This window comes from Sceloporus occidentalis, unplaced genomic scaffold (assembly GCF_023333645.1).
Source record: "Sceloporus occidentalis isolate IW3139 unplaced genomic scaffold, rSceOcc1.0.p SCAF_6, whole genome shotgun sequence".
Taxonomy (NCBI): domain Eukaryota; kingdom Metazoa; phylum Chordata; class Lepidosauria; order Squamata; family Phrynosomatidae; genus Sceloporus; species Sceloporus occidentalis.
In genome coordinates, this window is record NW_028316986.1 from 50,328,114 (window position 1) to 51,481,546 (window position 1,153,433).

Here is a 1,153,433-nt window from a genome sequence, read left to right on the forward strand (position 1 = left end):
TATATTATATTATATTATATTATATTATATTATGTAGAGTGTCAAGGACATAGAATCCTAGAGTTTGAAAAGTCCATCCTGTCCCACCCCCTGTCATGCAGGAAGACAAAATCAAAACACTCCTAACAGATGGCCATCAGCCTCTGTTTAAAAACCTCCAAAGCAGGAGAGTCCACCACTCTCAGAGGCAGCATATTTCACTGTCAAACAGTTCTTACTGCCAGAAAGTTCTTCTTAATGTGGAATCTTTTTTCCTGTAGTTTGAATCCTTTGCACTGTGACTCTGGAGCAGCAGAAAACAAGCTTGCTACATCCTCAATATGACATCCCTTTAAATATTTCAACAGGGCTATCATGTCATCCTAAACCTTCTCTTTTTCACTCTAAACATACCTAGATCTTTAAGTCATTCCTCATAGGACATGGTTTCCAGACCTTTCACCATTTTAGTCACCCTCTTCTGGAGTGTCAACATCCTTTTTGAATTGTGGTGCCCAGAACTGGACACATTATTCCAGGTAAGGTCTGACCAAAACAGAATAGAATGGCACTATTACTTCCCTTGATCTAGACACTCTACTCCTGTTGATACACTCTAGAATTGCATTGGCTTTCTTAGCTGCCACATCACATTGCTGACTGTAGTCCACTAATACTCCACCCTATATTTTATTATTTATTTACACCCCACAAAAGCTCTCAGAACAGTTTACAAACTGCTAATTTGACATATCTAGCCAGGTGTCACCCATCCTATATCTTTCATAGATTTCATGGGGCATTTTCCCTTGTTTTTCTGTCTGTCTTTTTAAAAACTGTACATGTTATTCTGGCAGTCAGAGACAGTTTAAAGCAGTGCTACTCAAAGTGGTGGTCCCAATCCACTGCCAGTCCATTGAGTATTTTCAGGAAAGAAAGAAACAAATGAACACAAATATGATACTGACCCCTGGCACATTACGGGGGAAAAGCCAGTCCCTCAAATTAGATAATGGGAAGAACTAGTTTAAAGCTGTTCTGCTAATAATGCTGCACCTAGTTTTACATCTAGTTTTTTGAGTGAATTGTGCAACAAAATGTGATCCTGGCCTATGAAAATGTTCCCTCTACTTGGATTAGAGTTAAATCAGGGGGAAAGAGATGTAGCCATTTAACAAATAAGAATGATGCTGAAACAACATGAAAGGGGAAGCTATTGTCTTAATTAAGTAGCTAGCCAGAAATATTTCAACTTAAAACTCCTGTTTTTAGGTTAGGCATTTAAATGGGCATACATTTGGTGTAGCCCAAATCTGCACAGGAAAGATCCGTAATCTGTGTTAGCATACCTAGACTTTTCCTGCTTCATACTGCTTGACTGGAACTTGTATACATCAGAGGAGTTTATCAGACAAGGGGAATTGGAAGTATAATCCGATGGCAATCTGAACACAATCATGGGGTTTAATGTTATTGCATGATAGACTGCCACATGCAAATTCAGGCAATGGCATGCTATTTTCAGGCAATGGGGAGCCAGTTCGAATGCAATGCATATTCATGTGATTGCGTGAAACTAGCAACTTTAAGTGAATGCGTCCTGGCCCCACTTTCTTTTCATTCGAATTTAAGAGAAATTCCTCCTGTTTGATAAACTCCAGAGAATGTGGTGCAGAGCCCTTCCAAATAAGGTGTTTATCATCCAATGGGCCTGCTTACTTCATGGAATTACATACAGGATGCTGATGACATCAGACCCTTTCAGCCCTTCCATGTTTCCCTGCTGCTTGTTCTGTTTAGTTCATTCCATCAAAAGATATCCAGTAAGGGGGAAAACATGGAATATTTGCACAATGAATTGATTGCTAATGCTAGGGCCCCTCCACCTGGCAGTATCCTTCAGCTAAATCTAAAGCCAATGTGCTCAAGCTGCAAAACTTACACATACTGTACCTACTACAAAACAAGAGAAATTGCTAATGCCAATATTGTTTGAAATCTATTAAGCAAATTAAAAGTCTTTTGAGCAAACTAAGCAAAGAATGTATGTTATTCTTTTTCAGCTATCTGTCCATCTTGGGTACCTTGGAGCAAATTCCTGTCTATTATGCTAAGTTACCTCACGGCAATATAGTGAGGTTAAAATTAAATAATCATAGAATCATAAAGTTAGAAGAGATCTTGGAGATCCTTCAATCCAACTCCCTGTCAATGTAAGATCTGTAATACAAGATACATCAACATCATCCTTGAGAGGTGGGCATCTAATCTTAAAAACTTCAATCAAAGGAGAAACTGCCCCTCCATCTATTCCATGAAGAGCTCTCACTTAGGGAATACTTTTTTTTGTAATGTTTTAGCTGAAATCTGCTTCCCTGCAATTTCTACTGCCTCTGCAACACCAGACAATAAGTCTGTTCCACCTTCTGCATGAAGTCCTTCAGATATTTGAAGAATACTATCATGTCTGCTTTTGATCTCCTCTTCTCCAGGGTAAACATTTATTTACTTATTGCTTACATTTATAACCTGGCTGCCCTCCCGCAAGCTAAAGGCAGTGTAAATGGCTCTCCTCCTCCCTGCTTTTTCCCTGCAATAGCCCTGTGAATTGCCAGGTGGGGGCAAAAAAGAGAGAAAAAGACAGGGCTCTTATAGCTTTTATTGTTCTGAGGAAAATTCTGTTTCAGCAGATGGAGTTTACGTGACAAGCAGTAACTGCTAAAATTCCCTCTTCTACCCAGCTATTACAGGTACAGATTCCTAGAGAGAATGTATTAATCAAATATTATGCAACTACTACCCACTTTAATAAAATCTTTTCATTTTGGTGTTGCATCCTTGTATTCCTGCAAATACAATGGTTTCACTCTATTCTGTTGCTAATTAGGCAACATCTGGAATACCATCTCCAGTTCTGGGCCCTACATTTTCAGAAAGGCTGGAGCATGTTCAGAGTTGGGGACCAGAATTGTGAGAGGCCAACAAACCAAATTCTATGAAGGAAAGTAAATAATAATAATAATAATAATAATAATAATAATAACTGGACATGCAGAGAACAACAACAACAATAATAATAATAATAATTTTTATTTATATTTGCACGCCTCTCCCTGTGGATTGAGGTAGGGTTACAACCCGATAAAAACAAAGAAATACAGTCAATAAAAAGGAATAAATTCAATGCAGTACATCATATCAACAATGTGCAATGCCAGGTCAGTTAGGAATAAGTCCCACATCATACATGACCTAATAGAGGATAAGAACTGTGACCTGGCTTGCATTACTGAGACCTGGCTTGGGCCTGAGAGTGAAGCGGTGTGGGCACAGGCCCTCCCAGCCGGGTACTCAGTTAAGGACCAGACCAGGTTAGGTGTGTGGGTGGGGGGTTGCCTTGATCCATAAGAACACCCTTTCCTTGACCAGGAACCATGTACAACAGACTGACTATGTCGAGTGTATTTACCTGACCCTGAAGGCCAGGGACAGTCTGGGGATCCTGTTGGTCTACCGGCCACCCCGTGCGCTAACAGACTCCCTAGCCGAGCTGACACAGCTGGTCTCGGAGCTGGTGTTGGAGTCCCCTAGGCTTTTGGTCCTGGGGGACCTCAACATCCCCTTCGAGGCCAGCTATGGTCCAACTGGTGCAGCTCGAGAGTTCATGGCTACCATGACAGCCATGGGCCTGTCCCAATTGATCTCAGGGCCCACACATTCGGCTGGTAATACACTCGACGTCGTCTTTTGTACGGACATGGAGACTCCGTGGGCGGAGGTAACCAATATCTCCGCCCTGTCATGGACGGATCATTTTCTGGTCGAGGCTAAATTCAAGGCATCTACCCAAATCCCTCCCGGGGGTGGCGGACCTATTAGGATGGTCCACCCTTGAAGGCTGATGGAACCCAAAAGGTTCCAAGAAGCCCTAGAGGGGTATATGGTTGGAACTGACAGCGATTCTGTTGATGCCCTGACTAACACCTGGAATATAGATCTCTCCAGGGCTATACACAGTATCGCTCCTAAGAGTCCTTTCAGGCCTGCTTCCCTAAAAAACCCTGGTATACAGAAGATCTCAGGGAAAGGAAGCGGGTTCTGCAACGACTAGAGCGCAACTGGCGAAGACACCAGCACTTAGCTGACAAGGCACTCCTAGACTCTCTTTTGAAGGCCTATGGAGTGGCAATAAATGCAGCAACGCATTTGTTCTATGCTGCATGTATTGCGTCTGCGGAGTCACATCCAGCAGAGCTGTTCAGGGTAGTGAGGGAGCTTACCCAACTGCCCCCCTCCCTGAACCCTATTTTGGAACCATCCAAAGCCTGCTGTGACGAGTTTAACAACTTCTTCGTGGATAAAATCTCTCGGATAAGGACTGATCTCGACGCCAGTCTTAGTTCAGAATCTAGAGTAGAGGTGCCCAGAGCTTCCATGGACTCTGTTATACTGGATCATTTTGAGTCTGTAAGTACCGAGGATGTGGACAAGATTCTTCGTAGTGTTAGGAAGACGACATGCTTTCTCGATCCCTGTCCTTCATGGCAGGCAGCTCAGGGGGGAACGGTTGTAACGGATATGTTACACCGTATTATCAATTCATCTTTCAGGGAAGGGCGGTTTCCATCTAGTTTAAAAACGGCCATTGTAAAACCTTGTTAAAAAAGCCCTCCCTAGACCGCCTAATTCGGAACAATTATCGGCCTGTCTCGCTGCTGCCTTTTTTAGGGAAGGTGATCGAGAGGGCGGTTGCCTTCCAGCTTCAATCGGTCTTGGATGAAACGGATTTTCTAGACCCATTTCAAACCAGCTTTCAGGCAGGCTATGGAGTTGAAACTGCTTGCTATGGTCGCCTTAGTCGATGATCTCTGTCTGGGCATGGACAGGGGTAGCGTGTCCCTGTTAGTGCTTTTGGACATCTCAGCAGCCTTCGATACCATTGACCCTGGTATCCTTCTGGAACGCCTGAGGGAGTTGAGTATCGGGGGCACTCCGCTCCAGTGGTTCCGTTTCTACCTCTCGGGTAGATTCCAGATGGTGCAGCTGGGGGACTGTCGCTCTGATAAGAGGGCCCTTACATCTGGTGTCCCTCAGGGGGTGATTTTGTCCCCCATGCTATTTAACATTTACATGAAGCCGCTGGGAGAGATCATCCGGAGACACGGGGTGTGGTGTTATCAGTACGCTGATGACACCCAAATATGTTTCTCTGTGTCTCCGACTGATGCAGTGACTAGGGATGGCATCTCTCCTCTAAATGCCTGTCTGGAGTCGGTAATGGGCTGGATGAGGGAAAACAGACTCAGCCTGAATCCAGAGAAAACGGAAGTACTCGTGATAGGCTCTCCTGGCCCGGGGAAGGAAATTTTTCCACCTGTCCTGAATGGGGTCATGCTTCCCGTGAAGGACTCAGTTCGCAGTCTGGGGGTGCTCCTGGACTTGTCGCTCCACCTAACATCTCAGGTGGATTCGACGGTCAGGAGCACTTGTTACCAGCTTCGGCTGATACACCAGCTGCGACTCTACCTGGGCCGGGGGGACCTTGAAACGGTGGTACACGCTCTCGTAACCTCTCGGTTGGATTTCTGCAATGCGCTCTACATGGGGCAACCCTTGTACCAAACCCAGAAGCTTCAATTAGTACAGAATATGGCAGCAAGGTTGGTTATTGGATGCTCCAGGACCAGCCATATAACACCAGTTTTGCAAGATCTACATTGGCTGCCTGTTCGCTTCCAGGTGCAATACAAGGTATTGGTTATAAGCTATAAAGCCCTAAATGGCTTGGGCCCAGGGTACTTGGAGGACCGCCTCTCCTCATACAGTCCGCCCCATACTCTCAGATCGGGCAGAAAACATTTGCTAAGAGTTCCTAAAGCAAGATACATTTCATCTCGGAGGGCATTTTCCATCTCGGCCCCTCAGCTTTGGAACTCCTTGCCCGACGAGCTCCACGCTGTCACCTCCCTAGATATATTCAAGAGGAATTTGAAGACCTTCCTATTCCGCCAGGCTTTTCCCCATGAGCATTAATGTTATCTTTATTCTCCCCTTGATTGTGCACACTGTTCAATCCAGCTATTTGTTATGGTTTTTAATGTTTTTAATTGTTTTGTAAGATAACTGGTTTTAGATGATGTATGGTATGGGTGTTTGGTTTGCACATTGCCGGGGATATATGTTATTGTTTATCTGTTTTTGTTATACTTCTTCATGTTGGGAACAGCTGTGATCTGCACAGGAACAGCGATATATACATTATTATTATTATTATTATTATTATTATTATATGAATTTAAAGCTAATTTATCACAATGTGACAGTTTTATAAAAATAGAATTGTACAGAATCATCGTCAAGGACTGATGGATGGATATCCTAAACAGGATCGAATGGATAGGCCTGCTGTGTTTATACTCTGTTTCCAATGGTGTTAGTTACCACTAGGAATCATAGCAAAAGCTGTGTGGCACTGAGCATGTACAGATTGTGCAGATTTACTTAAACAAGTTTTCAGAGATTTATACAGAGAAGACTGTGGTATAGTGGTTACTGGACTGATAGCTTAGAATGATCCAGGTTCTACTTCCCTCTGAACCATCAAACACGTAAGGTCCGTTCTCACTAGATCAATTTTAATCTGCTTTCAGTCCTGGTTATGGAACAGAAACAGTTTGGCTGCCTTGGTAGATGACACACACAGGGAACTGGATGAGGAGAGTGTGTCCTTGTTGGTCCTGTTAGCCCTCTCAGTAGCTTTTCATACCATTGACCACAGTATCCTTCTGGACCAGATCACTGGGATGGGACTTGGAGGCACTGTTATATTTGATGGCTTAACTGAATAGGTGGGGAACACTTATACACCCACATAGTACTTCTTGCCAAAGATGTCAAGGAAGAAAATTCATTAAAGGGTAAGGGTTAGGGGTGGGGCTTTAGATCTTAATATTTTAAAAGCTGCTACCAGCCTCAGGAAGTAGTAATAGTAGTATTTTTCAGACAGGTTTTTAGAAGGGTTTAAGAAAAGGGCTCTGAGAAGGTGCTGAATTATTTTAAATTCCACTGTTTTAACAGTTCAGTTAAAATCTTTTAACGCGTATATTTTTAATTGTTTTAATACAGTTAATATGGTTTAGAGGACACATTGTGCATTGGGACATGTTGTGCATTGCATTGTTAATACTGTATTTTAAATAGCTGCAAGTCATACATTTTCTACCAATTTAAATATACCTTAATTTGGTACTTTACTTAAAGTTTGCACAGGCAATATTTTTCATTCCAAAGCAATGCTGGTTGAAACAATCCTGTATATTGTGTTCCTAAAATATTTCCAAAATGTACAATCAGTATCAGTACTATCTTTGTACTTCCATCTGATGGGCTGGAATTTCTGCTTCATTCTGCTTAATGGTAGAGCTGGCTCTACCTCTTGTAATTGCAGTCTATATTCTCTCTATGCCTCTTGGGGTATGTGATGGTAGTGCAGAAACAGAGAGCACAGTGTCATGTAGATCTTTCACTTATATTAGACTGTTCACGCTGGTGAGGGTGCTAGTTGTGCTCCAACTACTCATGAGTAACTAGTTGCCAAATACTTGTCTGCAATACATACAGTTTTTTTATATTAAAAAGTGCAGAGTTTGGAAAATCACTTTTTGAAACTTCAGCTCCCAGAATTCCTCAACTGCTGGAAGTTGTAGCCCAAATAGTAACATTCCCAAGCTCTGATGTTAAGGATGACTAGATCTGCTATGAAGTTCTGCTCAAAACCCACCAAAACAAATGGAACCAATTAAGTGGGGCTTTGCTAGGAGATGGACTATGACCTTTAAAAATAAACAAAGAAACAATTCAGTTGCATTTCTTTGACATAATCTAATATGGGGGCCGAGAAGTGCAAACTATGTTTAGCAGAGATGGGAACACGGTCAGCAGAGGCCCTGAGGGGCAATGGAAAACCCAAGCCATTCCAGATATAAACAGGGTATCCTGCATGTACAGCATGAGTGTATCTCCTTTTCTTCACACATTGCTTAACAATTCCTGCAAACTGAGCTTCTGCAAAAATTATGGGTTCCCTCTATCCCATCCCACATCACTTTGACCTGACTGTCATATTTGATGGCTTAACTGAATGAGTGGGAGAACACTTACGTATACACCCATGCAGTGCTTCCCACCACAGATGTAAGGAAAGAAAATTCATAAAAGGGTGGTGTGGTGGGAGGTTGAGGCTGAGAGGCGGTCGTATTTCTTCTGTCTTAATATTTCAAAAGTTGCTGCCTGCTTCAGGAGGTTTGTGAACTAGCAGTGACAACTAGTGGTCAAAATGTTTAATAAAAAGGGCCATTAGTTGTGCAGAGTGAGAGTCATCTTCATGTTCTTCAATCTGCAGGCAAAGACTTTTCTTTATTCAAACAGGTTTTGAGGAAAGGGGTCTAAGAAAGTGTACTATTTTAAGTTGCACCATTTTAACAGTACAAAAAACTTTTAAAAGTGTACATTTTAAATCATTTTAATATGGTTAAGCATATTTTAAAGTTGCCTTTTTGCATGTTTTTAAATTTATTTTTATCATTTGAATTTGCAAGGTAGCTTAAGACCATTCTTGAGGAAAAGGTGGGAGATAAATATAGGCCAAGATCCATCATCAAAGGCTATGATGTGTAACTTTACAATGACAGAGCGGCATCACTGACATGATATACAGCTACACTGATGAACTCATACAAGTTTATCACACAGGTCTTCTGGGACATTCTCAGAATGGCCTGGCAGGAAATGGAACGAGTGGGGGACAAATTTTACCGCACACTCCAGTCCCTCATTCGTTCCGTTCCCCCTCTCTTCTGTTCCCATTCCGTTCCAGAGGGAACACTATTTGAGAATTGTTCTGAACAGTTCTCAAAAATTGCCCCCTCTGGAACGGATTAAGAACGGAAAAGAGGGGGAACGGAATGAATGAGGGACTGGAGTGTGCGGTAAAATCCATCCCCCACTCGTTCCGCACTCGTTCCTGTTTCTTCCGTTCTGTTCTCAGGACGGACCCAGGAGGACCTGTGCGATAAACTTCATAGAGTCATTGAATCATAGAGTTTTGAGTGACTATGAGGGTCATCCAGTCCAACCCTCTGCCATGCAAGAATAAAAGAGAAGGCTAAGAGGTGATATGATAACCCTGTTTAAATATTTGAAGGGATGTCATATTGGGGAGGGAGCTAGCTTGTTTTCTGCTGCTCCAGAGACTAGGAGCCAGAGCAATGAATGCAAGCTACAGGAAAAGAGATTCCACCTCAAACATTAGGAGGAACATCCTGACAATAAGGGCTGTTCAACAGTGGAACACATTCCCTCAGAGTGTAGTGGAATCTCCTTCTTTGGATGGCTTTAAACAGGGGCTGGATGGCCATCTGTCGGGGATGCTTTGATTGAGAGTTCCTGCATGGCAAGGGGTTGGACTGGATGGCCCTTGTGGTCTCTTCCAACTCTATTATTCTATGATTCTACACAATGAAAGCACTCCTGACAGATGGCCATCCAACTTCTGTTTAGAAACCTCCAAAGAAAGAGACTCCACCACTCTCCGAGGGAGTGTATTCCACTGTGGAACAGCTCTTACTGTCAAGACGTTCTTCCTAATGTTGAGGTGGAATCTCTTGTCCTATAACTTTCATCCATTGTTCTGGGACTTATTCTCTGGAGCAGCAGAAAACAAACTTGCTCCATCCTCACCATGTCATCCCTTCAAATATTTAAACAGGGCTATCATATCACCTCTTAACCTTCTCTTCTCTGCAACAATACATAAAGGCATAATGCCCAAGATGTTCCATTGCACAAGGAGTGCCTTCCATTGTTCATTGGGAAACATTGTGCATCAGGACACATTGCACATCAGGATACATTGTGAATTGGGACATGGTGCACAGGGGCACACTACATTGGGACATGAGACACATTGGGAGACACTGCACACTGGAACATGTGCATCAGAAAATGTGCATTGAAACACATTGCGCATTGTGACATTTTATGGATCAGGACATGTTTTTCAAGAGGAGACTTTGCACATTGGGACATGTTATGCTTCAGGGCACATTATACATTGGAACACATTGTGCTAGACCCAAGATGAAATCTGATTACCTACCCTTTTGCATAACAGCAGGGAATGCAACCATTTTACTTATGCTTTTGTAGCCAGTTGCACGCAATGAAGAGCAGCAAAAATGTACTCTCCATTACTTAACACTACAACCCTACAGCAGCTTCACTGGTTGCTGGCCACAATTCAATTCTGTCAGATATTTGGACCCATGTCATATAGGGCTTTATAGGTCATAATACGTCTGTACATCCTTATATGGCATAGGTCTAGATATCTTAGAGATCTCCTCATATGAGCCAACCCAAGCTCTGAGATCCTCAAGAAAGATCCTTCTCCCAGTCCTATCATCTTCACAGGCATGGGTAGTAGGAATACAACACAGGTCCTTCTTAGTAGCTGCCCCTAGGTTCTGGAATTGCCTTCCCAGGGAAGCCAAAATGGTCATTTCCTTGCTGCCCTCACAATGGCACACAAAGACTTTTTTTGTAAAACTCCAACAATTTCAGGCTTGAGCTGGTCAGATGGGCTCTTACCTCGGTCTCAGCAAAATTGCCACGGTGGAATGGTCTGCTCAAGTTGCTGTTTGAGGAGCGTGTCAGCCCTCAACCTGATGTGCTGCTGATACAACTTGGTAGCAACGATCTTGGTTTGATGAAAGGAAAAGTCCTAATTTGGCAGGCAAGACATGATTTCGAGACCATACATCATATGTTGCCCGGCATAAGGTTAATTTGGTCTGATATTTTGCCCCAACAATTGTGGAGAGGGGAAGGTAATTCTTGTAAATAAGATGTTGCCAGAAAATGGGTTAATAGAGAAATTCAAAATTATTAAGGACGTCTGGCTTTGTAATTAACCATCCATCAATTTTATTTAGATACCTAGAGCTTTACAGGTCAGAAGGTGTTCACCTTTCAGATGAGGGTAATTTGATCTTTTTGAGAGATTTTCAAAATGAGTTGAAAGACATTTTGAATTGCCTGGTGGGGGAAAGGGACTAAGCAGACACTGGTCTGTGGCCCATGTGGGGTAAAAGAACTGTTTGGTATGCACCATTGGCACCCCTTTGTGTTGAAAGGTTAGGCTCTTGAACAGTTAAGACACATCAAGGGACATGGAGTTATGAAAGAACCTGCCTTTGGGGTAGACATGGGGGTTTTGCTCTACCTTACAAATTCGAGGGAGTTTGTAGGAGAGTGCCTTATGTTTACCTTCCTAGACTGGCTGAGGATGCAATCCGAATCATCGGATTTACCTCGGGGTTCGGTGTTTGTGCCCAAAGGGAAGGCTGAAGAGGAAGTCTAGGAATGACACCTGGCTTCAGCTGGACCCACACCAGGCTTTTCACTTTAATCAATTTTGCTCAGAGTTTGAAGTTAAGGTTGAAGTTCAAGTGCTTAGCTTTAAATAGGTGATAGGTCAAATAAATAGCCTTTTATTCATGCAATTTACATGCCTGGTCTCATTATTTCATCATTGGGTATCAAATGGTTTGTAAATAAAGAGCTTTTAAGATGATACTGTATTATTTTAATTGTTCTGTTTTTTAACTGCTTTTTAATTTGTAATGAAATAAGAATCACAACAGATACACTGGGCAGCCTGTGATGGAGGATCTTGGCCTATATATGCAACATATGCAAGATAAACTGCTACTATAAATTAACAATTGCTAGAGGAAATCTGTTAATAAATCTATGACACCAGAAATAATTAGTTACATTTTCACAGGAAGAAAGAGAGAGAGATGAATTGTTTTTTTTAAAAAAAACAAATAGATGGCTTTTATTGATTTTTATAATAATTGTACAAAGAGAAAAAGCTATTTTAAAATACTATGAATGAAGTGTACTGATTTCTAAGTTGGGGGGGAAAACATAATTGTGGAACAAACATACTGACTCATGGGCTTCATCCTGAATGTATGGTATTCCCATCCCTGTACTGAAATTAACTACCTTCAAGTTGCCCCCATTCATGGTGATCCTGTGGATGAAACATCTCCAATACCCTCATCCTCCACTGCTCTGCTTAGGTCCTGCAGATGCAGGCCTGTGACATCTTTAACTGAGTCTAGTCATCTGACATGTGGTCTTCATTTCTTTCTGCTACCTTCTACCCTCTTTAGTATAATTGTCTTTTCTAAAGAGTCATGCCTTCTCATAATGTGGCCAAAAGATGATAGCCTCATTTTTGTCACCTTCCAGGGAGGACCCATTTGTTTTGTTTCTTCATGGCTGTCCATGGTGTCCTCAGCATTTTTCTCCAGCACCACATCTCACATGAATGATTTTCTTTCTGGCAGCTTTTTTCACTGTCCACCTCTCAACACCATAAGTGGTGATGGGAAATATAATGGCTTGGGCTAGTCTTACTTTAGTGCTCATTTGTACAGTGAGCCCACGTCATATGCGAACGCATTATACACGGCTTTCAGCATACGTTGAAAGCTGTGTGAGGGGTGCAAGGGGCGGCGAGTCCCATTTAGATTAATGGGTCACGTGCCCATGGTGCGTGTGTGCCACAGTGCCACCACCGCATGCACGAGCCCCATTATTTTCAATGGGGCTTGAGCATACACACTTTTTTATGCCGGGGGGGAGGGGTCCAGAACGGATCCCCCGTGTAAAAAAAGGGCACACTGTATATCTTTACACTTCAGGATCTTGTCTAGTTCCTTCATGGCTGCCTTTCCCATTCCTAGTCTTCTTCTGGTATCTTGACCGCAGTCTCCATTCTGATTAATGTTTGATCCAATGTACAGAAAATCTTTTACTATTCTGATTTCTTCATTATCTAGGTTGCCATTATTTTTGGTTTATTTCTGTCCCGCAACAAGCTTGCCTTTGCACTTCATCTTTTTTTAAACCTTCTTGTATAATTGTTCCAAGTCTATGTTTTCTGCTAGTAGTATGGTGCCATCTGCATATCTCAGATTGTTGATGTTTCTTCCTCCTATCTTCACTCCTTCTTCTACTGAGTGTAAACCTGTTCTTCATACGATATTTGCTGCATACAAGTTGAATAAGATGGGTGATAGAATGCAGCTTTGCCTGACCCCTTTGCCAATTAGGAATCATTGTGTTTTTCCATATTCTGTTTTAATGGTAGTCTCTTGTCTTAAATCCAGATTTCTCATGAGGATTAAAAAGTGTAGTGGCACTCCCGTGTCTTTACAAGCATTCCATAGCTTTTTGTAATCTATTTAGTCAAATGCTTTGCTATAGTCTATAAACCAGCATGGCTTAGTGGTTTGAGTGTTGGACTACAACTTTGGAGACCAGGGTTCAATTTCCCAGTTGGCCATGAAAACCACTGGGTGACTTTGGGCAAGTCATATACTCTCAGCTTCAAAGTATGAGAATGGTAAACGTCCTCTGACCGCATCTTTCCAAGAAAAGCCTGTGATAGGTTCGCCTTAGGCTCACCAGAAGTTGGAAATGACTTGAAAGCACACAACAAAACCAACATAAAGCACATGCTAATTTTCTTCTGGAATTCCTTTGTGTGCTTCATTAACCATTGTATGTTTGCAGTGTGGTCCCTAGTGCCTTTTCCCCCTGAACGCTGCTTGCACCTCTGGGATTTCTCTCTCCTTAGAGGGTTGGAGTCTGTGTTGCAGAACATTAAGCATAATTTTGCTTGCATGGAAAATTAATGCCATGGTCCTATAACTGCTGCAATTTTTTATGTGGATTGGGATGTATATTGAACGTTTCCAGTCTGTTGAAGTTCAATTGGAATATCATCTGTTCCTGGTGATTTATTCTTCTCAATTTCTATTATTGCACCTTTACCACTGGTGCCTAAAAGCTGCCTTCAACCTTTTAAGCAAATTAAAAAGAAATGAGAAATACAGCAAACCAAATTACAAATTATGAAAAACAAATTATTTATTTTCAAGAGAGAACTGTTTGATGTGCAAAGAATAGATTTGGGAAATGGAAAAAGTAGAAGCAAAAAAGATAAATAGAACATTACTATTAAAATCAAGGGTGTTTTTTTTTAAAGAAAGAAAAGGATCAAAAAGTCCAACAGTGGAAATGTTAATGAGATATGAAGAAAAATAAAGTGTTTTGTAACTATGTCAGGAACAAAAGTCCTATGGGACTTGGCTGGAATTCAAGCAAAAGAGACATTAACTTAGTCATGGGAGAATAAACCATGCTGAGAAAGTAAGCTGCTGGGCCCAAGATAAGTTACCCATTATTGCATAACTTCAAGTTTGGACACAATTTGTTTGGATTATGTGACACTGTTTATCTACCAACATGTAAAAACCAGTGGTCATCTAGAAGAGAAAGGGTTTTGTGAAGACAGAATGCATGCCATCTTCCTTTGTTTTAATTTTTAGCTGCTATCTTTTAACTGATAACTTGTCTTGGATGTATGTGCCTTCAAATAATTTCTGATTTATGATGACCCTAAGGTGACCATGGAGTTTCCTTGGCAAGATTTGTTCAAAGGGGGGGTTGCCTTTGCCTCTCTGGGGCTGAAAAAAATGTGACTTGGCCAAGGTCACCCAGTGGCTTTCTATGGCTGAATGGGGATTTGAACCTTGTTCTCCAGAGTCATAGCCCAACATTTAAGCCACTATACCATGCTGGCTCTCCCTAACCCTAGAAAATATTCCTTACCTCAAACAACCCCTTCTTGACAACACCAACAGAGGCTCTATTTAAATAAAACTGCATTTATAAATTCAGAATACTGGTTTGTAAAATTGCTAAATGACTTAAGGCTTACTCAAAGCACTACCTTCCCTGTATGTTCCTTTGAGTGCAGTTGTTTCCAAATTTGGGTCCTCCGATATTGTCGGATGACAACCACTGGCAATACTGGCTTTTTTCTTGCAGGAAATCCTTTTTTAAAAAATAGAAAACAGATTTTGTGTAATGTGTGCAAATAAAATAAAATAAAAACTCCACATTTTCTCCCCTCTTCAGATTAATTCAACTGTAACACTTCAGGACATTTGAATGCGAAAACTGCACTGAATTCTGGCTGGCTTAGATTATTCCCAGTGAGGGGAACCTGATGGTAGATAATTACAAATATTCTTTATATCCCTACTAGGTTTTCTGGGGAAACCACTCTTCACTTGCTGATCAGCATGTAGGGTCCGTCTCTCTGCCCCGAATATTAGAAAAGGTATAGTGGATGGATACATGAAGCAGGGTCTTTTCACTTGTTGTCCATAATCTTTCATCTGACTCCATCACTTGTAACCTGTAAAAACTTTGCTTCCCTGATAGACATTGAAGAAGGTTGGGAGCTAGTTGGGATCCTTCTAATCTTATTTTAGTAATCATTGTACACCATTACTTTGCTGTAATGCTTTGTCTTAGCTTATTATCATTACCTATTTTGTTGCCACAGCTGGGTTCCTCTTGGGTTCTGTTGATGGAGGTTGAAAAAGGATATTATTTCTAACTTAATGAATATCACAAAGACATAACCATGTTAATCTGGAAAATCAATATGCAAAAGGATTTTGTAGCATCTTAGAGACTAACTGAAAGAAAGAAGCTGATAGCATGAGTCTACTGAAGGGACCCAAGATTCCCAACCTGCTTTGGGGTAATTTGGTTGAAGAAGAAAGACTGTCACAATGATATAACTTCAGCTGGATTGATCTTGTAGCACCTTTGGGACTAACTGAAAGATGCCTCTCAGGAAGTAGGCTCAAGTCTAGAAAAGTCTATGCTACCATCTTCTTTCTTTCAGTTAATCTCAAAGATGCTACAACATCCCTTTGCATATTCATAAATAACTGGATATGATAAAAATTATTTTCTCAAGTTACACCCTGAGTCAGGAGAGAGTTTAAATCTGTCAGTCCAGATGAAGTTATATGATCATTGTGACAGTACTGTATTTCTTTTGCAATCAAATTACTCCAAATCAGGGTTGGGAATTTATGGGTCCCCTTAGAGTTGTTTTACTGCAAGTCCCATCAAGCCTAGCCAGCGTAAGAAATGGTGAAGAATGCTGAGAGTCCAGCAACATTTCGAAGGACCCATGATTCTCATTTTTGCTGTAGAGGTCTATATCACCAATATTTACACTTTAGTGTCATCTCTTGCTCTGCATATAAATTTTGCCTTAAAAGATTACTAACTGGTTGAGATAATCTCAAACTAATGTATGTAGTAACAATTGCATAATGCCACTTATTCATTTATCCATTCTTAGTAATTTATTAATTCCATTTCAGGAAATTAATAACCCTCTACAAATCAATATGCAGAAAACAAGAGAAACAGCAAAACATCTATTAGAATACGTAAGGATAAACTGTATAGTGCTAAACAGGGAGATGAGAACAACTACTTTAAAGCACACGATTCAGTCAAAGAAGTGCAGTAGTAAAAAATAAAAAGATAACTTTTGAGGGCTTTTTTGCATGCTGGTATTGAAAGAGCCAGGATTTATGTGCTTTTCAACCTAACCAGCATATGTAAAAATGGCTTTTGGAACTACAACTCCCAGAATCCCTAGCCAATTTGCCTAAATAAATAATTTTTCCGAACTAGCAAATTTTACTAGTGGCCACATAAACTTTTTTTTAAAAAATTAAAACCTTTGGGGCCTAATCATACTACTTTTGAAAGGGTAATATATAATAATAATAATTAATAATAATTTGTTTTATTTATATACCGCTATTCCAAAGATCATAGCAGTGAACAGAAAGTAAGCTAATTAGCAAGTAAGCTAATTTGTCCCCAACAGTTTGGGTACTCATTTTAGTGACCTCAGAAGGATGCAAGCCTGAGTCGAGCTTGGGCCCTTTTGCTGGTCTTGAACTCGCAACCTTGTGGTTTTGAGTGAATGGCTGCAGTACAGGCATTTAACCACTGCGCCACCAGGGCTCCATATAAGGCTTTAACTCTGTTTATTTTCTGCTATTTTTACCTGAAGATTTATTTAATGAGGTTTTATCCTATTTCATTTACTGTTGTTTAAACTGTTGTTTAAATTTTAAACAATTGGAATTGTTCAAAATCATTTATACAGTTTCAACCATATGTCACTTTGAGATCTCATGACAGAACGTATGATAGAAATATTTTAACAATGGACAGACAGCTAACAGGTAACTATTTGGCTAATTAGATCCACTAATGTTCCCTCTGCACACCCATGTGAGTGAGCCAGAATGGTGCAGGGGTTTGAGTGTTGGACTAGGGTACTCAGCCATGCTATGGCATTCTGAGAACTATAATTTTGTGAGACATTTAGCCTTCTATGTCAGAGAACTCTGGTGCCACAACAAATGACAGTTCCCAGAATTTGACAGTATTAAGCCACGGCAGTAAAAGTGCTGTCAAACTGGATTATTTCTGCAGTGCAGGTGCAGCCTAGGTGACTTTGGGCAAGTCACACTCTTTCAGCCACAAAGAAAGGCAATGGCAAACTTCTTTGGAACAAGTTTTGTCAAGAAAACCCTGTGACAGGGCCACCATACAGCTTCAAGGCACACAGCTATAAGTTTACTGTGCAGGAACTGAAGCATTGAAATTGCTTAAATTACCCCTTCATATCACAGTGGACTGAATATATCCTGTAATGGGTCTGCACCCCATACTCCTTTGTAGAGCTTGGAAATGTTACTGTTGAATTACAACTCACAAAATCCTGATGGGTGTTCTGGGAGCCAAGGTCCAAACAGTAACTTTTGAAAACTCTGCTGATTTGCAGGTGGCCATCCTAGAAATATTGGCTGCAGCCTTGGGCCACAGGCATCTGGTGTCCTTTCATTAGGCTCAGTAGCAAAGCTGCTGACAAACCTTGTTCAGCATGGAAAGAAAGATGAGCTGCTTCTCTTGTGACCCACACATCCTCCTACCACGCTGCCATAATCCATTATGCTTTGAACGAAGAAAATCAACTCATGTAGTTTCTGAGAGGTTGTACTTCTCTGGAACCTTGACACAGATCCCTGTAGTCCAGGTGAATATGCCTAAAGACAAGCTTCAGGGAGGTACATGCATTCCCAGATAAGCATTCCATCATGCTTTCATCTTAATTACACCCGAGGAAGTTCAAACATTTATACCTTCCCTCCCTTGACTTATGATGCAGTCCAGTAACAACATTTCAAGTCCTCTGAAGCCAAATTTAATTAGGGTCAAAACAGGGCAACACCTGGCAGCAGATTTATATTTAATGAAGAGGAGGCAGACTTACAAAGCTTGAGTAGAATGGGTTTGAATTTACTTCTGGTGGGGAAAGTCACTGGACTGTAAGCGGTAGAGAATAAACTCCCCCATTTAATCAAGAAGCTGCTAGGGCACAAGCAAGAGAAATTCAAGTCATCCATAAATGCTAAAATACCTCAGGCCCAACTTGGAAGAAACCCCTTTAGAGGGAGAAACATAATAGAATTATAGAGCTGGGAGAGAAAAGAGTATGAAATTGAAACTATTCTCCCCCCCCCCCCCCTTAAAGGAGTGAAAACAGAACACCTGAGGAATTGATGATGGGTGACCCATCAGAGCTCAAATATACTCACTTGAAAAAGAAAACTGCTAAACATTGCTATTAATATGATGTTCTATAACTCCTATTAGCCAAAGTCACCAGTAGGCAATCCTCATCTTTCCTGTCTGAGATCTTTGCTAGGAGACCATTCTCCTAGTAGGGGACTTTTCAGTGGTGGAGTTGGGAAGCTTTGGCTCCACTGAGCCTTCCTGGTTTTCTTGGTATGCTGCAGAATATGGTGAGTGGACCACAGCCCTGGAGCTGCCATATGTATTTCGCCTTCTGTTGAAACCAATGGGAGGGGAAGAAACTACTGAAGAAGAAAGACTCTTAAGCAGTACAGGGCTTTGGGTCAGAAAAAAACTCTCACATCAGATCCTTATAGCTCTTACCCTCAGATTGTCCAATTATTCTCTAGGTCAAGTGCGGGCAAAGTGCAATTTGTGGGTTACATGTGAATCCCAAGGCCATTTATGTGGCTTCCAGGCCACCAAAGAGACTCTGGCCTGTACAGACTGGCCTTAAAGGCTGGGTAGCATCCATATGATGCACGCCCCAGCTCCACCCCCAAGGTGGCATGACGCTGTGTGCTGCACAGTGCTTGGCATCATGGCACTCCCCTGGTGCTGGGTCTACATGATGCAGCAGCAAAGGAGTGATGTAAAGCCATGGCACCACAGCTTTAGTGCCTTTTCTGGAAAGGCCAGATCGAGGCACGGCATACAGTTCCTGGGCCCCTGATCTGGCTGTAAAAGGGGTGGCTGGAGCTTCCCCCTTAGGGGCTGTCTGCACAGCTCCTCCTTGGGGCAATTTTTTAAAAAAATGTAAAGAATTTTCCATTTCTTGAGGCATCCAGGAATGTTTGCTTTATAGGGGACTCTGGGCCTTCCAAACCCCTTTCTCTCAATAAGCTTGGGATTCTGTTTTTTCAATAATTTTAAACCTTCCCTCCCCCACTAATTCTTCCCCCGGGGGCTGGAGGTGAAAATCCCACCACCACCAAAATGGCTCAGTATTACAACAAAGATTTGTTGTAATACTGTCCTAAAGGTGCCTGCACATGTGTGTCTCATTGAGTTCAAGGTGTCTTGATCCCAAATGTGTAGTCGGGGTTTCTGCCTTTAAGCATCCAGTTGCTTACGGGAAATGTTGCAACATAATACATGTATAAAGTTTTCTGTTTCTTCTGGCTGGCCTGTCAGTCACTGAAGAAGTTGAATTAAACCGCTAATGTATAGCTCTAGGCATTATTACAACTCTTGAAGGGTTGAACATTCTACAGCTCTTGAAGTCCATATGCCATTATATTTTAGAAGACCGATCTAGAAGTAATGTAATTATGAAATTTTATTAGCCATCAAGAAACATTTCAATATAGCCTTTAAAGATTAATGAAGCATGCTACAGTATCATGTCACCTTCAGCTTAAGAAAAGGTGAGTTAGCATGCAATCCTGTACACAGTTACCTGGGAGTAACATCAATTGGATTCAGTGGAACTGACTACTGAGTAACCATCCTAAGACTGTAAAGTTTGCAAACAGAAAATAAACATTTTCATTACATAATAGTTAATTAAATATACAAAAGTTTTTTTCCTAGTATCCTAAGATTTGCACATCTAGATATGATAGTATATTCTCCCAAATCTTCTGTCCTGTGAAATACACTTTGAAAAACAATTGCTGTCAAAATATGGATTTATTTATTATGACAAATTTAACCCTATTAAATAATAAAGGATTGTTTTAAACCATATTCAATTTAATTTGCAGAACTGACCAAGACATGAATCCTATTAAACTGAATCTGGTTTATAACAATGCAACCTTTGTTATTTAAAAGGGCTAAATTTGTCATAATAAATAAATTCACATTTTCACAGCATTTTTTTTCAAGTAATGCAATTTGACACTGCTTTAACTGCCATGGCTCAATGCTATGGAATTCTGGGATTTGTAGTTTTGTGAGATATTTAGCCTTCAGCTCTTCTTCAGCTCTTTTGATGGGCATGTACAAACTGTGAAAGGTTATTGGAATTCAATTCACCAAATGATTGAGAAAATCTTAAAAATAAAAATTCAAATAAACTAGAAATTTATCTATTGGGGATAATTGATGAGGGAATCAATAGTCAGATTGCAAACATTATATTTTATATGACAGAAATAGCCAGAATTATATATGCTCCAACAATCCACATTTGGATAATGAAATTAACAGACATGATAGAACCGGATAAGCTAACCTATCTTCTGAAAGGGAATAACACAACTCTATTTATAAAAGAATTGGAACACATTATGAAACATTTAAGTGATGAAAGAAGAGAGCTTGCAACTGTTGGTTTTATAGATTAAAGTTGAAATAAATTGTATATAGTAAATAAGTAAATTACTTTGGAACGTACATGATAGAAACAAATTGAAGTTTATTAGACAATTTAAAGGTATAATAGAAGCACCAAGACCTACTATGAGGAAGTCAATGTATGGGAATGATTTTGTGTATGCAAGAAAGCACTGATGATAAAAGATTGACTCTTATGTTGTTTTATGGGGGTTTGTTCTTAATTTGAAAAAAGATACTTGCAGACAGACTCCTGTATAATCCATTCTAATATTTTTCCTGGTGTTGAGGTCAGGCTGACTGGTCTGAAGTTTCCTAGATCTTCTCTTTTTTTTTTTGCCTTTTTTGAAGGGTGGAATGGCAAGTAATTCAGAGACTGGATGACGTTTGTCTTCCAACTCAATGATTCTATGAACCTTGCCCTTCTAACTGTGAAAGAGATCAGGAACAAAATACATTATATATATGAGGAGAATACAGCCAAGATTATTTCCCCCACAGATATCTTTAAATGGGCCTTTCCAAGTTCAGCACAGATCTTCAAAGAAAACTTTGCTGCTTTCACAGCATCCCACCACTGCCACCTTGTGGGCAGCTTTCATGTAATACATTCAGAATACAATGCATGAAACACCACATTAATTTCCAACAGCGGAGCTTAATAGTGGATGTGGGTGTCAAATGCAGCTGAATCTGGAACAAAATTGAAGTGAGTTGTATAGATTCTGAAAATGTCCAACGCAAAGCAGGACACCTTCAAGTGAAGCTGATCTGCACACTTCTGAAGATTCTTCAACAGTCTGATTCAGAGAGACACAACAGAGACAGTCAAATAAATATTCCTCAAAATCTCTACTCTCCCCAAGCTCTTTATAAGAAAACATGGTGTATGTCGAATGTGTAGTTTTACAACTGGCAGATTCCAATTACAGTGGTTTTATCACCAGGTTCTTCCAGTCCCATTGATTTATGGGTGGAATGCTGAAGTAGTGTAACACAGGACTGCTTTTGGGTTTAGTGGATTTTTTGGTAGTTCTCCCTCTGTCTCTCAAGAACAAAGACCCTTTAAAAACCTCTCAGCATAGCAGGTTAGGATTAACCAACAGCCTGAGAATCTGGTGAGCTACACGGCTGGGTGAGAGTATTCTGGTTGGTTGGCCTACGTGGAGCTATGTTGCACGATTTCTGAACTTGCCTGCCTGTTTGCTACCAAGCCCAGTTCTAGGTGCTGGTTATTACCTTCAAAGCTCTAAATTGTTTGGAGCTCAAGGTGTGTGCTTCCTGCACACTTTCTTTCAAAGAGATATTGTGGTGGAGTATTGTCATTACCACAGCAGCAATTTCAATGGTGAGGGTGATGATGGCAGGGACTTTTAAAATGGCAATGGGATTTAATGCAGCCTGTGGGTTTCTTGTTGTGCACTTTGGTCTAAATCCAGCTCTCATTCCAGTGTCCTACCCATTCCAGTATCACAAAGATAGGAAGAGCTGTCAATGATGGATTTTTAAAACATGCCATTTCTCTGAACACTGAGTTGTCAGTGTTCTCAGTAGTAACTTTTTTAGCACTATCAGCATAAAACCATAAAAGAAGGTCCCCATTTCAACAGCCTGTATTCATACCAGAAATCAAGATGAAACAAGCTGTTACTCTTTTCTGTAGATTCTAGATGAATTCAGTCACATAGCAAAAGTAAATCACTGCATTTGTTCTGCTGATTTCCTTCAAGATTTGGGAGAGGGTTCCAAACCTTTTACTAAAAAAAGTTTTACTTTTAGTGTGAAGTCCAACTATAACATTGGGGGCCAAATTCTCAGATGATCTAAAAAAGCACTTTTTCCCCAGAGTCCTTTGTACCCTGTGCTGTTTTGGCCCTCTCAATTTAATAATACAATGTGTGCAGTTCTTGTACTCTTTCACTGTCACTTAAATACATCTAGAAGTTTACTACTAGTCGAAATAATAATGGGGGCTATATTTTCCCCTCCATTCGTCCTTGTATTGGTTTAATATTAAACTTCAGCATCAGAATCAATTTTGCATTTAGTGATAACTCTTGTTTTGCCGACATACTGACACACTGTATTTCAGAGTCATTCACTCTGAAGTTGAAACAGACTCTCTTCTAATTTCAGGAATAGCTATATTGCAAGTAGCACTTCAAATTCTTCTATAAAAAGTATTTTTAAAAGGACACAGACAAATGCACTGCATATATTAACAAAGTGAACAAAGGAAAAGAATTGAAAGCCTTGACATCTCTTTACAGAACAACATGCATTAACCTGGTCTCCAAACATACTGGCAAAAGGGGTCTGAGGGATATAATGGGAGGAGGATGGCCATAAATTAATGCTCTAACACTAACAACAACAAATAATAATAATAACCTTAAAGACAAAGTACTCTAACTTTGTACCAAATGCATTTCCCCCAAAAAGTATCTTTCCCATCATGGCCATTCTTTTCAGTGTTGTCTTTTTCTTCTTAGCTGAATCAGATGTAGCCTTCCTTTTTGATATTTAGCTACCTGCCAAGTTTCTTCTGTTAGGAGACAAGCCTTCACAACTGTGTGTATGTACCTTTAAGTCATCTGTCAACTTATGATGACTCCATGAATTTCATGGGGGTTTCTTAGGCAAGGAGCACTCAGAAATGGTTTTGCCAGTCCCTTCCTCTGAGATATATCCTACAGGCTACAGCACCTGGTAGTACATTGGCAATCTTCCATCTAAGTCCTAACCAGGGCTTACCCTGCTTAACTTCCAAGGTCAGGCAGGATCTAGTGCTTCTAGAGAAAGCCCTACTTGAAAAAAAGACAACCCCTTTCTTGTTCTAGATGCTGTGCACTATTTAGCACTGTGTTATAAAGGAGTACATAGCACCTTCTAGGATTTGCAGCAAGGATAATGAACATCTCACAGACATTAAAATTCATGGATGAAAATGCTGTCAATGGCTGCCAGACTTTATATCTCTACACCAGTGGCATCCCCGCACTGGGTATCACCCAGTGTGGGGGGCAAGCTTCCAGGGACACATGCTCCCTCCTCCTATACTGCCCCATTCAGGATAATGCAGGTGAAGCTACTAGGAAAGACAAGATTCTACATCTGCTCTGCCCCAGCTGGGTCAATGAGTGCAAACTCCTTTTGTAGTTTGGTCATTTTGCACCAATTGAAGTAAACTGAAGATGGAAGTGTAAAGTGGGAGGGGGAGAGAGAAACTGGGACATTTTTAAAGCAGCTGAAAAAGTGGGACAACAGAGGATTAATCAAGACTGTCCCTGCCAAATCAGGACAGTCAAAGGCCATGCTCTAATTGGTCCCTGTGGGCAACATACTAGACTAAATGGTCCTTGGTCTAATTTAGCCAAAGCTTGGAATCTTAGAAGTTATAGTTCAACAATGAAACTTTTCCAGACCACTATTCTTGAAGACAAGCCCCAGGTTCTAGAAACCAAAGTAGATGCAGCAATAAAAGAAATTGGGGAAAATAAAACACCAGGAACAGGTGATATTCCAATTGAACTGCTAAAATGCACACAGACAGAACATCTCTAATGCTAATATATGTAAAAATATGGAAAACAAAATGCCAGCCAACAGACTGGAAATGATCAATATATATCCCAATCCAGAAAAAGGGAGACACAAAAGACTGCAGGAACAAGAGGACCATAGCATCTATGTCCCATGCAAGCAAAATTATGCTCAAAATTCTGCAACATAGACTCCAGTCACACATGGAGAGAGAAATTCTAGAGGTGCATGTGGGTTTCAGGAAAGAAAGAGGCACAAGGGACCATACTGTAAACTTATGATGGCTAATGGAATGCAAAGCATTTGACTATATAGATCAAGAAAAAGCTGTGGAACACTCTCAAAGATATGGGAATGTTACTACATGGCATACATTGCAGAATAAAGTGAGCTACTTAAAAATAAATGGCTGCATTCTCTCATCTTTAATTTGCAAAAAAAAAACAAAAAAACAAAAAAACAAAACAAAAAAAAAACTTTTATTATTAATTAATATCCTTTCATTACTCTTGGACAGCCACTCTTGTTTACATTTCAAAGAAAGAACTGACATGTCAAACAAACATTAGCAGGACCCAAACTATGTACTATCCTAATCCATCAAAATCAAATGAAGTAAAATGTTGCAACAACTGATAATTCTTTGAACAAAAGGCTGTTTATTTTGGAGTTTTGAAATACGAATGATGGAAATATTGTCTAGAATTCTATTCTCCAAAGTGCTTAGCATACATCAAAGCCTGCTGTCCAGTTTCCATTAAGACAGCAGGTCTAATTCTGTGCTTATTGTTAAGCAGGCACATGTTTAACACTACAATAAATTGGGTAGCATTGAAAGCATAATGATATCAAGGGTGGGTAGGACAAAGCATCCCTTTCTTCTTGATTGATCCTTCCCTACTTCTTCTCTTGGACCCACTAAAGAAAGATTATTCATAACTGCATGCATTAATGCAGACAACTGTTATTTGCTTCTTACAGCAGCTGTGCAAAGCTGCCACAAACATTTGTTGGATTTGGCAGAAAATCTGTTCAGAATGCCATAATAATGAAATTGAAGTATTTCCCCATCAGAACATTATCTTTTTAGGTAACAGCAGAAATGTGCTTGTACCAATAAAACTGTCCATCCTAGCATTTATGTTGAAAAGGCCAAAGTGGAGGAAACATACTATGAAAGGAATCTGTCTTTAAGGATGCAGGTCTCAACAACAGCTTTACAACTTTATCAGACAAAACAGTTGCGCTTTGCAAACAGCATCTCTCACAAACCATTGTCCCAAACCTTACTTTCCCTGTACTTCTAGACCAAATTAGGTATCAGGAAGGACACATTGCTTCCATCAACTAATACTTCCCCAGTAATGTATTTTTAATAAAAGAAATATACTGTAATGTGACAACATTATACAATATCACTTCTCTTCTTTTGCTAGAAGGGAAGCAGCAACAAGAGACATGTTGATGGTAGTCATAGGTCCTTCTTCTAGTTGAGCCCTCTTATTTTCTAAGCAGCTCCACAATCCAATGGCTCTTTTACATTACACAATTATAGCACTATGAATCCACTTTAACTGCCATGACTACAACCTGTAGAATCCTGGGAGTTTTAGCTTAGTGGGTAGAACTCTCTGCCTGCAAATTCTAAATACTTGTCTCTAAACTGCAAATTCCAGGATCCCATAAGATGAAGCCATGGCAGTTAAAGCAGAATAATAATGCTATAACTCTATAATGTGAAGTAGCTGCAAGAATCCCCTCTGGGGAAAAAACTTCTGAAACTTCAGAATTTTGCAAAAACCTGGGACACATCACTTCAATTCCTTGTTGCCTTAGCTCTTCATAAGCAGAAATGAGGATCATGTGGCTCTTCAGATGTGTACAGACTGCAGTGTCCATCAGTTCTAACCAGTATAGCCAATGGAAAGGAATGCTGGGAACTGTGAGCCAATTTTGCCATAGTAAGTAAATTAGTACGGTAATAGACCAGTATATAAAACTGATTACAATTATAAAAGATCCTAACAAAGTAAAACAAGGTAAAATTACAGATTGAATGTATAAAAAGGAAAGCATTTCTGAATAAGAATTTAGCTGATAGAGGTGAAGCGAGTCATTCCCCATCTCATTTGATTGCTGCAGAGCAAACTTTGGCCACCTTGTATGTTATGGTAGGATTAATATCAGAAAGTAACAGGAAGACCTGAAACTGCTCAGTGTGTCCAGTCTATTTATGGCATATTGGCAAAATAAGATCAGATCTTCAATCTCAGGCACTGAAGAAGCACATGTTCCACAGATTCAGTTTGACCAGAGTTACATGGACAGCGTATCTCCGGATATTGTATAGTGTCCTTAAGGAACAGCTGAAGGAAGAACACAGTATTGAGCCAGGATAAAGGCATTGCAATGTTTAGGCAATTCTAAATTGCTTAAGTATGCCATAGGAGTTGCAAGATACCTGTCGTATTTAGGTATACCCGTGTTTAAATTATAATAATTTTCAAATAGATGTCACTCTTTTTATAGAGGGTTTTTAGTGAAAAAAATACCAAACATATACTGTAAATTTGCAGTAGGGTGTTAAAGTACAGCCCTAACTAGGAAAGTTATCAATGTAGCAAATTACCCATAGAGGAAGTATGCTGAACCCCAAATTCTGCAAATCCAGGGATGTTGGAATTACTTAGAAGTACCATCATTACACTCCCCTAACTTTAAGTCTGCATTTTGGCTTGGTGTCTGGGCCAAGAGAGATTATGATCTGGTTAACTCACATCCTCCTTTTGCCCGGTTTTTAATTTTCTGCTGTCAAACCTAAGCCAGCAGAACAGTTCTGCCAGGAGACGGCTCTGTTGGCAGATCTCTGTAATCAGCTAAAGAAAAAAGTGCTGCCAACAAACGAACATTTCAACCAGTAATTTATACTAATTCTAATAATTTGCAGCCAGAACATCTTTGAGTTAGGACCACATCACCACTACTGTCTGCTTTAACACTGGCAGTAATTTTCAGAATGCCTTTTCAATTTGTGTAATTCTTTTTATATTCACATTCAAAGAGAAACATGAGAACATGATTTATTCTAATGGCAGGACTGAACAGATGGGAGGAAACGTCATTATTTGGAGTCCTCTCCTGACTGACAGTGGTTTCCTAGCTTTTGAAAAATCAGCTGACATTTTGACATCATTGCCTTCCATTTGCAAATTTTCCATAATACTTACCTTTACTCCCCAAACATGGGTGTGTCCACATTATACTAATGAACTGAACAATATTAATGCACAAGTTCTCAACTGGAAAATAATATTGCATGTGCAAAAAACAATACAGTTAAGTTCAGATCAGTCTCAATGCCTTTAGGATTCAGCTTCACATTTGCAAGTGAAACCCAGCAGATGGTGAAGGTTTGATTATGAAGTACATATTTTGAACATGTCTTTACTCTGGGACAGGCAAATATGGCAGGAACCCTTTTCCAGCTGAAAAATGGGTTGGAAAGTTGGAGTTAAAACATCATTTCAGGTGAAGTTTGACCGTTATTTTTCACTTGGAAAATATTCACAAGTCTCAGTCTCCTCCCCCCTCCCGCCTGCCCGGCATACGTGTGCGTGTACATGTGTGTGTGTGTGTGTGTGTGAGAGAGAGAGAGAGAGAGAGAGAGAGAGAGTGTGTGAATCTGGGTGCTTAGGCCACACAAGAGTGGTTGGGGCCACCTGTGATTGATGAAATGCACTTTTTCCTTTACCTGCTCTACAAATAGCACTAGGCCAAAAACTCAGAATTAAGAGGGGGGAAGGAATAGAGGGATAAACAGCTTACAGGGAAATGGTGGGTGACACTGATGTAGTCCCTGATGCCAGCCACAGATGTTGGCGAAACGTCAGGAAGAAAGTCTTCTAGAACATGACCACATAGCCTGAAAAACCCACAAAAAACTATGGATGCCAGCCATGAAAGCCTTCGACTTCACACTGATGTAGAAGTTCAAAGAGAACAGCAGTGACACCATAGCTGACACATATTAGCACTGCAAAATGGAAGGCAATGGTGAACCTCCTTGCAGAAACCTCTCACCAAGAAAACCTTATGATGAGACAGCCCAGAATGGAACAAATGGCAGGACCAGGACACAAACAGAGAGCAAAAATGGAAACACAGTGGGTGGATAAATCAATCAATTTTATTTACAGTCTTTGACTAAAGTAGAAGCACAGTGGATAATCACAAAGACAAAACTAAACAAAGGCACAGAAGAACACAAAAAGACAGGAATCCAAGCAGCAGACACACCCAACAAAGTAAAGAACACATATTGTAGGAACATGGAATTTGAGAAGCATGAGCCAAGGGAAACTAGACATAATAAAAAAAGAAATGCAATGCATAAGCATAGCAACACTAAGGGTATGTGAGCTAAAATGGACAGGAATGGGTCATTTTGACTCAGATAACTACAGTGTACTACTCAGGAAATGAAAAGAAATAAAGAAATGGGGTGGCTTTCATAATCAGGACAGATGTAGCAAAAGCAAAGGTTACAACCTAAAATCAGACCGAATCATGTCAATAAGACTTCAGGGAAAACCTATAAATATTAGTATAATTCAAGTATATGCACCAACCACAACGGCAGAAGAACAGATTGAGAAATTCTATTGTACAGTTCAAGAAGAAATTGACAACAAACACACCGAAACAGGATTGCTTGATAATAATAGGCAACTGGAATGCTAAAGTAGGAAGCAAAGCAGACTCAAAAACTGTAGGACAATTTGGACTAGGAACAAGAAAAGAAGCAGGAGAGCAAGTGACAGGATTCAGTGAGGCCAACAATCTATTCATCGCAAATACATTCTTCATACAACCAGAGAGGAGACTATACACATGGACATCACCAGATGGCCAATACAAAAATCAAATAGACCACATACCTGGAAGCAGAAGATGGAGGAGTTCCGTGCTCACAGCCAAAACTAGACCAGGCACTGACTGCGGCATAGATTGTGAGCTACTCATATTGAAGATTAGAGTAAAGCTGAAGAAGAAAGAACAAACAGTCATCATACCAAAATATGACCTGAAGAATTTACAGACAACATGAAAAACAAATTTGCTTTATTCAGCATAATCAACCAGGAACCAGAAGAGCTATGGGCAGAAGCCAGGCACATAATCAAGGACAAATGCAGAGAGACACTATCTGTGACCAAAAAGAAAGAGAAGACCCAATAGATAACAGAAGAAACACTTAAGTAAAGGAGAGTGCAGTCAAGAAATCATAAAAAGATTAGGGGAAGAGCAACTATGAAAGAACTATACAAAACCTAAAGTGTAAAGATATACAGCTGAACGTTAACGTTAGAATCATTCAAGCCATTGAATTCCCTATTGTCACGTATGGTTGTGAGAGCTGGACAGTGAGGAAGAAAATTCATTCATTTGAGTTGTGGTGCTGGAGAAGAATGCTGAGGATTCCATGGACAGCTAAAAAGACAAACAATTGGGTCCTAGAACAGATCAAACCTAAGCTCTCCCTGGAAGCCAGGATGACTAAATTGAGACTTTCATGCTTCGGCCCCATTATGAGAAGGCACAACTCATTAGTAAAGACAATGATGCTGGGGAAGGTGGAGGGAAGTAGAAAGAAAGGAAAACCACATGTATAGACTCAAGCAGGGAGGTTATGGGTCTGAGCCTGCAGTACCTGAGCAGAGAAGCAGAGGATAGGAGGGCTTGGAGATGTGTCATTCACAGGGTTGCCATGAGTCGAGATTGACTCAAAAGCAGCTGACAACAAACAACAACAACAAAAATTAAACCACCACACAATCAAAAACTGATTCTAACATATACTGTTTAATCTGGAAAGGGGGGGACACCAATATTCTAGATGCTGATTTTTGTAACACTTCATATTGCTATTTTGAATTGCATCTGGGTGGAACAAAAATGCCAATCTGTTTGCAGCATATTAGTATTTAAACCAATGGTTTGGAAAATGTCTTCTGTTTTGTGAAGCTTAGTAGAATAATATCTGACATTTACAGTTGACAACAGTACTCAAAACTATATATTTATCAACACTTTTCTCATCCAAGAGCTTTCATAAAACCACAGATATTTTCATGCTTAATCAATTTTTTTTTAAAAAAAGTCATCATTTCTGACTTGCCCTTTTGTGTGTTAAAAAAGTGAAATATTTCAATGCATTCTAATAGTGGCCAAGTCAAGATGCTTGCTGTGATTATGGACTATACCATTATTTGCAATGTTCCATGGAAGAAAAAGAGATTATTTAGGGCAAGTTGGTATATAAATGGAAGAAGATGGCACAGGCATGTTGTTGTGTGCCTTCAAGTCATTTCCAACCTATGATGATCATAAGGTGAATTTATCACAGGGTTTTCTGGGGCTGAGAGTGTGTGACTCGCCCAAGGTCACCCAGTGGGTTTCTATGGCTGAGCAGGGAACTCAACTCCCATCTCTAGAATCATAGTCTAATGCTCAAGCTACTACACATGCTGGCTCTCAGGATCAGTATGAGTCAGCCATACGTATACAAATTTTTGCATTGACATTATACCACAGCAGATTTTCAGATCTCAGCTGCAATGCTCTTGAAATATATAGGAGTCCTCCTGTGCTCTTTTTTCCTCTCTGTGCACAGCAACAGCCTTATCACACATGTACCCAGGGAGTTTGTGGCTGGTGAATGAATGCCTCTATGACAGATTGTCACTGTTGATGGATTGGAGTTGGTAGATATGTTCCAATTCAACTGTTCCTCTTTCCAATCTGCCTTTGTAGGGTTTTTGTAGTTGTTTTTGGTTTTGGTTCAAGGACCACTGTCTTGGGCCCAGAGATGGAATGCAAACTCCACAAACCCCAATCCATCAACAGTGGGTTGAACAGAGACAATGGCTTTCAGGAACACTGCACATATTATATCACTGGTTAATACCCCAGCCTCATGAGGACACTCATGGACAGTTTATCACATCTCCTTTATAGTTCCCAGTCTACACCATAATCCAAAATCTCTCCAACATTCATACAGTCATCCACCCAACTTGGCCTTAAGCAATCTCTTTCCCCCTGCCTTTGTCCCTCAATGAAAATAATTAAATGAACTTGTCACTTCATCACTATATCGACAACTTTTGCAATTCTGTGGCTATTGAATGCAGTCTGATTATAAAGGTCCTCCCTGGGCACCAGTACACGCCATGCATCTGAGGAAATAAACCTTATCTACAAAAGCTTATGCTACAACTTCTTTCACACAATTAATCTTAAAGGTGCTACAAGATCCTTTTGCATACTGATATTCCAGACTAACATGGCTATGTATCTGAATTAAAAAGTTTAGTTCATCATTTTTGTAATTTTGTTTCATTTCTTCTAGCCGTTGAGAACTGTACCATCCAGTATCATTCAACTTTTTTCAGAAGTATGTCCTATCACATTCAGCGGAACTTCTTCTTAGATAAAAGAGCATAAAATGCAGACTTTAATTCTGAAACACAAAGACACTACTGAGAGAATTTTAGGAAGCCTGCAGTTTAAGAATATGTACACATATCTTCACAGCTGCACAGGATTGTACAATAGGAAAAAAAATCCATGCCATTTGTTAATGCTGAGCTGGCTCCTTGTGATCCACTAAGCTAGTGATGCCCAATCAGTAATTTAATAATCAGCTGGCCTTCTCTTCCTCGGAGACATTTAGCAAGTCAGAGTGAATAGATATACATGTCACATAGGAGGCAGCTTCTCGATAAATGAGATGAATCCATCTGTGCACAAGAAAACAAATGAGATTTGCTCACCATTAATATTATTTTGGAACAGTCTGACATGAACAAAATTGGCTGGAATAGACAAAATGTGTGGCCAGCAGAGCTATAGAACATCAGTGCTCTAAATGATTTTGTTTTGATTTGGCTAAACCTCTGGATGAAGCTGTAGAAAAGTGAATAAATGGCTTCTTCAAAATTTTATTCACCCATTCAGTCATAACGATTGACCAGCACATGATGATTGGGCTCAAATTTAAATTCAAATTTAAACTGAGTCTCAAAAGAGTTGGTCTGTTTAAAAGGAGCAGAGAATTTTGCACAGGGTTCCAGAAGGAGGAAATTTCAGGTGTTTCTATTCCACTTGTACTGTATATGAAGGAAGACATTTTCTATGTAACTAAGCAGCTATCTAGGAAACAAGACAGAAGCTGGAGCTAATGTTAAAAAGCATAATTATCACTTTCAGGCTGAAGTGCTATATAAATGCAAAGGATGCTGTTAAAAAATAAAAGTAGATGCTAGGAATAGATGCTAGTATTCCTAGCTTCTGGACATATATTTTGAGGGTGATAGAGCTCCTAAATAAGTATGTCACAACGGCTGTAAATCAGTGCTACTCAAAGCCACCAATGCTGGTCACAAGCCATTGGCTGCCTGCTCCTGGATACAGATATGATACTGGTCTCTAGCACATAGGAAATAATTACTTTTTTTCCCATATCAGAAAACTTGGGGAGCACTGCTGTTAATGGCTTGTAGACAAATTTAGTTGATAGTCAAGATGTGAGCACATTCACCATAAAGGCACAGAACAATGACAAGGAGGAAATGTGTTGCGTTCTCTCTAAGATAGCATTTCTTTCCTGCACTTTACTGAACTCTTGTGTTCCCTTCTAAATGTACTCAATGTGAGCATTTGTTTCACAGCGGGACAATACTCAGGCTTTCCTTGCAACCAACAGCACATCCTTTTCCTTGCCTAGCTGACTATTGAAGGCATGGACATTATCATACAGAGGAAACTGGGCAAAATCAGGGGTTTAAACAGCAATTATCTCAGGCAAAACACGAATTCACAGTTAGGATGTTCAGATGATGTCGCTCTTAAACAGGTAATAAAGAGGCAATAAAGAGGCAATAAACAGCAACAAATCATTCATGGGGAAATCGCAAAAGTGATTTGTTACTGTTTATTGCCTCTTTAAGAGTGATGTGTGTGAATATGTTGTGAATTCGAGTTTTGCCTGGGTTAATCGCTGTTTAAATCTCTGATTCCCTCCCGATTTCCCCTGTGGAATAAAGTCCTTAGAAGTTTGAGAACCCACTTCAGGCTTTCCAAAGCCTGGATGGTTGATTAACTCATAGAATAGGATTTCATATGATCCATACTTGAGTGAGGGGAGTAGCCCTGATCATGACTTTTTCTATCATCCCAACTGCTGTATGCGGTTTTATGAAAAGCTAGAGGCAATGTCCTTCTGTTATACTCTTCATCTGATAGCCTTGTTGGATTAGTGCCTCAGATCTCAAATCCTTGTGCACAGTTGCAATATCTCTGGCTGTCCTGCTGGATGTCCTCTTGGAGAGCATTAATACTGGAGAGAAAACTAAGTGCCTCACCAAACTACAAATCCCAGGCATCTGTAGAATAGAGCTATGGCAGTCAAAGTAGTATGAATGCAAACCTATAAAAGCACGCCATGGATACATTATATCTGAGCACCAGTCTATACAAAACTGTGGCTCCTACCTCTGGCCCAGGTAAAAAATCATTTTAATTGTGTAAGAGCAAGACTCTGTGTCAGCGTTTTGCAAGCAAAATCCCAGGGTAGATAGAAGAATCCACCAACCTAAGGAGCCATTCTCTATCTATGACTTCTAGATATTTTGCATAGACCTTGTAGTTTTCACATTGAAAATGGAAGGCAGGGGGAAAGCATCTCACAATCTGTGCACTACATTGTTGTTGTTGTTGTTGTTGTGTGACTTCCAGTCATTTCCAACTTATGGAGACCCTAAGGCAAACTTATCATGGGGTTTTCTCGGCAAGATTTGTTCAGAGGGTGTTTGCCATTGCCTTTCTCTGGGGTTGAGACCATGCGCTTTGTTCAAGATCATTCATTAAGTTTCTCTGGTCGAGTGGGGATTTGAACCCTGATGTCCAGAGTCCTCATCCAACACTCAAAACACTACACCATGCTTTGCCTTTAATAAATTTACTGTGCCTTCCAATTATTTCAAATATCCATAAAGAGAAAAGTAAAAGGAATACATGTAAAAAGGAAGGGAAAATGGCAACCTTCAGTTACAGATCATAAAACCCACACACGTAGAAGGAAATATGATTTAGGACTACTGCCAATAAGCCAATATTATTCTACTCCTCCCTACAAATATTATTCCACTCTAACCTATGGGCCAGAGTCTTCCGATGAATGGCCATTAAACACCAGTGAAAAGAATTAAAATTTTAATACTTTATGGCAAATACTTTATGGCAAATACAATATGGCAAATACAAGTGAGCAAATAACTTTAGATAGCTTATATGGAAAATGGGGGAAAATGTCAGTGCTGTGAAATGGCTTTTGGCAAACTTAATTTTATATTAAAATAGGTTACCTTATGATATAAAAATCTGTAATAGGGTAATACCTATTCACATAATTTATTATCATAAAAGCAGGTTCTGGGGGTTCCAACTGACCAGATAAAAGTGATAATGGTGATAAAGGTAATGATCTCTACAAAGAACTGCTGCTTCTAAAATTACTTGGAAATGTAATTTTACAAATCAGGTAATGAGGAATATTGAGAAAGGTTAATCATGCTAAAAAGAATAACATCCCCTATTTTCTTTTGGCCTTGCATAGCTTGCATTTGATTATTATTGGCACCGATACTAAACCTATACTTAGTCTGTGGTACTAATATTATATGACATAATTAAACCCCCAATACTGTTTGGGGGTATTGTGTGTGGGGTTTTTGTTTTGTTTTTTTGCTGTTTCTTTTAGATAAACGGCTTTAAGAAGAGATAAATTAGCATGGGGAAGAGCACCATCCGTTCTTTACCTCCCATTTCCTTGATCGAGATCTACCTCACCAAGTAAAGACAAGCAAATAAGGACAATGAGCAAAACTACCCAGTGTGAAATACAGGGGCAGCATAGGAACATCCTGGAAATTTATGTGAAACAAAGGGAAGATATTTGGGGCAGCTGGTGGCTTTCACTATCAGTGGGGTGATGAACAGCAACCCTAAAATAGGTCCAGAACCTTGGACAGTTCCTTCAAAATTCAGATTAAAACCCATGCCACTGAACTGAGCCACCAGCTGCCACTGGAAGAAATTCTCTCTAGTTCATGAACAAACATGTTCTCATATTTGCCTGAATTTGTTGCTCACCCAGTCTACCACAACACTGCAACAGTGATAAGCATCCTTGAAAGCTCAGGGTTTCTCTTGGAGGCATTGATCTAAGGGTGCACTAGAAGCACTGGGATCACAAATGCTTGCTTTAGGGATACTGGAGCTGGCTAGGTTTCCTACACCACCACAATCCTATAGGAAAGATCGAGAAGTTGCAAGCTGAAAACTAGGTACATGGTGGTTGGATGAACAGAAAGGTAGCCCATAGCAATTACCCACTCCCTGGTTTGAAGTAGAGAAGCCTATTTTCATTCAGTTTTTGTGGAGAACAGCCTCTTACAGTTTTGACACTTCACCTGAACAGACCAGTGAAATTCTGTCCTCTGAAGACTTCTGAGAAAGGAACAAGGCAAACTACTCCCTCGCCGCTTTTATGGCAGAGTCAAATACTTAATAAAAGTGTACTCAATATTCTCTTTCATACACTGCAGAACTTCTCTTTTACTTGGCTAGGATATATGGGCTATCAGCCTTTTTATCTCTTCTGTATAAAAGGCCTGACTACATTAAAAAAAAAAACAACCCCAGAGGAACAGTGGGAAAAGATACTGCTGCTGAAGAGATAATGCTAAGGTGAGGAATCCAATAAAGCTAGTATCAGTCAGTGTAGACCGAACTGATTTAGGTGGACTAGTGATCTATGTGGAAAGCAACTTCTAGCCTTGCTTGCTAGGGAGCAGCCACTGCTTCTGTTTCTCTCTCCCAGTCCTTGAGTGGTGTGATGGGAAGGACCAGGTTTTGCATGGCCATCCAAAAAAGAATACACAAGAGATAGGAGCAGCAATTGCCTCTCCCTGCCCACTCTCCCAGAGCACCACAGCAGGGAGGGCAGAGCAAGTAAATGAAAGGATCACAATCACACGAAGCAGCTTTAGACTACACCAGATCAGCTCCTGCTGTTGATTCCACACTGGCTATCCAGGCCTTCCTGGAGTTTGTGTTTCCTATGTTTATATGGATATGCCACAGACTGAACCCTGTTTAGTGTGTCTCTGTGTGTCTATCTATCTGTGTACCAGTATTAAGAGGCAAGCATCTCTCTAGGAAAATAAGCCAGATATGGACTTTGGAAACAGTTACTGTCTGGACTAAAACTGCCATCTCTTTTTTATAAGACAGGCTTTTAAAAACAGAGTTTTAAAAGAAAGGGCTGGTGTACGTGTTGTTTTGTTTAGACCCAACTGTTTTTAAGAGCTTTTTAAAAAAACAAACTTTTAAATGGTGTTTTATCCTTTTACTGAGGTGTGAATTGCTTTAATATTGTAAATAGCTTGATTCTATTTTCATGCTTTCCTTTTGTACGTTTTTGTTAGGTTGGAAGTAAACATGAATGTTTAAGGTGCTCTTTTTGTAGGTTTTGTTTTGTATCGTCCTTTTAAATAGTGGGCTAATTTGAGTCCCAGTTTTGGGTGGGAAGGTGTGATATAAATAAATATAACACCAACGACTCTCAGGCTCTGGCTGGGGATTCTGGGCGTTGTAGTCCAGAAAACCTGAAAATAAACCCCAGCCCAACTTTTCCTGGTTCCGATGCTACCATCCAGCACCCAAACACCATAGGCTTCTCCTCCCAGCACCTGATCCTGCTGGCTGCCAATGAGCATGAAGTAGTAACTTCAGGTATTACTGAAGTAACTATCAGTTTGAGAGATTCTAGCTTCCATATTAAGTTCCCAACGTTGAAGTGGCACAGCTGCAATGAAAAAGAGAGAGAAAGGTCACTATAAATTTAAATGACAAAACAGGGCTTGATAGCCAGAGGGAGTCTTCTAAAAAGATCTCTGTAGTAGCAGACTCTGTGGAGGAAGCCATTGTTCACTCTGTGGGAGTAGCTCCTGCAGGCCAGCTTGCAAGTCCCAAAGAACTTCCTCCATCACCAGAGCAAAAAATGCTTTTATGCTCCCTGCACTACAACAAAAAATTACTCAAATATTTAAATGACAATCGACAAAAACAACCATATTTTTGGGATCTGCTCAAAATTGTTGATGGGGTAGAATTCAGCACCCACAAAGTGGTAGTTGCTCTTGAGAGTAGTTACTTCAGGGTGACCAGACATCCTCCCACACTTTTATGACTGGAAGAGAACAAAAGTGCTTCTATGTCGTGCAGAGACAGGCAAATGCATTTCCCTCTGTTTGCCTACCAGGTTTATTTTTAATGCAATAAGGCACTGAGCCATGGAAACCCACTTTGGGCACGTCACACTCTCTCAGCCTCAGAGGATGATGGCAATGGCAAAAAAAAAGCCCTCTGAAAGAAACCAGTTTGACACCGCTTTAACTCTTTGTCTGGCTCTTTGCTATGGAATTCTGGGAGTCGGAGCAGAGCTCTGGGCCCCACAACAAACTCCGACTCCCAGAATTCCATAGCAAAGAGCCAAAGAGTTAAAGCGGTGCCAAACCGGGTTATTTCTCCAGTGTGGATCCAGCCTTGGTTTAGAATCACTGTAACAGTCTATAAACAGGGCGCGGCCTCAGCTGCTTCCCTCCCTCCCTGAGGGCGGCCTTTCTCTCCGCCGGGAGGCAGGCCCAAGCCGGGGGCTCTTCGTGGCACTCCTGCCCAGGCGGACTCCATGGAGAAGAGGCTGGCCGAGTTCCGAGCCGCCCGGCGAGGCACCGCCGCCGGAGAGCCGAAGCGGCCTAAAATGGCGGCGGCGAGGGAAGAGGAGAAGGAGGAGGAGGCCCCGGTTGAGGTGGGTGGGCTGCCTGTGAGTGCGAGGGCCCTCCTGGCTCAAGAGAGAGGCGCCCTGGCCTTCATAGAGTAGTATATTATTAGCATTGGGACCAGGGCTTTGATATTTAATTGCTCTATCCCTCCTGGGAGCTCCTTGGGACCTCGCAACATTTGGGACTCAAAGGGGCTCCCCTTTAGAAGCCCTTTGTTGAAACCTTGCCATAGTTCATGGAGTAATAATAAGAGAGTCATGCCCAGGGTCTCTTTTCTGGCCACTGGAGTACAAGGGGGTGTTGTTGTTGTTTATATCCAACCCCCCCCCAAAAAAAAACAACACTATTGGGACTCAAAAGGACCTCCCCTTCTGCAGCCCTTGTTGAAACATCGTCATGATGATGATGATGATGATGATTATTATTACTATTATTTGTATGCCACTTCCCCTCCCCCAAAAAACTGGACTCAAAGGGGGGAACTCCTCATTGCAAATCTAGTCTTATCCCATGCAGTAATAAAGAGTTGCCCTCCATGACTTCTCTGACCAATGTAATACAGTTTATGTTGATGATTTGTTTATTGATATCCTGTCCCCCCCCCCCCCAAAAAAAAAAAAAGTTGGGACCTAAAGGGGCTATATACATGATGTAAATATCAATATATAATATAATATTAATATAAATATAAATTAAACAGTGGGGGAGGGCTTTCCTTCCCTGCCGCTGACCATGCTGCAGCCTTCCCCCCCCCCCCCCTTGGTTCAAAGATTATGTCTACAAGATGTACCTCAAACATAAATGAATTTTGTGTTTGGGTCCCATCTCCAAAATATCTCATTATGTATGTATATGCAAATTACAAGTATTCTGAAATCCAAAACATCTCTGGCCCCTATCATTTTGGATAAGGGAGACTCAAGTTGTATAACTTTTTAAAAATGGATATATTTATATCCTGCTGTTATTCTTGTATATTCAAGGCGTCACACTGAGAAAATGATTGACCCAAGAGGATCCAGGGAGTGCCATGACTATTAGCACCTGCGCCTCCCAAGCCCTTGTCCACCATGCGAACCCTTGTGCCACTCTGGCTGTATGTATGCAATGCAGAGGGGCCTTGAATTGCTCTCAGGATTTCTGCCCTCAGAGGCTTAGCCACTAGTATTAGAGAGCAAGTTTTGCTCTCACAACACTTGCCAGCAACTTCAGCATTTTACTGCTATCGAGGAGCTTCACCCGATTATCAGAGCAGCTGGGGAAGAGAACTACTGTAGTTAATGGATGACTGAGATTTAGCAACTTCAGTTTGAAAAAAGTTGTGATACACAGACAATTGGTTTTTCAGAGAATTGGTTTTTCGCTAGGATTGGGTGATTTTCTTTAAAATAATATGGTGATATTTTTCAAAAGCCGGAAAAGAGGTCTAGTACTAAATAAGACTGATTAGAAAGAAAGAAATGGGTAGTAAAATGACATCCTCCTTGAAGGTTATTCTGAGTGGGTGCTGAGCTATGAGGGGTTTATCTGCCTTGTGTTGTTTACTGCCCACATCAAAACTACACCTCTCAATTTAAAAGTAGTACTTAAGAGTATCTTAAGATGGAACAGCAGCATTTAAGAATATCTACACCTGTCAAGATGGTGTATCTCTTCCCTACTTTTCAGGAAGGCTGGACATTCGGTGATAAGAAAAGATGGGATTGATCTTGAGAAAACATGGTGAATTAGCAAATGAATGGTGATGTCTTGAAACGCCTATCACCACAACCACTACAATCCCAGTAAAATGTTATAGAATGAGCCATGATGATTCCTCAACAGTGCTTCAGCTTGGAGCAGCCACAGTTCGTAGTAGTTTTTCCCACTTCTTTCAATGGTCTTAGTGGCAGTCCTCATGTGGAACAAACATTTGGGCAATTTTTGATATTTTCAGAAAAAGTTTATAAACTTGCATAGAACTGAAATGGGTATACTAGATGATCTAGAAAAACTTATCTGTTCATGCCTTTCCAATCTTCTTGGAAAATGAATGACTTGTACCTCCTGCATACACCAGAGCTGAACATCCTTTTAGCTACCTTCCTAATGATTTTAATTTTCAGAGTGTAAATTCCTCCACAATGCTGTCTTTTTTCCCCTCTATCCTACATTGAAGTTCTTTCAATTCTTTAGGACAGAGGGAAGAAAAGACAGCACCTTTCTGTTGCATTATAACCAACCCAGTTGTCTTTTATTAATCTTATTCCCTAGGAATCCAGACAGAGAACTGAAAATCCCGAGGCTGAAGCTGTGAAGACCCCTTTGCCGTGGTGGACCAACTATTTTTTTATGAATGTGACTTTTCTCAAGTTTCTTCTCTGGTTGGTGCTATTCGGGCTGTTTGTGGAACTGGAGTTTGGTTTGGCTTATTTTGTCCTATCAATGTTTTATTGGATCTATGTTGGAACCCGTGGCCCTGGAGAAAGACAGAGTGGAGAAAAAAGTGCTTATTCTGTGTTTAACCCAGGCTGCGAAGCTATCGAAGGAACTCTCACAGCAGAACAGTTTGAGAGAGAACTACAATATTGGCCCTTGGCGGGGAGGTAACTGGTGTCTGTATCAGTTGCTGCATATTGACTCATCTCTTACCCAGCAAGCTGAAAAGAATATACCACTCTTCTTTACTTGAAGAAAAATGGGGGGGTGGGGGGGGGGAGGTTTCCTAAGAAGACATTTCTCATCTTTGCAAGAAAAATGTTTCAGCAAGATAATTGCAGCCTAGCTGCAATTTCTGATTCTAATGCAAGTATTTAAAGAATGGTGGGATTTTGACCTTCTCCAATTAGTTATTTGCCATGGCCAAATAAAACATACTGTACCTCTGCCAGTTGGTTCTGCTCAGATGAGTGGTTACAGTGGATATTTTATACAAAACTAGGAAAAGTATGAGAGCCAGTGTGGTGTAATGGTTTGAGCATTGGACTTTGGAGAGCAGGGTTTGAGTCCCTGCTCAGCCATGAAAACCCACTGGATGACCTTGGGCAAGTCACACGCTCTCAGTTTTAGAGCAAAGCAAAGGCAATGTTCCTCTCAACAAATCTTGCCAAGAAAACCCCATGATAGGATTGCTTTTGGGTCACCATAAGTGGGAAACAACTTGAAGGCCTACCACACACAGAAACGTACCCAGCTTTGCCTGAATGGAAACCCATTATCTCACTGCACTGCAATTTCTATTCTCAACCCTTGCTCTTCTTCTTTCCCCTCCCCACCTCAATATTAGTTCAGTCTGTATCCACATCGCCTAGTTTAAATACTCTTAGTTTTACACACACACCTGGTTCTTTTTTCCCTTTCCTCAACTATTCAAACTATTCTCTTCTTTCTCACCTCTCCTCATTTTTCTTTCTAACTCCCCTCCCCACTTGACTCAGCTTTTCTGTCTTTAAACACTCTCCCTCTCTTAATAAAGAATCTGGAGTCTCTCTCTCTCTCTCAGGGCTGTTAGTCTGGCTCCCTAAATTCAAGTAGCCACATGTGTCAAATTCTTAGTTTTTTATTCAGATCATGCAATGGGTTATGAGAGGACACGCACACATAGAGGAGTAATTTCCCACTCAGAAGAACTATTTGCAGAGTTGCTGTACAGATAAGAACAGAAGTTGGGTTTTCTCATATTTCTTTTGAATGTTAAGCAAGGAACCAGATCTACAGCTCAGAGTGTACTGTGCAGCCTCAATCTGATTTATTTGCTGCCTTTTCAAGTTCTTCTGTACTTAAGAGTTGTTTGGAAAGGCAGGTATTTAACAGGTATAGTTTTCCTAGGAAAAGGGATGCTACAAATTCTGCTTAAGACACCTAAAATGTTCTAATCATCTATGCACAGCCTCATGGCAACATCCTTTCCATAAAATGGGAGCAATCATACTGACCTGGCCCAATGTTAGAATTACTACTGTATAAGGATTACAGGGCTAATGAATGAAAAGTACTAGTTTAGTAAAAATTTTGGACTACAGTTCTCTATATCTCTTAGGCACCCTTGGCCACTGACCAGGCTGGCTGACACTGGAGTAGGAATTGTAACCCAAAACTCTAATGCTAATTATTAGTAATGATACTGTATAATCGCAGTAACATAATTAAATGACACTTTGCTGATGTACTTTTCCATGGAGAAAGGAACTGGCTTTTGATTTTTTTGAACTCATCCAAAAAACAGTTGTCTGTAAACATCTGCAGATTGCTTCCTAGCTTTAACATAATGTTACTTGTTTCTAAACAGTCAAATAACAGAGCCTTGCTGTACTTAAATTTGGGAGTAAAATAGCGTTATGTTCAATGAGACCTGCTGGGTGAGTGAATACAGATTGGATTATAGCCTGGTGTGGTTAACCAAGACTCTGAAAGGGGTTCTTTGCCCCCAGTCCATTTTTTCTTTCTCACAATTTCCTTCCAGTAAAGGGGAAAAAAAATTAAAAATATAAGAAGTTCTTACCTGCAAAGTAAGAGAAGACAGAAAGTGTATACCAGGCAGGAGGGATTTCCATTCACTTTCTCTGTATATATGTACATGTTTTGTACATTCTTGTGCAGACCGCTAACTCTTAAGAAGTTGTCTTCCATCTGAAGAATATTCTTATTCCTAGAGAGCTTGATATCTGCCATGAAACCTCCCAGTGGTTTACTGTCATCTGGTGACTCAGGAGATTATCACAACAGACCCTTTTGTGCTACAGTCACGCCGAGAAATTAAAATGGCGACATACCAGTTTCATGCAGCCACCACTACATTGTCGTTCTTGCAACAGGCTGGTGCCCCCTTTGCCCTCTCTTCCTGTCCTGTCCCTGAACTCTGCCTTTTCTCCCTTGTGCCTTACCCAGCATGCCTTGGTGTTTTTCTTTTTTTCCAACTTTTTTGCCTTCTGCTGTCCCAATTTAATATTTTAAAAACTTTTAAAACGATGAGGCTTCAGAGGTCTGGAATTGTACAAAAATGGGGGCAATAGTTAAAAATAGTGAGGGGGAGACACCACGTAACTCCCAATTGTGCAAGTGTCCCAGGAATGGCTTTTCACACCAGGGCATTGTGCAACTGGCAGTTCATTTGTAAGATTTCCCCATGAATGAAAAGGTGTGGCTGGAGGATAGGGCAGGTATGGGAGGCAAGTGGTGTTGTGTGATCAGCATTGCTGATGCTGGTTCCTTCCCAGGGGAATTGCAGTTTAAAAGCCGGATATGATAATCTCCTTAGAGTGATATTGCAGGTTACAGATAAGTTTATTTAATTAAAATGTTTTTAAAACAAAATAATGACTCGATGCACACCTCTGGGGTCTCCTTCCTTAGTATGCACAATAGAGTTTAGGTTTAATTGTTTTGGAGATATGAGACACGCAGGAAGATGATTTTGAACTGCATTTAAGGATGCATCTCTTCCAATATCACATGCTCAGTTTCTCATGGGTGCATTTTATATGGGCTGGCAATAAAATGTAGGAGAAAAGCCCTCCAAATGGCCGTATGAATCTTTCTAATAGTGAAGAACATAAAATAGATCAACCTGGAAGTATGTGAGCAAAGAATATGAAAAGGAACATTCTGGGTTGGATGTTATCTATGATTGGTTAAAAGAACTGGAGAAAATGACAGTTCTATAAAAGTATACTTTTTCCATTTCTGTGCTAAAGCAGCCTATGAAATAGTATCAAGAGAATTTCTGCTGAGAAAATAGTGTTGGTCATGTTGTTTAAAATTGGCTTATAGACACCACATTTATGCACAAATTACAAAAAATGGATAGTCATTTTAAAAAAAACCCACCACATTTCCTATCATACTATCTATGCGATTTCTTTCAACAGGGGTATCTTGGACAGTTTTTGAGTTATAAAATTGGCAGGTTTGTAGGCAACAGAAAAAATAACATTGCTTTGTAGCTTTTTTGGCCTTTTCTTTTTTATACAAAGGAAACTGAATGCTGCGTACCAAGCGTGGCTGCAGGATAATCTTGTATCTCAAGGTGCCAACTCTTCTGCTAATTCAGGAATCCACAACTGAAACATGGCTGCATCACTTCTGTTTAAAAACATATGAAGGAGAGCCAACCACTTTCTACCTTAGCCTTTTCTACTTGCAAAATAGCTATTAGCAATAGGAAATCTGTCCTAATGTACTCAGAATCTGCTTGATTGTAATTTGGATTTAATGATTCAGGTCTTGTCCTCTGTAAAACAAATCAGCATGCTCCAGATTCCATGGGACAGTGTTTCATTTACTTCAAGTGGCAATCTGAACACTTCTCAGTCTTCTCAAAGCTAAACATTCACACCATTTTCAACTCTTCTTCTGAGGACTTGGCTTCCAGACCTGTTACCATCTTGGTTATCTCCATTCTCTACTGGTTATGTTCCAGCGATACAACACAGAGAGAGAGAGAGACATGTGCCAGCTGGCAAACCATATGTGGGACTGCCATGCCTTCCAGATGGAATGAGTAGGACTAAGCTCAGTGGGAACAACTTGAGGAATTCTGAAATCTTGAATTTTATGGGAGAAGGCCTATTGTTGGTGACATATTTTACATACATTCCATTTAAAAAATGTTTTCCACCTGCTAGGTAAATCCCATCACTAAGACCATTCTTTTCATGAGCACAAATATTCTCTTCAAATATAAGCTCAGGCTCTTGGCAAACATCATCCTAATACAGTTCAGATGTATACAAGAACACATACATGTACAGTACATTTGGACCAATACTAAGTGGTGCCAGTACACTAGGTTTTAGAGATGGGGGAGTCTCTCCTGAAGAAAATTTAATGTGGGGACACATATAGCCACTGAAACAGTTCAAAACTAACTTTTCAATAACTTTTTAAGAAAAATCATGATGGTGCCCTTGGAAGTGCTGAGTTGGGGCCACAGTAACTGCATGGTAACCCTGTGGCCCCAATCCGGCATTTTTCTGGGTCAAAGAGAAATGGCAATATGCCGCTTCTCCTTGGCCTGGAAAAGGGGTGCCCCTGCACCTTGTGTGCCTACTGCACCCAACACAAAGGAGGAGAAAGGAGAGGCCTTTCTCTTCCGGATCGTTGGCGCGGCTGTGTGGTTGCTGCACCAACGATTCGCAGGCAGGAAGAAGCTGCCTAGAGCAGCTTCTTCCTTGTGGCATCATAAGGGCTGCGACACAGCCCTATGATGTTGCTTCCTGGCACAGACGTGCGGATGTTGCGCGTCACGTATGTCAGCATGGTGGCCCCTGTGTGGACGGGAGGCTGCCATGATGACGGCAGAGGCACATTCTAGGGTTCTAGACCATGTGGTTGCTGCACAGTCCGGAACCCTAGAATCAGCGGCGCTCCGCTACTTCGTGCCTGTATGTATCGGCCCACTGTTAACCCAGTGTGGAAAAACAGGTTATTATCCATAGGAAATTCAATGTAACAGTTGACTCTAATGAAATTGTTTAGGTTTGTATTTATACCATACTTGTGTCTGTGGACTTTAATTAATGTTCTTTGAATTGTCCATTTTATTTTGAATTATGTCCTATATAAATTATCATAGGTGGGATACAGACCGCCCCTTTGAGGCAGCCTGCACCCGCCCCTTTCCCCGTCTGAATGGTGCGCGCTCCCTAACTACTGCCACCACTGCCACGCTACATTTTGCTGGTATATATCGCGCCAAAGAGTGTTTAAGGTCCAAAACACTGCAGAAATAATCCAGTTTGAGATCACTTTAACTGCCTTGGCTCAGTGCTAGGGAATTCTGGGAACTGTCGTTTTGTGAGACATTTAGCATTCTCTGTCAGAGAGCTTTGGGGCCACAACAAACTACAATTTCCAGGATTCCCTGGCACTGAGCCAGGGCAGTTAAAGCAGTCTCAAACTGGATTATTTCTGCAGCATGTTTTGGACCTAAGTATCTGAAGGACTGTTTTCCTATATGACTCTACCCATGTCTTGGGATCTTTTGGGAAGCCTCCTTTCTGTCCTACCACCCTCACATGGAAATTGGTAGAAGTTAACAACAGAGTCACACAGGAGGACCTAGAGATCCCCAGAAAGAACATGTTAATCAAATCCATGAATAATCAAATCTGCAAAAGTCAAATCTACAAATGTGGAGGGACGACTGTATTTCTTCTTCTTCTTGAAGGCCATGGTTTTAACTTCTTTTAATTTTATTGGTAGCGTAATTATATTTTGAATTTTTGCATGATGTATTTTTTTTAGCTGTATCCATTATAACTTTTGTAAGACTTTAATCCCAGATTGGGAAAAAGGTGGGATATGAAGAGGGAGAAGGAGCATCACCACTATCGCCACCTGCTGAACTCTCTTATGGGATAGCTGAGGCACTAAAGCAAGTCATGTTCTGTATGTTTTCAAATTTGGTTGCAGTATTTCTTTAAATTATGGAAGGAGGAAAGTCTGGCTAGCGCCAAAAGCAGACACTGTCAGGTAATCATTAGAACCTAATTTTAAACACACACACCCCATTTGCCTACTTGCTAGCTTGTGATTTATTATTGCTACATCTACAAACACTTTTTAGGCTCCACAGGCAGAGTGACCAGATGTCCTACATTTCAACCTCCACAGGAGGAATTTCAAAATGTCTCCCTTTTTATATATGTATTAGTGTTTTTAGCTTTTATTTTGTAATGCCCTACATTTTGTGGTGCCTTGTCCTCCTTTGCAGTTATGACATCTAGTCACCCTGTCCATGGGAGGTTTGTCTGGCCTTTCCCTGTTGTCTTTTTAATAACCTTTTTAATAAGGAGGGCCTTTGGTTTTTCTCATTATAGAAGGCAGAGCTTTCAATGGAAGTTGTGTGTGCATTGCATCTGTATTTTGTTTTAAATGTCTTTTTAAAACTTGTGGTTTTTAACAGAATTATCTTAACTTTTGTATCAATAGTTTTTAGTTGTACAGTACTTTGTTTTAAATGTTTGTAGGCTGCCTTGAATTCTGCAGCTGCAATTTTAGGTTTACCCAATATATCCTTTAAAAATAATTTATCGATCAGTTACTAGAGGATGATCTGATTTTTTTTACAATCATATTTTAATAATATAGTTATTATTATTATTATTATTATTATTATTATTATTATTATTTGTATTTTCCTGCCTCTCCCTGCAGATTGAGGTGGGATTACATCAACAAATAAACACAGTACAGATATAAAATACAATCAATAAAACACTGACATTATTATTAATTCAATAAAATAGCTAAAATAGTAAGTTTTTAAAAAAGTAATATCTGCTTGTTTCCAAACAGAATAGACATTTGACAAAACAAAGAGAGGCAACTTCATTTGAAAGATTTTTATAAGCTGTGTAATAGCAAAATAAATACACAGATGAACATCACTAGTCACAACAAATCTTTACATGACAAATTACATTTTTTCAAGAGTGTTAGGATAAATTCAAACACAAATAAACAGTTCATTTTAAAGTATAGGACGTTCTTTTAAAACTATGTACATGCCATATTAAAATAAATGTTCTTTTAAAAATATGATTCAAAGCAATAAAGATAGAAACAAGTCATTCTCTCAGTTTTAATTAATCCCATATATACACATACTATGTTTTGGTGCATCTGCAGTACAAGCAAGCTCTTGATTTTGTTCATGAATAGTGTAATAGTAACAGGAATTTTGTACATAAATGTGGAATACAACTTTCATCTCTGTACACTTTGAAGTAGAGTCACAGTGAGTTAGTAGGGTGCTGGTGCCTTGGGCTGCTCAATTCATTTTGAGCACCATATGAACAACAATTATAAAATATTACAAATTTTGAAGCAAAAACAGCTTAAAGATGAGTTCATGCACAACTTCTTGCTTGTCTAATTTAATCAGAAACATTATAAATGGGCTGCTCATATTTTAAAGGTATTTCTTTATTTTCAGTGCTGCCTTTACCAGCCTATAGAAGGAGATGAAGAGAGGTTTCACCGCTCCTCTGTGGCTGCTATTATGTCCCAGGATTAATCAAGCTGTCCAGAAGAGGTACACACACTGTTTCACTATCATGTCATTTTTCTGAGGACACATTCAGTAAATGAAAAATAGCTGGCAGAAAGAGATAAATAGCAAATTCAAGTGGGGAAAAACATTTCCTGAGCAAGTGTGGGCTGTCATACTTGGAAAATAGAAAGGAAGGGTTGCACAAGTCCAGCAACATTTTTTTCCACATGGCAAGAGTGAACTACTTGGAAAATGTTGCACTAGTTGAGTGAACTGCTAGACTCTATCAGTTATCACAGGGTTCCCATGGTTCTTTTGGGTCTTCTTTGAATACTACACTTTTTCCACATCTCTGCTCTTGAAAGCTTCCTTGAACCGACCCTTCAACTGTGGTTTCCATAATCTACCAAGATGGATCTCAGACAAGACTGAAATTTGATGGGACTTGTGTGGTTTATTTAGAGAGGAGAACAAGACGTAGAAGGTAAGTAAGGGGGAAGGAGGAGGAGGAATAGGAGCCCTGGTGGCGCAGTGGTTAAATGCCTATACTGCAGCCATTCACTCGAAACCATAAGGTTGCGAGTTCAAGACCAGCAAAAGGGCCCAAGCTCGACTCAGGCTTGCATCCTTCTGAGGTCGCTAAAATGAGTACCCAGACTGTTGGGGGCAAATTAGCTTACTTGCTAATTAGCTTACTTGCTGTTCACCGCTATGATCTTTGGAATAGCGGTATATAAATAAAAAAAACAAAAACAAAAAACAAAAGCAGAAGGTAAGATATGGAAAAAGCAGTGTTTCTTTCCTCATCCCCATGCATTTTCATTCATGTAAATTTACATTGTAAAAAGTTCACTCCTGCCCCTACTTCATGTGTGCAAACAGTCTGTAGATTTTAAATTTTTTTATATCTTCCACTGTCTGTTTTTTACTTATACTTATCAGATATATTATACACTTGTATCTGAAAACACACTCTGTGTGTGTGTGCAGGCTTACATATGTGCCTTCCATTCACCTGTTGACTTATAGCAACACTTATGAATATCATTATATAATTAATGAATCAAAATAGTACTAATTAATTATTAGACTGCAGGACTTGATAGAATTCTTTAAAAAATCTTGTAGAGATCTCTGTTTCCTCCAATACTGTTACCCCATGAAAAGAATCTACGCAGTCTAGCAATATATAGCCTGTCTTTGAGTAAGCAAGGCTTTATTAACACAGAGTTTTAGACAATACCTGGGGTTTAAAACCTGTCACTGAAAACACAATTCTATGCATGCTTACACAGAAATCCATAGTATTCAGTAGTTATTACTTCTGAATGTGGATAATATTGTGGGTTTAGAATGTTGTCACATTCAATTCACAAATACCAGTTGATTTAGTTTATTAAGCAGGACTATGTCCAGCTGATCTAGATGGTAATGTTCAGCTGCACTGCATTATCACTGCCTCTCATTGGTATTACAAATGCATTCCTATGGACATATGGTTATTGGTTGGTCACCACTGTTCTCCCACATGGGCCTCAAACAAACGGGCCATAAGGGCGGCCATTGCGCCTATCCGAGGGCAGGGCGTGCACATCACACGTGCCCCTGGATTGCGCCAGGGCTTTCTAACATGGCTCAAACCCATCTGCAAAAGGAGCAGTTCCTTTCCACTGCTTCTCACAACTCGTTTGGGACCTCAGCAACAGCTTCACTTGGGACTGTGTCATCTGCTTGCCACAGTCCCACAACAATCGGGATGGGAGCAGCCTCTGGCTGCTCCTTTTGCCTCATCTGCTTTGACCCATTGCCAAATTAATCTATAACAAAAATTGAACAAATAAACCTACAAAGATAGTAGTCATACCTACCTGAAGATAAAATCTCTTTTGTATTAATCATTTCCCACAATGGGGACTGTACTGGAGTGCACACTGTAAAGTATAACTAGTGTTACAGCATATAAATGGAATCTTTTAAAAACAAAACAACACAAATAGACCAGAGAAGGTCAGTAGACATTCACCACAATAGACTCCACCCACAATTTAATAATTTCAGGCTGCTATTCTATCCCCACTTCCCAGGGATTGCTTGATTACTTGACTGGTGTTGCTTCTGAATAAACATACATAGGATTGCACTGTAAATTTGTGGTGTAGTTTAAGTGTCTGATTTGTATGTTTTCTCTCAGACATGGCCAACTGGTACTATTCCTAAAAAACAGAGAGATGGCCACAGATTTTATATGTGGTATACCACTAAAACCTCCTTCTTCCATTCCAGATGACCCAAGTTCAGTTAGCTAACCTACTGCAATGCAGTAGGTTTTGGTAGCCCATTATCTCCAGGGAGTTCTCTTAAAAGTCCTACCAGGCATTGAGAATAGTCCCTCTGCTAGTATAACTGGATATTGAAGTACATGGGCCTTCAACACACATCTGATGAGACTTAAAAGTATTGGGAAAGGTTTCTCTGATGTTGGAAACACAGGGTATGCACAGTCTTCTTGACAGGAAACAATTATGAGATATTACAGCACATAGACACAAGATACATCAGTGCATACCTTACAAAATGTAGAAAATATTCTGGATCTGCAGCAGATCCTGTCAAATTCTGGTAAACACAGGTTCCAAGTCCAGAGTTGCTTTGCTTCAAACTGAATTCCAAATCTATTGCCAGATTTTATTTTGAATGTAACTCTGTGGACATTTTTGTAAACACTCAAACAGTTCAGCTTTAACCTGTAAGAGTTTTTCAGCTCATGATTTCTTAATCTTTGAAACCAGTTTCTTTATACATAACTGAACATTTTGTGAATGATTTGCACTCTACAGAGATTAACATGGAGTTAATATATACATATTAATACATTCCAATTGAAAAGTCTATTTAATTACTAAGATTTAAAAGGCTTATTGACAACAAGATTTTAGGTAGCTCTAGCATAAAACTGGGCTGACCAAAGTGCTGAAAATAAATATGCTGCATCTGTTCAGCCAATATTTTTGCTTTGAGTGTGTATACACACACCTTCAAGTGATCTATCGACTTATAGTGACCCCATGAATTTCATAGGGTTTTCTTAGGCAAGGAATACTCAGAGGTGTTTTTGCCAGTTTCTCCAGTACCTAGCATAAAACACCTTGCAGCTGTAACATATAGAGGAAAGAAATAGATGCTCAATATATAAATTCAAGTTTCCTGTATGCAAATGATTAGCATTAACTTTTACATGTCTGTCTCAATACATGCCAGCCCAATAAAAAGTATGAATTCTCCATGTAATCTGTTTACTGCCATGTAATCTGCTGCTTCTATAGGGGTAAATGGTAACATATTAACCAGTGTAAAATCCTTATAAAAGCAAGCTGCTAATTACTTTGGCTCATACTAGCATTTACACAGTCTTCTGAAGTACAAAAGGGCTATGTAAGAGGTAAAACTGAAAGAGCAGAAGCCATTCTTAAAAAGGCACAATTAATAATAGAAGAGGCATGCATGCATTCTTCAAGTGAAGAGTTAACTGTACATAGATTAAAGTTTTCAAGGTAAGAAAGTGTGTTTGAGAGCGTGCGATAAACAAAGCAAATTGTTCCAAATTTACAGCATGTGTACACTCTGACAACAGGCATAGCTGTCTAACTTGATTGGTATAGGAATAGTTTCAGATCTTTCCTGTTGATAAAAAGATAGTAGTGTTTCCAATGCTTTAGTAGTACTGTGTAAGACTTCATGATATCAAATGAAATACCCTGTCCTCACACAATGGATGTCCAGGCAGGGAAAGACTGCTGTCCTGTAGAGAGATTGTTTCTTCACCAGGTTTATGTAGTTGTGTTTTTCATGAGGAAGAGATGGGGTCCAGTGATGCAGAGAAGAAGTGCACAGAATGCACTAACTAGTTTAAGGGAAGATATATTAAGGGGAATGGTGTGGAATGGACTTTTTTCAAATATTTTTAAAAGCATATGCTGTATGTTTTCCCCATAACAGTGGTGTGCCAGGGAACACTTCCACTAAACAAAACAAACAACAAAAACAAACCCCAAACAATGAAGTCTATTGGAAAATGTGTGTGTGTGTCCATGCCCCCCCCCCCCCCAGTTTTCATATTGCAATCATGAGTGGATGGAAATGGGGTTTTTTTAGACAGACAAGGTTGGAGTGGGGTGGGTGGCTTCCTTCATTCCTGCAACAACACAGATAAATGCAGATAGAAATGCTTTGCAATTTATCTGCTAATTATGATCACTGTCCCTTTTTAGTCATAAGAAGAGACATTGGCTTTACTTTTTTCCCCTATCTCTGCTAATTAGATATATTATTGAAATGCAATAATAATTAATAAGCTATTAACTCCATGCTTTGTGGCTGCATCAACACAGTGTTTAGGCTTTAGACACCTAGAAGCCTTTGATATTAATGGGGGGACTCTTTAAACTTACTTTGGAGATTATATCCTCCCATCAAATGTAATGATTACATTAGCAGGCTGTTTTTAGTTTAAAAGCTTATCCAGCTGCCTCCAGCAATGAACAACAGAGGCTTAAGCCTTCCAACAGCCTCTCACAATCGGTCTGGCTGAGTATTCAGTGCTATTTCCTACAGTTCAAAGTCAGATGGCCTCACTCGCTTGCACTTGCCTCTGAAGAGATCTTAGCTGAATGTAGCCTGACAAGTGGCAGCATAGACTGTGCTTCCAACTGTACCTCCACTGCTTATGCTGTTAGCTGGATACTTGAGTGGCTTCATACTGCTGTCTCTTTGGGCATAAAAGTGTTCGAGTCTCCAGCGCTCCCAGCTTTTCTGAAATTCTGTCCGAACCTTTCGTAAAGAAACAAAAGGTAAAAAGGAGGAGTAATCCATATTTGAGGTACTTCTATTAAGAAGCTAAGAAAAGATACAGTGCCTCATAATTAACAAATGCTGGCAAGGTCCAAAGGCCACTGTTACCTTTGCTTCAAATAATTCCTGTAATTACTTAATTAGTCCATCATACAGTTGTTTCATAAGAGAAATAATGGCAGCAGTTTTCTCCCAACTCTATAAATAGATTTAAGTGTGCACTACAGCAGGAAATAGCAGGCTTAACTCCTTGCTACAAGCAGCCATCTGTTTTCTCTGAAACTGGACTTAATTTAATCCAGTCTGAACTTTCTGTATAATACTTTTTAACAGCACCTTTTTGTGACACCCAATAGTTTTCAAGGTGACTGCACCTCTTCCAAATGCAGCAAAAGCTGCTTACCTCTATGTAAAGGGATCTTGTAGCATCTTTGATACTGTGTGAAATATGTTGAAGCAGAAGCTTTTGTAGCTTACCTGTTACTGTAGTTCTCTGAATGGTCATCTGTGAACTCACACAAATGGGTTACCTATGTCTGTGCCATTTGAGGTGTTATACAAGCATTTTAGTGGTAGTCCCATGCACTCCCTGTGCACCAAATAGATGCACTCCCCTCCTAACACCTATGGATGCCAATGCAATAGCACCCAGGATCTAAGGGAAAAGCTGGACACAAGGAAAGGAGGTTGGGCAGGGCTGTGTGAGTTCACAGATGACCACTCAAGCAATTACAGAGTTACAGGTAAACAATCTGTTCTCCTTTTTTGTCTATTCTGTAGCTCACACAAACGGGTAGCTAGTAAGCTACTAACTACAGTAGGCAGGAGTGTCATGATGTACATGAGAAGAGCACAACCCATCCAAAAGCCACCTCTGCCTGAGATCTTGTGTCCAGTCTATATTCCATTCTGTAGTGGGAGATTAATATTGACATTTGTGATCAAGTGGCAGGTCTACAGAAGTTATCTATAGTGACTCAGATATGCTGCAGAAGCTGCCATTGCTCTAGTTGATCTGACTTGAGGTGGAGGTCTCTTGCCTGGTAACTGATAAACCAAACAAATTGTGGCTGACACCCATTTGAACAGTTACAAAGATGACACAGGATGCCCTTGGCTTGCAGATGAATAACAAAGAAAAAGCTTCTGTGATTTACTGAAAGGGGCTGTCACTGAAAGTGGGGTTGAAGGTCTGTAGATTTGGATGCCTCACCTTCCCATCATGGAGTGTGACAAGATCCGGGTCTGAGTGGCAGCTTCATGTAACATAGACACTTTGATCTTATCCATCAATGGTGAAGAGCAAAATTAGAAGAACCAGTGGCAACAGTAAAAAGCTACTTACTGCATCTGCTAAAATTAGCTTTCTGCATGAATACAGAATACATCACAAGCCAATGTTAACTCCAACTTGTAAATGGATTAATGGTGCGAATATAAATCAAGTAATTTACTCTAGTAAAAGCAACACAGTGTTGCTAAGAGAACAAATCTATTGTGAGGTCTCTTTAGGATCTATAGTATTCAGCCACTTATGGAGACAGCAACATTCTCTTTCAGTTAATTTATTAGTCAGAAGCATCTGTAAGGCATAGAGGAAGGAAAAGAACAGATTCTCTCCTCTTAATAATGTAAAATACAGATTCTCTCCTCCTAATAATGTAAAATTGTATGTAAAATATAATGATTATGATATTGGACTGGGATTATGAAACTGACTAGATGACTTTGAACTAGTCTGTCCTACTTTACAGGATTGTTGTAATAGAGCAGTGGGAAGATCTATGTAGGTAGCTTGAATTCTTTGAAAGAAATGATATTAAGATGATGATGATGATGATGATGATGATGATGATGATGATGATGATGATAGCAAAATATCCATATTCAACATGCAATCTGAAGTATTTTCTTTTCCTGTTCTGATACTGATTCATATACTGACTTTTCAGTTTTAGCTTCTGAGCTTTTTGAAGCTGGGAAAGAATATGCCACAGAATAAAATGATTACTTTTTAAATTGCCAAGGGACTATTTGTTATGATTTCATGTACAGAGTCATTATCCCTTAATGGGGAAATCTGTGTTCATGCACACATTCAGCTAATTTATGTTCTTCTGTAAATTCATATACCAAAGAAGCCAAGTGGAATGAAAAGGGGTTGTGATAGATAACAGAATGCAAATATCACCCCACAATGTGCTGTTTGTTTAAAAAATAAAATTTTATGCTGGTCATAATTAGAAAAGGAACTGAAAATAAAACTGCCAATATCAAATAATCCTTAACATATATAGAGCTACCACACTTGGAATATTATGTGCAGTGCTTGTCATGACAACTGAAATAGGATAATACAGAGCTTGTAGAGGTGCAGAAAAAAGGCAACTGAAATGATCTAGAAACTGGAACAACTCCCTTATGAGGAAAAGTTACAAAATTTAAGGCTGTTTATAGAGAAAAAAGTCAAGTAAAACAGTACATGGTAGTGGTGTAGAAAATTATGAATGATATCAAGAAAGTAGATATGGAGAAGCTTTGCTCTGTTTCCCATCATTCTAGAAACCAAGGGTCATCCACTTAAGCTGAATAGTGTGGGATTTGGGACAGATAAAAGGAAGCTAGTTTTCAAACAATATATAAACTATGAGGACATACAGTATGGCTGTTGACTTGGATAGCTTTAAAAGGGGATTTGAAAAATTCATGGAACAATAAGGTATCAGTGGCTACTAGTTATGATGGATCTATACTTGTTACAGTAAAAGTATGCTTCTGTATACCATTTGCTAGGTAGCCCTACCAAGTGGATTACAATTACACTCATACCTTGTGAGTGAGCTGCCTTAGGCTACTGACTAGTAACCATGTGAAGAGAAGACTGGCCTTGATACATCTTCGGTTTGATGTGGCATGGTTCTTAACATTCTTAAAGTAGCTTGATACATATTTGAATATCCTGTCATACCCTCAAGCCCATCATACTCTACCTAAAACCTTTGCTCTGAAAATAACAGCTAGGATCTGACTGTGGCAATATGCTAGCAAGAGGTTGTAGCTGTGTATGTTGTGCAAAGTTGTATGTTGTACAAGGTTCTACGGTGTGCAAGAGACTGTCATCTCCCAAGCCATCCACTATTCTTGGCAGCACAATAGGCTGACTTGTGTAGTGGTTGGGTGGTCCCTGGCTCCACTAACTAAGACAAAAGTGAGACAGAAAGAACCCTTCTTCCCACCCTCTAAGATAAAGAGACTGTGAGAGCTGGTTGCTGAAAAGAAGCAGAATAAGGGTGCATCTATGCTATAGAAATAATACAGTCTGACACCACTTTAACTGCACTGGCTCCATCCTACAGAATCCTGGAGTCTGTAGTTTGGCAAGGCACCAGCATCCTAAGGCTAAAGACCTTGTAAAACTACGAATCCCAGGATCTCATAGGATGGAGCTATAGCACTTAAAATGGTGTCAAAGTGCATTATTTCTAGTGTAGGTAGACCCTACGTTGCTGGAAAGAAAGGGTTATTAAGATGGATCATGTCTTTTAATAGGCACTTCCTTACTCCTCCCCAGCCTAACATCTTTTGTAAGTACATCAGTAGGGCCTTAAGCTCTCATAACATTACAGTCAGTCATAGTTGATTTATACATCTTTGACTGCTCTACATTCTTTTTTTAAAAAACGTTTTAATATGATGACATATACAGTCAGCCCTCCTTATCCACTGAATTTTTAAATCCATGGATTCAAGCATCCATGGTTTGAAAATATTGCCAAAATATAAATTCCAATAGCAATCCTTGATTTTCTGTTTAATATAATGGATATTGTTTTGCTATGTCATTATATTTAATGGCACTTGAGCATCCACAGATTTTCTTATCCAGGGGGGATCCTGGAACCAAACCCCAGCAGATAATAAGGACCCACTGTATTGATGTAGAAATGTTATGTGAACACTTTCAATTTTTATCAACTTGTCTACTAGAAACTATTTTAAAACTTTTTTGTGTTACAGAAGCTACAATTGCAACATATAACCCATTTCCCCCATGTCTTTTACCTCACTGTTGTTAAAACAGTAGAGAATGGCAACCAGAAGACCCTGGGGAAAGAAAAAAAATCAATACAATAGCAAAATGGACAAGTCTAGATTGCAATTAAAATTCATTTTATTAGCAATTTTGTTATCTGCCTTTTTTTACATAAAAATGATAAAAGCAACAAAATGGATAATAAAAACAATAACACTACAACTATTAAAACAGCAGCACTGGCAGCCACTGTGCAAACAGATGAAGATTCCTGGCAAGGGCTTTTCCAACTGCAGATTTCAGACAGCACCACTACCAACATCAGTGTGCTGATCTGTTCCAGTGCAAACACATACACAAACTCGCTGTTGGTACTTCAGTGATCATGGTGTAAAAATTAATACCATATGCCTTAACAAACTAGCACCTCTTCTGTAAGATACAGTTTCCCTTATTTCTTGTTTACCATGATGGTAGTGTGAGGAATCAAGTGCATGAACTCTGCTCATGACAACTCTTCATTGTTACTGCAAGAAAGCATACCCTTGACCACTTAGAACAAGCTACACACATTCTGTGCTATGGGGTATCACAGCACAGTGTGCGTGGGCCTATTTTTATACCATGATGGTGAGAATATAAAAGCCTCTTTCTTAGCCTCCTGTGCTTGCGTTATCATGGCGGCCCCCATGTGAACGGGAGGCTGCCATGATGCCAGTGTCCATACAGACTAGGGTTCTGGAGCGTGCGGTTGCTGCGTGCTCCAGAACCCTAGAATCGGCGCCAGCATGCCACTTCTCGCCCATCTGCACTGGGCCAATATTCACCTTTTTCATTGCCTGGCTGAAGGATAATAAAGGAAAAATAATATAATGATCAATAACACAGTGTTGAGGTTTTTGTGCAGTACTCACACGCTATTTACTTATTTAATATATATCCTACCTTTCTCTTCATACAGCATTCAAGGTGGCTTACAAACATGTGCAAAAAACACTGCTTCCTAACAGCAATGAATGTGTGTGTGTGTGTGTGTGTTGCACAAGGCTGTTGTTTTCTGTGTAAAAACCCAGCAATCTTGCACAAAATCTCTATGCAGCTATTTTTGTTGTTGCTCCTGTTGTTCAAGACTACTGTAGTCTGTGCAACAATTTTTTTTGGTTCCAGATAATTGTTTTTGGTGTGTAAAACAGCATTTTCTTGCACCAAAACACACATGGTTATCAGGAAAAAAGTTTTTTTCCTGCATAAAAAAGCCATAATTCTCATGCATGTGTATTTATATTAGAAAAATGTTCCAAAACACTTTAGGAATTAAAACACTAGATATCTGCACAGCAATATGAATTTTCCCCACAATGGGGAGAAACCTGTGAAAGTAATTTGCCCTCACAGGAAAGAACAAAATATTCAGATATTTACATCCCTACTCTATATGCATTACAGCTTTGAAAAATGCTCCTTCAAACCCCTCCTTCCATGTTTCTAAAGTGACAATCCTAGAAGACACTGTTACTATCATAATCAGAAATATAGGGGAATTTGGCAGAAAAGGTATCAGGTGTAACTAGCAGACACTCTGATGAAATATTTTCTGGCTAATACCTGAAAGGATGAGAAGGAAAGTTCAAAGAAGAGCTTCACAAAGCGCAGCATCCCTTTGGCATGTTCATCAGTTACAAAAGCAAAGACAATCTCATGCGTTCCCAGCAGTGGGATCAGGGTCAGTGTAGATTTGGCCAATCTAGAAATCCAAGAACAGAAAATCCAAGTGCAAAAAATAATTATCAAGTTTAACCAATCAGATCAGAAAATTAAATTAGAAAGACCTTTGTAAACTGGGCCAAACTCAAATATTTACTTCTTTTGTTACTTTAACATTCTCATGCCCCCTCAAAATAATAAATTAAGTAGGTATATAAATTGTTTTACTGATACATGTTTGCAAGCATTTATTTTCCAGATGTATCTTTAAGTCTCTAGTATACGACTTACCTTCTTTCTTACTGTCCTTAGCCATTATGACATTTGTATATGAGAAATATGGAATTTGTATTCATGTTTGCAATTCCTTAGTACCTTTTCTTCTGGAAAATACTTCATAGGAAAATCTCATGACAGGCAGGACAAGAGGCACCTGAAGGCAGCATTTAGGTCATCTGCCTATATGTAACTTAGCTTCTTTGATCTGTATGCCCTTCACCTTAATAGAATTAAGTTGGCCTTCCACAGCATGCAATGTTTGGGAACTGGATAAATGTGGGCGGGGTACAGACCACCAGAAAGAGGCGGCCGGCTCTCTTTTCCGTGTAACCACGCTGCAGCAACCAAATTGTGGCCCCGCTACTTTCCAAACTCACTCCAGGTGTGATAAACATTATTTATACAAGAACAGAAGCACAGCATGACAAATGCAATTTGTTTATACAACAGCAGAAGCAGCTACCACTCTTAAAAAGTTATGTCTGTACATGCAGAGATAAAAATATTATATTAAATCTATATATAATCTATGTAGGAGACATTCATGAATATATTACGTTCTTGGATGCGGTAGTGAGCTCATTGACCTACGAATGCTAGGTTTAAGCAGAGGTATATCTTACAGGGAACTGAGAAGGCACCCATTTAGTTTACTGAACTTTCTGGGTACCTTGTTGTATGTTTTACCGTTATTTCTATTCTGTTGATTTCATCTTATAAACCATTTTGCCATTTAAAAATAAAATAATCATTGTACCTCTGTGAACTGCTACAAAATATCTATGACTTTGTATTGCACTTAGAAAATGCTTATTTAAATATGCAAGTCTAATAAATTTATGCCACTCAAAATGTCATAATGAGAAAAGCCGAGCATGGATTACAAAACATGTAATATATAAATCTCTATGAAATAAAGAATATATTTCTTGGAGGAGGCTGGATATGTATGCCAGCATGTGTTCCATTAAAAATAAGTGTCTTTTTAGTACTCAATGAAAACTGTTACAGAATCTTCAATTTTTGATGCTAGATTGAAAACAACTAAAGTCTTCCTTTTCTTTAAAAATAAATAGATGTTAACCATAAACACTACACCTACTGCTGTCAGATGTGATTAAACTGTTCTTGACCAAAACTAATGCAGTTTCTTCTTAGTAGTAGTTGTAATAATACAAGCGGATTACAATAAAACAAGATAGTTAAAAATCCTAAAAAAATCCAACCCTATCCCTACCCACTTAAAAGCTGTAATCTATAATTATCTTCATTAACCCCCTCAGAAAATCACATGTTTGAAGACAAATTGGCTCACCTGCATTTTATGTCAGTTTTATGCAGTAGATTGGCTTGCAGTTTAGAAATTATAATGCATATAACTCTGATAAAGATCAAGAAATTCACCTGGATAAAACAAACAGCAAGTGATCATAATGTACATTGTGAATATAAATGGTGTGTTTTGGTCAATAAATCTATATTCATTTTACAGATTTTCACAGTTATAATCAGTCAGAATTGAGACACATAGCCATGTTAGTCTGGAATATCAGTAGGCAAGGGGCTCCTGTAGCACCTTTGAGACTAAGGGGCTGAACAGACAGCTCAGAAGGGACAGTCTGAAGGCACCCCTGGCAAAACCACATTCCCCCAAGCCGGTCTGTTCTGACCCAATCTATGTGGAAGAACAACTAGTCTAAAAGGTGCTACAATAGTGATATAATCAGTTAGCTAAGTCATAATTTGTAAATGATTTGTCCAAAGTCACCCACACTGGAATTAGCTAATTATCTGGCAAATGTCACTTTGTTTTAAATTGGAATATTTGAAACTACTATTATTTACCAGCCAACCAAAATAGTAAGGATTGACTAAGCTTGTTTTCTGCTGCTCCAAAGACTAGAACACGAAACAATGCATACAAGCTCCAAGAAAGAGATTCCACCCCAATATTAGGGGGAACTTCTTGGCAGTAAGAGCTGTTTGACAGTGGAACACACTTCCTCAGAGAGCGGTGGAGTCTCCCTCTTTGGAGATCTTTAAGCGGAGGCTGGATGTCAGGGATGCTTTGATTGTGATTTCCTACATGGCAGGGAGTTGGACTGGATGGCCCTTGTGAATTCTGTGATTCTATGACAGAGGTCCAAAACATACTGCAGAAATAATCCAGTCTGACAGCACTTTAACTGCCCTGTCTCAATGCTAGGGAATCCTGGGAACTGTAGTTTTGTGAGAGTTCTGGCGTCACAATAAATTACAATTCCCAGGATTCCCTAGCACTAAGACAGGACAGTTAAAGCAGTCTCAAACTGGATCATTTCTACAGTATGTTTTGGACCTGAGAAACTATTGGGCCCAGATAGGACTGGAGCGTGGCTTTAGCACATCTTCTGGCCTCTTAGGACACATGCATCATTTTAACATCATACCTCCAAAGTAACCTGAAGCAGCTTTATTTTGTCCTGTCTGTATGGGATTTATTACCTGTTGTAAATTTCATTAGGAAGTGTGAAACACAATTATTTTGAGGTTGGCTGAATGACCTGCAGCATCTTAAAATGAACACATGTCTCTGCCTGACGTACGTGTGTGCCTTCAAGTTACCGATCAACTTATGGTGACCCCATTAATTACATAGGGTTTACCTAGGCAAGGAATACTCAGAGGTGGTTTAGTCAGTTCCTTTCTCTGAAACATAGGTCCAGTACAGACTGCCGGTTTGCGGAGGCCTGGGGCCAATTCTAGGGTTTCGGAGAGTGCAGCATTACACTGCCATCCACATGGTGTGCGTATCGATGACATCATGCATGTGCCACGTCCAAACAGCACAGAGCACACATGACATCACCACGATGCCCCAGGGTGCTTACGGCCCCTTGGTGCCATTTGCCGGAAGGAGCTCCATTTTGGAGCTCCTTTTTGCTGTGGATTGTTGCCATGGCTGTGCAGTTGCCACGGCAACGATCCAGAGAATTTCTTTCTTCCAATCTGTACCGGGCCATAGTCTATAGCACCAGCTATTCATTGGCAGTCTCCCATCCAAGTACTAACCAGAACTGACCCTGCTTAACTTCCAAGGCGGGATCTGCTGCCTTTACAGCATTTAGACCTGGAGACCATTGTGGGAATCAGTGAAAAGGGTGACTTTTAAAGAGCAGAAATTTATCTTTAATTTAATTATTGCTTCAGTTGACATTAAGGCTTAGAATAATGCAGACTGTATCCCCTAAACCCATCTCTACAAGTGCAGTGGTTAAAGTCTCTACATTACCTTCACATCCTGTACTACTGCCAAATATCAATACAAATCTTGCAAATTGCTTTTGTCCATGGCACACAATCTTTATTTCCAGAATATTTCTTCATCCCAAGTATATGCTAAATTATCTACCTGGATTCCTCATCACTTACCCCAATAGCAACAAGAATGGGCAGTCTGATGATCAGCCAGTAGTTCATGTTTAGGTTCTTGTTCCAGCAACTGGAAAAGTAAGACATGACAATCAGGAATCCCTTGGTGCCTTGCATAAATTATTTTCTCCTGAGGGCACATCTCAGCAGTGAAGATGGAAAATAACTGGTAGCATTAGCAAAATACATTGCACAGATGGATGTTAGCTGCTTGGATCTTGCAAACACAAAAAGCTTTAGCCCAATATGTAATATTGTTGCTAAAATGGGTGCTCTTAAATCTCTCTGTTCTGTTTAGTTATGGCTAATTTCTCCATCACAATTTGTTAATAATTAAAAGCAAACAATTATGGAGAATTGTTTTATTAGATGTCACAAGACAAATCATACGATAAGTGGGAAGTTTGTTAGCCAAATCTCCCTCTGTCTAATTGAAACACTGAGCTTCATATCAGCAATATTTTACCTCCAGTTATCAGTTACCTACACTAACTCTCATTACTTCATGTCAGGTTTGGTTTACAGGTGAAAATAAGTATGCCGTTTGGTCAGACTTTCAGGGTTCACACTAGCTTCCCTACTCTCGCCAGTCAGATTGTGTCTACTTTGCAACTAGAAATGTTTTTGCAGTTCACTCTTTAAATGTACTTCAAAGCTTAGTATGTTTGCCAGATAGAATGCAGGGGCTCCTTTGGTTTTCTAGAATAGCATTTGATAAATTTTTCTGCTTGCATGAAAATCATTCAGCATCTTTGAGATTAGTAACACACCATTATGATTGGTGAAGCATTTACATTGCAAGGACCTATGTCAAACAGTGCCATCCCATCCCACTTTAATTGATATGGTAAGGATTGGCAACTTCAGCACATGTGATTCTCTCCTCCCATTTACCAGAGTCTGACATATGAATATGAATTTAAGCATAGAAAGCTGCACTTCTGTTTTTCATTTTTTTAAAAAAAGTATATATGTGTCTTTTAAAAAGGGAGCACATCGGGACACAAAAGGGGATTTGTGCTTCCAAGAGTGAAGTTCTTGTTGTTTTATCGGGGCGGTCTGGAGAGCCCCATAGTTGCACCTGGGAAGGATGACAGTTTTGTTCTTTTTGGAGAGAGACAATATAATAGCTGAACTTTCTTGACTGGTGCATCCCCTAAGCCTTCTCCATTAATTAATAGAGCAACTGAAGCAGGTATGCACCCACATCTTACACAACATTGATACAAAGCCCTGTGATGCCCTCCAAAATAATCAGCCAACCTGGGGAAGGAAATAATTTCTTTTCTGTATTTTATATTTTGCAATTAGGTACACTTTGAATGAACAAGCAAAGTCTGTCCAGAGAATCTCAACTAAAAGAAGAAGCCTACCCTATTACAAAATCTTATTTTAATGAAAATGTAATTTTTATGAATTAAGGCAAATGAGAAGCTCATTTATGACAAGGCTTTATGTACTTAATGTTTAAAATTATTGATTTTCAGTTCCATATACTCACAAAACTCTCAGTAGTTTTGAACCACTGTGACTCAAACATCATTTATTTCTCAATATCCCTGGTAAGTGAGGAGTTATTCAAGTTACAAATACAATTCATAGCCTGCTGCACATCCGCTTTTCTATCTCAAAGACAAAAGGTATGAACATATCTAAGACATTCAGTAACTATTACTGCAATTGAGGAGAAAGCATAGAAATATTGCCCCTTACAGATAACAAAAGGCACAGAGGATTTATTATATCACGTTACAAATATTTATACAAGGTTTAGATAGCCAAAATTGGTCTTTCGGGACTGCCAAATGCATCAGACTGAAGGTTTTATTTAACAGAAATCATATATAAAATATCCAAGTAACGCAAAAGGCAAGCAACGTCATTCTAAATACAGTCTTGCTGTACATTATCCCCACACCCAATCCACTGCTGGTCTTCTGCCATACTAGCTGCTAATACCTGTGGTATTTATTTTTATTTTAAATTTATTTATATTTCAATCCTGTGTTTAACATTACAATGAACTCATCCCTGTTCTGGGTTTAGCAAAGATGCTACAAAGTCTATGAATATTTTTTAAATACAAATAATAGCATAATACACACAAAAATCCTGGGAGACAGCATGGTATAGTAGTTTCAGTGCTAGACTATGACTCTGAAGACGTTTATCTCTTTACTCAGCCACTGAAATCCACTGGGCGGCACTGAGCAAGTCACATGCTCTTGGCCTCAGAGGACGATAAAGACAAACCCCCTCTAAACTGGCTGAAAACTCCAACAATGATAGGCTTGTCTTAGGGTCACTACATCAAAAATGATGGCACACAATAGTAACACATAAAAATCATACATGGCTATATATGTAATATATTCAAACAGAATCACAAAGACTGGATCTAACCAGGAGTGTAAGATTGAGCTTGCAGTATCATCTCTCTCTCAGTTGATGGAACAAAAAAATAAGTAAGAGAGTTTTGCTTCCATAAGAACTTGCCAAAAGTCAGTCTATTTACAAATCTGTTTTTCCCCCTCTATAATTGCTGCACCCAAAGTGTATTTTCTACAGGTATAATGTAGGAAATTTATTACAAAAACAAAAGAAGTCATTGAGGTAACAACAACAACAGCAACAACAATAACAACAATCTGACCAAAAGCATATCAACTCTCAACAGTCAAGCTAGCATGGCCAATGTTCAAGAATATGGTGAGTTGTATCTCAAAACATTTGATGACCACCAGTTTGGAAATACTATTTCTAACAATTCATTCCATTATAATGATGAGTTAGCATTGTACTTGACCCCAATTATCAATTTATATTTTTGTATTTAAGCTCACAGCACTAAAGATTATGAAGCACATCCACATGGCTGTAAACAGTTAAGTGTTGGTGTAACACACAATCACTATGTTTAGACACTTGTTTCACCATTCTACAATGTAAATCTGCTTAGGTCTGTAAACACAAGAGTACATGCTGCAAACTATTTCAGGTGGAACTGCTATACAAACTACACACTTTGTACGGAATTTCAAGGTTATTAAAGGGGACTATTTCTGATTAAACATGTAGAGGATCGCTCTGTTGGAATACTAATAGTTATTTTTTTAATATATATTCCTACCCCTCTCTCTCTCATCCTGTTTCCCCAAACTATCCTGGAAAGGCTGTTGAATGGTTGTAGTTTTTAAATACTTAAAGTGCCCAACAAGCCAAAGCTAACTAGCTGAAGTCAACAACAGTGCAGATCTTTTTGTTTGTTTGCCTATTTATTGCTTGCCTAAATACCTTAGGAACAAGCTCATTAGATTTGAAAACTGGGTAAGAAATGAACTTCAGTTTATTAAATAGTACATCCATGAATCCAGCATGTTCTTTGTTATCAGAGGTTTTTCACTCTGACACCAGTTCAAATTTGCCACCAGTCTTGAAAAAATCATTGTGTCTCAATGTTTTCGTTAACTGTCCTCAAGTCGACTCTGACTTATGGTGACCCTGTGATGAGACATCTCCAAGAAGAGCCTCTATCCTCCACTGCTCTGCTTAGGCCCTGTAAATCCAGGCCCATGACCTCTCTGATTGAGTCCTGTCCATCTAGTGTGCGGTCTTCTTCTCTTTCCACTGCCCTCTACCTTTCCTAGCATTACTGTCTTTCTTTTCTTTGTTAAACTTTTTATTTTCTAATCATAAAACAAGATATAAGACATTATGCATTATTTACATATGATGGAAAAGGCATTCTCTTTCATGCAAGAATAAAATAAAATTTACTACATCATATCTTGTTTATCTGTTCCATCTCTTTCTAGATTTCATTACTTCTCATCTGATCCTACTGAACTTCTATAAAATTAACTCGTTTCAATACTCTATATCCAAAGCTTTTATTTTTTCCATTAAATAATCAGTATCTTCTTTTCAGTCTTATTCCTATTCATCTGTCCGGTTTGAATTTTCTTAGATTTTTTAAAAATTTGGCTATATATCTTTCCAATAAACTGACTTGTGACTATTCTTCTTCTGCATTTTGTTAAGATTTATTTTTCAACTAGTGTGTCAATTTGTATGATTCCATCCATCATGTTGGCTACTTTAATTAGCCAATCTTGATTAGTAGGTAATTCCTCCATTTTCCATTTCTGTGCATATAGAATTCTTGTGGCTGTTTTCATGTATAAAATAATTCTCCAATTTTTCTTCTCAATTTTTTCCCAATACTGACATCATATTTAGTATTTAAAAAAGTTCCCGATTCAGTGGAAAAGCTGTGCCTAAAATCTTCATCATATATTTGTGGATTTTTATCCAATATCTGATTGGTTTGGGGCAAGTCCACTACATATAGTGGAACGGCCCTGTTTTTTATTTGTATTTTCTACATTGTTTATTTCTCATTCTGCACATCTTATCCAATCTATTTGGTGTTAGGTGCCATTATTGTCTTCTCTAATGAGGGATGCTTTCACATGATGTGGCCCAAATACAACAGCCTCAATTTGATAATCTTGTCTTTCAGAGAGAGTTCAAGCTTGATCTGTTTAAGGACCCATTTGCTTGCCTTTTTGGCTGTCCATTGTATCCTCAAGCACTCTTCTCCAGAACCACATCTCAAATGAATGGATGTTTTTCTTATCTGCTTTCTTCACTGTCCAGCTCCCACATCTGTACATCGTGCTGGAGAATACAATGGCTTGGATGATTCTAATTTTAATACTTGATTGTTTATCTTTATTTTTTTAGGTTCTTTCCTAGTTCTTTCATGGCTGCCTTCCCCCTTCCTAGTCTTCTTATTTCATGACTGCAGTCTCCATTCTGATCAACATTTGATCCAAGGTATAGGAAATCTTTTACTATTCTGGTTTCCTTATTGTCTAGGTTGAATTTGTGTAGATTCTCTGTGGTCATTATTTTTGTTTATGTTTAGCATTAGGCCTGCCATTGCACTTTCTTTCTTCTTTCTTCTTCCTTCTGTGATGTTTTTCACTAGAAGTATGGTGTCTGCATATCTTAGATTGTTGATGCTGCTTCCTCCTATCTTCACTCTTCCACCTTCTTCTAAGTTTAAACTTGCTCTTCATGTGGTATTTTCTACATACAAACTGAATATGTGGAGTGATAAAATGCAGCCTTGCCTGACTCCTTTACCAATTGGGAGCCATTTGGTTTCTCCATATTCTCAGTGGCCTCTTGACCTAAGTATAGATTTCTCATCAGGACTATCAAATGTAGTGACACTCCCATGTCTTTAAGAGCCATCCATAGCTTTTCATGATCTATGCAGTCAAAGGCTTTGCAACAGTTTATAAAGCACATGCTTCATAGACACATGATTCAGTACAGGTTGAATATCTGTTATCCAAAATGCTCAGGACTAGAGGTGTCCCACTTTTCAAATGTTTGAATATCTGTACTTGTATATAAATAATGAGACATAATAAGGCTGGAGAGAGACTGTGGATTTGTGAAATGGTAGGAAGCATGGATTCCAGCCATTGCACAGATCCTCATGCCTCTTTCCATCCTTGCAAATACAATACAGGTATGTACTACACTACTTGTGTTGTAGCTCAAATTTTTTGGATTTAAGAGTATTTTGGATTTCACAATTTCATCTAAGGGATACTCAACTTGTACTATTTTTCCTTTTTCCAAAATTAATCACTACACAAATTTGTTAAGATGGAAAAGATTAAACTGTCATTCTGTCCAGTCAACATTAGGGCAGCAGAAGAATTGCTTGGACAGTGGCCTGACTCCAGATGAACAGTGCCCAGAGCCTAAAGTTATGTGACTGTTATCACCCTGCTGGCTCCCAACCCTCCACTTCCTCATGTAATAGAGCTTTTGCAAACTCAGCACTGTACATCTAAAAAGGGAACAATTTTCTGTGCATTGATTGTACTCAATGAATCAGTGTGACAGATGGCAAATGCCATGCATATTAACAGATCACACATAAATCTCCAAGATGACTGCAATGCTCTTGTAACTGAACAGAAACTGAATTTTACTAGTACAAGAGAGTTAGGCACCGCATAGGAATGCTAGCCTTGCAGCAATGATGCAGTCCTAAAAGAGTGATTGTGGCAAAGAATAACAGGAGTGTTAGCCTAGTTTACATTAGGTCCATTGTTCCAGGTTTAGGACACTTCTTTGCGTCAGTGCAGCACTTTGTATAAATGTTGACAGTAAGGAACAACAATATATAAATATACTTAGTAAACTACTTCACAGCACAACATTCCTACTCTATGATTAGGAAAACTAGAAAAGAGGGCTGTAACCAGCTCAGTAGCAAGTTGAAGCACAATAGCAAGTATATAAGTAAAAACAAACACATGACTACATTTTTTCCCTTCTACTCTTGTGGGTCCATGAATAAACACAGAAAAGAAGGAACTGGCAGTTGAGAGAGAACAGTGGTGAAAGGACATATGTAGCACCAAGTACAAATCAATATCCAAACATCAAAAACCCAGAATAAATTTTCTAGAAAGGGAGCTAAGTGTCTGTGACATTGAAATGGCAATACATTAACCAATGTCAACATTTCAACAGTACGTTACAAATTTGTTATCATATTCAGCTACATCTCTGCACATTAATGAATGCAGGAGGGGGGAACATCATGGTGACAGCTGTAAAACTGAAATATTTCTGGGAAGTGGGGGAGTTCAAACCATGCCAATGTGAGCTCTCTTTGATGACAGAACTCTCCCAGAGGTCTTTAAAACACAGGTAGGATTTATTTCACAAATATCAGTATCAAGAAAAATGAAATATATCAACAAACCAGTACAACAACATTAATATATAACTGAATATGATCCAAAACACACTGCAGAAATAATCCAATTCAAGACCACTTTAATTGCCCTAGCTCAGTGCTTGGGAATACTGGGAATTGTTGTTTATTGTGGCACCAGAGCTTTCTGACAGAGAAGGCTAAACGTCTCACAAAACTATACTTCTCAGAATTCCCTAGCACTGAGCCAGAGCAGTTAAAGCAGCCTCACACTGGATTATTTCTGCAGTGTGTTTTGGATCTATGTTGAAAGACCATTATAGACTATACAGTACCACACTGTTATAGAGCTATTATTCAACTCTTACTGCTATGGCTGCCTACTGTGGCATTCCTGGGTTTGTAGTGTAGTGTGGTCTAAGAGTTCTCTAGCTGAGAATTTTAAATGTCCTCCCCTAAACTGCAAATCGCAGGATTCCATAGGAGGCATCTGTAGTAGTCAAAGTGGAATAATAGTACTATAGCAGTAGCACTAGACTTTCCCTATTTGATTCAAATTTTGAGATCTTTAGAGGAGAGCTTTCTTTGTATCGCACCATCAGATACGTGTTTGGTGAGGACACATGAGAGAGTTCTTAGTGGCTCTTCCCAGGCTGTGTAACTCCCTCCCATAGAAGGCTCAGTCTGTGCCCCATGTGCTACCTTCTTTGGGAGGCAAAAACCTTTTTATTTGGGCAGGCCTTTAGCTCTTAACTCATGTGGCAGAAGGGCCTTTCAATGTGACGTGATGTGATAAGTTGTGCTTTTATCTTTTTTTCTTGTGTTTCAAATGTGAGGGTTTTTTTTTAAAAAAAAACTACCTTTGTACTTTTAACAGAACTTTGTTTTTAAAATGTGGTGTAAGATTTTATTTGCACATTGTTTTAATTTCTTGTAAGCCACCTTGGGCCCCAAATATATATATAAATAAATAATCTGAAGTAGAATAAACACAACAACTCATATTTTCAAACCTTGATTTGCATTTCCCCTCTTTCTCTTCCACTTGCCTACCCTAACTGGTCTAACTCCTTCACCCTCCATCATGCCCTCCTGTCTTCCTGAGAACCAGCCACACTCACACCCATTCTACCCTCTCTCTCTTGGCCATTGCCATATAAGGGCCACCACACAGTGTATTAGAATGGTTAGAGTGTTCATAGAATCATAGAGGTGGAAGGGACCTGACATGCATGTTGGACTAGGGTTCTGGGGCCAGGGTTTGAATGCCTGCTCAACCATGGAAACCCACTGGGTGACATTGGGGAAGTCAATCTCTCAGCCTTGGAGAAATGCAATGAAAAACCTCCTTTGAATAAATCTTGCCTAGGTTAGGCACCTAGGATATGGCTACCATAAATCAGAGTCAACTTTAAGGCATATAACAAGAACACGGGCTTCATTCCCTGCACAAAAATTTGCAGGTGGCAATATGGGCAGGTATACAAACAACCATATCTATGGAGCCTGTAGCTCTCCTCCTTTATTGCAAATGGCCATACCATTTTAAAAGGGCTTATTGGAAGCACTGATTTCTATTGCAGTTATTATTATGGCAAGCACTGCCACTGGGTTAACAGTAATGAGTGAGAACAGAATTGTAGCTGGTACAAACACTGCAGTTGTCCATCATAAAAGGACAATAAGGTCAGACTGTCTTGCTATAATCCTACACTATGTAAAATGTGTTTAATGCATAGGTTTGTTAAAACATATATAACTGGTTGGAGTACTCAATGTTGAATATGTTAAAAAAAACAGGTCTGTTCAAATACATCCATTATGACTTTTTCTCCCAAATTCATTCCATAAATTAAAAGGTAAAGGACAGAAAGTGAATGGTAATGTATCTTGTTTTCTTTGTACAATGGGGTTTGTACTAGGAAGTGGTTATCTACAGAGAAAACAGCTGTGTATTTTATAAAGCAAGTGAGAGTAACTACAAGTTAAAAGAAATAGGTAATCAGACCCCTATTGAAACTAGCACATTCCCCCCCACACACACACCCAGGAGAATGCTATATAGATACATTCAATATGCCTTTGGAGGCTACTGCAATCTTCTTGAACCATTGCATGGGTGACTTGGCAGGATAAGTCCATATAGTTCTACCTAGTCTAGTTTTTCACAGTGGTCAGTTATTGTTGGGGGGAGTGCACTAATGGATTGGATGTGGGCTAACAGAATGAGATTTAATCCATGCTAGACAAGAAGTAATGATGATCAGTAGGCAAACCAATCCAGGTATATAAGTAGCTCACAAGTAAGGAAAGAGTGCAATATTTCTCTCTTACCACAACTCAGAAGCTGGTATTCAAAGGCTTGCCACAGGAATGGCAATCATGTAGCTCTCCAAATCTGTTGAACCACAACTCCCAAGATTCCTCCCCACTTTAACCCTCCCACTCTGGAATTTTTACAGACTAAATTGTCAAGGCAAGATATGTAGGGACAGCCTCACTAGGTATGGTTACCATTGGCAGCGGCGGCGGCGGTGGGAGGGGATATTAAACAGTACACCTTTTCCAAAGAGACATATATTGAAGCATGCAGAAAATGTCTGATTAGCAAAAGCTTATGCTTATTTTAATAAAATGTAATGAGAGGCTTTTCTAATACAAAACATGATCTGCTCTTGCCAGGCTACAACATGAGCAAATGTATATGATGTCAATGCAACAGCCATTGCCAAAGCAATCAAGCCAAAGAAAAATGGTTACAGCCTCCCCTCCCCAATAGACACAACCCTCACAAGAGACCAGCTAAGAATCAGAACTGAACCAACCCCTCATCTTCATATAGGTACTTGACAATTCCCCAGAAGATAACAAACAGCATTGGCACACCTGGAAAAAGAGGAAACAAGATATGCACAGAGAATGAGACACAAGAAAAAGAAAACAGGAAAGTAGTGCAGTATTTCATACAATATCAATCTTCTTAAGTTGAAAAGAGATTGCAGATGATTTACAGTGTCTGTTTATCCTCATAGTCTAGAGCATCCAAGAACGATTTTATGGTTTAATAATCAAACGAATATACCCGCCCTGAATAAACATTCACACTGCAAAATCATAAACTGATTTTGCTTTGTGAAATTTGTATTACACTGAATTTAATCCTACATGTTATTTCCTAGAAAAACAATGGAATGCCCGATTGGCAGTTTCACTTGAAGTGCTTCTAGCAGCTGAATAAGATTCAAGAACTATTTGTACTTGAAACTCACAGGCATATAGATAAACAGCAAAAAAATGCAAAGTCATATTTACATAATTTCTTAGATAACTGTAGTTAGTAAACCAAGTGACATACAACACACACAAACACATACACAATAGCTGACATTAAAAGGATGGCCACACATTTCTAGTAGACCACAAATATCCTTTTTTAATCACAGGTTTTAGATAATCTAGTCAATAGTCTGCAAAGATTATGTGGTTCTCTCATATCTTCAGGCATGGTGAAGGTTGTCTTATTGGTAACAGAAGAGACTGAAAAGGGGCTGTACATGAACAGAGATAAAATTATCCTGACTTACTAGACAACAGATTTCACCAATGGCATATGTTTCATGAGATAAATTTTAAAACTACTGAAAGGATGGGAAAATTGAGTTGTTAACATATGGAAGGCTTTGCTGATAGTCCATAATATGATACCATCTTCCCACCTACACTTGAACTGATATCAGTTCCCTTCTCTATTTAAATAACAGCTGTTATCTAGCTGCCACATTTTTATATTCTCTGACACTATAGTTGTTTTCTCGTCCCCTACTTCACAAACTGACTGAAATGAGATTATTGTACTTTGGACACATCATGAGATGTAACTCATTAGAAAATACAATAATGCTTGGTAACATGGAAGGCAACTGGAAAAGGGAAAGACTACCTTACAGGTAAACAGACTCAATCAATTAAGCCATGGCCCAAAGTCTGCAAGACCTTTCCAGGCCTGTTGATAACAGAGTGACTTGGAATGTCTCTCACTCACAAGGTCGCCATAAGCTCAAGTTGACTTACAGCAATTAATAACTTTAGAAAGCTGTGGGCTTTGCAGTTAGTAAAGATGGATGGTCCTCTACCACATCCACTCTGAAGGCAACTGGGGCCAGAAAGGAACCCCCCCCTCCCCAATCCCCACTGAAGGCAACTGTGGCTTTTTGCTATAATTGAAGGTTACTATGGCTTTTGCCCCCACTGTTTTCTTCTCACCTTCACCACTGGAAGCAGCCACCTTTTAATTAATTAGTTGCCACTTTCCTATTGTTCCATATATTTGCCTCTTCTCTTTTTCTGCTTGGACAGCATCCTGTGGCAGATGCTCTGGCATCCATTTTCAAAGAGTGCTATGATTGATGTCCTTTGTGTGAGGAGTCAAAAGCATCCCTCAGAAGATGGACAAAGGGGTAGAATGTAACAACAACAACAACAACAACAACAACAACAACAACAACAACTTTATTACGGCCAATTGGCCAGCACGGGTAGAATGTAAAGAGAAGCAGTGTCTTCACTGTGCTGGAGCCTATTTTAGAAAAGTTTTAAAAATGTGAGACTGATTTGTCTGACCAATGAGATGATCTGTGAGAATTACCGTTAACTGTGTTGCTCTATGAAAAACAGTATACAGCTGTCTACCAAGACACTTTAGCAAGACAGGCATGATACTGAAGGTTAGATTTCCATCTATCTATCATTTCTAAACCCAGGTGTGTCTCTAAGCCAAGGGATTGTTTAATTACTATGAATATTACCTTCTTGAATTTACAAGGAATCGAATTTCTATTAATAAGAAGATCCAACCATAACACTCGTAAAATGAGATATGAACACAGAGAGAATAGGCTATATTTCTGTAAAGCAAACAGATGTGCAGAGCAATAACTGCTATGATTTATAAATTCCTGCAGCCTTGATATATCAGAAGAATCTCATAGTTTATTGCATTATTTGATATTTGAATTAAGGGGAATCTAATTACTAGTAATATAAATTTAGCACAGACAAAAATTCCAAAAGTTCCATTCTTGCCCATATAAGAATATTTAAAAAACATAACCCTGACTCTTCAAAGTATTTTTCAAATTTCGGAACTAAGAGTCTATGTTTTATATTAATATACAAAGTTGATTATACTGTTGTATAAGTATAGTATACAAAGTATATTATAAACATGGGTCAAGAGTATACACATACATTTTACCACTGATGTTGGGTAGTGAACTTCTTGGATGTACAAAGTGTTTAGGGGGATGGAAAAAAGTGAGCAGGTTCTTTCAAGGTGATCTGTGAGGAAATTCAACAGATATAGTGTCCATAGGCTTCCAATACTCTCTGTATATAATATCATTTTCTCCAACAAAAAATTCAGGTCATTGAAGAGTTATAGTTTGGAAGGAAACACAAATGATTAGATACCCAGTTTTTAAATTAAAATATTTTTTAAAATCAAAACACCCAACAAAGGTCTGTTTTGCTTCCAGAAAACATGGGAAGTCTGATTGCCCATTGAAAATAATATAAATAACCAGTTATGTAGATGGAGGACATAATTAACCTGTTCATGCCTTGAAGATTGCGCAAAGAATCATGTGATCCTCCAGATTTCATTGGAGTACAACTTCCATCATCCCCTAGTCAGCAAATAAAATAAAAGGAATGCTGCCAGTTGTGGCTCAGCAACACTGTAGGATGGCATAAATTCTACCTTGTTTATAGTGTAATTCTTTGCCAGTTTACTCAGATGTAAACTCTATATTGTCCAATGAGGCTTACTCTCTAGTTAGCATTTTCAGTATTGCAACTTTAAATATCTTGGATGGGGTTTGGGTGGGAAGATGGGACATGCCATACCACTTTCTGTAGTAAACAGAAAAGCTTCAAGAAGAATGGAGGGATGAAGCATTTCTCTTTCCCACTCTCCCAAAACCTCCTATCCCTGAGTATAGCTACATGATACTCAGGTTCAAGAGTGGCAGCACCACATTTGTGCCCACTAGCATTATAGGAATAAACCTTGTACCACTGTACAGTACAAAGGCCAATATTTAGAGAAAGGGAGTCTAAGAGTGTGCTGTACCATTTTAATAATATTGTTTTAAAATTGCTTTTAAATATTTTTAATTTTATGTTTTAAACCAGTGGTTCTCATGGGCAGGGGGAGACAGGCAGTTATCCCTCTAGTGCCAGTGATTTGTGTCTATTGGCTAGAATAAACTATTTCATTTTCCTCATTATCTAGGTTGATTTGGCATATCATAAATATAACAAAGGTGTGCTAGATTCCACAGTTACAGGACTGATTGTGCAACTGGTGCCTTGGTTTTGAGTTCATCCATTGTGCAATGACAGAGTGGTTCCCATTGAACAAATCAAAGTGTGTGAGAGAGCACAGGGTGTACACTTACAGAATGGTTAACTACACTTAAATAATCTTTAGGGAAACAGAACCACTTGTGCAACCACCATCAGTGTATTGCTCCAATAGGATTCTGGTCCATACATATACACTGCCCTCTCAACCTAAGAAAACCAAAACCTGCAGCTGGAACTGTAGCATGTAAGTGGGGTAATGTCCCTTGAACCTGAAAGAAATCACTGTCTTGTATTCCCATGCAACTAGTCTTTCAGAATAAGCTTGTCATAGCATTAAAAGGTGGTACAGGTTCTCAGCATGAAAACAGGTACATTTTATTGTTCCAGACTCTGGCTTAACCACCTCAGGTTACCTAATCCTTATAAACCTAATTATTTCCAAAATGTTCTCAAGACAATCTCTATTGGCAGTTGTGATTTATAACAAAGTAAAAAAGTTGTTATCTCCTGTGTAATTTTATCTCGAAACTCCCTAAGGGTTTCCTGGAAATAGATTTTTCAAGTCATGTTGCCGTGCCTTAGTCTTCAGTTATCATTGTGTTTGGCCCACATCCAGCCCTTTGACTGACCTTTGGAAACTAATGCATGTTGAGAATACCATTACAGCCTTAAGCTGGTTGCTGCATCTTCTGCTATTGCCAACCAAATGCAACTAGAAGAGCTACAAGAGATTATTACTTTATATTTGGGAAGGTGTATCAGGGACAGTCCAGTACTAACACATTCACTGAATCTGTTTAGATTTAAATCAGCCATTAATAACAACTATCATACGAACATGCAATAAAGAACCTTAAACATAGTTTGTACAGTGGTGAATTCCACCATTAAAGTAGCTGATGATTTGCACATATAGATCAAACTCTTCATGTGTCAAAACAATTAGTTGTTGTATGTGAATGAAGCAGAATATGAAATCAAACAAGAGTATACTGCATCAAATTACTATAAGGAATTTCAGAAGGATGTCAAGCGGTAGAAAAATGTTGTGCAGGGAAATGTTTCTATTTTAGCCAGCTAAACTTTATTCTAGACCTTTGGCCAGAGAATTCTATGTCAATATGTCACTAAAATCTTAGTTCAGAATATGAATCTGTAGGTTTGAACTCTTATAGACCTTGAGAAAATACTGAGAACAGAAAGAACTTGATAGTCCTTTGTAGCATCTATGATTGCAAGCATACTTGATGCTGAAAAGGACTATTAAGTCTTTTCTGTTCTCAGTATTTTCTCAAGTTCTATAAGAGTTCAAACTTACAGATTCATATTCTGAACTAAGCTTTAAAATGTTGGCTTGAGGAATACATCCTGAATTTCTAAAATCTAAATTATAGCCATTGAAAGGTTAGCAACACTCTGTGTAAATAAGATGAGTTACTGTTGCTTGTAAGCAGATTAACTAATTACACTTCTGAATACTACATTTCTAGAAATGAGTTCTGTCAACGTGTCAAAAATTGAAGGATATACAGCTTCAGGACAACGGTGCTTCAGATAAGTGGACAAGGAAAGATAAGACAGATGTTGACAGAGATGTCATATAAGATAAGCATTGCATTAGGCTAAGTACTGTACAATGTTTTTCATTTCTTTTTCAGTTCACTCTGGCAGTGGTTTAATCCATCAGTAGAAGCAATATAGTTAAAACATGACCCCTCCCTTCATTTATATCCAGGAAAACTCCGAAGGCAGGAGAAAATGGACCAAAATTAGAGGAAAGACTGATTCTATAGCAGGATGCATATCAAAAAGGGTTTCCAAAGTGTGGTGTTTGGCATTGGATGGAAAAATATTAGTTTATATATCCTGGGCTATTCTCTCATTCTGTATCAAAAATCAATACTCAAAAACAAAACTAAACAAAATCACATGTAACCTCATATATAACACTGCAGAATTACCTACAAAAATGAAATTGACTAACATAAATACCCCTTCTTGAAATCATTCTTCTAATATACAAGACCCGAGAGTCCATTGTGGATTTTTTTCCAGTCACATTTTCATTAATATTCTATTGTAGTTGCCAACCAGCTAAGAAAATGAAATTATTTTTAAAAGGGAAAGGAATGCAAATTTCTCACTCTTTTTGTGTGAATGGCAGCTTCCTAGTTGCTACTCCAGCTGGTTGCAAAAATGTTCCGTAGAAGGTGTTAAAATCTTTATTAACCTCCCCCCCCCCCCCCCGCACTTAGCCTTTAGTGTCTCATTACAACTTTTTGAATGTTGAATTCTGCTGACACAGAATGTTCGCAATACTTTGTCACTCCTTCATCACTACTTTTAGAACTCAGGGTAAGAAAATAACTTTGCAGACTAACTCAGGAAATAAAGAGACCAGATACAGAGAACTGGGTTATAAAATGGGCAACTTTATTTAACTCAGTCTATTAACCTTATTTCTTTGAGATTTGCAAAACACAGGAGGGGGTGGTGGTAAGACACCTGGCAGATGGTCTACTCCCAGACCAAATCTCCAGCATCCCCTGGGCAAAACACCTGAGCCCCAAGGGTAATTCAGAAGTGCTTTGCCAGCCAAACCAAGACCCCCCATTTAACTCACAAGACTTAAGTGAGGTTTAAATCTCAGGCCAGCCCCAAGACAAGTCTCTTTCCCTTCCTGTTTAGTCACAAGACCTAAAAGTCAGTTTCAGAGACTTTACCTTCACCCTTTAGGAGAGTGCTGAGGTGTTCACCTGCTCTCCCCCAAGCTATGCTGGAACACCTATTTATGACCACACTCATGCCAATTGTCTTAGTCCCCAAACAACAGTGTAGAATAGTCAAAAACCCCTTGGAAAGGGCAGAAAATTCCTACCCGGCCCTGAAGCGACCAGAAATGATCTCACGCTGATGTAGAGGTGGGAGGTTGGGAATGGAGAAAGCAGGGCAGGCAGGTCTTAAATAGCCTCAGACCTGCCCCCACTTCTCTCCTAACAGCTTGCAGAGCAGGCTGTTTATGTTTAAACTTGCTGGTCTCTCCCTTGACCACCAAACTGGGGGAGAAGCAGAATGTGGGAAAGTTACACTTTGGATTACAACTCCCAGAATACCCTACAAACACAGCTATAGTAGTTTGGAATTCTGGGGGCTGTTATCCAAAAGGTAAATTTACTAAACTCTGGAAAATAGTACTGTTCCTCCATCCCAACATATCTACTTCTGTTAGAGCTGCATCAAAATGGAAGAGGCTTGGGCATGTAAGATATCAACAGCTGAAGGACTGCAAAATAGATTCAATAGCCTGGAGGACAGAAATGCACTTTGTATCAGGGACATGCAACCTGGTATCCTTCAGATATTTTGAACTACAGTCTCCTAAACCTACCTGGCATGGCCAGTTATCAGAATTACAGACATAATAATAATAATAATAATAATAATAATAATAATAATAATATTTATTTCTATACCGCCCGGTGGCAAAGCCAATCTGGGCGGTGAACAACATAAAAATTACAGAATAAAATATACATAAATATTTATACTCCCTTCCCCCCCCCTTAAAAATATTAAACACTTAAATGTATTAAAATTGGACTATAACAATGTATAATTATACTATCCTAAACTAAACCCCAAAACCCTCAGTAATCCTCACCATCAGGGGATGGGGCCACGAGAGGAATAACGAAAATCGGGGAGCCCGGGAGCCTGGGCCGGGAAAAAAATTAATCTGGAAAGGCCTGCCAGAAGAGATCTGTCTTGACAGCTTTTTTAAAGCTGTCTAAAGATGTTAACTGACAGATCTCATCCGTCAGGTCGTTCCAGAGCTTAGGAGCGACAACAGAGAATGCCCTCTGAGAGGTAGCCGCAAGTTTGGATTTTGAAGGCTGCAGCAAATTCCTCCCAGAGGAGCGGACAGTGCGGGGAGAATTGTACGGGAGGAGGCGGTCTCTAAGATAGCTTGGACCCAAGCCATTTAGGGCTTTAAAGGTGATAACCAACACCTTGTACTTGGCCCGGAAGCTGATAGGCAGCCAGTGGAGGGACCTCAAGACAGGAGTGATGTGGTCCCTCCTAGATGTTCCTGAAACAAGCCTGGCTGCCATGTTTTGGACCAGCTGAAGTTTCCGGGTCAAGGACAAAGGTAGCCCCATGTAGAGCGCATTACAGAAGTCGAGGTGTGAGGTTACCAGCGCGTGCACAACAGTCTCAAGGTCCCTTATTTCCAGAAAAGGGCGCAGCTGGTGTATCAGCCAAAGCTGATAACAGGCACTCCTGACCGTCGCATTTACCTGATTTGTCATCAGGAGCGACGAGTCAAGGAGCACCCCCAGACTGCGAACACAGTCACTGGGGGAGAGTGTGACCCCATCCAGGACTGGAGATTGTAACCCAATTCTTGGTTTCGGGGCCGCTACCGTGAGCACCTCCGTCTTGTCTGGATTCAGTTTCAATCTGTTTTTCCTCATCCAGCCCATTACTGCCTGAAGACATTCATTGAGAGGGAAGATGCCATCGGAATTCGAGACCGACGAACGAGACACGGAGAAATAGATTTGGGTGTCATCAGCGTACTGATAGCACCCAGCTCCATAACTCCGTATTATCTCACCCAGCGGCTTCATATAGATGTTAAATAACATCGGGGACAAAATAGCCCCCTGAGGAACCCCACAAGTGAGGCTCCTCTTACTGGAGCTACAGTCCTCGAGCAGCACCCTCTGAGACCTGCCCGAGAGGAAGGATCGGAACCACTGCAAAGCAGTGCCCCCGATACCTAACCCCCTCAGGCGGTCCAAGAGGATGCCGTGATCTATCGTATCGAAGGCCGCTGAGAGGTCTAAGAGCACCAACAGGGTCACACTCCCCCTGTCAATGCTCAGACGCAGATCGTCGGTCAAGGCAGCCATGGCAGTCTCAACCCCAAAGCCTGTCCTGAAGCCAGTCTGAAATGGGTCTAGATAATCGGTTTCATCCAAGACAGCTTGGAACCGTGAAGTTCATTATAGATTATGAGATTGTCTGCCATTGCTTTATATCACCCAGACTCTGCTCATATATGTACAGTGAAGATGAGGTTGCAATTTTATTCACATTTGAAAGGAGAGGAAATAGTGACTTCTTGTGAAATGGAATTTTATTTGGTTAATCAGAGATAGTTCCAGATAACTTGTTAGAGGTTTTGGTAGCAAAAACTTGCAAAGATTGTACAGACATACAGGTTGAGCAGCCCTCATCTGAATTGCCTAGGACCAGAAGTGCTTCATGTTTTGGATTTCAAAATACCTGTATTTGCATATACATAATTAGAAATAATGAGGCTGAATAGAGAATGAGAATCTATGAAATGGCAAGAATCCAAGAGTAGTGCTTTGCACAAATACAAGCCTCTCACCATTTCACAAATAGTTGCATCTATCTCCAGCCACATCTCCCTTCAGCTCCAGAAGTACATAGCTAAAAAAAAAAAGAAGAAGAAGATTTTGGAGTATTTTGAATTTCATCATTCTAGATAAGGGATACATAACCTGTATATCATTCACTCATTACATTAAATTTAAGGATTTTACTTCAGCTGTTGCAAACAGAGTTAAGATTATACCAAAGTATAAAAATATTAGTGTAGTAACTTAGGGGTGGAACAGACCACCCCTAAGGAGTGGCCTGCAGCTGCCACTTTCATCACCAGATCAGGGCTGTGGCAACTATGCGCCACGGCTCTGATCTGGCATTTCTGCACCGCAAAAAGGAGCAGCAAAAAGTGGCTCCTTTGTATGCTGTGGAAAGGGTGCCCTAGCTGCTTCTTTGGTGCAGTGCATATAAGTGCTGCACCAAGGATGCAGCGTGACACTGCCCCACTGTTTGGTCAGATGGCTGGTGTGGGGGTGGCGTCTGGGTGGCTGGTGCGTGGACACCCCACTCCACTCTGCCCTGAGGCCAGCTCTTTCTGCCAGTCTGTTTAGCCCCCCACATTACAAAATAAAACCTTTCAGACAATATAAGAATAATGTTAAACTAATTATAAACTTTTCTTAAAGAAAGAAATCAAGAGTTGATAGTACTCTTAGATGCTGAGAAATGATCTGATTATATAGGGGAGAAATTCTGGAAGCATTTGATACAGGAGAATGATTTTTGACTGAGATTCAATTGTGTTGCTCTACAGCTGCCAGGATAGCTAGAGATGGCTATCAATCTACTCATTTCTTGATAAAAGGAGATGAGACAAGACTCCCTTCTTTTGCCCTTGATTTTTGCTATAGAAATCTATAATTTGTGTAGTCTTAAATGTAGGAATAACACATAATTTAGCTATATGAGAAGAAGCCACAGACTTGTCTGCTCTTCTCCTCCTTAGGGACAGTTGTGATGAAATAAAAAGTTCCCACGTCGCTGTTATGTTAACTGTAGTTGAGCATGTCATGTCATCTGAATTCCAAATGTGGCTAATCTTAGGCCTGTTACAGACAGCCAAAATAAAGCTGCTTCGAGTCACAGTGGAGGTATGGTGTTTCAATGATGCATGCGTCCTAAGAGTCCAGAAGCCACACCAAAGCCACGCTCCAGTCCTTAGGGCTGGAGCATGGCTTTGATGCGACTTCTGGACTCTTAGGACGCATGCATCATTCAAATACCATACCTCCACTGTGACTCGAAGCAGCTTTATTTTGGCTGTCTGTAACAGGCCATAGCTAGCTAAAACAAGCAAGATTTTTAAAGGTTCTCTGGGTTCAGAAACACATCAAGCTGCATTTATACTATGTAAGTGCAAATAAAGGCAGAATCAATCCTCCAAAGGGTTCCTTACAGACATGCTAAAGGAGAAGGAGGAAAGGTGGGAGTGCATAAACCAACAGTTGTTCATATAATGTCAAACTACCATTCTGTCAAAATCAGATTAACAAATATGATAGCAGTGAGCATTGGACTATGACTCTGGAGACCAAGGATCACATCCCTGCTAATCCACGGAAACCTATTGGGTAACTTTGGGCAAGTCTCACTATCTCAGTCTCAGTGGAAGGCAAAGCTCCTCTGAAGAAATCCTTCCAAGAAACCTCTGTGATAGATTCACCTTAGGGTAGTCAGAAGTTGGAAATGACTTGAAGACACACAACCACCACCACCACAACAACAACAAGCATTAAAAATATTATAACTGAATATAGCATTCATGTTTACTTGTGCAGTTCTATTCAACTGTTTGGATCTGATTTCCACTTATGAAGATTTCTTTGGGCAAACAAAATTAATGGATGTGAACTAACATCATATGATTCTATGATTAGGAACGGGCAGCTAAACGACTGATGTAGAGAATGGTTAGATATGTTGTTGTTGTTGTTGTTGTTAGCTGGCCTTGAGTTGGCTTAGACTCATGGTGACCCCATAGATGAGACATCTCCAAGTCCTCCTATCCTCCACTGCTCTGCTTAGGTTTTGTAGATTCAATCCTGTGACCTCCCTGATTTAGGACCTTATCACACACACAATTTTCAACGTTTTGGGGACTGAAGGAGGACACTCGTGTGTGTGCGCGTCCTGCAGAAAACGGAATTTATCGCACAGGAAGATGTCCTCCAAGAGGCCCCATTCCGCCCCCCGGTGTGCACCCGTTCGCGTCCAGTCCTGATGGGTGCCATTTTTTGCTGATGGAAGGTAATCCGTCAGGCAAAAATCACGCCCGTCAGGACTGGATGCGAACGTGTGCATGCCGGGGCACAGAACAGGGCCTCTTGGAGGATGTCTTCCTGTGCGATAAACTCCGTTTTCTGCAGGACATGCGTGCACACGAGCATCCTCCTTCAGTCCCCAAAACATTGAAAATTGTGTGTGCGATAAGGTTCTTAGTCTGGTGTGTGGTCTTCTTCTATTTCTGCTGCCTTCCACCTTCCCTAGCATTATCATCTTTTCTAGGGTGTCATGCCTTCAGGTGATGTGGCCAAAGTACAACAGCCTCAGTTTAATCATCTTGGCTTCTAGTGGAAATTTAGACCCATTTGTTTGTCTTTTTGGCTGTCCACAGTGTTCTCAGCAGTTTTCCCCAGCACCACATCTCAAATGAATTGATTTTCTTTTAATCTGCTTTCTTCACTGTTCAGCTCTCACATCTGTACATGGTGATGGGAAATATAATGGATTGGACAATTCTAACTTTAGTGCTCAGTTGTATATCTTTACTCTTCAGGATGTTTTCTAGTTCTTTCATGGTTGCCCTTCCCATTCCCAGTCTTCTTCTGATTTCCTGACTGCAATTCTTTACTGATCTATGTTTGATCCAAGGTACAAGAAAGCTTTTACTATTTCTAATTCCTCACTGTCGAGGTTGAATTTGTGTAAATCCTCTATGGTCATTGTTGTGTATTTTTTTAATATTCAAGGGTAAGCCTGCCTTTGCACTTTTTTCCTTGATCTTCCTTAGTAGCTGTTCCAGGTCTGGAATATTTTCTGGTAGCAGTATGGTGTCATCTGCATATTTTAGATTGTTATGTTCCTTCCCCCTATCTTTACTCCTCTTTCTTCTAAGGCTAAGTATGATATTTTCTGCATACAAGTTGAATAAGTGGGGTGATAATATGCAGCCTTGCCTGACCTCCTGAGTTAAAATTGTAAGAAGATTATGAGTAAACTCCCTTGAACAGGTAAAGCTACTGGATATCCTTTAAGTAATTCAATATGGTTTAGAGGAACATGCATACACACACAGACACACACACACACACACTCATACAAGATTACACAATAGCATAGCAAGTGGTTTTTTATGTTCAAACCACTTACATTTCATGGTGCATTAATGTTTTCAATGAGATTTCTACAATATCCATGGTATCTTTTCTGAGTAGTTATCAGTTGTTCTGAAAATATAAGCATATCTGCGTGGAATTAAAAGCACTGGCTCTAATTAATTTGATTTATTAATGCCAAGTATCATCTGTCATCCTGTTACCTAGTGAACAGATGTAGAGAGATCCCTTGGGATCTCTTTGAAGATGAAAATTTGTTCCTGTATTGGCTGTCACTATCCTACATACCAAGAGTTAAATAAAATTTCCTGGTATAGGATAGGCCTCCACTATATAACAGTAACCATGACCTTTCTTTTGCAACAGATGGGCAGTGAAATGATGTTCCACATTGGCATCGTGTTGATGTAGCTCAGGTGATAGATTTCAAAATGCTTTCAAGATTCTTCAACTAAATGGTGTGAGGGTACAAATGATATACAAATATTTACAGTAAACCATGAAAAATTTGCTTCCTGAATTTGCTCTTCTCTTTCCCGTGCTTTTTGTACTGTGTAATGAATTTAGTCCATTATTTTGCCTTGTAAATTTCTTAAAGCAGGAGTAAATCAAATTTAAAGGTATTACAAGTTTCTCTCTATGGTTTATGAAAACTAAGATAGTATGCAACCAATCAAGTATTTGTTCTCCTCAGCTACTGTTGTTCTGCCTTTGTTAGCCAGCAAACATACATCCTCCCTAGTTTTGTAAATGAAAAAGAGGGTTTTAAGTATTGTCCAAAAGTGATGCTAAGAATTTAAAATATGAAAGCCACAGACTCTTGGTATATACATGAAAAGAGAATTCATTTAAATTTACAAAACTATTTATGCAACATTGTTGTTGTTGTTGTTGTTGTTGTTGTGTGCCTTTTGATCATTTCTGATTTATGATGACCTTAAAGTTAATTTATCATGGGTATTCTGAGGATGAGAATATGTGACTCATCCCAGGTGATTTCCACAGCCAAGAGGGGAACTGAAGCCTGGTCTCCAGAGTAGTATTCCAGCGTCCAAAGCACTACAAGACGCTGGCAACACATCCTGGTAAATACAGCAAACAAATGCCCACCTGCCAGTCTGTGAACATTTAGATACAGTATCTTTAAAGCAGTTTGCCATTTAGCTGTTTGTTTCGTTCTTCAAGTTTTTATAGACACAAGAAAAAGCACCCCACTGAGTTTGCTTTCCCTCCTTGGGGTAAATTACATCAAATGTACTTTGAGTCTGAATTAAATGATGTACTGTTTTGGGTTTAAGACTTAGCTTTTCATCTCACTGCCTTTGCTACTGAAGACTCCCCATCAGTACCTGGCAGGGGAACACTTGGGAAGAGTGCTTTGTTAACTTTGCCTGCAGAGTTTCAGAGGATTGATGCCTGTGGATGTGCGTATGCCCAGAAAATATTAATGAACATACCGCAGCTAAGTAGCCCCACAATATTTATTAATAAATATATGTTTTTGCAACTGTTCTTTGTTATCCTTAATCATAACTAAACTGGCCCCTCCTCTTTGATATCAGAGTTGCTGTAAAATCAGCCTCTATGATCCTAATGTGGATGCCATTATGTGAAAGTGAGCAGGTCACATTGGCTAGCTTAGGAGTCGCCAAGAGGATTTATTTCTGGACATGTCAGAGGTAGTGAGGAAGAGCCTAGCTGTGAGACAATAGGATGGCTCCAGTCAGAATAAACAACCACATCTACATGACACTTTAAGAAATCCTGAGGCAGGAATACACCCATTCACACTGCCATGTTACACCTTTAGAAGGCACAATTTCAAAGTGTCACTTAGGCATATCAATGATTTGGACTGTTTGGGTACATCAACTCCCAGGATTTTGCCCCAAGACATAAATTTCCTATATATTAGGGGAATCTTTCCTTTGATTAATTGGATTAGCTTAGTTTGCAGGCAGAGGTGCTGCCATTTTTTACTTTGCTAGACCCCTCTGTCACTCGCCAAAATTCGGTGGCCTTAGGAGCAATTGAGTTCTCTTTTTCCATCTTGGAACATTATCAAGGGGAGCAGCATCCAAACAAGTATCATATCTCCACTAGAAAGCCTTACCCTGTTCTAACCTAACACCTTTATTTCTCAGTTCCTATGTGCTTGACTGAGTGATTATTAAGAGTGTGTGTTGGTTCTCCCATTTGAAATAAAATACAATTCATTGAGGATTAGCCTCTGCAGTCCTTTGTGCCTCCAACCTTGGAATACACAGGGATGATCCCAGGGCTGCGTAGCCCAGCCAGTAATTCGAGCTCGCATATAATTCCCTAATAGTGAGCCAACATTAAGGCATAGCTCCTTTCTTGCTTACATCATCATAAAGTCTAAAGCTAGAATTCACCACCCAAAGAAGTCATAAGATGCAACTACAGCAGAAAGAGAATTAGGCAGCATTATTTCATTATTAAAATTAGAAATGCTTATGTATGGAATTCAATGCTGCTCAACTGGTAATTGTCTTGAGCAATTATTTATTTCTAACACAATATTCCTGGTACAAGACCCATTGAAAAGATAGCTTGAGTACAAATATGTGAGAGAGGCATTTGTGCCTCTTCCCGAAATTCTCTCATTTATTTTATAATTTGCCCATGCAATAATTCTAAAAGTTTCCTACGTGAGGTAGTTAGGAATCAGTTTAGCACTCTGAGTAGTCAATTTAAATTACAGACTAGGACAATAATGGGGTTTAGAGTTGGGGAGGGGAAGTAATGTACCAGTAACCCCCAGCATCTGGATAGGTAGTACAAAGGGCCATTGAAGCTGTGACCAGGATCCATGGGTGATAGGTAGAGTTGTAAAAAGGGGGCAAACTCTTCTTAGGCTGCATCCACACTAAAGAAATAATTCAGACTGACACCACTCTGACATGGCTCAATGCTATGGAATTCTGGTAACTGTAGTTTGGTGGGGCACCAGAGTTCTCTGACAGGGAAGACTAAATGTCTCAAAAAACTACAGTTCCCAGAAGCTGAAGCTTTGAGCTATGGCAGTTAAAGTGGTGTCAACCTGCATTATTTCTGCAGTGTGGACTCAGCCTTAGAAACAAGGGTCAAACTGTCCTATCAGTTTGGCCCTACTGTCCATAACATAATCTGGACATCACCCTCTACTCAAGAGGCTGAGAAAAACGGATGGTTAAAGCAACATAACTTTCTCTCACTTTTCTCTCTAAAAACTAAGTAAGCTGGCTCATCTCCCCAAATGCTCTGCATTACCTGCAGAGAAAACAGAAGTGTAAACCTCAGTTATGATTACAAACCATAATGATTAGTCAATGAGCAATAAAACCTTTCTAAGTGACATATGGATTGTAGTTTGTTTAAGCAATTCATTCAAAAAGTAATTTGCATTAGTTAGCACACTAGAAGAGATAACAGGAAGAGAAACCAAGGGCACAATAAATTACTCAGCTGGTTTTGAAACTTAAGCCAAGCTAGAAGACTACAGCATGAAATTCATCAACATTGTAGCAGGCCTGTACTAGGATTGGACTAAAGAGATCTGGGCAGAAATCTTCAGCAGGAGAAAGTTGCTCTGTCAGCATAGGCAAAAGCCTTTGATTTTTCCATATGAATATGCATCCAGTACAGTATCTCACAAACTAAAGGTATAAAATTCTCCTATTAATTGGAATTATTCAGCACTGACAACGTAAGTTGCTTTTCGTAGTGTGCTCAAAATATTAGGAAAACATCATCCAGGCAGGAGACTTCACTGTACTATCTCCTTTGCTTCAGGTCAGAAACCACAGGAATATCCAAGGGAAATATAAAGATTTTTGACTTGTTTTATTAGCAGTTCTATACATTTGTGAATGCCTGCGTGCCTTATTAAAGAAGCAAGGAACATTGAATATGGAAAATCAGGCACTCTGACACTATTTGGCCACCTTGGGTCCCAAAATAAACTGTTTTATCCCTAGTGCCAGCACTAGCAATGTAATTTGCTTCTTTAACTAGCTTGGTGGCTATAAACCTTTTATAGTCGAATTTAACGAGCTAGAATTTTATTTATTTATTTATTTATTTATTTATTTATTTATTTATTTTACACACTGCCTTTCTCCCAGAATGGGACCCAAAATTAGATAAAAATCAGTTAAAAATCTAACATAGTTGAAAATATCATATTTAAAACAGTACTGTATAGGATTATATTAAAACCGTATAAAATTATTTTAAAAATATACTCAAATAGGTATTAAAATCTAAGTGAAGAAGCCTGAGTTTGATTTTCTGGACAGGACTGAAATAAGATCTACCAAAGAAGAGGATTCAAAATCTAGTAGGTCTGGTATTGAAGAAATCCTGTAACCTTGTCTCTACACCATCACTCTCCTGTGGGTCTCTAAATCTACAAAAGGTGGTTAAAGAAAACACTGTATGATTAGTAAAAGAAGTTCACAGTAATTATTCAATACATGAAAGATCTGTTAATGAAAAGGACAGAACTGTGCATAATTCAAAGACCCATGTATTCAAGGATTATTATACACTTTCTTTTTAAATGCACATGAAGGCTTTAGCGTGTTGTTTCTAGTACAGAGAACCAGATCTAAATCGAGTTATTGGTCCCTATAGTAGACCCACTCTGTCAGTGAGAAACGGGTAGGTTAACATTTATGTAAATGCCACTGATTCTGCACCTACTCTAGTTCAGACTTAAAAAGTGAATATAAGCCCTAGATATTACCTCTTTTGAATACATATAGGATCCTGTCATGAATTATAATGATTGTCTACAAGGGTTGCTAAGTTGAAATATTTCAAGCAACACAATGAACAGACTAACATTCTACTACATTTCTTATAATGGATTTGGGAATAGGTATAGGTACAGGCAGAATATTAATAATCTACTTTTCCATTTGTTTAGAATCTAAACTTTAGATGAATGCCTGGCAATTGTTCTAAATGGTACAGCAGTGTACAAACTTTGTACAAGCTTTAAATAATTGTACATTACCTAGGTATAGTTATCACTAACTCTAGATAAATGGCAACAGAAATAGGTTTTTTGTGGGTTTTTCAGGCTATGAGGCCATGTTCTAGAAGAGGTTTTTTCCCCTGGCATTTCACCAGCAACTGTGGCTGGCATCTTCAGAGAATGCTGGCATGGAAGAGAGTGGGGTATAGATACTGTTAGTTGAGGGAAACTGATTTGCATGTTAATCTGTGTATTGTTCTGTTGTTCAGTGGCAAGGCCATAGACAGCCTGAGGCCTTGCTGTTTTTCTGACAAAACATCAGAAAAAATTCTTGTAAAACATGGCCTCATATCCTGAAAAACCCACAATAAAACTATGGATGCTGGCCATGAAAGCCTTCAACTTCACGTTAGGCAACAAAATTGCTGGACATATTTCTATCTGAAATTATTGTTATTCATATTTATTATCAACTTCAATAGAGTATGTATGTTTTCACCATTAATATATCATTGTGCCTTTGGTAAGGCTAAGTAAATAATATGCAACTGATCATTTATATTATTTTTTACCAATAAATTGATTTAGCAGCATGTTCACACAGTAAGCAAACTCTGCAGAAGAGCAAAATTTATCTACTTTAAAAGGTGTCTGTAAATGCTTACTGTTTGTTTGTTTGTTTGTTTGTTGAATCAATGTCCTTTGTCCAGGAGGATGAATGTATTTGTTGTGGAAGTGTTGCTATGATATTGTTGTATTATACCATTGGAAAAGAAATAAAGAATATACAGTATATATATATTTTAAAAGCCTATTAAATAATTTGGATACTGAAAAATATTCATCTCTGAACTACAATTTGAACAGCCTTCAATACAATACATCTTAAGTTCTACTAAAGAAAGGATTATGTTGATGTTAAGACACAGCAAGCTGGATTTTTTCCCCTCTTACATGATGGATATGGTCAACATTTTCAGGGATATATTTTATATGTATTTCTTATGGTTTGATAAACCTAGATGTCTGTACAGTTGTACATTGTGATATGTTAGATGCAACTGTCCAGAATTTAGGCCTACTCACTGTCTTCCAACCTAATACTTTCAGAAAGGCCTGAATAGTAGCCTTCCTTGAAGATCACATGTGGCACATTCTAACTGAATATTTACTTTCAAAAACTTTCCCTCTGTAACTAGTAATATCAACACTCAGGCTAGTTCTGCATACTTCTTAGTACAGGCAGCCATCATCCCTGCTGGGTGGTAGTGAAGCAGTAATGGCCATACATAATATAGTAAGATCCTAACACAGAGTTATGAGGGCAAAAAACAAACAAACCCCAAAGCATCTTCTGCCTATGTTCCAATCTGAAATATATGGCTACATTTAGGAGCAGGAAAAGAACGAATCAAAAGCTTAACATTCTTTTTTAAGTAAAAGGCAATACTCTTTTTTAAATACAATTCCATTTGTCCAAGAAAACTGGAACAATTAAATACACTTCTTGAAAAAGAAGGGGTAAGAGAAAAACAGAGACTGACTTACCCCACCCAATGCAGAGGTAAAGTCGAAAAATTCTTTGCTCAGAGAATACTGAGAGTGCTAATAATGTATATAAGTACATCCCTTCCACCAACAGCCAGTAGTAGTTTGCAGTGACACAATACTGCATCATGACAAAGATCAAGCGACAGCTAAGTGACTCCTGCAAGAGTAGGGCACAGAATTTAGCAGAAACCACAGGTGTTGATATAAGAAAGCAGAGACATATGAAACATGGCATATCCTGTCTTCCTCAGCAATGTCTTGGCTAAAAAGAATATGAGAAATTGGATATGCGTTATACTCTGAACAACATAATCATTAACAATAAGAAGAAAGATTCAAGAACAGGTAGTGTCTTCCACATCTATGGCTATGTATATGTATGTAATGAATTTCTTAACCACTTTTCATGTATGTTGTCCTCATACAACCGTAACAGGATTGACATAGATCCTAAGAAAAATGAGCAGGATATCTTCCTTGTTCCACTGCCCAAAGGCTCAGCTCACATCCCTCAGTAATGTAAAAATGGATCGTGGAGAAAGGCAATGCTCAAAATTAAGCAAAGGTACATTATAAAAGTAGAGTACTTTTCACACTAAGTGACTCTGCCCAGTTTTGCAAATTCCCTTTCCCTCTGCAGCTTTCTCAGTTTGCCGGAGCAAATAAAATCTACCAACTTCTTTCTGGTCACAGCTTTCAGGATTAAGGCTATTTTTCAAAGTTAGCAAGCAGTATAAAAGTTGTAATGGTCAGCTCTACTGAAACCAGGGAATGGATGTAACATCAGGAATGGATGTGAAACTCTAATACCTTCCTGATACCAGAACTGGATATTGTAAGGGATATTTCTACCAATGGTTGTTAGATTACTGTGAAGGTAGCACAGAGGCTGCCTTTGAATATGCACACTAGAAAATCCTTGAGATATTTTAACCATTATGTACACTTATCAAAAGAAATATTGATTGTTGCTTTGTGGTTACTGGAAAATAAAATGTAAACTGGAATGCATAGGGAAAGTTCTCACCAGCCAGGGAATTGAGAGAGATAGCTGCATTGTCAGGAAGATACAGTGGACCCTCGTTATACGCTGGGGTTTGGTTCCAAGATCCCCCGTGTATAACAAAATCTGTGTATGCTCAAGTCCCATTAAATATAATGACATAGCAAAATGGTGTCCCTTATAAAAAATGGAAAATCAAGGTTTGATATTTGAAATTTATACTTTTTTGGAATATTTTCAAAGCGTGTATGCTTGAATCTGTGTATAAAAAATCTGTGTATAAGAGAGGCCAACTGTAATTTACAAGTGGAAAAGAGGCAGCTGGATACCTAGCACTGTGAAAATTTTAGTTCTCAAATTATATTCAAATCTAACATGGCATCCTTGGATACTGTTCCTTTAAACTGAAGATGCTACATTTTATAGAAATATATTGCAGTTACAGGCCACTGCTACTAAAGGCATTTTAAGCCTCATTACCCTACCTGATAAGAGATTAAACTTTCCCACTGTTCTTCACGAGGAGCTGTCTTGTACATCCATGTTATCATAGAGTCTTTAATGAAGATGGATGCAGCACGTAGTATAAAGGAGGCAAAAAGGTTCAAGTGAATATAGTTTCTGGTGCAATGCAGATGCCTGTAAATATAATAATGATGCTTGAGTCACTTGAACATATGTGGGCTGTAATGACTGTCAAGTAGGGCAATAAAGGGGTTGTCCTCAAAATTGAGGTGAGTAAGTACACTATTTATCATGTACAATTCAGGAAGGGGTTTGGGTTTTTTTAATGTTTCATTTTTTTAACAGTAGTGCAAACTTATAACTCCTTTATTCTGACAACTCTAGACAAAAAATGTATAGAAATGGAAAAGTACATAGAACTAGTTCACAATGTTATTAAAATCACAGCAATGAGATTTAATAAAAGCAGCTTTCTATATTGAGCTCCAGGTCTCTTAGGATAAAAATTTTAAAATGCACTGGGTGAAGCATGTCTCAGTTTACTGCACAATGGGCATGTCAGTAGGGGTGTGTGGCACAAACATTAACTTCCATCAAGAGAATTGTGTTGTTGTTTTTTACTAGTTATTGTTTGAAAACCTGAGGAAGGCTTTACCCATCAGGAAGTCTGATACAGTACTTAAGTGAGAATTGCATATACTGTGAAGATATGTGGATCATGATTTCCACAATGGGATTCCAATAAGTAACAATGAAAAACACTTATGAATACAACAGTGTGAAGAACAGAGATGACAACATATCAAAAAGAAAAAAAGTTAATTCAGTAGCTAAAGCTTTGTGCCAATGCTGCTATTAATCAAATACTAAAATACTTATTTTCTCCATCTTTCTTTGCTGTTGTTGTTAACTACCTTCAAGTTGATCCCGACTCATGGCGACCCTGTGGATGAAACATTTCAAGAGTCCCTATCCTCAGCTGTTCTGCTTAGGTCCTGTAAATTCATAGCCATTATTTCCCTAATAGAGTCTATCCATCTAGCACATAGGCTTCCTGTCTTTCTACATCCCTCCAACTTTCTTAGCATTGTTGTCTTTTGCAGTGAGTCATGCCTTCTCATGATGTGGCAAAAGTACAACAGCTTCAACTTAATCATCTTAGCTTTCAGGGAGATTTCAGATTTGATCTGCTCTAGGACACATTTGTAAATGCGTCTATCCACAATATCTTCAGCAATTGATTTTCTTCTTATCCACTTTCTTCACTGTCCAGCTCCCATATCGGTACATGGTAATAGAAAATACACTAAGTTGTACAATTCTAACTTTTGAGCTTAGTTTTATATCCTTCCATTTTTCTACCCTCCCATACTCCCATTTGAAAATAGTTATTTGCAGTCCTCAAGCAAGGAAATGACAAAGGAAGACTAGAAAGAGAAACAGCTGAGTTCAATTATATTCACAAATTCCACCCATTAGCAACAAAATGAACAAAGATAATGATTTTATGGTGCACTACATATGTCAACAGATATGTAAAACAAAATGATGGCCGACAGATTGGAAACAATCAATATATATCCCCATCCACAGAAAAGGAGATACAAAAGACTGCAGCAACTATAGGACCATAGCACTAATCTCCCATACAAACAAAATCATGCTCAAAATTATGCATAGGCTCCAACCAGAAATGGAGAGAGAAATTCCAGAGGCCCAAGTGGTATTCAGGAAATGAAGAGGCACTAGGAACCACATTGCAAACATATGATGGCTAATTGAGTGCACCAGGAAATTACAATAGAAAATCAGCATGTGCTTTATAGATTATAGCAAAGCCTTTTACTGCATAGATCATCAAAGGCTATGGAACACCCTTAAAGACATATGAGTCCCAACAAATCTGATAGTCCTGAGCAGGAATCTATACTCAAGACAAGAGACTACAGTCAGAACAGAACACAGAAATAGAATGGTTCCCAATTGGCAAAGGGGTCCGACCAGGTTGCATCTTATCACCCTACCTGTTCAACTTATATGCAGAACATAAGAAAAGCAGGATTGGACACAATAGAAGGAGTGAAAGTAGGAGGAAGGAATATCAACAATCTAAGATATGCAGATGACACCATAATGCTAACAGAAAAACTCAAAGACCTGGAAAAAATACTAAGAAAGATCAAGGAACAAAGTGCAAAGGTAGGCTTACTGTTGAACATAAATAAAACAAAAATAACAACCATAGAGAATTTACATAAATATAACCTAGACAATGAGAAAATAGAAACAGTAAAAGCATTTTCATATCTGGGATCAAACATTGATAGCAGTGGGGATTTCAGCTGGGAAATTAAAAGAAGGTTAAGAATGGGGAGGGCAGCTTTGAAAGAACTAGAAAAAATCCTAACATATAAAGATATACCATTGAGCACAAAAGTTAGAATCATACAAGCCATTGTATTCCCTATTACCATGTAAGAGGTGGACAATTAAGAAACAAGACAGAAAGAGAATAAATTCATTCAAGATATGGTGCTGGAGAAGAATGCTGAGGATTCCATAGACAGCCAAAAAGACAAACAAATGTGTCTTAGAGTAGATCAAGCCAGAAATCTCCCTGGAAGCCACAATGACAAAATTGAGGCTGGCATACTTCAAACACATCAAAAGGCACAACTCATTGGAAAAAACAACAATGCTAGGAAAAGTAGAGGGGGGTAGAAAGAGAGGAGGGCCACATGCTAAATGGATGGATTCTACTAGGGAGGTCACAGGTATGAGTTTGCAGGAACTAAACAGAGCAGTGGAAGATAGAGGCTCTTGGAGATGTCTCATTCACAGGGTTGCCATGGGTCACAGAATCATAAAACTGGAAGAGACCTCAAGGGCCATCCAGTCCAACCCACTGGCATGCAGGAACTCACAATCAAAGCGCCAGTGACAGATGGCCATCCAGCCTCTGTTTGAAGACCCCCAGAGAAGGAGACTCTCTGAGGGAATGTGGTCCACTGTCAAACAGCTCTTAGTGTAAGGAAGTTCCTCTTAATCTCTTTTCCTGTAGTTTGCATCCATTGTTCTGTGTTCTATTCTCTGGAGCAGCAGGAAAAAAAGCTTGCTCCCTCCTCAATATGACATCCCTTCAAATATTTAAACAGGGCTATCATATCACCTCTTAACCTTTTCTTCTCCAGGCTAAACATATCCAACTCTGTTAGGGGCTAAACAGGCATTTAATGCTGGCCTTGGGCAGAGGGCGAGTGTGGCATCTACACACTGCACACTCTGATGCTGCCCCAATGCTGGTATCACACTGTGTGCCCAATTGCACAGCAGGGGCATCATAGTACTCCTTTAGGGCAGCGTTTAGACATGTGGCACCAAAAGAGTGTCAGCAAGGGTACCCTTTTGCTGGCATGAAAAGGAGTTGCATTTTGCCATTCTTTTTAGTGTCAGCAAAGCACCAGATCGGGGCCATCATGGGCAGTTTTCATGGCCCCAATCCGGCGCTGAAAGGGGCAGTGCAAAGCCACCCCTTTGGGACAGTCTCCTCATAGGGCATGGTTTCCAAACCTTCACCATTTTTCAAACCCTTTGCCATGCTCCATCTTGTCAACATCCTTTTTGAATTGTGGTGCCCAGAACTGGTTACAGTATTCCAGGTGAGACTGACTCAAGGGCAGTTAACAACAACAAACATATATTGATACTGAGTCTTCACTATTACATATATAGCAAAAGGAATATTCTAAAAGAAGACACTGAAAGAACTAACATTTTGTAAGCACATTTATTGCTTTCACACATCAATACTAACACACCACTTCAAAGATATAAAAGACCTGTATCACCTCAGATAGCCCTTAGAGGGTTTAGGGCAAGGGCCACAATTTGCATCTTTATGGAACTTGTTACATTTTATTTCACTTCCACAACTATATGTTCAATAACCTGAGGCTTTAATATCATTCTATATTACATCTGAAAGAGTGGGATGATATCCACTAAAGCTCATGTTAACATAAAAATCGGTCTTAAAGGTGCTGCTACAGTATATTACTCCTTTTTTGTAGAACAGCAAGGCACTGATGGACTAGACAAACTGCTCTTTTGTCTCTCTATCTAACTACAAATGCTCTGTCAGTGTTATGAAGCTGAACATTACTGCAAGATCTTTCAGCCATATCTGAGTTAGTCATTCAATGTTTTCTCAGCAATGCCATCTGACAAAAAAGAACAGTACCATCACTTCAAACTAAGACTTTTATTACTACTTCTTCTTCTTCAGTGGAAAAAAAAATCTCTAAAGCACAAATAAAAGCTATTTCAGAATCTGAGAGCCAGCAACAGTGAAAGGCAAGTATGGCTCTAACTGATAAAGGCAAAAGATTAATGCCATCTGTTAAACTATAGTGAAACAGGCACACTTGCACTGAGGCTTGCTCCCTCACCGAGACAAGCAGCATTTAATTGCTTATCACAACTATATCTTTAAAGTTAGACCTTGAAAGAATCCCCAAACAGTTATGTGATGTTTAATTTTCATGTTGTTTTGAACTAATCATATTATTGCATTTCATGGTTTGAGTTTCTAAAATTATGCAACATTAATTATTAGAACAAATTGATATGGCTCAAATGCTCTTTATACTTCAGAGTTTCCAACTCTTTCCAGACATATCAAGCTTACCTGAATCCAAGGAGGATACCAGTTGCTATGACAAGGGCAGAAAAAGAAAGAGCATAGCCAGTAGTGTAGATGACAGAAAGGAATAGCATCTGTTTTTCTGGTGAATCCTACAACACAGCAATACAAAGAAAGCTCAAGTGTAAGGTACAGCTATTGGACTAATCCATCTCTGTTACAGCTGCTAATACAAGGCATAATTTAGTAAATCAGGAAGAAGTGCTGAGCCAACAATCTCATACCAAAAGATAAAAAGGAAAAACACATCACTGACATCAGTTCTATTGTATTAGCAAGTTTCAAACATTGTGTTTTCTGTTATTCAAGCTTGTAAGAGATGAATTATTGCACTGAAACTGACTCTTACTTTGGGTTTTACATTCTGAATGAAGTATGTGGGGGCCTCTCCTACATTAAGAGAAGAAAAATAAAAAGAAAGTTCTTCATAAACACCAGTGTTTTTGATAAATGGCTTATGACCCAACCTGGTGGTCTGTGAGTGTTTTGGGTTGATAGGTTTTAGTTTGGAAATGATTTTTTTTAAAAAAAAGAGAGAGGTAGTCAGAACAGGAATATGTCAATGACTCAGCATTCCACTAAAAGGTAAAGGTAAAGGCAGTCCCTTGACATGAATGTCTAGTCATAACCGACTGTAGGGGGCGGTGCCCATCTCAGTTTCTAAGCCGAAGAGCCAGCGTTGTCCGAGGACTGCTCTGGCACTCATGTGGCCAGCATGACTTCACCAAACGCTGTTACCTTCCCACTCATAGAATCATAGAGTTGGAAGAGACCACAAGGGCAGTCCAGTCCAACCTCCTGCATGCAGGAGCTCTCAATCAAAGCATTCCCGACAGATGGCCATCCAGCCCCTGCTTACTGAGAAGTGGTACCTATTTATCTAGTTGCATTTGGATGCATTCGAACTCCGATGTTGGCAGAAGCTGGAACTAGTGACGGAGCTCATCTCATTATGCAGCACCCGGGCCTCAACCTGCCAACCTGCCGATCTTGCAATCAACAGAGTTAGCATCTCACCATTTGAGCCCCTGCATTACACTACTGTACTGTTAATGCTTCTTTAAACCATATCTTTTGGAAATATCCCACATATGCCCTATTCTTAGGGGAAATAATTACAAAAATAAATTTAGTACTAGAAAGTTATTTGATAATTAGTGATGTACAGAAAATTTAAAACTATTCACCCACATTTTGGAACTTAACACATAGCATAAATGACTCGACTGCTAAAACACTGATATTCCAGTATTGGAAAGATAACACATTATGCCCTGTGATCCAGTGGATGGAAGATTTAATAACATTTGCAACATATGAATGAGGGGTATATCAATGTAATTTATAAATGGACTTACCCACCCAGATTCCTTGTGATTGGGCAGGATACAAATAAATAATTTATTATTATTATTATTATTATTATTATTATATTCAGATATTTGGCCAGCTTTTATTGATTGTTGCTGTAATTACAGTTGGCCCTCCTTATCCACGGATTCCTTATCCACGGATTCAAGCACTGACAGAATGAAAATATAGCAAAAACATATAAATTGTAAAAAGCAAACCTTGACTTTGACATTTTATGTGCAGGACATCATTTTACTATGTCACTGCATTGAATGGGGCTTGAGCATCCACAGATTTTTTTTTATCCACAGGGGGTCCAGGAACCAAACCCCAGCGGATACCAAGAACCCACTATATATTCATTTACTGTATATTCCACCCTCCTCCTCCTCCTCCTCCTCCTCCTCCTCCACCACCACTTATATCCCACCTTTCTTCCAATATGGCTAAAACATTTTGAAAACTGTGGCGGGTTACAAACGGCCCTCAAGGGGCCGTTTTCCCACCTCCGCCATTCGCTGCGTAGGGAAGCCCCAGCGGCCAGACCGCGAGGCTTCCCCGCGCAGTGAAAAAGGAGTGCTGAAATGGCGCTCCTTTTCGAAATGCGGAAGTGGCGCCGCGAGGGGCGGAGCGCACCCTCATGGCGTCACTTCCACCACGACACGTCTGGACACACAGCGTCCAAGACGTCAAAATGGCGGCGCCCATGTGGATGGGCACCGCCATAAAGTCCGCGCTCCGCGCGTACTGGCAGGAAGGGCCGTGAGGAAGTTAAGAACCTTCCTAACCCTAATACGGCCCTTCCTAACCCTAGTACGCGCAGAGCACGTACTTTATGGCGGTTTATAACCCGCCCACATGAATAAAAAAAAATCTCTTTTTAAAGTCTCCTTATTCCTTATTGTAATGTCATAACATCATGATATGTAACTGAGAGCCTTACGATGTAATTTTACTTTGCATAATATTTTAATAAGAAAAAAAGAAAGAAAGTTAATTCAATCTATCCAGTTAGATTTTATCCTTAAGAACCACTATCAAACCTGTACTGACTTTCATCAGATTAGAACCTCCAAAAAGGAATATTTCTTGTTGCATTTTTAAATTTTACTGTGTAGTGTGAGAATAGGATGGTCAGACTGGTTAAAGTGAAAAATAAAAATAAGTATTTACATTTCAGGATGCCATATAGTATTCAGGGTTTTTATATCATTACCCCCAAAGCTCTCTACTTTATGGTAATGAGAAGGTGCCAAATGCCCAAGTGCTACCATTAAGCATCTGCCTTCTTGGAAGCCTTTTCCATAATGGTGAAATGGAGACAAAAATGGCACCACTGTAATTCAGCTTCTCTGAATACAATCCACTGAAATAGCAGAGACAGTCAGAAAAAAATGCTGAAGCACATGGGAAAGCCAGCTTTGGGACCTCTTGCACTTCAGTTAACCTCATTTGCAACCTGGAGAATTCCTTCTCCAGTCTGTCTTCTGCCTGTATTCTTCCCAATCCCATTGGATATTCTTATAAAAGCATTGTAGAAAATTGTTGGTGCAGTTTGCTTCAGCATATTGGGATGAGGGGGAAGGTACTATTGTACTCCTGCTTAAGGTCTTTCAATAGGTATTTTCTTGTCTTCTGTGACAACAGAGTATCAAGCTAGAAAAGCTTTTGGTCTGATCTGGCATAGTTCTTCCAGTACCAGGAAGTCACCACATGAAATTTCATGTTGGTCGTAGTTTCAGTAGCTGGCTTTAAGCAACACACTATCTCTCAGGCTCAACTCCCTAATACAATATAGGGGCAACCTAACAGTGCCTTACAGAATTGTTGTAAAGGTAACTAAGGCGGGATACGGACCGCCCAAAAGGGTGGTCTCCCGCCGCCCCGTTTGTTGCGCGAGGGAGCCGCAGTGGACAAACTGTCCGGCTCCCTCGCGCAACAAAAAGAAGCCGCAAAAATCAGCTTCTTTCTGCAGTGCCATTATGATGCCGCAAGGCGCTAATGGCACACTTGTGGCATCATAATGGTGCCAAGACGTGCAGACGCTAGGCGTCCATCACGTCAAAATGGTGGCGCCCATGTGTATAGGGCGCTGCCATTTTTATGCCCTCGTTACATGCAAGGGGAAAGGCGCATCAGGAAGTGCCGCACCTCGCGCGTAATGACAGCACCCAATAGGGCCCGTCTATACAACGCCAATGGCTGCAGTCTGTTGCTACTCTGGAGTATTGCATTTGTGAATTATCAGAAAATGTGGTGGCTTAGTGGTTAAGATGCTAACTCTGATTATCACAAGATTGGCAGGTTGGCAGATTGAGATTCAAGTGCCATGTGATGGAGTGACCTCCTGTCACTAGTCCCAGTTCCTGCCAATCTAGCAGTTTGAAAGCATGTAGAAGGGCAAGTAGATAAATAGGTACTTCGGTGGGAAGGTAACAGCGTTCTGTGCAATCATGCTGCCCATATGACCACAAAGTCATTTTTCAAATGCTGGCTCCTGCAGCATAGTAATGGAGATAAGTGCTGCCCCCTACAGTTGGACATGACTAGACATTCTTATCAAAGGGAAAACCTTTACCTTTTAATTTATATCCTGGCTTCTATGCGATTACCTTAAAGTGATTTATTTCATGCAAGGAACAACGATTACATACTTTAGAATTCAACTATTATTTAGAACTTCATATTTTGACCTGTTTGTGCGTGGTTAAACTTGCAGCAAAACTTTTCAGTGTTACAACAACTGATTCATAAGGATTTGAGCTCTGAATTCCTTTGGCTTAGAATGCTGATTTACCACTGAGTTGCTCCAAAAGGTCCATGTAGTTATTACTTAGCACACTGTGAGATGCAAGGACATATTTTTGTAGAATGGAATACTGTATGTCAGTGGTTCCCAACCTTGCTAATGCCGCCACCCTTTAATACAGTTCCTCATGTTGTGGTGACCCAAACCCATGAAATTATTCGTTGCTACTTCATAACTGTAATTAAATAGGTGTTTTCCAATGGTCTTAGGCAACCCCCATGAAAGGGTCATTTGACCCCCAAATGGGTCCCGACCCACAGGTTGGGAACCACTGCTGTATGTCAACGTTGCCCAGTTAAAGACGACATAATGAAAACTGTAATAATCCTTTAAAAGACTGATGTGTCTTACACCACTCTTTTGAACCATCCTCCAAATATTATTTTCCCCTGCATTATTATCTTCCTAAAATCAGGATGAGTAACTTCGCAATTCCCCCAAGACATCAGGGGTCATATTCCCTGCTGCTGCACTGCCAAACTTAGGCAGTGTGATGGCAGGAAAATATTGTTGCTTCAAATTAATATTTTTGCTTTAAAACAAGAGACATATGGTGTGTGTTTGGAATAAAATCTTCTTGTTCAAAGCTCATTTTGCCACAACAGCCCCTACAAATTGGCATCACAGCACCATGCCTCAGAGAGTTCAGTAATTAGTGCATGGATATTTGGAGGGCCATCAAAACGTTCAGAGGCAACATATAGCCTAAAAGAAGAAACCATGAGAAACAATAAGGAGTCATATGACTTCATCAATGTAGTCTCTTGTTTTCTTTCAGTGTCACAGAGTTGAGTGCTCTTCCTTTGTACTTTCAACTTCTATTCTGGTATGATCTGGTGATAAATTTAAGGTTGCTATACTCAAGCTACTTGCTTCAACCCCACTGGAAAGTCTGAAAGAATCAAGAATATTTCAGAACTAGAAAATTGTTACATGCTCTGTTACCTCTAAAGCAAAGCAATTTATTTATACAACAGCACTGCTTTTGTGTCTGGGAATAGAAGACATTGAATTCAGGTTGCTAATTCTGCAAGAAAATCTTATATACTTACTTCATCAGGAAGCATGCATGCAGAAATGTTCCTCCAGGGATTGGTAGAATTCTCCTCTAGCAACCATGTGCCCTCAAGCGTACAGAAGCGGTAAACCTGCCCTGTCCAAGACCAGGAATAAAAAACATGATGAAGGGAAAGGACAAATAAAAGTAACTGATGCAAAAGTAAATGATCAGTACCCTCATTTAACAAATGCAGTTGACATGTGAAGAAGAAAGAGTTATTAAATGCTGGTTGGCAGCAATCCAGTCTGACACCACTTTAACTGCGATGGCTTAATGCTATAGAATTCTGGGAATAGTAATTTGTTGTGGTACCAAAACTCCCTGATAAAGAAGCCTAAATATCTCACAAAACTGCAATTCCCAGAATTCTACAGCCTTGACCCATGGTATTTAAAATGATGTCAAATTGGATTATTTCTGGAGTGAAGATGCAGCCATAGGAAAGGAGTTTAAATTGCCCCCCCCCCCCCCGCCCATGTTTCTAGAACTGGAAGAAAACTAAGATCTGAAACTGATCATGCAGGCAGGCGCAAATCATGGTTTTCAATTCCTAGGTTTTTTCTTGTCCTGACTAGAATAATTTACTAGCACAACTAAACTAGGCCAAAGTTGGAACCTAAGTTTGCCACAGCTGGGGTAAACAAACTAAGATTTGCCTCCTGGTTTATAAAACTGCTTGGGCTTCATGAGTTTTGCTGTTATGATTGAATATACAGAATTCTGACAAAGGAAAGTCACCGTTCTACCTCAAGGAGGTTGCTGTACCATGAAGTTAATACTGAACTTATGAAGCTGAGTCCTGAGCAATATCAGACAACCACTGTTTGTTATCTAACTGTTAAGTTCAACAATTCTGGTACATACTTTTTTAACAACAATCAGTAACTAGTACCTTCTAGAATATATTTTTGCTGTAGTTATAACTACCATATATGCTCAACTATAAGAAGACCTCATGTATAAAGTGAGGGCAGGTTTGGGCACCAAAATTATGGATTTTGATATGACCTGTGGATATGCTGAGTGTAAAATGTAACAGGCACAGGTGAGGTTAAGAAAGTGCACACAGGTCAAAAAGGATGAAAAGGCAAATCAAAGAAAATGGTGAATATGGTTCAAAACACACCACACAAATGATCCCGTTTGAGTACACTTTATTTGCCCTGGCTCAATGACAGTGAATTCTGGGAACTGTAGTTTTGTGAGACATGTAGCCTTCTCTGTCAGAAAGCTCTGGTGCTACAATAAACTCCAGTTCCCAGGATTACCTAGCACTAAACCAGGACAGTTAAAGCGGTCTCAAACTTTATTATTTCTGCCATGTATTTTGGGTCCACGTTAGCAATGATTATAGCCTTTAATATTAACATAACTTTGCCTGATTTCAACCCCCAAAAGCAGACAAACATACACAAATGTGTTATTCCAATCCCTTCAAAGCCTAATTCCTCTCTGCAGCCTTTGAGGGAAGCATCAAAAAGCTGCTGCCATTTTCCCACCCAGGCATTCACAAAGGTCAGAAGTGGTGCTGCTGTGCAAGGGAGTGGGTGCTTCTTTTAAGTGCTTCTGGGATGTATTCTTGCGTTTTGCCACTCTTCTCAGAGAAGGCAAAGATTTCTTTTTTTGATCAAAGTACAGTACTTACACTGTACCATGGTCAAGTTGACCCAGGTTATTTGAGTCAATTTTTTTTTTACTAAAATGTCTAGACTTACATATAATATATACAGTATATTTTCCTATGTTCTAGCCCTTGTGAATTGTCTTAGGAGAGCAGTGTGTCCTGAAAAGTGGGTTGAAAGCCTCTTAAATAATTAAGAAATATAACTACTAGATGGATCACCAGACTGACTCTCCTCTAGTTTAGGCAAGTCACTGAAAGTAGCAGGAGATAATAAACAATGAACTTATTAAAAACACAGCAATTCCAATGACATATATGAATACTGAATAAGTTCCCAAAAGTATTGAAATGATGAAATGTACCAGAAGGTATGAGGCAAATTAAAACAAAGGTCACACAAAAGCCATGGAGTTCTCCAGGACTGTGCAGTATATACTTCTCTTTATGAAACTCACTCATGGATGGTGAGTCAGTGTGCCATATCATCATGTATTATTCTGCCTTGATCAAAACAACTTTAGGTTAATGTCCAATTGCTGTCCTTTTGTTTCTTCTCTGGGATATTATTTTTGCACTGGGTTGTGTAGAACCATGCAATCAATAAGCATTTAAGTCTTACACAAAAGAGACCAATATTCTAGAAATTATGCTACACAATTAGGCTGGAGTTTTGGTTTACTTTGTTATCTGCATTGAGTGCTTTCACACAAAACAGTTTCTTAGAAGTAACAGCCTTAACAGAGCCAGTTTGCTTAGATGTCATGTCAATTACATCTTATTAGTATTAAATGTTTAAATATATGGATTGGTGCCCATAATCCAAACAGTCCCTGTATGCTGATAAAAGAGTGAGAGAGGAGGGCAATAGTTAGAACTGGAGTTAATGTCATCGTTTATCTTATTCTTGGATGAGCTTGTAAATCAAATCAAATACTACATCTGGCTAAGCACTTTTATACATAGGAAAATATGTTATTGCATGCCAGGAGGCTCACAAATATTTCATTAGCTAGCTCCCTTATGCTGGAAATAAAAAAGCAAATTAAATGCTCTCTCTGTTAAAACAACCAACCTGATCTGCATTTTATTACAGCTGTGTGTCAGAAATGGTGGGAGATTAGTCATCCAATTGTCCTTTGGAATAAATTGTCACATAATTTATTTTAGAAACAAATTACAGCATGTCCTAACCTATCACATATTATCCAGACAGCAAAAGACAAGATGACAGAGAAGAAGCAGAGTATATTTTCCTTTCAGTGTGTTGTGCTTAGCTGTTGAACCATGTAAGTTCTCCCAGATTTAATAACTCTTCTTAATTCTCAGCAGGGGAAATGTTTCAAAAAAGGTAACAATTTTCTTCCAGAAAGCAGTAGTGAAACTACTGTTTATGAGTAGCAGTAGAATGATTTTCTGTGGTAGATTGACTCGCTGCTTCTTGACAGAGTGGTTTGCCCTTTGATGGTATAAGACAATACATCCTAACACAGAAATTTCTCCTTTGAGCTGCTACACTCAACCCACACAAACCTAAATTTATCAATTACACAAACAGCATATTGGCTTTGAATAACATCCCCGGATGACAGATAAGGTGAACTCTGGTGGCGCATTGGTTAAATGCCTGTACTGCAGCCACTCACTCAAAACCATAAGGTTGCAAGTTCAAGACCAGCAAAAGGGCTCAAGCTTGACTCAGGCTTGCATCCTTCGGAGGTTGCTAAAATGAGTACCCAGATTGTTGGGGGCAAATTAGCTTACAGTTGTAAACCGCTTAGACACTGTTTAGGCGGTATGAAGCGGCATATAAATGAAGCTTGTTTGTTTGTTTGTTTATAAAACTTCTATGATCAATCTTTTTACTGTTCAACTGCTGCTACTTCTTTTGTGAAGCTACATCTACCAAAGAAGTATACAATTATTGCTACTGTGAAGTCAAAAGCTTACATGGCCAGCATCCATAGTTTTTTGCGGGTTTTTCGGGCTATGTGACCATGGTCTAGAAGAGTTATTTCCTGACATTTTGCCAGCATCTATGGCTGGCATCTTCAGAGAAGGCTGAATTATTGCTATTCCCACATCTCCTTTCCTTTAAGACTGTAGTGACAGCAGAAATATTTGTAATCCTGTCACGCTCCACTAAAATGCTTTTGAAAGGAATAGTTCTGTAGAACCACAGCAGAATCCAACATAATTGTGTTCACCTCCATGATTAAGCACAGTTTTATCCAGTTATGAAGTTCCAATGTAGTAGTAAAAGTTGAATGGAAAAGTAGTTATAGAGCTTTTAACCTCTTATGCTCTGTGTGATAAGCATTAGCGAATTTGCTTGGTTTTCTGGGATGCCAACACTTTAACCATTTTCAGGATGGACGTACATAGATCCCAGGGTGAAAAAGTCCGCAGTCACAGAAGACCTATCAAAATTACAATGATATATGTGGAAATAACTTTGAAAGGATGTCTTACTGAAGATGGAGCAAATTTGTTTTCTGCTGCTCCAGAGAATACGATTGGAAGCAATGGATCCAAACTACAGAAAAGAGATTCCACAGACATATTAGGAAGAACTTCCTGCCAGTAAGAGCTATTAAACAGTGTGTTGTGGAGTCTCCTCTGAGTGTGGTGGAGTGTTTTTCTTTGGAGGTTTTTAAACAGAGGCTGGATGGCCCTCTGTCAGGGGTGCTCTGACTATTTATGTCTGTGTGGCAGGTGTTGGACTTTATGGCCTTTGAAATTTCTTCCAAATCCATTATTTTAACTTTCTTTGACTCAGCACACAACAGCCATACCTGTTCCTTTGTGCATCTCTTTCCTAAAGCAGGACTTTTCAGGGAGACTTTATTGTAGTTCCATCTTCTGAGCTTACCTCTTCCAAGGCTCACAATACATTTATGCATCTTTTAGTCTCTGATAATGCCCACCTTATTATGATTTATAATTATTTTATTTATTTATTTATTTATTTATTTTATTTCCAGGATTTATATCCTGCCTTTCTCCACAAGGGGATTCAAGGCAGATTTTACTCCCTATCAAAAAGTTTAAATTCCACAGACAGATTTCCTTTCTGTGTTTAAAACCAGAAAGGTGTAGTGACCCTTATTTATCCCATGCCAGCTCATGGTGGGAGAAGATGAGTTCACAGACTGCATTTGTATTCACTCAACTGGGACTTCCCTCCCTTTCTTAATTAGACTCCAGGGATGATAATCATCATGATGCATTCACATATGCAAAGCCATTTTTTGCTGCAAAAGCAATTATGCTGATTGAGCACTTGTTTCTGTTCTTCCCCAACTCATTTCGCATTACTCCAATTGTCAGAAAGTAAAGTAAATTAGCCCCAGAAGTGTAAAATGAAGCTGGAAGAAAGCCAGAAATGGCTGTCATTAACTTCAAGGAAAGGCCATAAAAAGTGGGTTCCCTCATAAACATGGTGCCATTAAGGGTTTTGTTCTTACCTAAATAAAATTTAAGGTGATTAATAGAACTTCTAAAAGTCAACATTTGGAGCATGTTTGGGGGATAAACCTTTTATCCACAGCACTGCCAAAATAAGAAGCATTTGGCCTATACTCAAAAAGCTCCCTCAAGGATAATCATCAATAAAATACAGGGATGTGAAAGGGTAACAATAGAAATAGAAGTCATTGTACAAAATTAAACAGTCTGTGAGCTTGATGAGAGGCAAATGATTCAATTTCAGAATGCTTAGCACTTTGCAATGTAAAAATTCTTTTGCAGAACTGGGATTATTAATATTTTATAAACCATTTATGTATGTTAAGTGCTATATAATCTTCATCTTGTATGCACCAGTTTTCATCTATGGCAAATTTCTATTAATCACACTTGAGAAATGTGGCAATTAAACTAGGACACTCACCTAAACTGGTAATTCATCCTAAATTTTCCTATGTCTAAACCCAATGTAGGAGTGTATTGGCTCCAGATACAGTTTTTGTGTGACAGCCCCAAAACAGACGGCCCAAAAAGTCTGGCTCTTCGCCAGCTTGGCAGCATGGCATCTAGACATGCCAAACCCTCAAGACAGACAGAAACCACGTTGACGATTACATGCCAGCTGGCTTCTGTTCAGCTTTGGGGCGTGGCATTTAGATGTCATTTTCCCCAGAGCCGCCGAAAAGCTGGCTCCAGCAGCAAAGGAGCAGCTTTTTTCCACCTCAAACAGAAGTGGAATTTTCCCCACAAAAAAACTAAAGAAATAATTGTTTTTGCTGCAAAAACAGGTTGTCCTTCTACCTCATTTTTATTTGAGTCACTTTGGTTAATCGTCCATTTTTTAAAACTTCAGCCTATTAGGTCCTGTAGAGATTTAGTGCCTGGAAGACTCCCCCCACTCCAGAAAAAACAAACAAACAGTGCACTGCTCTTAATGTTTTTGATGGAGAGTGTGGGCAGGCAACATGTGCTAAGTACACACATGTCAGCAAGTAATTCTGAATGCATACGCATGTGTTTTGGATGGCAATCCAACCAAAAAATGTTCCATTTTGATTGGAATACTTCTAAAAGTAATTTTGGATCTTCCCAGTAATTTTCACTTGGCAAAATGGCAGAGGATCAGTGATTTCTACAACTACAGAAGGTGGACAAGCTTAGGTAGTGGATTAGGAATCAGGGCAAGTCCATATTGCACCCTGGATGTTTCAGAAAAGTAAAGGATGTGAAATATAAGGTTTGCCAAGGTTTTCTGAAGATTTTGGTTCAGCCAAAATCAGCAGTTTCAGCTGGGGAAAGGTTTACAGGAATTTAGGGCCGAAACAGATGGTCTATTTGAGCCAGCTTGGAGCTGGCTTTGGGGTGTGGAATTTAGACATGCCCTGCCCCCAAGCAGGAGAGAAACCAGATTGGTGATTACATGCCGGCCGGCTTATCTCCTGCTTGGAGGCATGGAGTTTAGATGCCACTTTCCCCAGAGCTGGTATCTTGGGAGGAAAAGCTGTCTCTTTGGGAGAAGAGGAGGCTTTTTTCCGCCCCAAATAGGAGTGGATCTTATCCACTCCTATTTGGGGCAGAAGCTGGCTGGACGAAGGTCATGCATCTGTTTGCCACAGCCCCAATCCATCCTAAAAAGTGCAGCTCTAAGCAGCCTTTCTGGGCTGTCTGTATCCCCCCCCCCCCTTACAGATGAAAAGGAAGCACTTATTGCGGATCTTCAGAGTCAGCTCAAGGAACTGAGGCTTAAGAGCCAGAAAAGTATAGATTGCCTTGGTAATGAGTGGAAGAAAAAACTTGAGAAATGTAGGGAAGAAAATGAACAGATGGAACATCAGCTTAATAGGGGAGGGTTAGCCCTGGCTGAAGAATTTCGGCTATTTTGAACAACAGCAGCAGCAGCTGAGTAAGTCCAGCCAGTGAATTTAGTTAGAGATGTCAGGATACATATGACTCTTACAGGCTCTAGATACAAAGGAGAGAACATAATTCCAAATGACGGCACTTCAAAGGCAGCTGGAGGAGCCAAAGTACACTGCTGTATTCTTGGCATCCCAGTTTAACAAAGAGGCACAGAATTTAAGCCATGATGCATGTGTGGCTAAACTTAAAGACTTAGAGATACTTCTGCAGATACAGTAAAGGTTTGTTGTGGCTGTCAGGGCTGCTAATGTTGCCCTGCCATGGCAGAGGCTCTCCTGGCCCCAGTGTGGTCAGTGGAAGCATGCAAGTGCCAGCAGGAGGCAGTCCCAGGGGTACATGAAGATCCATGTCAGGAGAGTCCCAACAGATCCCACATGCCATTCAAGTGAAAGAAGTCCAAAGAATAAATAAGGAAGGATTAGGTCAAAGTGAAATTGCAACATAAATTGTCCCATTTAAGGCATAAGAGGTGGAATCTCTTTGTAATGGGGAATCTTCATTGCAATGGGGATTAAATTTTATTGTAATTTTTATTGCAATTTTAAAAATTGACTTTTATGTTGTTGTATTTTAAATTGTGGGTTAGCGATTGTGTTATTATTTTACTATATATTTTTTTTATTGTAACCCACCCCGATCCTCTGGGGGTGGGTGGGCTATAAATATTATTATTATTATTATTATTATTATTATTATTTGGGGTCTATCCCATGAGACAGTAATAAAATGGGTATCAAAGGTGTGGAGAAGGTCTGAACTGTGGGCAGGGAGTTATTTGACCCAGTTAACAAGCACATGTGTCAGTCCTATGAATGGAGCTTCCATGGAAAATGAATTTGCATATAAATTTAATAATTTGTAAACTGCCTTGAGTCCCATTCATAGAAAAAGCTAGGATACACATTAATATAATAATACTAAAATAAATATTCATTTACCTCCACTGCACTAGCAGCCTGCTTGGACAAATCCACAGCACAGCCACTTACCAGACAAAATAATCAGCCATCTTTATTTGCAATCAATATACCATAAAATTCACATATTGAAATACATATTTCATAAAAAGCATAAAATAAACAATAAAATGTCTAATATTTAAAATAACTAAGCAATTCATTTATACATTAAACATATTTAATGTTATTCTGCTATAGGTGATCTAGCAAGAACTGCCAGATTAAAAGCTAGCTGCTCTGTAAAGTTTATTGGAAGCTTTCAGAATTAAAAAAGACTCAGGGAAAGCTGAATAATTGGGAATATTAGGTTTTCCCTAGTCCACTAATAGTAATTACAGTGAAGGAATATAGATTCTTCTTCAGTACATGTATGTGTGGATATAAAGATAATATCTATTACTGGATACATTAACATACATGCATGCTTCTAGATGTGATCCATGACACATCAAATTCACCACTGCTCAAAGCCAAACCATACAAAATATCATTTATTTCAGTGCTTCTACCTGAGTCTAAACATGTGCAGGATTTACTTTCAGACACTACTATAACAGTCCCACAGGGAAGTGAAGAAACTGGTTCTGAGGAGTCACCTACAATAGGATAAACCAAAACCCCACCGGTAATGTACAATTCTCAGAGAAAGTGTAATCTGTAGATTACAGATCTACATTCCAACCTTGAACTACATCCCAACCTTTCACAGAACATGTGCAGCACAATGTTCTGTTCATAGGCAGCCATCCAATCAAAGACAGAAACTCACTACCAACAATGAACTGAATGAGATATCAACAGTGCAAATTTAACAAGTGGGTCAACAGCCAACTCAGGCGAAATTAGGCCATCTGAAGCTGTCTTGTATCTAAACCTAGGACTTTCCAGGATAGGTACACCTCTGGCTGATGGACTGGAAACCAGGAATTTTATATTAAAGGAGATTCCCATTGGTTTTCAAGTGCTGGAAATTACTTTGTGTCAGCATAAGGGCTGTGTCTCTGAGCTGAGTAAGATTTGGATATGGCATACTTTGACTACACCTCTGCACCCTTTTTGGCTCTTCAGTTGGTTGTTCTCAGCCCTTGTGCCAGCTAATCTGTCAAATAGCTGATTGCTAAGATCAAATGGAACAAGGGGTTTATGCTGGCTGAATGGAAGTTCAGATGGATTAAGGCCAGTTCAGCCAGCACAAGGCTTCATACCTATCTTAATATAACCTCCATGAATTTATCAAGCCAAGAAAGGAACATATGGAGGAATGTGTTGCTGCCCAGAAAGAAAATGTGCATGCATTTAACCTCTATATTAAAACTCTATGGCAACCTTATTTCAGCAAATAATGTACGTATATTTCAGTTAATGAAGCTCCTGGACCCTACCTTTCAAAAAGAAAATTAATGACAGATGCAAAAATAACATTGAAAGAAGAACGATAAGCTCCTATACCACAACAAAAGAAGAAGAGTATTTCAACAAGTATATGCAAACTTTTTTTTCATAACTAAAACATGAAATCAAACAAGAAGGTCAGGTAATCCTGCCATAAGTAAACAAAAAAGTTCTAGAGACCACTTGAAGCTTCTTCCAAAATGCATCCAGGGGTGGTTTTTACTTTCACAGCCTCGACTTTTCTTATGATTTCCATTTTGGGAGGAAAACTTATAGATTCATGCTTTCTTTAAAAAAAAAAAAACATAGTGGGGTAGCTGGTGAAGTAGCTTAGCTACTTGCTGTTTAGGCATGGTCAGTAAGGGATTCTGAAGGCAATGACTGTTTACCTTGTCTGTTGTAGGCAGGCATAGACAGTACAGCTCCAGTAGGATCAATTAGCATAGAATCACATTCTTCCCCATCTGACATTTTATTGCATTGTTTACTGAAGACATGGTTCCTGCAACCTGACACCAAAAGTCTGTTTCTGCAGCCTTCCTCCACCACCTTCCCCATGACAAAGCTACTAAATATGTTTCAGGTAGAAAGAGGATGAGGAGGAAGCTAGAACAGGGGCAAGCACATAAAGACTTTGTAAAAAAAACAAAAACCCTTCTTTGTCAGATACTTTGTTAACTGAGAGGAGCCCTGGTGGCGCAGTGGTTAAATGCCTGTACTGCAGCCATTCACTCAAAACCACAAGGTTGCGAGTTCAAGACCAGGATATTTCACATCCTTTACTTTTCTGAAACATCCAGGGTGCAATATGGACTTGCCCTGATTCCTAATCCACTACCTAAGCTTGTCCACCTTCTGTAGTTGTAGAAATCACTGATCCTCTGCCATTTTGCCAAGTGAAAATTACTGGGAAGATCCAAAAGCTCGACTCAGGCTTGCATCCTTCTGAGGTCGCTAAAATGAGTACCCAGACTGTTGGGGGCAAATTAGCTTACTTGCTAATTAGCTTACTTGCTGTTCACCGCTATGAACTTTGGAATAGCGGTATATAAATAAAACAAATTATTATTATTATATTATTATTATTTACATTTTATATTATTAAAATAACAATGTGACTTGTAAAGGGTACTTTAGAAGTAAACACTGCATATATTCCAATTCTTCTTAAATCTTTTGTTGTTTTGTTGTTTCAGGAGGAAACAACAAAATTGCTTCAAAGGTGCATTAATTTTTACGTTTCTAAGCAGAATTGTGCCTACCCACCCTGCCTCCATGGTATGAACAAAACACAGCACTGGTACTTAGTGGAAATAACAAAAGATTCCCTTCTTCCTCTCTAGAGGCTTCAAACATTTGAACACAGCATCTTGTGATTAGTGTCCAATATGCTTTGTTACAGAGGAGTTTCATACATTTTTTTTATATGTGTACTGTGCACTATGAATTCAGGTGGCATTATCCTGACACGTTGGTTCCAATATCCACTTTGGTTCCAGAAAGTTTCCAAGCTTAGTTTCAGGCTTGAAAAACTGCAAAGAACATCATTAAGGTTCTGAACTACTGCAGAGACACAGACAGCAGAAGATATATGTGCTACGATACAGGTGCTAGAATATGCGTGCTATTTCCTTAACTAGATTAAAGGGAGTTGTTCTCTACAGCTGCAGAAACATGCAAATCTCTACCTGCCTGGTTGCCAGATCACCATCTATCCAACTAATCCCCACTGGCTGGTCAAAAGATTTAGTGGGGAAAATAACGCAAATTAAACAATTCTTCACCTCCCAGGTCGGTTAGCAAGGTCAAGGTTATCTGAACACTCCTACCACATCTTTCATTTTTGGTATGATACCTCTGTGTTCCGTATAGCCAGCTAGGTAAGGCTAAAGAGTTGTAATGGTGTGATACAATAGAGCCTCAGTCACATGGATGAATAGATTACAAGGATCATGTTATATCACATTTGAGAGACCCAATAACATTAACCCACCAACTCCATGTGCATAAAGCCCATCATCATCTGAGACCGTAAACTGTAATTTACTTAGCTAGTGCATAAATCCAACTCTGAAATGAGCATATCACATTATGCACCAAAGGGCTCCTGAGGCATGGCTATGCTGCAACAATCTGCAGCAAAACTCCAAAGGCATAAACAACAAATGTGGTTACTGTGCCTATAAGTCTTGTTTGGAACTTGCGTCCCTGGAAGATTTTCTATTTAAGAGGATTTAGTGCCATTAGACAATAAATATTAGGACCCTGAAGGAGTTGTAAAATGTAAAATGGATTACCTTAGCAGCTCCAGGCATTTTTTGTCGACACACTGTTATTGGCAGCTGGGCTTAAATTATAAAACGGTAACAAAAATAGGATTATGTTGCTAGTGACAGTAACCCGGAGATAGGGTGCATCTCTAAAAAGAAAGAGCTCTATTTTCCCAAGGAGACACTTTTCTTGGCTAAATTCTATCAATTATGTTCTTCTGCAATTGTAGTAACTACCATGTGTATGGTATGTGACTGAAAAGGGGAGGGCCCTGACTGACTGACCATTGAGCAAGTTTATAAAATGTATTTCATGAAAACTTTCCCCACCCATCAAAATCAAGAAAAGTTATGTTTCTGGCCTGAAAAGCATCTTCCTGGATAATTTTGACATAGTGCTTTCACTCACTCCAGAAAGGAAAGAGAATAAACAAAACTATCTTTCATGTTGTCAAATTCAGACTTTATATTTAATTATGGAATGAAAAACATTAAATATAAAAGCCATTTCAAAAAATAGGGGTAAGGCAGCCAGGCAGCTGTTTCTTTAAGGGCAAGATGGGTGGTGAGCCAAACACCTGAAAACAATAGGAAGCAAATACTGCTCTCACATATTTCCCAAGCTGAAAAAATACATTTTCATTTATTTTCATTCTACTATTCTTGCTCAGAAAGACACTGCCAAGCAGGACATGCCCATGTGCCAACAAAGCTGGGGTGGGGAGTCTGAAGTTTCTATCTGTATAAAGCAGATCAAGCCAGAAAAAAATTTGAGATTCAGAAGGGAGTGTATGGATGTTCCAGTTCACAGCCGACATGAATATGGGCACTGCAAATGAGACAAATCCCTGCATCGTAAAACTCTCTAAGGGTAAGTATTCACCAGTGGCCATGGAAAGCAGGCTCTCCTCCAGCAGCCAGATGTCTAGGCTCATTAAATTAACTGTCAGTAACAGCTACATGGATTTTTTAAAAAGAGGAATACTGGTATCTAAACTCATGATAGGCTCTAATTAGTGATACCTAACTAAATTTAACATCAGAGTACTTTTCTTCATGGATGGTGAAAGTTGGTGAATACAACAGGCACTTTTCCTGCTCCACTGAGGTAGAGACAGTCATTCACATTTTCTTTTATTGGAATATTTGTCAGGGAGGTAGAAAACATGTATAATTCAACATGTATAGTCCGGTCTCCTGAAACCCAGTGCCCTCCAAGTAGATTAGACAACAACTCACTTAAGTCCCTAGCCACAACTGGTACAACTCATCCATGTATGAGATGATTTCCAGGTTAGTGTTTAGAGATACTTCTGATTACTTTTTAAGATAATTCATACCCTTCTTGCTTAGATAACAATTAATCTCAAAGATATTATGGCTTTTAATGCTTAAGCATTTTGCTAAGGGTTTTTTAAAAATTGATTTTCCTGAAGTCGTGATTCTCTGCATTTTGTGTTATTGTTACTGTAGTGACATACTAATTATTATTTCTGTCCTTCAACTGTATAGTAAAGCCCTTTGATGATGTGAGTGTATTTTGAGCACAGTGTCTATGGTACAGCCAATTTGACAATGCCAAACTCATTTCAAAGACCAAAATCCAAATGCTCAGACAAAAGTAGCCATTGTAATTCATGTGCAACTCTCTTTTTTAACCCCCACCCCACACAGAATGAATGGCATGCAATACATTTCCTCAGATCAGGCATTCCTGGGACATATCTGTAGTATTTAGCTAAACTAGTCCCTCACCCGCAAATCCACAATCCAGTGCTGAGGCTACTTTCAGATCTTTACCAGCTTGGTAATACCTGCCAGACATTATGCTCCACTTCTGTAACTTCAAAAGTCCAGGGTCACCTCCACATCACAGTATCAGATAGTGGAGTAGCACTTTGTGAGGACACATAGTACACAGAGGCTTGTAAAAATCTTAAAGGTAAAAGGTAAAGGTAGTCCCTTGACATGAATGTCTAGTCATAACCGACTGTAGGGGGCGGTGCTCATCTCCGTTTCTAAGCCAAAGATCCAGCATTGTCCAAGGACTGCTCTGGCACTCATGTGGCCAGCATGACTTCACTGAACACTGTTATCTTCCCACTGAGAAGTGTTACCTATCTATCTACTTGCATTTGCATGGTTTTGAATTGCTAGGTTGCCAGAAGGTGGGACTAGTGACAGGAGTTCACCCCATCATGAAGCACCCGGGCCCCAAACTGCCAACCTTCTGATCTTCCAATCATCAGAATTGGCGTCTTCACTAAGCCACTGCAAGATCTTACAGATCCATTAACTCCCAACCTGGGCAGCCACTCTAAGGTAGCCAAACAAAAAGACTTAAATTTCTTTCACAAATATACAGAAAAGAGAAGTTGCACATATGAACCAAAGTGGAAGACAAAGACCAAGATCTTATACACTTGATGCACAGTGTAAACAAATGACAGCATAATTACACTGGATCCATAGAGCCTTGATACAGTCAGGTAGGTACCCACCCATCAATTAAAAAATGTGAGAGAGGATTGTGTGTATGTTTGTATGTTAATATGATTTACTGCACTAGGGACCACACAAACCTACATTTTCTGCAAAAGCAGAACTGCCTGTTTAACAATTTTTACACTAGCATATGGGTTATCTCGGATTCCAACCTTAGCCTCAGGCAGGGTACATGTGAGGGCCAGGGAACACTACACTTTACAAATCCTTTGCAAACATTGCTGCATTTTTTAAAAAACCAGACCTGACTGCATGGTTGCTGAAATGGCTGGTTTTCTCCTATTTAGATGCCTTGCGGGCCTAGTGAAGCAGGCCTAGTGAAGCCACAATGCGAAGAGAAATTTTGGATTTGGCTAGAAAATGTTTGAGCATCAACATTCAAATAGATTTTAATTTGGCTTTCATTTCTGAAGATGGTGCTATTTTCTGTTATAAATTATTTTATAAAATAAATCAAATAGAATTCTTCTCCACCTCTATACCACACTGTTAAGAAAGAAGGGGAAAAGTAATGAAGTTACTGACTTTGGCAAGTTATAAGTCTGCACAAATCATAGAATCAGAGTTGGAAAGAGCTTCAAGGTCTATCTTGTCCAACTTCCTGTCATGCAGGAAAACACAACTAAGGGGCTGTACAGACTGGCAGTAAGCACTGACATGGGGATATGGCGTTTGGACGACGTATGCACCAATGCTGTCCCGATGCCACCCCCAAGCCAGCATCACACAGCCTGCCTGACTACATGGCAATCGGTGTTACGCCACTCTTTTGGTGCAGCGTTCACATCCTGCATGCCAAAAGGATTGTGGAAAAGTGCCACCTCACATTTTGCAGCTTCTTTTTGTCCTGGAAAAATGCCAGATTGGGGCCACAGTGTGTGGTTGCTGCAGCCCTGATCTGACCCTCAAAGGGGCAGCGTCAAGCTGCCCCTTCACAGCAGTCTGTTTCACCCCTAAGTCACTTTAATAGTTTACTAATGGATATTTCACAGCACTTGGATGCTACTGTCACCTTGAAAAATAATTTGCTATACTAAACTATACTATTGTACACTCTTGTGTTCTCACCACTGCTCATCTCCAGGTAGACTGGTGCTGCAAAACACCTGGAAGGGAACTGGAGCATGAGGCTCTGATACAGAACACTTCACATAAGGGTAATGTCACATCAATCTATACTGCAAAATAAATTGAGGTAGGGAAGGAGAAAGCTGCAACCACATGCTTAGGAACAGTGGGGGGGGGGGAATTACACTCAAACTGGTGTGTGGGAGCATGTACAGTGAGCTCTCTCTCTCTTACACACACACACACACACACACACACACACACACCGGAGCTTTCAATAAAACGAAACAAAAATACCAACAATGCTCATTTATAATAGAGAAGGCATAGTTATCAGAGTTCATCACAAAGTCTTCCAGGACAATGACAAAAAAATAGGAGACACAATAGCCACATGAATATAAAATATAAAGCTTAATTTGTTTCTAAAGTGGCCTGCAATCCTTTAATGGCAGTCTCTGTAGAAATCCAACTGTTAATTTGTTTCACGTGAAAATTGTACTCTACCCCAGAATAATTCAGCTTTTACTTATTTGCAAAAGTACATGAAGGATGCAGCACATTCTGAAAATTTATTAAGGTGCAGGATTATGGTAAATCTTGGCTTCCTCCTACAGTGATAGCTTTTAGTGCTCTTACCAGCCAAATGACTGCCACAGAGTCCTAAAGATGGAAAATAAATAGGCTTGCTGGAGGGAAGGCATTTAATCCTACATGGAGGTTATTAGATAAAGGATGATTAGAATTATTGGAAGGAGTTCTGGAATGGTTGATGAGCTCTTATATCAATTAATTAGGAAGTCCACAAGTTCATGTATTAACACAAGCAAATTTTGAAATAGCTTTAAAATCGTGTTCATGCTTGTTAATGATCTAGAAACAGATAAAGAGCTTGTAATTTCAATTTTCAGATTATTTTATGGTGATAGGCACTATCAACAGTAAACATACAAAATATATTTAGATAGTTCAGAAAGAAAGAAAAGGTTAGAGAAGAAGAAAAATATTCATTTTGGGTAGGGGGATACATCAGAGAAGGAATTTCTCTTTCTCATCACAAATAAAATATACTCCGCAGCAATATCAAGTGTTAAAATGACCAGTTAGTCCTGAACATACTGATAAAATCAATAATCTTTTCACTCCTTTGTTGTCATGTTGTAGACATCCAGTATCGCTGTGATATCCACCGTGTATAGCCCACTGTTTTACTATAAGGAAAACTCTAATACCGAAAAGAGGCAGCTTTTACAACAATAAGTACCACATGATGCAAGACACTGTGGTGGCGATTTCCTTGTTGCAGAGTGACAGGTGTGCAGATAAGTATCCACCAACATCTGTAGAAGTGAAGTTAACTCACATTGCAGTGTTTTTGGCCACAAAACATGAAGAGCAACAAGGTACCAAGCTTACCCAGTCATTGCAACTTTAAATGGGAAAATTAGTAGCACATTCTAAGGACATAGAACAAACATGATTACTTAAAATTTCCTTATTTCTGATTTGAACTCCTAACCACTGTCTATGCTGTATCACTATATTTGTGCATTTGCATCCCTGTATTCTTAAAATGCTATTTCTTCCATTTATGTGAATGAAATTTCAGAGACAGTCTGACAGACAGGATATTTAACACCAGATATTTTCTATTTAATATTATTACCTATAAACTTTCAACTAATCTGAAACAATCTCAGGACAACTCCTTACTGAAGTAATAAACCTGCCTCTGGACTATACCACACCAGACTGTACACTATTCAAAATTTTCTCTCTCTACATGTAAGCTTTTGCATGGAATTTTTCCCCCCATCACATGAACTAGGACCAACCCTCCCAAAAAGGATTATTGCCATATGAAAAACAGGCCTTCCGCCAACATAGCACATTATGGAGGGGAAATAACATTCATGTGAGTTTGTTTTTCTTCAGGAAATACATTCACATAGTCTACTTACCAGAACTAGGTGCTGGAAGATACCAAGGGCAACTCATATTCACATATGTTCCAGGCACACCATCAGGCCAACATACATAATTATCAAATGTTCTATTGCAGAACTTTCCCTCTGTAGACAAAATTTTTTTAAAGAGCAATCATCATAAATGAAGAAGCATAAATGAAGAGGCAAATAAATAAACTTGGGGCTAGAACAGACCAGTAGCCGCTTTACATTGCTCCAGGGGTGTGGTGTTTAGACACTGCATGCTGCAGAAGTGCTACAAAGCCATGGCGGCAGCAAAAAAACCAGCCATTTGCCAGCTCAAAAAGCAGCGGCTTTTTACTGGCTCAAAAAGGAGTGGCATTTGGGGGCGGTCTGTTTCACCCCTATGTTGCATATAGTTTAGGTTAGATGGATTTAATATCATAATCAGGGGGAAAATATTTTTGTACTTTAAAATAATTTTTGATTAGTATTTAGTTGTTACCAAAAAACAAAACAAAAAACCACTAAAGCATCAACAAAATAGAGAAAACATAACATGAAAACATGAACAACAACAACAAAAAGTGACAAAATAAAAACCATTGACAACAAACATGACAAACAGCCACTCACCGTCTTCCCCAGTAGACTCACCACATGTCTATGGCTACAGTCATTCAACTTTAAATACAATGTCTCCTCTCTAAACTTCATCCATTTTATATAAATAGTCTTTTCTATTATATAGACTATATAATATTATACAGATTATAAAAAGTTGTCAAGTTTGTAAGTAACTTTGTTGCCTTTTCTATTATTTATTTGTAAGCCACTCTGATAGCCTTTTGGTTGAAGAGCAGGGTATAAATAAATAAATAAATAAATAATAACAAAGTTACTTACAAACTTGGTAACTATTTGTAGACTATGTAAAACAACAACAAAAGAACAGGAGAGAGTGCAATTATAGGAACTGATATTTAAAAAATAAATATTTTCTAGTATAGAAAATGATTCTTTCATAAATATAAGATTCTCTAGTTGCATTGTCTCCTGTACTTTTTTCTTTTTCTTTTTTACATATTCTATGAAAAGTTGCCAAGTTTGTCTTTGTTATCAGATTTTCTTCCATCAAATTAGCCATCTTGTCTGATGGGAAAAATGTTTAAACTCATCATTTTTCACAATGACTCTGGGGGAAAAGTCAGTCTAGAACTGCATATTGTGGTAAAGGGACACTCCCCATCCGATTGAACCTTTTTCCTTGGTCAACACTAGGGGTGGATTGGTAAACTAGAGTTACTTTGAAATGCACAGTTTACTTAAGCTCAGAGACTCAAATGATCAATGTCCAGGTGGCAACAAGTATTAATCAACAAAAGGATTGCATACAGATTGCACATATGCTCCTTCATTTGTTGGTGCAAGTCTAACAGAACTTATCTGTCAAATAGATAGTTTTCAATGTATTTACTTCCTTTCCAGTTGTGAAAATTTAAACGATCAAAATGTTACTGTGGAGGCCTACTATGGGATTTACAGAGAATGGCATGAAAGTTGCCACCATTAATCTTAGGGGAGTACATTTTTGTTGCTTTTCTCCTTTTTAAGTTGCCTGCCTCCAACCTGGAATTCTCTTCAGTCACTTTTCAAATGCCCTATTTGCTCAGGCTTAAAAATACTGATTTATTTTATTTAGATGGCACTGACCCACTGAAAACCCAGCAATAATCTATAAAGATCATTTCCTGAATCAAGGGTGGATCATTTTTAATCAAAAATTTTGAGAGACTTTGAGCATATGGAGAAAAATTTCCTGCACAACTGAATCATTGCATCTTTTTTGCCTCCTTATTCCCAATCAACAGTCATGGTCTGCAAAAAACAGTGTCAAAGGATATGTTTTACATACAGGAACCAAGGATCCTAAATTCATGGTATCTCTAGTATAAAAGATCATACATTTAACCACCCCATTATTCTCTGCACCCACCTTACTTTAACATATACACTTATAAATCTCTTAACTTTGCATGGTTAGGCTAATGAAATGAAGCAATATTTTCACTCATTCCTTTTGAATTAATAAAGCCTGGTGCTAAATAGGATCTATGTATAGAATGGGATATTATCTTTAAGACTGGGATGTTGTGGCTCAAGTGGTTAAAACGCTGACTCTGTTGATTGCAAGACTGGCAGGTTGGCAGTTTGAAACCCAGTTTTACTATAAGGAAAGCATGCAAATGCAAGTAGATAAATAAGTAACATTCCAGTGGGAAGGTAAACAGGGTTCTGTGCAACCATGTTGACCACATGATCACAGAGTAGTCTCTGACAACGCTGGCTTTTCGGCTTAGTAATGGAGATGAACTATGGTCAGCCATGACTTGACAACCTTATCACCAGGGAATACCTTTACCTTTAGCTCTTTGCAGTCTTACCTGACACAAGAGGAGGTGTTTCATAAAAATACTTCATACACTGAAGTCGGTATTCTTCCCAATTTTGCTTTAATGAAGGAATTGAAAAATGTTGTCTCTAGAAGGAAACAAAACTACATTTGAGGTATTCTGTCAGTGAAACTGCATTCTTTAGAAATGAGTCTGTCATGCCATTAACTTCATAGGGTGGTCAAGTCCCCAAAGTAGTAACAACAGCTTCCCACAAATATCAACTAGCACACAATGCAGAGACAAGTAATTACCCCAAGACAGGTAAACCATCAATTAAGACACTGATATCTATCAAACTATTATATATTTTTGCTACATAACCATTCTGTCTATATGCCACCCATTCCTTAATTTCAGAATGAAAAGAGCATGTTAGCAGCCTTTCCAGAATACCACCACAATTGTCTTCTCTAAAATGACATCAACATTTTATTGCTTTTTGCAGTCATTATTTCTTGTTGACATTTGGCATGCTTTATAAGCATTATACCTTTTTCCCATATAAGGGTTTCCATTTTCTGTAATAAATGAGTTGTCTTTTTGAAATCATGCTATCGCTAGATAGGCTTGACATGAACCCCACCCACCAGACAGTACAAATACACGAGGGCCTTCATCCAAGATAAATGGTTATCACTAACTCCAAACATTGAAGACAAACCCCTCATCATTGCCAGTTTATTGCCAACACAAAGAGCCAGATGCCCTTATTTTATGCCAAAAGCAGTGAAGATGGACACTTCTGGTTGAAAACCTCTTCAAGAGAAACACTACACAAATTGCTAGCTGGAGACATTATAGAGCATGTTTCAGAAAAATTAAGCCCTAGTATAAAGAGAAGTTAGTCCCCAGGCACACCGAGATGTAACATAGATTTGTATAATCAGGCTGTCAATATTACCACCAAAAAAATTGACCAGCTTCAAAGAAATGTTTCTCCAGCATCTGTCAGAACAGATAGGCCTATAGTTGAAATAGGTGTGCTTTCTGTTTGTCAATCACTGGCGGGATACAAACCGCCGCTTTGCGGCGCTTCCCTGCCGCCGCCGTTTGCTCCGCGCGGGAGCTGCAGCAGTCAAACCGTGCGGCTCCCGCGCGGAGCAAAAAAGAAGCTCCATTTCGGAGCTTCTTCTTGCGGCGCCTCTATGATGTCGCGAGGCGCCTGGCGCGGACTCGCGACGTCATAGGCGCCGCGACACGTCTGGACGCTATGCGTCCAGTACGTAAAGATGGCGGCGCCCATGTGGAAGGGGCGCCGCCATCTTGTACGTATTGTATACGTACTAGGGTTAGGGGGGTGCGGAAGCACCGCCCCTTCCTAACCCTAGTACGTATACAATACGTACTATATGGCGGTATGTATCCCGCCTCAGTCTAATTAGAATTCCATAGATTTTATTATTTTTGGTCACCAGAACTCTTAAGGATAAATAAAAGTACAAAGTGCAAATAAAAGTATTGAGTAGTAGGCAAAACAGCATCAACATTCCCTTTAATAATTTCTACTTTCAGGAATAGTTCAGACTTCTAGGAAATTTATGTGACAAGAAAATAAATACGCGGTTTCACAAGTGTTTTTTTAATATAATTTTTTATTTTTAAAATACAACCAGAAATACAATAAACCATCAAAAATGTAGATATGAACATTATTTAAACTGGGTTTTCCAAAATCAAAATGAAATAAACTAACTAACATTAGGGATAACTCAAGAAAAAGAACAAAATTCAGAGTCAACTACATTTTCCTCCTTTTGAACCACAGGCAATGTACATGATGCAAAATTGATCATTTGCTTGAGGAGGCCATGAATAAAGCAACAAGACCCAAGAAAGCAATACATGTTCACCAGATGTCTCTCTTTAGCATGGTACAGAGTGCCAAAAAGAGGCGCCGGGGGGTGCCTCTCCTTGTTCCGCAGCATCGCCGTAGCAAGCAAATTGCACAGCACTGCTGTGCAGCAAGACAGGAGTGCGTGGAAATGGCTCCTTTTTTGCAGTGCACTTGCACCACGTCAAAGTGCCAGCGACGGCATGATGATGTGCCAGCGGCACAGCCCCATTTGAATGTTACGCTGCTGGCACGTCATCGCTCGTGCACGATCTGGATGGTGCTGTGCAGCTGTGGTGCGCTCATGATGTGCTAGGGTTGCAGGGTGTGTGCAAACCCCACCCCCAAGCAACCCTAGCATGTCATGGGTGCGCTGAAAAGGGACCATCTGTACTGGGCCATTATAAACCTCCTCTGCCTCCCTAGAGTGACATGGCAACAGGCTGACATGGGCTGTGTACTTTTTTTTTGGCATAATTTAACCCCATGAGCAACGTGTTTATAAAAAATTAAGTTGAAACTGTGGAATGTTTATGTGTATCAATGAGAACCTAATTCCAAGCATGAAGCCAGCCTAACTGTAAACAATGGTAACCTTGTGAATTACCCTGTTATGAACCCAAGACAGATGCCACATTAAAGAGAATGGCTGATGCAATCAGATGGTTGATGCAATCTGATGAAAAGCAGTCAAGAGCACCTAGTGTGTTATGTTACCTTTAGAGAGAAGACTAATTTTTTAATGTGCATGGGTACCTATAAGCATATTTTATCTTATTAGATGAAACTGTCAGCTGATAGACCAAGAAAGATATAAAGCAGTCTGAGAAGAAATAGAATAAAGGCAGCTGTATGAAGACATCTGTTTATAGGCGATAACCAACACCTTGTATTGCGCCCAGAAGCTAATAGGTAGCCAATGAAGATCTTTCAAAATAGGTGTTATATGGCCAAATTTTGAAGAACCAGTGACCAATCTGGCTGCCGTGTTTTGTACTAATTGAAGCTTCCAAACTTGGAACAAAGGTAGCCCCATGTAGAGCACATTACAGAAATCAAGGCGAGAGATTGCCAGTACAAGTACCACTGCTTCAAGGTGCTTTCGGTCCAGGTAGGGACGCAGTTGGCGTATCAACCAAAGTTGGTACCGCTGGAAGCCGTGTATGCCGCCCACGTATGGCACAGGCACACTGTATTATGTAAGATGGTAATGTTCTTCTAGTGTTAAGTGAAGGGAAGCCTGCTAAAGAAACCCAGAAGTGTTCTCATAAATGGGTGTCATATACTGTAGCATAATGAATGCATGAAGCCATCTATGCATTGAAATGTAATGAAGCAATGTGTGTAGACAATGAAATGTCTATCTGTCCCCTAAGGGGAGTATGCTTATTCATATGTCAATTAGTGTGCATAATAAATAGCCTAAAAGACTAATAGAGAGCCTGCTCATTCTCCCATAGAAATATCCTGATATTCCAGTACTTAAGAATGCTTATGTGGAGTATTGATGCCAGCTCTGCCCATTTTGATTTTACTGTTGGTCATATATTCGATGTTGTCTTAGGTCATAAACTGGATACAGATTCATCCTCTTGGAACGCCTGGGAGAGTTAGGAATCGGTGGCACTGCACTCCAGTCGTTCTGGCCCTTCCTCTCGGGTAGATTCCCGAGGGAGATGCTCAGGGACAGTCACTCCTCGAAAACGGAGCTTAAATGTGGCGTACCTCAAAGCGCCATACTGTCCCCGATGTTATTCAACATTTATATGAAGCCGCTGGGGGAAATCATTCGCAGACATGGGGCAGGGTGTTATCAGTACTCTGATGACACCCAAATATATTTCTCCATGTCCCGATCAGCAGCTATGACAACAGATGGCATTTCTCCCCTCAATCAGTGTCTTGAAGCGGTAATGGGCTGGATGAGGAAAAACAAACTCAGGCTGAATCCAGACAAAACAGAGGTACTTACAGTAGGGGCCCCCAAACCAGGTATATGGTTGCAACCTCCACTCCTAGATGGGGTCACGCTCTCCACAAAATACTGTGTTCGCAGTCTGGGGGTGCTCCTAGACCCGTCGCTTCACATGAGAAATCAGGTGAATGTGACGGTCAGGAGCGCCTGTTATCAGCTTTGGCTGATACGCCAGCTGCACCCTTTCTTGGAAGTAAAGGACCTAGAAACGGTTGTACATTCACTGGTAACTTCACGACTTGATTTCTGCAATGCGCTCTACATGGGGCTACCCTTGTGCCTAGTCTGGAAACTTCAACTAGTGCAAAATATGGCAGCCAGGCTGGTCGCCGGAAAAACTAGGAGTGACCGAATAACACCTATCTTAAAATCTCTTCACTGGCTGCCTATTAGTTTCCGGGCACAGTACAAGGTGTTGGTTATAACCTTTAAGGCCCTACATGGCTTGGATCCAACCTATTTGAGGGATCGCCTGCTTCCATATAATCCGCCCCGCACCCTCAGGTCCTCTGGGAGGAATCTATTGCAGCCTTTAAAAACCAGACTAACTGCTATCTCCCAGAGGGCCTTCTCTGCAATTGCTCCCAAACTATGGAACGGCAGATCTCTTCCAGCAGGCCTTTCCTGAATAAAAGTTCCCGGCCACAGAATGACTGCCCCCCACATCATGTATCAGCCCACCGCTCTGTCCTCGCTGTATTTTTATTGTGTTTTTAATAGATGTTTTAATTGTAACTTGTTTAATCCTGTTTTAAGGGGGGAATTTGGGACATAAATTTGTAAATGTGGATTTTAACATGTTGTAAGCCGCTTTGATTGTCTTGTCACAGAAAAGCGGGATATAAATAAAAGTTTTATTTATTATTTATTATTATTTACAGATTAGCTGACAAATGGCAAAGAACCCTCAATCCCACAATCTAAAGAAATGGGTGGGGAATCATACCTGTTGCTAGGACATGCAGAGTCCCCGGCACAGGAATACTGCCAGGACTCCAGTTCATCAAATGGGGGAACACCCCTACATACAGTAGACCCTTGTTATACGCTGGGGTTTGGTTCCAAGATCCCCCGTGGATAACAAAATCCATGGATGCTCAAGTCCCATTAAATATAACAACATAGCAAAATGGTGTCCCTTATAAAAAATGGAAAATCAAAATTTGATATTTGTAATTTATACTTTTTTTTAACATTTTCAAACCGTGGATGCTTGAATCCATGTATAAAAAATCTGTGTATAAGAAGGGCCAACTGTATAATCATATACGCTGATTATATAAACTCTTGTCTCCAAGACTGAGGAAACTCTCTGAGCTACCACACAAGGCAGAACGCAGACACTAAACAAGTCCTTTCAACCTTAAAAAAAAAATCTTTGAGAGTGGAGTGGAAAATTAAGGGGACATTTAAAAGAAATGAATAAAAGCAAACAATTTTAAAAATGGTATCAGCAAAACCTCTAAATATCAGCTATTTGTAGGTGTATCAGTCTTAACTGCAAACTGTAAAGGCTAAAGTAGCAACCAAATTATCTCAAGGATATGCTCCAGAATAACAATTTTTCTGTCAAATTTTATACGTAGTTATGATCAGAAGTTTTCTTCATCTAGTTTCTTTTATCTATTCAATATTGCAGAAGGTGGATGGTTATTTAAAGTTAGAGAAAAATAGGAAAGGCCTCTTAATGGAAATGTGTTAGATTGAACATAATTTTTAATCAGCTTTGCAAATTCTCCCAAAATAAGTTTTATTTGGTTGGTATGATCATATTTTTGCTTGATTTTCCTCAAGTAAGTCCTAAAACAAACTTATAAAACTAAATTATGAAGTTAAAAATTTACCATCCTTTAAATAACTAATGGCCCATTGAAATCATCTTCCTTGCACACAGGGTAGTCTAGGCTGCATGCTTAAAAAGAAGTAATAAAACCATCAGCAGGAACCTAATTGTGCAGGCTCTACTACTAACTCACTGAAATGTCTCTAGGCCATAGTTGTTGATACAACTCTGTATCCTGAAGCAGAAGGATTAATAGCCCTTGTATTTTTATCCTTGTTGCTTCAAATGAAAGTTGTATGAGAGAATGTATTTTATTTGCATATATTCCTTTTGGCTGGAAAGTGAGGAGAACTGAAATAATGGTATTTGTTGAAACAAGATTCTTACAGATTTTTAACATAGACATTATACACCTGTACATTTCTGTTTCAGCAGCAACAAAGAAAGAGTGAGTGAGTGAGAGAGACAGACAGACAGACTCCTCCATATGTTCTTTTCTTGGATGGCCTTAAAGGATGATTAGATAAATATGGAGATTAAGACATCAAAGGCTACTAACTGGGATGAACCATGTATTTCCAACAGTACTACAGGCAGTATACTTCTGCATATGAGTAGCTGGAGCCTATGAAGCAGAGGATGAAGTTGTACCTCTTGCCTTGCTGATGCTGATTTTTACCTATCTCTCCTATTTCCTCTGGAAGGTGCATCTGATCATCTAAGAACCATCAAAATGCTTATGGAATATGACAAAAAGAGTTGTAACATGGATAGGGAAATTAGCAAAAATTGTTTGTCCTGTGTTGTGAAGGAAGGCCACCACAGGATAGAACTGAATGAATGTAGAATCAAGGGGGGGGGGGATCAAGAATGTACACATACTTGCCCCCTCCCCCCAAAACAATTACAGACATATTAATTTAAGCTATTAGCTGGGACACAGTGCATGGATATGCAGGACAGGGCTTATTAGTCGTGGTGTTCATATGAAGGAATGTGTTGCTCCAGAATATCATTTGGGTGTCCTACATTTCCATGTATTATTACGGTGTGCCTTTTGCCTAGGCACCAACTGAGTACCTGTTTGAGTTTCCTATTCAGGTTATTTCTGTTTTGGCTGTTTTTCATTTCAGATTCTTCAGACTGGAGTTTTAATTGTGCTGGTGATGTACCTTTATTGTTTAAATAAACAATTTAAGATTTAGAGATGAAAGCTAAGACAAGGGGGCAGGTCCCTGTGATATCAGACGTTCAAGCCACTGCGATATCACAGGTGTGGGTTTGTGACAGGCAGGGCAGCCATGGAGTTGGGAGATGGATTAGAATTGCTTCTGTGTCAACTCATGCTAGAAACAGACATGATAGAAATCTAGGTCAATGAGCCCTGAATTGGGGTTAAAACCCATGTTTTCCACAAACCTAGGACAAAAACAAAACATTTTTGACAGCTGGGCAGGCAGCAAAATATACCTAAAGGCTGCAGCAGTTTTTTTTTTTTTTTCATTTCCAATAAGGTTTGCATCCAACAAGTGTGACGTTTTTCCTATACCTGACATAGCTTCTGGAACTTGTGGAAGGCTGATCACCAGCAATCATGGAGGGTTTTTCCTTCTAGATTCTGCACCACTACTGCCTCTATTCCTTAAGTCCTACTGCATGTACCCACCAGCAATGTCCATAGTCACTTCGCCCCTGCCTTCTTGGTGCACTGACTCCGTATATGTGTTCCTAATGGAAAAAAAGACCAGGGGGAACACTGTCCTTCTGTGACGAACATTATAAACCATCATATTCAACTGCTAAATTGTTCTCAGGGAATCATAAAAATGATTGTAACCAACATGTCTATCCACAACATGCACATTTATTAACTGCCTTTATTTGTATAGAATTTAATGGTAATTACTGCCTTTATCTTGTCAATGCAAACCTCTCTGGTCTGAATCTATTCCTTGGCAGAACATTTCTTTCTAGCATCTGGATTTCACCCACAGTTCCAACTAGGAATTAAAATTCACTAAGGGTAGATTTATATACAAAATTTGTGTGCATGTTTTGCTCTTCTAGGAAAACATAATCTCATCACTCATTCAAACATTCAGACACGGAAGTGCTAATTGAGTCACTTTGGAGGGTTTTTTTGGTTTTTGTTTTAAAAAAACAGTTGTTTTAATTGTAGAAAAAGATTATGATTTCAGCAAATATGTGTTATTTGACTCAAGATAATTTAGATTTACAAGCCAGAATGGCATAGTGGTTTGAATGTTGGACTAAGACGCTGGAGACCAGGGTTCAATTCCTGCTCAACCATGAAATCCACTGGGTAACGTTGGACAAGTCCCATGCTCTCAGCCTCAGGGGAAGGCAATGGCAAAGCTCCTCTGAACAAATCTCCCCCCCCCCCCCCAAAAAAAAGCATGATAGGTTCACCTAAGGGCCACCATAAGTCAGAAATGACTTGACACACAGCACAGAGACAATCTAAGCTTCCAGTTTTAAAAAGTAAGAAAATCAGATTCTTGGGCATAGATTAAAGAATTCAGAGTTTACAACAATTAGTCTGTGCAGGATAAAGGGAGATAAGTGTTTTATATCTGTGCAAATTAGAAGAGTTAGAAATGGTTGTTATTGCTGCTGCTGCTGCTACTATGGCACCAAAAAACAAACAAAAAAAAAAAAACAAAAAAAAGATAAATATGTGGCTAAGCAGAGTAATGCCTGGCACTCAAATAAAGCCTCATTCAAGACTATGTTCAAAGCAAGTTAAAAATAGAATTACACTTACATACCACATTAGAATGACAATGACCTGCAAGCTCTCTCCAAAGCTGGACAGTCAATTCACACTTCAGTCTATTTACTCACCTACAGACAGCCTCTAAACCTCAAACAGTTTCTTATCAAAAGGAGGACACACAACACAGATGTGGACATTGGTACAAATCCTTACCACAAACCCAGATGCCAATTCTGCCCAAACATCTGTTCAAGAAATATGATCACAAGACCCAATGACATGTGATTTATGGCATATTATAACAGCAATGCCCTTCAGCATTCTACATTAAAAGGCTGGGTCCCTACACTAGAGGATAAATGGACATAAGGAATGAGAATACACAAAAATTGCCTTTCAACTTCAATCGGTCTTGGATGAAACAGATTTTCTAGACCCATTTCAAACTGGCTTCTGGGAGGGCAATGGAGTTGAGACTGCCATGGTCGCCCTGGTCGATGATCTCGGTCTGGGCATGGACAGGGGTAGCGTGTCCCTGTTAGTGCTCTTAGACATCTCAGCGGCTTTCGATACCATTGACCATGGTATCCTTCTGGAACGCCTGAGGGAGTTAGGTATCGGGGGCACTGCGCTCCAGTGGTTCCGTTCCTACCTCTCAGGCAGATTCCAGATGGTGCAGCTGGAGGACATGTGCTCTGATAAGAGGGCACTTACATCTGGTGTCCCTCAAGGAGCCATTCTGTCCCCCATGCTATTCAACATTTACATGAAACCGCTGGGAGAGATTTGTCCACCTGTCCTGAATGGGGTCACACTTCCCCTGAAGGACTCAGTTCGCAGTCTGAGGGTGCTTCTGGACTTGTCGCTCCACCTGACATCTCAGGTGGATGCAACAGTCAGGAGTACCTGTTATCAGCTTCGGCTGATACGCCAGCTGCGACCCTACCTGGGCCGGGGGGACCTTGAAACGGTGGTATATGCTCTGGTGACCTCTCAGTTGGATTTCTGTAACACGCTCTACATGGGGCAACCCTTGTACCAAACCCGGAAGCTTCAATTGGTGCAGAATATGGCAGCGAGGTTGGTCACTGGATGTTCCAGGACCAGCCATATAATGCCTGTCTTATACGATCTGAATTGGCTGCCCATTCGCTTCTGGGCACAATACAAGGTGTTGGTTATTACCTATAAAGCCCTAAATGGCTTGGGCCCAGGGTACTTGAAGGACCGCCTCTCCCCATATAATCCGCCCCGCGCTCTCAGGTCGGCGAGGAAGCAACTCTTGAGGGTTCCTGACACGAGATATTCCATGACTGCACAGAGAGCGTTTTCTAGCTCTGCCCCGCAGCTTTGGAACTCTCTTTCCGGTGAGCTCCGCTCGGTTACCTCCCTTGACCTGTTCAGGAAGAAGTTAAAAACTTTCCTCTTCCAACAGGCTTTCCCCCAGATGTTATGAGATTTGCTCTCTCCTCGTTGCACCAGCACTTTATGCTAGTTTGTTCGGTTTTATCTTGTAAATTTTTACTCTGTTTTTAATTAATCTGATGTATTGTTGTCGTTTTTATATGAATACTGTTTGTAAATTGTACATTGTGTAGTACTCTGTTGTAACCCGCTTTGATTTCCCAGGAAAAGCGGGCTATAAATAAACAGTTTATTATTATTATTATTATTATTATTATTATTAAAAAAGGTGGTGGAAAGCATTAATCTTCCTGGGCATTCCACCTCAGACCTCAATGCAGCAATCCTTGAACAAAAGAACTACAAAGAAATATTGGAAAGAGAAATAGCAGAACTGGAATGTATCCACAGATTCCGGTCCGTTAGCAATGGGTTGAACAGAGACAATGTTTCCTGGGACATCGCACGCATTTCAAGACTACCTAAACCCCACCCCCATCCTCATGAGGGTGCTTTTGACCAATTCATCATATCTCCTCTTTGGTTCCCACACTACATTCTAACACTTATTCATATGGCTACTGCCCTTGGCTTTAGGCAACACCCTTTCTCCTGCCTTTGTTCCCCAATGACCATAGTTTAAACTGAACTTGCCACCTCATCTCTGTATCTACAAGGTTTTGAATTTCAATTGACATTCTCACATACAACTGGCTTATATGGGTCTGTCTTTGGACTCTCCACTCCACCTCATGCATCTGTGGAAGAAGACTCAAGTCTACAAAAGTGCATGATACCAGTTTCTTTCTTTGAGTTAGTCTGAAATGTGCTACAAGACCCCTTTGCATACAGTCTATTCAGCTTATTCATAACTAGAACAATATAAGAATTCATGGCCTACTAAGTTATTTCAAATTCTTTCAGCAGAATATATATTTCAGCAAATATTGCACTGCAAGGTTCATAAAATGTCAAATGAAACATACTGTAACCAGTTCTACTTTTGTTATCCTCCACAGTTTCCAGTTGTGGCAAGCTGGTCTCTCATTACCTGAGCTCCATTGCACAAAGTGATAAGCCCTGCTAGAGTTTAATGGCAATTAAAAAAAGTTTTTAACAAATTACATTAAATATTATGTCTATGACTTGCAGCACAAGCCTTTCCACCTGCTAATCAAAAGTAGATAGCAATTTTTATTCTGTGCCAATGCAGACATTGCAAAGTTATTAGCAAGTTGTAATAAGAAAATAATCAGATGTGTTCTTTTGCAAGAACAACTCATTTGTGGGATTTGATTTTAATAGAAATATCCTGTTGCAGAAAGTCAGGCCAACAAACCCCAATGGAACCAAATAATTTATCACCCTAGCTACTTGCATGTATTTGCTCCAGTTTATATCATTTTTCTTCACAAAGGTTTCATTACAGATTAGTCTAAAATGTTTTAAACAGCTTATTATGAAAATATAAAAATTATGGTCTCAGGGGAGAAAATAGTCATTAAAGAGAGAAGGAAGGAGCTTTTACAACAGAAGATAATGTATGTTCCATGAAATTGCTCCCTTGATTTATAAACATGTTCCCACAAATCTGGTGAACATCATTTTTCAGCTCTCATAAAATATGCATGTTCATGTCAATCTAAAATTGAGGAGAGATGTTCTGTAAAGTTGGTAAGTCTGTCTAAATTTGGGCAGGGAATCTCTTGAGGTTCCAGGGGGCTCTCCCATAGACCACTCTGGGACACTGCATAACCAGTTGTTTTAGGATAGACATGATTTTACCTCTAAAGATATCCCTCCTGGCTGCCCTTCAGGCAGGCCTTTTAAAAAAAAAAGAGAGAACTAAAAACCCACAAAAAACACAAATGAGAACTGATCAACTGGCTTGGAGACTTCATTTTATGGGGCAAGAGGTTCAAAGCAACATTGGGGGCACATTATTTACCTCTGGTCCAAATGCAGAGGGTTTTTAAATTTTATATTAGTTCCTTATGCATGTAAGTAATCACTATGCAACATATTTTAAAATACATAACTGCAATGCGAGTCTATGAAATATAAAACTACTTCATGAACTCCTTTCTTACTAGAACACAACAACCTTCCATTTTCCTGTTGCAAGGAAAATGTCACACGGTGTGTATCAGTTTCTATGTTTCTTGCACAAAGGGGCTCTCTGATTTAGAATCATAGATCCTAGAATCACAGAGTGTGAACAGATCACAAGGGCCATCCAGTCCAATCTCCTGCCATGCAAGAATACACAAACAAAACATCCCTAACAGATGGTCACCCAGTTTCTGTTCAAAAAACCTCCAAAGAAGGAATCCACCACACTCCGAGGCAGTGTATTCAACTGTCAAACAGCTGTTACTGGCCCAAAATGCACAGGCCAAATAAAACGGCTTCCAGCTGCTTCAGGGACATAGCCTTTAGATGACACATGCCCCCAAGTGGCCAGAAGCCACTCAGAGGCTAACACAGCAAGAGCTGGACCTTTTAGGAGTGGATTAAATTCACTCCTCCTGGCAGCCCATTTGGGACAATGGCAGCAGCCTGCTTTGAGAGCAGACTGTGCGGTCGCCACGGTCCCGGCCCAATTCTGGCGGCTCCTTCTGGGCCATCTGTTCTGGGCCACTGTCAGGAATGTTTTACTAATGTTGAGGTAGAATCTCTTTTCCTGTAGTTGAAACCATTTATCTGGATCCCATTCTCTGGAGTTCTAGAAAACAAACTTGCTCCATCTTCAATATGACATTACTTCAAATATTTAAACAGGACTATCAATATCAACTCATATGATACAAATCTGATTCTCCTGATTTTACTTCAGTGTTGGTAGCTCAGTGCATAGTCATAAATTGAGGGCACACACATGAAAGAAATACTGTGTTAGAAATAATGTCCTTTGTTTATTTTGGTTCAGCTCTTATACCAGTTTAATATACTATACTGTTCCCAAATGAATTTCCCAAATAGATCTGATGAATCTGAAGTCATTTGTCAAACAGTCAGAATTTGCTCTGATGTAAGGAAAAGTAAAGCAAAAGGGCGAGGGAAAAGAAGCAGACCTAATACAGTGCGCCCTTGTTTTACACGGGGGATCCATTCTGGACCCCCCCATGTAAAACAAAAAACGCATATGCTCGAGCCCCATTACAAGTAATAAGGCTCATGCTCACGGCAGCGCGTGGCGGTGGTGGTGCCCATGCGCCATGGGCATGGGCACCATTGTTTCTTCCAGCGCACAGCGCCGGAAGAAGTACCACTGCTTTCAGCGTATGCTAAAAGCAGCGTATGACACGAGCACACTGTACATATCATGTGACTGGGGTCTGCATATATAATTGTAAATTGAACCGATTTATATTGATTTCAGCAGCGGCAACAGAGAACTCCATGTAAGTGGAGTGGTGAATCTGCTGTCAGAGCTGTCCAAGGTGTTGAACCCATCTGGGAAATAGGGCTTAGAATGTTGGATAATTGTTTTGAAGGTTGGGCTAAAACCTGGGATGGAATCACTATTCCACTGATATGGCACTTGCCACTGGACCTCAGGAAACAAAATGATATACTGGATAACTGAACTGAACAAATATTTCATACAACAAAATAAAATAATGGCTGTCAGAACAGTAAAAGCCTGAGAACTGTAGTGGGATAACCATCAAGTGGATGAGACAGGCACAAAATTTGTACAGACTGTGCAGAGCACAGGCACATTACTCATTCTGACAATGTAATTAAGTACAATTAATCTCAGAATGATAGGTTAGCTAATTCAACAAAGGTCTGGAGCAAATATCAGATGCCCTTTTTCTTTTCCTTTTTTTAAATGGCAATGAACTTTTGACTAGGTGTAAGCATCTTGGTACTTTAACATTTTCAACAATTTTTTTTCAAAAAAACTATATAATCAAAATCAAAATCAAGGCAGTCACATAAAACCTAATGATTTGTACTGTTTCTGTTTTCATTTTTTATTGGATGGATTTTTACTTAATAATTTTAATACAGTTTTAAAATCCTATTTTCTTATCTGCATTTCATTATGTCACCTTTTGAGCATTACCTTTAGTGGAAAGGTGGGATGCGCCTTTTTTTTTTTAAGATGCTAACTTCTTTTTCTCAAATATAACCAATAAAGATTAATCTGACTGAAATATGGGCTATTCTGTCACCCTTCAAATCTGACTGATTTCTCAGTGCTGACCAATGTAACAACAAGAAGTTTTAAGGCATCACCAAAATTTGTTGTCGTTATGTCCTTTCAAGGTGACCTATGGCGAGTGTAATGAAGGGTTTTCTTGGCAGAATTTTTTCAGAGGACATTTTGCCACTGCCTTCTTCTAAGACTATGACACTGTGATTTGCCTTGGCTCATCCAGTGGGCTTCCTTAGCTGAGCAGGAATTTGAACCTTGGTCTCCCTAAACCCTAGTCCCACATTAAAACCAGTACACCATGCTAGTACCAGGGACTTAGCCAAGGGGGGGGGGTTGGGGTCTGGACCCCCCCTCTGTTAGATAAAATGAATGGTGCGTGCTGCCGCGCCGCCGCACCCAAGCCCCATTATAATGGTGGCACTTAGTCTGGACCCCCCCTTCCCAAAATCCTGGCTATGTCCCTGCTAGTACTGTATCTTCAAGGGTATCATGTTTAATTTTGCATAAGTTTCATCAGTGGGATTGAATGTACAGAATTGTACGGCAAGTAAAACATGGTTGTTTGCAAGTCTCCATGGTGTTTTTGCACACACACACACACACACACACAGATTTCTGGGCTACTCAAAATATGAAAATTCAGTACCAAGAACCACTATCATGGGTCCACAAATATTTTTGTTCCTTCTAAAAATAAAACATCTATGGGCAGCATTACAGTGAAAATATTTCCAGAGTAGTAGCCATTTTAGACCTAAGCCCAACTGTTAAACTGACCAAAGCAGGCCCATCAAATCAACTGTTGAACGGTCAACTTTTCTGGTTATTTGTTGTTGTTGTTGTTCACTGCTATTGGGGGCAGCCCCAACTCATGGGAACCCTGTGGATGAGACATCTCCAAAGCCCCTTATCCTCCACTGCTCTACTTAGGTGATGTAGATTCAGGCCTGTCGCCTCCCTGAGTCTATCCATTTGGTGTGTAGTCTTCCACTCTTTCTACTGCCTTCTATCTTCATCAGCATTATTGTCTCTTCTAGTGAGGCATACCTTCTCATGATGTGGCCAAAGTTTGACAGCCTCAGTTTCATCATCTTGGCTTCCAGGGAAAGTTCAAGCTTAATTTGTTCATGGAGCCATTTGTTTGTCTTTTAGGTTTAATTTGATGTAATATTGTTTGTGAATGTTTTAATTGTTAGCCTCTTTGGTTGTTTTATTACAGAAAAGTGGGATATAAATAAAAGATTTATTTATTTATTTATTTATTTATTTATTTATTTATTTATTTTGTCCGCAGTATCCCCAGCACTCTTCTCAAGCACCACATCTCAAATGAATTTATTTTCTTTCTATCAGCTTTCTTCACTGTTCAACTCTCTCATCCACAATGGTGACAGGGAATGTAATGGCTTGGACAATTCTAACTTTAGTACTCGGTTGTATATCTTTACATTTTAGTATCTTAACTTGTTCTTTCATGGCTACCTTTCCCAACCTTAGCCTTCTTCTTATTTCTTAAGTGTAGTCTCTGTTCTAATCAATGTTTGATCCAAGATACAGGATCTCATATGCTTACAATAATTAAATAAGCAATAGAATGCTCCATCACCTCAGCATTAGCACTAAACTGTTTGGCATCTTAAAAAGCAAACAATCAGATTTCTCACTAATGTTCTATGAACATTGCAGCCAATAAAAGTCAAGCCCAGCAGACCTCAATGGTCTGAATAAATGTATAATTAAAACTGTTACCACAATTTGGACAAAAAAATCTAGTATGATCCTAGAGAATAGACACTGTAAAATCCATCAAGTGTTCATGTCTTTCTGAACAAACTAGTTATTAAAGCCCCATCTTGTGGTAAGACTGCAGAGATCCCTTGCTCACACCCAATAAAGCAGATAAAAAGTGGAAAGCAGGGACCTTCATGGTAACTGCTTTATGCAAACAGAGCTTAGACTATAGTGACAACGCGAAGTTACTGTTTTCAAACAGCCCAATAAAAATTTCTCCTAACCTTCAAAATTCATTGCAAAACCCACTCAAGTCAACAGCTATGGGGGGAGGGGGCGACACTTCATTTAGTGTGTTGCAATTTTCACTTAATAAATGCTTTAAAATGAATCAAAATATGCAATATATGGGCAGAGGGTGCGTGGGAGACTGAAACAGAGAATGTATCATCACCATTTAACACCTTGAACATGTGGGGGGGGGGATCTGTCTATTGACTTCGTTTTTCACTCTCTTGTGCTTTTTCTGATAGCTGTGCTAACAATGTGTAGACTTCAAAATCATGTCAGGCCCTTAAGGTTACAGTCCTTTAGGCTGTAAAAAAAAGTAGTCCTTTTCCTTCTTAAACTGCTCCTGAGCAGACTTGCTTCCTGTTTCTGGAAACTTTCTTGTTCAATAAACTATGTAGGGCACAGAAATACTGCCCGGACACAATAATTTGGATGAAAAAGTTGTAGCTCGCATAATGATTCTTGCTCCTATCAACTTGAATATGAAATTGATGAAGTTGTGGGTTGGCTACTGAAATGTGAGGTTTAGGATATCCTGCTGGGTATAATTTATATCTAGTTGACAGCATCAGAAATGAATTAAAGAAGACTGCTTGCTCTAACAAGGTGACCAAGGAATCAGAGAAGCACCAGGCCATGACATCCAACTAACTAGCATAAGCCATTAATTTAATTCACAACCATGCTTGGAAGCAATCAAACTAGTATAGCCTCACAGCCTCCCATAAGGTTTTCTTGCTGTTGCCAATGAGTTTCCTAGAAACTGCAGCAAACAGCCAGACTTTTTAGACTGGGTTAAGGCACCTTTGGACGAGGATCAGGCCAGATCCACCTAATATACATCCAGCCTGTCTGATCCCAGCCTAGGGCTAATGGCTTGTGTCATCCAGACAGGATGATGTGATGCTAGGGGGAACACAGGCCATTTGGCTCATGCATATAGGTGCAGTGTTGGACTAAGACAGTGTACTAATTCCTTCTCAGCCTACTGCGCAACCTTGGGCAAGTCACACTCTCTCATCCTTAAGAGAAAAGCAGTGGTAATCCTCCTCTGAACAAATATTACCAAGAAAACCCTAGGATAGGGTCAACATACGTGGAGTCAACTTGACATATGTGGACTTTCATAACAGATGAAAGATAAAACTTTCATAACAGATGAAAGATAAAAAGACTTGCCTATATATACTGTAACAACCGATATGAGCAAATTATGCAAAGAACGGGAAGATAAGAAGGGAGAAATACTGTTTGAAAATCAATTAAAATAAAAACAAAGATACTCACCTGGGATGAAGGTACAAGCTGAGGAGCAGGCACTTCCTGTCTCTTTCCTTTACTGACAGCCTAGGGAAAGGACAAATAATCAGTTTCAAGTGCAACTTGAGCAAAAAATAAGCTCTGTGTTGTGAATGACTGCTAGTTGCAATAGGGTGCCTATTATTTTTTACTTCTTAAAAACAAAATATTTTTACATAACAGAATCAGACTGAAGAAAGTTGCAAAAAGGAGTTATTTAAAGGCCACTGGAAGACAACCACTACCTCCTTGAACATGCTGCAACAGATAATGTCCCATTCCTTCCAGAGAGACAAAAGATCCATATTCCAAATGCACCACTGCAAGACTAGAGAAAACAGCTGGAGATAGTGTGTACTGCAATACTGTGAGATCAGTCAGCATAGGTTTAATTTTATGCCTGTGCTTCAATGTTGTCTATATTTTCCTTCTAAAATTCAAAGTATTGCTTTTAAAGGCTAAACTACATGTGAAGTACACAAATAATAAAACAATAAATTTAATTCTCTTGTTCAACTAATGGGAAATTTACATTACATGTAATTGCAAAAGAGCTAGCCAGTTGATAAGACACATTTAAATGTGTTGCTAACTACTATATGTGCATAAATCTAACTACTTTTCTTGCCTAGACAAAGGAGTTTTCATTTTCTATATACTACATTCTTTAAACAATTAAAAATAACCCCTTACATCAATGGTAGCTCTATTTATTAGTCCTATTAACTTCCACCTGCACTTCTGTGGCCACACAATTGGAGCAACTGGCCCCATTCTCTTCAATGGTGCAAAGCTCATGTAGTCAGCATACAGTTTATTTTCTAAGATTCTGTCCCATTGCTCATCAGTTATTCCAATCTAGCTAGCAAATAATGAGATAATACTCATTTTATTTATGAGATAATACTCATCAGTATTGTATTCTAATTAGTGTTATTTTAGAGATATTTTAATCATGTAATGTTGTTGTTTTAGACTGTACGCCACTTGGCAAGTTTTTATTCTTTTTTTACCCTTAGTACTGTATATAAAGCGCTGTACAAACTTTACAGTGCTCTATAAATAAATGTTAATAATAATAAATGTTAATAATACTACTATGAGAAGTATATAAAGATTACCCCATGATAGGGTTGCCTTAGGATCACCATTACTCAGAAATGACTTGAAGGCACACAATAACAACAAAAAATATAAATATAGATAGATTACCACAGAACAGCCTAGCAGTTGTCTGAACATTGGGATTCAGCTGACTTTTACATGTCATAATTATTTCCACAATCACTTTGAAGTGGAGAGATATGGGAAAGAATTCAGGGAACCTCCAATCATCTGTCCATCTACCCATCCACCACCTTTGGTTAGGCCATGCTCCATTCACCTGCCTGCCTAGGTCTAGTCCCTCCCTCCTGGAACTGACCCAGAGGAAGAGGCAGAACCCAGCAGAGGGAAGGGGCTCCACTCCCTAAATGCCCCTCATGACCTCCCCACCACTTGCCCTGACCACCAGCTGCAGGCTCTTTCCCTCCACTGCACCCAGTACCTCCACATGTGCATCAGCTGTGGGAGAGACAGGAAGGGTGGCTGGAAGACTCCTGGCTGGGGCCTGGCAAGAGCTCCCTGGGCACCACAGTGCAAGCACCCTGTTTGCCCTCCCTGGCCACCTGTGTAGCCTAGAGATAGCCACAGTTTTTCAGCTTCCACATGGGTCTTGTACTTCTAACCCATGCAAATATGGAAAGTTGACTGTAAAGCTAAGATATTCACATCATGCCTATGTTTAAAAATACAACTGAACTATCAACAGAATTAAACTCAGTTTAGAAAAGAAAAGCAACAAATAAAAATTATATAGCATATGATGTAACACCCTTTGCCCACCAGCAGTCAACTCTCAAAGGCTTACTGAAACAAAATGTCTCCACCTGCTTACAGAGGGTTTGCCAGTCTAACCTCTCTAGTGGGAGAATTCTACAGCCTGGGAACAGCCACTACAAGGGTCCTCTCCCATGTTTCCACCAGGTGTACCTGTGAGGGTGGTGGAATAGAGAGAAGGCCTTCCACATAGGATCTCAAAACACTGACAGGCTCATATAGGAGAATACAATCCTTCAGATAATCTGGATCTGAGCCATATAGAGGTTTAAAAGTCATATTTGACAATTTAAATTATGCCCATAAATGAACAGTCAGCCAGCAGAGCTACTGCAACAAGACAGACGTGTAGTTAGCAGTGGTTAACTATCTGCTGCTGGTTTCCAAATACTCTATTGTGGCCAGATACGACATCTCTAGTAATGAGTGCAACTGTTATAAAAGTTTTAACTGTGCAAAAGCAGTCATGGCCAACACTGAAACCTGAGCCTCCAGGCTCAGAGTTGAATCCAGAAATCTACTCAAGCTGTTGAACCTGTATATTCAGAGGAAAGACAACCCCATCTGGCACAGGCTGTAACCCTGTTCCTTGATCAGCCTTTTGACTGACCAATAGTTCTTCTATCTTGTCTGCATTAGGATTCAGTTTGTTCACTTTTATCTAGTCCGTTACAGAAGACAGAACTATTTTAGAACCAAGAGAACCTTCCTTGCACTGAGGGAGAAAGGAATAATAGCGCTGGATGTCATAAGCATATCTCAATCGAACTGAAAACCAAAGTTCTGGATTACATCTTCCAGTAGTAACAAGAAAATGTTAAACCGCAAGGGAAGACTGTGGATCCCTGAGGGTCAAACAGATGCCCTTCAGCAGAACCTTATGAGTTTTCTCCTCCAAGAAGAAATGGGGCCACTTTAAACAATGCCTCCAAGTTCCATTCCAGATAATATACCATAGTAAATGGTATCAAAAGCCCCTAAGAGGTTCAGCAGAACCAACAGGGACAACTCCCTCTGTCCAGTTCCCAGCAAGGGTAATCTACCAAGGAGACCAAAGCTGTTTCTTTCCCATAACCAGGCTCCAAACCAGACTAAAATGGATCCAGGTAATCTGTCTCATCCAGAAATCGCTGGAGCTGGATGACCATCACATGCTCCAATACTTTGCCCAAGAATGGAATGTTGGAAACTGGCCAGTAGTTGTCTAAAAGGTGAGATTCAAGGTTTTCAACAAAGGTCTCATCACTCCCTCTTGTATACTCAGTGGACCTCTGCCTTGTTTTAAGGAGGTATTGACCACTCCTCTAGCCACTTAGCCAGATGTCCTCTGACTATTTTAATAAGCCAAGAAGTGCAAGGGTCTAATACACATTTGGTGGCCCTCATAGCTCCAAAGCCTCAGGTTGTACAAACTGGAATGTATCCATTACCATTAATACAAGCAGGGGCCAAAGTTAAAACCCATTGGATCTGTATCAGAGTGAATCTGAGAAAATGTATCTGTACATTTTAGGGCACATTGTTCACAGTGGAGTATATCTTTTAAATTTCGGACTAAAAATGACAGCATATTTGCCACTCCTCTGACATGATGGGAGCCACCAAGTGGTACTGCTGAAATCAATGTGAATGGGTCCCTTTAGCATTTATATGGGCAGATCCCAGCCACATGATGCTCATTTGGTCTGCTTTTCCTCCCTGCCATTCCTCTTTTGCTATTTTGCTTCAAGTCGAAATACATTTTGAGCCTGTGGCAAATGAACTTGGACGATAAGGTTAGCTAGGAAACATAACAACCAGCACCTTGAATATGTATGTAGAGAGATCTTGTACCATCTTTGAGACTAAGGGGAGAAACAAATTGTCCTGAAGGACAAATGCATGCCGTAGCCCCAGTCTGCCTTTTTGCTCGCCAAAGAAGGAGTGGCAAACAGCCATTCCTTTTTCACCAGCAAAAAGTCAGCTTTTTAGCCTGCCGCAGTGGGAAGTCAGCTTTAAGGCACTCCAGCGGCATGCAGCACATAAATGATGCACCTCTGGAGCACCTGGAAGCCAGAGCACATGTGGGTGGCTGCCTGACTTGAAGCCAGCATTCTGGACATCTTGAGGGCATTTCTAGACTTAGGGACTATACAGATCAGCAGTAAGCGCTGGCCTTGGGGTGGTGTGGGGGCCTGCCATTTGGATGATGTACACTCTGACGGTGGCATCACACAGCCAACCTAACCACATGGCAGGTAGCATTGCGCTGCTACTTTGGCATGGCATTCACACTCTGCATGCCAAAAGGAGCACCAAAAGAGTCGGCTGTGGTGGCAAGGGCACCCTTTTTCCAGGCCAAAAAGAAGTGGTATTCAGAAAAATGCCATATTGGGGTTTCTGCAGCTCTGACCCGGTGCTCAAAGGGGTGGTGGCAAACCCTTTGGGGTGGTCTGTTTTGTCCCTTTGTTCTTTTATACAGTCGCCTTTCCCAATGCGCGGAACTCAGATCTGCGCCTTGAATATTTGCGGAGGGGCGACCTCCACTATTTCCAATAATGCACGCGCCCGGCACACGCGCCTTTGCTGTATGCACGGGGCATGCTCCATTCCAGCCTATGGGGCTTGAATAAGTGCAGGCCTCCATTTTCATGGGGAGGTCTGGAACAGATCCCCTGCAAAAATGGGAGGCCAACTGTAGTTTAAAATCCAAACAGAGTGGATTCACCACCCAATGGCATGATAGCCACCAGCTGACACTGGCAGAATACAGGCTCTAGTAATAGTGCAATCACATTTACTCTTATTTTAAGAATCTGCATAAAATTTTATTTGAAGTATTAGAGCACAGGACAGTGACTTTGTAGGCCAGGGTTTGACTCCCTGCTCAGCCTCAGAGGAAGGCAAAGTCAAACCCCTTCTGAACAAATTTTGCCAAGAAAATCTCGTGATAGGTTCAGCTTAGAGTCTCCATAAAACAGAAATAATTTGAAGGCACACAATAACAAAGGTCATGGAGGGCCTTTAAAAAACAGAAAACTGGTGCTAGATCTAGGAGCAAAGCAAATTGATGGTTTTAGCAAAGGACAGTCATTAGGGGAACAAGGTGAGACATGGAGACCAATGCAACCTCTCTCTCTGGCATTCACAATTCCTGTGCCTCATGAATTATTGCAAGATCCCATTTGTTACTACTAAAGCTTAACAAAGGATCATCCACTTAAAAGATGTCAAAGTAAGTAACTCATTTCAGCGGAGGTAAACCTAACTGGCAGAAATGAACCTGAAATCAGAAACAGAGACACTCAAACAAAAAAAGTTTAAAGGTTTTTTTTTTTAAAAAAAATTACTCAATGAGATGGCATGTTCTCAAAGCCTGATTCCCAGTTACACTCCCTTTTAATAAACTATACAAGATCATTGTGCTTTCACTGTTTACTCATTTCAGTCACACCAACACCAAATAGTTACATCTCAGTTAAACAGAGGACACAAGGCAATAAAAGAATAATCACACAGCTATTAAACATAATCTCTAGTATATAATTTCATGGCTCTTGAATCTCCTAATGGTAAGTGATTGTGAGTGAAGAAATACGATTACATCTCGAAAGTTACCATTCCAACAAAAGGAAGCCTATTACAGTATTTCATTTTTAATTAACTATAGCCGAGGGTAACTCCATTCACATCTCATTGTCACTGTGTTCAAGGTCTGTTGCCCACTTATCCACTGTATTGATCAGCCCCTGTTAGCCATCCTCCCCATTATTGTTTTTAAGTTCACTTGTGTCATAAATATTAAGAAACAACATTGGAAAAATTGTACAGAAGATTTTGAGGAACCCTGCTTAGAGGGAGGAACACAACAATTGCACAAACAAGAAAGGATATTTTAATGCATTTAATTTAAAAATGTAACTTGAGAGATGATTCACACATAAAATATGTGTGTATTTGACTTTGCTTGCAAGGTGAATAGGGCTGTTTCCACCAATGAATCATTCAATACTTGCCTTATCCTGCATGCTGCACAGGGTGCCAATTTGCCAATGTATGTATCTATAAATCCTAATCCCAGGAACCTCATTTAGTCTTGGGGAAACAGGAGGAAGACAGCTTTTACCAGCCAGCTGGTTCTGCAGGTTGCCAATACCCCCAGAGAAGCATCATGGGGCCAGAGTAGATGGGTGAGAAGAAATGGCCTAAGTCTAGTCTAGTTGCAAGTGGATTGGGTCCATGCTGACCACACAGCCCACTCTGAAAACAGGCTGCCCCTGCAGGACCTAGCCCTTACCACTGGGAAACAAAAAACTGGAGCATGGCTTTGGAGCAGCTTCGGGCCACATTGGCAGCATATGTCATTTCAACACCAAACCCCAGAAGTTGTTTCTTTTGGCCTGTCTGTTCTGGGCCATAGATAATAAACCATTTAAGGGTGGAAATGCCAAAGCACCTGCCCGTGTAAGATGATTTGCTGCCAAAATCTGACATGCTAACATTGCTGTATACATGCAAGAATGGTGTCTGGTCACCATGCAAACAATCCAGGGCAAAAAGGGGTGGCTGCAGGCCACTCGTCTGTCAAGCCCCTTAGTTTACCAATGTCTGAAACAGACAGCCAAATAAAGCAGCTTCTGGCCATTTCTGAGGCATGGGATTTAGATGACGCATGCCCCCAAAGCCCCGAAGACAAAAGGAATTGATTTAATCCACTTCTGCTGACAGCCTATTTGGCACTACAGTGGCGGCCCACTTCGGGAGTGGGCCATCCAGTCTCTGTGGTCCCTAAACGATCATGGCCAGAGCAGCCCCAGATCATTCCTTCTGAACTATCTGCTTTGGCCCTCCGTCTATGAAAGTGCATGCTACCAACTTCTTCCTTTCATAGTCTCAAAGATGCTACAATATCTCTTTCCATACTGATTTTACAGACTAACATGGCTATATCTTTGAATTTTCCAGTATTAAATGCATTAAATAAGAATATTCCATCCACTTGCTTTGCTTCCATGTCTTTTCCAGATATATTACAGGAACCTTTGCCTTAGCAAGAAATCAGTAACTGTAATACTGTACTTTCTAACAACAGAATGAGTGAAATAGGTGGCTATCAAACTGGACATTTTAATTCAGGCATTTAATACAGAATCATGGTGTGGCTTTTATATGGAGTTATATGGGTGTGTGTTGTAATTATGGGGTTTTTAAAACATAAATAATTTTATACTGTTTGTGTTTGATTTTTTAAAATTGTCTTAAAACCTTTATTGTAAAGTTTTTTTAAAAAATGTTTTTATTTGTGAACCGCCTTGTGCCCTTTTCTAGGAGAAAGGTGGCATAAAAATGAAATGAATAAATAAATAAAATGAAGGGAAAAGACTTCCTCAGCTGTAGAATAACCACACCAAAAAACCTCTACCTTACTTTTCTACATAAAAGTTAGCAGGGACTTTCCCATCCCATTCTGTCTAAGGAACTAAATACCAAGACCTCTTTCATACTTCATAGATTTAAAGCTAGGGATGGGAAGGGACGCAAGAGATGTTACAAAGGATCTGCATAAAAATAGCAAAAGGCCAGAGATAATGAAAGGGAGAAGATCCCGAATGACATCATTTTAGGCATCACAACTAAGAATAGTCAACAGTTGAAGGTTCCTACAAGGAAGTCTGTTGAGTGCCTCATACTCATAGTGACCTTTGTGATTAATGCTAAAAGCCTAGTTACAGATGAAGTAGTTGCTGTTATTTTTTTAATATGGCAAGATTGTTCAAAGAGAAAAGAGACCAGACAGTGATACCCAATGAAACCAAAAGAGTATTAAGAATAATTATGGAATCTTACCGAATCATTACTTCCACTCTGATCCAACTTTTCAACAAAGTAATCCAAACGTTGGTGTTTAGGTACCTATAAAGCAAATAAGCATTAATAAAGGTGTTGAAAATCCTCTGATTTGTTAGTACGTAGAGGGGTTTGTTTTATATGCATGTAACTGTTTGTACATGTAACTGTAATATTCTTTACAGATTTTATTTCATGTGAAAATCAATACGAAACATATCTGCACTGGTGCCTATTTTTCTGTCAGAGGGAAGCCTCAGCCACAAAATGGAAAAAGTATCCGCAAAAAGTGGGTTCTTTTTATTCTGATGCGGTGGCGTAACAAGTGTGCCACTGGCACATTCGTTACATAAGTGCCTTGTGGCGCCATGTGGACACCGTACAGCACTTACATAACAATGGTGGCACACATGTATACAGGTCGCTGCCATTGTTAAGCCCTCGTCACGTGTGAGGGTTGCGGGGCATGTGGGTGCTCTGCCCCCAGGAACCCTTGCACATGATGAGGGCACCGCAAAGACAGGTATGTACCAGGCTGTAGAATACCTTTTTAGACATCGTCAGACATTTGCCTCCTTTTAAGTCCTATAGCATGTTTCCAGTTTCTTTGTTTTGATGCTTTGTTATGATCAAATACCTAAATGCCCAAAAGGCACCAGATACCATCTGATCTTGGAACCTAAGCAAGATCAGCTCTGGTTAGTATTTGGATGTGAAATCATTGATGAATACCAGGTGCTGTAGGCTAAATTTAGAGGAAGGAGCTGGTAAAATAACTCTAAGTATTTTTTGCCTAAGAAGACCCTATGAAATTCATGGGGTCACCAAAATTCAAGTCTTTGGTAAATCTCCACAAGTTTACCTAACTGTTATTTTTAATTCTTAAGGTCCAAGGAAAACACCTTACATATGATATGTTATTCCTACCATGTAGCCAGAGAGTATACATATCCCTTTCCTACCAGATGTTCATGTTTAATACTTCTGGAGAGGAAACAGCATTTTCTGTGCTGAACTGTTGTCTTCTGTACAAAAAAAAATTGCTACTCTTTATGCTGGAAATTTGTTTTCTGCACAGAAAATGCCATTCTGCACAAAATGCTGATATACATTTTGGTTTTTGCATGGAGTAATCATGAATTGTGAATAGCCTTCAAAAATGACTGCTATTCAACTTAATGTGGGGCGCGCCCATAATGTCCTTCATGCACGCACCCCATTCAAGCCTATGGGCTTGAATATGTGCAAAATTTCAAACTCATGGAGGGGGGGGGGGCGGGGGTACCGGAATGGATCCCCACAGGTTCAAAGGGGCAATTGTACATAGTTTTCGACAACATTTTCACAGCAAGGAGGAAAATAGTGAAATGATTCATTCAAGCCTCCAAGAATGAAATTGAAAAAGATTTACATCCCTAGTGTGGATTAAGTGAAGTATAACTGTGAAGGATATGAAGGATTCTTCATAATGTAGACAAAGATAAAGGAATCACTGGTGGGGTGTCTGTGTGTGAAATTAATTTCTAATATTTGTGACTATAACAAAAAATGTTAGGAAATATTCACAAAAATAATAAAATGCTAGGGCTTGTTGAAAGCACAATAGTAAAGGCACACAATTCCAACACTCTTTCCTGCCTTTTCAGTGCCTGTAGAAGAGTCATTGCCTTTCACCCTGCTTTCAGATTAATCTTCCCCTAAACAGCAATAAAGGTTTTCAGAATGAGATGACAGAACGAGGATGGAGGGTTTTGCTTTTATTAAAAAACCACCTTCAGATCTAAAAAGCAACTACCATTCAGAGTTTCAGCTGAACCTCTCAGAACTTGGTGTGGGGCTAGTAAAATTAGACATAATAAGCTCACCCAGACTGGTGCATTATGCTGCCTAGAGTTACATCACTTAATGTTGTTTCTTTTTTCTTCTCTGTCCAAACTCTCTCCTGATTTATTTTAAAATCTCAGTTTAGAAAAACAGCACTTTTTGATTTGTTCGTAAATGTCTTCTTTATAATGTGTATTGTCACCCTCTCATATACCTCTGTTTTACTTGTCTTGCAATCCTCACACTTTCTCTCTCTGTTTCCTCCTTATTCTTTACAATTTTGTTCAGGACAGTGGCATTTATTTAATCTCTAATACTTCAGTGCTATGGCTATAAACTGCTGTGGTGTCACTGCTGTGCTTCTCCTTGGTACAAGATCTTGTATTCCCTCTTTCTCCATACTGTCTATATGGGAGTAAATTTACACCAACAAAAACACAATAATGCCACTGCAGCAGCATATAGCAACAGTACTAAAGGCAGTCCCCTGGAAAGCCCCTACAGATATCAAGGGACACTTAAGTCCAATAAATGAAGAAAATTACAAGCTATGATGAAGAGAACATGCATTTTTGTATGTTGAGATGCAGCATCCTTTTCTGCAAAAAAACACTCCTGCAGTTCCTTTCTATCCTTGTTTCTTACTGAGTTGCAAGCCTTTGTGCTTCCCTTCTCCAAGGAAATGTACACAATTTTACACAAGTTTTTCCAGTTTGAACATTTATTTGCACAACATATCTAATAATATGCAAATTTTCCTCATTTACTAATTCATATTTACACATATTTTAAGTATGCACATTTTAACTGTATATTTTAACTATGCCAACTAAATTTAAAATAGGTGCTTCATTTTATGTTCACTTTATTTCTCAGAACTATGCTATAAGACTCACAATCCAACAAAAGCTCAAGGTAAAGCATGCATTTGCTTTCAGTAAGTTTCAGGAGATGCAGAAATGCTACTTCCTTCAAGAGTGTTAAGTCAAGTGAAATTTATTCCCAACTCAAATACTAGCTTTTTTCCCCCAGCATCATCCTACACAGCTAGTAGTCATAATATTTTCTTACTTTAGGTTACTTGATATAAAGTTGAAAAGATCTATTTGAAGCTTTCCAGAGCACAGAAGCCTGGGTTTCCTCTAGTGCACTCTATAAGCTGCATATCACACCAGACAAGATCAAACCTCTTGGTGTTCAAGGTTTGACAGACTACCAAGTATTTTGAAAATGACACATTGTTAAAGTAGCATAAACCCACCATCAAGATACTCAAGTGAATTAATAGCAACATAAGTTCCAGACATTTATTAATAAGTATATCAGACCATCTTCCCAGGTTCACATGAAAGTCAGGACAAAGCAGTTAACACTTCTTTAAATTTAGTTATGTCCATGAAAAGTATTTAGACATGAAATATTTATGTGTCCAGAGTTTTATGGCAGAGTTCTCAAATTAAATATTTTACTGCTGTTATCCATTTAATTATATTTGAATGATGACCACCATCCTGTAATTTTATGAGGCAATTATATAGTAAATAATCATTGTAGCATAACCAGCAGTCAACAACTAGAAATACTAGCAGGCCACATTAGAAAGGAGAAAAGCCCCATTCCTTTGCAGAATATGAGGGATGAAATTAAATCAAATGGTTCACACAACACATGAATAAAAGAACGGAAAGAAAAGAGGGACAAAATATTTCCTATTAACAAAACAGAGACAAACTTCTGATGCACAAATGTGTGTGTGTATGTGTGTGCTTGTTGGTGCGCCTTCAAGTTACCTCTTAATTTATGGCAACCCCATGAATTACTAAGAGTTTTCTTAGGCAAGGAATTCTCAAGTGCTTTGCCAGTTCCTTCCTCTCAAATATAGCCTACAGCACCTTGAATTTACCTGAAGTTGTGTTTTAATATAAAAAAATTTAATTGCAGTAGGTCCTTAGTATCCATGGGGTTGGTACCAGACCCTCCCCCCATAGATACTAAAAAAACCAAAGATGCTCAAGTCAGTATTTAACATTTAAAATTACCTGGGTGACAGAGGTCCGGAACAGAAAGGCAGGAAAAAGCATCTCGATCCTGCTTTTTCCAAAAGTGTGTCAAAACTCCACTGTCCCCATGGCCCATTCCCAAGGTGGGCTGAATACCCATAGGCAGACCTCATGGCACAGCATCAAACCACACTGCTGGTTATTTTTCTTTTTTATTGCCTTCCCACCATGCATGTGCACCATCACACAAACACACAACCTGTGACCTCCAAATATCCCCCACATCCTTCCAGATGCCATCCCATTGCATTGGCACCCCTTTGATCAGCTACACAGTCACACGTGTGATGCTTCACTGGTACAAGGCATTGGTAAATTGGTGTGTGAGTGAAACATTGGCAAAGCATAATCATGGAGCCCCCCCCCCCACAAGTCCATTTCACCCCCTTTCACCCCATGCCCCTCTGTAGGACTGTCTAGTTTGTGTTTGTTGTAATTACAGCCTTTGGAGTTGTTGTGTTTTCATTGTTTTTGCTTTGCTGCAGCTCCACACTGGCACCACCCTGTTTATACGTAGGCATGAAGATACGCAATTACCAAGCTAAGCTGGAGTATTCCCAATTTCTTTTTGCATGGCTTCATTTCCATCTGGAGGTGTGCATCATATAAACACCCGGTTGTCAAAGCAGCTGAAAACTGCTTTATTTTGTCCATCTGTTTCACCCCAATGTCTGGGCAACAGAAAGGAATTCTTCCTGCATTGTTTCCCATCTTCCCATTACAAAGGCTCTGCCAGATTTTAAACCCCTTTGCCACTGATCCACCTCAGTAAGTGGCAGCAGAAGAAGAGGGGCAAGGAGGTATATTGGAGGAAAAGGAGTTTAAATTTTTAAAAGAGGCTTCCATGTGAGAAAGTGGGAAATAGAATGAAGCAGGAGTTTAATGGGAGAGGCTTCCTTGAGGAAAGTGAGTGAGACAGTTTAAATTCTGTGAGAGGTTTCCTTGTGAGAGGGTAGGAAACAGAGTGAGGCAAGGGCTTCAATTCTGGTAGTAGCTTTGCAATGCCAAGGTGGGAAAGAGAATGAGGAAGGGGTTTAAGTTTTGACTGTGGCTTTGTAGTGAGATTGACTTCCATGGGGGAGGGAGGCATCAGCTTGCTTAGACCTTGCAGCAGCAGTCTCCACTAGTGGTCCCTGAGGCCACTTTTCAGCATGGCCATTGTATATTTTTTTGAAAAAAATTCATTTCAATTCATGGTTACTCAAACGCACAGATATCGAACCCATGGATACCGAGGGCCCACTGTAGTTGGCAATCATACTTGATGTTCTCAGGAGCTTCTGTCCATGTTCATGCTTTGTGCCATGGAAAGAATAAGCTACTTTTCCATCATCAAATCTCTTTTAAACAAAATTAGTAAGGTAACAAATTAGAATTACTTTTCCATTTATCTGTAGAGCTCAGTAACAACAATTATTGGTAATATTTATTATTGTGTAGACTACATTCAAAAATTGAATAATGTACCAAGGTAACCAAATTCAGTGCCAAGAAGATTCAGTTCTAAGACCTCTATAAATGCACTTTAAACAAATTTCCATATATCTGCTCATTTCAAATATATCCTTGATGTAATGGAAATAAACTGGGCCATCCACTGAAGTTCTCACTACTGTAAATACTACTTAGCCCTGTCCTGGGTCTGTGATGTTTCACTACCACTCTCCTCTCAAAACATCTTTAAAGCCATATGGATTAGTAAGCTTTTATCTATCAGTGCTGGATTTTGTGCATAACAGCCAATCAATATTATATTAGAGAGGTCATTAAAGTGTGCAAAGTTCTAAAACAAAGGTCTGGAAACTCTAACACAACATGTTGGTAATTGTCAGGAATCCCAAGGTTCCACTGACTGCACAGACATGGGGTAACACAGGCAATACATTTAACCACAGAATCAAAGCATAAATAATGTGCAGCCATCCATCCAGGAGACAAAAGAGCCACCAGTAAGACCAAACTAAGAAAAGACAAAATATGGCATTCCTATCCTAGCGGGCAAAGAAGCCACAAACAAATATTGTAATAAATTATAAAATAAACATTTATATGATAACAAGCCAATCATTTTGAATTTTAAAAAACCCAGTCATTTGAATGAGCTAAGTATTGGTATATAATGCCCATTTTCTCCTGTTTCACCTCCCAGGTAAAATGACCATAACAGGTAAAAAAATAGAAAGGGAACATATTCAGGGGTAGCTGTGTTGGCCATACAACAAATACAATATAGTGGGCCCTTCCTATATGTGGAGGATCCATTCTGGACCCTCCCCCCACACATATGGGAAAAACGTGTAAGGTGAAAGCCCATTTATTCTTATGGCATGGCGCTGCAGGTGTGCATGTAGTGCACCCACCATTGTGTCTTATGGGGTTTGCAGTACATGTAAGCCCAAAGCCATGTACAGCAAGCCTGTGTATGGTGCGGGTGCACTATAATATCCAAAATCCACAAAACAGTTATACCTTTATTTGGCCAACTAAAATACACAAAACACATACATCATGCAAGCTTTTGAAGCTCTAATGGCTTCTTTATCAGGCAAAGGAAGGGGATCTCTTTGCACCAAATATGAACACAGTATTATGCTTAAGAATGCCCAAACAAAATAGGATTTCAACTAACCTTGAAGCAGTGGTGAAAAAATGGACTAAAAAAAACCCAGAATGGACTGGTGCCATGCTGAGGCAAGTCATACTGGTATTTAGAGGTGCTCAACGAACATTTACACTGTGCTGAGATGAAGCTGCTTGCTTTTTCTAGAAGTGGGAGCAGTGCTATTATGGACACAGAAAAAGAGGTCTGCTCTGACTCAGACTGAGAAGAGGCTGCCACATCTCTCTCCCTAGCCACTGGTGTGTTTTTGACATGCCTACCACCTTTGTATTGAAGCACTACATAGTTACATAAAACACAGGGCAGCACATTATCCTGTTCCCTGCAGTATTTATTTATATTCTGAGTCTTCTCCTAGTTCCTATTTATAAATACACAAAAGTCACCAAACTTAAAAGAAATCTCCAAATTGGCGGGGGGGGGGGGAGAGATAATACGTAATAACAAATACTGGAAGTAATATTAGTAAGACATTGACTTGCGTACTCTAAAACATTTCAGAGAGGGGAAATAGCCATTCCTGGCTGTGCCCAGGTAACACAAGGGTCATTGAACACAGAATGACTCATCAACTCTCTTTGTTTTTCACATCCTGATAGCTCAGAGCTTATAAAAGTACTTTCTGATTCATTTTTTTTATTTTAAACATTGAGGAGCTATGATATTTATATTTATTGTTATACTGATGTCTTTATCCTTCCCTTCTGTTTTTCTGTTTGTGTTGTTTGTCTCTTGCGTATTTCCCTTTCCTGTTTAGTATCTGCATACATGGCTGATTCATTTCTAGATTTAGATAGATACAAAAGGACTGGCGTTCTTTCACTATACCTATAAACAGCTCCACATATATAGTGGTGATGCCATTCTAAATCCAAAATGGCTTGAGGCTTTGATATCTAAAGAAGCGTCTCTGTTATCTGAGGACCAAGTCTGTGTCCCTACCAATGGGGGCAATATAGTGTGGGAGGCAGTGGCATCCCTGACTGGAGTGTCACCTGGTATAGGAGGCAGGAATTCTGGGGGTGCCCCCCACCTCACTGCTCGTGCTGTACTACCCATGCGTAGATGGCATGCAGCAGGGAGGGGACACGCTGCCCTCTCTCATGCTGCCCTGTGCTGCTCTACTTGCAAATAAAACAGCACATGCCAGGGAGGTGGGAGGCACTCAGCTTGTGTCACCTCTCTCTTTGGATGTCACCCGGTGCAATCCGCACCCCCAGTGACACCACTGGTGAGAGGACCTTAGCTGCTGTGGCACCCTAGTTGAGGAATGCACTCCCTTAGAGGCCTAATTGGTGCTGGCATTAGTGTCATTCCACATATATATATATATAAAATACAGCTTTTTAGAACTATGGCAGCCTAACATACACATGATCTGAAATCATTCTGAATGGTTTAAACTGGATTTAAGTAAATTCATTTTAATTTGTCTATGTTTTCAACCCCTTTAAAATGTTTTTTAATTGATAAAATTGATTTTATTTTATGCTAAGATGTGGGAGCTTAGTAGTTAAGGTGCAAGTTCTAATGATCGGAAGATCAGAATGTTGGCAGTTCGAGGCCCAAGTGCTGCATGATGGGGTGAACTCTCATCACTAGTCCCAGCGTCTGCCAACCTAGGAGTTCGAAAGCATGCAAATGCAAGTAGATAAATAGGTATCACTTTAAGTGGGAAGGTAACAGCATCAGGTGCAGTCATGCTGGCCACATGACCACCAGAGCAGTCCTTGAACAATGCTGGCTCTTTGGCTTAGAAACAGAGATGAGCATCACCCCCTACAGTCAGTTATGACTAGACAATTCATGTCATGGGACTACCTTTACCTTTCTAACATCCCATGATAGAGAGAGTCCTGAAACACATGGGTAAAACAACATGGCTTCAGGCCATGTTGGGAGAGTGGCGTTTAGATGACACATGTACCAAACATGATCTGAAGCTGCACCAAGGCTGCACTATTGCAGAAGACCCAGGCTAAGAAGGAGCAGATAAAATCCGCTCCTTCTGGTGGCAGTGGCCTGGATTGAAACTGGGCACGTGCTGTTGCTGCAATCCCAGTACAAATGGCGCTGGTGCAGCCTTGAGCCACTCCATCCAGACCATCTGTTTTGGGCCTAAGATATAAATATTTAAATAAGTAAAAGTAAACAACATTTTCAACAGAAGAGTTTATAAGGAGTGGGCTGCACAATGATGATGAAAAATAATGGTAAACAATTATAGCCAGCTGTCCATGTCCATAGATTTTTTTATCCACATTCAAGCATTCACAGCTTGAAAATATTTTTAAAATATATAAATCTCCAAAAGCATGTTGCTTTTTTCATTTTATATAAGGGACATCATTTTACTATGCCAGTATATTTAATGGGACTGGAGCATCCATGGATTTTTGTATCCATGGAGAGTCCTGAAACAAAACCCCAGCGGATACAAAAAGCCCACTGTACACTTCTTTCAACCAAACACTTATGGAACAGTAACAAAAAATGGTGCCAGTTGGTCTAAATCAGCAGTTGCAAAATGGAGAATAAGAGTTGACCAGCCAGCATGGTGTAGTGGTTAGAAGAATGTACTACAGTGCTCGAGACCAAGGTTCAAGTCCCTCCTCAGCCATGAAAATCCACTGGGTAGCCTTGGCAAGTCACATTCTCTCAGTTTCAGAAGAATCATAGAATCATACAGTTGGAAGAGGCCACAAGGGCCATCCAGTCCAACCCCCTGCCATGCAAGAACTCTCAATCAAAGCACCCCCAAGAGATGGCCATTCAGCTTCTGTTTAAAAATCTCCAAAGAAGGACTCCATCACACTCTGTTGAACAGCTCTTATTGTCAAGAAGTTTCTCTTAATGTTGAGCTTTTCCTGTAGCTTGCATCCATTGCTCTGGGTCCTATTCTCTACAGCAGCAGAAAAAAAGCTTGCTTCATCCTCAGTATGAAACCCCTTCAAATACTTAAATAGGGCTATCACATCACCTCTTAACCATCTCTTCTCCAGGCTAAACATACCCAGCACCCTAAATATCTCCTCATAGGGCATGATTTCCAGACCCTTCATCATTTTGTCACCCTCCTCTGGACCCGCTCCAGCTTCTCAACATCCTTTTCAAATTGATGTGCCCAGAAGTTGAAGGAAGATAAAGGAAAAACCCCTCTGAACAAATTTTGCAAAGAAAGCCTTGAGACAGGTTCACCATAGGGTCGCCATAGGTTGGAAATGATATGAAGGCATGAACCAACAATTTGTATCATACAAGCTCTTTTATGCTCACAGCATATTTGCCCAGATTTTCATTTGATCATCAGGAGGCTTGTATGGAAACAAATTTGCATCCAAATGGAGAAGAAACAGATGTCACGTGCTCACAAATGCATTTTAGTCTCTTTCTGCCTCAGGAAAACCTCTGATTTTTTATTTGCTTTACAACAGGAGCCACAACTACATTTTCTTAACATGAAAAAGGTCTCTATAGTTGGCAGCCAACTAAGAATTTGCTGGTTAAAAGACCAAAATGGTGGTTGAAGATTCCTCAGGTGAGAGGTAATGACAGGCTACTGCCAAGTATTGGAGCCCAATTGGCACCAATTAAGATTTCATTTTGTTGTCCAGTCCAGCTAAAATGTGGCTTTTTATCAAAGGCTTCAGGGTCTAAATGTCTCACATTGAATCTGCATAATTATGCTGTTCTAAACTGTCACTGAAAATAAAAGTTTTAAATTGTTTTATATTTCTTTGCTGTGTTAAATTTCTCCTACTGGCTCTTTCAATTGTTTTTGTCTGTACAGTGCCCTGAGATCTTATGATATAGGGTAGGATTTTTAAAAAAAATGTTTGTGGAAAGATGACTATAAAGTCACTCCTGCTGAAGTAAGAAGCACAGGCACCAAAAATATCAATTTACCTCTGTGACAGACAGAGATAGGCAAACTGGCAGAAGCATTTGTGCACAGGAGGCATACTGTATAAATGTCTAAAAATTCTAGTCAAAAAAATTGACCCCCAAAATTTGGGTCGCCTTATCCATGGGTCAATTTAAGTACTGTACTTTAACTCTTATTTAAAAAAAGAACTATCCCCTGGTGAAATGCAAGAGCATAATCTGTCCTGGAAGCACTCACCTCCCTCCCCCCCTGCACTCTCATCTATCCAGCTTCTAGTATGAACACAAACAATTATACCTGCTGAAATGTTTAAAGGTTTTTGGCATTGTTTTCCTTAGCTTCATCCTTTCAATCCTTTGCTACATGCCCCTAAGTTTTACCCTCGACTTACCCTCGGGTCATATCAAAATCCATAACTTTGGTCCCAAACCTGCCCTCGGTTTATACATGAGGTCGACGTATAGTTGAGTATATATGGTAGATTCAACTCTTCAGATCTTTCCAGCTGTAATGCTCTCTCAATACACTTTTTGAGATTTACACGGATAAAGACACTTTATGTAAAGTATTATCTGCACGTGACTGCCAAAGTATAAATTTAAGTAAACATGTTGAAGGTGGTGGTAAAAACAAACCAACAATAGAGTCACCATTTTGAATCTGCATTTAAATAGGTGCTTTGCTTTTTGAAAGTTACTTGACAATGAGGGACAGGGTGTTAAGGATGGGCTGTTCTTTGGAAAGGGTCAGGAAGAATGTAATGTGGAGGTAAGACAGGGTAAGTCAGCCCCCATTCAAAATAGGATGAAAAGCAACCATTGGTTCAAGGTGTGAATAGCTCATAAAGGTTAATAGCAACAATAGCAGCTACATTTCTATATTGCTTCATACTGAACTAAGCAGTCTCTAAGTAGTTTACAATGTGTAAGCTAATTGCCCCCAACAAGCTGGGTACTCATTTTAGTCACCTCAGAAGGGTGTCAAATTGAGTCGACCCTGGAGCTCCTGGCTGGAATTGAACTCACAACCTTGTGGCTATGAGTGAATGGCTGCAGTACTGGCATTTAACCACTGTGCAAGAATATGGACCATCAATAGTACCTAGAGGATTTAAGGTGACATGAAATGCTAGAAAAAAAAGGGGGGGGGGGACTTTCAAATAATATGAAAAGCAATGTCTTAAAAATAGCCATTTCATTTTCCCCTCTGTAACACTAAGAAAATAAAATTTTATTAAAAGAGAGCAGGATTTTTGGTTTTGATATATCTTTGCCAGAAAATAATCTGGAACAACAAGATCACTTTTGGGTTATTAAACACACACACACACACACACACACACACACACACACATCCAAGAACTAAATACTGCAACCTCCTTATACATTTGCCCCATCTGGACGAGTACTTGACCACATTTTTTAAAAATAAAAAAAAATTAAAATATCAGTATTGAAGGCTATCCTCTAGGGCTAAGAATTTTTTAAATGGGAAAGTTAAACATGCTGGGGAAAAAATGAATTTCAAATGAAATGGAAAATTACAGCATGGAGATAAAATTTTGGGAAATTGCTCACTTTAACTCTCATTTAGACAAGCCAGCTATTTCAGTCTTCCAGAATCACACTGTATTGCAGAACTGACAGAAAAAGTTTCCCATCGGCAAGTATTTTACAACATCAACACCTGAAGCATTCTAAAATAAATCTGAGTTTCAACCACCTGCTGTATACTGTACAATTTTCCTTTGTTCTTATTTTAAAAAAACAGACAAAACACAGGTAGGACAAGAATTGTCCCAAGAGATTTACTAGGATACTGTGGTAGCTTTTGCCTCAGACAATGCCATTAAGGTCAAGTCCCTAACAGGCAAGGGAAAATGGCGTGGTACAGACCACCCAAAAAGTGTGGCTTCCCAGTGCCTGTTTTTTCTGCCGGAGGGAAGCTGCACCCGCCAAACTGTGCGGCTTCCCGCCAGCGGAAAAAATCTGTGAAAAGCAGGTTCTTTTCAAGCTGCGGCAGTGGTGTAACCAGTGCGCCACTGGTGCACTGGTTATGCAAGCGCCGTGTGGATGCCGTGTGGCACGTGCGTAACAATGGCGGCACCCATGTACACAGGGCGCTGCCATTTTTATGCCCTCGTCACATGCTAGGGTTGAGGGGTGTGTGGGTGGAGCGCCCCGAGGCAACCCTAGCACATGACGAGGATGTCTCAAAGGGCCAGTATGTCCTAGCCCAATGTTTCTCCAGCCACTTCCTGAATATCCCAAAGCTTCTACTATCATCAAGATTTTGTTCCACACTCTGGTAACTGAGGATAACCACACAATATCAGACCATTAATCTCATTGAGAGTGCTAGTCTGAAAAAGGTTTCACACTTAAAGATTATTGTTTGCTGTCTATTGCACTATTTAATTTCTGTATCACCACCACTAGAATAGCTTATACGAGTGTACAAAAGACACTTTGTACTAGCAAAGATCTTCTTTTGTGAACTTTTCCAGGACACCAATCATCTTCATCTAGCCATGGATGTAATATACTGAGGCAAAATCTATCCTACAACATTTGTGGCAGAAACAAATGCAAAAAATCTGGTGGGAATCCTTGGATGATAAACAATCCCTCCTGCGGCCTAAATAAAGAGAAACTAGAAAACAAATGTAATCAGAATCCTTGTCATCTGTTTACTAAAGACAGTAAGGGTCAGATTCATGAAGGACACAATATGCAATCCCTTGCTTAGCACCAAGACATTCATTTACCATGAATTAACTGTGTACTAGTTTTGTTGTGTATATTTCCCCCAATTGTCTTCTCCCAATAGTGCAAGAGAACAAACTAACTAAAAAATTAAATAAAAAAAAATAAAAAAGCTACCATGACCTCTGAATCTAAAATTCTTGTTTATAAAAGTCAGGAAAAAGTCCAGGTTTTAAACCCTGAATTGTAATAGGCCCTACTAATATCACAGTAGATCTTCATTTTCTGGTTAGTTAGCTGCATAGTAAGCATATGCAGTATTTTTAGTTTAGCAATGCATAAATGTGTCTGCTAAGATGTACATTTTAAAAACAGAAGCAGGCCAATTTCTTTGGGATTCTACACTGTAATTGAGAATTTCTTAAGGGTTGTCTCTTCCTGATAGGAATATTCTGCCTCATGCAGGACAGTATATACGTGTCTTTTGTTAGATTGATGCACTTCAAAAATAATGTTATCAGTTAGTTTATTTCTCTCATATATGCAGCTGCCATACAAATATAGTCGCCCCACCGTTTTCACGGACTTGAAGTCTGCAGTCTCAATTATTCATGGAGGGGCGAGTCCCATTGATTAAAATGGCACCCGCGCCCACAGCAGCGCACAGCCATTCAAGCCAATGGGGCTTAAATATAAGCAAGTTTCCATTTTTGCAAGGGGGGGCTGGAATGGATCCCCCACGAAAATGGAGGAGCAACTGTATATCAAAAGCACTTCATTATAGCCTGTCTGAAACTGATATTTTTATTATACAGTATGCCCGTGCCATACTCTTATGTGGAAGCCGCACAACAATTAAAGAAATGGCATGTGCGCCCATGGCATGCATTCTCCCTCGAGCCGTGAGCACACGCCCCATTGGAAACAATGGGGCATGAGCATACATGGATTTCCTCTTATGCATTGGGGGGGAGGGGGATCCAGAATGGATCCACTGCATAAGAGAAGGGCCCACTGTAAGCAGTACTGGAGAACCAAATCTACCCCATTTTACAGCTACAGATTGATTCCAGCAGTACCTGGCCTTTCAGGTGACACTATAAAGTGAAAGAATTAAGTAAAGAATATAGTTTCTCAATATTCTAGAATCTTAACTGCATAGAATCACATACTATGTACCCCACTGTGAAAAAGGATTTCCCCCTCACCACTGTATTTGTGGAAAGTGGAGGAGTCTCAACACTTATGGTCAGAAGTACATGCAAAAAATCTGAACAGGTCCACAAGGCAGATGTAAGCTTAATTCTCTTGTACATTTCATGTTTAGTACTCATCCACATGCTTCAGTATAGTTGAAATACTGAATGCAATGCTGATACAGAAATAAGGAACCTGCCAGAAAATATTATGATTTCCATGATGTATATGTTAATTTGTTTACACATTTATACCATCTTTGAGGGGATTTTCTCAAGACAGCTTACACATACTGATCATTAAAATGAGTAAGTAAATGTAATCAAAGCAGTAAAAAGAAGTAAAAACTGCATACCTTAAAACAGATGGAACAAATCACAGTACACAGACATTCATTATTATAGTATTCCAAGCATACATAAAGACACTTAAGTGTTGAGGCCTAATTGATCATCCCAGGGAGGGTAATTCCACAGTTTTTTTACTGGTGTCTCTGGTACTACTTCTGGTATAAAGTGGTAACCATATAATACATACTGGGAATTTCTAACCATCCCTCCAATCTTAGTAGTAGTAGTAGTAGTAGTAATAATAATAATAATAATAATTTGTTTTATTTATATACCGCTATTCCAAAGATCATAGCGGTGAACAGCAAGTAAGCTAATTAGCAAGTAAGCTGATTTGCCCCCAACAGTCTGGGTACTCATTTTAGCTCCCTCCTCGGAAGGATGCAAGCCTGAGTCGAGCTTGGGCCCTTTTGCTGGTCTTGAACTCGCAACCTTGTGGTTTTGAGTGAATGGCTGCAGTTCAGGCATTTAACCACTGCGCCACCAGGGCTAGTATTTTTGCCTACATGCTTGCCTGTGAATCTTCACCATGACAGGACCCCACATCTAAAAACTGTGTACTTGTGCTCTTGAGCACCTGAAATGAGGCTCTGGACTGTCATGTTATAGACAAGCCTTGAAAAAAGAGAGAGAAGAGAAGAAGAGCAAATCATTCTATGTATGTGGACTAGGAGAACAGCAGAGACAATGCTCTACCTTCAGTCAGATGGTCAGAGCTTCTCCAAATGTAACTAGAAATGAAGATGAACCTCATCAGCAGACACAGAGCTCTAAGCAGCTGTGTTCCACTAGATCCACTTCTGACTAGCAATGAAGCCATTTAGAGTACCTACCTTCTTTAGCTCAGTGAAATAAGCAGAACACTGTTCTTCACACAGGGACAATGAAAGGGATGCCTGTTTTTAAAAGAGAGGGTAGCCTGAACACAAGAGTGTTAGAAAGAATGGACAAATTTGACAGCATTCTCAACCCTAATTAGAATGGAGGACTTAAAGCAGAGCACTGTTGTGTATTTCCCAGTTTAAGTTCTGTCTTGCCAAATACGTATTTCTGTTTTGTTATGTATGGCAAAAAGGGGAAGACAAAAAGCAAGTGTAGGCGAGTAACTGTCAAACACTAGAAATAAGAGGGGGAAGGAAGTAATGATCAAAAGAAAAGAATTCATAGAATCATGTTAGCAAAATCTATGGGAAGGAATTGCAAGACTTAAAAGCAGTGATGGGGAGGTATAGGCACAAAAGTGGAGCAAACAGATAGGAAATTCAATCAGCAGTATTAAAATGTTCATATGTGAATAACAGCTGATTAATGGTCTGTGGCAATAAGAACCATAAATAGCAAGGACACCATCATCAATAATTACCAAGGATCTCTCAGTTCACATTAGATGTCATTCTCTTCTTACTGAGATTAAATATAGCATCTTAAGAACAGTATTGTAAAGACTCACCAGACCAAGCAATGAACAAGCAAGAACTCAATGGCCCCAAACTACTGCAAATGTGGTTAGAAGCAAGGTTCACCAAACTGTTCCGATGCTTGGTAGCCAAACACTGTTTCAATTAACTAACAAAGATATGGTAAGAATGATCCATTAGCAGAGAGTGTCTTTCCTTTTCCACTGTCCCTCCCAAAGAGGATTATGGGGAAGATAACAAATAGGCATTGCTTCCTCAGAAGCTCCAGTCCCTGTGAACAAGGGCCAGGAGGAGGCAATCATGCAGCCCTCCTGATGTTGCTGGACAGCATCCAGCAAATCCAATGGTAGAACTGCTGGGTAGATTTCATGATTTCTACTTCTGGTCTTAACGATCTAAATACCACACACAACTTGTTAGTAAATTTTCCATACTCCCCCGTCCCCAAATTCAGTCTTGATTTCCCCTCCACCACTACTACCATCTTGCAATGCTTCACAACAGAAGAACTATATCCATCATTTCAGCTGACTTTGTGTAAGCTAGCTCTTTCAAGAGAACATCCTACTCCACTGGAGTTTGGTTCCAGGATGTCCTGTGGGTACCAATGGATGCTCAAATCCCATTATAAAATGGTGCAGTAAAATGTCCCTTATGTAACATGGCAAAATCAAGGTTTGCTTTTTGAAATTTATTTATTCAAAATCAATCCACGGATGGTTGAATTTGTGGATACAGGGGGATGACTGTCTTATCAAAGTCTAAAAGAAGTATTTTTTATTCATTACAAAGTAGTTTTTCCCTGTGTGAAAGAAATAGGTTGCTTTTTTCTCCCATCCAGTGTGTAGTGAGGTGTAGTAATTTGTATGTTGGCCCAAGACTCTGGGGACCAGTGTTCAAATCCCTGCTTAGAAATGGAAACCCACTGGCCAAGCCACACTCTCTCAGCCTCAGAGGAAGGTAAAGGTAACTCCCTTCTGAACAAATACATTGTAAATAACTTGAAGATATACAGCAACAAATCTAATCAAACTGAACTAATAAAGCCTTCCTCCTATCCCCCCTCCCAACTTTACCTCCTGCTACTATTCTCAGGATTGTATGGTGCACTTAAATGCATTTATTTCAGTGGCCTTGCACATGATCTATCTGATCCATCTTACCATACATAGCCAATTGGACCCTGGACACTCCTCATCAAGGGGGAAAACATCCCTACTGTTGGCACATTAGGAAGCAGTTTTGTATGACAATGGAAAGAGCCTTCCTCCTGGTATCATAATGGTGAAGATGGGTGGAAACCATGAAGGGTGGGAGGATGTAGTGCACTCAGCTAAGTACAGTAAGTCTAGAAATAAAAGCTCAAGAATTGAAAAGAAAGCACAAATAGCCTCTTGCAGTACCACATGAAAGTCACTTTCATTCAAGGACAACCAACAACAAAATTATTTGGAGGAATGACACCTCTATAGCTTGAAGGTTTTGCAGCTGAAACTTAGAGGCAGTTCAAGAGAGTGAAAAAGAATTGTGAGGAGACCTTAGTGTGCAGTTACTCTCTTTAGGATTTGAAGAAGAAATTAAGCAGTTATATTACAGTATATGTCTTAGAAGTCTTTCTGCTCCCAAAGCAATAGCCTGTTTGTATGTTTGTAAGGTATTACAAAGTTTTTTGTGGGTTTTTCAGGCTATGTGGCCATGTTCTACAAGATATTACAAACACAACAAGTCTCCCTTGCTAGCTCTCATTTATTGGAAACTAAATCCTATTGCTATAACCACAGTTCCTGGATTTCACACAGTTTGAGTAAGTGGAGGATACATAACGGTATACTTGCTTTACTGTCTGAAATGGAGAGGAGAGATTTAAAAGGCAACACATAAAGTTACCATACTGTAGCAGGACTTTAGAAGCCTCTTCAGATAGAATTAAAAAGCAACTGTCATGAGAGCAATGCAAGAAAATAGAAGTAAGACACAAGAAACTGTCACTTTTGGGACAGGGAAATCCTTCCAGAATTTACAACTTACATCTATGGACCACATTTCAGTTGGCATGCAGTGGCAAAGAGACAGAAGGCTTCACTGTAGCTGAGCAGATAACTGCAAATGACTCACCACCTGGAAACAGCCACTACAGAGACCAATTTAGAAGGGCTTTTGTGCTGCTGTTTGTTCAAGTATCTCCATTCCTCTGCCTGATCTGTTTTGCAATTTATAATTTTACCTGCATCTCTTCAAATATTAGTCATTTACCATGTAAGTACTAGACAAGAGCCTTTAGAAACCTAAAATCTTACCTTCTGCAAAGAATTAAAACTGGATCTCAGCTACTCAAGGGATGTAAACATCTTTATGATGGTCATTTGTTAGGATTTTGTGTCCTGTTTTGTGATACAGTGCTACTACCACAGTGTGTACAATGCTTGAAATCTTACTGTAAATAAGTATAAGTAAAACAATCTATTATTTGCATGCTCTCCTGTGCTTAGAAGAAATATGTTCAAGGCCTGGAATTTGATGCAGTCAATGAGTTGTTCAGAAATCCACAGTAATGGCACAAATACCCAATGTATGAAAGAAGATAGTTTTGTACACTTTACTTCTTCGAAACATACCAGTGCCCTTTGAAATGATCAGTACTCCTGAGCTTCCTCAGATCACATCAAGTGTTATCGTCTGTTTTTCAGTATTACACTTCTTGTATTAACTTGTTTGTGTGAAAGAACCAGAGTGGTGTAGTGGTTTAAGTGCTGGACTAGAAATCCAGGAGATCATGCTTCAAATGCCCAATCAGCCATGAAACTCACTGGGTGATCTTGGGCATGTCACACTCTCTCCGTTTTAGAGGAAGGAATTGCCAAACCTCCTCTCAATAACTGATGCCAACAAAATTTTATAACAAAGTCGCCAAAGCTGGAGGCAATATAAAGAAACATATCAACAACAGCAGCAACTTGTAAGAAAGCCATACTTTACAACATTGTGGCTGTAGTAGTTTTCAGTTTGGTGCAGTCCTGACCATCCTAATATTGTAAAGGGTTTATTTTTTCTTTAAAAAATATATATACTTTATATTTAAGGCTTTTATTATAAACAGGGACATGCATGACCATAATGAACAATTTCATGCCAAGATAAACATTTTCTGTGCCTATACTTTTTCATTCAAGATTAGCAGAGTTGTATCCATGAGATAATTCTGCATATTATAACAGAAGCTGCTAAAAGTTATTATTGTTGTTGTTGTTGTTGTTGTTATTATTATTATTATTATTATTATTTGCACTACTCTTTCCAAATCTGCCAGCCAACATTTCTAGGCTTTGGTCACAATCATGCAGGTGCAGCAACAGCAGCCATCTTTCTAGCAACATGTTCAGGTCATATTAGGGAGAGCTGGTATAAAACTAATTTTAAGTGTAGCTGCTGATACATTTTCAAATTTCTGTTGTAGAACTGACTTAGCACCTCGTTAAAAAAGTACTCACTTCCTCTGACTACCTGTCCAGATGTTATAAGGAACACTGCAGGGAATACTGTCCTCTTCTGAACAGCTCAATTATAAAAAACATAAACTGTTTACATCTCTAGCTGATGTACCTTGTTCAAAATACAGACATGTAACAGATATGTAACAATTTTCAAGCATATACATATTTGTGTACTGCAACCATTATTATTAATGGTGAGGGAAACCCTTGCTATCTGCTTGGGCTTGGTTCCAGGACCCCCTGTGGATACCAAAATCCATGGATGCTCACATTCCATTAAAAACAATGGTATAGTAAAATGGTACCCCCTATATAAAACAGCAAAATCAAGATTTGCTTTCTGACATTTATATTTTTAAAAAAATATTTTAAAGCCATAGATGGTTGAATCTGTGGATGAAGAATCTGTGGATATGGAGAACTGACTGTACTTGTTACTGTACAAATAATGTGCTTTTAAATTAGTTTTTTTTTTTTTGTAACAGAAAGAGTCCAAAATGCAAAATTTGGATTTAAACAACAGCCACACACCCCACACCCCCATGAGCAGCAGCATAGAGGTAAATGCTGAAGCTCAGGTCCCTATCACAACACATTTTATAACAACATCCCTATGACGAACCCAAAATGCAAGTGACTAAGTTGATCTACATAGTTCCAGGAGAAAGGCAAGATATATATATATATGTGTGTGTGTGTGTGTGTGTGTGTGTGTGTATGTGTGTATATATATATATATATATATATATATATATGGTAATTAACATTTTCATCAAGAGGTTGTCTTTTGAAAAGCTATTGGGTCTTGCCAACTGATGACCAAGCCACCCTAACTACTTTGGATTATGTCAGGAATAAAAACAAATAAAAAAGATATTGTTGCTGCAAAAATTTATTCTCCTCCTAGTGTCTGTGAGGATAGTTGCTAAACTCATAGGGAAGAGGGGAGTCTGGGTAACAGAGGATGCCATATTCTGTTAATCAAAGTTCCCAGGCTTTGATCCTGTGAACCCTGAATCCACGACACTGCTAGTACATTATCTAATTGCATTTCGTGTGCTGCAGTTGTTTTGAGTACTCAATTAGGAATGAAGAATGCCAGGGTTCAAAGGTCCACTCAGCCACATTAACGCACTGGGTGATCTTGGACAAGTCCCAGTCTGATGCTATTACTAGTGATCATTATATATTCCAAAAGTAGCAACATTAACAATATATTACAGAAATATAACACACTCTATTTTGGGTCATTACTTACAAGGCTTTACTTCCATGCTTTGATCCTCCATGCCTAACAATATCATATGGTATTCCAGAGAGCACCTGAACCCACAGGAGCAGCTTTTGGGGGATCTGCAAAAACTGGGTTCTCACAACATGACTGAGTGGATGTTTATTCAAATGCTACAGTCCCTAGCAGCTCTAGCTCAGCATAAACCATCATGTGTCAGCTTAAACAAAGCATTCAGCCATTTGAGTACTGGACTTTGACTCTGGAGACCAGGATTTGATTCCCAGCTTGGCTATGAAACCCACTGGGTGACCTTAGGTGAGCCATATGATCTCAGCCTCAGAGGAAGACAATGACAGACCTCCTCTGAACAAATCCTGCCAAGAAAACCCCATGATAGTTTGGTCTTAGGGGCACCATAATTCAGAAACAACTTGAAGGCATACCACACACACACACACACACCCTACATATTGGCCACCACCCAGATTTATTCCCACATCAAAACTATAAGGTAGGTTAAGATGGGAGAGATTAACTGGCCCAAATCACTCTGTCACTTCCATAGCTGATATGAACTCATATCCTTGAATTCTGGTTCAACAAGAAAAACTACAAGAGAAATCAAGAACTGGTGTGATGCATTCTGACTGCAAACATGTTAGACCACATACACGATTGCTTGATAAAGCTTTTTACTTTTCTTAAGGTGCTAACAAAATACAACATACAATTTATGTTATCTTCAAGCCTGCTCTTCTTTTGTGTGTGTTCTTAAGCAATCAAAAAACAAAACAAAAGCAGCCTCAACAACAGAGGGGCTACCTAAACCTTTCCCTTGTAGTATCCACCTACAAGTTGCTGCTCTTTCCACCCCATGATGGAAAAGTTACTGGTAAGGGTTAGTTCACAACAGTGACCAAAAAACTTTCAGTCCAATAGAAACAAAACATCCAGCAACTGTCCCCAGAGCTCAAGCCACTCCTTGAGTTCCACAAAGCTTGTTCACACTATTCTAATGAATGGGGAAAGGGATGAAAAAATTCTCATGACTTCAGAGCAATGCAGAGTCCATAAACCTACAGGTTTCACTGATGAAAACCCATTAACCTCAATGGCATTTAATATAACTAACTGATACAGGATTGCAGGTTTACTCTGCATATGTATTGCTTGGTGACATAAGGGCCAGATTAGTTCATGTTCAGAAGAGTCAAATGAATTTTTTCACTTTTGCTAACTTGCATCATGAAGATGTGTATTTATACCACTTCTCATCTCATAACACAAGGAAGGCAATACATATAGGTGCCAGCGCATTTTAAAAAATGCTATTTATATGTAAGAAATGAAGAAACATGAAAAACAGCCATTCTACAATACTACATTCTTATAAATTCCTTAACATTAAAGAATATTAAGTAACATTAATTGCTTAGATAAGGGCAGCTTTTGTCTGGTTTCATTTTTCCAAAGGGAAACAACGCAGGCCCAGTTTTCTTTGCTGTATCATTATCATCATCATCATCATCATCATGTTTCTTTACAAACTTTCCAGTTAAGAATGAATAGAGATGCTATAGAAATACAACCCATAACATCCTTCATACTTTTCAAGTGAAGCTATAAGTAATGGCACAGGAGCAGCCTATTGTCAGTATACCAAACTAGGTAACTGGCAAAGTAAAAAAGAAGACAGCTACTACACACAGTGTTATTAAGTAAACTTGTGGTTAAATATCAAAATGCCTGTCTAAGCAAGAGGAGTTTCAGCAATCAAAATAAAGAAACAAAACAAGATATATAACCTTTCAAGCTGAAGTACACTGGGCATTGCCATTTCTTCAATTCTTCTCTGAAATTTAAAGCTTCACCTTTAAATACAGCACAGTAGGGATGAAAGTTTATCTGAAAATATTTGGAAAATTGTTGAAAAACTGAGTTTCTTCAGTATGAGGAGACCCTGATGGGATACTAGGCAAGACTCTTATAGTTTGGGCTTATTCTGTATTTAAAAAATGCATATGGTTTTTTGTACAGAAAATGCTTCTGGCATTGAAAAATGATATTTTCTGCACATAAAAATGTCATTTTCTGTACAAAAAAATACACTTTTCATGCAAAAGTTTGCTTTCTTGTATAAAATAAATCCCAAACTGCTAATACTCAAACACCATCCTTCTTGAATAAAGGATAAAAATAATAGAATTATTCATTCTTACCTATGAGAATGAAACTTATGAAGATTTCCATCTCTGGTTCTGAGGAGTACAAAAGCAGGATGGAAATACCCATAATTCACTTTACTGCCTCTCCTTGATATTAAGTCACATCTCATTGCTTAAAAAAAGGCTCTGGGTTAAAGGATCTTTTAATCACACATAGGCCCTCTTCAGATGGGCCTTTGCAGTGCCCCCGTCACATGCTAGGGGTTGGCTGAGGGCGCACCACCCATATGTGCCTCCCCCCAGCACGTGATGGGGGCATCAAAATGGCGGCGCCTTGTACACACGGGCGCCACCATTTTGGCATGATGGACGCTTAGCATCCGCACATCCCAGCGTCATTGTGATGCCGCAAGTGCACCATTGGCGCATTGCTGTGTCACAAACGTGCCGCAAGAAGAACCCGCTTTTTAAGGTTTCTTTTTGCTGCGCAAGGGAGCCACGCGGTTGGTCCGCTGCTTCTCCCTCGTGCAGCAAAACAAGGCGTGGATAGACCGCCCTTTTTGGGTGGTCTGTATCCCGCCATAATTTCAGGAAGAATATGGCACTTGAACCTCATCTATTTATTATTAAAATTTGAGCCCTTGCAATCAAACTACCAGTAAGTCTCTTGGAAAACAATGCTCTAGGGAATATGGTTTCACTTACAATGCTATAGCATGATTTTGCCAGCAATGGGAAGAAGTGTTGGACTGCCAATCCAGGAAAACAAGGTTCAAGGTCCTGCTAAGCCATGGAAACCTACTAGGTGACCTTGAGCAAGTCACTCTTTCTCAGGAAGACAGTGGCAAACTTCCTCTCTTAAGAAAACTCCATGAGAGGTTCATTTTAGGGTCACTATCAGTCAGAAGCAACTTGAAGGCACACAACAAACCAAGAGAAAGCAGGTAGGTAAAACATAAGGTGATTAAAAGGAACATTTTGAAAGTATTCAAAAATCATAGAGAACATCCTCTCAGACACAGTAATCTTCATATAAAAGAGAAGTGGAATGTTAAGAGTATGTCATAAATCTCCATTTCACTGGAACAGACTAGGTCGAAATCAATAAGGGTTTAATGTCATTTTTGACTTTTAAAACTTGACAAGCAGAAGACATAATGGCTTCACACTGAAAAGCAACCAAGCACATTATAAGGAGTGGAAGCTGATCAGGCCTAGTCACTTTAAAACCATTTTTAATTAACTTACGAGGCAGAAGGCTTTAGAAGACAGCCTGGAAGGAGAAGCCTCTGGCCGCTCTGGTCCCCTTTGAGCTGAGATGACAGCGATGGCACGGTCTGCTCCCAAAGTGGGCCATTGCAGCAGTCCCAAGCCGGCAGCCATCAGCATGGCCTCGCTGCAATTTCTGGCTGCTTTGGGGGCATGTGCCATCTAAATGCTATGCCCCCAAAGCAGCCAGAAGCTACTCAGTTTGGTTGGTTTGTTTCAGGCCAGTGACATAAAATTTAGGAAAACAAAGTTTACTTGGGTTTAATTTGCACATCATTTGCATTGACCTCTTTCTGCACTGTGCACTATTTCTGTACATACAGTACAATGCCCCTATATCAGCAGTAGGATAAGTTTGCAGATTTACCATGGAAATGTGAAACTGTGGATAACAGCAAACCCTACTGAAATGAATGACTTCCAGAGGAAGTTGACCACAGAGTCGCATTGGAGGATCTAGAGATTCCTAGAGAGAATTCCTCTCTAGGTACGTATTTCTAGGTCTTCCAGCATGACTCTGGCCATCTTCCACTAGAAACATACCATAGAATTGTGTTGGAGGACTTAGCAAATGCCCAGAGAGAACATATTTTTGGACGTGAGCAAGTGAAACTGCAGATACCAACCCTGCAGACATGGGGGTAATACTTTATACAGATGTATCTCAATATATGGGTTGTGTTCCTGGACTTGTGATGTAAATTGAGACTGATGTAAATGAGGAGAGCCAGTTTCATAGGGAATCAATGGAAATCCCAGGAATGTTTAGGAGTTTCACATATACAAAGCAACTGATCAGAGTTGTGTTTTCTGCAGCAGGACCGAGTATGAACAGCTAAATCGGGGAGGGTTTTATATAAGGACTCTCCCCCCCCTTTTTTTTTTAGTGCTGCTGATTACTGTACAAAATATATACTGCTTCTCCTTCTGTGCCCTCTGCACCTGCTGCAGAACACATAGCAGGAGATGTGCTGCCGCTATCTTTCCGAGTGTGCTTTTTCTACCTGGGAAGCCTGCTGGAGAAAGCAGAGAAGAAGGACATGGTTCTTCACAGTTGTTCTCTGTATGCTTCTCTGCAGAGGAACTATTGCTTATTGTCAAGCTAACTCACCCCGGACAAGTCCCCTTGGGCTTAGTGGCTGCTATCTCTTCTGAGCCATCTGCTAATTTCTCTAGTCAAGAAAAGGTGAACTCTTATGTCTTATGCTTTAAACTTCTTTAAAAATGTTAGTGGGAGAAGTAAAATGGCTAATTTTAAGCCTACTTCACCATCCTCAGAATGCAGCCCAAAAGGTCTCAATTCCCTGTGGAACTGGAGCTCCCCAATTACATCTGTCTCAATTTACACTGCAAACCCAGGAAGAGAACTCTGGTGTAAACTGAGACCTAGCTGTACCTGTTTAATAATCCCATTCACAAAGAAATAATCCCATTCTTAATGAGATATTTGCATGACATTTAATTCACTCATGAGCAGGATTACAATTTTAACAAAAGAAAACATGAAAGGCATTATTGCCATTATTTAATGCATTTCTTAGCTGGCTTTCAGTTGAAAATAGCACAAATAATATTTGAAACTTCTTCAATCTACAGTGTGAGAATACAGCAGAAAAAGTAAAATTATAACCTTTCAGAATTGCTCCCTTTGAGACTATGTGGAGAAACAAGGATGTTTCATCTTTAAAGAGAAAACATCACTGACTTCTCAAGAGGAATGCTCACATAAACAGCATGCTTTGTATGGACTGTTATAAACACGCCTCTTTCTCTGTTTCATAGATTTCTCAAGCATGTTTAACTGATGGAGTAATAAATCTGTGTGTACAGGTTGAGTACCACTTATCAGAAATGCTTGTGATCAGAAGTGTTTTGGATTTTGGCTTTTTTAATATTTGTACAATGGCAATGGTAAAAGTAAACATTTTCCCTTTGACATGAATGTTTCATTATAACCAAGTGTAGGGGACTGTTCTCGTCTCCGTTACTAAGATGAAGACCCAGTGTTGTCTGAATATGACACTGTGGTCATGTGGCCAGCATGACTGTATAGAATACTGTTACCTTCCCACCAAGGTGGTACCTATTTATCTACTTGCATTTGCATGCTTTCAAACTGCTAGGTTGGCAGAAGCTGGGACTAGTGACAGGGGCTCACCCCATCACATGGCATCTGGGGCTCGAATTGGCAGCCTTCCAATTGTCAAAAGTGGCATGGGACAATGCGCCCTTGGTATTTGCTGGGGCTTGGTTCAAAGACTCACCACAAGCCCCCCTCATGGATACCCAAACTTGTGGATGCTCAAATCCCATTAAATACAATGGCATAGTAAAATAGTTTCCTTTAAATAAAATGCCAAAATCAAGACCTCTTACCCTTTCCCTCCACCACTCCCTTCTCCTTCTGTGTCATGTCTTTTTAGATTATAAGCCCAAGGGCAGGGAATCGTCTAACTAAAAAGATTGTATGTACAGCGCTGTGTAAATTTACAGCGCTTCATAAATAAAGGTTAATAATAATAATAATAATAATAAGATTTGCTTTTTGGAATTTCATTTCTAATTTTTTTAAAAAAAAATTTGGAGCATTTCTGATTTGGATTAGTAATGCTCAGTTAGTATTATCTTTTCTTCTAGTGCTGTTCTCTCTTCATGCTGAGGTCACCCAAACTTCAAATTTGTTACCTCAGAAATGCAAAAGTAGCTTCAAAAGAAAACACTGTGCATGACACAGTATATAAAATGCATGGTGCTGATGGTTTACTGACAATTCACCTGAGAAAACTTTACAGTTTATTGCAAATTGCTCTTGTCCAGAAATACAGCATTAAAAAGGTTCTTCTGAGGATCAGGAAAAGAGTAAGAGATTGGCTCTTTAAAAATATGATTTACATTTAATTCTTATATGATACAGTCCAATCTTATTTAAACAATTTATACCCTTCTAATTTAAATTGAGTTCAGTGCATGCTTGAAGACACTTCATAAAATACAGATGCAATAACTTTATGAAATACAGGCAACATAACAGACTACATAAGCTGCCTACATTAATAAAGACTATTCGGAAAAAGGGATAAAACAACTGCTCATGAGCTTGCCTTTGTTTTAGTGATTTGTTCATCTGTTGCCTTTGTTCAGACATTCAAGACACCTTGCAGCTGATTGATTTGACAGAGCAATTATTCCAATGGAAAGTGTTATCTAGAATTCTGTTAGCCAGTAACACCAAAGATATGGGGCGGGATCCTAAAAATACAAATCAATGCTACATTTGTATCACATGGAATAGAATAACAAATACTAGTTCATCAGCTAGAATTATTTTATATAATTTTATGAATATTTTTAAAAAGAGGACTAGAAAACCAGAGGATGTGGCTGGACATATATTTCTTTTCCATGAAATACCCACTTTAAGACTGCCGAAGTAAGCTTTATTGGAGATGATGGTGCTTTCATTTGAATAAAAATGCAGACAATTGCACGTTAAGTTATGCCTTAAAGTACAAGTAGCAAAATTATGGTAGCACTGATTGGTCAACACAGGTCATTCAAATATATAAATGGCTTTGACAGATAAGTTACTGTCAGAATGAACCTGATCTTCATGAAGATAAAACAGAGGGTTTGTTCTCCTTTTTTGCATAAATGCATTATAATTTCAAGCAAGCTCTCAGTTCTCAGTGGGTGGCAAGCCAGGCCAAATTACAGACTTTTCAGTACCTGTACTGCTGATTTCAACAGCTGTTAAATATATGCTTTTAATGGCTCAAGTTGATTGAATTGTGTGCATGGAACGTAAGTAACATATGAATTTAACTAGTAGGTGCACACGTGCGTGTTTTAAACCACAGTGGACACTGCATTCATTCTTACAATTATATAGCTTTTGAGAGGTAAATAAGAAAAAAAATGATTGAAAACTTTGTGAACTAACATTCACCACAATCTTGCACCTGAAGGAATGGATGTAAATCACAACTATGGGAGTCTCCTATCCAGCCTTTTCTCACCTACAGCCCAGAGAATCCACCTTTTTCATGTCACTTGGAAAGTAGAGAGAGCAGCAGATAAGCATCCAGCTGTTTTCCTTGCCCTGTACACACAACCACACAGGGACCTCTGTGGGTCCTCCAAATTATGTCGTTTCTCTATCCTCCTGTAGGAGACTATCTGGGTGTTTATCTGCTGCAACCACACCATCACCACACCAATCCACTGACCAGGAAATGGCCAGGCTCAGGGTAGTCCAGCTGCAAAAAGGGGGCTGAGGGGGGCATTTTGGTCTGACCTTTGCACAATCAAAAATGATGGCTAACAGGATGGCAGCCGTTGTTCATATTTGACTGTTTCACTCAAACATGAAGAACCCTTTAGTTGTCTCTAATATGTTGGCTTTTTGCATTAAGAAATTGTGAGGCTGGTAAAATAACTGTTTCTGGTCTGAATCCAAGGTGCTGGTGATGACACCAATTTTAAATGGAATGGGACTTGAAGGATACTTGAGCAATACTTGAAAGATCACCTTGGTGTTGTATACCTTCAAGTCATTTCTGGCTTATGATGACCCTAAGGTGATTTACGGCGAACCTATCATGGAGTGTTCTTATCACTATTTGTTCAGAGGGGGTTTATTCTTCCTTTCCTCTAAGACTGTGTGGCTTGCCCAAGGTCACCAGGTAAGCTTTCCATGGCTGAGAAGGGATTCGAACCCTGATCTTCCAGAGTCCAACACTCACACCATCACACCACACTGGCTCTCTTGAAGGATCACCTTTTTAACTGCCAGCCTGATGACTAAGATGTGCTGGACAAGCCCTCCTCCTCTGTCAGCCTGCAGTGGAAACAATACATTGGGTAGGAGGGGGATATGCAAAATGGCCTTCTCTGCACTGACACTCCATTTGTGGAATGCCCTCCCCAGAGAAGTCCAATTGTTGGAGACATTGGTGTCTTGCCTTCATCAAAACATGGCTTTCTATAAAAGTTTTGAATTCCAATCTACTTTGTACATGGGTTTAATTGTTTTAATCTTTCAAGCTGTTTTAACGTGTATGACTGTGTAATGTTTTTAACCCATTTGAATTAATGTTACTGTTTTAAACTGTTTAAATCATTTGTATTTGCAAGCTGCCATGAGATCCCACAATACAAGGAGTGATATAAATATTTTAATAAAGAAATAAAACTATCCCTCCGATAGCCCTGCTGGGATCAATCCCACTTCTTATGCAGTTTAGTAGCACAGTCCCTCCTCCTTTAAATTTCCATAATAACTTAAGCAATAGAAGGCACATGAAATGGTACCAAAAGAAGACACTGTGTAAAACAGCCAGAAGTCTAGCCGTAAGTGCTTGTTTGGTCAAGAGAAAAGATGCTGAGTCTTACGTTATAAAACTGCATCAGGAACTTATGCAGTTCTAAAGAGAGAGCATCTATCTAGTCTGTCTGCTAAGGAGCTACTTGGGTTGCCTACAGCTACAACAGTGTCTGCCTAAGCCTGTCTTCCCTCATCCACCATGAACTCTCTGACTTTGTTTTGTCACAGATGCTGGTATCTTAGATTGCTCTCCTAACCAAATGGGACACAGATTTGACTTTCTGTTTTTTGTTCTGCATCTTCAGTCTCATTGTGCTCAATCCATATTGCTGAAATGCCCTCATTCTGTCATCTGACCTACTGTAGCCTATTCTTCATCCTTTTCCCCTCACATTTTGCTATATTGTACTATCCATTAGATGGCTCACAGGCTGCATAGGGCATACTAAGTGTGTTAAGAGTGTTCCCCTCTGCTTCCTGTTCTAGAACTACAATAGCATCACCTCTATGTTATCCTATATAATCTGCTCACTCATCTCAATGTACATTAAATTCAGAGCTTTACATTTTCGATATAGGAAACCTGCTCCATAAGCTGTATGTAATTCTTCTGCTTGGTCCTAGTGATGACAGATATTTGCAGAGACAGAGACATGGCTAGAATTTACCTGGTCATCAAAAGATATTCTGAGGAACAGCAAACTGATTTATTTCTTAATCACTCTTTCTCCTACCGTTAGATATAAACATACCCCCCTTTAAAAAAAAAGGGTGCTGGACTAAACCTATTTCCAAGACACTTTTGTTTTTAAAGGTACATATTAATTCTACTACAGGTATTCTTTTTACACGCTTTGATGGTGAAAGTTCCTGTTGTTGTTGTTGTTGTTTTTAAACCATACACCTTCCTAACATTTACATTCTTCCACTCTTTGAAACCTGTTTATTTTCAAGACTTTTCACTGCTAGTGATCCAGCCTTGCCTTCATGGACTCCCTTTTATTGCTTTGATCAAAGCTGCAGCAATTTTACAAACATCTTAATGCTTTATTTCAGGAGCATAAAAATGATCTTCAAGCCAACTAACCAAATAAATGCCTTCCTATTTTACTGCCTCAATTAAAAACTTATTGTCTCCCAGGACCATCTCTATTACTACTATATTTATAAAGATAGGATTCAATCCTGGACTAGCCAATACCATATGAACTAGGAAGGCTGGCCATTAATTTATATTATTATGATTATTGTTATTACTAATAAAGCCACCCTATTGCTCCCATCTGTCTGGAATCTACAGTCCTTTTCTTTCTTTTATAAGAAGCAAAAACATAGTTTCCTGTCCTACATTGGCCTGTTACAGACTGCCAAAATAAAGCTGCTTCGGGTCTCTTTGGAGGTATGCTGTTTAAATGATGCATGCATCCTAAGAATCCAGAGGCGGCACCAAAGCTGCACTCTGGTGCTTAGGAATGGAGTGTGGCTTTGGCGCAACCTCCAGACTCTTAGGACCCATGCATCATTTAAACAGCATACCTCCAAAGAGACCCGAAGCAGCTTTATTTGGGCAGTCTGTAACAGGCCATTGATCAATGCTACAATAGTGCAAATTCAAAGGGACCTGGGATGTGGAACATGGACTGGAATCATTTCTTTCAAACTAAATGTTGACAAACCATAATGACTCTCTGAAGACTTAACTGCATGAAACTCTTAAAACCATATGAATTTCTATACCTATAGGCATATTAGCCTGGACTAATCACTGCAACTTACTTGTAAGTAAATATGCATAGTATTAGTTACATAAAGCATGGCATTAAAATAGTCCCAGTCTGTTCCCAAGTCCAATAAAATGAGGGTCAGTGTAATGTAGTGGTTTGAGTACTGGACTATGCCTCTGGAGAACAGGGTTTGAATCCTTTTTTGGCCATGGAAAGCCACAGGCTCTCACCCTCATGCAAAGGAAGGCAAAGGCAAACCTCCTCTGAACAAATCTTGCCATGAAACCTTCATGATGGGTTCACCTTAGGGTCTCCCTAAGTCAGAAATGAAGGTACACAACAACAACCATTAAACATTTACAAGAAATGTTACATTTTTAAAAGAGGCTTCTAGTCAGCCATGATGGAGAAACAGAGTGGTGTATTTTTGCATCGTCCTACCCATTTTGAGAATGCTGAAAACCAACCTCAAGCCTGATCCGAGTTGACTCACAATTGTGTGTGGCGCTGAGGCATAGCCGAGGGCACAGGGTGCTTGAAAAGTTCCTCTCCACTTGGAAGTGCAGGTCATGTTTTAAAACAATATGCACAGGCATACCCCAATGCAGATGCTGCTGACAAAAGTAGTGTGTGCAAAAAAGAATTGTCCTTTAACACTCTTTATCAAACAGATGCCAACACCACCACACAATCACAACCAGCTAACCAGAGCAAATCTTTTAGATTATAAAGCAAACACTATCTGATACAGAAGAAACAAAACCCAAGAAATACAAGTGTTCAGTGTGCAGCGATGTGCAGAGTTCTCAAAGCCAGACTGTAATACTCTAAGTCAAACCACTGCAGAAATGCTTCAGGTGGGACCAAGAAGCTTTTGGCTAAGGAAACCCTGAGCATCAGGCCGGCTGGCATAGAACTGGGAAACACAAGTTACAAAGGCAGCAGAGCCAGTTTCAAGCAGTCTTCCACTGGGTACATTTAACTTAAGCACCCCCCCCCTCTCAATACCTCCCAGATTTTACAGTTTTGGATATTGCAGTAGCAAGAGCACTACATTTCTGAACAACAATAAGTTGTCAAACTACAATTTTATTTCTTTATCTTGCCAAGATTGGTTTTGTCTGTTTTGTTTGTTTTAATGTTTTAATGAAACAATTGTATGTAAGTATGAAAATTAATAAATATATTCAAAGAAACTACAATTTTGTCATGCTGGTGACAGACGCCCATGTTACAAAGAAAGCCTCTTTAAAAGCTAACCATCCTTTAGTGTATGTACAACTTGACAACAAATGCAAATCCACTCTTTTGATCAGATCTCTCTCTCTCTCTCTCTCTCTCTCACACACACACACACACTCCCTCACACTCACACAGAGTTCATCTCACACAGAGTTTATTTTCCTTTCACTCATAGTGTACACATACACACACATTTTCTGTTTTATACACACACACAATTTATCTCTTTCACACACTTCTCACACACATTTTCTCTCTCACACACAGAGGTTGTCACTCAATTTATCTCTCTCTCACACACACATATTTTCTCTTACACACTTTATCTCTCTTTCACACACAGAGAGAGTTTATCACTCTCGCTTTCACACACTTTCTCTCTCACATACAGTTTATCACTCACTCACACTTTCTCTTTCACACAGTTTATCTCTCTCACACACACATATTTTCTCTGTCTCTCTCACACACAGTTTGTCTCTCTTTCCACACAAACACAGTTTATCGCTATCATGCTTACACTTTCTCTCTCACACACAGATTTTATCTCTTTCACACAAATACACAGTTTATCACTCTCACTCATATTTTCTCTCTCTCACACACAATTTTATCTCTCTTTCACACACAAACACACAGTTCCTTTCTCTTTCACACACAGTTTTTCACTCTCTTTACTCATACACTTTCTCTCTTATACACAAACACACACATTTTAGCTCTCTCTCTCACTGACAGACACACTCTGCCAAATTCTTCCTTTCAGTGAATCTCAAAGGTGCTCCAAGAGCTCTCTGCGTACTGATCCCACAGACTAACATGGCTGCATCTACACTGATGAAATAACTCGGTTTGGCCCCGCTTTAACTCTTTCTGGCTCAAGACTATAGACTAATCCAGTCTCAGGCAGCTTCAACAGTCCTGGCTTAGGGCTGGGGAATCCTGGGGACCGTCGTGTCGGGAAACACTGAGCCTTCTCTGCCAGAAGAGCTCTAGTGCCACCAGAAGCTACAGATCCCAGGCTCTCCTAGCCTTGAGCCAGGGCAGTGGAAGCGGCCTCAGCGTAGTTTTGGCCCTTAGCCATGGGAGGACGTTTGGAGATTCCTCCCGGACTGGAGCCTGGGATGGAGGACGGGTCCTGGCCAAGGAGAGGAGCAAAAGACTGGCCAGCCTGGGAGCCTTGAGGAGAAGCAGACATCCCTGCCTACTCCTCCTGCTGCTGCTGCTGCTGCTGCTGCTGCTGCTGCCCAGGAGGGAGTCCGGAAAGGTCCTCTGCTTACGAAGCATGGGTTCTTTTATGGAGTGTTTTTGGCTTTCCTTTGGTCATGGAGGAGGAGGAGGAGGAGGAGGCGGACTCCAAGGTCTGCCCAGCCTGGGAGCTAGGAGCCTCCCTTCCAAGGGATGGAGAAGCAAAGGGGGGAGACCAAAGCCCCCAAGCCCCCAAAGCCCCCTGGCCCCTCAGCCTCCACTCACCTGCCTCCAAGGGGAGACCCCAAGGGGGCCCAGGAGCAGAGCCAAGGGCAGCGAGGAGAAGGAGAAGAAGGAGCAGCAGAGCTGCCAGGGAGCGGAGGCTGGCATGGCCGAGGAAAGCAGGAGGAGAAGGAGAAGGTCCAGGTCCAGACAGAGACCGAGAGAGGGGCAAAAGCAAGGCGCACGCTCTCAGCAGAGTTGGAGGGAAGTTTGGCGCCAGGGCTGAGAGGAGGAGGAGGAGGAGAAGCAGAAAGAGGAGGCATCATTTGTAAGCCTTGCAGCCCCTGAGAGAGGAGAGCAGCAGGAGGAGGAGGAGGAGGGCCAGCCAATCCACCGCCTGCCTCTTGGCTCCCCATTGGGAGCAAGGGCTCTCCCCTCCTCCTCCTCCTCCTCCTCCTCCTCCTTTGCCAAGACCTCCCCCAGATGACACCAAACCCTCCCAGCAGAGCTTCCAAAATGCCCTCTCTTTTGAGCAAGATTGAGAAGCATGGATTTACATTTAGATGCAGGACCTCCCCTGGATTTGAACCTTTTTCTGTCCAGGAGGGATTCTAAAACGTCCCCCATTTTGAGCAGGACTAAGAGGCATGGAGTTAGATTTATAAGCAGAACATCTCCCTTGGGTTTCAGCCTCCTTCTGCTCAGGAGGGATCCCAAAATGTCCTCCCTTTTGAGCAAGAAGCATGGACTTGGATTGATAGGACCACCAGACTAGGTCCTCCTCCTTTTCAGGTCCAAGGACAGGTCCAAGATTTCAGCCCTCTTCTGTCCAGGAAGGAGTCCAAAATGCCCTCCCTTTTAAGGAAGACTAAGAAGCATGGATTTAGATTCATAGGCAGAGGGACCAGATTTGTTTCTCCTACTTTTTAAGGACAGGTCCAAGATTGCAGCCTTCTTCTGTCCAGGAAGAATTCCAAAAAGTCCCCCCTTCTGAGCAAGACTAAAAAGCATGGAGTTAAAATTATTTTTCTCATTATTTTTTAAAACTTTTATTGTTTGCAAAAGATAAAACACAATTACACCACCATTCTACTTTAAAAACACAAGCTAAGATACTGATTTACAAAAACGGAGGTCTCCTTCAAAACTCCAGACCAAAATCTCCTGTGGTGCTCTAACATGAGCATGAGAATGTATGTATATTCCACAGGAGGCAACTGCTTTTCCTTGAACTGGTTGCAGTTCCTTGCCTCAGAGGTCTCCCAACATCGTCTGTAAGCTTCTCCATCAACCATCCTTCCCAGAACTTCATCCACCATCGATCCATGGACAGATGACCTGTTTTCCACTTTCTGGCAATGTTAATCTAGCCATGGCAACTGAAAAGGATATAATTTCTTTATGATGGAGAAATATATTATCAAATTGAAATATTGACAAAAGAAGCAACTTCAGGGTGGGTTGAACCTTTTGCTTGGTGATGTCTGACATCAATTGAACAAGCTGTGTCCAGAGTTGTTGAACATTTGGGCACTCCGACCACATGTCTAGGCATGTACCTCTTGCCCCACAACCCCTCCAGCACAAAGGAGACATCTTGCTTGTCATTCATGCTAGCTGGACAGGGATCAGATACCTACTGTATACCACTTTTAATACCCGTAGGGTAGATGGCTTAGACTTATAAGGAGGACATGACCATATATGATGCCATTCTGCATCTGCATCTGAAATAACCGACTGTATATCTAACTCCTACCCTGTTTTATCAAAAGCACCCCTCCCAGAGGAGTTTTCAACCATCAAGTTATACAATGCAGCTGACTCTCTCTTCACTGGTGGACCTGGGACTATGCACATTTGTTCAAGTATGGACAACCATCTAGGAGTTTCTCTTGACCATAATAGTTGGGACACAAATGAGGTAATTTGTTGAATTTGGAGCCAAGAGGATCTAAGGGGACATGGATTTATAGGCAGGACCTCCCCTGGATTTCAGCCTCCTTCTGTCCAGGAGAGATTCCAAAATGTCCCCCATTTTGAACAAGACTAAGAAGCATGGAATTATATTTATGAAGTTTTGAATTTGAATTTACATTCTCACACACAAGTTACTTATATAGGTCTCACCCTGGGCTTTCTACTCTGTGTAAAGCATCTGTGGAAGTAGGCTCAAGTCTATAAAAGCTCATGCTACCAATTCCTCTCATTCTGTTACTCTCAAAGGTGCCACAAGACCCCTTTGCATACTGATTTTTCCAGACTAATATGGCTATGTCTTTGAATTATATTTATAGGAGCTTTTATTTGGTCCTGTCCTCCATATTGAGGTGCCCTGTCCTCCTTTTATGACATCTGGTCACCCTGCCCTTCATGTGCTCATTCATCACTTACTTTCAGCAGTTGAGATAAAATGCACTTTATCACTTCCAATGACCTGCTATTTCCCCCTGATTCTGGACTGACCCTCCCTGGTTTCATTTATGGCTATGCAGATTCACTTTTGTCTTCTTGTTGTTTGTCTTCAAGATACTGCAACTTATGGCAACCCAAAGGCAGGGTGACCAGATGTCCTCACAGGACAAGGTGCTGCAAAATGCAAGACATTCAAGAAAAATGTAAGGGCATTACCAAATAAAAGCTCAAAACGTTCATATATGTGTCAATTCGTGCTTCTTAGTCATGCTATAAATGGAGGATGTTTTGAAATTCCTCCTGGACAGAAGAAGGTTGGAATGTAGGACCTGTCCTGTGAAAGGAGGAGGCCTGGTCACCCTGGCCTTCAAGTTGTTTTAACTTTGGACTACCCTAAGGTGAACCTTGGCAAGTTTCTGCCATTGCCATCCTCAGAGGCAGCGAGAGCCACTTGCCCAAGGTCACCCAGAGGATTTGAACTCTCAAACCACTACACCACACTGTCCCAGTGTGTAATACAGCTCTTTAGAGGATGGAAGAGGGTGGGTTGTGCATGTGAGTGCTATCCTGTTTAAGAATTCACTTGAAGTAATATATATATATATATATATATATATATGCACCCCGGACAACTTTTTCTTATAGACCTGCACAATTTACGGGCAACACACCCTTATTGATTTAAAAATGTGCTGCTTAATTCATGCACACCACCTTGATATAGTTAGCCTCACAATTTTATACATGTGGAATCAGAGGTTAGTCTAATAGCTGAACCAAGAACACTTGAGACAAAATGGAAGAGGATAACTCCTTTCTCAGAAATGGTTGGAAATACTTACTTTCTGCCATATTTTTTCTTCAGGAGACTCCATTGCCAGATTGGGAGGTCTGACTGTGTCCAACACCACAAGAGAGATGGTTTGTTATACACAAGTGCACTGTGGAAATTTTGTCCAAGACAAGAATGATGGAGTTGGAGGACTTAAATCACACAGGCAACTCTCTCATTGTTGTGTGCCTTCAAGTCATTTCAGACCTATGGGGATCTTAAAGTGAACATATCATGTGGCTTTCTTGGCAAGATTTGTTCAGAGAAAATTTTGTCACTGCCTTCTCCTGAGGCTGAGAGTATGTGATGTGCCCAAGGTCACACAGTGGGTTTCATGGCTGATCTGGAAGCCAGACCTTGGTCTCCAGAGTTGTAGTCCAATAGTCAAACTGTTACACTACACTACTTCTCCCACACAATACTCTTAGCACCATGGAGTGGGTGGTGTTTTGGTATCCAGATGTTTCCAGACTGCAATTCCTATCAGCCCTAGCCAGCATAGCTAATGGTGAGGGATTAGATTTACTGTAACATCTGCCAGTCCTTTACATATTGTTTGTAACATAATTCTGGTCAGATCATTCAAGTTTCTTGTGTTAGAAATTTATCCTCACCCCCACACTAATTAACAATTGTTGAAAAATTGTCTTGTTAAAACTAGGAGATTGGATGTTTTCCCTCAAGCTCTTTAGTATCTAAGATTGCTTTCAAGTCGTTCTGTGATCAGACAGAGAATCTGTTCAGACACAGGTAGGTTTGATGAACTGCTGTTCATTATTGCTCTGTAACATAGCTTTTTTCCCATTGTACAAATTCATGGCTCTTCTCAGCAATTGTTGCTAGCTGCCTTCAAATCAACTTATGCAATCCTATAAATAAGAGACCTTCAAGTTATCCTGTCCTGAACAGTCAAATTCTTACAGACTCAGGGCTGTGGCTTCTCTGACTGAGTCTTCCTCTTTTCCTACTAACTTTCACCTTACCAAGCATTATTGTCTTTTGTTATTATTACATTATTGTCAAGTGAGTCATGTCTTCTCATGATATGGTTAAAGTACAACAGCCTCAGTTTAGGCATCTTGATTTCTAGGGAGAGTTCAGGCCTAATTTGCTCCAGAACTCATTTATTTGTCCTTTTTTGCAGCCCACAGTATCCACAGAACTTTTCTCCAGCACCACATCACAAATCAGCTGATTCCCCACCCCCCATCAGCTTTTTTTCACTCCAACTTTCACAGCCATACATAGAAATTGTAAGTACGATGACATGGGCCATCCTTACTTCAGTCATCTTTACACTTCCGGATCTTGTCTAGTGTCTTCATAGCTGCCCTTCAAAGTCTATCTTCTGATTCTTGACTGTAGTTAAAAAGTGGCTCAGACAGAGTTACCATACCCAGTACTATGGGGGTGGAAGATGTGTTATATTATACAACAGTTAGATTCAAAGGGGTTTGTCGTCTCTCTCCTGCCTTAAGTATATTGCATTCATCAAATAGGGTGGGGGTCACAGGGCTTCTGATAATCAGACAAGACAATACTAAATGAATAGACTACTTGTCCACATTACCTCACTTCTAACACTGGCTGTTGTATGCCTCCAAGTCATTTTTGACTTCTGGTGACCCTAAAGTGAACCTATCATAGGATTTTCTTGGGAAGATTTATTCAGAGAGGGTTTGCCATTGCCATCCTTTGAGGCTGAGAGAATATGACTTGACCATGGTCACCATGGTCACACTGTCACTGAGCTTTATTGGTATGATTTATTCAAAAGTAGTTTGCCATTGCTTTCATCCTAGGCTAAAAAAATGTGAGCCACCCAAGGTCACCCAGGTGGTTTTACAGCAAGTGGATTTGTACAGCTGGTTTTTCTGAGTTCTAGTCCAACATTCACACTATTACACCATTGTGGCTGTAAAAGCCTTCTTGAATGTACAAGTGATGGTGGTCATTGGGTACCTTCAAGTAACCTTTGAATTCTACCACTTAACTATTGCTCATTCCCCCATCACTACTGCCACTAGTGTGGGTCTGAAGTGCTGAATGACCATACCTGTTGAAAGCTTCTCCACATTTTGTTAACTGCTAATCAGAGCTATTCCAGGCACCAGTTAAATCTCATCTACAAGTCAATGCCACTTCTAGTTTGTTCCTCAATATGTAGATAGTTCCTCAATGAAGAAGGGAGTTTAGCATGTGGGAATGCGTATTCCTGAAGAGCTCTAACAGCCTGAGGATCCTCCAGAGATCCAGACAGTAACCATTGCAGACACAATTTTGGATGACTGGAAGTAATGCTGCATCACACCAGCCACGTTTTCAGTCATGGGAGAGGGGGAGATCTTGCTGCTTTGTGATGAGAAGCCCTATAACAAATTTAATCTTTTATGCTTCAGCTGAATGGGACAGTGGGCTTTGGATTAGAGGAATCAGTATGTTAGCTGCTCTCTTTATATTTGACAGTAATGTGCATTGTTCATTTTCTTTTCCTTTTTCCTGTTCTTTTTTTGTACAAGACTTTGTATCTCAAAAAGTTTTATCTCATACAAGCTTGGTGTTGCCATTATTGATGCTGATGCTGATGATACATATCCCACACATCATTTAAGAGGTTCAGAGCAGTTTACGTCAAACCTCTGCTGAACTACCTGCCACGGGTAGAGATTGACTTAGTTTTACCAAAAGAACGGACTCTGGTATTCTTTGGAATCTAAAGTAATTGAAAGTTTAGCTATTCCCTGAGGCAACATATTTTTAGCTAATCAGAAGCACATCAAGAAAGATTAAGTAGAAAAGTTACATTTTAATTATAGCCATCAAATAGCCATTATCAAATAGCAGAAAGCAATCTCAACTCAGTTTTTCTTAATGGCTCAGATATAATACAGGCCGTTTTTCTTGTAGGTGCAAGGGGAATGACCAGCAATTAAGGAATAGCAGGAGACATTGATTAAAAGTATCTCATCTGTGGTGGGAGTATATTTGTGTAGGTCTTCTATTTTTCAGCGGGTCAATGTCTTGGTCCTTGTAACCTGAATTTGACTTTGTACTCAGAGGCAATGTAAGAAGAACAATAATTTAATTGCCAAGATATGGTATGGTCATTCTTAAACACATTGCCTTATGTTTAAAACATTAAATTAAAAACTGCCCCCAAAACATACTGAGCATATTCCAGGCTAAATTATGTTTTGTACAGTCTCATTGAACTGAGCATATGCTTTAATTATCTACTACTGAAATCAGTGAGTGCTGGGCTGGATGTTGTTAATAGAAATTTGGGGGGAGGGGGAGTCAAATTCCAATCCTAATTTATTTTAAGAAATATTCAATATGTTGGTTCTTTAGGGATAGTAGCATTGGGTTATTTCTTGATACCAGTGATTAATAGAAAAAGGTGGCATTGTTGTGGCTCTGAAATGACAAGGAGATGTTACTTGCTTTTGCTGAGAAATACCTAACACAGCAGTATTTGTGAAACAAAGCAATTAAACTGCAAATTCTTCAAGTCCAAGGTAACTATGCTCAGAAAAGAATGCTATTTTTCATTCTGATTACTTTTAATAACCAGGTCCATTTTCAGCATTATATTGAAAATAGATCTGGTTATTTGGTTTTTATATCAAAAATTTTTTTCATCTTTCCAGACAGGAGCATGCATATTATAAAGTCCTGAGGTTGTGAAACCAACATGCACTCTCCTTCCTAGCACCTCTCTTCTTCCTATCCACGCTGACTTCATTGTGAAGATCCCAATTTTCCTATCATGTCCAAGTGTGAAGACTGCAGCTTCATGGCAGTTAACAAATGAAGCTAATAAATTAGGGGCAGATGAGCAAGAGGTAATATCCTGACTTATTGTCTTTGCTTTCCAGTTGAACACATGTTGTATATTAGGCACTCTGGCTTAATAAAAACAAGGATATTGGCAACAAAGCTGGTGTGGTACCAGTAAACCGAAGCCAAGGTGGGGAGTGAGGGAGGACATTGTAGCCACAGTAGTCTAGACAGACATCCAGCTGTGACCAGTGTCTCACACAAGCAATTCATTTTTTTTTATCCAGAAGCAGGAAGATGGAGAAGAAATAACTTTTGCCCTTTTTTTGGATGCTGCTTTGGCAGAAATGTGTGAAGTGGGACTTGTAGAAATCAAATATATGAGTGCTGAGGAACAATGGAAGATCATCTGAAAAAAGGTGAGAAAAACTCATCTTGAGTCAGATCAAACGTGACTAAGAACTCACGATGAAGCATACTCCTTGGTAGAAATGGATGCAGCCTCCCCCACATTTCTGTCCTCAGCCTTTGTGCTCTCTCAGTGACATCCAGCAGAACATTTCTTTCATTTTGGGGGACTGATAGATGTTGTCAGAGTATTTGATTACCCTTAAACAGCAACCTCTTTACTTGTCTCCTGTGGCTTATTACAGTGGTACTCAAACTTTTTACCCTTAGGACTCCCCTTTACATCAAAATGTGGATGTCAATTCTCTCCCCCTCCCCCCTGTCAACAGAGTATATGAATAAAAATATTTTGTTTATTTAGCATGTGTATTTTCATTCACACATACATATTTATTCATATTTTAATATTTTATAGGAAATAAAATTGTTCAAATTAGAAGTTTTATTTAAGCAAATTCAGTATTTAAATGCATGTGTAAATTTTACACATAAAAAGTTTGGAGGGAGGAGGAGGAGGAGAAATACAATGGATTGAAATTTGTATATCTCTATTTTAATGTTCACTTGTATATCGCTACTCTTTAGGATATTGTCTAGTTCTATCATGGGTGTCCTTCCCATTCCCAGTCTTCTTTTGCGTACCTGACTACAGTCTCCATTCTGATTAACATTTGATCCAAGGTATGGGAAATCTTTATTTCAGTTTCCGTATTGTCAAGGTTGAATTTATGCATTTCTTCTGCAGTCATTTTTGTTTTCTTTATGTTCAACATTAAGCCTGCCTTTGCGCTTTCATCTTTGACCTTCTTTAGTAATTGTTCCAAGTTTGTGATTTTTCCTCAAGTAGTATGGTGTCATCTGCAAATCTTAGATTGTTGATGTTCCTTCCTTCTGTCTTCATTCCTCCTCCCTCTGAGTCTAAACCTGATAATCGTATGATACTTTCTTCATACAAGCTGAACAAATAGGGTGATAGAATGTAGCCTTGTCTGATCCCCTTGCCAATTGGAATGAAATGTGCTAAACCGGTCTTGTAAATACATACATTATTTTCCCATTTTACACAATGTGTGTATTAGTCCTCAGTTCAGCACTTGTTACTGTTTCTGGAGGAATCACAGTGCACCATTGCGCCAGATATGGGGTGGAGTGGGGACTTCCTACAGTGTAAGTTTGTGCATCCTGCTTGACCTATCACGTAAAAAAGTAGTACAAATTTACCTTCAATTCATAAAGAAGAAAGTACTGCAAGACATTGTCCTGCATCTTGACCTCCAAAACCTATGAAAGCTTCCAAGGATATCATTCAAGATGACTTTGCACTATGGGGAAATTTCTTCTCCATCTCTAAAGGAGCTCTAAATTGATTATTTGGCTACCTTTTTTGTCTTTGTCTGCGGTAGAAAAACTTTTCCAAGTGTTCTGATAAATGATTGATCTGGGGCATTCCTCTAGGGTTAGCTGATTTCCTGTTGATAACTGTATTTAAAAACATCTTCTTAGGGAGTTTTTAAACAGTAGCTGTAGCAGATAGATCATAGATGTGTTTTCAGTTCATTTGTTACAGCGACAATTGGAAACAGAAACAGAGGGCCCCTGAGATCACTAAATGCTATAACACCTTGCTTGAGAGCCAAGACTTATGAGACATGGAGCACATTACTTCAAGCTGTTCAAATTAATCATTTGGAGAGGACTAAAATCTGTACCTAGGAAAAGAAATGAAGCAGGATCATTTCCCGTTCATAGTCAGGTAATGGCTGCCTGGTTAAAAGTGACAATTCACTGTTGATAGAGACAAATAGGACCTGGAGCAGGTGTTACAGTTGAGGTGTTCCTAGTCAGGGTTTAGAAGACCCCTTTTAATCTGGATATAGAAACACAGGCACAGACCTGTAAAAGAATGGAGTTTCACAAAGGAAGTTTTCCGTTAATAAAAAAGGCAATAACAAAACAACTGTAATAAATGAAGATTCGAAAAGTACAAATCAGTCCATCTTTCTTCTCTTACCACAAATAATAGATGAGATACTGCATTTATGGCTATTATGTACATGGCAGAATTAAAGCAGTCAGATACCACTTTAACTGCTATCCCCCCCCCCCCTGTGGAATCCTGGAATTTGTAGTTTGGTGACGTTACTAGAGTTCTATAGTGCAACCTTATGAAATAAAAGGTTAGAGCTCTCTGCCAGAGAATTCTAAGTATCTCATGAAACTACAGATCTAAGGATGAAGCCAAGGCAGTTAAAGTAGTTTGAAACTGCTATAATTTTGAGCAGTGTGAATTCATGGTCAAAATGGTTGATGTTGGCGAGATTTCCAAAGTCTGGTTATCGTAACTAGCTCCATTTTCCTAACCCCTAATTCACCCAGTTAGTTCTCAAGCAGCCTTTTTTGGATGTGCCTTAATACTATTTCTTCTCCCCTCTCGCGTATTGTTTGATCCAGCTATTTTGTTGTATGGTTTTAATGGTATGGTTTTACGGTTGTAATATAATGGTTTTTTAGAGTATTTTGTACAGTTTTTAATTGGTTATGGGAAGTTTCTTTACACTGTTGGGGATATATGTTGCTATAATTGTATCATTTATGTTGTAAACCGCTATAATCTATATAGGAATAGCAGTATATAAATAAATTTTCATTCATTCATTCATAGTTTTCTTTATATATAAATGTCTGTTTCCTGACAGCAGACACTCTGAGTTCCCTTCTCTTTTGATAATTACTTCCTGAGAGTGCGTTAGAGGAATTTCCTATTTCCATTCAGAATGACAATTGTCATAGAGGTTTCCCAGTCCAATTAAAGGCTTAAGACTTGGAGTATTTCCTTGGCATAAACACTGGTTCAGGCTGATGCCATTTTCTCTGATTGCTTTTTATAAGCTGATGTTGCATAGCATATATAGTACAGTTTGGCTATAACAGTTTCTTCCTGTTAAAAGGGAAATCTAGGAAAAGCATGGTTCTTCAGTTGCAATTATGAACAGAATTAGCCTTAAAGGATATGTACCATTCTGAGTCCAAATTCCCCTTTTCAACAGAATGTTTTTAAATGCAAAAAAGTGCTGATGGCATTGGAATCAGAATATATATTTCATAGTTTAAACAGTTATAGGGGATGAGAACCTGCCTCAGAATATATGCTTGATCTAAGACCAATTCCACACTCCTTCTCTTAACCCAAAATATTTTCACAGTCCACCACTTGTGAATGCATAAATTCCATGTCAATACGTTTGATTTAGCACTGCTGTCAACTGCCTATGCTGTGTCTACAGATTAATTTACATAAAGATGTGTTGTGACAAGTGTTGTAAAAAAAAACCTTGCTATACCAAATGGTTCTGTAAGAAACAGAAAAAACTGAACATGAACAAGATTTAAAGACATTTAAAACTATATCCTGTTTAAGGTAGCAAATGACTTCCTCTACATCGTGGTCATCATGACATATGGTCCCAAGTCACTTAAAATAAATTATCTGACATAGCCATTTAATGAAGATTGTTATATTAATATTAGTTCTCACAACTGCTGTAGACAAAGTGTGATAATCCATGCAATGAAATAATTTTTAATTAGGTGAAAGAGAGATCCTGTCACTTATCTGGGAATGAATAAATATGACACTTGAAGGTCTAACTGAAGGATGGACAAAGTGTGGACCACAGGGTGCATTCAGGCTCTTGTTCCTCCCCCCCACCCCAAAATCAAACAATTTTGTGCTCCAAAATGCCCCTAAAACGTTTTTTGAATGTTGCAGAATGCTCTTGAAAAAGGCACTGCAGAGGTGCAGGAAAGGCTGGTTGTGTTAGTCACAGAGGCCGTGAAGAACTTTTTATTTTTCCAAGTCCTTAGTTTCTGAACTTGTTTTCTTTTCAGTCTAAAAATTAGAAAGAATTCTCCAAATATGTTCGAGTAGCAACTATTATCCTTCATATGCTGGCTTTAATTTACACATCGTTTAAGTTTTGTTTTGTTTACACTTCAGGTGGGTGAATTGTATTGTCTTCAGTCCAATTAAACTTGCATAAGAGCATGTACAATTCTGGATGTGGGTCATGGGTTCAAGTATCCTTTTCAAAAATTAAAAAAAAGTATTTGCAAATTACAGTTTTGTAAATTTACATCCTTTATTTCTGACAGATAATTTGATTCACAAACCAAGAAGGAGCACCCGAGTCCGCTCTGGCCAGAAGCAGATCAAGACTGCACTAACTGCTCAGCCCACTCCCAAAGCAGGCTGCGGCCAGAGGACCCACCTTGCATTGACAGGAGCCAGATTATCCCAGCTATTTTTTGCTCCAGTCCAAATGACCAAGGGGCGGCATAGGCATGGCTTCGGACCACTTTGCCAATACCTCCAAAGTGGCCAAAGGCCACTTTATTTGGCCTATCTGTTCTGGGCCTAAAACATTTTATCTAAATATCGTAGTAATTAGTTAGTCTGTTGGACTAAGTGCATCTGTTAAAAATAAAATAAAACAACTGGAAAGGACTGTATTTTAGCACATAAGATTTAATACAGTTCACAGTAGTCAGATCACCAAAACAGAATTGTATGAAGCAGAACTGCTAGAAATTATAAAGCCAGGGAAAATAGCTGGACAAGTAGGAAGAGAACAGTTAAACATAATAGGGGTGGGGAATAAATTTGTGTATCCTTTTAAACAATGTATCTCATATTTTAGTGGGAGGTTTAGTCATAGTACAAAGATCACAGTTTACTTGATATCACATAGGAGGGCCACACCTCTCAGAATCCAGTGATCTGGTGATACAGTTGTCCTCAGGTAGATTACTGTAATGTAGGTCAAATCGGTTCTCCTTGGTTTCTTGTAAATAGGACAAACATAGAGTTTAGGATCTCTTGGGCCAGTTGTATTAATTGCAAATATATGCACAACAGGGAGCACTGTGAAAAGAATCTTTGCTGTCGATTCAGTGAGTTTATTATTACGTCTATCCCATCCAGCTCCATCCAAGTACAATCCATAAATATATACTCCTTCCTGTGTGAAAAGAATGGATGTTTATTATGCATAGAAAAGTGTCTGTTTTGAAATTACAGCAGTGGCTTAGCCCATTCAACAGAAGTTACAGTATAATCAGCAAAGTTTGAAACAATAAAGAAATTTAGTCTATAAAACTTCTGGAACAGCACCAAATGGGAATGAAAAATATTCACATATTGAATTCATCACAAAGAATAATAATAATCAGTTTTCTAAAGGACTGTATCTTGAGAAACAGTGAGAGAGACAGACAGAGAGAAGGCGAGAAAGGATAGAATAAGACCATAGGAGGAACCATGATGGATCAAACCAAAGACTTCTTGAGTTCGTGAATCTGGTTGCATGGTTTCCAACCATTCCTTAAGGGAACACCACAAGCATGGGATGTAGAAAGAGAATGCATTGGCACAATTTTAAGATGCAATCCTCCGGTTTTTCAAAGAACATCTGAGAGGATATTTTGAATTGTGGGTGGACCACCCTTCAGTTCCTCCTCATTGCAACAACATAAACCTCTTCTGCCATCCGTCCTTTGGTGTCAGGGAGGAGCACATTGAGTGTGTGTGTGTGTGAATGAGAATATTATGTAATTTCTTCCACCATTAAAAAACATCTAAAAGCAAATTAAAATTTGCTCTTTATTACAGTATTTATTTAATTAATATTTTAAAAAGTATCCAGAATCTACAAGTAGCACTAGAATGTATTCCAAAAGAGTATAGAAAATATACTTCAGTTGACTAGTTACAGAAATAGTCCCAAGCTTCCCCTGTAATTAGTTACTGTTACAGTTGCAATTTTGATAAGTATCTCTATTTTTTCCTATTCCTCAAAAGTAACTACAGTTGTTACTTTTAAAAAGAAACATCTGAATGCTATAAGCATTACCAACTCAACACCCATGACAGAGCAAGAGGCAGAGGCACAACATGATCCAGGGTTTAATGAGGTCACACAACCTGCTACTATAAATGTAACTAAAAAGTTACTGTTATACCACAAAGGGATTAAAATAAGCCCTTAGCAATTTACAACTGTACCATAACCTATGTTTGTTACTGCAGAAAAGAATTACTGTAAATTTAAGTAACATGTTATTTGTAACTACTCAATTCCAGGCTCTGAGTTTGCCATACGTACAGGGGGGGCTGCTGTGATTTCTTCTTTAACTTGTTTCAAGACTTCATTATGTAGAGTAACTGTATCCAGTGCCCATCCTTTGTGTGCTCGAGTCACTTCTTGCCTCATAGCTGTTAAAAATCCTGTAAAATAATAGAACAAAGCAAGTCTGATACTGTTCCTGTTATGTGTCTTCAAACAACAGTCATTATATAAAAGGTATGTTAAAATTCTTAACAAAAAGTTACTAGCAAAAGATAAATCAATAAGAAGAAATGAGAAAATAAGAAACATAGAACTATAAACTTCATCAATGGCTGTTGAATAGTTAATAATAGCAGCACCTAGCAGTTAAGGATCTGAAAAACTGCTTAAATCAGTGAAAGCCTCATTACAGTAGGATCTGTGTATTAGACCATCACAGAAATACTCTGGATTGTGTTTGATATTTAGAGATCTATAATGCTACACACAGCTTAAATTTGTAGATTACAAACTTCTTCTTTTCAGTAGGAATTATACCAGAAGCAAAAAAGCTTTTAAGAATAAGACAATATCAATCAATTCATCACAATAAAAGGAAATGCTACCTCAAATGAATCAGAAACTTAGGCCTCATAAAGACAGGCCAAAATAAAGCTGCTTCGGGTCACTTTGGAGGTATGTTGTTTAAATGATGCATGTGTCTTAAGAGTCCGGAAGCCGCACCAAAGTCACAATCCAGTCCTAAGGATGGGAGTGAAGCTTTGGTGCAGCTTCTGGACTCTTGGGATGCATGCATCATTTAAACAGCGTACCTCCAATGTGACCCAAAGCACCTTTATTTTGGCCTGTCTGTATGGGGCCATAGAGCTCAAAGCCCCTCCAGTCTAACTCAGTACATGAAAAGTAATAATTAAAACACTGAAGATCACAAATGAGTTATTACATTTGCCTTTCCTTTCTCTTGGATTTTACTCCCTGATAGATTTTAGCACTCCCCTTTGCTTACCAAAGATGTCTAAAATTCTTTTGGAGGAGAGGAAAGATGCCCAGAATGCATGGAAAATACATGGTTTCATATTCAGTCCACCCCCAAAATTGGTTTTATTGTCTTATGAAATGCCGCAGAATTTCTGTTCACTAGAAACAACAAATCAGCATGTGTAAGCCCATGTAAAAGACTATCTGCTATCTCGGGGCACACCAAATACCAACAGGCGATGTGTGATATGAATGCATCCAGTTTGAAGATGAGCAAATTGCAGCTATCCAGATGTTGTTGGATTGAAACTTCCACTGATCCTATCAAGCAGAACCAATGATGAGGAATGCTAAGAGTAAAAGTCCAACAACATCTGGAGGGCCCACCCAGATCTGAAAAACAATCTCATTATTTGCCATAATGTACTGTACATTATATTCTGTCTGGTTTTTTGGGGGGAAAACACAACAGCAGCAGCAGCAGCAACAACACTTGTCCAGTGGAAGTCATGTCATGGAAACATTTGCAATTTAGAAAAAAAACTACATCCAGATAAGATGGATAGTCAGAATGACAGCCAGACTGGTTACTAAGGGCCATCACAATAATCTGAATCGTCAGATATTTAAAATAAATGGAAGAGCTACATTTATTGAATCAAAGACTTGGAAGGCAGCTCAAAGTGTATCTAGTCGAATCTAATACAGAATTCCACTGCCTCTTAGAGTGGCCAGCTAACTTCTTTTTTTCAAACAGCTTTTACCATCAGGTAAGATTGATTGATGCAATTTTTTCTCCTCAAAACTGAACAAGACATATATCAAAAATGATTTTTTTTCCTGTCATGGAGTTTAAAAAATAGCCATTCTATGTATACAATCCTTGTCCAAGCTCTCTATTAAAAAAGTAAGTATAACAAAGTAATGCAGACTGTAGTTATAGAACAATTTACAGTTAGACTGAACTTTCCAGTACATACCTTGAGGATTAAAGAATCCAGTCATCCAAAATACATTTGGCCTGCCTTCAAATATCCAGATGCGAAACTGGGTATTTCTCTCTAGAAGTTCAGTAAACCAGAATCCCAGTGTGGACGAATCCCAGGACACACGTTTCCAAATTTGAGGAATCCGAGCGTCATACATGTTATCAAGTGCATCTCTTAAATTCTGAACAAATCAAAAACAAATTCTGGAGTTGAGTTGCAACATGTTAGTTTGAAAGTGAATAGTGACATAATATAATACTCTTGGTTACCTCACTCATAATAATAGTTCCTTCTATGGCTAGCTTGAGGTCATTGAGACTGCTTCGGACTATTTTGATAACCCTTTGCATTCTGTCAATTTCTTGGCGAAGAAAGATGTTCATAGAATTAAGATGGCCCATTTTAATCAAGCGAGCTTTCACCTAAAAATGAAGTGCAAAGGAATCAACAGGAGCAAGCCAGTCAATCAATCAAGCATGTAGAATAGCACTGTCTTGAACTAAGAAAAATTGCAACTTCCCATTTACAATTTGAGCGGTAGAAGGATTCAACCAGTCTTAGCGGTACCAAGACATTTATTCTTATAAAGTAATTTCACAAGATGCTTTTGACATCATGGTCAAAAGGCAAGTGGTGCTTAGTGGCACTGGTGGTTCCTCCACTAATAATTGGTTGGGAACTATGTGCAACTGCTCACCATCCAGTACTAGCTGGAATTTGTGACAAATACACTGGCCGCAGGTCTGTTCCTGGACAAAATTTAAAGTGCTGGTATAACACCCTGAATAGCATAAGACTCAAGTACTTGAGAGACTGCTTTCTCTCACAGAATCCAGGGAGAGCACTAACATCATCCAGAGGTGTGCTTCTCTCAGCCCTCCATTTTGTAGGCATTTTGGAAGACCTGGAGCAAGAGCTATGTACAGTATCTATGTACAGACCAGAACTCCTTGTCAAAGTATGCTTGTCTAGCACCCTCATGGATGCCTTCCACTGATGGGCATTTTATAAATACAGGTATTTGTTTTACTTGTTGTTGTATGCCTTCAAGTCATCCCAAATTATGGCTACCCTAAAGCAAACCTATTGTGGGGTTTTCTTGGCCAGACTTGTTCAGAAATAATTTGCTTATTTATTTTCTCTGCTGCTTATGTTCTAATGTGTTTTTATTTCTTAATAATATTTTCACTGGTTATTAATTTTATATACTCATGTGTGATTTTTAGACAATTTTATATTGTTTGCTACATTATTTTTATTGCAGTTTGCTATCTTGGAAAAGTGAGTTACGAATATAATAAACAAACAAACAAAAACAACCTCTGATGAGCAGCTGTATATGTGTTGCTTGCATACTGGTTTAAGATTAATGTCCTCACAAAAAATCTATACATATGCAGGTACCTTTTAGTAAAGAATTTTTACAATGACTTTCCAAGGCTCTGCGAAGTCCCAAACAAAAGTCTATTACTCCTGCTACTCACAATGTTTTTCACTAAGAATATCAGGAGTTGAACCTGGGACCTTCTATACATAGAACATGTGTCCCAGGATGGAACTGTTGCCCCTGCCTTGCATCTTCACTACAGAGAGATGCATTTGGCTCAGGTGCATTCAGTTTATGATTGTATGATTCTGTTCCCACTCAGATGTTACACTGGAAGCACTAAATACAGATAATATAATAATAATAATAATAATAATAATAATAATAATAATAATTTTTTATTTCTATTTCCCGCCTCTCCCTACAGATACAAATTGTTAATGTATCTATGTCAGTGCCAATTGTAATATCAGAAGGGAGCCTCAACACCAATCTAAGCCTAACACTGCTCTGCCTGCTAGCTAAACTTTGGAACCTCATTTTAAATCATATATCCTCCTTACAGTTTTAGGCCAGTTACCAAAGCAGGGGAATTAGTTGAGGAAATAAGACTTCTAAAACACTACATGACAAAAGCAATAAAATCTATACAAAAATTGTGCCAAACAAAGCTTTCCAACTTTGAACTAAAGCAAGTTCAGGGAACAGTATTGGAGCCAGGCTGTACCTGGATGGTGGTTTTGGGGGCAAAAGCCATGTGATAAAACAAGGGGGCAGCCCAAATTTGGCTTGAATTCGGGAGCAGTAAGTAGTTTTATTTTGCTGTGCACTAAACTCCCAAGACAGTAAATAAGAACATGTTTGTATGCCTATGGTGGGAAGTCATGAGAATAAAATCTATAAGTTATTGTGAAATTAATTAAAAACTAATTTGAGAAGCTTCTCTTTTTACCACTATTGCAGAATCAAATGTATCTGATTTTAAAATGCTCTAGTGCTCCTAGAGTGCTCCTAAGAGGTGTGTGTGGGGGGGGGGGGGGGCAGGGGGGAGACTTGTAAAGTACTTCTGTGAGTGAGTCAAACTTGTAAAGTACTTCTGTATTACTTCCATTTATTTCATTTGAGACCTGCTAACTGTCTCTCTCAATAGATTGTACCCTAAATCAGTAGACTTTATGATAATCTAATCACAGATATATAGTTAGTGGAAGAGAATGCAATTATTGTCTTCTTATGGTTTACTTAAGATTTGTAAGCAATTCACTGTGGACAATGACTATACCTATTAAATTTTGAGAAATAAATACTGCAGGTTATGTGAAATAGAGCAGTATTGTATGTGCTTCACTTAATAAATTCTTTATGGATTTTTTTAGAAAGGAGAAATTACAACTTTAATATCAGTAGTATTCTTCCATATTATTTCTAGATGCATCTTTTAATTTGCTTTTTTCATTGCCCTTGAAGAATGCATTTGGTTTTTAAATGGCAGCACAGATGTGCCAATGTTTGCAGCATCTTGACTATAAAAAGAGAGAATTATTTACTAATAGTCAGAGTTGTTTGAAGTTATTATCATTTGGGGATTCACATGACCTTTGATGTGATATATGGATTCAAGGGAGCCATTCTCATTGGTAATTGATTAGCTAATAATTTTTCCTTAAAGTACCACCATTAGATACACATCCAGCCAAATTCCTGTTCTAACATCATTAAGAACCTTTACTTCTCCCTTTATGCAGGACTGAGGATTCCCTATAACAGAATATTTAGTACTAAACTGAAACAAAGAGGGTACATTTCATAGATATAATCCCAACATCAAAAAAACTAGATCCATATTTGCCCCAGTTTGGGTGATTGATGGGACTGATTGCAAAACAAAATAATCAAATTCATTAAGCCAAAGTGAGTGTAAATCTAATATGGTGGCATGATATTTTATTGCATTATATGGCTGCATGGTGACATATCTTCATAGTGAAACCTGATCACTTGAGATGTTGGCTAGAGTTCATTAAGACAGTTACAAATGTGTAATTTAGGCATACATATTCATAACTGCTGGTTCATATTCATAGTATCTACATATCCAATTCTTTAGGGAACATGTAGCACTGTGAAAGTCCCCCCAGTCCCCACGTATTGGACAGCAGCTGACTCACATTCCCACTCTGTAGTTTCATAGCTAAGTAGCTTATAGACTAGAGTATTCCAGCCATTCTTTCCTCCCCCCCCCCTTTATTTCACATAAATATTTACATTATATACAATGTGCTTTGTTTTTACAAATTCTTTCAAAACGTTATCATATACATTAGAGAGTTAGTCAAATCTCTGTATCTTTTTACTTACATACAATTGCCACAAATACTTTTTAGCTGTATTCCAGCATTACTGCTTTCAATTTTTGGCTTCACTTCTAGCTTAATTAATTGAGAGTTCCCATCTATATTGATTTCATCAGTTGATAAATTTACAACATTAGGTCTTTTTAAATATTGTATTTCTTTTCCCAAAACTGCAATACAGGTAACCATTCTTCATTATTCACCTTTGTTATTAACCATATATGTGAGTCTATCCATTTCTCTTAGTTCTAATAGTTTTTGTGACCAGTCTTCTAGGGTTGGTGGAGCACTATTTTCCCAATTTTTTGCTATGACCAGTCTTGCTCCCATCACCATATATAACAGTACCCTCCAATGTTTGCTTTCTATATCTTTATTCAAAGCTGAAGTCATGTTCAGCAAGTAAAATTCTGGTCTCATCTCAAAATCCATCATGAATATTTTTTGAATAATTTGATGTATTTTTCTCCAGAAATTTAATCTTCTTGCATGCCCACCACATATGATATAGTGAGCCAGGATCTTTTTTACATTTCCAACACTGTATATCTTTTGTCTTATATATTTTTTTAAGTTTCAAAGGTGTCAAATACCACCTATATGCTATTTTCCCTTCGTACAATAAATAGGCATGCCAACCATGTATTAAACCTGTCCCTTCTAAATTCAATAGATTTTTGTTATCCAGTTTTATCCATTCCTGAATCCAGCATAAATTGCAAGCCCACATATACAATTTAAGATGTGGTAGACCAGGGGTAGGCAACCTACGGCCCACGGGCCGGATGCGGCCTGGCAAGGCCTTGGGACAAGCCCCAGCCCGGTCCTGCCGCCGATTGCCGCCAGAGCATTGGCCTCTTGCATGAGGGCGTGGGGCCTTTGGCCTATCAGGAGGAGGTGGGCAAGGGGGGCAAGCGGCGGGCAAGGGGGGCAAGCGGGGGGCAAGGGGGGCAATTGTCTATAGAAGCCTCAGAAACATGCATTTATATTAACATTTTTTTAAAAATCAGCAATTTTTTTGCGTGTCCCCCATTTTTTAAAAAAGTGTCCTCCATTTGAAAATTTTGTCCTACATTTGTCCCGGTTTATTTATCTATTTAATTTTTAAAAATTATTTAATTATTTATTTTTTGGCTCCCCCCCCCCCCCCCAGTTGTCTGAGGGACAGCAACCCGGCCCCCGGCTCAAAAAGGCTGCCTACCCCTGTGGTAGACCATGACCCCCTCTCTCTTTACTGTCTTTCAGTGTTACCCATCTCATTCTTGGTCTACCACCTTTCCAAACAAAGTTTTTAAAATCTTTCATCCATTGAGATATTTGTTCTTGCTTGAAAATGATTGGGAGGTTACTTTGTGGTAAAATCGTCATTTAACCAGCCATTCTTCTTTTTAACAAAATGCCACCAATGCCACTGATTAGGGAAAGAAGCATCTATGAACAAGGGGCAAATAGAATGCCCCAAACAATAAACATGGTGGCTTCACAAAACATTTCCTCTCCTAGCATGTTCCACATTGCCTCTTATGCACGAAAATTCAGGCCAACCTGTAGAATGTTATTACAGTTCTAATATTTTGTGGGTTTTTTTACAGAGGAGAAAAAAAGTACTGAAGTGTATAAAATCATTGCTCAAGGACAATACTTATTTTGAAATAAATATTGACTCTTTGGGAGTCAGCAAACAATAACTGGCACTTGGGAGAGCAGCCCCCTGGAAAAACTGTTCTGCTGGGTTCAGGAATGTATAGTGCCTTCCTACTTGCACTCAATCTCTTGTTGCTGGCTTTACTGAAAGCATTTTTTTAAAAAAATAAAAAACAACAACAACCTTGAATCATAGAATCATAAAGTTGGAAGAGACCACAAGGGCCATCCAATCCAACCCCTTGTCATGCAGGAACTGTCAACCCAAGCATACCCAACAGGAGGCCATCCAGCCTTTGCTTAAAGACCTCCAAGGAAGGAAATTCCACTACACTCCGAGGGAGTGTGTTCCACTGTCGAACAGCCCTTACTGTCAGGAAGCTCCTCCTAATCTTGAGGTGGAATCTCTTTTCCTGGAGCTTACATCCACTGTTCCGGGTCCTATTCTCTATAGCAGCCAAAAACAAGCTTGCTCCCTCTTCAATATGACAACCCTTCAAATATTTAAAGGGGGCTATCATATCACCTCTTAACCTTCTCTTCTCCAGGCTAAACATCTCCAGCTCCCTAAGTCGTTTCTCATAGGGCTCTTCACCATTTTAGTCACCCGCCTAAAATATAGATTCTAATGGAAATGTTGCAGGACTCAGTATCTAGACTGAATTGTTGTTAGAGCCAGGAAAAAATGGCAGTCTCTGGTGGGTTACAGACTGCCCGTTTGGGGCGTCCCCTTTCTCCCTTGCGTCGCTGGCGCAGCCGTCTAAAGGCCAGCAACGCAAACCGTGCAACGCAAACTGTGGAAGGAGCTCCATTTCAGAGCTCCTTCTAGCGCCGCGGAAAGGGCTCTCTATGCGCTCTCACGCAGCGCAAAGACATCACGTCCGCATCGCCCCATTTGGAGGCGGCGCATTTGTGACGTCGTAATGGTGGCCCCTGTGTGGAATGGGCGCCACCATTTTGTACGTCCTGGGGACGTATTAGGGTTATGGCACGCACTTTCCCTAACCCTAGTACGTCCCCAGGACGTACTTTACGCCCGTTTGTAACGGGCCCCTGAGTCTAAAGTAATCTAGAGTAAGGCACAGAGTAAGCCTTCTTATTACATAAGAATGTTCATTTGAACTGGAGCCTGGAGAGTAAGAATCAACAGGCTACTAGCCTTCAGGTTGTTGAGATGAGCAAAAGACCATGCTCCTTTTATTTATACCAAACTTAGTTGACCTATAGTTTTCATACTCACTGCCAATTGCTGAAATCAGTATTGTCTATCCCTGCTGTCATCTGTGAAGATGGAGCTGATGTACAAGGACACAATTTCAGGCAGATCATTAGAGTAGAGCCTAGCCTCAGAGCAGGAGTGGCTCCTTTTTGTGACATTGTAAGAGCTGCATTGCAGCCCTTATGACCAGGGGTAGGCAACCTTTTTGAGCCGGGGGCCGGGTTGCTGTCCCTCAGACAACTGGGGGGCCGAAGCCAAAAAATAAATAATTAATTTTTTAAAAAAATTTAAATATATAAATAAACCAGGACAAATGTAGGACAAAATTTTCAAATTGAAGACACTTTTTTAAAAAAAATGGAGGACACACGAAAAAATTTGCTGATTTTTAAAAAAATGTTAATATAAATGCATGTTTCTGAGGCTTCTATGGACAATTGCCCCCCAAAGGCCCCAGTGGCAATCGGCGGCAGGACCGGGCTGGGGCCGATCCCAAGGCCTTGCCGGGCCTCATCCGGCCCGCGGGCCGCAGGTTGCCTACCCCTGCTTATGACGATGATTCCTGGAAGAGATGTATGGGCGCTCAGATGCCCACACATCATCAACATGCCCCCCATGTGGGCGGTGCCACTCAATAGTGGCACCGCCTGCCCTATATCACCAAAAGGTTGTGAATTCAATACCAGCCAGGGGCTCAGGGCCAACTCAGCCTTACAACCTTCTGAGGTTGCTAAAATGAGTACCCAGCTTGTTGGGGGCAATTAGCTTACAATTTATAAACCGCTTAGGGAGTGCTTAAGTGCACTGATAAGCGGTATAGAAATGTACTTGCTATTGCTATTACTATTCTGCTTCAGTCTTCAGTTTTCCTTTCATTTAAAATCAGCAACCACTTTTGAAAGAAAAATCACCTCCAGGAAAACATGCAGAGAAGAAAGTAAATACTGTTTCCATCAATTTAGTATGCTTTATGCTTTCATGTCCAGGTTTCCAAATGACCTGGAAGCTACAGCTGACCCAAATGTCTCCCACAATAAGTGAAAAGACTTTTTCATATCTGTATCTTTTTGGAAATATCTCATATGCTATTTAGATCATTTACCTCATGGGGTATATAATCAGGAGGCAGCTTCTCAAGCATGTCTTCTGCTAATCGATACACGATGGCTTCTCGAGTTTCTCCTACTCCACCTCCACTTTCCTTCGGCTGAATATTAGTTATTGTGTTCAAGACATCTGCTGCTGTGTTGCTTTGATACCTAAGAGAAATGTTAAATACTACTTAGCAGTTCAGAAATTCATGGGAACAATAAATTGGCAAATAACATGTGTACACACAGGAAAGTCAAGTTCAGATCACATTACATTGGGACTGGGAAAGACTAAGCTGCTGAAATGCCAATAATGTGAGCTTTTTCTGAATATCAAATGCTCCTCCAATCTGACACTGCAGGAGAAAAAGAGGGACACATCCACAAATGCTGTAAAAAAATTGTTTCATTTTTCTAAAATGGATCAGTTCAGCTAAAGCTTTATACTTCTTTGTGTTAAGGCTATTTTAATCTTGCAACTATTTCCAGAAGTAAGTTTGTTTTTCTTCATTTTCTCTTGGGGTCTACATGCCCTCCCCATGTGTAGGAAAATGGATAAGAGTGAAGTCTGTGAGCTCAAAGCCATAGTACTGGCCATCTCTGATTTAAAATATCATTTCCAACTTTTTGAGTTTCTGAGCTCCTCAACACTTTCATTATTTTTGATGGTAACTCATTGCTCCCAGGCATATATATTAGGAGGTTACAGGCATGTGCACTGTGTATAAATTGATCGACTCTTTGAAAATATTCAGAAATAAGGAAGCTTAGAGAAATGTTATAGCTCCAAATGATTTTTTTCAAATGACACAATTTGGGAATTTAAACTTAAAGATTAAAAACTTGGTTTAAAAAAGAGGTTTTGCAGGGGAGAATGTAAAACTCCTGCATATTCCCAGAACAGTAATGTGCTAACCATTCAGGAAATAAACTGGTATGTTTCAAGATACTGTACTGATGTTTCAAAACTGACTTTTAGCTTAGATGAGATGTGCAAGGAAAACAATACCCTCACTTCATAAAGCAGCATAAAAAGAGAAAGGGGAGAAGATAAACTAAGAGTTTTCTAGTATGTCAAGAGGTATTTTGGTAGAAAATATATACTGCCATAATCCAGAGACTACTGCTTTCTGCACAAACACTATAGGTCAAATGGTTCATAAGAGCAGTGGCTAGCATACTGCAATATGTGGTACTCTTACTTTTATAATGAGTTTTATATCTTAGGGCTGATTCTTACATTACTTTGGAAAACATGGATATAATTTTCAGGAGAATAACAATTAAATGTCAAAAAATGATACGTGTTGTAATAAAATACCAAATGTCAAAGCTATAGTATAAGTATCTCTCCAGGAGTGGATTTTCAGATATGAGCATTTCTACTGAGAATACACTTCTATCTTTCAAACAAAATGTAGAAGTTAGACTCTGTCCCTCTAGCTGCAAGTTATAAAATAGACAAAAAAAATCTATGTATGTTAAAACTTTTTAAAACAGTGGGTAAATGTCATATTTGAGAATCAAATGTTGAAAGCCTATTAACAATGCAATGAAACATTTCATACATTTTTAGCAATTATGAAAATGCTAAGCATGAGCATCTTGCAAACAACATGATTCATATAAAACAAAATATAATGATGATTGATTACATCCTGTAGTAGATCATGCAGTACTTGAAGCATAAAATACCGTGCAACCTGTCATGTATTTAATGGTTGAAACTGACTCAGTACAAAATAACATTTAAAATGGAACTGTTTATCAGGTGTGAATGAAATTCTGTCATTAAATCCTGAGAAGCATCATGAAAACTAATAAAACAATATCCATATTTTGCAATCTGTTTAATTAAAATTCAGCTTGTAAAAATGTTGGACAAAGTATTTAAAATAATAGGATGGCACTAGAACTATTACTGAAATTAACCTCCAGTGTTTTGGAAAGCTTTTCTATGTTTACAGTCTAATCACATTTTGAAAATTACATTTTAGAATTTAGAAACTTGTGAAAACCAACGGCTGTCTACACAGGGGCCCATTCAGTTCAATGGGATGTATGTCCACTTCCACATAAGCTTAAATAGCATTGCAGCATCCAATCTATAAACAGTTCAGAAAAGCCCAGTGATGTAGACTTTAGTCTATTGACTTGGACTTAGGTTGGACTCAAGTCACTTCAATGACTGGGACTTGACTTGGCAAAAATGACACACTGGTTTGACTTGCCTTGAGACTTGTATATTTTTAGTGACTGACTTGCTAATGCCATTCACTTCAAGCAGCAAGAAAGATCCAATGCCAAAGTACAAGGTGCATTTCTTGGCAAATGCATTAGGCAATGGGCTTGAGGTGGAAGGATCCCTCTAAATCTTTTAAAAACACTTTAGAAGGATCCTCTGATGTGCAGTGGAGAGATGCTGCTGGCTAGACCTCAACCACATTCCCTAACACATTTGCTGTTCCTTTCTGAAAAATGCACCCCACATTAGAAGTTGTCACTCAGACTGGTGACTTGACCGGAAAGCATCTGGCAAGGACCTGGGACTCGAATTGAGATTTGAAAATACAGACTTGAGAATTGACTTGACAGTGGGACTAAAAGACTTGAATACATAACTGGAAAAGCCTTTTCAAAGGCAGAGTTTGGAAAAATTATGTTTTTAGAATGCAATTCCTTGAATCCTCCAGTCCTCTCCAGTCTGAGGGATTCTGGAAATTCTGCCAGATAGTGATTGAATAAGTAACTTTTTCAAGGTCTATTCAAAAGTTATAAATTCATATACATTTGGATATAATATAGTTTCTTATTTATATAATGCAGGGAACTTCAAAAGACCTGCTAGACTTACGTGATGTCTGCATTAGGATGAAGGCCGAAGACTTCTGGGCTGTCCATAGCAGGGAGAGTTGAAATGTACTCATGGTACTGCTCCAGAGTTTTACACACAGGGATTTTATATCCAGTGTAAAAACAAAATGTGCTCTCAAACATCTTCTCACTGAACCAAACCTGTAAAAAGTAGAATAGAAGATGTGTGTGTGTGTCTGTGTCTGTGTGTGGAACTGCACTTTAATTTAAAAAATCACAAATGTTTTCAGTTAAGGTAGCATCTTGGTTAGGAACTGTTAAGACCCAAGAAAGATAAAAACAAGCAGCAGTTCTATAGTGAAAAGATCTAAAACTTTCCCATCAATGTACATCAGTCCTCCAGTTTCTATTCTTCAAATACATTAACCTGGCTCATTATATAAAGCACAGAAAACATCCCCCCCCTTTTTTATGGAAAACACACACACACACACACACACACATATTGACCATTTTGTCCACAATAATGCTTTAATATGTCTTGGGAGAACAATTTCTCACTTAAAATGGAATGGAACATTGCTCACTTACTATGAAATTCTAGCCAGACCTTCAAGTTAGAAGATAGTAGAAAAAGTGGTAAGAAATAATGTCTATTGCATTTATGCTTCTCCTGTCTACTGACTGGCATTATAAAACTTGCAAAACATTTGACATAAAGCATTACATGTGACTGGCCAAGAAAAAAGGTATGGAGCAGGTAGAACTGTCAGATTACTCTGACTGGCATTGGAGGCCACCCCCTTCTGCCTGAAAATTTTCATCAGAGACAACATGGCAGGCACTATTTTTGGCAGCTTCACAGCTCACTTGAAATAGCAAGTTTGCCATTTTCCAAACTGCTCTGATAGCTGAATTCATTGCAGGGTGAACAGTGGGAAGAGAAAGGCATTGTGGCAAGTGGCTCCACCAAGCTGTTTAATATCTTCTTTCTAAAAATGCTGCTCTGGTTATTCTTTCCTTGGCTCTGAAAAAACTGGGGAAATTTTCTGAAGATTTCATCTTTTGTTTTACAGGACTTTCAGCATATTTTCCTCCAGAACCCATTACAGATATAGTAAGACAGAAAGAAAAGATGATTAAAAACCTAACAGCTACAATAGAAAAAGCTGAAGAAGTAAGGGTGGAGGAAGAGGAAATGTAAGAAAAAGAAAAGAAATAAGGAGGAGGAAGTTGTTTATGTTTTCTCATATTTTCTTATTCTTGCAAGCAGTTAAGAATATGCTTATAATAATCATCAGTGACCCTGCCTTCATACTCAACTTCTCCAATTATGTATAGAAAGAAGAAGAACAACACAATGGCCCAATACACACTGCAGAAATAATTCAGTTTGAGACCACTTTAACTGCCCTGCTGAAATGCTAGTGAATTCCAGCAACTGTAGTTTTGTGAGCCATTTAGGCCTTCTCTGTCAGAGAGCTTTGGTGCCACAATAAACTACAGTTCCTAGGATTCCCTAGCACTGAGTTAGGGCATTTAAAGCAATGTCAAACTGGATTATTTTTGCAGTGTGTTTTGGACCAATAACAAAAACAACAGGAAAAAGCCAAGGGAAGCAACAATGAGTAATACTGAGATCAGATGGTAAGAGAAATGGTGGCCTAAGATTGCTCTGTTTTAGGAGAGAAAGGAGAACTGAAAGAAGGAAAGGAGCAAGGTTTTCCCAACAAAATAACTTCCAGATCACATAATCCCTGCCTTTTTCTAGCAGATATCCCTGTTTGGGTGGACTGCCCCTCCGCAATGTTCAGGGAATGTTTAAGATTAAACACTATTTTATCACATTTTTCTTACCCTTGCAAAGCAATTAAGAAGACGTTTATCATAATCATCAGTGACTCTGCCTCCATACTGTACTTCTCCAATCATGTATCGGACTGTACTCCATGATATTCCCTAGAGGAAATTTTACACAGTAAATGCAAAAATGATCATTTAATCATTGATGGTATTTATAAATAAAATACATGACTTAAATGCAATTAAAACATGAGGCATAAAACTAAAACATCATTTCATAATATCCACAATCTTAAAGTTTTAAGTTCTGAAGGCCACATTACATCTTCAAAAGCCTGTTTGAACAAACATGTTTTTACTTATCTAAGTCTTAGGAACGGGAGGAACGGGAGGAACAATCTAAGTATTTATTCATAATTAACATTACTCATACAGAGACCGCTCTTGGGTTCATGGATCATTTGTAGACCTCTACAACTCTGACCTATTGTCATGAGAACTAAATTGTTAACCTCAAAGAAAACTGAACTGCTTTAATTAATGTCCCAAAATAGAAATAATAAAAAGAAAGCCATTTACTGTCTTGGAGAAACTGAACTAGAACTGCAAAACTTTGTTGCTACTAACCTTTTATCCTGAACATGAGAAAATGAATACTGAACAGATAATCTGAGACATTTCTAATATGCATTTCAGAAGTATTCTTTTGGCAGTATAATCGTAAATTATCAATTCCATGTGATACTAACACACAGTGCCCACGTACTGTGAACATGTTGGAGATTCTGAAATAACAAATGTGCTCCCTTGCTATTTGAGCATTAACAAGAGGTACAATTTAACCTGTCATTGTTTATTTATATGACACCATCAGTGTACATGATATCATGAACACTGAGGGGCGGGGTATCAGCAGAAGACTTACTGAATTTCACTTGTGTGGCTACTGCTCTGTATACCACAACATGTGGACAACTTTCAAAAGGATGCCCAAGTATAGAAATCTGTCCCTTACCACCACTTGAAAAAGAAGAATTCTGGTTACACAAAACTGTCATTTCAAGGGACTAGGTGTTACAGATAGGGGCAAAATTGGCACCCAGGTATGATTTTCATCCAAGCCTGTGAATCTGCGGCTCTACAGCTTATTTTTCTGCAAGCAAGCATTATAAGCATCTGAAGCTCCTGGCTGATCTTAGATATGCCAAACTTCACTACCTTCTCTAAATACAAAGAAAGTATAACGTAAACTCACTTTCTTGATGTCACATTCATCCAAATGATTCTGTATAAACTGAACACTGGCTGTGAAATCTGCTGAGTTGAATTCATAAGGAATATTCCAGCCCAAGGGACCAAATTTACGTCTTTCCTTAATTTAAAAAAGAAAATAAAGAAAGAAAACAGTTTTTTTTTCTTCAGGTCTTTTTATTTATGTGGCATTTCTACTAATTACTGTATTTTGTTTAACAACTTCCAGTACTGACTTTTCAAACACCGTTTTCTGATCAAAATATGTAGATTTATACATTAAAATGAAGAATTTAATGTTGATTTACATAGTTATAGATTTACCCATTAAAATGACTGGAATACTGATAGATCTTGATTCAGATGAATTATGAATGGTGATATATGTACCGTCTACAGTTCCAATACACCAGAAAATAGAAAGAGAGAAGAGAGATTTTCAAGAGACAATGTGCATAGTGTGAAAATTCCAATTTACATTTTGTTACCAGTACAAGAGATTTGAAGCAACTTCATTGCAAATAAGTCTTTATAAATGAGATACAAGAAATCTATATGCCTAACTCTTCCCCCACCCAATGCTAATCTTCCTGCTTATTGCTTTTGCAGCATTATTGAGCTATGATGCTACTGTGACTTGAAAAAATATAAATGAGGAACAAAGGTGAAAATAAATAAAGGCAAATATAAAATTATCAGTACTCATAGATGAAATAATACTAATTGGCTATTGCTATTTTTCTTCTTCTAAATATACAACAGAAGGATGAATGCCTGAAACACAAAAATGAATACTGTATAAGGCTTTTATACTGAGTTAGAAATATAAAGCTTATCTTTTGGAAAAAAAGTATTCATATATGCCTGTAAGAAGATCATATTAGGCTTAATTTGCGATACCTGAACAGTTGAGTGCAGAAAAGCTACTGTATAAAGAAGGGGTTTCCACATAGGCATATTGCTGACATCAAGCAAGTCTTGATTTATGCCAGAAAATGTTCTTTTCAAACCTGCTCGGACACCTTGTGGTGGTTCATTTGTGAATTTTAATGAAGTCTAATATATAAAAATAGAAAAAGGTTTATTTAATATGACTTTAAAAGGGCACGGTTAAAATTATGCCATTTATACAAATCACAGTTTTCAAAGCTGTTGCTGATACATATATGAAATGGTATTATATCAACAATTACACCAAGAAAAAAGGCAAGCACTTTAATTCTGGTGCATAACATTTAAATGATAGCCAAGAAATTAAAGACAATCTTGCCACCATCCCATAGGATAAAAAACACTAGTAATTTATTTTTTATTATACAGACACATAGATTCAGGGAACTTTTATAATACACAGTTATTCGTGTGTGTGTGTGTGAGAGAGAGAGAGAGAGAGAGAGAGGGAGATCCCAAGCCAAAGCCAAAATGATTTTTAAAAAATCAATCAGTTCCCTCTTCTCCAGTTCCAATAGCTTAGATTCAGTGTGCCTCAAACGTGGCACACGGCAAGAAAGAAAATAGGAAGTCTCATAACATGTTTTTTGTGTTTAGCCACAAAATCTCTTAAATGATTTGGAGGCTCTTTAATTTTTTTCGAGCAGTTTCAGATTCAAGCAAGTAATAGTTTTCCTTCTCAGTTTCACTTTTACCACATTTATTTATTCTACACAGTTTATCTATATTGTCTCAGATAAACTGTTTAAGATGGTCCACACCAAGATGGATCTGCATGGTTTCCTAATGGGTCTTGGGGATTTTCCTGTCCTCTCATCAGACAATTCTTGCAAAGCCTTTGTCTACTTTACATTCCCAGTGGATGTAACTCTGGCTTCTGCTTGTCCAATTATGATAATAATAAATAATAATAAAATTGTATTTATATCCCGCCCCTTTGAGGTCAATTGGGGCAGCTAACAATAATAAAATACAATACAATATATATCAAAATCTACTTCCCTCCCCCCCTTAAAATGTTATTAAATCAATTATAATTAAAACCAACAAATTAAAACAACATAACACATACACACCATTACAAAACAGACAAAAACAAAACAGCAAACTATGGCAGCATTCCACTCAAATTTCCAGAGAGGACCTTAGGGACTCTCATGAGAAGAGGGTTCCTGAGGCTGGGATTATCTATCCAGGAAAGGCCTGCCGGAAGAGATCCATCTTGACAGCCTTTTTAAAGCTGTCTAAAGATGTCAGTTGATGGATCTCGTCCGGCAGGTTGTTCCATAATCTGGGGGCGACAACAGAAAACGCTCTCTGGGAGGCAGCCGAAAGCCTATATCTTTGAGGCTGCAGCAAATTCCTCCCAGAGGACCGGAGTATGCGGGGAGGATTATATGGAAGGAGGCAGTCCCTGAGATAGTTTGGACTTAAGCCATTTAGGACTTTAAAGGTGATAACCAACACCTTGTACTGGGCCCGGAAACTAATAGGCAGCCAGTGGAGGGACTTTGCCTCAGATGTTGCTGTCAAATAACCACAGTACAACATGTTGGAAGTAAGGCCACAACTTTATTTGCAAACAATTGGTAGGGTTGGCACAAAGCATAAGGTCAGGATCTGTGCAATCAAACCACCTGATGTAGTCTGATTATCCAAACCGGGCACCCACCCGGTGCTTGGGATGACCTAGGGGCTAAGGAACACAACTTGACCGCAAACCTTGTCTTGCATTCACCAATTCACAAAGCCCCTAGTCACCGGGAGGAACTCCTGCGTTCTGGCTCCTGCAATGGCCAAACGCCTGCCCTATTCGCCCCTGGGTACCTATTGACTCCCAAACCAGAGCTCCATAGCCCTGGTACCACAACGTGCAGATCCTGGCCTATGCTGCCGCCAAGTTGTGACTAAAAACCACCTAACAACAGCGGTGGGCGGGCGGGAGAAGCACCAAGACTTACTCCCTTTCACAGCTTGGCTCCGCTCTGCTCGAAGCCAAGCAACCGACTGAGGGAAGGGGCCAGCAACATGGCCTTATATAGGCCTAGGCCCCTCCCTCCCTGTGTGCTGTGCAGGGCCCCGCCTCCAAGGCCCAGCCCACCAATGGGCAGCCTTGGAGGACCGGAAGCCCTGCACCAACGAAACCGGCTCCCAGAGCGTCGCAGAGCAGAAGGGCCGCCCCTTCAGCCCCCGCGCACCAATAGGGAGCCGGGCAAGCCCCAGAGCACTCTGGGGCTTGTAGTCCAGCTGCGTCTAGCGGCAAAACGGTCTGCCCGGCGAGGCGGGCGACCGTTGCTTAATACCGGAGTAATATGGTCCCTCCTCGATGTTCCTGACACTACTCTGGCCGCCATATTATGCACTAATTGCAGTTTCCGAATCAAGCACAAGGGTAGCCCCATGTAGAGCGCATTGCAGAAATCTAGACATGAGGTTACTAGTGCGTGTACAATAGTCTCGAGATCCCTTGCTTCCCGAAAAGGGCGCAGTTGGCGTATCAGCCGAAGCTGATAACAGGCGCTCCTGACTGTCACATTTACCTGATTTGTCATAAGGAGCGACGTGTCAAGGAGCACCCCCAGACTGCGAACACAGTCACTGGAGGAGAGTGTGACCCCATCCAGGACTGGGGATTGCAACCCAATTCTTGGTTTCGGGGCTGCTACCGTGAGCACCTCCATCTTGTCCGCATTCAGTTTCAATCTGTTTTTCCTCATCCAGCCCATTACTGCCCGAAGACATTCATTGAGAGAAGAGACGCCATCAGAATTCGAGGCCGACGAACGAGACATGGAGAAATAGATCTGGGTGTCATCAGCGTACTGATAACACCCAGCTCCAAAACTCCGAATAATCTCACCCAGCGGCTTCATATAGATGTTAAATAACATCGGGGACAGTATAGCACCCTGTGGTACCCCACAGGTGAGCTCCCTTTTACTGGAGCAGCTGTCCCCGAGCAGCACCCTCTGGGACCTGCCCAAGAGGAAGGACCGGAACCACTGCAATGCAGTGCCTCCGATGAGGGATTCTTTTCAGTTTGTTCAGCCCAAGGATATGGACAGGATCCTTGGAGAAAAGAAATTCACCACATGTACACTAGTCCTTTGCCCTGCATGGTTCATGAAAGAGGTCAGAAGGGGAATGGCTAAGTTAGTAAAAGGAGTGACCAATGCCTCTTTGCACCAAGGCAGATTCACAACATGCCTTGAAGGAGGCAATTTTAAGGCCTCTAATGGAGAGCAAAATCCTTCTGTGGATCCCACTATATTGTATAAGTAATGGCCAAGCTCCATTGTTCCATTTTGGGGGTAAAGTAGTAAAATGGATGGTGGTCTCTCAGCTCCAGAGGATCAATCATTTAAACTAGTTTTAGGCCTTGTTATGAGATAGAGACAGCTTTTCTCACCTTTCTGTGTCTCTGTTGGTTTGGTTGAACTTCTCAACATCCTTTCATACCATCAACCATGGCACTCTCTTTGGCCATTGCACTGGGATGGGACTTGTAAGCAGTTTTACAGGGGCTCTGCTACTTCTATAAAGTGGTGATGGGGGGGGGGGTTGTGTGGCACTCCTTGACTGATGGCTTGTGGAATCCCTCAGGGGACATGTTTCACACACACACACACACACACACGCACGCACGCACGCACGCACGCACCCCCCCACACACAACTAATTCAACATCTACATGAAACTGCTGAAAGAGGTTGCCTTGAATGTTGGGGCTCAGAACCACTAGTTTCCTGATGACATCCAAGTCTGTATTGTCTTTCCAGTGTAACTCTAAGGAAGTCATTTTGGTACTACACCATTGCCTGATGCCAGTAATAGAGTGGATAAGAGTGAATAAATTGAAACTTAACCCAGACAAGACAGTGGTGCTTCCCAATAAAAAAGTAGATCAGGGAATCCAGATTGAGCCTGTGGTGAATGGGACTATACTCCCACTGAAAACACATGTTCACAGTTTAGATGTACTTCTGGACTCAGCTTTCAGCCTGGAGGTCTAGGTTTCTGTAATGATCAGGAGTGCTTTTGCACATTTAAAGCTTGAGCACAAATTATGTATGTTCCTGGAGACACAGGGCATGGTGAGATCCTGTTTTGAATATTATAATGTGGTATACATAGGGTTGCCTTTGAAGAGTGTTTGGAAACTTTTATATTGTACCTATTTAATTTGTAAACTGTCTTTTGTCCCAGTTTTCAGAAAATGATAGGCTATAAATACAGATGATGATCATGATCACGATGATGATATATCAGATTTAACTAACCTGCAGCAAAGTGATAGGAAACTTATCATGTGGTTCAGTGGTTATCCAAACACGGAAGCTTTCATCGGGAATTTCAGCAGTAAGCATCGTTTCCAAAAGTTCTTCCATGAACTCTAGACCTAGATGGCAATTCTGAAGCAACACCCAACCACCCTGAATCCAAAATACTTGATTAGCAAAGTGCATAGCTTCCATCATACTGCAACTGACTAACAACTATAGCAGTATATGAAAATTCTGCAGTTTTCTATGATAATAATGAGAATGGGGATTAAAATATATGCTAGCAAAAAAAATATGGATTTTAATGGAAATGAAACAACTAGATTCCAATAAGTGAATAAAGTTGTGGTGCCATCTTGTGGTAGTTATAAAAAGTTAGACAGGCCTTTTCAAGTTCTGGTCAAAGAGTTTCCTGGAAGAAGAAATAATTTCCGAACTGTGAGAAAATTTTCTTCCAGTTCTGATTCAGAAAATTTATTATCTTTTTTTTTTTGAGTATTTAAAGTCACACCAGTCCTGTAAACATTAATCTGAAGTAAGGCACATTTATATAGTCCTGTAAAAGTACTTAAAACACCAATGCAGAATCATTGGGTCTTTTAAATAAATGAGATGACATTTAATACTAACATTATAGCTACACCTCAAGATCACATCTGAGTGAAATTTTAAAGCTTAAATATGGAAACAACCCAACTGATATGCAACTTTATCTCTGCATGTCTATTATGAAGGCAGTTCCATTTAGTTTAATGTGATTAATGCCCTGATAAATGAATATGGGATTGCAGCTTCTCTTTGAAATGCAAATTTTTTTTACATGGGAGTACAAATTCTGAACGAGTTTTAACAGGAAAAAAATAGATCAGGGTGGGTATGGGTGGAAAATACATTTTAAATGTATACATGTTAAGGTTGTATACATACCTGTGTCATTGACATCTGAACTAGTTTCCGTGCATGCACTTCCTGTCCCTGACCCATAGATATAGCTCTGTTTTCTACAATAAACAAAATGATGACAAGATGATTAAAATTACATAAACCTGTTTTCTCTACAGTAAACAGATTTTTTTAAAGGATGAGAAGAGTTTTCTTTTTCAAATCATTTTTCATTTCTAGGATTGGATTTAGTCATTACTGAAGACTCCCTTGTGGGTTTTTCCCCCTCAAATTTATCCAATTTTCAGCATTCTAACTTTGTTCTGTTTCACATAATTTATGCTTTTTAATTTATTCTTATTTGTGACATCTTCCTTTTGCTACAAATCAACAACATCTATCTATTTTAATCTTAACATATTCTGGGGATGTGTGTATCCATGTTCACAACCAAAAAAAATCCAAAGAGTATTGTGTCCCCTTATAGACTAATTAATTTCATTGTGGCAGAGGCTTTTGTTGATTATAGCCCACTTTATCAGAATATTTTTCACTCTTTGTGAAGTTCACTGAATGCTAATGAAGCCCCAGTAAATAATAAAGCAAATAATTTCTGAATTTTTTAAAAAAATACTACTGTCTTCAATGCTGTGTGCTGGTGATGAGTGGGATCACAACAGCTCATTGCAAGCAATAAAAGAAAAACATTTGACTATGAAAGAAAGCAGCAATGTGCCAAAGTGAAGAAAGCAGGTGCTAATGAGGTTGAGCCATCTGTACAGCATCCATTTGCACAGAATTTTTCAGGGACATTAGAACATAGCCAAAATTTTTTGCCTCCAAGGACCCTTCCACACTATATAATTATAGCATTATGTTTCTCTTTCAAGTGCCATGATAACATCGTTTGGAATCCTGGGCTCTGTAGTCTGGTCAATCTCTAGAGTTCCCTGGCAGAGAATTCTAAATACCCTTGCCTAAAATGAAAATCCCAGGATTCCACAGGATGTTGCCATGGCAGCTAAAGTGGAATAATAGCAGTATAATTCTGTAGTGTGAAAGAACCACTGAATATAACACAGTTTATTGCTCCAAGAAATACAATCCATAGAAGTGGGATCTTTTAGACTGTAAGTATTGGGTGGAACTGAACATCACAGAGTGAATATCCCAATACATATCTGCATCCCCCAAAAGCTGCTATGAAGGGTTTCCATTCATCTGGAGCAGATTTTTGGAAGATTTTTTTGGAGGCTACATTAGGGAAGATGAATCTATTCCACCAGCAGTATCCATTTCCTTAGAAATTTCTAGATTTAGGTCCAAAACACACTGCAGAAATAATAATAATGCTTTATGTATATAGTGCTGTAGATTTACACAGCGCTGTACATACAAACAATAAAATAGATAAAAGTAAACCTACCCAGGGCGTACAATCTAAGAAATAATAGCATAATACATATAAATAATACATAACAATACAGGAAAGGGTTCAATAAAGTAAGTCAGGCAACAAATTAAAAATGTCAAATAACAAATAATAGGCACGCAGTGTCTGGGAACACTTCTCTGAACAGGATGGTCTTCAACTCAGTTTTGAAACTAGTTAAAGAAGTGATGACCTGTGTTCATGGGGGAAGGAAATTCCAGGAGTGAGGGGCAGCAAGTGAAAAGGGATGAATCCGGGACGGGGCAGTGAAAATTCTAGGCTGAGACAGCAGACCTTGATTACCAGAATGGAGGGTATGAGTGGGAAGGTGAGGAGAAAGAAGGTCTGATAAATAAGGAGAGGCCAGCCCATGCAGGGCTTTAAAAGTCAATAACAGGAGCTTATACTTGTTACCAAGTTTGGTTTTATATACATTTTGGGTGCCATGCGATCTGAATCTATGAACCCTGACTGACCCCATCGCTAGCCGCCATTACCCTAAAAGCGAGCTGACCACATAGCCAGCTGTCCTAGGCATGGTCAAGGAAAAAAGGTAGAATTTAAACCTTTCAGCAAGCAGTTTTGGGAGTTGCCAGACTAGTTTCGCAGGCTGCCCAAAGCAGGAGGACAATAGCAGAACTTCCTTCTTTTGAGAGCCAGTGATTAAGTTAACGGCTCCACCATCGAGATATTTGTCCCCTCCTGAAAAGTGGCAGACCTCTTCTTTGTGTATCCAGTGTGTAAGTTTCAGCTTAGACAAAGATAAAGTCATCAAGCCTTTGTTCGCCAGGCTGCTATAGCCTGAGGTTATGTTTAAGGGTATAAAAGGACCCCACTTCCAACCCTCCAGTGGGCTTGTTGAGCTTTGAGTTCCAAACCTGATACCTTGCTTGTCGAGCAGCCTGCTCCAAGCTTGTGATCCTTGAGCCTTGGGCTCCGCTGAAATCACTCGAGCTAAGCCAAAGCTCACTGTCTCTCTGGCCTCTTGTTAGCTTTGCCCGCTGGAACTCAGCTCCTAGCCACCGCGGTCGCCACTTGCTTTCCCCGTTCCTGCGGCCGTGTCTCACCATTCACCATCCCTCACATCCATTGCTTTGGAGAAGACTCCTAAGGTAAATAGCCCACCAGTGCCTCTACTCTTTCTCCTTTACTCCCGAACTCACCCCTCCCTTGCTTTAGCATTGAATGTGTGTGTGTGTGTGATCCCTTTTTGTTGTGTGGCTTTAATAAATTTTTATATTTTAATTGCAACTCATTGGCATTGGAGTTTCTGTTTCTTAGGGTTGGACTAGATGACCTCTGGTATACACATAGGGACCCGATCCCGCTACGTGCGTTGTTAGGACACGCCTCTCATAATATTTGAGCTAATTAAATTCCCCTTATTTGATCCTTCCTAACATACTGAATATGGAAAGGGTGGGGGATCCAGTTTGAGACTGCGTTAACTGCCCTGGCTCAATGCTCAGGGATTTTGGGAAATGTAGTTCTGTGAGACAATTAACCTTCTCTATCAGAGAGCTCTGGTGCCACAATAAACTATAATTCCCAGGATTCCCTCAAATTGGATTATTTCTGTGGTGTGTTTTAAACCTTAGTCTAATCTTTACATCCAAGATGACCTCTGCCTTGCTTTATTTATTTATATATTTGTTTATGGCCATTTTTAAAATCCTACCCAAAATAGCATTCAAGGTGTCTAACAAACAGCACTGAAACAAATTGAACAATACATCAATTAAAGTTATAATAATAAATACATATCAATGCAGGTTAGGCACATGTTTTCACAACCTTATTAAACAGAGTGAAAGTGATTTTAGAACTGAATGTTATTTTTAAAATCTATTTCACTGGTTGTGTTATCTAATCCAATATCACAAAGCATGTTTTCTGTGAACTGCCAAAGAGAATGAACAATCTCTCTTGGTAACATGTGCCATTACTGATTTAGTCTCATAGGGCTTAACATTCATCTGTAATGCTGAAATTTAAACCAATGGCACTGGAAAGGTTAAACACCAGAACCTCCAAAATTATCTTCTATAGTTCAAACTTTATAAACTTAAAAAAGTCAGTGAGTGCAAAAGAAAAAAAATAGCAAAGCAATTTTCTAAAATTAAGTTTTTTAAAAAATAATAAAATATTATAATTATACCCAATTTAAGTTTCCTGGCCAGTGCATCAATCTGGATAGTTGGGTCAGATCCCATCGATAAGAAACAAATGAGAGGTGTTCGCTTATCACTTTCCTCCCAAGTTTTCTCTAAATTTAAAATGACTGGTTCTGTATACTTCTCATTCAATGAATCTGCAATATACTTCCTGGCTTGAGAAAGTGTACGATCTGGACACCAAGACCTATGAAGAAACATATTACATAGGATGAAAATAGAATATCATTTCCATTTATTTATAATTATTTCAAGGCTTTAAATATAATCTTGTCATACTAAACCATACTGGTTTCTGTTAGGAATAATTGTTTCAGCTATGAATTCTCCTGCAGGCAAACCACCATTTATCTTCCCATTCGTGGTTTGTTTCTGTCATGAAATCTCCTGTTTTAGGGTGTACAACTGGAAAAATAAGGCAAGGAGTAACTATTCTGCAATCAGTGGTAAGAACAAGGTGTATTTTTAAATGGGACAGGCAAAATTTTGTAAGCCAACTAGAAACCCATGGCTTCTTACTGCTTTCTTGCAGGAATGTATTTGGACATAACAAGCAACAATTCAACCAGGCAAACCTCAACTACCATTACAAGCAAACACAACTGGTATCTAAAATGGAATGCCCATAAAAGAGAACAAAAAAGGTTTGAGGATCCTCACCTAATGAGCAGGAGTTTACGGCAGGTATCAAGTGAGTCACTGTATCCATCAGGAATAGTTTCTTCCTCTGGCGCATCCTTATCGAACCAGTTTTTCCACCCCTTCTCATTACGACAGATCTAAGTATACACCAAAGTGAAAGTCACACTTTCCCCTCAAAAGAAGGCTTATGACAGTTTTAGAAAGTTACACTTCACTGAAGTCTTATCTATTATTACATTTGGTTGAGTGTGCTTGACATCATAGGAAAATGTGCTGCATTTGTGATCATTTCTATGTCTATTAATTTGGAAGCAAGAAGAAAATGCATTAATCAAAAAACAAAAGTCCAAAATCTTATGATTAATGGTCATGCCCCTCTTACTTGTAAAATATATGATGCAATGTTGATTTGAGGAAATGATATATGGAATAAAAAATAATTTAGGCAATAAGCCCACCTGATTCATAATTTCTGAAAACTGCGGTAGTTTACTCAGTTCCACCAGATTCAACCATGTCATATCAAGAATCCATCGGAATGGTTTGGGGGGACAAGCTTTCAGATCAAGTGCAGCACCACCTAGATGAAACAATTAGGATTAGTATTACTTAGATAAGTACAATGTTTAATATTATCATTTCTGAATTTCAGAATATCAGGTAAAAGAGCAATCCCTGACCCACAAACTCACAAAGCAGAGTACAGATACAGATATGTTTCAGGTTTTCTGTTGTTTTTGTGTCCCTTGAAGTCATTTCTGATTTATGCCCATCTTAAGCCAGCCCTATCATGGGGTTTTTCTGGCAAGATTTGTTCAGAAGGGGTTTGCCTTTAACTTCTTCTGAGGCTGCACGAGTGTGACTTACTCAAGGTCACCCAGTGGGTTTCTATGGCTGAGCAGGGATTCGAATCCCAGGCTCCAGAGTCCTAGTCCAATGCTCAAACCACTACATATTTTTCTACAGGTTCTCTATAAAAATCATGCTGTAAGGTCTTTGGAGAAATGTGTGTTAATGCACTATACCTTCTTCAGAATGTTTGTCTCTTTTTGATATAGACAATAAGGCTGCAGTTCTTTTAAAAAAAGGTACTAGCAAGTGAGCCTTCTTCAGGCAAATAGGATGTTTAAGAAGTTTATTGCATGCACTTTTTGATCCATTCTGGGCATAGAATTGGGATGCACGTGAGTGAGGGAAAATTGATTTTATCGCATGCTAAACTGTCGGCAAGCCGTCACCATGCTATCGCCCAACCATCATCTGTCGAGCCAAGCTTAGCCACCTGATTTTTCTGTCAGAAAGCTTCTGGCGGAGGAAAATCAGGCAGCTGAGCCTAGCTCAAGGACGGATGATGGTCCGGTGATGGCATGGCGAAAGCTTGCCGACAGTTTAGCATGCAATAAAATCCATTTTCCTTCACTGACGCACATACCCAATCCATGCCCAGAACAAACCAAAATGTGCATGCAATAAACTCCTAAGTTAAGATAGCAGAACTGAAATGCTCAGCAGTGAGAATATTCTACTGAACTCAGTTTTTCGACCAGGTTTTGGAACATATCCTGACCTCCCCACTCCAGGGTTTCTGGATGAGATGTATAATCTAGATCCATTTTAATCTGGTTTCAGGCCTGGTTATAGGACAGAGATTTATTTGGTTTTCTTGGTAGATGACCTTTGTTGGGTGCCAGACAGGAGGAGAGTGTCCCTATTAGTTTTGCTGGACTTTCTGGCAGTTATTAATAGCATCAAAATGATATCCTTCTGGGTCACCTTGCTGAGATGGGACTCAGGACACTGTTTTACAGTGGCCTCATTCTTTCCTGAAGAGGCAAACCTATAATGTTGTACTGTGGAACTACTGCTTGACCCCTTGGCCAGTGGACTGTGGGGATCTCTAGCCTCCATTCTTTCCCCTTCTTGCTATTTAACATATATATGAAATTGCTGGAAGAGGTTCAGCCTAGACCCTGGAAGCTCATGTTTCAGTAGTGGCTAAAAGTGCATTTGCACAGTTAAAGCTTGTGAGCCAGCTGCACCTGTTTCTTGAGATGTCAGGTCTGTCTATGGTAAGACATGCCTTGGTTACATCACAGTTGTATTACCGTGATGTGCTTTAAATGGGGCTGCCTCTGAAGAGTGCTCAGAAACATCAACTGGTCCAAAGAGCTGCATCCAGATTATTAACTGGGGCTTGCTAAAAGGAACACACAACTTGTTGTAACAGCTCCACTGGGTGCTAATATGTTTCTGTGCACAATTTAAGGTGCTGATTTTGACCAAGAAAGTCCAATATGGCTCAGGTCCATGTTATTTGAAGGGCTATATTCTCCCATACCCATTCATGCTTTAAGATCTACTGCAGAGCCCTTCTCTCTGTCCCACCACTCTCACAGTTACATCTGGCAGAAACACAGAAGAGGACTTTTCAATGGCTGCCCTGAGGTTTTGGAATTACCTTTCCCAAAAACGTTTGACTGGCACCGTCTCTACAAGATTTTCCTGTTTTGACAGGTGAGGTGAGAGAGGCCCATCCCACCCAAACAATATGCAGAATCAAGCTAATTGTTGTGCTGATGTATGTGTGCATGTGTTTAATGGTTTATGTTTTAATCTAGTTTTATTTATTTTTTATCATTTAATTTTTCAATTCTGTTCTTTCCACTAAACTTATTGAGGATCATGTTGCATAGAACCTTAATTTCTCTGCACCTGCTTTATCCTTGGGAGGTTCAGTAGACAGAATCGGACATAATCTAATCTCTGAGCATAATTGTAGATAACTTAAGTGTCATAAATTACTCAGCAATCTGAATTTGGTTTGAAAAATGGAAATCTCAGAAAAACTACAGCTATAGGTACACAATAAATTTTGAAGTTCAAGGTGTATAATAAATTTGAAAGTCCTTAACACATCATCAATATGTGGCATCTAATGTTCTGTGGAACATGTCTGTCTGGAAATGCAGCATTCCTAGCTCTTTTCTTGGGAAGATACTAATTTCTTAATTCAGGCCTTCTTCTCATAACATGATAGCAATCTGTTACAGGGGAAGAGTTGTGGTGTTTTTGTAAATAAAATTATGGGGTTGTTCAACCATCCCCACACACTGGCAGCATGGATAATATGAAGCAATTGCCAGTGCACAATGTAGATGCTGTCAGTCTTTATAAATGGTATGGCAATGTTTCCCCATGTTCTCTCTCTCTCTCTCTCTCTCTCTCTTTCTCTCTGTCCGTCTCTCTCAGTTTTCTTCCAATATGGGACCCAAAGTAGATTATAGTATAAATTACAAATCTACTACAGTCTTCAAAAATGGATAATACAAAAGTAAAAAGTTTACAAGGCAGCTAGAAAACAGTAATAATGATAAAAATAAAACACACTGCAATGAAAAGCCCTTCTGCCACAGCTAATTAATAGTCAAAGGTCTGGTAGGCAAAAAAGACCTTTGCCTGCTTCATACGCTTCAACTTTCTTAATTTGGCAGAGACAATTCATCCCAATTAATCTTCTATCATCTCACTTTTTATACTGCTTTCTAATTGTTCCAGTTTCTTTCTCCTCCTTTCCACTTTTCTTCAGCTTATTTCAAGTGCTGCAAAGTGCACTCAATTAACTCAGGAGAGGGGGATGGAGAGAAAAGGCATTTTATTTCCCAGCAGACTCAGGCAAAAGCAAACTGCAGCAGGCTCTCCTGGTGTGTGTGCTCTTCTTCATGAATAATGCTAACTACTTTGACCATACTCAGATGTTGCTTGGCCACACATGTCTCTGTTTTCATCTGCAAAATGTTAGGGGTTATCCTGCTGGTGGAAAGAGACCCTTTTGTTTACCAGGCTTTTGGGCTCATAACTGGTTGCTGCAGAAGGGTGCTGTTATCTTGTATACTGTATCATGGTGTTAGTCCATGACTGCTTGTTTTTATAGCTATTGATATACTGCATTGTCCTCCTAGTAGAGCACAGAATAGCTAGAATGCCATTATGCCAGCATTAGCCTTGGAATAATAATCACCTAGCATACCAGAACCACAGGAACATTGCCTGTAAAACCTTTCAAAACACCTAACCAGTAAAATATTATAATCGTTATAACAACAATAATATTGCATTAAAAATAATGCCAACATACACACATGGAAACTGGCAGCCTTTTGTGTTATATTTTCATAAAATTAGTATGAAATATTTGAAAGCACATAAGATGAATGCCTACTCTTTTGCCATTATCTTCTGTATCAATAATACAGAAACTGCATTTGTTTTTTGGAGGTTATTATAGTTTCAGTACATATTGTTTGTCCAAACTTTTAATTGTCCTGCTTTCATAACCTTATTCTTGATTACCCAATAAATTCATTCTCTTTGCATTTATGATGATAATGGATGACAAGTTATTCTACATATTTGTCTGATAAAGACATTTTCCTTTATTAACAACGTCCTTTTAAAGAGTCTTTCTTCCATGACTAACATAAAATAGGAACCAAGGCAAACTCTTGTAATGTTAAAGGCACTATTCCATCAGCAACAGTGCCTTTGTTAATATTTAGAACTCATATAGAGCTTTTAAGCTTTAGTGCATTAGATGATTAACTGAATAGAAGACCTTCCTAAGAGTAAGAACAATAGTTGCCATCTCTTCAGCAAAACTTGCATCAACCACATTTTACTTAACTGAAAATATGGTTTCCTATCCTGGTTTGTTACTGGAAGTATTCTGGAAGTTGCTAAGACCCCTGATTAGTTTAAAATCAGAAACAGAAGCTTGAATATCTGCTTTGAGGTTTGAGAAGGGAGGCAGCCCTGATGTGCTCTTATGACACATGTATGGAAGGCTGGTTTGAGCATGAGGGATATGTTCAGGCCAGGGAAGGATAGTGGGACCTGCATGTCAGCAGTGGTAGTGGTCACAGTCTGCTTCCCAGACACATGCACTCCTTATTCTAATCTCCAATCACAACCATTCATGGAATAGTCATATACGCACGCACACACACAAAATATCCACACATCTACATTCTATCCTTGTGTCTCAAGCCACCATCCCAAGGTGAAGGGATGCTGTACACGAGCCTTTAGAGAACCAAAGTTTTCTGTTAAGTTTGGACTTCTTATTTAGTATAAATGATGCAACATATAATTGTTTTTAGTGTTTTTAATTCTATTTGTAGTTTAATAATAGTTTTAATTTTATATCATATGAATTTTAAAGCTATATTTATTTTAATCTTGCTGGATCGTAACTGATAATGATGTCCAAGGCCAGCAGAGCCAACACTAGATCAGCTGAAGCAATAATCAGTCCAAACCTTTCCAGCTAGAAATTACCTAGAGCTCTTTGCCCTGGCCTAACATTGTGATTTTACCATCAGGCTGTAGTAGGTTTGGATCTGGCATAACTCCTCTGTCCCACCCTTCCCCATCTCACCTGTTTTTAATTCTTCTGATGACATATTCTGAGACAGCAGATTTTTCTTTCAGTTCTCTGAGATCAACAAGCAGAATAATTTTCTACTGGCAGCAGAGGCTTCTACCTAATCCTAACCCACATGGCCATTATATTTTGTTAGTGTTAGAATACAGTCTTAACTGGAGAAGAGGACATTGCTGAAGGGGTGCTAAATCCGAACAAAGCCCATCTTAGGGTTACCTTGTCGCTGGTCTAACTTTGTACCAGCATTACAGCTCTAGAGGTATGTATCTAGTAAAACTTTGTTCCCTCTTTACCCTGTTATCTTTGTAGCTCTTCTATTGGCAGTTCTTGGTCACTAGACCAGTTCTGCCAATAGATAGCTCTGTTAACTGTATTTGAAATCACCTGGCAGATCTTGGAAATAGCATTATACAGTACTGTTAATAAGACTTAAAAGTCGATTAAGTTGCCATTTATATTTTAACAAAACTGATGTCATAAATTTTTAAATAATCAATATGGAAGAGTGCCAAAAACTGATTTAGATGAAGAGTACACAGGGTCAAATCTCTGATAATTTATCTCAATGGCTTTAAGCAATTGCCTGCTTTTTGCTTAATTCATACAGCATTGCCATGAGGATAAAATGCAAAATATATAGCCCATTACAAGTCTTTGCATCAAAGTAGAAAGAATTTAGAGCAAAATAATTACCTTTAATAAGTGCTTGGAATTCTTTTGGTTTAACCTGGCCCCTCTGAAGATCAATTTTTAATGTCAGAAGCAGTGTAAAGAGGAATTTGTGGTTTTCATAGAAGCCTCTGACAGAGTAAGTAAATGTTTCATATGTTAAAAATTCTATAATATTTGCTATCCTTTTCTGTGGAATGGGGGACTTATCAGACCTAAGATATGAAAACAAATGAAACAGACAAACAAATGGATTAATATCCAAATTGGAAAAAACGCAGAAAGATACAGGCTCTGTAGAGATAGCAGTGTTCCTACCTAGCCATGGACTGGTCAAACAGTTTTAAGAACTGAGCTAGTGATGTTTGATACATGTTATTGACCATGCTCATTTCTGTGATAAGGAAATAAAGAATGCTTCCACGTGTTGCAGCTGGACGGTATTCTTCTTGAGCAGTGTTAATTTTTTTCTCAGTTTCTCCTGCAACTTCAAGTTTTTCTGAAACCTCCATAGCAGTTTGTTTGGTTGTTCTCAAGACACCAATCAATGATTCATCATCCACCAAAGACCCTAAAGAGCACAGAGAAAATATTTCATAACAAAGTGTTAGAACTGTAATATTCAGAATCAAATGTGAAAGTAATTAAAGTTGAATGGTCCTTAGCATTACAACAAATAGCATAACAAATATCTGTGCTGGTTGCAGGAAGCAGGGTAGGGCACAAGATCACCCCAGAAAAATTGATTTTCCTCTGAGAGGCCTTATGGGGCAGGCCCTAACAAGCAAACCCCTTTCTTCTCCTCTTATTTTTATTCTTCATTTCACATTTATATCTTTCTCTGAATAAAGAGAAGGGCACAGAATGTGCACATGGCCAGCTCATCCCTCACCTTCCCCAATCAAGAAAAGAGAGGGAGGGCTAAACTTGGCTGACCAAACAATTAATTAAAGATGACTTTATCACAGAAACACTAGAAAAGAAACATTTTTCTGATTCTAGATGGAATGACAGAAAGAAAAAGGGAAAGCTAGTTAGAAACAACAAAAGCTGCCAACAAGTCTGACATCAGCACTGGGCATAGTTGGGAAAATGCTGTGATAATGCTGATGCTTGTTGCAATGGGCCAGATAGACCCCTTCACATTTTTCTGGTGCTGACAGGAGTGCAGGACAGTTGCTGCTGCTGCTTGCAGTCATGTGCCATGTGAATTCACACACTGACCAGCACCCAGTATAACAAGATTCCACATCTCATTTGTTTTGGCAGAATAACTGCCTTTCAGGGAGGACCATCTTGCCAGCCCTCAGCTCAAATATATCAACTGTACTGGTAATAAAAAGTTTTTATCTGCCAGTATTTTTTTTCTTTCTTTCTTTAATTTACATCCTATCTCCTTCCAGTCTGGGACCCAAGGCAACACACAACATGAATGAAAACAAAGTACTTTATAAAAGTAGTTAAACATTTAAAAACAATTAAATTAGGTGTCATATTACAACATCACTCTTTTAAAACAATATTAAATCATTTGGAACTATTTCTATATTATTTACAGCAGACTTTAGGGTATAGATGGTCAAAGAAAGAAACAAAAATTTCAGTGGAAGGGAACCACTTCAGATTGCAGTGGAATCTCCTTCTTTGGAGATTTTTTAAACAGAGGCAGATGGCCATCTGTCAGAAATGTCTTGATCCTATATTTCTGCATGACAGTGGGTTGCACTGGATGGCCTGCTGTGATTCTGCAAACAATTGCTCAGGGATTTTTGTGTCTCAATGTATCTATGACAAAGTGCTTGTCTTCAAAAAAGACCAAGTTTCAAAAAGACCTGGCTTCTTGTATTAAAATGTTGTCAATCAGAAGGCCAGGTAGGACCTTCACTTGACATCTTGGAAAGTTATTTCAAGTTCACCCAGATAATCCAAAACACACACACACAGACACACACACAAATGAGCTCACCACGCAATTCATATCATCATAAGTTAATGTTCCGCTTGGTTCACCAAGAAATTTGAAGCCAGTCTGCCTCAGAATCTACCCATTCCAATTTGAAACTCCCCCTCCATATTTATCATCTACACACCTTGAATATCCAGTATATCACATTCATTTGGACAGGAAGGACATATGCATATGCACTGGAATGCTTGCCAAGTCTAATGATTTAGCTCTACCTCTCCCAGACAGCACATAGCATTGTGTGAAACCTTATGCCTTTTGAATATACAGTTTAAAACTATTTGGATAGGTTCAGTATATCTATGACAAAGCACTTGACTTCAGAAAGACCAAGTTTCATATCCTGACTTCTTCCATTAAAATGATGCCATGACATAAACTGCCACTATACAAAAATAAAATATAAATCACTGCCTGTAAAAACTAGCTTGTAAAAACTAGAATGTTTCTCCCTCATATCTAGTTTTATATATGCAGGGTTGTGTGTTTTTTAAAAAAAATTAAAAATGTATCTCTTACTTTGGTATGGAGTAATATTTAAGTATGTGAGCCCTCATTTGCAGGTTACAATTTAGACCTAGATCTTTGAATATAGTAAATTAAAGATTCATGTGGCCATATCCTTCATAAGAAGATGAATGTCAACCTCATTAAATAAGAACCAAAGCAACTACAGCACATTACCTTTAGTTGCAGTTAATTTATAAAGGAGATTATCTTCCAATTCCTTCATTTTCCGTTTATTATAAGTTACATCTTCCATGAGTTTAATTCTCTCTGCTTCCAATTCCTATATTAAATAGCAAGATAAGGATGAAGATGAATTAAAAATCTGGATTTAGCATGAAGTTCTTTCTAGTCAGAGGAGCATGGGCCCAACAAGAAAAATTACCCCATCATATGTTCAAAAAAGTAGAGATGAGCAAAGTTTTCTCCTGCTAGCTGAGAAAAGAAGAAAGACGAAAAACTGGCATCATCAGTAGAACCCATACAAAATCAATAATGCCCCAAGGAAAAAAAACAGGAAACAAAATCAGATCCAAAACAACAGTAAGACAGTATACGAAGCCCTAACTAACTTATGACACATTACTGCGGAAGGGGAATTTCTTTCTGAACAAGTGCCCTGTGATTTATAGGCTATAGCAAAGTACTTGACTACATAGATCATGAAAAACTATGGATGGCTTTAAAGTCATAGCTATGCCAATGCATCTGGTTGTCCCCATGAGAAATCTGTACTTAGGACAGAGTCTATGGTTTGAACAGAATATGGAGAAACAGAATGGTTCCCAATTGGCAAAGGAGTCAGAGAAGGCTGCTTTCTATTATTCTATTTTTTTCAGCTTGTATGCCAAATATATCAGAAGAAGAGCAGGTTTAGACTCTGAAGAAAGAGGAATGAAGAAAAGAACATCAACAATCTAATATGAAGAGGCAAGACTCTTTAAAAAAACAGAAATGCTAGGAAAGGTGCAGGGCAGTAGAAAAAGGGGAAGACTTCACACCAGATGGATAGACTCAATCAAGGATGTCACAGGCCTGAAATTACAGGCCCTAAGCAAAGTAGTAAAGAACAGGGTTTCATTCATAGGGTTGCCATGAGTTGGGGATAACTCAAGGGCAACTGACATCAGCAACAAGTACACAAGTTTATAGAACACTTAAACAAATGCACGTTAAAAATATTAATTTAAAACAATTCTTAAAAGGGGAGTTAAAATGCAAATATAATAATAGAAGGGCATATACAAATCCAACACATTCCAGTTTAAAAACACCATTGAGCAGATACTTATCACTCTAAGCCTTAGATAGCCAGAAAGGTCTTTGCCTGTTGGTGGAAGGGGAGCACAAAGGGATCAAATTAGCTTCCCATGGCAGCAGACATTGGGAAGGCTCTCCATGTGTCCCCGTCAAACTTGCCCTTGGTGGTGGTAGTGAAAAAAAGCCCTCCTCCAAGAATCTTAAAATGCATGCAGGTTCATTTTGGGAGATATGGTCTTTCACACAGCCTAGACCCAAGCACTACACAGCTTTATAGTTCATAGCCAGCACTTTGAATTGTGCCCTGAAATGAACATGTAGGTGGTGAAGATATTTCAACAGAGGAGTTATATGTTCCCTGTAAACAGCCCATGTTAGCAATCTGGCTGCAGCATTTTGGAACCGCTACAGTTTCTGAATAATTTTCAAAGGCCACACAAAGCATTATAGCAATCCACATAGAGTGCATTATAGTAATAAAAATGGGAAGGCATGTGTCACCATGGCAAGATCTGGCATTTGAAGGAATCAGTGCAGTTGGTACACGAGCACCATCCCATGATGGATGGTGGACAGACTCAACCAATTAGGCTCAATGTTTAGTTCACATACTCTAACATAAAGGAGAACAGGTGTTTTTCCACCCAACAAAGAAGGTTAAGTCCATGTGGAGAACTGATGATTGAGTGCAGTCTTGTTTGTTTATGTGGGCCTTTACAGTGATGTTGTCCATGCACAAGAGAACATGCTGGCCCTGAACCATGTTAGCAGATTCCAGAAGTGTCAAATAGTCTACCTGAACCTCAAACAAGCTGATGGATATGGAGCTTACTTACTGTATTAGGCAGCAGCTGTGTAGTCTGACATTCCAGATGTCACCATCCCTTTTCACACCAAAAGATTCACATTTATCTGAAGAAATTGTGTAAGGGTTTCAGGTGGTCTGTGCATTATTGTTGGCTTCAAGAAAAGCTGCTGCTGCTTTTCTTGCACAAGGGGCCATGATCTTTGCTGAGATAGGCATGATCAAATGATGGAAGATAAGAGAGTGCCTGGGGATTGCTAAATTGCTCTGATGGGGAAAAGTGGGTCCAAGAACAGTCTCGTGTGATACTGAATGGGTAGCCTCTTCCCAAATTCTGGCTTCTTTCTTTTTTTCCTTGGGACTTCTGATTTTTGCACCACTGGGGCCTTGAATGCAGCAAAGGGGAGTGTAAAAAGAGAAGAGAAAGAAACAGGTAGAAGACCTTTCTTTTAACAGACAGCAATACACATGATAGAAAAACAACTGAAATTGTTGAAGGCGAGATATGAAATAACAGTACATCAAGAAGTAAATGCAGTGAAGAAATAAATAAAAAGAGCTCTGCAAAGAAAGGAACGGCAAAGACCAGATAAGAGAGAGAAACAGAGAAGAGTTCGGTTTATCTAGCTGGACTATTTCCAGCTCAGCCATGAAACCCACTGTTTGATCTCGGGCAAGTCACATGCACCCAGCCTCAGGGGAAGGCAATGGCAAACCTCCTCTGAACAAGTCTTACCAAGAAAACCTCATGATAGGGCTGCCTTAGGGTCGTCATAAGTGGGAAACAACTTGAAGGCAGACAACAACAAACAATAAGCTGTTCAATGAGGTTTAAATCATATGTCTTTACCTTCTCTGGGTGGAAATGAAAGTAACCCACTTTCTGTAGATTCATCCTTTCACCAACCCAGTAACCATTTGTTTCCTCTTACATTTTCTCTTTATAGAATAAAATCTTCAATGCAGTGCTATACCTTGATTTCACTAGGCATTGTGAAATCAAGAGTTCATGCCACCTTTGAAGCAGTATGCTATATTTTAATCTTCATTATGTTTTAAACTGTTTTAAATTAGTTTATAAAATATAATTGCTTTTTTATTTTTTAGTATTTTCTTTTACTCTATGTGGTAAGCATATTGTGGTACCATGTTGGGGGAGAAGTGGGATAAAATTAAATAAATAAAGAGCAAGAGAATTGTTTTCGATTCCCTGATGGGATTATACCTGATGAAGAACCATCAGTTAGAACCTTAGTACTTCCTTCCTTCTAAAAATAATTCTACAACCACTATAGTTGTCTCTATTTCAGAATCAATGTTCAGGCTTCAATTTGGCATTATTATTCATGTTTTTGTTAATCCAAGAGGTCACTGTTATTGGCTTGCTTACCTGTTTTTCTGTAAGAATTACTCTTTTCAATAACTGGTTTTCCAGCCCTTTCATTGTAACAGTAAAGTCAATTACTGATGTTTTAGCATTGATCTCTGGAGTGAAGGCAGGATTGGGCAATTTTGTAGTAATATAAAGTTTAAATGTACTCATGATATCTACTTCTTTATCACCAACTTTCACCTAAATAACAATTCAAATCACATTTTACTACATTGAAATGAACACAGTGAAGTATTGAAAAATGTCAATGAGAAATGCCTGCATACTTTGTATTTAATATCACAATTGTTCATGTACTGTTAAATTTTCTAAATTGAGCCAGGTGCAACAAGCTATTCTTAAGTTTCTACATATTTGTCAAATCTGGGTTCTGCCATTCTTCTTTGTCTCTGATTAAAGCACTTGTGAGAGGCTTGCACTCCTTTGGGTTCCCTCTTCCATACTTTTTCATCAGAGACCACTATGACTATTGTGAAAATTAAAGGAAAGTTTGCTATAAATATTGCTTATTTATGGTATATCTCAGATTTTGCATCATGACCTACTGAAGCCATTTTTCACGGTGTCACTCTCAGTTCTAGAGTATAAATCCAGCTTTAGTGTAGTACATTTCTGTGTTTCTGCCGTGTGTTTATTAAATGCCTGTAATGGCTGCAGTCCAAGCTCAAGCAAAATGATGATGATGATTCTGCTGTACATCTGCAACATTTCATCTCTTCCTTCTTCCATGGGATTAATGCTTTATCATTCAGCTTGGTGATGGATTCTATCTGGCAGCATAAAAGAGTTATATCCCTAGTGTGTAGATGTCCTTTCCTCCAAAAGGATTTCCTTTCCTCAAGGAAAAAAAGAAACCCTAATCTAACATAAGACTTTTTGAACAAGCTTTTAAGAAAATATGGACTCATCTGGAACCCTGAGTTGGGAGATAAGTAACTGGAGAGGACATTTTGAGCAGATAAAAGGTCAGAGGAAAAAGGATTGTGGCCATGACCCTGCCCTCCCTTCCCTTTAGCTTTCCTGAGAATAATTATTTTATGAATTCATTAATTTTATTGAAGGCCTTCAGTTAAAAACCTTAAACAAGGGTCTAGTTTTTCACATCTTTCAGTAATACATAATTAGTCCCATCTTGTTTATGCTGAAAATTCAGTATCTCTTCTTACTGGACCTAGAACACTGTCCCATTAACTTTATAGTTGTTGCTCAGCCAGAGCATATAAACACTTAGGCTCTATTCACACTACACAATTATACCACTATGATTCTACTCTAACTGCCATGATTATACCCCATGGAATACTGGGATTTGTAGTTTGGTGAGGCAATAGATGGCTTTGGCTGAGAATTATCAATACCCCTCCTTAAACTGCAAACCCCAGAATTTCATAGGATAGAAGTGTCTCAGTTAAATTGGAATCATAGCATTATAATCAATTACTGGGAAGAGCCCTTAAATGCTTGCCAAACAGACAAAGAGGAATGGCCCCTTATTCTTACTCCAGGGCTGCATCCGCACTGCAGATATAATCCAGTTTGACACCATTTTAACTGCCATGGCTCAATGCTACGGAATTCTGGGAACTGTAATTTACTGCACCACCAGAGTTCTCTGACAGTGAAGGCTAAATGTCTCACAAAACCACACTTCCCAACATTCCATAGCACTGAGCCATGGCAGTTAAAGTAGTGTCAAACTAGATTACTACTGCAGTGCGGATGCAGCCCAGGTTTGTCAATGAACTGTAAGGGGGGGGGGGGGCAGAGACAGGGAAAGGTTAACTGTGTAATACATGAAGGCAGGAAGAAAGAAATACCAATACTTCCTTGAAACAGTCACAAATAAAACAACTGTAAAAACAACAACAATGCCAAAACATGTCAAGGAGTATTCTGACCTGTCTACATTTCTGAATTAGAGAAGAAACTGCCTACATGGTGAAAGATGTATTCTCTTGTTTGGCTAGAGAATTTGTTTTAGCTTGCCTGGTCAGAACAGAGATGAGAAACCCTCTGCAATATTTTTAAACAATACATGAAATAATAATAAAAAATTGTAGGCCATTTATAAGGTAACCTACCTTGAAAGAAGTTCCTGATTTAATAAAGTTCTTTTCTAATATATTATCAAGGGCAGGATCTAACTCTTCACTTATATCCTCAATTAAAAGTGGTCTTCCCAGAGAAAGCGAATCTTCTAGGTGATTGCGGAAATATTTATGATTCAGAGTTGTCACCTTATAAATAGAAATAATTAATCATTATTAAAAGAAAGATACAGTGATTCTTGTTACTTTGAGGACTCTTAGCCTACCATCATATACACACTTAAATGGAAGTAAATATCAATGAATAATAAACTCAGTGGTAATTACTTCTGAGCAGACATATATTGGTTTCTTTTGTGCATAAGATAGGGATATAAATCCTTGCTTTATATCAAGCATTCTATAAAATTATTTTATAATTTTAATGCCCACTGGACAAGGGAATGAGTGTGCGCACTATCAATTTTTCACATTTAGAACTTTTTTGTGTGATGATTTTTCAAGGTTTTTCTTGAATAAAATTGCTTTTTTGTGCAAAAAACAATATTTTTGCCCAGAACATATTTTGCACAATAGGGGCCTGTTGGTATAGTGGTTAAATGCTAGTACTGCAGCCACAGGGTTGTGATTCCGATCCTAGCTTAGGGCTCCAAGGTCCTCACAGCCTTCCATCCTTTTGTAGGTCAGTAAAATTAGTACCCAGCTTGTTTGGTTTATAGATTGTAAACCACTTAGGGAGTGCTAGTTCACTGATAAGGGGTACAGAAATGTACTCGATAATGCTATTTGCTCAAACATGTATTTTCCAGGGAAAAACAATCAGAAGAACAATGTTTCTTGCCAAGAATGATCACTTTTTCTGAATATTCTTTACATCGCCAGTGCAAAATATTTTACAGATCTTTTCATGTTTAAGCATAAGGGCAGCTCTCTGAGGCAGGCCCAATATAATTCCCAATCTGAAGGCTGGAAACCAAGGCACAGTAACTTCTACCTGTGAATCCATGGCTGATACAATTTGAAGGCAGAATCCAAGCAGATTTTTATATTCCTGTTTTCCTGAAGCTTTAGTTTTGTAATTTGTAAGTTCTGTGTTTTCTTCAAAAAAGATAACAATTCTCTAAAAGGTTCTGTGATTGCTTTGGCTCTAGAACCTGAACAACAGAGAACATCTCTAAAATATAACTGGGTATCTTAAAATAATATTAGCATCGGAGATCAAAAGGAACCAATGTCCATCAAGAAAGAATGTGTGCCTTTCCAAAACTGTTTTACAATAGATGAATTTTATTTTTAATTACATTTCAAGGGGACAAATAGATATTTTCAAGAAGAAGGAAGCATACCACACTTGCAAGACTTACTTGTAAGTCATTGTCCTTTTCCTTCTGTTTAATCCATGTTTTCCCTTGAGTCTGTGGGTCTATTAATAGTGGATATCTTGTGGCTTTAGTGACAATGATGCCGTTTTGCACTGACAGTTCATCTCCTGGAAGCCCTTGTAGATTCCACTCACTAATCTGAATATTGAGAAAAAAATTCAATGGTTGTTTTAGTTCTAGTTGCTTTACCCCTAGAAGACTGGTTTTCTAATACACTCCAATGGCATCAAACTTAAGCCGGAAAAAATCCCTGTCATCTGACTATTGCATCCATTGTTCCACACACTGGCATTATTCATTCTTATTTTTCTCTTTTGGACAGATGTCACATATGCATTCAATTCATATATATTTTATATCTCTAGTGTTTGCCGCATGAAAACCACATGACTGAGAACTCTCTCCTTTAAAAAACCCAAAAGATACTCTCAAAAGATACCGACACACTTATCATGCTACAAAAATTATAACAGCCCAGAAATATGAATTACACGTAACATGTTTACCTTTATGAGTTCCCTTTTTTCTTAAAATAAATCAAAATTTACACTTCAAAAAATGCCTAAAAATAGATAACTACTGGAGACGTTATTGGTTGATTGGTTTATTGATTAGTTATTGGCATACAGCGCGCCTGCGCCATACGCGGGCGTGCCATATGCAGCTTGAGCATACGAGCTCAAGCCGCGGGGCGCGCGCGGGGCAGAAGAGGTGGCACGTCCCATTCAATTGAATGGGCATGCGAGCCCGTTGTGCCCTGCATGCCGCCGCGCTGCCACAGCCGCCGTGCACAAGCCCCATTGGAAACAATGGGGCTTGAGCATAGGCGGAATTCGCCTTACGCGGAGGGATCCAGAACGGATCCCCGCGTAAGGCAAGGACGCACTGTATTAGTAAATAATTTATTGGTTAAATGAGTATTGTTTTTTAGTTATATTAAACATTTCTTTTAAAGTGAATGTTTTAAAGGTTTTTTATAAATTAAATTTTTATTAAATTTCTTTTAAAGTGCACTTAATACCATTCTCTTATAAGTCATAAAGCAGGGGCATCATTAGGGGATGTAGAGAGTTCAGGCTGCACCAGGTGACCCCCCCCCCCCAATGGGGGAGTGACACCACTGCTCCCCAAACCTCTATCTTTTGGCAGAAATGGTCTGTGGCTTTCCCCTCTGTCCCTTTAAAACCCTGAAAAGACCATGTGAGTGGGGCAATGCTCAGTGAGAGGAAAAAGGAAAGGCCTCAGATTTTTTTTTAATTAATATTTAATTTAAAAAAATATTTAAAAGTTTTTTAGAATTTTCTGTAAAAGCATCACATCTTATCAAATTTTTACTTTAACCATATGAAAATATGTACATGTAAATACATTTAGGTTGTGTGTATGATATTGTAATTTAAAGGTATAATTTTAATATTGCTAGTTGTTTATGTCACAACTATTGACATGACCTTTAGTGATATACAGGAATTATAGCTTACAAGTAACATATGGTACAAAATCCTTACTAAGGCTTCTGTATAGTGTGGTATAGGAGGAGATCAATGAGTTATCATACTGGCTGACACCAGCCCTAGTGATACCATTGCTTTAAAAGTCTTTTTTTTTTTTTTAAGTAATGGAATTCAGTCAAAAGGTGATTGGGAATACAGCAAGCAATATGACATGTTTTTTGTCCAATACTATAATGAGTATGATTTAAAAAAAAAACTTAACCAGAATGAATTACTTTTAAAAAATAAAATTCTGGGAAATATGGTAACATATTAAGCAATTAAAATCACACATGTTGCCTCCCCCCCTTCTCCTTTTCCTTTCTTTTCCTGATTCTTAAATAGTTCTCCTAATCTGCCCATGCAAGTCAGGATAGCTTTAACATATAATGTCCAGGTAAGGGAGAATGTTGTTGTTTCAACAACAAGGTTTTGTGCTCAGTAAGAAGGTACTTCTGAAACTTGATGGATTTCAAGAGCAGATTGTGTGACTGATAGGATCGTTTGTAACTAAAGTAAAAAGATGTCAAACAGTTACCACTTACTGAACTCACCACTGGAATGACTGAACATATTATTGTTCAATTAGATACAGCAACATGGAAGAACAAAACCAGCCATAATGAAACAAAAATTTATCAGAGCTTGAATTTTTTTTTTAGAAAGCAATAATTTACTCATCGCCCATAAGTAATACATTATCAAAACACTTTCCCCTTTGTATATATATAAAATGCTGAAATTGTCCATAATGGCTTCCAAAACCACCCAAAGTAACACTTTGTAAGTATGTATATAATAATAATAATAATAATAATAATAATAATAATAATATTTATTTGTATACCGCCCTCTGGCAAACCAATCTGGGCGGTTAACTAGCATGTTATGCTGAATCTTAATGCCTCCCTTGCTTTGTCTAAAACCTTCACAAGTAAGGAAGTTGGCCATTGATACTAAAAATGTTGCTTTTAAGGCATTACTTCATTATCTCTGTTTATGTCAAATAAATCTTCTAATCTTTATGAGTCACAGCAATTTGTGTTCTTTTATGTAGCCATGCTTTTGATGTACTTGTATTTATAATACAACACTCAATTTAGAGCAAATAATAAATTGCAAAGCTTTGATGAAATTATCTATTATAAGGCCAGAGATGTTTTATCACATGAATGTCACAACCACATCCATTTCCATTATTATAGCAGATAGAAAATCATACACAGTCATGAAACTGTCACTGTCAATCCTTGTCCTTCCAGTTTACACTAACATTTCTCCTTGAGGTTACATTCACAACTATACAATCATACTGCATACAGACACCCTGTCAGTAGTCCCTATGTTTAGAATGGAATAAACAGTAATATGAACAGACTTAATATCTATGCTATATAGCACACCTTCCTCTCTTAACAGTTATTAACTATACCTTGATTTCGGGTAAACCATGTATCCAGTTTAAAATTCATCATTAGAAATGAATAAAAAGATAACTGCAAAAATACATACTAATGTGTTTCTTTACTTATAAGAGCTTATAACAGCGGTAATTGTAATATCTGCAATTTGCACAAATTACAAAACAACAACAACACATAGTTGTCATTGGAGACTGATGTGTAGAACCAATGGATGTTATTTAATACTGTGAAACTTGTATAACTACTGACAATCAGACTAGAAATGTATTTGTTGGTTTCTGTGGAGGTGGTCCTAAGCGGTGGAAGATACATGTGTATCATTGCACATGATTTCTCTTACCTACAACATTTTTAATGATATATTATTAGTGCAATAATGATACTACCAGGGTTGGTAGTATCATTATTGCACTAATAATATATCATTAAAAAAGCAAGGGGCCAAGTCCTCTAGGGCCAGTCTGAAAGCATTTCCGCTTCACTACTACCTACTGCCCAAACTAACAAGCACCCTGGAGAACTCAAAAGCTTGCTTTTCTAATGATATTTTAGTAGTTCAATTAACACAACAAGCTTGTCTCTAGGTTTTGGTCAAAGACCTTGACAAATATTTTTGCTCTTTTCATTCCTTATCTATGTAACTTGTATTTACCTTAATTACAAGGGGGCCAGGGACCTAATTTTCAAGTTTGCATGCTCAGGCAATCTGCAAATTGCTCACTGAGGCAATTTCATTAGAGGAGGGAAAATTAGTTAATCATAGGAAATACACATTTCCCTTAATATCTAGTTTGACTTTGAATTCCAAATGGTTCCAGGTTTCAACCATCTGCTCTTGTTTATCAGAATTGCTTTCCTCCATACACCTGTTTACAACAAACATTGTCTCTTGTTAGCATCACTGTAACAGCACAAGAGCCTTATTACAATGCATTCCAACAATATCCATCCAACAGTGGAAAGGAATTTACTAAGAAAACAGTACCTTTCCCCTGAAGCTCACGACACCTAACTGTCCAAAAGAGAATTAAGGAATCTTCCAAAAGAGATTGTAAGGCATATAGAGGAGGAGGAGGAAAGGGGACTATTCAGTGGCATGGACAGAGGTCTGCCTGCCTGACATTGGCTGTCTTTCTACTACCTCCTAATATATGACTAATGAAAATTATTTTTTAAAATGATTTAAACATGTAAATCAAGTCATTAAATTAACTAATTATATATAAATGTAATTATCCAGAGTGCATAGTTAAACAATATACAGAACTAAAACTTAGAGCTATAAACAGTTAACACAATATAGTACATGTTGATGTGTGCCTTGAAGTCATTTCCAGCTTATGACAGTCCTCAAGTAAGTCTATCTGGGGGTCAACCAGTGGATTTTCATGGCAATTTGAATTCTGGTCTTCCAGAGCCTCAGTCCAACACCCAAACCACTATGCCACACTGGTTCTCTACAATACAGTACTTACCGTAGGTGGATCCACCAACATTGAAATGAGATTCAAGTTTTCAGTAAAAGGGATTTTTCGTATTTTCATCTCTGTCTCCCATAAGTCTTTAAGTAAAAGGTTCCTGAATATCTGATTAAAAGGGCCACAATATGAAAGGAAGCCTGTGCAGAGTAAGACATCTCCCACAAGTCTAGAAAAATAAGGAATCATTAATTAACACACTTCCAGGTTTTGTTTTGTTTTTAAAAAATAAGATTGAGGTAGCAGAGACATGTTCTAAAAACACAGAAATATAAATTAGGATGGCAAAGTTGGGTTTGACATCTGTTTTATTTCATATTCTAAAACTAAATATATAGTTATATCAAAAGGCACATACATAACATTGAAGTTAATAAGGCTTCCACTTAGTAATAACCATTTAGTCATTTATAGGCTGATTAGAAGAAACTGATGACACTGACTGGAGCATCACCATGGCTTTTATAACTTTTGAAATCAGCAGCACTTGTTTATTTTGAGAAAAGAATCAAGATCACTGTAATAGAGGCAATTTCTCAGCTTCTAATTTTGTTCATACATCCAGTTTACAGTAGTTTTGCCAGGATTTTAAAATAGCAATAAGAGACAGTCAAAATTCATGACATGCAGGATTGACAATCAGGAAATAGCTATCAACAAATGTGAGTTCTACCTAACTAACAAATAAAACTGTTGATTTCAGTTTGTCCAGCCATGTGTTTCTCTGTAAAATTAAGATTTTTCCATATTCATAAATTACATAATGCACACATTTCTATATTTACGAAGTGACCACAGACAAACACACAGGATTCCCCCTCCCCCCTGACATTTTGTTCCATCTATATGAAATAAAAAACTTCTCAACCCACAAATAGTAAACATCCTTTACAATAAAGGACATTCTATAACAGACAAGCTTTCTGCCTCTCAAATAAGGAACATCTGTAATAATAAGGGACCTGGCAACCATAATCCAGTTCTTCACAATAGAAAGGACTAATGCTTTAAAAGAAAATAACCGTAACTATTTTACTGTACCAAAGATAATTTAAAAATTAGACTCTTCACCTTAATTTTGTTGCATTATCATCTCAGTTATGCAATGCCAGAAGAGGATTAAGAGGCTGTACAGACCGGTCATGAAGGCTTGCCTGGGGGTGGAGTTGGGGCATGGCATCCACACAAGGCATGCCTTGACTCTGCCCCCCAGGCCAGCATGAAACTGTGTGCCGCACCACATGGTAGGTGGTGTGATGGTGCTCTTCTGGCACTGCGTCTAAATGATGCAGTGCTAAAGGAGCACCCAAAAGCCGCAGCACCAGCAGCTATGCTGCCCTTTCCTTGCCGCATAAAGGAGCAGCTTTTTGTGGCTCTTTTTTGCGCTGAGGAATGGCGAGATCAGGGCGATGGTGCATGGTTACCGCAGCCCCAATCTGGTGCTAAAAGGGGCAGCCTGTACAGCCCCTAATTCCCCTTGGCTTCACAGGGGGCTATATAGGTTCAAGAATAATCACTATTTATACTTTCCTTATGTTTTGTTGCTATCCTAAAACAAATTCATTTGCTTTCTTTCCAAAGTATCATACCTGTTTGTCTGCGCTTTAAATTCTTTACTTTGCTGGGTCCATCTAATTTTCTCTCCACTCAAGCCATCTATAAGTGTAGAGGCTGCCTGCATCTTATTCCTACATGTTTCTGCATCATTCAAGAGGTCCTAAAATTTGGAAGTGACATATTACATTACACTTTCCAAATAACCATCACAGTAGTTGTTTACTTTAAAACAAACTATAAACCTAAATCTTTAAATCAGATACACAAACGATCAGTTATGACATAAATGAGGACTGGATTAAACAAAAAAGGTGACAGCATTCTCAACAGTTTCATGAAAAACATATGTAGTTACTACTGTTTCCCAAGAGTTTCCCAATAAGCCTAGGAACCTTACTGATAGGGCACCAGATTCCATGATGTATTAAATTTGCCCATGCCTTTTAGATCACTATACTTGGCAGCAGTCATTACTCTACTTTTGATTGAATTCACTTTTAACAAACAAGCAAACAAATGCAAAATCAGTTAGATGGAAAAAAGAATCCAAGCTGGATATAAACCAGTTATGTTTTTAACTTTTGTATGTTTGTGTAATTTTATACTGTTTTTTTTCGCTAGTTGATTTTAACTGACTTTTAAATTTTTATTGTAAAGTTTTAAATGGTTTCATTTCTGAGATGCTTTCTGAGAGAAAGGCAGCATAGAATGAAACAATTAAAGTGATGTACCAGTCCTATTTTAATACTAAACAAGAGGAACATCAAGAATGAAAAGCAAATAACTTCTGTGGGAGAGCTGCAACATGACAAGCAGTTGTAGAGTGATCTTGTAGCACTTTTGAGACTAACTGAAAGAAAGAAATAGGCAGCATGAGCTTTCACAGACTAAAGTCTGTTTCCTCAGATGGAAAATGACAAGCGGACCAATTATTTTGTGAATTACCACAGTTTTAACAAAATTTATACATTTGTATTTATTTATTTCAAGGATTTATACCCCACCTTTCTCCCACAATGAGATTCATCCTATTGATTGGTTATAATAAAAACCAATTTTAGGCAGCATGCCCAAACTGCACTTCATGCTGTGCTTATGTTTGCACTTGTCAAACTGCCCAGCACAGTGACAAGGACAGATAAAACTATGAGCTGATTCCTCTGTGCATTCCCATAAATGGCTAACAGAGTAAGGCTCTACAAGTTCATTTTGTAACTGGCGCACAGTCAACTGAAGAGGTCAGAGAAACACAGGGCATGCCCTAGAAAGAAAGGCAAGGATTTCAGCTATAAATGACAAGGGATGTAACCTTGACAAATTTCATTCTCACAAATAAGAATAAATAATTTTACCATGTTTGTCCTTGCTGTGAGAAAATAATTGAAAACTGCAATTTTCACAGTCTTTTTTTTTTTCAGTTCAGAACTTACTCTGTGTAAAAGGTTGCAATTTGTTTGGAGGTCTTTAAACAGAGGCTGGATGACCATCTGTCAGGGATGCTTTGATTGAGATTTCCTGCATGGAAGGGGGTTAGACTGGATGGCCCTTGCGGTCTCTTCCAACTATATGATTCTATGACATTTTCTGTGCAGAAAACAAGTTCAAGTTCCTTTGTTATTTTTTGCACAGAAGACACTGTCTTTCATATAGAAAACTTGTTTTCTGCACAGAAATGTTATTTCCCTACAGGAAAAATTCCATTTTTTGGTGGGAATCCATGTGCATTTACCATGCACAGTGGCTCTTAAACATTGAAAAATTTCAACCATTTAGGATTGCCCCCATCAGATTTTCCTCACACTTGTGAAACCCATTTTTTCAAACTTTTTTTCAATATTCTTTCCATCCCAATAAATGACAGATTACTTCTTTGTCTTCAGTGGTCCTTTAATCATTCCTGTCATGGCAAGTGTTCCATCACCTCTGGTAATCATAATGAGAGAAGCTCCAGGCTTCCTCTGCAACTTGAAGCTGGAGAGAGGTGGTGGTCATTTCTGAAGTTGTGTCACACATAGTGAAGTTATGCACAAGACCCTTGTTCTACTCTCAAGGTCAAAGCTGAAAAGCTGTTGGTTTCTATTTTGCCACATCTCCCATGGACACCATTCCAAGTGCCTTGGCAGTTCAGTGTCAAGATAATCCATTGAAAACCAGATACAGTTGGAGCAGAGATTGTGCCTGAACCTGTGAGGCCAGGGTCAAAGGGGGTTCTAGTGACCACAGCTTTTGGCTTGACAAATGAAGCCAGTAAAAATTTAGGGGGAGGCTGCTTTATTATGAGCAAGGGGCATGGACTCATTAGGGAAAATGTTGGCAGGTGTAGAAATTAAGAAGTTGAATGGTGGGGATGTCAAAGCCTTGCCAAACACTTAGAAGTGGCAAGGCATATTTTAAATCTGCGAAAGTGCCAGATTGATTCCTCTATGGCCTCCAACAGATAGGCCAAAAGAAGTGGGGGATGGAGCCGGTGGTCAGGATGGAGGCAATAGAAAAAAGTGATAGTGTGACACCTACAATGGCTATAAGTACAACATGCCAAAACCAGAAGTCTAAGATGGGGCATGGGGTGAAGGAAAGGAGAGGGCATGATAGTGCATTGCCAGTGTTTTACTGGGCACATTTCTGCTCTGATGCCTAGTAGAGGGTCACAGGTGAGACTATGTGCATTGTCAAAAGGGGAGGCTATCCAATAGGATGCATCTAGGCAGCAGGCAATCACTGGCAGTGTGTTCTTGTGATGGCGCACATGGATGGGGGGAGGGCAAAAGTAAAAAACAAACAAACCAAGCAGTACAGCTTGGCCCCATGCTGTGTGGTCGTGGTGTGCGCATGCAGGCTGCCTTGGGGGTGGGCAGTGCAGTCAGTGAGGTCTCAGTCCACTCTCAGAAGAAGCAGCTTCGGGTCACTCTTTCCTGCCTATTTGCTTGACCCCTAAATCTCCCAGCCTTGAGGAGGAGGAGAAAGAGTGCTGTCCAAAGAAAAGTGAACAACACAAAGTAATAAGTGAACAATTCCTCATGACTTGCTTTTTATTTTCCTGTATGTTTGATTTTCATTAAAGCAAAAAAGCCATGCTGTTCCCAAGTCACTGAACCATAAGCTTAACCACCAGGGCACCAGTGAACATGCTCATCACAAGCTTATCACAGTCCTTTTATACTTGTATAAAAGTGTTTAATTGTTGTAGAGATCTGCATAGACTTTACCAAAAAACAAAGGGCTTTACCAAAAAAGAAAAGTTTAAAGACAAAAAAGAAATTAGTAAAAAAAAAAAAAAAAAAAAAAAAAAACCAAAAGGATAGTTTACAAGATGTTCTCTTTTTACCATTTTTTCCTTCATTGCTGCATCAAACTTTGCTTGTACTTTATCCAGTTCTGCCTGCTTCTCATCTAGCAATTCTTGAGCTTTTGCTAATTCTGCATTTGCTACTTTTAAACGTCCTTCCTGTTTTGCCAAGTTAGCCTAAAATGAAAAATGTAGTGATAAGTTTTGTTGTGTCTTCCACAACTAGACATAATCTTTTCCTTTTCTTAGCTTTTAAGAAAGTGTGTAGATGGGATGGGAAACTAATACTAGCTTGATGAAATCAGCTGTTTGACTGGAAACCATCCGAAGTATTTGGCCTCAATATTTTAAAAACTATTTTATTCTTTTCTTTCTGTCAAGTATGAACTGAAGTTGCAAGTAGATGATATAGCAAGAGATCCATGAGGACATAGCCTAGAATTTGTTTGAGATTTTTTTTTAAAAAAAACCCATTGCTATCTATGTTCATTGATCTTACAATCCAGAATTTTCCTTCACTGGAGCTATTACATGAAGCTTAAATAAACAAGATTTATTTCTCCTTACAATATCTACAAACATACTGGAACCAAATATTGTCATTTACCTTCAGGGGCAATACTTCTCTGTTTATGCCATAAAATATTGCCATGGCCAGTGTCCACGAAAGGAGTCCTGCCACATTGCCACATACTTTTTTACCATTCTCAAAAGTATAATCATCCATTTGAAAATAGGGCTGCAGTAATTCTACTGTCTCTTCATTGATTGAATCTTTGGCAAACTGCTGGAGACTCTGCAGAAATGGCCCACTCATAAGCTGGAAGTAAACAGACAAAACAAAACCCATCCTTAGACACTATTTTTTCTATCCCATTTCCAACTGTATTAATTTTCTGAAGACAAGCATCTTTTTACAGTTGTAACTTTTTAAAAACCTCAGCTGTTTTTAAAATTGAAACATCTTTAATTAACAGCTGTAGCTATGCAGCTGCTTACTGTTATCTGCTGGTAAGATATTCTAATGAATTGACCAAAGGTATAGGACTTTTTCTAAACATCATAACTGGTGACCTGCTCCAACAATCTGGGTTCATTTATTAGAAGTGTACCACATGGTGTTCTGGTGAACAGCAAAGCGCAGTACCAAGAGATAAGTGATGTTTGGAGTTAATAAATGCTTAAAGGATTTTCTCAAGGGGAAGAGAGAAGCAAGGAGATGGGGGATAGGAATCTTATTAGCATTTATTTTTCATAGATGTGGTTTTCTCACAATTTTACCCTCTCAGGTATGGGTCATATCCAGACCTTTACTTTCAAATCATGTTTGCATTTGTGTTGTGATCTTAATTTGTACAAGAATTACTACATAAAAAAAAATAGGCCAGCATCCTGTTAATAACACATGAAGTATAAATCCAACTTATGCCTGCATAACTCACTTTGTTGATCATTGTGGAAGAACTCTCTACCTACTGCACAATGACGTAGCTTCCCGCACCTACCTTTCAAGCTGCTGCTTGCCACTCCAACATGACCATTTGTTGGTTGGTGGAGAATTGGGAGCAGGAAGGAGAGACATATCCAGCCAAGCTCCTGTGGGCAGCTGAACAGCAATGACATCCTCCAGGGATCTTAGAAGCATAGAATTGGATGACACCTCAAGGGCCATCAAGTCCAACCCCTTGCCATGCACAAATACACAATTAAAGCACTTCTGAAAGATGCCCATTCAACCCATTTAAGGATCTCCAAAGGAGAGTCCATCACTCTCCATGGCAGTCTATTTCACTGTTAAACAGTTCTTACAGTAAAGAGGTTCTTCTTGATGTTTATGTGGAATCTCCCGGGGTGGCATTCCAGCTCAGTGTGGAAATCTGGTAATACTGCCAATTAGACAGGGTGAAATGTAGGAATACTTGGAATCTATATTAAGCAGTATGGGGCTACTGCAGTATGAGCTTGTGGTAGAAAAAAAAGCTTACAGAAAATCCATCTTAAAAAGAAAAAGAAAATCCATCTTAGGAGAATACAAAAGAAGCTGACCTAAGGTTGGTTAGAAGGGCCCCTAAAAGATGGCTCTTATGCGTGAGTGTAAATTAACATCCACTGTTGGGTTTGGATTCTCATGGATACTCTTTCCAGAACAAAGGAAAACAAAGAGACTAACTAAATTCTTGAGAGAATGGAGGAAGTGAGGTCTGCAAGTAAGATGGAAGTAAAAGGCTTGAGCACATAGAGTAAAGAAAGATAAAGAGGCATGAAACAAAAGGGCAGTATTATCTACACTCCCCTCCCTCACTAATCACTTTACAAATGTTGATACCTTTTTGCCTCCAACACAAGAAACCTACTTTGGGTGGCAGAGCATAAGAAGTGCTGAATTGTCTCTCTCCACATCCTGCAAGGAGAGCCATTCTAGAGTATTGTTGGCTGATATAGCTGGTGCACATCTGAAGACACTCAGATGATGCTTACCACTGTGCATCCAGCTAGAGGACCATAGCTGGACACTTCTCCCCTACCTTCCACTCTCCAGTAGCCTGCATGTGGCCATGTCAGGAGAGACCATAACAGTTTAAAAGTGGGGTAGAGATGAGGAAGAGACATGTTGTAGCCTGTGCACAACTTTACAATGTGTCTCACAATCCTGGCTCTTGGCTATAGCTTTGGATCTTAATGACAGCAAATGCAATACAGCTCATGGAACAGGACTTTTCTGCTTGCACCTTCCTGCTGCACCTTCCTCCACTTAAAAGCCACCTATGAGATCAACAGACAAGATGGGGCATTATTTGAGGCAGTGCAAGGCTTGAATCTGAAGAGGGAAACTGGTGAAAACTGAGGATTCATTTATGGAAGGAGCGGTTGGATCCAAGCCATTGCAGTGTTTTTTGTTATTTTTAAATGTCAAGGTCACTTGGAATTATTATTTACTTTCAAGGACTCGCCCCAGGATGGTTTCACACAAGGCCTCTCTGGATCCATGGTGACTGGGTCTATTTTCTTTTGGAACAGTAAGAGACAACAGTCCATTATCCTCATAATCAGGTGAGGGGGTTTGGCAAGTTTTCTAACTGTTGCAATATCTGCTGGTTTGATAGTCTGCAAAAGAAAAAATAATTTTGCTTCCTGAGTAAAATTTTAGAAAAATACTGGGAAATTACATAATATTTCATTCAATCATATCTCTCTAAACAATGTTGTATGTGGAATAATGAAACGATGAATTTCCAGTGAGGACAGCAGAAATTTCAGTGAGAGAAACTTAGGCGGGATACAGACGGGCAAAAAGGGGTGTATTCATGACGTCATGAAGGTAGAGCCTTCAGACGGCCCTTACCTGAATGCCGCCATGAACACGCCCCCCGCACGCCCCAAGCGGGAAGAAGCGGCATTAAAAAGGTGCTGCTTTTCTCCGCTTCTTTTCCGTTTGATGCGCAGCTGCGCAGCTCCGTCTGTAGGCTGCTGCACCAGTACGTCAGAATTGCTATGCCGCTAATTTAAGTTGCCCATTTAAAAGCTCCGTGTCTGCTGCGTCGCATAATGAGTCGGGGTCCTGGAACATGCGCAGTTTGCAGTCAGGCTTTAATTGCAGCGTCAGCTGCCATGCAGGTGTGGAAGCTGCAGCACAGCTGCAGCGCATTTTAAGACTCGTAACCCTAACCCTAACCCTAACCCTAACCCTAACCCTAACCCTAGAGCAACATGTACGCATGCGCTGCTTGGAAAGTTTGGACTTTAAAGTGAACCCCTACACACATTCCTGTGCCATTTTCACCTAACAATAAAAAAACCCTAAAACTTTAAATATTTACATATGTACAAGGGAGGTGATGGGGGATGGCAGGGGGACAGCGGTGGCAGTGGCAACAGCTGTGGCTGCGCATTGCAGATTCAGCAGGAGCACGGGGACCAAAGGAGAGGAGGCATCTATGATGCTGGTGACACTGGCAAAGTGCAAGCGGACAAGGATGCCAACACCAGCTGATCACCAGCTGGCAGGAGACCACCATTGTTCTTGGGCAGAGCGGGGGGAAAAGTTTTAAAGTGGCTTGGGCACTTTAAATGTGCCCATAGGCTTTCTGCCGCCGCTGCTTAGTGCTACAGCTGCGCAGCTGCGCATCCGCCAGCCGGCAAAGGAAAAAAAAGCCCCGTTTTTGGCCGCCTGTGAGGAAGCTGCCTCTCTCTTTGCAGCGTCCTCCGAGGCAGCGGTTTGGAAACTCCGGGTCTGAAACGGCCCCAGGTGAGGCGTCTTCACTGCCCCCCATGTGGAAGCCCCATCTCCTGAGCCACGCCCCCGGGGTGGGCGGTCTGGAGGCTCCGTATTCCCCTGCCCGTCTGTATCCCGCCATAGTCTTACCAAAGTAAATCTAAACTACATTTCCAAGCTTGCTAAAATCAAGTAATCTTAATGAAACTCAGATTATATCTGATTGATGTTACACAGAGACTTTGGCATCAAGCAACACTTCCTGAAAGAAACAAATCAAAATAGGGAAAACCTACATAACAACAGATAGCACAAATCTTTGACAGATTTCCTGTCTTAGTTTCTCTGACTTTTCCATGCCCCAGTTGAAACCTCGTTGTTTTCTTGTTTCATTAATTCACATATAGTTTAATGCTTGGAAATTTACTGACATATTAATGAGAAATTTACATGTGGTATTTATAATAAAGCCAGATAGGCAGTACTATAGTACATTGTGTATATTACACAATTCATATCCTTGTTGTATTGTTTTCTTCAATGACCTGTGATTTGCATGAATTATTACAATTTTTTAAAAAATATATATCACTCACATTCAAAGCAGCTTCAGCTTCTTCTAATGCTGGTCTAGCTGCCTCAAGCTTTTCCTCTGCTACCACTTTTTCTGAATCAATTTCATCTACAATCTTTTGTGCTTTGTCTTTGACACCTTGAACTTCATTTTTCACTTTAGCTGATGCCTCGGCACTTACTGTCACTTCTGCCAGCACCTATTATAATAAAATAAAACTATGTAGGGTTATATTGATTTTAATGTAGAATCTAAAAATTAGAGTGGAAAGGAAAACACAAATGGAGCTTGAGCCCAATTCATAATAATCAACCAACTCTCCCTGCATAATTAACATCCTTTTAGAAACTATATTGTAAAATTAGAAGTGCAAAAATGGCAGAATATATGCATTCCAATCATATTAGTCTAGAAGTCTGAATAACGTCAGTTTATTTTAAGTTCAGTCCAAACAACATCTTAATGCAGTTGGTACTCACTTTGTCTGCTTTTACAGAAGCCAAAGCCAGTTCCTTCTCTTTCACTGCCAATTCCTGAGAGAGTTTAGCAACAGACTCACTTGCCTCCATCAGTTTAGAAAGACCTATAATAATGATAAAAAATAAAAGAAATTGATTTTCCTATTTTGTTATTTCATAGGACAAGAATATATTGATTTAATATGAACTAATATATTTTAGTGAATATAACTGCTGTCGTTGTGTGCCTTTAAGATGTTTCCACGTCATGGTGACCTTAAGGGCAACCTATCATGGGATTTCCTTGGCGAGATTTGTTCAGATGGAGTTTGCCTTTGCCTTTGCCTTCTTCTGAGGCTCACAGTGTGTGACTTGTCCAATATCACCCAGTGGGTTTCTATGGCTGAGCAGGGATTCAAACCCTGGTCTCCAGAGTCACAGTCCAACCCATTACACTGCACTAATCTCAATGAATGACAGTTCATCACACTGTTAAAAAAAAACTCAAGTAGGAATGAGTACAAAATCATAATGTCATTTAGATTGGTGAACTGGCCAAATCTATCTTATTTGATCCAGCAGGTTTTAAATGACAGTTTGGATTTACTGTGAAGATTATTTTAGGGATGGCCAGAGGATTAATCCACGATGATTGGGTTTATCCTCATGTGCCAACCGGTCATGCAGGAGCACAGCAATCTTTTTCAGTTATTGCCACTGAGCACTATCCCTGCATCATCAGTTTTGTTATCTAGCCTGATGTTCTGTACATGCTGAATGAAACTTGTCTAACTTACAGTGCCTAATAAAAGTGGAAGGTTCTTTCCAACCTGCTGCCTCACCAATATTTTGTATTGAAGTAGAAACAGAAAATGCCATACTGGTTGCCATAGATCATGTTGAATAAGGCCATATCAGCTGAGGTCTTGGTGTTTTCTCCTAGTCATAGCCTATATTAATGCAAGTGTGGAGCCACCTGCCAACTGCAGTTTTTGTAGCTCTGTTACCTAATGTCCATGGACTGTATAACATGAGCACTGCTTCGGTTCACCAAATATCTTTTGTTCTTTCCAAATAAATTTGAACTGCTCTTCTCACATCCAAAGTATGCCATCTGTGTTCTTCCAGATGCTTTGGTTTTGGGCAGAAAAATGGTAATCACTCCTGGCATCATTTTCCATGGGCGTTTTGGCAGAAAAGTTGCATCCATAGATAAAACTATTCTGTCTGGTTCTATTTTACACAAGTTTGCATTCAAGGAGCCCTGGTGGCGGAGTGGTAAAATGCCTGTACTGCAGCCACTTGCTCACAAACCACAAGATTGTGAGTTTAGTACCAACAAATGGGCTCAGGCTTGACTCAGGCTTGCATCCTTCTGAGGTTGCTAAAATGAGTACCCAGGTTGTTGGGAGAAATTAGCTTACACTTTGTAAAATGCTTAGGGAGTGCTTAAGTAGAGAAATGTACTTGCTATTGCTATTGCTATTCTTTGATAATGTTGCTAATTCTGATATATGTCTAGCTGATGTAATGGCAATTAAGAATGCTACTTTATACGTCAACATCCTCAATATTACCTCTTGCGTTGGTTTGAAGGGTGTTTTGGTCAACCTGTTTGGTACCAAGTTTAGGTCCCAGTTTGGAAACCTGTGACATGTGGGATACAATTTTATAGTTGCTACTCTTAGGAACTGTTTTATGTGTGGGTGACCTGATAGAGGATTCCCTTCCATATCTGTCACTACTGACAATGCAGATATTTGTCTCTTTAGTGCATTTGACCTAAGGCCATCTTGCAAGAACTGTAACATATGCATCATTTTTATGTCATTTATATTTAGAGTTTTATCCATACACCATTTTCCAAATGTTTTCCATGTTCTTGAATATATGGCTTTTGTTGATTCTCTGTGGAATGCCAAGATTGTATCCACTATCTCTGCTGAGTTGCATGCTAACAGTAACCTTGACCTTTGACTCTCTGTGCTGTCAAACTGAGCCAGCTTGTATTTGGATGTTGTATTGGGCCCTGACTCAGAAGGTTGAGTCATTGTGGTAGTCTCATTGGATGGCCCACTGCCATGTTGATCAGAAGTTGAAACCATGGCCCTTGAGGCCAATACGGTGTGATCAAAGCTACTGTTGCTTTTCTCTTTTGTATTATCTTTAGAACTTTTTGCATTATTTGTACTGGTGGTAAGGCATAATGCCACTGAGTTGTTAAAGTGTTGTGTGCTATTGCATTTCTGCTTCCATTTATTGAAATAAATCTGGGTAACATTGTATTCTTCGCTGTTGCAAAAAGGCCTATATGAAGTAGACCTCATGTCTCCTGTATTTGTTGAAAAACAGAGTCATTCAACATCGATTCTCTGAGTGCATCCTGTATTTGGTTAGGTAATCTGCTTTCGTATTCCATATGCCCTTGATGTATGTAGCTGTTATTGATTGTAAATGTTTCTCTGTCCAATGAAATAATTTCTTTGATTCTTTCACTAATAATGCTGAAAGCAATCCTCGCTGCTTCATTGTGCATCCTTTTACTGTTATGTTGTCTGTCCATATTTGAACATGTTGTCCTTTCACTTGTATCATAAAAGCCATCAGAGCTAGTCTCACTGCCATTAATTCTAAGTAATTTATACTGTGTTTCTTGTCCATTTGTGGCCATATTCTTTGTTTGACATAAGTATGACAGTGAGCTCCCCATCCTAAAAGACTGGCATCTGTTGTGATTTACACATAATCTGGAGTTATTTTGAGTCCTTTTGTCAGGTTGTTGTTGTGTAACCACCATTTCACCTAAGTTTTTAAGTGATTTGGTATGTCTATCATATAATGTCTCTTCTTTCCTGTCACCTGCTGATGTGGCATCAGTAATCATAGAATCATTGAGTTGGAAGAGATCACAAGGGCCCTCGAGTCCAATCCCCTGCCATGTAGGAACTCACAATCAAAGCATCCCTGACAGATGGCCATCCAGCCTCTGTTTAAAGACCTCCAAAGAAGGAGACTTCACCACACTCCAAGGGAGTGTGTTCCACTGTCAAACAGCTCTTACTGTCAGGAAGTTCCTCCAAATGTTAAAGTGGAATCTCTTTTCCTGTAGCTTATATTAATTGTTCTGTGCAAATTTGATAAGCATGCCTTCTATTCCTTCATCCAAGCCATTCATAAAGATGTTGAATAGCACTGGCCCAGGACAAAACCCTGCAGCACCCCACTAGTCACTTCTCTTCATGATGAAGAGGAGCCATTGTTGAGCACCCTTTGGGTTTAGGTGATCAGCCAATTACAAATCCACTTAACAGTTGCCTTGTCTAGCCCACATTTTACAAGCTTGTTTGCAAGAATATCATGGGGAACTTTGTCAAAGGCCTTACTGAAATCCAGATATACTCTATCTACAGCATCCCCTTTGTCTACCAAGCTGGTAATTTTATCAAAAAAAGAGATCAGATTAGTCTGGCATGACTTGTTTCTCAGAAAACCATGTTGACTTTTTGTGATTATGGAATTGCTTTCGAAATGTTCACAGATTCTCTGTTTAATTATCTGCTCTAGAATCTTTCCTCGTATTGATGTCTGACTAACTGGATGATAATTGTTGGGGTCCTCTTTTTTTCCCTTTTTGAAGATGGAGACAATGTTTGCCCTCCTCTAATCTGCTGGGACTACTACTGTTCTCCAGGAGTTCTCAAAAATTATTGCCAATGGTTCTGAGATTACATTTGCCAATTCTTTTAATACCCTTGGATGTAGTTCATCTCGTCTTGGAGACTTACATTTGTTTAGATTAACCAGGCATTCCTGTACTTCCTCTTTACTTATTCTGTGCTGCATTTCTTTTATTGTGTCCTCTGCTCCATTTTTATCAGACTGAGCACCCTTTTTCTTTTCTGAGAACACTGAGGCAAAGCAGGCGTTTAGTAATTCTCCCTTTTCTCTGTCACCTTTTAGAATTTCACAATTTTCTCCATGCAGTGGCCCTACCACAATACCTACACAAGAACTCCAATCTAGGATAAAAAAGAAGCACAAAAACATTGGTAGACCGAGCCAAAAGGACCTGTGAACCCCACTTCCTGGAAGATGAATTGAAGCACCTAGACTGGGCTCTACAGGCTAATGGTTACTCCAGCTCAGACATCAGAAGGGCAGCCAGACCTAGAAAAACCCATAGAAGTGGAGACAAACAACCATCCAAATGGAAGGTATTTTAGCATACATCAAAGGAGTCACAGATAGAATAGGGAAAGTGGTGATAAGAAAATCCAGCAAATGCTGCACTCAGCGAAGGACAGGAGAGACTCTCTCATGGCCACAGGAGTTTACTACATACTGTGCAGCTGCAGACATGTCTACATAGGGACCACCAAATGCAGTGTTCAAACACAAATCATGGAACACAAGAGACACTGCAGACTGGGTCAGCCAGAAAAATCAGCAGTAGCAGAACATATTACAAACCATCCTGGGCACAAACTACCCACAGATGGAATTTATCTTGAGAGAAGTTATAATAAATAAATCCAATGGATGGAAAGAGTACAGAGTCACTGGAACATTTAATCATATGTGGTTAGACTGTCCAAAAATAGGAAGATTCTGGACATAGATATTTGATGTTCAGTCCATTTGCTTTCTTACTGTCATTTTTATTTGAAAGTGAAAGCAGAGATCGAAAGATACAGAGCTGATGTTAAAGTTGTTTGGTGTGGTGAGGCTAGAGGATGCAAAACACTGGACATATTTAAAGGCAGTTAATGTACAAAAATGGCTGGACAGAATTTGGTCCACAGTCTTAAATGAAAAGTTATCTATAAACACTGACAACAGCTTTGAAATACTTGAGAAACATCTTTTGCAATGGGGATATTCTATGACTCTTTGGAATAGACATGGAAAATAGTTTAAAGGCATTACACATTAGGTTAATTATCTTAAAAAAAGAATAAAGGTTTTGGAGATAATGTTTTTGTTGCATTGTTGTTGGAATGATGAGAGTGTCTTCAGACTGAGTTGTATTTTTATACAGATGTAGATATTTGTTTGTTGTACTGGTTCATGGTAAAACTAATACACACACACACACACACTTATTGAGGAGAAAGTCCCACTAAAGTTAATGGGGCTTAGCTCAGCATCTTGCACTGCTAAAAACTGATATTCACTTGTCACTGGAAAAAAAAGGGTGCCAAATGACCCTCTCTTTGAAAGGTATAACAAAGCATAATTTTATCTTACCTATTTGCATACGCTCGGCTTGTTCATTAATGTTGGCTAGCTTATCACTATAAACATCTTTGTAACCATTAATGAAAGACAGATATGATTTCGGAGTGACATGAGCTCTTCGTCGATATCTGCAATGTTCAACATCAATAACAGTTGGGATTAAATAATTATGCATTAATCTGATAAAATCCCAAACAAATACACAGTTTAATTCATACAATTCTATACAGGCCAGAGAATATTCTGTTGCCAACTTCTTGGACTGTTCGTACAACTTTAATGGATAGAATTTAAGCTAATATTAGCTAATAAAACAATGAGCTGTGTTTGAATGTGTATGTGTGTGTCCACAGAAAACTGGCTAAGGTACAGGTTGGTAGGGGAAGAAAGCCAGATGTTCTGGAATGTAAACAAGATAAGAAACACCCCCACAATTGTATGCAAGAGAGGTAGGTAAAGAGACACTATCGTGACCCTCTTCAGAGGTGCTCTGTTTGGGGCAGGTAAAATAGTTGCAACTTCTAGTGCACCTCAGGCAGATGAACATCAGTAGTGAACCTCTCTGGCACGGTTTATTTTGACTGATCAGTTGACAAGATGAGCAGGCATGGGGAGAAGATAAAAATAAGCTCAAAGTTATTATCATGTTGCTTTGAACATGCCTCCAATGCAGAAGGCACTATTGATTAATAGTGAAGTTCCTGATAACCCTGACATGCTACCCTAAAACATACATTTATGCTGTACTGGTAAAACAGACATCCAGGCTAGATTAAGAATAGACATTACTTATGTAATAATGACTGCTGTTAAAGGTTTAGCGAGAGGATTAATCCTCAAATGTCTGTGTTGTCACAGAAACCTCTTTAGAGATGTGTAATAGGACCTAAATACCCCAAAGGCATCAAATACAAAGAGACAGAGAAAGAGCATAAAATATATATTCTGCCTCCCCCCAAATATATGTCTCTCTGTGTTTGTGTGTATGTATATGTATGTATGTTCCAGTAACAAAGATCAACCTTTAAAGCTGGACAATTACAAAATTATCACATACACTTCAAACAGTACCTTTGAAAATAATTTTCACAGCTTTCTGAAACTAGGTCATGAAAGATGCCCATTGTTTCTACCACTTGTGCTTTAACTTCAGGAGAACAGACGATGTTAAACCCTGACAGGAAATAATTTGATACAGCCACAAGGGCTTCCTTGGGCCATCTAGTGAACCAGTCCATGGTGCAGCCAGATATGAGACCAGGAAATTTCAGAGAACGTGCTCGGAATTTTTCACCAACCTAGCAAGAATAATAATTAAAAAATAAATAAATTGAGCATCATGTAGGGGGCAATGCATCTAGCCTAACGTATTTGTGGAAACATTTCAGTTTGGAATTCCCTCACATAAACTCAACTCCTACAGTATATACGAGATAATCTGGCTCTATGTACACATGTTATTGCTGCTGCTGCTCCTGAATGTTGTGTTCCTCCAAGTCATTTTTTACTTATGATGACCCTAAGGTGAACTTATCCTGGGGTTTTCTTGGCAAGCTTCTTCAGAGAGGGTTTGCCATTGCCATTCTCTGAAGCTGAGAGAGTGTGATTTGCCCAAGGTCACCCAGTGGGCTTTTATGCTCAAGCGGGGAAATGAACCCTGATCTCCAGAGTTGTAGTCCAACACTTAATTGGAGGATTGGCTTAGAGAACTCGGCATATTTAGTCTGAGAAAAGAAGGTTAAAAGATGATATGATATCCCTGTTTAAATATATGAAGGGACGTCATATTCAGGATGCATAAAGTTTGTTTTCTGCAGTTCCAGAGAACTGGATCTGGAGCTATGGGTTCAAACTATAGGAAAAGAGATTCCACCTAAACATTATGAGGAACTTCCTGATGGTAAGAGCTGTTCGACAGTGGAACACACTGTTTTGAAGTGTGGTGGAGTCTCCTTCTTTGGAGGTCTTTAAACAGAGGCTGGATGGCCATCTGTAGGGGTGCTTTGATTGTGATTTCCTGTATGGCAGGGGGTTGGACTGGATGGCCCTTGTGGTCTCTTCCAACTCTATGATTCTATTCTGTGAGTCTATGAAACTGCCAAGATATTAAACATTTAACTGTGAGGAACACATTTCTGGTAAAAGAAGAAGAAGAAGAAGAAGAAGAAGAAGAAGAAGAAGAAGAAGAAGAAGAAACCATTTATTTATACATTCTTAGAATGCCCCATTAACCTTCAACGAGACAAAGAAAAGAACTCATAATATGTCCCATGTAAGCCAAGATGCTTTTACAGGTAACTCACTGGAGAAAAGCAGAGGACAACATGAAGATTTTTCCTTGATCGTGTTATAAAATATTCATAAAGATTATCAAAAGTAGGAGGCACTCTTGGTAGCTCTTTTTTCATTACAGATATCAGGCTTTGAGTTATTTCATCCATTTCATCTCGAGGGAATAAATTCGAAATCTTATTGGAAAAGCAAAAGGAAAATTAACATCCATGTAACAACAGTTTGCAAATTACAACTCTGTGTTCCCATATATTTCTTCTGGTTAGGCCTCAGTAGAAACACCCCCAGAACCATTTTTATGCCCTTCAGCCTCTCATAAACTGTTCACTATGGCCAAATCAGAAATTCCCCTTTAAAACAAGCAGGAAATGCTCATTTAAAAAGAGGCTTTTTAATATGTTACTAGAATTTTAAGAGCAAACATCACTGAAAATAAGTATTTCTTCTTGCTTTAAAGCCATAGATTTCTTGTGCCACAGTTGTCCATGGAAGCAGCCTGTGGCTCTTTTCAGAGCTGGCATGGAGGAGGGGAAGAATTGGTTCCTCCTGGATCTTCATTGTTGCTCTTGTTATGTACAGAAAAGGCTAATTTCTTCCCCGATTTGAACAGATGTGCTTTAATTCATTGGAGTATTTTAAAGAAAAACTCTGGCACAGGCAATTTGGCAGAGCAGAAGATAAGGGGAATGCTCTTAACCAGGGCCAGCTCTAGGTATTTTGCCACCCTAGGCGAGAAATATTTTGGCACCCCTGTCGCCCCTCTCAATTATTTTCACCCCTTGATTTCCGCTGTTTCGTTTGTTAAAGCTAAACATGACATAAAATTTAGGTTCCAATCTCTCGTCATAGTATTGATAATTAGTCAAAAAGCCAAAAAATTATACAAAAAAGCTGCCAAGCCGCCCCTAAACTTTGCCACCCTAGGCGGCTGCCTATTTCGCCTATATGGATGAGCCAGCCCTGCTCTTAACACTGTACAGCTGACTGTCATGATTTTAGTTTCTAATCAAAGAGCTCTGAACACATTATCTCTGCCAGTGCAATGTATATCAAAGATAGGAATATTACCACTTCTTTATTATTTCAAGGGTGAGCCACCCAAACCCCAAAGACAAGCCATAAACCTAAGGTTGCATGCATCTGGCCTAATTATAGGAAGCCTGTCCAGGATGTCTCCCTCCTCAAGCCCTGAGTCCTAAAGGAGAAAACCAAACAAATGCAGGCCAAAAAATTATTTCATTTCCCATCCCTGAGTCCCAGGATCCAAAGTATAAGTCTAGGGAGTCCCTTTCACCAAAAGAGGCATGTGGGTATACACTGATGACCGCCTGAGGACTCCCTTCCCCCCACTAGCCTGCCAAAATACATTAAGTTAACACATTGAGGTGTTGTTGTTGTTGTTGTTGTTGTTGTTGTTGTTATGGTATTTATACCCCCACCCTTCAGCCCTAAAGGTTATCAGAGCGGCTTACGATTATTATTTTTAATTAGACGGTTCCCTGCCCTCAGGCTTACAATCTAAAAGACGTGACACAAAAGGAGAAGGGAATGATGGTGGGAAAGGGGATGAGGCCCAGTGGTTATTCTCTCCCTCTGAGGCCTGGACCAAGGCAGATGGACTGGAGGGAGGGCTCTTCTTCTTTGCATTAGCTCGGAAGGAGCTGGGCCTGCCTGTTCACTCTCTCGCAGGCTGAAATATGACAGTTAACATGGAGGGATAAGTTAAGTTAATTAAATGTCAATTAGACAAGTTTGAAGTCTATGAATGCAATATGAAGACCTTCATTAACTGGTGCACACTTTTCTGAGAAATGTTGCAGAATAAGTCCGTGGCCAACTGTGCTTCGACCTGTTCTACATCCAGCTTGCTCGTCAGCAAGAATGTTTTCTTGCTCTATCCAGTCCTGGAGCTTTTCATGCAAATACGAAGCATATAATTTGCTGATAATACTTAACAAGCTGATAGGTCGGTAATTTGCCGGGTCAGTTCTCTCACCTTTTTTATAAATTGGAATAATAATAGCTAAACCTCAATCCTCTGGGATGTGTGTCGTTCTATCAATCCATGTAAACAAACTTGTGAGAACAGGAGCCCACCAATCTGTATTTGTTTTTAGTAGTTCAGGAGGGATGTTATCACAACCAGGAGCTTTGCCTGTTTTTAATTTGGAAATCAGAAGATGTACTGTTTTAGCAGTAACTGGAGGCCAGTTTGGTAAATTTCTTATGTCTAGTTCAGATGTTGCTTGATAGATCTCCCCTGGAGTAAAGATGGTACTGAAATACGTTTCCCAGCAATTGGGAGGAACAAAATAATCCATATTTGATGTTGTTTTTGGCCAGGCATTCAAGACCACTTGCCAAAAAGTAGCCAAGTCTTTCATCTTTGATGCATTTATTAAAGTTTGCCATGTGGATCTTATTTCCTGATCTTTTTTAGTTTTGATTAATTTCTTGTAGTTCTTTCTTAACACAAACCATTTAGGTGGTAATGTGAGAAGATTTAGTTCTCTGTAGTGCTGATACTGTTTTATTAGGGCTTTTTTCATGGCAATACATTCATGGTCAAACCAGGCTTAGATTTTTTTAGTATAAACTTTTAGCGTACCAGAGGGTTTGAGGCATTCTTGCAGGTTCAAGATTAGTTCTTGATACAAGGTGAAGACTAATGCAGGTGAGTCTGCTGTCATCAGATCTTCTCGTTGGCGTAGACTGCTTTCAGACTGTAATAGTGTTGTTTTTTTATTTAGTTGGGTTGACCATTTTATTCTAGTAAACCTTTGTTCAGTATCAAGATTTAACATTTGGATACACTCTGTGAAGATGTCCTGAGTATCAATGTTAAGTTTTAGTACTAGAGGTAAGTGGTCGCTCTCTAAACGTTTGCTCACATAGCAACTAGAAATAGTGTTTAATAGGCTATATGAAGCTATGAAATAGTCAATTGTTGAAGCTCCTATTCCAGATACAAAGGTGTACTTGCCAGGTCTATCCCCTGTGACACTCCCATTTAAGATGACTAAATCGAGTTTGTTTACTAGCTGCATTAAGTAAAGGCCAGTGCAGTTGCATCCTTCGTCTTTTGACTGCCTTGTTGGAATATAGTGGGCAGCATCTGGTTCTGGTGGGTTTTGTTTGAACTGGGAGTACAGATTCATCTGTTTGGCCTATTCTGGCATTTAGGTCTCCTACAATAAGAATGTAGGCTTTTGGATATAAAGTTGTTAAGTCGGAGACGTATTCTTCTAACTTTGTCCAATTGTTTTTGATTTGTTGTTGGTGTTTTGATGGAGGGAGATAAACATTTATTAACAGTAAGCTAAATAATCAGAAATTGATAACCAAGGCTGTTGCTAAGCAAAGAAAAGGAGTTTGTTTAACAATACTGGTACGAATGCTGGTGGAAATCAGGATAGCTAAGCCGCCTTTTGGGCGACCTCCACAGAGATTGGGTTCTGCATCAAGAGAGTATGCAGAGAATCCATTCAGAGACAGATTCTCTCTTAGCCAGGTCTCCTGCATCAATATAATATCATAGTTTGCTATAAAGTCCAGAAGGTCAGGGTCTCCTGCTTTGCGATGCCAGCCAGCTACGTCCCATGAAAGGAGTGTTAGACGTTGTTTATCTTGGTGAAATTTTTGGCAATCCTTTTTTTGTCATGGTTGTAAGAATAGATCTTGAGGATTCTTAAGGGGATATTGAGGATGTAGTATCTCAGCCTTAGTTTGTAAAATTTTGTTTTGCGTTTTATGATGTATTATTTTAGAAGGATACCCTTTTGTAATGTTTGTCAGTTTCAAGGTATTCTGCTCTTTGGAGTAAGTTAGATGGGGTTTTCTAGAAGTTTCTTCTGGGTCTTCCGCATGGCTAATGGCTTCAAGGTCAAAATTTGGCCTGCTGACATTTGAAATCACCAAACCATTTTGGGTGGGTTTGGTTAGATTTGGTTGGCAAGTAGAGGTGGTTGTCTTTCTGGAGGTCTCAGTTCATTTTCTTCTAGAAATCTCATTTCCAGCCATGTAGGAGGATCCTTCCTACTTACATTGGCTGGAGGAAGGGTTTCAGTGCCTCTTGACTGAGTCTCACTTGAAGCGGGTCTGGGTATCCCATTTATAGCACATAAGTATTCACTCAATTGTGGGTCTTTTTCATATTCAGAAGGAATGGAGATATCTATGATTTTGTGTTCTTCCGGGTTTGTTAGAGTCTTGTTTTTCTCACAGTGAAGTCTGGTTAAGTGAAGTTTCAAAAGGTCTAATCTTGACATTATTTCTTCTTGTGCCACAGGAGGCAGAGCACAGAAAGAACTTATTGACATTTTTTCATCTTTATCAAAGAGAATTTTCTCATTTAAGAATAGGTTTGTTGGTCTGGAGTTCTTTACTTCGTCAAAGTGAATGCTTTTGGTTGTTCCCAGCTCTATTAGGTTTTGTGAATAAATCTTTTCGTTGGGGGTTTGGTTATTCTGAATTAATTTGCATTGAGTAACTAATTTCTGAGGAGGAGCTACATTTTCGAAGAATCTTGCAACTAAGATTCCACATTTTGCTAAAGTATTCTTGTAAGTCCAAATTGTGTTGACAGTGTCTTGTTTAGTAAAAGTAATTACTGCCCGTGCTCGAGTATAATTAAAAGATATATTCTACCTGTTTTATGTCCGCCATGGTAAGCTGATGGAAATTTATTGAGTACAGTATAGCTAGTAGATGTTGCTTACATTCGAACTGTGTTAAATAACCCTTAGGCTTTGGGTAGTTACTGAACACTAGTTTGTGATAAAAATCTGATATTGCTAATCTACCTTTATTATTTCTATCTCAAGGGCGGAAACCCATAAAGGGTAATTTTATTTATTTTATTTTATTTTAAATGAATCTATCTTAAATGTAACGGAAATGAATTGTTTACATTTCTAGTTGGCAGATTTTTATCTCAAGCAATCATTTTATGTGTACTATTTTATTTTTAATGTTATATTTTATATTGATGCTGGCCTTTGACCAAAATAAAGAATTTCATTTCATTTCAATTAGACAAGTTAAACAATATCTGCTCCCTTGTGACACTTAAAGTATCAAAACCAATTAAACCAATTAGTTCAATGCACTATCCTGAACCAACTGTCCCATAAGTACAGTGGGCCCTTGGTATCTGCTGGGGTTTCATTCCAGGACTCCCTCTGCAAACCAAAATCTGTGGATGATCAAGTCCCGTTAAATTCAGAGGTGTGGTAAAATGGTGACCACTATATAAAATGGCAAAAATCAGCGTTTGCTCCAAGACATAGATGGTTGAATCCATGGATAGAGGGAGCCCACTGTACCATCAGAACAAAGTAGGCAGAATATTCTTCCCCTGTGAAGGTCAAAGATGCAAAAATAACCAGCTGGAGGTTGCACTAACCACCAAGGAAAATGGATGCTCCACGCAATGACCAAAGAAGATGCAAGGGGAGGTGGAGCTGGGTTAAATATCCACTTGCTCCACAGCCCTTTCACCAATGTCACAAGCAAATAGCAAGTACATTTCTATACTGCTTATCAGTGTACTTAAGCACTGCCTAAGCAGTTTACAATGCGTAAGCTAATTGCCCCCAACAAGCTAGGTACTCATTTTAGCAACCTGGGAAGGATGGCAGGCTGAGTCGACCCTGAGCCTCTGGCTGGTATTGAGCTAACAACCTTGTGGTTTGCAAGTGAGTGGCTGCAGTACTTGCATTTAATCACTGCACCACCAGGGCACAAAGCTGAGTATCATTATGCTTCCACTTCTTTTCCCTTCCTTCCAGGAGGGTAAATGGCAGTCTCCCTCAGCAGTCACCATTGCAAGGGATGGAGAGGCAAGGCCCAGATTCTGTACATTTGTGGCTAGTTACTTGCCTACATCATACATCACTACAAAAATCAATGGTGAACAAAGCATGCAAAGATAGGAATTACAGTTTATTTCTGAACTGAAAGTTTATGTTAATCTTTTTCTGCATGTGTTTCTAAGCTGTAACCTATCTGCCTTGGGGACAGAGAGATAAAATAACAATCTAGTAATAACGTATTTTTTAAAGACTGTATTGATCTGAAACTAACCTCTCCAGAAGAAAGCAAATTATTAAGATATTCCAGAAATGCCTCATCTTTTATTTCATTGTCTGTGAAAATAAATGTAATTCCCTTTCCTTCAGCACCAGCCACTCGATATAAAAGCTTCAAGTCATCTGTCAAATTGCTCACATTGTATGATCTGAGAGTGTGCGGAGGGAAAAAATCAAGGTTAACATGCAGTGTAGATCCATCCATCACCTACAAATTTTAGTTAAGTGGCAAGATTGTGTAGATCTAACTTAGAGTGAGATGATGTCTACAGAAATAATCATGCTAACAACAGCAAAGCCTCAGGATGCCACTCTGGAGTAAGCTGTGCAATGCTAAGAATAAGAGGCTGGTACTTACCATGAAGAAGGAGAAATCCACTCTCATGGATTATTGCCAGTGTGCTTGGTACTGGTGCAGAAATTCAAAGTCCAAAGTTCTTTTTTCTGTTCTGTTAACTCCACTTCCTTTACTGTACATTTCATTGGAAAACATCGCCTGTTGAAAAACCTAATCTCTGAACTTTTCCTTTTGAAGCCACATATGGGAGGGGGTAGATTGCTCCTTCTGCCATCCAAGAATGAACCGACGGAGCAACTTCTCATTCTCTGAATGGCATGGAGGAGCATTCCACATTCATGGGATTTACCCAAACTCTCAACTTCTAGGGTGGGTGTGGTTTTCTTCAGTCTACCACACTGACTGCAGCGCAGTTCACCCAAAGGCTGCTACAAATGTAGATAGTTCCTTCCATCCTGTTGCATTGCACACATCCTTGTATGGATGCTGTTGATTGACAGCATCATTCTTTTCCATAAATGGCAAATCTTTGTTCAAGTGTTTGTTATGAATCCGCTATCTTAATTCTTGTTTTAGATCTTGTGGGCTGTAATGCCTTTTCTGACCTATAAAGATGGTAGTGCACGTGCTGTTAACCTCAAAGCTGGACTGCCATTTCTGAAATCTGTTTGTCTACCTTTACCTCTTCCTCCTTGAAAAGAATAGTAGTTATTTCTAAAAATCTTTCCTGTCTTTTTCTTTTGAAATGTGGGCATTACTTGTGTGTTTCCTTAAAATGTTTAAAGAATTTTAATTTTTGGAAATATATATATTTACCCTCTGTTAATATTTTTCCAGTGCTTTAGTACCTAACAAAAAAACCCTCTGAATGGTAAACTAGATTAGTTCTAGATTTAGAATTTGCCTCCCAGTAGTGCAACTATAAGGAACTTTGGGCTATAGTAGTACCTATAATGTTTCTTGCCAGAAATGTCACTGTGTCATGTCCTTTATTGGCTATGTACTGTGATATGTTCTGAATCCACCACCACCACCACCACCCCACCTAATGTTTTGTGTAAACTACACATACTAAAATCTTGGTTGTCAAATATATCCTGTACTCAAAACACTGCATCCCTTGCACATATAGAAGATGCTGGTGCTCTGACAGCCAGAGTTGCTGCTGCATCTTTTTCTTTCTTTCTTTCTTTCTTTCTTTTAGAATTTAATCCACCATGTGTACATCTATTTCTTTCCAAACTGTGTCCTTGGGAACAATCACAGCCAAAATCAAAACTGCAACAAAACTGTCCACTTGGTGAAGCTTCAGATAATCCATCACACTCGGGATACATTTTGGCCGTTATCTATTAATGCCGTTTCCCACTTTAAACCCACCAGTTTTCCAAACATATCTAGTAATGGCGTTTCTATCCCTTTTGGAGAAGATATTTTTTAAAACTCATGTTGCTCTAAAATCCTTATTTCCTTCCTCATTTCTCAAAGCATCTCTATTTTGATCTAGATTTAGATTTTACAAATCTAACATTTGTAACACTCTTTCTAAATATTCTTAAAATCAATAATCTGAAATAGTCTCTTGAAAACTTTTTTTCTTTTTCTGACTCATTTCCAGAGAAGTTATCATCACTTGCTGTACTATTTCCTCCTTTCCTATTTCTTTTCACAACTTTTTCTGAATCTGAATATCCTTTTCCCAAATGGCTATAGGCCTTATTGCTTTTCTTCCTGCTACTTTATTCCTCACAGCTCTCTATTCTTGACCCATCACTATTCGTCTCATTATCTGTCATGAATTTCCTTTTTTGCTGTCCCTGTTGTGATGGAACTGCTTTCTCTGTTTCTTTATTTCCATTTCCCATTAAATCCTTTAATCTTTGGAAATCATCTATTGCTGAATTCATTAAATTAGGTAATTCATTAAGTGGCCAATTCATTCTCAGCAACTCATTGCTTTGAAATAAATTCATTAAATTCATCTGATTTAACCATTTCATTAAATATTCCTCCAATGAAGTCATTACTTTACCGCCTGAAGCACAGCCTAAATAATTTGTTTTCATTTCATTTAGCTTTTTAAATGAGGAGTTGATTTCTTGTTTACTGCCTCCCTGACCATGCTCTATAGATCAGCTGAAGCATGCTGCTGTGATGGTGATGTTGTGCAATCTGGAGGTCTCCACTCCCTGCATATTCACTAGCATTGCTTTTAATAATGCTGTGACTGAAGGCCACATCTCTTGGCTCCTTGGATATTCTGTTTTTCCTTTCTTTTGCTTCTGATGCATGTTCTCTCTTACAGATGCCAGTCACCTCCTACAGCTGTGTACCTGCTTGTTTTTGTTTGTTTGTTTGTTCTATTTGTTATTTGGCCATTCATATCTCAACTCCACTGCCACACATCCCACATTGGAACTCACAAATCCAACATGGCCACCTAAACAATGTTGTAAGTTTTCTCTGTTATCTCACTTCATGAAACTGGCTCTAAACCCTACGGTAACTCAAGTTTATTCCTTTTAATTGACAATGTATGTTTCTTTACCTTTTTCTGTGACTTATCATCCTGGGTATGCTCTTTCCTGCCTGATTTCTTTTGTTTTGATGGAGATGACATTGCAAGCCCTTTAGAAACTCTCACTTGTAGAAATAAATATTCTTTTAAACCCTGTGGCAATCAGAGTTTCAAAGACTTGCTGGGCAGTGGTCATCTGAAAAGTGTTGGTTTCACTACTGTCTCAACCTCTGAGACAGTAGGGATGGACTCAGCAGCTGTTTCCAACACTTTCTTTCTTCCTTACTTTCTTTCTGAAAATAAAATGGCTACATCTTTCTCCATCTCGTGTTGCTTTTCTGGTTTTCTGAATTCCCCACAGAGTAATCTGAATTCCCTATGTAGCAATCTACTCTATCTTATTGTGTGTGAGTGAAGGGAAAACACAATCATCTGGCAAGGCAGAAAAATAAAAGACACTGCCAGTAAAGGGAGTAGAATTGGCAGTCAAATCAGACAAAGAAATTGTATTTGGGACTCCTGGACTGACAGCTGGCATGCAGGGAATAATCCACAAGTGTGGATTGCTCCAGATAAGACTAGAAGAGGAAACATATGATCTTAAATTAAATGAATGTCTTATACACTTCCTTCCTATAAACCGGAGTACCTACATTCTGAACAATCCCCAAATGATTAATAGGCAGTCAATGCTACTATGGTAGGATTATCATTGGACTATAGCCTAAAGCCAAAGATCTCCACTGGTGCACAAACTTCAAGAGGGTAGCTATATTGTTTGTTGCAGCAAAAGCAACAAGAGGTTTTGTGGTACCATAGAGATTAATATGTTTTATTTGAAACAAGCTTTCACTTTTGCTCACTGGAGCTTCATGCACTCATTATTCTAACATGCAACTAGACTCATTTTTGTGCATCAGGAAAATGAAATGTGTGGCAGGAAATGAACTTTTGCACAGTTGGCAACAAGGGCTTCAGCCAGGAAAGAAGATTATTTCTTAAAGCAAATAGAAGAAAAAAAGTTTCCAAAATTGAAAAAGTGAAAATAATAGTCAAATGGTAACCCTGCACTCACTATAACCTTGTGTCAGAATTGATAGTAACTACCTGACTTCTCCAACTTTGATCAAGCAGAATGCATGAGCAGCTTTGGACCTAACTATTTTGTTGAAGACCAGCAGAATTCAACACTTGCTTTGCACCATGACTGCAGAGTTCACAGACACTGAGAAAGTACTGTTTTTTATCACTGGATTTTGTAATGACTATCACTATTACATATGTCTTGTCAGTTGTGGTTGGTTTCACAGTGCCATTACACCTCAGAGACTTGCATCTTTAATCAACATCTCAGCGAGGCTGACTCTAGCACTTTCTACAATCAACTGCATGGTCATGGAAAATAACAAATGGTGCTGGGTGGACCAGGGAGAGGTATATCCTTGCCTTCTGGCTTCTTGTTCAGTAGTAGAAAAAAAAAGCTTAGAGTAAACCCTGGCTTCACGTGTCTGATGAAATGAAGTTGAATCCAATATATATATATATATATATATATATATATATATATATATATAATCAATCAAATAAAATGTGTTAGTCTTCACATGCCACTAGACACTACATTGTTGCATAGGTGCTATGGAAAACCTACAGTAATTACTTTTTCAAGATCATAATACACACTGAATCCCAGTCTAACAGGCAAATCCTAACAGGCAAATCAACACAGGATGCTATAACTTATTATAGTGTAAGGATGCCACCAACGATATCAGAATGAGCATTAAAATCAAAGTGAGTTCTTAGCAATAGCTAGTACATTTCTATACCACTTAACGTTGTACTAAGCGGTTTACGAAGTGTAAGTTAATTGCCCCCAACAAGCTGGGTATTCATTTTAATGACTGAAGGATGCCAGGCTGAGTTGACCCAGAGTCCCTGGCTGGTGTTTAACTCACAACATTGTGGTTTGTGAGTGAGTGGCTGCAGTACAGGCATTTAAGCACTGCGCCATCAAGGCTTCATATAAGTATAAGTTCCTATAAGTGTAATTTAGAAAGAAAATGTATTTATTCTTACATACACAGAATAAAATGAAATTGCATAGGAAGGCTAGTACAGTAAGAAAACCCATATTCAGTACTTTAAAATTTAAATTTCAGGAACAAGTATTTTTCCTAATTTTATCAAGGCTGAGGCAAAATAAAATTACCAGATTGTGTTTAGCTGTGATTTGGTAGCAAGGCATTGGAAAAGAAGGTGGTTAATGGGAACAAAGAACAAAGTAAATGAGTAGGTGTTTTTCTTTTTCTTAATGCTCCACCCCCATTTTTAAAGTTTGAAGGTTTGCTATACTGGGGCAGCAGATTTGTGGCCATCACTGTTCTGCTGCTGGCAAAGGTTATGTTGACTGCTTTAAAATATATTTTTAAAAGGAAGAGAGGAGCAAAGGTAAAAAGCCTCATACTATAATTGTATTCCTCCTCCTCTCTTACCATTTCCATCTCCATTTCAGAGTGCTTTTAAGAGTGGAATGCTATATGGTGTTGGGGTGGAATGCACTGGCATAGTGGAATGTAATGGCAGAGACTGCCACTAATGGGTGAAGTGAGTCACCTTTGTGTTTAATTCTGAAATTTTAAGAGGCAATTCAAGGTGCTGAACTTTATCCCCAAAACAGGACAAACCTTGGATAGCTGTTTAAAAAGCTGGAATAAAATCCGCAGCAAATTCAATGCACAATTAACATGGAACCTTCTTTGTCCCTGACTGGAAAGGGAGAGGAATATCCTGGGGGAATAAATAATTTCTGCATATGCTTGGATATTAGTATTATCCTCGATATTATCAAAAGTAAGTACTTTGATGGATTTTATATGTAGTAATATAAACAAATGAATATACAGTATACGCAATTGTCACAATGAGGTGACAAAAATGAGTTAAAAAATTATTTTTTCTCACCTAGTTAAAGTTATCTGGAATATTTTGTATCCAGCTATGAAAGAGGCCAGCCTTGAAAGACTTTGCTTTCCAGAACCTCCAACTCCTACAAGTAAAGCATTTCCACACGCTGTCCGAATTATTCGTGAAATCTGCATTACATACAAAAAAAATCCAGGACAAAATAGTTGTGCATAGCTAGTTATACAAAGTTAAATAATTATATAAACACTAATTTTGATGATACTTCTTGACTAGTTTTTTTTTTAAAGGAGTCCAAAGTACTGTACTCTAACTATTATTTTAAAAAGGAACCATCCCCTGGTTAAAGGCAAGAGCATAATCTATCCTGGAAGCACTGCCCCCCCCCTCTACTTTCATCCATCTAGCCTTTAGTGTGAGCAGAAGCAGTTAATGTCTTCTGGAATTTTGTAAATCTTTGGCATTGCTTTCCTTTGCTTCATCCTTTACATCCCTTGTTACATGCTTCTAAGTTTTATCCTCGACTTATCCATGGGTCATATCAAAATCCATAATTTTAGCCCCACAACTTGCCCTTGACTTATACATGAGTATATATGGTAGTTATTCTAATACTTTCGAAACAACTCAAACAGCACTTGGAAATATTACATATTTCTCTGATGAAACAACTGCTTCCTTCCAAGGTTATTTATTATTTACAGATTTTCTGTAACATACATGATTATATAAACTTTACCGATTGTCCATTTGCTTCCAATTCCTGCTTACAGGACAGCCTTTTACGTTTCAACTCCTCAGTAACATGTGATTTAAGTACTTAGGGGAGTGTTTCTCCGTTAATATCACTGGCTTATGCTATTTTCCAAATACCACCTCTGAAGGAGATGAAGTTTGCATTCACAAGAAAGTGGGTGATCTTTTCCACAATAGTGGGAGCCCAGATAAATACTCTGGGTACCAATTGCAGGTGCCGGTCAAAAACTCTTCTTATTTGCCCGTTTAAAAAGAAAACATAATATTCTAAACCCTCTATTTTTTAATACCACTTCACCATCTGTGGCTTGTTTTGCTTGTAATGTGTGTTGCATATTTGTTTCTATTTTTTTGTAAATGCCCCTGGAACCACTGATAAAAGGCAGTACATATATGTACTGAATAAATACAATTAATAATTTGGAACTATTGTATTGTTAACTGAACACACAAACCTTAACAAGATGGGTTATAGCATCTTTGAAAAACACCAAGTCAAGGAATCCACCTCTAACTGCTTCATTGTATTGTCTCTGGTAAAACTGCAATTTGTCAGATAAAAATTCAAGGCTTGGAATCTGAAAAGACAGAAAATAAGCATTTCATCCAATTTCTAGCTTCAACTAGAATTGACCTACGGAATTAGTACAACATACACTAACATGACTTACTAAGTTCCTACTGATTACCATGTCAACTTTCCTTGAGACAGTAACTGGATTTAGGTTAAAATTGGTTTGGGAGTACTTCTGGATCTATCTCTACGTTTGTCATCTCAAGTGGATGCGACGGCCAGAAATGCTGGGTATCAACTTCGGTTGATACGCCAACTGTGACTCTACCTCAGCTGAAAGGACCCTAAGCAGGGTTGGCTCTGGTTAATACTTGGATGGGAAACTGCCAGTGAATACCAGGTACTGTGTGCTAAATTTCAGAGGAAGAAACTGGCTAAACCACCTCTGAGTATTCCTTGCCTGAGAAAACCTTATGAAATTCATGAGATCATCATAAGTCAACAGGCAACTTGAAGGCACACAAACACATTCTCTTAGCATCTCTAAAGACAAATAAAAGCAATCTTGTAATAGTCTTCTCTCTTCCTAAGTGTTTCATGATATGCCGTGTGTGTGTGTGTGTGTGTGTGTGTGATATTTATCGGTGAAATCCCTCCATTTCTGGAAGCCATTTCACTCCATAGTGCACCCGGTTCTATTTTTCAAGGCCTTCAAGCAATAGGGCAGGGGTTGGCAACCTGCGGCCCGCGGGCCGAATCCGGCCCGCAGCTGCCGCCGCCGCCGCTCATTGCGGCTTTTCGCCGCTATGGGCGCCGCCATTTCCCTCCCAAAATGGCAGCGAGGTCACGCAAGACTTCGCCGCCATTTTGGGGAGAAAAATGGCGGCGTCCATAGCAGTGAAGTCTCGCATGACCACAGAAAAGGTCGCGCGAGACTTCACCGCTATGGGCAGCAGCCTCTAGGAGGCCCGCTGCGGCCTCTGGAGTCCTTGAACAGGGCTCTGGCGGCAGCAGCTGGCCTCTGGGAGGCCCGTTGCCGTCGCCGGGGGACCCCAGGAGGGCTCCGGCGGCGCCAGTGGGCCTCTGGGAGGCCCTATGCTGTTGCTGGGGTCCCCCAGGAGGGCTCTGGCGGCAAAAAGGGGGAGGCCTCCAGCGCTGGCGGCCCCCGCCAGCTTTTTTGCCGGCCTCTGATGGGGCCTGGGGCCCCGTCAGGGGCTGGCAAAGAGGAGGAGGCCTGGCCACCGGAGGGTGGAAGCTCCGCCCCCGGCATGCGGCTCCAGCCTGGCATGCAACCCCGCCCCGGAGGGTGGAAGCTCCACCCCCCGGCTTCGCCCCCCAGTTGTCTGAGGGACAGCAACCCAGCCCCCGGCTCAAAAAGGTTGCCTACCCCTGCAATAGGGATTCCCCCCCCCAGTTATACCAAATATGTAATGGCCAGAAAGATATTAGATTTAGCAGTCCTTACATGCGCATTTCAGCTACATATTTAACATACTTTTAGTATTATTTTATAGTATTATCTACATAACTATCAGAGTAGAGCTTAAAAAGGAACTAATGAATTACATACCAGTTCATAAATTTTTGGTGCCTCAAAGACATAATCTTCAGGTTCTTCACCAGTAGGTTCAGGCATATCCCGCAAAAAATCTACTAAATATGGCTCAGCTTCGATATCTGATCGTAAATCAGGATCTATGTGTTCATCAACTACTTTATTAAAGCTGTTTGCAAACCAAGCCTCATCTTCTTCACAGACAAATCTGAAAAGCAAAGATCCTAGAAGGTTCTACTTGAAAAGTATAAAAGGGTCTCTCTTTCAACTGTGCATTAGATGATTCCTATACTGAAAGGGCAGCAAGAGAACCCAGCATGCATATCAGAATTAGAAGCAGACTTTTCTGAAACAAAATGAAATAATAACCAAGGACCCTATAACTGTTTACCCTCACGTAAGCCATTCATATGTAAAATATGTAAAAAGGGATATCATAGGTCTTGTTAGACTGCTTATTCCTACAAGAAACCTCCTCACTCCTCCTCAAACTGCTTACTCCTGCCTAAGATGCCTTGGACTGGGAGTGCATGGTGTTAAATTCTGACTGCTGGTAATTTTGCTTAAGACTTTGGGTATGAATGGAAAAGATTAGAAATACATGAATTACACATGGCCTAAAATTTTAAAATATAAGCCACTATGCACCTCTTTCTCAATGTATGTTCTTGGTATTTTTGTTGCTGTGCTGCAGACCCTTGAGATATATAGATTTAATTACCTTTCTGAATTTTATTTCCAGTTACTTTGTGAGATTAAAAGGGAAAGTAAATGAGGACTAAAAATGCAACTAGTCATGCCACAGAGATAATGTCTATGCATGAAAGGATACACAAAACATGTTATAGAGCCTGATTCTCTTCTTCCACTGTTGCAACAGTGGTAGATATGATGTTGAAAATTGTTGCTGAAAAGGGACCTTGAGGAAGAATAATAGTTAGAAATGTGTTGGGCTTCAGATTAATATCACAATCACATCTAGGAGTATTTCAAGGTTTCTTCCAATCTTTCCCACATTGCATTGTAAAACAGCTTTAGTATGCACTGACACTGCTGCAGACCTACTTGTGCTTTTTTTTTTATAAAAAAAATTGCTGACTCTGATCTCACTTTAACTTTTCTGGCTGCATCCTCTGTAATCCTGGGACTTGAAGTATGGTGAGACACTGGAGTGCTTTGGTTGAGAATTCTAAACGCATCTTCATAAACTACAGTTCCCAGGATTCCATAGGATGTTGTCATGGCAGTGAAAATGGAATCATTGTGCTATAAACTGTGGAGTGTAAAAGGGCCTCAGGATTTTATTTTAAACTGGGTCACTTTGTTTCTGGACTCATCATCTCTATAGATTATCTCTGTGGTTGAGTTTCACAATGAGACCTAGCTGGAAGGTGGGGGGGGGGGGGGGAGAGACGGGTCTTATCTTGGTGCTTCTACTCTTCAGTAAAGTTATCACAATACCTGTCTGCAATTACTCTGGTGCATTCATGTTTAAATAGTGACAAGAGGGTACTGGCATCAGAACATTCTTCTGATTTGACTGTTAACATTCCTTGCCAAATTCTGGAAAGGTCTCGCAGATTGAAGATATAGTGGAATTTAGATGGCGTGGGCAACATCTTCACCTAAATCAAATATATGTAAATAATGTCCTTTTTAAATAATGTTCTGTTTTAAAACCACATAAATGGAGACATGTTCACACACACATTTTATTACAGCTATCTCCAGTTTTCTCATCTCCCCCAGTAAAACCAATGCAAAATTGTCATAGCAATAAGTAAGCGGATTATGCCAAATGAATTCTTAGCCACGAGACATCTGTTTAAAAAGGAAATGCTATATGGGAAGGGGGAGGAAAAATCCATAAAATCCTTCACTAGATTGAGAAATGTGAAGTAATGCCCTCTCCTTTCCAACTGCCATGGCCCTGACCACAGAGGGAGAGAAGGGGCAGGCAAAGCTCCACCAGGCCTAGCCCAGAAAAAGAATGGTCCTCCCTCCATTCCAACTGCCTTCGCCCTGGCTACATAGGCAGAAAAGGGACAGGTAAAGCTCCATCATGCCTAGCCCATAGCCCTGGCCTCTGAGGAAGAGAAGAACTACTGGACTTGATCTCCTTCCCCATTGCCATTCCCTTTTCCTTTTGATTCATGTGTTTGTTAGACCTGCACTTCTTTGTGTGGTGGAGAACACTAGACTATGAATGACTGACTGATATTTAATTATCTATTCCAAAGTACCATGTTAGCTAGGCACCATGAAAAAAAGGAAAAAGTTCTGGCATATCCTTTGATTAATGTCCTGCAGAGTACGGGCCCACTTTTTCCTTCATGAATTCAGGTGACTGAAAAAACAAGAAGTTTAAGGCTGTCCTTTGACATCCAACAATATAATAAAACAAACATAAAAATAGCTGTCCCAAACTCTGGCAAGGCCCATGAAAACAACTTGTTTCAGTCTAAAATGAACTTATGTCAGAAACTCATAATGTTGGGAACTGCCCTGTTCCTGGAACATTTAAAGGGTGAAACACACAGTCAAGGTGAAGAGGCTTCTGAGCGCTTTGGGCGTGTGGCATTTAGACACCACACACTTCCAAAGTGGCCAGAAGCCACTCCAAAGCTGCATTCTGGTCCTTTGGATCAGAGCAAAAAGAAGCTTGGATAATCTGGCTCCTGGGAGCAGGCCATGCTGTCAGTGATGTTACAACCCACTTCTGGACTCAGACTTCTCTTTCATGTCCATCTGCTCCAGCCCTTAGTCCACTGAGTTTTTCTATGGCTTATGTTCAAGTGAATCAGCATAGATTCCACCAACATGTGAGTGGGACTGCACCAAGTAATCCCATCTGTGATGTCATGCCTTTTGACTAGTCCCACTCCCTGGCATCCATATGCACAGCACATATGTCACTAGAAAGGATCAAATGTGGGAGCAGTGGTATGTGTGAAGCCTTCTGTGCAATGTGGAGCCCTGCACAGTTAGGCTTCGTGATCACTTGGAACCGCTGTATGCACTAATGTACGCTCCCTGCAGATGTTTTAAACTTAAGCAAAGGAAGCAAAGGATGACACTAGCCAAAGTATGTGGTAAGAGGGAAGAGGCGGTTAAGCACAGACCCACTTGTGAGTTGAAAGAAAATATAAGCACTTAGTCTCAATAAGGCTAAAACCACTCTTCACACAATTTTCTTATAATCATACAAAGGATGTAGAGTTCCTATTGTTTGAGTGGATAACCATATGAGTGGTTGTGGGAGTAATGGAATGTAGTGTGATGCTGGCTGGGAATCAGAAAGGAGATCGCAGAATCATAGAATGATAGAGTTGTAAGAGATCTCAGGGCCCATGCAGTCTAACCCTATTCTGCCATGCTGAAAGATCCAACCCAAGCCCTCCTTGTGACAATTGTAATGAACTGGCCAGCTTCTTTGTTTCAGATGCTGCTAGCATCTTTCTGCCAGTTAGTCTCAAAGGTGCTACAAGACCCCTTTGCATACTGGAATTCTGTGGTAAAGCATTTGCATTCAAAATACAAATTCAAGTTCTGAAGCCAAAAAAAAATTGTTTTCAAAATGTGATTGGTGGAAAATTAAACAAATCTCAAAACCTGCAAGTATTAAGTCTCAGATATTTTTAACATGGCATGAATTTCTATAATCTAAAATCAATACACAACTAGTTCAATGCCACCTTTGCTTCAGATTACAAATATGTGAAAGCCTTATAATCCCTGCCCTACATAAAAAACAAATAACAGCAGATATTTTAAATGTTGCATCTCTAAATAATGAAACTAAATAGAGAATCTATTTATACCTTAGTCCATTGCCACAATATTCTTCCTGCTGATACTAATTTCATGATCATATCACATATTTCGGGCTTGAAATTTCTACATGGATGAAAGTATCCACAGCCAATTATTCCTTTAAAAAACAATAGCACACTGTTAAGGATAAATCCTTAAGATGATTTCAATTAGTATATGAGAATGGTTATATTTTCTTAGGAAGGACTGTATGCTGCCAGAGCAAGAATGGTCAGCTGTACTTTAGGCAAATTAACGGTTAGCAATTTATGGAAGCAAGATACGACCAAACATTTTGTTGAATCTATTTTTATGTGTGTTTACCATGTTCATAGATCTCTCTTGTCAATCAGATGGAACTATAAACACTGATTTTAAGTGAATGGCTGGTTTGATTATAAATAGATAGAATCATAGAATCATAGAGTTGGAAGGGCCATCCAGTCCAACCCCCTGCCATGCAGGAACTCACAAAGTATCCCCGACAGATGGCCATCCAGCCTATGTTTAAAGACCTCTAAGTGAGACAGAGCAATACAATACAATACAATTCTAGAAGGGATTTTTTTACAGATACAAAGTAATGTGTGTACTAAATGAATGATGTTGTAATTTAACTATACAGAAGAAACTAGTAATATAAAGCAGAAATATGCTTCAAGACATACCATACCTAAAGAACAAGTTATAAAGGACAGAGGTTTAGACTGTTCATTTATTATTGTTGGACATTAAGAGGAGCCAGTGTGGTGTAATGGTTTGAGTGTTGGACTATGACTATGGAGACCAGGGTTTGTATCCTGGCTCTGCCATGAAAACCCTTGGGCAAGTCAAACTCTCTCAGTTTCAGGGAATGGCAATGGCAAACCCCCTCTGAAGAAATCTGCCAAGAAAACCTCATAACAGGTTCACTTAAAAGTCATTATAAGTTGGAAACAACTCGATGGCACACAACAACAACAACTATAGAGAACAGCCCAGATGTCCTTAACTATCTGCTCTCACTACTGAACCCTGAAGGCACATATCTTCAGTGCAGGCATTGTTGTAATCCACATCCAAGCAGTTTATAGTTTAATTAAACTGGTTATGTGAGATAGATCTGAGTGAGAAAGAGTGACTGGACCAAGATTATGCAGTGAGATTCATGGTACTAAAGACACTTTAACCTGGGTCCCCCAAGTTTCAATCCAATGCTCATGTAAGATATTAATTTCAGATTTGCCAGAAGAAATGATGTGCCACTCTGTATACTTTGTGGAATTTCTCAGAGATGAAGTATTATAGGATCTTAGAGTTCTTTCCTTCATCCCCTACCTTTGGACTACAAGGATATAGCAGTTGAACAAAAGGCTTTTCTGATATCAATATTTGAAGTTTAGGAACATCTCCTGGGAACACACTTGTGAGATTTTCATTATTTTAAGCTTTTGGAAGCAAGTTATGATTTCCCTGTCTTCCCTCGCATTTTTGAACAGTTACAGAACTGAAAAGAATGGTGTTACTTGTTGTTTTATGACATATCAATTTTATTTTATATTTATAAGCATGTATTTTTAAAAGCTTTAAAAAAATCTCTGTCCTATGAGCACTTTAAAAATTATTTATTTTATGAAAAATTGTTAATTTTACAGTAACCTTTACTTTGGGGATTTTGTGAAGAATTTAAAAATACTAAAAAATTCTAAATACATCATTAAATAACAGCATACAATACAAGCCACACATAGGAGCTGCGGGAAATCATTTCCAGGTAGTTGTGTTCCATGCAGATCCATCATGTTTCTAAACCTTTTACTCTACTGGTACAACTGCACAGTCTCCCCACTCCCAAGTGGCATTGGTATAAAGATTCTCCATGTGACTTGGCAGACACTTGACTTGCACAACGAAATTTGTACACTGTCAGTGGAAAAATAGGTTTTGTTCTGTTCTCCATTTGGATTTGCCCTGAGTTATTATTTATGGAAAAATATTTCAAGAGATGCATTGTCAGCTAAAAATGTGGATTATGTCCAGACTTATAATTCCTAAGATTTGATCCAAGGTTTTAAAGTAATAAAGAACTGCGTTGACATCTTTTTTTTGTTTTCTTTTTGCGTTTGTTTGGGAGTTGGTATTCTGTTCCTCTCTCTGCAATGGCCCATCCCTCCCCACAGGACTCTTTTTTTAATGGCTGCAGACAACAGATGGACATTCAGTGGCTGGTTGAAAGTGGGAGAGATTGCAGAAGTGTCTGCCATTGTCCCCATGAGGCAGAGGCCCCTGGTGGATGTCATTGGTTTGTATCTAGTTGCAGAATGGCAATGGGGAAATTACTGCAGCTAAATGATAAGTCCAGCAGGGTTGAGAGGAGAGACGTAGGTTAGTTCCTCCGGCAGAGCTTTTATGCTATGCTTTGCTATACAGGATCTCTGCCCTGATGTGGTTGCTTCCTTCCATGAGTTCCCTCATCGGGTGACACCAACCCCAGTGACACCACGGACTATGACTCTGGATTTTAATAATGTATCTTGAGAAGAAGATCTTCATCTAATTCCAGAATGACCCCTACTCTTGATGAAAACAGAACGGTAAACAGGTGGCAAGTCAGTAATAATGTACTATTGTTGTGATTTTATTGTATATTGTAACTTGTATTGTTATTTTAACTTATGTAATCCCACCTCGATCTGAAGGGAGAGGCGGGAAATATAAATAAATTATTATTATTATTATCATTATTGTTATTATTGCTGTACTTCTAGGCACTAATTCCTCACCTCATTCCTTGCATTATTAGAAGGGGAAGTTAGTTAAACTTGTGATTAATTAAATTAGTGCTTCATTACAGTAATTAAAACATTGCAGTGAGAGGTACATTCTGGGATAATGTGCAGAAGGCAGCTGGAAGAGTAGACTGATCCATTATTGCTCCCTAGGCAAGGCAAGATCTTATGATGTAACTTTAAGAAAAGTGGCTGCCATCTAGTTCAATTTCCAGATCTATCTACAGCTGAGTGTAAACTATGTTGCAAAGAGCACATTGTGAGAGACAGCAGAGCTTGGTATTAGAAGGGAAGGCATGGTGCAAGGATTGCTCCCCTCTGAAGCTGAGTATGTACTGCTAGAATTTGTACACAGTAGGACCCAAGGCTAAAGAAGATTGTTGTTGGTATTGCTGTTACTATTTACATTGTTGCCATCAAGTCAGTTTCAGTATATGGAGATCCTATGAATAAGAGACCTCAATGAGAAATTGTCATGAACAGTCCTGCTCTGGTTTTGCAAGATTAAAGCTGTGGATCCCTTAATTGAAATAATCCATCTACAAAGTGGTCTTCCCTTTTGTCCCCTACTTTTCACTTTACTATTATAATCTTTTCCAGTGAGTCACATTGTCTCATGATGTATCCAAAGTATGATAGCCTTAGTTTAAACATCTTGGCTTCCAATAAGAGTTCAGGCCTGATTTGCTCTAGGATTCATTTGGAAGGATCTTCCTGATGGCCCATGGTTTTCTGTAGATCTCTCCCCTAGCATCACATTTCAAATGAGCTTCTTCACTGTCTAATTGTTTATGTCACAACTATTAGCATTACATTGAGTGGTATACAGAAATTATGCTTTACGAGTTACAGCGCAAAAAAGCATTAGTAAGGATTCTGTATGGTGTAAAATGGGACGAAGTCAATGGAGGGTGGTAACACCATGAGTTCCCTCATCGGGTGACACCAACCCCAGTGACACCACGGATTATGACTGGATTTTAATAACGTATCTTGACAAGAAGATCTTCATCTAATTCCTTCACAGCTGCCTTTCCAAGTCAACTTTCCTCTGATACCTTGACTACAGTCTCAATTTTAATTAATGACTGACTCAAGATATAAAAATGTTTGATTATTTTGATATCTTCAGCACTCACTTTAAAGTTATGTAAATCACCCCTAGTAATTATTTTTACTTTCTTAATGTCCAGCTATAATTTGCATTTTCTATCTTAACTTTCATTACTAGTTCGTTCCAGAGCTTTACTATATATTTCTTTGCAAATAGCATGGCCTCATCTGCATATTTTAAAGTTAACTGTAGCTTTTCCTTCCTCCAAATTTCATGCTTCCGTTTTCCAAGTTCTAATCCACTTGCTGTATATATTTGATGTAAAAATTTCACAGACAGTGTGATTAAATTAGTCTTCTGTGATCTCTTTGTCAATTGGAAATCATTCTGTTTCTTGCACTGAAAAGAACGGGCCATTTGGTAGGCAGTTAAAACAATGGAAACTGAAAGGATCTTTTTTTTTTACAAGCCGTTTTCTCATCCTCCTTTCCAGGTATGAACGGAGGCAAAAGATGAAGCTCAGAAAGAAAAAGGCTGTTTTTTTGTTTTGTTTTTAAAAAAATAGGTAACAGGAAAAAGAGAAGACATGGAAGACGCTGAAGAAAATTTGAAAAATAAGTAGTTAGATAAGATTTAAGAGTTTTTTCAGAAGCGTGAATCCTCTGAGGGAAGACAAGAAAGGAACTGGAGATGGAGCTAGAGGATGACCTCCTTTATTAAAACTATATCATATGCCACTCTGGAATAGTCATAAGGGGACAACACCACACTTACTTGTGCCTCCCATGCAGCTTTTGGTTGATACAGGGAGATACAGTCAATACGAAAAACCGGACAGAAATATCCAAAATTTGATTCCTTGTTCTAGTTTTGCATATATGTGGCTCTGGTTATTTTATGAAGATATTATTAAGAGAGGATTGTAAGTATTTTGGAGACACAATTGGTTAAATTCAATTCAAAATTACAGAAAAAAAAGATTACCAAAAATTTTATCTATGGATGCATTGCTCGGCAGGGTGCAGTTGAACACAGTAAACTGCCTTTTTAAGCGCTGTGGAATATCATTTCGACCTCCTCCTGGGTGAATCATTGCAGCTATCAACTGTACATCAACGATTGTTGTAAAGTCTCCAGGCTTATCCAAGCTGTACATTCCTTCCATTTCCATCATCTGACGCACTATTTCATTTGTCACCTGAGCAGTTTTTAGAGGAAGGATTAATCTTCCATTCAGAAGAAAGCAACAATGATACATTTCTACTAACTGAGTCAAATAACCTTTTACTGTAGTTTCTTCTAGGGTGTGACATTGAGAATAATATAAAATTATCCATGATTGACAACATATATGATTATGTTCCATTAAAATCAATAGGACATGCATGTGCCTAAATTTCTCTGAACTAAATTAAGCCTGGATACAGTTTAATAAGTAACTATGGGGCTGTACAGACCAGCACTTTGTGTGACCTGTACATGTGGTGAGGGCTGAGCATTTGTACACTCAAAGCCTTTATCATGCCACCTGGCCACCATTATGGTATGCACCCATCCACACGGCATGTGCCATGACGACACATGCCAGGCGCAGTGCTCATATGGCGCTGCATGGAAGGGTGTCATAACGCCACACCTTTTGCTCCTTCTATAGGCTGTGGCATGTGGTAGCCGCGGTCTCCATCCAGGGCTCAAAGAGGCAGCATTGAGCCGCCCGTATGTACAGTCCCAATGAGCCTTAAGACTATTTGACTTTTGAATGAAAAAAAAATAATATATGCAACTGAAACAACTTAGAACATTTTTTTAAAATATTGGCAAACATATGAAGCTGCCTTATGCTGAATTAGGAATCCATATACACTATACCAGTGATGGCGAACCTATGGCATGTGTGCCAGAGGTGGCACTCAAAGCCCTCTCTGTGGGCACACCCACCATCGTCCCAACACAGACTTCACTAGAGTTTGTCATTAGAAATCCAGAGGGACGTGGCACTTTGCAATAAATAAGTGGGGTTTGGGTTGCAGTTTGGGCACTCGGTCTCTAAAAGGTTCTCCACCACTGCACTATACAGTCATAACACTATATTCCAATTTAACTACTATGGTAACAGCCTAGAGAATCCTCAGATTTGCAGTTTTGAATTTAGAATTCTCATCCAGAGAGCTCTAGGGCATCACCAAACTACAAACTCTAGGATTCCGCTGGATGTTGCCATGGCAGTTAAAATGAAATCATAGTACATCATTAGTACATCTCACTCAGTAATGCCTACAGTGTCTGCCAGGAGCCCTCAAAGGATTGAGATGGAGAATTTTATCTAGGTGCTGAATCTGAGACCTGCTACACTCCAAGCACTATGGGCCCTTTTCCCCTTCACCTGAATAAGTACTCCATCACAACGTTCTTTAAGTCTCCAAATGAAAGAATATTGAACTGAGACACTGGACTCCATTGGCCATGCTGGCTGTGGATTCAGAGAGTCATAGAGTGAGTGAGTGTGTGTGTGTGTGTGTGTGTGAAAGAGAGAGGGGGGGAGAGGGAGAGAGCGCGAGAGAGCGCACTGCAAAAGACCTATATTCCAGACACACACACACACTGCATGCATGCAACATAGAAAATAGTCAACACACTTTTCACTTACAAGAATCATAGGTATTGCTTCATAGCAAGAAAATAGCTTTTTCTTACAGAGGTGTATTCAAATAAATATTTCAATTTTTAGCAGCCAATCCAATTATTTGCAATTATTTACGAAGCTGTGTGGCAGAGTACTGTAACATTAAATATGTGTATCCATTACTGTCATACCAGGAAATATTTTTAATATGGGTGTAGAAAAGTCTTGTGTATAGTTTGTGTTTCTAAAACATTTTTACTGATAGCATTTTATTATTTAGGTATGGAACTATGTACAAATATCTGAACTATACCTGATCTCCCCATTCATTAATAATTGGCATGTTAATATCATCAATGAATATGGTCATCTTCCTGCCTCCTGGTGGTCCATAGGTACTGCCCATTCGTTTGTCCACATAACTTTCTATTGTTCTCTTTAAAATTAAACAACATAGAAGAGAGAGGGAAAAGATGTAAATAAGAGAAAAAGCCATTTACAGATTAATGCCATTTGTGCGTTTGTGTGTGATAATCCTGAAATATACATTCCAATTTAAGTGTGCTGGCCAAATGACCGTAATAAAGTTATTTATTATTCCAATTTAAGTAAACAATTTGGAGCAAGCAATTCACAAGTTTTCAGCTCAGAAACATGAATAATAGGAACGTAATATTTTTCCTAATTTGAAGAAAGCAACAAACAATTTTAGCAGTTTTCTTTGCACTGCAAGAAACTGTTTGAAAATTATGCCATTTTCGAAAACTGTTTGCAGTTTGGGATTTATTGCGCGCACACTTTGCATGTGTATTTTTTCCACTGAAAATAGCATATATCTGCCCACAAATATTATTTTCTGTGCAAAGTGACAAATTGGTTTTGAGGATTCTGCCTGTCAAGGTTGGCACAAGGGATAAAAAAGTGTTGTAGATGGTTTCTTAAGCCTCACTGAGAATAGCTTTTTCTGTTCAGGTAGCAGCATTTTCTCCATTTAAAAAAAACCATAGTATTTTCAGTGCAGAAAATCCTGTGACCTGCTCAGAAAGTGCTGCTTTCTTTACCACCACCACCACCCCCAAAATATGAATTTTGTGCAGAATAATTCCTAAAGAGTAAATATTCTTGTCCGTCCGACATTCTCCAAATACATTTTCCAGCATTTATTTAATATTTTCAAGCAGTCTTATTCCATTCCTAATAAAAACTATGTAACTCATTGCTAAAAGCAAAGAAACAAAATTTCAATTTAATTCAAAAATTGGATTTATATTTGAGTAATTCCAAACTATTTTAAAAATTCATGGAAGAATACATTGTCCAGAATCAGCTAAAAAGGTGACACTTTACTTGAAACATTCCAGGTTCCGTTGCTGAAGAAAAGTTCAAACTTTTTGATAAGTGTTCTTCAGGATCGTATTTTTTTAAATAACCTTTAATCATCACAGTTTTTGCAGTTCCTTGTTCACCAATAAGCAACACTGCCTGCAACAATGTTAGGACTGTTATTATTACATTCATAATACATAATAAACTTACATTACTGCAATTGTAGCTGCAAAAACAACAACACCAACAGCAATGATGATGATAATGATAATTTAAGTTCAACAAAAAATGTTCACGTGGATGTTCTGGTTTACTTTCTGCTGTATTATCACCACCATTCCCTCTGTTTTTAATTTCAAACTAAGTTTTCTGCTCTTCAGGGAACTCCCATCAAAAATCACACCACCCCTGAATGGGAGAAAGGTATCCACATAGTAGGGGTAATCCCATGGTTTGTAGACAACAGACAAAATAAAAATCTTTAACAAAAAATCATTATCAAAACATTTAAGGGAGGTGAGTAAACAGTCCCATAAAAATTTGGCAGCACTGAAAATTGAGTGCATGAGAGAAAAATAGCCAGGTTGAGGACTGGATGAAATAAAATGGAAATGATGGAAAGGACGTATAATAATATTTTAAAAGATGGAAAGAAGCACTCATTTAAATTTCTGCATTTATGCAATAGCTGCCAGATCATCACAGCATCACAGATCAGATCAGGATTGGAGCTGTGCATTTTTAGTTAATAGCCAGCCTCTTTGGCTGAATAGTGTTTGACCCTGTTAACTTGAAAAAGTGCAAGAGTTTTAAAAATAAACCCCAATAAATGCAACCTTCACAAGGACAGACACAAATGTTTACAGAACATCTTGACAGAATGATGCAGATGCTGATGATCATCACCATCAATGAGGATAGGCTGCCTCTTCCCCAAAACTGGAAATCAAGGCAACTTACAAAGATTAAATCAGATACAGATAAAAACACATAAAAATATAAATAAAAATATACAAAAGTCATTGCTAAAATATGATTAAACTAATTTTACTCTTAAGGCTAGAGTCATCCTAGAAGCTTCCCTAATGAGAGAGTTTCAAAGTCCAGGAGCAGCCTATATTCCTGTATCCCTACCAGACATGCCTCTCGAAGTTGTGGGATTAGAAAAAGGGCCCTCACACAAGAAAGCTTTTGCACTGTCTTCTCCCTACTACAAATATTCTGCCCCTTGAAAATCCACTTAAAGTAGGAAGCTCCTCTGGAATGGCATGGGAGGAGATGAGGGACTGGATGATGACCTGTATGATGCTAAAGTCAACCATCTAGTTGCTATGCTTTGCATCATATTCTTCTTATGAGTCACCTTCATGCAGAAAACATTAAGTAATCTCATCAGGAGGGTATCCGTGCATGAACTATTTGTAGCTAGTCTATTCCTGTCCAGGAATGAGCTTCTACTATGCCTCTAGTGACATTGATGAATCTAACAATACTCCCAAGTTATACACCAGCTCCACCAGGAGAGTGTAACCCCAATGAGTGCAGATCATTTCCGAGTTTCCAGACCTGGAAACCAGCATTTCACAAAATTTTCATCTTACTGGGAATCAGGTTCCGATTACTGGACCTCATGAAGCTCATTACAGTACCTGCAGAGCCCCAGTTAACCCTGACAACAAGGAGAAGTAGAGATGAGTTTCATCAGTATACTGATGACACCCAACCTCCAGTTTCTAATAAATTCACCCAATAGCTTCACATGTGTGTGTGTGTGTGTGCGTGTGCGTGTGCGTGTGCGTGTGTGTATTAAACAGCATTGGGAACCAGATTGTATCATATGGCACCCCACAACAGACACGAGGAAGAAAAACCAGCAGTTTGGAACATAACTACCAAAACCATAGTCCCTCATACACCTATTCCACAAACCTAGTCCAACAGGATACCGTGGTCAGTGACCTCAAGAGCTGAGAAGAGATTTGGGAGAATTAACAAGCTAACTTTCCCCCTGTCCCTCATCCAAACTAGGTAATCAATCAGGGAAACTAAAGTCATTTTCAGTACCATATATCTTAGGGAAGAAACACACCAGCCAACAAGATGCATGGTGTGCAGACAATGCACGCTTCCAAGATGCCTGGAAGCCAGCTTAATGCTGCCCGGATGCCCAGATGTGGGTCAGCTTCCAGGCACTCTAGCAACACGGTGTTTACATGCCACATGCAGCAAGGAAACCATCTTTTTGCCAGCACAAAAGGGAGTGGCTATTTGCCGCTTCTTTTTGTGCCGGCAAAAAGGCGGATTGGAGCCACTGAGTGTGATTGCCATGGCCCCATTTCAGCTGTATTAGAGGTGGCCTGTTTCACCCCTTAGGGTGAATCCAAACTGAAACTGGCCCAGATAATCTGTTTCCTCTAGGAACCACTGAAGCTGTCCAGCCACTACACACTATAAAGCACTTTGCTTCAAAAAAGGATATTAGTAATAGAGTGGTAGTTCTCACTTCTGGGTCCAAAGAAGTCCTGTTTAGTAGAGGGCACACTACATCCTCTTTCAAAGTTGCAGGCTCCTCTCCCTAATAAGTATTAACCATCTTCAAGATATACCCTATCAAGCCACCTCTACTGGCACTTATCAGCCATTATCATCAAAGATCAAACTTGCCTGACAGACTGGTTCGAGTGTCTTATTTACAGGTTGCAACAAATGAAAATGATCCCATGATCCCTGATGAGATGGAGCACTGGACACTTTCCTAGATCCTGTGTTAACTGCAGCATTAAATACTAGATACAATTCATGATATCAACAATGAGGTACTTACATTGGCAAGATATATACTGATGATTAAACAAAAAAGTATCTACTTACTTTGTGTTGTTTTGCTATGGTATCCATCAAAAATTGTGTTCTAACATTGTCTACATTTGGGACCAAAATTGACGAATAGTCAGGAACACTGTCTGTTGGATAAACATACTCCTGAACTTTTTTATTCCAGTGATCCCAGTCACCTAGAAGGGAAAAATATTGACAGGAAATGGTGATTACTATCCCTCTTTGACATGTTCTCCACTCATTGAAATACCTCTTGGCATAACTTGTAAAGTATTGTCTTAACCTTTCCCAACCAGGTGTCCCTCAGATACTTTGGAGAGCAACTTCCATAATGACTGACCATTGGCCAAGCTGGCTAGAAATGATGGGAGTTGTAAGTGAAAACCTGTGGGTGAAACTGAGATGGGGTCATCTTGGAAAACATTTGCTCCTTGGCATTATTATTAGTGGAAAAGCAGGGGGGACTTATTTAATTATTTAATGTGATTGATCAATTAATTAATTAATATGAAATCACAAACCAGCTGCCAGAGAAAAACAATTGTCCAACAGCGGCACTTACTGGAATACCTTGACAGACAAAAAATGTTGCCATACACTGAACTGATAACAAGATTAGCACCATCCAAGCTTCTCTGAGAAAACAACTTCATATATAAAATGCCATGATCCAGAAAGTTCTCTTCCCAGTTACAACTATCTAAACTCAGATTACTGACTAGGACTTCATCCCTAGAGATGACCCAGGAGCCATATTAAATTAGATTCCTATAACCTGTCTTAGTTAGCTGTCTAGCAGCTGTTTCTGAGAAACCCTATGCACAGTATACAGTACTGTAGTAGTTAAAACTAGTGCTCATCACAGAATAAATGTGGCTGAGTTACTTTTGTCCAAGATAATGGGTATATCAACATTCTCAGTCTATGGAGATCCACATAGCCTGAGAATGTTGATGGACCCACCATTTTCTATAGAGACCAAAGTGGCATGTGTATCCAAAACAAAGGCTGGTGTGACACGTGTAGCTCTTCTTGGACAAAGATAATACAATCACAGTTATTTATGCTGTGATGATCTCTAGATCTAACTATTGTTGAATACTGTGCATGGGGCTACCTTTGAAGATTTCTCAAAAACAGCTGCTAGACTGCTAATCAAGACTAGCTATATGATTCTAAATTAAGATGCAGAACATTTTACGTATACAGACTGACATTCAAGTCACTGGCCCTCATGCGGTTTATTGCTGTTTACTAATTCTGAATATAAGCTATTTTCTTTGGAAGTCCCATTGGCATCAGCAGCATGAACTTCAACACATTTAGAAGCACTATGGAAATACATCCATCGTATTGGTGGATTGTGAATCTGCATTTAATTATTAAGAAGCACTACATTGCTTTGTCACTTACCACACTCACTGACATAATACTCGTACATTGTTGTTGTGGAACCTTTAGGAATTTCGGGCAAATCTATTTTGCTTTCATGGCTTCTTAAGAAGGCTTCCAACTTCTCCCTGCTTTCCAGTTCTAGGAGGGAGCCTAAACTCCACATCAAGCCAAAGACGAATAATTTATGGAGATGTGCCAAACTTGCAATGCCACCTTCTTCCTTTGAGGGTATCAAGCCTTCCAAAAGATTAATGGACTGGAAATATTAGAAAATATATATATTATTATACTATGTTCATATTTCTTAATCTGAAATGTGAGGTTCAATTACCTCAAGGTCTAGTTTACATAATACATTTGGTACATTTTTATGAAAACAGAGATAACAGCAACTAATATACCTGCATGATATAGTTACATTCCAAAAGCTCCATTTTGGGAGAAAGGTTTAATTTCATGTAAGTATACGCTGCTTCAAACACTTTATCATATAAAGTTAGCAGCACCTCAGCTTCTTGTGCAGTCCGGGTCTTGAGCCAACCCTATTTACAAAAAACAAACAAACAAAAAGTCAATATGCATAAAAGTGTCCCACAACTTAAATTTATTTTTTTAAAAAAAATCAATGAAAATGTACCTGCAGTATTGGCCTCCAGCTTAGGGCAGAAGAACTGATATAGACCATACCCATTCTAGAAACAGTAGCAGGAGAAGCATTTTCAATGTTGTGCACTTCAAAGAGCAGCTTGCAAGTAGGTGACATTGGAATCCGATCTCCATTTGCTAAAGTGAGGGTCTTATTATCATCTAGCACTGAATTCAGATTCTCAATCCAAATTGCATCTACAGGGCCATCCAGAACCAGAAAAATATTCTCACCTGTAAACAAAAGGGAAAGTGCTTACAGTACATACTGAGACCATCAATCCTGTGGTATCCTGCCCATGGCCCCATCCTGCTCCCACCCCCAGGACCTACCTGGGCCAGCACAGTGATGGATGGGTTTTCACACACATATCTGCCACTGTGCTGTGGATTCTCCACTGCCATGCATCCCTTTACCTGCTGCCACCACCACATCCCCTGTAAAGGTCCCCCCCCTTCAGCCTGTATAGGCAGAAACAGGGCTCGTGGTTTCAACTATATTGCCAAGCACCCATTTCCAAAGTCACACGCCAAGACTGGGGCCTTTGCAGGGGAGACAGTGGTAGCAACAGGTAAAGGAGTGCTCAGTTGTGCATCTGCTGGCTGTCACAGTGAAATTTATAGGAAACTCTGCTGCAAGCAACTGGTTTTTTTAAAAAATTAAGAGCATTTTGAGCTGGGCTCAGACTAGAACTGCTGGATCAGCATCCGATTTGGCCAATCCTGCCCCTCAGCCTTTGGTCTATATCATCTACACAGGATGGTGTCAGGCTTGGGGGAACATGGGCCTTGCTCATGCATACAGCCCCTAAGGTATGGTGGCTTATAATTACCTAATTAAAAAGGTAAAAGTATTCCCCACTGACAAGGTATTCATCTCTCTTACTAAGCAGAAGAGCCAGCGTTGTCAGAGATTACTCTGTGATCATGTGGCCAGCATGATTGCACAGAATGCTGCTTACCTTCCCACCAGAGTGATACCTATTTATCTTCTTGCATTTGCATGTTTTCAAACTGCTATGTTGGCAGAAGCTAGGACTAGTGATGGGAGCTCACCCTATCATACAGCACCCAGGCCTCGAACTGCCAACCTGCAAATCTTACAATCAACAGAGTCAGCATCTTAACCACTTGAGCCACCTCATCCCTAATTACCTAATTATATAATACATATTTATATATATTATATGTATTATAATTATATATTAATTATATAATTACCTAATTATATAATACATAATACATTAAAACATAAATTGAATAAAAACATTTTAAAAAACAATAGAAAAAGAGTTTTAAAAAACACCACTAAAAAAGAAATACAGCAGCAGTGCAATTAACCTTCCTTCATGAGGGATTAAGGATAATTTCCAAAGACCTGTCTCTACAATAGTTGAGGGAAAACAGTTCACTTGCAAACAGAATATACTTTTCAATAGAATACTGATGTATTTGACTTCTGTTGCCATATCTGCTGAATATGACAACAAACATACCCTTTTTCGCTTTAAGGGTTTTTCTCCACAGTGTGGAAAAGATACCATCTGTCCAATCGTTAGTTGCTGTATCCAGTTTACCAAACATCTGAGGAGCAGTAATAGCTTTTGGGTTCATGCGCATTTCTCTGTGAGGATATCCACACTCCGTCATTGCCCTCATCAACATAGTTATAACTGTTGTTTTTCCAGACCCACTTGGTCCAAGTGTCATCAACCCATGGCGCACTTTGGATGTTTCGTACAACTAAAGTGAAAGTGAAACCAATGTCAAGAAAAAGATATTATGTAATATTAAATTCTAAATTATGTTTTAGGAAAGTTATGCAATTTTATTTCTCTGCATCTCTCTATGTATGCAGATTATCGCATTCTATTTTAACCGATTTATTTCCGATGGGATAAAGTTGCATTTAAATTTAAAAGTGAGTGTTATCACAGTCAGTCGTGGTCGGGCGAGTGCAACCCATTTGCAGCCCTGGCCCCAGCTGTGCTTATGCAGAGGCTTTTCAAAAATGGCACAAGCTGTTATAAACTTACATATAAGCTGTGTACATATACCATGGCAGCCTGCTTTGGGAGTGAAAATGTTGCATTAACTATGAGACAGAGGACAACATTTGAGAGTTGAACTGAACTTCTTACTCTACATTTAAGCTTCTCTGGGATAAGATGAATTCTCAGCTAAAATCTGTGATCTCTTGTGCCTAGCCCAGCAGCTTGTCATGTAAGGTCATCTCCTAAAATTCCCTCTTCTGCGCAACCATTAAAGGTGTATAAGCCCTGCTCTATTTTTCACCTGGCAACTCTACAACTAGGCCAAAGAGCAGGTTAGATGCACCTGGGGTACTTGGAGCCTCAAAGGGAAAAAGGGTTGTTCTATGATGAACCAGAAACCCTCACAACAGGTAGAGTGGCATGATAGCTTTCTTTTCCTCCTGCTGTAAACCATCATCTGCATCCATTTAACCATCATTAACTTCCATAAAAGCTTTATTGACACTAGCAAATTGTTTTAGCCCTTGCTATGTGAGACTCTACTTCATCGACTCTGAGTGGATTATGGCTCAGACTGAGACAGAGACACTAATAAATCATCTACATTTTGGAAAACAAGACCTTTGCTATGAGTTTCCAAGAGACTAATTTAAATGGGGAAAAACTTTTCAATTTTAGCACAAATCCAGTTCTCCTACATTCCTTAACAATGAGAGTGTTGTTAGCCTAAGGACACTGCCCCACTCCCCAAATAATAGTGGTATGAACTGTGTACTACTCAAAAACAGTCCCAGCATCATTTCTCAGGGCTGAGTATGAGCTTCTCACCCATTCCTTCATTATACCCCATTTTGCATTTTTTCCAGCTTATTGTTATAATGTCTCCTTGAAAGATTATGGTGTGCTATTTTGTACCTGTACAAGTTTGAGATTCCAAGGTGGATGATTAATTAATCCTGCTTCCTCAACTTGATTTGCAACTGCTGCCTGAAGGTCAACATATGTATTGCTATCCAACACCAGTCCTGGAAAGAGATCGTTGATAAGACTAAGGAAGAGGGGCTCATCCTCATCTACCTGAAAAAGAATCATTAAGAAGTATTTAAAATAAAAATATGTCTAGTTTCAGAAAATCCTAATATTTATAGTTTGTGAACTGCACTAATGGTTGTCAGTTTAATAATATTAAACAAACTACACAGTGAGACAATCAAGATTACGATTAGCTACAACAAATGAGTTAGTTTCAATGAATTAAACAGAGACTAAGCATTACAAATATCCTGTAAAATGTGTTCTGTCTAATTCAGACAAATTAAATAGCCAAAACATGCACAACAGAGTATGCAGACAGGCTTAGAGAACCATAGTGACTGAGTAGCTAAGTCACAGCAATGTAAAGCTTGACTAACTTTAAACATCTTCATAGCCTTAGGGTCAACATTTGCATTACACTGATAAACCTTTTTGAATACATGTTTATAACCGCTAGCTTGTTTTCTTTTATAAAACATAGCCATGGGTTTCCTAATCATGATTTGATCTGGGGAGAGGATAGGCTTCCTTGCCAAAAACCAATCCCTGAAATAACTGTATATCTTCCATCATTGTTTTATGTCTAAATTAATTTTTGCAAGTAATTAAAGTGTGTTGGAACCTACATTATGCAAAGGTCTGGTATAGATTTCACAGGGAGTGATCAGTCCTGGCCAACATACATGGGAGATGTATCTACTTGCTTGCATGCATTGTTTTCCACTTTCCCTAATGCAAGTGAAGAAGCAGTCCAAGGTTTACAGACCGGTGAAAAGCACCATTCTATGTGCGGGGTGAGGGCTGAGCGTCCCCAAGTTCCAAGCCCTAACTGTGGCACCTTGACACCATTTTGGTGCACACCCATCCACATGGGGCATGCCATGATGACACACCTCTGGTGCTGCATCCAAACAACGCAGCACCAAAGGGGCATCATCATGCCGAATGGTGGCAGCTATGGCACCCCTTCATGGGCACAAAAAGGTGCCAGTTTTTCTGGTTCCTTTTTGTGCTCCATGGAAGTGGGATTGGCATGTGGTTGCTCCAGCACCAATCTGGCCAGTAAAGGGGCATTCTGCATAGCCCTTTAATTATAATTTCCTATTAGGTACAAACAGGAACTATGGTTGTGGACTTCCAAACCAGCCAGGGTTTGTAAACCAGGGCACCATGATTTAAAGCAGACTTCCAGCTGTGGCTTGTTTGGAAGCTCTGGACTATATTTCCTTATTTGAATTAATGCCAATACAGTGGGCCCTTGGTATCTGCTGGGCTTTGGTTTCAGGAACCACTGTAGATACCAAAGTCCATGGATGCTCAAGTCCTGTTAAATACAAGGGCGGGTTATAGACCGCCGCTTTGAGGCGGTCTGCCGCCGCCACTGTTTGCTCCGTAAGGGAGCCGTCGCAGCCAAACCGCGCGGCTCCGTTACCGAGCAAAAAAGAAGCTCCAAAATGGAGCTTCTTCTTGCGGCGCCCTAATGACGTCACGAGGCGCCAGGGGCGCATTCGTGACGTCATTAGCGCCGCGACACGTTCGGACGCACAGCGTCCGATACGTAAAGATGGCGGTGCCCGTATGAACAGGGCGCCGCCATCTTGTACGTATTCTATACGTACTAGGGTTAGGGGGGTGCGGAAACACCGCCCCTTCCTAACTCTAGTACGTATAGAATACGTACTAAATGGCGGTCTGTAACCCGCCAATGGCACACTAAAATGGTGTCTCTTATATAAAATAGCAAAATCAAGGTTTGCTTTTTAGAATTTATATATTTTTAAAATGTTTTCAAGTCATAGATGCTTGAATCCGTGGATAAAGAATCCATGGATATGGAGGACTAGCTATACTAAATCTAGTTTTGTGACTTTTCACAGCTACTTAGTTGAAGGAAGGAATTAAATGCTTACTACGGGGCTGTGTTTGAATGCATGCCCTAACTAGCAAATATGGCTAAAGGCCAATTGAATTTCTGCTGAATCCATATCCATGTCAGCCTATGAATACTGAGAATTAGTAAGGACTACCATGGCCCTAGCCTGACTTTGTGCTATCATTGAGGTGGTCAAATCCCTGTGATGGAGGAAGTTTTGGAACTGGCAAAATCTGACTACTCCATCCTCTCCCTTCTCTTACTCCTCTTTTGACTCTTCTGTCAGTAGATCTTAACCAGCAGATCTCTTGTGCTAGCAGAATGATCTGTCAGCAAATCTCTGAAATTAGGCAGCAGAAAAACATTTATTGTGGTAGAAGGGGATTCCTGCTGACAATATATCTTTAGTTTATGATTGCACTGTTAATAAGACAGGATTTCATTTTCAGAACATAACAAACAAATCCAGTCTATGTCTGGATTCCTAAAATTAATTTTAGAATGTCTAAAATGTATTAGTTCATTAGAAAATGCATTTTGAAACAATGCTCAAGAAAAAATAGTTTGTATCCCCTCCAGTTCAGCCTACTAGAATCTTAACAGACAAACTTACAAGTTTAGAGAGGTTCATGTCCCTTAGCCCTCTCATGACAGTACTCAGTTCACTGTCATCTGGCCTTGCCCTCTTCTGAGAGCCAAGAGTCCTCAACACTGAAAGAATATTTCTCAACCCAAAGTCATAATGAACCTAAGAAAGAAAAGAAAAGAAAATATTATTGAACAGAGGTTTCCCCACAACTAGTGTCACCTGGTACAGAGGTGGGACTTCTGTGGGCAGAAAAATGAAATGCACAGATATAGGATAGGCGACACCTGGCTGAACGAGACTATGTGTGAAAGGTATCTGGGAGTCCAAGTAGACCACAAATTGAACATGAGTCAACTGTGCAATGCGGCAGCTAACAAGGCCAATGCAATTTTAGGCTGCATCAATAGAAGTATAGTGTCTCTAGACCAAGGGAAGTAATAGTGCCACTCTATTCTGCTCTGGTCAAGCCTAACCTGGAATATTGTGTCCAGTTCTGGGCACCACAATTTAAGAAGGACATTGAGAAACTGGACCGTGTACAAAAGAGGGCAACCAAAATGGTGAAGGGTCTGGAAACTATGGCCTATGAGGAACGACTTAGGGAGCTGGGGATGTTTAGGCTGGAGAAGAGAAGGTTAAGAGGTGATATGATAGCCCCCTTTAAATATTTGAAGGGATATTATATTGAGGAGGGAGCAAGCTTATTTTCTGCTGCTCCAGAGACTCGAACCCGGAGCAATGCCGTCAAGCTACAGGAAAAGAGATTCTACCTCAACGTTAGGAGGAATTTCCTGACAGTAAGGGCTGTTCGACAGTGAAACAAACTCCCTTGGAGTGTAGTGGAGTCTCCCTCCTTAGAGGTCTTTAAACAGAGGCTGGATGGCCATCTGTCGGGGATGCTTTGATTGAGCTTTCCTGCATGGCAGGGGGTTGGACTGGATGGCCCTTGTGGTCTCTTCCAATTCTATGATTCTATGTGGGGGGCAGGGCTGGCAGGAAGCAGGGCTTCTGGAGGCGGCACACTTCATTCGTGAGGCCACATCATTCTCCTGAGGAGAACGTGGCAGTGGCACTGAGGTGGGGGGTCACGCTCAGCCTTCCTCAGTGTAGGCACATCGTTCTCTTTATGAAGGGGGACTGAGCGGGTGTCACCCCTTTCCTGGAGTGTCACCCAGTGTGGATTGCACCTCTGCTTGCGCCTAGTGATGCCACTGTTATCCAGTAATGGAATGGCAGCCTGTTCATAGCATTTAGCCAGAAACAAACAGATCGTGGCCTACGTATTTATAAGACAGCCTCCACTTTGACCTGAACAATTTAAGAGATTCTGTTTTTGCTGGTTGTTGTGAGTTATGATCTCTTTCTGTCAATAGCTACCAATGGTATTATAATATTACCTGCTTAGTAAGCTGCTCTTCACAAAGTTTATAAAGGACAAAGAATTTCTGAGCCAATATGACATTTTCAATAAAGCCACAGCTTGCAAGTTTCACTCTCATGATTATCTGAAATAGTACAGTGTTAAGAATTAACAGATGTTGGAAAATATTTTAAAATGGTATATCCCAGTAAACTGAAATCAAACTGAGGGCCAACATGGTTGGATCCTGCATGTTTTTACTTTTACAAATAGCTTCATACTCTAGGTCTGGAAACATAAATACGCTATCATTTAATGGTCAGAGGATTTTACTGCCTTACCAGTGCATTAAACAGCAATTTATAGGTCAACTTCAAGAAAAAGGAAATTCTTCAAAGTAGTCAGTTTATATTTTACTGGATATTATTAATCAATGTTCCTATCCTGTGTACTTCCTTTTTCCCAGGGATGTTTCTTTTTGGGTGAGGGGACAAAATGAGGTCATTGTCTACCCAAATAAGAATTCTACACACACACCTGGTGAAAATTTTCTTAGGCCTGTTACAGACTGCCAAAATAAAGCTGCTTCGGGTCTCTTTGGAGGTATGGTGTTTAAATGATGCATGGGTCCTAAGAATCCGGAAGCTGCACCAAAGCTGCACTCCAGTGCTTAGGAATGGAATGTGGCTTTGGCGCAACCTCCGGACTCTTAGGACCCATACATCATTTAAATAGCATACCTCCAAAGAGACCCGATGCAGCTTTATTTTGGCAGTCTGTAACAGGCCCTAGTTTCCCCAAATATCCAGTAATGCAGAACTTCAGAGTAAAACAACAGAGTAATTTGCTGTATTCACATTCCCTTGGTAACTTTCCTTATCCCTTTTCTTTGGATGCTTAAATTGTATTTCTAAATGTTCAACTGAAGTTAGTGCTATGTTAGAAATTTGGAAATCAATGGAAAAGATATGTGTGTGGGGGGGGGGGGGAAGTGGCATAATTCTTATTTTGGCCAAAGCTTTCATTTGTCACTCCAAGGCTACACTCCTTTCCCTCCCCATCCCCCGTTTATTTCCCTCCCTTTGTAGTTCAATTTAAAAACAAGATCATGTGAAAATTATGAAATGTATGTACTTCACAATTATGATGCCTACTAAATCTGATTTTATGGGATTATGGCATGTTGATTCACAGTACCTGTCTATCTGGAACCATCATTGCAACAGTTCTAAATTGAATTTTAAGGTTTTCCGGCAATTCCTGGCGGCCAGCATACCCAGGATTCTACAAATAAAAACATAGAACTCATTATAGTTGCAGTCAAAGTATTTGGAATAGTTTTGATGCTGTAATATTTTTAATTATTTTAAATTCTGTCATATTTTTGTATCCTCTTTGATTTCAATAATAATAATAATAATAAGAATAAGAATAGGATTTATTTATATGCTACCCAATCACTGGGAATCCGGGCGACTTACAACAGAGAGGATAATAGACGGTTCCCTGCCCTCAGGCTTACAATCTAAAAGACACGACACAAAAGGAGAAGGGAATGGTGAGCGGGGGAGGAGATCAGGTCCAGCAGTTCTTTTCTCCCTCTGAGGCCTGGACCAAGGCAGATGCACTGGAGGGAGGGCTCTTCTTCTTCAGGCTAGCCTGAACTAAAATACCCTAAAGGCACCAGATCCTGTCTGAACTTGGAAGCTAACGAGGATCATACTTGGTTAGTATCTAGATGAGAGACTAGCCATGAATACTAGGTACTCTAGACTATATTTTAGCAGAAGGAACTAGCAAAACAGGCAACGTGAAGGTGGGCAGGTACACACAAACACACCCCAATATTTTGAGGTTGTGATCTAGGCAAAAGACTTTATTCCCCTTTCTCGGTACTCTTTATTGTGGGCCAATGTTATGTATTGAGTTTGAACAGGTGTCACAACCTTTTGAATTCTGAAGACCATATGCAGAGGGGACCCAGAAGACACACATCACACACTTTTCCCTTGTTCACTCATACTGGTGTTCTCTCTCTCACACACACACAGTCATAATAGTTATCTTAAATTTATTTTCTAGTAGTTCAATGTGTACCAGGATCAGTTGTTATGGAGACTAGAAGGTTTGTATCCATTCCACATTTAAGCTTTGTTCAAGCTGAAAGCTTTGTTCAAGCACATGGGATGAATTTTATTTGTTTTTTCCTAATCAAGGCTGTTTTGGATGCCTCATGATTCCCCAGCAATCTGCAGTGGTTCAGCAACTTTTTAAGCAGAATTCACAATTTACATTTTTGTTCCTTTTATGAACTAAAGGAGACAGAGGTGACAGCAGACAAACAGGTATATAGGCACACTCAGAAGGTAAGGAGTTATGGAGCCTGAAGAGAAAGGAACAGAAGCAATGCAAATGGAGCTGTATTCTCATGGACCCATGATTATGGGGCAGCACTTCATTTGAGGCCTCTGAAGGCTCAGTAAAACATCCAAGAAAGCCAAAATTGGCCAAAGTGCCAAAAAGTCTTCATTTCTATCATAAACAAGCACAATCTTAATTAAAAATTGGCTATTAATTTTAAGAAGCACATCATTCATACCTGGTTGGCTTACCTGTATTTATGATCCTTAAAACAGAAAAAAGTGCATCTCAGTTTGGCCAAATATTTGGATTTATTTTGGGGGAAAACAAGACTTTGTATTAATGATGACATGTTAATTACTGTGGAGATTATTGCATTCAATTTAAAGTGACGTATCCCCAACAGGATAAAAATGTGTTTCGTTTTAAAAGCAGGTGTTATCACACACAGCTGCAGCTGGGTGAGTGCAACCCATCTGCAGCCCTAATCCCAGCTGTCCTTATGCTGCCGCTTTTCAAAAACGGGAGCTTGCTGTTTTTCAAAAGCCACAGGACAAGTGCAGCTAAAATCCGAGCTGCAGATGGGTTGCACTCACTCAGCTGCGGCTGAGTGCAATCATACCCACTTTTAAACTTAAACACGACTTTATCCCATTGGGGATAAGTCGCTTAAAACTGAATGCGATAATCTACTATAACTATAATGCAAAGAGGTCCTATAGCAACTTTGAGACTAACTGAAAGAGACCTGAGCCTATTTGCTCGGATGTATGCATCTGAGAAAGTAGACTGAAGTCTACAGAAGTTCATGTTGCCATCTTCCTTCATTCAGGATACTATCAGAGGGGAGTAAAGTGTCATGAAAATGTGATTAAAATGTGGTTATAGCATAATTGTGGGGAAGATTATCACACCCCCTCACTCTTCTCCCCTTCATGTCCTGTGCATAAACTGTAATGGACACATCTTTGGGTAACAAAGGAAACACAGTCTCAATGGTGCTAGAAGATTCCTTTGCATACTGACTTTCCAGACTAACATAGCTATGTCTTTGAATTATAACTGTAATGTTTGCAAATATATCGCTAAGTTAAACAAAGTAATCAGCCACACATGTAAATTACATTAAGTAGACTGTATTAATCACTGTATGATTGATTTTCTCTCATCAATAATTAAAAACTATAAAACCTTATCTTAATAAATTTACCATTGTCAGAAAAATTCCAAACTCTGGATTTAAATCTACAACATCTCCATCAGAAAATATGAATTGCTTTTTCCTTTCTTTTCTTGCTGTCAAAATGATATAAATTTGTTGAGCTGCTACAGACAACACCGGTAATTCAATTCTATTAAATTCATCAAAGCATCCCCAAGAGCCAGATTGTGCAAGACCTGAAAAAGAAATGATTTTTTTCTCAATTATATCCTTATTTTAATGGATTTGTACTTCTACAGCATCTCAGCACCATATTCTTCTCGAACTATACCCAAAGAAGAAACATTCTAGTCTGTTTCTGGTTTGTATGCTGATGTTATAGAAAAGTGATCTGGTAGTATCATCCATTGTCAGCTTGCTCTGAATGTCATCCTGTACAGAATCTAGGAGCGTTATTTACTGTCAGGAAAAAAATGGCTGGATCTATTAATTCAGTTTCACCAGATTACTAATTTCTCTAGCTGCATGTCTGTTTCAGTCTGTGTTTACAGCAGTTTGTGCAATAAAAATTGTCAGAGATTCTGCATGAAAACACATATTTCTTGTGTTTTTCATTAATATAATTTATTTTTGTGTATATGTTACCCTAATATAAACTGTTTGTATGTGCATGCACACTTGCAAATATACACATAAATAACCAGACACACACACAAAGTGCATTTTTAGTTTTAGTTCTTTGCTGAGTTGGGAACCAGATGGCAGCATTCTGAATGGTACAAATTCTGGCACTCTCATATGTAAGAATAAAACATTGGGGTTGGAGTGGATGGCTCTTGTGGTCTCTTCTCACTCTTTGTCAAAAGCCCACTAACCAAAGGTATGAGTCAGCATACTTTTCCTGATGATTTTCAACATTTCAGGGTATTTGGGGGCAGGAGAAAACAGGTTTGTACAAAAAGCATTGTATTTTGTGCAAAATAGATATTTTGTGGAGAAACAGTTTATACAATGTTTCTGTCAGGGATTTGAAGGGTTAAAACACAGCACACAGGGAAATGCTTGATGTGTGTGTGTTTGGCCATGAACATTCAGCAGAGTGGCAAGGTTGATCAGCACAGCTGAAGCTCATTGGCTCAAGGACACTTCAGTGTCCAAGTGCACATAGCCATGGATGATGAAACCATGTGTCTAGATTGCACAGGAGACACATGACATGGCTACAGACCTGAACTCACTGGGTTTGAGAGACCACATGGTCTGGAGACTATATAAGCCCAGGGGTTGCAAGGGTGTGGTGTGGGTTTGTAGAAGGAGTTGGATTGGTATGGTTTGGAGTTTTAGAGATCTAGTTTTGTATAATAGCACTGTGAATAAAGAGCACTTTGGGAGACTTAGTTTCTCTGGTGGTTTATCAGAAGAAGCTATAGCATCGGTTTGCTGTGTGTCCCCGGAGGTTCCTGCATTGCTGCTGTTCCTGGAAGACATCCAGTTCTGTCATCCCAACTTGGACTTTGGAGCCACGCTTCGGCTTCTGGAAATTTGCCAGCTCTGCTCCAAGAGTCTGATTTAACCCCAGGATTCGTTTGAGTTGCTGACAGTGGTTGTTGGACCCCAGCTGTTGTGCTGACAGTTTCTCATGCATAAAACAATGAAAACAATTCTCAGTCAATAGTTTTAAAAAGTCTCACATTGAATGACATGTTAAGACACACTTTCTTGTCAAGAATGAGAAAAATATTGCTTATATTCTTTCTGTAGAAAGGAAATGATGGTGCATGGAAGAAAGGCAAAGTATGCTTAATAATCCTTTTTCTCAGCTTTGTTTTTGTTGTATAACTTCAAATCGTTTCTGGCCTGTGGGGACCATAAGGTGAATCTATCATGGGGTTTTCTGAGGCTGAGAGTGTGTGACTCACCTAACATCATCCAGTGGGTTTCCATGGCTAAGCAGAAAATAAACCCTGGTGTCCAGAGTCATAGTGCAATGATCAAACCGTTACACCACCTCTGGTTCTGTCTATTATATCTAATCTTAACTTGGTCTTCCATAAAAACTATTGTTCTAATTTACATTGCTACTTCCTTGATTTTGACAATCTAATCCTATGCATATTTACTCAAAAGCAAATCCCACTGTATCCAACTATCTGTACTCCCATGTGTACAAAGTACTGCTCTTTTACAACAATTTTAAGTCCCTTCTCATTTTTCAAAAGGCTGCATGCCCTGCCGTATATTCCCTGGGCTCCATACCACATAGAAGCCTGTGTTTTAAACTTTTTTAGCTCAGATATCTATGCCATAATGCACAGACAGAGGTAGGGCCAAGGAAGCAACTGAATCTGGAGGCAGAGATAGTGGGCCCTTGGTTTATTTAAACGTATAATGTGCTTCCATGTGAGGACCATGTAAAGAGAGCTTTTTCTAGCTGAGATGTCATGGTCTGCTTTAAGGGTCAGGGCAGCTCTACACTACCATACACCAGTGCAGACAGAACCCAGATGCTTTTTCATGCCAAACTGAGAACTATGAAAATCCAACACTGGATTTTATTTACAGCATATTACATATTCTTCTGTATGAAGGCATTCCCACACTTAGTAGACATATCTACTCTAATTTCTAATTTCACTCTTCTTTGCTCTTCCTTCCATCAAAAGCCCTCACCCTTCCCCAACACTCACTTTGTTATTCTTTGACACTGGAGATTATCACTCAGCATTTTAAACCATCTGCAGCCTCTTGGGTTGGAGCTGGGATGTGAGATCGAGGCAGGGATTATTTTACAATAAATCACCGCTGAATCGCCAGCCACCATCAGCCTCGGTCCCAGCCGCACTCTGCCAGCATTTTTTTTTAGAAGCTAGAAAGCTTTTTACCTTCTAAAAAGTGCTGGCAGAGCATGACTGGAACCCGGGCTGATGGCGGCTGGCGATTCAGTGATGATTTAGTGTGTGATAATCCCCACCTTCATCCCACATCCCGGCTCCAGCCTGGGAGGCTGGAGCAGATTTAAAATGCTGAGCGATATGCTCCATTCTGTGCTGGCAATTCAAAAACTTAGTAAAGCAATATGTTTAAGAACATTCTTTGACCACACAGACCCTCAACTAATAGATAGAAAATCTTAGCTTCTTTGATATGGGTTTCTACTGGATCAAAGCCATTCAGATCATTCATAAAGAAAGTCCAAACACAAGAGATTGCATCTTTCTCAGTTTCTCTCTCTCTCTCTTTCTTTCTTTCTTTTTGGGCATACTCCCAAGATAATATTTTTTCCCTACAATTTGGTAGTACAATGTTTACTATCAAATAAATCCTTCTGCATTCAATGAAACTATAACTTCCTATCAGTTGCATCCTGAATATGGTACCTCAACCCATACTTGTGTGCCCACTGATTCTTCTCGGTTTGTCCAAAAACTAGTCTTGACTAAACTTTTGTGATGTATAGTAACTGCTGGTTCTGTCTGATGTATTAAACAGAATAGCAGAACAGTAGTGTACCTGATGTTATGTTAAGGGTTGCTGGTTTTATTATTCATTTTCACTATGTCAAGTCTTACCTTTAAAAATTCGGCCCAGTCCTCTGAAATCCATTTGGTCAGAACAGTTAAACACTACTACATATTTTCCCAGTGCTTTCCCCATGTCTTTTGTGGTTTCTGTTTTACCAGTACCAGCAGGTCCCGCTGGAGCTCCTCCCATGTTCATTCCCAGCGCCTGAGCTAAAGTAATATAACACCTGTAAATGCAAATTCAAACAGTTTCAATGTAAAATACGTATACATATATGTATATTTGAAAGACTGTAAATGCAGCAGAGTGATGTGAATTTTACATTTTGAATTTTTATAATACACAAATTTCTCATCAAATCTGGCAATCAATGCAGGAATTCAGTGCACTCAAGAAGCAGGATTTAGTGCCCTACTTTGGAGTACTAAAATTTCCTAAGGCAGATTTAGTATTTAATAAATCTCCTCTTCTCACCTGTCTGTCAAAGGTGTTATAACCAGACGATCTGTGCATCCCAGAAATTCATTTTGATAAATAAAATCAACATCGGTAATAGATACCAGTGTTTGATCAACATCTTCCTTAAAATAAAATCTGCTCTGCTTTAACCACTCAAAATCAGTGACTGATCTGATATGCATTTTAACCTTTAAAAAAGAGAAATAAACACATGTGATACCAAAGCTGTACAGAATTATCATTCATGATTTGATTAATTTAAAGTGTGTGCTCACACTGTTACTTAAAACATTCTCACAGCATCTGTTTTTCTCCTACTAATAATATTATAAACTCTCCCACTAATACTCTGTATAGATTAATATTGTTTCCTAGATTATTGAATTATTAATCATTTGTATATATTTTATTACTGATCTCTTCTTAATATATTGCATTATTAATCTATTTAGTCAATAATGAATACAATCTTAAATATTGTTGTTAGAAATATTGAATAATGTTATGGTTCCCATCTTCCAGTCTTCTTGCCAATCACTATAAAAAGCTTCAGATTAAAAACAAACCGATTTACTAATTTTCCTATTAAACCTTCTGAACTGGAATTAGGCAGATGGCCTCAGGCAGTAATGCTCCTAGCTGTGAAGACCCTAGATCTGTTTTCCAAGGCAGGCAGGATTGCTGAACTAGATTGTACAACCGTTTCAAATCTTTGAATATGGGTGATTATCTGGATCCTTCGCATTCTCAATTTGCCTCTTAATGAGCTACACAGTATATCTTTAAATCTGTTGTCATTTTAAGATTTGGAGCCTAATCACATATCCTCCAACATTTCAAGATGAAAACTGAAAAATATGTACAAAGCACTGCCACATTATGATCAAGATGTCAAAAGTTATTAATGACGAAGAACAGACAAGCTAGAAGAGGCTGCAGCTGTTTGCTTTTTCCTGAGCCTACTGGGAAAGGCAAGATTCTGCCTCTTCCTTTCCTCTTCCCCCACTGCTGAGTTAACTCAGTGCAAGCTACTTTTGCACTTTGAACTCATTTTGCAGCAAATAAAATTAACAGGACAAAAGGGAAAGTGGGAGAAGGGGATAAAAACTCGGACATTTTAAAAGCAGCTTAAAAGGAGGGATAACAGAGGATTAATCAGGACTGTTCCTGCCAAATCAGGACATTTTAAGACTATACAATTCATGCCATTTATGTACAGTTAGGGCATTACAATCAACTCTGTTTAGCTAAATCCCTAAGTGAAAGTCTCCAGGTCTTCTCCCTGAGGATTATTCATGTAATCCTAAATCTTTTGGCCTGTGAGGGAGAGAATAGGCTGGCCCAGCTCCATCGGGGCTAGCCTGAAGGAAGAGGCTCCTCCCTCCATAACTGTCATCTTTCGGCCTATGAGGCAGAGAACAGGCTGGCCCAGCTCTATCGGGGCTAGCCTGAAGGAAGAGGCTCCTCCCTCCTTAACTGTCATCCTTCAGCCTATGAGGGGGAGAGTAGGCTGGCCCAGCTCCATCAGGGCTAGCCTGAAGAAAGAGGCTCCTCCCTCCATAATTGTCATCTTTCGGCCTATGAGGGGGAGAACAGGCTGGCCCAGCTCCATCAGGGCTAGCCTGAAGAAAGAGGCTCCTCCCTCCATAACTGTCATCCTTCGGCCTATAAGGGAGATAATAGGCTGCCCCAGGTCCATAAGGGCTAGCCTGAAGAAAGAGGCTCCTCCCTCCATAACTGTCATCCTTCGGGCTATGAGGGAGAGAATAGGCAGGCCCAGCTCCATCAGGGCTGGCCTGGAAGAAGCAGAGCCCTCCCTCCGGTCCATCTGCCTTGGTCCAGGCCTCAGAGGGAGAGAAGAATGCTGGACCTGATCCCCTTCCCCCTCACCATTCCCTTCTCTTTTTGTGTCGTGTCTTTTTAGATTGTAAGCCTGAGGGCAGGGAACCGTCTATTATCCCCTCTGTTGTAAGCCGCCTGGATTCCCAGTGATTGGGCGGCATATACATTACTATTATTATTATTATTATTATTATTATTATTATTATTAAATCATAGTCCACACTGTAACTGTCAGCTATCTCTTTTGCTTTCTGTCTGGGATGGCCTGAAGATATACTAACATCATTGATTCATCATCACCCACTGCCTTTCAGACCACATATAAGAACTACAGTGTGTGCACTATAACGTATTTATAAGCTGCTAATGTGCATTGTGTTAAATAGGCCCACCTTATTGTGTGCCACAATAATGATCCTTCTTGATCTTCCTCAACATTATTTCAAAACCAGGCCTGTTGCTGGTTTATGCACAATTATATATCTTGCTTGACCCTGATATTTTGTCAGAAGCACCGTTCTTTCTGATTACTAAGGCATAGTAAAATAACTTGCAAGAAATATTACTCAAATACTGTGGCTTCTTTCAATTTAGTATTGGCTTTATTCCAAACTATGCCCTTCATTCTGGGAAGTGATTATTATGAGTGCAACTATACTAACACAAATTATTATTTGCCATTAGGAACAATAGGGGTTTCAGCTTCCCTAATGTGTTTCTACTTTTTTGGAATAGTTCTGTTCCTTCCTCACCTCAGGCTTGATTTCACATCCTCTCATACCCATTCTTCTCTATCTGTTAGTTGTATAGGTAGAGGTAGCAGACCTCACTTTTCCTCTCTCCCATATAGTTCAGTCTAATAAAACTTTCTTTCCAGTAAACATGTTCTTTTACTAATGATTCCAAGCATCAGCTTCTGTACACGTTCATACTCTGTCTTATTCTGAGTTTTGCCCCTTGCCCTAAAATCTTACTACCACTAACCCTTAAACATATTGCACCACCGAAAGCTGAAATGGGATCTCTTGGCTTGGTATTAATTCCAGTAGATATAGGAACGAATCTCTATCAATATTTTGAGACAGGGGTTTATCTAAAGATAAACCCGAGAGGCCCCCTCCCCACCATCTTTCCCTTCTCCTTTTGTGTCATGTCTTTTTAGATTGTAAGCCCAAGGGCACGGAACTGTCCAATTAAAAAGATTGTATGTACAGCGCTGTTTAAATTTACAGCGCTTTATAAATAAAGCTAAATAATAATAATAATAATAATAATAATAATAATAATATTTATAAAGGTAGTAAACCATTGAGGTGCCCCTGATTTAAAGTACTTTTGGAGTCCATAATAATATCATTAAACCTACAATGAAGATCTGAGAGGTTTCAGATAATCTGACTAACAGAGGTGTATTCCATCTCCTCCCAGCCACTGTTGAAAGTTTTGAGTCTTGCTCCCAATCCTGGCTAAACCAAATAGCAGTACTAGATAGTGTACCTTGAACAGTTAGATATGGATTACTTTTAAATTTTCAGAAATGTATAGTTATACTTTACCAAGTCATCAAAGATATCTCGCTGATGCACATGAATGGTAATGAGAGTTTCAAACTTCACTCTGTCAAACTTGGAAAGATCATGAGTAGTCTGGCCAATAAGTGTATTTAGGATATCTAGAAATTTCTGATTGGTTATTGACATAATTTTTCTATCATCCTTCGCATTGGTTAATGCTTCTTCTGAATCATGAGTCCACAGCATTTGAATTCCCAGCAGCCCTACCTATAAATTTAACACATAATAAACAATGCATATGAACATTTATAGTGCATTTCAATTAATAACAAACAGCCCAAGAGTTTGTAATTTAATAATTATAATTAAAGGTTAATAATAATAATAATAATAATAATAATAATAATACAATTATAATTAAATTATAATTTAAAATGATTAATTTAAGTGATTATCAAATGATGGAAAATGCTTAATCCCTGTTTTACCTTCTATTCACCCTGTCAGGTTAGTTAAAAATAAAGTACAGTTGGCCCTCCATTTTCACGGGGGATCCATTCCAGAACACACATCCCCCGTGAAAATGGAGGCTCACGTGTATTCAAGCCCCATAGGATTGAATGGGGCGCTGTCCATGCATGTGCTCAGAGCGCACACGCCAAGCACGCACCCCATTGAAAATAGTGAAGGTTGCTCCTCTGTGGATTCTCAAGGGAGTAAATCCAAGATCCATGAGTTAGGAGGAGCAGTTGTACATATAATCTATGATTTCTTTATGGATGAGGATGCCAACCTGGCATTCTTTACAGAAACGTGTCTGGGAGATTACAGTGCCCCCAAATTAATCCATGCTCTCCCAGAGGGTATTGTGTTAGTGAGCAGGTGATGAAAAGTGGGCAGTGGGGTGGAGTAGCTGTGATCTGTAAAGATCATCTTAATCTGAACAGACTACCTATTAGGGAACTGAACTGAATTACATTGAATGTGTATACCTGAGTCTGAAGACCATGGATAAAAGGAATTCTGTTCATGTATCATTCATCCTGCTACCTGTCAGATTCCCTGGCTGAACTCAAGGAACTGGTCCAGAGATGGTGTTGAAGTCACCCAGACTTTTGATCTTGGGTGACTTCAATGTTCCATTTAAGACCAGTCTGTCAGCATCCGTGACACACATGGGCCTATCCCAATTGGTCTCAGAACCATATATTCAACATTTATGCTGTTTTCAGTTTTGTGCATATGGATCTCTGGGTGGAGATGGTTAATACCTCAGCAATGTTGTGGGCAGATCATTTCCTGGTCAAAGTTAGTATAACAGCTACTGTTTGTCCCTGCAGCAGTGCTGGATTTACTAAGATGATATGCCCTTGAGGACTAATGGATCTATCAGGATTCCAGAATCCCTTAGGAGGATTTAAAGCTGGCATCATGGCCAATCCTGTTGAAGCCTTGGCTATTCAAGTGCTGACTAGGGCTATTGCCATCATTGCTCCAAATGATATACGGGAACATCTTTGTTCTTATAAGGTGGCAATACATACAGCAAAGAAAGCCTTCTCTGCACATACTGCATCTGTAAATTCACATCCAGATGAATTATGTAGGATGGTGAGGTGGTCTAACTCAGGCACCTTTCATCCTGAATTCAATTCTAGAGGCCTCAGCAGTTCACTGTGGTTCCTTTAATGATAATTTCACAGGGTGAATCTTTGCAGTGGCTTCAAGCCACATTGGGGGCATGCATCATCTAAATGCCATTTCCTCAATGCAGCCTGCTGCTTCTTTTTTACTGTGTGTTTCAGGCCTTAATTACCATGTGTCTGAAGAAGGTGTTACTGCTTTTAAGGAGTTCACAGGGTGTATGCTTGTTAACTACCTCCCTTATTCTTTTCCCATACTAGAGCCACTGGGGATAACTAATGTGGGGCTGGAGGGTCACATATTCCCCACACCAAAGCAACCTCTCAGTATCACACTCCATGAGTGTTGACTACACTATGACATCTGTCCACCATACAGCAATATAAACAAATCCAGCCTGCCCCTTCAATTTATGCTTCAGTGAAGGAATCCCAGTGGCTTTTCAGACCACTCACCTGAGCTGGAAAATGATAAAGGAAGTTCAGCAGCTGGTATCCTGGATCACTAATCTGATAAAATGCTGCCTGAATTACACGATGCAATGATGACTGCTGCATTTTCAGTAAATCCATCAGCCATAGCTCTACAGGTCCTTTTGCATTCACTGGAGTGTCCAACTGAAGAAAAAAGATTGTATTAGTCAAAACAGGATTTAAAGAAGACAGTCTCTTTATTACCACTATATATTTACCTGAGAACAGAGAAAATCTATGTAATGGTGACAAACCTAGTTTCCCCCATAACCAAATTATGAGCAAACATGTATGAAAACTGAACTGCTTTCTTTCTGGAAACCAGCAAGACTCATACTAAAAACAATAGTAATCTCTAGTAGTCAGTAGAAGTCTTGTTGCCTAACAATGAAACTCCAGAAGTCTGTTGGAATGAGGGAAGTGAAGTGGGTCTAGACCTTCTACTGAGCTCCTACTCTCTGCATGCCCTGTTTGTGGCTACAGTTTCACCTTAATTATTGAGTTCCATGTATTCCATTGTGATAAGCTCATTTCCCTTTCCTAGATGGATCTCAGAAAGGTGGTTTGAATATGAAAGACAAAGTAGCTTATTTCAGTGGAGACGAAGACCCTATACAGACTGCCAAAATAAAGCTGCTTCGGGTCATTTTGGAGGTATGCTCTTTAAATGATGCACGTGTCCTAAGAGTCCAGAAGCCGCGCCAAAGCTGTGCTCAAGTCCTTAGGACTGGATCGTGGCTTTGGCGTGGCTTCCAGACTCTTAGGACGCATGCATCATTTAAACAGCATACCTCCAAAGTGACTTGAAGCAGCTTTATTTTGGCCTGTCTGTATGGGGCCAATGCTTCTCCCTGACCTTTTGGGCTGGGGAGGAGATTTTGCTGGCCTCTCATTGTAGAGACCAGCATTTTAAAGGAAAACAGCATGCTCTGCTGGCTGTTGGGAGAGGAGGCCTGCTTGAGGCCTGCCTGCCCAACATCCTCTCACTTGGCTTCAAACGCTGGCCCACCCTCCCGCCTCGACATCAGTGTGAAAATTAATTCTGGTCGCCTTGGGGCCGGGTAGGAATTTTCTCCCCTTTCCAAGGGTTTTCCTCTGAATGCCTGTCTTGGGGCGGTAATGGACTGGATGAGGGAAAACTGACTCAGGCTGAATCCAGGTAAGACGGAGGTACTTGCTATAGGAACCCCGAATCCAGGAATGGAGTTGTGTCAGCCAGTTCTGGATGGGGTCACACTTCCCCTGAAGGATTCTATTCGCAGCTTGGGGGTCCTTCTTGACTTGTCGCTCCAACTGACAGCTCAGATGGATGCGACAGTCAAGAGCGCCTGCTATCACCTTCGTCTGATACGCCAACTGTGCCCCTTCCTGGAGCCGAGGGACCTGGAAACAGTAGTACATGCACTGGTAACCTCTCAATTGGACTTCTGTAATGCGCTCTACTTGGGGCTATCCATGTGCCAAGTTCGGAAACTTCAGCTGGTACAAAATATGGCAGCCAGATTGATCACGGGAACTTCTAGGAATGACCATATAACACCGGTCTTGAAGTCCCTGCACTGGCTGCCTATTAGTTTCCAGGCAAAGTACAAGGTGTTGGTGATTACCTTTAAAGCCCTACATGGCTTGGGCCCAGAGTACTTGAGGGAACGCCTTCTTCCCTATTGTCCGTCCCGCACACTAAGGTCCTCTGGAAGAAATCTACTACAGCCAAAAAAAATCTAGGCTAACATCTGTCTCCCAGAGGGCCTTCTCCACTATTGCTCCTAAACTATGGAACGACCTGCCGGAGGAGATCCGTCACATTTCCACTCTGGCAGCTTTCAAGAAAGTGCTCAAGACGGATCTCTTCTGGCAGGCCTTTCCAACTTAGTTACCCTCCCCAGATATAGAGATATTTGTCCCCTCATCTGTCTATTTCCCCCCACCAATGTTTCTGCCTATTTTTTGTTTGTTCAATGTTTTTAATGTTTTTAATGTTTTAATATTATTACTGTTTAATTCTGTTTTAGTACTGGGAATGGGGGGGGGGGTGGTAGGTCTAGGGTTTGATTTTTAACTCTATTGTAATTTGTTGTATTTTATTGTTGTAACCCACCCAGATTCTTCGTGATTGGGTGGGCTAGAAATAAATCTATTATTATTATTATTATTATTATTATTATTATTGCTGCCTACCCCACACTGTTGGTTGAGGACTTTGACAATTGGCATGGGTGTGGTCATAAATAGGTTCCACTATTTGCAATGACGTGCACACCCTTGCCGCATGCATGGGGGCATGCTCCATTCAAGCCTATGGGGCTTGAATAATCTCAAGTCCCAGTTTTCACGGGGGGGGGGGATGCGTCCCCGTGTAAACGGAGTGCCAACTGTAATACTCTCCCCCACAAAGGTTTTATTCACCACCATTTTTATAAAATTATCAGAATCAAGGTTTGGCACATTTGGACTGGAGAGGAGATTTGTCCACTTTTGGATTTAAGAGGATGTGCTATTCTAATTAGACAATATTCCTTTTATATCCTTTAGTAAATGTTGGTCCAAAACACACTGCAGCAATAATCCAGTCTGAGACCACTTTAACTGCCTTGGCTCAATGCTAGGGAATTCTGGGAATGGTAATTTATTGTGGCACCAGAGCTCTCTGACAGAGAGCGCTAAATGTCTCACAAAACTACAGTTCACAGAATGCTCTAGCACTGAGCAAGGGCACTTAAAGAGGCTTCAAATGGAATTATTTCTGCAGTGTGGTTTGGACCTTTGTTGCAAAGCAACAAAACAAGAAACATTTATTTTTAATGTTGCCAAAGTTCTACAGAAACTAATGTAGAGAGACTGATTTGAATATCCATAATTCAATATTCAGTTAGATTTTAGAATGTTAGCTATATAAAATGTTACAGGAATTTTTTCTCCTTCTCTTGATATAACTGCCATTATGCGATCGTAGTCCTTTGGGTGAAATTCCACTTCATTTATATTGTCTGATAAACCCGGCAAATGTGGCTGAAAGAGAAATAGAATGAAAACATGTAATTATCACTCTCCCTGGAACATTTTCACAAAGCAATTCGTTTTTTATAAAACAGCAAGCAATGGCAGTATTTAAGATGATATTGATGACTGGATCCTGAGATTGCTCTATTCCCACAATGGGAATTGCCAATTTGAATATATATATATATATATATATATATATATATATATATATATATGCAAATAGCATCTGAATTTAAAGGGTGAGTTTCCTGTCTTAACAGAAAGAATAAGTGGGAATTATGCTGTAGTCATAGGACTGTGGTAGTCAATGTGCAAGCTTTGCTGGAATCCCTCTTCCTCAGACTTATTTTCTAGGATATGTTTAACACTTTAAGCCAAACCAAAACAGTAGTGTAATCCAATGCATGTCTGTTCAGATGGTACAGTATATGAACCTATATGATTCTGATGACAGCTCAAAGACAGGCCAAAATAAAGCTGCTTCGGGTCACTTTGGAGATATGCTGTTTAAATGATGCATGTGTTCTAAGAGTCCAGAAGCAATGCCAAAAACATGCTCCAGTCCTCAGGACTGGAACGTGAGTTTGGTGTGGCTTCCAGACTCTTAGGGCACATGCATCATTTAAACAGCATATCCCCAAAGTGACCCAAAGCAGTTTTATTTTGGCCTGTCTATACGGGGCCTTTATCACACAGGAGAAAATTGGGGGTTTAAAAAGGCATCTTCCCAGGACATCTGTGTGATCACAGCAAAGATTTTCCCACACATCATGCTAAGAGAGGACTTATTCCAGGAAGATGCAGGAATGCTCCAGCAACAAATCATTCATGGGATTTCCATGTGAATGATTTTTTGCTGGAGCATTCCTGGTTTTTCCCAGGATAAGTCCTCTCTAATCGTGATGTTGTGGGAAAATGTTTGCCATGATTGTAAAAATGTCCTAGGAAAATGCCTTTTTAAACAGTTATAAGCAGTTATAAGTTGTGGAAGAGGTAGAATGCCTCTTACAGGTTTCACAAGCCCTATAAGTTTTCTTATTTGGAATTCTCATATCCAGCCCAAATTGAAACCAGTAGGGAGGGGATAATTAACACCACCTCCACACTGGTGTAGAAAATCCTGGTCTTAAGGCCAATTGAGGGAACACTGCCTTTGGAATGGCCAGCTTCAGACTACATTTCACGGGGGGGGGGGGGGGGGAATTAAAAATAATTAAAATGGCCCCAAAACCCACAAAAGCTATAAAAATGGAATTGTTTTATATTTAAAAATGCTTTGAAAAGTAATTCAATGCATTATTGATTGCTGTTTTATTACCTGTGATGAGGATAATTTAATTTAGGATTCCTAACATGACACAATGCAAAAAAATTATTTCATCAAGCTTTAAAAACATCATTTAAAATACATTTTAAAAATAATGCAAAACAGTGCTCATATCAGCAATGCGATATAAATTGACTAATTACAGGTCACTATGTTCCATCCAAGCTCTATCAATCCTATAACATCCAGAATTAAGTCCCACTGAGCCAAATTGGTCTTAACAGGTAAATATACATGAAACTGCAGCCTGAATGTACAAAATCCATCTTAGATTTTTGCCAACAGGGTTCACTCCCATTCCTGATATAGGACAAATGTGGCTAAGCTACAAAACATTTCACAGTTGGAAAAAAGGGACTTCAGAATCTTTAGCAGAGGAACAATCTGTTCCTATATTTGAATCATTTTGCAAGAACGTTAAGAATTGCAACGAAATTTGGGAACGTGAAAGATAAAATTCTAAATATCTACACCGTTTGTTGCATGCTTCTATTTTTGTTGGTTTAAGATTTATTTTTAATGTTTAATTTAGTTTAAATTAGTAAATATTATTTTGCCAAGTTTGTAAAAGAAGTCTATGGAACATACCTGAATGGTGTGTGAATCACTAGCTTGTCCAAGTATTTCCAGAAGAGCTGGATCAGAAATAAAAAAGAATCTGGGAAACAGTAGTCTTTTCTTTTCCAAATACCTTTAATGGGTGAGATTTAAGAAAAAAACAACATATTAACTTTAAAAACAAACAGATAAATACATGTACATTCTGTCCAATTGAAGCTGAGTCCTGTGTATGCTTACCTGGGAATTTTAGTTAAAGATAAAAATCAGTCTTGTGCAATTAGCTGCACAAAGTGAGACTCAGAGGCTGCTATCCTGAGATTTTTATATAAACAGAAGTGGGTACATCAGCCCAGAAAGGTTTACAGGATATTATTTCATAAAAGCTTGTTACATTACAATCCTATACATTGGCTCTTAGAAGTAAATCCCATTGTGCAATTTTAGCTTTTAAAATACTACAAACTCACATGCAGGCCATGATTCTCATGATTCTCTTATCTACTCCGTTCTCTTCTTAGTTCAGAAACTTTTCCTCACATAACTTGGGCCCTATACAGACAGCCAAAATAAAGCTGCTTCCAGTCACTTTGGAGGTATGGTGTTTCAATGATGCATGCGTCCTAAGAGTCCAGAAGCTGGACCAAAGCTGCACTCCAGTCCTTAGGACTGGAGCATGGCTTTGGTGCGGCTTCTGGACTCTTAGGACGCATGTATCATTGAAACACCATACCTCCAAAGTGACTCGAAGCAGCTTTATTTTGGCTGTCTGTATCAGGCCTAAGTCTTAGTACTACCACTGAAAGACACCTTTCACAGCCACCCAAAACTTGCTGGCTTTCTCTAGTTTCTGCCTTTGGCTGTCTCATATCTAATTCATAATTTTCCCTCTTCATATGCATACTTTGGATAACCAACTTCCCTTGGTATGAGGACAGTGTCTCTGGGGGCAGTTTATGGTCTACCTAGAGGAGCTTGCACCATCATTTTGGGATGCAGTGCTCCCCCAGCCTCAGACTGCCATAGATCCTTGCTCTGTAGGCAATCCCAAGACTGGCCACTGCAATGAGGTTGCAGCAATAGCTCTTGCTCTTTATGAGTCATCATTTGAGAAAGTCTTTACATGACACACACACACAAAAGTCAGGTGCAGGGAAGAATCAAAGGCAATAGCAGGCCTTCGGTTCTGCTCATGCAGCTTCCAAAAAGCCCAAGAGTTATCCTGCCTCCAGAGCCAGCACAGAGAGATAGTAATGGAACAACTGAGCCAAAGCTGTTGTGTTCCACTTACCTTACACAAGTTGTAATGTATACACAGCATTCTAAGAGGTGGTAACTCAAGTAATCTTGCTTCTCAACCTAGATTAACATTTATCTTGGGCTTCATTTGTAACTGATATAAAAGTAATAGATAGTGGTTTTCATGAGCATGCGTTCTCTCTCGGGTCTCACTCACACATGTACATTTCTCAGCTAGCATCTCAGGGTCCTAGGTGACCTAAGGTTAGCCCTCAGTGAACTCATATGTAACTACATTTCTAAATCCCATAAACTTGTTCTAATTCCTAACGATCTGTACTGAAGAATCAAAGGCATGGGAAATGCAAATCATGTTGTGTGGAAGTCTCGGTTTATGAAAATATCTACTACTATTGGAAATAGATCCCTTCTTTCTTCCCACTCCACTCCTTCCCACTCAAAAAACATATCATCTGTACTTTGAGCAGTAATTTAGCCCTTGCAACTGTCTGAAGAGAATTAATTATAAAAATATGCAAAAACTGCTCTTTATTGCTATTCTGAATATTTGAAAAAAATCTAAAGAAAAAAGACATGTTTAGAAAACAGCAATGTTTACCTATGCAAACCTAAACTTACAAATCCCCAAATACTTACTCCTAAAACTTTAATTTAAAACTAAACTCTGAACACCACTACAATTTAAGCACATACTTTTAAAAAACAAAATATTACTTTATACTCATAAAAACTTTTAAAATCAGCAGATTTCTTACCCTGTAAGTGACTTCTGGCACACTTCCAACTGCTCATGTAAATGTGGTAACAGTTGTCCCATGGTCTCGTCTCCAACACAGCAGTTAACCACATTAGGATTCTCATGAGCACGCTGCATTATTTTTATCCAGGATTTATCTATGTTCTGAAAACGTTTTGCCTCCTAAACAAAATAATTGTAAAGGGTACATGAATGAGGATTGCAAATCATTCTAAAACCCGAACAGTTGCTTGGTAAGATCTTAAGATTAGCATTTACAAAACTAAACTATTTACCTGAGGTAACTGCTTGGCAATATCCCCACCTACAAAAACAGCTTCAAGGTAAACCCAGAGGTTTTGTACAACCAACCATTCTTCAATTATATCGCTGGAAGTACTAAGTTTATACACCCAGTTCTGAATATCCTTTTTAAATGGTGCGTTGTATCTTTTGAAAAAAAGAAACAACAAGTAAGAAGTTGAAATTCATGAATTCTATTTTTCACTATCAACATGGTATCTCTCTTTATGCTTAGAATAAAATGTTCAGCTACTTTGAAGTTTTAACTCTAACACATCCAATCTTGTTCAGTGTTAAGATTGCTGTTGAGGTAACACTAACCATAGTGAGTTCCAAGAGTGAAAAGAGAACAAATGAAAGCCAAAAGAGGGGAAGGAAAATGCCTTCACAGAGAGGGTGAAATAGAGAAAGGCGTATACACTCTCCCAACTATCTCCATCATCTAACCATGATTAAGTAATTGGACACTATTACATTTGCATCAAGCAGCCACAGTTGGTGACTGTGGAGTTCTACTGTCCCACACACCATAGGGTGGACACAATGACTCAGGAGAAAACTGTGTGTCCTGATAAAGCATACCTCCAATCCTACAGCTGAAGCCAGTCAGCCAGAAATAGCTTTTCCTGTCCTGTAGGTGTTATGGCCTAGAGCAGAAAGGTTAACTTGACTGGTTGCTACGACTCTCCTGTGTCTCTTGTATTGGTTTTCTTTGGGGCAGAACAGCTATGAAGGGGGTAGAGCACTGAGACTCTGTCCTCCCTCCATATTCATTCAGGTGACCACCTCTTCCAAGATTCTTGCACTCACAATATTCTACCTTCTTCCTTCTTTTGTGAGCACAGTGATGTGAGGAATAAGGAAGCGGCTTCCTCACTTTAAACATTTATTAATAAAATCATTAAACTTTTAAAATAGCTACCTGTTACTCAATAAAGAGCCCAGGACCATTAAGCTGTCCTCCATCAGTGTAATAATTTCAGCAGATTCAGTCCCCTTGAGGAGCAGTTCTCCTCTTCCCTTGAATGCTGAAAAGCTCAAGATCTGACTTGCCCAGCTTTCAACCACTTGAGATAGCTTAGCTTCAATGTCCTTCTCTTTAATTGCAGATATACAGATGTCCTACAAAGAAAAACAGAGCCTTAAAATATTTTTAAAAATTGCACTGAACCTTTAAAATGTGCTTCTTTGATGGGCATGTTTCATGTATTCAAAACACATGCACATTAGAGTATAGAGAATTGAATTAGAGGTTGATACCTACTGTGAATGATCACTGTGGAGCAATCCAGAACTACAGGGTTATTCTCTTGCACTAGATGGTTGAGGCAGGGGTTCCAAGTTCTAAATACATTTCTTCCATTTCCTTCTTCCTTCCTCAGCAGTTTAATTATATAGTTTTGCTTACAGTTAACATATTTTAAGACTAAGATATAGGGCTGCACAGGAAAATTTCAGAAGTGGTTCCCCCGCCCCGGCCATCCTAGATTATTGTTCACAGCAAGAATCAACATCTCATTCTCAGTCTGGCTGAAAGAACAATTCAGAACTTCTGGGATATAATTAAGTTTCATTTTTTAAGGGCCAGAATAGCTGTTGTCATTTTGAACTACTGAATACAGAACTGTTCTTCCGAATGCGACTTCTACAGACTTAAAATTTTCAACCCTGTAATGCCTAATAAACCTACTACTCTGAATGCTGTGGTTGTTGCCATACATATAGTGGAATGTACTCATACATGCTGAGGTCTTGGTATATGTGCCTAGTCATAACAGAAATGAATGCAACCTTTAAGCCATATTGATATCATTGTCTTTGATGCCATGTAACTCCAAATCCTTGGATGAAATGAAATTAATAAAGCCTCTTTTCTTCAAATAGTCTTTGTTCTTTGAATGTATATTTTTGCCACTCTTTTCACATGCAGAGTGCCATCTTTTCTCTACAGGATGTATTGGAATCAGACAGAAGATAAGCAACTTTACTGAATGACTTACCCACTTCAAAATTAAATACTTAGGTACAAAAGATGGCTCAATAGTCAGGGATAACTATCAAACCTTCAGAAACAAATGATGCCAATTCTGATACCCTCCTTGTTGAAGTTATGGTAACCAGGAATACCACTTTGAAAGACAACAGCCTTAAAGAAGTATCCTTTAGAGGCCCAAAGGTGACTTGGGGCCATTACAGAGAGCCCTAAAGGGGCAGCTTGACACTGCCCCTTTGATCGCTGGATCAGGGCCATGACAACCACATGCCATGGCCCCAATCTGGCATTTTTCTGGCCCAAAAAGAAGTGGCAAAATGCTGCTCCTTTTTGGGGCAGAAAAAAGCTGCCCTTTCTGCCACAGTAGCTCCTTTTCAATAGTTTACTTATCACTGTTTTTAGGCATGTCTCTTTGAGACACTGCTACAAATATTGTTGTGGCTGGGCACAAGAGTGTTTGGTCTGCCCTAGACTAACAAAACCTCAAAATGCACCCTATCCTGACATTTAAATATAAAATGCAACAATTTGCAAGGCTACCTCAATATCATCCTTGTGCTTGAGAAGTGGTGCTTCCATGATGTTCCGAAGGCAAAAGGAATCAGATTCCACATCAAATGGATGCCCAGTTGTTTCAGAAATGCGATTCCAGTGCCTTAGTTTCATTGCTTTATTGGTCATCATTTCTAGTAGTGGACAAGACTCGCTGAAATCATCGATTCTTTTTTTAAGATCTAGAAATGCTTGCCAGTCTTTAAGACCTTTAGGTAGTTTGCGGCATCTTTCATTGTGAAGAAAGAAAGAAAGAAAGAAAGAAAGAAAGAAAGAAAGTAAGTATTTACTATTTTAACTCTCCCTGCTGCCAAATATAGCTCAAAGAAGTTAATAGAATTATATTTTATTTAAAGATTCCCTACAAATCTTTGTAAAAACAAAAATCTCAGTCATTGCATTCTGAAGGACTGTAAATTTGAGAGCAGTTGTAGAAGATCCTGCTATGCCTGTTTGCTGATATTGCCTCCCAAGTGTTCCCTCCTGACAATCTTATGCAGGCCTCACCAAGGTATGCTTGCTGTGAGTCTGCAATATACTCTATGATGATGTTGATAAAGTATATATAACATGTTGGGTGATGTACAATAATCCATATGCTCATCTGCTAAAGATATTGGTTATAGGTTATCATGCAGAGAGCAAGTGAGCTCACCTGTTTTGAAATTCCAAAAGTTCAGCATTGATTTTTTCAATGTCTACATCTCCCCAGAGGATTTCGTAATATCCACTGATATTGTTCATCACAGTATCATACAATCCATACAGTTTCTGAAGCAAACTTAGCTCCTTCCTGCAAGAAAAATGTGGATTTGTAACCGATTAGGTTTACTTGTGCTTGCTTACTAAGAACATAATGATAGAAATATAGCAAATGTATCTCAAATTTAATATCACAGGACAAAGATCTGAATTCTTGTTATGTTTTTCCCCCTTCTGGAAGGAAAAACCTCACATACAATCAAGATAATATGAATAATCAATCCCAATTGCCCAAAATTCAGTACAACAGAAAATATGCTTATTTTTTGCCATTCCTACAAGGAGTTCAAGTTAGCATGTATGATTCCACCTCATTTTATCCTCTCAACAATCTTAAGAATTAGGTTAGGTAAAAAAAAACAAAGAATGGCCCAAGGGTACCCAATGTGTTTCGTGACTGAACAGCAACTTAAATCTGAATGTCCATAGCCACTGTCCAACACTCTAACTACTACATAGTATTTGTATTGTCTAGATTTTCAATGGGTAAGTAACTATTGTGTTTTTTGAAAAGCTGATTCACATTATCTTTACTAAATGGAAGGAGGAAACCATGGTGGATATAAAAAGCAAAGGATAACAATTATAATAGAAAACATAACTTCAAATTACATGTACCTAAATTTGTCTTCCAAACAGTTCTTGTCACTGAAGTTCACTTTCTTATGGGAGGTATTTTCATATTTATTACTCCCAATTAGAGTGGACACATTGACTCAACTGTTGAATGATAAATGCACAGATAAATCCCACTGACTCTCTAGTTGGGACTAAGACCAGGATACAGTCCAATATCTGTCCCTGGAATGCCAGTTAAGCAAAGGCATTTTTAACCTTAAATCTCTTGATGCCTCTTTTCCATCCTCTCAGATATCTAAAACCATGTCCTTCAGATTCTACAGACATAATTGCACATATAACACCGCAGTCTCTTTTCCATCTCCTATGTGATTTTCATTTTATCAGCTTTTTCAAGGAACTTAGTTCTAAAGACTATATAACCCCCCACCCCCCACCCCCCACCCCCGGCGTGCAGTTACTTAAGTGGATATAATTGGTAGGTATAAATGGCTTTTTTCCAGTTTCCTCCATCATTAAAGACTTGTCGGCATGTGTTAAGTATTGTAGAAAGGTACAACAGTTTTCCATTGTTACCTAATTTTATGTAAAACTTCGTAGTCTGTGACAGGTAATCCAAATAGCTGCTCACCAGATGAATAAGTAACAAATTTCCTCCAGAGCTCATCAAAATTGGTCTATTGAAGTAGAAATTAACAAAGGCTTTAGATCATGGATGGGAAACATTTTAAACATCAGGGCTGTCTTCCTATCATGCCAATACAGAGCAGCAACAAAGCAAAAATGGGCAGAACCATCCCACACTTTTCATATACACATATACCAGTACATATATACCAGTTCATACACAACCACACAGGTATTTTCACATGCCATACAGTTCACACACTAATTCAGTCAAATACATGCAATGTGCTTATGTATATATCGTGGGCCCACCATATTGGCAGGCAGCCATCTGTGGATTGGAGCTCCCACAGATCGCCTTGGGACTGAACCTCTAGAGATGGTAAGAGCCCAGTGTATAGCATCATGACCTCTAGCATCCCAAATCAAGGAGGAAATTTCTTTAGCTATCCAACTACCTGGAAATCACCAGTCGTTAAGTCATATATTACTCCCATTCTAATATAACCAAGTCTTGAGATGTTGGAGAATAAACCAGAAGCAAAAATGCCCAGATGTGGGGAAGGGTGACAAAGCTAACTGTGGGTCACTTGCAGCTTGGTAACCAATTAATTAGGCTCAGCTGAGTCAAAGGATGTGGTTTTACTGCAAGGTCATAATGTGCTGGAAAGCATTACAAAGTGCTGTAAAAGTACTGTAAATATGCATAGTCACCTGGCCTGGGGGACAAGGAATAAGGTGACACAGCATGAAGAGGCTGGACTTAGTGGCAGCATGGCACAAGTGTATATAAGGGACAAGCCTCAGTAGACAGTGTGGGTTGATGGTTGGTTGTGGTGGATGTATAGTGAAAGTAGCTTTGTATTCTGTAAATAGAGCAACTGAAGATTAAAGAGCCTCTTTGCAGAGACATCTGTTTCAGTCTGCTTTATCAGCTTCAGAAGGAATGGAGGAGATTGCTTAACAGCCACATGGCTCCGTGACAAGTTACTTGGTGGCTATCCTGGCATGATGCTTCAATGTGAACCTACGCAGGCTGCGCAAACCTCGCTAGCAATAGAAGTCTTGGGAACGGCATTATAAAAGAAGTACTGTAGGATCTCTGTAAGAAAAACAAACTGAGTGCTCCACCAAAAAATACCACTCAAAATTTGTGCTGTCCTCAAAAGATACACACAATCATGCACATGTTTTTAGTTAACATTCACAGTGGAGAAAATGTAATTTCCCCCTTTCTGTACCCTTCCACCTCCCATTTTGAGGAGATACCCCTCCTAGAAAATGCAAGCTCTTAAAAATTGGAGGTTTTTTTTTTTATGGCTAGACCTTTTTTTCCCCTGTTCTTTTCAATGCTTGCTCTGATTTTGAGCTTCGTTGTGAAAACTTAAGGAGATCACAAGTGCTTGACAACAGTTGTCCCTCATCTTTGTAGAAAGAAAGAAAATGGATTAAGCAATCAGTAATTTGAGCAGGGGGAGAAATTGTGGAATTTGCAGAGTGAATGAGGACAGTTGATGGGTTCTGTGTCACCTGTTGGATCTCCAATGTCCTCCCACATCCTTGGCACACCCATCCCACCAAATCAGCCAAACCCCACATTTTTTTTAGCAACCTGCCCACAACTGATTGATATTAAGCAAAATTGCCTTGGATAGTTTAAACAGTTTTGCTGTTTGAGGACACAGTGAAACAGGAGGGGGGAAAGCTCCCAAATGCAACCATTTTGAAGGACTGAAACTGAAATGATACAATGTTACTTCTCATCACCAGTCATGGCATCAATGACAGCACATTGCAACCATCAAGCGCTCTGGAGGAATTCAAAATGGGGCAGTCACCCACTGGGCTATGGGGCATGCCCACCCCTGAATTAAATAAAGAAATATTATCAGGTGCATGAAGTGATCCTAGGTCACAGTAAATAGTTAAGTGAAAATATATACAAACTGCCTTCAACTCTAAAAAAGTAATATCTAATTCCAGCTATATTCCCAGGGCATTTTTAAGCAATTGTTATTGGGTGTCTATCCTTCCATTCAAAATGTTCATGAGGGGAAGCTTCTCCACTACTTACTGCACAGAATGCTCACATTTTAGTTCAGCAACATCTGATGGGCTATTTACTCTTGTATTAATACACCTCTGCATTACACAAAACCTAAGCATTCTGAAGCTTCTAATGCCAGAATGTGGAGCGCTGAAATCCAGCTAGTGACCTTATCCTAATTATTTCCCATCAAGTCCGTTTTGATTCATAACAACCGCATCAAAAGCCTTTGTCATCAACAGCCCTGCTCAGATTTTGCAAACAAGAAGAAAACAACTTAAACAAAACTATGAAGTTCAGAAGCAATTAAAGCAACTTAAATATAAATAGATCTATTGTTCAATTTAATCAGGGACTACAACAAACACTGCCTGAATTTATACATATAGTGGGCCCTTGGTTTGGTTCCAGGATCCATGGATGCTCAAGTCTCATTAAATTTAATGGCACAGCAAAATGGTGCCCCTTACATAAAATGAAAAATCAAGGTTTGCTATTTGGAATTTATACTTTTTTTTTTGGAATATTTTCAAGCCATGGATGTTTGAACCCATGGATAAAAAAATCAATGGAAAAGGAGTGCCAACTGTACATGTAATGATGTAGACCTGTGTTTATAACAGAGAGATAGACGAGGTACCAAATAATTAACACACACACACACTTTGAAGAGTGATTTGATTGTGTATTCCTGCATGGTAGGTCCTTTTGGTTCTATGTAGCTAAATATTGTAGTCAGGTAAGGGAATAAAATCACATTAAAACTTCTGCTGACAGTAGGGATAAAATTATCTTGCCAGTTATCACAAAGTGCTTGATAGATTCCCCTTACTTACTTACTTACTTACTTATTTATTTATTTATTTATTTATTTGCATAGTTAAATAAGTATGCAAGAATCAGCGCAGCTGAGTGGCTTTCATAGTGTGATATGGAAAGTTAACTTCAAGGTTGTCATAATGGAAAATAAAATGGCAAGAGATATCATTGATAGGCAGCTATAAATGGAAAAGAGAAAATATGAGGAAAAACTCCTGGGGTTAAAACTCAGATTTAATGGATTATTTTGTAAAGTAAAATTAGACATGACAAGTCGGAATCAAGTCAATCCAAGTCATATTAAAAGCTGTTTTTCCTGTGGGCCAAAATAAAGAATCTTACATTTGAATTAAAAAGCACTACACATGGCAAAGCACATTCCTATGCTTTATCATTTCAAAGATAAGAATGAATATGTGAAAGCAAAACATTCTAGAGTGCTAGTCTGTATTGAACAACCACCTAATCATTATGTCAAATGTCATGTTCTGGAGTTAAAAACTGAAAATCTGAGCCTTTCCTTAAAACCTAACCAGGTGTCATGCCATTCATTTAACATGTCCAAAATTCTTACCTGGAAAATCTGTAATCTATTGCTAGCTTCTTGAGGTGGGGTATTTGGAACCATAGGTCCTTCCTGAAATAAGCAAAGTTTAGCCAATACTGTTGCTGTTGTTTTTTCATATCCCACCCTTCTCCCAAGACTGGGACTCAGGGTGGCTTACAGCATTAAAAAAAGTGCAATTAAAAGAATACAAAAATAGCATATTAAAACAGAATTAAATTATTGCAATAATTTAAACAAATTACATGTTAAAATATCAAATAGTTTAAAATATAAAAATGTTTAAAACACATTAAAACAATATAACATCTTGGCCCATTCTTTAAAAGCTTTCGGTTTTGAATGCCTGTCTGAAGAGGAAGGTCTTCACCTGTTGGCAGAAGGCCATCAAGAAAGGGGCCATTCTGGTCTCCCTGGGAAGGGAGTTCCACAGTCTAGAGGCAGCCACAGAAAAAGCCCTCTCTCGTGTCCCCACCAACCATGCTTGTGATGGGGGTGGGATGGAGAGAAGGGCCTCTCCTGAGGATCTCAGAGCCAAGGCCAGCTCATATAGGGAGATACAGTTTGCCAGATAGCCAGGACCAGAACTATATAGGGCTTTTTAAGTCATCGCCAGCACTTTCAATTGTGCTCAGAAACAAACTGGCAGCCAGTGGAACTGTTTCAACAGGGTGTTGTGTGATCTCTGTAACCTGCTCAGGTTAACAGCCTGGCTGCAGCTGTTTGCACCAACTGAAGTTTCCAATCACTCTTCAAAGGCAGCTCCAAATATAGCATGTTACAGTAGTCCAAACAGGATGTAACCAAGGCATGTATCACAGTGGTCAGATCTGGCATCACAAGTTTTAAACGTGCAAAAGCACTCCTGGTGGCTGCAGAGACCTGGGCCTCCAGATTCAAAGCTAAGTCCAGGAGTATCCCCAAACTGTGAACCTACGTCTTCAGGGGGAGAGTGGCCCCATCTAACACAGGCTGGATCCATATTCCCTGATTTGCCTTCCAACTGACCAGCACCTCTGTCTTATCTGGATTAAGTTTCAACTTGTTTGCCCTCATCCAGTTTAGAATCAGGACAGCGTCCTTGGACTGAGGTGGATAGGAGTGGTAGAGTTAAGTGGCAGCAGCATATTGAGGGCATTGCACCCCAAAACTCTGGACAACCTCTCCTAGCAGCATTATGTATATGTTAAATAGTGTAGGGAACAACACAGAACCCTGAGAGACCCCAGAGGCCAATAGCAAGGGAGTCAAACAGGAGTCTCCTAGCACCACCTTTGGGGTTTGTCCCTCCAGGAAGGAACAGAGCTAATGCAAAACAGTAACTCCGAGTCCTGTCCCAGAGAGGCGGCCCAAAAGGATACCATGGTCGCTGGTATTGAGAGCCTCTGAGAGGACCAGCAGAACGAACAGGGACACATTGCCTCTGTCCAGTTCCCTGCGTAGGTCGTCCACCAAGGTGACTAAGGCTGTCTGTGTTCCATCTCCAGGCCTGAAACCAGATTGAAATGGATAGATAATCCGTTTCATCCAGAAACCCCTGGAGTTAGGAAGCCCTCACATGTTTCAAAACCTTGCCCCAAAATGGTAGATTGGACATTGGCCAATAATTATTCATTATAGTGGGATTCAAGGGTGGCTTTTTTAACAAAGGCCTCACAAGTGCTCCCTTTAGGTAAGATGGAACTCTGCCTTGTTGTAGGGAGGCACTGACTACCTCCTTTATCCACTCAGCCAGTCCCTCTCTGGCCTATTTAATAAGCCAAGATGGACAAGGGTCTAAGATACATGTGGTGGCTTTCACCTCTTAAGGATCCTGTCCACATCATCAGACTGTACAATAATAAATAGTTTTTCTTCAAGACTGGATCCTATGCCCCTTTCTTAGATTCCATTAATGTACAGATTGCAAAACCACTACAGAAGAAGAATGTAATGTCTTAACCCTATGTGCCTGTAAGTAGATGGACATTTTCCTTTATACTTTTTCTTCTATCTTAATGGAATAGCAGCAAAATTAATTTTGACAGAGCTGTTTGTTCATGTTATAATCATAAATGATTGCAATTTAAATTTTCAAGCCCACTTGCTTTTTCTAAACCTTTATGTTTTCTTTCAGGGAAGACAAAATCAAATGAGACAGTTCACAATACACAGTGTTCTCTGCAAACTGTTCAAAGAAATTACCGTTTCATATGCTGTTTCAAACGTTGACACATCCTCACGGAAAACCTCAACAGCCTCCAGCAGCTGACCCTTAAACTTGGGCTGAACTTGAATTAGTTCATCTTGAACACCGGCCTGAAAGGGAAATATATATTCACCAGTCATAAGAATAAGACATAATAATAGCCACAGAATACCCATTTTATCTATTCTAATGTCACCAAACCTCTCTCTAGAAAATCCAAAGACTTAAAAGACAGATATTGTCAGTCTTTTTTTCTTTTGAAAAGCTACTGCTCAGAAGGATTCTGGAACATATGACCAGAAAAATCATAGAAAGCTAAAACCCCGAAGGAGCAAGCGTGTATCTAGGTTCCGAAGGAAACAAGAGTATAAGGCTGGTTTGGAAATGAAAAGTGACAAGGGAATAAACTATTTTGGACCTCAGCAATAGGTCCTCAGCAATAGGTAAGAACTGATTAATGATGTGGAAGTAGTGGAAACCCAGGATGGATGTGCCTTACTCGGATTCATCATACAGAAGAAAGAGAAAGCTGATATACACTCTGAACTTTAAGAAAGCCACTTTCAATAATCTTAAGGAAATAATGTGTGAGTGAGATCTCGTGGTCAGAAATACTTTAGGAAAAAAGAAGGTTATGATGTCTGCGAGTTTCTTAAAGGGGAATATTGAAGACACAATCACAAACAATTCCAGCAAGAAAGAAAAGTATGAAGCTTCTAAAGAATTCAGGATGGATGCATACAGACCTTTTGATTGAACAAAGGCTTAAAAGGAGCATGTGTGAGAAATGCAAAAGTAGCCAATACTTTTATGGAAACAGTTTGAAAGAAACTCAGAATTAGTTCAGACTACAAGAGAGGTTAAAAACAATAGAGGTTTTCCAAGTAAGTTTGAAGCCTGATGATGAACACTGAGTATTCAGGGGAGAAAGAGGAACTGCTTAATACCTACTTTACCTCTGTCTTCTCCCAAAAAGAAAAACAGTGCTCAACCTTATGTAAATGAAATAAATGTTTAAGACAGATAAAGAAGTGGTACAAGAACACACCACTACTTTAAATGAATGAACCTCTCCAATGCCAAATGAACTATATCCAGAAGTAGTAAAGAAATCTATAGATGTAATCTCTGAGCCTCTATCGGTAATCTTTGAGAGTTCTTGGAAAACAGATGGCATCATTGCAAACTAGAGTAGGGAGCTCTATTTTGAAGATGGTGTCCCTCTTCCAAAATGAGGGAAAAGAAGAAGATAGCTATCAACTAGTCACCTTTATGTTGATGCCAATAAAGGTTCCAGAATAGACAATTAAATAGTCATCTTGTGACCATTTAGAATCATAGAATTATTTAGGAAAAAAATTCCCATTACAAAGAACCAATAGGAATCTCTAAAAACCTAGTCATACAAGAATAATCTTGTCTCTCTGTCTCTGTCTCTGTCTCTCTCTCTCTCTTGACAGTGTTAGCTGAAGGGGATGCTGTGAATGTAGTGAATTTTGATTTCAGTAAGGATTTTCATATGGTCCTCCATAATAATCTTGTTAACATGGTTGTAAAATTAGAGCTTGTTTTTTTTTATTATTATTATAATAGTTTGTTCAATGGGTGCCTTTGGTTTCTCTGAAAACAAAATATTGTATCCTTACATCACCACCTGTAAACCCAAAACCTACCCAGTACTTATACATGAGGTCGACATAGTCAGGTATATACAATAATAATCATTTTATATTAACCATTAACTGAAGCTTGCAGCATACATTTATATACTTACTGCCTTGCTCTGTAGTTTGTTAAAAGAATACCGTAAAGTATCAACACCTTCTGATTCCTCCTTTGTCACTTCAACTTCAAATCTGTTTAAAATAGTATAGGCTTCCTAAAAATGAAGGAGAGTGCCTCATAATTCAGGTTGTAAAAAACATTATTTGCATTTCAGATCCTATTTGCAAAGCAACTTACTTCAATGGGTCCCATAGTCATATCCATTTCTATTTCCTTGTCACGTATATGAGATAAAGCTTCCATAGCAAATCGGACATCATCTAAATCTCGAATTGGTCGAGATAGTTTTTTCAAATATTCTGTTATAAACGTTATCATGTCTTGCATTTTCTTCTTATATTCTTCATTTAAGTAGCGGCAAAGCAACATTTTCCATGCTTTTGCTTCTATAGAGAGTGCCAGTTTCATTGGTCCTGTTAATAAATTAGGTAATCAAGATTATATTGCATGTGCAAAGCAATTGCCTTTTGTAGACCACATATTCAAAGAAACTGTACAAATAACTAGAACAGAACAATACCATCAGGAAGACTATGAGCTTTAGGCTGTGACCCAAGTTGCATGCCTTAGTTTTGCATGCCCAACAACTCTGGGTTTCTATTTCTTCAGCAACTCCTGAAGGCTATGCATCCACATATGATGAGGCCAGAGGACCTTTTGTCATGCGCTGCCTCCAGGATCCAGGTATGTCCTCTGAGTTTGAAGAAGCTGAGATGCAGAGAGCCCAGGGGACATGCCAACTACTCTGGCAGCCCCTGGAGGGGAGCCTGCAGCCAATATTTAAAGCTATCTACAAGTGAATTGTTTCTTTTCAAATCTTATACATTCAGTGTGCGCTGTTATAGTAGTTATACTTGCCAATACTAATATTCACCACTGAAAGGGCAAATTAAATATTTCATGTACATACCTATATATTTTATTACCATAAATAAAATGAATTTCATACCTGTATTTAATTCAATGGGGCCTACGGAAATGGTAGGTTTTAAATCTTCTATCTCTTGTTCAAAGGTAGCATAATGAAGAATTTCTGCCCTGATCTCAGTGAGGGAGGGATTACTGGCTAAAAATTGCTATGGCAGATTGAAAATGAATAGGAACATATATTATTTTATGCTGTTAAAACCATCAATACTATTGTATTACTATTTACAAATGATAAAAGGAATCAGATGCACATACATTCAGCCTTGTTCATGTCATGTTCACTTCTCCTGCACTGTTCCTCCCACTCCTCTTCTCTTTATCTTCTGCCATTTATTCACTACCAGGCCAAACATGACCTGAGGCCAGGTCAGCTCTTAATGCCTCAGCTTGCAGCACAACTCTCTGCACTTCCATTTCAATCTCACAAAAATGATACAATACTACGCTGGGGGAACATATGCATGCTGTCACATATGCATTGGGATAAGAAGGACAGAATCTGAGGGGATTCCTTTTATGCAGATCCCACATTGTCATCTTTCAGGAGATTAGTTGGGATAAAGCTTCTGAGCTGAAGGCTATTATCATCAAATTGGGAAGAGACCAAGGAATATCACCTGTGAGGCAATTCAGAGGGAAGTTCAAGCACTACAAATTGGAGGATAGAGTTAGAAATGAAAGTATCATCAATGACTGCTTTATGGACCACTCTTCCCAACAACAGTGTGTCAATGGTGCTTCCTTTACTAGTCTATACTGCACAAGATGGTGCTGCAATGGTGTTTAAGTTTGGGTGGGGGGATTGCAAGCCAGGTCCTTATGGCCAAACAAAAATGAAATGTAATGGTGTAGCAGAACATTTTTGTGATTCCCACAAGTAAATTTGAAAAGCATTAATGTCCATTCCAAAAAAAGAGAGAGAAAAATCCATAAAAACAACTAGTGAGGAAACAGCTTGGTTATGTAGATGTCAAACAACGTAACGGGAGACCTCCATTAGCTCAGTACAGTTATGAATACCATATCTGATACTGGGGCTAAAAAGGCTCACTGTTACATTTTGATGTTTAATCTGAGCAAACAATAATATTTAGAAATATGCATTTCATAGAACTTTGCTACTGAAAACTAAAAGGTTTAGTACAATTTCCTTCAGCTGCAGAATAATACTGAAAAATGTCATGAACCACTTTGACCCACATCTCAAGCTGGGCAAAGAAATCTCTTACAAAAATGAATGCAATGCTTAGAATTTAGTTTACCTGAACTTTACCATCCCTATCTTCTGTCCACAGAGCTTTATATTTCTGAAAGTCTTGCAATGCTTCACTAGCAGCTTTTCGTACTGAGTTTACTGATGAGGACAGAACAACAACTAATTTGGAAATATCCTTGTGTTCTGCAACACCTGGATAAAAATTCCTTAACTTTCTCATGGGAAATGCATCTTCAGGTGGTTCTGAAAAAATATAGTTTGTAACATAAGTTCTGTAGTTTCTCTTCACACTCTCACCCCATATATCAAAAGAGATCAAACCCATAATCAGCAAAGATCTACAATATTAATTTTTTATGTCTTTCGGGGGGGGGGGGAGAGTACAGAAAAGCATTTTAATGGGATTTAATTACATTTTATTTTTAAAAAAACTATAGCCAGGTAGGGATGGTCTGTAGTTCACTATTTCACTTTGTCATGTTATATATTTTCCAGAAGCAATCACTATAACACCAACTATTTATGATATTGTTACTCCTATTGGGATTGGAATATTTATACCCTACCTACTGACCAAAGTTCTTAATGGGAAAACTCCCCCCGCAAAGAAGAAATAGTGCACCCTGCACACTTGTAGATGTCTTTAGTGCTCCTCTTTCATGATTTTTAATGTGGGCAGTAATAATTTTGTACACGAATAATTCAGTATATGAACCTGCCACAGCTCAGCAAAGAGTTATTACAACACTTTGGTGACCACCATTTTAGGATTCTCAGTTATTTATTTGTTAAGTGTTAAAATAATTTGCTAGCTACATATTCTACAATGGCTGGTATCTGCACTATAACAGCATAATACTAATTTTAAAATGACCATCAGACCTTGACTGTGGGTCAAGAACTGATTCAGATCCTGAGCCTGAATCAAGGAGCTAGCATCACTGTCCCTGATTTCCAGCAAGTATGTTCTGTGGAAGTGGGACTTTGGCTCTTTCAATCTGGCTGTGGAGCATGGATCTCTTGTTCTCCCCCTGCCATGAAAATTCCATGGCAATGGACTCTATTGCTTGGAATTTGCCTTCTGGGGAGAGGAAGACATGGAACTGCATTTTTGGAGTATTATGCTCTGAAGTATTATGTGGGATCCTGATCTATAAGAGTATAGTACAAAATTTAATACTATAGCATTATGCTCTTATTGTGCTCATTTGCAGCAACCTAGGACAAACGTTTTAGCACTATTTATAATATTTTTAAAAGAGTTATAAGATGTCATTCAAGATAGTTTTACTGTTCCAATGAGGCTACTCACACCAGCTGTGATCATGGGTGTGGATGAAACACAGAGGACAGTAAACACAGGAAAAAACCAAAGCATGAGAAATCAAATCTGCTTGTATTTTACAATGGATGAGCCACAACTGGGTAATGCTAAAAGCAATTCTTCCTTTGCCACCATTACGATAGTCATCTTTGACTTGCAATGCCTTTAGCTGTGTACTAAAGTTAGGACAACAGCATGAATATTTTGATAATAAACATTTTGTTTATGTAATATAGAATTAGGCTAAAGTAATAATAATAATAATTTTTATTTATATATCCCGCCTCTTCCAAGGATCAAAGCGAGATTATATCATTAAAATAATACAAAACAATCCAAACAATCATTAAAATACTAATACTGAATTATACATCCCTATTAGTTCCTTAAAACATCCAATCATCAAATCATATACCATCATAATTAGAGTGGAGCCTTAAACATCATCGATACACAAAATCTGATGGATAAGCCCATTGGAAGAGATCCATCTTAAGTGCCTTCTTAAAGGCATCTAAGGTGGTAATAAGACAGATCTCTTCTGGTAGACTATTCCATAATTCAGGGGCTGCGGCATTAAATGCTCTATGGGAAGTTGTGGTTAATCGAGTATTATGATATTCCAACAAATTCTTCCCAGATGTTCCAAGTGTGCGGGGCGAATTATGTAGGGAGAGGCGTTCCCGCAAGTAACTCGGGCCTGAGCCATGTAGGGCTTTAAAGGTAATAACCAACACCTTGTATTGCGTCTGGAATAGTTATCTAAAATCAAGCTCCACTGACCACTGTGATACGTAATTCTGAGTAAACATACATGGGATTATGGTGCTAGTTTCTCCTGGGTCAAGTATAGTTTCAAAGAACAGCTTTGAAATTTTAGATGCACATTAAATGCAATGTATTTTTTATAAAGGAAAAACAGATCAAGCAACTGTCTCACTTTCTTCTTTTTTGCCTGTTTTTGCTATTGAGCTAGGTGTTGGACCAAGGGTGCCTTCCATGTTGTTAGAAGATTTCATCAAGTGCTGCTGTCCCCAGTGTGCAACACCACGGCTTACATCAAGTGTCAATTGAATCATGCGATTGATAGCTTGCTGGATATCATCTAAACTAGGAATCATCACCTATGCAAAACAATGATTTTTATTAAACACAATGCAACACCCTGAAATTCAGATCAACAATTGATTTGATTGTGCAAACTTTGCCTCACCTATACAACAAAAAGCATGCCAACAGACAAAAAGCTTCGCATTTAAAGAGGCCTTCAGCTTTTAACTGGACCGGGTAGTGCAATCGGTGCGCTGATTTTTCATATGTATACGGTATGTGTTTTTAACTGTTCTAAAAAAATGTTTTCAACTGGGTTGATGTTTAATGCTCTTAAATTTTTTGAATACAGATCATTTTAGCTATTTTGTTTTAATATACAGTGCAAGCTACTTTGAGTCCCATTTGAAAGAAAAGAGGGATATAAAATAAATAGTATTTACAAGAGAATGACATAAAATATTAAACATTCTGATAAAAAATGTCTTTAAAACTGGTAAATTGAAAACATCACTTGTTACACTGATAAAACTTCATTCTCATTTGAAAGGTAACTGCGGGTGTATCCATACTGCAGAATTAAATTCATACTGCCATGAATCTAACCTACAGAATCTTGGGATGTATAGTTTGGTGAGATACCAGAGCTTTCTGATGGACCAGGCTGAATAGCTCATCAAACTACAAATTCCAAGAATCTGTAGGATAGAGTCATGTCAGTTAGTGGTGTCAAACTACTTTAATTCTCTGTTGTGGATACAATAGATTATGCCCTTCTTACCCATCCCTAGTAACAGCACTGCAAAAAATAATATGCAGTTTGACACTGCTTTAATTGCCATGGTGCAATACTATGGAATTCTGGGACTTATAGGTGTCGTACAGACCGCTCAAAAAGGGCAGCCTGCTGGCACCTGTTTTTCCACCAGAGGGAAGCCTCAGCCACCAAACCGCGAGGTTTCCTGCCAGCAGAAAAAGGAGCCACAAAAAGCGACTCCTTTTGAAGCCGCGGTGGTGGGGTAACAAGTGAACCACAAGTGAACCACTGGTACACTTGTTATGCAAGTGCCACACGGCACCGTGTGGACGCCATGCAGCACTTATGTAACAATGGTGGCACCCTTGTCACGTGAAAGGGTTGCATGGCGTGTGGGCGCTCTGCCCTAAGCCAACCAATAGCATGTGACGACGGCGTCTAAAACGTCCATCTGTACCGGGCCTGTAGTTTTGTGAAATATTTAGCCTTCTCTGTTGGACAGCTTTGGTACCACAACAAACTACAAATCCCAGGATTCCATAACACTGAGCCACAGCAGTTAAAGCAGTGTCAAACTGCATTATTTCTGCTGTGCAGATACAGCCTATATTACTTCTAACTCATGGCTTAAGAGCTGTGGCTCTAAAATTCTTTTCAGATCCTTTTTACATTCTGTTCATGGCTGTTCCGTCCCCCACTTTTTCCTCTCCCTCCTTTATAACTTCTAGTAAGTATAATGCTGTGATTGTTACTTTAGGCTCCTCCACCCCTACAATCAGCAGCCAGTAAAACAGTGTAAGGAAAGTTCAAAATATGTTAACATTATGTGTTATTTTTATTTTCAATATATATAGGCATTATGGCAAAGGCATGCCATACATCTCCAGTTTTGCCTCTGTCTTCACCACCTTTGTGAGCTGTAGAGAGAGATGTCAAATAGCCCTGAAGTACCTTAAAGACAACTCAGTTTATTGCAGGCTGAGCTTTTATGGGGAGGAATTTATGTCACAGCACACATGTAACTGATATTTCTATTTTATATTGGTGTGTTTAGTACACCATTCCTCTTATACTTATCCTTCTTCTATTTCATTTTATCAGTCTAGTTCTCTCCTGTAGTTTCTTCTCATCACCTTCAGATTTAGTGTGCATTGTTGCAAATAAAACATGGGACATTGAAAATCACTCCATAAATGAAAATATTCAAAAGAAATTCTCAGATGATGTTTTCTTGGTTGTATAAATCACTTACCACATGTGGAATAGCTAAATGTACTTCAGCTTTTAGAAGTGAAATAACATCTTCAGTTTTTGTAGTTGTTTGAGGTAAATAAGGTGGTCGTCCAAATGAACTGGAGCTGGAAAAAATTATGGGATGTTAATGCTGTGTATTAAAATAAACATAAGGACAAAATGGGAGAATGTGCTTCTTTGGACCTTCTCAGATATAGTTTGCCCATGTGGGAAAAGAAACCCTTCACTTTCTGATCTGGCATATCTTAATACATATTTTTATAAACTAACATTTTAATTCAAGATGTAACCACCAGAGTTATTTTTATTACTGTCTATATCAAGACACAACTAATAACAACATGAGGACATGAAAGAATTAGGGGCTGCAGCTTCTGCAATTTGATGAAAAGTGAAGCCTAAAATTATTCTTTGGTGTTGAAGAACACATGGTCAACTCCCTTGGAATCTCCTTATTTATTTTCTTCAGCTGCCAGCAACCAAAGTACAAGTGTTTTCTCAGACTAGGAAAAACAGTACACTGAGAACTTCCCGTGAAGGTCCATTCTTGCCAATGACAAGAAAGCGTCCAGGTTAGGTTAACTCCTAAGGCAAGGCAAGGAATGACATCATCTTAACTGAGACTTGTTAGCTCCTTCCTTCCCTGCTCAGATCCATGCAAATGCCAGACATAGAACCAAAAATATGGAAGAAACCTCTTGCCAACGAGAGGATAGGGTGGATGTCTCCTTATCCTTGGCAAGAAAGGACCTTCACAGTACATTCCCAATGTGCTATTTTCTTCCAGAGGAGAAGGGGCCATCTAGGAATGAGACCCACCCAAGCCTCTAGTTGTGTAGGGCAAGGAAAAATGGCAAAGAAGCAAAATTGGAGGGGGGGGAGTAGGTGGGAACCATTTGCTTAAGGATCCTCCTGCCAAAAAAGGCTCTTGCAGATGCAAAACTGTCCAATTTATAGTGTTTGGTGAAGGTGGAAGGATTTGTCCAGGTAGCAGCTCTGTAAAACTCTTCCAGGGGTGCATTGTTTGAAAATGCCATTCAGGTGACAGCAGATCTGGCTGCATGTGCTGTAACATCCTGTGGAGGTATCAGTGATTCATATGAAGTGAAAATCCATGGCTTAAGCCAGTGTTTCCCAAACTTTTGGCTTCCAGGTGTTTTGAACTTCACCTCCCAGAAGCCCTAGCCAGTTTGGCCAACAATCAGGAATTATGATAGCTGAAGTCCAAAACATCTGGAAGACTAAAGTTTGGGAAATACTGGCTTAAGCCATCTAATGAGCATAGAGGTCGAGGCCTCCCCCACAGTACTCAGTAGAAAATAAAGAGAGCCTTAGACATCCTGGATGACCTAGAGTCCCTGGACATCCATTTTGTGTTATTCCTTCTCCAAGGCAAGAGTTGTAGCCTCTACCCGGGATTTCTGTTGTGGATGTTTGGCAGCTGATGATTTAGTTTTACAACTCCTCCCAAGCCCCAATTCTGACAAGAGGCTGTGAAAAGATATTTTAGTTTCTTCTTCTGTTCCAGCTGGTTTTACAGTTGAAGCATCTTTCAAAGCTTATAGTCAGGATTTCTGTGAAAAATGAGAGGGGAATTTGCAGATGTTTGACAGTTTCTATTTTTCTCACAGCTTTCCTCTCCTCTGTGTTTCATAGAAATCCTAACTAGAGGATGTGATAAGGTATTTCAGTCTCCTCCTCCCATCAGCTGATTTGACAGTTGAAATGTCTTTTCAAAGTCTCTAGTTAGGATTTCTGTGAAAAATTGAGCAAGGGGAGTTGTGGATTTTTCACAGTTTATGATCTAGTTTCTATAAATCCCCAAACTTCCTTCCTCCCAAGCCCCTGTCTTTCACAGAAATCCTGAGTGGAAGCTGTGAAAAGACATATCAGTTTACTTCTTCCCCATTTGGTCTGATAGCTGAAATTTCTTTTCACAATCACTTCTCAGGGCTGGTGGTTGTGGGGGAGGGAAGTTGCAGGAAAAACAAAAATTAGTTTGTTAGCTTTCAAACTTCTGTAACTTCACCCTTGCAATCTTTCACGTAAAGTCTAACTAGAGGCTGTAAAAAGACATTGCAGTTTCTTCCCAAGATCCCCCTTGATTATTTAACAGCTGCAATGTTTTTGCAAAGCTTCTTGTCATGATTTCTGTGAAAGACTGGGAGATGGTTTGAGGACCTTCATAGAAATCCTGATTAGAAAATGTTTTCTTTCTCTCTCTCTCCAGCTGCTTTGACAGCTGAAACATCTTTTCACAGCCCCTTGCCAGAATTGGGGTTTGGAAGAAGGGAAGTTGCAGGGACACTATTCTTGTCCCCTTGTCTCAGATGTACCCCCAGGGAGACCCAATGTAACAGTGACCATGATCTCAATCCACTCAGCCATGGCAGAACTGAGAGTTTGATCACCTAAGGAGGGATCGGGTGGCTTTCACTCCTCCCCACCAGTGCAGGTGGCTCCATGAAAGATAGTCAGGGTGCCAAGGGAACTTGAGGAGATTGCCTCACAAATCAATCACATCTGCCTCAACACTCATGAAGGCAGCACAAGGAGGCAGTCATGATGGTGGAGCAGACAGAGGAGCAGGCCTCTTTACAGCACCTAAGGAGGCAGATAAGAGGGCTTTCTTGTCCATAGCCATGCAAATGGACGTAGAGAAGAACTTGGTACTACAGGAACTGTTGGGCTTTCCCATGGCCCCTGAAACCTTCCTCATCTTGATAGTTGATCTCTACAAAACTGGACTTAAGAAAAAAAATAACTGCCACAATTTAAAACTGAAAGTTTGGCTATTTAAAATAGCAAATTAATATTAAAAACAAAGCAAATTTTTAAAAGGTGATTTAAAGTGGGAAGGGGAATGAGCCTAAAGTTGTTGTTGTTCAGACTGTTTTTGAAGGGCAGTGGCCTGAGAGAAAGAGAAGGTAAAGGATTTGGTCAACAATACAACTGAAGGAAAAAAAGATTCACCAAAGGGATCAGCGAAGAAGGGCTGATATGACCTGGTCTGGATAAAGGCAAGGAAATGAACTGAGTGAAGGAGCTAGGAATTAGCAAGCAACTCAGTTTAAGATGACACAATTCCTTGTCTTGCATGCATGGCAGAAGGAATTAAGCCATTCCTGGATGCCTCCCTCTCCACTGGCAGAGTGTGGTAAATATACTTCATTGAGATTTAGGGACTTCAGCTATCATCTGTATTGAATTTTATTGATCATGTAGAACCCTTTTTTCACATACCTTGAAACAAATATTCTTTTTTTAAGAGCATCCAAGGATAAGCGAGTGGCTTTCTGCAAACTATCCAACAACTGGTGACTAAAATATGCAACTACCTCCTTGCATTCCTGCAGTTAACAAACAGAATAGTTTAGATTCCTCTCTAATATACACTACAGTCATTCAATAGCTGACATCACACATGAAAACAGCCGACACTAAATCTCTGCTCTTTATTTAGTCAAATTAAATTTATTTAGTAAATGTCTTATTTATGAATGAATGGCTCACAGAAAGATCTTATATTATGCAAGACAAAATCAGATTTTACCCAGAGTTTTTGAACATCCAACAAAGGATAACTCCTATTCAGACATCCAAAAAGCCTTCCACTGCTTTAAACTCAGTGAGATATTCTTTAAAATCAACACATAGAGGACAGAGATGGAATTTTATTTAGCATATTTATGTGCAGTAACCAAAGAGATTAAATAGATCAACACAACATAGGGTTTTTTTAATATAAGAAAGAACAGAGCTAGGAAAAGTTGATTTTTCAGACTACTGTACCAAGAGTCCCCTGGCTAGTACCACTGCTCACCAAGGTGGATAAGAAGATTCTGGGAGTTTTAGTTCCAAAAAATTATGACATACTGTTAGTCAGTTATTATTCCTATTCATTCGCTATTCACATTTATGATAGTAACACCATTGCCATGATTGTAAATGCCCTCCAAACCCACCTTAAAATCCAACCACCTACATTGGAGGATGGAGTCCTGGGGTCATGGCAAGTCGGGTGGTGAAAAATAATAATAATACATCCACCCCCTCCTACCAGCTGTCGGCTCTGTGATGAGCAGAAGACAAGACCTCTGCAAGGTGCTATCACAACTCCTCAGTACACTGTAGACTACTAGCAGGAAGGGGACTGGACCCTTCAGCCCCACTTGCCATCCCTGAGTGCAATTAGCTGGATTTTAAGGTGGGTTTTTGAAGACAGATTGAAAGCCAGCTCATAGCCACATCATAGCGACACCAGTTATGCAAGAGCTCAGCTAATGTTTCCAAGTTCCTTTAAAAAAGAAATGTAGTGGCTGGAATCTTGTACCCAGTGCACATTATCATGATGAAAACATCAGAGAAAAAGAAGGCAAAAAAATTGTTTTTGTGTCTTTCTTCTATGCCTATCTCCATGTGCCATGTTTCTGCTCCTAGGTGGTGACACAACCACCAGGCCACTGTGGTTGTGAAACCTTTGCCTGACTATTAAAATACTGAAGTGAGCTGAAGAGATTTCATTACATGATGTGATTCAGTGATGCACTATTCAGTCATCCAGACTGCATTCATTACATTGTGCTTGATACCAGGCCTGGGGGAACTGAATAATTGATTACTTTGATGCAGAGATATGAGCATTAAAGGATGCACATGGTCTAACTCATGGGTAGGAACTATGCAGCCCTCCAGATTTTGATAACCTACAGCTCCTAGCATTACTCACCATGACATATGTTGGCTAGTGCTGCTGGAAGTTGCAGTCCAATAACATCTGTAGGGCTCTACAGTTTCCACCCAAAATCCAACTGGATGTGATAATAGCAGACTCATGTTTTAGAATATATAAATGAGACATAAAACATGGTTGGTGAATTTCATGAAAAAGGAGATCAGGGAGGTTGGAATAATGAGCCCTTCCTGCTCTTTCAGGATTTCCCTTGGCTGGTCACCAAGACCACAAGTAAGCCTTACCTGGAAAATAGTGGAAAGAAATTATTCTGGGAAAGACATAGGCTGAGGAAAGTTTCAGCAGAGCCATTTCTCACGTGCCACAACTAGATTGTAAATCACTCAAATAGAAGGATCATTAGCATCATGTTTGTTTCCAGTTCGCTTCATAAAAGCAGTATCATGATATGAAATATATCAATAAAAGGCTAAATAACCTCTGAGAATTACCTGTACAATTTGTGTAGTATTTTTAATGGTTTCCTGGCAAGTCTGAATTACTAGAGTGATGAAATGTATATACCCTTAGTCCTTTGCAATTAAATACCTTTTTAAACTCATCTTCCTTCTCACTGTCTTCAGCTTCCTCACTGCTAAGCTTTAAAGAAGATCCAGAACTGGCCCTCTGCATGTCTGGTGAACTTCCAAATGCTACATGTTTCCCTTCTGTTGGAAATAAAATATAAGAAATTATATTTAATCAATAAACCTATGCCAAAGTTTGTATCTGGAAGAGAAGGCTGTCCCTAGAAATGAAGGGTTATTCTACTGCTGTATGGCTAATCTTCATTACCACTACTTCTATTACATGCAAAGGGATGGATACTCTCAGAATTCAATAGCCCCATTTAGTCCAGAATAATCTAATACTTTTTACTTCTGAGCTGATAGTTCAGTAAATAAATTTGCATGAACTGGATTGTTGTACAGTGGTACTTTTAACTGTGCAGTAGAAACACAAGAGTTTATTCTGGGAATCTTGTTTTGATGTGTTTTTTCTGTGTGATGTCTTTAAGTAAAATGCATAGGACTAAAAATCTCACCTGGCATGTTTTGAAATCCTGTGCATTTTGCTCTTTTGACATCTTTGAGCAACTCAAAGGGCTTGTCACGCTGCTTAAAATACAGGGGAGATATATTCTGAAAAGAGAATGGGAGATACTGGATCCGAGGAGGCAGCTATTACAGTGGTACATGGCAGAGAGAAATATGAAGAGGGGAGACAATTGCACTTTAATTGAAGGGACAGGAATAAGGTATTTCTTGACCTTAAACTGTCCCACAACTCAAATAACCTGGATAGTCTCAACTACAGAACCCCTGGGTTGAAAATGCTATTGGTGAATGCCAGGTCAGTGAATGGGAAGATAGCTGTCATTCAGGACTTGATCTTGATCCTGGCATGTATCACAGAGACCTGGCTGGATGAGGCTGGGAGGGCTAATCTCTCTCAACTTTGTCCACCAAGTGTTCTTTGCTCAGCAGCAGGCAAAACCTGTGGGATGGAGAGGTAGACTATGCAGTAGACTATCGAAATTCCAGACCCCTGGCCAGGTTTTCTGGGTGCACGTGTGTTTATCTGAAGCTGAGTAGCCAGGACGAATTGGGCATTCTGTTGGTATACCACCCACCCTGCTGCTCGACAGTATCCCTTCCTGAGTTAGCCAGGGTTATCTTGGAGTTGATATTGAAATCGTCCTGGCTTGTAGGGCTGAGGGATTTCATCATCTACACTGAGACTGCCCTGTTGGGAGCAGCTCAGGGTTTCATGTCTGTCGTAGCAACCAAGGGTCTGTCCCAAGTGGTATCCAGCCCTGCTCATGATACTGGGCACACACTGGACCTTGATTTCTGTAGTGGGTTGGGTGGATGTGATCTGGGAGTGGAGAAAATAGCTACAGTTCCATTATCATGGACAGATCACTTCCTGTTGGGTTTAGACTTGTTGGGACTCAGAACTTCTGCAGAGGAGGAGGACCTGTTAAAATGGTCCTCCCTAGGAGCTTTATGGACCTGATGAATTCCCAATGGCTTTGGGGGAGTTTCCTGATATCTTGATAGGTGATCCTGTTGAAGTTCTGCCTAATAACTGGAATGAAAAAATGCCCAGGGCAGTGAAGATGCTCATTCTAGAACATACCCTCATGGAGTGGAGCCTAACCAGCCTCTAGGTTTTTCAGGAAGCTAGTGGTGATAAAACAAGTGAGAATAACTAGAACAACATTGGCAGACAACTTGAAGTGCGCCTGGTTGAACACAAGCTAAAGCTTATCTGAGGGCTGCTCTGTGACAACATAGGCAGAAAAAGCATTTTTTTTCCTCTGCCTCATTGCCTCTGCAAGGAGCAGGTCAGCACAGCTGTTTCAAGTGGGCTAGGTTCTTTTACATACTGGCTCAAGGGAGGAAAATCCAGGCCACTCAACAGCCCACTATGAACAGCTTGTTCTGAATTTCAGAAATAAAACTGCATAAGTATCCTCTGACTTAGGGGCTGAACATACCGCCCCTTTCAGTGCTGGATCGGGGCCGCGGCAACTACATGCCACAGCCTCAATCTACCCTTTCCACACCACAATAAGGAGCCGTAAAACTGTCTGTTGTCAGTAATGAACTGGTTGAGGGCAAATAAACTGAACTTAATCCAATCAAGACAGAGGTGCTCCTGGTCATTCAAAGGACAGAACAAGGAATAGGGATTCAGCCTGTGCTCCATGGGGTTACACTCCCTATGAACACAACTTGGGTGTGCTCCTGGATTCAGTTTTGAGCATGGATGTTCAAGTTTCAGAAGAGGCCAGGAGTAGATTTGCAGAGTCAAAGCTTGTACACCAGCTGTACCCATTCCTAGAGATGCCAGATCTGGCCTCAGTGACAGATGCCTTAGTTACATCCCAGTTGGATTACTTTAATGCAGTCTACATGAATATTTGAAGAACGTTCAGAAACTTCAACTAGTCCAAAGAGCTGCAGCCAGATTGCTCGCTAGGGCTGGCTAAAAAAAAAAAAACCCAAAAAAACAAAACCATACCCCTCCCTTGATGCAACAGCTTCACTGACTGCTGCTTCATTTCCAGGCACAATTCAAAGGGCTGGTTTTGACCTATAAAGCCCTATGCGGCTCACAACCAGATTATTTGAAGGATAATATGAGTCAGTCCATGCTTTGATATCTCCTAGGAAGGCCTTTCTCTGTCCCACCACCCTCACATGTGCGTCTGGTGGGAAGATGAAGAGAGGACCTTCTCAGTAGCCTCACACCAGGCTCTGGTACTCTGTTCCAGAGAAGTTAAATTAGCACCCTCCCTACTTTCTTTTTGCAGATGAGTAAAGACATTTCTATTTCAAAGGACATTGAATGAATGACTGTACAAGGTCCCTCTCATCTAAACAATGTACTAGAGGCTGCTAATTGTTGTGCTGGTGTGTATGTAATGATACAGGTATGTTTTAATCTGGTTTTAATTTTTTTATTCTTGTTTTTGTATCTTGTGAATTTTTAATAATGTGTTTTTAACCTGTAAATTGCTTTGATTCTTAGGTGAAAGGTGGGATAGAAATAAAACGGAGGAGGATTTATTGTAGTTGTTGTTATTATGCATTGCTCTTAGGTATAGCAAAGAAAAATAAAGAAGCGTCTGAGAGCATTACATGCACATAATAATTCAATGGACAAAATTATTTTAAATTTATCATGTGTGCATTTCAAATATTAATCCAAGCTATCTTTATTATTATTAACCTTTATTTATGAAGCACTGTAAATCTGTGTTTAAAGAATTCAGAACATTAAAAGAAAGAAAAATAGGACCTATTTTAGTTACTTTTGAAAAATGAGGCAGCAACTATACTATACCTATAACTAATTCACACTCTGGTTTTACTTGTAGACATTTCAGAATAGAATATTAATTAATCCCCTTTTTTAGGCACACTAAAGAAACTGAAGTAAGTACTTATTTGATCACTGGAATTCCAAAATACAGTATTACAGGATGGGTAACTGCTCAAGAACATATGCATTAAGTGTGCATGTTGTAGTATTCTTTTACAGAACCATCATTTCAATTGAATGTACCTATACACAAATCAGAAAATAATCACTGTTAGTTCCAAACTGAGTTGACTCATTTTAATCAATGGAACCAATAGTAAGTAATCACTAAGTTCTGACTAAAAATGGGCCTACTGCAGTTGGAACTGACAACTGAATGAATGCTTATATTGTTAGCCTGCAAACAGTGCAGAATGCTTCTATAAAAACAACCAAATTGTCATGGGTCAGTATGTTTTATACCATATTCTGTTTCCATCATATATCATATGCCTGTGTAATTTGAAATAACCACTACCCAATAACCTACAAATAATGTTACAATAGTGTTTTTCTACATGTTTGGTTGACTAAGACGTTTCACAATGAGGAACACTTAATGTTTTCCCAACTGTGTAGAATGGGAAATGCAGTTTCCCCATTCTTCCAGTTCACTGAGTCCACTAGTGAAGGTGAACATTATGAATAAACTTCTAATCTAATCCTTATACAGGTTTTATTGCATACAGATATCATTAGTATAGGTGATACTGCATCGACATTGAGTTTTCAGTCATTTAACATTTTAAAATTCATTCCCATTTCATGTAATTATTCAACCCCAACTCCAAAGAATGTAATTAGCTCCATGGAGTCTAAGCGTGTTGTTGGTAGCACTGTTTTCTCTGGAACCACTACCTCTAGCCCATGCCAAGTAAATGGCAAGCTGTTTTGGAAGCTAAGATAAAGTTCAAAAGCCAGCAATGATATGTCAAGGGTATGTGCTTACTAGCTACCCTGACAGAGCTTTCTTGCCAACGCCATGTGAAGCCAAACCAGGAGCATCCTTGGTGCCAGAGGCATAGCAAAGATGTTAGGGTGGATCCTGATGGGGATTCTGGCATCATACTAATAGGAAAGATACAAGGTGAAACTGATGAGTCCCCAAATTTAGTTTACCAGCCTCCCTTTCCCAGTAAGCTCCTATAACTTTCAAGGTAGTCAGTTATGTATTAGCATGTATATTCCTAGCATGAGGATGAAGCAGTACCAAAAAAAAAAAAAAAAAACTTACTGCCACTATTATTTCTCAATCATGTTTCAGTAACATAGGAACCCAATTTATTTGTCCAGCTACCCAAATTTACTCTCTCTCTGTCACTCTGCAATAAGAGCTTTAGCTTTTCTTGTCAGTTTAGCTGGTATTTATCCCTCCCCTGCTCCACTTTCTTCCTACAGCTGGCTTTAGTATTGAATGATAAATAAATAATAAATAAACATTTTATTTGTATACCGCCCTTCCATAAGATCAGGGCAGTTTACAGCAGTTAAAATCCACAATATACAATTAAAACCATATCAAAATTACATGAAACATACATTAAACGAAATCAAAACAAAAACAAAAAACAGAAACAAAAGCAAAAGCAAAAGCCCCCGGGTTAGCCAATCCATTGCCTGTGCGGCCTGTGCGGGGGGGCCCTATAGGGACTTAATCGGGGAATGCTATTTGAAACAGGTAGGTTTTCAAATCCCGTTTGAATTGGGCCAGGGAGGTAGCTGAGCGGAGCTCTATGGGCAGCGTATTCCAAAGGGCCGGGGCGGCGATGGAAAAAGACCTCCTAGAGGTGGAGGATAATCTCGCCCCGGGAACCCTAAGTAGTTGCTGCCCAGATGTTCTGAGGGTGCGAGGCGGAATGTACGGGGAGAGGCGGTCCTTTAGGTATCCTGGGCCCAAGCCATTTAGGACTTTATAGGTCATCACCAACACCTTATATTGCGCCCGGAAGCGAATGGGCAGCCAATGGAGGTCTTTTAAAACCGGTGTTATATGGCTGGCCCTGGACGTGCCAGTGACCAGCCTAGCTGCCATGTTCTGCACCATTTGAAGCTTCCGGGTTTGGTATAAGGGCTGTCCCATGTAGAGTCCATTGCAGAAATCCAGTCTCGAGGTTACCAGGGCATGTACCACAGTTTCAAGGTCCCTCTGGGCCAGGTATGGGCGCAGCTGGCGAATAAGCCGAAGCTGATAACAGGTGCTCTTGACCGTCGCATTCACCTGAGCAGTCAGGTGAAGGGACGAGTCAAGAAGCACCCCCAGACTGCGCACGGAGTCCTTCACAGAGAGCGTGACCCCGTTTAGGACAGGTGGAACCACCGTCATTCCTGGACCAGGGGAACCTATCACGAGTACCTCCGTTTTCTCTGGATTCAGCTTGAGTCGGTTTTCCCTCATCCAGCCCATTACTGACTCCAGACAGGCCACGAGAGGAGAGACGCCATCCTCAGTCACTGCATCAGTCGGAGACATAGAGAAAATAATCTGGGTGTCATCAGCGTACTGATAACCCCGCGCCCCATGTCTCCGGATGATCTCTCCCAGCGGTTTCATGTAGATGTTAAATAGCATGGGAGACAGAATGGCTCCTTGAGGGACCCCAGTTTTAAGGGCCCTCTTGTCGGAGCACACGTCTCCCAGCTGCACCATTTGGGACCTCCCGGAGAGGTAGGACCGGAACCACTGGAGCGCAGTGCCCCCGATTCCCACCTCTGCCAGGCGCCCCAGAAGGATACCATGGTCTATGGTATCGAAAGCCACTGAGATGTCCAAGAGCACCAACAGGGACACGCTTCCCCTGTCGATGCCCAGACGGAGAGCATCGACCAAGGCGACCATGGCCGACTCAACCCCATAACCCGCCCGAAAGCCAGTTTGAAATGATGAATGAGAGAGAGTCCCAGGAACTGTATTGCCATGAAAGATTAATTCAAACTACACAGTTGTAGCACTATGCTTCCATTTTAACAGCCATGGAAAAGTTCTAGGGAATCCTGGGATTTGCAGTTTAGGGATGGATACTTAGAATTTTTATCCAGAGTGCTCTAGTGCCGTCTCAAACTACAAACCTCAGAATTCCATAGGATGCAGCCAGAGCAGTTAAACTGGAATCATTATGCTATACATAGACCCATGACTTAGATTTTGTAACTTGACTCTGTGCCTGCTTCAGCTTCAGTACAAGCAAAAAGATAAGTTCTCAATAATTAATACAAACAGGAGTTTATCTCACTGGAGCTGATTTTGGCATTAAAGAAAGATTAAAGCACCCGATTATGATGCCACCGTGCGCCCATGGCTACTTGCAACATCCTAATGGCACTGCGATGTGCGGACACTAGGTGTCTGTCACATAATGATGGTGGTGCCCATCTGTACAGGGCACTGCCATTTTGACACCCTCATCACGTGCAAGGGGCGAGGGGTGTCTAGAAGCACTGCCTCTCACACGTGACGAGGGCATCCTATCGCGCCCATCTGGATCGGGCCTTTGTGACCATTTTAATGGCGGGTTTTGTGTGACATCGTGTGAAATCGTTATGTATAATTATGCGATTTTTCTGGGATATTCACAGGATAAACTCCCAATCTTCTTCATGTGATAAACTCCAATATCCTTAATCCTCTCATGATGACCTGGGTAGATAGTCTGAATGGACAGGGGAAGATAGCAAGGGACTGGTAGAGGTTCAGCATATTATGACCATCAAGCAAATGCAGTTTGGAATGGAGTGTCGGGCTAGATGCTTTTGTAGAGGATGGATCAGAACAGACAAAAATATTGTCCTCTAATTATTGTCCATAAGGATGATGTTGTCATTTGAACATTGGACTATGACTTGGAAACCAGCGTTCAAATCCCCCTTGGCCAAGGAAACCCACTGGGTGACCTTAGGCAAGTCACACTCTCTCAGCCTCAGAAGGGTGCAAACCCACTCTGAACAAATCATGCCAAGAAAACTCTGTGATAAGTTCACATTAGGGTTGCCACATGTTGGAGACAACCTGAAGATGCCCAAACACAGGAAGAACAATTCTTATACAGTTCTCTAACCTTGAACATGTTGGAAGGTAAGGTGCAATCATGCTTGTACATGTGACTAAGCAGCAAAGATTGGAGATGCAAAGAACACATGTAAATATTCACATCTTTGATATTCACATCTCAGTGTTTAAGACACTCTGCAGAGGAAAATGAGGTCAGCCCCAAGATTTTTTTAAATTATTGTTATTTTGGAGCACAGCAAATAGTTTTCAGGTACTGTTTTCTATATATTTTTTGACAAGAATAAGTGCATTTTTCAATAGGCACAACCTCTTGTTATGCAATCATATGTATTTTTATGGTCATTGCAGGAGGTATTCAGTATCTCCTTATATAATGACTCACTTTTGTTCAGCTGCAAAAGTGCAGCTGGATAGTGACCAAGAGCCCACTTAACAGCTACAGATTGGAGATTGGTTTGTACCCAGTGCCTTCAGACTGGGGTTGCACATTGGAAGCCCACCAGTGGCATAGATTTCCATTTTGTAGACAAACTATTTTACCAAAATACACTATTGCTATGCAAAAATGATTGCAAGGGTGTTTTTTTTTAAAGCACAAAATAGACTTTCCACAAAGCCATGTGAATTTGCATAAATGAATTTTTCCTGAATGAAGTACAAACAGTGCTTGAATATTATACAGAAACTCTCATTCTCATGTTGTGGGGAGAAAATAACTGTAATTATTTGTTTTTTCATGCTGGACCAAAGATTTAACCAGATGGTTAGTGTTTCCTCTTTATATTGTTTCCTCCTTTACTTCCCCACCTATATCTCGATATTTTCAGAGTTCACTTTCTTTCCTCTCACACACATTTGGAGTTTATTGCTTGGCTTATTAATTCAGTTTACAAATCCTAGTTTAAATTTCAATTTGGGCTGCATACCGATCTTATCAGAAGGTTTTTGCCACTGAATTTGCCACCCGAGGTGCATTCCTGCTTCCAGGAATGCTCCATGTGGCTCTTTTCAGATCCAGGAATTTTCCAGCTTAAGAGAATGGCCACCAGAGCGCTCCTGGAAGCAGGGATGTACCGGGGCTGTATTTGGGCAGCAAATTCAGTGGCAAAAACCTTCTGATAAGATCAAGGTGCAGCCAAAATTTAAATTTAAACTGGCAGAGGTAAGCCAAATTAATAGATTCATAGACTCTTAGAGTTGGAAGAGACCACAAGGGCCATCCAGTCCAACCCTCTGCCAGGCAATAAGCACCATTGTCTCTTAGTCATAGAACCAGCAGTTGCCAACCACATCTTTCTTCTCTCTGAAATACATATTTTGCTCTTAATTAAACTTTCATTCAATGAAGACAGTCTTTTGTGGATAATTATAAACAGCAGCTCCTATGTAGGCTAACAGTACAGTACAGTACAAACTAATTACACAAACCATACAGATATTAAACAGACAAGAAAAATGCCTATAAATATTATTTATTATTATTATTATTAACTTTTATTTATAAAGCGCTGTAAATTTACACAGCGCTGTACATACAATCTTTTAGTAAGATGGTTCCCTGCCCTCAGGCTTACAATCTAAGAAGACATGACACAAAAGGAGAGGGGAGTGGTGGTGGGGAATGGGATCAGGTCCAGCAGTTCTTCTCCACCTCCGAGGCCTGGACCAAGGCAGATCGACTGGAGGAAGGGCTTGGCTTCTTAATGGATGGTTAAAAGGAGGCTTCCTGGGTCAGAGAGGGGCTCACCTCTGGGAATGCTTCTCTAAACAATATAGTCTTTAATTCAGTTTTGAAACTGGGTAGAGAAGTGATGAGGTGTGCATGTGGGGGAAGAAGGTTCCAGGAGTAAGGGGCAGCAAGCGAGAAGGGACGAATTCGGGAGGGGGCAGTGGTAGTCCTACACTGTAAGAAATTCTACTAACTTCCTGGGAGATTTCATAAAGAATTTTTTCATTATGTAGAAACAAATTAATAAGTACCTTGTGTTGGAAATCTTTTTACAGGTGTTTTTTTAACACGCTTAACTTCATAAATATGTTCAAATATAGATATCAGTTCCTGTACAGCATCTTCTATATGCCGGCTTTTGTTGTTTAATATTTCAGCCCATTCCTTAGTGGAGACCTGTTCATGACACACAATAAGAACATTTAATATATTTAAGAATGGAAAGTAAATGGAAACATTTGAATAAAGTTATACATTGCATTTCTTATTAACATTTTAAATTATTTATTAGCAGTATTTTATGCTAATAATTGCATTTTTTATTTACAAATATAAAGGCCAACAAATTCAGATACTGCCGTACTGTAATTCTGTCTTAACAAATAAAACCTAAGGTCCAAGAAGCAACTATTTTGTATTTAAACATTTATCACTATTTGTATTTTTCTCTGTTATTATTTGGAATTTGTTGTTGTTGTTGTTGTTGTGCCTTCATAAGTTTAAGACTTATGGCAACCTCAAGGCAAACTTATCATGGGGCTTTCTTGGCAAAATATGTTCAGAGGGCATTTGCCATTGCCTCCCCCTGAGGCTGAGTGCTTTTGAAGTGCTTTAAACACAGATAAAAATATACAGTTGGCCCTTCTTATACACAGATTTTTTATTCACAGATTCAAGCATCCATGGTTTGAAAATGTTCAAAGAAGTATACATTTCAAATATCAAACCTTGATTTTCCATTTTTTATAAGGGACACCATTTTGCTCTGTGATTATATTTAATGAGACTTGAGCATCCACAGATTTTGTTATCCACGGGGGATCTTGGAACCAAACCCCAGCGTATAACAAGGGTCCACTGTATTTACAGTGAGAATAGCTTCAGACCACCAAAGCTGTGACCACCACCTATCCTAAGAGGTATCCCAGAGTCTAGCACATGTGGTATCACATGGCAGAGATACCTGCATTCTCAGCATACTAGTCAGAGCACTGTGATTTTACATAATTCTCACAACCAAAGAACTCTATGTCCACCCTGTCATATGGCTGACTCCCAATGAAGCTGATAGAAACCAACAGTCAGCTTTCCAAAAGAGAGGGTTTAATTTAGACTATACAGTTTTGAGGCAATGCAAAAATGCTAACAGTTGTACACTGAGAGAAATACAACATCTACTGTTGAAATATTAAAAATGAATTCAGAATTATTAATCTTCAAAGGTGTCATAACTAAGATATGTCAAGTGGTTTACTTTTGCCTAAATGTTTACTTTATTCTAATTGTGATGTGAAAAGACAGACACATAGTCCATGATGTCACAAATGACAATGTGTATTTATAAAAGTATCATACCTCCACTTAAAAAGATTTTAAAATTGAGTTTACCTCATTGCGTGCTAATAGATCCTCAACTTTCATTGGATTATCAGGCAGTACAAGCAAAAGAGTATTTGCTATATCTTTCAATGTTAAATCAATCTGCATTTCACATAAATCATTAATCTACAAAAATAAATATATAATTAATACCATGCTGGTTTCTTCCCAGACTAACAAAGCAGTATCATTCACAAAATTCTATCTACCTTAATGTGGTGGTGGGAGACTTAAACAACATTAACTGAAACTGCAAGAAAACAGTAGATACTGAGTATTTATTTACACAGGCTTGATCCCCCTGCCCCTGTCTGGGCATCATCCTGATTGGACGACACACAGCCCAAGCCCTGGTTTTAGTGTGGGCAATCCAGGACATCCCACTCCAGAACCAAGGCATAACAAGATAAATACAAACTAAAAAAAAACCCTTTCCTATTGATTGAGATCTTCTGGGAAGATCCAGAGCCATTCATTTCTGCATTGTTATGGCTGTCTGAATGGGTGTCCCACTAGGCCACCTGGTAAATCTGCCATTATGGTGGGTCACTTGTTCAGAGGTCAGAATGAGGCATCCAGCATGTGCCTATCACTGGGCACCTCATTGTGACCTTGGCAGCAAGCAATCCAAGATGCCAGTAAAAAACGTGCAGTATTTGCTGTTGTTGTGAACTGCCTTCAAGTTGACTTCAACCCATGAATGAGACACTTTCAAGACTCCCTGTCCTCAACTGCTCTGCTCAGGTCCTGCAGACTTTATTGAGTCTATCCACCTAGTATACAGTCATCCTCTCTTTCTACTACTCTCCACCTTGGCTTCCAGGGAGAATTCAACCACAATCTGTTCTAGGACCCATTTATTTTTCTTTTTAGATATCCATAGTATCCTGTGCACATTTCCCCAGCATCCCATCTCGTATGAGTTTATTCTCTTTCTGTCAGCCTTCCTCACTGTCCAGTTCTCACATCCACGCATAATAATGGGGAATACAATTGTTTGTACTATCCTAACTTTAGTGTTCAGTTTTGTCTTTGCCCTTTAGAATCTTGTCCAATTCTTTCATTGTTGTCCTTCTCATTTCTAGTCTTCTGATTTCTTGACTACAATTCCTGTTCTAATAAATGGTTGATCCAAAGTAAGGAAACTCTTTTACTTTTTCTGTTTTTTCATTATCCAATTGAATTTATGTAAATTTTCTGTAGTCATTATTTTTGTTTTCTTACTGTTCAGCATGAAACTTCACTTAGTAGTTTCCGCTTTCACTTTCTTTAGTAATTGTTCCAAGTTTTAAAAATCTGCTTGAACTAATACATAAATAAATATCAAACTGGCACTTAATTTTTAGTACACAAGGTTCTGGTCAAAATTCACAAGTGGGACACAACTGCCAAAAACACGATTTGCTACTTGCCTCACTTCTAATAGTGGAAGCAGGCAAAGAAGCACATTGGTTGGTGGCCTATGAACAGGAGCTCTTTTAAGCCCTTAGTGGACCCAAGATTTAACTCTGTGCATCAGCCCTACTCTCCACCCTTCCCACCCTTGTCTTTCTCTACTGTCTCTTTTTGCCTACTATTTTAGACCAGGGGAAGGAAAAGTTACATAGGGTTGCATAGGGCAGCCAAGGCAATTTCTATGGAGCTCCTGGAGCCCATGCAGAATTTTTTTATAAAATGCAGGCCTAAACATTTGCAGACCTAATCTGTAATAAATAACAACCACAACCATATTTTGAACATGCATTTGAAAATGTGTTTACCTTTTTCAGCAGTTGATTAAACATTTTCATAACTTCATCAACCTCTTGAAAGAAGCTAGGTAAAGTCAAAGATGACCAGGTTAGAATTGTAAGACCTTGCCTGAGCACAGATTCCACCTGATGAAAGTAGGCAAGGATAGAAGAAAACATTTATTGTGACAATAGCCAACCATGACAATCAAATGACGTTCTATACTAAGGCTCAGTATCTCCCATATTTTAGTATCTCCTTATGAGCTATACTTCGTTAAAATAAAAAGAAAATCACAAATATTTGTCATTTCCAAAGGATTTTCTTCCTTAACCTCTTTCACTCTCACATGGCATCGTGAATATGGAATCATACAAAGATATCTGCAAGGGGAAGTTGGGGGGGGGTGATCCTTGATACTCTATATTTATTTTTCAAAAATGCACACAGACAGATGCTCATCCAGCTAGTCAGCAAGAGGGTTAGAGTGGCCTTTTCTTTGAGCCTGGCTACCAGGCATCTCTCCCTGCACTATTCTGGAAGAGAATCCTCCCAAGCCAGCAAGCAGATGGGATGGATGTGGTTTGTTCTGAACTAATGATGCTACATCTGCAAATGTTTATATGTATACAAGTATACATAAATAAGATCTTAGCTTTCATATAAAATTCATCATTTATACCAGCTGTGCTGACTGAGACTGGCCTGTGGTTGAGAGACTGTGGATTATGCCAACCCTGAAAATTAGTTTAAATGTTGTACAGTACTCAGTTAAGAGTGCTCTGCAGTATCCCATGAGGTTTCTGATGAGATTGTGAGAGAAAACCCCAGAGTTATAAGGCACTGCTTGGAATCTACAACAAGCTTCGCCTACAAGATTCCAGCAGTGCCTTATAACTCATACATTATAGTGGATTGTTTCCCTGCATTCATTATAACATAGTAAAAACTGTCATGTTGTTTTCATGGAGATATTCTCAAAATATGTAGTAAATGGGGAAGTCCTAGAAAGCATAAGATCTTCACAGTATATTAAATAAAATATAATAATACAAGAAACACCTGAATCTGGACACTGTGTGCTTATTTGGGATTTTAAAAAAGTATCTAATGTAAATCACAGCTGTGACAAACCACAGGCAGTGCAATGTATTGGTGACTTCCTATGCTCTTACTAATTTCAATGAGAGTGTCATAATTTGAACATCACCGATTGTAATGGATTGTGGTTCTAATTACCAGTAAGACAATTTTATTTTTTGTTGTAAAGCATCCTCCAAAACAAAGGCAAATAATTTGAAATGAAGCACATTTATCGTAACCCACCTTCTTCATTTTTGGTGCCATCAAATTGACAAATACTGTTGGTACTTCTTGACACAAATTTTCATAGCACTGCAGGATATTCTGTGATTTAAAATAAGCATTAACTATATTATTGAATGTGAACAGAAAATAAAATGTGGCTGGGTAGCAGAGTCTCCTCAAACCCCAGCTAGTACAGATTTACATTTACAGTATTTGAAATCACACATAGAAAAAATACTATATACAGATAGTTTTACAGACTATCAAAGTATTCTATTTATTAAAATAATTCTAATTATTAGGTAATTTTCACATTCATAAAGTTTAAATTTTATACAAATCAAACAAAAAACAAGCATGTTCCATATATCAGGTATGACACAATTAGAAAGGCTTACATTTCTCAGAATTCTATGAGAGAGCTGCACATGAGACAGAAAAAATAGTTTTTGGGCTTCTGGGACCCTTTCACACTAGTAGTGGTGTCATTCAAAATAATTAAGAGCCTGGTCTGCCCATTTATTATTATTATTATTTTTACAAAAATGTGTAACCCTCTTACATAAGTCAATACCATTAGCCCCCCTCCCAAATTAATATGCTACTTTGCTATTTTATTGTTGGACATTAGATTTCAATGTATAACACAGATAAGTTATCTCTTGCCAGAGTGTGAACAAATTATTAAGAAGGCAAACTGGACAGTCTAGGACTGCTGTGGCCTGGACCTCTCCATCTTGTTGGGGAGGGGGAGCCAAGCTTTTTTCTCAACTGCAAACTGGAAATTCCTTCATTTTCCTGCCCTCCTGCTGACAAGGAAATGGTTGCATTCATGAAAGCAATTAGAGCTTAACTGTCTTGTCTGCCTCCACTAAATGGAGACCTGTCAAACTGGCTCTGACTGGTACAACCCCATTGTGAAGTACTGTGCAACCTTTGAAGAGGTTGAGCAAATCTATCTTGATTGTAAAAGATGGTAAATATCTACACTGATTAGCTTTGTCCTGTGTATGCAACCCCATTGTTTGATACTGTCCAGACCAAATTAAGAGTCATCATCAGTACTCGAAGGACATATTCACCCCTGCCTTTACAAGCACATTTTTAATAAAACAACAACAACACTGATGTCATGTTTTGCCCTACCCAGAGGTGTTCTTTTAACTTTTAGGAGACCACCTTAAAAGAACAGGGAGAGGGAGAGGGAGAGAGACCCTCTTTTTGACCTACTCCTCTCTGTAAAGATCTGGCTTCCACTTCCATATCCAGGTATCTTCTTCATGTCAGAGGGTGAAACAATCCATATGTGCTTTTTAGTCTCTAGTCCCTTAAGCTTAGCTCTAGTCCCCGTACATTGGTTAGCACAAGGCATTTTAACTCCTATGATGTTATTTTCCCTCTTTTACTTTGAGAAACAACTTGAACTGGGCATAGACTATTCTGTTGGTTTCTGCTACTATCTTTTTCCTGCCTTTTCAATAAAGAAATAACCATTTTTGTTGCAAAATCATCTTGTCCTTCTACATCATTTTCACTTGGAGTCATTCTGATTAATTGTCCATTCTTAAAACCTTCAGGCTATACGATCCTGCAGAGAATTAGTGCCTAAAAGAGCATCCCCTCTGTCAAACTAATAAAACCAGTGCACTGCTTTTAACAAGCATTTAGAATTGTCAACCAGAGAGCTATAGTCCTTTTCCAGATTACAAACCCTAGCAGCCAAAGCAGTTAAAGTGGAATCATTGTCCTATAGCATTTTAATCAGTCTTGCTCTTGAGGAAGTGGGTAGCTGATAGCATTTCACACCGAGCAAAGAACAGGTTTGGAGAGGAGGAAGCATTAGCCCCACCATGCAAAGTGGATCTGCTGCCTCCCATTAATTACATTAAATAAATAAACGAATAAATAAAGGGCAATGCTCTCTCTACTCCCAAATGCAATAACTCAGCGTTCAACTATCTTGATCTATCTTTTCCAGCATGTCTCTCTGTCTGATTGCAAATAAATAAATAAAGCTGCAGGGAAAAGGCATTTGCCTACCAATGGCCACATTTTTGGAGGCATCTTTGGGTAGAGGAAAGACAAAGAAGACTTAGGAGAGTAACTATGTCCCACCAATTGGTGTTGATAGAACAAAGTGGAATGCTCATTCCAAACACTTCTAACTAGAGCAGATGAGGAATGAACTTGTAGTGCTACAGTTTCTCATCTGGATACAGCCAGTAAGACATTCACATATTTCCATAGTCACATCCAGTTTTGCCCTGGTTTATGCAATTTATGTTTATCAGATTCCTGAAGGATAGCTATTTTAATCTATAGTAGCAAAAAGACAAAAGGTAATATAGCAAGCGTTTAACAACAAATAAGCCATGTCACTTTTTGCCTTTTCACAGAATCAAAGGGAAAAGGGAGGATTAGATCCCAGGGTAGTCGGTGACTAATTTCCATTTTAGAGGGAGTGAAAAGACAGGCCCAGCGCTGTCAGGCCTATCCTTAAGAAGCAGAGCCCTCTCATCTGCCTTGGTCCTGGCCTCAGAGGGAGAGAAGAACTGCTGGACCTGATCCCCTTTCCACCACCATTCCCTTCTCCTTTTGCGTCGTGTCTTTTTAGATTGTAAGCCTGAGGGTAGGGAACCATCTAATTAAAAATAATAATACTGTAATTGTAAGCCACTCTAATAATTTATTTCACCAAAATGTATCTGACTTCCTTCAAAACATAATGAATTTCACAATTCATAGGAGTACACCGTGACATGAATGACTCATGATAAAATAACCACATGTAGTTAAACTTTTGGGATTTTTTAAATTATAAAAGCTGTAGAAAAATTGCCCATGAGAAGAACAACTCTCAGTTAACTATACTGGAGATATTTTACAATGATTACTGGATAAAATTTAGATGTGCTGCACATTAAAAACATGCTGATATGATACTGCAGTCAATAAATGCTGAACTGTTTTAAAGCCACCTATAATCATTGCTTACTTACCTCCAAACATAATTTGTTTGTTTTAACCTCATTTTCAATCTTGACTATCCTCTTTGCCTGTTCTGGTACTTCTAGACCCATTTTTATCATACATTTTGTCTCTCGAACAATCTCTAAAATTTTGGGGTCAAAATTAACCAGTAGCTTTCCAGTTTCAGGATGACGTACCAAAAGTGTAACTTGCAATGCTGAAATTAAAGGGGAAAATATTCAACAGTTTCATCACTATTTCATGATGGTGCCAAAGAGAAAGTGCAGTGATAATGAGTGATATTTAGCATGGATCACACTACTTACTGTACTGTAGCTGTGCAATTTCTTTCATCCAAGCTGTGTGATAGAGCACCTCAAACTCCACCAATACATAGGAGATTTTATTGTATAATCGAACAACTGCTTTACCTTCTGTACTTGCCAAGATATCTGAATTTTTCTATTAAAATATATGATATTAAAGTTATACAAATTAAAAAGAAATATGAATGAAATACCATTTCTTTTCATTAAATACACTTCAATTCAGAATGCATTTCTGTTTCTCCATGTCTTTACAAAATCTTGTATTATATGAATTCTTTAAAAGGCTTTCAAGATTACACAGATGTTAATAATACATACTATTGCTTACAAACAGCATCATAATTCAGCTTTTATATGTCTGGATCCAAAGTCAAATAAATACATGAAGGAGAAATACATAGGCAGCTGGGGTTTTATTTATTGTTTTCTCTCTAAGAATTCCCACTGGTGCATAGACAACACTTTTAGAACGGACAGCAGTTTATCTCTTTGGCAGTAGGAAATGCTGTAGGGAAAGCTAATGAAATCTTAATTGCATGCGTAGCTCAAACTTGCACTAACATCAAAATTCTTTTTAATTATTTTCCTAATGCACAACAAAACTATGATACAATAACGTTATGGATAATGGCCAACTCAGGGGCCTGAGTGCCTTTAAGACTAGAAGCAAAACAAGACAATATACAAATATAGGAGTTGTTCATTCCTCCATACTTTGGTTACTCCCTCCCCCAGGAATGTAGATGTGTATGAGTTCATAATTTTTTTAAACAAGTAAAGGAAAACATTTGCAAAACTGCTGTAAGAGTTGAGCATTCTTAGTAGTGTACAGGAGTCATAGAGTCAGGGCCTAACACTGTGTTTATCACACAGAGCATTTACCGCTGCCCAAATTCTGCCCAAGTGTTACCCAAATGTTTCAGGTGCACTGGAGGTGGGTTCATTTTTATTAACGGGATCTTTTGTTAATAAAAATGGCTTTTCTGAGGCTTACCCACGAACGCTTCCACAACGGAAGGGAAGCAGGAAGCCTCTGTAACGTTTCGGAAGCGCAAAGATGATCCCACCTCCGGCACTCCTGAAACATTTGGGTAACACTTGGGCAGCGTTTGGACAGCGGTAAGTGCCCTGTGTGATAAACTCCTACAAGTAACATTAAAAACACAGTATGTGTCCTTCTTTGAGGGTTTTAAAAATAAGCATGGGAGATAATTTTAATTGGACTGTAACAGATGGCAACATGAGGTTTAAGTATTACTTTACTAGCCAGAATCCTAATCAATACTATATACCCTCCAATATTTCACAGAAGGAAATCAGAAACATGTGGTCAAGCAAGATTAGAGTGTGGTCAAGATGGCAAAAGTTGTTAATGAGGAGAAAATCACAATGTATTAGGGGCTGCAGTAGTTGGCTTTTGCCTGAGTCTACAGGAAAGACAAGAATCTGTCCCCAATACACTCCTCTCCACCATGCAAAGTTAATTGAGTGCAAACTTCTTTTTCTTTTTCTTTTTCTTTTCCTTTTTTTTTTTTTTTTTTTTTTTTTACTTTGAGCTCAATTGGACTAAGATGGAGACAAACGAAACAGACATCTGAAAAACAGTTCAAAAAGTGGGACATCAGAGGATTATTCGGGACTGTCCCTGCCAAATTGGTATTGTTGGAGGGTAAGATATTGCCTCCTTCTTGTCAGTAGGTTGTGGGGAGCATCTACTGGCACAGATAGGAGTTTTTATTCCTCAAGGTTAACAGCAATGTGGATGCAGTTTTCATTACAATTGAGTCTAGGAAGAAAAGGATGAAACCCTCTCTGCAAGGAGTGGGATGAATGAAAACTGCACTCTCCTCCACATTAAATTTCTATTACCTTTCACTTATATACAGTAGTTAGTTATTTAAAATATTTTAAAACAGATGTAGGCAGTGCGTTATTTAACATGTAGTTAACTAGACTTTTGTTTGCAAAGGAAAAATTGAGTTAGGGGATGGGGGAACAAGGAGAACAAATTGGCTTGTTTTATGCTGTCAGAGTTTGAAATATGTCTCATTAATTTTGGTGCAGGACAGACCAGCCAAAAAGGATGGTCACTCGGTGCCCAGCTTTGGTCTGTAGAGAAGCCACAGCCTCCAGACCGCAGGATTTCCCCGCAGATCAAAGAGGGCCCGCAAAAAGAGGGTTCTTCTTGCAGCGCCATTATGACGCCGCAGTGTGCCAAAGGCGCCACGATATGTGGACGCTAGGCATCCATCACATAATGATGGCGGCGCCCATCTGTACAGGGCGCCGCCATTTTGACGTCCTCGTCATGTGCGAGGGGCGTCTACAAGTGCTGCCCCTCACACGTGACGAGGACGCACCCATCTGGACCAGGCCATAGTTCCCAGACCATTCTCACTGGAGGCCCCAGACTGTCCTTTTCTGGCCAAAAAAGAGCATGATTTGCCACTACAGGAATCCTCAAAAGACAACAAATAACCTTTTAAATAAGCTACATCACCCCCACATACACACACACACTGCTTAACATCTAAATGAACGAACTGTATTTTCCAAACCCAAGGTGGATTGAATAGCTACTTTCAGATTTTTCCTTTTGATGTTTTTGACATGTGCAGGCAAAGGATCCTAATAGCAGAAAACTGATAAGCCTACTCCTCAGACTTTCTAAATGCTCAAGCAATCCATTCTTGGATTAGATACTGTATATTATCAGATAAAATGTTCATTTCAAAAGCCAACATTACTACTTATTTCTAAAGGTTCCACTAGTGTGTGCATGTGTGTATTAATACAAAACTTAAAATAAAGGGGATCAGTCTGGATTCAAGCCAAAGTTTTTTGCAAAATCCAGAAAATCCTCTTGAGTTGCTCAAAAAAGTTTGTCTCTGCACAAAAATAAAGACACCAACCAGCTTCTTATAGTTTTCTAGACATTTGTAACTATTTTAAAGTAACCAGAAAATGCACCTTATTGGCCTGTTACAGACAGCCAAAATAAAGCTGCTTCGAGTCACAGTGGAGGTATGGTATTTCAATGATGCATGCATCCTAAGAGTCCAGAAGTCACACCAAAGCCACGCTCCAGACTGGAGCATGGCTTTGGTGTGGCTTCTGGACTTTTAGGATGCATGCATCATTGAAATACCATACCTCCACTGTGACTCGAAGCAGCTTTATTTTGGCTGTCTGTAACAGGCCATTGTTAACTAAGATCAGGACACTTAAAATCCCCTGTATACTCCAGATTAGTGAGTTGGTGTGTTGCTCTCAAAATCAGTCAAACAGCACCACCTGCAGACTCTTATATCTTACTTCACTCAAATTCACATCTAGTGGTGCTAATCAGCATTGCCAGTTTCCGAGGAATTCCCCAGAATCTGGGGAATTTAATTAATTTCTTTCCAGGGATTTTGACTGAATATTCCGGTAAATATTGGGGGATTGCGGAGATTTTGGTAAAACATTCCAGGGAATATCTTCCAGGCTTGTTGGCAACACTGGTGCTAATCTTTTTCAGTGATTTGGAGAAAAGAACAGTGGGCCCTTCCCTTATGCAGGGGAACCGTTCTGGATCCCACCACCTAAGGGGAATTCTGTGCATGCTCACGTCCCATTGGAACCAATGGGGTATGTGCCATTTGTCCAATTGCCACACTACTTCAATGTATGCTTGAAGCCGCAGATGGAACAGGTGCACTGTACAGTAATAACCCTGCCTAAAGGTAAAAGTAAAGGTCATTCCTTGACATGAATATCTAGTCGTAACCAACTATAGGGGGCGTTGCTCATCTCCTTTACAAAGCCAAAGAGCCAGCATTGTCCGAGGACTGCTCTGGTGGCCATGTGGCCAACATGACTGCACCGGACACTGTTACCTTCCCACTGAAGTAGTGCCTATTTATCTACTTGCATTTGTATATATACAGTGTAATAACTAGCACTGTTCTTCTCACTTCACTAGAGGTTTAATGGTATACAAAATATGTCACTGTCGGGCAATGTTGATGCCAAACTTACATAAAAAAAGGTGATTGGCTCACTTATGCGCCTGAACAGCTGCCTCACCCACAGTATCTTTCCTGCTATGGGGGGCATGTTTCGAGCCAGAGGAGGGTCATCTTTTTGAGCCTGATAAAGCTACAATAAAGAAAATGCAACATTAAAATAAGCCTTCTGCCAGCAGTTTCAAAAAGTGACCTAAGCATTTAGACTTACACACAAAGATGTGTCACTGTACTAGAGAAGCTTATTTATGGCAGACCCATTAAGGACACAATCTTCCATAATGCAATCAAGGGGGAAAGCATATGTTGCAAATATCGCACTGAATTATAGATAATTTACACATTAATAACAATGCACAACATGAATTAATGATGCTACACATCCTTATACTGTTTCCAAATTATGGATAGCATAAGAAATGCCTAAAAATTCCTTTGTTGTCCTCATATATGCATGCAGCTACTCTGTTTTCTCATTATTGCAGTGTTCATCAGTCCAATCTTCAATCAAAACAGGAGAACATAAATTAACATACACCCCTATCAAAATATACATTTAAAACAATTTTTCATGGCCTTTCATACTGTTTTCACTATTTCAGATCTCATGTTATCAGATGCTGAGCAGTGAAGGGTTTTAACTGATTAATCTTTTTTTCAATTAACGTTTCAGTTAACCAAATGTATACTGTGCACATGCTGGAAAAACCTCAATAGATTTTTTTAGGGAAATACATAAAATAGCTTATAATTTAATTTAAAATCTACATACTGATATAAGGGATGATAATATTTATCATTTTCTTTTTCATTTTTTAAAATATTTGTTCTAAAGACCATCTTAATACAACAGCAAATGCCAGAACCAAAACATGTTCAAAACTGCATGCATTAATTATCAGTCCTATTTACTATAAATATAAATATTCCTTATTTTAACAAGGAAAGCAAGAGCAAAACAAGAACTCTATTCTGGGGAAGGCAGGGAACAAAATGTGAAGGGTGGGGGTGTCTAGCTTCAGTACCAAACCAAAGATACTGGGTCTCATGTTTTCAGCTTCATCTTGGGCAATGGAAAAACATAGCCTGTTCTGGATGCCTCCTTCTCACTAGTTTAGGAATGAAAAGTTCTCCTCAATGTGAATAGACTATGTACCTTTTTAGTTGCTTCAAGTTCTGCAACATAATGCTGAAGAATCCGTCCAATCGTATGTGCAATTTCATGCTGAAGACATGGCATGTTCAGCTTCTGAAACCTAAAAAGATCAAGTTTAAATAGATGAGAACACAGAATGTATTTCCCGGAATATTAGGAAGTTTAGTACTCCAACTTGAAATTAATGTTTCCTATTAAGAAGTAAGGAAGGATAATTAATGAGATAATTAATGAGAACTGCAATAGATTTCAGAAGAAAAGGCATTAATTTTTCAGGGCAAAATCTACAAGAACTCTCTGTCATAATTGAAAAACAATTTGAGGCACCAGTTTTTGTGTGCTGTCTTATAGGCTGCATTTGTGAAATAAGCTCTTCTGTAAAGAAGTTCAGAGATTACGGCCAAACTGTACAGAATTTTATTTGAATGAATATGGTTTATACCTATTTTTAAAAATATATACATACTAGGTGTGGGGAGGCCAAGCTATATCCTGAATGCAGAGGAGGGAGAGTTTAACTCTTTCTCATGACATGATCGTGATAAATCTTTTCAATGAAGCTGTGATGTATATTGGGAAAGAAGTGTGCATTGATATCAAAAGATCTTCAGAGGTGGGGAATGGAGGGGGCACAGGGATTTTTTGTGCCTTTCTTTTTTTTCTCCCACCTTCATGTCTATCTTTACTTCAACAAGTGGGTTTTATTTGTCTAACTCTTTTAAATTTTGTAATAGTACATATTTTTTTCTTAAAGCAGTCTTGCATAGGTTCCGATCTGAGCTATTTTAGAACTTTAGTGCTTGTACATTTACACTTGCCGTATATCACTTGTACTTTTGTCACAAAGAGGAAAAAAAACTAATCAAAGTACAAAGATAACTTTATTGTTTTAAAGCAACAACAGTTTTTGCAGCAACTTACTTTATAAAAATCTTTCTCCAAGGTATTGAGAAACCCAAGTTTTCTCAATTAGGTGTCTCAATGTGTTGACATCATCTCTCATGGAGGATGGGGAAATATGTGACTATTCTTTATCTATCATGTTTTGTTTAGCTATAATGAAATATATATATATATATATATATATATATATGCGCACAACCTTCTAATTTAAAGTATTTCCTAAAGCTGTTTGTCATACCTCTGAAGAAGCTGAAGAGCATGCTGTGAAGACAAGATTCTTCCAAAGCAAGTACTCATAAATGTCTGTATTTGAACCTAAGGAAAATGAATGTAAACATTTAGAGAGAAATTCACAAAACAAGTACAGTATTCACAGTACAGAGATTCTCTAAGAGAGAGATTTACTAGAGTTATCTTGGTTATTAATTTGCCTTCTCCAAAGCCCATAAGGTCTTGGAGAAGAAGTACTGGGAAAAGACAGACAATGTCAGCAGGAAAGAAAAATTCATACCTGTGGTATCCACTGAAATTAACAAGCAGCCAATAAGAAATCCCTGCAATCCCCAATCCCTACAAAGCCACATCCTGACCAACAAGACAACTAGATAACAAAAAACACCTCCCCAAAATAAAATTAAAAAACCCGCCAACCACTGCACAAATCTCTGTCCACTGATATCCTGTCAAGGGATCTGCCAGAGAAGCCCAGGTTGCAGATGGGCTGCAGACAGGCAGCCACATATGAATACAGTAAGAACTGTCTTCGACACTTAAATGTGTATGTATCCTGTTGGGAGAAAGACAGGATACAGCATGTGCAATAATCTCCAAAAACAGGAGGTAGTAGGGCTAAAGATATGAAGACCCAGAAAAAAATTGGGGTAAAAAAAACTTTTTTCGGGGAGAAGAGGATTTTCCTGAATCATGCTAAAATAAAACATTCCAAAACTGATTTTTCAATTTTTTTCAATTTCTCTCCCCCCCCCCCCCCAACACACACACACCATTTTCCCCCTTTTTTTCTGATTTTTTCCATTTTTTTCCTGGTTTTTTCCAGGCCTTCACATCTCTAAGTGGGCACACAAGCCAGCAGATTTTTATGCCATACATAACTAGGCACCTATCTTGCTGATCATACTTTACAATCACAGGAATATGTTCTTGGTTTAAAAAAAAAGCAAATGCAAAATTAAATATTTTTTAAAAAAATAAACCTAAGAGCTTTATCACACGACAAAAGAAAACCAAGATGCACCGAGAGAGAAGCAGTTTTCTATTTGCTAATCTGCATGCTGTCATTGCACTTCCACTATCCTTCTAGAAGGAGAGAGTCATAAATGTGTGCCTTTTGCCAAAAAAATTTTTTCCAGTGCAACGAAAGACACGGTTTTATGATTTTCTCCCTTGGGAACAGAATGTAAGTGCTTCAGTGGCACATGGAAAGGCAAAGAGAAAACTGCATCTCTCTTGTTGTGTCTCAGGTTTCTTTTGTCATGCGATAAAGCTCTGAGTCTCTAAAAGTCCAACACTTTTTATCTTTGATATAGTCACATTTTCAAGATTTTACTAGAAAAATTATTGTTACTTACCTCTAAATTTTCCATTTTTGTCATGAAATCAGCAAAATCTACATCAAATTCTGTTTTCCTTGGGTCAAGGATATCGTACTTTTTCTTTTGGACACTTTGGTAAACATTCTTGAACTTAATTGCCATAATGTCAATCCCTTCAATGGTAGACATATTCAGTGCAGAAAAAGTCTGAACTATTGTTATCATCTCTGTAATCTAAAATTTGAGGGGGAAACATTTTTGCTTCAACATAACAAATCATAGACACATTTAATAAAGATCTAATACTTCTACTAACAACCATTACATTTATAACTGGGCTGATCCGATTAGTGTGCTGAGTTGTTCCGGCAACTCCTTTTCAAACTTCTCATTTTAGGGTGACTGGGTTGTTGTTGTTTTTACTCTAACCTTATCTTTCTAAAGTGGAAGATTCATTCATAAGCCACCAATATTCACTGTACCAAAACCTAGTACTCATTGAAGTAATAAGTAAAGCTTTGTGTCCCTTGTACTGAGGGCCTATCACACTACGCATTTACAGGTAGCAAGGCACATGTGTTCCTCAACATTACTTCTTTAACACAAAATTTGGTACCAGAGGCAGAAATAATATGGGAAAATGGGTGTAAGTTTCTACACCCCCAAAAGAAGAACAGTTCAACATTTTTAGCCAGCTTTTTGCCCAAAACTAACAATAGATATATGTGAAAAGAAACAACCAGGGCAGGGCAAGTTTGCTTAAGTAAACAAAGGAGATTATTGCACATGACTTATCCCTTCTTGTTAGATACACGAGCATTTAACTGTCAATGACAGATCTTATCGCATTCTCCCATGGCTGGGCATATGCAGCCCATACACAGCCCATACATAACCCATGGCTTTTCAGGAACTGGATTTGACAGTTATATACACATGTCGCGTCCGCGGAGTCGCGTCCGGCAGAGTTGTTCAGGGTAGTGAGGGAGCTAACTCAGCTCCCTCCTGCCCCGAACCAGATCCTTGAACCTTCTAAGGCCTGCTGCGACCAATTTAACAACTTCTTCGCGGATAAAATCTCTCGGATAAGCGAAGGTCTTGAGGCCAGCCTTAGAGCAGAACCTAGAGTAGAGGTATCCAGGGCTTCCGTGAACTTGGTTAGTCTGGATCAGTTTGAGTCTGTCAGTACCGAGGATGTGGACAAGATCCTTGGAAGTGTTAGGAAGACAACATGCCCTCTCGATCCCTGTCCCTCATGGCTAGCGGCACAGGGGGGCCCAGCTGTAACCTTGTTGTTACAGCGGATTATTAACACCTCACTGAGGGATGGGCAATTTCCAACAAATTTGAAATTGGCCGTAGTTAAACCTCTATTAAAAAAGCCCTCCCTTGACCCCCTGTTGCATAACAATTATCGGCCTATCTCACTATTGCCATTTCTGGGGAAGGTGATCGAGCGGGCGGTTGCAATCCAACTTCAATCGATCTTGGATGAAACGGAATATCTAGACCCATTTCAAACCGGCTTTCGGGCGGGTTACGGGGTTGAGACTGCTATGGTCGCCTTGGTCGATGATCTCCGTCTGGGCATGGACAGGGGAAGCGTGTCCCTGTTAGTGCTCTTGGACATCTCAGCGGCTTTCGATACCATAGACCATGGTATCCTTCTGGGGCGCCTGGCAGAGGTGGGAATCGGGGGCACTGCGCTCCAGTGGTTCCGGTCCTACCTCTCCGGGAGGTCCCAGATGGTGCAGCTGGGAGATGTGCACTCCGATGAGAGGGCCCTTACATCTGGGGTCCCTCAAGGAGCCATTCTGTCTCCCATGCTTTTTAACATTTACATGAAACCGCTGGGAGAGATCATCCGGAGACATGGGGCGCGGTGTTATCAGTACGCTGATGACACCCAAATAGTCTTCTCTATGTCTCCGACTGATGCAGTGACCGGGATTGGCGTCTCTCCTCTCGTGGCCTGTCTGGAGTCGGTAATGGGCTGGATGAGGGACAACAGACTCAGCCTGAATCCAGAGAAGACGGAAGTACTCGTGATAGGTTCCCCCGGTCCGGGGTTGGCGGTGGTTCCACCAGCCCTGAACGGAATCACGCTTTCCGTGAAGGACTCTGTACGCAGCCTGGGGGTGCTCCTTGACTCGTCGCTTCACCTTACATCTCAGGTGGATGCGACGGTCAGGAGCACCTGTTATCAGCTTCGGCTGATACGCCAGCTGCGTCCCTACCTCGACCGGGGAGACCTTGAAACGGTTGTACACGCCCTGGTAACCTCTCGTTTGGATTTCTGCAACGCGCTCTACATGGGGCAACCCTTGTACCATACCCGGAAGCTGCAACTTGTGCAGAATATGGCAGCCCGTCTGGTTACTGGCACTGCCAGGGCCAGTCATATAACACCAGTCCTTAAAGACTTACATTGGCTGCCTATTCGCTTCCGGGCGCAATACAAGGTGTTGGTTATTACCTATAAAGCCCTAAATGGCTTGGGCCCAGGGTATCTGGAGGACCGCCTCTCTCCGTACAATCCGCCCCGCACACTCAGATCATCAGGGCAGCTATTGTTAACCGTTCCAGAGGCGAAATATAGTTCTACCATCAGGAGGGCTTTCTCCATCTCAGCCCCCAACCTCTGGAACGCGCTGCCCTTCGAGCTCCGCTCAGCCACCTCCCTAGCCCAATTTAGGAAGGGGCTAAAGACCCACTTATTTGAACAAGCTTACCCCTGACCAGTTACTCTCCCCCCCTCCCCTTGTCAGCACTGTCTTGCCGGCATGGACATTTTGTTATTTTTATTAATCTGTTTTTAATGTTTTGTATGACTTGTTGTTATATTGTTCGGAATTGTTGTTCACCGCCCTGGTTTTTAGAAGGGCGGTATACAAATAAAGTTTTTATTTATTTATTATTATTATTATTATGTATCCCCTTGGGGGAAAGACAGGATAAGTTGTGTATGATAATCTCCAAAAACATTTTGAAATTTCCAGAGACCACTTTAATGTTTCTTTCAAAATGCATCCAGGAATGATCCCCCCACCCCACCCTTTCATCAGCCTTTAGTTTTCTTATAATTTCTATTTTGGCAGCCAAATTTATAGATCTATCCCTTTTTAACATGCTGGGTGTAGCTGGTGAGGCAGGCTTATCTGATTTCCTCTTTTCTGTCTGTTTTGCTGTTCATACATGCTCAGTAAAGGGATTCTGAAGGCAGCTGCTGTTTACCCTGTCTGTTGTTGCCAGGCACACACAGTTACATTAAGACTGGCTAGAGTAAAATCCCATTCTTTCCCAGTTCAAGCTTTATTGTATTCTTTACAGCAGGCACACTGCTGCAAACTAACACCAAAAGTCTGTGTTTCTCCAAATGTTCTTAACCATCCTCCAAATGCTGATGCTGCTAAAAAAAAGTCCAGCTAGACAGAGGACAAGGAAGAAAGAGGGAAGGGGGTGATCAGGTATAAAAAGACTTTAATTTTAAAAAGCTTCTTTGCCAGAAACTGTGTTAATTATGGTGTGCCTGCATAGAGCTTAACTACTATAGTTCTATCCTATCGAATCCTGGGATTTGTAGTTTAGGGTGGTGTATTTAGAATTCATGGCCAGAGGTCATAGTGCCTTATAAAATGCAAACTTCAAGATTTCATAGGATGTTGCCATGGAAGTTAAAATGGAATCACAGTATTGTAATTTCGTAGTGTGAAAGGTCCACAGGGCAGAGTGTGTCATGGAAGGGGAAATAATTCACATGATTAACTACTCAGAGGCTACTAGAATATTAAAGAGAAGGATAAGGCAAAACTTTTCTTCCCAATGTTTAATTTTATGTATGAAGATCCAGGGCACAGCTATTTAAAAAACAAGTGATCACTTGAATCTTCACCTGCAGTCTGAAATGGCGATACAAATTGAACCTTACAGTTGAAAACTGGGTCCTAATTATAATGATATGAGTGAAAAAGTGTTTCACTAGGTTGGGAACATTAATTTTTAACAGATAACAGATAATTCCAACCTCCACAAACGAGAACATTTTGTTGATTAATCGTCTTAATAGGAGGTCTGAAAATAGGGTGGCCACTAAGTCTAATAAGAAATAGGAAATGCATATTAAAAAGAGAGCACAAAGGGGTTAACGGATTTCCATAAATTGTACATATGCTATTTTATATGTTCATTACAGTAATTAGCAAATAAAACTTAAATAAATTAGTTAGTAAACCATTTCTTCAGCTGCTGAAAGCAAATACAAATTACAGTACAGTGATTGGTGGTTTAAAACACTCTATTGCCAACATGTTTAAGTGAATAATTCTGTTAAATATTAACCTGTACATTGAAACAATGAGCTTTATCACACATGGGGAGACCCTGCGGGAGTTAAACATGATTTAAAGTACATTCAAATTTAAACCAAACTTGCAAATTCATTTAGTTTATCACACTAGGGGTTGCCCAAGTAAAATAAGGTGAAGTTAATCTGAATGCAAAGAAGAGAAAAATGGCAGCTTTTTTACTTTTGGTTGTTCCAAAAGTAAAAAGCTACAGGTTTTCTTCGCTTTGCGTTCGGATTAACTTCACTTTATTTCATGTTAACTGTGACGTTGTGTGATAAATTTTGGGCATTTCTGGATTTTCTTTGATTTAAATCTAGTTTAACTCCCATTTTCCTGCGGAATCTTGCTAATGTGATAAACTCCAGAGATTTAAGATCTTAGATCTATTGTTCCAGATATTCCTACTTATACAAAATGCTTTAAATAGGTAGCACTTAATTCCAAACACTGACAAATCAGAGAGGCTACAGTTTTCCAAGTCCTATAATATCAATATATGAGAATTATGCGACTTCTTACATGATCATTTATAAATACCAAGTAAAATTGTTGCCTGTGAGCCTGCTTAGCCTGTTGTGCAAAGTCTTAAGATTGTACAATTGTACGGTTTTTTTAGACTGTGAGTCTGAGGGCAAGGAACTGTCAAATTAAGAAATTTGTAAGCCACTTTAGGATTTTTTTTGGCTCAAGCACAAACTATAAATGTTCTAAAGAAACAACAAAAAAGTTTATGAGCTATGTCACGGCCAATGCTCTCCCTTCTTATGGTTGTTATTAAACTTTTTTTTTAACTGACAGTCTCAAATAGAAGTCAGTCCTTTCATAGCCTTTTGAACAGAGACCTCTCTTCCATTCAGTAGTAAGCAGTGCCACTGTATTTGAAAATCACCAGCCTTATATATAGTTATCTAAACATTTCTTAGACTTTAGTCTAGCTATCCTGTAGTTGAACTAGTTTAACGTGTCTATAAAATGGCCAATGACTGAGCTTTGTATGGGATATTGTTTTTGAATTTTCAAGGTCATAGGCATTTTCAAAGAGTGGAAATCAATATTTATTGGCTTTTTCATTTTTTTTTCTTGTTCCTCGCAAGTCTGTGCACCACTCTGCTTGAAGATCTGTAGTGATTTTCTCCTATAATGTAGCAATACCAGATGCAGACTACATAATTTCTCTCCTCACATCCGTTTTTTTGAGGCATATTGGCCTGAAGAAAAGACCTGCAAGGTTTTGAAAGAGTGATGATTTCTGAAGCATTTTGGCTGGCCTGAAAAAGATATGGCCACAGTATAGATTTGGGAACTTGCCTTTGTACAGTGGGGCCTTGCTATCCTCTGGGGTTTGGTTCTGGGACCCCCAAAAAGACCAAAATCTGTGGATACTCAAGTTCTGTTAAATACAATGGCATAGTAAATTGGTGTTCCTGAAACTGTGGATGCTAAAATCTGTGGATAAAGAATCCGTGGATATGGAGGGCCGACTGTACCAACATGCTACCTGTGCAAAATTCAGTTTAATTATATTTCAGATAAAAGCCTGAAATCAAAGGATGATAGCCATTGTTATTGTTCAAGATATTTCTGAAGCATGCTTACTTTTTCTAGCCTTTTACAGAAAGCTTCAAATTTGCCAAAGATATACATCTCAGATACTTCAAACGTCTTCTCTCCTAAAGTCTCCAATATTTGTTTTCTTGTTTTGTGAAAACTTTTCTGGTATTCTTTAAACAGAAAAATGCAGTCCTAAAGTTTTAAAAACAAACAAGTAGCAATTAGTCTCAGAAGGAACATTGTGAAGCAGGCTGCCTAGGGATTTAGATTGCAGCTCCAGTCTTCCAAGTCAGCAGAATATAAATTCAATCAATCTTTTGAATATGGCAATTACTGTTAATAAACAAAATAAAACCCACTTTTTATAGTGGCCTTCACTGTGTCAGTAGCCTCCTGAATTACAAGATAACTTTGCAGTTTCATATTTAAAGTCAATAGTTCACCTAGTATGTAAACAAACCTAAATCTCCTTTTTGATCATATCAGTAAGCAGTGGGACTCGAGAAACAACTTCGTTCAGCCTAAATAATATGGCTCATACCTTCAAACTGCCCCCATTTGGCAGGGATGGCCCCAGTTAATCCTCTATCATCCCACTTTTCCAGCTGCTTTTCATAGTATCATAGAATAGAATCACAGAGCTGGAGGAGACTCCAAGGGCCATCCAGTCCAACCCACTGCCATGCAGGAACTCACAATCAAAGCACTCCAGATAGATAGCTATCCAGCCTCTGTTTGAAGACCTACAAAGAAGGAGACTCCACCACTTTACGAGGGAGTGTGTTCCACTGTTGAACAGCTCTTTAAAATGTCCTGCCCTCTTACCACTTTGTGATGGGTACTTGACTTACTTCCATTGCTGCAAACTGATTTCAAAGTGCAAAAGTAGTTTGGATTCAATTATCTCAATGGAGGATGAGAGAAGTGGGGGCAGAGTCTTGCCCTTCCCAGTAAACTCAAGCAACAGACAACAGTGGCATCTTCACCTAGTTTGTGTGCTCTTCATCTTTAATACATATTGTGATCTTGACCACATTCTGATTTCTTGGCCACATGTGTCCTGCAGCTCTTCCACACTGCAGAAATAAGGCCTTCTGACACAACTTTAATTGTCGTGGCTCCATTCTGTGGAATCCTGGGATTTGTAGTTTGGTGATGTATTCAACCTGATCACTCAAACTAAAACCCCCAGGATTCTGTTATTGCTGTTAAAGTGGTGTCAAAATGCTTTAAATCTGCATCCATGGTTTTCACATTTGAAATGTTGGAAGATATGAAGTCCTGAACACTATTGGGACACAACATTAATGCAATCACTAATTGTGTAAGTAGTCTATATTTCCCCTGCTCACACAAACAGGGACATCACTAGGCGGGTGTGTGGGGTATGGACCACACCAGGTGTGCGGACTACACCTAAAAGTGTGTGTGTTTAAACATCTGTGTTTCGGCAGAAACAAGTTGCAATGTTTGCCTGCATCCCTTTAAAACATTGAAGAGATGGGGTGAGGGGGGTGAGGCTCAGTGGGAGGGAAAAGGGGAGCCCCCAGGTTTTTAAAAAAACAATTTTAAAAAAATTCTGCTGTGGGAATACACCCAGGGTTGTAATGTTTTTTTTTTAAAAAATCACATCTTACCAAATGTTCACTTTAACCACATAAAACTATGCACATGTAAATACATTTTGACTGTGCTTATGATATTGTAATTTAAAGGCATAATTTTAATCTTGCTAGTTGTTTATCAGTGATGTATGTGAATTATGATTTATGAGCAACATTGGTACAAAAAAACATTACTAAGGATTCTGTGTGGTGTGGTATGGGACGAGGTCAGTGAGGGGGTGACACTGTGAGATACCGCACAGTGTGACACCAACCCTAGTGATGTCATTGCTTACAAGGAGGAATCCTAGATCTCCATGCATAATCAGTTTTTGGACATTTTGAAGAGGTTTGAGGACACAGTGGGGCCAGTTAAGATGCTAGTCCCCCATGATCCATTGCTCTATATTGGACTGCCTGCTGTCCTGGCCAGCTGCCTTCTCCCCTCCCTCACCATTCAACCGCATACAACTGTACCAATTCACTGCTGAACATGGCCTTAGCAATTATGGGTAAAGGCTAACAAGATGCTTGCTATTTTGTAACAATTCACAATTAATTTCTTTTAACTTTCTATTGTAAAGACCAAACCACCAAACACTATGATGCAGCAAATCCCCTGGGGCCTAATTAAGCAACAAATTCTAATAGGAAGAATCAGAGGGTTTTTTAAAAAAATATGCACATACACAGAGTTATGGTACTATAGATATTTCACTAACAGACCTAATGAGATCACACAATAATATTTTATCAAGCATGAAAAACCAAAGCCTTGTTTATCAGCATATAATAATGCATATGTCTCTTTGGGGAAAACATCAGAAGGCGACAGATATAATGGCAATGAAATTATAATGTGCTTCACACAGACCTGTATTTTCTTAAGCACTGTTGGAGTATCCTGTTCCCACACACGACTAAAACCTCCATCGGTGATATATGCCTTACACGCTGTTACCATTTGATTTGTAACCTATTTTGTAAACAAAATACAAAGCAAAACAAATTGTGTCAACAGAGCGAGAACAGAAATCAAACACAGTATGTACATGAAATTTTTCCAGTATTTTTGAGATATCTTGCTGATCCTCCCCAGCTCTCTTTTTTCGCTTCTCCTTTAAGCATTGGTTGTAAATAGCAAGATTTCACTGCATTAATTTTTTTTTAAAAAAACTTGATCCATCACTTTAACAGTAAGAAATTAATTAATCGACATAGAAAAACAGATTTAATTGGGAAGGAAAGTCTTAAAACCTGTAAACTTAATACAATGATACAAGATTTAAACTAGATTCACCAGGATTACCACCAAAACAACTGGTATTAATTTATAAAGTATCCTAAAAATATACACACAGCTTCTACAATTTATTTACAATGAAAAATAACCTAAAAACCATTTCAGGGTTTTCAGACAAATATAGGAATGTGAAGCATGTTTCCACCTTGGCCATCTTTTTCAATGGCAACACCACGACTATAGTAATATGAATGAGCAGCTTCAAGTCAAGCAAATGTGCCTTACAGTATCTTTCCTTCCTATGTTACTTTTTCATAAGACAAGGTTCCACTCATAAATTTTATTATTCATCATAATGAAACATATCAGTATGCGTTTTTGCAGACAACTTTGCATCCAGCTGCTATTATATTTATGCTATCATAGATAAGCTATCATAGTTTCTGTATGTGTATAATGTTAGAACGTATGTTCTTATATGAGTCTTAGCATTTTTACTTTTGCTCTATTAATTTTGTATTTTCTGGTCTGATAATTCCGGTATCCTCATTGTTGAAGTAATGAAGATTTTACTACACAACTGCAATACAGTCTTTAATTATCAAAAACCTACCAGTTAAGACTAAGGTTAAAGCTATCTCATGTTGGCTCAGGGATCACAAAGCCAACACACATAAAACCTTTAACAAGGCATACCCTATTTTCATGTTGTGCATCATGATGTGCAAGGCCTCAAAATGTGCTTCCTTCAACAAGATTAGTTATTTTATTTTATTTCTACTTTTAATGACAGGAAGGGGGAGAGATTTTCTAACTCAAGTGTACAAGTGACTTGACTGGCCCAAGTTACTATGCACTTTGGCATTTGAAAGTGGGCTGTATTTGCTCATCTGCTTGCTGAAACAAAACAGTTTGGGCCACTCCAGGCTTAGTACTTACCTGCCTGACAACCACATACTGTTCCTTGGTCTTTCTAGCCCAAGTGCAGATGGATGGAGTGCCTAGGCCAGAAAAGATTTCCTGCTTTGTCCTAGTAGTATATTATCCTATGAAGCATCGATGCCTTACTGCCAGAGAAATGTTCCCCTGAGCTGATCCATGGCTGTTGTTTATGAAGCTCCCATGGGGACTCAAATATGGTCATCAGTAGTAGTTTGGGGGCAAGAAACAACACTGGAGTCCTGGCTATATTATCTGTGTGGAAAGTCATGTATAATAAAAGACTAATACACCACTGAAACTACATAGACCTATTTTTAAACGGGCAAACACATAAGCCTGTTACATTTTAAACCCAAGAAGTTTATGTTTTAGTTTTTAGTTTTTATTACTATACAGTTCTGGAGTTTGGATTTTGACGTATTTGCATCCCTTTAAAGTTGCGTATGTAAATCATTTTTTAAAAAAAAAATCAAAGTACTTACTTTTATAAACAGTGATGTCATTCTCTCAGAAGTATTATAATATCTTGAAACACTGTGTATCATCCTTATAGCATTAATTAAGTTCTGTATCCCATGAGCCATGGAAACCTAAGAGAAACATTTTGTAGAATTAGATAACTGAATGCCGAGAAGCTGTTGTGTACTTGAGGTGTATATTTCTGCATGTCTAAAACATTATCCTGAGACCCTTTCACGCTACACAATTATACTGCTGCATTCTACTTTAACTGCCATGTATGCATCCTATGAAAACCTGGGGTTTGTAGCTTGATGACACACTGCAGCTTTGATTGAAAATGATAAAAATCCTTCCCTAAACTACAAATCCTAGGGTTACATAGACTGTAACCATGTCAATTAATAATGAATCATAGTGCTATGATAATGTAATATGGAACAGCTTCTGAATAGTGCAGTCTTTATCAGCTGTCCTGAAGCAAATAGTGAGGAAGCAGACCCAGCTGAGAAAGGGTAGACAAGGTATAAGTGAAACCTAATGCTCTGTAGTCTACAGTTTCACACTACACTGTTATAGTGCTATTATTCCACTTCAATTGCTATGGCTGCCTCCTCTGGAATCCTGGGATATGCAGTATATGCATTTAGAATTCTCAGCCAGAGAGCTCTTGGCTTCACTAAACTACAAACCCCAGAATTCCACTGGATGCAGGCATAGCAGTTAACGTGGAATAACAACACTGTAACTGTGTAGTGTGATATTGTAGAGAGGGAATTGTGCTTCACTTATATCTTGTCTACCCTTTCTCAGCTTTGGTGCATTCCTATATCTTTTGGTAGTTACTCTTCAATCTTGCATCATAGATTCCCCTTGCCCCAAGTCCTGCAATGTAGTTTATTCTTCTATCCTGGCCTCTGGTTTTCTTGTTATCTCAATTACTACCTTGTCCATCAGTTCTGGTTTGTTCTTCAATTCTAGTTTGTCTTTTAGCCTTAACTTGCTCTTTACATCAGACTTTGTCCCTCAGCCCAGATACCCTGCCACCTGGGTTGTCTCAAACTACACTTACAGCTTAGTCCTGACACGGAATTGAATACTAAGAGCCTGTACAGACTGACATCAAAGGCCAGCCTTGGGGCGGGGTGTGTGTGGCATCCACACAACACGCACCCTGACTCCACCCCTATGCCCGTGTGATGCTGTGCACCCAGATGACGTAGCACAAAAGGAGCGCCGAAAAGCCACGGCGCTGGCAGCTATGGAGCCCTTTCCATGGCACAAAAAAAGCCACTTTCTGTGGCTCCTTTTTGCACTGCGGAAAGGCCAGATTAGGGCCATGGTATGTAGTTTGATTTACATAACAGGTGCATATAACTAGGGCTGAGATCCTATACTATTCTGATGGAGTGGTAAATTTTGCCAACATAGTTAAGCAGGACGAAGAGAAGGGAACAAGGACGCAGTGGCTGCTGCGTACTACCCCTCTCCCTCAGGTCAGATTCCAAGCATCTTATTTCTTCAAGGGCTGACCTAAAAATTCATCTATGCCATTAACACAGGCATTTTTCTATGTCATCCCTTCCATAGTGCCTTAGTTGAAAGGTCCCTGAAAGGCTGGCATTCAATGGCCAGTTGAGCATTTGCACCTGGACAATGGTGAGTTCTTGCCTCATCTTTCCACCACTGCTACTGACCCTTGTGGTTGTGCAAGATAATCTTGGCATACTGCAAGACCCTTGTACTGATATTTTGGAATGAAAGAATGATGGTGGATTACACTTAAATATATTCACTTTTAAAACACACACATGAAAGATCATTTGTTTTATGTACTATCATGTAAAAATAACTTAATAAAAATATTTTAAAATTTACTTACTAAATCATAATTATAGAGCGGCTGGCAAACCTTTTCAAGTGTGTATAAGTATCTCACATTATCTTTTGATTCATTTGCTGTATCTGTTATTCTGGCATCCAGTTCACGCCACAACTAGAGTAAAAATTGATGAAACATACTAACAATGTTAGTAAAATGTTCAGAATTCAAAGAGCAGAAATTTAATTATATCCAAACCACATTATTGAAATGTGCATATGTGTACTGGAATGGTCTCAGTTATAGTCTATGTTAGTAATGATAAAACCAAATTAGGCCATAACAATTATTCTGAATTAATTAAACTAAGTGTAACTAGAAGCATGAAGGCCCAAGGGGGGGAACCCAGAAAAATTCAGAAAAACACCCATTTTATCATGCTTTCCCTAAAGGCTTGTTTTTCTGGAAAAAATGGATTATGGACTAGCTTCTTTTAGAATGATAAATAAAATATTTAATGGTAAGATGTTCATATAGTTATTCTTCCCACATTATTTCTAAAAACTATGTAGCAGGAAGATTTTTATGTAGCTCTATGTACTGTATCTCATACACCTGCCATTTCTGCTCTTAGTTTCCCATTCTCAGTTCTTTGTACAAGAATAAGTGCTTTATGTCTGCTTGGCACTATGGACAACAGAAGGAGATAAAATAGTTTTCTCTTTTATTGATTTTACAGAAGTTGAAATTTTATTCTGTATTTTTTATGTCATTGGATAGTTGGTTGATTCCTCATAGACTGGCAAAAACAAAGAGGCTCCTTATAGTTCAGGTGTTCCTTACTCTTTGCAGTCAATTTTTAAAAAGTCAATTCAATACATAGCAATTTTCTAAATAAACTGTATTTTTAATATAGCAAAGAGGATACTTTTATTTCAAACCAAGTTATATATAAATCCATTTTATGTTCTTAAAGTAATGAAGTGACTTTCAGTTTGTAAAGTGCACTAATATTACATTTTGTTAATAGTTCTGAAAAGTGTATATATATATATATATATATATATATATAAATGAAAAATGGGGTGGGGAATTCAATCTCTTCAAAATTTCTGGCAATTGACATCTAAGTATGACCTTATGTATGCAGCATCAATGACAAGGAAGAGTCCACAGGGACCATGCTTTTAAGCAAGATTAAGTAGACACATACTTTAAATCAGTGAAACTGTTTCTTAAAGAAAAAAACCCAGAATTACCTTTATAATTTTGGAGCGTGAAACATTTAAAACATTTATAACACCCTTGCATTGTTGTCCTTTGATCTGTTCAATAATGAAATTAAATTTAGCAGACATGCGCTTCCAGTGTTCTAGTTCAGTGAGAGGACCTGAGTCATCAGCTTCCTTTCTCATCTGTTCACTCTCAATCAATACCTATAAGCCCAATAAAATAATGTTAAAATTATACAATAAAAGTGTATATTTGGTTATGGATATTTATCAAAACTCCGAATCAAATATTCAATGCACTGGCCATTACTATGTAACCCTGGGTAATACACACACACACACACACACATCTCTCGGCCTCAGAGGGAGAGATCAGGCAGACCCAGCAACATCTTGGACTGCCTGAAGGAAGAGGCCCCTCCCTCCTCAACTGTCATCTTGGCCTCAGAGGGAGCCATCAGGCAGACCCAGCAACATCAGGGACTGCCTGAAGGAAGAGGCCCCTCCCTCCTCAACTGTCATCTTGGCCTCAGAGGGAGCCATCAGGCAGACCCAGCAACATCAGGGACTGCCTGAAGGAAGAGGCCCCTCCCTCCTCAACTGTCATCTTGGCCTCAGAGGGAGCCATCAGGCAGACCAGCAACATCTTGGACTGCCTGAAGGAAGAGGCCCCTCCCTCCTCAACTGTCATCTCGGCCTCAGAGGGAGCCATCAGGCAGACCAGCAACATCTTGGACTGCCTGAAGGAAGAGGCCCCTCCCTCCTCAACTGTCATCTCGGCCTCAGAGGGAGCCATCAGGCAGACCAGCAACATCTTGGACTGCCTGAAGGAAGAGGCCCCTCCCTCCTCAACTGTCATCTCGGCCTCAGAGGGAGCCATCAGGCAGACCAGCAACATCTTGGACTGCCTGAAGGACGAGACTTCTCCCTCCTTTAACTGTCACCTTGTATTTGTGTTGTATTCAATTTTTAATGTACACCGCTATGATCATTGAGGAATAGCGGTCTATAAATAAAACGTATTATTATTATTATTATTATTATTATTATTATATACCCAACTCTCTTCCATGCCAGCATTCTCTGAAGAAGCCAGCCACAGATGCTGGTGAAACATCAGAAATAAACTCTTCTAGAACATGGCCACATAGCCAACCCCCCTCTCCCCCCCTACACACACACAAACCATGCATGCTGGCCACAAAAGCCTTCAACTTCACATTAAAACATCTTTTGTTTTAACAGTGTTTTGGAATGTGGCTGTAAATGTTGACATTTTCTGCCACTCTGTCCAACTACACTATAATGCATATATGGCATTGTACATATTATAGCACACCTGGTTCTTTATAGGTCTTTTTACCACAAGAAACTTACTTGTTCAATTTGCTTATACCATATCATAAGCACTTCCTCTAACTGATGAACCATATCAGGATTGGCAGCTGCTGCTGTTACTTCTTCAAAAGACTGGAATTTAGACAAGTCAATGTGATCTATTTGTTTCAACTGAACAGTCCCTTCAATGCTCACTCTAGCACCTAAAATAAACAGAGAACATAATCTGTTCTGCCATTTCAACTTTGATCCATCTCTAAGAACTTTCCCTAGATACTTTGCACACTAGTTGAGATGGTACATATTCTGCTACTTCCTTACTTGTGCACCATTTGTTGGCACACAGGCTAAAACCATCTCTGGTGGGTTGCTCCATCCCTAAAATGACACAGTTCCTGCTTATTAGAGAACCCCAACCCACCAAAATTTCTCTGCAACAAAACGTTCCTTCCAAGAAAGATTCTGGGTCCAAGAAGGAGACGGCACCTCTCTCTTTCTTTATCAAATCAAAATCTTTTAAAAAAAATGTCATGACAGCAATAAACCACCATATACGTTTACTATGAGTGAACCATCGGAAAAACTGTCTGGAAATGCCAGTGGCTACAAACTGTGTAGAGAAAGTTTCCTCAATTAGGACTGTCTCTCATAATAATAGTTTTTAAATGGCTGCATTATTTTAGCCTAAAATATTTGAAACTGATGACACCCACTCTCTACTAATTCATCATGGTTCTTACCATCCAAAAATGCCAGAAATCTGTTGAGAGTTTCAGTAAAACTCTGTTTTTCAAGATCTCCCTGCTTGGTCTGATATAAAGCACCCCAATTGTTTGTGGCAAGGATAGCTGGCAGAAAAACATTTGAAATAATATTCTTGATTCCGGGAAGAAGACCTTCACTTCCATCCAGCACTGAAAAGTATATGTCCTGAAAATGGAACATTGAGATAGGTATCAGAAGTCAAAAACACAATAGTAGTTGTAGTTTTAAAATAAATCTAATGACATTTTTTAAAAAATTAACAACATCTGCTCCTTGCTTTGGTAAGCTGACAACCTTCCTCTCTTGCAATCTCAGGTATGGATCATAGTCTCCATCCTGTGTTGTCTCCCTGGACAGTGGGATGTATGGCACCAACCCAGGACAATAAATCTCAACAATGTATGGCCCCTGTCCCCATCATTGCCATCATCTATCTGATGGATACTTTGCTAAAAATAACAATGGTAATGATAAAAGTACCTCATGCATAGTCTTAACATTCACAGCGATGTCATTTCTAGCCCGTACAAAGAATAAACAGATTCCTTTGAATTTGTCTGGTGACTCATCAACATAAATTTTCATCATTTTAGTTCCTTTCAGCACTCCTGGAATTGTCCTGCCACACTCTGAAAATAAACACAAATGGGACATAATGTTTGAGGTGTTATATTGTAGCATCCTTTTACAGTGAGTGAGACAAACAACAGTGCCATCCTTTGTACAGGTTATTGCAAGATAGGAAGTACACAGGTTTGTGCCAAAGCTTAATAATGACCAGAAAGCATTTAATGGCATATGCACGTTAGCACTGGATGAAGGGAGGCAAAAGTGAACCTTTTTGTGAGACTCTTTCACCAAGAAAACCCTGTGATGAGACAACTCCAAATGAAACAAAGGACAATCTAGTAAACAAATAGAGAGGTAGAGAAAAAGAATGTAAAGATGGGAAGCCAAACAGTAGACAAGTTAATCAAGGCAAAAATAGTTCCAAGCAGCACTACACATTTTATAGGAACATGGAATATGAGAAGCATGAACCAGGGAAGCTTAAAAAAAGTGGAAACAGAAATGGAACACATAAACATAGCAATACTAGGGGTGAGTGAGCTAAAATAGAGAGGAATGAGTCAACTCAGCTCTCTACACAGTGTTCTCCTCAGGAAATGAAAAAAAAAAACTTAAAGAAACAGGGTGGCCTTCATATTAAGAGATGTGGCAAAAGTAGTCAAAGGATACAATGTAAAATCAGACCAAATCATGTCAACAAGCCGTCAGGGAAAACCTGTAAATATTACCATAATTCAAGTACATGTGCCAACCACTAACACAGGAATAAGAAATTGAGAGATTATATGAAGGATTACATGAAGAAATTGATAACAGAACCAACCCAGGACTTTAGACTAATCATAAGCAACTGGAATGCGAATGTAGGCAGCAAAGAAGGATTAAAAACAGTAGGAAGATTGAGATTAGGTGCAAGAAATGAAGCAGGAGCACTTCTAATAGAATTATGTGAGGCCAATAACCCATTAATTGAAAACACTTTCTTCATACAAACAGAGAAGATATTATACACATGGACATTACCAGATGGCCAACACAAAAATCAGATAGTTTATTTAACTGGAAACAGAAGATGGAGAAGCTCTATTCTTGTGGCCAAAGCTAGACCAGGAGCTGACTGTGGTAATGACCATGAACCATATATATCAAAAAATAAAGTACAGCTAAATAAGACAAAAACAGTCATTATACCAAAATATGACCTGAACAATCTCACAACAGAATTTACTAACAATGTCAGAAATAGATTTGCAAACCAAAAGAACTATGGACAGAAGCCAAGAAAATAATTAAGGAAGAATGCAGAAAGACACTATCGATGACCTAAAAGGAATAGACAAAACAGTGGATAACAGATAAAATGCTTCAAGCAGTAAATGAAAGAAGAGAGGCAAAAGAAAAGGAAGATAGGAACAAAAACAGAACCATGCAAATGCTCAATGACTAATGTGCAAGGATAAAGAGAATTACTATAACAAACAATGCAGAGAAATAGAAGACAACAATAAAAAATGAAGAATGAGAGACTTCTTTCACAAGATCTCAGAAATGAAAGGGAAGTTCAAACCAAGGGTCAGGATGTTCTATGACAAGAAAAAGAACATACTACAAGATCAAGAAGAAATTTTTAAAAATTGGATGCAATACACAGACGTGTTAAATTAAAGATGAAAAAAATGGGTGGATTCGTAACTGGCTGACCGGCTGAACCCAAACAGTGCTCAACAATGGCTCCTCTTCATCTTGGAGAGAAGTGACCAGTGGGGTGCCACAGAATTCTGTCCTGGGCCCAGTGCTATTCAACATCTTTATCAATGACTTGGATGAAGGAATAAAGGGCATGCTTATCAAATTTGCAGATAACACCAAATTAGGAGGAGTAGCTAATACCCCAGAGGACAGGATCAAAATCCAACCATATCTCTCCGCCTCTACTGCCAAGATCCTGGTCCATGACCTAGTGATCTCACGACTTGATTACTGTAATGTCCTCCTGGCTGGGCTTCCTCTTTCTCACCTCCGTCCTTTAATCTCTGTTCAGCGTTCAGCTGCACGCATTATCACTTCCACCCACCGCGCTGACCACATCTCTCCTGTGTTGGCATCCCTTCACTGGCTCCCCCTCCCTTTCCGCATTCAGTATAAGCTCCTGCTGTCAACATTTAAAGCCCTCCATGGACTGGCCCCTCCTTACTTATCAGACCTTCTTTCTCCTCACCTTCCCACCAGGGCCCTCCATTCTGGTAGTCAAGGTCTGCTGTCTCAGCCCAGGATTTCCTCTGCCCCATCTCGGATTCGCCCCTTTTCACTTGCTGCCCCTCACTCCTGGAACCTTCTTCCCCCACAAGCAAGAGCCATCACTTCTTTAACCAGCTTCAAAACGGAGTTGAAAACCATCCTGTTCACAGAAGCCTTCCCAGGCATTGCATAATTGTCGCTTACTATTTGATGTTCTTTTGGTGCCTGTTTATCAAACCATTTCCTGTATTGCTATGTACTGTATATGCATTATCCTACTTGAGAGTATGTATTTTCCCTGGAAAATGATTAACCATCCATTAAGAACCCAAGCCCTCCCTCCAGTCCATCTGCCTTGGTCCAGGCCTTGGAGGTAGAGAGGAACTGCTGGACCTCTTACCCTTTCCCTCCACCACTCCCTTCTCCTTCTGTGTCATGTCTTTGTAGATTGTAAGCCCAAGGGGATGGAACCGTCTAACTAAAAAGATTGCATGTACAGTGCTGTGTAAATTTACAGCGCTTCATAAATAAAGGTTAATAATAATAATAATAATAATAATAATAATAATAATATTCAAAGTGACCGTAATGGATTAGAAAGCTGGGCCAAAACTAACAAAATGAACTTCAACAGCAAGAAATGTAAGATACTGCACTTAGGTAGAAAAAATGAAATGCATAGATACAGGATAGGGGACCTGGCTTAAAGAGACTATGTGTGAAAGTGAACTAGGAGTCCTAGTGGACCACAAGTTGAACATGAGTCAACAGTGTGATGTGGCAGCTAAAAAGGCCAATGCTATTTTAGGCTGCATCAATAGAAGTATATTGTCTAGATCAAGGGAAGTAATAGTGCCACTCTGTTCTTCTTTGGTCAGGCCCCACCTGGAATATTGTGTTCAGTTCTGGGCACCACAATTCAAAAAGGATGTTGACAAGTTGGAGCGTGTCCAGAGGAGGGTGACCAAAATGGTGAAGGGTCTGGAAACCATACCATATGAGTTAGGAAGCTGGGTATGTTTAGCCTGGAGAAGAGATGGTTAAGAGGTGATGTGATAGCCCTGTTTCAGTATTTGAAGAGGTGTCACATAGAATCTGAAACAAGCTTGTATTCTGTAGCTCCATAGAACAGGACCCGAAGCAATGGATGCAAGCTACAGGAAAAGAGATTCCATCAGGAGTAAGTTCTTGACAGTATAAACTGTTCAACAGTGGAACTCACTCCCTTGGAGTGTGGTGGAATCTCCCTCCTTAGAAGTCTTTAAACAGAAGCTGGATGGCCATCTGTCAGGGATGCTTTGATTGTGATTTACTGCATGGCAGGGGGTTGGACTGCATGGCCCTTGTGGTCTCTTCCAACTCTTTGATTCAATGAGTGGCATACGGAATGAGGAACTATATGAAGATGAACCCTAAATCCTAAAAAGTGAGATGAAAGCTGCAATAGGAGAAACTGGGAAAAACAAATAATCAGAACATATGATATTCCAATTGAACTGCTACAGTCCACACAGACAGAATCAACTCTAGTTCTAACTAATATATATCAGCAAATATGGGAAACAAAATGGTGGTCAACAGACTGGAAATGATCGATATACATACCCACCCACAAAAAATGGGACAAACAAGACTGCAGCAACTACAGGGCCATAGCACTAATCGCCTATCATGCAACATTATTCTTAAAATTCCGCAACATAGATTCCAGTCATACAGGCAGATAGAAATTCCAGAGGTGCAAGTGGGGTTCAGAAAAGAAAGAGGCACTGCAAACAAATGATGGCTAATCAAGTGAAGCAATGTATTGCAAGAAGTTGTGATTAAACAAATCTCAAGTATATATTTCTCAGAAATATATATATATATTTGGGGTACGTAGGTGGAACTACACAGGAACATTGGTGCTTGAAGAAGTTGGACATGCTATGCAAACAGATGAATTTCCTAATTTCCCACAAAAACTACAGACACACAATATGACAAAGTAGATGGAGTAGCTATTATAATCTGTATTTGCTGTTTAAAGAGACAGGTCCTGTATAGGTACTGCAGAATATATCAAGCTGGAGAAGGCAAACAATAACTTGAGGCACAAATACTTAAACCTACTGTGACAGACAGGTGGTACAGACTGGCATCAAAGGCCAGGATGAGGACAGAGTGGGGGCATGGCATCCACACGATGCATGCCCTGACTCTGCCCCCATGCCAGTGTGATACCACACTGCCCCACCACATGGTAGGAAGCTTCACAGTGCTCCTCTGGTGCTGCGTCCAGATGGCACCCTTTTCGCGGTGCAAGGAGCCACTTTTTCTGGATCCTTTTTGAACTGTGGAAAGGCCAGATCAGGGCTGCGGCATGTAGTTGCCACGGCCCTGATCCGGCACTGAATGGAGCAGCTGCAAGCCACCCCTTAGGAGCAGTCTGTTGATCCCCAGAGTTGCTAGGCAGACCTGGCTTCCTAGCAGCCATTCATAGTTCAGGAAGATTGTGAGGTGAGCTGTACGGAAAATTGGAATGTATAAAAGCCAGTACATGTGTGTTTGAGAGAGAGAGTCTGGAGAGAGAGACAGAGGGTATTCAGTAAAGATCAGATAAGGATTTTGACAGGAGAGGATGGTCAGTTCAGTTAGTCAAGAGGAGAGTATGGCCTGTTACAGACTGCCAAAATAAAGCTGCTTCGGGTCTCTTTGGTGGTATGCTGTTTAAATGATGCATGGGTCCTAAGAATCCGGAGGTTGCGCCAAAGCCACACTCCATTCCTAAGCACTGGAGGACAGCTTTGGTGCAGCTTCCAGATTCTTAGGATGCATGCATCATTTAAACAGCATACCTCCAAAGAGACCCGAAGCAGCTTTATTTTGGCAGTCTGTAACAGGCCTATGATTCAGTTGGACTAGGCAAATCTGGTTGGAATTCCTACTGAGAGTGAGAGAATAGGGTACAGACAGAGTACAGTCAGCCCTCCACATTTGTGGTTTTGACTGATTAATATGTTCTCTCTAGGAATCTTTAGATCCTCCATTGTGAATCTATTGGCAGGATACATACCGCCATTTAGTACGTATAGGATACGTACTAGGGTTAGGAAGGGGCGGTGCTTCCGCACCCCCCTAACCCTAGTACGTATTCAATACGTACAAGATGGCGGCGCCCCTTCTACATGGGCGCCGCCATCTTGACGTATCGGACGCTGAGCGTCCGTACGCGTCGTGGGCGTTGTGACGTAGCGAGTGCACCCCTGGCGCCTCACTACGTCGCAAACGCGACTCAAGAAGAAGCTCCAAAGCGGCGGTTTGTATCCCGCCATTGTCAGCTTCTGCCAAATGTCATGCAAGAAGACCAAGAAATTCCTAGAGAAAACAACTCCTAGGCATTTTAGGTTCTCTAGTGCAATTTCATGGTCAATGTCTAGCAGATCTTGAGCATAGAATTTCCCTAAAGATTCCTAGAAAGTGTTCTCTCCGATGAGAAAAAACTTGTGATTTTCCCACTTTCACAAGGGTCCTGTGCCCTAACCACAGTGAATGTGGAGGGTCACTGTATTTAAAAGCCTGCAGTACACTAAGCTTGAAGTAATCTACATAAAATATTCTCTGTCTTAATGTTACTGTTCATTTTTTACGGTAGATTTCTCTGTCTGATTTCAATAAACTATAAGCCAAGGCAAGCGCACTACCTAAACATTGAACTGGTTTGTGGGACACTTGGGACCCTGAAACGTATGCACTTCAAAATAGTGTTAATAAAGTAAATGCAGGGCAAGTGTCAGTGACTAGGGGCTGTTTATGGATAAGAGGTAAAGGTCACCTAAGATTTGAGAGGTGGTCCTGTCACACCTACTTATCTTAATCATTTTTAAATGAAAATTTAGATGTGAGGAATCTCTCTGAAAATGACAGCAATCCAACTACTGTTTGCTAATTAGTTTGATGTGGATTTTATTGTTAGTAAAAATGAGAGGTTGATTTTATGGTTACTGTTTCAAGGAAAACTTGTTGTGTGAGTGTGTGTGTGTGTGTGTGTGTGTGTGTGTGTGAATTTGTGGCAATGTCCGGGAAAGCTGCCAGCAACACTGACTGTAGCTGATAACAGAGCCTTTAGTTTAGTGGAAGTAAAGCAGACCCTGCAAAGAAGCAGTCCGAGGGCAGATCAAGAATACGAGCCGAAGTCAGGATACCGGGAAACAGCGTAGTCAAACAGTCCAGGGTCAAAACAGCCAAGAGATAACGAAGTCCGGTCCAAGGTCGAGGTAACAAAGAATCTAGATACTAGGAGCTAGTGCTAGCAGCAATCACGCCAAGGGATCAAGCAATAAACTCTAGCCACCAGCATTAGTCTCTCTCCCACTTAAGTAAGGGAAACTCTCCCTCATGCCACCTGAGGCTGGTTGGCTAATTGCCTCTCGGCAATTCTCTGTGATCTGTGCCTGCAAGCACTCTCGGCTCTTCCCTCTTTGAAAGAAGGCACCTGCATGCAAGCTTCGTCCCCAGAGTCCCCACTAGGCAGTGGTACCATAGAAGGCCTCTCTTCGGCACTAGGACCTGGTTGAACCTCCTCCTCTGGGGCTGGAAGATCACAGCTGGGACCTGGCAGGGCAGAAACAGCACCTGGCGTTGCCTCAATCAGCCCTTGCTCTGGAGGAGGCTCATCCTCCTCCTCATCCTCCGAGAGCTGATCTTGGTTGGCCATGACAGGCAACCCTGTGATCTTTGCAGGATTTTCTTAGGCAAGAAATAACCAGAGGTGGTTTTGTAGACCCTTCTTCTGAATTATATAGCCTATAGCACCTGGTATTCATTGACAGTCTCCCATCAAAGTATTAATTAGGGCTGACCCTGTCTAGGTTCCAAGATTAAGAGGGATCTGGTGCCTTTAGGGTATTTGGGGCATCCCAAAAATTGGTACTTTATTTTAATTTTAATGAAAGTAATCTTAAGGGCTTTTATTGGGCAGAATGTTTAGATACAAATATAACAAATACATAAAACTGATTTTTTTTTTACATATGCTAACCATCCCCATCAAAACAGTGTTAAAAATACATGAATATCAAAATGTCAGGGTACCATTTTAACAACTCTTTTGTTTATGCTAGATATCATGATTGACAGAAGTTAATTACTTTTGTCAGTCATTAAATCTAGAATAGACAAAGGATTTGCTATGTAATGAACTGTAATTAAATCAAGTAAGGAATAAGAAATACAGTTTCCACCTGAAATTAAAATATATGAATTTCAATAAAAGCAAATGTTAACATTTACCTACGCCAGGAGCATCACCTTCCTGATAGATGAATTTCAGTGTTCTGCATCCATCTTTGACAAAAAAGTTATCAAATGCTTGTAACTGTTAAAATAAACACAGAGGATTCATAGTCAAAAACTGTTTCAGAAGTCTGGTGGCTCCTCCTTGTTAAGAAACAAACTTTGCTTTATTAGAAGTTATTTAGTGATAAGTACCAGATGATTCCACAATCACTACAAGTTTCTTTCAAAGGTATTTCCATCTGAAATAATTTCTTTGTCATCAGCAGAATTTCCTTCTTTCCCTAATTTACAGAAATGCTCTAATATTATTATATTTAGCTTGTCCTGATTTGTTTGTATTTCATCCTTATTTCTAGTCCAAGGGGAAATTGCATAGCATGGTTAGGGCTGAAGATGTGCCTAAAAATTATCCAAAGGAAGCCAGGGCTCCTGAACCGTTACTAGATGTAGAACCTGGATCTGTTGAAATGCTTTTTCTCCACAAATGTTGAAAATGCAGGATCCCTGCTTTCTTTTGCATTTTACCACTCTAATCTCTAAGGCTTAAAACAGATGGGCAGGAAAAAACAGCTTCTGGCTGCTTCAGGAGCAGGACGCGCAGATGCTGTACACCCCCAGAGTGGCCAGAAGCTGCTCCAGGGCCACCTAAGGCAGACTGAAGCTGGCCAAAAAAGAAGCATTTGAAAAAGTGTTCCTTACTGGTGGTCCATTCAGAGCCACAGCAGTCTTACACTATTCGGCACTCCCACATTGATCAAGCGCTGACCAGGGCTGGTGAGGTCAGAGGCCACTCTAGGCTGCCAGGCTGCTTCACCCCAAGCCAGTGTTTCTTCATCTGTTTACAAGTGTTGGAATTTTCTGCATGGCAGAGGGTTGGACAAGATGGCCATTGTGGTCTCTTCCAACTCTATGTTTCCATGGCCTGTTACAGACAGCCAAAATAAAGCTTCTTCGAGTCACAGTGGAGGTATGATGTTTCAATGATGCATACGTCCTAAGAGTCCAGAAACCACACCAAAGCCACGCTCCAGTCCTTAGGGCTGGAGCGTGGCTTTGGTGCGACTTCTGGACTCTTAGGACGCATGCATCATTGAAACACCATATCTCTACTGTGACTCGAAGCAGCTTTATTTTGGCTGTCTGTAACAGGCCCATGATTCTATTCCAGGTACCTTCACCCAGCCAGCATGACTAATGAGGATGGTGTGACTTGTACTACAATATGGAGGAAGGCATCAGGTCAAAGCTTTCAACTTCACACAACTGAAATCACTTTGCTTACTTAAGTCCTTCCTGATGTGAGGGGCAAGAAATCAGGGGAATAGTTAGAGGACATCATTTGGTCTGTGGAAGGCTTGGAGGGGGAAATTCATCCCTCTCCCCAAAGAGACACAGTTCAGAGGCTAAACCTTGCCAGAAACTAATGCCAATGCTTATCTCCATACCCCCCTCACAAAACACTAATAGGAATCCTAAATGCCTGCATCACACCATCAGGGGTTCATTGGTGCATGGATTTTCCAGTTTGACATGTGGCACTGCTTGGTCTTCTGCTGTCCAGAAAAGGCAGAAAGAACACTACAGTCGGTCCTTCTTATACACGGATTTTTTATACACAGATTTAAGCATACACAGTTTGAAAATGTTCCAAAAAAGTATAAATTTACCTTGATGTTCCATTTTTTATTAGGGACACCATTTTGCTATGTCATTAAACTTAATGGGACTTGAGCATACACAGATTTTGTTATACACTGGGGATCTTGGAACCAAACCCCAGCATATAACAAGGATCCACTGTATATGCAAATGAATAAATGCCACCAAGCTCAAGTACAGCAGAAACTAAAACAGACACAAGTCAGTCAGAGAACATTTTGTTATTCTGCACTCTGCTGTTGACATTCATTCTCCAACAAAATACTTTTGTGAGGAGTCTCCAGAATGAATTGCAATATACTATCAAATTTGATATTCAGGCTAGGCAACATTACAAAGATAGGAAGCCTGTATTGGGCTCCACTAATTTACTGTTGTTATGCGGGGTCTCTATATTTAGCTTATATATTTTTGAGCTTTAAATAGAAACATCACAGTCTGTACTCCTTTGTGACCTTTTGACTCTGGATAGCTGTTATTGGGGGATGGGAATTGGAGAGAGTATTTATACTGTCTGTCACTTCTACAGGCCATCTATCGATTATTATCATTATTATTATTATTATTATTAACCTTTATTTATAAAGCGCTGTAAATTTACACAGCGCTGTACATACAATCTTTTTAATTAGACAGTTCCCTGCCCTCAGGCTTCTTATTTAGTTAGTTAGTTTATATTTAAAATGTTAAAACTATTAAAATAATTTCAATAAAACAATATAAAATTACACAAAACATGCAAAAGTTAAAAAAACAAAACAAAAATAAAATGCACACCCCATATAAAAGCCTTACTGACAATGATTATACATTAAAAGTCTGTTTGAACAAAAATGTCTTTGCCTGCCAGCGAAAGGTAACTTCATATGATATGTGACAATAAGAGCTGTTCAATGGTGGGACACACTCCCTCAGAGTGTGGTGGAGTCCCCTTGTTTGAAAGTTTTTAAACAGAGGTTAGATGACCACCTGTCAGGGATGCTTTGATTGTGTATTCCTGCATGGCAGGAGGTTGGGCTAGATGGTCATTGTGATCTCTTCCAATTCTATGATTCTATGAAAAAGTAACAAAGGCCCAGGACAGACCACCCGAAAAGGGTGGCCTGCCAGCAGCCTAATTCCCTCCAGAAGGAAGCCACTTTCCTCCAGAGTTAAAAGAACCTGGAAAAAATGGGTTCTTTTTTGCACCGCAGGGTGGATGTCAATGGTGTGCCAGTGGTACCATGCGTGGTACCATGCGACTGCCATGCGGTGCTTACGTCACAATGGCAGTGCCCTGTGTACATGGGACGCCACCATTGTTATGCCACCTGCATATAGTAGGGTTAGGGACCATGCGGTTGCCGCGTGGTCCCTAACCCTAGTATCAGTGCTGCCACACCACAAAAGATCCATCTGTCTCAGGCCAAACTTTTCTCATTTTCAAAAAGTAACTAAAATTATTAACTGCTTAAATACACAGCAACAAACGATGCAAGTCAATGGTCTGTGATGTGAAACTTGCTCTTCTTCCTTCTGTCTTTCTGTTTCAGGTCTTGCAACGTTGCACCAGACAATAGTGTGAGGCACAACATAAACCAGTGCATGAACTTTGTGATATTCCTCTCCCATTTTTTAAGGCCACATCTCCATGAGTATAAAAGCAACCAAGGAGTGTCAGTTACATAAGAAGGGTGAACTTTGCCCTTGTTACACTTGAACCATAATTTAACAACAGTCATACAAGTACTGTACCACCTGTTTACTGGGGAGAAGGAACTAATTACATGTAATACACTAGTTGTAACCATTTATTTTCAAGCTCTGCAAAGCTTGCAGTAGGTTAAGGGATCAACATGTCATGTTACAGAGAGCTGTGCATTTAATGAGCAAGGATTAAAAGACATATTAATTGTAAAACAACATTCATAAACTAGACTTACTGTTGGGCCATCTAAAATTAATTCTTCTATGGATAAAATATCTAGTCCAAGTTTGTCTGACAGAATTTCAAATATATATTTGTATGCAGCATTAATTTTCATCTTTCGGCTTTCTCTTGCATCTCTGTATCGTATCTAAACATAGAAAAAATGTTTTAAAGAAGTGGAACACTGTAGTTATTTGTCATGAAACCTTTAGCTTAAAATCCCTGTACCCTATAGCAACTTTGTATTTAAGTGTGAATAACTGCAATACTCAAATATTTCCCTTGTTTACTATAGGGCCATTCAGACTACCTTTTGCACCAAATTATAACCTAGCATAAAAGTGGGAAGTTCCCACTGGGTTTTTACACACCTGGATCAGGGTTTTGCACACCAGATCCAGGGCAAATCCCCCTTAGAGCGGGTTTTCCGAAAGTGGATTATTTCCCTTTTTTTAAAAAAAAAAAAACCCGGGGCCAGGCCAATGCAGACTTGGCCCTGGTCATGAATGGGTCATTTAGGGGGAGGGATCAATGTCAGAAGGTGGGCAGTTGGTGGAACATGCTTCCCTTCTTGTATCGGGCGCTTCGACTTTTTAAAAAAATTGTTTAGTTTTTTGACAGATTATGTGAATGCTTGGTGCTTTCACGTGAATGCTTGTGGTACGTGGAGGAAGGGGCATGGGGTGGTAGTGAAGGGGCGGTGAGAGGGGAAAGACAAGAGTATTGGGTCGGGAGTGAAGGGGAGGTGAGAGACCAGAGAGTGGGGGGGGGGGGCTGTGTGACTGTGGCATGGCCCTGCAGGGCTCACTTTCCTCCTCCTCCTCCTCCTCCTAAACAGGGATAGTGGGGAAGGTCTTTCTGTGGGAAATCCATGGCTGTGATGCAATTACCCATATATGGACTTGTCTTCCCTGTTTCCAGGAAGGAACAGGGAAGCCAAGACCATATATGGATAATTGGCTAACAGCTGGGGGGGGGGGGAATCCCTGGCAATTATCCATATATGGTCTTGGCTTCCCTGTTCCTTCCTGGAAACAGGGAAGACAAGTCCATATATGGATAATTGCATCACAGCCAAGGATTTCACACAGAAAGACCTTCCTCGCTGTCTCTGTTCAGCAGGAGGAGGAGGGAGGAGGAGGAAAGGGAGTCCTGCAGGGCCATGCCATGCTCCTGGAGGCCCGGGTAAGGGGGCTGGAGGAGGAGGAGGAGGAGGAGGAGGAAAGGGAGCCCCCACAATTGACAATTTGACAGAATATACAAACCTTGCCAATTAATTTTTTTAAAGGGGGGGAGCATTCATGCTGTTGTTGAATAGCTGCATGACATGTCACCATTGACATCATTTAATTGACAACAAGGAGGCTCCATCTTAAACCGCTACTTTGGTGAGTGTGAACTTCAGCGGGCCAAATTACATCTATTGGAATAAAGGTAATGGGAACTTGTTTCCGGGGAGATTCAGTATGGGGGCAACCGGATCTGCCCAGTTCTACCCGGTGCAAATGGGCTAGTAAGAATGGGGCCTATATTTGCATTTGCCATTTGTCTTCCTTGTACCATTTTCTACCATCACATCTTCCAGCAGGGGTCCTCTAAGGCTTTTAAAAGAGTCATGTAGAGGCACAGTGTTATGTAAATAGATGTAACATGGAAATTATGCTACGGTTTTGTTGTTGTCTGAGAATATTAGTATTCTTCAACTTCTACCCTTTACAGGAAAAAAATTCAAAGCCAGATTCACTTTGAAAGGGAAAAAAAATATATGGTTGATTATCTTAAATCAGGCACTATGGCAGGATGATGATTCATTCCACCACTGGTTTCACCAGCAGCTTCCTCTAGAGCTCTGCAGCCACTCACTCACAAACAACAAGGTTATGAGTTCAATACCAGCCAGGGCTCCAGGTCAACTCAGCCTAGCATCCTTCCGTAGGTTGCTCACATGAGTACCCAGCTTGTTGGAGGCAATTAGCTTACACTTTGTAAACCACTTAGTACATTGGTAGGCAGTATAGAAATGTACTTGGTATTGCTAGCTCTTTTTGGAGGAAGGAGATGGTTTCTTTCTTTTTTTAATCAGAATATAATATTCTCCTCAATTCCAACCCTCCTTAACACCCAGTTCCATTGTTGGATGGAATTGGCATTAATCCTTAGAAATCTTTGGATGAATCCCATCAGCACAGCGGAAGGCAACAGAGATCTTGTCAACTTCATTTTCCACTGGAATATTGAGAATAGTGAAATAATTATTTCTAGACCATGATTTCTATCACTGTATGACAAGAGAGACTGAGGCCTTCACGCTTTAAATAGTAGAAAAGAATGTATGAAATGAAGCATGAAATGGAAAGGAGAGAAAATATAGAAATGAAAATAATGGCAGTACAATGCAATATAGATTAGAAGGAATATATACTGAAGGCATAGCATAATGAATGCTTTGACATATCAGTGCCAACAAACAACTAGTGTTAAAACAGTTCTGGATATTCCTTTGAGGTTAGGAGGCCAAGCCTAAAATCTGCTGCCCTGAAAGAGTTTCATCACAATTACTGTAAGTGCAAAGGACCTAGTTCTTAGTGTGTAAAACAAACAGAGCCAAGGATCCTTGTATGAAATCTAAAAGGTCTGTTGAAGTCACTCAGGATCTATGCCATTGAGTAATCTTACCTTGAAGTATTATATTTTTATTAAGGTAACAAATAAGAAATCAAAACAGAAGGGAAATGTCTCACATACCAGAAAGATACATTCTTGTACTGCACCCCAAAGCCATTTTTGCAGGTATCAAAGGAACCATAATATGTATCTATTTTTAAACTACCTCCATATAAGTTCATCACATGAATCATCCAAAGGCATTATATAAATTGGTGCTTGGTATAAGGAGGTTAGATATTCTTTTGAAAAACATGTTCTACTTCTATGCTAAGAACTACCTAAAATGGAACATCCAATCTCACTGTGCTCACTAGCCAACAATGATGAGTGATCTTTTCATGAATATTATTTATAAGATGTGTCATTCTAACAACTTAGATAACCATATGATGATATTTTGATCTGCATAAATGTTTCAAAAATTGTGCACCAATATGTGACAAGAAAATGCAAAGTACTTAATTGTGGCTGCATTTATGGAAAAGTATGTTCTTGTCTCAAAAACTGAATACAAATCTGGCACAATTCGTGATTACAAACCTGTTTCTCTTTCAGAGTTTCCTGTAGTGATTGCATTCCACTGGTGCTCCGGCGGAATTTAGACATCCTCCGGCCTGTGGGTTCAACACCTTGACGGCTACCGGGCCGAAATCGAGAACGCTCAGAAACTCCTGAGCCCTGTCTGGATTGTGAGACAAACTCCTCCTCTTGTGGGCCAGGGCCAGGCTCCAGAATCTCTGGTGGAATAAGGCCACCTTGAGCATCTGCTGTGGGACCTTCATCAGCCCCTGGCTCTGGAGCAGATGGTTGTCGACTACTATCCTGGGTAGCAGCAGGTTCAGGAACAGAGTCCTGAGGAGCAGCTTCTGCAGCAGCCCCTGCAGCTTCTGGGTTATTGTCTGGTGTTTCTTCCATTTTAATTCCTACAGTTTACAAAAGTGACCCTTGTTAATATGATAAAATAGTAGTTTAGAACACTGATTACTACATATTTTACTGTAAGAGGTGTGCTGCCTTACAAATAATTCATTTTTCTCTATATATACCTAAATCCTCCAAACCCAGCTATATGCATCTACCAAAAGCATCTCTCATGAAATGTTCTGATCTGGGACAGGATCAATATATTCTTTACCTCTGTAGGTTTGCTGGGTGGGGAGGTAACGAAAGGAGTAAGGAACAAGGAAAAGATGTGGAGATACAGAATGTGTGTGTGAGAGAGAGAGAGGGGGGGGGGAGAGGGAGATAAGGGTAACAGAAAGAGGAATGACGTCATCCACTTTTTGTCTCCTGTCACAGCATGGCGTAGTGGTTTGAGTGTTTGGAGACCAGGGTTCGATTCTCAGCTTGGCCATGAAACCTGCTTGGTGACATGCTCTCAGCCTCAGGGGTAAACCTCCTCTGAACCAATTTGCCAAGAAAACCCCATGATAGGGCAACCTTAGGGTCACCATTAAGTTAAAAATGGCTTGAAGGCACACAAAAACAATCCACCCTGCACCAGTAGTCTCCCAAAAATAATCCCTGAAGAAATACAATCATTGGTTTAAAAGAAACTGTTAGCTCATCACAGTATGACTTTTGATTACATATTTTAAAATGTCTTAACTGTTTTACCAGAACATCTACTGTAACTGGGACAGGAGAATGGGTTAATTTTGGGGTTCATAACAATTAATTTTTGTGACAAAGCAGTTTCACATTCATAGATTGTTTTTCGTTTTTTAAAATCAGGGATGACAAACACTTTTTGTTTTGCTCTAGCATGCCTTGAATACAGAAGCAGTTGTAAAGCACAGAATGGCAGTTCTGTGGGAAGAGAAGGGTTTGTTGTTGTTATCTACCCTCGAGTTGTTCTCGACCCATGGCGACCCTGTAGATGAGACATCTCCTAGACTCCCTATGCTCCACTGCTCTGCTCAGATCTTGCAAATTCATACCCATGACCTCCTTAATAGAGTCCATCCATTTAGCATGCAGCCTTCCTCTCTTTCTGCTTGCCTCCACCTTTTCTACCATTATTGCTTTTTCCAGTGAGTCATGTTTCCTCATGATGTGGCCAAAGTACAGCAGCCTCAATCTTGTCATCTTGGCTTGCAGAGAGACTTCTGGTTTGATCTGCTCTAGGACCCATTTGTTTGACTTCTTGGCTGCCCATGGTAACCCTCAGCACTCTTCCCCCAGAAGGTTTAACTATGCAAATATAAATGGCTATCTCAAAGTGGGTAGGTATAAGTCCATGAAATCCAGTGTCTAAAATAATCTAGCTATGCTACTGGGAATAGTGATGTCTGCCTCTGGGAGTTTGGATTCCCTCACTGTCCTGTTTGAAAGAAAGAGGCAAGAGAATCAAGGTTTCCTCCTTTCTACCAGCTCAAAATTACCCCTGACAGACCTTGAGCAAAACAGTAGCCACAGTGAATTCACTTCATCCACCAAGTGCTGAGCCCTTTCGATCACCTGTGCAGAAGAAAATGAAAACCAATAAAGTTGGGTGGAAGGATACAGAAAAGGCACCCTCACTGCATATGCAGTTTAAAAGGGCTTCCAATCATCCAGCTGGGACTATATGCGGAAGGACACGTTGCGTTCTAAACTGTGAAAAGATTCTTCTGACAGTTGGGTGCAGAACTGATCAACCCAACGATGGGTTGGAATCATGAAGCAGATGCAACGGAAAGACCCCACCCTCTGTCAGTGTGCATTGCTAGGGCATCATGTATATATCACCTGAAACCTCTGGGCACAAACCTTCACTCGGAAGGGCCTGTCTGAGTTTTCAGGTGACATATGCATCTAGGAACTAGGATAGAGCTTTCACAACAGAAGCAGAAAAGGAGCCAATGTGGTTTAGTGATCACCCAGTAGGTCACCTAGTGGGTTTCCATGGCTGAGCAGGGAATCAAACCCTGGTTCCCCAGAGTTGTGGTCCAACACTCAAACCACGATGCCATGCTGGCTCTCTTTTTATTTTTAATATTAATATTCCATTAATGAAATTTTAGCATTAAGAAATAAACCCCCCTAAACCAACTTAAGAATTTGTTGTAGTTCAGCACTCAGACCACTATGCCAAGCTTGCTATGGAGACCATGGATCAAATCCCTGCTTAGCCATGGAAACCCACCGGGTGACCTTGGGCAAGTCACACTCTCAGCCTGAGAAAGACAAAAGCAAAGGCAATTCCCCTCTGAACAAATCTTGGCAAGTAAACCTTGTGGTAGGTTCACCCTAGGGTCTCCGTAAGTCAAATATGACTGGAAGGCACACAAGAACAGCAGCAGCAGCAGCAGCAGCAGCAGCAAAGAGGTGTAGAGCAGAGCCTGGAAAAATTACTTTTTTCAAACAGCTCCCAGAATATGGCACTAGGAATTTTGGGATTGGTAGTCTCAAAAAGTAACCTTACTAGACTCCCAAAGGGAAATCTAACAGATACTAGATTTACCAATCCCAAACTTAAAAGCCAGGAGAAGATTTGCTACAAGACTTTGGCAACTCTATTTAGACCAAGGAAAGAACAAATCTCAGGCATGTGGCTTGGATTCAGCAGCATCTAGAACTGTACTGAGTTGATGTAGATAGATGTGGATGATGTTTGAATCAAAATGTTGAACTTTATAATTCCTACCACCACTGGCCATACTGCCAGGGGATGCATGGGAGCTGCAGTTGAACATTGCTGCAGAGCCAATTAGAGAAAGTTTTGCTCTCAGCAGTTTATATGGTCTGCATATACCACAGTTTCTAAACAGATGACATGTAGAATTATAGAGTTGGAATGGTCCTCATGATTCATCAAGTCCATCCCTCTGTAGGATCGTCAGCAAAAGCATCCCTAGCAGGTCAGCCTTATATTGAAAATGTCCAGAGGAGATCCCATCACCTCTCTGGGCAGTTGGTGCTATTGCTAAACTTCTCTCACTGCCAAGAAGTTCCTGCTAATGTTCCATCAAAATCTACTCTCCATAGAGTGAAAGATATTTATTTTTAAAAAATCTACTCTCCATAACGTCAAACCATTAGGCCTGGCTCTACCTGTGGGGCAGCAGAGTACAGGCCTGTCCCCTCTACTCTTTGGCAACCCTTGAGATATTTAAAGAGGGCAATCATGTCACCCCTTATTCTTCCATTCACTTAGTGAAACATGCCCAGCTTCTTTAGCTTTTCCTCGTGTTATGATATCCATAGGTCTTACCATCCTTGTTTCCCTTCTCTGAACCTGCTTCAACCTGTCTATATCCTTTTTAAAATGAGGCACCTAGAAGTGAATGCAGTACTCTAGATGAGGCCTAACCAGCACAGAATATAGGGGCGACTACTTTGGAAACTATTTTATTAATGCCAGCTAAAATAGCATTTGCCTTCTTTGCTGCAGCATCTCACTGCTAACTCATGTTCAACTTGTAATCAATAGTAATCCCAAGATCCTTTTTGCACGTAGTACTGCTGAGCCATGTATTCCACATCTTAAAAGTGTATATTTGTTTTTGTTGCCTAAATGTAGCATTTTTCATTTGTCTTTATCAAATTCGATATTATTATTTGTCCAATTTTCTAATTTATCTAGATCCTTTAGGATTCTGTTCCTTGTTATGCAATGGTCTGAGTCATTATTTCATCTGCCCCCACAGAATTTAAGGTTTTCCAGTGATAACACCAAGATACCAATTGCCAAAGGGGGAAACAAGGCAAGCAGGATGATATAAGCAATTAATTTCCATGCTTGATAAGCTCCAATAAACAGGAAGAACTTTGTGGTATTGTGTTGTTTTCAAAATTATGCAACTCTCACAATAGTTTCCTTTCAGTTTGTATGGTGTACAGCAAATATATCTTTAATATATTTATGCATGCACCCTACAATTATGCTGGCTAGAAACAACAAACTTTTCAATCATACATGAAAGATTAAAAGTTATCCTCCATTAAGGTTGCTAATAAGAATGTTTTATAAATTACCATTAACTGCCATCCAAACACTGAATTCCAAATGTTTTCAGTCACTAAGTTCCCACTCAAATATACACTGCATTGAGAAGTCTGTTTCAATGATAGCTCTGCTTGGACAAATACATTTGGGGGACTCATGACAATGAAGATCTTCCATTTGTTCTTTTTCTTGAACATGCACTTGGAGGGATTGTGGGTGTGATCTTAGAAGTGGAAATAGAACAGCATTATCATGGAACATATCTCATTATAACACTGATTTGTGGGAGTTCTGCAGTCTTGCTGTGAAGTAGACATGATGGAAGGAGTTGTGGAAACTACATGTTTAAATAATATCTTGTAGTGGTGTTAACCACATACAGAATACTGCTTACAGGGTTGTGGAGGGAAGCAGAATTCAACTCACTGGCACCTAGAAAGCCCTGATTTTCATCACCAGATTTTGTAATGACTTTTACTATTACATGTCTTGTCAATTCCATTTCAATTCACAGTGCCATCAAACCTCAGACAGCACCAATGTATCTTCAGTTGTTGTCTTGGTGAGGCTGTCTGTCAGCATGATCATGAAACGCAATAATATGGTGCTGGGTGGACTGGTTAGAAGTCATCTCCTTGGTCTCAGCCTTCGGGTGCTAAAGTGGCATTTGAATGCAAAATAATTTCATACAACACATTAAACTTGAAAATAAGTTTATTTGATTCCACAATCCACTAAAAGGGTAGTTTAACTAATAAAAAAAAGATCTAAAGTGATGCTAACAATGCACCAATTACTAAGAGAGTCTAGTTAGGGCTATTTGGCCAAGTGTGTGTTGCATAGTCTAACTGTGCTTATATAAACACAGACATTAATATTGACACATGTATCAGAAATGTAAACCTCAGGAGCATCCAGACATATCTAGAACTCAAGCATCACATCATTAATGACAGATACAGGTAAACAATATGTCACAACAGTAAGTGATACATTAATGTTTCAGATGTCTACAAATCAGAATAAGTTGTATTTAATTGACACTGCTGCCACACTGCAGAATTAATCCAGTTTGATTTAACTTTAACTGCCATGGCTCAATACTATGGAATTCTGGGATTTGCAGTTTGTTGTGGCACCAGAACTCTTTCACAGAGATGTAGGCCCGTTACAGACCGCCCAAAAGGGGCGATCTTGGGCCGCTGCCGGTTGCAGCACGGAAGAGTCGCAGCAGCCAAATCACGCGATTCCTCCGCGCTGCAAAGGAGCGCGAAAATCACGCTCCTTCCGGCAACCCGGAAGAGACGCTGCAAGTGCTAAAGCGCACACTCGCGGCGTCACTTCCTCCGTGTGATGTGTGGACGCAGAGCGTCCGTTACATCAAAATGGCGGCGGCTGTGTGGAATGGCCACCACCATTTGTTACGGACTCTGTCTGTAACAGGGTAAGGGGCATCTAGAAGAGAGGCCCCTTTTTCAAACTGGGATGTCCTGAGGACGTCTGAAATGGCGGTCTGTAACCCGCCTAAATATCTCACAAAACTACAAATCTAAGAATTCCAAAGCATTGAGCCATGGGAGTTAAAGTGGTGTCAAACTGAATCAATTCTGCAGTGCAGATGCAGCTTCAGTCAAGATATAACACTTTATACATAAACACACACACTTCTGTCAAGGCCCATCAACTAAGTCTCTGAAGGGCAAATGCATGTGGTAGCAGTGCACAAAGTGAGCATATCGGTAGAAAGGTGGATTGTTAATGTAATTGCTAACTAAAGTTGAGAGATCAGGACAGATTCAGCATTATCTGTCTGAAAAACAGAAAGATGGTATTCCACTCCATTTTGAGCAAATTGCTGCCATTCATACCATTTAAGAAATACATGGGGAATGTGCTAGTGCTGGCTATTAAATATCATGTTGCCATTTCCCCCATAATTTTTCCTCACTATTGTGAAACTCAACAACTTGAAAGATATTTGAAAGCTGCTCTTCTAGAAAGATGAGCATGTTTCCGGAGTGCATTAGTTGTGAATATCTGCATGGCTGGATACTTGACTAGAAGGTCTCAGGGGTACTTTCCAACTCCAAGATCCTAAGATTCTATGAATAGTGCGTTTTAAAAGGCATTACCAAGTGGGCTCAGTAGCAATGTGACTCAATGCTAAAATTCTACAAACACTTGCTTAGAGGTTAGTCACTAAAATCAATGAAATCAGTTTCTGAGTAGATACAATGGAGTTCACTGTAAGCTTTTTATCATCATGTATGGGTTCACTTCCAAGGGGTTCATATCAATTCTTTTAACATATGTCCTGAAATAATTTGGCATATCACTAAACATATACAGCCTGGATAAATTTCTAAAAGGACTCAATACAGTTTTGCCATTTTATCAGGGTGGGCAACTGGAGGGCCAGAAGGCCAGTTTTCTAGCCTTGTAAGAAGCCTTGGTGATGCAGAGGTTAAATGCCAGTACTGCAGCCACACAGTTGTGAGTTTGATCCCAGGACTCCCAGGTTGAATCAGCCTTCCATCCTTTCGTAGGTCGATAAAATGAGTACCCAGCTTGTTGGGGGCAATTGGCTTATAGATTGTAAACCATTTAGAGAGTGCTGAGTTTACTGATTAGTATAGAAATGTACGTACTATTGCTAAATGCTATGGACACCCTTCACAATCCATGCAGACTGTCAGAAATGCCAATCCCTCTCCCCAAACCTTGGTGTCTGGAAGTCCATCTATGACTTTGAAAAACAGATAGTTTACAGTGCAGGGGGTCCTGCAATCTATTTCTCCCAGTTTGGATAGATCATCTCAGCATTCTTCACAATACATTTTTTGGTCAACAGCCCCGAATAATTTACTGCCATCAGCAAACTTGGCATCCTCACTGCTCACCCTTAACTCCAAGTCATTTATGAACGAGTAACAATCACCGTTTCCATTGCCTTCCCTTAGGCAACCCACCTAGGTGATCTCTTACAACAAAACAGATTCCACCTAAACATCAGGTAGAACTTCCTTACTGTAAGAGCTGTTTGTCAGTGAGATAGATTGCCTCAGAGGATGGTGGATTTTCCATCTACAGAAGGCTTTAAACAGAGTCTGGGTAGCATATCACATGCTTTTGTGGTATGTTCCTGCATGGAACAAGAGGATTGGACTAGAGCCCCTTCCAACTCTAAAATCCTATGATCCCATTCTTTTGATTCAGTTTAAAAGGTGAATTGATGCTCTTGGAAGCTTTCAGGAGAGAAAGCTCACTCTCTTTGGGGAAACAGAAAAATGGAGTCTGGAGAGGTTGAGGGCCCCAGAAACAGGGCTGCACCTTGTTCACGTCTACAGTAGAAGGGAAAAGGAGCAAGATGGTTGAAGGCTTTCATGGCCGGCATCCATAGTTTTTTGTGGGTTTTTCGGGCTATGTGACAATGTTCTAGAAGAGCTTATTCCTGACATTTCGCCAGCATTTGTGGCTGACGTCTTTGGTGAAACTCTTCTAGAACATGGCCACATAGCCCGAAAACCCCACATAAAACAAAAGGAGCAAGACTTTCTCTTCCAGCTCATAAACATTTAATATTTACAGATCTAAAGATCATCACCAGTAGAAAATCTCAAAAGATTTTTGTTGGCATGTTAAATCAAAGGCAATGTAGCAATTTTTTAAATGGAAAACTTCAAATATTTTATTTAATTTTGGGATGAGAATATAACCACACAGATGTGAGAAGCACATGATAGTGAAGATTTATGAGCATCATAATTTACAGGGCCCAAATTCCAGAGCATATTGACTGCTGACAACATGCCAATTTTTTTATTTTATATTTTTGTGTGAACATATTCAAGCTCAATTGCCATTTCATCTGAATTTAAAAATAATTGAAAAACTAGTTATGGCTGTTCTTTTTTCTTAAAAAGCTGCTGCATCATGGTGACAGGAATGCAGTTCTGAAAGGCAGAGTGGATGAAAGACAGAAGACAAGAAATTGTAAACCATGGTTTGTCTTCTGTACATTGGGAAGCTCAAACTAAGCTGTAAAATCTTAATTGGGGTTTCCACAAGCCATATATTTTTCTTCTTTATGAGGACAAACAGCTATAAGCTTCAGGTTCAAATGCTTATTGTAATCCTTCATGCATGACAAGGAAGAAATTAGAAACCTCAATTTCTAGCTTGTGGCAAGCCAGTTTACTATATTCAGGTAAAATGGCTCATCACAATTCAAAAGATCAAAGGAGATGAGGAGAGAGTGCTCATGCCCAGTCCTCAAAACCCAGACTATTTGGAGACCAGTTGACAGGACTGACACAAGACATTTTGGTTCCTGAGGGGGGAAAGCAGATTGTGAGACTGCTTGTATTACATGGGCGTTTAAATAACTACATAATTTTTCCTCTCTCAATCCAGTATTTTAAGTCTCAAAATCAGGAGGATGTTGATAACCACCTTCACATTCTTGATGAAAAGATCTTGGTATAGTAATTCAAACTTAAACTAGGGTCTGCATATGATTAGGAGTCAGAATTTCAATCCAGTAACCATCAGGATCCTGAATAAAAGCCAGTCCTTTCATTTTACCTATAAAAGATGAATATATTATTAAGTTAATTTTATAGATGCCAACGTTTCTGTATTTCAACACTTTAAAACTACATAGAGGTTAATTTTTGTATTGTCTTCTAAAGATGGCAAGCATTTTACATTTTGGCTTCCATTGCAATTCCACTGTGAGGTCCATGACAGTCTTGTTTCTAAGCAACTCAGGTACTAACATGTGGTAAAGGTAAAGATATTCCCCATTGACAAGGTTGTCAAGTCATGTCTGACTATAGGGGGTGGTGCTCATCTCCATTACTAAGCTGAAGAGCCAGTACTTTGTGATCATGTGGCCAGCATGATTGCACAGAATGCTATTTACCTTCCCACAGGAGTCATCTCTATTTAGGTATCTGCTTTTGCATGCTTTCGAACTGCTAGGCTGGCAGAAGCTGGGACTGGTGATGGGAGCTCACCCTATCATGTGGCACCTGGGCCTTGAATTGCCAATCTGCTGATCTTGCAATCAACAGTGTCAGTATCTTAACCGCTTGAGCCACTGCATCCCTACTAACATGTGGTATTTCAAATTTATTTCCATTCAGATAAAATAAGATGGTGATAAATGCATTCCCTCCATTGACTTAATAAACCAGAATCCCACATATGAACAAATGAATTCAGGGAATCGGAGCACTTGTCAATTATGCCTCTCTCTTTCTGGTGTTCTACAGTTACAGTATACCAGTTCCTTTTGATAATATTCATGGAGTATGAAAAGTATCAACAATAAATTCACACACCCCACACACCTCCTTAATCTCTTTTGCAGATGTGAACAGAGGAGGCAAATCCAGCATTTGTCATCTGCTGCAGAGATAAGCACATTGGCATCCTTGCACACTGCCATGTGAATGCTTGATCAACTTTAATCAATATACTAACAATGTTAAAAGGAAATTTTTGATAGACTCTCAATTCATTGTATGCTACTTCTTGAATCAGTGCTTCTCTTTCTCTTCCCTCTTTTATACCTTAACTTTTCTTTCCTACATTCCTTCCTCATACAGCCTCAGATACAGATAATGATCTCTAACCCACTGCAGGGCCAGGAAACAGGGATTAAAATGGTTTATATGATTCAAACAAGTGGGCTGAAAACATGTTTTTGCAACAGAGGCCTATACAGAGAGATGCAATTTTAGAATTTACATTCAGATTGTTTTCACTAGTGAATTTGTCAATACTATCTTAAGTTTCTTTGATTATTTGAAAGTGCAATAATCATGTTATTTTTCTTGACTGCTCTGGTCCACTGTAGTGTGTGTTTTTAAAAAAAATAAAAACGCTATACCCATAGATTTTCCTTTTCTATATCTATGTGACCATTCTTTAATTTCTCCCCCCCCCCCCCCACACACTACTCCAGTTTGGATTCTTATGTATCATCAAATGGTTTAATTCAAATTAGTTATGACCCGGAGTCTTTCCCTGCCATGGGGTACTTTATTGCTTTAACTACAAACTAGCCACACATCACACTGTACCCAGTGAGGCGTTTAACAGTGCAAATCTGAAGCCAATTTAACTGGCCTACCCCATGTTTGAGAACAACTGGTTAACCATGAAGACTTACCATCGTCTGGCTTTTTTACAAATTTTACTCCCAGCTCTTCAAATCTTTTACAAGCTGTATTTACATCAGGAACAGCAATTCCAATATGACCTGAAGAGGAGTAAAACAATCAGAGGTAATTGTACATTCAGTTTCTACATGAATAAAGCCTTTATACCCATAAAACATTGTTATAAATAAATTACTTTTGTAATACAGAGAGCGTAGTCAAGGTTTCATGGGATGAACTGATGACTTTATGCATGTGTTTGAAGTAACATCTTCTAAGGGCCTTACAATTAAAAAAATAGCATGCTTATGGAAAAATTCCAGAACTAGACCCCCAAAACTAATGAATTACAGCCAGTCCTCCATATCTGTGGATTATGCATCCACAGATTCCACTATTTATGGCTTGAAATGTATGTGTGTGCATGTTCCAAAAATCAAATCTTGATTTTGATATTTTTTAAATAAGGAACAGCATTTTACTATGTCAATGTACATAATGGGACTTCAGCATTCATGGGAGGTCCTGAAAGCAAATCCCAAAGAACACTAAGAACCTACATAGTATACAACGATTGTTTCAACATGGATAGTTCTGTGCACTCCATGAGCTAGGCTTTGCTAATAGGTTTACCTGCCCCCTCCTTTCCTTTCTTTTTATCAAAATTTGATAGAAAATCTGCCACACCTTCAATCATGAAAAGGAAAAAAGAAAGTTAAGTGAAAGGGGAAATAGTGGTAGTTTCACAATTAAAAGCTATAAGTGTAGTTCTAACAAGCTCTACCCATTTCTACATAAGTCACTCCCACTTTGCCCATGCAGCCCTCAGTCAGCCAACCAACCAGAAAAATAAAGCAATGGAAGATGCTTGCCATGATCTAAGGACTAACAGCATTGCTATGCTTCACTGAGGTCTATTCACAAAGATGTTGCATGTTATTAGAAACTGACCAAGACAAATGATACATCAGAGATAAAAAGTCCCTGATTAGTTATATGGATCTGGGGCACACATTCTTATAGATTATAACCTTTGCTCTCATGAACTTGTGTGTTATCTTCATGAAACTCTAGACTTTGAATGAAAGTGCATACCTTGAGTCCTTTAAGAGCAAGCAGTCATGCTGCCTTTGTAAAAGCAATCTGAACTACACTAAGCCTTTAATGTATAGCATTTTTATGAGATGTCTGTCCTGAATTATACCAATATACCTGATGTCTGATATATCAGGATATGATTAGTGGTTTGTCCATATGCTATGCCTACATCTGTTTCATTTAATACCATCCATAACCACATATATACAGGTGGAAATAAAGCAAAGTGCATTCCATGAGCTTCAGTCTGATCCTGATTCATTGTGACCCTGTGGACAAGATATCTCCAAGACTCCCTATTCTGCACTACTCTGCTGAGGTCCTGCAAACTCATACCAGTGACCTCCTTAATAGAGCCCATCCATCTAGCATGTGGTCTGTCTTCCTCTCTTTCTGCATATTTCCACCTTTCTTAGCATTATTGTCTTTTCCAAAGAACCATGCTTTTTCACGAAGTAGCCAAAGTACGAAAATCTCAACTTTATCATCTTGGATTCCAGAGAGATTTCAGGCTTGATTTTTTCTTCTAGAGCACATTTGTTTGTATTTTGGGTCGTCCATGGTATCCTCAACACTCTTCTCCAGCACCACAATTCAAATGAATTGATTTTTCTCATCAGCTTTCTTCACTGTCCAACTCTTGCACCCATATATGGTAACAGGGATTAAAATGGCTTGTATGATTCTAATGTTTATACGCAATTGTATATCTTTACACGTTAGCATCTTTTCTAGTTCTATCATAGCTGCCTTCTCCATTGTCAGTCTTCTGATCTTTTGACTGCAGTCACCATTCTGATCAATGTTTGATCCGAGTACAGGAACTCTTTTACCATTTCAATCACCTTATTGTCTAGTTTGAATTTGTGTAGATCTTCTCTGGTCATTATTTTTGTTTTCTTTATTTTCAACAGTAAGCCTGCCTTTGCACTTTCTTCTTTGTTCTTCATTAGTAGTTGTTTCAGGTCTGCAATGTTTTCTGCTAGTAATATGTTGTCATCTACATATCTTCACTCTTACTTCTTCTGTCTCCAAGCCTGCTCTTTATATGATGCTTTCTGCATACATGTTGAACAGAGTGAAAGGATGCAGCCTTGCCTGACCCCTTAGCCAACTGGGAACCATTCTGCTTCTCCATATTCTATTCTAACAGTATGCTCTCGTCTCAAGTACAGATTTCCCATCAGGACTATCAGATGTGGTGGCAATCCCATGTATTTAAGAGCATTCCATAGCTTTTCATGATCTATGCAGTTGAAGGCTTTGCTATACTCTATAAAACACATGCTGATTTTCTTTTGGAATTCCTTGATGCGCTCCATTAGCCATCGTATGTCAGCGATGTGATCCCTAGTGCCTCTTCCTTTCCTGAACCTCACTTGCACCTCTGGGATTTCTCTTTCCATATATGGTTTGAGTCAGTGCTGCAGAATTTTGAGCAGAATTTTGCTTGCATGGGAGATTAATGCTATGGCCCTATAGTTGCTACAATCTTTTGTGTCTCCTTTTTTGGTGCATGGGGAATATTGATAATTTCTAATCTGTTGTTTTGTTTTCCATATTTGTTGACATATGTTAGTTAGCACTAGAGTTGATTCTGTCCATGTGGACTGTAGCAGTTCTAGTGGAATATCATCAGTTCCTGGTGATTTATTTTTCCCAACTTCTTTTATTTTAGCTCCCACTTTGATTTTTAGAATTTGGGGTTCATCTTATTGGGTTTTGTGGAAGTTGTTTCTCATTCTTCCTTTTTTGTTATTGTCTTCTTAGCACTGATTACTGTAGTAGCTATCTTTGTTTTTTCATGCTAGTCGTTGTACAGTTGCTAAAGGTTCTGATTCTGTTCCTATCTCCCTTTTGTTTTGCTTCTCTTTCTTCCTTTACTGCTTGAAGCATTTTATGTCATCCATTGTTGCTTCTCTTTCTTTTTGACTACTGAAAGTGTCTGTCTGCATTCTTCCTTTATTGTGTCCATGGTTTCTGACCATAGTTCTTTTAGTTCTCTGTCAATTATGCTAACATATTTACTTCAACATAAATGGGAAGATATAGCTCTCTCTCCAAATGGTAGGAATAGAGTAATTTGCCTATCTGTATGATCTCCATTTTGTCAGGATCTGATAGATTCATACATAGTTCTGTGAACAAAACCAGAATGCATTACACTGACCAAAAGGAAAGCATCTATAAAAATAACTTCACATAAATCAACAAAAATCCAAATAAACTGACAGATATACACACAGTAAGGAAAAGAAGTATTTCACAAATAGAACAACTTCACATGGTTTGTTGCAAATACGTAATTCATTTTTTGATAAAGAAGCATGCAAACATTTATACCTGGAAGTAAAGCACAGCAGAAGCTGAAGTTATAAACAGACCCAACACGTTACTTCGTCTATAGCCAGTAAAAAGCCCTTTGCTACATAAAGTCTTCTGAACTTAGAAGTTAGAACAAGAATTACGAGTGCAGTGTCTGTACACTTCTTTCAAATATTGATTTATGTAACTGCAATAAATCATGTTAGCTTGTACCATTTATGAATTGATTTTTGTCTCCTTACAACATATACATAAGTCTGTGTATCTGGATTTATGTTGATTTATGCTGTTGTTTTTACAGATTAATACATAAGCCTTAATAAGATTTCCTGTCTTTTTTTTTGTTTTGTTTTTTTGGTTTGCTGCTTGTAATTTTTGAGTCACATTCACAACATACCAAATCCTCGAGGGTCTGAATTGCCATTGTGATAAGCCTGATTTTCATCATTTTCGGTGCCCCAGTTACTGAAAAAAAAAAAAAGACAGTATAGATTGGAGCAAGACAATTAAAAGAGGTTTAATATTTTAAAAATATTTTTTCTGCCAGGAGTAAAAAAATGAGCTACAACTTAGAAACTTTAATGCTTTAAGAAGGCACAAACTTTGATGGTGCACTACAAAACATTTATTTACAAGGAAAACATTCTGTCTGGGTATACGTGTGGGAGAATTCTTAGCAGAGATTCATAAAGATGCATCTGAAGTCAGAGATCAGTCAGTCATTGCATGCTGAGAATCTGGCTCCCAGATTTTATCAATGCCACTTGGACAAAGAGGTTTGAAACAAGTCAGTTTAACAAGTGATGTCTGGTTTTCAGGTATAGGCCTATTTTTCTAAGGCCTTTTATTTGTAGTGAGAAACATAAAAAACTCCAGATTCTAAATTCTTAAAATATGAATTAGGATTGACACAACTGTGTAGTCGGCACATAAGATCCTATTTGCCAAGCCAAAGAAAATGAATCCCACAGGCATTCCATGGGTAACCAGTGAAATCTGTAATTGAAGTGATTTCACCTTATGGACTTCTGTAGCAGGAACAAGCAATATGTGGCTCTCCAAATGTTTACTTGGCTGCAACCACCATCATCCCTCACCAATACTGGTTGGTCTGAGGACAGCTGGGAGCCAAACAACAGTTGAGAGTCACCTCTGCTCTTTAGTTTCTCTACTGAAGTGTGGCATCCTCTTGTTCCACAAGTTTTGCTGGTGAGATTCTTTTCTCTATAGCAGGATCTACAACACTTCAATGTTACATTTTAGAATTTAGAATGTAACATTTTAGAATTATTTTGTTAGTTGAAACTTTTAAAAATATGATTCCTACTCATGTTCGTGAAAGTTACAGACAACTGGGCAATAGTTGTTTGTGGGTGTGGGTTTTATAGGCTATGTGGCCATGTTCGATCAGAGTTTGTTTCTGACGTTTCACCAGCATCTTTGACTGGCATCTTCAGAGAATGCTGGCATGGAAGAGAGTAGGGTGCGTGTGTGTGCATGTGTGTGTATAAATGGCAAGGCCTCAGGGTGGCAGGATATGCAAAGAGGATTTGTGACTGTTTAATCAGAGATCCATTGTTTGCTGGGAAAACCCTTGACTCTGGGTGGTTTTCATTTGCATTTGTTGGGTCTTGATTTTAGTGTTTTTCAGGACTGGTAGCCTAACTTTGCTAACTTTAAGGGTTTCTTCTTTCCTGGGCATAACGTTTATTATATTTATTATAACTTTGTAGGTTCATCTAGCACCCTTTTCCTCCCTGTCCTGGTTAGCAGATTTATTTAGTTTTTTTAAGCAACATCAACACTGAGAGGATAGTGAAGTGGGGGAGTTGGGAAAGACAAACCTCTGGGTTGCAGCAGTGTATCTTCAGTAAACAATGCAATAAAAATGGAACTGGGGAATAATGGGATTTTAATTTTAGTAAATCCTATTGTGGCTGTGACTGCCTTCAAGGAAGGAGCAGGGGAGGAAGGGCGGTGGGGGGGGGGGGAGAGAAAAAAACAACAACAAAAAACTGATAAGCTTACTTTGTCAGCTACCACCCAGCAAGTTAAAAAGGGATAGATCTCTAAGTCTGTATGGCCACCAAAATAGAAATCTAAGAAAAATGTAGCCCAGTGAAATAATAATAAAAACATAATCCCTGGCCTTGTGCAGATAGACCTTAAAGGCCGGCTTGGCGGCAGAGTTGGGTATAGTGTCTACGCGACACATGCCCCAGCTTTGTCCCCAGGATGGGGTGACATTGTGCGCACGGTGTTTGGCGTCATGGTGTACCTCTGGCACTGTGTCTGCACAACGCAGCACCAAAGGAGCACCATAAAGCCACGGAGGCGTAGCTATCATGTCCTTTCCAGGGCACAAAAAGGAGCCACTTTTTATGGCTCGTTTTCACACCCTGAAAAAGCCAGATCTGGGCTGCAGCGTGCGGTTGCTGCAGCCCTGATCTGGCTGTCTGCACAGCCCTGAATTACTTCATTGCAGACGTGCATATTGTTTAGTTTTGAATAAAATAATTTGCTGAAACATGTTGAACTACTCTACTTTTTTTGTGGTGCAGAAATCTATCCCTGTTCTTTTAATGTTATTTCTGCTGCTGGTACTAAATGTTTGGTTAAAGACAACAGCTTTATTAAGCAAACTGTAACTGTACTGAGAAATCTGGAGTTCTCCAATATTCTCCTTGAGGCTAAATCAGAAGTTTGGAAACCGGTTGGAGTTGATGGAAATTGGAATCCCACAATATTTGGAAGGCACACATTCATCACCTCTGGCCCAGATGATATAAACATGACAAAACATCTGGTATGAAAGAATGAGAAAGCCAAGTTTAAAATGATGGCTGGCATCCTTTTGATGAGTTAAGCTGAACTTATGCTAACGTTACCCTTTTTTGGTCACCGTGGAGGACAGAATTCTGTACTGACTGCAAAAGTACCAAAATCTCCAACTTTTCTTTTGTCTGCTGCAGCTCCCTGCAACTTGGCCACTTCCTGGTTGGTGGAGAATGGTGGATCAGTAGGGAAGTGTCTTCTGGAGATCTCTGAGGACAATGTCATTTTAGCACACACAGCTATAGGAAAATAGCTGGAAGCTTCTCTGCTGCTCCTCCCCCTCTTCACCAACCATGAAATGGCCTTGTTTTGGGAAGGGGGCTGCAGCACAGAAAAGATGGGCTTGGGGGAGCTTGGACAGGAGACATATTGTAGTTATGTACGTGCAATACTTCTCTTGATTCAGCAACTTAACCAATATTTTATTATTTTTAAAGGCACAGGGTTTTGAAACACTGTAGAGGATTCAAAAATATAGCTGTGTTAGTCTGTGGAGTCAGTATGTAGAAAGATATTGTAGCACCTCTGAGACTAACTGAAAGAAATAAGTTGGCAGCATGAGCTTTTGTACACTTCAGTACACTTTCTCAGATGCATTTACTCATCTGAGCAACTAGACTGATGTCTACGAAAGCTCATGCTTCCAACTTCTTTCTTCCAGTTAGTTTCAAAAGTGCTACAAGAGAGTCTGGGGGATGTATTTAATCCTGGCTCTGCTCCTAGCCCTGAGCATCATGTTTACTACACTACAAGCTATTAGGAATTTGAAGACTTTAATGTTTCATGACAATAATATGTTACTGACAGTTGTATTTTAAGATTTTTTTTTTTAACATCAACCAAAGTTTTAGTCAACACATTCTGGATAAGTTTGTTTTCACAGTAATAACATATGGATCCATACTGGCAACTGTTGAACAACACTTTATGATTTGAAACATATGTTAAAAATGAGCAACTTGGTGTTACATGAGAAACATATGATTAAAAACACTTTGTTTATTTAATGAATATTCCTTCTAGCTATCAAGAAAGTCCTATTTCTTTGATTTAACTTAATCTTTGCTAGGAGGCCATTTGCATTCCTTTGGTGTTACTTTAACATTTCAGGTGCTAATCTGATATAGTCCATTCCAGTTTAAATTTCTAATTGATGGTATACTAAAAGACATTTTTAAAGCTGGAAATAGCTGTATACACACTGATGGTCTGCATAAATACAATTACGACCTCATGTGGGACTACAACTGAATTTTTAAAAAAGGAAAAGCACCAAGAGGGCTCATGTCTCGTTTAAGTGATAACTTCTGTTCTAAAAGCACAACAGCTCACCTGTAAAACATATGCTTTGCATACAGAAGCTTCCAAGCTCAATCCTGACATCTCCAGTTAAAAGGATAAGGTCATGTGATAGAAAAGACCTCTGCCCAAAACTATGAGGAGTTATCACTACCAAGAGCTTGCCAATACCAAAATCTTGGGTGCAACTCTCAACTCCCACAGCCACAACAGATGCTGGCCATGCTAGTTGGACAATTCTGGGAGTTGATGGCAACAAAGTAACTTTTGTGAGCAGGACTAGATAAATTGATAATAGAACCTGGTAGAAGTGTGTTGTTGAACTGATTTAATGCATCAGGAAAACACTCTGCTCCCAAGAAATTAAGTTAATACAGGGGTTGGCAACTTCCGACCCGCAGGCTGGATCCGGCACCCGGAGGCCTTCGTTGTGGCCCCCGGGGGCGGTTGCCGCCACCGCGCAAAAAAATAATGGCGCCCATAGCGGCAAAAAGCCGCGCTGGGCGCCGCCATTTTTCACCCAAAATGGCACCAAACTCTCGCACGACCTTCTTTTCGCCCAAAATGGCGGCGCCCAGAGGCGAAGTCTCGCGCGACCTCAAACAAGGTCGCGCGAGACTTCGGCCTCCAGGAGGCCCGAAGCCGTTGCTGGCGCCCTTGAAGAGGGCTCTGACGGCCGCATCGGGCCTCTGGAAGGCCTGTTGAAGCCGTCGGAGCCCTGTTCGAGGGCCCCGGTGAGGGCATCGGGCCTCCTGGAAGCCCGATGCTGTCGCTGGCGCCCTCAAAGAGGGCGCCGACGGCCGCATCGGGCCTCTGGAAGGCCCGTTGAAGCCGTCGGAGCCCTGTTCGAGGGCCCTGGCGATGGCATCGGCCTCCTGGAGGCCCGATGCCGTCGCTGGCGCCCTCAAAGAGGGCTCCGACGGCCGCATCGGGCCTCTGGAAGGCCCGCTGAAGCCGTCGCAGCCCTGTTTGAGGACTGCGGCAGCGGCAGCGGGCCTCCTGGAGGCCCGATGCCGTCGGTGGCGCCCTCCAAGAGGCTTTTTTGCCGGCCTCTGACAGGGCCTGGGGCCCCGTCAGGGGCCTGCAAAGATGGGGAGGCCTGGCCCCCGTAGGGTGAAACTCCACCCCCGGCATGTGGCCCCGCCCCGGAGGATGGAAGCTCCACCTCTGGCTTGTGGCCCCGCCCCCGGAGGGTGGAAGCTCCACCCCGGCATGCGGCCCTGCCCTGGAGGGTGGAAGCTCCACCCCCGGCATGCGGCCCCACCCCCAGAGGGTGGAAGCTCCACCCCTGGCTTCGGCCCCCCAGTCGCCTGAGGGACAGCAACCCGGCCCCCGGCCCAAAAAGGTTGCCTACCCCTGGGTTAATATTTAACACTCACTGTGTCAGCTCTATTGTGGCCTTTCTTGAAAATGTCCATGCAGTTTTCTCCTTTGCATCTTTTGGAATATCATTTTTATCTTCATATGCCAGGAAGTAGAGGGAGAATTTCATGGTAGGAAAGTCAAATTTCTGAAGCAGGCTAGAAGTGAACAGGACACACATTTTTATAACATAAAGCAAAAGGATACTACCATACATGCTTAAAGATCTGTAACAGTTTCCATGTTCCATAGAAGGATCTATAGCATTTCAAAGACACACAAGTTTAGTATGGGAAAAGTTTTCATGAAATGGAGTCTACTTCATCAGAGCCAAATAAAGTTTATACCACAATAAATCTTTTAATCTTGGATTCAAAGTTTTGTTGCACATTCGCAACAACACTTCTGCTTGTGAAAGGCAGCCACAACATCTTTTTATTTTCCCTTCCCACTAGTCACTCTATACTCGATTCTACTACTTGTAGAAAACACCTCATCTGTATGTAAGAAGCTAAAAGAGGTAAGAATTCTTTGCAGTTGCTTGCCCTTTAACTTACACAAGTATACAGCAAAGTTAATAACAATACATTACAACTAAGCTTCAAAATGTCCAAAAATACTGATGACAACTAATTTATGTTCTTTAAAAATGTTTAAAGGAATGAAGTATCCATGTGGGGAGAGGGGTATTCTGTGGATTGCACCAAATCATTAATTATGGCACAAAGTTTTCATATATGTTTATAATATCCACATAAACCAATTCTCCCTTACTGTTACAGAAGAAGCAATGTTTAACCACCTGTGCAGAATACTACACCACATCCCTCTTCTTATATTGAAGGAAGATATGTGGCCCTCAGAGAACAAATGAATACAGCCTGAAAGGATATTCATTTGTTCCATGCTGACTGGGGGATTTGGGGAGTTATAGTCTTGAAAACCTAATCACTGCAAGCTCTGCATGAGGAACAAATCTGGATTTATTGCTGGAAAACTGTACAAGAAGTCTTTTACATACATTATTCAATTAGCAGTCAAGATTTTTGGTGTAGCCTGCCATCACTCTTTTCATTCTTGTTTTACTGACCTCTGGCAATGTGTAAAACACAATCCAAAGATGTTTACTTGAAAGCAAGTCCCAATAAGTTCACTGGAAACTAATTTGTACTGCTACTTAGGGGTTCCAACTTTAATGGTGATCGGTTTGGGCAAAGGTTTCTCAGAAAAGTATCCTTTGTTAGCATAATTTTCATTAGCCTCATTTGGGGCTGAAAGTTCTGCTTGAGTGCAAAACATTTGTAGATAGATTGCATAAGAAGATCTGAGAACTAATGACCAAGCCATGGATTTATTATTATTATTTTTATATACTTTGACAACAACAAACAATGAACAGCAAGAGGAATACCAAAGCTGTTCATCTTAGTAGAGGGCAACAGCTAATTGTTATAACCTGCATATTGTTCTAAACATTATACAGCATACCAAGACTGAGCATCCTGTTCTAGAAAACGGGAGTATTATGTGGTGTATTCAGGCAACTATTAGTCTGTACCCACCAAGAAAACACACTTGAATATGAATAGTATTTGGCTACTTGAACCCAAGGCCTACTCAGCCAAGGAGGTCACACATTAACCGATCACGCATCTTAATAGCATTTTTAGTCTGAGTACAGTACTGTTGTGTCCCTGTGTTGCTTGTCAGATGTAACTCAAGAGATAAGGAATTTTCCCCCAGTTTCCTTTTCATTCTCTTCTGTTCCTTTCTTTCAGCCCACTCTGGGTCCTGCTTGTATGCCATAGAGTCATTTGTGCTCTTTGGCTGAAAACAGATGGCGGTAAAGGGATGGCTTAATGCTGCCCCTTTGAGCGCCAGATTGGGGCTGCAGCAACCACACACCACAGCTCCTATCCAACATTTTCCTGGCACAAAAAGCAGCAGCAAAAAGATGCTCCTTTTTGTGCTGGGAAAAAGGCGCCTTTGCCACCGTGGCAGTGGTTTTTCTGCGTTTTAGTGGCATTTGGTGTCTAAATGCCATGCCGCCAAAACGCTGCCCGCCATCTGGTTGGGTGAGCAGCATGATGCCAACTTGGGGATGGAGTCGGAGCGTATGAATGCCACATCACCAAGCTGCTTGAAAGTTGCCTAATTTTGCCAATGTGTTAGCCCCTGTATGTCTCAGTTCTGACAATAATCTGGCATTCAACTGGTTTTCAGTATTTGCTGCAATTCTTTCTCAACATGACTTTCTATTCAACTTGAACACCTATTTCACATTTCCAAGGTCAGAGGCCCTTGCTTTTCTTGCTGAACCACTTTATTGCTGTATTTTACCCAGCAAGATATGCCTATCCAGACAGAAAGCTGCACTATCCCATGTAAAATGACTGTTCAGACCAAAGGCCAGGAATGCAGTTTGACTTTTGACTCCATGTTGGCAGCTTGCCATTTCTGTGAGTGTTATTACCTTTGCAAACAAGGGGAGTGCTTACTGTGGGGATGTCCACTTATTCATTTCTTATAGCACCGAAGTTACCACCACCCTTAAAAAACTGCTGTCCCCTGAGAGGCTGTATCTAAACTCAGTCACTCCAAAATACAGTGCTACCTCGGGTTACGAAATTAATTCGTTCCGCGGCGCCGTTCGTAACCCGATACATTTCGCAACCCGAAAAGCCGCTGGAAAGCCGCTAGTCGCGCTTCCGATTTGAATTTCGCGCCGAAATTAATTTCGTAACCCGAAAAATCTTTCGTTACCCGGAACAGTTTTTTTAAATCTAACTTTTTCGTACCCCGGAAATTTCGTAACGCGGTCAATTCGTATCCCGGGGTACCACTGTACCACTACTGTAGCATTCCCAGAGGCATGTGTGTATATTACAAGAATAATGTATTAAAAAGAAGTTCAACATACAGTTGAAGATGACTTTATGTACAAAAGCTTATAATTACAAAATTTAAAGGTTTAACTTTTATTGTTACAGTACTTATTTAACTCATTTGAATTCTAATTCAGGCAAGGTGATTGACTCTAAAACATCTCAGTAACTCTTTCACTATCTTTTCATAATCCTAGCTGAAACCAGCTAATTATTCTTACTCAAAAGCCAAACTCATTACTGTCATCGTCTCATATCTCACTTCACTTTTCACTGTCTCTTCTCTAATTCATATCTCAGAGTCTTACTAATTTTTATTGCATTCACAAGCACCAGCCTTTTAAAAATCCCATTCAAACTCTTAGCCAATCAAACTCCAAGTTCCATGCTGTCACCTAATCTCAATAGACCAGGAAACATATTCAGGGATAGCTGTGTTGGCCATAAAGCAAAATACAATAATATCCAAAATCCACAAAACTATGGCCTGTTACAGACTGCCAAAATAAAGCTGCTTCGGGTCTCTTTGGAGGTATGCTATTTAAATGATGCATGGGTCCTAAGAGTCCGGAGGTCGCACCAAAGCCACACTCTATTCCTAAGCACTGGAGTGCAGCTTTGGTGCAGCTTCCGGATTCTTAGGATGCGTGCATCTTTTAAACAGCATACCTCCAAAGAGACCCGAAGCAGCTTTATTTTGGCAGTCTGTAACAGGCCTATGATACTCTCATTGGACCAGTCAAAATGAACATAATACAGGATACAAGCTTTCAAAGCTCCATTGGCTTCTTCATCAGGCAAAGGTCATATAAGAGGATTTTTTTTAAAAAAAATATTGCAATGTTAGTCACAGGTTTGCTCTTTGTCAAGATGTCACTGGTGTTGTTCTAAGCTGAGATGGTCTGGATGTATACCTATGACAGGCCCTTCCTCCTCTTGGCTATGTGGCACTGAGGAAAAAAAGCATCCCAAAGCCCAGGAGATAACATTTAAGTTCCATTAGCAATACAAAAAGGTACTTCCTCTGAGATCCAAGATGTCTCTGTTCCTTGTGAGGTAACAACCCCCTTTGTTTGACAGAGAACAGAGAATCTCTCCACTAGGAAAATTTTTGGTGCGCCATTGGCGTTTGAAGCTCAACATGTCTAAGACAGAGCTTCTTGTCTTTCCACCTAAGCCCTCCCTCCAATACTCCTTTTCTGTTTCTGTTGATGACATCTCTATTCAACTGGTCCAGGAAGCCCACAGTCTTGATTTCATTTTTTATTCTTCTCTGTCGTGTATCCCCCAGATCCAAGCCACAGACAAGGCTTGTAGATTCATTCTCTACAATATTGCTAAAATCCATCCATTTCTTTCGGCCTCTACTGCCAAGACACTGGTTCACACTCTGTTCGCCTCACAACTAGACTATTGTAACCTCCTTCTGGCAGGGCTTCCTCTCTCTCTCACCTCCATCCTTTAATTTCTGTCCAGCATTCAGCTGCACGCATTATTATATCCGCCCACCTCTCCACTCCAACCATATTTCTCCTTTATTATCATCCCTTCACTGGCTCCCCCTCCTTTTCCGTATTCAGTATAAGCTCCTGTTGCTGACTTTTAAAGCCCTTCATGGGCTGGCCCCTCCTTATTTATCAGATCTTCTTTCTCCTCACCTTCCCACTCGTACTCTCCATTCTGGTAGTCAAGGTCTGCTGTCTCAGCCCAGGATTTTCTCTGCCCTGTCCTGGATTCGTTCCTTTTCACTTGCTGCCCCTCACTCCTGGAACCTCCTTCCCCCATGAACACAGGTCATCACTTCTTTAACTAGTTTCAAAACTGAGTTGAAGTCCATCCTGTTCAGAGAAGTGTTCCCAGGTATTGCGTGACTATTATCTGCTATTTGATGTTTTTAATTTGTTGCCTGTTTTATTGAACCCTTTCCTGTATTGTTATGTATTATTTATATGTATTATGCCATTATTTCTCAGATTATATGCTATGGGCAGGTTTACTCTTATCTATTTTATTGTTTGTATGTACAGTGCTGTGCAAATTACAGCGCTATATAAATAAAGCATAATAATAATAATAATAATAATAATAACAATAATAAATTGTGTGGTTGAGGTAAAACATGTCAAATGTAGTCCCATGTTCTTTTCAAAAAATGTTTTACCTTTGTTGGAGGTAGAAACCTCAAATAGTAAAGTCCCAATAGAGCAGTTACCTTATTACATACAATATACATTGTCATCTTCTGGTCTGAGAAGGAGTGATCAGGCAGACCCAGCTCCACCAGGGATAGCCTGAAGGAAGACTCCTCCCTCCTTCACTGTCATCTTACGGCCTGAGAAGGAGTGATCAGGCAGGCCCAGCTCCATCAGGGCTAGCCTGAAGGGACTCCTCCCTCCTTCACTGTCATCTTACGGCCTGAGAGGGAGTGATCAGGCAGATCCAGCTCCATCAGGGCTAGCCTGGAAGAAGAGACTCCTCCCTCCTTAACTGTCATCTTCCAGCCTGAGAGGGAGTGATCAGGCAGGCCCAGCTCCATCAGGGCTAGCCTGGAAGAAGAGATTCCTTCCTCCATAACTGTCATCCACTGGCCTGAGAGGGAGTGATCAGGCAGGCCCAGCTCCATCAGGGCTAGCCTGAAGAAAGAGGGTCCTCCCTCCTTAACTGTCATCCTCTGGCCTCATAATTATTCCCCTCCAGCTATACTCTGACTGTGTGGGGGAGAGGCTTGCACACCCTAAAGAAGTTGTGAGCTATGTTGGCGGTGGAATAATGGCCACCGGTAGGGTCTCCCATGCCAGACAGGTCACAACCGAAGGGTCTGACCAAGAGCCCCAAAGGGCAGGATGGGCTCTCTAGCCTTATGGCAACCATCATAGGAGAAAGAAAACTCTAATCCCAAACCCGGGCAGATGGTGCTCATCTAACCCTGTAAGGTCAACCATCAAAGAGAAGGAAACTCTAACCAAACCTACGACCCAAGGACCTCGCTGCCACCGTCCATGCTTGTCAAGGGCTCAGCAGTCGAACCTCTGGTTTAAAGGGTGAGGCCAGTTCTGTGCACGCTGCGCTCCACCAGAAAAATCCATTGCACAGGCTCGAAGGATATATCCAACGCCATCAACGCGCTTGTAGAAAGCACGGATGAGTCCTTCCTGAATCTTCATTTGCGAAGTAAAGCCAAGAAGAAGAATACATGATAACCATAATTTACCTTAATTTCTCTAATAAGTACAATGTGTTGTTGTTTTTTAAACCCAAAGAGCTGAGTCCCTAAGTGATCCTATGGCTGGGTTGAGCAATGCATGGCCTTCCAGATATTGTCAGGCCACAACTCCCATCATCTTTTACTATTATCTATGCTTGGAAAAGCTGATGGGGGTTGCAGTCTGGCAACATCTTGAGCCTCACATGTTGTCCACCCTGCTACAGACTTGCTACAGAAGTCTTGAGCTGAATGCACAATTTCTGAATCTTATTGGGAAATCTATAAAAAATTAATACAGATTACCTAGTATTATCATTTATAGTGTACAAGCAGATAAATACGTAAACATTTCCTGGTAATTCTCTGGTTCTGAAATCATTTTCAAATAATGTTTACCCTCAGGTCAGCACAGCTACCCATATTAACATTGCCTATGGAACAATATTTACATATAGATTAACGTGAGATATGGAAAGTGATTTACATCTTCATGAGTCAGTGCTCAAACACCAAAGAACTCTCCTGGGTCTAAATGTTTCGTGACAGGCATTGTTTACCATAAAATTACAACCAAATATGCCAAAAGCAATTTTTTTCTCATGATTAAAGAGATATTGAGCTCCTACAAACAGGAAACAAATGTAGTGGGCTCATTCACCCTCTATTTGTCACCTTTGTAGCAAACCTGAACCCAGGTGAAAGAAGACATGGATCCACCTTATTTGAACTGTTAGACATTCAACAGTGCTACTTGCAAATCCCCCATCAGCTGGTTGAAGAAGCGGATGAGCAATGCCATCTTCCATAATGTGCTAGCAGTTTTCCCAGGAGTGCATAGATCACTTCTGAGTTGTAGGGAAAACTGTAGTTTGAGGCCATGGTTTTGTATTTTGCATCTCTTTCTGTATTAGTTAGAAACAGTGGGTTACTTCCAATTGTCTTTCCAAAAACCTCTTTGTTCTAGCTGAAGCCTTTATTAAAATGCAGACGAGAGAAGGCAGTTTTTGCCAATTCACCCTTTAGCCCTCTACGCTGTCACCTTCCAAACTGTTCTAGAAGTTTTCCCAATTAAATGCAATGAGTTTTCAGGGACCACTGACTAAAAACAAAACCAAAATCAAAATCACTCCCTTTCTTCTTCCATTAGCATCTTTTGGGTCAAAGACTTTTTTTTTACAAACTAAAGAGTACAACTAGATTCAGGTCCTCTAGTTAAATTATGTTAAATCTCCTGAAAGCAGGTCATGCAATTATGGATCCAATCTCCCATATTTACAGGACTGGCGTGCTTCACTTTGAGAAGAATAAGCTACTGAAGCCTTAATGAAAGGAGGGGGGGGGGATATCTAGCCAAAAAGAATTTGTACTTACGTCATTCCAAGAACTCTGGTATAAAAATCCAGTGACTTTTTAGGATCTTTTATTCTTAGCATTGTCTGTTGCAAGAGAAAGTCCTAAAAGAATATAATTTGTTACAGATGTTACACATGGCCACAGTCAAACTGTTATTTATATGATTTCACACAGCAAAACAGAACCGTACAGGAAGTTACACCATCAGTTCTTTTAGGACTCGAGTTTGTGAATAACCCATTAAAAATAATGTTGCTACTTGAAGTTTATTTTAAAGCAACAATAGTTGACAGCAGTGGAGCTTGCTAATGTCATTGTTATAACTTCAATAAAAAGTTCAGAGGCTCCAGAACTGTTTTGAAAGTGTGTTTGTTGTGTGTGTGTGTGAGAGAGAGAGAGAGGGGGGGGGAATCAACATTAGAAAGCAGGTTGTTACGCATTTTGCCTATACAGTATTTATTTATTCATTCAGAACATTTATACCCTGCCCTTCAGGGAAAGGCCTCCAAAGCAGCTTGTTGTTGCTGTGTGGTTTACAAATTGTTAATCTAATGATCCTCTGCTTTTAGGTTTATAATCTAATTCATACTTGCAGGGGAGGACAACTTATTTGTCCCATCTATTACCATTCAAGCATCCTTAAATATAAAGATTCTTTCAAGGACAATATGTATGTAGAAATGCCCTCCATGTATTCAGTGTAGCTTATTCCAAAATAAATGCACGCAGGACAGATAGCAGGCAGCCGTTTATTATTGCTAGAAGGGCTCCATGATAATAGCAAGTTTAAATTTTTTTTAGTATACTTTTGGCTGATAACTGCTGGCAGGGCTGAACGATACAGGAGTTATTACGGCCCAGTTTTGCTGATCCTCAAGGAGGCTCAGCCCTCTTTGCCTAGTCTTGGCAGGGCTCAAGTCCACAACTCCCTATCCCAGCGCACTTAAAAGGGACATACATTTTATTGAAAACTGTTTAATTTGATTATATATTGACATCCAGTAGTGGCTGCAATGGTGAATAGACCCAAGATCAAGTGTCACAGATAACAATGAGTGTAAATAATAACCATAGGAGAAGTGGAGTTCACATGTCCTATTATACCTTTATTGACCCATTTCCCATAATTCTGTACACATCAAAGCATTGCAAGATCCTATGAAATTCATGGGGTTGCCATAAACCGACAGGTGACTTTTGAAGGCACACGCCGCATTAAATGCATTTACTAGGGAGAATGTTATGCAGAATTTAGTAAAAGGCCTCCAAGCAAACACACACAGGACTTCAAACTGTATCAAGATGGTTAAAACCAACCCTGGACAGCTATCTCTGGTCCAAAACACACCGCAGAAATAATCCATTTTGGGACCGCTTTAACTGCCCTGGTTCGGTGCTAGGGAATTCTGGGAATTGTAGTTTATGGTGGCACCAGAGCTCTCAGACAGAAAAGGCTAAATGCCTCACAAAACTACAGTCCTAGAATTCCCTGGCACTGAACCAGGGCAATTAAAGTGGTCTCAAACTGGATTATTTCTGCAGTGTGTTTTGGACCTCTGTCTACAGCCTTGAAGCCTCCTTTCGCACTCCTCAATTACAGCACTATGAGAGCACGTTAAATGCCATGGCAGCATCCCATGGAAGCCTGGGATTTGCAGTTTAGGGCAAGGCGTTTTGAATTGTCTGGGAGCTCTAGTGCCCCACTCACCCAACAACTGGCCCCGGGGTTCCACAGAATGCAGCCACAGGACTGAAAATCTGTGTACAGACTGCCCAGGCCCCATTCTCTCGGCCACCCATCTGGGCACTTCTATAGGAACATTTCAGTTTCACACCAAGGGAGTTGGGGTGCCCAACACACACTGGCATTACCCAGAATTCCACAGCATGGAGCCCTGCCTGTTACAAGAGGCAGCCCTTGCCAATCCAGATATTGCAGCTTCAGGGAGCTGCTGTGTCTCAGGCCAGGGGCCATTTGATCCTCCTGGGACACATAATATCTGAACTGGCTTAAAGTTCAAGTGCTTTGCAAAGCTTCAGCTGAAAGGTAATACGCAGCCTGGCAGTTTCGCCCCTGAAGGCCACCCCTCCCCGCTCCCCTGTTTCCCAGGAGGGGAAGAAGCACTAGTAGTACGCCTTCTCTGCCTTTACCTTGGTGCTGGGATCGGGGTCAGAGCAGGCACCGAAGGCCGCCTCGTCGGTGAGGCCGCTGAGCTCAGGTTGCTCCGACATGGCTGCAAAGCTCTCCCCTCCAAGGCCTGGTCCGCGGGCTTCTCCTCCCCGGTCAGTAGCGCGGCGGAGGCATAGAACGCGTCCTGGCCAATGGCGGCCGGGTATGCAAATGAGGGCGAACTCACTTAGGCGGAGCCTCACTTTCTAACCGAGAGAAGTAAGGCCTTCATCTAGGAATCAAAATGGTGCCCCCTACATCTCCCAACATCCTTTGCTGCAGAGTTCTTTTGTTTCAAAGGCAGTAGATCAGGGAGTGAGAGCCAGTGTGGCTTTTAAGCGTTGGCAGTGGTCTCCAAACTGTGCTCTTTAAAGGGATTTTTTGGACTTCATCTCCCAGAATCCCAGACCATTGGCCAACATGGCAGAGGGTTCTGGGAGCTGAAGTCCCAATTTCTCTTAAAGGGCACAGAATAGCCCTTGGGTGAATGCTTCACAAAACTACAGTTCCCAGAATTCCGCAGCACTGAGCCAGGGCAGTTAAAGTGGCCTCAAACTGGGATTGTTTCTGCACTATAGTTTTTTGTGGGTTTTTCGGCTATGTGGCTATGTTCTAGCAGAGTTTCTTCCTGACGATTCACCGGCATCTGTGGCTGGCATCTTCAGAGAATGCTGGCATGGAAGTGAGTGGGGTGTGTGTGTGTGTGTGTGTATATATATATATATATATATATATCTAGTGTGACCCTTGGTTGAGAGGAGTAATTATTATCATTAGAGTGTAGTGCGTTAATCTCCACAGAGTTCCCATCGCTCCAACGAGTGAGACACGCTTCAGAAACAATCCAGTTTTGAGACTATCTGCTGCCCTAGTCCAATGCTAGGGATATAAATCTGGGGCCAAACAGGGTTATTTCTCGAATAAACTACATTTCCCACAGCCCTCTAGCCATTCCTCTGCTCTGACGTCACTCCGGGCGTCAGCGCGTAGAGGGGAGCTGGGGCGTCGTTGCTAAGTGACGTCAGCGCGCAAGGCGACGCGTAGAACGGCGCAGCCGGCGGAGAAGGGGGCCTGACCGTGCTCTTCAGCCGGTGGGTGAGTCTGAGGGGAGGGTGGGTCGCGCGCAGGGCCCCCTCCTCCTCCGCGGGAGGGAGGGAGGGAGGGAGGGAGGGAGGAATGGCCGTTATGACCGTTGACCCCGCCCCCTCCCCTCGAGGCCCTTCATCATGGCTGGGGAGGGGGCGTGGCTTGACCAGTGCCATGGCTAGCAAGGGCTGGCTTCGCAGGGCTCTCTCTCTCTGTGTTAATGGACTGGGTCCAGTGCCTTCACGTCAAGACTCTGCTGGGTTTTTCTCTAGGGACCGAGGAGGAGTGATAATGACAACAATGATAATGACAGCGATAGCAGCACCAACAGGCTTCTTCCCATAGAGACACCTGCTTGCCCAATCTGCAAACAGTCCTTGCCTGGTTCCCTGCCTCAATCCATACAGAAAGGTGGGTAGGAAGAAGTAATAATAATAATAGTAATAGTAATAGTTTACTATACCTAATAATAAAAATAGGCAGCTGCTGCTTGTTCACCCTGCAAAAGATGCCTGCATGGTTCCCTGCCTCAATCCATGGGGAGAGCTGGGGAGGAAGAAATAATAATAATAATAATAGTTTACTAAACATAACAACAACAATAATAGACACCTGTGTGGGCACTTTGCAAATAGTGTCTGAATGGTTCCCCATCTTGATCCATGTGGAGAGGTAGGCAGTAATAATAATAACAATAATAATAACAATAATCTACTAAGCATGTTTTGTTGTTGTTGTTGTTGTTGTTTATATTAGTTATAGGCACCTTCCTGGGCACCCTGCACACAATGCCTGGTGGTTCACTGCCTCAGTCTATAGGGAGAGATGTGTAATAATAATAATAATAATAATAATAATAATAATAGGCACCTGCAAATAGTGCCTGCATGGCTCCCCACCTCAGTCCATGGGGAGAGGCAGGTAAGAAATAATGATAACAAAAAGAATAACAAATCATTATTGTTATTAATTACAGGCACCCATCTGGACCCTCTGTGAACAGTTCCTGTGTTGCTCCTTGTCTAGATCTGTAGGGAGAGGTGAGTAAGAAAGCATCCTCATCATCCTCATCATGGCAGGAGCCATGCAGGCCCTGTCTGCAGAATGGCCAGGCTGATGCCTCTATGGGAAGCCTGTTGGCATATCCAGAATGTAACTACATCCTCCAGTTCGCGTTTCCCAAGAGGCATACTGACTCTGATACTACAGGTGTAAATAACAGCTATAAATAGCAGATAAATACGTAACAGATGACAGGTTGATTTTATGGGTCCTGCTTCTGTTGCTATTCACCAAAATTGATTTACACCATCGTGTCATTATAGAAGCTCACGGTAAAACAGCTGTTGATAAGTTTTGAACTTTTGAGAGTGAATAAAAGGTTTTTACATGGGGGTCTGTGTTAATAATGTGCAAGCCTTTGTAGGGAAAGCATTTCATTAATGGAGCACCATAGTCAAAAAGCCACTCCCCCCCCCCCCAATTATCCTCTTCTCATCTGAAAAGAAAAGAAAGAGCATGGTTGAGCTAAGAGTGTGGGCTTGATAATACGGGATGAGGATCTCCTTCAGCTATTTTGCTCAAGCCATTTTAGATGTTGTGGGTGGTAGTCTGCCTGCTGCATGTTGCGTTAGCTTCTGTTCCAGAGGCAGCTCCACCATGCCTGGGCCCAGAGACAGATGAAAGGCCCTCTCTCCATCTTAACTGCTATCACCCTGGCCTTTGAGAGAGACAAGAACCGGCAGTTTCTGCTGGACTTGATCCCCTTCCTCACTGCCAGTCTCTTTTCCTTTTGAGTCATCTATTTTTATATTGTAAGCGTGAGGACATGAGGCTGTCCAATTAACAATTTGTAAGCTGCTCTGAGAGCCTTTGTGGCAGAAGAGCAGTGCATCAATATTTGAAATGAAATGAAATGAAATCCAGGCCAGTCCGTATTGGGCCTAACTGATACTTCTTGGGAATGTTGTCATCCTTTTGCCTTTCTTTGAATCTGCTCCAACGTGTCTATATCTTAAAACGAAGGACCCAAAAACTGAATGCAGTATTGCAGATGAGGCTTGACCTGTACAGAATATAGAGGGACTATTACTTCTTTTAACTGGGGCTGCATTCGCACTGCAGAAATAGTTCTGCTTGACACTGCTTTGACTGCCATGGCTCCATCCTATGAAGCCACAACAAACTACAGATCTCAAAATTCCATAGAATGGAGCCACGGCAGTTAAGCGTGGTGTGAAACTGTATAACTTCTGCAGTCCAGATGCAGGCTTGGACTATATTTTGATTAATGCTGGCTGAAATAGCATTCACTTTCTTTGCTGCAGCAACACACTGATGGTTCATGTTCAATTTATGATCAACAGATAATCCAAGATCCTTTTTGCATGTAGTACAGCTGAGCCATGTATAGTAGGTTTTGTAAAAACCTGTGTTTTTGGCAATTGGTAGTAACATGTTTAGTTAATAGAAGGATACCACTGATAAAATGCAAACTCTTAACTGGCTATAGTGCAATTCCATCTTGAGCATTCAAAAGTGGCACCTCTTCCCATCTTAGCTGTTCAGTGGCAACCCCACCTCCCCTTATATTATAGTTGTTCAGTTCGTAATCCGTGTCTGAGAAGTAAGGGACTGAAGTAAGGTGGATGGAAGAAGGCAGAGGGAGCATTTGGAAGCCAGGCATGAGATTCCAAACATGGAAACAAGTGAGTGTGGTGGATGGTAGGAAGGGTTGGGGACATTGGCAAGGGATGAGATTTTAAGTTGGGACAGGTGTGAGAGGGGGCATTTGAACAACATTTGACTGCTACGGCAAGCTGAGGGTTTTTCTGTGCCAAGGCTCAGCAAGTGTTATTAGCAAGTTTTAAAATATTGGAGAGGGGGTTCTCTCCATTCTTGAGGGGGCTTCAGAGGCTTGGGGGGGCATACTTTGCCCACTCCTGCCATAAATACGTATTTTCATGTATAATTATTCTTACAATTAAGATTTATCCATTTTAAAATTTGTGGCAAATTAAGTGAATATCTTAGCCAACAGCAATTTTTTGGGGGGGATATGCACCTATCCCTATTTTCCCCATTAGTCCTGTTGTTTTTACAATGTGATTTTCTGTAGCACAGATAGTTTAAGGAACATAATTATCACAGTCTAGAAAAAACATACTGTATCCCTTGCCCTGTACCTGTGCAAAAGTAGAATTTTGTATTTGTCAGTACTAAATTTCATTTTATTAATTTCTGCCCAGTTTTCTAGGTCTAGCTCCTTCTGAATTCTCTTACTGCCTTTTGATGTGTTAGCCACCCTCCCACTTCTGTATCATCTGTAAACTTGATAAGAAGTCTCTCCATTACTTGAAGAGTAATGATGCTATGGCAGAACCCTGAGGTACTCCACTTGAGACTTCCTTGTAGTTTGAAGCCCAGCCATTGTGGATGACTCTTTGATGGCACCTGTGATGTGACCTCCTTTCTAAGCCTTGGGATTACCTTTTACCTCTCACTTATAAAAGGCCCCTCATCAAAGACACCTGCCCAGCATCCACCTAAGTGTATAACCTAAATGTCCACTTAAATGTATACACTTTCCCTAAATGTATACAAGGAGAGGATCCCAAGTGTCTTCCTCTTAATAGTTTAATATCTTAGGTAGTGTGTTTGTTTGTGCCTATATGGCTTAGAATTCATCCAAGGAGAGGCTTCTGTTACAACAAATAAACATTGACTTTATTGAGTAACATTGAGCAAGAATGTAGCTTAGTTCAAGCATGGTATGATTACATTAATGTAACAGCTGCAGGCATCTCACAGTTTCCTCTTTACAATCTCCAACACACTTTCTCTCCCAGTCAGTATCCTTCTCTCAACTCGGGGCCTGAACAGACGGTCCCTTTGCAGTGGCTTGCCGCTGCTCCTTTAACCACCAGATCGGGGCCGCAGCAACTCCACGCTGCAGCCCCCATCCAGTGATTTGCAGGCTCTAAAGGAAGCAGCAAAATGCTGCTCCTTTTTGAGCTGAAAAAAACTGTCCTTGCTGCGGCAGTGGTGCTTTTGCTTCGTTTCTCTGGTGCATCGTGTGTAAATGCTGCTTTCTTCTTGGCTTTACTTCGCGAATGAAGATTCAGGAAGGACTCATGCGTGCTTTCTACAAGCGCGTTGATGACGTTGGATGTATCCTTCGAGCCTGTGCAATGGATTTTTCTGGTGGAGCGCAGCGTGCACAGAACTGGCCTCACCCTTGAAACCAGAGGTTCGACTGCTGAGGCCTTGATGAGCATGGACGGTGGCAGCGAGGTCCTCGGGTCGTAGGTTTGGTTAGAGTTTCCTTCTCTTAGATGGTTGACCTTACAGGGTTAGACGAGCACCATCTGCCCGGGTTTGGGATTAGAGTTTTCCTTCTCCTAGGGTGGTTGCCATAAGGCTAGAGAGCCCATCCTGCCCTTTGGGGCTCTTGGTCAGACCCTTCGGTTGTGACCTGTCTGGCATGAGAGGCCCTACCGGTGGCTATTATACCACCGCCAGCATAGCTCACAACTTCATTAGGGTACGCAAGCCTCTCCCCTGCACAGTCAGAGCATAGCTGGAGGGGAATAGGAGGCCGGAAGATGACAGTTAAGGAGGGAGGAGCCTTGTGATATCCAGCCAGGACTGTTTGAATCTCCCCCTGCATTCTCTTCATATTAGTTCAGGCCATGGTATGTTTCAGTGTAGGAAATGTTCATTGTATTAGTTGTGGGAGGAGCTGTAGGATCCCCTGCTTTTTTTCCAGGTTTGGTTTGCCCCTTCCCAGCATGCTCTGTTTTAGCTGGAGGCTTTTAGTTTGGGGCAGTCTTTGCTGTGAGCAGGCAGAGAGCTGTCTTTTGGTGGCAAACAGGCCCAGACAGCCAGAAAGGGCATTTCTTACATGTTAGCCAATTTAGTTACCAAGAACAAGTTAGCCAATTTAGTTACCAAGAACAAGTTAGTCATTTTAGTTACCAGAAACAAGTCAGCGAAATTAGTTACCTACATCAAGCCAAAGAATTCAGGAGCTGAAAGACCCTGCACCAGCTCCATTGAGCGAGGAGATCAAACCCAGATAGATGACATCCTGAAGATTGCTGAAACTCAAACTGTAAAGTATCTTTTATCTAGAGCTGGGGAGGAGAAAACTCTTTACTTTTGTTCTTTAAATTAAACTTCCCCCTTTTTGAACTTTACATTCAGCTTCAGAGCCTTTTTGGGTAAAAGAGTTTGATTTCACCAGGATACCGGCGTTGCACACTCGAACCTGCCACCACCTTTAGTTGGGTGTGTCTTCACAAGCCTCTTTCTTCAGGCTAGCCCTGGTGGAGCTAGGTCTGCCTGATCACTCCCTCTCAGGCCGGAAAAATGCTGCACTGCAGGAGGATATCCACACCGCCCACTGTCTGACCAAGCAGGTGGCATGACAGCAGCTTGGAGTTAGAGTCAGGGCATGCGGCTGCCACACCACCACTCCACCTGATGGCAGCTCATAGTGCCGGTCTGTTCAGCCTCTCAGTTCCCTTCAGCTTCTTTCAACTCTCTTAAACTCCCCTCTCAACTGAACTCACAGTCACTCACTCCTGCCTTTTATATCTACTCCTTCCCCTGCAGCTCCTCCCTCACAGTCACCCCGAATCATGATTGACTGGCAGGAAACCAAGTCTGCCCATGACTCTGTCCATGAGGCACTTCACTTGAGATTTCCTTGTACAAAATCTGTGGATGCTCAAGTCCCATTAAATACAATGGCAACACAAAATGGTGTCTCTTATATAAAACGGATAATCAAGGTTTGCTATTTGGATTTTTAAAAATGTTTTCAAGCCATGGATGCTTGAATCCGTGGATATAGTATCTGTGGATAAGGAGGGGACCGACTGTAGTTTGAAGTGCAGCCGTTGATAACTCTTAGAGCATGGCTTTTCAAAAATTATGGTGCTACCATCTATTTGTTATTTATTCAGTTTGCTAATCAAAATATTGTGAGAGATCTTATCAAATGCTTTCCTGAAATCCAGATAAATATCTACAGCATTCCCACCATCTACTAAAATAATAATCTCATTAAAAAAGAAAAGAAATAAGGTCAATTTAAGGTACTGCACTTACGGCAGAAAAATAAAATGCACAGATATAGGATGGGGGACACCTGGCTGAATGAGACTACATGTGAAAGGGATCTTGGAGTCCAAGTAGACCACAAGTTGAACATGAGTGAACAGTGTGATGCGGCAGCTAAAAAGGCCAATGCAGTTTTAGGCTGCATCAATAAAAAATATAGTGTCTAGATCAAGAGAAGTAATAGTTCCACTCAATTCTGCTCTGGTCAGGCCCCACCTGGAATATTGTGTCCTGTTCTGGGCACCACAATTCAAAAAGGATGTTGAGAAACCAGAGCGTGTCAAAAGCAGGGCGACTAAAATGGTGAAGGGTCTGGAAACAATGCCCTATGAGGAACGGCTTAGGGAGCTGGGGATGTTTAGCCTGGAGAAAAGAAGATTAAGAGGTGATATGATAGCCCTGTTTAAATATTTGAAGGGGTGTCACATTGAGGAGGGAACAAGCTTGTTTTCTGCTGCTCCAGAGAACAGGACCAGGAACAGTGGATCCAAGCTGCAGGAAAAGAGATTCCACCTCAACATTAGGAGGAACTTCCTGACAGTAAGGGCTGTTCGACAGTGGAACAAACTCCCTTGGAGTGTAGTGGAGTCTCCTTCTTTGGAGGTCTTTAAGCAGAGGCTGGATGGCCATCCGTCGGGGATGCTTTGATTGAGATTTCCTGCATTGCAGGGGGTTGGACTGGATGGCCCTTGTAGCCTCTTCCAGCTCTATGATTCTATCATTCTATGATTCTAATTTAGCAGGATTTGTTCTTGACCAATTGATGCTGCCTCCTACTCTTCATTGTCATCAAAGTACTAGCACACAAACTCCTGTGTAATCCTTTCTAATATTTTTTTTCCGAGTACTGAAGTCAGGCTGATTGGCTTGTAGTTTCCTGCACTTTTTTGGGGGTGTGGGGTGTGGGTGGGTGTGGGTATGGAGTTTGAAAAGAGGGACAGTGTTTGCTCTTTTCCAGTCCTCTGATATTTCATTTACTAACCCATATTGGTCAAAAATGATGGCAAGTGGTTCTGCGACTATATCAGCCATACTCTGAGGTGTAACTTCATCTGGCCCTGCAGATTTGAACTCATTTGGGTTAATTGAGTGATCCTTGGCTGAATCCTTATCAATCTTGCTTTGCAACCCAGATTCCTTGCCAAGGGCTCTTCTGCTGCATGGGTGTATATAGTCTTTTTTTTCCGGGGAGGGGGGAACTAATGCAAAATAGATATTGAGCTTTTCTGTCTCTTTCTTGTGATTTGTTAGCATTTTATCATCCGTGGAGTGGGAGAGGCAGAGGGCAGAAAGTTGGGCCCTCAAATCCAATTAGACACACGCAGGGCAAACACTTCCAGAAAGCATAAAAGGTGGTGCCTGAGCCACTGAGAAGAGAACTTTTGGAATTCAAGCTGTGAAGAATTGAAGGGAAGACTCAGAAAAGCCCAGCAAGAAGAAAACAGTAATGAAAAAGGCAATGAATAGTCATTAGCCCATTCTATGTGTGGAGCAAGCTCCAAGGTCTCATTCTGTCCCCAACATGGACGTCACCTAAAAATCTGGTTTTACCACATTTTGCAACACTTTGGGTGGGAGAGGCAACAGAAAAGTGCCCCTGTTCTTTGTTTTAGAGGAGAACCACCTTGCCTGGTAGCTTTCAGGGGCAGCAATTCCCATTTTCATCTGGATTTTTTTTTTTTTGTTTTTGTTTTTTTTTTTGCTGCCCAAGGGCCTTCCAGGGGCACAAAAACACTCACTTGGGGTATATATCATCTGAAGGTCAAATGATAGCCATCTTTAAGTAACTGAAGGAATGCAGTGTAGAAGATGACAAGCTTGTTTTCTGCTTCTCTAGAAACTAGGACCAGTGAATTCAAACTGAAAGAAAAGAGATTTCACTTAAACATGAAGAAGAATTTTCTTATGGTAAAAGCTATTTGACAGTAGACTGGACTGCCTTGGCGTGTGGTGGATTGATTGTTCTTAGTTGGTGGTCTTTAAATAAACATTATATGGCTATCTCTCAGATTTGCTTTGGACTAAATGGCCCTTGGGGTTACTTCCAACTCTATGGTTTTATGATTTAAACCATGTTTACTCTATTTGATAGCTGAAAAGGCTTCCAGAGCAGGTTACATAATAGATTTTGTTGTTGTGGGTTAGCGGCCATGAGGGAGGGCTTGATGAACATTTATCTCTGTGTAAAGAAGGGATAGGGAGCTGTAGAAGATGAGGGATGGACTCTACTTTCACACACACACACACACCTACCTTATGGATCATACCTATCCCTTTTGTAAAAACTGACTGGAATTCTGTTTTGGGCCCCTACACACTTGAAATCAGGTAATACAATAAAGAATTAGATTAAAACAACCAAATTTTCAATAAAACAAAGCAATGAACTAAGACATCTTAAAAAGTGGTATCCTCACAATGATACCAAGAGATGATAAAGACATAGCAAGGCAGGCTATCCTTGTGATAGAGTTCCCTTTGAAGGGACTTAAATTGATTGAACCCTTTGAATGGATTCTTGCTGTGAACCCTTTCTCTTTTATTTTACAGTGGACCATCCACTGGGGTTAGGGACATAGGGTCTTTATGAAAGTGGGAAAACCACAAATTAATTTAAAAAAAAAAAATCCAAGATACATCTCTCTAACAATCTCTATGTCCTCCAGAGCAACTCTGTGGTCAACACTGGCTGGAAGTTGACTACAGAATAGTTCTGGAGAACATACAAATGCCTAAAGAACTGTTATTTCTAGGAATCTTTGGGTCCCCCAGCATGACCTCTGGCAGAAGTTAGCCATTGAGTCATGTTGGAGGACCTAGAGATGCTAGAGAGAACATATTATCTGCAATAATCAAATCTGCAGAAGTCAAAGTCACAAATTTGGAAGGCTGTTCTCTGTACTATCCATTTGCCAACATGGAATGGGAAATTTGCATACAAAGATAATTGTATGTCAAGTTCAGTATTATTTTGGGAGTTTTAATGTTCTATAATGCTGACTACCTGACCAGCTCTTTAAGAAGGCAGGGAGCTGAAGATTCTAGCAGAAATAGTGTGATCTGTCAATTGCTTGGTATTTACATACTTGAATTTAAGTTGATGTAAATGTTTCTCTTGAAATTGCTATTTTTAAGTGCTGTTAACTTCAGTGGTGGGAAGGAAACACAAACTATGCAATTATCTTCATCTTTCCATTTTGTTTATAATTATTCTCAGTTCCTATATTTAGTTATACATCTGATCAGGTTTTAAAATTACCTCTAAGTTCTGTTGATCTCCTACGGACCCATAAGAAGTTAGCTTATTTGTGCCAACAAAAGTATTACTGTAGGTATTTATTGCACACAGTTTTGCCTTGCTTGTGCAATATACTATGTGGTGCTGCATCAAAACAAAATGCATAGCAAGTTGAACAGTATCAGAAAAATAGCACATTTTCTTTTAATAACCAGATCAGTAATGAGGCATAGGGAAGGTTTCATTGAAGGGGCAGGGTAGCAAGTGTAGGAGAGCAGTGGTTCGTAACCTATGGTCCAGGTACTTCCAGGGGGTCTGTGAATGCTTGATGGCTGCTTAGTCCACCTGGATCTTGCAGTGGAGCAGATATATGATTGGAGCCAGGGCTGGCTGGCTGGCTGGCTAGGCCTGTGTGTCGCCTGTCATGTGGCCATTCCACTGTTGTAAGGAGGTAGACTGAGCAGCTGAGTGACAACGGAGCTGATAGCCAGCCATTGCCCTTCTCTCTCTTCCTCTTAGTTGGGAGCAGCCCAGGCTCCTATCACAAAAATGCTTCAACACCACCTTTTGCTTTGCCTTTTTCATCAGAAGGGGGGTGGAGAGACCTATATGGGAGAAGGAGGGAAGGAAAGAAAGAAAAAAGGAAAGAAAGAGTGGGTGGACTGGTTAGGGTGACCAGATGCCATAGCAATAAAGGAAGACAAGGCACTGCAAAATGTAGGGCATTACCAATGAAAGCTAAGAACAATAATATAAGTATAAATTCACGCTTTTTAGTCATGTTTAAAATGGAGAATATTTTGGAATTCCCCTTGGACAGAAGGCTGAAATGTAGAACATATCTTGGAAACGGAGGACATCTGATTACCCTGTGGACTAACAAGCAAGCAAAGCTTCTGGCACCCCCACCTCAAAACAGATGTCAACTAACAGAAGCCTCTTCCGAGTTAACCGGGGCATTTACCCATGACACAGCTCCCCATCACCGCCACCACCTTCCCTGCTCTGCATTCCCTTTGCCTTCCTCTTGCTCTGTCTCCTTTCCCGCCAATAGCCCCATACCTTGGCACCACAACAGCTCTGCCTTGCTCCCAGACTGCCTCTGCCAGGCATCACCTCTACACCTTTTTTCTACTTCCTAGTTCATTCCATATCCCATCAAAATGTTCTTAGTGGTATGATAGAATCATAGTATCTCAGAATCTTAGAGCTGGAAGGGACTGCTGTGGGAGGAGAGTTACAGACTCCCGTTTTTGGACAGTGCTTCACAATCCCCTGCTTCTGGGGAGCAGAGTTATTGACTTCCACATACACAGGTCATTTTTTGGACTTCATGATTCCCTCGCTTCTGGGGAGAAGAACTCAATGTGCTTCAGCCTCAGTGCGAATAGCAACATGCAAGGCGTTGGACCCTGTCACGTGGTCACTCTGCTGTTGCTTATCTGTTCAGCCCACCTCCTTCCAGGAGTGGAGTGGCCACATGACAGGAACCATGGCAAAGGCTAGCAAGCCCTGTGCATTGTCATTCAGTCTGCTCCAACTACAAGGTGGTGGGAAGAAGCAGGAGAAAAGACATCCCTTCCCTCTCTGGTGTCTCTGAAGGAAGGTTTAAAAGATAGTGCAATTGCTGGCTCAGTGTTCAAGTGTTGTTGTTGTTGTTGTTATTATTTTAAATCTTGATTTAGGTTTTGGGGGTCCACAACAACAAAATATATTTAAAGAAGGTTCCTGGTAAAGAACAGGTTAAGAACCACAGCAGTAGAGGATACAGAAACAGCATAGTTCCTGTTCTAATGGCATATAACCAATATTAAGACACTTGGAATTGTTTGTGTGGTGCTTGCACATTATGTACTGATTTGCCATTTGTTGTTCAAATCTGAAGCACTGTCTGAGAGAGCGTTGTGTACTTATGGTCTTGAAGATCATAAGTATATATTGTTTTTAGCTGTCCCAGTTTTTAATCTTAAAACATGAAATTGGAGATATACAGCTGGTTGGTCCAATAGTAGCAATGTGAGAATTGGCATAATTGTCTTTATCCTGTCATCCTTAGCAATTAGTTTAGTTAAATTCCACATTACTTAATATTTTGACATTTGTTCCTTGATGTTAATGTGGAGAATCTTATTTCATCTTTTACACACATAAATAAAAAAGCAGGCCTCGTTTTAAGAAGCCTTTCTGCAAGCCTATCACTTTGTCTTATGTGATTGCAGCCACACCTGAATTAACTTGCCTTTTTTCTTTTGATGGAACAGTCATTTAACCTGACATCCAATATCCAGAAGTTGTGATGAAAATGATGTACACTAAGATAATCCAGTTACCTTCCCATTGTAATTCTTTGTAATGGAGGGCAGGGGAGATGGTGAGCTTGTCAATTCCCATGGGAAGAAGAAAATGGTGATGTGATTATTCTTTTTTCTTTCTTTTTGTTCCTTTTGAAGTGTAAATTGATATTAAATCCCAGAAGACTGAAAAATGGTATGATTTCTAAAATGAGAATTAATATATAGATACTGTATAGTTTTCTCAAATGTAAATATCTAAGGTGCTCAAGACAGTACACATTCGCTCCCTTATCATTTTATTCTCACATTTACCTGTATGACGTTATTTCTTTCAAAGTGCCAAATAATTCATTTTTTTCTATTAGCATTGCCATTGTACATTTAGCAGCAGAGAAGGGGCCGAGCATCCTGACTTCGGGTGGCTCCGCCCACTTGGCTCCTGGTAGGCAGGTAGGAAACAAAAGAACAAAGGAAGTGACCGGGGCCCTGTCCCCCTCGCCCTTGCGGGCGGAGCTACCCAGGACCCCCAGTCTTCTTCCTGCCTCGCACCTGGTAGGACGTTTCTCATCCAGCTCCAGATTTCTCAGCTCATCGATCCCCGGACCCGCCTGGCTCCTTTCTCTCTCTTCCTCAGTTCTCTCTCTCTTTCCTCCCTCAAACTCCTCTTTAAAAAAAAAAAAAAAAAAAAAAAAACAAGCCCATCGCTTTCTCTACCTCCCGACCCTCTTTCTTCCCCCCTTCTCCTCCCCTCCCCACCACCGCGGGAGATATGGCCACCGACAAGGATGCCAGAGCCACCGGGGAACTCGCTTCCACTCTGCCCGGGCCAGCCCCGGCTTTGCCGGCTGCTCGCCGAGCGGCATCTCCATCGGCGCCCCTGGAAGTGGAAGCGCGGCCGCAGCGACCGGAGGAAGCCCTCCCTTCCGCTGTCGGGTCAAGGGACTCCCAAGCGACCCAGCTGTGGTCAGAAGAGGGAGAGCCCTCACCTTCCAACACCGGCGAGGACGTGAGTAACTCTCCCCCGCCGCCACAGATCCTGAGGTGGTTCAGGGCCTTCCTGGAGCAGGAAGCTCCCTCCACCACCAGGGCGCTCCAGGGAGGGAACGAGGGCACAGGCTCGCGCTCCCGCGAGGCCAGCGCACCAGCTTGGGGGACTGCTGCCTTCCCAGGGGGGGGGACCACTCCTGATGTGGCCAGGGGCCATGCTCCCACAGGCCTTTCTCCCCAGCGACTCCTTCCCAGGGGGGTGGGGGATGGCGCCGGGCTTCCCCCAGGCCAACGCGGACCTCTCTCAAGGGGCTCATGGCGGCCGCCATGCTCGCCGGCCCGCGCCCCGCCCACTTCCGGAGGACCCGGAAGCGCCCGGGCGGCACCACGTGGCCGCTCATGGGCGCCGCCATCTTGGCCATGCGGCCGCCCATGGGCGCCGCCATCTTGGCCAGTCAGAGGCCAATGGCCACCGCCACCGCGGACAAGCGGCGGCGGGGCCGGATGCACCAGAACGGGAGGGTGGTGTCACCGGGGGGGGTCGGGGAGGTCCCCTCCACCGCCAGCGAGCCTCAGCTCAGGGGCCAGCCCAGGGAGCAGCGAGGACGCAAAGCGTCCAGGAAGCGGAGTTCCCCGGCACGGGGATCAGGCACCAGGGAGTCCTCCCCCAGTCTCACCCCTCTCAGCCAGACAGGGGCCCACTGCTCAGAAGAGGAAGAGGAAGGGGCTTCATCCTCTTCCTCCGAATCAGAACGCTCCTACCTTCCGCCACCCAAGCGCCCCCGCCATGATAGGGCCTCTAGCCGCAAGCGCCCTCGCACCACGCTTCCCTCCGAGGACGAAATCTCGGAGGACTCTCACAGCCCTTCAGCCTCTGAGGCAGAGGAGGGCGAGCTGTCACAAGATGAAGGAGAGCCCAAAACAGACGCACAACTGTCCTCGCGCCTATTTAAACCAGAGGACTATGTCCCACTCATTAAAAAGACAACCAAGACCCTAGGCATTACCCTGCCCACAGGACAGACCACCCCCTCCCCCGATTCAGACCTCCCCAAGATGAGCGAGGATTTGTTCCCAGTATCGGTCTCTCCAGTCCAGCAGATTCCCTGCCCGCTTAACATCATGCAGATTATTAGGGACGAATGGGCGAAGCCAGCCTCCGCCAGGTCCAATCACGGCATCACCCGCAAGTACTACGTACTGCAGCCAGCCGTCATGGACAAACTTAAGATTCCATCCGTGGACGCCCCTGTGTCGGCTCTCGTCTCGTCGGCCGTCTTCTCTAGGGATGGGGAGGACACCCTCAGAAACCCAGAGGACCGTAGGGCCGAGGGGGCACTTAAAAAGGCCCATGAGGCCCTATCCATCGCCATCAGGGCCGCGTCCACTGTTTCCATGGTGATGCGGGCCAGTCTCCAGTGGTCCCGCCAGCTTCTGGACCTCCTGCCCAGCCCAGACACCAAGGTTAAGCAAACCATTAACAAAATTGCCAGAGCAGCAGCCTTCGCTGCCGATGGCACCCTTGACACCATCCAACAGTGTGCTCGAGCCCAGGCAGCAGCCGTGGCAGTCCGCAGGCAGTTCTGGCTTAAGAACTGGAACGTGGATTCCAAGTCCAAGCAGAACCTGGCCTTTTCCCCGTTCCTTGGTTCCAAGCTGTTCGGAGAATCCCTAGAGCCAGTGCTAGTAGAGGGAAAGGACAAGAGGAAGGCTCTTCCCACTTCCAAGAAAAGGGACGATAAAAGACAGTATAGGAACCGTTCTTCCTTTCGCCCCAACCAATCCTCCTACCCCTCTTCCTCCAATTCCTTTCGAGCCAGGGAGTCCAGGCCCAACAGGTCGCAGTGGGGAGATTCGAGATTCACCAAACAGACTAAACATCCCTTCCCCTCCAAAGAGGGAGCAGGGCCCAAGCAACCCCGCAAAACTAGCTCACAATGACGGCGTTCCCCCAGTAGGAGGCAGGCTACAGGGATTCGGCCACGTTTGGGAGACATCCACCTCAGACAAATGGGTCCTAGATACCATCCAGCAGGGCTACAAGATAATATTCCATCGTACGCCTCCCGACAAATTTATACCGTCTCCCAGATCAACCGATCCCAACAAGCACCGCCTCCTACTGGAGGCCATCGAGCGCCTGCTACACATCAAGGCCATCGAGCCCGTTCCGAGGCAAGAGAGGGGACAAGGCTGCTATTCCACCTTCTTCCTTGTTCCCAAGAAAAACGGATCCTGGAGAGCCATATTGAACCTCAGAGGGGTCAACCGGTTCGTCCTGAAGAAAAGATTCAGAATGGAGACACTCAAGTCCATCCTAGACAGTCTCCAGCCGGAAGACTACCTTTCCTCGCTGGACCTGCAAGATGTTTATCTTCATATTTTGATTCACCCTTCCTCAAGAAGATTCCTCAGATTCAGATATGGCAAGCGCCACTACCAATACAGAGCCCTTCCCTTTGGGCTAGCCTCTTCCCCCAGAGTGTTCACCAAGATAATGGTGGCACTTGTCGCCCGATGGAGAACCCAGCGATTGCACGTCTACCCCTACCTCGACGACCTGCTGATCCGGTCATCCTCCAGGCTCCAGGGGGTTCACGACATCAATCACATCCTCAGCTCCCTGCAGGATCACGGCTTCCTCCTGAATCTCGAGAAGAGCTCGCTGACTCCAGGTCAACAGATCCACCATCTGGGAGCCATAATAGACACCCAGGCGGGGACGGTACTCCTGCCTCCAGACCGCATCCAGTCCATACAGAACGCCATCTCCAAGGTCCTGCAGACCACGCGCCCCAGCCTCCAGCTCTTGGCCCACCTCCAGGGCCTCATGATCGCAGCCATCCAGTGCCTGCCCTGGGCGAGATTCCACGCCAGGCCTCTGCAATGGCTCCTTCTTCCTCACCAGCGGGCCATTATCCTCAAAAGACACAAGAAAATACAGCTCTCCAGCGAAGTAAGACAGTCGCTTCGTTGGTGGATGTCCAAGGCAGTTCACCGAGGTCGCCAAATTTGGAGAACCCCGAGTGTTCAGGTCACCACGGATGCCAGCCTCCGGGGCTGGGGAGCGATATGCGGAACACAGCTGGCCCAGGGCAAATGGAGCCCAGAGGAACGAACACACAGCATCAATTGGTTGGAGCTCCGGGCAATCCGCCTTTCTCTCCTCGCCTTCAGTCAGGCGATCCACCAGAGGTCAGTCCTGGTCAGGACGGACAACACTACAGCCAAGGCACATGTGAATCGCCAAGGGGGAACCAGATCCAGGTCCCTGATGAGCGAGGCTCGATCCCTTCTAACTTGGGCAGAGGCCAATCTCATAACCCTAGAGGCCGAACACCTTCAAGGATCCCTAAACTCAAAAGCCGACTGGCTGAGCAGAACGGATATCGACCAAGGGGAGTGGAGTCTCCACCCTCAGACCTTCCAGATCATCACAGACAGACTCGGCCAACCCGTACTGGACCTGTTCGCCTCCCCCGCCAATGCCAAAACTTCCAGGTTTCTCTCAAGGTTCCAAACGGAAGGGGCCGAGGGAATAGACGCCCTCAACTGCCCCTGGCCACCAGGCCTCCTCTATGCCTTCCCGCCGACTCCGTTGCTCACGAAGCTCCTAGCAAGGATACGCAGGACCAGCGCACAGGTTATCCTCGTGGCTCCAGCGTGGCCGCGGCGTCCCTGGTTCTCAGAGATTCTTGCCATGGCGACTCAAGGCTTCGCCCTCCCGCTCAGGCCGGACCTCCTAGCACAAGGACAGATCCATCACCCGGACCCAGCCTGGCTACGGCTTCACGCCTGGAAATTGAACGCCACATGCTGAGCGGATATGGCTACTCTCCAGAAGTGGTTGAATCCATTCTCGCTTCGAGGCGCCAATCTACGAATAGAATCTATGAATACACCTTCAGGGCATTCAAAAGGTGGTGCAAGGTCAAAAACAGGGACTTCATCAAGATCTCTGTCCCAACAGTGCTCCAGTTCTTACAGGATGGCTTCCTCCAGGGCCTGCGGCCCAACACCATCAAGAGACAAGTGGCAGCCATCACCTCCATACTGCCCCATGAGGCCGCAGCCAGGATTTCCCAACACCCTCATATCCGGAGGCTGCTCAAAGGGGTCGCCAATAGGGCGCCCCCAACGAAGCATCGATTCCCGTCCTGGGACCTGCACAAAGTCCTCAAGGCCTTGACCATCCCGCCTTTCGAGCCACTGAGGGAAGTACCCCTCAAGTTCCTGACCCTCAAGACACTGATACTGACGGCACTCACATCAGCCAGGCGCATCTCCGAAATCGGTGCCCTATCCGTCCGCAAAGAGTTGTGCATCATCAGGCCTGACTCTGTTCTCCTGAGGCCTGACCCAACCTTTGTCCCTAAGGTTAACTCCGTGTTCCACACCTCCCAGGACATCGTCCTCCCGTCCTTCTGCCCCCGACCCACTAAGGACCTAGAAAGGTGCTGGCATACTCTCGACGTTCGCAGAGCCATAAAAGTTTACCTCAAGAGAACAGCCACTTTCAGGAGATCGGAGGCACTATTCGTATCCTTTCGACCTAACTCCAAGGGCAAAAAGGTGTCAGCCTCCACCTTAGCAAGGTGGATCAAGCAGTGCATCGGCCAGTGCTACAAGTCACTCAACCTTCAACCTCCAGCCGACATCACCGCTCACTCGACGAGAAGTGCGGCTACGTCTGCGGCCTTATCCACCAATGCTCCGTTGGCGGAAATCTGCAGGGCGGCCACTTGGAAGTCCCCGTCGACGTTCACCAGACATTATAAACTTGACCTCTTCCAATCGGCAGAAGCGGCCTTTGGCCGGAGGGTTTTGCAACAGGTGGTTTCGGATCCGCCCTCCGCGCCAGCCAGCCCGCCCTAGTACCTGGTCTGCTTTTATAAATCCCGAAGTCAGGATGCTCGGCCCCTTCTCTGCTGCTAAATAGAACGTTGGACTTACCTGAAAGACGTCCCTTTACAGCAGAGAAGGTACGAGCATCCTCCCCACCCTACTTGCCTACTGGCGCGGGTGGGCGGATGTGAGTTCTTCTATACCACATTAATATTATGCTTCTCGGCTTAAAATTGACTGGGGGTCCTGGGTAGCTCCGCCCGCAAGGGCGAGGGGGACAGGGCCCCGGTCACTTCCTTTGTTCTTTTGTTTCCTACCTGCCTACCAGGAGCCAAGTGGGCGGAGCCACCCGAAGTCAGGATGCTCGTACCTTCTCTGCTGTAAAGGGACGTCTTTCAGGTAAGTCCAACGTTCTATTTCCACAGATTGTAGTATGTTTTTGTGTAGTATGTATTTGTCCTCTTCCCCTGTCCTCCTGTCTCTCTGTGTGCCCTCCAAAATGGCTTCGTGTGCCAGAGAGGGCGAATATGCCATAGGCTTGCTACTATGGGCCTAACCTCCCTGGACAGTTTCTCTGACTCCATTTTTTCCGGTGTGCTTCTAGGAGAGAGAAACCAAATGGGCAGAGGGTTTAATCAACTTGGATTCGGTAGCTTTCACTGTCATGAGTTGCGTTATAGGTTGTCTCATTTGGATCCGGGAGGCATCTTGAATCTAATATTAGTGGTGGTTCTGCTTGTAAGTTGGCCTTCTCTACATGATAGTGTTGGGAGATTAAATTTACAGTTTCTGAAGTTTTTTTCCCCCATGCTATTTTGACATCTGCGTGAAACTACTAGGAGAAGTTTGGTCTGAAGTATCATCAGTATGTACACAGACATACAGCTTTCTTTTCATGTTCATCAGAAGCAGTTTGGAACCTGTTCTGAACCAGTGCTGTGTATAGTAATGACTTGTATGAGTGTGAAAAAAAGTTGAATCAGACACAGTGAAGATAATGTTGGTTGGGTTTCATTCATCCAGGTGAATGGTTTTCAGTTTCAGTGGATTGTAGTCCTTGAGACAGGGTTGTGTCCAGTGGGAGCCATACTACCCTTTAATTCTTGAATCCCTAAGTCCCAGCTTCCCAAAGCTTCCAGTTCGCAGCCTCAATTTAGTTATTCAGGTAGAAAAACACACCTAAATGCTACCAAAAATCTCCAAATACAGCAGTTTTCGTAGCACCTGGCAGCACCCAAGCCAAATTGCCTGCAAAAATTCTAGTCACTTCTCAGTTGCATTCTCTGAAGAACTACAGCTCATTTCAGGAGTTAAAACAGTCCCCTGCCAAATTTTTCACTCTTCCTATAGATTAAAAATTTGATAGTGTCATTCAAGAGTCATTGACATCTGTGGCTTGAAGCACCTTTTAATTCACCTTCAATGTATTTAGATGGTAATAGCTTTGCCACCAATGCCCATGCTTATGGGCCCAATTTCAAGTTTTTAGACTTGAAAGCCTTAAAATACTATTCGTCTCCCTACACACATATACTAACTTCAATAAATTCTTCAGACTCTGTTCTGAGCACTTTGTTCAGTGGGGGACTACAATGGAGAGGACTGGTTCTTTTTTTAAGTAACAACATATACTTGGGATGGCACAGAGGAGCAATCCACCAGAGATAGGTTAAAGCCTACATGCCAACCAATGATGCAGGAAAATTTAAAAACATCTCTGGTGGACTGCTCCTCCTGCCATCCCAGAATGACAATTCATTGTGAGTACCAACCACTCAGTTTCCGTCCTTCCTAGAGAACATACAGTATTTAGCACTAGGTGAAGGCCTTTGTGTTTATCATATCCTTTTAAATAACTCTAGTCTGGCCCTCTCAGACATTTTTTTAAATGGTTTTAATTCTAGTGCTTCTGTGAAATTTGTTCTTTGTACTTACAGTATATTGTTTTTGCTTTCATGCTTATTTTGTATTTATACTCATTCCTCCCCATTTGCAGACTTCCCATTTGCGGTTTTGAGTTTCCGCAAATGGCAAGCTAGGCGGGACAAAATGGTGTGCGCAGGAGGGGCTTGACTATCTAAAGGTGGCGGTGGTGGTCTGGAATGGATGGGGAGGGATGACTGTAAATTGTTCTTAGGTTTGTTGTAAGCTGTCCAGAGAACCTTATGTTGTAAAGAAGTTCATGAAGCATTCAAATGTCATAAATAATAAGTGAAGGTAGCCTATTTATTGCTTTGTAAAATTTGACATAGAGTGCCAGGCCTGGGGAAAAGGGCATAAATGTAAATGTTTGTATGGGTATTTGTGTGTGTATATCTTTGGTATTCCAAGGATTTGCTTTCAATTAGTAAAAAAAAAAAAAAAGAGAGAGGAAAAAAATCACATCAGAAAATGTTTTATTTAAATGTTCACAGAACTTTTTCCCCATTCCCCTATGGAAATTCAAAAATGTGGCTTCCAAAAATTATGCACTGTGTGGGTAACATGAACAGAGCAAAATTGCTGAAACATATGTTTTGCAAATGCCATGTCTCCCTTTGAGAGATCTTTTAGGCTTTGCAAGTAAAGAGCAGAAGGTTTATCTTTCAATAAAAGCTCCTTCAGTCTGAAAGCACACTGGACCTAGAGTCTTTCCCTGTAGAGCTTTTTCAAGGACTTATTAGTATCTCTCCCTTTATAAAACATGATTTGCTGGAAAGACATCCCATATTAATAATTGAAAATCGCTATGATCTCAGTTTTGGAGAGTTAATCAGGCCCCTCTGAGAATAGGTCATAAATACTCATATTCTAGCTAATTACGGATGAAAACTCTTGGTGTAGATTTCAATATTTAATCTGCGTACCACTATATGGTTCTTAATTGATCTGCCCTGGTAACAGAATCAATTTTAACTTGTAGGGAATATTCTAATTAGCTAGCTGGCTGACTGTTCGGAAATCCTACAAAATAATGATTTTTTTCCCTTCTAATTCAGTTTATAAAGACTTGTTTATTTGGTACAGTTAGCCTGACAGTGTTATGCTCTGACATTTTAAATTGGGACTTTCTTCTTGCAAAACATCTTTTAGCATCATTTAATGAAAATAAGATTGCATTTACATGACTTTTAAGTAAGTTATAGAGAAGCATCTTTTTAATATTCTAATCCTCTTTTTAAAACAGGTGTAGGGTCAAGCATTCTGCAAGATGAGTAACAGTCATCCACTCCGCCCTTACACAGCAGTTGGTGAAATTGACCACGTTCATATTCTGTCCGATCATGTTGGTGTTCTGATGAATGGGGAAGAATACAGCGATGTTACCTTTATTGTGGAAAAGAAGCGTTTTCCTGCACATAGAGTGATTCTGGCAGCAAGGTGTCAGTATTTCAGGTGAAGTATAGTTTTCTGTGAGATGTACTTAGACCTTCTGGGTACGCAAGATGAAAAAAATAATAATAGCAAATTGCTGCTGTCTGTTCAGTGCGTGAAAGCTGTCTGAACATTTCTTATGGCACAGTATTTTTAAATGTGGAAAGATACCTATATTACGCTGTCACATTTTAACCTACATTAGATAGGTATTTCAAATCAATGTGTCATGTTAAAGGATGGTCATATATTTGTACATGCTTGGTTCCAGGAAAAATAGCCTCAGTGACTTAGTGGTGAAATTTACCTATGAGTTGTTTTTATAAAATACAAGTAATAATAATAATAATAATAATAATAATAATAATGTTTATATTTCCCGCCTCTCCCAAGGATCGAGGCGGGATTACATCAGTAAAAATGATACAATAATACAAATATGATCAATAAAACACTAATACTGAAATAACCGACATTCCTATTAGTTCTCTAAAATAACAATTCATCAATTCATCATTAGCCAAAAATCATAGTCAGGAGTGGAGCAATCATCATAACCATTAACTGTATATACATAACAGGTATATACAGTTAATGAAGCAGATGTGTTCGTGAGTATGACTTCTTCAATAGAAAATGTGCTAGTAGAAGCTGAAATAAGCTGGAAAGAATAGGGATAGTTCCTACACCACAAAAAAGAAAAAAAAAGAAGAGTAGTTCAACATGTTTCAGGAGACTTTATTGAAAACTAGCAATATACACATGTGAGGTTAAACAGGTTAAGTAAGCCTTGGATATGCAAACCACTGCATATTAAACCTTTGAAAAGCCACTGGAAGACTTTTTTCCGAAATGCATCCAGGGATGACTTTCTTTCACAAGCCTCTGTTCTTCTTTTGACGTCCATTTTGTTGGTAAGCCTACATATCTGTGCTTTTCAACATGGTAGAAGGAGGTGATGAGGGACTTATCTGCTCACCCCTTTGCTTCATGTTTTGCTGTTCACACATGTTCCATAAATGAATCTTGAGGCAGCTGTTGTTCACCCTGCCTATGGTAAGAAGGCTACAGTAGGATCAACTAGAGTAGAATCTCATTCTTTCCCAGTTTAAGCTTTACTGCACTGTTTTTTGTAGGTTTTTCGGGCTATGTGGCCATGTTCTAGAAGAGTTTCTTCCTGATGTTTTGCCAGCATCTGTAGCGAAATGTCAGGAAGAAACTCTTCTAGAACATAGCCACATAGCCCGAAAAACCCACAAATAACTATGAATGCCGGCCATGAAAGCCTCCGACTTTACTGCACTGTTTACTGCAGACATGCTGTTGAAGCCTGAAACTCTGTGTTACCCCAGCCTTCCTTCACCACCCTCCCAGTACCAATGCTGCTAAAAAAAACCTTTCAGCTAGAAGGAGAACAAGGAGAAAAGGGGGTTGGGCAACCATAAAAAGACCATGTAAAATGGAGCTTCTTTGTAACTGAGGTATGCCTGCAATATGAGTTAGAATTACATAGCCAGACCTGAAATTTTACATTTTACCTCTTACATCCTCACATTTTTTTTCATTCTTGAAATGCAGTTACGTAGTTTCCCCCACAGTTAGAAAAGTAACTCTCTTTTCCCTGCAGCCTCCAGTGCAACATGTTCTGTGGCCCTGCCTAATACTAGAAGCATGCAGGGAAGCAGAATTAAAGTTACTTTTCTTACAGAATTCAATATATGCCCCCTTTAGATAACATAACTATAGCAACCATAGTTTCTGATGAATAAAATTACCCAATAGTGGTTGGGATGTGCATCAATAATAATAATAGTAGTAGTAGTAGTAGTAGTTGTAGTGGTAATAATAATAATAATAAATTTTATTTATATGCTGCCTCTCCCACAGGATCGAGGCAGCTTACAACATTGAATAGAACACAGTATAAAATACAACATACAGTTAAAATACTGTACATCCCATTAATTCCCTCCCCCCATCCATACTACAGTAAAATATCATTAAACAATCAAAAAATTAAAAATTTAATAATTAAAATAACTACAATAGTCAATATTCAAGCCAGTTAGAAACAAGGGGATGGGCAGTTTGAGTGTTCTCTTTGATGGTCTGTGTCCATGGGGGACCTGGTGGGTTATTCAGGGAAGGCCTATCGGAATAAATCCGTCTTGACAACCCTTTTAAAGCTGTCAAGGTTGGTAATATTCCAGATCGCCTCTGACAGGCCGTTCCACAATTTGGGAGCAGCCGATGAGAAGGCCGTCTGGGTAACTGCGGTCAACCTGGTCCTTATTGACTATAAACAATGAAAAGGAAGGGTGTAGTCCAAAAGACTGGGCAGAGACACCTCCTCTGAATTGAATTCTAGCAGCATGTTCCTCAGCTTGATTTTTCAGGGATCCCCTCAGCAACCATACCACAGCCCACCCCATGTAGGATATTCTCCTGACCCTTTGTAGAATTTTTTGGCAGGTTCTTGGAGCTGTGGAAGGAAAGGGTAGAAAGTCAGTTACCACAAATTTGCTTCTCCTACTGTGACATTGGATATCACCTTGTGTCTTATTGAATGTTATATTGCTCAGGCAAAGCCTTCTGCTGGATGTGTGTATGTTAACAGAATCTGTTTCCTTCATTTGGCATTATTGGTTCTATGAAAAATTTGCAAATGTCAGACCTTTTGGATATTTCTCCTGATACCTATTACCAAGCACTGATATCCAAGATTTATGGGTATAATTTGCTTTTTGAAAAACCATCTGAGAGCTAATGTGATATAATGGTTTGGGTCAAATTTCTGCGCAACCATGGAAACCCACTAGGTGACCATGGGCATGTCATACTCTGTCAGCCTAAGAGCAAGGCAGTTGCAAGCCTCCTCTGAATAAATCTTGCCAACAAAATCCTATGATAGGGCCATCATAAGTCAGTTAACTTGAAGGCAATAACAAAGACCAACTACTGTATATAGTTGTTTAGTAGATGGCAAAAATTTCATTTACAGGTGAAATGCCATAGGTTTGAATTAATTGCCTTCTGTTTACTTCAAGCCTTTATTAAAATTTCCTATTAGAATGCCATTTACATCTTTTCTTTCTTTCTCTCTGTTTGTACAGAGCATTGTTATATGGTGGAATGCGCGAATCTCAGCCTGAAGCAGAAATCCCTCTCCAAGACACTACTGCAGAAGCCTTTACAATGTTGTTAAAATATATTTACACAGGCCGTGCTACATTAAGAGATGAGAAGGAGGAAGTTCTCTTAGATTTCTTGAGTTTGGCACATAAATATGGATTCCCAGAACTGGAGGATTCCACCTCTGAGTATCTTTGCACCATCCTTAACATTCAGAATGTTTGCATGACCTACGATGTTGCTAGCCTCTACTTGCTTCCCAAACTGACATGTATGTGCTGCATGTTTATGGACAGAAATGCTCAAGAGGTGCTGTCTAGTGAAGGTTTTTTATCACTTTCTAAGGTACGTGCCATTATTACTTAGGTTAAACTTTTAAAAAGTACCCCGAGGTACGAAAAAGTTACATTGGAAAAAACTGTTCCGGGTTACGAAAGATTTTTCGGGTTACGAAATTCATTTCGGCGCGAAATTCAAATGTGAAGCGCGGCTAGCGGCTTTCCAGCGCCTTTTCGGGTTGCGAAATGTATCGGGTTACGAACGGCGCCGCGGAACGAATTAAATTCGTAACCCGAGGTAGCACTGTACAATGATTATTATAACATACGATGATTGTTATAAGTTATAAAAATTATAACTTGCAAATAGTCATAGTCAGAACAGACACTATGGAATCAATATGATACCAGAAATTAAAACTGAAGTCCGGAGAGACAGGTTAATGATGAAAATCATGTAGTTCAATACGTAGTACTGCAAACTTATATCATGGCTTACGGTGTTGTGCTCAAAAGATGACTTAAAACACACAGAACTTAATTACAGGACACTTTATATAGTATGCAGAGAAGGCTGTTTTGTGCTAAATTTGAGATTCTGCTCATGGTAATAGTGAGGCTTTCTTTTCTTTTCCTTGGTTCAGCCTTCCACACTGCCTGAAACTGGTTCTACAGTGTATGTGGATGTGTGCTAGGGTGTGAGTTCCATGGTTCTGCTGCATCCTACTTGATTATTGTATTGCCAGAGTTTGATATTACCCTTTCTTTATAGAATTCAACAAAACATGGTTAGCTGTCTTGAACACCATTTCTGATGAAAAGGTTGGCTATAAATATAATAAATACATAATGTAAGGCTGTAATGGATAAATACTATGGTGCAAAGGAATATAGCTTTTTAAAAAAGGTCTACTGTTTTAATTTTAAATTGTACTATCATTACATTATTTTTCCCCATTTGTCTTTTAGCCAGCCCTTCTCAGTATTGTACTGAGGGATTCATTTGCAGCTCCTGAGAAGGATATTTTCCAAGCCTTGATGAACTGGTGTAAACATAACCCCAAGGAAAATCATGCTGAAATTATGCAGGCTGTGCGCCTGCCCCTGATGAGCTTGACAGAACTTTTAAATGTTGTAAGACCCTCTGGATTGCTATCACCTGATGCCATTTTGGATGCTATTAAAGTTCGATCGGAAAGTCGGGACATGGACCTCAACTATAGGGGCATGTTAAGTAAGCCTCAGTGTTCTCAACCTGCAAGGGATGGGTTTATAAATTTCCTTGTAATTGAAAGCTTTATTAGCCAACTGTTGATACTAAGTAAATGTTTACTAGCAGGAACAGGTGGATAAAGCTTTACTAGCAGATATAAAAGGTCTGCATCTATTCACATTTTAGTATTCTTATGTTTGGATATGTGTGCCTAGCAAAGTTGTTAAACAGCAACACTTATTTGCACTGAATTATACTTAGAGATTGTGTAAGTGGAAGGCAAATCTTTTGATTTCCTTGCCACTGGTGAAGGTTGGGGGAGTCTTGTCTAACATGGGCTTGGCTATGGAGGAGGGTGGAAAGTGTGAATTTACTTTGGAATGACCCCCCCCCCCCATTGTTTCCTGCTCATGACACCATCCATGGTGTTCAAGAAAACACCCTAACCCTTCAGATATCCATTTCAGAGATACCTGGGGCTATGGGAGGATGAGGGAGGAAGAAATTCAGTATGTGTGTGCTCTTTTGCTTACAGAACCTTTAGCCTTGTCTTGACTAACTCAGTACATTTATTCAGTTAAAGGGATACTTCTGATCCTCATTCCCTTCTATTGTTAATATAAAGAGGCTGATAATCTGTAGCCATCCTCCATCCTCTATTTTAACTTTAATATGCTCTTTCACCAAGAATTAACACTTTCTGAAGCTTTTCTAAATAGAAAATTGATGAGAAATACCTGAAACATTTTTGAATACTATGGGCACAATCCAGTGAAAGTGACTGAATTTATGCAGTAGTTATTTTTCATTTATGAGGAATTACTTTGTATAAATCTTCTGTTGTTTTCTTTTAGTGCTGGAAGAGTATAACTTAAAACATTTCATCATTCCCATTCTTCCTAGTACCAGGTGAGAATATTGCCACTATGAAATATGGAGCCCAAGTGGTTAAAGGGGAATTGAAAGCTGCTTTGTTAGACGGAGATACACAGAACTATGACTTGGATCATGGATTTTCTCGACATCCCATTGATGATGACTGTCGTTCTGGTATTGAAATTAAATTGGGCCAGCCATCAATAATCAACCATATAAGAATACTACTATGGGATCGTGACAGCAGGTAGGTTCAAAGTCACATTCCTTTTGCCAGTCCAAACCTTCTACTAGAAAACTGCAGGAAGGGATAGGATTGGATTATTTTATCTTTGGCTTTTGGAGCAGTGTTCTAGCACAGTGTTCCCATGAACAACTGCAACAATGACTTGCAGGATAAAGATGACTGTAATTGAGGATCATCCATTTCTCCAAAAAGTTTATCCCTTTCTTCAATGCTTCACATAAAGCTTAATTTGCAACTGTGTATATCAGTGATCAAAGGGGAAACAATGACAAGGACTACATGCTCAGAACTGTAATTAGTTTAATTGAAAAAAAATAAAGAGCTAATTAAAAATAGTGTTCAGTACAGGGACAGTAGAAAATTAAGAGGGTGACATGAGATGATAGCATAAAAAAAATAAAGGTGAAGCCTACGGGCAAAATCCACTACTGAAGGTACAGCTGGTGAAGGGGTTATAAGATCTGCTGGAAGCCCTGTTATGTCAGCAGAATGCAAGATATGTTGTTGTTTTGCAGAAATGTTGGTGTCATTTTGCACCAGGTTGCAGTATGGAACCAGCAATATAGGAACTCCATACAGGGAGATCATAATTCATGAGATCAGATGCACACTACAAGGCCGAATCTCTGTGGCTCCATGTTGTGCATATTTTCAGTGGGGGATTTATTGGTAGGAACCTATAAGGAAAGGATAGTGTGCAGAAGAAGCAGAAATCTGCTTAACCTTATACCCAACCTTCTTTTGGCCCAATTTTTTGGGAAAAGTGCAATCTGTATGTTTTTCACTGTTCTTCAGTTGGCTAGTGTGCACATTCCATGTAAACATTATCTTGTAAAAAGGTGTGATTGCTATCAGTTTATCAAACTCATAGTTTGCACTTTCTGCAAACCAGGCTCCTAGAATTTTTTTAATTGACACCTTTTTTTCCCTTTTACAACAAGGATATCATGGTCCCTCAGAAGGAGATCTGCATTTCATTATAAGTCACTCTGACTCATAAAGAGCTCCTTTGTCCATAGCAGTTGAGCATAGCTGAGTTTTTCCACCCCTACTTTTGTGTCAAGATTTATAATTGAATACTAAGGTTAGAATTGCCCATGCCATTGTATTTCCATTTCTATGTATAGTTGTGAAAACTGGCCAGTGAAGAGAGATGATTGGAAGAAAATAATTAAAAAATGGTGCTAGAGAAGAGTTCCACAGATACTATGGACTGGTAAAAAGGCATATAAATGGATCCTAGAGCAAATTAAGCCTGAACTCTCCCTAGAAGCCAATATGATTAAACTGAAATTGTTGCTCATATCATGAGAAAACATGACCCACTAGAAAAGAAAATAATGATTGGTAAGGTATAAAGCAGTAGGAAAAGAGGAAGACAGCATTCCAGATGGATAGACTGAATCAAGGAAGCCACAGCCCAGAGTTTGGAAGATATGAGCATGCCATTTGATGTCAGGGTGCCTGGGAGATGTTTCATTCATAGGATTGTCATAAATAGAAATTGACTTGATGGCAGTTAACAACAGCTGTTATCTGTCATGTATCAATGATAGCTCATCATTGCTTTGAGAGCTGCTGAATTGACTTGTTCTTTTGGGCCAGGCGGTACTGTATTAATGTTTCACCTGGAGGCTTTGGAACTCTGTAAACATATAAACATGGATATATTGGTATAGTTACTCCAATAGATATGATAAGATATATACCGATAAGAACTAGAAACTTCTGCTATGGGGGAATCAATGTCTTTTGCAAATCTCAAGTCTCTAACAGCACAGAATAATTCATTTGTAATATAAGATACATGGGTATGTTGTAATATGGCATGAGTGTACTTGAACAAAATGATTTAAGAGAAGATATAACACAAGACAAACTTATCTTTTCAGTCTACTTTAATTTTGTGGTGCTGTTTATGAACTGCTAAATCTCCCCTAAGCTTCCTTGCTGATGTAATAGCAATAGCTACCATAATCAAGTTTTAAATTTAACCTATATAAGAGGAATACAAATTACCGTTTTATGTTTTGGGTTTGTTAAATGTCTGCTTTTACTGTTCCATCCTGTCTGAAGGAAGACTGCTTCATTTTATTGAGACTGTGAATTCTGCTATCAAGAAGATCACCAAGTATTTTTAGCATATACTTCTGTTTCAATATGAGATGCACTTGTGATACAAATATCAGTGGGAAGTGCAGTCTTGGATGCATTATAAACGAACACATTTTTATATTGCCTTTAAAGGTGTAATTCATTGCATATTTAACTTCTTGTTGTCCTGTGTAGTTTGTGTGATCTTAACATCATTTGCATCTAAGATACATAAAGTATATACATAAAGTGAAGTTGTTGCAAACTTGATATCAGTTTTTAAATTTAATTTATTTGATGTTCAAAGGTCTTACTCCTATTACATTGAAGTATCCATGGATGAGCTAGACTGGATTCGTGTAATCGATCACTCCAAATATCTCTGTCGTTCCTGGCAGAAATTGTATTTTCCTGCTCGTGTCTGCAGGTTAGTGCATGGCTTGATGCAGTTTGTGTTAATGCTTGAGTATGAATTGTTTGAATACTGTTTCATATAGTTAACACATTTAATCTAAGAAATTGAAATTTGAAATCTGAGGAAAAAGCAAACCAGTAGTTGAGGTAATTGTGTAATGACAGGTTATAAACTATAGCTGACCTGGTTTAAAAAACTAAATCTCTCTCCCCCACTTTTCTCACCTCCTTGTCCTTTCATATTTTTATACATAATCAATTGTGTTTCAGTTTCTCTTCTGCTTTTAAACTGTCATCTTTCAAACCTTCAGTACAAAATCCACAATAACATTTTGGTATGTAAAACGGTTATTTTTATAAGTATTTCATATTCTCAATTAAACATAAATTTTGGTCTAAATTTTCAAAAAGTGATACTGTTGGGTTGGACTAAGATATTAGTCCTATCGTATCCCCCCCAAGTAGGACACAAAGCTAGACTGAGCCCTGAATCAGGATGGGAAGAAAAAGAAACACAAACAATATCTTTGACCAAAGGTTTCAATCAAGCCCGAATATAGCTTTCAGTCCAACCAAGAGCTCACAAGATGGACAACTATATTCTGGAAACAGCAAGCATTTATAGGACTTTTTAGCTTGAGCAAGCAGTTACACAGAAGCCAAAGCACCTTTCACCTCCTAACAAGAAACAAAGCCTGTGTGACCTGTACATTCTCTAGCAATGCCTTGTTTGTTCTGGTCAGGGTTAGGTATGTTGTCACAGTGTCCACAGCTTTTATTTCCATGGCAGTGGGCACAAATTACAGTTGATTCTGAATCCCCTGATTCTCTACCCATGGATTCAACTATCCATGGCTTAAAAATGTTAAACAAGAACAAAAAATCCAAAAAGCAAACCCTGATTTTGCCATATTTTATATTTATATCATTTTATTACATCATCACATATAATGTTATTTGAGCATACATGGATTTTGGTATTCCCAGTGAGTTCTGTCATCAACCCCCAGTGGATACTGAGGAAACGATTGCATTTACATCAGCTTGACAGTAGCAGTGTAGTAATGATTAATACAAGCTAGAGCAGATTGCAAACAACAAATGGATTTCTGTAAGGTGGTTGACTAAAAGTATATGAGGCCTGCTCAGGACTTGACATGATAGACCCTAATAATGCTTTTCATGCCAATAGTACTGAAAAATACTAAACAATTTTTGAAAGACTCTCTTACCTATGATCTAAACAGGTTTAATAATATGTGGATAATAATTGCAAAATGCTTTGTGTTAATGTCTAATTTATAAAGCTGTCTCAAGTACAGTTGCCCCTTTGAACTTGTGGGGGATCTGTTCCGGACCCTCCTGCGAGTTTGAAATCTCACGCATATTCTTGAATGGGGCGCGTGCATGAGGGGTAGGCACTGCAGGCGTGTACCCCATTTAGATTAATAGCTGTCACCCCTCCTTGCATTTCCAAGTCCGTGGACTTGGAGGTGTGACTGTACTTCTCTCTTCCTTTTGTAAAAAAAGCATCAAAATTAGGTTTTGCTAGTGAATCAAATGAATTTTTAATCTTTGTACATTTATTATCCTATAGAAACTCTTTTCCCTCCATTATTCAGACATCTGCACTTTAGCATCATAATATTAAATGAAAATGTCATTTTTCCTTTCTGTACATTTGGGCTTGTAGGAGTTGCATTTATACTAACAGTAGTATGTGTGATGATTTCTCTCTTGTTCCTTGGTTAGATTTTGTGTAGGGCTCTCTTTTTCTCAGTTTCCTGTTCTAAATTGTTTTTACATCTTTTCCTGATTCATATGGAAAAAAATTTATCCAAGTATAGAATAGTGAAACCTCTAGGGGCATAAACTACAAGAGAGATTCAGAGTAACATTAGTGTCTTGAGAGAATATAGTTATTGGCTCTTTCCTTTCAAGTCTTCATGGAAATTAAAGCAGCAGTGTCCTAAAAAAGGATAAATGTTTAGATTTTTTTTTAAAAGAAAAGAGAATGATCTTTTAAAATGTTTAGTTCAGTTAATGCTTGCATTTCTTTACTAATAAATTAGAAATCAGTTGGAGAAGTTGTGGAAAGTGCAAAACTTCCACTCCTTTCAACCCAACCAACATTTAGAAAATTAGGGATAGATAACCAAAGATCCCCATCCCTGGTTTAAAAAAAGGGATCCACATAGATCCATTTTGTTATGCTGAGATGTCACTATAACTAAATTTTCTTCCCAATTCCTTCTTTCTTCCTGTTGTTTATGCTATTGTAAAATGGGCTGCGAGTGATTTCCCAGCCGTTTGGAGAATGTTTGGGAATATGCAATTAATAGGTCATGGTGGGCAGAGGATCAAGTAACAGAACCACATTTTGAAAGGCTACTAAGATAGGGTCTGGGAACAGGAAACACAGGCTGGGATTAACTGAAATGACTTGATAAATCGAAGAAGTTAGACCATATGTATAAATACCTTTGTGGGGAATTCTGATAATGACTCCAAGAGCTATAGGAGATAAGTGGTTAACTCCCTACCAGGGGGAACCATCTGTGTCAATTAATATGCTTCTCAAAAGTGGGTGGACAGGGGACCATAACAGTAGTCCACAGGGTCTGGGTTCTACCTCTCCCTTTGTAAATCCACCCATCCATTCATGGAAGTGTGTTGCATTTGCTTACAAGGGGGGGCTTACATTCCAGACAGAGCTACTCTTTTATTAATATCATCTTAGAATGGTGTAGAGTGGGAGATGAATTTGTGGGAGTGTTTTGTTTTTTTAAAAATAGGCTGTTAAGAGGCTATTTATTTTAAGAGACTAATGAACAGTTTTGCTGAGTAAGAACTTTTGTGAACTTGCAAGGCTGTTTTAATACCAAATATAAAGAGATTTGCCCTTTATTTTCAAAATAACAAATGAAAACAAATGACCAGATACACCACTAAACAGATGAGGGTTGGCATGATTTGTCCTGTCTTTCCTAGCTCACTCCTCTGTTCTGAATTCCATGAAGTTTTTTGCAATTAATTCTGGCTCCTTGTGATACTAGGTGATGAGTTAAACACAGTACATGCTTATTGCTGTTGGCAGGAAGGTGGGATATAAATGAATACAATAATAATGATGGTGATGCATGCTCACATTAGTCCCAGAAAGGTAAATTGGCATCTTGACTTATTTGTATGTAAACTTACGCTGTGTAAAGTGAGAGACCTCTAGGTTTCAATTGTCCTGATCATTCCAGGAAAGTGTAAATAGTCTTTAAATGTAGTATCTTTGGATGGAGACTAGCTTGGAGTATGGTTCTTCTTGCTGTATGGTCCAGTTCTGTGTTTCCTGCTAGACTTCTACTTTGTGGGCTTAGACTCTTCACATAATGATATTACTTCATATGGGCATTACCACAAAGTCATACTGGAAAGACTTGTTCCACACAATGCACAAACAATTCTGCTTAGTTTATTAAAATGTAAATGTATTCCAGAAATTTCACAATAAATGAAGTCTCACTTAGTCTGCCTGATTTGCAATGTACTGCAGCCACTATTTTACAACCTGAGATTGGTTTTTTAATAGTATTTTGAAAATTCTAAATTAGTTTCTGAACTGTTGACGTTGTGAGTATAGTGCATTTCAACAGAGGCATAGAGCAGCCCAAACCATATGTGTAAGTAACCTGTTACTAGTCAATGGATTGAACTCAAGATGCCCTGAAAGATGCTTTCTGCTCATGTGTGGGCTGATTTGTGCCTTTCACAAATGCTCCTTAAGAAAAGAGATACAAAATCCAAATTTTTTCCCTACTTGCATTAATGGCAAGATGAGAGTTACTGTAGCTCTTCAAATCATAGTATTTTGCAAACATTTGTGGGACAGTACTGGCAGCTGTTTGTTTTTTTCAATTTATGGTTCTTGATATCCAACTCGATATGACTTTTAAAGAAATTGCAATACACTGTGTTTGCATGTTTCTTTTAGCATGATCTGTAATAACATCTTAGGGAATAGAAAGCCTTTTTACTGATCTTAGTACACCGATTAAAGGGGCAGAGACTATTTGTCTATAGCAAAGGGGTTCTGAGGATTAACTGACTGAATATCTGTGAAGGATTAGTTGAGCTGTTGTGCATCTAATTAAGAGGGTCCTGCTCTAAATGAAAGGTGCAAGGATGTTGCGTTTCTGAAACTGTTGGTGTGGAACTGATCAATCAGTTGTCTGGGGAACCACTTTAATTTCCATATAAGGGTAGGTTACATTTTTTAAGTTAAAAATTATTTGAAAGCACATAACAACAGCAACAACAGACATTCTGATATTAATGACATTTGTAGATGATTAGCTGGTGCCCCTAATGTATATTTAAATCATTATTGTATTACTTTCTTAGTAATTTGAGTTGTATCTTATATTTAATAATTTATTTATTCAAATGCTGATTCGATAAAGATGTTGAAAATGGTGAATGAGAGCTTTGATATCCTCCTCCATTTTCCAATATGGAAGGCAGGTTGACTGCTTTACCTGCATTCAAAATACATTAAAGCAATTGGTTATATTTAATGCTCTGAGAATGGATCCATAGCTGGGATTCAGTTCATTGGCCAAGAACTGTGAATTTCTATCCTGGCAGCTTTACTGCCAGCATTCTTCTCATAGTAGAGACGCCAACAGTGTTGGCCTGCCGCTTTGGCAACTCCAAAGTACGGTACATCACTGATCTATTGCCAAGTTTGCATTTTGCATTATAAAGTCATAGCTATTAACAGATATTAACAAACTCACTGGAAGGGTCAACATTAGATGTTTCATAATTGCCTTTTGTAATTAAAAACTTTGTTACTACACAGCATTCTTGCGAGATGTAATGGTTTTACCTGAAAGGAGTTTGTACTAATTATTGATTCTTAACATATTTCACTTTTACCTTTATCAGACAAAAAAAATAGTTATAGTAAGTTATAATATTTAATATTCTCTTTCCTTGGAATATGCAACCTCTTTCTGCCCTTGCTTTATATTCATATTGTGTGTCCCAACTATTTTAGCACAGTTCACTTAGGGTTATATTATTGCATGGCAAATCTCCATCAGAATTCAAAGCAAAACCAAAGACACTTGATGTATTTTCTATGGGCAGGTGGCTAGACACCACTTTAGACGTAGGTTGTTCTGTTGTGTTGAAATCACAATTTAACTGGCCACAACAATACCGTAACTTTTTTATTTCACAATTTAATTTCTTTGTTTTACGTACTTGGAAGTTCCTTAGAGGATCTTTCAGAAAAGGGCGGAGTAAAACTTTAATACTTGGTAAGATTAAGAATACAAGTCTTTTACAAGTCTTCCTGAAGGCATAGATCATGCTTGTTTTTTGTTTCCCCACTAATGTCATTCCACTGGTGATTCCCCCTCTCTCCCACAGTCCCCGTATGCTTCAACAACTTGCTATGAATGACTGGAAAATCCTTTGGGGCAGATTTTTGATGCTGTGAGGGATTAGGAGGGAGGGGCTGAAAATCCTAGCGCTACCTTGAGTGCCACATTGGATAGTAAACCTGCAAAGGTTTCATTTTAAATAAAAACTGCCAACCTGTCTCCAGGCTAGTAAGAGAATGGTAGTGCTGGCATGTTTGCATGCTAATGTCGTTCTGGTTGAGCAAGCTAATTTAGGTTCATGGCAAAAATTCTCAAGAGGTGCTATAATTCTGTTGCCATTTATTTTGCATCCTTCTGAGTAAATTTTCAAACCTAGTAGTTATGATCTGATAGTAAGTATTAATTTGGTTGGTAATTATCCTCTCAAATTGACAGATATAGGAAGCATATACACACTGTTTTTTCTGCAATCCACTACATTAGATTTCATTATTCAAGTGACAAATGTGCCTCCTTAACTGTAAATCAACCAGTCCTCTGTACATTATTGTTGATTTATTTTTTAGTTTGTTTTTATGTAGCCTCATTTATTCCACACGCTGGCAAGACATTTTGTTCTGATTTAGATTTTACTGAATATACTGTGTTCCAAACAGGTGGCAAATTGGCATTTAGCCACATGGTGTCACTAAAGTATAACTTGAGTCAAATAGAGATTTTTCTTGGCTGTTTTTGAGGGCTTACTTTAGGAATAGATTGTTTGTGTTGAGTGTGTTTAATCAATTGGCATTTAAACTTGTATGCACATTTTCTTACCTTGTGAAACATGATGTTGTACTTATGGAATGAAAAAGAAATGGATAGGAGATGATTAATGCAGCAAATGGAATAAGCAGAGACCTCATAAATATGCTTCAAATATTTTACTTTACCTTTATTTCTGGTATCAGATAGTTTTGCAGAAAGTTTGAGTGGACAGGAAATGCCACTGTACAATTGAACCCATCTATCATTTTAAAAACAGTGACATTTGTGTAAGAAAAGTCCAGAATGTTCAAAACACACTCTTCTAGCCATGCTAAGGCCTTGGATAAAAATGATGTTCCTTGATCACAAGATATTAATGTCTAGCCTTTTCTATGTTTGATCATGATTTACAGTTATAATCTGCAGTAACGATTTTGTTTTTCACAGAAGAAAGAGAAAATTCTTCTACAGGCCATGGTTCTAATCAATAAACCCTATACTAAGAACTTTTCTTCCCCAAAGGGATGCTTTTTTTAGCTACTCTTCTAAGAGAGCAAAGACTCTTACAATTGGGATTGACACATAACTCGGTAGAGAAACAAAGCCTATTTTGTGTATTGATCTCCAGACATTTTGGGCAATGTGCCAGATTGTTTACCTACTGAAAATTAATCTTCCATTATTCTACAGCACTATATGATATTGTTCTGAAAATATTTCACTAATGTTGAACAGCATAGCCTTCAAAAGCCAGGGAAAATGGAAAAATCAATTTTTCCAGTTTGATGTTTTTGTGCTAGATGCCTTTTCTTTTCTTTTCATAAAATGAAGGTTTCAGTAAATTAAAACGGAATGTCAAAGCCCCCTATGTGTAATGGACCGATAGTTCATCAACAATTAAAACAAAAGTATACCGTATATACTCATGTATAAGTCGACATCATGTATAAGTCATGGGCAGTTTTTGGATCCAAAATCATGGATTTTGATATGACCCGTGGATAAGTCGAGGGTCAAACACTGGGGGATGTTACAGAAGATCTAAAGGAGGAAACAAAGCACCACTTCCCTCCCTATTTCTCCCTCTCTGGACCTCCCATAAGCATCAGTCTCAGCATGGAAAAGGGGAAACAAACCTTGGCGCACGCACGCACACACACACATACACACATACACACACACACAAATACACACTTCCCCTTACCAAAAGCATCTCCAAGGATCAGGGCTTGCAAAAAGGAGGACAGATCCCACTCTTTCTCTGCTCTCTGCCCCCAGGACTCCCAAGGATCAGGGCTTGCAAAAAGGAGGACAGACCCCACTCTTTCTCTTCTCTCCATCCCCAGGACTCCCAAGGATCAGGGCTTGCAAAAAGGAGGACAGACCTTTCTCTCTCTCCCTCCCTTTCATCCCAGGACTCCTAAGGCTCATAGCTTGCAAAAAGGAGGACAGATCCCACTCTTTCTCTGCTCTCCACCCCCAGGACTCCCAAGGATCAGGGCTTGCAAAAAGGAGGACAGACCCCACTCTTTCTCTGCTCTCCGCCCCCAGGACTCCCAAGGATCAGGGCTTGGCAAAAAGGAGGACAGACCTTTCTCTCTCTCTGCCTTTCACCCCCAGGATTTCCAGGCAAAACGGGGTACAAGCCAGGGCATACTTTTTGTGTGTTTGTGTCCCTTGCCTCAGCAGCAGCTTGTTAGCTCTGGCTGTGTGGGAAGGCTGAGAGGGAAAACAAAGACACACACACACACACACACAGAGGGAGAGAGGAGAGCACACTGGGGCTTCAAACAGGGAGCTGGTACAAGGCTACAGAGGAAGATGGGCACTTCTTCTTTCAGGAAATTTATAAGCATTAACTCATTGCCCCATCTATAAGTCTACCCATGATTTTGGAGTCCATTTTGGGGCATAAATTTTTTGACTTATGGTCGAGTATGTACAGTAGTTGGTTGCATATACTTTGTATATGCAAATTTTATTCAAACTATATGCAGAAAATACCACACACAGAAAAGGCTTAGACTCAGAGGCAGGAGGAGTGAAGATCAGAGGAAGGACCATTAACAACCTAAGATATGCAGACAACAGACGCCATACTACTAGGTGTCATACTAGTAGTGGCGCAGTGGTTAAATGCCTGTACTGCAGCCAACCACTCACAAACCACAAGGATGTGAGTTCAATACCAGCCAGGGGCTCAGGGTTGACTCAGCCTAGCATCCTTCCAAGGTGTCTAAAATGAGTACCCAGCTTGTTGGGGGCAGTTAGCTTACGCATTGTAAACCGCTTAGGGAGTGCTTAAGTGCACTGATAAGTGGTATAGAAATGTACTTGCTACTAGCAGAAAACAACAAAGACCTGGAACGGTTACTAAAGAAAGTCAAAGAAGAAAGGGCTAAGGTAGGCCTAATGCTGAATATTAAGAAAACAAAATAATGACCACAGGATAACTTCATGAATTCATCCTAGATGATGATAAAGTAGAAATAGTAAAATAATTCCCACGTTTTGGATCAATCATTGATCAGAATGGAGACTGTAAGCAAGAAATCAGAAGAAGACTAGGATTGGGAAGGGCAGCTATGGAAGAACTAGACAAGATCTTAAAGTACGAAGTTGTAGCATTGAATACTAAAATTGGGATTGTCTGGACATTGCATTCACCATTATAATATATGGATATGAGGGCTGGACAGTGAAAAAAGCCAATAGAAAGAAGATTGACTCATTTGGGATGTGGTGCTGGGGAAGATTGCTAAGGATATCATGGACAGCTAAAAAGACAAACAAATGAGTCCTAGAACAGATTGAACCTGGATTCTCTCTGGAAGCCAAGATGACTAAACTGTCATATTTTGGTCACATCATGGAAGGCATGACTCATTAGAAAAGCCAATGGTTCTAGGAAAACTGGAAAGTAGTAAAAAGAGAGGAAGACTACATGCCAGATGGTTAAATTCAATCACAGAATCCATGGGCCTAGGCCTGTAGGATCTCAGCAGAGTGGTAGAAGACAGGGGGTCTTGGAGATGTCTCATTCACAGGGTTGCCATGAATCAAGGTCAGCTCAAGGGCTGTTAATGGCAACAACATATACTTTGTGATAGACTTTTCACAGATTATAGTCTTGTTGCAAGCTGTTTACAGTAGGAATCGGGCTTTATGCTGTACATTGCCTGTTTATCGAACCATTTCCTGTATTGCTATGTATTGTATATGTATTATCCTACTTGAGAGTATGTATTTTCCCTGGATGAAGATTAACCTTCCATTTTGAAGCCAAGCCCTCCCTCCAGTCCATCTGCCTTGGTCCAGGCCTTGGAGGTAGAGAGGAACTGCTGGACCTCTTACCCTTTCCCGCCACCACTCCCTTCTCCTTCTGTGTCATGTCTTTTTAGATTGTAAGCCCGAGGGCAGGGAACCGTCTAACTAAAAAGATTGCATGTACAGTGCTGTGTAAATTTACAGTGCTTCATAAATAAAGGTTAATAAATAATAATAATAATAATAATAATAATACATTATTTGTATATCCTTCCTTTAAGTGACATTGCATATGTGATTATAAAACAGTTAATACCAGCAGTATAATAACTTATTTGCATTTGTTGAGCTATTACATAAAAGTATTCACATCCTCACTGTATATATAGTTGAGTCAGTGAATAAAGTGATCGTTTTTACTTAACCCCCCCTCCATATGCTCATACTACCTAGAGATATTTATACAGAAGAGCTGAAAAACTACATCGCTTCTTGAGTGAGAAGAGTTCCAGTCCTTCCAGCTACAAAATGAAGTGTCAAGGACAGCCAGCAATGAGCAGCTGACATTCTGTTTAAGATCTGTGGAATGTAGCATTTTGCCAGCCTTCTTAGTTGGGTAGCATACTTCTGTGGATGGGTGCTGCTCTCCCTGCACCTGCTGCAGGGAAGTGAGGGAGGCAGTCTGCCCAGCCAGCCAGCATTATTTTAAAGTGCTTGGCATGCAAAGCAGTCCCAATCTAGGGAGAGGAAGGATGGCAGCTCACTCAGATACCTGTTAGAGTTGGACTGTACTGCTGCTGTACTGCTGGCGACAAGAAATGGGGCAGGAAGAGATGGCAACTGAAACAGCAGAAGCATATTGCAACTCTGGCTAAGATTAGAGTGACTGAGTAAGGCACCCTTCTGTACCTGCAAGCACACAAAAGCCTGGCTCCTGTTTCACTCCTTCCACTGGAAAGACTATCGTCTTCCAGTGGTCCTTTAGGGGAGAAGTGTACTGCATAGGTAAAGCTTTGCAGACAGAGTGTTGGCAGCAATGTGGGCAGTCTAGCTAGTTTATCTAGAGTTCAATACAGGTCCATTCCACTGGTCGTTCTGGTTATGAAGGGTGCACATGTAGTTGTGCCTATGCAGCAAACAAATTTTGAAATGACTTTCATAAATGTAATGGATAGATTCTTACACAAGTCTCTAAATAGCAGCACCACTGGTGTATCCAGAAGTTATACCAGCATAACTTTCAAAGTAGATTCTAGCCACCATGTCCAATGAACTTAGAATATTCACTTTAACAGCAAGTTCTATTTGAAGTAACTAAGGGCATTCCTTCTATATATGACATTTCGGCTATATTCTGATGTTTTAGCACTAGTGTGTTCATTTCTTATTTATCACATATACTAGTGCCATGATGTATGTTCTAAATTTTTTCTGATGTAGTACCTGATTTACAGCCTTGACAAGAAATAAATAGATCAAATTATAGACTGCGGAAAAACGCCGTGCTGGTGCTGATTTTAGGGTTAGGGATTGTGCAGCAACTGCATGGTCCCTAACCCTAAAACATGCCGGCAGCGCAATGATGGTGGCGTCCTGTGTACATGGGCGCTGCCATTATGACGTAACAGACGCATAGCATCCGCATATCGCACTGCACCAATTATGTCACGAGTGCGCCATTACTTGTGATGTCACTTCAGCAGCACAAAAAGAACCCATTTTTTCCGGGTTCTTTTTACTCCGGAGTGATGGCACGCGGGGCTGCGCCGTCCCTCTGGAGTAAAAACAGGTGCCAGCAGGCCGTGGTTTCTTGGTGGTCTGTACTGCGCCAAAGTTAATGATAGATGTGAAATATGAGGACTAATTCCCAAGCTCCTTAAAGTGCTAATTCAGATTTTGCAAATATTAATTCTGTAGTATGTCACAGATTTATAAGTTTGGTATATGTTCTACAACACTATAGAAGAAATCGTGCTAAAGGACTATTATCACACGTGGTTCCCCTTCCACATCACTGTGTTTTGTCAATAAAATTGTTGCTGCCAGAATTAGCTGTGAAAATCTGTCTAACTTTTTTTATAATGCCTTCTTTTTGCGAGGGGGGTTCATCCATAACTTCTTGGTTTATTTCAGTTTGTTTATCAGTAAATGCCATCTGTTGAATTAATCTAATGTCACTGCATAAAGTATCCATGTATTCCCATATTTCAAAGCAGATGATTGTAGTTTGTTGATATATTTCTCAAACAAACTGTGCCCCACTTAAATTCACACTTGAAGTGCAAAGCAGATAATGATACAATTTCTTGGTGGTTATGCATATTCATACTTTCAGTATTGAATAAAAAGAATGTTGATGCATGTTTTTCACTTCCAGGAGCCAAGATTTTTCAAGCCAGCTGTCAACTGCCATTGGGCTTGCTTTAATCGCTACCATGATTGAGTTGCACTTAGTCGCATGACACCATGAATAAATCTGGCCTTTTATGTTTAAACTTGATTCTCTGGGGTTGTTTTAGTGCAAATTCTGCTTATAAATTTAGCTTTTGATTTGACTTGTGAACCCAAGGAAATCTTTGAGATATATGATGGTATTCAGTTTGCCAGCAGACTTAAAGCTATATATTTTTAAATCAAAATGGGTTTCTATGAGTAGGAATGGCATGTGTTTATGTTACATTAAATTTCTAACTTCAGGAAAGAATGTATCTTAAATTGTAGGAAAAGTTGTTGTCAACTTAACTTTCCTTTTGCTTTAGTGTACATAGCCTCAATGATAGAAATTATTTTTTACTAATAATAAATAATTAGTGTGTTTAAAGATTATTGTGGAATACCCTGGTGCAAATAGACTGATGATTTTTTTTTAAAGAAATGTTCATCTACAAGGTCAACTAAAGCTATATTTTGCTTACATTCAGACATACTATGAAACCGCTTAATGTTGTGCTGGTGCCATGCATTACCACAGTACCTGACAGTTGGCTTTGCTGGTTGGGTCTCAGGGTAGTGGGAGTCCAACCTTTCTGCTAGTGGAACAACCAGCACAACTAGTGCAATCAGTTCCTGGTAATTGAAGTCAGAGTGAGTTGTAAAAAGGCTTGTTAAAGAGGAAACAAAATATTGGGCTTTGCACATATTGAAGAAAGCTTCTGCAATCTGTAGAAGGTTTGTGCTTATGGAAAACAACACCGTTGCCTTGTGTTAATGTTAATCTCCCCCCTCAACACACACACACACACACACACACACTATTTTTACTATAATTTCCACAAATTATTAACAGAGATAGATTACATTGATCACCTGAAAGTGTCTGCTGCTTTTCTTGAACTGGAGAAGATTCCCAAAACATAAGTCTCTCCCCTCTTCACCATGGGCCAACAGTATAATAAAAGAAAAGAAAAAGAGCGGATGATGGGAGGAAGAAGAAGCAAATTCTGAAGTGTGTTTCCAAATTGTGGATTAGTCTCATTTTGCAAGGATGTCTCTGTTCTTATCTTACCATAATTTTTATGCATTTTAAACCAATAATTTATAAATTAAATCATGTATAAGTGAAAATCTCAAGTTTAATTCCATCCTAAACAATTATATAGAAGTAAATAGTATGTCAAGATCAATGAATTTGTGGGCAAATCACACACTCTCAGTCTCAGGAGAAGGCAATGACAAACCTCCTCTGAACAAACGTTGCCAAGAAAATCCCATGATAGGGCCTAAGGATCAACAGAAGTTAGAAATGACTTGAACATGCAATAACAAAAATAGAGCATAGTAATAATTAAAGTATGCAAGTACCTGTGATAACCAGTTGCAGGTGAGATTCACAGAGCTGTCTGCCAATTGCTGCCAGATATTGTGGGATCATCCAAGCAGCATCATTTCTGGCTGCAAATGACAGAGGTGAGAATTTCAATTCAAATGGGGCAGCTGATGTGATTATATCTATCTCACATTGTGGATGTTCAAATAAATCATATATTGGAGTGTCCCTTTAAATAATCACAGTATTGCTGATCATTGATTTGTTGATAATTAGAAAGAATTTGAGTACATACATAAGGACAGTGATCCTATATCCTGTCCATCATGGCAAGCATTCTGTTTCCAGGAGTGGCCAGGAGGAAATCTGAATGGAGTATATAAAGGAAATATCCCCCTCTCTGACATCTATCTCCAACACCTGGAATTAGAGATATTTTTCAATTTGAATAAGCAGCCATTAGTAGGTGATAGTAATAATCTGTTTTCGATGAATTTCTCTGACTATTTTTAGTCAGTGACCATCTCCATCTCCCGCAAAGGTGAATTCCAATATTATTTATTGTGATGGCACATTCTTTTTCTCTATTTTTAACCTATGTTTGGTATTATTTTGTAATCAACTATTCTCACATTATATATAAGAGAGCCCTGTTTCCCCCCAGAAAGCTATAATTCTGTAAAGCTGTTTTGTTAGCAAAATTATGCTTAAAATTCAGCAATACAGACTCCAACCATATATGGAGAGAAAAACATGAGGTGCAAACAGGGTTCAGAAAAGGTAGAGGCACTAGGGACCACATTGCAAAAAGGAGACACAAAAGACTGCAGCACCTATAGAACCATAGCATTTATGTCCCATGCAACCAAAATTCAGCACAGACTCAAACCATATATGGAGAGAGAAATCCCAGAGGTGCCAGCAGGGTTCAGGAAAGGTACAGGCACTAGGGACCAAACTTCAGACATATGATGGCTAATGGAGTGCACCAAGGAATTCCAAAAGAAAACCAGCTTGTGCTTTATAGACTATAGTAAAGCCTTTGAGTACATTGATCATGAAAAGTGATGGAACTCTCTCAAAGAGATGGTAGTCCCACTACATTTTATTGTTCCGATGTGAAATCTATACTCGGGACAAGAGGCGACTGTTAGAACAAAATATGGAGAAACAGAATAGTATTTTATTTTAATTTATTATGGTATTTATACCCCGCTCTTCAGCCCTAAAGGCGATCAAAGTGGCTAACAATTCTTTTTAATTAGATGGTTCCCTGCCCTCAGGCTAGACTGCATTCTATCTCCCTACTTGTTTAACTTGTACGCAGAAAACATCATATGAAGAGCAGATTTAGGCTCAGAAGAAGTAGGAATGGAGGAAGGAACATCAACAAACTAAAATATGTGGAAGACACCATATTAGAAAACATCATAGACTTAGTCTTAGAACAACTATTGAGGAAGGTAAAGGAAGAAAACGCAAAGGTAGGTTTGCTGTTGAACATGAAGAAAACAAAAATAATGACCATGGAGGACCTACTCAAATTCACCATAAAAATGACAAAATCAAAATAATAAAAAAGTTCCCGTAACTTGGATCAAACAGTGGCGCATTACAGACCACCCAAAATGGGCGGTCTGCCGCCACAGTCATTTGCAGCGCGGAGGAGCCCCAGTGTCCAAACCGCGTGGCTCCTCCGTGCTGCAAAAAGAAGCCCCCAAATGGCGCTTCTTGTTGCGGTGCGCTTATGACATGAGGCGCCAATGGCATACTCGTGGCGTCATTTGCACCATGCAACGTGCGGACACAATGCGTCTGCTACATCAAGATGGCGGTGCCCGTGTGGAACAGGCACCGCCATTTTGTGCGCACTCCGTGCGTATTAGGGTTAGGGGTGTCAGGAAGTGACGCCCCATAGGCCCGTGCGGAACGGGCCAGTGATCAGAATGGAGACTGTAGTCAAGAGATAAGAAGAAGACTAGGAATGGGAAGAGTAGCAATGAAAGAACTATACAAGGTCTTAAAGAGCAAGGATGTTTAATTCAGCACTAAAGTTAGAATGATCCAAGCTGTGGTATTCCCCATCACTATGTATGGATGTGAGCACTGGATGGTGAAAAAAAATGGACAAAAAGAAAATCAACTCATTTGAGATGTGGTACTGGAGAAGCGTGCTGAAGAAACTGTAGACAGCCAAAAAGACAAGCAAATGGGTCCTTGAACAGATCAAGCCTGAAATACTCCTGGAAGCCAAGAAGATCAAATTGAGGCTACCATACTTTGGCCACATCATGAGAAGGCATGACTCATTAGAATAATTCTGGGAAAGACTGAGGATAGTAGAAAGAGAGGAAGACCATATGCCAGATGGCTAGACTCAATTAGGGAGGTAATAGCCATGAGTCTACAAGACTTAAGTAGAGCAGTGGAAGACCGGGGATATTGGAGATGCCTCATACAAAGGATCACCATGAGTCAAGGTTGATTTGAGGACAGTTAACAGCAGCAGCAGCAACAACATTATATAAATTTCCCCCTAAACTTTAAAAAACCTGAAACATGTTAGCTTCATGCTCTACAAATGTTCTAAACTGTAATAATTTTAAATGATCATTTTTTCCAGATGCTATGTTACTCTTTTTTGAGATGTAGTGATTTGAGCCACTTCCAATTCCTGTTATAGATGTATGCATGAAGGCTGTTATATTTTGAACCCTTTTCTAATAATTTCTTTTTTTGTCCTTTTTCACTGATACTGCACAATTTTGATATTTTAGATTAAGTTTTCAGCAGACTCACAGATCATATTATCTGTGAGACAGTGACTAGCTCCATGTCACCCAATAACTTTTAGTTGCTCAGTGAGGTGTGAGGGCTAGATCTCCTAAGTTATAGTCCAGCTTTACAACTATTATGCTATACTGTGTCTGTGTTCTTGATACATTCCCAACTATAGATGATTAAATTGTGCTCAGAAATAAAACAAATAGCTACAATTTTCTATCCCCTTTAAGGAGGTCACAGAAAGTTTGAAGATAAATGTGTCTAAAACCTGATTAGAAATCCTTAGTAGAATAGGTTCTAGCTGAACGAAAGGCTGGAAGGAATTATTACAGATGATTTCAATTTCTAGTAAATTACAAAGCATACATAACCACCTGAAAAGAGAGCTAGCTCTTAAGGAGTACTTCATCCTGCCTTCACAGATAAGTGTGTAAATGAAAGGAAAATGAATTGTTTCAACATAGCAAATCTATACGGTTTTTGTGGAGTGAAAATGAATGAAATTGAAATAATTCAGTCTTGCTTGAAACGAAAAACTATAAAAGTATTTTATCCCTTACTTGGGATTGACATACTGTAGATAAGTAATAAAAGAATGTTAATGCTGTCCTTGGATACTATTGATGGATTGAATACTAAAGTGAGGTTAAAGATTGAATTGCTAAAAAAACCCTCACAACAAACCACATGTAATTTACACAGAAATGTGTAGGATTAATCGTTTTCACAGAAAGGTTGTTGATCCTTTGCAGTATTTTAAACCACACACATTTATTGCTATTACAGAAATTAAGAGATATTGTATGAGGACTCCTGGGGAAAAGTTTATTTGATGCTGCATATTTTTATTTTTTATTTTATCTACTATTTGTTTGAAATTGATATCTTGAATGCCACTTTTTAAAAATTAAATGCAACATTTAGTTATGTGTACATAAACTTATTAAATAGAAATATTGCCTATAAAGAGAACTTTTTTGTAGGAAGTAGGGCAAAATCAGTGCTGTCTTGCATATAGGTTATTCATGAGAATTGTAAAACTCAGATGACAACCTGAGGCATTTAAAAAGCAATCTTTTAATTTGTTGTGGCATATGGAGCTTTAAATGTGGGTGTTGTGTTTATATTAAGTTTTAAATGTGTTTTTAAAACTGTTTTAACTTGTGTTTTTAACTTTTGTGTTATTTAAGACAGAGTTCTGATCTAATTGTGTTTTAACTTTTATATTAATAGTTTTTTAAAGATGTATTTAGTTTTTAAATGGTTGTAAGCCACCTTGAGTCCTGTGCTGGGAGAAAGGTAGGAAATAAATTAATTATTTAAATAAATAGATAAATTGTCTTGGTGATATGAAGCAGTCTGAACAGGTTTTTCAGGTAATCATGTATGCAGTAACTTATGTGATAATTAGGGATGTAAACCTTGGTTATTTTATGCTCATATTGATTAATAAATTTACCGTAGTAGTTTTCTTACTGCTGTGAGAAAACAAATATTTCCAAACAGTTTTCTTCCAACATGCCTATAGTGGCCTGATTCAGAAGGGGAAGTTAATATATTCTTATGTCTTCAGTGCAGAAATACTGCTAGTTTCTCCTAGTCATTAATGTTTATATCATTTAAAAGAGTGTAATGACATTTACACATATTGTGGTCCTCCATATTTAATATTTTAGTTGCAGGCTCGATTGATCAAAACGTTGTATATGTTAGTAACTGTACCATGTTCTCTGAATAAGGCTCTCCCCCCTCCCCCCTTTTTCAGGATAAAAATACAGTGCTCATTAAATCACTTCCCTAACAGTAGGTAGAAAGAATTGCTATTGATTTAATATATTTAATAGTTCATATACAAAGTGTGTAGCATAGAAGTAATGCTCTACAGCTGAATAACTGCAGATTAATTCTTTAAGCTTTCTAGAAGCATCTCTAAAATTAGAAAATTGCTTTCTTTCCCTATTACAGGCATAACTGGGCTACATGTATTTTCTAAATATTTTTGTTCATGGTGTACAGTGCGCCCTTGCTTTACATGGGGGATCCGTTCTGGACTCCCCTGCGGATAGCAAATTACGTGTATGCTTGAGTCCCATTTAAATGAATGGGGCTTGTGCATGTGGCTGCGCAGCTGTGCATGTGCACCATGGGCTCACGCCCCATTAGTCCTTATGGGAAGCACTGCCCCTTTCTCCCTGCATGGCTTCCAGCGTATGTTGAAAGCCGCGTAAAGCATGCCTGCGTATGACGTGGGCAATACTGTGAGACAAATTTATGATGACGCAAACAGATGAGAACTAGATGTAGAACTGATATATAATACCTAATGATCTGAAATAGAGTCTCTTGAGCAACCTGTATGCTTCTGCTTTATAATCTTAGAAATAACCACAGTACTCAAGGATATATAAAGGTCAGCAGAGCAATAGATAACATGTTTATGAAGCTATATAGCAGTGACATAAATTCAACACTGGAGAAGTTTAATTTTTAGCTATTTTCTACTTCCATGGCATTTTAAAATATAGCTGAATTTTCTTGGCCATTTGTTTCTTCATTCCATGTATACCATTTTCTCAATTTGAAAGTTCACAGAGAAAGGCAGATGCATATTGTATACTCTATTGTATATTATATTGTATACTATATATCTATAGTACAGTGGTCCCTTCCCTTACACACCACAAGCGCACACCCCATTACTCTTTCCGGGGTGCTGCACTGCTTCTTCCTGCGTGGCTTCCAGCGTATGACCTGGGCACACTGCAATCTACAATTTGATTACTAAACATCCAATTCTAATGATTGGCAGAAAGCTAGAAATTATGAATGACTAGATGCTTGTATACATTTTGTTGTTAACAGAACTTGTCCTTTGAAGTTCAATAGTTTTGTTAAGTTGGTGGGTTTTTGTAGTTTTTTTGGTGGATTTTTTTTTTAACGAATAGTAGTTTAGAAATCACCATGACATAAATGAACTCTTCGGCCAAGAACCTACATGCTGCTGGTAGAGTATACTGTACATAAGTCGAAAATTTTATGTCCAAAAATTGACCCCAGAATCCCAGGTCAACTTATTTATGGGTCCTTATGGCATAATTTTATGTGATAGCAGCTCTTTCAGATTTCCTGATGTGGTGGAGAGAACAGTTTCTTTCTCTCTTGAGCCAAGCAGAAAGAACCCTGGGTGATTAATAGCTGTTAAACAGACAAATTGTTTGGGGAGTGAAGGATGAAACGAAAGCTCAAATGCTGAATCAAAAAGCCTCGATCACTGTCCCTCTTGCTATGCACACACATACACACACAGAAGGAACCTCCAAGTTTTACCCTCGACTTATCCACAAGTCCTGGCAAAACCCATAATTTTGGTTCCAAAACCTGCCCTCGAAATTATACATGAGATTGGCTTACAGTTGAGTATGTACAGTAAGTCTCAGTGACTGTTCTTATGGAAGATGGCAGAGGCAGCTCTGTTTGCCTGGCTCCTTCCTTTAGTGTGCAACAGCTGAGAGGCTAACAGGCACAGCTCTGAATCCTTGGCCATTGATTAGCTGAGTTTGGGTTAATTCTGGCTGCTCTTGTACATGAAGGGAATAGGGAGCACCTTCGACTAGTGTACTGCTATTCCTTTTCCCCACATTGCTAAAGAATAGGTAGAACAAACCCAGGTACAGCCCTTTAGCCAGTCAGTGGCAAGGGACCAGCTATTGTATGCTGTAGAGGTGGCCTTGTGAAAAGAGCTACTGAATATTTCTTTTTGAAATGTTTGAAAAAGTATGTATGCAGATCTAACCCCAGCCCCCAGCTACACTGAAGATGCCATAAACAAGATACTGACCTCAGTGTGGAGGCTGGGTCTTTCCTGAGTAATAGTTGGACCTCCATCTCTGTGGATTCAACCATCCACAGCTTGAAAATATTAAAAAATATATATCAGAAAGCATACCTTGATTTTGCCTTTTTAAAAATAAGGAACACCATTTTACTACGCCATTGTATATAACAGGACATGAGCATCCACAGATTTTGGTAACCACAGAGGGTCCTGGAACCAAACCTCAGCAGACACCAAGGCCCCACTGTATGGAGCTGGGATGTTGAAAATGGACTGGATTGCTATTAGAGCATTTGGGCTGTCCTCACAGATCTTAAATTTTATTTTTATTTTTCATGTGGAATAATTTTTATTGGTAATTTAATATTATCTTGTCAGACCAAAGCTGATATAAATGTGTATGTATGTGTGCATGTATGTGTGAATATATTTGTGTGTGTGTATCTTTAAACGCCCCCCCCCCCACATATATATAGTATATAGTAAAAAACATATATAGGGCTAAATCCAATTTTAACCCCAGTTAGAGGGGACTATGGTAGTTCAGTGGGATTTACATCATTGCTGACTAATCTCTGAAATTCCACTCATTTCAGTGAGTTTACCCTTGTGTAGGGATGGGCAACTGTAAAGCTAGAGAGCCTCATTAGCCCCTACCCCCACCCCCTAGAAGACCTTGTTGGGGGGGGGGGGCTCCTTTTATGCCTGCAAAATTTTTTACCCCCCACCCAAACACACTTTGAGGAACAGTTTGCCATACTTGTAGTCCCCCGGGCCATTTTAGACCCAGGAAAGAGCTCTTTTAATAACAGGAAGTGAGTGGAAGTCAATTCCACTTGACTTTCTATTTCAAAAAAGGTCTCTCCTGGCCTAAATTGGTCTGAGGGTGCCAAAACCATAGCAAAATGACCTCTAAATAGTATTTTGAGATTCTTAGGGGATACAAGTACAGTGTGGGGCCACACTTTATCCACCCTTACTCTAGTGGTGCTTAAGGATATAAAAATATACATAACTAACAAACCAAGCCTAAAGACTGAATTGGTGCTTAAAGTGGTTGATTTCTCAAAACTGATGCATAAGTCACGATGCTTTCTTTTTCTGTTCTATATATAGCATGCTTTGTGCAGAAATCTGATCATTTGACTTTAAAACAAAGGCTAGAAAACTGTTTGCATATGTGGCAGACAATTGGTGGAAACAATAATGTGCCTAGGTTTGTTGAGAAATTTAATGAAAGAAATTGCAAAGAACTTTGTAAATGTAGAAATGGTGAATAATTTGGATTGCAGGAAGTATAAATATTAAAAGCAAGTTTTCTAAGTGGTTATTTCCATTGGTTAACAATAGGGGATTTTTAGTAACATATGGGAAATGGAAGGTTGAAGGGCTTGTAAAGAAAAATGCTGAAACAATAATCTTTTCTAAGAATTTACAGTGCGTTGTATAATGGCCTTGTCAAGCAAATTCACTAGTCTTTCACTAGTCAAACAAATTTACTAGTCAAATTTACATTGCCTTTTAAAATATGATTATCCTTAGAAGTTATGTTAATGGATTGAAGTATTACTGAATACAGTGAAACGTAATACAATGAGAGAGTTAATATTCAGAAGAGGTAGGAGCATGGTAATAGTACAAGGGGAGGAGAAATTAAATGGTATCTTTTTAGAAGTCTGCCTTATTGCTCCTTGCATTGCTCCTGTGGGATTTTTCACACTGAGCGCGAGAAAATCAGCAAGCTCTTCTTGAAAAACCAAGATGAAATTACTGCCATAAATTTTCATTTTCTCATGGTGTAAAAACCTTAATTTAGATGGGGAGGGTTTATTACCAATGTTTTCTTGGCATGGATAAATTCAATTAATTTCAGATGACAAGCTCCAGTGTTCTCTGGCTCTCTTTTCCCCCCACCTCCGCCCTTTCTCAATATGTGGAAAGTACAATTTGTTATTGGTTTGCCTTTGGCTCTGGAGACCTCATTAAAAGCTTAGCAAAGGGGTTCCATCTCTCTTTTTGATACCTTTCTCTCTTTTGGCAGAAACTGGACATTTGCATTATCTTGTGGAAAGGAGTATAGGAGGCTAGAGGATAAAAGCTGCTGTGTTTATATTACAAATTGATCAGAAATTGTAGTGGCATATTAATTGCTGTTCTTTTAAGCTTTGCTGTTGTACTATTGCGATTGGCTTCACAGTCGAGTAATGTTCTACTTTATGATTGCTAGGGCCTTTTCCATCAGGTGAATCTCTGTGGATGCAGCCCTGAAGAGGAATTAACATCTGATTTTAGGGTAGTTTCTCCCAAACAGACATTGCTTTCTTGCTTTGTTTGTTCAGCTGCATCTGCAGAGATAGTTCATTCCGGGAATTTGAAAACCTTTGCACTATTCCTCCCATTTTAGTTAACTATAATTTTTACTTTTTTACAGGATTGCTGTAGCTCTTGTTACACGTGAACTATTAAAGCATGTTAGTAGTTTCAAGATCTCTGTAAGATATTGCAGGTAAAACATAGATTTTTGTGGGTTTTTCGGGCTATGTGGCCATGTTCTAGAAGAGTTTATTCCTGACATTTTACCAACATCTGTGGCTGGTATCCTCAGAGAATTAGGTAAAACAGTTCAAATATATACAAGTTATTACAAGATAATGTTTCTGACAGAAGGCATTTGTGTTGAAAAGTACTGTTAGATATAGTTTAGTGGTACTTAACCTTTGGTAATGCAGGTGATTGGGATTTCATCTCCCAGAAACATCAGGTAGCATGACCTATTGTTAGGGATTCTGAAAAATAAAGTCCAAAACAACCAGGGAACCAAAGGCTGAGGACCACTGATAGTTTATGAGAAGAAACATTGTACCTACTAAGGCTGCCATACTGCACCTGCACCATATGGCACTTAGGAAATGAGACTAAGGCTGCATCCACACTACAGAAATAATCCACTTTGACACCACGTTAACTGCCATGGCTCAGTGCTATGGAATCCTGGGAGTTATAGTTTTGTAAGACATTTAGCCTCCTCTGTCAGAGAGCCCTGTTGCCACCACAAACTACAGTACCCAGATTTGCATATGATTGAGCCATGGCAGTTAATGTGTTGTCACACTGGATTATTTCTGCAGTGTGGATGCTTCCTAAAATGTATGAAATGATAGGTTTAGCCATAGCATTCTTTTTTAAAATATATGTGTTCTAAATACAGTCAGCCTTCCTTATCCACAATTTTTTTATACACATTCAAGCATCCACGTCTTGAAAATAATTTTTAAAAGTATAAATTCCAAATAGCAAACCTTGATTTTGCCATTGTGTATATGGGACACCATTTTGCTATGTATGCCATTGTATTTAATGGGACTTGAGCATCCACAGCTTTTGTTATCCACAAGAGGCTCTGGAAACAAACTCCAGCATTTGTCCCATACCTCTGCAAGTCTCCTACTTAATGGACTTAATTCCCAAACTTTGGTCCTCCAGGTGTTTAGGATTTCAGTTCCAAGAAATCTCAGCCATCTTGGCCAATGGTCTGACATTCTGGGAGCTAAAGTCCAAAACGTCTGGAAGGCCAAAGTTTGAGAATCACTGCTCTAGTTGGTCACTCCTGAAAAATAGTTTTTTGTGGGTTTTTCGGGCTATGTGGCCATATTCTAGAAGATTTTCTTCCTGACGTTTCACCAGCATCTGTGGCTGGCATCTTCAGAGAATGCTTGCCCACTTTTTCCAGGCAAGCATTCTCTGAAGATGCCAGCCACAGATGCTGGCGAAACGTCAGGAAGAAAATCTTCTAGAACATGGTCACATAGCCCGAAAAACCCACAAAAAACTATGGATGCCAGCCATGAAAGCCTTCGACTTCACTTCTGAAAAAGTTTATTGGATTACATAGCTCTTTGGCCTCATGCAGAACTGTCTGTTCCTTTCTTTGGTTTCCACAAAATAATTATAAGGTATTCTAACCTGGTTCTCTTGAAACTGGATTTCAAAGCCTGGTGCCATATTCTGGCTATGATGGCAGTTGCTATGAACATTAACTGAGCTCTCTTCATCAATGTACATAGAAAACCAAACCAAACCATGATTAAAAAAGAAAGGAAAGGATGGAAGGAATTTGCACCAGGGGATGCAGTTCACGTTCACAGAGTTAGTCCTGAATTTGCAAGCCATGGTTGATTGGGGGCCAGTATTACATCTGTACTGTAGTTAAGTGACCTACAATTGTGATTGCAAAATGGAGTTTCTGAACTTGAGAATGGGCTTGCACACCAAAAGAGAGGATTCATCTTTGACTGCCCCTCTGTAATTGAATGGCTATGTAAACAGCTGCTCCATGTTGTAATTCAGAATTATAGTGAAGATTAACAAAATCTCACCTAGAGAGATTATAGAGTGTGAAATGTATTCCAATGCTGCAGTCTGAAATATACTTTATTAAAGCTGTTTTTCAGTCTAATAAAACTATCTTTGGGTTTCTAGGCTAAATGCTTGCCACAGTGTACAAATCAAACAGGATTTTTACTTCACATGATCTTGCTATTGTTTTAAGCATATTGACCACTGGAGTGTGCTGTGCCTCTTCAAACTCTTTCTGATTCAAATGTTCTATTCTGTGTTGCCACTAAGATAAAAGATTTATATTATATAATGCCAGATCAAGTCATACTTAACATGCAGTGTTTAACTGTGGATGTTTTTTGTGAATGACAATAATGTCTTCACAGTTTTTCAGTTAAATGTTTAATATACAGTAAATTAGTTGAATGTGCATAGGTCATTGTTTAACTTGATAAAAATAATTAATATTGTTGCCGTGGTTAAATGATGTTAAAACAACTCCAAGTTATGGCTTACCCCTAAAACCCTAGGTGACTAAGCTGAGACTGTCATACTTTGGACATGTCATGAAAAGACATGACTGACTAGAAAAGACAATAATGCCTGGTAAGGTAGAAGGCTGTAGAAAAAGAGAATGACTATATTATAGATGGATAGACTTAGTCCAGGTATGTCCAATACTTTGTCCAAAGTATGACAAAGCAAGACCTTAGCAGGGCTGTTCATGATAGAGTGACTAAGAGGTCTGTCCTTCATAGGGTCACCATAAATCAAAGTTGACTTGATGGCATTTAACAACAACGATGACTAAGTGTCAAAGTTACAACATGGCACTGCCAAAATTTCTTGAAACCTTTCACTCCTTTTCATTGTGTGCCACCGCTGCCACCAATATTTGAAGGTGAGATGACTCTCACCCACCCAACTTCTTTCCTCAGGTGTCAGCACTCTGGCTTTTAAAATCCCAGTAGCTTGATACCATTAAGTGATAGCTGAACACTCACTATCTGAAGTGTCCTAATTAACAAAAGGCCTCTCTTGGTAACACGTGTGTGTGTGTTTGGGAGTTTCAACTACTTTTTGAAACAAAGGAACAAGTTTTATTTACAAGCAAAGTTGAATATAGTATCTTTCATGTAGGATGTTATTCAGGCTTGATACTTTGTATAAATTCTTCACTAGTTACAAAGTTTAACCGTTTCTTCCACTTTGCTTTATAAATGTTTCCTTTTAGTCTTAGTTTCCATCCTGTGTCTCTTAACCTTTCTGGTTATTTGTTACACCAACAGCCACTCTACCTAAACTTCCTAGATTTCCTAATATTTGTTTCATCTGTTCTCCAGATGACTTTAATAATCTCCACTGCCTCCTAGCGGTCTCTATATCCCGCAGGATACTGACTCATGCACCTTAACTCCGGACTCCCCTAGTCCTGGACCTGGACAACTAAACCCCTTTTAACTGTACCTATCAGCATTCTCCCTCAGGCTCCTCTTCAGCTGCTATTCCCTCAAGATACAATGACACACTCTCTTAACACTGGACTTCTCTCTCCCTTTCATACTCCATTCCCTGTTCTGAGAACCTGTACCTCATTCAAGCTGAACCCAATTTCCTCAACTGCACCTTCTGGCAGTCTTAAAACCAATCTGCTGCTTCGACAGCTTGACACACACTAACACATGGCTCTACTTCTCTATTTATACCCACTCCTGGGAGCAGCCACCACCTTTTCTAGCTTCACTCCCATTGACTGTTTTCAGCATTCTAAATTGTCTGTGTTCTCCACATTAAGAGACTTTCAATAAATCCTGCAATTAAAAGCCCTGTGAAGGTCTTGCAGATTCATGGTTGGGACTTCCTTGAGTGAGTCTATCTACCTGTAATTTGGTCTTCTTCCTTCCCTACTGCCTTTTTCTTTGCCGAGCATTATCATCTTTTCCTGCTGAGTTGCATCATATCATGGTATCACTGAAGTACAATAGCTTTAGCGTAGTCTTTTTGTGTTCTTGTAGAGTTCAGGCTTCATTTGCTATCAAATCCATTTATTTGTCTTTTTGACAGTCCACAATATCCCTAAAATTCTCCTCCTGCACCACAGTTCAAATGAGTTGATTTTCTTCCTCTTTTCTTTGGCTGCATCTGCACTTTATCTGCCATGGCCCAATGTTATGGAATTCTGGGAATTTTAGTTTGTTATGGCACCAGAGCTCTCTAACAGAATGTCTCATAAAGCTACATTTCCCAGAATTCCATAGCATTGAGCCATGGCAGTTAAAGTGGTGTCATACTGGATTATTTCTGCAGTGCAGACACAGCCTTTCTTTACTCTCCAGCTTTCACAATCATTTATAGAAAACAGAAATATGAAATGGACAATCTTATTATCCAGTGACATATTTTTACACTTTAGGAGCATAAGTTCTTTCACAGCTATCCTTCAAAGGCCTAGTATGCTCATGATTCCTTCACAATCTCCATTGTTATTTATGAATGAGCCAAGGTATAGCAAGTCTTTGTCTATTTTTATGTCTTCATCATTACTTTAAAGTTATTTAAATCATCTGTGGTCATTTTTTCTTAATGTTCAAGTGTAATCCTTCTGAATAATGGAAATTTAGTAAGGGCAAAAAGATATTTTAATAATGACATGAAACTTTTAAAAACTTAAAAATTATCCCCCCTCCTCTTATGGGTATCTTTGTGTAAAGAAAAATATGATGAATGGACTATTGGTGCCCAAAAGATGCAGTCATGGACTGATTTATTCATTGATGAGAGCTTTTCATATTCTTTCTGTAGGCTTTGCATATAAACTTGCTTACTTGCTCTAATATTCCGTATTATAGAATCCTATCATAAAGCTGTGGCTGATTTCAACAAAATTAGCTTTTGTTGTAATGTTGCTGTAAAAAGGTAAAGGTAAATGTTTCTCTGTTGACATGATTGTCTAGTTGTGTTAGACTGTAAGCCAAGGGAGATAGCATTGTCATGTCAGGGATGATGGGAGTTGTAGCTCTTCACCTCTGGCTCGAACTCACCACCTTGTTACGCACCGGCGCTGACCAGTTTTGGCCAGTGGTTAAAGCTTTGCTCTAAAGCAGCAGAGTTACAGAGAATAGGCTGAAGACCCTGACAAACTCTCCAAGCCTTCTCACTCTTGCTTCCACAGAAGTCTTCACACTTCTTCAGGATCCAGCTGGCTCTTGTATCTTCACCCAAGACACCAGACAACTCAGTAGTCTTATATAAAAGATCTACTTTATTCTACTATATACAGCTCCAAAACTCCAACAATACTCCTCACTACTATCCACTACTACCCACAAAATACATTGGGATTCATAGCCATTATTATAGCCCTTGGAAAACACCACCCACTCTTGTCAGTTTCCACCCAGTGGGCGTGTACAACCATTTTCATTGGTTCCCTTGTTTCATCCCATAATTAATGATTTCATCATCTCACCTTGTCCACTTTAACAATTCTCAGGTGTGTTCAATTATCCACTTTGCATTTCTGTCCTTGGCATTTAGGACTTGCTAATTACATTACCATTTACACCTGTGTGGCTCCTAATTGCTTTTGCTGAGTCATCCTGATTCTCACATACATGTTTTATTTCTTTCACTGTATATCCCATGTTGCTTTTTCCTTAACATGTCAAAGACGTTATGTGGCCAGCATGAGTTAATTCCGAGGACACAGAATGCTGTTACCTTCCCACCAAAGTGCAGTTGTATATGCTTTTGAACTGCTGGGTTAGCAGAAGCTGTCACTGGTGACAGGAACTCACTCTGTCACGCAGCACTTGGGACTTGAACTTCAAATCTGTTGACCTTGTGTTTGTCAGAGTAGGCGTCTTAACTTTTCAGCCACCACATACCAAGTACACCCAAAGTTGGGTACAGCATCCTTAAATACTGACATAAACAAAAAAAAGGGACCCTGAAGACCATTTACCCCAAATATGGCTGGAGTAGAGGAAATAAAGGGCTGCTTGTAATGTGTAAATATATAAAATTATTAGTTTTGTGTGTTTTTATTGCAATAGTAGAGGTTGTGACTATTCTTATGGGAAAATGCCTTTTCCACTTCATATCTCCAGTTGCAGCTTCTAGTTTTGGCAAAGTTTAGTTGCAAGAGTACTTATATAAATTATTCAGTTGCTTCCTTTTGAATCTACAAATGTTATGTTTTTAAAGTGTCATAATTCTATGAGCTAGTATAAATACTGACTTTAACAGGATTGTTTTGCATTGATAATAAAATTGTGACCTTTAGAAAAAGAATCAGCTTCCCATTAGGCCTGTCATCTGACCCAAAAACAGTATTTCATAATATTGGATACAAGGACAAGGTTTCATTCTCCAGACACAGATTGCATTTAGATGTCACAATAAGTTGGATCTCAAATGAATTCCAGCTTGTTGTAGATGAGCCAGTATGCTAACTAATCAGCAGTTGGAGTGGATCAGCACCATGAGTCTTGGTCCATAGCATGTTTATTGTGACATGTGAACTTGGCAGGGAGATGGCTTTCCCTTGACAAGCCAGATAACTGATTTAGGGTTTGTTCTGTAGTTAATTGCCTTGTCAGAGGGAAGTAAGACAGAAAGCCAGCTCTCTTTCAGGTTTGTAGCTCACAATAAACCATAGATTAAAGGTCAGAAGTCTGTTTAGCTGCTTTCACTACGAGTGAGCAGGTACAGCACACTGTTAATCCCTGCAGAGTTTGGGCTTACTGTGATATCTGAATATGGCCACTCAGTCCATTTCATGTGATATGGGATTCTCACTGAGGTTCTTCTCTTAAATTTGTACATAATTTTTTGTTGTGAACTATCACTCAGCCCTACCATCTTCTCTGTTGTAATGACAGGATGGTGAAAAATGTATTTGGCATGCATACACTCTGCCTACGGCCCTCTGTTTAACCATGAAAACAGAAAAGAGCAGATGACTGACTCCAGTTGTACGATACCTGTATCTATTTTTTAATTTGAAAAAAAAAAAAAGCCTTTTATCAGTTACCAAAGCCTTCAGCTTAATAAACGGTTTTTATGAAAGCTTGCTGCTTGGCCTGTCTCACTAAGAGTAAATTATTTGTGTTTAAAATCCTTTGGAAAAATATGCACCATATCATACCCATATCTAAGAGTATAAACATCGCAAACAGTTATGTCTCATTCCATAAAAAGAAACATTTTCATCCATCTAAATAGTTATGACCTTATTTTCAAAAATCTGTGCTAGTTTTAGTGTACATTCTGCAAGTGTTGATGTGCTCTTGGATAGAGGTGTAAATCCCAAATTCCCATCTGAAACTCTCTTCTTAGTACAGGTATATTGATGTGGAAGCCACATTGATAGGTAGTGCTACTTGGAGGAAAGGGATCAGAATCTGCCAGTACTATGAAAAATATAGTATCTTGTGATCTTTTGCCTGGCACTTCAGTTGTCATCCTGATGTTCTCTTTAAGATGGTCCTGGTGGGTAATGAGAGAAATGGGGGAGAGAATGAGGAACAGCAGCTGCTCTTCCATCAAGTTATTCAAAGGCCTACTTATCTTCCCTGCCCAATCGTAGTGGTTCCTCTGCCAATCTAGAAGCAAAGCCAGATAGCTAGGCTTTCTATGTATATTCCATGTCTTAATTATGTAAAAGAGTCAGCATTAGTCTTACTGCACCTGTCTGCTGACAGAGCATTGAATGGAAACATGGATCTCTTTAGAGTGACTATATTGCCGTAGTTGACTGGAACAGGAATAGAAGGCTGTGGACTGTTAACATAACCTCATTTTAAATCCTGAACATACGACCTAGTCCCTTTTGCCAATCTTTAGAACTGTTTATTATTCATAGTTAAAAATTTAAATAAAAATGAACTTTACTCTCTTCTGTGGTTAGCTGGATTCCTCTAAGAATCCCACAGTCTAAGGATGGTAACCATTCCATGTCTGTCTGCAGTGTTTGATTAACAAACAAGGGATAGATGGCAAAAGGAAGTGCTTAGGGGGGTTGCGATAAAATGTCTCTGTATTCTAGCCAGTCAACTATGCCCTCTTCGAAGATACTCCACTCTGTCCCCATCCCATGTTGGCATAGAGGCCACACTGAGATGCTAGTGCTTATGAAGAGTGTTGTTGTCAATATAGTTAATAGGGGGGAAAGTGGTTTCATTCTTTTCTTTCTGGTGTTTCATTTGCTTCTTGTCTGTTATAGTTAATGTTGTAGTGATATGTAATTGTCATTTGATAAATGAACAGCCAGATTAAGAATACAGTCAGTTTTTGATGCTAAGAAGCTAGAGTTCTGGGTGCTTTTGTCTTTTCCAGGCTATATATGTGCTAATATGCCTCACTTGTGAATCTTCAGTTAGAGGTATTGCTGTCACTATTTCCTTTATCTAGCTTTAAGCTGAGTGAGGAGTTGATATAAATGCAAATGCTATAACTGCAAACACTGTTAAATATTAAGACTAGCATAGTGGAAGATATGCAGTTTCTTTAGGACAAGCTGGCATTTGCTCAAGGGAGATATGTTCCATAATCAAGCATTGCTAAGCTTCATTGATTGACTCCTAAGGGTACCTAGTGAGCCATGTACCTGTCTTCTCAAAGGCTTTCAGAAGTTGTCACTCAGCTTCATTTTGCCTTGTCGTTATTGACAAGTCTGTTTGTAATGCTTCTTCTAGTCTATAAAGCAGCTTACACTCAATTATGAGGTGGAGAAAGCCTTCAAAAGGCCAGAAGAATAATATTTTCATTTAATTAGTTGCTATATTTACATTGATGCAGAGAAATCCTTATGAAAAGTGTTTGCTGTTTTCCCAGGTGTTTATGTTGAATAGCCTCAGAAATGAATATGTTTTTAAAGCCATCATGTTTGCCATAATGACAAGCTTGACACTTGATGGGTTTTTTTTTAATATAAAAAGAAATTGTCAGAATTTGTGCCAGCAAAATGGATTTTACTGGTCTGTGTGAAATTATTTTTACTTACGCTCATTCTCTTCACACTTTTTTAATAGTGGTTTTTTCTTGGGGGAACACAGTAACATGAATTTAAACTGGTAATTGGATGCTGTAATTGTAAATAGGTTTGACGCTTCTTTTGATGTATACATTTAGTAAATAATGCAATACAATTGAGTTCCTGGTGCGATTGAGCCAACAATATTTCTGTAATCTTTCTCCTGCATTCTCCTACCAGACTTCTTAAATTCACTTTTGTGACTTTTTGTAGGCAGAATAAGGTTCAGAACAGTCTAGGGGCAGGATAGGAACATATGGATATTACTGAAAGTTCTGTTGTCCCTTACAATTTGTTTTTTAATCCACTTTTAACATAGCACCTCCTGCTCCCTCCCCATAGTGTAGTCTAGCCAGATACTGTGTTAAATGGTATCAAAAGCAGGTGAGAGATGCAAATGTATTAGTCAGTCAGTCCTGTATCAGTACTGAAATCAGAATGAAATGGGTGCAAATTATCTGTTTTCTCTAAGAGTTTCTGAAGTTGCCCAGCCACCACACACTAGCTAAAAAAGAGATATCCATGATAAGACAGTAGTTCCGCATTATCTCTGGGTCAAGAGAGGTCATTTTCAATAGAGAGAACACTACAATCTCTCAAAGTGACATCCCCTGGACCAACCTAATCAATCCACATCTATCAGCCAAGACAGGCAAGGATCAATCTTAGATGTAGTGGACTGGAGTGATTCAAGCATCTTGTCCACAACATAAGTCTGCAACAACTGAAACTGATTCTAGGAAATTTATGGAATACTGATCTCTTCCCCAGTCTCTGTGATAGCACACTTCATCTACAATGTATCTCATTTGAGTTGGTTATCCATTTTTATGAAGGATTTTACTGAATGTTAGAATCTTGTAGACAGATACTAAGGACAACAAAAGCATTTCAGTATTTTTATTTTACAAAAAAGTGATTGCTAATTTTTTGGCTCTTAAGTATTTTTTCCCAGTTCTTTCCTCTCAAATGTAGCTGACAGCACCTGGTATTGGTTGGTGGTCTCCCATCGAAGTACTAACCAGAGATGATTCTGCTTAGCTTCCAAAATCAGACAGGATCTGCTGCTTTTAGGGTATTTAGGCCTTCCAAGTTAATATTAACATTTGTTTCTGTAAATCAGATCCAGGGGTGGCTGTGTTGGCGATGTAGTGAAGTACAATAAAGAAGAAAGAGGAGCCTTCCTGCATGAATTTCCCTCCAGAACCATCTGAGCTGAAAACAGCCATATCTTGATAAAGTGCAGGCTTGGGACTAACATCATCTTAATCCCCCCCCCCCCCCCCCAAATCTCTCCTGTATGATTTTTAACATCTTTGATGGAGAAGCCAGTGAACCTTCAAAAGCTTGCAACATGTATTTTTTGCATTTTGTTGGCCCAGTAAGGGAATCACAGTTTGGCGGATTTTAGGTGTTATTTGAATTTGTTTCTGTATGCATTGATGATAGGAATTTAATCCCTCCCTGTCTCCTTAACATTTTAGATCACTCCACTGTCTGTGAAGTATGTTACTTAAACAGAAGAATACTCTTCAGTTGCATAAAAAAGAAAAGTAAGCTGTGTTAGCTGACATTTTTTTTCCTGAGCCATGTAAAATAATAATTATATATTTTGCCTTTCTTTTTCTTGCTTTCCATACTTTTTTTTAAAATGAAAGCAGATCTTATCATATCACATTCATTATGCCTTTCCCTTTACTCTGAATTTCATACTAGGAAACAGTTAATCCCCTGGTCTGCAGTAATGGCTTCAGTTCAATACAATAAGATATACCTTTTTGTGGAGAAAATAAAGAAGTTGGGCATCTCTTTGACCACATTATGATGAAATCATATGTAGTCAAGTGTTACTTGTTTAGGCTGCCATCTAATAATGTCTGTCTGCCAAAAAAAAGTGGCATCTGTTAGAGGAATGCATTATTACTTCCCACTTCCACATCCTAAATATGCTCCGCATGACTGGGGACACCGCCAAAGGAGATTTGTGTGCAAATTGCAGAGGGAAAGAAAACAGAATGTCTCACTGTGCATGAGGAAATCATTGATAAAACCATGTCAATGAAAAGTATGGAATTTTCAAGTGCTGAGCACCATGTCTGTTCCTGCAGAAGAAACTCCAAAAGAAATTCATGAGTGCATAATGCAAACATTGAGTGACAAGAGCCTGTCATACTCCACTGTGAAGAAGCGGTGTGCCAACTTTCAGTGTGGAGATTTTGAGACTGGAGCTGCTGCACACTCTGGGAGGCCTTCAGCAGTGTCAGCTCCTGAAATTGTGGAGTGTGTTCATGACCTGATTTTGGCAGATCAACAAATCTCAGCTAGAACAATTTCTGAGACACTAGAGATATGCTAGGAATGCATTGGGTTTATAATTCATGAGCAGTTGGCCATGCAGAAGCTGTCAGCCAAGTGGCTGACAAAATATTTGAATGCTGATGTGATAATAGGGGTTCTCCCATTATTTGAGCAATACGGAAAGTAAACTGTTGATGCAAGTTGATTCTACTTCTTTTAACAGACTCAGACTCCTGTTACAAGCAGGGGGATATCATTGCTCACCCCTTGTCTGTTTGCATGCAAAGTGGATTCCCATTACAGTATTTGTTTTACAGGAACACTTGCTCTTTAAATTTGGTCCATTTGGTTCTTGTCCCCTTCACATCCTGATCTTGTTCTGTATATATTTGTTGGATGGTCATGCTCAGAGCATTCTCCTCCTCGGTTCACAGTAAGATTGAATCCATAGGTCATGAGGGCTATGCATGACATGAGTGAGGAGTGCTCCTTCTGTCTCCTGCGTATGAGCAGCAGTGTAAAAGCCAGCAGTTATTTTATAACAGTGAGTCTCCATAGTCAATAAAATTCAGGTAGGGGGTTGTGAAATTATTTGTGCCTACTGTTCTTTCCAGCAAGTCTTTCCCTCTGCCTTTCCTTCCGGCTCTTACTACACCAAGGTAAGCAAGAGCAGAAATACTTGGATTCTACTTTTTCATTTTCTTGCATATTCAGCATCATAGCAGTATGTGCCCTACTTTTTTCTCTCCTCCCCATATCTGTCACTTTCCCCTTTCTATACAATGGAAGTTGTTGCTGAAACAGAAAGGGTTGATTGTGATTGTGCGCCTCCCTCTTTTTGTACTTAAAATTTTAAAGTGTCTTGCAACACCACTCCTAAACACCATAGAAAATGATTCCAAAAAAGGCTCCGCAAATCAAAAAGTTTGGGAACCCCTGGACTAATGTGTTTCCAGTGGTTGTTTTTCTTCTTCTGTGTGACTGTAGGATAATCTGCCAACCATTTGTTTTGAGTTTATGGTATTGAAGTCAGTTTGTGTATTTTGTGCAATGTAGTTATGGATTCAAAAGACTGCTTTGCTTTGTTGCTGTGTGAAACCCATATTTCTAGCCAAACCCACACTGCTTTGTAGGCTTAATCTTAAAGTTGATATTTCTTAGGTTCTCTTTTGAAATATGTCAAAAGACTGCTTTTGGTGCTTGTGCAACCATCTTTGCAAGAGAGGAAATAGGAGGACAGAAAACTATTTAGTTAGCTTCACATATTACGACTCTTTGCTTCTTCTTGAAATGACCCTTGATTCTACACTACCATTCTTAGTATCACCAGCAGTTCCTGTTATAAAGTGATGTCTCAGCTAACAGCTTCTGCATGCTACTCCTTAAGAACTGGACATGGGTTGGGGAAATGAGTGACTAATTCCATTTTATGATGTCTGAATAAAGAGAGAAAATCAAATATACTAAAATATGGTAATTGCCCCCACCCCCGGTTGCACTGCTAAAATGGCAAATGTTGAGACAGAATGTTTTCCCTGTGTGCTGATTTTAAATTTTGTTGGTGTAGATTTTCAGTGAGGGGCCAGAATGATACATTTGTGGTTGACAGAGTGGCATGTTTGTTTGTTTGTTTATTTTATTTATATCCCATCCTTCTACTGGCATGAGACTCAAGGCAGCTGTTTTCATAATTACAAATTTAAATATCATAAGTGACAAAACTAGAATCTGGAAAACAAAACTAAGATGATGATAAAATATTTCAAAGCATAGCTGTTAATGGAATGAAAACACTTGAAATAAGGAAAGGTCTCCAGGGATGAACGTTATATAAAAGGAGTCTGCTCAGCAGAAAAGTAGGTATGGGAACATATGGACTCAAAAAAGGTGGAAACCTTTTTTGTTAAATGCAGTTCACATTAGCATCTGTTGTTAGGTTGTGTGGACAAATAATTAAATTTGCCTAATTTGTAGTCAGATCATGTAATAAGTGAAAATTACTACACAGTGTGAGCACATACTGAAGTGCCATGTGGTATGATTTTGATGTTGTTGCTGTGTGCCTTCAAGTCATTTCTGACTTATAGTAACTCCAAGGTGAACCTATCACAGGGTTTCCTTGGCAAGTTTCTTCAGAGGGGGTTTGCCATTGTCATCCTGTGAGGCTTAGAGAGTGTGACTTGCCCATGGTCACCCAGTGCTTTTCCATGGCCAAGTAGTACTAATCCTCAAACCACTACTTAATGTTGGCTCTCATATACTTTTAGGTCTTTTAGTTAAGTTTTCCATATCTGTCATGAGAGCCCTTATAAGGATCTATGAATCTCTGGCAAAGGCACAGGAGACAAGTTTATACAGTTATCTTCAATACTGCCTCCTGTTTATCTAGTGATGCTCAGTGTACAGGTTTTTCTTTTCTTTTTTTGGATTCTCCATCTTCCTTGGGTAAAAAAACCTGAAGAGGGACTATACATTGCTTATGCTAATTTATATCTATAGATGTAGATTTAGAAATAATTACTATAATTTAAATAAAACATATAATACATTCACTGTAACTGAGAAAACTAGAGAGCCATGTTCAGGATACATTTATTGGTTGATTTTCCATGGGGGGGTGGGGTGGATGAGAATATCAATTTCTTTGACAGCTTTCTGCATTCCAGGGTTATGCTAATTATTTATTAGCTAGTATGTAGTCTGAGATCAGCTATGTGGCATAGATTTACTTATGCTCTCCTTTGTTCTAATAATGAATTATAAAATTTAATGTTATGACAGGACTTACATGACGGCAAGACAGAACCATTTGGTCTTGTTAGTTGATACTTTATATTATAACCCAGCGGTTCCCAAACTTTAATTCTCCAGATGTTTTGGACTTCAGTTCCCACCATTCCCGATTGTTGGCCAAGCTGGCTGTGGCTTCTAGTTTGGACTTCAGCTCCTAGAAGCCACAGCCAGCTTGGCCAGCAATCGGGAATGGTGGGAGCTGAACACCTGGAAGACCAAAGTGTGAGAATCACTGTTATAGCCCATGCACAAACCATGGAAGAGCAGGGAGCGAGCATGGAAGCATGAGGTCTGTCTCCAATCTCGTGCCAGGTAGATTCCCAAGGATCAAGTAAATGTTAGGATTGACTGTCCCTCAAATAACTTCAGGGATCATTGACTTCATTTCTTTAGTTCCATTTTACTGAATTAAGGTGACAGTGCTGATCCTTGAAAAATGAGCACGGGACTGAAAGTGGCCTTTCAGATGTCTAACCAATTGTATTTTTCCATGAACATATCCTTAACATTTGAGTTGAGCTTGCAGAATGGTTCGAGGTTATTTTACATATGGTGAGTGGCTCTGGTCCTTTAGTTGATACAATATGTAAGAATGTGCTATGAGATATGCATAGAAGTTTCAATAGTCAAAACTGTTTTAAGGTGTATTTCCTTAAAAAATTCCTGAGAATTTCTTAGATGTATTTAGAGGTGTGAAAAATGCATCATATTTTGCTGAAATAATTTCTCTTGTTTCCCTATAAAGAGAAAGAGAAATATTTTATCCTATGCTTACAATGGAAAAAAATGCTGATGGGAGGAGAGGTAATGCTGTATATCATTGACAGGTTCATTCCAGGCGCTTCTCCAGTAATTTACATAAAATCTTTATAACTTCTTGTAGCTTCAATCAGATGCGAAAGGAATGTGAGATGGTTGCTGTGTTGACAGCCAGCATCGTACAGTTTACTAGCACTTCTGAAATATTGAATATATCCACTTTCTGATGACTTCAGTCTAGACAGTCTCTCATTTTAGCTCAGTCAGCTTGGTTTGTGAGCTTGTAAACTCTGATAAAGGAGAATAGCACATCATTACTTCTTGCAGAACAGCAAGCTGAAAACAACAATAAAAAATGAAAATCTTTCTGTGAAGTTGTTAGGAAGGTAGTATTTCCTTCATTTAAGTATAAAAATTTGCAGAATGTGAGATTGTGTATTCTTTCCATAATGAACGTCTTCTACCATGCTAGGACTATTTCTTTCAAACAGCAGAATGTGACAGCTGATACAGATGCCTACAAAGACTTTCTAAAGTTATATCCATATCAGTATGTGATCCATTCAGATGTCTTTGTTTTTCAAAGAATTGATATCGAAAATAGTTTCTTTACTCTGGAGTAAAATTAGCTCACTGCAGTTATATAGTTGGATTGTACCAAATAGTTGACCACATTTCCATGAAATATTGTCTTGTGGTCAGGGTCTGCCAAATACACACTTGTGGATGGCTAAAGAAGTAGCACCTGATCTTTGAAACAGGTGTTTCTGATCTCCTTCTCATGGCTGTGTTGGATGAAGAGGGAGGAGCTGTCAAGTTCAATAACCCTTATTGAACATGCCACATTATAAGGTTATAGAACCTTGGAGGGTCATAACTGAGTTTGGTTTGATCTAGAGTTGTGTGTATTGTGAACATATTGATAGACATTGCAACCGTAGATTGAGTAAAGATTAAATGGTTTGCTTCAATCGGGGGGATCGTGGATCATGGGAAGAACTTGTTGCAAGGCTTTCGCGTAAGCAGGGAGTCACGTATAGTGTGCCTACGTATGGCGTGGGCGCACTGTATATGTTATATGGATGACTATATGTGTTCGGTTGTTTCAGTGAATTAAAGATCCTATAAATTCAATTTAATCCTTAGGAAAAGGGGTGCTTGTAAGACAATGAGATTGTTTATGTTTATATCATAGCCAGGTGTTAGCCTGTGAAGAGAAACTAATTTATGGATCCAAATATGTGAAGGTCAGTGAGTCTCAGTGAGAGGGGGAACATGGAAACAACACAGTTCTCCTGTGTGAAAAAATGTGATGTTTTGAAATACTATTGTAAACAACCTGTAGGTGAGAAAGTTGTCTTGGTGGTAATTTTTAATTCAAAATGACCAGTGGACTTAGCAAAAAGGCTTGACAGTAGCCCACAAGGCCATGCTCATGTTTCTAATCCTTAGTATAATTTTGTATTATCTGTAAATAAAAAGCTTGTTTCTCCTGGAGATTGAGATTTCACTCTCTAGGGTTCTGTGCAATGCTAGCATCTTTTTAAAAAAATTGCATGCCTTACATGTCGTCAGTGCTTGGAAGTAGGATAGATCTTCTGTTGGTCCAGATCAGATTTCTGAATCTACACTATACCACTATACCTTCTAGAGCAGTTTAAGCCCCCAACAAGACCTTGATGAGCCTTGTTTTCCATTAAAACAATTTATATATTTGTCCTTACATTTCTGTGGTAATGCAACTTGGTGAAGATTTTTAACTTATCTTGTGGTGGCTTTTAATTTAAATGCCCCCTTCTAGCATTCATAAACTTTTAATGTTTCCCACTTTTCCTTAAAGTGATTCAAGTTTTGCTATATGTATGCTTTGGTACAAATGTGAAAGCCATAAATGTTTACACTGTAAATTTTATTCCTGGTTGGGTCATGCTATCCCTGAGCTAGGAACTGGAGAATTTGTCATTGCTTTGCATCAGTTTTGGTTACTTGACATTATCCAGAGATGAATATAGTTGTTACACAAGCACATGTGAAACAGGAAGATGTGTAAGCCAGCTAACCCAGTGTGTCACAGTTTATGGGTTAGAAGCTTAACAGCCTCTACAGCCAGTTGATTTAGAATGTTTCTCTTGAAGTCATGATTGCAGAAGCACTAATATACTGTAAAAGCTCAATCTCTTGGACTGTAAATAATAAATATCACATCAGGAACCTACATTGGGAGTCACTACCTGAGATATGCAGTATTTCTTGATACTTGTCATCCTTTCTAGGAATGGATGGCTTTCCCCAGTTTTATTTAGTTTTGTGGTTGTTGTTGTTGCCCTATAACTTAATAAAAGCACATATGGACATCTGTACATCATAAGGCAGGGGAAGGGAGAAAGACATGTGCTGAGAGTTAAATGTGTATTAGTCTGGAATCATAATCAGGCAACATTTCTATATAACACCAGTTCATTCAGAACCCCAATATCTAGAAGGAAATTCAAATGAAAATAATGTTATACACTTCCATAATACTTTTCCAAAATCTAAATTTCTGTGTAAGATGTGTGAAAATGTTTTGAATGGTGAATTGTCTCTATGGAATGCCACAGTTGATATATAAATGTCATGTTCAATAGAAACCATTTTGTGTTGATTCAGCTGGTGGTATATAAGTGGTAATGTTTAAATTAAAGCAATAAATAAACTTGATTTTGTACTTCAGTGCTTGCCATGACTATCACTTTGTTGCTGTACTATTGTAACCAAGTAGAGGAGTGAAACTCATTCTTGCTCTTCCTGCCACGATTCTTGTAAGCATTCAGTAAATGAAAACAGAAAACAGATAATTGCTGGGATCCTCTTTTTTTCCCTTTTTGAGGATGGAGACATTTGCCCTCCTCCAGTCTGCTGGGACCTTACCTGTTCTCTAGGAGTTTTCAAAGATTATTGCCAATGGCTCTGATATTACATTTGCCAGTTCTTTTAATACCCTTGTATGTAGTTCATCTGGTCCTGGAGACTTAAATTCATTTAGATTAACAAGGTATTCCTCTACTATCTCTTTACTTATTCTGTGCTGAAATTCCCCTATTCTGTCCTCTGCTCCATTATCCTCAGGTTGAGCACCCTTTTCCTTTTCTGAGAACACTGAGGCAAAGAAGGTGTTGAGTAATTCTGCCTTTTCTCTGTCCCCTGTTAGCATTTTGCCATCTTCTCCACATAGTGGCCCTACCATTTCCTTCTTCTTCCTTTTGCAGTGGACATATCCAAAAAAGCCCTTTTTATTCTTTTTAACCTCTCTAGCAAGCCTGAGTTCATTCTGTGCTTTATCTTTTCTGACTTTACCCCTACACATGCTTGCTATTTTTTTGAATTCCTTTTTCGTGATTTCCCCCTTTTTCCATTTCTTATACATGTTCCATTTAAAACTTAGATCAGTTGAAAGTTCCTTAGTCATCCATCCTGGTTTCTTGAGACACCTCCCATTTTTCTTTCTCACTAGAACTGTTTGAAATTGTGCCTTCAATATCTCCCTTTTGAGAAACTCCCATCCGTCCTGAACTCCCTTCTCTTTTAGTATTTCTGACCACGGGATCACCCTCAATACTTCTCTATGTTTCCTGAAATCTGCTCTCCTGAAGTCTGGAATGCGTGTCTGATTATGCCTGGCTTCTCCTTTCCACTGTATAACAAACTCCAGAACATGGTCATTTCCACCTAATGATCCCACCACTTGCACCCCATTAACCAAGTCATCCTTGTTCGTTAGGATCAGATCCAAAATAGCTGACCCCCTTGTTGCCTCTTCCACCTTTCGGACAATGAAATTGTCTTCGAGACAAGTGAGGAATTTGTTACACCCTGAGGATTTTGCTGAGTTTGAATTCCAGCAAATATCAGGATAGTTGAAGTCACCCATCACTACTACATCTCTCCTTTCTGTGTAGTCATCTGTTTCCCAGCAGAGAGGATCCTGTCCTCCTGTAATCTGGGTTATGTACCTCCCATTTGCTCCTGTAGGCAGGGACAAAAGAAGACCGGCCCCTATAAAGGGAGGGACTAACCCCTCTGGGCCTCAGTCTTGTTCCTGCCTACGCTCCGAGCAGGTCAACTCCTTCAGCCAGCGAAGTCGTTCCTTCCTCTTTTCGCCGAAGCAGTCAGTTTTTTCTCCTTCTCCTCCTCCCTGCTCCCTCTTCCCTGCCTTCTCCCTCCTCTCGGTGGTGGGCTATGGCAGAGGACCCCAAGTTCACGGGTAAAGGGCCTCCCCTGGGAAGGGCTTCCCCAGTGCAGGGTCTGCCGGCCTCCCCAGGGGAGCCGGCGATAGAGGTTGAGCATGGGGCCTTGCTTCCTGGGATTTCGGTCTCGGGGAGCTCTGAGCAGGCCCCCTCCTTCCGCCCGGGCCATTGTGGTCCCCAAGGTTTGGAAGAGGCCCCGTCGACCTCCAGCCTCCACGAGGTGAGCGCGGTCCGGGAGCTTGGAGAGTTTGTGAGGGCCATATTTGCCCGAAAAGCCGTGAGCCTTCTGGGGGTGGGTAGTCTCCCTCCTGGAGGACAGACTGGGGACCCCTCCGGCCCCGCGCCCCTGCCCCACCTTTTAGGGGCTGCCGCAGCCTCCCCCTCCTCTGAGTCCCTGCCGGCCAGGGACGAGTTTGGAGCCTCTGCCGCTGCGGAGAGTGCCCACCTGCGGGCAGCCCCGGGAGCCGGCCTTTCCCTGGCCTCCCTCCCTTTCCCGCCCGCAGTCCTCTCGGGCCTACTTACAGGGCCCTCCGTCCTGGGGGCCGGCCGGCAGCTCCTCCAGCGCCGGGCCGAAGGCCCCGGCGCCCCTCAAGCCGAGCCCCAGCTCGACCTAGCCGCTGGAGCAGCTCTCTCCCCCGCGGCCCCGGCGCTCCTGGGAGGAGCGCGCGCACCGGCTGATGGCGGGCGCCATCTTGTACGGCATGATGGGGGCCGCCATCTTGGTCGGCCCGATGGGCGCCGCCATCTTGGCCACGTGGGGGCCAGCGGCCATCTTGAGGAGGTCACTGGGGGCCGCCATTTTAGTGGTGACCCTGGGAGGCGCCATCTTGGGAGCATCCAATCCGCTCCCTCCCCCTCCCCTCCGCCACAGCCGCGATGCCGCCCTAAGCCTCCCTGCACTCCAGGGGGATGCAGGCTCCGCCGCCCACAAGCGGCCCAGGGAGGATGAGGAGGCCTCCCTCTCCGACTCTGAGGTAGAGGCCAGGGGCAAGCCCCCCCACAAAAGGCGCAGATGGGCGCCCTGCCGCCTCCCTCAGGCCAACCCGGTCCTCTCTGACCTGGATGGGGACGCGGAAGATGAGGCCGATGACAGAGACGGGTTTGAAGAGGGCGAACTTTCGGGTGAGGAGGAGGCTCAGGAGACTGAGCCCCCGGTGACCTCAGCACGCCTTTTCAGGACCGAGGACTTCCCGAGACTGCTAGCTAAGACCCTAAAGACCCTGGCCATTGCCCCCTCAGCGGAGGCCAAGCCTCCCCAGGACTCTGAGTTGCCCAGGGTGGGAGAGGGACTGTTCCCTGTGCCTACTCCGGTGTTGGCTGAGATACCGTGCCCGGCTAACCTCATGGAGGTCATCAGGACTGAATGGAACAGACCAGCCACATTGGGCCCTTTGCCCAACTCCGTCAAAAAGCTTTATAGTTTTCCCTCTTCGGTGATGGAAAGGCTCCAGATCCCGGTTGTAGATGCCCCTGTGTCCGCCCTTGTGTCTTCCGCCGTCTTTTGCAAGGACGGGGAGGACACCCTCAAAATCCCAGAGGACAAAAAAGCTGAGACAGCCCTCAAAAAAGCCCATGAGGCGATGTCTGTAGCAATCAGGGCGGCAGCGGCAGCGTCCATTGTGGCCAGAGCATCCCTGGCTTGGGCGAGGGAGCTCCTCCAAGAGGTGCCCCCCCATAGACCACATCTCAAACAGGGCCTCAACAAGATCGCCCTGGCCTCGGCCTACATGGCCGACGCGACCTTAGACTCAGTCCAATACTGCACCAGGGCCCAGGCAGCGGCGGTCACCGTGCGCCGCCAGCTGTGGCTAAAAAACTGGAACGTGGACGCGAAGTCAAAGCACAATTTGGCCTTCACTCCCTTCCTTGGGACTAAATTGTTTGGAGAGTCACTTGACCAGGTCTTGGTGGAGGACAAAGATAAAAAGAAAACTTTGCCGGGGGGCCGCAAGTCAGACAACAGGGCCAGGCCTAGGTCTAGAAAGCAGTTTTTTCGCCCCTCCAGACCTTTTTCCTCCTCCTCCCCCTCCTCCTCCTCCCAGCCCAGGGACGCCAGACCGTTCGGACAGCGCTGGGGTGACAACAGACAACAGCCCAGGCAGCCCCGGCCTCCCTTCCAACAGAGAGGCCAGTCCGGAGCCAACAGAGGACCCCGCAAACAACAACAATGACGGGGCGCCTCCAGTGGGAGGCCGGCTGAGAAACTTTGTATCGGTCTGGGAAGAGTCCACTCAAGACCAGTGGGTGCTGGACACCCTGCGATCGGGATACCGGATAGAGTTTTGCCGGCGTCCACGAGACAGATTTATCCCATCCCCAAGGTCAAAGAACTCAGCCAAACATGCTCTCCTGCTGGAAGCCATCAGGGAGTTGCTCCGTTTGGGGGCCATAGAGGAGGTGGCGACCTCCCAATGGTTCACAGGCTGCTACTCCACTTTCTTCTTGGTCCCAAAGAAGAATGTCAAATGGAGGACTATCCTAAACTTAAAGGTCTTAAATTCCTACGTGGCCTACAGAAAGTTCCGAATGGAGACCCTCAGCTCGATTCTAGAGGCCCTTCAGCCCAGAGACTTTTTCTCATCACTGGACTTGCGCGATGCCTATTTCCACATCCCTGTTCATCCCAGTCATCGACGCTACCTCAGGTTCGCCTATGACAACCAACACTACCAATACAGGGCCTTGCCTTTCGGCCTGGCATCAGCTCCGAGGGTGTTTACCAAGGTCCTCGTTGCCCTGGTGTCTCACTGGAGGACGCAGGGCCTGCATGTCTACCCTTATCTCGACGACCTCCTGATAAGGTCCCCTACACTACAACAGGGACGATCGGATGTCCGCCAGATTCTCCGCTCGCTACAAGACCACGGATACCTGGTGAACCTCGACAAGAGCTCCACGGTGCCAGCTCACCAGATCCATCACCTAGGGGCTCAGCTCGACACCTCAAAGGGCATCATCTCTCTCACCCCAGAGAGGGTCCAGGCCATCCTCAGGACAGTCGATCAGGCCCTGGCCTCCCCCAAGGCCAGGATTTCCCTGTTGGCCCATCTGCTGGGCCTCATGGTAGCAGCAAGGGACTGCGTACCGTGGGCCAGATTCCACTCAAGGCCCCTCCAATGGCTGCTCTTACCTCACCAGGAGGCCATAGCCACCAAGTCCAACATCAGGATCACTTTAACTCCTCAGGTGCGCGACTCCCTCCAGTGGTGGAGATCACCGGCGATCCTCAGGGGACAGCCGATCTGGAGCCAGGAGACGGTCCAGGTCACCACCAATGCGAGCCTGAGAGGTTGGGGAGCCCACTGCGGACACCGGATGGCTCAGGGAAAATGGTCCCTCGAAGAACAGGCCATGTCTATCAACAGGCTGGAGCTGAGGGCAGTGAGGTTGGCCCTACAGTCCTTCCGCCAGTCAATCCTCAACAGGTCAGTCCTGGTCAGGACGGACAACACGACAACAAAGGCTCACATCAACCGCGAAGGCGGCACAAGATCAAAAGATCTGATGACCCTATCGCGCCTCCTATTCCTCCGGGCGGAAAAACATCTGGTCTCCATCGAGGCAGAGCACCTTCAAGGCGAGCTCAACACGGTAGCAGATTGGCTGAGCCGGACGGATGTCGACCAGGGCGAGTGGGAACTCCATCCCGAGGTGTTCCATCTGATATCGCGCCGGCTAGGCCAGCCGCAGATAGACATGTTCGCTTCCCCGATAAACTCCAAGCTGCCCAGGTTCGTGTCGTGCTTCCAGACAGAAGGGGCCGAGGCGGTGCACGCTCTCAACCTAAAGTGGCCAGACGAACTGGCGTATGCCTTCCCACCACTGCCTCTGCTGCCCAGGCTGTTGGCCAAGATCAGGAGGGAAAGAATCGAGGTGATACTGGTGGCACCAGCATGGCCCAGACGCCCATGGTTCTCCGAGGTCCAGACTATGGCGTCGGCCGGCTTGGCCCTACCTCACCGCCGAGACCTCCTGAGTCAGGGTCAGATCTTCCATCCCGACCCTCGGTGGCTGAACCTTCACGCCTGGAGGCTGAACGCCTCATGCTGATTCGGTGTGGATACTCTTCAGAGGTCATAGACTCCATCCGAGCCTCTAGACGACCATCTACCAACCGCATCTATGAGGCTTCCTTCAGATCTTTCAAGAGGTGGTGCAAGCTGAAGCGGGTCAACTTTCTCAACTTCTCAGTCCCGGTTCTACTGCAGTTCCTGCAGGACAGCATTAAAAAAGGACTCAGACCCAACACAATAAAGAGACAGGTGGTGGCCATCACTTTGGTGCTACCTCACAAAAAGGCAACTGCCATGTCATCACACCCCCATGTTAGGAGACTTCTGAGGGGCCTCGCTAACAGGGCTCCTCCCACGCGCCATCGCTTTCAACCTGGAACCTTCATACAGTCCTAAAGGCCCTGACGGTTGAGCCGTTTGAACCGATCCGCGAAGTCCCCTTGAGATTCCTGACCTTGAAAGTCATCTTCCTGACAGCGATCACGTCGGCCCGACGGGTGTCTGAACTGGGGGCTCTGTCAGTCTGCAAGGACTTGTGCATCTTTAGGCCTGATTCGGTGTGCTTGTGCCCGGATCCCACCTTCCTTCCAAAAGTCAGTTCACCCTTTGACATCTCCCAGGACATCCTGCTGCCTTCTTTTTGTCCAAAACCCCAGAAGGACATAGAAAAACGTTGGCACACGCTGGACGTGTGCAGGTCCCTCAAGGTCTATCTTAAAAGAACAGAGTCTTTTAGATCCTCCGAGGCCTTGTTTGTCTCCTTCCATCAAGGTTCTTCTGGGCGAAAGGTCTCGGTGTCCACCCTGAGCCGGTGGATCAGGACTTGTATAGTTGAGGCTTATAGGTCGTTAGGTCTCTCCCCCCCTGATGGCATTTTGGCACACTCCACCACGAGTGCGTCTACTTCAGCCGCCCTATTCACCAATGCACCACTTGCAGAAATCTGTAGGGCAGCTACTTGTAAGTCCTCCTCTACCTTTGTGAGGCACTACAAGCTAGACGTGTTTCAGTCCACCGAGGCGACTTTTGGTAGAAGGGTCCTCCAGCAGGTGGTCGCTGATTCCGCAGGTTCCGATTAGGCACCGTCCCTCCCTAGGGGCGAGGGCTTTTGTAAATCCCAGATTACAGGAGGACAGGACCCTCTCTGCTGTGAAAACAAACGTTGGTTACTCACCGTGACACGTTAGTTTCCAGCAGACAAGGGTCCTGGCATCCTGCCCACTCTCGGTGCCCTGCGGCTCAGCGCAGCCTGTTGCCTGACCCTTCCTCTTCTTTTTCTGGTTTGCTGGTTTGTTGCTGATTGTTTTTTACTTGTTGCCTTAATCCTTTGGGACCGATCTCACGGGACGGCCCTTACCAAGTTGGTTTTAATTTGTTCCTTATGTTTACCTATTAAAGGTCAGTTTATTTTATCCTGCTTCGCTTGGCTTGTCATTTGACTGAGGCCCAGAGGGGTTAGTCCCTCCCTTTATAGGGGCCGGTCTTCTTTTGTCCCTGCCTACAGGAGCAAATGGGAGGTACATAACCCAGATTACAGGATGCCAGGACCCTCGTCTGCTGGAAACTAACGTGTCACGGTGAGTAACCAACGTTTGTTTCTAGAAAGGCGTCATCCAATTCCTCCATCTGACTGCGGTGTGTATAATAGACTCCCACCATACCATCCCTGTTGTTTCCCTCCCCTTTAATTTTTATCCAGACGCTCTCCACCTGGCTGCCAGTATTGATGTCCTGGATCTCTTCACTGGTGTAAATATCTCTGACATATAGTGCTATTCCTCCTCATTTCCTGTTTGGCCTGTTTCTCTTGAAAAGGTTATACCCCTCTATTTCTACATTCCAGTTCTGAGACTCATCCCACCAGGTTTCAGTGATGCCTATTATATCATATTTGCTTTGTTGTACTAGGAGTTTGAGTTCATCTTGTTTATTTCCCATGCTCTGTGCATTAGTGTAGAGACATCTCAGACCATGGGTCCCCTTTACTTGCTGCCTGTGCAAGTTCTTTTGCCTCCCACTGTTGGGTCCTTGCACTGTTTGTCTTGTTTCCTCTATGTCAGTTTCTCTATTTTCTCTAGCCCTTTTGCCTTCCTTAATATTGTCTCCCTCCCCCACGAAACTCAGTTTAACACCCTCCTGATCAAATTCTTGAGACTGTTGGCAAAAACATTGCTTCCAACCGGCGTGAGATGCAACCTGTCAGTTGCAAGAAGACCCTCCTCATGGAACCGCAGCCCATGGTCGAAGAATCCAAATCATTCTCGGTGGCACCATCTGTGGAGCCAGTTGTTCACATCTGCTATTTTCCTCTCCCTTCCTGGACCGTGCCCTTCAACTGGCAGAAGAGACGAGATGACAACCTGTGCATTCATTCCTTTCAGCTTCCTACCGAGAGCCTCGTAATCCCTTCTGATGTTCTGAAGGCTGTGTCTTGCAGTATCATTGGTTCTCCTGTGGACCAAAAGGAAGGTCAGTAGGCTTGACCAGTCTTGTCAGCCTCTCTGTCACATCATGGATCTTTGCCCCAGGGAGACCACACACTTCTCGAGACATCTTGTCAGGCCTACAAATCACTGCTTCTGTATCCTTCAGCAAGGAGTCCCCCAATATGACCACACACCTCCTCCGAGGCTTAGCAGCGACTGTTCCCTTGGGTGGGACTCTCAGGCTTCCCTGCTCTGTCCCTGAAGTCTGTCCATACTGCTGTTGGACAGAATGTACAGAGAAATGGTGTTCAGACATCCAAGTACAGTGGACCCTTTGTATATGTGGGGGATCCATTCCAGACCTCACCCCCTCATGTATGGCAAAAAATGTGGGACCTCAAGTCCCGTTTGTTTCAATGGCTGCGTGTCATTGTAAAATCCAAGCCTTGTCATCCACGTAAGCTTAAAGCCGTGGATGGCAAGCCCGCATATGAGGACAGTGCTAAAGGAGCGCCAGATGATGCAGTGCCAAAGAAGCGCCAAAAAGCCTCAGCACAAGTGGCTATGGCACCCTTTTGGCAGCTCCTTTTTGCACCATGGAAAGACCAGATCAGGGCTGCGGCATGTAGTTGCCATGGCCCCAATCCAGTGCTGAAAGGGGCAGTCTGTTCAGCTTCATACTCCTCATTAAGAGTCAACTTTATGGTTTGAGCCTGATCCCCTCCCCATGATTTTTTTCCCTTGGGTTACCTTGACATAATTTTTTGAGTGGAAAAACACACAGCATATAGATAAAGTTTTAAACATGTGCAAATATGTCTGTTAGGTACAGTATTAGCTCTCAACTACTCTAGCAACTATCTTCAGGTCTCTTACTTTGGAAAGGCAAATCATTAACAGGTGACTTTTAAAACAAAGGCTATGTCAACTCTTCACAAACACCTTGCATTTATTGTCAAAAGGATAAAAGGCTTATTTAAAAGTTAAATATTGTTCCCTTGACAGAAATAGCTCCTTAGCAAGAAACAAATCTTACAATTATGTCACATCTGCTTCATAAATTGGTTTCCTGCTTTCTCATACCTGGTGCATTAATATAAAAGAAGAAAAAACAAAAAAGCCAAGTTTATTTGCAAGCATGTAGAAGATGTACACTCTGATAGTACCCTTGCTTTCAGTATGAGAAACCTAGAAACAGGGATCATTTAGAGCTATTTTCCAAAGTAGGGTTTGGAATATCAGAAATGATCCTCAGCTTTGTGTGCTACTTCTGTCCCACCCACACATGCACCATCACGTCTTGATCTAAGATAAGTATTATCAGTTTGCCTTCAAACTGCTACCAGAAACCAATGCTTAAGTACATTTGCAATTCTAGTCTGAAAACTAGCAATTATTTATACAAACTAGAATTTGTGCAATACTGCTTTTACAGTGAACTATCCCCTATTCTGACCTTATTTCTGCAATGAAAATGAACTTGTAGTGGTAGAGATGGAATTATGTCTGTCAATCTCACTCATCTCTCCCTTTATTCAGAACATTCAGTGATCTTGGCTACATGGAAAGCACTACATCAGGAGTTTTTTGTGAGTTTGTCGGGCTATGTGGCAATGTTTAGAAGATTTTCTTCCTGTGCAAACCAGAATCAAGGAACACAAGGACACTGCAGACTGGGCCATCCAGCAAAATCAACAATAGCAGAACATGCCACAAACCATCCTGGGCATAAAATACTGTTTGAAAACACTGAAATTCTGGACCATGCCAACCACTACCATGTCAGGATGCACAGGGAAGCCATTGAAATCCACAAACATCTGGATAATTTCAACCGAAAAAAAGAAACCCTTAAAGTGAACAAATTTTGGTTACCAGTCCTGAGGAATAGCAAAATAAGGACTCAGCAAATGCAAATGGGAAACCACTCAGAGTCAGGGGCTTTCGCAGCAGATAATGATCATCAATTAGCAGACACTAATCCTCTTTTGCATTAGCCTCCCAGCCTGAGGCCTGTCATCAGCACAGAACAATACACATGCAAATCACTCCTGCATTCCTAGGCTCACACAGTAGATATAAACCCACTTTTTCCAGGCAAGCATTCTCTGAAGATGCCAGCCACAGATGCTGGTGAAATGTCAGGAAGAAAATCTTCTAGAACATGGCCACATAGCCTGAAAAACCCACAAAAAACTATCAATGACTTGGAGGACAAAAAGAATTTGACTAAAATTTCTAGACTTATACATGAGTATATACAGTATTATTATGCGTTATTTGTATAGCGCTTTAGATTTACATAGCGCTGTACATACAAACAATAAAATACATAAAAGTAAACCTTCCCATGGTGTACATTATAAGAAATAATAGCATAATACATATAAATAATACATAACAATACAGGAAGGGGTTCAATAAAATAAGTCAGGCAACAAATTAAAAACGTCAAATAACAAATAATAGTCACGCAATGCCTGCGAATGCTTCCCTGAACAGGGTGGTCTTCAACTCAGTTTTGAAACTGGTTAAAGAAGTGGTGAGCCACACTTGTGGGGGAAGGAGGTTCCAGGATTAGGGGCAGCAAGTGAAAAGGGATGAATCCGGGACAGGGCAGTGAAAATCCTAGGCTGAGACAGCAGACCTTGACTACCAGAATGAAAGGCATGGGTGGGAAGGTGAGGAGAAAGAAGGTCTGATAAATAAGGAGGGGCCAGCCCATGCAGGGCTTTAAAAGTCAACAACAGAAGCTTATACTGAATACGGAAAGAGAGGGGGAGCCAGTGAAGGGATGGCAATAATGATGATATGCACATCATGCATAATATTATACAACTCAGAAGCTCAGGAGTACTGTATTTTCTGGCGTATAAGACTACTTTTTAACCCAGGAAAATCTTCTCAAAAGTTGGGGGTTGTCTTATACGCCGGGTGTCGTCTTACAGGGCAGGTGCTGAAACTTCTGAGACGGACTGGAGAATCTGCGGTCATTGCATATGGTGGGGGGAGCTCAAAAACGGCCGCAGCCACATCCCCGCTATATGCAGCAACCGTATCAAAGCAGCAAGGGTGGTGCTGTACAAGTATGGTAGAAGAAAATTCAGTCATGAGGATTCGTGGAAAGAAGTAACGTACCGCGGTCCCAATGATGAGGTGAGGGGGTGCCTCACCGGGAAGATGTAAGTGAAGGGCGGGGCAAGCTTCAGGCATCCAGGATGTCCGCGGTATGGAAAAAAGAGCCGTGTTTGCGCTACTGCTCTCATAGTCTTGGAGACATGGGGGGCTAGGCAGGGAGGGAGAGCTGACCAATCCAATCAGGCTTTGTATACAACAAGTTTTCCTGCTAAGTACCTGCATGTCATGAATTAAAATTACTATACTGAAATCAAATCTGATGGTTTTTAAAAATTTTATTTGGTGTGCGTTGGAAGAGGGGTAGTTTTATACAGCGAGTATATCCCAAACTCTATATTTTAACTGGAAAAGTTGGGGGTCGTCTTATATGCCAGAAAATAGGGTAATTGTATGTTGCCCTTGTATTAATTCCATGATCATGACTGTCAAATAATTCATAGATCAACATTAACCCATTGAGGGAGCAGGGAGGTTTGATAATAATAGCTGCCAGTACTTTATTCCTGCTTAACACCATAATGTTTACAGCTTTCTAATAGCGGTTTACAAATTTAAACATCACTTTACAAAACTAAAATGATGTCTACAGGCCACCGAAAGGCTCAGCATTTGATCTTCCATTTTCTTTAATGGTTCACATGAAAAAAAAAATTGTTTTTTGTTTTTGTTTTTTTGCAATAATAGGCAAATGTAGCTACCCTACTGAAGTTGGATGCAAAATGGATTGTATATAAGCATATGCCATTAGAAGTAATTGGATATAAGCATGTACCATTAGGAGTATTTTTTTCACCACTAGAATTTATGGCGCGTTACAGACCGCCAGATTGCGGTGGTCTGCTGCCGCCGCTTGCACCATCCGGCACTTTAAACGGCGCGGCTCCCGGACGCTGCTGAGAAGGAGCTCGGAAATCGCGCTCCTTCTGAGGCCCCGGAAGATGCGCCACAAAGCACAAGGGGCGCATTTGCGGCGTCATTTCCAGGGCGACACCTGCGGACGCAACACATCCAGCACATAAATATGGTGGTGCCCGTGTGTATAGCGCGCCACCATCTTTACGCCCTCGTCACGTGCTAGGGGTGAGGCTGGTGTGGACGCTAGGTCCTCGGCCAACCCCTAGCACGTGCCGGGGGCGTATTAAAGGCCCGTCTATAACGCGTCTATGTTTAGCCAGTTTACATACATTCTTGGTCTCAGAAGATAAGACTTTTTATCATTTTCTGCTTCCACTTGACAATTCTGTAATATGAAGGAAGTACTATGAAATAGATGAGGAAAAACATTTCATGTTGCTAAATATTTTAAGACATGCTTTCTTCTCCGTCATTTTGTTTTTGTTCATCTGATATAGCCTTCCAAAGATCTCTAAGGACATTTCATAATGTTATGCTGCATTCCAAGACTGAGTTAAGGGGAACAATAAAGAAGCATGAGTGGTTTTATGTTTTTGTGTCATTTGAATAGTTGTTTTCAGATGTAATCTGTGGTTGTTCGCCCTCTAGAAATAGTAGCCTGTTGAATATTCATAATTCTTGAAAACTTAAGAACTTTCAGTAGCTTGGTTTTATAAAAAATGTTCAGTTCTTAATATGTCATTGCTGTGTTTAAACTGGTTGTGGTTGTTTTGTTTTGTTCTTAATTTTTTTTTATTACCTGGAGGTCTGTTGACTGTAATAAAGGCTTTGATTGATTGAAAAATGTTCAGTTCATTTGGTAAGGGGCTGTATTCTAATTGATTGCTGTCTGTTTTGTATGCAGAAAAAATATTATATTACAAAGGTTTATTGATGCAAAGGTACATAATTTTTATGGTTCAAATGGCAAAATTACCCTGTAACCCTTTTATAGGTCCAACTGTAAAAAGCAGAATATTCCCTATTTCCCAATAGTTAAAATAGAAGGTGAATAGGATTTGGATTTTGGTTAGGTTATTTACCCACAAAGCCATACCTTTACTTTCCTTAAATGAAAATGCATTCTGTACCAGAGTGCCATTCTTTCATACCAGTTGCTCCTTATTGATTTTCTCTTCTGCCCTTTCTTTACCTTTTGATCCTTTTTACTGTTTGTGTTATTTTCCAGTGGTGTTTCCTGTTTCTGGCCTCCTGTTTATTCATTGTTATCCTTTGTCCCTCATTAGCTTGCTCAGTGTAGTCAAGTATTTTGAATGAAGTGTTCTGATCCAAAGGATTCCTGCTCTGGAATAACTGAGCTAATTGGGGTTTGTTTTTGTTTCCCTGCAAAATGAAAGTGCTTTACGTTGCTTTTTTTTTTTTTTTTTTTTAAGGCAGGACCTGCAGACTGAATTCATGGTATAAACCTTGAAGTACTCTTTCCTTTGACCTGTCTTTTAGAAAATGCCACATGTGATTAATCGGTTTGGAGGATTTTGAGCAGGCTCTTGATCGATCAGCTGCCCATTAATGAGGGAGAAGCAAGATAGCAGAAGATGCAGCTCACCTGCCTGTGCAATAGCCATCTGCCTCTTCTTTATACTCCATTTTCTCTCTAATGAAGGAACCAATTGGTTTAAAGTGATCAATACTGACCTATTAGGATCACACAACGTTCTGGCATTGCCAAAGCAATTAAATTCTTTGCAGAAGGGTTTTTCTTTTCTTTAAGTTACTCTTTTTCTTTTAAAGAGACTGAATCTGCAGTAAGAATCACATTAGTTCCAGGGGAACAACCATATTGTTCAGAGTTAATTGTTTTATTTTAATATGCCAATTTTATCATTTGGCCCAGATATAACAGTTTTGCTTCTTGTATGTACAGTGTTTAGATAAAACCATCTTATTTGTTTAGGTTATTTCCCTCCTTTCTTCTAGATCAGGACTCAGTTTAGCTTACAGTGTGGTTTAAAACAGAACATAGTTAAAAATCAACTGTAATGTTATTTAAAAAGGAAAAAACCTATCAGATTTGACATTTAAATTAAACTAATTGGTTCATAGCACTTAAACACTGCAGATGAGAAGAGGAAAGCTCTTACAGAACCTTTTCAGCCCAAACCCTCCCTAAGTAAGTCCTCCCCTGCCACTGAAAAGAAAACAGAGAGTATGCCAGCCTAGCCTTCTGCATGATAAAGATTCACAGTCCGACAGGAGTGGTGCAGAAGGCCCTGTTACATATGCTCACCAAAGGTGGTGGGACTAAGAGAAGGACTTTCCTCAAAGATCTGAGAACTTGGGGAGGCTAATATACATAAATGTAGTCTTCCAGATACCAAACCTAAATTTATGGGGTCCCTAGGTCATGATCAGCACTTTGAATTATTCTCAGAAGTAAGTCAGTTACTGTACTACCTGTGAAGCTACTGTAAAGTGGGAGTTATATGTCCTGTGTAACCTCACTTTTCAAAGGCAGCCCTATGTAGAGTGTGTGGCAGTAATCAAATTAGTATATAAGCAAAGCATGTATCACTGTGGCCAAATCAGGAATTTCCCAGATGGGTGCATTACTTTTAACAGTACAAATACAGCTCTAATCACTATTAAAACCTGGGCACCCAGGCTGAGAGCCAAGTCCAGAAGTACATCTAAACTGCAAATTTTAGGCATGCCTTAGAATAACAAGACATTTGCTACTCCCATTGCTCACATGACAGGTCTCCCCCAAGTTCTTTTATGAGCCCAACAAACATTGGTGGATTGTCACTTGCCTAAGAATATTGTCAGACTGTACAGATTAATTAATATGTTTTATTTATATACCGCTATTCCAAAGATCATAGCGGTGAACAGCAAGTAAGCTAATTAGCAAGTAAGCTAATTTGCCCCCAACAGTCTGGGTACTCATTTTAGCGACCTCGGAAGGATGCAAGCCTGAGTCGAGCTTGGGCCCTTTTGCTGGTCTTGAACTCGCAACCTTGTGGTTTTGAGTGAATGGCTGCAGTACAGGCATTTAACCACTGCGCCACCAGGGCTCCTGCATCTTTTGCAGATCTTTTAAAGATGGAACAAGCAGGGGCCAATATTACATCCACTGTACCTCTGTCAACAGGAACGTCCAAGTCAGAATTCATCTCAGTGAATTTGTCTTCAGAGTGTCATATAGGTTCTTCAGATTGGGCTGTTGACTGGTCTGTATTGCCTTAGAATATAAAATTCGTTTGGCCATTCAAGACCGTCGTATTGACCAAATCTCTGCAAATGCAATAGTGCTTCAGAAAAAAATATTTTAAAAAAATATTTATCTATTTATTTATTATTTTGCCATCACTGGGCTCTAGCCTGTGTTCGGTTGCATGGTACTGTAGTCTCCATTTTACCTGTCTAATTATTGTTGCATGTATGAGTGAGAATATGACAGCAGTAGTGCGCTTACTGTTACCAAACTATCTGTGGACTGTTTCCCTTATACAGAGTTCAATATGAAATAAATGAAGACTGCTGTCAGTGCTCATATTTATTCTCACATATGCTGAACAGTGGCAATTGCGCCATCTTTTTAATGAGTGTTCCTTACCTCCCCAACAAGTTCCTGTAGTGCTGTGGCTGTGAAAATCATTATCACCACCACCATCACTTGACATTATCCATTGGTAGTTTACCAATTCCTAGATTTCTGGATAGGATCCAAATCACTGATGGACCAAAGTGCCAGTTACTAACCTATAGCAGACTGTAAAACATGACGAGGGTGATTTTAAAAATTCCTTTGGTTTCTTCTTTAAATGTCCCATTTTGTGACTGTGTGCCCCTTCTCAACCTTTCCTCTATGCTCTCAATGCATTGAACACATAGTGGTTTAATTTGCCAGGCTTCAGGTGATTTTTCACATATTTTTCTATAGAGATCTTTTTTTTCTTTGATGTTCAATAAATTCTTTGTATGTACATTTATTAGCATTTTCTCATTGCTTTCTCTGCTATATTTGTTCAAGGATCTTTTGTCTTCTTCAACAGTTCATTTCACTTGCAGTAATCCCAAGTCACCAATATTATATGGTAGATATAGCCAATCAATATCACTTCAAGGGTGTAAAGCATGGTTTGCTGTCATAATTTTCCATGTTTTCTATATGATGCATCTAATGTTACTTGAATCCAATCACCAATTCCAGCACAGTATTGGATAACTGGCATGACCCAGGAATTTATGATGTGAATTACATTTCTACCATTACGTTTTCATTTCAAAACTTCGCATACTCTTTTGGTGTACTTGGTATATTGTGCTGGATATTCTCAGCTTGTAATATCCCCAAATATGTTTAATTTCCATCATGATTGGAAAGGCTTTTAAAGATATCTTGATCCTGAAGCTTTATCTCTGAGACTGAGAGGTTTTGCTTGTATTTGCTGACAATGTAGCAATAATTGAATTCCATTCAAAATAATAATTCCAAATTCCATTCAAAAGAAAAAAAAATAGTTACAACATTCTTACACTATTCAATATGTTTGCAGTTTCTGATTCTGACTCCCCATATATTTTTACATGATCCACATACAATAAATGGTTCATCTTTGCAACTGATTTGGATATTCTTTATACTTGCTTCCCCCCCCCACCCCAGTACTGCTAAAAGTATTATCACTGCAGTAACAAATAATAAATGAGATAGGTAATAACCCCAGCAATCTGGTGGGTTCTTGTCCATTTACTGTTAGCATGTTGTTCCATGACATCATTATAGTTGAGGGCAATTTTCTGATTATTTTCACTGGCTTCTAAAATTTCAAGACAAGTTTTAGTCCACCTGAGTGTTAAAGAATCAGTTTCTTTTTTGATGTGCATATTTTTCCCTATCTTTTACAGTGTTTCAAAATCGTTTTATCAATTGTTAATCTTTTGTTCCTAGAAAATTCAGACAATTGCCTCGCTGTTATTTTAGACAGAGAAAGTTTTGGAGTAAATGGGGCTGGACTGAATGAGCTGGTATTTCTGTCATAATTTAAACATTAATAATTGACTGATTGTTTGGTTGAATAGCTCCTTTTTTCCCATATGTCATGATCACCATTCTTCCTGCTGTCATTTAGACATCAATAGTAGCTGTTTGCAGGTGGATGTTAAAACTATTGTGCTAGTCTTACAGTCATGAACAGGTGCCTCAAATAATCATTGTTAAAGGAAAAACTGAAAACAAATGTAGATAACAAATGTTTATGTAAAGAAAAAAAGATGAAACTGTTGATTTCCTTATTAGTTCAAACAGCAAAATTACACAGGTTGAATATAGGAAACAGTATGATAAAGTGGCTATAATGGTTCATCAGAATCTGTGCAAAAAGTGTAATTCATCATCTTGAAAGAACTGGTAGGAACATAAGCCTGACACATTGTCAAATATGATGAAATAATTGGGAATTGAAGATTTAAATTTTTTGTTTGTACAGTGTCTGCTGGATGTTTACTGCCTTGCCCTTCTTTCTCTCTTAAAAATGGTATGTGCATGTGTTTATGTGTCTTGAAGTTGTCCGTCAAGTTATGGCAACCCCATGAATTTCGTAGAGTTTTCTTAGGCAAGGAATCCCAGTACTAGTTGATTATTTAAATAAGGTACATTCTCCATTTTGTAGAATCCTTAATCTCCCTCAGTTCTACCAGCTGTACCACATGTTGCAGAGGATGAGTTCCAGCTTTATGAATTGTGAATCACTAGATCATTATGTGAGAGACTGTTAACAGTTGTTTTTAAAAGCATTTGTAAATATTTGACAGATTAACAACAAAGATGTTAACAGATTTGCTTTTGTACTTGAGGGGACATAGATTCATAATTCAGCAAGAACTAATCTAGCATTCAATTTTAAAGTTATAGGTCTGTTTTGCTTTTTAAATACTTAAAAAGAAAATCTCTAAAGGGCATAACTATATAGTTAGAGCGTGATATAAGTATATAGCGTGGGTATTTATTTTGTTATCTTATTGACTTATGTCTCTCCTCAAAACCCAGCTCCATAGTACTAGTCTTATACATACTACAATCCCAAGTATGTGTATTTGAATCTATTTCCTACTTTTCCCCTTCACCTTGAATCTTCACCTTCCTTTTTCCCCTTGTACTGAATTTTAAATTTTAAATCCCCAAGTTAAAGACTTCCTGTTGTGCATGTTAAATTGTAATGTGTGCTGATGATTCTATGTACCCAAATAACTTTGCCAGCAGTATAAAATGCAACATTTTAAAATCATGATGGTTCCTATAATTCATGCAAGATGCATAAGACATACTCTTAGAGGCTAGTGATAATCATGTAATGGAAAACCTAGTATTCAGCCTATAATAGCTATTTTATCATAACCAAAGTCAATTAACTTCTGGAATAAAACATTAGACAAAGTTGAACAGTTTCCTGGTTTGTCTTCTATGCATGAATATAAGAAAATATGAAGAATGCCTGTGCAAATTTATCTGTGTATTGAAATGAATCAATAATAGGTCTAAATTTGGAATGTTATATGTTGAATAAAGTAGCATGACTATAAAAGAAACATGGATAAATAGATTTGATATGTTAATTAAGGTGAAGTCCAGAAATGCCTGATTTTTATTGTATGCCTGGTAAATTTCTCTTGTCTCAGTGTGTAGGGATCATTTCTGGAGTAAACATCAAGAAATAATGTAAAGTAATAAGATGCTTAAGAAGAATGTGTTGCAAACTGATTCCTATCATCTTTATTTTACTTATCTAATGTATTTAGGATTATACTGTATAATGGCAAGCACTTTCAGAAAAGCCAGATATAATGTTGCAGCCATGCTGTACTATCAGAACATACATTGTGGAACAAAAAAGTATATGGATAGATCAGATCATGTACACTGTGTTGGAAAATTCTCAGGCTGAGGCCTTTACAGGATTCTTAATAGTTATGTGTGGTTCCTTTTTTCTAATCCCTTTTTCTGAATCTTTATAAACATTGCATAACTTCTACTTGGAAAGTATGGATATTGGCTCAATTAGGATGATTTTTCTGTACCTTAAGGTTCATCAGAAATCCTAATTCTGAGCAGAAGACACATTTTTTGCTTTCTTATCTTGAGTCCTGTCACACTTTCCACTGTCTTTAATCCATCTGAATCTCAGCACTTCCTCTTCTCCAAGCCGGAACCCATTTACACATCTCTTGAACTCATTTGGTTTCTCACCCATTCCTTCAAGTGTCTTTCTCAATTTTGCCTGCACCTTGCACACAGTAAACCCCACTCTACTTTGTGCTCTTTGCTGCCACTATTACTGCTCTCAGTACTCACTGATCAGTATGCTACCATCTCCCAAATATATTATCATGGAGTTCATATCTCAATTGACAGTTTATTTGTAGTAAGAACTGTAGACCCACTTCACTGGCAAAAGCAAGGATCTATCTACACCTGCTTCCTGTTTTCAGTATTTAATACTCGAACAGGAATGATGGAATGGAAACTCACTAACAGAAGTGATGGAGGCAAGCATTTCAGTGTTCTGCTGGAGCATTTGGTTGCCCAGCCTCCCAAATAAGTTCACACAAGATATTGCCTTATAAAAATGTTGGATGTATAGCCAAATGACCTGTTTCCTTAGCTGAATTTCTTGAACTGGTTGCTGGAGGTTACTTGGTGAATGATTATTTCTAAACTTTTTAAATTAGATTTTTTTAAAAAAATAATTACACAGAAATGCCCAAAAGTGTGTGTCTGTGTGTGTGTGTGTTGGGGGGAGATACATAGGTATGAGAGTGGGCTGGCCCTATTTTAAAAAAACAGTGAGGTTTTCTGACCTTTGAAAAATAGATGGCAAGTGTTTCTCTATCCAATGATGGCAACAACAAGAGCATGCATGATTCAACAACGACTGTTAGTCAAATTCCACATTGAAGGGAGATACAGTAATTTAAAAGAACATGTGTATCTAGAAATACCAAAGATTTGTTCAATACATTTTTATATACATGTAAACATACATGTATCCACTGAACACACCCTATCAAAAGACACAGGTAAAGAATTGGTCACAAATGGTTGGTTGAAGCAAACAGTCTATTTCTAACTAGGCATTGTGATATCCAGTACACTCAGAACATAATTTCTGCTGAATCATACATGGTTTTAAAATTGAAAAAAAATTAGATATTGAAGTGATTAAATTGTATAAGACAAAGTAACTCTGCATTCCATTCAATTTTATTTTAATATCACATTTAGTCTCTTCCAAACAACTTTTATAAACTAAACCTACTGGTTACAGTTTCTCTGAAGATCTAATTAATGCTTACAGTACAGCAGGAGTAGCCAAAGCACTCAAAACTAATAGTCCATGTGTGTGCAACAAAAAAGTTACAATTTTAGATGTTACTGTAGCACAACAATTACTTCTGCGTTAAACACTCTCCCTTCGAAGAAACAGAAAATAATTAGTTGTATATTTGTCCTGTTGGGGCAAACTTGGGTTCTTGGGAAATTATCCAAGCTTGTATGAGAAAAGAATTCTAGTAGGAGATGGGTAATTGGGAAGAGTCTTGAAAATCTGGCCAAGATGACTTTAAATTACATTCTGCAGAGAAGGGTGGTGACATTTTATATAGTAGAATAATACCATGTACTGAATTACATGTCTGTGTTTATGTTGACTTGTAGTATAGAACTCATCTAAATTTTTTTTAAAAAATCATGTGCATAATTTCTGCTGTATATTTTTTTCTAATGTACACGTGAAAGACCTCAAAGCATTTTAGGAGTCAGTGTTGCAACCCTATAGTTTTCAGCAGCCATGCTTATATTCTTCTTATGTAGTTTGTTCTGTTATGTACTGAGCAATTCTATGCTTAATAGGGTTTCCATCAATATTTCTGAAAAAGAAGTGAGGTGCTTTGGTTTTTCAGTATAATTATTCTTCTGATGCCTTGTTGCTTTAAAGAGGTTCGTTATCTTGAGTCTTAACTGCGTCTGCCATGGATTTTTCCTGTGTTGTATATGAATGCTTTTTTCTTGTAAACTGTGGTTTCGGTAGAAGAGTGCTGAATGAATTGCTTAGGTCATTCGGATAGTCTTCCTTAGTCGTATATTGTTAGTATTAACAGTAAGAGATAACATGTAAATGTCTGCCAGGAATAATGCTTTCCTATATGTAGTGAAATGGTGCTTAAAATATTTGTGTTTGAAATTTCTGTATGGTTATCATATTGTTTGCTAGGAGATCACGCAAAAAAAGAAGTTACTGCCTTTTACAAGTATGGTTGGTAACAGATGGCATTGGAGGGATCGAGTTGCATATATTATCAATGTCAGTAAAGGTGTTTTTTTAAAACATTATAAAGGGTTACATTAATGAAACATTATGTGTGAAATTCTAATTGAGTTTACTAAGGCTTTAATACACCTGTGGGCTGTATTTTACTTCACCTAAATTGTGACCAAGGACAAGGTTGTACCCGATACAAGTGTATGCTTGATTTAAAATGAAAGATGATAGATAAAGAACTTGACAACATAAAATTTGTTTAAAATATATATTCTATGCATTTTTCTAATATTAATTTTTAAAAGGTTTCACCCGTCTTTCCCACATGCAGTACACTATATTTTCCATGAAAGAATCTGACTAGCATCCTGTTAATAGCCTACACATGTGTACATATCTCTGCATATGTTATTTTGGGGGCACTTTGGAGATTGGCATTTAATTCCACTCTACACTATGCCCAAAGCACCCCCCCCACACACACACATTTACCTTGCAGCCTTGAAGTCCATCCCTCTGTATGACCAATCAATACCTTATGGGGAGCAGGCAGGATTGGAAAAGCATCTGGTATCTCCTTATTGCTCCATGAGATTTCCAAAGTGGTCCACGTGGACCCCCAGGGGTCCATGGGAGACTCGACAGGGGTCTAATCTTCACATTTTTGACGAGTTTTGGGAATATGGTAGAAATGTAGCAGCAGGGGGTCCACCGAAACCAGTAAAATTTTGAAAGTGGTCTATGAGAAAAAAAGTTTGGGAACCTATACATCCATGTGAAATGTTTGTAATAGTGCGAAGATATCCTGAAGACCCTTGTGGATCTCAGCACTGATATACAGTGGGCCACAGTTCCAGGATGCCCACTCCCAGGATCCCCCATGGATACAAAAAAACCCTGTAAATGTTCAAGTCCCATTATATAGTATACAATGGCATAATAAAATGTGGTCCCTTGTATAAAATGGTAAAATCAAGATTTGCTTTTTGGAATTTTAAAAAAAATGTATATTTTCAAGCCATGGATGGTTGAATCCATGGATGCAACCAGAGGACCCACTATAATCATTTCCTATCTGGCTACATGGGCATAGCTATTTGAATCCCTTAAGCAAACTAATTTCCTATGCAGAATATTTCTACCAACATTTATTTTCATTGACTTCCATAATTAAGTGATCCTATGTCAGAAAATGACCAAACCAGTTTAATAATCTGTCCAAGCTTTGTTCACTGTCACCCTCTTGGGGCCCCACACAACCATCCCATGCCTCATGGAGAGTGGGCAGGATTAGAAAGTGGGGGTACGAGAAGTCCCAGGATGATGGAATATGGGTCAAACTAGTGTGGTCCACATGCAGAACTATTACAGTGTGCTGAGCCATTCAAGAGTGCAGCCTCTATCGCTGTCCCTTTAGTTTGAGACAAATTGATTTGTGGGAATGTTGTGGTATAAAGTGCTGTAATTTTACTATCTTCAGCTGAACAAATTTGGGATGATTTTAAAACTGGCTTCATCGTTTTCTGGCATCAGGATCACTTAATCATGGACGTTCTTGGAAAGAAGTGTTGGTAGAAACATTCTGTATAGCAAATTAGTTTTCTTAAAAGATTGAAATGTTTTTCTCCCCAAAATAATGTGTGCATGTCCAATACTAAGCATGCTTTCAATGCTTAATGTGGAATTCTGTCATGTTCTTAAACTGTGTTTGTCACAGATAATAAATTTACACACAGTTTGGTTGATAGAAATGGAGTTTGGAGAGATTGTTGATATGTGTTTGAGAGAGAATTCAAATAAGTCTCTAAGTGAGGAGAAAAGCTGTTCTTGTTTTGAAAACACAAATATTCACAGCCCCCTCACCCCTGGGTATTGTTGGGCCAGGTAATGTGAGTTAATGTGAATTTATAGCACTCTTCACTATTTTGCCTACCTTCCCTAGAATGCAGTAAGATTTAAAAATAAGTGCCCCTGTGGCACATAACATGATTAAATTCAGTGTATTGTCCACTACTGATTAATAATCCCTAAATAATTTATGCCATTGCTGGGCTATATGGTGTTATATGGAGGTCAGTAGTAATTAGCTGTTAGCTGTGGACTGTGCTGTATAGTTCAGAAATATAATACAGGTTAGTAAGCCATTGCTGAAAGCAGAGTATATGATATAGAAAATTTATACTTGGCTAGCCAAGTTATTTTGCTGAGTTTAGGAAGCTGGATTCTTCCCCATGAGGCAATGAAATTCAAAACTCAAAAAGGATTGATTATATACTATGATATCTTGTGAGTTTTAAGGTTAAAGCTTACTTGACTTCTCTGGGAATGAGGTTTCATATTATATTTAATGGGTCTTGGCTCTACTTCATTCAGTGGATAATACCTGCTACCTCTAGAGTCCACTATTCTAACAAATGCACATAATTCTTATTTTATTCTGTATTTTGCTAGATTTTTGTTTCTTCTCTTTTTTCCTCCTAACTTAAACTATAAAATGTAGTTCAGGCTTAAAGCTACAGGCAGGTTTCAGAAGGAAAAGCTAAGGTACAGTAAATGCATTCAAATTCCACTCATATCTCAATTAATCAGAATAACTGAAACAAAGCTTATTTAGTGCTTTGCTGCTCATGGAACAAAATTAGTTTAAACTGAAATGTTTAGACTTTAAATAAAGTACTGTATGTCACTCTGATGTTCCCACCTGGAGTGCAGAACTGAAAGAGTCACTGTCCTCTAGGGCCAGGGGATGTTTTCTTCTGGAAGCGGTAGGTCCTCCCTCCACTCTACAGTTGAGTTCTGGCCTCATACATTTAAAGCATACTTTCATTGCATGTTTCTGTAGTTGGAGTAAGAGGGAGGAAAAGGAAATAAAAAAACTGGCATTAAAGAAGCAAACCTTGTGGGGATCTGCCTCCTATAAAGCCTTGTTTGATCCTTCAGGTGCTTGCCTGCATGGTGAGCTCCAGATCCAGCTCTGACTCAGATACTGTAACATCAAAGCTGTTTTGTCCCAAGAGCAATGCTATGGACTTTGGGTGTAGTAAGGCCTCTGGCTCTCGGGATCACAGCCAGAACAAAAGACTTGTCCACAAATTTCTTGGGTTTCAAAAGCTTTACTGATTATAAACACAAACATGAAACTGATCTCCTTTTTCTTAATAGTCCTTCCTAAATACCTTCCTCTCTCTTCTTGGTGGATTCTATCTTTCTTCTGAGGACTTATCTTTTTTTTGTCAAAGGAAAATACTCTGTCCAGGTCTGACTTGGCTGAAATCTTACTACACACTGAAACTTAGCTAGAGGGAGACAGCATAAGATCTTGGGATTTCCCACAATCCTTGTCTTTCTTAAAGCTATAGATCTGCATTTCCCCTCTTAAACTAATACATAGAAAACCTAATATAATGTCAACTAAATATATGTCTCAAGAGCATCAAAGATGCTCTGGAGGCATGACAAAAGCACTACATCCAATATTGCTTTCAATGTGATTTTATGTTCAGCAGAAGTAACCAGTAGGGATGAGTGGGCGGTGGGTGTGAGACCTACACAAGATTACATTGATTGTTTCTAAAGCAGACATTCATCCGAGTTAATTGGCTTCAGATTCTGTAGCAGTTCTCATATACAGCTAGTGTATATATTTGGATTTAGGTTGGTTTGTCATGCAAAACTCTTAATGTGAGATATGAACTAGCCTTTCCATGAATAGAAAATATATTTTGCATGATAACAAGTGCCTTTGTTATCCAGCCACTGATAATAGGCATAGGACTGATTTGTGTCTCTGGTGCCTAAGTCATCCAACCCCAGCCTCCCTTTCTGATTTCAGATGCTTTTCAGCCTAGCTGCCTCAATTGCAGGTAAATTTAAATTTTAAATAGTGGCTTGAACATCCACTTTTTTTTCTATCCATGGGGGTCCTGGAACCAAACCCCCACTGATACCAAGGGTCCACTGTAGTGTGTTTCTGCTCCTGTGTTTAAATATGAAATAAATTATCGCCTTATACAGATTTGTAAACTGGATGGTGGGAGGCAGATGCCAACTAAGGTCAAACTGTACTTACCTACCACTTTGTGAATATGCTTACACAATTCTTCATTGTCTTCACTGTGTAAATTTCACAATTTCACTGTGAAATAAAATTACTGTTTTGTGGATTGTATTCCACATAATCTGTTTGCCAATGGAATAGACACACCACATTTAAGTCATACCACATGATACAAAACAGGATTCCCCCAGCATAATCCCATGGCAAGATTAGCCCAATCCTGACAAATAGGTTGGAGAACACACAGAGGCTGCAGGGGTAATAGTAGGTTCACTATCCTGCATTGGTATTGTGCTGGGGAATTCTGTTTTGTATCATGTGGGATGAGTGTGGGATGAAAAGAATGGAGGGTTTATCTCAGGTGTGTTAACTGAGTTGTATGTGACATGATAATATGTGCTAACTGATATGCATTTGATCCAAACGTGATAGTTTGATGCCATGTATAGAACTGTTGCTAGGCTGGCTGACCTGTGTGTGCCTGGAATTGTCATGTAGCTATGGATATATGATGATGTGCTGCATTACTCCTACTAGTTGTTTTGGTATGTAAAACTGGGTTGTGACATTTTGAGGAAAACATAGAATTCGATATATGGGTTTAACAAACAAGTAAGACAGGGTGATAGTTAGATTAATAGTGATATAAATAGCAAAACGTGTGATGCTTTTATATGTTTTAAATATGTTAATTTCATAGTCTGAGAGAGTTTCAGAGAGGGGGCTTGTATTAATTGGGATTGCTGAATGCCTAGTAAAGGAATGTGTGGGAGTATTTTATTCTTTGAAGCTGCTAAAGGGTTTTTTAAAATAATATTTTTTATTATTAATAACTATAACATACTTAAAATAATAATTAAATGCCTTATACATAGTGTTCCACATACAATATATAAGTCACATTAATTATTCATTCTTAATTACCATATCTAAATCTTATATTAAACCATTTAATATTAACTAAACCAATAATTAGAAAAAACACATGAAATTATTATTATCTTCATTATTACTATCTTCTTTTCAAGATATATTATTCATAATTTCACTAAAATGTAAAACTATAAGTTTATAACTAGTAATTGCTCTTTATAATCAAGTGCTCCCCATCACCACAGCCTAATTTCATCATGTTATTCTACACTCCAAAATTGTAACTCTTCCTATGAAGGTAAACCACCTTCCCCTTTTACTCAAACCTTTTGTACAAATATCTTCCATATTGCTTCATAGTCATTCCTCTTCATTACTCCTTTCTTACTTTAATTTCACATGTTAACTTAAAATTAATTGCAATTTGCCATACTTCTTTATACCAATCTTGTATTTGCAGATCTCCCTGAACTTTAAATTTCTTTGCTATAAATAGTCTTGCTGTTGTTAATAATTTGTGATTAAGTCCTTCATATCCTGGGTGCAGTTGATCTTATCATATATAGATATCTTTGGGCATATTTCTAACTCAATTTCTGTTATCTCTTTTATCTCTTTAAATACTAATTGCCAATTTTTTTTAAAGATCTACAACCTCACCATATATGAATATAAGTACTAATTTCTCAACAACTCCTCCAACATATCCCTGAATAATTCTTATTTATATGGTTTAACCTTAGTGGTGTTAAATACCATTATAAATTAATTTATAATAATTCTCCTTTATCTATGTATATAAATTTTTAAATGACTTTGATTCCAAAATTTTTCCCATTCTTGAATATTTATCATTTGTGCTAAATCATCCTCCTGTATTTTCCTAAGATATTCTTCTTGTCATTAAGTTTTGATATCAATGTATATATTTCACTTGTAATACCTTTCAAAAGTTCATTTTCCTCCAAACTATCTCTTTGCCTAATTATTTGTTCAAATTTAATATATTTTCTAAATTCTATAATTTTCTATAATTTTCCAATTCCAATTTTTGTCCATTGTTCCAAGGTTATTTTTGAACTTTGCAATTTCTCTTTTATTTTCCCTTTACCCTTCATTATCTTCATTCAGTATTTTATCATATATACTTCTTGTTTCCTTAACTCTCTCCCTAATTCCTCCCTCAAATTAATTAGAAAATTTTCCAACATTACTACCTGGGTTGATAGTGAGATAGCAGGTGTTAATTTTTCTTTATGTTCCCCCCTCCCCCAAATCTCTAATGTATTCTTTAGACAGGGGCTTTCTATTTCTATTTAATTTCTTTCATAGTAAAGTCCCTAAAATATATTCTCTATTTCTGTTGTTTCGATCCCTAACCAGTCTAATTCCCCCACTCTGTAATTCCATCTATAATGTATCTCAATTGATTTGCATTATAATACCATTTTAAATTTGGGAGACCCAGTCCTCCATCTTTTTGGGATTTGTACCAGTATAATTTATTAGTCTTCACTTTTTTATTCCCGTTACAAAATTTATTCACTAATATTCGCCAGTTTTTCATTTCTACTTTTGATATTTGTATTGGTAACATCTTGAACAAAAAAATTATCTTAGGTAATATTTTCATTCTTTCTAATGCAATTTTGCCAAACCACGATAATTTAATATTTTTATAATCTTCTAATTTTTGTAAATTTTTGTAATATTTATTCCTAAATATCTAATTGTATCTTTTAATTCGTTTTATCCTTTAGGAAATCCTGTTCTTCTGTTCTGATATAATTAAACAGCATTAACTTAATTTATTCCAGTTCATCTGTAAGCCTGACATTTCCCCAAATTCCTTTAAATGTCTTTTTACTCCATTTTTAATGGATCTTTAATTGTCAATTAGGTATCATCAGTATACAAACTTATTTTATTCAATTTTTAAATCCCAATCCCTTCCAAATTTTCATCTTTCCTAATAACATTTCCCAAAATTTCAATAATCGTTGCAAATAAGATTGGGGAGAAAAGGCAGCCTTGTCTTGTACCTCTAGAAATTTGAATTTGTTCTGCTAGTCCATTGTTTACCATTACCACTGCTGTGTTATTTGAATATAGCTGATTTATCAGTCCTCTGAACTTTTCCCGCATACCTAATTTCTTTAACATTATTTTTAATGTTGGACATTCCACACAATCAAAAGCTTTATAAAAATTATTCCTGATTTTTGTTTATACTTGCCAATTATATTTATTTTATTCAATACTCTTCCTATTAAATTTAACATTTGTCTTCTTTTCACAAACCCACACTGATCTTTTTGAAGATATTTATGTATGAACTTATTCATTCTTTTACCATTGTTGCTGTTAATATTTTAGCATATTTATTTATAAGGGATATAGGTCTATATGATCCTGGGTCTGTCAAATCTTTGTCTGGTTTCGGAATCAGTATTTTCAGTGAATAATCCCATGACGGTGGGGTCCTTTCTTCATTTAGAATTTTATTATATAATACACTCGTCCCCCGGGTTACGAAATTAATTCGTTCCGGCGCCATTTTCGTAACCCGGGGGACTTTCGTTAGCCGAATCCCCATAGGCGCTAATGGGGAAAAGCCGCGGCTCCGCCGCGGCTCCATTTAAAACAGCGCCGGCTTTTTTTCGCAAGCCGGGGAAACCTTCGTAACCCGGAAATAATTAATTAATTTTTTTTTTTCGTATCCCGGGATTTTCGTATCGCGGCGCGTTCGTATCCCGGGGTACCAGTGTACTTCCAATTTAGATATTAAAATATTTTTAAATGTTTTATAATATTCTGGTCCCAACCCATCCATTCCTGGTGATTTTGCTGCTTGATGTCTGCCAAAGAGGATAGGGATGCAAAACTCCTGTTTCATTACCACATGTAAGAATAAAAAAAACTTCAAAATGTATCTCTGTTCTGAGTGAGCTTACAATAGTTTTTATACTTTTAAAATTATTTTTCATATTTCAGGATTTTTTTTGCAAAAAATAATTGTTTGCATAAAAAACTGTTTTTATTGTGTTTTTCCTACACCACATTTATTCATGGTTATATACTAACCTTGGCTTTAGGCAACATCCTTTCCTTGTAAATAAACAACCATTGTTAAAATTGAATTTGTCACCTCATTTCCACACCCCAAAGTTTTGCATCCCTATGGAGAGTCTCTCACACAGACTGCTATATAGGTCTTTCCCTGGGCTTTCTACTCCACTACATGAATCTGAGGAAGTAGATTCAAGTCTATGATAACTCATGCTACCAACTTCTATCTTTCAGTTAGTCTCAAATGCACTGCAAGATCCCTTTGCATACTGTTTTTCCAGACTAACAGTGCTATTTGAATTTTGATGCTGATGTACTGATGACCTAGTGCTTTTATCAGCATTTTAAAAAATTGTTTTGTTTTACCTAACTTTATCTTCCCAAAACATTTTCTTGGAAAAATATTTTATGAACATTGAAATAAGGAAAGTAAAGACTTTTCATTGTGTTTGTTAACTTGCTTATTTGGTTCTAAATACTATTCTGTAAACTGTGTTTGATATAATGATGACTGATGTTCCTGCTCATATCTATGTATTTTGATTTGTTTACTGTTCTTGTGAGGCACTTAGAGCATAATTTGGAAAACTAGTATATAAACTTAAATAACAATTTTAGTTTTACAATTGTTTTGGGCTTCATTCTGTAGTGTATAATATTTTTTGAAGAAACAAAATGCAATAATGAACATTGGGCCATCCAGTCCAACCCCTGGCCATGCAGAAACTCTCAATCAAAGCATCCCCAACAGATGGCCATTCAGCCTCTGCTTAAAGACCTCTAAGGAAGGAGACCCCACCACCCTCCAAGGGAGTGTCTTCCACTATCAAACATCTCTTACTGTCAGGAAGTTCCTTCTAATGTTGAGGCAGAATCTCTGTTCCCGGAGCTTGCATCCATTGTTCTGTGTTCTAGTCTCTGGAGCAGCAGAAAACAAGCTTGCTCCATCTTCAGAGTGACACGCCTTCAAATACTTAAAGAGGGCTATCATATCACCCCATAACTGTCTGTTCTCCAGGCTAAACATATCCAGCTCCCTAAGTCTTTCCTCATAAGGCATGGTTTCCACACTCTTCATCATTTTAGTTGTCCTCTTCTGGACACGCTTCAATTTAACATCCTTTTTGAATTGTGGTGTCCAAAAATGGACACAGTATTCTAGGTGATGCCTGACCCAAGCTGAACAGAGTGGCACTATTACTTCCCTTGATGTAGACACTATACTTCTATTGATGCAGCCTAGAATCGCAATTGCCTTTTTAGCTGCTGCATCACACTATTGACTCATGTTCTACTTGTGGCCTTGTAGGACTCCTAGATTCCTTTCACATGTACTGTTGTCAAGCTAGATGTCCCCCATCCTATATCCATGCATTTCATTTTTTTCTGCCTAAGTGCAGTGCCTTACATTTCTGTGTGTTGAATATCATTTTGTTAGCTTTGGCCCAGCTTTCCAGTTTATTCAGGTCTTCTGGGGTGTTAGCTACTCCTCCTAATTTGGTGTCATCTTTAAATTTGATACGTACACCCCCAGTTCTGTCATCCAAGTCATTGATAAAAATGTTGAATAGCACTGGGCCCAGGACAGAACCCTGTGGGACCCCACTTCAAAGCTCCTCAGCTGCTTGGACGTCTCCTGAGGTGAGGGCCGGATGGAGGAGGAGAAGGACAGGTGAACACTTGCCCTGCAAAGCTCCTCCACCACTTGGCCTTCTCCAGAGTAGAGGGTTGGGCAGAGGAGGAGGAGAAGGACAAAATGTATATTAATAATATTAATAATTAATTAATTAAAACCATCTGTGTCCTGAAGATGTTTAGGATATTTTAATTTTGGCCCCTAGCTACTGTCAAGTTCTAGACGGCTGGGCTGGGCTGTCATTAAAAGACATCAGAAAAAGGAGTTTCTTTGTCAGAACTGAGATGTTTTAACTGAGGTATGTCTGTACTGTTCTTCCATTCATGAATACACCCCTAATTAAACCTTCCACCTCAAGCTTGCTTCATTGAAGCTGTACAACACCGTTTGAATCAAATAATCATTTTGTTGTTTCTGTTCCCAAGGTGTGGAAAGCCAGAGGTACTTACTGATCTTAATATCACCCAGTTATATCAATAGATTTTGATTTACCTTCTGCCCATTAATGTAGCAGATACAATACTGAACTAAATCCTATGAATATACATAGGAGGGCATATATGCATATATATTGAAGGACATAGACCTTCAACTTGTTTAATACCCCTTCATGCAAGCAGATAAACCAAAATGTGAAAGCTGTGTCCTGCATCTAAACCCAGGTTCCCAATTTGTTGGTGTCACATAGTTTAGCCCTTTTTATAGCAAGAATATTAACATTTCTGTAATGCTTTGTAGTGCTAAGCTCTCTCTGAGAGTTTACAATGTATTAGCCAGTTACCCTTAACAAGCTGGGTGCTTTACCAATCTTTGAAAGGATTGAAGACTGAGACAACCTGGAGCCCTGCAGGATTGAACTCACAATGTTTTGGGTGCAGTACTTGCATCTGACCACACTGTACCACAAGGGCTCTTAGCTTGTGAATCCTTGCCTGTGTGGGGGAACCCCACTGGTAACAATAATCTCTTTGTTTGTAGTAAACAGAATAAGCCAGCAATTCTGACTTGTTATATGAATATGACACAGCCTTTATAGTATCATTGTTTGGCCACTCCCCAGAATACTGTTTTGCTGCAAATCAACCTTTTCTTCGTAATGTGGATAGAGACCAGCTCAGTGATTTATTTTCAGGTTTTTTTCTCTTTTTTTCAAAGAAAAGATTATATTAGTAAAGCCTTTTGAGCCCTCAGGCAGTCATGCAACTGCTACCAAATGTGGGCTTTCCATCTTTTATATGAAGGTTCCAACTTGTATCCCCCTGCTGTGGTCACCTACTGTGAGTTTTTTCCAACCTTTATCCTACCAACAGTGCCATTTACATTTAGGCAATGCTACCAACTGTGGGGATTGCTCCCAAGCAATCCTACCACTTGACAAATGTAGAATTTCTACCTTTTAATCCACCAACTGTGATGTTATCCATGGTGCTCACTGCCATTACCAAGAGTGAGGGTTTTCCCTGATCTCCGCCTTTGAGGACTGTTTAAATGCCCTCAAGTTACAAAGGAGGATTTATTCAACTTCTGTCCTCAGTGGATACCACTTTATATTTAACACTGCCATCACAGACACCTTGTCTGATAATTATGGTTGGGGATTTAAAATAATGAGTAATAAAACATGAAAGGGGAGGGACTCAATGAAAAATAGCCTTGACATTTTAAACAAAATCCCCTCAACTTCCTGTTTTGATATTAAATTTAGGAGATTTATTAACTGGTTGGTTTTGTAAGCTGTTAATATTTGATTGTCATAGATGTCTGTTGCTATAAAATAGAGACTGCACCTTTGCAAAGAGGAATTACATTTGTCTATTTTGTATAATACCTCCCTTTTTTTTCTTTCCAACCTTTCTTTTGCCATGTATCTGTTGATTCAGCTGTGTGGGCTGTAAGGATCACACTTTTGAAAGATCTGCCAAGAAAGAGCAGCTGAAGTGGTGCTGAATGAGACTATTTTCTTTTTCATTGGAAAACAAATTCACAATTGCCTTTTAATGTCCTTGTGTATTGGTCTGTACATGATGCAGATGTATAGCATCAACATCTCTATAAACTAAGGATAGTTAATTATCAAAATGTGAATGTTGATTGATTTTAAATAGTCTTTCAGCAATATGGTGCAGGTAATATATTCCTTCAAATGTTGTTGTTGTTGTTTACTGTCCTTGAGACAACCTTCACTCGTGGCAACCCTGTGGATGAGACATCTCCCAGACCCCCCCAAGTCTTCCACTGCTCTGCTTAAATCTTGTAGATTCATGCCTATGACCACCCTAACTGAGTCTAGCCATCTGGTGTGTGGTCTTCCTCTCTGTCTACTACCCGCCACCTTTTCTAGCATCATTGTCTTTTCTAATGAGTATTGCCTTCTCATGATATGGCCAAAGTACAACAGCTCCGTTTGATAACCTTGTCTCCCAGGGGTATTTCAGGTTTGATCTGTTCAAGGACCCATTTATTTGTCCTTTTGGCTGTCCACATATCCTCAACATTTTTCTCCAGCACCACTTCTCAATTTTTTTTTATCTGCTTTTTTCACTGTTCAGTTCACATCTGTACATAATGATGGAGAATATCGTGGCTTGGATGATTCTAACTTTAGTGCTCAATTCTTTAGGATCTTGTCTAGTTCTTCATCTAGATTGCTGCCCTTCCCATTCCTAGCTGACTTCTTATTTTGACTACAGTCTCTGTTATGATAAATATTTGATCCAAGAGAAGAGAAATACAGTGGACCCTTATTATATGCTGGGGTTTGGTTCCAAGATCCCCTGTGGATAACAAAATCCATGGATGCTCAAGTCCCATTAAATATAATGACATAGCAAATGGTGTCCCTTATAAAAAATGGAAAATCAAGGTTTGATATTTGAAATGTATACTTTTTTTTAACATTTTCAAACCATGGATGTTCGAATCCATGTATAAAAAAATCAGTGTATAAGAAGGGCCAACTGTATTTAACTATTTTGATTTCCCCATTGTTGTGGTCATTATTTTTGTTTTCTTTATGTTCAATAACAAGGCTGCCTTTGCACTTCCTTCTTTGATCTTCTTTAGCAATTGTTTCAAGTGTATAATGGCCCTGTACAGATGAGCCCTTTGCGGCGTGTCCATGATGTGGTAGGATTGCCTCGGGGCGGCGTGTGCACACGCCCCGCAACCCTAGCACGTCGTGCACGTGCCGCCATTACACAGCACCATACAGACGGCATGTGTAACAATGATGTCACAACTGCACCGCCTCCAAACAGCACTGCACAGCTTTGACGTAACTGTGCCGTCTCTGGCGCTTTGCGGTGCCACAAAAAGGAGCTGCTTTTTGGAGCTCTTTCTGCTGCGCAGCAGCACCGTGCAATTTGTATGCTGCGGCACTCCTGTGCAGCAAAGAGAAGCGCCTCCCTGGCGCCTCTTTCTGGCAGTCTGTACCCCGCCAATGTTTTCTGCTAATAATATGGTATCATCCACATATCTTAGCTTGTTGATGTTCCTTCCTCCTGTCTTTACCCCTCCTCCTTCTGACCCTAAATCTGCTCTTTGATGTTTTTTGCGTAAAAGTTGAACAAGTAGGATGATAAAATGCACCCTTGCCTGACCCCTTAGCCAATTGGGAACCATTCTATTTCTCCATATTCTATTCTAAAAGTGGCCTCTTGTCCTGAGTACCAATGTTTCATCAGAATTATCAAATGCAGTGGGACTCCCATGTCTTTTAGAGAGTCCCGTAGCGTTTCGTGATTGATGCAGTCCAATAGTCTATAGCAGGGGTTTTTGACTTGTGGAGCCCTTATTTCTAGGGCGGAGCCACTAAGAGGCCTACTCTATGTCTGACAAGTTAATGGTGTTTAGGAATATGTATAAGAATATAGTCTTCTTCTTTAATTTCATTCATTTTTATTTCTTTCATTTTCCTGGAGTCACTACGGAGCACCTGGGAAGTGCATGCCGAGCCCTAAGGGCTCCTCGAAAAACAGGTTGGAAACCCTTGGATAGTCTATAAATCACATGTTGATTTTCTTTTGGAATGCCTTGATGCATTCCATTAGTCATCATATGTTTGCAATGTGGTCCCAATGTAGATCTTTCTTGAACCCTGCTTGCACTTAAAAAAATGTTACCATTTTTTATGGAAAAATACGTTTGAATGTAATTTGGCATTCCTCTTCTCTGTTTAGATGCATTGATTGAAGTTATTAATTACTGAGGGGGGTTTTTGGGAAGGGAGTCAAAATTATAGTTCCTTTTGTTGGTTTTTTGGGGGGTCAAAATTATAGTTACTTTTAATGAATAATGCAACAAGATATAAAAATCCTTTGTGTAATATTTGTCTCTGTTTTCTCTTTGGGAATTAGAGTAGACATCTCATGTACAGCAATTCTGGTATACATTTGACCCTGTGAATTATAATGCAAATACAGAGGGGAGGGGAGAGAGAGAATGTACAACTACTGCTCGGCAGACATCCTTTCAGTCGTGGTACTAACTAGTCTTTATAATGTTTATAATTGAATGTGGGGTGCATTAGGTAACAGTGGTTGTTCAAATCAAATATTTACCAACAGAAATAATAAAATTTCAAGTGATGTTTCAAGTGAAAGGTAGCTGTGGTATCTATAGTAATGTATTTCTGTGGATAATAGAAAATGTTCTAAATGAAATTAAATTTTAAAGATTTTTCAACTGCTCATGGGAATAGGATGCGATTTGCTCAGCAGTTTTTTTTCTTTCTCTTCCAAATCCACCTTATCTCAACTTACCTTTTCTCAAAAGAACCATTGATAGGTTATACAAACAGCTAATATGACAAAACTATTCTTAGGTTTTGTGCCACTTCACATTGTAGGTTAGCTTCCTTTGTGCTGTAGCATCAGAAGAAATATATGACCACCATCACCACCCCAGTTTAAAACAGGAGTAAAACAGTCCAGGAACAGTTTTTTCAGTATCAGTTGTTCCCATAAAACAGTTTGTTTTTCAGTCTAGCATAGGAGTAGAAAAGCAGTTCAGACTGGTGTGACACCGACCATCTCCTACTGAGAGTTATAAATGCAATTCATCCAGATTTCTTCAGTTCAGGATTGGGCTCCATGTTTGATTTATTTTAGATGCAATTTTGGTTTTCTCCTTTACTGTACACTTACTTTACTGTTCTACACAACAGGCAAGCAACTATTTTTTCTGTTGCCACTGTATTGACATTATATGCTGGTGGTCTTGGGATTCAGGAAAGAACATTCATCCAACCTTTTGAAGAGGACTGATACTGCTTCTTTGTAATAATAATATTCTTACTGACACCTTAAGGAGCTATTTCCTTGTACAGCAAATGAAATCTGTAAGTGTGTTTAAGGTGGGGGGGGGGGGCAGGGATGAACCTATCTCTTCATTTATAAACTTTCCATATTGTGGATGTTTGACACCAGAAATGTGACAGTATTCATTTTATTATAGTTGCAAAGCTGTACAATCTTACCATATCTAGGCAAGAAGCTTTGTTGCTAGGTTCAGCTGAATGCAATTATACCTTTGTTGCAGACCTTCCTCATCAATACTCTTTTCTACCCTCTCTTCTCTATATCTTTAATCTCTCTCTCTCTGTGGGTTCTTTCCCTACGATCTTTAAACATGCTTTAGTTTCCCCTATTCTGAAAAAACCATCTCTTGATCCCTCTTCATCGTCTAGCTATCGTCTGATTTCTCTTCTTCCTTTACTTTCTAAGGTTTTGGAACAAGTCATTTATTCTCGCTGCCTTGAGTTTCTTGAAGCCAATTCCATTCTCAGTCCCTTTTGGTCCGGTTTCCACCCATGGCATTCTACAGAGACGGCTCTCACTAAAATGTTGGAGGATCTTTTATAGGCCAAGTCTAATGGCCTTTACTCTGTTTTCATTCTTCTTCATTTGCCTGTGGCCTTTGACACCATTGATCACAGTCTTCTAGTTGACATAATTTCTGACCTTGGGTTCTCGGACACTGTTCTTCACTGGTTTAGATTCTATTTGTCAGATAGATCTTTTGCAGTGGTCACGGGTGATCAGACCTCGTCCTCTGTTTCCTTATCTGTTGGAGTTCCTCAGGGCTCAGTTTTGAGTCCTCTTTTGTTTTCTCTCTACACATTGTCCCTAGGAAAACTTATCATCTCTTTTGGTTTTTCCTATCATCTTTACGCTGTTGACACTAAGCTGTATCTTTCCACCCCTGACCTTTCTCCAGGGCTTAAACAGCAAGTTTCATCTTGTCTTACAGCTGTCCCTCAGTGGATGCACCATTGGTGTTTGAAGCTCAACATGCCCAAGACAGAGCTTCTTTTCTTTCCACCTAAGTCCACCCTTCAATACTCCTTTTTTGTTTCTGTTGAAGGCCGGTCCAGAATGCCCGCAGTCTTGGTTTCATTTTTCTAGTGTCGAACAGTCTTTACTGTCAGGAAGTTCCTCCAAATGTTGAGGTGGAATCTCTTTTTCTGCAGTTCTGCCTCATAGACTGAAGTAACAAAATTCCATCTTAGTATCCACTTATTTGGAAAGGAGAAAGTGATAGCACAGTGGTCCCTTGGCATACTCGGGGGATCGTTCAAGCATAAGCTTGAGTCCCATTCAATTGAATGGGGCTTGTGCTCGCAGCACGGGAGAGAGGGCGTGCTGTGGGTGCACATGCCATTCACTGACCCACCGTGCGGCTTCCACATAAGCAGGAAGCCGCGTATCAAGCACCTGCCTATAGCGTGGTTGCACTGTATATATAGTTGGCCCTCCGTTTTCACAGGGATCCATTCCAGACCCCCCACCCCCCCATGAAAACGGAGGCTCAACCCCATAGGCTTGAATGGGGCATGCTGCCATGTGCATGGCCCGGCTGTGCACACCATTGTAAATAGCGGAGGTCGCCCCCAGCATATATTCAAGGAGGAGTGACTGTACTATCCTGTCTTTCAAATTGGAATAAGCAATTTTACAAAGAAGCTTCTCATTATACTACTACTTACTATTAAGAATCATAGAGCTAAAAGTGAATTTAAAGATAATTTAGCCCACCCTGATGCCAGCTTAGAAAACCTACTGTTATTGGCACCCCAAGAGATCCTAGCACTTTAAAAGCTGTTTCTGATGTGTGTGTGTGTGTATAAATAATCTGGTTGGCAGCTCCTTTTATTGCTTTCCAAGTAAATAGTAAATGTGATAATTAATTTTGAATAGCAGTTAAGTAAGTAAACCTATGTCTGCAGGTTATGAGATGGCGATGCTGAGACAAAAGTGTTGATTAAGTAGAGCACAGCAACCACACTGAAGTCAAAATACTGCTGAATTCTAGTCTTGCTACTTAGTGGATCCTGTATGTTTTTGAATGTATATGTATGATCGTGAGGAATGCGCATTGTAGCATTGTAGTGGAGAAGTGTAGTGGGAAATATTTGTTAGTTCCAATTGGACATAGCTCAACTGATACAGAAAAAATAATACTGTACTAAATAGTTAGTTGAGACAGGAGCATGCTGCCTCAGAGAGTGATGATCTTCTTCTTTGGATATTTTTAAACAGAGGCCAGATGGCCATCTGTCAGGGCTGCTTTGATTCTGTGTTCCTGCATGACAGGATATTGGACTGGATGGCCCTTGAGGTCTCTTCCAAATCTGTGATTCTATATATTCAAAAGTTAGCCATTCCTATTATAGGGAAACATGTTTGGTGGACAACTCTGCACAAATTGTTGTTCATTTTGATTATTTTCTTCAGCTTTGATTTAACAATTAAGTAAACTGCTCATGCAGCAAGGGATAGTTTTTCAAACCAACTGTACTGGAATATCCTTCAGCCTTGGCAAATTCTTGAACTAGTTTGCAAATGATTGCACCTAGCATGCCTCGTAAAACTGTTTATTCCACCAGTCACACATACTGTTGACAATTAAAAATGTAGAATTTTTCATCTGTGAACAAATGTAGCCGCCCATGTCTAAGTTCTATTGCATTACATGTTTACTGGGGGTGGGGGGAATCCAACTAAGGGGCAAAACAGATGGGCAGGAAAAAGTGGCTTAAAGCTGCCTTTTCTGAAGCCACATTGAAATCCCACCAACTGCACTGCCAGCTCCCAAGGCAGCTGGAGTGCTCATGTCATGACCACATGATATGGCTTCAAGCCAAGAAGAAGCATGAAAAAGCTGGTGCTTTTTGAAATGGCTTTTCTCTGCATAAGGCGCCTAGAGGGCACTTTCCTGCTGGCTTCAAGGCATATGTCGTCTAAACACCATACCTTCAAGTCAGCCTTAAAGCACCTCTTTTTGCCTGTCTGTTTAGCCCCTTTGTTTAGCGGGGATTACTCACTATTAAAGTTAAGATTACAGGTGGAGTTTCATTGGTTCCTAAAGTGTGAATCAGAGCCTGCATCTAAACAAGAATGAATAATTTGCTAGGGAAAAATGTAAATGTCTTCTTTAAAAATTTATATTTATTATCCTACTTTGAAAATATTCTCTTGTTCAGAAAGAAGCAACAGTCTTGAATGGGATTGCTGTTCCCTTTCCCAGTATGTTTCTAGAGAATATGAGACTAGAGCCTTCAGTATCTTCCAACCATCTTCATTCATCTGGTAGTCAAGGTCTGCTGTCCCAGCCCAGGACTTCCTCTGCCCCATCTTGGATTCGCCCCTTTTCACTCGCTGCCCCTCACTCCTGGAACCTTCTTCCCCCACGAGCAAGAGCCATCACTTCTTTAACCAGCTTCAAAACGGAGTTGAAGACCAACCTGTTCAGAGAAGCGTTCCCAGGCATTGCATAACTGTCACTTGCTATTTGATGTTCTTTTGTTTCCTGTTTTATTGAATCATTTCCTGTATTGCTATGTATTTTATATGTATTATCCTACTAGAGAGGCAGGCTAACTCCAGGCCTCCCTGGAAGAAGTTTACCCATCTGTTAAGAAGCCAAGCCCTCCCTCCAGTCCATCTGCCTTGGTCCAGGCCTCGGAGGTAGAGAAGAACTGCTGGCCCTCATCCCCTTCCCCTCCACCACTCCCTTCTCCTTTTGTGTTGTGTCTTTTTAGATTGTAAGCCTGAGGGCAGGGAACCGCCTAATTAAAAGATTGTATGTACAGCGCTGTGTAAATTTACAGCGCTTTATAAATTAAGGTTAATAATAATAATAATAATTCGGTTCAAGAATCCTGTTTTCCCACTAATATCAGGAGCAAACAGTCCTGTTGGCAATTCTGAGGAAGAACATTTATCTAAGCACCCTTTCTCCAGATGAGGTTTGTTGTGGGAGCTAAGGATATAGTATAATGTACATGTTCTTGTGTGTATGAGAGATAGTGAATAAATAAATGAATACTGTTGAATTTCCATCCCAAACTACTCATATATACCAGAAGTTCTACAAAGAGTAATATAGCCCTGAACATAAAAGGGTGATCAGCCCTGTTTTACAGGGACAGTAGTAAGCATAATTTGGAAAATGAAAGCAAATAGAAGTATACAATGCTTAAATGTTCAGTAACATTATGAGATGAGAGCACAGTTGATTTTTTTTTTTTGTGAGAAGTAATCTAAACCAGAATCTCAAAATGAGACACCTTTCTCACCAAGAAAACTTTCAGATTGAATGCAGGCAGTTAATACTACATTTTTTAAAAACGTGTCTTAAACAAATGTGGACTTTGTGAAATCTGAAGATGGTTTATGAACTAAACATTAACGTAATTAGCCACTGAGATCACTGTTTAATTTATTATCTCAGTTGGTAGCTTAAAGCTTGAACAGGACTTTCTCAGTTTTGTGTTCCATTTTCTTTCATTTTTTAAAAATAATGCCTTACATATTTTATTAAATACCTTACCATAATAGAGATTATAATAGGGGAGGTAAGAGAAATAGTTTCATATCTTAGTTTTGTCCTTCTTTGATGATTGGCCTTTGTGTTATTTTATAACAGGTTCTGTGCAAAACAAATATAAAATACCAGTAATAATAAGAAATATTATAAATTGGACTTCAGTATTTTAGGGAATTACATTGCAGCTCTACTGTTTTTTCATGGTGATGCCTGGAACCAACAATGGTTAAAAAATAAATTGGAAGTATCACGTATTTTTACTGTATGTTTCTTTTTTATAGCAGTATACAATGGTTTTTTTCTGTGAGATTTACAGCATCAGTATGTGCTGCAGTGCTGATGAAGTGACAGAGAATGCATGCTATGGATTATGTTAGTATTCTTGCCAAAATGTTAATTCTCATCAGAGATGAACAATCTGTTCTGTATCTGCCATCTTCAGCCCAGTTTAAGGTTTAATTATCTTCCATCTGCTTGAGCTGCTCTGAAGGGCCTTGGAGATACTGAAGAATATCCACACTTGTTTTCCTCCCCCAGCAAGACCCCTCCAGATATTATATAAACACTATTGTCTTTCATGCCCTTTCCAGTTTTGGATCTTAGAGTGACTTTGCATTTGAAAATGACATTTAAAGATGGAAGGAAATCCTAAAATCTCAATCAAGCATTCATACATACTTTTCATGAAGTCTGGGATGAGCTTGTCCCTCTGCCATCACCTGGAACAGAAGGCTCTAAACCAATTAGCTCTCCTCACACTGTTTTGCATAACCATATGACTGCCATTAAGTAATTTTATTACTTTTCTATGACAGTAATTCTTAAAGACAGCCATCTTCAGTTTCCAGCCTTGGGGCAATGCTGCAGGTCGAGGCATTTTTCTCTGGGAGCCATTGTTATCCCCACATCTTAATATCTTACAGTTTCATTTGATGGAACTATACTTTTGAATACTGTAAATCTTTGTCATCTTTATCTTGTTAACATATTTTTTTATCATCACTAGATTATAGGCCTATCTTGCCATTGGCTAGCATTTACACATTATATGTTCTTTATAAATAACAAGTAGTACAATGTTTATATATTACTGTCAACCTCAACTCCAGTTACCTCTCTTTGTGTATTTCTAATTTAAATTAAACCTTTTATATGTAGACTGAAACAAAAAAAATCATATTTTCTGTTCTGTTTTTATTAGCCAAAATTGTAGAGTATTTAGAGAAGTTTCACAACTGTCTATCTATCTTTAGTTAAGTACACACATGCAGTTGCAAATTTTCAAAGATCAAACAGCATATCAGACTTCAGTAAATTCTTTTCTAAATTCCAGAAAAAGGCAGTTAATCCCTTAGAATATGTATCTTATTAGAACGATTAATAAACAGAAATATTAAAATGGTACCTCACAATGCTTGTAAAACTTGTCTGGATGCCACTTCAAATCCACACTTCTCCATCATTCTCTGTTGGGAATGCTGGACAATGTATTTCATTATTGTCAGTTTCACTTGATTCTTGTCTGTGTTTACACACACATTTGGTGTTGTTATTGTTAACTGCTTTCATGTTGACCCCGACTCATGGCCACCTTCCTTCACTGCTCTGTTTAGGGCCTGAAACTTCATGCCCGTGACCTCCCTAATTGAGTCTATCCATCTGCCGTGCACTCTTCCTCTCTTTCTACTACCCTCTAGTTTTCTTAGCATTATTGAGCTTGTACAGACCAGCATTATACACCAGTGTGGGGATGCGACATACTCATACCAGCTGCCCGCATGTCGGCGTCACGCTGCGCACCCAACTGCATGGCAGGGGGTATCATGGTGCTCCGTTGGCACAGCATTTAAATGTGCTGCACCAAAGGAGTGCTGAAAAGCCACTAAGGCACCCTTTCTACAGCATGGAAAAAGCTGCTTTTTATGGCTTCTTTTTGTGCTGCAGAAAGACCAAATCGGGGGTGCAGTATGCAGTTGCCACGGCCCCGATCCGGTGAGGAAAGGCCACCCCTTAGGATCATTGAGCCCCTTTGTCTTTTCTAGTGACCTTCTCATTATGTAACCAAAGTACAATAACCTCAACTTTATCATCTTGGCTTCCAGGGAGAGTTCAAACTTGATCTGTTCAAGGAACCATCTATTTATCTTTTTGGCTGTCCATGGTATCCTAAGTACTTTTCTCCAACAATATTTCTCAGATATGTTGATTTTCCTTCTGTCTGCCTTCTTTACTATCTCATCCATACATGATGATGGGGCATACAGTGGCTTTGACAATTCTAACTTTAGTATTCAGTTGTACATCTTTACTCTTCAGGATCTTGTCTAATTCTTTTATAGTTGGCCTTTCCATTCCTAGTCTCTTTATTTCTTGACTGTTATCACCATTCTGATCAGTGTTTGATCCTAGGTACAGGAACTTCTTAACTAATGTGATTTCCTCATTATCTAGGTTGAATTTTGCATAAACTACTGTGGCTAGGTTATTTCTATACAAAAAGATTGTAGTTGGCACACCAGTGGAAACTAGAACCAACCTTTCTGAGCCACAGAATCCCCTTGAGCCTACAGTGACAATGATGGATCTAGGAATACACTCTTACCTCGGGTTACGAAATTAATCCGTTCCGCCGCCATTTTCGTAACCCGGAAGTCTTCGTAAGCCGAGAAAGCCATAGGTGCTAATGGAGAGAAGCCGCGATTTGGTGCGAAATAGCGCCGAAAAGCACCAAAAGGTTATTCGTAACCCGGAATAACCTTCGTAACCCGGAAATATTTTTTTTTTTTCGTAACCCGAAAATTTCGTATCCCGGCGCATTCATATCCCGAGGTAAGAGTGTACTCTTAACTAAGCTACACACTTGCTCCTTCAGGGGAAGTTCAACCCCAACCAAGGCAGGTTGTGTATCCATTTCCTGGACCCAAAAACTACCATCCAGAGTGCTTCTGTCTTACCATGATTCCGCTTCAGTTCGTTGCTCTTCATCCAGCCCATTTTAGTATCCAGGCACTAGTACAGCACCTACACAGCCCCAACTGACAAGGAGAAGTAACCCCATAGGTACATCAACCCAGCAGCTTTATATAGATATTGAAGAGCATCCTACTGCTGAACAGGCATTCCACAGTGCTACTGTACAGAATTGGTTGCATAGATACGAGCAAAACAGCATTAAAACAATGATTCTTACTCCCATCTTTCAGAGCTGGTCTGGTCAGACCAATAAGCCTTAAAAGTTGCTGAGAGATCCAAGAAGATCAGTAGGTCTAGGCTTTACCCCTGAGTAGGTCATATCAGAGCAATTAAGGTATTTTTGTAGCAATTTAGATCTTAACTTGGCCTGAAACCCACCTGAAATGGTTGCAGATAATTTATTTCCTCGAAGGATGCCTCATCCACCACATGCTCAAGCACCTTGGCTAGAAAATGGATATTTACAATAATGTGATAGTTCTAACTCTTGGTCAAGGGAGGCCCTTTTCAGGAGAGAGTGCATCACAGCCTCCTTCAAAGCAGTAGGCACTCTTTCAAAGCAATGCCAAAGTGAAGCATTTACTACCCTCTGAACCCACTCACTCAATCTGCTCTGCTACATCGTAGTAGCCAAGATGGGCAAGGGTCAAGCTTACATGTGTTGGGATAGCCTGATTCAAGTGTCTTATTCATATTGTCAGGCTGGATAAACCTAAACTCATCCCAGAAAATCTGACCAGACAGTACACTGGACGCTTCCCTAGACTCTGTAATAAGTGTGGTTTCAAGTTCTGAGTACCTACCAAATTTTTCACAGCAGATAGCTATTGGTTCTATTTCTGCTCTCTATAGGTCTCTACCAAAAAGACTGCCTGGAATAAGTTGATGATGCAGTCTTAATAGTGTAATATGATTCATTTTGTGCGTGTGTTTCACTGCTACGTAATAAGCACATCAAAGAGATTTTGCTGATTTCTAATCATGTTTGTTGTGACACCTACTCTATCTGTACTGTAGCTGTCATGCAGCCCGTTTCATTGTCTGCAGGTCTGCCGTAAACCAGAGTAAATTACAGGCTCCATAATGTAAATGTAAAAAATGGCAATGTTCCTAGAGACATTTTCAGGCTTGAGGGGACCGAGCATGGCGTGTTTTAGGGATCTCACAACCCTAACTTTACAAACAAGGAGGGGAAAACAGAGCTCACTTGTGCTCTTCTTTGTGCTGCAACTCCTCCCTTTTTATCATATTTATTTCCTTCTCTCCCTGCTACATTGTTTCTCATTTTATCTTTGTACCTTGGAGGAGCAACAGTGTTCTTTTTTTTTCCTACTGGTACCATTGGCTAGAAAAGTTACTTCCATGGATTACAAAGCCAAGATACACCTACTGATTCTGAAGACTTTCTCACAGAGTGAGAGAGTTCAGCACTTATCATTTGATTAGGGGGCAGATTCAGTGAGGGCACTGGAACAGTGAAGGCATGGGCCTTTACTTGTCCAGTGCCCTCATCAGCTGCTCCCCCTCCCCCAAAAGTAACATCTGATTAGTTTAATCTTCTGTCACTCTCACTCTCAAGAAATAATTTAATAATAATAATAATAATAATAATAATAATAATTTGTTTTATTTATATATCGCTATTCCAAAGATCATAGCGGTGAACAGCAAGTAAGCTAATTAGCAAGTAAGCTGATTTGCCCCCAACAGTCTGGGTACTCATTTTAGCGTCCTCGGAAGGATGCAAGCCTGAGTCGAGCTTGGGCCCTTTTGCTGGTCTTGAACTCGCAACCTTGTGGTTTTGAGTGAATGGCTGCAGTACAGGCATTTAACCACTGCACCACCAGGGCTCCTTTAGATTTAAAATGATGTAAGATGCAGCTTCACTGTCAGTCCTTGCTCTGCTTTGTAACACAGTTGGCATACTGTCCCTGCTTAAGAAATGCTGCTTACTGCTTTGATTGTTTTGGGCAGATTTTGGGGCTATGGTCTGGTATTAATGACACACTGATTGCTCTTAAAATGTCACTCTTACTGAGAGGAAACTTGGCAATTCAATAACGCAAGGTTTTTTTTCCCATTTTGGCGGACAGAAAATTCACCTCCAATAATTTTTTTACTAGTTATCTTTTTCAGTTCCATTGAGATGAAATGTTCTACTCTGGTTGGATTTTTCAGAACTTTTATTAGTAACTTCAGCTGTTCATTAACCTCTGAACTTGCATGCTCCCCATGGAGGATGAGGGGAACAGATTGATTCAAGGTTAATGCTTGTTTGTAGAAAGTGAAGTCTCAGAGGTAATACAAAAGGTGAATAGGCCAGTGTTAGCAAGAAGTGTTCCATCTGACTTTACACTGGTTCAGAATTGCATGCTATAAGGTCAGGAGTGAAGTTCATAGGTATCTTTGCTAAACAAAATCCAGGACTGTTCAAATAACTTTAATAAGCATTTAGCCACAAGGGCTCTGTAGCCAAAGGGGACCATACTTGGATTTCTGCATCTGTAAAAGATCTTTTCTAACCTATGCTTTCTCTGTAGTCTCTCACAAGCTCCAAAAGCTGTTTCTGAAGGTGGGGAACCCTCTCTCAAAGTAGAATTCCATATGGCATCAAGAACTGCAGTTGTTTTGTTGGGGGGGGCAGCCACCGTGCTTTTATAAGCTATAGCATTTTCCAGTCATGTACAAGAGTGGATGCAAAGTGCAGAAGCTATTGTGTGCATTGAAGTTAACAGTGTGGAATGAGAAGAAAGCTGTGATAAGAGAGTGGTTCATTCTTATAGGTAAGGGAGATTGATTTATTGAGTTGGTTATGGAACCATTGATTATGATGAAAAAATTGTAAATAGTAAGATTTCTTTGTGTCTGTGGACACCACTTTTTTTCGTAGTTTGATATCTGGATGTATAATAAACATGTTAAAGATGTTGAATTAAATACCCTACAGTTTTGTTTGCTTGAAAATCAAATACTATTCCGTATTGCTGTACAAAGAAAATAATAAAGATTTGTTTTAAAGTTCTGTCAAAAAGGCTCCACTTTCTACTCGCCTATGCTGCATTTACATCTCTGCAGCGACCACTTCAACACAGTTACTATATTTATTGTGAAACTAGTCTTCAGACGCCTGTTTCTGTCCTGTTTGTTGGGGGAGTGACTTATTTTCTGCATTATTTTAATGATTTCCAAATGAAACAGTGCTTGAATTATTTCAATAATTTTATTTTGTAGTATGTTGTGAGTTGTGATGATTTTGCCCAAGAACCTGAGTTAAAAATCTAATAATTTTCAATTCATCATCATCATCACCACCTTCATTTGGTCTAATGCCAGGTGCTCATATAGTATGAGTCTTGGAATGTTTTGTTTCTCATGAAAATATCTTCTACTCAAGTCTCTTTTTCATACTCTATAGATTATACTAAATTCTGTATTAATTGACTTCAGGAAAGTACTTTAGTAGTTATTATTATTAAGCTTTATTTATATAGCGCTGTAAATTTACACAGCACTGTACATATAATCTTTTGATTAGACGGTTCCCTGCCCTCAGGCTTACAATCTAAGAAGACAAAACATAAAAGGAGAAGGGAATGGTTGTGGGGAAAGGGATCAGGTTCTGGAGTTCATCTTTCCCTCTGAGGCCTGGACCAAGGCAGATGGACTGGAGGGAAGGCTCTATATCTTAAGGATCATCTGCATAACTGCTATCTATTCAGTATTATGTCACACATTGCTTATATATGGTACATTGCAATCATATGTTGCAAGCCATGGTGCTTTGTCATTTAAAAAAACTTTTTATCTTTTCCTCCCTTTCTTTATAGGTATATCAGAATAGTTGGAACACACAACACAGTAAACAAAGTTTTCCATATTGTGGCTTTTGAATGCATGTTCACCAACAAAACCTTTACTCTTGAGAAAGGCCTGATAGGTAAGTAATTTAGTGGAGGAAATTATACTGCCAATTTATTGTTTGTACACTGTTACTATCTTTCTAACACAATCTAGTATATTAGTACAATAAACTAGCATTTTACATCAGATGAAATTTGGTATGTGTATACAGTACAGTGGAACCTCGCCATACGCACACTCGCCATACGCGGCCTTGAGCATACGCGCTCAAGCCACGGGGCGGAAGGGGCGGCGCGTCCCATTCAATTGAATGGGCGCACGCGCCTGTTGCACTCTGCGCACGCCTGTGCCGCCGCGCACGAGCCCCATTGTTTACAATGCGGCTCGAGCATAGGCGGAAATCGCCATATGCGGCAGGATCCGGAATGGATCCCCCGCGTATGGTGAGGTTCCACTGTATATGACAGAATTTTGTTGAAAATTCTGTTATACAATCTATTTTCATAGCTATGTGTTGGATTATATGTAGTCCTCTGGTTTAAACATCTAATATTTTTAAAATGAGTTTAACCTTTACAAGTTCCTGCCTCTCACAGAACAGCCATGTTATATTTCGGCATGATTTTCTATCCCAGTATCCCACTATATCTCTGTCTGAAGTAGATGATTATCTAGCAGTGTTAGTTATTGCCGTAGGGGCAATATGGTCATAGGGAATAGATTGTGACCCTGGTGCAACCTTAGAAGTTGTCAAGCTGTGCTGGCTCTGTAACTATTTTCCCCTTATTTAAAATAATAATTAGTTGCTAGACTTTCATATTATTGATTATCGATGAAACTGCAGCTTATGGGTAAAGCTTTTTATGTTCATCCTTGGACACTTGCTTACCAAAAGTAGCCTTCTATTGGCCTTCTGTGTTGATTGTTGATGTAAAAAAGAGGAAGTGTGCTTGCTTCACACTGTTCCCAGTGTTGCTAGGAAATCCTTATACTGCAAAGCCCCCCCAGTTTAAAGCTGTAAAGTCTTAAATGTCTCTTTTATAGCAAACATTAAATGGTAAATTACCCTTTGAAAGCACAATGCTGGGTTTTGCTGAAGAATAATGATATGCTAATACCACTTTCTATAGACAAAAATAGCATATAAATGTTATAGTTCTAAAATTGGTTGATGCAACTTCTTTTTTATTGACTAATTCTTATTCTTGTTTCAGTACAATATTCTCAGAATTTCTTCTAACATTCCTTGTGATCCTGAACAATTTGTGTTAGCACATTTTGAAACTTAGTTTTGCTTGTTAAGTGTAACAGGATCATAGAATCATAGAATCATAGAGTTGGAAGAGACCACAAGGGCCATCCAGTCCAACCCCCTGCCATGCAGGAAATCCAAATCAAAGCATCCCTGACAGATGGCCATCCAGCCTCTGTTTAAAGACCTCCAAGGAAGGAGACTCCACTACACTCCGAGGGAGTTTGTTCCACTGTCGAACAGCCCTTACTGTCAGGAAGTTCTTCCTAATGTTGAGGTGGAATCTCTTTTCCTGTAGCTTGCATCCATTGTTCCAGGTCCTGTTCTGTGGAGCAGCAGAAAACAAGCTTGCTCCCTCTTCAACATGACATCCTTTCAAATATTTAAACAGGGCTATCATATCACCTCTTAACCTTCTTTTCTCCAGGCTAAACATCCGCAGCTCCCTAAGTCGTTCCTCATAGGACATGGTTTCCAGACCCTTCACCATTTTAGTCGCCCTCCTTTGGACACGCTCCAGTTTCTCAATGTCCTTTCTGAATTGTGGCGCCCAGAACTGGACACAATATTCTAGGTGGGGCCTGACCAAAGCAGAATACAGTGGCACTATTACTTCTCTTGATCTAGACACTATACTTTTATTGATGCAACCTAAAATTGCATTGGCCTTTTTAGCTGCCGCATCACACTGTTCACTCATGTTCAACTTGTGATCTACTTGGACTCCTAGATCCCTTTCACACGTAGTTTCATTCAGCCAGATGTCACCCATCCTATATCTGTGCATTTTATTTTTCCGCCCTAAGTGCAATACCTTACATTTCTCCGTGTTGAATTTCATTTTGTTAGCTTTGGCCCAGCTTTCTAGTCTATTCAGGTCATTTTGGATCTTGAGCCTGTCCTCTGGGGTATTAGCCATTCCTCCTAATTTGGTGTCATCTGCAAATTTGATAAGTATGCTCCCAATTCCGTCATCCAGGTCATTGATAAAGATGTTGAATAGCACTGGGCCCAGGACAGAGCCCTGTGGAACCCCACTGGTCACTTCTCTCCTGGATGAAAAGGAGCCATTGTTGAGCACCCTTTGGGTTCGGCTGGTCAACCAGTTACAAATCCATGTAACAGTTACCTTGTCTAGTCCACATTTTACAAGCTTGTTTGCAAGAATGTCATGGGAAACCTTGTCAAAGGCCTTACTGAAATCAAGATATACTATATCCACAGCATTCCCTTCATCTACCAAAATAGTAATTTTATCAAAGAAAGAGATTAGATTTGTCTGGCATGACTTGTTTCTCTGAAACCCATGTTGAGTTTTTGTGATTATGGAATTGCCATCTAGATGTTCACAGACTCTTTGTTTAATGATCTGCTCCAGAATCTTTCCTGGTATTGACGTCAGACTAACTGGACGATAATTGTTAGGATCCTCTTTTTTCCCCTTTTTGAAGATGGGGACAACGTTTGCCCTCCGCCAGTCTGCTGGGATCTCTCCTGTTTTCCAGAAGCTTTCAAAGATTATTGCCAATGGCTCCGATATTACATTTGCCAGTTCTTTTAATACCCTTGGATGGAGTTCATCTGGTCCCAGAGACTTAAATTCATTTAGATTAACAAGGTAGTCCTCTACTATCTCTTTACTTATTCTGTGCTGAAATTCCCCTATTCTGTCCTCTGCTCCATTATCCTCAGGTTGAGCACCCTTTTCCTTTTCTGAGAACACTGAGGCAAAGAAGGTGTTGAGTAATTCTGCCTTTTCTCTGTCCCCTGTTAACATTTTGCCAGCCTCTCGACGCAGTGGCCCTACCATTTCCTTCTTCTTACTTTTGCTGCGGACATATCCAAAAAAGCCCTTTTTGTTGTCTTTAACCTCTCTAGCAAGTCTGAGTTCATTCTGCGCTTTAGCTTTTCTGACTTTACCCCTACACATGCCTGCTATTTCTTTGAATTCCTTTTTCATGATTTCCCCCTTTTTCCATTTCTTATACATGTTCCGTTTCAAACTTAGCTCGGTTGAAAGTTCCTTAGTCATCCATCCTGGTTTCTTGAGACACCTCCCATTTTTCTTTTTCACTGGAACTGTTTGAAATTGTGCCTTCAGTATCTCCCTTTTGAGAAAGTGCCATCCGTCCTGAACTCCCTTATCTTTTAGTATTTCTGACCATGGAATCGCCCTCAATACTTCTCTAAGTTTACTGAAATCCGCTCTCCTAAAGTCTAGAATGTGTGTTTGACTATGCCTGGCTTCTCCTTTCCACTGTATTACAAACTCCAGGAGAACATGGTCACTTCCACCTAATGATCCCACCACTTGCACCCCATTAACCAAGTCATCGTTGTTGGTTAGGATCAGATCTAAAATAGCTGACCCCCTTGTTGCCTCTTCCACCTTTTGGACAATGAAATTGTCTTCCAGGCAAGTGAGGAATTTGCTAGACCTTGAGGATTTTGCTGAGTTTGACTTCCAGCAAATATCAGGATAGTTGAAGTCACCCATCACTACTACATCTCTCCTTTCTGACTGTGTGGTCATCTGTTCTAGAAACATATCATCCAATTCCTCAGTCTGACTTGGGGGTCTGTAGTAGACTCCCACCATAACATCCTTGTTGTTTCCTTCCCCTTTAATTTTTATCCAGATGCTCTCCACCTGTCTTCCAGGATTGATGTCCTGGATCTCTTCACTGGTGTAAATATCTCTGACATATAGTGCTATTCCTCCTCCTTTCCTGTTTGGCCTATTTCTCTTAAAAAGGTTATACCCCTCTATTTCCACATTCCAATCATGAGACTCATCCCACCAGGTTTCAGTGATGCCTATTATATCATATTTGCTTTGTTGTACTAGGAGTTCGAGTTCATCTTGCTTATTTCCCATGCTCTGTGCATTAGTGTAGAGACATCGCAGACCATGGGTCCCTTTTACTTGCTGCCTGTGCAAGTTTTTTTGCCTCCCACTGTTGGGTCCTTGCACTTTTTTTCTTGTTTCCTCTATGTCAGTTTGACTATTTTCGCCATCCCTTTTGCCTTCCTTAATATTGTCTCCCTTCCCCATGGAACTCAGTTTAACGCCCTCCTGATCAAGTTCTTGAGACTGTTGGCAAAAACATTTCTTCCAACTTGCGTGAGATGCAACACATCCGTTGCAAGAAGTCCCTCCTCATGGAACCGCAGCCCATGATCGAAGAATCCAAATCCTTCTCGGCGGCACCATCTGCGGAGCCAGTTGTTCACATCTGCTATTTTCCTCTCCTTTCCTGGACCATGCCCTTCAACTGGCAGAAGAGACGAGATGACAACCTGTACATCCATTCCTTTCAGCTTCCTACCAAGCGCCTCGTAATCCCTTTTGATGTCCTGAAGGCTGTGTCTTGCAGTATCATTAGTTCCCACATGGACCAAAAGGAAGGGGTATTTGTCAGTAGGCTTGACCAGTCTTGTCAGTCTCTCTGTCACATCACGGATCTTTGCACCTGGAAGACAACACACCTCTCGAGACATCTTGTCAGGCCTACAAATCACTGCTTCTGTACCCCTCAGCAAGGAGTCCCCCACTACAACCACATGCCTCCTCCGAGGCTTAGCAGCGACTGTTCCCTCGGGTGGGACTCTCAGGCTCCCCTGCTCTGTCCCTGAAGTCTGTCCATGCTGCTCTTCTTCATCTTCCTTGATAAGGGAAAGAGCTTCGAATCGATTCTGTAGCTGCAAGCTCCCAGAACAGTCCCTTCTTGGCTTACTTCTCTTTGTGACATTCCTCCAGCTGTCTGCCTCCTGTGTATGGCAAGTGACCTCTTCCACCCTAGTATCTTCCTTTGTGTGGTACTCATCCAAGATAGTTAGTTCTGTTGTGTCCAGGAAATCCTCTTCTTCCCTAATATGCTGAAGTGTAGCTACTCTGGACTCCAGCTGCTGCACTTTCTCCTCCAAGAGTGCTACCAACTTGCACTTGGTGCATGTGAAGTTCTCCACTTCTGTAGGCAAGAAGACAAACATCCCACAAGAGTTGCAGGTGACTGCAGCAGATCCCTCGTTGTCCATACTGCAAAGTCTTTAGTAATGACTATAACAGTCAGTCTACTGGGAATACTACTTCAAAGGAATGTCCTGGCTGCTATCTTACACTTAAAGGCAAGGTTCTGTTTCAATATCTGATTCTAACCCGATGCCACTTGAGTAGAATTGTTGAGTTAAAGAAAATTAAAATTCCTTCTCCTTCTTCTCTCTCTGGCCGGACTGTTCTGGAAGGCTCTGGAAGGTGGTATATAAAGCTAGTCTGCTAGCTCCGCCCCCTTGTGACTCACAGATGTGACTCACAGAAGCTCCGCCCCTTCAGCAACAAGCACACGGTCTCAATATGGCTGCCCAGCTGCTCCTCTCCTTCTCCTCTCTCTGGCCGGACTGTTCTGGCCTCTCTCTGGATAATGATTTTTTTCCTGGTGATTTCTTCCTATCTAGCTGTTTGCAACAGGATTGATGGGTGCAACTTCTCTGCTCCCTTCTCTCCTTGGCAGCACCTTCCACAATATTATACATAGGAGTGGGGGGAGCTCTGTTTATAGCTGGTCCTGCCTGATTTTGTGGGAGGCCTGTCTTACCCCTCAGTCTTCCACGCAACAGATTGTTCCATTTAGAAGTGCCTTTCAAACCTCTGTATGGCAGATGTGGAAGGTTGGAGGATCTCTTTTGATGAAGAAGGAGCAGGGAAGTCTGATTTTTCATGCATCTGGATCTGGATCTAAGCTAATATCAAACACTGCACTATGTGTTGTTTTTTTTGGTACTTTGTCTAACCATTATTGTTCACATGGAGAAAAAGAACTAGGCTCAAACTCTGGTTTGTGTGTTACAAGGGTGTAAGTTCTAATATTGGGGCTTTGTTTTTACTTAGGAGTGTAGTTAACAATACAGGCTAGAGATTTCAAGTAGGTTCATCGCTATCTTTTCTTGATATTCTACTTCCATATTCAGTTTGTTCATGTCCTGATCCCCTAACAAAAGGCTGATTGCTATGTTTTATATGTGACAATTTTTACTTTCCTAATTCCATACAGTATTTTTTGGGAGATTATAGAGTCTTATGTGGCTTGTACCTGCTGTTTATGATCTCTTACATAGGAGCTGAACTGTGTTGTTGTCTTATAGGCAAGATTACCTTACAAACCTTGCAACCTTTCTTTATCAGCAATTTGTATCAAAATAACGTTGGAATGATAATTTAAGGTGCCTTACTTATGTCATAACACAGTGAAACATACAGTAACATAAAGATAATTTACAAAGTAAGTTAACATTCTAGTTTATGCTGGCCTGTCAAATTAAACAAATTTGTGCTACTGTATTGATTGTCCTGATATATATATATATATATATATATATATATATATATAATATAATATAATATAAATTAAAAAGTAATTAACTAAACAAAATTAGTAATGAATCTTAGATCTGTTTATATTTTAGTTGTTTGGGACTATTAGGGAAAGCTTGTGGAGGACTAGTAGTGCTATGTCTAAGGACACAACTGGACTCTAGCTGAAAGGATGTTCTGCAGCTGACACGCACAGATGTGAAAGAAAAGTCTGAAGCTGCTTGACCTATGTAGTAGGCGCAGGGAATGTGAGAAGCATGACTCAGGGAATACTGGAAATTATAAAACAAGAAATGGAATGGATAGACGTAGATATGCTTGGTGTGAGTGAGCAAAAGTGTACAAGAATGGAACATTTTCAGTCAGATAATTATACAGAGTTTTACTCTGGAAATGGCATCAAGGAAGAAACAGGATGGCACTATTATTGACACGGCAATTTGCACATTGAATGGAAAGCAGACATCTCAAAAGACAATACAAGTTTTCAATGCAATGCCCATTCTCAAAAGTAACAGCTGTCCAAAACCTCTGAAAGAGTCTTTTGGCATCTCCAAAGTCAGGAGTTTCTCATTAAGAAACTATATAGATACTGACTAGCTCACCAGCCATGTTTAACCTTTTTTAAAGGACAAACATTTAAATTGCGTTCTGACAGTAACCTGTGTGAGAGAGTGAATCTCTTATTCTGGTAATCCTTCAAACAAATCAGGTCAGTAAGAGGCTTCACAAGCCACATTATTTAATCTTTTTTATTTGGCCTTTTCAGTTGGATCAAGTAGCTGTACATACATATGGGTTTATTTATCAGATGTATTACTAGCTGCCTGTAATATCTACATAATGTTCATATTTGTAAACTAAAGATTAGAAGCCAGGCAAATAAGTAATAAAAGTGAAGTTGTGCTTTAGGTGGTAGATTGATAATAGCAGTTTTATGTCACTGTGCCTTACAAGTATAGTTTTCATAAGTCATCGGTTGCCATTTCCTACATTTAAAAAGTAACATGATGACAGGCCACTATAAGCCTTGTGCAAGAAGCATTGTATGCTATTTGAATTACTGTTTTAAAGGGAATAGGTAAAGGTATTTTATTATTCTAGAATGAACCATCTGCTCAAATGCAAAAGTTTGACAAAAGAAAATGGGTCTACTTACACTGGAGACAGGCATTTTGGGTTACTGGTGCTATAAACAGCAGCTTCACCTCTCCTTGTTTCTTTATGGCTAACATCTCAATACTGTAATTCAAAAAAGCAAAGTGATTTGCACACCGTGCATGCATATTTAAAGTACATGTTTGGCTTGATCAAATGCTAAACTCACAAAATATTGTAGTACATATTGTATTACTTATATGTTACTAACTAAAGAAGAAATTTGAAGTCTTCTTTTGGCATTAAATCACATATTGTCCCTTCATAGGGAGAGGAATATCAAAAGCCTCAGTTTGTGTGGTTTACTCAAAGCCTTGGACAACTCTTGGCAGTGGATTATATGCTTTATTGTTGACAAATCATTTTTTCTAAAACAGATTCCCTTCAAACCCAAGTAACACAGCCTTCTCTCCTCATCTCAGTGAGAACCAATAGACACCAATCCCTCCAGTCTATTATAATACAATCTCAGTTCAAACTGTTATGTTTGGACTGCTATAATCCCAAGGACAGCTAGATGGTGCTAGCATTTAACAGTTCCACTGCCGTCCCTTTTAAGAGTCTTTTCCCTGCAAAAGACAGCTGATTTTATTCATTCCACCAGGGTCTTTTGCTTGCTGCGCTATTCTGTTGAGCCTCCCATTACAAGATACACCCAAAGCTCTCAAGGTCTGATAGAAGGCTGTCAGCTGCTGCTGCTGCTGCTGCTGCTGCTGCTTCTTCTTCTTCTTCTTCTTCTTCTTCTTCTTCTTCTTCTTCTTCTACAATACAGCTATCATCGCCTTTGGATTTATCTTAAGTCCTACTTCCCCTTCTGCTTGGTGCCCTGACTTACGAAGGACTGCCGCATGGCCCCACCTTTTCCTCCAAGCTTATATCAAAGCCAAGCTGCTGTGTTTGGATTCTTTCTTCATAAGTTGTTTCTCATCACATCCATACAGCTGTCACATGTCCCAGTGGCATCAGTATGCTGTAGAGTAGTTCTCTTGGTAAGTGTACCCATTACATGTCACCTCCACAAAGAGAAAATCAGTCCACTCTTCACTTTCCTCATCTTGGCAAGAGAAGTAGTCCACACTGGCATCTTCATTCCTTTGATGGAGGTGACTGAAAAGGCATACGGCTGCCGCCTAAGATACCATTGGGTTAGGTGTGGGTTAGTATGCTTCATGTGATGCAACCATTGCAATTGGGCATGGTCAGTTACTAAATGAAAGGGTAATCCCATAAACAGTGTCTTAAAGTGTGGATAGCCCACTTAACAGCTAAGGCCTCTCTTTCTATATTAGAATATTATCTTTCCTGGGAATTTAATACAATATGGGCTATTCCTCTCTCCAACTTTGTTGGTCCAAGATTACTCCCAACCATACTTGGAGGCATCTTTTGGCAGAATGAAAGACTTGGAAAAAGCACTTGCTTTCAATATGGGAGCTTGATATAACTTAGCTTTCAATGTTTGGAGTGCCTGATCTTCTCATTTTCCTTATTGTACTTTTCTTTCCTTATTGTACTTTTTTCTTGATTAAGACAAATAGTGGAGCAGCTATGGCTGCAAAATAAGGAATGAATTTCCTATAATATCCTGCAAGCCCCAAAACTGTTGCATTTCTCTTTTGGTCTATGATTTGGGCCACTGGATCAACTGTTTTACCATATCTGGGAGTGGTCTATCCTATTTTCCACCCATGATATTTTGCATGGGGCGGGGTGTTGTCTGTGAGCCCCAGTTGCCTGAGGGCCTATAGGACCCCTTGTAAATGAACTAGTTGTGATTCCCATGATGGGATAATAATATCATCAATATAGGCCACTGCATAATCCTGCAGTGGTCAGAGAACAATATCCATTAATATTTGAAAGGTGGCTACAGCCCCATGTAAGCAAAAGCACATACAAGTGAAGTTATAGAGCCCCCTAAGTGTGGCAAATGCAATGTTCCTGAGACCCAGGAACGAGAGGAATTTGCCAGTATTGTTGGTGAGGTCCAAAGAGGTCAGATAGTGGGCAGCCCCTATCTTTTGTAATAATTAATCTAATCCATTGCCTAGCTTTATAGACCTTATCCTCAAGGCACCTAGTAAATTTTGTGCTAAGATAAGAAGGTAGACCTTGTTGGGATATAGAGTCCTGAGTAAATGCACAATGTGATATTAAATAGTGACTGGACAACAAAGGGTCACTGTCAGCTAAGATGACAAAGCATTTTCCCACCAGTTCTGAGTCATGGGAAGTGACATCAGAGATGATCATCACCAAGTGCAGTAAAATGCTGCAAAAGGCTGCAAAAGTGTAAAGTCACCCTGGGCAGGGGACAGAGATCATTGTGATACAGGAGGAAGAGGCAGGGCCAAAAGGCCACATGGAGCCCTGGCTATAAAAGGGGAGTGCCTCAAGTCACAGTGTGGGTTGCAGCGAGTCACAGTAGATGGTAGATGTTGGTGTGTTGGAGTTGTAAGATAGCCTTGTACATAGTGGAATTTCTGAAGAATAAAAGTCCCGTGAAGAGACATCTGGCTAGAGTCTCTTTTGTCAGCTTCTGGAAGGGAAGAGGCTGTGACGAACTGACTTACAAACCAGCCAATCAGAAGCCAGAAATCCACTAGCCAATCAGGTGCTGGCTGAGGAGTTTAAAGATTCCACTTGGCAGATGGGTTGAGTCAGTTAGGGTTTGGAATCCTGAGGGATGAAGCTGGAGTTCAGTGGGGGAGATAGTTAGGAGTAGAGACTGAGAGAACAGTATTTTGATAATAGACCAAGGAAGGGTCTGTTAGGTCCAGAGACGGACAGTATTAGTTCTGGAGAGTCTAGAGAGGAGAGACTCAGTGTAGCCAGACGCAGAAAGAGGGGTTTGGGCTACATAATTTCTGGAGTGATAGTATAGCCTGTGTGGCTGAGTTATTATTGGAAAGTTAAAACCAGACTTGTATATATGTAACAAAAGAAGACATAGTAACAACTTCATGTGAAAGTTACCTTTGCTTAGTCTGTATTACAATAAACTTTTATTCTTGTTTAACTATCCACTTGGCCTGTGATTTAACATCCATCCCCGCTACTGACCTTTAAAAACCCAAAGGGGTGTTGGGTCACAAAGAAGGAAAGAATTGTGAGGTGGTGGGGAAACATTACAGAGGCATTTCTCCAGTTTGCACACAGCTGCCTGTCGCTTGTGAGGTGGTATCCTGGTGCAAAATGTCAGCATGACAAATCACGCACTGTGTAACAACGCTAACAAGACCTATCAGTTGCTTTATCTCACTCCTCATTCTCCTCAACCTATTTAAAAAAAAAATAAAACCAACAAACAAAAACCCTTCCCCAGTTACCATGGCCAGATAAATAATGGCTGAATTAGTAATGGACCCACCTTAAATTCTGGTCACATCTGATTAAGAGAACTGCAGGACCAGTCTGGATAGGCCTAATTTTGTTTAGGCTTTTGTCAAGTGCACTTCATTAGCAATTATTAGGAAAAAAAACGGTTCTTAAAATACTGGAAATAGTTTCTCAGACAACACAAGTCATCTTCACAATTCTGTCTTCCAAGCAGATAATTGTAAATTTGATAGGTTTGTTGTAATAAGACACAAATTAGATTCCCTTGAGTTATGGTGACATGCACAAAGCTTTTTTATTATTATTAACTGATATAGCTGAACAATAGCATGTGGTAATGCTCCCCAACCCAGTGCTGGCACTAAAAATATAATCTTCCTTATTGATTCTAAGTGAATACTTTTGTTCCATAGTCACACATACAGAGCACATTAGATGAGTCATCTATACAAAATGGTATAAACAGTGTACTTAATATGTAGCTAAATGCTGAAGAAAACAAAAACTATGATTATGTTAATGTTTTAATGACACAGAGATTTACAGATTTGAGTCTGAGGTGCACTTTTAAAATAAAAACACTTAATTATATATTTAAAAATTCATATCCAGGTAGACAGCTTTTTGCTAGCTGCATACAGGTCAACAGTTTGAACACTAAGCATTAAGGCCCCATGTGATGGGGTAGCTGAAGCTATGTGAGCATAATGATATAAAACAGCTTTTAAAATTTTCTAACACAGCCCAGCTCAGTTTCTTTCTAGATTCACAAGAGGAAAATTTTAATTTAAGCAAGAAGTCAGCCCCTAAATTATCCTTATCAGGACTAAGCCTTCAAAGATTGTCTGGCTATGGTGACACATGCCTTGATTTGGGCTACAATAGTCCATTTGGACTACTGTAATGCACTCTACATCAGGCTGTCCTTGAAGATTGTTCAGACACTTCAGCAGGTCCAAAGTGCTGCGGCCAGAATGCTGATCAGGGGCAGTTATAGGGAGCATTTAACTCCCTTGTTAAAACAGCTTCACTGGCTACTGGTTCCCTTCTGAGTACAATTCAAACTGCTGGTCATCATGACCTATAAAGCCCTATATGGCTTAGGTCCGGACTGTCTAAAAAACCGTATCCATACGAACCTGCCAGAGGCCTAAGATCTCTCAGTTTCTCCACCATCACAGGTTTTCTTAGTGAGGACACGAGAGAGAGCTTTCTTGGTAGCTGCTCCCACTCTCTGGAGCTCCCTTCCGTAGGAGGCTAGGCTGATCCCCTCTCTGCTTTCCTTTTGCTGGCAGGCAGATACATTTTTATTTAAGCAGGCTATTAATGTTTAAGTGGGGGAGCTTCTTATTAGCGAGTGTAATTTATATTTTTAAACTTTTGTCTGTTTTTTAAATGATTTTATACTGTTTAATGTGGTGACATTAATTGTTTCTACATTTCTGTTGACTCTCTCTGGGAGCTGCTTTGAGTCCCACTCTGAGAGAAAGGCAACACATAAATGGAATAAATAAATACATGACAGTGGTTTATGCAGATTTCCTTTCCTTTATGACAGAATAACTTCAAATAATAACCAGAGCATGGGTTTTCAACTGAGGTTTTACTTTTAGGCAGCAGTCAGATTTTCTAGGCAGTACAATGTAAATTCTTCTAATAAAATCTATGAATCTTGCAATCCTCATGGTACAAAGTAAGTTTTTTCAAGGAGGGGAAGATAAAACTAATGCAAATATGGAAACAACTTGGGCGTTGCCAGTATTCTCTGTATAATTTTGTTCCTTTAAGTCAGGGGTAGACAACTGTGGAAGGCTAGGAGACCTTGGAAGGCCACATGCCCCACCATACCTCCAACTAAAAAAACACAAAGCATACCCCCCCCCAAATCCCCCATGCCCTTTAACAAGAGGAAATGAATGGATGTTAACTTAACTTGTTGTTAAAAAAAAAGATACCTCCTGAGCCTATATTGGCATAAAGTGGAGAAAATGCCTCCCATGCCATCTAGAAAGCATTTGGAGGGAATCTTTTATCCCTTGGCCCCACAAGAATGTCCCTGGAGCCACGAGACACACTTTCCTTGTTACTGCCTTAAGTAGTGTCCAGATCTTGACATAGCAAAATGGTGTCCCTTATAAAAAATGGAAAATCAAGGTTTGATATTTGAAATTTATACTTTTTTGTAACATTTTCAAACCGTGGATTCTTGAATCTGTGTATAAAATATCGTGTATAAGAAGGGCCAACTGTATTTGCTGTGGAAGTCTCAGAGAGCCCTCACAAAAGAGTAATGAATCAGAACAAGAGCTCTATTTAGAGTAAACTCTTAGCAGCTGTTCAGTTTGGGGGTAGTGGGGAAGAAAACAAGAACACTGCTCTTATATGTTCAGTTTTAGAATTGCTTATTATTAGTGACCCTTCTGATTGATCATAATATTGAAGACATTGAAAGCAAAAGAGGTCTAAGAATCTCCTAATTTGTCTTTGTGGACTTGATAAAGTCATTTGGCGATCGAGTTGGAGGAAACTTTTAAGACCTCTATGTGTGTAGTCTTTCTGGTCTCTTTCAGTTCATTGTCTTTGTGCGACTATGTAACACTCCACAGGACAAAACTGTGAGTAATCGGTAAAATAGTGAATAATGGGTACAGAGCAGGTGATAGAGATAAAAAAATCAGATGTCCTTGGTTATCCTCTAAGGAATGCTTCCCAGAACATATGAATCACTGTACCCTCATTTGTGCATTCTTTTGTGCCTTAAGAGAAATTGTTTAAAATGTCGGATGAGTGAAAAAATGAATAAATAATCACTCATTTGTCTTTTGCTTGGTGGCAGTTATTATAAAAATCATTTAAACATCCAACAAAGGGAAAAAGTCAAATCAATTTCTTAGTAATGCACCTTGGTGTTGTGAAATATTATTCTGCCTTTCACTTAGTGAGGCGTTCAGCAGGTGCTGTTTCCTTGTCCAGTTTAATGCCTTCTCTGCATGAAGTAGTTGCCATCCTGTTCTTTCTTTCCCCTTTAAAGGTTAGCCGTCTTTCAAATTTGCACAGGTTTTCCTAGCAACATCTGTTGGGTTTTCAGTAAGCATACCCTTAGGAAATTAATGAAAATTTTAAGACCATATAAATACTGCTGGGACTTCCCCTCTACAGTGAAGATGAAACACATGGCCAGTTTTATTTACTGCTGTACATTTTTCGTCTACCCTCATAGTTCAGATTTGCTTTTTTTTTCCTTTCCAGAACAGTAGCAAAAACTGTTACTTTTCAAAGACCTTTTATGTACCAATACCCTTAAAAATGATGATCTTCAATGTGTGTCTTGTTAATTTCCACTTGTATACATGCAGCTTCAAAATATCCATGGCATCTACCTACTGTATTTTATGAATTCAATGCATTTCATATCCATTATGTCAATAAGAAAATTCAGTATTATTATCCTCACAATGAAGAAAGGGAGACTTTGGTTTGGAGAATAAGTGGCTTGTCAGAGGACACAAAAGGAATACAGCTGAAGTCTGAAGAGTGTGAAGAGGGAATTTCACTCATAGTCTATACTGTGCTAAATGAGCTTTCTTCTGTGCAATCTTACATGGACTAGGGAACACTTCTGGCTAGCTCAAGAACAGTGTATCCTCTATGATAGTACTGATAACATCTGTTATATTATATGATCTGCTTTATATTGCTTTGATTAGTGGTATCTGAATGACAGTTTTCCAGAGTGAATATCCATACATTTATCCAGTTGCTTTGGTTTGGTAATCATAATTTGACATTCCATAATTTTGTCTGCAAAATACAAAGGATCCAGAAATTTGACAAAGTTAATTTCTACAGTTATTTTGATAATGATTAAGTGCTTAAGAAAAGAAAGCCAAAGGCATTTTCATAATAGACAAGAGCCTGAAAATCTGTTGATGCTGATCCCACCCCCATTTACAAAGCCTGCATAGGTTTTATCACCATAAAAAGTATCAGACTGGATATGTTTGAGAAACCATATTTCTCTGTTCTTTTGTAAACAAAACGAAGAGGGTCTTTCTTAACATGAAAGGGATATACAGAGCTGGAGAAGTGGCTTATCTAACCGAGGGCCGAAACAGAATGGCCCAAAGAGGTGATGTGATCCTGACCCAGAAAGAGTCAGGTGGGTGCCATGGCAACCGCACACTGCGGACCCACTCCAATGGTTTGCCACCACAAAAAAGAAGCGTCAAATTACCAGTCCTTTTTGTGGTCTTTTCCACCACTGCCACAGTCTTTTGGTGTTTCTGCAGCATGGCATGTGTAAACACTGTGCTACCAGAATACCAGTACACATTTGGTCAGCCATGCGGCTTCCCAGCAGAATGTGGGCATGTGCCATCTGAACACCACTTCCCCATGCCACCAGGAAGCTGGGGCTTACTGCCTCTCTGTTTCGGCTCTTAGTTCCCCATATTACTCCATATTCTCAAGCCAGATATGAGCTAAACTGAGAAGAAACTGCCCTAACTGATGGAATTTGAAAGAAGCATTTCAGCTTAGGGGTTACTTGTTTGTTGTCTCAGTTGGTGTGTGAAATCCACAACTTCTCTAGGTAGTGCTGGAAAGACTGCAGTCTGAAATCCAGGACACCTTCGCCAATTACTATTTAGCAACCTGTGGCCCCTGGGCCTGATTTACCATGTAGATGTTACCCATCCAGCCCTTGTCTCATCCCTTTCTGTGAGTGCATGGGCAGGGTTATTCCACGACCATCACTATCCAAAAACCTTGCTGGTTCAGTTCTGACAAATGATATGAGTGTCTCATATTTCTAAGGTACAGTAGGGAAGTTGTTCAGCTCTTTTCTATTCCCCACTTCCTTTTACTTTAAAATAAATCTTCCCCCGTTGTACATAAGAATTAGATACATGAATAAACAATGTTCTACCGTAACATTTTCTTATTTGATGGAAAGTAATAATTACTATAGTGGGTTTACATTTTTCTATAGATGAATAAGTTGTACTGAGCAAGTAAATCCAGATTTGGTAGAGTGGTCATAATGGTATCTCAGCTAATATAGAACAGAATTCAATCCACATCAAATAAAATCCCCTGGCTTTTTTTTAAAATCCTATTACAAAGAAAGTAAGGTGCAAAATACTTAAGAGAAGACAAATGCCTGACTGAATTTTTTCCCTTCAGTCATTTGTCACCAGATATCATTGAAGACAGTAAAATTGCATGTCATCTTATCTTCAAATATAGTTATTATGAATAGCCTTCAAGTCATGTGCTGAAAATGATACTACCTTTTAAAACTTCATTGTGTCAGAATTAAATATGTTGGCAATCTGTTGACCATCAGTGAGTAGAGTAAGCTGGAAAGAATAATACACAAATCATATCCACCACCACCATCATGCAGCTGTTTTGCTTTGGTAATTTTAAAGTTTTGCTTACTTCCAGAATGTCTGCATTTGATTAACATGGAACATTTTGCATTCTGTGACAAGACATTAAATTTGTGCAGAAGTACTGTGAGCACAAAGAGTGAGAAAAATTGGATCTGACCTTGTATTGTATCATGTTCTCCCCCCTCCCCCCGAATCATGTATAACTTATAATACATGGCTAGTTGAAGGACAAGGAAAAGGCTCAGAAAAATATAGGGACAAGGCACTGTTAGTTTTGGCAGTACACTTTTGTAAACAAAGTGACACAAATTGAGGCAAAAATTCCACAGGGAAAAGAAAAGAGAACCTAAAGATTGAAAAATATAGCACAGAGCAAAGTCCCTACCAGATGGTGTTTTTAATAAATTTATCAGGCGGGTATGAAAGATGATAATGAACATTCAAAATGGGGAGTGGCAGCCTTCCCTTGGGAGAAGAAACAGTATGGTACCTTCTGTGCGTTGCAATTATTTGGTTGCTCTCTCATTTCCCATTGTATGAAATAGGACAAAAAGGTTTTCCATCACTAATGTAGCATGCATCAAGACATTCTTTTAGAGAAAATTATATATTTAAGCTTAAAGTTCAGGTGTTTTTAAGTAATTATTTTTAGTTGTGTTGATAAAAGATAATATTTAAACAGTAAACTGGACGTCAAGAATATATCCTTAAAACCAGTACACACCTCAGTGCATGTGAACAAATTAATGTATAACTGTAGTCATTTTCAATGTTCTGAAACACATAATAGCTTTTCAGTAGCACAATAAAAAGAATTTGACAAGAAATTTGGATTAAGAAAATATTAGTCATATTTGGTTTCTAGATGCCTTCATTTTATTTTTAAATAATAATTATAGTGCACTTGCGCTATAGCCAGGCGCCCCATATGCAGCTTCCATCTTACGCAGAAGCCACGTGACAGGTGAATGGATGGGGACTTGAGCTTATGCGCTATTCGGCTTACATGGGGGGGCGTCCGGAATGGATCCCCCGCATAAGCCAAGGGCACACTGTATATGGGTTTTAAACTACAGAACTGTGAATCATGCAGTATTACAGATGTTTTTACATTTCATCTCCCAACATTCCTCTTTATTGGTGTACTGGGAGATGCAGTTCAGCAGTATGTGCAGGACCATATGTTTACCACTCCTATTTCAGAGTTGGTGATTTTTGACTTAGAAATGCTTATCTCCAATTTCAAGCCAAAGAGAAACAGTTAAATTATTTTACCACATATACATTTGTATAATGCATTATTTATACAGAGCTCTTGTGAGCCACTTTAGAAGCCTTGTTGAAAGGCAGAATGCGTTTTGATAAATAAATGTGCAAGGTGCTTAACAGTATAGATAAAGGTTGACTGTGCCCAAAGAGTTTATAATTTGACATTGGATAGCAGAGAAATAAGAGCACAGGAGAAGGATCAAAGAATTGGTAAAGGGATGAATATAAACAAATACTGATGTGCATATTTAAGAGTGTGGAATTATGCAAACGCTTCCTGAAAAAATGAATCTGAAGATAGATTCAGTGCAAAAGAGCTGGTACCATCTAGGTCTGTGTGGACAAGAGAAGGTTTTTGTAAGGAAAATCTCTGTCTGCCAGGAAGAAGACAGAGCCAAGTATCATTTTTGTTTTGCCTTACATCTGGTTGTACATTGTGATTCAGGATTGCTACTAAAATGCTGACAGTGTTTTTCATGTTTTGGTTACATGTATAATTAGGGATTTGTGAAGTATTAGTTTTTCAGCATTGTTGTGAATGGGGGAGTCCCAGATGGGCACATGTTGATGTTTATTCAGTTTATTTACATGTTGGTATTTATCCTTCCTCTCTTTTAGAATGAGACTCTGTAAAAGTGGTACAGTTCAGTAATCCTGGGGGAAAGTCTAATAAAGCTGTTTGCACAATATCTCTAAATGGTTTACTATAGCAGTTGAATTAGGAACAAAAACTAGACATTGATAACTTTGTTTTTTGAACTTGATTTGATGGAGTTATTGAAATTCTTCTGCAGTGTCATTACAAAGGTAACAGGGTCAACTGTTTCCTTCAGTGAGGCAATAAGTATAACTGAAATCCTGTTGAGTAACTACACTAGCATAGGCAGTAGGTTCAAGAGCAAGAGAAAAGGGTCCATGGATATGACAAAAAGGGAGGCAGGCAAAATCATCATCACAGAGAGGGGAAAGCTATTGGCTCCAAGCACACTATTTTCCAATGCCAGTCTTCCAGGTGAAGTCCTCAAAACTAGGTAATCTGAGAATACTGGCTTACACAGTTCCTTGAGGACCAGCAAAGTGTACCAACAGAATTCCATCTTAAGGATGTTCAAGATCTCACAATTGTATAATAATGTATACTGCTTTCAAGAGTTTTTTTCCTTATTTGATCTGAATGGCTAAAAGAGACCTGGGCAAAATGCAGTATGACTGTAAGATAGCCCAGTACTAACCTCGTGTACTTTGTGGTACAACCAAAGTCACCTGATACAAACCACAACAGAAAATTTCAGTAGGCAGTTTGAATTTCCTTTTTGACATTTCTCGGTCTAAATGTCAGGTGCTGTGCCTTGCTGGATTGTTGTTGAAAGCAATATTTCCCAGTACACCCATGCCATTTCTTTCATAGACACTTGAATGAGCAAAAGTCCTCACTTGTAGAGTAAATCTTATTTTGGCAATCTACATATGAATACGTTGTCTTCTTCCCTTGTGAATTTCTAAAGTAGCACATTTCACAGAACCTGAAATGTTTGGAATAGTAACACCAAAAATGATAAAATTGTACTGTATAAAGATAAAACTTGTCTGATAATTTTTGCATTGAGAAATTCTATTGCACCATTTCCTTTTTCTTTAGTGCCTATCTCATTCTTTCTGAATCTGTTGATCATGCATGTTTCAATTGTATGGACAAGAAGGATCTCTTGAGAATGCCTGTCCTTGGGTTATTTCTACATCTATTATCCATTTGTTGTGATGGTGAATGGCCACCAACTGTTCCTCATCGCAGTGCCTTTCTGTGTCTTTCCAATCAAACACATTACCTCTTTTTCAGAGTAATTCTTAATTTTGAGTTCATTTGATCATATTGTAATTGATTAGTCCCAGCTTGTGCCAGCCTAGCGGTTTGAAAGCATACAAATGCAAGTAGATAAATAGCTATCACTCCAATGGGAAGGTAAACAGCATTCTGTGCAATTATGCCGGCCACATGATCACAGAGTAGTCTATGACAACACTGGTTCTTTGGTTTAGTAAAGGAGATGAGCACCGCCCCTCATGACCGGACACAATTTGACAACCTTGTCAACGAGGAATACCTTAACCATTTAATGATGTATACAAATATATCTGAATGTTTGTTTGCAATGAATAATGTTTTGTTTCCAAGACTACCTTGGTGTTAAAAGATTTGACCTAATCTGGTTCAGATTGCTCCCTCTGTGTTTATTCACTTTTATTCTACGCTGTGAAATGTAACCTCTTGGCTTACTGTACTAGCAATATTTTTTGCTTATTTTTATTCTCCTCCAGAATACTATGGTGCTGAGTTGTCTGTTTCAGGCTTTGATCATTTTTGTATTTTAATTTCAGTTCCCACTGAGAATGTTGCAACAGTTGCAGATTGTGCCAGTGTGATTGAGGGTGTAAGCCGAAGTCGTAATGCCTTGTTGAATGGAGACACAAAGAATTATGACTGGGATTCTGGGTATACGTGCCATCAGCTAGGCAGCGGTGCTATCGTAGTGCAGCTGGCACAGCCTTATATGATTGGATCAATTCGGTAAGAAGGTGTATTTTTTAAAATATAACAATAGCTCAGTAATGAGAATTTCTGCCTTTTATATTTCATTCTTATATAGATGTTCTGAGAAACTTGTAATTTTCTTCCCATGAGTATTCATCTAGCACTATAATAACATGCAAAATAATCCAATATCGTTATGCATGTGCATGCACACACACATACTACATACACATATGACAAAGTAGTGGCATAATTTAAAAGCAGTTTATTCTGCTTTTGAGGGATAGGATTACAAGCAGTATTTCTTCATGTTTCATATTGTTATATTGTGATCACAATGTATGCCTATGTATGTCTGAATCTGCTAAATACAGTACTTCTAAAATCATTAGGTGTACTTGGAAATCTTGGTCTTTGAGTTCTCATTGTCTCTTTCCTATTTTTAAGGACACACACAAAAATGCAGACGTGTACATACAATTGTTTTCCCTATTTTTTTTATTTAACTGTGCCCATGAGCCAATGTGATACAGTGAATAAAATGTTGGTGTTAAACAAGGGCAGCACAGGTTCAAATCCCTGGCCAGCGATAAACCTCACTGTAAGGCCACTGCTATTTAGCACAGTGTGTCTCACATTCTTGTTGTGAAGCTAATAGTGCTGTTTTGGAGGAAGAATGTGTGTGTGTGGGGGGGGGGGGGCTTTAAAGTTAAGGATACTTTAAAAAAAACAGTAAGAATTTTAATTTTTAAATTTTTTAGATTCTTAATTCCCATAGAGGGCCAGAGGGCTATCCTGTACTCGACTGGTAGAATGTGCCTCCATCCACTGATACTAAATCTTATTTGCCATTTTAATACCTATTCCACTAGTTTGTAGAGATCTGTTTGCAGCTTTTCATAATCTGTTTTCATTCTAGCCACCCTAAATAATTTGGTGTCATCAGAAAACTTAGCCTTTTCACCACTTCCTCCTAACCAGGTAATTTATTAAAATAGTTGTTATCCATACAAATCTAAGAGACCCATGACTTGACCCCCTCATTACAACTACTCTTATTCCTATGCTTTCTTTCCTTTTATAACCAGTTTCCAGTCTTTTAACTTAATTGTGTGGGGCTTGTAGAGCCTCCACTGACAGTTGCAAACTATCTTTAATTAATTTGGGGAGTGTTTAGCATGGCTTTGCAAGAGAGGTAATATGCAACAACGGGGCAGCAGCTATAACAGTAATAACTGATAGAGACACCAGGCATGGAGAATACATGGACTTTTTATTAAAAGAGATATAAAAGAACACACATGCTAGAGTAATTTGCTCTCTCACACAGCATACAGAGCTAACTAAATATAGAAAAATAAAAAGGAATAGCAGTGTTTGAAGGTTGGAAAAATGGGGTATAACTACTGATCCTGAAGATATGGTCCACAGAAAGCAGGAAAGCAGGAGCAACTTAAACCACAAGGCTTGAGTAAGCAGACAAAAAAAGACAAAGGTTTGGTGACTCAGACTGAAGTCTGAGGGTGACAATCACCATGCTGGGGGGGAGGGGCAGACTGCATCAAAATGGTTAGGTTTTGGGGTGCTATTTATATCTTGAAGCCAATCCCAATATATAGAGATTCTGTAAGAAACCAAAAGCTTGATTGCCACTCAGCAGAACCTGAGAAGGTTCCCAAAATAGAGTTTGTTTTGATACTCAAGAGATGAGAGGGGGTTGATTTTGATCGATGATACTTCATAGGCTTTACAACACCTAGACAAGATCTGGACTCCCCAGGAATGAGAGAGCAGGAAGGGGTGTTTAGGAATACACAAGAGGTGAAAAGGGGACTCTAATCTTGTTTGATCTGGAAGAACTCATCTTTTGGCTTTCGGTTTCCGTCATAAATGCAGACTAGAGGGGTGGGGTATGGCAGCACTCTTCCAGCATCTCCTCCATCCCTGTGCCTTTCCACTTGACTGGGTCTACATGTCATTCACGTTACCTGTTCCAGTGCTATGTGTGTCATCACAACCACATTCGCTAATGCTGGCGTGTATTGGTACATCAAACTATGGCTGGATTAATAAAAATATTAGGGGATGTTCAGATGCTTACAACTCCAAAAGGGAATTTTTCCAGTTCTTCAAAGTCTTTTGGAAGTCCATATAAACAAGGTCTATCACAGTGGTTCTCAATTTGTGGGTCGCAACCCTTTCACAGGGGTCGCCTATGACCATTGGAAAACAGTCACAAAATTACAGTTATGAAGTAGCAATGGAAATATTTTTATGATTGGGGGTCACCACAACATGAGGAACTGTATTAAAAGATTGCGGCATTAGGAAGGTTGAGAACAACTGGTCTATCATTCCATTTATTGACACTTCCATGGAATTCTAAAAGGTTAATGAGATACGTATCTCTTCAGAAGCCATACTGATTTTTTTTCTGCCAGGCTTGCACTTCTTGACAATGTTGCTTCATTCTAGTGCTGTCCACAATTAACATGGACGAACAGTAAGTCTTGTAAGGCTCATAATTATCTGGATAACACCCCAAATCCCTTTTTGAGTATTTGTGTTACATTGCCCATTCTCCTGTCCATTGGGATAGAGGCTGAATTTAAGAAGATTGTGCATATTTTGTCCTGAATTAATTAGGAGTCTCCTATTCCTCATGTGTCATCTGTGAAATGGGGAACTCATATCCCTCATATGTCGTGTGTATGTGTGTGTGTGTGTGTGTGCGTGCGCTCCTAACCAGAAATTCCTATCTCTTGGATCTCATTCCACAATGGACCCAGACAGCAGGAGAGATTCCTACGACAATAAGCAAAAAGAGGAAGCATTGTATAAGATTTCATGGAGACACATAGCCAACATTAACTTAATCATTTCTTTCAAAGCTAATACACGAAACACTTTTATTGTTGTGTGTCTTCAAATTGTTTCTGACATATGATGACCCTAAGGCAAACCTATCATAGGGTTTTCTGGGTCTAAGAGTGTGTAATTTGCCCAAGGTAACCTAAAGGGTTTTTCATGGCTTAGCAAGGAATCAAACCCTGGCCTCTAGAGTCATAGTCCAACACTCAAACCTACCCCACAGTGACTCTCACTTTTGTTGTGATTGTGTGCCTTCAAGTCATTTCTGACTTATGGTGATATTAAGGTCAACCTATCATGGGGTTTTCTTGGCAGTGGGGTTTGCCATTGCTTTCCCCTGAGGTACTCACTTTACTAAAGCATAATTGCCAAACCTGTAAAAAAAATCCAATGAGATTTTTCTGATGAGTTTTCTGATGTTATATTTTCATCCTTAACTGTGAGAACCCTATGGATTTTTACCAATGTTCATGAAGAGAAGAGGAAGCAACCTCCAAGGCATATGATTTCTCTTAAAACACATGTTTTTGAATACATCTATGTGGTCTATAAGCAATAATTCTTACAGTACTTTTGATTCTTACAATATTTGGAAGAATCCTTTTCTTATATTCCACAGGCCTGTTCAACTGTGTCATTAGCAATGCTATACAATGCTAGAGACCAGGCTTTGATTCCCCACTCAGTCATGAAAACCCAGTGGGTTAACTTGGGCAGGTTACACACTTTCAGACCCAGAAAACCTGTGATAGTTCGCCTTTGGGTTATTGTGCAAGGTTTCTGTGAAAGGGATAGCACTGCACAGTTGAACAGTCCTATGAAATATTAGAAAAAGGTGGAACTTCCAAATACTGTTAGAATCAAGAGTACTGAGAATATAATTCTTGGAAGTATGTGAAGAATACATGTTAATGAACATACAAATATATGCTGAGAAATACTCTAACCAATCAATAATATAGTCTAGACTAGATGTTTTTAGCCAAGAAAGATCAGTTGTATGTCCCATACACTCCCTGATGGATACATCTTCTCCCCTTAATGTAACAGACTATGAGATTCTCAGTAAAGTGTGAGCTGGTGCTATCAAATTTTTATTAGAGTCGTTGCTACCTATTTCAGTTAATGAACTTCTAGCAAGGTTGATGCTACTAAGGCAGATGTTTAATATTCGAAATCTTGCAGGAAGTAAGCTGGATGAACTTCAAATTCACTCAGCATTTCTTTCTACACACCCCTACAGGGCAAGATTGTCTCAGAAAGTTGAATTTAAGACTTTATTTTAATCTAGGAAGCTTCTGTTGCAGGACCACCATTGCCCTAAACTGATTCCTCCCACCCCCATGATGTATGCTGTTCAGCCTCCTTGGTTCCAACATTTCATTTCAGCCTTAGTTTATCTATCACAACACCACTTTACTTCTTCATAGATGTTTACTGTGATAGTTGGCTGGAATATATTTAAAGGATTAGTTTTGTGGTTGAAATGTGGCCCTTGTACCCAGTGTGCAATAGTGAATATTTATACAGTCACCTGGGATATGTTTGGTAGTCTGAAATGACAGCTCATGCAGAATGAATTCTGCAAAATATATATTTTCTTTCTCTTCCAGTTATTCATATGCTGTTGTGGAAAAGCAAAAAAGAAAGTTCTATTATAAAACCTGTTTGCTTGTGCAAAAAAAAAAAATTAAAAAAAGAAAGAAAGAAAGAAAGAAAGACTTGCCTCTCATTAATTTTCATAGGGATAGGCATGGACTTTTATTAAAAGAAATATAAAAGAACACACATGCTAGAGTAATTTGCTCTCACACAGCATACAGAGCTAACTAAATAGAGAAAAATAAAAAGGAATAGCATCGTTTGAAGGTTGGAAAAATGGGGCATAACTACTGATCCTGAAGATATGGTCCACAGAAAGCAGGAAAGCAGGAGCAACTTAAACCACAAGGGTTGAGTAAGCAGACAAGAACAGACAAAGGATTGGCAACTGAGACTGCTTTGTGATTGGTCTCTGTGTTTATTTTTTAGAGAGGTGAGATCTTACTGAATGGTTACAGACTATACTTTTCATATGTTGTTGCTACTGTACTCCATCTTTTACAGTTTATTCTGCTCCGAATCCATGTATATGTATACCTGCCAGCTGAAGATAATACTTCATAGATCAGATAAAATCATATAAGCCCTATAAATTTCTTTATTCTCTTATATTAAAACATTCTGGAGTGACTGTACATTTTACCTTATTGTATGTTCTCACCCAAACTCATAGGCTTTGAAACAGTTAAGATATGGCTGAAGTGCTGCATATAGCACCTGGCACTCTGCTGGCATTAGATAAATTTTCAGTAATAGTCTATATTGTTGTTTACAGAACTGAACTACATCTGCATAACTGCTTTGCTAGTAACCCCACCAGTTTGGATTTATTTAAGATAGTCACCAGATATTAGCTGCTGTTGTACTATTGAATATAATTGAGTTTTGATAACCTTCTGATTAGCTTTGAAGATTTGAATTAAGAAAACAGCAGAGTGTCCCCAGAGATAAAAAGGATTCCATTGGAAAACATAATTAGATTCCTTAAAAAAATTACATTTGTTTCTGCCTTTGTCTGTACTAGTGTAATCCTTCAAAAGATTTAGCTTACAATTAAAAATGTTACATTGATTTATATCTGTGTTTGTGCTCATCACACATCTAAGATTTTGCCCTTAACTTGACATATTTCTAATAAGCAAGTTAGCTACACTCTTGCTTAGAGCAACCAAAAGACCTTTGCAGCTACACAAAAGATAGTGGGTGAAAAAGCAGAATTGCAAATAACTGAATCTTCCTTGTGACCAAATGTGGAATGACGCCCCTGGGAACAGCGACTGGATCAGCTTTAAATTTTTAATTTGCAGAAAGTCAGCACTAATGAGAACTAAAAGTCTTCTTTCAGAAGCCTTTTATTTTAGCTTCTGAAATTATTACTTATTAATATTATTAACTGCCCAGAATGAAGCAAAAGCTTCTGCAATAGCCTTTGCAAATCGTGTTTGCCCAGCCCACAGTAGCCCCAGCATATGTTAAAGGATTTACAGAGTTAGAACTCGGGGGGGGGGGGGGATTGTTATTATTGAGATGCAAATTAGATGCTTTTTATTATTAACAAATAAAAGGCTAAAGTAAACCAGGTTCTGAATTAGAGGGTATTTTCTCCAAAGCTAACAAGACCTCCCTCTCGCACACACACATATAATTCTGCCTTTGTCACTGTCTGTCTTTCTGTCTGTCTACACACACACACACACACACACACACACACACACACACACTCCATTACTGGAAAAGGATGAAATAATTGTTGCAGCAGTAATTTTTTTCTTAGCAACTGAAAGCAAAGAAGGTAACTTCACTGGGAGAGTGAAACTGATATACCACAAATTCTTCTAAGAAAATTGTATCTGTTCCTCTGGCAACATGCTGCAGATTTTTAGAGCAGGTTTCATAAATATGAACCAACATACACAACTGAGAATGCTTTTTTAAAAGGAAAATGGGCTTCCTTTAAAAAACAAAATTTTGTTCAAATGAAATATGAGCCCAATCTCTGGTAAGCTATATGGTAAAACTTATATTTTAAGTTTAAAATAAAGAATTTAAGTAAAAGAATCCTGAAAATTGTGTTGCTAAAAATATATATTGTTCAAAGGGAGAAAAGGAAAATTGCTGTGAATATCAAAAAATTTTACTGACTTCACTGTGGATGATGTAAGATAGATACCCCAAGGGTGTGTGGGCTCATTTATTTTTTTCAGGAGTCTGAAGAAATAGAAATGATATATTTCTAAGGCTTAGTGTCTGGATATTTAAATACTTCTTTAAATATTATTTAAATATGTCTGAATATTTAAAAATAAAAAATGTGGAATAGCAAAGCATGTAACAAAATATGTAGCTTGGCCCAAAAATTAGTCTTTGTTACCCTGACTTTTAAGACAAAACCTCAATATAGCTAGGAAACTGGGGGCCAGTTAGTTTAGTGTCTGTTCTGGGGTAAATTGGAAACACATTTAATTAAAGCAAAATTGTTTTTTTAATAATGAGAATAAGTTTTGTTACAAAGAATTAGTATGGCTCTACAAAATGTCCTGTCTCACTAGTGTTGGGGGCTGGCATTCTGTTCAGAAATTACATGTTGGAAGCCTTGCATATGGCATCATAATTACCCAGATTCACTTTTTATGGTCATTATGCAATGACTGAAAGTGATTGCAAAAAACTACCTTTTAAGCCATGTAGTCTCCCTCCACAGAAGAATTTCTAAGGTGCTGAAGAGTGAGGCAGTGGACTGTGATACACTCAGCCTCTCCCAGTAGCAGGAGAGCCACAGTGGCAGCTATGACTAGATGTGCAAGTGCCCTTGTCTGTTATGGTATGCTCCACTGCCAGGAGAAGGCTTACCACCCCACCCTCCAGCACCTTGGAAATTCGTCTGTTGGGGGAGCTACATGGCTTAAATGGTAAGGTTTTTGAGAGGTGGCATCTGGAGATATGGCTACATCATCATATCTGTGTTGCTATAGCTATTTCTTCTTCGTGGTCTCTGTGACTTACATAAATGGGTTGGCCATGCCTGGCCAGTACATCTTTCCATGTGTCAACATGTGAACATACTCTCAGTCCCATAAAATCCCATGATTGGTTAGTCTTGAGGTCACCATAAATCAGAAACAACTTGGAGGCAGACAACAATAATAGCAAATATTGTATTTGCAGTTCAAAAAGATTTTAACAAAAGTCCTTCATGGAATGATGGGATCGGTAAAACAGGTATGAGTTGTCATTGTTAATTACTGTCAAGTCAACTTTGACTTATGGTAAGCCTATGAATGAGAGACTTCCAAGTTACCCTATCATCAACAGCCCTACGCAGGTCCAGATTTCATAGCTATAAATATAAATTGAAAATACAATAGAATGGATAATTCTAACTTAAGTATTCAATGAAATATCTTTACATTTTAGAATCTTGTCTAGTTCCTTCATAGCTGCCTTTCCAAGTACTAATCTCCTGATTTCTTGACTGCAGTCTCCATTCTGATTAGTGTCTGTGGCAGGGTATGGAAAATCTTCAGCTATTTCAGTTTTCATAGTAATGTAAATCATCTGCGGTCATTATTTTTGTTTCCTTATTATTCAGCTGTAAACCTGCCTTTGCACCTTCTTCCTTGACTTTTATCAGTAATCATTCCAAGTCTTTGCGCCTTTCTGCTAGTAGAAATGTAAATGAATATTTTTCTCCCTTTCTAAGAATACAAAAACCTATGGTCAGCTATTGAAACTGATCAGGAAATGCTGGACAGACAAAATTACTTTGCACAGTGTTTAATTATTTTATGGAACTTACTGTAATAAGATGTGATGATCATTTTAAGATAGTTTTAAGGGAACATTATGTAAATTTATGGAAACTGGATGTATTAACAGCTACAGATGGCCATGTACCAAGGTCATGGGAGTATGTCAGAGTTGGGGAGAAATGTTTAGAGTACAGCACCCAGATTTTCAAGCAAGTTGAGCAGTTCGAGGCCCAGGGATTGCATGACAGAGTGAACTCTCATCACTAGTCCTAGCTTCTGCCATTCTAGCAGTTTGAAAGCATGTAAAAGTGCAAGTAGATAAAGAGATATCACTTCGATGGGAAGGTAACAGTCTTGCTGGCCACATGAGCACGGAGTCGTCTTGACAACACTGGCTTTTTGGCTTAGTAACGGAGATGAGCACTGCCCTCCACAATCTTGCCAAAGGAAACCCTTTACCATGCTCAAATCCACAGATGGCAAGTCAGCAGATAAGGAGGACCCACTGTATGAATCATTCTCCCTCCAGAACATGAACTCACTATAATTGTGTTCACTATAATTGTGTTCCTAAATAGGCTATCTTCAAACAGTAGTTCAAAGCACAAACAACACAGTGAAATTTTATTTTTCTTGGAGTTGCCATTTCAGTGGAAATGCGCAAGGCATTGGTATTTTAATTCTGGACCTGGAAGTAAATTAAACCCTTGAGGAAATTAAGGTAAAAATCATAATCAGCACAACTTGCTTGGCTTGCCATAACATGTATAATGCAGGCTGTCCAACTAGAATGCTACAGTTTAAAATCTCACTTTCTAGACAGATGAGAACGCAGTTATTTTAAAACCTAGTGAATACAATCTTTTGGCTCCTTTTCCTTTGATCCAATAATACAGTCAGAGCTTTTGAAAACATATTTGCTATTGAATTTTGTATCAAAACAGAAGCAAAGAGACTAATTTGTTGCTGTAAACACAACTCTTGCTATCAGTGGGATGAAGCCAGCCACAGCATTTGTATAAGATAAACCAAAATGTCTGCTAAACATTTTAAAGCAATTTATTGATTCCAAAGAAATCTACAGTGAGGTTGTGAGTGGGTGAAGTCAGTTATTAATAGCCATACACTTACATGCTTTTAAGATGAGCACTCATGAGGGAGGCAGTGTTGGAGATGCAATTCCATGTCAAAGTTGCCTAATTCTTGTTTTTATGGGGGGGGGGGGGGAATGGAAATCTTGGATTTATCATTACTCTTTTCTGCTTTTTTTATTTTGTTAATACACGCAGGAGCAAATTTCTGTTTCCATCAGCCCTGTCATCTGAACTCCACGTGTGTGTTTGTGTTTGTATGTGTGTGTATTTTAAAAGCATCTTTTCCTTCTAAATAAAGAGTGGTTTTTCTTTATTCTCAGTTGATCTGACTGACTGTAAGTTTTTCAATACAATCAAATTCATACCTGCAAACAAGCAGTTTTCTACATGGATTGATTGTTACATACATTAAGAATAAATTGGATAAATCTGGAAGATTTATTCTAATTGACAAGATGTTATAGATCACTTATAAATTCTCAGGAACATCTCTGAAATATTGAAAGCGTATACACAGAATTCTGCTTCTCCATGTAACTTTAAATCTATGGTCCAAGTGTCATCATTAGTTCCAGCTACAGGAGACTTATGGCCAGAAGAGACTGCCAAAAAAGGGTGGATTGGGGCTGCCCCAGAGCTAGTCGTTCCAGAGACACAGTAAACACATGCTGTGGCCTCAATCCACTTTGAGGCCGGCCCAAATAGGAATGGAAAAGATCCACTCCTATTTGGGCTGGTAAAAAGCCACCCTAGGCATCCCAGCCACAACCCCAGGGTAGCTTCCAGCCACTCGGGGGGCATGTGGCATGTAAACATCACACCCCAGAGTGGCTGGAAGCCACCCGCATCTGGTCATCCAGAGCAGCTTCCAGACATCTTGGAGGAATCCAGTGTCTAAATGCCACGCCCCCAAGCTTCTCGGAAGCCATCTTCCCAGGCCTGTTCTGGCCTGTAGTTGGATCAGTGGAACGTACCTTAACATTGAGTTCTCATGATCCAGTAGGTCTACTGTGCATACTCATGTATAAATCTAAAAATTTTAGTCAAAAATTAACACAAAAAATGGGTAGACTTATCCATGGGTCAGTGTAGGTACTGTACTTTAATTCTTGTCAAAAAAGGAGCCATGTCCTTCTCTGAGTAGAGTAGCAAAAGATGAGAACTTAGTACATCCCAGGAGAACCTAAAAGGAACACTGACCCCTCTACTCTCTCTGGATCCTACCATATTGGGTAACTCTCAGCCAGTCTCCACAATCCCATTTTTGAACAAGGTTCTAGAGAATGTGGTGAGCTCTTAGCTCCAGGGATTTCTGAATGAGGCAGACTATAAACATCCATTTCAATCTGGCTGAAGACCTGATTATAGACTGGAGACAGCTTTGGACACATTGACAGATGACCGACTTCACGAATAGAGTGTGTTCTTGTTGGCTCTGATGGACCTCCGGTGTCATTTTAAACCAGTGACCATGGTATCCTTCTGAATTAAATCTATGGGATGCAGCCTGGATTTCTGAAGGGGTGATCTCAGAAGGTGGTACTGAGTGATTCCTACTTCTTGGCCATTAGCTTGTGGAGTTCCTCAGGGATATGTCTTGTGCCCCATGCTATTTAATGTATATATAAAACTGATGGGAGAGGTTGTTCTGCATTTTGGTTGTCAGATGTTACCAGTGTACTGATGAAGCTCAGCTCCATTAGTCCCTTCCACTTAATTCCAAGGATGTTGTTCCCATAGCTAGGACAGTGCCTGGCATCTGTAATGTAATGGACTGGATGAGCGTGAATTAATTACAGCTTAATCCAGACAAGATATAGGTGCCTCTGGTCAGTTGAAAGGCAGGTCGAAGAATATGGGGTTGGCCTGTGCAGTTTGGGTATACAGTTATTAGTGTGCCAACTGCAACCAGGCCTGGAAAAGTCTGATCTGGCCATGGTAATACATATCTTGTTACATCCTGTTTGGATTGTTATAATGTGCTCTATGTGGGGCTGCTTTTGAAGAGTTTGTTAAAACTTCAGTTATCCCAGAGAGCTGATTCTTAACTGGGTATGGATACAGGCAACCATATCTTGCATCAACTCCACTAGCTACTAGTCCCTTTCAGGGCATAATTCAAACTGCTAGTGATGACCTATAAAGGCCTATATGGCTCAGATCCTGGCTGTTTGAAGGCCCATATCTCCAGTTGTTGTTGGAAGTATAACAATCTTGAATAGTATAATCATAAAACATTTGCCTCCTGGATAAAATCAAGTCAGCCTAAAGGCTTAAAAAAAAAAAGCCAAGTTTTAACTTAGTGCTAAAATGATTCCAATATCGGTGCTAATGAAGCCTTGGAGGAGGTGAGGGGAATTTTAGAACCAGTGTGCCACTGCAGAAAAAAGCCTCTCCCATGTCCTCTCATAATGTATTTCTCATACTGATGGGACATGGAGGAGAGCCCCTCCAATAGATCTCAGTTCTCACATATGGATACTGTATATAATAATATGTTTATATACAGTATCTTTATATACTGCATATAAATACTGTATTTAAAACCATTTTGATCTTTAAATGCTATATAGAGCCTGAACAGACTTCTGCACAGCTTGGGGGTGTGGCCATTAGACGACTCACACCTCCAAGACACGTGGAAGCTGCATTGAAGCTGCTTCCGGGCCGCCCAAACCTGCCCCCAAAAGGAGCAGATCTTTTCTGCTCCTATTTGAGCCAGCAGCAGAGGGTACCCTCAGGACCATGGTGTGTTGGGCTGCCCCTTTGTGCCAGTGTTTCAGCCCATAGTCAGGCCTCTTTATCCATGTGTGTGTTGTGTGCCTTCATTATTTCCGACTTATGGTGATCTTGATAGACCCCTATCACAGGACAGGTTTCTTCAGAGAGAGTTTGCCATTGCCATCCTTTGAGGTTGAGAGAGTGTGATTTGTCCAAGGTCACCCAGTGGGTTTTCATGGCCATGTGGAGATTCAAATCCTGTTCTCTGGAGTCAAAGTCCAGTGCTCAAACCACTACACCTTGTTGCTATCCATTGTATATAATGGGATGTGAGCATCCATTTTTGTTTCCAGGGGGTCCTGGAACTAAATCCCAGCAGATACCAAGGACCCATGTGTGGCGTTTGGGGATATTTTTTCATCTGTACTCTTCATAATAATAATATAATAATAATAAATCTTTATTTTTATACCGCTTTTCCTAGAAGATCAAAGCGGTTCACAGGCAAATACAGATGTACAACACATCGTATTACAGCATAATATACAATAAAAAAAATTCCACTAAGAACCTTGTATAAAAACATCCTATAAAACATATTGAAAGCTCACAATCTCACATTTTACAATCTCATAATTACAAATTAACATCACAGATACTTATAACAGTGGAGGATGGTGGAGTAGGAGGATAATTACCTCTATGAAGGATCAGGGGGATATGCCAAGTGGAATAGGTGAGTCTTCAATGCTTTCTTAAAGGCTTCCAAGGAAGAACTGAGACGAATCTCCTCAGGGAGTCCATTCCAACATGCAGGAGCAGTAGATGTAAATGCTCATTGGTGAGTTGCAGACAATCTCACCCTAGGATATTCCAATAGATATTTGCCTGTTGTTCTGAGTGTGCGGGGCGGATTATGTAGGGAGAGGCGCTCCCTCAAGTAACTCGGGCCCAAGCCATGTAGGGCTTTATAGGTGATAACCAACACTTTGTATTGAGCCCAGAAGCTAATTGGCAGCCAGTGAAGAGCTTTTTGTCAGGGATTTGAAGGGTTAAAACACAGCACACAGGGAAATGCTTGATGTGTGTGTGTTTGGCCATGAGCATTCAGCAGAGTGGCAAGGCTGATCAGCACAGCTGAAGCTCATTGGCTCAAGGACACTTCAGTGTCCAAGTGCACGTAGCCATGGATGATGAAACCATGTGTCTAGATTGCATAGGAGACACATGACATGGTTACACACCTGAACTCACTGGGTTTGGGAGACCACATGGTCTGGAGACTATATAAGCCCAGGGGTTGCAAGGGTGTGGTGTGGGTTTGTAGTAGGAGTTGGATTGGTATGGTTTGGAGTTTTAGAGATCTTGATTTGTATAATAGCACTGTGAATAAAGAGCACTTTGGGAGACTTAGTTTCTCTGGTGGTTTATCCGAAGAAGCTACAGCATCGGTTTGCTGTGTGTCCCCGGAGGTTCCTGCATTGCTGCAGTTCCTTGAAGACATCCAGTTGCTGTCATCCCAACTTGGACTTGGAGCCACGCTTCGGCTTCTGGAAATTTGCCAGCTCTGCTCCAAGGGTCTGATTTAACCCCAGGACTCGTTGGAGTCGCTGACAGTGCTTGTTGGACCCCAGCAGTTGCGCTGACACTTTTAATACTGGGGTTATATGTTCTGCTCTTGGGGTTCCAGTGACTAATCTGGCTGCAGCATTTTGAACTAATTGAAGCTTCCGAACCTGGTACAAAGGTAGCCCCATGTAAAGCGCATTACAGAAATCCAAGCGAGAGGTTACCAGTGCGTGTACTACTGTTTCAAGGTCCTTTCGGTCCAGACAGGGACACAGCTGGCGTATCAGCCTAAGCTGGTACCAAGCACTCCTGGCTATCGCATCTACTTGGGATGATAACTATAAGGATGAATCCAGGAGTACTCCCAAACTGTGAACTTTGTCCTTTAGGGGAAGTGTGACCCCATCCAGGACCAGATGACAAATTCCTCTGTCTGGATTTGGGGTACCTATCACGAGTACCTCTGTTTTCTCTGGATTCAACTTGAGTTTGTTTTCCCTCATCCAGCCCATTACTGACTCGAGGCAGGAGTCTAGAGGAGAGGTGCCATACTTAGTCACTAGATCAGTCGGAGACATGGAGAGATAGATCTGGGTGTCATCAGCGTACTGATAACACCGAGCTCCATGTCTTTGGATGATCTCTCCCAGCGGCTTCATGTAAATGTTAAACAGCATGGGGGACAGCATGGTGCCCTGGGGGACACCAGATGTTAGCGCTCTTTTACGAGAGCAACAGTCCCCCAGCCTCACCATCTGGAATCTTCACAAGAAATAGGACCGAAGTCACTGGAACGCAGTGCTGCCGATGCCTAACTCTCTCAGGCGTTCCAGAAGGATACCATGGTCAATGGTATCGAAGGCCGCTGAGATGTCCAAGAGCACCAACAGGGCCACACTCCCCCCGTCAATACTCAGACGGAGATCATCGACTAAGGCGCCCATGGCAGTCTCAACTCCGAACCCCGCCATAAAGCCAGTTTGAAATGGGTCCAGATAATCAGTTTCATCCAAGACAGCTTGGAGTTGGAAGGCAACTGCCCTCTCAATCACCTTACCCAAAAAAGGTAATAAAGAGACCGGTCTGTAGTTACTCGTTTGTAGGGGGTCAAGAGAGGGTTTCTTCAAAATAGGTTTCACTATGGCCTGTTTTAAGGCTGATGGAAATGAACCCTCCTGTAGGGATGAATTAATTATACGAAGTAATGAAATTGCTATTACATCCCCTCCCTGAACGGTCAGCCAGGATGGGCAAGGGTCGAGAGGGCAGGTCATCCTTCTTACACAACCAAGAAGCTTGTCCACATCGTCGGTATTTACAAACTCAAAGCGATCCAGTATAACCTTGTTACCAGAGGCACTGGACACCTCTTGTCGTGGTTCTGCTATAAAACTGGCGTCGAGATCAGCCCTTATCTAAGAGATTTTATCGGCAAAAAAGTCATTAAAAGCATCACAGCAGGCAGTAGTTGACTCTAATAAAGAGTTCAGGGTGTCAGGAGTTTGAATTAATTCCCTGACTACCCTGAACAGCTCTGCTGGACGAGATTCTGCCGATGCAATCCGAGCAGCACAGAAAGAATTCCTTGCTGCATCGATAAGTTGTAACCTGCTGTGAGCCCTGTTATTGTGGGAAAATAAAATGCAACTTATGAGGATGATTTTAAAGAAAATATATGCAGAGAGTTCTTATGATATTGTTCTGTTATAGGTTGTTTTTATGTCCTCTTTGACCAAAAAGGTGCACAAAGTAGGTTCATAAAAACTGAAATAGAAATATGAGGTAACACTGGATTCTTTCTTTACTCCTGCAGGTTACTTCTCTGGGATTGTGATGACAGAAGCTACAGCTATTACATCGAAGTTTCTACAAATCAGCAGCAATGGACCATGGTAGCTGACAGAACTAAAGTTTCTTGCAAGTAAGTTTGAATGTACTCAGACTTTTAAAGTGAGGGATTGAATCCTTGTAAATAAATAAGAGAGAGAAACAACACTGGTGACGGGCGGAAAGATTGCCAGGATAGGAGCATCCCAGAATTTGAATTTTTTGGGCCAAATCTTGATGGCTGTTGGTGAGGTCAGAAGTGGGCCCAGTTATTGCATGATACATTAAATATTAACTGCAGGTGCTCAGGAAAACTAAAATATATCCTAAAAATACAAGACTTAATAACTGATAAAATATTTCTGTAGTTGAAATTTTAATTTTTCTAGTTATACATCAGACAGAAGCAAAGCCTTTTCCCAGCTCTCTAAAACCTTAGCAAGTACTGCTTTTAAAAACATGTAGGAGTTTTGCTCCTGCCAAACAATCAAAACAATGGTTTTTCTGAACTCTGTTTTTAATAGTCTGCTCCTTTTTAACCAGTGACCTTCACTGTCCATATCATTTTTTAATAGTCATGTTATGGAATCCTTCTTGCCCTCCAAATAATAGTCATCGTTATTATTATTATTATTATTATTATTATTATTATTATTATGCTTTATTTATATAGCGCTGTAGATTTACACAATGCTGTACATACAAACAATAAAATGGATAAAGTAAACCTGCCCATGGTGTACAATCTAAGAAATAATAGGATAATACATATAAATAATAAAAAACAATACAGGAAAGGGTTCAATAAAGTAAAGCAGGCAACAAATTAAAAACATCAAATAACAAATAATAGTCAAGCAATGCCTGGGAACGCTTCTCTGAACAGGATGGTTTTCAACTCAGTTTTGAAACTGGTTAAAGAAGTTATGAGCCATGTTCGTGGGGGAAGGAGATTCCAGGAGTGAGGGGCAGCAAGTGAAAAGGGACGAATCTGGAATGGGGCACTGAAAATCCTAGGCTGAGATAGCAGACCTTGACTACTAGAATGGAGGGCACGAATGGGAAGGTGAGGAGAAAGAAGGTTAAATAAATACGGAGGGGCCAGCCCATGCAGAGCTATAAAAGTCAACGGCAGAAGCTTATACTGAATACAGAAGGGGGGGAGCCAGTGAAGGGATGACAATAAAGGAGAGATATGGTCAGAGAGGTGGGCAGATGTAATAATGCGTGCAGCTGAATGCTGGACAGAAATTAAAGGATGGAGGTGAGAAAGAGGAAGCCCTGCCAGAAGTTCAGAAAGTATGTCAACTAGAAGACTGTGATAATTACAGTTCTGTTAATAATCAGCAAATATTTCAAGGAGAAGGATGATAGTAACAGAGCAATAGTGATCTATTGATCATACATATGTATGTATTTATGGATATTAAGAAGCAAGCTTCATTGAGTTCAATGAGACTTTGACCAGACAACTCTATACTACTTCCTAGGTTTGTTAGCTAAGACGACAGAAAATAGATGAACAAGAGATTAGAAAAAAAAGTGGGTTGCATATTAAAGTGCTGCATGTTGAAAAGTCAGACACAGTTTGAAATTGGAGGTTGGGAGGAAATAGGGAATCCTTTATCCAAATGGTGCCTATATTTTCATATATTACAAATGGATCACAAACTTCTGATTGTAGACGGGTGACATGTAAATTGCATATGAATCAAACATGGTGCCTTAGAAAAATATGGGATCCACTTTGATACATTAGAATGAATTTTGCTTTATGTTAGATAAACCAATTTGAGGAATGCAATCCTAGGTAAATAAGTTGTCCTAGGATGCATCTGTACTACAAAAATAATCCAGTTTGTCACCACATTAACTACCATGGCTCAATGCTATGGAAGTCTGGGAAGTGTAGTTTTATGAGACATTTAGGCTCTGTCAGAGCACTCTGGAGCCACAACAAACTACAGTTCCCAGAATTCCATAGCATTGGGCCGTGAGTTAAACCGGTGTCAAACTGGATTATTTCTGCAGTGTGGATGCTGCCCCGGTGAATCCAACTTGAAAATGAATACTTAAAACATGAACTATTTACTTCTGCTGCCATTGTTTTGTACTGTTTTCTTGATGTTTAGTACTTGTTTGAATGCATTCTCTCTCCCCACCACTTCTGTGTGTGCCTAATCCTGCACTGAAGAACTAATCCCTTGTTTTTAGTATTAGTTTATAGTATGAAGAAGAATTACAGAGTCCCAGCTAGCTAGTTCACAGCAGGAAGAATAAAACAAATTGAAGGTAGCAAATATAAACTTCAGCAAACCACTTTGAACAGCCATAGTGGCAAATAAAATAATGAGAAACAAAAAATTCAGTTCACATGTCGGAAACTGCATTTGATAATCTATCCAAGTGTGAGAACTTCTTTTCAAGTCTGCATATGCTGTCTTTGGTTGCTTTAATAGTATTTTAATGTAGTATTTTGTGTAAATTAATAATTTAGTAAGCAAAGCCGGAAGTGACAGGCTATTTCTAAACTCCTTTTTGTCAGTCCCCAAAGTCTGACGATGGAAATAATGGTGTGTTTATTATCTTTACAGCAAAACCTTCTATCCTCCATAAATGAAAGCTAATTAATGCATAGTGATCGTATAATTGGCATTTTAAGTGCTGCATATAGACTAAAGAAAATTTTATTTCTGTCTAAATTTTATTTTTCTCTACACAGTATGACAGTAATGAAATTGATTCGACTTCTGTTCTATCTAAAGGGCAAATATCTCTGATAAGTTTGCTTGGGTTTGTTAGGCTTGAACAGTAGAAGTATATGCCTTTTTAAAGGTTTTGTGGATGAAGAATCTAGAATTGGATTAAGGATTTAAACAAGCATTCAGTAGTGTTCTGATTTCTGTAAGATTATTTATTTATTTATTTATTTATTTATGAACTAAAAAAACAGGCAGTCAGCAAAATTAAAGTCAGTTGAAATGGTGATTTCTGATGGTTGATTTTTTGTCTTAAGAAATGTATTCTACTAAGAACTGCATTCTGTTAATTTAATATTGGTGATTTTATATTCTTTATTCTATCAATTGCATAGAGGAGAGTAATGATTCCAAATATTATGTACTGAAAGTTTAGCCTCATATATTCCCAATTTTAAATCTGTGGGTCTTGAACAATTTCTGTAATTATACAGATAATTGTTATTAAGTTCACACTGTTATTGAGAATTATAGAGGTGTCCAGTGGCCTTGTTCCCACTGTAGAGAGAAAGAGTGCCTTGAACAATAGTTGAAGATGAAATTAGTTGTTTCAGATCAGTAAGAAATACACTTGAAAGTACTGAGAGTATATACACTCAGTATTTATTCCAATTCACAAGAAAGGAGACACCAGGAAATGCAACAATCCCAGAACCATTGCATTATTAAATTAATTCTCATGCAAGCAAGGTGATGCTTAAAAATCTACAACAAAGATTCTTTGTTGGAGCAAGAATTGCCAGATGTCCAAGGAAGGAACACTAGGGTTCATATAGGAAACACATACTGGATAATAGAATGTAGGGGTCTAGTCCAACTGGTTTCAGGACTCACACATGCAGCAGGTCACATCCTTGACGTGTCTTCAGCTCTGAGCATACAGATCTGTGGGCAGGAGTGATTAATACTTCCGAGTTGTCATGGACAGATCGTTTTCTGGTTAGAGTTAGTATCATGGCTATTGTCCATCCCTGCAGGGGGGTTGGCCCTATTAAGATGGTCTTGAAGATGGTTTTGAGAGGACAGTTGCCTCCCAACTGTCTTGGATGATACAATTTATTTCAGCCCATTTCAAACCAGCTTCAGAGCAGAATAAAGAGCAAGATTGCTATGGTCATCTTAGTGGATTATCTTATTTGAGCATGGACATGGGGAGTGTGTCCTTGCTGATGCTTTTGAACTTCTCAGCAGCATTTGATACCATCAGCCATGACATCCTTCTGGAATGCCTGTGGGATTTGGGAATTGGAGGCACTATTCTTCAGTGGTTTCAGTCCTATGTCTCTAACAGGTTCTAGATAGTGGTGCTTGGGGATAGCTGCTTCTCAAAAAAGAGCTGTTATATGGCATACCACAAGGTGCCATCCTGTCTCCAATGCTATTCAGCATCTACATGAAAGTGCTGGGAGAGGTCATCCAGAGGCATGGGGCAGGATGTTGTCAGTATGTTGATAACACACAAATATATTTCTCCATGCTGTCGAACACTCCCACAGCTAAGAGTGTGTCTCCTCTGAATGAACACCAGGATGAACGCCTCCCAATATAATCCAGCCCATACATTCAGGGCCTCTAACAGATATTTACCCCAAACAGCCAGGTCTAGGTAGGCAGCTGTCACCCAGAAAACTTTTTGTTCAGCCACCCCTAGACTGTGGAACCACTTGCTGGAAGAAATTTGACAGTTGAATATGCTGCCTGAATTTGAAACAGCTTTAAACACCAGTCTCTTACAGCAGGTCTATCCTCATGATTTTAAAATTTAAAAATGTGGATTTAGTATATGCCTTATTTGTTCTTTAAACTGATGTGTGTGTTTTAACTGATGTTGTGTTTTTAATTTAAGTTGTGTATTTGTTGGTCTGTTGTTGTTTCCAGCATTGGCGAGGTGGGTAAGAAATGTTATTGTTGTTCTTTATTGGAGCCATTTTGGAAGCCCAAGTAAACAATGTATACTGGATCATTCCTGATCACACATTTATTGACATTTCAAAGAACTCTAAAATGTCACTGAAATATGATCACCATTCCAAGAGCCATGTTTCTTCTTTTCCATTAGGGTTGTCCTTCTATAATCTTGTCAATTTTATCCTTATGAAAACTTACAAATTTACCTGGAAGACACAATGAGCTAACCTTTTAAAAAAAATCAAGTGTTGCATTGGGCATTTTCCGGTTCTCTTGTATAGAACATAATCTTAGCAACATATATATATATTAGGGTTCTCTTCTGAAACCTCTGTTTGGATTCTTAAAATAGCTTTAGTTTCGTAATAGTTTGGTGCTTTTCATATAGGGTATGCATCTTGAAAATCAGTCCATGATAAAAATGTGAACTCTGCAGTTATTTCTTTACTATCCTCCAAGTGGTTACATTTAGGGCTCTCCCTACATAGATAGCTGTAGGTCTCAATGAGAATTGAAGAGACTTAAGGAAATTTTCTTACCATATGTTTTCACTCTTTTGCATAGCCACAAAGCTTAGCTGTGAAGAAAGGAAAAGGTTATTACTTTAATTAGTTCATAAAACCCATGTTATTTGCTTTGCAATAAACACATTCTTCCCTCTTCTCTCTCTTACCTTTTTTTTTCATCTTGAGCTGCCAGAGCTCATCAAAAATCTACTTTAATTTAGAGATTTATTTTTTTTAATTTGAGCATATATAAGTTTTCTTTATCTCATAGATGTTTGGAATTCATTGGAATTAATCATTTATCTTTTTTTCACTTGTTGTGAATGAAGGCGACTTGCTCTCAGAAATGTAAATCATAAGAAAAGTATAGGCAATTGGTTTGATCACCATCTATGGTTGATATCCAAAGTATTATTAGAATTACAGTATATACTCATGTATAAGTCTAGAAATTAAGGTCAAAAATGGACCCAAAAATCCTGAGTCATCTTATCCATGGGTCAATGTAAGTACTGTATCTTAACTCTCATTTAAAAGAAGGAACCATCCCCTGGTGAAAAGCAAGAGTATAATCTGTCATGGAAGCACTTACCCTCTGTATTCTCTCATCCATCCAACCTTAAAACTAAGCACATAGAGTTATGTCTGCTGGAAATGGTAAGTTCTTTGACATTGTTTTACTTTGCTTCATCCTTTAGATCGTTTGCTATATGCCCCTAAGTTTTACCCTTGACTTATCCACAGGTCATAGCAAAATCCACAATTTTGGCCCCAAAACTTGCCCTCGACTTATACATGAGGTCGACTTATAGTCAAGTATATACGGTAGTGCATGCAGTTAGAGATCCTGACTGAGGGAAGATACCAATGGCTCAGAGAACAAACTAACGTTCTTTATTATTGGAATTTCATTCTAAGATAGGAAAATTATTTAGGGATATATTATGATTTAGCTACATCTCTAAGGAAGAACTAAGAGAGTTCTGGGAGCTGGAGAGGAGTGGAAACATCCCAAAGAGTATCAGTTTACATCACCGATGGGGTCAGAATAGGTAGACTAGCAGGGATGACACTGTGGGTGATTTAGACTACTCAAACCTATTACTACTGCACACCCTGAGGCATTAGCTTTTTCATTGCTAAGTGTTGTTGAACTTCCATACAGTTAATTTGGCATGCTCAAAAGTACATTTGACTTATGTTTCCGAAACTAAAAAAACAACCCTCTTTGCCATATGGGAAGCTGTTTTGAGACCAAATAAAGCAATTTTGGTATGAGCCTAGGACAGCAGACTAATGTCTGTTACTGTAACAAAAATATTTAAAATGTCACCAGTCAATTAAAATCTCCAGATCTTCTCTAATGCAACTCCTCTTGTCTTGATGTTAGGTTTCATTTTCCTTCCTGCAAGTTTTTTGGTAGTTGGAGTACACTTGTTAAATTGATACAAATAGACCGTGAACTAAAATTCTCCTCATTTTCCCTATAGTAGGAAAGTACAATTGCTGGGTAGTACAGTATAATTGTTTTCTTACATTGTTAAATCACTGGTACAAAATCTTCATATTGTCATATGGGTGAGGGGCTCATAAGCATCTTCTATGTTTCATAGGCTTTTGATATTCTTTGAGTATATTTGTATAGCCTTTTGAAATGGTAAGTTTGGCAGAGGAGTATACACAATACTAGCAACTATATTAATTAAACATGATGATGGAAAGTCAGATCACTGTTTCAATGTTTATCAACAGGGGAACTGGTATTTTTAGATGTACTGATGTTAAACTTCCACTCTATTAATTCATAGACACACCCCCCCCCCGCCCCGGAAATCAGAAATAGTCACCCACTGGTCAACGCATGGTCACTCTACAATTGAGGTATTACTATATGACCAGATTTACACTTTTAGAGATAGAGCCCAAGCATCCATAGGGGGACAGTACACATTTGTAAGATGGGCTCCTTTTCAGCGTGCTGTGGAAAAGGTTTATTTTAATTATGAAACTCCATGTGTTATACTTCTGAAAAACAAGCCCCATTTCTACTTTTGTTTAATAGTAACATCTCTACATGTTTGCTAACTATTTTGTAATTTTTCGGTCACTAATAAGGGGATTATGAGAACCAGCATGGTGTAGTAGTTTGAGCGTTGGACTACAACTCTGCAGACCAGGTGTGAAGATTCTTTACATGTCCCTCTCCACTTCTACTTCTGGATGATACACCTTGAGATCATCTTTTATCTAAAAAATATCTTGCTGCCACCACTCAGTGATTAATTTTACTCCTTTGCAACATGTTGGGATGTGGTTGGGGTATTCCACTGATATTTGCAAACCCCTCCCAAAAGTCCATTTGTCCTACACATTCACAGGCAGTAACCAAGATAGTGAGATACTTAACTGTTTTTCCCCCTATTGTACAATTTCTGCAGTTTTTGATATGTGGTAGCTTGCTGAAGCTTACTGCAACAATCACTGATGGAATGAAAAAAAATCTGTAGGGCTATGCATGCTTCACTAAAAATTAATTCTAGCTTTTCCTGTAAATTTCATTTAATATGGTAAGTTGTAACTAAACTGTTTTTCTTGAAGTGTATTGTCTTCCTGGACAACAGCATATTGTTTTGATCGGTGCAATTTACCTGGTTGTTCAAGGGAGACTCTGCCCAATAGTATTTTGACACTGTAAAGATCAATTTACACTACATTGTCAACAAGCTAGCTAAACTGATTGCATTTCTTCTCTTTGTGTGTATTAAAACCAATAAAACAAAACCTTCTATTGCAAAATATATATATATAAGTTGTGATAGTCACTATAAGGAAAGTATTATGTACACTGTAAAATGGAACAAGTTTCTGTTGTCAAATTAGCAGGGTCCCATTTGCATCAGAAAATATCATGGGTTGCATCTTTTCTTGCATGAACACAAGTCCTCCAGTTCTTTGGAACAGATTTGAGGGAGGGGGACTGCATGAGGAGGAAACTCTAGTGACAGATACTGTTGCATCCATGAACACAGATATAATTGGATTTCATCCCGTGTCTGAATCAGTGGTATCTCTTTTAGACCTGCAGCATTCACATTCTTTTGGTGAAAACAGATGCTATTTTGAGTTGATTTTTTAAAAAAACATATATTGATAATACATGCATTCTTATGTTCATTTCTCCCCCTCCAGTAATTTTGTATTTCAGTTGTGAACATTATAGAGAGGGTTCCTTCAATAAATCATAATTATATAAGCATTGACCTTGACTAAGTTGGAGTGTCCAATTACATGCAGTTACACTTGTGAAAAGTTGATTTTTTTAAGCAAAGAGCTTTGCTTCAGAACCAAGCAAATTGCCTTTTTCTAGTTGGGTCTGTTGTGGCTTTTAATACTAAATGTCACCTGTAGAAAATTAAAAGATCCCCCAAAGTGGAGTTGAAACATCCATCGAAGGAGGTAATTGATGCTTTTACATTTGCAACATTAGCTGATCTCTTTGAAAAACATAGTCTACAACCTTTTATGCACTGTTTGTTCTTTTGATATTTATAAATGTTAAGCAATGTAAATTATTGGGCTTGTGGAGCTGAATACATATAGTGAAGTCCCAAATGTTAAAATGTTTTTCTAAGTAGTGTAATATCTGTATTTAGTATGTCAGGATTTACCACCTTTCCTCAATGTTTATAGCCATTTTAAAGAGAACTGTCATAGTAAAGTTTGTATGAGAGTCTAAGTGGCTACAACTTTTTAGTCAAGCAATGAATTATTAACCTGTATAAGTTAGATGCATGAATTACTGCCTAAATATAAATCAATAAAGATATGCTGGGCCATTAGAACACTGAATGTTCAACATTCACGCCTGTAAAGTTGTAAAAGAAATGGTATATTATATGGAGTTTTTCAAGGTACAATATAAGGACATGTAGTATATTACTGTGGATTAGGATGTATGTGTGAAAGGTATAGGTTTTTTTTCCTTTTAAATACTACTAAAGCACAATGTTCAAGTAAGGTTTTATTTCAATATTTCATTGCAATTTATTTTGTATTTTTCATGGCTTTCTGAAAGTGGGTGCACCACTGAAGTTAGTGTTTCATGAAAAATTGTTCTTCTCTACAGACATAATGGCTGGATTTTTTATGATATTGGTTAGCTAAGTGGGGTCTTTGGTTTTATGAAAATGAGTAATTTTTATAAATGTTGGAACTAAACTAGACCCATAGAAAATGGGACCTGAATACATTATTTAAAATTATTAGAATTTCTTGATCCATAATGTAAGACTTTTTCGGAGTATATGTGTAGTTTTTCCACTATCAGAGAAAAATATTTCTGAATAAGACTATTTGAAAAATGAATGGAACTACAGCCTGCAGTTTGGAATACTGCCTCACCTCAATAAATCCACATGCTTTCCCAAATGCAAAAGTTTACCAGACATAGCTGCTTTGAACCATTGCATAATTGTGTCCACCATTCCATGCTACTTCTTTAACCCCATGCTATGCCACTTTGTTTATGCTTCTTTTCTCCTTGTGCTGTCTCTATCCTGGTATAAAACAACTGGCAGTAATAAAGATTTTACTACTTTTATTCCCCTTAGTGGTGAGGAATCAGCCCATGCACCTTGATCTTGCTTAGCTATCTCACATTTGTTAAGGTCTCTTGTTGTATACTTGGAGAGAGTCTGATTTGACTAGGGGAAAAACCTTATTCAATGACAAGTCATTGTAATATGTATGTGTGTATATGTAATATGTATATGTTTATTCTAATAAAAATATTCAAAAAAGAAAAAAATTCTTATGTGATTGAGACAGAAACTTTAGAAAGAAACCACAACAATAGTAATTTCTTCTCATTTAATCCAGACAGTACTCATTTTCAATAAAAATGACAATGACATACTTCTTGTGGTGACTGGTCTCTGATATCTAATAGTATTTTAAAGTACATCCTAGGAATCAAACCTATATGAAAACAGAAGTGAAAGCTGTCTAACTACTGGCATATACCATTTGTCATATTAATAATGTGAAATTGATAGATTGGCTGCAAGATGTACAATTGATCTGTCATTACACAGAGGGATTGTGGCTTTACTAGGTATAGATTGCTGAGGCTTTTCAAAACATTAGAATTTGCTGCAAAAATGTTAGTAAAGACCATGATGACAGTAACTTATCATCCAGGCAAATAAAACTCCCCTCCTCTCACCTGTTTTTTAAAGTATCCTTTCTAAGCTCATCTTATAAACTTAAATATACTATGTTTTGACTTCTGACTATAAAAAAAAATTACAGTTGAGAAAAAAAGTTTTTCATAGAACATATTATTTGTTATACATGAAACTCTGTGTGTGTGTGTGTGTGTGTGTGTTAATGCAGTTCACTGCTATCATTTAAATGAGATAAATGTTTAGCAACTGTGTTTTCATGAGAAAAAAATACATATTTCAAAAACATGATAAAAAAATTCTAGTCTGTATTAGCAGTGTACCAATAAGAGAATAGTTTATGGGGAAAACTACAATATAACCCTTTAAAAAGTCTTCAAAAAACATAAAATGCAGTGTTTCAAATGGTTATATGTTGTCATACTAACACAGCTTAAAGCTATTAATTTGGGAACTCTTACTGATGTAAAAATAGCCAAGAATACATTTATTGTTTTAACACACATGAGTAACGGGGGGGGGGGGGGGGGGGGGGCGGCAACGTAGATCTCTCTCATCAAATCCTCAGTTGGTAGATGCATTTTGACTTGCTAGACTTTCTCTGTGGTAGAAAATCAGAGGAATATATGTTAAATAAATCCAAGTAGGACAAATAATCTATCTTCCAGGCACAAGAGGTAAGCACACTAAAATTATTTGTATTCTCTCTCACTGTAGCATTAAACCATGTGTTCCAAAAGGCATTTGGGAACAGGCATTTACTAATTTAGAAAATGAAAAGTGAGGTGCCCTTTTTGAAACATCTCACCAATGAGAATTCCTTTCTTTCACAGGTCTTCAGTTTTCTTAATTAATGTCCAAATCATGTGAGGACACATTAATAAAGATAGCTGTTTATTTTAAGGTTGGCAGGTGTTCATTAATATAGTGATGTACCTTATTTGAGGTCTGGAAAGCTTGTCCCTTGTAGGGCTGGCAGGTGTCCCTTATTTAAAATATGTCCCCTATTAGAGGGTTGGAAAGCTTTTCCTTTTATATAGACTGAATGAGCTTCATGAAGACAAATGTGCATGCATCATATAATTTATGAATATGTTAATTTTACCAAGAAATACACGGTGAAGTTAACTGAAAACTGTACTTTAATTTGGTGTTCAGGTAGAAAACAAACATGTTAGTAGCTGCTTTCTGATTGCCAACATTGCATGCTATTAACTTCAACTGTCCCTTACTTCTGTTTCTGGAAACCATGCCTTATGAGGAAAGATTTAGGGAGCTGGGTATGTTTAGCCTGGAGAAGAGATAGTTAAGGGGTGATATGATAGCTCTGTTTAAGTATGTGAAGAGGTGTCACATTGAATGTGGAGCAAGCTTGTTTTCTGCTGCTCCAGAGACTAGAACACGGAACAATGGATGCAAGCTACAGGAAAAGAGATTCCACCTCAACATTAGGAGGAACTTCCTGACAGTAAGGGCTGTTTGACAGTGGAACACATTCCCTCATGTAGTGGGGTGGAGTCAACTTCCTTAGAGTTCTTTAAACAGGCTGAATGGCCATCTTTTGGGGATGCTTTGATTGAGATTTCCCTGCATGGCAGGGGTTGGACTGGATGGCCCTTGTGGTCTCTTCCAACTCCGGGATTCTATAATTCTAAAAACCTGGCAAGTGTATATACTTGCATATATTCTATTAATTTTTACCTCATTTTGAACATGTCCCTGACATAAATGATTCATATGTAAAGCCACATTCTGAAAGAAGGGATCTGGTGTTACATCTGAAGGTATGGCTTCTTTTTCAGGGCAAGTACTTCTTTCCCAGAATCAACCTGAGAAATAAAAGCAGCCATTCCAGATCTTTACAAAAAGATAAGAATGGAGAGATATCATTGCAAAGATGTGTGTCATCTCAAAAACTTCAAGGATAAAATCTTTGAATATAATTTCCCTTGTTTCCTCTTTAATAATAACTCTTTGGAAACAAATTTACTTTTATAAGCATCTGTTAGGAATGCATAAATCTAGCAATCAGCTCCACAAGGTAGAAATACAGAAGGGCTACATTCCAGTTTATTGGAATGCATGTTTAATTTGTCTCTATATGTTGTGATGGTAGTGGTTGCATAATTGTTCTGTATAACAGCTTTATTATTGGAGACTGTCCAAAAGGAACACGCTAGGTATTATATCTCCATTAGATTTCCAAAGCCTTGCAGTCGTTCTCAATAATAAAAGAAAGAATTCAATGACAGCTGTTTAAATTTTTTTTACACAAGACATTCCATTCTATTATGTAGTATTTGTCCTAATTAGTACATTAGGTGCATGCTTGAAAGTCACAGTGCTGTGCTTACTACTCATATGTAACTTCTGTGACTTTGTTACACCACCTTTCTGGCAAAATGCAGTAAAACTTGCACAATATTAAACTATTGATTCATTCTAGGTAAGCTTTTACCAGTACAAATTAAATACATGAATCATAGAAATCAGAGAAGTAGAAGAATTATTAGATCTTCTGGTTTTTCCCCCAATGGAATTACAGTGAGATTATTCAGTACAGTATATTTTTTAGAGTTATATTGTCAGTCCAGTTTCATATGTCTCCAACGATATGGCTTTCACTAGTTCCCATGGGAAACTATTCCATAATTTAAAAGATAGCTGTCATTAGTAGTTTTTTTCCAGTTTGCCTTACTGCAGTTAACTGTTCCCTTTGCATCTCCAGCATTTCCTCTTCCCTTTTGAATTTCACGGTCTTAAAATATTGTACTTGTACTTGCATAAACTCATTCTTTTCCTCTCACCACCATAAGAAATGGTAGTCTCTACAGTATTTGGTTTTTAATCTTTTCTCATACCTCTCCTCGAAATAATTTTTTCTTCGTCCACAGTTTTTCCAGTTTTCATACATCCTTTTTACTGAGCTTCAGAACATTTTGTATTCCAAAAAAAACATCTTCAAAGTAGTAGGTGTCCCCGACATGTGGGATTGTGATTACACAAATTTGCTTTCTCGTATGTTGGTCCAGTCAGGACTTTTCTGTAGTACTTTATCTCCTTAGTTAGCCAACTGTAGCTAGTATTAAAGAGTTAGTCTAGGACCTAAAGAAAGAGGTTTACAGATAAGCTACTGGGTGATCTTGGGTCAGTCACTATATCTCAGCTTCACCTATATCAAAAAGTTGCAGTGAGGACAAAATAGGCAGGAGGAGAATTATGTATGTCCCTTGAGCAAGGATGCACATCTTCCACACTAAGCTGAACTATCCTGGGTTCTGTTTGCTCTGGTTTTTAGCCCTGGGGCATGGCTTCAGTCTGGTTTCCACCCACTTTGGAGGTGTGCATCATCTAAACACCCCACCTTCAAAGTGGTTGGAAACCACTTGATTTTGCCCATCTGTTCCACCCCCTTGTTTAGTTCCTTCATAGCTGCCCTTCTAGATCTGATGCTATTACATAAAAGTCTTCCTGTTGCTTTTTAGAGCTAATTTTGGGGACATAAATATTTGAACATCTGGGCCAAGATCCTAAATCCCAAGTTATAGAAGGAATAAAAAGATACTCAAATGAAAAGGTGTTCAGCCTACTATTTATGTATATTTCTGTCTGCCCTGTATTTAAAGGCTAAATGGGTTTTAACAACACTAGCAGCCATAGCAACAACAAAATAGAGGAATATTGAAATATAGGTACCAAATAAACCAATTTATCCAAGACTTTAAAAGGCATGTCAGAATGGAAATATCTTACAGCATTTCTAGAAAGTAACTTGGCTTGAATATTTTTGGATTTATAAAGGCAGAGGATTTATTTCATGGTCTACCATGTTATTCTTGCAGGCAAGCTGGTGAACTATAGGATAGACAGTGCTACAGTCAGTGGTGTCACTAGGGGTGTGGGGGAGTATGCAGTGCACCAGCTGACACCACTGGTCCTCAAACATCTGTGTTTGGGCAGAAATGGACTGTGGCATTCTACCGTGTCCCTTTAAAATGCTGTTAAGAGATGAGAGGAGTGGGGTGAGGCTCAGTGGGAGGAGAAGAGAGACCCCAGATTTTTTAAAATTAAATTTCAACTTTCAAATTTGATCACTGCGGAAAAGCGGTATAGAAATAAATTTTATTATTATTATTATTATTATTATTATTAAAATATTTAATTAAAATATTAAATTATTATTATTATTATTATTATTATTAAATTTTATCTAAAAGCATCAATTTTTACCAATCTTTCACTTTCACCATATGAAACTACAGTATGTATTTATAAATACATTTCGGCTATGTATATGATATTGTAATTTAAAGGTACAATTTTAATTTTGCTAGTTGTTTCTGTCACAACTATTACCATTACATTCAGTGATATATGGGATTTACAAATTGTGAGTAACAGAAGTACAAAAACATTATTAAGGATTCTGTACAGTGTGGTAGGGGAGTAGGTCTATGTGGGGGGTGTGTGTGACACCATGAGTTACGGCACCGGGTAACACCAACACCACTGGCTGCAGTCAGGTGGATCTGTAACTGACTGACAGATCAAACCCAGAGAGTACAAACAAGTGCTGAGTGGAGTGCCTCAGGGTTTTGCCCTGGCTCCAGTATTGTTCAACATCTTTATAAATGACTTAGATGATGGAATAGAAAGCATGCTTATCCGTTTTGTAGATGACACCAAATGAGAGTGGGGAGCAAATGCACCATAGGAAAGGATCAGAACTCAAAATGACCTTGACAGATTGAAGAACTGGGTCAAGACAACTGATATATGTGTGTGTTCAGTACAATAACAGGAGGAATCCAGTTAATTTTCACAATTGATGGAAAGCTTCCAACAATGGAATGGAAAGGTTTGTAATTTTCAGCAAGTCTCCCTTCTCTCTTAAGCCACCAATGCTTTGGAAGGCTCGAAGGCCCACTAGAATTTAAGTGGAAAAAGAAGGCCTAACAGGATATCGAGGGAATTTTGGGAAATGTGCCTTTTCTCATTCTGTTGGAAGAGGAAAACAAATCTCCCCTACATATTTAACACAGTTTTTCTCCTCCTCATTTTAAACAAAATTGTCCATTTTAAAATGGTATCTGCATCTTCTTTTAGCACAAATAGCTGTATAAAAGTAGAAAGAGGTCAGTGTAGGTTTAGCTGATCTGGATTTTCTGTTGTAATAAATATGCTTTATCAGTTCTATATATTTAGTATAAATCACACACTGTAAAACTTTATGGCAGGTTCACAGGGGGGAAAATCTAATTGATGATCGTAGTTCTTTTTTTAAGGAAAAATATAGCTTCGCTCCACATGAAAGTAGTGAAAGCTACTTAATGTGAAGAGACAGCAGTTAAAATTAATATTGCCTGCTCTCAGCCAGATACTTGAGCATGTATTGTGGCATAGTACAGGGTCTTGCTTTTGCTTCCTTCCTAAGTCTGCAAAAATGCAGGCTGTCAAGTACCTCAGAGGCCACGGTCTTTGCATGTTTGGTGGGCTCCACTGACTTGTTGTATCATAATGTTGTGGATGCCAGATGTAACCCATGTTATTTTTCTACCAACTGGATGTCTGAATTGGGATTCCTACCAACATTTTTATGGGGGGGGGGGGGGGGCAAGAGAAGCATCAGCTGTTCTGTGCCACATTCAAGCCAAGAGCAATGAAGTCCAAATAGTAACTGTATTAGTTCCCATTACCCCATCTTAATCCCTCCTTCACTTCTCCTTCTCTCTTTTTCTCACCGATAAATCAGGACAAAGATCTGTCTGATTTATTTATGTGTTAAAATGCTCTATGCTTCGCTTGTCAGATAAGCAACAATGTGGTCAGGAAATGTGGTATGTGTTTCAATCTACTACAATAATTTAAATTTGAAGTGTGTCAATAAAGAATTGAAATTTTTGCACAAAGGTTTAATACTGCTGGACTTTTGAAGTTGGATTCGTAATGACACTTAACATCTCAGCATACAATACCATACTCAACACTGGGTGAATAGATGCCCCCAAGTAATGATCTGGCTACTTCTTATGACTTTCATTTTAACTAAATCAATTTCCTGTGGCTGTTGAGTATCTTATTGCATACTAATTGCATACTCTTCTGAGAATATACACAGACCTTTTGCTGTGCTGCCTTCTTTGCTAGTGATGGAAGAAATGTTTAATAGTTCATGGTATGCTTATCACTTGTGAGTCATTTGGGAGTTAATAATCCTCTTTTTATTTTATTTTTTAAGAAACAACTACAGTGGTCTCTCTGGATTTGCGGCCTTGGCACTCACTGTTTTGGTCATTCATGAGGCCAATGCCGCAGCTCCCTACCCTGCTTCCCTTACCAGCATCTTCCCCCCAGCACTGGGGACTTTAATTGGAACCTGGGCCGCCGAGGCTTGTAATCAACCCCAGCAGCCATCAGGACTCCCAGGAGTCCTCGGGGCCTTGTGTTCGCACACCCCACCCCCTCCGCCCCAGCCAATTGAAATTTGATGGAGGGGGCAGCCTGTGCGCACACTAGGCCCTGGGCAGTGCTGGCAAAGAGAATCCTGATGGCTGCCAGGGCTGATTACAAGCCCTGGCGGCTTGGGCTCTGGTTATAGTCCTAGGGGAAGATGCTGATAAGGGAGGGAATTTGACAAATACTCAAGTCCCATTGTCCGCCAGTGACGCCATTGGGAACAATAGGACTTAATATTTGCAAAATTTTAGATTCGCAAGGGGGAGGGAGAACATATCCTCTGCAAATCTGGAGGTACCACTGTATTTTAATAATTGATGAGCAAGACTATCATGTAAACCTAACACCTCTGACATTTTGAGAAGCTTGTTCTTATTGCATATACTGTATTTCAAAACACTGCCTATGTCTTTTGGATGCCTTTATTAACATTTCTGATCATTTGTTTTGTATGTTTAGTTAGTCTGGGAAGTCAAGTTGGTGGATCATTATAGAGTCTATAAATATTTTGAGGATTGATTTTAGATGCTATTTTTCATTTCTCCTAAAGGAAAAGGGAAATAACTCATTTTTTTGTAAATGTATGGCTTGGCTGTTGTCACATAGTGATGAGGCAGGTTTAGATCCTGGACTTAAATATCTTATTGGATACTTTGGCCCCATACAGACAGGCCAAAATAAAGCTGCTTCGGGCCACTTTGGAGGTATGCTGTTTAAATGATGCATGTGTCCTAAGAGTCCGGAAGCCGCGCCAAAGCCACGCTCCAGTCTTTACAACACATGCATCATTTAAACAGCATACCTCTAAAGTGGCCCAAAGCAGCTTTATTTTGGCCTGGCTGTATGGGGCCTTTATCTTTAGATGGCAATGTGCATCACTTTACTTGTTTCAACTTCTCTTGTTCTCCTCCAGCTATGCCAACTCAACTGGTTCTAGTCATGCCTTATAACTGATGCGTTCCTGATATATTTATCAAAAATAGTTCAGAAACCCTAATAAAATGAATCAAACTTTGTTCTAGTACAGAGTTTTGAGTATTACACCAGTTTACCTACTGTGGCGTTAGGTCTTTGCAGATTTTGCATACAGACATCTTTCTGCTGCTGTCCCCATTTTATTCTAGATGTTTTTATAGCATAAGTAGCTTTTGCATAAGAATTTCTTTTTAGAAAAACAATATTTGGGGGTCTAAAATTATCAGCCTGTCTATGGCTGATGGTTTTGTGCATGGTTTGTACCACTGAAATGCACATACATTTGTGTGCACAGAGAGAGAGAGAGAGAGAGAAGGGCCATTTGAGTAGCATACTTTTAAAATTATAATTCTTGTTACAGGTCAGTGGTTGCCTCTTTCATGTTCTCCAGCCTTGCTTCCTTATTCTGAAGAGGCTTGAAATTCAATTTTCGGTTCTATTCTTTATTTTTAAAACTTTTCTATGTAGCCAACCAGAAAAGCAAATGGCAAGACCTGCCAACATTTTAAGAGGTGAAATGCAGAAAAAGTAGAAGATAGACAACTTTTGTCCACAGTAGTGATGTTCTTTCCCTTTCCCGTCTACCTCCAAAGTAAAGAAGCAGCATGAAGATTTATCTTTGAATTGACTGTGGGATGCACAAAGCCACTGAGTTTTTTAGTGACAGCTGTTGCTGTTGAAGAGATGAAAGAACTTGGCCCAAGAGTCTGTTTATGTGTTTGAGCAGAGAAAGCAATATTCATTGCAAGGAGCTCTGAGACAGACAGATTCTGAGAAAGAGAGAGCAAGAGATAATTATCTAAATTATGTTCAGGCTATTATTGAAGACGAATATAGTTAAAATGTAATTAAATATGACGGGCTCACAGGATGCAAGCATGGCTTTGGAATGCTAATCATCAATTACAGCTCTCCTTGGGGGACTCAGGCGGAACGAGAAAGTTGGGAGGGGGTGGCTGAGGTGAGATATAGAGTATTAAATAACACACCCTAGGGCTCTAACAGGGCTAATTCCTTATAAGATATGGAGCTGTGGCACTAGGGAACATCTGCTGGCCAAGCTTCATGCATACAGGACGCTTTTAGTATGAGGGCCCTCATATGAACCTAAGCATAGGCTGCTGGTCCCTGGTCTTGTCTTCAAGATGTAAGTGTCAGCTGGAAGTAATGATTATATTTTCCAATTACATCCTCTGCGTTTTTGTGTATGTGCAATTACAGAGTGTTTCTTCTTTTTTCTTTTTTTACCTCTGTGCATTTACGTCATCTTACATCATGCCTCCCACTGTCCTTGCTGGGACTTCACGGTGTTACTAAAAGAAAGGGGAAAAAAGACAAATTGACTACAATAGGAAATCGTGTTTGTCTGTTTATATGTAACTCATTTTGTGATTTAACACTGAAAAAAATTGCATTTATCATGTTCCAGGAGCTGTTTGAGAAGATCACTGTGTACACAGTAGCAGCATTCCTTTTTACAGCCAGGAGAAATGTGTTTTGAGTTCTCCCCACAAAAATATAGGGCTACCAGTCAGTAACAGCCCATTACCTGATATTTCAGGGCCCAAACCAGAGACCAGTGCTGAGTTTTTATAATAAGGTAGGCTAGCATTGAGATGTGTGCTTAGAACTGCTTCAGGACCAGCTGATTGTGACATGGGGACAAAAGAAATCAAGGTGAAAAACTTTCGAAGGGAGAACATTTTTGATAACTGAGGAGGGTGAAAAAATTCTGTTCCTGTCATTCCACATGGTTTTTCTACATGGTATGTGCAGAGTTTTTCCAGAACTACTCTGAAACTCTCCTTGCACCCCAAGGGAAAAAAAAACCCACTTTAATAAGCAGTTCTATTTCTTAGGGGGAAAATAATGCATTTCTTTTTAAAAAAAAATTGCAAGGTGGATATTTCTAAGTTGTCAGCTGCTCTCTATTTCTGACCCAAAATATAGCTCTTAAAATGTTGAAAAGTAATTACAGCCTGCCCGCTTCATACGCAGGTGCACCATACGTGGCTTCCACTTTACGTGGAAGCCGTGCTGCAATACAGGGAATGGTGCATGTGCCTGTGGCATGTGCACACCACGCCGCCGCAAACACAAGCCCCATTCGATTGAATGGGGCTAGAATTTATGTGGTATTTGCCTTACATGGGAGAGTCCAGAACGGATCCCCACGTAAGGCAAGGCTGCACTGTATATTACCTACAAAATAATACCCAGTTTTTTCAATCCATATTTTTTTTACTCAGGTTATCTTTCAATCCCATTTCTGCCCAGCTGTTCTCCTACAATCATCTCACCTCTTTCTTTACCAATATTTGTGTCATCATTGTCCATGTCTATTGACCTGCTTCCTTCATTTTCCTCCTTGGATCTTCCACAAAGTACCTGTTCTGCATGTTGTAGAAACCTGCTGTCATTGGAGACCATAGTTCATTCTATCTCTTCCCTCCTTTTTTGCATGTGTCTTTCTTCTCCACTGCTAATTCTGTTTCTCTCTCTTAGATCCCTCTGTTCACATTTACTTTCTCATCTCTCCATTCACTTTTCATCATTTTACCTTTCACTTCCTCCTTCTTTCTACTTTGCCTTGCTCTCCATAGCTTTTCCTCCCATGTGTGCATTCTGCACCATTAAGCCATGTGTCATGCATTAAACCATATGCCAGGGTATTGCTCTCCTCCATACAGTGATGAAACTGTGGCAGAGTCGACAAGGGAGGTGTGAAGAGTAACAACACAGATAACAAAATACTATCCTCTATATTGTTTCTAGGGAAACATTCTCACTGGGAAGGGGGGAAACACCCCTGTTTTAAACCATTCTAAGAATTGTTAATACAACGAAGCATAATAAACATAGTTAATATTAACATATCCAATCTCTGGTTACCCCAGTGGGAGGCAAATGGCTGGTTTTGCATGGGACTTCTGTAGATAATGTATGAGAAAAATTAAACATCCCTTTCTTTCACTTATTCCTCCTCACCTGTGATCCCTATGCTCACATTATTTTGGCAGACATGAGTGTTGTGTTAATGTCTAGTTCCTTCCTAAATCATCATAACCAGTGGACATGCATTCGAAAGGTCAAGCCACAGTACAGTCATTAATTTCTATGGTGCTTGCAAGACTGTTTTGCTTGTATGTTTAAGACCGCTGGTATCCCAAAGAGACAGGCAGTAGTAACAGCAGAAATGTGGAGTCAGTGCCCCCTCCCCTTGCTACTGCTCATCTCTTTGGAGGCTGCTGCCACCCCAAAGAGACAGGCAATAGTAGTAGTGTTAGGTATTGCTTTTTTATTTTTTATTTTTTTTATCTTTGATAAAATTACCAGCTTGGTAGATGAAGGGAATGCTGTCGATATAGTATATCTTGATTTCAGTAAGGCCTTTGACAGGGTTCCCCATGTCATTCTTGCAAACAAGCTAGTGAAATCTGGGCTTGACAAAGTAACTGTTATGTTGATTTGTAATTGGTTGACCGGTCGAACCCAAAGGGTGCTCAACAATGACTCCTTTTTATCCTGGAGAGAAGTGACCAACGGGGAGCCACAATGTTCTGTCCTGGGCCCAGTGCTATTCACATCTTTGTCAATGACTTGGATGACAGAATTGGGAGTATACTTATAAAATTTGCAGATGACACCAAATTAGGAGGAATAGCTAATACTCCAGAGGACAGGATCAAAATTCAAAATGACCTGAAGAGACTAAAAAACTGGGCCAAAGCTAACAAAAATTAAAAAGATTGTATGTACAGCACTGTGTAAATTTACAGCGCTTTATAAATAAAGGTTAGTAATAATAATAATAAAATGAAATTCAACACGGAGAAATATAAGGTACTGCACTTAGGGCGGAAAAATAAAATGCACAGATATAGGATGGGGGACACCTGGCTGAATGAGACTACATATGAAAGGGATCTAGGAGTCCAAGTAGGCCACAAGTTGAACATGAGTCAACAATTCGATGTGGTGGCTAAAAAGTCCAATGCAATTTTAGGCTGTATCAATAAAAGTATAGTGTCTAGATCAAGAGAAGTAACGGTGCCACTGTATTCTGCTTTAGTCAGGGCCCACCTGGAATATTGTGTCCAGTTCTGGACACCACAGTTCAAAAAGGATGTTGAGAAACTGGAGCGTGTCCAAAGGAGGGCGACTAAAATGGTGAAAGGTCTGGAAACCATGTCCTATGAGGAACAACTTAGGGAGCTGGGGATGTTCAGCTTGGAGAAGAGAAGGTTAAGAGGTGATATGATATCCCTGTTTAAATATTTGAAAGGATGTCATATTCAGGAGGGAGCTAGCTTGTTTTCTGCTACTCTAGAGATTAGGACCTGGAACAATGGATGCAAGCTACAGGATAAGAGATTCCACCTCAACATTAGGAGAAACCTCCTGACAGTAAGGGCTGTTCAGCAGTGGAACACACTCCCTCAGAGTGTGGTGGAATCTCCCTCCTTGGAGGTCTTTAAGCAGAGGCTGGATGGCCTTCTGTCAGGGTTGCTTTGATTGCAATTTCCTGCATGGCAGGGGGTTGGACTGGATGGCCTTGTGGTCTCTTCCAACTCTATGATTCTATGATTGTTTCCATTACCTTTTCATTTCTTCTTGATCTTATATTGTTTCCCCCTGCTTGTCATAGAGCATCCCTATTTTTGGTTTAGAGCATCTTTGATTTCTTACATCTTGTGTAAGACGTCTCTTGTTCTGCCTTTTTTAGTTGTCATCTTCTCTTTCTCTGCATGGCTGTTATAGTAGCTTTTTTTTCCCCTTGTGCACAAGCCATTAAACATTTGCCTTCGGGGTTGTGAACATATTTCTGTCACAGTTTAATTTTGCTGATTCTATGTTTTTAATTGCGTGAAGAATTTCAGCTGTCAGCCTGTGAAGCTTTTCTTTCTTTTTAGTTTAAGATAGTGTGGTGTTTTTTTTTTTTTTTTTGCATTCCTCCCTGACAATATCCTTGACTTCAGTCCAGAGTTCTTCTAGCTCTGTCTTTACATTCTAAAGGATATTCTTCAGGTTGTATTTTGGCACGCTGATTGATTTAGTGTTCTTCTTTAGCTTTACTCTGATGTGTGAGTGAGAGAGTGATTCATGCTCTGTGCCATAATCAACTCTTGGTCTTGTTTTTGCAGAGAGAAAGGAGCTTCTCCATCTTCTGCTTTCTATTATGCCATCTATCTGATTTCTATATTGGCCACCAAGTGAAGTCCATGTGTACAGTCGCCTCTTCACAAAATTCAATCCATCCGGCTTCATTTCTTGATCTTAGGCCAAATTTTCCTACAGTCATCGCTTCTGCTCTGTTTCTTACTTTTGCATTACAACTACTTTTGATTACAAACATGTCCTGGTTTCTTCCTGGATTCCAGTGTAGAATCTTTCAATTTCTTTATCTTCTGCCTCTGTGGTTGAAGTATAAACCTGGATAATGGTTACATAGCTGTGTTTTCCCTGACATTTTACTGGCATTATTCAGTCAGACTTTGCATTATATCACTTGACTGCACCTCACTATGAATGCCACCCCTTCTTCTTAGATTTTATGTTTTATGTTCCATTTCTTGTTTAGGAATGTCTAGTTTCTAGAATGTGTTGTTTCTCCATTCTGTTTTCTTTAATATGTGTTTTGCAGCTTTGGACTTGCTTTTCATATGTGAGCACATCAATATCTGGATTCCTTTCAGCTTTAGTATAGCTACAGTATTTGCCAGAGCACTGCTTGTACTTGTCCTCTGTTTTTCCCCAGTAGCTTGTTGAGTTTCTTCCAACTTTGGAGTGTCATCTTTTCGCACTAACTCTTGTTTCATTTTGGATTGATTCACCATATATTTTGCAAAGTAAAAGGCTTCAGGAGTTGTTTACTGTTTACTGTGCAGTACAGTGTGGCCATATCATACGTGGGTGCCTCTTATGTGACTTTCACCTTATGCTGAAAGCCGAGAGACGGTACAAATAATAGTGCGTGTGCCATGCTGCATGTCTTGCACGAGCCCTATTATAGCCAATGGGGCTCGAACATATGCGCTATTTGCCTTACGTGGGGGGGTTCCAGAACGGATCTCCTGCGTAAAACAAGGGCACACTGTAGTAACAAGTGTGGTGTCATTACCATTGTCTTTGAGAGCTCCACTGCCAATGTCACTCAAATACACACACACCTGCTGCTGTTATGTAGCTCTTTCACACATTTCATCTGGCTTCTCAGAGAAAGCCTATCTGACAAGGGAGACTCTACCAGTAGCAGTACAGTGGAACCTTATTATACGTGGGGGATCCGTTCTGGATCCCTCCGCGTATAAAAAAATCCGCCTATGCTCGAGCCCCATTGTTTCCAATGGGGCTCGTGCGCGGTGGCGCGGCGGCGCGCAAGGCGCAATGGGTGTGCACACCCATTCAATTGAATGGGACACGCCGCCCTGCGCGCACCGGCGGCTTTGAGCACCTATGCTCAAAGCCGCCTATAAAAAGACCGCGTATGCGGAGGCTCCACTGTATTACTTACAGCATAACCTCTTGCCTCACAGAAGCACACAATTCCATCACCAGGGAAAGGTAGTGTCACATTGGGGGAAATTGCTTTTATATTAGGTAAATTACACATTGTTTTAGAGATATCACATCCTTCTTTGCAAATCATGCTGTGTACTAAATAGTAGTGTTAGACACTGCTTGTTCCCAAGCATGGAAGTTGAATCCATGTGGCTAAACATGCTACTCACCCTTGGATGTGGTCAAAGCTCTGCAATGTCAGTTGGACACATTCCACTTCCCTACATTCCTACATTACAAAGAACACAGGGGTGCAACTGATCTATGCTAAAGTTTCTTGACGTCTTCATCTGCCAGTGCTGTCACTGGTTTGTGAATGGTCCTGATTTGTTTTATTTGTGGCTTAGGGATTTGACCTGTGCTACATTATTGATTGGTACAACAACCAGGGAAACAGTTTTGTGACAGCCACATTACTTGAAAAAGAAATGTGTACTTCGGTTTTAATCATACCCCCTTCTGCATTCTTCTGCCTCAGGAGTTGTGGGGGGGAGGGATGATGTGGATGAACTTTGCCTAGTGATTTCAGCAATTCTTCTATAAAGATAACCAAATCTGGATCCAGACCAGTGGCCCAGGCCTTTTCAGATAGATGTACGCAGATGGTGTTGGACTGGGAGGAGTGAAGACAAAATAAGGATTCAAGGTGATCTTAACACATTTGAGAACTGGGCCAAAACAAAGAAAATGAACTTCAGCAGGGCTAAATACAAAATCTACATTTAGTCAGGAAAATCCAGATACACAACTAGAAAATGGATTACACCTGGCTTGGCGGCAGTATGTAGCAAAAAGATTTAGCAGTCTTAGTAGAGCACATGTTTAAGATAGGTTAGCAGTGTGATATTGCAACAAAAACTCAGTGCATTTTAGACTACTTCAATAGATGGATCATATCCAGATCAAGGGAAGTAATATTAACACTTAAGTTTTGATCCTATACCACTTTTAGGCACCATAGATAAAGAAGAATATCAAGAAGCTTGGGTGTGTTGAAAGGAAAGCAAATAAAGATGGTATCCACTGGGGTTTGTTTCCAGACACACACACACACACACACACACACCCCCCGTGAATAACAAAATCCTTGAATGCTCAAGTCTCATATACAGTGACATAGTAAAATGGTGCCCCTTACATAAAATGGCAAAATGGAGGTTTGCTTTTTGGAATGTATCCATTTTAAATATTTTCAATCTGTGGATGATTGAATCTGTGGATACGAAGGGCTGGCTGTGTGTCATGTTTACATTTGGCAATGTAAACAAATGGACAAATGTTTTACCTTTTTCCTATTTTCTGTTAATATTTTTATTACTATTTAAGTTTTCTTGAATATTCTCATAGGTGGACAGTGAATAAATGTATCAGTAAATATAAATGTGATTTTAAAGCACTATAAAAACATTTTGATTTTTTTGTATTTAAAAAGGCGTAATTGAGTATGACCATTGCTAATTATTCCTCCGATTTGTGTTGCAGATCATGGCAAGTAATAACTTTTGACAGACAAGCAGCATCTTTCATCAGAATTGTTGGAACTCACAACACAGCTAATGAGGTAACTTAATAGATCTAAGCCTGACATACAATTTATGCTTGTGTATCTATAGTCTGTCATCCAGTTTTCTTAAGTCAAAGTTGTAAAAGGTTAATTTCTTTGTTGCATTGGGAGAACATAGTGAAGAAGACAGAATATATTCTTTAAGTGAATACATATATAATTTATTTGTTCCTGTGTACAAATAAATTATTCTTGTTTACAAATGTATTGCCATGTTACCAATGGCCATTATTAGAGCATCACTGAATGTTGTTTGAAGAAGTTATTGTTAGATTTGTCCATGCACTTTTTTAAAAAGGGGGGGTCATACGATGATGTACTTGAATTACAACATAGGTCTATCAATGGAAAAACACAACCAATCTTCAATCCCCCCTCCCCCCAAAAAAGAATATGTAGATAGGGTATATCTATATAACACAATAGTCGGCCACAGTTGACAATCTACCCAAATAGTGATTGACTGCTTTATGTTGGGCTGGTGGAATGGATTTTTTAATATTTTAAAATTCAGATACCTCAAAAACATGTGAATTACATTATCCACAAAATCTTGATTTGATTTGCTAATGTCTTTTTTCGGAGTACAGTTGATAATTTGTTTTCAGACGATGATGTACGTCTGTTCACTTAGTTGTATGGCATTGTTCCAATATGGCATCAACACAGTTGAATTATCACATTTCATCTTCACAACAACCTGGTGAAGTGCAGTAAGTTTATACTTGGAACAAGTAGGACATGTAAGTTGAATAAATTTTCTAAGTCACATTTGTATACCTTTGTAGTATAGCATTCTTTGGGTTGCGTTAACATTGAGTGGATTTCTCTCTGCTGCATCTGTTTTGACTAGCAGCTGAGGTGTGACTGCATAATGAAAGTCATGAGGCTTAGTAGCTTGTTTTCATTTCTGCTCCTACAGATACCAGTTGGTTCAAAAAGAATGGTGCAAAAGTATAAAGCTTATTCGGTTTTGCATCACTCTTTTTGAATCACCTGAAATCTATAGGATTAGAAATGAAAACATGATACCAAGCCTTGTTCCCAAAGTTCCTTTCCAGAGACAGATTGAGAGAGAAGCAGACCTGAAATGAAACCTTGGGCCCAAGAGTCTCAAGTTCAACATTTTTTAAACGACTATTCTTTAAAAAAAAATAGTCTTTTAAAATTGCTGAGTTTTCACTAGCTATGTCTTAGAAATTAGAGTTGGGATTTTGGTGCAAGTTAGCATATTTATATGCCTGTCAGTCACATTAGAAACTCTTTTTGGTGAAAGAGCTGATATATTTTATCCTGTAAAAAGTGAATCATGTCATATCACAAAATAAATAATAGCACCATTAAAGCAGAAGCCACAAAGGCAAGTAGGTAAATTATTCATCCCTTTAAACTGTCTGTGTGTGCATGCAGCCCTCCCCTCTCCAGGAGAACCAAGGCAGCACTTTAAACTGTTAGAATCTTAAATGTGGGCAGATTAATGTCTCTACATCCACAAATATTACATTCTCCTGCATACATATTTCACACAATAGGAAATTATAAATAAGACTGTAAATTGAACTTGGTGATGGCCTTGGCTAGTATTTAACCAGTCATTGGCTGATTCTCAGCAAACCTCTGTGCGGTTTCCAGGGCTAAAGAATTAACAATTCAGAGATAAGAGAGAGTAAATCTGTGAGCCTAATTAGTGATTAAAGCTTGCTAAGAGGTTACTCAGTACCAAATAATGCTTCTAATACTTATTCTACGATTCTCCTCCTCCCTTTTAAAATTAATTATTTACTTGCTTAGTTACAGTGTCTCTGTATTTACAGTTTGCAGTAATTAGGATCATGGTAATCGTCGCAGTAAACCAAAGTAACATTCCATTTCAAGTTCAGCATCCTGCTGCTAATAGTGATTACTATCAACTGCTTCAGTGAATATGCGATGAAATGCCCAGTACACAATTACAGAATACCCTGCTGATAGAAAAGTGTTCCATAATCCCCAGTTAATGGTGAAATGAAGCCCTAATAGCCTGTTGAGTTGTACATTACAGTCCTTAATGTTTCAAAATTTGAGTGGTATAAACAATATTTTGTGACATTTCCTTTTTGTGTCTTTGTGTTGTTCTTAGTTTGTACAAAGCTTATTACAAATAACACACAGCTTTAGAGAAACTCAGAGGTAGCATTTAAATAGTATAAATATGCACAGGGAGCCATTTTCTGTGAGTTCACTTTGTACTGCCCCTGTAATGATCCACAGTTGTGTGACTGGTGCCCATTATGTAGGTAACAAAAATCATTGTCTTAAATCTACATCACAGAAACAGGGAGGGGTGTGTGTGTGAGCAGATAATCTCCTTTCTGCACTACACTCCCATGTGCATACCCAAAACCTATGCTGGAAGGCTGCAAAATCCTCCAGAGCCAATTTTTAAATGGTGCTGAAGTCTGTTGGGAAGAGGGAAGGAAAATTGGTTTCAGGCCCTGCTTCTGGGCTAGGTACAAGGGGTACAATTACATATTACAGTTGTCCCTCCATATTCACTAGGGTTAGGGGAACAAGACACCCGTGAATATGGAAAAACCACAAATAACAAAAACACCATGTTTTTACCTAAAGGACACCTCTCTAGGAATCTCTGGGTCCTCCAGTGCACCTCTGTGGTCAATGTCCAACATACACTGACCATAGAATGGCACTGGAGTAGCTACAAATGGTCTTTCAGCACAACTTTTAGTTAAAGTTGACCACAGAGTTGCACTGGAGGACCTAGACAGTCCTAGAGAGAACATATTAATGAAATCCGTGAATAATCAAATCCGCAAATATCAAAGCCGCAAATATGGAGGGAAGACTGTACTGTAATTTGGTGATCGACCTTGTTTACGTAACTTTGTGTCATTAAAGGTTATAGCTGTGGAAAGAACCCCCCGACCGGGGGGGGGGGGGAATGGACACTCTCCTTGATGTGGCTTTAATGTTTAAAAGTTATTACACCCAGGAAAGAATCAAGTATAGTTATAGATGTTTGTGCATTCGTCTATCCTAGCCATACTAATTTCTGTTCATTCTTGCAAAGCAGAGGTATATTTTCCCAACTTAGAACCTTAACAGACTGGCATAAAGAGCTGGCCTCGAGGTGGAGTGGGGGCATGGCGTTCGCCAGCTGGCCACCGGAATGCCACCCCCATGCTGCCCCAATGCCACCTGCCTGACTAGATGGTGGGCAGAGTCATGCTGTGTCTTCAGTGCAGCACTTACATACGTTGCACCAAAGAAGTGGCGAAAAGCCACTGCCGCGGCTAGGTCACCCTTTGAGTGGCACAAAAGGGGCCGCTTTTTGCGCTTTCTTTTTTGTGCTGTGGAAATGCCAGCATGTAGTTGCCACAGCCCCAATCCAGCGACAAAAGAGGTGGCTGCAGACCACCCATTAGAGGCAGTCTGTTCAGCCCCATACTCATTATCCTTCTTAGTAGAAAGCACCTCTCGAAAATTAAATGCCTTAATATTTTTTTACATTGCCAGTTATTATTTCAAGGGAATAAATATATCTCAGTTATTATTTCAAGGGAATAAATATATCTCAAAATATGTTGTAACAGGGTCAGCCAAGATCCTGAGGTGAAAGGAAATGTAGAAAGAAAGAAAATATTGGGCTCAATAGACCACTCCTTTGGAACTGCCTGCAAACACCCCTTTCCTCACTGGATTGGTGCCATAGCAACTATATGCCGCGGCTCCAATCTGGACTTTCTGCAACGCAAAAAGAAGCAGCAGAAAGGCTAATTTTTGCACTGCAAAAAGGGTGCCTTTGCCGTCACAGTGGCATTTTCCGGTGTTCCTTTTGGCACACATCATCTGGACGCAGCGCCAAAGGAGTTCTGTAACGGCACCCGCCATGCAGTTGGGCGCATGGCACGACATTGGCATCAGGGCAGCATGGGGGCATGCATCGTGCAGATGCCATGCCCCCAGTCTGCCCCAAGGCTGGCGTTTAGTGCTGGTCTGTCAAGGCTCTATGTTAATTATATAGCTGTTAGCCCTAATCAGTATCTATTTATCAAATAGTTGTTACTCAGAAGCATCCTCTGTATATTTATGATGTTATATGGGGAGCAAACAACTCTCTAAACATTGGACTGTGGTTCCAATTGTCTTTTACCACTGCATATTCTGGCTAGGGCTGATGAAAGTTGAAGTCCAGCAGCATCTGAATGACCAAACATCCCCCTTCCTTGATGAAAGTTCTAACTATGGAATTATTCCAGTGTTGAAACATTCCTTTCTTCCCCAAAGTCTTGTAGAGGTGGTTTTATGCTCATCTCAGTTAATGTCCAGAGCCTACAGAGAACAGGCTGTTAGAGCCACTAGAGTTAATGGGATATTTTGAAGTATCAGCTGCACAGCAAGGAGTCATCTGCTTCCTGCCCTCTCAAAAATCAACTCACTCCTTATTAATCAGAGTCATAAACTAGAGGCTATTAAAATAAAGATTCATACATTCATCACAGTTTATGCAAGCAACTAAATTTATTTCCCACTGTCCTAACACTCTGTGATTTCTGACACCACCCCTGTGCTACAGAAAGTTTCAGGGAAGCAAGTTGAAAAACTTCCTGTCATGTTGTTTACTTACTTCTTCACTTCCTTTAGGGTGTTAGGGCATCAAAGTTACATAACTTTATCTAAATATGTGATGTGTGAGAAAACAGTTGATTGAGAGAATATGCTAAGCCTGCAACTATCTTACTTGAAAAGCATTACACTGTTGTGTAAAGAAAGTCCTTGAGATAGCCTTATAGGAGGATTTTAGAACTGCAAGAATATATATTAGAGAAGGGGTAAGGAAGTACTTTTGGTCTTCTTTCATTTGTTCTCTCTAAATTTGTGTCATACAACAGCCCTGTAGTCTGTCAATTAACTTTGTAGTGTCAGTCATGTTTGAAATAGTGCTAATTCCAAGCCATTAATCCTGTTTCTTCATATTTTTATTTTCTGTTAAGTAGTAGTCTAATTGTCAGCTGCTTGTTTGAATGAGATGCCTCAAAGGCTTAAAACAACCTGAATGTTATTTACTTGTAGGTACTGACTGTGTTTTTCTGGTACCCCTGCCTGTTTTCTAGAATATCTGAAGATATTCGTTGAATATTAATTATTACCTTATTCCTCTAGTGTTTTCACCTTGATCTAATGTGACTATGATGTTTTGCTACTGTGAGAATGTTTTTGATTTCTTGATCACCTGTTCATCATGATTTTGATTTCTTTCAGTATTTCATCAGTGTCCTTTGGGAAATGTATGTCTACATCTGCCATCTGTCTCTCATTTTTCTTTCTCAATGGTGTAATAAATAATTAGTTATGGTTTTAGAAATATTTTATGGTACTTCTGGAAATCGCTAATGGTAGATCTAGATCCTTAACTAGTTTTAGAATAATTTTCATCATTTTTCTTAAGTAGATAAGAATTTTTTCTGTTCACCAATTGCACTTTACCCTTCTAATCTAATCAATCTAGACTGGGTGATAGCATCTCACATAAACTTTTCTTCTTGAATTCTGTTCAGTAGAAAACATAGTTTGTGATATCTTTGTTCCTTTTTATTTGACTTTTCACAAAATTACAGGGACTTGTTAATGTATCTTTGTACAGACTCATTGTTTCTCTTCTTTGTTTTTATTTGGGTTTTCTTTTATTTTTCTCATATACATATATAATGTTGTGTTGGGTTTGTTCCATCTTCTAATTCAAGGGAGGTTAGAAAGTAGATCAGATTCGACCTAGAGGATTTGCTGTAGATCTGCAGGGCTTTCTTTCTGGTTCAGTTTTTTAAATAGTAGCAAAAACAGAATAATCTTCTCTACCTAAATCCAGCTGCTAATAGAAAGTGGGGATGAAGTAGCTAGGAGTGGAGTCACTCTATTCAGTTCTGGTAGTACAAAATAAATTCTTAGGCTCAGAAGTGCTCAGAGGTTCCATACTGTTTAAATGTAAAGATATATCTTTTGCTGGCTGTGGTTGGTGGATCCTGGGGTTTTAGAATTAGGAGTGCATATTATGCAACTTCTTTCATTATGTCTAACACCAACATGAGAATATTTACTGATGGTTATTATAATTGTTGTTGTTACTGTTGTTGTTACTGAACATTTTTATAACACTTTATAACATTCAAGGTGCATCACTTAGTTGCTCACTCTCTGGTGTACTGTGCTATGCCAGCTCTGTTATTAAATATGTAATATTACATTTTGCTACTGCTGCTGCTGCTATTGAAATTCTTGTATCATCAATTCTCATATTTTACAACATCTTTTATAAGTTGTTGTTAACTACTGTGAAGTCAACTTGGACTTACAGTGACACTATGAGTGAAAGACATCCAAGTTACCCTGTTATCAACTGCCCTGCTCAGGTCTTGCAAACTCAGAGCTATTTATTGAGTCTATCTACCTATAATAAGGTCTCCCTCTTTTCCTACGGCCTTCTACCTTGCCAAGCATCATTGCCTTTATTAGTGAGTCATATCTTCTCATGATGTGTCCAGAGTACAACAGTCTCAGTTTAGTAATCTAAGGTCCAAAACATACTGCAGAAATAATCCACTTTGAGATTGCTTTAACTGCCCTGGCTCAGTGCTAGGGAATCCTGGGAGCTGTAGTTCATTGTGGCACCACAGCTTTTTGAACAGAGAAGGCTAAATGTCTGACAAAACTACAGTTCCCAGAATTCCATAGGATTGAGCCAGGGCAGTTATTATTGGTCTTTAATTAAAATGCAAATATTACATACACCAAGCTTACATCTTTATGTGACATCTCTTTTTTTTAAAATTGAAAAATGCCTCCAAAGCTCTGTGGCTCTTAATTTATTGGGGAAACCCTCAGTGATCCCTGATCAAACATTACTACTAGAGCCTCTGTGTCCATTAATATGCAGTTAAAATACTTAAAACATATCCCATTGGTACAACTGTAATCTTTCTAGTCAGCTGCATAATATGTATGCATTGCTACATCTTAAAAGTAAACCATTAAACCCTGAAAAACTCCATCCCTCTAATTGCAGGACCCGTGTTCCCAATTGAATAAATGATAAATAGTCATACAGTAATTTCATGTATCCAAAATTTACAAATATAAAATTATATATATTTATCATGTATCAAGTCAGTAATAAACTTATGAAGTATCCCCAAATTGTACTTATTTATCGTTTATTGAGAGTGTAAATATGACTGCAGCAAATATCATTTTGTGTACTATATCACCTAAAATAATCCAATGATACCTTTTTTTCGCAGATGTAGTCATGAAGGTTAACAGTTATTTGCCTGTCTTCTTCTGTCTAGGCACATTCAGGGATCGGGTTGATCAGCTAAAAAGGGCACTATTCAGTCTCACACATAGTAGCTCTTGTCTCTCCAAAAATCTCATCCACATCCTTGAATCTGAAAAATATCCAAAATAAACAGGACAAACAGCTACCCTAGGTACTTATGATTAGCTGGAATCTCAAAGTGAAGGAGAATAGACCCACAAAAAATGGGTAAAGACATGAGCATGATACCCTTCTGAAGTGCCTTTTCAGCATAGAGCTTAGGGCATCATTTTATACCGATTTAGGTCCTACCTAGAAAGTCAGTTCCATAAGGCAATGCAAAAGGACTCCTGTTTGGCACCTTTGCCACTGGACTGTATTCTGTGTCCCCCATAAGACTAGTTAAGATGACTAGTGACCTGGAGCAGCTCCTAAACTCAGCCCCCTTTGGACTTTTGTGTGGGCTATTCTAAGTGATAGTGCAGAAAATAAATAGTAAAATAGCCAGCAGCCCTAATATCTACATACATGAACCTACAATGTGCCAGCTTCCCAGTGCTTTGCGGGCGTGGCATATGCACGACACACGCCCTGACACTGCCCACATGAGGGCAGCCTTTTGGCACTCCAACAGTGTGTTTAGACACTGCACACCACCGGAGCACTGAAAAGCCACGTCGGCAGCAGAAAAGGCAGTGTTTTTCTGGCGCAAAAAAGGGTAGCATTTTGCCGCTTCTTTTTGTGCCAGAAAAAATCCAGATCAAGACCTCGACATGTGGTTGCCATGGCTCCAATTTGGCCGTCTGTTTCGGCCCTTAGTTAAAATATTGATGATAACAGAAACATCAAGAAATTCAGGTAACTAAGGAAGAAGATGAAATAAGCCACCACTTTTCCTTTCCACACTGGGCCTATAGCCAATGAAGGATATGAACCAATTGTGCCCATCCTGTTTAACATCCATATGAAAAAGAGATTGTCCAAGAATCTGGGTTTGTGGTGGTTTGCTGATGACACCCAACTCTATCTGTCCTTACCATCATTTTCACATAAGGCTGAATTCCCAGGACTGCATGAGAATGAGTTAAGACATGACAAAGATATTCATGCTCTATAAAACTATGGAACTGGGAATGAGAGGTGGCATGTTTAGACAGGTTAGCATTGCCTTTTGAAGAACCAGGATTACAATCTAGTATTTCTTAGCTGTAGGCTTGGATGCACAAATGATAGTTATCAGCTTTGTCTCATTCATCTACTGCATTTTTGAGACATCAAATTTAGCCATGATAAGAAATGCTCTTCTTAATTTTCTTTTGGAGTTTTGCAGTGTGCGAGCTAAGTTAGCACCAGAGTACCTGAAATACCTATGGCTCCTGTAAACTTTCCCAGAAATTAGGGCCTGTAGGCCTCCTATGTATCCTGTTAATGTCAGAGGCGTTTTTGTTGTTATTTGTTGTTATTTCAAGAATGCGATAGAGAAAATTTCCGTGGCCACACCTGACTTTTAGAATTACCGTATATACTCAACCTCATATATAAGTTGAGGGCAGGTTTTGTGGGCCGAATTATGGATTTTGATATGACCCATGGATAAGTCGAGGGTAAAACTAAGGTACATATAATGAAGGATGTAAAGGACGAAGTAAAGGAAAACAAGTCCAAAGAACTTTAAAAATTCCAGCAGGCATAACTATCAGTGCATATACTAAAGGTTGAATGGATGAGAGAGTAGAAGGGGGTCAGTGCTTCCAGGGTAGATTAAATTCTCCGTGGATAAGTCGACCCAGGATTTTTGAGTCAATTTTTCAACCTAAATTTCTAGACATATACATGAGTATATACAGTTTGTCCTTCAAGTAATTTCTTGTTTTCTGTTTGCCATTCCTCTGGGAGGCAAAATTGTTTTCTTTTTTGTTTGGCTTTCAACCTATCAGTTGACTGATTTTAATTGGATGGTTTTTGCTGATTATAGATGTCCAAAGTGCTATTTGTTGTTGTTAGTACTTTTTATTTCTTTGATGTAATTTTTAGGATATATTTTTAATGTTGTAATCTAGATTTTAATTAATTTTTATTGCTAGCTGCCTGGAGAAATCTTCTTTTGAAAAAGTTCAATATAAACGTTCTTTAATTTTAAAATAATAGAAATAATGATGAGCATGATGATGTTGTGGCATCATATGCCCACTACATTTGGCTGCTGTTGCTGGTTCCTACTCATTAATCACATGGCCTTCTCAAGAAGATAATACTTTATAGATAATTGACCAACTTGCTGAAATTAAGTTTTCTCAGATTGTGTTGCTGATCATGGCAGCTGAAAAAAAGGCAACAGCTGTTGCTTTGAAAAAAAATAATAAAAAGTACAAATAATTGCAGTATTTTGAGAAGTGTCCTTAATCAAAGCAGCAGAGCTACTCATGTGCAAATGTGGAAATCACCCTGACAATTGAAGGAAGAGCTATCATGTAAATATAGAAAATACTTTGCAAGGAAATGGTAAAGGAACAGCTGAGCATCCTTCAGAAAGCAAACAGGAGAAGGGTTTCTGAGGATTTTGACACTAGGATGAAAAAATAAACCCCTCCCCTTTTTTGGATTTTCTCATATGTTAGTGTTGCTTTGTCAGTCTGAAAATAGCAATGTTCAGTGAACATTCACTTACCACTTCCCCATCAGAGAACAGGTTTTCAGATAGACCGATTCCTTGCGATTTTTTAAAAGAATATTTGTTTGAAAGTGAGGCAGTTAACATCAACAATGAGGGTGCAAGCAAGCATAAAGACAGATCTGGAACAACAGAGCACCCAGACCTGGAAGCCAAAATATTGCCAGCAAAAAATTACTGCCCATCTCTGCTTAAACTATAAAACTGCTCCCCTTAACTGCAAGTCAGACGAGTATAATATGACTGTATTTTGGTGTTTTGTTTTAGCTATAAGCATCAAAGACAATTAAAGAAGCACCTTTAGTCTGAGATAATTTTGCATATTGAGAACGGTGGCTTACTTGGCACACAATATTTTTAAAATTCAACAAACACAGTGACTGAAGCTGTACTTGCTTCATGTTTACTCCTGGGACCATGAATTCAAAGCTTTCCAGAAGATGATACAGAGGGTACAGCAGGCAACTCTCTGACAACTCTGCTCAGTGTTCACTGACACTCTAAAAGGCTAATAGGATTCTAGGCTGCAGTAAAGAAGAGATAGCATGGGGAGAATATTCTAATAATCTTGTAAAAATCAGTTGTTTGTTAGTAACTTGTTTCCACCTTCTCACTTCCGGAGAGATGACAGGCTTGGAAAATGCCATGTAAAATACCAAGAACATTCAGGCATTGTTAGAGTTGGTTTGAGGAAGGCTTTGAAAGATCTGGCAAAAAGGGGCAGAGTATTCCAATACTATTTATATATTGCCACTCAGTAAAGTTAATCGCCAATAGTTAGAGGATCAAATTTTATATTATTTTACAGAAGAATGTTGCAGAGCAATATCATCAAAATTAACCAAATTACATCCGATTTATATTTCTTTCATTTAAAATAAAATACTAGAAACAATAAATGAAAACAGCATTTTTCGTTACTACTACTGGCTCCTCACCTTATAATATGAAATTAGAAACATGTAGTCCTTCCCTATCCAGTCATGCTATATATATCAATGTGTGGGGATAGAATGGGGTAGTAGAGGCAGATGATGATGATGATGATGATGATGATGATGATGATGATGATGATGATGATATTAACCTATTACCTTTTGGCATGATGATTTACAAAGAATGAAAAAAAGCTCCCCTGAGAGGCTTTCAGTTTAAAGTGATTCACCAGAAGGTCTTGGTGAGGCAGATATTCACATAACTGAAAACTGGAAGACCAAATATAAGAATAATCTGAATATATATTTTGCCACTGTAAAGACTTTAAATACATCTTCCAGTTCCTTTTTTCAGGGAATTGATCTGGGGAGTATTGGGAATACCCAAAGACCCAGAAGCAGTGAATGTTTGTTACGCACAGAGATTCTGACTTTAGAGATAAGGCTTCTGTCTCATCTGCAAGCCCTCTTCACTTTTGCTAAAAAGCAAAAGCAAACAACTTCATTTATGTACCACTTCATACTGTGAACTAACAGTGTCTAAGCAATTTACAACTGTAAGCTAATTGTCCCCAACAATCTGGATACTCATTTTAGCGATTTCGGAAGGATGCAAGCCAGAGGGCTAAGAAATGCTTCTGCAAGTACCATAAGACTACAGACTGAGAAAATATATGGTATCTTCTGAGAACTGTGAGAAACTCATCAGTACTAGTAGCATCACAAATATTTATGCAACAGCAAACTCTATGTCCATTTAACCAGAGGTTTACAAATTAGACTTTAAAAGTCCCAGAATTAGTGGTTATCATCCATTTTGTCCTTTCTCCAAGATGTTCTTGAATATTACTTTGACATGAACTTTAACATTAAAAGTGTGCCCTGAGCCCTCAATTAGTTTTGAAGTTTACTATTATTAAAACCATATAATATGTTTCTAGTAAATCTTTTGAAATTAAATAATTTATTTTATAATCTGTGATTATCTCTGTGATAATACTGTACATTCCTTACATTCTATTTTTTCTCACAAGAATTTTTTTAAGTTGTGTCTAGCTCAGTGATTCTCAAACAGTCGGATGGGACTCCGGGACTCCGGGGCGGGGGGGGGGGGGGGTTAAGAGTTACTCAAGGAGGGTGCAAGACTTGGAGGCCCTGATTCATCTCCTTCCAAACTTTTTTATGTGTCAAATTGGCACATACGTTGAGTTAAATATTGAATTTACTTAAATAAAACTGTTCTAATTTGAACAACGTTTTTTCCTTACAAAATGTTAAAATAGAAATATATATGAATGTGCAAGTGAAAATATGCACACTATGTAAACTTTGTATTCATATATGAGTAGGAGTATGTGCAATATCCACATATAGATTAAGGAGGGGGGACCCAAGGGTAAAAAGTTTGAGTACTAGTGATATAGATAGTTTGGAAGACCTGAGATGAAATATTTGAAATTAAATAATTTATTTTATAATCTGTGATAATCTCTGCGATAGTTGCCAATTCTGGATACTTTCCTTTAATTCAAAAATGGAAATTGTGTGGCTCTCCAGATGTTATCTCAAGGCAGTTCCTAGAATTTCTCTTAATTTACTAGGTTGGCCAGGACTACTGGGAACTGCGGACCACGTAACTTTTGGCGGATCACATAATTCCCACCCCTGGTCTAGATGGAGGCTGCGCAGGTTTTGACCCACCATGATGAGTGGAGCTATTTTAAAGGTTTTTATATAGTCTTTGAATAACTTTTAATGTTTAATGTTTTAATTTTGTAAACTGTTTAATTGCTTTAAAATAATTCTTAAAAGACATTAATAAAAGTATAAGAGTTGTTTTTAAAATGATTAAACAATTTATAAAATCAAACAAACATTAGAAATCATTAAAAGACTATTAAAAATCTTTAAAACAGGACTGCACAATATTACACCCCCACTCCAGTCAATTTCTGAGGTATATTGTATTGTTAAATTTGCTGTTAGTTATCTTGAGTCCCATTATTGAGAGAAAGGTGGGATATAAATGAATAAAATGGATGGATGGATGGATGGATAGACAGACAAAAATAATCTGGAAAGTTTTAATAGAAATATATCTTTTTGAAAAGTAAGTAGTCATGGGGCATGGTCTCACAGCACCATTACAGAAAAGGCCTTATCCTTGCTGCTTATCTACTGCCAAGGAAACTTGGAATAGAATCTCAGTGAAGGTAAGGCAGATTTTGAACATGAATTTGAATTTAGCTAGGAAGCAAAGTAATGATATGTGCAAATGTTCCAAATTATACTTGTACACACAATAGTAAGGGCTGTAGCCTTAAGTTGTAGGGCCTTTGTCACAAGCTTTTCTCTGTCTTCCATTTAAGACTACTTTTATTCCTAACCATGCTTGTCCTCCAGTTTTATTACTTGACATCTCTTGTTGTTTTCAGGTGTTCCATTGTGTCCATTTTGAGTGCCCAGCCCAAACTGCTGCCCACAAGGAAGACATTAGTGAAGACGATATAGGCACAGGTGGACAGCAAATGGCATCTCACTCCCTACGAGCTTCAAGTACCAGCTCTGTGCACTCCCTTCCAGGATCTACTTCACACCCATAACTTCACCAACCATACAAGAGAATGGACAGGAGCATTTGTAACCCTTGTGCCATGATAATATTGTTCACCATCTACTTGTGTAGGCAACTCTTCATTCTCTGTATGGACAAAAGGGACCATACCTGGCAACTTGAAATGTTCATATGGAAAAGACTGTCCAAAGACATAATGGGGCTGCTCCACTTTTTCCATTTTGATAAAATCAGGATGTTCTACTGGGAATGAAAGTAGGTTTTTGGTTTTCATCAAGTTTCTTATTTACACCCTACCTCTTTAACTGAACTAAATCAGGTAAAGTTGAAGGAAAAAGAAAAAGCCAAGCCAAATCGTAATATGAACATGCCACATGAACAGTACAAAAGAGTGATAATTACATGTGCCTGGAAAATTCTCCTGCTAGGAAAGAGTCTTCTTCGAGAATGTTTATGGAAAATAAGTTTATGGAAACCAATTTTAATTTATTCTTCATCCATCTTTATTTGTAAATTGTAAGCCATTTCAAAATGTATGTATATATTTATATATATATTTCCTTTAGCTGCTTTTTTTCTCCTTTTTATTTTTTTTGCTTTGGTTAGGTTGAAATACTTTCTTGTTTATTGTGTTATATCAGGTAGGTAGATCCACTTGATCTGCCTTACTTGTTTGATAAGGAAAATTTCTTAAGAAGACAATATATAAAATAATGCCGTTTAAGAAAATTGTATTAGAATTCTGAGTAATTGACATGATTAACAAAACTGTCACTTTTTACCCTTCTTCAAAACAGGTTGACAGATTCTTAAGTAGAGAAACAAATATTGATCTCATTAGACATTTTTAAAATGTGCTTTAGTCTCTATAACTATAGATGTCTAACTTTTATTTTTAATTGGAAAGCTTATATGGCTGACCAACATTTCACCTGCATTTGGTATGGATGGGAGCACAGTACTGGCAATGCATAATAAAGTATTTGTTTTTTTAAAAAATAGATTATAGTATTCCATTAGGGATTTAAAATAAACACTTCTAAGAAGCTTTTCACATAATCTCCATAAATACAAATTTGAGTTTTATAGTGAGATTTGGTTTTAAATGATTTACATCCTAGCAGTAACTCTCCTTTGTAACTTAATCAGATTATTGTGATTCTGTTCCCATGCACTATCCCCCAAATTCACTTGTTTTGCCTCCTTCTGCATTTGCCAGAGTAAAATAGTCTGTGCATTTATACATAGATACTGATGCCATTCTTCCATCTGATTAGGGAAAAACAAATATGTATCATGATTCATGAAGTATGTAATTTTGGAGAAAATTATTGTCAATTTGTGGTTATTGTGTTTTCTTTCTTCTTTCTAATTGTGTAAAATAGCTTGGTGCCAATTGTTTGTTTCAGCTATTGTGTCCTATAAATAACTGGTCAAAACTGTTGCACTGATTGAACTTACGTGCCTGCGTTCTACTGAATGTTGTTTAGAATATTAGGTGGGAAGAAATAGAATGCATTATGGATTGTGAGCATTAAAGGAAAGCCCCCACCCCACTCCCAATATGCTATAAACCAGGGGTAGGCAATCTTTTTGAGCCAGGGGCCGGGTTGCTGTCCCTCAGACAACTGGGGGGCCAAAAGCCAAAAAGATAAATAATTTTTTAAAAAAATAAATAAATATATAAATAAATAAACCAGGACAAATGTAGGACAAAATTTTCAAATGGAAGACACTTTTTTAAAAAAAATGGAGGACACGCGAAAAAAATTGCTGATTTTTTAAAAAATGTTAATATAAATGCATGTTTCTGAGGCTTCTATAGACAATTGCCCCCCAAAGGCCCCGGCGGCAATCGGCGGCAGGACCGGGCTGGGGCCGGTCCCAAGGCCTCGCCGGGCCGCATCCGGCCTGTGGGCCGCAGGTTGCCTACCCCTGCTATAAACTAACTCCTGTTCATCTTCAGTCTATCTCATGCTGGTGGTATTTCACCAGCCACTTGCAAGAAAATTGCAGTATAAAGCAGTAGAACAAACCAGCCTTTGTCGGGGGGAGGGAGGGATAAAGAAATAGAAATGAGAGAAACACCAGTTTTAAATATCACAAGCGAACATTGCAAAAAGAGAGCCTGCATGGAACTTACTATGCTCAAAAAGATTCCGCACAGAATGTTTTGTGAGTGAGTTCTGCCTGGAAGACCTGTAGGGTTTGAAAATACTATACTCAGAACCAGTGGTGACAGCCTGCAATTCTTTTGTCTTATGTCCCACAGATTTCCAAAATGGTGCTTCTAGTACTGCTATTGTCTCATAAGGAAGCTTGTTGGGCAGTGAAGTCATTTGTTAATGCACCAATAATTTATATAGGTGGAACCTCTAGGTATTATGGCTAGGAGATTATCATCTAATGCATCTTGGTCCTACATTTGGTTGCCAAACAGGAAAACTGAAGAATGACAGTCTGGGCGAAGGTATAAAGAGACATCCACCCAACCATTCCTTTTTATATCTTCTTTGAAGGTAATTGTAGCTGCAGGGTAGTTGAGCATAGCTTCTGTCCTTGTTTGTGCCTTTTTCTGCTTGGAAAATCTGGGTTACCAATAAGTCATTCTTGCTCTTTCTTTCCTAATAGAAGGATATATGATAGGAAACATGTAGGTGTAAAAAGAAGGCATACTCACCCCCCCCCCCCCAGATAACAGAGTGGCATTGCATTCATTTTACTTTTGAATGCCAAAGTGTTTTCAAAGCTGCAGTGAATAGACAGTCACAAAATCAACCTTTGTTTTAAAGCTACTGAATGGTGCTCTAATATTATTACTTTCAGTTTTGACCTTTGAGACTTCACTCCATTTAAAAAAAAACAACTCTGAGTAGCTAAAGAGCTTCAGTGAAATCTTTCAGGAGTAATAATAATGTTTAAGGAACAAAGCAAGAATTCTTTATCTTATAACATCTCTATCTTCCAGACAGTGGATTGGATCAAGGATCTGCCTTCAGTGTGTGAAAGGGTTATATTCATGGAAAGCACCTTTGCATGATTTTCAAGGATCCCCCTTCTGCCATCATAGCTCTTTCTATTGAGCAGGATCCCTGATCCTCTGTGTAATGCTTTTAAGGGCCTAGGAAGTGGGTACTGGGATGGAGAAATCTGCTTCCACCAGCTTAGTTGCATACACCTAAATCTGGTTCCAACTATGTAAATGCAGCTCTTTCCATTCCTATTCTCAAAAACATACCCCTTTAGTCTTTTCTTTCATAATTATTTACTTCATGAAACTTCTTATGAAAGGTGTTGGTGTCACATTTTCAAACGTTTGAGACACAACTCTACCACTTCTCATACTGGGCTGTTAATCTTTGTGAGATATTTCAAGAATACAATGACAGGTAAAGAAGTTTTACAGTTAAACTGACTCACCTTGTGAAGGCTTACAAGTACCTAAAAGATCCATTAATTTGCTCCTGTAGTCCACTGCCCTAAGCTTTCTCTTTGTTTAATGGCATAAGAAGTATAGAACCGATGTGTTGGTTATTACTCATAAATAATCAGCACATGGGTGTATTTCATCACTCACTGTATGTAAGCCCCACTGAAATGGATGTGGGGCTGTTCAGCACCATCATAGGTTTCTAATATTGCATAACAGTATGTGTTTTCAGTTTTGAATTTGACTGATGCATTTTTCTTTTTAGTTTGAAATTAGTGTTTTTTGCATCAGCCTGAACAAAGTGTAAAGTATATTACATTTATTGTTGTAAAGGGTGTTTTAAAACCATCTGTTCTTTGAGCTGCTTTTTAAACATCTCAGACTTTTAAAAAAGCAGTTTAGTAATTAGATGTGCGAACGTTTTCACAATAGGGTCCACATCGCTACTCTGGAGTCTTCTGGGTTCATGTGCAGTAATTAAGTTCAAACCTAGAAATGTAATGGGGAATGTGCAACAGAGTGTGATGGGCAGTTTGGAGTGATGTAAACTGTGTGTGCCCAGCTTAGAACTTCTTACATCAGCTTAGCAGATAGGTAGGTAGGAAGGTAGGTAGGTAGGTAGGTAGGTAGATGATAGAGAGAGAGAGAGAGAGAGAGAGAGAGAGAGAGAGAGATCTGGGAATGCTCCCTTCCTCCCAGACACAGAGATGTGCCCCAAATATACATGTGTAATCTGTTATATGTATAAGGATACATCATTGAATACCAAAGGCAGGATCATCCATGACATCATATTTCCAATTTTTATGTATGGTTGTGAAAGCTAGACAGTGAAGAAAGCTGACAGGAAGAGAACTTGTGTGAAATGTGCCGGAGGAGAGTTCTATCACTGACTGCCAAAAAGACAAAGGGATCTTAGAGCAAATTAACCTGTAGATATCCCTAGAAGCCAAAGTGACACTATTGTACTTTGTCTGTATCATGAGATAACATGACTCATTAGAAAAGAATAAATAATGCTTGGTGAAGTTGGAGGCAGTAGGAAAAGAGGAAGGCCCCATTATAGGTGGATAGTGAAAGCTGACTTGAAAACAAATCTATTATTTTGGATCTTCCATTGTTTTTCTGTTTAATAAATCTACTTTGGTGTAAGAATATTATTTTTTACACAAAGCATGTTCAGCAGTCATTCAAATAGAATGAATGTGTTAAATGCTATTTCAGAACAACAGGGTACTTATGAACCTCTGTGTATGTAAGACAGCCTAGTTGTCAGCACTGCCAAGTTCTTCAGAAATACAAATTTCATGTTCTTTGGTGATTTTGGATGGTGAACAATTTCATCACATTATACAGCTGCTAATGACTTTCTGAGGATTTCATTAATCTAGAGAGAAATCTTGACCTCGTTTATTTCATTGGGAAATCTGCAATTAATTGTGATGGGTCCAAAATTTCATGCACATTATAATTAGCAACTAACATGATTATCAATTCTGAAGCAAAACAGTTACAGAATTTTTACTTGTAATTCTCCTGATCATAATTTACTGGAGTACCCCTTTGCAATGTTTTTGGGAAGAAATTTCAAAGACATGTAAATGAGGTTTACAGTAATTTGATCTCAGGTTTTCCCTCCATAATTTCACCATGACCAAAGTTCTAAATAATAGCTACTGGCATCATATATTTATTTGGCTGTCTACTGTGATAGAATTTCGTTACGGGTTTGACTTGTACCCATAACTTCTTCTCAGTGCAAAGCTTACAGTATTACAAATAAGGCTGTATTTGTCATGTGTGAAATAGCACAAAATACAATTATTTACCTGACATAAGGTTTTCCAGAGGGCATATCAGAAGCAAGTATGATGTATGCTGTGAAATGCAATGTCTCAGGCATTGTAACTTCAAAGGAAGAATTTGACTTCTCTAAAAGAAGACTTTGGCTGTGATCCAAAAGGTGATACATGCACATGAGAAAGAACTGCATTCAGATCTGTAGTGTGTCATCTTGTTTTTAGTTCAACAGTTGCTTTTTCAACTGAATCTTGACTTTTCTCTTAAGCAGCAGGACCTTTTCTCTTGGGTAGCAGTAAGTGAATTTCTGACTCAGTTGGTTTTTCATAGTAATCATAAATCATACCAAAGGACATTGTACAAATCTGACTGTTGAATAAGAATTATGTGGCATCTTAGAGAATTAACCTTTTCCCCTTTAATTTTAAAATATTACAACAACCAACAATCTCTCTCTCCATGTACAGAGGGAGACAAGAAGACAGAGGGTGCTTGCCATTGATTATCAGAAGGAATGTAAACCAATTTTGTTGAATGTCTTGCAGGAAAGTTTCCACAGGATGGCTACAAATTTCATCCAATGGAAGTCCACTGATTCATCACTCATGATTAATTACTACTCATATTTTATTTCTCTAACATATGAATGGTGGTGAGGAATGACTGTAAAAGAAAATGTGCTTATAAAAGGTCTATCTTCACATTAATCATTATTACCCCACTGCATATCCAGAAATAGACACTCTTCCATTTTGTGTCTGTTTGGGAGTGTATTATTTATAGCTATCAGATCATCCAGTTGTGTCCATTACTGAAGAGTTCTGAGGGCAATAGTTCAGATTACATCAGATGAAATACTACAGATGGTGATTGAAAGTGATGCTGTTAGGGGAGAAGGGAGGGCTCTTCCAGGTTTGGTTTGTTGGAGTAAAGAGGCAGATGCATTGTTCAGTGGTCTCTTGCGCTATAGGAACACCACTTCCAACCTCAGTCCTTGAGCTACCAAGTGATCATATACTTTTCATGGAAGTAAAGTAGAATTCATTTTACTGGCTTATTTGGTCAATAGAGACAAGTAACACAATTTACATTTAAGTCACTGCCTACCTTTCACCAGAGTGGTAGCTTTAAGATGGTTTAATTTGTTTATATAATTGTTCTCTTTTTATTTCCACAGAGGGAGTAAGGTGTTTGTGAGATTTTTTGTGTCAGAAAATTTGACTAGACTTGGGTATGTCTCAACACTGACTTGCTGGGGAAAGGTAGCAGAGTGTCTTGGGCTGATTGTGCTTATTAATAACAGGAAGAATTTTTTTAAAGTAAATGGAAATGCAGGCTTATAGAATAGTAAGTCTGGAGTCTCCAAAGAAGAAAGTAGATTTAAATGTTGACAAGATGGCTCCTGATGTTCTTATGTTTCATAATCTATAATTCTGGCAAAACGTCTATCCAAATGACAGGCTGAAAGAGCCTGTATGTTGAAGGGATTCCCAGGAGAGGGCAGTGTGGTTCTGTCTACTCTGCTCACAGGAATGCACTGCAGACCCACTGCCTGCAAGGCCCTCAGCAGAAGCCAGACAATCCAGTTTCAGCAGCACAAGATAGGTTTTCCCTTTATTGTAATGTTGTCTTCAATGGATGTCACTATGTGTAATGCCTCTCCCCCAAATAAGTTAATGACTATCACTTCTATTGGACAAATTGAAAGTCCCTTGTGAGTCCAATTTTTGTGGAGGGCAGCTTGTTTAACTCACCAAGAATCAAGTCTGTACTTGTGTATGTATTCCTGTTTTGGATTCTGTTCCTTTGTCACTCTAAAGAGATAAAAAAATTAAAATCTGTTGTTTTATTCAGTCACACCTGGGGACATCCTAGATAATGTCACATTTGGATTCTAATGTGTTTGAGCCCTAATGTTTCTTGGATTCTTCCAAATAGCAGCTTTCTCTTTTGTCCTACTTGGCATGGTGATCTTTATAATTTAGATTTGAAAACCACACCATGCTGTTTTACAGGTCACAAATTAGTTATGAATGCTTGTCCATCTCACCATTAATTTATGGATCTGAATAATCTACACTATACTATAAAAAGGACAGAAATGAAAGTGTGCTGTGCGCCCTAGAGAATAACATTAGCATAATGTTCCTTGACTCCCAGAGCACTCTCTTATCAGTCTGTCCGCACACCTAACTGCTTCTCATTTTCTGTTTCCACACTTGCTGCTCACATTCTTGTCCTCCTTCCCTCCACCTGCTCTACCTTCAGCTTTTGATCACATTTTCTATTTGCTTTTCTGAGAGATGATAACATTATGGAAATTTGACTCTCCAGCTGTCTGTCCTACACCTGAGTGTAGTGTATGCATCTTTTGCCTCCTAATTAAAAGAAAAACTTCTTCCAGAGGTACTCAAAACTAAAATTTTTTAACTGAATCTTTGCTCACTGTCATCAGTTGAACTCATGCCAGCCTTCCAATTACATCCTGCCCTGTGCTATTTATTTCTCCCTGATACAAATCTGTAGAAGAAGGACTTGTACAGGATCACAACCTTTGTGGGCACTAGGTATACTTGCACCAATGGTATCTTTTCTCCCAGTGTTATATGGTATATAACATAACATCTCTGTATACCATGACAAGTTTCTGAACACTGCCTCATTATAAAACATGTGGGGACAGGGGATCCAGGTTTGGCCAATGTTGAAACTATAAAAGAATTGGCTAAATTTAGATTCACTTGAACACTGTCATATATACTAGACAGCAATCTCAGTTTTCCAGATTCTAGCCCTTCCATAGCAATAACAGCATCATCTATGCCTGGGAGCTCCTGTTTCATCTCTTTTGCCTTTTTGTTTTGCCTGATGTGTGTGTATGTCTGTATGTATTTGTGTCCATGTCCATGTGTGTGTTGGCTTTTTGCTTTCTGATATGGGTGATACAGGTAGGTGTTTTGGCACCTCTCCTCCCCAACAATCTGACATCTTTGAAAGGAATATTTCAAAGTATGTGATTTGGCATTTGGGGATCAAACCCCATCTCTGCCTAATATTCAGTATCTTGGGTGAATTATTTGCCTCTGAGTTTCCTTTGTTTCCTTAATGTAAAAAGAATAAAAATTTATGACTTGCCTCTCAGAAGTATCTCTACCTTATGTTTAAGTTCTTGGGATATTATTTTTTTTCTTAAGCTTTACCTTCTGGAAAATGGCCATTCTTCTTCATGGTTTCTGACTCACATAAATGGAGTCATCTTTGTTTATTTTCTGTATTTTCTTTGGTTAGTTTTTCATGGTTCACTTTGGTAGTTCTTTCTTTTTGCTCACTTGCAGGTTTATGACTTCCACGGGCCTCTTCAAGAGATTCCTTTGCTGTAGTAGAAAATTCTCCAATCCAACAGGCACTCTCTCCTTGGGAGAGTCTCACATATTAGACTGTTGCTGCAACTGCTGAGCCTTCGTCCTTCAAACCAGGAGGAGTGTAATGACTGGGCCCTCCAGTCATTTGAGGACTTCTCCTGAACCACAAAGGGTTAATCTGGGGGGAGGCACATGACATCACACCTTATGACTTAAGGCCTTGGGCTTTGGAAGGCTTTGTGGCAATGTCTCTGAGCTTGCTGCCCAGAATAAGTCCCTAAATATAAGACTTCAATGGGCATTTGCTCCAATAAAAGAACATCAAATCCAGTCTGTAGAGTGAAATGAAGGTGTAAGGTTAGGACCTAGATTGTATTAATGGAACACCCACTAAAAAGGCAGAGGAAGCTGAGCAGAGTTGAAAAACATGGCTGATGAGCCCACCCTGGAGTAATCAATGTGCAATTAACACTGTCATCTTTGATCTTGGTAATCACATGAGTAGAAATTGGGGAAAGGCACATTTGAGTGCTCATGCACATTGTGTTGAATGGCAAATAAGTTTAAAGATGTTGAATACAATGTGACAGTTGCTCCCATCAAGACCCTGCTTGTGTGACAACGTCCCAACCCTGCTAAGGGTACCCAGTTGTTATCCTGGCTGAGTAAGTGAATTATCACTGGTGTAATGTGGCAAGCCAAACATCTATCCCTTAGATTTAAATTAAGAAATAGAGGTTCAGACTGCATGTCTCCCTGCCTGTTGTCAAATTCTCTGGCCATATTGTCAGAGATTATCTGCTCCATCGAGTTCCTGAGGACAGTCTCAAATACACAAAAGTGTCCTGATAGCTAACATGAGCTCCAACAGATTTATGTGAAGATCACATTTGTGTGGGAGCCACCTGCCCTTAACAATGTATGGGCATGTTTGAGCTTCCCATCTCCATCCATCATAGGCCTGGGTGGCCTAAAGCACATCAAGGGAAAGAGTGGATTTGTTCATCCACAAATCCAAGGAGGACTGAGACTGAGCTGGAGAGATGGGTGGTTTTTGGAGCAAACATAGATCTGAGCCAGTTTTGAAATGGTCTCATCCAAAACCAGGCCAAAGACATTACAAAAGTGGTGGGTGCCATCAAACCAAGGAGGACTTGAATCTGTTCTGTGTGGACATTCTATGCTCAGGATCCAGGCATGGTGGATGAGATTGCTGGTCCTGTCCTCCAGAAGGAAGGGTTGCAAAACCCTCAAATCCAAAATACCAGAGGCTGGACTTTTGATAATTCACCACCAAGCCAAGATGATCCAGAAGAGACAGGGCTGCATGGATATGATGATATAGATCTCTCACAGACTCCACTACTCATCTATATAGGAAAATAGCATCCCCTTTTATAAAGCCATGCTACTGCTACTTCTCTAACTGAGAATTAGATCCAGTAGCTGAGCTAGTGACTATCTCCACCACAATGAATGTTAATTTTTAGTGGATGATGGTGGATTCTAGTGTCTATCAGTTCCCATGTAGTCCATAATTTTAATATAACTTCTGCCTCACAGTCTTTATTCTAAACCAATTTCCCTTGATTATTTTAGTTCTGTACCTTTTAGCAGCTGGCCTAAATAGTCTAAAGGTATCAGATCCTATCTGATCTTGGAAGCGAAGCAGCAGCATCCTTAGTATTTAGATCTAAAGTCACCTCTCTGTATCCATGGATTCAAATCCACAAATTCAGCTATCCACAGCTTGAAAATACTCCCCCCCCCCCCAATATTTTTTTTTTCAAAATACAAACCTTGATTTGGACATTTTATGAAAGGGACACCATGTTACTGTGTCATTGTATATCTTGTGATTTGACCATCTACAGATTTTGGTATCCATGGGGGGTCCTGGAATCAACCCCCAGTGGACACCAAGGGCCCATTCTACCCGGTACTGTAGGCTGTATTTCAGAGGAAGGAACTGGCAAAACTACCTTGCCTAAGAAAACTATGAAATTCATGGGGTAACCATAAGTTGACAGGTAACTTGAAGGTACATGTGTACACACACACACACACACACACACACCTTTTCAGATTTACCTGAGACACACATGCACCATATTCTCCAATGGTCCCAATTTGGCAGGGATGACCCAAGTTAATTCTGTTGTATGTTCTTAGCAGCTTTTAAAATGTCCCAGTTTCTCTCTCCTCTTTCCCTTTCCTCTTTCCCCTTTGTAGTTGGCTTACTTCAATTGCAATTTGCCCTTCTCAGTAGGCTCTTGTAAATTTTATCTTGTTTCAGGCTTTCTTATGTTTAGTACATAAATTCCAGGGTTTTTCTGTTTAAAAAGGCAGTTTAGTGTGTTCTTCCTCATTAATAACATGTCCTCCTTTATTGCCCAACCACACCTTTTTGACTACACTCTGACGTTGCTTAGCCACATGTGCCCCAGTTATCATCTGTGAAATGTCGGAGGGTATAACATGCACACATTTTCATACCAACTTTCCTTTTAAATGATTGGAACATGTTTGAACTGCATTCATCCAAGTCTTTAGAATACAACTCACAGTCAGATCCAGTGCTCCACACAGCTGTCCAAAGATCTTCACCAGTGGTTCTCATTTTTGACCTGTAAGAGATATGTTCTGCCTTTCCCCATTCCTCTCAAATGGCAGGTCAGGCTACAAGGCAGTGACTTCATGCATTAGCTTTGCTTCTTATTTCCCCCTTGTATCACAGTGCAGTGATCTGTTCTACTTATATTGCTTCTCAACTACCTCAGATCACACTGTGAACATAAATGGACTGAAGCAAAAAGACTTGGATGAAGAAAGAGACCTTTGTTATTGTTTAGGCACAAGTTGTGCTTAACTGGCATGCTGTAACATGGGGTGTAGCAATAGGGGAGGGCAGAAAGAGCTCCCTCAATTTCATTGTGTCCCTGTCAAGGAAATTTTCCTTGACTCTCCAAATTTCTAGCATTTCAGTAAGTTGAGCCTTTAGAAATACATGTTAGATACCCAAAGAAAAGAGGCAGGAAAAGTGACCAAGGGATTACAAACATAACAAATGTAAGAATTCTAGGGATTTATGACTATCAGTGTCTTATTTCATGCAACATTAGAAATTTGGGGACTGAAGTAAAACATTTCACTTAGGGACAGAATTCTCATTGGTGGGTCAATGTCTTCACTTCGCCAGTTACACCGCTGCCAACATGGATGATTTTAGTAAACTGGCTTTAGAGATAATGAGAATGGGTTGGAATGGATGTGGCTGTGGACTCAGCTGATCATAATCCACCATTATAGTGGTGTTTTTTCCACTGGAATTTAGAGAACAGACCTTTGGGCCCTTCAGTATTACTGATATTTACTGTTTTGAGTCCTCATATCAAATGGTGGCATTTTTAAATGGGAAAAACATTTTACAGGTAGATACGTTACTCCTCAATGCCTGGTTATTTAAAGGAACTGTATACTATGACATAACTATCATATAAAAATAATTCTCCCTACAGAATGGGTGGGGAAGCTTTGGCTATCCACGTGTTCTTGGTTGCAAATCCCAGAGTTCCTTACTATTGGCTATACAGGCTGGGGTTTCTGGGAATTGAAGTCCAAAACATCAGGAGGGTTAACAATTCCTAAAGTATACTCTGATTAAACTGATTTGTCCTGTAGCATTACTTGCATAGCTAGCCATTTATACTAGAGAGGTTTTAGCTGTAACTCCTTCAGTTCTCCTTTTGGCTGTAGATGTGCAACTCAGTCATCCTTTTTTTTTTTTTACTCTGTTTTTAGAAACTATATATCAGTTTAAATGAGTAGACATATCTATTTTAGTCCGGCTGCTCTGAAAATTCTTCACTAGCAGATTTCACTGTTCTGAGCAATTGATTATATTGTATTTGCTATGAACATTTAGGAAGTGGCAGGCTTCCGCAACTTTCATCCTTAAAATTGTCTCCCATATTGCATGTCTGACTTCCTAAATACCCTAAATGCATTAGATCCCATCTGATCTTGGAAACCAAGCAGGGTCAGCTGTGGTTAGTATTTGGATGGGAGACTGCCAAAATAGTCCCAGGAATTGTAGACTATATTTCAGAGCAAGCAACTAGCAAAACTACTTCTGAGTATTCCTTGCCATAAAAGCGCTATGAAATTTATGGGGTGGTCATATGTTGATAGGTGATTTGAAGGCACATATATGCTTACATCTTCAGAGCTTCAGCTCAGGCACAAGACCATGTAAACATGCTACCAGATCCTAGTTTCTCATAAAATACATGAAGTATCAGAGTAACAGGATCTAGAAATGGGAATTATCATTCTCAGTTTCCTTTCTTTACTTTTTTTTAGCATTTAGAAAAGAATCCTCTAAGCCATGGAGTAACTTCTAGAAGAAGCATTGCCTCTTTATTGAATTTTAATCCTGCCTTTCCTCTTAAAAAATATTGCTCTCATGGTGGCTAAAAACAGCACTAAAAACAAATTAACAAATCACAGTCATTGAACAATCAACATCTTTACAAGAAAGTGTGATATATATAATTTTTGCAATTTTTGGTTACTATTTTTCTGTGCAGTACGATATTTAATGTATGGTGAGGTGAGTGATCTATTCACCAGAGCTATTTGTTTTGCTTAATTTATATCCTGGGGTTTTTTTTTTGGGGGGGGGGGGGGAATTCTCACCTTCATATAAATGAAGTCGCTGTGGTTTTAAGAATCAAACTGGTCTTCTGTGCTGAGCTCTTCTCAACTTGGTCTTTTGTATTCGAGCTCTTCTTGACCTGTCTCCCTGTGTGTCCTTTAAAATCTAGTGTTCACAAACAGTGCCATATGTTGCAATTTGGAAGGGCAGAGCTTCAGATACAAGTCAAGGCCTTTGTTCTTGTATAGAATTTTAATTACAGTTATCAGAAGGTGGAAAACATGGGAGCTTGCGTTGCACCTTTTGGTCCCTGAAGCCTCTTTAGAATGGTAAATGTGTAGTTGAGGGGGGGAAAGGGAGGGGGAGAGACCTTTGTGTACCAGCAGTACGATAGCTCTTCAGGGGAAATGTGTGGGGCTAATTGTTGAAAAAGCAGGAACATTTTTAGAAGCACTGCTGGCTAGCTACAGTGTTTTCTTCATTATGGTGTTCTGTCTTGATTTGAATCAAGAGAAAAGAGGGGTTTATGTATAGCTAGTTAGGACAGAGCCCTCCTCAAAGCAGGGTCCTCATGACTACATAAATTAGAAGTGATAGACAATTTGAGAAGGGCTTATTAACTCCTTGCTTGTCACCCTGCTTAATCTAAATGAATATAAGTCTCTAGGACCTGATGAACTACATCCAAGAGTATTAAAAGAAATGGCAAATGTAATATCGGAGCCATTGGCAATAATCTTTGAGAACTTTTGGAGAACAGGAGAAGTTCCAGCAGAATGGAGGAGGGCAAACGTTGTCCCCATCTTCAAAAAAAAAGGGGGGGGGGAGAGGATCCCAACAATTATCATCTAGTTAGTCTGACATCTATATCGGGAAAGATTCTGGAGCAGATCATTAAACAGAAAGTGTGTGAACATCCAGAAGGCAATTCCATAATCCCAAAAAGTCAGCATGGGTTTCAGAGAAACAAGTCATGCCAGACAAAGCCATTGTGGGATAATTGTGAGAGGAGTGTTACACATGTAGGCTAAATGTGATGATGGCGATTCGTAGGCTTTACTTGGTTTAGTTAGTTACATGCAACCTGGATTGTCTTTCTTTTTTTCCTGGCCAGGCTACATATCACTAAAAAACAGCAACAATGTGACTACAATATGAGAGTCACCTATGCAGTTTCTCACAAATCATATGTAACAATTTTTTCACATTCTTACTTGAGCTCTGTCTTGACTTAAAGCAATGGTCTTCTAGAGAAAGGTGTGGGAAATAGTAAGAAGGCCTAGAGAGGTATGGTGTTTAGAAGGCTTTGAATCAGATTAAAACCTTGTGATTAAATGATACTTGCTCTCACAAGATGCTTCCCCCTCACAGAGGAGTTAGGCAGCAACAGAGTCTGAAGAAGCAACATGTCCAAGCAATTCTGGGATGAGATGTCAGCATTGTATTCTAACACAAAGTGCTCTTTCGTTTCTTGATTGTAATTCTAAAGGGCAAAACAATCTATTTTAAGCAGTGGCTCTTGGAATCTGAGAATACCATTAAACCTGTCCTTTGAATCCTGTTTAGAAAGGTTAAAGGGAATAGAGTTACTCAGAAGCACAATGTGAAGCAAAATCTACTCAAACGTTTGAGATAAAGGGAGCTTTGAATTCATACTGTGGTTCACTCTACCTTGTGAGATATAGCTATAACCTACTAGAAAGAGATGGTTCCTGACCAGAGAGAGTGATCTTACTGATAGGGCTTAGGACAAGGAGTCCTTGAAAGACCTCCTCCCGTATGAACATGCCTTTGTGTTGTAGTCCTCAGCAGAGGCTCTTCTCTTGGTCCTATTAACAGCTGATGCGGATTCGGTGGGAAAGTGATGGATGGCCTTCTCAGAGGTTGCACACAGACTCCTGCCACTGTGGATTCAATTACATCCTTCATTGATGACTTTTTGCCAACCGGCAAATGTCATTCTACATAACCAGGTGTTCAGCTTAATGGCTAATTTGTTCTATTATAAATTGCATATTTAATTCATTGGTGATGCTAACTAACACTTTTCTCTGTTCTTATATGAGTTAATTGTAGATTTTGCCATTTTGTATTCTTTGTGGATTAGTTACCACATGTTATGGCTATTGTTTAGTCACCTAAAGCATTTTAATGTAATGTGAAGATATACTTTGAACAAACAATGTACATGTTGGCTCATACACAGTAATATCAGAGAAATAGAGGCTACCTTACCTAAAGAAAGTGATTCCAGTGTAAACCCCAAGCCCCAGAAATAGAATCCACGTTTGGCAATAATTAGTGGCATTTGAATCACTGGAATAAAATTGCTGGGAACATGCAAACAACACTAAAGGGTATGCTAGATGTGACGTTTCCAGTTATTTTTGTTTAGGTTAAAAGTTGCTTAAAAACAAATCATGCCAAACTAATTCTTTTTTTGATAGAGTTAGAAGGTTGGTAGATAAGAAGAGTGCTGTGGATGTAGTGTATCTTGATGTAGTGTAGGTCTTCTGACAAGTTCCCTTATGATATACTTGCTGGCATGCTGGTGAACTGTGGAACAGACAGATCTACTATTAGATAGATTTGTAATTGGCTGACTGACTCAACCCAGACAGTGTTCACCAATGATTCCTCTTCATCCTGGAGAGAAATTACTAGTGGCATGCACTGGGATTCTGTCCTGTCCTTGGAGATTATCACACGAGATAAAGGATGGAAGGCTCCCATCCTTACCCTGTCCTTATGGTACAATCACGCAGATTTCCAGACAACGTCTGTCATTATCCTGTCCTGAAAGCATCTTTATCGCATGATTTTGATAAGATTTTCAGACGCTGTTGTGCTTTTCCCACCCTTCTCCCGTCATTGAAGTGGCATGGCCCTGTCATTGTGTATTAACGGAAATTCCTGTTAATACAATGATGGGTGCCACTGATGGGAGAAAGACGGGATAATGTAGATGCAATAAGAATGACTTCAGGATGGGGTGAAAATGGGAGCGATCCCTCCTTACCCCATGTGATGATCTCCCTTGTCTTGAGGGACAGAGATACATTGTAAAACTTCATTGTAGCTCCCTATCGTCTTGGTAATTAACATCAATGATTTTGGGGTATGTTCATAAATTCCAATCCATTAGCAGAGGTATGAACAGAGACAATGGGTTCCTGGCACACTATATGTATTATTATTATTATTATTATTATTATTATTATTATTATTATTTATACCCCCTCTTCAGAAATGCTCTCAGAGTGGCTTACAAATTGGTAACTAAACAATTGCCTGCCCTCAGGCTTAAAACCTAAAGACACAACACACATATGTCCTCACAACCAGGCTTATAAAAAATAATTCTTCTCACCAAAGCTTCTGACTCCAGGGGAAAAGAGTACTCTTCTTTGGAGACCTCTAAACAGAGGTGTATCGGGGCAGGATTACTCAGTGCATTAGCTGCAGTTCAAACCAGCTTTCCCGTTTAGTGGCCACTTTTAACCAAACAAAAAGATCTAGTTCATTTTTAAGCTATTTTGTCTGGAGCTACAGCCAGTAGTTCCAGCCAGCTAGCCAGGCTGCTGTACTGCAATTTCCCCCTTCAGCTCTTCTTAGTATAAAGGGATACATGGAGGAAAGTACTTCCACTGCTAGATTCCTCCCACTGTTAGGTCAGTGTGTAGTAGATAGCAGTCTTATCTATTTGTGCTAAACAGTCTTCCTCAGAGGCTCGACTCCAGTTGTTTAATTCAACAACCAGAGATAGGGCTTTCAGGTAATGATGCCCTGGTTCTGCAACAGCCATGTGATCTTTTTGGCACCAGGTGGAGACCTTGTTCACCCAGGCTTTTTTATTGATCCATGTAGTAGTCTGGGCTTCTCTTTTTAAAAAAAAAAAAAAGGGGGGGGGGGAGGTGGTTAAAAAATTCTGGGATTGCTATAAATTCTGTTCCTTATATTTGATTATTTTGATTTTATGCTCATTTTATCCTCCCCTAGTCTCCTCCTGCTTTCCAGCCAGCATGGAAAGGGCATGGGGGGTACAGTGGCTCTATGGTAAGTCCAGGGTGGGAGCTTTGGTTGGTATGGATGGAGGAAAGGAATATCAAACTCTGCCTCAACTAAAAAAAAAGGCAGACACAGTCATAAAGTTGATGTACACCTGCATATGCCACTAAAAGAACGCCAGCCAGAGCCTATCAGGGCCTCGTAAATTGCTTCACGTGGAATCTACACAGAGTGGGGGTTGGTGTGTGTACATTGCTATTAATATAGAAAATGAAACAATTGCCCAGGGCAAGGTTGAAGCTCTCAAATGGCAGCTTCATAAGTCCATTCAGTTTAATGAGGCATTAAACTATCATTGCATCAGTGGGACAAATTAACATAATTGATGTCAGCATTGGAGTCTGAAGAATGGCTTGTTACCAAGCCATTTAATAATCTAAACATATCAGATGTCTCTGTCTCCATAATTGGTGGGCAGGGGGCAGAGAACACCAGGCTGTCCCCTTTTGTGGAACTATTTCTTTCCACTCTTTGCAGCTGGAAGAAGGCTCAAACTCTCATGCCATTGCAAATCATATGCTAGGTGAATGTTGAGACACAAAGATGCATTGCCAATTAGGGAAAGGGAATGACCTAGCTTCTTTACATGTACTCCCTTCCTCAAGGAGACAGTACCAAGACATGTCCTTGCGGGTGCCTTCTCCTTTCCAGATTTCAGTGCCTTGTGGACAGGACTTCCATCACTCCTCTTCAGGTGACAATTCTGCAGCCTAATAGATCTCACTAATGGCAGCTGTAGCCTGACAGACATCTATTAATGTAAAAGAAACAGTTAGGCCTGAGCAATTATTTTAAAAGTTTCCTAGCTCTGTTCTGTGTAGGTGAAACACTTGCAAGCTCAGGATGAACCTTGACAGAGATGGTCAGGTTTGAATTAAACTGCAATAGCTCCAGGATTTGGGGTTTTTTTTCTGGAGGGGAGAGGGTTTGTGAGCACATTCCTAAGTCCTTAGCCTGCATAAAGGAAAGGGGGTAGGGTGCTTGTGTATGGTCATCACCACTCACACACAAGCAGATATAAAAGCTATAAGGTGCTATAAAAGTACAGACGCATCAACCACTCACACACAAGCAGATATAAAAGCTATAAGGTGCTATAAAAGTACAGACACATCAACCATCTGAGAAAAGCAGAGAGGCTTATTCTGTTAGCACCACCATCTTCTTGCTAGACCTGTATAATGCAAGGATTTGGACATATGTAATCTGTGCTGTGCTGTGTGGCCTTGTCAGAGTATAGTGTGAATTTTCTGCACATGGTGGCCAAGAAATGTACCTTTCCCATTCACATTGTTTTTGCAGCAGGTGTGACGGTTGGCAACAACCAAATATTGTACCAAAGATAGGCAATGTTTTTGCCCCAAACAGCACATAAGGTGATAGCCAGGAGGTGCATGCCTCTTTCCTAACTGAATGGAACTGGGAACAGTGTCTAGAATCCACTTGGCGACTAGGGCAACCAGGGATTAGGCTAGTAACTATTTTGTTGGTATTGTGCAAGGAGGTATGTGATACCTCACTGTGCAACAGTTTCCCTCACGCTGCACATTGACCGACAGGTGGCCTTGGGTACAACTCTAGGGTCCCAACACATGTGGCCACTGATGTACCTGGGAGAGCTGTAGCACACTGTCACCAGGAGCCCTGGTGGCGCAGTGGCTAAATGCCTGTACTGCAGCCACTCACTCAAACCCATAAGGTTGCGAGTGCAATACCACTGAAAGGGCTCAAGCTTGATGCATGCTTGCATCCTTCCAAGGAGGACGCTAAAATGAGCACCCAGATTGTTGGGGGCAATTAGCTTACAGTTGTAAACCACTTAGACATTGTTAATTCAGTATGAAGTGGTATATAAATGAGGCTGTTTGTTTGTTTGTTTTGACAGGACCTCCTGTGTGCGTTCCCTGCAAACTATGCCTCCACCTTCCAACTCCCTTCCCCAATTCATCTTCGCACAATTCTCCTGACATGCTTTGACTGTTGGAAGGCCAGCAGCAGGTTAGACACATACCCAGGCCATATGGAAAACTTCCTGTGGAAAGCTGCTCATCTCTGTATTCTGCCAATGATGGCAAAGAGCTTGAAAGAAACACTCTGTCATGCGGTTTATGATCTCTGTCCCATGGTTTACATGATCTAAAATGATCTGTATTCTAGGCCTGTAATGGTGTCTTATTAAACCAAATCTGTACATAATGTGTAGCAATGGTATTGAGTCTAGAATTAAACTTCTCACCCTATACTTTGACCAGATAGATCATGTTGGCTAGGCTCCCTTGAACCATCTTTTGCTGAAGTGATTTGGGAATTAAGGTGTAGCTTGTGGAGCTGAACTTTTCCTCCAAAGGTTTCAAATTGTAATTCTTGCTAACTTTAGCCCAAATCCTCTGGGAGTACACTAGGATTGCTCCCTTGTGCTGTGCCGCGGTGGCACTATCACACTTGGAGTTCCTGTTCACACTTGCAGAACTTTGCAATTTATCAGCTTCCAGTAGAAACTCTGTTTTTTCCAAGCCAGGGTGTTTAGTCTTAATAAGCAACTCCAGTTGCTCATGGCTTTTTTTTTTTTTTTTAGGAATTTCTAATTTCTAGCCATTATAAAAGGCCCTGCAGAGTTATCTAGTTTCTAAAGGAAGATATATCCTTTTATCCCCTTTGCTTTTCCTCTCATCCTTCAAACTCCCTATGTTCTGTTCCACAGACATATTACTTGAGAGCAACACTGATGATGAGGAGGCCCTTTGTGTGATGGATTCTTGTTTTTATCATAAAAGCTCTAAAAACAGAGCATTTTAGTTCACTTAATCATTTTGACAGATGACAATACTAAGTACCATTCCCAGACAGATGACACTCGACGGCTGACAATACTAATCCTACAGCAGCTTCTCAGGGGAGATACTTATTGTAAAAATTGACATCTATTGCACCCGGATGCTCATAACCCATTTAGCAATGCTGTGATGCACAGCATCACTCTTGACTCAAGGTTTCTGGATTTTCTGAGGTTGGGCTTTTCCAAAACTGGCAGATTCTTTGTGTCAGCCATTTCTCTGAAATGCTGTTGAAATAGTGATGTATTGGGAAAGCACAGATGTTTGCTTAATGGTTATTTCCCCAGGGACTTTGGTTAAAGTCACTGGCAGGAGAGAATTAAATGTGTGTGTGAGTAAGGGAAAGCGCACAGAATGTTAGCCATACATTTTCTTTGTGCAAGCATATCAAAGAATAGGAAAGGACAACAACTTACCAAAGTGGCTGTGAAATGAATGGCACTGAGCTTTTGACCTAGTGGGAAAGATTGCACAGATGGGTGACAGGCCTATCATATCTCTAGCAGTGATTAGGGTCTGATCTTTCAGGGGGCAAATACCAAAAGGAAAAAAAAGTACAAAATGCCAATAAATCACAGACTTAGTGTCCCAGTTAGGAACATGAAAAATCCCAGCAGAATTGCTTGCTCTCAAATAGTCAGGTTGTTGAGAAATCATAAAGCGCCATAAGATTTCTCACTCTGAGCAAGAGAGCAAAACAAGGGGTGCTTTCCTCTTGCTCTTCTTCGCCTTTGGTTAAGGTTTCTTCAATTTCTACCAGAATGGTTGAGGCACAGTTTCAGGAGACATAGATATCTCACATAGCTACATCTTCCAATACTATCACCTTAAGCCTACCTTGTAAGCTGAGCAGCCCCCCACAATACAGCAATTTCTAGAGAGTGGAGGGGCCAGCAGGAATATGTCCTGCAATTTTCCTTTAGACAGGTGCTAACAAGAACTCCTGGGGGTCCCTGAGACATCCCTGCAGATGATATCCTTGAAGCACCTCTAGCTAAAGGAAAATAGTTGAACATATCACTGGTCCCCCCCCCCCCCACTCTCCATCTGCCCAGAAATGCCCAGGTGTGTGTGTGTGGGGTGGAGGGGGGACTACATAGCTTACAAGGTGAGGGTTTTTTTTAATCAAGTAGGTTTTTTAACCTACCTAAGTGATGACCAAAAAAAGTGAATTGCAATGTTGTAAGTCAGGCTTACGACATGATAACAGGGTACCAGCCTGATGTCTTTTCCTTTTGTGAAACAAAGTGTGTGCTTGCACATATAAGAGTGCATGCACACACAGAGAGCTAGAGTGCGGTCATTGATCAACATGACACAAACACCTTTATCAATAACTTGGATGAAGGAATGGAGCATCTTATCAAATTTGCATGTGACACCATATTCAGAGGCTAATACCCCAGCGGACAGGATCAAAATTCAAAATGATCTCAATAGATTAGAAAGCTGGGCCAAAATTGACAAAATAAAGTTCCAAAGGGAGAAGTGTAAGGTACTTAGGTGGAAAAAATGAAATGCACAGATATAGGATGGGGGACATCTGACTTGACAACAGTACATGTGAAAGGGATCTAAAAGTCCTAGTAGACCACAAATGGAATATGAGTCAACAGTGTGATGCAGCAGCTAAAAAAATCAATTGTAATTCTAGACTGCATCGATGGAAGTATGGTGTCTACTTGGCTGTTGGTAGGGGCCAAAATTAAAACAGGCTAAATAATAATAATAATAATAATAATTTTATTTATATACCGCCCTTCCATAGATCAGGGCAGTGAACAACATGATAAAAACAGTACATACATTATACATATTAAAAACAACTTAAAAACCCCGGTCAGCCATCCATCTTGCCAACAACATAGGGAGGGAGGCCATCTAGGACTTCACTCGGGGAATGCAGTTCGAAATAGAAGGGTTTTTAAGTCCCTTCTAAACTGAGCCAAGGAGGTGGCCGAGCGGAGCTCTGTGGGCAGCGTGTTCCAAAGGGTTGGGGCAACGATGGAGTACGTCCTCCTCGTTGTAGAGGAGAGTTTGGCCCCTGGAACCCTAAGTAATTGCTGCCCAGAAGTTCTGAGGGTGCGGGGCAGAATGTATGGGGAGAGGCGGTCCTTCAGGTATCCTGGGCCCAAGCCATGTAGGGCTTTATAGGTAATCACCAACACCTTGTACTGTGCCCAGAAGCGAATAGGCAGCCAGTGCAGATCTTTGAGCACAGGTGTAATATGGCTGGTCCTGGAAGTACCAGTGACCAGCCTGGCCGCCATATTCTGCACCAGCTGTAGCTTCCGGGTATGATACAAGGGTTGCCCCATGTAGAGCGCATTGCAGAAGTCCAATCTAGAGGTTACCAGAGCGTGTACCACCATTTCAAGGTCCCTCTGGGCCAGGTATGGGCGTAGCTGGCGAATGAGCCGAAGCTGATAACAGGTGTTCTTGACCGTCGCATTCACCTGAGGTGTAAGGTGAAGCGACGAATCAAGAAGCACCCCCAGACTGCGCACGGAGTCCTTCACAGGAAGCGTGATCCCGTTCAGGACAGGTGGAACCACCGCAATTCCTGGACCAGGGGAACCTATCACGAGTACCTCCGTTTTCTCTGGATTCAGACTGAGTCGGTTTTTCCTCATCCAGCCCATTACTGACTCCAGGCATGCCACGAGAGGAGAGACGCCATCCTCAGTCACTGCATCAGTCGGAGACATAGAGAAGACTATTTGGGTGTCATCAGCATACTGATAACCCCGCGCCCTATGTCTCCGGATGATCTCTCCCAGCGGTTTCATGTAAATGTTAAATAGCATGGGAGACAAAATGGCTCCTTGAGGGACCCCAGTTGTGAGGGCCCTCTTATTGGAGCACACGTCTCCCAGCTGCACCATCTGGAACCTCCCAGAGAGGTAGGACCGGAACCACTGGAGCGCAGTGCCCCCGATTCCCACCTCAGCCAGGCGCTCCAGAAGGATACCATGGTCTATGGTATCGAAAGCCGCTGAGATGTCCAAGAGCACCAACAGGGACACGCTTCCCCTGTCGATGCCCAGACGGAGATCATCGACCAAGGCGACCATGGCCGTCTCAACCCCGTAACCCGCCCGAAAGCCAGTTTGAAATGGGTCCAGATAATCCGTTTCATCCAAGACCGACTGAAGCTGGATTGCAACCGCTCTCTCGATCACCTTCCCCAGAAATGGCAGCAGCGAGACTGGCCGATAATTATTGTATACCAGGGGGTCGAGGGAGGGCTTTTTTAATAAAGGTTTTACAATGGCCAATTTTAAATCAGATGGAAATTGCCCTTCCCTCAAGGATGTATTAATAATCCGGCGTAACAGTAAAGTTACTGCCGGTCCCCCCTGCGCCGCTAACCACGAGGGACAAGGGTCGAGAGAGAAGGTTGTCTTCCGAACACTTCCGAGGATCTTGTCCACATCATCGGTACTTACCAACTCAAACTGATCCAGTTTAATAGAGTCCACGGAGGCTCTGGATGCCTCTAACCTAGGTTCTGCTCCAATGCCGGCGTTAAGACCTTCGCTTAACCGAGAGGTTTTATCCGCGAAGAAGTTGTTAAATTGGTCACAGCAGGCCTTAGAAGGTTCAAGGATCTGGTTCGGGGCGGGAGGGAGCTGAGTTAGCTCCCTGACCACCCTGAACAACTCTGCTGGACGCGACTCCGCGGACGCGACACGAGCACCATAGAACGAGTTCTTAGCTGCTCGTATCGCCTCTCCGTAGTCCTGCAAAAGGCGGTCTAGGAGAGCCTTGTCAGCTAAGCGTAGGTGTTTCCGCCAGCGGTGCTCTAGCCGTCGCAGGACCCGCTTCCTTGCCCGGAGGTCTTCCGTATACCAGGGCTTACGTTTGGAAGCGGGCCTGAGAGGGCGCTTGGGAGAGATGCTGTGTATAGCCCTAGAGAGACCGGTATTCCAGATACCAGTCAGGGCATCAACAGAATCGCCGTCACTTCCAACCATGTATCCCTCTAAGGCTTCCTGGAACCTTTTGGGTTCCATCAGCCTTCGAGGGTGGACCATCCTAATAGGTCCACCACCCCCGGGGGGGGATCTGGGTAGAGGCCTTGATTTTTGCCTCCACAAGGAAATGATCCGTCCATGGCAGGGGGGAAATATTAGTTATTTCCGCCCACGGATTTTCCGCATCCGAACAAAAGACCATATCAAGTGTATTGCCCGCAAAAGGCTAAACTTCTTAGGGCCACAGAAACCTTTTAATAAAATATTAATTAATTAATTAATATTAATTCCATCCTCCTCCTCTGCCCAGCCCTTTCCTCAGGAGAAAGTCAAGCAGTGGAGGACCCTTGCAGGGCGGGCATTTGCCTGTCCTCCTTCTCCAACTGTCTCTCTCCTCAGGAGAAAGCCGAGCAGCAGAGGTCTTGCAGGGCAGTGTTCACCCATCCTCACCCTCTGCTGCCACCCAGCCTTCTCCTTGAGAGAAAGCAGGGTGGCACAGGAGCCTTACAGGACAAACATTTGCCTGTCCTCCTCCCCCACCGTCTGGCTTCTCCTCAGGAGAAAGCCGGGAAGCAGAGGAGCCTTGAGGCAAATCTTTGCCCATTTTCCTCCACCACCCTGCCTTCTCCTCAGGAGAAAGCCAAGCAGCGCAGGAGCCTTGCTTAGAGAGCTGGGTATATTAAGCTGAAGAAGAGAAGGTTAAGAGATGCTTTGTTTAAATATTTGAAAGGATGTCATGCTGAAGTTGGAGAAGTTTGTTTTCTGCAGCTCCAGAGAATAGGATCCAGAGCAATAGATACAAACTACAGGAAAAGAGATTCCACCTCAGCATTAGGAAGAACCTCCTGACAGTAAGAGCTGTTTAACATTAGAATACACTGCTTTGGAGAGTGGTGAAGTCTCCTTCTTTGTTGATTATAGTATATATAATGTGTGTGTGTGTTGTGTGTGTGTGTGTGTGTGTGTGTGTGTATATATATATATATATATATATATATATATATTCCTACATGGCAGGGTGTTGGACTTGATGGCCCTTGGGATCTCTTCCAACTCTCTGATTCTATTATTCTGACCCAGCTGATGCTGTAAAAATCCATGCAACAAGCTATCATAGCTTTGTACAATTTGCACAAACATCACTCTTGTAAAAGTCTCATTATGACTGGCAGAAAATACCTTGCTATCTCTCAGATGAGAGATAATTTTGCTATATCTCATTCCCACACACAAGAATGAGACAAGTAAGCATTTTTAGTTCAGCACCTGTTTGGTATGTGATATTCCTTTACAGTGATTTTTGCAGTAATAAAGCTAACCTTAAGTACAAGGGAGTTTGTTGGCAGGCCCTCCCCTGTAGCAGGGTTTGTGTGGGACAAAAGTAGAGGGTTTCAAAATCTCCTTTTGATTCTTGTGAACTACTATGGCACACAAAAGAAGAAAATATTTTATCATTTATAGAGCTATAGTCATTCTATCACATTTCCCTTTTCCAGAGGTCTGGTATATGCATTCTGTTTTTAATTTGATGACTGCACTATCAAGCTTTTTTTTTTTTTTACTTATTTGTGTGAATTTACCACTACACAATAAAACTTCCATATCTTTCAGTGTTACAACAAGGAACAACTCCAGATAAAGTCTGCCTGTTTAAACTAATGGAATCTGAGTTGTTCATAGCCAAATAACCAACTTTGACTCGACTGGCAATCCAAGTTGTCAACCCCCCCCCCCCCCCAAAAGAAAAAAACCTCTCTGGTTAAACTCCTGATATACTGAAATTGTGAGGGACCATCTGAAAACTGCTGGGTTACCTGCAACTCTATTTGTTGCTACTCCTGCTGCCACTAGGACTATAAACAATTCTATAAGCATTCTCCTGGACATTTGGAAAGGACCATAGTTCACTGGTAGAGCATATGTATATATACAGAGGACTCAGGCTGAGTCCCTGGCATCTTTAGTTAAAGGAATCAAGTCGGAGATGGAAAAGACTCTTCTCTGGCAGGCAATATTAGCGAGATGAATAAATAAGCCATCCTAGTAAAGAGTACTAGTACTGGGTATTCCAGCCAGCATGGTTGCCTGGTTTAAATTAGTTTATCGTGGTTTAAACCAAATGACCTAAAAAGAACACTCCTTTTTTATTGATTATTCGTGTGTGTGTGTGTGTGTGTGTGTGTGTATGTGTGTGTGTGTATTTGTATTGCTATTATTACTATTTTCTAGTCCTCTCATTGGAACAACAATAGCTGTTTGACTTTAAACATTTTAACTTTAGCAGTTTATTGGCAGTTGTTCGTTGTTGGACCTGTATCCAGTATCAGTTGCTTCTTTGAAATCACTTTATTTTATATTGCAAGAAATGCCATTTAGAAACAAATCCTTTAATTAATGTAAGTTCAACTTGCTTTAAAAGAGCACTTTAAAGGGGGGAAAAGAACCATTATTATTCATGCTAGTGGCCATAACATCTGGACCTGAATTATGCTACTTAACGTTCTGATTTAGCCTTGTATTGGTGTAGTTCTTCACATTAATGTAAACCCAAAACAAAACAAAAACCCTGGTATAAAACCAAGACCTGTGGATTTGGGGGTCTTTTCTTTTCTTTCTTCTTCTTCTCTCAATCCTGCCAGCCAGCTAGGCTGCCAATTGACTGGGAATTGCTGTAAAATGTTCCTGTTTAGGCTGGAATTTTTCCTAGGGATTGAAAGTCCTTATTGGATCTGATACTAGATAAGACTTCTAACTGCTATTTGTTCTCTGATTATGGCTTGTCGCTGATAGGTAGTTGTGCATATGAACTGTTCCCAAGACAATTTCCCTCGCTTTAAAAAGGGCACAAGAGAAGATCTGGGGACCAGTCAGCCTGACCTCAATTCCAAGAAGAACAGATTATAAAAGAGTCTGCTTGCAAGTATCTAGATGTCAATGCAGTGATTAGCAGAAGCCAGCATGAATCTGTCAAGAACAAATCCTGTCATACTAATCTCATCTCTTTTTTTGATTGGGTCACTAGTTTAGTAGATGATGGAAATTTTGTAGATGTCATTTGTCTGGACTTCAGCAAAGCATTTGAGAAGGTCCCCTGTGGTATTTTGATTAGCAAACTGAATAATAATAATAATAATAATAATAAATTTTATTTATATACCGCTTTTCCAAAAGATCAAAGTGGTTTACATAGAATTAAAACCAATTACAAACATATCATAAAATAGATAAAAACCAATGACACAATGTACAATATACAGATATAAAAACAATCATTGAATAGGGTGAGGCAGAGAGCCGATGGGATCAAGTACATAACTTCATTTTCCAGAGGGGAAGGCTTTACAGAAGAGGAAGGTTTTAAGCTTCTTTTTAAATGTTTCCAGGGGGGTGATCAGACGGAGCTCGTCGGGGAGACTATTCCAGATTTGTGGGGCTGCTACTGAGAAGGCCATCTGGGATGTAATAGCATATTTAGAAGGTGGAATTTCTAGCAAGTTCTTCCCGGTTGTTCTGAGTGTGCGGGGCGGATTATATGGGGAGATGCGGTCCCTCAAGTAACTCGGGCCCAAGCCATGTAGGGCTTTATAGGTAATAACAAACACCTTGTATTGTGCTCGGAAGTGGAATAGATGGAAATATTGTCAGATGGATCTGTAATTGCGTGGAACATTGTGTTCGAAGGGGCCTCATCAATTGCTGCACTTCCAAACTGGAGGGGACTCTTGACTGAAATGCTGCAGGGTTCTTTCCAAAGGCCAATACTCTTCAATATTTTTATCAATGACTTAGATGCTGGGTTAGAGGGAATCTTTATCAAGTTTATGGAAAATACAAATCTGGGAAGGGTAGCTAACACATTGGAAGATAGGAACAGAATTCAAAAGGACTTTGATAAACAAGAAAATTGGGCTGAAACTAATAGAATGAAATCCACTAGAGACAAATGCAAAAATTCACACTTCTGCTACAAAAACACTTACAGGATGGGAAATACTTGGCTTAAAAGGAGTTAATGTGAAAAAGACCTTGGGGTTATTATTCATTATGAGTTAAACGTAATCCAGCAGCATGAGGCTGCAGCAAAAGAAGCAAATAATATTTTAGCCTGCATAAGTAGATCTGTAGTTTCTAAGACAACAGAAGTAATAGTTCCAATATATGCTGAACTAGTCAAGCCTCATTTGGAGTACTGTGTTTGGTTCTGAGCACCTCATTTTAGGAGGGATATAGACAATGTGTAGCAGATTTGGAGATGGGCAATAAGGATTATCAATGGTGTGAAGAAAAAAAACATAAGCAAAAGTTGAAGGAGTCAGGCATGTTCAACTTAATGAAGAGAAGATTGAGGGGTGACATGACTTCAGACTTTAAATTTCTAAATTTCACAGAGGACAATGCAGAGGGTGTTTTTTCCCCTCTACTGCTTCAAAAAGTAGGACCGGGTCCAATGGTTTTAAGTTACAGGAGGGTGGATTTCAGAGACATAGCTGTATGCAGTATTAGTATGCAAAGGGATCTTGTAGCATCTTTGAGACAATCTATGCAAAAAAATAAGTTGTAGCAGAAGCTTGATTTGGTCTACTTCCTCAAAAGCATAGAGTGAAATGTTGCACAGGAAGGACTTTTATAATCAGAATGCAGAATGCCATAGGAATGCAGAACTTGTGACTATGGTGAGGAGGTGACAAGTTCAGTTTTAACAATGGTCATTGAGGGCCAAAGGCAGGAGGAAAGATGAGACCAGGGTGGGTGGTTGACCATATGAATAGTGGAGAAACTTTAGGGATGTGGTGTGTGTTGGGAGCCAGAAAGGAGATATGATAAACTAGCTAAGAGCAGACTCATGAGGCTAGAGTGTTAATCAGTGTTATGGCTAGGAAGCTTTTGGCTCTGCTCAACTCACGACTGAGGGGTTGCAGTTTGTGGATATATTGTAATTCAGCTGTTTCACTTTCCAATCTACTTTTGTAGTTTTTATTGTTGTTGTTGTTCATTTTAGGAGGGATATAGACAATGTGTAGTAGGTTCAGAGATGGTCATTTATACGGATTATAAACGGTGTGGAGAGAGAAAAACATGAGGGAAAGTTGAAGGAGTCAGGGATATTCAAGGACAACTGTCCTGAGGTCTGAGATGAAATGCCTGGAAAGATGGAAGTGTTCTGCACAAATTTTTATATGTTCCTATTCTACTGTCTGAGTTGTGTCAATTTATGCACTGGGACAGAGAATAGCTTCTTTGCCCAATGCAGAATGCTGAAGAACATTACTGACAGAGGATGGCATATAGTATGTTCAATGTAAAGCAAGTGAATGTGCCTGTAATACTGTAAATTGTAGTTAGATTCTGTGATGACATTTCCAGAGTAGATGTGTGGGCAAAATTGACATCTAGGTTTGTGGCAAGGTCTTTTAACTGTCTCCCAATCTGGGTTGTGTATCCTTCTGCAAATAAGTAACTGTTTGAGACTGGGAGGCTGGCTGTAGGTAAGTAGCCTGTCACCAAGAGCCTTTGAGGGGGCAGCACTATTGTCCAAAATAGACTATAGCTGATGATACACCTGAGTGGTCTCAATTGGGATTTGTATGGGACCACTAGTGGGGTTCTCTACAGCCTTGGGCTTTCTCAGATGGGGTCAGGAGAATCCAAACCAACAGAGAAGCATGGATAGGAGGTGGCAGCAGCCAGCTGGGTGGGTGGGAAAGGAAAACGATGGCATCAGGAAGGGGAGGAATTTGTCGTACCACTGATGCAGTTGGCACCTCCCTTTCCCATCAGCCAGCAACACCACTAGACCCAGAAGAGACTGGTATCTGGCTTCAGTGGCTACAGCAGATGGAGGGCCTGACTGTGTTTCACCCCACCCCCCATGGGGTCACCCAGTAGCGTCCCCTGCCACTACCACCCCTAGCGATGTCCCTGACCAGACTCTCTTTCTCTGGATGTCTTCAAAAAGAGGCTGGACAGACACCTGTTGGGAATGCCTTGGCTGAGATCCTGCATTGAACAAGGGATTGGACAAGACAGCCCATGAGGCCGTTTGCAACTCTATGATTCTGTGGCGCGTTACAGACCACCATTTAGTACACGCTCTGTGTGTACTAGGGTTAGAAAGGGGCGTGCTAGGGTTAGGAAGGGTCTTACCTTCTTAACCGGCCCTGTCCCTAGTACGCATGGAGTGCGTAGTAAATGGCGGCAACCATCCACACAGGCGCCGCCATCTTTACATCTTGGACACACAGCGTCCGGACATGGCGTGGCGGAAGTGACGCCGTGAGTGCACACCTCGCGCCTTGCGGCACCACTTCCGGGTGCCAAGAAGAAGCGCCATTTCGGTGCTTCTTTTTAGCTGCGCTGGGAAGCCTTGCAGTCTGGCCGCTGGGGCTTCTCGGTGCAGCTAATGACGGCGGCGGCAGACAGCCCGCTTTTGGGCGGTCTGTAACGCGCCATTGATTCTATTTTATTCTGAATGCATGTGCTCTTTGGGGTCTCTTTCTCTTCTATGTCTGTATATCTAATGCATTGGAGGGAATCATGTTGCCCAGTGGATCACATTAGGCCTGCAAGGCCATTATTGCAGATCCTTCGGACTCCCACTACCAACTAAAAAAAATGAGAAGCAACAATTCTTCTCTAAAGCAAGGTTCTCCTCCACCCTATTCACATAAATTTGTGGCGGGGGGCAAGACTTTGAAATCTTCCAGTCATTCTAGTTTCAAGTGGTGGAACTGGAGATGATGATGATGGGGCCCAAAAGTGACCTATTCCTGACCTAGTGTGTATTTGAAGATGTTCTTAGGTGTGTTTATTTCTATAGATTTTAAAAATTAAGAACACAACCTATATCAGAAGACTAGAAAAATGCAGTCATCCCCATTCTCAAGACCTTTCAACAATATAAGCTATGGTCTATTTTGGGGACAGTCTTTAAACCTTAATTGCAGCTAGTGTGATACTGTCATTACCACTCCACACATCTGCTGTCATTGCTCCACAGTTCCCATCTTTATCATTCCCTCTTAAGTTCTCAGCACTTAAACAAACTTAAGTGCTGAGCATCAACACAACTGGAAGGAAACAGGGCCAAATGAGAAACAGAAGCAAAATCTATATGCATAGCAGAGGCATTACTAGGAGGTGCAGTGGTGCGAATTGCACCGGGTGACACCCCAGAGGGAGGTGTCACCCAGTGAGACTGTACATATGAGCTCAGTAACCAGGGACATCTGTTCCGAACCCCCCTCCCTTTGTGGATACCAAAATCCACAGATGCTTAAGTCCCATTGTCCCCAATGGTAGTACGGCCATGTGGCTCCCTAATGTCCCCCACCTCTTGGGTGTTTTCTGGGTAAGCAGGGGCACCAAGGCGATCCCTTTCCACTTTCTCTGCCCCAGGGATCCTGCTGGGCTGGCCCCACATCCTCCCAAATGGGGCATTCTCACCTCCAGAGCATTGGGGGATGAAGATGATGCTGGTGTCTTTGCCATCCCAGGTGAGGCTGAGCCTGGAGTCTGGTGCTGGCTGTGCCAGTCCTGTAACTGCTACCCCTCTTCACCCCCAAGCCTCCTGGGCTAGCAGCAGGCGGAGGGCACCACAGGAATGGGCGCGCCCCCTTCTAGCTTCCACTGTCCCCATGGACAGCTGGACTGCCAGGACTGTCCCTAATCGTGGGGCAGCCGCATGTACCTGCCACTATTGGGGACAACCAGGGGCTTGCCATCTGTAGATACTGGAATCCACGGATGGCAAGTCCATGGATAAGGAGGACCTACTGTACTTACATCTCTTCCAGTATATTGTGGAAGAGGACATGGAGGGCATGGCTAAAACAACTTTATCAGAGAAGGATGACTGTGATGATGAAAGATTTGGAAATCAAGACCTACTAGGCATGGCTTAAAGAGCTGGGCATGTTGGAGAAGACAAGACTGGGTGATGGCATGATAGCCATTTTTTTTAAATACCTGAAGAAATGTCATGTAGATAATGGAGCAACCCAGAGACAAGGACATGGATTAATGGATTGAAATTACACCACCACCTAAACAGGCCTTCTTGACTGTAAAAACTGTTCAACAGTGGAACAGACTGCCTTTGAGGATGGTGGACTCTCTCCTTCTTTGGAGATCTTTAATAGTGATTGGACGGCCAACCAGGAGTTATCTATCTATCTATCCTTTGATGATTGCATGATCAACAGGTCAGCAGTCTGAGGCTCAAGTGCTGCATGATGATATGAGCTCTCATCACTAGTCCCAGCTTCTGCCAACCTAGCAGTTTGAAAGCATGTAAACATGTAAGTAGATAAATAGGTACCACTTTGGTGGGAGGGTAACAGAATAATGCTGGTCACATGATCACAGAGCTGTCTTTAACAATGCTGACTCTTTGGCTTAGTAATGGAGATGAGCACCACCCTCTACAGTCAGTCATAACTAGACAACCGTGTCAATGGAAAAGCTTTACCTTTTTATTATTAAAAACCTAGTTAGTTGTGTACTTCTGCATGGCAGGGCGCTGAACAGGATGAGCCTTGTGGTCCCTCCCAATGATGTTTCTGTGATTACCTGGGATCTGACAGAGGGGTGCTTTTCTTGAGGGACAGGAATATATTGTAAAACCTCATTATATCCCCCAATTGTTTTGTATAATTAACACAAATGCTTTGGGGTATATTTACAAATGCCAATCTAGTGGCAAAGGTATGAACAGAGACAATAGTTTCTTGGTATATTACATATATTAATACATATGTCCTATAATAGGGCATGTAATGAATTCTCTCCAACAAAGCTTCTGACTTCAGAAGTGGCTCTCACTAAGCAGATGTATTGCTTACATCTCAGCTTGAAAAACCTTTAACATATTATACAGTTATTTGATGTTTTGTGGCTGGTGTCACAAAAGACATCTTTCTCTATTCATTTGCATTCCCCTACCACTATGTAATTGCAAATATACTTGTAGCTTAATATTAACTCCATCAGTATATCTAAAGGACTGGACACTGACGAAAGCAGATGCTAAAATAAACACATTAGTCTAAAAGGTACTGCTAGATTGTTTGTTCCTCCCCCCTTTTCCATTTTTATGCCACAATGCAAGAAAGACCATGACTGAATGTATATAATGGGCAAACATAGCATAGAGAAGAAGCTTCAGCAGCATTGGCTTCCCTCCATGGTCTTCCATGGATTACTTTTCTCTGTGGGTACATGCTGAGCCTCCTTTTCCACTCCTGTGCAAGCAGATCTTCCCAGCGTTCCCCCTATGGCTCCCCATCCCACCCCACCCCACCCCGCCGCCTGGCACTAGTTGTGTGCTTCTTACACAGGTCACAGAATAAACATTGTCTCAGCCTGCCTGATGCTTGCCATATGTTGACTTCTTCTGAGATAAATTTTTTCTCTTTTGATTTTGCTGATATATTCAACATCACTATCCCCATATGGTATTTTGTAGCTGCTGCTTTTGTGTATTCCGGGGGGAGTTTGTCTTTTGCCTTTCAAAGGTTCGTTGCTGAGACAATCCCTTAGCAGAACAGTGTTGTGTGCCTGGTTCATCTAATTATACTCCCTCGTTAGAGATGCATCAGAGGTTTTGTGTTAAATTGCTGAGGGTTTTAAAAGTTGAATATCTGAGCAGCAAAAGTAGCATAAGCACCAAAGTGAGAACAGAAGGCTTCTCACATGGAAGAGAGGTATTCAGAGATGATTGGGAACAGGTTTCTTTACTTTCCTATTAATTACAACTACCTCTGTCCACACTTTCTCAGCTAAGACTTAGAGATGCTTATCAAGAGAGACCCCAGTGAAACCACTAGAAAATTGTCCAGATTCCTTAGCAACAGGATCCTGGGAGATAATTTAGTACTGTAACAAGGCATTCAAGAACAATTCCCCTGTGGTATGTGTTTATATGTACCGGTTCATACATATTCATGAAGTTGTGTGTAGATTTTCTTAGTACTCTAGTACAAACAAACTTTTTGTGCATTGTACCACCTGCAGACTACGCATCATCTGGCATTCACTTGGGCAGCATCCAGACCCTCAGGCTCTTGGCAGGGGGGTGCTGCAAATAAGCTTCCCCTATGTCCCTTCCTCCTCCACTGCCAGCCTAGCATTCTGAGTACTGCTAGTAGTTAGATCTAGCAACCTTCTAAATGTCCCTCTCATCTAGCATTGTTCTGAACATTATGGGAAATGGTAAGTAGACACAGCCAAGCTGTGATGCTGAGGTCACGGCTTTGTTGCTGCTGCTGTTGTTTATGAGCCATCAAGTAGGTTTCAATTTATGTTGACTCATGAATGAGAGACCTCCAAAAGACCCTGTTATTAATAGAGGTGCTTTGGTTTTGCAAACCCAGAGTTGTGGCTTTCTTGAGAGAGTCAATCCATCTGTAATTCAGACTTCCTTATTCTTATTGTTCCACTCTATTGAGCTTTAGAGTCTTTTCCATGAGTCATGTTGCGGCATGATATATCCAAAGTACAATTAATTTAGTCATTTTCACTTCTGATGAGAATTTCAGAGTGATTTGTTCTCAGACTCATTTATTTATCTTTCTGGCAGTCCATAGTGTCCATAGAACTTTCCTCAAGGATCACATTTAAATTAGTTGATCGTCTTCTCATCAGCTTCCTTCATTTGTCAGCTTTCACGTCCAGACTTAGAAATTGGGACTCCTATGGTATGGATGATCCTGACTTTGGTGTTTAATGATGTGATCTTTTCACTGGAGGATGTTATCTAATAAGAAGTCGTAGATTTCTTTGGGTTTCTTCATTTTAATTAATGGCTGAGCCAAAGTATTGAAAATCTTTAAGTACAGCTATTTCAAAGTCTTTATCACATCCCTTAAAGTTATGTAAATCTTCCATGGTCATTATTTTTGTCCTCTTAAAACCCACCACTAGCCCTGCTTTTGCACTTTCTTTCTCAAGTGTCATCTGTAGTCATTTCAAGTCTTTACTATTTTCTGCAATTAATATCTGTCTATTTTAAATTATTGATATTTCTTCTCTAGTTTTCACACCTCTTTCCTCTGAGTCTAACCCTGCTTTCTGTGTGATATGCTCTCTACATAAATTAAACAGTTTGGGTAATAAAATGCACCCTTGTCTGACTCCCTAGTCAATAGGAAACCATTCTCTTTCTCCATATTGTATCATCGCAGTGGTTTCCTGCCCAGGGTATAGGTTGTGCATTAGAACAAACAAATATTGTAGCGCACCCATTTATTTTAGATCAATTCATGGTTTTTCATGATATACATAGTCAAAATCTCTCCTTTAGTCTATAATGAACAGTCTGTTTTTCTTCTGAAATTAACTGGTGCCCTCCATTAGTCAATGTATGTCTTCAGTACGATATCTAAAACCTCTAGCTTTTCTGAATCCACCTTGGATGTCTAGAATTTCTTGTTTCATATATGACCTAAATCTTCAAGGTAAAACATCAAGTATCACTTTGCTTGCCTGGATGATTAGTGCAGTGGTTTAATGGTTGCTTCAGCTCCTGGTGTCCCTTTTCTGAGGTTGGAAGAAATATTGAATTCTTTCAGTTTGTGAGCCATTAGGGCCAGTACAGACCGGCACTAAATGCGACCTTGCGGGTTGCATGGGGGTGTGATTTACATATGACGCATGACCAGACACCACCATGACACTGCCCAGAAGCCACCCATCTGCCCATACGTGGGTTGGCTTCACACTGCTACAGTGGTGCGGCGTTAAGACACCGCACACTGCTGAAGCACCACAAAGTCGCGGCTCAAAAAGGAGCAGCATTTTGCTGCCCCCTTTTGAGCTGGCAAATAGCTGAATCGGGGCTGTGGTGTGTGGTTGCTGAGGCCCCAATCCAGCGTTCAAAGGTGCAATATGAAGCCGCCCCTTCAGGGCCACCTGTTTTGGGCTCTTACTTTGTTTTCCATATTTGGCACTCAAGGCTGCCAGGAGCCCCTAACAGAGAAGAGGTAGCCACTAGTTTACACACTGCCTAACACCCCCAATAGACATATATTCTTTGGGCCTGCAATATTTTCAGAAGTAGGCATAATTTGCTACTTTTATATTTTGCTTATCTTCCAAAGAGTTTGAGGCAGTGAACATGATCACTCACTACATTTTCATCTTCTCAACAACCTTGTGAGGTGAAGCTAAGTAATAGTGGCTGGGCCAAGATCTCCTGATAAGTTTTATGGCTCGATGGAGATTTGAACTCTTCATTCTTAGTAGAGACAAAAAAATTAACAATGGGGTGGTAGTAGTGATAATCACCACACTCATTACTAGAGTGACATCATTGTATATAACAATTTCTAGAATTCTGTAAAAACTTGAGAAGCTATTACCTCAAACAAAACTAAGAACAAGATATGTGTAAGTAAGTGCCTGTAGCTGAAACTACACAGAAGACATAACTATTTTGAGAAGGCACTATACATCATGTTCTAATTATCCAGTAGAAAAAATGGAAAGCATTCTATATCCAAAGCAAATATTATTGTAAAGACCTCATGGGCTTATTGTAATTCTGTCCTTGAGGGCATCTGCTTTCCAGATATTTTCTCATGGAAAACATGGCCCTTTCTGCCTTCTTTTTGCTGCTCAGTCCTCTGGAGTGGAATCAGTCAGGGAGCAAATCAGGCAAGAGCCCTGCCGAGGGAGTGTGACCTGCTGCCATTAATTCTGATAGAGCAAAGAGTGATCGTGTCCACAAGCCCAGTAAAGCTGATGCAGCAGAAGAGAATAACAGCCTATAAAGTTTGCAGCTCGTGCTGGCCAACAGCTCTAAGACAAAGGTGCCCAAGGAAATATTCATCATCTAAAGAACTTCAGGATCTGAGTGGCATATTGAGTTATTGCAAAGATTTGTCCTTGCTAGAGACTTTGTTAAAGCTAATTTAGGCTGCAGCGCTGGAAAATGTTTGCTGGCTCACCCTTGTGGTTGAACGGCACATTGCGGTGCTAGCTTGTATCTATGTTAGGTCCAAATAATAGGTGACTTTGAATTCTCAGGCAACGTTTCAGTTTGCCTGTGGGTTCAGAGTATCACTGTACACATTTGCCTCTTTGGTGAGATTGCTGATACTATCAATTGGTGTGAGAATAGGGCTGTCAATTCAGGATCATCCCAGACCCTGAGATTTCTAGGCCAAAACCTAAAACTTAGAGATAACCCTTGGTGATCTTTAACAACCACAGTCACTCACAGTTTATTGTTCAAACACTCACACACATACACAAGAGATAATATAAATTTCTACTTGGAAATTAAGACAGAACTCTAAAGGAGATAGTAAGATTAAGGGGAAGTGAGAGGATTGTTTCTTCTTACTCAGGGAGATGGGACACCGTTGTTGTTTTGTCTCTTCAAGTCATTTCTAATTTATGGTACAGCTAAGATAAATGTATCGTGAGGTTTTCTTGGCAGGATTTGTTCAAATCAGCTCCTTTTTGTGCCCTGGAAAGGGTGTGATAGCCACGGCACGCGGCTTTGGTGTTTTGTCATGTGGATGTAATGCCAGAGGAGTGCTGTGATGCCATGTACCATGTGGTGCGGCATGCAGCATCACGCCAGCCTGGGGGCAGAGCCAGGGTGTGTGTCGCTATGTCCCAACTCCGCCCCCAGGCCAGCTTTTCCTGCCAGTATGCACATCCCCTAGACCATCTTGGTTCTCCAAGAGATGGGAAGGAACATTTAATCTAGCTTCCTTGGTTCTAGTCAGAAGATGGATGCAGAGTAGAGTGAAGGGCAAGCCACAAGGACTAGGAGGAAAGGAGGAAGCTAAGTAATGCCAAAGACCCCCTGGAAAGTCTTTGCAAATTGCAGCGACAAATCAGTTAAACCTTGCAAAACTCTATGAGCTGAGGAGATTTTCATACAGCTTTTTCCTCTTGCCTAGAGCTGAGTCCACCAAAACTGGACAATTTGCACCATCATCTTCCACCTGGAGAGGACCCACAAAAACTGGACACTCAGGGCCAGGACCTGAGATCTGGCAACCCTAAAAAGTCACAGTGATCCAGTTCAGACTTGGGGAAAGATTGTGATTACCTATATCATGCTCTTTAATAATCAATAAACATCAGTAATATTGTGTTTGTATTACATTTACAGTTCCAGGGCATTTCTTACAGTGTGCAATCAACCCATGCCGATTAAGGTGAGCCTCCAACAAAAATCAGAGAGGCTGCAAGGGAACAATGGGCTGTGTAATGGGGGGTGATGCCAGTATATTATTATCTGTAAATAAATTCTCTTCTCCTTTAGCACACAGATCCAGGAATGGACTATGAATATAGAGAGAAAGAGTGTGGTGTAGCTGGACACTAGAAGAACTTGAGAGGTCCTGGTTCTAGTCCTAATGAACCATGAAAGTTACTGGGTGATATGAGGCCAGTTGCTCTTTCTCAGCCTGACCATCTCATAGTGTAGTCATGAGAATAAACTGTGAAAGAGGAGAGCTGTGTACACCACCTTTTGCTCACAGAAGAAATACTGAGTTGTAAATATCATTAAGAAATTAAAATATAGGTAGATACTGAAGGAATCACTATGGGCAGGGGGAGTGGATTTGCCCCTTATCCTAATAGTGTCTATGACAGCAGACACTATTTTCTCCAATGGTTGTATGGATGTAAGAGCAGGACAGTGAAAAAAAAGCAGGTAAAACACAAATCAACTCATTTGAGATGTGGTGCTGAAGAAGAGTGTTGAGGATACCATGGACAGCCAAAAGATAAGCAAATGGGTCCTTGAACAGATGAAACCTGAAATGCTTCCTGAAGCCAAGACGATTAAATTGAGGCTGTCATACTTTGCCCACATCAAAAGAAGCCACAAATCATTGGAAAAGATAATAATACTAGGAAAGGCTGAGGGTAGTAGAAAGAGAAGAAGATGGCATGCCAGATGGCTAGACTCAATTAGGAAGGCCACGGGCATGAATCTATGAGACTTAAGCAGAGTTGAATTTGCATAATCAGAATGTAAATTAGAGTTGTTTGCATAATTAGAATATTTTCATACTATGCAAATTAGGTGCCCGGATTTTAAGAAGAATATGGCAACCCTAAGTGGGAAGAAAGGGACAGTGAAGGTTGAAAACTGCTGGAAGAAAATGTGCTGAATTTGCCTATGAATGCAAGCTGTACTAATTTGCATAATTAGAATAATTTTTACAACAGGCAAATTAAGTGCCCACATTTTATGAAAATAGCCTTGGAACTCTATGTGGCCCCAGGATCACACTTTACCCAAACCTGTTTTAAGGTCACATTTACAAGATATATCTTTGGCTTTTGGGGCATCTGCGTGTTTCTCCAGTTTGGAAAGATCTGGCCAAATTAATAGCTCAAGGCAGGACACAAAAGTCGTAGGGAGGGCAAATTTTCTGTAAATTATATACCCGTTTTTGTTGTGTGTTTTTTTTAAAAAAATTAAATCAGTATGAGCAGTTTCACATGCAGACTCACATGCACAGGCACACACACACACCGCCTATCTCTGGAATTCAAACCACACAGGTGCATTATAACATCATAATATTCTTGAGATAAATTACAAACAGAAGACCATTTTCAGGGGCAAAGGAGCGTGCTTCAAAATGCATTTGTGTACTGCAGGCTCCATAAATCCATATTTGTAGCCTAATATTTTTGAAATTCAACAGTGTCATCAATATTTTACAGTTTTTGGACTGCACAAGCAGGAAACTGCAGGATCATTAGGGATGTTCCATTGCCCTGGATCCATCACCCTAACAAAAGATGATCTTTGTGGCCTGTCCATTCAGTCTGCTTAATTCAGCTGACAGAAGACAGAAACGATAGATTACGGACTGTCCTTTACATAAAATCATATCTGGCTAATGGATACATCTGGAATCAGAGTCCCAATAGATATTGCAGTGCCTGATAACAAATAGTTGCTCAGTGGGAGAGTGTCTCAAAGAATGAACACACCAAAGAGAAGAAAGAAATAGCTTAGCGGGAGAGCCTTTGATATAAAGGTGGACCTTTCAGAAAACAACGCATTGCAGTTGAATGTAAGGCTGAGTCTATGTGGAAACCTTTAAAATGCTCTTTCCAGGAGATGCAAACAAGCCCATACCCCTCTCCTAAAGATCTTCATTAACAAGAAGTAAAAAATAATAAGTCTTTTACTCTGAAAATCAAACAGCAGCAAAACAGCAACTTGAAGCAGAGGTTAGGTAGGTGATATGACAGCATTCCCTCTGGCCATGGCTGACCTTTAACTCAAAAGAAATGCAAAACTATGTTACTGAACATTTGGTCCAATGCAACATGAAATGAAATAGCAATTTTTTTGCAAGTCCCTGTATATCGAATGGGGAAAAATAACTCTTACCTAATGTTCTCAGTTCCAATAGCTCTACAAATCCCTCAATATTAGGAGCAGAGAAGTAGTGAAACCATTCCCCCTGTTTCTTCACATCTCTGTTTTTCTTAACAAAAAGAATCATTTTTTTTAGAAAATGCTAAAGCTTGCACACCTGTATGGAATTTTAGTTTGCCTTAAGAGAATATTGTCCAGCTGTGGATTTTATTTCTAGATTCTCATTCTAGAGGCTCTAGAAATTCCTCTCGTTCTTTTTTTTAAAAAAAGATATGAATCTTCCCATGCTTATGGAGCTGTAGCCAAACACACAAGACATTTGCTAACCCCAGATTTACAGATATCTAAATGTTCATAGAATGTACACCATTTTCCTAGCATGTTTTTGCAGTGCACCTGTGATAAACTGAATGCATACATCTATGTAAGACAAAATTTTTATGCACCACAAGTGGTGGCAAGCTGGAAACGGCCCTTAAGTAGATAGACCTTTTTCATCCATCAGAGATCATGATGCCTGAAGGGCAGAGGTTGTTCTTAAACCAGCTCTTCTCAAGTTTCTCAAACAATGGCCAAAATGCTCTTCCTTTGTTCCAAACAAATATCTTTGTTAGCCCAAGTCACAAAAGGACCACTTCCACCATAAACTGCTGAGGTTGGCAGCAAAGTTGCCCAGCATTGTCTACTATAAATCCTGAAGTTCCACATTGAAGTTACACCATAACCTCTGTTGTATTGCACACTAAATCAGACGTTGTCTCCAAAAGAAGTTGCAACATCAGCCGCTTGCTTGCAGTCTTGATATTTATGGAAAGTGCCCACCACTGGCAGACATGATCAACGTGCTGTTGCTGAAAGGCAAAATGCCATCGAAAGGGTCATTTGAACTGTTCCAGCATAATTTGGATTTTTGCTTGTGACTCAACTGATGAACCTGAGTCAAAGTATCTCAAGAAGCACAAGTGTGAAAAATCGCTGGAAAACTTTTGATTTCACTGTAGCTGCTGGATCATTTCATTGCTTTTTCAGTTTAATCTTCAAGAAAACCTCTTATCTGGTTTCCTATCAAAGCCCTTGAATATATACCATGCTGGAGATGAATGGCTTAAATACCAAGCACGATTAGAGAGCTAAGATGAAGGTAGAACTGTAAAAGCTGAAACCAAATCAATATCTATTTCATCCATGCAGAGAGAGAGAGAGAGAGAGTGAGAGAGAGTCATATTTAAAAGTAAACATGCTCTAATGAAAGGAAATGATTGCTTTCTGCAAAGAGGCCCAAATAGGTAGTTAGATTTGGGAAGAAGAACAAGGCTTACACCTATGGCTAGTTAGTACACAAGGTATTCTGTCTCTGCAAACCACATGACATACACTCTGATCCATGTATTCACCTCCATGTATTGATGGCATGGAGGGGGGGGGGGGGAGATCAGAAAATCTGGACAGGTGGCCCAATCCACATAGGACAATGAGGGATTTGCAATAGTACACCCCCTTTTTGTTTTGTACACTGGCTGCTTTAATTATACAATATGGCTGCCAATGGATTTTTTTCAGTGTTAGAAGAAACTGCCCTGTTCCATGGCTGAACCGTCTTGCTCAATAGTAACCATAGTTCTTCAAAGTCTCAGGCTCTTCACAGAGAACAAATCATTTTCCTCAACGCTATTATCTAAACCTGGCACTCGAGATGGCATTAAAGTCATCAGTTCTAATCCTGCCAGTGTTACCTCCTCATCCTTGATAGGATGGATAATAATAATAATATAATAATAATAATAATTATTATTATTATTATTATTATTATTATTATTATTTGTATACCGCCCTATGGGAAACCAATCCGGGCGGTTGACAACAGTAGAATATAAAATATAACAATTAAATTGTTATATATGTCTATCCAGAAAAGGTTCACTTCATGAATCTGATGAAGTGGACTGTATCCATAAAAGGCTATGCTAGAAATTTCTTCTTCTTGGTTATTTTCAAAGGTTCTACTAGATTCCTTTACATCTTTTTATGCTAAAACAGACTGGCATGACTATCTCTACTTAAATCTATGACAAAGAGCCCACTGCTTTCTGAGGCAGCCTGTTATAGTGTTGAACAGCTCATTTCCCCTCAAGATTTTTTTGTTGTTAATAATTTGGCAATTTGTGTTTTCTTGCCATTTGCACATATCAGAGCCAATGGCTGTGCCAGCTATGAGGGTCTGAGAATCAGTAACTTTTCCAACCTCTTTGTGCCCAAGAGGCATGTGACAGGTTGGGTACAGATTTAAACAGAAGTATAAATATGTTCAAGACATGCAATATCCCCTGAAGTTGCACAGAGTGTGATGGCGGAAATGACACTTCCTGACTTTGTAGCCAATTAAAAGCAAAGACATCGCACTCACCTGAAGGAATTTTTTCTTTAAACAAATTAATTTCATCCCTGACATAAGAACAAATGCATGATTGAGGAATGCATGGGTTGAGGTTAGCCAGGATGACTCTATGAGGTCTGTAGCTTGAGCTTCTTAAAGCCAGTGACAATACTCTGGCATTAACTGGCCCAGAGACCACAGTGATTATTAGTCAGCCAATGCAAATAAAGAAAATGAATTTGAAGCCTGTGCTGATAGATAGACTACATCTGCCACTGAAGCCAAGTGACAAAAAGGTGAGGTGTCTCTTCCAGAAATATGTTACATGACAGGGGAAATTATTAAACAATCTCTTACTTCCAAGCATATAAAAACCCCAGTATGGATTCAGTTTTAAGGAAACCTTTCTGTGTACCCAGCACCTGGCTGGTCCTGCATACAGAGTAGCGGTTGCGTAGTCACGGCTGTGCTTACTTAACAGAGCTGTTCAAGGGTTCTCTCTCTTTCCTTTTTCATTCATACCTTAGAGGCAAAGGGATTATGATGGCTGCCTTTCAAATAGTATCTATGACTCAATTTCTTTTCCTTCTCAATGTCTCTTATAATAGGATTTGGAGTCACTGTACTGGGACTCTAGCAAGGAAACAATGAAGATATTTAAGGTGAGGCTAGTGAGCTAAACCTCCTGCTCTGTTGGAGGCTACTTCTCCCCCCCCCCCTTCTCTGCTATCGCATAACAAGGCTGAGCAAGCTTTGCAGACAGGGAATGAACATTAACTGCAACACTTGGAAAAGAAATTCATGGCAGCCAAACTTGGCTCAGCGATAGGGAGCAAACTACCATTGCTTCTGCTGCTGCTGCTCCTGCTGAAATAAAAGCATTGTGTGGTGAATCTAAATGACTCATTGAGTCTCCCAATGATAACTTGTCATGGTGTGCATGTAGGACTATCTCACTAAAGAATGAGGTTGAGAAAAATCTTGCCACAGATCCTGGTCAGAAAACCATGGGAAGTAAAGAAGTTCTAAATTACACCCTCAGCAATTGGCAGGAGGTGTCCAGCTTCACCAATGGCAATATGGAAGTTGCCTTTGATACAGGACTTTAATACAAAGTCAATATAAGACTTTAAGTGGGAATGGGATTTTAAAACATCTTCCTCCCCGCTTGCTTGATAGTAATTTTGCTGAAAAATACCATGACAGTACAATCTTTTTTGTTTGTTTATCTGGAAATTAATCCCACTGTGCTCAGTGCAGGGTGCGCATATAACATAGCCATAAAGAAGGACAAGGTACCACAAAATGTAGGACATTCAAGCAATGGCAACTCACACTAAGGTGTCACCCAGTGTGGGGGGCAGGGCTTTGGGGTAGAGTAAAGCTGCTCAGGACAGGGACAGGGATGCTGGGTCCTCTCCCTGTCCTGCCTTGCACAGCTTTACTTCAGAGTAAAGCCATGTGGGGGGGGCACTGGGCCCTCTCCATCCCTGCCTAGCACTGTGACGCATGGCAGGGAGGTGTGGGGTGATCACTGGGTGTCACCTCCTCTTCTGTGGTATCACCCCCCTTTCAGTGGTGTCACGCAGTGCAGACCGCACCCCCTGAACCCCCTAGTGATGCTACTGCATTCAAGGAAATGTAGGAGATTGCAAAATAAAAGCTATAAACACTAATATAAATATAAATTCATTTCATATGATTTATTTACAACTATATTACATATACTGTAGTTTATTATATACTGAATCATATTTTCTGATGAACTTAACTTTGTTAAAATGCCTTGTTCGCTTGCAATATACTTATACATCTCTGAGCGAGTGCGAGACAAATGCTTAAAATTATATTTTACTAGAAAGAAACCCTTGATTGAATATACATTTAAATCATTCCTTTCATTCCTTGTCCATTGTACTGAAATTAATGGGGGGGGGGGGGGGTCTTTCAACATTTGCATTGTGTCCCCAAGCAGCCCTTTGCCTAACATGTTTGCAGTCATTTTTCTCTCCAGGAAAGAAATACACCATGAGCTCTGGAGACAAGTCTTGTCTGTTGTTGTTCTTAGGAAGAACTTTAGAAGGAAAATAGCCTCCTATTTGCAACAAGAACAGGCTACCAAGTAGACAAATTTCTTGAGGAGGAACAGCAAACATAGTGTTACTTGATAGGCTTTTTAGTCTTAATGAAAGTTGTGGACATTTTGTAATTTCTCCTGGACAGAAGGCTGAAATGTAGGAGATGTCCTGGAAAAGGAGGATGTCTGGTTGCCGGAGAAGGGAGAGCCACCACATGTGTACTAGACCCTTGCCCTTCCTGGCTAACTAAACAGGCCAGAGGAGGACTGGCTGAGTGGATAAGGGAAGTGATTAATGCCTCTTTACAACAAGGCAGGATCCCAACATGCTTGAAGGTGTTGTGCCAAGTTAGTAAGGACACCCTATTTATCCTGAGAGCATATGGTGGAAAATCCCTCCTTATGTGGACCTGTTCAGAGCAGCGCTGATACAGACAAAGAGACACCAAATTTGGTTTTAAACACTATACATGTAACATTTATTGAAATACAAAGACATACATAGATACAAGTATCAAGAGAGCTCTCACACACACCATGCATACAATACTCACACACACAAAGTGGCACTTCACTGAAGCCGTTGATCAGTCGTCTCCATGAAGCCCGTGGGAGCCCTGTTGCCACGGATCCAGGAGCACACCTCTGGTTTGGAAAGGTCTCTCTTTTAAGGCCTTCTGCTTCTCTACTTCCAACGTCCACCGCCCTTTGGCCTTTGGACAAAAGTTTCCTTGATTGATGAGTTCTCTACATTTCTCTGCTTATCAGTCCATGTCCAAACATTCTGTAACTTCTTGCAGTTCGTACCAACCCTTGGATGGAATGTCTTTTCCTTATAGATAACACTTGGCAGCTACATCTTGGTTTTCATAGATGTGCCATCACTTCACCAGCAGGTTCAAAAATCCTCACTTCGCTTGCCAGGTAACTCCCATATCATGCATTGCGAATCTCCATTTTGTTCAGTCTTCTAGTGCCACTTTTCACTCATACAACCATCCATTCCTCACAAAGGAGGCAGACCTAACACCTCTTCTGAAAAAAAAAATTCTTGCATGTTACTATACGAGATAACTACAGGCCAGTCTCCAACTTTCCATTCCTGGGTAAGGTACTACAGCATGTGGTGTCTTCTCAACTCCAGGAGTTCATGGATGAGATGGATTATCTAGGTCCATTTCAGTCTGATTTCTGACTGATTTCATTGTGGAACAGAGCCAGCTTTGATTATCTTGGTGAATGACCTATGCAGGGGACTGGACAGGGGGACTGTGTCCCCATTGATTCTGCTGGACCTCTCAACAGCTTTTAATACCTATTGACCATGGTATCCTCCTTTCGGATGGGCCTTGGAGGTACTGTTCTGGCTCCATTCTTTCTTAGAGGGGTGATCTCAGAGGGCAGTGCTAGAGGATTCCTGCTTGACTCCTTAACCATTGGCCTGTGGAGTCTCTCAGGACTTTTGTCCCCCTTTTCAATTTTGTTCCCCTTTTAACATCTACATGAAAATGCTGGGAGCAGTTATCTGGAGTTTTTAGGTCAGGTATAACCAGTATACTGATGGTACCCAGCTCTATCATTCATTTCCACCTAATTCCAAGGAAGCTATTCCTATGCAAAACCAGAGCCTGGCGGCTGTAATGGACTGGGTGAAGGACCAATAAATTGAAGCTTAATCCAGACAAGACAGAGGTGTTGCTGGTCAGTCAAAAAACAGATCTGGAAATAGGTGTTCAGTAAGAAGGGATTACACTTCCCCTGAAAAAAATCATCATTTGGAGGTACTCCTGGATTGAGGTTTGAGCCTGGAGGCCCTGGTTTCAGCAGTGCACTCAGCAGTTCAGAGTGGTATAGAGTGGTACTTGCTATTGCTATTGTTTAAATTCCACTGGGAAGAAAGAATTCTAATTGGAGGCAATACCCTCATCCTTCCTTCTTCATAGGTACTTCTTTGGTCAGATAGTCACTGCTTTCATTAATCAACAAGGAACACAGACCATCCAGTATTTTCTTCTGCTACCATGTCTCTGATATGAGGGAATGAGTTGTGCAATGGTACATTGGCTTGGCTGTGCCCTTATGACAGTAAACCATATTGCTGTTAACCGCCCTTGAGCTGATCTTGACTCATGGAGACTTTGTGAATGAGACATCTCCAACACTCCTTGCTCTCCACTGCTCTGCTTAGTTCCTACAAATTCACACTCATGATCTGCTGAATAGAGTCCATACATCTAGAATGCTGCCTTCCTTTTTTTTTTCAGCTTCCCTCCATCTTTTCTAGCATTGTTGTTTTTTTCTAATGAGTTGTGCTTTCTCATGATGTGTCCAAAGTATGACATCCTTAGTTTAAGTCATCTTGGCTTTCAGGGAGACTTCTGGCTTGATCTGTTCCAGGACCTATTTCCCCATCAACCATATCCTCAACATCAAACTGCTTCCGCTCAGTGTCTGGAGGAAAGGATGGGTTCATGCTTTCTGGCCCCACCCTCCCCCACTTTGGTAATATTGGGGAAGCTTTCATAATACAAAGTCTGGATTACAGGCACATGTATTTTGCAGATAGTTATGTATGTGCATATGTAGAGCTCCATTCATATGTCAAACTGGCAACATGAATGATGCAGGATGGGGCCTGATGTTATGTTCCCATCCAGCACCACCCTTTCCTCCCTCTGTCTCTCTCCATGTTCAGCAAAACTGGGGACAGAGTTCTGACTTGCCTGTCATCCACTCTGCCACACTCTGCCCCCAGAACCTGTTGCCTTTACCTTGCTTTGTGGTAGCTATACTTTCACCACCATCTGTCTTTTGAAAAGACTGACTAGAACATACTGCTGCTGAGGTAACAAAGCAGTCAGAGCATATTGGGGGAAACCAACGATATTCAAATACAGTATTTAGAAGCAAAAAGGCAGCTTTCATTTGTGGCATACATTTGTCTCCCTGGGAGAATATCTCAGATGACAAGGACAATGGTGTTCCAAATCACTCCTCTTCTCCACTAACATAAACATAATCAGATAAACTCCTTCAGTAAAGAAAGAAAGAGACATTATAAAAATTAATAAGCTATGAGTTCCTACAAGCAGCAGTTTTGTCACGTCACATATTGCCAGGGAAGGGAGAACAATATTTTCATTTCAGGAAAACTAACAGGCCATCTTTTAAAGTTCTAATTTTTTTAAAGTCACCTTGAGTACCCTTTGGGGGCTGAAAGATGATGTCTTAGAAATACTGTAATTTTATGAACAAAGAAGGAAATAAAACCTTAATAGAAGAGGGTGAAAAGCAAAGTTGTTACTTGAATATATTGATGCAAGTACTGGGACAGTGGGAGAAGGTGCTATACAACAGCTGCTATCTTCTCCTCTGTTCCTCCATCACTTGTCCTGCCTTGTCGCCTTTGGCATTCAACACATTTCCTACTTTTCCATGCTAGTTGTGATGTATCCTAAGTCACAAGCTAGTATAGAATCATAGAATCATATAGGCATAATCCCCAAGGTACAGTAGGGCAATAGCAAAGCTATATTTCTTTTAAGTGAGAAACAGGAAAAGATCTGCATAGGAAATGCTTTATTTGTTATGCTTGGCTTATATTGGATATGTAATGTCTATGTGGCAAGGATATGAAATCAGTGCCCTCCAGATGTTGTGAACTGAAACTCTCATCCTGCTTCACCCTGGATACAGTAGCTAGACTTGATGGGAGCTGATGTCCAACAACATCTAGAAGGCTCCAGGTTCACCATCTCGCCATATGGAGTGGTCACATTTTCTTTTCCTTTCTTGAACTAAAGTTTGGTTCCAGGTATGTTCATAACCAGAGGGTTCCAGAATTAATTCAGGTTCAAAGCAATACTGAGGTTCAATGGCCAAAGCATCAACTGCTCCAAATGGAAGGTCACATAATATCAGTTTACCAACACAGTATTCCTGACTGAGGCTTACCTGGGGCCACTGCTCAGTTTAGGTTGGCTACATCCATTGCTGCTAGAAGAAGCCTCCAGTGCTTGAAGGGATTTCCCTTCTTAGCAACTATTGCCTGAGATGGGAGGGCAGCAGTTCCACCACGGTTTTCAAGCTGAGGTCCTCAGACTCAAGGTACTGTGGCAGGGCTATCTCTTCAGGCCTGGGAGATGGCAACAAGTTTAGCTCCTCAGATAGTGGATAACTTCTGGGGGAGTGGCATCTTCCATGGGTAGTGCTGATGATAACTACCTTCCCTATTCTCCCTCCTCCTCTCCCCCAGTCCCTGTTACTATCCACCATAAGACAAGACAAGGAACTTTGTTTTACACCACCATATCATCCTGAACACAGCAGGGCTGAGAATGAGATCCTACACCAAGCAAGCAGATTGGAATAGTCCATGCATGCAGTTCTGTGTTCCTCCACCTAAAAGCTGTCAAGCCCTGGGAAGGGATCCTGCTGTTACTTATTGGCAGGGAAGGGAGAATAGCAGAGCTCAAGGGAAGGGGGAAAAGAGTGCATTTACAGTTGCATTCTCCGTTTCCTTCCCCCTGGAACCCAAACCAGCCATACTTTCATCATTTCAGTTGCCTCCCTCACATCTAGAAGGAGCGTCAACAATGGTTCCTCCAAGGGCTTGGCAGATTCCAAGGGGAGGTTTTGGATGGGGAACAAAAAGCTAGAGAATAGTTGCATTCAATCCCAAAATAGACTCTTGTTGTTGTGTGCCTTCAAGTTGTTTTTTACTTATGGTTTCCCTAAGGCAAATCTATCATGAGGTTTTCTTGGCAAGGTTTGTTCAGTGGAGGTTTACCATTGCCTTCCCTTGAGGCTGTGAACATGTGACTTGCCCAAGGTCACCCAGTCGGTTTCATGGTTAAGCAGGGAATCAAACTCTGGTCTCCAGAATCGCAGTCCAATGTTCAAACCACTACATCACCCTGACTTTCAAATAGACGTACATACATGCATACATATGTCATTAACAGGATATCACAATCCCATCTGATTTTGGAAGCTAAGCAGGGTCAGGTCTGGTTAATATTTGGATAAAAAGCCAAGAGAATATATTTGAGTCCTCTATATAGATTGAACTAGAAGATAATCCTACCTAAACCCCGAAGAGCCACTGCCAGGTAGAGCTGAGGATACTGGTCAGCATGGACCAATGATCCAACTCAGTATAGGGCAGTTTCCTATGTTCCAGCATCCTGACGCCTAACATCATAGGATGAATGTGAGGTCTCTTGTAAGACTTAAATGTTTCTTAGTATGACAAGTTGCCTCAATCTTCCTTCTATCTTTGTTGCAACCTAAGGCATCACTCTGGGCTTCTATGGGTATTATCCATGTAATATTGATATGAGATCTAGAGATGTAAAGAGAAGTTATAGGAGTGGTGGTTGGGTTTTGGCTAGCTTTAAAGGTCCAGCATCTTTGAGTACGGTATAGCATCTTGAATAGAGTGGCATGGGAGTCACCAACTACCACTGAATCATTGTAAATGGTTCACTCAAAATGTGAGTCAAGTTTCCACTAAATGTGCTTGATGGATTGGTGTTGAATCCAACTGCTGAGCCAGCTGGCCATGTTGTCACTTTTCCCATGCAGTCAGATCCAACACAAATATGCAGGTTCAGTGCAAACTTGACTCACGTTGTAGGTGAATTACTTGCAATGAAAATGAAAAGCTGTGATGCTAAAATAAATTTTCCTTTTTTTTCAAAGGCAGATCAGCCAAAAAAAAAAGTACTCCAGCAACACATCCACATGCTTTCATTTGTACATTCATTCCTCATCTTATTATTTTAAAAAACAACATTTTATAAAATATTTGTATCAAAAGTACTTGCAAAATTGTAATTGGTTGAAAGTTAGGAATCTGAGGAACTTGGTTCCAATGCAAACTGCTGTGTTCTGAGCCTCACCAAGAAATGGGCAGATTGAACACAATTACCCTTTGGATTTCCCCACCTCTTTTGTGAAGCTGTTCTCAACTTAAAAGCATACCCAAATGGATTTATATTGCATATTTTAAGAATAAAAATACATTAAAATTCATATTGTTTAGATAAAGTGCATTTTAAAATGTGCATTTTGTGAGAAAACATGTTCAAAATATGTATCTATGTATTTATACACACATTTTTGTGTGGATTTTTTAAAAATAAAATTCACACTTTAATGGAAGAACAGGGTGGAACAAGACTTCTGAATGTCATATTAGCATAGATCAAATATGGATTAATTCTGGTTGAAAGTCAATCAGAGGGCCAAATCTTAAAACAGAACTTGAAGATGTAAAATAAAAGTAGCAACCTCATGCCTGACAAATATAACTTTTATATTCCCTGACCATTGATCAGGCTAGCTATGGTTTATGAGAGTTGTAATTCATAACATTTGGAGGGCACTATATTGTCTATCCCATACAGAAGTGTTCACAACATTTTTTTTGTTTCCTTCTTTGTTTTTTGCTTATTTCAGTAGTCATCCATGAACCTGGAAACTATAGATGTGCTGTGGCAACCTATTTTTCCATCTATCTGTCTGCCTGTACATCTATGTATCTATCTGACAACTTGGGGTAATGGTTTGAGAGTTGGACTGGGACTCCAAGAGATCAGGATTCAAATTCCAGCTCAATCATGAAAACTCAGCCTTAGAGGAAGGCAATGACACCCCCCAAGAGATCTTGGCCAGAAAAAATGCTGGGATGGGGTCACCATACATGGAGGTTGACATGAAGGCCCAGAACAATAACAACAAAGTATCAACAGCCAGCCTCTGTATCCACAGTTTATTTATCCATAGATTCAACCATCCATGGCTTGTAAATATTCTCTCATATATATATATATATATATATATATATATATATATATATATATATTCCAAAAAGCAAGAGTTGATTTTGCCATTTTACATAAGGAACACCATTTTACTAAGCCACTGTATATAACGGGACATGATCATCCACAGATATTGTGCATGTTTCTAAGGCTATTCCTGTCAAGATGGGTGTAAGGCAAGGATGTGTCCTAGCCCCCACTTTATTTAATTTTTATATTAATTCCCTTGTTTCTGCCTTGAGCAATCTTTCTTTTCATCCTCCAAAGCTGGCTAATAAGCATATCAACTCATTGCTCTATGCGGATGATGTCGTTATCCTCTCATTATCCCCCATCGGACTTAAAAGAGCCCTAAATTCTCTTGCTTTGTTTTGTAAAGAGGAGAAATTAACAATTAACTCATCTAAGACTAAGATTCTTACTTTTGCTCACTGCCCCAAATTGAGACAATGGAGACTTGATAGACAACATATAGAGCAGGTTAAGACTTTCAAATATCTCGGGATTGTATTTCATACCTCTGGTAGGAGAACAGCCCATTCAGAACTTGTCGTTAGTAATGCCCAAAGAACTATAACGGCTATTTTAAGATTTTTTTTTTTCACTAAAGGTGCTCAGTTCATTCCAGCCGCAATTAAACTGTTTAATGCCAAGATTCGCCCTCAATTGCTATACGGAGCCCAATTGGGACCATATAGTAACATAAATGTAATTGAACGTGTGCAAACTAAGTTCCTTAGGAGAATCTTTCAGGTTGCCCATTGTGTTCCGACTGCTGTTCTCAGAAGGGAGGCTGGGGCTATTAAAATAGAATCTAGTCTGTGGATTAGTATACTCACCTATTGGCAAAAATTGCATAAAACTTCTGGAGGTCTGACAAATTTAATTTTCCTGGATTCCTTTAAATCCTCTTGGGAAATTTCCCTCCTTAAGAAATTAAATGAGCTTGGTCTCAATAAAAATGAAATTTTAAAGCTTGACACCGATAGAGCCAAATCTACTATTAAACAAAAAATCCTAGAAGCAGAAAGATATATGGACTCGACTTCCCTTTCAAAATATGTTATGTTCAGTGCTCAAGTTTTGGTCCCCTCCCCAGCTCCATATCTGTTCCATGTTACCCTCCCGAAGTTTAGAAGGGCTCTAACTCTGGCACGTTTCAATGTGTTGCCCACGGCCATGTTGGAAGGTAGATTTTAAAAAACACCTTTTGAAATCCGTTTTTGCCCATGTGGCTCGGGCACTGTTGAAACCAATGAGCATGTTTTCCTTTATTGTCAATTCTATAGAGACATTCGTCACCAACTGATTAGCCCACTACTGAGTAAATTCCCAGGCAAACCTGACTCCTTTTATTTACGCCTCCTATTGGACAACAATGATTCTACAGTATCCCTTAAGGTGGCTAAATTCTGTTATATTGTTTGTAAACTGTGCCCTCAACTGTCAAATGGTCATTTTATTACCGTGTAGAAAGAACTGTTTGATACTGTACATGTACAGTCTACTATCAGTTTATATTTTAATTTGTTATTGTTATATTGATATGTTGCTTGTGTGATTTTGTTTTTATACTGGTCAATGACCGAATAAATTTTATTACATTACATTACATTACACAGATATTGGTATTGGTGAGTCCTGGAACCAAGCCTCAATGGATACTAATGGCCCACTGTATTTGCCAGCTTATATAAATGAAAAATTATCTTTAAAAAAAAAACAACTCACTAGACTCCTTAGATGTAATAACAAATAAGGGGTTGATCCAGATTACCTGTGAGCATGGCACCAATTATGAGATCCCCATATTAGATGAACTGGGGAGTCAATTTATGATAAAGTGCCCCTTTCTCCAGGACGTGCTGCTGGATTTTGGTCCCATCTGTGAACAGAAGGAGATGCAAGTCTGGATTCAATCCATTATGTAGAGAGTAAACTATACTTATGAGTTTGTTATACTTTGAATCTGTAGGTTAAGCATAAAGAAATATAATTAAATACCAAAAGCAGAATTATCCAGGCCATAGTATTTCCAATTACTGTGTATGGATGTGAAAGCTGGACAGTGAAGAAAGCTGACAAGGAAAAAAAATCAACTAATTTGAAATGTAGTGCTGGAGGATAGCTCTACAGATACTGTGGACAGTTAAAAAGATCAGTGAATAGATCCTAGTAAATGAAGCCTGGAACTCTCTCTAGCAACCAAACTGAGGCAGTCATATTTTGTACTTATCATGAGAAGACATGACTCCCTGAAAAAGGTGATAATGCTGGGCAAAGTACAAGGCAGTAGGAAAATACTGCATTACAGGTGGATAGACTCAATCAAAGAAGACACAGCTCTTGCCGTCTCTTATTCACAGGTTCAAAGCTGACTTGATGAGGTTTTTTTTCTTCTGTATACAGTAGAATCTTAATCAGGGCTGGATTATCAACAGTTCAGCAGGTGCAATTCCTCCCAGCTCCTCAATGAGGAGAAGCCCAGTTGTGTTGTTGGGTGCTTCCAACTGGTTTCCAGCTTATGGAGACCCAAAGACAAATCCATCATGGGGTTTTCAAGGGGATTTGCCTTTGTCCCTCTCTGAGACTGAAAGAGTCTGACTTGTCCAGTGTCACCCACTGGGTTTCCAAGGCTGACTGGGGATTTGAACCCTATTCTCCCCAGTCCTAGTCCATCATTCAAACCTCTACACCACATTGGCTCTCAGGGGCCCAGAACTGTACTAAAAAGGTATAGTTTGCTACCTCTTCTTCCCCAGGCATTTTCTGATTCTCCCAAGGCTTCTGTTAATGTCCTTTTGTGCAATTTTTGTGCAGATGCATAAAACAGTTAGGTTAAAGTGGCAGGACTGAAAATGGGTTCATGAAGAGTTTTGTAGTAACATTTAATTTCTATGCCACCACTCCTAGAATAAGTAATATCTATGTGCAACGGAGCCCATCTTGGAGATCACACCAGAGTCCCCAGACAACTTAATCTGGTCATAATATTGATGGACTATTTTTAATGGCTAGCTCTATTTTGCTTTTCCATTGTTTTTCTCTGCATATCATTTTGTTGCTCTCTCTTACACAGTGTTTATTTTAAAGTTTAAAATGTATGCATTCATCTCTTTTGTAAACTGTGTATAAATAGAAAGGCAGGACTTTTTTTTTAAAGTCTCAATTTTAAAAAAAAAATTGTTGGCTGAAAGCAGAGCTGTTGCTATGTACTCCCCACACATGCACCTTTTGCTTGGAACGTTTGTTTTAGCTGTTCCATACAAAGGAAACAGAGATCCTCCTAGTTGCTGCTGTTCTTGTTTTTTCAATAACTAATAATCTTTCCTGGGAGTCTGTCAGCCTTAACAGCAGGGAAGCCTGAGAGGAAAGGCTGAGAGTCAGGCAAGCTCAGTAGGAGGGAGGCAGGAAGGTATCCAGGATATAATCCACTAGCAGCGCAGAGCAGAAAAGGAAGGACCTGGGGCAGGAGAGGCTAATTATATGTGCCAGATCTGACACTGCGCATAACAGTGTTCTCTTGAAAAATCCCTTCTGCAGCCTGTTGGGGAGCCAAAGCTCTTTATAAACGGCTTAGGAAATTTTCAGGCCATAAACGTTTGCTCAGATTTCACCCAGTTACAAAAGAAAGAACAGGTCTTTTTTCCGAGATAAAGCCAGGGAGCTTCATCTAAGGGAGGACAGGAGAAAGAGCTGGATTTTGCTACACAACAATCTTAACAGAATGGGGAGAAATCATCTCAGAAATAAGAGACTGGAAAATAAAAAAATGTGAAGTTGAAGGCTTTCATGGCCGGCATCCATAGTTTTTTGTGGGTTTTTCAGGCTATGTGGCCATGTTCTAGAAGAGTTTAGTCCTGACGTTTCACCAGCAGCTGTGGCTGACATCTTCAGAGAATGCTGGCCTAGAAGAGAGCTGGAGATGTGTGTGTGTGTGTGTGTGTGTGTGTGTGTATAGAGAGAGAGAACATGGCCACATAGCCCGAAAAACCCACAAAAAAACTTTAAAAAAAGGTATTTGTCACCCCTAATTGTAATTTTCAGAAGATTAGCCACGAAGCATTTCCAGTTCTGACCACCTCCCTTGCTGCAATAAGATATGAAATCTTCTCTAAGCGTCCAGTGTTTGTGATTTTCCCACAACTGGGAACATGATCTGGGGTTGCCAACTGTATGTTGTGGGAGTGTATACTATATTTTGAGCCTTGGTGGAGACAGTGACCAACAGTATGTCCAGTCCTTCAAGGAAGATTGGGAATACAACACCCTTTTCCCATATAAATTGCCATCACTCACATAGTATTTATAGAAGGATGAAAGGGAATGCAAGAGCTATCGAGTCTGACTTCTTGCCCTTCAGGCACATACAAATGAAGCACTCCTAAAGTGTGGCCATTTGTTAAAAGCCTTCTAATGGAAAATCCACCACCCTTTGAGACAATCTATTCCACTGCCAAACAGCTCTCATAGTCCAGTGGTTCTTCTTAATGTTTAGGTGGAATCTCCTTTCTTGTAATTTGAATTCATCGATTCATGTTCTAGTCTCTGGAGCAGCAGAAAACAAACTCACTCCATCTTCTACGTGACACCCCTTCAGGTATTTAAATATCATATCACCTCTCAATCTTCGCTTCTCCAAGCTGAACATACTCCAGCTCCCCAAGCCATTCCTCACCAGGCTTAGTTTCCAGACCTTTTATCATTTTTGTTGCTTTCCTTTGAACATGTTCCATTTTGTCAATATCCTTCTTGAGAGGAAATTAATCATAACTCAACATGCGCAGCCTTATGGGAAAGAAGAGAATCCCTTACCCAAAGCTTTCTTTAAACCCCTTAATGAAATCAAGTCAGTGTGTTTGCTAAACAATCCAGCTTGTGGATAAGGTCTATGTGGCTTGTGATCTATATTCATTATGAAAGATATCCCAGGGAACAGAGCACACTTTCTCCCAAGGCATTTTCTCTACTCTCTGTTGAGTAACCTTGGTGCCTATCATCTGTGTGTGTCTTCACGAAAGCATGCCCATGAGCCAGTACAGACACTTTCTTACTGGAATGGGAGGTGAAGGGGACTAGTTGAACCTATACTCTGCAGGCTACTTACATTAATGGCTGTGTAGCCACAAGTATGAACAAAATATCTGTGGTTTATATATAAGCTCAGTCATACAATTACTGGCTGGGCATGGCATCCATTCATTTTTCAACCCTATTCCCCCATCCCCTGTAAGGTCAGGATCCAAAGAAAGGTTAGCCTCCTCTTTATATTCGCCTACATATCAGTGCTGTCTGATGGCTCTTATGTCAGTAGGGGACACTGCATTTGGTCTGGGCTTAAATCTAAAGGTTAACATCACAGAATAGGCACAGAAATTCTGACAGCTCCTCAGGCTGAGGGAACTGGGTATGCATAGCCTGGAGAAAAGATGGTCAAATGGTTACATGATAGCTGTGTTTAAATATTTGAAAGAATGTCATATTGAAGATGGAGCAAGCTTGTTTTCTGCTTTTCCAGAGACAAGCCTAGTATCCAGACTGCAGAAATAAAGCAGTTGGACACCACTTTAATTGTCCTGGTTCCATCCTGTGGAATCCTGGGATTTGTAGTTTATTTAGGTAAAAAGTTTAAAAAAAACGTTTTAGACTGAATACCTAAAAGTTTTTTTAACCGTTTAGGTGTTCAGTCTGGTCTGTCAGAATGCTCTGGTGTCCTGCTAAACTATAAATCACAGGATTCTATGGAATAGAGTCATGGCAGTTAGAGTGGTGTAAAGTGGTACAGTGCCCCCCATATGTGGGGATCCGTTCCGGACACACACACACCGCATATGAGGAAAAATGTGTAAGCTCAAACCCCATTAGTTTCAATGGGGGAGCATTCCCGCGTTTGGTGTGGTGCGTGACATGGGCATGCAAGCCATTCTGTGTAAGGTTAAAGCTGTGTATAGCACACCCACACAAGGCATGGGCGCACTGTATTTTATTTCTGCAGTGTGGATCCACCCTTGGACATGGAGCAATGGATTCAAACTATAGGAAAAAAGATTCCACCTAAGCATGAGGAAGAACTTCCTGATGGTAAGAGTTGACAGTAGAACATGCTGCATGGAATCTCCTTCTTCAGAGATTTTTAAACAGAGGTTGGAGGCCATCTGTTGGGAGTGCTTTGATTGTGTATTCCTGGGTGGTACAGGATTGGCCTGGTTGGCCCTTGTGTTCTCTTACAGCTCCATGATTCTATTGTTCCTTTAAAGTTTGGACTAAAACCTAGAGTGGATTCTCTGCCATACTGATGTGGAAGCCACCAGGTGCTGTTGATGCCTATACAGTTCAGGAATGATTACTTTTTTGGATTACGATTTTCAGATTCTCTCATCCAGTGTGGCTAACAGTGTACACCAGGGGTAGGCAACCTGCGACCCACGGGCCGGATGCGGCCCGGTGAGGTCTTGGGACCGGCCCCAGCCCAGTCCTGCCGCTGATTGCCGCCGGGGCCTTTGGAGGGCAATTATCTATAGAAGCCTCAGAAACATGCAATTATATTAACATTTTTTAAAAAAATCAGCAAATTTTTTTGTGTGTCCTCCATTTTTTTTAAAAAAAGTGTCTTCCATTTGAAAATTTTGTCCTACATTTGTCCTAGTTTATTTATATATTTCATTTTTTAAAAAAGTATTTAATTATTTATTTTTTGGCTTCGGCCCCCCAGTTGTCTGAGGGACAGCAACCCGGCCCCCGGCTCAAAAAGATTGCCTACCCCTGGTGTACACACATGCATACCTAGAGTGTCATCAGTGTGAATAGTGCTTTACAGAGGAGAGAACCTTGCATGCAGAAGCTTTTGATCTAACGTTTGACTGAGGAAAAACATTGAGAAATACGAGGGGGAGCAGGGGTGGACAAACAAGAATGCTTTACAAAGCTACTGACTTGGTTTCATGTGTTCTGGCTTAGTTGATAGGGAGCTTCATCGCTAGTGTTGTTGAGATAAGGGATGTAAAATATGCTTTTTAATCACAGAGAAAATGCTGTTTTGCTTAATATTATTAACAATTAATCTGCTTTAGGAAAAAAATAAACATGCACCCTTTAAATTCTCCTCAATATCAAGAAAAGAATTAGTGGGACACGAGAGCCACTTTGTGTTTGTGGCACAGTTCCTTGACAGTTGTATACAGACTTTCTCTCCCAGGAGCTGCATCATTCCATCTTCCTCAGAAGCAGTAAAATGTGCAAAATTTTGTCAGACTATCCTCTCCAAGAAAGTCTAGACTGAATACTTTTTTGTGTATTTGTGTGTGGATATGTCATGTGCAACATTAATGCAGTTTAACAGCAAATATTTCTGGTTTCCAAGTCACCTTGGCTATCAGTCAGTCAGGCAGAGAACTGTGTGCTAGGACTGAAAGCCCATGTTGTTATTTCAGCTGTGGTCCTGAGATAAAGCAGGTGGTAAACAGATCTCTCTGGAAAGCAGCTTTGTTTTAAAAATATCTGTGCATATTGGTCACTGGATCTTAAAAAATATTCCTGTGGATTTAACAAAGATAAAAAAGATGAATTTTCTATTAATCTTGCAACTGAGTTGGCACTTGCTGTGAACATGACATCCCAAGGGTTAATACAGCATTTTGATTTACAGCCTGCTGAAGTACCTGAAAGGGATAACCTATTTAATGAGCTGCAGACATCAACTTCAGATCTCACTTACAATGATGATAATGCAAATAATGATATAGTAGAATGGTATAGTAACTAGTAACATCTTTTCAATTGAAGGATGGTTATTTATAATAAAAAAAGATATTGAATACATCAAATCCTCCTTGTCTAAATATAACAAACTTTTAACTACAGTTGTTGAAATATTTTAAAAGACTGCTTCAGGGTTTGATGATGAAGACTGGTCATGATCTAAATGCAGGGTCCAAATGGATAAACTAACTCTACAGAATAAGGGAATAGTTAAGAAGAGGAGGGGCAGTACTGTTGAGAAAATAAAAAAAATATTTAAAATATTTGACAATATGAAAAACAGAGTTTGGTAAGCTCTTTGCACTATTAGATAATACCTCTGAGCAGAACAATTCCAAATAGGTAAATTCCAAGCAAATTCTGATCAAAACATATCACTCTGATCAAAACAATTCACTTTCATGTCCCACAGTAATAGGATACCTACTTCCTTGTTATAGTTATCCCAAATGATGCCTACGCAGAGCTCTGAAATAAGTATGTAGGATCCTTGGTTTCTAGTTCTTTCTGAAACAAAATTACTACAGGAAAAAGTTGCAAATAGCAAAAATTGAGAATCTGGTACTAAAATGTAGAAAGGGTTTTTAACATAGCATTTATGTAAACTGCATCTTCTGAACATTTCAGAAGTGGCTTTCCCAGGTCTACTTGCTATAGTAGATACAGCTCATGTGGAATACCTATATTATAATTGCTCTCATACTCAGGCAGATTGTGAGTGGGATAAGGCCAGATTGGTGCTTAAGCAAAGAGAGGCATTTATTGAAAGGAGCATATTTGTTTCAAGATTTTTAAAAAATCTGGCATCCTCCCAGGCTTTAGAAGACCACATCATCTTGCATACAAAAAACAATTTAGTCAAGGTGGAAAGTAGTCCTAAAAATCTAATTGTCCTCAGCTTTCCTAAAGACTCTCTCCCTCTCCAAGGACAATATAGGAATAAACATATTTGGACTCAAGAACATAAACAATCTCCCTAATATATGGAAGAGGTGGTGCTATTTGACTCCTTTTGTGCCTTGTCTTTAGTTGCTCAAAACTGAATTGCAGCAAGATTAGAGAGTTTGAAAATACATTTGATAAATATACAAACTGAGCAAAGTGATAGTTTTTTGTGGGGTTTTTGGGCTATGAGGCCATGTTCCAGAAGAGTTTATCCAGGGTGAGGGGGATTCCCAGCAGACAATGGATCATTAAGTAAATGGACACCTTATAGGCCTTACCATTCAACAACAGGACAATATACAGATTAGCATGCAAATCACCTCCTCTCAACCAACAGTATATATACCCCACTCTCTTCCATGCCAGCATGCTCTGAAGATGTCAGCCACAGCTGCTGGCAAAACATCAGGAATAAACTCTCCTAGAACATGATCTGATAGCCTGAAAACCCCACAAAAAACTATGGATGCTGGCCGTGAAAGCCTTTGACTTCACATTGAGCAAAGTGAACCGGTTAAAAATGAGGTGGTACATGTAGTGACCATGCATGATGCTGTAATAAATCAGGATAGCAACTGTTAGGATGCAGAAAGAACAGGCCAGGCTATTCCTATGGCTGTTCCTCAAGTTGCATAGTTGTTGTAGAAATAAATTTGATAGCAGATAAGTCTGAACAGAGTCACATCAGGTGTAAATTAGTTTATTCAATATCTAATGTAAATTTTGTGATAACCACCAGAGAAGCCAAGAGAACTTACTTCTCAACTGGAAAATACAGTATATCCTGTAATTTCAAATGTGAGCAGAATTAGTCCAACTGCTGATGTGATGGATTACTTGGAGGATGAGATAGAAGTACTGAGTCTGCAGCACAGAAGTGAATTAGAAACAAGTGAAGAATCCAGGTCAATGTGAATGTCCACCAAAACAAAATAATACTCAGATTAAAGAGGAGCCCCTAAGAGAATTCATGTCTGATAATATGGTTAAGAAAACAGCAGTGATTGAAACCGATGTTGGTCGTACACACAATTTATTTAGAAGAATGTCTATTTTCATTGAAGATTAAATATCCTGAGTCCCATTTTATTCTAATAGGTGATTTTAATACCTGGATAGTGCCTAACAGGAATGCATTAGCATAAGCTAACCATTTTTTATTGAAAGATCCTATACTGATAAGATATAGACAATCTAAGGATCATAGAATTAACATTCAAGAGACATTATTTATCCATAGGACTTTTTTGGCTGGCCAAGGGCTTGTTCCCACTATGAAAAACAGTGAATTTTCATTTGAAAACCAGTTCCTGTCATGATGAAGCGAGGCAAAGACAAAAAACCCCAGTGTTTCCAAAGAGTACTTTGAAAGAAGGGTTTTTTTTAGAAGAATCGATTCTGAAACGGTTCCATAAGTGGGAACAACAGTTCAGAATCGATTCATTCTGGAGGGGAGGGACAAATGGTAGAGGGGTGTTCACCATCTCTCCTCCATTTTTGACAGATCCACCATTTCCCCCCTCTCAGTGCTGCCTTTTGTACTTTTCAGAAGGGTCCCACAAACTGGATATTTAAAGCACTGGGCAGATGACGTGGTGGAATTGGCCTGAAGACTACAAAACTGAATATCCCAAAATCTCTGGGAGATTTCAATGCCAGCTCGTGACCCAAGTTACAGAACAAAGATAAAGACATATCAATAGCATCTTCCTTTATAAATGTGCAATAAATGTGGGCCACCTGCTAGTGTAGTGGTACAAAGCAAGGTGTCCTAGTAGATCTTTGCCACACTTAAAAACAAATACAAATATGGTAATGTTGGACTCAGTACAACATAAATTTCTAAAAAGATCTCTCGGACTGAACAAATCTTCCCCCACAGCAGTTGTATGTATGGAGCCTGCATGCTGCTCAGTTAAAACCTTGGCCCAGAAAGCAGCCATTCAGTATTGGCTCAAGGTAATTTTTCAGCTGGTTTCCCCTTTGGTTTTGACAGCTTATGAAGAAATGGGCCCAGAATCATGGGCTCTAAGAATCTGCTACTTTATATCTAATTTGGAATTCTCTGTGAACTATTTGGTTGCAAAAGGTTATATCCTTGCCCAGCTGGAAGTCACAAGGTGTTTAGCTGACACTGATCTCCAGGAAAATGCTAAACTAGTATTGAATTGCCTCTATTATATTATATACAAACTTAACCATTTATCCTGGAAAATTGCCCCCTTATTTAGCCTCTACTTGTCCTTATAACCTTAAGGCCCTTTTAACTAGATGCAAGCTGAATACCTTACGTCTATTAGTTTAAAGGGCAATATGATGGCATACCTAACACAGACAGACAGTGCCCATATGGCTATAGAAAGATGGAAGATGTTTGTCATTTTTTTCTGGAATGCTCTTTGCATTAAGATATAAGAACTCAGATTTAAGAATTTAGATATAAGATCATATTAAAGATGCTATCCTCTAAAAAAAACCTGCCATTTTCTAATAAGATATAATCAAAGACCTGTTTTGCATGTTTATTACCAATTCAACTATTTTATTTTAATTATTTCTTAATATGAGTTTGGTTTGGGTTTATGGTTGTATGCAAAAGCCTAGTTGGCTAATGCAGAATAAACTTGAACTTAAAAAATACATCTGCATGTTCTCCCAGAAATTTTCAGGGGAGCTTGCCTTGCCCTCTTGGCAACCTTTCTTCATCTATATGTTTCATTCTGGCCTCTCCCTTCCCTTGACTGTTACTTCTAAGCCAGTCAGCAGGAGCACAGTTCATGTTTTTCTCCCCCATAAACACATTCACCCAGGTGCTTTGGGGTAATTTGCTAATCAAGTGCAGGTATCCTTATAGCCAAGTATATTCTCTGGGTGCAGAGCAAAGTGGGGCTGCCTGCCCCAGGCTGTCAAATTAGTGCTTGACAAAGGATTTACAACAAAGGATTGATTCCTCAGCTGAGCTTGGCACTTGCAAGGTTTTCTGCAGACAGATCACAATTTTCTACGGCCGTGTCAGCTTTTTCAAAAATCGCTTCTCAGACGTTTCAGTTGCACATGATTGGGCCTCGGACATGGCCCCAGAAGTACTGGGCAATACAGAAATTGTTGCAGTGGAGGCATTCAAGCTATAGAAATTAGTTGGATTTTCTCGCTGGTGGTGTTGTAAGAGAGTCAGTGCACTCAGACCAGAGTGATGCTTTAAGAACGTGAATTCTGTGCATAAGCTTAAGTGGCTGAGTGATGGTTTCATTGGGAAACAATCTAATGATGGATACAGCAACAATACTCTGTCCATTTCCAGAAGAATTGTAATAGTACAGTAAAGGCACAATGCTTTGAACTGGGTGCATAGAAATGACACACATAAAGTCGAAGGCTTTCATGGCCAGCATCCATAGTTTTTTGTGGGTTTTTCAGGCTATGTGGCCATGTTCTAGAAGAGTTTCTTCCTTATGTTTCACCAGCATCTGTGGTTGGCATCTTCATTCTCTGAAGATGCCAGCCACAGATGCTGGCTAAACATCAGGAAGAAACTCTTCTAGAACATGGCCACATAGCCTGAAAAACCCACAAAAAACAACACACATAAAGCTTGGAAACCAGTTCATGCACTGTCAGACAACATTTGAGAGAAGCTACAGCTTCCCATCTGTATAGTAATATGCACAATCTCTAAGCTGTATTTTTTTTAAAAAAAGAAACAATAGTGATTGTAGATTTTAAAATGGCATGCATTTCTTTCTATAACTCAAACATAACTAAAATAGTTAACTTCTGAATTACTTTGAAAACAAAAAACTCCAAACTGCAAGCCAGTGACTTGTAATACAAAATGCTTTCCTTCCACCCTCCTCTTTGTCACCTCAATACTCATAAGATGACAACATGAAGCAAAACACAAGCCAGTACATAAACCATGGGCTATTTCACCATTTATTAAGGCTACAAAAATAGCAACAATTTACAATTACATGGTAAGAGATGTGAAGTCATCTCTTGTTAACTTATAGTTTTAACACAATTTATTTATGCTATAGCTGTTGAAAAAGGAACTAATTGCCAGTAACAAGATGTGGCTAACTATTTATTCTGCTAATATATCACAAACATTGCTTTTGTACATTATGTTTAAAGCAATCACAGGCGCGGTACAAACCATCAACAAACGGCATACCGGCACTAGCATTAGGGTTAGGGAGCACGCACCATGTACATGCTCCCTAACCCTAATATGTCATGGTGACGTAACAATGGCGGCGCCCTGTATACATGGTTGCTGCTATTGTTATGTAAGCACCGCGTGGCATCCACAAGGCACAGCACAGCAGTTACGTAACTAGTGCACCAGTGGCGCACTTGTTACACCGCCACTGTGGCATAAAAAGAACCCGCTTTTTGCAGGTTCTTTTTCCATCGGTGGGAAGCCACACACTTTGGCAGCTGCGGCTTCACTCCGGCAGAAAAACTGCCACCGCCAGCCCAGACCTGGGCCACAGTCTCCTTTGTGTTGCAATGTTGTGACAAAAGGGTGCACTGCTTTGCCTATCTACTCAGACATGCTGCCTATTGAATTCAGTGGGACTATGCCTCCCAGGTATATGTGGGTACAGATTCTCAGTCAAGCTGCAAACCTGTTCCAATGGATGGAGGAGAGCTACTTGTGTCAGTATATTATTGGCGGGCATCTTAATGAAGTTGGTGTAACTGCACCAATTGGAAACCACTCAGGAGTTGGCAAGTACCCATTGCTCAAAATGATGAATGACTCAGTTGGGGGAGCGGAGGGGAAGATGTTACCTATTCTAGGACTCCAAATAAATTATTTAAACATGCAACCTGTTTATATCCTCTCCATATGAAAAATTAATGCACCACAGGCTCTTTTGTGTTTTCATGGCAAAATAAATCTATTTAGAAACTTTCCTCTCTTGAGGAACAAAGAAAAGGGCTTTCTATTGCCATTATCAGAATTTCAACTATCAATCGTCTTCCTGTGCAGAAAGGGGACAGCTCTATTAATGAGTAGCCAGGTATTAACATAACAGAGCAGCCCCATTAATCTCCCGAGCACTGTAAGGCGCTGACAAAAATAAGCTGAAACAAAGCTTTGTTGCTTTACGTTTTAATGGAGAAATGAAAGAGCAATTGCGTTGTGTCCCCGCCCCAGCTCCACTGCCCCCTCCACTCTATACCACTTGAAGGATACCATAGAACCACACCAAGGTCTTTGAATATTCTGGGCCTCAAATTAAATTTCTATCTTTCCTTTGAAGCATTATGCCCTTAGGCAACAAAGCAGCAAAAGATCTACTCGTTAAATGGTTGGAGATATCACACTCCTAATTAGCCAGTGTGAAAATATCCATGTCCATCCATTCATAAATTGCGCAGATGCCACTCATACTGTTGGAGGAGAGAGAGAAGTCACTGAAAGGGTCAATGCATTGCATAGGGACGTAAGGGTGGCTCACACATGGAGGTATACAGCACAGTTCGACAACTGTTTGCTCACAGCTGTTACGTGCAAACTGGTCTGTTGCAATGGACCATCTGGACAGAAGATGGTGTATCTAAAGCAGTGCTATTCAGTGTGATGGTTTGTGGACTGATACAAGCTACTGGCTGCCATTCCATTACAGTTTTGCAGGGAAGAAAGTAATGGTTGTAATCACTGGGCACAAACAGGGTGCCAGTCCTGGCTTTTAGGGGGGAAATCCTGTTAGACCCGCACCTCAGATAGCTTGAGAAGCACTGGTTTAGAGTGTTTGATCTCTGATGGTTCATCTATACATATAGCATTTTGTTAAAGGTTATTTTTCTAGAAACACAACTTTTTATGGAAACAGTGGCCTTACTGATTAGGGAATTCTGAAAGCTGGATTCCAAATACATGCTTACAAACACACACACAGACACACAGATACACACACACACACACACACACACACATTTTCATGCTCAGGCTGGAATCCTATTTTATTAGTTGCACAGTGTAAAATTATAGAAGCGTAGCTGTGCTGGAGTTGCTGGATTGCACAATTGTGCATCCAGTCTTTCAGCAGCAAGTACAGCCTTGCATTTTCTCATTGAGCAGCACTTGAGCTACCTCTCCATTTTCTGGTAGGGACCACACTTATGGAAACTACTAGTCAATGTAACCATTTCTGCAGTGGTTTAGACAAGAACAGGGCTTGAGTACTCTTGCACAGGCCCTGCCTCCAACTTAGCTGCTATCACCCTGGCCTTGGAGGGAGAGAAGAGGGAAGCACAGCTCCAACATGCTCAGGCCCAGAGGCAGATGAAAGGCTTTCCCTCCATTCCAACTGCTACCATCCTGGCCTTAGAGGGAGAGAAGAACCAGCAGTATCTGTTGGACTTGATTCCCTTCCTCACTGCCCTTCCCTTCTCATTTTATGTCATGTCTGTTTAAATTGTTGGTCTGAGAGCAGGGAACTGTCTAATTAACAATCTGTAAACCACTCTGAGAAACTTTGTGGCTGAAGAGCAGGGTATACACTCCGAATAAACAAACAAACAAACAAACAAACATCAAATGAATAGGATGCTACCCTTGTGCAACCTCCAAGAAAGGTCCAACAACTTGGTCTCTAGTGTCTGTATCAGTGTAAAGCCACAGCAGGCTTCTAGACTCCTTTCATTTGAAAAAGGTCCACTGTTCAGTGCCACATAATGCTTTACATGGAGCAGATCCCATGCTAGTTCTTTGACAATCTGCATATGGGAAGAAGATTCTGCCTGAATCTGTAGAAAGCCTTTGACATTACTGGGTTTGAGGGACCAATGGTCTGACCTGTATAAGGCGGCTTCCTATATTTCTATGTGCTTTTGTCCAGTCATTAAGCAGCAGCTATTTCAGCAGTCTCTCTCTCTTCCAGCCTGTTCTTCCACATAATGAGATACTGTCCCTACAGAGGTCTGACTTGTGCCTACTTCATTATCTTTTGTTGGTATCAAGCAAAGACTGTTCTTCTCCTTTGACCTTTGAAACTTTCTCATTATTCCTGCTACTACGCCGTTTTGAGTAGTTTTATCTCTGATATTTTTAGATCTTATGAAGTCTGTTTTAGCCTTTGCTGTTTTAAATTGATTGCTGCTTTTAATTGATTGTTTTATTATGCTGTTTTGATTTAGTTTATGTGGAATTTTGGATTTTATTCCTGTTTTTTTTATGGTACATCACCCTGAGAGCTATTAGCTATAGGGTGACTAATAAATCTTGGAAATGAAATAAATAAGCCCTCATTTCCATAATTTACTGGTACAATAAATATTTCTGTCATTGATGCCAGAGACCTCTCTTACTAGAGTTTTACAATTTAAAAAACTCTGTCTTTTGGTCTCACAGGATAACCATTTTCTTTTACCAAAAGGATCTTGATCGCCAGAGCCTTTCTGCAGAAGCCACTGTCTGCTCTTGAATTAATTGGTTTTGTAACACTTGGTCTAATGGCCTGGTGTGCTGCACATTGGCCTGTTACAGACTGCCAAAATAAAGCTGCTTCGAGTCTCTTTGGAGGTATGCTGTTTAAATGATGCATGCATCCGAAGAATCCAGAAGCTGCACCAAAACTGCACTCCAGTGCTTAGGAATGGAGTGTGGCTTTGGCGCAACCTCTGGACTCTTAGGACCCATGCATCATTTAAACAGCATACCTCCAAAGAGACCTGAAGCAGCTTTATTTTGGCAGTCTGTAACAGGCCAATGTCTTGTATCCAGAGTTCAAAAAGGTTTCTTTTTTGTATTTTAGCTCCTAGAATTCCCCTAGACAACATTTAAGGCATCAAAGAACCAAAGTGTATGCTATACACCAATTTGTATATTAGAAGCACCCTGGCAGTCACAGTTTTGGAGAAAATCAATTTGAAATTGTAAGGAGACACTGGAGAAGGAGTGTTTACTGGGTGGGTAACATGCAGCCCTCCAGTGTTAGTAGACTGCAACACTAATCACTCTCAGCTATTATAGGCAATAGCAATGGTGATTGTGACTGTAATCCAGTAACATCCAAGAAGGCTACATATTTTCTGTCCCTGGTCAAGCTTCCTTCCATCCAGTGCATCCCATTCCCATTTCTCTCTTCTGGATATAGGGTTTCCAGGTACTTGCTTGCATGCAATGGATATCAGGATTAAAATACTGGGCATTATCATCCTGTCTTCTTTTTGACCTTGAATTTGTGAAGCATCTTTTGCATTTCATAGGCATTCTGGCAATAGGTGCTGCATAACAAGACAAAGGCTTAAGTAGGGGAACGAGTTATCTAACTGGCCTAAGCACAAGGACTCATATGTTGAATTCTATTTACTCTGGTGATGATGAATCACTGAACCATTGGAATATGTTGTGATTTATATGACCATCTGATTTTTACAATGTTTTTCTCAGAATACTTGTATCAAATGGAGAACATGCAGTTTGACTGTTACAGTGTTTCAAATGACCAGTTGTTCCAATACAAAGACATCCTCACACTTGCTCTTTGGATAAGGCACAATCTACCCCAATTCTTCTTCTTCTTCTTCTTCTTCTTCTTCTTCTTATTATTATTATTATTAACCTTTATTTATAAAGCACTGTAAATTTACACAGCACTGTACATACAATCTTTTTAAATGGACGGTAATTCTGTTACTAAAGCATTCATGGACCATCCACCTAATTATCAGTATCTTTCCTCTGTTGATCAGGGACCAAATCACCTGTTTGTGTATGGAAAAAGAGACACACACAGAGGGTGGTGGTGAACAACAAAAAGTAGATAGAAATCAAGGATACTGTGCTGGCTTTTATTTTCAGCAACCGTTGTGGCTATTGAATATCTCTTTTCCTCATCCTGAGCAAATGCGATTGACTGCATTTGAAGCTGCAAATAGGTGGTAGCCATTTTCCTTGGCTGCCATGAAACAGCTGTGAGTATTAACAGACACATGTGGTTGAGATGTAGAGCCCTTTTTAGGGCTGCCATGTGTTCTGCTTTTCAGACTATCTGGTCCAAGTCTGGTTTAAAGATAAAAAGCCCTGAAAAGAGAGAATGCTCAGTGGCTTTGCAGTTAACAATTGGCTTATTTAAGTCTGACCCTGGATCTCCATTCCTCCCCATGTATCTGAGGATGGAGACTCAAGTCTATAAAAGCTCATGCTACCAGCTTCTTTCTTTCAGTTAGTCTCAAAGGTGCTACAAGGTCCCTTTGCATTCTGTTTCCCCAGACTAAAACAGCTATGCCTTTGAACTGTACAACTCTCAGTATTTGTCATCTAACATTGAACAAACTGGCTGGGGAATTTTGGGAGTTGCCATCCAAAGAATAGCTTTTCCAAGCTCTGAAGCGCTCAAAATAAAGACATTTAAGCAGATATTGGGGTTTTCTGAGCTTGGAAAAGCTATTCTTTGGACTGCAGATTGGTCCATGTTGGCAGACAAATTCTGATTGATAATAATTTAAGGGTAAGCTTCATTGACAGGGCAGGAGAAAAACTCGGTAGCTTTTGTACATAAAGCATCCCAAGTTCAAATCCTGGTATCTCATGTGTGTGCGGAGAGAGAGAGCTTGAGAAGAAAACAGAGAGAAAGAGAGAAGCAGGTACTGTGAAAGGTCTGGGGATCCTGAGGAGCTGCTACCATTCCAGCAGTCAATGCCGGACTATAGAGATTAAAATCTGACCTAATATAAGGCCTAGTATAAGGCCTTACCTTGGTTCAGCTTTGACTTCAGTTTTGGGAAATAAATGAGAACTTTTCCTTCCACAACCTCCAGAGAAGATTGCTTTTGCAGCTCTCTTAGACAGCTTCTTCATCTACTTCTGCTAGTATGAATGTGCCCCCCCCCAAATATTTAATATGAATTGACCACACCACAACTTCATCAATTTCTACTTGTTATTTGCTTGACTTCACAGTCATTTTCTGTGATCATTGTGACAGCTTTCTATTTGAAAACTGTTATATACTCCTCTTTCAATCATTGTTTCATTGAGGCTGCAAGTACTCACTTCATTCTCTCACAGAAAACATATTTCAGCCCAAAGCCCAGCTATCCTTGGAGGTAGAGAGGAACTGCTGGACCTCTTACTCTTTCCCTCCACCACTCCCTTCTTCTTCTGTGTCATGTCTTTTTAGATTGTAAGCCTGAGGGCAGGGAACCGTCTAACTAAAAAGATTGTATGTACAGCACTGTGTAAATTCACAGCGCTTCATAAATAAAGGTTAATAATAATAATATCCTCTCTTCCTTGTGACTCTTCTTCTATAGGGATTCTCCTGCTACCTATCATTTTCAAGAGGCATTCACAGCCTTTCTTACTCCTTGTTGTGGTTGCTATGTGCCTTCAAGTAATTTCTGACTTATGGTGACCCTAAAGCCAGTGGCATCCATACCCCTGGTGTCACCCAGTGCAGGGGGGCTGCTGGGGAGGAGGCGGTGGCCAAAAGGGGGTGCTCCGACCTCTCCTTTGCTGTGGTGGCACAGGTATCCTTGTGAGAAAGCCTCCACCACCATTGCAAAGCTGGAAGAAGCACAGCGGGAGAAGAGCCCCACCAAGCATTACCCTCTTCTGGTGTCACCCAGTGCAGACCATACCCTCTGCACTCCCCTAATGATGCCACTGCCTAAGGCAAATCTATAATGGGGTTTTCTTGCTAGAATTTGTTCAAAGAGAGTTTGTCCTTGCCTTTCTCTCAGGCTGAGAGGGTGTGACTTGTCTAAGATCTCCCAGTGGGTTTCTATGGCCAGTCAGGGATTTGAACCCTGGTCTCCCAGTGTCCTAATCAACATCCAAACCACCACACCACACTGGCTCTCATAATAGGTTTCTTACTCCTAATATGTATTATTTAGGAAGTCCTATCTCATTGGTTTAAATGGTGCCCCCTTCATGCTTTCATGACTTTATCTCTTTTGCCTTTTGCTGTTGACTTCCAATCCTGTCCTAGCTCAGGTAGGTTTCAGAAAACTGTAGGAAACTAATGCTAAACTGAATTGATTGACTGATTTTTCTTTGCTACTCTGGTTACCTTATGGTTGCATTGGCAGAAATATGAAGATGAAGCATGACTTTGATCCTGCTGTCTCTTCTGTACGAGACATTAGGTTGTGTTTGTGTCAGAGGCAGTATGTCTTAGTATCTGAGATAGGAGGTCAGAGTGATTTTGACACTGCCTTAACTGCCATGGTTCATTGCTATGGAATCCTGGGATTTGTAGTTTGGTGTGGCACCACAGAGAAAAAACGCTGTATCTCACAAAACTACAAATCCCAGACATGGTAGTTAAAGCAGTGTGAAACTGCATTATTTCTGCATTGCAAATGCAGCCCAAATGACATATGCAGGCATAACTCCAAGTTACAACAGTGCAAGTCACAAGAGGAGTCTGATCTATAGCTCTCATATATGTAAGGGTCTGGTTTTTATTTGGTATACTGTTGAAGACATGGGTTTAGCATATAGTTAATATCTATATGTAAAGGTTTTTGTTTCTTGTATCTTTTCAGTGTGTGTGTCCCTTTCAGTGAGTGGGTAAGTGAAAAATTGGGTTTTCCAAATTCAGTCAGATCTTTTCTTCTTTCCCAGGCATAAAAACAACAACAAGGCAGAAGTAGGGGAACGGTTTAATCGTGTGTGATATTTCTTGCCTGCATTTTTGAGGGCATTTTTGTGCAACAATTTAATGTAAATTTAAATGCCAAGTTAGCATTAATGTGAGTGCAATCAATGTTTCTTTCTCAATGCAAACATAATCAGCACATTTTTTCCCTTTTAAAGTAAAGGGTGGCAGGAGTTGTGTGTAAACACAATATTCTTGCTAACTTTGTTATCTCTCAGCCAAACTAACGCATAATATATTGCAAATGCAGCCAAGTAAGTTGGTTTTACCTGTCCCCTTCCCGCCACTGTTAACACTGTGGGAATATTTATTATTTTCCTAGGATATACTAGTACTTTTCACAAGACATTTAAGTCAACTCCAGTTTCTGTTATGAAGATACATATTTGAGAAAAGCGCTATTATATGTTAGGTTATTAGTACACCTTATTGTTTGAGTATTGACCTTTTTTTCTCTTCTGGTTGGCAATATGATATCTAAAAATCATAGTGACTATATTCTTTTCCAACCTTTATAAATTAGGATCATCGTGTAATTAGGAATAGGGAGAAAATAAGTAAATGTATATGCCATATTAATTTCCCCCCATCCATTCCAAGGTTCTTCTTCATGGTCTCTGCGAAGCACACAAATGGGTTATTCTGTGCCTGCATAGCAATTTGTGTGGATTCGCAGATGACACTCGAAGAACTAAAGTTACAGGTAAGCAACCTGTCCTTCTGTTGTTAACAAGCTATCCCACATTCATGCCAACAAAACTATACCAGAGAAAGAATGGCTAGACATGAACAGAACAGAAACAGTAATAAACAGTGTGGTCTAACAGTCAGCCTAGAACTGAGGAGGCTTGAGTTCAAATTTTTGCTTGGCTGTAAACTTCATCTTGGGCCACTGTTAGATGTGAAGAATTGGAGTGAACCCCCTCAACTCAGAAAATGTAGGTGATTCACCCCTTTTTTTAACTTTTAATTTTTATCTTTTTTGGTGATGTGATCTTACATTTCTCCAGTGGGAAACCTGGGGCAACCACTTCTCTTACAAGCTCTTTTCTCTTTCAGAAAGAAAATGAGTGGGATGGCTTTTAAAGGCAGGTTTTTAGAATATATGCATTAGCTGCATGTTTCTCTTCAAAATAAATTCTAATAACTATGTAAGCTCCTCCAATATTAAATTATTACAATTTCTGTATATTACAGAAAGGCTTGAGTCAATTCCTATATTGTTAGAGAGAGAGAGCTGGAGTGAAAGACTGTTTCTTTCCAAGTGAGTTTGAAATAGGAACAATTGCTTATGGTGTATACACATATTTCACAGCCAGTCTCCACGTGAAGTTGTGAGGGTGTTGCATTATTTCCTCTGTTTCTTGATAATACCAGCTGTGGAAACTGTCTCTAAGCCCCCAATATAACAACTTCCTTTGCCTAGAACAATGTTGATGGGATTTTGTTTATTAAACTTCATTTCTTCTTCCAATTTTCCAACTGACAAACCCCAAGTTGTTAGATAGGTTAGAATGTTTGTTGCTCCATTTCTAAATTTGTATATATTTATAATTATGGGTTGACAACAATGAAGGCTGTGGTTCTAATTTTTTTCCAAATGCAAGTTGAAGGTCCATTTGATGTACCCTCAGTGCTGCTCAGCTATCAGAGCAGGATGCTCACTAGAGGAGTCCAGGACATATGTTCTTAGAAGGCCATACAATATGCTCACACAAAGCTTCACAGGCCAAGATTTCCCATCTGTAATGTTCCACCAGTTACGAGAAAATAGGACATGGAGGGGGCAAGTTAGAAAAAAATAGAGCAGGAACCTAGACTCTATCATTGCCAAATTATGCCCCCCAAAGATGCCTTTAACCATACCAGCTTCATGGTTAAAGCAGTACATAGTCTATGGCAGTACATAGACTAAATTATACTAAAATTGGAACTTTAATTGAAAGTTATGACAGTCCAGGAAGTTTACAATTGGACGTTATGCCAGTCCAGGAAGAATAACCAGGATTTTTTTTTTGGGGGGGGGGGAGGGAAGGAGAGACACAAACCAATTTTTAAAAAAGCTTTTGTCCATCCATCCCGACTGCCTGCAGTCAGCCATCAGGACTTATGAAAGTTGTTCTGCTACTCCCTTTTGGCACAGTGGTGCAACCTGAGTCCATCAGAGGCAGGCCATTGGATTGTAGAGGAAAGATGTTCCAGGCAGGTCTGGATGTAGTAAGTCTTCACTCTAATCCATTGGGGAAGTATGAAAGATGAGACCCAGACAAGAAGCTGCATGCAGTCAGCTCCAGTTTTCTCTGCCCTTTCTCCCTAGGGGTTAGTTAAACTTGATGACATGTTAGTAACAGCATAATAGCTTTTTTGGTTTCTTTCCTGTTCTCAACTTTCTTTTATTATTTGCCAAAGATGTGGAAGGTTGTGGCGGCACTGGTTCAGTTCCTTTCGGGGGAGGCTGCATACCCAACTCCCCACTTTTGAGATCCCTTAAGGACTCTAGGGGGTGAAGTGAAGTAAGTCCTGTTTGGGTAGTGTCAGATCGGCTTCATTTCCACAGTGACTGATACTTATGTGATCCCCTGTTACTGTCATTTCAGCAGAGAGTGTAAAGGGAGGGGTTTCATGGACAATGTGGGTTTCTAATTCCAGGATCTGTCCCACATATGGTGTCAAGTTCCTAACATTAGTTACTGAGTAAAAACTGTGGCCATATTTTATTCCAACAATGGGTGTATGTTGGGGTTTTTGGGTGCCATTTTTCCTGTCCCGTCTTTAACCACTGAGTATGTAATCCCATATGGCGAAGAAAGGAGAAGGAGTCATGATATCAGTGGAACAGTACAGCATAGGACCTACTTGTAGAGCGTGACAGGTTTAAGCTCTGGTTTCTCCAGTTAAAATATAGTAAATAAATAAATAAATGTGCATGCAGCATTTTTTTTCAAGAAGAAGAGGAGGAGGAGAAGAAAGAAAGAAAGAAAGAAAGAAAGAAAGAAAGAAAGAAAGATGAGAGCAGCACACTCCAGAGGCATTTACTCCTTTGGGGGCAGTGATTCCATTCTGGATTTCATGGGAGCTATCCAACATGTTGTGCTTCCCAAATAGGTTCAGAACCTTGGATAGCTCCCATAAACCTGTTACTAACTCCTATAAAGCCCAGTGTGGATGTCCTGGCTTGAGGAAATGGAGCCAACAACTTCCTCTGGCAAACTTGTTTCGGAAAGCATGATGGTAAAAGGAACAGGTTAGACTACTGAATCATGATATATTTCACTAACCAATACATAAAGGCCTAAATATCCTAAAGGCACCAGATCCCATCTGATCTTATAAATTAAGAGGGTCAGCCCTGGATAGTACTTGGATGGCAGATTACCAATGAATACCAGGTGCTGTATTTCCTATTCCAGAGGAAGGAACTGGCAAAACTACTCTGATTATACCTTCCCTAGAAAACCTTATGAAACTAATAGGGTCACCATATGCTTGACAGGCAACTTCAAGGCATATGCACACACAACCAGTACATCTACCAAATGCATTGCAAAGAAACTGAGTGAAAGCCACAAGTGAAAAAAACAGACACAGGTAAGTTCTAGTTTGCAGGTCTGCATGGAACCTTAGTACACTGTCACTATCAAGCTGACCTTACTTTTTCAACAGAGAATGCAAATTGTCTTAAATCCAGGCACTGCAGATTAAATGAGTTGAGTATTTGGCCACACAAGTCACTAGCATTCAAAGGGAACTGTCTGACAGGTGTGTTTGCCTATTTGATTGCTTGCAAGAGAACTTCTTCCACAAAAGACAGAACTGGGGCTGGTTCTTGCCAGCTGGAATATATGAGGTGCGTGCCTTTGACAAGAAGGTGCTTAGTATGCTACATGCTTCCTCTTGGCATTTCTCATTTCATTTTGAGTAATCAATTGGGCTGCTTCAGAGAGGCTGTTTACAACCTGTAATTTGTATAATTTGATTTGACAGTAATTCCATCGTCGTTACATTTATTTACAAGATGCTTTCCTGCCCTTTGATTTGCTCAGTTCTTATCTGTGGTTATCCTTGTTTTTCCAATCATGGCTTTTCATAATCATTGATCACTTTTTAATTCATAGAAACCACCATGGAAGACCATAGGCAAGACAGAATGTCAGTTTCCCCATTTGTGTAGGAGAGACAGATTGTGTTTTCAGGTGCAGTTGCTTCAAAGTATGGCCCAACTGCCACATGCTCAAACTGTTTCTGGGCTGTACCATCTCAAACTCTGGGCATACAAGCAGATATCTGAATGGACAGATAGGTAAAACAAACCACTCATGCATTATGCGAAAGAAAAGCTAATGATCTTTTGTTGAACACAATGTTTTCTATACATAGGGAGCAATTTTTAATCCGGGGATAGCACTCGGTCAAGTTTTCTCCTGATTGCAGTGCAAAGCAATAGATTCCCAGACGAACTGTCCTACTGTGTCCTAAGTCACTTCTATGGAATAGTCCAAGCTTCAGTCCTCCTCAAATTAGTGAAACTAGTGATGTCCAAGTAAGCATGTTTAAGATTGGAATGCAATGCCTTTTAAAGACCTGTTGTATGCCATAGCACACAAAAACTACCAGACAGTTATCACATCAGAAGCTCCATTAGCTCAATACTTCATCATTTTGAGCCTTCTGGAAAGGCGGGTTATAAATAAAATCTATTATTATTATTATTAGGATAATAAAAGTGGCCCCTAGACTTGCTGCTTGATGGGGTATGTCAGTGTGTCAAGGCACCCTTGACAAGAATTGTTATGAGTGCTCTTACGTACCTTCTACAGAATAAGGAAATATTTTAAAAGGAGAAATTCATATCTGAGATGTAAAGCTCAGAATTATCACAAGACCATATGGTCAGTTGGTTCCAGAAAATTTAGTAAAGTGTATTTGTAACTGTACTAATATATTCAAGAAGATACCAACAGGTGATAGTGTTTGACGCCAAGTGCATTAAATTGTCTCTTGGCATGGAAGGACTCATATCCAATCTTCACAGAGAAGACTATAAAGCTAGTAGACAAAATGGACTTGATGTTTATTAATGGATTAATAAATACCAAGCTTAAGTGGAAATGGTGCAGGATAAAAATCTGCTTTAGAGGCAGATTGACAATTCCCATATCGGAACCAATTTGGGAATCTGTCTAGCAGAAGCAACTCATAAGGAGCTTGTGAGTGTTCTTTATAGCTAAAACACTGGTGGCATTATATCCTAGCCCTCTTAGAGTACATCTACAATAATCTATTCTTTTTATGATAGAGAGGATATGAGAAATTAAAATAATCTCACCACATATGGTGGTTGTGTCCTGAAGTAGCAAGATTTGGAGCATAGATGTTCAGCATTCTTCCAACATGGTATTTAATTCAACTAGATTCTTTCACAACTTTATTGGAAATATTGAAAGATTGGCAAGATTGGATGGGGGGGGGGGGAGAGTACATGATTTCTAATAGCAGCTCTTAGGAAGAAGGTAGCTGAAGACTTTAAAATCCACAATGACATCATAATTCAGTGTGGTTTTTATTCACTTTTACATTTTAGTTGATAGTACTGTATCTGTTTGCAGTATGGTATTATTGCTTGTTGTTACTCATTTTTATTTTTGTATTGTGGTTGACTAGGAATGCATTTGGATTTCTCAAACAAATAAAACTAAAAATAGCCCAGTTCTTAGTGTGAACTAGAGTAGCCTACTGAAGCAAAGAAAATTACTTAACTGTTGACTTAGCCAAGTTCCAATTGATTTGATGGGCCCACGGAACTGAAATTGGGCCATAGTGCTTTGTTTTTTAAAAAACAGGATGAGTTTTTCAAGCATTTTAAAAAAAGATTGAAATGGCAATGTGAATGCTGTGTTACAAGAAAAAATTGAAAAAAATAATATTACGCTCTCCTTAGTGTGCAGGGGGGAGCATATACAGTAGGCCTTTGTATTTGCTGTGGTTTGGTTACAGGACCTCCATGGATAACAAATCTGTGGATGATCAAGTCCCCTTAAATACAATGGCATAGTAAAATGGTTTCCCTTATATTGAATGGCAAAAATATTTGCTTTTTGGAATTTATATATTTTTAAAAATATTTTCAAACCATGGATGCTTGAATCCGTGGATTAAAAAAATCCATGTATATGGAGGAAGATGCTATAGAAATTGACATTTTGTCCTCCAGAGCATTATTTAGTCTTTATTGTTTTGTAGGGTGGGTAAGACATTTGTACCATACTTTTCGGGGTGGGATTTTGGACACTATGGAGATTATCACACAGGGATGGGATAAGGATGGGATTGCTCCTCCATCCTTATCCCATCTTTGATGTGATCCTGCAAAAGGCTTTCAGACTGCAGCGCTATTGTCCCGTCATTGAAGCAGCACTGCATTTATATGAACTTCCGTTAATGCAAAATGCCAGGCAATACTGCTTCAATGACAAGACAATGACGGGATCTGAGCAATGTTATTTGATAGTCTTTCACATGATCGCGGTCAATCATGCCTTCTGGATGGGATAAGGTCTGGATAAGTGTAACGTCATTTGAAAATCTTCTTGCGATCGCACTATGAGAATAGGACAAGGACGTTTTGTCCCCCATCTGATAATCTCCTATGTCACCCTGCCAATTTTCAGATTTATTATCTCTCCATCCTCCACCTGCAGTATGAAACTGATAGCTAGAAGTAATATATGTTTGCTTTAGTACTTTTGCTCTACTATACTATAAGATCCTGCCCAAGCTCTAAGATCTTCAGGGAGACACTTCTCTTGGGTCTAATCTGCACTGCAGTAATAATGCAGTTTTGTGCCTTTTTAACTGCCATGTCTCAATGCTATGGAATTCTGGAATTTGTAGTTTTGTGAGATATGCCAGAGAACTCTGGTGTCACAACAAATGACAAGTCCCAAAATTCCATAGCATTGAACCACGGTAGTTAAAAGTGGTGTCAAACTACATTATTTCAGTAGTGCAGATTAGACCTCAGTCTCACTGCTTTCCCAGGCACATTTGGTAGTTACACGGAGAAGGTCTTCTCAGTGGTTGCTCCCAGATTCACGAACCCCCTCCTAAGGGAGACTAGCACAAGTTCCTCCTTGCTCTTCTGCTGGGAAGTGAAAACTTTCCTACAACTGCAATAGGCTTTTTTTTTATTCTGTTCTTAATGAATTTTTAATATTTGTTTAATTGATTTAAAATAATTTAAACAAATTTTGACAGATATTTTGTATAGTTTAACCTGTTTGGGTTTAATATCCTGTAAATTATTGTCAATTCCAACATGGTTAAAAGAACAGAATATAAAATGAATATAATAATAATACAGTTGGCCCTCCATTTTCACAGGGGATCCATTACAGACCTCCCCCCCGGCATAAACGGAGGTTTGTTCATATCCAAGCCCCATGGGCTTGAGTGGGATGCATGTCCGCATGCACGCAGGGGTGCGCCTCATTGGAAACAACAGAGATCACCCTTCTGTGAGTATTCAAGACCGCAGATCCCAGACCCATGCGTTAGGAGGCGCAACTGTGCGTGCATGCGTGCATACATGCATACATACATCCCATGCTACAGATTCCTGCTTTTACCGAAGGACTATCAGCCTGTGTACATTGTCAGTTAGATAATTAGCATTGTCCATTTGACTATATTTGCTACCTGCAAGACTAAAGGAAGCCCTCATTCAGCTTCTGTGTAGTCCCCAGCAAGTGATAAATATTTTGCATACTGGCTGCATTACTTGAGTGTGTATGAAATGCATACAACTCTTCTCATGTATACTCACTACACAGTATATCACCTATAGAGTTTTCACTGTCCAGAGCCACTGTTGTCTCTCACCTTTTCCTGGAAAGAGAGAACTGTATTTTAACATTAGAGAACATAGGATCATAATGAAGCCTGTCTTCATGGTATGTTTCTATTAATGTTTTGGAAATGCCATGAAAACAGTAGGACTAATTTCAGAACTGAAATATAAAGAGTCCCTCTTCGAAACAGACATATATTATATGTAAACAAATCCACCATTTCCCCCTTTACTGCTACATATATGCTCAAAATGGAGGGCACAAGCTGGTGTAATGGCAAGGACAGAAATACTAGCAGAGAAGCCTGTGGTGCTTGTATGTGCAAGGCAAATTTGTCCTTCACAATAATGAAGCATCCACATATTCATGAAGAATACCAGACAAATTGCTACGATAAATATATTAATACAAATGCATCCCCTGCCAGTCTGGAATGAAGAAGCAGGTGACAGGGTAGCTAAATAATCTGTAGATGGAGCAATTGAGCCAAAATGATGTATTATTTGCATGTTATGGAGCATCTCAAAAACAAGACACAAAATCCTGGATTGACTTCATGAATTCATAAAGGTCGATCTTTTGTACAGGGCAACTGTGACTCAGAGTCGCTCTGCTGTGTACTGAACACAATATAATAATAGAGGACTCAGATATGGATGGTTGTGCTTTGATGCTTCTTTCCATTGAAGTGAACAGGGAAGCTTGCTTACTCGGGGAATACATGTTCACAAAAGTGACGAGAGAGGAAAAGAAGCCAGTACAAATTACAGTCGTCCCTCCATATCCACAGAGTCTGCATCCACTGATTCAACCATCCACAGCTTGAAAATATAGATTTTTTAAATTTCAAAAAGCAAACCTTAAGTCTGCCATTTTATACCAAGAACACCATTTTACGATGCCACTGTATATAATGGACTTGAGCATCCATGGATTTTGATGTCTATGAGGGTCCTCAGACCAAACCCCAGTGGATACCAAGGGTCCACTTTACTGGGGCTCAGCAGTTTGGATGGAGGCCCAGGGCCCAACTATGTTGTGTACGTTTTTGTCTTCATTGGTAGTATCATTAGTTGTTGATCATTTTCGACATCCATTGTAAAATCATTGTAAAATTCCTGCCAGAAGGAATGTTGTGGGCATGCCCACTAGGAAGCAGATTCTGGGCAGCAGATCTCTGAAGTCTTTTCCTGGTCTGCAGGAAACCAAGGGAAAAAAGGAGGTGGGTGGGAGGGTGAGAAGAGTCCCTTCCTTGGATTCTTCTCTTACATGTGCAGCTGGGATCGCTATTTCCATTTAGCCCAAAGCCATTACCAGCCCAGAGGTGTTTATTTGGTAGAACAGCCACTGGCAGCCTATGAGCATTGGGCAAATCTGTTGCTAGTTGGGGACCATCCTGAGGAAAAAAATCACTAGGGCCAAACCCATTCTTGGCACCCCTGCTGAACAGATCCAGTCTTCAGCAGCAAGAGTATTTTGTTTCTGTGACTATAGAACATGGCTTAGGTCCAAGCTATTTGGCAGACTGTATCTCCCTATACGAGCCAGCCCAGGCTCTGAGATCCCTTCTCTCCATCCAATTCTAATGTACTATTTTGGTATGTTTTAAATTGTATTGTTTTTTAATGTTGTAAGCCGCCCTTAGTTCCCATCTTGAGAGAAGGGCGGGATATAAATATAATAGTAATAGTAATAGAGGGAATTGCTATTTGTCTTTGGCAATCTGCCATATTCATGGGGTAACCTAGGGCAACCAGCTCTTTCTCTGAAGAGTGGTCCAACAGCTAATATTGGCTTCGGTTACCTGGATCCCTTCACCTAGAAATACCAGGAACTGAACCAGGAAACTTCTTCATACAAATAAGGTGCTCTATGTACCCAAGATCCAGAAAAAATATTATTATTATTATTATTATTATTATTATTATTATTATTATTACTAGCTCAGGAACTCTAGAAACTGTAGTTCCCTAGAATAACTCCTCCAAGCCCTGGAGTGTGATAGCCATGAACAGCCTGATGAGGTAGCCCCAGCGATGAATGTTTGATGCCAACTGAGGTTTCGCAATTTACTTGGCCTCTATCACACTCCTTTTTTCCTTAATTTTTCCACTTCTAAGCTTGAGCCACTCACTTCAGTTGGATGAAGATACTATAAAATAAAAATAAAGTAAAACAAACAATCGAAAGTCATTTCCCTGAAAGTGATCCTCCCAATGATGGAAGTAACACATCAGCCATTGAATTAGCCATTAATTTCAAGTGTCTTTTCCTTCTCCCTCCTTTTCTGTATCACACAAAGAAATATGTATAATGTAAAGGAGGAGGGGAGCATAGGGCAATTTTGGGGAGATCAGTTCTTGAAAAAGCAAGGACTCTATCCCTTTGGCACAAACAATTGAAATCTTCCCTGGTATGTTTCATTTTCTTATAAACATTCTTATCTATTATTATTATTATTATTATTATTATTATTATTATTATTTATTGCTGGAAGAAAAAGCAAAAATTCTATCAAATTAAAGACAGAACTGCAAGTGGGCCTGCTTTGATCTCTATGGCATCCCTTGCAGAGCAACAAGAGTAATTCCAGCAATTAGATGTTAATTGATGTCTGAGCATATCTATTCCTAGAAACAGCAAGATCGTGTATGGCATAACTAGCATCATTAAACAGCAGCATGGCCCCTGGGGGCTAGCAAAAGCGGAGCTCAAGTGGAGGCAATTTACCCAGAGGAAACAAGCTGCACATGGCGGAGGAGCTGCGGTCCCAGAGACAAAACCCATATAATTTGGGGAGGGCAGAGCTCAGCCTCAGCCTGGCTCTGCTCACAAATTCTTTTAAAAATGCAGATATTGAATCTCTTTCAAGCATAAGCTTTTCTCTAATTATATATGTTTTTAATCAGTTCCACAAACTTTTTCCTTGTGATTTAAAAATGCTACCTGCTTGCCTGCTTTGCTCCTTGTACTCAGCAGAATTGTGTGTGTGTGTGTGTGTGTGTGTGTGTGTAGGGGGTGCAGCATACAAACCCATATGTATTCATAGCTGAGCCCTCCCTCACACCAACATCATCTCAGAGAAATTACCAGCAGAAAGGCTGCTCACATATTTTGATACTGTTTTTTTTTATTCTGCAAGAGATTTTGAAGTTTATTTTTTTAAAAAAATACACCGATTCTTGGCTCGGTGATACATGTTTTTTGGAAGACACAAATACAAAATAACCCCCCAATTTGCATCTGCCAATTTTACTCTCATGTTGACTCTGAACTCACATAGGCTGCTCCATCAGATTAACCTCTTTCAGTTTAGTCAGTGAAGGACCCACGTATACCAACATCTTTCCTATCATTTTGGACCTTCGGGTCTCTACTTGATCTTCCTGTCTCTCTCAGGGAAAAGGAAAGGAAAGAAGCATCCATCAGTCAAGATGTTTAGGATGATGAAAATTAAAAATACAATAAACAAAGCACACACAGAGAGAAAGACACCATGGCAGATTGTCTCTATATGTAACATCAGGCATCTCCTTTAACCTATAGCTCTTTCTCCTGTAATTCAGAGCCTTTCCTCCTTTCGGGACAGTCACTAATTATTATTAATTAAGACGCTGAATATCCAGTCTTCAGTCCACTTAATTCAGTTCTGCTCTGTGTGTTTGAATAATAATAATAATAAAAAGGAGGAGCCTGTCCCATTTCTTTATAGCATTTATTTTTCTTTATTTCCACTTTGGCATACAACACACACACACACACACCCGGATGAGGAAGCTAACTTTGGGTTGTGAGCAGCAGCAGTAGACAAAATGGCAAATTTCTTCATAACTCAAAAGCAGGAAACTTTTATCAGAAAGTCTCAGAAACATCAATTTGCCCTCTCCAAAAATGCCTCTAGTACAGTAGAGCGTTTGTCGTTGTGTGTCTTTAAGTAGTTTCTGACTCATGGTAACCCTAAGGCAAACCTATCACCAGGTTGTCTGGGGCTGAGAGTGTGTGACCAGCCCAAAGTCACCCAGTGGGTTTTCATGGCTGAGCAGGAAATTGAACCCTGGTCTCCAGAGTTGTCTTCCAATGCTCAGACCACTACACCACACTGGTTTTGTCTGGGGCTGCCATTAGATCTCCTTTTTGCAAACAATCAGCATGAGTTAGGAGCTACCATGTTTGAAACCAAGGTGAGGATTATCTTTGTCCATGGCCTGACATCTGATGAAACCCAGGCCTTGCTCAAAACAGCTGATGTTTGTGGTACAGAAGCTGTTTCTTTAGCAGAGGGGAACACCTTTTAAAATATGAGCATATCTCAGTTGACAAAGTCTCTGGCAAAGAAGCTGCTTTTTACAAAGTTTTGTTCTGCCTACCGAGCCTGTCCTTTTTTCTTCCTTGTTCTCTGTCAGGTTATTTTTAACAACACTTTTAATTGGGGGAATGGTGAAGATCTGGAGAAACACAGACTTTCAGTTACTGGGTTGCAGCAGCATGTTTGCAGTGAACAGTGCAATGGAGGTTGAGCTGGGAAAGAATGAGATACTCCGCAACTGATCCTACTTGTCTGTGCCAGTTTACAACAGGCAAAGTAACAGCAGCTGCCTCTAGAATCCCTGAGAATGCGTAAACAGCAAAACAGCAAGAAAGGGTGACAGAAAATTAGCCTGCTTCACCTGCAAAGTTGTCTAAAAAGCAGAGTGGTACACTTGACCACTAAATTGGAAATCATAACAAAAGCAGACGCTGAAGAAAGAAAGAAAGAAAGAAAGAAAGAAAGAAAGAAAGAAAGAAAGAAAGGAAGGCTCTGCATGCACTTTTGAAGAAGATTTCAAGTGCCTTGTAGAAGGTTCAAATTGTTTTTGTTTTTTATGCAAGGCTTAACTGACCTGGCTCTTTCATATCACATGTGTGTACTGTTAGTTTTGAAAATTGTTTTTGATGAAGCATACTGAACCGCTTCTTTTTGGGGCTGTAACAACCTATTCCTATACTTTCCATGTTATTAAAATTTAAAGACATAGCTGTGTTAGTCTGGATCAGTATGTAAAGGGATACTGTAGTACCGTTGAGACTATGAGAGAATGAAGTTGGTAGCTTATGCTATCAATGTGGTTCTTTCAGTCTCAAAGGTACTCCCAAGTCTCTTTCCATGTTATTTCTACCCTGGTAATAAATTTTCTATTAACAAAATAATATCAAGGAACACATCTATATCATTAACTAGATATACCTGTAACTGGATGAAAAACACTAAAAAGTAACTGAAAAATAAGTGCTAGAAATGTGATTTTCAAAAGTGTCTGGCATTGAAGGGATCTTTCTACATCAACATAGCTATGTGCAAAAACATCCAAAATCCACAAAACAGTGATAATATTATTGGGTCAACATGTATTTTGTGCCTTTCAGTTGGTCCAAAAAAGGTATCATTGCTTTGTGGATTTTGGATGCTATTGCTACATGGCCAACATGGCTAGGATATAATAGCTACTGTAAGTACTTTCATACTACAGAGAATTTGGGAGGAGGTGATCTATGGCAAACATCTAATTGACACAGGAATCTAGAAGGGCTTGGAAAAGTTACTTTTATGGACTATAATTTCCAGATCCCATCCCCTCAACCAGCATGGCTGATGATTCTAGGAGTTATTGTCCATGAAAGTAACTTCTCCAAGTTTTGCCCAAACCTGGTAGTCCTCACTATGCATCAAACAAGAGTGTTTCCTAGAAAACACCCAATAGTTTCCTGGGTTTGCATTAAAAATGTGAGATATATTATCTTTCAAAGATGAGTCAACAAGCCCCCTATGAATACTAGATATCAATTAACATCTGATGACTGAAATTACTCTTATTATTACGCAGTTAGAGATGTCACCAAGATCAAGCTAAATCCATTTGCAGTTCTATTTTTAATGTAATTGAATTTCAGCCTTTTCATCCAGCAGATGCTATCTTGAGAATCTACAGTTCAGAGATCAGAAATGCTTACAAGATTCTAAATCCAAGTGCTAGCCCTAGCTAGAGCAGGCCCATAGACACAATGGAGTTTGCATATGTGTTGGTTGACCATTCAGCAACTGTTTCTTTTCTAGTTAGTATTCATGCCAATGGAGTCACATGTAAGAGCCACATACATTTTTTATAATCAATTTTGTCGCGTTTTAATGTAGTGTTTTTAAATGGGCTTTAAAACTTTTTATAAATGTTTTGAATTTGTTTTTATGGAAGGTGCCTTGGGTCCCAGACTGCTAGAAAGGTGGCATATAAATAAAGTAAATAAATAATACAGCTTTCCCATGGAATATCTGCCTCACTGGTTAAGGTGTGAATAAGCCTGCCTCCCTCACATACCATACACAGTCGCACAAAGAGGACTGCAGTTTCCAGTAAGTGTATGAGCTGGCAAAAAAGCCTGCAAATTATGGTGTGCGTGTATCACCTATTGAAGTATGGTGACCCCATGAATTTCACAGGGTTTACTTAGTCAAGGAATACTCAAGAAGTGGCTCTGCCTCTGAAATAGAGCCTACAGCTCCTGGCATTCATTGGCAGTTTCCCAACCAAGTATTAACCAGGGCTGACCCTACTTAGCTTCCAAGATCAGATGGGATTTGGTGTCTTTAAGTTAGGAGCTTATTGCATGAACTTTAAAACCGGCTCTAGCCTCCAGTGCTGCAGCCGGGATATGGGATGGAGATGAGGATTATTGCATGTTAAATCGCAGCCTAATTGCCAGCTGCCATCAGCCTGGGTCCAAGCTGGGTCCCAGCCACGCTCTGCCAGCACTTTTTTGAAGTCAAAAGCTTTCTGGGTTCTAAAAAGTGCTGGCGGAGCACGGCTGGGACCTGGGCTGATGGCGTCTGGCAATTAGGAGGCAATTTAGCATGTGATAATCCCTGCCTCCATCCCGTGTCCTGGCTGCAGCCTGGGAGGCCTGAGCCGGTTTTAAAGTTCATTAGGCCCAATTGTTTAATACATAGGCCACGACAATTTTTCAGTTATACATATGGCACTCAGAGAAATATGGTTTAGACTATAACAGCCTCTTTCCAATCACTTAGTGGTTTGAGTGCTGGACTATGATTCTGGAGCAGGGTTTCGTTCTCCACTTGGGCATGAAACCCACTGGGTGATCTCGGTCATCACATTCTCTCAACCTCAAAGGAAGGCAAAGGCAAAACCACTTCTGAACAAACGTTGCCAAGAAAACCCCATGATAGGTTTGCCTTAAGGTCACCATATGTCAGAAGTGGCTTGAAGGCACATAACAACAACAACAACAACAACAACAAACACCACCATTGGCACAGCTACTGTAGAATTTCCCTGAGTTGTTGCCTTGCACATCTACTGCTTCTGAAGCTTCTCTCAGCAATAAGTGAGGACTATTGTTAGTCTGAACTTATGTCCCTCAATTTTAATTGGATTACTTCAAGAGGATATTTTCACATTCCCATAAACCAAGAGATGTATCATTTCTTATTCTACACCACTGTCCCCACCCCCAAATGTGGCAAAAATGCCCCATGTGCCTCCAGGGGGTATTTGGAAGGCTAAAACTGTTCATCAATGAGCTGGGGGCACAAAATCGTCTTGGGATGGGCACATGCAAATCACAAGCCACACTTTGTTCAGTTGTATATGCATCATGCTACCAATGTCATTTGGCAATTCAACTCCCAAATTCCCCAAGATCTGCCATTTAGTTATGTATAGTACTTAAAAGTTAAACTGGAGTTCATTCATCATGCCACAGTCCAGGGACATACCTCAGCACCCAGACTCCCAGACACAAGGGATGGTGATCTCTGTTTTCTCCAGAAGGCCTCCATGGTGGTGGTGGAAGGCATGAGTGGAGGAATCATAAAATCATAGAGTTGGAAGAGACCACGAAAAATTCTCGGACTTCCGGTGGTAATGGCGGCGTGAAAAGCTTCTCCAGGAAGGCTCCGGAGAACGCTTACGGCTCACGGGGACGGGGGTAGACGGGGTTAGGTACCTCTACCCAGAAGAATCCCTCTGGAAAGGGGGAGGCAGAGGGGCTCAGCAGGAACCCCCCCAAAGACAATTCGAAGCGTTTCTCTACCCAAAACTTGGAAGCGGAGAAGCGCGCGGGGGCTTGAGCAGCCACGTCCGAGAGCAGAGGTGTCTCAAGCCGCGGCTTGAAGACGGAGGCGCCGCCGCCGCTCGACACCAAACTGAAGGATTTTATTCAACTATCGAAGGGAAACCTATCTTAAAGGAACTTTCTGCAGGAGGATCCAACCCTAAAGCTTGCAGGTGTGGGGAGACAGCTGGTCGTGCAGCCGCAGCCGGGAAAGTAAAGCCAAGAAACGGTCTCTTTTGAACTACAGCTGAATACTACTACAACTTGCTCAATTCTCTCCCACTCTCCTTGTTCCCTTTGCTAAATCTTCCTTTTACTAAATCTTCTTTTCTTTAACCCCCTCCCTGTTACTCCCTCCCTGCTACTTTTATTACTTCCCCCCCTTTTTTTTCTCTTTCTTTTTCCTTTTTACCTTCCCTTTTCCTCTCTTTCCCTCCCTCTTGTTGTTCTTTTTCTTGTCTGTCCCTGCTTTTTCCCTTGTTGTCTTTTTTTAGGTGTAGTCGAGACTCCAGAGAAACGAGTTAAGCTGGGAAAAAGGTGAAGGTGGCGAGGTTCGATGTGGAGGAGAGGAGGTAGAGGAGGAATTACAGAAATAACAACTTGGAACTGCAAAGGACCTTCTTTTATTAGAACAAAAACAAAAGGAACCTAGGCGAACGTTTGATACTTTTTTGACTTCTTAACTTTACATTGGACAATAGTGAAAGGGAAAGTCTACTAAAAGGAACTTTGGGAAGTAGTCAAAGCGATCAAAGAACGAGGGGAAGGGAAATAAGAAAATGGCGTCCAGGACAGACTGCAGCGTTTGAACCTGTAAGTTTGAACAGAGTCTGGAGAAGGAAGAAGGAAACCTAGACATATCATGGACATACTATTCTTGTTTTCTCTTTGGGAAAGTTTCCTTTCTGGATAATTGATACTGTTAAGCAAATACTGAACCTTTATTCTCACTAATTTAATAAGTTGGCTGTTTGAATGCTTAGCTTCTAGAAGTAGGTTATTCCCATCTATTTATTGTTGCTTGTGGTATAACATAACAATCATTTCTGTGTTTAATATTTGTGCTTACTACTGTTAATCCACTGAAGTGTTTCCTTCTCATTAATTTGTATTGCCAAGCAAGGAAAGCAAATACTTATTTTAATGAATTGACCTGTATGAATGCTTAGCTTGAAACTTTAGACTACTTTGTTGCTACTTACCTTTGTTTGGTGTAACAAGGAACCTGCTCTTACTTAGTAACTGTGTCAGATTCAATTTGAGGTAACAATTTTTTTATTTTCTTTTTTGGAAAAAGATAAATGTAAAGAAGTTGATTTAAGGGTGGGGAGATAGGTAAAATTATTGTGCGACAAACTTAGGTTCAATTGATCAACTTGGTAATCCAGCTGAACTACAAGAGTAACTTACTACTTTAAGCTGATTTGTTTGTTCTGAACTTTTCTCTTTTTACAGAATCAACATTTCTTGACTCTCCTTACCTCCCTATCACCTCCAAATTTTTAAGATAGAATTGTTTCTCTAGGACCTCCTTAGTCCTAGTTGACTCTTAGAATTTCAGTAGAATCATTCTAAAAAGAAGCAGAATAGGCCAATAGACTATCTTAAACCAGTTAGAAAGAGCCCTCTTCTTGATAGATATATAAATACCAAATTAATTAATTGCTCTAATTTGACTCACCACAATCTCTGACCGTATTAACCAACTGTTGGTAACTATATAATAAGCTTTATATTATACAAATACTTATCTGACAATATTCACATTGTGCTTGAAATCAAAACTAGTAGTGAGACTTCATTAACCCTGCACCTAATCTTTGTGAAACGATATATAATCTTATTTATTTTTATTGACTGCTATTCCCTTTATAATTACCAAGATGGCATCAGGTACACGGAAAGCTCGGGCTACAAGCCAGAACTCACTAATAAATCAGCGTAGACCATCGCTTGGTAATTCACCTCAACCCACAGGTTCATTTGAACTAATGATGGAAGAAATGAAAAGGTTACAAGCAGAAACGAATGCGAACATATTTAAATCAGGAGAAGATGTTAAAAGGGAACTGAAGATGGAAATCTGTGAAATGAGAATGTCTCTGGATAAATTAACTGAGGATATGAGTAAAGTCAATGGAAGGTTGAAAAACTTAGAAACACACACAGGAAAGATGGAAAAAAAGATAGCTGAGGTCAAAGACGAGATTTTTGAAGATCAAGAGCAAATCCTTAGATTGCAACTCAAACAAAGGGAAAATTGTCTCAAGCTAAGAGGTCTGCTCGAAAAACCTAATGAAAATCTTTATCTTGAACTTGCACCAATACTAGCGAAATTTGTCGAGGAACCTGAAGCCCAATTCCCATGGGAACTGGACCGTATCTACAGGATAAATTCCCACATTGCTAAACAAAAAAAGTTACCCAGGGATGTAGTAGTTTATTTCGTCCGTAAGCAGACACGTGACCTCGTTCTGCAACAAAGTTATAAGGCTAAGCTTATAGTAGACGGTAAGGAAATCTTGATTTTAAAGGACATCCCCGGAAAGATCTTGTGCAGGAGGAAAGAGTACACTTTCCTAACTGACAATTTGAAAAAGCATGATATCATATTTAAGTGGGAAGAGATCAAAGGGGTGCAAGTTTTCTGGAAACAGAAAAAAATAAGAATCAATTCGGTGCAGAAGGCCCAAGATTTCCTTAAAGAAATCCAGAGAGATACGGAAAGGGAGGGGGAGGAGAAGGGGGGAGCAGGGGGGTAATTAATTAGCTAATAATATAATAACTTACAGTTTCAAAATGGATACCTAAGTGAAAAATGTGTGTGAATCCTATCTCCCCATCCATTTAAAAGTACTTATTGCCACTTATCTGTTCCTTTTTTTAATTGCATTGAAAGTGTCTATATTGATTAACATACCTTAAAGTACTAATTTAATATTGGATAAGACTCTATGGTGCTTTATTTTTAGGATAATAACTCTCGAGATTGTCTCCTCTTTGTTTGTATTACAAAACGTAAACTAATAAACTTTGAACCCTTTCCTTTTATATTGCATGGATGTATTATTGCTAAGTAAAGTGTAGGGTTACACTACAATTGGAAACAATGAAAATATTATCCCTAAACATCAAAGGCCTGAATTCGCCCCAAAAAAGGAGAAAAACATTTCTCCTTCTTGAAAGAAGTAAATCAGATATTATTTGCTTACAAGAATCTCATATTAGGACCAAGGATCTGAGATTAGTAAAAAATGGAAAATTAGGCAAAGAATATATCTCCTCAATTAATCAAAGTAAGAGGGGAGTTATCTTATATATCAAAAATAATATTGAATCCAAAGAAATATTCAAAGATAATAATGGTCGCTACTTGGGAGTGGAAATATATTGGAAGGGAATGAAATGTCTATTGATAGGTGTATATGGCCCCCAAGATAATAAAAATAAATTTTATAAAAAATTACAAACAATACTAATGGAACTAGAGTATGAGAATATAATCATGATGGGAGACTTTAATGGAGTTATTCAACCTAATATAGACAGATCATCAGGTAAACCCATCAAAGACACGCAGGGAAGATTACCAAAAAGTTTTTTCGAATTGCTAGGAAATTGTAGCATGATTTTGGTCTGGAGACATCTATACCCGAAAGAGAAGTGTTTTACCTTTTTTTCGGATAGACATCAATCACTATCAAGATTAGATATGTTCTTTGTGTCACAGAATCTCTTGAAAGAAATAAAAAAAAATGGAAACGCTTAATAGAACCATCTCGGACCATAACCCCATAATATTAAACTTGAACAAAGCTAATAGGACCAACAACTGGTACCTAAATGAAGACCTCTTAGAGGATGAAAAAATTGTGAAAGAATTTAAAATAATGTTTCAACATTTCCTAAAAGAAAATAAGGATAAAGAGATCCAGATATCAACGGTATGGGACGCAGGCAAAGCTGTGATTAGAGGTTTCTTTACACAATGGAATATAAGAATCCAAAGGGAGAAAAAACAAAAGGTAATGAAACTAAACAAGCTACTTAAGGACAAGGAACAGGACTTACAGAAATTCCCAAGAGATAAGAAAATTCAAAGGGAAATAAAATCGATACGGAAGCAATTGGATTTAGAAGCAACAGATGAATTAAACAAAAGACTCAGACTGACCAAACAAAAATCTTTTGAACATGCAAATAAAACGGGGAAATGGTTAGCCCACAAATTAAAAAAAGAAAAAGAAAAAAAAGCCATCAATAAGATCAATTCAGGTAAAGGAATTGTAACTCAACAAGAAGAAATTAAAGAAGTTTTTGTTAACTTCTATCAAAATCTCTACAGTGACAAGCAAATAGACGAGGAAGCAATCAGAGATTATATAGCCTCTTCAAATATAGAGAGGTTAACGGAAGCCCACAAGACACAATTGAATCAGCCAATATCCATACAAGAGGTTTGGGATGCAATCGATTCCAGTAAATTAGGCAAATCGCCAGGGAATGATGGGTTAACAGCAAAGTTTTATAAAACTTTTAAATTTGAATTAGGGGACACCCTACAGGAAATTATGAATAAAGCATTGGAGGAAACAATACCTAAATCTTGGAAAGAAGCAGAAATAATCATGTTACCCAAGGAGGGAAAAGATACTTTAGAACCAATCAACTATCGCCCAATCTCATTATTAAATAATGATTATAAAATCTTCGCTATAATTCTAGCAAATCGATTAAAATCTTGCCTTAAAGACCTTATTGATGAGGACCAAAGGGGCTTCTTACCACAGAGATTCATGAGAGATAACTCTAGAATCTTATTGAATGTTTTGGAATATTACGAACGCCATAATGATAAGCAGTTAGGCTTAATGTTTATCGACCTAGAGAAAGCTTTTGATTCGGTTAATTGGCATACTCTTCTAGAAGTCCTAAAAAAAATTCAAATTAGCTCAAACTTTATGAATTGGATAACCAAAATATACAAAGACCAAAAAGCCCAAATTAGGATAAATGGTGAAAAATCTAAATTCATTAATATAAAAAGGGGTACAAGGCAGGGATGTCCGCTCTCTCCTCTCCTATTATTACTAATCATGGAACTGTTAATAAAAGAAATTAAATTCAATGACCAAATAAAGGGGACAAAAATTAAGAACCAAAGATACAAAACTAGAGCCTTTGCGGACGATATGATCCTCTTTTTGGAAGAGCCAACTGAAAGTATAGAAATAATCATGGAAATTTTAGACAAATTCGGTGCAATAACGGGGTGCATAATTAACAGATCAAAATCAGTATTTTTAACAAAGAATATGAGAGAGAGAGAACAAAAATATCTAGAACAAAAATCTGGCATTAAAATTGAGAAGAAAGTGAAATATTTAGGACTCCAAATTTCTGACAAAATAAACTGTCTTTATGAAATTAATTACAAAAAGGCTTGGGCTAAGATAAAACAAGACCTTATAAAATGGAATAAATTAAGTCTTTCTATAACAGGAAGAATAGCTTGTATCAAAATGATGGTATTACCTCAGCTCTTATTCCTATTCCAAATGCTTCCTATTATCACATCAGAGAAACCCTTTAGGGAATGGGATAAAGACTTATCCCAATTCATCTGGAAGGGTAGAAAACCTAGAATTAAATACAAATATCTACAAGATTTAAAAGATAGAGGAGGTTTAGCCCTACCAAATTTTAAACTATATTTCGAAGCTTGTGCCCTTATGTGGATTAAAGATTGGCTAATGCTGGATAATCCAAACCTACTGGAAATCGAAGGTGATGGTAACAACTATGGCTGGCATGCCTATTTAATCTATGGAAAAGACAAACTAAATAAATCCTTTAAAAAACATTGTATTAGAAAGGCGCTCATCAAAATCTAGAATAAATATAAACGTAGAATCTTTCAAGATATCGAAGGTTGGGTCTCACCACAGGAAGCTTTTTATAGGAAGGAAAGGATAGCAGATGGGAATTGGTTTAGATACAGGGATATATTAGTAAAGGAAGGGGATCAAACATCTTTAAAACCAAGAGAACAACTTAACAAAGAGGGCTGGGGACTTGATTGGTTAGCATATAATCAAATTCTAGCAAGATACAAAGAAGATGTTAAAGAGCATAAAGTGGTATTGGCACAGGGCAACTCAGAACTAGGGAAACTTCTATTGGAGAGCAATTCAAAATTAATTGGGAAAATTTATAAAATCTTGTTGTCTTTCGAGCTTGAACAAGAAACAGTGAAAGAAAATATGATTAAGTGGGCAAAAGTGATAGGCCACCCAATATCCATGCAACAATGGGAAAACTCTTGGAAAAGCAACTATGAATTTACAGCTTCACAAAATTTAAGGGAAAACTACTATAAAATGTTTTACCACTGGTATATGACACCATCCAAAATCGCCAAAATATATAAATTAGACAATAACAAATGTTGGAAGTGTAAAAAAGAAATAGGAACTTTTTACCACTGTTGGTGGGGATGTAAGGAGGCCAAGAAATTCTGGAAATTGATAAGCAACCATATTGAACGTATTATGGGGAGGAAAATACAACAGAAACCGGAGACCTTTTTATTAGGTATTATCGATGATAAAATAAAGGGCAGTGAAAAAAAAACTTGTATTATTTAATTACACTAGCTAGGGTAACCTTTGCTCAAAAATGGAAAAACTCTAACTGCCCATCTATAGATGATTGGATAGTAAAACTATACGATGCTATTATGATGGATAGACTAACCCAAGCAATTAGTAATAAAGAAACCAAACAAAGGAAAGACGAATGGACTAAAGTAATTGATTTTTTAGAAGCAAACTGGGGAGAGATAGCAGTAACAGTATTCAAATAAGGGACTCAGTCTCAGCCAGCACTAAAAAAAAAACTACAACAGGTGAAACTTCGTTACTGGAAGGGAGATGGGATCCACTAAAAAGATTAGAATACGGAAAGTCAACGAGTATGAAGTAATTGGAAATAGATAGGAGGAAGTCATTGTTTGTATGCAAGTTTAGAATGTATGATAAGTGAGAAGAAGAGGTGGAATAACAGGATAATGAAAGCAGAAGATAAGGATAGGGTAGTAGGGAAGTAGTTGAAGGGATAAGTAGGTGCAGAAGGTAAGAGTAGGTAGTTAAGTTAAACAGTTGTAGGATAAGGAAATTACTGAAGGATAGAAGGTTAAGGAAGATGGGGAAAGGAGAAAAGAGAAGAAGGGAATAAGAAAGGAAAGTTAAGATAAGGATAAAGCTAGGGACTAAGTTGGAAGAGAGAAAATGAAAGGGTCATGTTGTAGAGAAGGCTTGTTGGATTTGTAGGTAGGGTATTCGTTGTATTGTATTAATCAACATTAGTTCATGCTACTAATACTCGATTTATGTATGGAGAAGCTGAGTGCATGTGTTTGTATTTGTGTATGTCAAAGTGTCTTTTTTTAATAATAAAGATTTAAATAAAAAAAAAAGAAGAGACCACAAGGGCCATCCAGTCCAACCCCATTCTGCCGTGCAGGAACTCACAATCAAAGCACCCCCGAGAGATGGGCATCCAGCCTCTGTTTAAAGACCTCCAAAGAAGGAGACTCCACCACACTCTGATGGAGTGTGTTTCACTGTCCAACAGCTCTTACTGTCAAGAGGATGTTAGTGGGGTGGTGGGACATAGTTAGAGTTCATTCCACTTATGCCTTGTTATGACTATTGGAGCCAGAGGTGAGCTGGGTGGCAGGAGAATCTATTCCAGCCCAGCTTGTACATCAGAGATACTGTTCCTCCCAGTCCAGTACAATGGTGCAAGCTAATACACACACACTTCCACCACTGGTTCTTGCTCCTGCTTGCTGCCAACACTGCTGCAGCTTGATGCACATCTGGCAGGAACTAGGGGTGGGGCAGGGAGCACTGGATGCTCTCCCCAACATGGCTGATGGTCCAAGAGCCCATCCTTGTCTACCTGTCATAGCTATACTTCCCCTCGCACCATACACCTTCATGACTGAGATGGCATTGGGTGGAGATCTTCCTGGCAGCTGACCCACTATTTCAACTTGTAAAAAACTGCAACCTGGCAAACATGCATTAAGAAAAGGAAGGAAAATAAGGTTTGACTGCAATTAACAAAAATCTATATTGTTAGTTCAGAATGCATTACTTTCACTTTTGTGTGCTAGATTCAGCACCCAAGATTGATTAGGCAGGTGCAATTTGACTCTGTATACAGCATATTGATCTCCGTGAAAATGTATTGGCGAAGACAGAAGTGAAACCAATTAGGCAACAAGATCCCTCCTTGCTGGGTCTTTGAGGAAAGCACCCCTACTCCCACCCCAACCAATGTGACTTGCTTCTAAAGCTGTTAAATCAAACATCCTTACAGATTTCCATAAGTCATGAAAATGAAATATCTATTTGCAAGCCGCTGCCAGAAGCTGCTGCAAGAACAAGAGCTTTTAAAAACTCTGGTCCAGTGGCAGCTTCATGCAGACTACAACATAAGGAATAGGAGCAAAGGAATTATGCAAATCCAGAGCCTTTCCCGTTCTTGTGTGAGTGCTCTCCATTTGCATAGGGTGGCAGAGGGCAGCCATACAGAGAGAGAGCGCCAAACCACAGGTTTTAAGGCCATCTGGCAGACACTACTCAACTGTCCATCATCAGAGACCCAGACATGCCTCTGTGCTCCTGGGGACCTCCTGTTATCTTGATTCCTCTATTACTGTCATTTATTGACACCAAGAAAGAGAAATTATGGAAAATGTCATGTATGTGGGTGGGTGGAGGAGACTTTCAAGCATGACATAACCAGTGGCTGCCTTCTGTTGGGTTTCATTTGGGTGACAAGGGAGGGAACAAAATGCTTCCATGGCAGACTACCACCAGATCCCACTTTCAGATGTCGTAGATGTGGTCATGAAAAGTAGCCATTGTTTTATTTCACATCTGCTCTTTTATGTGGGGACTAAATTGCTGCTAAAATATTAGACAGATACAACCTTGGCTTTCTTACTTTAAGCATAACAATACTATGTCTTTACGCAACTCTGCTGTCTAAAATGGCAGAATAAGCTGTGACATGCTATCTGATACAATCCATATAATAACTGACTCTTCTTTGGCTGTTAAAAGCAAATAATTGCTGGTAGCAATTGGGCCACAAGACAGGGACTTTGGTGTGGAAGTTTGGAGATCTGTCCTCAACAGTCCCCTTCAGTCCCCATAGTTTCTGGTTACCTGCTGCTGCAGGTAGGTAAGGACATATATGTTGTTTGTTAGAGAGAAGTTGCACAGACCCTTGAAAGTACCAAGGGCATAGGGCCATCCCACGTAGCCATTACATCTTGGATTTTGATAAAAAAAATTCTAGCCCTCTGTTGAAACTATTGGCCCACTTGCTGGGTAAGAGAGAGAAAGGGGTAAGAATGAACTGAAGATATGTGGATATGTTCCTTTAAATTGGCTTTCAACTTACAGTGACCCCCATGAATTTCATAGTGGTTTCTTAGGCAAGGAATTGTCAGAGGTGGTGTTCCTTGGAAGTCTCCTTTCTAAGTACTAACCAGGGTTGACCCTTCTTGGCTTTCAAGATCAAACAGGACCTGGTGCCTTATAACCTTGCAGAAAACGTGCAAAGGAAGATATTCCAACTGTTTAATCTTACACAATTCTGAAACCAATAGTGTAATAGCAAGATATTGGAGGTTGTTGCATTTGCTTTATAACTCTTTGTTAATAAACAAATCTAGATTTTCTATTGTTCATATAGAAACTTGTATATGTAAGGTATATGTAAAGCAAGAACATTCCAAAGAAGATACAGATAATGTGGCTAATAAAAAGCCAACAGATCAATAGTAAGTTTAGTGAGAAGATGCTGGGACAGAATGATTTCGACAAATACATTTGCAAACAAATGGAAGCTCATCTAGCCTGTTTAGCAAGAAATGGAGTAGTGAAAAGCAATGCCTTTAGTTTCTACAGTTAAAGCAACATCAGTAGAAATGTTGATGTATAAAAAATGGGAGACCTTTGGGGGGATGTGGAGGGAGGCTGGTCTTTTTAAGAACTCAGAAGATGACAAACATCCATTGACCAGTTCCTCTTACACAGCAACATCGCAGGAGTCATTCAATAATGAGAGATGAAAGGATCTTGTACAGAAAAAATGAAAGGAATAAAATGGCCTGCCTTCCCTACTAAGAATATTATTTATTTTGTCCAGAAACAAAGGACCTTACTCTAAGATATTTTTGGATTTACTTTGCTCTCAAGCTCAGACACCACAAATTCAATAACTCCCCCCGGCCATCCATTACTATGGTAAATATAGAAGTGAAACAGAAGCCTTCTGCAGACTTCTAATGGTGGAAATTCTAGCCACTTTGGGGGAAAAGTTTTATTTTGCCTTTGTATTGAGGTTATTAAAACCCGAATCAGAATGTTTTTATTCAAAATTGAGGCAATGAACTTCCTAAGAAGAGGACATTGTAGATCTTACGTTGCAAATGGGGGCAAATCCCTAAACTCTCCTGTGGGTGATGCTAGTTTTCTCTACAAATTGCCCTCATTCTTTACTTCCAGTTTCATCTTGCAAAAAAGCTTACAAGTACACAATGGCTAGCATTTAGTGACATATACAGGCAAAAGTCCACCTGACATCTCTGTGTGTGTGTGTGTGTGTGCCTGTGTATTTGGTCATTGTAGAGGCTGGTATTCCCTTCATTCTAAAGTCTCCCTCTGGATATACCAGCAGACTCCAGGAGATCTCAGTGGATGATGTAATAATCCTGCATCTGGTTACAGGGACATAGCCAGATACTTCTCCTATCCCTTCCCCATTCTCCATCAGCCATGGACTGGCATGTGAAACTACTACATTACACTATGCCATATAGTATCCATGTTGATGATTCCAATAACCCTACAACGTTTCGCTTTAACTCTCTCCTAGCTTCTTTTGGCCTCCAACCACATTCCAACTCTTCAACTCATTCTCTTGGTCACTGTCTTGACCCAGTTCTTGCTGCAAACTGCACCATTTCTGACTACCTGGCACTTGACTTTCCACTATCTGATCATCATTTAATCTCCTTTGCTCTCACTTATACGCTACCTCCTCGTCACACTGTTCAATGCTATTTTCATGATCTTCAGTCTGTTAACTCTAACCATCTTGGTCAGACCCTGGATTCATCTCTCTCTTCCCTAAATCTTGGGGATTCTGCTGACTCTGCAATGTCTTTATTTAACTCCACTCTTTCCTCGACTCTTGACCACTTTGCCCCTGACTCTGTACGCACTTCTTCCTCTAAGACTAGGCCTCAGCCCTGGCTTACCCCCATCATCAAGTTTCTCCAATCCTGCTCTAGAGCGGCTGAACATCTTTGGAGAAAGTCCAAACAGTGGGCTGATTTTATCCATTACAAATTTATTCTTTCTTCTTTCTCATGCGCTCTGTCTATTGCAAAACAGAATTATTACAAATCATTGATCTCTGCCAATGAGAGGTGCCCGAAGCATTTGTTCTCCACCTTCAACACATTGCTTAAATCTCCCTCTTCTCCTGTCTCTTCATCATTCTCTCCTAATGACTTTGCTAATTATTTCATCTCAAAGATTACCACTATTCGCTCTGAGATAGTCCCTCCTGATTCTTTTTCTGCTCATAATCTTCTATCGTCCTCGCCTAAAAAAATTTCTGTGTTTCCTCCTGCTTCTTTGGATGAACTCTCTACACTTCTGAACTCTTGCAAACCTGCAACTTGTCCTCTTGATCCAATTCCTACTTGTGTTCTAATTTCTATAGCTCCCTCTTTTCTCCCCTTGCTTCTCCATCTCTCTCTCTCTACAGGCTCCTTCCCGTCGGATTTCAAACATGCTCTCATTTCCCCAATTCTGAAAAAAATGTCTCTTGACCCCTCCTCTCTGTCTAGCTATCGTCCGATTTCTCTTCTTCCCTTTCTTTCTAAAGTTTTGGAATGGGTTGTTTATTCTCGCTGTCTTGAGTTTCTTGAAGCCAACTCCATCCTCGATCCCTTCCAGTCTGGTTTCCGCCCAAGGCATTCTACAAAGACAGCTCTCACTAAGATCTCGAATGACCTTTTACAGGCCAAGGCTAATGGCCTTTACTCTGTTCTCATCCTTCTTGATTTGTCTGCAGCCTTTGACACCGTTGATCACTGTCTCCTAATTGACATACTCTCTGACCTTGGGTTCTCAGACTCTGTTCTCGACTGGTTTAGATCTTACTTGTCTGGCAGATCTTTTGCAGTAGTTGCAGGTGGTCAGACTTCATCTCCTGTTCCCTTATCTGTTGGAGTTCCCCAGGGCTCTGTTCTGGGTCCCCTTCTGTTTTCTCTCTACACACTGTCCTTAGGTAAACTCATTAGCTCTTTTGGTTTTTCCTACCATCTGTATGCCGATGACACCCAGCTGTATCTTTCCACCCCTGACCTTTCTCCAGCAAGACAAGTTTCATCTTGTCTCACCGCTGTCTCGCAGTGGATGCGCCATCGGCATTTGAAGCTCAACATGTCCAAGACAGAGCTTCTTGTCTTTCCTCCTAAGTCCACCCTTCAACACTGCTTTTCTGTCTCTGTGGACAACATTCAACCAGTCCATCAAGCCTGCAGTCTTGGTTTTATCTTTGATTCTTCTCTGTCGTGTATCCCTCAGATCCAGACCACAGCCAAGGCTTATAGATTCTTTCTATACAATATTGCCAAAATCCAACCATATCTCTCTGCCTCTACTGCCAGGATCCTGGTCCATGCCCTAGTGGTCTCACGACTTGATTACTGTAACGTCCTCCTGGCTGGGCTTCCTCTTTCTCACCTCCGTCCTTTAATCTCTGTCCAGCATTCAGCTGCATGCATTATCACATCCGGCCACTGCTCTGACCACCTCTCCTGTGTTGGCATCCCTTCACTGGCTCCCCCTCCCTTTCCGCATTCAGTATAAGCTCATGCTGTCGATGTTTAAAGTCCTCCATGGGCTGGCTCCTCCTTACTTATCAGACCTTATTTCTCCTCACCTTCCCACTCGGGTCCCTCCGTTCTGGTAGTCAAGGTCTGTTGTCCCAGCCCAGGATTTCCTCTGCCCCATCTCGGATTCGCCCCTTTTCACTTGCTGCCCCTCATTCCTGGAACCTTCTTCCCCCGCGTGCAAGAGCCATCACTTCTTTAACCAGCATCAAAACGGATTTGAAGACCATCCTGTTCAGAGAAGCGTTCCCAGGCATTGCATAATTGTCACATGCTATTTGATGTTCTTTTGTTGCCTATTTTATTGAATCATTTCCTGTATTGCTATGTATTTTATATGTATTATCCTACTGGAGAGGCAGGCTAGCTCCAACAGGCCTCCCTGGAAGAAGATTAACCATCCATTAAGAAGCCAAGCCCTCCCTCCAGTCCATCTCCCCTGATCCAGGCCTTGGAGGTAGAGAAGAACTGCTGGCCCTCATCCCCTTCCCCACCACCACTCCCTTCTCCTTTTGTGTTGTGTCTTTTTAGATTGTAAGCCTGAGGGCAGGGAACCGTCCAATTAAAAAGATTGTATGTACAGCGCTGTGTAAATTTACAGCGCTTTATAAATAAAAGTTAAAGTTAATAAAGTTAATAATCCAATGAACTCCATATAGTGCAATTCAAAGACTGGAAAGAATTACTTTTGGCAGCCCCAAAAGTGCACAATTCTGGGAACTATAGTAAAATAATAATAATTTTTTTAAAAGCTCTGGCATGATTGGAGCCTGAGCAAGAATGTGCAGACTTGAGTTAATCATGATGAAAAATTTTGTTAGGTTGTCCAGATTAGGTTGGAGTTCATTGGATGAGATACTCTATGGATGACCTAAGAGTTAACCTGCTACCCTTGAACAGAAATGAGTTAAGAGGAAAACAGTCACATTTTGTGAAACCAGATAAAATCAAGCATATGGAAACACAAATGGTAGTCTCAGTGATGTTAAAACCTATTTGTTCAGGCTCTGCACCAATGTTGGCAATGTAACGCGTTTAATAATGTTAATAGCTCATCACCTTGGATATAAGCACAGGCCTGCAGCAGGATTAGTCCAAGTGTAGAAGAACGGAGGCAAATCTAATCAAAAATCCACCAAAAGGTGATAGCTTTACTGGCCAACCAAAATGCACAATATACATGTTGCAAGCTTTTGAAGTTTCACTGGCTTCTTCATCAGGCAAGGTGTTACAAACCAAACAGGAGGGGAAAAAATGGAAGGGATTACTCAAAGGCCTGCATTTTGCTGTTTCTCTTCTTAGTTAAGATGGTATAGAGGGGCATATCTTGCAGTCTGGCACCTTCTTCTGGCCATGTGGCACTGGGAGATTCTCAAAGTCCAGGAAATTTAATATCCATTTGCTACATTAAAAAGATAATTCTTTTGCAATCCAATATGCCTCCATCCTTTGAGGCCACAGGCCCCTTTGTAGGCAAAATATATCACTGTTCCTTAGATTTTTTACTGCATTTGCTATATGGCCAACATGGCTACCCCTGGATGTTTTCTGGATTTTAAGATACTGCATTATAGCTGCAACAGGGGAATCCTAAAGAGTAAGCCAGTAGATTGGGACCTTCTTATTTGAGGTTTTGACCTCCAACAAAGGTAAAACATTTTTTCTTCTTACATTTGGGCTGGATTGGCATGTTTTACCTCAACATCAACTAAAGTTTTCCCAATACATGAAGGCTTCTTGAGAAATCCAATGTGCTCTGCCTTGTTGCATAGATTTTGTAATAAATTGTGACCAGTAGCTTTTGCAATGACCCTTGCCTATCTGGGTCCATTGGTGTGGTTTTTTCAGTGTCAGACAATCCCACTTTTAATTTATATACACATTAAATGGAAATGCTAACTGTGCATTCTTTTAGAGACAGTTGCTCGGTTTATCTGTTTTTAAAAAAACCTTTAAATCTTTTATTGCTCTGTTCTAAGTGGTTGTTTATATATTCTACCATTTCAGCACAATACCATCCAGTAGCTGCCTGTGCCATAGTGATTGGAGCATTGGACTCTGGAGATCAGGGCTCAATTCTCGCTCAGCCATGGAAACCCACAGAGTGACTTTGGGTCACATACTCCCAGCCCAAAAACCCCATAATGAGTTCGCATTAGTCTAAAATGACATAAAGGCACACAAGAACAGCAAGCCACCTGTTGTAAAATATTTTAAAACATGCACATACACTCTCACATTATTTTGTTTAGTTAAATATCACCTAGGAGATACCACCTAAGAGAAAGTGAGGACATGAGAAGTACCACTCAGATTAGAGAAACAATACAAAAACCCTTGTTACATTGAAGTGGATCCAGGTAATCCATTTCATCCAGGAATGCCTGGAGCTGGGAGACCAGCACATGTTCTATTATTTTGCCAAAAAAGGGAATACTGGAAATTGATCAATAGTCCTCTAATATGGTGGGATCCGGGGAGTTTTTTTCAATAATGGCCTCACTACAGCCTCTTTTAGACTAGATGGGAACCTGCCTTGCTGTACTGAGGCATTCACTACTCCCCTTCTCCAATCCACCAATTACCTTCAGGTTGCTTTCAGTCGCCAGGATGGGCATGAGTCCAATATGCACATGGTGGTTCTCACCTCTCCAAGTTCACACCTTCAGATTTCACAAATGGACACATGCCCAATAACAATGGACAAGCATGGGGAACTTACATCTACTAGACCTGCATCAACTACAGTATCCAAGCCAGAGAGGATCAGGGTGGTTTTATCTGCAAAGTGCTCTGCAAACTCTTCACCAATGGGCTGCCAAGTACACTGCTTTTGCAGGGCAGGATGTAAAAGAGCCTTCTCATGGCCACCCTTAGACTCTTTCCCAGGGAAGTCATAATAGCCCCTCCTTGTAGCCTGCCCTCTAGCAGCAGGCTAAAACCTTTTTATCCAGAAAGCGAAAAGTTTTTAAAACAGATTTTTTTGTTTTTTTAAAAAAATATGGATTAGGGTGCTGTAATGTTTTAATAACTGTTTTTAAAAGCTTTTATTTTTTAAAATAGCATTTTATTCTTTTATTGTATGACTTATTTTAGTACTCTCACAGTTGAATTCTATTTTAATGCTCACTTTTTGTATGTTTGTAATTGTATTGTTCTTTCAAATTGTGAGCTACAATCACTCCCAATTTTGGGTAAAAGAAGGGAACAACAACAACAACAATATACTGCAGCAGATTCAGTACAATGTTTTGAAGTGAGAAAGACCTAATGAAAGAATCTAATTCTCCAGGGCTCTCTGGGTTTTAAATTGTCTAATGCAGCTTTCCACAACTTGTTGCCCTTTGGATGTTTGGGACTATTATACCCATCATTCCTTACTATTGACCTTGCTGGTTTATAGTCCTAATCTTTCTATGGGCAGCAGCCTGGAGAAGGAGTGCCTAATTAAATCTCTTTAAAAAGGCTCTACCTTTAGTCACAACTTGCTGAGTGTATGTGACATTCCAGAGTTACTGTTGTGAATAAAATCATTCCATGTCCAAATGTATTATTTTCATGCATACAGAAGGGAAGGGCCAAATGATTATTGTATCAAAAAATGGTGGATCACAGCTATTTCAAATTGCTAAAGCTCCATGAAATAAAAGGTAAGGGAAGCCCAGAGGGAGCGAAGGAATATGCAGGTGCTGTTGATGTTCCAGCTAGTCGTGATGAAGTGCATGAGTCTCAATTGCTCCTCCAAAGAAAGGTGATGCTTCTCCTGGGAACAATTCTTACTGAATTATGCATGCAGTGATACAACCAAAATGGAGCACAACACCAAAGACATACAGTGTCCAGTAAATGTACAGATTAAGGTTTCACATCATTGACATAAATGCTATTTGTCTTCTTGTTAGCTGCCCCAAGGTTTGACTTTTCAAAAATCAGATATATCAAGCATTATTGGGACCATCAGATGTCATTTTTAAAGAAAAATGGGGCAAATGGAACAAAGACGTGATCTTACATAATCAGATGTTGGCTATAACCATCTATTGGGGTGAATGTAAATTTAAAGACCTTCTTAAAGATCACATATCAATGACATCCCACACCACATTCAGTCTAATTTATCATAGTTCTCCACATGTTTTTTGGAAGTGTCAAGACTGGCATCCTTACTTGTCTCTAGCAGCCAAAATATCAAGCAAAGCTGAAATGAAATCTTGTCCATGATTCACTAGTTGACAACATATCAGATATCTTCAGATCTGAAAACAGTTTTACTTAGTTATGCAGGGGGGGGGGGGGGGACAATTAGTCTGCCTTTTGTACTAGAAAAGAAATTTTATTATAAATGTTACTTTTAGGAATTTTAGCCATTTTAGGTACATTCTTTTAGACACAATTAGTTCATTCTGTATTTTGCATTTTTATGAATGTTCTATCCCCCCCCCCCCCCCACCCCAGGGTACTCAACTGCAAAGGCCCATAACTGTAAACAATAAAGTTATCAGTAGTTATGTAAAGAAAGAAACTGAAACAGTCAATTTACAATTCACACAAGAAATCTAATAGCAGCAGTATGTACGTTGGTTTACTTGGGAAACCAGCAGGTCCTCCCAGAATCTCAGAATGATTAAAATACAATACAGTGTGGTATATAATGGAGAATACCTTTGTTTACAAAATTATATCATTTTCATATGATGTTTAATATAATTTATAAACTGAATGCAGGGAAATATAATCTTCTTATTAATTTCTGGAACAAAACATCTGATGACAATATTGATTCTCACTTTCTCTCTCTCTCCCCCCCCCCCCCCCACAAACACAATAGAGCCAAAGATAGTAGTTTTAAATGATGAATTGTCGTAATTCATCCCATGTAAATGAAATTTCAGACAACTCATATTTATCTGGATTGCATCCTATCACAATGAATCAGCAAAACAGATGAACAACTATGTGCTTTCTTCATCCCCAAAAAGTAACATCAGAGAGTGCAGATTATTTACTTTAAAAATGCTTAAAGATAGATTTGCTACATGCAATATTATCTTTTGAGAAGAGCATATTAGTCAAGAAGCACGAAAATCAAGACCCATTATTTGAAATTATTACTTGACGGACTGTCTTTCTTGAACCATTTTCACTCTCCTTGGTTTAAGAGTAGAAAAAATGTATTTATAACTAAAGCAAACTGGTGTCTCTTTGCTTTCAAACCAGTAAGGCAGCATACGGTGAAAGAAACGCCTGTTTCCTATATTCCTTAGAAGCTCCACCATCAACACTCGTTTTCAATAACACCTGTATTCTGGATATATGAACAAACTTTATAAGGGTATATACACCCAAAGAAATGGCCACCCTTTCTAAGGGCCCACCTTTAAACTTCACCAGGGATAGCACTTTTCTGCCCAGTAGTCCAGCCAGTAAATGGGTGATGCCAAATATGGAGTAAGCAAGAAAATCAAATTAACTCCATTTTCTCCTTCAGTGTATTTATTAAAGCACCTAAAAGAAAGTTCAAAAATAATTAGCTGTTTTAAAAAGGAAATAAACTATTGACACTCATCAAGAGTTGAAGAATTAACTTATCAAAGCAAGTTACAGGTGGGAAGAAGGGTGAGGGCACCCACTAATCTCTCAGCTTCCATCAATGCTGAGGTTTTCTGCTAATATTCCTTAGTAACATTATCTGACGCAAAAGCATATAACACAAAAATGATGTATTAAACAGAAACTGAACATAGCATCGCAAATTACTTAATACCTCTAAATCCTGACTCACACTCCCTCTCATTCATTCCTCTCATATACTAACTAATTCTGACCATGACTCTAATTAATCCTTCTGACCTAGGGTTGCCATAAGTCAGGTCCTCCAAACCGGGACAAATGTAGGGCAACATTTTCAAATGTAGGACACATTTTTAAAAAATGGAGGATGTGCAAAAAAATGAGGTTTTTTAAAAAAATGTTAATATAAATGCATGTTTATTAGGCATGATCAAAATGGAGGACATTTTGGCATTATTACTAGACAGATGGCAGAAATGTACTTGCCCTCAGGTTCAACTGTACTTGTCAGAAGTGTGTACTTGGTCAAGGGACTGTGGTTTTTCTTCACTGCGCATGAGTTTGTAAAAATCACAGCAAGTTATATTGGCTGTGCTTCAGAGGCTTGTTGATATCAATATCATCATCATCATCATCATCATCATCATCATCATCATCATCATCATCACCACTATAATTGTCCAGGAAAGGCAGACTTGTTAGCATTCAAAGCGCCATAAATACACAGAAAATGCACTTGCATATATTCAATAATAAAAAATAATGAAAAAATAAAACAAAAAACAAGGCAGGGGTGTATATATTTGATAATAAAAATTAATGTAATAAAATATAAAACAAGCAATAATAAAAATTAATAAAATAAAAAATAAAAAGCAATAATAAAAATTAATAAAATAAAATAAGTATTTTATATTTTTAAAAATAATTTAGAAACCCCCCAAAAACAAGGCAGACCTAATGGCCACTGACTCAGCTTTCCTCCTCCTCCTCTGCCCCAATTCTGCCCTTCAAGGCACCCTTCCTCCTCCTCCTCCTCCTCCTCAAGGCTATGGAATCCTGGGAACTGTAGCTCTGTGGACCATTCAGCCTCCTTTTGTCAAGAGAGCTCTGGTACCACAAGAAACTACAATTCCCAGAATCCTATAGCACTGAGCCATGGATGTTTAAGGGGGGGGGGTCAAACTATTTCTGCAGCCTTTTGCTACCCCAAAGCCCTTCCTATTTACATTACCTACCATAATGGAGTAAATTGAAGGAGGCAAAGGCAAAAAATTAACTTTAAACAGGAGTTGGTAAAGCCATTTTTTGGACTACAACTTCTAGTGGCCATGCTGGCTGACAGAGCCTGGGAGTTATAAGTTCAAGAGTACCTCTTCCCAATGTATATTGATGTACATTTTGCAGTCTTCATTGCCTTGGTATGCCTGGGCATATTATGTGGTTGCGAATTATTCAGTTCTTATAATGGCAGAGGCTGGGGATGGTTGGAATCCTTGAAATACAATCAGATTCTGGCTGTCTGACATTTCAGAATTTCTCCTAGAATTGCTAAACTTTGTTCTAGATGAAAGGTAGACAAGGATTCCAGCTCTATAATTCCATGGAAAACCTTCAGCCGCACGTTACCTTAAATGCAGATAGGTACTGTATAGCCCTTTTAACTATATTATCTTCTTTTCATACTAACATTGTAAAAGCTGTTCAGCAACTTTTTGAAGGAGGATAGAAGACAATCTGGTTCTTTAATTTGTAGCTAGCATAATTATAAAGTGATAGAGTAAAACAAGTCACAAAAAGATAACCAAATTAAGTCTTCAGAGACAATAGAAAGGCCTAGTTCTCACTGAAAAAGTCTGTACCATTTGAGGTGAGAATTTACATATCTGAATACTCCTCCACATTAAAGGACATCAAGGTAGAAGGCCTTGCCAGAACCCTTTCACCTAATATACTAGTCTCCCATATATAAAGAGATTATTTGGTTTTGTACATGGATTCAGTCATGTGAGCCAAACTCACATGCCTCCACCCAAGTCTGAAATGGAACAGCCTGCAAAACAACCTTTCTAGTTTCATCAAAATCAGACCAGGAACATACAGAGGAAAAACAAGGTCTAACATGGCACAAACAGGAAACAAAATGGTAGGAACATGGATTGCAATACCCTTTTTGTGAGAGATTTCATGACTGCAAACTCACAGATTTAAAAAATAAAATTGCAATGGTACATACAGGGGAAATTAACACGTGAATGTTCTTTGCGGTCTTTCCTCTTTGGCCGTGTCTGCACTCCAGAAATAATCCAGGTAGACACCACTTTAACTGCCATGGCTCAATGTTACAAAATTCTGGAAATTGTAGTTTTGGAAGGCATTTAGTCTTCCCTACCAGAGAGCTCTGGTGCCCCATCAAATTACAACCCCTAGAATTCCATAGCATTGACCCACAGCAGTTAAAGTGGTGTCAACCTGGATTATTTTTTAAGAGAGTTTTTCTAAAGTAATCTGTACTGTTTCTACCTGCCAAGAGAGGTGGTATGGTTGCCCGCAGTTTGTGCAGACCCGGCTTGATTCAACTCCTTTGGCATTCTGTTCACAGAGAAGGCTGCTGAAAATGTTTCTTGCTCAGACATATCTGTCCAACTGCTGAAAGATAGCATTCACACTATAGGCATAAGTGCAGCCCCCACATATACCAGAGAGGGGGAAGGAGAAAAAAATGTTTCAGGGATGTATGGTAATGAAATGACCTTCTCAAAGACCACAGCCACAAGAGGATAGTGAGGCCATGGGTATAGAACCAAGGGGACAGATGTGGGCAATGTAATTCCAGGGCTGGCTGGCTTTCACTCAAAGCTTCAGTGGGATGCTGGCTGATGTGTGTGAAAATGTGCAAGCATAATGCAATTTGTGTTTGTTTTACTCCCAAACAGCATGGTAGTTCTGCTTCCCCCAGGCCTTTGATTTACAAGAAAACAAACATCTCTTTGCCTAACAAAGGCACAGAAAGAATTCCCTTTTGAAACAGTTTAATTTTACAGGCCCTGGAGCAATGTCAAGAGACTGCCAGGAGCAAAGTAAGGGGAAAGGAGAAAGAGAAAACCAAAACAAAATGAAACACACAAATGGGCTTTCTGGTCTGTTTGAACATGGTTACAAAGGGCGGTGTTTTAATTAACTGGAACATACCTCATTAGTATTTCATCTAAATATCTCCACTGTGGATTTTTCAATACATGCCTGTTTTATAAACCCACAAGTGCTGTATATTCACACACACACACACACACAAAATCTGTTTTCCACATTCCAGGCATACAGGCTCACTGTCTCCCACGTTAAGGAAAAAAAACATTTACCCTTCCCTCCACTTATATCCTACTTTTTACAATTAAAACAACAACACTCAAAAATACTTGAACAAAATAAGGCACAGAGCAAAGAATATAAAAAGTTGGAATCTAAAAAAAAATCAGAATAGTAATATGTGACAGTTATAAATATGACCAACAGCACAAAACCCAAAGATTTTTTTTTTAAAAAGGAATGATACATTAAAGATGCATTTAACCCTGGTTTCATTTAATACCTGTTGAATATACAGGGAGGCGTTACAAACTGCTGCTTTGCGGCGGTCTCCCAGCACTGCTCTTTGCTCCGCGAGGGAGTCGCAGCATACAAATCGTGTCACTCCCTCGCGGAGCAAAAAAGAAGCTCCAAAATGGAGCTTCTTCCTGCGGCGCCGTTATGACGTCGCGAGGCGCCCATGGTGCACCCGCGATGTCATAACTGCCGCGACCCGTCTGGACGCTATGCGTCCAAGACGTAAACATGGCGGCAGCTGTGTGGAACGGCCGCCGCCATTTGTCACGGACTGAGTCTGTGATAGGGAAAGGGGCGTCTAGAAGAGACGCCCCTTTTTAAAAATGGGACGTCCTGAGGACGTCCGAAATGGTGGTCTAGAACCCGCCCAAGACTCTAAATTACAAAGGTATGCTGAAAAGTTCTTGTCCTGACCAAGAAGGGAAAGATGTAGAACCATGAAATGTACGTGCTATTCCACATATTCACTCCAATGTTCAACACACTTGGCATATCATTTTCCAAGTTTCTTTAACTCTTACAATTTTCTCTCCTGATGTCTGGTCACTAAACTACTGCTCTGCTGCTGCTATCACCTCTGAATCATTTGAAAATTTCCTTCAATTCAAACTCTTCTTAAGGTTTGGAAACAGGAAATAGACTGAGCAAGATCTGTTGAGTAGTGGATGGGCTACATACTCAAACTCCAAATTCTTCAGAACATCCAGCCCTGTGAACAGGTGCATCAATCATCCTTCAAAAAGTGAACACCTTTCCGCAGCTTCCCTCACTGTTTTTCCTTCAAAGCCTCCCTTAATCAACACAGCAAGTTACAATTGTGTCATGATCATTGAGAAGGCCCAGTCTTAGCACCCATCTGTACCCATTTCTAATAGGGACAAGACAGAAATGAAGATTTGCTGAAGATCTCTTCAGGGTTCAGAGAGGATTAAACATAGAAAATCATATTTCAAGTAACCTGGTAGAGGCATAAAAGTGAGACCCCAACAAATAGGCAATTGATGCATTTGGAATAAGGTTGGCATAAAATCCTCTAATTGCCCAGTTCCAAGATTCCTGAATCAATTGCAATAATTGATCTTTCTTTCTTTCTTTCTTTAATACATGCAGAAAGCACTTCAAGAGTTCATTCTGGATGCAACGAAGGCACAGATACCTGAGGCCATGCCCATTTTCTGTCACTGATGTCATGTCAACATTGACGGACTGGGTTGTGTGGTAAGTTCTTCTGGTAGAAGAAATCTCTATATTAAATTAGTTAATGGAGGCTGGTCTCTCAAATTGTATGGAATAATATTCGGATGGTGCTGAATATCACTTTGTTGTTCAGGGTAATCGACAGGTTTGTATTACTGTATCAATCTCTCTAAATGTGACCATTTCACTGCTTTGGACAGACCTTTATTACAATGAATGTGCTGTCTGTCTGTGTGAAGATTGGAAAGAGAAGCAGGAATGTATCCACAAACTCCAGTCCACTGATGTGGATTAATCAGAGACAATGGTTTCTTGGTATGCTACACAGATTATAACACTAGTTAATATCCCAGCCTCATGAGGGCTCTCTTGGTCATCACATTTTCTTTCTGATTCCCAGCCAGGATCACACTACATTTCAGTAACTCCCTCCTTGGTTCATATAGTTATCCACTCATATTGGCTTTAGGCAACAACTTTCCTCCTGCCTTTGTACCTCAATGACCATTGTTAAAACTCAGCTCCTCACCTCATCACCATACCCACAAGTTTTGCATTACTATTGCTATTCACACATTCACCAGCTCATTCATAGCTATAAAGCTCTGATCCTAGCCACTTCAGTAATTCATCTGATGTAGACTTTAGTCTATGAAAGTTTATGCTACCAACTTCTTTCTCTGTTACTCTCAAAGATGCTACAAGATCCTCTTGCACTGCATTTTTGAAGGCTCTCTTACCATACAGTGGAACATTTTCAGGACCATATCCAGACAGCTTCCTAGAAGTCTATAAAAATGAGTGATTTAACAAAAGGAGTATTTGCAGCTCTTGGATTAACTGGACATATATGTACATTAACAATCCTGACACATTAACACTGACAAGACTTTATAATTTAAACAGATTCATAAAACTCTACTTAATAATGTGCTAAGTCACAATCAAATTTTACCAAAACTTTGCTTCTGTATTGGAGACCTTTACCACTGCAGTTGCCCTGCTTTTCTGTAAAACAGCAGAAGCAGAATTAAAATGTTGATTCAATGCACTACAATATACAATAGCACTGGATTTTCTAGAAATGCTATTCCCATGGGATTCTTCAGTATTTACTCACAATGTTCATTAACAGCTTCCTGCTTTCCAAGTTCTCCTCTTTCATTTTTTCCTGTTGACTGCACCAGTTATTACTCTTGAGGAGTCTGTTAATGGCATTTTGAATCTCTCTTTAATTACCCATTTTGTCAGTTTCAGCTCTGAATTCAGTTTAGTCCTGACAGAGGTTCATTTTTTTCATTTCATGTTTATATGAAGATACCGTGCTCTGAGAGGAAAGAAGCTGACAATAAGTAACAACTAAGAAAGGACCTATAAGGGGCAACTGTGTGGCTTTTTGTCAGCAATTCCTCAGCTGCATTCAACAAGAAGGTTAAAAAGAGCAAATTCCTCTAGCTAAACACTTGTAATTGGAGGCACAAATGCCCCAAGTAGCTTCAGTCATGCTTTGACTGCCACACTATACAGGCTAGGAGTGCAATTCTAATTTTGATTTTCATGGTCAAAAAATCAGTTCTGGGAAAATGCAAGACAACATAAAATACATGTTGGAATAAAACTGCTTGCTTTGTAAAAAGGGAGTGAACAAAAGAATGCCAGTTCAACACATACATAAAAGGCAAGCGTGGCAGCAATTGAAATCATAATAGTAAACACATATACAGCACATTTCTATTGTTCAAAGCATTCCATATTCATTATCTTTATATCACTCTTAACAGAACAAAGAATTCACTAGATGTTACATTTTGAATGAATTAATTTAATCATGTGTGAAATGTTTCTTTATTGCCTTCTACAATGCTTAAACTAACATCATTCAGAGGGTGATGTAGAAGTGAAAGTTAAGGATGCCATAATAAACATTTACCAGAGAGGAAATCCAACTTGACTCAGTGCAAACTATGTTTGACAGAAGCCAGAGCTGAGCAAACCAGGGCTGCTGAACTGATAAGAACTCAAGAGTGCAACAAGCAGATAGTTACTTCATCTTTCATAATTTTGATCATTATTAATAGACTGGTCCTCTAGACTGGGCTGAGAATTTTTTTGCCTCAAACATCTTTAATTCCTTCCCATTGCCCATGTTGGCTGAGGCTTTGGGAGTTGATAATCTAAAACACGTCTCCCCCCCCCATTTTCCGTTTCATCCCTCCTCTCAACATGTCACAAAACATTTTCTTTCCAGATACACTATAGGAATAACTTTCTGTAGGTAAAGATCTGCAACATGTATGAAAATATCTTGCTCCATTCAGTGTGGAACACAGAATGAAATTCACCTTTGTTTGCATGCAATACATTCTTTGTTCTGTTAAATGAATTGTAAAAATCAGTATATCACAGACATTACTTTAATGACTAAACTGTTTTGAATGATATGAAATTGTCAAAGTTATACCTACTTTACAATATTCAACAAGGTAATAACAATATAAAACGGAACACTGCTACAAAAAATAATAATCTACAATACATAAAACATTTCTTTCAGTTTAAGCATTCTGTTCTAGTTTAGCTTGTATTTTAGCTACATTTTAATTTCAGGTAATTCTAAATGTGGGTCCTCTACTGCAGTTCTTAGTTGAAGTTATTGTTGTGTGTCTTCAAGCTGGCTCCATCTTTTGGCACTCTAAAACAAACCTATCACGGGGTTGTTTTGTTGTTGTTTTGGCAAGATTTGTTCAGTGGGTTTGTTCACGAGACTTGCCTTCCTCTTGATGAGAATGTGATTTGCCCAAGGTCACCCAGTGAGTTTTTGTGACCAAGTGAGACTTGAAACTGATCTCCCATAGTCCTTCCAATATTCAAAACACACCATATCAGTGTTTAATCTGAAGGCTATATATTATTTTTGCTCTTTGTCTTGTACAGAGTAATATGCCATTGATTTTCATGATTCAGCTCATGTTCACTGATGTAAATTATGCATCATACCTTCTGTTCTGGTTCTTAGGGATGGATGAGGTATCTTTTATTTGGATAACAAAATTCAGTCCAAGAATTTCATAGAACAGGAGAAACTAGATATACTAATGTAGGTACAGTTGGCCCTCTGTATCCACAGATTCTTTATCCATGGATTCAACCATCCATGACTTGAAAATAGTCACACACACACACACATTTTTCAAAAAATAACCTTGATTTTTCATTTTATTATGTCATTGTAAAGAATGGGACTTAAGCATCCATAGATTTTGTTATCATTGGGGGGCCCTGTAATCAAACCTCAGTGGATACCAAGAGCCCGCTGTACTTGACCTATAATTCTCTCATAATGCGGACATAACAGAAAATTACAGCTCAGCTTATATTATGTGAGTTACTCATGTAAGCATTCACTGTGGTTCTTTTTCTTATGCATACAACCTTAGTTGTACACATAAATCACTGGCAACTTGGCCAAACATGTTGCTAGCATGCTAATGATAAACTGAACAAGTGACGCTGCAAATGCATTCAAATGACAAACAGGTACCTCATGAAATGCTTACTTTATAAAATATATAAAATATAGACTTCAGCCATACTTTTTTTTAAAAAAAGGGCTGTGACACAAACAAATGGACAATAAAGCAAGAATTTATGGAGGAGGAAAGAATATTTTTCTTGTTCATTATCTTTCATCAGTTAGCTCTGTCAAAAGAGGTAGTTATATTTAGGCCCTATCACCAAGACCAAGAGCTTTGAAATATGAAAGGCATAGCTTTAGCTTACTTAATAGGTACTTTCTCTAGAACTAGTGGAAAGCAATATAAGTAAGCTGTAGCTTGTTTCAGAATATCTGTAATAGTTAATAGTGGATTCAGACAATGACTCAAAATTTTATGTCCCAAACTACAGTTTGTCTGAAGGAGTTCAGCCCATGAATTCTGTGGCTAATATATTTGATCAACAGTGAAAACTGAAATTGTTTTTTCCTGCTGACATCAGTGCATCACTTCCATCAGTGCAATGGGAGCATGATTCCCTCTAACCCTGCAGGTCTTTTTTCACCATGAAGAAACATGCATGTGCACAAGTTCAGTGAAGACAGTGACTCAAAATTTTATGTCACAAACTACAGTTTGTCTGCAATGAGTGACACTGGATAGAAATGCATGGGCAGGATATGATGGGCCAGACGCACTGTAATATGCCTGTGGATCTGGTCCATTCCCCATAGCACTTACTTGGCCTGGCACAGAGATGGCAGGTGTTCAGACGCCAATCTGCCACTGTGCCACGAAGCTGTCACCACCTCACTCATTACTGATGTGCTATTCTCCTTGGCAGGTTCCCTTCGTAGACCATGTGGGTAGAAACAAGGTGTCTGGCTTCACCCACATGGCCAAGTGTTCCCTTCTGACATCACAGGTTGCGACTGGGGCCTGCAAGGAGAATGGTGGCAATGGCAAATAAGGGGACACAAGGCTGTCCAAACCACTGGCCATCAAAGCAGGGTTTCTGGGAAACCCTGTCAAAAAGAGCCGGTTATTTAAAACCAGCCTACTGGCTGGTTGGGTCAGGTTTGGGGTGGATCTTCCTAAATGGCACCCAGTCTACCAGTTCCCAGCCCTGGGTTATTTGCTTGCATTGTCTGAACAGGACAATGCCAGCCCACAAGGTGGGGAGAATGGGCCTTTTGGCCCACCTTTAAAGTCCCTAAGAGAGAGACTGCTGTGTTAGGTTGTGCAAAAAACCTTGACTGCCATATACATAATTATCATCTTAAGTAATTTTGGTGATTTGCCTCCTTAAATTAATGCTGGTATCTAGCATTAATTTTCCATTCTATTTGACAAGTATTTCTATGTAAGTTGAGAAATAACACCTTTTCCCATAAAAGCCCAATGATACTTCATTCATTGAGTTAGAAATGGCAACAACTAAGATAGAATACTATTTTAGGCCACTGAAGAAATATGGTACAGGTCATTCTAAACTGGTGGAATTTACTATGTGGAATTCTAAACTGGTGGAATTCAGCCTTTTCTAATGAAACCTCATGATGATATTCAGTTCATAGATTGAAAGTTAACACAGTTGAGAAGAAAGCATTTGTTCTACAGAAATACAGCACATGGTCAGAAGAGCAAAATTTAATTATTTGAATAACTGATGTCATGAAACCTCAGAAGCTATATGCATTTATGCCCATAACAAAACATTAAAATCAAATGTAGTACAGGCATACTTCATTTAACAAATCCTCTGACAGTGAAGCTCCGTTTACAAAGTGGAGGGCTGGAGAAGCACACACCCTCAGTATTGGGTTGTAAGCAGTACGTCTGGAGTAAACAATGCAGTAAAACCTCAACTGGGAAAGAAGGGGATTATATTTTAGTTGATACTACTGTATCTGCATGTGATTGCCTGCAACAGGCAAGGTAAACAGCAGTTGCTCCAGAATCCCTTACCAAACATGTGTAAATAATAGAGGAAAAACTAGAAAGCATGTAATCCTACCTCACCAACTACCCACCCATCTGTTGAAAATACCTAAATAAATAAAAAAAGCACACATCTAGAAGTTTGGCCACCAAAATGGACATTATAACAAGGGCAGTAGAACCCTTCAAGAGATCCTTTGGAGGTTCAAAATATTTTTGTTTACTTAGGCAAGGCTTATTTGATCTGATTGTTCCATTTTACATGTACATATTATTATTATTTTTAGGTGAAATATTGCTGAAACATGTTGAACTATTCTTGTTTTGTGGTGCAGGAACCTATCTTTATTCCTTCCATGTTATTTCTGAGTCTGGTACAAAATTTTCTGAGAAAAAAGTAATGCAGCAACACAGCTACTTTGTTAAATTCCTGTATCTTTGAAAGAAAGCACTAGAGATATAAATCAAGAAAGAATGAGGCTATTCTTCTGAAAATCTTGATTTGTTCTGATGGGGAAAAAAGCTCAAAATAATAGTGTCACATATGCACACATACCTATCTCCATTTCAAAGTACAGGTAAATGGACCTCCTTCCCTAGGAGACCTTTTAAAATCCCAGTAAAAGAGCAGAATCTGGATTTTGTCACCTTATTTAATAAGTCACTTAGCAATCTCAGATGAAGATGTTAATGAATTCAGGAACAATTGCTATAGAATAATATCTACAGTAGTTAACCAGTTTAACGTCTGATAAATTGCACTGTGTAAAAAACTCCTAACACTTGATATATCCAGGAGCAAATGTACATGTTGTCTGTACACTAATATCGTTGCTGTTGCAGAAAAAAACAATATGTCATTCTCAGAGGTATAAGACACATATTCAAGTTTTGGTTTGCTTCTGCCTAAATTTCTCAACTGAAGTCATTGTCTCAATATAATTGACCAGACATGAAGACTGTGAAGTAGCAGTGCAGGCCCTATTAACTCTTTTCTCCCTGTATTAAATTGCTTCAAAAGTCATCAAGCCATAGCAGGAATTCTGCAAAACTCAGAGAAGAATTCAAACTTTAATCTGATCTGTTTAATGTTTTTGTTTCTTTTAAGCAGGAGGAAAAAGAATTACAATCCTTTTAATATTTTCACAATGTTAAACTAAAACTGAGTTCTAGGCTACATGTGTAAGTAAATCTAGAACACAAAAAAGGGTTAAATAAGATTTTCTTTAAAGATACAAGAACTTAAGCTTTCTTTACGTTTAACAAACTTCACAGAACAGATACTGCAAAGGAACAACCCCCACATTTTTTAAAGTGAACATTGTCCATAATTCACATGAACTTTGAATAGTGTTCGCTCAAGAGCCACCTTGAAACCAACTGTGCACTTGTAACAGGGATAAAGAAAGGATTAATAAGGGAAAACAGCATCTTCATTATTAATCTGCAAAAGTCTTGTATATCAGTCAGAATGTCCATCAAATGCTATGCTAAAATTTTAGAAGGGAAGAAAGTGCATAGCGCGGCAGCAGCTGAAGTCCATGGTTTTTAAAACTCTTCATGGCAAACACAAAGAAAATTGTCTGGTTTCCCCTTTATACTGATGGAAGGGGAGTACTTCCTTAGGAAACAGAATATGCAGCTGGAAATTCCATTGCCGATTTCAAAGCCTTGAGTACAACACAGAATGGCTTTTCCATTTTGAAGTTTAGCATGGTGATATATTGCAGATTTATTTCATCACTAATTTGCATTGCTGTAATAAAGGTGAAGGCTGAACCTCCTTCACTGACCATAGTTGGCTACCAGAATAAAACATAATTCAGCCTGTAAACCAACAATTTACCTTCAGCACAAATGGAAGTCAGTGACTTACTGCTCAACCCCACAACCTTTTTTAGAGTGCTTTGGGGGTAATTCACTCACTGAGTGGGTTAAATGCAACCTATCTGTGAAAGTATGAGACAAAACAACCTCTCCAGCAGCCCTCCCCCCACTCCCAACTATATACCTAATTACCACTTGCTAATGGAGCACTAACTGACTTTGGGGGTAAAGATTCCACACTAGGCCACCATCAACACAAGTTCTTTCTCCCACAGAAACTTTGCTTGTAGCTGGAGGCAGGGAGACAGTGCCATTTCCCTGTCATTGCCCATGAAAAAATTGTGCAACTCAATGAGATTGACAGACCACGATACAGAACTATAGTTCTAAAGAAAGATCTGACGACTCCCAATTGTATGCAATGCATTTGCAACAGATGATGGGCAGAGACCTTTACTGAGAGAACCAAGCTGCATAGTCACAAGGCTGGGAACAGCCAATTTGATTATCTCTGGAACACACTGGAAGTGAGGAATACAAACTCAGTTCAATAATGGGTGATTTTCCTGGTTGTCCCTCGACACAGTTACTGAATTCCGTTTGTTACAAAATGTCCTATATCCCTCTACAGCTACAGAAAGTCAGTCTGTAGGATCCAGCCATGGCTACTGTGCTGTGGATTAGCCTTATTTGATCAATTATTAGATACCTGGACTTAGCAAAAGGCAAACAAGAGCCAATCAGTTTTGGCTGATGGGAAACAGCCACAATGTTGGCGTATGGGATCCAATCACACCACTCAAGAAATGTTGTAGATACTGCGTAGAAAATGCACTTTGTTTACTGCTTGTTCCAGAGCAAGATCCTTCTCCTCCACCTAAGTGAAGAAATAGTTTCCCTGTAGTATGTTTGATATAAAAGTTGTTATAAGAACCTGTCCCTGTCTTTTGTGGCTTCCCATAAAGGATGTTCCTACCCCAAGAAAGTCCCTGATGCTGGTGATGCTACCTAACTCAGAAGATGTACATAAAGATGGCAAAAGTGACCATTTATGTCTTCTATGTTCAGGAGCTACACCGCTTGTTTTAAGTGGAGTTTTATTACCCCTTTGAAGTTAACTAGAAGTGAGGAAAGGAAAACCAGGCTATTAGGGTACTTTCTTCCAGAGAGGTGTGTGTATATAGCAGTCTTTTACATCAGTTTCTACCCAGCTGCTGGAAACTTACCAGCATAAGGCTTTTTTCATTTCTTTTTTAAAGAGCTTGATTCCTGCAATAATAGAAGCCTTTAGATTTCTGTTAAAATCCACTACCCATGCTCAAAAATATTTCTTCATTTTTTTTTAATACAGTGGCTAGCAGGCACCTTAACAACCAGCCAGAAATCAATGTCAATCACCATTAACCCTAAACTACAGTACCAGGATGGTTGGCTAAAGAAAGGAAATTGATTGGCTGTAGTCTGAAACTTGCCGAGTACAAGGTGTCTGGCTGACTTTGTCCTAAATAAGGCTAACATTAGTGAACTAAGAGAACGGCATTTGGTTGTATAGAGTCTTGCAACTCAGGAGCAGCCCTCGCCAATGCGCTGGCATGATCTCCCCACTTTCCGGTCCAGTTTCACCATTTTCATAATGGCTTCTTCACGCCCGCGGCCCATGTGGTCAAACGTGCAATCATGCTGTTCAGGCAGGCGATGTAACATACAGAACACATAACCTGTAACAGAAGTGGGAAAAGGGGAAGAGAGAGCACAGAACACTGTATTAATAACAGGAATTCTACAAACAATGAAAATTATATTAGCAATTCCAGAGCTACATTCATTATTGTATGACCAAGCATATTGTTCAACGCATTCCTTCAATATCTAGGACAGATTTACCCATAATACTGGGTGCTACAAGGAATAAAGCATACAATTAAAATGTCATGGAAGTCCAGCGGATTCACAGCTAGAAACAATTGTGCATTGCACTTCTGCATGTTTCAGAATTACTCGCCCAGAGAAGCAGCTGCCCATTACATCTCTACATGAAGCTGTTGTTTCTAGCATTGCCTGAAACCAATCAAAAGGAGTCTGAGGATAATACCTCATGCAGACACAATATGGGTGGGTAGGTGGGGAATTCACATTCTGACATAATCTATACCCTTCAATAGATGTACCGATAGGTTGTAGGACAAAAATTCCTTCCAGACAATGCCAGTGTCTGATTGGATCTGACAAGGTGAAAAATCTGCCTTGTGTATTTTTTTTCAGGATATACAGTGCTTCAAGTAGCAGATATCCTATACTTGTATATACAAGGAGATACTTTGTTTGGCAAGGCTGGACAACTGTGGAAAGCTAGGGGCTGCATCTTCCAATGCATCCTGCAAAATAAATAAATAAATAAATAAATAAATAAATAAATAAATAAATAATCCCCCATCAAACCTTTCTGTGTGGCCTAGACATAGGTTTACTGTCCCACTAAACACTAGACCAGAGTTGCCTAAAACAGTTTTGTCAATAAACTCTCATTTAAATAAGGTTAGAAATAACTCCATGGTAATCAGGAGAGAAATTTTATTTCAGGGCAGTGCGTCTCAGCGCCAGCATATCTGCCACCTGAACTTGGGAATAAAGGCCTCCTTGTTACACAAGAACCTGTAATGAGTTGTAGTAACTTTGTGTGACAAAATGTATTGTACAGTGGGCCCTTGGCCTCTGTCAGGGTTTGATTCCAGACCCCTGCTCCATGTGGATACCAAAATCTGCGGATGCTGAAGTCCTATTATATATAGTGGCACAGTAAAACAGTGTTCCTGATATAAATGGTAAAACTGAGGTTTGCTTTTTGGAATCCCCCACCTCCATCTTTGTAATTCCCCAGCTCCATATCTTTAATCAGTGTGAACTGACCTGATAGCTGAGTATGATAAAACTGTTTCTCAGTATTATTAGAATAATTTTCAGTTCACAAAGTAAAGTGAATGAAGGGATATCCCCTTAAACACAGGCTTTTGAAACATTTTAATTTCTAAAATTAATGAGGTAGTTTCCTACATGCACAATTACTTTTGAATATGGAATCCTGTAAGTATGCAACAGTGATGTCATTGGAAGTATCTGAAGAGGAGGTATTCTTGGGTTTTATGGGCTAGGAGCAGAACCAGAAATCCAGTATAAATTCAGAACACTTGAAAATTAAAATGTAGCCATAACTTTGTGCAAATACTACTGGCTGACAGCATTATTTTTGACAAAAAGTGCACGTGGTCAAATCTAAAGCTCATATCATATAACAAATTTAATAAAACATTCATTTCTTTACAGATAACTCCAAACTAACCCTTGTAATGAGACTGTTATTCCTGTACAGAATTTTTCTTTTGCTCTTCTCACTTTCACCTCTCACCTGAATTTTAATACTTTCTAGTGATTTGAAATTCTAATAAATAAAAATGCTTAGAAATGAGAAGAAATGAAGTCACTCTGATAGATATGTGCCAATGATCTGCTATATTATCCAGGAAAGTGGGTTTACTGCATGCTTTTGAGAATGCCAAAGTCTTGGCATATCTATACAATCCCTGAAAAGAGACCACACCACTGGCATTCTTCGATATGCATGATGTGAATACTTTTTTTAAAAAAATTAGGGATGTACAGCTCCCTGTGTTAAACTATGGGATTAAGCCCTACAGTTTTTATGATGACCGGGAGATGAACTGAACAAAATAAGAAATATAAAGGGAATCTAATACAAGAGTTACATGTTACATTTTCAGTTTTCAAGCCATAAATACCTACCTAATGTATTTGTGGTATATAGTTTTGGAAGACTGTTCTATGGTTTCCACTGAGAAGACAAGAATTTTTATTCTGGATGGACTGTAAGTTTAATTTTGGGGCTTCAACTATGTCATGTCATTTCTAGGTTTGACAGCACAGTGATGGGAACATTCTCAAGAAAATGGTAGAAAGTATCAGTGAAGGAACACACTGGAGTTTGCCTGTAGCAGAAAAGTAGTTTACAAGGCCAGCATCACTTGTGTGATGAACCTTTCCTGTTGTCACCCCTGCACATCCTCCAAATTTGCTCTAGAGGCCCAGAGCAGATCTGGGGTGATGGAGCTATTTATACTAGATTTTAGTGCTAGGAATGGCAACCATCAGTTATGGTCCAACACTTTGTAACATAGAATGCACAGCCTACATATAAAAAGAAAGTAAATCTCAAGGTAGAACATTATTTAAATAAATAAGTAGTCTAGGAAATATTTCCAACAGTTAACCTGCTCAAACCAAAATTCACTTGACAGTACAATAAGCAAAAATTATAATAGGAGGAAGTCATAGTAATGTTTCCACTACAAATACAGTTACTGGTCCATGTCAGCATTAAATGTGGCAAATGATGCTAACCTAGATCCATGCACACTACCCATCAGACTGCTCTAAAAGCAAATAAAACCATGTTTCAGTCCCGCTTAACAGAGCTCCCATAACAGTTTAGATAAATCACTTTCGCTGACTGTTTGTCTTCTTTTAGACAGCTCCATTTTTATATAAACTGTAATTACTGCTTCCTCTCTTCTACACAAGAACACTGTGTGCTACTAAGGCAGTATCCCATTTTAATGATCCTTCACTCTGCCCAGTACTACCCTTGCTCCAAAGCCAGCATTCCAAATCAATACTGTCAACCCACGTCTGGAAATAAAGCAGACAAGCCTTTTGCCTTTTGCCCTCAATGTAAGAGATTTGAGACAGGATAGAGGAATGAACATATCTTCATTTGAAATGCCTTAATTGGAAGCCAATGAGTTGATTTTTTAATGAAGCTTTTCATCACAGAACTGCTTCTGGGATACTTCCAATGGAGGAATATCCTTAGAAAATGTTTTTTTTTTTTTTTTTGGAATGAAAAAGCAACATTAAAAATCCCCCGAACAACAACTGAAGATGGTGTAAGTTTAAGTTTGGGATATATCCCAGAATATTCATTGAAGAATAGAAATTCAGGGGATTTTCTCAGCACTAAACCACCTATGTGAAAAATCCCAAATAAACTTCTTATTCATATGTATTTATGATAAACTTTAAAGCAAATAATCCAATATGATATTCTGCAAAAAATAAATTAAAAAAAAGTTGCATTCTCCTCTTGAAAGAAAATTGTAGAGCAAAGTATCAACTCATTTCTGCTTATGTTAAAAACAAACTGATTTAGATAGAATCAGCAGGCCCCCAGGCAATTAATTTCCTTCCTGTGATATTCATATGGTGCTGCACCACATGCTGCACAATACTGTCGGTATTCAAGTTGTTTGGTGACTCTGGCTCATACATTCCTCTCTCCAAAGCATTTTTAAAAACAAGGGATTTTCTTTCCAAATGGAGCTACCAGGGGAATCATAACTGAACTGCAATCACAGCAGGAGAAAAGGAATACCCAAAGATGCCTGGAATATATCCCCGAGACTATCTGCTCATGCTTTAAGTCTGAAGTAACTATTAAGCTGCAGGCAATAATGTTTGCAATGGGTCCACATGACAAATATTTCCCTCTGATATCTAGGATGCAAAGAAGAAGTTCACGGCTCAAAGCTCTGGAAAGGTTAGGCAGTGACAGCAATTCACTCCCAGGAAGAAAATTTATTTTTCTGATCCCACATGCACATGTTGTAAGAGGAGCATAGATACTGTAGAAAAGAAGACAAAACAAGAGGCAATAAGGAATGCATCTTCTGACTTTCTCTTTTTCAGAACATTAATCAGAGAGCACACAAGTCCTCTTTGGCGCAAGGACTTCATAGAAGTGGATCTTTCTCAGTGGAAAATGAGCTGTGTGTGTGCAGTATTAGTAAAGAACTGCCTAATTATCAAAAATTTCATGTGTTTCCTTAAATACAGCAAGACTGATTCATTAAACTACCAGCGTCCAAATATGTATTGCAAAACTTTGGCAAATTGAACTCTTGAATTTTTTTTTAAAATGTACTGTATACTATTCAGATTATGCACTTTCTTTTAGGCTACCCCTTAAGTGTTAGAAAAATCATCCGTATTTTAATTGACTGGTCAATGTGCTTTCACAAAATACTTGAAAAAGCTAAAATGACCAACCATAAAAAATAAAAGTTATCTTACAACAGGAACATTGGCTAGTAAAGCATTAAACTGAATCAGAATATGAGTTCATCTAGTTTAGTTTTGTGTAAATTGACTGGCAGGCCTTCTTGATCAGTGGTTCCCAACCCTGCATGAAAGGTTTGCTCTCTTAAGGACAGAAGATCCAGATACAGCAGGTAAGCTACCTGCATGACTTTGACAGAAAGGCAATGAAATATATACACAACCTATAGCTGCTTCTAATAGTACTATTCCTTTATCAGTGTTTAGTTTAGTAACTGTGTGTGTGTGTATGTGCACACATATGCCTTCAAGTTGCCTTGTTGACATATGGCAACCTCATAAATTTCATAGGGTTTTCTTAGGCAAGGAATACTAAGAGGTGGTTCTGGCAGTTCCTTCCTCTGAAAAATAGCTTCCAACACCAGGTATCTGTTGGCAGCCTCCCATCCAAGTACTAACCAGTGCTGACCCTTCTTAGCTTTTAAGATAAGATAGGATCTGGTGCCTTTAGGGTAATTAGGCATACACGCAATTAATTTTAATTTAATTTCAATACACTCAACATGGGCATACTTGCATACCTCAGTTAGAGAAGTTTTCTGAGGTAGTTCAGAACACATGACTTACAGGTCAAACTTTTTGGAACCTGGAAGCTTCATAACCAGGTTAGACATAGTCTTGAATGAATATGTATAAATGGTCAAACAGCAGAAGTGTGACTAGATGCAACTGTAAGAAAACAGCTTCCTTGGCCAGACAGGTAGCAGAAGAAAAGTTAGGAATTTAGAAGACAAAGTACATCTTGTAACCATTGTTATTAAATGGCTGAAGTCAGAATCTTGGAAACATTTCAAGACAACTTGGAGATGTTATGTGACTACTCTGCAATTGCTCATTTTAAAAGTTGGTGCCTAAAATAAAATGATATCTACTTCAACTTGTGTCAGTTTCAGAAAAAGAAGATCGGTTTTCTTTTTGAGTGTAAACCTGAAGCTTTTTATTTCTTGCAATTTCTGTCACTGGACAGCCAGGTAATGGCTGAAATGCCTGGGGCCAGTTTCAATTAGCCAGCTATAACCACTTCTGACTAGTGAAACACTGACAAGATCATAATATAGAAAGCATATGACAAGAGCTTTAAAGGCTGTCAATAGCAGGTTCAAACTGCTGATGACTTTCAAAACTGTAAGCAGCTTGGGACTTAAACATATGAGGGAGTGCCTCATGCTATATATACTTGCCTTTTCATTATGATTTGCAGGGGCAACCTCCATTACACCATGTGCAGCCTTGTGATAGGGCTTTTCCAGTTGAACCATTTAGTTGTGGAGTACCCCTCCACTGGAGGCCCAATTGGCACTCATATTCAGTATCAAGTAAACACTTAGCATACAAGACCTAGGAGTTTATTGCACACATGTTTGTAAACATTCTGAGGTCTCAATGGTAACGGAACAGAACAGATTTTATCGCATAGCCTCGTTACTGAGACGTTTGCAATGGGTTCCCGTTCCGGTCCGTTCACGTAAAATGTCCCCGACGATTCTCTTCCATCTTCCCTCACCAGTAAACGTTATGAGAACAGAAAATCCTCTGTGTGCAATATCCTAGGCTTTCCAATTGCATCCCCGTCCGATCCCTACAGTTATGTCGGGCCATCATGATATCTTTCCTTTACCAGGTTCCCTTGCAAGATGTTTTAACAACTTTCATTCCTCAAAATTACAGAACATCTAGACATGTCTTTATATGAAAAATAAAGCAGGAAACAGTGTTTGATACCAGAAAAAGATTTCAGGTAGGTATGGTAGGTTTGGAATAATTGTCCTCTTTTACCACTGAGAAAAAGTAGGACAAATTTTAGACCAAACTGTAGGACAAATGTAGGACAAAAGTAAGCCAAAAATGTTGGACCTTTTTCTGAAACGTCCTACATTTTGGGCTTAGTTTTGTGCTGTATTTGTCCTACAGTTGTTCTTCCTAAGAATTGGACGTAACCACCATCTCTGAGGTGATGTAAATGTGGATAGCCATTCAAGGAGATCTGTGGGGGGTGCGTCCTCTACATCCATGAGCTCAGCAAGGGCATGTCTGAGAGCAACTTTTTTAAAAAACAAGCAGTACATAAGTGTCCTCCTTCTTCTCCGTTCCTGCTCCATTATCAGGTAACGGGAGATGGTATGGAGAAGGACCAAAACATGAGAATCCATCTTAGGATAGAACACACAGGGAACGAGAATGCCCCAAGCTCCCTTTGAAAACCACACACAATTTTCTTTGTAAATTGCGCATGCGCAAAGACAGGGGATGGTTGGGGCGTCATCGGGATGGGACCTGGCTGAGCGGTGATATCCGTTCACAGCGAGCTCCAAAAACGACAACAGGTTGTTTTCTCCGTCAGCAGTGTGCGATAGCGATCGTTCTTTTCGTGTTCAGATAACGCTAAGACGACTTAATGCGATAGCGTTCGTTGTCAGCCCGTTTCCTGATCTGTCTGCCTTGTCAACAGGAATGGAATGGGAAAACTGTGAGTGCGATAATGTTCCTAGTGAAACTATGGCTTGGTTTTTAACTTGTCACTGCTGGTTTTGCTTTGTTTAAATAGTGAATACATATCAAATAACTGTGAAGCGCTTTGCTTGTTCTACATTATTTTAAGATAATTTTACTGACTATAGTTTGCCCTGGCATCTGTTAATATAGGGTGGGCTAGAAATAATAACCAGGTGGATAGGTAATAATAGCAAATAACATACATAGTGAATCAGATAAGTGAATCACCAAGGTTGAAAAAAAACCACAATTTAGAGTGAGAGCAGTGTTTCGTAGATTATTTCCAAAAAGTGATCCCAATCTATCATGGATTACCCAAACACCTCTTAAGTTCCCTTGAGGGAACCTCATAAAGTAATTTGAAAATATGCCATCATTTTGATGGTGATAAAAGATTTTCATGAAAGGTTCTCGCCTTCAGCTCAGTTGTAAGTTGTTTTGCCAGAATTTGCCCCAAGTCACCACCCTCCACCCTTACTTCTGGATGCTTCTCATCTGTGGATGTAGAATACTCCTAGGTTAGTAATCATCATGTTAGAAGACCCTTCATGGAACATTTATCTACACTAACACACTTCTCCCTAAAGTTGAAGATTTAATTAAAATCCAATGTATCCAAAAATTTAATTAAAACAAGGAAGTTCTAGGCAGTTTGATAATATATGTATGTAATGTTTTTTGCTTTAACCCAATGAAAATGCGAGACAGATAAGGCATCAATAAAGGACAAGAATAAATAATGGTAAATTACTGTGCTGAAACACTGTATGTTACAGAAATTCCAGAAGCATTTACGTAAGTCCACACATTTTAACCTCATATGCATCCATGCTTTTAACATTTCAGTGTCTTTGCAATTAAGATTATTTTCCTGGGGGAAAAATAGCTACTTGCATCTACTGTAAATGAAACTATGTGAGTCATAAACTTGAATACAGCCAACCAACACATTAGAAAGTAAATTTGTTGATATCTCTCTCTTTCACATTGACACATTCAGTTTATCCCAAAAAAATTTTAATGTGGTGGGTGCCCCATATTCAGTGTCTTATATGTTAAATTATTGAATCTTTATATCCTACTCTTGTTGCATGAGCCACTGCCTTGATAAGGTTAGGTAGGTGGATAATGTCACAGGGTTTTCTCTTTTCTTGTGCCCTACATGTGGAATTTCCTCCCAATGAAAGTAGGTCTGGCTGCATCCCAGAGTTTCTGCCAGGGAGCTGTGTTCTTTTGTTTGGCCTTCAGTCTTTAAAATTAGAGGTGGCTGCTGGGGCTGTTTTAATTATCTGTCTTTACATTAATTTTAATCCTTTAATTCGCCATCTGCATTGGAATTCATTTGTTTTCTCATCATAGAGGAAGTGAACTGATCAGTGCAGCAGACATATCCTAACAGTGACTAAAAGTAGCTTTTAGTCTACAGTAGGCACACAGGGCTAATCTCAGTTGGAGCCACCATATGGAGCAAAATATTCAAAGCAACTCCCATTTCTTTACATCCCAAAATTTACTTCCCCAGCAGCCATTTACAAAACAAAGTAAACTGTCCAAAATAAATAAGGCAGACATTTGCTTTTTCATACACAAATGTATGGAGATCAACCAACCATCAATTAAAATTTCCTCAGTGAGGGAGGGCTAGTTTTCATGCAGCTATCCAGTGATTACTATTTTGGGGAACGCTCTAAGAAGAGTAGCAGACACGTATCTCAGGCAATTCGGTGATGACCAGTGAGGCCGGTGGGTGGGATACAAGATCTCTATAGAAGAAGTCAGGAAAAACTGAGGCATCCACCTCAACATATATGAGTGCAAAACAAAGAAACCAAATCCAAAAACAAGCTATTAAAATAAATAAACAGAATTAAAGTTCCCCGAAACCCAAAGAAACAACAGCAATGATAACAGCCAACCTCAACCATACCATAATATGAAGAACAACGACCAAAAACAGTGAATCAACCCCACAGCCAAACCAAGTCACTTATGTTTATCACTGCCACTCTAAAACTAGGAGAATTATGTGGAGGAGTGAGGCTTAAACATCAATCAATCCAGATACTTATTCCTCAGAATTTCACCCCATCCTCACAGGGGTTCAAGTGGGACAGTCTCCTAGACATTTCCTCTCCCATTTTTTAAAAACAAAACTCCAAATTGAAACAAGAGACTCAATCCAAATTGGGGTCAGTCTCGGGGTGGAGAGAGATTTACTCCCATGAATACCTTTTGATATTTCTGCCATTAAAATGAAAAAGGTTCCTAGATGTCTCCTGTATCTTTTTAAGCTCTGAAGGAAGCACATAGACCACCATCATCTGATCACCTCAAGGAAGATTTTACCACACACTCTCATCTGCTCATTTCCCACCTTCTTCCCTCAATAAAAATGGGAAGGGGGCTCTTCCATCATTGCCAAGAAGGCCTTTTCTTTCTTTTTAAAGTAAGGGCATAAATTTTATGAGAATCAGCCTGGTGCAGTGATTTGACTGTTGGACTACAACTCTGTGGACCAGGGTTCAATTCTCAACTTGGCCAAGAAACCCACTGGGTCATGAACTCCCAAGCCGCCCCTGCAAGATCTGATGAGCCAGCCCCGAAGGGGATGTTGAGATCTCCCAAGACAAGAAGTCTGGGGGATTCCAGGAACAGCTCTGAGACTAGCTGTGTCAGCTCGGCCAGGGAGTCTGTTAGATTACGGGGTGGACGATAAAGCAATAGAATCCCCAGACTGTCCCTAGCCTTCAGGGTCAGGTAAACACACTCAATGTAATCTGTCTTCCGGACAGGTCTCCTGGTCAAAGTGATGGTATGCTTGTAGACCAAGGCCACTCCCCCCCTCGCCCACTTTCCCTAACCTGCTCCTGAACAGCATACCCGGCAGGGAGGGTCTTAGCCCAGGTTACACTGCTGTCCTCTCCCAGCCAAGTTTCGGTAAAGCAGGCCAGGTCAGCGTTCTTTTCTTCTAACAAATCATGGATGACATGGGATTTGTTCTTTACCGACCTGGCATTGCGTAAGAACAAGGTAAGGGTCTGTGGTATGGTTGGAATGACCCTTGGATCTTTCGGGCTAACACGGTGGGAAGATGGGATAGATTTCAGACATCGATTTCGTCTTCTTTGATGTTTCATTTCCACTCTGTTAATGCTATATCTCCCATTGCCCCACACTACTCGAATTGGTCTCCTCTGTCAGAGTCTGCGTCGTTACCATCTAATCTAGCCTCGTTGTTACCCCTTTCCATATTCATGTGATTTTCCATAAGTGAATTATAGCAGTAATGATGTTCTCAAGGAATTCACTATTATCAAAGAACTAATTAAGGTAGTTAACAATTAAGCTAAACTATCTATATCATGAATAGAGAGGTGTAGGATTAAGGCGTTATTCTCCTCCTCTTACTACTTCAACATAGACTCAGGACTCCAAAAACATAGGGGTCAATTCCATAGAGATGTTACATTTAGTGGTGCCCCTCTTTCATGATCTTCTAACATTCAACAGTTCTGTAACAAGATGTTCTTTTCTAGCGCAGATGCATGCGCAGGGGACGGTCCGAGAGGCCAGCCTTTTTCAGGATACCACTCTCACTGGCGTCCTTCCCCTTGAAGTCCTCCTCCGCGGCGTAAAGATGAGGCAGGTGTTCTTCTCCAGTATGGGTGTATGGCAGAGGGAAGTCTGGCAAACCGGTCTATTTCAGTTATGGAGGGAGGAGCCTCTTCCTTCAGGCTGTCCCTGATGAGCTGGGTCTGCCTGATCCTTTAGTGTGAGCACTGTTATGTCTGCTGGAATTTTCTAAGTTCTTTGGTATTGCTTTCCTTTGCTTCATCCTTTAGAACTTCTGTTACATGCCCCTAGGTTTTACCCTTGAGTTATCCACGAGTCATATCAAAATCTGTAATTTTGGCTCCAAAACTTGCCCTTGATTTATACACAAGATCGACTTATAGTCGAGTATATACAGTAAATATTTTATGGTAGCCAGGTAAAAAGGTGAATACCTTTTTGAACTCCCAGATATGCTGAGAACTATTTCACTGCTTCTTTATCTTTGTACTCGTTTTTTCCAGCTGGTTTTATATTCTGTTGTCAGTAGTCACTATTTTATCATGTTATTGTATTTTATATTTTTAAATACATTGTACCTTACTCAGAGAACTTTGGTTAGCAGGTGACTTAGAGTGGAACAAATATACAGCCTGCCTGCACCATATGCAGCTTTAACCTTATGTGGAAGGTTAAGCTGTGGTAGGTATAATGGTGCACTCCCCCATTAAAACAAATGGGGTTTGAGTGTATGCGTTTTTCCCCATATGTGGGGGGAGGGGCACTGTACATTTTAGAATGGCTTCAATAGGCAACTCTCATCTTTTATGCTATGTCCACACTTTTCAGAGTGGGCAGTGGACCACTCTAGAATGAAAGTCACTGTCAGGAGAAATTTATCATTTGTTCAGCTCAGGTTTTTTTTTTTTTTTTTTTTTTGTTCATCATACAAGAACCAGGCAACACAATCCATTGCAAAGACAACCATACAGACAGAGCCTAACCAACTCTCCATCTTTGCCTAATATTGCTTGGAAAAAGTGGGGGAGAGAAGGAGTCTGGGTCTATAAAGAAAAAAGGAGCACTAAGAATTCAAATGATATATTAGAGTAGCTCTAAAAGATCATTCAAGCTGCATATTAAAATGTGAAGCATGCAAGACAAAAGAAAGATGTGTAGATATACCAAGTATTAAAAAAAATAAAAATAAAATAAAATAATATGATTGATGCATGCACAATTGTGTCTTCAAAGGTAAACCAATTCTAATTCTAATCTCACTAGCAAAATGTGGAATAAGGATCTGGATTTACATACCTTTCCATATTCAGTGAGCCTGCTATATTAGTGGGCTAGCCATCTGTCAATTAGAGCTCTCACAGATTATCCTATTGCAGCGCATGCTCCTGGGAACACTAATGTGGGGGCATGCATGTCACCACCCACTGAATAATATGGGCTTGAGCTCCCACATTTTTTCCCACCTGTGGGGGGCAGGAGGAATAAAATCCCTGCGGATGGAAAGGGCCCACTGTATTCATATCCAAACTCTACAATATGATTTGGCTATTATGATTTAAAAGATAAATGTTTCTAATTTCCTTTAGTTTAGACTACTACGGGCCAAAGAAAGATTATTCTAACTGTTCTTGAATCCACTGCTGTAAAGAAAACAAATGCTTTTCTGAGATCATGCACGCAAAAGGTTTATTTAGGGAATGAAAACTGACAACAGGACTAATCCACTTTAAAAACATTCCAGCAAATTAAAAGTGCCCTTTCACTAAACTACAACATAAATTTTGCTAATCTGCTAAAAGTCCCCTCCATATTTTAACAATACATATCTAACTGTAAATTATTATAATAATACAGCTAAATGTTGATTTTGCAATATGATAGAACTCATTGATAAAAATGGATAATTCTTTATTCATTTAACAAACCAACCAAGTATAGCTGTGTCTGTGTACCTGCCTTTCATGAGGAGGAAAATCCAGTCCTACCTTTAATAATAATAATGATGATGGTAATACTTGATTCTTATACCCCGCCATACTGCTGCAGCAATCAAGGCGGCTTACATGACTAGAATATATTTAAGGATGTACTATTCTTCTGATACCAGAAAGTATGTTGGCACTACTGAACGGAAATAATATTGCCTTGAGCAATGATTTTTATATGGCATTTAGAAATAATGAGGGAATTTGTGGAATATATATGTCAGAATTATGTAGATGAGGACTACGAATAACTGATTTTTTGATTGGAAATATGCTATGTATGCCTTTCATACTGAGCATTAGTCCTTACATGCTTTTAACTGTTTTAACAATGGAACATGGCTCCTTCAACATTAGAAATTAAAAGATCAATTTGTGGTTACAGACTGGCACAGACAATTTGTTAGCTTATCAGTATTGCCATGCATAAGAAATATTTTAATAATATACTTTGTCAATTAATCTTAATAGTGAATAGCTACAAAAGGAATATCAGTGCATTTTTACACTGAAAATATTTTTTAAACTCTTACTTTTTGTGGCATTTGTGGTTTCTGGAGGCTGTGATTGCCAATTAAATTAAGCTGGAATGTCATTCTTCAAGATATGAACATGTACATCTAAAGTGAACTGGACTGCGAGCAGAACAGACTTTGTACAGGGATCACTAACAGCCAACAGATGGTGGTAATTTTTCCTGTCATTGCTGACCAGTGCTGGATTTGAAATGGTGACAGAGGTGAAATACTTCGCATCCCATTACCAATCCCCTAAGCCTTCCTTATAAACCTTGTAAAGACATTACTACTGAAAAAGGCAGTTTTTGCAATTTCATGCCACTCCAGAAGTCACTGTAAATCCAATCTTGTTATAAGAGACTTCACAATCTAACACTTCACAATTTGAAAACTGAAATGGTACTAGAATCAGAGTTAGTGTCTCATTTTCTTTGATTAGCTGCGTTTCAATAAAGGTTCACAAGTTTTAAAAATCTAATTAGTCAAAACTGAAACTAAATCATATTTAAAGTAATATATGAAAATTCACACTGGAAAGAGCAATCCAGTTAATGATGACGTTGGTGTACATTATTTCCGTGAACATTTATCCAGCATTTCAAGACACTGAATCCATGCTGGATTTCAGATAAGAAAATTGCCTTTAAAGTGTTTGAAGACTGGACAGTTTTGTACATCACGCCCAATATCCTGCCAGTGCATTATGCTTCTGGTTGCATTTTTTTTCCAGGACTGCATGGCTGTGGTGAGGAAGCTGATAATATTTTCTGGCTCTGAGCAGTTTATTTCTCCCATGCTTTACACCTCCCATGGCCAAAGGAGTCAAGGCCTTTCACCTCTGGCAGTCCAGTGGCAGTGAGAAGGAGGAGGAAGGGTAGTATCAATATGACAACTGCAATAACAAATTGCAACTTTAAGTTCAATTGTGAAAAACTGCAGTAGTCTAGAATTAGTACAACTGCTCCTCTGTTTAAAAAAGAAGCAGGTTTTGTATCTGCTCACACTTGGCAGACTATTTGTTACTTAGATGATATCTTTTTTATTTTAACAGTTCATCTTTTTAACACCAGAATGTGATACTCAATTAATAGTACATTTGTACTATTCATTACTCACCATGTGAAGCTAAACCTCTGAATACACTACCCAGTACTAGAGATTACCATTGTCAGAACAAATGGCTGGTATAAGTGACATCTAGAAATATCTCATAGAAGAGCATCATTACTTCAGTATTGTTGATTTAAAGGTTAGGCAGTCAGAAATGTACAGAATGAAAATCTGCTTTCATATTTCTGTTCCCCACTACAGTCTGAAAAGTGCACTGGCAATTAGCAATTCCCCTCACCTCTCCCAGTTCGCAGTGTGAGAAAGCTCAGAACTCATCTTACAAATTGCTCTTTTGAAGATCAAAGGGAAGCTGAATTTGTCTGTGTATGTGCTAGATGAGATTGTAATTTAATGGAATTTTCAGGGAAGGTTTGGTGGCATGTTCCTATGACAGCCTGAGGAAAGAGGATTCAGGGGAGCTCTATGACTCTTCCCTTCTGAGCGCCTTCCTTGCCTTAATTGGCACCTCATTAGAAATTAATGAAAATGACATCCTCTGTTCTTCCTGCTCCAGGCACTGCACACTACAAAAAGTCCCATCACAATTCATAACACATTCAATTTATATAGCAATGGCTCTTAAGCATTATTTATGAGATGTGAATTTCTTGTCAGCAGTTAATAAGCTATACAGAATTGGAGAGAATGAGGAAAAAAGACTGTGAGCATATACAAGAAAATCTATCAGCAGAAAAGAGTCTCCCCACTTGTGTTTTCAGCATCTTTGCAATGGCTCTCTTTTCTAGTAAACTGTTCAAGGGTGCCTCTCCCTTCCCCGCCCAGTCCTCTTATATACAGTAAATATCCTGGAAATAGTAGCCATTACGTTGTTGGCTCCAGGATATTTTATAAAGTGCTTCTTAATAACAGATACCCTTTGAAAAGAGAAGGGATTGTTATTATTGCTGAATAATTTTCTATTTCATCACTACAGTTACAAAAATCATATACCCCAGAAGGGAGATAACCTACAGAGGCTGAATGGCCATCTGTCGGGGATGCTTTGATTTAGATTTCCTACACGGCAGGGTGTTGGACTGGATGGCCCTTGCAGTTTCTTCCAACTCTATGATTCTACAGCACTCCCATCTCAAAGATCCCTTTAGGGAAAAAGGGGCTACTAAGCCAGTTGCCAAAGAAATTGAGAGGAGGGGCAAGGAAATTTTGATGATGGATACTTTGGGTCTTCCTTCCCCTATTCCTGAAACAAGCCTCTCAGCAGCAGTTCATTATCAGGGCTGGAAGAATTCAAATGGAAGGCTCCCTCTAGCAGGCATTCTTAGAGTTAAATTCACTGCCCCCCAACACACATGCCAAAAGATCCATTTGGATAATGGATTCTCTTATATTATTATGATTTAAAACAAGGTAAAGAAGTTGTGGATTTTCATATCCCGGTGGACTTTAACTCCTAGCCAGCAAGGCCAATGGTCACAAATGAAGGGTTGCACTCCAACAGTACATGGAGAACTCTAAGTTCGCTCACTCATTTTAGGCATATGAATACTATGAAGTGGGATGATGTATGGAAAATGGTTCAGCTCTCCAATCTATCAAGAACATTTTGAATCTTGATCCTACCTTCTGCGGTGTTAGTTACTCCTCTTAATTTGATGCCACCTGCAAATTTGATAAAACATGGCCTCTATTCCACCATCCAAGTTGTTTATGTCTTTATGTTGAAAAAAACTGGGCCCAGAACAGAAGCCTAGGGCACCCACAGGGATTCCACTCCACACTAACTATGGAGAAGACATATGAATTAACTTTATGTTTGTAAAAATGTTTTCCTGACTATTTGCCAGGCGGTGTTGATTAGGGCTGAGCATGTTTTCTTGATTCATTTTGGATTCAATTTGAGCAATTTGGATGTGGGATCAATTTGGATTTAATTAACCTGGACTCAATCAGTTCAGGATTTGAGAATCTAGATCACCTGGTCTCCCCAACTGACTTACACTGGCAAACCAAAAACAGCTTAAACTTTAAAAAAATTACACATCCTTATAAAATCTGGAGATACGGTAGAACCTCAAAATGGCATCTCTGGCAAGGATGGCTAAAACCATCTCCTTATAATTAATACCTTCCTAGCTTATTTTCTCAGCTTCGGCAGGAGAGACAAGACAGTACACTTTTCCCCATGTGCTATGCCTTCTTGAGGAAATAAGTGGACAGCTTCTCTGTTTTTCTGCCCTGGCAAAACCAAGTAAGTGTAGAATATGCTCTTTTACTATTTTGTCACCTTGGGGTACCACTCCCAATTTATCAAGGAGCTTGCAGACATTACCTCTGTACACTAAAATTTGGCTCGGAATTAATAAGCATTATTAGAAGCTATATTGCTCCATTTATTTATTTATTTTGCCTCTATCCTGGTTTATTGTCTTGTCTCTAATATGCATTCACTTAATAACTGTCTTGTAATTTGGAATGGAACCTTCAAGAGTTTTTTGTTTGTTTCTTTTAAAATCAGAAATATGTTTCTCTTTCCCTGCAACTGTGTAGTTTGTAAGCACCATTACCACTTTTACTGGATTTACACTTGCCTGGAAGCAAGAGAGAAAAAACAGTTGTCTACACTGTAGTTGGGATAGGGCATGGGCAAAGATTCCAGCTATTTTTTTTGTTTCAGATACAGATGAAAGCAAAAAACAGAAGCAAGATGTCTCACCCTGATATTCTAGAAAGATTTTCAACAGCTTTTGCTCAGTTTGTTACTGGTAGTGAAGCAGTTACTAGAACTAAAATGTATGAAGAAAACTAGAAACTGAATTGCAAATATAAAAAAGAATACATTTTTTTGCCCACAGGTATGATTAATTACGAGTTTTTCTGTTTTAAAAGTCTGTTGATAGGATGATGAGTCAACAGTACATAATTATGTAATAACTGAAGTCAATTATCTATTAAAGTTGGAAAAAGGACTTGGAGCCACAAAAGGTGTAATATTTCTAAAAAGGAGAGCAACAGACAACAATAATCACACTTTTTTGGCTGGTACCCAGTATATGACTGGTTCATTCAGTCAAACAGATTACAGCGCTTCATAAATAAAGGTTAATAATAATAATAATAATAATAATAAGTAATATATTACTACAAAATAATACTTAAATTAGATTTCTCCTTTAAAATATTCAAGTAGCAAAAGATCTGTCTGCAGACAAATAGATATTCTGGGCAAGCTCTAATGATGTATTTCCATATCCAAGGACAATTGACTCAGGACGTTTCCATCCCCAAACTGCTGCAGCCCTTCATGGCATTAAAAGCCTCCTCCAGAGCTTTCCAAGCATCGGAAATAAGTTTTTAGATGAAAGGGATGGGTTTTCACAGGAGGGATTAATAATTCTGGCAGAAGCAAGGGGATCCAGCAGAAGTACACCACTGATCCTGGCCTTGGAAATATTTGGAGTAGCAATAGCAAGTACATTTCTATACTGCTTATCAGTGCACTTAAGCACTCCCTAAGCGGTTTACAAAGTGTAAGCTAATTGCCCCCAACAATCTGGGTACTCATTTTAGCGACCTTGGAAGGATGCAGGCCTGAGTTGAGCTTGAGCCCTTTCGCTGGTATTGAACTCGCAATCTTATGGTTCATGAGTGAGTGGCTGCAGTACAGGCATTTAACCACTGCGCCACCAGGCTCCTAGTATCAAAACATCTCAATAAATGTGACATGAGGTCCTTCTATATGGCTTTTTAAACTGAAGAACAACAAGGTCAAAATGATCCTTAATGTAACCATCAGCATTACTCCTGATTATGATTTTTGAAACATAATTTTGTTTTCCAAGATAAAGAAAGAGGGAATATAATAACAAAAAAGAGATCCTTAAAACAGGCAATAATTTATCTATATTGATTTTGTTCCACCCCCACTCCCTGCCAATATAAACCCAACTTGTCTGTAGGCTATGTATTGATTTTGGTCTATATACACCTGAACTACTACTGCTACTTTTGGTAGAGAAAGTGCTTTCTCGATAACATGGTGTTATGAATATGATCCTGCAAATGTGGTCTCATTGTGCCAATGAGGTTATTCTACAATTTGTTCTGGAAATGGATATTTACATTTCTACTCTTAGCCTTGTTCTCTCTGGATCATTGTTTGTAGCAGCCCTGCTCCCTACCATTTTGGGTCATACTTTATGAAATCTGAGAAACTGATCAGGAACCTCCACAAAAAATCTGCTGTGGTGATGCTGGAGCATGACCTAGCAAAAAATGCTGGCGGTCACTGAAAGTATCTCACCCTCTCCTGTGTAACATCTCTGAACCTCCACACTCAGAGATCGGCATGTTTACTCAGGAGCAATTTCCCATTTAGTTCAATGATACTTACTCCCTGGAAAGCATGCTTGGTATTAGAACACACACAAAAATAATAATAATTAAGAAACACATTTATACGAAAGTGCAAAAGAACATGGAAGGTTATGCTGATTTACAAAAGAACTGCATATGGAAACATCTGTACATCATTTTTATTTAAATTTGGTTTCACTTGTGTGTTCTACTTGATAGAATTTAATATTTACTATGGGACAAAGGTAACAAGCTACCTCTCAGAAGCAATTCTTTCTAAGCAATCCTATGTATACATGCTCAAGGAAGCATACTCCCTGAATCTCTGCACAACCTAAAATTCCCAGAGGAAGGGTATGCAGGAGCCGAAATGGGAAGAACATTAAAAAGATGTTTTCCATATGCAGATACTGTCAATCACTTTTGGACTGGAGGAGTTGTGCTACACCAAGTGTTGCCCTCTTTGTTTTTGTTATCAAACAATTCAGACTGAATTAAAATGAGAATAAACAAAGGAAGCTCCCATCCTGCCTATGTTTTTCCAAGATTATCCTGCAGTCCTCACTACCTTTGGGGAGCTGCTGCCATGCTATGCTTCAAATAATAATAATAATGGAAAGGAAAGGAAAGAAAATAAAAGAAAAAGCTTACAAGAGCCATGCCTAGTAGAGAGCCAACAAATATCTAAAGTTCTCCAGCGTAAGGATAGGTTTTTCCCCAATAGGGAATTAGAACATAAAAATAGAACAAATTCACTAACTGAGGGTTTTCCTTTCTTAAGAAATAGTTTTGAGGGTACTTTAAATTCTGTATGCATATATACCAAGATGTTAATGTGTGAAGAGTTTCCTAAAATGTACCTGATTGACTTGAGACACTAATCAATATTAGCCAGTATGCTCAATATGCAGGACAAAAACAGGAAAAAGTTATAAGCCTTAAGGTAGTCACTAAATTCCTTGCCTAAGAACATCCTATAAAATTCATGGGGTCCTTGTAAATCAAAAAGTGACCTGAAGACGCATACACACAGTAAGAACACTATTCCCAGGGTATGAATGTGGTGTATACTGAATTATATAGCCCAGTCTAGTTTCCAGACTCAGCAAAAGCACTGTCCCTTGCAATATTTTATTACACATTGCCCCTTCTAGTTCTAATGTGAGCTTCCTAGAGCCACATATATTAAGCTTCACTACCATGCATTTAAAATAAAAAACAAAAAACCATAAAGTTTTCAAAGTGCTTTGTTAATAAAGGGCCAGTACAAACGGGCAGTTTGTGGCATCATTGCCTCAAACCTAGATGAAGCTGGGCATTTAAATGCCCAGCAGCCCTAGTCTGCGCTACTGCTGTCATCATGACTCTCTGCCCTCCACACGGGTGGCACCACAATGGACTGAGCATCCAGGAAGTGATGTGATTGGTGTGTGCACGTGCGCACCTTCTAGGAAGCTGCTTTTGGCAGCTTCTTTTTCCTCCTGGGAGGGAGTGCATTGTTGCCGTGGCATTTGGTTGCAGTGGCAACAATACGGGGCTCAAAGGGGCGGCACGGAGCTGCCCACCTGTTGAGCCCCAAAGTCCAGGAAATGGGTTTGCAGAGCATCTGTGGTTAACATGTTGATGAAGTTGCATATTAGCATCTTCTATTTTCATCTGCAAATGCATCAATAGACATTTAGTTAGAATTTGATGGACCATCAAGGAACTAATGCTTTAAATGGAATACAACTTATGTCTATAAAGCAGGATGGCATATCTCTATCTTGTCACTCTCTAAAGTGTATACACCTAATGCAACATAGCACTAGGAAACAATTGCATTTACTTACATGTTCTCAAGAGGATTTGTCTACAAATGTCACTTTTATAATCAAGTTTATGAACATTAAATGGAACAGAAACAGATTCATTGAGCATATTATATCTCAAAGGGCAACACAGTTGGCCAAATATATTAAATCTGAATTTAAGCTATTTCCAAGAGCCCTGGAAAGGCAATCTGTACATACAAAGTCTTTAACATCAAATGCAGTGTTTTTTAACCTGTTTCATCTCATGGCAATAACAAAGTGCTAAATTTGTAAAGGCACAGTAACATTTTTTAAAGAAAACGTATTAAGATTATATAAGACGGGGGAGGGGACCACATAGTACAGAAGTTACAACTATTCTGGTCTAACTACTCCCCTTAAACAGAAATATTGCATATATTTGTGTATAAGTACAATTTTATGGGAGGGGGGCTTCTGGGTTGAAATGGCGCTATGCAGCTGGCACTCCTGAGAGATCTCTCAGAGGATGCTATTGCTGCCTGGGGTGATTACTGGTTTGGGATTTAAGCCAGGCAAAAATTGCTTCCTAGGTACTGGAAGTTCAGAGGAATATGCCACGTGTATCTAGTTCCCATTTCTAATAACAGATCACAAAATACTGTAGTACTGTCAAGGACAAAACGGAGACGACTGCCATTGCAGATGTCACCCAGAAAAGGACATCCAACTTTCTTAAAACAATACTATTGAATCAGTGAGAAATCAAGAAGAAATTAAGAAGAGACATTTTGAAAGAGATAAGAGTGAAATATAAAGTGGGAAACATTTGAAGATTTAAAAGGATTATAAATTTTTAATTCTAGTGGTGATTTAATTGTGATTTAAATAAAATAACTACCAGTGTGAAAAGAATTAAGAGACAAAGGAATGTTGTTTACCTATTTTACAGACTAAACAGCCACACTGCTTCCATGCTATGAATTGAAAGGGAAATGAATTAGTTCAGGATGAAAGAGCATATTTACAGAGTAAGGAAGCAAAAGAATGGAACCACAGAGACACAGTGTGGTTAAGAGGAAAAAATACAACTTAAAAGAAATGAAAGACTTAAAAGAACTTAACAGCTGTTAGAATGGTTTTGGGATGAGATCAAAAGCTGGACAACCCAACCTCGTCAAAGTGCAAGATATGCAACAAGTGAAGGACAAAGTAGCAAATTTAGAACAGAGATGTTTCAGATTGAAAGAAATATCTGAGACAACTGCTTCAAGAGAAAGAGGTTAGGATTCAATGGCGCTAATTGAGTTAAGAGTGAGAGAAAAAGCATTTAGATTTAGAGGAACTGAAGAACAACAATATGAAGAAGTTATTGGGAAAAGAAAAAGATCATCTGAAATTTGAAGTGGATTATGGGGCTGAACAGATGGCCCATTTAAGCTGCCATCTGGATGGCTTTGAAGCGTGGAGTTCATACGCCACATGTCCGGATGCTGCCCTGAAGACAAGGTGCTATGGTGGTGTGGCGTTTATATACCACCAGAGCAGCTTGAAGCCACCATGGGGCCACAGCAGGGCTGAAAAAGCCACCTTTTCCTTGGCCAAAAAGGAGTGGATCTTTGCTGCTCCTTTTTCGGCCTGTTTCAAGGTGGATTGGGGCCTTGATGTATGTTTGTCACATTCCCAATCTATCTTTGGAATGGGCGGCTTCAAGCTGCGCTTTCCGGCCCATCTGTTTTATCCCAAAGTCTACAGACTGGATTTGTGGGCTGCAATACAATGGAAGTTGCCCTGAGACACAAGTTTATTTGTGAGAAGGCAAATGAAAGATGATATACTGCAAGCAATACAATTTTAAAAAGATGATCTTTTTTTAAAGAAAAAAAAAGTTTTTTTAAAAAGATGAGGAAAAAAGGTAACTTTTTGATAAACTTGAGCATTATGGAGCACTGTTTAGATGGGAGAAGTAACTTTCCATTTTAAGCAAAGAAGATTCACTCTTAACACTATCCAAAAGGTAAAAGACTTTTTGCATAAATTTGGGAAGGAATTAGATGGCTCCAGAAGCAGCAATGGAAATACATAGGTCAATGCAGTACCGCTGTCTGCTAAAGCACTATTTCTGGCCTTTTTAATGCCTGCTTTAACAAATAGTGCTGGCTCTTTGGTGCTTCCTTGCTGTAGCGGGGGCAGCAGAAAGTGCTTGGTGCTTCTTTTAGGCACCTCCTGGATGGCCTACACTTTCATGGTAGTCCATCCTGGGCGAGCGAATCTTAAAAAAGCACCAACTCACTCCACTTGCCCTGCCACAGCAGCAGCTCTTTGGTGCCATATTCTGTTTTGTTATTTGTTGTTTTGCAGAGGAAAAATTAAAAGTGGCAAAACTGAGAGGGAATGGAAAGGGAGGGGGGGAATGGGATGGGACTCGCGTGAACAAGCTTGATTGATTAAACTGGCATGAATGAGAGGCTTGCTTTCCCTCTCAGTCTAATCTCTACAGCTGAAGGAGCTAGTGTTAGGTTCTTGCCATAGTAACACTTTCCTCTAAAAAACAAACAAACAAATGAAAAAATCAGGTAAACAGACTCTTCATCCCTCTCTCCTTTCCCCAAGACATCTTCTTGTTCATGCCAGTGAAATCAGCCAAGCTCATTTACCTGACCCACTGCCACTCCTTGCCTTTTTGAATGCCCCACTGCCACTCCTTGCCCTTTTGAATGCCTGGGCAGGAAAATGGCAGTAGTTTGACTAAGCCAGGCCTCACCTGGAATACTGTGTCCAGCTCTGGGCACCAATATTTAAAAAAGGATGTTGACAAGCTGGAGCGTGTCCAGAGGAGGGTGACCAAAATGGTGAGGGGTCTAGAAACCATGCCCTATGAGGAGCAACTTAGGGAGTTGGACATGTTTAGCCTGTAGTAGAGAAGATTAATAGGTGATATGATAACCCTGCTTAAACATTTGAAGGGTTGTCATACTGAAGATGGAGCAAGTTTGTTTTCTGCAGCTCTAGAGACTAGGACCCAGGGCAATGGATTCATCACCACCTAGTGTTACATTTATGCTAAGGGAAAGAAGGAAGAAGAGATGGTGGTGGAGGAGAAAAGAATAACATCACTGAAAGCAGTTTTCATTACTTTGTCCTCAGTATTTTACTGTGCAAGCCCAATAAAAACGTTTCAATCAAAAAGCTGAACACACTAAATCTTATGCACAGTGGGCTGATTCTTCATGTCCAAGGAAGTAGACACATAGTCCAGCCACTTTTAATTTTTATGCACCTGAAACAGAACATCTCAAACATGTATTACTCCAAATCAGCACTAGTAGTAACAGTATTGGGAGTGTATTGATTGTTTCTGAATATGCATAAACATTAGTTCTGTAATACAGCATATTGGCATATAGATGCAATGTGAACAATGGTACTGAAAAAAATATTGGGATGTTTCTGTTAAGTAATTCCAAGTGTTTCATACGGAAATATTCCATTGTAGCTATGCTGTGAATTATTCCCAGGTTTCTTCTCACTATGACTGTTTGATCATCCTCTTTTCACCAAGGAAAGATGGACACATGATGTTTCAAGGTACTATATAGAGATCCCGTAGTTTATATAAAGCACTTAGATTACCCATGGATAGAGAAACCCTGCGCAAGCTCAAGTGTTGCGCTGGGGCTCTTGAATATGTGAAGAAACACCAGATTGGGCATATTTCTTTTATAAAAGAATTATATCTGATGTCACAAGAGCAAACATACAGGCCTTCTTCTTAACAAGAACATTTCGACAACTGATATATCTTTGCCTAGATATACATCTGAACTCTATAACCTACTTCTTTAAACACTAGTGTGCAATCCTTCAGTGTACTGGCAGAGAGGTTTTCCAGGCCACAGCTCTTTTAATCATGCAAGTTTTGTTGTAATGTTATTTATCAGTTAATGCTGTATCACAATAAAACAACCCAGATTTTGCCAAGATATGCAAGGAAGGATTTAACAGGACTCTAAAGAAAAACTTAATATCCGGCTACCAGAGTTTAATCTCTTACCACAGCGACATGATCCCAATTCCTGCTGTACTAGCTCCAGTTTTGTTTGGCACTGGAAACATCTGCGTCTGCTCTTCTGTTTGGAACGGTTGGTTTCTTCAGGCCTGTCATTACTGTCCTCCAGTAACCGTGGTCGCTTCTCAGGGGAAGCTTCACTCTCCAGCTGTGAATCTGTTGGGTTTTTTTTTCAGGAAAGATATTTAAGTTAGGTTTTTCTTTAGTGAGGCCTCTGGTCTACTCATAGGATTAATGAATACAATTTGCAATTTGCATGTAGACTCACTTGCAGACAGTGTGTTTTAATTCCTTCAAATACACACACTCTCTTAATCATCAACACAGGTACTTGGTCAAGAAACATTTTTACCTTTGCTCCCCCAAACATCCCTTACTGATTTCATAAAGACAGAATTGTATAACCCTTCCTGGTTGTAGCTCTGACTGTGCCAGCATGTGAAGAGAGAACACCAGCACAGGCAACCTTTGTTTTTCAGCTCATTTACAGAACCTTTTATGTAGCTTCATTCATTGCCCCCATACAAACCAGTGATGGCTGTGATGAAAAAACAATTGAACACAAATTCAGACTGTTTCCTAGCTGTGCAGGAAAGAGATTTTTAGAACACAGTTTGCTAGCTGAAGCTGCAATATCCAAACGAAGGTACATGAAAGCACCATACTGTGCATCCCTCTCACTACAAGGATAACAATCTAAATGTAAATGATTATACACAGACAAGATAAGCTAAGAAACATGTACACGCTGCTACAGGCTCAGAGGGTCTCTTTAAAACCAGAGAAGACACTACATATTTTAATAACCTTATTTGTAATGTTTTCCTCTCTTGGGAAAATGCTGTTCTCCAGAAAGAGCAGAGATAGAAAAATCCATTTCTTTATGAAATTGTAAATTGAAAGGTGCTTGAGGTAAATCATCTATAAGAAAAGGGAAGCTAATATTCAATACACTAGTAATATTGAGAATACTACAGTGAGTAAAATATGTTTTCCCCCCAAACCTACTAGCTTCAAAAGATTAACTGGGCATGCGCCTCAAGTGAGAGCCAAGTGACTAGAATGCTCAGCTACAATCTATGAGGTGGGAAAAGAAGCAAGATTCTGTCCCCATAACTTCTGCCAATATTGAGACATCTGGGCAAAACTCACACCACAGGCTTGGAGGTCTTTTCTTTGCCCATATTTGACCATGGTTGTGATATCCCTGGAGCCTATTCCACTCCTTATCCTGTCAAAGGAGAGGAGTCTCTAGGCAATCACATTATATAGATGCCTTGTTTCTTTAGTTTGTCTATTGGGATTAAATCCACTCTATAATATCTTACTTGCACTATCATCTGAGTTAATGAGCTCTTATGTGTTATGTGAGAGTGATCTTACTAGTGCACTGACCTACAGCTACAAGCTTCTAATTCCTATTCAAGAAACACAGAGAAGTAGCACATTCATTCCTAGAACTTGGCACTGAAACCAAGGTAATAATATGGTGTGGAGTTAAGATTTGTTGACACCCCCTCCCTATTAGTACTGTACATCTTAATTTATTTTAGCCAAACATTACATTTGTTAATAAAGACAAGAGGACACTGATTTCAGTAATCAAAAATTGGTAAAAAAAAGATATTCAGTACTGAGCAAGACTCTGCTATTGACAAAGTCTAAGAAGATAGTAATTAGCTTTAAAAACCAAATCAAAATTAGCCTTTTACTAGAAAAGGAGTTGAGGCACAGATATTCCATTGAAACTACTGAAAAACTGATAGATCGTTGATTACAAATACTGGAAGAGTTGAAAAAAAATAAAAATAAGATGTGTAAAGACCTTAAATGGATAACAACAGACATAAGAAGGGAACTGAACAAGCTGAGCTAAAAACAGATTAACGGACGACATGCCCCAGATGCAGAAAGAAGTCGATAATTTGAAAACAAAAAACTCAAGGCTGGGGAATGGTTGTTTATCTTAAAGAATGCTGTATAGGATCAACTGATGCCAGAAGTCAAAACTACTGAATCCATTCATGGAATTTCCCCAGCACGTGCACTTTGTAATGATGACTTGTTGAGTTTGGTAAAGTTTATTAAAATGTATGCACTCTTGGCTCAGGGATCCCATTTGTTTCAGATTCTGGTCTGTCAGGGTGGGAGACAGAAAAGCACTTCTTTCCCTAAATAAAGCTGGATCCTTGATTAACTAGGCGACTAAGGGTTAGGCACAGGGGCAATGGAGTTATCTGGCTTTTCCTTGTAGATTTGGGGAATTTCTGCTCTACCACACGGCGCCTCAAGGTTTCCTCAAAGTTCTTACTTCCCTCACATGGGTTTTGACACCTATATGAAGCTGCTGAAGTGAGGCTATTATTTTAATTTTATTTTGCAATTTTTTCTCATTCAGGTGAGGCTGCAGAGGTACTGGGCCATTCTCTGAACTCAGTAATGACCTGGATTGGGAGGGAGACTGACTCCTGATAAAACGGAGTGCTGTGGGGTGATGGGTCCCAGGTCTGAGAAGTTGGAGAACATATAATGTTGGATGGGGTTGAAAAATCCTTGAACAGGTGTGCAGCCTGGGATCCTCTTGGAAATGTTTGTCAACTATTGGCCCAGGTAGGTTTGGTAACTCAAGCAACTATTAGTGTTGGCAGGTTTGCCAGATGAGCTCTGTCCTGCACAAGAGATAGTCTGGCTATGGTAGCCCAGGTTGCAGTAACTCCTAGTTGGAACCAAAACCCAGTGGATACCAAGGATCCTTTGTATTTATATTACAGCAATCAGCACACTCAACTGGCCATGAAAACATTTGGAAAGAGTTACCCAGTGCAGAATTTGCATCTAGAATTTTGACTGCTTGTTTAAGTACAATTAGGTAGAGTCACACTATACTCTTTTTTAAGGTATTATCTTACAAAGTTTCTAGTAACCCTGCATTTTAAACCCAGTTACAGTTTTAACTGCTCTTAATTCATGTACCAATGTTTTGCTACATTTCATGATATGCAGTGTAGTGTAATTTTTGTATTGTGCCCTGAAACCCACTTTGGTAGGTGAAATGATGTTTTAATTCTTTTAAATGAATAAATGCATCTGTGAAGAAAGGAAATGTGCTATGTTGAGTGTGCTGACTGCTATAATATAAAACAATGGATCCTTGGTATCCACTGATTCCAGGACCCCCTTTGGATACCAAAATCCATGGATGCTCAAGTCCCATTAAATGAATGGGGTAGTGAAATTGTGTCCTTTATATAAAATAGTAAAATCAAAGTTTGCTTTTTGGAATTTATACATTTTAAAAATATTTTAAAGACATGGATGGTTGAATCCACAATAAAGAATTCAGGGATATATAGAAGGCCAACTGTATAAACTCAATATACACAGGAAATAATGAATCTTCTGTTTTATATTTCTAAGGAAGCAGATTCTTTTAATTGTAGGCACCAGGGATGTAGCCAAGGGGGGGGGGGGTTCTTGGGGTCCGGACCCCCCCTTCCATTAGAAAAATGAATGGTGTGTGCTGCTGCGCTGCTGCACTCAAGCCCCATTATAATGGTGGCACTTAGTCTGGACCCCCCCTTCCTAAAATCCTAGCTACGTCTCTGTAGGCACTCTGAAGAATCAAGGTGGGAAAGAGTTATGAAGTAAGGGAGGGGAACAAAATTTTACTGTAGTCTTGAGGGGAATAAGCAATCTCCTTAAAAATGTTTTCCCCCCAGCTGCAACTAGCATTTGTTCATACTGTCACTGTTCATGTCTTCATTGTTTAATGTTCTCTCCACATAATTTCCAAATAAACTATGTCAAAACTGTCACTACCAAATGTCAGTCTCCCTTAATCTCCTGCCACAGCAGCATTTTCAGACTGTACACACATTGTTTCACTAACAGCACTGTGGCACTTTTCTGATATTTCACAGAATTGTTCTTCTCCATGAAGATAAGCAAGTTGAAAACGTCCAAGGAAATATGTAAATAGGAAAGAAAAGGATATAAAGTGCCAAGGAAGGGAAAAAAAGCTCCTCCATTTTTACTTGCTTGTCAAGCAAAAGCTACACTTAGTTTAGTATCTTGCATGATGGCAGTATTAGACACACCATCGGTTTCCCACCCACTTCCACCCCCAGAGCTATCACATGAAGACTGACATTTAAGTTTCCTACCTGTGCAAACATCAGTAAGGGCATTAAGAATGAATCTTCAAACAGCTCATGCTATACACTATTAAAAAAACAAACTTTATGCCATCAAGATATAAATCCATCAAGAATTCAGCACACTAGGCATGGGTTAAAGAAAGAAGTAGTAGGAAGGGAAGAGGAGAGAAGCAGGCTACCAAGAGTCCCAAGGAGGTCTCAAATGTACACAGAACAGCATCTCTTTCACACTATACAATTATATAATTGCCACGGCCTCATTCTATGGAATGCTGGCATTTATAGTTTCATGAGGTATTTAGAATTCTCTGCAAGAAAACTTCAGTGTCTCATCAAAGTACAATCAATCAGGATTCCAGCGGTACCAGTCATAGCAGTTCAAGTGGAATCACAGTGTTATAAATGTGGAAGAAATGAGATCATGTGTAGGGAGAAGAAAAGGTGACCAGAGTAACAGCAAACAAATAAATCTGGCCTATGAAAACATGTGTAATTTGTTTAAGCCAAGATAAATTTAGCCATGTACATACTGGCAGTAAGAAACATATAAGAATCCTTAAGTGAAATGTGTTTGCCTAGCTTATCCAAAAATATTTGTCTACAATAAGTACTGTTTACATTTGCAAGTGTGCAACATTTAGCACACACAAAATATTTCCCTGAAGCCTTAATTACTACAGATTTTGAACTGTGGAAACAAGCTTTTTGCAAGGTACGTTATGAATTTTAATGGTCAATCATATTACTGAAAGCTTAATTTTCAGGTAACTATGAGAAGTTTTAACTATAGGAAGGACAATTTTTCAAAGTTCTTGTTTAGTTTCCTGTTATCCAAAAACCTTTGTCTAAGAGAATGCAAAGATATTCCCAATCTAACTGCTAGCACCTTCTATTATTTCTTACAATCCATCTTCCGAATTGAATATACTCAAAATGGTCTTTTATTTACTATAGAGAATTAAAAATGTGCTTTAAAAAAAATAAACCATTTAAAATATTATACTTAAATTTTGTTTGAATTACTTTTCCAATGACAAATGCTATTTTTTCATGGAAACAGCCTATTTAGTTTATTAAACTTGTTCTTAACAACAAATTACTCATAAGAAAGGCTATGTTGCTGACTAAGAGAAATTTATAATACTCTGCCACTGACTTAAAGTACCGCAGAGGAACAGCTTTATAACTGCTTAATCAATGATATACCAACCATGACACGATTATTAAAAATTAAGCACACAAAAACTGTTCTACAAAACTATTTTACAACTGAACAGAATATATGAAGACAAAAAATAGGATTTAGAGTGCTTGTACTTTAGGACGACGGTTAAGATTGTGACCATCATTTACTTCCTAAATATTTTTACCCTAGACTTGTTGTGCTATCATGCATCCTAGCACTGTGGCAGGGTCATGTTACAAGATGCTAATATTACAATATTGCTAGCCACAACCTAACTTAGTGTCGGTGTAATAATTCTTAGGTTGGGGGAATTAAATAATCTCTTCTCTATTGTTAGATTTACCTTAGCGAACAATAAAATAATTTCTTCTCTGTCAATGGCATCCAATGTCTTAAGCACATAACATTGTGAAACTCTGAAGGCAAGGGCAGGGTGCTGGTACGAATACAAATCCCTAAACATCGGGATTGGAAAGTATGTTCCTCCCTTTCAGGGTGGTTTACTACAGTTGCTTTTATGATTTAGGAATGAAATTAAACTGCCATATCTACTGTCAGAATTAACTTTAACTGTTTTGTCAAGTAAGCTAGGCAACTTTGTCTCAAAATGAAACTCTGGGCAATCTCATACCAAAATTTGTTTATACCTAAGACAGCTTGTGTTTTGGATATGAGCTAACTATGTTTAATATTGTTATCAAGTAAGTTTCACAAGGAGAAAACAGAGCCAGTCTGTTCTTCCCTGAGCAAAGAACTAAGAGTAACTGCCTTAAGAGGGAACTTTACAGGAGGAAGGAAAAGATGCCATTAGAAGATGAGTTTGCTATGTATGGTCAACTACTCTGGGGATTTAAAAATCTATCAATATGTGTAAACATACCTTTTAAGTATTACGGAGTATGGAAGGATGGGGAGACAGAGGAGGCAATAACCCAAATCACGTTTGGTAAACTGAATTTCTCAAGGAAGATTCTTTAAATGACCCATATTGCAGATTTTGTAACCTGCAGAACTCACAGAAAAGAGCTTTGGTAGTGAATGTGAAGAGGTAAAGAACAGCTTGTAGTAGAAAGGTATCTTGATGCAATTGTAGCAAACCTGGACTGTTTGGGAACATTCATCCATTATGGACATGTTTCTTTTTGAAGAGGTTACTACTTTTGAGAAACTGTATGTAATTATGATTGATAAGACACTAGTCAGCTGAATCACTCACTGATAACTACACCACATGTAGTCGCCTCCTTCTGTATAATCCACCCCATGCACTCAGGTCTTCTGAGAGGAATTTGCTATAGCCTATAAAAACTAGATTGTCTGCAACCACCCAGAGGAATTTTTCAGTGACCGCTCCCAGATTATAGAACGGCCTGCCAGTGGAGATCCATCACATTACCAGCTTAGACAGCTTCAAAAAGCTGTTTAAATGGATCTCTTCCGGCAGGTCTTACCCAAATAGATTACCAGCCACCCAACTAGAACTTGTTCCCTTTGAATCTGCTATAATTATGGTCTTTTTGTTGTTGTTTTTAAGGTACGTTTTAAATCGTGATTGTTTAATTGTTATATTAAGGAGGTGAGATATTGGGATTTGAATTGTATTGTTTTAACTTGTAAGGCGGGATAGAAATAAAATTTTTATTTATTTAATTTTTTATTGTATTTATTATTATACATGTAGGAAAGAGAAGCTGCAGAACTGTACATTCTAGACTTTTTTTTAAAAAAATGCGTGAATCTTTCCTTTTACATACCTTGATGAATATAACAAGGGGGAATCTATAACCAGAATAATTATTTCCAACTCATGAAGGAGGACTTTGTATTTCAGGATTCACTTCGCTCCTACTACTAGGTAATGTTGTAAATTTGGCTAAACCACTGCTGAACCATGCCCTGGTAAACCAGACAAGAACCAACGCTAGACTGAATTGCTGCCACTTCAGTGTTAAAGATTATAGATATGACAGTTCCGCCCCCCAAAATTATGTATTTTTTTTTTACAGTCAAGTGATTTAAATGTCAAAACACAGCTTGGTGAATACAGTGAGCCCTCCATATCCACTGATTTTTTAATCCATAGATTCAAGCATCCACGGATTGATTATATATATATATATATATATATATATATATATATATATATATTCAGACAAGCAAACCTTGACTTTGCTATTTTATATAAGGGACACCATTTTACCATGCCATTGTATTTAATGGGTCTTGAGCATCCACACCTATTTGGTATCCACAGTGGCTCCTAGCACCAAACTTCAGCGGATAACAAGGGCCCACTGTAGTTTAATGGTGTAAGAAAGACATTTGGACTTTATCAATTCTAAGAGAGAACTTCACAGGTGGGTATCAAAAACACTGTAAACCCCTAAAAGAATCAGAGGACAATGGAAGACTAGATGGTGGTATGTAACAGGCAGCTTAGAATTGTTTAAAAATAAATAAATAAACACTATGTTCAGTGTAACCCAAGGTTTGCTGAAGTATAAAAAACTCTTTAAGAAAAGACAAAATTGAGAGGGCAGTTCAGATGCCAATTATTTTAAATGTACAGTAACCATGGAATTTTTGCACTCTTTTTAGTGCAACTCTGGGGAATCCAACATTATATTATACAGGGCACTTTGCCACATCTCGGCAAGAAAGAAATGAGATCTGTCTCTTTCTCTTCAAAATATGGAAATATGGAAGAGGCAATACAAATGGCATTGGAATTAGCTTGGAAAAGAAGACAGTAACATTCCACCAACATCCATCATGCTATCCTGGACCATTATCATTTCATAGCCTCTATTAGCCTTTGCTGTGTCAAGTGCAAGCCCTGGGCACTTTATCCTGTTTATAATTGCTGATGAACAGTAATAAGGCCTCTATGCCTCAGCTCCTGCATGTTCCACTTCAGTGCCCACCTATTAGGTAATAACTTTTATTTACAGCCTTGCTTGATGTGCTGTTCTGTTAGGACAACTCAGAACTGAGCAAGGTAAAAAAAAGGAGGGGGGGGTCATTAATGGCACTGTCACTCCAGGATGTACAGCACACCTTTGTTCTATCACAACACACCTTCCAGTGAAAAGGCCGAAAGATAGCTGGATTTGTAACATAGTGTCCTCCACCAGTCAAACACTGAAGATCTTCTTAAAGAGCACTTTAAAGGTCAACTCAACAACAAAACTCTCTCCAAGTTGTTTTTATAATAAAAAGTGTCACTAACCGTTTTTACATTTTTATCACTGCAGAGCAATGGAATATTAATTAATGGTAGGACTAAAGTTTTTGTCCTTGCTGGACACATTATGCGTAATAAAAATATGAGCACTGAAGAGGAGGCTTAAACACAGAACCAAACCAAATCCAATAAACTAGTCACAGGATTTGGTATTTCCACTACACTTACTTCTACCACTCACAATGAACAATAAGTTGAGAAGCATTTAAAGTTGTTCATCTCCTCCCCCATCTTGCAAAATAAAACCTTCCAGTTAACAGCTGACTACTGTGGACTTATGTGATATACTTAAAATCTACATAAAATACAGGATGCCCGTGCCATACGTGGACTTGACGTCATGTGGATGACGAGCCCCCATTAAACGAGTGGCGTGCCCGTGGCATGTGCACAGTGCACTGCACAGGACGGCACCACCATTGAAAACAACAGGACTTGAGGTCCTGTGGTATTTCTTTTATGCGTGTGTGTGTGTGTGTGTGTGTGTGTGTCTGGAACCTACCCCCTGCAAAAATTGAGGGTCCACTGTAGTATGTTTCAATTAGAGTAGACCCACTAAATAAATGGAGCTTACATAAATGCAGACATACCAAGCTTCCATTGCTATGCAGTGAATCTACTCTAATTAGGAATAATAATGAAATGTTGGTCACAGAATATATTGGCCTGTTACAGACTGCCAAAATAAAGCTGCTTCGGGTCTCTTTGGAGATATGCTGTTTAAATGATGCATGCATCCTAAGGATCCGGAAGCTGTACCAAAGCTGCACTCCAGCGCTTCGGAATGGAGTGTGGCTTTGGTGCGACCTCCGGACTCTTAGGACCCATGCATCATTTAAATAGCATACCTGCAAAGAGACCCGAAGCAGCTTTATTTTGGCAGTCTGTAACAGGCCATTGTGGTTTTAAGAGGAAGACTATTTCACCTCCTAAAATAGGCAATGAAAAGCCATTGCTCTTAAAGAAAAACAGGCTTGATAGCAGTTCTTCCAAATGGAAAAGAAAAAAGAAAAAAAGGGTGGAATTTTTCCTTCCAATAAGAGGAGTGTAATGCACTTCCCATTGTAACTCCCTCTACTGATAATTTGCTTTTCTCCTTGTAGGTCTATAGTTTTGTGATTATACCAAATGCTCATATTTTCAAATGCATACTTTTAAAACATCAAATACACATATGACCTCTGTTTTTACGCAGTGCAAACAAACCTGTGGGAATCACTATTATGAAATAAATTAGCCAACTCAGTTTTTAAAAGAGAAACTAACGAATGAAGTGTGTGTGTGTGTGTGTGTATTGCAATATTCAGTATAAACATTTTGTTTATGTAAATTATGAGGGACATCTGTTCTAGAGGAGATGGTGGTAGAGGTGGAAGAAAGAGCTGTAAATGGAATTCTCTTCCTCTATGACTGATACTAGACTTTTAATTGCAGGAAATGAACTCTAATTCATCACAGCAGCATATCTTTAAGCCAGTGATATATCAAGGTTCATGCAGCTACCAAGACTGTCAGAACTGTTAGTTCATGTTGTAACATTTATGCATAATAAATGTGTAACCGATTTACACAAAATGGATATGATTACTTTGTTGTTTTGTGCCTTTTGGTTGTTTCCAACTTATGACAAGCCTAAGGTGAACCTATCACAGAGTTTTCTGGGCAATGTTGTTCAGAGTGCTTTTGCCATTGTCATCCTCTGAGGCTGAGAGAGATTGACTCACCCATATTTCTATAGCTGAGCACGGATTCAAACTTTGGTCCCACAGTCCTGAGCCAACACCCAAACCACTACACCACACTGCCTCTTGATCGGACTACTATAACATGATAAAATTTTGCATTCCCTTGATACTCTGGGGTGGGCTGGCAACTTGAGGCTTCCTGTGCTAATGACTGGAAACCTTAAACTAGAACAGAATATTTCTTTTTGGTAGAAGGTGGGAAATGGGAACATATTCAGTATATTCTGTAACAATATTGTTTACCAGTATACTCCTGGCCACAATTCAAAGTGCTGGCATTTCAAGCCCTTTGTGACTGAGATCCACATACCTAAGGAAGTATTTCTTCTCACTGTCTATGCTCTCTGGGATGTTATCTGCTTTATGCATAAAAATGGAGATCATCCAAGAGATCTCATGAATGAAAAACACATGTTTCAAGATGTCTGGGTGATGTTTTACTCTTAAAAAGCTCTGTGCATTTTAGTCAATTAATATATTAATAATAATAATACGTTTTATTTATAAACCGCTATTCCAATTAGATCATAGCGGTGTACAAAAAAGATCAATACACAGAGCAACACAAAATACAATAAACAATATACAATACATAGTTAAAACCACTAAAACATTACACATTAAAACCACTAAAACAAGACCAGGCCAGCTAAAATACTTGAAGATATTGTACATTATAGGGGAAGGATCGCATTAACAAGGGACGTCGGGGAAGGCATGGTGAAATAAAAAGGTCTTCGATCTCTTTTTAAAGAGGTCTAGGGAGGTGGCGGCGCGGAGTTCCTTGGGAAGGGTGTTCCAGATCCCAGGTGCCGAGATAGAAAAAGCTCTCTGTGAGGTAGACACATATCTAGACAAAGGGATCCTCAGCAAATTCTTCCCAGATGACCGGAGTGTGCGGGGTGGACTATATGGGGAGAGGCAGTCCTCCAAGTACCCTGGGCCCAAGCCATTTAGGGCTTTATAGGTGATAACCAACACCTTGTATTGTGCCCGGAAGCGAACTGGCACAGCCTTCTTCAGGGGCCTTTAACTACGTGTCAACGCTGAGAGGTTTGTAAATAAGTGATTACAAGTTGGACTTCCCCATAATAACTTCAGGGCTATGAAATGTCCTGCTTGATGAGCTGGAGCTTTGCAGTGAATTTGTGAAATATACTTTCTTTGCAAGTCTTATTGTTGCTCAATGGACTGTACTCTTGTGCTACTAATTCCACATTTCTTAACAGTAGCTTCTAATTGCTTTATTATGTTGACATACCCTGAGAACGAGAGGTGGAATTGAAAGATGTTGGGCATATTTTGGATGCAAAAACCCTGGGTTGCTTTGGCTTTCTATGTAACCAACTGTCATGAATCATTCATTCAGAGTGATAACTCACAAAAGCTTGATTCTCAATACACAACCTTTAAAAATATTGGTCCCTCCTTCAATATGTAGCCTAATAACGTGTTAAAAAATAAATATAATAAAAATAAAGATTACCTGACTCACAGGATCTTTTGGTTGCTGTAGTTAAGGAGACATGAGCTGTATCTGTGCGTGGCCCACCTGAGAACAGAACACAGACAGCCAAATCACTTTTCTATTTCTATACTGATAATCAAGAACAGGCTTACATCCCGTATGTGTGCAACTAACGTAAACTTGTGTAAGACACACTTTAAGTGCCAATGTGGTGTAGTGGTTTGAGAATTTGGAGACTATGGAGACAAGGGTTCAAATCCAGACTTGGCCATGGAAATCCACTGAGTGACCTTGGGCAAGTCACACTCTCTCATCCTCAGAGGAAGCCAAGGGCACATCCCTCTAAACAAATCTTGGCAAGAAAATCCTGTGATAGTTCATTTTAAGGTTAACGTAGGTTGGACTTGAAGGCATCCAACAACAACAACAACAAGGCAGACAGCTATAATATAAGGAGCAGAAAATGTTTTAACAGGAGTTCTCTATTCCTACACCAACCATTCAATACATTGGCTAGCAGCCAAATAATAATCAAATTTAGTTCTGTGACTTGAAGACACTTTTTGACATCTCTCAATCAGTTACCCCCATGTTAAATAGTAAACTGTTTTTCTCAAGAGGATGCCAGTTGTGCAGTTTGTATAACAGTACTGCAAGGAATCAGCTTTGAGAAGAAAGCAAATGAAAAACTGTATTGGACTATCAGTATGTAAAGGGATCTTGTAGCACCTTTGAGACTAACTAAAAGAGAGAAGTTGGTAGCATGAGCTGTTGTAGACTTGAGTCTACTTTCTCAGGTGCATGGGTTAGAGTAAAAAGTCCTTGTTAAAACTGAACTTGTCACCTCATCTCCACAATCACAAAGTTTTACATTCCTATGGGCATTCTTGCACAAAAACTACTTATATAGGTCCATGCCTGGACATGCCACTCTACACCATGCACCTGAGGAAGTAAACTCAAGTCTACAAAAGCTCATGCTAACAACGGCCCAGGACAGATGGGTGCAATGGGGAGCCATCGTCACGTGTCAGGGGCTGCGCTTCCAGATGCCCCTCATCCGTAACGAGGGCGTCAAATGGCAGCGCCCTGTACAGATGGGTGCTGCCATTGACGCAACGGACGCTTAGCGTCCGCACATCATGATGCTATTGTGACATCGCGAGTGCACCATTGGTACACTGCAACATCACAATCGCGCACCGCAAAAGTGTTTTTTTGCTGCGCGAGGAAGCTGCGTAGTTTTACGCTGCAGCTTCCTTGCGCAGCAGAACAAAGCGCGGGCAGACCGCTCTTTTTAGGCGGTCTGTACCCCACCAACTTCTCTTTTTCAGTTAGTCTCAAAGGTGCTACAAGATGCCTTTCCATACTGATTTTCCAGACTATGTGGAAAAAGACGGCGATGTCTTTGAATTCTACAGGACTAGTTCTATAGCCCTTATGTGAACTCATACAGATCATAAGATCACACAATTGTAAACAAATACTAGAAAGTGAAAAACCATTTTTAACCAAAATATTATATTCAGATTTTATCAAGTCACTTTTAAAAAAATCAAATTCATAAAAAATATCTAATACTGATGATACCATACTAATTACTAATAGAAAGCAATTGTTACACTGACATTCAAGAGGGTAGCCTAATTTCTTTAAAAACTGACAGTTAAAAATCTTGTAAAGGATTACATATTGTTCAGGTGTCAGTAAAATATACCAAAACAAGCCATCATATTTATATGTTGTATGCATTCAAGTTGTTTCCAACTTATAGTGAACCTAAGGCAAAATTATCATGGAGAAGGGGCTTCTTGGCAAGATTTATTCAGAGGGGGTTTGCCATTGTCTTCCTTTGATGCTGACTGGGTGTGACTTGCCCAAAGTCACCCAGTGGGTGTCCATGCCAAGCAGGGATTTGAACCATTGTCTCCAGAGTCCTTTGTTGTTTTTGTTGTTGTGTGCCTTCAAGTCATTTCCAACTTATGGCAACTGTAAGGCGAACTTATCATGGGGTTTTCTTGGCAGGTTTCTTCTGAGGTTTGCCATGGCTATCCTCTAAGGTTGAGAGATTGTGACTTGCTCAAGTTCACTCAGTGGGTTTATATGGTCGAGCTGGAATTCGAACCCTGGTCTCCAGAATCCTAATCCAACTCTCAAACCACTACACCATGTTGGTTCTGTTGGACAAAGCCCTAGTCCAACACTAAAGCCACTACACCATCCTGGCCCTCATTTATATATGCAAACATCAAATACATAAACAATGTACTTATTAAAACCAACATTACCTATGCAAAGTAAACTGGCTATTAGTTGCTGGTAATAGTTTTACACTGCGTAACAGCCTTAGACACGCATCACAGAACAATTCTCTGTAGAGCTTTTTTAATCAACCACTTAATAATTATTTAATATATTTCAATAAGGCATACATCTGAGCACTTAAACTAAAATGAATTCACAGCAAATGTGATTGGAAATACTAGTGCACTGCAGTTTTGATAAAAGGATTGTTATAATGAAATAACCTACAGTTAGGTCATTGAGGTAAAAGGTAAATATCAGAGATTCAACAACAGGATGTAAAAACAAGTAAAGAAAATAGATGGTAAAAACAGGTCTCTTGATATGTGGGTGGGCCTATGCAGTTATTATTTGTGCTTGGTATACACACACACACACACACACACACACACACACACACACACACACACAGAGAGAGAGAGAGAGAGAGAGAAGTCAGCAGAGTTAACAACAGGCAAATCGTCATGACACAATATGACAAACTCTGAATTTCATGAATGAGCTGCTTGCTAGTCCACACTTGCCTCTTTCTGAAGCAAGAACCATTAAACAAATGAGCTTTATCATGTTCTATGAACATAGGCAGGTACCCTTCTCTAGTTTGTTTCTCTTCTAACAAACCAAGACACAAACCAAATGGGGGAGGGAACAAATTCTTTTCCTGAAAATGAAAGAAACCAGAGAAAGGTAGTGTCTTGCATTTGCAGAAAACAACAATGGAGCAAAATTCTGCGGGTTGTTTAGCTCTCCCCACAGCAAATGGGAGTTACTGAGAAGTCAGAATTCCTAGGGATTCCTGGTTTGTTGTGTTGTGTGGCTTGATCATTGTAAGAGTGTGATCTATAAACCAGGAAGTTTCAAATTCAAGTATCACAACAGCCATTATAGACGTCAGTTACTATTCTCTGAATTCCCTACTTGTAACATATTTTTTCTTATCCTACAGGATAAGCAGACATTCTGTGCAATCTTAACCACCATGTGATATACACTTTCTTTCCAAGATGCTCCCAAACACAACATGCACAACACACTTCTCATGAGGAAATGCCTCAACATAATTTATTCCCACTGCCACCTCACTAGTGAACACCAGTCTTCATATACTAGAGCTAAATATTGTATTAGAAATGATAGCAAGAAGAGCCGTTTCCAAATATAACACATATGGTACCTTATTGCATTTGGTAAGATACTGATTTTGTAGCCCTCCAAAGAATTCATTAACACTTTAAAATACAATTTTAACAGACTTTCCCCACCCCACAGATCAATGTGATGCTTAACAGCATGAAATGAAAAACAGTAATCACAGTGAATCCCTTTTATAAGCATCACAGTAGTTGTTATTTCTTGCTCACAGTTTTGAAGCTTACTTGAATTATAAAGAAATGAGAATGAGATGCTTGCTAGATTAACCAATGTAGTTTAATTTCAAGAAATGCTGTCTCTTATATTTTTGTACTACCTTAAGAAATGTTTAAATAGGGTGATATGAGATTGTTCATAGAAGTTAATCATAACAATTGTTTTTATGTATTTAATCTTCATCAGTAAATCAAGATACAATGATTTATTCAGAAATACAGAGCATGGGGGAGATACAAAATATGGTACAAATAATCCTAAGGGTATTTTTCAGTAGCTGTGTTATCCTGCTGCTGCAAAAACAACACAGAGGTGCCATACTCTTGTGGCACCTCAAAGACTAACAAATTTATTTTAGTATAAACTTTCATAGCAACTGTTCATTCCAAGAAATGAACAGAAATGTTAGCTTAAATTGATAGATTTACATATACAGGAATGAATGGGTGGAAACAGTAAATTGAGGAAATTTAAGTGCAAAAGTAAGACAATTATAATTACCTTAACTGCCAATCTAAAGCTTCTTCTAAAGCCACTTCAACCTTTTTGAAATAAAATATATATAAAACTATAGATAGCATTTTAATTCATTTTGTCATTAATTTTTACAAAATGTATCCTCCTGTTGGGGAGGATAGAGGAGGAATTTTAATTTATATGAAGCTATATTTCCCCTAAATAATATTATTTGGAAACAGGTATTGAATGAAATAGGTATAATTGCACTCCAGGATATTAACAATGGTGGCAGTTTACTATTACTTCCACATATGCTTGTGTATAGGTCAACCTCATGCATAAGTCAAGGGTAAGTTTTGGGGCCAAAAACTTGGGTTTATATGACCCATGTATACGTCAAGCGTAAAATTTAAGGACATGTAACCATGGATGTAAAGGATGTCCTATTCTCTCATCTTGCATCTTTCTAGCCTAGCTGCCCCCTCTGGAGGCAACTGGGTCGCAAAGAGACTTGGGAAGAGAGAGCTCACTCTTCTTGTATCTTCTTGCCCAGCTGCCCTCTCTGGAACCAACTAGGTTGGGAAGAGGCTTGAGGAGTGAACGATTGCTGTCCCTGCCATCTTGGTAATGTATTGACTCGTATATACGTCAACCCAGGTTTTTTGGGTCATTTTTGCAGTATAACTGTTTTTATTTATACACAAGTATATAGGGTAGATATCTTTATAAACAGCAATGAACACCAGGACCTAAATACTCTATAAAGACACCAGATCTCATCTGACCTTGGAAGCTAGGAAGGATCAATTGTGGTTGATCCTCAGATACGAGGCAGCCAATGAATACCAGTTGTGGTAGAAAAGAACTGGCAAAACCACTACTGAGTATTCCTTGCCTAAGAAATCCCTATAAAATTAATGGGGTCACAATAAGTTTACAAGCGACTTAAAGGCGCTTTCTCATGATTCTACGTACAAAAACACACACAGAGTATTCTTGCAACATAAAAACCTTACATCTATTTTATTAGCATTGGCCAGAATGATTATACAGTGGGCCCTTGGTATCCGCAGACTTGACATCCGTGGATTTAGGCATCCGCAGCCAGCAAGCTGTCCGTTGTCCCCAACTGTGGCACAGCTATGTGTACGCATTGCCATTGGGGACGGAACATGAGGTCCCTGTGGGGGGAGGTCCAGAATGGATTCCCCGCAGATACCGAGGTCCCATTTTATACAGGCTGAATATCTCTTATCCAAAAATTTAAAATTCTTTTCCTGGGTAGCTGAGACAGTGACACCTTTGCTTTCTCATGGTTTTAAGTACTAAAACTGTTCCATGGACAAAATTATTAAAAATATTTATATAAAATTACCTTCAGGCTATGTGTATAAGGTGGATATGAAACATCAATGAATTTCATGTTTAGCCTTCGGTCCCATCTTCATGATCTCTCATTATATTTATGCAAATATTCTGAAATCCAAAACGCTTCTGGTACTAAGCATTTCAGATAAGGGATACTCAACTAGTAGATAAGGGATGGAAACATAGCATGGTGGATGCTATGAGATATGGCATTAAAATAGCTAAGTTTCCTCCCCCCCCCCCCCAATTTTTAGCATAATTATTAGAAATATTTGTTATGGGATTCCTGATACTTTACTTTTTGGAAAATGAAAATTCAGGATCATTCACTGGGGAAAAAAGAAAATGTTTATTCTGCTAGAAAAATGATACCATCTTTGATAAGAGGTTTTTCTTTCTTAAAAAATCAGTTGGCCCTCCATATCCATGGTTTCTGTATCCATGGTTTCAGCCAAAAATGGTTTGAAACTATTCACACACAAATAAAAAAATAAATCCAAAAAGCAAATCTTGATTTTACCATTTTATATAAAGAGCACTATTTTAGTATACTACTGAATATAATGGGACTTGAATGGATTTTGGTATCCACAGGTGGTCCTAGAACCAAACCAAATGGTTCACTGTAAACTGTTTACATATGGTGACATATTTGTGTTTATTTTTGTGTTGGCATTGAAAATAAACTAATGAATTTAAAACAACAACAATGACAACTTCCATTCACAAAAAGCATGGTGGGTATGACGTAGACATCACTGCACTGATGAGCTGTAACTCAACCAGTGTGATTAAAAAAAAACCCTTTGTTCAGGTAGCAACTTTCCTAAAGAATATTTCTGTCACTTGGGAAGAGGAATAATAACAATAAAAAACCTTTTGGCTACCATAGTAAACTCCTAGGTATCATGAATGTAATCATATGAACAGATTCACTATGAGCAGAACTGTTCTGTTACTACACTGTGCAAGGATCAAACTGAACAATATGACTGCAAATACAGTGGACCCTTGTTATACGCTGGGGTTTGGTTCCAAGATCCCCCGTGTATAACAAAATCTGTGTATGCTCAAGTCCTATTAAATATAATGACATAGCAAAAAGGTGTCCCTAATAAAAAATGGAACATCAAGGTAAATTTATACTTTTTTGGAACATTTTCAAACCGTGTATGCTTGAATCCGTGTATAAAAAATCCGTGTATAAGAAGGGCCGACTGTAATGACAAATGTTTTCAGTTAAATGTTTTTAGTCATATATTCTGAAACTGAAGATTAAAGTAATTAAAGAGAGTCAGGACAGCCACTTGAAGAAGTAATTTACTTTGAAGTACCACTAGAATATATAAGAGTATACGTATGTTATATGATGAGCATTTACAAAATCTGATTTTATATTTTACTCAAAAAGGACAGGAGCATCATTTCTTTTACAATTCATGCAAGATATTGTCTGAGCTGAATGCATGATGAATTGGATATATGATGATTATGAAATACTAAAGTACACTATCATTGAGCATCAGTGGAACACACTAGTGTTGTGGAAAAAACAATAACCTGAACTTCACACTTTATTCTAGAGTAAAATATTGCAATCATAGATTTAAGCAGCAAAGTATATCCAGGGCTAGTAATGCAGAATTTCAGTACATGTTTGTTTGCACTTTACTATTAATAACTGTAATAAAGAATTGCTTTATGCATTGTCTGATTTAGATTTCACAAGAAACAGTGACCGAAACATTACAGGCAGCAGTATTTCAAGAAATTACTTTTACTTCTACTTAGAAATCAGCTGCTTGCATGAAACTTTTCCAAACTGGTTTAACATACCTGCTCGCCTGCTGAAGTACCTCACTGACAGATAGAAGCTGCTGTATGATCAACAATTCTCTTACATAAACCTACAGTTTTGGACAGTTCTGAGTAGCCAACTGACCCAGAATGAATCATTTTGCTATGTGACAGTCATCCATTTCCTTTTTAGAGCATCTGCTTTTATATAGTACACACTATCCAATTATCAGAGGACTGACATTTTGCAAACTTACTGTATAAACTTACATATAAATTTAGACGGTTTAGTAAAAAATGGACAAAAAAACCAAAAACAAAACTGAGTCGACTTATCCACAGGTTAAATGTAGGTGTTGTACTTTAATTCTTGTCAAAAAAGGAACCATCCCCTGGTGAAAGGTCTCTCATCCATCTAGCCTTAGGGTGAGCACAAACAGTTATATCTGTTGGAATTCTGTAAGTTCTTTGGCATTGTTTTCCTTTGTTAATAATAATAATAATAATAATAATAATAATAATAATAATAATAATTTTTTATTTATATACCGCCTTTCCAAAGATCAAGGCGGTTTAACAACATAGTTAAAAACATCCACAATACAATTAAAAACCGACAATAAAAACAGAATAAAACACAGTTACATTTTCCCCAAAGAAATAAAAATCTCAAGCCAGCTTCCAATGCTGTTGAGAGGTGAGGGGGGAGTTTGTATGGAGAGAGGCGGTCCTTCAAGTACCCTTCATTACATGCCCCCCACGTTTAACCTTGACTAATCATATAAAAATTCATAATTTTGGCCCTAAAATTTGCTCTCAATTTATGCATGAGGTTAACTTATAGTCGAGTATATAAGGTAATCTCAGCAAGTCTCCCAATATTATAGAGGGAAATCTGTTCCATCTGTTATCCTAATTTTTTGAACAAAATAAAAAAAATTGTTACCAACAATCTGCACCTCTTAAAGAAAGTTACTTTTTGAGAAGAATGGTAATGCTTGAAGAAAACCAAGTTCTAAGCTAGTGCTCTATGGGATTTTCACAATTACATTTGGAGATGTTAGTGTTATACTAAAGATTCAATTCCCATGACTATCACTGTAAGTGAGCTGTGATGACAAATCATCTTGTGTAGATGACCACTTAAGAATGAATGCTGGTATTGTTTCCAAGTCTAGTATAAGGAGACCTTTCGGGTGGTGTAGTGAAAAAAAAAAGATTTCTGAATGCTTTCAGTAAAAGGCCAATCTACATCAATTATTGACTGGTAAGAAAAAAAAAGTTGTCATACGATCAGCTACAAACTCAGACAGAGAAACACACATTTTGCCATCAACCCTTCGTAACTTTGCATACAGATTAACAAAAAAGTAACTTTTTGTAAGTTATTGCACTTCCATATTTCCCTCTTAATTAACATGACATTTACATAATACCACAATTAATTTTCAACGACAGGCACTGTGGACTAATTAGAAATGCATCTTCCTTTATTAAATACGTTGACAATTTCATTCCCACCATAATCTCCTTGATGAGTTTACCTTTGCAGGATTAGACATACTGATATACCAAACTTCACATTCAGATAAAATTCTAGCTATTCAAATTAAAAGTAAAGCATCTGTAGCTACATTAATAAAAGCTTCTCTGAGCATTATTTTTGCTGTGATATATCTCCACAAGCGAATTTATGCAATTAGTTTCCTTGCCTTTGTTCATACTAACACAATATACCCCCCCCCCAAAAAAAAAACAAATGCTTCAGCAGACCTCTCTTACAAATTTGCAAAAAACTTTCCAAGGTCTCAGTTCTATGGAATGAATAATGAATGATGAGAAAAGGAAATGGATGTGAGTGGTTGATGGCAGTTGGTAGCCAGAACAATTTGTGGTTGCCAATGACTATCTGACAATAAGATCTCTGTATACTTTGTAGTTGGACATTTCAAAAAATACATATACAGTACGGAAAATACTTTTCTCATCCATTATGCAATTTGACACTATACCTGAAGATAAGGTAATGCTGACTAAAGAGATGCAGATACATGTGCATATATGTCAAACAGCCATGTAATAGGGTTGGCTCCAGCTATAGATCAAATTTGTTGCTTAAAGAAATACATCACATATTAGTGCTTGATATGTTACTTCTGGACTGCTAGCTGCTCAGTACTGAACTGATGGTAGTTCGGAACTCCATATTTACAGAGCACTGTGGTCACTGTTTCCATTCAGATCTGCTACACTCGTATCTTGAACTAAGGAGCAAAACACACTGCAGAAATAATCCAGTTTGAGACTGCTTTAACTGCCCTGGTTCAGTGCTAGGGAATCCTGGGAACTGTAGTTGATTGTGGCACCAGAGCTCTCTGACAGAGAAGGCTAAATGTCTCCCAAAACTACAGTTCGCAGAACTCTGTAGTATTGAACCAGGATAGTTAAAGATGTCTCAAACTGGATTACTTCTGCCGTGTGTTTTGGACCTCAGCCTTTGGTACTACATAGGATTAGGTCCAGAGTCACTTCCCCATGTTGGTTATATGCTATAATAAGGGACAATGGTTTAACATATCTTGAAATTTTTATTTATTTTATTTTATGTAACATCTTCTTCATATGGTTTCCATAGAATCATGAGTTGGAATAGAGACCTCAAGGACCATCAAGTCTAACCCCCTGTCATGTAGGAACACATAATCAAAGCGCCCCCGCTAAAAAAAGATGGCCATCCAAAGAAGGAGACTCTACCACATTCCAAGGGAATGTGTTTCACTGTTGAACAGCTCTTACTGTCAGGAAGTTGAGGTGAAATCTCTTTTCCTGTAGTTTGCATCCACTGCTCCATGTCCTAATCTCTGGAACAGCAGAAAACAAGCTTGCTCCATCCTCAATATGACATACCCTTCAAACAGGGTAGTCATATCACCTTTTAACCTTTTCTTCTGCAGGCTAAACATACCCAGCTCTCTAAGCCAGTCCTCATAGGGCATGATTTCCAGACCCTTCAGCATTTTGGTTGCCCTCCTCTGGACACCCTCCAGCTTGTCAGAACTGGATGTAGTATTCCAGGGGAGGCCTGATCAAAGCATACTGGAGTGGTACTATTACTTCCCTCGATCTAGATGATATACTAGACCATGTTAGCACCAAAAGGAAAACAAGAACCCTTTCCACCATAACCAGCATGAGAATGCAAGTTACTAGCTAGGAATAATAACAGCAGCAAAAAGAACAATAACAATTTCTCCTCTTCCTCCATCATCATCATCATCATCATCATCAAATCTTTGTGGGCTTATTTACAATGCTCACAGACTGAATACACATATCAGAAGAACATAACATAATGAGCATAATATAGTAACATAATATAAAGTTCCATAACTTCTAGTTTTTTACTTTGTTACAGATAAACATATTAGAACCTCCAATGATACAGCTCCGTAGTCAGTGATTTTAAAGGACTTACAGATGTCGGCTGGCTTTTTCCAATAAGCACAGATCTTTTACAAGTGTACCCTGGGAACGCACAAAGCTAGACGTCAATTCTGTGAGTTCTCAAGCCAATCACCAAGACAGAATAGACTCACTGAATCAATAGAATTTATTTAAGTGTTGACTGACTATTCAATGGGTCTACTTTAGCTGGAGATACCAATAGGCTTCAAGACATAATCACCAGGAGTAAGGAGGAATAATGCAATAATAATGCAAACAAGATGGTAATAGTGGACACAGTAGAATATTTATATATGTTACCTGTTTTCTGTGTTTGCAGCTATATGTGCAGTTTGGAATGCTAATCTGAAGCACTTTTAGAAAATATGCATTCTACAGAAATAGACAACTGAAACATCTAAAATATAACATATCTGAACCTGATTTCAAAGTACTTTATACTATGAAACACTATGCTATGGGGAACTTAAATGGTTTTGACTAGAATCTTTACAGACTGGAATCTCAAAAGATGTGACATGAACTTAGAATAGTCACTTCAAGGTGGTCTAGAGAAAATATAAGCAAGAGTCTGGAAATCTACCTATATCCTGAATCTATCCATGACTGTACATAATTGGAAGAGACATGCCTAATTTATTTACATAATCAAGTTTGAAAAGGGCCATGAATTAGAACCCCAAACATACAAGAAATAAAAGTGAGGGAAGCTAAATCTTAATGGAAGTCTCCAGAAATACTGCTTTCCTTCTGTATATATGGATAACTGTTAGCTGCAGTTTGGATACTTTTAGTTGCTCAAGATTCCAAAAAAATTACAATATCTTATATTATTATAATTATTTAAATGAATTAAAATTTTTAAAAATCAGATTCTTCATGAACACATTTTAATCCAATCTCTTCCTATCAAAGATGTAAAAAACTGTTCCATATTTCATGTGTCTCCTGTAAGGAGTGTATTAACACAGAGTATTGAGATGAAAGTAATTGTGTCAACACAATTCGTTTTGCATTAGTATTCCCATCTGCATACAATGCTCCCCTTCTTACAATGGGGTCAATGATTTAAAAAGCTTTATGGTCAACAGAATTCAAGAATTATTCCATGTAACAAACACAAGCCTTATCTGGGTTCCCTATAATCACTACCATTTGTTAGTGGTTATATCTAGATTTAAAAAGATGTTCACGAAGTGGAACTGTTGTCATGGCCATCTGAAATGTGACCACATGGTTTTCAGACTATTTGGGGCTTCATTTACCGTATATACTCAATTATAAGTTGATCTTATGTATACGTTGAGGGCAAGTTTGGGGGCCAAAATTATGGATTTTGATATAACCTGTGGATAAGTTGAGGGTCAAATTTAGGGGCATATAGCAAAGGACCTAAAGGATGAAGCAAAGCAAACCAATGTCAAAGAACTTACAAAATTCCAGCTGACATAAATCTTTGTGCTTACTCTTAAGGCTAGATGGATAGAGGTGGTCAGTGCTTTCAGGACAGATAATACTCTTGCTTTTCACCAGAGGATGGTGAAAATGTACAGTACTTACACTGACCCGTGGATAAGTCAACTCAGTTTTTTTGGGTCAATTTTTTGACCTAAATTTCTAGACTTATAGGTTAAAAATTCAATGAGGCAAACCTCTGTTCCACAAGAGATGTGTGAAAGAGAGACATCTCTCCCCTAATATAAGATATGTGCCAGGAAGCTGCAACCAACAATGTCTGAAAGTTCATAACAACATCACAATTCATGTATTTCCTCAGGGGACATGGGCAAAAATAGCTGTTGCCATGCATTAAGGGATGGGGACTATTAAAATTCCTATTTAGATCAGTTTGAACTTGCAGTGTTACAAAAACTACTACCACAGAATTAAATTTAAAAATACCCAATTGAAGCAGAACACTACCTGCTGAATATGACACACATGATAGCTGACAAGGAAATGAAGAAATACTGGAAGATACTGATGTATATGGTACACTGATGTATATGGCAAGAATAGTTTTTGCACAAAAATGGAAAAGGAAAGAAACAAAAAAAAAAAAGGAAAAGAAGAGATCAACATCAGAAGAAGGGGGAATGAAACTATACAATATGGTGGATTTGGACAAATTAACAGCATTAATTAAAGATAAATATTAGGTAAATAGGGAATATTGGGAAGATTTCATAACATTCTAGAAACCAAATTGGGGACAAATGACAGTATACTACTTTGAAGGTTAACTGGTGGTAGTATGAAGCATACTGATTGACCCATAGAACATAATGAATTCATATAATTATAAAACGTAAAGTAATTTAGAGTTATACAATATTCTGTACTGTATTAACATATACAATGTTGTTATTTAGCTGTAGTACCTCCTAGCACATTATTTGAATGAATGTTTTGAAAGTACATATATTTCTGCCTAATTCAGAATTAATTACTATAAATTGTAGTGTTGTATAGATTGTAGTGTTGTATAGATATAATATACAGTGGGCTCTTGGTATCCACTAGGGTTTATTTCCAGGAACCCCTGTGGATATTAAAATCCGTGGATGCTCAAGTTCCATTATATACAATGGCATAATAAAATGGTGTCGCTTATATAAAATGGCAAAATCAAGGTTTGTCTTTTGGAATGTTTCTAAGCCATGGGTGGCTAAATCCACACACAGATAAAAAATCAGTGGATATGGAGGGGTGACAGTAGTATTATGAATGTAGCACAGGGAATAAAAGATAAAGGTTTGGATGCTAAGAAGGAGACACACAAGACTAGAAAAAGATAGTTCAGAGATGGTGGGAAGTCAAATAAGAATTAATAACTGGAAAGGATATAAAATGGAATGGATGCATAGATATTATGGCCTTGTATATACGTTATCCATGTACGTCTTTTATGCTATCATGTAACCTGTTTACCTTACTAAAATGTTAAATTAGACCGGTATTTTAAAAAAAGAACTACAGTCATCCCTCCATATTTGCGGATTTGATTATTCATGGATTTCATTAATATGTTCTCTCTAAGACGGTCTAGGTCCTCCAGTGCAACTCTGTGGTCAACTTTAACTAAAAGTTGCACTGAAAGACCATTTGTAGCTACTCCAGTGCCATTCTATGGTCAGTGTATGTTGGACATTGACCACAGAGTTGCACTGGAGGACCTAGAGATTCCTAGAGAGGTGTCCTCTCAGGTAAAAACAGTGTTTTTGTTATTTGCAGTTTTTCCATATTCACAGGGGTCTTGTTCCCCTAACCCTAGCGAATATGGAGGGACAACTGTACTACCAGATGTTTGGGCTCTCCTTTGAAATATGCATGCAAGCAGGTAAGAGCTTGCATGCATACTGCAGCAGTAGGTTCCATCTCCTACACATACAGACATATCTACACAACTAGGAATACTATACTAGGCAGGCTGCCGATATGCCAGTGACTACAGTATAAGTTTAGAAATTTAAGTTAAAAAATGGACTCAAAAAATCTGAGTTGACTTATCCATGGGTCAATATAAGCATGTATTATATTTTAACCCATATTATATGTACATATATGGTGAAAGGCAAGAGTTTACTTTGCCCTGGAAGCATAGACCCCCCCTCTACTCTCTCATCCATCCAGTCTTTAGGATGAGCACAAATAGTTATGCCTGCTGGAATTTTGTAAGTTCTTTGGCATTGTTTTCCTTTGCTTCGTCCTTTACTATTATTATTATTATTATTATTATTATTATTATTATTAACCTTTATTTATGAAGCGCTGTAAATTTACACAGCGCTGTACATACAATCTTTTTAGTTAGACGGTTCCCTGCCCTCGGGCTTACAATCTAAAAAGACATGACACAGAAGGAGAAGAGAGTGGTGGAGGGAAAGGGTAAGAGGTCCAGCAGTGCCTCTCTACCTCCAAGGCCTGGACCAAGGCAGATGGACTGGAGGGAGGGCTTGGGTTCTTAATGGATGGTTAATCATTTTCCAGGGAAAATACATACTCTCAAGTAGGATAATGCATATACAGTACATAGCAATACAGGAAATGGTTTGATAAATAGACAACAAAAGAACACCAAATAGCAAGCGACAATTATGCAATGCCTGGGAAGGCTACTCTGAACAGGATGGTTTTCAACTCAGTTTTGAAGCTGGTTAAAGAAGTGATGGCTCTTGCTTGTGGGGGAAGAAGGTTCCAGGAGTGGGGGGCAGCAAGTGAAAAGGGGCGAATCCGGGATGGGGCAGAGGAAATCCTGGGCTGGGACAGCAGACCTTGACTACCAGAACGGAGGGCCCTAGTGGGAAGGTGAGGAGAAAGAAGGTCTGATAAGTAAGGAGGGGCCAGTCCATGGAGGGCTTTAAACGTCAACAGCAGGAGCTTGTACTGAATGTGGAAAGGGAGGTGGAGCCAGTGAAGGGATGCCAACACAGGAGAGATGCGGTCAGAGCGGTGGGTGGAAGTGATAATGCGTGCAGCTGAATGCTGAACAGAGATTAAAGGATGGAGGTGAGAAAGAGGAAGCCCAGCCAGGAGGACGTTACAGTAATCAAGTCGTGAGATCACTAGGGCATGGACCAAGATCTTGGAGAGATATGGTCAGATTTTGGCAATATTGTACAAGAAGAATCTACAAGCCTTGGCTGTGGTCTGGATCTGAGGGATACACGACAGAGAAGAGTCAAAGATAAAACCAAGACTGCAGGCTTGCTGGACTGGTTGAATAGAAATGTTGTTCACAGAGACAGAAAAGGAGTGTTGAAGGGTGGGGCTTAGGAGGAAAGACAAGAAACTCCGTCTTGGACATGTTGAGCTTCAAACGCCGATGGCACATCCACTGCGAGACAGCTGTGAGGCAAGATGAGACTTGCTGTTCAAGCCTTGGAGAAAGGTCGGGGGCGGAAAGATACAGCTGGGTGTCATCGGCATACAGATGGTAGGAAAAGCCAAAAGAGCTGATGAGTTTTCCTAAGGACAGTGTGTAGAGAGAAAACAGAAGGGGACCCAGAACAGAGCCCTGGGGAACTCCAACAGATAAGGGAACAGGAGATGAAGTCTGACCCCCTGCAACTACTGCAAAAGATCTGCCAGACAAGTAAGATCTACATCCTTCATTACATGCCCCTAAGTTTTACCCTTGACTGATCCATGAGTCATATGAAAATCTATCATTTTGGCCCCAAAACTTACACTTGATGTATATATGAGCTCAACTTATAGTTGAGTATATAGAGTACATGTATAAGAAGGATAGAGTTGACTACATGCATTGAAAGAGGGAGAAAGGACACAATCCAGGGGGCCTGTAAAAATTTGGGGAATAGATTTTCAGTATTAAATTCCACTTTCAGACATATGAATATCACTAAATCCAATAGTATGCTTGATAAACAAAGGACAGATGAGCACTATATGAGTATTTATACAGTTCTTCAAAACAATCCAATCATGCTTAACAATGTAATCTAAATTTGTACAGTTTTTCAAAAAGTCAAGCACAAATTAAAATGAAATCATATCCTCTGCAAAGAGGTGTTACTGAAATATCAAAACTGAACCAACTGCCCAAGTCAGATTTTCCAGTCTGACATTTTTCATGTCATATTACAGTTCAGATTTCTTAAACCTGCACAATGTCAGCCTTAGCAGCAACTGAACATTAAAAAAATACAATTTGACAGCCCCAGAGAAAGGGATGAAAGGTTCAAAGTAAGTAAAATTGTTCAAGTATATGGCATGACCTTTTAATATAGTAGACACAGATTTCCCTAATAAGCAGATTCTAAAGGAGTACTTCGAAAAGTTTTTCAGCTCTTTCTCATCTGAATGATCAATATTTTTCAGAAAGCCATCTGCTCAGGAGCCCAACAAATTATAGGATAATACTTCTGCTATAGAAACAATTAACATCAACAGGGTCTCTAAACAAACAAAGAAGTATAACTTCTACCCAAATATGCCTAGAGCAAAGATGGCGAAATTTTTCAAGACTCATTGCCCAAAGTCAGTGGCATTCACCCAGTGGATGATGCCGGGTGTGTGGCTTCCACTTTCTGGGGGTGGGGCTTCTGCCTTCTAGGGGGGTGGTGCTCCCTCTTCCGGGAGTGAGACTTCTATGGAAAAACCCAAGGCACACTCTCTTAGCCTCAGGCTAGCAATAGCAACCCCTCCTCTCATGAAAACTGCCAAAAAATCTTCATGATAGTTTCACCTTAGGGCCACTTGAAGGCACCACACACAAGTCACACTCTCTCAGCCTCAGAGGAAGGCAATGGTAAACCTCCTCTGAAGAAACTTAGAGTCACGCTAAACTGGGAAAGACTTGAAAGCACATAAAAATAGGGGCAAATCACATTCTCTCAGCCCCAGAGGAGGGCCATGGCAAAAAGAAGAAGAAGAAGAAAAAACCTCTGAAGAAACCTTGTGAAGAAAACCCTGAGGAGGAAGAAATATAGTGCAGAATCCAACCTCATGGGTTAACGGTAATAAAATGAACACCGGAAAAGATTAACCAGTATCCCTTGTAAATCTGAGCCCCCAGGCCCTGTTGCTGTGGGGGCTCTTCCCTCTTTTATCTGCCCTACTAAGGAAGGCTGCCTGGGCAGTAGCTTTTTCCAGGCAGTGAGGAAACTGCTCCTGAGTTAGCAGTGCCTGAAGACCATTTCTACTCATGGGTAGATAGCTGCATGTGGCCTGTAGTATAGCCCTGATATTCACAGGGCATTTTGTTTTATTTATTTTTGAAACAGTCCCAACTAAGATGAGGTTTAGAAGCTTAGCCCTTTTAATTTCAGACAAGCTTTATAGTAATCTGGCTGGAATTTAGAGGCTGCCTTGGTCCTTAACTCCCTTCCTATTTGCATTGGTTAGGGAAGGGCACCAGAAGGGGCTGCTGTGGGACAGCGCTCCCCATTTCCCTGAGATATGTCTGGATCCTGAGAAGGGACCATCTCTGATGGAAAGGAGAGACCAGGGGCCCCAACTGCACTCCTCAAGAGTGCAACAATTTGGTACAGCCTGACACAATTGGGGTGAGGATGGTGGTGGTAGTGAAGGGAATCTCTCCCCATCCTTCCCACAAGTGTTCTCTCCCCTCCTTTTGAGGAGGGAATGCAAGAAGATTTATACCCCTGTGCTCTCTCAGAGAAGTGAGTGGCAGAGGCCATGGTCCTTCTGGCGAGGGCATGAAACTATTTTCTGCTTTCCTTCTGGGATTTTCTGTGGCAGCTTAGAGTTGGAAGCTTCAGCCCCTGCTGGGCCCTGTCTAGCTTCCTTTACAGCTATGCAGTCAAGATGGCGGCTGTACATGCCAGAGGAGAAGTCCTCTGCCTCCTTCCACACCATCTCATTATAAGAATTCAAAGGGAATGTGCAGGAGCCCTGGTGACACCATCATGTGTTTCCCAGGCTTCAATAGGATCCCTCACACCTGTTAGGGTCCTGGGTGCCACTGGGACCAGAGATGGGAAGGAAGGGGGAGACCAAGAGCTTATCCCCCCATCTGCCCTCCTGGCAGAGTTCCAAACCTTATGCTAGGTATAGTGCCTGCAGTGGCAATGGCAGATGCCTCCTGGCAATGCCTGCCCTGAGCGAGGGCATTAAATCTGGCAAAGGTTCCTTGCTGGCTGCAAAGAGAGGGCCCCTGGTACTCACTCCTTATCCTGTGTCTTCTGGCTGGCTTGCCTCTCTGACCTTGGTCCTGTTTCAGGCTGGGCAGAGGTGCTGCAGAGAAACTGTTTCCCATGGCTTTTGGCTGGCCTGTGCTCTGAACGCCAGCCCTAAACGGGCTGGGCAGAGATGTTGAGAACAGAAGTTTCCATAACTTCTGGTTGGCTGCCTCCCTGATCCCTGGTCCTAAACAGGCTGGGTGGAACTGATGTGGATAAACAGAGATATGGAGGGGATACCCCTCACTATCTGTTCCCACGGCTCCCATGTGCTGTAAAGCTGTTGGCAGAAATCACGTGCTCCCACCATGAAAGGGGACAGCTTTGGAGGAGGGGGAGAGTCATCGGCAAAGCCATGACCTTTCTCCAATCCTGGGAGCCCATGTCATGTTAAATCTTTCTTCATGCTTCCAAGGCAGCAAGAGAAACGAAGAGAAGGAAAAGGACTGGAGTGGCTATAGTGAAGAAGTTAGAGAGCAACAACAAACACATCCTACTGGAGTGATAGGCAGGACAAGACTAGCCTTCTAGGGTTAGCTCCACCAATGTGGAGTCACTAGAAGACCTCTTTTTACTGCCTGCCTATCTGGAGTGAGTAGGAGGAGCATAACCCAAACTACAGGATATGGGGATCTTATCTACTGGGAACATAGGGGCAAGTCATATTCTCTCAGCCCCAGAGGATGGCCATGGCAAAAAGAAGAAAAAAAAAATCTCTGAAGAAACATTGTGAAGAAAACCCCGTGAGAGGGTTGTGATAAGTCAGAAACAACCACAATCCTGTTCAAAACGGAGGAGCTTTTGGACAGCCTCCTGGACAGAAAAGCCACATATAAACCAAATAAAATACAAATAAATAAATTCCTATTGGTTATTCTCAACTAAGGAAGACAACATTCAATCAATTGCTGAACAGTGAATGAGCATGTAGGATTCCATTGATTCTGTGACTCTAATCTAGGGTGTATCTACACAGTAGAGACAATGTAGTTTGAGACTAGTTTAACTGCCATGGCTCCATCCTACAGAATCCTGGGATTGGTAGTTCTGTGCGGTACCAGCACTCTTTTGCAGAGAAGGCTGAAATAAAACTACAAATCCCAGGATTCCATAGGACGCAATTACAGCACTTAAAAGTGGTGTCAATACCACCCCTTTCCCGTCAGATTGGTGCCTTCCCCAGGCATCAATCCAGTTGGGAAAGGGTAGGAGATGGATCCAACTCAAGCCCCATTCCTGAGTGGATGGGTGCCTGTCTTCCCTGGGAAAGAGGCTTTAAAAGGTGGATCCATGCCCCCCCCAACTCTTTCCTGGGTGGATGGGTGCCCGAGGAAGACAGGCACCCATCCACCTGGGAAAGAGGCTTGAGAGGGGTGGATACATGCCCCCAACCCCTTTTCCGAGCAAGTCACACTCTCTCAGCCCCAGGAAGGGTCATGGCAAACTATCTCTGAACAAACCTTGCCAAGCAACCTCCATGATAGGTTCACCTTAGAGTTTTCATTAAGTCAGAAATGACTTGAAGGCACATGACAACAACAACAACAGGCCTGGGTTCTTCTCCAGAGAGAACGATACACTGCAAAGAGAATAAGTGGTGGTTTGAGTGTTGGACAGCAACTCTGAAGTCCAGGGTTTAATTCTCAGCTTGGCCATGGAAACCCAATGGGTTTCCTTGGGTAAGTCACACTCTCTCAGCCTCCTCAGGGGAAGGCAATGGCCAAAAATTCCCTCTAAACAAAAAAGGCCCATCAGAGGTTCACCTCAAGATCGCCATAAATTGTAAACAACTTGGAGGCACACAACGACCACCACCACAACAGAAGGCTGCTTCCTCCTTCTCTTACCACCTTTCCCCCCTCCCCCCTCCCCTTATTTGCCTTGCTGCTCCACCTTTTCTTTCCTTCCTTTTTCTCTTCCTCTCCCCTTCTCCATGCCTGTGCACTGTCACCGGTTCCCTCCCCCCTTCCTTTTCCTACCTTCCTCTTCCTCCTCCTCCATACCCTGCTTTCACTGCTGCTGCCGCAAGCCTTCTCTAAGCAAACCTTGCCAAGAACTCCCATGGTAAGTTTGCCTTAAGGTCACCATAACTTGTAAACTGCTTCAAGGCACATAACAACAACTACAGTTCCCAGAAGCCCAATCGTGAGGGGTGGGACTTCTGGCCAGAAAGTCGGAGTTGCTGATGGGCTCCTTGTGGCCCAGAGCAAACTGGATTGAGACAACATTTCATAAGATGAAATGTTTTTAAAGAAAGCTTTAAAAGTATAAAAACATGTTTTTTAAAAAATTAAATATTAAAATATTATTTCTTTAAAAAGAAAACCTGAAGCCTCTCCTTTCTACTCTCACTGAGCCTCACCACATCTCTTCTGCTGACCTCCAGCATTTTAAAGGGACATAGATGAACACCATAGCCCATTTCTGCCAACAGCTAAATGTCTGGGGAACTTTGGTGTCAATCACTTTTTGGGTGCCACCTAGTGTGGTCTACGTCCCCAGCATCTCTAGTTACACCCCAGCTTTAACTCCACTTCAGGAGAACTGCTGGAAGTGGCACTTTATTTTTTCTTTAACCAAGTAACTCAGGCAACTGAAAGAGCTTTAAAGAGGAATTCTTCACATTTTAGGTAGCTTTTCAAATAACAGATTCTGCAAGAAATAAATGGAAGTGTATACAAGTAGGCGTGGAATAAAATCCTCTCAAAAGAAAGATGTCTGGAATTACAGGAAATCGCACAATCACATTAATGTCCTGCCAACCTAACTGCTGCAAAATTATAGATTTTTTTTCTTACAATATTCTGATACTTTTCAGAAAAGAAGAACTTTACATTCTTCTCATTCAATAACACTATTAACACAATAGATCTTTGTTGCAACATGATGGATAAAATGGCTTGCCACAATTATACTGTAGTCTGTTTATCATGTAGAGCGATGAACTACAGCTAACACATTGATGTGGAATTGGGTTGGGAGGAAGGAAGATCACAGAACACTGCCATCTGAATTGTTTTTATTTTAAAAAAACATAACTTCTGAACACTTAGTCCTATATATATTGGTAGGGATTAATGCAATGATCTCTTATCCTTGTTCTTACTGAGATAAAGAGAAATCCATTTGATAAAGCATGCAGTTGTATATCACCATACTGCACTGAAATATATTGGTCTTTTAAGAAACACTTGAATAATCAAAGAAGTGTATGCATTATAGAACTCTCTACAAAACAAAATAAATAACAGGGAAAACCAAACTTAAATTAAAATTAAAAAAGACATTTAAAGTTTTGGTGCTTTTCATCATGGGAAAGAATCTTCCACAATGAAACCATCATCAATCAGAAAATCCCCATCTGTTTGTATAATTAGCTCTGATAAATGACACTAATCTGAGCTACATTACAGAACTACTTTTGTGGGTGTTGGGGAGAAATGAGAGATAGCTGGAAATGTAAATAAATCTAACCACTGTTTCACTTACTGCTATCCCCGCAGGAACCTATAAAAAAAATTTTAAACGTAATATTTTCTAATGTGCTACTGGCTGTGCTGCCTAATATCTATCATCTTGGAGCATGCATTAGAATATGTGCAGAAGACAAGAATAAAAAAAAAAATAGAACAAAACATGTTTTCAAAATAAGTTCTCCCATTTGTACATTTTATAGCTTAACTCTTCATTGAAAAAAATATGTAACAGGATGCTCCAACAAATCAGTCATTTAAGAACAAAATGGATGCTCTCCACAAGAGACAAGAAATGAAGATGCTGTTATCACTTAAGTTCTAGTATCTTGGGTATTTGCAGAGAAAGCTGCAGCCAGAACTGTGGGGCGAAACAGATGGCCCCTATGGGACAGCTTGGAGCGGCCCCGTTTAAGGATGGATTGGAGCTGCGGCAAACAAATGTGTGGCCCCAATCCAGCAGCATCTGCCCCAAATAGGAGTGGAAAAAATCTGCTCCTATTTGGGGTGGAGAAAAGCCACCCCTTTGCCTTTGGAGCCAATATTTTGCTGGCTCTGGGACATGTGGGCATCTAAACATTACGCTCCCAAGTTGCCCTGAAGCCGCCTGGCATGTAATTGCCAGAGCAACTTCCAGGTGACTTGGTGGCATGGTGCGTGTAAACGTCATGACCCCAAGCTGGCTTGAAGCTGCCGGTCTGTTCTGGCCCTGTATCTCAGTACCATCCAGATGCTTCCATGCAGTGGTAGTGGATAGAAGAAACACTGAGTTATAACTCAATGCTGTTGAGATTGAGAGAAAGAGAAGGCATCTGTGTAATATACACAAATACAAAGGCATAGAGAACATTAAAAAAAAAGCACCCTAATATTTCAGGTAAATTATAGTATGTAAATTCCACTGAATAAAGTTTATCTTTTAGTTTCTTTTTCATTTCAAAGCACCTCATAGTTTAAGTGTAAAGTAGCTCCTCCAAAATAAAATACACAGATTTCAGATGGAATTCAATAGATTAGATACTTACTATGAGATTAACATACAAAGGTTAATAGGTTCTTCATTTAGAGGGGCGGGAAAGGAGCTGGGTTTCATAAGCTTTCACTAGACTGTACCTCTTTAAATGGTAAATGGGGTATTGCTGGTGGGGTATCTGTGTCTTCTATGAACAGATGGGTGTCTGACTTTCTCAAACAAACAAACCGATATTCAAAATCTTAATATCTGATTCAAACTCTATTTTACACTATCAGCAGTAAAAAGACATCATGATATGGATCCCATATCAGGACAAGTAAGCATTTCTTGTACCTCCACCAATTGTTTACCATATGAGTCTTTGGACTAATTTCCATGGATACCTCCATGCAACACCACCAGCTTTTTTTTAAAAAAAACTGATCAAAACATCCTTATTTAATATGTTTTAATCTAAAGTGGACAATAATTCCATCAGCTTTCTACAGAAAGCAAATACTACTGTTCTTGACACTGGATTTTGCCCTATGAATTTCTTCCTCTTTTTGGAGCAGGATGAAAGCATATCTGAAGGACAAGGAGTCTCAACTTTGTAGGCTGGGGTCCCTGTCTAGTTCATAAGCGTCTTCTACTGTGCAATGCCAAAGCCAACATATACGTTGTTTAAAGCAAAGGAAGCAGTGGTATGTTACTGAGCTTTAGTTTGCTACTTAAGAAACTATTCCTTAGAACTGAGCTTTGGTTTTCAGACCAGGAAGCTGCTGGGTTGTGTGATTTACTCCTAATTAAACATGTATAGATTTGAGCTATGGTATATATGCATAGTGGGAAAATCAAAATTTTTAAGAATTACATCTCATCTTAATCACTTTACTTTGGCTTTACTTATGTCCTTAGCCCTATCCACTGTTGGAATACAGAATAACGGCTCACCTGAAATTGGAGTTTCGTTCCCAAGCTTAAAATAGTTGCCAGTAATTTTTATATTACGGTCAAGACCTTTACAAAACACTAGAAACATATTTTGAATTTATCAGAATCGTTGATGAAGTCATATTGAAGAATCTTAATTCAAGCTATTTAATAACCCTTGACTTTTGAAACAAAACTGCCATCTGTCAGAGAGAAAACAATGGACTAAAAAGTACTCAATAATTTTGAGTACTATGATGCATATCCAGTTCCGTGTAATTATTTTTTTTAAAAAAATTAGCACAGTGATAACATGGGTTTCTAAGTTACCATGATGCCAATTTTGATTAACGAAAAATATTAAGAAATATTGGGAACATTTATATCTTTTTATGATGTCATGAGGAAAAGTATACATTTTAGGTTTTATTAAATGAGTTAAATTTGATTTTAAAGTAGAAGCAAAAAGTAGATGATGATTTCAAGGAAGTATAATAAAAAGGCGAGGGGATAATACAATTGGCTATGGAGGGCAAACTTAGTAGGATATATGTGTGTGTGTGTTTTAGCAGTTTTAGATATACATAAAATGCTTTTTTGTTTATACTTTTGTGAGACAAAAATATTTTTAAAAGAAGTTTCCATACACAGCTAATAATTCAGTTACAGGCAGGCATATTTGTTTGTGCCTCAGAATGAACAAGAATACATAAACTGAGTTCTTAATCGCTTTGAATTCTTTGCTCACAACGTACCATGAAGATAAAAATTACAGTTCTTATGCACTATACTCCAGATGTATATTCATGAGAAAACTAATACCATTAAAAAAGAGCAGAGCCTAGTTGGTCTTCCACTGGAACTGTGCACTTACATTCCTCTTTGCTTGGTGAAGGTACATTCAGTTCTGTCGGAAGCTGCTGGTTGGAGTTAACAGTCTGTGTAGATAGGGAGGTACTACTGTTGTCACAATTCGTTTCTCCAGAGAACAAATCCGATTGGCTGTTGCTTGTGCTGGGAGTGGACTCATCATCTGGTTGCTTCTTTTGAAATTCTAGCAAGACACAAAGTTGGGGAAATCGGATGCTTGAAGCAATTATAGGACTAAAAACATACTATTGTCCAATATACAGGACACATACTATTAACATTTTTGTATTAATTATAGAAGATAATCATCTGCATATATTAATCGTGATTTTATTCTTACCATCTTTGTATTAAGACATAAAGTACAAATTGCTCTAAGTGATATTCCTGTGGAATGGCAGGACAAAGATTTATATATTCATTTAATTTCTTTTGTTGTTGTTGTTAAAGAAAGGGCAGTTAATACAAAGTCTGGAAATCCATTGGGTGATCTTGGAGAAGTTACATGCTCTCAGAGGAAGACAATGGCAAACTCCTTCTGAACAAATTTGCCAAGAAAACTCTACGATAGATCCACCTTAGGGTCACTATAAGTCAGAAACAACTTGGAAGGCACACAACAACAATACTAAGTCAATAAGGGCACTATTCATCAGAGGCTCTGTCTCTTTTCAGTTATTACTTAAAACACAGAGAATGTGTTCATTTCTTCACAAATTGACACTCACAAACTGAAATGGTTTCATTTATTCCAGTGACACCATAATCTCAAATGAAGGAATTCCTTTTCTGCTATTTTGGGTGCTTAAACGTTTCATGCAGGCCTTTAAGAAAGCATTCAAATTGATCGTCCCTGAGTATACCATTAATATATGTGTTCTACATGAGTGATGGCACATAAAACTTCAGCAAATTTGTGTGCCAATCATTTGCTCACCACTCAAATGTTATGCCTATGCATTATGTTCATCTTCTAGTATAGCCACTAATTATGGAAAAAAAGTAGTGAAAATATAATAAAATATATTATTGAGGAAAAGATTATGTAATTAATACGTCTACATCCTTGAACAGTGGGTGGCCTGCTTTTGACTGCTAATTTCTCTGATGTTTTCAGTGATAGATATCAAACAAATGGCCCGAGTATTTCACCTAAGAGTTTCAAGGATTGATTTAAGTCTCCTTATTAACATCTGCTTAATAATAATCTGTTCTTCTCAGACAAGCATAGCAAACTCTTTCTTATCAGAAGCATACAATTGAAATGTAAGTCCTATTTAGCTATAACGCTCATTAGTCTAACAGTAAGAATAAGAATCTCTATGTACAATGCAAATACTAAGGAAAATAGTAACATCTCTTATTGTCTTTTTCAAAACACAGAGCAATGCATTCACTAATTTGACTCTGAAATTACAGTATCTCATTCAAATCTAGTGTGCAAACCAACATTCAGTTGTGTAAAATAATAATAATAATAATAATAATTATTATTATTATTATTATTATTTTACTATATGGAAAAACAAAAGCAATTCTTCCCAGCTTTTATATCTGTGTGACCAACAGACCATCAAATTCTACTAAATTAAAAATCTGATCATAATAAACACAACTTAGCAAATATATGTCACTTTACTCCAATCTTTTTTTCAGCTAAAGCCTTATCTTTAAGAGTAATAACTGATCAATTTTGAAACTATGGGTCTTTTGTTGATCAGGAAATTCCATAGTTTTAATTCTTAAATATGGTCTCCAGTAAAGCATATATGAATATTTTAGTGTAAAATTTTACAGCTAAGCGTATTTATTTGTAATATTAATTGGCAAAGCACTTAGATGTGTAACTTTCCATATCTTTGATATATCATGATGTGCTCAGGTTCACCTGTGTACCTACTGGAATCCTCTCAGTGCCAATCAATTTGGGAATTTCAAATTTCCAAAAATGAGGCAGTGTACTGACTTGTGCAAAACTGTCAAATCATTTTTTGAACTCAGAACAAACCAAAGTAAACATTCTGTAGTTTTTGTAGGGACAATTTCTGGAGCTGATAAAGCACACTGAGACAGATGTCTCTTCAAAGAGGCTCTTTAATCATCAATTGCTGTATACAGATTCCAAAGCTACTCACACTATATCCACCACCATCCAACAACAACCCACACTGTACAATGAGGCTTGAACCTTATACACACTTTTGCCATGCAGCCACTAAGTCCAGCCTCTTCCTGCTGTGTCACTCTAATTCTTGTCTCCCTAGCAAGATGAGTATGCATATTTACAGTAGTTTTACAACACTTTGCAGTTTCCAGCACATGATGACCTTGCAGAAACGCCACCTGTTCTGATCCAGCTGTATACAATTACTTGCTCACCAAGCTGCAAGTGACCCATAGTTACCTATGCCACTCTTCTTCACATCTGGACATTTTATTTCAGGCTTTATTCTCTGACAATGCCTTCCCTCAAGAAGCAGCAGATAACAAGCAACTGTTTATTCTTCCCAACTTCTTAATAATGTCAGTATCACACTACATTGTTATAGTGCTAATAATATTTTTACACCACCTCCCTGTCAAAAAGACAATTAAAGTGGCTTGCAATTAAAAGAATCCATACAAGAACCCAATATCCCAGTTTTCCCCTCCCTCTCCTAAAACATCAATTAAAACAGTTTAAGCATTAAAACAATCAATTAAAATAGGCAACACGCAAGTGGGGATACATAGTGTTCAATGAAGTAGTAGATTCAGTTGGTGGCTGGGTTTGCTATTCAGGAAAGGCCTGCCGGAAGAGATCCGACTTGACAGTCTTTTTACAGCTGTCTAAGCTGATAATATGATGGATCTCCTCCGGCAGGCCTTTCCATAATCTAGGAGCGGTTGAGGAAAAGGTCATCTGAGTAGTTGCGGTCAATCTGGTCTTTATAGGTTGTAATAAATTCCTCCCAGGGGACCTAGGTGCACGGGGATTATATGGAAAGAGTCGGTCCTGTAGATATTACTCCATTTTAAAGAATATGGCTGCTTCCTGTGGAATTATGGGGTTTGTAGTTTAGTGAGGCCTAAGAGATCTCTGGATAAGGCTTCTAAATGCCCCATCTCTAAACTTAAAAATACTACTTTGATTTTTATTGTGATATATTGTGGACAGAGTGAGTATGGCTTTCATGTTATATTTCCAAACAATAGATTTTATTCTGTTCATTCTTTGTGTGTTTCTTTTAAGATCACTCATTCCCTTTCAGTGGGTAAGAAACAGGGCTCTCCAGTATTTGCACAAGTGTTTCCTTTTCTTCAAGGTGTTAAACAGTGTTGCGGGATGGGGAAAGAGTAAAATCAAGGGTGAGATTTTTCACCTTCATTCTGATAAAGTTTTAAGTGAAATATAAATTTAAATACCAACTTAGAGCATTAGTTTAAGTGTATTAAATATCCCAGTTTCAATATAAACATAATAAATGTAATGGGGGCTTTTAAGAGGAAATGCAACACTTTCACTTTTTCATTAACTTTTCTGTAAAGGACAATACAAGATGGATCTCTTGGTGGCACAAGCATACCTGTCAAATACACAGGTGCTTTCACAATTGTTTGCTGTTCCTTCAATGACTTGGATGACAGAATTGGGGGGCATACTTATCAAATTTGCAGATGGCACCAAATTATGAGTAGCTAATACCCCAGAAGACAGGATCAAAATTCAAAATGATCTTATTAGATTAGAAAGCTGGGCCAAAGCTAACAAAATGAATTTCAACACGGAGAAATGTAAGGTACTGCACTTAGGGCGGAAAAATGAAATGTACAGATATAGGATGGGTGACACCTGGCTGAATGAGATTACGCGTGAAAGGGATCTGGGAGTCAAAGTAGACCACAAGTTGAACATGAGTCAACAGTGTGACACATTTGACGGTGTGGAATGGCCAACATTAAAAATAATTATGAAAAAATTTGGAATGGGATTAAAAAATAAGGGGATTAGTAGATCAATTATATTCTAATAATTCAGTAAAAGTAATAGTAAATAAAAGTAATGAGAAGTACAAGACAAGGGTGCCTGCTTTCACCAATATTATTTGCAATGGTGATAGAGGTGTTAGCAAATGTTATAAGGAAGGATGAAAGTTTGGAAGGAATAGGACTGAAAAGAAAACATAAAATTATTTTATTCGTTGATGATACATTATTGACTATTAGAGATTTAAATGATAAAGTGGGGAAAATAAAAGAACATTTATATTTATTTGGAGAGATGACAGGGCTTCAGATTAATTGGAATAAATCAGAAATGATGTAATTTAATTATTCCAAAAAAGAGGAATTGGAATTTGTGAAACAAAAGGATTTAGAGATAAAAATAAAAAGTAGTATAAAATATTTAGGAATAAATATTACAAAAGATTTAAAAGAAATGGAAGGAAAAAATTAGTTATATTATGGAAAGAAGTTGAAAAAATGTAAAATATAAGAAAATTCAATTATCATGGTTTGTAAAAATAGCGCTAGTTGAACTGAAAATTTTACCCAAATTAATTTTTTTTTATTTAGAATGATACCATTAAAAATATCAGAGGTTGAATTAAATAAATGGCAACAATTATAAAATACATATTGTAATGGAGGAAAAAGAACCAGATTAAATAAACAATTTTGGTATGGATCCCAAGGAAAGGGAGGGCTAGGCCTCCCCAACATAAAGGCGTGTTATGAGGTCAACCAATTAAGTTATGTAATAGAAGGTATGTTAGATATAGTAGATTCAGATTTAGATTGGTTAGAAACAGGAAAGGAAGAAATAGATATGAAAATAGGGAGTATTTTTAAAGAATTTATTAGGAAAGAAATTAAGGAAATTGGAAATCCACTTATGAAAAATATATTAGAAATATGGAATAAGTATAAAAAAGAATTAATGAATGAAAATTCAATGATAGTACCTATAATAATGGAAAAGTCATTCCCAAAGAATTTAAGAGATTTATTAGATAAAGAGTTAAAAGTAAGAAAAATGGATAAAATAGAAAATTGGATAGAAGTGAAAATAGGAAAAGAATATATAAAAGAAAAACTTAGAAGAATAAAAATGTCCTGGTATACAAATAGAACAATGGTTTAAAAATTAGAAGAAAAAGAACGTAGAGAGGAAAAAATATACACAATTCGAACAAATAATTCAGAAAGGAAGAGAATCGGAGGAAAATGAAAATTTGAAAGGAACAACTAGTAAAATTTATAAAATATTAATGGAGAATAAAAGAAGAAAAATAAATCAAAACATTTTGAAAGAAATCTGGGAAGAAGAATTAGGATGTAAACTTTGTGAAAATGAATGGAATAAAATTTGAGAGCAAAGACACTTGAAAAATGTATTGTTACAGATTAAGAAAAATTATTATAAATTGATTTGGAAATGGTATTTGACACCTGTGAGATTATACAATATAGATAAGAAAAATTCAAAATATTGTTGGAGAGGTTGTCATGAATTAGGATCATATATGGATATGTGGTGGCAATGTAAATATGTACAAAAATTTTGGGAAATAGGAATAGTAGAAACAGAAAATATTATGAATATAAAAATAGATAGAAAACCAAATATAGTTTTGTTATCATTATATAATGATGGAGATTGGAAAAAAGAAGAAAGATATCTTGTAACAAATTTGAAATGGAAAAAAAAATATTGAAAAGGTATTAAGAAAAGAAGATGGGAAATTACCTTCACGAGATGAATCAAACTTTTGGATGGAGTATAAGAATGGAAATGGCTCCGGGTGAGGGGTGCACTGAGGTGATATTTAGTTATAAAATAAGAAGAATGTAAAACTATATATGTGTGTCAAGAAAATGTTATGATTGTATTGGAAAACTTTGAAAATATTAGTTTTTAAAAAGTGTGACGCGGCAGCTAAAAAGGCCAATGCAATTTTAGGCTGCATCAATAAAAGTATAGTGTCTAGATCAAGGGAAGTAATAGTGCCACTCTATTCTGCTCTGGTCAGGACCCACCTGGAATATTGTGTCCAGTTCTGGGCACCACAATTTAAAAAGGATGTGGAGAAACTGGAGTGACAAAAATGGTGAAGGGTCTAGAAACCGTGCCCTATGAGGAATGACTTAGGGAGCTGGGGATGTTTAGCCTAGAGAAGAGAAGGTAAAGGGATAGCCCTGTTTAAATATTTGAAGGGATGTCATATCGAAGAGGGAGCAAGCTTGTTTTCTGCTGCACCAGAGACTAGGACTTGGAACTATGGATGCAAGCGCCAGGAAAAGAGATTCCACCTCAACATTAGGAAGAACTTCCTGACAGCAACAGCTATTTGACAGTGGAACACACTCTTTCCTCAGAGTGTGGTGGAGTCTCCCTCCTTGGAAGTCTTGAAACAGAGGCTGGATGGCCATCTGTCGGGGATGCTTTGATTGAGATTTCCTGCATGGCAGGGGGTTGTGGTCTCTTCCAACTCTATTATTCTATGGTTTCAAGTGACAAAAGCTAGCTTATTGCAGACTTTCTACCAGATACACTATTTGCCCTTAATTCCAGACCAAAGCAAGAGATATTTTACCAGAATCCCTTTTTGGTTTAGATAGCATGCAAGCATATTGTATTTCACAACACTTCACATCCTACTGGGTTATTTAAATTTCTGCATTCTGTTTCTCATTCCGAGTTTCTCATTCCCAGCAGAGAATCTTTCATCAGACGTCTATTATGAGTTTTTCTGTGCTAGGGTTACGGCATTCAAAAATACCCTAATATAACCAGCACAAATAAAACACACCATAAAATACAGGAAAATATAATAGCTGAAGCCACCAAATCAAACCCTTAATTCAGAATTTAAAATTCATTTTAATGGTGCAATTACAGCATCAAAATGTTTTCTATTATTTCACCTAAAAGGACAGAATGTCCCAAAGAGAGGTGTGTCCAACAGCAAATGCAGAAGAAATCATTTGCTTCTTATACAACACATTTTACTACATACCACCTCTGTGTCAACATCTGATTTTTAAACAGCATGCATTTCTATAATATACCTTTATTCTTGCCTTAATTTGGGTTCAGCATGTAACTGTCCCTGTGAACCTAGAGAATGTTGTTCATTTTAAAAGATAGTATAGGAGTCTTAGGCCTGTTACAGACTGCCAAAATAAAGCTGCTTCAGGTCTCTTTGGAGGCATGCTGTTTAAATGATGCATGCACCCTAAGAATCCAGAAGCTGCACCAAAGCTGCACTCCAGTGCTTAGGAATGGAGTGCGGCTTTGGCGCAACCTCCGGACTCTTAGGACCCATGCATAATTTAAATAGCATACCTCCAAAGAGACCCGAAGCAGCTTTATTTTGGCAGTCTGTAACAGGCCATAGAAAAGGATACTTTAGATGAAGTTCTGCTAACACAGTCCTGACATACCTCACAGTACCAGAAATGCTTTTTGGTCATTCTAAACTGAGAGATATTATAGTGTTATTCATTATGTGTTCAGAATGGTGACCCAAGTTCAAATCCCCAGTTAGCCAAGATGATTACTGGATGACAATGGGCAAGTACAGTGCACCTGTGTAATACGTTGGCGCGCTTTACGCGGCTTCCATCATATGCTGGAAGCTGTACCAGAAGGAGCAGCGCTGTGCGCTGGAAAATGTAATGGTGTGTGTCGCGGTGAATGGGGCTTGAGCATCTGTGTTTTTTCCCTTATGCGGGGTGGTGGTGGTCTGGAACAGATTTTCCGCATAAGGGAAGGGACGACTGTAATAACCTCTTGTTCAATCTACCCTAGGGCTGTTAAACCTTAAAAAATGTTGGTGGGAAAGCAAAATATGCATCCAAGCTCTTTAAAGGAAGAGCAAAATGCAAACACCATTTTCACAAGCTAGTCAAGAGAGAATATGTAGTGGCTGTTTTAATACTGCCTAAACAACATATAATCATAAAACTGAAAGGGACAGTAGGCATCATCTAATCCAATGCCTTGCCAGTGCAGGAATTTGTCACTGAAGCGAATTCACAACTAAAGCACCCTGAGAAATTGCCATCTAACCTCTGTTTCAAAATGTCCCAAAACAGAGTCCATCATCTCCTGTGGTAAGTCTATTTTACTAACAGCTCTTTCTGCCAGGAAGTTCTTTCTAATGTGTAGCTGGAATCTCTTTGAAATTCATGGAATTCATTGATTTGGGCTCTGTGCTTGAGAACAGCAGAGAATAATCCCGCTCCTTCATCCATATAGCAGCTTTTCAGACATTTAAGGATAGCTGTCATATCATTCTTCTTCTCCAAGCTGAACATATACAGCTCTCTCAAAACCCTCTTCCTAGGGTTTTATTTCCAGACCTGTAAGCCAGCCTAGCCACCCTCCTGTGGACATGTTCCATCTTACTGATTTCATTCATAAACTGAAACAAACACAGTATTCCAGGTGAGGTCTGACCAAAGCAGAATGCTACTGTAGCACCTCTCTTGATCTCAACACTGTAGTTCTGCTGATGCATCTTAGACCTTTTTTTACTGCCACATTTATTGATTCATGTTAAACTTATGATCTCTACCCAAAGCCCTAGATCCTGTTTCCATGATATACAGTCGTCCCTCGACATTTGCGGCTTTGACACTCACAGTTTCGATTATTCATGAGGTCAAGGCTGCTGTGCACGCACGCTTCCTGCTAATCCCTCCTGGACTTTTCCCAAGAAGCCGGGAAGGGTGGCGGGCCAATCCTGCCCCTTTCCAGAACAGAGAGCTGCTTCTTTCTCTAAGCAGCTCTCTGCCTTGGGAAGGGGTTTGGGGAAAGTGAACATGTCTGCTTTCCTGCCGTTCCAAGGCTTCAGAGAGCTCCCCAGAATTCCCTGAACCCTTTGAAGGGAAAGAGAGACCTTGCTAGAGCTGTTTGAGCCTTTGAAAGGGAGATAGGAGTGCACACTACTCTCGCCCCTGCCACTTTATTCACAAATTTTGACTTTTGCAGGGGGTCTTGTGCTTCTAACACCCATGAATGTCAAGGGTTGACTGTACTTTCAAGCCAAATGTTGCCAAATATGTATTTGTTTATCTGTTTTTCCTGTATAAATGGAATACAGGTTGAGTATTCCTTATCGGAAATGCTTGGAACCAGAAGTGTTTTTGATTTATTTTTATTTTATTTGTTATTTTGGAATATTTGCATATACATAATAGGGTATCTTGGAGATGAGACCAAAGTTTCTAGAAAATTAATTTTATTGAAGTCTAGAGTCCACGTCTCTGACTATCCTTACTTTTCTCTTTTATCTAAATGACAAACCCTAGAAAGATGTGGCCACTTCTATCTAAGACTACCATTATTTCCACATTGCTAACCAGTTCTCTGTTAGCAAAAAATGAGGTCCAAGAAAGCCAATACACATAAATAAAATTAGTATATATTTCAACAGATGCATATTCCATGTATAAATATAAATTTGCTACATATTTTATATATACCAAAAACATATAGGGTATTTTTCCACTGGAGAACTGTATTGCAAAATTCAGAGAAGTGTGGAAACCAAAAGATAATTGTATTCTACTTTGCATATTGATACAGGAGCTGTTACTTACGTTGCTCATATAACATGTGAACCAAATGGGTTTCTCCCCTATCCATAGTTCTAATATATGAAATGCACAGTATTCTGTACAAAGTGTGCTCTGCAAAGGGGTACTGTTTGAGCTTTTGGCATTAGAATCCTGATTGTTAGAACACAGGGAACAGTAACCACACTGTTATCTGTTCACATTTTCTTTTAATTCTCTTCAAGGACACCCAGAGGTTAGCTTTGTAACCAGATTATTATTTAATTTTACTTGTTTCATAAAAGAATAAAAGAGAATGTCCACTTTTTTCAAAGCTATAGCTTTAATAACATTAGGACAGAAATACCTTAAAATTACTTTTCACTGTAAAGGAATGCCAGGAATAGGCACATGTAGAATATCTGTTTTTTAAAATATGTTATTTAGTTGAAATGCATCTGAGCATTTGAAACCTCCTTCACCATCTTTAATTACTAGGTGACAGACTCCTCTAACCAACGTAGCTTTTGCAATTTGAAGCCACTGGGCAATCTGAGGAACTAGACTATCTGGGATGCCTCTCCATTATGTTCTGGGGATTCCCCCGGCACACACACACGCGCACACACACACACTTTAGAAGCACAAGCACTTTAAAAGGTATAGCAGTGCACCATGGCAGTGTGAACACATACAGGTTCCAGCAGATGTGGAATGTAAGCAAAATTTGACCAACTCTGCAGCTATGTAACTTCTTGAAGACTTCAAAATATCAAACCTGGACTATTCTAACCCATGCAAAGTCCAGTACTTTGGTAGTAGATAAGAAACCTGTGTAGTACATGGAACAAAATTTTCATCTAAATCAAAGTAACTTAATAAATATACAGAAAACCATATGTTGGCAGCATTTGGAGGTTATCTAAGAAACTGAGCAGGATAAAGGAAACTGTAGTGTTATACAGGCAGCAGTTCAAAAGATCTCTAAAGTATGCTTACTAACTGGCTGAAATAAAATGTAATGATGCTTCAGATTTACTTTGCACACTTCAGCCAGAAAGCATGCAAGATTTCATTTTGTTTTAATAAAAAACTTATATCAGTTAGTGTTTCTTGTACTGCTAGCATCTTCATAGTCCTCAGTGATTTGCCCTTTGAGATGTCTAGAGAAAACCCTAACATTTAAGAACATGGGCCTATTACTTTTTAATTAACTTCTTAAGTCTAACCAATGGATTGCCAATTAGAGGTAAGTGTGATATATTTTTCTGTCATCTGAAAAAATGACAGAACCACTTTCAGAGATTTGTCTCAAAAAAAGAAAAGAAAGAAAACTGACAAGATGTTTTAAGAACAGCGCAAATTATACTTTGAATTAAGGTTTGAACTTACATTCACAGCCAACCTTACACTCTAGAATTATCTGCTACACTGAAATTATTCTTTATAAAACAGCACAATTTACCATAACAGAGGTTGCTAACATAATAACGTCTTTTAGATAAAAGAAATTGGTATTCACTAGCCTTTGGATTACAGGAGTCAAAGGTGTTTGACTTTTGTTCAGTCCAGCTCAACTTTAATTTAGTTCATAAAGAATGTCATCCCTGGAATTCAAAAATCTAGCATTTACTTTTACACATTAACATGTTGTTTGTATGCTTTCAAGTCATTTCCAACTTTGTGGGGTTTCCTTGCCAAGATTTGTTCAGAGGGGGTTTGCCTCGTTCTTCTTCTGAGGCTAAGAGTGTGTGATTTGCCTAAGGTCACCCAGTGGGTTTCCATGGCTGAGTGGGGATTTGAACTATGGTCTCCAGAGCCATAGTTCAGTGATCAAACCACTACACAACATACATAGAAAAAAGTCAGTGGAGCACCTCCGTCTCTTGACCATTCTCTCTAGTATGTGTGTATATCTGGATGAGAAGAGACAAATCCAGAAATGTGTTTTTTCAAGTTACCACAACTAATGGTTGCAATGGGGAAACAGCCATGTCTCCAACTACCATGTAGGATTTTCTTCTTTATGTCAAGGAACTGACTTGAAAATATGAGAGTTCATAGATGAAAACCTTTCACATTCTTGAGCAGTTCACACAAACTGCTCTTCATGTCACCAGGATGTAACTGGAGATTAGGTGAAGCTTGCCTCTCTCTATCCAGAGGGATTCAAAAATATAGCTGTGTTAGTCTGTGGAATCAGTATGTAGAGAGAGCTTGTAGTACCTCTGAGACTAACTGAAAGAAAGAAATTGGCAGCATGACCTTTCATAGACTTCAGTCGACTTCCTCAGATGCATTTGACCAAGCTCATGCTGCCAATTTCTTTCTTTCAGTTAGTCTTAAATGTGCTACAAGATCTCTCTACATATCCAGAGGGATATTTCTGTTGGAAAAGCACTTCTACTTGGTTAAAGAGAAGTGTGAGAGTGGCACAGGAGTCCTTTCCTCTAGTTAGCTGTTTAACCAAGTTGTTTTTATATATAATAAAGTAACTCAAAAAATCAAAGATTTTATGTGTGTGCACATCCCCACCTTTTGGGTGGGGGGTTGCGAGGTATTTTACAGTATAGACTTGGATATGTGTTTCTTATTCCCAAGCTGTTTTTTTATTCCTTATGTTGATGTTTATGAAAACATGTATAAATATATACAGCTATCTGATGACTATATTCCAATAGCAAACAAGGGTGATGTTGCTTTCTGATAGTTCATAGCAACTGATAATGAACTAAAGAAACTGTTTTATTGTGTGAAATTATCTAATATAGACAAAGTTAAAAAGCATCTTGGATATTCAGAGATGTTGATATAAATTCCTTGCATGGCATCCACATTTACATATTACAAAATCTGTAAAGCCACCATGACATTATCAAGGGGCTCATGATGCACAGCAAGAGAACTGGCACTTTTCACTTGCCCTTTTTAGATGCAAGACTGCTGTAGAATTCCAGTCTGAATATTCATTCTGTTCTTGGATCAAGTTAACTTATTTTTTATTTACTCTACATGTTCTGTTTAATTTCTTAGAGGATATGATGAAATTTATGCAGTAATTATCCTCGATCACACAGCAGTTGTATTTGAGACATGTGGCACTTAAAACATGCCCAAAAGCTGCTTGGAAAAATGAGTCACCATAAGAAAATATATATTGCTTTACTGTATCAGGGAGAATGGAAATACAATGGATGCATTTAGAAGATGGTGTTCTGTGAGAGTACACCACAATGTCACTTGAGTTCACGTGTGATGTTTCCTGAATGCTCAAAAGCTTGCTATGCCTGAAAGGGGCATTTTTCATATGATTCAGTGAACAATTTGATAGGTTTAGATCTTTTACCATTCAAATATGGGAAACTGATGTTTGTGCAAGCCATTACTTTATAACCAGGATATAACATTAGAACAAAATCTATTACCGCCTGTGTTTAGATGAAATCAGGAAACTGCAGCTGTTAACTGTTTGAACACAATGTGTTCTTAAGACAATTCAACACACACACAATGGGGCCATTTTCACATGATAATTTTATATATTCAGGCAAGAGCAATTAGGCTAATAGAAGAAGAGTTTTCTGCTTTCTCCTGCTTGCAGTAGCACTTTAACCTCTGGCAAATGCTACATAGTATTCCAGGGATTCTGATGAATGGGATGAACACTGGTGCAGATGAGGAGGATCCCCCTCAAAACAAATGTATGTACTTTAATTCTAACAGGACTTTTCGTCTGTGGAAGACAAATCTTTGTCTGAACCGCTCTGAATTTTAATTTCTGTATTGCATCATTCTTCCCAAGTAGATCAATTTCTTTTCAAATGAAGACAATTTCTGAAGGTGGTTACTTTAAATTTAAAATATTAATTGAAACTGAGCCAAGCTTTAGCTCACCTTTAAATATGTTTGACAATTTCAGAGATAATTTTTCTAATAATATGAAATAGTACCATGCAGGAAAAGAGGAAAAGTGACATTTAGCAGGTTGTACTGCACATCTAGTAGAGAACGACACAGAACTAAACAAATGACTCTCAAGAATAGTCAGCACTGTTTGCCAACTGAAAGACAGAAAAAACCTAGTAGGATGTTAGTAACAAAAACAATTTTAATAGTAGGTCACAGAACTGAGTTTGCTCAAATATACAAGGTAGCATTCATTTGCAGGTGTGTACTAAATAAAGTACTGGTGAGAAAATTTGCCAAGGAGAGCTACAGTCTGTGAAAATGTGCCTAGTAACAAAATAAAATAACCTCAAAAGACCCAACATATATACAAAGAGGTACTAACCCTTTGAGATAAAGGCACAGCTGTTACATTCAGAAATATTAAAGGTTATACTCTTAACTTCCAAATAAAGCAATACATTTTTAATAGCAGTCAAATCGATTTTGTTGTTGTTTTTGTTGTTTTTTGTTGTGTGTCTCCAACTTTCCAACTCATGGTGACCCTAAATTGAACTTATCACAGATTTTTCTGGAGCTGAGAGGGTGTGACTTGCCCAAAGTCACGCAGGGGGCTTCTATGGCCAAACAAAGAATCAAACCCTGGTCTCCAGAGTCATAGCCCAGTGTTCAAACAACTACATCACACTGGTTCTCTTTTAAAAGCAAAAAATGCAAAATTGTAAGTACTCTTGAGCATGCCTTATGCATTATAAATGTAAGCCAAGGGACAGGTAAATGGCATTTGCTAGTTTATACTTTTACACACAGATCCATAATGGGCATTAATTGCATCCACCTATTTACACACATGTTCAAAGGAATAAGAAAAATGATTGAAAAAAACCTGAAATTCATATCAAAGCACATTGATTCTAACAGCTTTTCTGGAAACTATATTTAAAGGATACCCTATTGGCCTAGATTTCCTCACACAGTAAGCAACAATTTGAAAAGATAGAAATTTGCTAGAACAGTAAAGCAAACTGAGTATGAAATACATCTGCCTAAGAATAGAAGCATTAAAACTCAGTTTAACTCCCTGAAAACGTGCCAGACTTAGAACATAGGTAATTATGTGGGAGGATATGCAAAAGTTTAACTTCCTAATTTCACCTAGACCTATTCTTTTAGGAATGCAACATCCATATCAATTGCCTATAGCTGTGATGGCAAACCTATGCCACGCAAGCCAGAAGTGGCACTCCAGGCCATTTCGCTGGGCACGGGGACCGGGGTAAAAACAGGCACATACATGCCCGTTCCTCCTTCTCCCTGCCATTTTCGAACCTCCCGCTGTCTCTCGGAGACAGCAGGAAGGCAGAAAATGGCACTGGAGGGAAGGAGCCAGAGGCGCGCACATCTGGCTCCTTCACCCAGCTTTCTCCCAGCGGCGTGCCACGTCCTGGGCTCGCTCGCGGCCCTTCCAGCCCCAGCCCTCCCTCCGAAGAGAGAGGTCTGGGGTTGGAAGGGCCCTGAAAGAGCCCAGGACAACAGCATGTCAGGTCCTGGGCTCCGTCGCGGCCCTTCCAGCAGACCTCCCTCCGAAGAGAGAGATCTGGGGCTGTAAGGAAGCCGAAGGGAAAGGCCTGGGACAGGGTCCCAGTCCCCTTCTCCTTGGCCTCCCTTTCCTTGGAGTGAAAGGGTGTCTTGGAGCCCCGTTCACTCTGAGGAAAGAGAAGCCGAGGAGAAGGGGACTAGGACGCGTGCCCGGTCCCCTTCTCCTCGGCTTCTCTTTCCTCGGACCGAACGGGTCCCTTGGAGCCGTCCTTCGAGGACTGTTTGCCAGCCTCTGACAGCCTCAAAGGGACTCTCAGAGGCTGGCAAACCTCGGAGGAAGGAGCCCAACGGCTCCCGCTGCTGGGTGTTTGCCGGCCTCTGACAGCCCCAAAGGGACTCTCAGTGGCCGGCAAACCTTGGAGGACAGCGCGCTGTCCTCCAAGGCCCATTTGCTGGTCTCCAAGAGTCCCAAAGGGACCCTTAGACGCCGGCAAATGCCGGGGGGAGCAAACAGGGGGACAGAAGCTCCGCCCCTGGCACCCAGCCCCCATCCTGGGGGTAGAAGCCCCACCCCCGGCACGCAAACTAAAAAAGGTTTGCCATCACTGGCCTATAGCACACACTTTCTCTATATGAAGTAATTGCCCAACTGAACAATGTGAGTGTAAAAACTCAGTAGCAACCTACAATAGGGAGCTACAGTAATAATAATACTAATAATAATAACTTTTATTTATATCCCGCTTTTCTGTGACAAGACAATCAAAGCGGCTACAACATGTTAAAATCCACATTTACAAATTTATGTCCCAAATCCCCCCCCCCAAAAAAACAGGATTAAACAAGTTATAATTAAAACATCTATTAAAAACACAATAAAAATACAGCGAGGACAGAGTGGTGGGCTAATACATGATGTGGGGGGAAGTCATTCTGTGGCTGGGCACTTTTATTCAGGAAAGGCCTGCCAGAAGAGATCTGTCTTGACAGCTTGGCAATTTGATAGATCTCGTCAAATAGTTTGGGAGCAATTGCAGAGAAGGCCCTCTGGGAGGTAGCAGTTAGTCTGGTTTTTAAAGGCTGCAATACATTCCTCCCAGAGGACCTGAGGGTGCGGGGCGGATTATATGGAAGCAGGCGATCCCTCAAATAGGTTGGACCCAAGCCATGCAGAGCTTTAAAGGTTATAACCAACACCTTGTACTGTGCCCGGAAACTAATAGGCAGCCAGTGAAGAGATTTTAAGATGGGTGTTATTCAGTCACTCCTAGTTTTTCCAGCGACCAGCCTGGCTGCCATATTTTGCACTAGTTGAAGTTTCCGGACTAGGCACAAGGGTAGCCCCATGTAGAGCGCATTACAGAAATCAAGTTGTGAAGTTACCAGTGAATGTACAACAGTTTCTAGGTCCTTTCCTTCCAGGAAAGGGTGCAGCTGGCGTATCAGCTGAAGCTGATAACAAGCGCTCCTGATCGCCGCATTCACCTGATTTCTCATGTGAAGCGACGGATCTAGGAGCACCCCCAGACTGCAAACACAGTAGAGTCTTCATTATCTGTCCTTTAGTCATCCAATGTTCCAGATTATCTGACATCCCATGCTTCATCGTGAATGTGTGTGCAGCACGCTCATGAAGAAGCATGGGACATTGGATAATGGCGCGGCAGCTTGGTTTTCCTCAGCCCAAATGGAGTCCGCGGACTCCCTTCAGGCTGAGAAAATCCAAGCTGCGGAAGAGAGGCATGGGCCAAGCGCCCAATCCTGTTCTTTGCAGTATGGAACCTCGTCTCTTTCCTAGCCCGGATGGCTCCGCCCCCTGAAGCCATGCCGGGGCAGAAACCGCAGTGGAGGAAGCAGAGCTCAGGAGGTAAGCAGGGAAGGAGGGAGGGAAGGAGACGGGGAGGGAATGGGGGAGTGAGTGAGGGAGGGAAGGAAGGAAGGAAGGAAAAAAGAAGGAGGAAGGGAGGCAAGTGACTTTTGTTCCCAATGGCGGCGCGGGATAATGCGCGCCATCATTGGAGACAATTTCTTGGACCCTCTGGATTATCCAACATTTTTGGTTATCCGACTATCAGCCGGTCCGTTTATGTCGGATAATTGAGACTCTACTGTACTGGAAATTATATCAGATGCACAGCCTAGCTTTGTGGGTTTTTTCCAAAGTGAGGGGATGATACGGAAAAAAACAAGAAGAAAGGAGGAAAAGAGACTTTTCCTGGAAGGCATCTTCTTCTTTACCAAAGTGATTTAGCAAAGAATGAGGTTAGCAGCTTGGATCCAAAGAAGCACAAGCAAAACTTTCTAGCCCTTGTGATGACTGCCATGCTTGTGGTATATGGCAGGCCTGCTGAAACAATGAGATATGTGGCAAATGGAGGGTGAGTTGCAGGTGAAAAGAAGAAGTGGTAGAAAAATAAATTTGTTTTAAGAGTAACATGATGTTCAATTACATGGTACTGTATTTCTGTAAATTAAATAATTAAAACTTCATTCAGTAATTCAGAGAAAGATTAGACAAGGAATTTTCAGAGACATAAAATCTGAGTACACACGTTAGATCAGTTCTTCATTTAATTTTCCACTGGGCAAAATGCAGCCCTATAGTTTCTGGCCTGCAATTCCACCAGTTGCTTACCAGTGGCTATAGCTTTAGTGTCTACAGCACTCAACTGTACTCTCCATTCCTTTCAGAATCCGATATAAAATTCTTCTCCTAACTTTTAAAGCCCTTCCTGGCTTGGCTCCCTCTCATTTGTCAGCGCTCATCTCTCCTTACTGCCCTCCATGCGCATTGAGACCTTAAGACACCAGTCTCCTGACCCAGTCAAGAGTCTCTTCCCCTGCTCAAATCTGCCTCTTCTCCTGTGCTGTTCCTCCTGCCTGGAATCTCCCCTCCACACAATTAAGAACTATTACTTCTGTGGCTAATTTTAAGGCTGAATTGAAGATGCACTTGTTCAGGAAGGGATTCCAAATTACTGGTTGTTAATCTGCTGCTTACTTTATATTTATTGTATACTAGTTAGTATTATTTTAGAGATATTTTAATCATGTAAAGTTTTCGATTGTACACCGCTTGGCAAGTTTTTATTCTTTTCCCCTCTTATTTTATTTGGCCCTTACTCTGTAAAGCGCTGTGCAAACTTTACAGTGCTCTATAAATAAATGTTAACAACAACAACAGTTGATCATTACAGTCCAGTAACATTTGGAAGGCCACAGTTGGTCCCTTCTGCTTTAATCTCTGGGCATTTATAGCAGGAAGAATGGGCCACAAAAATCAACAATCTTTACAATATCAATAATATCAAAGTTTTTATATCTACATATCTTTGTTTAATCTGAATTACAGTTTGTGACCCATTCAGTGTCCCAAGGGAAGTTTCTACTAAGATAATTTATGAAGCTTTTTAGGTTCAGCCCATGTTATCCTGGCCCTGGCGCTCACCTGGATCAATGTGGGGACACACAGGCGTTTACACAGTCATCTCTGTGCCAACCCAGAATCCAGTACTGGTGCACACTCCTTGCCTTGCTGAACCAGAAGTCCCTTGTCACCGTGTCTGATGCAGAAACAGAGCACTTGGCCACATGGATACAGCCAGGTGCCCCATTTCCATGGCAGATGCAGCAATGGGAGGTTCTGAATGAGAGTGACAGCACAGTAAGTTAAGGAGTACAGGGGTGTGTGTAAACAGGCAGTTTTTGCTGCAAAGTTTCTGGGAAACACCATGCAAAACCAGGACTATTTTGCCTGGGCTAAAAGGCTGTTTATCCTGGGACTGGGCTGGATCCTCTGAATCTGTGTCTGGTCTGGCAGCATCAGGCCCTGGGGTTTTTGGCCTGTATCATCTGAACTAGACAACATGAGGCCACAGCAAGGTGCTTCTTTTGGCCTGTGTGGACGACCCCACAGAGACATCTTAGAGTAAATTTTGCCATTTCTTAACTATGACTCATATTGTTGAACATTTACTTTGGCCATCAGTTGGAAGAACTTAGAAATATCCAAATGCTTAACATCTGTGACAAGTCAAGAGTGTGATGGAGTCTAAGGAACTTTTATACTGACCATGCTTCATGTTACATTATATGCTAAATGCCACTGAAGCAGAATGCTAACTTATCCTGGTCTAGCCACTGAGGGAGGGAAAGGCTAAGCAATGCAGACTGCAGTAGGGGCATTTCACAAGTTTGCTCAGTGCTCTAATAACAGCACTATCCTCTCCTCAGGAGAACTTTAAAAATACTGAAATAGCACAACAGAATTTTCAGACAACTGACATCCAGCATCTATATATCATGCTTTAGGTGCAAGAATTAGTACTGAAGAATAAATTGAGTGTGGCAAAAAAGACAGAAAAGCTGTAGACTAAGTGCTAATTATGAGTCCGGCTCAAAGATACAACAGGTCTTTGGTTCACAAATGAAGCTCCTTTGTTTCTTCCTTCATATAAGACTTAATTAGATCAAGAGGTCTCTGCTTAACCACACATTCCCAGTTCATACAAGGCTTGTTTCTGGTCTGGAAGAGCTACCTAGACACAATTCTCTCACATTTATATGTGTAGATTTTATTTATAAAATACTATTATTATTGTTAATGATTACTGTATTCAGGGGTAGGAAGCATAACTCTCAAGCTTCAATACAGCCTTTCCACAGAAGCCCTATAACAGCAGATTGTGTGTGTGTGTTTTGTGTGTATACACTGGGAATCCCTTTTTGGATACCAAAATCTGTGGATGCTAAAGTGCCATTATATAAAATGGTGTAAATGGTATCACTTATATAAAATGGCATAACAAAAGTTTCCTTTTTGGATTTTATTAAAAAATTATTTTCAAGTTGTGAATGGTTGAATCCTTGGATGCAAAATCTGTGGATATGGCGGGCCGAATGTGTGTCTGTGTATAATTTTCTCCATGTTGTTTATCTAACTATACTAACACTCCATGCAATTTCAACTTATTTCAATTTCAAATCACAGGTAAAAATAGCAGAGTAAATAGCTTAGTAAAACTTTTACTAAGCTGCCTTACCAATTTTTAACCAATATGTAGTTATCTGGATCTATACAAAATTCATTTGGTATATGGGAGTAGTAGTGATGGTGAATAGATTAGCTCTGTAAAGTAAGAACTTAGAAAGAAATTATATCATCATCGTGCGAATCATACTGTGACTACATGCAAAAATCTGATCTAACTGCTCATGACATTTCTATTTACTTTTCATGATCTCTGAACAAGATCTTCCTCTTTTTTATGGAGGTTTTTCATCAATCCAGCCAGCTTTCTTCAATTAGTGCAGGGTAAAGAGCAGTACTGTAAAGCTGGTGACAGCGATTTAATGGAAGAGGTAGAAAATGGTGGACATGCCCTGGCAGCATCCTTAATAGATACACAAACACCCAGTCATCAGCCTGAAGCAATACTGGCAGAAAATTAACTTACTGCTACAAAGCTCATTTAACATGGAGAACCTTAGCAAACTGGACAGTATGAAACCCTATAATGGGACAGAGTGGGAAAGAAGGGATGGAGAGAAATTGGAAGACACACTTCCCGCATTCTCTTTCAGGAAACAGTGGTCAATAATTTCACAAGTACTAATTAATCCTGTAGCTATGTACACTTTTCAAAGCAAGCATTTTTACACAGTTCTATAAGTTTTCTGGATAAAGTATATTAAAGCTTTAGCTTACAGGAAATTTCCTTGAGATCAGGGAATTCTACAAACTCATACTTTCTTTAGCTACACTTCCATAAGTATATTATTTAAATTATTTGTTTATGACCGCAATCTAAATTTCAATCACAATGCCAAACTAGCATTTATTATTAGTGACAGCAACATTTAATAAATGCTCCAACAGTATGGAGAACAATTATAATTAGCCACTCACTTATAAGTACAACAGAACCACCGTATATATTCAATAATTTAAACAATCTTAATGTTTGGATTTCAAAGTACACTGATATCAAGTTTAGAAGGGAAAGGTGTATCTGTTTTTGTGTGTGCCTTCAAGTATCGCTTCAACTTATGGAGTCCCTATGAACTGTATAGGGCTCTGTTAAGCAAGGAATATTCAGGGGTGATTTTGCCAGTTCCTTCCCTCTGAAATGGCAGTCTCCCATCCAAGTCATTACCAGAGCTGATCCTGCTTAGCTTCCAAGATCAGACAGAACCTGGTGCCTTAAGGGTTCTTTAGGCCTCAGCAGGAACTTGAATCTAAAATCACCAGTAAAAACAATTCTTAAATTAATGAATGATTGAGTGAACAATGGACAATTAGTGTCACTCTCCTGAACACTAGTGCAGCTTCATAATATACTTTTTAACAAGTAAATTAAAATATTTTATAAATAATCTTATGGAGGTGAGGTACATGATTTCTGGCTTTTTATTTGTATCCTTTCTCTCAATATAGGGACTATATGGAGTAGGCAAAGGAGATTTTACATGAAACTGGTTAGTGTTATTACTATAGACTTTAGTGGAATTTAATTCACAGATGTGTTTATTAGGCAAGAAGTAACTCAAGGGGACCTTACTGAAATCCCACTGTAAGCAACTTGACCACTCAACATATATCGTTAACTGTGAAAACAGTTGTAGGAATGGCCTTTACATTTGCAATTGTGGCTTATTTTCACAGCTAATGGTATGGTTTAATATCAAAATTGTTAACATTTTGTTGAAGAATATAGCATATTTCCTTCAATAATATCCTATTGTGGCTCCAGTGGCTAGTAAGACACCCTCCTTCCATTCTAAGTGTCACCCTGTGACCAATGAAGGAAGGAAGATCAGCCAACTTCTGCTGAACTTTATCACCTCCATGTCAAAGCTTTTCCTTGTGTGTCATGTCTTATTTATGATAAATCTGTAAACCTGAGGGTAGAGAACTGTTAAATCAGTGATTTGTAAACTGCTCTGGGAACTGTTTTGGCTGAAGGATGGAGCATATATAAATAAATAAAATTTAAAAAAATAATTCATGAACTTCTTCCTTACATTCTTGCCTGTGTTCAGCAAACTGTTAGATCAAATCACAAGATAGTTTGGTCAAGATGGGTTCTACATAATATGATATGCTCCAGCTGGTCTCATTGACATTTCACCATTTTCTGAACACAGGAAAGAACAACCAGAGTGAAGAGAAAAGTTCACAGAAATACCAGCAAAAATTTATTTTTTTACATAAATGCATATAGCTCCTCCCAAGTAACAAACGGTGAGAAACAAAACATGAAGTAGGAAGTCAAGACCTTACTTTTAATGGCAACAGCAGAAAGTATTTTTAGACTAAATGGAGTTAAACAATAATTTTAACTGAGCTACATTAAACATTTTTGTGAGAACATTATATAACAACAAATTGGAAATGATTTGAAGGATAACATGGCTAAGTTTTCAGTCACCTAGGATAAGCATTCAGTATTTAACTATATGATGGCAACATGAGAAAGCCTGGAATACAATTCCCTTGAGGAAATACAGGGCACACATAAGAATAGATGAAAACAGCCTCAGAGGTCATGCAATTCTCATTCTCCTTCAGAAGAAGAAAGAAGGAAGATAGAGACACAGATTCATTTGTTCCTTCTAAAGTGGGCCCTTGGCTTACGCGGGGGATCCATTCCAGATCCCCCGCATAAGCTAAAAACCACGTATGTTTACTCAAAATAGGCTGAGAGTTTGATGGACTTATTTCCAAGAAAGGGTGCAGTATACTTAATGCTTACTGTCATTTTCCACGTTCAATTCCTCAAGCTTTTACGTTGTCTTAAAAAAAAATACCCTTGCTACAACAGCTTTAGTTCAATTTATCAGTGCAACAGTAGTTTTAGTGGAGTTATGTGCTTGATAAAATATGTCTGATTTTGTGGGGGAAGGAAAAGCAGGAGTCAAACAGAAGATTGTGGTTTGTACTACCATGGACCCTTGTTATACGCTGGGGTTTGGTTCTAAGATCCCCCGTGGATAACAAAATCTGTCTATGCTCAAGCACCATTAAATATAATGACATAGCAAAATGGTGTCCCTTATAAAAAATGGAAAATCAACGTTCGATATTTGAAATTTATACTTTTTTATAGCATTTTCAAACTGTGGATGCTTGAATACATGTATAAAAAAATCTGTGTGTAAGAAGGGCTGACTGTACAGTGTGCCCGCATTGTATGCAGGTGCGCTTTACGCAGCTTTCAGCATATGCTGAAAGCCGTGCAGGGAGGAAGGGGCGGAATCCCCCATGTAAAGCAAGGGTGCCCTGTACATCTACAATTCTCCTTACATTACCAAAAATGTAATCATTTTCAAGGTTCTAATTTATAGGCTACCCTTTACCTTACAATTCCAAGATGGGGAACATAAATATTGCTAAACCAAAATGAGAACATAAAACTGCCATCAGAAGCTCAAAACACAATTACAATACACATCTTCACTACAGGGAGAAAATGCAATATCATTCCTCATCCACTTCCATAAGGTGTGTGTAAAGAGGTAAATTATTCTGAGAACATCACACAACCCCTTCTTCTTCTTGTTCTTCTTCTTCTTGGCTTTTCTTCATGAACAAAGATTCAGGAAGGATTCATTGGTGCTTTCTACAAGCGCGTTGATGATGTTGGATGTATCCTTCGAGCCTGTGCAATGGATTTTTCTGGTGGAGCGCAGCGTGCACAGAACTGGCCTCACCCTTAAACCAGAGGTTCGACTGCTGAGGCCTTGACAAGTATGGATGGTGGCAGCAAGGTCCTCAGGTCGTAGGTTTGGTTAGAGTTTCCTTCTCTTAGATGATTGACCTTACAGGGTTAGACGAGCACCATTTGCCCGGGTTTGGGATTAGAGTTTTCCTTCTCCTAGGATGGTTGCCATAAGGCTAGAGAGTCCATCCTGCTCTTTGGCGCTCTTGGTCAGACCCTTCGGTTGTGACCTGTCCGGCATGGGAGGCCCTACTGGTGGCTATTATACCACTGCCAGCATAGCTCACAACTTCATTAGGGTACACAAGCCTTTCCTCCACACAGTCAGAGCATGGCTGGAGGGGAATAGGAGACCGGAAGATGACAGTTTAGGAATGAGGAGCCTCTTTCTTCAGGCTATCCCTTGTGGAGCTGGGCCTGCCTGATCACTCCCTCTCAGGCCGGAAGATGACAGTTAAGGAGGGAAGAGCCTCTTTCTTCAGGCTATCCCTGGTGGAGCTAGGCCTGCCTGATCACTCAGGACACCACAGAGGGGCTAAAATCTATAAACCTGGACCCACCCACAGACAGGGTCCTTTCATGTCCTACTGCCTTCCAGTATTGAGGCAGTAGTATTGATAGCAGTCTTCCTTCTGATTTTAACACATAAGGCTTGCTTGATGTAAAATGAAAAAGGTGCTCTTTTAGACATTTGGGACCCCAATGGTTCATAGTTTTATATGTTAATATCAAAACTCTGAATTGAGTTCAACAGCAAATTGACATCCAACATTAACCTGTAGACTGAGGCAGTATGAGCAATAACACTGCTACCTGTCTTTCTTTGTGCTGCAGTGCTGTGCACCAAGATGAAGCTTCCAAAGTGTTTTCAAGGGCAAGCTTAAACAGAAGCAAGAGTTCAGTAACAACAACAAATAAACAGGGGAAGATCCTAACTCTGGATTTAGCTAGTTCTCAATAATAATTAAAATTGGGGCTCACTCTTGAGGGTTTACTCCCTGGTTCCCATCCTTGATGAGGAAGAAACGTCCTACAACACTTTCAGCAGAAGCTGACAACTAGGTAAAAAGTCCCTTTGCCCACCCCTACCTTAAATGATAACTTACCTATGATTTGTTTTAACCATCACTGCCTATTGATTATTTGAGAATGCATTTATTATTTCAAGAACGGAGTGTTAGGTTTGAAAATTAATTTGATAATATGGAACATTCAAAATTGGGGAAATCATTAACATGAACACTAATAATGGAAATTGCTTAATTGGTTAAATTATTGTTAGTTAACTCACTATTTAAAACATCTGTGTCCAAGGCAGACAAGGGGGTTTACAGAGAATTATCACCCACAAGAGGCACATTTTGTTACTGGCACTTTCAGTTTAAAATATGAATTTGGTGTTCTCACAACACACATTTGTTGTCTGAATTAGGTTTAGGACCTCTCCTCAATTTGGTTTGGATCCTAGTAAAAAAACAAATCCAACTTCTGTCTATTCCTGTATACATGGCTTGGCTGCTTCTCTAGCAGTGCAGAGGGGAGCAACCATGTGGGACATGTTGTTTTCACAGGAAACCTGACATTCATTCCCATTTCTAAATCTCTCAAATACATTCTGAATACTTTCTTCAATTTCACATATACTTCCAAGCTACAGTTTGAAAACAGTTCACACTAACCAGCTGAGGCTACCCAAAACTCGAAGTACAACATTCTGCAGATGTTCAGAGATTTTCACTACTTTGCATTTTATTTGGTAAAAGAAAACAGGTTCACAATATGAACCATGGATTTAAAAAAGCCTGCTGCCACTCTCTTAGGCGGGATACAGACCACCCAAAAAGGGCGCTCTGTCCGCGTCTTGTTTTGTTGTGCGAGGGAGCCGTAGCGGACAAACCGCGCGGCTCCCTTGCGCAACAAAAACAACCCACAAAAAGCAGGTTCTTCTTGCAGCACCATTATGACACCACAGTGCGCCAATGGCGCACTCGCGGCATCACAATGATGGCGCCTGAGTGCACAGGGTGCCACCATTTTGATGCCCTCATCAGGGGCGAGGGGCGTCTGAAAGCGCCACCCCTTGCACGTCATGACAGCGCCCCATAGGGCCCATCTGTGTAGCGCTTCAAAGACCCCTGAGCTTTATTCTCTATCGAAGGTAGATTTGGTTTAAAAAGTACTTTTACATATAAATATTTGTTTGGATAATGTGTATACTGGGCAACTGATTTAGCCAATATCCAACATGGTATTCAGTTGTGTACCAACATCAGCATTTGAACTTACTTCCTCTCACCCTCCTGCTGGAGCCAGTGCCAGAAACCTCCTCCAAGGGGTTTTCCAGGCCTCTGGAGTCAGCTTTTAGGGTGTATGGGGGCTGCAGAAGGGAGGAGAGAATGAAGATTTTCACACACACAAAAAGAGGATCAAGCAAAAAATCCACCATCAGTTCATAGGCTTTGTGTTTTAAGTTTGGCAGGAATTATGGCTGGCCCTCTTTATCCACGGATTCAATATCCATGACTTGAAAATATTTAAAAAATATATAAATTAAAAAAAAAAAAACAGACCTTGATTTTTACCAATTTTTGTAAGGAACACTATTTTACTATGCCACGGTGTATACTAAGACTATGATGTTGTATGTCTTTTAGTATAAATGTTAAAGAGGTAATTTGTAGAGAACTATGCCACAGACTTTGGTATCCACAGGACGTCCTGAAACTAAACCCCAGCAGAAACCAAGGACCCACTGTATCTTCATGTGTCAGTTAGCCAACATTTATATGTGCATCACAACTATAATTTTAAAGTAGAAAAAAGCACAGGGGCGAACATTGAGCCTTATGAATATCATGAACATGGAGGTAAATAATGAGTTACAAGTAACAATTCCTCCACCTTCGAGTTAAAAGTAATGCCATGACTAAGAATAGTATTAACTGGAGAGGATAACAATATTTTCTAGTGCATGTACTTAAACTGAAGAACGGCTGTTTTTCGCTACTAGAGAAGAATGAAAGAACAGAGAGAAATATCTGATTCGTATCTGATTTCCAAGCACAAAACTGAACTTAAATGAAATCTGAAGGTCAGTGCACATTGTAGAGTATGACAGAGGCATCCAAAGGCAGAGAAACTTGTTTTCACAGGTCACTGCTGCAGAACCAACAGATGTGTGGCAGATTTTAGATTACAATTTGCATTTTTTTGGTAAATGTTGTGGGGGAGGGCCTCCAGTCCTAAACAAAAGTAGTACAATAGTAAAATAAAAAAAGACCCAGCATAACAGCATCTTCAAGGCAGGAAACACATTTACAGTCTGTCAAACAACACAGCATTGTAGTTATGATCCAGGTGATAAAAAATTTGTTCAAACAGATACTTGGTCCCAGCCACGTTAGAAGAGCAACAATAATAAAAAGCAAAAAATGAAGTATGTAGCACACTATTCCTGTTACTTCAGTTTTGTAATATGGGTGTTACAGTATTCAGATGAATATAATCAGATTAATAACCATCAGAAAATGTTCCTAGTAGACTGCATCTCCAATATCTAATACTGAACGTTTTTTTCTGAATTACAATTCTTGATATCCTTTGCTCCCGTAAATCCTAAATTTAAAGGTTAGTCCATTTATTTCAAAAATAACCTGTTCCACCTTTCTATGACAATGAACCTTCAAGAGAGTTAATGACTCAACCATAAAATACTGCAAGAGTCAGCTAAAACAATATAATCTAAAAATCTAAATGTACAAAACAAGAGAGATAAGCAGATCAATACTCTTCACCATTAAATGCTCACGAAAGCACAAATGTTTTATGATTATAATCTAAAGGTTGTTGGCATCTGAAAATGTGTTAGGAGAGGATGTTGTATAGTTAGGACATGATGATCAGAGATGGCCCACCTTTGGAGTTTCCTAATGTCCAAAAGTATCCTGAGCTCTACTTCTGATGTTGAGCAATCTCAGGTTGTCACACTATCTAAGAGTGAAGAATGTAACCAGCTATACTAACGTGAATTTATAAACTGATTTAACAAAAGACACTTTTAACCTATATCCCAAGAGTATCAATGTGAAGGAGGCACTTGATCGTGTATTTTTTTAAAAAAGACAGAGTAATGGCAAATTCTTGATAAATATTAGCTTGCTCACCGAATTCTAGTTTTGTACTATTCCATGGGGTCTGTAGTAGAGTAGACTATTTTAATGGATGGACAGAAGCAATATTAATTTTTTTTCTTTTGCCATCTACAGTGACCTAATAATATTTCTTCAAGTTGTTTCCAACTTATGGCAACCCTAAGGCAATCCTATCATGCTGTTTTCTTGGCAACATTTCTTCAGTGGTTTGCCATTACTCTCCCCTGATGCTGAAAGCATGTGATTTGCTCAAGGTCACCCAGTGGGTTTTATGGTTGAGCTGGGAATTGAACCCTGGTCTCCAGAGTCAAAGTCCAATGCAGAAACCATTATGCCACTCTGGCTGTAAATGAGAACTTTATTCTAGGGTTTTCTTGGCAAGATTTATTCATACCATTGCCTTCTTCTGAGGCTGGGAGAATGTGGTTTGAAAGCAGTATGTGTGGGAAAGATCCAGGGGTCTTTGGAGACCATATGCTAAGCAGGAGTCAGCAATGTGATGCAGTGGCAAAAAACCAAAACCAATGCAGTTCTAAGCTGCATTAACAGAAGTGTAGTGTCTAGATCAAGAGAAGTACAAGTGTCACTCTATTCTACTTTGGTTAGACCTCAACTGCAATAATGTGTCCAGTTCTGGGCAAAGTTCAAGGAGGATATTGACAAGCTGGAACATGTCCAGAGAGGGGCAACCAAGATTATCTGGAAATCATTATAAGGAAAGATCTAGGGAGCTATGTATGTTTAGCTTGGTGAGGAGAGGACCGAGAGTTGATATCACAGTCATCTTTAAACATCTGAAGACATGTCATGTAGAAAATCAACTGAGTTTGTTTTCTGCTGTTCCACAGATCAGAACATTAAGCACTGGATTCAAATTACGAGAAACAAAAAGATTCCACAAAACATGAAGAAGAAATTCTGATGGTAAGCTGTATTTCACAGTGGAATAGACTGGTTGGGAGCGTGGTGGACTCTTCTTCTTTGAAGGTCTTTAACTATGTATTTCTGCATGGCATGGGGTTGGCCTACGTGTCCCTTCTTTCATCTCTATGATTCTATAATTCTAATTATCTAGTTATTTCCATGTTTTATAACAGATCGCAGAATCAGTTGGAAGATACCAGAAGGGCGATCAGAAATGACGTGATGGCGCTCAACATGATCATAATAGATGCCCTTTTACTGTCCTATGTTATGGCTAGTTAATGTGACTTGCACATTATCAACCTGACTATAACAAAGTTCTCAAGCTGCCCTGCAGGTTCTATATTCCTTAAGTATGAAATTGACTAAGAAAGGATGTTATACCAAAAAATAGTATAGCTTCTATCAAAAATCTCAAACAAAAGATACATGCACTTGATATGCCAGGTTTTTAAAAAATTCAGGGTACTGAAATGCACAATAATACTGCAGCAAACAGGCAACCTGGGCAGATTTCCTCTATAGTATAGATACACATTAGAGGCTGTGTGTGTGTGTGTGTGTGTGTGTGTGTGTGTGTGAGAGAGAGAGAGAGAGAGAGAGAGAGTAAGTGTCTGTGTTTTTTAGATTTCATCCAAGCACAAGAGAGTTCTGAATAAATCATTCCTTAAACAGCTCACTAAAATGCAGCCTAAGCATCCTGAACAGTAGCAAGTTTCTCTACACCATTGGATTTACATTCGATTTAGAGAGGGTATTCTCAGTTGTGGGAACTGTTTCACGCTTTGCATTTAAAAGAAACAATTAGAATAATCAAACAAAATGAGTGTGAAATTTCTCACAGTCTCCCATGTCATTACAAAATGAGAAGAAATGTAGCAGTTGGTCAATTTAACTTGCACTCTTAGTTATTAAACATTACCTGCAGGGCCATTAAACTGTTTTTCTAGTGGAAAAACAATATAAATTACTTACTATTCACAATACAAAAGGATTAAGCTGACCTTTCTCTAGGGCATGATGTATTCCAAACTTGAGCTATGAAATATAAAACTGATATTAGTTATTTCTCTGTGAAATTAAAGCTCAGTACAATGGAGAACAACAGTCTAATAGCTGTCCTCTAGTATTTTCTTATGGATTACCAAGGGATCCAGAAATGCTCTCAGAAAATAGTTGTATATCCTGAATGAGAAAACTGTCCAGGTGCATTCTGGTTAGTAACATTAATTAAGACCCTGTCTTTCTACTAAAACTACCGTATATACTCGTGTACAAGTCGTCCTAATGTATAAGTTGAGGAAAGGTTTCAGGGTCAAAATCCTGGATTTTGATATGACTCGTGGATAAGTTGAGGGTAAAACTTAGGGGGATAAAAGAAAGGATGGAAAGGGGGAAACAGCACTTCTGTCCTTCCTTCTCCTTCTCTGGACCTCTCCCAACCGATTCCCAGGTGCTGAAGGAGAGTTTTAATATCAGACTGAGAAAGGGTGCAAGTGGATTTAAATAGAGAATTGTTTCCATAGGAAGCAAGGTCTTGCAAAATGGACTGGAGAAATGGTTTTAAATGGAGAGTTGTTTTTTAATAGGAAGCCAGGTCTTGCAAAATAGACCAGAGAAAGAAGCAAGTGGATTTAAATGGAGAGTTTTTTCCATAGGAAGCCAGGGCTTGCAAAGCAAACCAAAGAGAGAAGCAAGTGGATTTAAATGGTTTTTCTGATAGGAAGCAAAGGCTTCCAAAACAGACTGGAGGGGGGAAGGACTTGGTGTTCAGTGGAGACTGGGGCATCAGGCTTGCTTGCTTTAGGATCTTTCTAAGCACTACTGATGTATTGATCCTTATATAAGTCTACCCAAGGTTTTAGGGTCAATTTTGGGGCATAAATTTTTTGACCTATAGTCGAGTATATATGGTATACTAAAACAGAAAAAAAATCAAAGTAGTTATGACTCTCTTTTAGTAGGCTTAGAAGATTTATTCCGAATTTCCAAGGTGTAGACCTATTTTGGGCAAAGAGTTCAGATCTTTGGACACCTTTAATGCCTGGAATAAAACCTGGAGCAGATTCATTGCCTAACTAATATGGAATACACCAGTTGCAACTGAACTAGAATATACATGCTCTCACATACAAGAACACACTGATCAATTATTTATAGAGATAGAAACTTTCTAGAAATATTTGGGGAAAATGAGAAGTATGAAACAAAAGAACCCTCTACAAATTTATGTTACATACTTTGTTCTTTCAGAAATACAATGCATTTGTTTCCTCAAAAAATTATCATGTTTCAATATTTATAAATTTATGTTACATACTTTGTTCTTTCAGAAATACAATGCATTTGTTTCCTCAAAAAATTATCATGTTTCAATATTTATAAATAAAGGTACAATTTATATAGACCATAATTATAAATTAACTGATGTAATTACTTTTAATATTTTAATTTCTGTTATAAATGGAGGTACAAGTTGCTACTTTCCCCTAGTTTATGAAGAAGTATGTAAAAAGTAAAAATAGAAATAAAAAGGCATCAACAGTATAGTAAAACAAAGTTATTATGTATTCTAAACTCACAACCGTTCCAGTGTCAAGCAGACACAGAAAGAACTCATTTTCAGGAAAAAACAGAGGAAAGGGACGCAAAATTCATTGAATACTAATTTTGCTTTATGAAACCTTGTCCAATCAGTTTCATTTGCTAGCTAACACTATCAGCAGTTTCTGCTTCTTCTCAGCCTTCATTTTTATTGTTTTCATGAATTCCTAAATATTGATGCCCAGATTTAAGTAAGCTACACTTTCAAGTTTCAGTTTGTTTCTTGATTTGTTGTATTTCAAACCAGACTCCATTTACTCCAAAACAGAGAAATCCTAAGCAAGTGACAAGCAAGAGAGTCAGAGGCTGAATCATACCAAGACCATGTTACTACATTGCAGGAAGGATATTCTTAACAAAATCTCATACTGAATGTCTTGGAAAAATATTGTTGTGTTCAATTCTCTGCAACATTTAAAAGTTCTTTTTAAAGACCAAGTCCTAAATGTGCTTGAAAATCATTTTGGGGAGGTAAAGGTATAACATAACATTTTATTATTATAGACTATTTTATAATCTATTCTTTTAATTTGGAAAACAAACAAAGAGGCGTTTGAAAAACAGGCCTTCATATCTCTAGTTTTGTAACAATACTTTCTAGCAGTCCCATATGTACTGTTTCATTAGAAAGAAAGAAAGAAAGAAAGAAAGAAAGAAAGAAAGAAGACAGTAAGATGTGCAACAATTTCAAGAGCTTGCCTTTTAGCACTTATTAACTATGAAAATCCAGAAACTGGGAACTGAAAGGAAGGTTCATACTCAAGTATTCATGAAACTTGATGTATTATGGATATGTGAAGACAGAATTTTAAAAATTCTAGTTGGTATATAGAGAGAAAGCAGAGTAACTAAATTTTATATTTTGTATTATAAAGTATATTTATATAATAAAATAAACATAATTTTATATTATATAAAATATTAAACTATGGACCTCCCTTCTCAATCAGTCATTAGCATTGCTGTTACTATCTTTTAGGTGGCAAGCCAAGTCCACCCTGCCCTCATCTATCTTCAATGTCTTTTAATGGTGTTGGTGTTTCAATAAGTGATCTTCTACACTGTTATTGTGTATTTTAACAGCTAGTTTTAAAGGGTGGTTTACTGTGTTATATTTTGTCATTGTTCTCATTTTATATTATGTCACCATGGACTATTTTGCAAAAGGTGGCTCAAATATACCTCTATGGTCTAAAACACACTGCAGAAATAATCCAATTTGAGACCAATTTAACTGCTAGGGAATCCTGGGAATTATAGTTTATTGTGGCGCCAGAGCTCTCTTACAGAGAAGGCTAAATGTCTCCCAAAACTACAGTTCCCAGAATTCACTAGAATTGAGCCAGGGCAGTTAAAATAGTCTCAAACTAGATTATTTCTGCAGTGTGTTTTGGACCTCCCTCCCTCCCTCTCTCCCTCTCTCTCTCACACACACACACCATCATTATAATTTAACTACACAAGATGAAGACTACACAAAACACCTCATCTACACTGTAGAGCTCTTGTAAACTACACTAATCCCCTCAACTATACCAACCTTGTTTTTTTAAAACCCAATAGCCTTGCAATATGAGAAAAACTTTGGAGTTTCTGCTATCATGTCCACTTATTGTGGACATATACACACACATATACACACTATTCTCTCCTTGAAAGGATGAAAATGGACTCCAGCTGGCCCTAATATTAGGCAAAGTAAGGCATCTGCCTTAGGCAGTATATGTTAGAGTAGAGGGGAATAATGACAAAGTACTGGAGGATACAGAAGTCACAAATCTGTCCTCTTCCCCCTAAACTACCCACAATTCTCAAGCCAACACAATGCTATTTCCATTGCTAGCATTGAAATAAAAGTCAAGCCCAATCAGTTGCTGTATATGAATGACATGAGGAAACCACCTTTTCCTCAGGCAGCAGAATGTTTTGTGCCAGGCCTGAGACTATAATTATTTTTATTTTATTTTATTGGGGGGGACCCCTCTCAAACTGTGAGTTAAAGTAAAAAATAATAAATAAACAAAATTTCTTGCATTAACGTGGCATCTGGGAGAAAACATTTCAAGATAATAAATTTCTAGCAAGAAAGCTCTAAAATTGAGCAAAAAAGCTAGTTAACAGAATATGTACAAGAGTCAATAGCTTCTTCAGTGCTCTTGAATAGCACAATACACTGATAAACCTAATATTCTCTCACAAGTGTCTCCTGCATTATGATGCTGTCAGCTTCTCTTTTCTATTCTCACATTTTACTTTTGCATTCATTCACTGTCACATTCAAGGGAGCTGATCAACTGTTACTCCACTAGCTGCAGTACAGGGAGATTTTCCTTAAAGCTGTCAAATCAGGAAGAGTGGTACATTCTGAAAACAGCTCTTCCCTCCTTTTTAAAATGACAGAATATACATGGCTTAGAAGACACACAGGCAGGTTTTAAAAACCTTAAAGAGCATATGCATATCTAGCATTTTGGCAGAACATTCAAACTCATAAAAGAGGTTTTTATAAAATAAAAAAAAATTGATGGATCTAAGACTGTAAACAGAAGTAAATTATGAGAGAGACACTGCAGTATCTAATAACTAGGAACCACTTTTAGAGCAACAGAGGTACATGCCGGATAAAACAGCGCTTCCTTGTCAAAATCAAAGTTTACTTTTAAAGTATCTATAGATATGGGAAACCTCTATGGAGTGTACATAACCTGTCTGAATATGCATTCTAGAGTCTTATCATCACATTGCCACTCTATCATCTTTCAAATCACCTGTCTCTGAACAAGAGAGGAGCAAGTCAGAGGCTCAGGCAGGAAAAGGAAGCTAATCTAGTCTCTGTCTTTAAAAAATCTGCCACAGAGAAGCAATCGGAGATATTAATGTGGCAGTACCTCTAGATATACTTTAGTTAACAAATTACTTCTTTAACAAAAAGTTTGGTACCAGAGGAAGATATAAGCTAGAAATAATAGGGAGAGGTTCCTAAGCCCCCCCCCCCCAAAAAAAAAAAAGAGGGGGAGGAAGGAAAGAAGGAAGGAAGGAAGGAAGGAAAAGAAAAGAAAAGAAGAGCAATTAATTAAACAAACAAACAAACTGACATATAAAGATTCAGCTAGGTCAAGTAAACCTTGATTAAGCCAACAGTTTTTTTAACCTTCTAGAGACCATCTGAAGATTTCTTCCAGAATGCATCAAGGGATGCCTTTTTCTTTCACCACTTTTCTTATGATTTGTATTTTGGTCACCAAATTTTCTATGCTTTTTAAAAAGTTGCTGGGGGAAGCTGGTGAGGCAGACTTATCTGCTCTGTGCTTTTATCTATGTTTCACTATTCAAGTATGCTCAGTAAGGTCTTCTGGAGGCAGCTGTTTACAGACAGGATGAAATGAGCTGTCCTACCTCTGCTTCACACATTATGGCAGGGAACCGTCTATTATCCTCTCTATTGTAAGCCGCCTGGATTCCCAGTGATTGGGTGGCATATAAATAAATCCTATTATTATTATTATTATTATTATTATTATTATTATTTATCAGGGCAGCCAAGGCTGATTCTGTAGTAAAACCAGGCTTGAACCCAGTTGATTTTCTCCAAAAACCTGTGGAACTCTCTTCTCAAGCACTCTGCCAACTCTCCAAATATATTAGCATCTGGACAATAGCTAATATAGATCTCCAAATGAGGGAGGACTGTTCCAAAAGTGGAGATTCCACCAATCCTTTAAGGTGGAAGGCATCACTTCACTGTGCAATGCTCCCTGAATTCAGAGAGTTGTAAGATTGCTGTCATTCAGCAAGTTGCAAGTTCCTCTTCCCTGCTCAAGATTGTTTTTATAGAATTTTCAGTGAACATCAGAAGTGAATATTTTTCATTTCCTCATGATTTCAGGGGGTGGTGGTGGTAGCAATGATGTAAGATACTACTGGCCTTACTTAGTCATCTCAGCCATTTTCATTACAGAGGGAAGAAAATGGAAATCACATGCTATACATACTACATAATGATACTAGATGGCCGTTACCAGAGTTGATTTCTCCCAAGCACATTTCTTAAACCTCCTTCCTCTTTCATTTTTCTAGTTTCTTTTACAATTCAGTGAGGGTTGGATCAGATGTAGGGTTGAATGAGGATAATATAGGTGGTGAGGTGTATCTATCCCTGAGAGGGACAAGGGGATCCAATCTCACATTCCACTCCAATTTCCTAAACTTATTTAAAAACAGGTAAGCTAGATCAGAGGTCTGATCCAAGCAAACACTGTCACATCAGTACATTTCTGAAAAAGAGAAATTACATGATATATTCTAGCAGCAACACAAAAATTCAAATTGTTTTAATTAGCTTTGGTCACTTTCTGCTGTATTCACAGAATTTAGCTTCCATTTAATATCCCACCATAATTTTTTGAATAATGATTTAAATCCAGGCAGCAGGGTCAGCTGTGATTAAAAACTTGTTTTCCTTTTCTGAGAAGTCCTAATAGGCAGAGACACAAAATATTTATTCTGTACATAGCTCAGTGCTCTTCAAGGGTAAACAAATTTAAAGGCTTAGACCAAAGAACACAACAGTTCTGAAACCCCATTACAAGAGTTAAAAGAAGAGACCCAATCAATTTAAATATCTGGCAGCATAAACAGCAGAATGGCCTTTTAAAAATGCTGATCACATTTGGTACATATAAATATGCGAAGAGAAGAAAGAGAGGCTACATGAATATTAAGAATAAAATGCCTACTTATTTCCTTCCTCTTAGTGTCAGTAACAAAAATATTGTTCAATATTTTAATATCAATCTGCTCCTTGGGGCAGTTTTCTTTTATACTTTTACAATTCCAGAACATAAAGGGGATGAGACACAGAGAAAAAAAGAGATGGGAACATCACAGTCCTTCAAATTGCTAAAGAACTCTCAACACTGATACTAGGACATAGGAATTCCCTTGAGGCGTTAAGGTGAAAATTTCGGCTCCAGATTCAGGGAATTTTCTTTAATACATGCTCTAGCATATTGCACACTGATGGAACTGTATACAGTTTATCACTCGTTTTTCTGAAGGAAGATCTAAATGCAAGGCCATGAAAAGCTGCTTAGTGGGGGAAAATATGTTGAAGAGAAAACAGGAAACCTGATAGGTGGCAGTATAATCCACAGCCATGTAGAGATGAAACATCTGATCCCAGGTTTTATATATCACATTTTCCAGATACCAGACTATAGCAAATTAAATTCAAAAGGAACCTGTCTTGTAAAATATTTGTTTGCTGATAAGGAAACATAAGTCTGAAAGAAACAAACAAACAGAACATGTTTCAACTTTGTACAAATGTTCTACTTTAGCACTTACTAAATTATATAGGTTTTCTCGAGAGACATTACATAATGCTTGGTCCACTGGCAATTCTTTCAACACTCTGCTCTAAAACTGTCCTGCATAACAGTTCACTGTACTCTTCTAGAGAGCCATGAAAACCCACCACTTAAAAGAGTAATTGTAGACATTTTCTTGTCCATCATGCAAGTTATTCTCCCATCCTTTGCACTTCCTCAAAACAGCAGAAAAAAGAGGTTGAAGCAATATAATTCTAGTTAAATAAAGTTTCTGGAGTTTCTTATTTGAATCTGTGGCAACATTTTCTATACATAGAACATTGCAAACCAGTTCTGTCCATCAGATACTATGAATATGAGATGTTGACCATACAATGAACTATACAGATTTTCTCCATAGGCCATTACAGTAGTGCTGGTGACCTTTATTCATAATATAAGAAAATGAAATAAACAATAAATCAAAATATCAGGGTATTATTTTAATCAACTGTAAAATATTATTACTAGGAGTTTTTAAATTGTTTATAAGTAGTTACGAAAATAACGAGTGGGAAATGCCATCTTAGAATTATAGAATCATAGAGTTGGAAGAGACCGCAAGGGCCATCCAGTCCAACCCCCTGCAATGCAGGAAATCTCAATCAAAGCATCCCCGACAGATGGCTATCCAGCCTCTGTTTAAAGACCTCTAAGGAAGGAGACTCCACTACACTCAGAGAGAGTCTGTTCCACTGTCGAACAGCCCTTACTGTCAGGTAGTTCCTCCTAATGTTGAGGTGGAATCTCTTTACCTGTAGCTTGCATCCATTGTTCTGGGTCCTAATCTCTGGAGCAGCAGAAAACAAGCTTGCTCCCTCCTCAACATGACATCCCTTCAAGTATTTAAACAGAGCTATCATATCACCTTTTAACCTTCTCTTCTCCAGGCTAAACATCCCCAGCTCCCTAAATCGTTCCTCATAGGGCATGGTTTCCGACCCTTCACCATTTTAGTCACCCACCTTTGGACATGCTATAGTTTCTCAATATTCTTTTTGAACTGTGGTGGCCAGAACTGGACACAATATTCCAGGTGGGGCCTGACCAGAGCAGAATAGAGTGGCACTATTACTTCCCTTGATCTAGACACTATACTTTTATTGATGCAGCCTAAAATTGAATTGGCCTTTTTAGCTGCCACATCGCACTATTGACTCATGTTCAACTTATGGTCTACTTGGACTCTTAGATCTTTTTCACACGTAGTCTCGTTCAGCCAGGTGTCCCCCACCCTATATCTGTGCATTTCATTTTTCCTCCCTAAGTGCAGTACCTTACATTTCTCCACGTTGAAGTTCATTTTGTTAGCTTTGGCCCAGCTTTCTAGTCTATTAAGGTTATATTGAATTTTGATCCTGTCCTCTAGAGTGTTAGCTACTCCTCCTAATTTGGTGTTGTCTGCAAATTTAATAAGTATGCCCCAATTCTGTCATCCAAGTCATTGATAAAGATGTTGAATAGCACCGGTCCCAAGGCAGACCCCTGTGGGACCCCACTGTCTAAATACAGAGGTAGTCTTGCTTCAATTACTTATTCTCCGGTACTTCCAGATTAGACTACTGTAATGTGAAATAATCTTGAAATTTTATTTCACAATACAGAGTCACAGAGTGGTGTTACTTTTCTTACAGTAACATTATTGCAAGGCAATATTGTGGCATGCAAATTAAGGTTACTTTTCATTACTATATTCTTGAAAGGGGACAATATTCAGAGTTAGGTTTATCTATATGTGACACAGAAGGTATCATGACTAATGTAAAGCCGAAGGCTTTCATGGCCGACATCCATAGTTTTTCGTAGATTTTGCAGGCTATGTGGCCATGTTCTAGAAGATTTTCTTCCTGATGTTTCGCCAGCATCTGTGGCTGGCATCTTCAGAGAATGCTTTGCCTGGAAAAATTGGGTGTATATATACTATGTGAGCCTGGGAATGCAGGAGTGATTTGCATGTGTATTGTTCTGTTGCTGATGGCAGGACTCAGGCTGGGAGGCTAATGCAAACGAGGATTAATGTCTGATAATTGGTGATCATTATCTACTGGGAAAGCCTCTGACTCTGAATGGTTTTCAATTTGCATTTCCTGAGTCCTGATTTTGCTATTCTTCAAGACTGGTAGCCAAATTCAACCGGAAAGAAGAAACCCTTAAAGTGAACAAAATTTGGCTAAAATTTGGTTTCGCCAGCCACAGATGCTGGCGAAACATCAGGAAGAATATCTTCTGGAACATGTCCACATAGCCCAAAAAAACCTACAAAAAAAATTATGACTAATTTCTTAACCCAAACATTACAAATTATCTTTCACATCTCCAGTTTCTTATGCTCTTGATGGTGTGAGACAGTAATTCTTTTTCATATAAGAAAGCAGCACAAAGTACAAAACTATTTTATTGTAGTACTTTTAGGAAGATTCTACTTCAAGCAGGGCCCTGTTTATGCTACAGTTAGGTTTAATATTCTAGTAGAGAGAATTTTCCCCTCTTTTTTGTTTTAATCCAGTAATAGAACGTCAACATTAATTTGAGGGGAGATGAAAAATGACTTAATAACACAGCAGCAGGATTAATATTGTACAATAGATCATGGAGTCATAAAACTCTTGACAAATTCATTTTTGAATGATGGTATATCCTTGCTAATAGGGCAGGGCACATCTGAGAGACTTAATACTTTTTTTCTGTACAATCCAATATTAATTTACATAGAAGAGGTGGGGAGAATCAACTATCATACCTTCAACTGACAACCAAGAAAAAAAAATCAGAAAAGAGAATTGGATCAAAGGTTTTAAGCAAGACCTTTTCCACTTGGTTCAGATCAACAATCCAAAGACAAATTTTAATAATAATAATAATAAATAATAAAAACTTTATTTATATACCGCCCTTCCTGTGATCAGGGCGGTGCACAACAAATCACGACAAATGCAATACATATACTATACAATAAAACTGTTAAAACCCGTATTAATACCAATCAACCAAGTACCATTGCTGTCAGAGGGGGGGAGGGTTAAGGGTTTAAGTTTATCATGGAAAATAAATCTTCAGTTTAAGTCTTGTCTGCCAAGAAAACCAGTTGCATGCTACCATGACAGTTTTAACTTTTAATCATCAACATACAGAGGAACATTATGTGTGAAAAGCAGCCTTATTTAAAGCAGTATAAATCTTGTCTCAGTTGATAGAAAGAAAATTTCTTCATTGCTTGAGAGCTGTTCTAATGAAATTCACAACTTAGAAGGATAAGGAATAGGCAATCCCACCAGAAGCCCAAAATTGTTTTCACTGCCTGCTGTAAGCCCCCTTGAACAAAATCTTGCCTGATTCCCTTAATATAAATATCTAGCATTAGTAAAGGTGATGTTCAAATCAAATGCATGGTGAGGCCAAAAAAGGGGATGTCTTCAAGCTGTGGTACATCTGAACCAAACCAGGATTTTTAAGGGGAAACCTATGTATATGGTTACAAGTGCTTATTTTGTTTTTGTTTTAAATACATATTGTCATGTTGCCCAAGTGTACTTTTAGTCTAATATATCAGTTGTACAGATTGTAAATTGCAGAATGACAGTGATAGTGAGTAAAAGATACACATAGCCATCTAGAGCTCTATCTCCCACTCTAGATGCAAGTCATTAAAACAATTAAGTCCAGAGTCTAAAATTACCTAGCTAAAATACTGCCAATTTTTTCTAAGACCCTGAGAAGGATTGAAGATCCTAACTTGCCTAGATGCAAAAATGTGGTGTTACACTTGACTATAATTCAGTCTCATGTATAAGTTGTGGGGAGGGCGGGTTTTGAGGGCAAAATTATGGATTTTGATACGACTCGTAGATAACCCAAGGGTAAAACTTAGGGGCATGTAACAAAGGAGGTAAAGGTTGAAACAAAGGAAAATGATGTGAAAGATTCTACAAAATTCTGGCAGGCACAACTGTGCTCACTCTAAAGGCTGGATGGATGAAGAAGGGATTACAGGAAATTATGCCTGTGGGATGTGTGGGGGAGGCAACCGGGCATGTGGGACTAAGAAGAATTACACATGTCAAAAAGGATAAAATGCCAAAGCAAACATTAATAGTGATTATAGCCTTTGCCTTAACCCAGAAAAGCTGACAAACATTCACAAATGTCTTATTCAGACCTTTCAAAGCCTGATTCCTTTCAATGATCCTTTTAAAGGGGAAGCACCAAAGAGCTGCCTCCACCACCGACATTTTCCCACCCAGACATTCACCCAGAAGCAGTGTCATGGTGGAGAGATTAGAGCAGGCTGATGTTTCTTTAGGTGCTCTTTGGATGGACTAAGCTCTTGCCTTTTACTACTCTATTCAGAGAAGGGTTTGATTCCTTTTTGGTAAGAGTTAAAGTACAGTACTTACGTTAACCAGTGAAATCAACCCAATGTTTTGGGGGTTTGTGTTACTAATTTTTTTTACTAAATTTTCTAGACTTACTAGAGTATACACAGTATTCAATTTTTTTAAAAAAAGACTTGCATCTAGACTAGAACTAATGAAGATACAACAGATTTTAAAAAATTAAAAGGATAAACCAGATTTAAGATATCATACTGAACTAATGGAAACTGCAGAACAGCCAGGCATTACTGTGACTGAGGACTACCAGTATTTTAATAAGTTCTGCTAGAGACATAAGGACTATCTAACAAGTAATAATGAAAGGGCAGGGGCAGACAGATTTCAGCAAGGGTAATGAATACATTCAGAGATTCTGTCATGAACAGAGAAGTACGACTTTCACCACTCCTTGGATTTTTCTTAGAAAATTGCCTTAATGTGGTAGACATCCAGTTGAAACTGGCACCACACAAGTAAGAAAACCAAGATCAAAAGCATGTCAAAAAAAACAATTCATCCTGACTTTAAAGAACCAGCTGTAGACTACTTCTTCTCAGCCAACTCTAGGGTTTTTTCTTTACATATCAGGTACCATGCGTCATAAAATAGTAAAAAAAAGAAGCATTCATTTTTGCAAACCTTTGAAAGATCCCCCCTCATTCCTCATACGTACATGTCAATTCTTGCTTTCATAAATGCCTCCCATACATCTACCTATAAGAGGAGCTCTTAGGTTGGCATTTAACGGACTATTGTTTTAAGTATTACATCATAGCTTTTGTCTCATTCAGCTTCAGTTTGGTGCATGAAAGAGAGAAATAAGAGAAAATAAGAGTCTGCCATGGAAGAAACTTTTAAAAGACTGTCTTCATTTTCATGGAGGTATACAATCCTATTTTCTTCTTGAATCATGTTTGTAGAATCCCGGTGATGTTTACACAAAAGTCCTAACCAACAGATCTTCAGAGGAAGCCCTGTTGCATGTCCCAGCACCTTGTGAAGTTGGGTTGGTGGGCATCAGCATCTTGTATGGAAAAGTTTATGCTGCTATGCATAAACACTCCGGAACGTGGCTGCCTTTCTGTTGGCTAGTTTCAACTACTGTACCAACAGCATAGAAAATATGACTGCAGGAGTAAAATTACTGGGAGTACTGCAATGACAGTTAAAGCAGTCAGGAGAGAAAGCTACCCTGCTAGGTGCCAAACTACTTGGGAGCTGACTGGGTACATTTCTCTGCATATAATAAAGACAGTTTTATCTGCCATCCCTTGCCACCGCTACACAACACCAGAAAGTATGTAGCAATTAATTGCTGGTTTATGGCATGAGCAGTATTGTCTTAATACAGTACACTATTTTCTGATATGTTATACTGTCGGAATCTACTTTTCACCCCTATGGATCACAAACTGCAAATGTATCAACAGCCAGTAACTCGTCTGTTTAACATTACAGCAAGCCAATTATTCAAACACAGACTCCTTTATGTCTACCATTGTCCCACCAAAACTGGCTCTCCTAAGACCAACAGTAGTTACAACACTAGAGCCAAAGTAGAATCAATAATTTCCAATAAAAATGCTTGTTTAGTTTTCCTAACAAGAATGTTCACACACCTGTTCCAATATTATACAGGTTTTCATGCTGTTGCTGTTGCTAAGACAACTTTCATTTCTACAGCACAGAGCAAGTTCAATTTCCAAGAAGAGTCTAATTCCAGAAATCCCTGGCATCAGCATAGAAGAATATCACTTAATTCTTATTCTATGACATTTTAAGATTTATTTTACTTAATCAGCTATGCAGATTTAATACAGAAGTCATTGAAGAATACAGTACAAGTATAGTTTTACCAATTATAGTTTTGCCAGTTATAGTTAGATTTTAAATATAGTCTGAATTACACATTTAGAAGCTCATTTTGTTTTATGTTGCTAGTTTTTAACTGGGCTTTTACATACAAAGAGAAAAGGGAAACCCATTTAAACAGTGAAGACTTTCTTTCACCCCACACAAAAATGAACAGTATACAAATATACTGTATTACCTGCCTTACACAAAAACACTTTAATCCCAGTCCCTATGATATTCTTCCAACTCTGAAATAGTCTGGTATCAGAGAATGCCCAGTTTTTTGAACTGGCTTGGAAATCCCAAGTGTCTAATTACACTTTGGGATGAAACATTTTGAAACCACGAGAAAAAAAAATCAGGGGTCCTCTGCAAAGGACAGAGGCTGAGGCTTCAGATTTCACCTACACTGGAACACTACACCTTTTCAAGCTGTTTCAGTAATGCAGAACTATAACTGGTTTTCATGTTATGTCACCACAGGTTTCCTCAGATGTTGAATCAGTAAATGCTAACACAAAAACTTTTTAGTGTCTCCAAAATGTCTTTTGGGTACCACGTCAAAGACTGCAGACCCATCCTAGTATATGTGTAAACTGCATGTAGTGTTCATATCATGTGCTGTACTTCAGCGGTAGATGGCAAGAAAGTCTTAGACTACTTGATTAATGTTTTACTCTTGAACTGAAAAAAGCTGTACTGTTGGGATAAAAAAAGTTCTGGTACAGTCTGGCCTGTTACAGACTGCCAAAATAAAGCTGCTTCGGGTCTCTTTGGAGGTATGCTATTTAAATGATGCATGCATCCTAAGAATCCAGAAGCTTCACCAAAGCTGCACTCCAGTGCTTAGGAATGGATTGTGGCTTTGGCGCGACCTCCGAACTCTTAGGACCCATGCATCATTTAAATAGCATACCTCCAAAGAGACATGAAGCAGCTTTATCTTGGCAGTCTGTAACAGGCCTCTGTTCAATTATATAAAGTGCTCTTTTAGAAATGGGGATTGTTTGTCATTATGGCAGAGAATGGACCTTCTTTAATAGGTGCATATCACTGGAAAGTTAAAAAAAACATAGTATGCTAAAATGGGCAAATGTTGTGGAGTAGTGGTTATCTGTGAGCAACAATGCTAGCGCTGTGATTATGAAAGGAATTCTGATAAAAGTAACATAAAAATTGTTGCTACCTGAGGAAATTTCACGGTTGTCACATATGAATATTAAGAACGGCAGAAAATACATTCAATATTCTTCATATAGGATAATAATAATAATAGGATTTATTTCAGATGCTTGATGGTTTTCCATTGAGAAGGTAATAAATACACATAAATGGAACTATATCACATAAACGCATATAATGAGAGAGCAGGATATTAGTACAGGCATAACAAAGTCAAATTTTGGATGGATTGTTTTTCTTTTATAAGATTCATTGCACAGCAATAGGAGGAAATAGAACTGTTATATGTAATTACCTTTTCCATAATATGCAATTTATCTGAACTATGTATTTTGGGAGGAAAGCCAAGACATATAGGGGCTGTGCAAACAGCCCCGGAGGGGCGGCCTCCAGCCGCCCCTTTTTCAGCCAGATCAGGGCCACAGTAACCACATGCCGTTCCAGGATGCGATAGCTGTGGCGCCGTGGCTATACAGGGCTCCTTCAGTGCTGTGTCTTGCAGACACAGTGCCGGAGGAGCACTATGATGTTGTGTGCTGTGTGGTGCGCAGCATCCTGGGGCACAACCTGGGTGTGCGTTGTGTACACACTATGCCCCAACTCCACACCCAGGCCGTCCCAAAGTGCCGGTCTGCACAGGGCCATAGTCAGTCACTGAAATCCATGTTTTATGATTTCAGGTGTGTTTCCACATTTGGGGAGTATTTTAAAATATAAATAAACCTAGAAGTGTCCATGTCAGTTTAAAGAGTGCATAGATAGTCACTGCAGGAATAAAATGGGAGACAGAAGTATACAAAAATTAGTAGTGGTGTTTTGGTTTAAAAGTAACCCAAATGCAGTATTGTTTCCAAATCCATTACCTGTGTCTTCTTTTTAAAGTAAAATACAAAACTAATAACAGGACAAAGCCAAACAAAGCCCTCCAACCATTATTAAGGGGAAAGAGAGAAATGGTTCTTATTGTTAACTCTATTCACTACAAAAAAACAACAAAAAAAGAAACACTTTCTCCTCAGATAAACAACATTTACAAAGAAATAAATGGATTCTAATTTTACTTTACTGAGTAATTCTTTGACATTTTATATAATTCTCAAGAGGCAAGCTTCCTTTGGTCAATTATTATATACACTAAACATTACTGGCTGGTTTCTACTAACACTGCAAACAGTAAAATAAGACTACTCATTTAACAAAGGCAAAACGATTTGTATTATGATTTGATAACTGTTCAGAACAGCTTTCATGATTAAAAAATGTTTACAGAAGGTGAGTGTCCATTATAATCTAATTAATGCCAGTTAACAGGTTAAACAAACAAATTTTCTTCTCATCATATTTTTCATAGACAAGAGCTATCATGACTACTATTCTAATTGCTTGTGTTAAGTTGAAAGAACAATTGACTCAAGAGGCTATTTATATATTTAGGTCTTTTAAAAATTTGTATCAATTAGCAGAAGTCTTGGAGAAGTGTTGCCCTTCATGTCTATAAACCTTGAAGTCCTCTCAATACTAAATGTTAACAATGACAAACATATGACAAACACAAGATTTGTTTGGTTACTCTTCCAAAAGGAATGGGTTAGGCAATTTAAATCTAATCTCTCATAGGCTGGTCTTCTTTTTGGACAGAAAGAGTTTAATAGTTCCTTTTATTCCCAAGAGATCTTAATCCCACTCACTGGTGCCATGTTTTATTAAAAACATACTCTCTCTCAGTAACCACTTCTTCTAATTGGCAAGGCAAGGCAAGGTCTCTAAAGCACACAGCTCGTTACATTCAGTTTGGATTACAAAAACACGATGAAACAAACTGCATCGAAATGTACAAATTAACAGCTCAGGAGTGCACGACACGAACATGGAATTAGATTGTAATATGGAACTAACTCTACAGGGAAGCAGGGGAACAAATCACTAGTGTCTTTATAAACTACATATGGTTTCCAAAAGAGCAAATATAGAAAACAGTAGACAGGCTTTTCCATAATTCAGATGATTTGATAAACATGGACAGAAGAGAAGATTTCTTTCCACCCAATCCTAAATAGATGAAATAGAAAATCACTGCTAAAAATAAAATAAAATGTAATCAACAAAGAATTCACTGACCAATCCCCAACTTTCTTCTGCTTTTGTGCTGACAATGTGCAAAAGTCTCTTCACAAATAAGTCATATTCAAAAAAAGTAATCATCTGAGAACACACACACTCCAGACTAAATTAGAGCTGATGTTGCAGCAGGCCATGTAGAAAGCAAGGTTAATGAGCTAGAAGTTAGATGAATGCAATATTAATAAGACAGAAACATAAGAGACGGACTACTACAATGCCACAACACAAAGGAGACATACAGTGCTTTGCCGGAAAGGAAAATATACTCTGTCATATTCAAATCTTTGTGAAAAAATTTCCTTATGGTCTTTCTGCCTTTGACGATCAATCTTTACTGTCCATTAGTAAAATCTGTCAGGCAGTTGCAGAACCAGAAGACAAACATTAACAAACAAACAAAAAAGAATAGGATGAAGGTATTTCATCATAAACCAGGATTCAGACCTTTGGGTTTGCAAGTTTCTAACAAGTACTTTGTTTCCTCTTTTTGACAGGAAGAATATATATTTTTGCAGAAATGTATGATAAATATGCCCTAAATCAAACCATATTTAAATAGTATTTGAACAATAGAATATTCAACTATGGCCAGGATTCTTCTTGTTGTTAATTGCCCTTGAGTTGACTTTTGACTCATGGTGACCCTGCGAATGAGACCTTTCCAAGATTCCCTGTCCCTAACCTCTCTGCCCTGTAGGCCCAGGCCCATGTTCTCCTGTATCAAGTCTAACCATCTAGCATGTGGTCTTCCACTCTTTCTACTGCCATCCACCTTTCCTAGCACCACTGTCTTTATTAATGATTCATTTTTCCTAATTATGTGGCCAAAATGCAACAATACAAAGTACAACAGCCTCAATTTAATCTTTTTGGTTTCCAGGAAGAGTTCAGGCTTGATCTGTTCTAGCAGCCATTTGTTTGTCTCCTTAGCCATGGTATCCTTGGCCTTCTTCACCACTATCACCACTATCAACTTTTTTCACTGTCCAGCTCTCTATAAACTATTATGGGGAATAAAATGGCTTGGACTATCCTCACTTTAGTGTCCAGAGTTATCTGTTTACACTTTATGATCCTGTTCATTTCTTTCATAGCTGCCCTTCCAAGTCTTCTGATTTCTTGTCTGAAGTCTCCATTCCGAACAATATTTGAATCAAGATACAGGAACTCAATAGTCTAGTTATTTAGGGTTATCTTGTAGATCTTCTGTGGTAATTACTTTTGTTTTGTTTTTTAATGTTCAGAATTAACTCAACCTTAGCACTTTCCTCCTTGACCTCCTTCAGTAATTGTTCCAGGTCTTTTGTTAGTTTCTGGTAGTAGTACTATGTTATCTGCATATCTTAAGTTGTTAATGCTCCTTCCTCATATCTCTGCATAAAATAGTTAATGCATACATGTTGAATAAATAGAATGATAGCATGTAGTATGCAGACTTGCCTGACCCTTTTGCCAACTGGGAAACTTTTTGTTTCTCTGTACAGTCTGCCCTTTCTTTATGCGGGGGATCCATTCTGGACTCCCCTGCGTAAAGCTAATTCTGCCTATGCTCGAGCCCCCATTTAAATGAATGGGGCTTGTGCATGCAGTGGCGTGCGTGTGCCACAGGCATACACCCCATTATTCCCTATGGGACACACCGCCCCTTCTCCCAGCGTGTCTTTCAGCTATGACGCGGGGCGCGCTATATTCTGTTCTGATGGCAGCCTCTTATCCTGAGTAGAGATTACACTTCAGGACAATCAGATGTTGTAGCACTCCTATTCTTTTATGCACAAGCCATAGCTTTTCATGATCTTTACACTCAAAGGCTTTGCTGTAGTCAATAAAGCCATGCATATTTTCTTCTGAAATTCCCTGGTGTGCTCCATTATCCAGGATAAGGAACAGTATCTTTCCAGATGTTTCTGGACTGCAGCTCCCATCAATCTTCACCATTCGCTATACTGGCTAGGGCTGAAGGAAGTTCAAGTCAAAAAATATCTGGAGGATCACAATTGCACATACCTGAATTAAGGAAAGCCATCTATGGAATGAGTAATAAGATCCCAACAATCCATTTCACAGTTGGGACTAAGATAACTTAAAATGAGCATCTCCTGCCACATCATTCTGCCAGCACTCCTACATCATCAGCTGGCCTCTTCCGTCTGTTTTCCTACTCCTACATTATCAGCTGGACCCTTTCCTCCTGTTGGATATGAAATGGTTAACAAGAAAAGGGGCGTTTTCTGCTCATCCATGGAACATTCTTCCCAGGGGTGACCATTGGTACTGCAGGGAAAACATGTGGTGCTCATAGGCTTTTTAAAGTGTTTTTGGACATATTTTAACCTTGTAGGTTGCCCCATTTTAAGTGCTTATCTTTAAGTGCTTTGTCTATCTGGGTAGCTTTACTGTTTTCTGATACCTTGATTTTGTAAATTGCTCTGAACCAAGTGTGAAGTTGGGTAGTATATTCTAAATAAAGATAATCTGCTTCAGAGCACATTATCCACTACCTACGTTTTTATAACTCAGTTGTGAGCAGAAAACGAATAATATGGGAATAGGAATGAATAAATAAATATACGAAATAAATATACGAAATAAATATTTTAGGTACGCTGATGACATATATATATATATATATATATATATATATTGAAAAACACTGTAAAAATGTGTACTGCAGCTGCACTTACAAAGTCATGGGCAACCATTTATTACCATTTAGAGCCATAGTTATGGTAATATTTTTCAAGAGTGGTAAATCAGTTCAATATAAAATGGACATGGATGCAAACGTACTGTGAGCTTCACAGTGCTACTCAGAGAATGACTTCAGTAACAGTCTTCCACCAAACACACAATAGGCTACAGCTATAAAGGCGAGCCTGAATGCTGTTAAAACACACCACAAAGCATTGGCCTAATAGAGAAACACAAATTGAGGTGCCAACTTCTATCAAGCTTTAATGCAGGAGAAATTGTACTGCAGCTCTCCTATTCATGAGAGGATGTTCTTGAACAGACAACTTAAAGCACAACTGCCCTTTCACAGAATGTGAGCACATCATGCTCTGCTTTTGTGTTTCTCTTGCTGCTAACAACAGATTAGTAATTTCAAAATACAACATCAGAATTGGGATATTCACACATATTGTAACTTCTAGGATTGCACATGGAAATAAATATTCTTAAGGAATCATCAACAGATAGAGTAACTTCTGTTACCTTTGCATCATACAAAACTATTTTTAAAAAACAAAACAAAATAAAAACCATGCAGCAGAAAGTAGCCACGGACTGCTTTAACAAGATCCAAATGATTATTCCTCTGTTATGAAAGACCGGTCCAAAAGAACACTGCATTATGGCTATGTTTGCTTCTTTTCCAATAAACCTGCTGAAGCAAAGGGTGAATATCATATCTCTTGACTCATATACCAGCAGTAGGGAGCACTGTGAGTCAGATTAAAGAAAAAGAAGAAGCGCAGAGAACCTTACTGTTACACTTACTCTCCGGAAGGTCCCAGATGGTGCAGCTGGGAGACGTGTGCTCTGACGAGAGGCCCCTTAAAACTGGGGTTCCTCAAGGAGCCATTCTGTCTCCCATGCTATTTAACATTTACATGAAACCGCTGGGAGAGATCATCCGGAGACATGGGGCGCGGGGTTATCAGTACGCTGATGACACCCAAATCATTTTCTCTATGTCTCCGACTGATGCAGTGACTGGGGATGGCGTCTCTCCTCTCGTGGCCTGTCTAGAGTCAGTAATGGGCTGGATGAGGGAAAACCGACTCAAATTGAATCCAGAGAAAACGGAGGTACTAGTGATAGGTTCTCCTGGTCCAGGAATGGCGGTGGTTCCACCTGTCCTGAACGGGGTCACGCTCCCTGTGAAGGACTCCGTGCGCAGTTTGGGGGTGCTTCTTGACTCGTCACTTCACCTGACAGCTCAGGTGAATGTGACGGTCAAGAGCACCTGTTATCAGCTTCGGCTTATTCGCCAGCTGCGCCCATACCTGGCCCAGAGGGACCTAGAAACTGTTGTACATGCTCTGGTAACTTCGAGACTGGATTTCTGCAATGTACTCTACATGGGGCAACCCTTATACCAAACTCGGAAGCTGCAAATGGTGCAGAATATGGCAGCCCGGCTGGTCACTGGTGCTCCCAGGACCAGCCATATAACACCGGTTTTGAAAGACCTCCATTGGCTGCCTATCCGCTTCCGAGCTCAATATAAGATGTTGGTGATCACCTATAAAGCCCTAAATGGCTTGGGCCCAGGATACCTAAAGGACCGCCTCTCCCCGTACATTCCGCCTCGCACCCTCAGAACGTCTGGGCAGCAATTACTGAAGGTGCCTGGGGCTAGGTTAGCCTCCACCACACGGAGGACATTCTCCACGGCTGCCCCAGCCCTTTGGAATACGCTGCCCACTGAGCTCCGCTCGACTACCACCCTGGCCCAATTCAGGAAGGACCTGAAAACCTTCCTGTTCCAACAGGCATTCCCCGACTAAAATCCTGTGGGCCTCCCTCCTCTTCCGTGGCCAAGAGGTTGGGCTATGGGGCTTTTATGCCTGTTATTTTAAATGGAGGGCTGATGTATTTGTATTTTAATCTTTTGTATTGTATGGATTGTTTTAATCTCTGTTGTAAGCCGCCCTGATCGCAGGAAGGGCGGGATATAAATAAAAATTTTATTATTATTATTATTACTGTTATATACAGAATGATGCCTTTAGCTACTCAGTGAGCTATTTGTAAGCCCATAAAATGACACCTAAAGTCTCTTCAACTTGCTGCAAAAACACGTGAAGTACAGATTGGTCACTAAAGTAGCACTTATATTATAAATCTACATTAAGAATAAAATGAAGATTATTTTGTTTAAGTAAACTAATTTTACAGGAATTAGTCAATTTTTCAAATGTTTATATTCTATCACAATGATGCCGGGACGTGCAGACGCTAAGTGTCCATCGCATCAAAATGGCGGCGCCTGTGTGTATAGGGTGCCACCATTTTGATGCCCCTGTCACATGCTAGGGGTGAGGCCAGTATGGGCGGTGTGCCCTCTGCCAACCCCTGGCATGTGACCGGGGCGCCACAAAGGCCCTTCTGAAGAGAGCATATGTCTCATTAAAATCAGACATAAACTAATAGAACAAACACATTAACTTCACTGTATACAATAATAATTTCTACTTTTTGTGAAATTTGTTTGAAATGATCTGATATTATTTTGACTTGCTGCAACAGGTGTCAACAGATTTATTTCATGATCTAGCCCTAAGAAAATCATTCAATCTTCAGGCCATCTATTTTATGGGCTTTTGAGTCTATAACTCAGATTATATACCAATAAGGATTTAAAATGTTAAGTCCTGTAGTCAAATATGGCCCAAAAGATGAAACACAGTACTTGGAATTTTATCACTGCAGCTATGGACTTACTAATGGGACATTACATTTGTCTCCACAGCCTCAGAACCCAGTTGTAGCAATAGGAAGAAGTTATTTCTTCCTAAGAGAAATGAAAGCACAATAATCTCAAAGTATTTTATTCATCAGAAGACAAAAACTCATAGAAAAATACCCCCAACAACCCTAAACATAAATCCAACAACAAAAAGAACAATAATTTTAAGCCAAATTGAAGTCATTTCTCTAGTGTGTAATGTGTCATTTTAAAAAATTCAGTGTTTGTTAAGAAAAATGCCACCAGTCACTACTCAAAATATATCCCTGATTGTGATGCTAAAAACTAGCTACCTCTAGCTGATAGATAAAGGATCAATATCTTTACATCACTGAATGATAAATTACTCACTAAAAAATTATTGGTGGCTACATTAACATATGCTACAACTTACTACTGTGAGCTGGAAATAATTTGCCAGAAGAGAACATTTAGGGCTGTCTTTTAGCCCAGATATACCTTTCCCCTAACAACTATTTTGCTGGATATTTTGATGTGAAAAGGAATGAACATTTATCTCAACATAAGTTCTGTTCATGTCCTCATAAGCACCTCAGCTAAATATTCCAGAGGAGAATAATTTTTTAAAGGTGTGATACTTTCATGGACTTCCTTATTTAAGATAACCACAAAAAATAGGGAACTAGCAAGGGACAATGGCTCAGCAACTGAGACAATAGACTGTCAACTTTCCACTTCCTTTCTCATATTTGTACAACAGAAAACTGGCCAGCACCTTCAGACAGGTATCTTCTGTGGGCAGATCATGCTTGTATCTATTACCGTATATGTTTTGTGTAATGACCAGTTGGATATATCAAACTCAGTGATTCAGTTAATGTGAAGCAGAAGGTGGAAAAGTATGGCCCATGGACTGCATGCAGTCCCCAGAGCCATTTTTCTGTCCCCCAGGACCACTGATCATCATCATCATCATCATCATCATCATCATCATCATCATCTAAACAGTTTCTAAGGGGCATGGAGGAATTTTCAACATGGTGGAGAGGGAAGAGATTTTAGGTTGAGAACAGTCCTTAGAAAAAAACCAGGAAGTGAACAGGATGTGATCCCCCAGATGTGGGGGCATTTTGTGGCAAAAAACCCTGAAACTGCCCTCCAATGTATCCTGGGGAATAATGCAGCTTCCCCATCCTCAACAGTTGCCCACCCCTAAAATAAAGCAAGACACCTTCATTAGGAGAATGTTCCTAATGTTGACAACTGCTGGCAATTAAAATACTCTGCTGCAGGAAGTTGTAGGCTGTCTTTCACTTGAGTTATTGAGAGACCAGATGGACATCAGTCAAGGATGCAGAGCTTGTATTGGACAGTGGATTAATTTAGATCACCTCCAAAGTTCCTTTGAACTCTACAACTGTATAAATATATCTTTATTTGATGACTGCTGTTCAATATAACATAATATACACAATAATGAGATAAAATGAGAGGTACTTTTAATTTGTCACCAGTTTGAAATTCCATCAGTAATGGTTCTCTGATCTAAACTTGCAGAAAATGATTCCAAATTATCTGTATCACACTAATTCCACTTTTCCTTTGCTACTCATTACGACTACAAATATATGCAAGATGTACACATCCAGATTGTAAATCTGCACTATATAGTTAAACTATAATTAGTAACTTAAGGTGGAAAAGTATACCACCTACACCTACCCTGACAAAACTGGAAAACATAAAAAGAGAGCATTGGAGAAGATGCTAAGGCCCATCTAATCCAACCCCCGCCAGTACACGAATCCATCACTAAAGCAGTCTTGAAAGATGGTCATTTAGCCTCTGTTTTAAAACTTCCAAGTAAAGAGAACCCACTGTATTCCAAAACAGTCTATTCCAATGTTGAACATTTATTACTATAAGGATTTTTTACCTAATGTTTAATCAGAATCTCCTTTTTTGTAATTATGACAAGATATAAGATGTTGACATTGTCTTGAAACAGGACCTTCAACAGACAACTTTCAGCACATTATTTCCTGCATGACTAGTGCTCGAGACCAATTCAGGGTGTAGGATTTTTGTATCTGGCTGTCAGATGGGACACTGGAATAACTTGTACTCTTTTTAACTGGTTAAACTGAGTTGCTAAGCATTATTTTATCACTCGGTTGCACACCTATTAAACAATGGTTTTCAGGGTTTTTTACCCCCACCCACCCCCACTGATTGCTCTGTATTTGCCTTAAGGTAAGTAATAATAAATAATAAAATATAAAATAAAACTTTCATTTGTATCTCGCTTTTTGTAAAAACAATCAAAGTGGCGAACAGCATATAAAATCATAGTGATATACACAATATCCCACCTTTAAAACTTATTAAACAAATTGAGATTAAAATTACATAAATAACATTAAAATCTAATAATTGTGGGCAGAGTCATGGCACAGACCAAAAGTGTCCATGGTGTATGGGAGTGATTGTTATGTGGACGAGGACTTTATTCTGGAAAGGCCTTCATTCCCATAGGATGAAGACATTTTTCCTGTAACTAAAAGATTCTTGAGATTACTATACAAAATACAGAAGAATTAGAGGAAAAGAATGAAATTAAGCCCAATATCTAAAAGAAAATCTTGTGGTGCACTAAGAACAGCTAGTATTTTTAAAACTTAGTTGACTAATAATTTATACATTTAGTCTTACTTCTGTTTGGAGCAAAGGCTGGCTTGTGCAGAGGACAAGGATACGAGACTTGAATGATTTACTAACCTTTTTCATTGTGTGGATTTCTTTTTTCTAAAAAAGAGAAAGAGAAAATGAAGTGAAGATCAAAAACAACATAGGTTTTCCTTCATACATTCAGTTGTAACAAGTGTAATTTAATATATACGTGGTATTAAAAAAAATCCTTATGGCTTAAGTATACATATGTTAGAGAATTTGTAAGATGCCAAGCTCATGGTTTTAACCTTTCTCTTTACATTAAAGTTCACTTTTAAAAGATCAACATTTTTCCTGTTGAAATGGTCTGGCTAAAATCCCAGGATGCTACATTAATGTATTCAAGCCTCAGAGGCAAAATGCCAGTCAAGGAACTTTTTAATATAGTAATCTGAAAGTGGAAGAGAACAACAGGCATCCAGAAAGGCAAAGCATATTTGCACTTCATATTTTTGTTTAAATATCAACAACACCCTTACAGTGCATTAAGTAATGACATATCTGATTAATTTAGTACTTAGACACTTAAAATACACAAGGTGGGGCATGTTTTAAAGTTTTAAAACTGAAGTACTGTACTTTGTAATATCAGAATCCATTATTAAACAGAATATCCTAATGACAGGACAATTTGATAATATTTTTATGCTAAAATGAACAAGATAAGAGGCTAGAGCACAACTACATCTGCTAAGTGGGCTTTAGTTCACGGGATTATGCCACAATAAGTGTTAGAGACATAGTCAGGTTAATGTGGAATATTTTATTTTTTATTTATTTCAAGGATTTATATCTCACCTTTCTCTCACAATGGGTTTCAAGGCAGATTACAATAATTTAAATATCAGTAAGCAAAGCGATGCTGTACCACTTTGAGACTAAGTAGATTAGCGCACTACACTCCTATAGTGCTGCAATTCAACTTCTACTGCTTTGGCTGCCTCCTGTTGCATTCTGGGGTTTGTAGTTCCAGGCTCTGGGACTCCCTCCCTAGAGAGGCCAGGCTGACTCAATCCCTGCTTTTCTTTGGTGGGAGACAAAAACATTTTTATGCTGCCAGGCTTTCTCACACTGACATGGGTGCTGTATAAGTTTTAAAATTTTAATATGTAATATTTTTCACATTTTAAGATTGTGTAATTGTTTTTTAAGCTTTGCATTTTTAATGTTTCGGACTGTTTTAAATTTTATTAACTATCTTGAGGAGATAGAATATTGGGAAGAAGGTGGGATATAAATTAATAATAATAATAGTTCAGTGAGGCCTAAGAGATCTCTGGCTGAGAATTCTAAATGCCTTTCCCTAAACTGCAAATCTCAGAATGCAACAGGAGGCATCCTGAGCAATCAAAGTGGAACTGAAGCACTCTAAGGGTGTAGTGAAATAATATCTTAGAGCCAGCCTATTCCTATCCCCAGCACCTAGCTGATCTAGCGCAGTGATGAGGTGGTGTTCAGATACCTACTCACTCATCACTGGGCTTATGCTACAGCTTCTTTTGCTTGGTTACTTTCAAAGATGCTAAAAAATAATTTGTAAAGCATAGTAAATTGTTGAAACTACCATTCCAATGGTTTTTGATACAAAATATCATTTATATTATCCTATACTGGAGTTATACAGCTATGGAAAAGCAGGAAACAAGATACCGTGTACTAGTGATGCCTGCTTGATTTATATTGTGTTTTGAACACAGAGGCACACATACACCTGAATATAATTTCTAGGACCTCCTGTGGTTACGTGCTCCAATTTATTTTGAGCAACACAATTACCCTAATATTTAATTTGTTGTTCTTTTTTGTGTTTTCTTCTTCCTTTACAAAAAAAATCTTAAAATATATTAACTGGCTTAAAATTCTTTAAAAGGAATTGGCTTAAAACTCTTTATAACACAGCACTAGACAATCAAATTCAACTGTGAAACTAACCATAGGAGTTCTCACACTACTAAGATATGCTGCCTTGCTATTTTGGGGATAGAGGCTGGCGGTTCATAATATCTGATCTACTCCAGAATGACATCAGAAGGAAGCTTCTGAAAGTAATGAAGGTATAACAAAGGAATTTGTTCATTCAGTTGCTGCTAGTTCTAATAATTTCTTCTTTTTTGCATACTTAAGAGCCTTTATAGTCATTCTATCTGCTCCTTAACACATGCCTCTCCTTCCTCCATTTTACATAAGCTAAGAACAAGAAGAGAGATCAAGACTAAGGGGCATACAGATGGGTGGCAAAAAGCCACCTGCCTTTGTCCCTGGTCAGCTCTGCGGCAGCCGCATGGTGCAGAACCGATATGCTCCCTAAAAAAAAGCAGCTCTAGGCATGAGCGCCATAATGACGCCCCTTCCTGTGAGCACCGTTTGGGCACTCTGACACATGTGCATCATCATGGTGCACCCTGTATAAAGGAGGGCGCACCATGATGGTACACAGGTGACGATAGTAAGGCTGGGTGCATGTGGACGCCCAGCCCTATCTAGCCCTAATTTCTGGCCCAGGCTGGCGCAAGGCATTTGTCTGTACCGACCCTCAGCTACTTGCCTAAAGTAATATAGAATATAAAAAACCTGCATACTACTATTCACAGATTTTATTAGTAAGTTTCATTTCACCAGTCATATGATTGTAATTCTTCACGACTGTTAACATATTTTAACTATCAGCAACTGCCACGAGTCAGGAATAATAATGTACAGCCCAGAATGCCTGAGCTAGGTAGGACAACATTCAAAATACCACTATCACAGAGGTTTGAACAATTCTGGGCAAATCTCTATTCCCTATCTGTAAAATAGGAACAACAGTGACTACTGCTGAAAGGGGAAAACAAAATGTGTTAAAAGCAGTTTGTGTGTTCAAGAATAATAATGTGTAAGAAAGTAATAAAGGGGGAAATAGATTTATCTGCACCAACATTAACACATGTAGTTCAATACTCTATGACTAGAACATCATGCCTGGGGCAGGAATATTTTCCCAGCTACCACAGTAGCTAAACACACACCGCTCAGCATTAATCAACATAATCAAGGTCTGTCTTACTGAATTCAACATTGTGAACCAGTAATCTGAACTCTCAATGCAAGTCACTCTGACAGGAGTTGTCTAATTCAAGGACATTCCTGAGTTCTGTAAACTTCACTGAGTGAAGGCTTGATTGGTGCCTGTACACAAGGGGCTCTTGCTCTTATACATATTGGAGACTGTTTCAACAAACTTGAGCAAATAAATGAAGCACTCGAGTAAGCAGAATCTGATTTCATGCACACACAGTAAGAAACAGAGACCTACGCATGAATTCCAAGGAGGGTGTTGCCAAGTGATTAAGATTTACATTTTTTTAAAAAAGGCAGAGGGGGAAAACACCTCAAAACCAAACCTTTATACTGCACTTACCAGCAAAGCATTTGGAACAGAGATTCATAGTCTTGCTGGACCTGAGGCAAGGAGGGAAAAAAAGGAGAGCTTAAAAATCCTTAGTAGTTAAGAGTACCGGTATGAAAATTTAAGGACTGGAGCAGGGGTAGGCAACCGTTTTGAGCCGGGGGCCGGGTTGCTGTCCCTCAGACAACTGGGGGGCCGAAGCCAAAAAATAAATAATTAAATAATTTTTAAAAAATTTAAATACATAAATAAACCGGGACAAATGTAGGACAACATTTTCAAATGGTGGACACTTTTTTTAAAAAAGTGGAGGACAAGCAAAAAAATTTGCTGATTTTTAAAAAAATGTTAATATAAATTGCATGTTTCTGAGGCGTCTATACACAATTGCCCCTGCGCGCGAGAGGCCAAAGGCCCTGGCGGCAATCGGTGGCAGGACCAGGCTGGGGCCGGTCCCAAGGCCTTGCCGGGCCGCATCCGGCCCGCGGGCCGCAGGTTGCCTACCCCTGGACTAGAGCAAAAGCAAAAGGGAAAAGAAGATGGAAAACTGCTTTTAAAAGATAAATAGATAGCAAAGGGAAACCATGTCACACCTTCATATCTTAAGTCAATCCAGTGTATGTTTGTTTGGTGTTTGATAAAATTTAAAAATAGAGAAAATCAAACCGCTTGACTGCTGTTTGAATTAGGCAGGGCAGCTATGATGACCTGAAAACGTATCTGACTTGTTCCCACCACAGCTGCTGTCAAAATTAAAATTATGTAAGCAAGAAAGAATGCAAGCTTTCATTCATAGTTTCATAGTTTACCCAAGAGAATGACTTGACTTTAATGTGCAAAGAACATGAATATTTTCTCCAGCACATAGTCTCTGCTCGAATAAGATCAGCATTAATGTAATTCAGAGCCAGAAGGGATTTACCTGACGCAATAAGAAGTGAGACAAAACGTGTTAAAATATATTTATTAAGTGGCAGGAATAAACACAAGTAAACTGATGTTTGAAGACAGAAATGAAGAGACGCATCCCCAGTTTGCAAATGCATTCAACTCAAATATCTATCAAATAAATAGATAAAAATAAAAGTTTAATTTATATCCCACTTTTTGTTACCACAATCAAAGCGGCGTACAATGTTTAAAAAATACAATATATACAATTCCCCCCTTTAAAAAGGATTAAACAATTCTATCCATTAAAATTACAGACGATAAAATCTAAAAACAATAATAAAATAATAAAATAACGGTGGGCAGAGTCTTCGCTTATATATGTCTGTGGGGGAAGTGTTACGTGGACGGTTTCTATTCCGGGAAGGCCTGGTGGAAGAGATCCGTCTTGACAGCTTTCTTGAAGCTCTCTAGGTTCGTAATTTGATGGATCTCGTCCAGCAGGCCATTCCATTAAGTGGGAACGAATGCGGAAAAAGTCCTCTGGGAGGTCGCAGTCAATCTGATCTTTGTGGACTGCAACAAATTCCTCCCAGAGGATCTGAGGGTGTGGGGCGGATTATACGGAAGGAGGCGATCCCTTAAGTAGGTTGGGCCCAAGCCATGGAGGGCTTTAAAGGTAATGACCAACACCTTGTACTGTGCCCGGAAACGAATAGGCAGCCAGTGGAGTGATTTCAATATTGGTGTAATATGGTCACTCCTAGTTGTTCCTGTAATCAATCTGGCTGCCATATTCTGTACCAGTTGAAGTTTCCAGACTAGGCACAAGGGTAGCTCCATGTAGAGTGCATTGCAAAAATCAAGTCTTGAGGTTACCAGTGCGTGTACTAGAGTTTCGAGGCCACCCAGCTCCAGGAAAGGGTGCAACTGACGTATCAGCCGGAGCTGATAACAGGCACTCTTGACCGTTGCATTCACCATTGTATATGGTCTAAGATTCAACTTTGATAACAACTGGACCTCAAGAGAAGTTACTTTACTGTTGCTAATGGAGATGAAATTTTATTATCTGTATTTTATTGCTCTTTGTCCAGAGTCCTCAAATGCCTAATAAGGAGAATGGCCTCTGCCTGCATTGAAATCCCTCAATATCACCTAAACTGACAATCATCTGAGACAGAATGTAGCAGTAGCTATCATCATCCCCATTTTTCTCCTGTATGATTTTTAACATCTTGAATGATGAAGTAGCCAGTGAAGCTTTAAAAATGTGCATAATATATTTTATGTTTTGGTGCTGGCTCAGTAAAGGTATCACTTGTTGAATTTGAGATATTTTTTTCCATTTTGCTGCATGGCCTACATAGCCACCCCGAATAGATTATCAACTAAGGTCCAAAACACACAGCAGAAATAATCAAATTTGAGACTGCTTTAACTGCCCTGGTTCAGTGCTAGGGAATCATGAGAACTGTAGTTTATTGTGGCACCAGAGCTCTCTGACAGAGAAGGCAAAATATCTCATAAAACTACAGTTCCCAGAATTCCCTAGCATTGAGCCAGGACAGTTAAAGCATCCCCAAACTGGATTATTTCTGTGGTGTGTTTTGGACCAAAGATAGCTTATCTACCTTCACAAGAACTGCAATTAAAAGAGCAGACCAAGTCAACACCTATATTTTTTGCACAGAAGCTACTGTTTAAAGTAGCTTAAAATATGGCTGTTTCCCCAAGAAGCCATTAAAGCCCAGGACCAGAAAAGAAAAGCCAGAGCTCAAATAATTTGTATTTATGACATCAATATTTTCAATTGTATGGAGAAGGGGTTGGAAACTGTGGCAGGAGGCAGGGACCATTTTTTCCACCCTGCACCCTCCTGGCAGGCTGCAATGGAGTGTTTTTCTATGTCCAAAGTGGAGCAAAGTCACTCCCAGACACTATTTTGGTTGATTCCCCCGCCCCCAAAAAAACCCTGTTTTGGGTAGATTTGAAGGGTATGGGGAGGCAAACTGCTGTGGTTTGAGCAAAGTTTTCTGCAGAAATCACTCCCAAATTTATTTATTTTAATTCATGAGTTTAGAGGTCACAATTAGGGGTCCCAATGGCCACATGTGGCCCACGAGCCATACTTTGCCTACCCCTAGTGTTGAGGATAGCTTTCATTTCTAAATCTTCATTATTTTCTTTTGAAAAGCAGATTAAAAGGGTAGAGAAGAGCCATATAATACTGAACTATAAAGTCTAATAAAAGTAAAAAATAGTTCATACCATTTATTAACCTACAAACTTTTAATAGTAAAATCTATGGTACCAAGAAATCCATACTTGTTAATAACTACCAAGAAGCGATGGAAACAAGAATAAGTACGTACCACAACAATCAAAATTTACATTGGAAGGTTTTCAATTTTGCAACACCATGAAAAACTATTACAGTGGATCCTCGGTATACGCGGGGGATCCGTTCCGGACCCCCCCGCGTATACCAAAATCCGCGTATGCTCAAAGCAGTATTCTGTCCAATGGCGGCGCTCGTGCACGTGCGCCGCCATTGGACAGAAAAGTCTCCTTCCTCTTTCCCCTCCTTCCTAACCTCCCTCCCTCCCTCCCTCCCTCCTTACCTGTGTCGCCACGCCGCCGCTGCCGCTGAAAGTGGCCCGGATGCAGCCTGGAGGTCTCTTGGCCTCCAGAAGCAGCACCCAGCAGTTTTGTGGCGGCGGAGGCCGAGGCCGCGAGGGAGAAGAGGCTTGGCCTCGTCCTCCTCGCGGCCTCGGTCTCCGCCACCGCAAAATGGCCGGCTGCTGCTCCTGGAGGCCAAGGGGCCTACAAGCTGCAGCCGGCTCTTTAAGAGAGGCGGCGACCAGGGAGGAGGAGGTCAGGCCCCGTTCTCCCTGGTCGCCGCCGCTGAGAAAGGGATTTCCTGCATGGCAGGGGGTTGGACTGAATGGCCCTTGTGGTCTCTTCCAACTCTATGATTCTATGATTCTATGATTCTAACTAATAATAAAACAAGTGGGTTTTACTTTCCTAGTATTTTCAAATATGTCCTTGAAAGGGACAAACTACTGTACAGTCTGTTATGAAGCAGATTGTCATGTTTTATACTAAATTATTAATGAGCTGACAGTCTGGCTTAACTGTACTAACAAGAACTGTACTAACAAGTTAAGATTAAAACAATTAGACAAACAATATGTCATGAAGAACATGCAGCACTTCATGTGACTACAAAGAGAGGGGGGGGGGGTAATGTCAATGTCCATTTAAGAGTCAATCCAAGAATCCACACAGAGAAGCAGAGCAATTGCTCTCTTTAAAAAATCTAATCGCTATAAAAATAAACCAAAAACTAGCTAGATAGCACAAAACAGTAGTAGCCTATTTACTATAGTAACTGTTAATTCTATATAGCATATATGCCAAAAACTGAAAAAGCAGTCCAAAAATGGGACTGACTAATATCTGGAGAAGGACAGCATTTACCCCTGATAATTCTACCTTTGTTCTGTTAGAGGCAATATTTTCCAAGCATAAGCTTTACAAAAGTTTTTTTTAAAAAAGAAGAATATTGTAGTCTAAAGAGCTATCTATTTCTTTCCTTACCGTACCTCTTTGATTGTTTCTGTTCCACCCCAAAATAAGAGATAGTTATGCATTTGGAAAACCCATCTAATAATAATAATAAATTTTATTTATATTTCCTGCCTCTTCCTGTGGATCGAGGTGGGATTAGAACCATAAAACAATAACATCTAAAATCCATACAGTAAAACAATAACACTGCTCAAAAAATACAGTTCAAAACAATAAAATCATCATCTAAAATACACAGTTGCAAGCAGAAGTGGGAGTTTTCCTTGGTTCTTTATAAAATATCGGTTGGGTAGGCCCGCTGAAAGAGATCTGTCTTAAGTGCCTTCTTGAAGACAGCTAAGGTGGTGATAAAATGGATCTCTTCCGGCAAGTTCTTCCATAGCTTGGGGGCTATGGCTGTGTACGCTCTGTGGTAAGTTGTTGATAACCTGGTCTTTTAATATTCTAACAGATTCTTCCCAGATGTTCTGAGAGTGCAGGGCGGATTGTGTATGGAGATGCGTTCCCTCAAGTAACTCAGGCCCAAGCCATGTAGGGCTTTAAAGGTAATGACCAACACTTTGTATTACGCCCAGAAGCTAATTGGCAATCAGTGAAGGGATTTTAGCACCGGTATTATATGGTCTGACCTGCATGTTCCAGTGACCAATCTGGCTGCCGCATTTTCAACTAATTGAAGCTTCCGAAATTGGTACAAAGGTAGCCACATGTAGAGCGCATTACAGAAATCTAAGCGAGAGATTACCAGTGCATGTACCACTGATTCAAGGTCCTTTTGGTCCAGGTAGGGACGCAGTTGGCGTATCAGCCGAAGCTGGTACCAAGCACTCCTGGCCATCACATTCACTTGAGTTGACAACTGTAGAGATGAGTCCAGGGGTACTCCCAAATTGTACAAGACAGAAAGTGACAAAGATTTGGCTGCCATCCTGAATCGTGAATCATCTTGGGGATTTGCATTATATGAAGGAATGATCCAATGAGAGTAGACAGTAAAATCTAAGAATGTCTTCACATGTCTTGTAAGACCACAACTACATAAACAAACTTTTTATGTTGTACAGTATTGAAGCACCTGAAAGTAATACAACAGATATTGTCAGTAAATTAACACAGCGTCATACACAGGCATGCCATAAGCATCTTTCAGCTTATGATGAAAGCCGCGCTCCAGTAGTGGCAATGGCACATGCTCCCATGGTGCTCATGCCACACCACATGCACAAGCCTCATTGTTTTAAATGGGGCTTGAACATTCACAGTATTTCCCTTATGCGGGGGGGGGGGTCTGGAACAGATCCCCCACATAAGGGAAAGACCCACTGTATCATTAAAGGTTGACCTGTGAACTTTTTGCTGTGAATGAAAATAGGATGAAATATATCTTTTTCATGTTCATTTAATTCCTTCTGTACTTAAATGTAAACCTCCTTTTAATTTATAAATGACAACATTTGGCGAGAGTTGCAGAAATGGAACAATACAGGAAACAAATAGTAAAGGAAGGTTAGTGGCCTTGGGAGAGAAAAATAAGAAATACAGTGGTACCTCGGGATACGAAATACCCAGGTTACGAAATTTTCAGGATACGAAAAAAAATAATTTAAAAAAAATTTTCCGGGTTAAGAAAGTTTTTTCGGGTTACGAAAAAACTTTTGGTGCTTTTCTGCGCGATTTCACACGGAATCGCGGCTTTTCCCCATTAGCGCCTATGGGGATTCGGCTTGCGAAAGCCTTTCGGGTTACGAAATTGACAGCGGAACGAATTAATTTCGTAACCCGAGGCACCACTGTATAGGCAAACAGGTCTTGTCTCTACTGTTTTCCTTCATCCCAATTTTGTAATGAAGAGACCATTTTATAATATTGCTTTAGTTGCCACACTTTCAACGTGCTTTTCAATAATATACATTATACATAAGAGCAGTGCTGGTCCAGACCCATCTAGTTCAGGGTACTGTTTCAACATTGGGCAGATAGTTATGGGAAACCCACAACCAAAATTTGAATGGAATGTACCCTCCTGTGTAATATTATGATAAAGGATCTACAGTATCAAGTCATTACAATTCCTGCATACTGTACAGTTATATAACTCAAATCTTATCTGTTCCAGACTGTTCCTTCTTCAGCAGCATATAAATCAGCAAGTCCAAACAAAAGATTATAGATGTTTATTTCAGAATATGCACACATATTATTTCCTAAGCAAACTCGACGCATTTATCATTACAGGTTGAGTCTCCCTTGTCCAGAATTCAAACATTCAAAATATTTTGAATTCCAAAATCAAAAATGGGCCACATGGCTGTAGCTGAGATAATGACACCTTTGCTTTCTGATGGCTTAATGTACACAAACTTAATTTCATGAACAACATTATTTAAAATACTGTGTATAAAATTATCTTCAGGCTATGTGCATAAGGTGTATATGAAACATAAATGAATTTCATGTTTACAGTGGGCCCCATCTCCAACATATCTCATTATGTTTATGCAAATATTCTAAAACCCAACAAACTCTGAAATCCCAAACACTTCTGGTCCCAAGCATTTCGATAAAGAAGACTGAACCTGCATATACACACAACACCTCACTTTATCTGGAACATATAAAAGGTGCCTTGTACAGGGGGTGGGAGCCAACAGAGATGGTTCCATGCTTGCCTATGTTTGGATTCACTAGGACATGGTGTAAATCTGGAGACTAAACTGTAAATAATTGGAATTATTAATCATAATAATGTTAAGACATACCAAACAAAATAAAATTTCCTTTTAGTGCTTTTTTAAAAAAGCATCCAGAATTATGCCAAAATTCTATTTTTTGTTAAATATTAGACAGATTTACTAAGTTTATTTTCTTCTCCAGCACTGAATTACAACTTTGAAATATTCTTATAGGAGTGTACTGTTACTATTCAACTGCATTAATTTTATGAAACAATATATTTTTAGAAACAAAAAAACTGCCAAAAATATCCAGTTATACATTGCAATGGACCTTATAGAACTTGAAATACCAGTTAAGAGCAACCATAAAACAGAACTGTCAGGAGTTGCTTAGGCATCTTGCCTGACATGAGATGCTTAGTAACTGAAGTGATGGATTATGTAGTAAATTGGCCCTCCGTATCCACAGATTCATCCACCCACAGCTTGTAAAAGTATACACACACACACCAAAGAGCAAAACTTGATTTTGCAATTTTATATAACGGACACCATTTTCAAGCCATGGATGGTTGAATCCATGGTTATGGAATATTTAAATCAACAGGCAACATTACAGATAAAAATACTCAGATCAAACCAGTGGCCGTTTCTACATTGGAGTCACCATCCTACAGGTAATGTTTGTACTGCTATTTCTCTGCTGAAGAACTGATATTAACAGCATATGCACTCATTTTGTGTACGCCTCGGGCAGGCTTTTATATATTCCTTAATTTTACTGACTTTGTACAGCGCTGTGTATAATTACAGCGCTTTAGAAATAAAGTTTAATAATAATAATAATAATAATAATAATAATGTAGCATTAAGAAACAGTTGTGGTAAGCCTATACCTAAGAAAGTACTATATGCTTGGAGCTATTTGATTATATGGTGGTGAGTTAAGAGCACACTTGCGAAATTTTAAGCTATTTTTGTTCTACTGTTTTACTGTGAACAGGAACAGAAAAATAAAATATTTTAAAAGGGTTTGATTTCGAACTATGGACAGCCCTCCATATCCACAGATTCTTTATCCATGGATAAAGTCTGCAAATATTCATTATATATATATATTCCAAAAAGCAAACTTGGATTTTGCCATTTTATATAATGGAAACCATTTTACTATGCCACTGAACTTAATGAGACTTAAGCATCTACAGATTTTGGTATCTATTGGAAGGGGGGGGGGGCTGGAACTAAACCCCAGAGGATACCAAGTGGCAGGATTGTATAACTGAGCTGGAAACCATGTACACTGATTTTTTGTAATCAACTAAACAAATTAATGTGGAAATAATACATCAGTTCACAATCCTAAAGACTATTGAGAAATATCACTCAGTAAGTTATCAAAATAATATCAGTATTACAGGTTGAGTCTTCTTTATCTGAAATCTTGGAACCAGAAGTTTTTGAATTTCAGATTTTTTTCGATTTTGCATATACAGTACATATATGAGATTCTTGGAAATGGGACTCAACACATGAAATTCATATGTTTTGCATACACTTTATATACATAGCCTGAAGGTAATTTTATATGTAATATTTTTAAATAATTTTGTGCGTGAAACAAACACTGAACCATTAGAAAGGAAAGACATCACTATCTCAGCCACTCATTTTGGATTTTGAAGGATTTTGGATTTTGGAATTCCAGATACTCAGCCTGTATTACTATCAAAAAATGCTAACATTAAATTGGAAGCTGGAAGCTTACCAAAGAACATGATTCAACCTAGACCAAACATCCTATATGAAACAAAAATGTTGGGCAAGAGTTCATCCGGGTTAATAATGTGCTCTAACGAGGAAACATCTCTTTCTGGCTCAAATCTTTCTACTCTGCACTGCTTGTCTCCATGTAACAAAAACAGATTGCTTGTCTTACACTGTGAAAAGTTAACTCCAAACAAGTCTATGGAAAATATTATGCTACCCCCATTTACCTAATCTTAATTGTAAACTAAAGGCTTGAAGTAAAATATGACATTTGTCAGACAAATTATTTATACTTCAAATTATTCATATCTAATTCAGGACCAAAAGTCACAGTGCAGTCCTATCCAGATCTACCAGAAGCAAGCCCTACTGAGCTCAATGAGTCTTCATCACAGTGTGTAAAAGACAGTAGCCTTAAAACACTTTACTATTCGATCTATTTCATGTGTTACATGTGAAGTAGATGCATGTACACAATAAATACCAGGCCACACTGCTGACCATCCTCCCAAACTAGCTCCAATCTTTGATGTCTTTGCAACAGCCAACAACGAGGAGTCGATTTTTGCTTTACATGTGAAAGGGACTGCAATTTCCCTACTTAATTCCCATTACATTTCTAGCTTATTCAGCATCCATCAAGTATTAGAATTAATGCTACTGGGGGTACATCTACACTTTCCTTGAGACTTGATTTCAAAACATGGAATTCATCATAAGAACCCATATAATTAACAACATCCTTTTCTAACACTTGTCTCTAATATAGTTGCAAGGTCTTGACAAATTGAATGTGGAATCAGCATCTACTGTGTGCTGTCCTGCCAGGACTATTTGAATCTCCCCCTGCATTTTCTTTCATGTTGGTTCAGGCCATAGAATATTTTAGTGTAGGAAAATTCATTATATTAGTTGTGGGAGGAGCTGTAGGATCCCCTGCATTTTTCCAGGTTTGGTTTGCCCTTTCCCAGCAAGCTCTGCTTTAGCTAGATGCTTTTAGTTTGGAGGCAGTCTTTGCTGTGAGCAGGCAGAGAGCTGTCTTTTGGTGGCAAACAGGCCTAGACAGCCGGAAAGGGCATTTCTTACACATTAGCCGAATCAGTTACCAGGAACTAGTTAGCCAATTTTAGTTACCAGAAACAAGTTAGTCAATTTAGTTACCAGCATCAAAGAAGACAAAAAGATCAGGAGCTGAAAGACCCTGCACCAGCTCCATTGAGAGAGGAGATCAAACCAAGATCAGACCCAGAAAGATGACACCCTGAAGATTGCTGAAAGTCTGTAAAGTATCTTTTATTTCAAGTTATTTAGAGCTGGAGGAGAAAACTCTTTATTTTTGTTCTTTAAATTAAACTTCCCCCTTTTTTGAACTTTACATTCAGCTTCAGAGCCTTTTTGGGTAAAAGAGTTTGATCTCACCAGGGTACCAGCGTTGCACACCCAAATCTGCCACCACCTTTAGTTGGGTGTGTCTTCACATATTGTATATACTCATGTAATTCTAGAAATTTTAGTCAAAAAACTGGCTCAAAAAAACTGAGTAGACTGATCCACAGATCAAACTAAGGTGCTCTATAGACGGACCCTATGGGGTGCCGTCGTCACATGTGAGGGGCGGCACTTTTAGACGGCCCTCGCCCCTTGCACATGACAAGGGCGTGAAAATGGCGGTGTCCTATACACATGGGCGCTGTCATTTTGACGTGACGGACGCCTAGTGTCTGCATGGCTCAGTGCGGTTGTGACGTCGCAAGTGCACCATTGGCGCCTTGCGGCGTCACAATGGCACCGAAAAAGAAGCCGTTTTTTGCGGCTTCTTTTTGCTGTGCGAGGGAGCCGTGCCGTTTGTCCGCTGCGGCTCTCTTGTGCAGCAAACTAGGGCAGCGGCAGACCACCCTTTTGGGCGGTCTGTATCCCACCTAAGTATTGCACTTTAACTCTTATTTTAAAAAAGGAATCAGCCCCTGGTGAAGGATAAGAGTGTAATCTGTCATGGAAGCACTGACACCCCCACCCCCCATCCATATACTCTCTCATCCATCTGAGTATAAAGTTATGACTACTGAAATTTTGCAAATTCTTGGGCTTTTTTCCCATTTGCTTCATCCTTTAGATCTTTTGTTACATGCCCCTAAATTTTACCCTCGATTTAGCCACACGTCATATCAAAATTCATAAATTTGGCCCTAAAGCCTGTCCTCAACTTATACAGTGGGCGCTTCCTGTATGTTGGGATCTGTTCCGGGGAACCCCCCCCCCCCCCACACACACACACGCACATATGGGAAAAACCACTTATGCTGGAATCCTATGGATTCCTATGGCAGTGCACTCCTGTTTGCCATGGCGCCAGCACCATTTTGTCCACAGGGGCTTGCTGTCTGCATGAGGTCAGGTCCACAAATGCTAAGCTCACATATGGCATAGGCAGACTGTATATGAATTTTACTTATATTGAGTATATAGGATAGATTTAGAAAGCCCCTGGAAACATACCCTACAGTGGGGCACCAGTGCTATCCTACCCTCCAGTAAGTTTAGCAGGCAGTGACAGACAGTAGAGAGCACCTGCTCTTACAGTGCTCAACTCAGTTTTACTACCTCAGCACCTCAGTTTAAACTGTTTCTTTAAACACTAAAGAAAAGGGGATGCCAACAAACAGCAACAGCCCTAACAGCTCCATAGACTATTTTTCTTGCTACTGCTGATCGGTTTTCGTATGGTTTATAAGTCACAGAGGTGTGTGGAAACTGAAATTCTCAAAATTATTCTTTCTTGGCCAGAACTGCATGTGTGAGCATCAGCATGGTGTAGTGGTTTGAGTGTTGGACTACAAATCTGAAGATTAGAGTTTGAATCCCCTCTCAGTCATGGAGAAGTACTGAATGGCCTTGGGCAAGTCATAATCTCTCAGCCTCTGAGGAGGCAACACCAAATCCAACTCTGAATAAACTTTGCCAAGAAAACTCTGTTAGGCAATAAACTATCCCATGTAATATGGCTGTTAGATACTGCGGGACTCAAAAGCATTTACACTTGCATTCAGTCTTAAGGTCACCCTTTCAGGTTCCCAATAAAAAGATAAAATAAAGTTGAAAAAATTATTTAGCCAAGTTTAATTAAAGAGTTCATAAAGATAGTATGCTTGAAAAAAAGTTGGCTCTTTAATCTGCACTTTTAAGAAAAAAGTTCTAAATATGTTAATATGCTAAATAAAAATATAAAATCAAAGTACGGAAAGAAAAATGCACAAAACATGCGCAAATGTGATCACTTGGCATAAACTAGGGTTAACTCAAAATTTATTTTTGAACTTCTTGTTTTGCCTGTAGTGAAGAATTTCTATAGTTGAGACATGAAAATATCATGGCAACAAAAAAGCAATCACATTTGGCCAAGCGATACAGCAAACTATGCCATCCACATTGTCAAGTGTTCCCCTTTTAACACTTTCCCCTTTCAAGGAAAGTATTTTGTTAAAATTCACTAGTATAAAATGGCAACATGTCAAAGTATGGTGAAGACATTGTGTGCAACTGTGAGACAAAGCTTCTTTTTAATTTCTGACATGGCACAACACAGAGAAGTGTGATATGCAAACATTTGGGAGAGGGCAGAACCTATTCATCTCATTCACTATTCCTTATTCTGTGCACTCCCTCATCAACTTCAGTGAAATATAGACCTGCTCATGTAGATGCAAAAAAACTGTCAGTTTATAAGCATTTCATGGAAGACTCAAAATTCCCACCAGCTCACCAAACCAAACAAAAAAAAAATGCAAATCCACCTATACTAGTTTCCTGATTAACACTGTGGTTATGCACTGATGTGACAAACAACTACATCAAGTTATTACATTTATTACATTTTATTTAATATGAGAGATCTGATTTTGGAATGTTTGCCAGCCAGCCATTAATGTTTTGCACTGCTGAGACAAAAGCAGCAACAGGTGGCTGGAGTGCTCCATGGAGATCTCTTGTACAATAATCTGGTCCCTAAAATGGTGCCCTGTTTGCAGGCTACAGAGAGGTGAAGTTGGGGTGACCAAGTTGGATTTCGAGCTGCCCATCAATGCTCACTGCTGACAAGGCCACTCTTCCTGTGTCCTATCACTCGCCAGCTTCTGGTGCTACTTGTCTCCTTCCAGCCTGCCTCCCACCAAAGGCTTTTCCTTGCTTGTGCCACTGCCCATCTACTGAAAACTGCATTCTATGCTTCATGATTTTTTTTTTTTTAAAAAAGCAGGCTTTTGAAATCTTATGTCTCTCTACAGCCACATTTCTCTGCAGCTCGCAAATACGTCCTCCCACCCTGAACCCACTTTTAGAACCAACTAAAACCTGCTGTGACTTATTCAACGACTTCTTCGCTGATAAAATCTCTCAGATAAGGGTTGATCTTGATGTCGGTATTACAAAAGATATTATAAGAGAGGCATCCAGTGACTCCATGGACTACGTTAGACTGGATCACTTTGAGTTTGTAAATACCGATGAAGTGGACAAGCTTCTTGGATGTGTAAGGAAAACAACATGTCTGTCCTGGCTGACCACCCAGGGAGGGGATGCAGCAACAGCACTACTCCAATCTATAATCAACACATCCCTCAGGGATATACAGCAGATAAAAGAGAATTTCAAAATCTGAACCGGAGTAATTTCTTGCCTGGCTATTTAAATCAAATTATAGATTGACTTTTGATCCTCCTGAATCCCTTAGAAGAAGGGCGAAGACAAAATGGGAAATGCAAACTAGCATTTCTGAGAAAAAGCAATAATATGCACGCTCACCACAACAAAGACCACAAAGAACACAAGAATCTGAAAACAAGCTTTCAGCCACCAACCAATATAGTTCCATGTTCCATGTTCCAGACCAAAGATAACAATTAGCTGATTTTCTGCCTATGCTTGCTATATTAGGCATGTTATTCAACTCTCTTACCACTTAAGTATTTGATAAAGGAATAAACCATGTGTGGTGATTAACTGTTGCTGTATAAAGTGATTTAAATCCTTTCAATATGAGTAATGCTTTAGCAAGTGGTAGACATTGGCTTGATGTATATACTTCTAAATATAAAAACCTTTATTTCATGTTAGCCCAGCCCCACTCACAAACATGAATGTGATTGGTTATGATTCAGGAATTATATGGCTGAATTGCCAAACAAGACAAAAGAAAAACCATTATTTTTCAGCTTTCTTTTTTGTTCACAGAACAGTCTCAAACAACCACACAGTCAAGATAATGCTGTTAAATGAGATCCATTGGTGGCATATGTACTAACAGTAAACCAAAAATACATAGAATCATAGAATCATAGAATCGTAGAGTTGGAAGAGACCACTAGGGCCATCCAGTCCAACCCCCTGCCATGCAGGAAATCCAATTCAAAGCATCCCTGACAGATGGCCATCCAGCCTCTGTTTAAAGACCTCCAAGGAAGGAGACTCTATCACCCTCCGAGGGAGTGCATTCCACTGTCGAACAGCCCTTACTGTCAGGAAGTTCCTCCTAATGTTCAGGTGGAATCTCTTTTCCTGTAGCTTGCATCCATTGTTCCGGGTCCTGTTCTCTGGAGCAGCAGAAAACAAGCTTGCTCCCTCTTCAATATGACATCCTTTCAAATATTTAAACAGGGCTATCATATCACCTCTTAACCTTCTTTTCTCCAGGCTAAACATCCCCAGCTCCCTAAGTCGTTCCTCATAGGGCATGGTTTCCAGACCCTTCACCATTTTTGTCGCCCTCCTTTGGACACGCTCCAGTTTCTCAATGTCCTTTCTAAATTGTGGTGCCCAGAACTGGACACAATATTCTAGGTGGGGCCTGACCACAGCAGAATACAGTGGCACTATTACTTCTCTTGATCTAGACACTATACTTCTATTGATGCAGCCTAAAATAGCATACAGGTACTTATAGTCCCCTCACTCCACTTTCACTCCTCCTTTTACATAAGCAGGGATATAACAAAGAAGCTGCAATTAATCATAGCTTCCTTATGTGCATAGAAATTATAAACACAGAAACAATGCTCAGCTGCTCCCTAAACTACACCAACATGTAAACTAAACAAGGCTGGATTATGTGCCACGTTTAAATCTAGCTTCTGATAACTGCTTGGTTTGGCTAATTTCTCAGCTGATGCAAAGTACAAACAAGAGGGTGGTGCCTACATAGCCAAATGACTTTGAAGCATTTCTGGTTTAGCATTATACCACAATTTCCCCAAGAATTTGATCATTTTCATAACACTGGCAAGCTTTATTTACTACTTCTGTCTGTCTACTGATCTGCCCTACACTGCTGCTTCTGGACCTTTCTGGGTAAAATGTCTCGGAGACTACTAGACAGCAACAATGTTGATGAGAATATTCTATTAGAGAATTCTGTTGTCAGGTGAGACCACCTGTGCATACAACAGCTATGTAAGTTTTTAAATTAAGAGTGACTATCAAGTAAGTTCAATAATTTTAGTGAGGCACTAAACAGAAATAACAGGCAATCTCTGTATTGTCAATAATGGAAAAAATATCAAAAGGAAACCACTTAAAAAAATTAATCTCCCTTGTCTAATTTTCTACTTATTGTAGTGACCGAAAGGCAAACCTATCACGGGGTTATTTCAATGGAAAAAACCCACACTATTTTTGGATTGAAGGGTGTGAGCAAAAACAACACAGTTGTCCTCATCCAAAGATTATATACCTATTTTGCAGCATCTCAATAAGTAACTAATGTGTGATATGCCCAACATATGTTGAGACACCTGTGTAAGAAATGACTAGCAAAAAAATAGCATATTACAGGAGACATCCTACATGTAAAATAGGTCCACTTTCTCACACTTTAAGATAGTACAAGTTGATATACAGGTGCAGGAGATGTTATCAAAATTAACATTCACATAATATTGGTTGATTCATCCTAATTTTTTTAAAAAATGAACTTTATACACGTGACACCATTTTAAAAAAACATTGCTATATCCTATATTCAGCAATAGTATACCATTGTATGAAATAACTAAGCCTCTCCATATTATTCCATCCAACCATTCTTCAAATCCTAATATCTACCCTAATTTTGCTTTAAAATACCATCATTAGTTCCCAATCTTTGTTAAAACTACTCAGTGACTTTTTTCTAATCTTTTTTTCTTACAATAAATTCATACATTTTCTACTCAGTAATTCCCCCCCCCACCTATGAATTAACAATTTTTCCTATTACAAAATGAACATGGCTCTACATTTTTACATAACAAGCTGGCTGATATAATCATATGCTATGTAAATCTCCCATATATTTTCTAATTTATTCCTCCAACTGACCCAACAAAAAACCTACAGCGATACTTTATCTTCAAAATACTTGAAATTGGTGTAGTTCTTAATCTGATATTTTCCAACCTTTCAAAGATCCATGTAGACTAATCTCTTTTCAATAGTTTGCACAGCAAGCACCAAATCCCCAAAGATCATACAAATTATAAGAAAGTCAAATATGACCCAATCATTACTTTATCAAGTATATCTATTTATACTTAACACAGGGTCTCTCATGAAATTTCCACCATTGTACGAAATAAACAAAATCCCTCCCAAGAGAGTAAGCTCAGACATGCATATATTATCCCATCTTCTTCTTTTTCTCATTCATTGTATTTTCTGAATAAGAATCCCCCTCTTCCTCCAGAACTGTTACCACTCTCTCGTTCGTCTTCATTTTATAGAATCATAAAGTTGGAAGAGGCTACAAGGGCCATCCGGTCCAGCTTCCTGCCATGCAGGAACACACAAAGCATTCCCAACAGATAGACATTTAGTCTCTGTTTAAAAATCTCCAAAGAAGGAGACCCCAACACATTCTGAGGCAACATATGCCACTCTCAAGTAGCTCTTCCTGTAAGGATGTTCCTCCTAATATTTAGGTGCCATTTAATTTCTTGTAGTTTGATTCTCTGGATATACAATGGCCCCTTGGTATCCACTGGGGTTTGTTTCCAAACTAGCATGGCTATGCCTCTGTATTGTATCACTCTGGAAGTCTCTAATTCACCAAGAGGCCATAAGTCAAATTCACCTTGATTTCAATGAACAATAACAAAAATAGATGGCTTGTTTTTCCCTTCCAAAAAGAGTTTGTTCAATGCAGGTTACAAAATATAAGAACAATATTTATAATTTAAACACAATTACAAAACCAAAAGGAGCATGAAAGCAAACTAACCAAAAGGTAAAATTAACACTAAATAAAACAAGAACAGATTTAAATGATTGTTTAAACAGAAAGGTCTTCAACTGCTATGGGAACGTAGAAGGGAAAGCAGGCTAGTTATTTGAGACAGATAGTTACACCTAAGGAGAAAGCAATTTAACACATTGACACCAACAATATGTCAGAAGACAATGACATATACTAGAACTGACCTTAAGGGATGAAAAAAATTACATGGGAGAAGACAGTCCTTCAAGTAGCCTGGTCCCAAACTTTTTAGGCCTTTAAAAAGGAATTAATGACTTGAACTGCACTTAGAAGCAAGCTGCAGATATTATAAGAGGTCACATAGTCCCAGCACTATGCCCAGGCCAACTTTTTAATAGCAGCAGTCTGCTTTAGTTTTCAATATAGGAACTATTATATCAGATTTGAAGAAATACATATTACAGTACTGCAAAATGAATTCTTTTGGATTGAAGTTCCTCTGTAAACGGATCTATCTTTTGGTTAATTGTTTAGTCTGACATTTCGGTCAAAATTCATAATCAGGCCATTCAGTTTCATTCAAATCTGATATAATCAGAAATCATTCTACTGTAATTTGCAGCCATTGTCTATTATCATGATGTTGTTGTCACCAAATCCTTGTACTATGGTGCTGTTTTATGCTAAATCAGATCATCGATTTCTCTAGCTCACTACTGTCTACTGACTGGAAGCAATTCCACAGTTTCAGACGTTTTTTCCTAATCCTACCTGGGGATTAAACCAGGAAAACTATGCATGCACAACCATGGTCCCATTCCCATTTCAGAGGGATCTATGTTACAGACAGAATGCATGTGCAACCTGGCTCTGTGCAAACTTTGAATGCATCCAGTACAATAATAGGAAAAGACTGGCAGTTATGGACAAAATCTTTTTGAGATATCCTTACGGGCCATTGTTTGTCTTATTACAGAAAATACAGAAATCCTTTCACAGAAACACAGAGTTCCCCCAAACATACACAACTCCTAATGTTCCTAATAACAAAGGCCTCTAGGATGACCACAGAGTCAGGGCGTTGCACCCACGCCCCGACTCCACCCTTAGGGTGTCATGACACCGTGTGCCGCTCCACATGATGCACAGCATCATGGCACTCTTCTGGTGCTGCACCCTTTCCAAGGTGCAAGAAGGAGCCACTTTTTGCAGCTCCTTTTTGCGCCCTGGAAAGGCTGGATCGGGGCCAGGTTGTGCGGTCACTGAAGCCCCTGTCCAGCTAGAAAAGGGGTGGCGCATGCTGCCCCTAAGGGGCTGTACGTACAGCCCCAAAGTCTAGACAAAAAGACCAATTAAACTATGTATGAAACTATATATATATATATATATATATATATATATATATATATTGCTATAGAATATTGATGTTAAAATATTAGCTGCAATACTTGCCAACAGCTGTAAAGGCATGATCTCAGCATTCATTCATTCATTCATTCATTCATGATCCTGCCATTATTTTATTCGGTGATAAAAAAACAGTCAACAAAATTAACCAACAATTTGGTGTTTTTGCAATTCTAAATGCCTTGGGTTTATGGTTGGAGTTTCTGAAACAGATTTAGATTTTTTCATCTTCAGATCAAGAGTGATTACAAATGGGATTCTTTCCAGGTTTTCTTCATTTAAAGAGAAGTACATAGCAGAGAAGTGATCTCTCTCCCTCTCTCTCCTTTGATATCTAATTTATGCTTGAAGTTGTACTAGCTGCAATTAGGCAGAATATAGACATTCACAGACTTATGCGAAATACTACAAGTAAAAGTTTTATATACTTATAAGCTTTTGTTCTTTCCTTCTAGATCTAAATAATCTACACTGAGGTTGATAAAGTTTGGGTTCTTTTCTCTATGCCACTACTTTGTCTAAATTTATTTAAATCCAAGGTTATGACTGTTCAGTCTATAATTTCAATTATTTATCAACTAACAATGTCATTAGTCCTCAAATGCTATTTGCTATCTTAGAATATTGATCCCCCAAGATCATTTTTAAATGATTAACTCTTAACTGAACAAATTAAAAAAAAACAACAACAAGTTTGTACTAAGTGGGTTTTCCTGATCCTGTTGAGAATCCCAAGCAAATTCAGGGCATAAACTGCCCGTCCACATGGGGCATTGGTGCAAAATAAAGAGTTCGCCCCAATTCACACCGCAGAGCCACAACATATTTGAGTAGATGTCAGCCCACCTCCCCTGTAAAAATAATTGTGATCAATACAATTTCTGAGACTAAAAATATTACTCTTTTTATGTATAGCACAAACCCCTTTGCAAGTTGCTGAAAACAAAGGACACTGTTTACAACTCTTCAGCTGATAATGTCATAAAATGCCTGCCCTGCAGGTCTAGTTATATGTAAATGCTGCAACAAAACCTATGGTGAGAGATTATATGCCTGCATAAGAACTAATACTGTTCCACACTGGGAGAAAGGTGGGATGTAAATTATTCTATTAAATACACATATTTGTTTTAAATTGAGAGATTAAAATTCTCTTGATGTGGATATGAGTGACAGTTAAACTAAGCATTCAGGATAAAGTTAACATTCTTAAGATGAATGCTTTAATACAATGGTTCTTAGGCTTTGAGGGGGCCCCTATCTATCTATCTATCTATCTATCTATCTATCTATCTATCTATTACCATGGAACCCCAAGACTTAACTCAAGATTTAAAACTCTAATAATAATAATAATAATAATAATAATAATACCTGAGCACTGAACCATTAACAATTATACCATCTATTAAACCTTCCCTCAGAAGTGCTGCAGAGGGAGGGAAGACTTTTCTCCGGCTTCTTCTCACCAGTTTGCAGCTGGAAGTGAATGAACAGCAACAAGCAGGCCCTGCCAGCCAACCTTTGCCTTGATTCATGTCAACATTGCCACTCTGCTGTGGGGAGGGCAGTCTTCAAGCCTTTGTGAACTTCCTTTGAGGACATTGCAGCCCCCTGGAGGTCCCTGGACCACAGGTTAAGAACCACTGCTTTAACATGTGTACTTTATATTCTTCATAGCATTCCACTGTACACTGCCCAAACCTATTTTATTTAGGAGACTTTTCTGCCGTGTTTTTACCTAAGATTCTGCTTCTCTTGTCCTTTGCAGACTTATAAAGGACTGACAGGTATTTTTTGAATCAAATGCCTTCCATGGCCAATTTGAGAACTGAGACTAGCAACACTAGCATGGCAACAACTCATCACAGGGAAGACAAATGCAGCTACTGTTGATGAATATTCCCCACTTTAGCATTTTTGGTGGGAAGCAGAACACAATATGTCTGGAATGTATGTGTCTTTATCTCTAACACCATGCACACAATAGCAATTTTTATTGCTCTAACACTTCATGAGGACTTCATTTCAAAAGTACACAAGGAATTCAGCAGCTTTTTGAAGCAAATCTCAGCAGAATGCTCTGTGGAGGAAATAGAATAGGTTTTCAAAGCAATTTCTTCATTTTCTCTATTCTCACCCACCTTTTCCCTTCACTGCCTTATGTTTCCTAAAACTGTTTTCACACTCTCCTTCACAAAGTGCCACTATCAAGCTTTAGAAGTGTGTGTGTGTGTGTGTGTGTGTGAATGGAATGAGCTTACTATGTGAACATTCTGGACTTTGGTGAAGCTTCCCCAGTGTATCATGCAATACCCATTCTAAAGATCCTAAAGGTTTGAAGAAATTCTTATCTGACCTCTCCATTGTTGGCATGACCATGGCAGAACCTTTTGGCATTTATATCATAAGACAAGATTTTATATAGTAGTATAATGTCTGTGTAGTAGACTTAGTGATACTGGAGGCCACAACATATTCTGTACAAAACAGCAAAATACACTGATATCAGATATGATGTGATAGTGAACTGCAGAGACATGGATTTATGCAGTTGTGCTTAACATACATTTTGTTTCAAACTGGAATACATTTTTCAGAATTGGTACATAAAGATCTACAAAATGGCTTTGTGTTTTGTGGTGCTTACACAGAGAGAGTGGCAAAATAATTTCAAATACTTATGCGATATGTAAAACAACATTTCAAAGTGCCACCACTTGAGCTTATAATAGGAGTGTGTGTGTGTCCAGTCTACTAATATAATATACAGAAAAGTAGGAAACAAGGCAAATGCCAAATGTTTTAAATTACAACTCTATTCAGACCTAGCAAGCATGACCAATGATTAGGAAATACGAGGGTTTTATGCAAAAACATCTTATGAGTATCACTTTGCCAATTCCTATTACAGGTACAAAATGAAAGAAAGTACAAATAAATCATATACAGTGGATCCTTGTTACCAGGTGGGGTTTGGTTCCAGGATCCCCCGTGGATAACAAAATTCATGGATGCTCATTAAATATAATGGCATAGCAAAATGGTGTCCCCATATAAAATGGCAAAATCAATTTGCTATTTGGAATTTATACTTTTTTAAAAAAACTTTTCAAGCTGTGGAAGCTTGAATCAGTAGATAAAAAAGTCTGTGGATAAGGATGGCCAACTGTACTAAAACACTGCTACTCAAAAAACTACTGAACATTACTTAATTTAGATATACAAACACTGAAGGCCACCCTAAGGAACCTCACTGTAAGAGAGAATTAAAGAAATGGAAAGCAAGGGATATGAAGAAAAACACTGAGAGAGAGAGAGAGAGAAAGAAGAAAGGGAAATAGAGAAATCCATGAGGAAAACAAAATGTTCTAATAATGCAGCAATTGATTATGAATAAATAATATATAGCAGTGAAAACAAAAGCATTCTACCTATACTATATTCTCTCAGCATAATGAAACCCCCTTATTTGGAAGTATCTCTCACAGAGTAACCTTGTCTTCCACTACTTCTGGACATTTTGAAGTTTTATTTTGCCAAGTCAGTTATGCAGTTTCAACATCCAATCTGGAACCTTCTGATTCATGACCACCATCTGAGACTTGAACAAGCAACTTAAACGGATAAATGCCAAGCAAAATGAAGATATAAAAAATAATCTGTAAACACTAATGCCCCCTGGTTTTATCACTTAATGGAAAAATCAAAGTCTTTAGGAAATAAAAACCCTTTGTTTTAAGGTAAAACACTTAGATTTTAGTCCCAATTCAAACTTTAGAAAATATTTCTGAGGAAATAACTCTGCAACACTGGAGAGAGTCTCCCTATTTATTTTTTTAGTTTAAGAATGCAATCCTTTCTATTGATACACACACACACAATTGCTCCTACTTCCTTTTATAGTAAAAGGCTAGGAATATCAACCATTGCCAAGGTATGAAACTATTTCTTTTTTTAAAAAAAAATATGATAGTCCATATCTCATTGCTTATTCTTTTTATTACAAAGACTTTAAAATAAAAAGTAATTATTAAACAAGAACCTGAAAGCTCTTGTATCTCAATTTGATGTTTGCTATTTCTCCATCTGAACAACTTTATGAAGAATTCCAAAAAGTTAACTATGAATTCAATAATATTCTCTTGTAACAAACTGAATTTGCTTTGACATGCCTATGGCAAGCAATTTTGGAACATAGGGAATGCCCCAACAAGATTTTGGTATGCCATAAGCATCAACAGCAGTGTGCTGTTATTTCAGCTATCAAAGATGAAAGCAGTAATTTATATACGTTGCCCATAGATATAACTTTAAAATTTTTCAACAGTTCTGCGGATATATATAGCTTATAGTCCTGATGGGTTTCCAATTGCTTTTTCTAGTTTGTTAGCGCTGAGACTACTCTAACTTTACAAACATATCTTAAAATCTGGCTCCCTCTCTTCATCATTAAATGATGACCATATTACCCTGATACCTAAGCCTGGTAAGGATCATACCTGTTGTGTTAACTACCACCCTATATCCTTACTTACTTAATCAAAATATTGAAAGCTAGTTTAGCAAAAAAATTACAAAAAGTCAAGACAAGATTTATCAAAAACAGGTAGGGAGCTAATAAGTCGTAGTTTTGATTGCTTTAAACTCCGATAGATAGCTGTTATTTCTTTTGATGCTGAAAAGGCCTTTGGTAAAATTCACTGGTCATTTATTTTCACAGTATTGGTTAATTTCAGGTTTCCTCAGATATTTTTGATATGGATAATCTCACTTATTATATATAAGTGAGATCTTGTGGGTGGGTGATCTCACTAGGGAGATGTTGACAAATAAACTTAGTGATGTACTGGTTTGTAGTTTAGGATGCTCAGAGATCCTGTACTGCTACTGGAAACAAATGAAAAACCTGATACATAGCACCATTCAGCAACTAAGACAGTATGACTTTTTAATCTAAGATACCATCACCCTGCACAGTAAAATCAAGATACTAGTTTCCTACACACAAAATAATTAAAAGAGAGCAAGAATAAAACTTAATTTTTAAAAACCACAAAGACCCCAAACATCATGGCGTAAATTTATACAAGATACTCATCTCTGAGAATCTAGTTATGTTTACATTACTTCAATCAGGATATTAGAGTGTAAAACTATATCTCCTGTAAAGTAAAATTATGTTTAAAAACATATCCTTTGAAGAGAGATTTGATAAAATGCCAAAATGATATTGCTTCAAGTGATATACCATACTGAAATGCTATTAGATTGTGCTTAACCCATGAAGCCTGGCTATTTGTTCAAATAACACAGAAACTTATATCATTACTATCTTTCTAATTTAATGTCAGCCCTAATTTTCCAAACAGGAAAAAATAAACGCCATTGCATTTTTCATACCACTCACTCTTTATCAGAATATAAGGGTTAATATAATTATATTTTAAAAGAGATTTATTATGAAAGTTAATCAGCTTTGTATATTTAAAAAAAACAGATGTCACAAGCAAGTTTGTAAATCAGAAAATTTAGGTGAGAGCAGCTGAATGATTTTCTGTATTGTTAGGGTAACAGAATCAGTTTTGCATGTCAGCACTTCTAAGAATTTAATGATGTTCCAGCTACCTGAGATGGAAATATAGGATTTTTTGAAAAAATGAACATTATAATAAAAACCTCTAGTTCTTGTCTGTTAGCAGCAACAGGTTTGTGTCACCCACTGGAGGTATGTAAAGCATTTATCTGGCCTAATTCTGTCCAGTCTGAGTTTTCTATTACTTGATGTTTTCTGATAAGTAGCTGTGATATACATTATATATACCGTATATTATCCCCTCTGTTTTAAGCCGCCCAGATTCCCAGTGATTGGGCAGCATATAAATAAATCCTATTATTATTATTATTATTATTATTATTATTATTATTATTATGTTGCCAGGTAATAAAGCTAGACAAGTTCAAGCTACTAAATCACAATATATGATGCATCAAGGACAAATGCCTAAACAAATGCAATACAACTTTATCTTACTCCCCATCCCATCCTACAAGTTATGCAGCAAGAAGACCCTAAACAGAGAGCCCTAAATATACAATGAAAGAACATCCTAAGCAAACATCAAAAATAAAGAGCAAGATTTTTTCAAAATGTATTGTTCAAAAATTTTACAATTAGCCATGCTGTGAAGTGACTCAAGATATGCATCAAAAATGTTAGTGATATAACATGAAATGCAAGTACCTTGGATATAAGAAAGGTCTAGAGTGCAGAGCAGTATTAACTCACCATGTATGCACATGAACATCTCTAGTGTCAATTCCAGCCTCAGCTGTGTTGCCATAGAAACTTAAGACAAGTTGTGAAGACCTGAATGATCATCACAAGCTGTCAAAATAAAATTGTGAAAACTTGCAAAGGAAAAATAATTGCATAGCTGAAGTAACTCTGATTAATTGTTCAGTTAAGTTTAGGAGTTTATCACAAACAAAAGTGTATTTTAAGTCAAAACGTTTACAAACTATTACTGAATATTTCTTTAACCAAGCCTATGTAAATTCTAAAGCATGAGAAGCTAAATAAGCAAACATAATCACTTGCTGTACATTGTTAAAGAATAATAATCCTAAAAGTACCGTATATACTCATGTATAAGTCGACCTCATGTATAAGTCGGTCAACTTTTGGGGCCAGAAATGGGGATTTTTATATGACCTGTGGATAAGTCGAGGGTCAGCCCAGCTGGGGAGAGGCTCAGGAAGAGGAAGGCCAGCTGGAGAGAAGGCTGCGAGGGGCGAACACGCGCCCTTCCCTGCCTTCTCTCTAGCCGGCTTCTCTTCTCAGGAGGAGGGAAGCCAGCGAGAGAGAAGGCTGCTTTTTGGAATCTATATATATTTTTAATATTTTAAAGCCATGGATGATTGAATCCATGGATAAAAAATCCATGGAAACGGAGGACTGACTGTACTAAAAATATTCCCATCCTTCACTGTATCTTAATAAGAACAATTTTGCTTTCCCTTTTCTCCTCCCTTCCTCTTTTGACAACAGTCTCATCTGCTCCAACCTGGTACCATTGGAGGCTCATTTGGCCAACTCACCTTCCACCTTGGGTCTCTCTCCTTCCTCCCCACCCACAACCCACCAAGTCACTCTCTCTCTCTCTCTCTCTCTCTCCTCTCCACTCTCCAGCCTTTATCCCTTCTCCTAGCAGAGTTCTTGACTGAGCCAACAAGACAGCAATGAGGTTTCTGTGTGCAGGAGGTGAAGCAGCAGCTGACATTTTCAAAATTCCCAGTCATTTAAAAAGTCTGCCCAGACAGATATTTTAGCTCTAAAAGGAGGACATCTCCAGGAAAAGGAGGACATGCAGTAACCCTATTAAGCCAGTGCACTTAATTATATAAAACACAAGTCCTCTACCAGGGAAATGGTGATAGGCCATCTTTTAAGTCTCATGCCCTGTGTTTTATACAACATTATCACAACAATTTACTACATAATGTTTCCTTTCTTTTGCTATACAAACCTGACCTTAACAATCATTAAGGAGGTAGTCATTCTTTACCCAGCACTGCCTTCTGTGATCTCATCTAAATTACTAAGGAGAATGATCATTAAGAAATACAGCAACCCAGTTGTACACAAAGACAACTAGTGGGATTCCATTCTTACAAAGCAATATTAAATGACATTCGGCTATTATGAGGATTAGGTAAGGTCCTATTCATCTAATTACAGGGCTATCAACAGCAGAGAACTCACTCACTCCATTGTAAAGAGGTCTGGCTAAGCTATCTACAATACATATAAAAGGCAGGTACAAGGGTAGCAAAACATCTAAGGAAGGCTTCCCTTACTTAAGAAATTAATGTAGCTATTAATACAGAGCTTATTTGATTTGCAACATACTGCACCAGTGGTTCTCAACCTTTGGCTCTCCTAATGTTTTGGACTTCAACTTCCAGAAGTCCCAGACAGCTTGCCCAAATGATCAGGAATTCTGGAAGCTGAAGTCTAAAATGCCTGGAGGGCCCAAGGTTGAGAACCACTGTACTACACTAAGGCACCTTTCTAATATTAGATATGTATCTTGCATTTGATATTACACACAGTACAGTGGGCCCTTGGTATCCACTGGGGGTTGGTTTCAGGACCCCTTGAGGATTCCAATATCCATGGATTCTCAAGCCCCATTAACTGCAATGGCATAATAATATGGTGTCCCTTATGTAAAATGGCAAAATCAAGGTTTGCTTTTTGTAATTTATCTATTTTTAAAATATTTTCAAGCCATGCATGGTTGAAACTGTGGATAAGGAATCCGTGTCTTCAGTGGGCCAAGTGTAATTGATTCCTATAAATTATATATCTTCCAAGCAAGCAGAAAAAACCTGAACATCAGAGACATGTTACAAAGTGAGCAAAGCTAGGAGTTAGGGAAGAGCTGTCTCTGCCGGTTCCATACAAACTGATCACAACAGTCAGAAGACAACAATTGAGGAAGGGGGCCTGTTCATATAAGAGTACCTTCAAAGACAACTCTATCCCATCTCATCTGAGGTGTAAGGGCAACCACATGAGATTTGCCAAGGCAGAGAAGACACTTCAGGTGTCCATCCCTTTCCAGGATTTTAGCACCACAGGAGACACATTTCTTGAAGAATGTCTGCAAAGAAACAGCCTGAAGGGCAAGCATGGCCTCAAATACTAGCACCACAACAGCCACTCAGATGACCAAGCATATTCCTGGCACCAAGTAGGCCAAAGAAGGCTGATGAAGACTGCTAAGACTGAAGGTCAATCCGAAGCACATGGGTTCTATTGATGCTGCTGTAGGGGCAGCACACAAAAAGGAACCAGCAGTTTTGGCTGGAAGCCTATTGTACAAGGGGACTGGAGGTGGGCAGGAATACACGGAAAACACTTACGTAATGCTCTAGAAGATTCCAAAATATGCACTGCGCAGTGCATATTTGTGTGAGTCAGAAAGACAATGAGGAAAAAATAAAAAGTGTGTTTAGAAGACAAAAATAAGCTAAGAAATATGACTTCCAGGTAGAAAACTTACAAAGTTCACCAGCTTCAGCATAAGGAAAAAATGCACAGGTACATTCATGTCATCTGCCAGTTTGAAGATAGAATGAATTACTGTGCAGTCTGGTTTTTCAGATTTATGGGTTGAGGATCTAGTAGTAGTTAGCAAACAGACTGATATATCCCAAGTAACATCTTAATGTTGGTTTCTCAGCTTTAAGCTTCAAAATGAACTTCTTTCCCAGCCAGTTTTAATCCTGTTACTGTAAAGGGAATGGTATAATAAAGGTCCCTATACCTCAACAAACTAATCCACCTCTAATTTCCTTCATCTCAATGTATGCTAACAACATTAGCAGGATCTAAAAATAAAGAATTGTTGCACCTAAAATAAAAATCAATATCTCCTCTTGTAAACTGGTATGAGCTGCTTTCCCCAACTACAAATGCATTGTATTGATCCAGTATTGATTTTTGTTAAAGCAGTAAGGTTTTAATGACACAATTGATTCTTCAGCATGACAAACCACATGATATTGATACCTGCTAACAAAACAGCATTTTGTCGAATATCACAATAATATAAAAGCACTTGAAAATTTTCCCTGAAGGGTAAATGTTACATTCTGTACAATACAAAGAGACTTGATCAGAAATACCTTTTAATAAGTTCTCTCCGAGTGCATTTATGTACCCATATAGTGTCAGTCAATTAACTGCCCTTATTAATATTAGGTTTTACTTATTCATCAATTAATCACTTACAACAAGTTGTTCTCGTGGTGATTTCTTAAAATGCAAATAAAGTACAGTTGGCCATCTGTATCCATGGATTATTTAACAAATTCAACCATTTACGATTTGAAAATATTGGAAGGGGGGGGGGGAATCCTAAAGCAAATCATGATTTTGCCCTTTTATATAAGAGACACCATTTTACTACACCACTGTTTTTAATGGGACTTGAGAATCCACAGATTTTGTTATCCACGGGAGATCTTAGAACCAAACAAACCCTTGTGGGTACCAAGCACTCACTGCTTATCAAAATGTGATAAAATGTTCAATATTATCAATCTTTTTTTTTTTTAGATTCAAGTGAGAATCAAGATAAGTTAATTATGCTGCAATTAAAAGCTTTTATTTGCCATTCTATACTGCTCAATGATAGTTTAAAACTTAGTATTTGTGACTATAAATATTGACTATAAAGTTATTCATAACCATTAGAAACTCCTCAACCGACTATTGCAATCTTAATACCATATGGTTCAGAAGATCCCTTTTTACAGTATGGACAGCCCAATTTCTAAGAGGTGAAGATTAACATGGATAAAACAACTTAAGCAGCAAGCAACTAAATCAGTTCAAACTTATTAGTGACAACTGAAAATCAATTATTTCAAGATAAATATTCTGGGGGGCTCAGAGGTCATCAGTGGACATTCAGTACAATAGTCTTTGATAACTAGATAAAAAATATCTTCAAAAATCCCTTCTGGGATATTAATAATACAATAAGAAGATAAAAATGAGAAATCAAATTTTAGTAGTTTTTTGACATCCACACAGAAAGAGATTTGTGTGGGAGAAGGTTCTTCCATCTTGGCAAGATAGACTGAAGGATCCCTTCTTCCAAAGTATAAACCCTTTCTTCATATATTGGATGAAGCAGGCTGTAGTCCATGATAGCTTTGTTGTTGTTGTTCTGTGACATCAAGTCATTTCTGACTTATGGCAACCCTAAAGTGAACTTATGTGGTTTTCTTGGCAAGATTTGTTCAGAGGAGGTTTGCTATTATCTTCCTCTGAAACTGAGAGCTTGTAACTTGACCAAGCTGATAGCTTAAGGTGTAAGAAAGGTGCTTTTACTGGGTGCAGCAATAATACAAAGAACTGTGAAGTTTACTCTCACAATTGTCTTGAGAAGTAAATCCCCTTATAGAACAAAAGTCGAAGGATGGCTTACAATGGAGTGTCCCTAGCCCGCTGCCACTGCATTCAACCACATTTACTGCAGCACCTTTAAACGTTTCCCTACTTTTTTTTTGTTCTGCTCAGAAATTTTCACAGACAAGAACATGTGATTCCCTGGTTAAACATATTGCTCTCTACTGTTTTTACATAAAGGTTTATCCAGTTTAAACCACTTTTCTGGGTGAAGAGTTATTATTTCAGCAGAGACGTGAGCTCTTGAAGTTGTTCTATTCTTTTGGACAGGGGCACGCACAAGGTGCTTACTTCTTATTGCAGCAGTTCAAGGGCTTCTTATATGCAATTTTTACAATAAAAAGCAAAAGTTATAAACATACATTATGAATGCATTCTAAATATATATGAAAAAGAAGTATTTTTTGTTTAACTTGGTTGCTCAAAGTGCAAACATTAAATTATGGAACAGTCCTAGCAACTTCAACAACTACGTCCAGAAAAGCTACTCAAGCATTTTTCCCCCTGCTAGAAAAAAAACATTTTTATTTTTTTTGCTGAATAGAACGAATTCTGGATCTATTTAATATGTGAAAGAGAAGCTCTGTCCTTAGTTTCAGTTAAAGCTGAACTATTAGTGAGGGAGATTTAAACTGGACTCTATCCATAGATAGCCTTTCTCAAAAGAAACCATGATTGCATTGCATTGTGAAATCATAACACAGTCAGTATTCTCCTTTAAAAAATTCAGGACCGTTTAATTACCTTCAAAAATGATGCAACTGTGTTTTATGAGGGCCAAGTAAGAAGATAACTTTAGTTCAAAAATATAGGAAGTTGAGGTTAAGTGCAAGTAACCTGAAAATGGAATACAAAAGATTTCCATGGGTGTGAAACCAGAACAGGATGTGCTATGACTAATGATGTTGTGACCAGCAAGACATTATAATTTAGGGACAGCATGGCCATCTGTGGCAAGTAACACATGCCTTCACACAAACTGGCACCATCATAATTGTCTAAAGGTGGTGGTAGAGATAAAGAGGCATACATAAAACCATTGTTAACGTGACCAATTAAACGGAGCACTAATAGGCATTTCTGTGCTCAGATCTATCATTACTACTACTCCCAGGTCATATATATCACTTCACATACATATACTGAGACAAAAGATGTATGCAATATAGCTGAAAGAGCAAATGCAAAAATTGTTAATGGTATCTAGGATGCCCTTCATCGCATCACAGATAAGTTTGAATATATAATTTAGATACTAATTTCAAAATCCAGATTTGTATTGTTGCTGCAAATAGCTTTGATCTGATCCAACCTTGCATTAAATGAAAAAGACAGCATCAAGACTAACATCCACAACTGCTTCAAGATAAGCAGGAAAGATTTGTATTCCACATCCATACTATCAAGCCTGAAAAATATTGGTCAAAATGTTCCTTACTAGCCTAATGGGTATGTGAATGCATGTATATGTAAACATACATAAACATATGTACATATAAGGATGCTGAATTGTTAATTTGTCACCAAGGATCCAAAGAATCTTAAAGAAAATTCAAAATTGTAGTTTAGATATTCCTGTCACACTGTTGGCAAAAACAAAAATATATTAGATGATATTAGATTACCATTCACCTAAACAATTGTTCCATCCATGTCAAAATGTGCTAGCAGATTATTAAACCTAAGAGATGAATAGTACAGAACTCTAAATGTCAAACATTCAAATATTTACAAGCTTTCCTATTATTCATATCAGTACCATGTATTAGCTATACAACACCCCAACGCTTTGACTACTGTATATATTCATGTACAGTGGACCCTCCTTATACGCTGGGGTTTGGTTCCAAGATCCCTCGTGCATAACAAAATCCATGTATGCTCAAGTCCCATTAAACATAATGACATAGCAAAATGGTGTCCCTTACAAAAAATGCAAAATCAAGGTTTGATATTTGAAATTTATACTTTTTGGAACATTTTCAAACCATGGATGCTTGAATCCGTGTATAAAAAGGGCCAACTGTAAATCTAGAAATTTTAGTCAAAAAATTATTATTATTATTATTATTAACCTTTATTTATAAAGCACTGTAAATTTACACAGCGCTGTACATACAATCTTTTTAATTGGACGGATCCCTGCCCTCAGGCTTACAATCTAAAAAGACACGACACAAAGGGAGTGGGGGTGGGGAGGGGGCATCTCTAGTAGGATAATACATATAAAATGATTCTATAAAACAGGGAAGAAAAGATCATCAAATAGCAAGTGACAATTATGCAATGCCTGGGAATGCTGCCCTGAACAGAATGGTCATCAACTCCGTTTTGAAACTGGTTAAAGAAGTGATGGCTCTTGCTCGCGAGGGAAGAAGGTTCCAGCTTATCCACAGGTCAAAGTAAAAATATACTATACTGATTCAATTCTTATTTTTTTAAAAAGGAACCATCCCTTGGTGAAAAGCAAGAGTGTCATCTGTTATGGAAGCACTCATGCCCCCTTTATAGTCTCTCATCCATGAAGCCTTTAGTATGAACACTGCTGGAATTTTGTAGGTTTTCTGGCACTGTTTACCTTTGCTTCATCCTTTGCATGTTACATACCCCTAAGTTTTACTCTTCACTTATCCACAAGTCATATCTAAATCCATAACTTTGGCTCCAAAACCTGCCCTTGACTTGTACATGAAGTCAATTTATAGTTGACTGTGGCGTGTTCCACACGCGCCAAAAGTACGTGCTCGGCACGTAATAGGGTTAGGAAAGGGCGTCCCTTCTGGACACCCTAACCCTAGTACAGGGACGTAGCCAAGGGGGGGGGTTCTTGGGGTTCGCCCCCCCTTCCATTAGAAAAATGACTGGTGTGTGCTGCTGCACCGCCGCATCCAATCCCCATTATAATGATGGCACTTAGTCTGGACCCCCCCTTCCTAAAATCCTGGCTACGTCCCTGCCTAGTATGTGCCGAGCACATACAAAACGGCAGCACCCATTCTACATGGGTGCCGCCATTGTGACATCACGACCGCGCCGCCTCCAAACTGAGCAGCGCGGAAGTGACGTCCTGGCGCTGCACAAGGGCGCCTGGGACGCCCTTTCTGTAGCGCCGGAAGGAGCTCCGTTTCGGAGCTCCTTCCAGCTTTGCGTTGCTGGGCGCAGCCTTTAGACAGCTGCGCCAGCAACGCAAAGCAGAAAGGGGCCAAGCGGCCCCTTTCTTTTTGTCCCCGCTGCCGTCGGGTGTCCTTGGGGCATGAAGCCCCAAGGACATCCCTTTCCAGGCCACAGGGATGCGGCCTTTTGCCGCTTCCCCGCAGCCTGGAAAGCGGCGGATCAGGGCTTCAGAGGCTGCCACTGTGGCAGCTGAGGCCCCGATCCGGCAGGGAAAGGGGCGGGTACAGGCCGCCCCAAAAAGGCGGTCTATAAACCGCCTATGTACAGTAAGTTACTTGATAGCTTTTACCACAGACCTGATGGTTTATAAGAACCTTCTGGTAAGTACAGTGGGCCCTTGTTATCCGCTGGGGTTTGGTTCCAGGAACCCCCGTGAATAACAAAATCTGTGGATGCTCAAGTCCCATTAAGTAAAATGGCATAGCAAAATGGTGTCCCTTATATAAAATGGGGAAAGCAAGGTTTGATATTTGGAAATTATACTTTTTTAAAAATATTTTCAAGCCGTGGATGCTTGAATCCGTGTATAAAAAATCCGTCGAGGGCCAACTGTACTTGCTATCTGAGGTATTTTGGGGCAATATTATTTACCCTAGATCTATTTCAACTGAGATTATGGCCCAGATATGGGACAAAAAAGCCTTAGTCACCCTAATGGATGACCTCTATCTAGAGAGGAAAAGCAAAAATTAGTCTCTGTTACACTTACTCAATCTCTCCTTATTTTTAGATAACATTCACCATATGTTACTAAATCTGTAACCAGAATCTTGTTGGTGAACTACATTTGGAGCTATCCTTTTCCCAGGTTCAGCAACAGTGGTGAGAGGAGGCAAACAAATCCTCATCTCCAAGCAGCTCTTTTTTTTAAAGTGATTTCCTTCTTTTTCAACCCAGCATCTGTAGTCTCCCTTCTTCTTCCTCCTCCATGCATCAAAGAAATTCTAATTTGTTTGTTGAGACCCTGGCAGTACAGTAGACATTTGTTACACACTTGGATTTGGTTCCAGGACCCCCCGTGGATACCAAAATCCTTGAATCTTGTTAAATACAATGGCATAGTAAAATGGTGTCCCTTTGCTTTTTGGAATTTATATTTTCTTTTAATATTTTAATATTTTCAAGTCATGGATGCTTGAATTAGTGGATAAAAAAATCCATGGATATGGAAGACTAACTGTATTGGCATGGGATGCCTGTACATCTTGTCTGAGATGGTATTTAATATCTACATGAAGCAACTGCATGCCATCATTATGAGATCTAGAACAAGGTGTCATCAGTATGTTGATAACATTCAAATCTATTTATTCATTACCCTGAGTTAAGAGAGGACATATGTGATGCAAATTTGTGTCTGCGTGTCAGTAAGTTGAAACTGAACAAGACACAAAAAGCCTAAGTGTGAAGCTCCAAAGCTAGAAATTAACGAACTACTAGCACTTCTTGCAACAAAGCCAAACCAACAAGAAATATACCATCATAAACCATAAAGTAAAATGGTAGACAAAAAAGCAGCAGCAAGCTGTAACCTTAGCAGATCTCAAAATGTTTATTTTTCTTGACTTTTTCCACGATTTAGAAGCAGCAGCTACTTTCACATACTTCTAGTAGAAGGCTTTCATTTCACAAATACCATACCACCATACCACAAGCCAAATACCCTTTTTGAAAGCAATTAGCTTTCAAAGCATAAGAATATGCTGTTCAGAGAAAGTCAATTATTCCACTAAGCAAGTTCAAACTCTTCAGCTCATTCAAGCAGTCTTCTGGATCTCAACCAATAATTGTACTCTTTGACTAATGATGTGTCATTGGTTGTTAACCAACAGTCATTCATTATTTGTATGAAAATACATTACGATAACATTTTATTTTTTAAAATTTAAAATAAAAATAAAAATAATAAGTAAAGCTATAATGTGAATATGGACACATTGAAGCGTGTGCATTCTTGTTGCTGCCATTAAATAATATGGGGTATGACGATCCACAGTCACTTGAAATTACGGATCTGGAACCCATGATTCTAGAGAACTCACTGTATGTTAAAGCTGCACGTACATTAACACTTGCCTTTCAATAGCAGGAAGCTCCTATGCTGAGGAAGCAGTTAGCATCCCATCAGCCAAAATAACAGGGGAATGGATTTGTCACAATGGTGGGAGAAATGGGTCAAAAGGCCTGGTGAAATCATCCAAGAACTGGGCTACTGAGCAATGCTGATGGTTTGACTCAGATCTGCTTGAAAGAGTGTGTGTGCTGGGCGGAGGTCTCGTCACCTTTCCTAATGCAGTGCTGTGGCCTGTATTTGAACCTGAAATCCATGTAAACCAGGGGAAGGGGAAGTTAGGCCCATGGGCTACATGCACACCCAAGGCTGTTCTGAGGTCACTAGAGCTGTTAAGCATGCCTACAAATGTTCCTCCCCCTGAGAAAATAAAACGAGAAAGAATGTTTGGGCCAAAATCTTCTTCTCAGACTGATGCGACAGCCAGGAGTGCCTGTTATCAGCTTTGGCTGATACGCCAGTTGCACCCCTACCTGGAGCAGCAGGACCTAAAAACAATCGTACATGCTCTAGTAACCTCTCGTCCTGATTTCTACAATGCGCTCTACATGGGGCAACCTTTGTGCCACGTCCGGAAGCTCCAATTGATACAAAACATGACAGCCAGACTGGTCGCCAGAAAATCCAAGTTTGACCATATTACACCTATTTTAAAATCATTACATTGGCTGCCAGGCACAGTACAAGGTGTTGGTTATCACCTATAAAGCCCTACATGGCCTGGGTCCAGTCTACTTGAAGGAACGCCTCCTCCCATACATTCCTTCCCGTACACTCCGATCCTCCAGGGAAAACCTCTTACAATCTAGAAAGGCCAGACTGGCGGTGACCTCCCAGAGGTCCTTCTCTGTCACCGCTCCAAAAACTTGGGATGACCTGCCGGAAGAGATTCGCCAATTATCCTCACTCCAGGCTTTTAAAAAGGCGACAAAAACCTTTCTCTTCTGGCAGGCCTTCCCCAATTGATAATGTCCAGAACCAATTGAATCCCCCTCCTTTTATTATTTTTCTTATTTGTGGCTTGTTTATTACTTTTGACGTATTATTATGTATTTTAACCATGTTTTATTGTTTAATTTTATACTTGGGAGGGAGGGTTGGGCTGGGGTCTTGGGGGGGTTGTTGTTTTTATTGTTGTATCTTGTATAAACTTTGCTGTTACCTGCCTCGATCCCCAAAACGGAAGAGGCGAGATATAAATAAATATTTTATTATTATTTTATTTATTATTATAAAATGCTCTCACCCAGCTTCTCCTTCCCCCATGCTGAAATAGGTGGTCATGTGAAACTGACTAACCTCAGCTGACTTCCAGCTTCAAAGAAAACCTCCCCTGGGCCTAAATCATCCCAGGGGTCCCAAACTGTGACAAAATTGTCTCTCTGCTCTTTTTTTTTTTTTTTTTTTTTTAATGTTTTAAAAATCAGGCTGGGGGCTTGCAGGCTGCAGCACTGTCCTCCAAGGTTGTAGAGTGAACCAATATAGTCCCAAACCCCTGGCAGGTGCACAGCAGACTACAGTGCTTTCTGCAACTCCTGAACTTCTGACTTCCATAATTGGGTCTTTCGGTGGGGGAGAGAAAGAAATATCCAATGTATACCTAATTCCTATCTTCTGCTGTGACTGAGTGGTTAACGAACAGCAATGTGGTATCTGCTATCTAAGTTCAAGTCCTGGGAGTTTCCACTCTTCTACCTTTGACTGGACTTTCTCCTAACCATGCACAAGCTAAGCAAGGACATCTCCTTACTTTCCTATACAGTGTTAAAACTATTTCCTCCTACTTGCCAAGCCTCTGCCCTACACAATGAAGAATTGGAGGTTCCTGCTATCAATGAATTCCTGTGGCTGCCAATGTCAGTCCACCCCACATCTGAATATAAATTTTCCTACCTCTTAACAAGTTCTTCACTAAAATTAGATTAACTTGTTTGAACAAGTGCTATATCAAATTCATCCAAAATCACACTGAAAATATATTCTGATAACTGCAATAGTCAGCTGTAGTATTTACTTTTCTTGGAGACTCACATTTTTGTTCAGAGTATGGCTGGGGAGCTGTACTTAGCCTGATATATCTCATGAAGTCTGCTGTTATAATTTAGTGTTATCAGGCAAGGCAGATGTTCTGGACATTTTACATTCTCAGCTGTAACTAATAACTGTTTGTCCCTAGACAGAGGTTATGCATACTTAACACATGTATAATGAGCTACCCTTAAAAGGAGGTACACGTAAGACTACTCCTAGTTTGCATCCAAATACCTATTGAAGACTCTGAAATAAGTCATATAACTCATTTATAAATGTCGGATGAACGTGCTTTCTATCTCAGTCTAATTAATCTAGTGTCTACAGAATTCCAATCCTCCCATTAACTGCAAGACTAGTGTGGTTGAGAAGAATTAAGGATGGCAAAAGATACCACACAGATAGGAGATGCAAGCCTCTGAAGGACAAAAAGCACCTACACAGTGCCCAGATACTAAACTCAACAATGGGAGTTACCAAGATGCTTTCCAGTAAACTGCTATCATTAAACCACAGTCAAAAACAACACACCACACAAATCATCCACTTTGAGACCACTTTAACTGTCCTGGCTCAATGCTAAGGAATTCTGGAATTGTAGTTTTGGGAGATATTTAGCCATCTCTGTCAGAGAGCTCTGGTGCCACAACAAACTACAGTTCCCAGGATTCTCTAGCACTGAGCCAGAGCAGTAAAAGCAGTCTCCAGATTATAGCTACAGTGTGTTTTGGATCCTAGTCTACAAATACAGTGGGATTTAAAATTCAATTTGTAACACTATCAAGGCTCAAAAACTCAATATTCAAAAGTTCATAAAAGCATCCAACGGCTTAACAATGCAAACCCACAGAAGTTTACTCCAACATTAGCTCAGTTGTATTCAATACTATTTATTTCCAGGAAAGTGTTCTTAGGTTTGAGTACAGTTTTAAATGTTTCTTCTTCTTACAAGCCTTAAATTCAAGAAATTGCTTGTTGAATAATGGCTCTTTTTTAAAGTTTAACACCATACACTGTAATTATTTGAGAACACTGAAAACCCTCACATATAAATGTTCTTTAATAAACAACTAGAAGGGTAAACCCTTATTATGTGAAAATGTTACATGCAATCAGTGCTTCAGATGAAGAGCACATGTGTCCATCTCATCTTCCTATAAACATCCCTCAAAACTGAGACCAGAACAAGAATTAAACCTAGTAGTATTATTATGGCTGATAAACAGGTAGGCCTTACAGAAGCTTTTTCCAATCTGATATCCTTCCAAGCATGTTATGCTACAAGTTATTTCATTCATTACCAGACAGCACAGTCAATGCAGATGATGCTTTTGTAATCCAACAAATCAAATTGAAGAAATGAGTTTGGTCTGGTCTACACACCATCTATATAAAAGAACTGCCACCCTCACTGCAATTATAATTTCAAAAATTTGCCTGATGACTGACTACTATACAAGTATGCAGTGATACAAAACCAAAAATAACAATTATAATATTCACCATGCGATTCAAATAGAAAGAAGTCATATCTGACATCCAGACGTGAGTCCCAACCAAAGGAAGCTAACTAATCAATGGGCATTTGCCAAGTACATCTGTACGTTGCACTGGTCTAATGGGTCCACCTTACATGGAACTAGCAACCAGATTTAGACCAAATACAACATTCTGTTTCAGGTTCAAAGAAATCTAGACAGGATGTATCCTTGGACTGTAATCCAAGAAGTACATGTTCTTAGCAGAATAAATCACACTTCTCAATCTTTACATAATTGGTGGATCATTTGAATTCCTCATGATTTCCCACTTTTCCCATTTCTTGTACATTTCTTTCTAAAGCCTATCTCAGTTGAAAGTTCTTTAGGCATCCATACTGGTTTCTTTAGACACGTCCTGTTTTTCCATCTCACTGGAACTGTTTGAAATAGTTCACTTTTAAATAACTCCCATACATCATGAACTCCATTCTCTTTCAGTATTCCTGACCATCGCATCACTACCAGTATTTCCCAAAGTTTACAGAAATCATCTTATTTGAAGTCTAAAATGTGTGTCTAGCTACGCTTGGCTTCCCATTTCCACTGTATAACAAACTCCAGGAGAACATGATCATTCCCAGCTAAGTATCCCACCACTCCCACCCCATTACTCGCATCATCACTGTTAGTTAGGATCAGATCTAAAATAGCTGCTCCTCTTGTTGCCTCTTCCACCTTCTGAATTAAACTGAACTGTTTTTCTACCTGATATTTCTCACAAATTTGAACAATAGCATTTTAGATTACATTTACTGACAACTCCACTTTAGTAAACTACATCAAATTCAAAGCCACTTGGAGGTTAACTTCTTCTTCCACTGTACTAATGCATTTTCAGCTGCAGTCTTAACTATGAAATCATTAACACCAAGTTTACATTTAGCGTGAACAAATTCCCCCAAGTGAATAAACTTGTGTGAACATGTAGTTCTAAGACTCAATAAATCAATCAACCTTCACTTTATAATTTATATGAGGCAAAAAGCCACTAAAAGGACAAGCACCAACAACTTTAGCAAAGTTGATTTAAATTGGCTATTAAAATATTAACAAAATAATAAGAAGTTTCTTAAGGAGACTAGTGTCCTTTTGTCTGCAGGGACATCTAAAGAGGCAAGTGAATGCACAAACAATAGTACTAGGTTATGTCTAGACAATTTCCCACTGTTAAAAACTGAACCAAAGGATTTTACTAAAAGTTCTAATAATCTTTGTTATTTAATAATTTGCACCCAACAGTGGTGGGACACTTAATGTACAGAAAGTACAGAAATGGCAGACCACTTCAAATCAGGGCATTTAAGACACTTAAAACTGAAATATCTGTATTGTCATGCCCTGCCTCCAGGACCCCATTGCAGACTCTGACACTGACTCTTCCTACATTTCCTTCTGAGGATCTGCTCATGTGCTGAGACCAAAACAGGGCATGTGTTTCTTCCTAAACAAGAGTATTGCTCAATATAACTGAACAATAATTCAAAATCCTGGCCTTAGACCTTGGAAGGGTCCCCATGCTATAGGTTACCAAGTGCCTTTTTATGTCCAAGTACAAGACAGCTGCAACAGTCTGCGTGCTGTAGTGGTTTGAGTGTTGGACTATGACTCTGGAGATCAGGGTTCAATTCCCTGCTCAAGCATAAACACCAACTGGGTGACCTTGGGCAAGTGACACTTTTTCAGCCTTAAAAGGATGGCAATGGCAAACCATCTGTGAAGAAATCTGCCAGGAAAACCCTATGACAGGTTCACCTTAGGGTCACCATAAATCAAAAATGACTTGAAAACGCATAACAACAAACAAACAAGTCAGCTGCACAGTGCAGTGAGGATAACATAAGCAAATCACCACTTGTATCCTTCCTCTTCTCATATCTTTTGAAACACCACCATTTTTCAGTACTGTTTCAGTTCAGTAACTGGAACCTGGGCAGTTTCCACTATTGTTTTTTTTTTAATGTTCCTTATTTAAAAGTCATTTTGACATATGGGAGCAGTCCACACAACTTGCACAAGTCATGTTTCAGTATGAAAAGTGATCTTGTAGCACCTTTGAGACTAACATGTAGTCCAAAGGTGCTACAAGATTCCTTTGCATACTGATGCAGACAAATAGCTATGTCTGTGAAGTCATGTTTCAGAAACTTTGTAAACCATTGTAATACCGCTCAAGTACAGATTTTCATATAAAGAACAAGAGACAATATATGCATATATAAGAACTATTTACCTGCATGCATTCATGTAAGAGCTGCATGCCTTCACACACTTTCCTAACAAAACCACCATGTTACTGTACAGAAAGTAATGCCTGTCAAGTACTTAGTTGCTGTGTGCCACCAAGCCATTTTTGACTTATGGTGACCCTAAAGTGAACTTATTGCAGGTTTTCTTGGCAAGTTTCTTCAGAGTGGAGTTTGTCATTGTCATTCTCTGAGGCTGAGAGAGTGTGACTTACAAAAAATTGGTTACATCATCAAGCATTATTATTTGTATTATTTTTTTGTTGTTGTTTTCAAGAAGTTAAGTCAATGTACTCTGCAATATACTAATTACTTCAGAATTTTAAATCAAGTTCAAGGAAAATGCATATATCAAAGCTGGCAGCCCTGTTCTTATTCTTTGATTGTCTGAAACTCTCTTTATACACTCGGTTCTCTACATGCAAATATAAGGTATTTTCCAAAACATCACTGGACAAGTAACTTCAGTTTAAGGGGGGGAAATACCCCCTATTGACCATCAAATCGGTGAACAGCAACATAGGCATTCAGACATGTGTTTATATAAATATGGAAAGGAAAAGAAGTGAACAATTTAACCACAAGTTTAGATCTATCTTCTAACCGAATATGGCCCTGTTGTCTTGAATGCGCTTTCAAACTGGTATCTGCATCGAAAGGTATTTAAATAAGGTGTCTCCCCTCCCCACTCCCAGAAAGATTATCGGAATTTTAGAATTATCCCAAATTGATTTCTAATTCAGACTTTATCTTGGAAAAGTTGCTTATTTTATACTAGCAGTTTCACTAGGCACCATAGCGACAGCATGTCTATATAGCTGGATGTACCCTATTCTCTGGTTTGGTTTGGCTTGTTTGAAAACACACACAGCGCCTACAATAAGTGCTAAGGAGGCCTGTGCTCTGTCTTAACTCCTCAGAAACACATATATAAACAACTCACTACTCCAGTTCTCAGCCTCTGAACACTGAATTATTAAAAATGCTTAATCTCAATAATTCTTCCCTACCTATGCCTCCCCCCAGGTGTTTGTGTCTTCAGAGGTACAGGTTGAGTACCCCTTGGGATTCCTGGGACCAGAATGAGTGGGACTAGAAGTTTTTCGGATTTTGGAATATTTACATTTATATAATGAGATATCTTGGAGATGAGTCTAAACACAGAATGTATTTGTTTCTCATACACCTTATACACATAGCCTGAAGATAATTTTATGCAGTACTTTTAAATAATTTCATGTATGAAACAAAGTTTCTGTACACTGGACCTGATGGAATCTGGATTTGATGAAAACAAAGGTGTCACTATTTCAGTCACCCATGAAAAAAGTTTTCAATTTTGGAGCATTTCCGATTTCTGGATAAGTAATCTGTATTACTGACGAAGAGAAAGTACTGTATTTTCAGAAAACGGTGCAGGCAGCAGGTATTGGTCTTAATGTCTGATCATTAACATAGGTCCAAAACACACTGGAGAAATAATTCAGTTTGAGACTGCTTTAACTGCCCTGAATCAGTGTTAGAGAATTCTGGAAACTGTAGTTTTGTGAGACATTTAACCTTCTCTATCAGAGAGCTCTGGTGCTACAATAAATTACAATTCCCAGAATTCTTTGGCACTGAGCCTGGGAAGTTAAAGTGGTCTCAAACTGCATTATTTCTGCAGTGTGTTCTGGACCATACTTGAGTTCAACTAAAAGTGACAGTCAGCACAAAGGGAAAGTGACTGGTAACTGTAACAACAGTCAGACTGCTATCCTAAATACTTACAAAGACTTACTCCTCACTGAACAGGATAAGGCTTCTATTTGAGTATACTTGTATAAAATGGCAGAGTTAATGGACAACACAATCACTCCCTGAATCGGTGGGATTATCCTACCAGTTAACACGTCATTCGTCTGTTGGCTCAAAGGGTTTATTTTAGTATATTTTAGACTAACAATTAGATTTTGGACAAAATCACTATGCACGTTAAGAAAGAACCATTGTTCAGTGTTGGTTTTTTTTTTGAAGGAAACAATTGTGAAGAGAAGCATAGTAAAATCATGGGAAAACAATGGGATACAGTCAGTGAGGATGTTAGAAAGTGGAGGTGGGCAAGTCAAAATGGTTGATTTGGTTCTGATGAGAAAAAAAATAATTGTTTTGATGTTTAGCTTTCTAAACTATTCACTCAGATTATCTGAGAACTCAGATTATTTGCTACATTTAAGAATAACCAACTGAAGCATAAGTAAAAAATAATATAGTTGTGTTAAGGAACTGTCTAAAAATAGATGAAATACCAAAGCATCCAAACCAGTCAGTTTACAGAAAGCAAAGATAGTTTAATAGAAATATATGAAATGTTGTATACTGCGACTATTTCAGGAAAAGACTGATGAGGACTGACAAAAAACTCAGGAACAGGAGGCCTATGCAAACTGACAGTTTGGAAATAATTAGTTGATTGACTAGTGAAGTTATTAATTAATTTGATTTTTCTATCAATGTGGCTTAACTCCCTAGATTAATACCCACATTTATATTATTCTGTAATGAGTTAATTGACAGTAGAATGCTAGAATTCATTAGAACACATAGCTCTTCCTATGACACATTCAATAAAACAGGAAAACCACAGAAGAATTGGAGGAATGCATCATATGGCTCTGCAGCACAAACCAGCAGAATAATAGCTGGGAAGTAAATGAAGAACTGGATGGGACAACAACTGAAGAAGAGGGAAACTGAGTCATGGAATACAATGAGGTGGGAAACCTGATTCTTACAGGCATGACTCTTACAGAATGTCACATCCCTAAATCTGAAAGGATACTATCTCATGCCTCTACATATACCCGCTATGTCTTTCTGGTGGAATGGAGTTGTCTTGTGACTCCCTTTAAATCTCATCCTCTCTTGATTTTATTCTGGTTTCTATCATATACTATTATAGCAATAACAGGTACATTTCTATACTGCTTCATAGTGGACTAAGCACTCTCTAAGCAGTTTACAATGTGTTAATCAATTGCCCCCAGCAAGATGCGTACTCAAAAGGATGGAAGGCTAGGTCAATCTGGAGCCCTGAAGGATCAAACTCACAACATTGTGGCTACAGTAGTGGCATTTAACCACTGCATCACAAAGGCTCCCATTCACTTCCTTTGAATCTGAGAGTGTATAACTTGTCCAAAGTCACCCAGCGGGTTTTTGTGGCCAAGTAGGGATTCAAACTTTGGTCTTCTAGTATCTTAGTCAAATACTCAAACCATTATGCTACACTGACTACAGATGAGCAACCAAAAGAGCATTTTAGAAGTTGCCAAAAATAAGATGTGCCCCTAACAACATCCATGCCATTCTCAGTAAACCTAATGGTCTGCCATGGAAACTAATGCTTTAATTAATGAGTTAATCAATGATAATTCAATTAATTAAATTATTTCCATTATGAGTGCTGCTGGTAATTAATTTATTTCCCAAATTCTAATGTTCAACATTATCAAATTCATTTTCACACCACATGTTCCAAGCTGTGCAAACTGGTGAAAATCAAAAAGGAATCCTACTTATTACTGTTGGACCTTCGTATCCACGGGGGTTCTGTTCCAGACACCCTCCAGCAGATAACAGAAAACGCAGTACCTGAACTGGTGTTCCCAATGCAAGTGCTGCTATTGGAATGAATGGGCTGGGGCAATCCTCAGATGTCCAAATCTGCAGATGGCATGAGTCGACTGTACTTACTTTGATATATAAATCACTAACTGTACCTTTACAAGAGTATCACTATTCAACATTGCTATTAATAACCATAGGCAGGAAAAGTAGCACTTTACTCTGCATCCATATTGTACACAAGAAGAACTGCACATATGACTGTGAGTTCCTTTGACATTTTTACTAGCCAATAGCCAAAATATTTACTTCAAGACATGGCTTCTTTCTTCACTTTTGCATTTTACTGAAAGGAAAAATCTAGAAAACATCATATATGGAAAAACCAGTTCTTCTTTAGAATGCAGCCTATACTTCTTGATGATATAGTAGATTACACAGTTTACAAATACTGTGACAATTTCAACTTAAACTGCATCTGCATCTGCACTGCAGAAATAATCCAGTTTGACACTACTTTAACTGTCATGGCTCCATGTTAGGGAATCTTGGGAACTGTAGTTTGTTGTGACACCAGAACTCTCTGACAGAGAAGGCTAAATGTCCCACAAAACTACAATTCCCAGAATTCCACAGCATGGAGCCATGGCAGTTAAAATGGTGTCAAACTGGATTATTGTTGAAGTGCAGGTGCAGCCTAAAATAGAAGTGAAGAAAAAAATCAAGTGGAGAAGAAAAGAACCATTTAAGACTGCAACAAACAGAAACTGAAAACAAACCATGCAAAGTATCATATTGCTGAAAACAATTTGTGGCTTTTGAAACATTACAAAATAAATTGCAATAGATCATTTCTCTTTTTTTTCATTAATTATGTCATACTGTACATAAGAATATAGAAAGAGCCACGATGGATCAGACCAGAGGCACTTTTAGTCCAGTATTGTTTCCATAGCTGCCAGTCAGATGACATACTGTGACAGAACATGGACCATTACGATACTTTTAAAAAGTAATTAGAGTTGTAGTTCCACTCTATTAGTTACTGTTATAGTTCTAGGTCAGAATCCTGTTGGTATACAGTACTATGCCAGGCCAACAGACTTCTATGCTGGCATACTACATGTTTTTCAGGATTGCAGCAGAGGGTAGAGAAAATAGTCTACATTGCCTTCTAGAGAAAAAGCTGCCAGCTCCTGAGTAGGTCTTCAAAGCCAAAGGAACTATGGGAAGGCTGCCATGGAAAACTTCAAGTAGCCACTGACAGCTTTATTCTCCATGAGTTTTAAAAGCAAAAAGACAGAAGAAATTTTCACCATGTTTGTTTGTCTTCAGATTAAAGGAATTCTTAACCTTACAGTTCCCAGATCCAAATGTTAGTCCCAGTTTAGCTACAGTATGTCCACTGAATGTTGATATGTTCAACAGTGAATCGACATATATCCCATTGATTCAATGGAACTACTATTTTGGGACTAGCAGCTGGATTTAGGCTGACATGTGCAATCCAGTAAAGTTGGTCTGATGGCTGAAGTATTTCCATCAGAAGAATGAGGAGCAGGAAAGAGATTTTTCCCCCTTTGAAGGCAGCCACAAAAGCTGGAGAGGGAAAAGAGACAGAAATCCCATTGCACAAACAGGCCTACTCTCATGATATTGGCTTTTACCCAGTCTTGTGGCACTGCAAAGATTAACAAGCTTGTTGTGACAAAAAGCTGTTGCAGACAAGAGAGTTAGAACTGTTTTGTTATCTGTGTCATAATTAATGTATCAAATTACTATACATAATAATCTTACTACAACTTAGTCAGCTCACAGTAAGTCAACTAATCCTCTCACCATGCATTCTCCTACCCTGGGTGCTTCCACTGGATAACTCTGGAAGAGTAATATTTAAACTTGCACTAACACCAAACTCTACAGCAGAAGCCAGAGCAAAGGGAGGGGGTACAGGATCCATAAAAGCAAAAAAGGGAAACCAGCATCTTCACCACTGATACACAACTCTAAGTGGAAGTGTAACTATGTCAAAGACATAACCTTTTAGACCTAAATGGCCAATAAGCTCTTCACAGAAGGATAATTACTTTGTCTATCACCCTCTGCTCCCCATTGGGAAAGTATCTTTGTATAATTGCCTCTATTATTATTGAAGTGACATGCTCAAAATTAAAGGGGGTGGAGTTTCTTGTCAATTTGGGATGATGAAAGGAGAAGATAGTGAGTATGAGGAAAGGGGAAGAAGAAAGACACTCCCTTTAGGAAAAATTCGAAGACACAGCCATGTTAATCTGGAAAATCAGTATAGTCTGAGGAAGTAGACTCAAGCATGACAGCTCACACCGCTGTTGTTGCTGTGTGCCTTCAAGTCATTTCTGACGTATGGCAACCTATCACAAAGTTTTCTTAGCAAAATTTGTTCAGAGGCTGATTTTGGCCAAGAGAAACCTACTGGGTGACCTTGGACAAGTCACACTCTCTCTGCCTCAGGGGAAGGCAATTGTACCTCCACTGAACAAATCTTGCCAAGAAAAAACAATGATAGCTCCACTGATAGGTTTACCTTGCCAAGAATGATAGGATCCCCAATGATAGGTTCACCAAGTCGGAAACGACTTTAAAGGCACACAAGAACAACTAAGGCCCCATACAGACAGGCCAAAATAAAGCTGCTTTGGGTCACTTTGGAAGTATGCTGTTTAAATGATGCATGTGTCCTGAGAGTCCAGAAGCTGCACCAAATCTCCAGTTCTAAGTACTGGAGCGTGGCTTTGGTGCAGCTTCTGACCTCTTAGGACACATGCATCATTTAGACAGCATACCTCCAAAGTGACCCGAAGCAGCTTTATTTTGGCCTGTTTGTACAGGCCCTAAGTTTGTCACTGCCTTCTCCTGTGGCTGAGAGTGTGTGACTTGCCCAAGGTCACCCAGTGGGTTTCATGGCCAAGCAGAGATTCGAACCTTGGTCTCCAGCGTCCAACACTGAAACCACTATTCCATCTTGGTTCACAAAGCTTACTTTACCAGTTTTTTCTTCCAGTTAGTCTCAAAGGTGCTACAAGATCCCTTGACAGACCCCATTTTGAGAAAATTTTCTGTGTCATTGCTATAAAAAGTCACACCTGGGAAGTAAAAGCAGGGCTGACATATTACAGTAGTTTAGAGCTATATGTCAGTAACATTCCACACAAAGAAAGGAAAGAAACAAGGAAGAAAGCAAGTAGATTTCAGTACCGAATGAGGGGGTGGGGAGGAACTCTAGTGGAGGGGAGAGAACCAGTAATCCCTGCTTTCTATGCCAGCAGCCACTCACTGGAGAGGCAGACTAGGCACTTCACCCTAGTTGCTGTTGTGTGCCTTCGAGTCATTTCCAACTTACGGTGATTCTAAGGCCATGGGTTTTCTTGGCAGTTTTTCACAGAGAGGTTTTTGCCATGGCCATCTTCTGAGGCTGAAACACTGCAGCATGGCCGAGTTAGGATTTTAACCCTGGTCTCCAGACTCACAGTCCAGCACTCACAACACCAGAGCGGTGTCCCCCCACTAAAGACACTTGCAGGATTCTTGTGACAGGAAAAGAAGGGTTGGTTGCCGTTTTCTTCCTCCTCTTCTCCCAGGGTCTGTCTGTACTTGTGGAGGGAAGACACCAGGCCTTGGAGAGAGGCGCAACTCCCCTCCTCACCCTTTCCACCCCTGGAGAGGAGCCACTTACCCAGGGTGTCCAGGCATCCTCCTTTTCCAGGACATGTCCTACATTTCAGCCTTCTGTCCAGGAGGAATTCCAAAATGTGCTTCATTTTGAGCATGATTAAGAGGCATTAACTTACATTTATATCAGTGTTTTTATCTTTTATTTGGAAATGTCTGACATTTTTTATTCCTTTAACGTCCTACATTTTGGGGTGCCTGGTCTTTCTTTGTGGTGAGGACAACATCTGGTCACCAGCTTGGGCATGAAATCCCACTGGGTGACCTGGGTGAGTCACACTCTCTCAGCCTCAGAGGATGGCAATGCCAAGCCCCCCTCTGAAGAAATCTTTCAAGAAAACCCCACTATAAAAAATGACTCGAAGGCCCCACAACCACCAGCATCACCACTACCATATGCAATATAACTGTAAATAAACCATATGGGATGAATAGATCTTGGCGATTTTAGCTTTTTAGCTTTTCTTTGGCCAGTTCCAACAATGTTGTTTTTTTCTTGGAATGTCTTCCATTTTGTGGTGCCTGGTCCTCCTTTGCAGTGAGGAGGGCCACTTCTGGCAACCTGTTAGGCCATGGAAACCCCACTGGGTGACCTTGGGCGAGTCACACTCTCTCAGCCTCAGAGAAAGAGGAAGCCAAACCCCCTCAAAACAAACATTGCCAAGAAAACCCCATGATAGGGCCCACGACAACCACCACCAGCACCACCATAGGGGCTATACCTGTAAATTAACCTATGGGACAAAGTGATATTACTGTATTTTAGCTTTTCTTTGGTCAGGCTCAACATTTTTCTGGAATGTCCTCTATTTTGTGGCACCTGGTCCTCCTCTGTGGTGAAAAGGACCACCTCTGGGCACCAGCTCAGCCATGGAAACCCCACTGGGTGACCCTGGGCAAGTCACACTCTCTCAGCCTCAGACAAAGACAAAGGCAAACCCCCTCTGAACAAACCTTGTCAAGAAAACCCCATTATAGGAAACAACTTGAAGGCCCACAACAGCCACCGCCACATGTAATATCACTGTAAATATCATACAGGATAAATTGATATTACTGTTTCCATCTTTTCTTTGGTCAGGTCTGATATTATTTTTTCCTGGAACACCCTCCATTTTGTGGTACCTGGCCCTCCTTTGCTGTGAGGAGGAGGATCACCTCTGGTCACCAGCTTGGCCACGAACCCCACCGGATGACCATGCGGGAGTCACATTCTCTCAGTTTGAAAGGAAGATGAAAGGCAAACCCCCTCTGAACAAACCTTGCCAAGATAATCCCACAACCACCACCACATGTAATATAACTGTAAATAAACCATATGGGATGAATTAATATTGCTGTCGTTAGCTTTTCTTTGGCCATTTCTCCTCCATTTTGCGGTGAGGGGGGCCACATCTGGCCAGAAGCTCAGCCATAGAAATTCTACCTTAGGATGACCTTGGCCCAGTCACACTCTCTCAGCCTCTGAGGGTGGCAAGATAGAAAACCTCTTGAAGGCCTACCACCGCATATAATCTTGTATAACAATAAATAAACTATATAGGATTAATTGATGTTGCTGTTTTTAGCTTTTCTTTGACCAGGTCCTACACTACACACACACACACACATATATATACCCGCATACACATATTTATATATGTATATACACACACACACAAACACACATATGTATGACTGAATGTATGTGTGTGAGTGTATATATATATATATGTGTGTGTGTGTATACATGTGTGTGTGAGTGCATATATATTTGTGCTTGTATAATATATATATATATATATATATGTATGCGTGTATATATATGTGTGTGTGTGTGTGTGTGTGTGTATGTAGAATCATAGAGTTGGAAGACACCACAAGGGCCATCCATTCCAACCCCCTGCCATGCAGGAACTCTCAATCAAAGCATACCTGACATATGTGTAGGTATGCATACACACACACACACACACATATATATATATACACACACACACACACACATATATATATATACACACACACACACACACACACACACACTCTCACACATATACATCCATATATATGGTTGTGTATGTGTATTTCCTGGAACGTCCTCCATTTTGCGGTGAGGAGGAGGAGGAGGAGGGCCCCTTCCAGGCCCAAGAAGGGGAAGGGGGGCACCCAGCCGAAGCCAGGCTCAGCCAGCCACCGCCCAGCCCCTGACCCAGCCACCCGGCCCTTCCCCTTCCCCCCGCGTCTCCCTTCCTTCCTTCCTTCCTCCCTCCTGGGCCCCGGTCTCACTCACCCCCAGAAGCCGCAGGGGCAGCGGGGCGGCAGGCTGGGGGCTTTGCTGCGCTCGCTGCCGGCGTCTCCCATGGCGGCGGGCGTGGGGCGGGGGCGTCGTGGTCTCCCGTCGTCGTCGTCCTCGGGGTCGGGGGGGAAGGAGAGGAGGAAGGGAGGAAGGGGCGGCTCCAGGCGGCGGCGTCGTCGGGGTCCAGGCCGGGGCTCGAAGCCGGGATTCCAGGCCGGTCAGCTGGAGCCGGGAGATACCACTACGGCGGGTGGCTGGGTGGGTTGGAAGCAGGCTGAAGAGGCGGCGGAACCGGAGGCGGCCGCACCCTGCGGTGCTCGAGGTGACACTGAGCGGCGGCCGGCTGCGTTGTGACGAGGCCTCCCCGCCGCCCCTGACCCAACAATGCCCCCGGCTCCTCCCCCTCCGAGCCAATCGGGTGGTCTCGCCCGGCCGTTGGCTTCTTAGGGAGCGGAGCGTACCAACGGCGTGCGAGAGGTGGGGCCCAACGTGGCGGCGAGGGGGAGCCCAAGAAAGAAGCGGGGGCTCTTTGGGACGAGTAGGGATGCCCTGGCTTTGAAGCCGGAAGAGGTCAAAAGCCTAGAGGGTTTAAAAAAAAGTGTTTGGGTGGAAGCAGCCTCCCCCCGTGCATTCTGAGGAAATGGTACAGTCTGAGGAAATTGGGTCCGGGGCGAGGCGAATCAGGCTCCGCGCATGCGTAAAAGGAGGAGGAAGAGAAACCCGGAAGTAAGGGTGGAGATTGGCCCCTCCCCCTCGGCTGTGGAATTCCCTCGCCAGGGGGGCGGGGCCGGGATGCCTGCTGCTGCTGCTGCTGCTGCCGCTGCTGGGGTTGCCCAGGATCATGGGATTCCCCTCCAGCAGCCTCTGCTCCCAGGGACCAGGATGGAAGGGCTGGGGTCCTCTGCATATTGATTATTATTGCTTATATTTATTATATTTGTTTATATCCCTCTTTTCCCCCCAAAAAAATTGGGAGCCAAATATTGAAAAACCACAGTACAATAAAAAAAATACAAGATACTCACCATTACATTAGTATTAAAATATTATTAGTATTAAAATATTAAAACAGATCACTTATTTAAAATATATTATTATTATTATTATTATATTTGTTTATATCCTTCTTTTTCCCCCAAAATAGGGAGTCAAATATTTAAAAACCACAGTAAAATTGGAAACACACAAAACTAACCATTAAAGTAGGATTGAAATATTAAAATATTAAAACAGATCACTTGTTTAAAATATATTATTATTATTATTATTATTATATTTGTTTATATCCTTTTTCCCAAATACTGAAAAACCACATTGCAATTAAAAACATACAACAGTAACTATTAAAACAGAAGTAAACTATTAAAATATTAAAACAGATGACTTGTTAAAATTATTATTATTATTATTATTATTATTATTACATTTGATAATATCCTCCTTTTCTCCCAAAATTGGGAGTCAAATAATGAAAAACCACAGTACATACTATTAAAGAACATACAGAACTAACCATTAAAATAGGATTGAACTATTAAAATATTAAAACAGATCCCTTGTTAATAATAACTATAATAATTATAATTAGTATTATTATATTTGTTTATATCCCTCTTTTCCCAAAAATTGGGAGTCAAATAGTAAAAAAGCACAGTGCAATTAAAAACATACAAAAGTGACCATTAAAATAGTATTAAACTGGTAGAATATTAAAAAAGGTGACTTGTTTAAAAATTTATTGTTGTTGTTGTTGTTAATATTATTATTATATTTATCCTCCCTAAATTGGGGCTCAAATATTTATAACCACAGTACAATTAAAAGTGACCATAAGCCCCACTTATATGACCATAAGGTTCTGATTTATGGCAACCCTAAGGCAAACTTTTTGGGTTTCAGAGGAGGTTTTCCAATACCTTCCCCTGAGGCTGAGAGCAAGTGACTTGCCTAGGATCACCTTATGGGTTTCCATGGTCAAGATGAGATACAAACCCTGGTCTCCAGCATCACGGTCCAATGCTCAAACCACTATGTCTCACTGGCTCTCCTATGCCCCAAACCCTTAGAAAATGTTTAATTTGTGTTAATATATACATTTTGTAGGGGGTGTAAACATAAATTAAACATTTTCTAGGGCTTTGGGGCATAGGAGAGCCAGTGAAGAATATGAAGAGGTCTAATTTCTAATTTTTAAATCACACATTGAACCACATACAATATTGCAGGTGAACAAACTCAACTTTTTTCAAAACAAGCTTATATACTCAGCATATAAAATGAAAATTTAAATCGAGCAATTAGATTCTGATCTATTAAGAAGAAAAAAAGGAACGATGAGTCGTGATCATCATTCAGGGACACAAGTCACTAAAATAAATAGCAGGGTTTAATTTGGAGGTACTAAGAAGCTCCAAAACTGGTACCAGCCTGTAAGAAAACCCCGCAACATGCCTTCTCAAAAGTAAATTCATTTTTCATGCTACTTTAAAAAAAAATACCAAAAGTTGCTAAATTTACATCAAAGGATCCTGTCCTGCTTAGAGGTTTTTGGTGGGATAAGCTTTAATGAAACAGAGTCTGCAGTACTTCATCAGATGCTTGTTCAGCTGGTATAGTTAAATATACACAGGAGTAATGTAAATAGAACAACACTGTAAAGAGTGGGATCAAATGGCTATGGAAGGTACTATCTGTGGTAACTGTTTACAACAGCAGTGACTGTGATCATTAAAACATATCATGGGGTAGAAAAAACATTGTCTTTTGTTGTTGACTTCCTTCAAGTTTACTCTAGGGAGAGTTCGGGCCTTTACAGTACAGTATTTGTCATTTTAGGAGTCCAGGTCTGCAGAACTCTTCTTCAGCACCACATTTCAAATGAGTTGATTTTCTTTCTGTCAGCTTTCTTCCCTGTCTAGCTTTCATAACCATACATAGAAATGGTAACTTTAGCATTCAGTAATATATCTTGACACTTAAGGATCTTGTCTAGTTCCTTCATAGCTGCCCTTCCAAGTCTCAGGCTTCTAATTTCTTGACTGAAGTCTCCATTCTGATTAATGACTGAGCCAAGGTATGGAAAACCTTTAACTATTTCAGCGTCTTCATAGTCTGCTTTAAAGTTATCTGCTGACATTATTTTTGTTTTCTTAATGTTCAGTTCTCAACCTGCACTTTCACTTTCTACCTTGACTCTCTTCAATAATTTTTCCAAGTCTGTATTTTCTGCTGGTAGTATGGCATCATCTGCATATCTTAAATTCCTCCAGTTTGCACCCCTCCTTCTTCCAAATCTAATCCTGCTTTACGTATGATATTGCATGCATACAAACTAAACAGAATAAAATGATGATAAAATATAGCCTGACCTGATTCCCTTGCCAATTGGAAACTATTAATTTCTTCATATTCTGTCCTAACAGTAGCCTCTTGTCCTGAATACAGGTTACACATCAGGACAATCAGTCAGGGCACTGTCTTTATTCATATTCAAAACAATAGACAAAGATGTCTTGATAAATTGTAATTCTTCAGTAATCTTCCATAAAGTTTCTTTATGTGAGCAGGGTCATTTTCAAGTCACCAGCATTCTTCTGATAACGAAATGTTTTACATACTGGTTGTTGTTTTCTAAATCTACATTCACAATCTAGGAATCTCTAAGTCCTACAACACAACTCTATGGCCAACATCTGGCAGAAGTTGGCCATAGAATTGCACTGGATAATCTACATTTGCCTAGATAAGTGTTTTCTCTAGGCATTTCTAGGTCCTCTGGAATGGTTTATGGCCACCTTCTGGCAGAGTGATGCTAAAGTACCTAGAGATTCCTAGAGAAAACCTATTAATCAAAGCAGTGAATAGTCAAATTTGCAAAATTCAAAGTTGCAAATGTGGAGAGCTAGCTGTACTTTTTATGCTCACCCAGTCCCTCTTTTCCTCCATGTCCTTTGTTTAGCTGCAAGTTTTTTAGCAGCATCAGCATGGTGAGGTTTGTAAAGGAGAGCCAAAGAAACATATTTTCAATGACAAGTTATACTGTAGTAGTATGTCTGCAATAAACAATGCAATAAAGCGTCAGCTGTTGAAGAATAAAATTCTACCATGACTAATCCAGCTGTTGCTATGTGTACCTACAACAGATATGGTAAGTAACAGCTGCCTCCAGAAGCCCTTACTGAACATGCATGAATAGGAAAACAAAGAGAAAAGGGGAGAGCAAATAAACTTGCCTCACCAGTTACCCCAAGCATCTTTAAAAAGCATAGCTCTCTATGTTTGACCACCAAAATTGGAATTTTTTGGGGGGAGAGTGGAGATTGAAAGAAAAGAGTCATTACTGGATGCATTTTGGAAGAAGATTCCAAGAGCTTTTATAATAAGACTATCAAGCCCAGGATGTAAGATTATCTAGAAGATGGCTTCTTTATCCAACGTAGAAAGAGAAGAGTGGTGCTGGTAGGGAAAAAATAGAATTACTCTTGTTTGGGCCAACTCTGCTTTTTTCCTTTTTCTTTTTTAACTATCTGTTCCTGTGCCTTTATCTGCAGCTGTAAATAAGTGAACCTTTTTCTTTATCTTCTTTGAGGAATGTTATCTGTATGTTAACCTGCTATGAAAGCAATAGACAAGAATAGTGATGACTATAAAATGTGAACCATCTGAATCCTGCCAATAACACTGGAGATTGTCAAATAGCAAAAAACCTGTAAAAGGGATCACTAATCCAGAAGGCTCCAGTATTTTTTATCAGTCTGTTTAAAGTTCTGACATATCAGTCTAGTACCTATGTAGTCCTGTGAGTGAAATGAAATCTACATCACTGGAACAACTACTGATGGAATTTTCTCTGTCTTACGTCTCTCCAGCAGGAAAAAAAATCCTGCTGTTGGTTTATCTAGTTTCCTGGAGCAGATTTTGAATGTCTAAAAAGGGGAGTTTCCAGGGGAGGAGAAATCACCCCCTGCCTATTCGAGTGATGGAAACAGTTCCACTGGCAGCAGACCTTAGCTGGATATGACCCTACATCACAACTCTATATGTCGCTTCATCTATTGCTGTATCCACACTGCAGAAATAATCTGTTTTGATACCACTTTAATTGCCATGGCTCTATTCTGTGGAATTCTAGAAACCGTAGTTTTGTGAGATGTTTAGCCTTCTCTGGTGCCACAACACACTATATTACTCAGGATTTCATAGCATGGAACCATGGCAGTTAAAGTAGTGTCAAACCAGATTATTTTTGCAAAGTGGATGCAGCCTTAGTAATTTCCCTTTTTCTTTTGTCCCAGTGCATTCTGTCTTGCTATTTTCAGTTTTTGCATTACCTTTTTACAATAAATCTAGTCCTAGTATCTCACTAGTGGAAAAACTATTAAAGGGAAGGGATGATCTTAATACCTTTAGTCATTCATCTCTAGGTAAGACCATGTAAAGCAGTGGCAGCTACTCAGCCTATGACTCTACTACCAATAGCTCCAACCTTACCTCAGCTATTTGATAATTACATAGATGTTGTAAAAGAGAGAGCATACTTAATGACACAGCCCTTTACAAAATGGAAGTCTTTTCTTTATTTTTTTTTTAAAAACAATGTGTTTAATCTGATATCCTTTTACACACTTACAGACACATATAGGACTGCATTGTAAGTATTGGAGATGAGAACATACCAATTTTTTTTTCAAAATAATAAAATCAGTTTATCAGTGTTAACAACAATATTGCTGACAGACCCCAAAGGGAAAAAAAGACTAATAAAAAGACTAAAAGGGGATGGTCTAAAATATCCCATATATAATAATGATATGCAAAGGGATCTTGTAGCACCTTTGAAACTACAAGAATTCAGTAGCCTAAGCTTTCATAGACTTAAGTCTATGAAAACATACTGACTTAAGTCTATGAAACCTTATGCTGCTGACTTCTTTGTCTCAGTTAATCTCAAAGGTGCTATAAGATCCCTCTGCATACTGGTCCAAGCTAACACAGCTATGTCTCTGAATAATAATGGAATGACACTGGAGGCTGTTCTACAAATTCATCACAAAATCTGTACTTGGTTCATTCATTGAGTCTCTGTTCTCAGATTCATTTTTTCTTTATTGTTGAGTTTCTGCATGTCACCCACCAAGTACATCCTTCTACAAACTCCTCTGAGTTGATGGGGGTCTGCTTTCACTATAAGTTGTATTAATATAATTGGGAATCAAATATGAGCACATACTGTTGACTGAAAATGTTTTTGTAATGGGTGTGTTTGTGTAATGGGAGTGGTTCAAAGGGGCCCATATCAATATCTTCAGCCTCCATAAAGACCTTGGTGTGAATCAGCCTTCTAGGTTGCCAGTTATGATGTTGCAAGAAATATCTGGTGGGTTACTGAGGCAGCCATCCATTCAGCTTGGAAAAAGTTTCAGAGGATGAGGTAAATCTAAATAAGGGCAGAGGATCCAGCCAGAATGAAAGGAGAGGAGAGTCCATCGTAGGTGGAGAAGACAGTGGAGGGATGTAGAGGTAAAGCAGAGACATAGTTGTCTCTGAGGAACAAGCCTGTACAGAGCAACACCTGGATCTCTCCCAATGGTGGATTGTTGCAGGAATTCCATCCAACAACTTTACAGTTCTTAACTCACATGCAGCCCTAGTCACAGCAAAGAAGTCTTTAGCAGGGAGAGCCTGCTACACTACATGAGCGAGGGAGGTGTGATCATACTGAGGCTAGAATTCCAGTCCTCCTAATGCCACTGGGGGAGATGATCACATTCATCTCTGACGTTGCAGCACTGCCAACATTCACCAACAGTGGAAATTTTACGCTGCCAAGAATTGCTATTGCTGAAGATACAATCTTGTCAATACCCACCACCATTTATGTTGTGGCTTGTTGTTGTTGTTTGCCTTCAAGTGATTTCTAACATGGCAACATTAAGGTGAACCTATCAAGGGGTTTTATGGGGCTGAGAGTGTGTGACATTCCAAGGTCACCCAGTGGGTTTCCATGGCCAAGCAGGGAACTGAACCCTGATCTCCAGAGTCATAGTCCAACACTCAAACCACGTGCTGGCTCTTATAATAAAATCCCCATTGCAGAATGAATCATCGTGGATCCCGTATTGGGAGAAATATAGGCTATAAAATAAGTAAAACATATATGAGCTGTCACTGATACCATAAAACCTGGTGGGTCAAACCTACCTGTACAGGTGTTGGCCCTCATTACAGAGAGCAAAATGGGGGCTAGCTTTATGTTGTCATATTTTAATTATGACATTAGCATTTAGCTGGATAGCTATTTTATTTATAATTGAAATTACAAACAAAAATATACCAATTTGCAAACTACTATGAATGTAGATAGAAACTATACTTTAAGCCCATTTCCAATCAGACTAGTGCCATTGATCAATCCACTTTACTAAACCAACACTAATGCAAGCCCCATTGATTCAACTGGTCTATTCTGGATTGGAATAATACTTGGATTTTATCTAGTGTTTCTTGTTCTGTAGGATGATCTTATTCACAATAGATATCCCAACAAATGGTAAACAGACTAGTTTCTGTTCAAAATATTAAAGGGACACAGGTTTAACATCAGAAATGGGAATTTAAAAAAAAAGCAGTGGGAAACTTTCCATTTTCCAGGGCACTGTGGCTCTGATCTTAAAGCAGCCATTATTAAACAAAGGAGCTTCAAAGACAAGTTATAAGACATAACAGCTAAACCACAATAACTTAAAGAACCATTAAACTATATCTACCCCTGGCCTGAAAAAGGGTAAGGGTTTTTTTGGGCGGGGAGGAGTTTGCATATGTTCATCAGCTCACCAATCCAGGGTTACTTACAGTCATGTCTACTACTTTCTGAACTTTCTGCATTTTAGTTCTCTTTGTCTTCATTGATTACAATTCCCACACCTCCACTTTATATGTGTCTGAGTGTGCATTCACGCATACACACCTATAATTAGGCATGCTTCATACATACAGTAAAATGGACTGTAGTCCATGAACGTTTATGCCATAAAATGTTGATCTTTAAAGCACCACAGACTTCTGGCTGTTTTTGTTGTACTGATTGTACATTTGTGAGCTGCCTCACATTTGCTCACTCCATAATGTTGAGTGCCTCGTAAATGTATAATATAACAGGTACTATAGTGTGGCGTGTGTGCACACACCCACACGCACACCAATGATTTATCTTCCTGGGTATGCAGCAGCTATACCACTTCTAAATATCTGTTCATAAACAGCTCACATCAGCCAGATTAAAGTAAAGTAGCTCAAGAAGTGTGCTTTGTGACATCATAAGGAACACAACTAGCCAATAACTGCATGTTACAGTTAATATTCATGTGGCTTTTCTAGAGGTTGTAATCAGATAGAGACATAAGAGTGCTTTTAGTAGATCAGTAGTTCTGGCAAGTGGGTTATGCCAGCACTGCCTTCTCCAACCTGGTCCCCTCCAAATATTAGATTACATGAAATGGCTGGGAGTAGGCAGTCCAGTCACCCATTGCTGTTTGTGGTCTTCAAGGAGGAAAGAAAGCCTTTCAGGCCTAATGATTCATGTTCTCCCTCTTCCCCAGTCTTGGTGTGTGAGACCATCCCTGCTAATCTTTATGTATTCTAGAAATCTAACTGCCCTTTAGGGTTGGTTGCCTTCAGCATCAGACTGAATCCAATACACTTCAAGTAATCAAGTACAGGCTGAAGCTGAAAAGGCTGAGTTAGTATAACAAAAAAAGGGAAAGAAAGAGAGCTATATTTTGATTTTAAATAGGCCTTTTTAACACTCCATTTATTATGTTCCATCAACTAGAGAGTCAATGTCTCCTATCAGATATGTTACTTGAAATAAATTTGAATGGGATTACGTGGATAAATGGTATCATTTTATCCCTCAGTATGTAAGTATCAGCTGGATATAGCCAATGTTCTTCAAATGGAACTATTCCTATAAAGACTCCAATTTTATCAGCGCTATTGCAGATCCTGCTGTGAATTGGCATTTTGTGTTTATGTTTACAGTTTGAAAACCAAAAAAGATTCAAGGATAGCAAATTGCATCAGAAGAACACAGATTTTCAATATTTGCCACAGGATGCCTAGTTATGAATGTTCCCAGCTATAAATAAGAGCATACTTGCATATGGATTATGCTCTGGGGAAAACAACAGAAAGTCTTATGAGACCTTAAAGTCTAATACATTTTGTTATGATATAAGCTTTCAAGGAATGCACCCAGTTCATAAGATGTGTGGAGTTAATTGATTTTTGACTGTTTTACTTGGAACTAGCTTTGGAAGTTCTTGTGTTCAAAAATAGCTACTTTGAGGTTAGTAAGAAAGTGTCCTGGAAGATGCAGTATTACCTCACTGCTTTTTGAATGTTGTCATTTGTGATGTCAGATGTGTTCCATTTATTTTTGTTTTGTGTAAGGAGTAACCTGTTTCCTTGCATACAATGCCTCAGTGGGAAATGACATCCTATATCATTTTGGAAAATGAGAACATGGATTTAATACATCCTGCAACAGGTTTCCCAGGTAAACAGGTATGGTTGGCATCTGGATCTGCTACAAGGTCTGGTTCCTGTGTCTCCATGTCTGTCGAAAAGTCTGTTTTTGTTGATGAGAGCTGAAAAGAGCTGGCCTAAATATCCTAAAGGCGCCAGATCCTAGAAGTTAAGCAGAGTCAGGCCTGGTTGGTACTCGGATGGGAGACTACCAATGAATACCAGGTGCTATAGGCTATATTTCAGAAAGAGGGACTGGTAAAGCCACCTCTGAGTATTTCTTGCACAAGAAAACCCTATAAAATTCATGACGTCACAATAATTCAACAGGTGACATTAAGGCACACATGTCAGCAAACATACACACAATATTTTAAAGATACTATACTGTACTATAAACAAATAGAGGCTGACTTGTGGAGCTTGTGAGAGGGAAGTGTCATTGGATGGGCTATAGATTGCTGACGATAGGTTTGAGAGGTTGTAGCTAAGAACGATGCATGTCAGCAAGTGACATTCTGCTGTTCTCCCTCCTGGAACTGTCTTATTCTGGAGAGATTGGTGCATTTACCTGAAGCTTAAGGTGTACTCATTGACAAATACTCCATTTCAAGTTCTATGGCTGCAGGTACCAGTAAGTGAGTTCTTAATGTAGAACTTATTTTCCCTTTAATGTTCTTTGAACTGCCTGAACAGCTTGCTGGAGAAGTGTTGCCTTTCTCCCAAACAGTTACTAGTTTGACAAGGAAATTGCTTATTGCCAAGTAGGCAGAGATTCTGCTTCTTTCTTCCCATTCATTCCATCAGTTGGGAGCCAGTTTCTGAGCTGTCCTTCCACCTTACAAGTTCCTCAGTAATAACAGGGTTGTCATTTCATGGGACTTGCTTTTCCTGTGTTTGTAACAGCTGCCTAAGAGGCAACGTTCCAACAGATGTTGCTGTTCACATTACAAGAGGATACTGAATCAAGAGAGTTGGTGCCAAGCACTCAGTTTTATAACACTGCTCACCACCATAACACTCTGATCACATTCAGGCTGCATCTGCACTGCAAAAATAATGCAGTTTGGCACCATTTTAACTGCCATGGCTCAGTGCTGTGGAATCATGAGTTTTATAGTTCGTTGCAGCACCAGACCTCTCTGACAGACAAGGCTAACTAATTGCAATATGAGGAATTCCATTGCATTGAGCCATGGCAGTTACAGTGGTATCAAACTGCATTATTTCTGCAGTGCAGATGTAGCCTTTAGAGCCTTATCACATGACAAAAGAAAGCTAAGAGGCAACAAAAGAGAAGCAACTTTCTTCTTGCCTTTCCAGATGCTATCAAAGTGCTTCCATTTTCTTCCTGAGGGAAACCATCTTAAAAGTGTGTCTTTTGTAATACTGGAAAAATCAGTTTGACAAAAGGTACACTTTTATGACTGTCTCCCTCTGAAAGGAGATAGGGAGAGGCAAGGCATACAGAGAGGCAAAGACAAAGCCCCTTCTCTTTTGCTGCCTCTTGGATTTCTTTTGTCATGCAATAAGGCTTTTAGTATCACCTGCTTTTGGATGCTTAGCAGCATCAAAGAAACCCCCAGGGATCCCCAGACAGGGCTAGGAAAGAATCTTGGCTGCAGAGATGCCACTAGTTGGACCTGATAATACTAGCTAGATGGACCATTGGTCTGAAGTAATGTAAGGAAACCACCAGTGGTCTGAAGTAGTATAAGACATGTATCAACTATATGTCATACACACACACACACACCAACACCTATGGATTGGCCCTGTTGGACTATTTGATATCTATATCAAGCAAAGTGCAGTGAAGCCAGTGCAGCATGAGTATGTGGTAGAAACAGGAGAAAGTACTCAGGATGCTCTTGTAAAGTTAAAAAAAAAAAAAGGGGGGGGGACCCTTACATTTATTGTTTCAGGAAACCCATCTTTGGATGGGAAAGGTGATAGACAAAAGAAGATTGCCTAAAGTTTAATAGAAGAGCCCCTAAGGCTGGTCTCAGATGTTGAAATTAGTAAGTGACCATCTTGAGGTGGGATCCTCATGACCACTCCCTTCCCAAACAAAGGACTTTTGGGAGAAGGGCAAAGTGACCTCTGCAGGTAGGCAGGAAGCAATAAGGCTTGCATACACAGATCAAAGCAAGAAACAGAGATGAAACAAAAGGGCAGATATGCCTCCCAGAGTCCCCTCTCTCACTAATTACTTTATAGACGTGTTAATGCTTCTTTATTTTCAACAGTCTTCACTGACTGGCAGTGTCTGCCCAGTGCTTCAAATAGGAGACTTGTGCAGTCCTTCCTAGCAATAGCAAGTAACAGCAAGTACATTTCTATACCGCTTACAAGTGTACTATGCAGTTTACAAAGTGTAAGCTAACTGCCTCCAACAAGTAGATACTCATTTTAGCAACCTACGGAAGGATGTCAGGCTGTCAACCCAGAGCCCCTGGCTGGTATTGAACTCACAACCTTGTGGTTTGTGAGTGGCTGCAGTACAGGCATTGAACTACTGCCCCACCTTGGGCAACATCCAGACTGCAGAAATAATCCATGTCGCTGGCATCACTGGGGTGCAGGGTGTTTGGATTGCAGCAGATGGCACCCCAGAAGTGGGATGATACCCGATCAGGCCCTCCTCCCACTCTCTTCTCTCCTTGAGGAGGAAGGTTTCTTCATTGCTGTGCTAAGAGCAGCTGCTATAGTTGAATCCCTATTGGTGAACCAGTTAACAAAGCTTCCTTGAATATGAAGGGGGAACTGTGTGGATTGAAAATCATATGTATATTGTAGAGAATGAATGTGCTTAAAGATTAGGTTATCAGACCCCTTGAGAATAGTTTCTTACTTTTAACTGCAAAATCCAGAGCCTACGGGTAACACTGCCAACATTTTTCAGGCTGATCTGTGTCAGTGAGGCAACACTTTTGTTCATACATACAGTCAGCAAATCCCATTTAAAAGTATTTAATACTTCAAAGCGAAAGCATCTGCATTGTGGGGAAAATTCATGTACTGAACATATATTATTTCAAGAAAAGGAGGCCTTGAGATTCCTTAATTTTTGTTTGAGTGTATGCACATGTGCATGTATGTGTGTATGTGCATGCGCATGTGTATGTGTAAGTGTATCTTACTGGGAAATGGGGGCATTAGGAATTAACTGCACTCAAATCCAGGATGTAACTCCTTTACCGTTTGTGAACTACTTCATAGTAAATAGTAGAACCTGTTTTGGAGTATTTTAAAAAACATTCATTTTAAATATATCTTTGCAATGCTGCAAGAGAAATCTTCCTTTCCTACACATATATCAATGCAGATGCACATCTGTATCACAGATGTATGCTTGTGCTTTTATGAATCCCTATCACAGCCACTTTTTATTCCCTTCTGCTAGAGTTGGATCAAGACCATGCAGCTTCAGTCTCTTTCTTTTATACTATGAATCTTACTTAACATAAAAATATTTTCTCTTCCTTTTAATTATCTTTCTCCCAAGTTAGTAAAATCTATATCCAAATTGTATATAATCTAACTTTTTAGTAAATCACAGTATTACAGATTACATATATTACAGATTACAATCCTTCCAATTGATGTCCTCTATTTTCCTAACCAGAACTGATTACAGTAGAGGTTTAACCTCGGCACATCAGATAGTTAAGAAACAAACAAACAAAAAGCCATCACAAAACAACTCTCCCCCCTGAAAAAATAAACCCTTTTGCAACCCACCTTATAGGTTGCAATGCGGTTGATGGCCCATATAAAAGAGTTATAAATAAATAAACTGCCCCCTGTGACTGTGACTAGGTTGGGAACTGAACATAAAACCTGAAGCAGAAATCACACATTGTAACCACTAACATCTTTTTATTTGCAGGTATTGCAAACCTGTGTGTTAAGATGACATATTTTATGTAGGACTTGTCACCAATGTCAGTCTGCATGAGTCATGTGTAATAACACTTGTCTGGTCTCCTCTAATTGCTTTGTTGCTAGCTGCATCTCTGAGAAGCAGAAACATCTGTATAGGTTCTGAATTATAAATTCTTATTTTTTTAAAAAAAAATCAAATTGCTGCTGTGCCTTCTCTCTTTTGCTTTAACACCAACAATTAAAATATGCCCTGTTTATTAATCTTTTCCTTGTGCTATTTGCATTTAGAGTTGTAAAAGAGGTGACATTTTAAGAGAAACATGTTCTGAATAAATGCTGTAGAATATCAATTGACTGAGGAAAAAGTGGGGGAGAGACTTTTTAAAAGTGATTATTTCAATCAGATGAAGAGCCTCTCTAACAGGTTGGAACCATATGAGTGGTTTCCTCATGTTATGGTAATTTAGCCCTCAAAATGGTAAAGAAGATGTGTACCACTTGCCATCTACTTCACCTGCCCCTCTTTAGGGTTGTCTCTGCATAACTCAATTGGCAATCATATTTGAACCAAAATAAACAAGAGAGAAACAAGCTGATTATACGTATATAGGCTCAACTTTTATCAGATAGATTTGATACAGAGGAGAATGCTAGGTCATATCCAGATAACATTGTGAACTTGACCAGGAAAAATTAATAATAATCTGATTGGGTTGTGTTTTTTTAAAAAACTATGAGACAATTTGAGTGCTGTTTTTCCCTTTCAGTGTCATAAAGCTGGGCCAAAAACTGTGCACAATAGGTAGAACATGTTTTTGAACATGTTTTAAATTGTTATTTTGAAGTTATAACCTAAAACGTATTATTTCTGGACAGATTTCATAGAACAGAAAAGGGGAAGCCTGCTCTTTTGCAAATTCCCATGTGTTCTTGCTTGCCTTCTAGTGCTAAGTGACGATGGGAATAGTAGTTGATCAACATGTAGGAGGCCACATGTTTGCCACCCTTCATTCCACGCTTATGGAAACTGCTTTTGTTTTTCAATCTAGATAATTGCATGGAACAACATTTTTAAAGAGTAGGAAAGACATAATGGGGAGGAACAATGTGTATAGTTTACCTGATATCTTTATAACTGAATAACATTTTCTGTTGGAGATGGAGCAAACCATGGTTATTGTTTTAGATTTATTAAAGATTGCCAGTTTGTGCTGTGTGCCTTTAACTCTGAATTACCCTAAACCCATGGTAGGGTTTTCATGGCAAGATTTCCTCTAAGGGGGTATGCACTGCCTTCCTGTAAAGTCGACAGAGTGTGACCAGTGGGTTTCCATGGCAGAGCAGGGATTCAATCCTTGGTCTTTTTCAGCCTAATCCAACACTCAAACCACTACACTACACCACTATTGCATGCAAAATGTTGTAATAAGACACCCCAGATATCATCAAGTATATCTAAGCTTTAGAAGGTAAGGTACATAGACTCTTCAGCTGCATAAATGGCTGGCATTTAGTGTGGCACAAGTGCAGAATGTGCATGGAAGCAGACGTCTTCTGTCCTCATTTCTTCCACTGCCCCCCTTTGCGTGCTCCAGAAACATCACCTGAAAATAGAGAATTCTCAGGAAAGGTGTGGGATGTAGGGTCAGTTTCAGTGCTGCTATTGGAAAATAGATATATGGAGGGAATGTTGCAGAGGCAGCTTTCATTAATGAGTTTTCCTAAACCCATAAACTTCCCCCTCTAAATGCCCCAAGGTCTCTGCTCCCACTGCAGCACTGTACTCCACATTTGACCATTTTTCTCCTTTGTTGGCATCTCTTCACTGGCTCCCCCTCCCTTTCCGTATTCAGTATAAGCTCCTGCTGTCGACGTTTAAAGCCCTCCATGGGCTGGCCCCTCCTTACTTATCAGACCTTATTTCTCCTCATCTTCCCACTAGGGCCCTCCATTCTGGTAGTCAAGGTTTGCTGTCCCAGCCCAGGATTTCCTCTGCCCCATCTCAGATTCGCCCCTTTTCACTCGCTGCCCCTCACTCCTGGAACCTTCTTCCCCACGAGCAAGAGCCATCACTTCTTTAACCAGCTTCAAACTGAGTTGAAGACCATCCTGTTCAGAGAAGCGTTCCCATGCATTGCATAATTGTCTCTTGCTATTTAATGTTCTTTTGTTGCTTGTTTTATTGAATCTTTTCCTGTATTGCTATGTATTTTATATGTATTATCCTATTATTTCTTAGATTGTATGCCATAGGCAGGTTTACTCTTTTATATTTATTGTTTTATGTACAGCACTGTGCAAATCTACAGTGTTATATAAATACAGAATAATATTAATAATAACACATCCCACTGGTTTTGTTAGAGTCTCCTGATACAAAGAATAAGTTTTCAAGATGTGAGCAGGCAATTGTGGAGAGAAAGGATAACATTATGCTCTCATTGCTTTGGATTCTACCCAGTATCACTAGCTAAATCAAACAAATCTCTAGTCTTGTCTAAGGGTGTTTTTTTTTAAAAAAAATGCTATAAAACTGATTATAATCTCTTTTATCCAGTAACTCTTTAAGGGTCTGAGCAGATGGGCCAGGATAGCATGGTCTCAGCCCATGCTATATGGGTCCTGGTGCTCACCCAGGTTGGTCCCTGGGTCAACGTGAAGATGGACAGGAATTCACAAACCCATTCCTACACTGACATGGGACCGGCACTTGTTCCTTACCTTGCCAGCCATCACCCTGACTGAGAAGCCCCATTGTTGCATCTGATGTGGAAACAGGGTGCCTGTTTAGATGACACAAGCCAACAGGCCTGGGCCAGGAACAGACAGACTGAATGCCATTCAGGCAGATCTAGCCCAACCCAAGCCCAACCGGCCCTAAGCTCAGTCTAAAAAAAACTGGCTGTTTGCAGCACAGTTTCCCAGAAAATCTGCTGTGAAAGCCAGTAGACCAGACAGCATTGCATCTCCTTACTTGTTACCACCACCACTGTTCTACTGAAGGCCCCAGTCACAATGTGTGATGTTGCAAGCAGGTGGGTACTTGCCCATGTGACTGAAACTAGACACCCTGTTTCTGCCCTTATAGGCCATGGTGGAGATGACAGCAGGGATGGATGAGTCAGTGGCAGCAGAAGCTCTGCAGCATGGCAGGCAGGCATCTGAATAGCTGCCAGTTGATGTGCTGGGCCAGGTGAGTGCTGGAGGCAGGAATGGCCTGCCCTGTCATATCCTGCCTGTCACTCAGCACCAAGTCAAATGCTGATTTTAATCATCATCATTTTTTAAAATCTATGATAAAAATAGCCTCATCTCTTCCCAGCACCCCTAGAAAATGTCTGATTTGTATTTGCAGCCCCTAAAAAAGTAATATCACATTTGAACATGAAGTCTAATTTCTAATTTTTTAACCAGAAATTGAACCACATATAATATTGCAGGTGAACAAACTGAACAGTAAAAGACAAACTTTTACTCAGTGCATAAAGTGCAAATCTATATTAAGCAATTAGATTCTAATTTATCCAGAAAAAAAATATAAACAGTAAAATCAATCTCAATTGTGAATGTAAAAGTCAATTAATTCTTGGCTCTGCTTCTGATTCATGATTTTGTCAAAATGTGGAACTTCCTTGTTGACTGCAATCCACAGGTCTGCCTGTGGACTCAGGTGATTCCAAGATTTTATCTTGACTGACCAAAGAGAACTGAATCTAGATTTGCATAAGTATTTTTGTGGCACCCTCTGAAATTCCATCTTGCAGCTCACCTTAGGAACCCCTGGTTAAGAATATGGAATAAATATAAGGCAAGAATTTGCTCAAAGATACCTCCGTGGACATCATCACATGAGATTTTTTTATGCAAGAGAAAAACTAGATGAAAAATTGTGAAGTCGAAGGCTATCATGGCTGACATCCATAGTTTTTTGTGGGTTTTTCAGGCTATGTGGCCATGTTCTAATAATAATAATAGGATTTATTTATATACCGCCCAATCACTGGGAATCAGAGCGGTTTACAACAGAGGGGATAATAGACGGTTCCCTGCCCTCAGGCTTACAATCTAAAAAGACACGACACAAAAGGAGAAGGGAATGGTGAGGGGGGGAGGGGATCAGGTCCAGCATTCTTCTCTCCCTCTGAGGCCTGGACCAAGGCAGATGGACCGGAGGGAGGGCTCTTCTTCTTCTAGGCAGGCCTGGTGGAGCTAGTCTGCCTCTCTGTCCCCTAAGATGATGGCTTGTCTAGAAGAACAGAATTTTCTAGATGAAAAATTGATTACACATAGCAGTGATGGCAAACCTTTTCGGGGCCACATGCTCAATTTAAAATGTTGTGCCTATTACTCCTCTTCCCTGAGCTTTCCTAACCCCCAGCTGTCCCTCTGGAGGCAGCTGGAAGCCAGGAAAGGTCCCTGGGGAGGAGGAGTAATAGGCACATGCTCTTTTAGTACTAATGTTCACCTCCCCACCATACGCGCCTATTCCTCCTCCTTCCTGAGCCATGCTGGATGGAATGGCATTGCATACCACCCGTGGCACACATGCCATAGATTCACCATCACAGACATACAGAGATCTATTCATACTAGAGTAAAATGAATATAGAATGAACTCTATAGAAGAAGTTGATGTACAGGGAAATAAGATTCAGAAGTATTTATATAGGCAATTGCTTGAGCAATTTAAAATGGATAAGAAATTGTAAATTTCTGAGATCAGAATTTGAAACACAACTACTTTCAAATGATGTGTTCAAATTATAATGTATAAGATGTTCTTAAAACTGAGATGGAAGATGAACAAGTAAAAGAGTGTATGATGAAATGGGCACAAATATTGGTTATTATATACAAATGGACCAATGGACAAATATCTTGGAAATAGGTCTGAAATTTATATTGAGTTATAATTTAAATGAGAATTTTTACAAGATCATGTATCATTGGTATTTAACTCCAGAAAAGATTTGCAAGTTCTATAAAAGTACTTCGAATCTATGGCACCCTGTTTCCACATCAGATGCACTCACTCATTGGGTGACCTTGGACAAGTCCCACAGTCACAGCCTCAGGGAAAGTCAATGCTAAACCTCCTCTGAACAAATATTGCCAAGAAAACCTTGTAATAGTGTGGCCATAAGTTGGAAATGACTTGAAGGGCATGCAACAATAACAATTTTATGCTCACCCAGTACTCCCTTTCCTTCTAGTTGTCTGGGAAGTTTTCAGCTATTGGGAGGATAGTGAAAGAAGGATGAAGATAGACAGATTTTTGATATCAAGCAACAGTAGCACATCTGCAGTAAACAATGTAATAAAACGTGCACAATGTAATAAATCAGTGGGATTCTGTCAGTGGTTACACTATTGTTGTATCTGTCTGCCTACAACAGATAAGATGAACAGCAGTAGTCTCAAAAATCCCTTACCTACCAGATGTACAACAAAACAGAGAGACAAGGAGGAGAACAGCTATGTCTGCCTCACCAGCTAACCCACAACATGTTAAAAACACAAAAATCTGTATGTTGGGTCACCAAAATGGAAATCATAAGAACAGCAGAAGCTGGTAGAAGAAAGAAAAAGTCATCCATGCATGCATACTGGAAGAAGCCTTCAAGTGGTCTCTAGAAGGTTAAAACCTTATGCAAGGTTTATCTGTCCTGGTTATTTCACTTCACATGAATATATTGTTAGATTTGGGTAAACAGTTTGCTGAAATTTTGTTAAATGTCTCTTTTTTGTATGATGTTGGAATCTATCCCTATTCTTTCTATGTTATTTTTGTTTCTGATGCCAAATTTTCTGTTAAAGATATGGTGCCTAAGAACACATCTACTTCATTAACTGAGGCATACTTATGTAAGAGTTCTAGGTGTGAACTATTTTCAACGTCTCACCCTCTACAATGCTAGAAATTTGAGAAATAAAGGGGGAAATTTTTTTTGGGGGGGGACAGAATTTTTATTGGCAGGCAATGCCCTCATTTTATGTATACCCCAGCTATACCCCTGTGCATCTGAGTAAACATATTTGGTATTCTCCTATTAGGATTGAAGAAACAAAACATAGAACATACTTCTTAAAGAGGCTGTTGTCATTTCTTGCAAATGGTTAGCCTTGGTACTCTTAAGTTTGCCATCTTAGCACCAAAGAGGGACTTGTGAATTTTTCACAGAACCTTTATGTTATTGACATGTTTAATTACCCATAGCTGTTGAAAAAATTGCTAGTTGTTTATTTCTGAGGCTGAGTTGCCAGTTTTATTTTTATACTGCACTCGCTGCAGTGTTTTTAACAGCAGAAATCACATTTCTGACATGCAGAAATTATTCCTATGCCAGAGAAATGCATCATCTGCCAAATTTCTATATGGCAGGTTGTTGTTATAAAGGCACATGAAAAGGACCTTGCTTTTCTTTTCTTTTTTTTTTTAAAAAAGGCAATCAAGTTCCTAAATGTTGTCTGCTAGATTTTGTCAGCTGCAGCTGTCTGTAGATGGGGAGGAAGTATATTATATCATTTTAATCCCCTCCTCCAATTTTACCCTTGATTGATTCATCTGAATTCTCAGAGGCACTGACACATTCTTTTTAAAAAACGAATAACTCCAAGTCTGTTACTGTTTTAAACTGGGATGGACAGATATTCCGATGAACTTGAATATTTATATGAATTTATCTAATGCGTGGTTTGCAAGAGTAATCGTGAAAGTGTTTGTGCTTTCTGTTATTAAGAAGAAATGAGAAGTCTTCCTGCACTTTCCTTTCTTTTAAAATTATACTTGAATGGGAGATGGTCAAGGAATACCTGGTGCTGCATGCTATATTTTAGAGGAGGAAATTGGCAAAAACACTTCTGAATATTCCTTGCCTAAGAAAATCCTACGAAATTCACGGGGTCACCATAAGTCAACAGGAGAGTTGAAGGGACAAACACACATGCCCATGCAATTCAAAATGCTTATCTTCCAAAATTGCACACAAACACACTTTAGTTAATTGGGAAATGCAACTAAAGCGCCATGCAATGAGAAAAATGCACTAAAAGGAATTACATTTAAAAATATATGTATACATTTAAAAATGTACATGTCAAAATGTGCCAAATGAAAAAAAGTCAGTCTTGTAACTCCATACAAAACAAGGCTGGGAAGCAAATGCAGGTGGAATTAGACAAATGCAATGAAAACAAGACAGACAAAAGTGCGAAACAGACAGGCAGGAAAAAGTAGCTTGAAGCTGACTTTTCTGAAGCTGCATTGCAACCCCACCAACTGCACCGTCAGCCCTCAAGCTGTCTTGAATGCACATGGACCAACTGCACTGGGCTGGAGTGAATGTGGCTTAGAGCCGTGATGCTCCATTAATTTTTTTCTGCTCCGTCCTGTGCATGCACCCTGGCGTTGGTGCATTTATACATCTGTGTGAAAGTGTGCATTTTCCAGGAAGAAGCAGAAAAGTCCAGCTGCTTTTTAATTCAGGTTTTCTCCCCATAGCACAACTTGAATGTGCTTTCTAGGTGGCTTCAAGGCATACTTTGTCTAAATGCCCCACCTCAAACCCAGATGGAAACCTGCTTATTTTGACCATCTGTTTCGCACCAGAGTTGTGCATGTCAAATTTCATTGTCTTCTGTAGCTCTGACTTTAATTCATGAAATCAAAAGCATTTATTGGTTATTTGAAAACCCTGCTGGAATGCAGTGGTGCATTAAATACTAATATACATTTAGTATTGCATTGATGTTAAAATCTATTAAGAGGTTTGTTTCACAGACTTCAGATGGTCCAAATTCAAAGGTGAAAAAAATGCAATGCAGCACAATATAGAGAAGCACAACAAAATGTCTCTCTAATGAATAGCTTAGCTTGAGCTCGTTACCAGTATTCTGCAAGGATCAGTGAGAGAAGGTAGCTTTCAATTAATAAGAGAGAAAAAACCTTGAAGCAACCAATGATAGAAGTCATTAAAAACAAGAGAAGAGCCAGAGTCACAGACTCATCTTGTAAATATTCATGTTGTACTACAAATCCCCTGACACAGCTACTGACCATGCTGGCTGAGGCCCATGGGAAGTGTAGTTTGCCAAGATGTACCCTTATTGAGGTGAGCTTGCCAGAGGCTGCATCTGCACTGCAGAAATAAACTGTCATGGCTCAGTGCTATACAATTATGGGATTTGTAGTTGTGTAAGACACTTAGCCTTCTCTATCAAACAGTGCTGGTGTCAAAACAAGCTACAAATCCCAGCATTTCAGAGCATTAAGCCATGGCAGTTAAAGCCATGTCAAACTGGCTGGTCTGCATTTTGCCGCTTCTCCATGTCCCGGAAAAACTCTGGATTGGGGTCACAGGCTGCCCTGCCCCCAACCTGCCCTGCCCCCAACCTGGAAATAAAAGGGGCGTCACAGACCCAGCCCTTTGGGGCAGTCTGTTCTGCACCCTAGACTCATAGATTTGGAAGACACCACAATGGCCACCCAGTCCAACCCTCTGCATGCAGGAATACAGAATCAAAATACCCTCAACAGATGGCCATCCAGCCTCTGTTTTAAAACCTCCATAGAAGGAGACTATCACTCTGCAAAGGAATGTGTTCTGCTTTTGAACGGCTCTTACCTTCAGAAACTTCTTTTCCTATACTTTGAATCCATTGTTCTGTGTTCTGGTCTCTGGAGCAGCACAAAACAAACTTGCTGCTTCTTTCAGACGACATCCTTTAAAATGTTTAAATATGGTTGTCATGACACCTTGTAACCTTCTCTTCCCTCCTGCCCAGCTCCCTAAGCCACTCCTCATAGGGCAAGGTTTCCAGCCTTTTCACCATTTTGGTAACCCTCCTCTGGACACATTCCAGCTTGTCAACATCCTTTTTGAACTGGACACAGAATTTCAGGTGAGGCCTTACCAAAGCAGAATAAAGTGGTACTATTATTTCCCTTGATCTAGATCCTATAGTTCTCTTTATGCAGCCTAAAATAGCATTGCCTTTTCAAGCTGCTGCATCATAGTGCAGATTCATGTCCAGCTTTTGGTCTACTAAGACTCCTAGATCCCTTTCACATGGACTGTTGTCAAGCCAGGTGTCCAATGTATACCTGTATATTTCATTTTTTGCTCTAAGTGTGTTACCTTATATTTCTCCCTGCTGAAATTCATTTTGTTAGGTTTGGCCCAACTTTCTAGTCTATTAAGGTCATTTTGAATTTTGATCCTACTCCTGTTGATTGGGTGTAATATGCAAATTTGATAAGCATGCCCTCTATTGCATCATCCAAGTAATTAATAAAGCCGTTGAATAGCACTGGGTGCAAGACAGAACCTTGTGATACCCAACTAGTCACATCTCACCAGGATGAGGAGGAGCCACTGGTAAATACTCTGTGGCCTTGGCTGGTCAACCAGTTACTGAAGCTGGGAGGCTATGACTTGCCTAAAGTCACCCAGTGGGTTTCCATGGTCAGATGGACATTTGAACCCTGCTCTTCAGAGTCATAGTCTAATGTTCAAACCACCACACCACACTGATCACAGATGCCTCCACATTTTTTTTTGTAAAAAATTGCATTGATTTTGAGGTGATGTTTCATTTTCATACTGGCCAAAACAGCCACGTGTATAGTGGTTTACTTCCTCTAAAAAAACTCCTAAAAATGAACTTCAGAAAATCAACCAAAATTATCAACTAGACATGGCAAAATACGTTAGTGGATTATCCTTCCTTACCACCAAAATGGTGGGAGAAGTATTCATTTGCATAGAATATGCATATGCTAATATATTTGTCTCTCTCCTTCTATCTGTCTTGTCCCCTGAAAATTATATTGCCCTGTCTTTTATTTATTTATGTATTTTTATTTATTTCATTTGTATGTTGCCTTTCTCCCAGAAAGGACTCAAGGAGGCTCACAGATAACCCATTCTGAACCCATTCCACAGTGTCATGCATGTAATGGCTATCAACACGGGTAGCCCACATACATCACCAAAAACAGGAAAGGGGTTCAGGTTTGCATAAAATCTAGGTATTCTGAACTTATGCAGATAAAATTTAGAAAACAATAGGGGACTGCCCACTGATAGCTCTTTAACGAGAGGACAGGCCAGTATAATGTAGGACACATTCCTATCTTAACTCACAAGGCATCTTCCTGTCACCCACTTTTCTTCAGGGGCTGAAAACAAGCAAAACTGGACCTTTCAAGCAGTTAGGAGGGTTCATGAGAGAGGCAGCAGTCCTTCAGATAATCTAAACACTTAAATGGTTTCGAAGATCACCACTTTGAAAACAAACTGACAGCCAGTATACAGTCGGCCCTCCTTAACCACGGATTTTTTATACACCGATTCAAGCATCCATGGCTTACACACACATACACACACAAATAGCAAACCTTGATTTTCCACTTTATATAAGTAATATATATATTATATTTAATGGGACTTGAACATCTATGAATTTTGTTATCCATGGAAGCTCCAGGAACCAACCCCCAGCAGATAACAAGGGGCCACTGTAGTTTTCTCGAAGCTGGCTTAATATGTTCTCTAATACCCATGTCATTTAACAATTTTGTTAATATATTTTGTGTTAGTTGACATTCCTGGACAATCTTCAAGGCAGCCCTATGTAGAGTACACTGAAGTAGTACAGCTTAAATGTTAGCAGAATTTTAAGTAATTGTGGGTAAGAAGAACAATGTTTTCATCAAGAATATTGCATGTGGACATAAAATACTGTCAGAAACTATGGAAACTCTTATTTTTCATTTCTCTTTGTTCCCATCTATAGCTGCAATATAAATTTTGAAAAACAATTAGAAGTATTAATTTTTCCAAACTGTGCAGAAACCATACAATTGCAAAGAAGTCCAAGGTCTCACAACAGTAGGAATTAAATATGACATGTAACCATGGGTCAAGATTCAAAGTCATGGCTCAAGAGGTGCTTAAGTAACAGAAAGCAAATGAAATCAACAAATGGCTGATGTTCAGTGCAATCAAACATAGCAATGTGCTGCTGCAAGTTTCAAGTGTTTACCATTAAAGGTCTGAGGGATGAAGTGAATAATGAGGTGGTTAAAATCGACATACAGCATCTGTTGAGGCTAATGAAGTGGCTGTTGATGGAACAGTATGGTGACAGGTAAAAAAAAAAATTAGTAGTGGAAAATCTCCAAACAAATGCACTCTTTTAAACAAGTAATTCACATAAATGGATTCTAAATGAACTGTAGTAATTTTAGAAGGCATCCTTATAGACTGTGAACTGCTCAAAAAAGGTCTCAGAAGAAGCGGCAGTTCTTAAAACAAGCAAACACAAACAGTGAACATTACTAACAGGCCTATGTAATAGCCTGAATAGCACTGAAATGATTGTAGCATCTTTATACAAACTTGTACAGCATCTGCTGATTCAGTTAAAAAGAGATATAACCAATTAGAGTTAGAAGCTGCTACAATAAAAAGGATGAAAATTATAAAAGGTACATAGAGACTGAACAGACTGGAGCCATGGACCATGGCAAACACAAGAAGAAAGGAAACAGATCACTACATCCAAATAATGAACTCTACTGAGAATAAAATTTGGAGCTTCTTGTTTATTCTCTCACAAAATATAAGAACAAGAGAACATTAATGTCAAACTGCAAAAGGAAGAGAAAAACATTTTTAACTCAATGCATAATTTAGCTTATCCCCATGAGCTAAAATTGAGCTTAAGAGATCAGTATGAATCAGAATGGGATTATCTATTTATTATGAATAAAGTAATGTAGATATTGCTGTTTAAAGGGATAATTAAATGAGGATGAAGTAACATATATTCCCTTATATTTTATATACATATATGGAAAAAATAGAGCACAGTGCTTCTGGCATTAAATTGATGAAAGCTAAACAAGAATATCTCCCAAATGGTCCCACCACTGAGTCTACTGCTGAACTGTTTTCTTCATGTCTGCAACGTTTTACAATAAAAATGAAACTGAAATAAAATAAACCTCTTGGAACCAGGAGATCTGAAAGGCCACCCCTCCCATATAATCCTGGTGGAAATGGAACTGAGTAACTAATAAAAGAGCATGCCTGGCTGTATGGAACAGGAGAACTACTCACTACAACATTGGGTTTTATTTCCCAGTTGTTTAAACTAGTTGTTATGGGTCCTAGAGAAAATCAAGCCTGAACTCTACCTAGATTTGTCTTTGCTGTGTCATATCCAGAGCTGGTAAATTAATGTATCTCAAGTAGCAACATTACCTATAACTTTACTTGTAATTAAGGGTTAATGGGGTGAACTCATGAAACAACATACTGATCAATAATGCTGCCACTTTTTAAAGTGTAATATATGAGATTTAATCCTGAAATGTTGCTTTGGGGAAATTATTTTGTAGGATTTGGAATCAATTTTGTGTTTTAAAGCATATTTTTTACAAAACAGTGTCAAAACAGCTAAAAGGAGTGAGCAACTGTTAGTAGCACATTATACTTCAAATACCAAGCAGTAGGCAGTGGTAGCAAGTCTTTAAAAAGGAATAACTGTTAGTTAATTACTTTTTTAAAAGCAATGGTCTAAATCCTGGTCCAATCAAGTAATACTTATGTGGAGGTTTTAGTCAGTCTCTGATCTCAAGGTGAGCAGCTATGGCATGGCACTGTACAGCTGCTGCATTTTTGTTTAGTTTTACATCTTAAGAGTATGACATTTCATTTCTGTGCTACAGAGTGTTTTGACCTGGATTCATAAGAATAATTAAGAAAGACTAATAAAAAAACAACAGTAAGCAGCATCTGATCAAATTCTTATACATCATGATAAATGTTGAAGCTTTATTCTAACGCCTCCCTTTTGCCTCCCTAATGCTCAACATTTCCATCAATTTGAATAAATCCATAGGAGGTTTTGTATTATAAGAATGGCAGGGTTTATATGAATTCAAGAATGTAATTGAAGCAAATGTAATTATTTCATTCTGAGTGGTATTAGAAAGAATGCAGTGCTAGAAGCCATTATTTTATCAGTATCTTCAAAATGAATATTTTGAATCTAAAGAGAGAGAGATGTTAAGGAAAAAGCAACATGGGACATACAGTGATTGAAATAAAACATGTACGTGAGAGTCAGGGTGACTCAGCAGAAGCAAATTAGGAGCCACACAGGTGTAGAAGGTAAAGCAATTAACAAGTCCTAAATGCCAAGGACAGAAATGCAAAGTGGATAATTGAGAACACCTGAGAATTGTTAAGTGGTCAAGGCTGAGATGATGAAATCATCAATTCTGGGTAGAAACAAGAGAACCAATGAGAATGGATGTACACGCCCACTGGGTGGAAACTGACAAGAGTGGGTGGTATGATCCAAGGACTATAATAATGGCTATGATTCCTAATGTATTTTGTGGGTAGTAGTAGTGAGGAGTATTATTGTATTGGAGTTGTGTTGGAGTTGTATATAGTAGAATAAAGTAGATCTTTTATATAAGACTACTGAGTTGTCTGGTGTCTTGGGTGAAGATACAAGAGCCAGCTGGATCCTGAAGAAGTGGGAAGACTTCTGTGGAAGCAAGAGTGAGAAGGCTTGGAGAGTTTGTCAGGGTCTTCAGCCTATTCTCTGTAACTCTGCTGCTTTAGAGCAAAGCTTTAACCACTGACCAAAACTGGTCAGCGCCGGTGCGTAACAAGGTGGTGAGTTCGAGCCAGAGGTGAAGAGCTACAACTCCCATCATCCCTGACAGAGAGCCTGTATGCAATTATGTGATTTTGAAATGATTCCTTTAACAGATACACAAAAGAACTAACTATGATCTGGAATTTAAAACATCCTTTGGGACTTGGTTATTTGCTTGTTTTATATTTTTGAACATTTTAAATTGCTTTACTGAAATTCTAGAAATGTTTTACAGTCTTGAATGCTTTGTGACAGGATATGACTGATATGTTGTGAGTTGGATCCAGACTTAGCCATACTTCAGATAAACCAGATGAAGGGGAAGAGCAGAGATTTCTTGATTATGGAAATGTAAGGTAAGATGCTATGCTGACAGTAGCATTACTACTTGTAGGGTTTCTCAAGTCAGACAGGCTTTTGCTCAACGGCCAGATTAAATGTGGCACCATTAAATATGGTACAGAAACCAAAAGCAATTTCATACTGGTTTGGTTGTTCCCCATGACAACAAGAACTGTATCAAATGTCAGAGCTTCTGGACATCAGATGGAAAATGGACTACAGGATTTATTACAGATACAGAAGAGGAAAATACATGATGGCAACAGTAAAAATGACAATGATGATTTCATTTGTATCCTGTCTTGTCTCTAGTACTCGGACTGCACATTGCTAAGAAAATATTAAAATAAGTACAAATTAAAATGCATACATTGTTTGCATGCTTGTGTTCTAATTTTGTTCCAATTCTACTGGGATTGGAGATAGGTTGAAGATTGTTCAGTACATTTTTTTTCTTTGCAACTGGCATAACTTGTTGGTAGTCAAGACACTGAGTCAGATCCAGCTGGGGAGTGCAAGGGTCTGTCATGTACATCTTCCCAATTTGGGCGATCCCCATAAGGGACGTTGGTGATGAAAGTCTTCAAAAACAGGTCCATTGTCTGTGCCAATGTGGATCCCATATCCTGCCAACCCAGGTTTTACTTCCCAGCAATTAGGTGGGCAAGTAGTTCAGCAGTTGACTAGCTGATCATCCAGTCTATTGGACCTGTTCTCTATGTCACATCAAGGATTCTACAATAAAGTTGTAGCCATTCCTATTCTTCTATAATATGACTTGATATGTTTGCCGCATTCCAGGCCCTAGTTAGTTAATCTGTTATATGTGTAGTTGCTCCTGTCAACCATTGTGTTTTTGCTTATGATTTGTATATTTTGTATATTTTATTTCCTTTATTTATTTATTTATTTTATTTATTTATCGCTCAGCTTCCTCTTAGCACAGGACTCAAGGTGGTTTATAACAAGTTAAAATGAACACTTGTATTTGTATTTGCTGCATGTAAGGCTAAAAATATTGGCTGTGATTGTCCGCCGCAGATGAAAGTGAGGTTGCTGTCTCTCAGACATTTTTGGGTACAAGGTTGTTGTGGGGATTATTATTAGGACAGGAATCATGTAAAATGGCTGAGTACATTCCTAGTGTGATAGTCATGGCAATAACAATAATGATAATGGTAAGAACAATAATAATGACATGCATAACCAGTACTGATGCTACTGTATTTTCATTAGCTTTGCTCTGGTGCCACGACAAACTGCAATCCCTAGAATTCCGTAGCATTGAGTCATGACAGTTAAAATGGTGTCAAACCAGATTATTTCTACAGTGTGGATGCAGCCCCAGTGGGTTATAATTCCTTGACATAAATCAACAAAGCTACTTGCATTTATTCTTGCAATTCTAATTCTATGAACAACAAAAACACAGCATCTTCTAGGCAAAAGGATCTAAAAGGAAAATCTTATCTGTTCATGTTTAAGTGGAATCTTGCTATCCTGGTGGGATACAGAAATATAAAATGCTAAAAATTCAAATAGTCCTGGGCCTCATTCCCACTTACACAAAAATCAGTTTCCGATCCAAATTGATGAATCGATTGGAAATCGGATCGTGGTTCCCACTACATTTGCACTGGAGCAGGCAGGCCGGATGGAGGAGGCAAGCAAGGCCAGACAGAGGAGAGGAAAAGCTGGGGCAGAGGAGGCAAGCTGGATGGAGGAGAGGCAAGGCTGGGGTGAAAGGAGGCAGGCCGGGGCAGAGAGGCAAGGCCAGGGCAGAGAAGGCAAGGCCGGATGGAGGAGAGGCAAGGCTGGGGTGGAAGAAGGCAAGAGGAAGCTGGGGACGGATAAGCCGGGGATTGCCGGGCGGATTCAAAGCCGTCTGGTTTCCACTTGGTCTGAATTGATTTATCTCAAAATAATTTGATTCAGCCCAAAAGACCCAGAAAAAATCAGCATCTTTGTGACACGCATTAAATGGGTCATAAGCATGGCCCCCCTTTCTGAATCGCTTTAGCGATTCAGATTAAGTGGGAACCATGCTCATTTAAACCAGATCGAACTGAATCATAGAATCATAGAATCATGGAAGAGACCGCACAGGCCATCCAGTCCAACCCCCTGCCATGCAGGAAATCCAAATCAAAGGATCGCCAACAGATGGCCATCTAGCCTCTGCTTAAAGACCTCCAAGGAAGGAGACTCCACTACACTCCGAGGGAGTGTGTTTCACTGTCGAACAGCCCTTACTGTCAGGAAGTTCTTCCTAATGTTCAGGTGGAATCTCTTTTCCTGTAGCTTGCATCCATTGTTCCGGGTCCTGTTCTCTGGAGCAGCAGAAAACAAGCTTGCTCCCTCCTCAATATGACATCCTTTCAAATATTTAAACAGGGCTATCATATTACCTCTTAACCTTCTCTTCTCCAGGCTAAACATCCCCAGCTCCCTGAGTCATTCCTCATAGGGCAAGGTTTCCAGACCTTTTCACCATTTTAGTCGCCCTCCTCTGGACACGCTCCAGTTTCTCAATGTCCTTTTTGAATTGTGGTGCCCAGAACTGGACACAATATTCCAGGTGGGGCCTGACCAGAGCAGAATACAATGGCACAATTACTTCTCTTGATCTAGACACTATACTTTTATTGATGCAGCCTAAAATTGCATTGGCCTTTTTAGCTGCCGCATCACACTGTTGACTCATGTTCAACTTATCGTTTACTTGGACTCCCAGATCCCTTTCACACGTAGTTTCATTCAGCCAGGTGTCCCCCATCCTATATCTGTGCATTTCATTTTTCTGCCCTAAGTGCAGTACCTTACATTTCTCTGTGTTGAATTTCATTTTGTTAGCTTTGGCCCAGCTTTTTAGTCTATTCAGATCATTTTGAATGTTGATCCTGTCCTCTTTAGTATTAGCTATTCCTCCTAATTTGGTGTCATCTGCAAATTTGATAAGTATGCTCCCAATTCTGTTATCCAGGTCATTGATAAAGATGTTGAATAACACTGGGCCCAGGACAGAGCCCTGTGGTACCCCACTGGTCACTTCTCTCCAGGCTGAAAAAGAGCCATTGTTGAGCACCCTTTGGGTTTGGCCAGTCAACCAATTACAGATCCATTTAACAGTTACTTTGTCTAGCCCAAATTTTACAAGCTTGTTTGCAAGAATATCATGGGAAACCTTGTCAAATGATCCAGTTTAAACCGTAGTGGGAATGAGGCTCTGGTTTTAAATTTTTTGTGGGGAGAGGAGAAAGTGTTCAGATGTACATAGAAGAAGGAAGAAGGATGTAGCTGTGAAAAATGGTGGGCAGTGCAAGAGAGAGGAAGGAGGAAGAAAACGAGCCCTGAGGAATTAAGAGAAAGAGGAAATGAGAAGTGAAGGTTGGATGAATCAAGGAAGATATGTAGAAGTTACCATCATCCACAGCCCTACTAAGGAAATTTGAGGACAAGGAAGAGACAACATGACCCCTAGTGTAGGCATAGGTATAACTGGGGAAAGCATCTTTATTATCTACTCAAAGCTTCTGCTGAAATGTACATTTGGTCTTCCGTAATCCTTATCCAGATGGATTAAAAACAAAAACAAAAAATCCTCACCTTGTTTTGAGTGATTTCTGGGATATTTTCTGACCCTCATGGGAATTCCAATATATTTCAAGAGATATAAAAGATTTCATGCCTACAGAAGTATTTATGAGCATATTCCACAATAACCAAACATCCTGAACAGAAAACACATGTTCACATGAGGCAGAACATCTGTTCTGAGTAGCTGACAGGCCTCCTTTTCTGGAAAAAAAATGTTATCACTATAATTTGTTTGTCCTAAAAATATTACCACTATAAATTCCATCTGAAAACGAAGACTTTCTGTGAACCCCAAAACTAGGGAATCGAATTAACCCTTTATGGAAAATAGCTGTTTTTATTCATTTGCAGGAAGACCTGCTGTTGATGGTATGATAGGACAATTTTCTACCACAATTAAAAAATAGCCTCTACTGAAGAAAATGTTGCTCAGTGAATAGCCTGTGTTGTGTCAACCATTCTAGAGACAACTAGTACATGGCACGCTGACAGTGTTCTGGTCCATGCAGCTGCTTGGAAAGGAACTTAGCAAAGGAGAGTTTGTTTGGTTTTTTTCCCCTTCTCACTCCTGTAGTGTGTGGGTGGAGGGAAGCTCCCAAACAACTACAAGAGTAAGAGGGACTCCCTCCTACTCTGGCAGCCACTTGGAAGGAAACTAAGCAAAGGAGTTTTTCTTTTCTTTTCACATACTCATATAAAGAGGGGGTGGAGGGAAACTTCCAAGCAACTACGAGAGTAAGAGGGACTCCCTTCTACTCTTGAAGCTGCTTAGAAATAAAGTTTCAACATGCTGCCTAGCACTAGGCTCAAGCAGCATCACCAGTATACAATGCACAAGCCATAGGTCTGTCCCCTTTCCTTTCCTCCTTCTGGGCTCTGGTCTGGCATGCCTGTGCAGTTTAATGCAAGAACTCAAGGGGTGGGATGAGAAGTCTTCTCACGAGGTTTCACTCTTGCTCCGAAGAGTCTGGGATCTGCTGCAGTAGATATGCTGTCTTAGAACAGTAGCACCACATCTTTAATGCCATATTTGCCTAATTTGCTTGGCATATGATGCCAGAATGGGTATTTCCTTCTGAATTCAATCTGCTTAAAAAAAAAAATCAGTGGTTTGATCTGTTGCTGGTGTGTATCACATTGAAAGCTGTTCAACAACAAAAATAGTAGACACTTCTCAAGCCAATTTATCAGTGAGTCAAAATCTCTGCAGACTTATAATTTCTGAAGTGTCAGAGCCCTAAGACTGGTTGCAACAAATCCTCCAAAGCTTCAGGCTGCCCATGATACACCTCACCAGGAGCAGTGGGCCACAGTATGACTTCAGCACAGTGATGTGTGTGGAAGGTTCCACACTTGGACTTTGGTAGGATTCCTGTCAGAGCTGCGCATTACCTATGGTCCTTCTGTCTGAGCACCTGCAAATAGATAATAATGCTCAGCAGTACTGTCAGTACCTAACTGCAAGGTGCTAAAAATGACTCAGAGTCTCCAAATTCTATATACAGAACTTTACTACACAGTATTTACAACACTATATACAAACCAACAACTATCCAACTAAACATCCACTAACAATGGCAAGAACATAGGCTACACCCATATTTGTACACTTTGTCCATGACATGACCTAGACACTATACTTCTTTAGGTTGCATCAATAGATGTATAGTGTCTAGATCAAGGGACGTAATAGTGCCACTTTATTCTGCTTTGATCAGGCCTCACCTGGAATACTGTGTCCAGTTCTGAGCACCACAATTCAAAAAGGATGCTGACAAATTGGAACGTGTCCAAAGGAGGGCCACAAAAATGGTGAAGGACTTGGAAACCATGCCTTATGAGGAAATTCTATGATTCTATGAAAGACTTAGAGAGTTGGGTATGTTTAGCCAGGAAAAGAGATGTTAAGAGGTGATATGATTGCTTGGTTTAGGTATTTGAAGGGATGTCACACTGAGGATGGAGCTAGCTTGTTTTCTGCAGCCCCAGAAACTAGAACACCGAACAATGGATGCAAGCTACAGGAAAAGAGATTCCACCTTAATATTAGGAGGAACTTCCTGACACTAAGGGCTGTTCGACAGTGGGGCACACGCCCTCAGATTGTGGTGGAGTCTCCTTCTTTGGAGGTCTTTTAACAGGCTGGATGGCCATCTGTTGGGGATGCTTTGATTGTGAGTTCCTGCATGGCAGGGGGGTTGGACTGAATTGCCCTTATGGTCTCTTCCAACTCTATGATTCTGTGATTCTATGATTCTATGATTATTTCACACAAGTGTCTGCAATAGTCCTCCTGGGCATGTCCTATATGGTGTGATTGATTACACTCCATGTCAATCACCATCCTGAAACCTTTCACATGTGTTGCATCACCCAACATCTTCTCCCAACAGCCATATTCTGTACAGTGAAATTTAACACTGACAATTTCTCTCATTCTGTACACCTGAAGAGACATCATGCATTGTCATTTTTTATTTATTATGTGGCAAAGAATGATTTCTGTCTTTGAATGTTTATAGACCTGATATTTGTATCCTTCTTTGGACATGGCCATTCCAGAAAGATGTCTCTGGCTGCTTTATGATGAACTGTACATGGATGTCTCCATCAAGGCCTCCCAAATCTGCCTCTCATGGCATCCTTGTTTCTGCTTCGTTCTTCCTGGATATGGCATGGTTAATGTCCACTTGCTGCACTCCTGCCTTTGACCTGGGAAAGGGGTTATTTTTATCCAAGCACTCATGTCTGTTTCCCCTTCATCTTGTTTCAAACATTCAATGGCATGGGACATTGTTGTTCCAATACCTTCCATTTTATAGAATGGAAGGTACCCCAATGGCAAACTGCAATAAAACTAGTGGAATTTTTTTTTGTTTTAGCTGTTTTTCCCTTAACACAAAAATCCTGTATGCTGCAAGTGACTAAAACTTGGGACACTGTTCAAAACTCTTCTGTGATAGTCATAAAATGCCTAACTTTGTAAATCTGATTCTGTGTGAATTCTGTAAGAAAAAGGTGACTCTACTAACAGGTTCTGTCTGCTAGGATGAAAGTCAAGCATAACAGATTCCTTCCCCCTCAATGTACAGATTTTCCTTCCATACCCTCGGGTTGTAAGGAAGAATAAAAAAGGAACCAGCATATTCCAGCCAGCTGAAGTGCCACTGATTTTTATTGGATGTGTGTTAAGCATGCACACAACTGTGCTTAAAGTTGGCTTGAACATGTCCACAAGGGTCCAGCCATTCTATTCCTCTTACAGAAAATGGATAAACTTGGGTGAAGGACATTTTCACAAGGCTGGCTGAGGCAAGGGAGGTTTGATCATAGGAGATCATAGGAAATGCATTCATATATAAAAGGCAGGTTTTTAAGTATGGTCCAGTAAGTGATGATATAGCGAATGTGATGCTCCCCATGGTGTCACTGCACATGGCACCTTCAAAGTTCTATGTCCCTTGATGTAAATTCTGCTTGGTCTCACAGCAGGCTGAATTGCAGTTTGGGTGAGGATATATTTTGAATGAGCCACTGAAGTGTAAAGTCTATTCCATTCCTGAAAAATATTTACCAAGATTAATTAAATTTGAGCTTTGTGCAAAGGCTCAACCTTTCCATTGTATCCAATCTAGTTTTCTGCTAGCCTGGAGATGATGAACCATCCTGGCTCTTCTATGTCCTTGCCAATGAAAGATCATTTTGATGTCTGACTTAACTGTCATTGTGCCAACAACTGACTTTACTAGAGGCTGTATTTCATTCAATTTGTGGTGTGTGCCTATATATGTATATAAATATTCACTCAGCTATATATAGCATCTATAAGCATGGAATGCGTGGGCAAGCACTATATCCATAAAGTGCTTTTCATAATAACAGAAGAGCTTAGCATAGATCCATTCTTGGCAATGCTTATTTTCTCTCATGGGCTAATAACTCTGGCAAATCCTTCCTTCCTTCCAAGTGGATGCCTTTTGTGTACTAAAATGCTGCCATTATTTATAAAGAACTCTGCATCTGAATGTGCTTAAAGTCAGTCCTGCAGGACGGTTTCAATCAACTTTGGTTCAATTTATTCCATCTAAATGACTCTGAAGTGTAAATAAAATTAAACTAACGCTACTGTATTTGTCTCTTGTTACAAATGCAGTAGGCTTGAAATGATACCAACTGTTAAATGAGACAAGGACGTTACAGAGGGAAACTGGCATTAAGTACATACCTCTAAGCCTCAGATTTGCCCTGAAAGAGCCATGGATGGCATTTTTCATACCATCTCATTAGAGATGGGAGAGAAACTCACTTTCCTGTTTAGTTATAGTCTAATGTAATATCTATAATCTGTATAGAGTCTATATACAGTATAATAATACTGCAGTCTCCTTTTAAGTTGATACTGCTTTCCCAGTACAGTATATGAGTTTCAAAACCTGGGGGTACTTTGCATAGTTTCCATTTGAGTTTGGCTTCTCCTAAGACTAATAGGAACTGAGTAAGATTAACATAACAGAAACCTCTGTTTCCCAAACATGACTATCTGAGACTTCAATATTCTGGTTCTAATCCAGGGAACCATGAGCTGAAACAGAAGCCTCCCCAGTGGAACCCTACTTCCAAAAGTGATATCAGGGCTAGGTAAGCTGATAGTCTCAATAAGATCTCATCACAGAAAAGATAGGCAAATTTCTGAACACTTTGATCAGATCCTGCTCAAAACCACATTCCTCTTGGAATAAACAGGGCATCCAATATATCAGAACAGTGCCCTCTTTATTGTGTTTCTTCTTTTTGTTGAACAGAAATGCATTGATTTATATGTTTATTTATATCCCACCTTTCTCCCAATTTGGGACCCAAAGTGGCTCAAAATAGATAAAAACAAAATAGCTAAAACAATATATAGTACAAAATTTTAAAATGTTTTAAAGAACAAATTCAATTAAAACATTAATTTAAAACAATTAAAAACAAACCAGCTCTTATTAGATACTAAAAATACAGCACATTCATTGTCCCAACTAGTTAAAGGCTGAAGGCCTGTTTAAACAAGCTATAGGAGAATAGATTTTGATTGAGCATTAGAAGGAACATCTTGAAAGTGAGAATGGTCTGGTAATGGAATCAATTTTCTAGATAGGTGGTGAGATCTCCTTCTTTGGACGTCTTCAAAAAGAGGCTGGACAGCTACCTGGTGGGGATCCTTTAGCTGGAGATCTTGCACTGAGCCACAAAGTTGGAATCAATGGCCCATGAAGCTCCTTCCAACTCTATGGCCTGTTACAGACTGCCCAAATAAAGCTGCTTCGGGTCTCTTTGGAGGTATGCTGTTTAAATGATGCATGCACCCTAAGAAACCGGAAGCTGCACCAAAGCTGCACTCCTGTGCTTAGGAATGGAGTGTGGATTTGGCGCAACCTCCGGACTCTTAGGACCCATGCATCATTTAAATAGCATACCTCCAAAGAGACCCGGAGCAGCTTTATTTGGGCAGTCTGTAACAGGCCTATGATTCTGTTTTTCTGTTTAGTACAGGTGATCACACTGATTCCTAGATCAGAGTGTGTGTCAGTAATCAAAATTATCTTTGAAACCACTGTAGTCTCCTTTATCAAAGTACCATGACATTTATACCAGCAGGACATTTAAATTATCTACATATATCTTTTGTATGTTCATTAATACTGATAAGGGAGATAGGGCTACTGAGGACAATTCCTTGGCACAATTTGGAATAACGTCAGCATTGACAAGCTTCCTTGTCAAGTTCAGACCAGTTTATCTAAGAGATCTCCTGTCTCATCATGTTGGTTCATGCATGCCAGTGGCCCTCAATGCATGAGCAGAATTGTAGTGCTCCCTGGAAATTTATATCCATTTCAACTTTCAAAATTCACTCATGTATGAATCACATATGTGATGGCCACCAACTAGGCTAGGCACTTAAATATTCGCTATCCCCCCAAGAGGAAATTGTTAGGAAGGATCGAATTAGGGGAATTTAATTTACGAGAGGCGTGTCCTAACAACGCACGCAGCGGATCGTGTCCCTATGTGTATACCAGAGGTCATCTAGTCCAACCTCAAGAAACAGAGACTCCAATGCCAATGAGTTGCAATTAAAATATAAACATTTATTAAAGCCACACAACAAAAAGGGATCACACACGCACACACACATTCAATGCTAAAGCAAGGGAGGGGGAGAGTTTGGGAATAAAGGAGAAAGGATAGAGGCACCGTTAAAATAATTACCTTAGGAGTCTTCTCCAAAGCGACGGATGTGAGTGATGGGGGAAGGTGAGACACAGCCACAGAGAACGGGGAAAGCAAGCGGCGACCGCGATGGCTAGGAGCTGAGTTCCAGCGGGCAAAGCTAACTTAGAGGCCCAAGAGACAGTGAGCATTGGCTTAGCTCAAGTGATTTCAGCGGAGCCCAAGGCTCGGGGAACTCAAGCCTGGAGCAGCAGCTCAGCAAGCAAGGTTTTGAGGTTTGGAACTTCAGCTCAACAAGCCCAATGAGGGCAGGCATCTTGGTCCTATTTATACTGCGAAACATATCCTCAGGCTATGGCTATCTGATGAACAAAGGTCTTGATGGCTATCTTTTGTCTAAGTCTAAAGTTAAACAATGGATACACAAAGGAGAGGTCTACCTAGATGGCAGAACTGTTTAAGACAATCACTTGCTCAGTAGGAGAGAGGCAACTTATTTGTCCTCTTCTCTTTGGGGCTGCCTGCGAAACTTGTAGGGCAACTCCCGGAACTGGTTTCTTTAGGTTTAAATCTACCTTTTTCCTTGACCATGCCTAGCAGCGCTGGCTGGCTACATGGTCAGCTCGCTTTTAGGGTAATGGCGGCTTGCGATGGGGTCATTCAGGGGTCATGATTTTTGATCGCTTGGCACCCAAAATTTATATAAAACCAAACTCGGTAACAAAATGCACTATTTGAAAGGAAGACGGGGATTTGCATTAAGTCTGCATAAGTTCCTCTTCAGGTATAGATAAAATTCAGGAAAACATTACAGGAATTTAAATAGGAATAACATACATCTTAATATAGTAGGGAAAGCTGTGAGCAGGTGCCCTGTGTTTCTGCTCAGCTTGCTGTCCAGCTAAGTGTTGGTATACAATGGCTACACTCCTGCCCTCCCTTCTGACAATATATTATTATTTTAACCTCTTCCTCCTCCTGCTGCTTTCACCCTAAAATTGGGACTCAAAGCAGCTTACAATTTAAAAGATGCCTGTACTGAACACAGTCCTGACAAGGGTTCAGATAAAGTATTACAAACTGAGTACTGTCTGGATGCACACACCCCCACCCCCCACACACGTGCAGTTACCTAAATTTGACCTGTAACCATTAGCAAGGGTATATCACACCATTTCTACAATTAAGAGCACATCAAGACTGATTGAAAAGACCCAGATGCTACTCCTCTTATTTTCTATTTTATACTAGGTTGAAATAAATCAAGGTGAAGATCTGGTATAAAGAGCCTCTGATCATACTAGGAGATGACAGAAAAAATTCTGGGATAAACAAAATGTGTATGGATTTCTAGAATATAATTGGAAAGAATAGGAACAAAATCTGGGACTTTCCAATCTTTTTAATCAGTCAGGATGCACCCTAAATGATTGTGGGGCCAGACATTCAAAGGAGACAGAACAAACTCTTAACTATTAATGACAAGAAGTCTATACAAAAGGAATTAACCCAGGTAAATGTATTTGATTTATGCATCCTTGATAACCCAGAACACCACTATGAGAAGATAACTAAGCATGACCTTGGGATATCATGTATTCTGTGGCCTGGCCAGATCTACACAGCACATTCAGTGAAGAGCATTCAGAGAAGAAAAAGTAGAACCATCAGAATTCCAGACTGCAAGTGCATCTGATGAAGAGGGAAGAATCAAAGGTTTCTTATTGCAATAGCAATAGCAAGTACATTTCTATATCACCTATCAGCAAACTAAGCACTCCCTAAGTGGTTAACAAGCTAATTGCACCCAACAAGTTGGGTATTCGCTTTAGTGACCTACGGAAGGATGTAAGGTTGAGTGGACCTTGGAGTACCTGGGAGTGAACTCACAAACTTGTGGCTGTGATTGTCTGCAGTGCTGGCATTTAACCACTGTGCCACCAGGACACCAGGGCTTCTTCAGTAAAGGACTGCTGTGATATAATGCAAATGCTTCAAATTCTTAAAATAGGCAAAAATGCTGGGAATTGTTAAAGGCTGATCACTATCTAAATATATATGTTTTGCAAAATTTAAGTCCCTGACATCTGAACATTAATGAACAAGAGTGTCTGTTTAAAGTAAAAAGCCAATGTCTGTGTAAGAAATATCAGCATAACAGCAAGTTCTGGGCAGGGAGCCATCTAACTTAAAACAAAAGAGGGAAGAAAAAATACACAGGAAAATATTAAATAAGTGGCCAGAGTATAACGAAACTGAAAAGGTGTACCACATAGGCATGATAGTGTTAATCAGGCTGATGTCAAATCAGTATTTTCCACATGCAAAACATGTAAATGCATATTGTGCAAGTTATCCTACTATAATAATCTGAAGTCTTAACCAAGTCTAATGAATTGTGATTTCCCTGAAGTACTGCTGAGAAACTGTCTACTTCAAATTTCTTCAAATAAGTTACTTTCAAAAGCCACAATTACTAAATTTGTTTTTCTCTAATGAAGCATTTGACACCTGTCTGGTATTAGCACATATATCAAAGTTAGGAATGAATACACAGCTGTAGATATGCCATAATAATAATAATAATAATAATAATAATAATAATAATAATAAATAAATAAATAAATACATACATAAATTTATTTATGTTTCCCCGCCTCTCCCCAATGGATCGAAGTGGGGTTACAGACTAAATAGATGGGTCCTATACATATACAATATTTTAGTAAGCTCATTCTGTAGATTCTACCATATCTTTTTGCTGACCAGACAATAAAGAGACCGGACAAAAAACTTGAGTTGAATAAAGACCACTTTATTTAATTATTAATCTATTTAACCTTTAACCCCTGAAGATGCAAGAGTGGGGAACAACTTATTGCGGTCTCTCCAAAACCACCTCCTCAGCTTTTTCTGCACAAAACACCTGACCTTGAAGTAGAAACCCAAAATCTGGGTTGCTCCCTGGCCAGCCCACTATTGGAAGGCTAATTCTGGGTTTCCCTCTCCTAAATCACAAGAGTTTCAGTGATGATTCAGCTTCTAGGCCAAGCTCAAGGGAAGTATCCTTTCCCACTCCTGGGCCACATGATCTAAAGAGGTAAATCTGGAGCCCTCCCCTTCACCAAATGGACCCCAAATGTGTTCACCAAACATTGCTTCTCTCCCCCAACTACTCACCATGGATTTTGTTTAGCCTCTGTCTCCCACCAGGCCACCCAAAGGGGCCTTCACTTCTTGTTGCAAATCTCCCGGAAATTTAAAAAAAAATGCCTCTGATAAATTAGTACAATTCACTATGTACTGCTTAGGCTTCTGAAAAACTATTGGAAGCAAAATAATGGTTCAGTCCTCATAAATGCATTATGAACCTCCCTATTGACCTGCCTCTAGACCCTATTGATACAATGACAGTCCCCATCCTCTTGACATCTTTGCCAAGGCAGAATGGCAGACCACAATATGAACACCCCAGTCTATGTGAACTGTATGACCCCCGTGTCAATGGTTCAGATAAGCCATTCTTGGATAATCTCTTTGGTCTTCTCCCAAAAGGAGAACAGTGCTCAACCTGGGAAAATGGAGCACAGGATGCAATAAGGGAAATGCATCATAGAATAGGTAAAGAGGTAGTACAGGAATACCTGGCTACTCTAAATAAATATCCAAAAGTATTAAAAAGAACTGACAGAGGTAAACTCAGAACCACTGGCAATGATCTTTGTGAATTCTTAGAGAATCAGAGACATCCCCACAAACTAGAGGATGGCAAATGTTGTCCCCATCTTCAAAAGAGGGGAAAAGATGACCCAAACAATTACTTCACAGTCAGCATGATATCAAAACCAGGGGAGATTCTAGAGCAGATTAATTATTCCCCCAACTGTTTAATTAACCACTTATAGAGGAATGTCATGATAACTAAATGTCACCATGGGTTTCTCAAAATCAAGTCATCCTAGACTAATCTTATATCTTTTTGCCAGAGTCATAAGCTTGGTAGATGAAGGGAATGCTATGGATGTAGCATATCTTGATTTCAGTATGGACTTTGATAAGGTCCCTCATGATATTCTTGTAAGGCTAGTAAATGTGGGCTAGACAATGTGTCTGTTAGGTGGATTTGTAATTGGTTCACTGACCAAATGCAGTGATCCTTAAAATAAACACCAAACCCTAGTGACCCTGCACTGTCAGAGGATACCTGAAGAGCATTCCTAAATTTCAATTCCTCCCACTAAAAAGAAACTCTATTGAAATTTTTGAGGAATTCCTGCCATACCCCAAGTTCTTCTCTAATCATTTCCCATGCTTGAATGAATAAGTGTCCTGAAAAGCAGGCAGTCATGTTGCAAGAACAGTTAAGCAGTCAGTTCAGTCCAGTTCAATCACAGATTATCCAACAAGATGGAAGATGAAACAAGAGTGGTCATCAGCCAGTCTATGAGTTGTTATATCAAAACAATCCAGATTCCAGAAGCCAGCAAATGTAAACAAAACTGTCAAAAAGAAGCCAGTCTAAGGTCAAGGAAACACAATTGCCAGAATGCAGTCAATCACCCAGATAAGATGGTAATGAACAACAAAGCAGGCTGCTGGGAGATTTATGGGCAGCTTCCTCAACAACACCAAATGCCTACTTAATTAGTGTCACGTACTTAACAGCTGAGGGAACTGGCATTTATATCTTTGTCACTCAGCAAAGAAGGGAGGCATGTCATCAGCATCTTCAGTGTCTTCAGCCTCTGAAATCAACAGGTGGGGAGGAGAAATCCCTACTGCCTCAGCCCCTGGCTTCTCGAACTCAGAGAGGCCTTCATTATCAGGAGCACTAGATCCCTGGCAAGCTGCTACCTTCTCCTGTCTGAATTGTCCAGGGGTGTGTTATGACAAGTACTCTGTGATCCTAGTCTTATGATGCAGCTTAGCAGTGCCACAAATAGTGTCACACAGATGTCTAAGAAACACCCTGCCTGGAGCCACTACATGGCAAGCAAAATTTAGTTGCCCTTTAGCTTTTGAAATTCTCTGAGTGTAGTTTTCTTCTATAGGAGAGAGCTCGAAACTGTCTCTCATACCCTGCAATTTCTCCAAAGACAGTATACAAAGTTGATTAACGGTATTGATTTCAATGTCCAGAAATACTAGCCAATGCTTGGGGCCTTTTGTTTTTAACTTGTGCAAGGGGAACTCTGAGCTCCTGTACCAAGGAACAAAATTCAGATTAGAAGATGAGCTCACTGTCCTGACCAAAATTGTCCAATGAATAAAAGTAGTTAATGTAGTTTGACACCACTTTAACTATCATGGCTCCATCCTATGATATCCTGGGATTTATAGTTTGTTGTGACAACAGAGCTCTCTGTTGGAGAGGGCTAAATATCTCACATATCTACTTGTAAAGAACTATGTACAGACCCCAGAATTCTATAGCATTGAAGCATGGCCATTAAATGTGTCAAACTGCATTAATTCTACAGTGTAGATACAGTATTTACTGTAGCCTGTCCAGTGCAAACTATATCAAGCTGTCGATCACTCCAAAAACCACCCTGTCACCCACCATAACTCCAAAAACTGCCCTGCTACCTGCAATCATGCCAAAAACCACCCCGCTAAACAAAACTTCCCCAACTAGACATTCCTCACACTTCCACCATGTCAGACTTGGGGGACATTACAGGCCTGACTGTGCAGCAGTGAGGTTGTAAGTTTCTCGCCCACCACACAACCAGTCCCAGACTGCCCACAAGCAGCAAACCACCACATGCATTCAGATCACCATTTGCTGCCATTTGTCATCATAGCCCATCTGAGCCTGTCTGATCCCCTGCCAATGAAGTCCAGCAAAAAGATGTCAAGGGATGTCAAGAGCCTATAAACTCTCTGACACACTTCCCATATTATTACTGGTCTCTATTTCACAGAGGCCAGAAAAGTCACCTCCTCAGCTGCAGCATTACATGGCATGGGCAGAGAGCCAGATCCTTTGAGCATCTAAACTGTATTTCTGAACGCTGAATTGTAATGCTAGAAATCTGGAGACTGAAGGAACATTTCACGGGGAGGGGTAGATGCACTCATCCCTTTCCTCCAATGCTATCCCCCTGTTTTCAGGAAAATAACCAGGCAGTTAAAGTGGAACTTGTTAGAACCAAGACAGCTTTATGAATCACTGCAATATTGGAAGGAAGCCTGAGACATGTACCTACCAGGTTTTGGTATGGCAGTACTTAGGTGGACCAAGCAGACAAGAGCCATGGACAAGGGCACCTTTACTGATAAGAAGAGTTGGCAAGGGTGTGTCTTTTATCTGCTTGATCCTCAACTCAAGACAAACCATAGCAGGAACTCCAAAGTAAGGATGCTATTACTGTCCTTTCTCTACCCACTTCCTGCTGTGGTTTACTATGTCTCAATAATAACTACTTTTGCCGACTTTGGAAATCTGGTTATTTCTATTGATTCTGACTGAATGGTCACAGAAATTATTTTAAATTGTTTTCTGCTCTGAAATGTGAAACTGCTGAGTGTGAAATGTCTCTCGGCTGGAGGCATCTAGCAGGATCCTCTTGAAAATGACATACATCTTCTGCTGGGCTCCATGTGGGCTGCTCAGAGCTGTGCCAAAGTGAGAGAGATGGCATGCAAATAGAAAATAAAACTCTCCAGGAAATAATTAAGTATGTTTCTGTCCCATGAATCTGATGAGATCCTTCATGTTCTTTCTCCTGCTTCCCATAATTCTATAGAATGTTTCCGACAAATTGCTCTCTATTGCCCATGAATCCCAAATGAAACAAGATGTGCCTGGCAAATCTAGTCTGCCCCTCTACGAATGTGTGGAGCAGATTGCTAATGTTATTCCTGCCAGAATCATGCAGCTATAATAGGCACATAATGGCCAAATCGATCTTAGGTTGCAAATATGTAGAAATGGGCAGAATTACACCAGGATGAATTTGCCCTCTCCCTTTCCTTTTATTTATTTTTTATCCCTCCATTCTGGAAGGCAGAGATGTATGGCTTCTATTCTATTATTCTCAATAGGAGTTCTATAGCTAAACTTCTTTGGGATATTATTCTCTCTCCTGTTGCCACAACAATAATTGGCTTGAAGCGGGGCATCAAAAATCCAAAAGATGTCAGTAGAGGATTCTTCTTTGCCTATAGTGTTTGCAGCAGAACATTTTATCCTGGTAAATATAGGTTGCTAGAAATAATATCTGAATAAAAGAAGTATAAGTGTGTGTGTGTGTGTGTGTGTGTTTTAAACCACTTACATCTTCTGCCAATCTCCTCTTTCTCTTAGAAGTTTATCAAACAGGAGGAATTTCTCTTAAATTCAAATGAAAAGAAAGTGGGAGCAGAACACATCCACTTAAAGTCGCAAGTTTTGCGCAATTACATGAATACACATTGCATTCAAACTGGCTCCCCATTGCCCGAAAATAGCATGCCATTGCCAGAATTTGCGTGTGGTAGTCTGTCACCCAATAACATGAAACCACATGATTGCATTCGGACTGACTTCCCAATGCTCAGATTTGTGTGTAGTGGGTAATCACGCAATAACGTTAAACCCCATGATTGCATTCAGATTGCCATCGGATTATACTTCCAATTCTGATAAACTCCTTAGAGTTGTCTACTCCAAGTCCAGTCCATATATGATCAAATTCTATGTAATTTTATTAAAAAATCACCAGGAGGTGGGAATTTTGCAGCAGGTACTAATCAAAATAAAGTATAGTCCGCCCTTGCCTTACGTGGGGGATCCGAATTCTGCCTATGCTCGAGCCCCATTGGAAACAATGGGGTTTGTGCGACGGGCACGTCTGCCCATTCATTTGAATGGGATGCGCCACCCCTTGCGACCCGCGGCTTGAGCGCGTATGCTCAAGACCGTGTAAAACGCACCCACGTATAACGCGGGCGCACTGTAATAATAATAAAAATCCAAGAATGTAATTCAACCTCAAAACATGTTCAAATGGAACATGATCTAGCCGATCTCTTAATCCCTCTCATTTTTAAAAAAGAGTGGAACCTGATTAAAGAAATTTTAATCAGTTCATCATATATGTTTTAATTTATTAATCGTTTAATAAACAAGGATCTTATGGCACCATAAGACTAGTATATTTCGTTTTCAATAAACTTTAACAGATTTTCATATGTACCTACACATCTAGTGAACTTCCATGGGTAGAAGAATTTCTCCTCTTCATATTCATTATTGTTCATGCAAGCAGAGAAACATTGTGGGGAGATGTTAGAGCACTCACTTCTTTGAATGTTGAGTATCATAGCAGGCATCACTGTAAAGCACTCCCTGTTGTACAGGAAAAAGAATTCCTCTTTTAAGATGAAGCTTGCCCATCTTAAATAATGATAACTGTAAGAATCAGAACATAATTAGTCTGCTGCCTTATCAATAAGGAATGTCTTTCCATTGAATAAATATTTTAATCAATCTGAAAAATCGTATTCATTGGTTAAGTGGTTAAACTTTGCACTTCTACTATTTTTATTTTATTTTTGCTCCAAACATTTGTGCCTAATGAAGTAAACCTAGATGGATAGCTTAGTTGTTGTAAAGGATTGATAAACTAAAGTCACTGATGCAGTAAGGTGAAATTTGTTTGTTTGCAAGGCTGTTATTGAAAATGATTTCCCCTCTGCTTTAGACATTTTGAATGATACTCTGGAATTTGGATAATGTGCTGCTTAGTCAGAACCTAAGTGGGTGTTTTTGGTAATATCTGCCTCTGTAAGCAACTTGAGCCCATTGGGTATACACACAAGCAGCATAATTTCAAGTTAATTCACATTTCTCCAGGATATCTAAGTTGATGCACTCAGCAGACAGTTAGTCCCCATCAATGTGAAATGGCAAAGACTCTGTCCTACCAAGTGACATGTAATGACACTAGGCACAGGCACCAGCTTTTTTTTGTCCTAGCTACTCTTGTGCACATTTGCAGGTAAACCTGAATTCACTAAATGATCTCAGTTCCCATTTATTGAGAATATGTAGATGAATTTCAGTAACTGGAGAAAAGATTCTTGAAGGGCTGCAGTCTACAACTCGCTTGCTCAATCATTGCCTTTCTTGGCATTATCTCACAAACTTGGCCATTATTTGACAAGCTTGGTCACCTTTCACGAAGGGGTGACTCAGCTACCTTGGAGGCAGTTGTGTCCTTGTTTATTACTGTTTATTATTGTCTATATGCATCTAGTGCTGAACATCTGTCCTACAAAAATATAAGGTCTTTGGGACTCAGTCCTAAATAGATTTATTTAGAAGTCTCAGCAAGTTCCAAAGGGCTCACCTCCTGTTTACACATGTTTAGGAATGCAACTTTGTGCTGCAATTTTAGGCATACCTACCTCAGAGTTAGATTGAAACCCTGTTTATTTTTTCTGGGAATAAGCCCCATTGAACCCAAATGGATTTTCCTCCAAGAAAAGAGGCCCTATAGGAGGTGCTGACTTCAATGGGACTTTTGATCAAATATGCATAGAGAGGACAGACTCCCAATGAATACACTCTAAAGTGTGGGGAAGAGCATATGGTCCACGTGCAACTTCAAACCCTTTTTTGTAGGCCTTGAAATCCCCTGGCCACTCAAAGCCTTCACATTTCCAAAAGTTTTCAAGTGAAAAAAACCCAAGGGTGGTAAATGTCAAATGTCCTTAAAACACTTCCTAAACTTTCTCACAAAATCTGGGGAAGCTCCCCAAAGGCTCAACTAACTCAGCAGCAGAAATCTGGTATGGTGGCACAAGGATGAAAACTGGCCTTCACACAGTGTTTCATTTCTTGCTCTAGAATACGCAATACCAACAGGATCTGGGAAGGACATTGTGTGGACAAATACGGCACTTTTCTTCTTGCAAACTTAAAAGTCTGACATTATACAAAATGATAAGGTTAGTGTAAAGTCAGGGGGAAAGTGCACAAAGAACATAATGAGTGCCTAAGGGAAAACTGAATTCTAACTGTCCAGTAAATCCCAAGTTCTGCCTTTTCAGTGTTGTCCTTTTTATGTATTATTAGCAATGTTGGACCTTTATCTTTAGGACTCCTTCCTGGCCCTGCATATCTTATTCCAAAATGTCTTTTCTTCCTGACTTTCACAAAAGTTGACATTTTTGACATCTGCCCAATGAGCAAGAAAGACAGCAGCAGCAGCAACAACTGCAGCATAGCACTTGTGCTTCAAGGATGAAAATAGATACTGCTATGCAAAACTTAAGTTGGACAGGTCAAGATGACTGGAGCTGTTGCTGTGTTTGATTGAACCCACCACCACCAATGAACTAAGCATAGTGTAAAATAGAGACAAGGTTCACTTCCGGGACTTAACCGTGGCTTGTTTTTAGTGCTGCTTGTTTCAGCTCCAAAAGATGTGAAAAAGAATGCCTCTGAGGCAGGTTTGGCCCTGATGTAGAGGCACAAGCATGTCATTGCATCCTTTGATGGCCCTCTTCCCACCTTTGTTTCCAATGGCCCTGTGCTCACCTGGTAGAAAAGGTGAGTGTCTGGAAATTTGCAATTTAAAATTTTCCCAGTGCCCTAGAGTCACACTGTTCAATGCTCAGAGACCTCATGGGAGAATTAGAAGGCCAAGACGCTGAAACTGTCATGTTTTGGTCACATCATTAGAAGGTATGACTCATTAAAAAAGACAATAATACTAGGAAAGGTAGCAGAAAAAGGGGAAGACCACATACCAGATGGTTAGACTCAGGGAGGTCACAGGTCTGAATCTGCAGGATCTAAGCACAGAAGTGGAGGATAGTGGTGCTTGGAGATCTCTCATCCACAAAGTTGCCATGAGTCAGGGCTGACTTAAAGGCAGTTAACAACAACAAACCCAGCTACTTGGTTTGGGCTACCTGAACTGCAAGGGTCATTTGGTGGTGGTGGATTTTCGCATTTTTGTATTTCCAAGTGTATGTTTTAACTTGAGAAATTACAAAACGTTATGAATTAATAATGCATTATTGATCAGTTACTCTCTAAATAATGAGTAATATTAACACATAACTTTCAGAAATACTGAGCAATGAATAAGGAACAAACCTTTAAAAGATGTTACAAATTCTTTTCTTCTCCTATTCCTTTTCACAGATATACCCATTCAGTAATATCCCGACAGATAGAGCACTAAGATCTTTGGGGGAGTAATGTCATGGTCTGAGGATTGCCATCTACTGACACCACCAAAACTGGCCTCTTCCATGGTGAGACTGATACTTTGAAACACTCTTCCTTTTTGGTACAGGTTATACAATCAGTTGTATGTGAGCTGGTGTAGTAGTTTGAGTGCCAGTTTTATTTATTTATGTATTTATATATTTGTTTATTTATTTTATATGCTGCTTTTCTCCTGAAGTGGGACCCAAGGAAGGTTACAGAAGAAATTAGTTAAAATCTAGAGCAATTAAAATTGTCACACTGAAAACAGTATAAATTATATTAAAATAGTATACAATTGTTTTAAAAACATACAAAAGAGAATCTGCCTGAGAATTCTAAATACCCCTCCTTAAAACTGCAAATCCCAGAATGCAACAGGAGGCAGCTAGAGCAGTTAAAGTGGAATAGTAGCACTATAAGAGTATAGTGTGATAAACACCAGAGAAATGCTGGCAAATGTGGCTTGTTTCTCATTCCAGGATCTGCATTTACCAAAGGAGAGGCTGTGATTCAGAGCAAGAAGGTAGGCTAAATAAAGAGTTTATCACATGGAATGGATCCCATGCAGAAACTGATTTTAAAAAGAAAAAACCCGGAAAAGTGGATAGATTTTCAGATGACGTCCGTATGAAGGCGAAATAACACAGCATTAACCCAAATGGAAAGTCACCAAAACCCGCTCCTTTTTACTTTCGGTAATGTCCGAAAGTATAAAGGAGAGGGTTTTGGTGACTTTTGTTCAGGTTAATGTCGCATTATTTCACCTTTACATCAGCACATCTAAAAAACAACCTGCTTTTGCAGGCTTTTTCCAGACTTTTAAATCCTGTTTCTGCAATTTGCCTCCGTGTAAACTCCTAAGTCATGTTCAGATAAAAACCCTGTGGGCCAGTTTATATATGGATGGTCCTTTTCTTTTTTTGGTGCTTGGCCTAACTGCTTCTTGACAAGCTAAAGCACTTTTTGGATAAAAGATGTTTGGGGTGTTTTTCTCTGTTTTTCACCCCATTCATAGTGCTGGTTCAAGACAGTTCTCTGCCAGAGGTGGGGCAACACTCCCTTCTTTTGTCAAAGTCCAGGTGTACAGCGTCTAAGGTTGGATCAAAATTTAGGACCCTATAAGGAGAGAGGTATCTGGCATGTTTCCAGGGACCCTCAGAAGATGGCATTGCTTTTCAGTCCTCCTATCCATAAGTATTTCTGTGTATGGTTGGCGAAAGCTGGACAGTGAAGAAAGCTAACAGGAAGAGAATCAAATCATTTGAAATGTAGTGCTGAAGGAGAGTGCTACAGATACCATGGACCATTAAAAAGACAAATGAATGGCTCATAGAGGGAATTTGCTCTCTCTAGAAGCCAAGATGACTTATCTGGGACTGCTGTACTTTGGGCATATCATGAGATGACATGACTCACTGGAAAAGACGATCCTGCTTGGTAAAGTTGAAGGCAGTAGAAAAAGATGAAGACTGAATTACAGATAGATTTATTCAATCAATGAAACCACAATCCTGAGTTTACAAGTCTTGAGTAGGGCTGTTGCTGATTGGGGATTATGGAGATCTCTCATCCATAAGTGGACTTGATGGCAAATTACAACAACAAATCCAAAAGTAGTTTTATATGTGCTCTCCAGATATGAAAACCACATTCTACAACACACACAAAAGCAGAAAAGATGGAATATAATTGGGCTTAGTTACACCGCAGATCTCCTTGCATAAATGCCTTATCTCTTTAATTGGCAGCAATTCATAAATATCCTTTAGAATGGGAACCTAATGGCAAGACTATAATGTCTATCCTTGTTTATGATAGCTTCCAGGATTGGGCTCTTCTCTCGTCCAAAGCAATTCCTTCTTTTTTCAGATCTCCAGCACTGATGACACTTAAAGGGTTAACCAGGCTTGTCAAACAACCCTATGTTCATTGTTCCACAACAGGTTTTATGAAGGAAGAAACCCACTGCTTTGAGCTGGCATAAGTAAGGATCTCGCTTTGTTACCATCCTTGAGAGAATTGCTTTTCTTTTTCTGGATCCCTGATAGTTTTTAGGCAACACACCACTGTTTACAGTCAACTGGATTAGACCCTTTCCTATTCTAAATGTTGTCTGACAGTATGTTGTTGTTTTTTTGCACTACAGCTCACATAATCCCCCAGATAGTTGTTCAAATAAGCAATTTTTCCAAGCAATGGGTACAGTTTTCAATGGACAGTCTTTTATTTCAAAGGTTGTTCACTCCACATGTTGTTTAAAATGAAGACCCATAAGAAGGAGAAACAGCAGGGATTCCTTTAAGTTGCACATCAAATTTGGCCCCTGAATAAACAGGCTAAGTAGACACATGGGTCACCTGGTGACAAACTTTCCTACTGTGGTGAAGTCTGCTTTATTTCTATTTAAATTATAGTAATTTATCTCAAATTGACATAAACATACAGATATGCATATGTAAATGTTATGCAAATCTTTGTCCTCTTTGTCCTCTCTTTTGATGCATAAGCAGCCATCCTTAGGCAGGGACTCTAATTCCCAGAACTGAATATGAACATTATCTGCTTCCATGTTGCATGGAAACAGCAGGTGGCTGTGATGGGAATAGAAGGTTACTTTCCAAATAGAAGAAATAAAATGCAGTCACGCTGCTGTAATATTCCAGCAGTTCTAAATGAGAGGATGTGAAATTTCTCTCTTTGTCCTGGAGTGTTTGGCACAGGCCCAGACCTATTTTCTGTTGTGCTCTGTGAACCAGCATTGTAACAATATGACAAATGAGCCAATATGGGAGGCAAAAGCCTGCACCCTGTTGAAGGAAGCACACTTGTATCTCAGCCCTGACCCTCTTCATGTTGATGGAGTGCCCCTGGCTTATAAAATTAATAATAATTTTCAAAAATGAAACCAACAGCTACTAATTACTGGACATGGCAAATTGTTTTGTGGTTGCTCTGAGTGCAAACCAAACCTATTTCACTCTTAGAGCACTTAACACTGGCTCAGGCCTAATTGTGCTTTAACAAGACAATCTTTTGTATGTCTTTTGTTAAAGAGAGAGAGAGAGAGAGAGAGAGAGAAGCAGCACTACTTGATTTTATCAATTTTTTAAACCCGTTTTAAATTTGTATTGACTAGAATTGTCAGATCTTAGGGCCTGGGCCCTCTTTTTCAGTTCTCAGAGAGAGAAGAAGAAATCTCAGGATGAGAGCATTGCCTTGAAAGATATGTGTACTGTATATATATTTTCCTCATTTATTAGATACGCTATTTAAAAATTTGAATGGTGCACTCTGTGCAACTGTGGCTGCTGCTTAATGCATCATCCTTAATGACTTCACCAAGGCCTTCTCCTTACACCATCATCTTGGCAACATCACCAGGGTCTGCCTCCTATGACATCACAAGGGCTCAATCCTAGGTTTCAGGTTTTGGAGTTGAAATCTCATGGACTGGAATAGCCTAAACTTAGCAGTCTTTGCTGTGAACCACCTAGGATCCCAGTTCTAGAAGAAAGGTGGAATATAAAGCAAATATACAAATCAAACAAATGGGAATCGGGCAGTCATCCTGATGTTGGATTGCAATTCTCAGCATTCTTCATCATTGCATATGCTATCTAGGCCTGCTAGGACATGTAGTCCAACGATATCTGAATGATTGTGACTCCTGAAATAAATCAATAAGTTTGCATATGGATTACGACATTATTTAGTTGAAATTAACTTTCCTGCAAAGGAAGAATAAACGTAGGGACACAACAAACCGTCCTTTTGTGCCGCCGTTCGGGTAGCTTCAGAGTGCGACATTTTGATGCTGCATGCTCTAAAGCCACCTGGAAGCTGGCTTCACACTGCCCAGCTGCCCACACATGGACTGGCTTCTGGGTGCTCCGACAGTGCGGCATTTACACGCTGCGTGCAACCAGAACACCTGAAAGTGGGGTTCTGTCTGCAGCAGTGTGGAAAAGCCAGCTTTTTTCCAGCCCCCAAAAGGAGGGGCTATTTGCCACTTGTTTTGGGGCCAGCAAAGAAAGCAGATTGGGGCCATGGCATGCGGTTGCCATGCCCCCAATCCGGCTTTTTCAAGGGCAGCTTTAAGCCTGTTTCACCCCCTAGTCATTGACCTGGTATTGGCCTATACTGCACCACTATGGCATTGTAACATGACACTCAAACCCTGCACTGGAACATTCTTCCAAATTTAACATTTCTGTTATTGAAAAGACAGAGATTCTAGATTGCATGGTTTTATAGCAGACTACAGTCCCAAGAAAGCTTGCTTCTAGCAGTAGCAGATGAAAACACAGGAAATTCCAACTATCCACAGTATAGTCTTGTATCATTACAAATGCTACAAATTGATCGGAGAGGCCCATCCATAGAATTTTACTGACAGTGTAAATATGTCATTAAAAGAACACCTATAAAATTAATAGAAGAGATGTCAAATTTGCTTTGTGCAATATTTTTTTTAAAAAAAACCCTGTATAAAATGATGTATAGATGGTATCTAGCCCCAAATAAGGTGTCAAAATGCCATAGAATGTTTCAAGTCAACATTGGGGATGTCAAGATAAGGAGAACTCTTTTTTTCATATGTTATACATTACACAGATTCTCAGTGCATATATACAATGAAACATATACCTATACCACAATGGGGAACAAGATACAGTCTTCCAGTTATTGTTAAGACTGAAAACCCCATTACCCCTAGTCAGCATAACCCTAGGAATGATAGACGTTATGTCAAAGCTGCTGATGGAAGATCACAAAAAAGCAAATGTCATTCTTATCTTAGGTTCTGTCTCACCTGGGACAGGTTGGAGAGCCTGGTTTGGAACTGATACACCAGTTCAACAGGGCTGCTTGTTAAGCAATGACATAAACAGTAAAGGAGGTGGTGAGCCAGATTTGATGGCAGCTGAACGACATGTTAAGCAGAATAAAGTAGAAACACAGAATTCTAAGCTGTACCATAAACTACAAGTGGTTTGAAATGAGTATTACATTTCTAAATAACTTCACTGCTTAAAAATAAATACTTGTATGATCTGCAAAGTTCATATATGGCCATTCTATATAGCAAGAAAAAAGAACCCTTTTTGGGGACAGAGAATGAATTCTAATTTAGGAAGGCTCCCAGGGGCTGCACTCCAACAATGAGTAGGGATGAGGGCACAGGACAGGACCAAAGAATAGTGAGATGGTCAAGTGGGAAGGTCCAGGTGTAAATCTTACCAGTTCACTCCCGGGCAACAGCGTTGAGGTATACAAAGCCATCCCAGTCTGCAAATCCAAGTTCATGTTTCATGCAAAGTCTCTCCAGTCTGCAAATCAGAGCTGCTGTTCCATGCAAAGTCTTTCAGGTGAGCAAACAAGCAAATGCAAAACCTTTCATGGGCCTTAAAGAGCTTTTCATTCCTGACTGGAGGTAACAGCTGATGAAATAGCACAGGCTGGATGGGAATCTTCCACAAGTCTGAGTTGGCACATGGACCAGAAGCTCCCCTCCTCTGTAATATAATATTATTTTCCTGTAACAACTTAGCCTCCCACAAAAGCACTGTCTTCCCATTCTTTCTCTAGAGCTGGAGAGTCTTCTAGCTGTGGCTGAAATGTTGTGACATGACTGAGAATGATAGGAGTGTTCTTTAGGAGCAAGATATAAAGTACCACATGCAGGTTCATTACTGCGGACAGACATCCCACCCCTCTGGTCAGTGAGCCACCTCTGTCAAAGGGACAAAACCAGGAGATTTTCCGATTATGGTCTATCAGCTAGCAAGCCAACAGCCAGGCCCTTCCTGGCCCAGCTGAATGCAGGCACACTGAAAGCAGCTCTTCTCCTAGACAGAATATTTTTGCACTCAGTAACCCAGGAGATAGGAATCTCTTATCTTGCTTGCAAACGGTGCCATTATTTTTACATGTGACATTTGGTAATGTAGCAACGGTGCAGCAAAAAACCCTCCAGTTTCCAGAGATGAATAGCTCCTGCCATTTCCCTTTTGTATCCACTGCTGAGCTATTTGAAAAGAGCAAGAGATAAGTAGCCTTATGACCACTGTAGATTAACAGACTCCGAGGCGCCAAATGCAGGTTGCTGCTGCCGGACTGTTGAATTAACGTTAATACAGACCTTTCAGTCCAAAGAACACTGCGAATAATAGGGCATGTGCAATGAACTTAGGGGCCATGAAGGCCTAGAAACACAATAAATGCTCTTTTATTCAGGAGGAGTATGCTTCCCCCTCCATTATCACTAGTGTTTAGTGGGTGCCAAGCATGAGATTTTTTCCAGATTGCCAATATAACAGAGCATGGCAGATTTTGCATATATGAAGGTAGGCATTTTCTGTAAAAGGACTAGGAACAGGATTAGATAGAGGGAGGCAGCTGCTTTAAACAGGGAAGTGTGTGTGTGTGTGTGTGTGTGTGTGTGTGTGTGTGTGTGTGTGTGTTGACTTATGGTGACCCCCCTGAATTTCATATAAGGATTTTTTGGTCAAAGAATACTCAGATATGTTTTTATCAGTTCCTTCCTCTAAGACACCAGAGCTTGTTTGATCTTGGAAGTTAAGCAAGGTCAACCCTGGTTAGTCCTTGGATGAAGACCACAAATGAACACCAGGTGCTGTAGGCTATATTGCAGAGGAGGGAACTATGGCAGGGATGTAATTATGGTATAGGAGAGGATGAGAGCATTGCCCCTCCAAATGGAAATTTTATCCCAATGAAATATTCCTCCATTCCCCAAATTTCTAGCATTTCTTGCAGAGTGAGAGACTGAAATTCTTTCACACTTATAACTCTTATATTTTCTCTATTTGTATTCCCTTGATAACTTTGCTTCCCCCTATTCTTTGGGTGCTCAAACCTATATTTCTAAATGCTCAAACTGATGTTTTAAGTTACTGCAATGCTTGACATTTTGGCATTGAAGAAAAATGTCATGGGAGGGGGGCAGAATTCTTATTTTGAAGAGCAGTCCCTTCATTTTGTTCCCTATAACTACATCTGTGCCATAGCAATGAATTATGTGTATGTATGTGCAAAGAGAGAGAGAGAGAGAGAGAGAGAGAGAGAGAGTTGCCCACCCAGCAAGTCCAAGGATCCTTGCTAGCAATTCTTTAGCTTTGGCATTTGTCACTGCTTAGGAAAAGACGTGTCTAAAAACTGACAATTTTCAAATGTCTGCCCATGAAGAGTCCTGATGGCAAGGTGGCCGAGGAGATTGCCTATGCCATGGCAGCACAGAATGTCTCAATGGCTGCTCTGCACACTGTCTCTCTCTCTGAGGAAAGATCAGAGCAAGCCATTTGAGACTTTTGCAGGGGATAGTTGGAAGAGGAAGGTGAAGTTGTATGCTTCCATGCTTTGTAGCTAAAAAATAAAATTCAATAGGAAGTGAAGAATATAGGAATATGGGAAGTTGCTAAATAACCATTTGACCGATGGTCCACCTAGGGTTCATTCCCACTTACCTATAAAGAGGGTCATGATTTGAATTTAAGGTGCATCGTTCCCACTGAAACTCGAATTTAATCTCCATTACCCCTCATTTGTTCCCACAGCATCTCGAATTAGAATTGAATTAAAATGTTTAAATTAGATTATCAGCCTATAATTCGGTTTAAAAAAATAGTAGGTTATAACGCAAGTTATTTTTGAAAGCGGGGTATGATTCGCTGTATCCGAATGGGAACAAAAGGGTGTCTGATTCGGGAACCTGGAGATGGGAGGAGCAGCGCTCAAGGGGCTGGCCTGGGGGTGTCACCCTTTTGTTCTCTTTCTGCATTGCCAGTGCCATTTTCTTCAATTCGCATAGACTTTCCCCCAGTGGATTGCAACCTCCCTTCTGCTCCTCATTCATAGACCGATGTGTGAGGAGAGACATTGAACACCATTTTGAACTATTTTTTTCTTTTTTCACCTCTGCCTGAGCGCCTGAGCAGCAGATGGGCTTTACAGTACATGCCTGCTTGATCGCCCTCCAAACAGCCCAAGGAGCAATGGGGGAGGCAAAGCGATTTTGGGAAAGGAGGCTCCTTCCAGAGGAACTATGGGATGGGCTTTACAGTACATGCCTGCTTGATCGCCCCTCAGACAGCCCAAGGAGCAATGGGGGAGTCAAAGCAATTTTGGGAAAGGAGGCTCCTTCCAGAGGAACTATGGGATGGGCTTTGCAGTACATGCCTGCTTGATCGCCCTCCAAACAGCCCAAGGAGCAATGGGGGAGGCAAAGCGATTTTTGGGAAAGGAGGCTCCTTCCAGAGGAACTATGGGATGGGCATTGCAGGACATCCATGCTTGATCGCCCTCCAAACAGCCCAAGGAGCAATGGGGGAGGCAAAGCGATTTTTGGGAAAGGAGGCTCCTTCCAGAGGAACTATGGGATGGGCTTTACAGTACATGCCTGCTTGATCGCCCCTCAGACAGCCCAAGGAGCAATGGGGGAGTCAAAGCAATTTTGGGAAAGGAGGCTCCTTGCAGAGGAACTATGGGATGGGCTTTGCAGTACATGCCTGCTTGATCGCCCTCCAAACAGCCCAAGGAGCAATGGGGGAGGCAAAGCGATTTTTGGGAAAGGAGGCTCCTTCCAGAGGAACTATGGGATGGGCATTGCAGGACATCCATGCTTGATCGCCCTCCAAACAGCCCAAGGAGCAATGGGGGAGGCAAAGCGATTTTGGGGAAAGGAGGCTCCTTCCAGAGGAACTATGGGATGGGCATTGCAGGACATCCATGCTTGATCGCCCTCCAAACAGCCCAAGGAGCAATGGGGGAGGCAAAGCGATTTTGGGGAATGGAGAGCCTGGACGCCCAGGGATCTGAGGGGAGGGATCGAGCCTTATCTTCTCTCTTCCCCAAAGATTCTCTCCCCAATAATGAAGCCTGCTGCCTTCTCCTCTTTGATCCGATTTGCCAAGCCTCCTTCTAGTCTGGGGAGACACAACAGAAGAGCCTTGGATGCAGCCGATTTTCATTGGCTGCCTCCCCCCCAAAAAACCCCCAAGACTTGTGACGTCTGAAGCCTATGCACTTGATTGACAGCTTGTGGACACAAATGGGAATGGGGAGCAAGTTAATCCACTTTAAAATAAAGCGATTTAAAATAAATGGGAACGAAAACAGGGTCTAAATGAATTGAGGTAATTTGCCCCTTTTGGTAATGGAAACGATGGAAAAAATTCGAATTATTCCTGGAACATAATCTGAATCAGAATCGCTCCAATATAATCCGTTTTATCTGCCAAGTGGGAACACCCCCCTAGTTTAGTATTATTTGCACAGCAGGAATGGGGAAGCTGTGGCGTGCCAGATGTTAGACTCAGCTGTCAGCCCCAGTGAGTATGACCTATGAACTGGTATGCTGATTGACATAGACAGCAATAGATGCCCACTTCTAACCTATACTGATTCTCTAGTTCAGAGGGGCGCATGTGACCTGCCAGATGTTTTTGGATTGCAATTGCTATCATCCCACACCTTTGGCTATATTGGCTCGGGTTGATGGAGTTGCAGTCCAACACCATTTGGCTATCCCCCTCCTCCAACAGGCTCTAAGTTTTCAGACAAGTATCTTTCTAAACCTGCACAGTTTTGCCAGGGATTAAATCTTTTGCATCTTTTGGGGTCTTTTGGATACACACAAAAAGCATTTAACCAGGGGGCTATAGTACATCCCTTTCTTTTCCCAAATTTTCTCCTGTGATGAAGGGCACAGAAAAATACTGGTTCTAATGGCTATTCATTTGTCTACCTTTCCCAGTGCTCTGCTCCATCTCCTAGGGCTGGAATACCAGCCTGTGTTCTGTCTTTTCAGTTCTTCACCAGCACACCACAATTAGAACTATGACAGGGCAAGCCCAAAACATTTTTTTCTGCCTTCAGTGAAGGATGAGGTAACACTTCACATTCCATGGATAGAAAAATCTTACTTTGACCAGCCTTTTTACTTGGACTGTGCTTCAATGAACCTGTGGATGACAGGGCAAACTTGCCACTTCTTATCACCTTGCCACCTCTTCCCACTACCCAAGCATATGTAGCTACCCCACTCTGCCTAATGGTAGGGCTGACCCTGGACAAATAAAATGCTCTGTTATCCCTGCCACAGAGTATGGGCTCCTCTCTGCTTTGCTTACAGGTAAAGTCTTCTCCACCATTTATCTCCATGGCAGGGGAAAAAAAATATTTCTCTGTATGTCAAGCTATGAAAGGGAGGGAGAATGTGTGACTTTGTTCAATGCTGCTTTGCAGGTGACTTGGACAGGCCTGTACATCTTCAAATGATATATTGGAAAGTCATCTCACAGCTATGGTTTTATTAGGGATGAACAAATCAGCTTGTTTCACTTTTTGTAACAGTTACATTCTCCCCATTTCTGCATCAGTTTGAATTATGTATTTTTTAAAGTCTGTATTAAATTTAAATTATATGTTTGTAGGTATTAAATGTTTGAGGGTATTAAAAGTATTATGCAGTTTTGCACCCATTTCCCTATGATATGAACCTTTTGAAAACATTTCCTTAATATATGCCTATCTGTATGGTATATATTAAAATGTATATACTTATTTACAAAGTTTTCCCTAATGTGTAAATATTTGGTTGGAGAACTACACCTCAAAATTCAGAAAGCTACAAATGTCAAATGATAATGGCATTCATGTAAGTTCAGTATGTGTGAATTAGGTTGGTTTATATTACAATATGAACCAAGCACATTTCTGCATCATTCTTCAGTTTTATAGCACTGGGGAAAAATCTCACAGCTTAATTTTTGAAATATATTTCTCTATTTCATAGAATCATAGAGCTGAAAGACAGCACAAGGGCTATCCAGTCCAACCCTGTGTGATGCATAAAAACATGAAAACACTCCCAACAGATGGATATTCATTCTCTGTTTAAAAACCTCCAAAGAAGGAGAATACCATGCTCCAAGAGAGTGTGTTCCACTGTCGAACAGCTCTTACCATCAGGAAGATCTTCCAAAAGTTCAGTTGGAGTCTCTTTTCCTATAGTTTGAATCCATTGCTCCATGTCCTAGTCTCTGGAGCAGCAGAAAATAACCTTATTCCACCCTCAGTATGACTTCCCTTCAAATATTTATATATGGCTATTATATCATCTTTTCACCTTCTCTTCCCCAGGGTTACCCCCCTCTGGAAATGCTCCAGGGGAGGTCTGAACAAAGAGAGTAGAGCGACACTATTACTTCCCTCAGTCTAAACACTATACTCCTACTGATGGAGACTAAAATTGCACTGGCTTTTTACCTGCTGCATCATACTGTTGACTCATGTTCAGCTTGTTGTGCACGAAGGGCTTTATCACATGTCCTTGCTGTCCCTCCACAACTGTGCCAGTTTAAAAATAGAAGAATACTGGTTTTGCATCAATATTTATCACATGTTCTCTTTATTAATGCTTTAGCACTGTTTTGATGACCCATAGCTATGTGATCTGATGTTCTCACTACCACCATAATTATGTCTTCTGACCCTTGCATATCCTCTGTGCCAGGTAAAGAACAAATGGGAGTTTCTCTTTATGAGGAGGAGACAGTCATTTCTTCTTTGTCTGGCTGGGAGAAGCTGGCTTCTTTTTTGGATCAACTTTCCCCCCCTTTTGGGAAAACATTTGTCCTCCTCCATTCTTCTGGGATCTCTCCTGTTCTCCAGGAATTCTCAAAGCTTATTGGCAGTGGTTTTGAGATTACCTCTGCCAGTTTTTTTGTTTTTTTAAAATCCTTGGATGAAGTTCATCTGGCTGTGAAGACTTGAATTCATTTAGAGTAGACAGGTATTCCTGTGCTACCTTTTTACATATTCTGTGCTGCATTTTCCCTACTGCATCCTCTGCTCCATTCTCCCAAGGTCAGCACTGCTCTCCTTTACAGAGAAGACCAAGGCAAAGATGGTGTTGAGTAGTACTGCTTTTTCTCTGTCCCCGTTAGCATTTTGCCACCTTCTCCATGCTGCAACCCCACCATTCTCTTGTTCTTCCTTTTGCTCTTATTACGTTCAGCACTTGATGAATACTCTGCCTCTCCCACCACCATAGTTTAGTTTAAAGTCCTCATGATAATTTCTTCTGACTCTTCACAAAAGCATTCCTGCCAACTGTTGTGAGGTTCATTCAATCCCTTGCCAGAAATCCATTTTTATGAAACTGTGCACTAAGAAGCCAAATTGTTCCAGCAGCACCATCTATGGAGCAAGTTTGTCACCTCTACTATTTTTCTCTCCCTTCCTGAGCCATGCCCTTCAACTGGGAGAAGAGGTGAAACAACAACCTGTGAACCCAGGTTCTTCAGCTTCCTACATAGAGCCTCACAATCCATTATGATATTTTGAAAGCTATACCTGGTAGTGTCATTGGTTTCCATGTGGACCAAAAGGATGGGGTAATAGTGAGCTTGATTAATCTTGTCAGTCTCTCTGTTAAATCTCAGATTTTTGTCCCAGGGAGACAGCACACCTCTCAAGACATCGTTCCTTCATGCCAAGATAAAAGACACTGACTAGAAGAAGTTCTTTGGGGCCTCAGATTGGGGTCTTCTACAACCTAGTCATCTTGAATTCCTTAACAGGAGACTCCCACAAACAAATTCAAGATTAGACTTTTTGTTTACCCTTTTCTATGTATCTCAATGCCAGAGACATTGAAGTTGTACCTAGTGATCCCTTAGCTGGCTATATGTATGTGATGCTTGTGGAAATCATCATCCTTCAGTGTTTGGAGAAATGAGGTCTTGAAATGAAACAGGTTCTGAAATCAAATTCTGACTCAAATTTAGTCCTTTGTGGCAATACCATTTTGTCTCTGCACTATGTTTGGAAACATACAAAGCTTCATCAGGTTGACTGGGTTAGAACACAGTGGGAATGAACATGCAACCTCCACCACCTCTGTTGCAACTTTTATTGCTTTCTATAGGTGCATCAACATATTAGAAATAATTAAGTTTGACAGCACTTTAAGTGCTGTAGCTCCATCCTATGGAAGCCATGGATTTGTAGTTTTACAGGGTCTTTAGGCTTCTCTGCCAAAGATTGCTGGTGCCTCACAAAACTACAAATCCCAGGTTTCTGTATGATGGAGCCATGGCAGCTAAAGTGGTGGCAAACAGCATTATTTCTACAGTGAAGATGCATCCTAAGTATATAGGGGAACTGTCCATTGCTAGGGAAAGTTATTTTTTAATGACAACTTCCAGAATCCCCCAGTTAGCATGGCTGTTCTGGCTGGGCATTCTAGGAGTTCTCATCTAAAAAGCAAACTTTTCCAAGTCCTGTGCTATATACAATAGAGGGTGTCTGCTACTATAATTTAGAACTCTGGTCTTTCAAAGGGAAAAGCCTTATATGGATATGTATGGAGGCTTTTCTCTTTGGCCCATCTCCTTCAAATATACATCTGGTGGGAATACAGGAGATAGCCTTCTCATTTGTTGCCCCCAGGCTCTGGAAGTCCCTTCCCAGTCTAATTAACATTAGACTGGCACACTCCCTACTCTCTTTTCATAGACATGTGAAGACCTTTCCATTTCAGCAGGCCTTTGAGGACTGATCACACAAGGCCTGCCCTGCTTAAACCATATGCTGGAATTCCTATTTGCTATCTTTGTTGTGCTGTTTTTAATGGGTTATATTTTTAACTAGTTTTAAATTTTTGGATGGTTTAATCACTTTTTAGCTTTTGTGCTACATGAACTTTGAACTATATTTTAATCTGTTGTAAATTTCCTTGAGTTCCAGATTGTGAAAAAAGTGAGATAGAAATAATAATAATAATAATAATAATAATAGCCTCATATATCAACCTCCATGGGCAGAGGAGGCTTTGGGTAACAGGCAGTTGTCCTCTGCATGTGGAAGCTGAGAATGATGTTTCATCGGGGAATAGAGGGAATACACTTCACCCCTTTTTTGCTTCTCTGTGGAGTATACATGCACTAAATCATCTAAAGAGGGCTATAGAGTCTGATGCACTTCAAGGGAGTAACATGATGAAATGATGTTGGAGCAGCTGATTCAGGAACAATTTGCTGGATTGGCTCTGGTTCTGGGGTGCTGTCACAGGATGACCTCTACATGCACTTGATGCAACAGTGAAGCAGGGCCCTGGAAGGTTTCTTGCTGAGTTAGGATTCCTCAGGTAACTGCTGACTTTCTGGAGCTTTTCCCTTCAAGGCAGTTGCAAGCTGGAGCTGGGAGTGGAGGTCTTTCAAAGGAGAAATGTCACATAGGATTCTCTCCTAGCTCTCCTCTTCTAACCTATCATCCATTGTAGACTGCTGAGTGAATAGCTATAGCACTAGGAGAAAAACAAAGCACGTACCAAGAGTCAAGGAATTGTGTGCATGCACTCTGAGCTGCCAAGTGTCCTTGAGAAGCAGGCTGAGAGATGCCCTGTCATCACTTTGGAAAGTGTATTGCCATAAAGTGCCTGTACAGCTTGCTCAAGGGTGGTCAGGATGTGAAAGCAACATCTGCCATCCTTGTTTGTCTGCTGGAACAGGAGCAATGGCACTTAAGTTGTGCCAGGCCAGTGATATTAATGACACTTTGCAGTCATCTAGCACCTTCTAATCAGATCTCCACTCCACCCCCAGAATCCTTGCTCATGTGAAATGCACTTGAGTCCTGCCAAATTCCAGGTGGGTCATGTTCATATACATATTAAGGATGGGGAAATAGAGGACATATAGAAGGGAAATAACTTTGCCAACTTTACAAAGGTCCCTTCCTGACAACCAGGGAAAAGTTCAACAAATGTACAGTTTACTTATTTGGTTCATCAGGTCCAGAGTGCTCCTTGAAAGTATTACTTCTGTAGGCAGTGGCACCACTTAGATGGGAGTTTGTTATCTTGCAGAGATGGAAAGCTGCTGCCATTTGGAGTGCTGCCTGGAATGTAATCTTTGCAGTCTTTTTTTGCATCACAAATAATTTTATGCCATGAGCAAACCTGCTCTCCCCCCCCCCCCCCCCCCGTTTTTGTTTAATGCTGTTAAACAAAAAGCACTGAAGGCACCACATCCTGTGTGATCTTAGAAGCTAAGCCGGGTCAGCCCTGGTTAAACTCAAACTCAAATGTGTATGCCTCATCAGTTATTCACCACCTTTAACACAGTTCACTGGCTGGCTGTGGTGAAGGTCCATACTTAGGAGACCAAATGAATACCACATTCTGTAGGTTATATTTCAAAGAAAGGAACTGGCAAAATCTCCTCTGAGTATTCTTGCCTAAGAGAACCCTATGAAATTCATAGGGTCACCATTGGTTGACAGGCGACTTGAAGGCACATACACACACACAGTCCCCATACTGACTCCTGAAGGATCCCACTACTCACGTGTTTCAACTGCAAAAACAACTCACTGCTTCCTGTTTCCTGCCCCTTTACTGTTTCCCAGTTACATAACACAATGCCCTCCCTAATACACAGGGAAACACTACTCCCGCTCATTCCTACAAAACAGGTGTGGCAAAAAGTACAGCACATTGCTGCCCCAAGCCCTTCCAAACCTGTCGAGCCCCAACTTTTGAGAGGCAAACAATCACCTGTGCAAAGCTCCAAATCTCTGCCTGAAGTAGTGACCCCCTCAACCTTACTTTTTCAAAACCTGGCCAGAAAACAGGCTGAGGGGGGGGGGGGGGCAGAAAATTATTTGTTTTAAAACAAGAAAGTACCCAGGAACATAAGCTGTAGTCCTCAGATGCTGACCAGGGAAAACCCAACTCAATCCCAAGGTGATACCAGTATCTATAGACGATGAAGAAGAAGAATCCAGACAGTCTGAAGTCAAAGAAAGCAAATAGTCCTGAGCCTAGTCTGAAACTATGAAGGGAGTTGTCAGAGATGCCAGTCCAGATTCAAGCTATAGGTCAGAGATACATAAAGCCAAGGATATCTCACAAGGTTATCAGGAACCAATGTGAAGTCAAAGGCTTTCATGGCCGGCATCCATAGTTTTTTGTGGGTTTCAGAGAAAGATTCCAGCCACAGATGCTGATGAAACGTCAGGAATAAACTCTTCTAGAACATGGCCACATAGCCTGAAATACCCACAAAAATTATCAGCAACCATTGGATACCTTGTCCACAGCATCAGAATGGCTGAACTAATTTATAGCTGGCAGTAAATTAGCCCAGCTGGCCTTATTCGCTTATTTTACTTCTGGCGGAGAAAAGTGTCTTGGCATTTCTATTCCCTTCATTTTAACTGTCAGTGCACAACAGGGTGCAGAATCTCTGTCTCCTGCAGGTGCTTCTTGGGATGGACTGAGTTCTGCTTCTGTCACAATAGGCTGCAGCCTCTTCTGGATCTGACTGGGGATCATCATCCTTGCACTCCGTTCCTCCTTCTTCATCTCAGGAGACCTCTCCAGACAAGACATAACAGTAAATGAAATCAGAAACTGACTTTCCAACCTTTCTGTCTCAGTTCCTGGATTAAGTGGGTGGCTGCCAGGTCCCAGTGTCTTTGCTCAATGACCATATTGCCCTGGAGAATTCAGCAACATTCTCAACCATTTATTCAATTGCTATTGTTAAGGCAGGAGTGCAGAGTAAATCCAAAAAGTCTGGTAAATGAAAAGCAACTGTGGGGAGGGGGTGCAAGGAGATAGACTTTCCTTACAGACAAGAATTTACAGACTTTTCAAATAAAAGCAACCTAATTGAAATTAATAGAAAAAAGAGCTATACTATAATTTTACTACTTTATTTATTGTTATTAATACTGGTTATTCAAACTACCAAAAATCTGCAACTTTGGTAAAATTAAATTCATTTCTGATTTAATCAAGTTCAGTAAATGAATAAATAAATAATTCCCACTTTTACTCTACAACTAGTATCCAGAGATGACCACACCTCACTGATTACTCCTGTTTCACCAAGTTACTGGTATGTCAGCTACATCTATGTTATCCTTTAAAAGCAAGCACTTGGCTCTCCCATTTTGGCTGGAAGACTTCTGGCATTATCAAAGAAAAACCTTATACGTGGCATCCTTCTTATGATGTCTCGGGCATATAAGCATTTTCCTCAGACTTGTTGATCTCTTTGATCGGCTATCATGTTTTACTCTGTGCTTGCGACCCACTTCAACTTTCACAAGTTTGACATTAATTTTCACTTTCATTTCTTGAAGATGATTCAGATGCTTTCCAGCTCCTATCAGTTCTCCCCTAGTACTCAGTTTAAAAGCTTCTCGCCTTCTTTTTTATACTATGTGCTAGCATTATGATTCCATTCTGGTTTATTTTCTCCAGGCTTGTCCCAGGATGTTTTCCAATGACTAACAAATCTAAAACTTTCCTCCATAAGGCATCACCTCATCCAAACTCCTCACCTTTTCCATGAGGCAAGCTGTCTTGGAGGTCCTGGCTTTTCACCTGCTTCCTAACAACTTAATTTGGCTTCCAGAGCCTCATAACCACATTTCTCCTTGCCACTGATGCCAGCTTGCCTCATGGTAACTGATTCCTTCCAAGTGCTAGCTATCAGGTTATCTAAATGATATATGATGATGGCAGCCTTCACAAGGCAGGCATTTCACCATGCAGTCTACATGCTCATCACAAACAACTATCTGCCTTTCTAATAATGTACTCACCCATTACCATAACACTCACATCCAAGGGAAGTAAATTCTCTGCATGAGAAGATACCTGTTCATCCACAAAGGGATGGAACCCATTAAAAGCATTGTTTCCTTCTCTTCAGAGTGATGATCTGTTTCCTGAGATTTTTGTGGGTTTTTCAGGTTATGTGGCCACATTCTAGAAGAGTTTATTCCTGAAGTTTCACCAGCATCCGGTGAAATGTCAAGAATAAACTCTTCTAGAATATGGCCACATAGCCCGAAAAACCCACAAAAATCTATGGATGCTGGCCATGAAAGCCTTCATTTCCCAAGACCTTTGTTCTCCATGACAACAGAAAAACCTGCACTTTGGATGTCAGATGGCACTACCACACTCGTGAAGGCTTGCCCTCTAATATCTCTGCCGCTCTCTGCTTCTTCAAGCCAGCTATCATGCCCCTAGGGGAATCAACGTGTAACCTGAGGATAAAGAGATCATTGTACTGGGCACACACCTAGAACTTCTGTCTGGCAGACAGATATTCACATATGTAGCATTTAGCACAATGAACTACATAGGCACCACGTCCTGGATTTCATAGCTGTTTGTAAATGTGTGTGTGCACAGATGCTAGGTTGTTTGCAGAACGCTGTTATCTACTAACAAAATACAGAGAAAGGCTGTGTTCCACATCTGCTGTGCCCTGCTGTTTATCTCACTCAGATGATTAACTTGGACAGGTAAACAATTCCCATTTACCTGCATGTGCTCAAGAGTTTCTGCTACAATGTTATGACCTTCCTGCATATGAAGGCATTTGACCTTTAGAGGTAGTTCTATATTCTGCTTGACCTTGTCATCGTTTGTATGCAGTCCTTCTTATAGGGCTGAACGACATTGTTCTGCTTGCTTATCAAACCATTCCAGGTTTGCAGTACTTCATATTTTTGTCAAGCAGCAGAATCTCCATACAGGGTGACACTTATATTGCTTAAGGTTGTACACTGGTTGAGAGAGAAAAAAAAGCAATGATGGAGGTCAGAAATACAGAGGGAAGGACTACAACAGTGGGTCACAAACCTGTTTGTGCACAGAGATCAGAGTGGAAATAGCAGGGGGTACTTCAGGCTGTGAGAAAGCTCTGGATTTCAGTATATACTGCTGTGTGAAAAACCCAGGGAATGACTAGCAGGGGGTGCTCTGGCTCCAGAATGAGAAGGACTGGCAAAGCTTTATGAACTCACAGCTATCAGTTCTGTTATATTTCACTCTCTAAAAGCCTAGCCGTATGCCTTTGTTGCATCCTAGCCAACTGCCCCCAGGTAATTTAATTTTGCCAGTGAACTCACACTTTCTCCTGGAAATGATTAAATTCATTGCCAAACAATTAACGTTTTAAAAATAACCTGAGCTGAGCTGTGTGTGTATGTGTGTTTTATTCCAAAAGTAAACACATCACAGTCTCATTACATTATATTCAGAGACAGCTGATAGATATTTTGGGAGCTAATTCTCACTTTACATGTTTGTACTTGAGCTCAGAATACACGCAACTCTTGCAAAATAGGAACCAGAATGTGAAAAGTCATTTATTTGACCTTTTGAAGTATTCAGAAGCAAGGGACCCAATATTTTCAGAATAGCAAAACCTCAAATCCAATAGTAGGAATTGCCAGCTGGAAGAACTCCTTAGGCTTGGTACCCCTTTTAAACCTAAGGGAATACATTAGGCCCTTTCATGCTACCCAATTGGAGTACTATGATTCCACTTTAACTGTTATTCCTACATCCTCTAGAATCCCAAGTTTGTAGTTTAGGCCTTCAACAGACAAGCAAGAAATGCCGGTGTGAGGGCAAAGTGCGGGCGTGGAGACTGACCACCACCCACCCCCACGCTGGCATCACTGCACAGCAGGCGGCATCATGCCATGTCTTTGGTGCAGTGTGTAGACGTGCTGCGCCAAAGAGCTGTGGAAGAACTGCAGTGGCTACAGCATCTTTCCTTGATGTGAAAAGAAGCTGCTTTTTGCAGCTTTTTTGTGCTGTGGACCTGCCAGGTTAGGGGTGTGGCATGTGGCTGCTGAGTCCCCAACCCAGCGCTTCCAGGGATGGCACAGAACTGCCTGTTAGGGGCAGTCTGTTCAGCCTCATAGTGAGATTGTAGAGCTGTCTGGCTGAGAACAATAAATGCCCATTCCTAAACTGCAAGTCCCAGGATTTCATGGGATGGTTCCATGGCAGTTAAAATGGAACCACAGTGTTATAACTGTAGTGTGAGCCTTAGATAAGCCATTGATAAACAGTACTATTTTATTTTGACAAGGAAGGATTGAGGCTAGAAAGCAAGGTTGAATAAGAATTCTGTTTCAATTCATTTTTGAAAAGAATTTATTAGAATTTATAATTTTCTTTGCATACAGGAAGGGAATAATGTGATGTTTGTTTTTAAATTAAATGTGTGACAGATTCATTCATTTTGGCTTAAGGCTTTGAGAAATTCTACCTATTAAGAATTTAGCTTTGAATTGCTGTCTTCCCACATCAGTTACACTGAAATCTCTATTTTCTGAGAGACTCCTCAACTTTAAAACTAGAGGCAGCATGGTCTTGTCATGGTGGTAACACTGGAATAGGTATACCTACTGAAATTGGCCAGTTAAAATAGGAGAGAATTCTGTTTCAGTTTATTTTGAAGAAATTCTTGAAATTTACCAGTTTACCAATTGCATAGGGTAGAACGCAACAGAAAGCAAAACAAATTTCCACATCCCTAGTCCCCATCTCTTTGGTAAAGGGCAGAATTGATTTAAACATAGACTCATAGAATCATAGAGTTGGAAGAAACCACAAGAGCTATCCAATTGAACTCCCTGCGGGAGCACCCCCAACAAATGGCCATCCAGCCTCTGTTTGAAGACCTCCAAAGAAGGTGACTCTACCACACTCCAAAGTAGTGTGTTTCACTGTTGAACAGCTCTTACCATCAGGAAGTTATTTCTAATATTTAGTTGGAAGCTCTTTTTCAGTAGTCTGAATCCATTGTTCCATGTCCTAGTCTCTGGAGCAGCAGAAAAAAAGCTTGCTCCATCCTCAATATCACATCCTTCAAATATTTAACATGGCTGTCATGTCACCTCTTAACTTTCTCTCTAGGCTAAAAATACCCAGTTCCCTAATTGTTTCTCATGGGGCATGGATTCCAGATCTTTAACCATTTTGGACACGCTTCAGCTTGTCAACATCATTTTTGAATAGTGGTGCCCAGAACTGGACACAATGTTCCAGGTGAGGTCTGACCAAATCAGAATAGAGTGGTATTATGACTTCACTTGATCTAGACCAGTAATGTCCAAACTCTGGCCCTCCAGGTGTTTTGGACTTCATCTTCCAGAAGCCCCAGCCACCTTGGCCAATAGTCTGGGATTCTGGGAGCTGAAGTCCAAAACACCCAGAAGGCCAGAGTTTAGACATCACTGATCTAGACACTATACTCCTGTTGATGCAGCCTAGAATCACACTGGCTTTAGATGTCATGTCACATTGTTGAACAATGTTTAGCTTGTTGTTTATTGAGACACCTAGATCCCCTTCTCAGGTACTGTTGTCAAGCCAAGTGCCACTCATTCTATATCTGTGCATTTCATTTTCAATGATAAATATCATTAATTGGCACATTGCTTTATTTCATGACTCAACACAATGAAGCAGCATGGTAATTTTAGCCTCTGGACTTAATGGTCTTATACAGCCTGCCCACTCTTTAGCGATACTTCTACCCAAAGGCAGTTGGCTTGTTTTAATGTCTTTTGGATCTTATCTGCTTATTCTGTGGAATAACAGCACCACAACTGGAGATTGAATGCTAGAGTTCAGGATGGACTCAACATGGAAACTCAGCAAAGATTTTTTCCCCCATGGATGAAAGAACAGAGTTTGAACAAAATAAGCAAGTGTCTGGGACTACTGTTGCTGTCGAATTAACATATATTCTTCACTTGATGACTTCAACATCAAGGGATGACAATGTTTGAAAGAGCCATCATATATATAATCTATCATTTGCATTTCTAAATACCTAAAATCCCACGTTTTTTTTTAACTAAGCCAATTCACATTTGTACCTGCTGATTATTTGGGTCTGATGTACACATCCTTGCTCTTATCATCAGTGATGACATCCAAATGGTGATGACATGCGATTGGGCCATCACACCTCTAAGTCTACTGATAACAACAACAACAAGATCAACAACATGTTATATTACTGTCCAGTGCTTCTCATGGTATCAGTTCACATGTTCAGCCATTAAGTGTACAGTAATCACATGTGGAGATATTTTTTGATGACATGTCTTTTGGTGAACCAAGCCAGTTCATTGTGGCAATGAAGATAATGAAGTTGTAGTAGGCCAGAGTATAGGTATGGGATACATTTAAAGGTTATCTGCCTTCAGGGTTGGATTAGTTATTATGGAAGTGCAGAGGGAAAATCCTCACAAGAGTTATTAACACAGCAAATGTAAGATAGCATTTTCTCTTAGGCTCAATTATTTTTTGCCTACTGCCTACAAGAAGAATGATCTGATATTGCTTTAAAAAAAATCTTCCTCCCACTCAGATACACAAAGTCACATATCTCCAAAACATAAAATAAAATCTACTGAGAATTTTCTCAATTTCAACCTCACAAATGGAAAAAAACCATAAAAATTATAATCTTGTACAATTGTTTATTTATGAATTGTATGATTTCTTTTGAACAAACCACTGCAGAGTGATTGTGCAGTACAGTAAGAAATCGATTTTGATATTGCTTTCAATGGTTAAAAGGCTGTGCAATTCAAGATACAATTAGCTATAGACTTAAACGAAGGATGGACAAACTGCTGCCTATCAGATGCTGCTGGACTGCAGCTCTTCTATGGTGAGAAATGCTGGGAGTTGCATTCAAAAACACCTGGAGGGCTACCTGCATCCATATGATGAGTCTAGGGTCTGCGGTCCAAGGTTTGATTCAGGTCTCCCTGAATCAAACACAGTTTATGCCACGAATGAACACTGTTTTGAGTGTTACCAGAAAATAGGTGGTGGTGGTGGGGTTAATACATTTAACAAATTCAAAACCATCACTGTTTCACTGCTAGGTTGCACTGACACTGAACCTAAAAATCACATGGAAAGAATCTGCAGGTTATGATGCTTGCTCAAATAGTCAAAGTTGACAGATTCCACAACAAACTGACCTCTGGCTATTCTTGACTGGTACATATTCGAATATGCTTTTGTCTCAGTTTTGAGAGAAGAACTAATGAAGAGGAAAAAACAGTTCAAACTAATGCATTTTTAAAGCAAAATACATTTAGCAATGAATATTTTGTTAGATTAATACAAAAACAGGATGGATGAAGCTTATGGAGGAAGATATTCTGAATTCCATAAAACAGACAGCTCTGTCCATTCCTAGATAAAATTTCTATGCAAAACATCACCAGTTAAATAAGGATATATTTGTCATGTCAATTTATTCATTTATTCATTCAATTTATATCCCATTTTTGTCCCATCAAGGGATCCAAATCAGCTTACAAAATTTAAAAGAGAAGTGGGCTAAAATGTACATTGCAAAAGTTAAAAAAACAATTAAATAACAATGCGGTTAAAAACAGACAGTTGAAAACACTTGAAAATATATTTAAAACATAACTAAAACAAACAGGACTAAAACGCATCACACCACTATCAACACTATTACACCATATAAATTAATAATCAATCAGATGCATGCCTAAATAGGAAGGTCTTAATTTGTTGGTGGAAAGAGAGCAGGGAGGGGGCCAATGAGACCTTCCATGGAAGCAAGTTACACCATCTGAGAGCAGCCTCTAAGAAGGCTATCTCCCATATCCTCACATAATGTGCATTGATGGTGGTAAGACTGAGAGAAAGCCCTACCTTGAGAACCTTAAAACTTAGGTTGCTTCATAGAGGTGGATATGGTCTTTTAAATAATTTGGACCCAAACTATTCAGGGCTTTAAAGTCACAACCAGCACTTTGAATTCTGCTTAGAAACAGATCTGTGACCAGTGGAGTTGTTTAAGCAGGATGAGCTATATAACTCTGCAAATGGCATAACAAATAATAACATTCCTTTTTTGCATAACATTTCTAGTTACTTTTTTAAAAAAAACATTTTAAGGTATTTCAGAGGCATTTTGAGTAAAGTTTCAAATTGTACACTCTTGTCTTGTCAGTACTGAGGACAACTCACACAAGAGTGATTTTAAAAGATATCAATAAGGAAATAAGGAATGCAATGAGTTGCTTTAAAAAGCAAATAAAAACATTTGTAATATTAATGGTAACAAATTGATTTGTTGGCTTTGCAATAAGCTACCTGACATAAAAAGTAACTTTTCAGACCTGCCCTAGATAAAATATTACAAGAGTGCTCTTGTAGCAGATCTTGTCTCCAGTGCCTAGGCAACAGCTTCTGCTATGCATCCACAACACAGGTTCATGGACTCTGGAATGGGAAAAATAGAAGGGGTTCAAGGCTAGGCTGGGGAGGGGCTAAGATCCTCCTATATTAATCTGGGAAAATCGGATCATCAAGATTCCTATGTAGATGAACCTCCTCAAACTCTAAATAAATAAATAAATATTAAACAGCCATTTTCACTGAGATTTCCTGGTAATAATAAAGACTGCCTACAATCTATCCCAAGCATATTTACTTGGGAATATGCGCTCAGCTTCAGGGGAAACATCCTCTGAACAAATCTTGCCAAGAAAACACCATGATAGGTTTGCCTTAGGGTCACCATAAGCTAGGAATGACTTGAAGGCACATAACAACAACAAAGATATATTGAACACATGGCGGGCATTTCTAAGCAGACACTGTGCTTGTAAGAGTCATTATATTTAATGATGTTTCAGTGACAAAAGAAACGTGGCCTTCCTCTGCAAGTAGGAAAACGTAGTAACAATTTGGCTGCCTCCCTACACTAAAAACTGTTCTGGGGGGCCTGCGCATATCCAAGGTCCACTGGGCTTCACATATCCTTTTTCTTGCTATTTGCTACCCTTTCGTGTTTGTCAAAAGCATCAGATTGTTCTTCTTTTACTGATTTGCTATTTGTGAATAGGAGAAGCATGTGCATCAAGTCTAATAATGGAGTTTATCACACCAGCAAAAAAGACGGGAGCTCCCATCAATATCACATGATAATGCGATGATGATCACATGACTCCAAGCGAAATCTCAATTATCCCATGATCATCCTATGAATAAAGAGGAATTCTAGCACTACTTTTTATTCACAGAAAATCCCCGTGAATAAAAAGTAGTGCTAGAATTCCTTTTTATTCACAGGATAATCATGGGATAATTGTGACATCACGCAATGTCGTGTGATAATCATCACATTATTGTGTGATATTGACAAGAGCATACCACTATGCTCCTATCTTTTTGGCCGGTATGATAATCTCCTATGCTAAGGAGAGCTTCTCTTTGCTAACACAGTCATGAGCTACTCATACAGGAAAGAGTCAGTAGCTATTGAAGAGTTACTTTTTGTGATTGTCCAGGATCATGCACTCCTTATGCTTCTTGAATCAAATTTCTTTGCTACTTTTGGGATACATCAAAAAATTAATGATGAGTGAGCTTGCATTTCTGCCAGAATTCAGTGTGGCCTAAAGGAAGGAGATGAATATGGACACATTATTCATCTGTTTTCTTCCCAGGATGCAGAATCTCCCTCTTGAGCTTAGCCTGAAAATTGCTTGTGCAGTGTAAACACACCTAGCAATAATGGTTATTTTCAGATCCTGTGATATGCATAGGAATGAGATGATGCTCAATTACAACAGAGTAAGCTGATAAAGGAACAGTGGCAATTGGTAGGGGATGCTGGAGTTCTCCATGGGAAGCAGTTGTGTTTGGCTCAGCCTGAGGCATCCCCTCAAGAGGAACTTCTGTTTGATTTTGATCTGTGCAGATGAGAGAGTGTGTTTGCAGCAGCAACTGATTTCACAGGCTATGTGTGAAAAGAACTGTGCTGCAATGGGAAAAGGCCTCTTCAAACGTGTTTTGCTCTGCTACATAAACATCTCTTATAAATGGCTGCAAAACGGGAATTGAAGCAAAAGAGTCTGTCAGAGATAATAATAAACTATTAGTTGGAGCTAGTCAGGTTTCACTTGGTAGGCTTATGGCTCAATCATCTCCCATTTCCAAGTATAGTATTTAAGCTGCACTTCTGAAATGACAAGTTTTATGTTCCTCCCAAGTTGATCTCAGTGAAAGAAGATCTTGTTTCATTTTACATGTTTAATATTTTGTGAGTGAAATTTTCCTCTTTGATTCTCTTCTGAGACTCCCATATCAAGAAAGCCAGGAATGGTATGGCAATTTATACTAACTGCTAAGTTGCTCTGAAGAGTCTGTGTATTCATAAGACTTTTCTGCTGACTACATTTTTATCTTTCTTAAATAAAACTGTTGTGAATGCATCTTGTATAGCAGTGGATCAAACATACCGCCCATAAGACTTGGAAATTACTGGAGGTCTTGGTAAACCAACTCTGATAAACTGCTTGTATTTTACAGACTTAAGCAGATACATTTTCCCCTTTCAGTTCCAGTTTAACCTGGTGTTGATCAATATGGCTTTGATGGCTGTTGATAGAACAAATTAATGCAAGTGCAGGATAAAGTACAGTATTATTATATTTATATCCCTCCACAGTTTGAGTGGGGATTTGAACCCAGGTCTCCCTAGTGCTAGTCTGATATTGTAACTGGTACACTATAATGTTCTTTTTGGGTGTGCATTTCTTTTTTGTTCTTTGCATTGCTATTATTTTGTAGTTAGCCATAGTGAACTTTCTTTAAAAATGGCAGAATTTTCTATCTGTCTGTCAACCAATTGTTTCTTTATCATTGTGAGCTATCCTCCCCACCTTTTTTTACTTCTGTGGAAATTGTAGGTCAGCCACGAACTGTGTGTGGCCCTGAGATGGTACTTTTTGTTCAGCCAGTTTCCCAATTGTAACCTAAGAAAAATAATACACCTCAGAGAATGTTTGGGAGAGGTAATGAAGTCTGTGCCCTGATAGCATGGAAATGGTTAAACAAATACCCCAGCTGTGGCATACTTAGGGTTTCCCAGCCTGGTGCTCTCTACATGTATTGGACCAAATCATCCCACCCAAAACTGGCATTTGGCCATGCTAAAGGAAGAAGCTGGGAGCCCCTCACATATTTTTTTTTTTTTGGGGGGGTATATGACTTTTGACTGTTGCATAGGGAAGAAATCTAGAAAAGAGCAATAACATGGTGTGTGTGTGCATGTGCGCATGTAATAATATACTAACTTTTACAGTAAGTTACAATCTCGATCCATTTTGTTGACAAATTAGAATTCCTGTTGCTGGTTGTGGCCAATGAGACAGTGACTTTTAAGAAGCCATAGCTGACTGCAGGCTGCCTGGATGATATTGACTCAACATAAAGCAAAGCCTACAATTGTGTTTCTAAAGAACCAGTGCAAAGTGATATGAAATTAAAATAAATGGGAGCATTAAGTGTTCCCCTGAGTCAATAGCATTGACACTTAATGGTCAGAGACATACAGAAGACAGCGGTGGCAGCAGCCTCACTTGTATCCAAGCCCTTTAGACAGACTTGCAGCAAGATTAATTTGCTAGCAACCTTCATTGCTTTTCCTAGTAACTAGGACTGGGGTGGCAGGGGTCGGGGTGGGGGAGACAGAGTGGGGGATCTTAAATTGTTTCATTGCTAAATTCACTAGGGATTGGTCTAGCAGGGCTGCGGTGAGCAACCCCCCCCCCCCCCCAATCTTCTCATCTTTGAAGTGAGTGGGTGTTTACCAGTAAGGCTGATGTTCCCATAAGGGAGAGCTATTAAAGAAACATTAAGAAGCCAAACCTTCAACAGGGGTAATGACTGTGGTGGGGAGCCTGGAGAAGGAGGGAAGCGGCCCTTCACCTCTCACAGCTTTGTTTTTTTCCCTTTAAACTGGAGTTAAATTACTTCCATTATCTTTTTATTTATTTGGCATCTTTGGTCACAAAAACACTTTGCTGATAATAAACAAACAGAAGCCCCAGCGATCTATGTTTGGAGCAGTAGTAGCTTTCTGACATTTAGAGTTTTAAGAGATGGACTATATTGAACCCAGAAGTGCTGTAGTCTATACACCGAGGGCATTTGAAAAGGCCTTTTTTGAGTAATGGCTGCAGAGAGAGAGAGCAGCAGAGGCTACAGACTCAGACATGCCTCACACAGGAATGGAGAATGTAGTGAATCTATACACAGCATCCAGACTGGAAGAATATAGGCTGAGGGTGGAAGAGCATGCCAAAAAGAGGAATGTGGTAGCCTTCAAAATGGTGGATGTGTGTTTGTGTCTGTCTGTGTGTCTGTAAAAATTGCTTGCCTCCTTGTTTTTGATTCTTCACCCTATGATTTAACTTATTTCTCTGGAGACATCCTTGAAAACAGGATATTCTCACAAAATTGTGGTTCCAAGAACCATTAATCCTATAGGTTCCTCATGATACTTTTTAAAAAAGTATAATGCTTTTCTATGAGGTTAAACTGGAAGCCAGATCATTTTCATAAGTTCAATAAAACACTTTTGGGTGGATATTTTATTTTCCATTGTTTTCCCCTGCTTCTGCTGCCACATTTTGAAGTAGCAAATTCCATAAATGAATTATATGTTGTGTATCATGACTGTCCTGCATAAGACAAAAGGGTTAACTGAAAACTGAATGTGGCCAAGCAAAGTGGGTACCATGTAACTCCTTTAATAGGTCATGACACAACTCATTAAAGGATCTGAAAATTAACTGGATTTTGAAGAAGGATTTGGCTTTATAAACAGAGATGTGCAGGCTCTTTTGGTATAGCTCGAAAGCATGAAGGAAGACAAGACGTCAATATTTCTTTAATCAATGGGACTGCTTTGTGTAATAACTGTTCCAGCTAGTTACAAAGGATGAATCATAATAATGTTCAAAATGCCACCAACATATTTAAAACAATAATTAGCAATAATTAACTGCCTTAACAAGCTGGCATAGCAGAGGATGAAATGTCAACTCCCATTTACAGACATACTGATTAGCATGGAGGTTCTGTTATTCCTTAATCATTTGCAGTCATGTACTTCTCTGTTTAAAAGGAGACCTCAAAGCAGAAGGCAGCGGGAGCAGGGGAAGACAGCCAACAATAGGACACCCACAGTTCCCCCTTGATTTTTAGTGCTTTTATTGGGCAAGACTGCAGACTGTGATTTAGGGTGGTCGCTTAAGCATCACCAAAAGTGAGGACAAAAGAGAACACTGATTTTCATAACGATTGCAAGTGCTAATTTTACATATACATGCACATTCAAAAACATTTACTATAATATATAAAAGTTGGAGTCACAATGTACCTGCTCATTCTGATATCCAGGTGCCAGTTGTGGAGGGCACCTTCAAGCCCCTGTTGTTCCTCCTTCTGCTTCTTTATCTTTAAACTACACTGGGACTGTACAGGCATTCAAACAGGAGTGGATGGGGTCCATACTGGGTGAAAACTGGACTAGAGATTGTAATAAATTATGTGCAACCTAAAAATATACTGAACTATCTAATAAATTAAAACATTAAGGCTGGCATTCTGCTGGTTATTCATAACAAGAGTGGACCCCTTCAATCATTTGTTTATTGTTGAGTCAACATATAGGTAATCCCTACTGATTCATTGGGTCTGCTCTGATCAGGGCTAACAAGAAGATTTAGGTCTTAAAACAGTTAAGACCATATATATATATATATATATATATATATATATATATATATATATATTGACTAAGATAATTAAATCTGGGGTGAGAAACTTTCCCTCCATAAATTGCTGTGGATTGACCCAGCAAAAAAATCAGTCAGAATTCCCCAACAAGCAATCACATTTATGAAGAGGGCCTCTAGTGTCTTCCTGATTTTCTTGATAAATGATAGACAGATAGAACATGAACAGATAAGTCCCCCCCCCCCCCCCGAATTTTATTCCACACTAAAAAGATTTATCCCATTGATTTTTTGCCTGCCACACAACCATTATAGACACGGGAGCACTGCTTACCCCAATGCCAGCCCTCACTCATGCAAAGAATCGTGTCTATAAACATGGCATGGAAGTTTGCATTGATATTAAGGGAACACTAGCAGAATGTGGCACACAATGGCTCAGTGGTTAGGATGCTGACTCTAACTGCAAGCTCGGCATATCAGTAGTTTGAGGCCCCACATGGCAGAGTGAGCTCCCATCACTAGTTCCAGTTTCTGCCAACTTAGGAGTTTGAAAGCATGTAAAAGTGCAAGTAGATATAAAGTTAACACTCTCGTGGCAAGTTAACAGCATTCTGTGGAGTCATGTTGGCCACATGATCACAGAGTTGACTTTGACAACACAGGCTCTTTGGCTTAGTAAGGGAGATGAGCACTGCCCCCTAGTCGAACATGACTTGAGTTGACAAAGGAGAAAACGTTTACCTTACCTTTAAGAGAATCTACCTTGGCATTATTTTGTCATAAAAGATAGAATAATTCTAGTTAATTTAAACCTTCTGTCATCTTGCTGTGCTATCCCCATTCACTGGGAGGCAGACTTCTCCAACCTTCCCTAACACCTAAAGACAAAACTACAGTCAGACCTGAGATATTTGTTCCTTCAGAGGGCCTCTAGGCTGATCCAGTACTCTTTCCCTCTGCAGGCCCCCTGAATTCTTCAAATGGTTAAAGTCCTGTCTATCATAACTCATCCACTGGATGAATCCTACAAAGAGCAGAAAAACATCATAACTCAGCACTTGGACAACCCAGATGAGGAGGAGGAAAGGGCAGGGTGCATTTGTTGACAATGCTCTTGGGAGTATGTGGAGCTGTCAGAGACCATAGACACAGAAGGCAATACACCCCTGTCCTTCAGTGAATGTAGAAGGAAGTGGTGCCACACCCAGCTCAGATTAAATACCAAATGCCAAACTAATTAGGAACTATTGAGGCACAGGTGACCTTGAGGGAACTGCCCATAAATATCTTGATTCCAGTCTTACTGCTGACTTATCTGCTGGCATTAGTCTCTGGTGTTCCTGTCTTGTCTTGACCTTGGACAGCCTGCCTTTGGACTACTCTGTTTATTCCCTGCTGGCTTGTGTACTTGGACTTCTGGATTGGCTAACAACAACCCTTGTGATTCTCCTTGCATCCTGCTCAGATAACCCCTGCCTGGCCTGGCCTGGCCTGACCATTCAACAGTGCCTGCTTGCTTCCTTGGGCACTTACTGACTTGTGTTCAGGACACTGCCATGCAATAAAAGGTGTAGGGAGGGAAGAAGGAGATCAGTGAGAAATAAATAGGTGGAGAGAGAAGCAGCACTAAAGTGGAAGCTAAGGAACTACTAACTATTGTGTGGATATATACTTCTGTTACTGCTATTTAAAATAAAATTGATGAGTCTTTGGATAGGAATAGAATGCCATAGGTCAAAGATGCAAATTAGAGTGGCTGAGAAAGATATTTGTCATAAGCTACTTCTACAGTGCAGAAATAATGCAGTTTGGTACCACTTTAACTGATGCAGCTCCATCCTATGAAATCCTGGGATTTGTAGTTTGCTGTGGCACCAAAGCTCTCTGACAGAGAAGGCTAAATATCTCACAAAACTACAAACCCAGAATTCCATAGCATTGAATCATGGTAGTTAAAGCAATGCCAGACTGCACTATTTCTGCAGTGGAGATGAAGCCATAGTCAAATGTATATGATTAGTTCATTTACAGAAATTAGCTCTTCATCCCTGTAAAATTTTCAGCATGGGAAAACCACAACATGTGTTTTCACAGCAGATAGTACCAGATGACAATGATGATTATGGCACATAGCATATGAACACTACAGATGCTTCAAAGTAGCCTTCATGTACCATAAATAACTAGGGCTAGCATGCACCCACTCACTACTTCCAGAATGAGTATAAACAATCTGTGGGGTTGTATTGACTGTCTGATCACTCCTGATTTATATATGCAAGTTCTTAGACAGTTGGCTCTATTTAGCCTCATTAGTCATTTACCCCATTCTTGTGTCACTTTGTGGCTCCCTCAGAAATTGCTCTGTTTAAGTCCTCTGTATTGAAAAAAGAGGAATCCTGCATAGCACAACAGGAAAGCAGGAATAATCCAAGCAACCATTTCACTGGTAGCCTTGCACCACAGAAGGCCTTTAATTAGCTGCTCAGATGGAAAGAAAATTGATTCTGCCTGTATTAGTTACAGGCACATGAGAGTGATACTAAGCAGACAAGAGGCCATTTATTCATTAAAATGGAAAGTGTCTTCTCTAACCTTGTAGATGTCCCCAGGCAGACCTCATGCTTCTAATTTCTTGGGCAGGTTAGCGGGATAGGGTCAAAAACACAAAGGGAATGTTGCTTTCTTTTTATTGATGAAGCACATCCTATGCACATCTACTATGGTTCACATGCAACTATTACTACTTTTTCATGTGCTTAAAATTAGTCCAAGTTGGCTCAAGTTAAATTAAAATGGCAGAGTAAGAATATTTGCCTTCCCTGCCATCCTATATCATTTTAAATTTAAATTGCTTAAAATTGCAATTGAAGGGAACAAAGGAAATCTGGATGTAAATAAATGATTACTATCATGGATTTAAATCTGGACCCTCATACAAATGGAATGGGCTGTGTGTTTGTTTTTCTGTTCAGAGGATTGATGAAGCAAGAAAAAAAAGGTGGTTGAACTCAGAAGATCCAAATTAATTTAAATTATTAAAATATTTTTACTGCAGTGTTCAGATATCATGTGGAGTATTTCAAAGCAGGCTTAGGAGTACAGCAGTTTCTTATAGTTTGACTTCAAGGACATACCACATACTTGTGTTTTGCTATCCGAATCCTATTCTGGGGCGACGGGAATGGGAAGCCACATGAGAGAAGACCTCAGCAAGAGGGTGCTGTTTCTGTAAAGTGTGGCCTTGTATAGCAGATGCTAAGATGGAGAGTAGGGAAATGATCCTTCATGGTCATACTTGATGTCTAGGTTCGCATTACCATGCCAATACGATTAGAGCAAAGGAAAATCAGTATAGCACACAGCTAGATTTATACTAGTTTTTAGGATTGCTGTTTATTCTAAGAAGATGGGAAAACTCTACAGTTCATTCACATGTCTTAATTTAATGAGCCATGCATATTTGGAAATGCATTGTAAATAAATAATGACAAATGAATATTGCCTTGTGTTTGTGGCAATGACAGCTCTGGGGCTAATTTGTTCAGCTATTGTGATATGCAGAATATTCATAAGAATTCTAACTGTTCAGAGAACGAAGCTGTCATGCTTTGTAGTCCTGCTTCCATGAATGAAAGGTTTATTGTCAGTTGACTTGGAATGAAAACTTACACTGGTACTAAGGATATCAGAAACTTAGGCTGCATCTGCACTGCAGAAATAATGCAGTTTGACACTATTTTAACTGCCCTGGCTCAATGCTATGGAATTCTGGGATGTGAGCTATTTAGCCTTTTCTGTCAGAGTGCTCTGGTGTCACAACAAACTACAAATCCCAAAATTCCATAGCAAGCCATAGTCACTAAAACAGTGTCAAACTGCTTTATTTCTCTAGTGCAGATGCTGCCATAGTGGGGCTACCTGAAGACTGGGAAGAAACGGGGAATGTGTAAAGACTAGTGTAAGTCAGAATGAAATTGTGCTGGTTGTAATTCATGTTGTTACTTAAGCATTGTGACTGGCAATTCTCCAGGGCAATGACGGCCAGGAAACAATTAGGTGTGTGCATGCATGTGTGTCTGAATTTCATATATTGATTTGAACTAGCTTGCCACACACCTATAGTAATGATAATAAGGCAGATTTTCAAATTGATTCACACTGAAGTAATGCTGAGCTAAAATAAACAGAGAACCAGATGACAAAACAAAACTGGCTAGTCTGGCTGATAACCACCCAGGCAGAAATGCTTCTATTGCTTTGTTTTATAGAACCACGGATATCTGTGATGATTTTGTGCTGCCAGGGACAAATAAACCAGGTAACACTGCAACTTTTATTAAATTGTTGCAAGTGAGGATAAATATTGGCACTCCTGAGCTTCCAAGAGCTCTTGTTCTGAGAGAGTGGGAAGTATTTGGAGTTTAGGAAGAAACTGAAGACATTCCCTCCTAATCTGAAATAGGTCCCTTTACCTATTGATGCTCTCATTTTCTGGCAACAGTGCTCCATATGACTTGAAAAAGAGACACGTGACAGAGACATGCTCTAGACATGTGATACGATACTGCATAGCTTTCTAGGTTTCTCAAGGTCATAAGAAATGTCATGACTTGGAACGCCAAAAGCTCTCTCTGTTAAATCTACAGTTGTAATAGATTTAATAAATGAGAAAAGATAAGCAGAAGAAAAGAGAATGCAGGTAGTCTTCCATAGTTTATCATCATGCCAAGCAACCCAGGGAGCATCAAGTTACACAATGCATACATTCAAACCTGGTCTCCTGGAATCCTTGTCCAACACTCAAACTGCTACCATACTGGCTCTCCACACACACACACACACACACACACACACACACACACACACTCTGCAATTAATATCTGAACCTGTACAAAAAATAGTTTCCATAAATGATCCAATATTAAACCTTGATTTATAAAGCTTATTTCATTCAATAAATCATACTTAAGGCTAACCATAGTTTAGGGTTCTGATGTAATGCTCATCTATCTTTAAATGAAAGTAGAGGCTTTTGATCCCCTTCTGATATCTACAAAAAAGGGGGAAAACAAGCCTTACACTCAGATCCACTACAGACCAGTGGTATATGATGGTGTGGGGGCAGCGTGGGGGCATGGCATATGCATGCCAGCCATCTCCATGCTGTCCCCATGCCGGCATCACATCGCATGCCCGACCACTCAGTGCAGTGCTTAAATGCACTGTGCCAAATGAGCACTGAAAAACTACTGCTGCCACATGGAAAGGCTAGATCATGGCCATGGCGTGTGGTTGCAGAGGCCCCAATTTGGCAAAAGGGGCTGCATGGAGCCACCCCTTAGGGGCCAGCTGTCAAGCCCCTCAGCCATATAATTATAAACCACAATATTGTTACATCTGAATCCTGCTATGTAGCCTTTATGGCTCAAGGACTGGAACGAGCTATGGCTATCTTCTCCTACCTGACTGTGAGCTTTATAGGGAAAAGTCTGGCACTTGAGGAAAGAGGTAGCATGTCCTTTCACAATGATGATGATGATGATATTTATATCTCGATTTACACCTAGTGTGGTACTCAAGACAGTTTGCTCAAAACTGGCTTCTCATTCTACTTTTGAAACATTTCTTTTTTTCCACACATGAGAGAGATGGACGGGCGGACGGACGGACAGATAGACTCATTGAAATGTATGGACTATCATGAATTGTAAGCTCTACTTTGTACAGATCCTGGGGGTCTGTACCAGATGCCTTTTTCAGATACAAAAGGAACCAGGGCTTTCACAAATGGCAGACTGTATGATGTTCCTGGATTAGGCAGGCTTGGTGACAATATTAGGAATTGGAGCCACTCCTATCATTAGGCATGGTGAAACAGCCACCACAGGCAGCCAAAAAGTGACACTACATTGTTAAGGGACAAAATGGTATGCATCATGTGGCCTGTCTTCTGCTGACAAGTGCAGTGGAAAATAAGGGAAAAAACCAGACCAAACAAAACCAAAACCCAGATGGTGCCACTTCCAATTTCTACATGTAAAACCTGACTATACTGGCATGTGAATCTTAATCTAACTGCTCAGCTGCCAGTCTAGTGGGCTTCAGTTGAATGGAAATTGGAGAGGGTACAATCTTGCTCTACACCACAAACAAAAAAATATCTTGGGCCTTGTCCCATTCTGTTGTGTTTGTCTGACCTAAAGAACAGTACCTCTTGACAGGGGCATCACTAGAGGCATCACTAGAATCGTCTCCCCATATACCTTCCCCATACATCTTTGGACTAATGAATGCCTCATTAGCAACTTTTAAGTCTGGGTTAAAGACAATTCTGTTTAAGGAAGCCTTCCAACATATAATCTGATCTTTTGCTGCTGGCTATATGTATGATTGTCTATTGTTTTATTCTTTATTGTTTTACTGTTATTTTATTATATTATTATTATTATTAACCTTTATTTATAAAGCGCTGTAAATTTACACAGCGCTGTACATACAATCTTTTTAATTGGATGGTTCCCTGCCCTCAGGCTTACAATCTAAAAAGACACGACACAGAAGGAGAAGGGAGTGGTGGTGGGGAAGGGGCCTGTCTAGTAAGATAATACATATAAAATACATAGCAATACAGGAAATGATTGAATAAAACAGACAACAAAAGAACATCAAATAGCAAGTGAGAATTATGCAATGCCTGGGAATGCTTCTCTGAACAGGATGGTCTTCAGCTCCATTTTGAAGCTGGTTAAAGAAGTGATGGCTCTTGCTCGCGGGGGAAGAAGGTTCCAGGAGTGAGGGGCAGCAAGTGAAAAGGGGCGAATCCGAGATGGGGCAGAGGAAATCCTGGGCTGGGACAGCAGACCTTGACTACCAGAACGGAGGGCCTTAGTGGGAAGGTGAGGGGAAATAAGGTCTGATAAGTAAGGAGGGGCCAGCCCATGGAGGGCTTCAAATGTTGACAGCAGGAGCTTATACTGAATGCGGAAAGGGAGTGGGAGCCAGTGAAGGGATGCCAACACAGGAGAGATGTGGTCAGAGCGGTGGGTGGATGTGATAATGCGTGTAGCTGAATGCTGGACAGAAATTAAAGGATGGAGGTGTGAGAGAGGAAGCCCAGCCAGGAGGATGTTGCAGTAATCGAGTCGTGAGACCACTAGGGCATGGACCAGGATCTTGGCAGTAGAGGCGGAGAGATATGGTCGGATTTTGGCAATATTGTATAAAAAGAATCTACAAGCCTTGGCTGTGGTCTGGATCTGAGGGATACATGACAGAGAAGAATCAAAGATAAAACCAAGACTGCGGGCTTGCTGGACTGGTTGAATAGAAATGTTGTCCACAGAGACAGAAAAGGAGTGTTGAAGGGTAGACTTAGGAGGAAGGACAAGAAGCTCTGTCTTGGACATGTTGAGCTTCAAACGTCGATGGCACATCCACTGCGAGACAGCTGTGAGACAAGACGAAACTTGCTGTTCAAGCCTTGGAGAAAGGTCGGGGGTGGAAAGATACAACTGGGTGTCATCAGTGTATAGGTGGTAGGAAAAACCAAAAGAGCTAATGAGTTTTCCTAAGGACAGTGTGTAGAGAGAAAACAGAAGGGGACCCAAGACAGAGCCCTGGGGAACTCCAACAGATAAGGGAACAGAGGATGAAGTCTGACCACCTGTGACTACTGCAAAAGATCTGTCTGACAAATAAGATCTAAATCAGTCGAGAACAGAGTCTGAGAACCCAAGGTCAGAAAGTATATCCACTAGAAGACATTTTAATGATATGTTGCCAATCTTAAAAATTTCCTCTTGTTCTTAAATTGTGCACCCTAGGCAGCCTTTTATTTGTATCTTGCTATTTGCTATGTACAGTGCTGTGTAAACTTATGGTGCTTTATACATAATAATAATAATAATAATAATAATAATAATAATAATGGAGTGAGAGGGATACAAGCCACACCAGGTGACAACCTAAAATGCAGTGACACCACTGCTCTCCAAACATCTGTTTATGGGCAGAAATGGGCTATGGCATTTGCCAGCATCCATTTAAAATATTGAAGAGATGGTATGAGTAGGTTGAGGTTCAGGAAGAAGGAAGAGAAAGGAGAGGTCTCAGGTTAATACATACACACACACACACACACACACACACACACACACACACAATTTTATTTTATTTTTTTAAATTAAAATTTACTTTTAAAAATATTTATAATTTTTAATAATTTTCTTTTAAAATATCACATCTTACCAAATTTTCACTTTAACCACATGAAACTATGTACATGTAAATATATTTATTTAAAGATATAATTTAAATTTTGCTAGTTCTTTATGTCACTATTACCATTACTTTCAATGATATATGGGAATTACAGTTTATGAGTAACAGCAATACAAAACAACATTACTAAGGATTCTGCCTGGTGTGGCATGGGAGGAGGTCAATACTCCCCACTGACCTCCTCATTGACCCCACCTGTTGTTGTGCAACTTTAAGTAATTTCTGATAGATACATGGTGTGACACCATGAGTTATTGTACCAGGTGATGCCAACCCTAGTGATGCCACGGCATCTTGATAACTGATTTTAGGGACAGTGAGCTGGAGAGAAGCCACTTCAAAAGTTGATTACCTGTCTATAGAGCCAGCTTGGCTCTGTCAAGAGCTCTGATGGTGCAGTGGTTAAATGCTGTTACTGCAGCCACAACATTGTGAGTTTGATCCAGGAGCTCCAAGGTTTACTCAGCCTTCCAGCCTTTTGTAGGCCAGTAAAATGAGTACCCAGTGTGTTAGGGGCAGTTAGAGAGTGCTGAGTTCACTGATAAACATATAGAAATGTATATGTTATTGCTATTAAGAAGATACTACCAACTAACAAGATTTAGTGGGTGGGGTAGTATTTAAATTTTTTGGTGGGAAGGGATTTTATTCACTGTTTACTGGAAGAGTACATATTGTGTAGCTTGTAGATATCCTGTGACTTAGCTGAATATTGTCTGTATAGGTTTTAGTATGCCATGGTCTACTTTTTATTAGCAATGGTAAAGCTGTTAGTTATTGAATTCCAGCCACTTAATGCATACAGTGACTTCTTTTTAAAAAACTTTTTGTACAATTCAGCAGTTCATAATTTTCATACAGCAATGGAGTGATATCCTCCCATTTGGCTACATATGTGACAAGTAGAGTGCCACACATCCTGGGACAGCTGCTGTTTAATAACTTTATAAATGACTTGCTTGAAGGAGGGGATGCTCATCAAACTTGCAGGTGACACCAGACTGGACAGGGTAATAATTCCAAATTAGAAGACAGATCAGGATAGAATATTAACTTGACAGGACAAAGAACTGAGCCAAACATAACAAAACTAATTTAATCAAATGTTGATACAAAATTAAGTATGAAGGAAAATAGTTGCAGAAACAGAAGACAGGTAATGTCTGGACTGATAGCAGTACATGTAAAAAGGTTTTTAGTAGATCACAAAGTGAAGATACATTGGGAATGTAATGTAACAGTGGTTTACAATCCACACTGAAAAAGTAGTACTCACTGGGGATGGATCCACTCTAGGTTTCAGCCTGAACTTTAAAGGACTGAATTGAATCATAGTACAGAACCTACTTCAGTGATGACATGCAGAACCATAGACAGCTCCTTTAACATTTGAACTAATATGGAAAGTGGATTTATTGTCCTGCTGACATTAAGGCCTCAGACACCACTGGTAGTAATGCTTTTTCCCCCCTCTTTGGTATAGACCTCACCTGCAATAATGTGTCCATTTCTGACCATCAAAATTGTTTGCTGTTGTTATTTATTTTTGTTGCGTGTCTTCAAGTTATTTCTGACTTACACTGGCTCTAAGGCAAAAACTATCAAGATTTTCTTGGCCAGATTTCTTCAGAAAGGGTTTGCCATTGCCTTCCCCTGCAGCCAAGAGAAGGTGACTTGCCCAAGGTCAACCAGTAGATTTCAGTGGCTGAACAAAACTTGGTTTCCTTTAGTCCTAGTCCAACGCTCACACCCCTACAACACACTGGCTCTCTTACAGCAAAGTTTATGAAGAATATTAACCAACTAGAATGTGTTCAGAGGAGGATGTCAGTAATAGTGAAAAGCTCGGAGACCAAGTTATATGAAAAAGACTACCTTGGAAGGTGAAGTACTCTTTTCCCTTAAAGCTTTTCAAGTAGATGTAGGCTGATCACCTCTGATGACAGGATAGGTGTCTGAGCATTGCAAACCTGATTCAATGCTAGTAAGTGGCTAGCATTTATGGAAGTGAGCATAACCCAAAAGGATGATGATAACAAAATGAGATTAACTGGAGTTGCTTTAAACTATTAGATGGCTATGTTTCATAGCTCTACAGCTTCTGTTTTCTGGAAGAAAAGTGATGCAGCCATTCAGCAACACTAATTGGCATAGAGGCAATATTGTTCAGCCTAAAGAAGCCAAGATTGGATCCCACAGAGTCATATGTAGGGAAAGTTACCTTACTCACCAAAATTTTCTTGTTTCTCTGGCTTGCAGAAATGCAGATGGCTATTCATTCATTAACCTTCAAGATGTGCACAAGGAATTATCCTAAAGAATCGACTTTAGTTACTTGTAAGAGCAACAACTTGCAAGTGCATTTTCCCCACTTTCTATCAAAAACACTCTTTTTTTTTTTTGCTTTTGCTGGGAAGGGAGGTTTGTGTCCACTGCCTTCTGTTGCAAAGTTACTCAGTTTGACAAATTCCGATGAGCTCAGCAAAAACTGAGTGTTCCAGTCTCCTTCTTTTTCTGATCTTTCATTCTGAAAAAGGGACCCTTCATCAGACTGGTGATGGCATACCACTCCAGGCAAGAACTTGTGCCACAGTGGAAAAGTAAATCCATTTCCCTGGAATAAAGAAAAGTAAGGCTGGAGAGATTTTTGTGGGTCCCTTATCTACCCTTAAAGCACACACTCTTGTTATTATTAACTTTATATCCTACCTTTTCCCCAAGACTGGGACTCGAGGTGGCTTACATGTTTAAAAGATTACAATTAAAAATGTACAAAAAGGTAACATTAAAACCAAATTCAACTATGAACTATATTAAAAGCTCTTCACTTGCTGACAGAAGGACAAAAAAGAGGCAGCATTTGAACTTCCGTATGAGGGAGTTCCAAATATAGGGACAGTCACTGTGAAGACCCTTTCTCATGTTCCCACCAGCCATACCTGTAAAGGTGGAAGGACTGAGAGGGACTGTGTTATTCCACATAGAGAGACATTTACAAGGAGTAAAATATCAAGATAAACTTGTAAATATGTTGAATAATACAAATGTTGCATTTACGAGGAGACAGTATACAGGAGCTGCTGTAAGGGGCTCAAAGTTCAAAGTGTCAGACAAACAGGTCAATAATTTTCAAGATGATATTCTTGCCTTAAGATTCTTCTACTTCACTCTTTGGACCAGAGAAGAGGGGCTAAACCCTTAGAGCTCAGAATACTACTTCCAGCTCTGTGATTCTATTTTTTTTCTTTCTTTGGTTTAAAAATCTACATATTTGCTAACTTACCAGTAGCATTCATCATTGTTTTTTTTTTTTTTTTTCCATTTTGGTCTGGCTTCCTTGTTCTGACTATTGCTGTATTTTAAAAAAAAATAATCAAAGCTAGGAATTCTAGCATCTGTGGAATTAGAAAGATAAAACACATACTAAGAAATACTTAGACTTCAAACACTATCATAAACATATCTGAAATACAGAGCTGTGTTTTTACTTCTCCCCCAAAGATTGTTCACAGGCCAGACAGATTGTGCCAGTACATTCTGCTTTAAGGAAAAACAGGTAAGTGTGTGGCTAAACCTTTCTCATTGAAATGGGTTTAAAAGTGTGTCACTTTGGCTGTATAATGTCTAATTTGATTATTGAGCCTGAGAGTTGTTTCTTAGATTAGATCATCGACTCAGAATACTTTGGCGACCTACTTGCATGTTATAATCTGCAATAACAGAAATTTAAACCCCTTTAAAGCACACCTGGACTGTTGAAAGGGAATCCTGTTTTGATTACCTCAGCTAATCTGCTAAAACCCTGAAGCATATTTGGTTTCTCTATGGAAGAATCTTTCTTGTTTTTACTTTGTTCTTGATAGTGAAATAACTTTACTTATTAGAGCACCCAAACTTGTTTGCTCAGTAAGTTTGATTTTCAGCTATATATGCTGAGGGAAATTTTTGTTGGTTGCTAAAGACTCAAGAGACGAGTCTTTGTTTTATCCAGAGCTTTGGAAAGTTGAAGTAGCAACCTGAAAAAGTTACAGAATCTTCCAGCCAATGCATCCAAAATAGTAACACTATTAAGGTCTGGTGGTTGTTGATCTCTGCCTTTCTAGTATTTAATCACTATAGAATCACACATGAATAAAATAAATTGCTATGAAGCAAGCAAATATGGTGATCTCCAAGCAAGAACTTGTGTATATTTCTTTCTATCAGAGCAGAAGTCAATACAAGAGCAAGAATTTGCAGCAGATAACAGAAGTTGATCCTTTGAAGATCATCTTCAGAAAGCCTGTTAACCTCCTCATTAAGATGATGGAGGGCTTGTCTACATGCGTTATTTATTCTGAATTCCCCCTGGGCTCACTGCATCCTGTTTACATGATGTAGCAGAGCCAAATCCCCTAAATTTAATGTAGACTGTCTGTATGACATCCTCGCCCAATTCATCCTTTCCCCCTTTAACCCTGAATTTAAAAACCTTACCTTTTGCTCTGGGTTTTTGGCTTTCTCTGTATGTAATGTATTGTATTTTATTACTGTTAGCCACCCTGATTGAACTCAAAGGGGTAGGATATAAATAAATTATCATCATCATCATTATTATTATTATTATTATTGATATTATTGATATTATTCTTTGTAGTGCTGATGGGGGGCTGCCTTTCCACATGTTCCCTGTGATCTGTCCAGTGCTACCACTGTGGCCACAAGTCACTCTGAGGTCAGAAGGAGGTGCCCAGTGTCAATAACATGGCTGGATCCCTTGTGACCTCAAGTGGGGGCACCAGGCAATGAACAGGGATCACATGGGGGGCAGCCAGCCATCATCACTGTGGAGGGAGCGCAGCTAATGGGGGGAATTCAAGGCCAGAATACCCTGGAGTATTCTGGCCAGTGAAGACATGCTACAAAACAAGGAATTACATCTGTTGACTTTGATGCTGTGTCACTGATGAAAAGCAGAGGCTATAATATAATGGAAAACTCCATTTCTTCCCCAAAGCAGCCTACAAACACACCATTCCCTTGAGACATAACACTGAAGATTGGACTACTTTTGTTTCTCTGCAAGCCACTCTTTCCTACCAGTGCTCCCATCTAGAGTGTTCACCCAAGAGATCCTTGCTTCTTGTCACTCCCATCTCCCACGGCTTCTCTACCTATGACATGTATTCTGTAAAGGACCCATCCCTCTGTGGCTCCCGATGCCTTTGGCTCCCTCTCAAATGTCAGAATTTGACAATTGGCTTCCCTGTTTCCCCTCACGGTCTAACTACAGTTACATGAAAACACATGTAACAAAAGCCTGACAGCTGGGTTTGGAGGAAAGAATCAGCATGAGTGATTTGGAGCAGAGATAAGCTGCTTCCCCTCATGTGGGTTTCTGATTGCATGCTTGCCATCATGAATACTAGTTTGAAACGCTGGAGGAGGGAAAGGAGCTGGGGAAAGTGGAGAGAAGAGGCAGTCCAAAGAAAGGGTTAAGCATTCCTGCCTTTTGATATCAGTTCTCTACCCCGAATGCTTTTCTAAACTCCCTGGCCTGTTACAGACTGCCAAAATAAAGCTGCTTCGGGTCTCTTTGGAGGTATGCTATTTAAATCTCGAATGACCTTTTACAGGCCAAGGCTAATGGCCTTTACTCTGTTCTCATTCTTCTCGATTTGTCTGCAGCCTTCGACACTGTTGATCACTGTCTCCTAATTGACATACTCTCTGACCTTGGGTTCTCAGACTCTGTTCTCGACTGGTTTAGATCTTACTTGTCCGGCAGATCTTTTGCAGTAGTTGCAGGGGGTCAGACTTCTTCTCCTGTTCCCTTATCTGTTGGAGTTCCCCAGGGCTCTGTTCTGGGTCCCCTTCTGTTTTCTCTCTACACACTGTCCTTAGGAAAACTCATCAGCTCTTTTGGTTTTTCCTACCATCTGTATGCTGATGACACCCAGCTGTATCTTTCTGCCCCTGACCTTTCTCCAAGGCTTGAACAGCAAGTCTCGTCTTGCCTTACAGCTGTCTCACAGTGGATGCGCCATCGGCGTTTGAAGCTCAACATGTCCAAGACGGAGCTTCTTGTCTTTCCTCCTAAGCCCAACCTTCAACACTCCTTTTCTGTCTCTGTGGACAACATTTCCATTCAACCAGTCCAGCAAGCCCGCAGTCTTGGCTTTATCTTTGACTCTTCTCTGTCGTGTATCCCTCAGATCCAGACCACAGCCAAGGCTTGTAGATTCTTTTTGTACAATATTGCCAAAATCCGACCATATCTCTCCGCCTCTACTGCCAAGATCCTGGTCCATGCCCTAGTGATCTCACGACTTGATTACTGTAATGTCCTCCTGGCTGGACTTCCTCTTTCTCACCTCCGTCCTTTAATCTCTGCCCAGCATTCAGCTGCACGCATTATCACTTCCACCCACCGCTCTGACCACATCTCTCCTGTGTTGGCATCCCTTCACTGGCTCCCTCTCCCTTTCCGCATTCAGTATAAGCTCCTGCTGTCGACATTCAAAGCCCTCCATGGACTGGCCCCTCCTTACTTATCAGACCTTCTTTCTCCTCACCTTCCCACTAGGGCCCTCCGTTCTGGTAGTCAAGGGTTCCTGTCTCAGCCCATGATTTCCTCTGCCCCATCCCGGATTCGCCCCTTTTCACTTGCTGCCCCTCACTCCTGGAACCTTCTTCCCCCACAAGCAAGAGTCATCACTTCTTTAACCAGCTTCAAAACGGAGTTGAAAACCATCCTGTTCAGAGAAGCCTTCCCAGACTTCGCATAATTGTTGCTTACTATCCGATGTTCTGTTGTTGACTGTTTATTGATCCATTTCCTGTATTGCTATGTACTGTATATGTATTATCCTACTTGTGAGTATGTATTTTCCCTGGATAATGATTAACCTTCCATTTTGAAGCCAAGCCCTCCCTCCAGTCCATCTGCCTTGGTCCAGGCCTCGGAGGTTGAGAGGAACTGCTGGACCTCTTACCCTTTCCCGTCACCACTCCCTTCACCCTCTGTGTCATGTCTTTTTAGATTGTAAGCCTGAGGGCAGGGAACCGTCTAACTAAAAAGATTGCATGTACAGCGCTGTGTAAATTTACAGCGCTTCATAAATAAAGGTTAATAATAATAATAATAATAATAATAAATGATGCATGCGTCCTAAGAGTCTGGAGGTCGCGCCAAAGCCACACTCCATTCCTAAACACTGGAGTGCAGCTTTGGTGCAGCTTCCGTATTCTTAGGATGCATGCATCATTTAAACAGCATACTTCCAAAGAGACCCGAAGCAGCTTTATTTTGGCAGTCTGTAACAGGCCCCTGTGATTGACACATATTAGGCTTTTGCTCAACAGTGAGGTATCATCTTGACCTTTAAAAACTTTCATGTTCTTCTCTTTGGTAACCTCAATGATGGTATTGATACCTGGCCTCTGAGTGATGATTGGTGGCTTTCATGCTGGTGGAGCTGTGAATTTACTCCAGGTTTTATCCTACACTTTTAAAAGCTATTCAGTGTGCTGTACATAATGTATTTTGGAGGATAACTTTCAGCACCTTGGACAGTTTCTCTTTGGACTGACCTCCCTGGCATTGTATAGGCAGATACTTGATTTTGTTTTCAAGAGGGAAAATTCAGCCCAATCCAGTCTAGTGCTTTTAACAGCAACTTGAGGGGTAGATGGGAAGCTTTTGTTAAAAACTGTTGAAATAAACTGTCCTCTCTTTGAAGGGCTATCTGATCCAAGTATGGATTAAAATTTTTAAAACTATAAGAAGAGAAATCCCTGTTTGCACCTGGATTGAGCAGTCATAAAAGTTGCTTGTTCACAATCTTACTTTATTAGGCACAGATGTATAATATTTCTATGTAATTTATAGCAATTTTTTTATAACGGTGTATTTCTATGTATGAACTAGCAAATGTAAATCTTCTGCAAATTGGCATTGTCTTTGGTCTTCCTTCATGGTGATGTTTTTAATAATAATAATAATAATAATAATAATAATAATAAAAAATATTTATTTGTAGCCTGCCTCTCCCATCCAAGGATCAAGGCAGGTAACAGCAAGGAAAATTTCAAATACAAAGTCACAAAAAAGGTAAGGAAATAGTCCCCGAAACCCCCACCCTTCTACCCTCCCTCCCATCACTACAAAATAATAACAATAAAAAACATTTAACTCAAATAACATCAGTTAAAACAGCTTGGCAAGTTTTTCTCTTTTTGTTGATCACAAGTGAGTGGCCACCCTATTAGGGACACAGACACTTTTAACAGAGGCACAGGTTGATAATCCTTGTTTCTAAGTATAGGAACTGCATTCTTCCAGCTTCTGCTTATAAGATCAGGTCCTTCTAAAAGTAACCATTTTGGAGGTACGTTTTATATAGTGGGAAATACTTTTATCAACATTCATTTCAGGAACATCAGAAGCTACCTTATAGTGAGTAAACCAACACTTTTACCCATCTTACTGTGTGTTGACTATAGTACAGTCTACACAGTTTAGACCAGAGGTGGGGATTTGGCAGCATTCCAGATGTTGGACTGCAATTCCCAACATTCTTCACTGTTGGTTGTGCTAAAAAAAAAAGTCTCCTGGGGAGCTGGCCTTTAATTTGCCAGTCAGTGTAGAGTCTTAACTAGGAGTGGAAATCATACAACCTCCACATCAATAGGAATCTTTTCCAGCCCCACATAAAAATGCTAGGGATTTTTGTACACCGTCTTAGCATCAGAGGAGGCCAATGGCAAACCCACTCTACACAAATCTGCCAAGAAAATCCCATGATAGGGTTGCCTTGAGGTTGCCATAAATCAGAAATAACAATGCTGTTATAGCCCGAAGCTCTCCCCTATGCTGTTTTCTAAAGTGGCAGCAGTTGTGTGTTCTCTTTTAGGTCAAAAGGGAAACTCTGAGAGGATAGATCAGTCCTGGCCTTATTGCATCTCCATGTGCCTCCAGTAGTGGAGCATTGTACAAGGAGGATTAGCATGGCATGTACAAATTGTGCCATTATTTATTTATTTATTTATGCATGAATTGTTTAGATCAGGGTGGGCAAAGTGTAGCCTGTGTGTCATATGTGACCCCCTTAGGCCCTCAGAATAACCCCAAACGATCTAGGGGCCATGAAGGTAATTTTCATCACATTTGGAGCCTCCCTAAATGCCCCCTCTGGGTAAAAATAAAATTTTGCAAAAATTCTTTAAACATATTTTTTTTGCCTCAAAATAACCCAAAGTGCCCTCTTAGGGGACCATGACCTCCCATAACAAGTGTGAATGCCCCCATGTCCTCTGGAGAGCAAATATGTTTCTTTTACAAGAGTAGGGGAAGTTGTGGGTGCTGCTTTTCAAGGTCTGCTGAGAGCTTAATCTGGTCCTCCAGTCTCCTACAGTTGCCCACCTCTGGTTTAGATACAGGTGCCATTAATCAGAAGCACTTGTCCAGCAGATAACAATGTTATCAATAGGGAGCAGAAGAGTACATATAGTCCAGAGAGGTCCTTTCTATACAAACTGCTATAGAGTTGCACTGAAAGAGCTTGGTGCAGATCAGAATTGACAGCAATGTGTTGTGCATAGTTGGCCAGGGGTATCTCTGCTTGAGTAGCCAGGGTGATGTAGTCTTTTGAGTGTTAGATTACAACTCTGGAGAGGAAGGTTGAAACCCAACTTAGCCATGAAAACCCACTGGGTGACGTTGGGCAAGTCACCATCTCTCAGCCTAAGAGGATGGCAACAGCAATCCATTCTGAAGAAATGTGCCAAAAAAAACCCCTATGATAGGCCTTAGGATTGCCATAAGTTGGAAGCAGCTTGAAAACAAACAACACACACATCTCTGCTGTTGCTTCTCTGGACTTCTAACAACTGATTGAAGACATGAATTGCTCTGTGGGATTTGCTTTAGCTAGACACTCTATTTGGTATCTGCTATGTTTTGCTTGCTGGCCAATAAATCCATAATTCTTTTCACCCACTGGAGTGTTCATTGCCTCTATATGTTAAAGAACCAGCTTTATTTGGTGTTACAAGCCTCTCCTCAAGAAGAAGCCTATACTCTGACTCTGTCCTCAATTCATTGTCTTTCTCACAAGGGTAATGGCCAAGATAGCAGTGATGTGAAATGTATGTTTGCATTTTAATTGTACAGAGGGGTGGGGGAGGACAGCAAATAGCTAGTGAAAAACTTCCTCTCAACGCAAACAATTGCTTCAATTGAGCAATTTTCAGCGGGGCCATAGTAAAGATAAAGATGAATTCCCCTTCCCATTATTAGTCCCCATCCAGGTTGGGTTTACTTTTTGAACTATAACTTCTAGACTCCCACAGACAAGAGTATTTTCCCCCAAGCTCTACTTTCTCCATCCACATAAGAAGTGCTGTTTGCATTTGGAAAAAAAAAAAAAATCACATCTTAAATGCAAAGAGGCCTGATAAGTGTACCAGCAAGAGTTTCTATAAAGGAATGCAATTGTTCTAGTGGCTTGCTTATTCTTGAAGTTTTGGTGTATCTCACAGCTGACCAGATTCCTATTCTAAATCGTTATACGGTTACTGTTGGCCTTAGTTAAATAGCTGTTCAGCCCATCCCAGAGGACGCCATGCTTCAAGGCACAGTGAACTGATTCTTGTATATTGAGTAGTTTATAAAAATATATGAAATGCTTTCCAGATGAAAACTAATTTTGAAATGCAGCTTGCTACAAATAAAAGGCATCTCTTCCATAAACAACAAATGTCCTTTTCTAGAAACATTTGAAATTCCTCTCCCCCAGGCTTACAACTGACACATGCACACAGACGTGCACGCACGCACACACATATGGTTGATTTGTGTGTGCATGTGTGTGTTTTTTTTTTTAAAAATTATTTTTTGCATTTTTAATACATTTGTACAATTGAAAGATAAATATTCAAAAGTTTGTTGATGGGGAAAAGCATATCTCTGTACGTACATTGAAGAAAACAGAGAAAAGAAGATGCACACAATAAGATTCACTGCTTCATCTCAACTAAAATGAAATGAATTCTCTCAACTAAAATGAGATGAGACTCAACATGGTTCACTAATATTACATACTACATTACACACTAAACATTGTGAATTTGCCTGAGTCCATAGTAAAAAAAACCTTACCACTGGAATAAATCATACTTTCATATTGCAAAGGCGAGATACAGATTCGAAGCGTCTTATGTCTTCCTTTTGTAGATTTCTCCATACCTTACTGTAATTCAGCTACCCGGTAACTAAATTCTAACTGTGTTTTCTTTCCATCCCCGAGGGACATTTGCTATGGTATTTTAACATCCAAGTATATCTGATCATATCTAATACAATTTCTAAACTATACAATATTCCATTATACCAATAGATCTTTATCAATATTAAATTCTTTCTCCCAAAACTGTAAGATCGGTAACCACTCCTCTGTTACTTTATTCATTGATTTATCATTAATCAAAGCTGTTAATCTATCCAGCTCTCTTAGATCTTGTATTTTCATAAACCATTCATCTATTAATGGTGAATCCTCCTTCTTCCAATTTTTTTGCTATAGTTAGTCTTGCAGCTGTGACTACATATAATATTATTCTCCAATATTTCTTTTCTATTGTTTTACTAAGAGAGGACATTATATTTAAGAGGTAGAGCTCTGGAGACAATTCAAATTGCATTTTAAAGATTTTTTGGGTAATAGAGTGCACATTTATCCAAAAATTTTTGATCTTATTACAAGTCCACCACATGTGAAACAAGGAACCAGTATTCTCTTTACAGCGCCAACATTTCATATCCGGGATTTTGTATATTTTTTTGATTTTCAAGGGAGTAAGGTACCATCTATTTGCTATCTTCATGTGATTTTCCTTTAAGTCTTGTGATGCTGTAAAGCTGTTTGTATTTTTTCATGCTTTTTGCCAATCATCATATAAGATTGAGTGCCCAAAATCTTGAGCCCATCTTATCATATGCTCCTTTATAATTTCTTTCTCTAAATCTCTTTCTAGTAAAATCTTATAAAATTTAGCTATCTTCCACCACACATTATCTAATTCATTTGGGTTCGTTTCAGTCCCTATGGTTTTGACATCCTCCCTAAATCTCTCTTTAATTTGTATATATTCCAACCAATTTAAGTTAACTCCTTCATTATTTAATGCATCATGATTTTTAATCTCAAGTTTACCTATTGTATTAACCTTTATTAGATCCTTGTATTTCAGCCACTTTATTTTACTACTACCATAACTAAAAAAAGCATTTTGGGTGGAAACCCAGAGCGGAAGCTTATCATAAAAGATTCCTTTGATTTTCCTCCAGGTGTTTATAAGTGCTTTTCTTATAGGGTGTGATTGAAACTCTTTATTAAGAACTTGATTTTCGTACATCAGATATGCATGCCAGCCATATTTGTGTTTGACTCAGTTGAATGGCTTTGAAGGAGCTGATGGGATCACTTTTGAAAAGATATGACTGGATTTCTTTGGCCAGGATTACTGCACCAAGCAACCCCTCCCAACCCCCCCCCCCCCCCAGCAATGAGTTTCTTTGGCTGTGAGCTATAGTCCATTTCCCCCAGAGTTGTCCTGTCAATGGTCACAAACATTCTGGAGTGTGTAGGTTGTGTATTGCAGCCTTTGTATTCTAGCAGCCTGGAGTGGGTGGGGCTGGGGTTTTGCTTACAGTGCAGTATTTGAAACAATACAATGGAAAATAAACAGAGATATACGTTGTATTTACAGTCACCTTCAAAAGACATAGCCTCTTTCTGCCCTTTTATTTTTTTATCACTAGCTATTTGCATATGCATATTGGAGTACAAGGACATATTTATTTTATAACAGGGAAATTTGCAACATGGGAATACTATACTAGTACCTATGCATATGATTTCAGTGTGGCAATGATGCAGAATTTAATTTCTAATGCATGTATTGGGATGGGGGAGATTGGAATGGGTCATTATTTTTGTTTTCTTAACGTTCAAGTGTAAACCTGCTTTTGCACTTTCTTCCTTGAATTTCTTCAGTAATTGTTCCAAGTCTTTACTATTTTCTGCCAGTAGTATGGTGTCATCCACATATCTTAGATTGTTGATATTCCTTCCTCCAATTTTCACATCTCCTTCCTCAGAGTCTAATCCAACTTTACATATGATATATTCAGCATACAGGTTAAACAGGTTAAACAGGAAACAACCACATTGTTTCTCCATATTCACTCCTAATGGTGGCTTCTTGTCTTGAGTACAGGTTATGCATTAGGTTAATCAAATATGGTATATCCATTTCTTTAGGTGTGATGCATAGTTTTTCATGATCTATACATTTTCATGCTTTTCATCCCTAAATCAGACAAAGCAACTAGTTTATCTATGATGGTGGAGAAGGTGTGTGTGTGTGTGTGTGTGTGTGTGTGTGTGTGTGTGTACACACACACACACACACACGTGCACACACATACATACAAATACACTGGCTGAGAAATTGTGAGAGTTGCAGTTAAGATAATTAAGGCTTCAAGAGCAGCTGCTCTTCACCAGCAAAGCAGTTTCCTATAACTTCTCAACTGTTCTTTGGCCACTTTAGGATTGCAGACAACATTGATTATTCCAGTGTATGAGAGAGTAAATAATTCATTTAGCAAATTCTGAAAGAGGCGTAATTAACACAACTAAGAAGTGCAGGTGCTACATTATACCATTCAATAATAGGCTAAAACAGAAAGGAAAGGAAAGGGAAATCTTTAAACAATCAGTGGAACATTTAGAACTCATTATGGATCATGATTTAGTCTCCAGGAAAGAGCCCCTTATTCACTTGATTTGGTTCTAAAATTATTCTTACAGTTCCAAGGCTCCAGTAGTTTTGTTTGCTGTTAACTGCCTTTGCGTCAATTTTGACCCATGAACCATATGAATGAGAGACCTCCAAGTCACCCTAACCTCAGATTTTCATATGATGGTCTCAACACACAAATTAAATAGATAGGGTGATAGAATACAGCCTTGCCTGATCTCCTTTTCATTTGGAAAGCATTTCATTTCTCTGTATTCTGTCCTGACAGTAGCCTCTTTTCCTGAGTACAGGTTACGCATCGGGACTATCAAATATTGTGACACACCCATTTCTTTAAGAGTGATCCATATTTTCTCGTGATCTATGCAATCAAATGCTTTGCTATAGTCTATAAAGGACAGGCTGATCTTCTTTGGAAACATTCCATTATCCAATATATGTTTGCTATATGATCCCTAAGGCCCCCAATGTAGTTATAATTATAGTGACATTTTAAAAGATCAACTCAACTGAATTACTCCTCCATACATGTGTATGGCAGGAGTGAGGAATATGTGGCCTTCCAGACATTGTTGTACTCCTTTCTCCTTATCCCCATCTGACATGATTAATGATTAGTACAGCTTCTAGATCTAAGGGCCTGGACCCAACTCCAAGAAGGATGAATCTCAGGGTGAGAGCACAGTCTTGATAAGTGTGTGTATTCCTTATTACTTAGTGTTTTCTGTTTGAATGGTGTAGTCTGTATAACTGTGGTTGATGTTTAATGCATCATGCTTAATGACATCAGCAGCAGCCCCTCCCTATGCCATCACAAGGGGTCAATCCTAGGTCTCAGATTTTGTACTGAAGGGTGAGAGATGAAAACTGTAGTGTAAAAAGCTTTGGAAAGCCAATTTTTCTTAGCCCTGGTATAAAGTACTGCAGGCAGCCTTAGACTGGGGATAGCTGTTTTTTATTTTTAAAAAATTGTACAGAATATGTACAGTTCTTCCCTTTCCCCGCTGTATTAGCAAACAGCCTTATTATTTTGGATTCCATGGAAGAAAATATTTTTATTTTTTATTTATTTAGGTATTTATATCCTGCCCTTCAGCTCTAATGGCTCTCAGGGCGGCTTACATTTATTATTATTTTTAACCAGACAGTTCCCTGCCCGCAGGCTTACAATCTAAAAGACACGACACAAAAGGAGAAGGGAATGGTGAGGGGGCAGGGGATCAGGTCCAGCATTCTTCTCTCCCTCTGAGGCCTGGACCAAGGCAGATGGACCGGAGGGAGGGCTCTGATTCTTCCAGGCAGGCCTGGTGGAGCTCGCCTGCCTCTCTCTCCCAGATGGTGGCTGAAGGGAGGGCTGGTCCTCTTCGAGGAATATGAATTAACACAAGCAACAATAAAACAGAAAAAGCTCCCCCTGCCCCTAAATTAAGTGTAAAACTGAGGCACCAACGATTTCTGTACATAATTTATTTATAATGACTCTAAATCTGACAGATGTTTAAGTTAATGAGATACTGCCAACCTAAAATTCCAAAATATATTTGCTTAGCATATTATTATATGTCACACCCACACAATTCATCTCTCATGATTCAGAAGGGAAAATAAACACACACACTCCGTCTCTTAGTTTTAACCTGATTGTTTCAGTTTTATCCTTTTTACATGTTTCACATACAAAGCATTTTCCTTAAATGGCTGTTTATGTTGCAGTCTGTATGTGTCCTGATGTAGATCAATTCTCCTGGAGCATGAACTGCACGTGCAAAGTAGTAAACAAATATAAATCTCCTCAGCCCCCTATATCCCAGAATGGCAATTTTATAGACAGAATTCAAAGATATAGCCATGTCAGTCTGTAGAATGAGTATGTAGAGAGATCTTGTAGCACCTTTGAGATTAACTAAAAGAAGGAAGTTGACAGCATGAGCTTTCGTAGATTTCAGTCTATTTCCTCACTATAAATACATCTTAGGAAGTATACTGAAGTCTACAAAAGTTCATGGTGCCAATTTCTTTCTTCAGTTAGTCTCAAAGGTGCTACAAGTTCTCTCTACATACAGTTTACTAGATAGTTTCTGTTCCTAAATTGGGGGGCATACAAAACTATACTGAATTAGTCAGCAATGGGAAGGTGTAACTTTCCAGATATTTCTGGTCTGCAGTTTCAAGCTCTAAAACCTTTGGGAGATGCCCTTCTCTCTGCCCTATTATTTCCTTGTTTGCTGGGAACAAGGATGAGGGCCTTGTCAGTGGCTGCTCCCAGACTTTGGAACTCTCTCTTTGGGCTAGTTTAAACATAAGTGTATGATGCACACTGCTGTGAGCTTTCACACATTCACGCCAACAGTTAATTTTCATCACTTTCCCATGCAAATTCACATCTAGTCACACCTATTCACCTTCCCTCTGTTGAAAATGCACAGCCATTCAAATCCATACAAAGCAGACACATGGATACACATGCAATAATGTGCATTTCAGGGGATTTTTACAGACACTCTTGTAAAAAACCATGAAGTCTTTTTCTGCTGAGTTTAAGGAATTTTTCAGGGGGCCCTCTTCCACAAAGTCTGACCTCCTACAAATTGCACGTAACCAGATCACATTCTAATCAACTGGAATGAGTAGTATTTTAATCATGTAAGCAATTGCTGCTTTCCTTCCACCTGCAAGCAAAAACATTCCTATTCCATCAGGCTTTCAGGATCTGACAGTGATGGGCTTTTGATAGTATGCTGTGATGTTTGGTTGGTTTTTTTTTTTAAAAATTGTCTTTTAACAAATTTTAAATGGTTTTAACTCTATAGATTAATTGGATGTTTTTTTTTTTAATTTTATCTCTCGCTCTGATATTTTTACATGGTTTTAATAATTTGCAAGTCACCTTGAGTCCCTTATTAGGAAAAGATCAGATGTAAATGAGTAAAATAAAATAATAACAATAGCAATTACAAAACAATAACAAAACAGATGTTTGCCATTAGCCCCTTTGACAATGGGGAAGGGGACACATTTTGCCCTCTCTTTGACAAATGAGATAACATCTGGACTGGGGCCAGCCCCTTTCAAGCAGCTAACATTTAAGCGAATACTGACAAATCCATAATTTTAAAGACATAAAAACTGGCAGAGGGACTCAGGGAGTGAAATATCAGCTGAATGGCCTAACTTTTTTTTCTGAAAGTCTCTGAATTTTAGATTAGTTTGGTCCCTTCTTAGAGGGACTTCTGTGTCCCAGCTGATTTAATTATGGGCCAGTGACAGCTAAAGGAAAAAGCAAGGACATGCTAATGTTCACTTTAGAACTGAGGAAGAACATTTTTCCACAGACAGATTGCCACTCTTCCTTTGCAATGCTGTCAGTCTCCTTCAGGAGACCGTTCACTCGGTCCAGGAAGCTTGTTATGTCACCAATGGTGTACATGTAACTGATGCCAGGAGACTGCGTGCAAGTTTTCACTGTTTCACTTGTGCCTCTGCAGCTCTGTTATCACTTCTGGCAAATCTTTTCAAAGAATTTGTATCACTACTACATTGGCCTTAATCAATCACCCAGCAATGATACTGGGAACTGTTTTTCTACATACTGTATTTTTAGTGATGATATTGCTATTATGGTCTGGACTAGTTGCTGCTTTAAGATTTTGACCAGTTGCCATCTCTTAAATTGTTTTGCGTTGCTTATAAGTTGAGGTTTAAAATGTGTTATTGCTTGCATTATATTTTCTTAGCTGCCTCGAGTACTTCCTAGAAATAGAAAACTCAGACACAATTACATTTGAAATGAAGGAATATGTCATGGTGCAATTTTCTTAAAGCACCTTTTGAAAATGGCCACACAAAAATGCTCATTATTTCATATCTGAACTTGTTCCCCATTAATGAGGTTTTACTCCTAGCTAGTTACTGAAAGTCTCTTGCACACATTCAAACAAAGCAGGGTGGAGATCTTCTGAGGCACAAGGCTCTGTTATTAAACCCCCAGTAACTTACAACAGCCATCTCCAACCAGCTACACTACAATCCCATCATCCCCAGCTAGAAGAGGTGGGGATAATGGGTGCACATCCAGAGAATCCCAAGTTGATGGAGTCTAATTTAGAAGGACCAGAACAAAACTAGGAAAGGATTGCTTGGGGCAAAGTGGGACACTTTCAGATTTACTAATGCATTTCTAAATTACATTTCTATTGTACTCCTTTTTTTGTCTACTCAGAAGCATATTCCACAGAGTTCAATGGGGCTTGGAATCCCACCTATGTGTTTAGAACTGAAGCCAAAAACAGGGCCTTGATTTAAAAGAAAGAACATCAGGGAAAGGGTCACTTTAAATTTTCCCTAGTTCTGCCCTTGGACATAATAATAGAGGGAAAACTATTATTGTCCAGCAGATCTTGCAGAGTCCCAGAAAAGTAGGAGACTCTGATTCATGGTCTACATCCTGATCTAGAAAGGCACCAGGCATTCCTAAGCAGCTACCAAGACTGCAGTTTCTAATCATCATACTGTATATCAGAGCTTGAAGCTCCCTTTTAGCAAAGGAAAATTAATTTCAGTACAAGCTCTTCATTTCTGGCCCTTTCCTCTTATTTGACACATCATTTGATTATATTTTTTATCTAAGGGTCACACACTTCAGCTACTTTACTTAGTTTATTCATCCACCCATCTCTCTCCATTTCATTTACAGCAAATGTTCCAACAACTTATGGAAGACAGTTAAGCCAAAGTCAGAGTAAAGGATTTTGGAATCACTCAGCTCTTCCTCCACCATCCAACTACTTCCAAACCTGAAGATTTTTCAAATGGCAAAATTAGCAAGAGTAGATTGCATGAAGAATTAGAAATTATTTGATTTGCATGACTTCCCACCAGTAAGGTGAGCTGCTGTGTCAATCAGCACATATCAGAAACAACCATTTTCCCAGGTCTTCTGGAATGCCTGCATGCTGAGAAACTTTGCATTGCTAGTTTATCACAAACTCAGCATATGCCACAGTGCCTACAGAAGGATGTGTGCCACCATGCTTCGTACAGTTAATGCTGGCACTATTCCAGCAAGAATAAGGATAATAGGTTCATTATGAACAAACATTAGAACTATACACATTTATAATACATGTATGTGTGTGTTTGATGCTCTCTCCATTTGCTTGCCTCCCAAATGTCTTGATTTGGCAGGGACAATACTGATGAATCCGCCACCATCCCACTTTTCCAGCTGGATTTTAAATGTCCCTATTTCTGTTTCCTGTTCCCACTTTAACCTTTCATCTTCAGTTTTGTTCAATTTGTGCAAACTGAGTTCAAAATGCAAAAAGAATTTGCACTTAATTAGCTCACTGGAGCAAAGAGAGTGGACAGAAAAGGAAAGAGTAGAATTTTACCCTTTCTAATAGGCTCAGGCAAAAGCAAACTGCTGCATATTCTCCTGTCTTTTTTGTTATTCTTCATTAATAACTTTTACCATCTTGGCTACACTGTGAGATTGAGTGGCCATTTTGAGTTTCATCTGTGAGTTGTTGGAGGGCAATGTAGTTCCAAGAACATGAAACCTAGGCATCTGAAACTTGGTATATATGCTAAGACGGCTCTGGGTGTGTTTTTGTTGAGTGACTTTAAAATGCATTTATTTTAATAAGTCACAATGTGCAGAGGCCCACAGTACCATGTTGAGCTGGGGAAGGAGAGCAGGTGACACCCAAGAGGCTTCCAGCTGTAGTTGTGCAGCTGAAAGCAGAAAGCTGACATACAGGGATCTTAGTACAACACAAGTCAGCAGTGTGATGCAGTGGCTAAAAAAGTCAATGCAATTCTGGGCTGCATTAATAGGAATATCGTGTTCATACTGACGGAGGTAGTAGTGATGTGCTATTCTGCTTTGGTCAGATCACACCTGAAATACTCTTTCCACATCTAAGCACCATTCAGGAAGGATATCAGCATGTCCAGGGAATGATGAAGATGAGCAAAGACAATAAAAGATCTGAAAACTAAGCCTTATCAGGAATAATGTAGGAAGCTGGATATTTTTAGTTTGGAGAAGAGAAAGCTGAGAGGTGACATTATAGCCATGTTTAAATATCTAAAGGGATACCATTTAGAAGAGAGAGCAAGCTTGTTTTCTGCTGCTCCAGAAACAGTGGATTTCACTTACAACAACAAAAGAGATTCCAGCTAAACATTTGGAATAACTTCTTTACTGGAAGAGCTGTTCAATGGCAGAATAGACTGCATTGAAGGGTGGTAGATTCTCCTTCTCCAGAGGTTGGATAGGAATCTTTCAGGAGTCCTGTAGCTGTATATTCCTACATGGCTGAGAGTTTACTAGCCTATTACTGCATGGCAGAGGCCCTTGTGGTCCCTTTCAGCTCTACAGTTCTCCAAGTCCATGGACTTTATCTCACAGCTTTAAAAAGCGACTTATCACTGCCAAATTGAATTCTAATTTGGGCTGCATCCAGACACTGTTGCACGCGTTTTTGCCACCTATGCTTTTCCTTCTATGTATATGTGAATAAATGGTTATGTATCTCTCTCCTGCCCTGTATACAGGGGTCCTTTTTCACTACAGAGTTATGGCACTATGATTCCACTTCAATTATCATGACTGCTTCTTATGGAATCATGGGGTTCGTAGTTTGGGGAGGCATACAGGTTCTCTGGCTGAGAGTTATATGTAATCCTTACTAAACTGCAAATTCCAGGATTCCATAAGATGTTACTATGGCAATTAAAGTGGAATCATAGTGCTATAATTGTTTAGTGGGAAAGTCCCCTATGTATATAAAGTGGGGGTGGGGGGTGGGTGTCTCGCTCCAAACATGGTATTCTGCCCAGCTTTATTGATGTTGTATGCCTTCAAGTTGTTTCCAACATATGGCAATGCTAAGGCAAATCTATCATGGTTTTTTTTTTTGGGGGGGGGGGGGCAAGGTTCCTCAGAGAGGGTTTGCCATTGCCTTCCCCTGAGGCTGAGAGAATAAAGAAACCTTTTGCCATAATCCCAGAGGACAGGTGTGAGTGTGTGTGTGAAATTTGCTATTTAAGTGTTATTGTGCTCTGCCTTTGATCTGTATTAGGCCAGAAAGGGTATTTTTTGAGAAATTAGAGCACATAGAGGGCTATATGAAACCAACAGTCCTACTTTGTCTGATATAGAGAGATGGGAGTGCAAAGAGTCTTTGGAATGGGGAAAAACCAGGTTTATTCTCCCACAAAAAGGCCACATGATTGAGGAGTGATCTACTGGCGAATTTCTATTGGCAGGTAAAGGTCTTTCCTTTCCTTCCCCCTCCCCTTTTTTCTTTTCTTTTTTTTTGCTTTCAATGGAGTTTGGGAATCACTGCCACTGGGGAAAGGCTTTTAATAATATGAGGCATTATCTGTATTTGCTCTTTTTAATGACGATGTCTTTCAATTCTTTTTAATTCTATTTGTCGTTTTATCATATTTCAACTGTTGCATGTTTTAATAATGGGATCGTTTACGCATACTAGCTTTAATTTTGTAAGCTGTTTTGAGTCTCAGGGTTAGGGGAGGGAGGCAAACAATAAATAAATTGATAATGATGATTGCATCTGCACTGTAGAATAAATGAAGTTTGACACGACTAACTATCATGGCTCCATCCTACAGAATCCTTGGACTTGTAGTTTGTTGTGGTGCCAGAGCTCTCTGACAGAGGAGGCTAAATATCTCACAAAACTACAAATCCCAGAATTCTATCACATAAAGCCATGTGGCAGATCATGCAATGTTAAAGTGTTTTACTTCTGTAGTGGTGATGTAGCCAATGATGATGATGTGACCAGCAAAAGAGGCTAAACCACAGAGTAGCATATAGAAGGAGAATAGATGAAATCAGAACATTTAAGACTCATGAACACTGAACTTCAGAGCAAGAAGTATATAAAGTGGCAATGGCCATATGCAGAACAGGTAATACTCTAGAAAAGCAGAAACTTGTATGACAGGAAACAAAACAGAATAGCAACATGTATAGTCTCAGGATTGGGAAAGACAGCTCTACCTTCTCTTGCAGTACAGCCTTGGATTTTGTTCTGACCATTAATTGTAGTCTGCTCCAAGTCAGCTTCTTGCACCCACTGCTACGCAATTAGAGGGGAAGACAATCCTCCAGAAATATGTTACAATGCTCCAGGCCAACATTTGTATCTCAGAAGACTGATAGAGTGTCTAGACCCCATGTGCCATGGTTTTACACACTCTGTATAGAATAAAAATTTTGAACAATGACAATATCTTGACAAATTTTGTATATCATACTGCAAGGTCTGTTGTAAAATTGTGGTGAGAGGTAATTTTGCTAGTGCCCATACACAATCAATAGTGCTTTCCACCAAATGATGTCACTGGATTATGTACTCATGATAGATACATTTTAGACAAAGAATGTGGAAGAGGTAGTCCTCTAGATTTGATTGGATTGTAGTTCCCATAATCCCTTGCCATTGTCCATGCTGGCTAGGGCTGATAAGGTTTGGAGTCCAGTATTTGAAGGGCCACAAATTCCTCACCTCAATTTTAGACTCCACATAACTTTCCTTTATTTTTAAATATTGCAGATACAAAATTATGCATAAGGGCCTGAAGGCTTGATTAAAGTGTATTAAAATCATCCCTGGGAAATCTCATGTTCAGCTTCTGAACGTCTGGATGAGGCTCTGATCTGTTAAGTGGCACATTCTACTCCAATTATTAATCCCAGTTTATACAGAGTTATGCAAAGAATCTACCCTTACACATATATTTATTTTCACATTTATTTTTATAAAACCATTCTGTCCTACCTTTCAGTACTAACTATTCAAACATCTTACATTTAAAAAAAAACAGATGTAATTTTCACTCATCCATCCCACCCCACCCATAACAGTATTTACATAAATGGCTAAGACATAATATACAATTAATTTGAAATAATATTCAAAGTTTCAAAGAAGAATAAAACTACCTTCAGATGGTACCTAAAAGACAGCAAAGTAGGGTCCCAGGGGGGCCTTTCTAGGAGATATGGGCTCTAGCAGATGCCCAAATATGCCAGGTACTGACACTAGGCATCTCATCCTACCTAGAATGCATTCAATTGTACATGGACTGATGCCTACTCAGTCCTGAGTGAATAGAGAAATAAAAGATCAGTTCAGACAAGAGAAAGGATTGCCATCATTCTTCTATCACCAAAGAGAAATCAGGACAGATCTGATGCTCAGTGCAAGAAGAGGTGCTTTACATGCTGGGCCTCTTCTCAGACAGTCTCTCTCAGACAGCCAGGGGAAATATATATATCCCATGTTGCCCAGTATTATAGCCACAGGAATGTACAAATGTATCTACTTGATTCTGCATGTATGCATGCGAGAGAGGTGAAGAATATTTGCACAATTTCTTGTCTTCCGTGAGAGAGGCTGTTTTGACATGCTGAGAAATTGTCAGCCTCTGCAAGAGTTCTTGCCTCCACACATGAATGAGACAAGGAGTGTTTTTTCCCCATAATATGTACAAAACTACCACTGTCTTTTCCTGATGTAAAGCAAAGTATACACAGCAAATACAGAAAAGTTGTTAATGAAAGAGCAGCAAACAAAACACCCAGTGCTTCTGGTTCGTAGAACTTCATAAAACAAAATAGGAGCTCTCTGTAATTTTGCTCAACTGCATTGTAGCACAATTTGTGCAAAAGCACTTACGTGTAAGTAGAGGAAAGTCTTACTGAAAATGACAGGAAATACCTCACCATATCACAGGAAAGCAGAAAAATGAGGTGGCTCCTCATTCTCATGCATAAAGATGAAACAGGCCAGGATTTACATCCCTAAAGAGATGAGGGTGGGGAATTGTTAGGTGAGAGATACAGTATTAAGAATTGTTCATAGACAGTCCATGGTGTAGCTCAGGATGGGCTTGAAAGGTTTATAGCAGTTAGGTGTCACTGAATTCTTAAACACGCTGACATGGCATCCCAAGACATAAGGTCCTACATCCAATTGCTAGTTCCAGCTAGACTAGCGTTGCTGAATAGTAAGTCAATACTTATATAAATCATGCTGACTTGATGATTCTACTTTGGTTGAATTTAGGGCAAGGTGTTCCCCACAATAATTAGTTCCACACATTTACAATTAGATTTGTCAGCTCTAGCATTTCACGGCTGAAAACATGGGCATGTGTGGTTAATATGGCAAATGTTATTAATGAAAAAGAACACACAAGCTAGGAGAGGCAGCAGCAGTTTGATCTTGTCTGAACCTACAGAGAAGAGCGTGACTGAATCCCCTTCTCTCCTCCCTCCTTCCCACTGAGTTAATTGAGTGCAAATTACTTTTGTATTTTTAATTTTATTTTATTAATGAAAGTATGCTGAGGAAAAAGAAAGGAAGTAATAGTAGGATAAAGAAACTGGGACATTTTAAAAGCAGATGAAAAAGTGAGATGACTGAGGATTAATCAGGACTATCCCTGCCAAAATAGGACAGTTGGAGAATATGCAGTTCAGGAATGTCCCAGGCCCTGAGGTGTCCAGGCCAAAATCTGAGACCTAAGGATAACCCCTGGTGATAGCATTAAGTGGCATTCATCAGTTGTTCACAGCTTGGCATTCAAGCACATACAAACAGTGAAAGAGAGAGAGAGAGAGAACGAGAATGAGTGAGTGAGCAAGCGGGCATATTTTCCAGTTTAAAAATTAAAGGCAGTAGTTTTGTGGGTTTTTCGGGCGATGTGGCCGTGTTCTAAAATAATTTATTCCTGATGTTTCGCCTGCATCTATTGCTCGCATCTTCAGAGAATGGTGGCATGGAGATATATGGGGTATATATACTGTGTGCCCATTGGCTGAGAGGAAGTGATTTACATGTTAATCTTTGTGTTGGTCTTTTGGTGAATGGCAGGGCCTCAGGATGGGAGGATATGCAAGGAGGATTTGTGTCTATTTAATTAGGTTTTGAAATTTGAACTGTGGGGTGTGAAATCACTAGATATCTGAACCAGTCATGAAAACATTGTGCAGTATAGCTAGCAGTTCTTCTTACTTCTGGAGCATGCAAAGGAGAATAAGATCCAAGTGTTACTGATCCATATTTTGCGTTGCTAGAAAATAAGCAAAGGAACAAGTGGATTTTCTTTTTGCTAGTTTGTGCTAAAAATGCAACAGAAGAACCAGCAACTCTGAAACCCGCTCTATCCCTCAATCTTTATTCCAGACTGCTTGCCCTCTCTAATCTTCTCTTCCACACTCCCATTCAAATGAAAAGCTTGTCAGTACCGGGGATAAATATCTACTGTGTGGGAAAGCTTGTTACAGTAATAACACATTCACCACACACTTGCTATGTCCTAATAACCCAAGACACACAGAGAAATCCTCTTAAACCAAAAAAAAAAAAAAAAAAAAAAAAAAAAGGAGGGTGTGGAAGAACCACAAGGAATAATGAAAATGTTCAACAAAATCATCTGAAGCAAATAGGGAAACTGAAAAGATTACTTGACCTTTAAATTCTGTAAATATATCCACAAAGCTCAAAGAACCTTTGTATCTCATAGCTTCCTGAGCAAATACTGGATTCCTACCACTACCACTAATAAAAAGGATTTTTCTCTGTGTGCCTCTAATCTGCACTGCTTTACTTCCTAGTCCATAGGAATATGTGAGTACTTTTGGCAAGCTTTTTGAGTAACCGTGCTAATTCACTAAGGCTGCAGTTCTATAGCCATTTACATGAGTGTAAGCCCCATTGCACTCAATGACATGTAAAGGTAACGATAAAGGTATTCCCCATTGACAAGAGCTAAAAATGTGCTGTTGGGAATGAGTTTAGTGTGGAGTAGGCACAGGAGGATGTGTGACCTTTCAAGGCCTCCTGTGGAAACCAAAGCCCCCTAGCTTTCCACAGTTGCTCAGTTCTGTCCTAGATGAATAATACATTCTTTCTAGTTATGCTTTTGCTTTACATTATAGTACAGAAGGGAAGTCTAGCTGCCTAATGACAAAGCAATATGTAGCATTTATATAAAGCTTTCTGTTATTCAAAGTTTTTCATATGCATTATCTCCTTACTATTGGGAGGTCATGGCCACAATCCTACATCATACTTGCAGAGAGAGAAGTTTCATGAGTTTATTTCTTCAGGGCTTCTTTTGCTCTGCCTCCTGCCCAAGTCACCTTCTCTGTGTCAGTATCTGCCCCAACAACTATTTAGTGTCCAGGGCAAGGTGGGAAAAGATCACTCAGAGGAGACCATCCAGTTGTAGTTCTGAAGCCAGGAGAAGGGAGCAGATGTCTCGCTCTGTGTAGCACTTGTTCTCCCAGTGATATTTCCCTCCCCCACTTCCAGTTGCAGAACTACAGCCAGATGATGCCCAGGCACGACCTGCCCTTCCCCAGCCACTTCAACCAGGGCCTGCACGAGTACTGAGAAGCTGCCTTGCATGGGAGGGCAGGAGGCTCTGTAGAATGAAATAATGAATACCTTGCATGTACCCCTCCTTGAATGAAGGGGATGCTTTTCAGGAGGTATTGAATATCTCATTCTGCAGTGCCTTCAAAGTTACACAAGATATGCCATTAACAAGATATGAGTCCATGTGTCTTACTTTACAAAGGACAGTTCTCTGTTTGAAGATATCCTCTTGAGGGCACAGAAGAAAGCACCAATTTGCATACAATCAGCATGTGTTAATTTACATGTAAATTTAGAAATCATTTCTGTACTTTAGAAATATAGTATATCTTACCACAGCAAGAAAGACTGCTGCAAGTGAACTGTGTCCCTGCTTCATCTGCAGTCTAGGCAGTAGCTACTGAAGATGGGTCCCTTCAAGGATCCTGCTCTCCCTTCTTATTGTTTTTTAATCTTTAAACTACACTTGACCATTTGGACAGAGGGTGCCCTTATGTAGATGACTGTCATCTGTAAAACAGGACACATGCCCGTCTGCTCCCCACAAAAGAATTACCAGAATAATGCATATAAAACCAGAAGTCAGGAAAGTTACTTTGCCAGGGTACAATTTCAGCATCTCTAGGCACAGCTCCTGACCAGTTTGGCCAATGAAGGATAGATCCTGAAGGGCTCAGTCCACCCTCTCTACTTCTAGGAAAGTTGACCATTCCTGTCCTGAGGTATGGTATGAAGATAAAGAATCCAGTCATCTCTTGGTTAAGCAGGTTAGGGGTCTGCTCAGTGCCTCCTTGAAGACTGTACTTTAAATTGAAATATAGTGTATCCTATGGATGTCATCTTGAGTTCCAATATGGAAAAAGGGAATCTACAAGCAATTTATTGATGAGTTTGCTTGTTCTAAAAGAGAGGGAGTCCTCTCAGGGGTGCTGATCATGTAGAGGAAGAGGAGAAGGAAGAGGATGACAACAGCAGCAACAACACTCACTCCACTGTCCCCTTCTATCAGTATGTGACATACTTTATGACCAGTCCCCATTTGTTAACTTTTTTCATGACAGAGCAGTTGGATACTCCTGACAGATAGATGCTGACTTGGATTGACCTTTGATCTGACCTGACATGGCAGCTGTGACATTCTTACGGAAGAAGTCAGTTCAAATTATTTCGGGACAGTTGTCTTTGTGGCTGTAAATGGTGCAGCACTGATACAGAGAAGTGGGAGTCTGCTGATGTGACTGTCTTCTCAGACCCCACAGCAAGATTGAAAAGCCCTCTCTCTGAGAAAATAAACAGTCAGAGAAAGAAGCTTACCTGAAGGTATGAATAAACTGACTGCCAAACGTCTGGTCCAGATTTTACTGCTTTTTGTTCCAAACAATCCAAGGGTTTCTTTTTTGTTGTTGTCTTTGTTTCCAGCCCTGTATCTGAAAGATAAAGGAATTAGCAGATGGTGCTAAGCTTTGTGTTCACCCAGATAAGTACATTTCAGGAAATTTATGGGCTATGGAAATATTTATTTTGCGTTAAAATTAAAGCCAGCTGACGTGTACAATGTTGTATCTTAACCAGGGTCCTTAGTCACCTCTATTTGATGGATGCCCCCCCCCAAACAAAACAAAAAAAAAAAGGGGGGGGGAGAGAAATCATTCATTCCCTTCAAAGTCAGGCAAAGGTTTACAAGAAAAGTAAAGACTTTTTACTTTAATGGCAATATAATAAAAACACACATGAGTGGGAATACCTTAAAAGAAGGGTGGAAATTAAGCCTTTGACCCCCTATCATGTGTTCAGCAACAGCATACACAATGCCATACCATTGCCCATGCTAGCTGGAGCTTCTGGGAGTTGAAGTCCCAACCATGTGGACAAAAAAAATGTATATCTGTTCTGAAGGACATTCACAGGTACATATGGTGGGAACATAGGAAAGAGCCTTTTCAGTGATTGCCCCCAAGCTCTAGAACTCCCTGTCCAGAGAAGTTAGACTGTGAGTTATTCTATAAGGCTCATATTACACAGTGCACTGGATATTGCTAATGATTGTACTGGTGTGTGTGTATGTTTAATGATAAATATTTTAACCTGGTATTTTTTTCCTGATTGTTTAATTGTGTTTTAAATTTTGTATCTTTGTGGATTTTTAACAATTGTTTTAATCATTGTAAGTCACTTTAAGTCCCAGTCTAGGAAAAAAGTGGGATAGAAATAATAATAATAGTTCAATGGGACACAGTCCCAATAGGACTGTAGACTCCAAATGCAATGAAACTGCTAAAGAAAACCTTGAGTGAAAAGGTCTTGAGAAGTGTTCAGAAAGGGTCCAGAGAAGAGAAAGAACAAAATGTAGAAGTACTCAAAATGCGGTGTTGTGGTTTGAGTATTGGACTACAACTCTGGAGACCAGGGTTCAATTCTTAGCTTGTCCATGAAACCCACTGGGTGACCATGGGCAATATCCATGCTCAAAGCCTCAGTGGAAAGCAATTGCAAACCTCCTCTAGACAAATCTTGCCAAGAAAACCCCATGACAGGGTTACCTTAGGGTCACCATGAGTCTGAATTAGCTTGAAGGCACACACTAGCAGCATTCATGACATTTCATGCAATTATTGTTTTCATATACTTTTGTGTTGGTTTGATTTGTTAATATCTTTTCATTTCTCTTTTTGTGGTAAAATTAAAATAAAATAAAATCACTCCCCAAATGAAACACTTAATACTCTGTCAAAACAGCAGTAATAAAACTTTACTACACTAACATGAATTTGAAATGCTAGGTTAAAATGATGTGTTTCAGCATTTTTTTAGAAGCTAAGAAAGTAATTCTGGAAGGATTTCATTCCAGAATATAAAATTTCACAGAAACAGAGAATTTTTGCGATTCAAAATAATATTAAAGCCCTTTTTGGTATGTGTAACAAACAGCCCTTTGAAGACAGCAACATCTTCAAGGAGGTTTCTCTTCCAATTTTTAATGGCCAGACAGGTACTTAATGAGGCAATTGGTTCCTTAGAGAGCCAGGCCCTCAGATATTTAAGGATATAAAGATTAAAACTGAATCTTGAATTGTGTGTAGAAAACAATTGCCAACCAGTGCAGGTGTTTCAAGTGGAAGGTCAGCACAGTAAGACAGGTGCTTCCTGCTTATCATTTTCTCATCGAAAACATGCCTTCGCCTAAGCTATTTTTACCCCAGGAGATAAAATATCCAGGGTAGCCATGTTGGCCATACAGCAAAGTACAACATCCAAAATCCACAAAACAGTGATATTATACCCAAAAGATAAAAGTTATGCATACTTTTTTGATGTGAAAATGGTACAAGCAGAAAGATGCTCAACCCTTTCTGTTGGCATGGTTATCTATCTTACTTTGCAGAGGACAGGGCAGTCTGCTAAAAGATCTGCCAGTAGACAATCATCTATTTGAAAGCATCATTTATTTGAAGGGTTGTCTGGTCCAAATCCAGTTTGATTATGAAGAACCCTAAGAAAGGAAAAGAGAGGCCTTGAGTTTTCCCATCAGCAGTTAACATATGAACAGCAGATACTCCATAGTCAGAGAAGTCACCTACTCACAGTATTGCAGTATTACCTAAATCACAATAATTACTTCCAAGTTGCGCACACACATATATATATATATATATATATATATATATATATATATTGACATATTTATGGCTGACATCCTGGTAGTGACTTACACAGGCATAAATCCAATTTAGGGCTGCCTCTCTCTTCTGGAAACTGGGACTACTCGTGTGCTGCTTATTTTCTAATTCCTTGTTGAAGAGGTTACTGGAGTGGCCTTTTAGCAACAGGAAGGGAGGAGGCAGTGATGCTTTCACTGCCATGCATCGTACTTTCTTATAGGACAGTTTCTAACCATGGTGTAATCATTTTAATTTGTTAGCTGTCTTCAGTCTCAATCTGGAAAAGATGTGAGGTATAAATAAAAATGATAGTAATGATAGTGATAGAGTTTGTACAAACAGGCCACTTACACCACTGGAGTCAAGTGGAAGCCAAAAAGAGGTCTCTTGGATTGCTCCTCTTGAAACCAAGACAGCTATAACTGGGGTGCTGATTAGGAGTACCCTGCCAGATCTAAACCATGTTCTTCACCAGTGCCAAAGCTTTACTGGCCCACTTCATAGTGGTGAAACCTAGGGCTGGATCCACCCTTCCTGAGCCTCATGCATAGTGGCCCTTCACCAACCCAAACTTGCTGAGTCTGGATGACTGGCCCTAAAATGATTTACTAGCAAGAAAGATCTGAAGTCTGAAAATCACTTACCTAGGGGCTGAATGCAGGGGCACATGCCTCCAGATGTGATCCTCTGACGATTTACTAAATCTAGGAACTGGATCCTGAAATAAATTATTGGCCAGAACACTATGTCCAGAGCCAATCCATTCCATACAAGGCCAGACCATGAGACCCATTATCATAAATCTGTGACCAGTCTGATAAACTTCAGTCCTCTTGGGTCTGGCACCTACCCAATGAACCATGCTGGCCAAGATATGGGACTTTTCCTTCTGAGTGGCATGAATGAGAATGGCTCAAAGCATTAGAATCCAGTACTCTCTCTGTAGTCTAAACAGCCTAACAAAAAGAGTTGGCAGTCACTTGGTGGCTGGTTTTGTCATGAAAAGTGATGCCTATGGTGTGTCTCTCCCCAAGGAAGAGCTGGTAACCAGAATAGTGGGCAATGTCTCTTTTCTCTGTTTCCTCCTTCCTCCCTCCCTCCAGCCTTCCTTTCTGGGTTATTCCAGTTTCTGTTAATCTTCTCCTTGTTAGGAAGGATCGAATTAGAGGAATTTTAATTAGCTCAAATATTACGAGAAGCGTGTCCTAACAACGCACGCATGGGATCGTGTCCCCATGTGTATACCAGAGGTCACCTAGTCCACCCCCAAGAGAAAGAGACTAGAATGCCAATAAAGCGCAATTAAAATATGAACATTTATTAAAGCCACACAACAAAAGGGATCACACACGCACACACACATTCAATACAATAGCAAGGGAGGGGTGAGTTCGGGGAGTAAAGGAAGAAAGAAAGAGGCACCGTTGGGAATATTTACCTTAGACGTCTTCTCCAAGGAGTTGGATGAGGTGTAGGATGGATGGTGGGACACGGCTGTGAGAACGGGAAAGGAAAGAGCAGCCGTGATGGTTTTGGAGCTGAGTTCCGGCAGGCAAAGCTAACTAGAGGCCCGGTGACAGTGAGCTTGGCTTTGCTGAAGTGATTTCAGCAGAGCAAGATGCTCTAGGAACTCAGGTTCGGAACTGGAAGCTCGACAAGCCCACTGGAGGGCTGGAAACTGGGACCTTATATAGTGCTAAACCTATCCTCAGGCGATGGCTGCCTGGCGGGACAAAGGCGTTGATTGCTTATCTTTGTCTAAGCTGAACTTTACACAATGGTTGCACAATGCAAGAGGTCTGCCACTTTTCAGGAGAGCTTGATGGCTGAGCCGTTAAGTTAATCACTGGCTCATTAGTGAGGAAGCCATATCTATTGTCTTCCTCTATGTAGGTCTCTGCGAATCTGGTTTAGCAACTCCCATCCTCTTACAGGTTTGAATCTACCTTTTTCTGAGACCGTGCCTTGGCAAGGCAGTTGGCTACGTGGTCTGCTCACCTTTAGGTTAATGGCGGCTTGTTGTGGGGTCAGTCAGGGGTCATGGCTTTAGACTGCATGGCACCCAAAATTTTATATAAATCCATATTCGGTAACATCCTCCAATCCCCATTGCTGGACTTCTTTTCTCCATCATTTTATTCCCTTTTTCTCTCCTGATACCATTGGTGGGCATGCTTCTGTTGCCCTGGCACCCCGGTTCTTTCTGCCTTTTACTGCCCTTGGCCTCACTTCCACAAGCCACAGTGGGCAGAAACTGCCAGTGTGTGTGTGTGTGTGTGTGTGTGTACACGCACACACAGACTTAATTGATTGGTGATGCTTTTAACTGTTCCTTTTGAACATATATTTTTTTTACAGATTGGATTTGGAATGATGAGTTTGGAAACCTGAAACTGTTCTTGGCACCTTTTGGATCCTTTTAGAATAATGGCTTTAATGCCTCTAGAGGAACATATTGCTGCAGCAACAAATGATAACAGAGATGGCTGGCTGAGAGATCAGCACGCACAGAAGAGGAGGCAGGGTATTGGTAGACCCATATCTGTTTCCAAAAAAGCATTAGTAAGTGATTACTTGCCTGCATCATCTTTTCTGTTCCACACTCTTTCTCTTTCTCGCCTCCTGTTCCAGTTTCCCAATAATATAGGGATTTCTATCAGGCCAGGCTTGCTACCAAATATTAAATATACTAAGAGAAAATATGATCAGATCTCTACAGTGTCAGTAAATGCAATGTTAGCCATGCTTCTCAGTAGTCCTAGTGCACAGTATTGTGTTTTGCTGAGCAAGAGGAAAACTGAAATATCAAGGAAGAAAATCCATTTTATAGATGGTGTTGTGTGGACCTGATACGTGCTGTTTTAAGCTATGTGAAGTGTTCCCATTAGGGCCATTAAACAATTCTCTGTGTTCCAGCCTTTTTATTTTACTTTTTAAACCCTCTTGTCTAGTTACTAGATAGGGTGGCTACTTATAACCACCACAAATACATAGATAAAATAAAATCTCAAGAAGGAGGCCAAAAGCGATAATTGTTTTACAGGAGGAATTAGCATTTGTTAACACTTCTATACAGATGCTAATTTTGAAACAATTTAGTATAATTTTGATTAATTTTTTATTTTTTAAAAACTTTTTCCTGTAGTAGATCATACAGGTACCTGGTGCCCTATATACCTGGTTGCTGTTCATAAGCAAGTTCAGTGCCTCTGCTCCTGTTTTTGTTCAGCTTTAAATGACTTTTCAATGGAATGGTCCTTCATATGAAGCAGAGGTGGGTGATCTTTGGCCCCAGGGGAAGACCTGGTCTTCCAGGAGGTTTCAATTCCTATAGGAAGTGTCAGATGAGCTTGCCCCAGTCTCCATGATATTATAATGTGGTGGTTTCCAAGATTTTTAATGGATATTTCCCACTCTAAGGCATGGACCCTATACAGACTAGCAGAAAACGCCGGCCTGTGGGCAGAGTCAGGGCACAGTGTTGCTGGATGGCCTAACTCTGCCTTCATGGCACCATGATGGCACGCGTCAGTCCAGACGGCATGTGTCATCATGACACACCTCCGGCGCTGCATCCACATGATACAGCATTGAAGGGGCAGCATAAAGCCACGCTGCTGTGGCTATGGAGCCTCTTGGAGGGCACAAAAAAGAGCCACTTTTTGCCCCTGCTTTTTGCACTCTCCAGAGGCTGAATCGGGGCCGCAGTGTGAGGTTGCCGCAGTCCCAATCTGGCCAGGAAAGGGTCGGCTGCATGCCACCTCTTAGGGGCAATCTGTATAGTCCCATAGTTATCAGAAAGAAGAACTAGAAGGCAAAGTATGATGACATTCTTTTTTACTGCTCAGCCACTGTGTCAATTAAAAGTTTGGATTAAAGAGGCCTCTGGTCTGATCCAGCTAGATTATTTTTAATGCTATAATCTGGATCAGATACTACATTATAATTTTATATATTTAATTATTTCTAATACTTTTAGAACATATAGCAACCAAAGTCCATGTAGGCATATAATGTGTACATTGAGATAGTGAAGATTTTCTATACCTTGGTTCACTCATTAATCAAAACGGAGATTGCAGTCAAGATGACTAGCACTTGGAAGGGACTAGACAAGATCCTCAGGTATAAAGGTATATCACTTAATATCAGTTTTGTCCATGCCACAGTATTTTCCAGTTTCTATGTATGGTTGTGAAAGCTGGACATTGAATAAAGCTGAAAGGAAGATAATCAACTTATTTGAAATATGGTGCTGGAGAAAAGGTCTATGGATACAATAGACTGCCAGAAAGACAAATTCAAATATCAGGAGATATTCCAGGTGAGGCCTGACCAAAGCAGAATAGAGTGGTACTATCATTTCACTTGATCTAGACACTTTACATCTATTGATGCAGCCTAGAAAAGCCAATGTGATTGTAGACTTCATCAATAGAAGTACAGTGTCTAAACTGAGGAAAGTAATAGTACCACTCTATTCTGCTTTGGTTAGGTTTCACTGGGAAGACTGCATCCAGTTCTGGGCACCACAATTCATTAAGATGTTAACAATCTGGAAAGTGTCCAGAGGAAGGCGACTAAAATGGTTAAGGGTCTGGAAACTATGCCCTATGAGGAATGACTTAGAGAGCTGGGTATGTTTAACCTGGAAAAGAGAGTTAAGAGATGATATGGTAGCCCTGTTTCAAATATTTGAAGGCATGTCATACTGAAGATGGAGAAGTTTGTTTTCTGCAGCTCCACAGAACAGGACCTGAAGCAATGAATTCAAACTACAGGAAAAGAGATTCTACCTCAACATTAGAAAGAACTGTTTGACAGTGGAATACACTTCCTTTGTGTGGTGGAATCTCCTTCTTTGGAGGCTTTTAAACAGAGGTTGGATGGCTGTCTGTCAAGAGTGCTTTGATTAGGCATTCCTGTATTGTAGCGGGTTGGACTGGATGGCCCTTGAGGTATCTTCCATCCCTATGATTCTATGAGAATGTAATCTGGACTGGTTTGTTATTTTTTTGTCGGGGGAGAGTTGGGGATTGTTATATTGCCTATTATGTAATAATAATAATAATAATAATAATAATAATAATAATGATTTATTTATATGCCACCCAGGCTTACAATCTAAAAAGACACGACACAAAAGGAGAAGGAAATGGTGAGGGGGGGAGGGGATCAGGTCCAGCAGTTCTTCTCTCCCTCTGAGGCCTGGACCAAGGCAGATGGACTGGAGGGAGGGCTCTTTTTCTTAACTGAGGCCGGGCCCGATGGCGTTGGGCCTGTCCTTTCACTCCCTCCCAGGCCAAAAGATGACAGTTGGAAGGATGGAGGGAGGGCTCTTTCTCTTCAGGCCCGAGGGCATTGGGCCTGTCCTTTCGCTCCCTCTAAGGCCAGAAGATGACAGTTGGAAGGAGGGAGGGGAGGGCTCTTTCTCTTCAGGCTCGATGGCATTGGGCCTGTCCTTTCACTCCCTCTAAGGCCAGAAGATGACAGTTGGAAGGAGGGAGGGGAGAGCTCTTCCTCTTTAGGCCCGATGGCATTGGGCCTGTCCTTTCACTCCCTCTAGGCCAGAAGATGACAGTTGGAAGGAGGGAGGGGAGGGCTCTTTCTCTTCATGCGTTTGGTTATGTTTGATTATTATGTCATGTGATGTTGTTTTAACATATTTAATTTAATTTGATATTGATAGTTATTCTGCTGCCACGGAAATGCTGGGGATTGCCATTTAAATTATTATGCTATTTTATGCCTCCATTATTATGCTGTGTATTGTGCTATGAATTTTTGATCTTGTACTTTGTACTCTTTTTTATTTTTTGTATAATTGTATAATTGCTTTATTGTTATAATATTGCTGCGATGTTTTTGATGGTTGGAGTATTTTGTATTTTTGATGCCTTTGTTTTGTAATCCACCTTGATTCCGCAAGGAAAAGGTGGAATAATAATAATAATAATAATAATAATAATAATTATTATTATTAAATAAATGAGTCCTAGAGCAAATCAAGCCTGAACAAACCTGAACTCTCCCTAGACTCCAAGATGACTAAAGTGAGACTGTCACACTTTGGGCATATCATGAGAAGACATGACTCATTAGAAAAGACAATAATCACCTGTATGATTACCTGAAATGTTTTAAAACATTCACTTAAAATGTTGGGGGGAAAATTCTCCCCAGAACTTTCTATCATATGCATATAGCTTAAGCCATGCCCTAAGCTATGAAATTTTGGTTATTAATATAAATGTGGCCAGAAATGTAAAATCAGATAAAACAGAGAAGAGTACTTAAAGGTTATTTTATATATGGTAACTGCCGCAAGGATAGTATATACATGAAACTGGAAAAGCCAGGACATTCCAACTGTTGATGACTGGCTGATTAAACTATATGGCATGTTACATCTAGATAAACAAACTGTAAAGATTAAAGCAGGTGTGGTACCCAGACCTCAAGAAAACTGGATAGAAATTAGACAGTTTTGGAAAGATAAATTGGGCATAACAGCAGTCCTTTTTTAGAGAATTGAGTGACCTGAAAATGTATATGATTCAGAATATTTGAGCATCTAATTTAATAAACAAATTATTGAAAATTAGAGTATCTAAAAGAAGTAGGGTATTGATATGAGTTACTGATGAAATCAAAGATTTTTAAGATGTTAAATCGAACCAGCAGGAGAGGGAAGATCTAAGCAGGGCTGTTGATGACAGGGGAACTTGGAGGTCTCTCATTCATGGGAGTAGAATTCAGAGACATTAATCTGTTAGTCTTATGTCTGTGTTAGTTCGCACTCTCATTCATGGGGTCATCTTATGTTGAAGCCAACTTTATGGCAGTTAACAACAACAATGGGTGCCAAATAGAGGATATTTGGGGCTGGCCTTGGATGCACAACCCTCTTATTCCCTCAATACCTTCCCCTGAAAGAGACCCTGACCTAGTTAATGCACTTCTGTTGGACTCAATGTGTGGGGGAAAGGAAAAGAGAATAAAGAAAAGAAGAATAAAGATAAGCTTTCTTCATCTCCCATACTCCCACCCTGAGCCAGACTTTTGGATTTAAACTTAAATAAATAAAACTTTAATTTATATCCCGCTTTTTGTTTCCACAATCAAAGCAGCGTACAACCTTTAAAAAAATACAATATATACAACCCCCCCTTAAAAAAGGATTAAACAATTCCATCCATTAAAATTACAGACGATAAAAATCAAAAACAATACTACAATAATAAAATAATGGTGGGCACAGTCTTTGCTTGTATATGACTGTGGGGGGAGCGTTACATGGCCAGGATCTATTCCGGGAAGTCCTGCCGGAAGAGATTTACTGCAAGAACTTGTAATATTATATGAAATAGATATTTCATAAGCCTGCATTCTTGGGTATACTTGCTTGAGATGAGGACCATTGTAATCAAATGTATCTGGAGGGTGTTGGGGAAGGCTTTTTACACTTTAAGTAAGGAACATATGAACCACCAGACATTCCTGAGCTGCAGATCCCACCATCCTTTGCTAGCAGAGTTAGTGGTCAGAGGTAATGGGTGTTGCAGTCCAAGAACATCTGGTGGATAGCCCATTTTCCAGTTTTGTTCAATACTTGATATTGCTGAATATCAAGTCTGGGAATCAGGAACAAGTTTCCCCCAAGAATTCTATGAAAACTTCAGAAATAAGAAATCTACAAATTACAACTAAAACCAGAATTGTACCTCTTAGGGATATTTGGAGAGGAAATCTGTTCAAAACACGAAAAGATTGTTTATTATATGATTACCCTGGCTAGGATGTGCTTTGCCCAAAAGTGGAAATGTGAGGATATACCATCAAAAGAGGATTGGATGTGGAAATTATATGAGGGGATGGAAATGGATAGACTAACGCAGGCAATAAGGAATGATACAGAAGGTAAATTAATGGAAGATTGGGAAGGAGTAATGGAATTTCTAAAGGGAAAACTGGGTGAATTTGCATCTATTAAGTTAGATTAAATAAGAGAAATGGATTTTAAGAATAGGAGATACAGAGATATAGGGGAAACAATATATGTAACTGGATATAGTAGGTAAGCAGGAAGCTAATTTGTATGAATGGGAGAGTGAAAGAAAGTGAAAGAGGATAAGATAGGAAGAATTAAAGATTAGAGATTAGAGAAACATAGAAGATAGAGAAAAGAAGAATAAGATACACATAGGAATAAAAGGGTAAGAAGATAGGTATAGTTAGGACTAGAAGATTAAATAGTATGTGAATTATATGTTGCAAAATGTATCCAAATGTAATGGAGAATGTATGATATGTAAGTTGTATGTTTGTAATTATTTAATTTTAATAATAAAATTTATTTAAAAAAAAAAAGAAATAAGAAATCTATTTTGAAATGAGATGCGTGAAAGCTTGCCCATCTCTAATTAAAGGATATGTCATCACAGCACTTTTTGTTTATTTTTGTTTTCTAGTCTTCATAGAGTATAGAATTTTCATTAGGTTTTATTCCTGTGACTTACATTTACTGTCATGTAAGACTTTACTATACCTCAGGCTTCCCACATACATCTTTGCCACCCTGAACTACAGTTGCCAAGGAAACCAGCATAGCTCTTGGTGGCAAATTTAATTCAATTTCTTCCATACCAGAGAAACCTTCTACCTGCCCCACCTAGCAAAAGTACACTGTTGAATGAGGGTAGGCAGGTCTAACTATTGTTTCAAATGTTTGAGTAGCATTTGTAGTATGAAATGACTTTCGCAAAGTAAGGCAACTTTATTCCCATTTGGACCAAATTAGTCTGGCCACTGTCGTCATATCCAGTTTAGATCACTGCTATGCTTTATGCCCTGCTGTTAGGTAGAGTGAGACATTTGTTAGGCAAATGTAGGGTGCCATGAAAACTTAGTAGATTGTTAGTTATTTAATGGGTATAGTTTTCTCATTGCCAAAATAAGTCTGCTGGCTTTGGTTAATATGCACATTGACCTGGGTGATAGCAGGAAGGGAAGTGCCAATTGCTGCTCTAAGACAGCAAAATGTTGTGGACCACTCCTGTGTGGGGCTGCCTTTTCAGAAACTTCAGGAAGTAAAGAGGAGTCCTGCCCAGAAGTGGTCAACCAGAAGAAATCTCAGCCCCAAAAACAGCTCCCACTAGTTTCAGGGTATAAGTCAGTGCTGGTCTTGACCTTTAAATGCTATAAAGGTAAAGGTAAAAGTAGTCCCTTGACATGAATGTCTACTTGTAACTGACCGTAGGGAACGGTGCTCATCTCCATTACTAAGCCGAACAGTCAGTGTTATCCGAGGACTGCTCTGGTGGTCATGTGGCCAGCATGACTGCACTGAACGCTGTTACCTTCCCACCGAAGTGGTACCTATCTATCTACTTGAATTTGCATGCTTTCAAACTGCTAGGTTGGCAGAAGTTGGGAGTAGTGACAGGAGCTCATCCCATCATACAGTACTTGGGCCTCGAACTGCCAACTTTCCTATCTTCTGATCATAAGAATTGGTGGCTTAACCACTACGCCACTGCATCCCGCATTAGGTGCTTGTCATAAACCTGAAGCGTGATGTCCTTCCCTATGATTCTATCCTTGCACTGAGAGCAGAATATGTCAGCTAGGAAAAAGAATCTTCTCAATGGTGGCACCCCAATTATGGTAAGTTCTTCCCAGAGCTCAATGCCTAGTACCTATTTTCCTCAGTTATTTTAGTTTCTCCTTAGTTTTAGATGCACAGATTAAAATGTTCTTGACTTGACTTGTCAAGGCTTCAGGTTGAATATTTGTAAGTGTCCTTTGCACTTTCATAAGAAATCTATTTTGAAATTAGATGGGGTATTCTAAGCCAAGATCCATCAGGATGCTTCTGCTGATGGAATTGATTCCATCAGTAGAATTCAGTTCAGGGGATTAATCCTACACATCCTCCCTGTGTACCCTAAACCAACTCTGGGAAACTGGAAAATCTTCCATTGTGGAGGCTGAGGTGGTAAAAAGGACAGAAGGAGGGGAAGGAAGTGTCATCAAACCAGATATCACTAGTGTGACATTGCTTTCAGGCTTTAGTATTCACTGCTTTGAGTAGTGAATATTCAAGTCAATGTAAATAATGGTCAGTATTCTCTATCTGATACTTAGTTATAGTATAGTTAAGTATACTTAACCAGGTAACCACTAATGGCCCGACTCCACAGCACGCACCCCCCAAAAGTGACGTCAGCATGATTCACCTATGCTCTAATTGCCAGCAGAATGGAACTCCCCCCTCCCCATTCAGCTGATGTCCAATAAAGTAGGTTGGGTCGAGGAGTTATGATTGTGGCAATAGTATTACAGTCATGACTAAGTAGCAACTGTGAACATGGAACAATTCACTCTGTACAACCTCCCCCCCCCCAGCTTACTTTACAGGGGAAAGGAGGTCAGTTCTACTAGCGATTGGCACATGGTGAATGATATTTCCATCAGGTTTGTGAGTGGTCAGCCTAGGAGAGGTTATAGCTGAATATACTTAATGATAAATTGGTTCAGAATACTGGCCAATATTTTTATTCTGCTTTGAAAATTTCACTCGACTAATGAAGAACAAGCTTTAAATAAATAAATAAATAAATAAATAAATAAATGTTGGTGATACTGAATAAGCACTTACCACTTCCAAAGACATTCAACCAACTTTCCAATAAATGGTGGAAGATATATTTTATTAGATCAAATAAACGCAATAGATTTTGCTTGATCAGCACGCTCTGTATACCAGTAAATTTGCATGACATCATAGTAGCATACAGGATGAGGAAGTGAAAGATTAATTATTGATTCATCCTGATTCCACAAGTTATACTACCTGAATACTTCACTTCACTGAAGCCACAGCATCTGTAAATATTTCTTTCTCACATGAAAGAAGATATTACCCCTGTTGTATTATCTCTGAATACTTACAATCCATCCCTCCAAACCCTATTTGTAGCTCCATTAACCTAAAGAACTGGTCTCAATGCTCCATTTGCCTTTGAAATAAAGAGCAAGCAGTTGTTCAGGCCTCAAATCCCTATCATTTCATGTTGCTTTCCTCATTATGAGAGGAACACGAGAGTCCCCAATCATTATTTCTGACTCTGTCATTACCAAAGGTATGGAATGCTGTGTTTTCACTCCATTAGCCTTCAGAAATAAAAAGAATGATTGCTTAAGTCTAGAATAATTATTTCAACCAGCTTCCCTCAGCAGTTTGGCACAGAGCAGGCTGAGTCCCAAACCTGAGCTGACAAATTAATCTGTATTATTTATATTTTCTTGAAAACCCACCATGCTCAAGACTCATTTAGCAATACAAATGGCTTTATTTGGGGGGGTTTATGTGCTTCTCTCATCACACATGGCAAATAACAAGAAGCTTATCATTTCCCCCATGAAACCTGTCACAAATTCCCATGATTTACATCAGGAAAGGTATATAAAGCAGGTGCTTCTGCAGCTGTCTGGCTTGACTATGCAGGTGTTTACAGGTCTGGGATGGTTGGTGTTATTTTTCTCATACACAGGCCATTTCAGCTGTTTGGAAACCCACAGTGATCATGTTATTCTCAGTGGCTTCTTAGTATTTCATAGAACCTGTCCTTATAACAGTTTTTCCAGGCTTTGGGCTAAGTGGTTCGAAACCTCTCAGAATCAGAGTCAGTATACCTCAGTGTATTAGCTGCTGAGTAATGGCAGATGGAGAGTACATGTCCTACCATACCCTCCAGCTGCCTCAATTTGACAGGGACAGTCCCAATTAATCATCTGACATTCCACTTTTTCAGCTGCTTTTCAAATGTCCCATTTTCTTTCTCCTCTTCCCACTTTCCTTCTTCAATTACTGCAAACATCAGTTGGTGCAAACTGAGTTCAGAATGCAAAAGGAGTTTGTACTCCGTTAACTCAGTGTGGGGAAGAGGAGGGATGGGGCAGAGTCTTGCCCTTCCCAGTAGACTCAGACAAAAGCAAACTTCTCTCTTTCTTTCTCCTTAATAACATTTGCCATCTTGATCACACTCTGATGTTACTTGCATACATGTATTCCAGTTTTCACATGTTAAATGTTGGGGGGCATGTCCTGCTGGTGGATTTCCCATAGGAATTTGGCTGACCACTATGTGAATACAACGTTGGACTAGATACGTCTGCAGTCTTATCTTGTGTGACTCACCTTATGCTGTTAGATAAACAGAAATGGAGGCAAACTGGACATTTCATAGTAGAAGATAAGGCATGCATGATTGGAAGAGGGGAGAAAATAAAATAAAATACAAAATATTAGTACAAGTAGTCTAGTAGATTAAAAAAGTAAACATAGGCGGGTTACAAACTGCCACTTGGGACATCCTCAGGACGTCCCAGTTTAAAAAAGGGGCGTCTCTTCCGGACGCCCCTACTCCTGTTACAGACTCTGTCCGTAACAAATGGCGGCGGCCGTTCTACACGGCCACCGCCATCTTGACGTAACGGACGCTGTGCATCCGCACGTTGCGCGGCGCTAATGACGTCGCGAGTGTGCCATTGGCGCCTCGCGGCGTCATTAGCGCACCGCCAGAAGAAGCTCCATTTTGGAGCTTCTTTTTTGCTCCGTAAGGGAGCCGCGTGGTTTGGCTGTGGCAGCTCCCTCGCGGAGCAAACAGCAGCGCTGGGAGACAGCCGCAAAGCGGCGTTTTGTAACGCCTCATGGTGTGTTTCCTGAGTGTTGACCTAAGACAGTGGGAGAGCAGGGTTTTAATCCTCACTGAGCCCTAGAAACTCACTGGGTGGCCTTGGGCAAGTCACAGGAGCTTATCCCATGAACAAATAATCTGCTTTACCACTTCCAGCTTGAATTCAGAACTGCCTGGATGCATACAGGTTCAAAGCTTTGCTCAGCTGGCCAATTTTTGAAGTTGGAAACTCCCTGACTTCGGAAAAGTGCTGGCTGAGTGAGGCTTTGACCCGGGATGCATATGGGTGGCGGCATCCCAACTTGATAAGCAGCAATTTAGTATGATAACATCCGGGGGCATCCCAGATCCTGATTTCAAGCCAGAAGAGGTAAACTGGCTTATTTGTTCTTGGGATAAGTCCACCGTCTCAAAATGGTGCACCCTGTCTACATGGGCGCTATCATTACGACTGTTCCGCAGCCAAACAGCGCAGCGTGGGTGTGACATGCGCATGCTGCTGCAGGGTGCTTGTGGCACCCTTTCAGCAGTGCCAAAAGGAGCTCTGAAATGGAGCTTCTTTCGCCGCACATATCGCTGGTGTGGCCTTTAAACGGTCGCACCAGCAATATGGAAGAGAAAGGGGCCAAGCAACCTCTTTCTCTCTTTCCCCGCCACTGTCAGGGTGTCCTTGGGGCATGAAGACCCAAGGACACCCCTTTCCAGCCCATGGGAAGCAGCATTTTGCCACTTCCTCGAGGCCTGGAGAAGCGGTGGATCAGGGCCTCCAAGGCTGCCGCTGTGGCTGCTGAGGCCCTGATCTGTCAGAGAAAGGGTCGGGTGCAGGCCGCCCCAAAGGGGTGGTCTGTATCCCACCAATGATGTATAAAAAAGAGCTGGCAAAGGAAACAAAGAGTTTTGGAAAACCTGTAAGGCAAACCAGTTTAGTTCTGTGAATGACAGGGCTGTGCAGACAGCCCCTAAAGGTCGGCCTCCAGCTGCCCCTTTTACAGCCAGATCAGGGCCATAGCAACCACATGCTGTGGCCCTGATCTGGCCTTTGCAGGGTGTGAAAAGGAGCCAGATAAAGTGGTTCCTTTTTGCGCCCTGTAAAGGGTGCAGTAGCCACAGCACCAGCTAGCATAAAGCAGTATGGCAAAAGTCTGAGCATGTCATCTGGGGCAGCCTGGGAACCATGGTTCAAAAAGTAGCCCAGGCTCTGAGCACAATATAATCTATTTTGAGCATGTTTTAAAAGATGTAGAACAAGAACTACAATTGTTTGCCATACAGAGCATATTACTTAAGCAAGTCAGCTAAACAAGAGACTATAAACTGCCTTACATATAGCATAGGAGGTACAGATAGTAGTACAGATTTGGTAAAGGTCTGCTTTATTTTATATTTTATTTCAGTAACTTTCAAAAGTTTTGTTTTATTATTTATATATTATTTTATCTGGTCTTTCCACTAAAGCATAGCACTGAAGGTGTCTAAAGAATATTAAAAACAATTTAAATAGTAAAAGCCATTAAAGTCATCAGACTAATAGCACAAAAATCAAAATGAAAGGCCAGACTGAAGAAACAAGAGCAGGGCAAGGTGACTGGCAGCATGCTTTGAACAACATCAAAACACATTTCTATTGTGCGGAGTTAAAACACCTAATACATAATTTCTGTCTCAGATTTTCTATGTCCTTTTGTGGGGTGCGTTGGAAAATCCATTCCTGAAGCTGTCAGGCTGAAACTTAGGTGCATTGTAATTAATAAATACACTAATGGCGTCTTCATTGCCCTATTAGGGTTTTTAAAATTTACTCTGGGAAACCTTTCAACATCATTAAATATACCTTTGTCACATGATGAAGTACTCTTCATAATAGGCTCATTAACATTCATAGTGTAATTCAAACCCATCCATTAACAGCTGGCAAGCAAGTTTCTCAAATCCTCCCCCAACCTTAATCACCTAGGAAGCGCTTTCCCTGGCTAAGGGCACACTTCCCAATTCCACCTATTAGGAAATTAGATCATTCTTAATGGTCCATCTTCAAGTCCATCTGTTAGGCTTCCTTGGAGGATATTAATTTGTTTTGAAGGCTACACGAAATTCATGAGGATGCCTGGAGACACTATAGAAAAAGGACACAATCCACCTGCAGTCCTTCCGCTTAAGCCCATGGGTGGCAGCAGGCTGTCAATGGTGCATTGAATCTGTTCTGGGTTTTATGGGGTTTGTGGTGAAATCTCTTTAAGAAGTTATTACAACGTGAACGTGAGTAATTATTACACTGTTGAATTCTTGCTGTTCATTAAGTTGCTTCACAGATATATCTGGTTACCTGAGCATTATGGACAGAGTTGAATGTGCATACAGCCAATGTCTATAATGGGGAAAAACCATAACAATGCCAAACACTATCATAGGGACACTTATGCATATACCAACTGCATATACATATACCAACTGCCCATTTGTATGCTTGTATTCAAGGTTGGATTGGACTTTCTTCCAATTGTAGATTCATGTGTGGTATGATTGTTGCTGTTGTTATGTGCCTTTGGGTTGACTCAGACTTATGGTAATCTTACCATAGGTTTTTCTTGGTAAGATTGACTCAGAGGAGGTTTGCCATTGCTCTTCTCTACTTGCCTAAAGTCATTCATTAGACTGTACAGCTGAGCAAAGCGTCAAACTCTAACCTCTCTGAGTCCTAAGCTGATGCAATACTACTGAATTGATGCATTTTGATATTACTTTAAGTGCCATGGCTTTACTGTACCAATCCTGAGATTTGTAGTTTGCTGTGTGGCAACAAAGCTCTAAATATCTCCTAAAACTACAGATCCTGGAATTCCACAACACTGAGCCATGGCAATTAGAGCAGTATCAAACTGCATTAATTCTGCAGTGTAGATGCACCCTGAGTCCAACATTCAAGCCACTACACTACACTGGTGTAATATATGTACGCATGTATATACCATGCAGACAAGTTTTTAAAAATACGTATACAGTGAATGGCAAGGATTTCTGCTTCAGTTCTGCTCCTCCATAAATATGTCTCCCTCCAGTTGATAGTTAACATGCCATATTTGAAGAGAATACACAGAATATCAGCCTAATAAATGTGTTATATTCTAGGATGACATATTTCATGATGATATATTCATTAATAACCATTAATATTGATTCACTAGATAAGCCAACTTGCTTTAATGGACTGAAAAATGAATATCTCAGAATATCAGGAAATTATGAATCATCTAAATATCTATAAATGTTATTTCACTAGTGGTTGGAGTCTGTATATTTTCAGCTTCTGAGACAGCTTCATTAGAATTTGGGCTATGACCCAGAGCAGATTTATTGTCCTCCTCACATAGGAGACATCAGCCACCACTGCATTCATAGTTATTAAAATTAAGAGCAAAAATGATCAGTTTTCAAATTATCAATATTATTCTTTCACATAATTCAAACCAAATTTGTTGCAAACCACCAAATATTCAAGGAGGTAGTTTACACAAACTGCTTCTTCCTATTTTTCTTTTTTTCTTTTTGTGGTTGGCAAAATTATCTATCAGTTCTATGCCCTCTTCTCTGGGAATAAGGTTCTTGTTTTCATTGAGATTTTTGAGTAGAGATATATGGATTTTAACTATAAATTATCAAAAGTAATTTTCCTTGCAAACATACATTGTGCAGAGAAAATAATAAGGTGGTTAACTTTTTATACCAGTGTCAATTTAAAAAAACCTGACTTACTCTTCTGATACAACCAATATGTGGATGCACCAAATGCTCTTAGAGTAATGCCAGAGCTTGAAAAAAAATTGCTTTGAAAGTAATACATCATTCATTATGGTGTTTAAAAAGTGACCAGTTGTTACTCATCATGATGATGGGGTAACATGTTACATTGTTTGTGTCACTGCTGGTTACCTTTTCATTACTTTTTGTTACTTTTTTGAGGGGAGGAAAACCTTTAGGATTGATAAGATAGTAGTATCAAATTTGAAAAGTCCATGACCAAGTGCCTCTAAAAATCCTGTATGGGTAACTTCTGAAAATGTCTGGACACTGTTATGCCAATAAGACAACATTGCTCTTATTTCTTACATTGTTTTTATGGATTGTTATTTTTCCAAAAGTGCCTCAATTGCATACGTTGGATTAGAAGTATAGGCTCACCTTAGGGCCACTACCATGGAACCCAGAGGGACAGGAAAATTTACCCTCATTCCTGACTAGTTTGGGGGTAGCCCCCAACACAATGAATTGGCAGGAAAAATCTTAAATCAATGGCCAGAGGAAGAGCAGATGAGTCCTGCTGATTCCATGACTGTCCTGTTCCTATCCTGCCCTGTGGTGCAGCTGTCTTGATTGAGAAGGTGAAAGTAGTTGCCTATGGCTGCATTTGCACTGCAGAATTAATCCAAGTTGACACTGCTTTAACTGGCATGGATCAATGCTATGGAATACTGGGAAGAGCTCTTGTGCCACAACAAACTACACTTCCCAGTATTCCATAGCACTGAGCCATGGCAGTTAAAGCTGTATCAAGCCAGATTATTTCTGCAGTGCAGATGCAGCCTGAGTTTTTCATATGAGGAGCCTAACAATGCTGTCTGGGCCCAACAGCTTTAGGTTTGGTGCAAAGCCCTTCCCTGCTTTTGAGAAGAGGGGAACTTGTTGAGGACTTAAACCAGTTTTCTATTTTTGTCATAAAACAAAGCAAGATTTTTTTTTATTAAAAAGCATTTAGGAATGAGTTGAGCAAGGTCATTAAACTGCAGTCTATTTTCTTTCAAGTCCATATTTTTGTTATGTTACAAAAATCTTGTTACCCTCCTGTGCCTTTGGGGAACAGGTAGGTTTGAAAACTAACTGGTAGCTGTTCTTTTTTTATAGCCACTTTTGTTATCCAAGAGGCTAGAAATACTTTTTTCCCCAGGTGCATTTTTCTTTAAAAAAAGAGAAACCTTGCACATACTTTGTGGCAAAAGATTAGATGTTCGTTTCTTAATTATATATGAAATCTCTAGGTACTGCCATAATAAACAATATATTACCAGGCACAAAACAGATCTAAAATCTTTATATTCTTCCTCTCCCTCTTTTTTTGTTAATGTTTAGCCTGGTTTCCCTAATTTTAGTCCATTCAATGTCACAAGCAGCCTTGGTAAAAGCTCTGACCTTTGTGCCCCTTGTCGTCCCTTCAAAGAAATCTCCTGACCATTCCAAGGCAAATGAAAAGTCTAAAACTAGAATGTTCAATAGCTTCTGAAAGAGATGTGAGTGTGCTTTTATTAAAAGTCACATCTGAAAAAGCAGAAACAGCAAGGAGAATGTAGACCTTGGATCCCATTGCTGTAGTCTAATACAATTTGGTGTATATGCAACATGATATTATGGTTAGGTTTTATCATTGCTAAATAGGTTAGCTGTTAAACAAACATCTAATGCAATTTGCAACCCTTCCTCCCATTGAAGCCACAGGTAAGTTAATTTCCTGTGGTATCCAGTGTTGTCTTCTTATATTCCAGACTGATGTGCATATTTAAAAAGGAAACATATAATTTCCACCCTGCTTTGTTATGTTTTCTGGATTTAGCAAATTTGTCTCACCCTTCTTCCAAAATGCTGAAAGGAGCATGACTGAGCTTCCTTCAGTTTATCTACCTAATCCTGGATAGTACTGATGCAAGTTATTTTGGACTACAACTCCCCGAATCCTCTAACCAGCTCTGCCTTGCAGAATGCTACCAACTTCCCCATCTACTCTTCCTTGGCCCCATTCTCACTGGCACTTTTGCACTGGAAGGAACTGGGAAGATTCGGTTCCCACCCCACCCCCCCCGAATGCCTCCAGAAGCAAGTGCCCACTATAAATACCTTAACCCCAGAACACCATTGCAGCTCTTTAAACTGTTTTAAAAGGAAGAGTCATCTGCTGTCAATCAAATTAGTTCTGCTTTTGTAAAAGGTGACGTTTCTTGTAGCCATTGGCTAAGCGGAAGGGGGCTTTCCCCCTCCTTTTTTTTTAAATCTGGCAGGCAAGGTGCGCAGATGCTGTCAACTTTAAAAACCTCTGGTGTGTCTCTTGTGTGTAGCAAAAGCAAAAGCAGTATCAATTTGCCAAATTGAAAGGGAAACATTTGTAACATTGGCATTGTAGCATTCGCATTTTAAACAAATAATTCCAGGAGCAAGAGGAAATGAAAGGGAAATGTAGTAGCGCAGACATTGTAGCATCCGCATATAACACAAATAACACAAATAATAATAATATTAATAATAATAAAGGCTCTTAAATTCCAGGAGCAAGAGGAAATGAAAGGGAAATGTAGTGCAGGCATTCTAATTGTAGCATCCACATATAACACAAATAATAATATTAATAATAATAAAGGCTCTTATAAGGTGCTGTTCCAGGAGCAAGAGGAAATGAAAGTAGCACAAGCACACACACATTCTATGTCACCCAAAAATCATGAGCATAGACTCTCAAAAATAAAAAATAAAGAGAGAGAGAGGCTCTTTCCTCTTGGCTCTGCAGCCCGATTTCCCTACATCCTTCCTCCGGCTTGGCCCCGCAGCCTGATTTCCCTTGGCAATCCTCCTCCTCCTTCTTCCTTCTGACCCTCCCAGAAGCAAAAAACATGCACATTTTTTGTCAAAAATAATTTAAAAAATAAAAAAGGGGAAAGCTGCCTGGTGCAAGCTCCGTTCGTGCCCTCCCTCTGAAATGCCCTGAATTGACTCTTCCTCCTGCCTCTTCCTTCGCCTCCTTCTGCTCCATTACAGAATGCCCTCCATGGCCCTTTTCTTCCCCCCCAGCTCCCTCCTCCTCCTCCATCACTTTCTCCACTTCCCCCCTCTGCCCTCCCTCTGACTGCCCTTTGCAGCCCCCGTCAAGTCACCCTGATTCCCCTTTTTTCCTTCCTGTCCCTTTACCTCCTGTTGCCTCCTGTCACCCTGATTCCCCTTTTTTGCCTCCTGTCCTTTTGCCTCCTGTCACCCTGATTCCCCTTTTTTCAGCCTGTCACCCTGATTTCCCTGATTTCCCTTTTTCCATCTTTCCTTTAGCTCTTTCCTCCTCTGCCTCCTCCTTCACCCTGATGAAGGAGAGGGAATGCCCTGCCCACTGCCCTCCCTCTGACCTAAATCCCTCCCCTGAACTTGACCCAATCCTGTTTTTTTTTCAAAAGAGACGGCTTTTACCCCAATTCTAAATGAACCGCGCTAAGGGGCATTTGCCACAAAACACTTGTGCATGCCTCAAAATGGATTGTGACAGATTCGGGGCGAATATGAATTTCACATGGAAGAATCGATTCCTTATCCGAGGTAAAGTGTAGTCTGAATGGCCCCATTGTTCGTGCCATGACTTTCATTTGTGTACAACAGTAAACTGTTCTAACCATATTGCTTCAAGTACAAAGGCTGTCACTTCATGTTTCAGGATGTCATTTCAGTTTGCATAATCAGGTATGTAGGAAGGCAGGCAGCCTGAGGACTTCTTTGGCTTGCAAAGTAGTGGTGTGTGGAAGGGGAGAACTTTTAGAAGATGGTTGATGATCTATATTTGCAAAGACTTTTGAAGATTGAGCCAGATTGCATGTGTCTCCAGCAGAGACTGGAAATATTACTTATGACCATGTCAGCTGGGGGATTCTGGGCCTTTTAGTCTAGAAAATAACATTTCGAAACTCTGGCCTGAACTGATACAGTGTTGCAGTTTTTGGAACACTTTCTCTCACCCTCCCTATACTTTGAGACAGACCTCCCCATTTGAATCCCTGCCCCATCCCTATGTTCTCTCACCCTTCTTTGTTTCTTCTTCTGGAACGGCCATGTGGATCATTGGCTTTTTATCCATTTGTGTCCTTGGTCCTATTCCTTGTCATATTCTTAGGGCCTTGTCATTGTGATCCTGTTAGAACAGCCTCATTCCCACTCCTTGAAGTAGACCTATGACATCAGGCTCCCAGGCTGCTTCATTGCTCCAAGGTGAGGTGCATCTGATGTACGTTGGGTCCTTCATGGTGGCAGCTGGCAGCATTCCACCTCAGTGCTGTTGCTCTGTGTTCATGTGTGGGTTGCCTGCCAGCCCTAACCTGTGATACTCTGTTTGGCAGGCTGATCACAAATGTTTCCACTTTATTCCCATTTGTGGCTCCTTTTTTCCTTGGCTCTCCAGCAGCAGCCAAGAAGCAGATGGCAGCTTTTATCTCCTGGTAATCTCTGTGACTCTCTAGTATGAACAGCCAACTATATAGGTCTTTTAAAGGGCATAATATCTCTGTGTTGCAAAGCTAAGCCAATGTAATTACCATAGTTTGTCCTACACAGAACATTGCCGAACTGGAAGTTTTCACTCTTCACAAATCTACTGCTCCCACCATGCTTCAGGCAAAGCCACACACTGCATGTCCCCTGTAAAACAGCTGACAGCAGTTGGTTGCATCTACAGGCCAAACACAATGACTGATGATGGTGATGGTGGTGACTGGCCCAAGTTGTAATATGTTATGTGAGGTTCTATTTAAGATTAATGTTACCAGATTTCAAGGCCTGGTCTTCTTAAGGTGAAGAGGAGGAATTGTAGAATGAAAGCACTGCCTTATAAGATATCCATGCATATGAATTTTCCTTACTTGTTAGACTTGGTGTTTTTACTTCAGTTATGTATAGTGGGCCCTTGGTATCCACTGGGGTTTGGTTCCAGGACTTTCATGATTCGCTTTTTGGATTTATTTATTTGGAATATTTTCAAGCCATGCAAAAGGAGGGCTGACTACTCTTTGCAACTTTGGTTAATGCTCCAACTGTCCTGATTTGGGAGGGACAGTCATGATTAATCTGCTTTCATCCCATTTTTTCATCTGATTTTAAAACTTCCCAGTTTTTCTCTCCTCCTCTCACGTTCCTCCTTTATTCTCAGCTTACCTTAGTTGCTGCAAATTGAGTTCTAAAAGCAAAAGTAGTTTTCACTCAGTGAGCTCAGTGGGGGAAAAGGAAAGGGGGAGGCAGAATCTTGTCCCTGTCAGGCAAAAGCAAACTATTGCAGCCTTTCTGAGCCTGTTTGTCTAGTCTTTTCCCATTAATAACATTTCCCATCTTGATCACACTCTCATATTGTTTGGCCACATATGTCCTAGTTTTCATCTCTGAAATATTGGTGGGTGTGAGATGTTCACCACACAGGCTTAAATGCATATGTGTGTGTTGTTTGCTTTCAAGTCATTTCTGACTTACAAGTTTCTTCAGAGAGGGTTTGCCATTGCCATCCTCTGAGCCTGGGTGAGCGTGACTTGCCCAAGATCACCCTGTGGATTTTCATGGCTGTGCAGGGCTTAAATAAGAGCTGCGTATTGCTGTTGCTTTTGGTACTCCACAAGAGCCCTGTGTCATCACTTTTATCACCCAGTGTAAAGGTAACTGAGACACAGGGACAAAAGTGTGTCCTGAATTGTCACTAGCTGAAAGTGTATTAAATAAAGTTTTGACAAGAAGTTCTGAAGGATATTACTGTCTTTTCTGTTTCCTGTCCCATTGCACAGTCTCTCTGCATTGGGTCTCCTGTGGACATAGGGTAGAGACCCTGAGGATGCTGCAGCATTAGTAGGCTATGTTTGCATCAGAAGCAAGATGGTAGTGAATATTTCATGAGTGAGGATGTTCTTGTGAGATTTACTGTCCTATTTCTGGACCAAAGAATTTCAATGGAACAATCTGACTTTGGAAGGCAGAATCTCACATCAGACTTCTTATTGAGAACTTCAAGAGAAAGTAAATTAGGTCAATGTGTCACCCCTCCAGGCCTTTTTTCTGCTCCCTGTAACTCCCTATTCTGTTGTGTGCCTTCAAGTCATTTCTGATGAACCTAAGGCGAATGTATCACAGGGTTTCTCGGCAGTATTTGTTCAGAGTTCTGCTTTTGCCTTGCTCTCAGGCTGAGAGATCATGACTTATCCAAGGTCACCCAGTAAGTTTCCATGGCTGAGCTAGGAATCACAGGATTTTCACACATGTCATCGTTAAATTGCTGTTAAATTGGTGTTAAGGCCACTCCTTTTTTACTTTTGGGATTTTCCAAAAGTAAAAAGGAGTGTGAAGTCAAAGGCTTTCATGGCTGGCATCCATGTTTTTTTGTGGGTTTTTCAGGCTATGTGGCCATGTTCTAGAAAATTTTCTTCCTGACGTTTCGCTAGATGCCAGCCACAGATGCTGGCAAAACATCAGGAAGAAAATTTCTTAGAATATGGCCACATAGCCTGAAAAACCCACCAAAAACATAAAAAAGGAGTGACTTTTGTCTACTTTCCATCTACTTTCCATTCAGGTTAACACCACTTTAACATTGATGTCGTGTGAAAATCAACCTGCGTTGGCAGTTTTTTTCTGATTTAAACCTGTTTCTGTTTCTGCATGGGATTTCCCCTGTGTGATAAACTCCATAAATACAGCAGTATTAAACTGTACATATGTGCATATTGTGTCTTGCTAATGAAACTTAAATTTTATTTCCCGCAGTATCCACATAGCCAGAAGGAGGTAAGCCTACCTGCATGAATGTCCCTTCATACCACCTGAACTGAGAACAGGTCCATCTTAACAAAATGTAGGTGTGACTAACACTGCCATAATTTTCCCCCTCCTGGATGATTTTTAACACCTTTGCCTGATGAAGAAGCTAGTGGAGCTTGGAAAGCTTGCAACATGCATTTTTAAAAAAATTAAACATTTTAAAAACCAAACTGTATATAACCGTGATTATGCATAATTTACATTTACCTCTTTCACTATCAATTTCATCTTTATAGGGTATCTTCCAAGCTTGACTTCCAATGCTAGCAATACTTAGTGTTTAACTAAATTCTTCAAACTGTTCCTAAATTACATAGAAAACACAGCCAAATCCTAACTTATATATGAAATGATTAATGTTGGTTATGATATATATGTTGTTTCATTTATTAGTTAAAGCAAACATCCAAATGTTGCCATTATACTCCAGGAAAACTTGCAACATGTATTTTGGGGATTTTGGTTGTTCCCATAAAGGTATCACTGTTTTGTGGATTTTGGATGTTATTGTACTTTGCTACATGGCCAACACAGTCACCCCTTGATTATATTGCTCCAAAATAGTTCACTTTACAACAAGGAGAGCTGAGAACAATATAGGAGTCTCCATTCTTCTCTCTTCCATTTACTGTGGAGAATGCAGTGAGCCACAAAGAAAACAAGGAATCCTGAGGAAGGGGGCCAATGATGTCAGTGTACCTGCTAACTGAATAGTCTCTGCACTTTGACCTTTGGGTCCTGGCTCCATTACACAGTTGGTGCCATCCACATCCTATATGTAACTGTCACCTGTTTTCTAGGAAGCTTGCTTCTACACAACTGAGAGGCAACTATTATAGCATTCAGCAGCAACAGTCATGAGGCAGAGCAGCTGACAATGAGGTGGGGGTCCTTTTATCTCCGAAGTTTTGCTGAAATAATTGCATCTGGGAAAAGATACAACTGTCAGAACAGATACAGTATAAGAATCAGTAGCACAAGCCAGCCAAAGATGGAGCACATCAATGTCACTGATTCAAACAGGAAACATTTCAACATGTGTTTAGCTCTCCCATAGAATCCAGTAGGTATAAAGTGATTAATCTCACTAATTTGTCTCCATAGATTATGCAAGGAATGCAAGGTATTTTTGTTATCAAAAACATTAAGAATTCACAAATAGTTATCTCAATTTTCAATTTTTATATACTATTTTTTCCATATTACAGTGGACTCTTGATATCTGCTAGGGTTTGGTTCCAGAACCTCCCATGGATACCAAAATCCATAGAATAGATGATCAAGTCCCATGAAATACAGTGGTATACTAAGATGGTGTTCCTTATATAAAATGGCAAAATTAAGGTTTGCTTTTTGAAATTTATGTATTTTTAAAATACTTCCAAACTGTGGATAAAAAAAATCTGTGGATATGGAGGCCTGACTGTATTATTTTGTTGTCCTTCTTATTGCATGCCTTCAAGTTAACAACCGTTTTATAGCAACCCTATTTTAGGATTTTCCTTGGAAGATTTATTCAGAGACAGTTTGCCTTTGCCCTTGCCCTTGTCTTGGCTTACCCACATCACCCAGTAGGTTTCCTTGGTTGAGTAAGGATTTGAACCCTGGCCTCCTGGAGTCCTAGCCTAACACACAAATCACTGCAGCCTTTCATACTTACAGTCATTTTAATTCCCAACATGCAGCTCTCCCTAAATGATTTCCTTTTTGAAAGAACCTCCTCATTTGGTGCTGTATATGTAACAAAATCTATTGGTCTTTCTACACCACTGACCCTGGGCTTTTTTATTTATTGTGGGACTCAGTGGGGAGGGGTCAAAGGAAAAATACCTCTCTCCAAGGGTCCAGTTTCCAAGATTCATGCTACTCATCAACACTTTATTTCTCTCTTTAGACCCTCTCCATCTCTCCCCTACCCCAAAGACTCTGGGTTGTCTGTTATTGTGGTGTAAAAATGATCTGTGTTGACACAGAACTGAGTGGGCACTTTGTATTATCAGCTCCAGCGTTTGCCTGGATCCTTTATTTCAGATAATAAAAGCGTATTTCACAGCAAGATGGTTTCTTAAAAGGTTTTCAGCTGACAATTTGTCTAAAGGAAAGACACTGATCTGGCTATTTTTATCAAAGGCAGAAAGCTGGTTTTCTCAAATGAATTCCCTAAAGTTAATGGGAAGCCTTTAAGACAGAAGCAGTGCTAGTGAGCCTGGAGAATAGGGACACCATCTTCAATGCCAGCAAAACTGTTGCCCTACTCGTCCCAGATCCTAGTCTTTGAAATTGTTCAGTTCACTGTACATCCAGACCAGAATTCTTCTTGCCTTTCATTTCAGTTCAGTTCACTTTTGTCACTCAATGTTCCATTTAATCATCTGGCATTTCCTAAATATGAGTTCCTGGAAAATGATTTTTTTAACTTATTAATAAACATTGAGTCATGCAGCACCCATATTCAGACTGATAATCTAATTATGGTTTACTGGAAAAGAGAGATAGATTCTTGCAAAATAGATATAGTTGTGAAGGAGCTGCATCTAGTTTCTGGTAAAACAAATGCATAGACCAGACTTTTTAGACCCTGCAGACTCTGGGTGTGCTGGAGGGTTAAATTAATTTGTGAATGAAATGAGCATAACTCATCACTCAATAAAGATTCTAGTTAAAGCCATTGTGTTATTGTGATTTGAGCATTTGACCGCAGCTCTGGAGACCAGGGTTTGAATTCCTGTTCAGCCATGGAAACCTACTGGATGTAGAGAGTAAGTCATATTCTCTCAGCCTCAGAGGAAGGCAATGGCAAATTTCCTTTGAATAAACCTTGCCAAGAAAATTCCATGACCCTTCCTTAGGGTTGCCATAGGTTGGAAACAACCTGAAGGCACACAACAGCAACAGGAGTTCCAGTAATGTTGTAGAAATGGTGAGACAGCATTTTAAACCAGGTGGGGATTATCGCACTCTAAATCATTGCCAAATCACCAGCAGCCATCAGCCTAGGTCCCAGCCACACTCCACCAACACATTTTAGAAGTCAGAAAGTTTTCTGGCTTCTAAAAAGTGCTGGTGGAGCACAGCTGGGACTTGGCTGGGACCAGACTGATGATGGCCAGCAGTTCAGCAGTGATTTAGTGTGTGATAATCTCCACCTCCATCCCATGTCCTGGCTCCAGCACAGGAGACTGGAGCCAGTTTAAAATGCTGAGCGATAAGCTCCATGGCTGATCAGTGGCAGCGCAAGAGTTCTGATCAGACTAAATCATGCAAAGGCTAGTTCCTCATTAATTGGGTACAAGCTTTCACTAAAATGAAAAAACTAAATCAAAAAATTGGGTGCATATAATGATGTAATTTGGAGTGTGGTCTAAAACATAAACAGCAGCATGCAAAGCAATGTCTATGTGTCCTGTTTAAATCAGACCACATCATAAATATGTTATGACTAGGAAATGGAACAATGGATTCAGACGACAGGAAAATATGTCCCACTTCAACATTAGGAAGAACTTCCTGACAGTAAGAGCTGTTTAACAGTGGAAAATGCTACCCTGAGTGTGGTGGAGTCTCATTCTTTGAAGGTTTTAAAGAGAGGCTGGATGTCCATGTGTCAGGAGTGCTTTGATTATGCATTCCTATATGACAGGGCTGTCAACTGGATGGCCATCATGGTCTCTTCCAACTCTGTGATTCTATGAATATAAAGTCTACTTTCACTGAAGTCTAGTGCATTCCATCTCTTCTGCATTCCATTCTGCATTGCCAATGTTCTTACAAAGTAGAAAGAAGCTTCAGAAGATTTGATGGCTGAAAGCACTAGTGGTGCAGGAAATGAGGAAGTGGAGTCTGGATATTGGAGGTTCCAACTGGACACACACACACACACACACCTCCTGAACTGGGGTGGTAGACATGTTTTAATTTTAATTTGATTTAGTTTAAACTAGGCTGGGCAAAGTCTGACTTGTGGGCTGCAGCTGACTGGCAAGTCCATTTTGAGGAACCCAAGGAGTCCCCAACCCACTGTTTTTAATTTTAATTTTGAAAGCTAAAATACTCCTCCAACCCTAAGTGATGGAGAGGGCAATTTTGCTGCCTTGCTCACACCCCCAGGCTGATTTAGACTGAGTGGAGAACTTCCTAAGCCCAGGAAGTAAACCAAAAGTCAACTTCTAGTTTAATAAAGCCTCCTCTGAAATCAAAGTAGCCAGGGTGGCGACATGGTGAGATTTCTTCCCACCCAACCCATGGAGCATGTAAGAATGTTCATTTTTTTAAAAAAAGAGAGCTTTTTTTTTTTAAAATAATAACAAGGTTTATATGTTTTTAGAAAATCGAAGATTGGGGTGGGGTGGGATGGGCATGGTGAAGCTGTGGCCATTCAAAGTCCCCAAGTGGCTAATGTGGCCCACCAGCCCTTGGCAGTTGCCTACCTTGATTTAATGTATCAGCTGCCCTGCAGCCAGCAATTCTCTGTGCAACATGCATAATAAAAACAAAGCTAATAAAACAATAATTCAATAACTTCGGGGGTGGGGGGGCAACACCAGCCGTCTAAAAGCAGAAGAGAGATATCAAGCCAGAATGGAGAAGATTAATTTTAAAATAAGTTAAAATTAGTAAGTATTTTGTTTGATGTGGTTTGAGAGCCTTGGTTGGGACTTCAGAGATCCAAGTTCAAATCCCCACTGAGCCATGAAACTTACAATGTAAATATTGGGCCAGTCACTTTCAGCTGCCTTGCAGGATTATTTTGAGGATAAAACAAGGTGTAAAAAACCCATGTCCCCACTTAATCATTCAAGGAAAGGTGTGATATAAATGTAACAAATAAATCAAATAAATAAGCTAAAATGTAAAATGTAACCCTAAAATGATACTATTGAAGAAGATTGCTTTTAAAGCCCTGGTCTTGGGAAGAAGGAGTCTACTCTTAACTGGCAAGAGAGGAAAATATTCACTTAAGTTGCTCTTGGAAACTGGTCATGGGTACCTATATATCACTGGATCATTGATGAAGATTGTGTCCAATGCAATGCAATTCATTCTTACTGCTGTTGAAATCCCAGCACATAAAGAAACTGTGTCTCTTATGCAATTATTATTATAGTTTATTTTTATAGCGCTGTAAGTGTACACGGTGCTGTACATACAAATGAACGAATCAATAAAAATAAAACCTGCCAATGGCGTACAATCTAAAAAATACGTATACAATATTCCCTCCCCAAATAATAAGCTCTTTTTCATTGTTTTTCATGCTCATCTTTAGGCTTCCTTGCTGGAGGTTGATAAAACAATCCATTTGTAGTTCTACAAATAACATAGCCACCATGCAAATAAATGTACATGCAAATATAAAAAATATGCCAACCTGAAACATCTAGGCATACACAAGAGTAACAGAGGCTAGGGGATATACCAAGGAGGCTGAACATTTGGCTGGCCACAAAGAACCCAAGGAGCCCTTTATAGACCCTTTTTCCCCACAGGTTTTTCCTGATCTTGTCTATTCAGTTTCACTGACATAATTCATGTACAAGTTGAATTTGAATTTTGACAGCACAGCTGTCAGATTGACAGCTAAGAAAATGATTCAGTGAAAAATAAGACATACTGAAAAGACTTCCAGTATTGTTGTACGCTGTGGGATTTCACAGGTTTGTCTCTGATGAGTTTTACAGATGATTCTCCAGGAGTCTAAGGTGACTCCAAATTACGCAGCAACCCCAGGTATGTTCATGGTGTATTCAGGAATTGCCAATATGTTCTTGATTAGGGCTGTACTGAATATTATCCCATGTAATCTTCAAGCTGAAAATAGTGAAGGGAGGCATCTCTAACAAAAAAATCTAGCATTCTGAGAATATCGCCTTTTTGGATTCTGTTCATTTCTTTAGTTGCACCTATCAGCTGTACATCTAGCAAAGTTTTCTCCAACATTGTTTCTCTTCTTTCTTCTGGAGTTATTTGGATACGAAATTCCATCTAGTCAGGGATCAAATAGATAACATGATGAAGCTAATCATATTTGCTTATCTGATGACATCAATCAGGCACAAAGAAGTCACCAGGCAGGTCCAGTTCCATCAGGATGAGCCTGAAGGAAGGAGACTCCGCCCTCCATAATTGCCATCTGCCGGCCTGAGAGGAAGGAGACTCCGCCCTCCGTAACTGCCATCCATCGGCCTGAGAGGAAGGAGACTCCGCCCTCCGTAACTGCCATCTGCCGGCCTGAGAGGAAGGAGACTCTGCCCTCCGTAACTGCCATCCGCCGGCCTGAGAGGAAGGAGACTCTGCCCTCCATAATTGCCATCCGCCGGCCTGAGAGGAAGGAGACTCCGCCCTCCATAACTGCCATCCGCCGGCCTGAGAGAAAGGAGACTCCGCCCTCCGTAACTGCCATCCGCCGGCCTGAGAGGAAGGAGACTCCGCCCTCCGTAACTGCCATCCGCCGGCCTGAGAGGAAGGAGACTCCGCCCTCCGTAACTGCCATCCGCCAGCCTGAGAGGAAGGAGACTCCGCCCTCCGTAACTGCCATCCGCCGGCCTGAGAGGAAGGAGACTCTGCCCTCCGTAACTGCCATCCGCCGGCCTGAGAGGAAGGAGACTCCGCCCTCCGTAACTGCCATCCGCCGGCCTGAGAGGAAGGAGACTCCGCCCTCCGTAACTGCCATCCGCCGGCCTGAGAGGAAGGAGACTCCGCCCTCCGTAACTGCCATCCGCCGGCCTGAGAGGAAGGAGACTCCGCCCTCCGTAACTGCCATCCGCCGGCCTGAGAGGAAGGAGACTCCGCCCTCCGTAACTGCCATCCGCCGGCCTGAGAGGAAGGAGACTCCGCCCTCCGTAACTGCCATCCGCCGGCCTGAGAGGAAGGAGACTCCGCCCTCCGTAACTGCCATCCGCCGGCCTGAGAGGAAGGAGACTCCGCCCTCCGTAACTGCCATCCGCCGGCCTGAGAGGAAGGAGACTCCGCCCTCCGTAACTGCCATCCGCCGGCCTGAGAGGAAGGAGACTCCGCCCTCCGTAACTGCCATCCGCCGGCCTGAGAGGAAGGAGACTCCGCCCTCCGTAACTGCCATCGGCCGGCCTGAGAGGAAGGAGACTCCGCCCTCCGTAACTGCCATCCGCCGGCCTGAGAGAAAGGAGACTCCGCCCTCCATAACTGCCATCCGCCGGCCTGAGAGGAAGGAGACTCCGCCCTCCATAACTGCCATCTGCCGGCCTGAGAGGGAGTTCACCAGGCAGGTCCAGCTTCATCAGGACTAGTCTGAAAGAAGGAAGAGCCCTCCCTCCAATCCATCTGCCTTGGTCCAGGCCTCAGAGGGAGAGAAGAACCACTGGACCTCATCCTCTTTCCCTCCACCATTCCCTTGTCCTTTTGTTTTGTGTCTTTTAGATTGTAAGCCTGAGGGCAGGGAACTGCCTGATTAAAAAAATAATTGTAAGCCGCCCTGAGAGCCATTAGGGCTGAAGGGTGGGATATAAATAGCTAAATAAATAAATAAATAAATAAATAAATAAATAAAAACGGATAATGAAGGTAGTATCTCCTCATTACTCATAGGTGGCATCCCTTTCAATTGGAGACCATACTGCGAATGTGATGGCAGGCCCTCTAACTGTTCCAATTTGGCAAGGACAGTCCCTATTACTCTTCTGTTTTCCTATTTTTAGAGCTATTTTTAAATTATCCAGTTTCTCTCTGCTCTTGTCACCTTTCTCCTTTGTTCTCAGCTTACTTCAATTGTTGCATATTGAGTTCAAAGGGCAAAAGTAGATTAACTCAGCAGGGAGGGGGAGGAGAGAAATGGGAAGAATCTTGTCCTTCCCAGTAGGCTCAGGCAAAAGCAAATTGCTGCAACATCTCCTAGCTTGTATGTTATTCCGCATTAATAACTTTTGATATCTTGAGCACACTCAGATGTTGGTTGACCATATGTGTCATGGTTTTCATGTGTGAAATATTGGAGGGTATGGATTTGCATCATGATGTACATAGCAAATTAGATATGGCTGTACCATAATATTAGTAAGATCAAACAAAGGAAATTGAGATGGAGAAGATAGTGTCAAGGAAAAGATGTTCACAGAATGTGGCATTTTTCACTGCAGCTGAAATTGTATGTGAAATACAGCGAGTATTGACTCATTTCTATTCTTGATATTTCTTCCTTGTTTGCTGAGGAAGACAGAATTTCATGGACAGCCTAGGGATGTTCTTTTTTCCCCTTCTCTCTCCTACTTAAATTATTTCATTGTGCCTTTGCAAACCAAATAATAGTTGATTTTGTGGTAAAATGAAGCTGAACATCCAAAGTGACTTTCTCTTTACTGTATTGACTCTGTGGTTATTACCTAACATCAAATGTAGCTCCACAAGTGACATTTCCCATTGGAGAGAAAAACTTACTGGCTCTCTTTGGCAGTGTTATGCATTTTTCAGCTCCCTGAACAATAAAAAGCCTGAGGGCAGCATGACAACAAGGTTTAGTTTCCTTTGAATGAGACAGTGCTGGAGACTGCTGAAGTACTTACTGGTTGACTGATTATATTTATACCCCACATTTCCACCAAAAAAGGTGCTTAATGTGGCCATTTATTATAATTTTCCTTAATATTTCACTTAAATGACTAAGTGCCTATCAATCTGGGAGGAAAACAGGCCCATTCAAGTGTAAATGCAGTATTTTACATAGTATTTTACACAGAGCCTTTTCATGCTATACAGTTATAACACTTTCATTCCAGTTTAACTACTATGTGTCCATCCCTTAGAATCCTTGGATCTTTGGTTCTGTGAGGTATTCAGAACTGTCAGCCAGAGAGGTCCAGTGACTCCTCTCTGCAACTGCAAATTTCGGAATTCCATAGGATACAGACATGGAAGTTAAAGTGGGATCAATTATGTATAATTATGTAGTATGAAAGGGCTCTCATTTGGGGGCCTCTTTGGCCTAAATCCTGGCATGCACACACCACATTTAAACCTATGGGGTTTGAATATGCACAAGTCTTGGGACGTGTGTGTGTGTGTGTGTGTGTGTGTGTGTGTGTGTGTGAGTTCTGGAATGGATCCCCCATGAGTTCCAAGGTCCAACTGTATGTAGTAAATTAAAATAGTGAAAATGGAAGTAGAAATTAAAGTGTGTGTGTGTGTGTGTGTGTGTGTGTCCGTCCATCCATCAGCCTGACATGGATATGTTTGTTCCCTGAACATATAGAAAGCCTATATACTTTGGAGGGGGTTAGACCTGGAAAAAAGGAAAATATCATCATGTTCTCAACAGCTTATTTTATCAATAAAATAAGTGAAGAATCAGATTAAAGTTGAAGGGTTACATGCCATAATGTTAGGAAAAAACGCCCATCCTTGCAGTTCATAATTTCAGGAGGGGGAAATGGAAGAGTACATGTTTCGTTGTCCCATTCTCCATAAGGCCTCCCCTGCTAGTGATTTTTAAAAACTGAGATGAGTTGACATTGGCAAGCATGACAAAATTTGACCTTTTTAGTATCTTTTGGCACATTAGAGGGAACACAGGAAGCAGATAGGGATGTGGAAATTAAGTAGGTGTCCTTTCCTTCTCCTGACCACCACGACCCCAAGTTGTAAAGTGATGACAAACACTTTGAGGTTCCTGTTCCAGAAGTGCTCCTGTTTGTACTTGACTATATTGTATTTTAAGATACCAAAGCATCATGGAGCAAATAGGCTGGTAGAGCTGACAAGATACCCACCAATCCTGCATTAGATTTCCTGAAGAGAGCAGCTTGGCCCAAAGGTTTTGACCCTTCACTCATCTTGCATCTCTTTGTGTTTGCACAAATTCCCGAATGTCTCCTCCTTACACATACACACTCCTTTTTGATTCTGCTGTGCTCAGTCAATAAAACCTCTCCAGTCATAAGCTCCTGTTGAGGAAATATTAACCAGTCATCCTTGACTATTGGTAATCAATCTAAATACAATCACCCCGTAACTGTAACAATAGTCTCACATAGCAATGAGGAAAATCCTAAGTCTCTTACACTGTCTCTGGCACTGGCTAGAAATTGAGCACTCCATTTGGATGTCAGCCAAAGCAGTTGAAGGATGAGCAGTTTCTGAAGATGAGAACAGAGAACACCTCAAGAAAAGCCTGGGCAGTGATGTCTAATATCCAAAAGGTGGTCACATAGAAGAAAAGAGTCAGTCTGCTGTCTCAAAAGACTATATCTAAAGCAGGTGTAGTCAGCCTGATGTTCCTTAGATGCAGTGGCATCACTAGGGGGGTGCGGACTGTACCAGGTGACACCCTAAAAGGGTGTGTGTCATACTACTGCTCCTCAAACACCTACCTTTTGGCAGAAATGGGCTGTGGCATTCATCTGCTTCCCTTTAAAATGTTTTAAAAGATGGTGGGAATGGGGTGAAGCTCAGAGGAGAAAGGAGATTAAAATTTTAAATTTTAAATGAATTTTTAAATGAATTTTTTAAAAAAAAAACATCACATTTCAGCCAATGTTTCACTATGCTTATGTAAATAAATTTAGGCTGTGCAATGATATTGTAATTTGAAGGTATAATTTTAACTTTGCTAGTTGTTTATGTCACAACTATTAGCATTGTATTCAGTGGTATATGGGAATTATGATTTATGAATAACATTAGTGCAAAAAAGCATTACTAAGGATTCTGTATGGTGTGAAATGGGAGGATGTCCCATAGGGGGGTGACACCATGAGTTACCGCACCGTCTAACAAGCCTAGTGATGCCTCTGCCTAGATGTTTTAAATTATAATTCCCCAAAGGCCCCAGCCAGCCTGGCCAGTGGTGTGGAATTAAGGATGTTGTAATCCAAAACATCTGGAAAGTAAACCTCCTCTTACCCCTGAAAATAGGCTTACATTACAGGAGATCAAAATGCCTCTGGGTAGAAGGATATTTCAGCTTAATGTTGAACATAAAGAAAACAAAAATAATTACCATGGAGGAAATACATGAATTCAACCTAATGAGTCAAACAAATGGGTCCTTGAACAGATCAAGCCTGAACTCTCACTGAAAGCCAAGATAATCAAACTGGGGCTGTTGTACTTTGGCCACATCTAGACAAAGAACAAGGTAGTAGAAAGAGGAAGACCACACACCAGATGAATAGACTGAATCAGGGAATTAATGGGTCTGAATTTGCAGGAACTAAGCAGAACAGTAAAGGATAGGGGGTCATGGAGATGTCTCATCTACAGAAACGCCATGAGCTGAGACTGAATAGAAGGCAGTAAACAACAACAAATAAGGATATACTTCTTAATGGTAAGAGCAGTTTTTGAAAGAAACCAGTTTCCTGTGGTAGCGGCTCTTCCTCCAAGCAGAGGCTCGATAGTCATCTGTTAAGAATGCTCTAGCTTTAAATTTCATTTCTGATGCAGGAGTGTGAACTATGAGGCCTAGAAGGCCCACTCCTCCATCCCCAAAATGCTACCCACAGCTCTCCAGGGAAATGATTACTTTTTTTTTTAATCTTGCACATTTCTCTGCTATTGTTTTCTTAGTTGTTCCACACAAAGTTTATCCCATTTTGTCATCTTAAGGTTTGCCATGTAAAGGGAAAATAAATTCTGAGCAAAATTGGAAAATGCTTGAAATCTCTGGATAACATAAAAACCATTTGGGCATTAGTCCTTCATAGAGCTGAAGAAATACTTCTAGTTCTGAACAACTAGTGTCATTTATAGTTTTCCAGCCCTAACTCTGAGTTTTCCAATAATTATGTTAATATATTTCCCATTACTATGTATAGGTTGAGAGCTGGATGGTGAAGAACACTGGTAAAAAGAAAATGAGATGTGGTGCTGGAGAAGAGCTCTACAGATACCATGGATGCCTCTAAAAAGACAAGCAAATGGGTCTTGGAACAAATCAGGCATGAGCTATCACTAGAGGCCAAGATGGCTAAACTGAGGCTACCAGCATTTGGCCATATCATGAAAAGTCATGACTTACTAGAAAAGTTGATAATACTGGAAAAGGTGGACAGCAGTAGAAAGAGAGGAAGACTGTTAGATTCAACCAAAGAGGCCATGGCTCTGAATCTGAAAGATCTGAGAAGAGCTGTTAAAGACAGAGTGTTCTGAAAATGTCTCATTCACAGGATCACCATAAGTTGAGACCAACTGTGAATAACAACAAACAACAAAAGTGATACTGTAAGAAAGGCCTGTTTATACAATCAGCATGACTAATTGGGGTTTTTCCTATTTTTTTCTGCATGTTATGCTTTAATTAGAATGTGTGTTTGAATGCTCCCTCCGTGGATAAGTACCCAACCATGTGTTCAGAAAAACATAACTTCAGGGTAAAGTCTATGCTAAGTCCCCACTCTCAGATGCTAGTTTTCAATGTGAAGAGGTATTTTCATGTGGAAGATATACACATGCCCTCACTATTTGCAGCATGACATAGTACATAGTACATAGATCTTGCTTTTTCCTGTTCTGTGAAGTAGCAGTATCTTTTCCCCCACTCTAGTAATACCTGTATGGTTTATGGTAGATAATTACAAATTTGATTTTACAGATGGAGAATCAAAGCCAAGCAAGTGACTTGCCCAAGGCTACCCGGTGAGTCTTCAGTTGCAATGTGACTTTCACATAAACCTCCCATGCCTAAATGTGGTGCTCCATTTATTCAGCTGCTGGTTCTCAGCAATGTTTCTAGTTTCTTTCCAACCCCATGTCATTCTTGACCTCTCAAGGTGAATCTGTGTCTGTTTATAGCTGAGTCTTACAGAGCCATTTATGTTGCAGTTGTGGAGTCAATGCATAACTAGCTCAGGGATTTTTGGCAGTACAAATAGACATTCACGTTGGTAGATAGAAAGAAAAATCTATTTTCCAAAAGGTTGTGCAATCCTTCCCTCCTATCTTCTGGTTGTAGAGTGCCCCTTTTCTTTATTCCTCATAGAAAGGAAGTAACAGGACACTTCTCACCTTATGTTCATAGGTTAACATCAGTTATAGACTGCTAATAGGGATATTATTATTGCAGGGGAAAACACAGCCTCTTCCATTTTTGTTTCATGCACAGACCAGGAGTGGGTAATTCATGTCCCTCCAGATCCTGTTTGACTATCACTCCCATGATTTCTCAACATTGGCTAGAGCTGCTACATGTTGACCCCAAATGCCTACCAATTTTCCTTAAACTGTCCCTAAACCCTAAACTAATGGAACATAGATTTACTTCTGCATGCAGAAAACTATGGACATGAAGACTGGTGTTCAAGCCCTTCAGCTGGTCAGCCTGAAGGCTCAGTCTGTGGAAATGACTATTGTGTGCATATGCACTTTACATAGATCAGGGAAGGGTAACCATGGAGGGTGTAGAGGGCAATGTCGAACCACCCCCATTCCTGTATGCTGGGTCTTCATGGCAGGCTGCACAACACTGAAAGTCAATTAAAAATGAAAACAGTTTCAATTCCCAGGTATTTTAGGCTGTTTTCTACTAGTTTGCTTTTTTTGTATTTGTGGATGTATTCTGGCTATCGATCACTCATGGAGGCAGAATTGCCAATCTACCAACTAGTGGTCAGGCCTGGTGGGCTGTAAAAAGCCCCTGGGGCCCCATGTAACAGCCACAGGCGGTAACTTGCCCTTCCATGAGTTACTTTAGTTTGTGATAATTTCAGAATATCTACCGATTCAGCTCCTATGCAGGCTCATCCATGCAGAAACAGCTCAGTTTCTGGCAATGGGTATAAAACACCCAAGAGTTTGTGGCTTATTCTAGCAGCAAGTATAAGAAACCGATCCACTAACATTTGGAGAAAGGAATATATATATATATATATAGAAAATGAAGCATCCAAGTCATCTTACCTGATATATTGCAACCAGCAGAGGGCAATGCTGCATAGACACATAAGCCAATTGATACATACAGTACAGTCACCCTTATGTGTTCAGGCACAGTGGAGACCTAGAAGTTCCCCCAGTGCCCAGGCAATCATAAGAATTATGGGCAGGGTAACTTGCTGCTGTCGGTATAAATTAGATCTTTAAGGTTAATGTACTGTTTATGTATTTTCCATATCACATTTTTTCCTAATATGATTTGCATCCCCTCAAGGTTTGCAATTAGCCGCAGGCTCCTTCTAATATATGCACTACACAACATGTCGCCCAGCGTTCTCTTTAATGTGCTGTGTTCATGACGGAGTGAGCAGGGCAGAGTGTAAGTGCATTTCTTCTATCCAATGTCTACAGATCTAAAAAGCATTGTGTGTGAGAGCTCACCCCAGGCTGGCATTACTTGTATCATCTTTCTACCACCATGTCCTTCCCTGCATTAGTGTTACCATTCCAGATGCTTGACCTCTAAGCCTCCAGAAGAGAAGCTATGTCACCAAAAGAACTTAAGGAATGGGTTGCCCAAAATATATAATACATTAGGGAGCAAAGGAGAAAATAGAAGCTAAATAGACTATATAAAATTTAATTTTTTGTACTACATCTCCCAGAATCTTCCATCTTACCCTGCTACAGGTTTGGTAGTCTATAGCTCTTTATCTATTGGACCTCCCAGTTCATTCCTCAGCTAGCTACTTTTTACCTTTAAGTTTTCTGCACTGCTGCCTGTTTGCCCAGAAATAAAAGTGAGCAGAAGTACTATTCTGCTTTATTTAGGTACACACCTGCGAGTCTTCTCTCAGGGAAGAACTTTGGGGCAGAGGCCCCATCTCAGCAGAATAAGCAGGTGGGCCTTCAAATGCAGAATGCTAGTTTACCATATTCACAAGCAAATAATATAGATTGTCTTTTTTTTAAAAAAAAAAAAAACATACTTCCCCACCCCTCTGCTGATAGCATTGGCCAAAATACAACTGCTGCTCCCGATTAGAGCAAATCTACTGCTGAACAAATATGTCTATTCCCTTAATATAAAGGCTTATTGTAGTTGGGACTAGAAATTGGATTTAACTCTACCCCTAACTTTTATTTTTGCAGGAGCCCTCTTGAAAATTTGGGACTGCATCTTTGTGAAAGAAAAGAAACGTTCCCACTCTGTTTCTGCACTGACCTGCTTAAAAGACACATGGGGCCAAAATGGCAAAACAAGGGCCCAGCCCATGCTCTAGGGTGATTCTCTGGAGTAAAAGGAGTTCTTATTAGTTCTGAATGCACCCAGAATCTCTGGAAAATACTGCATTTTAGTGGGACCTAGGCCACAAAGGGATGGGGGAGTTTGCGGATAGTGTTGTTGGTACTTCTCAATTGTATGTCCCGGTTGGGCAGACAGTTCATCCTCCCTCCAGATCCAGAAGCCCTGATGGTAAGCTGGGTTTTCCCATTTGTGCAGACCTGGTCTTCATTGCCCTATTCTGTCTTGGTTTTCCTGTGTTCTGTCTATCCAGCAAACTATTAGCAGGTAGAGAAGGAGTCTATGTGTATCTCATCATTACTGGCATCCATATTGGAAGCAGACTTTCCAGATCAGTAGCTAAGCACCGTATAAATTACCTTTCTGATTCTGCCATGAGGCACCATGTTCTCTGGTACCTAAAATATTAATTTAAAACAGTCCTTTTATAATACACTACTATATTAAACTTATAACACTATAAATTGCAATCATAAAACTGTAATGCAGTGACTGAATGTAACGTGAAGCTGACACACTGCCGCAGGGACATCCAAGATGTTAACAAATGGCATCAGAGACAAGTTTCCTGCAACAGGCATAAAACTTTCTAAATTTTATTCCTATTTGTTTTCCGTTCACAATACCTCCACGGACAAAATATTAAAATGGCAAAGGCAACTACGTACAAGCAAATCAGCCCAGAAAAATAAAAAGTGACTGCAGGTTTGATTTGTTTTAGGATTTGCCAGTGCTCTGATTGGAGAAAAGGGGTTGAGTTCCCTCCATTCAACCCAGCTGCCTTCATCTTTTGTTCATCTTTCTGAAAAGCCAAGGACAAAGAAGAACAATATGTAGGGTGACTCAGGAATTGCACTTCTTAAGACAGTCAGAGACCATAAAGAGTATTCCATCAAAAATGATGCAGAAAATCAGTGCTTTGTTCTTAGAGGTCTGGTTAGCTGTATATCTACTATGCCGCTCCTGTGCTTCCATTTCAGGAAGGAATGGTAATAAATCTTTCCCATGGAAAACTATGAGTGGGATACTCAGACCTTGGAAAGACTTACCAGAAGGACTCAACAACACTTCTACTTATAATTAATTCCTTTCCCCGTTAATGACAGTACAACTATGGCTATATCCATGCCACATAAATATAGAAGTTTGATGCTATTTTAACTGCCATGGTTCTGTTCTATGGAATTGTGAGATTTATAGTTTGAAGTTTATAGTTTTATAATTATAGGCAGCCTCTGCACTGCAGGACTAATTCAGTTTGACACCATCCTACCTGCCATGGCTCAATGCTACAGAATTCTGGGAATTGTAGTTTTGTGAGACATTTACCCTTCTCTGTCAGAAAGTTCTAGTGCCACAACAAACCACAGTTCCCCATTAAATACAGTGGTGTAGTAAAATGGTGTCCCTTATGTAAACTGGAAAAATCAAGGTTTGTTGTTTGAAATTTATATATTCTTCAAATATTTTCAAGCCATATATGTTTGAATTCATGAATAAGGGATCCATGGATACAGAGGCCCAACTGTATCTGTATCATCATCATCATCATCATCATCATCATCATCATCATCATCATCATCATCATCATCATCATCTCCTCTTTTTTAGACAAGAAATAAACAATGTAAGAAGGGGAAATCAAATCCTACTTCTCCTCTGAAAATGAACTTTTGAACTTGCGAATGAACATATCCTTTAAAAAGTAAGTCCTTTGAGGAAGTCCTCAAAGAGTGGGAACCAATTTTAACATATTTGGAAAATAGAAAGAATATTAACTAGCAAATGATCCTAAAAATGTATTTATTAAGAGAATTAGAGAAAGTTAAATTGTGGAACGCATTGGAAGAAACATAAGAAACTACAAGAGAATGAGGGAGAGAATTTTAGCATGTACTTTCCATATATATATATATATATATATATATATGGCTGAAGAATTATAGGTCTAGTTAGTCTTCTGTGTTACAATGAACATGTAAACAAATGATTATACAATTATAGTATATAACTGAATAAGGACATAATCCACCTTTTTCTTTTCTTTTACAATAGTAGCAAAGATATCAATTGTGGTATTAAAAGATAAAGATAACCAAACAAAGAATTAAAAACCAGCTAGCTAAATAATACTAATCTTGGAAATCCATAAGAGCAGAGGTTAAGAAACTGTCAAGATTCAAGAAGGAAGTTGGTATGCGAGGAGTTTTGAATGAAATAAAGGAAAGATAGTAAGAAGGTAAGAGTGGAGGAAGAGAATGAATGAGATTTAGTTGATGGTTGAAAGAAGAGGTGAAGTAGAAGAGGCTAAGGAGAAGAAGGATTTAAATAGGCTGCAGTATGTAAGGGGAAGATTTGAGAAGGGATAAGAATAAGATGAAGAAAGACAATGAAAGAAGATACCAGTAAACGCGCATGAGATGTCCAGATTATGAAGATAAGAAGAAAACTCAACAACAGATGTAATTTACTTTTTTGTCTTTTGAACCTCTATGGACCAACCAAAGACTTGCTTTGTTTGTTTGTTTTATGTGATGAAAGTGATGTGATGTTATTTTAATCAATAAATTTTTTCAAAAACAAAAGTAGAGGCGGGTTTTGGCATTTTAGCTCAAACATGTTAGCCAGTGCATGTTAAATTTTAAATGAGGATTAGTATTTGTTCTCCTTTTGCTGAAATGCTCTTTTATATTTCACCTTCATTTGCTAGGTGTTTTTATAGTTTAAATTCTGGTAAAAGGATTTAATGCAAAAATCTTTATCTGAAGGCTATCTGAATAAATGTGTAACATGAAGGTATGAGTCTTTGGCTCTGTCAGTGGCTCATTAGAACAGGCCAAGCTGATACATTCCTATCATAGAATCATAAAGTTGGAAAAGAGCACAAGGGCCATCCAGTCCAACCCCATTCTGTCCTGCAGAAACTCACCATCATAGTACCCCTGACAGATGGCCATCCAGCCTCTTTTAAAGACCTCCAAGGAAGGAGACTTCACCACTCTCCAAGGGAGTGTGTTCTACTGTCAAATAGCTCTTACTGTCAGGACGTTCTTCCTAATGTTGGGATAGAATCTCTTTTCCTCTAGCTTGAATCCATTGTTCTGTGTCCTGTTTTCTGGAGCAGCAGAAAACAAGCTTGCTCCTTCTTCAATATGACATACCTTCAAATAGTTAAACAGGGCCATCATATCATCTCTTAATCTTCTGTTCTCCAGGTTAAACATACTCCTTCTGTCTTTGGAAACCCTAATCAACTATAATAATAAAAATGTATTTGCGTGTTACATACTTCCATGAACACACACGGACACAAAAAATTTAGACAATTATGACACTTGCAACTAATTGTTACAATTCCACTTTAACTTGCATAGCTGTGTATTATGCTGGGATTTTTCCATTTATGGACTGGTATTTGGAATTCTCAGCCAAAAAGCCTCACCAAATTTGCCTCACCAAATTACAAAATCCCAAATTCCATTGGTTATTGCCACAGCAGTTAAAATAGGATCATAACACTATAGGGTTATCCACACTAGCAAAAAATAAAAGCACTTTCACCCTGTTTCAAATCTCAGCTGTTTATACGGTACAAGAGGCTGAGACAAGGTGAAACTTGGAGGAAGCCAAGCTCCAGGGCAAAAAACTGGAGCAAAATAAAGCCCTTTCATTCTGCTCTAAGGTGGAAAGTGCGCATAATCACACCAGCATATAACCAGCATGATGCAAGTGAAGGAATGCAGGAACCAGTAGCACTCCTGGGGGTGTGTGCAGGTGTGCGGGCTGCACCGTCTGACACCACTGAAGGGGGGTGACATCCGGTAAGTGTTTCCCTACCCCACCTCCCTGCCACATGCCATGGTTCTCAGTAGGAAGGGCCGGCACCCTCGTCCCTCCTCTGTGAGGCTTGATCATCAAACCTGGCAGGGGAGGGAGGGAAAAGGGCCAGTGCCCCCTGTCTCTGCCCAGTGCAGCTTTATTTAAGAGTAAAGCTGTGAGGAGCAGGGATGGGGGGGTCTGTCAGCTAGGCCCTCTCCCTCCCTACCCTGTGTGGCTTTACTCTTCTAGAACATGGCCACATGCCCACAAACCCACAAAAAACTATGTAAAGTGGGCATGTGTGTTTCTCATGCAATACAAGTAACACAATAACAAGAATAATATTTGCATTTTGCCATACACAGACACTTCCAATGAGATTCTCATCAGATTACTATTTGTTGTTCTTGGTTTTTCACTCATGGCAATAGGCTACAGATCCATGAAAATACCACAGGAAGCCCCTGACTGCTATCTGATTTACAGGGCAAGGTGAAGAAGAATGGAGGGACAAATAATCATAATTGAAAAGGGAAAGCTGTCCTGATTTTCTGCAGATACAAGATAAACCTCATCCACACTACAAAAATAACCCAGTGTGAAACTGGGTTATTTTCATGGCATTTACCGTTGTCCCGACTGCACTCAGTGCAGTTTGAGGGGGGGGGGGGGAGGGTTGCCGGACAACCCACTTAACCCCACTTAACCCAGTATATTTGATATCGTTATCCTCCCTGCATTTTTTTTAAAGAGTCGCAACAATCTGTATCTTCAGTAATGTGAGTACACTACTGAATCAATTTGGATCGTGCTGCAACATTCCTGACAATAAGCTGGGCCAAAGCTAATAAAATGAATTACAACACAGAGAAATATAAGGTACTGCACTTAGGGTGGAAAAATAAAATACACAGATACAGGATGGGGGACACCTCACTGAACGAGACTACACGTGAAAGGGATCTGGGAGTCTTCCAATCATCACAATTGGTGTCTTAACCACTAAGCCACTGCATCCCTTAATGGTAATGATAAATGTCTGTACATTTCTAGTCTCTCTCACCTCACTAATTACATTATATCACCCCACACATGCATATAAATAAAATTAAATATCTGCCAATTAAGGCAACATTTGTGCATCTGCTGAAGTACACAAAAGCTTATTCTAGATAAAACATGTTATGACTAGATAAGGGTAGATACAAGGTACTATTGTTTTTGCTATAAAAGTCTAACACAGCTACCCCTTTGGGAAAAAAATTAATTTAAAAAGCAAAAGTATAAAATAATATAGGCCTGGGACAGACTGGTGCAAAGCGCCGGCCTCAGGCCAAAATTAGGATTCAGGAGAATGGAGTGACCACACGCTACCGAACCATCATGGCAGCCTCCCGTCCACATGGGGGCTGCCATGATGACGCAAGCATGGCACAACATTTGCACATCATGGCGCCACACTTGCATCATTGATGCACGACAGTGCAGTACCTTACATTTCTCCGTGTTGAATATCATTTTGTTAGCTTTGGCCCAGCTTTCTAGTCTATACAGGTCATTTTGAATTTTGATCCTGTCTTCTGGAGTATTAGCTATTCCTCCTAATTTGGTGTCATCTGCAAATTTGATGAGTATGCCCCCAATTCTGTCATCCAAGTCATGGATAAAGATGTTGAATAACACTGGCCCCAGGACAGAGCCCTGTGGGACCCCACTGGTCACTTCTCTCCTGGATGAAAAGGAGCCATTGTTGAGCACCCTTTGGGTTTGGCCAGTCAACCAATTACAAATCCATGTAACAGTTACCTTGTCTAGTCCACATTTTGCAAGCTTGTTTGCAAGAATGTCATGGGAAACCTTGTCAAAGGCCTTACTGAAATCAAGATATACTATATCCACAGCATTCCCTTCATCTACCAAGCTGGTAATTTTGTCAAAGAAAGAGATTAGATTTGTCTGGCATGACTTCTTTCTCTGAAGCCCATGTTGACTTTTTGTGGTTATGGTATTGCTTTCTAGATGTTCACAGACTCTCTGTTTAATGATCTGCTCTAGAATCTTTCCTGGTATTGATGTCAGACTAACTGGACAATAATTGTTGGGATCCTCTTTCCCCCCCTTTTTGAAGACGGGGACAACGTTTGCCCTCCTCCAGTCTGCTGGGATTTCTCCTCTTCTCCAGGGGTTTTCAAAGATTATTGCCAATGGCTCTGATATTGCATTTGCCAGTTCTTTTAATACCCTTGGATGTAGTTCATCAGGTCCTGGAGACTTAAATTCATTTAAATTAACAAGGTATTCCTCTACTATCTCTTTACTTATTCGGTACTGAAATTCCCCTAATCTGTCCTCTGCTCTATTATCCTAAGGTTGAGCAGCCTTTTCCTTTTCTGGGAACACTGAGGCAAAGAAGGTGTTGAGTAATTCTCCCTTTTCTCTTTCCCCTGTTAGCATTTTGCCATCTTCTCCACATAGTGGCCCTACCATTTCCTTCTTCTTCCTTTTGCTACGGACATATAAAAAAAGCCCTTTTTTATTGTTCTTAACCTCTCTAGCAAGCCTGAGTTCATTCTGCACTTTAGCTTTTCTGACTTAACCCCTACACATGCCTGCTATTTCTTTGAATTCCTTTTTCATGATTTTCCCCCTTTTCCATTTCTTATACATGTTCCATTTAAAACTTAGCTCAGTTTAAAGTTCCTTAGTCATCCATCCTGGTTTCTTGAGACACCTCCCATTTTTCTTCCTCATTGGAACTGACTTCTCTTTTCCACTGTATACCAAACTCCAGGAGAACATGGTCACTTCCGCATAATGATCCCACCACTTGCACCCCATTAACCAAGTCATCCTTGTTGGTTAGGATCAGATCTAAAATAGCTGACCCCCCTGTTGCCTCCTCCACCTTTTGCACCATGAAATTGTCTTCGAGGCAAGTGAGGAATTTGCTAGACATTGAGGATTTGGCTGAGTTTATGTTCACTCCTCTTTGTGTCTTGTCCTCTTCTACTCACAGTGCTTGATCTCCCATATTTCCTACCTCCTGCCTTTTCTCACCTTGTGTCCTCACAGTACACTCCTTGCTTGCTTTTTGCACTCTGTCACTGACACCACTCACTCTCACTTCCCTAAAACCTGGAAGCTGGGGTGGACTTGTTTCTTGAAGAAAAATTGTCAGAAGAGTCCCTCCACATTTTTCCACAGATTGCAGAAGGACTAGAGACTTGCTTTTAAAAAAACAAAAGCTTGGAATCTGGGCCAAATGAAAATAAAAAAGCACTAGGTGATATGCCTAGAATCCAGATAAAACCTGGAAATCTGGAGATATGGCAACCCTAACTATTGGCTTTTCTCACTGCTGGAAGAACACAGGCCTTACTATGTTCCAACTGGTAAACCTTATTTATTTTGCCTGGACTCACTTGATGATTATAATCCTCCATCTGCACAGTGATATCCTGTTTGCAACTGCAGATTTACAATATAAGAGTATAGCGAAAGTTGTCTAAATGCTTAGCTATATCGGCATTTAGTTCCTACAGTGGCCAACCAGATACCTATGAGAAGCTCATAAGCTGGGCATGAGGGTAATAGTTCCCCATATCTGTGCTGCCTATCTATTTGTGTTGTGAGACATATTGCCTCAAATATTGAAGGTAATATACAATAATAGGGGTAGAAACAATATTCACTTGCTATTCCTTTCTCAGTTGAGAAAGGGGTTTCCTAATGCTCTGGAGATTCCGGATACACTTTCCCCACTCCTGCAATGCCATCATCTAGGAATTTATACATTTGTTTCAAATTGCAAGTTTCCAAGAATTTCTATTCTTTTTACAGCCAGAAAGCCCCATTACCAAAACAGCTTCCATGTAGAAAATAAAATAGGCTTACAGCCAGAAATATTAGGAGTATTACAGATAAAAACATAGCAACTTTGAAACTAGCATAAAGTGGTTATGATGAAGCTTGGAGGATATCCCCGGAGACACTGAATTCACAATCAGCTATCTACAACATTAGGTGCATCATGCAGATTTTTATAAACATCTTGCATAATAGGTTATACATCCCTTTGCTAAGGAAATGTAATTTTCCACAATAAGCACAAATGAAGAGCTAGGTTTTTCTTTCTTCTTCCACCAAAATTGCATGCATCAATATTAAATACACTTGTACAGGAAGGTATCTCAGTGCAAGCTACATTATCAGTTTCTGCCTTTACACATTGCAAAAGGGTTTAGAAAATTTATCTTCAGACATTCAATTGAATTAGACGAACATTTTTATTTACTGTTATTAATTTATTCAATGTACATCTTAACCTTTCTCCCACAGATGGGATTCATGCGTAGGGTTGCCATTCCTCAGGACCTCCAAACCGGGACAAATGTAGGACAAAATTTTCAAATGTAGGACACATTTTTGTGTCCTACATTTTAATAGGAGCCTCGCTAAGGGGAGGCTTTCCCTCCCGGCCTGGGCTCTGGCCCCGCAGCAGCAGTGGCGACACCGGAGCTCAAGCGGGGAGGGAATCCTCCCTTCAGGGAGGCTTTCCACCCCCGGCCTAAGCCCCGGCTTCGCTGCCGCAGTGGTGGGCACGGGGCTAAGGCGGGGAGGGAATCCTCCCTTCAGGGACCCTTCCACCCCCGGCCTAAGCCCCGGCTTCGCTGCCGTGGCGGCAAAAGCAGGGCTAAGGCGGGGAGGGAATCCTCCCTTCAGGGAGGCCTCCCCCCCCGGCCTAAGCCCTGGCTTCGCTGCCGCGGCGGCGGGGACAGGGCTAAGGCGGAGAGAGAATCCTCCCTTCAGGGAGGCTTTCCCTCCCAGCCTGGGCTCTGGCCTCGCTGCCGTGGCGGCGACACCAGAGCTCGAGCGGGGAGGGAATCCTCCTCTCAGCCCAGGGGCGGGCGAAATCCCGGGGGCGGTGCCAAACTGGGGCGGGACTGTGCGGACCCGCCCAAAACCGGGAAAGTCCCGCCCAGAGGCGGTATATGGCAAGCCTATTCATGCGGACTTACAATGAAATGATACCAATACAGAAAATACATAACATCATAGATAAACTTACCATTTGAAGAAATATAAAGCACTCATCCAGTTAAAAGTCCCTTTCATAGCAACTCAGGTCACTTGCCAAAGGCTATCCTGAATTAAAAGGTCTTTGTTGCTGGTGGAAATAAATGAGGAAAGAAGCCATCTTTTTCTCCCTTGGTGGGGGTGTCAGACCAGATATATTTGAGTGCCTTGAGCCCAAGCACCTCACACATTGCATAACTGGTACCGAGCCTAAAAGTGATACCTGGCAACCTTGACCTATTGAACCCTGCATCCTTGGACTCGATGGGAACCTTGCTGTTTATGGCAATGAAGGAGATGTGTAATATGATAAACAGGTGGTAAATTGATACTTAATCAAGACAAGATAGAGGAGACAGTTTGACTCTGGAATAGGAATTTGAGTTGTTTGGTATGATGCCATACACCTTATGAGGAACCATGGATGCCCTCAAGAGACTGAGCCCTCCCGCCATGGCAACAACTGCCATATTCCATCCTGGAGGGAGAGAGGGCGCAGGCCCAACGACATTGGTCTGCCCTCAAGAGACTGAGCTCTCCCCCCATGGCAACAACTGCCATCTTCTAGACTGGAGAGAGTGAGGGGGATTGGGGATTTGTATTTTGTATATATTTTTATTCCTGTAACCCACCCAGATTCCTTGTGATTGGGCGAGCTATAAATAAATAATTTATTATTTATTATTAATTAATTATCTTCTTCTCCCAAGTGCTTCTTCTGCTTTGCACTGGGATTCTCAGGTGGCTGCTGTGGATGGGAGTGTGTTTGCTTTAGCTTAAGCTGCTTTATTTACAGTATCATCATATTCTTACTATGTTATTGTTTGCAATGTTACTGTATTTTATGTTTGATTTCCATTGTTTTTAGCCTCTTTGAGTACCATGAAAACCCTAAAAGGATGGGCTATAAAGTTTTTAAAATAATAAGCAGTTTCATCTGATCTGAGATTACATAAAGTAATGCGACATCCAACATACCTATGTGACATAACTTACATATACATCTACATTTACATACAGGCTGAGAACCTACATAAAGAAGACAGAGTAAAATTTTACAATAATGGAGTTATGTGCAGAACGTGCATTAGTGAATTGCAACACAGTACAGCTGAATGTGCAAACAAATAGAAAGTGCATAAATGCAATGCTCAATACACATCTGCATGTTCAATGGCACTACATATTCAACTCTGCTTCCACAACTTTCAACTGAATACAGATGATATGCCATCGGGGAAAAGGTACAACCACAGGTGTAAGGAAATTTAGGATGTATATGATGTATCATGTGCATGCATAAACAATTAGCAGGATGCACCCATAAATTACATGTTTTCTGAAAATGTTTGAAAAATGGATTCCAAGACTGAGAGCTAGAAAGAAAACATACATAGAGTTGTAACAATTCTTGATGTTCTTTCCTACTATAGCTAATTGCAGGCATTCAGGGGATTAAGTCTTTTTTTCTATCAATGGGGGCGTGTTAGCAACAGGAGGAATTGACTCTAGTATTAAGCTGAAATTTAGTATGTACGGAAGGTTGTCGAGAGAGAAAAATAAGAACAAAGGAAGCTATTATTATCTTTTATTATTATCTTTTAATTCCCTTCGTTCCCTTTTGCGCGACTTTTGTCTCGGTCCTCTCTCTTTCAATAATTACAATAATCAACGTACTAATGATAACAGAAATAATCTTCTGCAAGATAACTAAACAAATGGCATACTATCTCCTCTGTACTAGGTTCATGTACTGCAAATATACCCATTTTTAAATGGAAATGCCAATAAAATTTTAATTTAGAAAGCACACACAGTTGTCAGCTAAAATGCAGAGTTGTCTGGCCACATGGGCACCCGGAGGTTTGCAATTCCTTGTATTTGACATCATGGGGTGAAGTGCAAAAAAAAAAAAAAAAAAAAAAAAAAAAAAAAAAGAGGAAGAAGAAAGAATGAAGTGTACCAAGCACGATCCAAACCCCAGCAGAACCAAACAATACCTGACAGGTTTCAGTTGCTATAGTTATTGCTGCTTCATTAATGGCATAAATTGTCTGGGAATTTAAATAAGCAAAACCAGGCTGATCGTGAACAACAGTCACATCCCCCTTTGTCATGGCTGGTGGCAACAACTGAGCATTCTAATTAAAGTTGTGGCATCTCAAGTTCACAGTGGTGACCTTGATAGCCCAGGAGATGTAAAGCAGAGTGAGCATCTTCTGTGCCAGCTTCACTCTACTAAAAGTCCCTCCAAGAAATAAAAGAACTCCCAGCCTCTAAGGAAGGGGGAGGGAAATCATGTAGCCTTCCAGATGTTATTCGATTACAACTTCCAGCATCTCTTGTGCCCATTAGGGTTCTTGGATTTGAAGTCCAACAGCATCTGGAGGGCAGCACAATTCCTATCCCTGCTCTGTCTTCTGAGCTTTCTTGCAATTGGAAGCTAGTAGTGCCAAGGCATGCTTAGTGGAAAGGGTATGCACAAGGACTTGTTTTGCTGGGAAGGACTGATTAATAGCTGATTAAACATGAATCTTAAAGACCTAAATGGTTCAGGACTACTTTATGTGAAAAACCACCACATAGGCCCTGTCTGCACAGGCAAAATAAATGGGCCGCCCCCAGCCTCTCAACGGGGAGACCTGATGATGCACTGCCCTACCTCTGGTTCTGATCTGAACAAACTGGACAACATCTGGCCCATTCAGAACTAGACCTAGGGTATACCCCTCTTACCACAGATTTTAAAAAGTCCCCAGTTGCTCCGGATGTGCATCCAAAGCCCTCTATGCTGACACCAAGGGACTGTTTGAAACACAGCCCACTCTACTGCCCAGGGCATGTGCTGCCACTGCAGGTCTTAGAGTGAAGTGACCCACAGTGGGCACACCAGGCAACTCTGTAGGATGCATGCGTGATCAGCTGCCCAGTGCTTTTGCAATGGAGGAGGGATGGGGCAACACCAGGACCAGGATACTCCAGGCTGCCTCAAACCAATGCAGACAGGGCCTTGGGCTTATCCAAAGGTTTATAAACCTGCCTATAGTTCAAGAATGTATTCAGTGGTCCTGTTGCATGTCTCACCACCAAGATAGACAAGCTTGGAGGAAACATGACATAGGGAATCTTCAGTACAAACAGCCCAGCTATAGAACTACTTGTTCAAGGAGTCCAAATTAACTCAAGGTTTATTTTGGTTGGGATGAGCTGTAAAAAAAACCCTTTCCATTCTAGTGGAAGTTTTCAATCAAGTTTTAAAATGAGCTCTGGAGGCTCTTTGGTTAACAAAGGCCCTGTACAGACTTGTGCTTTGTGTGGCCTGGGGCTGAAATTAGGGCTCGGTAGGGCTGGATATCCACATGTGCCGAGACCTACTATCTGCACAGTGAGCCATATTGCATATTTTCTCCCAGAGTGAGACTCAAGGTGGCTTTAAAAAAGATCAGCTGAAACCCCTGCCCCCACATACACACAATTAAAATCATTACATTAAAATGATGGATTTAAAACAGTATAAAATAATCAAAAATAAAAAAATAAACTATGGCATACTACTGTAATATAGGAAAATGGAAGCCAGATTAATATATGCACAAAAATGGAAGGATATTTTATTACCAATAGGGAATACTGGATTTTAAAGCTGAATGAACTAACAGAAGTGGGCAAATTGTTGATATTGATTAGGGAAGGATCTTTAAAGAAATTTGTAAAAGATTGGAAACCACTCATTATTGTGTGGCAAAGGAATTTATTTGGCAATTTTGGGTTTTGAGGATTAGAATGAGTGGGTTATTGGAAGAAATAGATGAGACAGAAGTTTTAGAGTGAAGTATGTCAGAGCCAGCATGCTATAGTGGTTTGAGCATTGTACTACAACTCTGGAAACAAGGATTCAAATCCTACTTGGCTATGGAAAAACACTGGTTAATACTGGGCAACTATTGCAGAATGTCACACACTCTCAGCTTTAGAAAACCCTATGATAAGGTTGTGTTCGGGTTGCTAACAGCAACAACAACAGCAACAGCTTTCGCTCAGCTCTGGGCCCACAACAAACTCCAACTCCCAGAATTCCATAGCCTTGAGCCAGGGCAGTTAAAGCGGTGCCAAACCGGGTTATTTCTCCAGTGTGGATGCAGCCTTGGAGCACCAGAAGGAACTGTTCCTTTCAATGAATCCTTACTTTTTGATGAACCAGTTTGAGATTCTCCCAGGAGAAAGAGTAACCAGGAGTCAGCCAGATGTCATGGGAGACTCCCTGAAAAATTGGGCTCTTGAAGCGTATGGTTCATAATGAGTCCATTCGGTTATTAGCAAACAGAACAGCTTTGCTCAAGGAACAACCCTCTGAAGTCTGCACCACCCAATCTTTCCTTTGCCACTACTGCTGAATTTGTCTTTTTCCCTGCAGACATGATATATGGAGACTCTTTTGTCTTATTCTTACAAAGAATTTTGCTTCTGGAATCCCCCAAAGAAGCACGGTTTTGTTCAAAAGTAAGAAAAATTGCGCTTCCTGAAAGTAACTTATTTACATGAAAAAAAAATATAGAAATTTGGCTGTTATCACTGTAGGAGGAGTGGAAAAAAGGTTCAGGGCTGGGTCAAAAATCCCATAGTAGACTGCTCACCACTGATGTAGATCTAAAACATTACTTAAAGTGCCATTTCTAAACTGATTAGTTGTTGCTGCTGCTGTTGTTGTTAACTGCCTTCAAGTCAATCCTAATTCATAGTGACCCTGTGGATGAGATACCTCAAAGACTATCCTCCACTGCTCTGCTTAGGTCCTGTAAATTCATACCCATGACCTGTTTAATAGAGTCCATCCATCAGCATGTGGTCTTCCTCTATTTTTACATCCATCCACCTTTCCTAGCATCACCATCTTTTCTGACGAGTCCTGCCTTCTCATGATGTGGCCAAAGTACAAAACCCTCAGCTTAATCATCTTGGCTTCCAGGGAAATTTCAGACTTGATCATTTCTAGGTGATGCAATTCCTCTTTGGCAATAATGCATCTAAATGCTCCCTCTGCACTCCATTGAGCTAAACACTTGGAATGCCTTTCTGTACTCTCTCTAAATCTCATCAAGCCTAGATGACTCCAGAAAGATCTGGGAGCAAGCTTAAGATGGGGCTTTACCCACACTCATGGGCTTGAGGAGAGTTTACAAGAAGTATATAGGACAGTAAAAAAAAAGTATATAAACATATGCTTAAACTGGGTAATATCCAAGGCAGCCTCTGAGGTGATTTACAGTGAAAACAAAACTATTTTAAAAGGTTTTGCTTTGATTAAACTGTCACCTAAACTGCAGTCTAGCAAGAATGGTGCCATGGATTCCTCTGTGCCTTAATGAGCACTGCTTTTAATAGATCCACACACAGGAGGGTATATAAGAACACCATGTGCATGCTCCTTTAATAAATGGTTGCCCTTTATTACCCTGTAGAATCAACCCCAGCCTCAAGAGGTTTCCCACAACTTTCTGTATAAGATGAAGGCTTTCTTCTTCCTCTCTCCCCCTCTTTCTCTCTTTTAGATGCTGAGTGGCAGCTCTGACAATTGTTCCCAATATTTTGATTACAGAATTGCCCTGTTATTCCACCAAGTCTGAAATTAGATACAGGTGCAAATTAACTGGCTAAGTCACAAGTGCATTAAAGTTGGTAATTTTTCCATCAAGAGGCAATGTTGAAAGGTTGCCGAGAATTACGGGAGCTGGTTGGAGCCAAATGCCTGACACAGGTGCATGGAGAAGCATTTCTTTCCCATATTGCCCTTTGGGTAGTGAGAGGGAAGGCCTGGTAGGCAGAATTTTATAAAACATTCAGTAGGGATAACTGGGGTAGCTAAAGGTACAGGAAGAGGTCAGAGTTAAATGTTAACAAGATCTCAAAGTGAGATGGAGGAGCAGGTAATGGGACGAGGGAAGTTAGGGTATTTTTGTGTGCATGTTGCACTTTCCCCACTGAAAGGAAAGGCAGAGTCTGGAGGAGTTCCATTTTTGGACTACAGCTCTTAATGGCTGTGCTAGCTTGGAGATTAGCTACAATCCAGAAAGGGACACTTTCCCTGAAGATCTTACGAGGCCTGGCAGGCTTATACAGGACGATCTTGTCCTTCAGATAGCCTGAAGCAAGATGTAGTATGAGAAACCAAACGAGAAAATAGCCTGCCAATGAAATTGAAGATGTGTGTGGTTTAATTGGGCCTCACTAGGGCCTGTTACAGACTGCCAAAATAAAGCTGCTTCGGGTCTCTTTGGAGGTATGCTATTTAAATGATGCAGAGTCTGGAGGTTGCGCCAAAGCCACACTCCATTCCTAAGCACTGGAGTGCAGCTTTGGTGCAGCTTCCGGATTCTTAGGATGCATGCATCATTTAAACAGCATACCTCCAAAGAGACCCGAAGCAGCTTTATTTTGGCAGTCTGTAACAGGCCTAAGCTTGCTATTTAGTTCTGACAATGGTATCTAATATAGTTCTGTAAAGGTCTTCTGAGTTTACCACTGAAGCCTGGAATTTCTGAACTAAGAGAGTCAATGAATTTCATACTGGGTGACCTTGGACAAATCACACTCTCTCAGCCTCAGAACAAAAGCAAACCACCTATGAATATCTTGCCAAGGAAATTCTGTGATAGGTTTGCCTTAGGGTCACCATAAATTGTAAACAATGTGAAGGCAACAACCAGGTAGGTGGTCATATGTACTCATTGGCTGTAGTAATTGCCATCATTCCCCATAGGCCAGTGGTAGGGAAAGCCTACAACCTACATTTGCCCTTGTGCCCAAATTTTGTGTTTCCCAAAGCCCCCTATCAATCCTCCAATCCCACCATCAAATTAAAAAAGCCAGCATGATTCAGGTGAAATTTGCCCCCAAAACTTCACCCATGTATGGCAAAAAGGATGAGTTGTGTGCCCAAGCTTTAAAGCCATTCAGACAAAAAACAAACATTTTCCTTTGAAATTGTCACATTTCCTATAGACCCAGAACAGTTGAATAATTCCCTAAGACCTCAGCTGATGCTCTGATACCTGGCAACCATGTCTTGACTGGAGGGAGAAACTGACTTATGCACCATGGTTTCATGAGCCGTTGTCGAAGGCTTTCATGGCCGGCATCCATAGTTTTTTGTGGGTTTTTCGGGCTATGTGGCCATATTCTAGCAGAGTTTCTTTCTGACGTTTCACCAGCATCAGTGGCTGGCATCTTCAAAGAATTCTCTGGCGAAACGTCAGAAAGAAATTCTGCAAGAACATGGCCACATAGCCCGAAAAACCCACAAAAAACTATTCATGAGCCATACTTTCAGGTTCCTATTATTATAGTGTTCCATGGGATTGGAACCTCTGATTATACAGATTCCTGATAATACCGAGGAGTGTAACCATGTTTAGTTGAACAGGGTTATAGCCTCTTTTCTATTCTTTCCACCAATATAGGAAACCTTGAAGATACAGTAGGTGGGCCAGAGTGCATCCATCCCCTTCTCTTCTGTGCATTCCTGAACATCAGATTTTTCATACATTATTCTTATTATTTCTCCTACCTCAAGATAATGGTCCCTATACATCACAAAATCCATAATCAATCCTGCTGGCTACTGTCTTCTTTGCTATTTCCCTTTCCAAAAAGAAGACCTAGCCTCTCAACCACCTACACTATTTGAAATGTTCTAGCTGAACATTCTATGCAAAATGCAAGATTGCTTCAGTATGTTACCTCCACACAGATAAATTGGCATTCACCAAATGTGTAACATTACTTTAAAAAGAAGTTGCATATCAAGTTGTAAAAAAAACTTTGAAGCCTTCCCATCTCATACATTTGTTCCCATCACTACCATCAATATGCTTACAGTGCAAGTTATAGAAGCAATGCTGTGGATACATCTGTGTTGCTTGAATACCTGCTGGCTAAATGCAGTCCCAGTGTGCAAACTGCTGGGGTGCACTTGCTATACCTCATTTCACCTGGGGGCAACTGGGTTGTATGCTAAACCCTCTTCCCCCTGTGCAATCAGACATTTGTAGATAAGACATACACCTGCTGTGGTCCTGCATCAGCTTTCCATGTGTCAATCTAGCAAATATTCACAGTGCCAAGTGCAACTGGTAAACACTCATAAATGGCATCCAGGGATGTCCAAATATAGCAGCATGCAGAGTTTAGTGCTTCCAAAATGCTGGATTTCAGTTTTAGTTTGTCTGGAAGAGGGGGATAGTTGAACAAGCTTGCTTGTTGTTAGAAATGATGGTTCTTTAACGTCAAGCACTAAACCACCTAGGTGTAATATTTATTTACAGAAGTAAAGGACACTGTTGAGTACAGCTTTTTTATAATTCCCATAGCTGGTCAGAATATAAGAGCAGCCTAGTTCTAGCCATGTTTCCTCAAAAGTGTTAAATCAGTCAAATGAAGCAATGCTGGGGACAATAACTAGATAGCCAGATGGGCCTGGGGATCTAGTTTTTTCTTGGCCTTTTTAACTAACTACTGGGTTTCATACTAGATAGTTACTCAGGTCTTAAGCTGTGGGAAGGGACTGCCTTCTGGTGTGTGCTGCTGTGCCTCTCCATGGGTAGCCCAGGACACCTGGAGACTGCAGGACTTGTGGAGGACCCAGTCCACCTACCTGGGACATTGTCAGCAGACTACAGTAAAAACTGGAGGCTGCTCCCTTTGCTGAATAATACCTGAAACACTTCAGCAGTTGTGAACAAAGTGGGTAGACCAAAATGGGCTGGGACACAGACAGTCCCTTTGGGCACACCAGATATCGGTGGCGAATAAACCTTTTTCTTGCAGCAAGTTGCTGAGTGTAGTTTTTCATGAAAGTTGCAGTGGAGAAAGGATTATCTATTGTTTATATCCAGAAGATGCCTATCAGACAAATTCTCTAAGAGCTGTGTTAAACAACAGAGCAATTGGACAATAAGATGACAAAGATCTAAAAACACAACACAAAGCTACACAGTGGCCTAAATCCAATACTAGTTGCTGATTGCTGTAATGATGGGACTTTCTTCACTCCCTCACTCTTTTGCAATCCTTTACGCCATCTGATGGCACTCTGGAATGGCATCTGAGGAAGTAGACTGAAGTCTACAAAAGCTCATGCTGCCAGTTTCTTTTGTTCAGTTAGTCTCAAAAGTGCTACAAGATCTCTCTTCATACAGGTTTTGAAGGTTAAGGAGCAGCTGCAAGGGCAGCCAGGATGGTGGGAGAAGACTATCCCACTTCTGAATGCTCTTGAGGAAAGAGTTCTGTCACCAACAGAACCTTCCTGGATCCTGTTTAATAAAAATGCATGTGCCAATGTTAAGGCAATATAATAAAATACAGCAAGAACAACAATAAAAACTCAGGAACTTAAACAACAGAGGGACTACAACAGGAAACTATCCTCATGTATTGGGGATTAAGGTAAGAAAGATTTAATACCATCTTCTCTGGAACCACAATCCCAATTATTGGGCCCTTTGTGACTGCTACTGTCAGGAGGAAAAAACAGAAGAGACACAATGATATGTTTAACATCACACCTAAACCTCAAGAGGTAACAAAGCAAAGCAGATATTTCACATATCACAGATGGAGTCATCAATAATGATTAAACAAGATGGTAACCATGGAGGCTTGTGTTCAGAATATCATTAGCCTCATAGTTTATCAGAAGCTGAAAGTGAAAGGCAAAGGGCACAGGCTTCTTCATAAACCACTAACTAGTACTATCTATGGTTGACCGTTATCAGGAGCAGAATACCAGGTGAGTGAACTTTACAGTGTAGCCTTAAGGAGTAATTCTCAGGAATGGTTTAAGGTGACATTTTTGTCTAGATAGACATAAGTAATTTTCTTACTTTCAGTAGTTTGCCATTTCTTCTTGTGTCTTTGTTTTTTCTTTCTGTCTTGTGTGATTCCTTGCAATTAGACATTAAGAACATAAAAATAAGCATTTTGGGTCAAATCAAAGACCGATTTAGTCCAGCATTCTATTCACGCAGTGGCCAACCAGATAACTCCAGTTGGAGATAAATGCAGTAAGACCTTCTCATCTCCTATGGCAATTGTTTTCTGCACATTGCCTCAGGTAGTTAGTATAACTTCAAACATATGAGGAAGGATAAACCAGTCAGAAAGCAGAACAGGTAAGATTGCAGCAAGAGACTGCAGGAAGGCTTGTCTACACTTGTCAGAATACTTTGGGCTTCCCCCAGAATATTTTGGCCCTGACTTTTCCCTGAATTAGACCCTTACCTTGCTCTCTTCTCCCAGTGACAAAGGATGGTTGTTTTCCCATGCAGACCCCATTTGTGCTCTGATGCCACTGCTAAAGTCAGAATGAGATGCCCAGCCACATTTTCAATGCTGGGCATCCTGTTCTGACTCTTACAGTAATTCATGCCCACAGTGGTGGTACCAGGCAATGAACGGGGACCATGAAGGAAAAGGCAGCTGCCTGTCATCACTGGATCCCCTCCTGGAAACCTGCAGCAAAAGGTGAGTTTTTTAAATGTGGATTGGGAGGTAAGCCCCAAATTTGGTGTGGGTGTCATGAAGACACTCTGGACCTGATTTGGGCTATTGGTCCTGCATCATGGAAGCAGTGCATAACAAGCCCATGAGGAACTTAAGGTAAAACATCTGTGTACACATGACCTAAAACGACAAGCAAGGAAGGCCCCAAGTCAGTAGAAAGACAGTATGAATGCTCTGTGGCAGCAACAAACAATTGCAGTGTTCTGCTGCAGTATGAAGATCTACATTTTGCAAAAGCCAAATTTATCTTGAGATGTTTTGCCTTTCTTTTCACAAAAATGCTTTTTAAAAAGTTGTGACTCTTTCTTGAACACCAATTCCTGTAATGTTCTAGGTTCTTCATATTAAGTCGTCAATGGGGAGCCATTTCAAGAATAAGGTGATATTGTGTATTGCTTTATGATATGGTCATATGAGTAACACATAAGGGCTCAATCCAAAGATAGTCTCCTTAAGAGGGGATCCATTAACTAAAATCTCATTTTAGGTAAAAGGTAAAGGTATTCCCTGGTGTCCAAGCATAGGGGGCAGTGCTTATCTCTCTTACTAACCCAAAGAGCCAGCGTTCTCAGAGATCATGTGGCCAGAATGATTGCACAGAATGCTGTTTACCTTCACACCAGAGTGGTACCTACTTATCTACTTGTATTTACATTCTTTTGAATTGCTAGGTTGGCAGAAGCTGGGACTAGTGATGGGAGCTCACCCCATCGTGCGGCACCCGGACCTCGAACTGCCAACCTTGCAATCAACAGTCAGTGCCTTAAGCACTTCAGCTACCCCATCCCTCTAAGTAGCACTAATGCCAAATTTTGTCCATAGTAATTCCATCACGTAGGTCAAGAAAGTGAAAATGAGAGTGATGTAGGCACAGCACAATTGTATAATTATATGTGATTTCAGCACTGTCTCTTTGAACATCCTTAAAGTAACATGAATATGTCCAAAATGAAAACACACACCAGTTGTCATCATAGCATTTGTTCAGGAGATGGAGGCACAAGATTTCTCCAAAAGGCAGTATAGAACTCTTTCAAATTTCTCTAAAGTAAGTGTTCACTGGGTTTTTCTGGGTGTTTTTACCTCTGCATCCACTAGTTTCATTATTTGGGGGTCTGTTTGTTGTAATTTCTTGGATCTGTACTAGCTTTCTTCCAAATATGTTTTTAAACAGGTGCATAGCCTGTTGATATGATCCTATGGTTTTTTCCTCTCATTTTTAAAAAGTAAATCTTAGAGTAATGTTATTATAGTACAAAGGTGTTATTTCACTAATTCATAAGTTTTTTAGAGGGAAGGAAAGAGGGATAAAGAAAGAAGGAAAGAAAGAAAAGTGAATATGACTTTTTGGCTCCTATGTGTCTTGACTTTCTTTTTAAAACTCATTTAGGGTGGGAATAAAATGCATCAGCTGGTGCCAGGAATTGTCAGAAAATAGTCTGACATTTTTTTTAAAATGTTTTAAAAAGTTGAGAACTACAGAAACCTCCTCCTGAGAAACCTGTAATCTGGGGGACTATAATTATATGGTACATAGTTGACCACAATCTCCAAGACTCTGGGGAATTCTGCCTCATTCAGGGTGAAACTGGAATACCTTGAACAGGTTATAAAAATAAGCTTAAAGGATGTATATGTCTCTTACAAGCACTCATGGTATCATGCTGATTTACAGGGGGAAAGGTGTTTGGCTTTTTAAAAAACCCATAGGCGGGATACATACCGCCATTTAGTACGTCTTCTATACGTACTAGGGTTAGGAAGGGGCGGTGCTTCCGCACCCCCCTAACCCTAGTACGTATAGAATACGTACAAGATGGCGGCGCCCCTTCCACATGGGCGCCGCCATCTTTACGTACTGGACGCACAGCGTCCAGACGTGTCGCGCCGCTTGTGACGTAGCGAGCGCGCCCCTGGCGCCTCGCTACGTCGCAAACGCGACGAAAAAAGAAGCTCCATTTTGGAGCTTCTTTTTCGGTCCGCGCGGGAGTCGGGCCGTGTGAAGGCTCCGGCTCCCCCGCGGACCTACTGGCGGCGGCGGCAGAGCGGCGCAAAGTGGCGGTATGTACCCCGCCATAATCTCTTCTTTGATTCTGTGCCCTTCTGGGTCATTAAGAAAATGGGTGGCAATGTTGTGTTCCAGATGTAGTTTCCAATTAGCTTTTTAAACTGTAATGCATTAGGGAGATCTAAATTATTATTGGCTCCAGGGCCAAGAATAATTAAAATCAGCAACTCATAGCAGACCTGGCAGTTTTGGAAGGAAAAGAACAAAAGTTATAGCAAGGGAAAATGTAAATTCTCAGGTGCTTTCCTTACTTTAATCTGGAAAAAAAAGTGGCAAAAAGCAACATTCAGAAAACTTCACAATAGAACTACATAACTCTTCACAGATTCTTCTTCTTCTTCTTCTTCTTCTTCTTCTTCTTCTTCTTCTTCTTCTTCTTCTTCTTCTTCTTCTTCTTCTTCTTCCTATCTTGCCTTTCTGCCAAAAGTGGGACTCAAGGCAGCTTGCAATTTTAAAAAAACAATACAGCTAAAACATGCAAAAATTGAACATTAAAATGGGATTAAATTATTGCTAATATTAAAATGATTTTAAACTACACTTAAAAAAGGTAAATACCATTAAAAAGCAGTTTACAAAGTTCAGTCTCAAAACAGTATAGCACCCTCCACCTTTAAAAACTTTAAAATGTTCTTTAAAAACTTTCCATTTTAAAAACCTGCTGGAAGAAAAAGGGTTTTGCCTGCTGATGGATGGAGAGCAAGGAGGGAGGCATTCTGGCTTCCCTGGATTGGGAGTTCCAGAGTCTGGGGTCAGCGACCAACCATCCTTGTGACTGGGGACAGTCATGCAATCGTGGCAAAGATTGTCACATGATGTCACAATTAGAGAGGACTTATCCTGGTATGAACCAGGAATGCTCCAGGAACAAATCATTCATGGAATTTCCCCATTAATGGTTTGTTGCTGGAGCATTCCTAGTTCTTCCCAAGATAAATCCTCTCTGATTGCAATTTCATGTGAAAATCTTTGCCATGAATGTCCATGGAAAATGCCTGTTTAAACCCCTGATTTTCCCCGTGCAATAAATGCCTGAGAAACTGGGGCCTATCCTGATGATGTCAGGGCCAGGTAGGCTCATATATGGATATATAGTATGCCAGATAGTCTGAAGGTGACCATATAGGGCTTTCTTGGTCACAGCTAGCACTTTCAATATGTAATTGTGGTTAGTGGCATCACTGTGGAGCTGTGGGGGGTGCAGCCCACATTGAGTGACATGCCTGAAGAGTGATTATTCCCAGTCAGGCCCTCCTCCCACTGCAGGGTGAGAAGGGGGGAGTATAACCCTCTAGGCTTTGCTACTGTGGTGGCTTCCTCCTGAGGAGGAAGCTGCCATCACCACTGCAGCAAAGGGGAAAAGCTAGCATGCCCCTCAAGGCTTTGCCATGGTGGCAGCCTCCTCTGTTTGTGGTCTGGATATGTAAAAGTCCTTGCATGTGGTCCCACAGCTTTGTGTATCCTCTTATGAGGGTCGCAACATCACCCCTGACTCATAAATCTTTATGACATTGACAGGATCTGATAGTTGACACTTATTCTCGTCCTACTAATTAGACTAACTTCCTTGAAAAGATAATAAATCAAAGATGTAGGAGCATTTAAAACATAGTATTGTGAAGATAAATGGCTGGCTGGCTGGCTGGATACCTTAATTTCAAATGGATGTTTTATATTCTTGACAACTTTGGTAGTTCACTATCATTTGTATTTGCCAACTGAGAAGCTGAGGGTAACACTTGCCCAAGGCAACTTATGACAATATATCACTCACAGAATTTGTAGTACAGTGGGCCCTTGGTTTCCATGTGGGTTTGCTTCCCCGACCCCCTCCCCCCCATGGATACCAAAATCCATGGATATTCAAGTCCCATTAAAAACAATGGCATAGTGAAATGGTTTCCCTTATATAAAATAGCAAAATCAAGGTTTACTTTTTGGAATTTATATTTTTTGAAATATTTTCAAGCTGTGGATGGTTGAAGCAGTAGATAAAAATTTGTGTATATGGTGGACCAACTGTATTGTGTGTTTTGTTATATTGTATGTGAAAGTAGATTTTTATGAAATCTAAATTCATACTTGATAAGTGTATAGGTGAAATATTTGGCCCTGTGCTTTGCCTTTTACCAAAGTAAACAAAAGCAAATGGAATAAAGCTACAGTCTTATAGATTTTATTGTAAGAAAATCTCATTGTACTCAGTGCAGCTTACTTCTAAGAGCATATGCACATAAATATTGTTCTGCATATGCAAAAATTGGCTCCCCTAAACATTAGAATAAGGAAATGACTAAACTGAAAACAACTGTGTCATTTTGTGCAGTCTTGAGAGCCTGGAAAGGACTGGGCAGCACACCTGGTTAAGGACTGGTGGAAGGGAGACGCAGCCCAGTGCGAGAGAAGAAGGGTCATGCTATGCCAAACTTGCACTAACTTCCAAAATTAAATGGAGATGGCACTAACAGCAGCAAACTTTCCTGGGTGGTTCCCATACTAGATACAGAGTGTCATTTGGCTGTAGTATTAAGACCATACACAAGAAACTCCTATCTCCTGGATAATTTCTGTTTAGCTGTAGTTGACCTGCATGCTAGTGTTTCACTAAAACAACTTGGGGAAAATGTCTGTGTGGCCACAGTGACTTCCAACATCTTAACACCTCTAGTCTGCACAGCATCCCATCTATTTTTACTTGTGTCATTGATTTTTCAATAGCACAGTGCTGCAGGCTATTCTTTAAGACTGTCACCTATTACTGAGTTAACAGACCCCTCCTCCTCCTCCTCCTCCTCCTCCTCCTCCTCTTCTTCTTCTTTGAATTCCTCAATCATAATTTGAAATTAGCTGCTCAAGGGACACAGTAAGTATAGGCCTGTTACAGACTGCCAAAATAAAGCTGCTTCGGGTCTCTCTGGAGGTATGCTATTTAAATGATGCATGGGTCCTAAGAGTCCGGAGGTCGCGCCAAAGCCACACTCCATTCCTAAGCACTGGAGTGCAGCTTTGGTGCAGCTTCTGGATTCTTAGGATGCATGCATCAGTTAAACAGCATACAGCCAAAGAGACCCGAAGCAGCTTTATTTTGGCAGTCTGTTCCCTAAATGACTCAAATATTTCCCATGAAAATTCTTTCATGGCCTTATTGCATACTGCAGTTATTATTAACAAATTAGCCTCAGAGAAAAAGTGCACTTTTTTGCTGTTGTTGTTAAATCTCACCTGTTCCAAAACATGACCTTTACATAGAGCACACAATCATGTAGAAAGATAACAGTGAATCACACTGCTAGCTTTTACTTCTGACATGAAAATTGCCGTTCTCTAATGTGACAATCCTAAGTCAGAAACTACCAAGAAGTCGGATTCTATTTGTCTAGGTGTGAATCAAGATAATGGTTTTTGTGTGCCATTCTTGTGTTAATTAACATTTCTGCTGTTGTGAATGGTCCTTTTCCTTATTTTTATTGATTGATTGATGGCATTTCCTGGCCATTTGGTCCTTTTTCTTTTCTCTCTAGCTGAGTTTGAAATACAAGGTGACACTGAATGTTGCAAATATGTCAAAGTGGACATCTGCTCAGGCAAGGGGATTTCTTCTCTTTCCCAGCGCAGCTCCTGTGCTCCCTCCAGATCAGCTCTAGTGGTTTCTCTATCTTTCCTCAGATTTTTTTTCAGACAATCTTAATTTTGCTGGAAGACAGACACAGTTGGACACAACTCATTATCTTAGAAATAGAGTTGGAGGTCAGAGACACAAACTGGTTGTTTGACAGTCCAATTACTTAATTTTTTTTGCAGAGGTGTTCCTCAAAATTGTGAAAGATATCTGTTCATTATAGCATATGATTGTCCTCACGAATATGTTTTCTCTTTAGTGTGCCTTGTTTTGTATTTGATAACTGGAAGGTAAACACAGGCTTAATTTGAACTTCTGATTGCTGAGGCACGTATCTCTGAGGAAAACCCTCAGAGGGAAGAAACAAAGATGTATTTGTAGGAAATACACACTCTGAGTACACACTGATTCTGGAGATTTTCCTTAGTGTATGAAAAGGCTTCTCTCATCCCCACCCCACCCAACTACATTGGGTATCTTCTGATTTTGACACACACCCCTTTTATTATAAAACCAGTACTACTTGCCACTTTATTACATCTTGTCATTACTTACTTCTTGTCATTCACACTGTATGAAATGAAATAAAATATGCAGTTATGAAATCCAGAATTTGGCTTTAATCCCCACAGGGCCTGTTTGCTTGTTTGCATTTACAGATTTATTTGGATTCTTTGGGCCAGTGTTAAGCCTTTTATAATATCTATATGAGCATCTTCTTCCCTCCTCCATTTCTGATGGCTCAGGGGAAATAATATTGAAAAACGGAACCTACCAGCATCATTTCTGAACAATTAAGGCCTTGAAGGCAGCCTTTGCCTGTCAAGCCTAAGAAGAATCTTCCTGAGAATGGCATGACAGAATACAGATAGCACAAAATGAAATATTGTTTGGGCAGAAAGGTTTCTTTTTGAGTCCATGTCTTTACACATGGCTTTAAATTGCTTTGGAAATACAAATTTCCAAGCATCAGGGACTTTTGGGTGACATATTCCTGGTTCAGGTGAAGAAGCATATTTTTCCATTTTTGGAATGAATTTCTAATGACTCACATGTGGATCATCTCATACCAAGCACTACCAAGTGTCACTGTCTTCACATGTGGTTCATGGGCAACATCTTTAGCTATTGAGAAGATGGCTATTCTCACTGGCAGTCAGGAGGGAATGGCTCTTCTTTTTTCCTGCATCTGGATAGTACCCAGGTTCCACCTGCCCCCACAAAACACAGATTGGCTGTAGGAACACACTCTGGCACTAGCAAACTGCATTGTGTGTGTGTGTGTGTGTTGTTGTTCAACAAGAAGGTACTGAACATATCCTTTTGCAATTACCTTAAAAGCCCATGCACTGGAATAATGGATGGTTATGTTAGTGTATATCATTAACAGAATTCCAACCTAAATTTTCACATTGTTGTTGTTGTGGGCCTTCAATTTATTTCCAACTTGTGGCAACACTAAGGTGACCGTATCACAGGGTTATTTTTTTGTTGTCGTTGCAAGTTTTTGTTCAGAGGGAGTTTGTCATTGCCTTTCTCCAAAGCTAGAGTGTGTGACTGCTTCGAGGTTACTCAATGGGTTTCCATGGCTGAACAGGGATTCAAACCATGGCCTCTAGAGTTGGAATCCAGCGCTCAAACCATTACATCACACTGACTCACACCAGCATAAATTTCTGAAGGGCATTACAGTAAGCATGCCTTTATGGCAAGTGTGACATATCTGTGCCTGTCCACATGTTGTTTACACGAAGCCACTGGGTGGGATCGTCCGGAGACATGGGGCGGGGTGTTATCAGTACACTGATGACACCCAAATTTATTTCTCCATGTCTTGGACTGCTTCAGTGACCAAGGAAGGCATCTCCCCTCTGAATAACTGCTTGAAGTCAGTAATGGATTGGATGAGGGAAAATAGACTTAAATTGAATCCAAATAAAATGGAGGTACCTGCTATATGCAATCCCAATCCGGGTATGGTGATAAGCTCTCCAGTTCTGGATGGGGTCACACTTCCCCTAAAGGACTGTGTTCGTAGCTTGGCAGTACTCCTGGACTCATTGCTTCAGCTGTCATCTCAGGTGGATGCGACGGCCAGGAGTGCCCATTATCAGCTTCGGCTGATTCACCAGCTACGACCCTTCCTGGAACGGGAATACCTATAAACAGTTGTACATTCACTGGTAACCTCTCATCTCAATTTCTGCAATGCGCTCTACATGGGGCAACCCTCATGCCACGTTCGATAGCTGCAATTGGTTCAAAATATGGCAGCCAGATTGGTTACAGGGAGTTCAAAATCTGAATCTATTACACCTATCTTAAAATCCCTGCACGGCTGCCCATTAGCTTCCGGGCACAGTATAAGGTGTTGGTTATTACCTATAAAGCCCTGCATGGCTTGGGCCCAGGTTACCTGAGGGAATACCTCCTCCCATACAATACTCCCCGCACTCTCAGGTCCTCTGAGAAGAACCTACTCCCACATTCTTTGATACCAACTTGAGGCTTCTGGTTAAGGAAATCTAAAGATTCAAAATTAAGATGTCTTCTCTGTATGCGCGCGCGCGCACACACACACGCATATATTGCCATGAGATTCAAGTGAAACTTTGCTGAACCACTGTCTGGACTCAGAAACAAGCTGGATAAGCATCTTTTCCTTCTAGATTAGTCCCATCTACATTTCTGTGTCACCTGCTCTGCTCCCTTTCTTTTAAATTCTTGGTAAGAGTGATAGTATTGGATGACCCACAGCTGCTATATGCTACATAAATGTTGTAGAATTTTCATTTTGTAACCTGGTTAGAAATGTAAGGTTCACCGAAAATATACTTTAAATCTTTTGGAGCAACTCATAATCATAAACAAAACCTCCAGGAATGTAGATCACTGAGACTGTTCTTTCCTTGGCTTCATTTGCAGTGAAAATCCAGCAGTGCTGACAATTGTTTCTAGGCCATTTGCCTTTGCCACAGACAGGCTGTCTCATCTCCAGAGGAAGGATCTTAGAGCAACCACTGACTTGTTGCTTAGTTGAATTGATTTTAATCCTGAGTGATAGGAATCTGGGATAGCAGTTTAGAAAGAAGGAAAGACTAATCATGATATTAAAATATACATATTATTATTTTACCTCAAAATATATTCTTTGTAATCTGTAATGGGCCTTTATCAGAAGTAAAAACAAACTACTTTTCATATGGATACTAATATAGAACATTAAAATCTAAACTATGAGATATCATGCATACAGTACATCTTGAAATAAAATAGATAAGATAACCAACCATTACGTCTATTTCCTATGTTCAAGCATGAATGCAATTGGTTAGGTAACCAAAATGGAACGATTTCCACACAAGATGGAATTTATCAGCAAGCTAGAGGTTTGTAGAAATATTAAAGAAAACAGAAACATGAATCTGGAATAGAAGAATCTCAGACTAACTTAATGAGGAATGAATATGTTCATGTCCTGGGATGTTGATTGATGGGAGTGGGCAGGAGTGGAAAACTGGTGTAGGGAAAATGGAATAAAGTATCTAGAAGGAAAGTATGGCCAACTAGAATGGTGAATGAGAACACACCAATGCATGGAAGTACTATTATTTTAGAGTATAAGATGTTGTGGGGCAGATGTTAGGCTTGTCTTCTTATTCTTAGTATTTGCCATAATGTCAGCTTTGACCTATCAAAATCTTATGAATGACAGATCTTCAAGACCTCCTCTGCCTTGCTCAGGCCTTGAAACCTCAAAGCTGTGGCTGTCTTTATTAATCAATCCACCTCTAATGTGGTCTTCCTCTTTCCCTACTACCTTCCACTTTGCTGAACATCATTGTCTTTTCCATAGGGTAATATTGTCTCATGATATTTCCAAAGTACACTAACTTCAATGTGAAGTCAAAGGCTTTCATGCCTACCATCCATAGTTTTTTGTGGATTTTGCAGGCTATGGGGCCATGTTCTAGAAGAATTTATTCCTGATGTTTCGCCAGCAGCTATAGCTGGCATCTTGAATGGCCTTGCCATTCAACAACAGAACAATAAACAGATTAGCGTATAAATCACTTCCTCTCAACCAACAGTATATATGCCCCACTCTCTTCTATGCCAGCATTCTCTGAAGATGCCAGCCACAGCTGCTGGCGAAACATCTGGAATAAACTCTTCTAGAACATGGCCTCACAACCCAAAAATCCCACAAAAACTACAATAACTTTAGTTTAGCAATCTTTGGCGGGATACAAACCGCCGCTTTGCGGCGCTTCCCCGCCGGTGCCATTTGCTCCGTGCGGGAGCTGCAGCAGCCAAACTGCGCGGAGCAAAAAAGAAGCTCCATTTCGGAGCTTCTTCTTGCGGCGCACTGATGACGTCGCGAAGCGCCGCTGGCGCATTCGCGACATCATAGGCGCCGTGACACTTCTGGATGCTATGCGTCCAGTACGTAAAGATGGCGGCGCCCATGTGGAAGGGGCGCCGCCATCTTGTACGTATTGTATACGTACTAGGGTTAGGGGGGTGCGGAAGCACCGCCCCTTCCTAACCCTAGTACGTATACAATATGTACTATATGGCGGTGTGTATCCCGCCATAGTTTCAAGTGAGAGGTAAGGTTAGATTTGCTCTAGGATGCAATTGTTTGTCTTTTTAGCAGTCTTACAGTATCCATAAAACTCTTATCCAGCACCACATTTCAAATGAGTTGATTTTCTTCCTGGCAGCTTTCTTCATTATCCACCTTTCACAACCATACATAGAAATGGAAAATACCATGAAAAGAGTCAGATGGCTTTTCTCAGCTACATCTTCAGTTAGGGTTGAGAAACATTGCTTGACTGCAACCCCAAGCAACTGTTCAGCACAGTCAATGGTGAACTGTAGATTGTATACTAACACTTACATAAATTCCATTGATTCAGAAGGTCTGTTCTAGTTGAGATTAGCATTTAGATGTTGGCCTAAGGCAGGGAAGGATTCATACTAGAACAGTTGAACATTTGAAATGTTTGTTTTGCAACAATATATGAGGCAGGAACTCCAGATCAATTTACTGGTGGAAGAATGAGTGTAAATTGGATAGGGTACCCAATGCAATGTGAGATAGAAATCTTCTTTATTTTCCATGGTTGTGTAGTAGAGGGCATTCCCAAAGATTAAAGGTACAGGAAAATCCAGAACTTGGAATGAACCTTTTTAAAGCAACCAGGTAGAGATATAGTTATAAGGCCCACAAAATAGTTTATTATCATTACCCAACCAGCATTTCCATTCTTTCTATTCCAATTTTTATTGTTAGTCCCAAGGGTCTGAACTGTCATAATTTTACTTTCTCCTATGGATCTGACCATACAGAGTCCTGAAATTGGAAGGAGGCTGAGCAGACTTACCCTTCAAGAACAGATTCAGGTGCCACATAAAGACTCTTTGTCTGACCTGTGGCTTTACATCAATAGCCCAGAAGGCCTTGTCACAACCCTGACCTTGAAGAAAATGAAAAGATTAGCATTTGTCTTTGGTAAAGCTTTGGAACTGACAAACCCATGTGGATTCCTGGGTTGTATCTTTGTAGTAGCTGATGAAACCTGAGGACTATGATGTGATCTTCAGTATGAAGGGAATGGACAGAGTCATAGCCATCTTGATTTTTGTCAAAAATCTCCTCTTAGAACTAATGGGTAGAAACTGGAAGACAGAAATTTTTAGTTAACAGCCAGAGAACCATTCTAACAGGAAGAGATACTGAGCAGTAATGATCTGGGCACAGAACTGTGTGATGAAATACGGTCCAAGTCTGATCTCAGCCCATGCCCAGATCAGGAAAAGAGAGACAGTGTGATAATCTCCATAGTTATTCTTAGTTTCTGTAAGCAGTGTCAGGATCCATTTTTTTGCTCCAGAGTAGCTGGACAGTCTCAGTAGCATATATATGAACAGACAGAGGATATTTTGTATTCATTTAGAAACAGAATATATGTGTAAGCAGTCCTAGTGATGGGAGCCAGTGTGGTATAGCGGTTTGAGTGTGGGACTATGCTCTCAGCCTCAAGAGAAGGCAATGGTAAACCTCCTTTGAACAAATTGTGCCAAGAAAACTCCATGACAGTGTTGTCATAAAAAATGACTCAGACACAACAACCCTAGTGATGTCCCCTCAGTCCATAATTACTTGATCTGAAAAATGAATTTGTCTTGTTGTTTTTGCTCTGGTGCATTATGACTAGAGGAGCATTCATCATCCTATTCCACCCCCACCAACCTCCCCAAAAAGTTCTTCAGTTTGGAAATGAAAATGAGATGGTTGTTGATAGTTGTACACAATCACTTCATCTGCTTTTTTAAACTTCTCGGTGTGGGACAATTCTCTCTATTGTCTTTTTACAATTGGCATTGCCTGTTTCCTCCCTCTCTTTAAATTAGCCTTTAACAATGTGTAATGCTGGAAAGTGAAGTATGAAAAGGAAAGGAAAAATTGCCTAGACTGTGCTGTTGAGAGAATAAATAAGCTACCTCTTAGGATATATTTCTTGACTGTGTGGTGATGTATGGCACATTTGAGTGGAAGTTATGAGGGGTATCTTGGAAACCTCTGGTAATGCACTGCTGAGGAAAGATAACAGTCAGACCAGATTCTGGGCTGGCTTTGAAGGTTTCTGTTCAATTGCTTGGCTGCTAGTAGTCCCGCACAGCATTTAAATGTCTCAATCAAGTGATCAGCCAGGAAAGCATTCTTTTTTCCGTGGGCAGGATAGTTCATGAACATCCATAACTATACACTATCTAGGACACGAGCCAACCTAAAGCAAGGAGCAATTGGGCTTTCCTCCCCATCTCAGTCTAAGCCCAGCAAAAACAGCAGTGCTGAGATTAGAATTTTGCAGGATTCAAAAGGTCCTATTTCCTCCACAGAAAAGTCACTTTGATAAAACTCCAGGTTCTTCCTCTTTAACTTCTGAAAATCTTCATGGAAATTTGCTAGTACAACAACTGCAATTTTATGTGTGTATATTTTGTGGATGTGGGGGGGGGGGATAGGGCTGTAGCTAAGGCAGAGATTTCCACTGTTAACTGTTCTAGTTCCCATAGCAACTACTTTGGTATCAGAGCTCAAAGCGATACCATTGCTATGTTGACAGATTCTGATTGACTGTTGATACTGGTTGGCAGGAAAAGAGGAGTTGTCCCAACAGGTTCATATATTTATTTCCAGAAAGAAGACAAGGATACACAAATTAGATTCCTACCACTGTTAAATTTCAGGAGCTACAGAAATGAAAGTTCATATTAACACAATTGAGTACCCGGTGGCATGGGGGATTCTGGTTGCTTTTTATTTATTTCCTCTGATGGGCTGTCTACTAAAACTGTTGCTTGATCACAGTTTTCTCCCATCTAGTGTGGATGAGATGTGACTTTATGCATATCGGAATCCTCCTAATTGCCACAGAGGGACTTATTAGTGGTACCAGCTGAAATGCCTTATGTCCCAATCAGAGTAGATTGATTTAAAATTAGCGACTTAAATCACCAAGTGGAGCTGTGATTTAAATCATCAATTTAAATCAACTTTTCCATTTGTTCTTGAGTTATTTTCCAGAGGCAGGGACGTTTTCACTGGTTAGTGTAGCCATGAATACATGTTCATTTGCAATTAAACTCAACATGCACACAAATGCAATACTTTTTAGTCTACCTTGGAGGATACGCTAAACTGACATGCATATATTTGGCCAATTATACAGCTTAATGATGCTGCACTTTTTGTTTATTGTATATTTTTAGTTTGTGTTTGGAAATGGGGCACATTTATTTTAATCCAAAGTTCCTAGGATCACCCATAAGCAAGGACTGATATGTTTTATCCATTTATTTTATTTATTATTGATACCACAGATAACAAATGCCCTTGAAGTGGTTTACAATAATAAAAAAAACACCACAGCTCAATGACAACCATGTTTTTCCCTAGGCTCTACTCAGTCCTTTCCTGCTACAAAGCAACAGAATGTATTTCCTATGTCTAATTCATTGAAATGGCATATCCTGAAAATTGCAAGGGCAAATTTGCTTAGTGAGATGGGAAGAATGGAGTGATATCTTTCTCTTGATCCTAACTTTCTACAGAGAGAAACAAGGAGGTAATTTTATCCCTTTCCACCTTTTCCCCTACATCCTCTTCTGTTTATTGGACCAATATAATAGATGGAATGGGAGGAACTGGATAATGCTTTGTTGGACTGAAGCCCTTTCCATGATTTGAAGGGGCCTTTTCAATGGCAGAAAGGCAACTGGCTATTGGAAGCACACACCTCACTTATTGCAACAGTTTCACTGACTGCTGGTCCAATTCTGGTTATGACCTATAAAGCCCTATATGAAAGTTGATCCTGCCAACTTCTCTCTTTATTTAGTTGCAAAGGTGCTACAAGATCTCTCTACATACTATTCTACAGACTAACATGGGTATATCTTTGAATTCTGCCACTCTAACAAGTACATCTGGTGGGAATATGGGAAAGAGTCTTCTTGGTGGCTGCTCCCAAGCTCTAGAACACCTTTCCTAAGGAGTTTAGATTAGCCTTTCTTTCAGCAGATCTTTAAAGACTGATTGCTTAGACGGAAAGGGCCTTGCATAATGCCGTGTACTGTTTATTTGTTAGTATCTTCAATTGTAATATTTTAATTAGTTTTAATTATATTGATACAGTGGGCCCTTGGTATCCACTGGGGTTTGGTTCCAGGTCGTTCTGTGGATACCAAATCCATGGATGCTCAAGCCCCATTAAATGCAATGGCATAGTAAGATGGTGTTCCTTATATAAAAGGAGAAAAAACAAGGTTTGCTTTTTGGAATGTATATATTTAAAAAATATTTTCAAACTGTGGATGCTTGAATTTGTAGATAAAAACATTATGTGAATATGGAGGGTTGATTATAGTTTAATTACACTTTTAACTTTTCTATTATGTGTATTCTTAACTGTATCTGTTTTCACTTTTGTAATCCACCTTGAGTCCTGGACTGGAAGGGGGATCATCATCATCATCATCATCATCATCATCATCATCATCACGGGCTACCTGGCTCAATGGTTTGATTCACTAGAAATAGAGCCAGCCCAAGATATTTGCTCCCAAAAGCAAAGACCAAGATGGCACCCCCTTCATGTTCCAAATATAACAATGAATTTAGAAGGTAGCTGAATTTTGCTTCACCATCAGAGTGTGATGCTGAATTGAATTTCCTGACAACAGGCTAGTGGGCTATATGGCACGTTGTAAGGAGTTCTGGACTGCGGAAAAGGATGGGTGGGTGGGTGGATAGATGGATTAGATTAGATTAGATTAGATAACAACAACAGCTTTTTCACCAACAGGCAAATACATATTTGTTCAAGCAGACCTTTAAGGTGTAATTCCTTGCAGGGAGACTTCTTATGGGGGAGGGTGCCTTATTTTTAACGTTTGCATACAACAACAAATGCTTTTTAATGTTTTTATACTGTTTATACTCTTATTGTTTTAATATGCTGATTTTAATAATATTTAAAATTTTATTTTATTTTTAGCTGATTCTTTTGTGAGCTATCTTGAGTTCCACTTGAGGAGAAAGACAGCATATAGATTAAATTTAATTAAATAAACAATAAAACACTGAACATTGGTCTGTGTCTGGGCACAATTCAACATGCTGGTTATAATGTATAAAGGGTTACAAAGTTTGGGCAGAGATAATCTGAAGGATCACATTCTCTGATACAAGGCCACCTGAGTAATGATGCCTTCTCCAGGTCCCATAGGGATGTGTGATGAGGATTTGAGAGAGAAACTTCTTTGTGGTTTCTCCCAAGATATGGTGCTAAGAGAAATTAAACTGTCCTCCTCCCAGTTTTCCTTTCACTGCAGGCAAAGACCTTTTTATTCAGGCAGACTTTTATCAATTGGCTGGTTGCTCAGAAAAAAAAAAAGACAGGCGCGTTACAGATGGGCCCATGAGGCGCCGTCATTGCACCGTGATTATGCGTGAGGAGCAGCGCTTCCTGATGCGCCTTGCCCCTTGCGCGTAATGAGTGTGTCAAAATGGCGGCGCCCTATACAGATGGGCACTGCCATTTTGACGTCACGAATGCGCAGCGTCCTGATGTCGCGCCCCAGAAGTGGCGCCGCGAGCGCGCACCTCGCGCCTTTCAGCGCCTCTTCCGGGGCCCAGGAAGGAGCGCGATTTTCGCACTCCTTCTCTGCAGCATCCGGGAACCGTGCCATTTGGCTGCTGCGGTTCCCAGACGCTGCAACCTGCGGCAGCGGCAGACCGTTGTTTCTCGGCAGTCTGTAACGGGCCTCAGATTATTGTGTGCTTTTAAAAAAGAGTGATGCATATTTAATTTGCTTTTTAACTCAATGTTGTTTCAACATCGTGGTTTGCTCAGTTATGCTTTAATGTGATAACTGTTCATGTGGCTTTGTCTGTACTTGTTCTTAATCTATTTTTCAATGTATATCTGTTTCATTTTGTTGGGAGCTGCCTTAGGTCCTGGTCTGGGGGAAAGGTGGACTATAAATTAAATATGTGTAGTGTGTGAGAGAGGGGGAGAAAGGAGACATTGAGAAAGAAAGAAAGAAAGAAAGAAAGAAAGAAAGAAAGAAAGAAATTTAATTAGTTCTATCCTTGGAAACAACATGAGGTACTCAGAAGGAGCACACATAGGAAACTTCCTAATACCATGTCGGTCTACTGGGCCAAGGAGCAGTTCTGTTAGGAAGTTGTTAAGACTGAGAGAATGCAATTTAAAGGCGTTCAAGGGAAAAAAATGAAGAAATGTTACTAAAACTGATGAAAATTTTATTCTGCAAAATTTTTGTTTTATCATTCATCTTAACCTTTCACACCAGATATGTGAAAAAAGTTTTCAGGTAAGTTTAAATTTCCTGATTATCTTTCCACTGCTGACACCAGAGGTTTTAGACTTTCTGCCTATGCAGCATTATGTATCAACTGACCACATACTGCTCATGGAATGTTTTTTTGTCAATACTGGCACCTCAGATTTGAGGCTTCTTTCTAACTTACATGAAACTGCTTCTTCAAACCAAATGGTAAAATTGAAAACCTGCAACAGTTTAAATAGCTATGGAAAATGTAAACAAGGACTAAATTTATCTGTATATGACATGTAACTATCTCTTTCTCATCTTGGAATCAGGGAATGAGACAGCCCAAAACAAGATGTAGGATAGCACGAAGTTGTCCAAATTAATTTCCCTTTGTTAACTGATCTGCAAGATCTGAATTTTTTTGGAAGGACATTTCACTGAGTTTAAAGTCTCCTTGGGTGGCAGCTGGAGGTGTTCTTCCTTAAGGTGTTTCAGGTACTTTCTATAATGTTGATTATGTGTTCTTTCCTCATAGCACACTTTGGTCAGTGCTGCATAGGCAGCTGTAGAGGGCTGATGAGCATGTGGTCTTAATTTATAGTAGTGACTTACTTGGGTTAAAGACCCCTTTCAGGTTTTCCAAATTCTGTTACTCTTCTTTGATCCCACTTCTTTATATAAAGTGGGGGTGGGGGGGGGGGCAGAAAGCAACTTTCCTGAAAGAGCCAAGAAACAGATTTAAAAAGAATTTAACAGGAGATTGCACAAAATAAAATCACAAAGTATCATAAGAGTTGGAAGGCCATCTACTCAAATCGTCTGCTAAATGCAGAAGGTTCAGAGCTAAAGAATTATCAACAGATCTCAACAGTAAAGCTTCTCCTTGGAGATTTCTGGTGAAATACAGACCCTTCCCCATGTAACTAGTTTCATTATCAAACTGGAGCATGCATGTATTACCATTAAGGCATTTGTCCCAACGATTCAGTAAATTAATGAGTTGTAATTTAAATCTGTTAAACCTAATTTTGTCCTTCAGAGCAACAGAGAACAAGTCTTTGCCCTTGAGGTCTTTGAATAGGGATGTAATCAGATATATTTTTTTCATATTGTTTAACAGACTCCCTATCCAAGCTGACACAGCTGGTCTCGGAGTCGCCTAGGCTTTTAGTTTTGGGCGACTTCAACATCCCACTCGAGACCAGTTTAACAGGTGCAGCTCAGGAGTTCATGGAAGCCATGACAGCCATGGGACTCTCCCAATTGGTTACTGGGCCAACACAGATTCTGCAGGTCATGCTCTCGATGCGGTCTTCAGTATGGAACAGGAATATCCATGGGCAGAGGTAGTTAATACCTTTGCACTGTCATGGACGGATCATTTCCTGGTCAGGGCTGAACTAAGAGCCACTGTCTGTCTCCCCAGGGGTGGAGGACCTATTAGAATGGTCCACCCTCGAAGGCTAATGGAACCAGTTGGATTTCAGAAAGCACTAATAATAATAATAATAATAATAATAATAATAATTATTATTATTATTATTAATATACCGCTATTCCTGTGTAGATCATAGTGGTTTCCAACAAAAAAATACAACAAACAACAATTATAAACAACATATATCCCCAACTATGTGCAAACCAACCACCCATACCAATTAAAAACTATACAACATCTAAAACCAATTATCATGCAAAACATTAAAACCATAACAAATAGCTGGATTGAACAGTATACATCATCAAGGGGAGATAACAGATAGCCTTAAGGCACATGGGGAAAAGCCTGGCAGAATAGGAAGGTCTTCAAATTCCTCTTGAATACATCTAGGGAGGTGACAACGCTGAGCTCGCCGGGCAGGGAGTTCCAAAGCTGTGGGGCTGAGATGGAAAATGCCCTCTGAGATGAAGTATATCTTGCTTTAGGAACTCTTAATAAATGTTTTCTGCCTGATCTGAGAGTGCGAGGCGGACTGTCTGGGGAGAGGCGGTCCTCCAAGTACCCTGGGCCCAAGCCATTTAGGGCTTTATAGAGGGTTTGTTCGTTGTTAATGCCGGTGATTCTGTCGAAGGTCTGGTGAATACATGGAACGCCGATCTTGCCGGGGCTATTGACGCAATCGCTCCCAAGCGTCCTTTCCCACCTGCTTTGAATCGAAAGCTGTGGTATACCAGAGAGCTGAAGAATGTGAAGTGGGTGGGACAATGACTAGAGCGCAAATGGCGCTCAACTGGACTCTTATCTGACAGAACTCGTCATAAGAAATTTCTTTATTCTTCTAGAGAGGCAATAAAAGCAACGAGGAGATCCTTCTCGTCTGCTCGCATAGCATCTGCAAAGTCTCGTCCGGCAGAACTGTTTAGGGTGGTGAGGGAACTGATGGTGATGCCATCTACCCAGAACCCTCTACTTAACCTGACAACAGTCTGCTGTGATGCATTTAACAACTACTTTGCAGGTAAAATCTCTCAGATAAGAGCCCGCCTGGACGCCAATTTTGGGACAAAATCAACCAATGAGGTGTCCAGTCAATCCGTTTATGAGACTAGACTGGATCAATTTGAGCTTGTGAGTACTGATGACATGGACAAGATCCTTGGAAAGGTCAGGAAGACTACATGCCCTCTCGATCCCTGCCCATCATGGCTGCCCGTCCAGGGAGGAGATGCCTCAATGGCATTTCTTAGACGTGTCATCAATGCATCCCTTAGGGAAGGTTATGTACCATCTGCCTTAAAGGAAGCGGTTATTAGACCGCTTCTGAAAAAAACTTCCCTGGACATGAAAAATTATAGGCCTGTTTCCCATCTGCCATTTTTGAGTAAGGTGATTGAGAGGGCTGTCTCTCTTCAGCTCCAAGTGGTCTTGGATGAAGCCGATTTTCTAGATCCATTTCAAACTGGCTTCAAGACATGATATGTGGTGGAGACTGACATGGTCGCCTTAACTGATGACCTTCGTCTATGCATCGACAGAGGAAGCGTGACCCTGCTGGTGCTATTAGACTTCTCAGTGGCATTTGACACAATAGACCATGACATCCTCTTGGAATGCCTGAGAGAGCTAGGAATTGGAGGCACTGCTTTGCAGTGGTTCCGTTCCTTCCTCTCAGGTAGATTCCAGAGGGTGATGCTTGGGGACAGTTGCTCTTCAAAAACAGAGCTTAATTGTGGCATCCCTCAGGGCGCCATCCTGTCCCCGATGTTATTCAACATCTATATGAAGCTGCTGGGAGAAATCATCTGTAGACATGGAGCGGGGTGTTATCAGTATGCTGATGACACCCAAATATATTTCTCCATGTCTCAGTCATCAGCAATGACGACAGATGGCATTTCTCCCCTCAATCAATGTCTTGCAGCAGTAATGGACTGGATGAGGGAAAACAAGCTCAAGCCGAATCCAGGGAAAACGGAGGTCCTTACGGTAGGGGCCCCAGGCCACAACCTCCAGTCCTAGAGGGGTTCATGCTCCCCTCAAAGGACTGTGTTCGCAGCTTAGGGGTGCTTCTCGACTCGTCGCTTCAGATGAGAAATCAGGTGAATGCAATGGTCAAGAGTGCCTGTTATTAGCTCCGGCTGATACGTCAGCTGCGCCCTTTCCTGGAGCCGGGTGACCTCAAAACTGTAGTACATGCACTGGTAACCTCAAGACTTGATTTTTGCAATGTGCTCTACATGGGGCTGCCCTTGTGCCTAGTCCAGAAACTTCAACTGGTACAGAATATGGCAGCCAGATTGATTACAGGAACAACTAGGAGTGACCATATTACACCTATATTGAAATCATTCCACTGGCTGCCTATTCGTTTCCAGGCACAGTACAAGGTGTTGGTCATTACCTTTAAAGCCCTCCATGGCTTGGGCCCAACCTACTGAAGGGATTGCCTCCTTCCGTATAATCCGCCCCACACCCTCAGATCCTCTGGGAGGAATTTGTTGCAGTCCACAAAGATCACATTGACGGCGACCTCCCAGAGGACTTTTTCCGCAATCGCTCCCACTTTATGTAATGGCCTACCAGACGAGATCCGTCAAATTGCAAACCTAGAGAGCTTCAAGAAAGCTGTCAAGACAGATCTCTTCCGGCAGGCCTTCCCGGAATAGAACCTGGCCATGTGACGCTCCCCCCACAGACATATATAAGTGAAGATTCTGCCCACCGTTATTTTATTATTTTATTATTGTTTTTAGATTTTATCGTTTGTAATTTTAATGGATAGAATTGTTTAATCTTTTTTAAGGAGGGGGGAATTGTATATATTATATATTTTAAAGGTTGTATGCCACTTTGATTGTGGTAACAAAAAGTGGGATATAAATTAAAGTTTTATTATTATTTATTATTATTATTTTAGATTAGCATAGGTAGCCATACAAATATTGTATGTTTTTCAATTTCAAGTTCTAAAAGAAGGTGACTGTGATGCATTTTGGAAAATGGCAGAGTCATACTTGGGCACAGTGTAATAATACACAGCCACACAGGAACAGTTCCTTGTTCCAACCACTGTGCACCATTAATATGCAATGAGAAAAATATTAAAGGCGGATAAGGTAAAAGTAGATGAAAAATATCCAGGATACTTGGACATAAAAATGTTGAGCGTGCATTAACTGTGTGACTCTGTAGATCCCACTGCCGACCAACTGCAAAGCTCTACCTTTCTCTTCCTGCGAAGATTATACAGACCTTTTAGGAGATAACAATAATAGCCAGAGAGTTTGCTACGCTACAAGAAGGAAAATGTTCTCATCCTATGGAATTAGTAGCAGCTGCTCCTGAAAAAGAGCCATCCTGCTGTAGTGGTTTGAGCATTAGATTATGACTCTGGGACCAGGGTTTGAATCCCTGCTCCGTCATGGAACCCCTACTAGGTGACCTTGGGAAAGTTAAATTCTCTCAGCCTCAGAAGTAGGCAAAGGCAGACCTGCTCTGAATAAATCTGTCCAAACAAACAAACAAACAAACAAAAAACTGAGTTTTCTTGACAAACTGTAGAATCACCACAAGTCAGTGATGACTTAAAGGCAACAATTCCTCAAAAGGCAGGTTTGGGGAAAGAGTCCAGGTCTTTAGAGCATCCTGCTTCCTGCTTTTGTTGATCAGAATCACAGGCTGTTGGACAGTAGACCATACAAGCTTTGACCCCTGGCTAAAGAACCTAGGACTTTATCTCTTATATGCTTGGTTTTATTGCAGTAATAAATAAATAAAATAAATAAACTTTATTCTTATACCCTGCCTTTCTGCTGCAGCAATTATGGCGGCTTACATGACTAGAACTGTAGGACTGTAGGAGCTTGCAATGGCATAGACAGTCACCTTGGTGCATAGGGGAAATTCTGTAATCGAGGAGCTGAATCCAACCAAGAAGAAGCTATGCTCTGTTTTGCTTTCTAAAAAAACAACACTAACCTACCCACTACTCTTGAATTCAGAGGGATATTTCTTATGCCAACAATGTATTATAATTGAAATGTAAAAAAAAACCTAGGCAAGTTGTTAGGTTGCATACAAAAGATCAAAGCACAGCAAGACAGCTGTGTGCAGGAAAAGTATATGCAGAATATAAACACCTGTCTTTTGTTGGCGACAAGCTGTGGAAACAGAAAGGGTGGCAGGTGCTCTACCTCCTGGCACTCAGTTACTTCTCCGTGCCCTTTAAACACTCTCTCCAGAAGGCCCAATACTCCTCTTCAGCTGCCTTCATTCCAGAGCCAGGATAGTCATGCTGTGTTGACATGGCCTGAATAAAAAGTCCCAGAATCTATAATAGACTTTTCCTGTGACATTTACTAAATCTTTTTGAAGTTTTCTCCTCTTTTATGCACTAAATATCAGTTGCTTAAGATAATCTGTGAACCTGGTAGCCTGACCATTAAGCACTCTCTTGTGACTGGGTTAATTCTCAGCAAAAAGATTGCCAAAGAGATTGTGGAACTGGCAGGCAGCAAAGCACTGTAACATTTACCTAAGAATGGGGAACGAACAGAGAAGAATAATCACACTCTTTCCCTCAAGGAACAAAGAGGCTAGGTATCCTATGGTGATTGGAATATGGTCATTAACAGGCTTCTGAATGCTGGATCAGCTTTTGTATAAATTCATGAATGAGAAGCCAGGTTGACTGTAGCAAAGGGGGAGAAAGCCCAGAAGTTAGAGGATTCTTTATGGCAGTTGTAACTTCAGCCCCACTTATGTTTTCCTCCATTTTTAAATCAGTTTTTATGTTTCCCATTCTTTTTATAATCTCATTTTAAAAATAAAAACCATCACTAATTACATAGACTATATTATTTCCATGCAAATGGTCTCATGGTCAATCCTAGTGTATGGTTGGGAAAGTCATCTCTCCAAAACTGAAACTTGGAAAGAGGCTGCCAGTTGTTCAGTGTAGACGAAGCCAAATACTAGGACTTAAGAAAAGCTTTGTTTAATCACAGCAGCAGCTGGTGGCTTCCATGTCAGCTGGACAGTACATTCAAGTCTCAGTTTGAACTGATAGGAGATATCCAAGGTACTGAACCTTAGCTCCAAAATAAGTTCAAAATCTCAGAGATCGCCTTCCAAAAAAACGAAAACTCAGATTAAAATCAAAGTGAATTTACTGCCCCACTGACTGCTTGATCAGAGCTATGTTGTTATGTGCTTTCAAACTGACTCCAATTTATGGTGATCCTATCGCAGGGTTTTCTTGGCAAGTTTTAAACAGAGGAGGTTTGTCATTGCCTTCCTCTAAGGCTCAGAGAGCATGACTTGTCCAAGGTCACTCAGTAGGATTCAATGGCTTTATGGGAATTTGAATCCTGGTCTTCCAACACTCAAACCATTTCACCACACTGGTTCTCTGATCAGGTCTATCTAATTCTTTCATTTTGTGCAGTGGTTAACCAGGTGCCTGAGAGTATAGGGTGGATTATATGGGAGGAGGTGATCCTGTGGATAACCTGGACCCAAACCATGTAGGGCTTTAAAGGTAATAACCAACACTTTGTACCTTGCCCGGAAACTAATTGGCAGCCAGTGGAGTGTTTTTAATAATGGTGTAACATGATCACTCCTGGATGTCCCAGTAATCAATCTGGCTGTCATATTTTGAACTAGCTGAATTTTCTGAAGTTGGTACAGAGGTAGCCCAATGTACAGCACATTGCAGATATTCAGAAGAATTATATAGACCTGGTCAGAGAACCAGCCTCGAGGTTACCAGTGCATGCACTATCATCTTTAGGTCCTCCAGCTTCAGGTAGGGATGCAGCTGGCATATCAGCCAAAGCTGATAATAAGCACTTCTGACTGCCACATCTATCTGGGCTGTCGTTTGAAATGACAGATCCAGAGGCACCTCCAAGCTTGAACCCAGTCTTTCAGGGGGAGTGTAACTCCATCCAAGACTGGTTGACACACTTCCAAAACCAGATTAGAACATTTGACAGTAAGCACCTCTAACTTATCTGGATTCAGCTTTAATTAGTTTTTTGAGCTCATTGTCATGGACTGCCCTGGGCCTGACTTAGAGGCACAGTCAGAGGACTCAGACTCTGAAGACATGGAGGAGGCTGAGACAAGGGAAGATCTGGGGCTGCCTGGATCAGCAGTCTCAGAGGAGGCTCGGGAAACTGCTGAGGAAGAAACAGACTCTATGGCCTATAGGCTGCAGATGCTAGGATCTGTGGAGAGAAGACAGGCCAAGGAGTCTGTGTGAGGTGATCTTCCAGGCTAGAAGCTAAGAGGAGAACTAATCGGTTTCAGCTGAGAGAAGCTGAGAGCTTTTAAAACACCTCCAGCTGCAGACATTCTTTGGTGTCAACAACCAGTCTTGTAGCCTTGTTGTTCTTTACTCTTGGATTCAATACTCTGTTTATTTGACTTATGGACTTACCTTGTTACTACGCTCTTGCTTCTGTCCTTTGCTATGACTGACTGACTGATATTGTGTGACCTGTGGACTGGACTTTGGACTATTCTTTGTATACTCCCCTGCTGTGCTGCCCTCAGTAGAAGTAAGCAGAACACTCATTTCCTCCAAGCATTCAAACAAACAGCTTCATTTATATACCGCTTCATACTGAACTAACAATGTTTAAGCAGTTTACGACTGTAAGCTAATTGCCCCCAACAAGCTGAGTACTCATTTTAGTGACCTCAAAAGGATGCAAGCCTGAGTCAAGCTTGAGTCCTTTTGCTGGTATTGAACTTGCAACCTTATGGTTTTGAGGAGTGTCTCCAGTACAGGCATTTAACCACTGCACCATCAGGACTCCTATTCATTCAGAGGAGATGCACTATCCTTAGCTGAGGCTTTTCACGGCGAAATATATTTGGGTGGATAACACACCACCCCATGCCTCTGGATAGTCTCTCCCAGCGGTTTCATGTAGATGTTGAATAGCATTGGGGATAGAATGGCTCCTTGTGACATGTTGTATAACAGCTCCTTTTTTGAGGAGCAGCTATTCCCAAGCACCACCATCTGGAACTTGCCCAAGAGATAGGACCAAAACCACTGAAACACAGTGCCTCTGATTCCCAAATCCCTTATGCATCCCAGAAGGATACCCTGGTCAATAGTACTGAAAACTGCTGAGAGGTCCAAAAGCACCAGCAGTGACACACTTCCCCTGTCAATGTTCTGGCAAAGATCATCCATAAGGCGACCATAGCAGTCTCAATTCCGTATGCTGCTCTGAAGCTGGTTTGGAATGGGTCTAGATAATTTGTATCATCCAAGACTGCCTAGAGTTGGAAGGCAATTGCCCTCTTGATCACCTTGCCAGAAAAGGGAGATTTGAAACTGATCTATAGTTGTTGAAATCCAGGGGGTCCAGTGTGGCCTTTTAAAGAAGTGATTATGCCACCACTTTGTTTAAATAGGATGGAAAATTTCCCTCCCTGGGAGATGCATTAATAATATATTGTAGTTGGAGTCTAATTGCATCTCCTCCCTGGATGACCAGATAGGATAGACAGGGACCGAGAGGACAAATTGTCTTCCTTACTTGCCCCAGCAGCTTGTCCATATCTGAGGTATTCACCAATTATAACTGATCCAGTGTAATTCTACTTAGAGTTGCTGGACGCCCCACTGTCAACTTCCATTACAATAATGGCAGCTAAATTGGCTCTTATGTGAAGGATTTTATCTGTATACAATGGCAAAATCAAGGTTTGCTTTTTGGAATTGGGGAGAGGGGATGTATTTTGAAGCCATGGATGGTTGAATCTGTGGATATGGAGGACTTACCATACCCACAGGCCTCAGAGGTTCTAACAAGACAACTAGCAAGACATCATCCTGAAAATATGTCAATGTCTTTGTTTCTTTTGCTACCACTGAACCGCAGCCCACCACCCCAGTATCACATGAGTGTGATGTACTTCTCTGATATGGTTGAGAGGAGGCACAAGAAATACTTGTAACAGCCAAAGATAAGAGTGAAGAAGATGAGAGGACTTTCTAGCCAGTACTGTAGGCTGTTACTTACTACATGGACACAGAAACATGTTTCAGTTTAAGAGGGAAAATGCTATTACACTGTAATGTGACTCACAGGTGCATGGTGCCAGATTACTAGATCCCACTTTTTACATGCATATTAACATTTGTTATAATTGTTCTTTATCTCCCCTCATGGCATTTTTCTTTCTTCATTTCGGACAATATCTTTACATTCATTTAGATCATCACCATCTAGAAAAGGTAAGGCGGTTATTGTTTTTTTGGGAGGAAAACCTTGATGTTGACATCCTTCAAATTCCCTCCCATTCAGAGCTCTCCTCTAGGGTTCAGAGAGTTTGCTTTAAGAGGCTCTGTTGCTCATCAATACCTGATCCATCCCCTGTTTGACATTGTAAGTCAGGCCAGGGCTTAATGGAAAGAAACTCAACGCTCACTCTTCAGCATCAGCTTTTTAGTGCTTGTTAGAGCCCTCAATCCACGCATTGGAAAAGCATTGGCTTACGCTGCCTTTTCTCCTCTCGCTCAGACGTACTTCATGACCTTCAGGCACTACAGCAATAGTTTTTAAGCTTGCATTCCCCTCCGGCTCAGCTTCTCTGCTCTCAGCAACAAAGCACATGCAATAAAAATATTTATTACATTCCACGGGGGATATCATTTTTAGAGAGAGCCAGGTTCTGATATCTCCCCAAAGGCTGACTGAATTACACATTGATTAATAGTACAACTTGTGGTCTCCTTGCTCCTTGCAAGCAGAAACTTAAGCCCTGATGTTCTAAAGGGGGCTATCAAGTATTGCAAAGCTGAAATGGCAGCAAATCACTGTGGGCATTAATCATAATGTTGGCAAGAAGAAAAAACAGGATAGCAAAGTGATCAGGGATATCAAGGTGCGGACTTAATTATGGGGAATTCATGCATGGAAAATTCTTCTAAATATTCTTCACATCTCAATTAGACAAGGCCCAGACGCCTCTTTGTTTCTGCTTTTGAGAAGACTAAACTGTAGGTTTGATCAATGGCAAGGGAGGAAAAGGAAATGAACAGCAGACAATAGTCCTGAGTTTTCCTAAAAGCTGTCATAATAATGTATGGTTCTGGGAGATAAAACTTTGAACTAGTTAGGTGCAGCTTGAGAAACTAACTGAGCCAAGCTGTGGCTCCGGGTTCATGAACAGAACCAGCAGATCAGAGAAGGAAAAAGAGAATGTTCAAGATGTCAGTGACATGATTGCCCAGGTTTCCCCATTCAGGATCAAAATCTAGAAAGGACAGGTATCTCTAATACATTGCACTTTATTCTCTGTATCTCTGTCATGACCAGAACTATACTTTGCATAGCAAATGCCTCAGGTTGATGGTCAGTGCAGCAAAGAAAAGTGCTCTTTCTCCAGCCATCCAACATATTCACACCATCATATGGATGATATGGTTAGTATTATGGCATGTTCCCCATGCAGTGAGGCTGACACTGCATCCCTTTGACATCCCTTCTGAGTAGAGATCCCTGAAGACTTTGAACATTTTATACTATTCAGTTATTTACCAAATACCAAAGAAGAGCATAAGTGGGGCTAAGCAGCACAAGTATTTCTGTCAGGCAGTACATCCATTATTAATGGGAATAATGTGCCCTGTTTAAGACAAAACAGTCTTTTATTTGAAACACTGTCCCCTATGCAAAGATGCACACAGCTTCCCCAGTGCACTTTGGGCTTAAAGGTTGTCATAATAATGGGGAGTAAGGACCCTGATGTTCCTCATCATCAGTCAAGCCTTGGACAGAAGACTGAATAGTAGATACACTTGGTCACTGCATTTGAATGTCTTGTATTTCTATGTAAATTATAGTAATTTTTTTTCTAAAGTTACCATATCCTAAATTTTATGCAAACTGGTATACTCTTGTCCTCTGTGGGGGTGATTCATTTCCTTCTCTGAGGAGATGTGTAAGTGACCAGTTCAGGCACTGCCACATCTCCAGTTTTCAGATATACCTGCACTCACAAAGTATTTTAGGTTTGTAAATTTCTGATTCTCTTTTGACTCATTGCAAAATACTCTTTCTAGAGTTTGTAAAAGTCTCTCTTGTGGACTATAATCCCTTGAATCCCTGGGTGAGCATGGTCATTGGTTAGACTGAGAGAATCTGGGAGCTGTAGTACAAAAAAGAACTTTCTCAAATTCTCTCTCTTTTCCCAAATTCTCTCTCTCCTCACTTCACACTCTCTGAAATATACCTGTGTACCAGTGGTTTCCATTAAAGAAAGATCTCCCAGTCCATTAGGGGGTTCCCTGTTCACAGTTTGTAGAAGCTGTGACAAAAGTTTTATAAATATATCTAACTGCAATAGGGCAAGGAGCTGGACCTAGATGCCCCACAGATCCCTTTGCTCTCTCTTGTCTTGTGTTTGCCAGCAAAAGGCCTGCCAGGAGAATTAGTCTCAAGTTCCTCTGAACATTCCTTTTGTGAATTTGAAGGCTTTCGTGGCCGATATCCATAGGTTTTTTGGGGGGAGGATTTTTGTCTCCTCGTATATCCTCCCATCCTGAGACCTTGCCATGCACCAGCAGACCAGCACACAGATCAACATGTAAATCACTTCCTCTCAACCAAGGGTGAAACAGTATATATATTCCACAGACCTCCACGTCACCATTCTCTGAAGATTCCAGACACATATGCAGGCAATATGTCAGGAATAGGTTCAGGTCAAAATTCAAAATGACCTGAATAGACTAGAAAGCTGGGCCAAAGCTAACAAAATGAAATTCAACACGGAGAAATCTAAGGTACTGCACTTAGGGCAGAAAAATAAAATGTACAGATATAGGATGGTGGACACCTGGCTGAATGAGACTACATGTGAAAGGGATCTTGGAGTCCAAGTAGACCACAAATTGAACATGAGTGAACAGTGCGATGCGGCAGCTAACAAGGCCAATGCAATTTTAGGCTGCATCAATAAAAGTATAGTGTCTAGATCAAGAGAAGTAATAGTGCCACTGTATTCTGCTTTGGTCAGGCCCCACCTGGAATACTGTGTCCAGTTCTGGGCACCACAATTCAAAAAGGACATTGAGAAACTGGAGCGTGTCCAAAGGAGGGCGACTAAAATGATGAAGGGTCTGGAAACCATGTCCTATGAGGAACGATTTAGGGAGCTGGGATGTTTAGCCTGGAGAAAAGAAGGTTAAGAGGTGATATGATAGCCCTGTTTAAATAATTGAAGGGGTATCATATTGAGGAGGGAACAAGCTTGTTTTCTGCTGCTCCAGAGAACAGGACCTGGAACAATGGATCCAAGCTGCAGGAAAAGAGATTCCACCTCAACATTAGGAGGAACTAAGGGCTGTTCGACAGTGGAACAAACTCCCTCAGAGTGTAGTAGAGTCTCCTTCTTTGGAGGTCTTTAAGCAGAGGCTGGATGGCCATCTGTCGAGGATGCTTTGATTTGGATTTCCTGCATGGCAGGGGGTTGGACTGGATGGCCCTTGTGGTCTCTTCCAACGCTATGATTCTATGAATAAATTTTTTTAGAACACGGTCCTCACTGGTCTAAATGGCCTTTTGTAAATATTCTCTTTTAATGGGGACATGGTCAGGGAGTGGCTGGAGAAGGGAGCTATGCCCTCTGCTAGTCCATCTATGCCACACCCCTATCACATCTAACATTGGAATTCCCCACATCAGAGAAGTAACAACCATTGAATTTCCATGGAACGAAAATCTCACACTGGTTGTTCCCCTCCAAAGTCAGAGTTGTAGAGATTCCTAATGTAGAGATTCCACCTCAACATTAGGAGGAACTTCCTGACAGTAAGGGCTGTTCGACAGTGGAACAAACTCCCTCGGAGTGTAGTGGAGTCTCCTTCCTTGGAGGTCTTCAAGAAGAGGCTGGATGGCCATCTGTCGGGGATGCTTTGATTGTGATTTCCTGCATGGCAGGGGGTTGGACTGGATGGCCCCTGTGGTCTCTTCCAACTCTATGATTCTATGATTCTATGATTTGTGTATATGGCAGCGAAACGGATAAGCACTATTTTCTATGGCCTTTAGGACACTGTGGCAGGTACCACTGGATTGTACTGTAAAGCTGCAGTCCAATCCCACTGCATTCAGTGGGGCTTAATTCTGAATACATACCAATGGAACTACTCCACAAGATGCTAAGTGAGTATAAATATCATATTTACAAAGCATACATACATAAATCTGTATGTAAAATTAAAGTACATTGTGGCATCAGAGTTGTTTTGCATCTTACATTGTAGAGATCTGTACTGGCCAGATTATTCCTTAGCTACAGGCTACAGAAATACTGTATTTCTCACCTCAGATCCTCAACTGCTTATGATGGAAGGAGACAGCAGGACACTCCCTGCCTTTGGGTGATGTTATTGAGCAGTGTTTCTGAAACATTTTCCCTCCAGTAAGCCACTTTTAAATTACAGGGTGTCTCACTAGACCACTTTATACTTTTGTTTGTTTGTTCTACAAATCAAAGCATATAACACATATTTTGATAATATTTATTTTCTTCCATGCTGGCAATATTAAAACCAGCATTGTATTGAGAATATCACAGGCCCTGTGATAGGCCATTGAGAAGGGACCTTCAATTGTTTGTTTGTGGGTAGACTGCACTAGCATCATATTATGAACATTACAGGACAGGCTGTCATTAGCCTGTTTGGTAATACAGCCCACTCCCCTGGTTAAATTGTCTCAATTTTCATTGTCAGGGGTGGGATGGTCAAGGGACAGGGCTAAGTGCAGATATTTTCAATTGTTCCCTTGACTACAGCTTGAGAAGCTTGACAGAAATTATTGGACTCATTTGTGTGAAAATACAAAATACAAGAAAGTCAACCACCTACTTCATCAACCTTGCAAAAGTCAGTCTTGTCTATGCTCCATAAAAAGAGGAGAAAATTTCCATTGGACACATGCCACAACTCATTCCGTGGTCCCACATATTGAAAATGGAGGGAACAACCCCCCCCCCATTTTGACCAATTTCAGTCTTACATCACCATAAGATTGGATGGCTGCTCTCCACTTGTTTCTGTTACAGTCCCATAATATTAAAGAGGGACAAAAAGCGGTCGCCTGGCTCGGCAGGCAGGCCGCTTTGCCGCTAGATGCGGCGAGAACTACAAGCCCCAGATGCCTCTGGGGCTTGCCCCGGCCCCTGATTGGTGTGTGGGGCGGAAGTATGCTGCTCCCGCCCCATGACGCTCTGGGGGCCAGGCTCTATGGTCCGGGAGTCCCGGTCCTCCAGGGCAGCTCATTGGCTAGTTGCCCTGGAGGAGGAGTCTCCCGGATCAGGTGATCTGGGGGCGGAGCCGGGGCCTTTATAAGGCCGCGCGGCCGGCTCCGGCCCTCAGTCGGCGCTTGGCTCCAGCGGTGGAAGGAGCCAAGCAAAAGGGAGCAGACGGCTGTGTGCTTCTCCCTCCCACCCACCGCTTTCGTTGTGGGTTTGCTGTCACAACTTTGGGGCGGCAGCATAGGCCAGGATCTGCATGGTGTGGTACCAGGGCTACGGAGCTCTGGGTTGGGAGTCAGTAGGGACCCGGGGGCAAATTGGGCAAGCGTATGGCCATTGCGGGGGCCATAACGCAAGGACGCCTCCCGGTGACCAGGGGCTTTGAGAATATGTGAACACACAGCAGTGGTGCGGTCAAGCGGTGTTCATTAGCCCCTAGGTCATCCCAATGCCTGGTGGGTACCAGGTTTTGCTATCAGACAAACATGGGGTTGTCTGATATTTTCAGATCCTGACCTTATGCTTTATGCCAACCCTTCCAATGGTTTGCTTAATAAAGTTGTGGCCTTTCTTCCAATTTGGTCTCCTGTAGTTCTTTGAGCAAGCTTCTGAGGCAAAAGTGAGCTACTGTACAGAACCTGCAGCTCAGACAAATTTTAAATCACCACTAACCACCATTAAATTGGCAATGCAAATAAGATCCAAACTACTTGCACATAAGAACTGAGGAATATATATCAAATGGTTAATGGGAATGGAAGTATACATTCCCCTTAGAGACATTTCATGGTGTTCATCAGTGGATGCTACTTTTCATGGAAAGCACATCCATAGCACAAACTGTAGAACTCTAGGTGGGATACATTTTGGGAAACATTTATTTTTACAACATATCAGCCTGTTTTAATTACTGAAGAGTCTGATCCTAACTCTCTTCACCCTGAAGTAAGCTGTAACATATTAAAATAAGTGTAGGTGCTAGATTAAAATAAATAAATAGCCAGGAAGGGAAAGGAGACCTGGATCGGGACTTTGGGGGTTTGGGTGCTTCAATCAGCACTACCCTTCTGTCTCCTGGTTCCAATAGGTAGAAATCTACCTCCTCTCCCTCTGTATGTGTGTGTTTGTGTGTGTTTTAAAGTACGTAGTTCTTTTATCCTTCATGTGTTTGGGAGTTTATTTCCCAGAATCTTTCAGTATCATCCAATGAAGTGAAGCTTCTAGGAGTTCAAATCCCAAATACCTGGAGGAACCAAGCATCAGAACTACTGTTAAGGGAAAAAAATGCATTCCAGAGGCAGTCGTATGATTAAGATCATGGGCAGTTTGGTCAAGATGTGTACATTCATTTGCCTGTATCTGGAAACAGACTCTTTGGCTCCAGGTCCCATCACTGTACTTCCAAGAGAAGCAGAAATAAATTATTAGATGATTCAGTCCTTCATGAGATGAAAGACTTGTTTGAGACCCTGGGAAGGTTTGCAAGATTTAACCCCTTACACTTCCAGGCCATGTTCAGTTAGTCTTCTTTTTTGTTAGTAGCCTGAGGCATTCTTTGAAGAGTTCACAACGACTGCCAAACTCTCTGAAAGTAGTAGTAGTAGTCACAGTTTAAACAGGGGTTGGATGTCCCTCTGTCAGGAGTGTTTTGATTGTGTATTCCTATGATTCTATGGTCCATTAAAACAACAACAACAATACTGTAGTTTTCCCAAATAATGGGCATAGCAGACTTTTGTATCTTCCAGCATTTTCCTTTGCTCTCCCATAACATTCCATGCAGAATGCCTTTACCACCATCACTGGGATCACCTGTCTGGATCTGCCTTCAAACATGTCAGTTCTTCATGATATCTCTGAGACCAAGGGATTTCAGTTCAGCTCAGCAATAACATATCTTGGTTGTGGATCCAGCTCTGCCACTTTCAGATCAAGGAACTGGCAGTGTGCTGTCTTCCATCTATATTTATGACATCTTAGCTACAGACTGGCAAGTAAACTGAGAGACAAGAAAAGAAAGAGTGACTGACTAAGAACGTAAAGTCTATAAAGATATTTCTGGTGTCAAGTGGGAAGTTCTCTTGCAGGAGATCTGCTGGGCATTTAGTGTATCACTTAGTTCCTTCTAAAAGCAAAGGAACTGTGGCTGTCTATTCCTTTTATGTAGGTATGTGGCAGAAAGTTGGAAGGGAGAGCCTGTTCTGAAAAAAAAGTACTTGGGGAAAAGGTGCTCCCTCTCTCACTCATAATACTAGAATTAAGGATCTTCCACTGAAGTCGAGTAATGGGAGATTTAGGATAGATAAAAAGGACTTCTTCAAATGACTTATGAGATTTTCTTCAGGAAGATATAGTGATAGCCACTAACTTGGTTGACTTTAAAGGGAAATTAGTCAAATTAATGAGATTAATAAAGCTATCAGTGGCCACTAATCATGGCTTAAATCCACTTGTTGGTCCATTCTATAATAGAAACATTGAGGAGAATATCATACAAGGCTTCTAAAGCACAGCAATAGCATTTCTGAAGCACACAGAAACATACAGTTATTGAAGCAATCTTTATCACAGCTCCACTTCAGTACTGGTATGGTGCAGCACTGTATAGTGCACTTGTATCCTCACTGCTCCACCTCTGCTTCCTTCCCATTATTGCCCTGTTTAATAATAATAATAATAATAAATTTTATTTGTAGCCCGCCTTTCCAAAATTTAGGGGCAGCGACAGAAAAAGCCCTCTGTGTGGTCCCCGCATATCGCGTTTTTGGGACCTCCAGTAATTTAATCACAGTTGACCTGAGTGTGCGGGGCGGATTGTATGGGGAGAAGCGGTCCTCTAAATACCCTGGGCCCAAGCCATTTAGGGCTTTATAGGTCAACACCAACACCTTGTATTGAGCCCGGAAGCGGATAGGCAGCCAATGAAGATAATTCAAAATAGGCGTTATATGGTCAGACCTGGAGCTACCAGCGACCAATCTCACTGCCATATTCTGCACCAACTGTAGCTTCCGGGTCTGGTACAAGGGTTGCCCCATGTAGAGCGCATTGCAAAAATCCAATCGAGAGGTTACCAGTGCATGTACAACAGTTTCAAGGTCCTTACGGTCCAGGTAGGGACGCAGCTGGCGTATCAGCCGAAGCTGATAACAAGCGCTCCTGACCGTCACATCCACCTGAGATGTCAACTGGAGCAAAGAGTCAAGGTGCACTCCCAAGCTGCGCATCGAGTCCTTCAAGGGGAGCGTGACCCCATTCAGGACCGGGTGACAGATCTCACCACCCAGGACCGGGGAACCTATCACCAGTACTTCCGTTTTCCCTGGATTCACACTGAGTTTGTTTTCCCTCATCCAGCCCATTACTGACTCCAGACAGGCATTTAGAGGAGAGATGCCATCCTTAGTTACTGCATCAGTCGTAGACACAGAGAAACATATCTGGGTGTCATCAGCGTACTGATAACACTGCGCCCCGTGTCTCCGGATGATCTCTCCCAGCGGTTTCATGTAAATGTTAAATAGCATAGGGGACAAAATCGCTCCCTGAGGGACACCAGATGTAAGGGCCCTTTTATCGGAGCAACAGTCCCCCATCTCCACCATCTGGAATCTACCCGAGAGGTAGGAACGGAACCACTGCAGAGCAGTTTAGGGCAGATCTGGGGGGGGGGGTGAGATCAGGGGTGTGGTGAGAAGTGAGATCAGGATGTGGAGTAGGGGTAAACAAGATCAGACAGAGGGGGATGGCGAGAAGTAAGTTCAGGCGGCAGAGGGGAAGGAGGAAGAGAGGAAAGGGGAGACAAGTGATCTCAGCTGCCAGTACCTTACCAAAGCCAGCTGCTGTGTGAATGTGCAAACAGCAACTGCTTTGGGAAGGTGTTGGTAGCTGGGATCTTTGTAAGAGGGAGGGAAAGTGGAGGAGAGGAGTACAATCATGACCTACACACACAATGTGAGTGCCTGGGAAGGTTAACTGCTCCAAAAAGGACCTACCACACCAAAGCAGTCATGGAATATCAGCAGCACAATTGAGCTCCTATTGATAGGTTTGCCCATCAGTGAAAAGGTGCACAGCAGTAACAAATTGAATGCAAGGCAGAAGCAGAGCAGACACAACATTGTACAATAAATTCCAGCAAAAATGCATTTATCCTATAAAAATTCTGCTTTTTAGCCTCTTGTGATAATTTCCTAAATGGATGGAGCGTATACATGTAATGGCCATCTGTCGGGGATGCTTTGACTGAGAGTTCCTGCGTGGCAGGGGGGGTTGGACTGAATGGCCCTTGTGATCTCTTCCAACTCTGTAATTCTATGATTCTATGATTCTATGACTTTCCAACTTCCCATTTATTTAGTGGGCATACTTTAGCTAACAACTTGGAGAATGAGAGACAGGATTGGTGGTCATTCATGGGATGATGGCATGATTTTTTTTTTCTTGTTCACTATCTCAGCTAAATGAATATATCTTATGTGAAGTCAAAGGTTGAAGATGCTAGGCACAGCTGCTGGCAAAATGTTAGGAATAAACTCTTCTAGAACATGCCCTCATAGCTCGAAAAACCTCCCAAAAACAATATAATATATATCTTCATTGAGCTGCACTAACACAGAGATCCCTTGGTTGCAGAGCCTTCACATGGGACAGTTCTTGCTGGCATAAATGTAATATTAGTTTAATGTTATTGGGTTTTTTACCCCAATGTCCAGTACCTTAACTGTACACAGTCCATTTGTATATTTCTCTCCCAAGTTAGAGAGGATACAGATATCCTGTTGAAGCTCTTCATAGTTCATTTGGGTTGTAACCATCCTGAATGTGTGTAGTCATCTGCAAACCTATGTCATTGTCTTCTGTAACATTTTTATCAATGTTCTTTTTACTTCTTTCCCCCCTACTTCATCATGAGTTTGTTTTGCCAGAGTTCTCACACCTTTCTATTTTCCTCAGATGGGCAATACTTCCACTTTTTAAAGAAAGCATCCTTGCCTTTTATAGCTTCCTAGATTCTTCTTGTAAACCATGCTGGCATTTTAAACTGTGATGTATAATTTATCTGAGAGTCTGTTTTAATTATTTCAAATAACCTCCAAGTGTCCTGAAGATTTTCAACCCTCCTCATTCTCTTTCAATTTCCTTTTTACTGTTCTTTTGTTTTGGAGAACTTGCCTGACATTAAATTTGACCCTTTCTGGTCAGCTTCCCATTAACATATATGTTCAGTTTGGTAGCAGTGTGGTTACAATTTTCAAGCAGTCCAATAACACTTTAACTATCACACCAGATCTTGAATACTATGCAGCATTAACATGCATCATCTCCCCTTTAGTTGGCTTCATTATTAGCTCCAAAATCCACTAACTGGAGCCAAATTCAAAACAAAACAAAACAAAACAAAACACATAGATTTCGAATGAAAGAATTCTGATAATGCCTAGTCTAAAAGAAACCAAAGTCCAAAACACACTGCAGAAATAATCCAGTTTGTGGCTGCTTTTACTGCCCTGGCTCAGTGCTAGAGAATCCTGGGAATTGTAGTTTATTGTGGCACTAGAGTTCTCCGACAGAGAAGGCTAAATGCCTCACAAAACTACAGTTCGCAGAAATCCCTAGCATTAAGCCAGGGCACTTAAAGTGGTCTCAAACTGGATTATTTCTGTAGTGTGTTTTGGGCCATAGTGAATCAACTGCTGGATGTAACCCATTGATTCAATGGCACTCTTCTAGCTGGGACCAGTAACTGATTTAGGCTTCTGAACCAAAATATTAGATTTGGGTACTAGAAAAAAAATTGATCTCATCCTTCCTGCACACAAAAAATATACTTCCACTTTGGCCCAATTCTCACTTACCTCTTGATTGATTCCTGAACCAATTCTTGAAACCGGTTCAGCAAACAGAGTGGTTCCCATTATATTTGCGTTGTTTTCAAGAATCAGTGTAGGAAGTGACAGCTGTGGCTTCCCCACCACGCCTCCCTCCATCCTCCTGGCCATAACGGTATGCTGGGGTCAGAGGAGAGGGTGGGGTGGAATGAGAGAGGCAGGCCGGGGACGGGGGACGGAGGATGGAGCAGGCATGTAGGTATGGCCAGGAGGCCAGGAAAGCCACTGCCAATGGGAACCAGGGCGGATTCAAATCCGATTCGAATCCACCTGGTTCCCACTTGGGCTGAATTGATTTATTTGTAAATATATCGATTCAGCCCAAAAAACACCCCATTTTACCCACATCTTTTTGACGCAGGTTAAATGAGTAAAAACCATGTCCCCTCTTTCCAAATCGCTTCAACGATTCAAATTAAGTGGGAACCATGGTGGTTTAAACCAATTCATTTGGGATCACTATTCGGTTTAAGCCATAGTGAGAACAAGGCCTTTAACTGCCATGCTTTCATCCTATGGAACACTTAAATTTGCAGTTTCAGAGGAATTCTCAGCCAGAAAACTATTGTCTCTCCAAAACAATTCCAGTATTCTGCAGCATGCAGCTACAGTAGTTACAGTGAAATCGTAGTGCTATAACTGTGTAGTGTGAAAGGGACCTTAGTGAAAGGGACCTCACACACAACACAAATTTCTTCATTTCATGTCATGATTCACAAACAAAGATTTGAAAAGCCAATTAAACATAGCAGTGAGATTGACTGACAGTTTATTCGGATTACAAAACAACGATATGCTTCAGACCAGTTGGAGTCAAATCTAAGTTGTGCTCTGTGGGTGAGGTGTTAACTCCCTGAGACATGGCCGCAGCACACATGCAACTACTTTTGGTTTCAGTTACAATAAAGCACACCAGCCGGCATTGAATGCTCCAAACTTTACTACAACAACCCAAAATAACAGCTTAAGTCTCTATTAGGAGAACAAATGGGCCCTCAGTTACGTCACTGAAGGTACACCCATATAAGTTCTGCGAGTTCTAGTTCCTTCACTGAGCTCCGGGCTCTTCCTTGGTATAGCCTCCCAACTTTTCCAGTTGTTCTGTCTCAGCCTTTTCCTCCAACTTCGGTCTTGGGCATTGTTCCCACTGGTGACCTCGTGGGTCCCACCACTCTCCTTCCAAAGTTTCTTTGGACCATCTCCACCACTCTCCCTCCTCTGGATACCTGAAGGCTCCCTCTCTCCTGGGGTCAGGCAATGTTACTTCTACGTGGGGTCCCACCCTCAATAAGCTGTGGCTCCCTTGCAAGGTAACCGGAGAGCCTACCCTTCCTGGGCTTTGGATTACTCGGCTTCTCCCTGGCACGACCACCTGTCTCTCACCTTTTATATCCTCCCTTCCCTTGGATTCCCCTGGGTCCTCTCTCCCCTTGCTCCCCAGCTCTGCCCGACCAACCCTCTCTTCTTCTTCCCCTGTCTGGCTACATGCTCCAAAACATCCAGCCTTTAAGAATTCTCTTTCCAGACCCCTTATGTAAACACCCCAGCCCACGCTCCTTCCAACATATCAAAGAGGTCTTTTAACTGGCCGCTAGACTTTCTAACTCCTTTTCTTTCCCAAGGCCATTATTAAACAATTTGAGATGAAAAATCTTTGCCAATCTATTCACAGCCTAAATTCTATTCAACTCATTTTTAAAGCCATTATTTACTGTTGTTGTCTTGTGATCTGAGTATACCTTTATTCTGTCAATATGAGAAAGTTACAACACAGATCCAACTCCACCACTGTTACAACATTCACTCCACTAGTTGCTTCCCTGGTTTCTTTCTGCATCTCAGGCTCCATTCACACTGGAAAAATAACCTGGTGTGGAAACAGGGCTATTTCCATGAAATGCCATGGTCGAATCTCTCCATGGCATTGATTTACCATGATTGTGGCATTTTATCCCGGATTCTGTTCACATTGGCAACGGGATAAAATGCTAAGATCCTGGCAGGGGGAGGAAGAGGAAGGGGAGAAAGAGCAGAGGTGCCAAGGGGGGAGAAGAGGAGGAAGGAGAGAATCGGAGGTGCCAGGGAGAAAGGGCAAGAACGGAGGTGCCAAGGGCAGAGAAGAGGAGACAATTGGAGGTGCCAAGGGCAGAGAAAAGGGAAGGAAGGGATTGGATGGGGTTGATGTTCATGTTCCCATTGACAGCCCCCCCACAAAAAAAACACAGTTCTTTGGAAAGAACCGCAAGAAAATCCATTTTAAAAAAAGCCAGGTTAAGGGGGATTTACACCCCCCCCCCAATTCAGTTCAGAAAACCCCAGCGCAAGTGAGAACAACCCCCTGATTCGGGTTAGGAAAGCCCAGTGCAAGTGAGAACAACCCCCTGATTCAGGTCAGGAAAACCCAGCTCAAGTGAGAACATCACTAATTTAAATCAAATTGGAGGTCAGGTTAAAATGCAGTGTGAATGGGCCTTCATACACGCACCCTGAATTTCTATCAAAGGCCATTTTATGGCTCCCATGTTATATCACTTTCAGGTCCTGGTGTTTTCACTCACAGTAGTCCAACAGAAGAATGTGAGTTTATTCTAATCTCATGTTTTCTAGTTCATTGCACTTAATACCTTCTTCAATATTTAGAGCAACATCATCCTCCAAACACCATTTCTGTAGATTTGATATCCACGGATTATCATTTTCCCTTCTCTCACTGTTTTTCCAGGTTTTTGCTACATTCTAACAGTGTGTTGTGATATTGTCCTATATCTATGCTGTTGTTTTTCATACCAAGCACTCCAGTTCCAGCTTGCTTAGACTGAGGCTTCTGGCATTGGTACATAAAAACACACCTATTTGTGTTAATTATTGCATCCCACTCCAAATTTCCTTTTTGTGTCTAATTTTCCCTGCAATTCTTTGGCACACACATGCATACAGACATAAAACCCTACAATAAATGTGTTCCTCTCAACAGCTAAGATATTTAGTCTGGGAACAAAATAACAGGCAGAAGCACAACACAGCTCAATCTGTTCTCTCTTGCAGTACACACTCTTCTTGAAAAATAAATATTTCCCTTCCTCCTCTGTATTTAAACAGAATTATCTAAACACAATCGACATTTGATCTAACACTATTAATACTTAAATCTCAGTAGCTACAGCTGAGTGAACCAAGAAACTGCTTGACATATTTGCCTGCATTGTCTATGAAACTGACTATCCCATGCAGAAGGATAACTCCAAATTACCAGTCTATGTTCTGGATCTCTATGCTGCTGGATCTCTATGCTGCTTCCTACAAATTGAACAAAAAGTTTGTCATGACTCTGAATGTGATTTCTATATTATTATCTCTCTCTTTCTATTTCTCTCTCTGACACACACACATGCACACATATTCAGTCATGCAACAATGTTGTATGGATCTAAACAACTAACAGGTTTGCCTGCATCCTGTGTTAGCAATTGCTCTAAACTGGAAGTGAGGAATATTGGGCCTTCTGGATGTTGGACTGTTAATCCCATCATCCTAGTCAGCACATCCAACAGCAAGAGAATGTGGGAGTTTTAGTCCAATAAAATCTGAAGAGACACACAGTCTCCATTACTAGTTCCAATCAACTATTGTGTCTCATCTAAACCCTCAGTTTCCTCAGCCAACTAACCAGTTAACAGTTGGCCCTCCATACCCACAGATTCTTTATCCATGGATTCCACTATCCATGGCTTGCAAATATTCAGAAACATATAAATCCCAAAAAACGAACCTGGATTTTGCCATTTTATATAGAATCATAGAATCATAGAATCATTGAGTTGGAAGAGACCGCAAGGGCCATCCAGTCCAACCCTCTGCCATGCAGGAAATCACAATCAAAGCATCCCCGACAGATGGCCATCCAGCCTCTGTTTGAAGACCTCCAAGGAAGAAGACTCCACTACACTTCGAGGGAGTTTGTTCCACTGTCGAACAGCCCTTACTGTCAGGAAGTTCCTCCTAATGTTGAGATGGAATCTCTTTTCCTGCAGCTTGCATCCATTGCTCCGGGTCCTAGTCTCTGGAGCAGCAGAAAACAAGCTTGCTCCCTCCTCAATATGACATCCCTTCAAATATTTAAACAGGGCTCTCATATCACCTCTTAACCTTCTCTTCTCCAGGCTAAACATCCCCAGCTCCCTAAGTCGTTCCTCATAGGACATGGTTTCCAGACCTTTCACCATTTTAGTCGCTCTCCTTTGGACACACTCCAGTTTCTCAATGTCCTTTTTGAATTGTGGTGCCCAGAACTGGACACAGTATTCCAGGTGGGGCCTGACCAGAGCAGAATAGAGTGGCACTATTACTTCCCTTGATCTAGACACTATACTTCTATTGATACAGCCTAAAATTTCATTGGCCTTGTTAGCTGCCACATCACACTGTTGACTCATGTTCAACTTGTGGTCTACTTGGACACCTAGATTCCTTTCATACGTAGTTTCATTCAGCCAGTTGTCCCCCATCCTATATCTGTGCTTTTCATTTTTCTGCCCTAAGTGCAGTACCTTACATTTCTCCGTGTTGAATTTCATTTTGTTAGCTTCGGCCCAGTGTTCTAGTCTGTTCAGGTCATTTTGAATCTTGATCCTGTCCTCTGTGTAGCCAAGGGTCCGTTTAGGGGAATTTTATTATTGTAGTTTAGCTCAAATATTGCAAGAGGGGGGCCTGCTACGACGGCCCCTCCCAGGATCACCCTCCAGATATTTATACCAAGAGACCAGGGTGTTCCAATAACTGAAGCTGAGACAGATTGTGATAACTAAATGTCTATTTTATTGAAAACAGGGGGGGACACACTCAATGCACGCACTCACACACACATTAAAGGCTCAGGAAAATAGGTTTGAAATATGGAAAAAATGTTTTAGGCTTTGCTAAGGGTATACTCACCAAGATGTAGACTTCCTCCGGGAAGCGAATGGGATGTGGGATAATGGGACAAGTCTGCTCGGCAATCTGGGTTTGAGCAGAAATGCCGGCTACCAGAACAGAGGTCTGACTGACATGGAGTAAGTAGACCTTTGGGATGGCGCACTGAGCAGCCAAAGTTGGGACTTTTTATAGGCGAAATCTCGCCTAAGGCAAAGAGGCTGCCTTGGTCGAAACAAAGGTGTTTAATTGTTTTCTTTTCACCTGGATGTCTGAGTCTGATAGTATCAGTGACTTAAGCTGCTCGGGCAACAGACTTGAGGAGGGGGCAATAGCTTCGGGGAAGGTAAATCTTTTACTCTCCCTAGCTTAAGATAATCCCTTCATGCGACTTCCCAGCCCTTCTAAGATGTTAATGTGGCTGCCCCCTCAGGGGAGGCATACATGTCCTCTCGCTTTGCCAGTAATGGCGGACAGGCTTAGAATCTGGCCAGGGGTCATCCAAGGGTTATCATTGATTCCAAAATTTATATGAGGCAGCATGGGTAACACTCTGGAGTATTAGCTACTCCTCCTAATTTGGTGTCATCTGCAAATTTGATAAGTATTCCCCCAATTTTGTCCTCCAAGTCATTGATAAAGATGTTGAATAGAACTGGCCTGAGGACAGAGCCTTGTGGGACCTCACTGGTCACTTCTCTCCAGGATGAAAAGGAGTCATTGTTGAGAACCCTTTGGGTTCGGCCGGTCAACCAATTACAAATCCATGTAACAGTTGCCTTGTCTAGCCCACATTTTACAAGTTGCAAGAATATCATGGGGAACTTTGTCAAAGGCCTTACTGAAATCAAGATATACTATATCCACAGCATTCCCTTCATCTAACAAGCTGGTAATTTTATCAAAGAAAGAGATAAGGTTTGTCTGGCATGACTTCTTTCTCTGAAACCCATGTTGACTTTTTGTGATTATGGCATTGCCTTCTAGATGTTCACAGACTCTCTGTTTAATGATCTGCTCTAGAATCTTTCCTGGGATTGATGTCAGACTAACTGGATGATAATTGTTGGGATCCTCTTTTTTCCCCTTTTTGAAGATGGGGACAACGTTTGCCCTCCTCCAGTCTGCTGGGATTTCTCCTGTTTTCCAGGAGTTCTCAAAGATTATTGCTAATGGCTCCGATATTACATTTGCCAGTTCTTTTAATACCCTTGGATGTAGTTCATCTGGTCCTGGAGACTCAAATTCATTTAGATTAACAAGGTGTTCCTCTACTATCTCTTTACTTATTCTGTGCTGAAATTCCCCTATTCTGTCCTCTGCTCCATTATCCTCAGGTTGAGCACCCTTTGCCTTTTCTGAGAAGACTGAGGCAAAGAAGGTGTTGAGTAATTCTGCCTTTTCTCTGTCTCCTGTTAGCATTTTTCCATCTTTTCAACGCAGTGGCCCTACCATTTCCTTCTTCTTCCTTTTGCTGTGGACATATCTAAAAAAGCCCTTTTTGTTGTTTTTAACCTCTCTAGCAAGCCTGAGTTCATTCTGCGCTTTAGCTTTTCTGACTTTATCTTTACACAGGCTCGCTATTTGTTTGAATTCCTCTTTGGTGATTTCTCCATTTTTCCATTTCTTATACATGTCCCATTTAAAACTTAGCTCAGTTGAAAGTTCTTTAGTCATCCATCCTGGTTTCTTGAGACATCTCCCATTTTTCTTCCTCACTGGAACTGTTTGAAATTGTGCCTTCAGTATCTCCCTTTTGAGAAACTCCCATCCATCTTGAACTCCCTTCTCTTTTAGTATTGTTGACCATGGGATCACACTCAGTATTTCTTTAAGTTTACTAAAATCAGCTTTCCTAAAGTCTAGAATGTGTGTTTGACTATGCCTGGCTTCTCCTTTCCATTGTATAACAAACTCCAGGAGATCATGGTCGCTTCCACCTAAGGATCCCACCACTTGCACCCCATTAACCAAGTCATCCTTGTTGGTTAGGATCAGATCTAAAATAGCTGACCCCCTTGTTGCCTCTTCCACCTTTTGGACCATGAAATTGTCCTCCAGGCAAATGAGGAATTTGCTAGACCTTGTGGATTTGGCTGAGTTTGCCTTCCAGCAAATATCAGGATAGTTGAAGTCACCCATCACTACTACATCTCTCCTTTCTGAATGTGTGGTCATCTGTTCTTGAAAGACATCATCCAATTCCTCAGTCTGACTTGGGGGTCTGTAGTAGACTCCCACAATAACATCCTTGTTGTTTCTCTGCCCTTAAATTTTTATCCAGATGCTCTCCACCTGGCTTCCATGATTGATGTCCTGGATCGCTTCACTGGTGTAAATATCTCTGACATATAGTGCTATTCCTCCTTCTTTCCTGTTTGGCCTATTTCTCTTTAAAAGGTTATACCCCTCTATTTCTACATTCCAATCATGAGACTCATCACACCAGGTTTCAGTGAGGCCTATTATATCATATTTGCTTTGTTGTGCTAGGAGTTGAAGTTCATCTTGCTTATTTCCCATGCTCTGTGCATTAGTGTAGAGACATCTAAGCCCATGTGTTCCCTTTACTTGCTGCCTGTGCAAGTTCTTTTGCCTCCCACTTTTGGGTCCTTGCACTGTTTGCCTTTTTCTCTCTATGTCAGTTTGACTATCTTCTCCAGCCCTTTTGCCTTCCAGAATACTGTCTCCCCCCCCACACACACACACATAACTCAGTTTAAAGCCCTCCTGATCAAATTCTTGAGACTGTTGGCAAAAATGTTTTTGCCAACTGGTGTGAGATGCAACCCATCCCTTGCCAGAAGTCCGTCCTCATGGAACTGCAGCCCATGGTCCAAGAATCCAAACCGTTCTTGGCAGCACCATCTATGGAGCCAGTTATTTACATCCGCTATTTTCTTCTCCCTTCCTGGACCATGCCGTTCAACTGGGAGAAGAGATGAGATGACAACCTTTGCATCCATCTTTTTCAACTTCCTACCCAAAGCCTCATAATCCCTTATGATATTCTGAAGGCTGTGCCTTGCAGTATCATTGGTTCCCACATGAACCAAAAGAAAGGGATAATGGTCAGTAGGCTTGACAAGTCTTGTCAGCCTCTCCGTCACATCACGGATCTTTGCCCCAGGGAGACAGCACACCTCCCGAGACATCTTGTCAGGCCCACAAACCACTGGTTCAGTGCCTCTCAGCAAAGAGTCCCCGATGACCACCACATGCCTCCTCCAAGGCTTAGCGGCACCTGTTCCGTTTGGTGGAGCTCTCTGGGTCCCCTGCTCTTTCCCTGAGGTCTGTCCCTGCTGCTGTTCCTCATCATCCTTGATAATAGAGAGAGACTGAAATCGATTCTGTAGCTGTAAGCTTACAGAATGTTCCCTGGTTTCCCTACTTCTGTGTGTGACCTTGCTCCAACTATCTCCTTCTGTTGTGTGTGAAGTGACCTCCTCCTCCCCAGCAACTTTCTCTGTGTGTTTCCTGTCCAGGACCATCTGGTCCATTCTGGTCAGGAAAACTTCTTGCTCCCTATGATGCTGGAGTGTAGTGACCTGAGCCTCCAGCTGCTGAACTTTCTCTTCTAAGAGGGCTACCAACTTGCACTTAGTGCAGGTGAAGTTCCCCATATCCCTAGGCAAGAAGACAAACATCCCACAAGTGTTGCAGGTGACTGCAGCAGGGCCTTCAGTGTCCATACTGAGAAGTCTTAAGGAGACACTGAACAAGACTGTGGGCTTCCCCTACTAAACTTGGCCTTTGTCCCCAAGCTCTGGCACTGAGTTCAAGTCACTGGGCCTATAGTTATGTAGAGCTCCTGGCTACTTGCTCCTTGCAGAGGAAAGTCTCTGACTCACTTCCTCTGAGCTAAAGTCCCCACAAGCCCCTTAAGGAAAAGAAAAGTGAAAATTTAAAGAGCCCCCTCCAACAATGTTTTCAGGTCAGCTTCTCCTCTATTCTCCCAAAGCTCTGTGACTATATAGAAAAATTAAAATTCGTGCGCCGTTAGGCACGCGCCTCTGCCAGCCTTCTGTAGAATTTAGGATTCAAACCCCTCCCAGCAGTGACTCCCAGAATGCAATAATTCAAAGTATAAGGTTAGATCTCACCAAAAGCACATGGAGAAGAAAACCAGCGCCTTCCTCCTTGAAGGAATGAACTAAAATGCCTCTGCCAGCCTTCTGTAGAATTTAGGATTCAAACCCCTCCCAGCAGTGACTCCCAGAATGCAATAATTCAAAGTATAAGGTTAGATCTCACCAAAAGCACCCATTTTTTCTGTGCCACTATATTTAACGTGATTTGAGCATCCATGATTTTTGGTATATATGGGGGCTCCTGGAACCAAACCTAGCAGATACCGAGGGCCCACTGTATTTATGCACCTCATCTCTAACCCATTTTATTATTATTTTTTAAAAAATCTATATCACCCTTTATTATATGAAATTTCAAAATTGTTAATATATAGTTCATTTATTATTAAATCCTAATACAATAAAGCTATAACATTGGCAACCATGATAAAAGATAACAGATAAAATTCAAAGTAGACTAAGGCCCGTTACAAACCGTCCTTTCCAGATGCCCCTAACCCTAGCACGCACGGAGCACACACAAAATGGCGGCGGCCGTTCCACACGGCCGCCGCCATTACGACATCACGATCGCGCCGCCTCTATACAGGCCGGTGGGACGTGACATTGTCATGCTGCGCCAGAGCGAATAGTGCACCCCTTCCCCGGCCACAAAAGGAGCTCCGAAATGGAGCTCCTTTTCTGTTTGCGTCACTGGGCGCAGTTGTCTAAAGGGCCCTTTCTCCTCCTCCCTGCCGCTGCGGAGTTTCCAAGTGGCCCCTTTCTCCTCCCCGCCACTGCGGGGTGTCCTTGGGGCTTGAAGCCCCAAGGACACCCCTTTCCAGGCTGCGGGGAAGGGGCCTTTTGTCGCTTCCCCGCAGCCTGGAAAGCGGCGGATCAGGGCCTCAGCGGCTGCTGCTCTGGCTGCTGAGGCCCCGATCCGGCGGGGAAACGGGTGGGTGCAGGCTGCCGCTTTTCGGCTGTCTGTAACCTGCCTAAGGTAGATAGAAAGTCAGTAATGAGCTTTCATGCATGTATAGTTGGGATTTTGTATTTGTTTTGACTTCTCCCAGGAATCTTGTTTTCCATTTTGGCCTTGGAAGAGGCTTCATGGTCCCAAGTCATCTAGGAGCAAGAGGATTCTAGTATTCCAGGCCACCTGCCTTTACTATAATGACTGCCTTTACTATGGCATATGGAGCTGCCTTTCATGGTATTCAAAGTTTATGTGCTGTGAGTAAATGCAAATGCCCTGCTGACTACTCCATCACTATCCTAGTCAAGCAATCCATGAAGGCCAGTCACTTCAATTGGCCAATATAATGCCTTGGCAGGAAATCTGGCCCATACCCTATAATAATGCAGTAGGTTAAATCATTCCTTCTGGTATGTTTTTGCTATGGAAACATAGTTCTTGTAGTTCTTAGATTCCTAGTTTCCATTTAATCAAATAACCAGGTTGAGAGGAAGGTGTTTGCTTTTGAGGGTGGTGACAGGATAAATACAGTGAGCCCATGCCATACATAGGATTCACTGTAGTATCTTTCAGCATAAGCTGAAGCTGCAGGAGAATCTAATGAATGGTGCGTGCACCACACAGCACTGCATGCACATGCCTCATTATTTTCAATGGGGCATGAGCATACACGATTTCCCCCTTATGCGGGGTGTGTGGGTTCCAGAACAGATCTCCCGCATAAGGGAAGAGAGCATTGTAGTAGATGATTATCAGTGCAGGGGGAAGAGAGAACCAACCTTTGAAGCAGTCCATTTGTTCTCCTTAGGTCTTCTTCAGTTTCAAGCCTGTCACCTATCATCTAGTGACTGGCAAGTGACAAAACTCTTAACCAGCTTTTCTCACCCTGATGGCCTTCAGATATTTGGGACTTCAGCTCACATGGTCCTTCACCATGCTCCATGTGGCTGATGGAGGTTGAATCCAAAACATCTGGAGGGCATCATCCTGGGGAAGGCTGCTCTGACATATGATAAATTAACAATTACTAACATGAAAAGGAAGCTAGATACAGTATTTTAATGGAAACTTCCTCAAATTCCTCACTCTCATAGTAATTCTGTCAGGCCTCACCATCCTGGCATTCCTGTGTTGGATGATATATCTTGCAACATTTCACAAATGAAAACTAGGACATGTGTGTAGTCAAACAACATCAGAGTGTGGTCAAGATGGCAAAAGTTATTAATGAGAAAGAACATACAACATAGGGCAGGCGGCAACAGTTTGCTTTGTCTGAATCTACTGTGAAGGGCACAACTCTGCTCCCATCTGTCTTCTCTCCTTCTGTGTTAATTGGACATAAACTACAGTACTTTTATACTTTTAATGCAGTTTGCAGCAATGGAAGTAAGCCAAAGGGAAAAGTGGGAGGAGGAGAGAAACTGAGACATTTTAAAAGCAGCTGAAAAAAATGGAATACCAGAGGATCAGTTGGAAGGTATGAGATGACAGTTGTCACCACCTCCAACCAGCATAATTGCCACACAATCTAGGCTAATAGAAACTGTAGTCCAACACATCTGTAGGGCCGCAGACTGAAGAAGTCTGTTTTGTATGCTGCAACTCTGTTGTGCAAATCTCACAGGAGAAGTGCCAGTTTAGTGGAGAGGTAAAAGGAAAGTTTCAGTGTGGGATTTGTAGGAAAGGTTTTAGACCCCCCCACAAGCAAAATAAATAAATAAAATAAAATAGGACTACAAATGCCACTGCAAAAAAGCAGTAAACTTCAAGAAGATCTGTATTGTTTTGGTGACCTGTTTAGGCCTCCTCAGAATAGAGTTACCACTTGTTCCCGAGAAATAAATCACATGCAATCTGAAATATTAGAAGGAAGGACAGGAACTGCCCTCCTGGTCTGCCTAAATGACAGCCCTGATAGCCAATTCATCCTCTTGTAATCTCCGTTTTCTCAGCCTTGTTTCCCCTCTGCTCTCTACAGAGTGCCCGAGGGCACACCGTGGCATCAGATGCAAGGCAAGATGAGAGAATTAAGAAAACCTTGGCTATTCCCTGGGAGCATTGTTCATGCTCTCTGCGTCGCTCAGTGCTGCTGAGTCAGCAGTCTTCCTGCTTTGCCCCCTCCTCTTTGCCTCACTGTCCCCACTCTGGAATAATATTTCGTCTGCCCTTGCTTGCTCAGTGGCCTTTGCCTACTGTCCAGTGAATTTTATCAGTTGCAGTCACTCAAGTGAAACCTGACCAGCTTGAGGAGCAGCGGGAAAGCTGTAAGGCAGCACTACAGTGGCAGCAGGCAAAACTAGTGCAATGATTCCTACACCACATCACTGTCACAGCAGACTCAGTGCCACCCATTTAATATCACCCTTCTCCCAAGTGATTCATTTGGGCTTGAGGAGCCAGGCAAATGACAAGTTATTGGTTTTGGAATAGTTTGGTTGAGAAACTAGGTCCTGGCAGCTACAACATGTTAAACCAGTTTGCAAAAAATTATGAAGGGAGAAGTTAAAGGAAGCTGACTCTGATCTTAGACTGTATATTGCCGTGATGGCGAACCTATGGAACGCGTGCCAGAAGTGGCACTCCGGGCCATTTTGCCGGGCACAGGGACCGGGGGAAGGAAAAACAGGCATGCACGTGCCCATTCCTCCTTCTCCCCGCCATTTTTGGACCTCCCGCTGTCTCTCGGAGACAGCGGGAAGGCAGAAAATGGCACTGGAGGGAAAGAGCCAGAGGCGTGCACGTCTGGCTCCTTCTCCCAGCCTTCTCCCGGCGGCGTGCCACGTCCTGGGCTCTCTTGCGTCCTTCCAGCCCCAGATCTCCCTCCGAAGAGAAAGGTCTGGGGCTGGAAGGGCCGCGAAAGATCCCAGGATGGTGGCGTGCCATGTCCTGGGCTCACTCGCAGCCCTTCCAGCCCCAGACCTCCCTCCAAAGAGAGAGGTCTGGGGCTGGACGCGCCATGAAAGAGCCCAGGACGGTGGCATGCCATGTCCTGGGCTCACTCGCGGCCCTTCCAGCCCCAGACCTCCCTCCAAAGAGAGAGATCTGGGGCTGTAAGGAAGCCAAAGGGAAGGGCCTGGGATGTGTGCCCAGGCCATTCCCTTCGGCCTCCTTTCCCTTCAGACGAATGGGCTCCAAGGGGCCCATTCGGCCAAAGGAAGGGGTCGAAGGGAAGGGCCTGGGACGGGTGCCCAGGCCCTTCCCTTCGGCCTCCTTTCCCTTCAGACGAATGGGCTCCAAGGGGCCCATTCGGCCAAAGGAAGGGGTCGAAGGGAAGGGCCTGGGACGGGTGCCCAAGCCCTTCTCTTCGGCCAAACGGGCCCCTTGGAGCCTGTTCGGCCGAAGGAAGGGGCCGAAGGGAAGGGCCTGTGACACGTGCCCAGTCCCCTTCTCCTCGGCCTCCCTTTCCTCGGAGCGAAAGGGTGCCTTGGAACCCATTCGCTCTGAGGAAAGGGAGGCCAAGGAGAAGGGGCCTGAGATGCATGCCCAGTCCCCTTCTCCTCAGCTTCTCTTTCCTCGGAGCGAACGGGTCCCTTGGAGCCCGTTTGCTCCAAGGAAAGGGAGGCCGAGGAGGAGAGGGTGGGCGGACGCCTCCTCCTCCTCCCCTCGGGGCTTTGCAAGACCTGAGGTGTCCTTCGGAGGACACCTCAGGTCTGGCCAAGCCTTGAAGAAAGGAGCAAGGGCCGCAGGCCTCCTCCTCCCCAAAGGGCTTCGCCATACCTGAGGTGTCCTTCGAAGGACACCTCAGGTCTGGCCAAGCCCCTCAGAGGAGCAGGGGCCGCGGGCCTCCTCCTCCTCCCCCCCACAGGCCCTACCTGGTCCCCAGCTGTCTCTGAGAGACAGCTGGAGGCCAAGAGAAGCGGAGGAGGGGCAGGCGCGCACCTGTCACCCTCCCCCAATCCCCCCGGACTTCTAGCTGTCTTTGAAAGATAGCTGGAGGCCCAGAAAGGGCGTGGGGGAAAGCCCCGCCCCAGAGGCCCCGCCCCTGAATGGTGGAAGCCCTGCCCCCAGAGGGTGGAAGCCTGCCTCTGGCACGTGGCCCCACCCCCGGGGGTGGAAACTCCGCCCCCAGCACGACAACCCAAAAAGGTTAGCCATCACTGGTATATTGTAATGTTATAGGTGTTTCTCTTGCCTAGTGACTTATGGTCAGATTTCCCCCCAAATGCTGGAAGTTCTGATGTCTTGCCATTGAGGGTAAGACTTCTCAAAATGGAAACTGTTGCACTCTCAGTCTAGGACCATTGAAAATCTGAGATCAGTTCTGAGCTTGGCAAGTTATTTTTTTTTTACAAATATTTAGTTAGAATTAGTTATAATTTAGTTACAATTTCAAGCCCACCCCACAAGTATTTAGCTATCGTTACAGGTATAATTGTTTGAAAGTAATTATCTGCTTTCTCATTTTTTAAAGTAATCAGATTACTTACTTTTAGTTACTTTTAAACTATCTGAATGCAACAAGCTCTTGGCTTGTGGTGCAAAATACAGTTCCTTCCTATTCACTTCAGTATTTCAGCATCCACAATGAATTGTAAAGCAGCAGCATGAAGCACTATATAATCCAACACTTGAATCACATGGCATTCCTTCTGCAATATTTGATAAGACCATACTCTTGTAATTATAAACACAATTAGATGTTACAGTTACTGTACATCACAAAAGCAGTGAATTCATTGCTAATTAAGATATACTATAGTTATACTGTAGTGATTAAAATATTAATTGCAAGTAACCATTTATTTGTAACTAGTTCATCCCAAGCTGTTGGTGGGAAACCAGGTTTTGAGCTCAGATATTACTGAGGAGGATGAGAAGTTTGTTGTGCTACAAGCTGTTTCTGTCCTATGTACAGCACTCAACTGGAGAATTTGTAAATTAAATTCTCAGAACTAACACAACCAGGAATTCTGAGTCTATAGAGGAATTCAGATGAAATGAATTTTCATACAGATCTTTTTAGCACCTTATGTTGCATATATTTGTGAATTTCAGTCCAGTATAAATTTCATTGTCTCAGTTCTTTTCTTTTCCTCAGTTTACTTGTTTTCATCTACAGTTCTGAAAAGCTCCCAGCAACCACGGCCATTGGCCACAGTGACTAAGAATTCTGGAAGCTGAAGTCCAATAAAGTAATTTTCCAAGCTTGGAGAGGGCCTCAACAAGCAGTGTAAACAGATATAAATAGTGTGGCAATTCCACCTATTTCATCCATCTCAAATTGCACCAGGAAACCAAATATTGTAAATACAATTAGGTGGGCACCTGATAACTGAGTAATACAGCGTCATGTCCAATATACATCTAGAGATGGAAATAATATTTGGAAATATTTTTAATGTTAAAAAATATGTTTTTCAAGTGTTGAGAAATCCTGAAAATGGACTTATTCTGCACATGACTTGTTCTGCAAAAAAATTAGCACGTGCTTGCATTATGCAGAAAACATTTTCTCTGCAGGAAACAGCATTATGTGTCTAGAAAACAGTGTGTTTCATGCAGGTATGCTATTTTCCTGCATAAAACAACAGCATATGAATTTTGCAAAGAATAAGTCCTGTATTGCAAATTGGCCTTGGAAACACTGTGATTTTCAAGTATTTTATCAGAGTAGGAAGAGAATTACTAAAACCTACCTGTTGCTTTCTTTGAGAAGAAAATTAGTGAAGAATTACTTCCCTACTTACACGTGCATAACAATTTTTGGTCATTGCAAAGGTTGGAATCTTTCACCAACTGTGCAATGACCAAATTCCCCCACCACAAAACACCCTTCAGTTGGTACAGCCTCCACATGGGAGCTTAGCGCAAAGCTTTAAGAATTGACTTAATGCTCCCAAACTGAATTCTAATTCGGGTTGCATCCGGATCCTATCACAATGATTTTTGTCACCGATGCTGCCAGGCTGGCGTAGCCTCTGGATAGAAGCCAACTTCAGCTGACCAATTTGCAAAGCCGGGAGCTTCCTGGTTTTGCAAATCAGCTGGCTGAACTCAGATTCTATCCGGAAGTTACACAGGCTGCACCTGCCCAGCGGCAGCAGAGGCAATAATCCATGTGATAGGATATGGATACAGCCTGAATTAGAATTCAATTTGGGAGCAGTAAGTCAATTTTTAAAGCTGTACAATAAACCCCATGGTCATTTACTGGTCAGTGAACAGACAGGAGCAGAGAAGCATTCATTGCCATGGCTCCATGCTATGGAATTCTGAGATTTGTAGTTTTGTGAGATATTTAGTCTTATTTCTCAGAGAGCTCTAGTGCCACAAGAAGTTACAAATCCCAGAATTTTGATAGAATGGAGCCACTGCAGTTAAAGCAGTATCACACTGCATTAATTTTGCAATGTGGCAGTAGCCTTAGACTGTATTGAAAGACTATTATGAGCATTGCAATAGAGCTTGGGAATAGGAAGTGGTCACAGTTTTGTGACAGAGCACTTTCTTTGTATTAGAATTTAGAGAAGGTACCTTAGAGGTTTACAATTCCCCTGATCCCCCAGACAGTGGCCAAGAGAGTTGCAGTTCAAAAAGTAATTCCAACCCCAAGCTCTGATTTGTATATACATTAAATTCAGTCCCTTCCAGAATGAGCTTTAAAAAAAGACTACCAAATAGAAAGTTCTGAGATTAACCCCACCCTGCTATACTAGACAACTGCAGCCAGGTGGAGCACACGGTATGAGGCCAGATGGACCAGTAGACTGACTCAGCATAAGAACACTTAAAATGATTGTATAATATGTGTTAAAGTGGTTCACATTTTGTATTTTTTTTTACAGACAAGATCCAGTGTGCCTTCAGAGTCCTTCTGCACTACAAAATTATTGTGCTGTGACTCCAGTTGAACTGTCATGGCTTCATTTTATGAAAGCCTGGGATTTACAGTTTAGAATTTCTAGCCAGAGTGCTCTATCTCCTTGTTGTTGTCGTCAGAGATCTCCAACACTCCCTGGCCCATCCTATACCTCTCTGATTAGGTCTTGTAGGCTCAGGCCTGTGGTTCCCCTTATTGAGTCTATCCATCTGGCATGGGGTATTCCTCTCTTTCTACTGCCCACTACCTTCCCCAGCATCACTGTCTTTTCTAATGTGCCATGCCTTCTCATGATGTGGCCAAGGTATGACAGCCTCAGTTTATCTTGGCTTCCAGGGAAAGTTCAGGCTTGATGTGTTCTAGGACCCAATTGTTTGTCTTTTTGGCCATCCATGGTATCCTCAGCACTCCGCTCCAGCACCACATCTTAAATGAATTAATTTTCTTCTTATCTGCTGTCTTCGCTGTCCAGCACTCAAATCTATACACCAAACTACAAACCCCATGATCTCATAAGATGTTGAAATGGCCATTAGTTTGTAATCATAATACTATCATTGTCTAGTGTGAAAGCAACACAGGAGTGGCAAATCATCTTTTAGATAGTTTACAGAGCTTTTTAATATTAAAATTTCAACTTCTCAGGTCCACAAGTGGACCTCTGGCTACTTCTGGTTTTCTGTGTGGTGGTTCATTTGGTATTTTTGCCATCCACATGCCCCCTGCAGGTGCCAGGGAAAAAGAATGGCCCTCAGACTTGCTGCAGTTGCCCACCCTTGCTTTAATCCTTGCCTTTCCCATTCTCATTCCCGTATTTCAGTGATGAAGAAATGGGAGGGAGGATAGGAAGTTTCTTTAGAGCCAAGTATGAAAGTCTCTTGTGAGAGCTGAGGGTTATTATTCTTCTTTTGCTAAAGCTGCTCTAGCTGGGTGGCTCATTAATAGGTAGAACCTGTCAAATGATGGGAGGGAGAGCCACCTTATTGGGCGATGAGATGAAAACATATTAACTCCCTCCAAAGGGGAAGAGGTGGCGATTAACTGGTGCGATGACAATATGAAATGTCAGAGGCACAGACAGTGAGCACAACTGTTCATTATTATATTAACAGCCTTAATTTTCTGCCTTTAAACACTGGTAACTTGTCAGTTCAATTAGATAGCGCTTGAGTGTGTTTAATGTCAATCAATACAATGCTGAATCTGGGTGGGTTTCTTTCCAGCCCCCCTTCCTGGCCAGGCTCTGTTGTGCAGAGCGAGAGGGTGGCCTTGGGGAGGAAGCCTTTTTCTGATTCTCTTTTTGTCCTTGGGGTAGAAGGTGCTTTGCAAGAAAGGTAGTTAATGATACACGATCCTATTTGCGGCTGAGACTAATCAACAGTGATTTGTGAAATTCCCACAGAGGTAGGGAGGCAGGGGAGTGTTTTGAAAAGTCTCAAAAGATCAGGCCAAGGTAAAGAGCAATCTAATATATTTAGCAAATGACATTACAGGACACTTGGCAAGGAAAAGAAATAACAGCTCAAAGGGGAAACTCTTTCAGGCTGGGTAATTAGAGGGAAGTAGATTCTGATCCCAGCTTTACCAGCGTAAATCAGTGTGTGCCAATGAACATTACCTTTGGCTGCTGAATGACCAAGGCCATAAAAGAGGCATTATCAGGAAAATGAGATTTCTTTAGCAGCTTCTTAATATAACTGTTTCTAGGTCTGGGGGTTGATTTCTTGTAAACATATAGCTAGCCATCTTGAACTCAAATGGGACCTTCCTTCTGTACCCACCACCTCTAATCCCTTGTGTTGTTTGTGTCAATAGATAGGTCTCTACTTAGACAATATAGTACAGTGATTTAAGTGTTGGACTAGGGCTCTGCAAGAGTATGGTTCTAATCCCCATAAAGCCATGGAAACCTCCTGGGTAGCTTTGGGCAAATCACATCCTTGCAGAGGAAGGCAATGGCAAACCTTCTCTGAATCAACCTTGCCAAGAAATGATGTGGCCACTATAAATTGGAGTGAATTAGAAGGCAGACAACAGCAACACAGGTTTGCATAAAACAGGCATATACTAAGTTACATGTATCATTGTAAATGCAGAAATAATTACTGTTGATTCAACAGGGACAGGTACAGTATAATATACAGCATTGGTATAGAATATATAGATAGATGGGAACCAGTTCAGTGTAGTAGTCTGAGCATTGGATTACGACTGTGGAGACCAGGGTTCAAATCCCCACTCAGCCATGGAGATCCACTGGGTGAGCTTCAGCAAGTCACAGTCTCTCAGCCTCAGAGGACCCCCCCCCCGAACACATGATAATGTTGTTGAAAGTGGAAAATGTCTTGAAGGCACACAACAACAAAATATAACTAGATAGGTAGATAGTCAAGAGATAACAAACAAGATATTCCATTTATGGTAGATTTCTATGCATGGATGCTGTTGCGATAAACAAAAAGTGTGAATAACACAACTGGAACGTGTGAGTGAGGGACATGTTGTCTTCCAGATGTTGTTGGAATGCAGCTTCCATTAACGTTTGCTGCTGGTTATGCTTGTGAGAACTGATGGGATCTGTAGCTCACCAACATTTGAGAGGCCATGGGGTCCCCAGTTATGAATTGGAGGATGACTTCATTTACTGTCCTCAGTAAATGGCCAGTGTACTACTAAATACAGAGAATAAGTATGGTCTCCTTTACCTCTGGAGTTCATGAGATATAAATCTGTGGAGGCTCAAAGCCACTATATGCAACTTTCTGGACAAAGCTCTGCTGCAGAACAAACTGCAGGATCGAGGATGGTTCCCCTGGGTGTTAGCCCCCTTTCAGAAAGGATGAAGACTGGTTCAATTAAGAGGCAGTCTGCTTCAGCAGAATTTGCAGGAAAATATGCTGAATCTCTTGCATATCCCTCTGAGACTTAACTTCAGTAAATACAAGGCAAACAGGCAATATTCAAGTTACAAGACTGAAATGTTTAATACATTCTGGACATATATTTAGGATGCCTACATCCTAACTAAGAGAAAGTTTGGGGTAGAGGAAGAGCTTGACATGAGACTTACTATCTTAAAAGAAAGAAGGGAGGACTTGCTATGTGATCAGAAACACTTGGGAGTTTCTGAGGTCACATTATTTTATTATTGATTATTGATGACTATGAATTACAAGCTATAGTTGAGCAAGTGGGGAAAGCCTAAGAGACAACATGAAACAGAACAGAAGCATGCAGGCAAGCCCCATACTGCCTATATTTTCAATATTCTAATTGCAAATAGAAGAGTGGTGTGTGAAGGAAAGGTCTGACTGGTTAAGTGTTTTCCACCTCAGACTGAAAGGGCAGTAAGGCCAAAAAGAAGCAACAAGAACAAGTATTCAGAAAACCTAGTATCCATGGACTGGCACACTCTTCCTGTGGTGCTGCAACAGAGACCAGGACTGAATTGGAGGGCAGCATTTTTTATAAGGATGAATTTTGATCCATTTCTTCTAGTAAAGGGAGGGGTAACTTCTGGCCTTCTAAATGTTGCTGAGCTGAAACTCTTATCTTCCCTCACCATTGGCTATAATTGCTTGGTCTGATGGAGTTGTAGTACAGTAACATTTTGGGAAGCCACACTGTGCTGCCTTAGGAAATTATCGCACATCATTTTTTGCTCGATCTGGACACTGTCCTTCAAAATGGGGGATGTCTTGTAGTCTCCCGGTGGCATCGGTGCCATTTTCCTGTGTGGTAAGACTGTTCCCATCCCATGCCTGGACTGGATGAAAAATGATGTGCGATAATCTCCTTAGAGTGTCTTTAACTTTTAGGCTGGTGGACCACAGATTTGACTCCATTAGTTATGACCACCAAGCAGAAGAATGTGGACATGAAGAGTAGAATTCAAGCCCTTTAGTTAGCTTGCTTGATGAGTCAGCCTACAAAGAGATGACATCTGTGATGAGTGCATATGCACATCCCAGGTAATAAGGTACTTTACCTTAACCATAGTGTAAGCTACTTTAGTTTGCAATCATTTCAGAGTATCTGGTGGACCACAAGTTGCCCACCTTTGCTCTAACAGCAATATTCTAGCTAGCTTCATGTGGCTTGAATGTCTGGGCTACTCAACAGATGAATACCTTCAAAGCTGTTTCCTATTTTGTGTAGCTGGACTATTTTGGGTAGCTGAGCTTTCTAGCAAGCTCTTGTTTGAAAGAGCTTTGACAGTGCCATATCCTCCAACATTTCACAGATGAAAACCAGGACATTTATGGCCAAGCAACATCAGAATGGGGAGGGGGGAAAGTTATTAATGAGGAAGAGTACACAAGCTAGGAGAACCTGCAGCATTTGTTTTCACCTGAGCCCACTGGGACGGCAGGATTCTGCCCCCTCCAATCCCCCCTGATGAATGTATTATCTACAAACTATTTTTGCTCTCAGTCTGCAACAGTTGAAATACACTGAAGACAAAGAGGGAAAGTGAGCAGAGGAAAGAGAACCTGGGTCATTGTAAAAGAAGCTGGAAAATGGGATGGCAGAAGATTAATTATGACTGTCCTTGTCAAATAGATTTAGTTTCAGGGTATGCAGTGTGTTCTCCAAAAAAGAGCATGGAAAGTTACTTTAAATAAGAATGTTATGCTGAAGCAGGTCTTGGAAAAATTTCCTTAAACTCCCCAAATCCTTCAGCCACCAAGGCTGTAGGCAACCTATTCACCAAGTTGCATCACCCCAAAATAACTTTTCTAAGCTCTGTGATCAACCACTCATATCTGAGCAATGGTAGGATGATGTTTTGGGGGCCCAGAAAATTCTCCTAACACTGCTCAGTCATGGATGGCTTCACCATGTCATTACAGTTATTCTTTTAAAAAGTAATATGCCAGATTCTGTTCTGGAGCTGTTTTAAAGGAGATATAGGTGTAGTAGTCTTTACCTAATTATGGGTAGCGTAGGTATCGTGTTACTATAAGTGGTTTCACATGATGCATCAAACTAGTGGGACAATTTTCTGAATAACATTTAAAATGGTAAGAGGTCTTGTCCTTGCTTATGGGTCTTCAGAAAGAGCATACAGCAATTGTTCTCAAACTTTGGTCATTCAGATGTTTGGGATTTCAACTCTCAGAATTTCTAACCATGCAGGCTGCAGGCTTCTCAGAAGACTAAAACATTTGAAGTACTAAGGATTGAGAAATACTGGCATACTTAGCTCCCCCCCCCCCCAAAAAAAAAAAAAAAAAACCCTGAGGCCTCATTCCCACTACCTTTTAAACCGGATCATAAATCAGTTTGAATTGGTTTAAATGACCCAGGTTCACACTTGAAGCGATCTGGAGAGAGGGGCCATGCGCTAGACCCATGCACTAGACCCATCAACCTGTGTCTTTTTGACGTTGATTTTTTCTGCATCTTTTTGGATAAATTGATTCTGTGCAAGTGTGAATTTGGCCAGCTGGAGCAGGTCTATTTTGAATCAATTTATTCATCAATGTGAACTACAAGTTGGTTATTTTATTTTATTTTGTAGCAAGAAAAACAATCGGGGCAAATGTAGTGTGAATCATGCTCCACTGCCGAACTGATCCATTGATTTGGACCGTAAAGTGATTTATTTGTAAGTGGAAATGCAGCCTGACGCTATTTTACTAGTGCTTTCCTGATCCCATCTACAGGGAAAATCAAGAGAACATTCACCCACCTAGTTCAACTTTGCTATCCTTTTTGTATCCATGAAAAAAGGCCATAGAGTGAGGCAGAGGACTGCAGTAACCAAATCTGAGAAGCTATCTCTCTCTCTCTCTCTCTCTCTCTCTCTCTCTCTCTCTCTATATATATATATATATATATATATATATATATATATATATAAAACACCTTTGGCATATTTTGTTCAGCTGACTCACAGCTCAAACTATTTGGTACCTTGGCTTTAAGCATCCTGGGCTCTTAATAATACCTACAAATGCCTTGCAAATAGAGAACGAGCAAACAGACAAAAATTCTGCATAAACTCTACCATGACTGATGAGAAAGAATCTAAGCACTCTAGAGAAGTAGTTGAGAGGAATGCAATAGATTTCTGTAACAGAGACATCTAAGTATCTCACCAAGCCACAAATCCCAGAATACTATAGGAGAGAGTACAGTAATTAAAGTGGTATCAAACTGCTATAACCATGTCATATCTATGGCCGCATCTATACTCAATATTATGGAATTCTGGGATTTGTAGTTTTGTGGGATATTTAGCCTTCTCTGTCACAGAGCTCTGGTGCCACAAGAAACCAGAAATCTTAGGATTCTATAGGATGGAACCATGACAGTTAAAGCTGTGACAAGCTGCATTAATTCAGCAGTGTTGCAGTAGCCTATAGCCCAGAACCATGCTGGCACCGATTTTAGGGTTAGGGACCACACACCAACCGCACAGTCCCTAACCGTAGCACAGCAAGGTGGCATAGTAATGGCAGTGTCCCGTCCATATGGGTGCCGCCATTCTGATGTAAGTGACGTGCAGCATCCGCATGTCGCTGCACATAGCTTATGTAACAAGTGCACCACTGGCACACCTGTTACATCTGCCTGGCGGTACAAAAAGAACCCATTTTCTGGGTTCTTTTTACTCTGGATGGCTGCGGTGTGGTCTGGCGGCTGTGGCGTCCCTCCAGAGGGAAGAAGGCTGCCAGCAGACCACCCGTTTGGGGCGGTCTGTACCAAACCTATGCCTCTTTCCAGATATTATCCCATTCTGAACCTTACATTGTTGGGAAATCTTCTTGTACTGGGACCAGTCTTGCTGTTACGCTGTATGATGGAGTTGCTTCAGGTGGCAGTTGCTAGGGAGTGGTAATAACAACCCTCAAGCTCTTCTGCTTGAGCCATTCCTTCTGTTGGATGGACAGAACCATCAAAGTCACACAGCCTAAATGCAAAGTCACACACAATACACCTATAACTGTTTTTAGCTGTGGCAGAGAATGTTGTCGCTGTTATAAAAGTAAGATTCAGCTGCCATTCTAGTCTACTCCTCTCTGTGGTGCTGAGGAGGAGAGTGTCATCTTTTTCTCATTATCATTCTTATTATTATCATTTTCCAAGGTTGGAACTCGACGTGACTTACAATTTCTTAAAAATGCAATTAAAAACATACAAAAGTGAACATTTAAAATAGAATTAAACTGATACATTATTAAAACACATTACTCATTAAAAATAAAAATGCAGTTAAAACATTAAAAATGCTTTTAAAAAACAATACAATTAAAACAATACAGAATACCCAATGCCGTTCTTTCAAGACTTTCAGCTTTAAAAGCTTGCCTGAATAAAAATGACTTAGCTTGCTGACGGAACAACAACAAGGAGGGGGCCAGTCTGACCTCCCTGGATCAGTGTTCTTTTTCTGATCAGGTAGCAAAATATCTTCAGCAACGATTTCAGCCCTGACTGTTTGTTGTAGTTGCAAACCTAGGGCTAGAGCTCAGGCAAGTTCCTTTTTTGGAGCAGAATCTAATAGCCAGCATGGTCCCTGGCTGTACTAGCAATGGGATTCCGAGAGCTGTAATGATCATCATTATAAAAAGTAACTTCCCCAAGTTAGACCCAGCACCCAGCCCTGATCTAGAAGATTAAAGACACCTATATCCTATTTTCATTACTGACCTGCTTACTTAGAAGGCTGGGGCTTCTGTAAAATGTGACCTTTGAGCGCCATTACTTAGGAGAAAGGAGGGGGATCAGCCCTAGTAATCAAATTAAGACTTCCTGTATCAGCAAATTACTAGACATCCATTACTAGATATCAGCCTCATCCACAAATTAATAGACATCATTTCTCATACTGCCAGTGATTTGGCATGAAGGAGGAGAGGACTCTTTCCCCATTCATCCTGAGCCCAATTGTCTCTGCTTAAGTGGGTGCATATGGGCACTGAGGCTGCCAACTTATAACCACCAAAAACCAAATGCAAAAAAACTCACTCTGAGATTCCAGACAGTGACAGAGGGAGGCTGCTGTAAGTAGGATGTTGATAACAGCCAGGGTCTTTCGGCCCTGTAGTTGCTACCTTTCACTTCAGCCAGTTCAGGCGTTTTGTTATGGAGACAGATTGGATATCGAGGGTGAGTTAGGTGTCAGTAACAGAGATTCACTGTTTGTCATGTACAAACATAAACATTATTTATTATCAGAGGCATGGAGACAGGACTTAAAGCTCTCAGCTGCATGTTCAGAAAAGCCCCATTGGTTTCATCTGGGTGTCTGGCAATGAGAAAAACAGATTTTTAGCAAACTGGCAATGATGGGAATAGGTTATTTGGACAAGCTGTGTGTGTGAGATAAGGTGTTATGGACTAATCCAGCCATCACTGCTGCTGTGGAATCATAGAGTTGGAAGGCACCACAAGGGTCAACTAGTCCAACCCCTTGCTATGCAAGAATATGCCCTATTGCCTCCGGACCATTCAATTGCAGGAGGACATAATGAAATGTGGCAACTGATACATTTATAGTGCCCAGGCTGAGAAATGGAGAGCACTCCTGGACTTTTAATGGCTGTGTAGGTAATGCAACCAAGTAACAAGCAACACCTGCTGAAATTTCCTCATCCATACAACTATTAAACGTACAGAAGTTCCTTATTTCACCTAACAATCCTAGATACATTGGAAGTATATAAGACGCCTCAACATAGTGAGAAAGATCCAAATCCGATACCCAACAGCTGCAATGAAAAAGGAGATAAAGGAACTATTGTCTAATAACATCCAGATGAGTACAGGTTCAGTATCTCTGCCCTAGATGTTTTTACCACTTCAGCAGAAAATATTCCTAATTTCCCCATAATATCCAAAACTGGGTGATTTTAAAAAAAATTGCAGATAATTTTCTGTTCCTATAAAGACATGAAAAATTTGAAAGGACCAATTTGAAATTTGAAAGAGATCAATTAGTTCAACCTCTTGTTCAGGATAGAAACCTTGCAACAGAGTCTTTAATAGAGGGCCCTGCAGTCTCTGCTTGAATACCTCCAGCAAAGAAGTGCCCATCACTTCCAAAAGCAGTTGGTACATTGTTAATCAGTTCTTACTATTAGGATGCTTTTCCTAATGCTTAGCTGAAATTTATTTTCCTGCAATTCTATCCATAGTTTTGGCTTCTACCTCAAGTTGATTCCATTTTCTGCATGGTTGTCCTTCAAATACTTGAAGATTATCATGTATCCCCTTAATGTTCTCTTCTGCATGCTGAAAATATCCAGCTGTTTCAAGTGTTCCTCAGAAGACTTGGACCTAAATCCATCTGAAATCCAGTTAGTTAGTTCCAATTAGAGTATGCCCATTGAAACAATGTTCCAACTGTGAGTCAACACATAAGTAAATCTAATTGATTCAATGGATCTACTTTAGTCAGGTCTAACAGGACTTTAGGCTAAATCCTAGGGTTGCCATTTGTCCTGGATAACTTGGAAAAACCTTCATTGAAGGACTAAAAAATGTCCTGGCCAGCTGGGCTAGCTAAAGCTGTAAATCCCAGATTGCACTTTCATCTCAGGTCGATGGATAGATTTTTAAAATGGCGGTGGTGATAAAGCAGGAAACAATTCAAGAAGATTGGCAGTAGTGGGAGCCTCATCCTGTCCTGCAGGCTCCTGTTGCTACTGCACAAGTGTAACATTGCCACTTTACTCTTCCATTCCCCTCTTCCCACAACAAGCCTAGAAGGTGGGAAAGGAAAAGAGGCAAGCAGAGATGGCCTTGTGTTGTGTGGTGATTGTGTTGGCAGCTTGAGCCTAGGGCTAGGCAGCACAGTGGAACTTTGCTTCCAAACAGAGTTTGGGGCTGCTTGGAAGCCTTCCTCTCTTCACGCCTGCTCCATGCTGGGAAAAGAAGGGGGAAAAACAGCTCTTAGCTTGGTACTGGTACTGAGGTTGAAACATAAGGGTAGAAAAAGAGCAATGATTAATGTGTTCAAATTGCATAATGCAAATTGAATAGTATGCATAATTATAGTAATCTGCATGATATACAAATTAATGCCCAGATATGAGGGACTAGAATACGACAACCCTAGCTAAAACCCAACTAGAAAGGATCCACTGAATAAATCGGAACATGGTAAATCAGCACATCTGTAAATCCCCTTGATTCAGAGGATCTAGTCTAGTTAGTAATAGTAGTTTCCAGACACAGTACTCAAGATACAGTCTGGCTAGCCCAGAATAAGAGAGCCAGTGGTTTGAGTGTTGAACATTGACTCTGGAGACCAGGGTTCAGTTCCTCGCTTGGCCATGAAAACCACTAGGTGACTTTAGGCAAGTCACATGTTTTCAGTCTCAGGAGAAGTCTCCTCTAAATAAATTGTGCCAAGAAAACCCCATGATAGGTTTACCTTATGGTCACCATAAACTAGAAACAACTTGGAGGCACACAACAACAACATCTGTGCTTTTGATACTATGCTTTTGTTAATACAAGTTTAAAATGCAATAGCTGTCAAGTCTTGTTAATTTCCCTTTTCTCTTCTTTTCTCACTAGCCCCCCCTCTCTCTTTTTAATCATGTATAGTAAGAGGAAAATAGGACATAGAAGGAAATGTGCCTTTATTCATATTTTACTGCACTGCAAAGACTAGGATAAATAGAGATTCCAGCAACAAGTAAATGAATGAACATAAAAAATAAATGGTGTGTTTAGAAATATATAAAGGCAAAACAAAGTGCTATGATAGCCTTGGATAGGAATACTTAAACACAAGGCAACAAAAGGAGAAAAAAATAATCCACAACCTCCCATGAGATACAGCCTTTGAAAAATGCATGTTCAAACGTTGCTGCCAGCAGCTACAGATATACAGCACCCTTGTTGGCAGCTACCCAGCTACTTGGTTGCTGATAGAGCTTGTAGCTGTGTGTTTGGGCAGCAATTCCTAGCTCTTCTAAGCACCAGGGAATGGGTGCAGTCTGGAAAGTAACCATGCCATGTCCTAGAATTCAGTATTCACAGAGTCTTAACAGAACAGAGGAAATGACGTATCATATCAGAGGCCTTCTCTGTTTACTTCAGCATCATGCAACTGGCAGTGGCCTCTCTTATGTGTTTTCAGGAAAAAGAGTAAGGAAACCCCATTGTAAAAGAAATGGGGAAACAATCTCATTACTGCATGTGGCATTGCTAGGTCTGCATACGCTTGCCAGGACCCAGGAGAGGTCCAGTCTGGCTCAGCCACTAAGTATATTGAGGCAACTGCCTCTGGGATAGGCAGTGGAAATCACCCACCTGTTTATTTTGAGCTCCTCCAGGCTTAAATTACTGTGTCGTTTGCCTTTCCTACACTCACTCAAACTACCATACTACCCTCAGGTGAGATGAAAAGGTCTATCCCATTGCCAGTACTGAGGTAAAACTCAACTGTCAGTTCAGGTGGTTTTTGTATGCAGGGTGGTGCTGGTTATTTATCCTTTGGTGTAAATAGCAAAATCTCTTGATCTGGTTTTTGACACAAATCTGTTCCTTGGATGGGGTCAGTTTATCTATTTTAGCATATGCACTTTATGCAGATCTATGGTCTTGGACACCAGATCTTTTACCTATAAACACCCTCAGTAGGTGGTTAAAGCTTGGCAATTGCATGATCTGTTAGTGCCAGTGCTAATTTAATCACCAGTATAGACCTCAGTTTGCAAACTTGGCCTATCCTGTTGTGAAATGTGAGAGACAGTATTGGAGTATTAAAGTATGAGTATTAAAACTATTAAAGCAACAGTTGAACAAAGCAGAAGCTGAACAACAAGCCATTCCTCCCCACCCAGCAGATGTAGCAGAGAAAGGAAAAAAATGCAAACTTGTTTGACAAATATATAATTTCACTTACTAAAACATGTGCATAATCAAATATAGGATCTTATGGAGGAGAGAGAAGGAAAAGGAAAATGGCTGCAGGTTAGAGTGGTGCAAGAGGAAAGTAGGGATGCACCGACTCTGTAAAATTAATGCAGTCTGACACCACTATAAATGCTGTAGCTCCATCCTATGGAATCCTGGGATTTGTTATTTTACAAGGTCTTTTGCTTTCTCTGCCAAAGAGTGCTCATGCTTCACAAAACTGCAAATCCCAGAATTCTATAGGACGGAGCCATGGTAGTTAAAGTGACATCAAACTTCATTATTTCTACAGTGTGGATGTGGCAAAGCAAGCTGGAAGATACCATAATGCAAACTAGCAATTACTAAGGATAGCCAAGCAAAGATTGCTATCTTAATAACCTGATCCTGAATCTAGAGTAAAAGAAGTGAAGAGGCCAGACTCATAAATTACATCTTTAGAGAATAGCCATGCAATCTTTTCTCATGTAGTCCTTGACATTTTCCTGATACAACCATTACCCAGTAAACTTGTTGAACCCCACAAAATTAGGGGCTAATCTGATTCATATTTTCCAAATCAGTGCATAACTGTCTTCTGCTGGAGCCTAGGAGTCCTTGTTGATATGTAAACTGGTAATACATGAATCAATATGCCCTATGTTGGAATTATGATATTTTGCAATATGCAAAAATATTAAAGGCACACATTCAACATATTCTTTGCATGAATCATAGAATAGAATCATAGAAACATAGAGTTGGAAGAGACCACAAGGGCCATCCAGTCCAACCCCCTGCCATGCAGGAATCCAAATCAAATCATCTCTGACAGATGGCCATCTAGCCTCTGTTTAAAGACCTCCAAGGAAGGAGACTCCACTACACTCCGAGGGAGTTTGTTCCACTGTCGGACAGCCCTTACTGTCAGGAAGTTCTTCCTAATGTTGAGGTGGAATCTCTTTTCTTGTAGCTTGCATCCATTGCTCCGGGTCCTAGTCTCTGGAGGAAGTGAAAACAAGTCAGCTCCCTCCTCAGTATGGCATCCCTTCAAGTATTTAAACAGGGCTATCATATCACCTCTTAACCTTCTCTTCTCCAGGCTAAACATCCCCAGCTCCTTAAGTCGTTCCTCATAGGACATGGTTTCTAGACCTTTCACCATTTTACTTGCCCTCCTTTGGACATGTTCCAGTTTTTCAACATCCTTTTTGAATTGTGGCGCCCAGAACTGGACACAATATTCCAGGTGGGGCCTGACCAAAGCAGAATAGAGTGGCACTATTACTTCCCTTGATCTAGATATGATACTCTTACTGATGCAGCCTAAAATTGCATTGGCCTTTTTAGCTGCCGCATCACACTGTTCACTCATGTTCAGCTTGTGGTCTACTTGGACTCCCAGATCCCTTTCACACATAGTCTCATTCAGCCATGTGTCTCCCATCCTATATCTGTGCATTTTATTTTTCCTCCCTAAGTGCAGTACCTTGCATTTCTCCCTGTTGAAGTTCATTTTGTTAGCTGTGGTCCAATTTTCTAGTTTATTCATCTTGAATGTTGATCCTGTCCTCTGGAGTGAAGGACACAAACTTGCTGCAGAGAAGGCCTTTTCCACAAACCTGTGAGTTTTTTTAGTTTTCATGAACAGGCTAAGGTTTTGACTTGAGGGAGGTTTATCACCCTTCTGAAATGGAACACAGCAGCTGAATATTAGTCCTCCCTGCCATTGCCACTGGCCACTATGTTAGCTAAGAATTAAAATGATTGAGATAACATAGGCGCTGTACATACCGGCGTATGCAGTGCCCCCGTGACGTGCTAGGGGTTGGCCAAGGATGCAGCATCCATACCTGCCTCACCCCTAGCACGTGACGGGGGCATCAAAATGGCGGTGCCTTGTACACACGGGTGCCACCATTTTGATGTAATGGCCGTGTCACGTCCAAACAGCGCGGTGCAGCTATTACGCCTTTCAGTGGCGCTGAAAGGAGTTCCACAACAGAGCTCCTTCCACGCCATGTATCGCTGTCACTGCCTTTACACAGCCGCACCAGCGATACTGAAGAGAAAGGGGCCAAGCGGCCCCTTTCTCTCTCTCCCCACCGCTGTTGGAGTGTCCTTGGGGCATGAAGCCCCAAGGACACCCCTTTCCAGGCCGTGGGGAAGTGGCGTTTTGCCGATTCCCTGAGGCCTGGAAAAGCAGCGGATCGGGGCCTCCGATCGGGGAAAGGGGTGGGTGCAGGCTGCCCCAAAGGGGCGGTTTGTATCCCGCCATAGAAACAATCTTCCTTCTACCACATTTATGAGAAAATTTAAACAGTTCGGAAAGTCCCCTTCACAAAACAAAACAATGCATGTGTCACACAACCAGTGTCTGTGTATGTCTTCAACAGGATTCTGTCCATGGACACCCTGGCTTTTCAACATATAGTAGCACATCAAAGTGACCATCTGAACCCTCCTTTGGTGTTCTTGCATTACAGTAATTTTTTTGATAAGCTAATAGCTTTCCCTCTTCTTTCGCCATCTCCTTACTACACTTCATAAAATAGGACATTCTCTTTGTTTACTTATCTTTCAGTATTTTTCAGAACTTATCTTCACAAAGATAAACAAAATTAAGGTTTGGATCTCTGCTTGGCTATGGCAGGCCTGGCCCAAGACATTTTGCTGCCTGGGGTGAAGAACAGGATAGTATCCACTTCTCCATTCCACATACACTAGCTGAATGGGCTGTTTCACTGCTGGGAAATGTATTTTCAGTTTCTATGTTTATTTGTGAAAGCTGGACATTGAAAAAAGCTGACAGGAAGGAAATCAACTCATTTGAAATGTGGTGTTGAAAGAGAGATCTACACATACCATGGACTGCTAAAGTGACAAAATGAACTGGAGCAAATCAAGCGTGAATTCTCACTAGAAGCAAAGATGATTAAACTGAGGCCATTGCACTTTGGACACATCATGAGATGATGTGAGTAATTGGAAAAGGCAATGATCCTTAGTAATGGAGAAGGCAGAAGGAAGACAGCAAGACTGCACTATGGGTGCATAGACTCAGTCAAGGAAACTACAGCCCTAAGGAGTTTATCAAACAGGAGGAATTTCTCTTAAATTCAAATGAAAAGAAAGTGGGGCCAGAACGCATTCACTTAAAGTCACTAGTTTCGTGCAATTACGTGATTACTGTTAAAAAATATTTCTATTTGTATTAAAAATGTTCAGATGTGTCAATGGTTAACTAAAGTTTAAAATGGTTCCTGTTGAAAGCCAGGAAGTCTAGGCCTGGTAGAACAAGTGCTCAAGGACAATGGCTGAGACAAAATATAAACAAAATATGTTATTGTTATACTCTTGTGTTGCATGGTGACTTCATGGGAAAGAGGTGTGTCCACTTGGTGGGAAAGTTGATCTTTTGAGAGAACAAAGACTGATGTCATGTTCAGGTTTTTTTCTTCTAGCATGGACACTGAAAGGGAAAGATATATAGTAGCCTGCTGTGAAAGTGTAAATAGCAACAAAGGCAATAAACCCTCATTTGAGTGAAAATCTGTGTTGAAGTTACTTTGTTCCGGAATTCCAGAGAAGACTGCATCCGTTCCAGTTGGTACCAGTTCAGAACCACCGGCAGCAAGAGACATCACCCATAACAAAGAGTTTTTCTAACAATTATGCATTGCATTCAAACTGGCTTCCCATTGCCCGAAAATAGCATGACATTGCCCGAATTTGTGTGTGGCAGTCTATCACACAATAATGCGAAACCACATGATTGCATTCAGACTGACTTCCCATTGCCCGAACTTGTGTGTAGTGGGTTATCACACAATAACATTAAACCCCACGATTGCGTTCAGATTGCCATTGAATTATACTTCCAATTCCCCTTGTCTGATAAACTCCTAAGTCTGCAAGACCTGAGCAGGGCAGTTGATAACCAGGGCTCCTGAAAGTGTCTTGTTCATACGGTGCCATAAGTCAAAGTCAATATCAAATAAAAATACCTGAGGATAACAGGCTAGCAGGAGATATTGAATGCAATACATGATCTATCCTTCTACAAAAGGAATTGTCCCAGGGAACTCAGAAATAAAGCTTAGAAGGCATCTATGCCTGCCTCCTTCCATTAGCTCCTTGAAAAAGTTGGCTCATTCCTCCACATGGCAGGGCCGATTCTGCTGAGTAGCTTTGACTTCACTTGCACTAATGCTACCTTACTTCCTAGGGCTGATATGAAGCTAAAACACTCTTTTGAGTCCCTTAGAGAAAAGGCAGGCTATTAATAAACAAACAAGATTTAACAAATTGGCCCAGTTTGCATATATGTTACTTCATCCCTTTCTTTCCTGTGCATATTATGCCATTCTTTTTGGAGAGAACCAAACTGGAGCATAAAGATTACAAAAAAGGAATCCTCTGGTGGGCAATGAAGGAGCAATCATTTTTTAATTTTTTTTAAATGCACTTTAGGGCTTTTATCAGCAAAGCATTGTGTCCATTAGGAAACAAATTAAGTCATTCTACAAGCAGCCTAAGTGCCATTTCCATGCCAGAATTAATACCATCCATGTCATGGATGCTCAAGGTTCCTTCCCCCTTCTTCTCTCTACACACTGGGAGGAGATCTACTTTTAGTTCCTAGAGGGGGGAATTAATCAGCATCAGTCCTTTGCAGAGCTCCTGAAATAGAAATCACAAATCAGAGTAGCTTGGAAGGAGCCTGTAAAGTGACAAATGTGAAATTATGTTGTACTTTGTTTAGTGTGTGGAGGTGGGGCAGAATAAAGAATCTGAATGCAGTGGCTTCATTGGCCCGGAGCCTGGCAGGTCTCGAGAGCAAACTACATCCATTCTCAGTCTGGCTGCAAATGGAAGTACTGTAAAGTGCAGGAAACTGAAGAAAGGTGTGTATTTAAACTAGAGCTTGGGAAAGTTTCTTTTTTAGGCGACAGCTCACAGAATCTCCCAGCAGTGGTCATGCTAGCTGGAGAATTCTAGATCAAATTGTTAACTCCAACCAAAATAGACCTGCTGAATTGATGGATAAGTCAGCACTTACATAAATTCCATTGATTCAATAGGTCTTCTCTAGTGAGAACTAACAAATGAATTTAGGCTTTGTGTCTGAAGCTTCAGTTTTCCAAGCTCTGGTTTTAAACCCGGCACACAGAAATTAGTGTATGGAAACTGTGAAAATGTAGATCTTTCTTAACCACAAGAGGGGAAATGTGTTAGTTAATAGGGATTTTTTTCAATGTGCTTGAAGGGAGATATAATCAAAGATTAATCTCACATGATTAGTAAATGTGATCTTAATCTTTATCTGTGTTTCAGATGGCTTCTGAGTACTTACAGATGAAAGTAGTGCATTGGTACTCCATATGATGGAGTGATGAACACACATTATATGAGTCAGTGTATGGTGCTAGATACTGGTGATAATGCCATCAGAAAATGCAGTTGAAATACTTCCTGGTGACATGTTATGGACATATACTCTTTTCAGGTATATACTCTTTTTAGGTAGAATATTTATAGGATAGGAGAGATATATAGGATACACACACACAAATAATCTGTCAGCCCTACCATTAGTTAGACTGTGTTAGAGCAAGGCAACTGACTCAAGTTGGCAAATATTTTAAAGCATCAGTAGCCCATGATGATGATGATGATGATGATGATGATGATGATGATGATGCAGATGTAGTGCCTTCATTGGCCTGGAGCCTGGCAGGGTCATGATTCTGCCACACCACCAGTTTGAGACTCAAGGTGGTTTACAAAAGTCAAAACAGATAAAACCAAAAATTCACATCATACAAAATTTAAAAATAGAATTAAACTATCAATAGACTTAAAAACAGATAAACACATTAGCTAGGATTCACGTTTGTAGTTATGAATTGTAACTCATATTCATATTCACAATCTCTACTTATTCAGTAGTGTAGGAATTTCATAGAGATTGTAAAGTCCCCCAATCCTGCCTTACTGGGCAGCAATGGCTGAGAGCAACAGGAGTCTGTTTTCTTATAGATTGTGGCTCAGAAAACTGGCATTTCCAGCCCCCTCTCACAAGCAACTTCTAGTGTGAGGAGGAATTGCAACAAACATGACTGTCACTATGAGAACCTTTGCCTGTAAAGTAAATACTCTAATCCTAATCTTCAGGCTCTTCCCACTTCAGGAAGAATAGAAAGTAATGGATTCAGCAATATTCTGTCCCTCCCTTTCCTTCCCTCCAGCTGTTCTCCATCTCAAAGGAATATGGATAGTACATATTAAAGTATTGTTATGCAACAATGTATTCTTCAGCACAATCAATCTTTAGCAGTTGTCCAAATGATGCAGGTGTAACCACGTGTTTGTCTTTTTATTGAAGAATTATCCCAAATGTCAACTGTGCTTTTACTTTTAGGACTGTTGCCAAATTATAAATGAATCCTGGCTTTATAGGCTATCCCCATTGCTTTTGGCTATCCCATAGATTATTGGTACAATCCACCTGCATCACTGCTGTTCTCACTGTCGACACTGCTTGTTGTCTCGCACTAGATAGACTCAACTAAGATGCAAAGGAAGGCAGGAAAACAAATTATCTTGCTCATACCAGGCAACAAGAATAATGGAGACAAGGGTTAAGTCAGGTGTATGTCTCCTTACATGTTTGTACCTTATGAAAAATGTCTCCCTCCAATTGACCACTACTGAAATTATTTAGCAAAGAACAAGGAGTTCCATCTGAAATAAACCCATGGATTTCACACACACATACACACACACAGTGCCACTGCTAGGGTTTGGTGTCACCGAGTGCAATAACTTGTGGTGTCACACACACAAACACCCTTTGACTTCATCCCATACCACACCATACAGAATACTAAGTAACTGTGGGTTTTTTTGTACTAATGTTACTCATCACTCCTAATCCCCATCTTTCACTGAATGTAGCAGCAATAGTTGTGATATAAACAACTAGTAAAATCCATCAAATTCAGCACTTTTAAAGTTTAAATACCAAGAGTTTCAATGAGAGAGTTCTATATATTTAAGTTCCACTTTCAAAGAAAAAGGAGTTTCCAGTCAAATCCTAATTTAATTTCAGATAATTTATTTACAAGCAAGTGCACATTAGTGTGTTTCTACCTTAGAAGTGTTTGATCCTGACTTAAAACAAATTTAATAATAATAATAATAATAATAATAATAATAATGGAATTCAAAAGATGTTTGATCCTGGTTGGACTGTGCCCTGAGTGACCAGATGTCATAACCCCAAAGGAGGACAAGACATTGCAAAAGGTAGGACATTCAAGAAGAAGTAGGACCTTACCAAATAAAAGCTAAAAGCACTAATATAAATTCATTTCATATGGTTTATTTACAGCTATATTACATATACTTGTATTTCATTATGTACTCAACCATGAGCCTTGGTGGCACAGTGGTTAAATGCCAGTACTGCAGCCACAGCATTGTGAGTTCAATCGCAGGGCTCCAGGTTGACTCGGCCTTCCATCCTTTCGTAGGTCAGTATAATGAATACCTAGCTTGTTGGGGGTATTTGGCTAACACATTGTAAACCACTTAAGAATGCTTAGTTCACTATGAAGTGGTATAGAAATGTGAAGTGCTCTTGTTTCTGATCTTTTTCTGAAGACCTGACCTTTGTTAAAATGCCAGGTTGAACAAAACAAATGCTTAAAATTGTACTTTACTAGCAATGAACAGTTTTCCCATTTGCTCTCTCATCCATCCTGCTTCTTTCTCAATCTAAATCACACACTTTCACCCACAATTCCCCTTGGTTGTTTCAACAACCCAGATCCTCCTTTCCTTTCCACAACTTCATTAGAAAAAACAAACAAAACCCCACATAGCCTGCAACAAACAAGCCCTTTGCAGCAGCCAGGACAGTAATAAATCTCTTCAGTAATAAAACTCTTCTAGAACATGGCCGCATAGCCTGAACCCCCCCCCCCAAAAAAAAAAAAAACCTATGGATGCTGGCCATGAAAGTCTTCAACTTCACAGTAATAAATCTGTTGCGCTACCTCTTGCATGCTTGCTGGGATGACACAAGGACAGGTTTTATGGCTCAAAACAGAGGATGTTTTAGAATTCTTCTCGGAGCCCCAAGACATAAGGTTGAAATGTAGGACATGTCTGGAAAAAGGAGGATCTTTGGTCACTCTGACTGTGCCTATTATCTAGCACTGATAGTGGTGAGCAGATGTTTCCAAGTCAACTCCAAGTCTTCTCCTTCTCTTTCTCCTAATCCTTCTTTTTCATCATCCTGCTGTTGTTGTTTCCACTTCACAGTCTACCAGATATTACCAACAGGAGTTCTGGACTATTAGTGATT

The 1,153,433-nt window shown here is 39.9% G+C and overlaps 6 protein-coding genes and 1 long non-coding RNA gene across 16 annotated transcripts; 2 read left to right on the plus strand and 5 right to left on the minus strand.

The window, feature by feature from the left end:
- Positions 1-38,133: 38,133 nt before the first annotated feature.
- SAYSD1 (SAYSVFN motif domain containing 1) lies at positions 38,134-41,061 on the plus strand. Its single transcript, XM_089529588.1, has 2 exons — positions 38,134-38,404; positions 40,632-41,061. Exons 1-2 carry the CDS (start codon positions 38,285-38,287, stop codon positions 40,965-40,967), a joined length of 456 nt encoding a protein of 151 aa, XP_089385714.1. The 5' UTR covers positions 38,134-38,284; the 3' UTR covers positions 40,968-41,061.
- An 11,861-nt stretch (positions 41,062-52,922) lies between these two features.
- On the minus strand, positions 52,923-147,491 carry GLP1R (glucagon like peptide 1 receptor). The gene is made up of 15 exons (XM_089529446.1): positions 147,480-147,491; positions 146,934-146,999; positions 139,218-139,277; positions 121,999-122,095; positions 119,588-119,698; positions 102,416-102,516; positions 97,187-97,293; positions 92,520-92,673; positions 91,029-91,188; positions 72,203-72,263; positions 62,627-62,696; positions 60,532-60,619; positions 58,838-59,001; positions 57,262-57,303; positions 52,923-53,178 (listed from the first exon to the last, which is right to left on the minus strand). The coding sequence occupies exons 1-15, from the start codon at positions 147,489-147,491 to the stop codon at positions 53,011-53,013; spliced, it is 1,461 nt and encodes a 486-aa protein (XP_089385572.1). The 3' UTR covers positions 52,923-53,010.
- A 45,324-nt stretch (positions 147,492-192,815) lies between these two features.
- DNAH8 (dynein axonemal heavy chain 8) lies at positions 192,816-396,298 on the minus strand. Of its 3 annotated transcripts, XM_089529589.1 has the most exons (93): positions 396,222-396,298; positions 394,367-394,749; positions 391,173-391,307; positions 387,586-387,670; positions 379,987-380,135; positions 379,482-379,671; positions 378,781-378,944; positions 377,431-377,607; positions 376,232-376,345; positions 374,373-374,480; positions 372,580-372,681; positions 370,147-370,293; positions 364,241-364,438; positions 362,890-362,966; positions 361,749-361,848; positions 360,606-360,725; positions 356,583-356,718; positions 356,286-356,473; positions 353,305-353,385; positions 352,008-352,124; positions 350,257-350,373; positions 348,900-349,044; positions 339,590-339,708; positions 337,552-337,658; positions 334,307-334,412; positions 332,188-332,371; positions 329,970-330,166; positions 328,727-328,853; positions 327,955-328,190; positions 327,767-327,871; positions 325,989-326,102; positions 323,814-323,876; positions 320,323-320,423; positions 319,061-319,198; positions 318,394-318,634; positions 316,783-316,982; positions 315,854-316,007; positions 315,577-315,740; positions 313,592-313,694; positions 311,578-311,682; positions 308,656-308,817; positions 306,599-306,823; positions 303,216-303,388; positions 302,789-302,967; positions 299,268-299,455; positions 296,894-296,980; positions 295,734-295,841; positions 294,361-294,495; positions 291,755-291,916; positions 290,342-290,588; positions 288,838-289,079; positions 288,602-288,742; positions 288,219-288,456; positions 286,839-286,981; positions 283,989-284,123; positions 282,955-283,077; positions 281,003-281,216; positions 276,205-276,314; positions 273,845-274,008; positions 272,399-272,591; positions 270,770-270,892; positions 269,598-269,728; positions 263,813-263,966; positions 257,740-257,904; positions 256,508-256,734; positions 255,446-255,564; positions 250,220-250,323; positions 249,763-249,939; positions 247,891-248,058; positions 245,561-245,773; positions 244,993-245,130; positions 241,700-241,827; positions 240,108-240,279; positions 235,698-235,853; positions 234,367-234,522; positions 232,283-232,465; positions 229,005-229,110; positions 226,673-226,925; positions 226,379-226,569; positions 220,704-220,825; positions 220,264-220,382; positions 219,588-219,790; positions 216,043-216,116; positions 215,113-215,265; positions 210,782-210,937; positions 209,886-210,002; positions 208,685-208,786; positions 206,868-207,028; positions 204,025-204,181; positions 196,648-196,800; positions 196,370-196,559; positions 194,448-194,569; positions 192,816-193,304 (listed from the first exon to the last, which is right to left on the minus strand). In XM_089529589.1, exons 2-93 carry the CDS (start codon positions 394,739-394,741, stop codon positions 193,017-193,019), a joined length of 14,139 nt encoding a protein of 4,712 aa, XP_089385715.1. In that variant the 5' UTR covers positions 394,742-394,749; positions 396,222-396,298; the 3' UTR covers positions 192,816-193,016. The 3 variants fall into 3 exon arrangements, with proteins under 3 accessions (XP_089385715.1, XP_089385716.1, XP_089385717.1); XM_089529590.1 differs by lacking the exon at positions 215,113-215,265; XM_089529591.1 differs by lacking the exons at positions 192,816-193,304; positions 194,448-194,569; positions 196,370-196,559; ... (7 more) ...; positions 216,043-216,116; positions 219,588-219,790 and adding an exon at positions 219,949-220,008.
- Positions 396,299-399,452: 3,154 nt separating this feature from the next.
- Positions 399,453-423,730, minus strand: GLO1 (glyoxalase I). Its single transcript, XM_089529592.1, has 6 exons — positions 423,437-423,730; positions 421,304-421,386; positions 413,860-414,000; positions 408,744-408,811; positions 404,935-405,024; positions 399,453-403,340 (listed from the first exon to the last, which is right to left on the minus strand). Exons 1-6 carry the CDS (start codon positions 423,515-423,517, stop codon positions 403,252-403,254), a joined length of 552 nt encoding a protein of 183 aa, XP_089385718.1. The 5' UTR covers positions 423,518-423,730; the 3' UTR covers positions 399,453-403,251.
- A 780-nt stretch (positions 423,731-424,510) lies between these two features.
- Positions 424,511-727,504, plus strand: BTBD9 (BTB domain containing 9). Of its 5 annotated transcripts, XM_089529595.1 has the most exons (13): positions 424,511-424,550; positions 424,814-424,952; positions 425,518-425,581; positions 445,198-445,406; positions 448,499-448,862; positions 449,765-450,029; positions 450,912-451,131; positions 453,533-453,652; positions 540,888-540,997; positions 561,083-561,272; positions 576,656-576,763; positions 602,500-602,578; positions 615,935-617,503. In XM_089529595.1, exons 4-13 carry the CDS (start codon positions 445,222-445,224, stop codon positions 616,100-616,102), a joined length of 1,809 nt encoding a protein of 602 aa, XP_089385721.1. In that variant the 5' UTR covers positions 424,511-424,550; positions 424,814-424,952; positions 425,518-425,581; positions 445,198-445,221; the 3' UTR covers positions 616,103-617,503. The 5 variants fall into 5 exon arrangements, with proteins under 5 accessions (XP_089385721.1, XP_089385723.1, XP_089385724.1 ...); XM_089529598.1 differs by lacking the exons at positions 424,511-424,550; positions 615,935-617,503 and adding an exon at positions 727,405-727,504 and having other exon boundaries at positions 424,684-424,952; XM_089529594.1 differs by lacking the exon at positions 424,511-424,550 and having other exon boundaries at positions 424,684-424,952.
- Positions 581,872-661,657, minus strand: LOC149310726 (uncharacterized). The gene is made up of 3 exons (XR_016281701.1): positions 661,574-661,657; positions 595,705-595,769; positions 581,872-581,913 (listed from the first exon to the last, which is right to left on the minus strand). It is a non-coding gene; the product is annotated as an uncharacterized LOC149310726 (long non-coding RNA).
- A 5,115-nt stretch (positions 727,505-732,619) lies between the features above and the next one.
- On the minus strand, positions 732,620-905,665 carry ZFAND3 (zinc finger AN1-type containing 3). 4 transcript variants are annotated; one of them, XM_089529600.1, is made up of 7 exons: positions 905,271-905,662; positions 855,089-855,129; positions 851,737-851,763; positions 797,237-797,416; positions 772,601-772,657; positions 760,759-760,929; positions 732,620-736,471 (listed from the first exon to the last, which is right to left on the minus strand). In XM_089529600.1, the coding sequence occupies exons 1-7, from the start codon at positions 905,339-905,341 to the stop codon at positions 736,317-736,319; spliced, it is 702 nt and encodes a 233-aa protein (XP_089385726.1). In that variant the 5' UTR covers positions 905,342-905,662; the 3' UTR covers positions 732,620-736,316. The 4 variants fall into 4 exon arrangements, with proteins under 4 accessions (XP_089385726.1, XP_089385725.1, XP_089385728.1 ...); XM_089529599.1 differs by having other exon boundaries at positions 772,592-772,657; positions 905,271-905,660; XM_089529602.1 differs by lacking the exon at positions 797,237-797,416 and having other exon boundaries at positions 905,271-905,665.
- Positions 905,666-1,153,433: the final 247,768 nt, after the last annotated feature.

What these genes read in the sequence shown, in the direction of transcription:
- GLO1 (XM_089529592.1), bottom strand. Translation starts at nt 423,517, where the DNA reads ATGTCGGAGCAACCTGAGCTCAGCGGCCTCACCGACGAGGCGGCCTTC. An exon ending in GCCACAATAGAGCTGACACA is followed by an intron (nt 408,812 to 413,859) that starts GTGAGTGTTAAA and finishes TTTTTTTTTCAG; the next exon opens with TAACTGGGGCACCGAAAATG. An exon ending in TTCAGACCCTCGAGGATTTG is followed by an intron (nt 405,025 to 408,743) that starts GTATGTTGTGAA and finishes ACTCCTCTTCAG; the next exon opens with GTCATATTGGAATTGCTGTT.
- BTBD9 (XM_089529595.1), top strand. Translation starts at nt 445,222, where the DNA reads ATGAGTAACAGTCATCCACTCCGCCCTTACACAGCAGTTGGTGAAATT. An exon ending in GCAAGGTGTCAGTATTTCAG is followed by an intron (nt 445,407 to 448,498) that starts GTGAAGTATAGT and finishes CTGTTTGTACAG; the next exon opens with AGCATTGTTATATGGTGGAA. An exon ending in CTCACAACACAGCTAATGAG is followed by an intron (nt 602,579 to 615,934) that starts GTAACTTAATAG and finishes TGTTGTTTTCAG; the next exon opens with GTGTTCCATTGTGTCCATTT.
- GLP1R (XM_089529446.1), bottom strand. An exon ending in TCTTCCAGCACCTAGTTCTG is followed by an intron (nt 102,517 to 119,587) that starts GTAAGTAGACTA and finishes GGTCTTGGACAG; the next exon opens with GGCAGGTTTACCGCTTCTGT. An exon ending in ACTGTTTTAACAACAGTGAG is followed by an intron (nt 53,179 to 57,261) that starts GTAAAAGACATG and finishes TCTTTACGAAAG; the next exon opens with GTTCGGACAGAATTTCAGAA.
- DNAH8 (XM_089529589.1), bottom strand. Translation starts at nt 394,741, where the DNA reads ATGGAAGAAACACCAGACAATAACCCAGAAGCTGCAGGGGCTGCTGCA. An exon ending in AACCCTTAAAGCGAAAAAGG is followed by an intron (nt 289,080 to 290,341) that starts GTATGTTTGTTG and finishes TTTTGTTTACAG; the next exon opens with GTGAGAATATTTTTCTGGTT. An exon ending in TTCCAGATAACTTTAACTAG is followed by an intron (nt 263,967 to 269,597) that starts GTGAGAAAAAAT and finishes GCACACTCTCAG; the next exon opens with ATCATACAATGTGAGCAATT.
- SAYSD1 (XM_089529588.1), top strand. Translation starts at nt 38,285, where the DNA reads ATGGAGAAGAGGCTGGCCGAGTTCCGAGCCGCCCGGCGAGGCACCGCC. An exon ending in AGGAGGAGGCCCCGGTTGAG is followed by an intron (nt 38,405 to 40,631) that starts GTGGGTGGGCTG and finishes CTTATTCCCTAG; the next exon opens with GAATCCAGACAGAGAACTGA.
- ZFAND3 (XM_089529599.1), bottom strand. Translation starts at nt 905,341, where the DNA reads ATGGGAGACGCCGGCAGCGAGCGCAGCAAAGCCCCCAGCCTGCCGCCC. An exon ending in CTGTTCCAAATGCTTTGCTG is followed by an intron (nt 851,764 to 855,088) that starts GTAAGTGCAGTA and finishes TCTCTTTTTTAG; the next exon opens with AAAAAAGAAATCCACACAAT. An exon ending in ATTGGGATCATGTCGCTGTG is followed by an intron (nt 736,472 to 760,758) that starts GTAAGAGATTAA and finishes CTTCTGTTACAG; the next exon opens with GTTATGTGTTCTGTATGTTA.